The sequence below is a fragment of the Taudactylus pleione genome, unplaced genomic scaffold, assembly GCF_031769625.1.
Source record: "Taudactylus pleione unplaced genomic scaffold, aTauple2 ptg000138l, whole genome shotgun sequence".
In the NCBI taxonomy this organism is placed as follows: domain Eukaryota; kingdom Metazoa; phylum Chordata; class Amphibia; order Anura; family Myobatrachidae; genus Taudactylus; species Taudactylus pleione.
The window spans coordinates 4,428,177-5,581,609 of NW_028284540.1; the positions used below are offsets into that span (position 1 = coordinate 4,428,177).

Here is a 1,153,433-nt window from a genome sequence, read left to right on the forward strand (position 1 = left end):
TGCCTCTGTGGTGTGTGTGATGTGGTGTTTGTATTTGTATGTCTAGTGTGTATGATATATGTCTGTAATGTGTGGTGTAGGGATGCGGTCAGAATCCTGGAACACGGGATGCCAGCGCTTAGGATACCAGCGCCGGACCCCTTTAACTGTCAGAATCACAGTGCCGGCATCCCAAAGGTAAGTAGTGAGCATAGGGGGATGGTTAAAGGTTATGGTTAGGCACTAGGGGGAGGGTTGGGTTTAGGCACTGGGGAGGGAGACTTGGGGTTAGGGTGCGGGGAGGGGGAGGTTAGGTTTAAGTACCAGGGAGGAAGGGTTAGAGGTAAGGTAGGGAGAAGGGGAAGATTGAGTCACTACTCATGGGATGGTGCTCTGTGCTTGCCCCCCAGGCTAAAATTCACCAGCCAGCCCCTGGGCGGCCCTCATTCAGAGCGTGCGCTCTGCTCAGAGCGTACGGCTCTGAATGAGGGCCCATGTTTCTTGTCCTTTGAGAGAAGCAGACAGAGGGAGAATTTGCCTATAGCCAGAGGCAAAATGGATACATAAGCCGCAAACAGCTAGCCCGTTGGGGTTGAACCATATTCCAGAGAAATGTTTCCTGTAGTGAAACTATACTCTTATTTCATCCGTTTGGGACACCTTTTGTAATATTTTGAAATAATTTTTACTTTTTGCCTTTTTTTTACGTATATACAGTATTAGAGAGGTGCAAAATGGGGGGTTATGAGTAGATCTGAGTCCCGGCTAATTTGGATCCCCAAACAAGCAAAAAAATCATCTTCCTGGCATCAGATCTTGCGTGTTTTGCATATAAAAGTCCCTGCCTTGTGATTGGGCACCATTTCACACTGAAGAGCGGAGGGAGAGAGTATGGGGTTGTGGGCTGGAGCACTGTGAGACACTGTAATAAAGACATCCATAATAGCAGGCCATCAGAGTGCCATTAGTGTACCATTAGCATTAGGTTAGGAGGATTTAGGCTTAGGAGTTTGATAGGTAGATCTGGAGACAGGAGTAGGGGATATATTTACCAAAGTGAGGGTTTTAGAAGTGGAGATGTTGTCCATAGCAACCAATCAGTTTTAATTTTTTTTATATATATTGTGACAATAATCACATTTGATCTGAGTGAAATCCTAGATAACTTAATTTTTCCACAGGCAGTTTCACATTCAAGTGCACATTTACCAGGACAGGTAAATTCTCACAGCCAATACAGTGTTCACGGAGTCTTCACATACAGCAAATACAAGTTTGATACTGTTTGAGGTATACACTGACCTGGTGATATGTCTGCATATTGGATTTTGAAAAGGCAATCTTGACAAAGGTCCTCCGGGATTGAAATGTCGATTGAGACCATAACCATATTTTGACTTATGTGGAAATAAAAGACTAAGCATACTTCTTTGGTGAGTGCCCTCTGCTTCTTGTATACACAGGAACTTTTTTGGATCTATATTAGGACTAATGCAGTGGTCTTGAGAGGTTGCACCCCTCTGTTGACAACTCTGGGACGTGAGTGCCGGATTCTGGACTTATATATATATATATATATATATATATATATATAGGTAATAGAGATAATCCGGCACTCACCCCAGCCTCCACAGCATGCCCAGGTGCCTCTCCAGTAGATAGATATAGTATATACAGTAGTGGAAGGATGGCACTCAGGGTCTCAACAACACTTCTAATAAATAACAGGTACAGCCAGATATATGGTCAACGTTTTAGAGCGTTTGCTCTTTTATCAAGACATGCCGTACAATGAACAAAAAGAGACAGAAATACCTGTGTATCCACCCAGTGAGAGTCAAGTTCCCACCCCTGCCACACACTGGAGTCCTGGTGACATCATCAGTAAGCGACAACACCCGGGATACAGCAGGGAGGTGTGGTTAGGTCTGTGCATAACATTACCATGGTGACAAAATAAACTATATAAAAAACTATATAAAAAACGGAGGCATGATCATAAAGTGCAACAACAACAGATAAACTTATAGAACATTACAGCAGCTACTCAGTAGAGCTTCACACATATCACCCACATTGTTTGCGTTATGCATAAATGTTAAATATGCAAAATCAAGTAAAATAGATCTGGGTGCTGGACACTCCAAAATATATAGTACTGACCATAAACTAACTAGTCCATAGACCACAGTAACAAACTACTGGGGAAAATAAGGAAATATCACCTATACAATAAAATAATTAAAAATGATGTAAATGCATAGTATGGGGCTATACAATAACATTGCCTGGTTGCAAGCGTTGGGGACTAACCTGGAGATGTAATACACGGTTGTCCAGCTTGCTATAATCATACTATATTTGGGCGTAATGGCAATACTGAGGTTATAGACCAACTATGTGACAGCTATGGAAAAAATATTATTAATGCATGCTCAGAAAAAAAAAAGATTAAAAATGGAACTATGGAGTCAAAGATGTACAACGACAAAAATTACAAGAAGCAGACAAGAGGTAGAATTTCATTCAGGCCCAGCAGGTGAACAGTTTGTAAGATATGTATCCATTTAGCTTCTGCTTACAATAACACACATCCACGATTGCCTCCCCTTGGATTGGGTGGGATCCAGTCTATAATTTTATACCTGATAGAAGCAAGATTATGTTGAAAATCTCGGAAGTAGCGTGCCACCGGCTGGTCAGAGTTCTTTCCTTTAATAGCCACTCGTATGCTGGACCTGTATTGAGACATCCATTATTTCAACTGTCTAGTGTTTTTGCCCACATACAGTAGGCTACAAGGGTATTTGATGTAATATACAACGTAGCGACTTGTGCGTGTTACAGGGTATTTTATTTGAAAGATTTTGCCCGATCTTGGATGTGCAAATGAGTTACCTATTTGAAGGTAACTACAGGTCGTACACCCAATGCATCTATATTTACCAGCTTTCCTGGTGAGGAAATGGGAGGGTCGTGTGGTAGTGAAATTGCTGATGTCATTGTGCACAACAATGTCCTTTACATTTCTCCCTCGCTGGAATGAGGGTAAGATGGTAGCTCCTAGTAATGCTGGTAGCTGTCGGTCAGTAGATAATATGGGCCATACCTCATTTGCAGCTTTCTTGAGGTGGTGACTGGCAGTAGTATACTGCTGAGTCCACACAATTCTGTTACCTTGGTCCTTGTTTCTGGCAGTGGTTAGTGCTTCATTCCTTGATACTGTAAGTGCTTTTTCTTTGGCAGCTTTCAAAGTTTTACAGTAATATCCTCTTTTCAGGAATTTTAGGAGCATGCTCTCAATTTGTAAATTGAGGTAAATTGTACCCACTCCCCCCCTGATACAGGTGCCTGAGCAGGACCACAGACCACCACCCACTGTAATGACAGGAGTGCGGGATGTCACCCCTGTCTTATATTGCACTCACTACTAACAGACGATACAGTGCCAGCCATATCCAGTGAGGGGACGTATGATACACTCATATGGAAGGTACCCCTCATAGAGGGCACACCAACACCCCACACTTGATTTACACAGGACCCATACTCCATTGAGATACATATACTGGGAACTATCTTCATTCAATACCATCCATATGGGTTGTCACTTATAGTGTCAAAAGGGAATCGTAGGCACACTGTGCTATACGGAAAGGGACTCCCTCAAAGAGTCTGCTGATGTTACCTGCATCCCACACTAAAGATACAAACTGATACCTTAATACGTCCCCATACACTGTATGGACAATCATATATCTGGCCTTAGGGATTGGTAGACACAACTGTGCCCTACGGAAAAAGGCACCCTAAAGGAGCCTCTTATTTACCCACCAAGAGCCAACATTGGCAACAGATCATTGTTACGGAATTTGAACACTTAATTCCAGACAGGAGCCTTGTGACTCCTTTTTCCACTTGTTTACAATAAATAACCATTTTTTTAACATATCGTGGTTCATGTACATCTGTTAAACTACACGGTTGATCACACATCCATAGGCATATAAGGTTAGCGCTGGACACACAACCCATATTTTATAACACCACACACAGTGGCAAGGAAAGGCACGGGCCTTGGCCTTTATTTGTGAGTGGTGGTTCTGCAACTGCTATCAGTTAGGCATCTACTTCTGCCTCACATGACAATTCAAGACCTTCTCACTCGGAGCCTGGAAGAGGTGTCAAAAAACTAAAATAGGAAAATCAGTGCTGAAAAAAAGCACTATGGGAGAAGAACAAACTGTGTGTTCAGAAATGTTACAAAATCCCAAGGCGAGTCTAAGGATGGCCAGAAGTGCTATGTCTGACCTTTCTGATACAGGACATGTAGAGAAGCCTTCTTCTACCATTTTTGCAACCCCCCTGCAAATGTGTCGATGAGCAGCACAAGTAAAGATGCTGACCTAGAAATTGAGCATGCTATTAAGGAAGTGCAACAGGATGAGGGGGTTATTTGTGTAGCTGATGCAATTAATGTTGATGATGAGTATGTTGTTTGTGTCAACACATTTCAGCCACCAGTGGCAGCAGTTCTTGCTCATGATAAGACAAAGGCCTTTGTCCTGCCTGGGCATAACATGAAAAAATCCTCCTCTTATGTGTGAAATTATTTTTACCCAAACCCTGACAACAATTGTCAAGCCATCTGTACCATTTGTGAAGCTAAAGTAAACAGAGTTAGGGATGTTAGCCATCTAGGAACCTCCTCCCTTTTACATCATATGCAACAATTGCGTGCATATTATTTGTGAAAATCTCAAATAGCCTATAAAATAGTAACAAGCAGTTCAGCATTAGCTACCAACAGCATGAATAGATCACAGCACATGCTTCCAATATCTGCCATCAGTGTATCGGATTTGAGATGGTTAGCTGAAGTCCTATGTCCCTACTTCCAAATTCCATCTCAGTTCAGCAATTCCACGCCTGTACTGGGATGTAAAAAAAAACTTTTATTCTTAGCCTAGAAAATGCCATTGTGCTGACTATACACTTAAGTACAGATATGTGGACAAGCGGTACTGGTCAAACGAAAGTTTACTTGACTATGCCAGCCCACTGAGTGGGTGTATTGCCTTCAGCAGAAGTACTGTATCTAAAACACAATGCAAGCTCTTTGGGGAATTATTAACAACAGTATGAACAATTTTTTATAGTTTTTTTAAAACATTTAACAATATGGCTTTTTGCGAAAATTAAAATTTAGATTTTAAAAATGTTACATTATTTTGTTAAAAGATTGAGAGTTTTATTTGCTTATAACTTCAAAAGCAGTGTACTTATCAGCCTAAGATTTAAGGGTTTTCTTTACACCCATGGCAGGATTTAATATACCAAATTTCACTGAAATTCAAGAATGTAAGGTAGAATTTTTTTGGAAATTGTGTTGATTTGGTGCGGAATGGCCATTATGCACAAGACAAGCCGTCCTGACAAGACATCTTTTTTTCTATGTTGCTCATGTACAAGAAGAAAAAGTTGCACATGCACAATCTGAATGTCTGCGGCACTGCTAAGTATCCAAAATGCTGTGCTGAGATACTGTAGCATTATGCATTTTTTTCACAAACTGCAAAAGGAAAAGAAGATTAGTGTAAGGCATATTTATTATGCATGAGCCTGGTTAACCCCCCAAGGTTTGAAGGTCAGTGGCCCTTTAAAAGTTTTGAACCCCACACCATTTGTCCCCCCAATTTTTTATACCAGCCAGGGCTCATAGGAACTGGGCTGATTTTTATTTTTAGGAGACCCCATGTCATTTTTGGGTGGGATTGTCATAGGCTTTTTAATGGGTTTAAACTCTCCAAATAATAAATCTGTGGTTTCTTTACTTCTAATGAAAAAATTCACTTACAAAGCCCTCACCCATTCCTCTCCTATTTACATCTCTGACCTCATTTCCTTGTACACTTATGCCCAACCTCTTTGCTCAACAAATGCACGCCGCCTCCCCTGCCACCTGATTACTTCCTCCCACTTCGGCCTCCAAGATTTTGCTTGTGCTGCTTCCTCCCTCTGGAACTCTCTCCCTCTCCCCCTCTCTACAAATCTTCAAATGCGCTCTCAAGACCCAATACTTCATCAAAGCCTTCCAGATCTCATCCTATGCTCTTCTACATGCTTGTCTACCCCATCTGTATCATGCCTGTTTGTCTGCCCCTCCCCATTAGAATGTAAGCTATCATGAACAGGGCCCTCTACCCTCCTGTGCTTCTCCCTATTTATATTTAATCTACTCCTTACCAACTAGGGCACCTATCACTTATGCCCCATATTTGAGTGTTATGATCGCTAATGCAGCAATGTATATAAACCTAGTCCTTCATTGTATTGTATTGCACTGTAAGTCACTGGTTTATTGTTCACTTATTTGTTTTTGTACTATGTAAGGCGCTGCGGAACACTTGTGATGCCATATAAATAACAGATTAAAAATAACAATAATTTTGAGTCAATGTTTAATAGCTTTCTAAAGTCTGTATTTTCAGTAGAATCCCATTTTGCCTTTAGTAAATCAGCAAATTTACAAAAATTTACGGAAAACCAACGGAAAACAATTTCGACAGTTAATAAATATACCTCTAAGCCAATTACTTCATTTCACATTGTCAATTTAAGAGATGCCTAACCTACTGTATAGTTCACAGTTTAAAACTATAAAAAGAGTATACTTAATTTTCTGACACTTGCATCTATATACTACAATATATAGATCACTCATCTTTTCTACTTATATATTACACTTTTGTTTATGTTTTGGACCTATTATTCTAGGAAACTACACTTATTAACTTCTCATCAACTTCTCATCTCACCACTCATCATCATCACTGACAGGCAACAGAACTACGCAAAACGGTTTTACCAAATTCACTTACACCCTCTGTATTTATAGTGTAGGTAGTATTCTGCTCCAATTTATAGTATATGTCTGAATTGCAAAATAAGACTATTAGGGGTAAATTTACTAAAGAAGTGAGTTTTAGAAAATATGTTGCTTATAGCAACCAATCAGATTCTAGCTATTATCTTTTAGAAGGTGCTAGTTAACTGTTAAGTAGAATCTGATTGGTTGCTATGGGCAACATCTGTTCTAAAACTCACTTCTAACAATTTTCACTTTAGTAAATTTACTCTTAAGTCTTATTAGAACAGATAGTTGATTGTAAAGTGCCACAAAAATGTTGGTGATATTCATATTTTATTAATGTGACTTTTTATCACGGATAATAATAACATTTCTAGGAGTTTATACATACATAAATTAACTTGTCCATATACATACATAAATTAACTTGTCCATTTTATTTTATTATTGTATTATGAGTGAGGAAAGCATCATACTATAATATATTTTATATTTTTTTTCTATGTTTGAGAACTTTTCTACTGTTTCGTATCTATGGGATATTTGTCTCTTTTTTGTACATTGAAGACTTTGAAGGACCTTTTTCTATTTTAAACATATTTATGTATTTTAATCAGGAAGAACGGTTAAGGAATGGTTAGAGGCCCAGCAGGCTCCTCATCCAAATACCATATAATGTTAATTTAATGTTTTGAAATTAAATACAATGGTTATGACCTTAAGGTTTCATACACTGGGGCACTGAATGCCTCACAGTTAATACAAATTGTTTTAATGCTCCTCATAATCTTTTTCCCCATACTGATACTTTCCATTAATTGTTCTGCGAGTCTCACTGCACGGTGGGATAATATGGAAATGATTCTCGAATCAGATGTTGTGCTATTTATTCTTTAGGCTTTAAAAGCTTTTAATTACTCCCTAAAGTTGTTCTCTCACAAAGCATTTTTATTTATTGCTTTTGACTGGAAGAAGAAAAAAAACATTTATTATTTAAATGTTTGCTAAACTTTAGAGCAATGTGTCTTCCGGTTCTAGCACCTCCATGAAAAACTGGTTAGAATGTGAAAAATAGCTGCAGACTATAATAGTATAATGTGTCTGCGGAGCCAAAAGAATTATAAATCTTGAAGATTATTGGCCATTTGTAACTTACTCGGTCTTAAAATATAATAATTGTTCGGCTCTAAAATAAAGTAGTTAGGGTGTTACAAGAAGTTTTTCGTTTGCAAAACAATTTTTATCACAACAGTGAGGAGTATTAATCAAACCTTTCACTATCTCAGATCATTTTATGTGTAAAACACAGTAAAACTAGCAAAATCTCTAATGCTTGCAGCCTATTTCCAAATGTGGTGGACTTTCTGTGTGTGTAAATATTAATATACCATGATAAATAATTACTAGGCACTCCTGGTCTTGTGAAAAATCACTATGTAATCCATTCCAAATAGCATGGTAATATTACCATGCTGCTTGGAATACATATTGATTATTTTAAAGATCAAAAGTGGTGTGTAATTATTTGTCATGGTATTATTAGCTACACCCATAGCATTAGTCTCATTATAAGCAGGAGTGTCAGCCTGTTTGGAAATATACTACAGTCACTGCATTTTAGTTCGAATTTTCTTTACAAAACTGAAGAGAGTACAGAGAGAAGTTAGTTACCTTTCTAGCCAAAAGTTTAAGAAATCATTGCAAACTCCATTAGAAATGAATCTAAATGACATAAAATAGATGAGCTCTACAGTATATAAAGGTAAAGTGTAATAGTAATGATTTATATTTATTTAGTAGCATTTGCTGTAGATGCTATAATGAGCATTCAGAGCCAACTTTTGCTACATTGAATTTAATGAGACATGAATTCAAACACATAGAAACAAGTGACATATTTGCTCGGCCAACACACATTAGACTGGAAAAAAATAGGTGTCTGGTTGCCTGCAGATACAGGTAGGTGACATTTTTTACCTGGTAAACAAAAAAAGAAAATAGAAACTCTTAACACACTGTTAATTTGACCTTGCCAACTGTTAAGGGATGCTGCACACCTGACAACTATTTCATACAAAAAGAAAACAAACAAAAACAGCACTATAGGCCAACATAAAACAGTGAATAATGTAAACTGAATAAAAAAATAATAAACACATGAAAAGTCATATCTGTGCATCACTCCAAATGATTACCAATTTCATAAACAGAACAACAATTACAGCATACAAGTAAACACATATTGGGATATTACAGCTTTCTACGCTAAGCCGTAAAATACTTTGTTGGCAGAAGTCCCAGAGACAACATCAGTCTAAAGTACTGCTGAGATCAGGCAACACAGAGCTGGTGATGTGTTTTAGATGATTATCTTATTGTATTAAGTATAAAACAAACATCCCAATACACAATGCTGAGATTCAGCTGATAATAGGTCATGTTATAAAGTAAAGAGAATACAAAACGATATATAAAATTATTATATATTAAGGAAAAAATACTCGCAGACATCCCATGTTTCTCAATACTTTACCAAGTATCAAGGAGGAAATCAGCTAAATAGCGTGAGCTTGTACAGTATCCTTTGATTCTTGTTGCTCTTCACTTCAGTTTAGTAAGGTAAGGAGGAAAATTAGCAGTGATATGGCAATTTGTCAAATCCTTCCCACAGCTCTCCCAAAACCACTTACTTTTGGAGTATGAAGTTATCAGAAATATTGTGACAGCCTTGTATGAATGTAAATATTGTATAGTTCACCCAGTGATGCGATATAAATCTTAACACATTTCATTGTAGTATCAACAATTTCTTCAGAAGGACACAAAATATAAACAAACAATACCTGGCTTTTATAGCTACTAGAGATGTGCGGTTCAGTTGTCTAGAATCCAAATATACCTGAATTTTGTGAATCCAGACTGATCTGAGTTGCAGTTCTGATCTCCTGAGTAGATCCAGACAGATCCGAGTAATTGTTCTGATCTTCCTGCAGTTCGGGAATTCAGATGTTAAATCCGAATTTTGGGTTTTGTACTGCATGATTTTAGCTGTTTTAAAAAACTTTTTTATTAATTTTTTTAAAAGAAAACCCAGATCCAAAACCACAACACTTGAGGGTGCTTTTGGAAAACCAATACACGAAGGTGAATCCAGATCCAAAATCATAACACAAGGGTACATCTCTAATAGCTACTGCTATTTGATTAAATTACATATTAGAAACTTGATGTGTTCTCCTCTGAAGTGTCTTATTTTGGTCATATTAGTGAGTCTTGCTTCACGTCAAAACAAAAGAAAAATGGGATAAATGTGAGCAAGTAGTACAGTTTTGAACATGTTTGTGCCAGTTCACACATGATCAAGCAGGTATACACATGATCGGGCAGATACACATGATTGAGCTGGTTTGCACGTCATGAATGGCAAGGATATTTCCCCTGTTAATGATGTTGGCCTCTTTAGACTGGAACCAATAAGAAGATTATTTTTCCCCTCGCTGCCTGTCTGTAATTGCAGCAACTCATGGTGTGGTATGCAGGTGGCCCCATCGCCTGAACCAGAAAATCTGCCAAATCAGAAGGCAGTTGCCTGGGACCCCCCCTTGGCGACCGGTTGCTCTCCAGCACTCTGGCAGCTTTGTTAAAAGCAGCCAGGGGCTCCTCTAATTACCCACTTGTCAAAGGTACAGATTTACAGATACTCCCCCCACACTGCATATCACCCACTTTTTTTACGCATTATGAATTGAGAACCATAACAAAATACAAACATTAAATCTCTCACATATCAAAATTCCAACTGAAAGCATATCAGAGGAGTCAACATTTGGTATGTCAATTTTGCATGGAAGGAGATGAGTACCACTGGAGTTATTTTTTGACAAGTTGGAAAACTTGCTACACTATAGGGTGCAATGCTGGTTGTTCTATACAGTATACATACTTGCCTACTCTCCCTCATTGTCAGGGAGACTCCCTGAAATAGTAGCAATCTCCCTGTCTTCCTGAAGAGTTTAACAATCTCCCTGATTGCACCTTACCCCATTATGTAGCTGTTATATATAAAAAACAGAGATATATACATTCAAATGGGATCATTAGTATAATTTCCCTGCATGGGTTATAAGGCACAAAGGCCCTCATTCAGAGCCGCACGTTACCAACAGTACGCTCGTTGCGTTCCGATGTTGACTAACCGCGCATGCGTCGGTGTTACACTGCGCATGTGCGTACGGCAGATTGCGAGTTTTTTTTCTCTCGTTCCTAAAATAGCGTACAGGAAGTGACATGTCAAATGTGATTGACAGAACAGGGCGTTTTTGGGTGTTGACGGGGGTGGAGATGAAAAAACGCAGGCGTGGCGAGGCGTTTTTGGGGCGTACATACATTAGCAGATGCGAACGTCAAATGTGTTCGGACCGTCTCATACGTCACTGGAACATCCGCTTTCCCTTCAAAATGCTCGCACAGCTTAGGGTCAGGATTACTCGACCACATTGGCGATGGCCTTCTCCTCCGTCCCGGGACTCAACGATGGTGCTGCGATTAATCGCGGCTGGTCAGTAAAGTAATTAGTGTTGGATTGAAAACCGGCTTGGTATGTGTTTGGAAAGCAGTTTATTGGGATAGCACAAAAGCGTACGCAGGTGGAAATCATACCTGCTAATGTCATGATTACACAATCAATTAGCGTACATTTTTGGTGTTTTATTTTGGCCACAATTTGTTGGTTATGGCCTATTGTAACAATAATGTCATCATGTTTTAATTAGCTCCCCTTTTTTTTGGTTTACTGTGGAATTTGCATCGCTATGTGATTTTTTAAACGTTCCTTAAAGAGGCCTTTTTTTTTTTTAAGAGGGTCAGTTTTTGCCTTTAGGGCCAGGATTAAATGTAACCCATTTGTACAATAATGTCACAATACAATCTCAGTTTTTTGTTTTAAATTTATTGTTTAAACACAAACAAATTGGCCTAATATTTTGTTGCCTTTTTTTTGTGGCAAAGATATTTGTTAAAAAAAAAAAAAAAGCCATAACTGGTAACATAAACGTAAATACCAAATGTAAAAAAATTTCACAAGAAAGGAGAGGGAAGTTTTGACCAGAAAGGAATATGAGCCAAGCACAGAAGGAGTGTGGGAAAAGTCGCCATTGCTGTCACCGTTTTCTCGCCCGTTTGGCTGGGTGAGGGTGGGCGCCAGACCGGGTCCGGGATGCCATCGGGCTGGCCTGTCCAGAGGCAGATGTTGTGGCCTCTGGACTAGGCACAGGGCTAGGCACATTTGGAGGATTGGCTGATGTTGTGCCAGAGGTGGAGGATCCGGATGTTCCGGCAGGAAGGGAGGTCGGCTCCACCATGTGCTGGCGAACGAGCTGCTCCAGGGCATCGGCGATGCGGATGTTGGCCCTGGTATTTTCCGCCAGGGCCTGAGCAATGGTCACGTTGGCCGCAGCATTTTGCTCCAGGGCCTCAGCCACCCGTATCAGACTGGCGTCCATCCTCTGCAGAATCTCCGTATGGAAATCCGATTTAAAATTGAGTTCTGTGAGGAGGCCCACTGCCTGCGAGGGGGCACGCCCTGGACTGGCTTCTGCAGGGTCCTCAGCCGGATGAACTGGCTCCTCCCCTGCAGAGCCAGCAGAAATTCTGCGGCCAAGGCTCCCCTCTGGAGCAGACTCATCCGCCTCTGTCTCTGTTAGGAAAACTGCGAAAATACTCACATTAGAATCTACATATTGGCACAATAGCATTTCAGAGTTGGTGACATCACAAGACTTACCTTGGCCAACATGAGGAGCCGCAAAGTCTGGCATGTCCGTATCCATGTTGGACACGCCAAACACCTCCACAGCCTGCACACACCCCTGTGCCAGCTCTTCTAAGTCTGTCAACTCCAATGACACAGGGGTGGGACCCCCACCTGTCCCCCTTGCATGCCTAGCCCTGTCGGCAAGTTTTTGCTTGAGACGATATTTGAAGTCTGCCCATCTGTGGAATGAAATTGGAACCATTATCCTTTTTTTTACAATGGGGTTTGTTTATAGGATGGGAAAGTGTTTACTTACCGCCGTTTGACATCCCGGGCTAGACGGACATAATCACCCACCCTATTGACAGCAACGGCGACCTCCTCCCACATTCTCCACTTCTGGCTTTGGCTCATATTCCTGGCTGCCTGGGGCAGGATGTCAACGCACTTCTGGATCAAAACCTCCATCTCCTTGCTTGTGAAATGTGGCTGCCTTTTTTTTTGGCAGCTTTGGCGGGTTGACTGGGGCCAGCAGTCTCTTCCATGTCATCCTCCTCACCTATTTGGGTAAATATGCAGATTTAGCCACTTCACAACTTGCCCAATATTATGTTTTAAAATAATCATTGAGACAAAATGCATGAAGGCCTTACCGCCGGATTTTTGGCCATTGTTTCCCTGGTCTGAAGCCATGTCTCTGCTTCCAGAATGAAATCAACCAGAAATTCAATGTGATTTCGTGACGTATTTATACATGCGTCCTTTGTTTGCGGCCGCATCATTGATTGTGCGTCCCTATGATTCATCCTTAATTTGTGCGGGAAAATAAACACTATTTATGGCTTGGTGTGTGTGGAGTCGAGGTTGGGTTGTTGGATTGTTGGCGGTTAAGTTGGTTGGATTTGGTTGTTTGCGGTTGGAGGATTTGGCAGAGTTGGTTTTTTGTTTGGTTTTGCTACAGTTGTTTTGGTTTTCCGTTCGCATTTTTTTGCTTTTTTCCCCATCCTTTCCTGATTTGGTAAGTTTTGTGCAGTCTAATTTGTGGCCAATTGGTGTCTACTTCTGTTTTTTGGTTAGCTTTTTTTTTTTTTACACTAATTTCATCTTTTTTAGTTTGTTTTGGCTTTCGGACCCAAAGACCTTTTTTTTGGAAATCTTATATATTCGAGTTGGGTAAGTCCATTTTTTTTCTTGCATTTGCGAACTAATTAACGCATTTTTGACTGTTGGTGTAGTGACTTGCATTTGCGAACTAATTAACGCATTTTTGACTGTTGGTGTGGTGACTTGCATTTGCGAACTAATTAACGCATTTTTGACTGTTGGTGTAGTGACTTGCATTTGCGAACTAATTAATGCATTTTTGACTGTTGGTGTAGTGACTTGCATTTGCGAACTAATTAACGCATTTTTGACTGTTGGTGTAGTGACTTGCATTTGCGAACTAATTAACGCATTTTTCGAGGCTTATTCATCATGTAAACCAGTTTTGCTTTTCCCTTTTCCATTTTTGGGGTCCATTTGAACCCTATTTGACGTACGGTGTGCAATGTCGTTTTCATCGATGGCCAAATGTGTGTTTCGCCTATTTTATGTGTTGGCTTGCAACAATTTGACAAACAAAAATTCACACTCTAAATTTTTGATGTCTCATTTTTGGCTTTTTTACAGTTTATACGTATCATGACAATACCCCGGCATGTAAGCAGCTATGGATGGTATCAGAAAGCTAAGTTGTTTTATGTTACTTTTGGGGTGGCTCAAAAGCCTTACATTGTAAACTTTGAATTTCAGGTAGATCTGGGGCGAATTGTTCTGGCCCTGCTCCCGGAAGACGACCAACCTCAAACTCGTCCCAGGCGTAGGCATCGTAGGCATGCAAGGCCCCAGATATTTCGAACACGTGTCACCCTTTTTGGAATGCCCGATGATGAGGTTTTAAGACGCTACCGTCTACCTCCCAAAATCATCATAGACACTCTCTCATTAATAGAAAGTGATCTTGAGCGGCAAATTGACAGTCCAACAGCAATACCACCACTGACGCAATTTATGGCGGTGTTACATTTCTGTGCCTCAGGATCGTTTCAAACAACGGTGGGAATAGTGGCGGGCATCTCCCAATCCTCCTTTTCCCGGATCCTGAGGGCAGTGATGGAGGCACTTTTCAAGCACCTCCATCATTTTATTAAAATGCCTTTGGATATGGGTGCCCTTAGTGTGGCCAAGGCCAATTTTTACCAAATAGCTGGCTTCCCACACATCATAGGGGTTGTGGATGGTACTCACATACCACTTCAGCCTCCAGCACGGCTGGAGGCAATATTTAGAAACCGTAAACACTATCACTCCCTGAATGTAATGGTGGTATGTGATGCCTCCCTCCAGATCCTGTCCCTGAATGCTAAATTACCTGGAAGTGCTCATGACTCCTTCGTCATCCGGCAATCAGGGATATGGCAGAAATTAACCAACCTACAAGCTGGTGATGCGTGGCTTCTGGGTAAGTGGAGACCTTTAGTACATAACAATGTTAAGCTTGATACACAGTGTTCCTGATGTGGTATATTTTTGTTCACAGGAGACAGTGGATACCCTTGCATGTCCTGGCTGCTCACTCCTTATTTGGCTCCCACACCAGGGCCACAAAGTGCGTATAATTCCGCACTTACAGCCACCAGGCAAGTGGTGGAGCGCTGTATCGGCCTTTTAAAAGGCCGATTCAGATGCCTCCACCGCTCTGGTGGCGAGCTCATGTATGTGCCGGATATGGTGTCTAAAATTGTGGTCCTGTGTGGGATATTTCACAACATTGCCATAAGGAGTGGTGCCCCAATGCAGCCAGAGGATGCCTTACCTGAGGATGGCCCCCCCGAGGTTGGTCGAAGGTCAGTATGTGGGGGGGCCATACACGATGATGTGGTGGCCAGATTTTTTAGGTAAGTTTGAACAAAACTACAGTGTTTATACCTAATGTGTTTGTGTTTGTTTGCGAACATCTAATTTATTTTTATTTTTTTCACCATCTTCTGTTTGTTCACATAATCTTTGGCACTCCAACGCTCACTACTTCCTGCTACCCTTACCAAACCTGGATCTGGTCCTTTTGGGCATATATTCTGGAACCCATATCGCAACGCCATGTTTGTGGAATCATGTTGGCATGGTCCTTCGTCAACCAGTTCTTGATTTTTTGTTTTTATTTAATTATTTCTTGGTATGTGTTGTATTTGAATTTATCACTGTGTTCTTTTTTTGGGAGTGACCACTTTGTTTTCTCTGTTATGTTGTGAATAAATGTTTGGAGAGTGAAATGGTCTTCCTTTTTTGGGACGTTAACAGCAAGTGTAACCAGGTTAACACAAGTTACATTTGACTAAGGGGTAAACCAGTACTGACGCCAGTTGAGCTAAACTGAAATATGTTTTCAGCTTCCCAACCCACACCAAAAGGAAGCCTGGCCCAACCTTGGGATTTGTAAGATTGGCCTAAGCAGCTTGCGCACCAACTAGGAACCTGTAAAATGTAGAAATATGTAATTGACACTACACCCAAAAAGGGAAATGACATTGTTACTGTTATGTGTTTCTTGTGTCTGTTTGACATACAAAGACAAAATACAATCTAACTTTTAAAAAAGGGAAATCCTTGCAGGAACAGTCTACTTATGTCATGCTAAACTATCTTGGTTTTGGATTTTAAAAATGAGCCACAACGTATATTTGTCTGAATAAATTTATTTTGAAAATATAACAAAAATAAAAAAACTACTGCCGAAGGAGGCCAGACAGCCGGTCGAGGGCCACCAGAATGCCGATGACATGTTGCCGCATCTGCCCCACACAATCCGCCACCTCTTGCCGACGCCTCTGTTCCTCTGTGGGTGAGAAAAGTGTGTGGGTTAATACAACAATAGGGAATCCACATTAAAAAAAAAAAACACAACCAAATCACTCCTAAACCCAAACAAAAAAAAAAAAAGGGGGGGCTGGCAAAAATACAAGGCCTAGGTACAAATTCCCACAGGTATGATATGTGTATGTTGAAATCACCAGGAAGAGGTAAAGGCAAACCTTCAAAATCACCAAAAGTCAAGCCACAAAAACACGAAGAAAGGCACGACACATGATTACATACAAACAGTTTGTGCTTTAAAAAAAAAAAAAAAAAAAACATACCGGGAGCCAAAACGGGAGCTCCGGAAATACCTCCATGATCCTCCTCGGAGGATCCGTCATTCCCCAAAGAATGGGGAGGAGTTATGATGGACTCCGGGGAGGGGGTAATTGGAAGAGGGGTGGGTGGAGGAGAGGGGGAAGTGGGACGGAGGGGAAGGAGGCCCGGAGGGTCTGGGAAGGATGGGGAGGAGTGGGGAATAGGGGAAAGATTTGGGGTGGAGTGTTGGCTGGGGGTTGGGGATAGTGGCCGGGAACGCCGTCTGGACGGACGGTGACGGCGAGTCTTGGCTGTCCCCCTAAAATATGACAAAGAAATTGCGGTTAGTTTATGGACAAATCCGGGCAACAAAACTAAAAAAAAAAAAAAAAAAAACAAATAAGCCAAATAGCAGTAGAATGAATAAATCAGAAATAGAGGGAAAACATGCACACGCAGATATGAGTACAAATAATAAATAGGACAGACAGGAAAACATGCACACGCAGATATGAGTACAAATAATAAATAGGACAGACAGGAAAACATGCACACGCAGATATGAGTACAAATAATAAATAGGACAGACAGGAAAACATGCACACGCAGATATGAGTACAAATAAGAAATAGGACAGACAGGAAAACATGCACACGCAGTTTGCCCCACAAACACAAACATTAAAACCACAATACATAACACTTACTTTCCAGGATCTGCATGCGAAAGCATGCCAGCAAGCGGGGCGTTCGCCGTTGCAGGTCGGACCACCTGCGCTCCAGCTGCCCGATGTTGCGGCGTGAGCCGAAGGACCGCAGGCGGGACCGTGCCTCCGCATACGCGGAGCGCTTCTGCCGGTTGGTCATCGGTTGAGGTTGGCTGGTGATCCGGCGATCCATGACCTCCGTAAGCACCAGCAGCTCGCGCCTGGTGAATGCGGAGGCTCTCATGATGGCAATGGTGTTTTTCTTAAAAATCATTTTTGATAAAGTGTGTAAAAATTTTCTGATTGGCTAATGTATTTTGGAAATTAACAGGAGCAATTTTATTGGTTAGTGTATGAGTCATGTGTTCGACAGGGCCAGAAATCTCTGGAGAGTTATGATAGGCTTGATGCAGTGACATGCGTAAGCAAATTTAAATAAAGAAATGAACCCAGGGAAATATGCGGGGATCCACAGCAATAGTACAATTGTTTAATTGTGGTTCACATGTTTTTTGAACAATAAAAGCGAATGTTTCATCCGTACGTATTCTGCGGGTAAACACAAACACGGACAAGAGTAAAGTTTCTTGCATTGTGTTGAAAAAAACAAACAATTAAGCTAATTGATACATTGATTGGCATGATACGATTGATGGAGGTAGGCAGAATAAAGGAGCAGGTAATCGACATCTGACAAGGCCACTTCCTGTTTATACTTGTGCGTGCGTTCCTTTCAAGCCATTTCGGGGATGTACGCTCGCTATTTCGTACGCTCGTTAGTTAGAGGAGGGGTCGTCAGAGTTTAGGGAGGAATTTTAGATGCGAACGAAAATACGAGCGAGCCATTGAATTTAAATATTTTTGTACGTACGCCTAACGTACGTGCGCCCGCTTGCGAGTGGGTCTGAATGAGGGCCAATGATCCCTATGGCTACATGTATTTTCTGATAAGTATCAGTACATTTTCATCAACAAGTAGATCTTACTAACCTCTTTGGGGCTCGTTTACATTTGGATATAAATAAATGCTTTGACACGCCCCTCAGATATAGCAGTACTCGCCCACTTTACTGCACGCTCATAGGTGTTGCCTTCACAATCTCCCTGATATGCTTTTTAAAAGTGGACAAGTATGAGTATATGATTTGAAACTGTTTATTAAGCAAGTGGAAACGTATATAAAACAAATGTTTTATAAAGGGTGGTACTCCAGATGCATGCGCAGCAAGCAGTTGCGATCCTTGCTGAATCAGAGCCATTGTTCATGTCAGTGATTATTACCACAAGCAGTAAATAAGGACCAGGAAAAAAAAAAACTGAGAACCAGAGATGTGATAAAGAATAGCTTGTGTGAGTGCAATCACAAAGAAAAATACAATATTGATGTAATTTATCAATAAATACTACACTATATTAGTTAATTAAGTAAAAAAAAGGTTTGAGAAAACAAGTTTGTGAAGTATACAAGTATACAACTATATAGCATAGCTATCAACTTCTTTGATCTCAAAGTCTGGACCACTGTGCGCGTGGAAGCTGTGTGCACCCAAAAGGGGGCGTTCCAAACCCTTTTGGTGATGCAGTTTTGGGGGTATGTCCACAAGTCACGCCCCCGTTTTGCAGCATGCTGGAGACGAGCGCAGCACTCTCTCAACTGTTGGACTGCCCCCAAGCCCTTTCCCTGTACTAAATGGATGCCGCACACATGCATTTAGAATATTAAAAACAGGACTATCTGTGCCTGATATTAGCACTGTTTTCAATGCACAAACATAATATGGCTACCTTTATTAGATATTAATAATAAGACCCCAGAATTTTCTTTTGAAAATATGTACTGTATATTAGCTTCCTAAACCACCTCATAAGCAAATTTATCTTATGGTTATCTCCTAAAAGTAAGTATGTGCTAATGTGCTGATGTACATCCAACTCTAAGGGGTACATTTACTAAGATGGGAGTTATATGAAGAAGTGATGTTGCCTATAGCAACCAATCAGATTCCAGGTATTATCTTCTAGAAGGTGCTAGATAAATGAGAAGTAGAATCTGATTGGTTGCTATGGGCAACATCACTTCTTAATAGAACTCCCATCTTAGTAAATTTACCCCTAAGTGAGCCCCACTACCTGTGGAATCGGTGAGTTCTGATGTCACCCCTATGCTAGAAATTTTTGTGAACCACCCTATTGGTGCTTTGTCCCTGGAGTTTTTGCTGTTCCACCCCAGCAAGTTGCAACCCCAGGCATGTGCCTCATGAACCTAGTGGAAAACCTGAACTGCATACAGTATTACATTAGAGATCTATAATACCCCTTTCACACTGCCAGCAAATAACTTAGGTTATTGCACACGAGCACGCAGTAACCCAGGTTACTGCGCAGTGTGATAGGGTCCAGTTGAAGTAACCTGAGTCGAGCGATCCCACATTTCAACTTGGGTAACGAGCAGTGTCGAACACGAGTTCAACCCGGCTCGCAGTGCAGTATGAGCAGGGAATCTGGTTCGAGGCAACCCGTGTCCCATTCACTGCATAGGAAGAGCTGGTGCTGGGAGATGATTTCATATCCCAGCGCTGGCTCAGCAGCGATGGTGGTGGTGTCATCGAGCAGGCATTATTGCCGGGTTGGGCCGCCAGTCTGGAAGGGGTCCCGCCAATTGCGATGTGAAAAGGATATGATTTGTGCAGATGTCTTTATATGATCATTTACCGGTTTAGTAATTGACACTATTCTTAATATTTACCATAAAATTCTTCCATACATGATCTAGGCCTTATCACTTTGGGGTTGGATATGATGGGCGGGATGTAATAGAGATCGAGTCTGCCGGAGGTGCGGGATGCAGACTGATCTGAATTGTTTTTTTAAAGTTGCAGTAATTTACAAGGCACAGCCGAACTGGCGTTGCCTTGTAAATGACTGCAACTTTAAAAAAACGATCCAGATCAGTCTGCATCCCGTATCTCCAGCAGACTCGATCTCTATTACATCCCGCCCGATATGTCAAAAGTCAATGTCGATATTCAGCATGCTGGCATGAAAATGTCAACATGGTCATAATTTGGATATTAGCCATGTAATCAACATTCACTATGTAAACAGTGATGGAAAGCTGACATGTTGTCATGTCGACAGAGCATTCCTTGTGGCCCAGCAGTGACTTACCTGCTCTAGACGGCTGCAGCGAGTCCAGCGAGGCTTCCAGATCCTGGCAGTCATGTGACTGTGACATTTAAGTAGAAAGTAGAATTAAGCAGTTCGGTTTTGGCTTGAATCTTCCCACCAAACTTGGATCTCATAACAAGGCAAAACATCTATCACGGAGAAGATGACGGAAAGATCCAACCCAAAACCAAACCACTCACCTCTACTTCCGGGTCAGATCTGAATTCTTCTGGTGTTCAGGTGAGAATTCCTCACAAATCCCTATCTGTAATTCCTACCCCTCTCTCTAATGCCTAACCCTAACCTCCGTACAGCCTATCCCTAACCCCCTTGCCCACAGCCTAACTCTCATGTCGACATTCTGAGAATGTTGACATTTCACCTGTGGGCATTCTGAAAATGTTGACGCATTGTCAACATTTTAACTGTCAACATTGTGTGTAGACACCATGAATGTCGACATTGTCAACCTTTTAACTGCATTCCTTTACTTTGTTAGCGAATGGAGTATTTTAATGACAGCATACTGCATAATTGCCTGCTCTCCCCAAATGTTAGGGAGAATCACAAATTCCTGGGATACCACCCTCTTCCCTCTGGACTTGATGGTGAAAAACGTCATTGTGGCACTATCTTCTATATGCAGTGGCATGAATAATGCAATTACACAGCGGAGGACAGGACCACATCCCCGAACATCTAACTTGGAAGGATGACATGCTGTCATTCCATTTAGTATGCATGACACAAATTATTTAAAGTGTTGAAAACTATCAAATGTGTCTTGAATAGTGCTTCATTTGAAATAAACATTCTATATGAAACATTTCTATTCTGAACATATAATTAACCAGAGATGAAAGAAGACTTCTTCGTTTTTACATGCATTTTGCTTTAAAACCAGTATTAATTTAAGCTGTAAACACTTGCTATTTTTGTAAAACACTGTTTTAGTGTAGCGTCCACACACCTGCAATTACAGGCATTTCAATTAACCTTTAAATAGTAATTATACAATTGGCTAGGCTCCAAAGAAATTACTTTATTTTAATCATTTCATACAGATGTTCAGAAACTGAATAATCAATACCCATTCCAAAAGCCACGGGCTGTGCCTTCTAGTTCCAGCAAACAGCAAACAAACAAAATATGTTTTGAAGTTGATGGCCAGTTCTTGTAGGTACTGAATAGTAGACATTTATTTCATTGTTCTTAACCCTTTCTTAGTAGAGAAGTACACTTTTTTCTTAGTATAATCTACAGTTTCAATCTGACGGGGCACATTATGTTTCTGTACATTATATTATTTTGAAATCTGTTCTGTCTTGTCTTCGTGAATACACTGTCAGTATACTAGAGATGTGTACTGCTGTGCTTTGGTTTAGGTTTTAATTCATCATCATGTTTTGGTTTTACCAAAACTGCATTCACGTGTTTTGGTTTTGGATCTGTATTTTTTTTTTTTAATTTATAAAGACAGCTAAAATCACATTGTTTGGGCCTGTGGAGCTCATTCAGACCTGCTCGCTATGCTGCGCTCGCTCGCAGTCATAAGGACGGCCAGTGTGCAAATGCCGCGATCGCTCACTAAGACATCAGGATGCCCCTTATGTCATAACGTGTGATCGCTGGGTGAAGTTAGATGCCAACTAGCCTGGACAAAAGACGCCCACTTTCAGACATCATATCCAGGAAGTGTATGAGAACATTGGTACCATCGGGCGACATCGAAAAAGCATGCAGTACTTAAGGTAGACCCTAGCCTACCACAAGCACTGCGAGTGCTGCTGTATTTATTTCACTCATATGATGTGTTTGCTGACACTGCATCTTAATTATGAAATCCCTAATGGTGTAAAAACGCACTGACATGCCTGCGTTCGCACATCCACACCCCCGTTTCCTTTATCCTTCCCCTGTCACCAACCACAAACAGCCCGTTCTGTCACTCAAACTAGCAGGCTGGCTGTATGTTGATAGTGATCATCTCCAGATCGAAGTGACTGGTTAGAGCACGTGCACTGCATCTTTTGTGCAGGTGCAGTTTGCAACAATCGGCCGGCTACGAGCGAACTCAGCCCAGTGAGCAGGTCTGAATCGCCCCCTGTATTTGTTCTTACAGTATTATTAACCTGAATAACATTAATTTCCATTCATTTCCAGTCAATTTTGACCACCTCACAGCTCACGATATGATTTTCATATAGTTGGTATGATAGCCTAAAGGTTGCACTAAGTTGACTAAGCTAAGCAGCAGCAGTTGGTGGCACAAACATGTGGCAGTTCAACTCCCAACATCTAAGAAACAGAGTGGCAGACAGGATGGCAGTTTAATAAGCTATACAACCCCATATTAGAAACCCAGAATGTTTTTGTCAATCAAAAACTAGATCAGAGGCCCACTGGAAGTGGAGTATGTATGGAGTGAAAGGCAGTGAAAGGAAGGATTATTTAATTATTTTTTTTTAATCCAAAGCAAATTTATGAGGGAGGAGGGGAGAGCTTTTTAATAACCATAAAAAGCAGATCAGATAAGATTGTTAAAATACAATCATCCAAAATCCAAATGAATGTTGATTGATTGATTATTACAACTGGGTAAACATGTCCCATATTTTGCCCACAAAATATACTTGGTGTTTCAGATTTTTTTTTTAATTAAAGGGGCATGCAGGAGATGCTTTCTGTAGCCATAAACATTTCTGGACATTTTCAACATTCAGCAACCACATGTAAAAGATTTCAGCAGCTGTGACAGTTCAACTGCCAACATGACTCATCTAAGAAACAGAGTGGCACTGCAGTCGCAGACAGGATGGCAGTTTAATAAACTATATGACCCCATAGAAATCAAGAATGTTTTCATTAATCAAGAACTGGATCAGGAGCCTGAAGGAGGCGGAGTTTGTATGTAGTGGAAACAGGGAGAGGAAGAAAGGATTGATTTGATTTTTAAGTTAATTTAATTTTTTTATGCTGAAGCTAATTTATGAGAGAGAAGAGCATTTTAATAACCAAAAATAAGTACGGCAGTTAACCATAAAAAAGCAGATCAGAGAAGTGGAAAGCATTTTTAAAAACAATCATCCAAATCCGAATGAACATTGATTGATTGATTGATTAATTGATTGATTTATTGATTATTTTTGATAATTTAACCATGAAAAAAGCAAATCAGAGAAGTGGATAGTATTGTTAAAAAAACAAGCATCGAAAATCCCAATGAAGTTGATTCCTGGGGATTTAAGGCCTAGTCAAATAGATTAATTAATTATATGATTTGATACTAGTCTGCAACTGCTAAATAGCTGCAGGAAATGGGGCCTATATGCAAGTATGAGAAGCTGGTGATGGATGGCATTGTAAGATACAAAAGAACATGAACGCCCCAGTAAAGTACAATTTTATTCAGTACACTACCTTTCAAAAACACACAATGCTGGCAAAGCCCATAAAAAAGTGGTGCAAGATGTTGTATATTAATAAAGGCATGCAATTTATCAAACCAATCATTTTAGTGATAGTGACTGCCACTTTTCTAAAGTTGCTTTTCCTAACGTCTAATTAGGGGAATCTCCTGAATCAAGCTGGCAGAGTCTGAACTCACTTCACAGGTGACTACTTCAAATGGTTATAGAACCTTGCACAACATGAAAAGTATTATCCACTAACCTTGACTAAGATACATACTCCCTATATCATGGCATCTTGAGTATGTTTGAATGGCTTGTTGCTGTTCCTCCATTCACTGAAGCATATAAAGGGTGGAATTCCATCTTGTTACTACCTCTTGCTTCAGTTGGTGGCATAGCAAATTTAACTTTTCTTGCAGCCATACATTGTTCTACATGGAGTTGCTAAATGACGTAAATGGCATTTTGGAGGACAATAATTATTTTTTTTTAAATGAAAAGTAATATTGAATTGAGATGGAATTTGGCAGTGAGCACAGATGACCTCAATAAACTTTCTAAAACCCAATGCATTAATGGTGGATATTGGATGCAGATCTAATTATAGCATAGGGGTCATGGCGTTAGTGATCTGCTATGCAACTAGGTGACAGCTGTCATACTTGCATCCTCTTGCAAATGATTTTCTGTCAATTGTTTTTTGAGACTACTACTAGTATTCTTTGTCCATTCTGAGGACCAAGCAGCCCCCAGCACCCCACCTCCAGCTGCAGGCCTAGCGCTCAAGGATTCTTCTAAGGAATCCTGGAGGGGAGGACTCAGTTAGCATTAGCAAATTGGATGCAGGACTAGCTCCAATCATTAGTAAGGATATTGATGAGGAAGGTGTTGGCAGTGAAAATTGCATGTGCAGGGATCTAGCTATGAGAAGGAAGGTAGCTGATGCTGGACTGTTCACTTTTCGTTTTTTAGCATAAGTTTCTGATTTTGCCAAAAACTTTTCATGAACGCGCTGCAAAAGATGTAACAGGGAGGAGAATCCTAAATGGTTTAGGTCCCTGCATCTAGTGGCTTTACAAATGCTACAGATGGCAAGACAATTGTAGGCAAGATTTGGGTAAAAATAATTCCATACATAAGAGGTAGATTTTTTTGGTCTTATGCCCAGGCATGGCAATTGCCTTCTTTTTATCAAAGGATAGAACTGCTTCCACCAGTGCCTCACTTACACAAACACCATCATCATCATCATCAGCATCCTCATCTTCAACATCCTCATTAGCGCAGGTGTCAGCTACACAAATATCCCTTTCATCCTGTTGAACTTCCACAATAGCCTCCTCAATTTCTAGGTCAGCATCTTTACTTGTTTTGCTCATACCCACATTGGCAGAGGGAACAGAAATGGTGGAAGGGGGCTTCTCTATGAGTACAGTATGAGAAAGGTCAGGCTTAAACATAGGACTCACAGACACACTTGGACTCTCCTCAGGGATGTGTGACATTTGTAAAAACACAGTTTTTTTCTACTGCCTTAGTGGTTTTTTCACCACTGATATTCCAGTTTTCAGTTTACACCTCTTCTAGACTAAGAGTGAAATAGTCTTGCATCGTTGTGTGAGGCAGAAGAAAATCCCTTACTGACAGCAGTTGCATTACCACCACACAGATATAAAGGACAAGGCATGAGCATTTCCTTGTTACTGCATATGGTGAATGGCATGTTGGCAATTTTATGTTTTCTGCAGGAAACTTTCTCTTTATTAGAGGTGTTTTTTCTTTAACAATGTAAAATATTGTTTTGAATTCAGATGCCCTGCCTGAAACCCTCTATGACCTTGTGAATCGGCTTTGTTAGATGATGTTGAAGGACTAGTATCATCATGACTGGTGGCAGCAGCTGCAATGATAGTATTTGGTTGCTGCACCTGCTCTTCCCTTGACTGATCTTCATGTTCCATATTGATGAACAACTTAAGTTTAAAGAAATAAAAAATAAATTGCTCTAATAACTCACACTATGCAGAATTACAGTTATTGTATTTCAGAACACAGTGCAGTACCTACAGCACACATCAGTTATACTGTAAATAAAAAATAACAAATCACACTGTGTGAAGTCAGACAGTGCTTATATTTATGAACACATTGTGGCAGCTACAGCACACCAGTTGTACAGATAAAACAACAATTCATAAAGGGTTAATGCTTCACTGTGTGCAGTTGTGAACCAAGGGTTAATGCTGAAGTGCTAAGTTACTCAGCACCAGATTGACACTGACAATAGTAGTAAATTATATAGATGATCCTACACTATAAAAATGTTAAAAAATTATTTGCTATCTGCCTACATAAAACTTGCTCAGCCAGTACTTCCCTAGGGTATCACTGTCCATTGAAACAAAGGTGAAAGCCAAGGGGACTCCTCAATCCTTCTATAACTGTCAGCACTCAGCATCCAATTCAACATGTCTGGTGTCTGCTGTTAAGTGGCACCCGAATCACCATGGGAGGGACTTATATCGGATCCAAAACATGATCTGATTTCAGGAAGATGGCGTTTTGCCTCATTTTGGGATCAGAGTCAGGTGGGAAGAACCGAGCCAGGACTCTGATCTGGTAGGATATAAAACACTTGAGTGGGCTCAGTTTTCTGAAAACTGATCCAGCTCATCTCTACAGTATACACATTTCCTAAACTCCATCACAGTCCAGGTTTAATGATATCCATGCATTCCACATGGATAAATCAAATAGACTGAGGAACAAATTAAGTCATGTGAGCTCAAGCATGGATATTCTTAAAACCTGAACTGTAATGGCGGAGTTTGGGAAATAATGTATACATTGTGAATTGAGAGAATTCTTTAAGCCAAATAGGTAAATAAATGGGGATCTGAGGCTTCTCTTCAAAGTTTATACCTGCAGCCAGGACTTGGAAATATATTTGAAGAAAAAAGTAGGAAAGTCACTTGGGCCAAAAAAACCACTCAAGGAGGTACCAAGACTTTGCACAGACACACTATCAAATGTAATTGCCAAGTGCGTATGTGCTATGTAGTTGTGGGGTGCTTTTATAGGTACAATAATTAAATAAAAATGCAAATAACCTTTAGGATTTGTTTACTCTTTGGAAATTTTCTCTATCCACCTCCCTACACATATACTGTATATTACTGCAGTGGTTGGAGACGATTGTACCAATGATGAAGTTAAAATTAACAATAGTCAATAGGAGTAGAAGGTAGATGTGGTACTGGGCAGAATAAATTTAAATATGTAAACTAAAAACGTTGACACCACAATTTGCTGCATCAATATGACAGGAGCTTCACATTATTGTTCTGTACTGTTGGTGGACTTTACTTACTCCATTATCTAAAGGGGACTATTTGCTGTTGGTGGCTCAGTGGCTGCAGTAACTATCATTATGTATTACTACATCATTTACAGTTTAAAATGTTACACATTTTAAGAGACTTGTGTATTGACAAAATATGCTGTCAATTGTTACTAATATTACTAATAATGCAGTTGGTGGTTGAGTGAATAAGCTTACAACTGTATAAATTTATTGTAGCGATACCAGATGATGTGCCACTGGCTTTTGCCATGACTAGGATCCACAGTGGGTCCTTGCTAGAGATGAGCGGGTCTGGTTCCCTGAGAACCGGACCCACCCGAATTTCGGGGATCCGGGGCGTTCCGAGTGCAGCTCGGATCTCTCTTCCTGCCCCGGATCCCTGACCCGAGCCAAAACCTTGTGACCCCTCTGTCGAGTCGCGAGGTTTTGTTTTCAGCGGGCTTAACGCTGATTGGCTGAGATAGCTGTCTGTCACGGTTCTCATACGTTAAGCCCATTGAAAACACTACAAGGGAGGGAAAAAAGATGGAGCCCGCCATCCCCCGCCGCCTGACACCGCCAGCACCCCCCGCTGACGACACTGCCAGCACCCCCACTGGCAGCATCCCCCACTGCTGACACCACTGATGCCGACACTCCTGCACTGCTGCCCAACGTACTGAGGACACCGTCAGCGACCCCCACACTGCCAACACTCCCACAGTGAGGACACCACCAGCACCCCTGCACTGCCGACACAGTCAGCAAACCTGCACTGAGGACATCGCTGGCACCACCGCTCTGCCGGCACCACCGGCACCTTGTATTGAGAGCACCCCTGCACTGCCGACACAGGCCCTGATTCAGAGCCGGACGCTCTGACAGAGCGCTCGCTCTGAATCAGGGCTGTCCTTCTGAATTTTACAGTGGCCTCCTGGCCGCTCGTATAGCTGTGGGTGACCACCCACAGCTATAGCGAGCGGCCAGGAAGATGGTCGCGATGGTCAAGACCATCGCGACCATCGGGCTTGCGACGAGACCCTTGTGGTAGGGTCTCATTGCCGCAAGCCCTGGAGTGCTTTCAGCTCTATCAGAGTCGAGAGCATTCCCACTGACATCACTTGTGATGTCAGTGGGGCTGCCCCAGACGGTAGGCATTCCCATGGGAACGCCTCCATCTGGGCAGCCACACCCCCGGCACACCCACCAAAGGGGGCATGCTGTCGATCACCATCGACAGCTCGCCCCCTTTGTAGTGAGACCCATAGCGACGGCTTGCCAGTCGCTATCCGTGCCTTGCGCATGTGCCCGATGGAGCTGGGTCCATCGTGCACATGCGCAGTGGGCCAACATCGACCCGCTTGCGAGCGCTCAGTGCTCGCGAGCGGGTCTGAATTAGGCCCACAGTCAGCAAACCTGCACTGACGGCAACTCCACACTGCCGACACAGCCTGCAAACCCGCACTAAAGACACCGCTGGCACCCCTGCACTGCCGACACAGCCAGCAAACCTACACTAAAGACACCGCTGGCACCCCCACACTGCCGACACATCCAGCAAACCTGGACTAAGATACCGCTGGTACCCCCGCACTGCCGACACATCCAGCAAACCTGCACCAAAGACACTGCTGGCACCCCCGCACTGCCGACACATCCAACAAACCTGCACAAGACACCGCTGGTACCCCCGGACTGCTGACACATCCAGCAAACCTGCACTAAGACACCGCTGGTACCCCCGCACTGCCGACACAGCCAGCAAACCTGCACTAAAGACACCGCTGGCACCCCCGCACTGCCGACACAGCCAGCAAACCTGCACTAAGACACCGCTGATACCCCTGCACTGCCGACACAGCCAGCAAACCTGCACTAAAGACACCACTGGCACCCCTGCACTGCCGACACAGCCAGCAAACCTGCACTAAAGACACCGCTGGCACTCCCGCACTGCCAACATCACCGGTACCCTTCACTGAGGACACTGCCAGTACCGCAGCATTGCCATTCCATGTACTGAGGACACCGTCAGCAACCCCGCTCTGCTGACACTGCCGTCACAGTAAGTGCACTATTGGTGTATCCAACCCACACTGTATAACACACTGTGTCCCTGATGGAAATTAGAAACTGAACTGCCACATGTTAGTGCCGCCCACTGTGTCACTTAGCTTAGTCAGCCAGCTAGCTGAATGCAACCTTTTGGCCTTAACTAGATTAAGCAAATAATATTGTGAAGTGGTCAAAATTGTTTGGAAATTACTGGAAATAAATGTTATTGATGTTAATTATACTGTAGGAACAAAAACAGGCCCATTATATGTGATTTTAGCTCTTTTTATGATTTTTTAAGAAAAAATTCAGATCCAAAATCAAAACACGAAAACAAAACACGGAGGTGAAATTTTGGTAAAACCAATCCAGATCCAAAACCAGGATAGGTCCAGATCCAAAACCAAAACACGGGGGTCAGCACACATCTCTAGTCCTTACTATCTGATACTGGCATCATAAAGCTGCTGGCAAAAGGTTTAAGTGAGATATGCATGTGCAGCAAACAGTTGCGTATGCCAGTGACTTGCAGTGTCTATGGCTGAGGAGGCACACATGGATATAGGTCTGAGTGCAGTGACCCTGTCTCACCCCTACTCACTGTAACTCTCCCCTCACTACCCTAAGCTCCTGTGTCCATTGATTCTCCTACCTGCATCACTGTGTTTTCTTTTGCTGCTGCTGACTGAGCTTAGGTCTCTAAACACTGCAGTGCACTTCATGGTCACATGACACATCCATGGTGTCCATCAGTTCTCAAGGCATGTCCCCCCATACTCAGAGGCAAGCCTCTATTAGCTCTCTTTCTGTACAGCTTACTGCCCATGGTGTGGCCCTGCCCCCCGCTCTGCAAGCAGTTTCTGACTATACAGAAGTGAGGCTGACCTGTTGTTTCCTCATCTCTCATCTCCCTGCAGTCCTAGTCAGCTCCTAAAAGCTGGTGAGTGTTAACTATATAAATAATTACAATAAAAAAAGATGTTTTTAAGTTATAAATATCTTCTTTGTATTATTCTAATCATTTTTATATCAAATCTCAGGAGTATGATAGGGGAGGCTCTGCCTACCCTGACTGAACATCCCTGGTGCATGCATATAGTGATTAAACATTCTGATATGGTTCTAGCTTGCAGCAATAAACTGAGCTTATTGTCACTTGGTAAATTAGATAAGGCACTTTCCCCAAAAAGGACTTTTTGTTATTGCTTGAGACAGTCTGCAAAACAGTACATCTGTCCAAGGTCCGGAGTGATGTCAATCTTGGATGGGTAGTGTCCAGAAATCACATCACTTCTCTGCTTTGTCCATCCTGTTTCCTCAACTCCATCCATCCATCCATCCCTCCTATTCTCCTCTGTTCTCCTCTTTTGTTCTGTCTGCCACTCCTGTTTTCCTCCATCCTGCCTCTTCTGCTCCATCTGTCCCTTCTGTTCTCCATCATCCCACCCAGGGCCACCATCAGGGGGGATTGCCAGGACTGGAGTCCCAGGCCCTAGGCAGAAAGGGAGGCCACAGCTCCTACAGCGCCCTCCCCAGCCCCATTCCCCCTTTTCCCACACAACTCTGTAGTTTTGTGGATTTTTTATTTTCTATGGAGAGCAGCAGCAGCACTGCTTCTTTCTCCATCAGATTAGGTTTAGCCGGCGGTAGGCACTAGGACCCTCCATGGTTCTAACAGCCCTGGTCCATCCAGCAGCGCACAGGCGCACCAATGTCCTAAATAGGAGACAGCAGTGACACGCAAAGCGGGTAGGTTCATATGCACTGCCAGCGGGCAGTGCTTTGCTTTGAAAGGTGGGGGGGATGGGCTTGACACACAGAAGGGGCCCTAGCTGGACAAACAGAAAGGGGACTGGCTGGACACATAAAGGGGGCTGGCTATACACATAAGGGGGGATGGCTGGACACATAAGGGGGCTGGCTGGACGCTCATAGGGGGGGCTAGCTGGACACACATAAGGGGGGCTGACTGGACACATTTGGGGAGTAGGTTGTACAAACATAAGGGGGCATGGTTGGATGCACATAAGAGGGCCTGGCTGGATGCAGATAAATGGGGTCTGGCGGGACACAGAAGATGACAGGCTTGATATTTTTTGACCAAATTTTTATTTTGTAGGAATAAGGTAGCAGGCGAAGGGGGGGGCTGCCATTTTTGTCAGTCTTGGGCCCCACAATTTATGTTGGCAGCCCTGATCCCACCTCTTCTGCTCCATTTATCCCTCCTGTTCTCCTCTGTCCAATCCCATTTGCTCCATCTGTACCACCTATTCTCCTCTATCCCTCCTCTTCTGCTTTATCTGTCTCTCCTGTTTTCCTCCAGGAAAAGTTCTATATGTAAAACTATTCTTACGGGCTCTGGAACAGTATACAGTATTGTTTTAAATGGTCTGTCACATGATCATCATGAGGGGACGGGTCAAACATTTCTTATATGTAGACAGTGCTGCCATCTGTGGGATATGGGAAAGGGGGATACGCTTGTACAGGAGCTTAGCATTTACGTTCAAAGGTGGAAGTGAATTCCCCTGACACTCATGTGCTGAAGACTTTGTTTAGCATTTGCCCGTCAACATATTGAACAAGCCTGGAGTTCTACTTTTATGCACTATTGCTATTTTTCTGCTTTATGGTGTTTAAAAAATATTGAAACATTAGCTTCTCTAAAGCACATAGGGTTAGTGTTTTTAATATGTAAAAGGTCTGCTATAGGAATGGGAAGAGGAGGCCAACAGTTAGGTTAGTATATTTTCAGGCTGACTTGACATGGGTCTATTGATTTTTCAGTGGACAAGTAGATGAGTTAAAAACTACTTTAAAAAAGTAGTTTATGTCCACCAGAAATGGAATAACAAAGCTTAGAAATCATCATCATTCTCAGCTCCAAGATCAAAATAATGAAATAGAGTGATGATTGTTTGCAATCCTTAATAGTTTAAGAATGTTTTCCCTACATAGAGTGCACATAGCCATTATTGTAGGCTGTATCGATATTAATGAACTTGGTGCTGCATGCCTCAGTGGTGTCACCACATTTCCTTATCAATGTCACTTGTTCCCAGTGAACTACCATATATTTGATACCAAAATACCCTTTTGATAAAGGAAAAAGGTAGCCTACATCTTAGAGTTCAAATGTGACTTAAAATGTTATGTCTGACATTAGCAACCAGAAATGCGGCCATTAGGAAATACCATCTGGCCTTTTACCCTTTTCTGACCTTATCTATGTTTTTAATATGTAAGGTCACATCCAATTTACATCAGTCTTGTATATGCAGCTATACCACCAGGTAGTGTCTATTTGGTATGTAGTCAGGAAGTCGGTGGTCGAAATGCTGACCGCCGACTTCCTGACAGTGAAAGCCCGGCATAGGACTAATGATAGGCGTCTAAATACCGATGCCTATCATTAGTCCCATGCCAAAATCCCGATGCCCGGCATACCAGGAGGGTTAGTTTTAAGGTATAGGGAGGGGGAGTTAGGTTGACTAACCCCTGGGGGTAGGTTAAGGTTAGGCACTATGGGGAGGTTAGGGTTAGGCACCCCTAAGGGAGGGAAGGGTTAGGGTAAATACTCACCTCAATTGGGATCTTCATCTGCCGGCCTTCCGGCTTTTCTTTATTTCATCTGCCGGTCTTAGGTCCGGCGGTAATACATACTGATTCCGTCTATTCTTACCTGGGGCCATTACAGTAATGGCACCTGTTTTTTACAGAAGGCGGTCTTTACTGTAATTACAGCTGTTACTACTAATTAGCTATTTTATAAGAGGCATTTGTTACAGGCAACCGTGTAAGCCAAATTTACTTACTTATGCTAATGTGAGTATTTGTAGTTCTAATGCTGAGATCATGCATCTGCAAGTGGAAACCCATGCCCCCACTGACTTTACCAGAGGTGTCACCGGGTCAGGTGACCCCCGATGCGCACTCTGACTATCTTTGCACGCCCAAAAAAGGGGCATGGCCTAAAATAAAGGGGCATGCCCTCAGGGGATCCCGATGACTTCCCAGGGGCAGCCCAGCATTGCCTAGATGCTGGGCTGCCCCCACAGACCAGACTGTCAGCAGTGTCGGCTCCTCTTCTATGACAGGAGCCTGGTGCTGCAGGAGAATGTCACACTGCAGCACTCGGCTCCTTTCACTGCAGAGGAACAGACATTTTGGTGTCACCCCCTCCGAGGGTGACACCCAGGTGCGGACTGCACCCACTGCACCCAACTCCTGATGCACCATATGCAGCAACTGTTATGATTAGAATCACCAGCACTATGCTAGGTGCAGGAGATCAATCAGATACAGGCTTCCCATCACCATGCGTGTGACTCAGAATCACACAGAGCTTTAGCTACTAACCATAGATAGTCCCACAACTCAGGCAGTTTTGCGCTCTCACTTTATTGGGCCCAGTTACTGCCCTGACATGTTTCATTTCACAAAAAGACTGATTCAACCAAATTCAATATGACTCAGAATACGACAGAGAAATGCAAAGATGTGTAAAATCACATCTGCGCAAAACTCGCAATTTGCGTCCATGCGCAGAGATCCATCCAACTCAGAATTTGCCCTATTATGTAACCACAGAGCCCTGTAAATGGCACACATAAGGTAAAATGGAAATGTAATAAGAGACTAAGGGGAAATGTATAAAAAAAATTAAAAATAAAAAATAGGGATTTTGCCCATAGTAACCAATCAGATTTCAGATATCATTGTATAGACTGTAATTCCCCCTGCACCCCTAAGTACAATAGTCATCATACACAGTTTAGCTACATTTTCTTGAATTTTGGATTAGCCCCCAAATATCTAACTGCATTGTGAGTATGTAAGAATCACACTTTAAAAATTACTTATTTCTAATGTTTTATATCAGAAAAGACTGAGCAAGTTCCATCAAATATGGATCTAGTCTTTGAGAGTGTCAAAAACTTCAAACAGATCATCGCTGTCAGCTAAGCTAAAGAAGTCAAGGGGAAAAAAGAAAGAAAAGAAAACTGACCCAATCTCATGATTGAAACCCTTTTAAAACTATATATAAATATTTCATATGCAGCAGATATTTCATGCACTCCAACTAAAGAAGCAGAAAGTTTCAGAATTGCTTGTAGCTTCCTTACAGCCCAACCCTGCAAACGTTTTATCTATTTCAATAACTTGATGCATTTTTCCATCTTCCATCCTCCATGGTTCAGGCCTCTTCATTCCAATCCATTTTCTATTTTATTCTAGATTAGAGGGAATAATTTACCTCTGAATTACAGTTAAAATGGTCCCTTTCATGATGAAAAAAAATGCTCTTCTTACAAAAGTTTCTTTAGGCTTTTCAGGAAATTAAATATAAATGTGATTCTGTTTTTTTGGTGTAATTGTTTTAAGTTAACCGAGAACCATATTGACTCATTTAATCTAGCATGGTGTAAGGATTTGATATTCTGCCACACTAGAAGTTGTATTATTCATATACTATATGTAACAGCAGGTGACCTCCTTGGCTGCCAGAGTAAGACCCAGCATACATATAAATAGACAAAGAAGCGGTGGCACTCGATGCATGAAAAAGACAACTGCAGGCACATAACTTTGCTTGGTAAAATAATTTGCCTGCAGTTGTCATATTTATATATATGTATGTATGTACATGAACTGTGTATGTATATATATATATATATATATATATATATATATATATATATATATATATTAGGGATGTGCGCCAACCTCATATTTTTGTTGTGGATCTGTATCTCCTTCGTATTTTGGATCTGGATTTGGTTTTGGCAAAACTGCCCTTGCATGTTTTGGTTTTGGATCTGTATTTTTTCTAAAAAATCATATAAACAGCTAAAATCACATAATTTGGGCCAGTTTTTGTCCTACAGTATGATTAACATCAATAACTTTCATTTCCACACATTTCCAGTCAATTTTGACCAGCTCACAATATTGTTTTCATCTAGTTTAGGCCAATAATTTGCAACTAGCTAAGTGGTTAACTAAGCTAAGTGGCAGCAGTGGGCAGCACAAACATGTGGCAGTTCAAGTTCCAACATTGCACATAAGGAAACATATATTTTCATTAATCAAGAGAACTGATGGAGATTGTGCATGTATGTAGTTAAAGGTAGGGAAAGGAAGGGTTGATTCATAGTAAATTTTATTTAAGTTTTGGATTCCAAAGCAAATTTATGAGGGAAGAAGGTGGGGAGTTATTTTCAAAGAATATTTTGCTCATTCAGAGCGGTTCTTGCCCCAGTTGAACTCTTGTTGTGGTCCAGCATTTTTGTTAAATAAAAGGGGCATGCAAGAGATGCTGTCTGTGGCATCACACACAAGGGGGCAGAAGGATTTTTAAAGTCTGGTTCTAAACTTCTCTTATCATTGTGCTTCTGGGATTATGGATGGGAAGCCTGGGAGGAGAGGAGAGAGAACATCACAGATGCCATCACAAAATAGCCTTTCCAATTGGTGTTTGAGTTGCATCTGACCAAACATGGCTGTTATGATCTAGGAAAACCAAGCCCATCAGGTTGGTATCTACAAATCAAAGTAAAAAAATGGCATAAGAGTATTTTGCAAGTATACCTAGTTGTGATTTTAGTTGAAATAAATACAGAATTACACTATAAAAAAAATAAGCATCAGAGCAGCGGCACAAAAGCATGGCAGTTTAAAAAAATATAGGACATCTATTAAACTTTTGCAAGACAGCAGTGGCAGACAGGATGGCAGTTTAATAAACCAAAAAATTAAAAATGTCAGGCAGCAATGCCCCAAACAGTACATAATGCAAAGAAAAGTGGTGCAAGATGGAATTGTCCTTGGGCCCTTCCTCTCACCCTTATATAAACTAATATTAAGGGTGTGCAATATATATATCCGCCACAAAATAAAATATCAATGGGCAGCTAACAATGCTGGCAATGATCTCTCCGTGCACAAACTGGCTTTACAGAGGCAAGATGTTGTCACCATCATCATCCAATTCCTCACCCTCATCAGTGTGTACATCATCTTCACACAAAATGAATCTCCTCTGGAATCCACCATTACAGTCTCAGGTGCTTTTCTAATTTTTGGACGTACTTGGTGGTAAAGGTCTTCCTCGTAAAATTTGTAGTTCATTTTGATGAACATCATCTTTTCCACATTTTGAAGAAGTAGCCTCCTACGCTGATCGCTGACAAGGTTCCTGGCTGTACTTAAAACTCTTTCTGGGTACACACTGGAGGGTGGTCAGCTCAAGAAAAGCAAAGCCAGTTTGTGCAAAGGCCTCCAAATTACCTGGTTTCTCTGCCAGTAGTCAAACGAACTGTCTGACATGCCTATTTGGATGCTATCATTAAAATAGTACTCAACCATTCTTTGAATGGTGACTGTATCAGATGGAGTCAGGGTAGAGATCTCATTAATGGTAAGCAATTATTTAGACCCGACCAGATGTCAAAACTTGACTCGTCTGCATCATCTGTGGGTTTTTTGGGAAAGTTGAGTTTTTTCTGGCAGCTGCACTTGCTGGAGAAAGTGAATAGGGAGCCATCACTGCATCACATGCCGCTTGTGATGACAATTTACTTACCAAAACACTTGCATCTCTTCAGATCTGTGTCGATTGGGAAGAAATACACAACATATGACTTAAACCTAGGATTGAGCATGGTTGCCAAAATGTATTGCTCTGATTGAAAGATCACCACAAACCTTGCATCCTAGTGAAGCGAATAAAGGATTTGATCTAAAAGTCCAACATGCTTAGCGGAATCACTTAATTTCAGCTCCTCCTTCAGTTTCCTTCAGTTTCTCAAGCTGCTTTTCCAACAGTCTATTGAGGGGAGTTACCCGATTCAAGCTGGCAGTGTCTGAACTCACTTCACAGTGGCTACTTCAAAGGGTTTCAGCACTCTGCACAACATGGAGTATTTTCCACTGAGCTTGAGTAAGGTACATTTCCCCTCCTCTTCCTATATCATACTTCGTTGTGTAGCTTTGGATGACTTTTTGCTGTTCCTCCATCCTCTGAAGCATATAAAGGGTGGAGTTCCACCTTGTAACTACCTCTTGCTTCAGCTGGTGACAAGGTAAAGTCAACATTACTTGCAGGTGCTGAAATCTTCTACATGCACCTGCTGAATGGTGAAAATGTCCAGAAATTTTGAGGGCCACAAAGAGCATCTCCTGCATGGCCCTATCATTCTTTTTTTTAAAAGTTTGCACCACCAAGTTCATTGCATGAGCAAAACATCGGACCTGTTGGAAATTAGCCGGCTGTAATGCTCTCACAATATTGGTGGTGTTGTTAGAAATCACAAATCAGGAGTAAAGTCTACGTGGGGTAAGCCATTTTGCAATGACTTCCATGAGATTTTCTAAGAGCTTGTCAGCAGTATGCCTCTTAGTATCCTGCCTCTGAATTAGCTGTTTCTATGATCCTGCTGCTGCTGCTGCTGTTGGCCCCACTGAAGGCAAAACACCCACCCAGTAAGCTGATACAGTCATGTATTCTTGTGTTTTCCCTGTTCCACTTGTCCACATATCTATTGTTAAGTGGACAGTGGTTACAACAGCATTTTGTATGACACTGATTAAGTTTCTTTTAACATCCCTGTACAGGCTGGGAATTGCTTTTCTAGTGAATTAGAACTGAGATGGGATTTGGTAGCATGGACATAAGACCTCAATTAATTATCTAAATCCCACTGCACTAATGGCAGATATCGGATGCACATCTAATACCAGCATAGATGTTATTGCATCAATGATCCGCTGTGCAACTGGGTGATTGCTGTCATGCTTGTTCCCCCTTACAAAGGATTGTTTAACAGTCAATTGTTTTTTAGAACTACTACTAGTGGTCCTCCTGGTCCCCTTTCTGAGATGAAAATCCACCCCAGCAGCAGCAGCAGGCATAGCACTCAAGGATTCTTCTGAGGAATCCAGGATAGGGAAGGACTGAGTTAGCCTAATCAAATTGGATGCAGGACTACTTCCAATCAAGATTGAGGATATTGTTGATGTAGGTGTTGGTGGTGAAGATGCCAGGTGCTTGGATCTAGCAGATAGACAGGAGCTAGATGACAAGGGACTGCTTGTTGTTACTTTTTTAGACAAAGTTTCTGAATTTTTCAAACACTTTTGATGGATGTGCAGTAGATGACGTAACAGGGAGGAGGTTCCAAGATGGTTCGGATCCCTACTTCTACTTACTCTGGCATGACCATGGGTATAGATGGCTTGACAATTGTTGTCTGGATTTGGGAATAAATTATTCCACCTATAAAAAGTGGATTTTTTTGGTTTATGGCCAGGCATGACAATGGGCTTTTCCTTATCATGGGCAACAACTGTTTCCACTGGGGCCAGATTTACACAAACAACTTCCTCATCAAGAATAACCTCATCATTAGCATCCTAATCATCAACATCCTTATTAGCGTCAGCTATACAGTTATCCTCCTCATCCTGGTGCACTTCCACAGAAGCATCCTCAATTTCTATGTCAGCATGTTGACTTGTACTGCTCATCCCCACATTTGCAGAGGATGCACAAGTGGAGGAAGGAGGATCCTCTTCGAGTACAGTATTGGAAAGGTCAGGCTCACACATGGCACTCACCAACACACTTAAACTCTCCTAAGGGATTTGTGACATTTCTGAGTGTGCAGTTAGTTCCTGTGTCTTAACAATTTAATTTTTTTTGAAACGTCTACAGGGAGAAGGGCTTACATCATCATAAGAGGCAGAACCACCAGTCATAAATAAAGGTCAAGGCCTTAGCCTTTCCTTGCCACTTCATGTGCTAAAAGGCATATTGCCAATTTTATGTATTTCTGCAGCTAAATTTCCCTTTAATGTTTTTTTCTTTACAACTGTAAAAGATTGTTTTTTTTATTTTAGATGTCCCTGACTTAAGCCCTGTATGCCCTTGGGCATCAGCTTTAGAAGATGACGTAGACGGACTAGTATCAGCATGACTGGTGGCACTGGCAGCAGCTCCAGCACTAGTATGTGATTCCTGCTCTCTTTTCAACTGATCGTTCTCCATATCAACAAAAACAAATGAAGTGGGTTACAGCACACATGTCAATTTGTACCAATTTGAAATATAGTGTCACAACACGTGGATGAGAATCTGCGGTCTGGCTTGCAGTGTCACCGAACAATAATAGCGTAAAAAACCCTGAAAAAAATATTTTATATTTTGTGGAATGCTAATTTTATTAAGCTTTTATTTTTTTTTACACTGGATAAGAGCACCCCTGGATGAGGCAGCAGCCCCTTTATGAACAACACAGCACCCTTTTATTGACAAAAAAGCACCCCTGCAGAATGTGGATGGACCACCTGCTGAGTCACAAATACGTGGATGATAAACTGCGGTCTGGCTGGCAGTGTCACTGAACAATAATAGCATTGCTAGCACACACAAAAAAAACTGAAAAAATATATTTAAAAAATAAAAATTGTGGAATGCTAATTTTATTGATCTTTTATGTGTTTACACTGGGGAAGAACACCCCTGAACAAGGCAGCAGCCAGTTGATGAACAACACAGCACCACTTTATGGACAAAAAAGCATCCCTGCAGAGTGCAGATGGACCACCTGCAGAGTCACAAATTTGTGGATGATAAACTGTGGTCTGGTTGACAGTTTCACTGAACAGTAATAGCGTAGTTAGCACACAAAAAAAAATTAAAAAAGATCTTTTTTATCTTTTTATTTTTTGTGGAATAATAATTATTAATTTTAACTTTTATTTTTTTGACACTGTGGTAGAGCACCCTTGGATTGAAATAGCACCCCTGGATGACACAGCACCCTTTTATGAATTGCAGCCCTAGCCCAAAAACACTGCACTCTTGAACAACAGAGAAGAATAGAGCACGTCTGTACACTCTCCACAGCCAGAGTGAAAATGGCACCGGTCACTGGGACCTTTATAGAATTCAAAACCCGTGAGAACCCGACAGCAGGAGGATGACGTTTTGCCTCATTTTTGGATCGGAGTCAGAAGGGAAAACCCATGCCGGACTTGGATCCGACTTGGAATTGTAATGTTCAGGAGGGTCTATATATATATATATATATATATATATATATATATATATATATATTAGAGATGAGCAGGCCCATTTCTCAGAGAACCGAGCCCACCCAAATTTCGGGGATCCGGGGGGTCTGAGACATAGCTCAGATCTCTGCCTGCCATGTAACCCTAATCGAGCAAAACCTCATGATCCCGCTGTCAATCTCGAGGTTTTGCGCGAAAGGCCATTTTACAAATTCCCATGGAATTCAATGGACTTAACGCTGTTTGGCTGAGATACTGACACTGCTGGCACCCTGCATTGAGAACACTACCAACACCCATGCACTGCCAATACCGCCAGCGTCTCCAAACTGAGGACACCGATGGCACCCTCACTCTGCCGACACCACCAGCACTTGGCGGTCTGGACACTGCCAGCACCCCCGCACTGCTGCCTGATGTACTGAGGACATCATCAGCAATGCTACACTGCTGACACTACAGGCACTCCCACACTGAGGACACCACTGGCACCCCGCCCCACACTGCCGACACTGTCAGCACCCAGTACTGACAACACTGCCAGCACTCCTACACTGCTGCCCCATGTATTGAGGACACTGTCAGCAACCCTGTATATATATATATATATATATATATATATATATATATATATGTGTGTTTGAAGAGTTTACAGCAATTTGTCCCATTGACCTGTTTTATTATGATGGCATCTATAAGAGAGGAATTCAATTAGAGGTGGTAAGCTATTTTCATGTGAAAAGTATTCACTGTTCGCGGAAAGTGGTTACCACCCAATTCACATGCTAATGAATTTAACACCCGATTATACTGCATAGGATTTAACCACCTCCTGAGCAGGTAAAATTGTCCTAACTTGGTTTAGAACTATTGGGATAATCTCCTTAATGACTACTTAGGCTAAATTATTTTTTATTTAGCTGACTTTGACCAATAATGATATATAATTTTTAGGGGGAAAATGTGCAAAGTGCAGCAAAATTGGATAATTGATGTGGGACAGGTATAAGGGGGTGCTGTATAAATGGTACAGGTGTTTTAAAATTGCAGGTGGGGGTTAAACGTGTACTTTGAATTTTTTTTCAAAGTGGCTTAAAATGACAGCAATATATATATATATATATATATATATATATATAATCACAGGCAATAAGTAATAAAGCATATTATAGAAACTCTTGCTTTCTATCATTTTTTCACTGTTTAATAAAAATTCTTATAACAGCCATTTGACACAATTTAAGAACCCAATTTAATAGTTTTATTATGGCATCTAAGAAACTTCTATACTGTTATCCAATATTAGTTTGTCTTTTTTTGGATACAGGCTGATTTCCCCATTTTCACTTATACAGTACTTAACAAGCGTAAAACCAGCAAGAATTATCGGGTGAAACACTTATCACCCATTTTCTAATTGGATTGCACAATAAGTTAACACCCATATACAAGCGTTAAGTGAAATTATCGGGCAATATGTGTGATAAATTAACACCCATGAAAACTTATCACTTTTGAATTCCCCCTAAGAAAGCAACCAGTCAGGTAAGATTGGCTGAAGTTAATTATCATTGTTTACGAAACAACACTCTTTCTAATGAAAATTACTAATAAATTCTGTTACCATATAAAAGCATAAGGGCTCCATTCATAAAGCAGCGGAAGGCCCTTTATCTGTGATAAGCTGGGCATCCACTATACAATTTTCTGTCAGATATCTGTCCAATCTGGCTGGTTGGAATGAAAACCAGGTAATGTATGGGAGCAAATGACAATCGATCATATGGTTTTAAACACTGAAAAAAGGACAAAAAAATTGTTAAAATTGGTTAAATTTGTGTGTTTTAACCAATTTGTCTGAACAACCATTGTCATTTGCTCCCATACATTACCAGGTTTTCATTCCAACCAGCCAGATTGGACAGATATCTGACAGAAAATTGTATAGTGGATGCCCAGCTATAGAAAGGCTGTTTACTAGGTCAATCAATTCAAAGAGCGGCTTACAGTGGAGACATTTCTGATTTCTTAAGCTGTGTTCTAAAGTGCTGCAATTTTCACTTTCCCGTACATTAGTTTTGTTTCTCAATTTCTTTTGAACATCTAGCATTACTGTATGTCCTGAAAAGTACCTTTTTGGTTGACAAGAGCAGTGAACCTCACTGCTTCACTGCTCTGGCTCCTTCTCAGTTATCAGCCATTGTTCTGCTCCTTTTGTCCAGCGTCCACCCTGTGATGTGAGCAGATGCCGAGTGTGAGACATTGCCTCTGTATGCCCACTTTCAGGATCACTGGTCACAAATCGCTGTATTTTACAAACCGCACTGGTTGTATGCTTCGGGGAGGAGGATGTTTACCACCACAAGAAGGCTATTACTGCATCACAACTTTCATTTAGAGATGAGCAGTTTTATTTGGTTTTATTCGGTTATGTTTGGGTCTCAAAAACGTCATCATATTGGCTGTTAAGTGCTTTGGATAGCCAATAAAATAAATCCAAACTATTCCAAACTTGCACAAATTTGGCGAAAAGATCTGAATCAAAACCGAACCGTTCATCTGTAATTAAATTCAATTAATATCAAATCAATATGATTCAATATATTATGATATATAATGTGGCCAACTAATTCATCTTTATGAATCATGCCATAAGGTTGTATGTTGCAGGTTTTCTGTAGCAGCCCCAGAAACCCAAAAAGAAAAAACAATAGAAAAAAACAGCACTGCGTACATGCAATGTGATGTAAAAACAGTATCTATGAACTGTTCAATACTAAATTAGAAAAATTGCTGTGGATATGCTAAAATAAATATAATTCATTGGATTATACACTAACAATAAAAATGAATACATAAAAAGAATAAAAAATAAATTCAACCAATAAATTGTAACATACACTACCGTTCAAAAGTTTGAGGTCACTTAGAAATATCCTTATTTTTGAAAGAAAAGCACTGTTTTTTTCAAAGAAGATAACATTAAATTAATCAGAAATACACTCTATACATTGTTAATGTGATAAATGACTATACTAGCTGCAAACATCTGGTTTTTAAAGGAATATCTACATAGGCAATTTTCAAGCAACCATCACTCCAGCGTTCTAATGGTACATTGTGTTTGCTAAGCGCGTTAGAAGACTAATAGATGATTAGAAAACCCTTGAAAACCCTTGTGCAATTATGTTAGCACAGCTGAAAATGGGTTTGCTTGTTAGAGAAGCTATAAAACTGGCCTTCCTTTGAGCTGGTTGAGTATCTGGAACATCACATTTGTGGGTTTGATAATACTCTCCAAATGGCCAGAAAAAGAGAACTTTCACATGAAACTCGACAGTCTATTCATGTTCTTAGAAATGAAGGCTATTCCATGTCAGAAATTGCCAAGAAACTAAACATTTCCTACAATGGTGTGTACTACTCCCTTCAGAGACAACACAAACAGGCTCTAACCAGAGTAGAAAGAGAAGTGGGAGGCCCCGTTGCACAACTGTGCAAGAAGACAAGCACTTTAGAGTCTCTAGTTTTAGAAATAGATGCCTCACAAGTCCTCAACTGGCAGCTTCATTAAATGGTACCCGCAAAACACCAGTGTCATCATCTAAAGTGAAGAGGCGACTCCGGGATGCTGGCCTTCTAGGCAGATTGGCAAAGAAAAAGCCAATAAAATTCTGAGACTGGCCAATAAAAGGAAAAGATTAATATGGGCAAAAGAACACAGACATTGGACAGAGGAAGATTTGAAAAAAGTGTTATGGACAGACAGATCAAAGTTTGAGGTGTTTGGATAACACAGAAGAACATTTGTGAGATGCAGAACAATTGAAAAGATGCTGGAAGAGTGCCTGACGCCATCTGTCAGGCATGGAGGAGGTAATGCGATGGTCTGCGGCTGCTTTGTTGCTGGTAAAGTGGGAGATTTGTACAAGGTAAAAGTTATTTTGAATAAGGTAGGCTATCACTCCATTTTGCAATGCCATGCCATACCCTGTGGACAGCGCTTGATTGGAGCCAATTTCCTCCTCCAACAGGACAATGACCCAAAGCACACCTCCAAATTATGCAAGAACTATATAGGGAAGAAGCAGGCAGCTGGTATTCTGTCTGTAATGGAGTGGCCAGCGCAGTCACCAGATCTCAACCCCATTGAGCTGTTGTGGAAGCAGCTTGTCCATATGGTATGCAAGAAGTGCCCATCAAGCCAATCCAACTTGTGGGAGGTGCTTCAGGAAGCGTGGTGTGAAATTTGTTCAGATTACCTCAACAAATTAACAGCTAGAATGCCAATGGTCTGCAATGCTGTAATTGCTGCAAAAGGAGTATTCTTAGACGAAAGCAAAGTTTGAAGGACAAAATTATTATTGCAAATAAAAATCAGTATTTATAACCTAGCCAATGTCTTGACTATATGTTCTATTCATTTTGCAACTCATTTGATAAATAAAAGTCAGTTTTCATGTAAAACACGAAATTGTCTGGGTGACCCCAAACTTTTGAACGGTGTACATTTTTGCACATATACAGTAGACAACAAAATCCTCTTTCTAATTAGTCAACAAAATACTGTAGCAAATGACAAATCCACAGTATGGTTTCAAAAATCAAAAAATCCAATAAGCATTGACATAAAATAAAGACAATGTATTTGAACCTTCTATAGCAGCCCGGGTAATACTGAGGGGGCCTGGAGGTCACTGTTTGAAGGGACACCTTTCTTTCCACTGTGGGAAGAAATGTGTTTGTGATTTTAACTATGCCACATGCACGTTGAACCCTCTGTTCCAGCTATAGTTAGCAGTCTCCTGCTCCCAGTCTGCAGTTTCACTCATAGTAACAGAATTATCAACGCAAATGGAGATAAATCAGACCTCTACCATCCCATCACATAGAAACCTCCAGTCCCTCTGTATTACCAGAGCTATGCCAGATTTAGGCAGCAGTCTCCCGTATCTAGCCAGCAGTCCAATCACATCAGAGGACTTGTCTCTGAAGAAACTGATTTTATCAGGGAAACATGTTAAGCTGTTTTAATTATTGAGATATACTGTACATTGGAAATCTATGGAACTCATCATCAATTTGATTTTATACTATCAACAAAATGCATAACACAGTATAATAAAAAAATATATTTCTCCATTCAATTCAATCCCTGTTATGGATTGTTTGGTTGTTAGTTTTAGATGACAGTTTTCTTGGTTAGGAAAATCTAAATTACAAAGCATATTAATCCCACAGTGATTAAATACTGTGTCTAACTCCAATACATCAAAAGACAAAGGAATATATCCATCAATTGGCACCGAGTTTTAGGCAAAGGTTTCAGTTTCACTGTTTTTACAAAGTAATTTACCAATGTACCACATAAAGGTATAATCAATGACAAATTATCTCATTAAAATATTTAACAATATTGTGTTAATAAATAAATAAATATAGAAAGCAAAACATTTTACATATGGGTATTTAAACTCTTATCACACTGATATTAGACTATGAATTTTCTGAGCATGTCATATCTGTTTGCCAGAGAGATCCAGCTAGATTTTGCATAGTAGGTGCCAAATAAGAACAAGTACTACAACGAGCATTATATACAGTAGATAAAACTAGAGAAGTTGTACTCTGCAGCATTGATCAATTCATGAAGCAAGACCCCAATGTTTATTATTAATTATTGTTAGTTATTATGGTGAGTGCAGAGCCCCTGTGATTTATATTTAAACAATGTGGTCACATACCATTTTGCACCCCAAATCTAGGAATGGTGAGTGCTGTGGATTAGTGCTTTTTGTTTATTTGACTCATTTTTTAATTAATCTTTTTGTGATCACATTTTCTCATGCACCCCTTTTAACCTGTTTAATCTAGCTTGTGTCAGTTGTTTTCCTAGGTGCTCTGCAACAGGTGTGCTAGGTGACTGTCTCACCTTTAAAAGCAAAGTTGCTGTGAACTTTGAACCAGATAAACCTTAAGTTTAACACTAATGTGAAAGCTATTTTCATGTTATAATTTTGAGCAATAGAGTAGGGTCTTGCTGTAAAGTGGGATCCATTGACAGGGGCTGCAAGCTTAAATGCATTGATCTATTCATAAACCCCACGTTATTATTATTGTTAATTATTATGGTGAGTGCAGAGCCCCTGTGATTTATATATATACAGTATATATATATATATATATATATATAGCAGAAACAGCAAACAGACGGCGGCACTCGGAGACTTTCATGAAAAAGTAAGTGTATTAAAAATCCATAACAGGCACCGCTGCGTCCCTTTGTCAAAGTAATCAATCTAACATACATATTGTGCCAACCTTATAAACCAAGAAGAGATCCGCCCTACACGGGACACACCCAGAGCCCGGGAACCCAGGCGCCACCACCGGACACCGCGTGTGACGTCAGGGCGCCATCTGTGTGCCGTTGCCCCAGCAACGCAGACTCAAGACGGAAGCCCTGAAGTCCAAAAAGTGATAGAAACGAGAATGGTGTGATATCGCACCCTAGTGACAAAACAAGAAAGGGCTGCCGCATAGCATAAAGCATATGATAAATTGTAGACCATAATGTAAAGTATCAAACAATTGCAGTTCTGATTAGTTGAAAACCTGTCCCAGTTACGACCTGGATGGAACAACGATCAAAAAGATAACAATGGGACACATATAAAAATTTCACATATCATCAAAAAAACTAATAAATAATAACAGAAAAGTACATGAAAAAAGGATATGAATTAATAAAAATGGCCATAAGTAATAAAAGAAAGATGAAATGTACTGGTGTATTCAAGCTCCATATGTGTGCGAAGTGAAAACTAATGTAAAATGTGAAAACTACTGGTGTGAAGAAAAAGACAATGTATATATGTGGAAGAAAGTATTAATGTTTAGTGTAAGTGTAGGTGATGATGAGTCAAAAAAGCGCTATAGTGTAGTGGAGACCAATGTGCTATATGTGAAAAACTGTAAATCAAGAACAAAGTGAGTGCAAAACAACCGTGACACGATGTGTAGTATGTGAAAAAAGGAAGAAATGTAGTGTGTGTGGAGCTGTTAAAGAAATGGAAAAAAAAATAAAAAATAAAAAATGTAATCAAAATCTATAAATAGATCGATATAAGTCACAATACTATTCACTATCATGTATGTATATACTCTAAGATGAGTTGACAAACATGTCATATATAGTGTAAATAAAGTACAAATAAATAAATTAAATAAGTGAAAAAAGAGGAAAAAAAATAAAAGAACCAGGGAGAAATTTTTTTTTCTATATCTCCTAGTGAAAAAGTCCTTAATTAAAAACACTCCATTGTATCTTCTCGTTGAGACCTTTGGGGTTAATGGTATCAATATAAAAAATCCAACGTGCTTCAATCTGTAGCAATCTTCCAGCACGATTGCCTCCTCTAATGTTGAGGGGTACGTGGTCGATCAGTTGAAATTTGAGATCGTTGATGTTGTGCTTTCTCTCGGCAAAATGCCTCGCCACCGGTTGTTCCGAAGGTTTGCCTAATAAAGCAGCTTTGATAGCCGATCTATGGAGGGCCATTCTATCTCTTGCTGTCCGGATGGATTTCCCCACATAAGCCAGGTCACATGGGCACATAAGTAAATAAACTATGTGGGACGTAGTACACGTTAACACATATTTAATGCTGTAGGTCTTGTCGCAATGTGGATGTTTAAAAGTTTGACCCACAGACATGTTTTTACAGGTGGTGCAACCCAGGCACTTGTAACAGCCTGGGGCCCTACTCAAAAAATTGCCGGATCTAGATAAGGTCATCGTTGTCTCAAAACCCGTAATATCGGAATGCACGACAAAGTCCTTTATGTTTTTACCTCTGGTATAGCAATTGAGGGGGCGTTTAGACTTAAAACATGGAAGACCTGTATCCGTGGCGATAATGGGCAAGAGGGCCCGAATGGCCCTAGGTACGACCGGGCTTGTGGTGCTAAACTCATTCACAAATGGAATTATGGCCCTCATTCAGAGCCGTACGCTCTGAGCAGAGCGCACGCTCTGAATGAGGGCCGGGCTCCATGAAAGTGGAGCGTCCTCCTGGACGCTCGTATAGCTGTGGGTCACCACCCTCAGGCTATATGAGCGTGCATTGTGATGGCCGCTATGGTCGTGACCATCGCGACCATCGAAATTGCAAGCCGGAGCCTGCGGTTGAGGTTTTCAACCGCAAGCTCCGGAGTGATTTTGGCTCTATCAGAGCCAAAATCACTCCCACTGACATCACTAGTGATGTCAGTGGGCCGGCTTTTGATGGGAGGCGTTCCCGTGGGAACGCCCCCGTCAGGGAGGCACGCCCCCGGCACGCCCACCAAAGGGGGCGTGCTGTCAATCAACATTGACAGCACGCCCCCTTTGATCGGACACAACGAGCGAAGGACTTTCCTTCGCTCGTCGCGTCTGGCGCATGCGCACGACGGAGCTCCCTCCGTCGTGCGCATGCTCAGTCCATAACATCGACCCACTTGCGAGCGGACAGCCGCTCGCGAGTGGGTCTGAATCAGGCCCTATGTTTTTATTGTCCTTAAACCGGGTCTCTAGAAGAACATCTCTAGGGATCTTTAAAACATCGCTTTTATGTTTGGCCAACATCCGGGGATTATATCCCCTTTCCCGAAATTTTATGACAACTTTGTCCAAGGCTGCTTCTAAACCTCGTCGGTCACTTGTTATTCTGGCAGCTCTTATCATCTGGGACCTAGGCAGGCCTTTCTTCAAAGCTGAGGATGGTGGCTATTCGCCCTTAATAGCATATTTTTGTCCGTGGGCTTAGTATAAACGCTAGTAGAAAGATGATTGTTGTTTAAAGAAAATAGGACATCCAAATAATTAATGGAACTAGTGTTGGCTTGAAACGTGACTTTGATAGTAGAATCCCTCGCATTGATGTAATTCACCAGCGATTGTAAACTGTCCATGTCACCTATCCATAAAATGAACAGGTCGTCAATATATCTTGAAAATGAATAGATACAGTTGGCCACCTCACAACTGGAAAAGAACATGTTCCTCTCCTCCTTAAACATAAATACATTGGCGAATGAAGGTGAAACATTACTGCCCATTGCGCATCCGCTTGTTTGGCGGTAAAACCTGCCATTAAATAGAAAAAAGTTTCTTGTCAGGGTCAACTCAAGTAATTTGAGGAAAAAATTCAGATCTAATTAATTAAATTTCTCAGTGACTAGGAACTCCCTCATGGCTGATAAGCCCTGCTTATGTGGAATACTGGTGTACAGACTACATATGTCCATGGTACACAAAATGGTACCATCAGGGACTGGACCGATTGCATTGATCTTGAGAAGAAAATCAGTGGTGTCTTTAATGTATCCTCTCTGTTTACATATAAGTGGTTGTAGCATGTTATCCAGAAACATCGAGATGGGTTGAAATATCGAGTTTCTGGCTGAAATAATCGGCCTGCCGGGAGGCTTAGAAATATTCTTGTGAATTTTCGGTACCGTGAAGAGTATTGGAGCCACCGGAAATTCTTCTTTAAGGGCTGACGATGTTTTCTTGGAAATGATATTGTTTTCTACTGCTTCATTCCAATATAGAATCAACCTCCATTTTGTATTGCTCTGTCGGGTCCGCAGATAAAGGTTCATATGTGGCCGTGTCCGCTAACTGACTGTATATCTCATCCTTATAATCAGAAAAATTGAATATCACCACTCCACCCCCCTTATCGGCTGGGCGGATGATGATATCTTTGTAGGTGCCCAATTTTTTGAGGGCTGTCCATTCTTCCTTGGATAGATTATGATTCCTTTTGGAAGTCGCTGATGAGTATTTGGAGATGGATTGGTCAAGAAGTCTGGTGAACGATTTTATCGATGAGTTCATCGATTGTGGATCAAAGTTTGAAGTATGTCTCTTATTCAAAAATTCTGAGTGGGGGGAATAGGTCGTAGAATCCTCATGTGATTGAAAATATTCCTGTAATCTTAATTTACGAGAAAATCGATGGAGGTCTGTTTGCCATTTCAATTCATTGAAAAAATTGGTGGGGACGAAGGAGAGTCCCTTTTCCAAAACACTGTGTTCCATATCCGTCAAAACTCTGTTGGATAAATTGTAAATTAGTGTTTTTGTCTCGAAGGGGTATCCCTTAGATCGTGCGTTTTGGCCGCCCCTATGGGTGGGCGACTTATTTTTGGACCTTTTGTAGTGGTGGGGGCTACCCCTAAAGGGGCACTCATTTTATCAATAGATCCTTCTGAATCTGCACATGCAAATTCACTGTCGCTGTTTGACGTCATGGCCTCCCTTGATGTTTGTTCTCTACGTTTTCTCCAATGGAATTTGGACCTAGCATTATAAGTTTTCTGAGAACCTTGGTCCCCTCCTGATAACCAACAATAAACTTTGTTGGTTTCGTAATCCTCCTCTACGACTCTTCTTTTGTTGTTTTTGAACTTGACTAATTCCCTTCGATAGTTCTCACATTGGTGTTGTAATTTATTAAGCCACTCCCCATTACGTTCCACTTGTAGGGATGATTTATGGTCTGACTCCAAGGCACTGATTTTGTCTCTGGCAATTTTAAGCTCCCGTCCAGCTTCTTCAATAACCAACAATATTAAGTCCATGCTACACTTATTTAAAATCCCCACCCATTTTTTTCAAAATTCTGGGTTACTCCTTCCGATGGTGGGTACGTTACGTATCCTGAACCCCCTGGGGATAAACTTATCTCTGTAATAATCTGACAAAGATATGCCGTGTAGCAGGTAATCAGTTTCCCGGCGTTTAAGTTTCAACAATAGATGATAAATATCTTCCATTTCGTTGTTTTTATCTTGAGGTGTCAGTTTTTCTTTAAACAGGACCCTTTCAGCATCTTCTTCATTAAAGCTATAGAAATCACCTTTCAGGGCTTGTGCATTACTGAAGTCGGGTACAATTTCCCCAACCAGTCTGGCAGGACTCTGGTCCATATCTGAAAGTTCAATCACAGCTCTATGCAGGTGTAGCAACGTGTTTGTGAACACTACACCGTGTGTTGTGAATCACCTTGGCACAACAAACAAGATGTTGTAGAAGGATGAGTAATAAGTAATCTCAAATGGTTAAATACAGCTGCGGTGCCTTATCCCATGTGTGTAAGTCTGAATATGCATAAACAGGCACTCCTTGGTATAGAAAACTACGTGGATCGGCACTCGCATATACAATGATCATCAACTCCGGTGCCCTCCGCATAAATCCATACAGCAGAAACAGCAAACAGACGGCGGCACTCGGAGACTTTCATGAAAAAGTAAGTGTATTAAATATCCATAACAGGCACCAACGTTTCGGGACCGCTGTGTCCCTTTGTCAAGGTAATCAATCTAACATACATATTGTACCAACCTTATAAACCAAGAAGAGATCCGCCCCACACGGGACACACCCAGAGCCCGGGAACCCAAGCGCCACCACCGGACACCGCGTGTGACGTCAGGGCGCCGTCTGTGTGCCGTTGCCCCAGCAACGCAGACTCAAGACGGAAGCCCTGAAGTCCAAAAAGTGATAGAAACGAGAATGGTGTGATATCGCACCCTAGTGACAAAACAAGAAAGCGCTGCCGCATAGCATAAAGCATATGATAAATTGTAGACCATAATGTAAAGTATCAAACAATTGCAGTTCTGATTAGTTGAAAACCTGTCCCAGTTACGACCTGGATGGAACAACGATCAAAAAGATAACAATGGGACACATATAAAAATTTCACATATCATCAAAAAAACTAATAAATAATAACAGAAAAGTACATGAAAAAAGGATATGAATTAATAAAAATGGCCATAAGTAATAAAAGAAAGATGAAATGTACTGGTGTATTCAAGCTCCATATGTGTGCGAAGTGAAAACTAATGTAAAATGTGAAAACTACTGGTGTGAAGAAAAAGACAATGTATATATGTGGAAGAAAGTATTAATGTTTAGTGTAAGTGTAGGTGATGATGAGTCAAAAAAGCGCTATAGTGTAGTGGAGACCAATGTGCTATATGTGAAAAACTGTAAATCAAGAACAAAGTGAGTGCAAAACAACCGTGACACGATGTGTAGTATGTGAAAAAAGGAAGAAATGTAGTGTGTGTGGAGCTGTTAAAGAAATGGAAAAAAAAATAAAAAATAAAAAATGTAATCAAAATCTATAAATAGATCGATATAAGTCACAATACTATTCACTATCATGTATGTATATACTCTAAGATATTTGTCTTGATAAAGGTGCAGTTCTAGCACCGAAACGTCAACTACATTATGAGATAATTGAAATACAACTTTTTCTATTTCTATAAAGACCTGGATTGCCATCCCTTCTGTTGCTTGCATATATGTATATATGCGGAGGTAGAGCCGTAACTGCACTTTTTGGTGCCCTGTGCCAGAAAGAGCATTGGCTCCCCCCTCATTTTTCAAAGGGACATAATGCACCCAAAAAAGGGCCATGGCTTCATGGGGAAGGGCCAGGGAAGAGATAGGAGAGGCCAGGAGATGCTGGGGATGAAATAAGAGGAAGCTACAAGTAAGAATGATAATAAACAGAAATTTGACAAGCCCAAACAGCGCCCCCTGACATGTGGTGCCCTGTGCGATGGCACCGGCCACACTACCCTTGCTACGGCCCTGTGTGGAGGTTCCGTATCATTCTTCATTAACTGTTTGAGTGCCGCCTGCTGCCTTTACTATTGTTTATATATATATATATATATAAATCCACCTCTAGGTGCAGCACTCAGTGGACTTGTAAATAAGACAAACGGCACAGCCAGTGCACCTTTATTTGGCCATCTTCATGCTACAAACATACAACCATAAGTGTACAAAAAAACATACCTTAAATACCCGCTATCTCCTCTCCAGATGCCGGGTCCTGTCAGGGGATGCAGCCAGGATGCAGACTGTCGAAATGCCGTCCGCTGGCTTCCTGACTTTGCAATCCCAGCAGAGGTCTAATGATAGGCGTTCAAATCCCAACGCCTATCATTATCCCTGCACCGGGAGCCCGACGCCCGGCATACCGAACGAAGGTAAGCCGGGCGGCGGGCGTGGACAGCCGAGGGGGGAGGGTTAGGTTAGGGGTTCCTGGGGGGGGACTTAGGGTTAGGCACCCCCAGGAGGGTTAGGGTTAGGCTAGGGTAAGGGGTTGTTAGGGTTAGGCACCCCCGGGGTGCCTAACCCTAACAAGGGTTAGGGTAAAAGGGGGAGAGGGTTAGTTACACTTACCTTTTTTACCTGTCAGGATCTTCACTGCTGCCGGTCTTCTGGCATCGGGATTTGAACCGCCGGACCTATGTCAATCATACCAATCCCCCCGTCAGGCACCTCCCGCTCTGCATGCTGGACTTCCAGAAACACATCTGACATACTAACTATAGATAACATTGTCGCATAATCCCAGCAAAGAATCTAATCTATGCATGTAACTTCCACATGAATAGGAAAGTTGTCCAATCAGATCATAATAGGGTGGATACTAAATCCATGATCATATCAGTGTGAATAAATTACAGTATATACAAAAGATAATGGCAAATATTAAAGAAAGACATTCAAGTTAAGCTGATCATTCAGCCCCTTAGGTTTCACAGTGTCCAGAATATGTATCCATTTTGCTTCTAAACGCACATGTTGTGCTTATATTCAGCAAATTGTCTTGCGATTGGTTGTTCTGACCCTTTGCCATTAATGGCAGATATTATTGTTGATCTGTGGAGTGCCATGCATTACTTGAATGAGGGCATGTTATTCCCCACATAACATAGCCCACAGGGACATTCGACTAGGTACACCACATACATACTTAAGCAGGTAAGTCTGTGTCTAATGTCATACTTACGTCCATTGTCTCTGGATGGTAAAAAAAATCCTACCGTCATATGACTGCAGGTAATACAACCTGTACACTTGAAGCGTCCGTTGTTTTTCTTCTGTTTTATCTCAAGGGCTCTCATTGCTTCAGTTACATCTGGATGAACTATCCAGTCCCTTATATTCCTGCCCCTCTTATAGCAAGATCTGATCTTAGTATGTTTAAGGCTGGTAAGTTCTCTGTTCTTCTCTATGATTGGCCAAATATCTCTGCTGGTATTCAGAATCTTGTTTTTTGCTGTAGTATGTGTGTACCCACTTCACAAACTATCTTCAGAATCCCTCATTTTTTTACTTTTAAGGGCTTCTGATTTGGGAATCTGATCCACATTCTTGCAAGCTAAGCTTAGAGATTTTGCAGAATATCCTCTACATTTGAACTTATCCATCATCAAGTCAAGATCCCTACTCAGGATCACTAGTAATTCTCTTTACCTTGAGGAGCTGTGAGAATACCTCAGGGTAAAGAGAGTTACTAGTGATTCTGAGATCACGCAATGTACTGTATGCAGAATTTGCACAGACACTGTGTTGCATTTGCGCATGGAAAATAGAGGTGGCACTTTGCAGTCAGTTCTTAATACAAAAATAATGCAGAAATCTGATACTTACAGTAAAATCCCTTTCTAGAATCTGTCTTCAGTAATCAAAAATATAAGCAACTTGGAGGCATGATGTTACTATCTGTTTACTGTAAATATATATAATAAAGCTGCAATGTTGTATTTGTTTTGTAATGGGCCTGCTGTCACTATTTTACTGTATTTGTGTAATTTATGCATTTGTGTAAAAGATCCTTTGTTTTAGTATCAATATTGTAATTAACTGAAATTCCATTTTCCTTTGGATTTAAATGTAGCCATAATTTTATGTTTTTATGCACAAAATAAGATATTTACTAGACAATATGATGTCAATTATAATTTAAAAATGTGTTTTCAATGCAAGATTTGACAAATATCTGATTCATGACATAATCTGTATAAAATAACTGAATGTGTCAGTAGCAATTTTTCTTTTATTAATTGTTTTATTTATTTTTTAACTAGGATAGGGAGCTACAAATATACATCCTCATATGCTTCTAAATATGATAATATAAAATCAAACCATGAGTCCCATAATAGCTGCTGAGATGACGTGAGGGACATTTAATATGTATGTAAAGTTTTATATTAAATTTGAAACTTTATTGATCTCTTTATAAGTTCTGTTACAGTCAAACAACAGTGACTGTGACACAAAATAAATACAATATCAAGTTGTAAAATATCTGTATATAATTTAAAAACAGTGCTAACTTGATAATGAAAATAAAAGTCTACTACAATAGTTCCTGCACTAGAATTACAAGATGAACAACATAAAAATGTATTACAATAGTGCATATGGCAAAGCAAAAGCAGAACTTGACTTGATTTTACAGGTTATCAGAGGTAATGGTGATTAGATTGCAAATTTTATTTTCACTGCAACATATATGTGACCATTATACTGTATGTGCACCTTACAGAGGAAAACGCATTCGGTATGAAATACCGGCTGACGCATGGCCGGCAGTTCGATTCCCTGCAGTGTCAGCCCGACAGATGCAGAGATAGCGGCAGCGGCAGCCCGACAGTGCTGGAAATCCTGATCGTCCCAAGGTAAGTACAAACTAACCTAACCCCCCTAACCCTCCTTAGGGGTGCTTAACCCTAACCTCCCCCCCTGTGCCTAACCCTAATCCCCCCTCTAAGTGCCTAACCCTAACCCCCCCTTCCCCGCTGCCTAAACCTATGTCCCCCGGGGGGTGCCGAACCCTAACCTCCCCCCGGGGGGTGCCTAACCGTAAGTCCCCCCCGGGTGCCCTAAACCTAACCCTTCCCCCCACGGCTGTCTGCTCACGGCGCCTGGCATCCTTTCGATCGGGATGCCAGGCACCAGTCTCCCGGCATCGGAAAAATGACAGGCGTCTAGATTTAGACGCCTGTCATTTAACCCTCGCCGGGATAAAGCAATCTGGAAGCCGGCTGTTGGGCTTACATTAGCCGGTTTCCCGATTGAATCACGAGGAGAACACATATTCTGCACATTTTTATCAGTGTAACAAAGACACTAAATTGTGTAATAGTTTAATATATAATAAATATTGACCTATTATTAAGTTAGTGTGAAGACCAATCAGTACCCATATTCTCTATATTAGCAGCTTCTGATTGATCCTCCACTTCACACTGTACTTTTCTGGTGGGATTATTGTTATGACGAGCCCCCAGGGCTCAGGGAAGGCACTAGTAAAATAATATACTGTATACAGTATATGGCAATGCCTCTTTAAATAGAAATATGTACTTTAGGTGGATTTTCCCATAGAGAGATAAGTGTACTACATATAAGTTAATCATTCACTGATTTAAGCATAATTAAATAAAACCTGATTAATTGCTATAGATTAGAGAACCTTGTTACATATGAAATAAAAAACCTTGATGTGCTACATTTTGCTGACTTGTTTTGGCAGCAAAATATGAAATGGTGATAAACGGGTATAACTAGAACTTTGTGGGCCCCATAGCAACATTTTTAAGGGGTCCACAAAGTATGGCATATAGCAACTGTACTTCTTACAACCACTATAGTAAATCCCCTGATGATAGACTATAATATCTACCATACCTTTCTGGCTATAGAGAAACATTTAGGACTAATCTGTATTGTGTTTCTCCTGGGTACCCTAAAAGTGTCTCCTTATGTTACCTGCAACTCTATTCAGGGCCCAATATTTTAGGCAAGCAAAGATTTTTTCGGCGCCCCCAGGAGTACTATTGGGGCACATGGCTGAAAAAAAGCAGTGGGCATGGAACCTCATGGGAAAAGCAGTGTGTGTATGTATATATATATATAGAGAGAGAGAGAGAGCTGCGTAGATGGCGGCACTCTCGGTGACTATAGAATGATGCAAGGAACCTCTCACTTAGAGATCAGCGTTTCATGAATTTACTTCATTTCATCAGGATATCAAAAAGTTAAAAGTTGATAACCTGACGCAATGAAGTAAATTCATGAAACGTTGATCTCTAAGTCAGAGGTTCCTTCCTTCATTGTATAGTCGCCGAGAGTGCCGCCATCTACGCAGCTCTATATTGTTACCTGTCACAATCAGGTTTACGGAGGGCATCGATGCATATTATCTTTGGATATTGGGAGTGCCAGCACCTTTGTTATTTTTATATATCTCAGGAACAATTCTGTCAAGGTTTCGGCTAAAGAGAGAGCAGTCTAACCTGTGAGGTGTTGCAGTGGAAATTTAGCATCACAGAAGTGACAGCTCCTACTGTCAGTCACTTCTGACTTCTGAGCCCAGGGTCCGCCTCCACTTGTATGGCCGCCTCCCACGGTTCTCCGCTCCTTGATTTGTAAGTTGCAGGGGACACAAATAGATGCCTATCACAGAGGTTGCTCCATCCGGCCACCGGGGATAAGAAACTTCCGCCCCCACATTGCACTGCTGTGGCGGCCTCCGACCAGCACAGTCACAGCCCGGATCTGCCTGCCCTTGTTTGGGAAGCTGCGCCTCTAATCTGCCTCCTTCCATACAGTGGTTCCGAGGGGAGGCTGCACTTGAGTAACAGCTCCGCCCGGGTCCGCCTCCACTGTTTACTGGCAGACGGACATGGAGATCCAGTCCCTCCAGGTGCGCCGACTATAGTGCCCACTGTAACCAATGTATTTATTGACAGCATTACAGTTAGGGACTGCCCGCCCCCTCCCCACCAATAATGGAAAGGCGCGGTTCAGGCAGCTGTGTCACAGTGACACACTCTGTTTGCCACCCGCTCATCCAACCTGCATGTTGCTGGCCGCGGCTGGGTCAGGCGCCCTTCTCTATGTAGCGCCCTACTCGGCTTCGCAACCAGCGTATGTGTAAAACTGGCCCTGACCCTATTATAAGAACAGACTAACATTCTGGGCCGTCCCCTACTCACTATAGATGAGCACCCAACCTGGCCATAGAGAGACGTAGATACACTATTGTGCCCTACGGAAAGAGGCACCCTACAGTAGACGTCTTACCTCACCCACTTAGAGCCATTATCAACAACAGAACATTATTGTAGCCTTTGGACATTTATTTCTCGGCAGGAGCATTGTGACTCCTTCTTTATTCATTTATATATTAAACAACCATTTTAATACAATTAATGATGTAACCAGGCCAGAATAGTGTGTACTCCAGGCTGCTCCATTGCGCACTGCTGCTCCTCATTCTTCCTTGCATCTAGCTAATGATGTGACGGTGGTGCATTGGAGCACCCGCCAACATCACTGCTGCACAGCACTGCCTTAAGGTACACTGCTGGGATCGTTGTCTGCCAGTCTCAGTACTTATGGTCAGTGCAGACTGGTTGGCGATGCCCAAGGGGTGTGCGGGCTCACAGCCTACACAACCTTTGTGCATGCCTATGAATAATAACACAATTTTTAAAGCTTTTTTCATGTTGAAAACATCCTGATTACTCTGGCATTTATCTCCCCCTGCCCTCTGTAATAGACAATGCTTTCAAAATATAGGCCCTCATTCAGACCCACTCGCAAGCGGGCGCACGTACGTTAGGCGTACGTACAAAATTATTTAAATTCAATGGCTCGCTCGTATTTTCGTTCGCATCTAAAATTCCTCCCTAAACTCAGGCGACCCCTCCTCTAACTAACGAGCGTGCGAAATAGCGAGCGTACATCCCCGAAATGGCTTGAAGGGAACGCACGCACAAGTATAGACCGGAAGTGGCCTTGTCAGATGTCGATTACCTGCTCCTTTATTCTGCCTACCTCCATCAATCGTATCATGCCAATCAATGTATCAATTAGCTTAATTGTTTTTTTTTTTTCAACACAATGCAAGAAACTTTACTCTTGTCCGTGTTTGTGTTTACCCGCAGAATACGTACGGATGGAACATTCGCTTTTATTGTTCCAAAAACATGTGAACCACAATTAAACAATTGTTCTATTGCTGTGGATCCCCGCATATTTCCCGGGGTTCATTTCTTTATTTAAATTTGCTTACGCATGTCACTGCATCAAGCCTATCATAACTCTCCAGAGATTTCTGGCCCTGTTGAACACATGACTCATACACTAACCAATAAAATTGCTCCTGTTAATTTCCAAAATACATTAGCCAATCAGAAATTTTTTGCACACTTTATCAAAAATGATTTGTATGAAAAACACCATTGCCATCATGAGAGCCTACGCATTCACCAGGCGCGAGCTGCTGGTGCTTACGGAGGTGATGAATCGCCGTATCACCAGCCAGCCTCCACCCATCACCAACTGGCAGTAGCGCTCCGCGTATGCGGAGGCACGGTCCCGCCTGCGGTCCTTCGGTTCACGCTGCTACATCGGGCAGCTGGAGCGCAGGTGGTCAGACCTGCAACGGCGAACGCCCCGCTTGCTGGCATGCTTTCGCATGCAGATACAGGAAAGTAAGTGTTATGTATTGTGGTTTTCATGTTTGTGTTGTGGGGCAAACTGCGTGTGCATGTTTTCCTGTCTGTCCTATTTATTATTTGTCCTCATATCTGCGTGTGCATGTTTTCCTGTCTGTCTTATTTATTATTTGTCCTCATATCTGCGTGTGCATGTTTTCCTGTCTGTCCTATTTATCATTTGTCCTCATATCTGCGTGTGCATGTTTTCCTGTCTGTCCTATTTATTATTTGTCCTCATATCTGCGTGTGCATGTTTTCCTGTCTGTCCTATTTATTATTTGTCCTCATATCTGCATGGCCATGTTTTCCCACTATTTCTGTTTTTTTCATTCTACTCCTATTTGCATGTTTTTTGTTTGTGGGTTTTTGTTTTTTTTTTGGGCCCCGGATTTGGCCAGAAACTAACCTCAATTTGTTTGACATATTTTAGGTGGACAGCCAAGACTACGCCGTCACCGTCCGGCCAGACGGCGTTCCCGCCCACTATCCCCAACCCCCAGCCAACACTCCACCCCAAATATTTCCCCTATACCCCACTCCTCCCCAGCCTTCCAAGACCCTCTCCCAGAACTGTCGGGCCTCCTTCCCCTCTGTCCCACTTCCCCCTCTCCTCCACCCACCCCTCTTCCAATTACCCCCTCCCCGGAGTCCGTCATTACCCCTCCCCGTTCTTTGGGGAATGAAGGCTCCTCCGAGGAAGAACATGGAGGGACTTCCGGAGCTCCTGTTTTGGCTCCCGGTATGTTTTTCTTTCGCATTTTTTTTAAGCACAAACTGTTTGTATGTAATCATGTGTCGTGCCTTTATTCGTGCTTTTTTGGTTTACTTTTGGTGATTTAGCAGTTTGCCTTTACCTCTTCCTGCTGATTTCAACATACACATATCACACCTGTGGGAATTTGTACATAGGCCTTGTATTTTTGGCAGCACCCCCTTTTTGTTTTGGTTTCTTTTTTTTAGGTTTAGGAGTGATTTCGTTGTGTTTTTGTTTTTTTAATGTGGATTCCCTATTGTTTTATTAATCCACACACTTTTCTCACCCACAGAGGAACAGAGGCGTCGGCAAGAGGTGGACGAATGTGTTGCCCAGATGCGCCAACATGTCATTGGCGTTCTTGTGGGCCTTGACCGGCTGTCTGGCATCCTTCGCCAGTAGATTTTTTTGTTTATTTTCGTTTTCTAAATAAATTTTTTTGTTCTAATATACGTTCTGGCTCATTCTTTTTTCCAAAACAAAAATAGTTTTCCCTGACATAAGTAGACTGTTCCTGCAAGGATTTCCCTTTTTTAAAAGTTAGATTGTGTTTTGTATTTGTATGTTAAACAGCCACAAGAAACACATAACAGTAACAATGTCATTTCCCTTTTTGGGTGTAGTGTCAATTAGATATTTCTACATTTTACAGGTTCCTAGTTGGTGTGCAAGCTGCTTAGACCAATCTTCCAAATCCAAAGGTTTGGACAGGCTTCCTTTTGGTGTGGGTTGGGAACCTGAAAACATATTTCAGTTTACATCAACTGGTGTCAGTACTGGATTACCCCTTAGTCAAATGTAAGGTGTGTTAAGCTGGTTACACTTGCTGTTAACGTCCAAAAAAAGGAAGACCATTTCACTCTCCAAACATTTATTCACAACATAAATGAGAAATCAAAGTGGTCACTCCCAAAAAAAAAACAAAGTGATAATCTCAAATACAACACATACAAATAAAATATTTAAATAAAAAAAACAATCAAGAACAGGTTGACGAAGGACCATGCCAACATGATTCCACAAACATGGCGTTGCGATATGGGTTCCAGAATATATGCCCAAAATCACCAGATCCAGGTTTGGTAAGGGTAGCAGGAAGTAGTGAGCGTTGGAGTGCCAAAGATTATGTGAACAAACAGAAGATGGTGAAAAAAATAAAAATAAATTAGATGTTCGCAAACAAACACAAACACATTAGGTATAAACACAGTAGTTTTGGTAAAACTTACCTAAAAAATCTGGCCACCACATCATCGCGTATGGCCCCCCCACATACTGACCTCCGACCAACCTCGGGGGGGCCATCCTCAGGTACGGCATCCTCTGGCTGCATTGGGACACCACTCCTTATGGCGATGTTGTGAAATATCCCACACAGGACCACAATTTTCGACACCATATCCGGCAAATACATGAGCTCGCCACCAGAGCGGTGGAGGCATCTGAATCGGCCTTTTAAAAGGCCGATACAGCGCTCCACCACTTGCCTCGTGGCTGTAAGTGCGGAATTATACTCACTTTGTGGGCCTGGTGTGGGAGCCAAATAAGGAGTGAGCAGCCAGGACATGCAAGGGTATCCACTGTCTCCTGTGAAAAATAAGAGACAACATCAGGAACACTGTGTATCAAGCTTAACATTGTTATGTACTAAAGGTCTCCACTTACCCAGAAGCCACGCATCACCAGCTTGTAGGTTGGTTAATTTCTGCCATATCCCTGATTGCCGGATGATGAAGGAGTCATGTGCACTTCCTGGTAATTTAGCATTCAGGGACAGGATCTGGAGGGAGGCATCACATACCACCATTACATTCAGGGAGTGATAGTGTTTCCTGTTTCTAAATATTGCCTCCAGCCGTGCTGGAGGCTGAAGTGGTATGTGAGTACCATCCACAACCCCTATGATGTGTGGGAAGCCAGCTATTTGGTAAAAATTGGCCTTGGCCACACTAAGGGCACCCATATCCAAAGGCATTTTAATAAAATGATGGAGGTGCTTGAAAAGTGCCTCCATCACTGCCCTCAGGATCCGGGAAAAGGAGGATTGGGAGATGCCCGCCACTATTCCCACCGTTGTTTGAAACGATCCTGAGGCACAGAAATGTAACACCGCCATAAATTGAGTCAGTGGTGGTATTGCTGTTGGACTGTCAATTTGCCGGTCAAGATCACTTTCTATTAATGAGAGAGTGTCTATGATGATTTTGGGAGGTAGACGGTAGCGTCTTAAAACCTCATCATCGGGCATTCCAAAAAGGGTGACACGTGTTCGAAATATCTGGGGCCTTGCATGCCTACGATGCCTATGCCTGGGACGAGATTGAGGTTGGTCGGCTTCCGGGAGCAGGGCCAGAACAATTCGACCCGGATCTACCTGAAATTCAAAGTTTACAATGTAAGGCTTTTGAGCCACCCCAAAAGTAACATAAAACAACTTAGCTTTATGATACCATCCATAGCTGCTTACATGCCGGGGTATTGTCATGATACGTCAAAACTGTAAACAAGCCAAAAATTATACATCAAAAATTTACAGGGTGAATTTATGTTTGTCAAATTGGTGCAAGCCAAAACATAAAATAGGCGAAACACACATTTGGGCATCGATCAAAACGACATTGCACACCGTACATCAAATAGGGGTCAACTGTAAGCCAAAAATGGAAAAGGGAAAACAAAAACTGGTTTACATGATGAATAAGCATCCCAAAATGCGCAAATTAGTTCGCAAATGCAAGTCACTAGACCAACAGTGAAAAATGCGCTAATTAGTTCGCAAATGCAAGAAAAATAATGGACTTACCAAGAGCTAATATAAAAGATTTCCCTCAAAAAGGTCTTTGGGTCCGCAAGCCAAAAAAATCTAAAAGAGATGAAATTAGTGTTAAGCTGAAAATATTAAATTAAAAACAAGAAGTAGACACCAATTGGCCATAAGTTAGACTTCACCAAACTTACCAAATCAGGAAACGAGGCCCAAAAAAAACAACAAAAATGCGAACGGATAAAAAAATAAACTGTAGCAAACCCAAAAAATGCCAAAATCCGCCAAATCCACCAACCGTAAACCACAAACTCCAACCAACTTAACCGCCAATAATCCAACAACGCAACCTCGAATCCACACACACCAAGCCATAAATAGTGTTTATTTTCCCGCACAAATTAAGGATGAATCATAGGGACGCACAATCAATGATGCGGCCGCAAACTAAGGACGCATGTATAAATACGTCACGAAATCACATAGAATTTCTGGATGATTTCATGCTGGAAGCAGAGACATGGCTTCAAACCAGGGAAACAATGGGCAAAATTCCGGCGGTAAGGCCTTCATGCATTTTGTCTCAATGATTATTTTCAAACATAATATTGTGCAAGTTGTGAAGTGGCTAAATCAGCATATTTACCCAAATAGGTGAGGACGATGACATGGAAGAGACTGCTGGCCCCAGTCAACCGGCCAAAGCTGCCAAAAAAAAAAGGCAGCAACAATTCACAAGAAATGAAATGGAGGTTTTGATCCAGAAGTGTGTTGACATCCTGCCCAGGCAGACAGGAATATGAGCCAAAGCCAGAAGGGGAGAATGTGGGAGGAGGTCGCCGTTGCTGTCAATAGGGTGGGTGATTATGTCCGTCTAGCCCGGGATGTAAAAAGGCGGTAAGTAAACACTTTCCCACCCTATAAACAAGCCCCATTTTAAACAAAAGGATAATGGTTCCAATTTCATTCCACAGATGGGGCGACTTCAAATATCGTCTCAAGCAAAAACTTGCCGACAGGGCTAGGCATGCAAGGGGGACAGGTGGGGGTCCCACCCCTGTGTCATTGGAGTTGACAGACTTAGAAGAGCTGGCACAGGGGTGTGTGCAGCCTGTGGAGGTGTTTGGCGTGTCCAACATGGATACGGACATGCCAGACTTTGCGGCTCCTCATGTTGGCCCAGGTAAGTCTTGTGATGTCACCAACTCTGAAATGCTATTGTGCCAATATGTAGATTCTAATGTGACTCTTTTCTCATTTTTCCAACAGAGACACAGGCGGATGAGTCTGCTCCAGAGGGGAGCCTTGGCCGCAGAATTTCTGCTGGCTCTGCAGGGGAGGAACCAGTACATCCGGCTGAGGACCCTGCAGAAGCCAGTCCAGGGCGTGCCCCCTCGCAGGCAGTGGGCCTCCTCACAGAACTCAATTTAAAATCGGATTTCCATACGGAGATTCTGCAGAGGATGGACGCCAGTCTGATACGGGTGGCTGAGGCCCTGGAGCAAAATGCTGCGGCCAACGTGACCATTGGACAGGCCCTGGCGGAAAATACCAGGGCCAACATCCGCATCGCCGATGCCCTGGAGCAGCTCGTTCGCCAGCACATGGTGGAGCCGACCTCCCTTCCTGCCGGAACATCAGGATCCTCCACCTCTGGCACAACATCAGCCAATCCTCCAAATGTGCCTAGCCCTGTGCCTAGTCCAGAGGCCACAACATCTGCCTCTGGACAGGGCAGCCCGATGGCATCCCGGACCCGGTCTGGCGCCCACCCTCCCCCATCCAAACGGGCGAAAAAACGGTGACAGCAATGGCGACTTTTCCCACACTCCTTCTGTGCTTGGCTCATATTCCTTTCTGGTCAAAACTTCCCTCTCCTTTCTTGTGAAATGTTTTTAATTTATTTTTGTACGTTTATGTTAGCAGTTATTGATTATTTATTTTTGTGAAAAAGTATCTTTGCCAGAAAAAAAGGCAACAAAATATTATGCTAATTGGTTTGTGTTTAAACAATAAATTTATGATAAAAATCTGACATTGTATTGTGACATTATTGTACAAATGGGTTACATTTAATCCTGGCCCTAAAGGCAAAAACTGACAAAAAAAACAATTTCATTTTTTTTAAAAAAAGGCCTCTTGAAGGAACGTTTAAAAATTCACCTAACGATGCAAATTCCACAGTAAAAAAAAAAAGGGGAGCTAATTAAAACATGATGACATTATTGTCACAATAGGCCATAAACAACAAATTGAGGCCAAAATAAAACCCCAAAAATGTACGCAAATTGATTGTGTAATCCTGACATTAGCAGGTATGATTTCCACCTGCGTACGCTTTTGTGCTATCCCAATAAACTGCTTTCCAAACACATACCAAGCCGGTTTTCAATACAACACTAATTGCTTTTGTGACCACCCGCGATTAATCGCTGCAACATCGTGGAGTCCTGGGACGGAGGAGAAGGCCATCGCCAATGTGGTCGAGTAATCCAGACCCTAAGCTGTGCGAGCATTTTGAAGGGAAAGAGGATGTTCCAGTGACGTATGAGACGGTCCGAACACATTTGACGTTCGCATCTGCTAATGTATGTACGCCCCAAAAACGCCTCGCCACGCCTGCGTTTTTCCATCTCCACCCCCGTGAACACCCAAAAACGCCCTGTTCTGTCAATCACATTTGACATGTCACTTCCTGTACGCTATTTTAGGAACGAGAGAAAAAAAGCTCGCAATCTGCCGTACGCACATGCGCAGTGTAACACCGACGCATGCGCGGTTAGTCAACATCGGAACGCAACGAGCGTACTGTTGTTAACGTGCAGCTCTGAATGAGGGCCATAGTTAGTCAAATATCTGTGAGAAACTTGTGAAAGTTTTTTATTTTCTTTGTACTTTACAACCACAACTTTCATGAATTTCAACTCTAATGCGCTGTACAACTGGATGGGTCATTGGCAACATAACATTTTAAGTTCCTATAATAACTTTTACTGTATGATTAATTTTAAATTTATGCCCTACAAGTTACTATTGTACAATAATGGATCACTATAAAACTTGTTTGTTTGATGGTTCATGGACAATAGCAGATATACAGTATACGTATATATATATATATGTATATATATATATATATATATGCATATACTGTGTGTATATATATATATATATATATATATATATATACAGGTTGAGTCTCCCATATCCAAAATGCTTGGGACCAGGGGTATTTTGGATAACGGAACATTCCGTATTTTGGAATATTTGCATAAAATAATGAAATATCTTGGGAATGGGACCCACATCTAAACACAGAATGCATTTATGTGTTATATACATCTTATACACATAGCCTGAAGGTCATTTTATACTATATTTTTAATAATTTTGTGCATCAAAAAAAGTGTGCATAAATACATGAAATTAATTTATGTTTCATACACACCTTATAAACACAGCCTGAAGGTTATGCTATACACTATTTTTAATAATTTGTGCTTTAAACAAAGTTTGTGTACATTAAACCATCAGAAAACAAAGGTTTCACTTTCTCAGTCATGCTAAAAATATTCCGTATTGCGGAATATTCCGTATTTCGGAATATTTGGATATGGGAGACTCAACCTGTATATATATATATATATATATATATAAAAATGTTTTAATTTTTAGATACTGTTTTGGAGCATCTGATCATGGTTTTAGGATGGTGGTGGGATGGCTTTGATTTAAGCTCTGTAGCTTCTGGATCCTAGACCAGGAACCTAACATTTTCAATATGAAGTTAATGATTTATTTAAGTATTTTCTTCAAAAGTTAAAGATCAACAAAGAAAAACTGTTTGGTACAATTTTTTCAAGACTAGATAAAAGGCTTAATACTAAATTCAATATTGTGAATTTGTTATATTTTCTAGTTGATTGAAAAGAAAAGCACATTACATTAACACTTTAGACAGAGAATATTGACAACATTTCTTGGCTTTTTCCAGGGATCAATAACTGTGACTAGAAGGAATGAGTTACTTAAAACTGTTTGTACTGAGTCTAATAAAGAACAACTCAGAGATGTCATGACTTTGGAGCTGCTGTCTGAGGCATACACTGTAGACAGAGCAGTGCTGCAAACACTCTGTGCCATCTTGTGGACTCTTAAAAGCTTACAATTTTTTTTTCTAAACTTTCACATTTGCTTTATCCAATGAGGTTGAAAACAAATATATTTATATAAAAATGTAAACAAATTGGCTTTATGTACATTTTGTTATGGACCTTGACACAAAAAAAGAAGTAAAAAGCACATTTGAAGCACCACCTTTGCTCTTTATGTCTTTTCAGATAATACCTTCTACTATAAGTCAAAGCCAATCAGGAGTTCAGAAAGCCCCGATTGGTTGTATCTAGAATATAAGACACAGCTCTGACTGGCAGTCTGGCTACTAACTATTGGGACAGCCTTTTATTAACTGATTGAATTGCCAATGCATTTTTGGAGCATGCCATGGTTGGATTTTCATATAGTATTGGACAATGTTGGATTAAGACAGGAACAAATGTACAGTTAAATATGAAGTTGAGAAATTTGTTTTTTTGATGGCAGCTATTTTTTTCCCATAAAGTGGGCAATAATCAAATATTAAGATTTTATAGAGGAACTTTTATTTAAGTATCACTGGAAGGGGGCGCAATTAGTTTAACATTTTATTTTTAAAGCCACAGTAATGAATTCTTATTTTTTTTACACATACATATGACACAAAAATATACATTTATTATTGGTTAAAAATGATTATTTTTACACTATTACCCACAGCCCAGAGGTGTCAAGAAGGACCTAATGTTAATCAGGGTATTACATCTGCCACGGTAGGAGCCATAATCTCCAGAACATATCTGTGATTCTGATTTATAAAATGCTGCAAATCCAGAGTGTATTACTTTCCCTCCTATATGTCTCTTATGTACTGTATGCAAAGAGTTGTCATGTATTACCCTGCTGGCTCTATCTCATATTTCCTTCATTACACTCTCTTTGAATACCCCAAGTCATACTAGATTTAAAAAATCTTAACAATACCAACTGCCCTACTACTGCCAAGATTGTTTCTCTACTCTTATCCTTGATAATTTGTTGTGGCCTTAAAAATAACTACTACATGTCAATAAAGCTGCACATTTCAGCATCTTTCTACTCAAACCTCTCCATTCTCTTGGTCATTCTGACTAAGCTCCTTCATGGATTTCTTCCTACCTTTCTTTTGCACCTAGTATAGGCTGGTGCATACAGTATGTGCACTAATGAAAATTACTAATAGCAGATCAGGAATATGAATAGGAAATGATATACCACATAATGCATAAAACTCTGCTCACAGTCGAAAATACGTATTTATTCGGTGCACACAATCCGGCCCTCATTCAGAGGCGGTCGCAAGAAGCGCAGGGCCTTAACATTGACCCGGTTGCAAGCGCTCAGTGCTTGCAACCGGGTCTGAATGAGACCCTCAGTCCCTTAGGTCTCACATAATGATATAACCTCATATCCCCTAGCACTTTCAGTTGGAGCTCAGTGTTCAGCCTAGGCCCCTGACTTTGGTTTATATCACTAATGGTATATGGATGTCAGTGCCTCCTCTATGCTGATGATACTCGCTTACTCAATAGCATTTCATATTTCTAGTGACTACAATCCAAACATACTTCCCATGTTCCCATGCTTGGTTTCTGGGGTTCATACATGACTCTTACTGAACTTTGTAATCTCACAACCAATCACTGGTAAATTGTGCCACTGTTACTTAATACCTATTAAATATGACCCTTTCTGACACATGATGCGACAGAGATCTTAATTAACTCATCATGACTACTATAGCTCTCCTATAACCGTCTTTCATTTCCACAGACTGCTCCAGCTTAAGCATATCATGAATGTTGATGCCAGGCTTTTCCAAATACTGCACAGCTCCAGCTACAATTCCCTGCACTGCCTCCCTCTAATTCTAAAGATAAAGTGCTACCCTAAACCAATAAAGTCTGCCACAAGTCTTTTTCATCCTTTATCTCAACCTTATCTCTAAAAACAGTATGAGACATCTCAAGACCTACTGCTTTCCACTTTATGCTCACATCTGGCAAGGCTTCCGTAGTGTACTTTATTTTCTCTGCAATGCTGTTCTCTGTTATAATCTTCTTTGGAATACTCTTCTCTGCAATGCTCATCTCTGTATTGCTCTTCTCTACAATGCTCTTCACTGCAATGCTGTTCTCTGCAATAATCTTCTTTGGAATAGTCTTCTCTGCAATGCTCGTCACTGTATTGCTCTTCTCTGCAATGCTCTTCACTGTAATGCTCTTCTCTGCAATGCTCTTCACTGCAATGCTCTTCACCGTAATGCTCTTCTCTGCAATGCTCTTCTCTGCAATGCTCTTTACTGTAATGCTCTTCTCTGCAATGCTCTCTGCAATGCTCTTCATTGCAATTCTCTTCTTTGTAACGCTCTTCTCTGCAATGCTCTTCACTGTAATGCTCTTTTCCTCAATGATCTTCACTGTAATGCTCTTCTCTGGAATGCTCTTCACTGTAATGCTCTAATCTGTAATGCTCTTCTCTGCAATGCTCTTCACTGTAATGCTATTCTCTGAAATGCTCTTCTCTACAATACTCTTCTCTGCAGTGCTCTTCAATGTAATGCTCTTTTCTGCAATGCTCTTCTTTGTAATGCTCTTCTCTGCAGTTCTCTTCACTGTGATGCTCTTCACTGTAATGATCTTCTCTGCAATGATCTTCTCTGCTTTTCACTGTAATGCTCTTCTCTGCAATTCTCTTCTCTGCAATGCTCTTCACTGTAATGTTCTTCTCTGCAATGATCTTCTCTGCAATGCTCGTCACTGTAATGTTCTTTTCTGCAATGCTCTTCTTTGTAATGCTCTTCTCTGCACTGCTATTCACTGTAATGCTCTTCACTGTGATGCTCGTCTCTGCAATGCTCTTCTCTGCTCTTCACTGTAATGCTCTTCTCTACTATGCATTTCTCTGCAATGCTCTTCACTGTAATGCTCTTCACTGTAATGCTCTTCTCTGCAATGTTTGCTCTACTCCTCAATGTTCTTCACTGTAATGCTCTACTCTGCAATGCTCTTCTCTGCAAAGCTCTTCTTTGTAATGCTTTTCTCTGCAATGCTCTTTTCTGAAATGCTCTTCACTGTAATAATCTTCTCTGCAATGCTCTTCACTGTTATACTCTTCACTGCAATGCTCTTCTCTGCAATTCTCTTCTTTTTAATGCTATTCTCTGCAATGCTCTTCTCTGCAATGCTCTTCTTTGTAATGCTCTTTTCCTCAATGATCTTCACTGTAATGCTCTTCTCTGGAATGCTCTTCACCGTAATGCTCTAATCTGTAATGCTCTTCTCTGCAATGCTCTTCACTGTAATGCTATTCTCTGAAATGCTCTTCTCTACAATACTCTTCTCTGCAGTGCTCTTCAATGTAATGCTCTTTTCTGCAATGCTCTTCTTTGTAATGCTCTTCTCTGCAGTTCTCTTCACTGTGATGCTCTTCACTGTAATGATCTTCTCTGCAATGATCTTCTCTGCTTTTCACTGTAATGCTCTTCTCTGCAATTCTCTTCTCTGCAATGCTCTTCACTGTAATGTTCTTCTCTGCAATGATCTTCTCTGCAATGCTCTTCACTGTAATGTTCTTTTCTGCAATGCTCTTCTTTGTAATGCTCTTCTCTGCACTGCTATTCACTGTAATGCTCTTCACTGTGATGCTCGTCTCTGCAATGCTCTTCTCTGCTCTTCACTGTAATGCTCTTCTCTACTATGCATTTCTCTGCAATGCTCTTCACTGTAATGCTCTTCACTGTAATGCTCTTCTCTGCAATGTTTGCTCTACTCTTCAATGTTCTTCACTGTAATGCTCTACTCTGCAATGCTCTTCTCTGCAAAGCTCTTCTTTGTAATGCTTTTCTCTGCAATGCTCTTTTCTGAAATGCTCTTCACTGTAATAATCTTCTCTGCAATGCTCTTCACTGTTATACTCTTCACTGCAATGCTCTTCTCTGCAATTCTCTTCTTTTTAATGCTATTCTCTGCAATGCTCTTCTCTGCAATGCTCTTCTTTGTAATGCTGTTCCCTGCAATGTTGTTTTCTGCAATGCTCTCCTCTGTCATGCTATTCCCTGCAATGCTCTTCACTGTAATGCTATTTTCTGTAATCCTCTTTTCTACAATGCTCTTCTCTGCAATGCTCTTCACTGTAATGCTCTTCACTGTAATGCTCTTCTCTGCAATGCTCTTCACTGTAATGGTCTTCTCTGCAATGTTTGCTCTACTCTTCAATGTTCTTCACTGTAATAATCTACTCTGCAATGCTCTTCTCTGCAAAGCTCTTCTTTGTAATGCTTTTCTCTGCAATGCTCTTCTCTGAAATGCTCTTCACTGTAATGATCTTCGCTGCAATGCTGTTTTCTGCAATGTTCTTCTCTGTAATGCTCTTCTCTACAATGCTCTTCACTATAATGGTCTTCTCTGCAATGCTCTTCTCTGCAATGCTTGCTCTTCTCTGCAATGCTATTCACTGTAATGCTCTTCTTTGTAATGCTCTTCTTTGTAATGCTCTTTTCTGCAATGCTCTTCTCTGCAATGTTCTTCTTTGTAATGCTCTTCTCTGTAATGCTCTTCACTGTAATGCTCTTCTCTGCAATGCTTGCTCTTCTTTACAATGTTCTTCTCTGCAATGCTCATCTTTGTAATGCTTTTCTCTGCAATGCTCTTCTTTGTAATGCTCTTCTCTGCAATACTCTTCACTGTTATACTCTTCACTGCAATGCTCTTCTCTACAATTCTCTTCTTTTTATTGCTATTCTCTGCAATGCTTTTCTCTACAATGCTCTTCTCTGCAATGCTCTTATTTGTAATGCTGTTCCCTGCAATGCTGTTTTCTGCAATGCTCTTCTCTGTCATGCTATTCCCTGCAATGCTCTTCACTGTAATGCTATTTTCTGTAATGCTCTTATCTGCAATGCTCTTCACTGTAATGCTCTTCTCTGCAATGCTCTTCTCTGCAATGCTTGCTCTTCTCTGCAATGCTCTTCACTGTAATGCTCTTCTTTGTAATGCTCTTTTTTGTAATGCTCTTCTCTGCAATGCTCTTCTCTGCAATGTTCTTCTTTGTAGTGCTCTTCACTGTAATGCTCTTCTCTGCAATTCTCTTCTCTGCTTTTCACTGTAATGCTCTTCTTTGCAATGATCTTCACTGTAATGCTCTTCTCTGCAATACTCTTCTCTGCCATGCTCTTCACTGTAATTTTCTTCTCTGCAATGCTCTTCATTGTAATGCTTTTCTCTGCAATGCTCTTCACTGTATTGCTCTTAGCTGCAATGATCTTCTCTGTAATGCTCTTCTATGCAATGCTCTTCCCTGCAATGCTTGCTCTTCTTCACAATGTTCTTCTCTGAAAATGCTTTTCTCTGCAATGCTCTTCACTGTAATGTTCTTCTCTGCAATGCTCTTCACTGTAATGCTCTTATCTGCAATGCTCTTCTTTGTAATGCTCTTTTCTGCAATGCTCTTCACTGTAATGCTCTTTTCTGCAATGCTCTTCACTGTAATGCTCTTCTCTGCAATGCTCTTCACTGTAATGCTCTTCTTTGTAATGCTATTCCCTGCAATTATGTTTTCTGCAGTGCTTCTCTGTCTGATGCTCTGGAATGGTCTTCCACACTCCATTAAACTGTCCCCCAGTTTTTCAAACTTCATGCTGCAAAAATAATTGAAATTTAGATTTTATTCTCTCACAAGGAAGGACCTCTCCCCTCTGTATTCTTAATATATACCTCCGAGTCTACTATAACTATACAAGGGCAGCTGTCACCAGGTGCCCCTGACAGGACGGATCAGCGGGACAACAACACATCAGGTGTCAAGTGGATCATACACATAAATTATTTTGATTTTATGATGGAGAACTGAACTCGGATCTATAAGGTCATTTATGCTGATATAAAAGTGGTGTACTCCACTTATTAAGGTACACCCCCATTCATATAGAGGTGTCTACATTTGGTGGAGGCTACCATAAATGTAAAATATTGCACTAGGAGGTGCTCTCTCTCCAATATATATATTGTCTTTTATATTTTTATATATATATATATATATATATATATTTATTATAATTATGTAGTCTGATCAGTGCCATTATGTGATTATATTGTATATAGAAATACCTGTATATGTAAAGATATGTTTTTGTCTGTAACATTTGGTACTTTTCTTGTTTGTTCTCCCCCTGTGTATAATGTTGCGGACAAAAGATCATTAACAATGAAGTCTTCAGAGAAGCTTACTATGGTTCCTCACAGTTTTAACCTTGCTGCAGATTGTTAGTTTTAACAAAAGGCCCTCTCCACCCTTTTGTATTGCCTTGGCCTTACTTTCTGATGTCTTTGTCCGTTATGGACAATGTTTTGTGCTTTGCAAATTATTGGTGCTTCAAACATGCTAAATAATTATACAGTGTATGTCACCCCTTTTTGAGTGGTGGTTAGATTTATTCTATGTAAACTAAATGGATTATAGTGCTGTGAATAATAATTATATACAGTATGTACTGTATATATGTATTATATTGTTAATGCAGTATAAATAGCTAATAGGAGCCTAGAGAAATACTTTTTTATTTAGGTAGGGGGAGAGAAGACAGAACTTTAAGAATTAACACTGATGTAGTGCTTGGAGTCAGTGGCGTCCCTCACTACGGTGTCACCCAGTGCAGGGACGGACTTTGTGTTGCATGGCAAAGGGACGTGTCCTTGCGTGAAGGGGCATGGCCTCATGGGAAGGTGCGTGGCCTCGCAGCCAAACCCCAGTGGTCCTGTTGTCACTGGGAGCCTGGAGGCAGGGAGGATGCCGGTGCGTGCAGTGCCAGCTGACTCCCTCACAGTGTGAGGAGCCGAGTGCTGCACTTAATTAAACAGTGCAGCACCCGGCTCCTGTCACTGAGGGGGAGTCTGCACCTTGGTGTCACCCCTCGGTGGGTGACACTCAGGTGCGGCCCACATCCCCAGCACCCCCCCTTGTGAAGCTACTGCCTGGAGTACCTGAGGGGCTCTATACATGTAACTGACAATAGCTCTCAGCCTTCTACAGCTTTTCAGAAGCCCTATATGCCAGTATTTAGGAGTATTTAGGAGTGTCCATTATATGGTTAGCTATGGGGTGATTTGAAGGTTCCCATCACAACCAAAGAGGAGCTATAAATAGCTCTGAGTCAAGAAGAGTGACAGGGTAGGGAGAGTCCTGCTGGCTCCCCTACAGTACATCTGGGGTGGGATCAGGGGCGGATTGGGAATTGAAAGTGGCCCTGTACAAAATCCTTAAAGTGGCCCTATGTGCGCGCGCCAAAGCCGAGCACCTGAAAAAGTGGGTGGGGCCTTGCGGAAAGGGGTGTGGCCGCATGTTAAATGCTATGGCTGCAAGTTACTCCCCTTATTTGCATTATCCTGGGGGCATGCCCACCGCCCCAGGAGCTGATGGATATGCCCACAGTCCCTCTCTCCAGTGAATAATCACAGCATGTGAATAAGTATTTTTTACCTATATGATTTCTCCACAACAAGGCTTCTCTGAAGAAATTCATCCTCCCTGGACAGGCAGTGTCTTGAGTCAGAAATTCACTATTCATGCAGGAGATCATATGGTCTCGAAGCCGCCTGTTTGTGTAGGAATAAAGCCAATGTCAGCCTCATGCAACAGAGGTTTAATCATACAATACATAGTAACAAGTTTTGGGGCAGGACAACATGTGGGTTTCCTTATCAAAAATGTTATATTAATAAAATATATTTGCTCATTTGGTACCATTTGCATTAGTAATGTGGTTTCATTAGAATTGTTGTCTTACCGAAAACTACTGTCCCCCATTCTTTTCTTCTAACAGTACCAGTGGTTCTACCATCCTATTTGTGTGTCTCCAGCACCATCGTCTTGGTTTGTCTCCAGCCAATCACCCCCCCTGTGTATCCCCAGTGCTCTCCCCTTACACCACTCAGTGACATCCCCCTGCTTCTCTCCAGCACTATCCTTCGGAGTCTCCACAATGCCATTATTCTGCGTCTCCCCAATGCCATCATCCTGCGTCTCCCAGTGCCATTAACCTGCCCTATCACAGAATAACCTCCTCCCACAGAAAGATCAACATCTCCCCTTAACACAAGCACCCCCATCCCCCACACACAGATCATCTTCCATTAGCACAGAATAGCCCCCTCCCCCAGACACAGATTATAATCTGCCTTTCACACAGAATAGCCTCCCTCCCCACAGACAGATCATCATCATCTCCCCCTAGTACAACAGATCCCCCCTCCCTCTCAGACAGATCATCATCCCCCCCACACACACAAACTGTGCTGGGCCATGAATGTTATTTTATTTCTTTGGTGTTAGGGTTCAGCCGGTTCCTCCAACACCACAGGTACTATAAAATAAATAACATTCATGGGCACAGGCCCACATGAAAAAAAAATATATTTCATGGCCCCAACCTGGGCCCCAGCAGTCCGTAGCAGGAATAAATTAACATTAACTTGGTGGTAGGGGTGCAGGAGGGCTCCTTCCTTAAGGGTGGGGGTGCAGCAGGGCTCCTTTCCTGGAGGTAATGGTGCTGCAGGGCTCCATCCCAGGAGGTAAGGGTGTAGCAGGGCTCCTTCCCTGGGGGTGCAGCAGCAGGGCTCCCTCCTCCCTAATAGTTTGGCACTGGTATTTTTTTTCTCACAGGTGCCTGGCCATCTGCCTTATGAAACACTAGCCCCCACAGCCACGCCACGCTCCATACTCCTCCGCTTAAGAAGGATGCGGCGTGGCTGAAGGAGGATGGATAGTGTGGGTCTGAGCTTTGCAAAGCTGCATGACCTCTTATGTCACGCAGCACTGCCATGCACAGCCGAGCAGCTGGGCAGCATCTGAGCCGAGTGCTCAGAGCTCAGCGCTGCCCGGCAATAAACACAGCCAGTCCCAAAATCCCAGGATTGGAACATCCAATCCCGGGATTGAAATTCCCTTAATTTTGAGGCCAAATCGAGGGATCACGCTGATCCTGGGATTGGCCTCCCTACTAGCCAGGCAGCAGCTGATAGCGGCCCTGTGATTTGCCTGCCGGCCACGGACCTGCTTTTGCTCCATGGTGCTGGTGCAGCTCCTTTCCTGCTTTGTGGGGATTTCAAGCCTCTTCTCCTGACAGAGGCGGGCTGCGGGCAGCTCTACTAGCAGTGACAGACAGCCGGCGATGGGCTGCCTGTCATGCAATAAAACTGACAGCCAGGTGATGAGTTTCGGGGGGCGGGGCCACAGATGACAAGCGGCCCCATAGACAGTGCCAGTAGAGAGAGGTGAGGAGAGAGGAGACCCTAAGAGTGACTGAATCTGATGGAGCCAAAGTTGAGGGAGACCTATTAGACCTGCAGAAGAGAGCAGATACTGATTTCAGAGGAGACACTTTGGAATAGAGCTGGGGGTAGATTTATTGGACCTGCAATGGAGAGTGGGTACTACTACTGACATAAGAAGAGTTATTACAGGGCTGTAAACTCACCCTCACATTAAACCAGTTACACCTATAGACTCTCTAAATTTGCACCAGAGCACATCAAAAGTAGGAAAAAGAAAAGAGCAACTCAGTCTTTGAACATCATCCATAGGCTCTTTTCCATTTAGTCAGAGAGAGTGACACACAATAGAGCAAGGATAGATTAGGAGCCACTGCAGTATAGTTGAAGTTACATGGCTTATTTCAGGATCTAACAGCCCTGTTCCTTCTGAGACATTTTTACCTTTGGGCTACTGACAGTTCATATCTAATAAAAATGCAGTATACATAAAGAGGAATAGAAGGAGTGCCATCCCATAGAGTTGAGTGCCCATAGAACTGCAGCTGCAGGACAATTCATACAGTCTAGCTACTAGATGCATGCTGAATTTGCTACCATTTAAATTTATATTATTACTGATCTGATCCACATCGAATTTATCCCAGCTAGATATCTATACTCCATATCACTTAGCTGTTCACAGGCTTATTAACAGGATATTTTACATTAAATATTGTTGAGATCCAGGATTTAAATATTATAAACAATAATGATAACTTTTATCGTTATTTGATTAAGCTCTCAGACCCTGATTCAGAGTTGTATTCTAATGCAAATGCTTAGCAATTGCAAAAAAAATGCTACTGCATCAGCCAGCAGAATTTTTATTGGGATGCCTACCACATCCCTTACAGCTGCCCACTACTGTGTACACCAATGCAGCATTGGATGCAGATCCTGAAAACATGGACTCCTTGAGTGAGTTGCCATTGTAATTGAGACACAGCAGCCTTGATTCAGAGAAAATGTGCACCACCAAAAGACTGGCCTGAAACAACTGAGCACTTTAATATACAAAAGTGTAATGTGATAATTTTATGCATTGCAGGTTTAGGTGTATGAGAGAAGGTTGTCTATGAGTTTAACAGGACAAAAGGAAGTTGTTCTAATAGGTAACAACTTCAACACTTAGGGATATCTGTGAAAATTACTTAATTCCTGCCTATTAAGTTTTACTGTAAAGTGTTTGCGTGACTATTTATTGTATCATACAAAGAAACTTTAGCTCAAAATCACTCTTTATGGTGAATTAATAACATTGTTGCATGTAGGTGAACCAAATGCTGGTTTACATATAATATTGTCTTGAAACAATCAGAGTAAGCTAGTTACTAAACCCATGAAGAGTTCAAGACCAATAAAGATATGTTACCCAATAAGTGTTATTTATCTATGTGTTAAACTACTGTAAACATGAAGGGTGGGGGATAGCAACAACAACTCAACAGTACAAATTGTTTTCTATTTGTAAGCAATGCAAGAAGGAAAGTAATTAGATTCACTCTACTCTTGCATTTGAGCATGATCAAATAAGAATTTTCTTTATATAAATGTGTAATTGTTTTTTAACCACTTGCCTAGCATGGTCACATCATTTGCGAACCACACTAGGCTAAGCATTCCCTGACATGGTTGCAAACAATGCATCAGAAGTGCCCACTGGGCGGGTTCTGAAAGACAATCTTACAGCAGCTGGCAAATGCAGAGGGACTCATGGACCCCTCTGCATCCTTGCACCCTTCCCCAGTGTCTGCCATCATTGCTGATCAGGCAACACCCTGCATCCAGCATCTGCAGGGACAGGCAGCTGCCGGGAAAATACATGAAGCAGCCCTCCACCCCCCCAGTGTATACCTGGCGGTTGCTAAGATGAGCAGCTGCCAAGTAATACAAAGCCAAGATGTCACAGTGGTTAGATTATGGATAGTCTGATATATCACTGATCGATATTAAAATCAATATTAATGTTATGTGTTTAAAAATATATAATTTTTTTAAATAAAATTGTGTTGGAGAAGTTATAAATAGATGTTCCTGACCTAATTCAATCATAAAAAATGACAATTTCTAAGAGGTTTTTGGAAAACTATTAGCCAGTTAAGTGGATAAAAAAATCTGTGCTATTAGGCATTATGACCCTGATTCAGAGCCGGACGCTCTGACCAGAGCGCTCGCTCTGAATCAGGGACCACCTCTATAATTATGGAGCGTCCTCCTGGACGCTCGTATAGCTGTGGGTCACCACCCACAGCATATACGAGCGTGCAGGATGATGGTCGCGATGGTCTTGACCATCGCGACCATCGCCACTGCGAGCCGAAGCCTGCTGTTGAGTTTCTCAACCGCAAGGCCCAGAGTGATTTTGGCTCTGTCAGAGCCAAAATCACTCCCACTGACATCACTAGTGATGTCAGTGGGGCCGGCTTCTGACGGTAGGCATTCCCTTGGGAATGCTCCCGTCTGGGAGGCATGCCCCCGGCACGCCCACCAAAGGGGGCGTGCTGTCAATCAACATCGACAGCACGGCCCCTTTGATCAGACACAACGAGCGAAGGAAAGTCCTTCGCTCGTCGCGTCTCGCGCATGCACACGACGGAGCTCCCTCCGCCATGCGCATGTGCAGTGCAGACCATCGACCCACTTGCGAGCGGACAGCTGCTCGCGAGTGGGTCTGAATCAGGCCCTATGTCTTCTCTTTAGAAGGAGAACTAAGCCAAACTATTTATTTCTAATAATTATGTTATTGGCTTAGAAGTGTTGCATTAGCTTTTCTAGTCTACTATATAAAAGCAAAAATTTGTCCTTCTTTCTTTCTATACAACTCCACAGTTTACAAGCCACGATCATGAAATTTTAGCATATTAAAACACGGCGGAGGCAACTAAAAAGATTTGACATTGAAATTAATTACTGTTAATTTTTAATCAATGAAAAACCACAATATTTGCATAGCATTCACCCTCTACAGGTCAGGAACGGAATTACAAAAGGATTTAGCTTATCTACTATTTTTTCTTTTCTATCTTCTCTACTTTATTATTATTATTATTATTATTATCATTTATTTATATGGCGCCACAAATGTACCGCAACACCTTTTAAAGCACATAAACAAGTTGTAGACAAGCGACTTACAGAACAATACAATACAGGACATGGATAATATATATTGCTACATTAGTGACCATAACACCCAGAGAAGCAACAGAGCATAAGCAGCCAAGTGTTAGGTGCCCTAGTGGTGAGTAAGAAGTAAATGAAACTAAAGTAGGGAGAAGTACAAGAGGTTAGAGGGCCCTGCTCGTAAGAGCTTACATTCTCAAAGGGGAGGGGAAGACAAACAGAGGTGACACAGATGGGGAGGAAGGTGTATGTATCAGGGAGTTAGAATGACAGCTGGAAGGCTTTGATGAAATAATGGGTTTTGAGAGCCCGTTTGAAGGATTGCAAAGAGGTGGAGAGTCTGATGGGGAGTGGGAGAGAGTTCCAGAGGTGGGGAGCAGTGCGGGCAAAATCTTGGAGGCAGGAGTGGGAGGAAGTAATCAGCTGGCATGAAAGGCGGCATGCATTAGTTGAACGAAGAGAGTGGAGAGGAGAGTGAAGTGAGATGAGATCAGAGATGTATATGGGGGAAGATTGGGTGAGGGCTTTGTAAGTGAGCGTGAGAACCTTAAATTGGGTTCTAAAAGGGAAGGGGAGCCAGTGGAGGGCTTGTAGGAGAGGGGAGGCAGATGTAGAGTATTTGGAGAGGAATATAAGCTGTGCAGCAGCATTAAGGATAGACTGGAGAGGCGAGAGATGGGATTTGGGGAGGCCAGATAGGAGGAGGTTACAGTAGTCCAATCTGGAGATGACCAGTGAGTGTATGAGGGTTTTTGTAGCATCCTGGGTGAGATAGGGTCTGATCTTAGAAATATTTTTGAGATAAAAACGACAGGACTGTGAAAGGTTCTGGATATGTGGTTTGAAGGAGAGGGACGAGTCCAGGATAACTCCAAGACAGCGCACTTTGGAGCTAGATGAGATAGTTATACCATCAATTGATAAAGAAATAGTGGGAAGTGAGGTTATGTGGGAGGGTGGGAATACAATCAGCTCTGTCTTAGACATATTAAGTTTAAGAAATTGCTGGGACATCCAGGAAGAGATGGCAGAGAGACATGAGTTGGAGATATGAGTCAGAAGAGAGGGGGAGAGATCAGGGGAGGAAATGTAGATTTGAGTATCATCAGCATAGAGATGATAATGGAGGTCAAAAGAGCTGATGAGTTCACCTAGAGAGGAAGTATAGAGGGAGAATAGAAGAGGTCCAAGAACAGAACCTTGAGGAACACCTGCTGTAAGAGGCTGTGGGGGGGGAAGAGGAGTCATGAGAGGAAACTGAGAAAGATCGGTCAGAGAGGTAGGATGACAGCCAGGAGAGGGCAGTGTCACATAGACCAAGGGAGTGAAGGATATGCAGCAGGAGAGGGTGGTCCACAGTGTCAAAAGCAGCAGAGAGATCAAGGAGAATGAGAAGAGAGAAGTGGCCCTTGGATTTGGCAGCATACTATATCAAAGCAAAAATTTGTCCTTCTGTACTTCTGTCTTTCTATACAAATCCACAGTTTACAAGCGAAGATCGTGACATTTTACATACAAGCATATTAAAACATGGTGGAGGCAACTAAAAAATCAAAATTAATTACTGTTAATTTTTAACTAATTTAAATTCACAATTTTTGCTGGGGCCTCAAGGCATATGGGTAGGGCCTCGGAGCAAGCATTTTAGGTTGTCATGTTTTGTCATGATCTTAATGTTTATTATCAAACAGAGCTTTAGCAGACTTTGCCAGCATTCTCAGCTGTCTGACTATACTAAATTACGCAACAACATTTACTTCTTTCTTCCATCTGTGTCAAATGATGACTTTGCAAGGACCCTGCTGTACTGTGAGCTGCCAAATTATTACACATGGAATGCTTCTCCCAAAGTGTTTCAGCGCAGAAAATAAGTAGTCGCTGTAGATGGTCATCCTAGTATCAGAGCAACAGAAGCTCTTGGCCATGTTTACACTGTACATCCTACAAATTTTGAATGCTTCTATCTCTGAAGTTTGCTTTACACCGTTATAGGTCCTACTTCTTTCGAAGACCTTAGGACTGTTGATGGGGAAGTTTGTCACACTTTTTGTGAGGCCTGCCTAAGGAGAGGTTGGTTGGAGGATGATGTGTAAACAAACATTCTTAAAATCCCAGGCAAAGCCGTGTACTCCAGCTAGTATGTAATAAAAATCTGACATTTTTGGCAAAATTCCAACAATGTAACAATTTAATTCCATATTTCAAAACTAAATGTAAGCAACAATATTTTATCACAGTAAGAAAAGTATAAAATGGGGACAGAGAACACAAGTCTTAGGTAGTGTTATTTTACGTAGAGCGTATTCCTGCTCAATGTGGGGAGAGGACTGTTTTTGTAGCAGTTAAGTCCCACATAGCTGCACATTAAATTCTGGCTCCATCCACAGTGGAAGGGCTCAAACACCAGCACTTGGGGCAAGTGACCACAAATATGAGGGATAGAAGTGAAATAAAGAAACAACAATATATTTTGTTTTAGAAAGAATTCCAACTGAAAACAGTCCTTAAAGGTGGAACAATTCTTATATTTATTCTTACTTTAATGATAGTTTTTCTTTCATGTTTGTAAACAATTGCTTTGAAGTCCGATACAGCTTCATCTTATGTTACATATCATGCAAATATATTCATATACAGTCTCTGCTTCATTATCATTGAAATGTTACATAAAAAAGCAAAATGAATCCATGCTGAAATGAACAATATACAAATAAAGGGCTAAAACATACATTTGAACCACAGCAAAATAGGGGACAGCTGCACCCGAGTCACGTAAACCATCTATTCCATTCAAACACTGCCGAAAAAAAGTTCCCAGGAGGAGAGTTAAAGTCTCCCATGGAAGCCCTGAGCAATTTTCAACAGCTGTGGTTTATAAGACACTTCATTTAATGCAGATTCTGAGTTCATTCAGACTACTTAATGGTTTTCTTACATTTAACATCTGTCCTTTATACATCCTACATGAAAAGTCGCTGCTAATGGTGCAGACCATATTGTAATGACATGAAATTAAAGGGCTTTATATATTTTTTTTTATCTCTCTGGTAAAAGTCACTTTGTGAAAATAGTACAAAAGGGATATTTTTATCCACATCATTATAGTCAATCACAAAAAAAAATCTTGTTCTTAAGCAATGATGAGACTAACATTGATTTTGAAAATATATTATTATTTGTATTAAATGTAGTGACTTTGAAGAATCTCTTGCACACAAAGGGTCTCCATTGATGGGATGAACATTAGATAAGAACTTCTCAATGTTCAAATTGAAAACCCCATCTTTTGTTAAAGTTTAAAGTAGACCTCTCAGCGCTCCGAAATCCACACTGATGTCTCATTGTTTCTTTCACATAAATATATAGATCTTGTTAGAAATCTTTGGATCATTTGTAAAAATATATAAATGGTCATTTTATTCCTTGCGATGTTCCACTTATAGTCACTTTGATTTTCTACCACACACATTATTATTGGACAGCACAACACTGCTCTGAATATAAAAGTGCTAGGCATTTAAAGTCCCACAGTGACGTGTGTGTGAGCCAGCAGTCTAAGAATTCTATATTATGTTCTGCTCAGTGGTGAAGGTATTTGTGATGTTCGCTTCCTCTCTGATCATGAAGCATTGAACAGAGGTACATAGACCTGCTAGATGTAGTAAGTAAGGTAAGTGATGTTTTGTAGTCAAAATATGTGTCCACATACATCTGACTTCCTTGCACAATAAACAGCCCTTCTAGTCGTGCCATGCCGTGGCTTGACTCAGTAGCACCGAGTGTCTTTTTTCATGCAACTGTTTACCTTCACACCTTTGAACTTTCTGTTTGCAACTGTGGCTGTATCTCCATGCAAAATACTCACCATTCTCACCATTCTACATGCAGATACACCCACAGTCACACACAGAATATAGACATTTTAATCAGCAGAAGCTGCATTTGAAGGTAAAAATTTGCACGAAAAAACACGTGGCGCTACCGAGTCACACAGCGCTCACGCGTCATGTTTAAGGCAACTTATAGTGCACTCAGGTAAGATGTACTGTATGTGGACACATCTGTAAATCTAAAAGTGTTGTTTGTCACCCTTTTTAGTAGAGATGTGCACCAACACTAGTGTTTTGGTTTTGGATCTGGATTCATCCTTGTGTTTTGGTTTTGCAAAACCACCCCCACGTGTTTTCATTTTGGATCTGTATTTTTATTTTTTAAATAAAAAACAGATAAAATTATATAATTTTGACTAGAGATGTGCGCCAGACCATTTTGCTGGTTTTTGTTTTGGTTCTAATTCATCATCCGGTTTTGATTTTGCCAAAATGCCATTACTGGTTTTGGTTTGGGATTTTTTTCCAAAAATCCGCAAAAAAAGCTATTTATTTGGGCCTGTTTTTGTTCCTAGAGTATTATTAACCTCAATAACATTAATTTCCAGTTATTTACACTCAATTTTGACCACCTCACAGCTCACAATATTGTTCACCAATATAGGCTAAAGGCTGGCTGGCTAAACTAAGCAACAGAGCAGCTTCACAAATACACGGCAGTTATTTCTGTTTAAAAATGATTTGCAAATTAGTAATGTATTAGCAATAACCAATCAAACCAACTCACAAGCACTTTCTACAGAAAACAATCCAACACAGAAATTTACTAAGAATTGTTGCCCAAGAGTGGGCAACAAACAGCAAAGAAAAAAAAAACCTCCTTGGGGCCCTGGGCAACTGATGACTGGCACTCTGTGACCATGAAAAGCCCCGATCAATCAGCATCCATCTGCCCCATTAAAGTCTATGGAGAAGCACTGATTGGCTGAGAGCTGTGACAGATCCCTTTCTCAGCCAATCATCGGTCAGCCCATTGATTTCAATAGTTTTGAAATTGCCGCCCAAGCCAAAACCGCAAGATCCGACAACAGGATTTCAAGGATTGACTTGGCTATGGATCCGAGGCAGACAGGGAGATCTGAGCTGTAGCTCAGAACGCCTTGGATCCCGGAAGTTTGGGTGTATTCGGATTCCAAGGAATCTGAACTGCTCATCTCTAATTTTGACCTTTTTACATGCAATCAAAGCCTAAGTTTGGATTATAAATCCGAGCTCCGAACTATGGGAAGATACAAACTGGGACTCAGTTTGATTCTGTACCCCAGAGTGATTCAAAACCTGGACTCAGTTCGACTCGGAATACCTAAATTTGGTTGTTGTGGGTTCTCTGGCAGTGCGGTGGTGGTGGCGGTGTCCTCACTGCGGGAGTGCTGGTTGTGGCAGCAGTGCAGGAGTGCTGGTAGTGTTCTCAGTGTGGGGTGCCGGTAGTGTTCTCAGAGCGTGGGGTGCCAACAGTATCGGTAGTGCAGGAGTGCCAGCGGTGTTGGCAGTGTGGTCTTCCGGCGTTGTCATCAGACCAGAGTTGCCGGTAGTATTGGCAGTGCAGGGGTGCTAGTTGTGTTCTCTGTGCAGGGATGCCGGTGGTGCCGGCAGTGCAGGGGTGCCAGCTGTGTTCTCTGTGCTGGGGTGCTGGTAGTGTCGGCAGTCTGGGGGTGGCAGTAGTGTCTTCGGGGCCTGATTCAGAGACATTTTTTTTTTTTTTTGGTGCGGCCTCCGGGCCGCTCGCATAGCTGTGGGTGACCACCCACAGCTATTGCAAGTGGCCAGGTGATGGTCACGATGGTCTCAACCAACGCGACCAATCGGGGCTTGCGACGAGACCCTTGCGTCTCATTCCCGCAAGCCCTAGTGATGTCAGTGGGGCCGCCCCCAAACGGCAGGCTTTCCATTGGGAACGCCTCCGTTTGACCAGCCACCCCCCTGCCTGCCTCCAAAATGGAGCGAGCTGTCGATCAAAGTCGACAGACGCCCCCTTTTGGTGTGAGACCCGGAGTGACGGAGCGCCCATCGCTAGCCGGGTCTCGCGCATTCGCATGTCGGAGCCAGCTCTGGCGTGCACATGCACAGTGGCCAAACATCGACCCACTCACGAGCTCATAGTGTTTGCGAGCGGGTCTAAATCAGGCCCTCAGTGCAGGAATGTTGGCAGTGTCTGCAGTGCAGGAGTGCCGGTAGTGTTCTCAGCGCAGGGGTGCCAGCAGTATCAGCAGTGAAGGAGTGCTGGCGGTGTCTGCAGTGCCTGGCTGCCGATTGTCTCCTCGGTGAGGAGTTGCAGTGGTGTCGGCAGTGCTGGAGTGCTGGCGGAGTCAGCACTGCGGGGGTGCCGGTGGCATCAGCACTGCGGGTTGTGGTGTCCTCGGTGCAGTGGGGGCCTCCCTCTTGCGTCCATCTGCCCCATTAAAGTCTATGGTGAAGCAGGAGTTTGCCAGGGCTGATAAGAGGATAGGTAAACTAAAGCAGTGAAGAACTAGAGATTATTTAAATTTCATCATTGCAATATGGAGAGATGCACTGCAATTTCCACGTCCCAAAAAGACTTGAATTTTGCACTCACTAGTGCAGTTTGGGTGTCATCCTATTCTTCTAATGGAATGCGCTGTGCACCTACCAATTGAACTCTCGGCCTGATTCAGCAAGCAAAGCAAGTGAGAGAACGTATGGTGCGAGCCGATGTTTGCGATCTGCGCATGCATATGCATCGCATTGGGTCTGCGCAAACAGGTTCCTGAGTACTGTAAGGGCTCTCTCAGAGTACACAAGGAGCCCTCAGAGACCTTCAATTTTGATTGACCGAAAGTGCCGTTTGTAGGTGGTGACAAGGGGTGGTCGGCCGAACGTAGGCGTGCCTGTGCTTTCACACGCCGTTACAGAAGCTTGCATAAATTAATCTCAGTGGCCGTTACAGGAGCTTGCATAAATTAATCTCAGTGGCGCCGCACGCCTCTCTGCATGCAGTAATCTCTCAAGTCCTGCGGCAGGGTCAGGTCTTCCCTTAGCTTAAACGCAGCTTCGATGGCACTTGATGTTCCCGATGTTTACACTGTCAATCATTGCATAGGTGGATGGTTTTATGTTTTGCTGGGTGTCTTCTTCTTGTGCTGTGGTCTCCGTGCATATGCATTGATTAGCATATTCTCGCAATGGCTAGCATATAGTCCTTGCTGAATCAGGCCCTTTGTCTGCATTCATTTCCTAATGTCAACCAATGCTCGAAAAAAACATGTTTGTACAGACCTGAAGTAACCTCATTCTTGTAATTACGTATAGCCATTAATGATCTAAACCTAGCAGTATTTACAAGAAAAATGGATTTTAGTGAAAGGGCATTACTAATGTGTAAGGAGGGTGGACTTTGGATGTGAAGTCTATAGAAATGTCTGCTTCTCTGCACGCACAAGCAAGATTCTAGTTTTCAGAGTCATCTCCTCAGAGTGCAGAGTAGATGGGAACCATCGTCTGTGCTTAGTTGACCATCTGCCACTAGTGGTGTAAAACCAAGATCTACTGCACATCCAATGTACATTATAAATGATTTCATACTGTTCTCTTACATTTGGCACCTTGGGCCTGATTCAGACCCGCCTGTTAGGATGCGTTCACTCGTAGCTGCCAATGGTTCACATCGTGCGCATGCATATGCATCGCAGCGCATGTGCGCGAACCAGTCTGATCGATCGGGAAGTGTACACTCGCTGCGCATAGAATGCTCAGCCGAGTGATTGACAGGAGAAGCCGTTTGTGGGTGGTGACAGGGGTTGATCTATGAAAACGGGGGAGTGGAGGTGCGAACGCAGGCGTGCCCGAGCGTCTCTACGCCGTTCCAGAGGCGTGCATAATTAAGATGGAGCGTCATAGTACACGTCTCCTGGCTGAATTTTACACTGAAGTGCTCAAAGTGCTTGTGGCAAGGTATGGTCAACCACAAGTGCTGCGTTCGCTTCCGAAGGTACCCGATGGTACCAATGGTTGCATACACATCCTGGAAATTACGTGTGCAAGTGGGAGTCTTATGACAGGCTGCTGGGCATCTGCATACACAGGGCAATCGCACGCCAAGACATAGTGGACGTGCTCAGGGCCGTAACTAGGGTGGTGTGACCTGTGCCATGGCACAGGGCACCGCAGGGCAGGGGGTGCTGTTTGGGCCTGTCAATTGTCCTGTTTATTATCATTCTCACTTGTAGCTTCCTCTTCTTTTATCACCAGCAGCTTCTGGCCTCCCCTATCTCGTCCCTGGCCCTTTCCAATGAGGCCATGGCCCTTATTTCAGGTGCACTATCTTATGTCCCTATTTAAAAAATGGGGGGGCCACCAATGCTGTCTCTGGCACAGGGCACCAAAAAGTCCAGTAACGGCTCTGGACGTGCTTATGCCTTGCTGTGCGATCCACTGCCTTGCTGTTAGTTAGCCGGATTTGCATACGCATCGGGCGAGCGTACGCATCTATCAAGCGGGTCTGAATCGAACCCCTTGTTCGAAGCATGGAGTGGCTTTATAGGCTGTTCTACACTAAGTTCAAAATTAGTGTCAGAGTTTTCAGGTTTAATTGATGAGAGTCGGAGCATCTATTATATTAATTTCTCAAAACTGAGTACAGCCTGGCTCTTTTTCTCTTTTTTTTTTTCTATTCTTCAGTACTGCCACCCCTCCTCTCTTTCCCCCTTTTACTCCATCTCTCTCTTGATTTTATTATATAGATTATCCTTAGCATTACCCTTTTTTCTTTTCATCTTGATTATTGTACTTTCTGGGACATCCTGTTGTGAACCAAGAATAACAGATAGCAGAATCTTAGAAACAATATTCAACAATACTCAAAAGCTCTCAGTTTGAAGTATCGGTACTGCAATCATATCACAGTAGGTTCTAGAGTTATTTAATGAACAGAACATACAACTAGGGTGGTGCGACCTGTGCCATGGCACAGGGGACCGCAGGACATGGAAAGCTGTTTGGGCCTGTCAATTTTCTATTTATTATCATTCTCACTTGTAGCTTCCTCTTATTTTATCCCCAGCATCTTCTGGCCTCTCCTATCTCTTCCCTGGCCCTTCCCCATGAGGCCATGACCCTTTTTCGGGTGCACTATGTCCCTGTTTGAAATATAGGGGGCGTCAATGCTCTTTCTGGCACAGGTTACCAAAATGTCTAGTTATGGCTCTGCATAAAAGTAATATTTATAAGAAATAGCTCAGCAGCTTGCAGTTGCAAGGAGAATTTCTACTATGCTTTAATAGGTTCTGTCTGCCAGCAATGGTCAGTGGCAGGAAAAATGCAAGGCCATCCGTTTAACATGCAGAGACCTGAAGCAGGTTCAAAACAAGGCAATCTGTTTAGCAGACAGAGAACTGTGGCAGGCTGGAGATAAGGTAATCCATTTAAGATGCAGAGAGGCCAGAGACGTCACCGGGCCTGGTGACACTTGGTGCACACTCTGGATAGATACCCCCGATGTGCCTGACCGAAAAGGTGGTGTGACTTAAATAAAAGAGTATGGCCTCATGGGGGATCCCGATAACTTCACTCCAGGGGAAACCCAGCATCACCGGACATGCTGGGCTGCCCCCAGAGACTGGGCAGTCTGCAATGTCAACTCCTCTTCTATGACAGGAGCCGGGTGCTGCAGGAGAATGTCACACTGCAGCACTCAGCTCCTGTCACTGCAGAGGAGCCGGCATTTTTGTGTCTCCCCTCCAAAGGTGACACCTGGATGCGGCCCACATCCCCCTCATGATGCCACAGGGTGAGGCTGCAGACAAGGAAATCTGGTTAACATATAGAGTTCTGTGGATGAATATGAGACAATCAATTTAACATGGGGAGACTACAGCTGTAGGTGTGAGTTATGTTGGAATACTCTGTAAGTAACTCCACTGACATAGGTGGGAGGTGTCAAAGTTTATACTAAGGGGTAAATTTACTAAGAATCAAGTTTGGGAGAGTTTGCTTAATTTTTAACTCGATTAGATTCGCCAAAACTCTGGTAATTTGAGGTTCCTGTAACCCTCAATTTTACCAAGCAGTGAGTTTAGCTGAGAGTTAGATGGCCGATGGTGAAGCAGAGCGAGCTATTTCCCCCGAGTAGCAGGTTTTGCAGGAGATTACTCACCCGAGATTGCAGTGTCTTCTCTCTGCAAAACTCTCCCGAGCAAGCAGCCTGCACATATCAGTGATATATGTGTAATCTGCTTGTGTTCTAGGCTTTTAAAGAAGGAGTTAGATGTTAGAAAAAAAAAAGACATAGGGTCCCCCCCCCTAAAGCTTAACCAGCCCCGGACTTGCCAGCCAGTCCTGGTTCCTAAAATTACGGGGAACAAAATGAGTAGGGTTCCACCGTAATTTAGAATCCAACACCAGGCTGCAGGGCCAGTCCTGGTTTTAATTATAGGGGGTAAAAATTGCGTAGGGGTCCCCCTATAATTAAAACCAGCACCGGACCCAAAATGGTCGGGCTGTAATGCCACAGCCCAGAGACCCTATTACCATCGCAAAATGATAGATGACCGAAGTCAGCTGTAATTTCTCAAGGGCCACAAACCAATCAGCGGCCGCTTTACATGTAGCCTGCACTTATTGGCTGGTTCCAAGTGGGTGCCAGCCAATGAGCGGCTGCTACATGTAAAGCGGCCGCTGATTGGCTTGCGGCCCGTGAGAAATTACAGCTGACTTCAGTCATCTGTCATTTCGCTATGTGTAAGTATATGCAACAGTATATACTTACATATGTCCGCCCTGGTTCCGGTAAGTTGCTTTAACAAGACCCTGGATGCTACGGAGAGCAGCACCAGGATATAGGTGAGTATAGACTTTTTTTTTCAGCTCCTGCCATGGATTATACTTGGAGAAGGAGAAAGAAACATCTGGAAGCAGGTAAGTATGTGTGAGTGGGTAGTTGTATGGAATAAAGTTTTACTAGGCAAGGTGCGTGTGTGTGGTGTCTTTATTTAACTAATTATTTTACAGTGGGGGTACGGGTGCCGACCGCCTGCTGGCACTTGTAGTTCCACAAGTACCAAAGGGCAGGCATGCTGGCACCTGTAGTCCCACTGTAAAATACAATAGTTTACTTATATTTATCACTTTATTACACCCATACCCAGGGGTGCGGGGAAGAGCCCCGGGCTTCAGACCAAGCCTATGGTTTCAGGGGGGGGCCCTTCTTGCTGATGAAACTTTTTTTTTTTAAATGCATGTAGCCATAGGGATCATTGTGCCTTAATACCAATGCAGGGAAATTATACTGATGATCCCAAGTGAATGTATATATCGCTGTTTTATAATGGGGGTAAGGTGCAATCAGGGAGATTGCTAAATGCTTCAGGGAGTCAGGGAGTTTGCTTCTATTTCAGGGCGTCTCCCTGAATCAGGGAGAGTTGGCAAGTATGAGTTGGGATAATTCTAATTTAATTCTAATTTTCTTAACCTAGATGCTATAATGGCTCTAGGTTAAGTACAGGCACACTCTTTCTCAGGAGAAGAACCATCAGAAGGCCAGGTAATTTAAAATGTACATAGTTTATTTTTCAATATAACTCTTGTGATGTCATGACAAGGGGACTGGGCCAACCTATGCCCTGGGTGGTAACATCACTCACTCATCCCCAGATGAGTGCTGTATCTTTGGGGGGGGGCACCAATGCTCTATCTCACACAGGGCACCAGAATGTCTAGTTATGACTCTGCATTCCACTCCCTCACCTTTCCCTCTCTTGACTGTGTTGAAACACATTTGACATACCCCTCACACTTGCAGTAACACATTACCCTCACTCACACCCAGTGGCGGCTCCAGAGGTGGGGCTGTAGCGTGGTCCAAAATGCAAATAGCTGAGCCACACCAATTGTCAACCCAACTGCTATCAAACATCACTGGCAGTTGATTTGGCCTCCCTATTTGAATTTTGGACCACGCTGCAGCCCCACCTCTGGAGCTGCCACTTCTCACACCTGTAGTAGCTTATTCCCCTCTCTCACCTCTGTAGTAACACATTACCCTTGCTTACCCCTGTAGTAACACATTACCCTCTCTCACTTCTATAGTAACACATTACCCCTGCTCACCCCTATAGTAACACATTCCCCTCCATTGTCTGTGTGTAACACATTCCCTTCCTTCTCCCCATAGTAACACATTTGACATTCCCCTCCCTCACCTGTGTAGCAAGCAACACATTTCCTCTCTCACCTCTGTAGTAACACATTGACTTCCCTCACTTTTCAAATAGGGGAGCCACACCAACTGTCAGTGATGTTTGGCAGCACCTTTGATGACAGTTGGTGTTTGAATATAAACTGTGCTACAGCCATGATGAGACAGTCATGCAGGTCATTGCACAGGGGGAGGAAAAATTTTAGCCCTTTTCACCCCCTTAGAAGTCAAATTTTGAAAAATCCCTTCTTAGTGGGCACCTACATCTGTAACACCATACCCTAAATGCTGATAATATCTGTCAGGTGCCTTACCATATGAAGGGGGTCACCCTCAGGAACACTACCTCAACTAGTTTGCTTGTATCAGAATCGAAAGTACACTGATGTTTGTACAATGTATCAGGCCAATTGGTACCGTAAATTCTTACACTTTTATTAACAGTACTAATTACACATGAAGTGAAATGGAATAGAGACAAAAATATTCTATTCAATAAATTACATTCGTAAAATACATAAGACAAACAATTTAAGATAAAGGAATTACACGCGACCTGGTGGAGTTTTGTATTACTGGAACTGCACTGACTTCGTGATGGCTCACCTGTGCGCTCACTCCTTATCATAAGCTGCGGGGACAGATGTCAGCTTTTAGGGCAAGTCTAAGGGAAGTAATAAATGCCCTGTCTCCTGTCTAAGGGCTATAAATTCTATTGTGCAGTGACACCAGAGTGATTGCGTACTAAGGCCAGGTGGTGTTTGTTTAATTACAGACCTCTCCTGCAGCCATCAGTGGGAGAAGGAACTTTCTCCTTGGAGCATTACAGCCCTCCTCAGGGCACTCCTCTCTCCATTTGGGCAGTCTCTGGAGCCTTACTGCAGCCCACAGCCTGTCTCCGGCTCCCTAGCGACTGACTCCCACAGCTCCTGTGGCTCAACCTGCTGATCTCTACCACTGTGTGGTGAGGGCGCAAGTCGAGTGCTCCTCATGATCATTTCAGGACTCCCAACTAGTTATGGATAGTTCATGAATGATCAGTTCAAAATGAACTAATCTTCAAAATTAACTAGTTCAGTCAGTTCACAGCTCTGGCAAAGATCAGTTATTCAGGAGCTAAAACACATTGGAAATAGACACAGTAACAGAGAGAGAGCACAGCAGCTCCATTAGGCATGAGTCAGTACTGCTAAATGACCACAGGTGGCACTGTTGAGCTCAGACATTGTGAGGGCTATGTGCAGCTGATAGAACTAGATTGTCATGATGACTCATGGAGTCATTCTCCTGGCATCTAGTTCAGTAGTTCAATTAGGTCAGTGACTCATGTAAGTCACATGATACATTCCCTATCAGCTCTCTTATACATTCTTCATGAGTCAGTACTGCTAAAATACCACAGGTGGCACTGCTGTCCTTAGACATTGTGAGGATTCTGAAGAGCTCATGCGTCATTCTCCTGGCATGTAGGTCAGTAGTTTGTTTAGGCTAGTGAGTGGATCATGTAGCGCACAAGTCACATGATACATTCCTCATCAGCTCAAGTCACAGTGCTGAGTGCTGCATGCTATATACTGTAGTTTTGTTTATTCCACAAAACATAGGGGGAGATGTATCAAACATTCAAGAGATCAAATGGAAAAGTTGCCCATAGCAACCATTCAGCTTCTGGCATTTTAGAGACTGTGCTAGATAAATGACAGAAGCTGGCATACACAACCCCTACACTATCAGAACCATTATCACCCTAAAAACTGAAAAATAGATTTTTTTTATATTTTTGAGAGGAAGACAGAAATGCAATTAGAATATTTATGATATATAGCAAACTGTGTGCCAGCTAGGCAGCTGGGTATCATAATGCTGTAATGATGATGGGCCTTATTTTTATGTGGAGGCCTGGAGCTGTAGTCCCATCCACCCCATTTTTAACCTAGCCCAGGTGTGCGTTCAGTGATATTAATGGGTGCAATTAAAAATAAGATGGGGTAAAGGTAAGGGTTTTTTTCAATTACTGTTTTTCTTCACAATTACTGTGTTCAAAAAGCAAGAAAAAGTGACACGTCACAATAATCTTAATTTGGGTCTTTCTCAAAAAATAATGAGCTTTGCAGAGCTAAATTGTCACTACTACTTTGCTGTATAAATGATTGTTTTTTTTTTATATAAAAAAATCATACATATTAAACATATCTGATCATTTGATGCTGTGCTGTATGTATAATAGACTAGTTCTGTTTCCAATCACTTCTATCAGCAGTGTATCAGAGCCAGTGATGCAATGACTTAAATTAACTGATCATTTCAACTAATCTTTTGAGTGAACTAGATCATAATGACATAATCACCAAATTTAACTAGATTTCCCATCACTACTCCCAATGGTAAGTCAGTCAGCCCCTTTTATAGCCTCCCTCACAGTCCACCTGCACGTGCCGGCTTCTCTCCCGCTGGGGTCACGTGCTACAAAGCTGTTTGTTTAGGGGCAGCTGGCCATTGACTCCAGTGCAGGCAAGGCTCCCCTCCAATGTCCATTGGAAGAGCCTTTGCCTCGTGTCCCTTTTGACCAGCAGTTTAGGCCAGGTGGGGAAGACCATAAAGCTCCATTATAATGGGGCATAGTATCTAGCAAGGAGGAAAGGTGATAAATCCCAGCCAGGGGACAGTACAGTATATCATACATTGGATAGCAATATTTAACATATCTACAATAAAACAAATACATAATGATCCCTTAGTACTGCAGGTTTTTTTTTTTACATAAATAATGCTAATAAAGGGTACTCCCAGGTCTGGGGTACCACACATAATGGAAGGATTATACTCCCCGATTTTCATCTTTCTGGGTCCAGGGGTTTGGGCTGGGCGTTAATCAATCAGCCAGTTAGTCAATGAGTCAGAACATAATGGATATAATACAGGGAAAGGGGGAAGTAGAGATTGTTGCACTGGCCAAATAACCATATAGAAAAAGATTAAATGAAAGAATATATTGAAATCCGCTGTTCCCTTGTTGTTACACTGTTACTAGTTAGTTATTATGGTCGCGGTGGTGCTCACTAGAGTTGGAGTATTAAGGTATCAAGGTGAGGATAAAGAAAAAAGAACTGTGTTTGGCGAGCACTCTAAAGGATGTAATATGGTCGTAATTAATAATTAACTTTTAATATATAAATGTTAAAAAATTATTACTCTGTCATCGTAGGCAAAAAAATAATAAATGTAAGTTTAAAAAGTTGTGTCTATCGGTAATCATACAACTATCAATTGGTTTAGTTAGTATACAAGATGCTATCAAGTAATTATTTATATCTAAAGGCAACCTGCTCTTTAATGATCACTCACTCTTCATAGATGAGCTTAGGCCCAGGTGAGGAGCAGTAGAATCAGAAATAGCAGCTTCTTTACCCTGACCATCCTTATTCTCTCTTATAAAGACAATCTACTATGGAGACAAACTGAAGTCTAGGAATTTTAGCAATTCTAGCATTATATCCATTTACTATTTAACTGTTTGATATTTCGCCCTTAATAATAAGGTAAGGGGAATTACCTCCTAATCTACATCTAGGGTTTTCTTACATAATTTTAAATTTTTGTAAAACAACATTTGGGATATAAATAATTAATTGGTAGCATTTTGTATACCAACTAAACCAATTGTTAGTTGTATGATTACTAGGGGTGTGCACCGGCCACTTTTCGTGTTTTGTGTTTTGGTTTTGGATCTGGATCTTTCTTTGTGTTTTGGATGTGGATTGGTTTTGCCAAAACCACCCTTCCATGTTTTGGGTTCTGGGTTTTGTGTTTTGGATCTGTATTTTTTTTTTAAAAAGCATAAAAACAGCTAAAATCACAGATTTGTGGGTTTTTCTGCTCCTATGCTATTATTAACATCAATAACCTTAATTTCCACTCATTTCCAGTCTATTCTGAACACCTCACACCTCACAATAGTGTTTTTATGTCCAAAAGGTTGCACCGAGGTAGCTGGATGACTATGCTAAGCGATACAAGTGGGCGGCACAAACATGTGGCCCATCTAGGAGTGACACTGCAGTGGCAGACAGGATGGCAGTTTGAAAAACTAGGCCCCAAACAGTACATAATGCAAAGAAAAAAAGAGGTGCAAGATGGAATTGTCCTTGGGCCCTCCCACCCACCCTTATGTTGTATAAACAGGACATGCACACTTTAACAAACCAATAATTTCAGCGCCAGGGTATGCCACACGACTGTGGCTGAAATGATTGGTTCATTTGGGCCCCCACAAAACAAGCTGGCAATTAATCTGTCCCTGCACAAACTGGCTCTACAGAGGCAAGATGCCGTCCTCATCCTCCTCATTCACCGATTCCTCAACCTCTTCAGTGTTGTGTACATCCTCATCCTCACAGAGTATTAATTCGTCCCCGCTGGAATCCACCACAACAGGTCCCTCTGTACGTTCTGGAGGCTGGTCTCCCTGGAAGAGTTGATAATTCATTTTTATGAACATCATCTTCTCCACATTTTGTGGAAGCAACCTCCTACGCCTTTCGCTGACAAGGTTCCCGGCTGCACTAAACACTCTTTCGGAGTATACACTGGAGGGGGGGCAACTCAGGTAAAATAGAGCCAGTTTGTACAGGGGCCTCCAAATTGCCTCTTTTTCCTGCCAGTACAGGTACGGACTGTCCGACATGCCTACTTGGATGCTGTCACCAATGTAATCCTCCACCATTCTGTCAATGGTGACAGTATCATATGCACTGACAGTAGACATGTCAGAAATTGTTGCCAGGTCCAAACTTGGTCCTGCCTGCCCTGCATCACCGCCAGCGGGTTGCTTAGGATACCTACGTTTTTTTCTGGCAGCCCCAGTTGTGGGAGAAAATGAAGAAGGAGCTGTTGACGTGTCATGTTCCACTTCAGCTGACAGTGTTTTCACCAGCAGATCTTTGCACCTCTGCAGGCTTGTGTCAGCCGGAAAGAGAGACACCACATAGGCTTTAAACCTAGGATCGAGCACGGTGGCCAAAATGTAGTGGTCTGATGTCAACAGATTGACCACACTGGAATCCTGGCAAAGCGAATGAAGGGCTTCATCCACAAGTCCCACATGCCGAGCGGAATCGCTCCATCTTAGCTCCTCCTTCACTTTCTCCAGCTGCTTCTGCAAAAGCCTGATGAGGGGAATGACCTGACTCAAGCTGGCAGTGTCTGAACTGACTTCACATGTGGAAAGTTCGAAGGGCTGGAGAACCTTGCACAACACGGAAATCATTCTCCACTGCGCTTGAGTCAGGTGCATACCCCCTCCTTTGCCTATGTCATAGGTGGATGTATAGGCTTGAATAGTCTTTTGCTGCTCCTCCATCCTCTGAAGCATATAGAGGGTTGATTTCCACCACGTCACAACCTCTTGCTTCAGGTGATGGCGGGACAGGTTCAATAGTGTTTGCTGGCACTCCTGTCTTCTGCACGCAGTTGCTGAATCGCGAAAGTGGCCAGAAATTTTTCGGGCCACCCAAAGCGTCTCCTGCACGCCCCTGTCGCTTTTCAGAAAATTCTGCACCACCAAGTTTATTGTGTGAGCAAAACATGGGACGTGCTGGAATTTGCCCAGATGTAATGCCCGCACAATATTGGTGGCGTTGTCAGATATCACAAATCCCCAGGAGAGTTTAAGTGGGGTAAGCCATTGGGCAATGATTTCCCCCAGTTTCTCTAAGAGGTTGTCGGCAGTGTGCCTCTTACTGAAACTGGTGATACACAGCATAGCCTGCCTTGGAACGAGCTGGCGTTTCTGAGATACTGCTACTGGTGACGCTGCTGTTGTTGCTGTATAAGGTGATGCATCTACCCAGTGGGCTGTCACAGTCATATAGTCCTTAGACTGCCCTGTTCCACTTGTCCACATGTCCGTGGTTAAGTGGACATTGGGTACAACTGCATTTTTCAGGACACTGAGGACACTTTGTCTGACGTTTCTGTACAGTCTTGGTATCGCCTGCCTAGTGAAGTGGAATTTAGATGGGATTTGGAACCGGTGACACACTACCTCCATCAATTGTCTAAATCCCACTGCACTAATGGCAGATACCGGACGCATGTCTAACACCAACATAGCAGTCAAGGCCTCAGTTATACGTTTTGCTTCAGGATGACTGCTGTCGTACTTCATCCTCCTCGCTAAGGACTTTTGGAGGGTCAATTGTTTAGTAAAAGTAGTGGTGTTCCTACTTCCTCTCTGGGATGATGAACGACTCCCAGCAGCAGCGGCAGCATTAGGCTTAACAATGCAGGATCCTCCGGAGGAATCCCGGATAGGAGAGTCAGTCCTGCCAGTAACATGGCCTGCCGGACTACTTCCGATCCTCACTAAGGAGGAAATTGACGAGGAGGGAGTTGACGGTGTGGTTTGCAGGTGCTTGGATACAACAGGACGAAGGGATTTAGGTGTCCCTGGACTGCTTACGGTCTCAGCCAAAGTTTCTGAACTTGACAGTAACTTTTTATGAATGCGCTGCAGGTGACGTATAAGGGAGGATGTTCCTAGTTGGTTAACATCCCTACCCCTACTTATTTCACGTTTACATATGATACATATGGCAAGACAGTTGCAGTCTGGATTTGGATAGAAATATTTCCAGACCAAAGAGGTGGAATGTTTGGTCTTCTGCCCAGGCATGACCATGATGGGCTTTTTCATCCCACGGATAACAACTGTCTCCCCTGGAGCCTGATTTAAACAAACAACATCACCATCAGAATCCTCCTCGCCAACTTCCTCCTCAGCGCCAGCTACACCAGTATCCTCATCCTGTTGTACTTCAACAGTGACATCTTCAATTTGCACATCAGCAAGTGGACTGTGGGTGCTCCTTTCAGCACTTGCAGAGGACATGCAAATGGTGGAAAGAGCCACCTCTTCCCGTCCAGTGCTGGGAAGGTCAAGCATCGCAACCGCCACCACACTTTGACTCTCCTTGGGGATTTGTGATATCTTCTTAGAATGCACAGTTCTTCGCTGTGCTTTTGCCAGCTTAATTCGTTTGATTTTTTTAGCGGGAGGAGGGCTTCCATCGTCATGTGAAGCTGAACCACTAGTCATGAACATAGGGAAAGACCTTAGCTGTTCCTTGCCACTCTGTGTCGTAAATGGCATATTGGCAAGTTTACGTTTCTCTTCAGATGATTTAAACGTTTTTTTTAAGATAATTTTCCTGAACTTTGTCATTTGGAATTGTATGTGCCCTCTACTATGACAATGGGCATCGGCCTTGGAAGACGACGTTGATGGCATGTTATCGTCTATGTCATGACTAGTGGCAGCAGCTTCAGCACTAGGAGGAAGTGGTTCTTGATCTTTCCCTATTTTATTTTTATCAGAGAAAGTTTGGTCCTCCATTTATGTTATATTGATATATATACGTGCGGCTAAGGCGCACACAAACACAGAAAATAATTTTTTATTTTTGTTGGAGACTAGTGCACTTTGTGGGTTACAGCACCCTTTAAGAAATGAGCCAGCCAGCCCTTTACTTATGGGAAACGGGCGCACGCTTGCGCTGCTCCTTTGTTGATGCACATGCAGCTACAGCCCACACAATTCACAAACACAGAAAATATTTTTTTGTTTTGTTTGGAGTGCCCTTTGGGGGTTACAGTACCCTTTAACGGACAAGCCAGCCGGCCCTTTATTTATGGGACACAGGCGCACGCTTGACTCTACTTTGTTGATGCACGTGCGGCTACTGCACACACAATTCACAAACACAGAAAATATTTTTTTATTTTGTTTGGAGTGTACTTTGGGGTTACAGCACACTTAAACGGACAAGCCAGCCAGCCCTTTACGTATGGGACACAGGCGCATGCTTGGCGCTGCTCCTTTGTTGATGCACATGCAGCCACAGTGCACACAATTCACAAACACAGAAAATTATTTTTTATTTTTGTTGGAGACTAGTGCACTATGTGGGTTACACCACCCTTTAAGAAATGAGCCAGCCGGCCCTTTACTTATGGGACACAGGCGCACGCTTGGCGCTGCTCCTTTGTTGATGCACGTGCAGCTACAGCCCACACAATTCACAAACACAGAAAATATTTTTTTATTTTGTTTGGAGTGCCCTTTGGGGGTTACAGCACCCTTTAACGGACAAGCCAGCCGGCCTTTTACTTATGGGACACAGGCGCACGCTTGGCGCTGCTCCTTTGTTGATGCACGTGCAGCCACAGTGCACACAATTCACAAACACAGAAAATAATTTTTTATTTTGTTTGGAGTGTACTTTGGGGGTTACAGCACCCTTTAACGGTCAAGCTAGTGGGCCCTTTACTTATGACACAGGCGCACACTTGGCACTACTTTGTTGATGCACGTGTGGCTACTGCGCACACAATTCACAAACACAGAAAATATTTTTTTATTTTGTTTGGAGTGCCCTTTGGGGGTTACAGCACCCTTTAACGGACAAGCCAGCCGGCCTTTTACTTATGGGACACAGGCGCACGCTTGGCGCTGCTCTTTGTTGATGCACGTGCAGCCACAGTGCACACAATTCACAAACACAGAAAATATTTTTTTATTTTGTTTGGAGTGTAGTTTGGGGGTTACAGCACCCTTTAATGGTCAAACCAACCGGCCCTTTTCTTATGACACAGGCGCACGCTTGGCAGTACTTTGTTGATGCACGTGCGGTTACTGCGCACACAATTCACAAACACAGAAAATATTTTTTTATTTGGTTTGGAGTGTACTTTGGGGGTTACAGCACCCATTAACGGTCAAGCCAGCCGGCCCTTTACTTATGACACAGGCGCACGCTTGGCACTACTTTGTTGATGCACGTGCGGCTACTGCGAACACAATTCACAAATACAGAAAATATTTTTTTATTTGGTTTGAAGTGTACTTTGGGGGTTACAGCACCCTTTAATGGACAAGCCAGCCGGCCCTTTACTAATGGGACACAGGCGCATGCTTGGCGCTGCTCCTTTGTTGATGCACGTGCAGCCACAGTGCACACAATTCACAAACACAGAAAAAATATATATTTTTTTGCACTTGGGGGGAGCACCCCTGATGGACAGAGCACCCCCTGAACAACACTACAGCACCCCTTTAGGACTGGGACACTGCACAGGACTTTGGAGTGGACACAGCCCCTATGGACAATTGACTGCACAACACAGTCCAGCCAGCCCCTATGGACTTTGAAGTTGTGGACACAGCCCCTATGGACAACAGCAGCACAGCACAACACAGCCAGCCCCTATGGACTTTGAAGAAGTGGACACAGCCCCTATGGACAACAGCAGCACAGCGCAGCACAGCACAGCACAACACTACTCTGCACTACACTACACTACACTACACTACACTACACAGCCCAGCCAGCCCTAACTCCCACCCTCACTCTTCACTGTCCACAGCCGAGTGAGAAAATGGCGCCGACGCGGGTACCTTATATAGGATCCAAAACCCGCGAGACCCAGAAGGCGGGATGATGACGTTTTGCCTCGATTTCAGATCCGAGTCAGGCGGGAAAAGTCGAGCCGGACTCGGATCGGGGGGGCTCGGGGGGGTTTGGATTTCAGAAATCCGAACCCGCTCACCCCTAATGATTACCGATAGACACAATAAAGTTACTCACAAGGAATAGAGTGAATAGCAACTTTTAAACTTACATGTATTCTTGTTTTGCCTACGATGACAGGGTAATAATTTTTTAACATTTGTATATTAAAAGTTAATTATTAAATACGACCATATTGCATCCTTTACAGTGCTCACCAAACAGAGTTCTTTTTTCTCTATCCTCACCTTGATACCGCAAGAGCTTAGAAAATGTGAGTGTTTTCAGTAAATGCCCCTTATCTTATATATATATATATATATATATATATATATATATATATACAGTCAGGTCCATAAATATTGGGACATTGACAGAATTTTCAGATTTTGGCTCTATTCACCACCACAATGGCTTTGAAATGAAACAAACAAGATGTGATTTAACTGCAGACTTTCAGATTTAATTTGAGGGTAATTACATCCAAATCAGGTGAACGGTATAGGAATTACAACGGTTTCTATATGTGTCTCCCACTTTTTAAGAGGCCAAGAGTAATGGGACAAACTAAACAATCCTAAATCTAACTTTCACTTTTTAATATTTTGTTGCAAATCCTTTGCAGGCAATTACAGCCTGAAGTCTGGAACGCATAGACATCAACAGACGCTGGGTTTCATCCCAGGTGATGCTCTGCCAGGCCTCTACTGCAAATGTCTTCAGTTCCTGCTTGTTCTTGAGGCATTTTCCCTTCAGTTTTGTCTTCATCAAGTGAAATGCATGCTCAATCAGATTCAGGTCAGGGGATTGACTTGGTCATTGCATAACATTCCACTTTTTAGCCTTAAAAAACTCTTTGGTTGCTTTTGCAGTATGCTTTGGGTCATTGTCCATCTGCACTGTGAAGCACCGTCCAATGAGTTCTGAAACATTTGACTGAATATGAGCATATAATATTGCCCGAAACACTTCAGAATTAATTCTGCTGCTTTTGTCAGCAGTCATATCATCAATAAATACAAGGGAACCAGTTCCATTGGCAGCCATACATGCCCACGCCATGACACTACCACCACCATGCTTCACTGATGAGGTGGTATGTTTTGGATCATGAGCAGTTCCTTTCCTTCTCTTCTCTTCCCATCACTCTGGTTCAAGTTGATCTTTGTCTCATCTGTCCATAGGATGTTGTTCCAGAATTGTAATGGCTTTTTTAGATGTTGTTTGGCAAACTCTAATCTGGTCTTCCTGTTTTTGTGGCTCACCAATGGTTTGCATCTTGTGGTGAACGCTCTATATTCACTCTTGTGAAGTCTTCTCTTGATTGTTGACTTTGACACATATACATCTACCTCCTGGAGAGTGTTCTTGATTTGCCCAACTGTTGTGAAGGGGTTTTTCTTTCCAGGGAAATAATTATTTTGTCAACCACCACAGTTGTTTTCCGTGGTCTTCCGGGTCTTTTGGTGTTGCTGAGCTCTCCGATGCGTTCATTCTTTTTAAGAATGTTCCAAACAGTTGATTTGGCCACACCTAATGTTTTTGCTATCTCTCTGATGGGTTTGTTTTGATTTCTCAGCCTAATGATGGCTTGCTTCACTGATAGTGACAGCTATTTGGATCTCATATTGAGAGTTGACAGCATCTGATTCCAAATGCAAATGTCACACCTAGAATCAACTCCAGACCTTTTACCTGCTTAATTGATAATGAAATAATGAGGGAATAGCCCACACCTGTCCATGAAATAGCTTTTGAGTTGATAGTCACATTACTTTTTGCCCCTTAAAAAGTGGGAGGCACATATTGAAACTGTTGTAATTCCTAAACCGTTCACCCGATTTGGATGTAATTACCCTCAAATTAAATCTGAAAGTCTGCAGTTAAAGCACATCTTGTTTGTTTCATTTCAAAACCATTGTGGTGGTGAATAGAGGCCAAAATCTGAACATTCTGTCAATGTACCAATATTTATGGACCTGACTGTATATATATATATATATATATATATATATATATATATATACACTGTATATATAGACAAATGTGCAGGATAGGAAGTAATCCATACAGAAACAACCAGTGACAACTGATGTACAAAGGAGCCTGGCTAGTACTCTCTTCAAAGGCTATTTTGTTAAGTTTGAATAAATAATTCAAAGACAAATAAACACTGATATCAAATTCAATAAAAACAAATCCAGCCATACTGATTTTTTTTATTTGTATATAATTCAAAAAGTGCTAAAATGTAAAATATATTTTTTCTTAACTGGGATTATGGAACATACTTTTATCCCAACACATTTTGCAGCACAAGTGAAGAAATCTTTCCCAGCAACAGTCATCCAATATTAATTTTACCCATAGCAATTTGTGCTGCATTTCTTACCTTTCTCTATATTTGATAATGTGTATCACTGTTAAACTATACAGTACATCATAGAAATGATTCTCAGTGTAGTGCGAACCTACTCTAGACATCTGTATAACAGTCATACCTCCCTTCCAGTTCCAATAATGTCTAGTTATTTATATCAAGAAAAATCTTAAAAACACATTTCGTATTTATAATGAGTTAAATAGCTTATAAAACAGGAAAATGTACAATCTAATTCAAGAATTGTGCCTAAACTGTAGGGCTGTTTGACCAAGAAAATAAATTTTGCGCGAGGGAAATGTCCCAGATACTTGGTTTCAGCGGACATGAACAGATTCCTTTCATGTAATGTTCCACATCCTATCATGTTTGTGCCCAAAGCTCTCTATCAGAGTGATGTATTATGAAATCTATTTTAGTTCTAAATTTCTTTAGGTCGCAGGGTATTTTAAGTATCCCTTCCAGGGATGATGACATCAATTTTAGAGAGAAACAGAATTCTACTTGTGATATATGTACAAATAGACAACTGCTGTGAGGGAGAGAATCTGCTGTTTGCCAGGTTCCTGGGTATCCCATAATCCCTGGGGCAGTGGCTTTACTTGATAATATCTCCAGAATGGGCAATCACATCCAGAACTGGCAGTAACTACATAAGGGCAGTATGACCAGTACATTCCTAAAATATAAATGTAATGGAGGGTGAATGATACAGGCAGAGCATTTATTTAAATATCTTACATATACAACCAGCACATATTGAAGATGGAGGCGACAAGGCTCAATGGACGAGAAAAACCAAATAGATCAGAAGGGTAAATCTAGAGCTCATTGGAACATTACTAGGAGGTACATGAATACTATGGAAACATCGTGCTAAATATGGCTTCCAGTTACTTTATAGAAGTTCATGTAAGATATACCAATATTATAAGAATGTTTTTTTTCTGTCTGTCTGCTCCAAGTTGGACGTATTTTCATGAAAACTGCATCATTTTGTAGTGGAAACTCCTTGAAATAAACTGTACTTTGTTTCATTCTGACCCATTAAGTTAAAGCTGAGCAATAACAAAAACAACATTTATTGACATCAATACAAGGGATAGGTGTGGCACCATGCTCCTGGCCGGTAAGGGCTGGAGGGAGAGATACTTTGGGCCTGCATTCACTTGAATAGGATAGCCTACATAGCAGTCTGTGCACAGGGGACACAGTAAAATTCATGTGAATGATGGGTGAAGGCAGGGCCATAACTAGGCTAGTGCGACTAGTGCCCTGGCACAGGGCACCACAGGGCACCGCATTGCCATGTTTGGGCATGGCAATGTTCCTGTTTATTATAATTACCACTTGTAGCTTACTCTCCTTCTATCCACATCATCTCTTGGCCTCCCCTATCTCTTCCCTGACCATTCCCCATGAGGCAGTGGCCCTTTTTCAGGTGCCCTATCTAATGTACCTATTTAAAAAATGGGAAAGGGGCAGGAGCCAATGTTCTCTTTGGCACAGGGCACCAAAAAGTCTAGTTACGGCTCTGGGTGAAGGTGCTGCTGCCACCACTCTATATAGTGCTGCTGATCATGTGGGCTATTCCTGCAACAGAGCCCCTATGCAAAGCAATACAACTAGAACACCCCAAATATAAAAAAATATAAAGAAATTTAATTGTGGGCGAAGCCATGGGCAACAGCTAGTTTTTACAACACAAGTGCATTGAAACAGGTATATGATATAGACCTGACCACTCAACTGCCAGATCTGCTGAGAGCTTTTCCAATTTATGACACTATAAATTCCGTCTGTGCTCTTTATTCATCCAGCAATCATTTTATTGGCCCATTGGATCTGTTGATGAATATAAATGCTAAAATCCTTCATTATATGTGCCATCGGAATAATCCTGACTGCTCTCCAGTGTGCATCCTAGGCACTGGGAGACACTGATACATTAACTGAAAGATAACAATGTCATTGTTTATTGGCAACAATGTTAATTAATGGGTAATAGCATCTTTAAAAATATTATCTTTTTTACTAATGTATCTGTATCATAAATATCTTTGATAGTTATTTAATGGCTACAAGTAAATATTGCATTCATACCTTGAATAATTTAAGGAGATAATAATGGCATCCTTTTAATAAGGCAATGTTATTTCTTGCTATTGTTACAGATTTATTTTCCAATATCACAAATGTATTTGTTCTATATTAGCCTGGAGCCCACTTCTCCCCTTCCCTCTGAATTATATAACAATCATCATTGCCAATTTAGACTAATACCCATAAAGACAAGAGTCTTTGTGTATAGTGAACCAGGTAGGTTATTGTTGCTGGAGTGAGTCATTTAAATCTACTGTGTATATATACAATAATAAATTAATTACTGGCTAAATGAAACTATAAAACATTTATATATGGTATGCTTGATTTTAAAAGCATGCTGTTTTATTCAAAACTTGCACCAGACAATAATATTCCCTCCAAAGGAAGAGAGACAGATCAAAAGAGGCTTCAGTATGCTAATAAAAATGTATACTTAGCTAGCCATAGCCATGGAGCACTGCTTGTTGGAGGTGGTTGTAGTTGTACAGGAGCAGGGTTCCATGGAAAGTGGATGGGAGCAGGGCTGGTCCCAGGTCTACAACACACTGTGTGCAAATTTATGGAGCTACCTCAGTAATCTAACTACATCCCCCCTACAGTAACAAAAAACATACGGCCCTCCATAGGAAAATAAAAACACACACACATTGGCCCCAACAGGAAAAAAAAACACAGAAATTTTTAAAGACAGGAAAAAAAAAAAATTTTTTGCCAACAACATTAAAAAAAACACACATGGCCTCTTACAGGGAAAAAAACACACACATTGACCCCCATAAGGAAGAAACAAACACATTGTCTCCCGCAAAAAAAAAAAACATGCATTGCCCCCCACAGGGTAAAAATGCACCCACATTGGCCAGCACAGGGAAAAAACACACAAATTATCCCCAACAGGAAAAAAACACATATTAGTCCCCACATGAAAAAATAAATAAACACATTGACCCCCACAGGAAAATAAACACATTGATTCGATGATTGCCCCCAATGGATAAAGAAAATAAAATGCACATTTATTTATTTATCCACAGCCAGAAAATAAAAATAAAACACACATTGATTCATTTTCACTGCCCTCCCCAGCTCCAGAAAGTCTAGACCAGTGAGTGCCTCTCTCCAGATAGTCTAAACCAGTAAATTCCGTCCTCCAGAGCGTTCAGACCAGTGGGTTGGAACCTGGTCCCACTCTTTCCCTCACCCCACAGCCCTCAGTTGCTACATCTCGCATGCCTCAGTGATTCACTGAGTCCCTGTATCACTGTGCACGGGTGTGAAGTCAGACATCATGCGGCTACATGACCTACAGTATGATTTCATTTGTGGTTCCATCTGTAGGATCATGCCCAGCCCAGAGTGCATCTGAGTCACCTGGAAGAGCCCTGCAATGCTTGGGCCAGGCTGCAAGGATGTAATGGAAATGACAGACCAGTCACAGGTCCCGACGGCCACACTGCGCCCATTATGGGGTGGCTGTGCGGTTGCTCTGCTGAAACAGGCCTTGAGGCGGTCTTGCTTGAGAGATTGGAGTAGGTGCAGGTTCTGCTGTATGGACTGCTATGGGGAAATAAAGCTGATGTGAGTGAAAGGAAAGAGGGCAGGGAGTAGGAGAGCAGAAGGTCCAACTAATAGTAACTTCTGGGGACAGTAGTTTGTGCAGGTAACAAAAATGTTTTGTGCATTTAGGAGATTGAAGTCAAAAGTAGGGATACAAAGGAGTGCGGAAAAATTGAGATACTGTAATGTAAGGTGGTCACAGTATGTTTGTAAATCAGGAAAATAGGGTAGAGACAAGAGGACATGATCAAGTAAAAATGGAATTGTTGCACATACAAAAAAAGTACAGTAAATCAATAGCAATACTTAAAAATTAGTGATGACTAGTATAACATATGTTTATGTTCTATATCTAAACATCTATGTCAAACCACTAGATCTGTAATATTCAAGACATTCTGTATGTTTATCACTACAATTTTCACTATATAAATGACACATACCTGTGTTTATATTTCTATTGCAACCTGTTAACATGTTGTGTATTCCCTCATAGTCACTGCATTCTTGTCTCAATCATTGCAAGAGGAAGCGCCATGTGAAACCTACACTGATGAACTGAATTTCTTCTTGATTTATTTATTAGCAGTGCGAAGACTGACCATGAGAGTACGGTAGTTACAGGAGAGAGTATGTAGCCCCTGGTACATGAGCCTGTGATGTCAAATAATATGCTGCTAATACAGTGAGTGCAGGAGGAAACACATATTGATTTGGGCAGGTGCCACATTGAACTTCCTCCTGCGATGATTCTGGAGAACAGTAAATGGCAAAGTATGGGACATGAGAGTGATTTGCATTTTCTCCACACTATCTTGCACGGTTCTGGTATAAAAGACAGTAAAAAGGTCAACAATTTCTAGATAGACACCAGTTGTTAGACAGGCAATAGGTTGACAGGGACAAAAGTTTGACAGGGACGAAAGGTCAACACAGTAAATGTCGACATGGAAGAAGTTCGACAGGGTCAAAAGGTTGGTATGAAAATGGCGGAACCTTAAAGTTAAGCATTTCCTGTTATTTATCAAGAAGTTAATTTTGATACATTTTAAATACATTTCCATTCAGTCTTGCATAATAGATTTCTGCACTGTTTAATTGTTTCCGTATGCCTACTTTTGTGTGTTTATTAGGTGGTTTCATTCCTTTTTTTTCTTGTTATAATTGTTATATTTGTATCCAATTTTATTATATGTATATTTAAATATTAGTAAATACTGTTCTGCGACATCTGACTTCAATACACCAATGAGGCCTGGCTGCAATTAGCACTGTCTATTTTGTTTATTTTTTTTGTTTTTTATACAGAGTTTGCTAAGGGTGGAAGCAAATTGGGCTCATTGTGTTTGGCCATAATATTACATTGTTATCTTATTGGACATAAGATATTATTTACTCATCACTAGTTCTTGAGTACTGGAATTGTGCCCTTTTCACTCCATATGTAGCAGAAGCATCCAGATAGATCAAAGATGTAGCCTACATTTTTCAAATTGTTTAGGAATAGTTGACAGTGCAGAATTTGCAAACAATTGTATTGCTGGAATTCCATATATCAATGAAACTCAATTTATGCAACATTTTGCATTGATTTTGATCATCTCCAACCCCAATGTGATCTGAATGCAAATCGAAATTCGTATTCAGAAATTACTATTCCAGATCAATCTTCTGTGTACTGTATGTGAATGTTCAAGTCCTCTCTTAAATAGCACTTCATGACCCTTAACCTCTGTTTGCACTTATCCATGTTTTCCCCAATGGAAAATGAAAGTGATGATTACAGCAACTGACTGAGAATAAAAGCAGACACTCTGTACAATAATAGTCTCAAGCTCTCCAATTAACCCATTTTAATACATCACTTCATCCCCAACAGCACTGCAACAAAGAGACAGAAAATTCAAGAGGTATAGGCGCATTTGCCAAAATTGAAAATTTGGCAGGAGCTGGCAGACGAGAGTGCTACACAGACTGAACCTGTCATTCCTTTCATTTTAGCCTTTCTTCTTGGAACGGATCGCCATAATAGGCTCTTATAACAGCTCCACAGAACAGCATCTAAAAGCTCATTTCGATTTATCAAACAGCTGGGGCCAGCAGAACATTTTATTCAGAAAACACATAGGTACAAAACAATCTACAAGGCTCAAAGTGAAAATGTGATAAAAAATATTTGTAAGATACAATGTTTACATTCAAAAGCTGTTTGGATAGAAACTGTCTGGGGAGCTCTGCCAGGCCCAATTAGATCAGTGATGAGGGATGGATGGATGGATAGATAGACGGACAGACAGACAGACAGACAGACAGACAGAAAGACAGTCAGACAAACATACAGACAAACAGACAGATAAATAGACAGATAGATATGCACTCTCTGTTTATAATGTAATAAATATTATGATTTTGTAACTAAGCTTTGTACAGATGTGTCATTGCTCATCTAGCCTCAATACGCCCTGCAGCGCGATATGCCTGGCGTGAGTGAGCTGTCAGGTCCCGCGCAACTCTGCTAGCTTTGGGCGCCTTTTTTGTCTAAAATGCATCTAAGTGCGACTAGGACACACCAGATGAGTTTGTGCTTTTTAATTTGATATGTGACACTTATATATCTGTGTGCGACTGAGACTGCAAATGGAACTTGGTGTGAAAAAAAGCTGTGGCCACTGCATTGTAGCAGTTTACATGCTGATTGAGAGACTCAGTCACACACAGATATATACTGTATGTGTCACATAGCAAACTTAATTAGCACAGTCTCCTAGTACATCATCGCATTGCAACTTAGACGCATCTTCACCAAAATATACAGGCAAAAAAGAAGTAAGGTGCTTGCAGAGTCTTGCGGGACCAGGCACACTGAGAGGGGCTGTTTGGCAAGACTGCAGCAAAGACGAGTGAGTACACATCCTTATGTGCTTTTGTAAATAAAGCATTTCATTTTTTACTCTATTATACAAAATGCCCTAGAACCTAGTATATGAAGAAGGTATTGATCACTTAGGCTACTCGAGAACTATTATTGATATTACTATAAGCAGGGAAGTATTAATGCCCGAGGTCGCCTGTGTGCAGTGGAACCATTCATCTAAGCAGCGCCCCTAAACAGGCATCTTACCAGTGGCGTAACTAGGGCAGGGCGAGCGGGGTGCATGCCCTGGGCGCCCTAGTTAGCCAGTGTAGCGCTGACCGCAATAAGGGCCTGATTCAGAGCCGGACGCTATTTGCGCTCGCTCGTTCAGAAAAGGGGGCCGGATATTTAAATAGAGCGCTCGCTCTTTGCGGTCTGTTGACGCCTCTATGTCTGAACGACCGAACGAAACATGCGCTCGCTATTTTTTTAATAAACGCCCCCTGGCCGCTCGCATCCTACGTCATCTCAGCTATTTATTAGATTAATCGAGTACATCGAAAGGCGTATGAACTGCTCGCAGTGCTTGTGGTAGCATTTTCCTACCGCAATCATGCGAGCAGTTCAGGCTAAAAGACAACCAAGTGACGTGGTCGATGACGCTGCTTTGTTAATTATGCACACCCTTAAAATGCCCGTTTTGACCATTTGGCACGCCTGCATTCGGATCTCTACTCCCCGTTTTCAAGCACCTTCCCCTGTTACCACCCACATTCGCCTCATTCTGTCACTCAAATTAGCAGGCATTCGCTATTTTGCGAGCACACAATTTCCGACTGCAATGACTGGTTCGCGCATGCGTACTAAAACCCATACGCATGCGCAGTTGTGCGAACATCGCTCGGAGCGAACGAGTGGCCGCATACGAGCGGCTCTGAATCAGGCCCTAAGTGCGGTCAGCGCTACACATTTACACAGGACCAGCGCTAGGCTCCCAGCGCCGGTCCTGTGCTGCACAGCTGAGCCCATTCCCTCCCCCTGAGCACTTACCCAATAGCGCTAGGAGGCGGGCTCAGGCTGTGCATAACACTGGCGGCGATGCGTGTGTTAAACAGCAGCCAATGAGAGTCAGATAGACTCTCATTGACTGCTGCCGCACCCACTGCAAGAGCCGGGCTTCCGTCCGGCTCCTGCAGTGGGTAATGGGACAGACGTCATGACATCATGACGTCTGTCCCATAATGCAGAGCGCGCCAGCCCAGGAGGACTGGCGGGCGGCGGCGGCGGGAGCAGTGTCGTGGACCGTAGCAGCAGCAGCGTGGATTCAGGTAAGTATATTTTTATGTATATATTTTTTTAAATCTGTCTGCACTACTGGGGGCACAACGGGGGAGGGGGGTGGCTACTACTGGGGGGACCTCTATTGGGGGTGGGGGCACAACGGGGGAGGGGGGTGGCTACTACTGGGGGGACCTTTACTAGGGGTGGGGGCACAACGGGGGAGGGGTGGCTACTACTGGGGGCACCATTATTGGGAGGACCTCTACTGGGGGGCTACTACTGGGGGCACTTAATTGGGAGGGGGAACCTCTACTGGGGACTACTACTTGGGGGGGAACTAACACTGGGGCATTATAAAAGGGTCCTACTACTATAGGCACTGTACTGGAGGAATCACTACTGGGTGCCTGCATAAGGGGGACCACTACTGGGAAAACTGCATGGGGTGGACTACTGCTGGGGGCACTATATAAAGGGCACTGCATAGGGGGGGCTACTACTGGGGGCACTATATAAAGGACACTGCATAAGGGGATACCGCTACTGGGCACACTGCATTGTGGGGACTGCTACTGGGGGCACTGCATAAGGGGGAACACTGCATGGGGCACTGCATTTGGGGGGGCTACTACTGGGGTTACTGAGTAAGGGGAACTAATTGGGGACTGTATAAGGGGTACCACTACTGGGGATACTATATAAGGGGCACTACTATGGGCCTGCATAAGAGGGACCACAACTGCATACTGGGGGTACTGTATAAGGGGTACTACTGGGGTTAAGGTGCATATGGATAGGAATGTTCAGTGTGAAAATAAAAGGGTGTGTCATGTTGACACGCCCCATTTTTAAGTGACCATGCACATCGGAGGGGGGGGGCTCCCTTTTCAAATTTGTTCTGGGCTCCAAATACTCTAGTTACGCCACTGCATCTTACCATGCTCTGGCAAGTGGTGCCATCTTCCCATGCACACTAGAGAGCAAGGGCTCTGGTGCACTGCCAGAGTTTTTGCTGTCACTGTGCGGCACCATCTTCCCAAAGATGTCACTTGGAAGATGGTGCTGTGGAGGAGGAGCAAGGTGAGTATACTTTGGTTGCAGGGTGTGGGGGGGCCACCCTGGACACAGAGTTCCATGTGTACTGCACACCCTGCAATCATTATAAATAAGCCTATGGCTATAATTGGGAGAGTGATTGCTAGTTTGTATTGCAGAGACTGCTCATTTGTAGTAAAGTGATTTTGGGATCTGTGACCCTTTCTTCGCAAGTGGTACCAGACTATTGGGTTATATATACATACTTGGAGAGGTTTATTGTATAATGGGCAGAGGAGAAAAATATGAATTTTGAATATAATAAGAGCTCTGCCCTCACTACATCATGACCCTATTTGGTACATGTCAAAGGGTACACCTAGAGTTTCTGACAATAGATATAAATTATATAGATAAGAATGTTATCCAGGGAGTCAGCAATCAAGGTCTAGATCAATGCATAGTGGTGAAATGTAATATAAACTAGTCACAACTTGGCTGTCTCCACTTCGTTTAGGTGACAGTCAGTGGATTTAAGTTTAAAACTGGTCATTATTATTGCAAATTATAGTGCATATAATATGTGGATACTTAAATACTTCAATTATATATTTGCATTGGAAAATACTGTAGTTCTCTCCAGAACTTCTACATTGCTGAGAAAATTGTAACTCATCCAAAATAAAGATTTGAATTTCATATGAATCGTAATTAGGTTTCTAATCAGTCTTTGATAGCTAAAATGAATAATTAGCCTAATTCATATATCCCTGAATTCTTCACCTATCTCTAATTACATAGTGATTTGTATCACTGCTTAGCAAGCAGGCTTTACTGATTATGTTGATGGTTATAGGTGTTTTTAATTCATCTGCTATTTGGTGCTTTTTGGCTTGTGTTCAGTAAATCTTTACATCTAGGTGTATTTTGCTATCACAGGGCCTCAATCACGACACAACTACAAAATGGCAGTGATTTGCCCAGGTTTTGCACTGGTGCTTCTGAGTGATTCAGCTGGCACACTTCAAGGTTCTCTTCTACTTTCTATTCTCTGGTGATGCCTCTACAAACGTGCATTTACAGTAGGTGTCTGAAGAGATCCACTGTGTAAACATGGAAATGCCACATCAATGCCCAATCTCCTCTTCATAACTCTGTTATACCTCTTTTACATCTGAAATTAAGGTCGCATCCGGAATTTTGTTCATGCGACCCGGCTGAGACCCTTGTCAGACAGACGGCCTGACCCAGCACTAATGCCGGGTCGATGACATTATCGGCATCACATGATGAGCTAGAACTTGGCGATGACATCATCTCCAAGCGCCGGCTCTTCGTATGCAGTGAACAGGACCTGGGTCGCATTAACAAGGTTTACCCGTTCACACTGAATCATGAGCCAGGTTTAATGAGTTCAACCCTTCTCATGACCAGGGTTGAAATGCCGGTTCACTCGATTCAGCTTATTTCAACCTGGCCCTTTCACACTGCACACTAACCTGGGTTGCTGCTCATTCACGTACAATAACCCAGGTTATTTCTTGTAGTGTGAAAGGGGTATAACCAGTGGTGCCTTCGGCACGTGCCAAAAAATTGGCATTGTCAAACACCAGAAGGGGCATGGCTACTAAAAATGGGGCATGCCAACATGACACACCACCCATTTCTTGTCACTCTGGGAACATTACTTTTCATTCCATATGCACCTTACCTCTACGGTGGTTTCTCAAAATGTGGAACCTCTGAAGAAATACATCCTCCCTGGGATGACGGCGTCTTCAATTGGTATTCAATATTCATGTAGGTAAGATCATCCGGATGATGTCTGTTTGTGTAGGAATATTAACAAGGTCATTATCATACGACAGCAGTTCAACCAGCCTTGTGCCCCCTGTGTAACTTCCGTCCCCCTGTGTCTCTCAGCCACACCATCATCTCACTGCATCATCTCTTAGCCACACCATCCTCTCCCTCCCATCGTCATCTCTTAGCCACACCATCGACCTCCCCATTGTGTATTCTCTTAGCCACACCATCACCTCCCCCCATGTTGTCTCTCAGCAACCCCAACACCTCCACCCCTGTGTCATCTCTCAGCCACACCATCACCTCTCCCCCTGCATCGTCTCTTAGCCACACCATCATCTCCCTCCCTGAGTCATCTCTTAGAAACCACCATCATCTCCCCCCCACATCATCTCTCAGAACACCATCACCTCCCCCCTGTGTCAACTCTCAGCACACCGTCATCTCCCCACTGCCTCAATTCTCAGCACACCATCATTTCCCCCTGCATCAATTCTCAGCACACCATCACCTCCCCCTCTACATCATCTCTCAGCACACCATCACCTCTCCCCACGTCATCTCTCAGCACACCGTCACCTCCCCCTCTACATCATCTCTCTACACACCATCAGCATCCCCCATGTCATCTCTCAGCACATCATCACCTCCCCCCTGCATCATCTGTCACACATTCAGCTCCCCCCTGCATTGTCTCTCAGCACACCATCACCTCCCCACCTGCATCAACTCTCAGCACACCATCACCTCCCTCCGTGTCATCTCTCAGCACACCGTGACCTCTTCCTCTATGTCATCTCTCAACACACCACACACCGTCATCTCTCAGCACACCATCACCCCCCCACGTCATCTCTGTCACACGTTCAGCTCCCTCCCTGTGTCATGTCTCAGCACACCATCACCTCCCCCTGTGTCAACACTCAGCACACCGTCACCTCCCCCTCTAAGTTGTCTCTCAACACACCGTCACCTCCCCCCACATCATTTCTCAGCACACCATCACCTCCCTCCTGTGTCATCTCTGTAACATGATCAGCTCCCCCATGTGATCTCTCAGCACACCATCACCTTCTCCCCATGTCAACTGTCAGCACACCATCACCTTCCCCTCTACGTTGTCTCTTAGTCACACCATCATCTTCACTCCGCATTGTCTCTCAACACACAGACACACACTGACACCAATACACACACACTGACATAAATACACACTGACATATACATACACACTGACACAGATACACACACTGACATAAACACACACTGACACATATACACTGACACATATACACACAATGACACATACACACACTGAATTATATTCACATACACACTGACACATACAAACACACTGACACATATACACACCCACACAATGACACATATACACACATGCTGACACATATAAACACACACTGACACATATACACATGCTGACACATACAGTATACACACACTGACACATATACACACACACTAACACATAATCCCTGACACATATACACACACACACACACACTGACACATATACACATACACTGACATATACTCACTGACACATATACACACACACACACTGAAAGCCTATACAGACACACACACACACACTTATTTCACACAAATGCAGCCAGCAGCCCCCATCACCCCCACCACACATGAAAACTTAACACGTCAACCCCCCCTCCTGCAGCAGCTTAGCCATCCAATCCCCCCCTGTGGCAGTTTAGCCATCCAATCACCCCCACCACCCCCTGTGGCAGCAATCACCCACCTGCGGTGAGCAGAAACAGAGAGCGCCGGGGAGGAAAGAATCACCCCTCACCCGGTGAAGACGTCAGCTTTAGTAAAGGTCAGGAGGATAGAACTTGGTAGGAAGACTGTCTGAGAAGTGCTGCACGCTTCCACTGCAGCTCCCCCTATAGGCAGCCCAACTAGCACCAGGCAAGCAGGCACACTTGCCTGCTCGTTAAAGAAGGGCAGACTCCGGACACAATGCTGGCAGGGGAGAGGGTGGGCGTGTGGGTATGATGCCCTGGCTAATGATGCCCCCCTCTGCAGGGCTTGTCACGTCACCAAGTGCACAAGCCCCACTCGACCCCCCCTAGTTATGCCACTGGGTATAACAAACAGTAATAATGCATACTGCAGCTACTGTAACTCATTTTCCTAGTGGATAACTGCTCACAGAAAATCAATCTGTATTTACTGTATTATTTTGGGCTTGTGTGGTGAAAATACTGAAATATCACATAACTTCCAACTACTTCAACTTTTTGACCTACCATTTAATTCATTTAAACTGTTTTTTTTCTCCAAATATTGCACAGTTAAAGTTTGAAATAATCATGAGAGTGAGATGACTTGGGGATATCATTATTACATATGTATGTCTGATTTTTTTTTTTAAATTTGGCAAATTTCACCTAGGGTCCACAAGTGGAGAGGAGAAAGCACAGATTTACAGAGGCAGGAGATTTGATGACAGTATTAGTTGTGCTATATGCTCTGGAAGTGAAGAAACCATGTGGGAACATCCAGAAGCTGGATTCTGCAACATAATGAAAAGCAGTAAGGCACCAAGTCAGAGCAGTAACTAAACAATGTAGCGCCCTGGGCAAAATCAACCACACACCCCTAATCTTAATATTAGTGATTTGATGCTATTTTCTCCTAATCCCATCCTAGATATTGTGTTAATCATTTTTATTCCTTTTTGGGAATAATGTCAAAGAAAAACTATTCTAAAAATATTTTAACTAAAAAAAATGCTTTGGTTGAAGAACAAAAGAAAGAGGCACACATATTATGTACAGTATCATACATGGGCAAGGGGGCAAAGTCATACATGGGCAAGGGGAGAGTCACACATTGGCAGAGTTGGCCATGAGTCACCCATGGGTATTGGGTGGCAGGGTCACACATGGGTTTGGGGAATGAAGAATCACATATAGGCAGGAGGTGGACAGTCACACATGTGCAGGTGAGCAGAACTGCACATGGTCAGGGGAAATCAGAGTCACACATGAGCATGAGGGAACAGGGACACATATGGTCAGGCAAGAGCAGAGTCACGGGTGGGGTGGGGCAAAGACACATACGTGCATGGAATGTCAGAGTCACACATGGGCAGTGGTTGGGCAGAGACACATACGAGCAGTGTCCAGGCAGAGACATGTAAGGACAGGGGGCAGAGGCAGATACAGTATGGGCAGAGAAGGACAGAGACACGTATGGGCAGGGAGAGCTGACAGAAGGTGAGAATGTATGGGAAAATGGAGTTTTATGGGCAGTGCAGTGCATAAAGGCCAAGGGAAGTTGATGCAGGATGTGAGTGTGCTGACTACCTGACACTGGCATGGCAGAGGTGGAGAACAAGGTGAGTGCATAGATGGGGGCAGGACCACAACTGCCTCAATGAGAGGCAACTCCAGCGCTTTCTTCAATTCATCAATCATTAGACAGGCTCCAACAGCAGCAATTACATTAGCAGTGAGCTGCCCCTGAGTTACAGGTTTCTGTGAATTAGAGGTAGGTAGCTGTGCATTGGATGGCCATTGCTTCCACACCATCCAGTGCTGGCTGCCATTGGAGAGCTATCATCATATGGTGAAAACAGTACCATCACATGGAAAACATCTATAGTTATAAATTATTGGCCATCATAATTAGAGGCAGTATGCGGCATGACTGTGACCATTGGAACTGACACGCAGCAGGTTCCCCTGTCAATCCAGCTCTGTTGGTGGCTCACAGCATTCAGGGTCTGGACATCCTTGAAAAGCCACTATGGCCAGGGGCTAGCAGTAAAAATGCAGTCCCCAGTGCATTGCACCCTGGGCAATGGCAACATCCTCACCAACCTCGCTAATGCCCTGCACGGTGTTTATACGGTAAATACAAGCTGGAATTTACCTTATTTACCAACATCAATACTCAGGCAATGAAGATCACCATTTCAGTATATACGTGGATTTAAAGTTAAATATATTTGATGTTTCCAAATTACCAATTTTCCTGAAATGTAACAAGAGAACTTTTTCTTTTTAACACTAAAAAGACTATAGGCAGCCGATGAGGAGCCAGCAGACAACTTTGTCATTAGTTGAATATTCTTGGAAATGATACAGACAGACAGATAACAAGAAAACCATTCATCACGGTGACAGCTTCTTGGTTTAATACTAGTCATATTCCTGTAAGGTTCTAGGCAGAGATGGGGAGATGGTCAGCAAATTTTTTTTATTCTGTCTGTACCGAAATTGGAAGCACCTTAACCCCTTTAGCTGCAAAACCGTCCCCAGTGCTGCCTTATAAATGAGATTATGTTTTTTTCATTGAGGCAATGATATGAATCATATTACTATGTCTCCACAAACAGTAATGCTATTAAAACCTCATAAGATCCAAAATCAGAACTCCTTTGCCTTCATTCTTTCACAAACAAATATCTCAGCTAATCTGCCTAATTCTGTTGGGATAATAAATTGTTTGTCTGCCCAGAGGCTGCTCGGTGCAAGATTCTAGAAATGAGGAGTCATTACAAGTTGCCATGTTTTTTAGTTGAATGAATAGGAGGCAGTATTTTCATTGACAAACATCCATTTTCTCTCTAATACAAGAGGTGACTTCTATTACAAATTCCAGAAATTATTAAACTTTTATGCCATTCAAATGGAAAGATCTTTAGAGTTTGTCAGTTGCTTTGTGAATGCATTTATCTACTTTGTGCTCCTCCAAATAAATAGATATTTCTAATGTTTTTTCTCTCTGATTTTGTAATATGCAAATCCAATTTGCCGTCTACTTTTAATGTTATGTACGTTTTTAGAAACAATGAAATGTTGTAATTTGATATAAACTATCATTCTGAATTGAACTAGTCCCAGTTACAGCTTTTGCTCATCATATACTTTCTGATTGCGGGCCTGATTCACTACCTATCGCAACTGTGATTGCAATAGCGATTACGCACGCAGTTCAACTGCCATAGTATGCTAATCCATTGCGATCACTATGCCATCACAGTGTAACATAAGGACGTCTTACACACATCTGTAATGCTTAGCAAGACTGCGTAACCATCAGTACAATCAAGTACCATCACAGCCTCACGTACACTTGCCCAAGCTCTGACTTTACTCAGAAATTGTAACTTCCTCACATGCTATGAGTCTTCAAGCTTCATATATGGCATCGCAGTGGATAATTTATGCACGCCCATGCAATGGCGTTCAAATGCACTGGCACGCCTGTGTTTTGCCGATCACCCCCCCGTCACCTCCCACAAATGGCACTTCCTGTCAATCACTCTGTGATGGGTCTGCGTAGTCCCTTAGATCGCAGTACCGATCGCAGTGGCTGGTTCGCGCACAACCACTGCGATGCTTACGCATGTGCACTAAGCAACAATTGGCCGATTGCGTGTGCGTAATCGCAGTTGCGATCAGTAGTGGATCAGGCCCTGTTTATGGAGTGTTGGCTCATCATATAGGTCACTGATACCTATTCTCAGTTTGCATTCCATTCAATACAGGGTAGAACCTGAAAAATCATATTTAAAGCATAGACGGGCCTATTAGTCAGGTTCACTACGTATGAATTTGAACTATCGTTGGATTTTTGTGGAGAGTAGGAAAACTACACATTTTTGTAAACGTTATTGTACAAGCAATCAGAAAAACAATGTTTCCATTTGCCTTGATACACATATGGCCGCCATCTTGGAATTTACAAAATGGCTATTGAATTAAGTTACGTGATTTTCTAAGCCTTCTGCGCCAAGAATATTGACATATGTGGTTTCGATATCTTCCATAGTTAGGTATGCTTGGTTCTGTGTTTGGACATCAATGAGGTTGATCAGCTCGAGCAGACTTGCACACTGTAACAAAGGTACTTTGCTGTCTGTTCTGCTTCCACTGGTGCTGGCATCTCGCTGTCCATGAAAAATATGCTTTGTCCAGCAGGTTTTGTGATGGTGAACATCAATTGAATGTGTATCACCTGGTGCAATGCATGAGGTCAGTCTTGTTTTCAGTGTGTCATTATTGCCTCTTTCAACAGTTTGTTTCCAAAGAGAGTTCCAAGAGAGTTCCAAGAGAGTTCCCAGCATTGATTGTCCTCACCTGATACAGCTGCTCATCATCATCTTTCTGACAGAAGAAACATCGTTCATTATTCAGTGGACTTGTCTGTGACCTAGTGAATGGTGTTGAATAGGCAGATGTTGCTGGGCCTGCTTCATCCATTTCAGTTTTTCCTCTTTTCTGTCCTCGTTTCTTGGCAGTGTGGAGGCCAGTAGCTAATGCATGTGCATGACGGTCTCGTGCATGTTGGATTTTGTCCTTGCTAATTGCATTTGCATAGCAACAATGATGATAGACTGCTTGATGTGCACACAGTGTGTTTACTGTACAGCTTTGCAGTCGTCGGTGAACTTCAAAGTAGCTGCCATCATGCACACTAGCCCTCTCTACTACTACGTCCAGCACATGCTGGTAGGAGTCTATTTGTGGATGTAGCACCAACTGTTAATTGTCAGCACCAGACTGACAGAGTATACACTGCTTCCAGTTGATAAACTTCTGAGCTGGACATGTAGCCCATTCAGCAGATTGTGGTTTGTCACTCATGTTTAAAGCCTACAACACAGAAAACAGAGCAAAAACCATTACAATATAATATAATCCAACAACTGCTGTATACTACAATAAGTAAACTACAATATAATACAATAACTGCTGTAACAATTATCTCAACACTGGGTGCATTTGATTCTTTGGCCCTGGAAATGGTAGTTCAGCTGTGAAAATCAAATTTCTATGTTAGTTAGAAGTAGGGATGAGCCGGTTTGGATTTCTGAAATCCAAACTCCCCCGAGCCCCCACGATCCGACCTGGATCCGAGTCAGGTTTGAGTTTTCCCGCCTGACTCGGATCTGAAATTGAGGCAAAACGTCATCATCCCGCTGTTGGATTCTCGCGGGTTTTGGATTCAATAAAAGATCAATGCGTCGGCACCATTTTTCACTACGGCTGTGGACAGTGAAGAGGGAGAGTGGGAGTTGTGCTGCTGTTGTCATCCATAGGGGCTGTGTCCACTCCAAAGTCCATAGAGGCTGGCTGGGCTGTGTTGTGCAGTCTGTTGTCCATAGGGGCTGTGTCCACTCCAAAGTCCATAGGGGATGGCTGGGCTGTGTTGTGCAGTGTCCCATAAAGGCTGTATTTCTAAAGGGGTGCTGTAGTGTTGTCCAGGGGGTGCTCTGTTTGTGTGTGATGTAGCTGCACGTGCATCAACAAAGTAGCACCAAGCGTGCACCTGTGTCATAAGTAAAAGGCCAGCTGGCTCGTTTGTTGAAGGGTGGTGTAACCCCCAAAGTGCCTGATAAAAACAATATATTTTTTCCTGTATTTGTGACTTGTGTGTGCTGTAGCTGCACGTGCATCAACAAAGTAGCACCAAGCATGCGCCTGTGTCATAAGTAAAGGGCCAGCAGGCTTGTCTGTTGAAGGGTGGTGTAACCCCCAAAGTGCGTGAAAAAACTATAAATTTTTGTGTGTGCCTTAGCCGCACATGCATCAACAAAGTAGTGCCAAGCGTACACCTGTGTCATAAGTCAAGGGCCGGTTGGCTCGTCTGTTGAAGGGTTGTGTAACCCCCAAAGTGCCTGAACATTTTTTTTTCTGTGTTTGTGACTTGTGTGTGCAGTAGCCGCACGTGCATTAACACAGTAGCGCCAAGCGTGCGCCTGTGTCGTAAGTAAAGGGCCGGCTGGCTTGTCTGTTAAAGAGTGGTGTAAACCCCAAAGTGCCTGAAAAAAAAAGTTTTCTCTGTTTTTGTGACTTGTGTGTGCTGTAGCAGCATGTGCATCAACAAAGTAGCGCCAAGCATGCGCCTGTGTCATAAATAAAGGGCCGACTGGCTCGTCTTTTGAAGGGTGGCGTAACCCCCAAAGTGTCTAAAAATATATATTTTTTTTCTGTGTTTGTGACTTGTGTGTGCTGTAGCCGCCAAGTGCATCAACAAAGAAGCACCAAGCGTGTGCCTGTGTCATAAGTAAATGGCTGGCTGGCTCATCTGTTGCCTGAAAAAAAAATTCTATGTTTGTGTGCGCCTTAGCCGCACGTGCATCAATATCTCATAAATGGAGGATAAAAAATTGTCCGATACAAATAAAATAGGGAAGGGTCAAGAACCACTTCCTCCTAGTGCTGAAGCTGCTGCCACTAGTCATGACATAGACGATGAAATGCCATCAACGTTGTCTGCTAAGGCCGATGCCCAATGTCATAGTAGAGGGCATATAAAATCCCAAATGGCAAAGTTCAGGAAAATGATCTTAAAAAATTAATTTAAATTGTCTGGGGAGAAACGTAAACTTGCCAATATGCCATTTATGAAATGGAGTGGCAAGGAATGACTAAGGTCCTCCCCTATGTTCATGACTAGTGGTTCAGCTTCACATGACAATGGAAGCCCTCCTCCTGCTACAAAAATCAAACGAGTTAAGCTGGCAAAATCACAGCAAACAACTGTGCTTTCTAATTCTATGAAGATATCACAAATCCCCATGGAGAGTCCAAGTGTGGCGACGGTTGCGATGCCTGACCTTCCCAACACTGGACGGGAAGAGATGGCTCCTTCCACCATTTGCACACCCTCTGCAAGTGCAGGAAGGAGCACCCACAGTCCACTTGCTGATATTCAAATTGAAGATGTCACTGTTGAAGTACAACAGGATGAGGATATTGGTGTAACTGGAGCTGAGGAGGAAGATGACAAAGAGGATTCTGATGGTGAGGTGGTTTGTTTAAGTCAGGCACCAGGGGAGACAGTTGTTGTCCGTGGGATGAAAAAGCCCATCACAGTCCTGCCTCGGCAGAAGACCAAACATTCCACCTCTTTGGACTGGAAATATTTCTATCCAAATCCGGACAACTGTCTTGCCATATGTACCTTATGTAAAGGTGGAATAAGTAGGGTAGGGACGTTAGCCACCTAGGAACATCTTCCCTTATACGTCACCTGCAGCACGGTCATAAAAGTTACTGTCAACTTCAGAAACTGTGACCGTAAGCAGTCCAGGGACACCTAAATCCCTTTGTCCTGTTGTATCCAAGTGCCTGCAAACCACACCATCAACTCCCTCCTCGTCAATTTCCTCATCAGTCAGGATCGGAAGTAGTCCTGCAGACCATGTCACTGGCATTACTGACTCTCCTATCCGGGATTCCTCAGGAGGATCCTGCATTGCTACGCTTACTGCTGCCGCTGCTGCTGTTGCTGCTGGGAGTCGTTCATCATCCCAGAGAGGAAGTAAGAACACCAATACTTATTTTACTAAGCAATTGACCCTCCAACAGTCCTTAACAATGATTATGAAGTACGACAGCAGTCATCCTGAAGCAAAACATATAACTGAGGCCTTGACTGCTATGTTGGTGTTAGACGTGCGTCCGTTATCCGCCATTAGTGCAGTGGGATTTAGACAATTGATGGAGGTAGTGTGTCCCTGGTACCAAATCACATCTAGATTCCACTTCACTAGGCAGGCGATACCGAGAATGTACAGAGACGTCAGAAAAAGTGTCCTCAGTGTCCTAAAAAATGTGGTTGTACACAATGTCCACTTAACCACGGACATGTGGACAATGGAACAGGGCAGACTAAGGACTATATGACTGTGACAGCCAACTGGTTAGATGTATCACCTTATGCAGCAACGACAGCAGCGTCACCAGTAGTAGCATCTCAGAAACACCAGCTCGTTCCAAGGCAGTCTCTACGCTGTGTATCACCAGTTTCAGTAAGAGGCACATCACCGACAACCTCTTAGAGAAACTGAGGGAAATCATCGCCCAATGGCATACCCCACTTAGACTCTCCTGGGGATTTGTGATATCTGATAACACCACCAATATTGTGCGGGAATTACATCAGGGAAAATTCCAGCATGTCCCATGTTTTGCTCACACAATAAATTTGTTGGTGCAGAATTTTCTGAAAAACGACAGGAGCATGCAGGAGATGCTTTGGGTGGCATGAAAAATGTCTGGCCACTTTCGCCATTCAGCAACTGCATGCCAAAGACTGGAGCACCAGCAAACACTCTTGAACCTGCCCTGCCATCACCTGAAGCAAGAGGTTGTGACGCTGTGGAACTCAACCCTCTATATGCTTCAGAGGATGGAGGAGCAGAAAAAGGCCATTCAAGCCTATACATCCACCTATGACATAGGCAAAGGCGGGGGGGATGCACCTGACTCAAGCGCAGTGGAGAATGATTTCCGTGTGGTGCAAGGTTCTCCAGCCCTTCGAACTTGCCACACGTGAAGTCAGTTCAGACACTGCCAGCTTGAGTCAGGTCATTCCCCCTGATCAGGCTTTTGCAGAAGCAGCTGGAGAAAGTGAAGGAGGAGCTAAGATGGAGCGATTCTGCTTGGTATGTGGGACTTGTAGATGAAGCCCTTCATTTGCTTTTCCAGGATTCAAGGGTGGTCAATCTGTTGAAATCAGACCACTACATTTTGGCCACCTTGCTCAATCATAGGTTTAAAGCCTACGTGGTGTCTCTCTTTCTGGCGGACACAAGCCTGCAGAGAGATGTGCAAAGACCTGCTGGTGAAAACACTGTCAGCTGAAGTGGAACATGACACGTCAACAGATCTTTCTTCATTTTCTCCTGTAACGGGGGCTGCCAGGAAACAACTTAGGTATCCTAAGCAACCCACTGGCGGTGATGCAGGGCAGACAGGACCAAGTTTGGACATCTGGTGCGGACTGAAAGACCTGTCAAAAATTTCTGACATGTCTACTGTCACTGCATATGATACTGTCACCACTGACAGAATGGTGGAGGATTATATTGGTGACTGCATCCAAGTAGGGATGTCTGACAGTCCGTACCTGTACTGGCAGGAAAAAGAGGTAATTTGGAGGCCCCTGTACAAACTGGCTCTATTTACCTAAGTTGCCCCCCCTCCAGTGTGATCTCTGAAAGAGTGTTTAGTTCAGACGGGAACCTTGTCAGTGAAAGGCGAAAGAGGTAGCTTCCACAAAATGTGGAGAAGATGATGTTCATCAAAATTAATTATCAATTCTTCCAGAGAGACCAGCCTCCAGACAGTACATAGGGACCTGTGGTGGTGCATTCCAGCGGGGACGAATTAATACTCTGTGAGGATGAGGATGTACACAACACTGAAGAGGGTGAGGACTCGGTGGATGAGGACGACATCTTGCCTCCATAGAGCCAGTTTGTGCAGGGACAGATTAATTGCCAGCTTGTTTTGTGGGTGCCCAAATGAGCCGATAATTTCAGTCGTGTGGCAGACCCTAGCGCTGAAATGATTGGTTTGTTAACGTGTGCATGTCCTGTTTATTCAACATAAGGGTGGGTGGGAGGGCACAAGGACAATTCCATCTTGTACCTCTTTTTTTCTTTGCATTATGTACTGATGGGGCCTTGTTTTTCAAACTGCCATCCTGTCTGCCACTGCAGTGCCACTACTAGATGGGCCACGTGTTTGTGCTGCCCACTTATGTTGCTTAACAAAGTTATCCAGCTACCTTGGTGCAACCTTTTCGCCTAAAAATAATGTTGTGAGGTGCTCAGAATAGACTGGAAATTAGTGGAAATTGAGGTTAATAGTAGCATAGGAACAAAAAAAAACACAAATTCTGTGGTTTTAGCTGTTTTTATGCTTTTTTCCAAAAAATACATATCCAAAACACAAAACCCAGAGCCCAAAACATGGAAGGGTGGTTCTGGCAAAACCAATCCAGATCCAAAACATGAAGAAAGATCCAGATCCAAAACACGAGTGTCCGGTTCACACCCCTAGTTAGAAGCCGAGTTATAGACGAAAACATTGTTTCCGGCAGCCATTTTGTAAATTCCAAGATGGCGGCCATGTATGTATCAAGGCAAATGGAAACATTGTTTTTCTGATTGCTCATACAATAACGTTTACAGAAATGTTTAGTTTTCCTACTCTCCAAAAAATCTAACAAAATTACAGAGTAAACCTTACTAAGGGCCCATAGCTATTGCGAGCGGCCAGGTGATGGTCACGATGGTCTCGACCATCGGGGCTTGCAATGATACCCTTGTGGTAGGGTCTCATTCCCGCAAGCCCCAGTGAGCCAGAAGCTCACCACTGACTTCACTCGTGATATGATTGGGGCCGCCCCCAAACGGCAGGCATTCCATCAGGAATGCTTCCGTTTGGCCAGCCACCCCCCCTGCCCGCCTCCAAAATGGTGCGAGCTGTCGATCAAAATCGACAGCCGCCCCCTTTTGGTGTAGACCCGGAACGACGGAATGCCCATCGCTAACTGGGTCTCACGCATGCGCACGTCGGTGACGGCTCCGGCGTGCACATGCGCAGTGGCCTAACATCGACCCAATCGCAAACGCATAGCACTTGCGAGCGGGTCTGAATCAGGCCCTAAATACAGTACATAAATTGACCAATACTCCCAATTATCCATATGATTCACTAATATCCAATCTCTGTTTCTCCATTGATAGACAAAACCCAACAAGTCACAAAATCCACAACTCACATTTCCAATCATTTAAGCGTCAGAGGGCCTGATTCAGCATTAATCGCAATTGCAACTATGGGCCTGATTCAGAGCCAGAAGCTCTTTGAGAGCGTTCGCTCTGAATCAGGGCGTCCCTTTTTTTTTTTTAAAGACGGCCTCCTGGCTGCTCGCATAGCTGTGGGTGACCACAGTGGTAGAGTCTCGTGGCCCAAGCCCCAGTGGACTTCCTGCTCTAATAGAGCAGGAAGTCCACCTACTGACATCACGAGTGATGTCAGTAGGGCCGCTCACAAACAGCAGGCATTCCTGTAGGAACGCCTCCGCTTGCCCAGCCACACCCCCGCCTGCCTCCAAAATGGGGCAAGCTGTCAATCACCATTGACAGCTGCCCCGCTTTGGTGCGAGACCCATAGCGACGGAGTGCCCGTCGCTGGCCGTGTCTCACGCATGCACACGCCGGAGCCAACTCCGGCATGCGCAGTGGGGGACCATCGACCCGCTTGCGAGCGCTGTGCGTTCGCGAGCGGGTCTGAATCAGGCCCTATGTATGCAGATCGAGTAATTGTTAGCCATTGCGCATGCATATGCAAAGCACTGCGTGTGCTCGGTGATTGCACTGCGATTACATATGCACATAGAAATCCATCGCAGTGAGTGACATGCTGTCAGTGTTTAGGGGAGGTAAAGCGGGGCATGGCCAGAGAAACACTGGTGTGCCTGTGCGTTTGAATGCCGTTTCCTGGGTATGCATAAATTAATCACTGCAATGGCATACGCAGCTTGTGTACTCACTGCGTGCGATGAGACTTGCAGTTTCTGCATATGGTCAGACCTGCTGTAAATGTGCATGACGGCTGATGTGCTTTCGATGGTACAGAAGTTTATGCAGAAGTGTGAGGCTGGATGGATGTAAGAGAGCAGCAGTGGGCGACTTGAGCAGTGGCAGGCATTAGCATATTTTCGCACATCAGTTGCGTTTGATTACACATATGCGATCGCAATTGCGATCCGTACTGAATCAGGCCCAGAATCAGTGAATCAAGGATTTCCAACATCTTGCATTTTGCCAAATGTTTTACACAGTATATCACCAAAATGGAGCATTCCGTCGATAGTTTGTAGCTATATGGACCCCTAAATGGGTTCTTAAAAAAATATCATTATTTATTTAATAATACCACAGAAACAATACAGTAGCATTGTGAATATTATGGCAGAAAAACTCACGTCTTTTTTTTTCTTCTTACTGCTATCCATATAACACAACACTAAGGATATTCCACTATTCTACCTGTAAATGTTAAACATAGTAACTTCCATTAACTATACATAATGTATTGTAAGACAGCATTAGGGTTTCTTGGGCTGTTTGTGCTCCATGTACAGCTTTGTTTAGTGCTGTGGGGGATTTTAATGATGAATACAATGTACACGTCTTATAGAGAAAATAAAAGTTCTCTCTGTACCCGATGGTTATGGAGAGATGAGAGATTAGATTTGTTTTTCTTCCAAAGGGGCAGCGAAGCAGAAAAATATTCCATAAATAATTAATGTCACCTGTTCAGGATTCCTGGCCTCAGGGTTAATTTATAATTTCTTTCTGTGGACACAGAGAATATCTGTATTGTGTGAAATTGCTGGGCAGACACTTAACAAGGTTTGATAGCATACTGTAATTATTTTTCATAGTAATACATCTGCATTTGTACCCAAAACTATGGTCCAAATATGGAGGATAAATTAATTTCACAAATTCCTAAACCTTTCTCTGCTGCAGAGAGATTTGTATTTTATTTTCCATATGCTAGAGCTTTATTATTTCTAAAAAATGCCTTTCGTACCTTTTACAGTATAATGATTTACTGTATTTAGGCAAAATGGAAAACCAACTGACATGTTATGATATATGAACAATTGCCTGTCATGATATAAAAGGTTAGGTGACATTTATGATTTAACTCTTAAAACGTCTTTAGTCATAACGGTTTCTTATGCAGATTAGAATAGTTTAGAATATTTTGGTAGGACATGCTCATAAAGCAAACACACATATGCAGACCTGCACACAGTTTGCACATATCAAGCCATATAACTGGAAATATGGAACAGGGTGTGAAAGGGTCTTCCCATGTAGGCCAAGATTAGTGTGAGCTATGAGGAGAAATATTTGTACCTGCTATAGCAGGGATTCCCAACCTCGGTCCTCAAGGCACACTAACAGTCCTGGTTTTAGTGATATCCATGATTGTGCACAGATGGTTAAATCAATATAACTGAGGTACTAATTAAGTCACTTGTGCTCAAGTATGGCTATCCCTAAAACCTGGACTATTAGTGTACCTTGAGGACCGTGGTTGGGAACCCCTGTGCTACAGGATAGGTTACAGTAGACAATGATGATGACTTGTGGTAATGTGTACACTGCTGCTTAGGAGGGAAATATGGTCTTTGTGCATCAAAAATATACCATGTTTTCATCTTTCAAGGCATGCACTCATACTGGGTGTACAGTGTACACAAATAACAAATAACACACTCCTTGCTCAATTGTGCCTACTACAGTGGAAAAGGTTGACTGTTCAGCCAGATCAAAGACATCCCATCCTGGCCCAATAATAGCATATAGTAAGTAACTATGCTTGCTTTGCTAATTGGACAAGCTCCTAGGATATTGTATTGTGACAGTATTAACATACATATATAAGATTGACAAGGATAGCTGGAGCTGACAATAAAGCAATTATGGGGACAATTACTACAGTAAAATGTAAAAGAAACTGCACCAGTGGGGAATAACACCAAAAGGATATATACTTTAAATCTGTTCATAGAGTCATGTAAAGAGAAATGGCTTTTTTTTTTACAAATATACAAATTTATTTCTAAACACATATACACTACATATGCACTCACTACACTAATGAAATCCGAAAGCGTTTGCTGTGTATTAATTTTTTATGGATGTTATCTTGTGTCCTGGTAATTCTGGACATTGAATAATCCCCATGAATAGTTAGCTGATCGACATCCAATACTTACCGGCCGCTGCACCTGTCCTGTGTGCAGAAAAGAGCGGCAGTGGGAAGTGACAGGCAGCAGTACTTGCTCCTGGGGGTGCAGCTTCACAGTCTCATTGTTTAGCCTTTCATTATTATCACTTTGCTACATGTACCATATCCACCCTTCTATATTTGCCTCAGTAAAACAGACACATGGACAAGAAAAGCTGTTCAAAGTATTTTTTCAGCACACACACAACCTCCAACACTAATTATATTATAGGGAACATTTTAACCACCTTTTTAAAATTTCTCTTGGTATTTGCTTAAATGTAACTATTTAGAAATTAAAGCAGCAATTACACATAGGTTTATTTTTTTTGTCTCTAGGTAAGAGAAACCAAATGATTGCTATAAGAGTGAGGTAGTGTAAACTAGAGATGAGATGGTCCAGTTCTCTGAGAATCGGACCCAGCCGAACTTCCTGATCCGGGCCGGCATCCGAGTCCGGGTCGAGTTTTCCCACCTAACTCGGATCCCAAAACGTGGCAAAATGTCATCATCCCGCTATCAGATTCTCGCAGGTTTTGGATTGTATAAAAGTCCTGTTATCTGCGCCATTTTCACGCTTTGGAGAGTGTACAGTAAAGACGTGCTCTGTGCTGCTCTATCTTTGTAAGTGTTCTCTGTTTCTCTCTCTGTTGTTCAAGGGTGCAGTGTTGTTGGGCTGGGGCTGCAGTACATAAAGGGTGCTGAGTACATAAAGGGGTGCTGCTTTCTCACTGTTGTCAATCAAGGGGATGGGGCTACAATACATAAAGGGGTGCTACTGTGTTGTCCATAATGGGGCTGGGGCTGCAGTACATAAACGGGGGCTGCAGTACATAAAAGGGTGCTGCTATGTTGTCCTGTCCATCAAGGGGCTGGGGCTTGCAGTACCATTAAGGTGCTGGGGCTGCAGTACATAAAGGGGTGCTGCTGTGTTGTGCATAATGGGGCTGGGGCTGCAGTACATAAAAGGGGGCTGCAGTACATAAAGGAGTGCTGCTGTGTTGTCCTGTCCATCAAAGGACTAGGACTGCAGTACATAAATGTGTGCTGGGTTGTCCAGGGTTGCTCTGTTAATTCCTGGGTGCTCTTCCCCAGTGTAAAATAAAATAAAAGTTAAATGAAGCCAGCATTCCACAAAAAAATAAAAAAAGATCTTTTTTAAGTGTTTTTTTGTGTGTGTTAGCTATGCTATTATTGTTTGGTGACACTGCTGGCCAGACCGCAGTTTATCATCCACATATTTGTGACTTTGCAGGTGGTCCGTCTACACTCCGCAGGGGTGCTTTGTTGTTCAAAAAGGGGTGCTGTGTTGTTCATAAAGGGGCTTCTGCCTTGCCCAGGGGTGCTCTTTCCCAGTATAAAAAAATGAAAAAGTTAAATAAAATTATCATTCAAAAAAATATATAAAATATTTTTTTTCAGGGTTTTTTTTGTGTGTGTTAACTATGCTATTATTGTTTGGTGACACTGCTGGCCAGACCGCAGTATAAGTTTGTTGATATGGAGGACGATCAAATGAGATGAGAGCAGGAACCACATACTAGTGCTGTAGCTGCTGCCAGCAGTCATAATGACGATACAAGGCTGTCAACGTCATCTACAAAGGCCGATGCCCAAGGGCTTAAGTCAGGACATCTAAAATCAAAGAAGCAATCTTTTATAGTGGTAAAGAAAAAAACATCAAAGAGAAAGTTAGCTGCAGAATGAAAAAAATGGCAATATGCCTTTCACCACACAAAGTGGCAAGAAAATGTTATGGCCTTGGCCTTTATTTATGACTGGTGGATCTGCCAATATAAGCCCTTCTACCTGTAGATGGTGCAAACAGATAAAAATAGTTAAGACATAGGAATTAACTGTGTGCTCAGAAATGTCACAAATCTCTGAGGAGAGTCTAAGTGTGTCGGCGGGTGCCATATATGAGCCGTGGCCTTTCCAAAACTGTACTCAAAGAGGAGCCTCCTTTCACCACTTGTGTGTCCTCTGCAAATGTAGGGATGAGCAGCACAAGTCAACATGCTGACATAGAAATCGAGGATGCTTCTGTGGAAGTGCACCAGGATGGCGAGGATATTTGTGCAGCTGATGCTAAGAAGGATATTGATGATGAGGATTTTGTTGATGAAAATGTTGTTGATGAGGATGTTTTTGTAAATCAGGCACCAGTGGAAACAGTTGTTGCCCACGATAAGGGAAAGCCCTTTGTCATGCCTGGGCATAGGACAAAAAAATCCACTTCTTATGTGTGGAATGATTTTTACCCAAATCTGGACAACAATTGTCAAGCCATCTGTATCCATTGTAAAGCCAGAGTAAGTAGAGATAGGGACCCTAACCATCTAGGAACCTCCTCCCTGTTACGTCATCTATAGCGCATTCATTAACAGTGTTTGCAAAACTCAAACACATTTGAACCTGGGTCTGCCTAGACCCGGGTTCAATTCCCGGTCGGGGAAGCATCTATTCACATGTCAAGAGGTCTCATCAGGCCTACCAACTTTGCCTACACACCTCCCACTTCTCAAACAGACATTTACCTAACCCCGTTTACACAAACAAACACAAGCGTGACATCCTGTCAATTGCTGAATTTGAGATATTTCACAATTCTTACCTTTGAAAGTGTTTCCATCAATTTCTCTACTACTAATGTAAGGTGCACTGGTTGGTAGTTGCTTGCCTCTTCCTTACTTCCACTTTTGTGCAGTGGGGGAACTTGTACTCTTTTTCAGCCCTCTGGATTACTCCTGTAGCTAGCAACTGGTTAAATAATTATGTTAATGGTGTTACTGGTACCCCTTTAAGCTCTTTTAGTATCCTTGGGTGTATCCCATCTGGCCTCAATGATTTATCCACTTTCAGTTTTCAGAATTCTGGGCCTGATTCAGACCCACTCGCAAGCGGCTGTCCGCTCGCAAGTGGGTCGATGGTGTGTACTGCGCATGCGCACGACGGCGGGAGCTCCGTCGTGCGCATGCGCCAGACGCGACGAGCGAAGGACTTTCCTTCGCTCGTTGTGTCTGATCAAAGGGGGCGTGCTGTCGATGTTGATTGACAGCACACCCCCTTTGGTGGGCGTGCCGGGGGCGTGCCTCCCAGATGGGGGCATTCCCAAGGGAACGCCTACCATCAGAAGCCGGCCAACTGACATCACTAGTGATGTCAGTGGGAGTGATTTTGGCTCTGATAGAGCCAAAATCACTCCGGGCCTTGCGGTTGAGAAACTCAACCGCAGGCTCCGGCTCGCAGTGGCGATGGTCGCGATGGTCAAGACCATCGCGGCCATCAACCTGCACGCTCGTATAGGCTGTGGGTGGAGACCCACAGCTATACGAGCGTCCAGGAGGACGCTCCATAATTATGGAGGACGGCCCTCATTCAGAGCGTGCGCTCTGCTCAGAGCATCCGGCTCTGAATGAGGGCCTCTGTTAGGACTTTCTCCTCTGTAAATGTACTTGTATCTAACTCATTTTCATGAATGTGTTTGCAACTTTACTGTGGCCCATTTCCCTCTCTTTGTGTAGTGAATACTGATCAAAAATAATTATTAAAATGATCTGCTATGGCCTTTTCTCTGTTCACCAGACTCTCACTCTCTGTTTTAAGTCTTATTATTTCTCTGTCCATTTTTTTCTTTTTACTGATATACCTAAAAAATAGTTTTGCCCCCTTTACCTACTGACTGCGCTATTTTCTCCTCAGCTTGTGCCTTTGCACATCTGATTACCTTCTTAGCTTTCTTCCGCCTGACAATATACTCCTCTTTGTCTTCATTATTCTAATTCTGCTTATATTTCCTAAATGCCATCTTTTTTGTTTGAAAACTAGTCAATATCTATTTTGTATACTACACTGGCTCGCTTTTCTTTGACCTTTTCCTAACCCTTTGATACTAAGGTCAGTTGCTTTCAGTATTAGTCTAACACACCCTCCCTTATAGTTATCATTGGTTGGTGATTATTGTTGGCTATTTTGACATGGGAAAGAATGGCAACTCACCAGTTCTGGAGATGTCATTTAATTTTGGGTGTGCTCCCTTCATTGACTGGTTAGTTGGCTGACTACCCTGATGGAGACAGTGTCATCACCCAAATAGGTGGGTAATAAAGTTAGAAGTCGAGTGCTTACCTTTGTTGTGTTATAGCTGTATTATACAGTAGTTGAATTGTGCACCTTGGGCAGTATCCAGCTACAATGCATGTTGTTGGTTGTTATTGTGGATTGTGCTGATTCTGGCAGTCCTTTCTTTGCCACTATACTTTCCCCTAAATAGATATTTAATTTTACAAATACTGTTCAATGTATCTCTTTTTGTATTTATTATTATTGTTATTATTATTACCCTTTTTATTTCAGTGAGAGCTACTTATACCCAATGTAAAGAATATTTGTACATAAAAATGCAATCATCTATTAAAATGTATAAAATTGGTGGATCTATGCACATCAGAGTTTGGTTGCTGCCCCTTATCAACACTCAAGATCTGTCCCAAAGATCTTCAAGAACTAATTATACATTGTGTGTGGTGCTGAAGGATGGTACCAATGGAAGTAAGGACCTACATCATAAATAAGACTAAAGTTAATTAATGGGGAATGGATGAGTGTGTGTAGTTATATAATGACTTGGTGAAAAGTGTATAGAGGTTAGTACATCAAAGTTATATTAATGCACTGGTTAATGTTACAACCTTGATTTGCTAGTATTCATAAGTTTACTACTAGTTATTCCATGTTGAACTAATCTTTAAATTTTAAAAGTGTAAGGGTATAAATTGCATCAACATTTTGAGACCCCCCCTTACGAAAAAGGAATAGATACAACTGAGTTTTTGATGTACTACTCAGTAAATGTCAATGTGAATAATTTAATTGTTTTGAACTACATAATAAATTGTTTACATGTTGATAGTTTTCCTATCCGGTAGAAAAAAAAAGAAGAAACCTTCCTTATAAATAAAGTTTATCATAAAACTTTAAGGTATGGTTTTTGTGTATTGTGCCATGAAAGAGTAACAGTAAAAGAAGGTTTGTGGATGAAGACACATACAGTAATAACTATTTAATAACTACTAGACATAAATTTTACCCTAAGGCCATTCCCAGGTTTGCTTCAAGGGTTAGTCAGACATGAAAGGTCTGGGTGGAGAGGTTTATAAAAAAAAACAAATAGCATAAGGTTATTCAAATTCCTTTTGGGGCAAAATATAATTTTGGGTGCTTATATACTACTAACAGGAATACCGCAGGCTATATTCTGGAGGCACTGCTGAGATTCAGAAAAAGGGATTCTCAGGATATCTCCTAATTACCAGATGGATATGGCACAAAAGTAAAGAGGAGTATATTTTATAGAGGTGTGAAAGGAAGGGCGTTCCCCCATTAAACTGCTTAGCATTAGTAGGAAATGTAAATGTCGCTCAGAATGCTAAGATTGTGTTGGTAGTTGAGAAGTTATCATGAGCCAAAGAGCCACAAGTGGTTGACAGTTGGGAAAGGAAACTAGGAATAGTTACAGTAGTGCAGTTCTGGTAGGCACCAAAGAACCTTTGGAAAATAATATGATTCCTTATATGACCCCTGCCCCTGATGGTGACAGGTGGAAGTGGAGTATTATTTGGCCTGTGGGAAAGTAAAGTAATAATACAGGAGCCTCAGGTGAGCCCACTAAAAGCCGTCCTACATCACCCAACAGAGAGGAAACTCAGAGTAAGGGGAGTGTTAACCCAGACCATAGATCTAATGCAGATAAAAGTCAGAATGATGCGATGTTGACTGTCATGAAAATGATAGTATATACATTCAGGAGGATTCACTACAAAGGGGTTTATAGATGATTAAGAAGTTTCTCTGGAATCCATCCAGTACCTGTGGGGGAAGACATCTATAAAGCCTGTAAGCATACAATGTATCAACTGTGAGCAGAATGGCTTAGTCTGATGCGGTTAATAAATAGCAAATAGCAGAGAGTCTAAGAGGGCCCACGATGGAAGTGATAAATGCCATCCAGAGGGATTATCCTACAGTTAGCTTCCCAGACAACCTTGCAGTCTTAGACCTGGAGTTCAGAAAGAGGAAAAAAGTGGATGACTTATTTTGGGAAGACCCTGGAAGAGCACAATCTATGGCTTTTGAAGGTGTTGGATCTTCAAGTAGCATGTGGATTCTAGTTGTCCTTATAATAGTTCCAGTTTCGACAGAAGACTGTTAGGTATATAGGCCATATAAGAGGGAATATCTGCCAATCCAACCAAAGTGGAAGCAGTGAAAGAATGCCTTGTATAACCAAGCTAAAGGAATTACAGTCTTTTTTAGGATTCCTTGGATACTATAAACGATTGGTACAAACATTTTCTAAAATGGAAAAGCCTCTTAGCAACCTCACTAAGGGATACTTCCCTTTAAAAAATCATCGTCTGGAAATTCTGTAAGAGAAGAGAACTGGGTCCCTTTTACTGGGTTAATGAAAAATTCGGTTAACAGTGGACAATGCATAGTGAATGAGCAATCCAATAATTGAAAGAAAGTCTTACAAACATGCCAGTCTTAGCCTATGCTGATCCATACCAACCTTATATCCTGCATATAGATACATCCCTTGAAGGACTAGAAGGAGTCCTGTATCAGCGCCATGACATTAAATTATGCCCAGTTTTGTACATCACCCGAGGGTTATCTCCTAGCGAGCAGAACTACTCTGCCCATAAGATGGAATTTCTAGCTTTAAAATGGGCAGTGGTAGACAAGCTGCATGACTATCTGTATGTGTGCGTTTGAGGTAAGTAATTCCCTCACATTCAAACAACTGCTAAATTATACACAACAGGACACTGGTGGCTTGCAGCACTGTACGTGTACAACTTGTGATTGAAATATAGACCAAGAACCAGCAACATTGATGCTGATACACAAGACTAAATGGGGAGTCTGATGGGTCCCAGTAAGAAGAATGGATAGAGCTGCCAGCATCCAAAGTGAGAGTGTTATTCTACCAGACTTCAGCTCTGCAGGTACTGTAGTCAAAAAATTTGTTGATATGCTGGGAGCATCAACAAGGCACTTCCCTTATCCTATAGCTCCAAAGAATAAGCACAGTCAACTAGATGATGAGCAAAGAAAGAATTCATATATACAAGGAAGTTAGAAGGGATGTTGTGAAATGTATGAAGTGACCCCCTGAATATCAACAGGGAATCCAAGAGCCCAACTTGTCGGCAGGCAGTATGACATCCTAAGAATTCAAAAAGGGGGTTCTGTAGAGTGAGGACTCCCAAGGTCCCTGGTCCTTAAGTCATTGCATGATGACAGAATAGATAAGACTTTTGAATGAATTGCAGACCAAATATATTGGCCCAAGATGGAGGAAGATGTGACCTGCTTTTGTAAGAACTGTGGTAACTGTGTTCTTTTGGAAGACCTTACCCAAAGGGAATGGAACCCTAAAGAATATCTCCTCAGATGGTCCAGTGGATTTAGTTTGTATAGACTTCCTAACTATAGAGGATGGGAATAAATCACACATACTAGTAAATCACCAATCACTTCACTTGCTACTTTCAGGCTTATCTAACACAAGACCAAAGAGCCATCACTCTGGCAAAAACTTTGTGGGAGACATTTTTCACCCATCATGGGTTGCTGGTACACCTACACTCAGACCAGAGACAAGTTTGAGAGTCAAATTATATGGGAAATCAGTGAAATAAGTGGTAACAGAAAATCCTGAATCATTCCCTATCATCCCCAAGGAAACCCACAGCCAAAGCATTTCAATCATACTCTCCTCAATATACTTTGTACCTTGGATCCTATAAGAGGTCACAGTGGAGTTGGTATATTAGTTTGTTGGTACATTCCTAAAACTGTACTAAAAATGAAGCCACAGTATACTCCCATCGCCTTCCTGTATATGTCTGTCTTGGAATCATCATGGAAGGAACCAGCTGTATACTCCATACAAATTACATGGAGCAACTAAGGAAAGATCTTGAGGCCCACTAACTTGCTCAAAGCGCTGCTGATAGACTATGAAAGAAAAACAAGGCACACTATGATTCAAAAGTATGTGAATATGTACTGTTTCCAGTAGACAGGGTCCTTGTTTGAAATTTAAGGCCTTCCTACAGGTACAAATTGAGTAACAGGTGAAAGCCTGACCCATATGAAATTTTGGGGATCCCTACCAACAAGATTAGGTCAGAAGGGGCCTCAGGTCCAATTAAAACATATCGGCAACACTTACAACATAAAAGCCGGGAGGTCATGTTTGTCTCTGATTGCCAGCCCCAGGTTGAAGAAAGAAAGAATCCAGCAAGCCAATTTCATCCCATTAAAAGAGGGTTAAAGGAGGACCATGTGGAAGGATATGACCCTCCCAATTTCTATAAGAAGGTGTTTATTATTACGTTATCCCCCCACTTTCAGGAGATTCCATTACATCTCCAGATTTTGGCAGCCGTGACCAAGAAGAAGGATTGCCTTACCCTGATTTCCTGGAAGTTAATGAGTGTTAAGATACCAATGATGCCTCAACAATGACACTCTCTAAGCTTTCCTCATCGGTAGCATCCCAATTTTGTTTGTTTGCATTTGGACACCCTTACATCGATTGGGTTGAAACCAATTATTTTGAGTAGAGCGCAAGTCTAAAAGTGACACATCATCTCTGACATCTGAAATTAAGCATGTATTGTAGAAAGCAATTCATAACTATGCATCTGCTGCCACATGGACAGAGATTAAATGTGCAGGCAGATTGATTTCCATTAAATTAATAACTTGGCAGCGACCATACAATCCTATGAAACTGATCCATCTAGTGGAAGTGTCATAGGCATGTATGACAATTTCCGTGCTCATTCACAGCGTGCAGACAGAAATGTGATGCCTCTCAGATCTTTTGCACTCAGCATGGAGCATGTGCAAGGCCAGATACTATAATGATGGCTGTGGATGGAAAAACAGTGGATAGGCCAGCCTTCATCATGCAGGTGCATGGATAATAGGTATAGATGGGTGGCATTAGCATAAGGTAGCAAGCAGGCCTCTGAAGGCTGACATAAAAGAAGCTGCAGGTACATGCGACTCAGAATCAGGCCTTATATCTAAATTAAACTAACATTGAATGGTGTGGCTCAATCATTATAAATTAATATCAGATCCTATCATATTTGGATTCAGTTATATGGGTAGATCACTGGTCAATCAAGAAGCAGATGATATTACAGAGGCAGTGACATTTGAAGAAAGGAGAGGGCCCATGTGCAGACTCAGTACAGGCCCTTCTTCTCTGACGGTGCCGTAGATTCTGGCTTGGTGCCATAATCTATTTCACACAGTGGCGGAACTAGTGGCAGTGCAGCAGGTGGCTTGCACCACGGGCCGCTGTGGTGCAGGGGCCCATAGCTGCTGCAGCACCTGCCTCTAGTGTCCCCTGGGCCCTACAAGTGTAGTGCAGACTGCAGTGAGAGCGGTCAGCACTACACAATAAGAAACAGCAACCAATGAGAGTCAGACAGATTCTCATTGGCTGCTGCATCCATGGAGGGAGTCGGCTGGAGCTCACTCATGTGCTCTGCCTTCTAGCTCTCCCTGCAGCGGGTGATGGGAGAGACGTCATGACATCTCTCCCATAGTGCAGAAGAGTGGGCAGGGAGGAGCAGACAGTGGCAGGAGTGGGGATTCAGGTAAGTAAGATTTTTTTTTGTTTTTATTTGTGTGTGTAAGGGGGCAAGGGAACTTGCACTGGCACAGCATAGGGGGGGTGCTACTGGGGGCACTGTGTAGGGGGGGTGGCCACTACTAGGGGCACTGTACAGGGGGGGCAACTACTGGGGGCAATGCATAGGGGGGACTACTACTGGGAGTGCTGCATAGGGGGGACTGCTACTGGGGGCAATGCATAGGGGGTATTACTACAGGGGGCAATGCATATGGGGGATCATTACTGGAGGCAATGCATAGGGAGGACTACTACTGGGGGCAATGCATAGGGGGGATTACTGCTGGGGCAATGCATATGGGGGACTACTACTTGGGGCAATGCATAGGGGGGATTGCTACTGGGGGCAATGCATAGGGGGGTCTGCTACTGGGAGCACTGTGTATGGGTGGCCATTTCTGGGGGCACTGTATAAGGGGACCACTACTGGGGGCAAGGTATATGGGGCACTACTGGGGGCACTGCACTGCATAGGGGGACCACTACTGGGGGAACTGCATAGGGGGGCCCAAAGCACATTCTTGCACAGTACTGAGCATGCGCAAGTCACCGGGAAAATGCCCGTCACCATTTTCAGAATGATTTTTGGTGCTCTGCAGTGCTGGCCCGGCGCTGCATAGCAGCACTCTGGAGACTACATACAGGTAAGTATGACACTATATGGGTGGAAAGTGTGCGGTGTGGGGCCTGTGTGCACCGCACACCCTGCACCCATTATAGATATGCCTCTGCACACAAGGGCCACTCACAGTGCAGTCCGATCCCTCTGCGCAGAGTCTAAATATCCAGATACTGTATGTGCAAACTGCAAATCACTTATAGTTATGGAAGTTGGATACATGGAGCTCAGTGACAAACGAACACTATCATAAGACCTTTATTTCAGGGAGTTTCATGTTTTTCTGTTTCATCTTAGTGTCTTATTATATGCCCTTTAATAAGCTTTGTGTTAGGCAATGTAAAATGTATTATTCACCGTATGCCACAAATAGGCATTACTTCACTCTCCTGTCTTGTATTTAGACTTCAGCAAATTGATGAGACTGAATCCAATTGCTGATTCAAATTGATCTGCAGGTCAAATTCAGTGATTCAATTTGCCATTCTTTTATAATGTAATTAATCAAAGCTCTGACTCCAAGGATTAAATTAGAAATTTTGAGACAGTTACGGACATTTGCAATGTTGAATAAAGGCTTTTTCAAGGAGTCCACAGGTAGAAAAAAAAATTAAATACTCACCACCCCCCTAAAAAAGATCCCTAAAGAAACCTCTAAGAGGAAGTCTCTTTCAATTCTACTTTAAAAATTATCGCAATTCCCCCATAAAAAAGAAATTGATAGTGATTGGGCTGAAAAAGTAATTTTTTAAGTACTGTAGGTATAAATGGGAGAAGTGTATCTAAAGAATGGAACTTTTGGTGTAAGTAACAGCTTCATTACTTTCCTGAGTTCTTTGGATTCATATCTATAACATGTAGTTGTTACTGGTAACACCTGAATAAGTGGAACTATTATCATGTATGGCCTACTGTGTAAATACTATAAGTGCAAATACCTGATTTAAATATACATTAGGTTAGATAATGGTGCTCTGCGTGTGGCTATCAATGCCTAATGAATATTATACATCTGTCAATCGTCTTCACATTGTAGTGTATAAACTGGGGGCTTGTTCTGACTGGTAAAATATATATTTTATTAGTTGTAGAAGATTTCTATAAATTGTCACCTTATATGATTGCTGAGAGATTAGACTGCTTGTTATAAGTGTGAATAAATTGAACATACTATACATTGGGCTAAATTTACTAAAGGGTGGTTTGGTAAAAACGTGGATATTTGACATTGGGGAGCAGTTGACAAACTAGAAGTTTTACTAGAGGTAAAACTACAGAAAAATGGCATTTTAAAACAGCTACATTACTTATCGCTGTCACGGTTTTTAAAAAGATGTAGGAATACAAGGTGTGAGATATATTAAGCCTTGGCTTCATAAACTGCAAAAAAACCTACCAAAAGAGAAACAACAGTATAAACAGGACCATAACTAAGGGTGTGCTAGCAGTGCCACTGCATAGAGTGCAGAGCTCTGTGGGCGACACAATTGGTGCCCTTTGGCACTAGCTTCTGATTAGCAGGATGCCTGGAATAGCACCTTGGAGCCTGTTATGCTATGGCAGTGCCACCGTAACTTCCTTAGGATGCTACAGACAGGCACCGTGCGGTGTATACAGCTGCATGGAGCATCTTTTCCATACACTGCCGCATGTTCGGGTTCTTGCTGGCCTCGGCCCCTATGTGCAACCTCATGGTGTTATGCAAAAGGGAGTGTGAGTGGCACAGGGCGCATTAAAGCCCTGTTACAGAACTATGTATAAGGATATGCTTGTGATAAGCAAGATAGCTCAAACCACAAACAGTTTTAGCTACCTTGCCTGTCAGCATGCAGAAAAAAGGAAAAAACACCAACTAACAGCCACACTACTGAGCATCGACCCTGATCCACAAGGGATGAAAGACTAATTCAGGAGTGGTACATGGCAGTTCTATGTTATTCTTTTAGCCCAAAGGATTACAGAATATATTGAAGAGATGGATGTTGAAGGTAAGTATTTAGTTACACCACTTCACTCCAGAAAATACAGGGCCTGATTCAGAAATGGACACAAAGTCGATGTTGTACGCAGTTAAGCAACTTTTTGGATTTTCTGGGATTCCCTTAGTGGGCACGTGCAATGCCAAGTGTCCAATGTAATTCGTAATTATGTATGGAATCGCTAACACTTGTGAAGGGATTTGCGATCCCTGGGCGTTTCAGGGTAGAGACTGGTAGGGGACCTAAAGTGATCACATAATGGGGTAGTTTCATAGACATGTTATGGTACGTCACAGGTGGGTCCGGGAATACTGCTGCATTCCAAAGCAAATCCAATACTTCAGACCCGTGCTCGAAGTGGGAATTTAGAGGTGGGGGTATTGAGATTGAATCCTCCACCTTCGGCCCCTGCTTCCATATCACCCCATTGTACTGCTCACCCCCCACACTTCTCTCTGCCTGCTCCCCTCTCTCACACCCTGCCCTTCTCACTAATTGATTCCCTCCTCTTTCACCCCCTACAATACTAAATGAATACTTCCATCTGTCTGCCCCTCTCTCACACCCTTCCTCTCACTAATTGCCTCTGACCTGCGCTGCAGGAAAGGAGTCGGGAGCATTGGGTCTTCTTGGTTAGTGGCTGCTGCAGTAATGCACTCCAGTTTACACTAAACCGGCACTGCTGTGAGCCAATGAGAACTTGGCAACTTCTCATTGGCTGGCGGCCAGCGAGCTCCGTTATTGGCTGGCGGCCGGCAAGCTCCGCGATTGGCTGGAGGCAAGCTAGCCCTGCGATTGGCTGGTGGCCAGTGCGTACCACTGCTGTTTACTACAGTGCAGCCAGGACCCGATACTCTGTCCTGGCTACATTCCATGATCTCCGCCGATCGAGATGTGTCCCCTGCGGAACACATCTCTACACATTGCCATCTCTGTAACAGCACTGGGATCCCATACTGGATCCCAGCGCTGGTACTTTCTTTTCTGTGGCTAAAATTAAGCAGGGCCGGGAAGTCAGTATGTCATACCACCATATACCACCCCACTTCCGCCCCCGTATACCCTGTATACCGCCGTATACCGCCCCCCGTATACCCACTGCTTCAGAGGCCATGTTTAGTTCTATTTGATGAGAGTCGCTAGAGTAGACCTTTGGCAACCGCAAATGTCAATGGTGTAACCTATATTGTGTTGATTTTGAAGTGTATACAACCTCCATCCATCCCAACTGCATAGACCACAATGCCTGAAAGTGGGCGACTCACTCCTTGTACACTCCATCACATCGTGGAGCACAGAGAGAAAGCTGAGGTAAATATTTGCATATTTCAGCAACTGCTATTGAGGGAGAAGTTGCAATAGCGGCTGCATAAGCATCCATCTGTGAATCAGGCCCACAGCACAGGGCATTAGTAATAGTAAAAACATATTGTGGACTAAATATATGTATCTGACTAAAACTAGGGGGCACTATTTGTAACAATAACATATGTGGTGGCACTGTTAATAAAAAATATAGTTTCACTGTCAATTAATAATAAACATGCAGGAGAACTATTAATATTAATAATTATAAATTATATGGGTAGAGTTAAATTTTTTATAAAGGAGACACAGACACTGTTGCTTCCTTTATTTCCTGGTAGCCATGGGCACCTCCAGAGAACCATGAACAATACTAAGTGGAATGGCACATTATTTAAGGGGAGGAAGTTATTATGGGATGTAGTCAGGATACCGATGGGCGCTATCCCGCTCGCCAGTATCCCGACAGCCACGTCCCGACATGGGACTAAAGATAGGCGTTGAAATCCTGTGCCTATTATTAGCCCTACTACTACATCCTGACACCTGGCTTACCGAAAGAAGGGAAGCCGGGTGTCTTAGCATGTAGCCGCGGGGCGAGGGTTAGCTTTAGGGACCCCTGGGGGGACAGGGTTAGGCACCCCACCGGGAGGGTTAAGGATAGGATAGGGAAAAGGGGGGTTAGGGTTAAGCACCACTAGGGGGGGTTAGGGCTAGGCACCCCCCCGGGAGGGTTAGATTTATGGTGTGGAGAGGGGGGGTTAGGTTTAGGCACTAATGGGGGGAGGTTAGGGTTAGGCACCACTATGGGAGGGTTAGAATAGGGAGAGGGAAGGGTTAGAGTACTTACCTGATGCAGTCAGGATTCCGACCCGTCAGGCTGCCACTGTCGGTATTTGATCCGGTTTTGAGTGCAAAATTGCCAGTGATGCGCAACAGTTTAAAAAATGGCACAAAACTGAATCTTTAGTAAATTTAGCCCCTGATCTCTTATTAGTGAAAACAGTTGATAACAAATAATCAGTTTATCCCATGTACAGTATTACTACTATTTTAAACTGACCACACATTTGAAGACCTGGACATACTGCCTATAATCAAACAGCTGGATCTGTGTCACAATCTAGGAACATGGGGCCTGATTCAGCAGCGGATGCAAATGCAATCACCTACGGATCGCAGTTGCTAAAATATTCTAATGCTTGCCAAAGCACAGCCGACATAAAGACGCCCACTGCTGCCTTCTGTATCCATCCAATGTTGCTCTTCTGTGTAAACAATACCATCAACGTACCTCGCAGGGTCATTTCAAGAGAGGAGGGGGCCCGTGTGCAGTCTCCGACACGGGCCCCCTCCTCTCTGTCCGGCGGCCGGCATCGCACTGAGCTGTGCACGGCCAGAAACGGAGTTATAGACTCTGGACTATAGAGTATGCGCTAGTCACCAGGATGATGGCCGCGGTGGCCAGTTTCCTTGCACTGCGCATGCGCAAACTAAAGGAAAATGGGCGCGGTGACCATTTTCCAGTCGTTTTTACAGTGCCGGACCCCCACACCGACGTGGGACTCCGGAGAGGTAAGTAATGCTATGGGTGCAGGATGTGCAGTGCAGGGCCCCCTTGGACCCAGGGACCAATGTTCCCCGAACACCCTGCACCCATTATAGATACGCCCCTGGTACCTCGAGTAGTCATGCAGCATTTACAACAAGTCTGACTAGTTGCAAACATTGCATGAATGCTGCATTTGCAATCGCAGTGGTTAATTTATGCACGCCCACAAAAAGTAATTCAAAGAGACAGACACACCTGCGCTTTTCCGACCACCCCCCCATCAAAAGCCCCAAATGCTACAGCCCATCACTCACTTTGAGATCGATTCCCCTGTCCGCCCGTAATCGCAATGAAATAGCTGCACGCACGCAGTGCAGCTTATATGCATGCGCGATGGCAAACAGTCACTCAATCTGCGTCCGTATTCACAATTGCGTACGCTGCTGAATCAGGCCCAGGGTATTGTAATTCCTCAGAAAATATGTTTGCTGCAATTTTTTATTAAACATGGAAACATTTATTTTCTTAATACTCTGCTTGAGAATCTTGATATGCTGTAATTAACTATGATTCACCAGATTCCAGCTGCAGTTGATCCCACACACTTCCTAACAGCCATTTGCAATCTACTGTATGTGAGAGCAGCACAAAACAACATCTCAGTGCAGAATAAAATGATTAAAGCTAAACATTTCAGGAGTTAAGATTTGTTATTATAAACAGCGGGTTAAGCTTTATTTGAAAAATATTAGAAACTAGGGAGTATATTTACTAAGAATTGTATTTGGCTGCATTAAAACACGTCAAGCAAAGCTGGTATTCATATGAGTTTCTTGCTGCCAAAATCACAGATTTAGAAGCGTGTTTGCCTATTTATTATTTTTCGATGGTGATACTGATTCTGTGGTGATACTGTATCATATGTGTTCAGTCATAATGGCCCCTTCTCAATAGACTCCACTGAGCACTCCACAGATCAGTCAGATTTGTGCAGGCTTCTGTGCAGGGACGTGCGGTCAGGGTAGCCACTCGTGCTGGAAATTCAGAGGGAAAATAGCGTGGGCTTCCCCCGTATTTCCAGTAACCAGCATTGTGCACAACCAGCCGGTGGGTCATGCCATAGCAAGGACACTCACATCATGGGGTCCCTTTTGCCAAAGCATTATCTTGCCCCAAACTGGTCATCCCATCCCTGCGATTCCTTTGAAAGTGGAGGTCCCCCAAAAATGGGGACTCCCCACCTGAAGATTCCGCAGGGCTGAGGTGAAGCATGGGGCTATTTCCTGCAGTCCTGGTGGTGGTGGGTGCAGGGTTAATTGTTGAAATTACGTAATTAATATTGTTCTTTACAGTGGGACTATGGGTCTCAGCAAGCCTGCCCATGTATGGTGACACTTTGAGAACCACAAGTGCCACCATGCCCGGACAGTTAGGGTGTGGTGGCACCTGTACCCCTACTCACGTGCACTTACACTCATACTGCATACTTACCTGCTCCATGGCTCTGGTCGGTCCCCTTCTCCAGGTTGACATCCAGGGAGCTTGACAAAATAATAAACAGAACCCACGGACATAGAAGTAGAGATGAGCGGGTTCGGTTTCCAGAGATCCAAACCCACCCGAATTTAGCAGATCCAAGTCGGATCCAAGCCAGCTCGGATGTTCCCGCCTTACTCGGATCTCTCAAATCGAGGCAAAACCATAGAGACTAAATCTTGCGGTTCGTGAGCTTTCATCTCTATGATCAATGTAGTATATAAGGGACCACGCGATGGATGCCTTTTCACTACGGCTGTGAAGACTGAACAGGGAGGGTAGGTAGTGTAGGGCTGGGAGAGGTGCTGGTGCTGTCTGCTGTGTCCTGGGCTGGTGACTGCTGATCCATACTGGGCTTTTGCTGTGACAGCTGTCACTGTGCTGTCTGCTGTGTACATCTGGGCTGTTGCTGATCCATCTGGGCTGTCTGTGCTGTCTGTTTTTCAAGTCTGCTGTGTCCATCTGGGCTGGTGCAGAACTGCAGATACATCTGGGCTGGTGCTGTGTCCATCTGGGCCCAAGTTCTGGACTAAAAAAAAAAATATAAAATATTATATATATGTTAAAAAAAAATCAATCAAAGTGTCTTTTATATTTTTCTGTGTGTGTGTGTGCGTGCGTGTTAGGCTTAACCGCAGTACCACACATGTTCCAGCCAGCAACGCAAGTTGCAAGCTAGTGCTGTCCGACTCCAGTCGTGCTAAAAAAAATAAAAAATCAATAAAAGTGTCTTTTATATTTTTCTGTGTGTGTGTGTGCGTGCGTGTTAGGCTTAACCGCAGTACCGCACAAGATTCAGCCAGCAACACAAGTACTGCCCGATTCTGTGCTCTGGACCAAAGTTCTGGAGCTGAAAAAAAATTAAAATCAATTGTTTTTTTTTCTAATAATTGTCTGTGTGTCTGTGCGTTTTAGGCTTAGCCACACAAGTTCTAGCAAGTCGGCAACGCAACCTAGTGCTGCCCGACTCCAGTCGTCATCAATCTGTGCTCTAGGCCCAAGATCTAGACCCGAAAACCCCCCCAAAAAAATAGTGTCTTCTGTCTATTTATTTTCTGTGTGTGTGTGTTAGGCTTAGCCACACAGGATACAGCAATGCAACCTAGTGCTGCCCAACTCCAGTCATCACCAATCTGTGCTCTGGGCCCAAGTTCTGGACCTGAAAAAAAAAATAGTGTATTTTGTATATTTTTTTTCTGTGTGCGCACGACTGCATGTGTGTGAATTTTGTACCAGCACCTTGGCTACACTATTGGTGCTTGTGACACTGCTTCAAGACCGCAGAAAATATGGAGGGATGTCACATGACAGGAGAGCAAGGCCAAGAACCACATGTTGTAGTTGCCACCAGCAGTCATCATGATAATGCAAGGCCATCAACTTCCTTGTCCTCTATGAAGGCCCATGCCTTCAATCCTCAAGGGTATCCAACCATCATCTTTGCACAATCCTCAACTCTATTAATAATTATATCAATCAGTTTTGAGCCAGCAAGCTGGATGCAACCTTTTGGCCCTTTAACTAGATGGAAAAAATCAATATTGTGAGCTGTGAGGTAACCAAAATTGACTGGAAACGAGTGGAAATAAATGTTATTGAGGTTATTAATACTGTAGGAACAAAAAAGGCAAATTTTATGTGATTTTAGCATTTTTTTTTATTTTTTAGGAAAAAAATCCAGATCCAAAACCAAAACACGAAAACATACCACGGAGGTGAGGTTTTTGCAACAGCAATCTAGATCCAAAACCAGGGGAAATCCAGATCCAAAACCAAAACCAAAACATGGGGGTCGGCGCACATCTCTACATAGAAGCAATGTGTGCACATAGTTTACAGTACAGAACTTCCTGGAGAATGACAGGACCACAAGGTTTCCTGAACCTTAGCGCTGATTGGCTAAGAGTCAAACCTCTCTCAGTCTATCAGTGGCAGTTTCTATGGCACCCTTTCAATTGTAAATGCAGAGTTGACTGAATTGCGTATGACTCTAGATCACACATAGTTGTGGATGCTTGTTTCTGACACATGTGCAGGGTGAAAAAAATGCATGATCAACAAAAGAACTCCGCATTGACCCTAGATACTAACCATATCCATAAGCTATCAACCTTGCAGATAACAAAAATTCAACAAATTTGAAAGACATACTGTAATTGGTGCAAGATATGCTTCTCAGATGTGATTGGTGGTTATGGCATTGATCATGTGCCTACTGAATTGTAGAAAGTTTCGTCTTCATCTTAACTGATTGATACAACTTCACAAAGTTAAATTAAATAGTTTTTTTTAATGTAAATTAATTTTTTTTACAATGTCACCTTGATTTACAAACATAACGTTGTATTGTACGTACCCCTTGCATTGCAACATGGTTTGCCCAGGTACACAGATATTTGCTATTACTTACTCTATTCCCAACTCTGAATAAGGAGTGTCTTAACACATTTGCGCATGCCATATACAGTATGATGGTAAAATCTTATCTTTTGAAATAGGGACAAAAGTAAATATTCTTCCTCATCATCTGTCTGAGGATCCCTATTACCTTCAAAGTACTATTGTCTAATCCAGTTTATCTGTTTGTTACACAGCAGATGAGATGACAATGTATAGCCTGAATATTTGTACACTTAGACTGCTAATGGCACTAAGTAATGGTAAGTGGAATGTGGTTTTGCATATGTATTACAAAATAAATCCAGTTGAAATAGCATAGTAAGCAATCTATTGTCTGAGTATTTGAATACATATGGGTAATGACAAGTATATAAACAACTGTTTCAGTTTTATTGCAGTAATGAATTAAATAATAAGCAGTAAGGATACGAGCAATATAAACATTGGAAAAACAAGATATGCAATACTCCAACAGGTTGTTTGTCACTAGGGCTAACTAAATAAGAAATAAAGGAAATCAGGCAATGCTGTTATATTCCATGAACCAGGATGTAGTTATGAGACCGACGTCCGCAATGCCGCCAATCTAAATCATGATGGGGAAAGCCCGCAAGGGACTTAAGATAGGTGTTGAAATACCGAAGCCTGTCTTAATGTCGACACTGGAACACAGACACTGGCTGCCTGAACAAGGTAATTCCGGGGCGAAGTTAGTGTTAGCCACGGGGGGGAATGGTTAGGTTTAGGCAGCATAGTGGGGTTAGAATTAGGTTTTGGGGAGAGGTTAGTGTTAGGCAGCCCTAGGGGGGAGGGTTAGGATTAGGCACCACTGGGGAGCGGGTTATGGTTAGGCACTAAGGGGGAAGGGTTAGGTTTAGGCACGAAGGGGGGAAACATAGGTTTAGGCACTAACAGGGAGGGTTAGGGGTGGGGAGTGTTAGGGTTAGGCTACAAGAAAGGAGGGTTAAGGGAGAAGGGGGGAGGGAAAGAATAGTTATCCGACCTCTGTCGGGATACCAACCTTCGGGATGCGGTTGTCGGTATTGTGACAGGAGGCATCCCGACAGCTGGCATTACATACCCATTCCCAAGAACTAGCTCTTTATGTCCATATCTAGTGAATTTTAGTAAACTGCACACTAACAGTAGTGAATATACACATCTTAGTGATTCTGAGTCAGATGGATCTCGGCCTTTTCTCACCATGCTTAAAATGGGTGTCCACTGGGCAGCAACTTGGCATTCAAATGCAAGAAAGCCATCTTGTGGAAGTGCCATCAGGGTGTCATGGGCATGTAGCCAGATTTGAATCCTATTCTAAGTCATGCATATGACGAGGGATGCCTGTTTCAGTTAGATCTCTTACACCTAGCATAGGGTATGTGCATGTCTCCATACTTGGATTATGGCTGCATCTGAGGGGCAGCATGATACATACACATGAAGCTATGGGCCTGAATCAGACCTGGTCTCAAGCGCTGAGCGCTCGCAACCGGGTCGATGTTTGTCCACTGGGCATGCGCACAATGGAACCGGCTCCTTCGTGCGCATGCGCGAGATCAGGCTAGCGATGGGTGCTCTGTTGCTCCGGGTCTTGCAAAAAAGGGGGTTAGCTGTTGATGGTGATTGACAGCTCGCCCCATTTGGTAGGCGGGCAGGGGGATGGCTGGCCAAACGGAGGCGTTCCCGAAGGAGCGCCTGCCATTTGGGGGCGGCCCCACTGACATCACCAGTCAGTGGGAGAGCTTCCAGCTCTATTAAAGCCAGAAGCTCTCTTGGGCTTGCGGCCACGAGACCCTACCACAGGGTCTCATCGCAAGCCTGATGGTCGCGATGGTCTTGATCATCGCGACCATCAACCTGGCTGCTCGCAATAGCTGTGGGTGGTCACCCAGCTATGCGAGCGGCCAGGAGGCTGCACAAAAAAAACAAAAAAACGCCCTGATTGAGAGCGAGTGCTCGTTTTCAAAGCGTCCGGCTCTGAATAAGGCCCAGTGTGTATAGTCACATTAGTATACTATTAGCAAAATATTCAAATTCCGGATGCGGCCACATACAGAGCTGAGTGTGACTCAGAATCAAGCCCCACACAACATAAGTGAAGATTAGAATAGTCAAAAACTGATTTGTCACGGCTCATGGCACAAGTTACAATCACAATTAACAGCATCCACGGTTGTTTTCCAATAGCACAATGCAGGAAAAGTGAGTGTATTAATGGGTGTATGAGCCCTTTAACAGGCTATAGATAATTTCTTGATCCATGCTAATTGATTTCTTTAAATTGCATACACTGTGATTAGTCTGATTCTCCATGAGACGTTTTGGGAGAACTTGTACCAATTCAGATCACAAACCACTGAGATTCTCTGTAATTCAGCCAAATTCAAAAGTTGCACATCTATATTTGAGCACTTCTTTCCATATGGATAATGATTTCTAATGCAATTGGTGCCCTGAAAGCTCTCAGGCAGGACCTTTCACCTCATATCTAACCCTTCTATATCTACCCCTCTTGTACAGATTTGTCCTCATACACCTAGCATCTATAATCCATAAATCATGAGATGCCCAGCACAACTGAGTAGCCCTTTTTTTTTAGTGTCGTATTCGCATCACAGTAGCAGCAATATTTTTAAGTTAGTGCTATTCCATTACGTCCAATTTATACGTATGAAATCGGTGTTTTGTGCTGCTTGTCGTTTTACCTGTCCAACTCATACAGGAATTTGTTCCACAGTTCTTGTTATTTTGCTTCATTTGTACTAACGTATTTCTTAGTCAACTTGTCAGCCAACTCGGGAATATCCTCGGTCGGTGCCAGCTAACTTCCGGGTCTGATCAGGTTTGGAACCCTGTTCTAACCTCCAGGTCAGACCAGGAATTTAGGTATGAAAGCGATATAACTGTGTTGCTACTGCCTTAAATACTAAAGCTGGCCACACACATAGCGACATTTTATTTTACCTATCTGGCCGATTCCGGCACATTGGAACGACACATCGCATTGTCAGATCTGACGTGCAGTAGGGCAGATCTGACAATCTAGGACACGATGCACTGTGAAAGTCTGGATGCAGGAGAGATTGTTTGAAGATTGGACACCAAATCGTGTGCGGATCACGTGGAGATCGTGTGCAGATCTGCCGGGGAGAGTTTCAAGGGAAATCGTACACTTCGGCTCATCGTGTGCAGATCACTATGTCTGTGGCACTCCAGGTCATAGTGACCTGGATCGCGCCGTTTACACTGCAGGACTTCATGGCTCATTCCCGTGTTAAACCCTGCAAGTTACCTGGGTTGGATTGCAGGGTCACTCGACCCGGGAACCCAACCCTGTCCCCTTTTACACCAAGGAGCGACCCGGGTTAAGCTACAATAACCTGGGTTTTAGCTCTGGTGTAAAAGGGTAATACTTTTCTTTTCCACACCGAAATGTTCTACAGAAGGTTCAACGTCAGTCAGTCGAATTGCGGTGCTGTCTGTTATGGGACTGCCATAGTTCTGCTAGTTGAGGGAACAGAGTGGTAACTTAAAATTTGCTTTGTTGGTTTAAACATTCTTTATTGTTTTTTATTATTTTTCACTGGCAATCCAGACAACAAAAAGTTTGAATCAAACAGGCAGTATGCTCTAATGGAAGTCGTACCCTTACAGTAATTGTAATTTAGTTCTGGTAACCTCCAGTCATCGCAGGTTATGTCAGTTCCATCTAGAAAACAGAATGCCTGAGCAACGTTTTCTGCTACAAGAAGACAATTTACAGCATGTTTCAGGCACCTGAATATCACATATTGTGACACACAGAGCAGCTGCATGGGGCACTTAATAGAACCTTCTAAATGAGATCACAAAGTTCTTATACTTGGACCTCCCACGACTTCTGCCTGCTGCATGACCCATCTGCTGGAGCTACAATGTGTGTACCTGCATGTGAATGAGGACTTTATTCTCTGCTGCGCCTTTCATGTTTGTGGGCTTATTGCCAGCATTTACCTAGAACAGAATCCTAACAGGGGCCTGACTATATACTATTACTGTCTGCACTTTGAAATAGGGGTTTGAGGAAAATACAGAGATTTGCTCTTCTCTTATATCAGGATCCAAGACACAGTCACATATACTTCAGTTCCTTTGATTTTGTAATTGCATGCTCAGGCTGCAACCAAGTGATTAATTAAATGGGCTTATGGATAGAGGTGACGTGTTTCTGCATACCCTCTCAGAAGTGATATATTTTATGGAAAACTTGGGCTGTGTAGATGTTGTAGAACTACAATTACCAGCATTGCCCGCCAGCCATCAGCTACAAAAGGTTTAGGCAACCTAAACCAAGGCATGCTGAGACTTGTATTTCCCCACATTGGTCAACAGAAACATTAATTCATTTTGTAGATTTTATTTTTCTGTAAATATTTGAAATATTTTCCTATTTTATTCCTTTTGTGAACAGAATCATACTGTACTTTGTATGTATCCGTGTTCAGCGCCTGTTTGATCTAAGTCGTCTTATTACCACTTCTTTCTCATTAAATACCCACAGGTGCTCATATTATATTTAATAGCACAAAACTTCATATATTGTATCTGTGTGCGCTGGTACATGTTTTTGTGCTTCAGAAAGGACCAAGCGTGACAGAAAGTGCAGATTTGCCCTACTTTCATCTTACATTATTTAGATTCTAATGGTATAATAATAGCGCCTGTGATGCTGCATATTTAATACCTCAATTGCCTGGAACAAAATTGCATCAGTGTAGATACACGTACTGTGAAAGCAGCTTCTCACTGATGCTGGAAGAAAGGATGGTATCAGCGAACATTTAAAATAGCCATTCTGCAGCTGCAGTGAATTGGCCCTGTACATTCACAGGAGATTGCAATTATCAGCAGCAACAAGGAACCATATAGGTGCTTAAACACAAAAGAACCAAACATGAAGTCTGTGGCTTCTGAAATCCCATTTTCAAAGGTTGGTCCTAACTAAATTATTCTATTTTCTACCATTTAAAAAATAATTCTTAAGCCATAATACACTAGTGACGACTTTTGTATTTGAGAAATGGGACAGAAATGTAGAGGAATGGATTAAATGCTCTGCATTAAGGACAGCTTTAGGTACAAACATTAGTGAGAAGAGAGAATCATTGGGCCTTTTAGAAATTCTTATGTTATATGAAGTGGCCAAACAAAAAAAGTCAATTTGTGGGGCTATACTTTGTGTCTTTAAATATTGCAAATGCTCCAGAGCTAAATGTATGCAAGTATGGGGGTTATTTAGTAGGGCTTCAGGCACTGTGAAAAAAAACCCACTTTGTTGTGTGTTTAGGCACTGTGTTAAATAAAAAACAGTGTATTGTTTAAACAGGCACTGTGTTAATGGGGCATTGTTTTAACAAAACAAAACAAAAAAACTCCATAGGGTGCCACTGCCATAGGTGCATTGTGAGGCACTGTGTTAAAAAAAAATAGCCATTAGGACCACACTGTGTGTTCTTCAGGAACTGTTTTAGAAATATTAAAGTAAAACCGTTGTGTGTTCAGGCAGGATGCAGTTTTCAGACCAGAGGACGGCATGCTGTTGGTCTGAATCCCGACTCTGAAAGTCCGAAACGAGACTTAAGATAGGCATCGAAATACCGACGTGGTCCGGGGTGCCCTTAGCTGTTAGGCACGTGGGGGGCAGTGTTATGTTTAGGCAGCGTAGCGGGATTAGGATTTGGGGGGGTTAGGGTTAGGCACTAAGAGGGAGGGTTAGGGTTAGGCTACTACAAGAATTGAGGGTAAGGCTTAAGCGGCGGGATGTACTGAGCTTGTGGTGTACATTCCACCAGTCACAAAAACCTTACTAATCGCACATGTACGAACATATGCGTTAGTATCGCAAAGGAAATCTCTTGCAATAAGAGCTGCCCTTTGCGAAGCAGCCAATGCCGGGTGGGGGGTCTCTGCCCCCTTCAAGCCCCGTGAACTTCCTGCTGGTGACCTGTGTAGGAAGTCCCAGGCTCCCCCTCCTCCTCTTCCCTGCACCCGGAAGAAGATTAGGAGGCAAAGGAGGCAGAGGACCCAGGAGGAGCACAGGTCTGTGACCAGGAGACCAAGGTGAGTGGGGGCCAGTGCTGGGCGTTTGCGGGCCAGCAAGGCAGCGGCGAAGCATCAAGTGCGAGATGCGGTAAGAAGCTCATAGGCTTCTATCGGGTAACACTAGGTTTTTTTGGCGTTACCCTCCGCACCGATAATAGGGCGGCCAGGGCTTAGTACAAAAATGCGGTAAAAAACTTGAAAATGGGGTTTTTACCACATTTTTCCTTTAGTACATCCCATGCATTTCAAACTAATCAGTGCAGTCTTGTGAACTGTTTTTTTCATATTGCATTGTGACTAAGATGCCAGTGCAGTCTCATGAGGAGTAGGACACATCAGTATTTGATCCCTTTTTTTGTAAAGGGGACACATGACTTAGTGATATGGAGATATTTTATGCAATGAGACAGACTAGTAAAATGAAAGAGAGCAGAGCGTCCATGTGTAGACTTTATGTAGGCTCCCTCCTCTCTGTCAGTGCAGTAGACTCTGGCTTGGTGCATAATCTACTGCGCATGTTCAGATCTCTGGGAAATAGCGTTTGTGTCCTACTCCCAGGCAGGGCCGGACTGGGACTAAAAATAGGCCCTGGCATTTAAAGTGCACAGGCCCACCTTGCATGAACACCTTGTTTGTTCACTCTAGGTCTGGCGCCAGACCTAGAGCTAGGGCACATCTTGCCCAAAAAGAGGGTGTGGCCAATGAAAAGGGGGCATGTCTTTATGATGCATCTCCTTTTCATCACTTTTAGGGGCGTGCCCAGCACTTATGGACATGCCGGGCAGCCCCCAAGCGCAGGGGTCACTGTGAGTGGATGCCGGGAAAACCGCTCCTCTGCCTTTTTCCCTACCTGCTGGACACTGCGGAGGGCAGGGTGCTTTCTGCCCTTCAGAAATAGGGCAGGGTGCGGTGCCTCGCTGAAATAGCATAGCGGGAACGATACACCTGGCTCCTTGCATAGACTCCTCCTTTTACTATTCCTGACTCCTCCCACTTCCTATTCTAATGTCGAAGTTGAATAATTGGCTGAGACAAGTTCAGTTTAAAATTTAATCGCGGCGACGCCATCTTGCGAATGGCCACAAGACTCCATTTTGGAAATGAGATCGCAAGACATCATTTTTGTGGTCAGCCAATTCAAGTTATAACTCAGGAGCTAAGAACAGATGGCAATGTTTTTGTTAACCTACCAAGGGCAACTGGAAAAACAAGCTTTCTGAGTAAAAGTAAATAAGAAGAGACAATGGGTATTTTTACATACAAATTGGGAATCCCTGGATGCAGATAAAGTATAGTTGTGGCAATTGTAATATAATATCTACACAATTGGATTTGTCTGAATCCTAGACAGAATGGCCCCAAATTCCACAGCTTGAGGTGATAATACATTTGCACTTCACACAAGACTCTGTGAGAACAAAAGAGGTTTTGTTTTCCTTTGAACACACAACAGGTGGGGGCCTGCTGACAGAGGGCATGTAGAACTACAACCCTCAGCCATCCACACTGCTGGATGTTCATTTCGTGTATGAGAAATTATGCACTTAAATCTCACCCATTAATAACTAGCGTCCTTATATCAAACCCCGAATACTCACACACTACATATTCACACACAAGGTTCCATTAGCATCAAATTGTATGATTCAAGTTGGTTAAGTTAGTTTAAATGCTAAGAAATAGAGGTTTTTGATATCTAAGGTATTATACATGATAAGCAAGGTGTGTTTGGTTTTGTTCTGATGCGTACGCTTTTTACAGAATCCCGGTGTTATCGGTGGAGAGATCGCATCATGCAAACTCAAGTTACGGATCGCAGAACTTACAAGCAACAAAATGTTTAGTTTTGGAATGTTACAGGAGGCGTTACCAGAAAGACTCCGGCTGTTAGAGGCAGGGAAAGTCTATTTGAAACAACCTGTTAAATGTGTCGTTACATATGCTTCTCCTCTGGGAACCAATGAGATCAGCAGGAAGTTCCCCCTTTGTCCTGTTTCAGTCTGGGGGGGAATAAATACATGTGTCCAAACACTGGTTTGCCAGTTCATGCTGAATTTTGGGTGAACTGAGGATATCTAGTCAGAAGTCTATCTCTGGGTCCAGAGGCGCAGCATATATATAACCGTACTTGGGTCTGTATTATTTCCTTTTTATGCCTAACTTGTGTATGTATAGATTGCGTGTAACTGACTGTACTTTTACCTGAATAATACTTGTGCGTTGGAACCACAGATTCCACTCCTGTCTTTATTTGCGGTCATACTGCGTACGCAATTAGCGTTGTGTTTAGAGGTTTATAGGCAGGTTTTGTCTTAGAGGTTCTAGGCAGGTGAATCTTAGAGGTTTATAGGCAGGAATGTATTAAAAGGTTTATTGACGAATTCAACACTATGCTGTTACAAATATATTTAATATTAGAACACCATATAAGTGTACGTTATTCTCTGTATTAAAATACACACAACAGGAGACATTCTGCAGGGGATTTAAACATGTGCCATAGTCAGATATTTGTTATTTGGTTCGTTCTGTTAGGTAAAACTTGACACTTCATTTGGTGTAGGCTACAAACAAGGATCAGGGAAGGCATTTTCCCAATTGACAAAGCCTTAGCTTAGCAATGGTATAAGATTAGATAGTGTCACTGTAGGAATTTTTTAGTGATGGGGTGCTGAAAACAGAGGATGACACATCTCTGCACACCAAAGCAGGACTGTTACTACACAGTTTGGTGCCCTGTGTACATAAAGAGCATTGGTGCCGCCATCCCTAACTGAAGCAGGGAGAGTGTGCACCGAAGGCGCATGCTGAAAAATACAGGTTTGGTCTCACTGGGAAGGGGCATGACCACACTACAGAGTAGTACTCCTTAAAAACATTATGCCACACACCATAATGCCCCTTAAAACACATTATGGAAAATAATGTGAAATAACACTGCGCACATGGGATTGATGTGATAGGAGGGCTGTGCTGCATCTACAAATAAGGGTGCCCTCCCTACTGTATATGTACAAAAAGTAGAGAGGAGTGGTAAATGCGCTCAGAACCCCTCTATACTGTGCAGCTATACCGCCTGTCGTGTGAGCTACGTACTTCACCAAAAAAAAAAGGGCTATTACAAAATTGTAAAATGATCAAACTGTAATGCAATCAAATCTCAAGATACATTTATATACTTGACAGGATAAACTGAAACTACATATCAGGTCAGGGGTAAATAGGGAGTGTTCAATGGTCATGACTAAAAACAATAAACAGTAGGATACATGTTCAGAGTAGGAAACAATAGTAAATTCAAACTTAAATATAGCACTGGAGTCGCTGTAGATTATAGTCCACCCCAGTATGTCTAAAGTAAAAATAATGGTGATGCGCAGAATGGTAAAAGAGTCAGTACTTGGAGAACTTTGGTGTGGAGCGGTGTCCCACCCAGGTGTCCCACTTGATCACCCCGGGCAGCGGGCAGCAGACGCTTCACTGCGACATCAACCCTCTAGATACATCAACCCTCTGTTAGTCCGTGTGATGTCGCAGTGAAGAGTCCGCTGCCCGGGGTGATCAAGGTGAAATACGAGGTTGACCAGGGGGGGGGAGTTGAGAAGCAGGGACTCTGGCAGTGGTGTAACTAAGGGGGGCCGAGCAGGGCGTGTGCCCTGGGCGCCGTAGGACAGGCGGCGCGGGGGGCGCTGCCGGCCACGGTACCGACCCGCCCTAGTTAGGAAGTGTAGCGCTGACCGCAGTGTGTGCTACACATTTACAAAGTACCGGTGCTAGGCTTCCCTGTGCCCAGCGCCGGTCCTTTGCTGCACAGCCAAGACCTTCCCTCCCCCTGAGCACTTACCCAATAGCGTCAGGAGGAGGGTGGGAGGTGGGCAGTCTCAGGTTGTGCAGTAACACACACATCGCCGTCAGTGCGGCAGCGATGTGTGTGTTAACCAGCAGCCAATGAGAGTCAGACAGACTCTCATTGACTGCTGAGCTCCCACTGCAAGAGCCGGCTCCCTTCTGGCTCCTGCAGTGGGTATTGGGAGAGACATCATGATGTCATGACATCTCTCCCATAATGCAGAGCGCGCCAGCCCGGGAGGACTGACGTGCGGTGCCGGGAGCATGGATTCAGGCAAGTGTATTTTTAATTTTTTTTTTACTTGTGTTGTGTATCTGCACATCGGGGGGGCACCATTACAGGGGGAACCCCTACTGGGGGCACCATTACAGGGGGGACCACTACTGGGGGCACCATTACATTGGGCACCATTGCTCTGGGGGACCATTACTGGGGGCACCATTAATGGGGGGACCACTACTGGGGGTGGGGCACTACTGGGGACTATAACTGGGGGGGCTACTATTGGGGGCACTGCATCGGGATGGGGTCGGGAACTACTGGGGGCACTATATAAGGGGCTTACTACTAGGGGACTACAACTGGGGGCACTAAATAGGGAGGAAAACTACAGGGGGCACTGTATAAGGGGCACTGGATAGGTGGGATCACTGCTGGGGGCCTGCATAAGGGGGACCACTACTTCGGGCACTTCATAGGGGGGGGGCACTGCATAAGAGAGACCACTACTGGGGTACTGAATAAGGGGAGCCACTACTGGGGGCATTGCATTCTGGGGGTACTGTATAAGGGGGACCACTACTGGGGGTACTGTATAAGGGGCACTACTATGGGTCTGGGGTTAAGGTGCATATGGAAAGGAATGTTCAGAGGGACGATAAAGGGGTGTGTCATGTTGACATGCCCCATTTTAAGTGGTCACACCCATTTTTTGCCATGCACGCCTTCGGCGCGCGCACATAGGGGTGGGGGTGCTACATTTTTACATTTGCCCTGGGCTCCAAATACCCTAGTTACGCCACTGGACTCCAGACCAGGGAACAGACATGGACAGTGCGGACCAGAGCTGCGCCTGGATGAAACACCACTCACTATCCACGGGCTACCAGCTCTGTGTCCTCTGCCTGGGGAGGGAGTGTAACCAGTTTCAATGTTCAGGTTTCCACACATTATGCATCTTTAAACACATTATGCCACACAGTATTGCCCCTTACATATTATGCCACAAAATAATGCCACGTATAAGACATAATGACAAACAGTAATGCCCTTATAACAAATTCTGCCATACCGTGCCCCTTATACAGTTCACCCAGTAGTAGTCCTCCTGTAGTTGTGCCCTTTATGCAATGCCCCCTGTAGTAGTGCCCTTTATGCAATGTCCCCTGTAACAGTGCCCATTATGAAGGCCCCCCTGTAGCAGTGTCCATTATGCAGGCACCCTGTTGTAGTGCCCATTATGCAAAGCCCCCTGTTGTAGTGCCCCTTATGCAATGCCCCCTGTAGTAGTGTCGCTTATGCAATGCCCCCCTGTAGTAGTGCTGTTATGCAGGGCCCTCTGTAGTAGTGCCCTTATGCCGTACCCCCTGTAGTTGTGTCCATATGCAGTGCCCCCTGTAGTAGAGCCATATGCTGTGCCCCATGTAATTGAGCCCATATGCCGTGCTCCCTGTAGTTGAGCCCATATGCATTGTCCCCTGTAGTTGTGCCCATATGCCATGCCCCCTGTAGTTGTGCCCATATGCTATGGCCCCTCTAGTTGTGCCCAAATGCTGTGCCCCCTGTAGTTATGCTGCTTAAAGGTATGCCCCCCCCCCAGTATTTACCTGACCTGTCATCTGGGCTCCCATTCCTTCTCCCGCTCCCGTGCTGACTGCATCTAAAATGATCCAGCAGACGCAGCCGTGCAGACACCTCAGCGCGTGGGTGATGTCATGATTGGGAACACTACATGACTGGGAATGCTGGCCTCTGAAGTGATCGTAGGTTTCCTTAGCCTCTGATCACTTCAGAGGCCAGCATGCTCGGTCATGCAGTGGTGAAGCAATGGCCCCTGCTGCCCCCAAGCCACCACAGGCTCTGCGGGGCCATAGTTACACCAGTCCACTCCTGGCGCCAGCTTCTCTTCCCGGCTCCTCAGCGGTCGGCAACAGCATGATGTTTCATATGTCGTGCCGCAAAAAGGGCAGCCAGGATGTCACACAGCAGCACCATGATGAGTGACAAGAGGGGCGGGCCCCTGGAAAAGGAGGAGGAGGAGTTGAGGTAGAAACTTGAGGAGGGGAAGGCTGCGCGGCATCACTGAACCGAACGGCCAGTCCGACCCTGCTCCCAGGGATGCGCAAACCACGGAGAAAGTGGCCACTGCACCTATTTCACTGTTATTGTTGCTGCTCTGCAGTGCCAGGCCACTGACATACGCAGGACTCCAGAGACTGTGCAGAGGTTAGCATAACTAAAAATGGGAGCAGGGTGTGTGGGGTGGAGCCTCTGGACCCATGGGCCTGTGTGCACCACACACCCTACACCCATTATACTGTAGATATGCCATTGGCTATGGAGTACGCTGGTGCTATATACAGAAATGTTAATAATAATAATAATAATAATAATAATAATAACCCAGAAACCCCCTAACTTTGCAAACTAATATTTTATCTCTGCAATAAATGTGTGACCTGATTGGTGATTAATAAATACCTGATCATTTCTCATATTTAGTACATTATAATATTAAAACTATTGATCATATTAGAAGCTTGTACTATAGACCTAACAAATAACTGTATAATACCATACAGTACATCAACTAGAGCCAACCTCACAGCTGGTAATTTACCAGATCACTATGAGATATTTCCTTTCTATCCATTACATTCTCTAGGCACATGATTGTATTGAGCTACTGCCCAATCTTTCATTACTGTCACAAGTTTGCCAGGTCTGGCATAAGACAATATATCCCCCATCATAGGTAGAATAGATTAGCACATTATGTTTTAAGAAATCAGTATGAACTGAGCAGCATTAGACAAGAGGAAACACGTCCAGTAGAAAGTACTAAGCAGAATAAATCCATTTGTCATGAGGCCAATGAGAAATGGGTTGAGGATTTGTGTTATGATGAATGGCCCATTTCCCTGGGAATGAGTAGACTTTAAATTTAATTCACCCCGGACAAGCTAAGTTTCTGAACAGGGACACTAAATAAATCTTCTATGGGATTCTTTGCCAACCAGCAGCCTAAAGTTTCATACTGTACAGTATATAAAAAATGGCTGGAAATCAAGAATGGGATTTTAACACCTTAGGGCTGTTATGTTTTGGCAAAAAATAGCATTATGAGAAAAAATGGACAAGTAACCAAAGTAGTAATCAATTTTACGGCTTTAAATAAAAAAAACAAATTAATCAATAGTTAAGTGTTATGTCACATAGGAATGATTCTCACATATATAGTGCGTTGTAAAAGCATTCACACCCCCCCCTTGGCTTTTTACCTGTTCTGTTACATTACAACCTGTATTTAATTATTTTTTAAATCTGAATTTTACGTAATGGATCTGCACAAAATAGTCTTATTTGGTGAAGTGAAATGAGAAAAATATATATAGAAAAGAATCTTTATAAATAAAATTCTGAAAATTGGCATGTGCATATGTAATCACCCCCTTTGCTATGAAGCCCCTCAAAAGTTCTGGTGCAACTAATTACCTTCAGAAGTCACATAATTAGTGACATGAAGTCCACCTTTGTGAAATCTAAGTGTCACACGAACTGTCAGTATAAACACACCTTTTCTGAAAGGCCCCAGAGGCTGCAACACCACTAAGCAAGAGGCATCACACCATGAAGACCAAGGAGCTCTCCAAACAAGTCAGGGACAATGTTGTTGAGAAGTACAATTCTGGGTTGGGTTATAAAAGAATATCCAAATCTTTGATGATCCCCCGAAGCACCATGATGATGATGATGGAAAGAACATGGTACCACAACAAACCTCTCTGGGCAGGTTTGTTGTGGTACCATGTTCTTTCCATCATCATCAAATGGAAAGAACATGGTATCACAATAAACCTGCCCAGAGAGGGTCACCCACCAAAACTCATAGACCGGACAAGGAGGGCATTAATCAGAGAGGCAGCAGAGACCAATGGTAACCCAGAAGGAGCTGCAGAGTTCCACAGCAGAGACTGGTGTATATGTGCATGTGACCACAATAAGCCATACACTCCATAGAGCTGGGCTTTATGGAAGAGTGGCCAGAAAAAAGCCATTATTTATTGATAAAAATAAGAAAACACGATTTGAGTTTGCCAAAAGGCATGTGGGCGACTCCCCAAAAGTATGGAGGAAGGTGCTCTGGTCAGATGAGACTAACATTTAACTTTTCAGCCACCAAGGAAAACACTATGTCTGGTGCAAACCCAACACATTCCATCACCCCAAGAACACCATCCCCCTAGTGAAACATGGTGGTGGCAACATCATGCTGTGGTGATGTTTTTCAGCAGCAGGGACTGGGAAACTGATTTGAGTCGAGGAAAAGATGGATGGTGCTAAATACAGGGATATTCTTGAGCAAAACCTGTTTCAGTCTACCTGTGATTTGAGACAGAGGTTCACCTTCCAGGAGGACAATGACCCGAAGCATACTGCTAAAGCAACACTCGAGTGGTTTAAGGGGAAACATTTAAATGTGTTGGAATGGCCTAGTCAAAGCCCAGATTTCAATCCAATTGAGAACCTGTGGTCAGACTTGAAGATTGCTGTTCACAAGCGGAAACCATCCAACATGAAGGAGCAGGAGCAATTTTGCCTTGAGGAATGGGCAAAAATCCCAGAGGCAAGATGTGGCAAGCTCATAGAGACTTATCCAAAGCGACTTGCAACTGTAATTGCCACAAAAGGTGGCTTGACAAAGTATTGATTTTAGGGGGGTAAATAGTTATGCACGCTGAAGTTTTCTGTTATATTGTCTTAACTGTTGTTTGATTCACAATATTAAAAAAAACACAACTTCACAGTTGTAGGCATGTTCCGTGAATGAAATGATCTACACCTTCAAACAATCCATTTTAATTCCAGGTTGTGAGGCAACAAAACATGAAAAATGCAAAGGGGGTGAATACTTTTGCAAGGCACATATATATAGTATGCTTTGTGGTGTTGTTCTGTTCACACTGGCTTGGATTGTCCTGATGACGGTCCATGTGAGGATTGAAACGTCGACAATATGGTGATGTTTTTAAAGATGATTCTATTAAAGATGTGATTTTATCTTCATTTTCTACCTGGTGAGTGCCTTTTTTCTATTTTTATATATATATATATATATATATATATATATGTATATATATATATATATATATACAGTTAGGTCCATAAATATTGGGACATTGACATAATTTTCATATTTTGAACTCTATTCACCACCACAATGGCTTTGAAATGAAACAAACAAGATGTGATTTAACTGCAGACTTTCAGTTTAATTTTGGGTAATTACATCCAAATCAGGTGAACGGTGTAGGAATTACAATGGTTTCTATATGTGCCTCCCACTTTTTAAGGCGCCAAAAGTAATGGGACAAACTAAACAATCCTAAATCTAACTTTCACATTTTAATACTTTGTTGCAAATCCTTTGCAGGCAATTACAGCCTGAAGTCTGGAACGCATAGACATCACCAGATGCTGGCTTTCATCCCTGGTGATGCTCTGCCAGGCCTCTACTGCAAATGTCTTCAGTTCCTGCTTGTTCTTGGGGCATTTTCCCTTCAGTTTTGTCTTCATCAAGTGAAATGCATGCTCAATCGGATTCAGGTCAGGGGATTGACTTGGCCATTGCATAACATTCCACTTTTTAGCCTTAAATAACTCTTTGGTTGCTCTTGCAGTATGCTTCGGGTCATTGTCCATCTGCACTGTGAAGCACTGTCCAATGAGTTCTGAAGCATTTGACTGAATATGAGCATATAATATTGCCCGAAACAAATCAGAATTCATTCTGCTGCTTTTGTCAGCAGTCACATCATCAATAAATACAAGGGAACCAGTTCCATTGGCAGCGATACATGCCCACGCCATGACACTACCACCACCATGCTTCACTGATGAGGTGGTATGTTTTGGATCATGGGCAGTTCCTTTCCTTCTCTTCTCTTCCCATCACTCTGGTACAAGTTGATCTTTGTCTCATCTGTCAATAGGATGTTGTTCCAGAATTGTAATGGCTTTTTTAGATGTTGTTTGGCAAACTCTAATCTGGTCTTCCTGTTTTTGTGGCTCACCAATGGTTTGCATCTTGTGGTGAACCCTCTATATTCACTCTTATGAAGTCTTCTCTTGATTGTTGACTTTGACACATATACATCTACCTCCTGGAGAGTGTTCTTGATTTGGCCAACCGTTGTGAAGGGGTTTTTCTTCACCAGGGAAATAATTCTTTTGTCATCCACCACAGTTGTTTTCAGTGGTCTTCCGGGTCTTTTGGTGTTGCTGAGCTCTCTGGTGCGTTCTTTCTTTTTAAGAATGTTGCAAACAGTTGATTTGGCCACACCTAATGTTTTTGCTATCTCTCTGATGGGTTTGTTTTGATTTTTCAGCCTAATGGTGGATTGCTTCACTGATAGTGACAGCTCTTTGGATCTCATATTGAGAGTTGACAGCAACTGATTCCAAATGCAAATGTCACACCTAGAATCAACTCCAGACCTTTTACCTGCTTAATTGATAATGAAATAATGAGGGAATAGCCCACACCTATCCATGAAATAGCTTTTGAGTTGATAGTCCCATTACTTTTGGCCCCTTAAAAAGAGGGAGGCACATATTGAAACTGTTGTAATTCCTACACCGTTCACCCGATTTGAATGTAATTACCCTCAAATTAAATCTGAAAGTCTGCAGTTAAAGCACATCTTGTTTGTTTCATTTCAAAACCATTGTGGTGGTTAATAGAGGCCAAAATCTGAAAATTCTGTCAATGTCCCAATATTTATGGACCTGACTGTATGTATATGTATATATATATATATATATATTGTGACACAGTTAGGTTAGGGGGTCCCTCTCCTGGGTAGAGGACTCCTTCCTTACACACACACACACAGCAGCAGGGAAGCAGCACACCAGTCTGGATGCAAGTACAAGCTGGTCGGCGCCAGTCTTTATTGTACAATGTCAGAAATAACACAAAGAAAACATAAACGTAAATCCTAGCCCTGTCGGGGCACTAACTTCACTGGTAGTTCCCTCACTACCAAAACCTGGCAGGGCCTAATACCCTCGCCAGCAACAAAGCACAGCACAACACTCACAGTTAGGTTTTTCCAGTGTCTCTGAGCAAACTCCCTGTCTGCTCTCCCAGGTGAGACAATCAGCCCTAAACACACTAGGCTTATATTGGCCACTCTCAGGTGGAAAACTCTAACAAGCCTGATACCAGGCTAAGAGAACCAAAACCTGGAGTGGCCGTGGGTGGAGCCCTCCCTCTCCTCTCACCCACAACCCCCAGGTCCCAAACCGGCTTTTCAAAAAGCCGAAACTCAAGCCTGCTACACTGCAGACTTTCTCCTGGGGATTTTAAAACACATAAGACAGGAATCTGGGATAAATGTCCCTGTCACAGACCACTTTACCAGTGATCCTATCACATATCCCCCCCCTTTGTTTCGACCTATGGGGCGGAACAACTGAAGCCCCCAAACAATGAACGCATGACAACGTGTTTGCTTTAAACAACAGGCCCCCTGGCCTGTGTTCCACCGAAAATGTAAAAGTTTGTAACGCCCACTTTATGGCCAACGCCTCCATCTCCACTGTGGCACCGGGTAGGCATCGAATTTTGAAACACTGTTCAACTTTCGGAAGTTATTGCAGAAACGCACACTCCCGTCGGGCTTTGGAATCAACACAATGGGATTTGACCATTCACTATGTGATACTTCATTAACCCCTAACTCTAGCATATTTTTAATTTCTTTCGACACTGATGCTCTTGGTGCTTCTGGTAACCTATAGGGCTTTAGATTAACTTTAACCTCTGGGTCAGTGATGATGTCATGTTTAACGACCGAGGTTTTCCCAGGTACGTCAGAGAACAGCACCCTATTTCTAACCAGAAACTCCTTGACCTCTCGTTGTTGAATTGCCGACAGGGTTTTTGCCACTGTCACTTCGGGAACTAAGGGCCCGGGATTTACTGGAGGGACTCGGACGGCCGACAGTACCGTTCTATCTTTCCATGGCTTTAACAGGTTTATATGGTATATCTGTTCCGGCTTTCTTTTCCCCGGCTGGTAAACTTTGTAATTGACCTGTCCCACTCTGTCTAAGATTTCAAAGGGCCCTTGCCATTTGGACAAAAGTGGGAACCAACACTAACACTCTGTCCCCAGGAGCAAAGCTGCGTAACCGAGTATTACGGTTGTATACCCTCTGCTGTGCCTGTTGAGCCTGTTTCAGGTGCTTTCTCACTATTGGCACCTCTACAATAGGCAATGGAACTAGTGGACCCTTAAAACGTGGTCTGGGAGCATGATACTGACACTCAGGGCAGGATAAATCCTGACACATTGCCATGTGGGGATAGGACAAAGGACTATCAGGGTCTACGGGTTTACCATCAACTACCCTTACATTCTTCCTGGCTTTTACCAAAGTAGGGTCTTTCAACTGCTCCACGGCAAAGACCAGACGATCAACTGGCCCAACAACACTTCCCACCTCAATGGGAGGCACATCAGTTGGTGGGCCACCGTCACGCTCCACATTCTCTAGTTTGCCAATCACAGTAGAAAAAGGGAATAACACTGACTCAGAAGAACCTCCCTCCTCCACTATATCGACAACCTTCTCAAGTGGACCGGGGTTGTTCACTTCTGGAACAAAACGGCTTTCCCACAATTTCCAGAAGAGAGCAAGGTCTCTCCCCAATATTGCATCGTACATCAGACCAGGCACCAAACCCACAGAAACTATAGCAGAGCCACATGGTGTCTCGATGTTCACCTCGGCCGTAACATAATATCGAGTATCCCCATGTATGCAGGTCACACCAACAGTTTTCCCTGTATGCCTCAAGGGGTTCACCAGCTCAGCTTTTATAAGTGTCACCAAGCTACCAGAGTCTAACAGTGCCTCTACTTGGTTGCCATCTACAGTGAGTACACACATGTGCTTATCAGTCTCAGCCTGCCGGTCAGCCATACAGGCTGTCTGTGCAAAGAAAGACCCCCTGCGGTAGACATGAGCAGTATCACATTGCATAGGTTCAGTTGTAAGTGAACAATTAGCGGAAATATGGCCGAAGTCACCACACCCGAAACACTGAATCATATTAATGTCTAGTCGTTTATAGGGCAAAAACCTTCCTGGCCTGGCAGGCCTGTCTCCAGGTTCTACACCCTCAGTCTTAGGTACATCCCACTGCCCAGCACCCTTCTCCCCTGGAACAGTCCTACCAGTGTCTGTGGGAGTTCGCCGGTGCGCCATCGGGGCTTGGTGGGGCATACTCCTCAGCTCCTCAGCCGCCACGTACCTCTCCACTAGCTCGACCAACTGGTCCGCGGTCTTAGGGTCTGCATGGCTCACCCACTTGCGCAGAGTCGCGGGTAATGATCGCAGGTACCGGTCCATCACGACCCTTTCCATGATCTGTGGTCCCGTCAGCGTCTCGGGCTGTAGCCATTTTGAGGACAGATGGACGAGGTCATGCATCTGTGAATGTGGAGGCTTGTCCATATGGAACTCCCAGCGGTGGACCCGTTGGGCACGAACAAAGGTGGTGACTCCAAAGAGAGTTAGGATCTCCTGTTTTAGTTTTTTATAGTCCTTGGCATCAGCCAGGCATAAGTCGAAATATGCTTTTTGTGGCTCCCCAGACAAAAAAGGTGCCACCAGACTTGCCCACTGCTCCTTGGGCCAACTCTCCCTTTCGGCCGTTCTTTCAAATGTGGCGAGATAGGCCTCCACATCATCGCCCGAAGTCATCTTTTGGAGGAAGTGACTGGCTCGTACGGAGTGAGTGGTGGTGGGAGGACCAGTATTAACATCTCTGGGCCGGGCGACCAGGTGCTGTACAACCTCTCTTATGGCCTGGCTGTTTTCCTCAATGGCGACCTGTTGAAGTCTGTTAGTCTCCTGCTGAGCTGCTGTAGCTTCCTGCTGAGCCCTGGTAGATTCCTGCTGAGCTGCTGTAGCTTGGAGCAAGGCCTTAATAATGTCCTCCATTTTGTCCTGGGGTGTAGGTTGGAAGCTGAACCTTGCCTCTCTAAGCATTGGCTGACACCTCCTCTATGGGATTCCAAGGACACAGCGTTATTTCCACACTCACAAATTGGGTGTCTGTCCCTTTAATTTTTAAATGGAAAGTTTTCCTCTTGCTGCAACTTCAGTGTGTGTGGGTGCCTGCATTCTCCACCATATTGTGACACAGTTAGGTTAGGGGGTCCCTCTCCTGGGTAGAGGACTCCTTCCTTACACACACACACAGCAGCAGGGAAGCAGCACACCAGTCTGGATGCAAGTACAAGCTGGTCGGCGCCAGTCTTTATTGTACAATGTCAGAAATAACACAAAGAAAACATAAACATAAATCCTAGCCCTGTCGGGGCACTAACTTCACAGGTAGTTCCCTCACTACCAGAACCTGGCAGGGCCTAATACCCTCGCCAGCAACAAAGCACAGCACAACACTCACAGTTAGGTTTTTCCAGTGTCTCTGAGCAAATTCCCTGTCTGCTCTCCCAGGTGAGACAATCAGCCCTAAACACACTAGGCTTATATTGGCCACTCTCAGGTGGAAAACTCTAACAAGCCTGATACCAGGCTAAGAGAACCAAAACCTGGAGTGGCCATGGGTGGAGCCCTCCCTCTCCTCTCACCCACAACCCCCAGGTCCCAAACCGGCTTTTCAAAAAGCCGAAACTCAAGCCTGCTACACTGCAGACTTTCTCCTGGGGATTTTAAAACACATAAGACAGGAATCTGGGATAAATGTCCCTGTCACAGACCACTTTACCAGTGATCCTATCACAATATATATATATATATATATATATATACACACTATATATACAGTGTATGTATATATACATATATATACATGCACACACACAATATATATTTATATAAATATATATATATATATATATATATATATATATATACTGTATATAAAACGTATGATTTTGAACAGTTAAACTGTTAAACTGTGTGCGGAAAAATTGCTAAACTGTGAGTGCCTCTTAAGTGCCTAATTTGTAAACTACTAATATTTTGCATTTGTGCACATACATAAGTGTATTCAGTGAAGAAGGTCCCTGTTTAACAATGTCCAATTAACTCCTCTTGTTGCACTAATCCATGCAAACACAATAATGAGTGAAAATGTTTAAGAGAAGCAACTCTATAATGCAAACGGGAAGAAACTGCTGTAATGCTCCTCTTCATTTTTCTACATTCATGAATGACAAGTGTACAAATAAGTGGGACAGATTGGAATTCCCTTAAGAAATGCAGATGTTTGTAATAAAACTATTTCTGGATAATGTGTAGGACATAACTTGCAAAACATAATTCAAATACAACATAAGCGCATGGTAAATCATACAATAATCTATACTGTAAATTCCTACATAGGTAAGTAAACAGTCGGCAATATTTTATTAGTTAAGGTTCTGGATGGTACAAATGTATAGGTCAATATACAAAAATCAATTGTGTGTATTTCTGCTCTTCAGCATTTCACCAGCATAGAATGAGTAATCATGTATCATTCAGAGGTAACACTAAAACTAATGTACCACTAATATCCCTGGTGGTGCGTAAATCTTGCCTCCATTGCACCTAGCCAAGACCATCAGTTACATGGCGATGAGCAGGGTCATAGCAAGCGCAGGAATAATATGAATTTTAACCCCTTTGAACCAAGATGCAACCCAGGACATTGAATATAAAGATGAAGTCCCATATAGAATCCCATAGTCTAATCAGTTTCAGGTGTCCATAACTCAATCCACAGACTATTTTCCATGATTTTTTTTAAGACAGCTTAAACGATCCAGAGAACATCCAATTTCCTGTATGCACACTACACAATTATTATTATTATTATTATTATTAGATCAATACATTTCCCCAAACATCATTGAGGTGATGTTTTTTTATACATAGCTTGTCAGATGATGTGTGTACACACTGCATTTGCTGCACAACATCTGCTCATGCAGCCTCCTGCTGTTGGGATCCTAAGTAACGATTACATAATGTGGCATAACTGAGAGATATCTAAATGAAGACCGCTCACAGAATGGAATCTAGTGTTAGTGATAATCCTCTACACCAATAGTTCCCAAACTTTGTGCAGTGGCACCCTGGTGTCGCACAGGGCATTTGCAGTGGTGCGACGGTTGATGGTATAGTCCCAAATTAAATAATTTTGGCTAATATAATAGGTAAAACCATTGCTGGTGCTTTCCAGTCATAAAATCTATGGACAAACAGAAGCGCAACCATCACCACCACCACATAACTGAACTTCATTTTTTGCTGACAATCTCAATAAGAAATTTTTGTCATTGCGGTGCCATGAAAAAAAATGCTGAGACTCTAATGCCATGCGATTCAATAAAGTTTGGGAACCACTGTGGAGTCTCCACTATTATTCTTGCTTCAAAACCATGTTGCATTCAATTGAATTTAATGTATTGATGTTTGTTATTTTAATTAGGTAGTAACTTTACACATGGACCAGTGAAGTATCATCCCTTCCATTTACACCCTCGTCTTGACTGAATATGACCCTACAATAACACTTTTCCTAGAAATGAAGCTCCAGAAAATTCATTATCACAATTTGGTAATATGTTTTCACTTTGATTCTTTACGATTCATTTTGTGTTTTGAAAAATGTGTTAAATATGTTAAAAATGTTTAGTATTTCAATTAGCTTCTTTTCCCCCTTTTGCTTTATATTTTAATTTAAAGTCCATATTTATTTATGTAATGGTATTTAAGGGGAAAAAATACTTTTCCTTTTGCAGATTGTGCAAGATAAATATGTGATGGTTTACACAGGAAGCAATTTAAGTAACATTAGAAAACTTGTCTGTAACAGGTATGACTGCTTTAGGGACCACAGATCTCTCCTGTTGTTTGCAATCTGAAGAAGACTTCTCTAGTAGTGCTAACCATAACCATAGGACCCCACCATTAGTGGTACTTGTCATCTTTTTCTCCTACTTGTTTTGCTAATTTGTTTTGTTCAATTGTGGCCAGTCTGCATAAGTCTATTATAAGCAAAAGTAGAAAATGAACATCCTTAATTTTTTCTTAAAGTGACCTATAGAATAGCCCCAAATCCTCGACAACAACTAGTGAAGAACCACAGAATGAAAAAATAATACAAACAACTCACACTCACAGGCACCACCCCCAGTAAAGGCTTTTTCCATTGCAGAACATGTGACTCCTGCCAAACTTACCAGAACACAACTAAGAAAATACAACACTTTGCATCACCAAAGAACAATTTAAAATCCAGGAACAGATTTTGTGTAATAGCACAGGGGTAATTTACTTAATAGAATGCCCCTGTGGACTTCAATATATAGGAAGGACAATCAGAAAACTCAAGACAATAGCACTGGAACACATAAGGAACATAAAAAAGGCCTTAGACATGCACAGCTTATCCGCTCACTTTAAGAACGACGCAACCAGAACCGGAACGGAATAAATATAGTAGGGATAAAGTTAGTTAAAAAGAGAGAAGAGGATTTTGTGAGACAAATCAACAAAATAGACCTCAAGTGGATGTTCACATTAAAAACCCTAGCCACACAAAGACTTAATATTGATAATAAAATGAAATCAGTCATCACAAGTTAGAATAGTTCCACACAGCTAGAACCATTAGTCCTATATGCGGATTGGCTCTATACTGTCCACATAACACCACCACCAAAATCAAATTACACTTCAAAGGACACTTCACCTTAACACATCAATATCACAATAAAGGTACATTACTATTATGCACCCATTCCAAATGGTATGCATAAACCAGATAAGAACCGTTTTCTCATCTCTATACATCTACATGATGATTTGTTTTGCTCAGCTTATCCTCCTTTATTTATTTAAATATAAATCTTTTTATCTGTTGATATATTATATTATGTTATGTCCTTCTACTGAAGTAAATAAGTGATTATTTTCATCTAAAACATCTCAAGTGTACTTCATACTGAAAATGTATTTACTCCCACCAGACAGTATAAGAAAGTTTAAATATGAAATTAGGTCTCCACAACTACCGTTTAGTAATGATAAGCATAGCAATATTAAATTACTGCCCACCTAAATGACAGAACATTTCTACTTACAATGCGATGTTACACATCACAAGATTGGAAATATTTAAGGACTAACACCAAGATGGGGCCACAAAATCTCCCTGAAGAAGACCCAGGAGGGTCGACAGGCATTGGCGATCACCCAGCACACGAAGAACATTCCAATCAAGACCAAAGTCTCTTCTCTGTCCACAAAATAGTTAAGGGCACAGCCACCACAGGTAAGCTGAGACATCGGTACAGCGGGATCTTGCGATACCACGGTACCCAGAAGTCTCTCAGACATCTGCGGAACAGGCTGACACAGCTAAGATAAGCTGAGAGGTTAGGTCTACATTCAGGTGCTGCAAATGACCTCTGACGTCACACCCACGTGACCCGTGACAAAAGGGGGAGGAGCAAGGATAACAGGGGGCCAAAAGTGTCCCCTTGCAGGCTCGCTTTGCTCACCATGCTTTGGGGATGATGGCTACCCTTGCCACAAAATTATATTTCCCCTCTATGCCCATGTGGATGGTAACACAGGAGCGGTCCAGCCTTGCTGCAGTGGTCATGTGGTTGTGACATCAGAGAGGTCCTTTCTTCAACTTGGATCTAGCAGCAACCTAAGCTGAGACACTGGGCACACGGGATCTCATGATACCGTGATACCTGGGAGTCTTGCTTTCACCCAGCTGTCACTGAGCACATGTTGCTGCAGGGTAAGAGATTGAAACTCTCTTGAGTAGAGTGCGCAGGACAAAGGGTATAGAAGAGACACCGGGTGCGGGTTGATCCCAGGACACCACAATACCCTGTACTCCCGATATCACCTGACTGACACTGTGGGAACCTTTATGGGTACACTGTATCCAAGGGCATCAGGACCATCCCAAAATAAGGACTAGCACACCTATCCAGGACGGACAGCGGCCATTTCATCCCCAGGAATTTGGAAGCTGTACTGTAGTCTGTAGATCTATTGTGGAAACAACACCCCATGTGAGCATCACAGGGTAAGAGGTGTTCAACTAAAGGCATGGGTAGCTGGCCTGTAATGACACCTGAACTGCCTAAAACCTCTACACTTCTATATTGACCATTGTACTGAGTAACAGCTGGAATTAACTCATTCATTTCATAATAAAAGTGATCACTTATATTCACTGTGGTTCCTAACTATCCATCTCATGATTGCATTTACCTACAGATATTTGTTTTTCATAAATTGATAATCTGTCATTTGCAGTATCATTGAGTTGTATACCCATCGCATGATATTGTCTGATTGATTGTGCATTATGCTAATTTTGTTTATTTTGATCACTGTAACTCAATAAATTAATTTTATTTAACCTTTGAAGAGAGCACACTCAATGAGTACACTACATCCCACCTCAAGTAAGGGATATTCTCTAGAGTGTGGATCTACCTTATCTATATACTATTCCATGAGCGATTGAGACTTCTCTCTCACCTCTAGACCTGAGCGCCTAGCCAACTTTACCCATTTATATTCTTCATGTTTTGTCACTGGTAGGAAGTGTTTCCACCTGTGATTAAAAGCTCTCAAAGATAACAATATATACCATAGAGAATTAATTTACATAGTCCATATCATTGTTTTCACCTGTGATACTCCTGCCTGCAGATAGTTTGCATGGGGAAGTATATTTACCAAGCATTCCTACATTACAAAATAATGTATACACTGTAAATGAGTGCTACTTGGCATAAGTATTCAAAGCAGAGAACAAGGTCATAATTTCACAAGCAAGAATATATAATAAACAGGGCCTCCAAAACATCTTGCAGGCCCCCGATGCTGATGTGGGGGCATGGCCAATCCTGGGGACTCCTGCTCTGAATAATAGGTATTGATCCTACTGTGAGCTGCTGTAAAGCGGTAGCATATGCCTATGGGGAGGGGGGGGTTGCTCCTCCCTTTCTGGGCCAGGCCCACTTACCCCTTAGTGACCCTGATAATAAATCCTGCCTCTAGATTTAGACAATCCACCTGCATAAATGTTTTTAATTATTTTTCATATCTAACACAAACAATATATTTTTCACATGAGTAAAACTAAAAGTTGTCTGAGACATCCAAACAATTAAGGAGATTAATCCAGAGAAGGAGACATTTTGATAAATATGCATCTGAATCTAGGTAGTTTGTACTTAAGTGAGTTGATATTTTAATATTATTATTGCTATATACAGGTGCAGCAGAGCTTATTATAGTGAATAGTACAGACTGTTTTTGCAATTAACTTGAATATCCCTCAACTAAAGTAAATAGTAATTAATTAGCATACACTCTTCACCATACTTGCCTACTTTTGAAAACTACTGTAGTTTCAGGTATATTTTAGTTGGTATTAAAATGCAGCGCGTGCTGTTGAGGGGGTGAGGGGGTGTCATGGTCAACCCAAAGGCCTTGTCTAGCTCCACATATGCTTGTTGCAAGCTATTTCTATATAAACATTAATAGTAATATATTTGGGGAAATGTTGCAAGTATTGATACTAACATTGCTGCCTGCAATACTGGATCTTGTTTTCAACTATTTGATATATTTCTTTTTTCTCTCTCAGCACAATATACATGATAAATGTGATGCATATGCAACTACTTTTGAACCTATATTTCATCTAATTACCATTTGTTTTACACATATGAACAGAAATTACAGACATACCTTAATGATCATCATTCATTAAAGTAAAAAACAGATTTTAAAACTTTTTTCAGGTATTATCCTGTTTGTGTGTTTAATTATAGATTACTAATAAAACATTCTCACCGTCAGCCACAACTTCACACACACAAGCAACAGCAGAAAACTCTGCAATAAGAAGATACTGATCAAGGGTCAGGGAAGCTGTGTTCCATCCTGCTGGGGGTCCAACAGGGATTTGCTGAGAGACGACAGCAGAGGCTGATGAGCCTGGCCAGCAATCATAGTGACTACAGCAAATCACTGCTTGCACAGAAATTCCATGTGGTCCTTTGGTTTCATTGAAGAATCCAAAGAATCCATGGGGATTTGATTTACAATGCAGGACAGTAGGAGATTCATGCTTGAAATGGGATTGTCCAGGAGGATCCGGGACGGTAGGCAATTAGGTTCTAGGGGGGGCAGGTACAATTTACCCGGGCTTCCAGAGGGGCCCGGGGGGCTTGGGTCCGGTGCTGCCACCCCTCCCTTCCTCCCTCGCAGCAGCCGATGCAGTGGGAGATTGCTCGCAGCTGCAAAGCAGCGGCCACAGCAATCTCCTATGCCCGAGGGGGGGAGCAATCACACTGATCACGCCCCCCCTGGCTTTGCGCCGAGCTGAGGCGCTCATAGCTCCTACCTCTCCGGCACGCAGCGCCGCTTCGCGGCACTGCAAAAGTACGTTTTTGGGGGGGGGGTTGCTCAAGGGGATGTGGCCACGCCTCCCATGATTAGGCCATGCCCCCTCTTTACCTGGGCCCGGCGGCACTCTCTACGCCCCTGGCCACAGCGCACAGTTTGGGAACCACTGACCTGAACCTTAACCCCAGTCATCATTAACTGCAACGAACTCCTCTCCATTTGTATGCACAAACTTTGTAATTATTAAGCAACCCTCTATGTGATTTTACCAGGCATATAAAGACCTGGATATGTGGGTGGTGTTTTTTAGGTAAATCTGTTTATTTATTAATTAGCATTTTTTTATTTAGCACCAGCATATTTTGGTAGGCTTACAATTGTATACATTGGAATCTGTTGTGCACTGACCCCCACTGGTCTAGATTTGTTCGTAAATCAGATCTGTACAACTCAGTGCTATCTCTAGTTGTATTTTCAAAACAGTATTTCCTCTCAGTTGAGTTACAGCTGCTAAAATCAATTCTGCTAACACAAATACAAAATCAAGACGTTTCCACTGGCCTTTCTTATCAAGAGATGTCCAAGTTGAGACAGCGTAATTTAGCCTGCCTCTTTTCTCCAGTCTGTCTCCAAGAAAATACATTTGTGGAAAGATAATTGCGGTTACCGTACTGGAGATCAAAGTGTTTATTAAATTCTCTGTCTGTATTAGACACTAAACACAAACTGCAATTAGAACACAGAACTTAAAATGCCCTTATTAAAGTGTAAAGTGTGAGTTAAATGAAAGATATTAATCTCACCCAGCAACGTTTCAACATTCCAAATTACAGAAGAGGGACTCTTAAGATTTTTAATAAGATTTTTAGTGTTCATAGACACACGCATGCGACTCTCACCTCACCAGACCTTGGAGTACAAATTACCATACAACAAATAATACAGAAACACCAAAAAAATGCTGATTTGAGGCCTAATGAGACAAAAAAAGGAACAATTATGGTATACCTAAATTAGCACTCTCATCAGATTGTGCTCTTTTGTTAATTAAAGTAACCATTACATACAGGACGAGTTATTGTAGGGAATTTATCATGATTTAAAACATTTTGCCTAACCCAGTTCTAGAAAACCAAGCATTTTTCATAGTGAAAATGGTTTTGCACTCTTCTGGAAAGCAAATAATGTCTCCAAAAATACTCAGTCTCCCCATTTTCATTTATTTCCAACAAAATTGCATAACAGAAGTAAAAAAACTTGGTGACCTGGTGGGGTGTATTTACTAAACTGTGGGCTTTTAGAACTGGAGAGGTTGCCCATAGCAACCAAACAGAATCTAGCTATCTTATAGAAGGTGCTAGATACATGTAAAGTAGAATCTGATTGTTTGCTATGGGCAACATCTCCACTTCTAATATCCCGCACTTTAGTAAATATACCCTGGTGAGTCTTGTCTGTATTTAACAAAAACATACTCACTCACCGCAACTTCTCCCTTAGACTATGAAAAATGGTGCTTTCTTGCTATGCAAACCTATGCAGATTAGTGCAAAAGTAATAAACAAAGTTAACACGTGTTAAAGCTGCCAGCGCTGACACATAATCTCAGTCTTACTTTATTGTCTGTTTTAGGAATAAGTAAATTTCCAAAATCAGAGAAAGGAGGTGGCAATAGCACCAAAATCTGATGTCAGGTGGATCCACAACATCAACATGTCATCATCCTCATCATCACCCACATCACTGTTATTAATATCATCATCACACAATATTAGCTCCAGCTAATTAGGAATTCACTGTTACAGTCTCTGTTTGTAATTGGCGGCAAAGGTATTCCTCTTTGAATTTGTAGTTCATTTTGATGAACATAAGTTTTTCCAAATTTTTGGGCAAGAGCCTCTTATGCTAGGCTAAGCAACACTCTTTCTGAGTACACAATGGAGGATGGGTAGCTTAAGTACACCATAGCTAGTCTGGATAAGGACCTCATCATTGCCCTTTCTTTCTCCCAGTATTCAAAGAGACTATAAGCCTTGGAAAGAGATAAAGTAGACAGAGAAAAAATACCAACCAATCAGCTACTAACTGTCATTTTTCAAACACCTGAAGCCTGTAAAGTTAGGAGTTGATTGGTTGGAGCTTTTCTCTCTCCGAGGCTTAGTGCATCTCTCCTAATGCTTTAATAACTACTTTCAATCCTTACACTAATACCTGATTTATAGAGCTTCCCTTTACACAGATTGTTATACTTATATAAATCAATAATCAAATTGCAAATCCAATATTTATTAATCTATCACAATTTTAATATATCATGTTTCCCATCTATGGCCAGTATTGAATTAGTTTCGCATACACGATAAAGTTTTGAATGCCGGACTTTTCGTCTACATCGCGTATCTTAGCCGCGGAAACTTATCGTGCGCATACCCGTGATTTGCCCTATTCAATTCCAAAAGACGCGAAAACGGAGACATGCAAAGTCAGAACAGGCAAAAAGTGGTGTCAGAATCGGAGAAATCAGCCTGAACCCCCCAAAAAGATGCAGAAACATTGGGGATCAATGCAGTAGTGCCCCATTAGCCGTAATAAAACTGTTTTGGGTATTTAAGTTTGCACAATTGCCACTAATTAGCATATTTGCACAAGTAGTGAAGAATGGCATAAAGCAGTATTTTTGGAAGAAAATAAGTAGTCCTGTCAAATTTGGGGTACCTGAAAATGGGTACAAGCATCTTTTAATGTCTGTAAAGTGAAGTTTTAATAATAGCAAATTTCCTCCCTCATAAAAGCACCTGCAATCCCATAATCACTTGACGCCTTCTTAGAGCACCCCCAGAACCTTATTTCGCTAGTTTGTTAATTAATGCCCCCACTTTGTGCTTTTTTGCCCCAAATTCAAAGTAATTTTTTGGGGTGTTCCTCAATTTTTTAGGTTATTTTTATGCAGTTATCCTTTGGGGAGCTGTCCCAAGGGTGCTGAGAGGTTTCCCCACCTTTGCACCCCAAAATAAAAATGTTGCACTTCTTTTCTCCTGCTATTCAGAGGCAAATCTTTTTTGCCTATTACATTGCAGTGACTTGTTTCCGCCTGGCGAAAAGTCGCAATCAGTGATGCTTTTTCGCGGATCTTGGCTTTTCGCTTCTAATTGACTCGGTCCAATTTTTTAATTATCTTTTTTCCCTGTTCCCTTATATTTGGTTCAACCCCTATTTTTCTATATGAGCTTTCCCACACATTTTAATACCCCAACAATTACATTGCCTCAATAGCTATCCCAAGTCACATCTGTGGACACTCTGAAGAACAAATTAATCACTTGTGCTGCATTACGCTCTGACCTATTCTTTTACTTAACTACTGGCAATTAAGTCACATGGACTAAAAACATACTTTGGGGGAGATTTACTAAGTCTTGGAGAGTGATACTGTGGAGATAAAGTACCAACCAATCAGCTTCTATCTGTCATTTTTCAAACAGCCTATAACATGGTAGTTAGGAGCTGATTGGCTGGTACTTTATTTCTCTCAATTTTATCACTATCCAAGGCTTATGCATCGCCCCCTTTGTCTCTAATTACCACTTGGAACTCATCCAGATGTTACATATGTATATGGCCTTTGGAGAAGGCATTCAAATCCACACACACAGCAAGGGCAAATGCAGAATTTACAGGGGGGGCGGGGGATTATTTGTGATATATATGTACATATACAGTATATATAATTATATATATATATATAATATATATATATATATATATATATATATATGCAGATGTGTCCACGCTCATCTAGTAGCCATATTACATGAAGCATGACTAGCTAGTCACGTCTCATATTAACGCATCAATACACATTGTAATGTTTCCCGTCGCAGCATAATGTTCTCAGTTACAGCACAGTGTACTGAGCCTCCAAAGACTGTAATATTGGTTTCTGTCCACCAGTTGAGGATTTTACTAATCGTCATGCGGGTAATCACTGCAGTATAAAGCACTGACAGGCGGGTCAGTCACCTACTGTACGATGAAGTGTCAACAAATCCACTGCTCGTGGATGAAGAAGCTATGAATTCTCATATGTAAAGTACAGCAAACCTCCTGAGCAGCAGTGCACAGGGAAGTTATCCTGCATAAAAGTCACACGCACAGTCTTTAATAGAATGAGATGTTCTCATGATGAGCCTTGTACAGTACTTTAGTTAAATGCTGACATATCCTCTAACAGCTTACAGTACAGTTACTTTTTGCTTGCAATAATGTTGCAGACAGCGGCCTTATTCAAAGCACGAGCTTCTCATACTAGAAAAGCCCCCATGCCAGCCAGTAGTTCCCAAACTTCCTTGAATCACGGAGCCCTAGACTATCAGCATTTTTTTTCACGGCACCCCAAGAGTTTCTTATTGAAAATTAAATTCATCAAAAATGATTATTGTTATCCTCAGGGTCAGTTATGTGGTGGTGGACAGGGTTGCACTTCTGTTTGTCCAAATATTTTATGATTGGCAGCCACCAGCACTGGTTTTGCCTATCAAGTGGATCATAAATATTTTGATTTGGTGGTGGACCTCCAACCTGTGGCACCCTGCAAGTGTCCTGCAAGTGTCCTGCAGCACCCAGTTCGGGAACCACTGCCCTATGCAATAACAGTGAGTTAAGCTGTGTATTGCATGCTGTAGATTCAGTCGCACCTCACTGCCACCTATCACTGTATTTGAAAGCGCACTAAGACACCTGTATGACGTGACCTGAGCATCAAGGAGGGAGAACTAATCAGTGTGTAATATATTATATATATATATATATATATATCTATATATATATATATATATATATATATATATATATATATATAGAACAAGGGTACTGTTAATAGCGCTACACCAAGAATTATCTGTGTTTAAGTCCTTTAAAATGAATTCTTCCAAAAATCCACTCCCCGTGTGACAGGTGGCCGCCAATTTTCTCCTGAGAGACTGTTGTTGTATCGTCTCAAATAGTAGTAGAGTATCTAAAAAAGGAGGTGAGAAAAGGCGCTCTCTGGTGTAGTATTTTAGAAATATTTGAATTTTCAAGATAAGTATTTCAAGTACCTTCATCAATTAAAAAACAGGCACATCAGGGGTCTTAGTGTGGAGCCAGCGTGTACTCGTTCTCAAAAAGAATCCCAGAATCGACAGATACTTATCTTGAAAATTCAAATATTTCTAAAATACTACACCAGAGAGCGCCTTTTCTCACCTCCTTTTTTATATATATATATATATATATATATATATATAAACAGGTAGAGTCCGGCACTCAATTTATGCAGTCCAAATGTGCCCCAGTGTCCTAATCCTAGAGGAGCTCTTTACCAGCTCCACAATTACATCATCGGAAGAATGGACAGCACTCAAGGTCCAATTGTATTCAAATAGTGAGATTCATTATCATCCAGTCGATGTTTCGGTGCATCCAAGCATCTTTGTCAAGACACAAATAGTGAAAAAAATACCTACAACAATAGAGAACATGCACTTACCCCTCCTTATAAGATAACACCATGGACACTGATGCACTCGCTGGATCCACGAAGCACACTCGACGGGACGCATCTTGATGATGTCACGCCGCCCCTAACTATTGCCCACCGCAGGAATGCTCTGTTGCTAAGCAACACCTGATGCTACTGCGGCTCAGGGAGCCTGTGGTCCAGCACTGCAACACGAAACAAACCCATAACATACATTATAAAACTAACATTCACCAAAACCACATCATATGAACACTACTAGAGGTGCATACGAGTGTATATAGCAATGCCCTTACAAGACTGTATAATAGTATCCCAATCAGAGTCTATGTAATTGACTAAAATGGTAACTGCTGTCATATGAGGTCATAAGGTGCAGTGAACAAGCCCACCTAATACCTATAAGGGACAATCAAAGAGATAAAAATGAACATGCCAATAATCAAAAAAATATGAACTGTAAATGAAAAAATTAAATAAATGGAAAAAAATGAAAAAATGCATGATGATAATAAAGAATAGCTGAAAAATGTATAAAGATGAATTAATAGGGTAAATAAACAATGGCTAAATAAGACTATTCCAATAATTTTTTTCATTAAGTCCCTTTGTAGCCACAGTATCCAATTTCAGGATCCATTTTGCTTCGCGAATTACTCCTTGTTTCTATCTCCCCCATGCAATTTCCCCGGTACATGATCTATAATCATGTATTTCAAGAAGGCCAGCTAATGGTTTCTTTCTAAAAAGTGTTTCGCTACTGGTTGGTCACTGGTGCGATTAGAGATAGGAGTTGTGATAGATGACCGATGTGCCGCCTGACTTGGTGGCACTGTCTCGCAGTCATCAGTACTAATGCTGGCCATTGGAGGCCTCTCTGAGTTCCATGACTCCCAACCAGCCAGGTCTTTGGTGACCTTCCGGAGTCCTCTACCTCATGGAAATCACCATTTTGGCCATTATCACCTGACAGTCAAACTGCCAACCATACAAACTCATTCCAATTTGACCAGAAGATGAATGGAAGATGGCATTCAATACCCACGACAGGCACTAGGAATATCTAGTAATGCCATTTGGTCTGTGTAATGCTCCAGCTGTATTCCAGCATTTCATAAATAAAATCTTAAAGGACCTGCTCTATATCTATTAAGTGGCTTTTTGATGATATTCTTATCTTCTTTTCTGACATCCAATCCCATCATCAGCACATCAAGGAGGCCCTTGATGTCTCAGATGCAGAAAGTTGTACTGCAAATTGTAGAAGAGTGTGTCTGAGATAGAGTACATTCTTTTTCTCGGCTACCTCATATCTAGATTAGGATTTGCAGATGGATCCTGAGAAGGTCCAGGCCAATCTCAATTGGCCTCAGCCTACCACCTGGTAGGCAGTCCACTAGTTATTATTGAAAATTTCATCCAAGCGTATGCCACTTGCCAGAAAAGGCTCTAATACTGCCAAATTGTCAGAGGAAGCTCAGGTTGCCTTTCAACAACTGAAACATGCACCAGATCTCAATCAACACAATGTTTTTCTTCCACTTTTACTTGGAGGTAGATGCCTCATCTGATGGAGTAGGGGCAGTTCTAGCACAATGAGCAGCAGAAGGTGGCTTCATCCCTGTTGGTTCTTCTCAAGCAAGTTCCTCCCAGCTGAGCAGAAAACTGCTATAAGAGACAAAGGGGTAAATTTACTAAAGTGAGAGTTTTTAGAAGTGGAGATGTTGCCTATAGCAACCAATCAGATTCTCTTCTAGAAGGTGCAAGTTAAATGTTAAGTAGAATCTGATTGGTTGCTATGAGCAACATCTCCACTTCTAAAAACTCTCACTTTAGTAAATATATCCCAAATAGTAGCTTGTCATTAAGTTGGCATTTGAGGAATGGAGGCATCTATTGGAAGGGTCATAGGGGGTCATTCAGACCCACACGCGAGCGCAGGACGCTCGCAAGCGGGTCGATGTTCCCCCACTGCGCATGCGCACGACGGAGGGAGCTCCGTCATGCGCGAGACCCGGCGAGTGACGGGCTCTCCATCGCTCCGGGTCTCGCACCAAAGGGGGTGTGCTGTCGATGTTGATTGACAGCACGCCCCCTTTGGTGGGCGTGCCGGGGGTGTGCCTGCCAGACGGAGGCATTCCCATGGGAACGCCTACCGTCTGAAGCCGGCCCCACTGACATCACTAGTGATGTCAGTGGGAGTGATTTTGGCTCTGATAGAGCCAAAATCACTCCAGGGCTTGCAGCAGCGAGACCCTACCGCAGGGTCTCCATCGCAAGCCTGATGGTCATGATGGTCAAGACCATCGCGACCATCATCATGGACGCTCGCATATGCTGTGGGTGGTCACCCACAGCTATGCGAGCGGCCAGGAGGCCGCTCCATCTTCATGGAGGAGGGCACTGATTCAGAGCGAGTGCTCTGGTCAGAGCGTTCGGCTCTGAATCAGGCCCATAGTACCCAATCTGCATCTATACTAACCATAAGAATCTGCTGTATTTGAAATCTGCTCAGTGTATGAAATCACATCAGGCCTGATGGTCTTTGTTCTTCTCTTGATTTGATATGCAAGTTCTCTTCTACTCAGGTACAGTACCAGAAACCATAAAGGCAGTGCCTTATCAAACAAAAGTGGGTGTCTGGCACCACACTGTGGGCATGTCTAGAAGACTTTTTTAGCATTACCCCCAATCCTTAAACAATTTTTATCCATTGTTATTGAATCTCCTGCAAAAAGTGTCCTCCCCCTCCATAGAACCCTCTCCTATTGTAATGTTGAAGCCCCTAGATATTATATCCCCACCCCTTTGGTATATTCATGTTGGCTATAATCTTCCCAGTAGTATTATTCCTCCTCCACCCCAGTGATCTTATATTCCTAGGTGATGACACCTCCACCTCTTCCTCATATTGTTAGCAGATACACTATATAGGAATAGCAGAAAGTATAATCAAACAGGGACTCTTTATGTATAAACAGGATCAAACACATGATACAAACTTCTTTTATAAACACACACCCCTAGCTACCATTTTCTTATTTATCTAGTTGCATCAGCAGCTGAACAATGATGACACCTGCATGTATAATAACCATAGTTGAGAACATTGGTTGCAATATCTTTCCATCTTGGACCTATTGTCTTAAAACATTGGCCTCCGGATTGGTTCAGTGAAAACATCTGCCAACATATTTTCAGTCTCACATAAGCAGAATCACATTGTGCTCTACTAGATAACGATGATAATGTTGCTTCATATCAACGTTTGGCTCTAGTGTTTATATTTCATAGTTTTTTTACATCATTGATTATCCTTAAATAATATTGTTGGTTAAGTTACTTACTCTCCAAAATCCTGTAGTAAGTGACATACTGTAACAAACAATGGCCCTCATTCAGACCCGGACGCAAGTGACCGTTCGTACGTTCGGCGTACGTAAAAAAATATTTAAATTCAAGCACACGCTCGTATTTTCGCACGCAGCCAAACATCCCTCCTAAACTCAAGCGACCCCTCCTCTAACTAACGAGCGTGCCAAATATCGAGCGTACATCCCCAAAGTGGCTTGAAGGGAACACACGCTCTAGTATTACCCGGAAGTTGGACTGTCAGATTTCGATTAACTGCTCGTTTATTCTGCCTACCTCCCTCAATCGTATCATGCCAATCAATATATCAATTCGCTAATTTTTTTTTTTTTTTTTTTTTTAACACAATGCAATAAACTTTATTCATGTCCGTGTTTGTGTTTACCCGCAGAATACGTATGGCTTAAACATTCGCTTTTAATTGTTAAAATACATGTTAGCATGCAGATCGCCGAAAGTAAGTTTTATGGATTGTGGTTTTCATGTTTGTCTTTGTGGCCCTAACTGCGTTTGCATGTTTTCCCTGTATTTCATATTTATTCATTGTACTCATATCTGCATGGCCATGTTTTCCCTGTATTTCATATTTATTCATTGTACTCATATCTGCATGGCCATGTTTTCCCTGTATTTCATATTTATTCATTGCACTCATATCTGCATGGCCATGTTTTCCCTGTATTTCATATTTATTCATTGCACTCATATCTGCATGGTTCATTTTTTTGGGGGGGGATTCGAAAATGTTTTTTTTCGCGGATTTGTGTTGAAACTAACCACAATTTGTTTCACATCTTTTAGGGGCCCAGCGAAGACTACGCCGTCATCGTCCGGCCAGACGGCGCTCACGGCCACTCTCCCCAACCCCCAGCCAACACTCCACTACCAGTAATTCCCCTATTCCCCACTCCTCCCCAGCCTTCCAAGACCCTCAGGCTGAAATTTCGGGCCTCCTTCCCCTCCGTCCCAATTCCCCCTCTCCTCCAACCACCCCTCTTAGAATTACCCCCTCCCCGGAGTCGATCATTACTCCGCCCCTATCTTTGGGGAATGGAGGCAACTCCGAGGAGGACGATGGAGGGCCTTCCGGAGCTGGCGTTGTATCTTTCGGTATGTTTTTCTTTGCGTTTTTTTATCGACACAAACTGTATGTAATCATGTGTGGTTACTTTTTTGGGGGTTTTTGGCTACACTTTTGGGGATTTTGGCGATTGCCTTTTCCTGTTACTGCTGATTTCAACATACACATATCACACCTGTCGGAATTTGTACTTTGGCCTTGTATTTTTGGCCTACACCATTTTAGTTTGATGTGTTTTAATGGTGTAATTATGGTTTTGTTTTTTTGGGGGGGTTTTGGTTTTGGCTTGTTTTTTTAATGTGGTTTCAGTATTGTTGTATTAATCCCCACACTTTTCTCACCCACAGAGGAACAGAGGCGTCGGGCAGAATTATCCGCCTGTGTGGCCCGGATGCGCCACAATATAATCGGTGTGCTGGTGGTCCTTGACCATATGTCGGTCCTCCTTAGGGATTAGTTTTTTGTTTTTTTTGGCCCATTTTAAAAATAAAGTGTTATTTTCGAAGTAACGTTCTGGCTCATTCGTTTTTTCTAAATCACAGATTGTTTACCCTGACATAAGTAGACTGTTCCTGCAAGGATTTCCATTTTTTGACACTAAGATTGTGTTTTGTATTTTTTATGTAAAACAGCCACAAGAAACACCTAACAGTAACAATCTCATTTCCCTTTTTTGGTGTAGTCACAATTAGATATTACTACATTTTACAGGTTCCTAGTTGGGGTGCAAGCTGCTTAGGCCAATCTTACAAAGTCAAATGATTGTACAGGCTTCCTTTGGGTGTTGGTTTGGACCCTGAAAACATATTACATTTTAGCTCAACTGGCGTCAGTACTGGATTACCCCTTAGTCAAATGTAACGTGTGTGAACCTGGTTACACTTGCTTGTAACGTTCCAAAAAAGGTACAACATTTCACTCTCAAAACATTTATTCACAACATAACTGAAAAATCAAAGTGGTCACTCACAAACAAAACACACAGTGATAATCACAAATACAACACATACCAACAAAACCAAATAAAAAAACAACAAATCAAGAACTGGTTGACGAAGGACCATGCCAACATGATTCCACAAATATGGCGTTGCAATATGGGTTCCAGAATATATCCCCAAAATGTCCACATACAGGTTTTTTAAGGGTAGCAGGAAGTAGTCATCGTTGGAGTGCCAAAGATTATGTGAAAAAACAGAAGATGGAGAAAATAAAAATAAATAATTAGATGTTCTCAAACAAACCCTACCACATTAGGTATAAACACTGTTGTTTGTCAATAATTACCTAAAAAATCTGGCCACCACATCATCGCGTATGGCCCCCCCACATACTGACCTCCGACCAACCTCGGGGGGGCCATCCTCAGGTAAGGCATCCTCTGGCTGCATTGGGACACCACTCCTTATGGTGATGTTATGAAATATCCCACACAGGACCACAATTTTCGAAACCATATCAGGCAAATACATGAGCTCGCCACCAGAGCGGTGGAGGCTTCTGAATCGGCCTTTTAAAAGGCCGATACAGCACTCCACCACTTGCCTGGTGGCTGTAAGTGTGGAATTATACTCACATTGTGGCCCTGGTGTGGGAGCCAAATAAGGAGTGAGCAGCCAGGGCGTGCAAGGGTAGCCACTGTCTCCTGTGAAAAAGAATAGTCAACATCAGGCTCACTCTGTATGAAGCTTAACATTGTTATGTACTAAAGGTCTCCACTTACCCAGAAGCCACGCATCACCAGCTTGTAGGTTGGTTAATTTGTGCCATATCCCTGATTGCCGGATGACGAAGGAGTCATGTGCACTTCCTGGTAATTTTGCATTCAGGGACAGGATCTGGAGGGAGGCATCACATACCACCATTACATTGAGGGAGTGATAGTGTTTCCGGTTTCTAAATATTGCCTCCAGCCGTGCTGGAGGCTGAAGTGGTATGTGAGTACCATCCACAACCCCTATGATGTGTGGGAAGCCAGCTATTTGGTAAAAATTGGCCTTGGCCACACTAAGGGCACCCATATCCAAAGGCATTTGAATAAAATGATGGAGGTGCTTGAAAAGTGCCTCCATCACTGCCCTCAGGATCCGGGAAAAGGAGGATTGTGAGATACCCGCCACTATTCCCACCATTGTTTGGAACGATCCTGAGGCACATAAATGTAACACCGCCATAAATTGCGTAAGTGGTAGTATTGCTGTAGGACTGTCAATTTGCCGTTCAAGATCACTCTCTATTAATGAGAGAGTGTCTATGATGATTTTTGGAGGAAGACGGTAGCATCTTAAAACCTCATCATCGGGCATTCCAAAAAGGGTGACACGTGTTCGAAATATCTGGGGCCTTGCACGCCTATGATGCCTACGCCTGGGACGAGATTGAGGTTGGTTCAGTTCTATGGTTTTCATTGAGATGGGTACGGGACGCCAGCGCTCGGGATCCTGGTGGTCAGTGTCCCGATGCCGGCATCTCGTCAGGATTGGAATGCTGACATATCAGTCTCTCCCTACCCTAACCTTCCCTCACCAGTGTCTGACCATAATCACCCCTAAGTGCCTAAACCTAAACTTCACCTTCCCGCACCCTAAACCTAACCCTACCCCCTTAGTGCCTAACCCTAATCCTCCTCCTAGTGCCTAAAGCTAACCCTTCCCCCATCCCGGTCAGGATTCCGGCAGTCGGGATTCCTGTTCAGAGGTTCTGAGAAGTGTTCGGATTCCGCTGCAGGCATTCTGAGCACCGGAATCCTCGCAGGATATTGATCGCACCTCGTTTTCATCAGTGGAATACTGGCCACCCAGTGGTTAAGCTGTGTATTGCATGCTGTAGATTCAGTCGCACCTCACTGCCACCTATCACTGTATTTGAAAGCGCACTAAGACACCTGTATGACGTGACCTGAGCATCAAGGAGGGAGAACTAATCAGTGTGTAATATATTATGTATATATATATATAGAACAAGGGTACTGTTAATAGCGCTACACCAAGAATTATCTGTGTTTAAGTCCTTTAAAATGAATTCTTCCAAAAATCCACTCCCCGTGTGACAGGTGGCCGCCAATTTTCTCCTGAGAGACTGTTGTTGTATCGTCTCAAATAGTAGTAGAGTATCTAAAAAAGGAGGTGAGAAAAGGCGCTCTCTGGTGTAGTATTTTAGAAATATTTGAATTTTCAAGATAAGTATTTCAAGTACCTTCATCAATTAAAAAACAGGCACATCAGGGGTCTTAGTGTGGAGCCAGCGTGTACTCATTCTCAAAAAGAATCCCAGAATCGACAGATACTTATCTTGAAAATTCAAATATTTCTAAAATACTACACCAGAGAGCACCTTTTCTCACCTCCTATTTTATATATATATATATATATATATATATATATAAACAGGTAGAGTCCGGCACTCAATTTATGCAGTCCAAATGTGCCCCAGTGTCCTAATCCTAGAGGAGCTCTTTACCAGCTCCACAATTACATCATTGGAAGAATGGACAGCACTCAAGGTCCAATTGTATTCAAATAGTGAGATTCATTATCATCCAGTCGATGTTTCGGTGCATCCAAGCATCTTTGTCAAGACACAAATAGTGAAAAAAATACCTACAACAATAGAGAACATGCACTTACCCCTCCTTATAAGATAACACCATGGACACTGATGCACTCGCTGGATCCACGAAGCACACTCGACGGGACGCATCTTGATGATGTCACGCCGCCCCTAACTATTGCCCACCGCAGGAATGCTCTGTTGCTAAGCAACACCTGATGCTACTGCGGCTCAGGGAGCCTGTGGTCCAGCGCTGCAACAGGAAACAAACCCATAACATACATTATAAAACTAACATTCACCAAAACCACATCATATGAACACTACTAGAGGTGCATACGAGTGGAACAGAGCGATTATATGTATATAGCAATGCCCTTACAAGACTGTATAATAGTATCCCAATCAGAGTCTATGTAATTGACTAAAATGGTAACTGCTGTCATATGAGGTCATAAGGTGCAGTGAACAAGCCCACCTAATACCTATAAGGGACAATCAAAGAGATAAAAATGAACATGCCAATAATCAAAAAAATATGAACTGTAAATGAAAAAATTAAATAAATGGAAAAAAATGAAAAAATGCATGATGATAATAAAGAATAGCTGAAAAATGTATAAAGATGAATTAATAGGGTAAATAAACAATGGCTAAATAAGACTATTCCAATAATTTTTTTCATTAAGTCCCTTTGTAGCCACAGTATCCAATTTCAGGATCCATTTTGCTTCGCGAATTACTCCTTGTTTCTATCTCCCCCATGCAATTTCCCCGGTACATGATCTATAATCATGTATTTCAAGAAGGCCAGCTAATGGTTTCTTTCTAAAAAGTGTTTCGCTACTGGTTGGTCACTGGTGCGATTAGAGATAGGAGTTGTGATAGATGACCGATGTGCCGCCTGACTTGGTGGCGCTGTCTCGCAGTCATCAGTACTAATGCTGGCCATTGGAGGCCTCTCTGAGTTCCATGACTCCCAACCAGCCAGGTCTTTGGTGACCTTCCGGAGTCCTCTACCTCATGGAAATCACCATTTTGGCCATTATCACCTGACAGTCAAACTGCCAACCATACAAACTCATTCCAATTTGACCAGAAGATGAATGGAAGATGGCATTCAATACCCACGACAGGCACTAGGAATATCTAGTAATGCCATTTGGTCTGTGTAATGCTCCAGCTGTATTCCAGCATTTCATAAATAAAATCTTAAAGGACCTGCTCTATATCTATTAAGTGGCTTTTTGATGATATTCTTATCTTCTTTTCTGACATCCAATCCCATCATCAGCACATCAAGGAGGCCCTTGATGTCTCAGATGCAGAAAGTTGTACTGCAAATTGTAGAAGAGTGTGTCTGAGATAGAGTACATTCTTTTTCTCGGCTACCTCATATCTAGATTAGGATTTGCAGATGGATCCTGAGAAGGTCCAGGCCAATCTCAATTGGCCTCAGCCTACCACCTGGTAGGCAGTCTACTAGTTATTATTGAAAATTTCATCCAAGCGTATGCCACTTGCCAGAAAAGGCTCTAATACTGCCAAATTGTCAGAGGAAGCTCAGGTTGCCTTTCAACAACTAAAACATGCACCAGATCTCAATCAACACAATGTTTTTCTTCCACTTTTACTTGGAGGTAGATGCCTCATCTGATGGAGTAGGGGCAGTTCTAGCACAATGAGCAGCAGAAGGTGGCTTCATCCCTGTTGGTTCTTCTCAAGCAAGTTCCTCCCAGCTGAGCAGAAAACTGCTATAAGAGACAAAGGGGTAAATTTACTAAAGTGAGAGTTTTTAGAAGTGGAGATGTTGCCCATAGCAACCAATCAGATTCTCTTCTAGAAGGTGCAAGTTAAATGTTAAGTAGAATCTGATTGGTTGCTATGAGCAACATCTCCACTTCTAAAAACTCTCACTTTAGTAAATATATCCCAAATAGTAGCTTGTCATTAAGTTGGCATTTGAGGAATGGAGGCATCTATTGGAAGGGTCATAGGGGGTCATTCAGACCCACACGCGAGCGCAGGACGCTCGCAAGCGGGTCGATGTTCCCCCACTGCGCATGCGCACGACGGAGGGAGCTCTGTCATGCACGAGACCCGGCGAGTGACGGGCTCTCCATCGCTCCGGGTCTCGCACCAAAGGGGGTGTGCTGTCGATGTTGATTGACAGCACGCCCCCTTTGGTGGGCGTGCCGGGGGTGTGCCTGCCAGACGGAGGCATTCCCATGGGAACGCCTACCGTCTGAAGCCGGCCCCACTGACATCACTAGTGATGTCAGTGGGAGTGATTTTGGCTCTGATAGAGCCAAAATCACTCCAGGGCTTGCAGCAGCGAGACCCTACCGCAGGGTCTCCATCGCAAGCCTGATGGTCATGATGGTCAAGACCATCGCGACCATCATCATGGACGCTCGCATATGCTGTGGGTGGTCACCCACAGCTATGCGAGCGGCCAGGAGGCCGCTCCATCTTCATGGAGGAGGGCACTGATTCAGAGCGAGTGCTCTGGTCAGAGCGTTCGGCTCTGAATCAGGCCCATAGTACCCAATCTGCATCTATACTAACCATAAGAATCTGCTGTATTTGAAATCTGCTCAGTGTATGAAATCACATCAGGCCTGATGGTCTTTGTTCTTCTCTTGATTTGATATGCAAGTTCTCTTCTACTCAGGTACAGTACCAGAAACCATAAAGGCAGTGCCTTATCAAACAAAAGTGGGTGTCTGGCACCACACTGTGGGCATGTCTAGAAGACTTTTTTAGCATTACCCCCAATCCTTAAACAATTTTTATCCATTGTTATTGAATCTCCTGCAAAAAGTGTCCTCCCCCTCCATAGAACCCTCTCCTATTGTAATGTTGAAGCCCCTAGATATTATATCCCCACCCCTTTGGTATATTCATGTTGGCTATAATCTTCCCAGTAGTATTATTCCTCCTCCACCCCAGTGATCTTATATTCCTAGGTGATGACACCTCCACCTCTTCCTCATATTGTTAGCAGATACACTATATAGGAATAGCAGAAAGTATAATCAAACAGGGACTCTTTATGTATAAACAGGATCAAACACATGATACAAACTTCTTTTATAAACACACACCCCTAGCTACCATTTTCTTATTTATCTAGTTGCATCAGCAGCTGAACAATGATGACACCTGCATGTATAATAACCATAGTTGAGAACATTGGTTGCAATATCTTTCCATCTTGGACCTATTGTCTTAAAACATTGGCCTCCGGATTGGTTCAGTGAAAACATCTGCCAACATATTTTCAGTCTCACATAAGCAGAATCACATTGTGCTCTACTAGATAACGATGATAATGTTGCTTCATATCAACGTTTGGCTCTAGTGTTTATATTTCATAGTTTTTTTACATCATTGATTATCCTTAAATAATATTGTTGGTTAAGTTACTTACTCTCCAAAATCCTGTAGTAAGTGACATACTGTAACAAACAATGGCCCTCATTCAGACCCGGACGCAAGTGACCGTTCGTACGTTCGGCGTACGTAAAAAAATATTTAAATTCAAGCACACGCTCGTATTTTCGCACGCAGCCAAACATCCCTCCTAAACTCAAGCGACCCCTCCTCTAACTAACGAGCGTGCCAAATATCGAGCGTACATCCCCAAAGTGGCTTGAAGGGAACACACGCACTAGTATTACCCGGAAGTTGGACTGTCAGATTTCGATTAACTGCTCGTTTATTCTGCCTACCTCCCTCAATCGTATCATGCCAATCAATATATCAATTCGCTAATTTTTTTTTTTTTTTTTTTTTTTTAACACAATGCAATAAACTTTATTCATGTCCGTGTTTGTGTTTACCCGCAGAATACGTACGGCTTAAACATTCGCTTTTAATTGTTAAAATACATGTTAGCCTCAATTAAATAATTGTTCTATTTGTTTTTCTACCCGCATATTTCCCGGACTTCATTTCTTTATTTAAATTTGCTTACGTATGTCACTGCATCAAGCCTATCATAAGTCTCAAGAGATTTCTGGCCCTGTCGAACACATGACTCATACACTAACCAATAGAATCGGTCCTGTTAATTACCCAAATACATTAGCCAATCAAAAAATTTTGGGGCACTTTATTAAAAATGATTTTTAATAAAAACACCATTGCCATCATGAGAGCCTCTGCATTCACCAGGCGCGAGCTGCTGGTGCTAACGGAGGTCATGGATAGGCGGATCACCAGCCAGCCTCCACCCATCACCAACCGCGAAAAGCGTTCCGCATATGCGGAGGTACGGTCCCGCCTGCGCTCCTTCGGCCCACGCCGCCAGATCGGGCAGCTGGAGCGCAGGTGGTCGGACCTGCAACGGCGGACGCCCCGCTTGCTAGCATGCTTTCGCATGCAGATCGCCGAAAGTAAGTTTTATGGATTGTGGTTTTCATGTTTGTCTTTGTGGCCCTAACAGCGTGTGCATGTTTTCCCTGTATTTCATATTTATTCATTGTACTCATATCTGCATGGCCATGTTTTCCCTGTATTTCATATTTATTCATTGTACTCATATCTGCATGGCCATGTTTTCCCTGTATTTCATATTTATTCATTGCACTCATATCTGCATGGCCATGTTTTCCCTGTATTTCATATTTATTCATTGCACTCATATCTGCATGGTTCATTTTTTTGGGGGGGGATTCGAAAATGTTTTTTTTTCGCGGATTTGTGTTGAAACTAACCACAATTTGTTTCACATCTTTTAGGGGCCCAGCGAAGACTACGCCGTCATCGTCCGGCCAGACGGCGCTCACGGCCACTCTCCCCAACCCCCCAGCCAACACTCCACTACCAGTAATTCCCCTATTCCCCACTCCTCCCCAGCCTTCCAAGACCCTCAGGCTGAAATTTCGGGCCTCCTTCCCCTCCGTCCCAATTCCCCCTCTCCTCCAACCACCCCTCTTAGAATTACCCCCTCCCCGGAGTCGATCATTACTCGCCCCGATCTTTGGGGAATGGAGGCACCTCCGAGGAGGACGATGGAGGGCCTTCCGGAGCTGGCGTTGTATCTTTCGGTATGTTTTTCTTTGCGTTTTTTTATCGACACAAACTGTATGTAATCATGTGTGGTTACTTTTTGGGGGTTTTTGGCTACACTTTTGGGGATTTTGGCGATTGCCTTTTCCTGTTACTGCTGATTTCAACATACACATATCACACCTGTCGGAATTTGTACATTGGCCTTGTATTTTTGGCCTACACCATTTTAGTTTGATGTGTTTTAATGGGTGTAATTATGGTTTTGTTTTTTTGGGGGGGTTTTGGTTTTGGCTTGTTTTTTTAATGTGGTTTCAGTATTGTTGTATTAATCCCCACACTTTTCTCACCCACAGAGGAACAGAGGCGTCGGGCAGAATTATCCACCTGTGTGGCCCGGATGTGCCACAATATAATCGGTGTGCTGGTGGTCCTTGACCATATGTCGGTCCTCCTTAGGGATTAGTTTTTTGTTTTTTTTGGCCATTTTAAAATAAAGTGTTATTTTCGAAGTAACGTTCTGGCTCATTCGTTTTTTCAGAAATCACAGATTGTTTACCCTGACATAAGTAGACTGTTCCTGCAAGGATTTCCATTTTTTGACACTAAGATTGTGTTTTGTATTTTTATGTAAAACAGCCACAAGAAACACCTAACAGTAACAATCTCATTTCCCTTTTTTGGTGTAGTCACAATTAGATATTACTACATTTTACAGGTTCCTAGTTGGGGTGCAAGCTGCTTAGGCCAATCTTACAAAGTCAAATGATTGTACAGGCTTCCTTTGGGTGTTGGTTTGGACCCTGAAAACATATTACATTTTAGCTCAACTGGCGTCAGTACTGATTACCCCTTAGTCAAATGTAACGTGTGTGAACCTGGTTACACTTGCTTGTAACGTTCCAAAAAAGGTACAACATTTCACTCTCAAAACATTTATTCACAACATAACTGAAAAATCAAAGTGGTCACTCACAAACAAAACACACAGTGATAATCACAAATACAACACATACCAACAAAACCAAATAAAAAAACAACAAATCAAGAACTGGTTGACGAAGGACCATGCCAACATGATTCCACAAATATGGCGTTGCAATATGGGTTCCAGAATATATCCCCAAAATGTCCACATACAGGTTTTTTAAGGGTAGCAGGAAGTAGTCATCGTTGGAGTGCCAAAGATTATGTGAAAAAAACAGAAGATGGAGAAAATAAAAATAAATAATTAGATGTTCTCAAACAAACCCTACCACATTAGGTATAAACACTGTTGTTTGTCAATAATTACCTAAAAAATCTGGCCACCACATCATCGCGTATGGCCCCCCCACATACTGACCTCCGACCAACCTCGGGGGGGGCCATCCTCAGGTAAGGCATCCTCTGGCTGCATTGGGACACCACTCCTTATGGTGATGTTATGAAATATCCCACACAGGACCACAATTTTCGAAACCATATCCGGCAAAGACATGAGCTCGCCACCAGAGCGGTGGAGGCTTCTGAATCGGCCTTTTAAAAGGCCGATACAGCACTCCACCACTTGCCTGGTGGCTGTAAGTGTGGAATTATACTCACATTGTGGCCCTGGTGTGGGAGCCAAATAAGGAGTGAGCAGCCAGGGCGTGCAAGGGTAGCCACTGTCTCCTGTGAAAAAGAATAGTCAACATCAGGCTCACTCTGTATGAAGCTTAACATTGTTATGTACTAAAGGTCTCCACTTACCCAGAAGCCACGCATCACCAGCTTGTAGGTTGGTTAATTTGTGCCATATCCCTGATTGCCGGATGACGAAGGAGTCATGTGCACTTCCTGGTAATTTTGCATTCAGGGACAGGATCTGGAGGTAGGCATCACATACCACCATTACATTGAGGGAGTGATAGTGTTTCCGGTTTCTAAATATTGCCTCCAGCCGTGCTGGAGGCTGAAGTGGTATGTGAGTACCATCCACAACCCCTATGATGTGTGGGAAGCCAGCTATTTGGTAAAAATTGGCCTTGGCCACACTAAGGGCACCCATATCCAAAGGCATTTGAATAAAATGATGGAGGTGCTTGAAAAGTGCCTCCATCACTGCCCTCAGGATCCGGGAAAAGGAGGATTGTGAGATACCCGCCACTATTCCCACCATTGTTTGGAACGATCCTGAGGCACAGAAATGTAACACCGCCATAAATTGCGTAAGTGGTAGTATTGCTGTAGGACTGTCAATTTGCCGCTCAAGATCACTCTCTATTAATGAGAGAGTGTCTATGATGATTTTTGGAGGAAGACGGTAGCATCTTAAAACCTCATCATCGGGCATTCCAAAAAGGGTGACACGTGTTCGAAATATCTGGGGCCTTGCACGCCTACGATGCCTACGCCTGGGACGAGATTGAGGTTGGTCGGCTTCCGGGAGCAGGGCCAGAACAATCCGACCCATATCAACCTGAAATGGCAAGATTTGAATGTCAGGCTTTTTTCCCCCCAAAAAAATTAACATTTTTACTTAGCTTGAAGATACCATCCATTGATGCTTTCATGCCGGGGTATTGTCATGATATGTTGAAACTGGAAATAATCACAACATAAATATACATCATTTTATGCTGGCCATTTCTGTTTCAAAAATTTAAGCAAGACAAAACATAAAAGGGGACACACACACATTTGGGCAAAGAGCAAAACGACGTTGCACACACTACGTCAAATTGAGGCCAAATGTAAGCAACAAATGCTACCGAGAAAACACAAACAATTTTAAGGGATGAATAAGCATTTCACAAAGCACTAATTAGTTCGCAAATACAATTCACAATAGTAAGTAGTAAAAATGCGCAAATTAGTTCGCAAATACAAGTCACAATAGTAAGTAGTATAAATGCGCTAATCAGTTCGCAAATACAAGTTACAAAAACGCAGCGTAACTAAAAAAAACAGATTTCGGATTTGGAAAAACAAAGGTTACATGTGTAAGGCCAACCAAAGTTGCGTAAAGACAAACAAGAACATTTCCAAAACAGTTTAACAAATGAACTTACCAAGAGATAATATATAAGAATCCGGATCAAAAGGTCTTTGGGGCAGAGCCAAAATAAAACCTAAGAGAGATGAAATGACGGGAAAAAAATATTAGAAAATTCTTAACCAGAATGAGAGACAAATTGCCCCAAAGTTAGACTTCCCCAAACTTACCAAAACTGGAAACGACCAAAAAATTACAAAACGAAAACAACCGAACGGAAATCAAAAAACGAATATATCCAAAAAAACTACTTCCAAAAACGCAAACTCCTACACCAGCCAACAATCAACTCCAACCAACGTAACCTCCAACATTCAAAAAACGTCACCTCGAATCGAGACGCCCCAAGCCATAAATAGTGTTTCGTTTCCCGCACAAATTAAGGAGGGATCATAGGAACGCACAATCAATGATGCGGCCGCAAAATAAGGACGCATGTTTAAATACGTCACGAGACAAAAACAAAATTCTGGTGTATTTCTTGTTTGAAGCTCAGACATGGCTACAGACCAGGGAAACAATGGACAACAGTCAGGCGGTAAGTATTTCATGCATTTTGACTCAATGATTAATTAGAAACATAATATTGTGCAAGTTGTGAAGTTGAGAATTCTCCAAATTTACACAAATAGGTGAGGAGGATGACATGGAAGAGGCTGCTGGGCCCAGTATTCCGGGCAAAGCTGCCAAAAAGAAAAGGCAGCCACAATTCACAAGAAAGGAGATGGAGGTTTTGATTCAGAAGTGTGTGGACATCCTGCCACAGGCAGACAGGAATATGAGTTCAAGCCAGAAGTGGAGAATGTGGGAAGAGGTAGCCGTTGAGGTCAATAGGGTGGGTGATTATGTCCGTCTAGCCCAGGATGTCAAACGGCGGTAAGTAAACACTTGACCACCCTAAAACCAAAAACAAAATCAAATAAAAAATAATGGTTCCTTTTTCACCCACAGGTGGGGCGACTTCAAATATCGCCTGAAACAAAAAATGGTGGACAGGGCTAGGCATGCAAGGGGGACAGGTGGAGGTCCCACCCCTGTGTCATTGGAGTTGACTGATTTAGAAGAGCTGGCACAGGGGTGTGTGCAGGCTGTGGAGGTGTTTGGCGTGTCCAACATGGATACGGACATGCCAGACTTTGCGGCTCCTCATGTTGTCCCAGGTAAATATTGTGATGTCACCAACTCTGAAATGTTATTGTGCCAATATGTAGATTCTAATGTGAGTCTTTTCTCATTTTTCCAACAGAGACACAGGCGGATGAGTCTGCTCCAGAGGGGAGCCTTGGCCGCAGAATTTCGGCAGGCTCTGCAGGGGATGAACCAGTACATCCAGCTGAGGACCCTGCAGAAGCCAGTCCAGGGCAATCCCCCTCGCAGGCAGTGTCCCTCCTCACAGAACTCAATTTTAAATCGGATTTCCATACGGAGATTCTGCAGAGGATGGACGCCAGTCTGGTACGGGTGGCTGAGGCCCTGGAGCAAAATGCTGCGGCCAACGTGACCATTTGTCAGGCCCTGGTGGAAAATACCAGGGCCAACATCCGCATCGCCACTGCCCTGGAGCAGCTCGTTCGCCAGCACATGGTGGAGCCGACCTCCCTTCCTGCCGGAACATCAGGATCCTCCACCTCTGGCACAACATCAGCCAATCTTCCAAATGTGCCTAGCCCTGTGCCTAGTCCAGAGGCCACAACATCTGCCTCTGGATGGGCCAGCCCGATGACATCCCGGACCCGGTCTGGCGCCCTCCCTCCCCCAGCCAAACGGCCGAAAAAACGGTGACAGCATTGGCTACTTTTCCCACACTCCTTCTGTGCTTGCCTCATATTCCTTTCTGGCCAAAACATCCCTCTCCTTTCTTGTGAATTGTTTTTAATTTTTGCATTTCCGTTTACCAAAAATTTATTGTTTGCACAATTAATAAATATTGTGGAATGAACACTGCCAAAAATGTTTTGGTTAAATATGTGCATTTATTTTTGGGGGGATACCAATAAATTTACAACAAATGTACGACTTTGTATTCTGACATTATTGTAAAAATGGGTTACATTTAATCCGGGCCCACAAGCCAACAACGTTCAACCTAAAAAATTACACATTGGAAAAAAAGGGCTCGTTAAGGAACATTTAAAACATTACCTAAGGAGGAAAAATCACCTTGCAAACACAAAATGAGGCACCAAACCTAAACATGATGACATTATTGTTACAATAGTCCAAAAACAACACATTGCGGCCAAAATACACCCCCACAAATGTATGCTAATTGATTGTGTAATCCAGACATTAGCAGCTATGATTTCCATTTGCGTTCGGTTTTGTGCTATCCAAAAAAACTGCTTTCCAAACACATACCAAGCCGGGTTTCAATCAAACACTAATTGATTTTCTGACAAGCCGTGATTAATCGATGCTACATCGTGGAGTGCCGGGACGGAGGAGAAGGCCATCGCCACTGTGGTCGAGTTATCCAGCCCCTAAGCTGTGCGAGCATTTTGAAGGGAAAGAGGATCATCCAGTGACGTATGAGTTGGTACGAACACATTTGACGTTCGCATTTGTTAATGTATGTACGCCCTCCCCCGTCAACACCCAAAAACGCCCTGTTCTGTCAATCACATTTGTTATGTCACTTCCTGTACGCTATTTGATGAACGAGACAAAATAAGCTCACAATCTGCCGTACGCACATGCGCAGTGTTACACCGACGCATGCGCGGTTAGTCAACATCGGAACGCAACGAGCGTACTGCTGGTAACGAGCGGCTCTGAATCAGGGCCAATGTCTTGATTGGCATAGGCAGCTTAAATGTATTTGGCTTCTGTTGATAATAATGCAACTGACATTAGCTTTTTACTGGACCAAGCAATTGGAATAGTTCCACATTTAAACAGGTAGCCACTTGTGGATGTGCAATACCTATAATCACCTGCCCAATCTGCATCTACATATCCTTGCAATTCAAGTTTACCTTTGACTGATAATATTAGATTTAAGTCCTGTGTTTGTTCATTGTACTGCATCACTCTCTTAATTATATTCTGGTCTCTTTGATGAGGTTTACTCACATATCTACAAAGAGGAGACATCTAGGATTAGTAATAAAGATGTGATACAACTAGGTAAGAGAAGTGGTACCAGGATAGGATTAGTAATGAGGAGTGGCACAAAGATGAGACATAGCTAGTGAAATATCAAGCCTTGTAGTAGTTACCATATACACTATATGGACAAAAGTATTTGGCTACACCTGTTAATTATTGAATTGAGGTGTTTCAATCTCACCCATTGCCACAGGTGTATAAAATCAAGCACCTAGCCGTGCAGTCTCCATTTGCAAACATGTGTGATACAAAATGGGTCTTTCTGAAGAGCTCAGTGACTTCAAGCATGGTACTGTTATAGGATGCCACCTTTGCAATAAGACAGTTTGTGAAATTTCATCCCTGCTGGATATTCCACCGTTAACTGTAAGTGATATTATTAGAAAGTGGAAGTATTAAGGATCAACAGCAACTTAGCCACAAAGTGGAAGACCACATAAAATTACAGAGCAGGGTCAACGACTGCAAGGCGCATGGTGCGTAAGAGCCGCCAATGCTCTGCTGATTCCATAGCTGAAGAGTTCCAAACTTCCACCGACATTAATGTAAGCACAAAAACTGTGAGGCAAGAGCTTAATGGAATGGGTTTTCATAGCCAAACAGCTGCATGCAAACCTCACATAACCAAGTCCAATGCCAAGCATTGGTTGGAGTGGTGTAAAACACACCGACACTGGACTGTGGATAAGTGGAAACATGTTCTGTGGAGTGACGAAACACTCTTCTTTGTTTGGCAGTCAGATGGGCAAGTCTGTGTTTGGTGGATGCCGGGAGAACGTTAACAGTCTGACTGGTGGAGGGATAATAGTATGGGGCTGTTTTTCAGAGTTTGGGCTAGGCCGCTTATCTCCAGTGAAGGGCCAGAGCTGTAACTTGACTTTTTGGTGCCCTGTGCCAGAGAGAGCATTAGTGCCCCCCGCAATTTTTTAAATAGGGACATAATATAGTGCACCTGAAAAAGGGCCATGGCCTCATAGGGAAGGGCCAGGGAATAGATAGGGGAAGCCAAAAGATGCTGGGGATAAAAGAAGAGGAAGCCACAAGTGAGAATGATTATAAACAGGAAATTGACAAGCCCAAACAGCACCCCCGGCCTTGTGGTGCCCTGTGCCATGGCACTGGTTGCACTACCCTAGTTACGGCCCTGTGAAGGGCAATCTTAGGGGGTCATTCAGACCCGCTTGCGAGCGCAGGACGGAGGGAGCTCCGTCGTGGGCATGTGCGAGACCCGGCGAGCGACGGGCTCTCCATCGCTCCGGGTCTCGCACCAAAGGGGGTGTGCTGTCGATGTTGATTGAATCAACATTGACAGCACGTCCCCATGGGAACGCCTACCGTCTGAAGCCGGCCCCACGGACATCACTAGTGATGTCAGTGGGAGTGATTTTGGCTCTGATAGAGCCAAAATCACTCCAGGGCTTGCGGCAGCGAGACCCTACCGCAGGGTCTTTGTCGCAAGCCCAATGGTCACGATGGTCAAGACCATTGCGACCATCATCATGGACGCTAGCATATGCTGTGGGTGGTCACCCACAGCTATGCGAGCAGCCAGGAGGCCGCTCCATTTTCATGGAGGAGGGCCCTGATTCAGAGCAAGCGCTCTGCTCAGAGCGTTAGGCTCTGAATCAGGCCCTTAATGCTTCAGCATACCCAGACATTCTGGACAATGCTATGCTTCCAACTTTGTGGCAACTGTTTGGGGAAGGCTATTTTCTATTCCAACATGACTGTGTCCCAGTGCACAAAGCAAGGACTATAAAGACATCGTTTGATGAGTTCAGTGTGAAAGAACTTGACTGGCCCACACAGAGGATCTGATTCAGAGCCGGATGCTCTGACAGAGCGCTCGCTCTGAATCAGGGCTGTCATTCCTGATTTTTAGAGCAGCCTCCTGGCCGCTCGTATAGCTGTGGGTGACCACCCACAGCTATAGCGAGTGGCCAAGAAGATGGTCGCGATGGTCAAGATCATCTCGACCATTGGGCTTGCGACGAGACCCTAGAGTGCTTTCGGCTCTAACAGGGGGGTGTGCTGTCACACAACATCGACAGCATGCCCCCTTTGGTAAGAGACCCGGAGCGACGGTTTGCCCATCACTATCTGGGTCTCGCACATGCGCACGATGGAGCCGGCTCCATCGTGCACATGCGCACTGGGCCAACATCGACCCGCTTGCGAGCGCTCAGCGCTTGCGAGCGGGCCTGAGTCAGGCCCAGAGCCCTGACCTTAACCCCATTGAGCACCTTTGGGATGAATTGGAACAGAGATTGTGAGCCAGGTCTTCTTGCCCAACCTCAGTGCCTGACCTCATAAATGCTCTACAGAATGAACGGGCACAAATTCCCACAGAAACACTCCAAAATCTTGTGGAAAACCTTCCAAGAAGAGTGTAAGCTGTTATAGCTGCAAAAGCGGGACCAACTCCATATTAAAGTATATGTATTTGAATACAGTACCATTACAGTCCCTGTTGATGTATTGATCAGGCTTCTGAATACTTTTGTCCATATAGTGTGTAATATTTCCCACACTGCTTCTCTATACTGTTCATTATTTGGTAAGAGATCATCTTCTCTTTCTAATCTTATATATGGTGCTCACATTAGTTATGTCACACCTTTTTTTTCTGAGATTCCAAACTGATTTAGAATTGTACCAATTTTAGCACTGAGTAGAAACATTCCATATTCTTCTTGCTGTATGTGGATTCCTTGCTAGTAGGTCATATCTCCCAGGTTTTTAGTATCAAAGTGTGAGTCTAGAACTGTACTTAGTTTTGCGATTTCATCTTCATGGGAAATAATCAAATCATCTACATACTGTATTAGAGCAAATACATCAATCTCCGTTTTCATACTTTGAACATAGGCTTGTATTAGCATAATTTCTTGTGAACTTTTGTAACATTAAGGGACATATTCAATTGGGAGCACATTTTCAAAAAATCTTATGCTGCTGTGTTTTTACCACAGGGGCAAGATTTTTGCTATTCAATTGGGTTAGAGGTTGTTATATTTTCATGTGGCGCTCAATTTTTTTTTTTTTTAACTCCTTCAGAGCAAGTCCAATTTTTCCTAAAATCATTATTTTAAGGACACATGGTAGGGACATGGACACCCACCCTAATGACTAATTATGCATTGGAAGTTTGCTATTAGCTTAATGAGTCAAATAATTACACTAATTTCCTGAAGCCATGTCCTTGTGCTCCACCGCCAAAGGTCTCATCTCCTGAGCATCTACCACAGTGTCGTGAGTAGCAGGGCAGCTTCATCTTCCTCTCTTTATCCTCCTTCTGCAGCTTTTCCTTCTTCTTGCTGAAAACAGATGGGCGGGAGCGCTGACCACTGATGGACCTGAGCTGGTGGGGTGGAGCCTGCTACTCCTGTGGCTTGACTGCAACACTCAGAGCTATTACTGGTCCAGCTGCATTCCTCTTTCATGATCATCCTTGCTGGAAACCACATTACCGCCTTTTAAGAAATCCACCTAGTGCAAAGAAATGCGTTAAGGAGACTGGAGCACTGTCAATACACGCTAGGAAATTAGTTTGCTTTGTTGAAAACTGGAGAAAAGCTTTGGAGCAGGTTGAGTGTTTTGCTTGCAGCTAAAGGAGATACTGTGTCATCATGCCCGGAAGTATATTCACCTCATCGGCATTACACTGATCACTGAATCCTCCTATAATCATTGGAGCTGCCATCTGTACCAATGCTGGGGCTCTAAGAGGAATAACCGTAAAATGAGTGACAATGGTGGGAGCTTGTCCCTGTTATTTCTGATCAGAGGCTGACAGGAGTATTGGAGAATTACCATACCAGAGAACTTATACCATTGCAGGCTGAGCGATTCACATGCTAGCCGGCTAAGGACTGTGAGTATAGTGGAGCAATTGCACTGTCAACAGTTGTTTGAACATTACCTTTCTACCTGCAACAACATTGCAACAATCTCAATATTGGATACTTTCCAAGTTACAAAGTTTTTGTACAACAAGCACTGACTGAATTTAGTGGATACGATTCCAAATAATCTGTTAACACTCTCCATGTGTTTGCCAGTGATCAATATCTTACAATGTTTTAAATATAGCTAATACAGTTATATATGTGAAGTTCGAGTACATTTTCCATGTGTATTATTCAGAAGAATTTAGAATCAATTTATTGTCATGTGATTTTTATACTGATTTTTATACTAATTAAATAGGAGATCTTTATCCCTTTTTGAGTGTTGTCCTGTGTAATAAGCACCACCTCTTATATTCTTTGTTATACTTTCTGGTGTGAGAGGATTGGCAAAAAACTCTCTATAGGTGTGCAGCCATAATCACCTGGGACTCATATATTTAAACAGTTATATACCTCTGCTGGTGCCAGGTTTTATTTGTTTTTACTTGCTGGAAACCAGGTCCAGTATATCTATCTATCTATCTATCTATCTAACTATCTATCTATCTACACAGGGTTGTACTGGCCCACAGGGTTACAGGTGAAATCCCTGATGGGGCCCCACTATCTGAGAGCCCTGCTCTTCTTCTAGGGGTCAGGTTCCAGACTGTCCACTTGAAGTTTACATAGTGAATTAGAGGTTTAGTTGCCTGGTGGAGCAGGTGGACTGATGAACATGGGTGCTTGGTTTGCTCTAAAGAAACTATGCCAGTGCTCTAGAGCATGTCCTCTCTAATGGTTAGATAAACCTCTGTGGTGGCTGGCCACACCCCCTCTGGTGGCTGACTACACCACTGTGGACAGAATTCCGATGCCGGTATCCCGACAGGGTTAGGATACTGACACCTGTCGGTCAGTATCATAACCTTACCCCTCTACCTACCACTAACTCTGACCGTCATTCCATGCTGCCTAAACCTAACCCTCACCCCTAGTTCCTAACCCTAACCATCCCCCCTTAGTGCATAACCCTAACCCTCCCCCTAGTGCTGAACCCTAACCATTCCCCTAACCCCAGTACTTACCATTGGGATTCTTACATTGGCATTCTAAGCACCGGCATGCCAACTGTCGGGATTATAAATACAACCCATATGCATCTACAATTTATTTTTCTCCCCAATGGGTTTCACGACCATTTCTTAAAAATTGAATACCGCCACTGAAAAATGGTTGTATATGGGTGCTTGTCCTTTTTTCCTCTTTCTCCTTTTGTGTTTGTGTTGTTACCCCAGGTCAATCTATTGTTAGTTTTCTGTAAATAATATGTGTGTGTGTGTGTGTGTATATATGTCTTATGCCCTTTCATCAGGACACGCACATAAATAACATACAAAGACATGTACACACTTACGCCACATATATACCCTCCATACCAAGTGTGATCAGCCGCTGCCAACTGTCCACACGCACCAGGCACCCAGACGCCGTTAGATGACGCACTTCTGGGAACCAGGAGACGGCACTGTCATAGCAACCCAAACTGGGAGTGGCCACCGCAGCTGTGTCAAAAGCATATGGAACTAGAAATGGGCAAACAAAGAAGTATTAAAATACATGTCAAGAAATACATGTCAACAAAAAGAATAAAACAAACGCAAATATATAAATACAGACAAATTTTCAGCATTCACCTAAACAGTAAGAGGTCACTATTCATATCCATCTAGATTTAAAAAAATCCCACTATAGAGAAGCTCACCTGAATCCAAAGCATGTATATTCTTATAGTAGGCTGTTCCAATTGATTTTATCATCAAGCCTATACAGTCAGGTGCATAAATATTGGGACATTGACATAATTTTCATATTTTGGCCTCTATTCACCACCACAATGGCTTTGAAATGAAACAAACAAGATGTGCTTTAACTACAGACTTTCAGATTTAATTTGAGGGTAATTACATCCAAATCAGGTGAACGGTGTAGGAATTACAACGGTTTCTATATGTGCCAAAATATGAAAATGATGTCAATGTCCCAATATTTATGCACCTAACTGTATATCCACTGTGCTTCCTTTATAAGTAAAGATTTGGCTCTATTATCTTCATGGGGGGATTCTGGCACATGATCTTTGACAGTATATTTTAACCCCGAGAGGGCATGACATTTATCCTTGAAGTGCCGTGCCATCGGCTGATCGATATCTCCACCTGACAGAGACAAGTTAATCACTGACCTACTGTATGTAAGGCCATTATATCTCAAAATGTTCTCAAAGTGGTTTGACCTGTATAAAATAGGCCACATGGGCACCATATCATATATATACAAAAAAGTATTCATAAATGTAAGAACATAACAGATGTCAAAATGTTTTTGCTAGTGGGGGTCTTTGAAGGACTTTTCAGGTAAGCTTAGGACACACAAGGTGAGCTTTCATCCGAAACCCAAGGAGGGGCTGCTGCAGGAGTGCTGTAAGGGGGAGATAGTGATCTGTGCAGAAGCTGTATAAGTACTGTGAATGGAGTTGGTGAGCTGAGGCAGGGCAGGACTCCTTGGGCATAGTGAGGAGAGCCTACCAGCATTACTGTTCCTGACATCAGGTGGGCATCAGATTACCGCTCAGCCTGAAGGGGAGTTTTCCTCCTAGCCAAAGACTGAAGGAGCTGTCCTTGGAGTTGTGGTACTGTATTAACAGAAAATCCAGGAAAGGCTGTGAGTAGCAGCTGTTCTCAAATTAAGTCAGGGTTACTAACCCTTTTTATCTTGTTCTACCTAATTAACCCCTAACAGAAGAACAGACAGTTATAGGGCTAGGACTCCCCACACTAAACAGGAGCAATCGAGGATTAGATGCAGATAAACCACAATGTTGTAATCTGTAAAAAGAGAAAATATTTTCCAGAAGGGGCTATTACCGGAGTCAATTACAATTTATAACCCATCTTCTAAACATATATTTAGGCTTAGGAAATTAGGTATAATTTACAAGTAATTTCCTCCTAAGGGTTAAACAAAAAACATAAACAGGGAGCAAGAACTGAATTGATGCCTTAGTCATTCAGTAACCTATTTGGTAACAAGTTATTACCATGGTAATGGGCTATTATTGAGAGAAGTGTATTTATAATTGCAAAAGAGTTTTTCTTAAATGGAGTAAAATATTTACATATTTACATTTCAGTTAGGATAGTATCCCCATATAGTAAAACTAGAAGGGAACCTGTTACCATATTTGTCACTGAAACTTGCGTGTGGTGGATACACTGTAATGTACTACAATATAATGTATAAATATTTATGTCTGGAAGTTTTATGTGACATGAGTCAGCTTGTAGTTGGATGAAGAAAGTTCCAGAATAATAAAATATTTGTTATTTGTGATTCTATTTGTGTTCTTCTTTTTCGAATTTACCATTGAGTGTAATGACCCTAGTCATTGATCTTTTGGGGTTTTAGTCAAATTAAAGGCTTGTAGGCAAGACAATATTTAGCTTAGATCAATGTTAGTGTATTAGCTGACATTCAGTTAAATATCATTGTAATACACTATTACACTGTCTACCTTTCTTTATACCCTAATCATATATACCCTTTCACTGTTTTCAATCAGTTGTGCGCACTTTTCTGCTGTACCCCTCTGAATCAACTTTCCTATTGCTCTGCACCTTCTGTCACTTCCCCCTTTCTTCCACTTCTACTCTTTTTACTCTTTATTTTCATCTTCCTCTAGTTTACTACCAAGTCCTGGTGGCTGCTGACCTGAAGCAGTCTTGACAAACAGAATCACAGCCATCTCTATATCCTTATTTGCAAAAGAAGCAAAAAGATAAGACAAAAATTGGCTTTTTGGGGCACACTTAATACATTAAATGATAATTGTGATAAAACATTTATCATAAGATTCCTGATTTATGTATGGTGGCACAAATAAAGGATACCATAGTTTACAAAGAGGTCCTTGATTACACCATACAGTATATGCATAGTGGTGCACTTATCAGAGACTGCATGGAAGTCTCTGTCAATGTGATTTTGTAGGCAATGATATAAGTATTGGACCTGAATAGTGGTCAATCCCTGTAAACATTTAAAATAGATATCGAGAGATTACACTTCTATTAGGTATCATGATCATGTGATCACCAGTTACCAATGAGTATTGATACTTAAAGGGAGATCTTTTATATTTTCGCAGAACCCAATAATATTTAATACGATTTTAAATAAAATAAATTTACTGATATACCCCATTTGTGAACCTCTAATTCTTTTTTAGTGGTTAATATCTATTAAAAGTTACGTTTTATCACAATTAGCATTTAATGTATTGAGTATGCCCCAAAAAGCCAGTTTTTGTCTTGTCTTTTTGATTCTTTTGCAAAAAAAGGAAAGAGAGTTTGACTACTTCATATTTGGGTGCACCACCAACCCAAAGCTGTGTAAGGTTTATTTCACTGAAAACAGCTATTATGTTGGTCTATTTATGATTAGTATAGTGACTAATTTTCTGTCTAGTGCAGATTCAATCCTTACTTTTTGAAGAATCACAGCCATGCCTATCATCACACAACTGAAGGATGGCAGGTAAATTCAATCTTATGATTTTGCTGAGCAACAGGATAGTAAACAGCACAGTAGACAACATCAGCATCATTCGGAGCAGATCCAAGTGTAACAGGAGTGATCATATCCATAGACATCAGGAATCAACCACTGCGAGTGAGGTGTCTCTCTTGAAACATTAGAGTAGGGGCCCATTAAAAATGTTACTATGGGGCCCAAATAGCTCTAGTTATGTCCCTGGCCTCTACATTTGTTGGGTTTGACACTCTGTCAATACTTCCTGTACACACCATATACAGTAGTAAGACAGATAATACAATAACTGTTTGCAAAGTCATACAAGTTGAATGACTAAAAGTCAAGCAGTGGCAGAATAATCACATATAACAAATATATATATATATATATATTAGGGGTGAGCGGGTTCGGTTTTATGAATGCAACAATCAGCCGATTGCGTGTGTAATCACAGTTGCGATCCTTGCTAAATCAGGCCCTTAGTTTGCAACTAGTCATCATCATTATTCATACCCATTGCCCACACATTTGTGTGCTCAGGTCCAGGGCATAACCGTATGAATTCATGCGTTCAATTCTGCATCAGACCCATATACTTCAACTGAAGTAAGTTATCTATGTGTTATTCAGTATGAATCATTATTTCACAGAGGGTTACATATGATCAAAACTCGTGACCACCCACCACAAACCACACTTTACCAATAATGTGTAAATATATTACATTATAGAGTACAAGTTGCACTGGTTAAGGCTGCCATTTTATTGGAACCAATACTAACCTATCAGTCCATCCTTGGGGCATGCCAAACAAGTGTCTGGCTCCACTGGGTTAAGCATCATTCCTCTTTAATTACTGTAGATGTTCAAAACCAAAAAACTTTCATCGAAAAAATAAAGAATTCTTAAAAAAGGTTTAAGACTGGATTTCTTGATCAACCATATGTCTAATGCTGCTGCACAAGACAGAGAAACATAGTGGTTTGTATATAATGAGCATTTTACACACACCTGAGGATCTAGATGGAAACAGTACACCCCGAAGTGTCTGACATCGAGAGTATGTTAAATGTTCATTAAACTCACAATCACAGTATTGCTAATGAACTACGCATAGCATCAAGCATCGGTAAGAGGCTTTAAGAAGAGAGCAGGCATACCCAAAGGTAACAGAGTATCAGGATTATAGGTACTTAGCGATGAATAATGCATGTCATGAATGCATTCATTTGTTGAAAATTACAGCAACTGATCACTCCAACTATCTAGGCAGAACTAGGAGGCAGGAGGGAGGTTTCTATAAGAAATTAGTAAGAACATTATCATTAGCAACTAATTCTTTCTGTGTCAGAAATCTGATGGAAAGTATAAAAAATAAATGGGATAGTTTAAAAAAGAGACTTAATTTCTCTTCCCCGCTCCGTCTTACCTTTCCTCCATAGTATAACTTTTGCTTTTTTCAAATAATCAAAGTAAAGATACAGATGACTTTGATTTTTTTTTTTTTCAAAGTTTATACACAATAAAGTTTGTTGTTAGTGTGGTTCATCTAGAGCAGTGATTTTCAACCTTTTCAACTTGAGGCACACTACACAAGATTTTAAAATTGCCAAGACACACTATACGGCTATACGGTGTGCGTGCCCAATGAAAAACCATAAACATTGGCTCCCACATAAAAATATACACACATATTGGCCTCCACAGGAATAACACACTACATTGGCATCCACAGGAATAAAACACACCACATTGACCTCCTCAGGAATAAAACACACTACACTACAAGCTGACAGCCGTGGCACACTTGACAACCACTCGCGGCACACTAATGTGCCATGGCACAGTAGTTGAAAAACGCTGATCTAGAGCATAGCCTGGCAAACCCAGCACAACCTGCCAGCATCTGGCAAACCACGCAAATTTATAAAGCTGCAGGCTTCTTTGTGTCACCTCAATTCTAACACAGTGTGATATAATAGAGAGAGTCTCCACCTCCTGCTCAGCTCTTAGATATATCAACTTTCAGCATTGAGAAGTCACACATATTCTAAACTGTTTTATTTTAGGTATATCATTTAATACTTAGTAATATTTGTGTATTACAGCAGAACCAAACCAAGGGCTCTGAGTGCCCTGTGCTGGGTCTGCTCCCTTTGATGTTAAGGTGTTGCACATAATGGGGCAGGGCCGCCGTTACCTGGAACTGCAGTAGTGCCCAGAGGGTCTATAAGATGCTTCGAGCAGCTGTAATTATGGCAAGGTGCCAACAAGATGCTACAGGCAGCACTGCCACAGAGATACTGGCTGCAGGGTGCTGTTCCAGGTATCCTGCAGCCAGAAGCAGGGGCAGTGGGTGGTGACGGTGCCACCCACAGAGCCCTGCACATCTGGCACCAGTCACAGACCCCTAGTTAAGACCCTCTATTACAGAGCATAATTTGGGGGTTGACAAGTTTAAACAATTTGGGGGCAAAAACTGCAACTTCCTACTCCTTACTTGCAACACAAATAGAGATACTGTAACTATATTAATAACATGTAATCTGTGTCTTTTATGATGTACAGTATAGGGTTTGACCTATCAAGGAACACACATTTGCATTATTTCCTCAGCATTCGTTACCGACAGGCCTTCCAGCAGGAGCATGGCCAGCAGAGGAGTGTCGGTTGAACTAACGCACACTTGATAATTACAGTTATACTAGCCATGCACCATGCTGCGCTGCTCCAGTCCTAAAGTCTCTATTTTTGAGTAGAGGTGCGCTATATATAATACCTAAATATTACATAGGGTGCCGTTCAGTGACATACAGTAGCCATGTTTTGGACTGAGGGTGAGCAAAGAGTAAAAAAGAGTCAACTGATTGTTCAATTGTCATTTTTCTGTTATTTATCTTAATTCCACTATTTCAGTTCAGAAATTAATACTAAATGTTTTCTTGTATATAAGAGCCTGTAAGTCATTAAGCTTACTGTAGTTGCATAAAGGCCTTAAATCAGCAATCTGGCTTATTACTAGTGAAGGATAATACACTTACAAAACAGCATAATTTAACAATGGATATGGAAGAATGTCAGCTAAGAGAATACCTGAAATTATATAAAATATAATATAATTAGAAATATAATATAATCAGAAGCTTGTGCACTTTCCAGCCCAGGAGGACTGATCTCCAATGGGACTAGCAAGCAGCATGGAATAATAGCAGTGAATATGAATGCTGGATTAATACTCTGTATTATTTATATTGCATGTGCAGCGGTTTCCTTGAAAAAAATATTTTCTAAATAAAGAGGTGACAATCTGAATTAATGACAGCAAACTAAACAAACAAATCCACCATAAAATCTCTTTTCCATGCTTGTTCCTCTAGAGAAGTAGTTCCCATAGCCTGCTTATTTAAGATTCTTATAGAACACCATACAATATATTAGATACCTTCCTAGGATTAATGAACAATTAAAGTTTACTCACAGCTTGTGTCAGCTACACTTTTTACACTTGGTTGTGATACATCGTCCACATGATGGCATGCCTCAGCCTTGCGGGACCCAGTCTCTCAATGCAGCTACATCACTGTACTCAGTTTAATCAGGAATGCCTGCTTTGGACATCATTTTTTCACCATTCTCAGTAAAATTGACCATTAGTATTCTTGGTTTTGTATACATTGATATATATATTGTGCATAACGGCATCCACTGTTTCAGCATCAAACTACCTACAATTTAAAGGGGTCAGCTGCCCCCACTGTCCACGTGGTCCGATCTTGCCCAAGACTATGGGTCCACAAACAAAAATCTGCAAGTCCGTAGCTACCGTAAGTGTGACTTAAAAGCTGTGAGGGAACTTGCGGCTAATAGGATTGACCCAAATAGTGTGTTCTCATGTAACCATATTGCTGTCCAGTCACATAAACAAAAGCATCAGTTGCCAATCACTGATAGATTTGATATAGATTTAATTGAATATCAAGTAAACCAGTAAAATGTCAACACTCGCACTTTTGTTTTTGTATGGTGGAGCATACTCCAGCCACCACTATAGGATTATACTGTACTCCACGTGCATAATGTATGCTGCATGGTGAGCTATGAGGGGCCGTTGAAGTCAAAATTACAGCTTTCTGGATATGTCATATACCTAAATTATTACTTTCTGGATATGAGGTATGCTGAAATGGATAGGACGTATGCTGAAATGGATATAACGTATGATGAAATGGATATGATGTATGCTGAAATGGATATGACGTATGATGAAATGAATATGACGTATGCTGAAATGAATATGACGTATGATGAAATGGATATGATGTATGCTGAAATGGATAGGACGTATGCTGAAATGGATAGGACGTATGCTGAAATGGATATAACGTATGATGAAATGGATATGATGTATGCTGAAATGAATATGACGTATGATGAAATGAATATGACGTATGCTGAAATGGATATGACGTATGATGAAATGGATATGACGTATGATGAAATGGATATGACATATGCTGAAATGGATATGACATATGCTGAAATGGATATGATGTATACTGAAATGGATATAACATATACTGAAATGGATATGACCTATGCTGAAATGGATATAACATACACTGAAATGGATATGACATGATGAACTGGATATAAGATATGCTGAAATGGATATAACATACACTGAAAAGCACATGACAGTGCCAGCCAATCACAGCTCTCCTATATAAGCAGGGCTCCTGGGAAGGAAGAGCAGGATTACAGTGTGGCAGAGCTGTAAAGTGGAGGTGAGTGCTAACACTATAGTCAGTGGTGTAATAACTTTTGCTGTGCTGATGATGGTAATGTAACACATAACTACTACTGCATGTACTATTAGTCATAGCTGCAGATAGGAGACTGCCTCTTTTCAGCTCTTTCTCCTGTGAGGATTGTGCTCCTGCTGCAGGCAGGTTATGTATTAATGTTACTTTCACTTTCCTTTCTGACCTCATTCTCTCTCATCTCAGCTCTTTCTTTACTCTCCTTTCTCTTCTTTCTCTATGTCTGATTTCTTGACAGTGCCCCAGGTCCCTGCTCATGTTAGGGAGTGCCCTGACTCCCAGCAAGATGGCTCCTTCATAATCCAGCAGGTGGGGTAGGATTCCCCTGTTGTCTGGCAAGATGTACTGTTACTGTATGCAGGCTGCTGGGTCAGACAATCGGCAGTAGGCTGTGGTTTTCACACCCCACACATGCCAAGCATTATTATATCCATACCACCCAACTGTCCCACGTTCAGTGGGACAGTCCTGTTTTTTTGGGACTGTCCCGCTGTCCCACCCATGGGCTGCAGTGTCCCGCAGCTGGGGGGGGAGTTGGGGAAGCATACACTGCTGCTCTGCATAGCAGAGCAGTGTGTACGCAGAGCGAGAATAGATGTGCGCATGCGCACGGTATCTTTCTACTTCAGGGTCCATAGGGTATACACAGGATACCTTGGGGTGTAGGCGGATGATGTCAGACATTGGGCACCACCGAGTTAAAGTTTTCAGCCTCCCAGGATGCACTGGGATCCCCCTCCTATACCCTGCCTCTGAGCCAAGACAAACTAGTTTCGTAGGTGCACGGCTCGGAGTGGGATCACCATATAACAGAGGGGGGCTGTAATGGCCACTGAAGTTCTTCAAGGCAGCTGTGGCTGCTAAAGATGAGCTGCACAGCATAGGCAGTCAGTACTGACATCTATGCTGTCCCTCCTTCACCCCGCCAGACCAGAACGCCGTACTGATCCGGGGATGCTGGTGGGTGTCTGGGGTCACAGCTAGCGGTGACCCCGAATTACCCGGACTGTGGCCGGATTGAAGGGGGCAGGTAAGTGGCGGGGTCCCTTGGATGGTACATGCTGAAACACAGTCCAAAGTCCCCAGGCAGGGGGCTCCCTGGGTACTGTCTGCACGTGGAGCCAGGTATTAACTTGCACTTCCACTAGACCACCAGGGACAGCGGGCCACGGATGAGCGGCAAAGGTCTGGCATCCCAGGGGTTAATTGCATGTCATGGGAGTGGCCTTCCCTGTCTCACAGCTGGCGCCTCCCCCGCTGCACAGTGGCTCTCCATAGCGGTCTGGCGGGCCGTGTCAGCACTCCTCCCCCTGGCCCTCCTCCTCTCTGCTCCTCGGCGGCCATTTTCTAAGAGTGTGCAAATGCTGCTGGATGCTGAATCAAGGTGGCATCGCGGTCTGGGTCCCCCCGCATACCTCTCCTGCGATTAAGATCAGAGTATGCAGCACTGTTTCCTACCAGGCTCTGTGTCTGTGTAGTTGATCTCTGTGCTGCTACAGCAGGTGATTTATTTCTGCATTGTATGTGACTAACTGCTAACGCTGCTGCCTGTACTTTCACTTCTGACTGTCAGATATTTTACTATCCCTGTTCTTCCTCTGCTAAAGCCCTTGTGGTGCGGTGTTGCAGGGTGTTCATTGCCTCACTGCAAAAGCATTTATCTGTGAGGGGAGTCACATACACTACGGGTATACAATCGGGAAGCCGGCTGCCGAAATCCCGACAGCCGGCTTCCTGAATGCTTTATCACGGCATGGGATAAATGACCGGCATCTATATCTAGACGCCTGTCATTTTCCTGATGCCAGGAGACCCGCGCCCAGCATCCCGATCGAAGGGATGCCGGGCACCACGAGCAGAGAGCCGCGGGAGGGGAGGGTTAGGTTTAGGGTTCCCGGGGGGGACTTAGGGTTAGGCACCCACCTGGGAGGGTTAGGGTTAGGCCAGGGTGCGGGAGGGTTAGGGTTAGGCACCCCCCAGGGGACTTAGGTTTAGGCAGCGGGGAAGGGGAGGTTAGGGTTAGGCACTTAGAGGGGGGATTAGGGTTAGCCACTTGGGGGGGAGGTTAGGGTTAGGCACCCTAAAAAAGGGTTAGGGTTAGGGGGTTAGGTTAGTATAGAATATACACCTTTAAGACGATCGGGATTTCCAGCGCTGTCGGGCTTCCTCTGCCGTGCTCTGCTAATCTGTAGGCCTGCCGATGCCGGGAATCGAACTGCCAGCCATGCGGCCGGCGGTATTTCATACCGATTCCACACTACATTACACTCATCATGTCAGAGAGTAAACGTGATTTTCCTCTTCAGCTAATGTGTACCACATGTAATGTACCATTAGCGGAGGGTGATGGAAACACTGAGGGGTTATGTAGGGCATGTTATCTTATATCACACCCAATTTCTGTCACTGTGCCTGTGCAGGAACTACCCTGGGCTTGTTTTGCTAAGGCACTTACAACCCTTGTGGGCCAGCTAGCGACTCCCCCTATGTTCCCCCAGATGGGGTTATCACAGCAGTCGGTTGTGTCGTCACACATGCAGGGGTTCCCCATGCAGTTGATGGTACCCCAGTGTCTCCCACATTCACCCCCCCAGGTCTCACAGGAGCCTGCGTGGGTGAATTCATTGTCCAATACGGTGCAACACCTGTCTGATGTTTTAGAGGGGTAGTCATCATTGCAGCCTCCTAAGCGGCCTTTAGTGTCTCAGATGGCTCAGTACGATGTTGTCTGATGACAATGAGATGGTTGACTTTTCAGACCAGGAGCCTCTCCATACTAAGGAGGGGGAGTCTAAGTCTAAAGTCTATATACCTGGCCTTATATGGGCAGCCCGTACGGCCTTGGTCATTGAGGATGATGATTCCCCCGTGGCTAAATCTAAATACACATTCTTTAAGGATATTAAGGGAGATGCCACTGTATTTTCTCTATCTGGTCAGTTAGTGGATCATTTAGAGGAGGTGTGGAAAAATCCGGGTAAGCGGTACCAGCCTTAAAAACATTTGGCCTTTGCATACCCCTTTGCGGATAATTATTTTTCCAAGTGGGAAACTCCTTTGCAAGTGGACTCTCATGTCACACGTCTAGTGAAGAGTGCTACATTGCCCATGCCCTCCATGTCCTCCTTAAAGGATGCTACAGATTGTAAGGTGAAAATATGCCTGAAATCCATTTATTCCCTTGCTGGGGGGCGTCCAGACCGGCTATGGCTATGTGCTGGGTGGCCAGAGCCATGGAGTGCTGGACTGATAGCTTGGAGGCGTCTCTGGACACTGACTCTTCACCTGAGCAGGTGGAGTTAGTTGGTAATCTCAGAAACTCTGCCACGTACATTAATGAGGCAGCCTCGGATATAGGTCTCCTCACTTCCAGAATCTCCTCGGTAGTGGCTCGCCGCACCCTATGGTTGCGCTCTTGGAAAGCCGACACAAATTCCAAAAAGGTTTGGAATGCTTGCCTTTTAATGGACAGGTCCTGTTTGGCCCTGATCTGGACAAAATTGTGGCCACTCTGGCAGCAGCTAAGTCTGCATGTCTGCCATCGGCTACAGTCCCATCAGGGTCGGGTTCTTTGTCCTTTTGGCCCTATAGGGCCCTGGATAAGTCCAAAGTACAGTTCTTTCCGAGACAGTCAGGGGCCAAGAAATCTGCCAAGCCTAAGAAGCAGGCTTGGAGTTCAAGATGTCCTGCTTCCAAGTCGGATGATAAGCCTTCCGCCTGATGGGATGGGCCTCTCCTTGGGGGACCCCAAAGTGGGCGGTCGGCTTCTTCAGTTCGCACAGTGCTGGTGTCTCACCACCACAGACACTTGGGTATAAGAAGTGGTCTCTTGGGCATACACCCTCTCCTTCCATTGGAGGCCTCCCAGACGATTTTTCACCACGGGCTGTCAGTCAGATCAAGACAAGGCCCTTGTATTCCGGAAGGTGTTACACTCTTGGCTCCAGGCTGGAGTTATAGTGGCGATTCCATTGTCCCAGAGGGGATCGGGGTATTACTCCAATCTATTTCTGGTACAGAAACCCAATGGTCTTACCGGCCCATCCTCAAACTCAAATCCCTCAACAATTCTTGAGGGTTCCTCTGTTCCGGATGGAGACCCTGTGTTTCATCATTTTAGCAATGGAGCCTGAGGATTTTATGGTGTCGCTAGATATTCCAGACGCTTACCTGCATATCCCCATTGTTTCAGCACACCAATGTTTCCTCAGGTTTGCAGTGGTCGACCAACACTTCCAGTTTCAGGCACTGCCCTTTGGTCTGGCCACGGCACCTCGAGTGTTTACCAAAGTCATGGCAGTTATGGCCGCCCACTTGCGGATGCAGGGGGTCCGCTTGTTGCCCTATCTGGATGACCTCCTGTTGTTAGCAGGGTCTCCAGAGATACTTCAGTGCCATCTGCAACTGACAGTCTCTGTGTTGCAGACTCATAGCTGGCTGGTAAACTGGAAGACGTCCTCCCTGGTTCCCTCACAGAGGATGCTCCATCTCGGAGCCCTGTTGGACTCCCAACAGAGGATCTTTGTGACAGAGGAAAAGATCTCTGCATTACAGGCAAAAGTACGCAGTTGCCTGCAGAGTTGCCGGGTGTCTAATCACTCGGTGATGAGGTTACTGGGATCCATGGTATCGATGTTCAACATGGTGGAGTATGCCCAGTTTCACTCCAGACCTCTGCAGAAGTTGATCCTCTCCAGATGGAATGGGTTTCCCCATTGGATAAAGACACAGACAATGGTGCTTTCCCCGGAGGTACGTCTGTCTCTGGCCTGGTGGCTACACACTGCTCACCTAAACAAGGGGCACCCTTTTGGATTGCGGACTGGGCCCTTCTGACAATGAACGCCAGTCTTCGAGGCTGGGGAGCGGTGACAGGTCCACACTTCTTCCAGGGAAGGTGGATGCCAGCAGAATCTGCGCTTCTGATAAACATCTTGGAACTTTGGGCAGTATTCAAAGCTCTCCAGCAAGCAAACATGTCCTGCACAGAAAACCCATGCAGGTGTAGTCAGACAATGCCACCACAGTGGCTTGCATAAACCGCCAAGGAGGGACCCGCAGTCAGACAGCCCTGACAGAGGTGTCCCGCATTCTAACTTGGGCGGAAGGCAATCTCCCTGCCATTTCGGCAGTGTTCATACCAGGAGTCCTCAACTGGGAGACAGACTATTTCAGCCATCAAGACGTGCATCCAGGAGAATGGTCTCTTCACCAGGAGGTGTTTCAACTCCTGGTGAACAAGTGGAGCCTTCCACAGATAGACCACATGGCCTCCGACACAACAACAAGCTATCTGTGTATGGGTCAAGAACAAGAGATGCAGAGGCACTTCTGGTAGAAGCTCTGTTGGTCCGGTGGACCTTCCAGTTTGCATACCACTTCCCTCTGTTCTCCCTTCTTCCTCAAGTGATTTGCAAATTCAAGCAAGAAGGTGGCATGCTGCTACTGATAGCTCCAGCTTGGCCCAGATGGCACTGGTACTCAGATCTTCAGAGTCTCTCCTTAGACACTCCAATGCTGTTGCCTCTATGTCCGGACCTGTTGTCTCAAGGTCCTTGCCATTACCCGGACCTGGGTCGTTTGTCTTTGACGGCATTGCTGTTGAGACTTAAGGTCCAGGGTTTTTTCCAGCTCTGTAGTTAACACCATGCTCAGAGCTCGGAAGCCTGCGTCTGCAAGAATTTACCATCAAGTATGGCATACTTTCTTTGAATGGTGTCACCCTAGAGCCTATGATCCTCAGGTGTTCCGGATATCCAGGGTGTTGGCTTTCCTTTAGGTGGGCTTAGATCATGGTCATCACCTTGCTTCTCTGAAGGTGCAGGTTTCTGCCCTGTCAGCGTGGTTTCAGCGTAGGATTGCATCTCTTCCTGATGGCCACACCTTTCTGCAAGGTGTACTTCGTGTTCAGCCTCCCTTTGTTCCTCCAGTGGCTCCTTGGGATCTTGCTGTGGTCCTGAGGGCTCTCCAAGGACAGCAATTTGAAACACTGGGCTCAGTGGATTTGAAATGGCTTACAGCTAAGACTGTATTTCTTCTGGCCATTGCTTCGGCCAGAAGGGTTTCAGAATTTGGGGCTCTCTCATGTCGGACTCCCTTTCACATTTTCTCATAGGGACACTCACCCTAGTTTTCTCCCAAAGGTGGTATCTAGTTTCCACATTAACGAGGAAATCATAGTGCCGGCCTTTAATTCTCCAGACCTCTCGGTTGGTGAGGCCACCTTAGATGAGGTACTGGCTCTAAGGATTTATGTTGACCGTACCAATTCTTTTAGGAAGTTGGACCTTGTTTGTCCTCTATAGCTTCCGTAAGAAGGGAGGGCCTGTCACTAAGCAAACTTTGGCAGGATGGATTTGCATGGCTATTTCTAAGTCTTATATTCATGAAGGCCTTCCTTGTCCATCCTCTGTTAGGGCTCATTCCACTAGGTCTGTGGGTCCTTCATGGGCAGCTCTATGTGGTGCCTCTGCTGTTCAGCTTTGCAAGGCAGCCACGTGGTCTTCTGTCCATACCTTTGTAAGGTATTATGCATTCGATACCTTCGCCTCTCAGGATGCTTCCTTTGGGGCGGTGGATTCCCCTTTCAACACAGGAGCGTCCCCACCCTTAAAGGATACTGCTTTGGGACATCCCCAAGGTATCCTGTGTATACCCTATGGACCCTGAAGTAGAAAATCTGAGATATGGTAAGAACTTACCCTTGTTATCTCTATTTCTACAAAGTCCATAGGGTTCCACAGGACTCCCACCCTGTCTCACCTGTACTGCAGATGGGCTTTGTTCTGGTCCCCGGTATTTCCATCTCCTTCTGGTGAGAATGTGATTCTTGTGTGTTCCAGACTTTTTCTCCTCCTCCGACCTATGGCTTGTTACATAACTGGTTTGCCTTGGCTTGGGGGCGGGGTATAGAAGGGGGATCCCAGTGCATCCTGGGAGGCTGAAAACTTTAACTCTGTGGTGTCCTATGTCTGACATCATCCGCCTATACCCCAAGGTATCCTGTGGAACCCTATGGACTGGGGTCCCCCTTCTATAACCCGCTCCAGAGCCAAGGCAAACCAGTTATATAACAAGCCATAGGCCGGAGGAGGAGAAGACAGAGAGAGAAGAAAGTCTGGAACACACAAGAATCACATTCTCACCAGAAGGAGACAGAAAAACGGTGACCAGATCAAAGCCTATCTGCAGTACAGGTTCAACAGGGCGGGAGTCCTGTGGAACCCTATGGACTTCATAGAAATAGAGATAACAATGGTAAGTTCTTGCCATATCTAATATTATTCACAGTACGGGGAGAAGTCCGGGGGCAGCCCAGCATCTCAGAGATGTAAACAGGGCGTGCCACTAGGTCTCGCCCTTTTTTCACATAGGTCACACCCCTTTTCAGGAAAGCTTCGCCGCGTAGATGTCCAGAGTGGAACTCTGCAAAAGTTGGGAGGTATGTTATAACACTTACATGGCTTTGTGTGTTTATTTAGTGCATATAATGTATAGGTACTGTATGTGCATGTCTACATGCAATTCTATGTCTAGGGCTTTATATTGTGTATGTATGTATGTATTTATTCTTCCGCTACTTGTGAGTGGCAGAATAAATACATACATACAGGGCCGTAGAGAGCCTGGCCAGTCCCGGGTAAAGGAGAAGGCATGGCCTAATCGCGGGACGCGTGGCCACGCCCCCTTGGAAAAAACACAAAAATAGATCAGCCCAGCGATAAGCAGGGGGGGGCGCGATCAGTGTGATCGCTCCCCCCCCACAGCCATAGGAGACTGCTCCGGCTGCTGCAGCCCAGCACCGGCTGTGTGCTGAGCTGCTGTGAGGGAGGGGGGGGCCACGCCGTGCCCCTCTAGCAAGCCCAGGCCCAGGTAAACTGTACCCGCTCTCCCCCTCTCGGCGCCCATGTATACATACATACATACATACATACACACACAATATAAAGCCCTAGACATAGAATTGTATTTAGACATGCACATACAGTACCTATACAGTATATGCACTAAATAAACACACAAAGCCATGTAAGTGTTATAATAATGCTGTGCATGTATGGGGTGTGAAAACCACAGCCTACTGCCGATTGTGGCAGACTATAAACCTCTGACCCAGCAGCCTGCATACAGTCAGTACATCTAGCCAGACAATAGGGGAATCCTACCCCACCTGCTGGATTATGAAGGAGCCATCTTGCTGGGAGTCAGGGCACTCCCTAACATGAGCAGGGACCTGGGGTACTGGCAAGAAATCAGACATAGAGAAAGAAGAGAAAGGAGGGTAAAGAAAGAGCTGAGATGAGAGAGAATGAGGACAGAAAGGAAGTGAAAGTAACATTAATACATAACCTGCCTGCAGCAGGAGCACGATCCTCACAGGAGAAAGAGCTGAAAAGAGGCAGTCTCCTATCTGCAGCTATGACTAATAGTACATGCAGTAGTAGTTATGTGTTACATTACCATCATCAGCACAGCAAAAGTTATTACACCACTGACTATAGTTTTAGCACTCACCTCCACTTTACAGCTCTGCCACACTGTACAAGTAAGAGGGGTGGGCTGCGCTTCAAATTATTATTTATATTATTATCATTAATTTATTTATATGGTGCCACAAGTGTTCCGCAGCATCTTACAAAGTACATAGACAAATAAGTAACCATTGACTTACAATACAATACAGTACAATACAGGACATGGATAAACATTGCTATATTAGCAACCTTTATGCCCGCATAAGCAGCCAAGTGTTAGTTGCCCTAGTGGGGAGTAAGAGATAAATTAAACTACAGTAGGGAGAAGCACAAGAGGGTAGAGGGCCCTGCTCAAAAGAGCTTACATTCTTTAAGGGAGGGGATGACAAACAGGAGTGACACAGATGGGGTAGGCGGGGAGAATGGAAGATGTAGCAGCAAGTTAGGATGAGAGCTGGAAGGCTTTAATGAAATAGTGGGTCTTAAGAGCTCGTTTGAAAGATTGTAGAGAGGTGCAGAGTCTGATGGGGAGAGGGAGGGAGTTCCAAAAGTGAGGAGCAGCACGGGCAAAATCTTGGAGGCGGGAGTGGGAGGAAGTAATCAATTGGCATGAAAGGTGGCATGTACTAATTGAACAAAGAGGGCAGACAGAAGAGTGTAGGGAGATGAGATCAGAGATGTAAATGGGAGAGGAATGGGTGAGGGCTTTGTAAGTGAGTGTGAGAGCCTTGAATTGGGTTCTGAAAGGGAAGGGGAGCCAGTGGAGGGCTTGTAGGAGAGGGGAGGCAGATGTAGAGCATTTGGAGAGGAAGATGACCCGAGCAGCAGCATTTACCACAGACTGGAGAGGAGAGAGATGGGATTTGGGGAGGTCAGCTAGGAGAAGGTTACAGTAGTCCAATCTGGACATGACCAGTAAATGTACAAGGGTTTTGGTACCATCGTGGGTGAGAAAGGGTCTGATCTAGGAAATATTCTTGAGATGGAAATGACAGGACTGCAAGAGGTTCTGAATGTGTGGCTTGAAGGAGAGGGAAGAGTCCAGGATGACTCCAAGACAACGCACTTTGGAACTAGATGAGATAGTTATGCCATCTATTAATAAAGAAATAGTGGGACATGATGTTATGTGGGAGGGTGGGAAGACTATCAGCTCACTCTTAGACATATAAAGTTTGAGAAATCGCTGGGACATCCAGGAAGAGATAGCAGAGAGACAGTTAGAGATACGAGTCAGTAGAGAGGGGGAAAGATCAGGTGAGGAAAGGTAGATCTGAGTATCATAAGCATAGAGATGATAATGGAGGTCAAAAGAGCTGATGAGTTTACCTAGAGAAGACGTATAGAGAGAGAATAGGAGAGGTCCAAGAACAGAACCTTGGGGAACACCTACTGTAAGAGGCTGTGGGGGGAGGAATCGTCATGAGAGGAAACAGAGAAGGAACGTTCAGAGAGGTAGAAGGACAGCCAGGAGAGAACAGTGTCACATAGACCAAGGGAGTGAAGAATATGCAGCAGTAGAGGGTGGTCCACAGTGTCAAAAGCAGCAGAGAGGTCAAGGAGAATGATCAGGGAGTAGTGGCTCTTGGATTTGGCAGCAAGGAGGTCGTTGCAGACTTTTCTGAGGGCAGTTTCAGTGGAGTGGAGAGAACGGAAGCCAGACTGAAAAGGGTCAAGGAGGGAGTGGGAGGAAAGAAATGTGGTGAGTCGGTTATAAACAATACGCTCAGGGAGGCAAAAGGGAGGAGAGAGATTGGTCGGTAGTTAGAGAGAATGTTAGGATCAAGGTTAGGTTTTTTAAGAATGGGGGAGACAAGGGCATGCTTGAATGCAGAAGGAACAGTGCAAGAAGAGAGGGAGAAATTAAGTAGGTGGGCAAGATGGGAGCAGGCAGAAGGAGAGAGGTAGCAGAGGAGGTGGGAGGGGATAGGGTCAAGGGGAAAGGTGAAAGGGGGGGAGGACTGGATAAGGGCCTTAACTTCCTCTCCAGTCACAGGGGAGAAGGATGTCAGAGTCGGTAAAATGGATGGGGAGGGGTGATCCAGGAAAGGAGGAGGTGGAGAGCTGGGGGACTGGTTGGATATGATGTCCTGACATACAGAATCAATTTTAGATGTGAAATATGTAGCAAACTCAGTGGCAGAGAGCAAGGAGGGGAGACGAGGGGTGGGCAGAGGAGGGAGTTGTAGGTGGAAAAGAGACGCTGGGGATATGAGGACAGGGAGGAGATGAGATTCGTGAAATATGACTGTTTAGAGAGGGAAAGGGCAGCAATGTAGGATGACAGCATGAATTTGAAATTGAGAAAATCTGCCTGAGAGCGTGATCTTCTCCACTGTCACTTGGCGGTTCGTGAACATTTTTGCAGGTATCTGGTGCATTTGGAATGCCAGGGTTGAGGTGTGGATTTGCGAGGGTGAGTAGTGATCGCCAGAGCAACAGAGTCAAGTGCAGAAGTAAGGGAGGCATTGTATAGGGAAGCAGCTTGTTCAGCGCAGGTGAAAGAGAGGATATGGGAGAGAAGTGAGTCAAGTAGGGAAGAAAAGAAAGCAGTGTCAATAGCTTCAATGTTACGCTTAGCGATGGTGGCTCTGGGAGGTAGAGGAGGGGAAGGAGAGACGGATAGGTTAATAGAGAGGAGGTGATGGTCAGAGAGGTGGAATGGGGAATTGGAGGAGGCAGAAATATCACAACGGTGAGTGAATACCAGATCAAGCAAATGCCCACTTGCATGGGAGGGTGAGGAGGTCCATTGGGAGAGTCCAAATGAGGAAGTGTGAGTAGTTTGGAGGTGGTAGATTCTGTGGGGATATCAATAGGAATATTGAAGTCACCGAGGATAATAGAAGGAAGGTATGAGGAGAGAAAGTAGAGGAGTGATGGGGTGAGGATGGGGGACTGGCGGGAAGTGGGCAGGTTCAGCAACATGATATTAACAGGAGTACCAATGCCTGCAGGTAGAATATGAGGAAAAAGGGGTACATGTGCGCTCCTACTGAGTGTGTGTGATACGATGGTGTGGGGGAATTGGCTGGGGTGGGGGGGGCAAGGGGAATGTGGGGAGGGGAGATGGAGAAGAGAGGGGTGTGTGTATTGGGGCTAAATGGAGGCTATGTTAGTGGGTGTGTGGGTGAGAAAAAATGAGGCAGACAGTAAGTGTGGAATCTAACCTGTTTTAATCGGTAAGACACAGTGCTTCCCTATGTGGTTCCGTTATGGGGTGTGGGGATGAGCAGATGGCTCTGTGTGATCCTCGGTTGGGGAGTGGGTAGACCCTTTGAGGGGGCTCCTATCCAAGCGGTCCTTACTCCTGCACGTTCCCCTGCTGTACCTATGGTCTCAGTCTTCCAGAACCGGGATGCATGGAGTGTTGTTAAAGTCCTGTAGCTTGTGCAGTTGGTGGCATCCCGCACTGTCTCTGGGACCTGTTTGACCTACCGGTAGGTGGAGAGATGTCTGTGGTGCTGTGCAGCACAAGCTGTGGTCCCAGATGCTGGCCAGGTGTTGCGTTGCACCTCTGCGAGCCCACGGGGTGCCTGGCAGATGGGCGCCCGTCGATGACCTGCTGTGGGCTGTAGAGTGATGCGGAGAGCTGCGGTGTGGTGCTGCCCCATGGTCCTGTGGAGTCAGTCTACTGTGCTGTATGCACTGCCATGGCGGGCAAGGGGGACCCAAGGTTTGCCGGGTTGTATAGTGCTGGATCCTCTGTGGCCTGGATTCGGTGTAGCAATAAATGGTTGATTAAAGTTCTTGTAGTGGTGGTGAGTGTGGGTGGCTTGATCTTCAACGCATTTCGGCCTCGGGGCCTTTTTCAAGGAGTCCTTGAAAAAAGCCCCGAGGCCACCCTGGCAGTGCATACAGCACAGTAGACTGACCCCATGGGACTGTGGGACAGCATCACACTGCGGCTCTCCACATCACTCTACAGCCCACAGCAGGACATCAATGGGTGCCCGTCTGCCAGGCACCCTGCGGGCTCGTGGAGGTGCAACACAACACCTGGCCAGCATCTGAGACCACAGCTTATGGTGCACAGCACCACGGACATCTCTCCACCTACCGGTAGGTCAAATAGGTCCTAGAGACAGTGCGAGATGCCACACTGTACTCCTGCTTTTCCTTCTCAGCAGCCCTACTTATATAAGAGAGCCATGATTGGCTGGTACTGCCATGTGCTTTTCAGTATATGTTATATCCATTTCAGCATATGTCATATCCATTTCAGCATACGTCATATCCATTTCATCATACGTCATATCCATTTCAGTATACGTCATATCCATTTCATCATACGTCATATCCATTTCAGTATACGTCATATCCATTTCATCATACATCATATCCATTTCAGTATACGTCATATCCATTTCAGTATACGTCATATCCATTCAGCATAAGTCATATCCATTTCAGCATACGTCATATCCATTTCAGTATAGGTCATATTCATTTCAGAATATGTCATATCCATTTCAGCATAAGTCATATTCATTTCAGAATATGTCATATTCATTTTAGCATAGGTCATATCCATTTCAGCATAGGTCATATCCATTTCAGCATAGGTCATATACATTTCAGCATACGTCATGTCCATTTCAGCATACGTCATATCCATTTCAGCATACGTGATATGTCATATCCATTTCAGCATACGTCATATCCATTTCAGTATAGGTCATATCCATTTCAGTATAGATCATATCCATTTCAGCATAAGTTATATCCATTTCAACATAAGTCATATCCATTTCAGTATACATCATATCCATTTTAGCATAAGTCATATCCAGAAAGCAATAACTTAGGTATATGACATATCCAGAAAGCTGTAATTTTGACATGAACGGCCCCTCATAGTGAGCAGTGTAGAGGGAGACCGTGGACTGCACAGGGGGATGGCACTCTACAAGTCATCCCTCATCTCAGGAGTGCCAATCTGGTGGAAGAATGCAGTGAGTGCCTAAACATTATGGTACCTCCTCTTATCTTACTGTACATACTGTGCTCTGCCCTGTGTGTCATTCTGATGAAAGTATAACTGCACAACACTGATATATGAACATAAGTAAAGTAGAGGTTTTTAGTAAATGATGATAATTGAGTAAATAAAAAAAAACTGTCAAATAATCTACATACTGAAAACCCTGGTGGCAGAAAAAGTGATATAGAAACAAAAGGCTGCATTTTCCACCATTAAATAAAACATGTTTACTTGCTCTGTAAATATAATTGATGTATGAGAAGACTTCTGTACATTTTATGATCTATTATTTTACTCTCATTGTATTTTGAATATTTTATTTTTGTGAGTTACCGCAACTTGTCACTGTTCTGCTGTGTGCTAAAGTTGAAATTTACAGCTGCGCCAAAAGCATTTAGCAGTATGAAATGTGTTGCTCTTAATTCCAGTTTCCTTTATATTGAACAACGTGATTTAAATGTTTCAGAACTGAGCATTGTGTTATATTGTCAGGTAAAATCCACTTCAAGTACAACCTATATTCTCGTAGATGAATGTCTCTCCATATTTAAATGTGTTTGTTCAATTTAAAACTACATATTTACTACCATTTCCTGGGTACTGTAGGTAATTGCCCGTCTTATTTATTTCTACATTTATTTTCCAGTCTGTGGAACACTAAAACACCGGCAGCGTCTGTCTGGCTTATGCATAAAGAAAACTCTGAATGGTACAGAGATTAGAAGATATTCCGTCCTATATGGAAGTTTATTTTTTTATTATTACTGATGAATGTACTACCACCGTGTAAGATGCACTAACAGGTTTTCTTTTAAATGACATTGCCTAGCCTTCCCCTTCGCTCCCACCATCGTGTCATTGGACCACTGTCAGCATGTAAGCTACAGTATTACAAAGGTGTAATTATACTTAATGTAAAATTGTACAGTTACAGGACAAAAGATAATATGTAGGAAAAGAGATTTGCATAATAGATGACAGAATATTAGGGATATGTCTTAAATCTGATATATATGATTTGTAAACTGGTTTGTCTCTGTGAGAATTATTCAGTTTGCTGTGAGTTGGACAAAAATTGCTTAATGCGGGTTAAAAAACTGTAGCCTTGACTTTTCTCTATTCAATTAGAAATCCGACTTAAGTTATTGGGGTCTCGATGGGAGTTAACGTGGATTTTAGTTCACAGCTCCAGACTCGGTGAAAAGTACAGTAGGGAAAAATCCTTATTTTAAGGCAAAAATGTTGGGTCACAGTGCAGTATCCTAGGGACACCCTTCCCAATGAATAATAATATATTTAGAGGAAAATATGGTTAGTAAATAAAGGACCTTTTAAAGTGATTTTCTCTATAAAGCAGAAAAATGAGTTAAATGAATTGGAATATGTATGATGGGGGTTATAATAATGGGAAATGGGGTTTTTTGAATTTGCAGATAGGGGTTGCAAGGATTTTTCTGAACTTGCATATACACTGTTAAAAATAGCTGTAGAGAGATTTTTTAATGTACCCAAAAAGACCTCAAACAGTTTTAGTTAGCTGAAATATGCTAGCTGGTTATCATTTTTAGAAGTAACCATTCACCTTCCTTCAAATCCTTGCTTACGGCCACTAACAGCCTTCTACTGCTACCTTAATTGTCACTTTTTCAGTTTTCAGGATGATTTCCCCTCTCTTTCATATAATTCACTTAGGTCACACACTGCTGAATTAACATGCAGTATTGTTAGAGACTTTGATTTGTGACCACTGGCCCTCATTCAGAGCCGCTCGTAAGCGGCCGTACGCTCATAGTCATCCGATGTTGTAAAACCACGCATGCATCGGTGTAACAGTGCGCATGTGCATACGGCTGATTGCGATCATTTTTTCAGTCGTTCGTCGAATAGCGAACAGGAAGTGACATGTCAAATGTGATTGACAGAACTGTCCGTTTTGGGGCGGTGACGGGGGTGGAGATGGGAAAACGCAGGCGTGTCGAGGCGTTTTTTGGGCGTACATAAATTATCTGATTCGAACGGCCAATGTGAACGGAACAAGTGTTATGTCACTGTCTGATCCACTTTCCATTAAAACTGCTCGCTCAGCTTGTGGTCTGGTATTCTCTACCGCAATGACAATGGTCTCTTCGTTCTTCCTGTGGCTCATCGATGGTTTTCCGATTTATCAATTGAGGCCTCAAAAACAATCAGTTTTGAATGACAAAAATGCTTGTAAGGTGTTTAGCAAATAGCCTTTTTTTACTAGCAAAAAACCGTACGCAGGTGAACTACTCAGCTGCTAATTTCTGGGTTAGACAATCAATTAGCTTACAAATTTATTTTACATTTGGGTGCTTTTGCCAAATTTGTTTTCTTTTTTCTTAGGACAACAATACTGTACGCAGGTTTGTTGTTTTTCTTCATTTTTTAGGGGCCAAGAAAACAATTGTCCTTTTGTTTTTTGCTAAGTGTTAATTAAAACTCATAAATTGTTTTTAATCCTTGTTTTTTTTTCCAAAAATAATGTTTAGATTTCCGTTGTATTGTTTGTAATGTTGTTTGCGGGATTACCTTTTAACCAATTTTTGAATAAATAAACAATAGAATTGTGCAGATTTTCAACTTTATTTTATTTTTTTTTTATTTTTTTTTTAACAAATGATTTTAGAAACACACAAACAAAATAAGTGGCATTTGAAATCCACAAACAAACACAATTAATAAAATATTCACAAGAAAGGAGAGGGAGGTTTTGGGCATTAAGGAATATGGGGCAAACACTGAGAAGGATTGTGGGAAAATTAGCTAGTGCTGTCATCAGCTTTTTCGCCCATTTGGCCGATGTAGGGAGGGAACCTGAACGGGTCTGGGATGTCCTTCTGCTGGCCTGGCCAGAGGCAGATGTCGTGGCCTCTGGACTAGGCATAGGGCTAGGCACATTTGGAGGGATGGCTGTTGTTGTGCCAGAGGTGGAGGGTCCTGATGTTCTGGCAGGAAGGGAGGCCGGCTCCAACATGTGCTGGCGAACGAGCTGATCCAGGGCATTTGCTATTCGCTCGTTGGCCCCAGTATTTTCCGCCAGGGCCTTAGCAATGGTCATTTTGGCCGCAGCACTTTGCTCCAGGGCGTCCGCCACCCGTAGCAGACTGGCGTCCATCCTCAGCAGAATCTCGGTCTGCTGATCCGTTTTAATAGTGAGATCAGTGAGGAGGCCCACTGCCTGCGAGGGGGAATGCCCTGGACTGTCTGCCACAGGGTCCCCAGCCGGATCTACTGCTTCCTTCCCTGCAGAGGCAGCAGAAATTCTGCGGCCAAAGCTCCCCTCTGGAGCAGACTCATCCGCCTGTGTCTCTGTGAGAAAAAAGAGAAAAGAGTAACATTATAATCTAGATATTGTCCCAAACACATTTCTAAGTTGTTAACATTACAACATTTACCTGAGGCAACATGAGGAGCCGCAAAGTCTGGCATGTCGGTATCCATGTTCGACACGCCAAACACCTCCTCATCCTGCACACACCCCTGGGCCATCTACTCCAAATCTGTGAGCTCCAGTGACACAGGGGTGGGACCCCACCTGTCCCCCCTGCATGCCTAGCCCTATCAGCCAGTTTTTGCTTAAGACGATATTTGAAGTCACTCCATCTGTGGGGTAAAAAGTTGGCATTATTCCGGCAGTATTTGGACCTGTAAACACTTTTTCCTAAAATGTAGTTTTTACGTACCGGCGTTTGACCTCCCGGGTTGAACGTTCACAATCACCCACCCTATTGACACCACTGGCTATGTCATCCCACATTTTCCATTTCTGGCTTGCACCCATATTCCTTGCTGCCTGTGGCTGGTTGTCATTGCATATTTGCACCAAAACCTCCATCTCCTTTCGTGTGAATTGTGGCTGCCTTTTTTTTTTTTGTTTAGTTGGCCTACTAGGCCCAGCAGCCTCTTCCATGACACCTTTTTTGAAAATGGGATTAAAATTTATAATGTAAAATGTTCCCAAAATTATTGTTAAACAGAATCCTTTTGCCCAAAAAAGAGAAATACTTACTTGGCGCCTCTTGGCCAGTGCTTTGCTGCTCTGTAGTCATTTTGGACTTTCAGGTCTCACTACAGCAGACCGATTTGGCTTTTCAGTGACGTTTTTATACATGCGTCAGCATTATTCGGCCACATCATTGACTGTGCGCTCCTATTGTCCGTCCTTAATTTGAGCGGGAAAATAAAGACTAATTATGGCTTGGTGTGACTGGAGTCAATGTGGCATGTTGTTTGTTGGAGGTTTGGCGTTGGAGTGGTTTTGAGGCTTAGTGAGTAGAAGGAGGACATTTTCGGAGCGATATTTTGGTTTTTTTCTAGCTTCTTTCTTTTCCGTTGGTTATTTTTTTTAGTGTTTGGCTATTTTTTGGTGTTTTTTGGAGTAAGTATTGTAAAAAACCACCGTAAAAAAAATAGTAAATAGTTTTCAACTGTTTTTAATATTTTTTTTTTTGGTTTACAGTTAGTTTGGCATTGCCCCAGTGAAGTTTTTGAACTTTGGTATATTTGTCTATTTTTGGTAAGTGTTTTTGTTTTCATGATTTTACAAATTAGATGTGTTGTTCTTAGCATATGTTTCGCAAAGTAATGTTGTTTTTCTTCTGGTAACAATCATGTCTTACCACTAAATGTAGCGTACTATTTAGCGAAATAATGTTTGAGTGGTTTTAATTTTAAAAGTAGCGTACTTTTTTGTGAACTAATGTGTCTTGATTTAACTGTAAAAGTAGTGTACTATTTTGCAAACTAATGTGTCTTGATTTAACTGTAAAAGTAGCGTACTATTTTGCGAACTAATGTGTCTAGATTTAACTGTAAAAGTAGCGTACTATTTTGCGAACTAATGTGTCTAGATTTAACTGTAAAAGTAGCATACTATTTTGCGAACTAATGTGTCTTGATTTAACTGTAAAAGTAGCGTGCTATTTTGCGAACAAATGTGTCTTGATTTAACTGTAAAAGTAGCGTACTATTTTGCGAACGAATGTGTCTTGATTTAACTGTAAAAGTAGCGTACTATTTTGCGAACTAATGTGTCTAGATTTAACTGTAAAAGTAGCGTACTATTTTGCGAACTAATGTGTCTTGATTTAACTGTAAAAGTAGCGTACTATTTTGCGAACTGTTTTTTTACATTTTCAGTGTAAAATCATGTCTTAACACTAAATGTAGCGTACTATTTTCTGAACTAATGTGTGCTCCCTTCTTTATTTTTTCACGAAAACACTTTGTTTACAATCATATTTTATTTAATGAATCTTAAACATATTTTCTACTTTTGAAATGTAGGGTGTTCTGCACATGACACGTCCCAGGCCTGTAAGCATCTTTGGATTTCTGAGAAAAGATAAGTATATTTTTCTTTACATATTTGTCTAAAACAATAATTGCCTGGCTTACCATTTCAGGTTGATGTTGGTCGTATTATATTGGCCATGGTTCCAGAACCCGACCAACCTCAACTTCGTCCTAGGCGTAGGCCTCATAGGCGTTCAAGGCCCCAGATATATAGAACACGTGTCACCCTTTTTGGAATGCCAGATGATGAGGTGTTACGGCGATACCGTCTGCCGCCCCAAATCATCATAGACACTCTCTCATTAATAGAGAGTGATCTTGAACGGCAAATTGACAAAATGGTTTCGAAAATGGTGGTCCTGTGTGGGATATTTCACAACATCGCCATAAGGAGTGGTGTCCCAATGCAGCCAGAGGATCCCTTGCCTGAGGACGGCACCCCCGAGGTTGGTCGGAGGTCAGTATGTGGGGGGGCCATACGCGATGAAATTGTGGCCAGATATTTTAGGTAATTATTTCCTCATAATGTTTAAAAATGCCACAATGTAGACATGTAATATTTTAAAGTTCACTTTTAACAGTTTTTTTTTTTTTCTTTCTTTTTAATCCCTAAAATGACTCTAAAAAACCATGCCTACTACCTGATCAACACAAATGACTTTATGTGGACATATTGGATATAACTTTGGGAACAATGATTTCTTCTCCTCATTTGTGGATTCATGTTGGCATGCTACTTCTTCAAACAGTTCCTGATTGTGTTTTTTGGGGGTTTTGGGTGTGATTTTTAACTTGTGTGTGTGGTTTGGTTTTTTGAAATTATTGTGTGTATTCAATTGGTGTTATTTGTGTGCATTAAAATTTTATTTGACGTTCATCAACCATTTCCATCATAAATTACAACCAAGTGTAACCTGTTTCTAAAAATGCAAAGTTGCTTAATGCCTAATACTGTAATTTCTTATTTGGAAAAGTTTAGTACCCTGCTTTGTTGCTAAAAACAAACACCAAAGGTATTATGGTGAATCTGTATGTCTGCAATTGTAGGCCTAAGCAGGTAGCTTTCAATGTAACATTACCCACACCAAACAATCTTCACATTTTGAGGTTACTTCTCCAAACCTATTGGTATTGTTATGTGTTTAATGTGCAAGCTTACATACTTACTTGAGCTTTCGACAAACACATTTACATTTCTTTAAAAAACATGGACAAATAGTAGACTTATGTAAGGTTCACCAATCTAAAATTGACACACATTGAATGAGACTTAAATAAACCAAAATATAATTTATTTTTTTCAACATTTTTGGAGGTGTACACAAAAAAATTAGTGGCACAGGCACGACAAAAAGTGATCCAATGCCACAAGCAGCCCAACTACATGGCCCCTCATAATCTGCAATCCTGCATAAATGTCTTCATAACGCCTCTGGTCCTCTGTGGGTCAAAAAAATGTGCGGATTACTAAAATTACACCTTAATTTATATGTGAGAAAACAACTGAAAAAAAAGACTATACAAAAAAGGTGACGCCCAAAAACAAACAAACAAAATGAATGCCAAACGAAAATATTGTGGAAAAACAAAGACAAAAATTATTTGGACAAAATAACATAAAAGAGAGTTACAACTACGCAAAAATACTACATTTGTTGTTACCGTAAACAAGAAAGACACAAGTATGAGTGTTTGGACATGTGTCATATATGTAAGGGGAAAACATCCTAGACATTGTTTCACAAAAATATATATCCAAAACATTAGAACTACTTTACAATTTTGAACTGCACAGGCAAAAGGACAACATCACCCAAAAACCAAAAAATGCAAAAGCAACCATAGTTTAAAAGGGAAACATATCGGGCCTAATGCTGCCTGGGCCAGGTGCCCCGAAATCGTTCTCCTCAGAGGTGGGCCAGTGCTGCTCGGAAGGAGGAGGGGTGATTTGGGAAGATGTTGAGGGTGAGGAAAAGAGAGGGGGGGTGGAGGGGAGGGTGAGGAAAAGAGAGGGGGGGTGGAGGGGAGGGTGAAGTTGGAGGGATAGGAATGTGAGGAGAGGGAGGGGCCTCACGGTCTGCAAGGTCTGGGGTGGAGGGGGAATTTGGGGAAGAGTGGGGAGAGGATGTTTGGGTGGGAGTGGGGGAGAGGGGACGAGCCCAACGTTGGTGACGTTGGAGACGTCGTAGTCTGCGCTCAGCCCCTAAATGATGTTGAAAAATTTATATTATTACATATTTTACATTTTGAATCCAAAATTTTAACTAAAAAAAAAAAAAAAAACAGGGCTATACAGGAAACATGCACACGCAGGTATGTCCAAAATAAAGAAACAGGGCTATAAGGGAAACATGCACACGCAGGTATGTCCAAAATAAAGAAACAGGGCTATACGGGAAACATGCACACGCAGGTATGTCCAAAATAAAGAAACAGGGCTATACGGGAAACATGCACACGCAGGTATGCTTACATTTTAAATATTATTTTAAAAAACACTTACTTTCCATGATTTGCTGACGCAAATTGTCCAACAGGCGTGGGGATCGGCGCCGGAGATCGGACCACCGCCTTTCCAATTGTCCGATATTTCGGCGGAATCCGATCCTACGCAGACGGCGCCGCACCTCCGCGTAGGCAAGCCGCTTGCGGAGGTTAGTGATGGGGCCCGTGGAGTTCGTTAATCTCCGGTCCATCACATCAGTGAGGACCAGGAGTTCTCTGCTGCAAAAAGCTGCGGCTCTCATAATGGCAATGATTTTTTTTTACACAAAACAGTTTTAATAAAGGTCCTAGAAAAAATTTGATTGGCTAATGTACTTTGTAAATTAACAGAAAGCATTCTATTGGTTATTGTATGAGTCATGTGACCTACACCCTCACAAATATAATGTGAGTTATGATAGGCTTGATGCAGTGACATGCGTAAGCTAATTTAAATATTAATAAAAAAGATGAAAAATCTGCATATAAAAAAACGCAAAACAATAGTAGCATTCAAACCAACTTTTAATTTTGAACAACCATCCCCTTGGTCCAACCGTATGTATTCTGCGGAATCAATGACACACACTAACAATAATAAAGTTTATTGACATTGAAAAAAAAAAAAGGATTGCAAACATGTGAATACCAATTAAGGTAATTAATATAGTGATTGCCATTAATCGATTCAAGTATGTTTCCTGAATGAAATAGCAGGCAATCGAAAACTGTTAGGGCCACTTAAGGAATTGACTTGTGCGAGCGTTCCCTGCAACCAAAGAGGAGACGGACGGTCGCTATTTAGAATGTTCGCTAGCTAGAGGAGGGGTTGGGAGACTATAGGTTGAAAGATTAGCTGCGAGCAAACATACGAGTGAGCGCTTGATTTTACATTTTTACGCTCGTACGCCGAACGAGCGAACGGCCACTTGCGTCCGGGTCTGAATCAGGCCCACTGTTCCCAACACTGTTTATTGGACATGTAGATGTGTTCAGTGTTCTGCTGTTGATAAAGTTAAATAAAAGGAGAACGTAGCTAGGGGTGTGTTTATCCAGACTGTTGTAACTAGGGATGGCCATCAGTGTGCTAACCATCGATGGTCACCATCGACAGTAATGTTGATGGTTAACCTCAATTGTGTGTAACCATCAGCATGAAACTATTGACAGTTTCACCCATCAATGGTGAGCACTACTCTACTAGTCAGTGGGCAAATCAGATTTGGGGGTTCTGATTCATGGGTCACGCAGGGAGCGGAGTTATGGTCCATGTCCCTGCGCCAGGGAGAAGAAGAAAAAAACATTGTGGGACTCTGTGCCATTGATAGCAGGGAACCATTGGATCTCCACCACTGATGGCAAAACCATCGGTCATTGGTGGTTAACCATTGATGGTTTGTAACCTTTAAAGGTCGATGGCCATCCCTAGTTATAGAAGAAGGTGTTCTTTCTTTCCTTTCCTCCATGTTGAAAGCAGCATGTTAAGATTGCAGCATGTGTTTGTTTCTGTTTATACATAAATAAATAAGAGTTCCAAATGCACCTAATGTTAATCCACGAGCACAGAGCATGGAACATGTGGCTAATTGAGTCAGCCCTTATGTGGGAGATTTATCAAATCTTGTAGAAAGATAAAGTGTAGAAGTTGCCCACATGGGTGTGCTTTACTAGATCGTCATTACTAGGTAAGTGACTGCTAGACCACCAGGGACTGTTTGTGGACATTCATAATGTTGACATGAGAATGTCAACATAGTCAAAATGTTGACATGCAGCATGTCGAAATTCATGGCTGTGCTAGAAAAATGACAGTAGCAGATTGGTTGCTATGAACAACCTCTTCACTTTGTCTCTCTCCAAGATTTGATAAATCTCCCGCTATGTTTCTTACTAGAACTTGGCAAAAAAAAATTCATAATCCATGTTCTGTATACAGGGCCTGATTGAGAGGTGGACGTAGTGTCTATGCCGCATGCAGCAGCTGATGTCTTCAGTCTGCATGTGTTCCCGAGGTGCAATGCGCATGCGTCCAGATGGTTAATGCCGAAAGATGCAGAACAAATTTGGATGCAGAGAGAGGAATGTTTAGTAGGTGTTTCTGAGTGGTAATGGGGCTAACTAGCCAGACACGGATGCTTTGCAGTCATTGACTGCATCTTTTGCCATAGTTGCACTGACACCTGGGTATTGTTCAGCTGGACATTCTGCACCTCCATAGGGCTGATGCTATCTCCTCCAATGATGTCACCGATGTTACTTCTAAATATGCACATCTGAGGATTAGTACCACACCCGGTGAGTCTCTGTACGATGTCCATCGGCCGCGGATATTAGCAAATACAGTTGCTCAAGTTGCGCACCCACGGACTGTACACACGTAAATGATCATATGGGAGCTTATTAGTACCAATCAGTGCTGTCGCTACATTTATGGCCTACTAAAAGGATTTGATCCCATAGTATTAATTAGGATTGAAGGTTGTTTTGAAATGGTTTTTGTTTTTAAGATAGTATAATCTAAAATGACTGAATTAGTTAATCAAATAGTTACCTGTCACTTGTAGTTCACCCTCTTGCTACAATTTTTTTTTGTGCAGGTCAAAGGTAAAATAAAACAGTTTTTAATTATTGTATTAAGAATAGTTGACTTTCTGAAAGCAAGTTCGTAGTCTTTTAAATAACACTTTTGGCTATATTTACGAAGATGTGGCTTATACTGGATGGATGGATGAATCTGAAAAAAGTGGCACTCACTTTCAGTGTAAAGCATGCCGGGCATGAAGCATGAATGTGAGAGCCACTGTAAATTTTCAGGTCCAATCTGCCAATGCTTACAAAGAGGTTTACAAAAGACACTGCTTTGTAAATATAGCTCCTTGAGTCAATAAGTGTTACTTCAGCCGTTCTTATGTGAAGGATAAGTGATTAACTACAGCTGTGCATGTACTAAGCTTCTACTCTTGGTGCATGATTCTACTTGTTACTGCAGAAGGGGAGAATGACAGTATGGATGAATGAAAATAGATGATTTTTTTATAATTAGCCTAAAACACATTCTTATATTAGTAAGCTCATGCATCATTGTCCATACTGCACACTCCCAACTAGCTTTTCCACATTTCATAAAGGGATAATTAGTAATACTAATAAGATTAAAGAACTTTAATGTAGAATTGTAATAGCAAGGGTAAAAAACACTGCAATGAACCCCATCTTCTCTCAGGCTTTTCTCACCCATGTGTTGAGCCTATTTTGGCACTTTTCATATTGGTTACATTCCAACGTCAATATCAGTAATTTGTTATGCATTTCCAATATAAAATATCCTTTATATTTTCCAGAATACTTTTAGGTTTTCAAAAAATACCATTAGTTAGTTTATATATCCTCATATGAAAACATACTCAAAATGGGCAGAAAGTGTTTTCTTAATTGTAAGAATGTAAACTACAGTATAAGGAAATGTTTATTTTATAGAAATAGTTTGCTATTCCTGCTTCTGTATTAATCTACTCCAAAAGAGCTAACATTCTACATATACTGTAGGTGTACACAAAAAAATCTGCACTTGAAAATAATGCACTTTTTTGCTAGTTTTAATAAAACAAATAAAATATTTAGGAATAATCTGGTATCATAGAAAGCTATAGATTTTTAAAACTAGCCAACCTACTACATTAAACCATGGCATCAAATGAGTTTATTGATGTTGGGATTGGGGTAATCTGGGCATTAGAACTCCCATCTCTGGACTTTGCAACACTTTCTGTATTTTCTAGTGATGGCAGGTGATGACCAGACAATCATCCCTAAGAGGCAGTATAATTTAAGGAGGGGAAACCAGAAGGAGTGAGATCTTCTGCATCCCCACACTTCATAATGATTTCTCTAGAGGAATATTGCAGCGCAGACATGGGACTCCAGAGAGGGCACCGCACACCCTGCAACAATTATAAATATGCCAATTCTTCAGAGCTTAATGATATTATTTCAGCTCCTAATACAATTAGTGTACATCATCAAGCCCAAATCCCAATCTTGCTTTCACTAACAGTTACTACCAGTTTTCCCCCATTTAAACTTTTTCAGGGTTGAACATAGTTGGACTAATCCTTAGAACATTTGAATTATATACTAAGGACAAGTCCCACTTGTGCACCAAATAAAATTATTAAATGTTATAACATACAAAAATTATGCTTTATGTGGAGTTACCTTGGCACAGGACCATGTTTACAGAATCACAACACTCAAAACTAAAAATTCCATTTTACAGTAAGTTCAATAATATTGAATACTCTTATTTGGGAGCTGGAGTTTCTTTATGCCTGTGTTGATCCAGTAACACTACTTTACAATGGGCTCTGATCTGTGGCTCTCTGTCCACTTACAGGATCTTCATATGTGCAAATCATATCCGGTTGTAGCTACACAGTAAGTTCTTTATCGACTCTGAGGCGACTGGTCACATGACATGTCTCCCAACCACAGAGGTGTGTAAATCTAGAGTGCCTGCCCTCAATGATATGGTCTGCTGTACTTTTATAGTTTTAAGAAGACCCATGGAGCCTACTGGACAAGGGGACAGATCCTAAGCCAGGAGGTAGGTGAGTATTGGATTTTTTTTTTTACAGGTAAACCATGGGATTCCTACTGGAGAAGGGGACTGAACATCTGGCAGAAGATACAGTATGTAGTATGTGTGAGTGTGTTAGGTATGTATTAAACTTTTACATTCTATGGGGGGTGTGTGTACTGTTTATTTTGGTACGGATGATGGCCACCTGCTGGCACTTCTAGTTCCACATGTGCCAAAGGGCAGGCAAACTAGCACCTGTAGTTCCACTGTAAAAAACAACAGTAACAATCTATTTTCCCCAATTTTACCCCTGCACCCACTGGCCAGGTTACTTGGGGAGTCCCACCTCCCCCGAGATCCCCAGCTTGGTCTGACTAGCTTGGGATGATAATGCTTTGCCCGGTGAGACCCAGTGAAAGGGTTCTCTGGCTGGGGCATTACACCCTGGCTAGATTTGAGTCCAGTGCTGGTTTGACATTTTTTCCCCTATTTTAAAACCAGGACTGACTCTAGGAGCCAAGTGCTGGTTCATAAAATACGGGGGAACCCTATTCATTTTTTCCCCTGTATTTTTAGAACCAGGACTGACTTAGGAGCCCGAGGCTGGTTATACTTTTTTGGGGGGAGCCCTAAATAATTTTTATTTTAAACAGAGAAAGTAGAGTCAGAAACATACACATATCACACTGATCTGTGTATGTTTCTGCCAAACTCGCAGCTCAGGAGGTAGTCTATTTAAAACTTCTATTTAGGACAGAGGGCCTGATTCAGAGCTGAACGCTCTGACCAGAATGCTCGCTCTGAATCAGTGCCCTCCTACCTGAAAATGGAGCAGCCTCCTGGCCGCTCACATAGCTGTGGGTGACCACCCACAGCATATGCGAGCGGCCAAAAAGATGGTCGCGATGGTCTTTGACCATCACGACCATCGGGCTTGCGACAAGACCCTGCTGTAGAGTCTCGCTGCCGCAAGCCCAGGAGTGATTTTGGCTCTATCAGAGCCAAAATCACTCCCACTGACATCACTAGTGATGTCAGTGGGGCCGGCTTCAGACGGTAGGCATTCCCATGGGAACACCTCCGTCTGGCAGCCACGTCCCCGGCACGCCCACCAAAGGGGGCATGCTGTCAATCAACATTGATAGCACGCCCCCTTTGGTGTGAGACCCGGAGCGACGGAGAGCCTGTCGCTATCCGGGTCTCGCGCATGCGCATGACAGAGCTCCCTCTGTCGTGCGCATGCGCAGTGGGGCAACATCGACCCGCTTGCGAGCGTCCTTTGCTCGCGAGCGGGTCTGAATGACCCCCCAGAGTTTGCTAAAATTACAACCGTGATTATAATCACGATTCTTGGTAAATTCCCGAGTTTTACTCCTGGATATGAAAAGTACTTGCGAGTATGGCCGAGGTGTATTTATTTCTATTTGTGTTCTAACCTGAGTTTTACAGTGAGATTCATGATTTCTCACCTGAGTTTGCCTTTAGTAAGTTTGTGAGTTATAAACAATGGCAAAACACACCCGAGATTACAATATCGACTGAACACAATTCTTAGTAAATTTACCCCCTATTCTTTTTGAAGTGTCTTAGAGGAAGGTGTTTAGGAATGTTAAGCTGGGTAACACTGGCAGATATATTGACCGATTATTGTGAGGTCAGCCAGTGTGTACAGACGATATGTCTGTGAACGACGTCGTTCACAGAATATCACGTCGGCTGTGCTGCACAGATGATGTCCAATATGTCTGCAGACATATTTGGCATCGTGCTGTGGGCCTGATTTAGACCTGTTCACAAGCGCTATGCGCTCGCAAGTGTGTCGATGGTTGTGCATTGCGCACCCACAGCGTGCGCAATGCACGTGTGCAAGCCCTGTAACGATAGAGAAATGATCTTGCTCCAGGGCTCACTACAAACGTGGCGGCTTTCGATGTTGATCGACAGCTCGCCCCGTTTTGTAGGCGGGGTGAGGGGGTGGCTGGACAAATGGAGGCATTCCTGAAGGAACGCCTGCCATTTGTGAGTGGCCCTACTGACATCATGAGTGATGTCAGTAGTGAGCTTCCGGCTCTATTAGAGCCGGAAGCTCACTGAGGCTTGCGGCAGATGAGACCCTACGACAAGGGTCTCGTTGCAAGCCCGATGGTTGCGATGGTTGCGACCATCGTGACCATCACCTGGCCACTCGCTAAAGCTGTGGGTGGTCACCCACAGCTTAGCGAGCGGCTAGGAGGCAGGGAAAATATAAAAAAACGGCTGCCCTGATTCAGAGCGAGTGCTAGCTTTTTCTGAGCGGCTCTTAATCAGACCCTGTGTGTATGGCTGACCCGCTGACCACACGATTGGTTGGCCATTCAGTTTCTTCTCAGTTTCATGATGGGCTGGGCTATGCAAAGCAATTACTGAGCCCACGCTGCAGCCGACATCAGCGTGGGATCTTTTGGAGAGCTGGACCGGTGCCTCTGACAGGTGAGTTTGCAGTTGCACAGCCAGGGGGGATTGTACAATGTGGAAGGTTGGGGATCCGTGAGCCCTGGCCAGTGGAAGGGCAACATGCAGAGGCGTGGGTGGCTTCAGTGCTTTGTAGGGAAGCTACTTGCCTCCGCCCACGACTGTCAGGCTGTCACAGGAGGACAGCCCCTAAAAGCCAGCCACAGCATGTGCTTTTGCGGCTAGTTGCTCTGCTGCTCACCCAACTGTGTCTGTCCCTCCACCAGTGTCTGTCCCCCGCTCCCTGCCGGAAGGTCTCTTCCATAACCACAGGGCAGAGTCTGGCATTGTGCATCCGCCGCCACTGGCCAGTGTGTGTCCATCCCGTAACAAATTCAGTGAGGCACAGGACAGCCCCTCATACTGCCCAGTGACTGTGCACCTAGCTAAAACAACAGTAGGGGGAGCGCTAATTGCCCACCCCAAAACTAGCTGATCCCTGGAGCTTATCTTACTGCAGGGGCTTCCCCCCTCCCTACCTCTAGTTTTGCTGCTACTGGCTTCAGCATTTCCCCCTACTTCCCTATATCTTGCCCTGTGACACCATGACAGTGGCCAGTGCTCTTTGTTACAGTATTAACCCCCTCATTGCAAGAGCATGCACAGGCTTTACACATACATTCTGCACAACATGCCCCTTGTACACATACATTCTGCACAAATGCCCATTGTACACATACATTCTGCATACATGCCCCGTGTACACATACATTCTGCACACATGCCCCTTGTACACATACATACTGCACACATACCCATTGTACACATACATACTGCCACATACATACTGTACGTATACATACTGCCCACATACATACTGCACATATACATGCTGTACAGATGCCCATTGTACCCATTAGGGGTGAGCGGGTTCGGATTTCTGAAATCCGAACCCCCCCGAGCCCCCCCGATCCGAGGCCGATCCGAGTCAGGCTCGACTTTTCCCGCCTGACTCGGATCTGAAATCGATGCAAAACGTCATCATCCCGCCTTCCGGATCTCGCGGGTTTTGGATCCTATATAAGGTACCCGCGTCGGCGCCATTTTCTCACTCGGCTGTGGACAGTGAAGAGGGAGGGTGGGAGTTAGGGCTGGCTGGGTTGTGTAGTGTAGTGTAGTGTAGTGCAGAGTAGTGTTGTGCTGCGCTGTGCTGCTGTTGTCCATAGGGGCTGTGACCACTACTTCAAAGTCCATAGGGGCTCGCTGTGTTGTGCTATGCTACTGTTGTCCATAGGAGCTGTGCCCACTACTTCAAAGTCCATAGGGGCTGGCTGGACTGTGTTTTGCAGTCAGTTGTCCATAGGGGCTGTGTCCACTCCAAAGTCCTGTGCAGTGTCCCAGTCCTAAAGGGGTGCTGTAGTGTTGTCCAGGGGGTGCTCTGTCCATCAGGGGTGCTCCCCCAAGTGCTAATTTTTTATTTTTTTTCTGTGTTTGTGAATTGTGTGCGCAGTAGCCGCACGTGCATCAACAAAGTAGTGCCAAGCGTGCGCCTGTGTCATAAGTAAAGGGCCGGCTGGCTTGACCATTAAAGGGTGCTGTAACCCCCAAAGTACACTCCAAACCAAATAAAAAAATATTTTCTGTGTTTGTGAATTGTGTGCGCAGTAGCCGCACGTGCATCAACAAAGTAGTGCCAAGCATGCGCCTGTGTCATAAGTAAAAGGCCGGCTGGCTTGACCGTTAAAGGGTGCTGTAACCCCCAAAGTACACTCCAAACCAAATAAAAAAATATTTTCTGTGTTTGTGAATTGTGTGCGCAGTAGCCGCACGAGCATCAGCAAAGTAGTGCCAAGCGTGCGCCTGTGTCATAAGTAAATGGCCAGCTGGCTTGACCGTTACAGGGTGCTGTAACCCCCAAAGTACACTCCAAACCAAATAAAAAAATATTTTCTGTGTTTGTGAATTGTGTGTGCAGTAGCCGCACGTGCATCAACAAAGTAGTGCCAAGAGTGCGCCTGTGTCATAAGTAAAGGGCTGGCTGGCTTGACCGTTAAAGGGTGCTGTAACCCCCAAAGTACACTCCAAACCAAATAAAAAAATATTTTCTGTGTTTGTGAATTGTGTGCGCAGTAGCCGCACGTGCATCAACAAAGTAGTGCAAAGCGTGCACCTGTGTCATAAGTAAAGGGCCGGCTGGCTTGACGGTTAAAGGGTGCTGTAAACCCCAAAGTACACTCTAAACCAAATAAAAAAATTTCTGTGTTTGTGAATTGTGTGCGCAGTAGCCACACGTGCATCAACAAAGGAGCAGCGCCAAGCGTATGCCTGTGTCCCATTAGTAAAGGGTGGTGTAACCCACAAAGTACACTACTCTACAGCAATAATTAAAAAAAATTTCTGTGTTTGTGTGCACCTTAGCCGCACGTATATATCAAATCGATATAATATAAATGGAGGACCAAACTTTCTCCGATAAAAATAAAATAGAGTAAGATCAAGAACCACTTCCCCCTAGTGCTGAAGCTGCTGCCACTAGTCATAACATAGATGATAACAAGCCATTAACATCGTCTGCCAAGGCCGATGCCCAATGTCATAGTAGAGGGCACATACAATCCCAAATGGCAAAGTTCAGGAAAATGACCTTGAAAAAAACATTTAAATCATCAGAAGAGAAACGTAAACTTGCCAATATGCCATTTACGATATGGAGTGGCAAGGAATGGCTAAGGTCTTTCCCTATGGTCATGACTAGTGGTTCAGATTCACATGACGATGGAAGCCCTCCTCCCACTAAAAAAATCAAAAGAGTTAAGCTGGCAAAAGCACAGCGAAGAACTGTGCGTTCTAAGAAGATATCACAAATCCCCAAGGAGAGTCCTAGAGTGGTGGTGGTTGCGATGCCTGACCTTCCCAGCACTGGACGGGAAGAGGTGGCTCTTTCCACCATTTGCATGCCCCCTGCAAGTGCTGAAAGGAGCACCCACAGTCCACTTGCTGATATGCAAATTGAAGATGTCACTGTTGAAGTACAACAGAATGAGGATACTGGTGTAGCTGGCGCTGAGGAGGAAGTTGGCGAGGAGGATTCTGATGGTGATGTGGTTTGTTTAAATCAGGCTCCGGGGGAGACAGTTGTTGTCCGTGGGATGAAAAAGCCCATCACGGTCATGCCTGGGCAGAAGACCAAACATTCCACCTCGTTGGTCTGGCAATATTTCTATCCAAATCCAGACAACAACTGTCTTGCCATATGTACCATATGTAAAGGTGAAATAAGTAGGGGTAGGGACGTTAACCACCTAGGAACATCCTCCCTTATACGGCACCTGCAGCGCGTTCATAAAAAGTTACTGTCAAGTTCAGAAACTTTGGCTAAGACCGTAAGCAGTCCAGGGACACCTAAATCCCTTTTTCCTGTTTTATCCAAGGAATTGGTGGATGAGGAGGATGAGGACGACATCTTGCCTCCGTAGAGCCAGTTTGTGCAGGGACACATTAATTGCCAGCTTGTTTTGTGGGGGCCCAAATGAACCAATCATTTCAGCCACAGTCATGTGGCAGACCCTGGCGCTGAAATGATTGGTTTGTTAAAGTGTACATGTCCTATTTATACAACATAAGGGTGGGTGGGAGGGCACAAGGACAATTCCATCTTGCACCTCTTTTTTTTCTTTGCAGTATGTACTGTTTGGGGCCTAGTTTTTCAAACTCCCATCCTGTCTGCCACCGCAGTGTCACTCCTAGATGGGCCACGTGTTTGTGCCGCCCACTCGTGTCGCTTAGCATAGTCATCCAGCTACCTCGGTGCAATCTTTTGGCCATAAAAACAATATTGTGAGGTTTGAGGTGTTCAGAATAGACTGGAAATTAGTGGAAATTAAGGTTATTGAGGTTAATAATTGCATAGGAGCAGAAAAACCCACAAATTCTGTGATTTAAGCTGTTTTTATGCTTTTTTAAAAAAAAATACAGATCCAAAACACAAAACCCAGAACCCAAAACACGGAAGGGTGGTTTTGGCAAAAGCAATCCAGATCCAAAACACGAAGAAAGATCCAGATCCAAAACCAAAACACGAAAAGTGGCCGGTGCACACCCTAGTACCCATACATACTGCCCACATACATACTGCACATGGGTTGGGTATGAAATCCCGGCTTTCGGGATGCCGCTGTTCAGATTACCGACAGCAGCATCCCGACAGCCAGAATCCCGACACCCATAGGAAGGCACATAAGTATTTTCCCTACCCTTACCCTAACCCTCACTCCCTGGTGCATAAACCTAACCCCCCCTTCCTAGTACCTAATCCTACCCTCCCCCTCCCTGCACCCTAATCCTAACATTCCTTCCCCAGTGCCTAACCCTCCCCCTAATGCCTAACCCCGCTAGCTAACGCTAAACTCCCTCTAAAGCCCCGATACTTACTTTTAGGATACCGAAGGTCAGCATACTGGTGCCGGGATCCCGACCTGTCGGGATTTCGGCGCCGGTATTTGGACCATCGGCATCCCGCACGCCAGGATGCCGACTACATGCCCTGCATATATACATACTGCACAGATGCCCTTTGTACACATACAGAATGCACACATGCCCACTGCCCACATACATACTACACAGATGCTCATTGAACCCATACATACTGCTCACATGCCATTGCACACACACATACTGCACATATACATTTTTTATTTAAATTGCTTCATTGTATTTTATTTTTGCCATTAATTGTTTCCTTTTTTTCTCTTAAGCTGGGTAGACACTGATAGATAAAGTACCTGTTCCATTGAATGGGCGATATATCTATAGTGCATCACAGTGTGTACAGCAGATGTGCAATATATCGGGTGAACCACCGATCGCTTATACACATGTGCTGCAGGGGCCCAGTGGGGATTGACAGCTCACCTGGGTGGGCAAATTTAAATGCCCGCCTAGTTGAGCTGTCTAGCCTGACACACTGAGCGGGCAATTGGTAAGTGTGTATACACTTACCCATCGGTGGGTCGGCTGTCTGGCCGATTCATCTACCTAGTGTTTACCCAGCTTTATTGCAAAGCTGTGTTTGTGATATTTTTTAAGGACAATCCAGCATTTTCTACCAGTGGCATAGCAAGGGAGGGGTGAGAGGGGCACATTCCCTGAGCGTCAGGCTGAGGGCATGGCTTGGTGGACATTACGAGACTCTAGCTTCCTACCAAGTACTGCTTTATGCCCAAACTTCATAGTGCATGTGATAGGACAGCTCTCAAACGCAGAACCCACAAACAGCAGTGTTTTAATTTGTAATAATAATGGCTGGTGCTATGTTTTCCCCTGTAACACCGTTGAAACACACTGAAACGCCTGCATTTTGCCGACCACCCGCCCGTCAACACCTCCAAATGGTCACTTCCTGTCATTCACTCTGCGATGGGTTTGCATGGTCACTGCGATCACAGTGTGATCGCATTGGAGCCTTCGACGTAACAATCGTCTGTCTACGTGCGTAATCGCAGTTGCGATCCATAATGAATCAGGCCATATGACACAGGTGCTGATACAGCAGCTGAGTATAACAGTAGAATAGAGGGCCTATTTCCTTTCCCTGTGTGCTCTACAATAGGCCAGCCCACTGTAAATTACAAGAATATTTGGCACATTTCACAAAGACGATCTTCCAGTGTGTGCGGAGTAAAAGATTAATTAGCCAATGTCTTCACACCAGATACATCTATAGATGGCAGTGACGGTTGTTCAATGTGTATGAACAACCATCATCTGCAGATATATCTGCAGATCGGTTGATCTGCAGATATATCTTTCAGGTGTGTACCCAGCTTTACTGTTTGTGACTTGAGCACACAATCCATATCTAAAAATAGGTTGACTTATTTTGATTAGTCCATGTTACACTAGTACTTGGCAAGCAATCCTCGAAGGGTGATTTGCAGTTTTTAGGGGAAAGAAGGAGAGTTCCTCTATCTGCTTGACTGGATTTATCTATATATGTCTGTGTTATTGTGTTATTTATGTGTTTTATTTAGCTTCATGATTTAAAAAAAAACTTTTACTGAATATGGACACAGTATCATGACCTGTAAAAAAGCACTCAACCTCCATACTTTTATAATAATAATAATAATAATAATAATAATAATAATAATAGTAATAATTTTATTTATATAGAGCTTTTCTCCTAAAGGACTCAAAGTGCTTTACATTTACAGTACAAAATACAAAATAAGCTTAAACAAGGGACATTAGTGAAATGTTTGGGTGAATAGGTGAGTCTTGAGTCTATTTTTGAAGGATTCTAGAGTGGAGGCCTCTCGAACTGTGCGGGAAAGTGAGTTCCAAAAGGTTGGAGCCACAAAACTGAAAGCTCGACCCCCAGATGAATTCCGTGAGATTCTAGGTACTGTTAATAGTCCTTCGTCAACGGATCGCAGTAATCGAGTGGGACAGTAAGGAATCAGAAGCTGATAGGCACCTGTTCAGTTAAAAGGCAGTCAGCCCCACTGTACCCTGCCAGTGATAGTTTATACTTTGGTGTGTCTAGCTGTTCCTGTTCCTTTCACTCTGTGTCCTGGAATATTTCTACGACTGTACCTGCATCTCAGTGCATAACGTTCCAGGTTTTTCTAGCCTGTACTTGGTTTGTTTACAGCCCTGTCTCAGTAGCTATGCATTAATGCTGTTCAGGCTCTGAGCAACGATAACTCAGTTTGCCCCTGCTACATTTACCACCTGCATGCTACTCCACCATTAGCCCTGCTCAGCAAATTTGTTTGTTTTTATACGATTGTTAGGTTGCCTCTGTCAAGCTCTGTAATTTACTTTTTGTGGCCCCACTTCAGTGGATTACTTTTGAGGTCAATCCTGCCTCAGTAATTGTTCTTTATCATCACTTTCCAGCATTTTCTGCGATCTCCTGATAATTTATAAGCCCCTACTGTCTGGAAGGTAAAGACCTGGCAGCATCCTAAGTACCAGTAAGTGTATCCATCTCTAAGCGAACATCGGGCGGTTGTTTTAGGCAAAATCCCTTCCTAGTGTGACTTTAGGTGTCTTATACAAATTATTCAGGAGCATCATAACAGTAAGCTAATGGCCCAATATTTCAATTTGTAATGAATGCACATTAAAAGATCCACAGTTTCTTCTATTCTACTTGTAGAACAATGGGGCCAATACATCAGCAATCAGTTGGGGCAATTCTGTGTTTTGCAGTTGAATGTGTAAAGAAGAAACAGCAATGTACTGTATGGGGTTCACTGATTGCTGATTCTCACCAAAAGTAATCAGAATCAGTGAATCAGGTTGTCCAACATGTTGGATTTCACCGACCAATCGGGGTTGTAAATTGCTAGTGTATGGTAACAATCAGCCGATTTGCAGACCATTACTAGTATTTTACTAGTACTAGTAAAATGGGCACTTTCATATTATGCAGAACTGATCTTTGGATGAAAAAGTTCTGTAAAGATCTTTAAATCACTGAAAAATATCTGCAATGTATGGGCATATTGGATTGGACAATTGTTAATTCGGGGGAACAATGCAGAATCTGTGAATCTTTTTTTGGAATTGTTGATGTATTGTCCCCATAATTGACAATTTATTGTTCACATCTCATGTCTAGGAGCTGCTACGAGTTCAACCTTCACCAATATCAATGTGTCCAGATCTATATTGGAAGCAGGTGATCTAATTACTATATAAGCATGATTTTTTTTTTCTTTGCAGAAACTATAAAGTAATAGAAATTGCTACTTTAATACCTAATGTAGAAGGTTCTTATCTTCTGTTTCCTGAATTGTTGATCATTTTTATCATTTACCATTTGTGATCACATATATCTTTCATATGAATCTTTCTGCCACAGCCTCACTTTAAATCTACTGTATTAGTATGGATTTTCTGCCTCGCAGATCTCTTGCCTATTCCCTTGGGAAAGGACTCATTTCCTTGCTAAACTGTTTTCCAGCAAGCAAAGCAGTTTTGCTGTTATAGAATATGTCATCCATGAAACAAGAGCAACAGATGATAAGTTGTAGAACTTTTGTCAGAGTGATCTGTGACAAGAAACCATCGCAGCAGGGACATTTTGTTTGATCTATCGCACAGTTCATTAATGCTTTGGTTTGTCTTCATAATTTATTATCATTTATTTATATAGCATATTCATACTCGGCAGTAGATTTGGAAAAAAATTCAGTGATGAACTACAGAGATATCTTTGCTACATTTCGATCTCCTGTAAAACAATACCAAAAAGTTAAAGGTATGCTCAGATTCATATAACCGTATTTATAGAATAGAAGTGCCTCTCTGTTCTGGCGATTGGCTCTTCCTATATCTGTCCTGCATCCCATAGACCGCAAGTTGTATAACAGTGATGTAGAGACTATGTATAAATATCAAAGTATTTGCTAGACCTACTGAAACCACCAGACTTGTAATAAGCTTTGTCTGCTAAGCACGTTAACAAAAATGTACACTGGTGTCCTGGGTAGCACTTAATCAAGGGATTGACTTTTGTGGTAATAAATTTAAGTCACCAGATGGTTTTGCTGAATTATCTGACACATTTAAGATTTTTGTATGGGCACAGGCATGTCACATTTATTTTATCCCTTGGCAGAAGCTACCCTACTTGTGATGAAATGTGTAAGTGTTGAAATATGGAGTGCACTACTGCACAGTGTCCATGTTGTTTATTCAATACAGCATATTTCCCTCTACCAAGATGCCCTCAATTTGGTCTTCTGTACATGCACAGTTACCTTCTTGTCATTGTGTGAACATGCCACAGTGGAACACAGAAGTGTTCCACAAAGCTCCAGGGAGACCCTGCTATTTATGTCTCTCCAAGCTCCAAAAAGGCACAACCGCTGTTTATCATTGCATTACTAGTAACTTACAATTACCTGCTGGTGATCTGTATGATCTGCTCAAGCTCAACTCATACAGGACTCTAAATGTATATAACTGTGAGTATGGCTGTACAAACATACTGTACCACTATACAATAAACCAAAGTCCAGAGTTGTTTAGTGTAATCAGTGGCTCAGCTGGTGTATACTATTTACTTTGCTTATTACCACCAAATAGTCACCTAAATTGTCAGACACCTAAACCCAGCACCTAAACCACAGGCACCTAGGCAATACCAGGCACCCATGAACTGTGTACCTAGATTCAATAGACAAGTGTCAGTGCAGAAAATTAACACAGAGTGTCCTCACAAAGTGTTTCAGCACTTAGGACCTCATTCATAGTCGGTTGTTGCGGCCGCACGGTCGTACGCCACCGATGTTCGCTATACTGCGCATGCGTAAAGTTCACAATGTACGTGTGCAAACTAGCCGCTATGATCAGAAATTTCTCTCTCCTTGAACACAGCCAGGTCGGTAGTTTGAGTGACAGATGGAGGCGTTTGTGGGTGGTAACAGGGGAAGGTGCTTGAAAACGGGGGAGTGGAGATCCGAATGCAGGCGTGCCTCATTATGCGAACGGCGTTTTATGGGAGTGCATATGGATTATGGGAGTGCATAATTAACAAAGTAGCGTCATGGCACATGTGACATGGGAGGTTTTTAAACTGTCATGATCGTAGAGCTTAAGAGAGGGTATGGTCAACCTTAAGCTCTACGACCAGTTCCGATGGTTCCCGATTGTCTCGATTAATCCTTATATGCCCGGAGATGACGTGCAATGCGTACGAGAAGGGGGCGTATTTTTTTGTCTTCCGACCGCTTCCTCCCCTTGTTCGGCCAACTACCGATCCGAACTTTGGGACGCAACTTGCGAGGGAATCATTTGCATATCCGGACCCTTTTTCCGTCCGACCATGCGGCCGCTTCGACCGACTCTGAATGAGGTCCTTAGTGTCAGTAAAGAGTGTCATTAAAGCAAAATCTGTGATGTTGCATAACTATGTCAGTACACAACATATACACAGGAGCTGCATCTATGATGAGTTTCATTAAATTGAAAGGTGCAGATAGATACACTACAGTGAATTTGCAAAGGAGATGCAATTAAAGCAAGAAAGGTTTTGGAAAGTTACAGTTGACCCAGGTGACAGTCCATGCTCAGATGATATAGAAAGAGAATGGGAACAATAGGCTTAAATGTTGAACAAAATGTGTATTCTATTATACACGCGAAAATGTCAGCTAAAGATATGTAGACAGCACTGCAGTGTATTGTGTATAGCAAGTTGAGTAAATGCACAAGTATGAGTGACTATATTGGCAAAATCATGTCCATATCCCAACAGTTAACACCTATAGGAGTCCAAGTAGATGACAAGGAGATTGTTATGGCAATGCTACATAATTTAACACCTGAATTTGACTTTCTGGTGGTAGCGTTGCAAGATAACTCAGCCAAGCAAACTACAAAAATTGTCAGGGCAAAAATTATACAGTTCCTATAATGTGTGAAAGTTGAGTTAAATACTGAGAATACTGCATTACACACTAAGGGCCTGATTCAGAGCCGGACGCAATTAGCGCTCGCTCGTCCAGAAAATATGGGTGGCTATTCAAATCAACCGTTCGCTGTTTGCGGTCTGTTCACGCCTCTAGGTCTGAACGAGCGAACAAAACTTGCAGACGTTTTTTGGGAAACTACGCCCCCTGGCCGCTCGCATCCTTCGTCATGTACGATATTTATTAGATTAATCGAGTACATCGACCAGGGTATGAGCTGCTCGCTATTCTTGTGGTTGGTTTTTGCTACCACAATTTTGCGAGCAGTTCTGGCTCTAAAATAACCCAGTGACGTGATCAATGACGCTGCTGTTATAAATATGCACACCCATAAAACGCCCGTTTTGACCTTTAAGCACGCCCTGCGATCGGATCTCCACTCCCCGTTTTCAAGCACCTTCCCCTGTTACCACCCACATACGCCTCATCCTGTCACTCAAATTAGCAGGCATTCGTTATTTTGCGAGCACATGAATTTCGGCCGCACTGACTGGTTCGCGCATGCGTATATAACGATCCGTACGCATGCGCAGTTGGGCAAACATCGCTCGGAGCGAACAAGCTGCCGCTTACGAGTGGCTCTGAATCAGGCCCTAAAAATGAAAAGCCCAAAAAAGGATGTTTTACGTATGTCATAAGATAGGACAAAAAAACAACTAAAGGTGAATTGAAAAAATGTGAATGCTATGCAAAGAAAAAAGTGCAGCAGCAAAGATGAGTCAGCATTGTGTGTCACATATACAGACACAGAAAATGTTTGGTATATTGGCTCTTTTTTGCTGCAATGTGGAGTGTTTCACTACACTGAACACGTGTGATCCAATAGCAATGAAAGGAAATGGAAATTAAGTGCTTACTCCTACAAAAGTTGGGACAGTCACTACCCACTTGAAAATAGGGACTAAAACCAAACCAAAAACCAGAAATCCAATATGTACTTATAATACTGTATATGAGAACAAATCTCATAGCCATAAGTGTCCTAGAGCAAAAAGATTACAGAGTCCAGTCTACAAAAGGAAAGTGCATTGTACAGAATAAAAGAGGGACTATAGTAGCAACAGGTAACCGGTGCCATCATTTATTTGTCCTTGACACACAACAGCGTTATGCGATTATGAACTTTGACTCACAGTCTATGGAACTCTGGTACAGAAGGTTAGGTCACCTTGGATATGTCCAGTAACTTCTGAAAGGGATGGCTACATGAATATCAGTGACTGATAAAGAAAGGCCCATGTGTTAAAGCTGTATAACAGGAAAACAAAGCCATTGTCAATTTCCAGAGTCAGCAAGCAGAGCTGAGGTACCCTTGGAGTTGGTGCATGCAGATGTGTGTAGTCTGATGGAATGTAAATCGATAAGCGGATACAGAAACTACATAACATACGTCAATGATTTTGCAAGAATCACACATTTGTTTCATCAAAGAAAAGAGTGAAATGACTAAGAAAATTGCAGACTACAAGAGATTAAATGAACAAACAAACTGAAATAACTGCACCAGTGGGGATTAAAATAATAAAATATATGATAACAATTATACACCTGTTTACAGACAAAAACAACACAAATGGCTTCTCTTAAATACAAATAATGTATTGCACAAAACAACAAGACATACAAAAACTAATAAGCAATCTATATACTTAGGGATATACTTAAATATGGGTGTCCAGATAAATAGTACTCTGGTGAATTGAGGAAATAAATCTTCCAATAAAAGTTTGGAACCTAATGAAATAGCAACCGTGGTTAGTGCAATCCACGCAAAACCGTTAAGTGTCAAATGAATACCACTATATGGGAGCACAGACCCCGTCTGAGACTAGCTGTAATGCCTGCCTGGAGACTCACCACAAACCTTTATAGTTCCCTGCATCCAGGGACTGTGGCAGCGAGTAGTGGTGAGAGGCGGTACGGGCTCTGATGGTCCGTCTAGTTGTACTAGTGACTGGGACAGCAGATCTCTCATCAGGGAAACACCAGCAGCTGATACCCTTGTGTGATCGCAGCAAATATTGAGCAGTCTGGAATATCTCAGGGCCTGATTCAGCAAGGAGCGCAGTTACGTATACGCATGCAATTGGTCGATTAATTTGCACTGTGCATGCATATACATCACAGTGCGTGTGCGCGAGCCAGACACTTCAGTCAGAACTGCATATGCAGAGGCTGCACAGACACTTTACAGAGTGATTGACAGGAAGTTCCGTTTGTGGGTGGTAACGGGGGGGTGTTCGGGCAAATGCAGGCGTGCTAGTGCATCTCAACGCCATTGCAGGGGCGTACATAATTATCCATTGCACTACCAGATGCAGCCTGAGGACTCATAGCGTGCGCAGAAGTAAGCAATTCCTGAGTGAGGTCTGGGCTTCGCTAACTGTGCACATGGGTCCGATGTTACTAATTGTTTTGATATGTTGCCCTGGTATATGGATGTGAGTAAGGGGAAGTGGGCGTCCTTATGTCAGGCTGCGTATGCAATGTGAATGCAAACATTTAAAGTATCACCACTGTTATTAGCAACTGCAGTGCATGCATATACACAGAATTGCATTCCTTGCTGAATCAGGTCCTCAATGCAATGTCCCCCTCTCTTTTTTGGCAGCAAAGCTCTGTAGTTGCAATAGTGTATCTCCCAATAGACAGCAGGTGTACCAGTGTTGGGAACACTACATTTTTACAGCAGGGTGGGCAGCAGTCTGGTATCAACGTGTTTCGTCCTTTATCAAGATATCAAGAGACTAGTAGAAAATCAAACTAGTCACAGACTGAAAGTCTTGAGGTCTGACAATGGAAGAGAATATCTCAAAAAAGGTGGGATATCTTCCTAAAGAAGCTTGGTATTGAACATCAGTTGACCATCACATACAGCAGAATGGTGTATATATAAATCGCAATTCGTACATTAGTGGAGAGAGCCATATGTATAATAAAAGATACAGGTCTAAATGAGCGTTTATGAGCAGAAGCAGTGTCTACAGCAGTTTATTTGAAGAATCCTAGTCCAACAGTTGACTTAAAGGACAAAACACAAATGGAGGTGAGGTCTGAAAGAAAACCAAGTGTCAAGCATCTTAGAGTTTTTGGGAGTACCACCTGCAGTATGTACATATACCCAAAGAGAAAAGATGTAAGCTAGATCCAAAATTCATGGGATGCATCATGCTTGGATATTGCCAAGAGAGCAAAGGGTACAGACTCTGGAATCTAAATATTGGAAAGTTTGTCAAGTCAAGAGATCTTATATTCCAAGAGACAGCACCACTTAAAGAAAAGCTGAAGTTGGAAATGCAGAACAAGTATGTGTCTCTGATATGCCAGCAGCTGGCGATATCTGAAAAAGAGCCTACCAGTGTGGACATCCAACCACAGAAAATAACTTATGCAATGGCAAACAGTGAAGGACCACCAAGAAGATATTATTAGGAGTTTATAAATGTTACATTCTGTGAACCCCAAGATATCCAAGAGGCAAAGTCAAAACAGTACTGGAAGTAAGTGGAAATCTAAAATAGCAAAATAGACTTTGGACCTGATTCAGATATATATTTAAACCCAAAGGTTTACGTACAAATCTGATGGTGGAACATCTGCACATGCGCAGGTCCCATTCTGCACATGTGCAGAACAGATCCTGCGATCACTGTCGTAGTGTCCCCCTGAGCTGCAGCCTGATTGACAGGATTGTTTGGGGACATCTTTAGATGCAGCTGTGTATATATATGCTAATTATCCAGAAGGCATCTAAAAGAAAAAGATACCTCCAGTCAGCATCTCAGATCTGATGCTTGTGTCTGAAGATGCAGGAACAGATTAGCATCGGCCATCTGAGTAAGCCTATGGCTTCTCAAATTGGCCGCCTCCCCTGCACTGCCGAGGCCATTAAACCTGTGTTGGAAGATGCAGACACTAGCCTCAGCAATCCCAAGAAATAGGACAACACCCCCGTTTTTGGGAATGCTGCCCAGTGCAGCCCCCTCACCTTCCCCAAATAGCCGCAGACCGTCAATAAGGCTGCGATTTAGGGGTACTAGGATCGATCTTGAAGTACACTGCTGGATAAGGCCCAGAGTTGCATATTGTGCACAACAGTTTTTAAAACTTTGCTTATCACTTATTAATAATACACATATCAAACAAGCTCTCTACACTTTATTATGCCCCTCAGCAAAAAATTGTTCCGACGCCCCTGTATATATTTAAATATAGATGTTAAACTGGCCAACTAGTGCCAATCTGTTATCTAATCTGTCCAATTTCTGCACTCACTAAAATTTAATAAACAAAATTATTAGCATACTTTAATACAAATGCTTGGAGGGGATCGGCTTACTGGTCATATAGCATAATTTTGTAAATTGGCAAATGGGAACGTATACAAGTTATCACTGTGGGCAGCCAAATAAATTGGTTAAAGACTGTATGCATGCAAGTATGGTGGGTGAGTAATGCTGGACATACACTGCAATACCGACAGACATTTTATCTGGCAGCCTGTGGCAGAGCCGGATTTAGACCTCATGTGGCCCTAGGCAAGATACCGGTTTTGGGGCCCCCCTCCCTCAAACAATCCATAGCACTATATTTTCATTCCTACTTCATGACGCTGTACAGCATCCTGAAGGAAAGGTCCACCGCAGTCTTGAAATGTCAACTATGGGGTATATTTACTAAAGTGAGAGTTTTTTGAAGTGGAGATATTGCCCATAGCAACCAATCAGATTCTACTTAACATTTAACTATCAACTTCTAAAAGATAATAGCTAGAATCTGATTGGTTGCTATGGGCAACATATCCACTTCTAAAAACTCTCACCTTAGTAAATATACCCCTATGTATTTACAATACACTTGATCTTCACTAGCAATTGCTAAGCTTTTCCAAGTTTGGCCCCATTGATTGCCCCCTCTATTAGCTCTCACTGCCAGTCCATTCCTTATCACACTGATCTACTGCCCTCTCACAGCAATCATTCACTCAGCACACTGACATCCATCCCAGATCACTCATTGCCCCCCATAACACACACACTGAACCAGCTGCTTCCCATCTTACTATGGTAGAGCTTTCATGCTCATAAAGGCCACCTAAAGAACAAACTTGTCCCCTCGCGGGCTCGCTTCGGCCTCAGTGGCTTGCCACAAGGTTATATTCCCCCTCTATGCCCACATGGGTGGTAGGGAATGAATGACGTTGGACAGTAGCTGATGACGTCAGGGTCCTGTCCGCAAAGGCATCTAGACATTACCATCTTTTACTACAGCACCATATACTGCCCTCTCACAGCACCACTTATTGCCCCCTCACATTATAGAACCCCTCCCCCCTCTCAGCACCACTCTCCCCTCACAGCATAGACAACTCTCCCCTTTAAGCACAGACCCTCTCTCCTCACAGCACAGACCCCATGCAGCACAGATCCCTCTCCCCTCACAACACAGACCATCCTCCCCTCACAGAACCCTTCTCCCCTCACTACACAGGCACATTCTCAGCACAGTACCCCCTCACCTCTCAGCACAGACCCCTCTACACTCTCATCACAGACCCCCCTCACCTCTCAGCACAGACCCCATCACCTCTCAGCACAGACCCCCATCACCTCTCAGTACAGACCCCACTACACTCTCAGCACAGTCCCCACTACCCTCTCAACACAGATCCCCCTCACCCTCTCAGCACAGGCCCCTACCCTCTCAGCACAGGCCCCCTACCCTCTCAGCACAGCCCCAACTACCCTCTCAGCACAGACCCCCCCTCACCCTCTCAGCACAGACCCCACTAACCTCTCAGCATAGACCCCCCTCTCCACAGGTCCCAGCTCCACGGAAGAAGCTAGATCCCCTTCCGTAGATTGACCATATTGTCATCAGCCAGTGTCCAACGTCCCACCTCCACTAACAACACAGACTCCTCTGCCCACACAGTCACCACACAAACCACTTTAGCAGCACCTTTCTCAACTCCTCGCCAAACTTACCTGCCAGGGGCGTTTGTATTAGCGCCGCTGACCTCCATGGCTCCTCGTGGTGTGACATGATGACGTCACATCGCATTACGGAGCAGTGCCTCCTGACAGCGTAGGGAGAGGGGGTTAGCCTCGTGACTCACTGGCGCTCTTCCCTGCCTAACGATTGATGCAGGCCTGGCCTGCAACTCCACCAGCAAGCACTTCTCCAGGGCCGGATTTCAGGGGGGCCCAGCCACGGGACCCTAAGCAGCCGCCTAGGATGGGTAGCGGTAAATCCGGCCCTGCACTGTGGGATATCGCACAGTATATTGGCCCCAATACCTGTGCTTGTCCCCAAGGAAGGGGACATTTCCCATTCCTTCCCTGTGAAGGACTGGGGAAATAGCTGTCATTCTGCCTTTTTTGTTTTTTAAATCATTGCCACTTTATATCTAGTGGCTAAATCATTGAAATTGTGTTGTGGCTTGCAACGGGCAGGCTGGTACATTGGGACTCATATTATGGAATTCAATTGACTACGATGCTGAATAGCCCAGGGATGGAGCATACGGGGCTATTCAATTTAGCGCACTGTTAAGTCAGAGAATGCCGGTTCTCGCGACTTAACTTGCGGCCGCGCCGTCTTAAGCCGGCAAACAGCTGCGCAGCCGGCACTTTTGTCAGATTTCTCTTCGTATCCCCAGGTGGCTGCGAGAAGAATTCCTTTAGCTCGCCCAAACATTGCGTTGAATTAAATATTTTCTGGAGCTCCCTCCCGGGTCTATTCATCATCACTTTGGATTGAATTCCCCCGAATGTGCGCAGTACACAAGTGCAGCAACTGCTTCAACATACCTCCCAAATGTCTTAGTTTTGGTGACACAGTCATGATCTAAAGAAACTTTCTTATCGTCCAACAGCAGACAGTTTGTAGATAGATAATCATTTGAAGTAGCAAGGTACAGTATGACACCATGGTAAATGGGTACCGCACACCAAAGTGTCTCTTGTGCTCAGGATAATTCATGGGTGTTTTGGGGGAGTAAATCAGGGAGCCTCGATTAGCTGGACACTACTATGGGTGGTACCATGCTCCTAACTAGCATAGTAACGCTTCACTTGCAGGAGGCATGGCTGTGTCACACATACATTTTTTTAAATGTTATGTGGTATGGTTTGAGAGGTGAACCACATTACTGTAATAACTCAGCTACCCAATGCAATACATTTTTTAAGCTAAATAACTGCAGTGAAACAGTAACAATTTCCTGTACAAACTGCATGTTTGCTGCACATGATGTTGCTAAATCTTAGTGACAAATACACTTTTAGTATATTTATAAAATCAAAAAGAATATTGTAGCTGTTAATATTGTTAGAGAGTTCACCCTTCCAAATCTGTAAATCTATATTGGCTTTGTGCTGGAGGTCATTGTCTAACTTCAATACTAATTTTGCAAGCTAGCAGCCTGTCTGTACTATTTAAATGATTTCTAGCTAAATATATGCCTAACAGACAATCCCTAAAGTTATGTATTTATCAAGTGTCCAATTCAGGTGAGTTGTGTTTTTAATCTAAATAATGCAGTCTGATCAGATACTATAGAGATCTGGTCTGTGACTAGTTACAAGATTTCACTGGTGCCTTCTGAATATTTTACTTTACAGCATTGTGGTGGGTACACACTGGGCGATATTACTGAGCGACTGCACGATTACGACATCGTAATCGTGCAATCGCTCAGTAATCGTGCACTTTTATGTCGGAAACGACCAGCGATGCGCACTCCCGCTGGTCGTTTCCGACATTGTCCATCGCCTGAACATGCAGCACAATCTGACGATGTCGTCAGGTTGCTGCATGTTCGGGAATGGGGGAAGAGAGCCCGGCGCTGAACGATATCGTTAATGATATCGCTCAGCGTGTGTGCTCAATGTCATGAACGACATTGAGCACACCCTGCCGGGGACACACTAGACGATATCGCTCAGAGAGCATATCGTCTAGTGTGTATGCACCATAAGTGTTAAATTTTATCTTATCTGCATGTTTTAATCGTCATATATAAATGTTTGTATAATAAAAGTGCATTGTAGTCATAATAAAGATTTGCATAGTTAAACACAGTGAAGTGCAGAATCCACAATGAAGTGCTCAGGCACAGAGAGAGACGACTGGGCCCCGGCAATTTTCTGGGGACATGGCCTGATCATGGGACGTATGACCAAGCCCCCCTTCGGAGAAGAAAATTGAAAAAAAAGAAAAAATTGCAGCGCTATGTGCTGAACAGGGGAGCTCTATGAGCCCCTCAGGCAGGGGCAAATCCAGGTCTAGGTGACATACTGGCTCCCCTTCTCCATTAAACAAAATACAAATATAAACAGGATAGGGTATAGGTACCTAAACTCTGCCATTACAGACCAGGTTTTAAGGATATCCATGCTTGAGTCCAGATGGTTAAATCTAATTGACTAAGGTACTAATTAAGTTACCTGTGCTCAAACATGGATATTAAAATGTGGATTCTTATGGCGGGAACTTCTGGGTTAGAGTAATTTTGGCCATGTGCTCAGTTTGACTTAGGAAGGGACAGGACGGCAACAGATGTGTCCTGCTGCATCTTTGCTGCACACGCAGCAAATCGCACCACGCATGATGCAAGGTGTGCGTAAGCGAGCGGATATGCACACTGCGTTCGCACCCGCGTCTCCATAGGATTGCATGGTGCGAACACAGTTCTCGCCATAGCATAATGTAGCATATGCTGCTGCGGGTAATCGCATGGCACGATGCGTGCGCACGTTTGTAGCACAATCAGCAAAGATATAGCTGGACACATCTGTAGGTTCCCGAAATGAAAGATCTGTTGTAGTCACATGTTCTTAAAGGGGTTTACCTTTATTTTATTTTATATATGTTCTCTATAGTCTTTCCCAAACTTTCTCAGTTCGAGTCACCCTTAGGGTCTCCATCATTTTTTCAAGACACCCCTAAGCCAAAATACTAAGTATTTATAACCATAAGCCTTTGCCCCTCTTCATGTCTCTGCCTTTGCTCCCTCCATGTTCCTCCCTTTGCTCCTCGCACTCTGTTCCTCTCCATGTTTATCCCTTTTCTCCCCTCCATGTATTTCCCTGTGCCCCCTCCATGTCTCTCCCTTTGCTGCCTCTATGTATTTCCCTTTGCCACCTTCATGTCTCTCCATTTGTCCCCTTCATGTCTCTCCCTTTTCTCCCCTCCATGTCTCTCCCTTTGCTGCCTCCATGTATTTCCCTTTGCCACCTCCATGTCTCTCCCTTTGTCCCCTCCATGTCTCTCCCTTTTCTCCCCCCCATGTCTCTCCCTTTTCTCACCTCCATGTCTCTCCCTTTGCTGCCTCCATGTATTTCCCTTTGCCACCTCCATGTCTCTCCCTTTGTCCCCTCCATGTCTCTCCCTTTGTCCCCTCCATGTCTCTCCCTTTTCTCCCCTCCATGTCTCTCCCTTTGCCCCCTCCATGTCTCTCCCTTTGTCCCCTCCATGTCTCTCCCTTTTCTCCCCTCCATGTCTCTCCCTTTGTCCCCTCCATGTCTCTCCCTTTTCTCACCTCCATGTCTCTCCCTTTGCTGCCTCTATGTATTTCCCTTTGCCACCTTCATGTCTCTCCATTTGTCCCCTCCATGTCTCTCCCTTTTCTCCCCTCCATGTCTTTCCCTTTGCCCCCTCCATGTCTCTCCCTTTGTCCCCTCCATGTCTCTCCCTTTGCCCCCTCCATGTCTCTCCCTTTTCTCCCCTCCATGTCTCTCCCTTTGCTGCCTCCATGTATTTCCCTTTGCCACCTTCATGTCTTTCCTTTTGTCCCCTCCATGTCTCTCCCTTTGTCCCCTCCATGTCTCTCCCTTTGTCCCCTCCATGTCTCTCCCTTTTCTCACCTCCATGTTTCTCCCTTTGCTGCCTCCATGTACTTCCCTTTGCCACCTTCATGTCTTTCCTTTTGTCCCCTCCATGTCTCTCCCTTTGCCCCCACCATGTCTCTCCCTTTTCTCCCCTCCATGTCTCTCCCTTTGCTGCCTCCATGTATTTCCCTTTGCCACCTTCATGTCTTTCCTTTTGTCCCCTCCATGTCTCTCCCTTTGGCCCCTCCATGTTTCTCCCTTTGCCCCCTCCATGTCTCTCCCTTTGCTGCCTCCATGTATTTCCCTTTGCCACCTTCATGTCTCTCCCTTTGTCTCCTCCATTTCTCTCCATTTGACCCCCCCACATCTCTCTTTATTTGCCCCTCTCCATGGCCCCCCTTATTTACCTTTACTTGTGATTGCCAGCGCCATTCTGCAGCATCGCTCTGAAGATCAGATCAAACGCTTCCTGTCTGATCTCCGCCAATACACTGCGTTGAAGGACCCCACTCAGCAGCAGGCAGCCTCAGGATACACTGCCGTTTGCTTTCCACTGACAAGACTGCTCCTGCACGCTCCCCCTGCTCATCACAACCAACCCCCTCCTCATTACTACTGCTCCGCTCTGTGCCCCAACCCCTCTCCCCCGGTGAAAATACACTGGGCAGCCTTGTTCACGGTCACGGTGAGAGCGTACAGTTTGGGAACCACTGGTTTACCAAATACATATCTCTCCGCTTCTGGCTTCTCTGTGTGGTTTTTAGTCATGCAGCTCTATCATCAGGCAGACATTTTGTCCTGTTATATGACACAAATTGTCAGTGCATGACATATAGCATGTCATATTATAGTGTAACTGAAATAAAATTCTCTAATGACTGATAATACACATACATGACTAAAAACCAAAACAGGGAAAGAAAAAAACAAATTTAATTGCTCAAGAGCTCGTACAGTATAAGCCAATAACTTAAAGTAGTTTGAGAATGCAACATGCCTTTAAGCCAATACTGCTGCAAGGTATTAATTAACATGATTAGTTATACAAAGCAAAGTCTTTTCAGCTTATTCTTGTTTTTAAAGAGATAAATATACTTTCTGCTTTTCTCTATGCATATTAATGTACAGTAAAAGTATTATACCTTATAATTACCTAACAATTTCCTTTTCTTTATCCATCAAAAGAATGTGCAGGCACAACCTAGGCAAATTACTCACGTCCTACATGTTTCATAAGAGGAGCTGTAAGATCAATGAGGATCACTATGGTAAGCAGCAGTCAGCAGGATACTACGTGTTTATTGATTATCACTAACACAAGTTTTATGCAGCTTTCTGCTAATTTATTTGAGGCCACAAAATTTGCTCAAATCCAAGAAATACAAGAAATCCCAAAACCTGTGTCATTTGTCTTTATTTTTTAAACCAATGATTTAATTTATTCATTAAAAGTAATTTATATATCCAACACTTTTACAGAGAAACTTTACTGGTATATGGTATGATCCAATACCGACATAATCTAAATGTCGATATTAACAATGTTGACATTCAATAATATTATGAATGTCATAAACCAATGTTAGGATGATTTTAGGATTAGGATTAGGCTGCAATGGGGGTTAGGATCACCAATAATCACTGCTACTATGGACATCTGCACATCAACATGCCACCCATTGACACAATGGCGGATCCACTTCCTCATGCCCACTACCGCTGTTGGCACTAGCAGCACAGCAGAGCATTGGTGCATGGCACATCAGTGCAGGGAGAGAGCAGAAACTGTAGCTGCATAGATGCTGAAGCCTCCCCAACCCAGCAGAGAGCAGATTGTGCTGGGCTGGGAAGGAATGTTGTTGCCGCTGAGCATCAGCAGTCTGTGCTCTCCAACTGCCCTGATCAGGCCCGGCGACGGGAATACAAGGGGTACACCCATGCCGGGCCCAAGGTTCTAAATGACATAAAGAGCACCTGCCACAGGCCCGCAGCAAATAAATATTAAATTGACCGCACCTCAGGACGCTCATCAGGTATGGGCAAACAAAAAATCCTATCTCAAAAGGTAACCCAGGCCCTGTCGCCGAGTCCGTACTGCATGCAGCACATAGCTGAATGGTGTCATGATCTCACCATGTATGACTCTGCACTGTATATAGGTGGGGAGTTTGACTGGGGCGGTACACCTGTCAAACCGTAACGCAGGTGTCCTAAGGCGAGCTCAGGGAGGACAGAAACCTCCCGTGGAGCAGAAGGGCAAAAGCTTATATATATATGATTAGTCTCCCCAGAAACTGTGGGTGGAGCAGTGTGGTGTAGTACTTGTAAAAATATTGCTATATTTTTTAAAGATGTGGGGCACTTACTGGCTGAACACAGATATATCTGTTCAAACACAGTACTTGCGGTCACTTGTGCTAATCTGAGATAAGTACCAATCTTAAAGCAGTGTAGAGTTTAAAATGTCTTGGGATAATCCTGTAATTTTTCCTTCTTAATTCTTTATAAATGCAGGAAGTTTTGTAGAAAAGACACTCCCTTCCAAAGGACCATTTATATTTTCTACAGATATCACTGGAGCAGCTGAAGAGGCTGAAGCTGATGATTAACTTGCAGAACTTTAAACAGGTATTTCACAATAGAAATGGAGGTGATACTGTTGAGCCAAACTCTGTGTGGCAGTCAGAGGTGACAAACAGGAACATCAGAAGTTGCACTGACAGATTTATCTGTGCCTAACAATGCCTGCGGAGACACACTACATGTCTGCATGCTCCGTCGAGCCCTTCTGCAATGATCCTACATCCAAACTGCACCCTGTCTCTTAAAGACGGGGGAGGGATATCTGATGGGATCTCTGTGACTGTCTGTCACAGTAACATCAGCGAATTGCAACTCTGGGGATCTCTAAATAGGAAATACAGTTGATATATTGTCACAGTAACGTAAGTAAAAAGCAACTCTAATTGAGGCACAGTGACAAAGATCTTCCTCTCCCATCTCTAATAATACCCCTTTCAGACAGAGAAAAGAACCCGGTAATTTTCCGTCTCTAGCCGGGTCGACCCCGGTTTTTTTTTCTGTCTGAAAAGGTCAACACGGGACCTAATTCCCGGTACTTCGACCCAGGTATTTACCTGGGTTTTTCCCGGGTGTTACATGGGTTTGCGGCTGTCTGAAAGGCGTCGACCTGGGTTTTTCAACTCCGGGCATAGTAAACAGTGCTTATTGGCTGAGATGGCGGTGCACAGGCTGATTGGCTGAGCGTCTGGGTCTCCCTAATTGGCTGAGCGGGCGGGGCAGTGGCGCTTGCGTCTGATGTCACAATTGTGCTGCAGAAAAGGAGAGAGAGAGATAAGCATGGCGCACTGGAAGGATGAGGAGATTCGTGAGTTGCTGGCCTGGCTAGTCAGAGGGGAGGAGGAGATCCGCAAACAGATCAGTGGCACAGTGAAGGACGTGATAGTCTACACAAACATAGCTAAGGTCCTCACCTCAAGGGGCATTGTGCGGACCCAGCAGCAGGTAGTAAACAAACTGAAAGCTCTACGCAAATACTACAACAAAGTTCACGACCATAACAGGCGGCAAAGTGGTGCTGCCAGAATGGAATGGGTTTACTACGATCAGAGTAATGAAGTCTTTGACAATTCTGCACTGGTTAATCCCATTGCCATATCATCATCTAGTTGTGCATCTTCACAAAGTTTTACCCCTGAAAACAGCCAATCCTGCCCAATGACACCACCAATACTCTTTGATGACAACACAGAGATAAGTGACACAGATCTGATGGCTGCCATGGGGGTCCCAGACACCAATACACTTGAGGGTGTGGTTGAGTCGAGTGGAAGCAGTGCGAGTGGGATGCCAACTCCTGCACAGACTGAGACTCCGACATTGCACAGGAACAGTAAGTTACTATACACCCACTATTTTTGGGAATGTTAACATTGTCCTGTATTGACTTGTTATTATAGTATGACTATGCTGATTTTACTATGCTGAAATCCAAACTCAATGTATCTGTTGCAATGTGAAGCTAGTGTGCAGTAGGCCGCAAGCACATATATGTTGAGATTACTGCTTTGATTTCATTTGTAAATGTATTTTTTCTTTTCTTCTATTCCTAGTCTTTGAAGTACCAGAGCGGAAGAAAAAAACTTCCAAGATGGAGCTAGCAACGCGCACAATGACCAGAATCCTGGTAAATCAGCTGCCAGATTCTGATGCTGAATTCCAGACACAGGAGGATGCCCGACTCCAGCGCTTCTTTGACAATGAAAGAGAGTTACAAAATTCATTTGTCAGTTAGCTTGTTGGTCTACACGAACGAATTTCAAGTGAAAACAGAGAGGCACAGATGTCCTTCCTTAACGGTCTAGTGTCTAATTTACACACTCCACAACCTTATGTAATGTATCCTCCTCAGTACTCTGAGGGTCCTGTTAGAAATTACCAACAGCATAGCAGAGGGCTACCATTTCTGCAAAGTAACCCCTCCAATCCACCTCATGCTACTCCACATGGCACAGTGCATAGTTATCCAGATGGCACAGGGAATAGTAATCCACATGTCACTGTACAGAGCAGTCCACATGCCAATACCAGTCCAGAGGGCACAGTGCCTAGCACTCCACATGTCACTGTGCATAATAGTCCAGACGGCACAGGAAATACTAATCAATATGGCACTGTGCATACTTATGCAGATGGCACGGGGATTAATACACAGAATGGCAGAGTGCATAGTTATTCAGATGGCACTCATCGTAACACTCCACTTACCACTATTGTCAGCACTGCCTACAGACAGTTGTAGACTTGTATGATGTTTTACATGTTTGCTGTTAGTTTATATTTATTTTTTGTTGAAGCTTGTTGTTTTTGACAATATTGTTTATCCTGCCGCTAACAGGCCTGGCAAGAACATAGGGCAATGTGTGGGTGCCCTTTAAGTCAGCTACGTGTATATATGGGGGTGTACATAATTTAGAATGTACACACATTACCTCCATTTGTTTTGCATTTGTATACTGCACTTAACAGGCCAGTCGTGAGCTTTCTCCCATGTGTGGCCGCTGTATTACCAAATGTATACTGTATATGTGTCATTTCTAAGGCTGGCCCTGACACACAGTTCTAATAGTTGGGGTGCCTGCCCTATGATATTTTTCAGTTCCATGACAGCACAACCTATTTTTATATTGTCTTTATATATATATTTATATATATTTAAATTAGGGGTGAGCGGGTTCGGATTTCTAAAATCCGAACCCCCCCGAGCCCCCCCGATCCGAGTCCGATCCGAGTCAGGCTCGACTTTTCCCGCCTGACTCGGATCTGAAATCGAGGCAAAACGTCATCATCCCGCCTTCCGAGTCTCGCGGGTTTTGGATCCTATATAAGGTACCCGCGTCGGCGCCATTTTCTCACTCGGCTGTGGACAGTGAAGAGGGAGGGTGGGAGTTAGGGCTGTGTAGTGTAGTGTAGTGTAGTGCTGCTGTTGTCCACTACTTCAAAGTCCATAGGGGCTGGCTGTGTTGTGCTGTGCTGCTGTTGTTAATAGGGGCTGTGTCCACTACTTCAAAGTCCATAGGGGCTGGCTGGACTGTGTTGTGCAGTCAGTTCTCCATAGGGGCTGTGTCCACTCCAAAGTCCTGTGCAGTGTCCCAGTCCTAAAGGAGAGCTGTAGTGTTGTCCAGGGGGTGCTCTGTCCATCAGGGGCGCTCCCCCCAAGTGCTAAAAAAATAATATATTTTCTGTGTTTGTGAATTGTGTGCGCAGTAGCCGCACGTGCATCAACAAAGTAGTGCCAAGCGTGCGCCTGTGTCATAAGTAAAGGGCCGGCTGGCTTGACCGTTAAAGGGTGCTGTAACCCCCGAAAGTACACTTCAGTCCAAACCAAAAAAAAATTATTTTCTGTGTTTGTGAATTGTGTGCGCAGTAGCCGCACGTGCATCAACAAAGTAGTGCCAAGCGTGCGCCTGTGTCATAAGTAAAGGGCCGGCTGGCTTGACCGTTAAGGGTGCTGTAACCCCCGAAAGTACACTCCAGTCCAAACCAAAAAAAAAATTATTTTCTGTGTTTGTGAATTGTGTGCGCAGTAGCCGCACGTGCATCAACAAAGTAGTGCCAAGCGTGCGCCTGTGTCATAAGTAAAGGGCCGGCTGGCTTGACCGTTAAGGGTGCTGTAACCCCCGAAAGTACACTCCAGTCCAAACCAAAAAAAAAATTATTTTCTGTGTTTGTGAATTGTGTGCGCAGTAGCCGCACGTGCATCAACAAAGTAGTGCCAAGCGTGCGCCTGTGTCATAAGTAAAGGGCCGGCTGGCTTGACCGTTAAGGGTGCTGTAACCCCCGAAAGTACACTCCAGTCCAAACCAAAAAAAAAATTATTTTCTGTGTTTGTGAATTGTGTGCGCAGTAGCCGCACGTGCATCAACAAAGTAGTGCCAAGCGTGCGCCTGTGTCATAAGTAAAGGGCCGGCTGGCTTGACCGTTAAGGGTGCTGTAACCCCCGAAAGTACACTCCAGTCCAAACCAAAAAAAAAATTATTTTCTGTGTTTGTGAATTGTGTGCGCAGTAGCCGCACGTGCATCAACAAAGTAGTGCCAAGCGTGCACCTGTGTCATAAGTAAAGGGCCGGCTGGCTTGACCGTTAAGGGTGCTGTAACCCCCGAAAGTACACTCCAGTCCAAACCAAAAAAAAAATTATTTTCTGTGTTTGTGAATTGTGTGCGCAGTAGCCGCACGTGCATCAACAAAGTAGAGCCAAGCGTGCGCCTGTGTCATAAGTAAAGGGCCGGATGGCTTGACCGTTAAAGGGTGCTGTAACCCCCGAAAGTACACTCCAGTCCAAACCAAAAAAAAATTATTTTCTGTGTTTGTGAATTGTGTGCGCAGTAGCCGCACGTGCATCAACAAAGTAGTGCCAAGCGTGCGCCTGTGTCATAAGTAAAGGGCCGGCTGGCTTGACCATTAAGGGTGCTGTAACCCCCGAAAGTACACTCCAGTCCAAACCAAAAAAAAATTATTTTCTGTGTTTGTGAATTGTGTGCGCAGTAGCCGCACGTGCATCAACAAAGTAGTGCCAAGAGTGCGCCTGTGTCATAAGTAAAGGGCCGGCTGGCTTGACCGTTAAAGGGTGCTGTAACCCACAAAGTACACTCCAGTCCAAACCAAAAAAAAAATTATTTTCTGTGTTTGTGAATTGTGTGCGCAGTAGCCGCACGTGCATCAACAAAGTAGTGCCAAGCGTGCGCCTGTGTCATAAGTAAAGGGCCGGCTGGCTTGACCGTTAAAGGGTGCTGTAACCCCCAAAGTACACTCCAGTCCAAACCAAAAAAAAAATTATTTTCTGTGTTTGTGAATTGTGTGCGCAGTAGCCGCACGTGCATCAACAAAGTAGTGCCAAGCGTGCGCCTGTGTCATAAGTAAAGGGCCGGCTGGCTTGACCGTTAAAGGGTGCTGTAACCCCCAAAGTACACTCCAGTCCAAACCAAAAAAAATATTATTTTCTGTGTTTGTGAATTGTGTGCGCAGTAGCCGCACGTGCATCAACAAAGTAGTGCCAAGCGTGCACCTGTGTCATAAGTAAAGGGCCGGCTGGCTTGACCGTTAAAGGGTGCTGTAACCCCCGAAAGTACACTCCAGTCCAAACCAAAAAAAATTATTTTCTGTGTTTGTGAATTGTGTGCGCAGTAGCCGCACGTGCATCAACAAAGTAGTGCCAAGCGTGCGCCTGTGTCATAAGTAAAGGGCCGGCTGGCTTGACCATTAAAGGGTGCTGTAACCCCCGAAAGTACACTCCAGTCCAAACCAAAAAAAAATTATTTTCTGTGTTTGTGAATTGTGTGCGCAGTAGCCGCACGTGCATCAACAAAGTAGTGCCAAGCGTGCGCCTGTGTCATAAGTAAAGGGCCGGCTGGCTTGACCGTTAAAGGGTGCTGTAACCCCCAAAGTACACTCCAGTCCAAACCAAAAAAAAATTATTTTCTGTGTTTGTGAATTGTGTGCGCAGTAGCCGCACGTGCATCAACAAAGTAGTGCCAAGCGTGCGCCTGTGTCATAAGTAAAGGGCCGGATGGCTTGACCGTTAAAGGGTGCTGTAACCCCCGAAAGTACACTCCAGTCCAAACAAAAAAAATTTATTTTCTGTGTTTGTGAATTGTGTGCGCAGTAGCCGCACGTGCATCAACAAAGTAGTGCCAAGCGTGCGCCTGTGTCATAAGTAAAGGGCCGGCTGGCTTGACCGTTAAGGGTGCTGTAACCCCCGAAAGTACACTCCAGTCCAAACCAAAAAAAAATTATTTTCTGTGTTTGTGAATTGTGTGCGCAGTAGCCGCACGTGCATCAACAAAGTAGTGCCAAGAGTGCGCCTGTGTCATAAGTAAAGGGCCGGCTGGCTTGACCATTAAAGGGTGCTGTAACCCACAAAGTACACTCCAGTCCAAACCAAAAAAAAAATTATTTTCTGTGTTTAGCCGCACGTATATATCAAATCGATATAACATAAATGGAGGACCAAACTTTCTCCGATAAAAATAAAATAGAGAAAGATCAAGAACCACTTCCTCCTAGTGCTGAAGCTGCTGCCACTAGTCATGACATAGACGATAACATGCCATCAACGTCGTCTGCCAAGGCCGATGCCCAATGTCATAGTAGAGGGCACATACAATCCCAAATGGCAAAGTTCAGGAAAATGACCTTGAAAAAGACATTTAAATCAGCTGAAGAGAAACGTAAACTTGCCAATATGCCATTTACGACACGGAGTGGCAAGGAACGGCTAAGGTCGATCCCTAGTATGTTCATGACTAGTGGTTCAGCTTCACATGACGATGGAAGCCCTCCTCCCACTAAAAAAATCAAAAGAGTTAAGCTGGCAAAAGCACAGCGAAGAACTGTGCTTTCTAAGAAGATATCACAAATCCCCAAGGAGAGTCCAAGTGTGGTGGTGGTTGCGATGCCTGACCTTCCCAGCACTGGACGGGAAGAGGTGGCTCTTTCCACCATTTGCACGCCCCCTGCAAGTGCTGAAAGGAGCACCCACAGTCCACTTGCTGACATGCAAATTGAAGATGTCACTGTTGAAGTACAACAGGATGAGGATACTGGTGTAGCTGGCGCTGAGGAGGAAGTTGGCGAGGAGGATTCTGATGGTGATGTGGTTTGTTTAAATCAGGCTCCGGGGGAGACAGTTGTTGTCCGTGGGATGAAAAAGCCCATCACGGTCATGCCTGGGCAGAAGACCAAACATTCCACCTCTTTGGTCTGGCAATATTTCTATCCAAATCCGGACAACAACTGTCTTGCCATATGTACCATATGTAAAGGTGAAATAAGTAGGGGTAGGGACGTCAACCACCTAGGAACATCCTCCCTTATACGGCACCTGCAGCGCGTTCATAAAAAGTTACTGTCAAGTTCAGAAACTTTGGCTAAGACCGTAAGCAGTCCAGGGACACCTAAATCCCGTTGTCCTGTTGTATCCAAGCGCCTGCAAACCACACCGTCAACTCCCTCCTCGTCAATTTCCTCCTTAGTCAGGATCGGAAGTAGTCCTGCAGGCCATGTCACTGGCATGACTGACTCTCCTATCCGGGATTCCTCTGGAGGATCCTGCATTGCTACGCCTACTGCTGCCGCTGCTGCTGTTGCTGCTGCTGGGAGTCGTTCATCATCCCAGAGAGGAAGTAGGAACACCACTACTTTTACTAAACAATTGACCCTCCAACAGTCCTTAGCGAGGAGGATGAAGTACGACAGCAGTCATCCTGAAGCAAAACGTATAACTGAGGCCTTGACTGCTATGTTGGTGTTAGACGTGCGTCCGGTATCCGCCATTAGTGCAGTGGGATTTAGACAATTGATGGAGGTAGTGTGTCCCCGGTTCCAAATCCCGTCTAGATTCCACTTCACTAGGCAGGCGATACCGAGACTGTACAGAAACGTCAGAAAAAGTGTCCTCAGTGTCCTGAAAAATGCCGTTGTACACAATGTCCACTTAACCACGGACATGTGGACAAGTGGAACAGGGCAGACTAAGGACTATATGACTGTGACAGCCCACTGGGTAGATGTATCACCTTACGCAGCAACAGCAGCAGCGTCACCAGTAGCAGCATCTCAGAAACGCCAGCTCGTTACAAGGCAGGCTACGCTGTGTATCACCGGTTTCAGTAAGAGGCACACCGCCGACAACCTCTTAGAGAAACTGAGGGAAATCATCGCCCAGTGGCTTACCCCACTTAGACTCTCCTGGGGATTTGTGATATCTGACAATGCCACCAATATTGTGCGGGCATTACATCTGGGCAAATTCCAGCACGTCCCATGTTTTGCTCACACAATAAACTTGGTGGTGCAGAATTTTCTGAAAAGCGACAGGGGCGTGCAGGAGACGCTTTGGGTGGCCCGAAAAATTTCTGGCCACTTTCGCCATTCAGCGACTGCGTGCCGAAGACTGGAGCGCCAGCAAACACTCTTGAACCTGCCCCGCCATCACCTGAAGCAAGAGGTTGTGACGCGGTGGAACTCAACCCTCTATATGCTTCAGAGGATGGAGGAGCAGCAAAAGGCCATACAAGCCTATACATCCACCTATGACATAGGCAAAGGAGGGGGTATGCACCTGACTCAAGCGCAGTGGAGAATGATTTCCGTGTTGTGCAAGGTTCTCCAGCCCTTCGAACTTGCCACACGTGAAGTCAGTTCAGACACAGCCAGCTTGAGTCAGGTCATTCCCCTCATCAGGCTTTTGCAGAAGCAGCTGGAGAAAGTGAAGGAGGAGCTAAGACGGAGCGATTCCGCTCGGCATGTGGGACTTGTGGATGAAGCCCTTCATTCGCTTTGCCAGGATTCCAGGGTGGTCAATCTGTTGAAATCAGACCACTACATTTTGGCCACCGTGCTTGATCCTAGGTTTAAAGCCTATGTGGTGTCTCTCTTTCCGGCCGACACAAGCCTGCAGAGGTGCAAAGACCTGCTGGTGAACACACTGTCAGCTGAAGCGGAACGTGACACGTCAACGGCTCCTTCTTCATTTTCTCCCGCAACTGGGGCTGCCAGGAAAAAACTTAGGTATCCTAAGCAACCCGCTGGCGGTGATGCAGGGCAGGCAGGACCAAGTTTGGACATCTGGTCCGGACTGAAGGACCTGGCAACAATTTCTGACATGTCTACTGTCACTGCATATGATACTGTCACCATTGACAGAATGGTGGAGGATTACATCGGTGACAGCATCCAAGTAGGCATGTCAGACAGTCCATACCTGTACTGGCAGGAAAAAGAGGCAATTTGGAGGCCCCTGTACAAGCTGGCTCTATTTTACCTGAGTTGCCCCCCCTCCAGTGTGTACTCCGAAAGAGTGTTTAGTGCAGCCGGGAACCTTGTCAGCGAAAGGCGTAGGAGGTTGCTTCCACAGAATGTGGAGAAGATGATGTTCATCAAAATGAATTATCAGCTCTTCCAGGCAGACCAGCCTCCAGAAGGTACAGAGGGACCTGTGGTGGTGGATTCAAGTGGGGACGAGTTAATACTTTGTGAGGATGAGGATGTACACACTGAAGAGGGTGAGGAATCGGTGGATGAGGAGGATGAGGATGACATCTTGCCTCCGTAGAGCCAGTTTGTGCAGGGACACATTAATTGCCAGCTTGTTTTGTGGGGGCCCAAACGAACCAATCATTTCAGCCACAGTTGTGTGGCAGACCCTGGCGCTGAAATGATTGATTTGTTAAAGTGTGCATGTCCTGTTTATACAACATAAGGGTGGGTGGGAGGGCCCAAGGACAATTCCATCTTGCACTTCTTTTTTTTCTTTGCATTATGTACAGTTTGGGGCCTAGTTTTTCTAACTGCCATCCTGTCTGCCACTGCAGTGTCACTCCTAGATGGGTCACGTGTTTGTGCCGCCCACTCGTGTCGCTTAGCATAGTCATCCAGCTACCTCGGTGCAACCTTTTGGACATGAAAACACTATTGTGAGGTGTGAGGTGTTCAGAATAGACTGGAAATGAGTGGAAATTAAGGTTATTGAGGTTAATAATAGCATAGGAGCAGAGAAACCAACAAATTCTGTGATTTTAGCTGTTTTTATGCTTTTTAAAAAAAAATACAGATCCAAAACACAAAACCCAGAACCCAAAACACGGAAGGGTGGTTTTGGCAAAACCAATCCAGATCCAAAACACGAAGAAAGATCCAGATCCAAAACCAAAACACAAAACACGAAAAGTGGCCGGTGCACACCCCTAATTTAAATTGTTGAATGCATTAAGGCCACGTTGTTAATGGCTAATGCATATTTGTTGAAAAATAAAAGAAGCACTTTTAAAAATTTAATACAAAAGGTGTCACATGTGACATAACATGTACATAACATGAACCTTTCAAATAAATAAAATTTGATTGCAAAACAACACTTGTGTCCTCTATACTGTTATTGTAACACTTGTGTCCTCTATACTATGTCATTGTATGTATGCAGTGAGCAGACACCATCCACTTTTCATGACCTCATCTCTGTGTGCCATAAAAGCAGTCCATTTATACACACTGTATATTGCAGGGATAATCTGGGTTCTGTGTGAAAGGGGTCTACCCAGGAATTTCCCGGGAATTATGTGCTGTGTGAAAGGGGGTTAGGAGCAAATTCCCGGGTCCTTCCCGGGTTGAACGATATGGGAAATACACGGGTTTTGGGGATTTTTCTGTCTGATAGTGGTATTAGAGGTAGACCCCAATCAGATAACTCCCCCGGAGTGAGTAATCTGTGGAGCGTAAACAGCATTGCAGTTATGTGACAGACACCGAGCTCATCCAATAGCGCTCATTGCTAGGCTAGCAATGGGGCAGTATTGGCTGAGCCCTATAACACTTATTACTCTCTGTTGAGGTCTCGCTCTGATTGGTGCCATCAGAGTGCTGGGTGGCGTGCTAAAAGAGGCGGGTAGAGCACCCGCTAAATTGATCCTGGGGAGAATACTGATATAGATAGATAGATAGATAGATAGATAGATAGATACTGTAGATATAGATGCATGTAGCCAACATGCAGTGGCGTCACAAGGGGGTTGCAGGCCGCACCTGGGTGTTACCTGCTGAGGGGGGACACCAAAGTGCAGTTTCCCCTCACAAAAGCCGGGTGCTGCACTGTGCACTGTAGTATTAAGTGTAGCCCTCAGTGAGGGAGCCAGCACTGCACACAGGATAGTCCACACCTCTTGCACACACACTCCCCCTAACACTCCCAATAAAAAACACGGGACCACGGGGTTCGGGCCGCAAGGCCACACTCCTTACCATGTGGCCACACCCCCTGTCCATGAGGCCTCAGCCCCTTTTCAGCATTGCGTGCACAGCATCCTTCCCTACACTGGTTGACATCGCGGGGAGGGATGTCACTGCCTACATGCATTTATAATCTATCGATCTATTTGTATATATGTGTATTGGTGATACATGTATAGGGAGCGATGTGTGAAGGACGGGTCGAGGGGGTTGAGGGAGGGGGCCCCCCAGAGATATCAGTGTAATTGTCCCCAAAATTTCTCTTGCTGGCCATGATGTGCCACACACTGGTGCTCTGCTGCATTGCTAGAGCAGTGGCATATCCAGGGGGGATCAGGGCAATCTCCCTCATAACACTTCCTACATCCCACTACAACTGTCAACTATAGCAGTGCAGAAGAACGCCAGTGTGTGGCATATCAAGGCAGGGAGAGAACAGAGACTGCTGCTGCTCAGGGGAGGGGCCATCACCCTTATTGCCCTCCCCCTGGAACCACTTCTGAATCAACAATTCACATTGAGAACATGTCGCCATACTGAATGTCTACAAATTGTACCACATATTTCAGTCATGCACCTCAGCCCCTCTTAGAGAATATTTAATTCAATAAAATCATTCCCTACCCAAGTGGAGCTTACAGTCTATATTCCCTACCACATGTACACACATACAAATAATCTGCAATATGTTTTTTTTTAGTAGTGCCAAATGTAATATGATGACTTTAAATTTTAAGGAGGACAAGTGTTGACCCATGCATTCTGTAATCCTTGTCCTCCTTTATTCACATTTCTTGTATAAAATGAAATCTACACATGGAGAAAAGAGGTCTTGGAGCACAGGACAAGTATAAGTAAATATTCAACCAGTACATAAAAACAGTACTGGTCTTAATTATGAGACTGGGAAGAGGAAAATATAGCTTGATTAAAAATGGTCCTTATATACAGGATAAAGTAGATCTGTTTTTGAGGTGAAATATATGTACATATATATATATATATATATATATATATACATACATATATTATATATATCTCAGTGCTTAGAATAAATTAGTCAGATGAGAAAATGGGATTTTGGTACCTACCGGTAAATCCTTTTCTCTGATTCCACAGGGGACACTGGAGTTGCTTACGCTGGGGTATAGAGGCGTGGAGCTGGCACTTTAAATAATTTAGAAGTGTGAAGCCCCTCCCCCTCTATGCCCCATCAGCCCTCAGTTTAGAAAATGTGCCTCTAGGAGCTGGTCACATTATGCTGTGCTCCAGCAAAGACATTTATTTTATTTATTTTGTTTAATTATAGCATCTTTTACACTCCTATAAAAAACAGGCAGGCTAAGAGCGCAGAGGTGGGCATCCAGTGTCCCCTGTGGAATCAGAGAAAAGGATTTACCGGTAGGTACCAAAATCACATTTTCTCTTTCATCCACTATTGGACACTGGTGGTGCTTATGCTGTGGACGTCCCAAAGTTTTCCCCACGGGCAGGAGCGCTCTGCGGGACCTGCAGAACAAGACGGCAAAAACGGGATGCCGAGACCGCGAACGTATCAAATTTGTAAAACTTGACAAACGTGTGCACAGAAGACCAAGTGGCCGCACGGCACAATTGTGACGTGGAGGCTCCCCTACCAGCCGCCCAGGACGCACCCACAGAACATGTGGAATGAGCCGAAATGGACGAAGGAGACCGGCGTTCGGCACCAACATAAGCCTGATGAATAGTCAGTCGGATCAAACGTGCCAAAGTCTGCTTAAACGCTGACCAACCCCTCCGAACCGCATCATAGAGGACAAAAAGTGACTCAGACTTACGGAGGGAAGCAGTCCTGTCAACATAGATGCGGAGAGCTCTAACCACATCCAAGGTAGAAGAACCACCAGAGTCCTCCACCAAAGACGGTACCACAATAGGCTGATTAATATGAAAAGTCGACACTACCTTGGGAAGGAAGGCGGCTAACGTCCGGAGTTCCGCCCTATCAGCATGAAACACAAGGTAAGGTGGCTTATAGGACAGAGCACCCAATTCTGAAACTCTACGAGCCGAAGCTAGAGCCAAGAGGAGGACCGTCTTCCAAGGCAAGTACTTAATATCAACCTCTTCCAAAGGTTCAAACATGGATGACTGAAGAAACAAAAGCACTAAGTTCAAGTCCCAGGGAGCAACCGGAGGTACAAAAGGAGGCTGCACCCGCAAGACCCCCTGAAGAAACGTCTGCTCCTCAGGAATGAGGGCCAATTTCCATTGAAAGAAAATGGAAAGGGCAGAAACCTGCACCTTTAAAGTTCCAAGACGAAGGCCAGAATCCACACCCGTCTGAAGAAAAAGCAGAAACCGGGACAACCGAAAAGTCCTAGATGGAAGATCCCGACTGGAACACCATGAGATATAAGAACGCCAGATGCGGTGATAATGCGCAGCAGAAACTGGTTTCCTGGCACGTAGCATGGTGGGAATGACAGAGTCTGGGATTCCTCTGCGTCTTAGGATATCGGTTTCAAGAGCCACCCCGTTAAACGCAGTTGCGCTAGGTTGGGGTTTACTAAAGGACCCTGCTGTAGCAGATCCAGGCACAGAGGAAGGGGGCCACGGATTGTCTGACAATAGGGACCGAAGGTCCGCGAACCAACTCCTCCGAGGCCAGTTCAGAGCCACAAGAATGACAGAGGCTGACTCGTGTTTTATCCTTTTTAGCAGTTGAGGAAGAATTGGAATCAGAGGAAAGAGGTAAACCAAGTCGTAGTTCCACGGAACTGTCAGAGCGTCTACTGCCACTGCCTGCGGATCTCGAGTTCTTGACACGTATACCGGGAGCTGATGATTCAATCCTGATGCCATGAGGTCCACCTGAGGACATCCCCATCGACATATCAGTGCATTGAACATGTCTGGATGAAGCTTCCATTCCCCGGGGTGGATATCCTGTCGGCTTAGGTAATCTGCTTTCCAGTTGTCCACACCCGGGATGAATACCGCCGACAGGATTACTGACTGGCTCTTGGCCCACCTGAGAATCTGAGTTACTTCTCGCATGGCCATGCGACTCCGAGTCCCTCCTTGGCGGTTGATGTACGCGACGGCCGTCGCGTTGTTGGACTGAACTCTTACCGGACGAGTTCTTAGAAACTATGTTGCTTCTATCAGAGCATTGTAGATTGCTCTGAGTTCCAACACATTTATGGGCCACTTTTGTTCTAGAGGGGACCATCGACCCTGAAGATGATAATCGAGGACTACAGCTCCCCATCCTCGAAGGCTGGCATCAGTTGTTACAATGATCCAGTCCCACACTCCGAATCTCCGGCCCGCTAGAAGATTGTTGGATTGTGTCCACCAGAGAAGGGCCACTCTGGTAGCTGGGCTCAGACGGATCTGTCGATGTAGGAGCAGATGAGACCCTGACCCCTGTATTAGTAGGTCCAGCTGAAACACCCTGGAGTGGAACTGCCCGAACTGTATTGCCTCGAAGGCCGCTACCATCTTCCCAGGAGACGCAGACAAAGAAGGAGGGACACCCTCTTTGGTCTGAGTACCAGCTGAACTAACAACCAGATATCCCGGGCCTTGTCTACTGGAAGAAAGATCCTCTGTGATGCTGTATCTAAGATCATGCCCAGAAACAGGAGCTTCTGGGACGGAGTGAGATTTGATTTCTTAATGTTTATTATCCAACCGTGTTGGATTAGAATCTGATATGTCAATAAGGCATGACTTGTAAGAAGAGATACCGACTGCGCCTTGAGTAACAGTGTGTCCAAATAAGGGATTATGTTCACTTCCGATGACCGAAGGAGAGCAATCATGACTGACATGAGTTTGGTGAAGATGCGGGGAGCCGAGGATAACCCGAACGGCAATGCTCGAAACTGATAATGATCCTTCAATATAGCAAAACGCAGAAAGGCTTGGTGTGGCTCCCAAATGGGAACGTGGAGATAAGCATCCTTGATATCCATGGATAATAGGAACTCTCCTGGTTCCAAGCTCACAATAACAGACTGCAGAGACTCCATTTTGAACCGATACATCTTCAGATACAGGTTCAATGACTTGAGGTTCAAGATGGGCCTGGCTGATCCATCCGGTTTGGGTACTACAAACTGGTTTTAGTAAAACTCCATACCTCGTTGATGTTCTGGAACCGGGACTAGCACAGATGATACTACTAGAGACTGGATAGCCTCCTGTAGAACCCTGGCCTTGTCTGCAGGTATTGGCAGACTTGTAGTGAAGAACCGAGGTGGAGGGGGGACCTCAAAGTCTATTCGGTGCCCCAGGGAAATTAGTCTGCCGATCCACGGCTCTGGAGATGTCTGGTTCCAAACCTGTTGAAATCTTTGCAGGTGGCCTCCCACTGTAGGTGGTCCCAGGTGGGACGGAAGACCGTCATGTCACCTGTTTCTCAGCTGGCTTAGGCTCCTGTCTACGTGCAACCAAGTGTGGGAGACCTCTACCTCTTGCTTGGGAGGGAGCACCTCTGGCTCTACCATGAAAGGAATGTGGCACACGAAAGGAATGAAAGGAAGGTCCAGTGTAAGATATTCTGGGAGCTGGTGCAGTTGATGGGAGGAAGGAAGACTTACCCCCCCGTGGCCTGGGATATCCATTTGTCTAATTCCAGGCCAAACAGCATGTCGCCATTGAATGGTAAACCCTCCACCGCACGCTTGGATTCTGCTTCCGCATGCCAGGCGCGCAACCAGAGGGCTCTTTGGTCCGAAATAGCAGTAGCAGATATGCGAGCACTAATCTGACTGATATTTTTTGACGCTTCTCCCAGGAAAACTGCAGACTCACGGATGTGTTCTGCTAGTAAGCATAATTCTGCTCTAGAAGTACCCTAGTCCAAACCTGTAATCAACTGGTCAGCCCAGCAAACCACCGCCTTGTTAACCCAAGCAGTAACAAGGGTGGGCCTAAGTTGAGCACCCGCTGCAGTATAAATAGATCTTAACGTTGTCTCCAATTTACGATCCGAAGGATCTTTTAGTACTGTAGCTCCCGGTACTGGGAGTGCTGTTTTTTTTAGAAAGACGGGAGACAGACGCATCTACTGGAGGGGGTGTTTCCCACTTCTCCATCATGGATGATGGAAAAGGGTAGCTAGAAGGAAACCGGCGCGGAATTTGGAACCATTTATCCGGTTGCTTACAGGCCACTGAGAGCTGTTGTTGAAGATGCAGTGAGAATGAAAAAACCGCCAAACTCTTTGGTTGTTCATGAAATAATTCACACTCCTGGGATGCAGGAATAATATCCTCAGGTAAGTTAAGGATTTTTCTGACCGCCAAAATTAAAGATTCCACCCCGGGAGAGGTGGACTCTAACTCTAGAGGGGTATCGTCCTGTAATCCTTCCTCCAATCCCCCCTCCTCAGTATCCTCCACAGCGAGGAATTCCTCGTCAGACTCTTCTGACTGGACAACAGTCGATAAAGGACTCTTTTGTGTCGGTCCGTGTAAGGAAGTGGAGGGTGCGGACACAGCTGTACCCATAACCTGTACCAGGGTGTCAAGAGACTTGGTTAGCCCAGCAACCCAGGGAGGCTGAGACTTCCGTGCCTCAGCTAACTCAGACGTTAAATCCGTCATTACTCCTACCATGTCAGCGGCCCATGTAGGCGCAGGTGAGGCAGTATTAGCCACAGGTGGATCAATTGCTAAACAAGCATCACATAACGTGGACCCAGCAGCATGCGGCTTGGATAGTTTGTTGTTACACCTAGAACAAAAACATCTTTTGAGACGCTTTTGTTCTGTTTGACATGGATACACACAGTCACCACACACAGAGGGACAGAGTATATACAGAAGTAAAGAAAAACAGAAGGCTGGCTTGGGACACAGAGGAGGAGATACACCCCACTCCCTTCCCACAGATCAGATTCCCTGCACCCCCAGTGTATTATGCACAGCCTCTGCTTAACTTGTAGCTGCTGTAGCCAGGAATGGGGAGTAAGAGAATCCAGCCTTCAGTTCTGCTGCACTTCTCCTGTATAAAGGAGAGATGCAGGCATTTAACAGTTAATAAACTGCAGCCACGCTGTTTTTTACAGGCGCTTGCCGTATATAGAAGAGAGAGAGCCCGCACTAATTAGGCCCCACCCCCTTCTTCATGCCCTAAGGGCTCCTTTATGGCTGCTATGTCCATCCCCCTCCCTCCGCGCTACCCGCGTGTATCAACGGGGAGAGGGAAGAAACGAGCAGCCGCGTGTGGCGCTGTGTATTCCCTAACACAGCGCAGGGCAGCGCTAACAATGGGACGTTTGTAGCGCTGTCTAACAGCGCTATGCACACAGTAACAGAGTGCAGCATGCTGTGTCAGCGCCGGGCAGCGGGACAGGAGCCGGCGGATGCGCAGAATGTTACTCACTGCATGTCCCTGGAGGCCTCTCTCGGCAGGTCAGCAGTCTTCTCTGCTCTGTGTGAAGACTTTGCTGTGGCGATAAGGAGCTGTCAGGAGCTCTTGTAATGAGCCCTGTGCACTCCTTCCTGGTGTTTGCTAAAACACCAGGGCACCAGATACCCGGACCCCACCTTTTAGATAGGTGGCGAAGGGTACCTATAGGAGTGTAAAAGATGCTATAATTAAACAAAATAAATAAAATAAATGTCTTTGCTGGAGCACAGCATAATGTGACCAGCTCCTAGAGGCACATTTTCTAAACTGAGGGCTGATGGGGCATAGAGGGGGAGGGGCTTCACACTTCTAAATTATTTAAAGTGCCAGCTCCAGTTATCCTCGCCTCTATACCCCAGCGTAAGCACCTCCAGTGTCCCCTAGTGGATGAAAGAGAAATTAAAGAAATGAAAGTAATGTTCCCATTCTGTCAATCACCACTAAATGAGACCTGGACAAACTTTTCATAACTGTTTCACCTTATTCTGTTTTTGGACAGATTCTCTGGTAGAATTTTGCATTAAGTGTTCCCATTTCTACCCAACCACTTCACATAGCAGAATGAATTGTCCCTCATAGACCCAGGACTATTTGTAAAGACTGTAATTTTAGAAACATGTGCGCTTCATAATTTATGCATACAGGGTCAGAGTCAGAGGTACATGCTGTGCAGCCGCTGTTGCATATGTTTGCAGAGTTGCGTCGGTGATAATATACAAATGCTACTTCCAGCCTACACCTCATGTAGTGTGCACCTGAATGTGCATACACTGCAATGCTCACTTTCAGCAACTCTGGACATTTCAACACTGCCGGAGATTGTTGACGCTCCACCTTCATGTGCACCATGGACACTTGCACCAGCCCTATGGCATTTGTAGTGTCTGTGCATGGCCTCTGTGGGCTGCAGATCTGCATCTGGGAATGGAGCCCCTTCACTGACATGCCCATTACTCTTCCATAATATGCCCACGCAACAGATTTTTTTGCATTCACTTCAGGCCACGCCTATCACTGTCCTCTCAGTTTCTGATATCTTCTCTCGCATACACAACAGCGTCGATATCGATCAGTGAACAAAACCGCCGATGTGCGGACATCGATGATGGACAACTGGTCAGTGGATTGGAGAAATTTAACATGTTAAAATTCCCCAATTTGCAGATTCTGACCGTTTTCAGGATTTATGAAGATATTGAATATCCATTATCCCCAGATTGCAATGTTGTCAGAATGGGGAATTACGGCAATCCATTGCATATGTATGGCCCCTTTAGATATCTGTTTCTGTACTGCACACAATAATGTGAGCTAATACATCCATACTTAGACTTTTACATATTGTTAACTTGTTTCTCCTTTTGCCTAAAAAGATGGAAGAGTGGAGGACAGAATGGGAAGATTACATTAAGGACATTTTCATGGAAATGGGAGTCAATCAGTACTGGAAACAGACGCATACACATAGGCAGATACAGGCCCCAACATGCCCAGTTACCTCCACCAAAATGGCCCATGTCTATCAATAACATAAATCCTCACTACAACCGCTTTTGATAGCAATTGAATCACCATATGTGTGCACTGCGGCTAAGACCCATGTGTGTGTACTGCGGCTAAGACCCATGCATGTGTACTGCGGCTAAGACCCATGTGTATGTACTGCGGCTAAGACCCATGTGTGTGTACTGCGGCTGAGACCCATGCGTGTGTACTGCGGCTAAGACCCATGCGTGTATACTGCGGCTAAGACCCATGTGCATGTACTGCGGCTAAGACCCATGTGCATGTACTGCGGCTAAGACCCATGCATGTGTACTGCGGCTAAGACCCATGTGTGTGTACTGTGGCTAAGACCCATGTGTGTGTACTGCGGCTAAGACCCATGTGTGTGTACTGCGGCTAATACCCATGCGTGTGTACTATGGCTAAGACCCATGCATGTGTACAGCGGCTAAGACCCATGCGTGTGTACTGTGGCTGAGACCCATGCGTGTGTACTGCGGCTGAGACCCATGCGTGTGTACTGCGGCTAATACCCATGCGTGTGTACTGCGGCTAAGACCCATGCCTGTGTACTGTGGCTAATACCCATGCGTGTGTACTGCGGCTAAGACCCATTCATGTGTACTGCGGTTGAGACCCATGTGTGTGTACTGCGGCTAAGACCCATGTGTGTGTACTGCGGCTGAGACCCATGCGTGTGTACTGCGGCTAAGACCCATGCGTGTGTACTGCGGCTGAGACCCATGTGTGTGTACTGCGGCTAAGACCCATGTGTGTGCAATATGGCTAAGACCCAAGTGTGTGTACTGCAGCTAAGACCCATGCGTGTATACTGCGGCTAAGACCCATGTGTGTGTACTGCGGCTAAGACCCATGTGTGTGTACTGCGGCTAATACCCATGCGTGTGTACTATGGCTAAGACCCATGCGTGTGTACTGCGGCTAAGACCCATGTGTGTGTACTGCGGCTAATACCCATGCGTGTGTACTATGGCTAAGACCCATGCCTGTGTACTGCGGCTAAGACCCATGTGTGTGCAATGTGGCTTAGACCCATGTGTGTGTAGTGCGGCTAAGACCCATGCGCGAACATTGACATAGCGTCCACATCTGAAGCAAGCCCACTGTCCAGTCCATCATTATATTACCTGTATGATTTCTTGCACTTTTTTACAGTATCTGTGATGAATAAGTATACACTTGCTGCACATGACATGCTCATGGTGCAAATTATTAATTTAGCTGCATTCATCTTCAGATGTGTCCAACTCTACATATGCACAGAAATACACTGTTTTTCAAGGCATCAATTCCCTGCACAAGCTCTGAGCACATATGTATCCACTTCCCCCACAGTTAGGAAATCTTATTTAAAACTGTGAAACCAAAGTAAAACTCAATGATTGTTGTATTGTCAGAACTTCACATCCTTACTAAATGGCATCTTTGCAGCAGAATTTTAGTCATGCAAAAATTCTGCATCAACTTTCCACTTTCATCTTTCTAAAATTACCAGGTACTGTATACATTGAATAAGTATGTGTAATAAACAGTGGTGTATCTATCATGGGTGCAGGGGTTACAGTGCACACGGGCCCGGCACACCATGCACCAAGGACCAACCACTGTGCTCATAGGCATCTTTATATTTGGTGCCAGGGGACGCCCACACCGCACACCCTGCACCCATAGTTAATGTACTTGCCTCTCTGCAGATTCCGATGTGCTGCTCCTCAGAACTCATGAAGAGGGGGGGGGCATGGTGTTAAATGGGCTATACCTCAAAAGCTATTTGAGGTACCAAGCTGAAATTTGGCATGGACTGGTAGAACTGTCTCACAGTGCTGCACGCCAAATTTCAGGGCAAAAAAATGGATTTGGGAACAATCTAAAGTTCCAACTGTCATTTTTTCTGACACTCTCTGTTATGACCACTTTAGTGCTGTTCTCTATGGGGGATTTTTGGGAATGCACAAGTCAGGTACAGGGCAAAGTTAAACTTGGGGTTTGTTTTATTAGGTAACTATTGTTCCAGGGTAGGTGCTTTTGGGGTTCAGGTAAATTAGAAAGTTACAATTTTTAAACTATTACCTCACATATGCGCCATTATAGAGATAGGGAGTTTTAACTTGTTGCGCAGCCTCATTAGGTGCCTTCAGCAGGGGGGTGTACTGAAAGTGGCTTCACTTCGGTGCACAAAGATGGCTGTCCTTTATGGGCGGTTACGGCGGTGGGACTTGGGGAAAAGAAACAGGTGCTAGCTGTGGCCGGGACCCGGGAAAAGTAGGGTACATTAGCGGCGGCAGTATGTCCGTTAGCGGTGGTGCAGGCTGCAGGACCCGGGGGACTTAGCGGGCATTAGCGGCAGGCATATACAGGCTTGGATTATGAAAATCCATGATGCCTGCATCTGTGTATAAATAAACAAACACAGAAGCACAGACAGGATCAGTGAGATCCATCTTTTCTTCTGTGTTTAAAAAAAATTAAAACCTGTTTAAAAAAATTGGTGTGCCCCCCCCCCCAAAAGAATAACCAGCTTTGGGCTTTGGAGACTCAGTACTGGTTGTGCTACATACAGGGGACAAATGACGTAGGGGTCCCCTGTACAGGGCCGTAGCTAGGGTAGTGCGGCCGGTGCCATCGCGCAGGACACCACAGGTCAGGGGGGCTGTTTGGGCCTGTCAAATTTCTGTTTATTATCATTCTTGCTTGTAGCTTCCTCTTATTTCATCCCCAGCATCTCCTGGCCTCCCCTATCTCTTCCCTGGCCCTTCCCCATGAAGCCATGGCACTTTTTTGGGTGCATTATGTCCCTTTGAAAAATGAGGGGGGCACCAATGCTCTTTCTGGCACAGGGCACCAAAAAGTCTAGTTACGGCTCTGCCCCTGTATTTACAAGAACTTGCACCTTTCCCTTTCTGGCGGAGTGGGGGGTAATGTCACAGCAAGGGGAGCCTTTTCACCGGGTCCCCCAGCCGATGCATCACCCCTGACCGCTAGTTAGCCCAGGCCAGGATCCCTGGGAAGCTGGGGACCTCCCCAATAAAGAGGTCCCCCTCTCCAGGGCACTACAGGCCCAGGCTGATAGCTCGGCACCCCTTGTGTATAGTGTGGTGCATTCAATGATAGCAAAAATATTGTCTTTTTCTGTGGAACTAAAGGAACCAGCAAGCCTCCCCCGTATGCTGGTACTTGCAGAATCACAAGTACCAGCATGCGGGACATTACGGGCCCATTGGTACCAGTAGTTTCACAGCACACACTGTTGTAAGTAAAAGTTTATTAAAACATACATGCACGCACACATGTACGCACACATGCAGACTCACTATCTCACATACTCACCTAGTATCCCTGAAGTCATCATGTCCCCTTGTCCAGTCGGAATCCATAGGGTACCTGTAATAAAAAATCCTCTCAGAACAGTAATACCCGAATGATGGCTCCGCCACGGTTTTCACTTTAGAAATCATGGTGTGGAGCACTCACTGGCTGAGATAGGCGAGCCTTCCGCCACTCTCAGCCAATGTACGTTTCCCACCATTGACTTCAATGGTGAGAATGGCAAAAGTAACTTAAGGTTACTTCCGTGCCAATATAAAAAATGGCACCTCAGCGCAATTTTTGGAAATTTAAAAATGCCCGTTGTGAGCCAATCACGGCTTGGGATGTCATCGCCCCACCCCCTCGGCTGGCTTATATAATGCAGCATGAGTCATCATCATGGCAGTCCGACGGTGGGGAGGCAGCAGTTAAGAACTGTCGAAGAAAGAAGACTCTGGGGAAGTCCTGGATGGGCGGTGGACCTCCAGGTGAAAATGCAATGGAAGTCTTGGGGGTGGCGGCAAAAGTGTTTAAAGGCTGCCGCCCCTAGGTGAAGATGCAGTAAAATAAATTAAAACAATTTGGATTCTTGTTTTTTAAATATTTATTTTACAGGGGTACTTTAGGTAACAGCAGACCCCCGTTTGCTGGTACTTGTGGTACTCCAAGTACCAGCATGTGGGGGTGGCTTGCTAAGACTTGTAGTTCTACTGCAAAGACAATATTTTAACTTTCATATGAACCACATTTATACACAATCAACCCGGCACCCACTGGCCAGGAGAGCTGGGGATAGCCCCGGGCCATCAGTTCAGGCCACACAGCTGTAGGGATTGGGGAAGATAAAGCAGCATGGAGGCACAGATAGTGCACGTGCATAGAAAGAGTATGATAGTTTTAGAAATTAGGGAGCTGAATGTGTATTCTGAATGAGATGGATGTATGGAGTGAGAAGGATGTTGGAATCCAGTGGGATTGTTGTGGTGACCGAATGGGAAGATTATGGGCACTGAGTGGGTTGTGTGTGCCACATAACTGCTCCGACCTGCATGTGTGTATTTCAATGAGCACACAATTCTGTGAATTAGCAGCTCAACCATTTTGTGAGTGACAGCAATCTCACTCTGTGAGAGTTCCGAATCTGCAGTTAAACACAGGTTGTGATGGCATACCATATCTGTATTGCGCAGAATGATCAGAATTTCATTGCTTTTTTAAGTTTGAGTGGCAGAAATTCAGTAGGTTTTGTGAAATTTCAGATAATATCTAAGAAGCATTAATGGTACATGTCTATCTGTATCCATCATTCCATAAGACCATCCATAAAACCTTCTTCCAGTCTTCAGTAGTCCACTTCATGACCTATACAAGATAGGTGGATACTGTAGAAAGACAGTACTCTACTCAACAAAAAAATGTGCTTGTATTATCTGATCCTCTCATCCTTCCAGTTCTACATCCCATTACAGATGTGTTCTCACACTTAGCATCTATACGCCATATGTAGTGTACTGTAATTTTCTTAAAATTGTACTTATTTGCATAGCAGTAGCAGATGAAACCCCACTCAAAGTGCTGTAGATATGCTGGGCTGCGACTTTAACTGCACAGAAATTGGTTTCGAACATGTACAAAATTGCAGGTGAAGCACAGCGGAACTTGGCGTGAGAAAAAGCAGCAGCCGGTACATTATAGCATTTCTTACACAGATTCAGACTCATTCACACACAGATGTACAAATGTCACACATCAGATTTATCAGTGTAATCTAGCAAAGCAATTTGGTCACTTCCAGTTGTTTTAGTTATGAGAATAAGATGCATTTTAGGTGAGAAAGAAGCTCGGCTTTGCTGAGTCACCCAGGAGCTGGCGCTCCAACAGAGGCTATTTGTCCCGACTTGTGCAACGGCGTATGAGAACACATATGTACATCTCATAGCAGAGACATCACTGCTCTGCAAATATAAGGAAACACCTTAAACAATATTGTAGATATAGTCACTTTGTAATAAGATTCTCTCCATGCAACCTTGCATTATGTCCTTGTGTATATATGCCTCTAAAATGACATACTGATTGGGCTCTGAGAGAGTGGTCTTTCTGCATGCCATCTACAATTATGTATGATTTATTTTGCTATGCAAAGTCCTGCACCACCTCTGAGAGACATCAATTTTTTAGCAATTACTAATATGCGAGACAGCAGAAAGTATTTATTTGCTTCTGTGAATTATAATTTAGATAGAAAACACTTCTTAACACCTTGTTAATCTGTATGAAAGCATTTACTGTCTGAATATCTGTTCAGTCTGTTTATGCAGATTACTTCTGATAGAAATACAGGGAGCTTCTGAATCTGGATTATAATGAGGATTCTTCTACAGAAACCTTGTAGATGCAATGGAGCTGTCTCTAGAGTGCTGGAACCGTTATTCTGTTCCGCCGAGAGCATCTCATTATGAACTAGAAAATGAGGGAGGCTACTAAAGGAGCAGTCTCATGGGATGATTCCAGGAGGATTAGGGGATATTTGTTCCTGTGAGAAGTCCTCTAATTGGATCAGCAGTTGCTATCACTATTTATTAGTGCAGTAAAGAAAATTAGAGATTGCACAGTAGTGCAAATTATAAGGAGTCTCAGGAGTCTCTGCAATATAATCTTTGGTAGAATTTAGTTATTGCTTTTATGTGAAAAGTTTTTCTCTCTGACTTCTGCTAACTCATAAACTTTTTATGAGAATCACTTATTAACGTCCTGGCGCCTAAAACTTTGCAATAAATAAAATGAGTTAGTAATTATCATTAAATCAAAACAGTTTCCAGTTTGCACTTATGGCGTTAAGTGCTTGTTATCCTCTAACCTAGGAAAGGACAAGAGCAGGATGATTTCATAGGTAAATTTCAGAACTAAAAGGTATATTATAATATCACAGGGGAAACACAGGATTTTCATTAGCTCTTATCTGCAGTAACTAGATGTTAAATTCAACATCACATTTTCAATAATTTCATAGTATTATATAAGTCTATACAGTTTATTCATATAGACTGTAGAATCATGCACTAATATATTTAATTACCTACATAATAAATATATGTTAGTACTTTTCAGCTAACTGCCTCTTGAAAGATAGTACAGGACTCAGATGGAGTATAAGACCTTGCGATTTTCATGCATACCATTTTATGTGCGGTTTGCCTTTAGTAAATTGCTAAATATATTGGTAGATTGATTGGAGATTAATTTGAGTCTAACAAAGTTAACATCTGTGTGCATGTGTTTGTGTGCGCTTGTAAGTTAGGGACTTTACACTGTAAGCTCCAACTGGGAAAGGACTGAAAATATTGACTGCACCTATTTCCTATGTGCAGCACTGCATGTAATAATAATTAAAAACTAATATCATATTGCATAAAAACCTGCATTTTGCTCAAACTGGATGTGACAAGATGAGAGACTGCCACGTATGAGGAAGGGGTTAACTTCTTCAGAGTCTTCCATCACTTCCTCATATGGGCAGAGCTTGGGCCTATTTATGAACTAAAACTGAGGGCCTGATTCAGAGAGGGACGCTAATGAAATCGCAGCTAGAATTTTGTATGCAATGCAGCTGCGAAAACATGCTAATGTTAGCAAATATTACCTGAGCATAAAGAATCAGGCCCTGAGTCCCATGCTGGCTAGTATTTGGGGAAATTGTTATGACCTAGACTTCAGCCGTACTCACAGTTATATAAACATGTACTTGTCTGTACATTCCTTTAATCCTTCTGTGTATTCTGTATTTATATAATTACAGATTAAAAGAAGTGGCTTGCTGGATACATGCAAGCATTCCCATTAAGCAGTATGTCTTATTGTTTATACTGTTCATATAGACTCTGTCCAACAAGTCAATAAGAACAATGTGATATTTATCTTAGTAATTATGTAACTCATGGAAAACCATATGACTTTATATACCTGTCTCATGTAATTACCTTTCATTATTCATTATGAACTTTATAATATCTTCTTGAACTGAATACATTGTGGATCATTGCAATGTTGTTGAAGGTAATGTAAAGAAAGAATCCTCAGAATGTAATTGTAGGAAGATGCTGCCATATGTGATGTTATTTCCTTCATAAGAGGAATGACAGATGTAAATTGGAGAGAGGCAATTTTTATACTCTGAGCTTCACTATTGCCATGAATTATAAATCATCCTGCTGAATGGAGATGATTGTTCTGGAGGAATTCAATGTCATACAGCTTTTTAGCCATGATTAAATACACAATTTTGTCAAGCTGGGAATTGGCAAGGGATGGAATACTTGACCTACGGAACAGCTGATGGAGAATGGTGTAAGCAATACAAAGCATTTTCTCACCATTTGCTCACCTCCCCTAACCTTTTCCTCTGTCCTGTAGACACTATGGGCCAAATGTAATAGGGTGAGAGTTTAGAAAATGTGAGACTTTATCAGAAAACAAAGCAAACTTGCATGTTTTTAGACCTAAAAAACACTCACGATTTAAACTCTCAATCAGATGTTTTCCCATTTTGAAGATAAAATTCTTACTGCTAAACTCTCACATTTTCTAAACTCTCACCCTATTACATTTGGCCCTATTTCTTTAAAGGTTCTGAATGAAAGCTGGGCACACCAAAGGTGATTATACCTCTTTTCCTCCCCATCACACCATGTCTTCAAACATGATTTGAAAATCTATACCTTGACAATTGTGTGCAGGTATTTACTAACCAAGTATGAATCTAGGGGCGCAGCTGGCTCTGTGTAATTTGGTCTTCTACAAGTGTGGTGAATATGGCTACATATCTTTTGTATGATAATAAAAAATAGAAAAAAACAGTGCTTTATAGGTGAATGTGTGCATCATTAGCTTCTCCAAGGAGGTGTCCCAGGCTCCTAAATTCACATAATATTACAAAACTGGTGCGATCTGGGGTACTGATCATATGAATATACTAATATAAATACTAATATTATGTTAGCTCATTATTCCATGTATGCTTGTACGATACATTTGGACATGAATGTAGCAAATGTTATTATTCTCTATGTCTCTAATGGATAGTAGATGAGAACAATAGATTATCTGTAGGCAGGGTGTTCTTAATGGATATTAAAGGAAAATACTTGATAATCTGTAGGTGGGGTGTTCTTAGGATCGTTACTATTGATTTCTGTGTATAATTGTCCACAGGCCCATATGACAAGTACTTCCAAATGGAGCATATTTTACATGGCTTTTACTCCATATATGAAATCTGTTTTTGTGTCCTGCAGCTGCACACCCTCACTCTCTCTCCACCTCAAACATCAAATTGTGCAGACTCAGGGACTCTATAAGGCAAACGGCAAAGAATGTAGGTACTCACCCAGGAGGTCCCATTGTATCTGCTGATCCTTGGGGTCCTGATACTTTGTCAGTAGTGGTGAGGTGCATGCAAGTGAGAATATTGTGAGAGCAAGTGTTTCTGCATAAATTAACAATATATATGTATAGGGGCCCATTGTATCTCCAGCATGGAGACATATATGGGCAAGTAAACCTGTAGACACTATTTTTTAAAGGTTCCCATAAAATGGGATTCTAAATGAAAGCAAAAATAATTCTCCCCCTTGCAAGCACAACATTCCTAGACTAAATGATCAGATAAGATGGATCAAATCGTGCTCTGAATTCATTGAGCACATTTGGAAATCTATACTTTGAAAAAAATGTGTGCAGGCATCTAACAACCAAGTACGAATCTAGGGCCGCAGCCGGTTATGTTTAAATTGGCCTTCTGTGGTGAATATGGTGACATATCTTTTGCACTGCAATATGGCCAAGTCACTAGATTGTTGGCAGCTGGCACCCCACATAGATTTTTGAACCCTCTCATCACTCAGGCTTTTCTCACCTCTGTGCTGAGCCTATATTTGGCACTTTACTTGGCGGGTCCAACTTTTTTTTAGAATATTTTTAGTTTTCAGAAATAGCATTAGTTTGTCTTTGTAGTGCGATGAATTACTGTTTAAACAATCTACTACAAATGGCCAAGAAGGGTTTTAATTCTAAAAATTTAAATTATAAGTGAACTAAAAGCAAATGTGTGTATTTTTCCTGTCAACCCCCAAGAAATCATTTAGGATTCTTCCTACAGCATTTATACAACCTTGCAAGACAGCAGAATTCTATAGCAAGGTTTTTTTAAATAAAATCTGCACTTGAAATTATTGATGCTTTTATTATTTATTATGGGATGGTCCTCCCAATGCTTACCATATGACAGTATATTATGCTGGCCCAACTTGCCATGCTTTTCTGAAAACTAGAATACCTACAGTACTGGAGCAAATGAAGGCAACCCTGTTTTTATTTGACACATAATGTGGGAGATCTGGGCACTAGCAACCCCTTATGTCAAGACAACATGGTTTATGTAGTAATCACCAGATAATGTTGCACTGCACATCTGTCCTCCAGATAGAGTGCATACGGAATCAGAGTTGTGAATAAGGTGCACGGGGTGACACATGGTCTCAGAAATGTTGTGAAAATGTAGTGGGTGTTACTGGATGGTGACAGTGAGGTGGCTTATTGCATGCACAGAGATGGTCCTTCTTATGGGCATGTTATGAGAGTGTTGCTGAAAGCAGCAGCATAAAGAGATGCCCAACCACTCACACTTGGGTGGAGTGTCAGTAATTAGTATTTTGGTGTCTATGGATGCTGCAAGTGGGCATCTCAGACCTTGTACTTGCACATTTGGATGCATGGATATATACCAGGGAAGGAATTTGTAGCACAATTTCCATAAAGTTACAGATAGACAACCACCAAATGATGCAGATGTGGAAGCAGCTGTGTTTAAGTCAGAATAAGCCCTAGAGTGCCCTACATCACATCTGAAAAACAGCTTGCTTTCTACAGTGCAGGGTGATTGTCTCTTTCAAATGTGTGTGCCTCTGCATTAATGGAAGTAGCCATATGGAGATCATCCACCATCCTTGGAATATTTTATTCTGCAGTGTAGGGAGTCATTGTCTGGACACCACACTGATAAAACTACTGTCAATAATAGGTGGGTGCCCACACATCTGTAGGTGCTAGAAAAGAGATGCAGGACTGATATATCGACGACATTAAGTCACCAGACTCAGATGTTCTTACACACAAAATCATACAAAAAGCTTTCTTTATTAAATATACATTATTTACAGATCCATATGTATGTACAACAATAAGAATAGAAAATAAAAAGAAATAATTTTGTGCCAGAAGTTTTTTTTATATGGTTTAAAAATCTATTTTGCACTTTGTGTTGTCTTATCAAGAAAACCCCTTTGAAAAACAAATACAGTAAGTAAAGAAATACAGATATGTATAAAGCTGTGAGAATTTCTTAGCTACAGTCTTTTTATTAGATAAACTTGTCTGAAGTTACTAATATGAAATATTCAGGGGGTGATTCCATTAATCAAACAATCCCGTAGGATCCTTGTGTGATGACATATCAGGGGATATTAGATGTAATAACTTTGAATATTTTTGCCTTCACCACAAGTGCAAGTAAAAATACTGTATGCAATGTTTTGCTCACCTTAATACCCATAAGTGAGCACAGCCACATGTCATGCGAAGCTTAAACCAGAAATTGAGTGGCCCGCCAATGTAAAAGTTACATGGTGGGGTCCAAGTGGTGGTTTCTGTAGGTGGTAATGGCACCCTCACATGTCATGCTAATTTACCACTTAAAGCTCCATTTAAGAAAGAGTCATAAACCCTTTAGTATTTGCTAAAGGGGTTATGACCTCCATTCAGTATTTATCAAACAGCAGTAAGCTTAAACTATCAGGTTTTACTGAGTCCCTGCCAGGTGGAAATGAAATGCCCATGTGCCGACATAAATCATATATGCAAATTAGTCATTAGCCCAGTAGCAGTTGGCTACTGGAAACTCAGCGGAGGGCACAAACAAGGAGGAAGTCATTGCTGGGCCTCATCAGACAGGCAAGTTATGTTAAATACCAGTGGTATATTAGTTAGTATCAATGCGATAAAAAAAATATGCCACCAACATTTTGTGTTGGTGTTAAATGGAGCCCTTAATCCTTATGTTAGAGTACTAGGTTTCTTTAAGCATTTCAGTGTTTTGTTGAAACTGCACTATTCAAATACAATACACCGTATTACTGATATCTTGAAGACACTAGGTCTGATTCAGAGGTGGATGCAGAGTCAATGTTGGATGCAAGCAGACATTTGTTTCAGCCTGTTGCATTGTGCATGCGTCCCAATGATTACCACAGAAAACCACAGAACAAATTTGGATGCAGTGAGAGGTCATTTCAGTGGGCATTCATGGGTGGTAACAGGGGGGTGGCAAGCCAGACGCAGGCGTGTTGCAATGTCACGGTCAGCTATTGTGGCTTCTCCTGCAGTTGCACTGATTCTGGCTGCCTTGTTCAGACAGACATTCTGCACCTCCATAGGGCTGGTGCTATGTTCAATGGTGATAAAAGTATTACATCTTAATATGGAAAGATTAATGGCGCAGCTGATGGGCGTCTCTGTAGGAATCTCTTCAGCTGCTGAAAAAGAAACAGTCGCAGCTGCATTAGCGTCCATTTCTCAATCAGGCCCACTGTGGTTTTTTCCCATACTATATCTCAATGTATTGTTGTTCCACTCCTTCTCACTTTATAAAAATAATACCAATACCAATTAATACACACCCAAGCTTTCTGCATAAATATAATGTAACCCACAATGACAAGTCAGAAATGTTATTTAATTAGTATTTAACATGACTGATTATATTATTAATATATAGCTGGTAGTTAGGCTTACTGTGTATCTGTGCAATTTCCACCATTAATATCTGTTAAATTTTATTTTGTGTTCATTTCTAAATACATATTTATTTTTTTAATATGGACATATTCACCCTTTTCTTATCAAATCACATCAAAATGTAACCATTCGCTCACTGAAACACCTTATATCATGCAGTTACTTTTTTACAGCTGTCAACTGGAGATAACCATGGCAAAATCACAGTAGTAGAGATTTTATTCCCATTATATAACAGTAGTTTAGAACTTAATGCAATCCAAAACCAGTCAAAAAGAATGTTTAGCTATTTATATTGACAATAAAGAAGCTGTTAAAGCTTAATGACTGTAGCATATATTGTTGTAATAGTATAATATTTTATTTGACAATTACTGGCCTACTATGGCCCTCATTCAGAGCCGTACGCTCTGAGCAGAGCGTACGCTCTGAATGAGGGCCGGGCTCCATTTTCATGGAGCGTCCTCCAGGACGCTCGTATAGCTGTGGGTCACCACCCACAGGCTATACGAGCGTGCATTGTGATGGTCGCGATGGTCGAGACCATCGCGACCATCAAATTTGCGAGCCGGAGCCTGCGGTTGAGGTTTTCAACCGCAAGCTCCGGAGTGATTTTGGCTCTATCAGAGCCAAAATCACTCCCACTGACATTACTAGTGATGTCAGTGGGCCGGCTTCTGACGGGAGGCGTTCCCGTGGGAACGCCCCCGTCAGGGAGGCACGCCCCCGGCACACCCACCAAAGGGGGCGTGCTGTCAATCAACATTGACAGCACGCCCCCTTTGATCGGACACAACGAGCGAAGGACTTTCCTTCGCTCGTCGCGTCTGGCGCATGCGCACGACGGAGCTCCCTCCGTCGTGTGCATGCTCAGTCAATAACATCGACCCACTTGCGAGCGGACAGCCGCGAGTGGGTCTGAATCAGGCCCTATGTTAGCTTGGGATAACTGTTGCTCCATATGTATGTTGTGCTACATACAGTGTGCTGTTTCAATTTTTTGCAGGTTATTTTTATTTAATATATTTATCAAGGTAAGCTTTGTATTGAGCCTTTTAAAATGTTTGCACCTTTGTTTTCGATACTATGAAAAGGAGAACCATGCCAGTTGCATTATTCTTCTGCACAGAACGTTCCACAGATTGATCTCTCCTTTCAAAGAGTACAATATAGTGGAACTACCTTCGAACAAAATGAAGTATCCTCCAGTAAATGTCCTTATCATTAAGTCATTTATCTTAACTTAATTTACATGAGTTGTTTGTTTTTTCCCCATTGCATCAGTTCAGATGCCAGTGCTAATAAAGGACTAAAAGGCAAATGCAAACTGATATGACTGATCTAGAGTCACTAATATCTTCCATGGGCACAAGTTTATCCTATATCTGGCTCTGTCTGACCTAATATACAAATGTAGATGTAATATGCACCTGCATATACCATACCTGTTAGCATGAAAGACAACCTTCTTTTGTGAATTCCCTGATATACTTTAGATGGAATCGATATGTAATGCCGCCGGATGTGATGCCGGTGAACTAAATACCAATGCTGGAAGACCAAACCTTCAGTATCCTGACTGGGGTTGATAATTACCATAACCCTCCCCTCTCCCCCCCAACCCTCCCCTAGTGGTGCCTAACCCTAACCTCCCCCCTGGTGAAGCCTAACCCTAACCCTCCTTCCTGCACCCTAAAACTAACCCTCCCGGGGGCTGCCTAACCCTGACATGCCCCCGGTGGCGCCTAACTCAAACCCCCCCCTTCCCATAACCTAACCCTAACCCTCCCCGGGGGTGCCTAAAACTATCCCCCCCCCCAGCATCAGGCCGCGACTAACAGCCCCTGATTACCTTCGTTCGGGATGCCGGGGGTCGGGATTTTGGCATCTGGCTAAAGATAGGAGTCGATATTTAGACGCCTATCTTTAGTACAGAGTCGGGCTTACAGCATCGGGTTTCCAACATCCGACATTCCGGACGATGGTAAATAAACTGCATCCCCTGCAGATGTATGTATACATTGCACACTTTCTGGAACTTTTCACTTCCCTTGTCAGTTCTCTGCATTGATTAGATATTATGTTAAATCTAACATTTATGGAGTAGATCTCTATGAGGAAGGGGAGAAAATGATTTTGGCACAATGAAAAAGTAGCTTTATAATGAGATTTTTGTCATTATTTTAAGTTTTTAATTAAGACATTGAAATGCTAATTAATTCACTTTCATCTATGATCATTATCAAATCTTAGTTTACATTAATATTGTAAATAGCTGATTCTAGAATCTGATTACAGTGCCTGCATCGAGTGCCTGCCTTGTGTTATTATCTTTAAATAGCTAGAAGGATTACCAGAAAGACAATTCAGTAATTGTAGATATTATTTATAAACTTGGAGAGACTCTGCTATCAAACAAGAATGTGTTGAATAAATTATTATCCCAAGAAGGTTAAAAGTGAATATATAATGATAGATTGGGTCTAATTTAGAATTTAACGTATGTCCGACTCCCAGCTGCAAAATCTGTTTAGATTTACTGTTCATGTGCAGTAAAGCAACGTGGATTTCGAACGATTTTGAAGATTTTATTACATCCCTACGAGAGGGCATGCAAGTTCTTTTCAACCTCTTCAGGAGTTGGGAGTCATGGTAATGTGTAATAGATAGATACATTTTACTTCAGTATCTGTAAATATATACGTGACAGGATGTCCTGGCAGTGCATAGAACCAAGAGAAAAATCAGCATTACTTTACATATCAGCCTTGGTTGTGTTCAGTACAGAAGCCACACATTTCCCTTCCATGTAGTTTGTTAACTAGCTGTATTTAATAGATACAGGTCTATAAATACTATATTAGTCAACTGAGTAGTATATTATAAAGTAAGTCATTACTTATCATCTGAGATAATGATTCTTTAAAGTTTAACCTTTTGAGTGTTCAGCTGTTGCGTATTGAACATATCAGCTATCAGCAATTTTTACACTGATTCAGGTTGTTTTACCATGGATAAAAACTTTGGAGTTTAGCAGAGATTTTTGTGACTTTTAACAGGAATAGAGTTCCTATTTAAGTACTCTTTCACATAGAGGACCATACCCTCATGGGTATTTACATTGGATTGCCTTTTTTGATTTGTAATGAGATGTATTTTTCTAGGGCATATTTTGTTTGGATTAGATTTCTATTACTTATTATTTTTTCTAACTTTCTAAACCTATTTATATGTTGTATAAAAGGTATTTGGTTCATATGTATACATTGTGGTGATTATATATCACCTATCTTGAACTTTTCAATTTCAATAAATGTGGACTTTAATATGATACTAACAGTCTTGTCACTTCAGTTATTATAAGAGACTACTGCGATTGCAATTTATCAAATATTGAGAACATTGTATGTAAAGGTTGTGCGCTGGGAGATATCTTGTGATTGTATTCTGTTAGCAAACTAGGGTTGGAGGATTCCCCATCAACTCCGATTAGCTGCCGTACCTCCATAGATTTTTTGGGGTACCTAGACAAACTCCAGTTTCACAACACATAAAATGTAATAAGTGATTTTTATGTGCAAAGCAGAAGACAGGCAGGGATGGCCATTGAATGATTAATAGATGGTCCCCATCGATTTTGCTGTTACATCAAAGGCAAGAAACCATTAACTGGAGAACCAGCAATGGTGTGCATCATTGATGAACATCCCTGAAGGCCAAATGGGGAAGTTGGGCATGGGCTGAGTGTCACAAAAGCAGAGCTAAGCAGCAGGGAAATCACAATAGATGGCATGGCAGAGCAGTCCACCAGGGGCAGGATAAGTGCTGTGAAACAAAAAAAAATAGCTAATTCTCTGTCATCATTGGTGGAAAACCATCAGTGCTACACCAAAATGTCAAATCATAAACCATCGATGACCGTCCCCAAAGACAGGAAGGTTCTGCTATGCTATATTCTCAGCTATATGGTCTATAAAAGGTGATATTGGTCAGTTTTGAGCAAGAAACACTACACATATTGTTATTTTACATAACAGAGATTTATCAAACCTTCTAAAGAGGGGAATTGGATGTGTTGCCAATAACAACCTGTCTAATTATATCTATCATTTTATAGAATGTACTAGATAAATGATAACTTCCTGTATAATCTGATTGGATACTATAGGCAACACCTCCACATCTCTCTAGAAGGTTTGATACATTTTCCCCTTAAGTACATTCACATCTCAGAATGGGATTCTTATGCCTTAAAGAAATGTTACTGGGTTACCTTCAACAGGGCCGACTGAACAGTTCCAAACACTTCCAAAAATATTTGAGGTGAACAAAATATGTGTATTGTCGGTTATCAATCCTACAAACTACCAAATGTGCTTAGTAACATGGTGTAAATAGTATAAATACAATATACCTATGCCAACACATCGGATACTTTAATTCATCAAGTTAGACTAAAAAATACAAATGTCAGGTTGCCAAAGGTTACAGTCTCTATTTGTAGTACTAAAATATGTTTAATACATTGTAAGTTGTGCATACATATATATATATATATATATACATATATATATATATGCACAGTATATATATATATATATATATATGTATGTATATATATATATATATATGGATTTATAGGCATGTTTTGAATAGAAATGTGGCCTTAATTATCTAACTTTTACACTCTGCTCTGAGAACGTATCATAATTCCTCTCTTCATCCATGCAATCCTGTCAATGGCTACTCAACTTAACATAAATTCACATTAGTGGCTTTAAAATGTCAAGGAAGCATTTGTCTAGAGTATTTTAAAAATACAGACTTTCTGCTTGAAGCTATATTGGCAATGGTAATTTAACTTTCTTAACTAATATATTTTCCCTCTCATTTGCATGAAGTGCCAGCGACACAGAAGACAGGTAACAAAGTGAGAAACAATTTCCTGGAATAAATTGGAAGCATTTTAGGAAAAAATGGCTAATTAAAGACAAAAGGTTCACTTTTATAGGGCAGGGCTTTCTAGTATTATATGTTAATAATATCACAAGTCTTATAAACCATCATAACCTTTAACCAGAGGCTCTCCAAGGTATAAGAAATGACAAGTCTCCACTTTGCAGGCCAGCTAAAGGCTACGACAGCTAGAGAGTAACAGGCTGCCTCAATATTATGGAGCACTATAAGTCCAGTATTGAGAAGCTCTAAATGGAGAAATGATTTAAACAGATATGTAATTAAAATTAAATATAATAGTTCACCTACCTATAAATTTTAATTTTGGGATTCTTAATTTATGTATACATTTACAAGTTGATCTAACATATATAGATATATTTATTGGTGCAATACTGAATGTAATTATTTGTTTAAATATTTTGCATCAAAAATAGGCTAACTCTCATTATATATATATATATCTATCATATATCTTCTCTCTGTAACAGTAATTTAAAACGAAGTACATCTGAAAAAAAATATACTGTATGTACATTGTAATTGTCAGGTGAAAGCTGAATGTGCACAATGTTTGGGACCTATCACATCTCAGTCATGTTCTATGTATATATTCTCTGCATCCAAATGTAAATGGCCAGGGTAGCAACCAATTCATGTCCTCTTTGTCAGGACCTATGGGAAAATGTGTTAATAATTTACTTGATCACTAATGACATTCCTTTTCTGGATGGTTTGATTTTATTTTTTAGTGGATGATTATATGTCAATTGTTAATAATATATTATGATGTTCTTAAAAATAATCATTTTCTTTAGTCTCTTAATGTTTCAGGCAAGTCCTTAGGTTGTCACAGCACAGCAATGCACCTGACAAAATTTTGCTTCTATCCATGAAAACACGCAAGATGACACACATATTCCTGGATAGGTGCAGCTAATTAGTTATTATTTGTAGTTGAAATGTCACACTTCCAGAACTAACATTTAATGGATTGAGAGTCAAGATAAGTGGAGAAAACTAACACTGTCATCAATGCTGTTGCTGCATAAATAAGCCTAACAAGTGGATGATGGACAAGGTGGACTATGAAGTAACTAAATAAAGAGAAACAGGTTTCATAATATTCTATTTATGTTATAACCATTATTGTCAGCAACACTTTCATCAGGATTTGAGCACAGGGACACCCTGCAATGTTTTGCATCAGGATCTGCTAGTATTAGCGCATCCTGACAGCAGATACCGCTCTGTTGTATCTTTCACTAAGGCTGGACTAGAGACTCTCATCCTCAGCTTCATTGCTACTGCACAACAAGGGGAGAAAGCAGATCTGCCTATTCATACAGTCATCTATAATAGTGGAACAGTATAGGGAATTGAGAATGAGAATAATTTTAGAATTGTCAGTGGTTCACATGTGTTCCACAAAAATTATACATTTAGACACACCAATGCTATTGCAGTGCTGTTCTTCTCCAATCCATCCTTCAGTCACTGTAAGGAGGGATATAAATACCTATCACCTGTGGTCTATGTATTTGCAGTGCAGTGAGTGACAACATAACATATGTCACAACTGTTCTGAGTTCGATTGGAGAACTCAATACTGTCCATGAAAAACTGTGAGGTATATCCCGCTCACTACTACCCTGGCAAATGTTCATGCTGCAATGAAAGGGTGAGGGGAGGAGTAGACAGTAAAGATTGCCTTAGTTCTTTTGAAGCATCAGAGGTTTTACCACACCTCCATCGCGATGTGTCCCTGTCCTTAGTACAGAATAGCCGGGCCCCATTTCACAGTCTGTCTATGGTGAGAAAGATGCAGAGTTGAGATGTATGGTATCAGGTTATAAGGTAAGGACTCACTGCCTCTTTCTCCCTGCTGAACTTATACCTGTAAACAATGTTAGTTATCATGGGAGGTTCTACCCTGGGAGTACAATGCTGTCCACCTGAACAGAAAGTGACCCTTTCACTTATGCAAGCTCTTCTATTTTCCAGCAATAACAAGTGATTCTAAAGAGTTCCCCTTTAATTCATAACTACCATGATGCGTAAAAATAAGGTCAATTCTATCTGTACCACTGTCAACTCCTTTTCTTTATACCTTTTGTTTGTATGCCTTCACTTGATTTTAAAATCAATTTAAAAAAATTATAATACAATAAAAATGAAAGCCACTAAGGACAATATTTGGGTTTTCAAGTATATTATCAAGTGTAAAATCTAGTATGGCCTAAACACCTTATACTTCCTAAATATTGTGTATGTACTTGGTTTAGCAGTGAACAAGCATCCCTAAATATGCAATATACCTGTAATGGCTTTTTGTTCCATTGCTATTTGCAGATGAAACATCATCTGAAAAATTTCACTTAGCGCCATAAAAATGAATAATCTATCATGGATATAATTTCTTCTTGTTGATGTAATTCTCACAAGTCACACATCAATAAAACTTTTAGAGGGTCAGACGCGTTGTTGAATCCCAAGCAGTTGCAGGTCACTTGAAACTGGAGAGGTGTCCTAGAAGCGGTTAAAGACTCGATCACTGTGTGGCACTTACAAAAATTGTAGAAATAAGACCATAGAAACTGAATCTGAAACCATGCGAGTGGGTGGATCCTATTCTGTCCAAGACGGAGGGTAGTCTGCTTACACTGCAGAAATAGCTGGCAATCTTTTGCCAAGAAGGAGGCAATGAGAAGTTTGCCACACACCTTAGTGCTCGGTTATTTCTTTCCAGAGGAATTTGCTGTAAAGAAAAAGCTAAAAAGAGAGAGGAAAAGAAGAAAGGTATAGAAATAAAGTCTTTCAAATAAAATACTCCTTTTTACACTCGCTGACTGTGTTCTGTAAGTCCATTTCATTCCTGAAAGAATAGGCTGTGTTTACTGGATACTCTTTTTCCTTGGATTGGTTTTTTCCATGTGTCTTTTTGTGTTGGTAAAGAATTTTTGTCATTATTGCAACAATGCAAAATATAATAAATATTGTTACTGCTATGACACCTATAGAGAAAGCAGAGAAAAAAAAGCATAAGTACTTCAACTAGGAGGGCTGGAAAGGGGGCAAATGCAATTGCACCCAGACTGATCGGAAGACAAACAACAGTCAAGAAAGTAAATGTTTGGTCAACAAATATTCCATATTTGTCAATAGAACAAGTTAAAAATTAAACACTTTAAGAAAAAGGATTTAAAAACTTTCAGAGCATAAATGAAAGAAGAATTGGTAAATCCATTTTGCTTTCACCTTTAGTCTATATCTCACTATTTTTCAATTTGAGGGTCTAAATTTTTTTGTTGTTTCCCTTTGTGAAGGCACAGATGGATAACAATTGGGGTGGTAAAAACAAAATGGAATCATACAAGCACACAAATAAATAAATTAAAGGATAAAAAAAACACAGAAAAGCAATACTTCAGGCAGGTGCTTGATTTTTTTCAATTTATATAATTAGTAACATATTTATTTAACTTGAGGCCATTTTATGCATAGAACATACTTCAAACAGGTATTTCCTAAAATCTCACCATGTAATAATTTCAGAATTTAAACCCAAATAAACTTGCCTGAGGCTTTGTAAGTCTATAAAGGTCTATGCGCTACCATTAGGCACCAGCTAAATATTGACTGACCTGTCAGGTCATCAAAGCAGCTGTGACATCTCTGCTGAATATTAATGTATATATACATTTTCAAGTGATTGCGGATGGAACCTGAACCAGGTGAAGGACTTGGCACTTTCATCACTGCTGACGAGTGCAGGAATTAATAAACTACGTGCAGTTATGGCCTTCTCACTACAGCTGCTATCAGATGACTGAAAGGTTACAACTCAACAGCACCACATTGATAGATAGCTTGTCTGGCTCAGGCTACAGGGAAAGATAAGCTGTTCTGAAAATGTCTAGTCTAGAACAAAGGCAATTAAAGAGATATATAACAGTGTCCAGGATTTAAAATGGAACAAACAGAATGGGCAGATCAGATCTGACGTTAATGAAACAAACAGACACAATCCTACCCTTTTCTGATATTTTCACAGCAAATAAAAAGTTACATTTACAGGGTCATTTACTGTGAAATAAGAATTCAGTGAACTTTATTTTATTACGCTTTACATTTGAACATATTGATTTGTAAAGCTTGGTATACCTTTTTATTTACTTGTTTCACTTTAAGATAGCAGAACATTAGCTAATATTGAGTATGATGACAAGTTTGGGCAACTTTGTATAATAAGACAGGTTTGGTAAGATATCTGGATACCTATCTGTGATAGATATATACAGTAGATCTTGTTTATTTTAGACAAATAGCTCAATTAGGCATCTGTTTCCATGCATGCCTAGCATTCTGACTGTCTCAAGCTGTAATACAGCTAAGCGCAGAGATACTATATGCTTACAAGTACCTTCTGTCTTTGTCTACAAGAATTGTCTACAAGTACCTTTTGTCTAATGACTTTTCTACAAATACTTTTTGTCTACAAGACATGTCTAAAAATACCTTCTGTCTACAAGACATGTCTAAAAGGGGATGTAATCATCATTCAGACATGTAAGATGCAGACGGTCAAAATACCGGCGCCGGAATCCTGACTGACAGCATCCCGAAGGTAAGTAACAGGGGTTAGGGGGAGGGTTAGGCACTAAGGAGGAAGGGTTAGGTTTAGGGTGCGGGGAAGGGGAGGTTAGGGTTAGGCATTAGGGGGGGATGTTAGGGTCAGGCACCAGGGACGGAGGGTTAGGGTAGGGGTTCCGGATTAGCGTTAGGAGTACTTAACATACGGTTGTTGGGATTCTGACTGTCGGGATGCCGCTGTAGGTATTCTGACAGGCGGCCTCCCCGACCGCCGGGATCCCATACCAAACCCATCTAAAAGTACCTTCTATCTATAAGACAAGTCTACAAGTACCTTCTGTCTACAAGATATGTCTACAAGTACCTTCTATCTAAAAGACATGTCCACAAGTACCTTCTGTCTACAAGACATGTCCACAAGTACCTTCTGTCTACAAGACAAGGCTACAAGTACCTTCTGTTTAAAAGACTTATCTACAAGTACCTTCTGTTTAAAAGACAAATCTAAAAGTACCTCTTGTCTACAAGTACTGTACCTTCTGTATACAATACATGTCTACATGTACCTTCTGTCTACAAGACATGTTTACAAGTACCTTCTGTCTACAAGTACCTTGTCTACAAGACATGTTTACAAGTACCTTCTGTCTATGAAATACAGTATGTCTAAAAGTACCTTCTGTCTACAAAACATGTCTACAAGTAACTTTAGTATATAAGACATGTTTACATGTACCTTATAGCTACAAGAACTAAGAGGGTTCAAGGTTCAGAGATGAGCACCTTTATTCATATGTGTATCTACTGTATAATAAATGTGCAATGTCTAGGGGGGCCATGCTGCACACCATTCACCCGTATCTCTGGAGTACCGCATTGGCTGGCACTGCAACCAGTAATCACTGGGAAAATGGTGCAGTGGACATTTTACCAGAGATTTGCGCAAGCGCAGTAGAGAGATCTTCGGGAACATAATATGGGAGCCATGTTCCCGAAAACCTTCACATGCGCTGTAGATTCTGGCACAAAGCCAGAGTCTACTGTGCTGCCAGAGAGGAGGTTGCACACAACCCCCTCCTCTCTTAAACCACCTTTGCCTTTATTACTGTATTATATCCCCTCATGCTTAGGGTTTTCCTGCTATGGTGGAATCTGACCAAGGCTGACTAGTATTGGCAATTGGTAATTGAGGAGGGGAGCATGATGCTTTTGTTTTTTTATTTTGCAACTTTTTCTTTTTTGAATTGTTTGATTACAAAAGAAATTTTTAGCGATTTTCACTTTTTGAACTCAAATTCTCTTGAATCACAATTTTGAGGCTTCATTCAAACCAGAAACAAAAAAGGTATCCCCCAGCACTCAGAATGATATCAGCAATAAGACTTGAAAAACTACATGGTGGAAGATAAATCAGAGATCTTAGTTGTATATATTTGCAAAGATATGTGTAAGCCTCCAGGCCACGTCATGGCATCTCTGATACTGGAGGTTTTATTCAAACCTACTGGTTTTCTTTTTTGCAATGATGCTTTATTTTTCAATGAAATTAGATGTTTCGATTTACTTGGACACCTGTCTTCTTATAGCTATAAAGACAAATATAATATTGTTTTTGCAAAGCAAATTATCAAATAACAGATCACCTCCAATGACAACAGGACCACTTCTCATTTCATTTGTTAGAGGCTCCCGGTCATCCGTCTTCTCTAAAGGATCTAGAAAACAAAAATGATTAAAAAAGTAATTAATCAATGAACTAATAAATAAGAAAAAATTTAAAAGATGAGCTACTTAAACAATCAGCTGCATATTCTGAACGTCCATGTCAATAATGAAATCTTTTTAGGAAAAGTCAATAGAGATGAAAGTTTCAACTGTATGAGTACATCGTCTGGTCTGATAGTGAGTTCAGTACAAGACATTGCTATCTGATAGTACGTGTCCACTGTTCATAAACACAGACGCCCTTCGAATTCGGCAGTTACTGGAAAACACTATAATGAGCACGTAGGTGCATTTTGACATAATATTCACAAATTCATATTCACATTCTTTCTCCTCACAGCAGTTCAGCTTAATCCTTGCAAAGTCTTTTGTGAGATTTATATCTGTCAGTGTAATTACTGATGTACAGCATATTTATGCATAATTATGTAGCTTTGTCTTTCACCAACTAACCTCTGCAGTTTGCCTGCCAGCTGTATTTCCAAGCAAAATATCCCTCCCTCCTACTTACTATTCTCATCCCACACTCATAAAAGCACTTTGCCAGTATGTGAGTCTCTCATTAAATCTAGTAACTGTCTATTATCAGTATTGCTCATTGTATCAATGCATCACTGTACAATGAGCGGAGTTGGGTTTATAATGTTTGGTTTTAGAAATGCGCCAATAAAAACTGATGAGCATTTGCAAATGGTATCCATTACTAAATGCATTAACTGTTACTGGCGGCAATTACATAGAACAGTTAGGAATTACTCATTTGCATAGATAGCTATACTATTTGGTAACTTACAAAAAAGCATCTAAGTAATCAATTCAATCCCCTGCTTTTGACAAAAGAATGATCATTTTCAGCCTAACAGATAAAGCAATTAGTAGTAAATAAGATGCATGGACAAAGTAAAAATGAAGATCATATCACTGACTGCAGGATATACTTATAAATGGGCCTGAATCTGAGTTGTATGCCCACCCAATGGTTTGCTTACAACTCAAATGGTGGCCAATTGGCGCATGCACAAGAACTGTACTGCACATGTGCTGATCGGTGTCTGTCACAATGGTCTCAGTGCTCCCTAAGTCACAGCACCATTGACATGCTGTAGCCATTTTGGGGTGGGCATAGGACAGTGTCCCAGAAAGTGGGGGCACATTGGCCATGTTCTCTGGGCACACTGAGCCCAGGGGCTGCATATTCCAGCTTCACTGGCCCCGGCGGTGTGAATGTCATGCTCATCATCAGTAACCTGAGAGTTACACAGATGGCCGCTGTTCACACAATTTACACCAGATGCCTCATGCAGCATTAGCATAAGTTTGCGGTTACAGCTGCCACTGCTCATCATGCAACTGTGAATCAGGACCAATTATCCCAGTTTGGAAAATGTAAACAAATTATATCCCACCAAATCATCCTAATTACAACTGATATGCATATACCATGCACGTTTGAGTGTAGACACACCCATTTTCACCTCGCTAAGTCAAGGTTTGTCTATATCTTCTTAGGTTTACATTTTCGAGAACTAAAGTGGATCCATTATCTAAATATAGAGGAAGCATCCAGTATTCAGTAATCAATATCACTAGATCCTGTTGTCATGATCATACATGCTCTAGAAGAATGCAAATAGACTCAACAAGTTCTACCAGGTAAGACACAGCAGGAGCGGTTTGTCAAAACTAATTTCCTGCTCAAAAAAATGAAATGAATTTGCATATAGCATGCTCTCCGCCCATTTCTTCTCTGCAGCCAATCCTCTGCAATCAGGGAGCATATAAGGCTGTAGCCAACTTCACTAGTTGAATGATTTCTGTGGCATTGCACGCTGTCACTGATTGCTTTGCCTTTCTAACTGACTATCTGGACCTAGACCCTTGGCTTTGTCTAACAATGTCTGTTATTCCCTGGCTTCATCTAACAATGTCTGTTATTCCCTGGCTTCATCTAACAATGTCTGTTTTCCCCTGGCTTCATTCCTCATGTTGTCCCTTGGTCACCTTATTCTGTATTAAATGGTAACGTGTGCAGCCAGATATCATATGATATCCTGTGGCACATATAAATTGAATACGTCCCTATAAGTCTGATATAAATAGTCTCTGCAGAGCTTTTTCTTCAAATAGTCACGCAATCAAAAATGATTTTGCTTAATCAAAGTCACCATGCTGGGAACTGAAACTGGAATAATTCCTGACAGGTGAAATAAGACTTCTACCTGAAATAAGTTGTTAATGCAATCTGTCAGATTGGTTGTGAATAAATTACCTTTCATAGCAAGATCTGTAACCATGCAAAAATTGTAGAATTCAATGATTGTCTCCATTGTTGCATAGGTTGCTAAGGAAGGTCAGTTATACCCCTTTCAGACATTCAGCAAACACCCGGGGTTTTGGCTGTGAATGTGCATCAACCCAGGTTTTTGATATGTGAACGACCCAGGTCGAAGTCCTGGGTCCACGACCATGCTCTGTTCCTCTGCTTTTCCCGTGGGTGACCCGGGTCGCCTCTAGTGTGAACGCATCCAACCTGGGTTTTTAGACCTGTGTTTTCCAAAAACTTTCTCATTGGCTGTTTGGGGCGCCTGCAGATGACATCAACCTCAGGTGCTCGGACCACATGACTGTAGAGCAAACTAATATAAGTGTGTATTATTTTTGCTCAACATTTTTATGTGAAAATGTTGTCTTTGTACAGGCCGAAACTTTCTAGAGGCTATAGTCATTTTTATAATTTTCTTATATTGTGATATAAAAAAAATATTGGTTTTCAATAAAAAAAATTTTTTAAACAAACAAACAAACTAATACCCCTTTTAGGTATAAGAGGTATTAGTGACCTTTAATCTAAAAATGCTAATTTTATATTATGTCATTACTGTGAACAAAAAACAAAGAGTCCTCTTTAAATCCACACCAAATTCCAGGGCAGGCTCAGATTCAGTGTGAACGTATCCGACTCAGGAATTTCATGGGTTTCTGGTGAAGTGTGAATGGGGGTCTCAGACTAAGACCTGGGAATTTCCTGTTTCCTGGGTTGACAGACCTGGGAATTACCTGTGTATTTCCCCTGGTCATATGTCTGAAAGGGGTATTAATCACAATATATACCACATTGAAGCAAGAGTGTGATTCAGAGGTTTTAGCAGACAGAGGGCCTGATTCAGCAAGGATCACACGCAATTGCCAGATTATTTTGCACTGCGCATGCGTACACATTGCAGTGCGCGTGCATGAACCAGCCCCATTGCAGTGATTGACAGGAAGTGCATTTGCCGGTGGTGATGAGGGGGGGGGGGGCGAACGTAGGAGTGCCAGTGTGGTTCAATGCTGTTGCATGGACGTGCATAAATTATCCACTGCAAAACCCTTCGCAGCCTGAGGCCTTGTAGCGTGTGCAGAAGTTAGCAATTCCTGAGTGAGGTCTGACCTGCCTTAACTGTGCATATGGGTCCGATGTTACTTGATGTTACTGATTATTTCGCTATATTGCCAAAGTATACGGATGTGGGGTAAATTTACTAAAGTGAGAGTTTTTAGAAGTGGAGATGTTGCCCTTAGCAACCAATCAGATTCTAGCTAAAATCTTCTAGAATATGCTAGTTAAATGTTAAGTAGAATCTGATTGGTTGCTATGGGCTATTATAATTAGGAAAATAGGGGACTGGACTGAACACCCTAATTTAGACATAATAAGAGGTGCTACAATGCTGAGACTTTTAGTGGCATGCAGAAAAAAAAAGAAATTGCAGGTGCACGCACTGAGCACTAAGAATACTGATAATCAAAACTTTTATAATAAACTCTAGCAATTAACATGATTAACCAAGTTTATTATACAAGTTTTGATTATCAGTATTGTCAGTGCTTAAAGTTTGCACCTGCATTTTCTTTTTTTCCCCATTGTACTACAAGTCTCAGTATAGTTGTTATTATGTCTAAAATTAGGGTGTACAGTCCAGCAACCCTTTTTCCTCTGTACATTATGTGTGTATTCAATGCCCACTTGAAGGTGAGACACCTTCTGCCTGGGCTAGCACCTTTCCCACCTGCCCCAGGTGATTTTAATTAGTCCTTGCAATACTTATTTAAGGTAAGCTCTTGATAATTTTATATAATGTGTCAGTATTAGGGATCTTAGGGACAAATCTTATGGAGTTCAGCTTGATATAGTGCATACATTTTTGGCCTATCACGTACAGTATTAAGAACTTCATTTTAAAATCATGTTAATTATTAGAGTTTATTATAAACGTTTTGATCATCAGTATTCTGAGTACGTGGAGTGTGCACCTGCATTTTTTTTCCTGCATGAAACAATAATTATTATTAAGTTCAGGATGCATACTGTACATATTCATCATTTGGATATCCAGGAAGCTCTTCTGTTATACGTAATAGTGAAATTATGTATGATATGGTACTGTAAATGTATTTGTGTATGTATTTCTCCCAAACAACGATGGCTTCACAAAGGAAGCCCTTTAACAAATCCAAAATGTTGTTTCATACAGATGTCAAATCTCTCAAAGTAGAAATGAATAATAATATTAGTGCCCATCAGTCAGGCTAGAAGAAGTCCCACAGAGGTAGCTCCTGAGAGTTATGCAAGCCAGCCCCACAAATCTTCTAACCTTCTACTTCAAAAAGTCAGATCCATTAATGAAGGAGTTGATCTGCTACTATCCATTGTAGGATTTGGAAATTATGAAATATGTGTAACCAGAAATGGAATGAATTGGGAAAAAGTCTCCCACAACCATGCTGCTCTATTACTGAGAGTAAATTGCACACGCTAGTCACATAACTCTTTTAATTGAAAATTAGACATCTTATCCCTTGGGATCTGACCAGAGTGCTAAAAAAAATGTCCTCATTATTGTATGGTCATTAGAGATTTTCCAGTTCCATGTCTGAGAGTGGGCTTTGCAGTAAATTATGTACCTTACTGCATAAATGAACATGGGTCATGACCGTAGAGAAACGATGAATGACATTACACGTACCTGAGGAGGAGTAGATTGTGGTGATCGTACTAAGATCACTCTCTGTGATGGATCCGCAGCTGTATTCAGACAGAGAACCAATGGTTCTAACTGGTGCTATACTGGGGTGTCGAAGTGCTGCCTTAAGAGGTGCCACCTGGTTATACTGGACAGAGGATAGACATCCGACAAAACCAAATGAATTTGATCTAGAGATCTCTGGATCAAGCGCTGGATTATCTGTAGGAAAAATGAGACAAAACAATGACTTGGAGTTTTGCAAAACAAATAATAATAGTGACAGATGTCGGATAAAAGCTACGCTGGTGATTTGTGCATCTATTTATATCTAAATATCAGATCTAAATAATGTTTCTCAGACTTGTATATTCTTTTTGTCTCATTATAAACTACACTTTATATTCATATTCTAATCTAATCAAAGTTATTATGGAATGTCTACAAAATAAATAAAAAAGAATTAGAAAGTTTGGCCCAAGAGACATCTTAACATTTCATAAAACTTTCAAAAATACTCTTAATATTGCCTGCAATATCATTGTAACTATTATTATTACGTGTAATAACATCTCTAATGTGATATAGGTCACATAGCTGGACAGTTTTATTTTTTAGAACTCATTATTGAAATCACCAAGGGAAGCTGAATATAATAATGTACTGAGTGCCTGATTCAGACTCCATACTGATATTTACGCTGTTGGGTGATGTTTTTTATACTGCACATGCGTATACGTCACACTGCACATGTGCCATTATGGTCTTGCGACGACGGTCACAGGGAGGATTTATTTGCAATGTAATGGACAGACAGGGGCCATTTGTGGGAGGTGATGACTCAAGCGCAGGCATTTTTCAACTGTTCTTAGGGCATGTCTCAGCCTGCATCTCTGATTTTGTATGCAGTTGTGATGGCTCCGGCATCTCAGTTCTGTGTAATCATAGGGGGATATTCATTTGAATCACCAATGTTCCCTTAAAAGGTAGGTCTTTTATTCAACCAGATAGTGCACATAGACCTTGATCACAATAATTTATTGTAGATCAATGCAACAAGGACAAAAATCCTTGTGATAGCGCTGAAGTATCAAAGTAGCAAAACACTTACTATCCTACAACATACTAGTGACAGTGCATAAGCGCAAAAGGGGTAAATAAGTAGATACGCATTACTCCATCTCTTTTCAAGAGACATTATTAATAAATTGACTTTTACTATTTATGTTTGTTTGTCTAGAACTACCTAATTTATTTTTACTCTCACAACAAAAGCTAAGTTTTACATTTTCTATTACCACAAGTGTACCCCACAAAGAGTCTTATGTCTTTTTCTCATATAATTATAACCGTAGGGTTACTCAGTAGTTTGATGATCAAATGATGTGCGACCGGCTGGGCAGATCTGAGATGTCGCAGGTGGTGGCCTCATTAAAAGTCCCGGTGAGTGCGTCATTTGCATATTTTCCCCCAGCCGCCATGGACAATGATGCAGCAGCGGTGCCATTTGCCTCTATCTCTTAATCAGGCCCAAAGTGCAGTGATCATACACATTTTCTTATTATTCTACAAAGCTATTGTGGTGAGGAATTATTTTTTAATTAAATTAATAGCAGGGCTTACAAAAGCTTGTGACGATACCTGGCTGAGTAGCTTTGCGCCTCCCAGTGCACTACTCAGCTGGCATGCATAGACTGCAGCATGCCACAAGGTAATGCCCCCTTAACTAGCGGCACACCCCCCTGTGAGGCATGTCCACGCCCTTTTCCATGACTGATAAATAAATATAGTTACCAAAACAGGAAACAGCACTCATATAAAGTAACAGAATTAATCGCTGGATATGTGTGACCCAACTAAAAATTATTAATTGTGTATGACCACATGGGCAAAAATGTTTAACTTGTCGTTACACACAGTCTATATTTTTGACTTGGGTCACACGCATCCAGTGATTAATACTATTATTTATTTGAGCACTGTTTCCTGTTTTGGTTTCTTTGTTCCTACTATGTAGACTGGTATCCCAACAAAATTGCAACTTTTAAAAAAAATTATTTTATTTTTCATTCTTATTCTACTCTTTACACATCAGAGTCAGTGGCATAACATGTGGGGGTCAAGTGGTGCCGCTGCCGCAGTCCAAGGCACGTGCGGTCCGCGCCACTACACATTAAAACAAACATGCCGCCGGCACCCCTGCACTGCCAACACTGTCAGCACACATGCACTGAGGACACCGCTGGCACCACTGCTTTGCCAATACCCTGCACTGAGGACACTGCCAGCACCTCTGCACTCCCCAGGTACTGAGGACACCGTCAGCAACCCCACACTGCCGACCAGGGGCTGGCTAGCAACTTTCAGCCTGGGGGGCAAACACAGTCAAGTGGCCCTGGCTTTTCTACCATCACTTTGTGAAGCATTCAGGAGCTTGGACCCGATAGGGTAATGCCTGAACACACCATCACAGTAAAACCCTGTCCCCACCCTCCCGCTGGCATTATTAGATAAACGCTCAGGGGGAGGGAAGGGGCACGGCAATGCAGCACACTCTACTTATATATACACACACCTGGGTAATATTGGGGCAATAAATTATAATTATCAGCATTAGGAACCGATAATTAATAAAAATGCCGCTTTGGGGCCCATATTAATGTATATATATATATATATATATATATATATATACTAACATTATATATATCCCTCACACAGTTCCCCCCCAACAGTACCCCTGGCAAAGGGACTGCCCTCCTCCATATTTTCAGAAGAATTACATCCTCTACTTATATTGTTTAAAACTAAAAAACTTAAAAGATATTAATTAATATAAAAAGTACCCACCTTCACTGACTAGTTTCTGCCTAGGGGGGAGGACACAATGACATCCGAAGCTCCCCTACCTGCAAGCATCGCTCCCAGTCACCACAAGCAGTACACTTAGCTGCTCAGTCTCTGTCTCACTGTCAGTATGTGTTACTCAAAAGTTGTGATCCTTGTGGACAGCATCAGAGACAGTAACAGCACCTGCCAAGATCACGGCGGTGCCAGAAGTGCAACTTTGAGTAATTTACACTAAGGGCTCCCCATCCCATACTGTGCTCCCCTTCCCCCCTCCACATCCCATACTGTGCTCCCCTTCCCCCCTCCACATCCCATACTGTGCTCCCCTTCTAAATTCAGCTCCCACATTGTGCTTCCCTTCCTCTATCCCACACTGTGTGCTCCCTTGTTTCCCCTCCACAATCAACACTATATTCTGTGCTTCCCTTCCCCCTCCACATTGATCTCACATTTTGTGCTCCACAGGACTAGATGCCCCCCCCCCAGCATTAGTTACTTTAAGTAACTTACTAAAGGCGCACATCCACTAAACAATACGCTCCATGAGCAATGTCGTTTAGTGTGTTCCCGGCAGGGGTGTGCTCAATGTCGTTAACACCATTGAGCATACACTGATATTGTGTACAATATCGTTCAGTGCCGATCCTGCAACAACTTGACAATAACATAAGGTTGGCCAGCAGGTTCGGGGGATGAGCGATGTTGTCAACGACCAGCTGGAGTGCGCATCGCTGGTCGTTGACGGTATATCCACTGCACAATATTGTGGATGATGAACGACAACAATATCGTTATCGTTCAAATTGTCCAACTTATCGTGTAGTGGAAAGGTGCTCCCGGGCAGTCTTGTTCTCTGAGTGCAGCTGGCTCCTCTGACTCTGTCAGTATCATTGACAACCCACTACCAGACAACATCGCATGGCAGCACGGTCATTGCCAAGATGCTAAAGTGCGGGGTGCCGGCCTGGTATTCCAAAAGTGGAAGTGTCACACACAGTCAGTGTGTGTGGTCCGGGCTGACCTGCACTGCCACCAGCGCTCCACAAGCATTATAAGCACCTTGGCTGCCGGCAAGTGCCAGCAGCTCCCCGTCCACAGACCACATACCACTGACCACAGTCATGATCGGCAGCCTTGTTAGATACTCCCCTGCCCTCCACACACACAGCTCGCGCCGCTCACTCAAATTTTTCTCCTCATATAGCTCTCCCCTCCTCACACAGGTCCCATCCTGTCATAGCTCTCCCTTTCTCACACTGACCTCCCCAACACACAGCTCTCTCCACTCACCTATACAGCTCTCTACCCACTCACTCAGCTCCCCCACTCACACACACACACACACACACACATAGCCTCCACCTCTCAGGCCCCCCTTCCTCACACACACACAGCTCTCCCCAATCACTGAGATCATCTCCACACACAGCGATGCACCCGTAGAGATCCCCCACATCACAAAGATCTTTCCACTTAAGCTGGGCATACACGTCCAGACCGACACACATTTTATCTGGCAGCCTGCCAGCCGCAGACGTCCGCAGCATACACTGAGATTTCTCACAGTGTATCAGCCCGACATCTGCGCTCCGCCCCCGGGGGAGGAGACATTTCCCTGTTCCTTCCATTGGAAGGAACACAGGACATGTCGGTCTGTTGGCCGCGGCTGGGCATACACAGGGCTTGATTCAGACCCGCTCGCTCGCGCTATGTGCTCGCAAGCGGGTCGATGGTGGCCCAGTGCGCATGCGCACGACGGAGCCGGCTCCGTCGTGCGCATGTGCGAGACCTGGATAGCGACGGGCAATCCGTCGCTCCGGGTCTCATACCAAAGGGGGCGTGCTGTCGATGTTGAGTGACAGCATGCCCCCTTTGGTGGGCAGGCCGGGGGAGTGGCTGCCCAAATGGAGGCGTTCCCATGTGAATGCCTCCGTTTGGGGCCAGCCCCACTGACATCACAAGTGAAGTCAGTGGGAGAGATTTCGGCTCTGTGAGAGCTGAAATCTCTCTGGGGCTTGTGGCAACGAGACCCTACCACAAGGGTCTAGTCGCAAGCCCGATGGCCGCAATGGTCTTGACCATCGCGACCATCTTCCTGGCCGCTCGCTATAGTTGTGGGTGGTCACCCACAGCTATGTGAGCGGCCAGGAGGCCGCTCTGAAAAACAAGAAGGCCGGCCCTGATTCAGAGCGAGCGCTCTGTCAGAGTGTCCGGCTCTGAATCAGGGCCACTGCCCGATGCAGCCGACAGGTTACCCACTAAATATCGCATCGGATGGGCATGCTGGACAATCCGGCATGCTTGACCGAGCAATATTTAACCCACGGTTGGCCGCACACACACTAAAATTATCGGGGCGTTCTGCGGATATCGGGTGGATCGCCCTGATAATTGTAGCGTGTATGGCCAGCTTCACTCAGATCCCCACACACATACAAACCCGCACACAACCTCCACCGCTCAGAACCACCCACCCCACACACAGCTCTCCCCAATCACTGAGATCACCTCCACACACACACAGCGCTGCACCCATAGAGATCCCCCTCACTCAGATCCCCCACATCACATTGAGATTTTTCCACTTACTCAGATCCCCTCTCACACAAACACACTCCCCAATCACTCAGGACCCCCACACAGTTCTCCACCCCTCCCCCTCCCTCACCCAGAACTTCACCACGGCATACACGGCCAGATAAAATGCCTGTCAGACCGACAGACATTTTATCTGGCCGGCAGCCAGCCACAGATGTCGCCGGCATACACTGTGAGATTTATCTCACAGTGTATCCGGCAGACATCTGCGCTTGGCCCCCGGGGGAGGAGACATTGCCCGATTCCTTCCGTAGGAAGGAACACAGGAAATGTCTGTCTGTCGGCCACGGCTGGGCATAAACTGCCCAATGCGGCCGACAGTTTACAGGGAAATATCGCATCGGACGGGCATGCTGGACAATCCGGCATGCCCGACCGAGCAATATTTAACCCTCGGTCGCCCCCCCACATGCTACAATTATCGGGGTGATCCGCCGATAATTGTAGCGTCTATGGCCAGCATAACACAGAACACACGGGGGGGGGGGGAAATCACCTGCTGAGCCTGCATTACATTGAGAGATCAGTGTCTTCATACTGGGGGTGTGGTGTGGGCGTGGCGGGAGCAGCGAGTGCCGCTCTGCCCACACCACACCCCCTTCACAGAGAGCACTGATCTCTCAAAGTTTCAGGCTCAGCAGGTGGTCTCCTAACGCCCCGCCCACCCACCCGTGCCCTCCCTTCATCCAGCAGATTTATACAGGCTATTAGGATATGTGCTGACACATATATGGTCATTGGTCAGCACATACAGTAACTCCGAAGGACCACCCCGTAGTTTGCCCAGTGTCTCCATGTCAGCTGGACCCTGCTCATTCTAGCAGCACTGACACTGACAGCCGGGAGGCAGGCACATAAACCTCCCCGGCTGTCACTAGTAAATGCGTGCAGCGGCGGCCCTAGTGCTGCATGATTGTACCGGCCCTGGGGGCAGATGGCACCCTGCCCCACGGCCCAGCCCGCCACTGCTGCCGTCAGCATACATGCACTGAGGACACCACTGGCACCCCTGCACTGCCAACACTGTTAGCACACATGCACTGAGGACACCGCTGGCACCCCTGCTTTGCTGACACCACCGGCACCCTGCACTAAGGAGACACTGCCAGCACCCCCGCACCACTGCCCCACGTATTGAGGACGCTATCAGCGACCCCGCACTGCCGCTACTCCCACACCGAGGGCATCCCTGCACAGCCAACACTGTCAGTACTCCTACACTGAGGACACCGCTGGCACCCCCGCTCTGCTGACACTGATGGCACCCTGCAGTAAGGACACTGCCAGCACACCCGCACTACTGCCCCACGTATTGAGGATGCCGTCAGCGACCCCGCACTGCCGCTACTCCCACATCGAGGGCATCCCTGCACAGCCGACACTGTCAGCACTCCTGCACTGAGGACAGCGCTGGCACCCCCGCTCTTCTGACACTGCCGGCACTATGCACTCAGAACACTGCCAGGTCCCTCACTCTGCCAACACCGCCACACTGCCAACACCAATGGCACTTTCGCATTGAGGACACCGCCAGCACCCCATACTGCCGACACTGCTGTCAGAGTAAGTGCACTATTGGTGTGTCCAAACCACACTGTATAACACACTGTATCTGTGTTGGAACTTGGAAGCCATATGTTAGTGCCGCCCACTGCTGTCGCTTAGCTTAGTCAGCCAGCTAGCTGGATGCAACCTTTTTGCCCTAAACTAGATGAAAAAATCAATATTGTGAGGTGGTCAAAATTGATTGGAAGTGACTGGAAATAAATGTTATTGAGGCTAATATTACTGTAGGAACATAAACAGGCCCAAATTATGTGATTTTAGCTGTTTTTATCATTTGTTTCAGAAAAAATTCATATCCAAAACACAAAAACAAAAAACAAAACATGCAAGGGCAGTTTTGGCAAAACCAATCCAGATCCAAAACTAGAGCAGATACATATCCAAAACCAAAACACGGGGGGTGGTGCACATCTCTAGTCTGTGTGTGTCTGCATGTTTTATGTGTAAAAAGTACTACTACTGGGGGCACAATATATTGGGCACTGCATAAGGGGCACTACTGTATATAAGTGGCACTAGTGGGGGCACTATATAAGGGCATTGCATGAGGGGTACTACTGGGGGCACTGTATAATGAGCACTACTGGGGGTACTGTATAAGGGGCACTACTGGGGGCACTGCATAAGGGACACTACATAATGGGAACTATAACAGGGGGCAATGCATAAGGGGCACTACAACTGGGGGCACTGCATAAGGGGCACTACTACTGGGGGCATTGCATAAGGGGAACTACTATTGGGAGCACTGCATAGTGTGCACTACAATAGGGGTATTGTATAAGGAGCACTACAACAGGGGACATTGCATAAGGGGCACTACTACAGTGGCCATTGCATGAGGGGCACTACTACTAGGGGCACTGCATAAGGGGCACTACTACTGGGGGCATTAAGGTGCATATGGAATGGAAAGGAATGTTCCCAGTGTAATGATAAACTGTGATGTGTCATGTTGACACGGCCCCATTTTTCAGTGGCCACGCCCCTTGTGGCATGTGGCCACACCCACTTTATTCAGTGCGTGCACATGGGGGGGTATTTTTCATTTTACCTCCAAATATTCTAGTTACGTCACTGATCAGAGTCTTGAAGAAGTTTGTTTTTGTTGTTGCAATGGATGGATGGCTGGATGGATGAATTAATGGATGGATGGGTGGATGGATGGGTGGATGGGTGGATGGAAGGATGGGTGTATGGATGGATAGATTTTAAGTAGAGATGAGTGGTTTGGTTTTACTGAAAACTGAACATACCCAAAGTTTGAGATTCTGAGTCAAACTGAGGGCCTGATTCAGACCCGGTCGCAAGCGCTGAGCGCTCGCAACCGGGTCGATGGTGGCCAACAGCGCATGTGCACGATGGAGCCGGCTCCGTCGTGCGCATGCACGAGACGCGGCTAGCGAAGGGCAATCCGTCGCTCCGGGTCTCGCACAAAAAGGGGGCAAGCTATCGATGTAGAGGGCACTGCATGAGGGGTACTACTGGGGGCACTGCATGAGGGGTACTACTGGGGGCACTGTATAATGAGCACTACTGGGGGTACTGTATAAGGGGCACTACTGGGGGCACTGCATAAGGGACACTACATAATGGGAACTATAACAGGGGGCAGTGCATAAGGGGCACTACAACTGGGGGCACTGCATAAGGGGCACTACTACTGGGGGCATTGCATAAGGGGAACTGCTATTGGGAGCACTGCATAGTGTGCACTACAATAGGGGTATTGCATAAGGAGCACTACAACAGGGGACATTGCATAAGGAGCACTACTACAGTGGCCATTGCATGAGGGGCACTACTCCTAGGGGCACTGCATAAGGGGCTCTACTACTGGGGGCATTAAGGTGCATATGGAATGGAAAGGAATGTTCCCAGAGTAATGATAAACTGTGATGTGTCATGTTGACACGGCACCATTTTTCAGTGGCCACACCCATTGTGGCATGTGGCCACACCCACTTTATTCAGTGCGTGCACATGGGGGGGGTATTTTTCATTTTACCTCCAAATATTCTAGTTAAGTCACTGATCAGAGTCTTGAAGAAGTTTGTTTTTGTTGTTGTGATGGATGGATGGATGGATGGTGGATGGATGGATGGGTGTATGGATGGATAGATTTTAAGTAGAGATGAGTGGTTTGGTTTTACTGAAAACTGAACATACCCAAAGTTTGAGATTCTGAGTCAAACTGAGGGCCTGATTCAGACCCGGTCGCAAGCGCTGAGCGCTCGCAACTGGGTCGATGGTGGCCCACAGCGCATGCGCACGACGGAGCTGGCTCCATAGTGCGCATGCACAAGACCCGGCTAGCGACAGGCAATCCGTCGCTCCGGGTCTCACACCAAAGGGGGTGAGCTATAGATGTTGAGTGACAGCTCACCCCCTTTGGTGGTTGGACCGGGGGGGGTGGTCACCCACAGCTATGCGAGCTGCCAGGTGGCCGCACAAAAAAAAAAAAAAAGCCCGCCCCTGATTCAGAGCGAGCGAGTCCTGTTTTGAAATCACTTTGGGGTTCTGAATAGAGCCAAGTACTGAGTCTCGGCTCGGGTCTTCATGCAAGTTCAGATCTCAAAAATGGATCTTACATGTTTTGGCTTGCAACATTTCACACAGGAGTGAATGGAGAGGGTGTGGGCTGTAGTTCATGTTGCAATACTACATACCAGTTTTCCATTAGAGATAGTTGGAGGTAGTTGGAGTGGGAGGGTAGCGTGTAAAAGACTGCAGGCATCTTTGTCACTGTGTACAGTATGTTTTAGAGGGAGTTGTACTAAGCTCTAAAAAGTGATAAACTGGAGAGGAATAAACCACCAGCCACTCAGCTCCCAACTGTCATGTTACAGGCTGTGTTTGAAAAATGATAGTTGGGAGCTGTTTGGCTGGTGGTTTATCACTCTCCAGTTTATCAGAGCTTAGTACATCTGGCCCTTTGAAAGTCACACACTAGCTAGCACCTGCAATCCAGTGCACAGACTCTTGTATATATTTGTTAGAAGTCAGCTTAAAGTGATCTGCACTTACAATTGCTTTTTATATATGTGCTATATTCTTTTATACTGCCGTGTGTTTGTGCTGCTGCTCTGTCGCTTAGATTAATCAGCCAGCTCGCTGCAGCCTTTGGCCAATTATGGTGAAAACAATATTGTGAGCCATGAAATGGTCAAAATTGACTGGAAATTAATGTTATTGGTGTTAATAATACTATAGGTACAAAAACAGGTCCAGGTTACAGGTTTTAGCTGTTTTTAATATTTTTTAAAGAAATCCAGATCCAAAAGCAAAATGTAATAAAACACTTGAGGGTTGTTATGCCAAAACCAAAACACAAGGGCAAGGGATTTAATGGAGTATAAGCAAATTATTTATTTCAATATGTTAGCTTCCATTTATTAGTTAGTTACCACTAGTTAGCTCCTAGTTCATAGTTGGGTACCCACTATGTTGATGTACAAAATGTGTACATTTTGTGTAATATTTTTTTGTGTGTAATATTTTGGAAATACGAAAATTGTCTTAAAGCCTTATACTAAACAATACAAATACAAATACACAACAGTTTCTTGTTCAAATTGCTATCAATGTGACAAACAACCATAATAAAGCAGTACCACAGAACAGTGATGTATTGTGTTTGGGCATCCTGTACCAGACAATACAGTGGAAGAAATAGAAATATCTCATAATACCATTACAATGTGGTATGCACAGTCTAAGTGGCAATCAATGGTAAATTCCAGCACACTGAGCAAAAGAGGCTTCTGCAGCAATAAAACACTGCGCTCTGGCTATGAAGGTTGTAGTGTGTGTGTGACAAGGCCGCACGCTGTCTGGTACACGCTATAGTGACACCTGGCCCTCTCTCCTTGCAGGGCCTCTCCGAAAATGAATTGTAGCTCTTGTTGCACGGGAACAGGCCTGTATTAGCCAATGTGCACTTTCTGGGACTGCTAAAAAACATTATTCACTTCTGCCACCTCCAATGAATTATAGTTCAGTAACTTAAAAATATGTAGTGTTTACTTAACTCATGTGTTGCTGGAATATAGTAAAATGATGCACTGCTTAATTTTACAGGGAAATCATAAAATCGGTATTTTAAAGGCCAAGTCAAAACACCATTTCACATGAATGCATATTAATAATTGTGTTTTACTGAACCTAAATAACAGCTACATGTTTGTATGCCACTAAACATTTCCTTCACCCTCACTTGCTGCAAGCAATCGTTCTGAATGAGGGCGGCCACTTACTCTTTAAAGTGCCGCCTTCTGGTCGATCGCTAGGCTGTGGGCTACCACCCACAGCACTAGCGACCGACCAGGATGATGGTCACGAAGGTCATCACCATCGCGACCATCGGGGCTTACGACCAGACCCTATAGTTGGGTCTGGCCTCTTGTAAGCCCCAGGGAACTTCCTGCTCTGTTTGAGCAGATAATTCCCCACTGACATCATCAATGATGTCAGTGGGGCCGCCCCCAAACGGCAAGCGTTCCGACCTGATCGCCTCCATTTGGCCGGGCACGCCCCGGGCCCGCCCAGCAAACGGGGCGAGCTATCACTCAACATTGACAGCTCGCCACGTCTGCTATGAGACCCCTAGCGACAGAGCGCCCATCTCTAGCCGGGTCTCGCGCATGCGCACGACGGAGCCGGCTCCGTCGTGCGCATGCTCTGTGTGGACCATCAACCCGGTTGCGAGCGCATCGGCGCTTGCGACTGGGTCTGAATGAGACCCAGTATCTTTGTAAATTTGAGAATGGCTGATATTAGAGTTCAGAAGTAACATTATTGGAGCATAATACTGAGGTACACACTAGAACGATATTGGGACAATTTCCCATATTGTCTACATCTGTTAGTGTGTGTGAACAATTGACCCACAGGTCGCATATGAAATCTTCTGGATGGCCGTGCTTCACGGACAATCAGACTATATCCTATGTGTGGCTTAGCAGTTTAATGAAGGAGGTATTGTTCCGTCTTTCATTAAATCTTATCGTGTGTAAGGCCAGTCTGTGATGTCCTAAACTAAGGGAATTCGGCCCGACCATCTGCACGATTGGCTGTTGTTCTGATATGTACTCGGTCTTACACTAGCAACCAGGACAATGAATGCTCCAGTAAAGGTGGAAACAGGAAACAGGAGTGTAGTTAAGTGCAAACAAGTGCTGTCATTCAGGGGTCCAATTATTAGGAGGACAGGGGTAATCTGTTACAAGTAGGTGTGGAACATGACATCGCCACAGTAACATTTGGGGGAGCGCCTAGCAATGTCAATAAAACTATTCCAGAGGCCCCTGATATGCTGTTCTGAGCTTGGGGGGGATTGGTGTGTGCACAGTGATTAACTACACAGGCACCAGACTTAGCCAGTGCTCAGAAGACAGAAGTTGAACACTGAGAGGGTGTTATGTGATGGCAATCCTCCTCTCACCTCTAGAAGCCATAGCGACACCACCACTTGCAGTGGCAGTAATTCTGCCAATGTCACAACGAACATGTACTGTATGCTGAACCACTCAATATATTCAGAACTTTTGTAGTTTGATTTCCCCTGCTAGCTGGATTTAAATTGTATCTACAAAACTCTTATGCTAGAAACACACTATGTGATATATCATTCATACAGTTGACAAACTGACTCAGTGAACAATGTCGTCCACAGATATATTGTGCCGACTGTGCAGCATGGCACATGTGATATATCTTGCATATATATTGTATGCATCACGAGTGTGTATGGGGGAAACACCTTCAGGGTAACTACTAGTTACCCTGGCAACAGGAACCGCAGACAATGACATCACAACTGGGAGGGCAATTTAAATGCGCGCCCAGTTGAATTATCTGGCCTGACATATTAAGGGCCTGATTCATGCACTGCGACCAGCATTGTATGCTGGGATCACCATTGTGGCCATTGTGACCGATGATAGTGATGGTTGCTCCTTTGGTCAGGCTACGGGAGCTGAAGCTTCCCAGAGCCTGGCTGGTGCCTGATCACGCAAGAGACCAGGAATCTGCATCCGCTGATGCAGCCCTTGGCCTCATCCCTTCTGGAAAATGAAAGCATCATGCCTCCGTTTCTGGCAACAGTGAGCAGGCACACACCCATTCTGCCCCCCAAATGCTGCAGCATATCAATCATCCCGTGGCTTGGGGGGGGTCTGTGAACGACATCGCAGGACCCATTCTACACATTCGCAGAACAGATCCTGCGCAAGCGCAGAACCCCAAACATCGGAGACGTGCATTCATCCCATACCTGCCTACCCTACTGGAAGTCGAGGAATGCTCCCGAATTGTCAGGTAACCCCCCGAACCCTCAGAAGGGTAGGCACTTCTCCCACACTCTGCCCAACGCACGGCAAGTCCGTGCGTTGGGGGCAGAGCCTAATTATGCAATTCTATGAGAATCATGTCATTTAGCCCTGTCCCCTATTTTAAATATTCGGCGCTCAGAACGAATTCCTGCAAGGAGGTGGGGCTTAATTACGCAACATGGGGAGCCCCACCCCCAACTCCACCCACCCCACCTTCTTCACCTCCCCAGGCTTCTCCTGGGGAGGAGAATTTATAAATTGGCAAGCATGATTCAGCCTTAGATGAATGTGTATTTCTGTATCAGGCGTGCCTGAGTGTTTAAACGCTGTTTCAGAGGTGTGCTGAATTAACAGGCAGCGTCATAGTACACATCACCTGGTTGAATTATACACTGAAGGGATCGCAGTGCTTGCAGGCAGGTATAGTCAACCTCAAGCACTGCGAGCACATCCGATGGTGCTCGATGTACCAATGTTTTCATGTACTTCCTGGAGATGACGTGCGCAAGTGGGCATCTTATGAATGGCTGGTGGGCGTCTACTTACACAAAGTGATCGCTCACCAAGACATAGTGGGTGTGCTAATGCCTTGCCGAGCGATCACCTGCCTTGCTGGACGTGCGCTGGATTTGCATACGGTGGGAGCGAGCAATCACATCTAGCGAGCGGCTCTGAATCAGGTCCATATTCCAAACAATATTTATAGAGCATCATATCATTTTCTGAAACAAAATGGCTTTAATAATAATAAACAAGAGACTTTGGGGTATATTTAGTAAAGTGGGTGAGATACTGGCGCTTCAGTTGACAAAAAATATGTAAATCATATAGTAAATTTAATAGTTGTGTTTATTTATTAAATGAAATATAAAATGAAGTAAAAACGGGGGTCCACATTCATGTATCACCGGCTACTACCAGTAGACAACATAAAAAACATACTACATGTATGACAAACTACATAAAACAATTGTGCCAGTGCAATTCCTCTGTAGGAAGGAGGATTGTGAGGGAAGATACGCCTGTGGTGATTTACTCTATCCTCCTATATTGAATGAATATGCAACACCCTCCAGGGTGTGTGTATTCAAATAGGAATAGTCAATGTTTGATATATATTAAAAAGTAGGTACCTTCAGTACGACTTCGTAGTCCCGATAAGTAATCCTATTGGTCAATTGGGATGGTTGGTAGGGATGGAGGTTGCTTGCCGGCAAACTAGTAAGGGTGGGAAGCGTGTAAACCATGTCCTATGTTATCCCTTAGCTCTCTCAACCAACGTGTTTCGCCCGCACTTAGGGCTTCATCAGGAGCGAAACGCATTGATTGAGAGAGGTAAGGGAAAGTACCTACTTTTTAATATATATCAAACATTGACTATTAGAATAATACAAAGGGGCTGCCCCAGTCACTGACCTCACTGCACGTCACTGGAGGAGACTGCTGCTTCTGAATAGCGGCAGCAGCCTCCCTGGTCCCACAGCAGCATAGACTGAGCTGAGCAGGGCCATCAAGAGCTGTGCCGTGCCCGGGTACAGGGGGCGTGGCCTAATCGCGGGAGGTGTGGCCACGCCCCCTTTGGAAAAAATGTAAATAATAAAAAACATTTTAGCAGCAGCACTGGGCTCTGGGATGGGAGTGCTATGAGCCCCTCAGCCCGGCGCACAGCCAATGGGGTACGTGATCAGCTTGATCGCTCCCACCATAGGCATAGGAGACTGCTCCAGCTGATGCTCAGCTGCTTTGTTTAAAAAAAAAAAGGTGGCAACCATTTTTGTATTAACATTTGTATCGACCATTTGAACCTGTCAACTTTTTAACCTTGTCGACATTTTGAACTGTTAACATTTTGCCCCTGTCGACCACTTGGTGTCGACCTACTGACTGTTGACCTTTTTATTGATAATTTTTATACCACATCTTTGACTACATCCCCATTTCTTTATATAGTTGTCAGTTTGTGTTATCCTGCTGCCTCCATTCCCCTCCTTACATGCCCAGGTGCATTCAGACCTGTCCTCAGTAATGCATCATTTATCTCTTGACACTCTGTGATTCTGTGGAACCCTGATTCATTCAGTATTTAATACTAAGGGGGAGATGTATACTGTAAAACCTTGGAGAGAGAAAAAGTGCATAAAGGGGAAAATGGCAGTTTGATGTTGATTGGTTGGTTTTGTATGTCTCTCCACTTTATTGCTCTCCCAGCCAGTGTCCACCTGTGTGTCCATCAGCCAACGTCCCCCTTTTGTGCCAATCAACCAGCCTCCTAGCACCCCTTGCTCCTCACTGCACAGTACCCCTTACAGCACCCCATTCCCCCCTCAAATCACAGCACAGCTCCCCACTCTCAATGCAGCTCCCCTCTCCCATCACAGCAGTCTTTTCCCATCACAGCACTGGTCCCCTCTCCCCACATCAAAGCACTTACCTTATTATGGACCGAGACTGGGAGCCTGTCCTGCAGACGGGTGCAGGTCTGGACCCAGACTGGCTCCTACGGAGCCGCAGCCCGCCCCTTCCTTAATGGCCCACCCCTTCAATAATGCAGGCAGCTGTGTCACAGTGACACAGTCTGCCAACTGTGGCCAAACTAATCTGCGGCGCAACTCGGGAGTTTATTGTAGAGCTCCCGGTCCTTGCCAGCGGGGTCGGGTCACCCCGGGCGATTTCACGCCTTGGCCGCCCCTATGTACTAAGAAACTCAATTTAAAACCGTTTATTGATAGTTTATTATATATATTGTGATAGTCAGTGTTCTTAGTGCTTAGAGTGTGCATCTGCTTCCCCCCCTTCTATTTCTGCTGTAGAACTACAGATCTCAGCAAGGTAGCACCTCTTAAATTAGGATGTGCAGCCCAACCTCCCCCCCCCCTTTTTTTCCTGTGTATGTGTGTATTTAAGGTACACTTGTTGGTGCTAGCACTCCTCCTACCTGCCCCAGGTAATTTTAATTAGTATGGGTCCTGTGCATTGCAGTACACACATGTAATGGGCACTGTTACAGGTAAGTCCTAGATAAATGTATAAAATGTGTCAGTATTAGGGATGTTAGGGATCCACCTGATGAGGTTCTCCTTGATGTGGCAGGTGGGCAAACATGTTTGGTCAAATATGTACTAAGAACCTCAATTTAAAACCATGTTTACTGAGTTTATTTTATATATATATATATATATATATATATATATATAGATAGATAGATAGATAGATAGATAGATAGATAGATAGATAGATAGATATGTTAGTGTATCTATTTAAATAGAAATGATTTGTAACATACAGGTAAGAGGCCATGTAGGATATGGTGATCATGAGATCATGAAATGTTAATGTGTGCACCGATAAGACCTTATATACAGGTGCTATGGAAACCATGAATTTCAGAAAGAATAATTTTGAACAGCAGGTAATGGCAGTATAGAGGACTCACTGGGAATTTGCTCAAAAATCCACAGAGGCTAAAAAAAGATACTGTTACATATTATGAATAAGTGTTGCTGAATGAATAATATAAACCTTATATCAGTAACAGCTCTAGAAATACATTTCTTATACACATAACGGGCTCAGTACTGTAATATTAGAAGATAGATATGCAGAAATATTCACATGGGTAGATTCCTAGTCAATATAAATAGAACATATGCAGATCATGAATAGCTATCGGGATGCCTAAGGGATCAGTACATCACTTTAGATACATTAGAAGAATAAGTAGATTTGCTATTGTATAAATCACTTTTAAGACTGCATTGTGTAAAGTTTTGGGCATCTGTGTGTAAGAGAAATATAAGAAAACTTGAGAGTGTTCATAGACTAAAGCTGGCCACACACTAGACCAACTTTCATCCAACCATCCAATTAGTTGTCTGGTTGGAATGAAAATCTGGTAACATAAGGGAGTAAATGAAGATCAGTAATTTGCTCCTAAATACCAGAAAACAGATGAAAATGGTCGGTCAGACAAGTTTGTTAAATGTTTGATCTAAACAATTTGTTCGAACAACAGTTTTTGCCCATTTTCCGGCATTTGGGAGCAAATTGCTTTTTGTCATTTGCTTTCATCCCTTACCAGATTTTCATTCCAACCAATCAACTAGTTGGCTGGTTGGATGTAAGTTGGTCTAGTGTGTGGCCAGCTTAAGGGGTCAATCTAATTAGGTGCGAGTAGCGAGTTTGTTTCATGAAACTCACGCACCTGAGAATTCTCCAATCCAATTAAAATGCCTTTTTTTTGTACTCGCAGAGGGGGTTTGCGAATTGTCTGCAAATGCACTGTGAGAGAAGTGCATGAAAAAGTGGGGTGGCCTTCCAGGACTCCAAAACATTGTCAATTTTGTTTGCAGAATCATACAGAAAGCTGTTAGTGGGCATAAGGAAAGTACTGGAAGTATTTAAATGGCGTTAAATGGCTGATTTGTGTATTTTTTTTTTTTTAAAGTAAAAAAAATGCTAAAAAGCAAACTTTTTTTCATTTAATTTCAAAAAATGCAAATAAAAAGTAGAAAAAAGATGCTTTTGGGGTACTTTAAGGTGACTTTAAAATAAAATGTTCAAAAAAACATAAAAGGTAATTTTTTTTCAAAATAATAATTAAATTTGGGGTGTATAAAGCAACAAAAGAGTTGACTTTGGGGTAATTTGAGGCCATTTGTTTTTCACACCCCAAAAGTTATATGTAAATGCCTAATTAGTCATTAGGAGGGTGTCCAAGGTGTTCTGCATGGTGTCCCAACATTTTAACCTTAAAATACAGATTACCCTACCACCTCAGGGGGGTGTGAACAGAAAAATGTTTACTCTGACTGGTTCAATGCGAGTTGCTAATTGGGTTGTAAAATGAATTCGCAATTCGCAAACGTCAACTCGCACCTCGCATCTAGCACCTAAATGGTCTGACCCGTAAGTAAATTATTAATAAAATAGAGAAGAGGTGGGATAGAACATACTGTATGAGCACACTCACAATGACCAGGGCTGAATAACCCTCCATCTTCTATATACAATGTAGCAACAAAAGAATCAAGGGTGATGAAATTAAAATTTTCATTGTTAAAAACATTTGCTAAAACCAATTTCATAAGTTCAGAAGATCTGCAAACCAGTTATAGCAAACATAAATGATGACAATAACACATAAACATTTCCTGGACATACAGAATCTAAAATATTTATAGAGCTTGCAAAGAAAGAGCAGTTAATGAAGTGATTTGCCTGAAGTTAAATAAAAGGATAACAAGCAACACACACAAGAACTTCTTCCCAAAGTCTCTTGTTTATTATTAAAGCCATTTTGTATCTGAAAATTACAGGATGCTCTATAAATATTATTTGGAAAATATGTAGTTACTGGTGAAAACAGCATGGCTAATGCTGGGTGCACCCTTCAGTGATCCAGCGGCCGGCCAACTGTCATGCAGACCGAGTGACTAATTTGGTATTTACCAATCGGGCGCTCAATATGTTTGCCAGACAATACAATTGGGTGATGTCATTCTCAGAGGTGTCTGCAGCTAGTGTAACCGGTCAGTAGGTGTGTCGCCCATACACAACAGCAAATGCGCACAATGTATCTGTAAGATATATCACATCTGCTGTGCTGCACGGCTGACACAATATATCTGTTAATGACGTTCTTCACAGATATACGATATGTACACATGAGCTGACAAACTGATCGATTTAGCATTCGTCAACTGCATGAACGATATATCGCATAGTGTGTATCAAACATAACAGTTTTGTAGACGCAATTTAACTCCAGCTACAGTAGCATAGGAATTCAAACTAAAAAAATTATGTTTTTCCCCCTATTCTATTATAGGCCTATCTGTTAATCGGCTACAGTACATAAATGGAAATGTTATAATAGGTTTTAAATTGAACACCTCATTACAATACAGTATTTAATTGGAATGTCTAGGTGACTTGGCAGCATCAGGACACATAAATGACAGCAGTACAGGCATGTGTGTGCCTAAGAAGCCATCGAACATATGGCGCTGTCCAAAAGTGGCAAACGCTGTCAGTTTAATACGCTAAAGGACAATTCATATTTGGTTCAAAACTGAACCTTGGGTACTAATGCAGATTTCCAGACTTTTCTGGGTAATTTCAATTACTATTTTAAAAGTATTTATTACACGGTATCATTTTTTATGGATATTGGGGCTGATGCAGAGTTCAATGCAAGTCAGCCATAATCACTACTGCATTGCATGCATGGAACTAAGGGCCTGATTTAGAGTTGGAAATAGAGTAAGATAGAGCAAGTAACTGTGGGCCTGATTCAGAGATGGACGCTGATGCGACCGCAGCTGCGATTACATACGCAATGCAGAATATGCTAATGTTAGCAAAGAAGACCCGAGCATAAAGACGCCTTCACTGCTGCCTTTTTACCTGCGCGTGACGATGCATACAGTACCTGCACAAATATCGGTACCATCAAAGCACATCGGCAGCCATCTTTCCCTTGAAGCAGGTCTAACCTACCGCAGCCTTGGGTGCTCTTCTGACACACAGAGCTGCACTTGCACTAGCAGTGGCTATTTTATGCACGCCCATGTTACCACCCCCAAATGCTAACAACTTGTCAGTCACTTTGTGATGGGATCCACTGTGCGTCCATAATAGCAATGCGATCGCTGAGCACGCACAGTGCGGCTTATACGTATGCACAATGACAAATAATTGCTCGATCTGCATGAAAATTGCATTAGCATCCATCTCTGAATCAGGCCAAGTGTACCTGGACAAACCATGTTGCAATGCAAGGGGTGCAAATACATACATTATTTTTGCATGTGGAGTAAATACTGGCTGCTTTTGCATGTAGCCCACAAATGTTGGACAGCTTTATTTTTACACTGCAATTTAGATTTCAGTTTGGATACACCCCTCCCAAATCTAACTCTCTCTGCATTTTAAACCTGCCCCTCCTGCAGTGCAGCATGGTTTTAGCAAGGGGCACAGTTACTTGCTCTTTCTTAATCTATTCCCAAATCTGAATCAGGCCCATAATGAGTATATTCACCTACAGTATATGCAGAGTTGTGCACATCTCTGCAGCTGGACTGCCCGAATATGTATGTCAGCATTATCAGTGCGGAGTTGCACAGTCCTGTCACTGGTGCAAAAGCTCTGTCTCAAAACAGACTTAATTACACATATGCACAAGTCATTGGGCCTGATTCAGAGTTGTACTTATACCCAATGGTTTATGCACAGCTCCAATATTTAACTATCGGCACATGCGGAGGATTTGTAATGTGCATGTGCCGATCACTGACTGCGATGGCGGTCACAGGCCCTGATTCAGAGCAGGACGCTCTGACCAGAGCGCTCGCTCTGAATCAGGGCCGTCCCACAGCATATGCGAGCATCCATGATGATGGTCGCGATGGTCGAGACCATCGCGACCATCGGGCTTGCGACGAGACCCTGCGGTAGGGTCTCGCTGCCGCAAGCACTGGAGTGCTTTTGGCTCTATCAGAGCCAAAATCACTCCCACTGACATCACTAGTGATGTCAGAGGGGCCGGCCCCAGACGGTAGGCGTTCCCATGGGAACGCCTCCGTCTGGCAGCCATGCCCCCGGCGTGCCCACCAAAGGGGGCGTGCTGTCAATCACCATCGACAGCACGCCCCCTTTGGTGCGAGACCCAGAGCGACAGCTTGGCTGTCGCTATCCGGGTCTCGCGCATGCGCACGATGGAGCTCCCCCCGTCATGCGCATGCGCATTTGGGTACCATCGACCCGCTTGCGAGCATCCTGTGCTCGCGAGCAGGTCTGAATGAGACCCACAGTCCACTGTAAGCCGCAGCATGATTGACATGCTTCGGCCATTTGGGGGTGGGGAAGGGCATACTTTCTGACTTTACAAAACTCCTCCCCTGGAGAAGTCCAGAGAGGAGATTCTGCTGACATCTTCGGGGGGTGGGGCCAGACTGTAGATGTCCTTAAGCCAAGTCCCATCACAGGGAAAGGCCGTGATTCACGGGTTTGTGAGGAGGGGACTGGGGCTAAATTATGCAAGTTGTGCCATTTTTGCCCTACCCCCTTTCCTATGGACCCGTGATTCCCCATAAAAATCTCCCGGGATGCAGGAGATCTGCCTACTCTTTCGGGGATGTGGGGGGCTACGCGAAAAATTGTAAGCCTCCCTCAACTTCTGGGAGAGTAGACAACTATGGGAAATGGGCGGTGATGGCCAGCGTTCTTGAAAATGAGGTGTGTCTGCCCCATTTTCAAGGCGTGCTGAGGCCCCTGGCTGTGTCTTGTTGATGTAGCTTCACTGGCCCCGGCAGAGTGAAAACTACAGCAATCCTGCGTATCCTGAGAGTTATGCAGATGGCCAATGTTTTCCCAGATTATCCGATGCTGTGTCCCAGTAGTGAATCTCAGAAGCCTGCAGGAGGCATCTATTTACACAAGACATCCTCCTGAAGCACAATTACACACAGCAGCTGTGACCAAAAATGAAGCTGCTGTGTGTACAGCATACAGTTTTGAATCAGACCCATATCTCACATATCTATCGACATGCCCTCTTTGAACTTAGTCTACATGTGAATGCTTTGTAACCACCAGATATGCCCATTCAGCTGTAAGTGGCGATGCAACTGAGTTGCCTACATTCTGCAATGCCTATAATTGTACACAGTCTAGAGCTCTGGATCATGCACAGTGTGAAAGCTCGCAGGATATGTGTGCAAAAGCAACTTGCTTTCAAGTTCGCCTCAGATCCAATATATGTGATATTTCTAATGTTTCCAGGACTGAAAGCAGGAGCAACATTTAGAAATGAAGAGGTATCAAGTCTCGTACTGCAAGTACTAGATTCAAGCCAAACACAATCTCCAGCTCATCAATGTGTGACATCTCTGTATATTATTGTGCTGTCAGGAGGCTGTCTCATCTGATTTTTACTAATCCCTACATTTGTAAACCCTACTTTGATGTGGATGATAGACTTGCACAAGCCTCCTCAAGATTACTCAACACAATGTATTTTTTTAGGATTTCACTGCGAGAACATGTAAGACTATTAAGTGATAACTGTATTACTATGACAACCTTCAAGACAAGTCTGATTGAACTGCGTCCAGTCCTTTGGTGGAGTTCCCTAATTCTATCTTCTATGCTCCCTGTCTTATTATGCCCTATACTATGTGAGCACAATTGAGTATATCTAATGTATTGTAATGCTCTATATTATGAAAGCTTAATATACAGTAGTATATCTAATAAAGGGATTATTCATCATGCCACGCATGCGCAAAGGCGCTGAATATACAGTGAGAAGGCAGTCGACTGACCCACTCTGATTCCTCTTCGCAACCCTGCATCTCCTTCCCATAGGAAGTAGTGGGGCTCTAAGAACCAGCTCCATCTGAAGATGGTGTTTGTTCTCACAAGCAAATTCTGAAAACATTCAGTTTTCAGAGTTTTCTGAATATTAGGTGGCCCGATCGTACCCCTAGTAATGAATGACCCATTACATGAAATATGCAGAAACTAGTGTTTCCACATGTGTAACAGGCCATTTAAGTGATGATGAATAGGTCCCAAAGTATCTACTGTCTAATAGCTATAAATACAGTGCATTACATTCTGGTGTCAGGGAGCAGGATCATGAAGAAGGTGGGTTGGTACAAATATAAGGGCCTGTAAAGTGTGTGTTGTGTGTAACTAACATATTTTACCTCCTTGCCTCCATGATAGGCAGCATCTGCATAGCAGATAAGTTGGGAGCGGACATCATATGCACTTGCATTAATTGTAGGGGGGCAGTGTAGCATGTGGCGTGTCACAACTACAACACAGTTTGTCCTAAGAATCTGTAGAGGGCGGCCCAAGAAGTTGCTGTAGTGGGGACCACATTACTCTCGGTGGCCATGCATCTTATGCTTGGCATACACTATACAATTATCTGTCAGACATCTGTCCAATCTGGCTGGTTGGAATGAAACCTGGTAATGTATGGGAGCAAATGACATTCGACCATATGTTTACCATACACTGGAAATGGTCAAAATCGATTATTCAAATAGGTTAAATTCATCTGATATAACCAATTCGACAGAACGACAATTTTTGTCTCTTTTCCAGTATTTGTGAGCAAATGGTTGAATGTCATTTGCTCCTGTACATTACCAGATTTTCATTCCAACCAGCCAGATTGGACAGAAAATTGTATAGTGTATGCCCAGCATTAGAGCCAGGAGCCCAGCACTATAAAAGGAACATGCTTGGTCATCAATGCACCATGGTTATAAGGGAAGTGTGGTCTAATGTCTTCTTAATATACTATCTGGAAATAGAGAGAGAAATAAAGTGGAAAATCCCCTTGGAAGAGTAGTAAATCCCAAGTTGTACTGCAGTATTATCTCTATGAAACACAATTCCTTCTCTAGCTATTAGGAGCTGCAATCTGCTTGTCAGTCTCAGGAGCAAACTTGCAGCTATATCCATAGAGTGTCTTTTAAAATGTGTTAATCTTTCCTAACATGTGTAGCTTTTCTAGGCTGGTTGCAGATACATTTCATGCCTGAGGTCTTTCTCCTCTGTAAACGGAATTTTTCTTCCAGTTCAGTTGTACGCTAATCAATAAGTAAATACTGGTATAATAGGCAGCACTTTCATCCAGCAGTCTCACCACACATTTAAATACTTTATGACAACAGAAGAGACAGCGGAAATGAACCTGAGATAATGATTTCATTTTTGTAAACTGATTTTAACATGAGGAAACAATTACTTACCAAGCTAATTGTTGTTTTCGATAAACAGACTACGGATAAGTTCATGTGATTATATGATTGATTGAAATATATTTTATTAAAAATGTTCTCAAAATCATAGGTAGAGAATCTTAAACTCAACGTATGCTATATGCTCCTCTCCACGGCTGGCTTCCTGTAGGAGACTTGTGTTCCTATAACTATGTTCACTTTATATTCAGTGGTTGTATCTTTCAATATATTTATTTACCGTGAGAGTCACTGCCATGTTTCCAGTTCCGTTATGTAGGAACAATCCACAGTGGTGACGCTCTGGTTCTGTGTTTTTAAATCTCCTAATTATGTTGCATAATGGTTTCCATTCACAATGTGGACAGGTTAAGCCTTTACTCTTCTATGCCATCTTCCGATATTGTAATTTTGCATTTTTGCATGTGTCAGTTATATAACTGTACATATTAATAATTGTAAACAAATACTGTTATAAATGTAGAGGAATGTGTGTGTGCTGTCTAGGAGTTATTGCTGGTGATAAAATTTGCTGACTCTACAGGGCAAAAATTAATAAAAACCACATCACCACCAATCAACAGCGGCATTATCATCAGAATGCAATAAGCAAGGTGAGGGGTGAAGGGGGCAAAGTTGGAAGAAAAGGGTGTGGCGGAAGATGCTGGACAAAACCATGTTGAACCTTAGCATAGTGGCATGTTCCACCATCACTAACTAGTAGCACCCAATGAGCATGCTGTTGCTGTCATTGTTCTTCTGATTTTCGAAGCGAGGTAAGAACATATTCACTTAATATTAGACATTCCTATTTAAATGCATAAAAATAGGTGATATTTAAATGTCTATTTATTCTCATTTATCTCCGATAGGTTAACCAGAAGAAAAATCCGAACACTATATATAATATGTTACACTTAAAAAGCAACAACATACTATACCAGTATACTATATATGCTTAACGCCTATTGCACATTTTACCTCTTTAAATTCACACCCATTTTCCACATTTCCTTCTTTCACTTACAACATGCTTAAGGCACAAGTCTCACCTTTGCTACTCTTTGTGCCACCATATGCTGTTTTTATGGTTCAAATTAGCACTGCAACCAAACACAGCCTCTATGCATGTTATTTTCATATTAATTAAACCTAACATACTTTATAGTGTGTTTTCACTGTTATGGGGTAACAACTTTCAATTGATTGTTTTAGGCATATATAATTACATTTGTTGCACTTGTTTTACCTCTTACTTTATGTACAGTACAAGTTACATTGTCTGTAACTAAGTATAAAATAATATCCTGCTGGGATCAGGATAATTTGAATTATTCTCCATTGATAACTGCAATTAATTTAATGTTCTGTGTTCTCTACAGTAAGGCATGTTAAGGAGCTTAACAGAGTATAGAAATGTCTAATAAAAATCTAATTACTCTAAATTGAAATATATTATGTATTTAATCCCTTCACTAAATGTGAACTGTACAAGCAAGATTTTTTTTTATTTTTTTTTCTTAAATAGAGCAATTATTTGGGATATACAATAGGAAATGTTTGGACTTTTTATGTTGCTCTGTATTATTCACAAGATCACTGGTGATCAGACAGCCAGATGCCGGCGCTTAGAATGCCGCCACTGGAATCCGGACACCTGTCAGAATCCTGCCAATGGTAAGTACTGGGGTTAGGATTAGGCACTAGGGGGAGGTTTAGGGATAGGAACTAAGGGGGGAGGGTTAGGTTTAATGTGTGGGGAGGTTAGGTTTAGGCAATAGGGGGAGGTTAGGTTTAGGCACCAGGGAGGGAGGGTTTGTAGTAGGCAAAGGGGAAGGGTTAGGATACTGACTAATAAGTGTCAGTATCCCAACCCTGTCAGATTCTGACCACTGGGATCCAGTGCGAAGGCACCCCTTACCCATCCCGTAGGTCTCATCTTTATACTTGTAATAGGGATGCATTTTACACACAAACTCAGAAGTTATTCATACAGTAATAAATATAGGGCCTGATTCAGACCCACTCGCAAGCGGCTGTCCGCTCGCAAGTGGGTCGATGTTGTGCACTGCGCATGCGCACGACGGCGGGAGCTCCGTCGTGCGCATGCGCCAGATGCGATGAGCACAGGACTTTCCTTCGCTCGTTGTGTCTGATCAAAGGGGGCGTGCTGTCGATGTTGATTGACAGGACGCCACCTTTGGTGGGCGTGCCGGGGGCGTGCCTCCCTGACGGGGGCGTTCCCAAGGGAACGCCTACCGTCAGAAGCCGGCCTACTGACATCACTAGTGATGTCAGTGGGAGTGATTTTGGCTCTGATAGAGCCAAAATCACTCCGGGCCTTGCGGTTGAAAACCTCAACCGCAGGCTCCGGCTCGCAGTTTCGATGACCATAGCGGCCATCAAAATGCACGCTCGTATAGGCTGTGGGTGGTGACCCACAGCTATACGAGCGTCCTGGAGGACGCTCCATAATTATGGAGGGCGGCCCTCATTCAGAGTGTACGCTCTGCTCAGAGCGTACGGCTCTGAATGAGGGCCATAGTCCCATGTCACCTCTTTCTCATTTATGACATAAAACATAAATTAATCTAAGCCAATCAGTATTTTAGTAGAAGCTAGCATTTGCCAGCAGCTTTGCTCGCGTGGATGTCTGTTATTGCTCAGTGGAACTAGCTTTACTAAGACAGTAGTGGCATCTAATATTGTGATGTATATTTGATATGTAATACTTGTCTTAGTGCAACATCCACTGGATTGACATGTATACTGCAACTTCATGAGTCAAGATGAGCTGTCTGATTAGTGCTTAAAATATAGTTGGATTTTCATGCTAAATAAATCTTGATATATATATATATTTTATTATATATTAATATATATATATATATATATATGTATGTATTTCTATAGGAATACATAAATAACTTTGCATTTGGGGTGTGCAATATATATATATATATATATATATATAGCCTTGAAATAACAGTGTTGTACACTCAAAACATCGGTGTGCTTTGTGTGACATGCTTTGAATATAAGTGATTTTCTATAACACCTGGAGTGCCGTCTGTTATTTACCTCCATATATTTATATACATATAGTCATTTTGGACTTGAGGAGCCTATGCAAATTCCGAAAAACAATCTTTTTTGTCTCCATAGTTCATGAACAGTCTCTAAAAGTGTATATTTCCCAATAAATAATATTATAATATATATCTAGTCATTTTGACTTGAGCTCCTGCACATTGCATGTGCTGAGTGTCAAGCATCTGTTTTTTCCTTTATTGTTCCTCCCCCTGATGTCACATTGAGATAATACATGCCTCAGTTTATTTCTAGGTGACTAAGCTATAAAAGACTGAAAACACAATCCAAATTCATCCCATCGTTTTTGCATGATACCGGAAAGAACAGACAGTCAAAGAAACTAAAATTCCGAAAAAATAGTGTTCTCACCATATTTCATACAATCTCATGGAGTACTTTTCTAAACAAAAATTCTATGTACAGACACAACCATTATTATATGTCTCCATATATATGTGAACCATTACAACTTTATTATAAGTATAGATACTGAAAAATAAACATTATTGAACTGAGTGATCCTACAGCAGAAGTAGGCTGACTGACCATACACATTTTACAGGTCTTTCACCACCCCCAACACTTGACTGAGGATGTTTGCAAAGATCATTCACCTTCAAAGTCACCTGCTGGACAGGTAGACAAACTTGCATTCTAGGGGCCTGATTCAATAAGGATCGCTATGGCGTTCTCAGCTGCAAATTTGCACATAATGCAGTGGTGAAAATATGCTAATGCTTTCCAAAGCTCAGCCAGCATAAAGACGCCCACTACTGCTTCTCACATCCATCCAAAGTCGCTCTTCTGTGAAAACATTGGTACCATAGACGCACATCTTACAGGTAGCCAGCATTCATTTACACCAAGTCTGCTTTACTCCAAGTATGGGCCAACTTGTGTAACAGTTGGAAAGTCTTTTCCTAGAAATCCTATATTCAATGCAGGGCCGTAACTAGGGGTGTGCGAGCAGTGCCACCACACAGGGCCCTGGGGGGAGGCACCATCACATGTGGCTTCTAGGGTTATGTTGTTGCATCCTTAGGATGCTCTGTGCAGTGTTTTACTTTCTAGGTGTGACATCGTGATGTAATGGGTTTAGGGGGAGAGGCTGACACAGGGTGGCATTAAGTCCTGCTTCAATGTATTTTTGTCACAACTGCCACATTTCTTACTACTCAAGAGGGTGCAAGCCTCCAGAAAAGAGCAGTGTAGTGAAGGGAAAACCTACTGATTGGACAACACCCGTCAACAACTGACTTTCTACTTGTAGTTTCAGTCTAGCACACAGTCTGAGCACTAAATAAAATGTTCCAAAAGAAACAGAATGTTTAGAGTTGTCCAGCACAGCAACCTCACACGCCTGGTATATGGGAATGTGGGGGGGACTGCACCCATAACAGATATTGTATATTACATTTTACAAATGATCCTTACAGTTTTGATGGACAATATCATCCAGGTAGTACAAAAATTATAGGCTAGTGGCACGAAACATCACTTTCATAAGGAAATGGGCTGCTATAATTCCATAGTTGACATACTGCATAAAGTAGATGATTCAATGGATTTGAAACACATGAAAAATAGAATAACTTTTTTGGATGGGTTATGGTCACATTATCTCTATATAGCTAACTATGATTGTAAGTACTGATAAATAACAATTACTGGAACATTCAGCTCATAACATATTATGGGGAAGATGTATCAAAGCTTGGAGAAAGATAAAGTACCAACCAATCAGCATCTAACTGCAATTTTACAATCTGTGTGAAAAATGACAGGTGCTGATCAGTTGGTACTTTAACTCTTTCCACTGTATCCCTCTCCAAGCGTTGATACATCTCCCCCTATGTTATTAATTAGCATAAGTACTATGTGAAGCATAATAATGTTATATTTCACAAACCAATCAATCACACTTTTGAAATGAGGTATCAGTGTTAGAATAATTATCCACATGTTCTGTTCCCAGTACTATATAATTACACAGTCCTATATAATTACACAGGAAACAAATGTATTCAATTGCACCCATTACATACAATAAATACAGCCTTGACTGCTTAACCAATATTCAGCCTATAAATCATCTAAGAGCTAGTAACATTACTGAATATTTAATTAAGCCCAAAAAGTATCTGGCTCCTCTACTGTATGTGAAAGTGATGTGTCAACTCCACTCAAAAATATGTTGCATAATGTATAATCCTGTCTAAAATTGGCAGTTGATAACTTGAGACATACTGTTATACTAATGTTTGATAGTTTGGAATGTAACTATCGATCCTTAATAACATCTACTGTAAAACCATGAAAACAAATGTTGCAAAGGAAGGCCAGGTATTCACAATTAATCCATCAAATGTCAGCAACAGAGATTTTAACAGGGAATTTTAGGCAGAAGCCCTATTTCAAATATTATCATTTATTCCAGTAAGTTATAGCACCTTATATAATGATAGAAATAGGTAATATTATTTTTGAGTGGAGTTACACTTTACATACAGTACTCATCATCCAGCAAGTCATACAATTGAATGAAATATATCTTGGGACCTACCTATAACCTTCCCCAACGTCAATGATTTTATTGCTTTGAAATAGACGTCTGATGAAAAATTATGTCGTTGTTTAATTATCTTGTCAATCTAAAATGAAAAATAGTATTTTGATTTTTTGAATGCAAGAATGAGACAAAGATACAACACATCAAACAATCAATGCCTACTTTTCTAATAAAAAACAAATCCTTCTACATAATTTGAAATCCACTGCAGAATATATTTTAAAGTAAATACTTTAAACATGAATACTTCTTATATCTTCTGTATTACTTACAGTCTCATAGTATCTTATAGTATGCTAATAACACATCTGTGGAAGGCATGACATGATCATTTCGGATCAGGGGCATAGCATGGGCGGACCTGGTGGAGCCCGTACCAGAGCCTACCGGGGGCACCATTTGGGGTCCATATTTTTGCTCTCCCTCATTGTTAACAGACCAAAGGGTAAGGGAAAACATAGTAGGTCAGTTCCCAATCAGAAGACTTCCTGTTGATATGGTTATGTGACTGCTGCAATCACATTACATGGAGGGCTGCTGGTGTTCCAGCTAAAGTAGGTTCTGACAACACTCCAGGAAAATCAGGTAATTAAATGTGGTGACTAATTTGGTGTGCAGTGCAGTCATGTTGATGTGCAAGGGCATGTTTGGTGTATTGTACGAAGCGCATGTTGATATGCAGATGGGGCACATGTTGTGCAGAAGGGAGACATGTTGGTGTGCAGGAGGAGGCATTATGTGGTGTAAAGGAGGGGACATGTGTGGTGTGAAATAAGGGTACATGTGTTGTCTGAAGAAGGGGGTCATGTTGGTGTGCAGGGAGGGCCATGTTTTTGTGCATGGCAGGGTGCAAGAAGGTTGTTCAAAATGTGTCATGTTGTGCTTTGAGAAGTCATGTTGTGCAGATGGGGTCATGTTGTGCAGGGGCGTCATGTTGTTCAGGGTGTTCAGGGTCAGGGTGTAATGTTTTTGTGGAGGGGTCATGTTGTTGTGCAGGGAAGGTTATGTTGTTCAGGGGGTGGTCAAATTCAAGTAGTGCAGTAGGTGGTCATGTTATTGAGCAGGGAGGGCGTGTTGTCGTGCATGGGAGAATATGTGAAAGGAAGCATGTTGATAAGCATGGGAGTGCATGTTGGGTGCATGCAGAAGAATATTTAATAAAAGCTGGTAACCACCATTATCACCCGCACTTGCTCCAGACGCCATGGGTCTATGACAAACCTCAGTTGAAGACAAGTTTTAACAAAACAAATTCAATTTATTTTTTATTGCTTATTATTATAGTATTGAAAATGTAAAAAGCTTATATATATATACATACACACAAATGTGAGGACCCCCTATGTAAGAAGAGATCAGGCGGCACTCAGCGGACTTCAAAGAAGCAAATCGTGGTTTATTCCAAACTCAATCAACATTTCAAGACCTCTGGGATCTTTTCAACAGGATATATATATATATTGTAACCTTAATGGCCATAATTACTGAGCCACTTTTTTACACTTTCACTTTATTTACTTATTTACATTATTATCTTTAATATCTTCCATAGTTAAAGATAGTTTGAAGTCGTTTAATAGCGCATAACCACTACGCCATGTTACTGAGCGATTGCACGATTACAGGAGGCAAACACAAATCACTGGCCCATGCTGCATTAGTAGCAGCTAGCATTTTAAAGGGATTTTGGGTGTGTTTTGTCATTAAGAGAAAAACTATGCAAAAAACAACCATTTCAAATAATCAGAATATAATAATTCTAATACACCATCATCACACACAACACCATATATAAATGTCTCTAACAAATGTACATCCCAATTGTTCAGATGTAAGCTGTTCCAATTATAATGAGCTGTCCCTGCAGTAAGGACTTGTCAGGGCTTCTGTCCGAATGTTGGCTGTTTGCCAATGGCTGGAGATTGATGAAGAATTTACCAGGTTCCAGAGGACACCACAGTATAGTAACAAAGGGAGAGGTACAGATGAAGCTAGTTATACCAAACTGATTTGAACAGTAGTTATTTTAGAACCGTTTGCGAAGCTGCATTTTCTTTTAATTCTCAAATTAAAACAGTTTAAATCAAGCAGAATTTTATTGTAAGCATTTTTAATTGTTCTCTATTTTAATTCTAGATAATCAGTACCACAGATGTCCAATTGTACATTAGTAACTGTTTCAGAGACCATCAGTCACTCCTACACTAAATTACATCGGTGACATTAAAACATCAAATATAGCTTTGTGTGATTGGCTGAAAGTTATTACAAGAAATATAGTACTGCTTTAATGGCCTCTTGTATTGTCTTTTCAAAACACAGGGACACATTTTTCTTTTTACACTACTAGAATAATGCTGATTATGCCTCTTCCATTACTAACATAATAAATGCCACTACTATTTTGGCAGGAAATGCCAAATAAATTATTTATTTTTAAAGACAAACTAAAATAATCAGTGTTTCCAAAAAGTAAGCATAAATACTGCATAGGCACTTTTTTATATACTGTACTATAATTTCAGAAAATGTTCTTTCAAATTGAAAGTAGTACTGCAGTTAAAATAATGAAATATATGGTAATGATTTAAACTCGTGCTCAAAAAAAATTAGAAAAACACAATATTACACAAAGTACATATTATTATCAATAATTAGTATCAATATATTTCCTGCAAGATAATTTAACTTGTTTTACTACCTGGATGGTGATCTCTTTTCCTTCCCTACGTATCTTCACGTGATGTACTCTTCGGTTGTCCAGTCTCTCTGAGTTGATTGTAAAAACATACTTTCTTTCTTTGCTAAGTTTATATATGACTTGTAAACTACCTACAAAACAGACAATTACCAGTTATCAATGGCTGAGCAATTTCACTTAACAATATGTAAAAACACATTCTGCCCTTAATTATTATTATATTTTATTTATATGGCACCATAAGGGTTCTGCAGCATCATACTTAGGGACAGTACAAACAGTAAAATTACATAATACAAGGGTGATCAAATAGTTCAGTAATAGACATGTTCACAACTGTACAGTAAGTACTGTATATACATAATTACAATCTGCAGATTATATAATTATAACTGTTGTTTAACAAAAAAAGTTAGAGCCCTGATCACAAGAGCTTACATTCTAGAGGAAATTACAAGGGGTTAATAACATTAACCAAGTTTTTGGTTGGATAGGCCAAGAAGTCCAATAAAGCTCTAATCATAATTCCTATCACCAATTCTGATTTAAACATTTTCATGAAGATATTTTTATTATTACCTTCATAAATAATATTATAAATAATGAATAGTTTGGATACATGTTTTTAAAGGATATCTAATAAAAAATAGTTTTACAAATTTGCATTAATACCAGGGAATATAGTGCACTCTGTGTAAACTGATTTCTTGCTTCTTTATGTCTAGTATATTTGTACTCGAATCAATAGGTAGCACCTACATGTTATATTTATGTATTCATTTTCTGTTCTATGTATAAGTTATATTTGTAGATTCCCTTTGATGTAAATTGTCATTTTTTTATTATTCTTGGTGCAGGATTTCTTCCTGTAACCAGTGGGATAAGGGCCTGCAATGACAGATGACCCGCAATGACTACACTTACTGGTAGTCTCTTTGTTTGGTTACCTAATTATAGGATATTTTATTATCTTTTATTTACAGCATGTGGCACCACAATGGTTCTGTAGTGTTGTAAACAGAATTAAGAACTAACAATATATGAAACTGACTGATACAGATTCACAATTGTATACTGTATGTATGTATATATATATAATTACAGTCTGCAAGTTACATAATTACACTGAGAGAAACAAAGGGGAGAGGACACTATTTGTGATAGCTTACATTCTGACCAATATGTTGTTAAAAAGTTTTAAACCTACCTCTCTCAGAATAATACGCAACTACTAACTTATACATTTATAATAATAATAGTTTACATAGTATAAACCACTTTAGACTGATCCACAGAGACTTATTATTGTTTGCTTATTAGTATATGTTGTTGAATAACAACACGACAACTTTGTTTCTCAATATATTTTAACACAAAAAAATCCTTTTCAAGAAACTGAAGTGTCTCTGGGTGAAGACATTAAAACCTGCAGAAATGCTCTGTATTCTGAGATATATTGCAAATTGAATTTTCTTATGAGTGCAATGCACATTTACAGGAACAAATCTTGTTTTCAATTATTGGGCTCCATAATTACATGTCTGCAGAGTGATTTATGTTCTCCTGTGATTTTCATGTGTGTAGATTAATAATTTAGGATAATAGTAAAAACATAACAATTATCTAGTTACTGAATTGTACTGAATTAGTTTCCCTTTCTTGTTGCAGTAAATAAATAGCTGATTGTCTCATTTGCAGACAGTATTAGTACATGGATATTTAAAATTCCAGATTAAAGTGACATATTTTGTGTTGTTTAGTGCTTTTAATTAATTTACTTCTGAGAAATTTGCATTTATTTCGTGGATAAGGTGGCCGTGCTCTGGAGATCTAATTATATTTTACAGTTGAGATTTGTAATTCCTTGTTGTTCTTGTTTTGTATTTGTTTAGGTATGTTTTATTTTCACTTAGCCTCTATGCGTATGTACCGTGCTTGTGAAATAGTTTCTAGTACTATGTGTTAAAAATAATTATGCATCATGTCATATATCAAACATGTACATGAATCTATAATAACAATCTGGAAATGTAATAGTAAAGAGTTTCACGAGCTTAAGAGATACTTTGTGCACCTTTCTCTACAGGATAGTTACTAAAGTATATGTATTCTATACTGCAATTGATTTATAAACATCAGCGTTTTATGTAAATCTTGAGGTATTGTTTCTCCTGTTTTACCTTTTAATTTGCTATTTGTATGCATTTAATATTATTAAATAACTTTTGCTAGAAAATGTGAGTTGGATTTATTCTAGCCAATTTATATATTTATATTATTAAATTTTTCCAGTGTTGGAGTATAGATGCTCTCTTGTTTAGTTTATAGTGGTACTTACTAATGTATTTAATATTACAGTTCACAATTATGACTTAGTCAGGCTTAGCAAACACGCAAGTATATTGCTCATCTGATGCGTCCACAAGATGCATTGTTCATGTGCAGATGCGATGGCACCAACTGTCATGTGTAGATTTACAACCTCCATTTATGCATGAATGCTATAGACACCAAAGGAACTGGAATAGTGGCCCTGGGTAGCAATTTCTATTATGTAACATAACAGAAAATAACAACATCGAATAACTTTTGAATATAATACTTCTGAGGAAGAGGAGTATTAATTTTAGGTTTGATGTGGTTCCAATTTTTGTCAGCAAATACTTCCTGTAAGTCAGGTAAATGGCTGTTAGGTTGATACTCATATAATAAACCTGCGCAAAGAAACTATTGTGATTAAAGAGATGAATGTGCAGCACTAAACTTAACAGTGGTTCTAAGAGCTGAAACATTGCTGTAATACGAAGACCAGAAGAAGATAGATATGAGAGTTCTCCCTAATAACTTTTCATACTGAATACTGTACATACATGTCTGATGAAATCTCCAGCTCACAAGTAGTTACAGTAGGTTAGAAATAACTAACTGAAATATGTGTTCAGCCATCAAAGCCTTTAGCAACTTCTCTCCCTCATACATGTCTGACCTCCTCGTGAGATATTCTCTCTCACCTTCTGAGATTTACTTCTGATCTGACCACCTCTCTGATTAACATTTTCAGACTTCTCTTATGCTGCTCCCCACTTATAGAGCTCTGTACTCAGCCTAACCAGACTCTACCCCAGCATTCAGTCTTTTAAACTCTCTGTCAAAATTCACATCTGCACTATAGCCTGCCCCTCCACACCTCTGGGTCTACAACAAGTTACTGTCCCAATGTCCACTCCAAAGTCAGAGCTAGCTCAAGAACAGTGTGACCAGGGCAATCACCCAAAGGCTCCCACACACAGGAGGACCCCTAAACATAGGAGACACTGAATAATATGTGAAGTGTGTTTGACTCGTATGTGGTGCTGGGTGTATTTACACATTATACTTTTTAATAACATTGCCAGCATATAATATTGACAATTTTATTGGTACAAATTATTTGCACTGGGGCCTCACAAACCTTAATCTAGCTCTTTTCAAAGCCAATTAGCTCTAATTATCTCTGCGCTGCACTATCCCTCTAAGCTGTAAGCTATCAAGAGCTGGACCCTCACTATATACTACGTACCCTCATACTCAGTCAATACCTCCATAAACCTCCAATGTACTAGTCCTGTTGTGTAGGATTGGTTATACCCACTGTCCAGCTCTGTGGATTTTTGATACAATAATCGTAGAGTATAAATATTTTTGTACCAGAGGATAGCAGAAAAGTTAATTAGAATTTACATATATAACAAATACTCAGTGATGTCTTGCAATGCTCCCACTCCCTATGTGTACACTTGATTTACTACTAGACATTATCATAAATACACCCTTGCACCCAGGGCTATAGAGAGCTGTTCAGGGCCCAGTTACTTTTGGGGGGGGTGTCCTAATGTAAGGTGATAAAATAGCATTTCGGTACAACGTGCTCCACAGGGGGTGAGGGGTGCCTCTCAGCCATGGAAAATTTGATGGAGGGGCCATCAATGTGATTGCTCCCTTCCACACAGCACAGCCAGAGGAGACTGCTGCTGCTTAGTGGCAGCAGCCACCCTGGACCCTCCGCAGCCTAGCACACAGCAGCAGTGTGCTCAGCTGGGGAGACACAGGCTGCTGCCGCTGTCAGGTAAGGAAGGTGAGTGAGTGTCCGAACCCTTGCTCCTGCCATGACCCTCCATCAGGCCCGGGCTCTGTTAATTAGTACCCAGTCCCTCTTTGTTCCCCTGCTTGCACCTACCTATAATAATACATGAAAATTATACTTGATAACAGATATACTTTCACTTACTTCCATCTCTGCCTAATCCGCAGATTTGTCAGAAACCCTGCACTGAACTTTGTCTATGTGAGACCTCCCTATTACAGCCCAGTTACAACTTTCCAGCTGTAAGTGTAGAAGCTGCTGAAAAGTGTATGACTCTGTATCACTTCTACCTGCAGGCGCTAAGCTCAGGAGCATGCACAGTGCCAAAACACGCAACATACCCTCCACCAAAAGGCATACATCCATGAGATACATTTTGTTCCCAGAATTCTGCACTCGGACTTTCTGCAACAGTTGTATTGCTTTATCCCACAGCACCTCAGGTCATCTAATTATCTTTCAACAGACTTACAGTATATAGAACTTTATATATAGTTACATTTTTATCAGACATTGTACATCTCTACATTTTTATTAAATGTTTTATCAACCACATTTGAAATGTACTACTACTACTACTACTACTACTACTACTACTACTACTACTACTACTACTAATAATAATAATAATAGTCTTCAGAAAAGCAGCAGTTACACTTTTTGAAAACATATCATAGCTACCAGCACATTCTTAATGAAATGTTGTACAGTACATACAGAGGTGTTTTTAGCTGTGTCTGAGCTCAGCTCCATTTACCCAGCAGTGAACTAATTGCAGACGAAGCGTAAACCAGATCATTGATCCATACACTGAATGTAGAGCAAGTGCATATTGACAATATTGAACAAAAAGACAATGGACAGAAAAATTAGTACATATTCCTCTGCTGTGACTCATGTTCTTCTGCTGTGACTCATGTTCTTCTGCTGTGACTCATGTTCCTCTGCTGTGACTCATGTTCTGTTAGAACTATCTGGGCATAATTTTAGTAATCTTACACCTCATTATAGTTTTACTACATGTGCCCGATGATATAGATGGATTCTATTACATATTCTCTGGCTCATTTTCTCAGATTTCACAGACTGCTACAATACAGTATGTCTCCTTTACAACTTTATTCTTCTATTCTTAAAATATATATATATGTTGGTGATCTAATAAGGAGTCACAGTGATAAGTGTGAGCGAAATCCCACAATCCATATTTAGGTATTTGTGATTTCTATGTACTGACCCTATTCCTGTTTCCGACCTAAGAAGAAGGTTGTCCCATCACAACATTTAGTGGCATTTTTAGATGTTGTCTTTTTGTTTTGTTTATTTAATTAGTTTTCCTTACCCTGACTTAGATTAGCAGCCACATCTGTGTTTCATAAGGATTTAGTATATATTTGGTCAACATTCATCATGTCAACATGCTTGGCATGTCGACATTGACCACATGGATATTTATCATGTCGACACTGGTAAAATTTGACATAATCAGAATGTCGACACAATGTTCCTGGTAGATTAGTGGTGACATGCCTGGTCCGGTGACTACAGTCCTGTCTTCCGTGTCCAGCGGTCAGATGATGGGAACTTTTGGCTGTTCCTGCATCGGTTCCGGCGATGAGTATCACTAACCCCTATACAACCCCCTTGTGCCTGATCCTAACATAGACAACTTCATAACTATGATTGTCAAAATTGTAAATGTTGACATTATGACTACACCCCTATCCTAAGCATCCTAATTAAACCCTTAGCACTCTTCTACCTGTGTCACACACCTTAAGTGTAGGGTGCAGAAAACTGGAGAATCATATAAAGGCAATACTATTCTCTCCAGTACCTAGTGGATTTTTTATCTCCAGATGCCCCAACATCTTCGTGGTACAACTTTTTCAATTTGATAATTATAGACATATAGCAGATGAAGTATAGATCAATTTATATGGACAATATAGGTTTTGCTTTTATATTTTGCTCTTAAATAGTAGGGCTGAAAAAAGGTTTGCACTATGATCAGTAAGCATCCTTTCAGTAATATGACACCATTAGGTGAGCAACTCAGCATTTGTTTTAAATAGAACTGCTTGGACAACCCAAGAAAAAGACAGTCCAATGGACTTTGCACACAGCAGATTAAAAAGAGTGCATTTCCTACTGTAGAACAAAAAAAAACCAAAAAACAAATTGCCAGAGCCTTGGATAATTGTAAACAAGATTTTTATTACCTAAATTATATTATGTATAAAAAGATAAAACACGCATGCATCAGATACCATGTTTGAGGATATTTATGTACAACAATTATTTTTAGAAGGCAATGAACAAATCTTATCTTTTTTTTCAAAGGAATCAAATTTATTTTCTGTATGAAATTTCATACCTTGGGCAATATAATCAAATTACCTCATCTCTAGAACAAAGTAATATATATTGAATAGCAGTATGAGTAACCAAACAATCTAATAACATAACATGTACAATTGGACTCTGGAGTTTATAAACTTGTCCCATTACTCACACATCTGGCTCCTACATTGACTCTAGGGGAATTTAAAGTTTGAAGCCACTAGTAACTAATTAATGCTTATTTTCTGTGCTGCAGCCTAAATTCCTCTTAGATTATACAGGCAAGTAAATTTATGAAAAACTGCAATCAGGTAGCAAATGCAACTCTGCTCATCCAATATACAATGCAGCCTAGTCTGATCAGTATACATTGTTACCCCTTCTAACCAGTATATATTGTACAGTAGCTCTCGGGCTGACAAGTATACAGTATAGCCTATTTGGATCAATATACAATGCAAAACCATCTGACCAGTAAAACACATACTCCCAATCTGACCAGTAGATAATGTGGCCTAGTCGCATTGGAATACAACACAGCCTCCTTTGACCAGTAAACAATGCAGCCCCTGATGCCCTACTGTTTTTTGAGTGTTATGTTCACTGCAGCAACGTTTATAAACCATGTTCTTATTCTGTATTGTCTTGTACTGTAAGTCGCTGTTCTACAAGTTTACTCATTTGTTAATGTACTTTGTGAGGCGCTGTGAAACCCTTGTGGCACCATATAAATAAAGGATGATGATAATAATAACAATAATAATAATAATAATAATATACAATGCCGACTAGACTCTGCACAACCTTACCAACTTATTCTTCAAATTGGTTGGTTCATGGATGTTAGTGCCAGTGGGCCAGTCATGATGCCAATTGGCTGTAATTGTGATTGGAAATATGTAAGTAGCCCATCAATTGGATGTCAGCATGAGAAGTATAGAAAGAAAGATGAAAATACTATGCTATATTATTATTTCCTTGGGCCCTAAATCACCTATTAAACCACAGGGCTCTGGTCAATGGAAATGCAGACTTAGTCACTGAAATTCTCCATTACATAAAACAGAGGGGCTCTATAATTTCTAGAACTATAAAAGCTCAGGTGATCCTAATGTATTGTGGATAAGAAAAATAAAACATGGTGAATCTGAGTGCTTGGTCATGAATTAATTCTTTATTCTTTACTTTAGAAACTATTCCAATAATCAGCAGCACATTTTAGGATATTCTGATATAGGCTAAGTATATTCTTTTTTGCACAATATTGTTCTTACAAGCTAGTAAACTGTGGAAATGTATTCATTCTGTGCTGCAACATCCAGCCAAGCAAAATCGCTTACAAAGACTCTGTCAGAACAAATTCTCAAGTAACGCAGCTGCTTTGCATACTTTGTGGTGCTAGAAGAAAGACTACATGTACAGTATATAACAAAATGCAAACAATTACATACTTTTATGATGAAAATGTGCTTATTATCATGTCTGTCTGCAACCCCTCAATATGTGTTATGACGTGGGATTGAAAATACTTGAATTACACTGTGTATAATTTCTCGGAATGATGATATATCTCTACTTCTGTTGTCAGCTTATTTAGTGTGGCTGATCATTAGTGGGTCTGACAGTATCTGTCAATATAATGATCAGAGGCAGAACACTACATCATTGGGTTACATAGAAAATTGGGAGGAGGCTATATGTGATACATCCTACATGTGGTCAGTGTGCCCAATCTGCTCTTCTGAGTAGGCATGTGCATCTTACATCAGTGTTTTACAAACCTCAATGTTCTGAGGTGGATTTTTGATGTGCTGTGGTGCTTTTGTCCATCAATGGTGAGAGGTCAATGTTTTCATGCCATCTGTGTTTTCCAATGTCTATGTCCTTCTTATCCCACCTTCCAACCCCCAGTCAGACCAACACTGTTGCAATACAACAACAACAAAATAACAGCAGCTGATGTTTTCATTCAAAAACATTGATGGACAAAACATAGTTGTTTAGTGGCCAATGCTGATACAGTACATCAATGGTCATGTATCAATAATAGCATTGATGTCCTGTCCTTACTTTTTTACTTGTTTTTATTTCACTGTGTTTAACCTGTGTTTATTTCCACCTGGAATGGTGGAAATAAACAATAAGGAAGCCAATCTGTGGCTGATAGATAGTGAGGCATGTTAGATAATGTCCTCACATACCTCTCTGGAGGCAGTTCCTTTAATAGTCATCACAAGTATATCTCCTGTGCCTGGTAGTAAAATATCTCTGCAGAATAGTTCCTTATAGTTACAAATGCGGTACCTGATGTGTGAGTGGCCACCCAAGAAGTATTAAAACTGGTCTGCAGATCTCCAGCTGAAGTTATGTGAATAAGGTGACTGATTGTCAGCGTCAGCAGACATGGGAAGAAATTTTACACCTACATGCAATAAGCCAATTGGACTATGTACCAACTAACATTTGTAAGACTAGTAAAAACAGAATTTGCAGTGCAATTGTCCTTGTTTTTTAATATTAATTTTAGAGATAACTATCATTTATTATAGGGTTGCAATGTAGCCAATGCTCACAAATAGAATTAGAAAAAAATGCTTCACAGAGATTGTCAGTATATGTACTTATCTTGCTTGAAGTTTTGGTTATAGAGTTTTTATTCATGTTACAGAATTCTCAGTTTTACACAAATGTTACCTGGTCCCTTGAAAAAGTAAAAGGTTACTTAACTATACTAAAAGTATAAATGTTCTTAGCTGGATTCCTCAATACAACCGAGCAGGTTATCTTTAACTATTGTTATTGAAGTCCTTTGTCTCATCTTATTTAACCCATAGACATATACTGTACTACATGTAATTTTTAAAAATCCTATATATGTCAATGAAGGGCCATTTTAGGGGTGCCAGAACACTTCAGATCCATGCCAAAATAAAAGATCATGCAGAATTATCCCTTTTGTTGGAATATCAGACATTAAGGATAATGCTAATGATGGTCTCGTTCTCCTCCTCACAATATCTCATGTCACCTTATTATTTATGGTACTAAAGCTCACACTCAGCTGTAGTTTTGTTTCCAAAATAGATTGAAGTGAAAGTTGCACTCTGCTGTGTTTTTTCCCCAGTCCAGATACAATGAATGCAAATTGCTGGAACATTTTGTTTAAATACTTACTGTGTGCAACAAAGTGACATAAATAGCGCGATTGAATCAATCATGTTGCATTGTAACAAAGTTATGAGGTTTAGCACAGACATCATTTCTCTGTTTAATAATAGCATCTATTATCTACAGTGGGTGCACAATCCTAAAAATCTAACTGTCATAAGTAATTCTACCCTACGTTTTATCTGCATATGATGAATTATGGTCAGTGATGTACATTTTTTATATAACATCCTTGCTGCTGTTAAAAATAACACAAATGTACTTTTAATATTTCTGAATTAGATACATATATACTGAAAGAGGTGAGGATGTCCATTGATAGTCATTATTGCTTTCAATATTTGAAATAATACCATTAATAGCAAATGTCCACATGACTTTTGTATAAAATATATTGTTGCTGCAACACAGATCACTAGACAGGAGATTGTGATTATATTGGTGAAACAGAGCTCCATGTTGCAAGGGCAGTCTTATCATATGACTGAAAGTTATATAGTGGAAAGAGCAGATTCCCACAGCTGCACAGATTTTGTTAGAAGACGAGTGATGTGTCAGTGAGGACAAAATAGCATGTGAATGGGTAGTGTCTTGATATGAGGAGGGGAATACAGGCAGCAGGAAGCCACAGACTGAGGCCTGTATTTAATTGCCAGTGAAAAGTGAGAATCCTTGAAAGAGTATCACCGATTGTGACTTTTCGCCAGGCGGAAAAGTATCGCTGTATTCAATTACAAACATTTTTTGTGTACGCGAAAACGCAAAGCAATGTAATAGGCGAAAAAGATTCGCCAAGGAATAGGTGTTGGAAAAAAGTGCAAAATCACTATTTTGGGGTGCAAATGTGGGGAAACCACTCAGCACCCTTGGGACAGCCACCCAAAGCATAACTGCGTAAAAAAAAATAAAAAAAATTGAGGAACACCCCAAAAAATGACTAAGAAAAAGGGGGTGAAAAAGTGCATAGTGGGGGTTCAAACTTAAAAACTAGCGAAATAGACTACAAGTAGGGGTGAGGTGTTTTTTTGATTGCAGGTGCTTGCTGAAGGTGCGTTTTTTAAGTTTTTTATAACTTACTTTAGCGACTTTAAACCATGCTTGCACCCATTTTCAAGTACCCCAAATTTGACAGGACTATTTATTTTCTCCCCAAAAAACTGCTTAATGCTTCACCACTTGTGTAAATATGCTAATTAGAGGCAATTGAAATGACTTAAGTACCCCAAATAGTTTTAGCAGGGCTATTCGGGGACATCTATATTGAACCCCAATGTTAGTGCATCTTTTGGAGGACGTCAGGCTGATTTCCCCATTTCTGACAGCACTTCTCGCCTGTTGAGTTTCGCCTGGATGCATTTTCGCGTCCTTTGGAATTGAATACGGCGAATAGCGGGGGCGAGCATGATTAGTTTCCACGGCTAAAACACATGAAGTCATCAAAGTGAAGCATGCAAAGAAATATCGCTGGTACGAGATTAATTGAATACGGCCCTGAGTATTATATGTGCAGTATAGTGGATAGAACAGTGTCCCTCACAGCACAAAACATATCAGGGGATAAGTGTTGTGTTAGTAAGGACTGGGCTGCAAGTGACTGTGGCCATGTCATGCTGTGAGGAGGAGAATTCAGGCAGTATGAAACCATAGACAGAGTTATATAGTTGAAGGTGCAGGGCCTCCAGTAGCACATAGTATATCAGGAGATGAGTGATGTGTTAGTAAGAACAGTGCTGCATGTGACAGGGGCAGTGTCATGATGTATGGAGTAGAATGGAGACAACAGGAAGGCATAGACTGAGAGTTGTGTAGTGGAAGGGGCAGCATTCCCCAATGGCTCATGGTGCACTGTGACCGAGTAACTCACTCTCTGGCAGTGATCCTACTCCCAAAGGCAGTTTAAGATAGGAGGGGGCCCATGTGCAGGCTCCGTGCGGGCTACCTCCTGTCTGGCAGCACAGTAGACTCTGGCTTTGTGCCAGAGTCTACTGCGCAAATTTCCAGGAACATGGAGCCTGTGCCAAAGACGCAGCATCAGATAATCTGCATAAACATCATCTGAATAATCCTTAGGTTATTCAAGATGGCCGTGTACAGAATTTCACTGCAGGGTCCAGTAAAGCTGCATCCAATGATGTAGCTATTAGCCTCGGCGCACCCAGAAAACAGGGCCGACATGCACCATTTCCTATAACTCTGGCTGTCACTGGTAGACACAGGTAGAGACCAGGAACCCTGAAACTTTGAAAGCGCAAACAATGGCATCACTAGTTTAGTGATCCCAGCCCGATTTGAAAGCGCTAAAATGCACCCTTGCTATATGGCGGCCCCCTGCTCAAACAGTTGTCCCCACCTGCGGCCTCAGTGTCCTGTTGGGGGGAAGGTTTGCGGGAGAGCTTTGGGCAGCCCAGCATTTTCTGTGAGGGCTTGGCCATGGCATGCGCTAAAGTGCCCTTTTCTGACAGGAGCTCTGCCACCTGTTTACGCTACAGTAAACACTACTAGTTCATTTAACCCCTGCCTGCAGCAGTACCAGCACAGGTGCTGCATCTAACATGCTGGACCAAATTGTTCTGTAGGCTGTATTATTACTATGTTAGTTAATGAAAAAGACAAGATCCCCTAGCACAACTGATCAATGATGTGATAAGTGGAATAGAGGTGAACAGGACGCTACAGGCTGAGAAATAGATACTGGAAAGAAAAGGGTGTCCCAGCAGCACAGCAAAATGTTTGCAGGCTTCTGTTAAATTGATACAGAAGAAAATTTGAAGAAAAGTAATTTCCAGATGAAAAAAATAAATAAAACAAAAAAAAAAGTTTTTCGGGTATGCAATAAATATTAACTTGTTTGTCCTACTTGAGTATCCTTATCAAAGTAGAAATAAATTCTCTTAGACAGCAAAACCTGTTGTATCAGCAAATATAATATCCTGCTCATTCAAACAGTGAGATTTATATGACACTCTCCAAGATTAAAAATTGGTGCAGAGAGACAATTAAAATGATTAAGAATGCTATTTTAATTTATTAAAACTCTTCTCAGTTTGAGAATGAAATATTTATAAGCTTAGAAAAGAATAATTAAGGTAGAACTTAATTAAAGAATGGAGGTCAGACATTAGCAAATATTATTAGCGTCGCACTGCACAAACTGTTGTTATTCATTTTTTGCTTACCGACATTTTCCAGTGATTTAGATGGAAAGGCTCTTCTGTTTAATTCCTTATCACACAGAAGCAAGCAATTCCTGCTGTCATTCAGTCTGAAATATTTCCTGGCGTCTTTTAGGTCCTAAGACTGCAGTACTCCACTTTATTGCTCTAATGTTTTTTTATTTTATTTTAAATGAACTAACTCTCACTATTTTGAACAGCTGGGTAGGAAACCTGTTTCTTAATTAGCGCTATCCCCGAGGGACTTTTATTTGGTAAATTTGCTCGTTGGAGAGGCAGCTGCTGATATAAAATAGCAGATCTCAAGCTCGTCCAATGCTTTTTAATCCTGATTCAAAAAAGTGTATAAATTGTCACAAAAAACAAATGAGTTTTGTAGTTTATTTACCAAATTACAAGCATGGTCTCAGGCTGATGGTTGATGGGATAATCAACTTTCGAGCTAACATGTTTATCTTATTAGCAGCAGGCTCCCAAGTCCTCAGCATTCTAGGCTATGGCATCATAGCTGAGAGCAAATATCCTGAAGCATTCCCAATGTAATACAATATTGATGAATGCAGGACATCTCAGTACAGGACTTCTCTGACACAGTGAAAGCAGCCATTTTGGGGACAGTACCAGTAAGAATATGACCTGTTAATTCACTGGGGACACTGGGTTGATGCAGATGCAGAGTTGAATGTAAGTTGGCCGTAAATGTTTCTGCAAGGAATAAAATGCTTTTATTTGCTTACAGTATATGCAGAATTGTTGTATGAATCTTTGTGACTAGATCGCCCTTATTCATGTACTTGGTTTAATTAGCATCATCATCATCATCATCATCATCACCAGTGCACACTTGCACCAGCCCTATACTTGGTGTAAACATTCCATCTAAAAAGGTGTATTTACTGTACATGGTCACACAACTCTTCCATCAACATGGCCTCAGTGTACATTGCCTATGTCAGAACACCTCATTACAGCCCACTGACACCCCTTCAATCACTAGCGTAGATGAGACTGAACAATATATGACACTGCATCACCCATACTTGGGTACGATAGATCTAGGGGGATGCACATAGCAGAAACACATAAGATATGCTCTGCAAATGGACTTGCAATCAACTCTGTCTCAACCCCTCTAATATATAGATTTACTCACAAAATGCCTGCCTCTACTATCACAAGGAATTCTTGGTCAAGAGAAAAAAAATTAGTATTGTAATCACAGAGGGCCAGATTGCATGCGATACATCCCACCACTTGTCGTATGCATAGTGACGTTTATTAATGCCTTATGCATGAATAATTGCAAATAGGATTCTTCCGATAAGAGCTGTCCTTTGCATTGTGAGGACATCCAGGTTTGGCTGCCAGGGGGTCAGAGAGGGATCATTCAGATTCCTCTTGGGGGATTTGTGCAGGAAGGAGCCAATAGGCTTCTATAGGCAACACCATTTATAGATGGCATTGCCTATCGGATAGAAGCTTCAGAAAGTTCCATTTAGGGGGAACATATTCAGTTTTGCAGGGGAAAGTGAACAATTCCTGTTAAAACATTTGAATTACACTGGTAACCACAATAGATCTTGTACTCTAAATTATACACCGTTTAAACCTTCCAGAAACACTTTTACTTTAGAAAAGTGACAAATGTACTAAAGCACTAACAAAGCCCATTACTCTCATAAGACATACTTAAGGAATCAAACTGAACCTAAGGGATAGATATTAAAGTCCCCCCATGTACATTTCCAGTTGCATCTGCACTCATAAATCCAAATAATACTTCTCTGTGAGAAAATTTGTTAAGGGGGTATTAAGCTATGTATTTACTAGGCAGATAATTTGCTGCAAATAGCGAAGCTAGGCACACACTTAGGGGGTTCCAATTTCCCAGTAACCCACCTCCCTATACCCTAATTCCCACCTCCAGTAGAAGAGACCAGGTTTTCCTGTGGTCCAGTGACCCAGTAACATCATGGGACTGAAAAAAAAGCAGATGTGCAGTCAAATACTGCTGTACTGAATAGCCAGTGCACTTCATGTGCAGGAGAAAGCTAACAACACTAGGTACTGTAGTTTCAGATTAGTGGATTAGCTACAGGGATCTATAGGGTTAATTTCTGTTGTTTTAGGTACCCAATTAGTGCTTTGCACAGGGGCATGTTTATGGGTCTGGAAAGATGGACTTTCCCTCCCTCCCTATTTTGTTTCCTTGCTTTTGCTTTTTGCCATCCATTGGATAGCTCAATGCAATACCATCTAGGTGCGCTCCTCTTCAGTACATTATGTAGGCTTACTTTACCCTAGTGAGGTCAATGTCTTTCTTCTCAGCCACTTCGTTGTTATTCTTAAGCAGGGTTTGTACCTAACACTTGCCGTTGACCCTGCAAGTTTCTTATTGTCATCTTGTTGGTGTAAGATGGGTTGCAATTGATCAGCTGCCATTATTTCCTTTGCCACCATAAGTATTTTATTTTGGAATTTAAAAAAAAAAAAGTTAACTTTGAATTCCATATTGTTGTCAGTGTCAATCTTTATTAGTTAAGTTAATATTAGCAATATTAAATTAATTAGTTATTTAATATTAGTTAAGTTACATACATACTGGTTTCCAAATTATATGTGCCAATAGAGCATTTAATGGCCCCTTACCTCTGAGAGGGATCCACTTTCTCTGCACCACATGCATGCTGTCTATTACATAAAGATAACAGCGCCCACTAATGCAGCAATATAAACCTTGTCCTTGTCCTGTGTTGTATTATACTGTAAGTCACTTGTTGCTTGTTCACTTATTTGTCTATGTACTTTGTAAGGCGCTGCGGAACACTTGTGGTGCCATATAAATAAACGATAATAATAATAATAATAATAATAGTCCCATTTGTGACACTTTCTCCAATACTGCATGTGAATCTCTCTCTCTCTCTCACTCTCTCCTCTCTCTGTCTTCTCTCTCTCTCTCCCTTTCTGTCTTCACTCTCTCTCTCCCTCTCCCTCTCCCCCTCTCTCTCTCTCTCTGTCACGGCCAGGGTATTTCAGCATGGCGCTAGGCGAGTGTTACCTGTGAGGTCATTGTGGCTGTCTGGTGGCGGAGCTGGTGTCTGGCGGGGGGCTTTGGCTGCGCGCGTTGTTGTGCGGGCCTGTTGGCACTCTGCGCTGGTAAGGCCTGGCGGCGTCTCCATTCCATTTGGCATGGGCGCCGCCATCTTGCCTTCTGGCCATGTGATGCGGCTGGCCAATCCTGGTGAGTCACATGTTCCCTCCAGCCAGTAACAGCACGGCATGGGGTATTTAGGAAGGGTCAGTGCCTTCCTCCTTTGCCAGTGCAACGTGTATCTCAGCCTAGCTGAGAGGGAGTTCTCTGTGCTTATCCTGTTCCTGTGAATTCGCTGTCTGCCAGTCTGCCTGTCAGCTCCTAACTCCCCCTGGACTACCCCGCTTCCTCCATCACCCTTGCCCATACCTGAGTGCCTGAGCCTGCTGACATCCTGCGCTTCAGTTCACTACCTGCATACCTGCTTGATTATTTTCAGTTCACTACCTGCATACCTGGCTTGATTATTTTCAGTTCACTACCTGCACCCCTGGACAGCTCTAATTGTTTCTACTTGGACATTAACCCTTTTACTCCCACCACAGAACTCTAGTGCACATTTATATACTCCTGGACTTTTATTTACTGCCACATTATATGTCTACTCAAGCACTTATTAAAAATCCTAGTTTTATTTTCAAATCTGCTTCTGTGATCGCTCCTGCTACCACCCCGGGTCCACAAACAACCCAGAACATAACACTCTCTCTCTCACTATGTTGTGTTTCTCTTTGCCTCTAAAGTTGTTGTGGGATTCAATTTCCTTAACAAATATTGAAAATAATCAAATGGTTCAAAAACATTGGGCCTGATTCAGACCCACTCGCGAGCGGCTGTCCGCTCGCAAGTGGGTCGATGTTATGGACTGAGCATGCGCACGACAGAGGGAGCTCCGTCGTGCGCATGCGCCAGACGCGACAAGCGAAGGAAAGTCCTTCGCTCGTTGTGTCCGATCAAAGGGGGCGTGCTGTCAATGTTGATTGACAGCACGCCCCCTTTGGTGGGCGTGCCTCCCTGACGGGGGCGTTCCCAAGGGAACGCCTCCCGTCAAAAGCCGGCCCGCTGACATCACTAGTGATGTCAGTGGGAGTGATTTTGGCTCTGATAGACCCAAAATCACTCCGGAGCTTGCGGTTGAAAACCTCAACCGCAGGCTCCGGCTCGCAAATTCGATGGAGCCAAAATCACACCAGGGCTTGTGGTCGAAAAACCCGACCACAGGCTTCTGGTCGCAAGACCATCGCGACCATCATCCTGCACGCTCGTATAGCCTGTGGGTGGTGACCCACAGCTATACGAGCGTCCAGGAGGACGCTCCATGAAAATGGAGCCCGGCCCTCATTCAGAGCGTGCGCTCTGCTCAGAGCGTAAGGCTCTGAATGAGGGCCATTATTCAAAGAATAAAGCATTTTTTATAATGATACAAATCTAACAGAAATGTGAACTTTCCTCTAGAGTCCCTATATTTGTCTCTGGAATCTTAACTACTGGAAAGGCACTTTCATAAACAATCTTTTGTGGACTCACTAGTTTTCAGGACTAAACTAATATGTGTGAAATACACAATATCAACTCATTAGAAACTAGTAACATCACTTATTTGTTTAGAACTGTCAGGCTGCATTCTCAGTGCCTCAATAATGGATTATTAACAGTAGCATTCTTATAGATATCAGTTCAACCAAAGAGATGGCTTCCTCCATTGCAAGGATGAAATTATGCTAGAATTTAAATTACTCATGTACATTACTTGGATTAACCTGGTTGCTGGAAATATGTTTCTATTAACTGTTTTATTGTATTTGGCACAGTAAAGGCATCACAGGAAGGCTATTATGGACTGAATAGGTGTGACATAAAATGGCAATCCCTAACAATAAGCATATGCAATTTTGAGATTAATATCTAATACAAATCTCCAGCATAACCATTGTATTGTAAAAGGGTCTTGTAATTCCCAGACTCACCGTTTCTGCAGAGAAGCACAGCCAGGTAATCCTGATAGAATGAATTCACATAGAGTAAAAGGCTTGGAGCTTGTCCCGTCAGAAAGCTGAATGCAATATTCTCCCGAGATATCACAGTGTCTGCATATATTGCTGACGCAGATGAGCTTGCGTTCCTGGACACGGGATACGGCTCCTGGAAAACATAGGTGACGGAGGTTCCAGCTTCAAACATGGCAGAAACTTCTAGGATAACAACAGAAAAGAAAAAGAGCTCTTAAAAACCAAACACCCAGATTGATCCTCACAAAGACCCTTTCTCCAAACTGTGCATCTAAATTTACAAATGAGCACTCTAGGCTTGTGACTAGAGACCTCCACTGGATATGGGCACCTTATATACTGTAAACTATCACTTTCCCCATATGTTCTTGTGTGAGCTAATCTGATGTCTCTAAACTGTAGGTGCACCTCACTAATATCCAATATAAATCTGAGTAGACAGGGAAACCAGACTAGCAATGGTGCTCACTGTAGACAGAAGGCACTCAGAGGAAATTATAAACATAAAAATAGAACAGAGTTTAATGCTTTTCTGGTCATTTTAAAATGAAAATAAATCATAAATAACAGCATGTATGGGGGAGTTACAGTTACAGAGTTAGAGCACAGGTTCTTAAACTCCGTTCTCAGGACCCCAAACAGTGCATGTTTTCCATGTGTCCTTAGAGAATCACAAGTGAAATAATGAGCTCCACCTGTGGATCTTTTAAAATGTGTCAGTGAGTAATGAATACACCTGTGCACCTGCTGGGAGACCTGGAAAACATGACCTGTGTGGGGTCCTGAGGACCATGTTTGAGAACCACAGACCTAGAGTGTAAATTGTTATATTCTCTCATAGTAATGAAATACATACAGTATGGCCTGACTTATAAACTTGTACCATCCTCTACAGGACCTGCCCATCCAGGGTTGGACTGGCCCACAGGGGTACAGGGGAATTCCCCGGTGGATCCCTCTGTCTGAGGCTCCACCCCCTCCTCTAGGGGTCAGGTTCCAGACAGTGGAATCAAATTATGTATTGTTAGTCTATTAGAGGGTCAGTAACCTGGTGAAACAGGAGCACGGATAAACATGGGTGCTTGGTTCACTTCTTTAGAAACTACACCAAGATTTGCCCTCCTGCCATTCAAAATGGGTGATAAGTACACACCCCTATTCCCTCTTTGCATTTTCTATGGACTTTAGCATAATGAACACAGGGCCCGATTCAGACCCGCTCGCTAGATGCATTCACACGCAGCCGTCAGCTGCCAAAGTATGCAAATCCCGCAATCATTAGCACGCCCACTATGTCTTGGCGTGCAATCGTGGTGTGTATTTAGACACCTACCAGCCTGTCTTAAGATGCCCTCTTTCCCTTAGTAATACACGTCATCTCCAGGAATTGTATGCAACCATCGATAACATCGAGTACCATCACACCCATATGCAGCACTTGTGGCTGACCATACCCTACTGCAAGCACTGCTTCACTGTGTAATTCAACCATGTGACGTGTACTATGATGCTCCGTCTTAATTATGTACGCCTCTGAAACGGCGTTAAGATGCTCAGAATCGCCTGTGTTCCCACCACCACTCCCCTGTTTCCATCGACCAAACCCTGTTGCCACCCACAAACAGCTTGTCCTGTCACTCAATGTAGTGAGGCATCTGTGTACAAGGGGCAATCGCTTCATGATTGCATGGACTGGTTCACTGCATTGTATACGCATGCGCACATTGCAACATCAGCAGGCTATGTGTGTACGCAGCATAGCTACCGGGTTTGAATCGGGCCCACAGTTCCTGCCAGTGATTGGAATAACATTGCAGCTCTGCATTCATTCGCTCACCTACAAGTAAGTCATCCAAGTGGTAAAAGCTAAGATAGATTACAATGGTATGTATTTTGCCTTTGCTAGTCCTCATGCAGTTAAAATTGAGTTTCAGACACTGGCCACATATCACATATAAAGTGCAATAATGTAGTATATATAGACAGGATAACCATTATGTAGTTAATTATTATACAATATATATGATAAATTATACTCAAGACTATGGTGTAAACACTACAGTGAATTGATGTTACAATCTGGTACATTATCATGCATGCACCATCAGTATTTTCTATATATATAATTATATATATGTATAAACTGACCCTGACCATTCACTCTGTAATGGTTAGCCAATCCACTGTGGCGGCTGGCCACACCCCTTCTAGAGGCTGACCACACCCCTTAAGCACGGGCCCCTAACACTGCATTCCCCTGGTGGACCCTTTATGCCCCACTCTGACATTGTGCCTGTCTGCCCTTCTGAGGCCCGCACACTGCACTTCAGGGCATTGTATGTTCAGAAGAGCACTGAAGCCACAAACTTTGTTATGGTACATATAGATTACATGTTCCATCTCTGTATCTACCTCCCGTTCCCCAGATATATATATATTGAAATATCTGTAAATTATTAGTTATTGATCTCTAGAGATCTGCAGAACACAGTTTGTTCCATCAGACTCTGACAGATACCTATTGATTTGTCCTGCAGGTTATTAGGTTATTAGATTGCTGACCTCTCTAGAGACCTGCAGTACATTATTGTATATACAGTAAGAGGGAGTTTGGATCTGCGCTATTTTGCATTGTATGTGGATGGAGCTGGGGTTAACAGAGAGAGGTCCTTCTGGCTGGTAGCTTAATGAAAAAAAAAGGGGGCGTAAATGTGCGTCAACATAATGTGTTGGTATTGTGCAGAATTTTTTAAACTGAATGCAAAGACGTAGTAGTTTATTTGGTTTAAGACACAATCCTCAGGTTTATTCCTTTCAGTACAGCTGTAGGAGACTGCTATACCTCCCACTTTATGTTTTAGGTTATGTTGCTATACCTTCCAACATAAAGTACATTATTAAATTACTGTAGTCTCTTGAGAGCTACAGAACATTGCTCTGCTCCATCCATGATAAGATATATAGTAGTATATTCTGCAGACTATTACCTACTGACTTCTACAGATCTGCAGAACACTGCCTTATTCCATCTAACTACAGTGGCTGAAATGTTCTGTGCACAGCAACCAATACATAATATCACTACTGTGGCCACAAATACTAGTCAAAGCCATGATTTCCTACAGTGACGGAAACACAATGAACCAGGAAATGAAATGAAATGTGTACAATGTTAGTTAGAAATTCTATTAATGAAAATAAATGTGTCTTGCGTGGCAATTCTCCATAATATGGCAACAAATCACTTGCAGTTCTCTTATCCAGCTGTGAAATAGTTCTCACCTTTTTCACAATATGGGCCCTCAAAGGCAGAATTTGTGCAGTCACACGTAAATCCATTGCGCTTCTCCACACATTTCCCATTGTTTTGACATAAATTGCCGTAACTGGTGCAGTGTCCCGGACAGCCTGGCCTGATTCCCGGAGTTACTCTGGCCTTCTCTTCCAGATCCATGGTTTGTCCATTTAACTGGAGGAAGCGGATACATCCCACAAACCCTTTTTGCTTGGATGCCGTTCCCCCTACAGAGCACAGAAATATGTTAAGCTTCAGGTAACTAATTAAGCATTTATTGATAAATACTCCAACAACTTTCCAACATATCAGTTTTACAAATTACAATATTTACTCCTATCATGTATTTGTTTGTGTATATTAATATATTTTATTAAGCACACAAAACATTGGACCAGCCACAAGTGTAAACTGTAACGTTGTATTGATTGCACTGCACATACTGTATGCATCTTTTTTACTTTCAGTGGTTTTTTTTTCTGCTTCAGGTATCTGACTTGTGACTGTCTGCAACTAGGGGACTGAGGCCCTGATTCAGAGCTGGACGCTCTGACAGAGCGCTCGCCCTGAATCAGGGCCGTCCCTCCTACCTTTTGGAGCGGCCTCCTGGCGCTCGCATAGCTGTGGGTGACCACTCACAGCTATAGCGAGCAGCCAAAATGATGGTCGTGATGGTCAAGACCATCGCGACCATCGGGCTTGCGACGAGACCCTTGCGGTAGGGTCTCACTGCCGCAAGCCCTGGAGTGCTTTTGGCTCAATCAGAGCCAAAAGCTCTCCCACTGACAACACTAGCGATGTCAGTGGGGCTGGCCCCAGACGGTAGGCATTCCCATGGGAACGCCTCCGTCTGGGCAGCCACGCCCCCGGCACGCCCTCCAAAGGGGGCGTGCTGTCAATCACCATCGACAGCACGCCCCGGTTGGTGCGAGACCAATAACGACGGCTTGGCCGTCGTTATTCGGGTCTCGCGCATGCGCACAACAGAGCCGCCTCCATCGTGCGCATGCGCACTTGGGCAACATCGACCCGCTTGCGCGCGCTCAGCGCATGCGAGCGGGTCTTAATCAGGCCCTGAGACCAGAGCTGGAATGTGTGTGTGATCGCGGGAAATGGGAGTGAATGCAACTGCAGTGGGGGTGCAGTCGCAAAAAAGTAAGGGCATGTTCTGGACGTCTCAATTCAAGATGATGAGCGCCAAAAAGTCTTAAACTCAGGGCCTGATTTACTACTATATGCAACTGCGAATACGCAAGCAATCATCCGATTGTTTCGCACTGCACATGTGTACGCATCACAGTGCACGTGCGTAAACCAGCCTATGCGATTGGTTAATACGCAGACCCATCGCAGAGTGACTGACAGGAAGTGCCATTTGTGGGTGGTGACAGGGGGTGGTCGGCTGAGCGCAGGTGTACCAGTGCATTTGCAAGCCGTTGCAGGGGCGTGCATAAATTAGCCACTGCGATGCCATATGCAGTGTGAGGTCTCATAGCGTGCAGGGTTGTTAGCAATTTCTGAGTAAGGTCAGAGCTTGTGCAAGCGTGCATGAGGCTGCAATGGAACAAGATTGTACCGATGGTTTCTCTATTCTGCTAAGTATTACAGATGTGTGCAATGTAAAGTGGGTGTCCTTCTGCAGTGCTGAATTTGCATTGCGATCGCAATGGATTAGCATACTATTGCAGTTGAACTGCATGCGTACACAATATTGCAATCCGTAATGAATCAGATCATCAGCCTCCTGAAAGGGTCTGACTGGTGTCAGCTCTGATCCTGGTGTACAGTTGGTAGTAATGACAGTCAAGCTGCTAATGATGTCTGCTTATGATTGTTTGAAAATGTGAAAAACACATCCATTTTTTCAAATACATGAAAACAGCATCAGCTATGCTTAAAAAGACACTTTAAAGTGCACGGAACACTCATTTTATAGAAACAAAGAATGCTTCATGAACAAATGGCGAAGGGGAAGCCTGAATGTGTATTTTTAGATGATGACATGAAAAAAAAAAAATCTTGCTCTAAGCCACTTGGGTATATAACCTTTTACCCGCTAATGTTCTACAAGTGGAACATCGGCTATTTGAAGCTTAAACTGTTGCAATAAAGCTGCTGGACATTTGATAATGTGTATTTTTCAATCTGCTGCTTGTTGAATTGTCATAAAAAATAGTAGCATTTGCTTTTAGCTCCAGCTGTACACGTGGCATTCAAATTGGTGTCACATGTCTGTGATAGTTATATTGTGTAGTGTTTGTCACACATTAGTATGTATAAAATATTGTTTTATCTTACTTAGTAAGGTATGGAACAATGGCACTTCAGAGTACTAAACAATTTTTCTTCTGTTTTGTAGGAATTTGTTCATTTGTTCATTTCATGTTGTTTTATTTCATTTCTGCTTGGAGACTGCAGTAGGCTCTTAGGAAGCCCGAAGCCATTTAGAGGTTCATCATGAAATTGCCACTGTTGCCATGAAAGCTGGACTTAATGTTTTGCAAAAAGGAAAAAGTGGTCCCACTGCTACATGAAGCTTGGACATTTCATGCCCTCTACAACTAGGTAGATGCTGTGTTTGTCGGAAAATAAATTATGTGAATTTTTTGCTAAACGTTTGTATGAAAAATGTTTTCAAGCCTTTCATGAAAATCTGATTAGATAGCAGTCCCCTCAGAGCAATGACATATCTATAATGGGTGGAGGGTGTGCGGTGCACATGGCCACACCGAATACCCCTCACCCATTTCTCCAATACTTACCTCTCTGGAGTCCGTGAAAATGGTGCAGCGGCCATTTTCCTGACATTATGTGCAAGTGCACTAGAATAGACGCTGGGAAAATGGCTGCTGCACTTGGGCATGCACAGTAGACTCTAGCACAGAACTAGTGCTCAGATCCTACTTTGCTTAGCGCGCTGCCAGGATTAGTGGAGGGGGTCCTGCACACTGGCCCCTCCTACTTAAGATGCCCCCGCCTCAGAGAGTATATTATTTGTTACTTTGTTTACATTTTACTATTTGTGTTTGAGCCATGTCCTTGTCAGGTCAAAATAAAAATGTGGAAAATCACGCAAATATTGTTCACGCTGCCAATATTATACATGTGGAATATGTCTATCGTCCATTCAATTTTACATAGCAGACCTAAAATGTTGCATGCAATTAATCTAAATTCTCCATATTAAACCTTCAAAGCATTCTGACGAGTGGTTCGTGGCGCGGGTAGAAGGTTAATAGCTGCACATTCTGGGCCTTATTCAGAGACGGATGCTAATGCAATTTTGTCGCAGATCGAGCGATTGATTGCCATTGAGAATGCATATTCACAGCACTGCGCGTGAGCTGCGGTTGCATTGTGATCACGCACGAGGAATCTATCACCAAGTGAGAAACAGACTGCTGGCATTTGGGGGTGGTAATGGGGAGTGGTCACAAAAATGCAGGCGTGTCTGTCTGTTTGAACACTGTTACATGGGTGTGCATAAATTATCCATGCGCTTGCATACGCAGCTCTGCATGTCAGAAAAGCTCCCATGGCTGCGGCAGGTCAGACCTGCCACAAGAGTAAGATGGCTGCCGATGTACTTCGATGTTACCGATGTTTACATAGGTATGCATAGTTGCACGCAGGTGAGAAGGCAGCAGTGGCCGTCTTAACGCTCAGGTGATCTTTGCTGACATTTGCATATTTTCGCAACTGCATTGCGTACGAATATGCAGTTACGATCGTATTAGCATCCATCTCTGAATCAGGCCCTCTGACCATTAACTTCAATATATTTCCATTGTGTGCTGCAATTTGTAGCATTGCTGTATTTTCAGTGAACTCTCCAGTAATAATCCAGTCTCATCTTAGCCAGGTATGACAAGAAGAGGGAGTCACACTCAAGGGTATAAAGTTACAGCTCGAGATTTACATGTGCAACAGACTGTGAATAAGTTGCAGAGATACATTGTATATTTTTTTAAATTACAAACCGCAAATACGTTTCAAACTAAATCTGAATGAGACCAAATGTCTCTAGATGTCAATGTTCAGGGGCAAAAATAAATCTTCAAGGGTAACCCAAAGTTCAATGGGTGGTATTAGAATTCTGGCACTGATAATGGCAGTTTATAATCTTTCTGGGATCCAAAAGGCAATTAACAAGACAATGTTTTGCCCCTCAGGCATTCTGGACCTTAAAACGGATTCTAAGGGGTAAATTTTCTAAAGTGACAGTTTTTAGAAGTGGAGATGTTGCCTATAGCAACCAATCACATTCTACAGTAGCTATTATCTTCCAGAAGGTGCTAGTCAAATGTTAAGTAGAATCTGATTGGTTGCTATGGGCACCATATTGACTATTTACCCCTAAGACCGCAGTTTGGGGACCAGATCCACTGGTTGTGCATGTATACTGCAGCTTACAGAACTATGATGTAGTAAAACTTTTCCTAGCATAGCAGGACATACTTTAGCCCATTTAAAACAAAAAAGGGGTATATTTACTAAAGGTCCATTTTTGGTTTTTGGGCCATTTACCGTCGGTTTGGCAAACCGACCATTTACTAATGTCAAAACTGATGGAAACCATCCAAAAACCAGACTTTAGTTCACTAGAACATTGGACCAATAATCGATTATTTAACATAGATCAGAATAGGATCCGCAGATTTACTAATGGTCGGCTTTAAAACCGACCAAAATTGGACCATACAAAAACTATGAAACTGCCCAAATATACTGTACCTGAGGCAGGCAAGTTTGGGAAAAGCACTGTACAACTCACTATGAGGGGTATTCAATATGAAACGTTAACCTCGTCAGCGAGGTTTTCGCCGAACATCGGAGGTTTTGCCAGCGAAAAAATATTGCTTATTTGAAATCATCGAAAACCGGACCCGGCGATACTTGGATTGGCAAAAAAAACCTTGAATTTTCAGGAATTAATTGTAGGAGCCCCCTTAAGATGTCCAGACCTCGGGGATCACAATGGGTACCCCCGTTTTTGCCTGCATAAGAAAGTCGGGGTTTTTAAATAGCCGTGCAGGTGTTTTTTTCCCGACATTGAAGAAGTGATGCAGAAGAGCACTTAGTTTTTTTTGTTTCGTTTTTTTAAGTGGTCTCATCAAATTTGGGGTACATGAAAATGGGTACTAGCATATTTTTAAGTCCCTAAAGGCAATTTTTAAAAATTCTGCAAAAATGCACCTGCCGCTACTTTGCGCAATGAAAAAAACACCCGCCCCATACTTGGGGACCCCACCAGAAATAATTTTTTTACTTTGTTTTTTTTTTTACCTAATTTTTTTTTTTAAACCCAAATTTTTTTTTTCTTTTTTTAAGGGTGTCCCGATTTTTTTTAGGACATTTTTTTAACATTTCCTTTTAAAGGGACAATCCCAAAGCTACAGGCTATTTTTTATAAGCCTACACCCCCAAACCCCTATTCTGCATTTTTTTTTCACTTGCTATAGTGCTTAGAAAAATTATCCCTGTTTTTTTTTAAAAATGACCCTTGACCCCATTTAAGGAAAAAAATGGGAATTTTTGGGAAATATGCCTGGGACCCCCCTAAAGATGTCCAGACATGGGGGATCACTATGGGTAACCCCGTTTTTGCCTGCAAAAGAAAGTTGGGATTTTAAATAGCTTTGCAAGATGTCTTTTCCTGCCGCAGTCAGCCCACGTGGGAAATGTCAGTTACCGGAGCCAATCAGCGGGCACTCTACAGTCAACGCTTCCGCTGATTGGCTGACGGGACTGCAATGCCCCCCGTGAAGTGCCGATAGCAGGCATTCGGGAGCTATATGTATGTGTGACAACACACATACAGATAGCTGTGTTGCGTGGATCGGCTAAATGTGTTTTTTTTTTTTTTTAAATCTCATGGATTACTGCGGAGACCAGCGCTGGATGTAGGGGAGTATGAAATCTTCCTTGCAGGGCCAAGTTTTAAGGATCTCTACTGGAGAGGGGACAGAAACTTTTGGTATAGGTAAGTATGTGTGAGTGGGTAGGTGTCTGTAATAAACTTATACTGGGCACGGTGTGTGTGTTTTGTCTTTTTTAACTATTTATTTTACAGTGAAATTACAGGTGCCACATGTCAGCTGGCACTTGTAGTTCCACAAGTGCAAAATGGCAGGCATGCTGGCACTTGTAGTTCCACTGTAAAGTACAATAGTGTTACATTATTTGGCCCCCCTATTACCCCCATACCCACCATTCCAGGGGTATGGGGATGAGCCCCAGGCTTGCGCTGACCGACTTGGGGTGTAATGCTTTGGACCTGGAGCCACGGTGTTTGGGTCTCCGGGCTGTGGCATTACACCCCGGTCGGTTGGGTCTGGTGCTGGTCTTAAATATAGGGGGTACGCCACATCGTTTTTGCCCCCTATATTTAAAACCAGCACTAGTCCCTGCAGCCTGGTGTTGGTTTCTAAAATACGGTGGAACCCTACACATTTTGTTCCCAGTATTTTTAGAAACCACCACTGGCTGCAAGCCTGGGGCTGGTTTGGCTTTTGAGGGGGGGACCTTATGTCATTTTTTTTGTACATTTTTACAAAATTTTTTTGCAGGATAACAAAAACGGGAATTTTCGGGAAATATTCTAGGGACCCCCCTAAAGATGTCTACACATGGGGGATCACAATGGGTACCCCCATTTTTAACTCCTGAAGGAAGTCGGGGTTTCTAATAGCAGCGGCAAGTGCATAAATGCGACTTTGAAGAAAGTGGTACAGAAGAGCATTTAGATTTTTTTGGGGAGAAAAATAACTATGCCCAGCAAATTTGGGGTACTTGAAAATGGGGGTCAGCATATTTTAAAGTTGCTAAAGAGACTTGAAAAAATCGTGAAAAACCCACCTGCCGCAAGGAGCTGCAATGAAAAAAACATCTGGGGCATACTTGGGGACCCCCCAGAGTCAAGTTTGCTATTTTTTAACTTTGTTCCCCAACATTTATTTTTTTTTGGCCCCCAAATTCAAAGTGCTTTTTTTGGGGTGTCCCGATTTTTTTTTTTTTTACACAGATCGTTTCAAGGGGCCATTCTGAAGGGTGCAGGCTATTTTTTTTAAGCCTGCACGCCTAAACCCCAATTCTGCACTTTTTTTCGACACCTATTCAGTGGTGAAAAGTTATCCCCGTTTTTTTTCAAAGACTTTTCGAACCTGCAAAAAGTCTTTGAAATTGAATACGGTGTAAAACCAAAACCTGCGACAATGATGTCATAGGTGCGAAAACATCGCAAAAACAGAGTTTTCGCTCCATATTGAATACCCATGTATGAGGGTTAAAATGTTTTTAAAAAGTGGAACCCCCCAAAAAAATCAGTAACCAGCCACGGATCTCTAAGCCTGGCATGGTACTGTAAAACAGGGGGAGAAAATGACGTGGGGTTCCTCCAATTACCAGCACCAGGCTGAACTAGCCAGTGGAATATTGCCATAGCAGGTAGACACACATACTGTAGATTATAATTTACTATGTGTTTTGTCTGCAAATAAACTTTATCCCTAGCATGGGCACTTAAATAAATTCTAAACAAGCAATTGTGACTTCTTGTACGTATGATCTAGTTAGTGTGTGAGTGTACATTTGCTCCCTGTTTAAAGTTTGATATTTTTAATATGTGTTACACTATGAAATATCTTATTGGGTTTTTCTTTAGTTTTATTTTGATTGAAAGAATACTTAGGATTTGATTTTAACAGGAAATACTTTTTGTTCTGTACATTTACACTTAAAGTGAAAACATTTTGCTGGTTTTTCGCTTCACAATAAATGTCTTGTAAACAATCTTTACTTACCCACATATAACTGAGTGTTCACCTGGACTCGAACTCGTGCATCTGATGGACTCTGTACAAGTTTTCTTGGCTGGCCATCTAAGCTGAGACTGGTTTCTTTAATATTCCTCTCAGCCCTGACATGATGCCACTGACCATCATTCAAAGCCTTGACTGATTGCAGAGAAACCTCCATGGGACCACTTCCCACATCAAATGAAAATGTGACTTGATAGGGAGCTGTAAAGTACATAAGCCAATCAATAACACAATCAATATCTATTTTTACCAATTGATTTATATTTGTTAATAATTTGTTTGCTCTTCTGGGCTTGAACTCATTTTGGCCTCTAATTCATATTACATACTTTGACTATGTGTTTACTTATCACTGCCAGATATTAGAAATATCTGGCAGTTTATAAGCGGTAAACGAGGAACGAGGAACGATATTTTTAATGAATATTCATAGATACATAAAAAAAATCCACTCCCTGAATGATGTCATGCAATATCGTTCGTCATTCGCAAATATCTGTCATGTACATGACAGATATCTGTCACCGCAGTCCCACGAATTTTCAAGGGATAATCTTTTGTCCTTCATTGTTAGAGAAAGATCTGCTAATCTGCTAATGGATAGGCCCCTTTACTGTGCATGAAGTGTCAGGGTTCATTGATTGACTGTCAGTGGTTTTGCAGTATGATTGTGCTGTATATGCTTAAATTGGTTCTAAATGTGATCTTTCTGTGACCAAAACAGCAAAATCTATCAAACAGTTCCACTTGTGGCTATAACTTAATTTCAGAATGCCAAGAATAACTTAGCTTTAGACGGTAAGAAAAAAACTTGCAACCCACAAACTGCTGTCCATAATAGTTACAATTTGAGGTTTTCTTTATTTGTGTAGTTGATTTTGACATTAAAGCAAGAAGCGCCTGATTAGCAATTTATTAAATGTAGATTGAGAGAAAAAATATAAACATATAACTCTGAAATGTTCTTTTTCTTCCCACACAGTACGGATCACAAGATAAATCTACTTGGAAACTGCACCATTTGTTAAATTGTGTTCATTATGTTATCATGCTGCTGTGAGTTCTGAAAGGTTATTATTCAAATGCTGTAAAATTATTTTTCTTTGTGTTTTTACAAGTTGCACTTTGCTAGAATCAAGCTGATGTCATTTTATTGTAACTGATTTGTACTTGAAAATGTATGATTGCACCAATTAAACAAGAAACACACTAATCATTAAGCTTAAGATTTAGAAAACACATCCATCAAATTGACTCAGTTTCTATTAGCATATTGTCTCCTTCCAGAACTAAACAGGTCAGGATTATGTTTTATAAAAAGGGAATATAAAAGGTTTGATATGAAGGGGAAGTTGACAAGATGCTGTAAAACTATAACTCCCAACATGTTAAGAGCTAGAAAAAGCTAAAGTCTAAACTATAGCCATGCTTATGGCCCTAAAACATATTAAGATTAGAAAGAAGGAAGATAATTAAAACACAGATAGTATAAGGAAGAAAAGTAAAAAGAATGAGAGAACTCCCGCTCTGAGTAAATGGCTACAAAAATATATGTATTTATTCTATAGCAAAGTATTCATAAAATTGTTTCACAAATAACAATAAATACCAGGTACCTGGAGATGTATAAACAACAATATATAATAAAAAAGCACAATTGTAATCAGTTATAAAAATAGTATATAATGTGTCTGTGTGTATATATTCACACAACACACAAAGTGCATCTGCTTGTGATGCAAAGAATTAAGCCTAACCAGCTTAGATAATGTCCAGGGACCTGTAATCCTTTTAAAACAGAAAATAGAATATATACAAACTTCTGTCTCCTGCTACAATGTTAACCATTATCCAAATGGTGTCCTCCTTCTTTCATTGAAGTTATAAAATAAAGTTGCAATTTCACATTGACTTTCTTCTTAATTAATTGTTTATACTTTCTTTTAATATATATGTTTTACATAGATTTCTCTGTGGGGGAAGTGTAATCAATTGTAGGGGTCTATTTACTAAAGTACGGGTTTTTAGAAGTGAAGATGTTGCCAATAGCAACCAATCAGATTCTAGCTATTATCTTCTAGAAGGTGCTCGATAAATGTTAAGTAGAATCTGATTGGTTGCCTTGGGCAATATTTCCACTTCTAATAACCCGCACTTTAGTAAATATACCATGTCTATTATCTGGATGTATTTGCATTTCAGCACTGAAGCTCATTACTGAGGAGAGATTTACTTGATTTCTGAGTCAGAGCCCTCCCTCCATGTACACGCTGGCAGCGGAAGGAGGGGATTAGTGTAACTGTGCTGTGATCAATCATGTTGAAAAAGGGATGTTCCAAAGTGTCTCTGCTCACCATGTCATATATCATGTGACTGGTTGACATTGCAGTAGCATGAAACTTAAAAAACTAAATCATTTATCACAGTTTGGAGGAAAAAAAATCACAGCATAAAGTACATACAATGCTGTTAAAAGTGTGTGTTAAATTGCAGTATATGAAATTATTGATTTATTTAGAAGCTAGAATTGCTCAGTATAATAATGACACAATTCAAAAACCATAGTGCAACTCTTGAACAGGAGAGAGGAAAAAAATTAATCCACTGTATAGAAAGATGTCAGTTATGACTAAAGCAAGATTCTTAAGAGTACGTATGAATGTGGGAGGCTGCAGGCCGCAGGCTGCTGGTGCATAATATTAATAAGAGCATAATTTTACAAGTGCACTGTAGCCATATTTTGGCATTAGACCGATGTTTATTAGATTTTATCTTCTGCTGTTATTGATTGTGAACTGACCCCGCCTTTCTCCTCCATCTGCAGGTATATCTAAAACCAAACATTGCTGGAAGTATATTCTGATGTTTGCAGTTATCTACTGATTACTAGGTATATCTATCTAAATTCCATCACTGCTGCAGTATGTCTCTTTCTAAACTATCTCTACAGTGCATTGCTAACTAGACCAAGTTCCTCTTAGCTTTGTGGTATTCACTGTTTGTTTGTGGTAGGAATTGTATTACTTGCCATTTTAGTTTGTGGGTTTTGGGGGTTGATTGCAATCATTGCATACACATACACATTCACTATTTAACTTTCATTGGGAGGCTGCTGGTGCATAATATTAATAAGTGCATAATTTTACAAGTGCACTGTAGCCATATTTTGGCGTTAGACCGGCGTTAAACCGAAGTCAAACATAAGGAGACCACTCTAACCTCAACCCATCCAAAAAACCTGACCATCTGGACAAAGTATAAACAAGATATGTAAATTCACAATCTCTTCTCTACAAGCAACTGCTGTCTGCTCAAACTGGACATTACTCACTGGACTCTGGGCCTGATTCAGAGCCGCTCGTAAGCGGCCGCTCGTTCGCTTTGAGCGATGTTCGCACAACTGCGCATGCGTAGGGGTCGTAATGCGCATGCACAAACCAGTCATTGCGGTCGGAAATTGTGCGCTCGCAAAACAGTGAGGGGCTGCTAATTTGATTGACAGAATGTACCGTTTGTGGGTGGTAACAGGGGAAGGTGCTTGAAAACGGGGGAGTGGAGATCCGAACGCAGGCGTGCCGAACGGTCAAAAGGGCATTTAATGGGAGTGCATAATTAGTAAAGGAGCGCCATCGACCACGTCACTTGGTTGTCTTTTAGCCTGAACTGCTCGCAGTGATAGCAGTAAGAAAAACCTACCACAAGCACTGCGAGCAGTTCAGATGCCTTTCGATGTACCCGATTAATCTAATAAATACCAGAGATGACGTGTGATGCGAACAGCAAAGGGGCATCTTTGTAAAATAGCGAGCGTATATTTCGTTCGCTCGCTCAGACATAGAGGCGTCAACAAACTGCAAAGAGCGAGCGCTCAATTTAAATAGCCGGCCCCTTTTTCGGAACTACCGTCCGCAAATAGCGTCCGGCTCTGAATCAGGCCCTCTGTTTGCTCACTCTAAGAACTTAACACTTTACTTGCTAATATTTGGGCTGGCTCTCTGATTTCACAAATATTTTACAGCATAATGTACTGTATCTGTGCCAATTTCAGTTTATTGGTGCGTACACACTGGGCGATTAAAGTGGACGACTGAACGATAACGATATCGTTATCGTTCAGTCGTCCACTTTATCGTCCATTTTTAACACAAAAAAGATCAACGATGACGACGACGCGCGTTCCCGCGGGTCGTTCGTCATCCTCGTTCATCGGGCTGACATGCAGGCCAACCTGACGACCTCGTCAGGTTGCTGCATGTCAGGGAATGGGTGAGAGAGCCCGGCGCTGAACGATATCGCTAATGATATCGTTCAGCGGCTGTGCTCAATGTCATGAACGACATTGAGCACAGCCTGCCGGGGACACACTAGACGATATCGCTCAGGGAGCATATCGTCTAGTGTGTATGCACCTTTACTCTTCTAACACAGTTTACTTTAATAATCCATTTCTTCCCCGCTAAATCTCCATTTTTCCTTCCCTCAATTATAACCTTTTATCAATACACTTTCTTCCGCTGTACTTTTACTTGATTCTCTGCAAATCTCCTGCACTTTCTCTTACATATATACTCTGTGCCTACATCTAGATTTCCTCCCCAAACTCTACCCAGCCACACCATGACCATGTTTTCACCCAATTCCTCCTCCACTCAGTGTTTACCTGATCCACTGCTTTGCCCCCTTCTTCCACCTTTATCATTTCCCCCATATCTCCTCCACCTCCTCCTTCCTTTATCTCCCCTCCTCTGTCTGCCTTCCTCCCTCTCCTCTCTCATTACTCCACATTTGTTCTCTTCTACCCCACCTGGGTCCTACTACCCCACCGCTAATCCTTCCTCCAAGCCTCCTCTCCACACCGTGCCACCCCACCTCCACCTCATTAAAATCCTTCCCTGCCCACCACCTCCAGGTTCCCTTCCCAACACTGGTGCCCGCACAATCTCTCTACTACATTCATCTCGGTCACCCAAATTAATCTCACCTTCTTGTCACAGCAACCCTGATAATTTCATTCACTTCTCTCCAATAAACACTGTCCCTCTATCGTGTGCCCTCTGGAATGCCAGATCAGTCTGTAATAAACTGGTTCCCACCCATGACCTTTTCATTTCCAAAAACTTGCATCTCATAGCCATTACTGAAACCTGGATTTCACCTTCTGACATTACTTCCCCTGCAGCTCTCACTTCTGGGGGCCTCACCTTCTCTCACACCCCTCGCCCCGGGGGTCGCCATGGTGGTGGTGTGGGGGTCCTTCTATCCCCAGGTTACTCCTACCAACTCCTACCCTCTGACCCATCCCTTACATTCTCTACATTTGAGGTTCATGCTATACGCCTCTTCCAACCAGTACACCTGCGAGTAGCTGTCATTTACCATTCCCCTGGCCCTCCCTCTAAGTTCCTTGACAACTTTGCTTCCTGGCTCCCTCACTTTCTGTCCTCTGACCTCCCCTCCATTATCCTTGGTAACTTCAATATTCCAATTGGTATCCCCAAAGAATCCTCTGCCTCCAAACTCCTTACCCTCACATCTTCATTTGGTCTCTCACAATGGACCTCCTCACCCTCACATGTGAGTGGGCACTCACTTGATTTAGTCTTCACTCACCACTGTAATATTTCGAATTATTCCAACTCCCCATTCCCCCTCTCTGATCATCACCTTCTCTCTTTTAACCTATCTCTCTCTCCCTCCTCTCCTCTACCTCCGAAGGCCACCATCACTAAGCGTAACATTGAGGCTATCAATGCCGTTTCTATCTTCCCTGCTTGACTCGCTTCTCTCCCCTATCCTCTCTCTCTCCTGCCCTGAAGAAGCTGCTTCCCTATACAATGCCTCCCTTACTTCTGCTCTAGACTCTGTTGCACCGGCAATCACTACTCACCCTTGCAGATCCACACTACAACCCTGGCATTCCAAATGCACTAGATATCTGCAAAAGTGTTCAAGAACCGCTGAGCGACAGTGGAGAAGATCACGCTCTAAGTCAGATTTTCTCCACTTCAAATTTATGCTCTCATCCTACAGTGTTGCCCTTTCCCTATCTAAACAGTCCTATTTCAAGAACCTCATTTCCTCCCAGTCCTCAAATCCCCAGCGTCTTCACCACCTTCAACTCCCTCCTCTGTCCAAGCCCTCCCCACTCACTGCCATTGACTTTGCTACCTACTTTACATCCAAAATCGATTCCATACATCAGGACATCACATCCCACCAGTCCCTCTGCTCTACACCTCCTTCTTTCCCTGATCACCCATCTCCATCTATTTCACCAACTCTGACAGCCTTCTCCCCTGTATCAGGAGAGGAAGTCATGGCTCTCATCCAGTCCTCCCCCCTCTCTACCTCCCTCCTTGACCCTATCCCTTCACATCTCCTCTGCTACCTCTCTCCTTGCCCATCTCCTTAATCTCTCCCTCTCATCTGGCACTGTCCCTTCTGCATTCAAACATGCGATAGTCTCCCCCATTGTTAAAAACCTACCCTTGATCCCAACACTCTCTCCAACTACCATCCCATCTCTCTCCTCCCTTTTGCCTCCAAGCTCCTTGAGCGTGTTGTTTACAAACACCTTACTTTCAGTCTGGCTTCCGTTCTCTCCACTCCACTGAAACTACCCTGACAAAAGTCAGCAACAACCTCCTTGCTGCCAAATCCAAGGGCCATTACTCTCTGCTTATTCTCCTTGACATCTCTGCTGCCTTCGACACTGTTGCCACCCTCTCCTGCTGAAAATCCTTCACTCACTTGGTTTATGTGACACTGCTCTCTCCTGGCTGTCATCCTACCTTTCAGACCGGTCCTTCTCTGTCTCTTCTCATGACTCCTCTTCCCCACCACAGCCTCTTACAGTGGGTGTTCCCCAAGGTTCCATTCTTGGACCTCTACTATTCTCCCTCTATATGTCCTCTCTAGGTGAACTCATCAGCTCTTTTGACCTCCATTATCATCTCTATGCTGATGATACTCAAATCTACCTTTCCTCCCCTGACCTCTCCCCCTCTCTCCTCACTCGTATCTCCAACTGTCTCTCTGCTATTTCTTCCTGGATGTCCCAGCGATTTCTAAAACTTAATATGTCTAAGACTGAGCTGATCATTTTTCTACCCTCCAACATAACCTCACTTCCCACTATTTATTTAACAATTGAGGGCACAACTATCTCTTCTAGCCCCAAAGTGCGCTGTCTTGGCGTTATCCTGGACTCCTCCCTCTCCTACAAACCACATATCCAGAGCCTCTCACAGTCCTGTCGCTTCCATCTCAAAAATATTTCCAATATTAAACCCTTTCTCACCCAGGATGCCACCAAAACCCTCATACACTCACTGGTCATATCCAGATTGGACTACTGTAACCTTCTCCTATCTGGCCTCCCAAACTCCCATCTCTCTCCTCTCCAGTCTGTCCTCAATGATGCTGCTCGACTCATCTTTCTCTCCAAATGCTCTACATCTGCCTCTCCTCTCCTACAAGCCTTCCACTGGCTCCCCTTCCCTTTTAGAACCCAATTCAAGGTTCTCACACTTGCTTACAACGCCCTCATCCATTCCTCTCCCATTTACATTTCTGACTTCATCTCCCTCCTCTCTCCTGGCCGCCCCCTTCGCAAAACCAATGCACACCGCCTCTCATGCCAACTGATTACTTCCTCCCACTCCCGCCTCCAAGATTTTGCCCGTGCTGCTCCCGACCTTTGCACCTCTCTCCCTCTCCCTATCAGACTGTCCTCCTCTTTACAATCCTTCAAAAGGGCTCTCAAGACCCAGTACTTCATCAAAGCCTTCCAGCTCCCATCCTAACTTGCTGCAACATGCTCCTTCCTCCGTTTACCCCATCTGTGTCACACCTGTTTGTCTGCCCCCCCCCCCCTTTAGAATATAATCTCTTATGAGCAGGGCCTCTACCCTCTTGTGCTTCTCCTTTCTTTACTTTCACCTTCTTCTTACCCCCCACCAGGGCATATAACACTTGGTTGCTTACGCTCTGTTGCATATCTAGGTGTTATGGCCACTAATGTAGCAATGTATATTATCCATGTCCTTGTCCTATTTTTTACTGTAAGTCAGTTGTCAAATAATTTGTTTGTGTACTTTGTAAGGCACTGCGGAACACTTGTGGTGCCATATAAATAAAGGATAATAATAATAATAATAATAATAATAATAATAATAATGAATAACTGTGTATAAATATATTAATGGCTCATACACAAAAATCACTGACAACCAATTCATTATAGAATCCTTGCAGAGGACACTAGGTCATGCCTTGAGATTGGACAAACATCCATCTAAAAAAAATTCTTAACAGTAAGAGCAGTGAAACTGTGTAATGAATTCACAAGAACTGGTACTTACTATAGATTTAAGATGGGAGTGGACATTTCCTTAACAAAAAAATAAACAGACCTGCTTCTATTAAAGAAAAACAAAAAACATAATAGTGTGTTGATCAATGGAGCTGTACAATTGTCAGTATTGCCTCCACTTTATTTGCTTTTTGTGTTCTTTTGGATCAACTGAGGTTCTTGAGAATCAGAAAAAAAGGAAGCAGCGCTATAAATAGTTTAATTATCAATCAATAGCAAATAAATATATATATGGCAATACATTTCATATAAAGTGCTAATTTATTTTTACTTAAAATCTCTTCAATAATAATAAAGTTCAGACCCATAGTGTATCAAAGCATTTTGTTGATCACCATTATGGTGATCCAAAGTGCTTGCATTTGGTGGGTCTGGAACATATACCAGTGACGAGACGAGACAGAGATCGCTTCAAAAATGTATGTAAACAGGAAGTGTTCTGGATGTTTAAAATTAATTCCATATATCCAGAGGGATTGAATGTGGCAGTAAAGCTGAACATAGTAATATAATAATATATTAGTACATCCTTTATCTGGCAACTCCACCCCCCCCACCTCCCCTTTTCAAAACCCGCCCCCCTTCCCCTCCTTGCTTCACTTGAATTCATTTTTAAATATGTAGTCATATATAGGCAAAAGTTTTATTTATATCTTTATTATATATATATATATATAATTATATATATATATATATATATTCTTTTTTTTTTATCTTAAAGTACGCATATATATGAGCAATAATCCCTTGTACTAGAGGATAGGAAAACATTATATACATCTAGTTTTCGAATGTTGTAACTATGTTATTTGTAGAGAGGATATATTGACATGACCTATGAACATGGATAAACAAGAACATGTATCATACATATGGGGCCAAATGTAATAGGGTGAGAGTTTAGATGATGTGAGAGTTTAGCAGTAAAACTCTCACACTAATATATTGATCGAGTTGTATTTTCAAAACAGAAAACACCTGGATGAGAGTTTATATCTTGAGAGTGTTTTGAGTCTGAAAAACATGCAAGTTTGCATGTTCTGTGACTTTATTACATTGGCTGAGTTTAAAAATTTTAGAGTTTTCTATCACATTTTCTAAACTTTCACCCTATTACATTTGGCCCATGGTCTTCTCATAATTGACAAGGGATAGTTTCTGATCGATTTTATAATGATTGAATATAGCCCATATAATCTTGGCACATATTAAGTGTACAAATCATTCTAAATGTACGTATAACTATAACTGATAGACTCCCTGAGGAAAATATGTTTTTTTTAACTTATGTGATAAATATCAGATCCAATATGCTTTAGAATGACTATAGCAAAAACGGATTAACTACAATTCCCAAGATCCTTACAGAAAATATTTGATTAGTTGCTGATCCAATACATAGGGATTGGATAACCGTCCGCTCCCGTGTCTAATACACGTGACCGAACTATCAAGCTATAGCCGATCGTGGAAGAAAAAACCCGCAATAAGAGGGGATGTGTGGACATCAACCTATGAGCTCCCCCCTAGCTGAGAGTCCAACATGATGGAGAGGGACACCCATGATCGGTGATATGGGAGGTTTATAGCGATAACAGAGATTGTTTACATCCTGTGATCGCGCACTGAAAACCAGAAGTCCCGTGAGTGTATATGAAATAACTTACATTTACTTCAAATATTTGGAAATAGGTCTGACTTTAATGTATTTGTATATGGTGTACATGATTATGTTTGTAAATAAATGATTTTTTTATCACTATTGTATTACATATATGGCACTGCATCGTTGTAATTGAAATCAGGTGCTAAAGAGCAGCCATTTTAGGATAGGTATTAATATACCACCTTGGGCACATAGTGGACACCTTTGAAAAAGCTGCACTTTGATACAGCGAAATGCGTCAGTGACATTTACCCTCACCCACTTTTATACCAAACTTTGGCCATTTATTGGATGCACTATTTATCGGCCTGAACGAGCCCTCAGGATTTAACAGGACACTATTAGCTAGGAGGTAGTGTGCTCTCCTCCTGCTTGGACAGGACCACAAAAGGACACTGACCCTGATTCAGAGCCGGACGCTCTGACAGAGCGCTCGCTCTGAATCAGGGCCGTCCTTCCTACCTTTTGGAGCGGCCTCCTGGCGCTCGCATAGCTGTGGGTGACCACTCACAGCTATAGCAAGCGGCCAAAAAGATGGTCGCGATGGTCAAAACCATCGTGACCATTAGGCTTGCGACGAGACCCTTGTGGTAGGGTCTCGTTGCCGCAAGCCCTGGAGTGCTTTTGGCTCTATCAGAGCGCTTGGCCGTCGCTATCTGGGTCTCGCGCATGCGCACGATGGAGCCCGCTCCCTCGTGCGCATGTGCACTGGGCCAACATCGACCCACTTGTGAGAGCTCAGCGCTCGCGAGCGGGTATGAATTAGGCCCACTGTGCGACGTGAGGATTCATTGTGCTTCTACGACAAATATATCTGAAATATTCCTCTATTGGTGAAAAAGGTCCATTACCTAATGGACAGCTCTTCCCAATTGACTAACACCATCTGGCACTACTAGTGTCCACCACGAAGGCATTATACAGGAACAGGCTGTTGTTGAACTTTTTAACTGTGGTGGGTGAGATAATTTGCTCACTTATTTGTCATTATTGAAGTGATTTTAAGTAAAAATAAATTAGCACTTTATATGAAATTTATTGCCAAATATATTTATTTTCTATTGATTCATAGTTACACTATGTATAGCACTACTTTTTTTGTGACTATACTTGTTTATATTAGGGACTGACTATCCCTTCTTTAAGTAGCTGCTTGGTCTAACAACTCATTCTAGAGCCTGTTTTTAGATCCAAATTCATATCTATTTTTGTGTCTTGAGGATCAAAGATGAACTTGATTGACATATGACTTGGTTTCCAACTTAGCAATGTAAAGATGAAAATAAGCAATGAAGAACAACAAAAAGGTCCATGCAGGGGTTGTTTACTGAACCACTAGGCCACACAGAAAAATTGTTGGACGGAGCCCAGCTGTGCTCTTCAGAGATCATAGTAGGTGCAAGCAATGGTGTAACTGCCTATGCCCACTATTGCTGCCTGCACCTAATAGTAATAACTGTTGGAGTATAACAACAACTACAGTCCAGGCCAAACATGACTTCAGATGCTTTACTGGAAGGACTGTAGGTGGTACTGTACCTTAGCCATTTGTAGACTATCTTTGTTGTGATAGTGTTTTCTTTTGTTTGTCATTTTGTTTTCTTTGTCATTTTGTAGACTATCTTTGTTGTGATAGTGTTTTCTTTTCTAGTGTATTCTTGCAAATCTTCCATGCAATGAAGATTACATGTAGTCGTCTCAGTAAAGTTATCCCCAACTTTTCCCAGGTCTGGATGTATCAAGCATCACATTTTGAATGTAATACATCCCCCCACTTCCACGTTTGTTAATGCCATATGCATGTCGATTTGCGATTAAAACTGTAAAGGACAGCTCTTTCAACAAGAGCTGTCCTTTGTGGTGTGAGGACTTCCGGGTTTATGACCTGAGAGTTCTACTGTGCATGAATGACTGTAGGTCAGTGCAGGCATGAGCTGCAGGGGACCCTAGGAGGGATCCTGCCGGATCCCGCTTGGGGAATTATGTGGAAAGAAGCCCATAGGCTTCTATTAGGCAACACCATCTATATACAGTATGTCGTTGCCTATTGGTGTACAAGCTGTGGAAAGTTTTGTTTTCTGAAGCTTGATACATATGGGGAATGCAGTCAAACCTCTGAAGATGGCAATTTTCTGAGTTTTTACTGCATTTTACTGTTAGTACATCTCACCTCCAGTGTGTTTGATGCTTGAACAAGGAGTACATTCTGCAATAGTAGCTACCGCCAGTACACAGGGGCAGATTTAGTGGTCATACATCCCCATGGCACAAAATTAATGGCTGACTCCAATTTTATTATTTTCATTATTAAGTTATAAGCACTAATTTGATGATTGCCAGTGTAGCAAAGTAATATAACATAATTCTAAAGCAAGTCATGTGCTATAACATTTCATATAATATGTGCACCACTTGCTGGGAGCAGGGCAACACTGAGAAACTTGTTTTATTACAGTCAGTATGAAGTGACATCTCCAGCAAGCGGCACCCATAGGCGTGTGCCTCACGTGCCTAATGGAAAATTCATCACAGAGTCTGCAGCAGCTATGGGCCCCTCATCTCTAGGCCAAGGAGCTGCTTGTACCCCCCCTGTAATGGCTCTAAGTCCAGCAATGGGTCCATGGAACCAGTGTCTTATATTCATTGCAATTCTCTGTAAGAACACACCACTTGTACTTGACCTAGTCTTCAATTAATTAATCATATTTTCTAAAAATATTGAACAAAATGAAGATAGTGACTCAACTTAGATCTGGAAAAAATTGTTATAATGTTCCACCTACCATGAAAAAAACAGATTTTAACCAGTGTGAAACATTTTTAGATCTGCCATTCTGTTCAACAGTGACAACAGCATTGGGACTGACTATACATTGCAAAGCTTTTAGCTGATCAACAATAGCAATCGGTCCATGATGTATTACAATGCACATATCCATGTATTTTTCATGTGAAAAAGTCTTTACAAAAGAACAGCTGGAATCTACTATACTAAATGCACTAGTGTTTGCTTGGTAAAGCAGGCATGGAAATGTGAGGTACCTTTACAATTGCACCTCTAATATATAGAATAAAAGGAGATTAAGAGGTAACATTACGCTAGATGCTTTTAATGTTCTACATTTATTCAAACTTAAACTACTTCCTACTGAATGTAGCAAAGAAGTCAAAAACATCCTATTTTTTTTTCCACACTGCTGATACTTATACACTAACAGAAACAGAAAAATAATAGCTCCTGATAATATATGTAATTCCACTGTATAAATGATGATTAAGATTCCCTGTTGAGATTGATTTTTACTGATCCATTCATGCATAGTCCATATAATATAAAGCTAAGAGAAATGTACACATTGACCATCACTGTAAAGTATAACAAATAGGATAGACAACAACATTTTATCACTCCTCCAGGAGTTTCCAGAGGGGCCATGCAAGTGACAAGTGCCAGAGGTGTGGTGACCCAAATTGTGTTGTCCTGGCCATGATTCCACAGCACAATATCACTAGAGGCAATAGGCAGGATACAGGAGGAAGAGAGGAGGATTTCCCTAACTTCTGGAGACTTCCATACATTCCGGTAGAGTAGTCAAGTTTGAGATAGATATATAAATGAAATTAGAAAAACTTATAAAATACTGTACTATATAACTTAAAATACAGTATATGCGATTATGTACCACTATTGGTCAATTATTAGTATATTGGAATTCCCCAAAGAGTTTGGTGAGTCAGATGGGGCTGGCTGGCAAATTTTAGTCTGGGGGGCAGACACAAGTAAGTGGCCCAGCTTTTCTACCAGTGCATTGCAATAAGCAAAGACACATGATAATAACCTCTGTAGGTATGGTATGTAAAAGGTGGGAGTGCTTTAAATAGTCCATTAAATGTTCAAAATTGTTATGTCAAAGAGCTATAAACAAATACAAGTACCAGCCCAATCTGATAAAGCAGAGACCATTCTAGAGACCCCTGCAAAATGCACACAGCACTCTAGTGATGGATGTACAACACAGGAACCATTCTCGTGACCAATATACAATACAGAAACGATTCTCGTAAATCGATCTGGAATACAGGGACCATTCTCATGACTGATATACAATGCAGGGACCATTCTAGTTACTGATCTGCAATGCAGGGACCATTCTAGTTACTGATATGCAATATAGGGGACATTCTAGTTACCGGTATTGAATATAGGAACCATTTTCGTTACAGGTATATAATACTGGGACTATTCTAGTGACTGGTATAAAATGCAGGGACCATTCTAGTAATCAGTATACAAGGAGTTTGCGAAAGTCACCCAACTCCGACAGCCAGCAAGAAATGTAATTAATTTCCAATCAATGGCTGGATCCCTGTAACCTTAGCAGATAATGTGGGAGTAGGTTGGATACAGAGGTTCAGGCAGGTGTGTAGCTAGATATGCAGATGGTGTAATGCTCAGTAGGGGGTGTGTTTCTTGTTAGGTGTGTGCTGTAGCCACAAGACACTGGTGTGCTCCCCATTCACACCATTATGAAATGTACATTAAACATGGGCGTGTGTCTATGAATGGCGCAACATTAGGGCTGAAGCTAGACTTTCTCTCACCCTTCCCTCCCTGTAGATAGTAGTCATCCTTGGCAAGCTTTGATACAGCTGTCAACATTGTTAAGACTGAAAAGTGTTAGGATGAGGGAATACAACATCTTTAATTCCATTACATTAAGATGTCAGCGCCTGCTGCATTTCTTCTGTGGTTCTGGGCTATCTACACTTTTAAAAGGAGCTTGCATACTCTACTGTCTCCAGAATCAATGGCTAAGTATTGTTGCCTGTACTACACTACCTCAACTCCACAGAGCATTGTAGTGACCACCATATAATTCAGTGAGCATCAGTGACCACCAGATTGCATAGCAGGGAATGCATATAATGCAGAAAGCATAGCAGGGACCACATATAAATCAGAGCATAGCAGGGATTACCATATAACCCAGAGAGCATCACAGAGACAGCATATAATGCAAAGTGTGTCACAGTGACCTCCATCTAATGCAGTGTGTCACAGTGACCTCCATCTAATGCAGTGTGTCACAGTGATCTCCATATAATGCAGAGTGTCACAGTGACCTCCATATAATGCAGTGTGTCACAGTGACCTCCATATAATGCAGTGTGTCACAGTGACCTCCATATAATGCACTGTGTCACAGTGACCTCCATATAATGCAATGTGTCACAGAGACCTCCATATAATGCAGTGTGTCACAGAGACCTCCATATAATGCAGTGTGTCACAGAGACCTCCATATAATGCAGTGTGTCACAGTGACCTCCATATAATGCAGTGTGTCACAGTGACCACCATATAATGCACTGTGTCACAGTGACCTCCATATAATGCACTGTGTCACAGTGGCCTCCATATAATGCAGTGTGTCACAGTGACCTCCATATAATGCACTGTGTCACAGAGACCTCCATATAATGCAGTGTGTCACAGAGACCTCCATATAATGCAGTGTGTCACAGTGACCACCATATAATGCACTGTGTCACAGTGACCTCCATATAATGCACTGTCACAGTGACCTCCATATAATGCAGTGTGTCACAGTGACCTCCATATAATGCAGTGTGTCACAGTGACCTCCATATAATGCAGTGTGTCACAGTGACCTCTATATAATGCAGTGTGTCACCGTGACCTCCATATAATGCAGTGTGTCACAGTGACCTCTATATAATGCAGTGTGTCACAGTGACCTTCATAAAATGCAGTGTGTCACAGTGACTGCCATATAATGCACAGAGCATTGCAATGACCACCATATAATGTAGAGAAAACATTAAACATGGCAGCTGAGGGAGGTGATGAAGGTGGTAGTAGTAGGGGGGGGCTGAGTAGGGGTAGATACACACATACATACAGTCATCACATAGTCACACATACATACTGTCATCAGATAGTCTCACACATACATACTGTACATACATACAGTCACATACACATAGTCTCATGCAAACATACATACAGTCATCACATAGTCACACATACATACAGTCATCACATAGTCTCACACATACATACTGTACATACATACAGTCACATACATGCATACAGTCATCACATAGTCACACATACATACATACATACATACAGTCATTACATAGTCTCACACATACATACAGTCACACACTTGTCATATACAGTATATACATTGAGACATTAGTGTCCTCCCTCCCACTTACATTAAACTCTGCCTCTGTGACTCCTCCATGCTCTCTCCCATCTATGCTGCTCCTCCTAGCCCCGACTTCAGACAGTGCCGTGTAGCCCCGCTCCCTACCAGGACTCCGCCTCCAAAATACCTCTATTCCGTTTTTCTCAGATCGCGATCGAAGGCTGGGGCCTGGGGGTGCTTCTGAGAAAGGGAGGGCACCGGGGAACTTACCACCTACCCCCTATGCCCAGGGGCGCCGAGAGGGGGGCGAGCGGGTACATATTACCGGGGCCCGAGCTTCCTGAGGGGCCCGGCAGGGGCCCGGGTCCGGCGCCGCTCCCCCTCCCTCCCAGCAGCCCAGCACACAGCGTGCCTCCCGCGATTAGGCCATGCCCCCTATTACCCGGGCCCGCCGCGGCTCTCAGCGGGCCTGCTTATGCCCCCTTCCATAATCCAGCTTTGGCTCCATATGTGTACACAAATGGAGTGGCCCAGTAGCATCCTCTGCCTGTCTCCAGTCACCAGGCATTCATACAGCATTTGGCTGCAGACAGATGCCAGCCCCCCAGCACTGAAATAGTATCGGCCCGGGGGGCAGATGGCACTCAGCCCCCTGGCCCAGCCCGCCCCTGTGAGTCAGTCAGGTATATCCAGCATGACCTCTAATCTAGAAATATAAAATAAGTTTGTTTGTTTGTGAATATCTTTCACAGCTCTCATGGCAAAGCTGCCAAATCTTACATAGTTATTTAGTATCGAAAAAGTAGGTTATTAGACCACATAGCGACAATGCAACAGATCTTATATATAAAATTCATTGGTCTGTTTGTTTGTCTGTCAGGTTACACATTCGGAAACCCCAGCACTGATTGGGTTGAAACCAACGTGAGGTGGACCAGTTGGATCCAGGCCAGGTTTTAGGGGGTTAGGGTTTGGGTCGGACCTCATGTTGGTGTACGCTGGACAGAACTTTGACCTGGGGAGCCTGTTCTGAGCCTTCTACTGGATGGATTTGGATGAAAATTTCACAGAGTGGGAACATTGGATCCCAGAAGACACACTAGGGGGTTTTGGTTCCGATCGGACCACCTGTAGGTTGATGCTGGGCAGAACTTTGACCCAGGGAGCCTGTTCTGGGCCTTCCACTGAATGGATTTTTATGAAAACTTCACAGAGGGGTCGCAAGTGGTCTGAGATGCCTAATGGAGCAGTTGGGGTCCCCGGCAGGGTCTGCCAGGCAGAACTTTAACACTGGGAGCCTGTACTGGGCCTTCCACTGGATGAATTTGGATGACATCACATTATAAAACTTAATAACTTCAAGATTTAAACCCTGGGAACACCAGGTACTTCAGCTAGTATCCATTAAAATTTGCAGTAACTTTCTTATATTAAAGACAATTGTCTAATGTATAGTGAGGTTATGACTTCAGATTTCACCATTACCAATGTAGAAATATATATTTGTGCTTATAATTACATTTGTGGTTTTTGTTTGCTACTTATATTATTTAGTGTGTAAGATGGCATCGTCATAAAACATGAGCCTTAAAAATAAATTCTGCCACTGAATATTTTTCTCAAATATAAGCCTCAACCAGTAGGGAAGATTGTGAAATAAACTTTACTGTGACCAGTACATATAAAACTTCATAACATAACGTAAATGATTTACAAGAAAGAATCTGTAATATATAGTGCAATGACCCATCACAGAGCAACCACAAAAGTGACAACTTAAGACACAGCAACACCTACTGTCCATCCTGTAGCTGTTGCCATACTCCATTAATATCTACAGTTCTACACAGATATATAGTTGTGGAGGAAAATTAGCAATGGAGCTGGTGAACAACTTCTGCTTTTATAGATGAATATGGACACTGAGAAGTTGCTGAGGTTCCCTTTAGTTCCTCGCACAGCTAATTGTGTACTCAGTGTATAAAGTGTGTGCAGATGTTTATTGGTCAGGACTCGCCATTGTGAAGTCATACAGCAGATTTCACTAACAGCCTTCAAGAGAGGAAATACTGTAGTAATAACCATGGCTATTCAAAAGGAGCTCACCTTAGGCTGAAACCTTATGGTTACCTACTGCTCATAATAGTATTTTACTGCAAGCAACATTCAACATTGGAACAAACAGTTACCCTGATGAATGCACTGGAGATACTCATACAATAATAAGCGGAACTAATTCTGCTTCAGATATATCCTTGTCTTTAGAATGTAGACATTAATTACAAATAATATAAACAACAACAACAATAACAAACTATGCTCATTTAACATGTCATAGTATTTTAGAAAAACATAAATAAGGGGACATGAACACTTCTGAGAACCAAATTGCTGAACAATTCTGAAAAAGTAGACTGTCCCTTTAAATGAACAATTGTTGCCAGGACTGTATATGGAATCTATCTACTAGAGAAGAACTGGAGCAAGGTATGTTCTGCAGATATTTAGAGAGGTGAGGAAATGTATAAAATCTTTATGCACATAAAACAAGAGAGGAACAATGAGTTTCTGAATGATAAAGAATTTAAATCAATAGATTATGTTCCTGTAAGAAAACAAATTATTTAATCTCTGGTTACAGTATACCAAGTTATCTGCTCATCCAAAGTGTTTTCGTCAATCTCTATTTCATTAGTGCTTTGTTGCAGCTTTTTGAATCAGAAAGTGATTCAGAGATGTAATAGTAGTTTAGTCTAATTTGATGGGGTGTCTAAGCTGTTCCTCCAATCATTAAGTGATGCAGCTATCTCTGTGACCCCTATACCTGCTCAGAAAAACATCTCCTCCTGGGCAGCTTGTCCATGGAGAATGGCTTCAGGCAACAAACTCATCTGCATCTCATATAGAAACAATGCTAGGCCAATGAGAAGTCAATATTATTTAAAATTCCTGTAGCTTATTATTTTGTTTCTGTGAAGTTTGAGCCTATATGGCAAGTTGCAATGAGCAATTATAGTCCTCATTTATGGCTGTTTATTTTATTTAAAATGTTATGTCCACAAAAATGAGAAACCAATTGAATTGGACTTTGATGTGCAATTATCATTATATCAATCCTCATTATGAAGTAATTAGCTTTCATAAAATGAATCATTTGTTTAATGAGTTTAAGGGCCTCTAGGCCCCCTTTTACTGCATCTAGCGCTAGCGTTATTGGAATGAAACTTTGAGTTGTACTTTTCCTAGGCAGAAAAGGGGATATATGATACTCGTACATATCACATGCACGCATGCACACACTAAATCTATCTATCTATCTATCTATCTATCTATCTATCTATCTATCTATCTATCTATCTATCTCTTCTGATCAGTTAGCAAATAAAAGAACACTCTGCTTAGGGGGTCCCTATGCATAAGAGAGTTTCATAATATATAATGAATTTAATTATGTTTTCAATATATTAGGAATGTGAAACAGCCCAACAATACATCATTCCTGATCTTTAACACTACATTTCTTATTGGTGCGAGTTAACTTCAAACATCATATAATTTTTGCTTAATTATGTCTGTCATAGGAAAATTTATATTTTATATATCTTTCTGTATAGCACATGAGCAAATCAGGGGATTGTGCCAATCTCCCCTGTGCTGAGTCTCTGTAATAGTAACACAATAATACTCCAAATGATTACAGATAAAGTCCCTGCTTTAATTTCCTAATCATTTGTAATAGGAAAGATGTGTCCCTTGTTATTAATACTGACTCTGGAAATATAATGGGAGAGAGACAATAAGTGTGTGTGTGTGTGTGTGTGTGTGTGTGTGTGTGTGTGTGTGTGTGTGTGTGTGTGTGTGTGTGTGTGTGTGTGTGTGTGTGTGTGTGTGTGTGTGTCCTGTGACTGTTCACAATTACAATATGACTGATGAACTCCCAGAACTAGATGGATGATTAAATGTAAACTGCATTTCATTCCACAGTCATACATGTGTCACAGTTATCCTTGATCCCTCAATGCTATGTCCACACAAATTGACCTTAATTACTCAGGTGACACTTACAATGCAGGGTAGTTATGTATAAACACTTATAATAATAAACAGACCTTAAAATACTTACAGACTAACTCGATTCTTATCAAGTCCCTCACCCCGATGTGTTCCAGAAAGATGCCGGATGAGCTGGTGGTTTTGAAGAAGAATGAGATGTCAGCGCTGAACTCGGAGTGGAAGGTTGGGAAGTACAGGTAGGATGCAATTGTGGAGAAAGAAGCAGAATTCCAAAAGCTTCCTGCAAGAAAACAATATTTTATTTTCACAAACGTCTTAGATTTTACTGGATTTTATGATCTAAATTAGTAAGAATCTAGGAAGGCTATCATGTAGGGATTATGTAGGGATCATATATGGATCATGCATACTCACTGTCACCATAGCAACGTAATGGACCCACTTTCCAGGCCACTTCTGAGCCTGGTCTGTTTGTGTCGGTAATCATAATCTGAGAGACTGGTAAGTGATCTTTAAAGGTCAGGAATCCAGTGTCATTTGTCCTAAGGGAAAAAATACAATGTTCAACTTGTTACATTAAATATTTTATACATAGAAATATAGAGCACTGATGGTAAAGATCTATGCAGGTAACTAGGTATTTGAAGGCCACATAGCAAAAAATTGTAAGGTCCCCTATGTACCACCCAATGGTGAAAAATGTATATACTGTAACTCATGTAACTTTGACAATGAAGATGGGACCCACTCAGCTCTGGGCCCCATACTAGCTGCACACTTGCACCAATGGTAGTTAAGCCCATGGACCTACTGGTCCATCCAGTCTGCCAGTTCTACTTATTAATTTTTTCGTCATAGATCTGTTTTATGTCGAACATGTATAAATTCTTTTATAAAGCAGGTATGGGGAACCTCAGGCCCGGGATCATATAAGGCCCTCGGAATCATTTGATCTGGCCCTCGGAGCTTTTTTCTGCTAGCCTCACCTGGCTAGCAGGGTGCCTAGAATGGCACACTGCAGCCAGAATCTATGCAGCAGTGGTTATTTAATTTCAGTCATTGGGGGGAATTCAATTCAGCGTGAGGTTTAAGATCCCGGGATGAGTGCCCGGAGCTATTTAATTGCGTCTGGCACATAAGTCGGGAGATGCAATTTACTTTAGCTCAATACAGTAAAAGCTTATTGGAAAAAAGTTCCTACAGGATCATGCCAAATACTGATTATTGATACTCAGAATTCACTTTAACTCAGTAAGAGGCACAGTGCAAACATTAGAAATAAAAGGCAGTACAGCTGTAGTATTTTTATATTTTATGTACTGTAAAGAAAGTGTATAAATACTTTCATAACATCACAAGACACGTGACAAAATGCATTAGAGGGGAGTGCTTATTCCAATGGGATCAGTGTTTTACCTCTGTAGAGATCTATCACAAATGGTGGTAAGGATTGTGATCTCTGCACAGCATTACTGGAGACAACAGTCATCATCATCTGCAGTGTGCTATTAGCACTAAAGACCTGGCAGTCTTCTGAACATTTCTTCACCAGTGGACCACACAAAGTGCTTGCTCAGCGGTGTCCATTGGAAACAGTGGTCATCATATTCTGGGATGCGATACCTAGCGCTACCAACTTTGCAGTCTCCTGAACATTACCTTACCACTGGATCACACAAGGGGGTAGATATACTTAACCTTGGAGAGAGATAAAGTGGACAGAGATAAAGTACGAACCAATCAGTTCTTAACTGTCATTTTTCAAACACAGTCTGTAATATGACATTTAGTATCTGATTGGTTGGTACTTTATCTCTCTTCACTTTAGCTCTCTCCAAGGCTTAGTACATCCTCCCCAAGGTGCGTGCTCAGCGGTGTCCATAGGAACAGGCCACAACACAAGCCCAGGAGTGAGATTGTTAACAAGCGAGCCATCTGTGTATACATGTTTTGCGGCCCTTCAGTTTCCAGCTGCAATTTCCACTGAGCTTAGATTAAATTCAATTGTCTAAGGATACTATGAGGTGGACTACATGATCTCATCTTCATAGACTGGATTCTGGATACCTAAAAGGATGTATAACATCTAAAGGGTCTTAATGGCACTTGACTGCTGAATTTAGTTACTGCCCCATTTAAACCAGATAAAGTATAACGTTAAAGATCTAACACCAGCACAATATTTTACACTGATTCTTATACTGTGGATTTTCAATTGTACAATTGTGTATTTAGGCCCGTATTCAATTAGTTTCACACCCACGATACTTTTCCGCCTGCCGGACTTTTCGCCTGCATTGCGTGTTTTAGCTGTGGAAAAGTATCGGTCGCGCTCTCGCTATTCGCCGTATTCAATTAGGAAGGACGCGAAAACGGCACCAGGCGAAACTGAAACAGGCGAAACGTCCTGTCGAAAATGGGGAACTCAGCCTGATACCCCCCAATAGATGCACTAACATTGGGGATCACTATAGATGCCCCCGATTAGCCCTAATGAAGGCATTTGGGGTGCTTAAGTTGTAACAAATGGTGCCAATTAGCGCATTAACACAAGTGGGGAAGAATAGCATTAAGCAGTATTGTTATGTGAAAATAACTACTCCCAGCAAATTCAGGGTACTTGAAAATGGGTGCTAGCATATTTTTAAGTTGCTAAAGTGAAGTTTTAAATTACGTTAAAAATCCACCTTCCGCAAGCACCTGCAATCAAAAAAACACCTGCCCCATACTTTGGGACCCCTCTGAAGTCTATTTCGCTAGTTTTTAAGTTTGTCCCCCTACTTTGCACTTTTTAACCCCCAAAATGAATGTATTTTTTTGGAGTGTTCTAAAGTCTTTTTTTAAAAATTTTTTGACACAGTTTATCTTTGGAGGACTGTCCCAAGGGTGCAGGGGGGTTTCCGGAAGTTTGCGCCCCAAAACCCGAATTCTGCACTTTTTTCTGCCTGCTATTCATAGGCAAAACTTTTCCGCTGATTACATTGCATTGACTTTCACGTACACGAAAAGACTTTGGAATAGAATATGGCGGAAACTTTCCGCCTTGCGAAATGAAATATTCCGCGATACTTTTCCACGGATTCTGACTTGTCGCCTCTAATTGAATGCGGGCCTTAATCTGCAACATTTTTCTGATACAATTTATTGGTGAATCTATACTAGTACAATACTGGTGAGCATTGCCACATCGGTTTTATTTGCATTGTAGATAGTTTTTATCAGCAGATTTTCTAATTGATACATCCAATTTTGTGATACAGGTAGTTATTTACAATGACATTGTTATTAAACCACTAGGCATTAGGGGTTTAATAACAAAGCAACAGGTTCTGAAACCCAGCATTTCCAAACATGTTAATGCCCAAAATTTAAAAGGACAATGATTTTACTAGTAAAAGTGTTGCCCCATAGGCAAACGCAGGGAGGGTTTCCATCTGCTTGGAAACCCCCCTCTCCAGCACATACCATGACCACAATAGAAATAGTAATATAATAGAATGTTACTAGTGCTGCATGCTCTTCTCAGTATCACAAATGAAATAATTAGCACCACCTATGGATCTTTTAAAATATGTCAGCCAGTAATACATAAATATACCTGTGCACCAACTAGGAGATGTGGAAAAGATGCACTGTTAGAGATGCACTGCTACAGACCATCAATAGGGTTAATTATTAATACTGTATAATAATACACTATCCAGTACATAAGGAGACCGATATGTATATATATATGTCCAGGGCAGTGCTAGGTTCTTCTGCTGCTCCCTCAGACTCCTGGACTTGCTCCAATGCTCAGGAAGGGTCCCCACATCTGAAAAAAACATCCTGCTCAGACAGGATGGACCCACTGCCGCATCTAATGCCTTATTGTGATTACTGGTCCTGTATATGCTGGAATTATGCAACACAATATACTTTGTATGTAACATATTAAAGCTGGTTATGCCCTCTTCATGGACTGGCTACACTCACTCTAAAATCAAGCATTTGGAAACCCCCCTCTAGAAATCCTGCATTTGCCACTGTGCCCTTTTAAAGTTCGGGCATAAGTGAGAAGGCTTTTAGAACCCGTCGCTCAGTAAATAAACTCCCCCAGGGAAAATGTAATAAAGGTTGATTTTAATAAATTAAGAAATCAATCAAAATCGATCAACATCTATTGTGGTGTTTCAGGGGCTAAATCACACATTTACTAACACTTAAAAATCAATATAAAAAATTGTCTGCTAGTAAATGTGTGATTTAGCCCCACATTGATGTTGATCAATTTAGAACAAATAAAATCAATCAAAATTGACCTCTTTGCCATAGCAGGCACAAATTTTTGATCCATGAATACACCAAGATTTACTGCATCATCTTGGTATATGGCTTAATACAGATTTGCAGTTCGTAATACAACTCTAAAGTAATGTATCCAAAAATTGCAAGGGAGTTGAGACCCTTATTGTAGATAGGACACTAATTCTAGTACTACAGGCATTATATTTAGATCATACATTTTGATCACCTAGGCTTTATAAAGGTTGCTCATATGCATAAAAATATTAATCCTCACAGAACTATTGTCCATCCTAACAGAGTACATATATCTCTAATATAAGTGCACATTATTGTTAAATGGTATTTAAGTTACATAATGCTGATATACAAGCATTATTGCACTGACTGTATTAAAAGTAGGGGTGTGCACCGGCCACTTTTCGTGTTTTGTGTTTTGGTTTTGGATCTGGATCTTTCTTCGTGTTTTGGATCTGGATTGCTTTTGCCAAAACCACCCTTCCGTGTTTTGGGTTCTGGGTTTTGTGTTTTGGATCTGTATTTTCTTTAAAAAAAAAGCATAAAAAAAGCTAAAATCACAGAATTTGTGGGTTTTTCTGCTCCTATGCTATTATTAACCCCAATAACCTTAATTTCCACTCATTTCCAGTCTATTCTGAACACCTCACAATAGTGTTTTTATGTCCAAAAGGTTGCACCGAGGTAATGGATGACTATGCGAAGCGATACGAGTGGGCGGAACAAACACGTGGCCCATCTAGGAGTGGCACTGCAGTGGCAGACAGGATGGCAGTTTGAAAAACTAGGCCCCAAACAGTACATAATGTAAATGCAAAGAAAAAAAAGAGGTGCAAGATGGAATTGTCCTTGGGCCCTCCCACCCACCCTTATGTTGTATAAACAGGACATGCACAATTTAACAAACCAATCATTTCAGTGCCAGGGTCTGCCACACGACTGTGGCTGAAATGATTGGTTCGTTTGGGCCCCCACAAAACAAGCTGGCAATTAATCTGTCCCTGCACAAACTGGCTCTACGGAGGCAAGATGTCGTCCTCATCCTCCTCATCCACCGATTCCTCACCCTCTTCAGTGTTGTGTACATCCTCATCCTCACAGACTATTAAGTCGTCCCCGCTGGAATCCACCACCACAGGTCTCTCTGTACGTTCTGGAGGCTGGTCTCCCTGGAAGAGTTGATAATTCATTTTTATGAACATCATCTTCTCCACATTTTGTGGAAGCAACCTCCTACGCCTTTCGCTGACAAGGTTCCCGGCTGCACTAAACACTCTTTCGGAGTACACACTGGAGGGGGGGCAACTCAGGTAAAATAGAGCCAGTTTGTACAGGGGCCTCCAAATTGCCTCTTTTTCCTGCCAGTACAGGTACGGACTGTCTGACATGCCTACTTGGATGCTGTCAACCAATGTAATCCTTCACCATTCTGTCAATGGTGACAGTATCATATGCAGTGACAGTAGAAATGTCAGAAATTGTTGCCAGGTCCTTCAGTCCGGACCAGATGTCCAAACTTGGTCCTGCCTGCCCTGCATCACCGCCAGTGGATTGCTTAGGGTACCTAAGTTTTTTCCTGGCAGCCCCAGTTGCGGGAGAAAATTAAGAAGGAGCTGTTGACGTGTCACGTTCCGCTTCAGCTGACAGTGTTTTCACCAGCAGGTCTTTGCACCTCTGCAGGCTTGTGTCGGCCGGAAAGAGAGACACCACATAGGCTTTAAACCTAGGATCGAGCACGGTGGCCAAAATGTAGTGGTCTGATTTCAACAGATTGACCACCCTGGAATCCTGGCAAAGCGAATGAAGGGCTTCATCCACAAGTCCCACATGCCGAGCGGAATCGCTCCGTCTTAGCTCCTCCTTCACTTTCTCCAGCTGCTTCTGCAAAAGCCTGATGAGGGGAATGACCTGACTCAAGCTGGCAATGTCTGAACTGACTTCACGTGTGGCAAGTTCGAAGGGCTGGAGAACCTTGCACAACACGGAAATCATTCTCCACTGCGCTTGAGTCAGGTGCATACCCCCTCCTTTGCCTATGTCATAGGTGGATGTATAGGCTTGAATGGCCTTTTGCTGCTCCTCCATCCTCTGAAGCATATAGAGGGTTGAGTTCCAACGCGTCACAACCTCTTGCTTCAGGTGATGGCGGGGCAGGTTCAAGAGTGTTTGCTGGCGCTCCAGTCTTCGGCACGCAGTCGCTGAAAGGCGAAAGTGGCCAGAAATTTTTCGGCCCACCCAAAGCGTCTCCTGCATGCCCCTGTCGCTTTTCAGAAAATTCTGCACCACCAAGTTTACTGTGCGAGCAAAACATGGGACATGCTGGAATTTGCCCAGATGTAATGCCCGCACAATATTGGTGGCGTTGCCAGATATCACAAATCCACAGGAGAGTCTAAGTGGGGTAAGCCACTGGGCGATGATTTCCCTCAGTTTCTCTAAGAGGTTGTCGGCGGTGTGCCTCTTACTGAAACCGGTGATACACAGTGTAGCCTGCCTTGGAATGAGCTGGCGTTTCTGAGATGCTGCTACTGGTGACGCTGCTGCTGTTACTGCGTAAGGTGATACATCTACCCAGTGGGCTGTCACAGTCATATAGTCCTTAGTCTGCCCTGTTCCAATTGTCCACATGTCCGTGGTTAAGTGGACATTGGGTATAACGGCATTTTTCAGGACACTGAGGACACTTTTTCTGACGTTTCTGTACAGTCTCGGTATCGCCTGCCTAGTGAAGTGGAATCTAGATGGGATTTGGAACCGGGGACACACTACCTCCATCAATTGTCTAAATCCCACTGCACTAATGGTGGATACCGGATGCACGTCTAACACCAACATAGCAGTCAAGGCCTCAGTTATACGTTTTGCTTCAGGATGACTGCTGTCGTACTTCATCCTCCTCGCTAATGACTGTTGGAGGGTCAATTGTTTAGTAAAAGTAGTGGTGTTCCTACTTCCTCTCTGGGATGATGAACGACTCCCAGCAGCAGCAACAGCAGCAGTGGCAGCAGGAGGCGTAGCAATGCAGGATCCTCCGGAGGAATCCCAGATAGGAGAGTCAGTCATGCCAGTGACATGGCCTGCAGGACTACTTCCGATCCTGACTAAGGAGGAAATTGACGAGGAGGGAGTTGACGGTGTGGTTTCCAGGCACTTGGATACAACAGGACAATGGGATTTAGGTGTCCCTGGAGTGCTTACGGTCTTAGCCAAAGTTTCTGAACTTGACAGTAACTTTTTATGAACGCGCTGCAGGTGCCGTATAAGGGAGGATGTTCCTAGGTGGTTAACGTCCCTACCCCTACTTATTTCACCTTTACATATGGTACATATGGCAAGACAGTTGTTGTCCGGATTTGGATAGAAATATTGCCAGACCAAAGAGGTGGAATGTTTGGTCTTCTGCCCAGGCATGACCATGAAGGGCTTTTTCATCCCACGGACAACAACTGTCTCCCCCGAAGCCTGATTTAAACAAACCACATCACCATCAGAATCCTCCTCGCCAACTTCCTCCTCAGCGCCAGCTACACCAGTATCCTCATCCTGTTGTACTTCAACAGTGACATCTTCAATTTGCATATCAGCAAGTGGACTGTGGGTGCTCCTTTCAGCACTTGCAGGGGGCGTGCAAATGGTGGAAAGAGCCACCTCTTCCCGTCCAGTGCTGGGAAGGTCAGGCATCGCAACCACCACCACACTTGGACTCTCCTTGGGGATTTGTGATATCTTCTTAGAACGCACAGTTCTTCGCTGTGCTTTTGCCAGCTTAACTCTTTTTTTTTTAGTGGGAGGAGGGCTTCCATCGTCATGTGAAGCTGAACCACTAGTCATGAACATAGGGAAAGACATTAGCCATTCCTAGCCACTCCGTGTCGTAAATGGCATATTGGCAAGTTTACGTTTCTCTTCAGATGATTTAAATGTTTTTTTCAAGGTCATTTTCCTGAACTTTGTCATTTGGGATTGTATGTGCCCTCTACTATGACATTGGGCAACGGCCTTGGCAGACAACGTTGATGGCATGTTATCATCTATGTCATGATTAGTGGTAGCAGCTTCAGCACTAGGAGGAAGTGGTTCTTGATCTTTCCCTATCTTATTTTTATCGGAGAAAGTTTGGTCCTCCATTTATGTTATATTGATATATACGTGCGGCTAAGGCTAACACAGAAAATTATTTTTTATTTTTGTTGGAGACTAGTGCACTTTGTGGGTTACACCACCCTTTAAGAAATGAGCCAGCCGGCCCTTTACTTATGGGACACAGGCGCACACTTGGCGCTGCTCCTTTGTTGATGCACGTGCAGCTACAGCCCACACAATTCACAAACACAGAAAACATTTTTTTATTTTGTTTGGAGTGCCCTTTGGGGGTTACAGCACCCTTTAACGGACAAGCCAGCCGGCCTTTTACTTATGGGACACAGGCGCATGCTTGGCACTGCTCCTTTATTGATGCACGTGCAGCCACAGTGCACACAATTCACAAACACAGAAATTTTTTTTTTATTTTGTTTGGAGTGCCCTTTGGGGTTTACAGCACCCTTTAGCGGTCAATCCAGCCGGCCCTTTATTTATGGGACTCAGGCGCACGCTTGGCACTACTTTGTTGATGCACGTGTGGCTACTGCGCACACAATTCACAAACACAAAAAAATATATATTTTTATTTTGTTTGGAGTGCCCTTTGGGGGTTACAGCACCCTTTAATGGACAAGCCAGCTGGCCTTTTACTTTTGGGACACAGGCGCACGCTTGGCGCTGCTCCTTTGTTGATGCACGTGCAGCCACTGTGCACACAATTCACAAACACAGAAAATATTTTTTTATTTTGTTTGGAGTGCCCTTTGGGGGTTACAGCACCCTTTAGCGGTCAATCCAGAAGGCCCTTTATTTATGGGACACAGGCGCACGCTTGGCACTACTTTCTTGATGCACGTGCGGCTACTGCGCACACAATTCACAAACACAAAAAAATATATTTTTTTATTTTGTTTGGAGTGCCCTTTGGGAGTTACAGCACCCTTTAACGGACAAGCCAGCCAGCCTTTTACTTATGGGACACAGGTGCATGCTTGGCGCTGCTCCTTTGTTGATGCATGTGCAGCCACAGTGCACACAATTCACAAACACAGAAATTTTTTTTCATTTTGTTTGGAGTGCCCTTTGGGGGTTACAGCACCCTTTAGCGGTCAATCCAGCCGGTCCTTTATTTATGGGACACAGGCGCACGCTTGGCACTACTCTGTTGATGCACGTGCGGCTACTGCGCACACAATTCACAAACACAAAAAAATATATATTTTTATTTTGTTTGGAGTGCCCTTTGGGGGTTACAGCACCCTTTAACGGACAAGCCAGCCGGCCTTTTACTTATGGGACACAGGCGCACGCTTGGCGCTGCTCCTTTGTTGATGCACGTGCTGCCACAGTGCACACAATTCACAAACACAGAAAAAATATATATATTTTTTTGCACTTGGGGGGAGCACCCCTGATGGACAGAGCACCCCCTGGACAACACTACAGCACCCCTTTAGGACTGGGACACTGCACAGGACTTGGGAATGGACACAGCCCCTATGGACAACTGACTGCACAACACAGTCCAGCCAGCCCCTATGGACTTTGAAGTAGTGGACACAGTCCCTATGGACAACAGCAGCACAGCGCAGCACAGCACAACACTACACTGCACTACACTACACAGCCCAGCCAGCCCTAACTCCCACCCTCCTTCTTCACTGTCCACAGCCGAGTGAGAAAATGGCGCCGACGCGGATACCTTATACAGGATCCAAAACCCGCGAGACTCGGAAGGCGGGATGATGACGTTTTGCCTTGATTTCAGATCCGAGTCAGGCGGGAAAAGTCGAGCCTGACTCGGAGCGGCCTCGGAGCGGGGGGGCTCGGGGGGGTTTGGATTTCTGAAATCCGAACCCGCTCACCCCTAATTAAAAGTGATACTTAAATTTTCATTTTTTAATATTACATATATGGGAAGGTATATTGATCCCAGAAATGAAAGCATATGTGCAAAATCTGCTGATTCTGCTAACGATCTATGAATAAATGCAATATGTTCTTATTTAAACAGAAGAATGTTTTCCATATATACTCTGTTTATCAACTTATATCTTCTAATACCTATATCAGTAGGGTCAAATGTTTGTTATTGATATTAGTATGATGCCTTTTTCTTTTATATTTTGTTTCACAGAAAAATGAACAAGTTTACATATGTGTGATAAGGTGTAACTCTATACTGCTAACATGCAGGTAATAAAAGAAACCTTGAAAGGACCACATCATGAAAGAGGGTTTATTAACACTAAAAAGAGGGTTTATTAACACTAAAAATCATCACCATTAGCAGAACAGGATTGAGATCAAGGCCCACATTTATCAACGAGGCATAACCCCTTTAGCGCTCGCTAAAGGGGTTATGTCCTCGTTTCTGGATTTAACAAAAAGCGGTAATCTAAGATTAATAATGTTTGTCACAGCATCGCTGCTGCAACGCCCTCCAGGCACTGCCGGGTCCCCGGGTCATGCACATACGGACCATCACGTATGCGCCTTACACCAGAGCCCCGTCACTGGCAGTGTTAGACTGCCAGCAGCCCAGCGGAGGACCTCGCAGAGTAGGAGGACTTTGATGGACTTCACAGGACCTTACTGGAGGGTTAAGTATTGGTAAATACTTGTAAATTTTTCGTTTGCATCACAGTGATACTAAACGAAAAATTCCACTGGTATTTGCCTTTCTTGATGATTGGTGGCCCAAGAAAGAGATTTACATCAGCCTCAGAAGACACTCCAACAATCTCTGTACAAATGAAATGCATTAGAATGCAGGACGTGCACTGACAGGAAGAAGTAACCCCCATCACATGACATGCCACCTCCGCATAGCAAAACATGGCCGCCAATGCAACAGACATCACCTCTGGAGTATCTGGACCAGCATACCACTGGGCAAGACTTACCGGGAAAGGGAAGCAGCTGGAGGTGGGGTAGAAATCCTCTAAGCGGCAGAAGGACGAGAAGTAGTCAGAACGGTTGCTCTCCTGAGGCCGCTCATGACTACAAGAGTACAGAGTCTGAATAGGAGACTGTGTTTGCATACTATGCTATGTTTCTTAAACTGTTACAACTAAGGGTCATATTCACTTAGAGGTGAAAAGCCGTATTCAGCGAAAAAGTTTTGCAGATGACGTAATTTTGCCAGCAGAAACTTATTCCCGTATTCAATTGTGGCGACCTTTCACCGGTGCGAAAACGCAATGCAATGTACCTGGCGGAAAAGTTTTGCCTGTGAATAGCTGTCGTTAAAAAGTACAGAATTGCGGTTTTGGGGTGCAAAGGTGGGGAAACCACCCTGCACCCTTAGGACAGGTCCCCAAAGGTAAACTGCATCAAAACACCACAAAAAATTACTTTGAAAAAGGGGGCAAAAAAGTACAAAGTTGGGGTACAAACTTAAAAACTAGCAAAATAGACTTTGGTGGGATCTGCTAGTATGGGAGAGGTTTTTTTTTTGATTGCTTGCTGAAGGTGTGTTTTTCACGCTTTTTAAGATCTCACTTTTGTGATTTTTAACCATGCTTGCACCCATTTTCATGTACCCCAAATTTGCTGGGACTAGTTATTTCCACCAAAAAAAACGACTATTCTTCACCACTTGTGCAAAGACGCTAATTAGCAGTTAATGACAGCATTTTAGTACCCCAAATAGCTTCATCAGGGCTATTCGGGGGCATCTACCATGATCCCCAATGTTAGTGCATTTTTTGGGGGGTGTCAGGCTGATTTTCCTAAATCTGACAGCACTTTTCGCCTGTTTGCATTTCACCGGGATGGGTTTTCGCGTCCTTTGGAATTAAATACAGGGATAAGCGGGGACACGCACTATACTTTTTTGCATGGAAAACCAGCGATGATGGCGAAAAGTCAGGCATGCGAAAAGTACGGGACTTTTCGCATCTAATTGAATATGCCCCTAAAGTGGATACAAAAGTAATTGAAACACAGTCTCTCAGGGCTGATTCTTAAGTTTATTCAGCGCTTTATGGGATGCTTGAGATACATTCAACATCAGTTGCAAATAATATAAACCACCTATTATTTATACAGTGATCTATGGGGTTTTAAGAACAATACAATTTACATACCTGCAGGTGGATATATTTATACAGTACATATAAGTTTCTGAAAAAAAACTTTTTTTCGGTGGAGATTTAAGGTCATGTTTTGTTACTGTGTATATAATCTTTTTGACAGTATTTTAATTACTATTGCTATTTTGAGATTCTCTCTGATTGTATGCTCTTATTTTATGGTATTATTAAATATTATTATTCAATATATTTCATACAAAAGCATTATATACATGCTATATATATGTTTGTTTTAGCTATTTTACTAGTTGAAAGAACATATTTTATATTTTGAATTTAGTATATTTGTCAGAAAATACTGCAACATATAAATTATACACTAGTTTATACAAACTTATCACCTCTCATTTATAGATTTAGTTAGTAAATTTGCACCTTAGTGTCTGATTTTGACTCCTAAAATAAATGGCTTTTATTTCTTACTTACCACAGCCTATTACTGTTAGCGCTGACTGCCTGTTTTTTATTTAAAGTGTCTAAATAGCCTGCTATGTATGGGTTCTGATCCCAAGAGCTAACAATCAAAGTGTTTAGTTTCAGATTCTGGCTTTTTTATTTCATATATACTTATAAAAGTAAATGAGCAGAATGTGTGATTTGTGATACCAAGGGATTTACTGTAGCAATTTGGTTTGAATTTACAGACACTTTAAAAGAAGCAATTTCTAGGAATAAATGCAGTACGTTCTAATCTGATGGAATATAAACCATTTTAATAACTCAAATAAGAAGAATGACAGCTTCAAGCATACTGATCAGAAGATCTCAGTTCTAGGACTTGTCTGAAAATTTTTTATTCTTTAAGATTTTTTTATCGTTTTTTTTAGTCATTTGTTTCTTTTGTATCACTGAATATTTTCTTTCTTCTATTTGTCAATTCCAAACACTGGAGCATATAAAATTCCACTATTATGTTAAAAGTAGCTGATATGATAAATAAATAATGGAATTCATGGAAATATTTTTTTATGCTCTGTTAAACAGAAAAATCTAAATTATTGCTACATAGGATTAAAGCTGCACTGCCGACTATGCAATCGCTTTTGCTAAGCTTGCCCCTATTCTAGCAAGAAATACACAGGTTAAGGAGCATACACACTAGATTATATGTTCCCTCAGCGATATCGTCAAGTGTGTCCCTGGCAGGGTGTGCTCAATGTCATTCATGACATTGAGCACACCCGCTGAACGATATCATTAACGATATCGTTCAGCGACGGGCTCTCTCCCCCATTCCCAAACATGCAGCAACCTGACAATATCGTCAGGTTGGCCTGCATGTTTGCCAGATGAACGATAAAGACGAACGACCTGCGGGAACGCGCATCGTTGGTCGTTCATCGTTATCGTTCATCGTGAAAAAATGGACAATAGAGTGAACCACTGAACGATAACGATATCATTAATTACCATTTAATCATCCAGTGTGTACGCACCTTAACTCCATGCAGCCAATTTTCCTGGTATCCTGGGGTACTGCATCTCAGAATTTTAACTTAACTCTAGACTTTTAACAGTGCATGTGTGCGTTCAAAGGCAATCACAAGCCACAATTCCCTTGATGGAGCAGTCAGGGATGGTAGATGGTAGCGCAACTTTAAATGCTCAAAAACACATCTGATCATTATGAGTAGAGTGGAGTGAAATCTTTAAAATTCTGCCATTATGCCAGCACAGTTGTAATGTTACTTAAGTGTCAGTATTATAACTGTAAACATTATGCAGGCCCATAATTAGGGTTGTGCAAGCAGTGCTGTGGGCGGCACATAGAGCAGGGACTTGGGAGTGGCACCATCGCTGCCCCATGAAACCTACATGTGGCTTGAGGGTGCCTGGAAAAGTACCCCGCAGCCGGTAGTGCTACTGCAGATCCATCTGGAGTGTACAAGGGACGCTCAAGGCAGGCACTCTGCAGCCTTTGGAACTGCTCAGAATGTACTTAGGATGCTCCGGGCAGTGCTTCACATCCTATAGCCATCAGCTGTACCCTCTAGGCATGATATAATGACATCACAGGTGTAGGAAGCAGGGCCGACAAAGGGTGCACTCCACCCTTTTTGGTGCTGACATTATGCTTTCTCATTATGCCAGGCACATGCACTTAACTTGATTGGGTAAAAACCACAGGGCAGACTTACCCTCTGTGGTATTATGTGTTGGACTAAGATAATATACTGTACAAGTCTGAATTCTTTGAAAAGGAATACCTTCTGTGAAATCAAGAAGAGTTGTACTGCTGTGAACATACTGTCTGAATTCTTTGAAAAGGTATACCTTCTGTGAAATCAAGAAGAATTGTACTGCTGTGAACATATGTATGCTGTACCCCCCAAGCAATACTCTCAAAGGGGAAGAGTCTTTTTCATTACTTTTTGAGCAATAAATATTTTGCATTCAAGATGACTGCATCTGTATTCTGCAAAAACAGAATTGCATGAAATGCTATTCCATTCTCTGGCTGTTCTGGATTGAGCCCAGTGTTTCCAAGCAGGGCCTGGTCCATGGTGAAGGATCAGTGAGAATCAGCCAACACCAATCAGGAGGTGTGGCAGCAGCGTGTCCATGCATAGGCAGCAGTAGGCAGTTCCAGGTGCCAAAGGGAGGAGCCTGGGGGAAGTGGTTCCTGGTGCCAGTGTAGGAGCTTGGGTGGAACAAGCAGTTACAGGTGTTATTCAAAGGAGCCTGGTGGTGACAGCAAGTTACCCGGCCACAGCACAGTGGGCAGAAAAAGTAACTGGTGGTTACTGATGGTAAGAGGGAATACCCTTTTACCACAAGATCTAGTAGGATCAAAAGTAATTTGTGAACGCTTGGTGAGGCAAAGTCATCGGGTCAAAGATATTATTGGCATAGAGGTGGGATAATCTCAGGTGACTTTTCATTCACCCGACTGGACAAGCCGAGTTACTCAAGAGAGGAGTAACTTTAGCACAGGAGAATGCACAGGATGACTAACTACAGCGAAATGTTCAAGGATGATTTTGCAATGGTGTGTCAAGAAAAAGGTTTTGAAATCCCTTACAACGCAACCAAAAGCGACATGAGGGAGGTGCTTATGAGCTTGAAGGAGTCGCACCACATGGAGGTGGGGATCACTGACAGTGGCAGCATTGAAGAGGATGACCTAACAGTGGACACCACTTAGAACCTGGAGAGATCTACAAACACTGCCTATCTCACAGTAGTCCTGTTTCTCAACATCCCACTGCATGGCAGGATTCCCAATGTCCCAGGTGGGTGGGGTGGTGGAAAGGATACCTTAATGGATTAGCTAGTTGAATTGGAAGAAAGAGCAAGGGAGCAAGAGCGCCTCATCATCTGGACATGGCATGGTGAGCAGACACTACAGGCTGTGGTACCCCGAGAACTGTTGCCAGCTGCTGTGCCCATCTCAGGATCCATGCAGTTCACCAAATTTGTGGACAGTGATGGTGACATTGATGGACACTTACATGTTTTTAAAAGGACTTGTAAACTCGATGATTTGCCTAAGAAGGAGTGGATCAGACATCTGGTACCCACTCTGCATTGAGTGGCACCAGAGGCCTATTAAGAAGTGGCCAATGAGGACTGTGGTGACCCAAAGATCACCCATGAGTCGTTAGCCACCCAACTGAGGTGGTGTAGTGGGTGAAGGGGTCTGGTGCCACCACCTGGGATGCACTCATTGACCTGATGTGCCAAGGACAGTTCTATCACAGGTGCACCCCAGAGGTGAAGGAATGGTTGCTAGACCAGGAGCCCCCAGCTTGATGGTGGCCCAGCTAGCTGACATATATGTGACAATTTGGCCACAAGTGCAAAAAAGTCAGATCAGCAGCCAACCCCAAATGATTGTACAACCAGGGGGACATCCCTCTTCTGCTTACCGCCCACCAAAGCAAGCATATTCCAACCTGGATGCTTTTGGCAAGCAACTGCTCTGTCTTGTCCCTGCAAGTAATTAGAGACCACCGGAGCACTCCCCTGTTACTTCACAGGTATACCCATGGAAATTCCTAGCTATTGCATCTAAATTTCCAGTGGAAACAATCAGGAAGCATGCACAGTGCGTCTAGGAAGCACGTGCAAACTGAAAACTTTGGCCGCTTGCGATCTGCATCAACATTATGTGCACCTCTGAATCAGACCTAACAGTCTTACACACACAACAGTAATGCAGGTGGGCAGACATTGGTGTATCTATAATGCACCCATATGTATACTTACCATTCTGAAGTCCCATGCCGGTCGAAACTGCAGTGCAACAGAAATCACTGGGAAAATGGCGTGGCACCTTTTTCCCGGATACCTGCAAATGTGCAGAAGACGGTGCCACAAAGCTGCGCTGCCAGAGAGGAGTTCCACATGAAGCCTACACACAGGCCCTCTCCTCTATTAAACTGCCTCTGTGGGGAGAGATTATTATACTAACTTTTTTATTGCAACCTGATTTCTACAATACAAATTTTCAGTTTTAACTTTGGCCCATTATTTTTCATCTGTACCTTAGATTTACAATATCACTTTAATTTCAATCTATGCTTTCTCCATTGTACTGTGGCTGTACATAACTTGTGCATACAGTTACTGGCATTTTAAGTACATGTGCGGTTTTCAGATGAACTCACAACATTTCCTCTGGGGAACACAGTCAGACAATGACCGTTGTTCTGCCTTTCTGAGCTCATGGTTTTGTCAGAAAAAAAACAGCAATTTATTTTTTCTCTTCATCATTCTGGTGGTTTTTATATGAGAACGCAGTCAGGAAAACACACACGTCCCACAATGCCCTGAAGTCTTGCAGTCAGCGGGCAGGCTACATATTCCAAATCTCTGCATGACACAAAATGCAAAAGTCATTTTGAATCAGGAGGTCAAATGGAGCAACTGCAGAACTCAGTTACTGAGCAGAAATGAAGTGTGGTTCATTGCAAGAGGTAAATTAAATGTCTGTTTGTTTTCACAGTAACCGCAAAGGAAGATTCTACTATGCCTGACACTGAGCAGAGGAATTATTTCTGAACAAAGCTGTCTATGTATTAATACAGCAGCGATAATGCTAATTTTTTTTACAGAGGCAGTTAAATAGCAACTATCTCCACAACTTATGGATGGCCATCTACATTCATGGCTGGAAATCATCAATAGGAAAACATCAATGGTGCCTCCAGTGCCAAGGATGGAAGCAGGACTTGGTGGATGGCAGGCCAAACAGGGAATGGGTGGGGCCTTGTAGGACTTATAGGGGGGCAAAGAAACTCCATATGTCCCTGGCACCGGGAAGAAATAAAACCATCACTCTGCAATCAATGGCGAAAAACCATTGGATAGTCACCATTGTTTGTAAAATAATCGGTTATCTGTGACAAGCTATCATTGGTTGATGGCCATCCCTACATACATCAATACAGCTGCATTACAGGCTCAAAGAGGTAACCAGGAAGAGTTAACTCACCTCTTGCCAGGCCATTCTTGCCGATATGTGCATGCATGAGTTGACAGTAGAACTGAAAGCCCAAAGAGCTTTTAGTTCAACTAACATGGGAAAATATATATTTTTTTTAATTATTGCATTTAAAAATCATATTTTAAAAACTTTATTCATCAAATAAAAATTGTTTATGTAGTGCAGCATCACCAATATCCACTAATTAAGAAGTTGTTTTCAATGTCTGTGCTTCTTTGTTTAGAATAAAAGCAAATTACATACAGTAACATCGACTAAAATACCAAGTGAGGCAAATTGTCAGCTCTTACTATAATCTGTATTTGTAATGCCACTAAAATACTAGGAGCAATTTTTCATCCACAGTTTGCACATAGGTAAAAGAAACAAAATGCCAGTTCTAATCTTGACCTCCTGCTAAATAACATTTTTTACTATGTATTATTAATGTATAACAAAATAAAAGTACATGTACAAAAGCTGCAGGCAGAACAATGCAACTCGAATTAGCAGAATATATTACTGCTTAAATCATTACTGTATGGTGATACTATTGAGCCGGTACACCTGGGGCTTCTGGTATTTATTAGTAATACATATTAAAGTTTGCCATTGATTTCTGCTGCTTAAATTGAATCATACTTCACAAATAATTAATATTTCACAATTTAGCTATTTGCTTTTTTTACAAATGCAAAGAGAAGCAAAACAATTGAATTTACATCAGCATACTGTATTCAGTTCAAAGAGTAAACATTTAAACAGAGATGAACTCAAAAATGTAATTTGCTTGAAATTTAAATTTTTGATGGGCCCAAACGGGATGTGGCAAGCATCCGACAAGCAGGATGCCGTCTGCATCAGAATCCCGAACACCATTCAAATGATTCAATTTAATTAGACATGCACAATTCAGTTCACACGTGTGTAAACCATCTAATTTGTGTTAAAAAGCTTGAATATGGTGAACCCGGTGAAATTTGGAATGTACATATCTGCCCCATTCTAAGTCTACCCCCACAAAGCAAAACCTTACTGCATGAATGACATATTTATCCATGTCTGTAAAGTATGACTTTCATGAGATTACATATGCAAAGCCAGAGGGGTCATTCTAGACAAATATTTTTTGGGGGGTGAGCCCTGCAAAAGTCTTATGTATTGTTACAGCTTATAGTTACCTTTTGGCTTTATGTTTTTATGACACTATACTATAATAATGATCAATACTATACAGTAAAAGATGAGAAAATCACTTCAGTACTACTTTGATAATCTTAATTATAACCTCCTTAAGTATCAGTCTAGCAGTTGTTCTCTCGAGCTGAGGGGAGGCCCTGTCCCTCCCTCACAGCTCTCACTGGCGGCTAGGGACAGAAGGAGAGAGGTCCCACTCTTGCTGATAGGCACTGGTTCCTGACTGCCTCTATTGTGTGTAGGTGAAGAACACAGTTCAAGATGCATTGACTTGCAATTTATGTTAAAAAGTTGACACATTTTTTTTCTCTTTCTATTCTCATACTGTAGAAATCTGTTGTAAATATGTTACTACTTCTTGTTTGCTTCACTTTCATCTTACCACTCATATTTGTCAGCGTCACAGTTACAGTAATGCCTCATATCAATGCAGCTTTCCTCTAAACCACAGGCACACTGCCCGGGGAGCGACCCGCCCCAATACGTGTGTCTCTCATTGCCTCTCCCAATCCACCATGTGTATGGAGCTCCATCTGCAAATATTACAACACAAAGTCATATTAATTTGGAAAGTGGAAACTTCAGGCATTACAAGAATATACAGGTGGGGAAGATAATGTTGCTATAAACAATAAGTTGCTCTAAAATTAACATTAAATAAAAAGCACATTTATAATCTAGAGGGCAGAAACAACAGTATCCCCCTGTCTTAAAGATGCTTACAGTACAGTATGTTTACTTCAAAAATTACCACTTGGCAAAACCAAGTAGAAGTAACATTTTTTTAGAACATGGTTTAGCCATTGTGTGTACTGTTGCGGTAGATACTTGATGTATAACTGTTGTGACAGGATAAAGCAGTATAACAACATAAAACGTCATTTGCACTTTCAACTCTCTTACAGCTCTGAAGTTCCGGAGTTATCCTTTACACTTTTTTTGTGGGTAGAGAGGACTAAGGGCCTGATTCAGACCCATTCGCGAGCGCCCAGCAAATGTTGGCCAAGAGCGCATGCGCACGAGGGAGCCGGCTACGATGGGCGCATGCGCAAGACCCGCATAGCGACGGCAAGCCGTCGCTATGGGTCTCGCTACAAAGGGGGCATGCTGTCGATGTTGAGTGGGCGAGCCGGGGGCGTTGCTGCCCAGATGGAGGCGTTCCCATGGGAACGCCTACCGTCTGGGGCCGTCCCCACTGACATCACAAATGATATCAGTGGGAGTGCTTTTGGCTCTGATAGAGCCAAAAGCACTCCAGGGTTTGCGGCAGACGAGACCCTACCACAAGGGTCTCGTCGCAAGCCCGATGGTCGCGATGGTCTTGACCATCGCGACCATCCTTTTGGCCGCTTGCTATAGCTGTGGGTGGTCACCCACAGCTATGCGAACGGCCAGGAGGCCGCTCTAAAATAAGAGAGGGAGGGCACTGATTCAGAGCGAGTGCTCTGAAAGAGCGTCCGGCTCTGAATCAGGCCCTAATGTTTAGCAATTTTCATCTATGGAATTTGACCTTAGGTATTCTCAGTACTACTCCAAACAAGACATAATGACTAAATGGACCGTTGTCATTCCAGCTGTACTCATAGCCTATAAATTCTGCAAACATTTATTAATGTGTTGAATAGCAGAATGTTCTGCCACAAAGCTCAATTCACTGGCAATCTCTCTAGTTACGTAAGTTGTGTATTTACAAACTGTATTATTTAAATAATCAATAATTGTATACAGTACAAATGCACAGGGAAAAGTTATTGTGATTCAGTCATCGGAACTATAAAAGTCTACACACAAAATCAAATAATAGTCCTGAAAACTGTAAGGTTATTCCTTAGCAAGCATATCATTCTGTAGCTTAAAGCTACTATGAGCAGCAGACAGGTGCACATTGCAGATTTAATATTCACAGATTTCAGTGAGTGGCTGTCAGACATTTGTGGTATAAAGAGATTAGTCAATTCACACACAGTGGCATGACCAATGACCTGGATGAAGACATTTGTTTCTTTTTTAACTAGAAAATCAACTATGCATTTAATTTTTTGTAGCATTTCACCAACCCTGTTGTCCTATGAAGTCAATCAAAATATTTCCTGTATTATATTGTATATAGTATATTTCCATTTGAAAGAAAATGGGTAGATTCTGGTGGAAGCAGTAGGATGAAATATATGATGGTCTACTGCAACACGTCAGTTCTGTATTAACCAGTGATTATGCAATAGTGCTGATTTGTTTTTTTAGACACATATATGTCTCTCTCTCTCTCTCTCTCTCTCTCTCTCTCTCTCTCTCTCTCTCTCTCTCTCTCTCTCTATATATATATATATACAGGAACTGACCATGGTGCTGAACCAGTATTGCGCTGTGTGAGTGAGTGAGTGACTGAGTGCTGCTGCAGGGGCAAGGGTTGTGCTCTGATTAGTTCTCTGAGACAGTGAGAGCCTATCAGAGCAAGCTAAATGCCCTGTAGTTTAGCAGCAACCTAGAGAAGGGGGAGGGAGTCAGGGACTGAGCAGGGTCATGTCTGAGGCAGAGAGTGAGAGACAGCCTCCACTAAACCCATGAAGATACTCTGATGCAGATGCAGTAGTCAAGAAGGAGCCAGGGGAGGCATAGCTATAAGGAATTAAAAAAAAACAACCATTGGAATACCATCAAATCATTTCTCTTCGATGGTGGCAAATATCAGACCACCACCATCGACTGGCAAAATCACTACCTAAGGAACAAAAACTTTTATGGTTAGTCACCATCAGATTTTGATGTTCATCCCTTAACTGATCTGGCAGGCTGACTCCAGCCACCATTATATTTTTTTTAAACAGGGCTGGTTGCATTAATGCGCATGATGGGTGTGCTTATAGTAGCATGACATCAGACCTGGGGAGAGGGCATAAGGTGAGCATATGGATCTGCAGTATTTATTTACACTGGATCATCTTTAGTATTTTTGGCTACACCATTCTGCAGAAACAACAGCAAGGTTCAAAGTACAGGGAAAAATGCCTTCAGAAAAAAAAGAGTGACCAGTGCTCCTAAAAGAAGAACTGAAGTCACTATAGTTGATTATAGCAACCCTGGGAAGGAAAATTCAGCTATTATAATGCACAGTCCTCATTCTCCAACTCATTCATTTCCCATTCACTGTTGTGTAGTTTTGATTACTATTTATTTGCAATTTATTGTAACTATTGTATTCAGCATCGGACTGGCAAAGAGGGGTACAGGGGAAATCGCCTTTGGGCCTCACCCCCTCCTTTAGGGGTGGAGCAGAGTCAAGCATTAGCCCTCCTGCCAATCAAAGTGGGTGTGCTGACACACCACTGTCCCATCTACTATAAAGGGGCCCTGTTCTTTGCATGTCCTCTCTAATGGTTGGCCAAGTCCATCTTTTTTGGCTGGCCACACCCCCTCTGGTAGATGACCACGCCCCTTAAACTTGGGCCCCTACCATTGCATTCCCTAGAGGGCCCTTCATGCCCTGTTGGACACTGATTGTATTATTATTTGCAACTTCCATCAGATTCCAGCTTGTTTGCAGTCCGAAGATTTACTATAGCCAAATACTAAGGGAATCTGCTGAAAATGCACATTTTAGAACACAATAGAACATCGGCTCACAGTTGATGTTATTTTAAGAAAAGTGATGCCAGCAGTAGGCGTCTTTTTACAAAAGATACCTCAGTGCTGGAATCCCTAGGGAAGTGGGGACTCCCCCAAAAATGTGGTCCTCCGACCCCAAGTACAACCAATGCACTCCTTGCACCCCTGGGGCTTTGCAGGTGGAGGTATTTCATTTCTAATAGAAATATTAAACAAAAGACAGGACTGGGAAAGGGGACATGCTGCTTGGTCAGGTTGTTGCAGGTCCCACACTCTGAACAATCAGTGCGGCCCCATTCATTCCTATAGAGAGTGTACCTAAGTGAACTCTCATTAATGATGGGGCTTTTTGTTTTAGTTTGTGTAATGTTACTGTACAGGTTGTATTAAAAAAAATCTTTAAAAAAATATATTTGGGATAAAAATGGGGAATCCAAAGAGTGTGTGACATAGGTGCACCTTCCCAGTAGCTAAGAATATACAGTCAGGTGCATAAATATTGGGACATTGACAGAATTTCCATATTTAGGCCTCTATTCACCACTACAATGGCTTTGAAATGAAACAAACAAGATGTGCTTTAACTGCAGACTTTCAGATTTAATTTGAGGGTAATTACATCCAAATCAGGTGAACAGTGTAGGAATTACAATGGTTTCTATATGTGCCTCCCACTTTTTAAGGGGCCAAAATTAATGGGACTATCAACTCAAAAAGCTATTTCATGGACAGGTGTGGGCTATTCCCTTGTTATTTCATTATCAATTAAGCAGGTAAAAGGTCTGGAGTTGATTCTAGGTGTGACATTTGCATTTGGAATCAGTTGCTGTCGACTCTCAAAATGAGATCCAAAGAGCTGTCACTATCAGTGAAGCAAGCCATCATTAGGCTGAAAAATCAAAACAAACCCATCAGAGAGATAGCAAAAACATTGGGTGTGGCCAAATCAATTGTTTGGAACATTCTTAAAAAGAAAGAACACAACGGAGAACTCAGCAACACCAAAAGACCCGGAAGACCACGGAAAACAGCTGTGGTGTATGACAGAAGAATTATTTCCCTGGTGAAGAAAAACCATTTCACAACAGTTGGCCAAATCAAGAACACTCTCCAGGAGGTAGGTGTATATGTGTCAAAGTCAACAATCAAGAGAAGACTTCACAAGAGTGAATATAGAGGGTTCACCACAAGATGTAAACCATTGGTGAGCCTCAAAAACAGGAAGACCAGATTAGAGTTTGCCAAACAACATCTAAAAAAGCCATTACAGTTCTGGAACAACATCTTATGGACAGATGAGATAAAGATCAACTTGTACCACAGTGATGGGAAGAGAAGAGTATGGAGAAGGAAAGGAACTGCTCATGATCCAAAACATACCACCTCATCAGTGAATCATGGTGGTGGTAGTGTCATGATGTGGGCATGTATGGCTGCCAATGGAACTGGTTCCCTTGTATTTAGTGTTTTGGGAAATATTATGTGCTCATATTCAGTCTAATGCTTCAGAACTCATTGGACAGTGCTTCACAGTGCAGATGGACAATGACCCAAAGCATACTGCAAAAGCAACCAAAGAGTTTTTTTAAGGCTAAAAAGTGGAATGTTATGCAATGGCCAAGTCAATTCCCTGACCTGAATCCGATTGAGCATGCATTTAACTTGATGAAGACAAAACTGAAGGGAAAATGCCCCAAGAACAAGCTAGAACTGAAGACATTTGCAGTAGAGGCCTGGCAGAGCATCACCAGGGATGAAACTCAGCGTCTGGTGATGTCTATGCGTTCCAGGCTTCAGGCTGTAATTGCCTGCAAAGGATTTACAACAAAGTATTAAAAAGTGAAAGTTAGATTTAGGATTGTTTAGTTTGTCCCATTACTTTTGGCCCCTTAAAAAGTGGGAGGCACATATAAGAAATTTCTGTCAATGCCCCAATATTTATGCACCTGACTGTAGTCAGACATTAGTAATGATAGAACTGTGTAGGGTGACCAGTAATTTTATGTTGATGTATTTATAAAACAATAGAGATAATAAATATGCTGACAGTTTTGCAAGTCATTGTGTAAATGAAGAGGATCATTTACATATTAATTATGGTGATAAACAACATTAATTGCACAATAAAAATGACCCAACACCATCTTCTTATCCATCTGATTAACTGATCCCATACTCTGTGCGCTTGCATTGTCAAAACCATTTATTATCTCCTGAAGGGTGACGATAGGTATTATTTTCAGACCCCTCAGTGAATTTAGAGTATCTAACTTTTAACCATGTTTTCCATCTTAAACTGTACATTTTTAAAAACATTTTAGGACATAGCTGAGATCCCGGTGTACAGAAACTAACACAGCAGCAGCCAAATCATCTTATTTATGTAACTGGGACCAAGGTGCTATCTCTTTTAATTTCTGTCTGATATTTTATAATAAGTTGATTTGCAAATATTTGTATTCATGTTTTTTATAATGTAAAATCAATATTTAAACTTAGCTTCCCTGTAGCACTAAAGATAATCAGCTTTGAAATGAATAGCATCATTGTTACAACAAAGTAAAAAGTAGTTGTGGTTTCCTGTCAAGTTCTATGAAAGTTTATTGAATTTTCCAGAACACCGATAGATAGATTTGAAACAGAAACAAGTTACTTTTTGAACAGAGAGCAGTATAAAAATCAATATCAATAAATATAAAAATATAGTAATATCAATGTAAGGGTTTTTATAAAAACAAATGTGGATTTCCATAAAACACTGTAAATTCAGTTACTGAAAGTGCAGTAACGCATCAAACATTGGCCCTCATTCAGAGCCGTACGCTCTGAGCAGAGCGCACGCTCTGAATGAGGGCCGGCCTCCATAACTATGGAGCGTCCTCCTGGACGCTCGTATAGCTGTGGGTCACCACCCACAGCCTATACGAGCGTGCAGTTTGATGGCCGCGATGGTCTTGACCATCGCGACCATCGAAACTGCGTGCCGGAGCCTGCGGTTGAGGTTTTCAACCGCAAGGCCCGGAGTGATTTTGGCTCTATCAGAGCCAAAATCACTCCCACTGACATCACTAGTGATGTCAGTGGGCCGGCTTCTGACGGGAGGCGTTCCCTTAGGAACGCCCCTGTCAGGGAGGCACGCCCCCGGCACGCCCACCAAAGGGGGCGTGCTGTCAATCAACATCGACAGCAGTCGACAGCAGTCCTTCGCTGGTCGCGTCTGACGCATGCGCACGACAGAGCTCCCTCCGTCGTGCGCATGCTCAGTGCAGAACATCGACCCACTTGCGAGCGGACAGCCGCTCGCGAGTGGGTCTGAATCAGGGCCATTGTGCAGTATGTGATGGCCATTGGATCAGAGTTTTAATTCAGTACATTCTTTAATTCAGTATATACTTAATACTTAAAATACTTTTACCAATTAACACGTTCTGTATAAATGACATGACACCAGTAGGTAGGGCCAGTTAACATTGGCCCAGTAGCTGCAGATGGTGTTAGCCACTGTAGCTTAATGGCTACAATCTGCAATAGAATCCCTCAACGGCAAAGGCTGGTCACCCATGCGTGGTCACCAGACCACATCTAAAACCTAATAATTAATAAATTTGCCCCTTATGGTTTTGAAGATCATTTAGAAACTTTGAGCAATACAAGACCTTGGAATTTTTGTACCACCAGTATTTGTAAAGCACTGAGTACTGTACATCCATATCCAAACAACTGAAATATTAGTTATTTTAGTACACTGAATAATATACAAACAATTGGCATATAATTTAATTTGCAATACGAAAATAAATATCCATCACTGCCTCAGTGTTTACTATTTGTGTAGACACGTAAATCTTATGTATATTTTCTTGTTAGGATACATATGCGTCTCATTTTAATAGATTGTATTTTATTTTTATTTATTTTTCATTTTGTATGTTGCTTATTTAAACAAATTGTGTGTCTGGCTTTAGTGATGTGTCCATTGTTGTTTTTTTACTGTTGCTGTTTAACACTGGTCCCAAACATTTCCCTTAGCCATCCATTTCTGAACATGCATCTTTAGTACACATATTAATATAAAGACCATCATGATTTTCAATTATTCATCATTTTTTTTGTATAATTAGCACAAATTATAATCTCTTCCAATGGGACAAGAGTATCTCTCCCATGGTGCACGGCAAGCAGAAATCCCTGTGAAGTTCTACGTCTTTAACAGCACTTTGAGAGAATATAATCAAGGCTAATTAATTCAGTGCCTAATTAACAGGAAATAGAACGCTAAAGTTTTAGTCTTTCATTTACCTTGAATTAGCTTCCTGAACTACTGTACATTAGTACATTAGTATTAAGTATAGCCAGGAGCATGAGAGGGGGTGAGTGGGTACTCTTTACTCAGGCTGGATGCGGGACTGCATCCTGAAGACCACTCCCCCATGATACTTTGGGCCAGGAGAGAGAGGACTGTTTGCTGCTGCTCCAGCTGCCTCTCTCCCCAGCCCAGCACACACACTGCTGTCACACTGTGCCCTGAGTAGGGAGAGAGGCTGCTGCTACAGCAGCAGTAGTCAGTCCCCTCTCTCCCTGCATAATGTGCCAAAGGAGAAATTAAACTCTCCTGCCTCCCAGACACCAGTAACCCCCCATACCAGATACTGGCACCCTTCTGTGTGGTGCGGGTGGTCGCAAACATATTGTATTTTTTTCTTCATAAGGAGAGTGTATAGCCACACCCCCCTGAGTTGGCTATACCCCCTCCCAGTATCGGGCTCTGGCAGAGCTGTCAGCAGCCCTATGTAGAACTATGGAATAGATATGAGCTTCAAAATGTTGGTGCAGGCAAACATATGATAACCCCCAAAAATTAAGAAATAGCCTGCATAAACTATAAACTTTTCTGTCTGCCAGAAGAATATTAAATCCTGTATTAAATGCTTTTAGCCGACAGTCATTGATAAAATACAAACCACTGGGACTCTATAGGCTCAATAGCATTAGGATTAAATAAGGAATAAATTTCGTCTCCTATTATATGGTTCACTTAAGGTTTAATCTGCACTGAGCTTTTTTCCAATTTTACTCTCATGATTGCACAAGTCTCAGTTACTAAAACACTCTTTTCAAATTGGTTTAAGGGTAAACCTGAGATGCAGAATAAACAGAGGGTACAGTCACTGCTCTGTATTTCCGGGCTAATATCAGATTCATGGAGGAGTGTGCAACCTGGATCTGTTGGATTTAATAATCATCATATTAATGGCTAAAGTTACCCCATAGTGATATGTCTGACAATATCTGACAGTTTACAATAAGCTGTATTACAGTGTCTACGTACAGTTAGGAGGGTGCCATACTGATAGTTGTGTTGATTTCTTTAAATTTTTTGTCCTCATCTCCGATTTTATTACAGAAAACCATGTATTTATCAAATATGACACAGAAGCTTTCGCCTATATGTTGATGGAAGCTGTGATAATAGGATAATCATAATAATAAATGTAGGATCTCTCACCAATGCTTATGTTAAAAAGAAAATGTATTATTCAATTAATCCATAGGAGACACATTGCTCCAAAAATGTAATTAAAATAAAAAACAAAAAAATGAAAACGTAAAATCAAAGTAAGATTGGTTATGAATGTGCTGCAGGACTGTGGCTTGAAAACGTGACCGGGAAATCAGTAGTTTTCTTTAGGGAGCCCGTATCCATAGTGTACATACGTCCCCGGGTCTTCGTATAACAGCTGCAAATACAGCTAGTCCCAATGCCGCCTTGGCAATCAGGTGTTTCTGCAGGTATGTCACTGCGATGTCTGACTGGGTGTTGGTGGTGAGCTTAGTAGGTGTGCCACTTTAGAGGGTTACTCACCGTATTATAAATACGTCACCCTTGTAGTTACCACTAAGTTTTGTAAGTTTTGTGCTTCTGGGGGTGATAAGGGAATCTGGATGAAACAGTGCCTTTCCATATGCTGGATTAGCGTACGTCACCCCTGTAAGCATGTGCTGGTATGTAGCAGTCTCAAAAAAACACACACACACACTGTCTGTACTGTCACAAGGCTTTGTATGTCTACAGTCATGGCGTCCCGTGCTGTGATTTACCCTTAGTCCCATATCCGGAGAGAAGGAGGGACCACTTGGACATGCAGTTCAATTGCCGATGGTACCAGGGAGCCTGTGTACTGGATATTTCCTACCCTCACCACCAACACCCGGGCAGACATCGTAGTGACATACCTGCAGAAACACCTGACTGACTATATTACTTTCCCTAGCATAGGGAACCAAGCTGCTCTCTGCATTCAGTTGTATGATATCCAATGCACAGCGTACAAAGTACAAAGCCTCTGTATTTAGGAGGATTTTCACTTACTCCAAGGACCTGGGCAGCAGTGTGTGATCCGTGATGCTTAGCAGGTGCATTGGGCTCAGACTTGGATGCTAAAAAGCTCAAATTCAATTTTCAAAGTCAGGGAACAGTAATAACCTTCATCCTGTCATCTGGTGTTATGAAGCATTACAAGAGTATCGAGGATCAAAATTCAATGGTGTAATTTTGAGTAATAGCATACTATTCCTGTCCTACACTCCACATTGATAATATATTCTGAAAACTTGCTGAATCTCTTTCTTGCAGCAATGATGCGATGCAAAGAATGCTGCCTTACACATTTTCCTGTTAGCGCCTCATAGTTTATAACCCTCCATTTAATATCTATTATACTAATGTGGAGACTCGAAGTGCTTGTTTAAAGTGGGCCTGTCACTAACACATGACTACAAATTTTATAGATATATACAATTAACATTAACATATTTTACATTCACTATGTGTTATAGTGATATAGTTTCATCTAAATACCCCATTTGAAGGATCTCCATCAGCTAAGCCATCTTCCAGGAATGTATTAATTTAATTAATGAGTGTAAGACCATAAGAAATAGGGAAAGGAGAATGGGCAAAAGACACTCCTGAAAATCCACTGTCAGGCTTTTGGTCTACAAGTGTTCAGCACATTGTGAGCCTGATTCAGTGATGGTTACAGTTGCAGCAGTGACTGCACCTTTTATCGCCACAGCATCTGCATCTTTAGGCAAATGCTGCAACCGATTCTCAGCCTATTGAGATGACCACTGGTAGGGGCGGTATTCCATCACCGCACTAAGAGCACCATCAATGATTCAATCTAAGCTATGGCAGGTGCAATTTTGTGGTCTGTACATGGCCGTTGGCTTCAGTGCGACTGTGTTTTTGGATGCAGTCGCTGACCACAACACGCCCATATCTAGCTAGCATCTCTCTGTGACTCTGATGCATGTGCAGACTGAAAACATTGGCCGCCTGTGTCCAGCATCCACATTATCTGCACCTCTAAATCAGGCCCTGGGTGTGACTGATCACATGAGATTATTGTCACAATAACCAACTAATTTAATTAATCCCTAATGCATCTTATCAGGCTGTACACAAGAATGGGATGTGTGTTATTTACTGAACATCCATCATCCACCCAGAGGAGCTGGAGTCCACCCCTGTACCTTATGATGTATTTCCCTGTCACTGATTGGGATTGCATTGACCTCATCATTGTGCTGCCTGCCTATCAGGGACTGCAAACTGTGTCATCAGCTGCAGGCACAAAACAAAATGGAAGAGTGTAGCAATGAGACAAGGAGCCTGATTCAGAGCTGCACGCAGAGCCGATGTTTGCACATTTGAGTGATTCTTTGCTACTCCGCATGTATGAAAAGTCCAGGAAACCCTTACTGTGCAAGTGTGAACCAATGTGTGTGATGGTGTATGCATTTGCGTATGGCATTGCTATGACTTTTGATAGCTGATATATCCATGGGAATTTCAGGGTGGAGACTGTTAGGTGATCACAAAAAGAAGAGGTGTCATGGGCACATTTTAGGAATGCGGCTGTGATCTCTTTTTCAGCACTGCAGCCGCAGTGGGGATAATTTGAGAAAGTAACAAGGGAGACTGTGCTCCAGGCAGGGGCTGCTCGTGGAGTCAATGTTGCAACCATTGTTGCATCGATGGTGGAGTAATTGGAACCACCAGCTCAGTTAAGCATTGCTCAGATATGCAAAGTGGGTGTCGCAGGGTTTGCACTACCCGTCACAAGGAAGTACACAAGAGGAATGAGAATCTGTGAGAAATCACAGCCTCACATGAACTCGAGTGCACCTCTTAATCAAGCCCTGCCCTATATCAGCTCAGTAGTGAGCTAGACTACTAGGTGAGAAGGAAAATAGATTAGTGCCTGTGGAGAGCCCATCAGAGCCCCAGGTTGCTCCGCCCAGCTGAGACCCTGCGTATGTGTTATATAAATATTAATAAAAAGCAATTAAGCCATAGTGATTGCACTTTAACATTTGCCAAAAGTGGGATATCAACTGACAATTATATTTTTTATCTGTTTCTTTTTTATATAGTATAATGCCAGTCCCCTAGCACTCCTCCAGCATAAATCATCTTTAAGGAAACTCATTCTTTATGTTGGGAGATTAAGGTGACTGCAATTCAATTAAGGTCACATTTCTTTAGGGGGGTAAGTCTGTGTCATCTATTGTACGGATATGATTAAGGCAGTCAGGAAGCAGCAGGAATATATGGTGATGATCTGACCTGAATTTTATGACCAAAAGTAATAGAGACAAGACAAAGATATGTAAAATATGACTCGTGGCATGCTTTGCTCCACTTTATTCCTTGATATTTACATTTTTGTAGCTTGAAGCTTAAATCTACTGTACAGACTCCAAGGCAAGTGTAGAGATCAGGGTCGCATTGGGAAATAAAGTTTACATGACACGTATCAAAATAAACGTAAGTGCTAGTGATAGTTACAGTGCCTTGCAAAGGTATTCACCCCCCCCCTTGGCTTTTTACCTTTTTTGTTACATTACAACCTGTAATTTATTTTTATTTTTTTATCTGAATTTTATCCCATAAATCTGCACAAAATAGTCTAATTTGGGGAAGTGAAATAAGAAAAATATATATAAAAAAGAATCTTTATAAATAAAATTCTGAAAATTGGCATGTGCATATATAATCACCCCCTTTGCTATGAAGCCCTTCAAAAGTTCTGGTGCAACCAATTACCTTCAGAAGTCACATAACTAGTGAAATTAAGTCCTCCTGTGTAAAATCTAAGTGTCACATGATTTGTCAGTATAAACACACCTTTTCTGAAAGGCCCCAGAGGCTGCAACACCACTAAGCAAGAGGCATCACACAATGAAGACCAAGGAGCTCTCCAGACAAGTCATGGACAAAGTTGTTGAGAAGTACAATTCTGGGTTGGCTTCTAGAAAAAAATCCAAATCTTTGATGATCACCCGGAGCACCATCAAATCCATCATCATCAAATGGAAAGAACATGGTACCATAACAAACCTGCCAAGAGAGGGTCGCCCACCAAAAACTCACAGTCCGGGCAAGGAGGGTATTAATCAGAGAGGCAGCAAAGAGACCAAAGGTAACCCTGAAGGAGCTGCAGAGTTCCACAGCAGAGACTGGTGTATCTGTGCATGTGACCACAATAAGCCGTACACTCCATAGAGCTAGGCTTTATGGAAGAGTGGTCAGAAAAAAGCCATTACTTAGTGATACAAATAAGAAGACACGATTTGAGTTTGCCAAAAGGCATGTGGGCGACTCCCCAAATGTATGGCGGAAAGTGCTCTGGTCCGATCAGACTGAATTAAACTTTTCGGCCACCAAGGAAAATGCTATGTCTGACGCAAACCCAACACATCTGATCACCCCAAGAACACCACAATGAAACATGGTGGTCACGGTATCATGCTGTGGGGATGTTTTTCAGCAGCAGGGACCTGGAAACTGTTTTGAGTCGAGGTAAAGATGGATGGTGCTAAATACAAGGATATTCTTGAGCAAAACCTGTTTCAGTCTGCCTGTGATTTGAAACTGAGATGGAGGTTCACCTTCCAGCAGGACAATGACCCGAAGCATACTGCTAAAGCAACACTCGAGTGGTTTAAGGGGAAACATTTAAATGTGTTGGAATGGCCTAGTCAAATCCCAGATCTCAATCCAAATGAGAATCTGCGGTCGGACTTGAAGATTGCTGTTCACAAGCGGAAACCATCCAACATGAAGGAGCTGGAGCAGTTTTGCCTTGGGGAATGGGCAAAAATACCAGGGGCAAGATGTGGCAAGCTCATAGAGACTTATCCAAAGCGACTTGCAGCTGTTATTGCTGCAAAAAGTGGCTCGACAAAGTACTGACTTTAGGGGGGTGAATAGTTATGCACGCTGAAGTTTTCTGTTATGTTGTCCTAAATGTTGTTGGATTCACAATATAAGAAAAACACAACTTCAAAGTTGTAAGCATTTTCTGTGAATTAAATGATGCACACCTTCAAACAATCCATTTTAATTCCAGGTTGTGAAGCAACAAAACATAAAAAATGCAAAGGGGGTGAATACTTTTGCAAGGCACTGTATATGATGTGCTGGGGTTTAGTTATTTGTACAGATGACTGAACAGCAGTTACAGAAACATTAATAAAGAACTACTTAGGTATCTTCATCAAGGTTTAGGAAGGCACAAAAAAGCCTACTTGGTTTAATTTTTTTTTGTAAATCTGATCAGTACTCGCAGACTTCCAGGACCCGGACAGGTTGCGGTAAGCTTCAGCCTGCTCAAAGGAGCAACAATCACTACCATCGGTCATAATGGCTGCAATGGGGATCCCAGACTGCGACTTCAATCACAGCGCTGGGATTGCAGATTCAGCAAAGAGGTGTCAGATACATCCTGCTGCATTTGAATTTTAGCAGGGGGGCAAATCCAATTCCAAGCACTGAAAATGTGTTACTGTGCACATCACTCATTTTACTGTGCACCCCTATTGCTGCAATTGAATTCTGAGTGGTGTATGCGATATGCCATTGAAATGGCGTAGTAATGCTTTGTAGCCCTGGAACATCATGACAGCAACATCACTCATTTTATCTCCCACAAATCCAAGTTATGTGCACTGCTCGGAATTTAAATGCCCCTATGATAGGTGTGATATCATCTAAGAGCAGCAAATATAGTTGCCTTACAGTTACAACTACACAGAGTCTTTACAATATATCTCTCCATTTGTCCCTCCATAGTTACTGTACAATGGCCAGGTAACCTTTTTCAACTACTATAAAGCCTGATAACCTGGTCTTCTTCTTATTTACTTAAAGTGCTAACAGCATTTAAGGGTTGTTAGGGTTGTAAATAATAGTTAATGAATGTCACCATATAATGCACGTCAGAGAGTTGTTTTCCCTTATAAACTAGCAGAACCTATACACCAGTCTGGGCCGGTACCCTTCTCTATTGTGTACCTTTGCTGGGCATTGTGCACATGCCTTGAAGCCCTATATGGCACTTCACAGCTCATGCGCAAAAGAGGCACCACTGAGACCCCCCCTATACCACTGCATGATATTATAATGTAGCCCGTTATTTACAATTAACTCACAAATGACTGTTTGTGGTCTATGAACTATTCTACAAAATATTTTCTACCAAGATATTCCAAAAAATTGATTTCTATTGTAGCAATTCTAATCTACTAGTTCACTGACATCAAAGGAAGCAGATCAAAGGGATGAATCCTGTCACATTCATTTAAACGTTGTTACCATAAAAGCATTACATTACAATTCAACATTTTTTATTTTACAATGTCATACAACTGTAGCCTGTTTATCACTTGTGAGGTTAAGATTAATGCTGCAAGAAAACATAAAGCGAGAGGGTCCTGGGGGTCTGATATCATATAATGCAATAATCAGTCAGCTCAGCCCTAGGCTGCAGTTAGGGAAACGCCAACACTGTGAGGATTGTGGCTGCCATTCCTGCCTTCTACTCTTGTTTTATTTGACAAGCAAAGCTCGTAAACTATTGATCTGCAAGAACGAGATGCTTTTACAGAGTGTAGTTTATTGTATAGGGGATAATTAATGATAGTGCATCTGCACTCTTATACAGAGTCACATCTAAATGTTATACTTCCCTAGGCAATCGTATACTGTATAAATCGTATCTGAAAAGAAAATTGTGCGTACATTCCACTGCAGAACACCCCATGATTCATATTTTTATTAGGTGACTAGATAGCTATTAAAGGCCAGCGAGCAAAAAAAAAAAAGAAAGAAAATTATTCTAAAAAAGATCAAAAACATAAATGATTGGCCTAAATCCAATTGAATTTTGAAGCTACAGACCCGGTCACCATTATTATTCTGTTTATTTATATAGCACCAGCAAAATTAGCAGCGCAGTATAAAGAGAAAATTCATAATTTACATTAGTTCCTATCCAATTGGAGCTTGCAGTCCACAAGCAAATACACACACAGACACTAAGGGGTAAATTTACTTAGCTGGCGATTTCTTTTCAGTGTCATCCGAGATCAATCTCGGATGACATCGTTCGTATTCATGTGTTCAATTTTTCGAACAGGTTACTGAATTTACTAAGCTGCTGAGTTGCTCTCATTTGTGTTGTTCGATGGTGTATTCATTCAATATCATTCATATTAATAATTTGTATTCAGTGTTCGATTTCGACTAACTTGAACGAACAGAAGCACGGACGGATCAGGGACATCCGTGATGCATGCATCAGTGTATCAAAAAATAAACACAGATACATGGATGGATCAGTGAGATCCGTCTGTGCTTTTATGTTTAAAAAATTAAAACCGGTGTAGCAATAAAAAAACCGGCATGCCCCCCTTCCCAAAAGAACAACCAGCACCGGGCTTTGGAGACCCAGTACTGGCTGTGCTAAATACAGGGGACAAATGACATAGGGGTCCACTGTATTAAGCACAACCAGCACCAAGCTATTCAGAACCGGGGACAAACGACGTAGGGGTCCCCTGTATTTAGCGCAATAAGCACTGGGCTCTGATCCAATCCTAATTCTGGAAATACAAGGGACAAATAGCATAAGGGTTCACTGTAATTTCCATTACCAGCACCAAACTTTTTCTAGCGGGGGGGGGGGGGGGGTAATGCAACAGCCAGGGGAACCCTTTCACCGGGTCCCCCAGGCAAAGCATTACCCCTGACCGCTAGTCAGCCCAGGCCAGGGATCCCTGGGGAACTTGGGACCCTCCCAATAAAGGGGTCCCCCTCTCCAGGGTACCCCAGGCCTAGGCTGATATCCCAGGGCTATCCCTGGAGAACCACAAGTACCAGCATGCGGGGCATTACAGGCCTGTTGGTACCTGTAGTTCCACTGCAACATAATTACTTAAAAAAACACAACTCACACTGTGTTTTTTAAACACAGAAGCACAGACAGACCTCACTGATCCGTCCGTGTATCTGTGTTTATTTTTTTACACACAGATGCATGTATCATTGATCTCCCTGATCCATGCATGCAGCGTTGTCAGTGATGGTTAAATATGTTCATATGTCAAACTTGAAATGAAAATGGTGTTTGAGATTTCTATTTGGCATCTTTAGCAGCCGAGTTGCCCTATATTTTGGCCATTATAACAAATACAAATCTTTAGTAAATTTCCAGGTCCTATTGATGTCTATGACAAAAGGCTGCCAAGTTGTTCCGGTGGTCTACAGTATTTGTTGGAAAACATGTTACCGTTCGAGTTTCAGGTGTTCTCGACCGATTTTTCCTTTTCTAATGGAGCAAAGTCGGCAGAGATTAGCCTTTAGTAAATTCTGAATATGCAGTTCACGGACGATATTGCCTCATTCGATGTCATTCGAGCTTAGTAAATTTACCCCTAAGATATATTTTAACCAATTAACCTACCAGTAAATATTAATTATTTACTATATTGGTTATATATTTAACCATTGTGATATAGTTAAGTGCAAAATAAACATATTGAATTAATTATCCAATATCATTAATCATTCCAATCGTATACGGTTGGATTATTGTATTTTATTATTATTTATATTATGGGTACAATAGAGTATACTCATTTTTTCAAGCAGCAACGAATTGATTATAAAGGCTTTTTTACACTGAGAGCGGAGTTAAAACTTTTTTTTTTCTTGTTGTATGGAACACTTGAAATTTCTCTTAAAATATTATCTTGGCTAATTTGCAGGTGTCCAACTTGATTTTATGGATTTAACTTTGCAGAAGGGGACACACTAATCATTTATGGGATAGCTTAGTTATTTAGGCAGTAGACATACATCAACAAACAGGTATGCCACCGAGCTTTGGCTTTATAATAGTATGGAGACACTGAGAGGCCTATTCATCATAACTAAAGTTTCCCAGGAGGTAATTAGGTTTAGAACTCGCATGGAGTTCTACCTAATTACCAGACGAATTCATCATTCCTCCTCCCTATAACTATCTATTCCGAAAAGCTGTAATTTTTGCGATGACAGCTTTTCAGGAAATAGATAGTTATCCCAGCCTGCTCTAACTTACCGCAGCTGGAAACAGTGCTGCGCATACGCTGTTAAATTTGTTAACCCAGCACAATGGCAGCACTGCCTACACATGCGGTAAGTTTGTGCCCCCCCTCCACTCACCTGCCCCGCTCACCTCCCCCCCTTCAGCACTTACCTGTCCGCGCAGCAGCCTCCGGCTCCGTCCTGCTAGTCTGTCACATGGTCTCCCAGCAGACCACAGTACAGATTAGAAAAAAAAAAGTTTTTTTTTTCTCTAATCTTTATTGTGTTCTGCTGGGAGAACACAGTGTCCGACCAGCCTCTGGAGGCAGAGGACGCACCAGACCGCCGGAGGAAGATGCCGGGGGACCTGTCCAGCTGGAAGCAGGTAAGTTTCAACTGCTATTCGCCACCTCACAGTGTCGGATAGTACCTCCATCAAATTCCGAAAATTCATAATTTTCGGAATTTGATGAATACCATAATTTCCACATCCCCATACTAATGTATGGGGAGTGTGGAATTTAACGCAGGGGGACTTAGCAAGGAGATATCAGTGATATCTCCTGTGCTAAGTGGCTTCATGAATACTAAAATAACGTTATTTAGGAAAATGTCCTTAAAAACATTAATTTAGTGTTGATGAATAGGTCCCCAAGTATCTAAAGACAGATGTGAAGGGTTACAGATGTAGACGCAGTCAGAGAGAGAGATTTAAGTTGTGAGACTACAATGCAGAAGGAACCCATTTACAAAGAAGACACTGGACTATATGAAGATATAAAGGGTGATAGAACTTTACAGCAGAGAATATTGTTGAGGATTAGTGCATAGAAATTTTTATCCTGCAGCAGCACAACATGTTCATGTCATTTATGAAGCTAGGCAATTGTTGTTTATGTCAATACATTTTCTCTTGGTACATGTCTATAATAGCAATAGAGAATTCTCTTCTTAACTTGAAGCTTTGCTCACAAAGCCGGGATAAAGGGTCAGACTGAGCAAATAAATTATTGCAAGCCACATTTCCAAGGTTGTGATATACCATTACATGACGTGTTCTTCTTTGACGAAGAGAAGAAGTGTAACTTCTAATAGCACAATGCAAGAGAGTTAGACAAGGTGTGAAAATATAAACTTGTGACAACCAGCTTACTGTGATTATGATTGTGTACAATATAGCTGGCATGTTCTTGCTTTTTATCCTACAAGGTTAAACTCTTTTTGCACAAAAAGCCTTGAAGTCACCAATCACAATGCACATTGTGAAGATAGAAAAAGACAGCATTTGAGAATGAAAGCATTCAATTCCCTAGGACACCTCTGGCAAAAAACTATTGTTGATGTGGGTCAAAGACACACACGTGTCGCAGGATCTCGGTCATGTATCACTGCGTGCTGGAAAAGAGAAACAAAAGAGCACAAAAGTCACAGAAATGGGTCTGTAAGAAATCAAGAATTTCAGCTGCTTTCGTGTGGTCAAAAATGTCATCCCCCCAAAGTAATTTTCAAAAAGCCCTGCCAAATGCTGAAAAATTCTGTTTAAAACCACATATCTTTGTTACTTGGATTATTGATTTTATTTAAATGCCAGGAATCTAACATTTCAATGTGGAATTAAATGTAAAAAAATGCATCATTCAACATAGAAGAGGTATCTATTAATATATGAAATATAATATGGGAATATTTTAATTTCATTTCTCTAAGCTCTGCTGTAAATGACTGGGAATATCTGCTCTCTGTCCTAAAGTGATCCCTCTAGTAGGTGCTAGCATACTTTCCTACACTCCCAGCACATGCAGGACACCCCTGAATTTCATACTTCTGGGAAAGTAAACCAGGCTCTTTGATCCCATTAACTTAATTTCCCAATGAAGTTGGAGATCAAGGTGCTTGATGACATGCAGCTATTCATGTCATCATGACCCAGCCCTTCTTGCCTGTTGTCACAAAACATAGCATTACACAGTAGAGGGTGTGGCTGCAAATACATAAATCACAGGGCCACAGAGAAGACATAAATCATGGAACCACATAAACCGAACATCTCACTTCTATCTGGTAAAAAAACATGTCAACTATGTTTTATACTCATTCCTTACTGATGGACCATGTTCAAAGTTATAGTCTTGCATGAGGATTATTATGCATAAATAAGAGGGCACTGGGAGGACATAAGGTACTGTTGGTAGCTTTGTTTAAGAATTGAAAACATGTAAGCCTCAGAATACTGTATATGTTCTTGTGATATGAGATGGCCTTGCTTGTGGAGGTGCTGTTAGAACATACTGTAAACAGACATTTTCTTTGTACTCAGGGAGGTTGTTAGGGATAATGGGACCAAGACTTGCTGATTACATCAGAGGAAACAGTTTGTAGTTCTCCGGCTGAGCTAGAACTCCCAGCATCTGTGATGTTTGCAGGGCCTACTGGAAGTTACTTGTCAACAACAGGTGGCATGCTTCAGGTTACCTCAGCCTGCTTTACACACTGTATGTAACATGTAAATATGTATGTATGTGACCAATATACACAACTAATTTTTGTATTAAACGTATTTGCACTTTATCTTTTTTTATTTTTTTGTGGATTGATATATTTATTTCTCCTTTATTTTCTTTACACCGGGGAAGAGCACCCCTGAATGAGGCAGCAGACCCTTGATGAACAACATAGACAGCACCAGTTTTTATTGAGAACAAAACACCCCTGCTGAGTGCGGACAGACCACCTGCAGAATCACAAATACGTGGACAATAAACTGCGGTCTGGCCGGCAGTGCAACGAAACAATAATAGCGCAGCTAAGTTGTTAATGCAAACACAGACAAAAAAATATATTTTAATTTTTATTTTTTGTGGATTGATAGTATTCATTTGTTTCACTTTTTCTTTTTTACACTGGGGAAGAGCACCCCTGATCGAGGCAGCAACCCCTTGATGAACAACATAGTCAGCATCTCTTTTTTATAGACAACAAAGCACCCCTGCCGAGTGTAGACAGACCACCTGCAGAGTCACAAATACGTGGACGATAAACTGTGGTCTGGCAGGCAGTGCCACCAAACAATAATAGCACAGCTAAGTTGCTAACGTACACACACCAAAAAAAAAAACCTTTTATTTTACACTGGGGAAGAGCACCCCTGATTTACAGAGCACCCCCACTGGACAACACAGCACCCCTTTATGGACTGCAGGCCTAGCCCCTTGAACAGGACAACAACACAGCGCAGCCCTTATGCATAACACAGCAGCAGCCCCTTGATTGACAGGACAAGTGACACTGGAGCTGCAGCACCCACTGAAGCCCCCCTTTATATACTGCAGCCCCAGCCCCTTTATGGAAAACACAGCATCAGCATTCAGCCCCAGACCCCGACAGGACAAGTTCGACATCACTCTGATACAGAAAGTGGCACTGTTCAGTTTACCATCCACACCCAGGGCCGAAACTAGGATATCTGTCACCCGATGCAAGGCAGCAATTTTGCTCCCCCTCCCTTCCTGTACCTGAAGCTTGTCCTTGGTCCTCCATAAGGCAGTGCACTACTCAGACGTCCCTGGTATAGTGACACATTATTCCACACACCATAATATCCATTACACATTATTCCACACACTGTAATGCCTATTACCAAAGTGCCACTTACATATTTGCCCAACACCATTTTATACACCACAGTAAGGCTTCTAATTACTTTAAAATTACGTGCTCATTGCCATGGGGTTACATTCTTGTTGCCATGGGGTTTCATGCTTGTTGCCATAGGGGTTTATGCTCGTTGCCATGGGGTTTGTGCTTGTTGCCATGGGGTTTATGCTTGTTGTCATGGGGTTACATGCTTGTTGCCAGGGGGTTTATGCTCGTTGACAGGGGTTACATGCTCGTTGCCATGGAGTTTATGGTCATTGCCATGGGGTTTAGGCTCGTTGCCAGGGGATTTCACGGGAGAAAATGCAGCTTTCAGCATCTTCTCCCGGCAGTGTCAGGTGCCAGGAACGCTGTGTGCATTGCGCTGGCCTAGCAGACACTAGAGGTCCAGTAGGACCTCTAGCATCTGTCTCCTCCTAGGCGGCGGCCATTTTTGGATGGACATTTTCAGCAGAGTCCATGCGGACGGCTAGTCCGCATGGAATCTGCTGGAAACGGCCATCCAAAAATGGCCGCCGCCTAGGAGGAGACAGACACTAGAGGGCCAGTAAGGACCTCTAGCATTTGTCTCCTCTTTGGTGGTGGCCATTTTTGGATGGCCATTTTATGAATCTGCAGACCCCAAGCCACCTCGAGTCAGCTTTTTTCACCCCCTGCAATCCGGCACCCGGTGCACGTGCACCTCTAGTCCCCCTAGTTGCGGCCCTGCCACACCCAGAGTGAAAATGACACCAATCACCGGGACCTATATTTAAAATCCGAAACCCGCGAGAATCCCACAGTGGGAGGAAGTTTTTTGCCTCATTTTCGGACCCGCTCATCTCTAAAAAAAAACAAGGATAGTCTTATGAAATATACATTGTTTAGGCAAGTTATTAGGAAATTGTTTCCAAATTATCAGTTCAATATTAACCAAATGATATTTCAATGCACAATGGGCCTGATTCAGACCCACTCGCGAGAGGCTGGCCGGGGGCGTGCCTCCCTGACGGGGGCGTTCCCACGGGAACGCCTCCCGTCAAAAGCCGGCCCACTGACATCACTAGTGATGTCAGTGGGAGTGATTTTGGCTCTGATAGAGCCAAAATCACTCCGGAGCTTGTGGTTGAAAACCTCAACTGCAGGCTCCGGCTCGCAGTTTCGATGGTCGCGATGGTCAAGACCATCGCGGCCATCAAAATGCACGCTCATATAGCCGGTGGGTGGTGACCCACAGCTATACGAGCGTCCAGGAGGACGCTCCATTTTCATGGAGACCGGCCCTCATTCAGAGCGTGCGCTCTGCTCAGAGCGTACGGCTCTGAATGAGGGCCAATGTCATTAATTTACCTGTTTTTAATTTGTGCCACAGATTATCATTGACCGCATTAAATAGGATCTGATTTTTGCACTATAAACCAGGGTGGTATTTCTGTGGTTTGCACTTCAGCAGCTATCAGATTTGTATCTGCTCTAGTCCTGTGTCTCTCTGCAGCTTGCTTCTCCCACAGGTACCCACCGGCTCTGTGGGTAGAGCGGCTGCAGAGGCTGTCAGATCTTTGCCACTGTGGTCCTTAGCCTGTCTGCAGCTGAAAGGCACAGTAGGACCCATTGGATCTGTTGGTAAGGCAGCATCAGTAGCAGCCTCAGATCTCTTATACAGTTATTGATATTGTGAGGCTTCTCCAGTAAAATTGGATACAGGAATATTTCTTATTGGCAGCAACACATTTCGCTCAGAATGACACCAAAATGTTGACATGTTGCCAGTGTCGACACTGCCATGATGTCGACATTGACAGAATGTCAACATTATTAATGTCAACTGTCAGCATGTTGAAAATGCGATTTTGCACCCTAACTGCAACCTAACCCTAACCATAACTTTACCCTAACCCTACAATCTGATGTAGAAATGCTGGCTGTTGACATGCACAATGGTGACATCATGTCAGGGTCGACATTGTTAATATTGACATTCATATGTGACGTATAATAAAAATCCCGATGTCCCCAGACTCTATTAATGTAAGGCACAAATGAGAATAAACCAAGCAGTGATTTAGCAGAAAAATAGAAAAGTTTGTTACTGAAACAAGGGCCCAGATTCAGAGCCTTACGCTCTGACCAGAGCGCTCGCTCTGAATCAGGGCCCACCTCCAATAATATGGAGCGTCCTCCTGGACGCTTGTATAGCTGTGGGTCACCAGCCACAGCATATACGAGCGTGCAAAATGATGGTCGCGATGGTCTTGACCATCGCGACCATCGGAACTGCGAGTGAAAGCCTGCGGTTGGGTTTCTCAACAGCAAGGCCAGGAGTGATTTTGGCTCTATCAGAGCCAAAATCACTCCCACTGACATCACTAGTGATGTCAGTGGGGCCGGCTTCAGACGGTAGGTGTTCCCTTGGGAACGCCTCCGTCTGGCAGGCACGCCCCTGGCACGCCCACCAAAGGGGGCGTGCTGTCAGTCACCATCGACAGCACGCCCCCTTTGATGAGACACTCGGAGCGAAGGAAAGTCCTTCGTTGTTGCAGGTATTATTCAGTGTGCTGAGGTACAATAGAGGGTTAAATTCCCCTCCTTTTCTACTTAGTATGACCCCTCCCTTTCATGCACCTGATTAGTACTGCTAGATTGATTGAGCAGCTGCCATTTTTGTTTGTTTGTTATGAGTTGAATGAAGGAGCCAGCATTAGTAGGGCATGCTGGTTCTAGTAGTGCTAGTTGGAGTTCCCAGGGGTGACTCCCAGGTAAGCTGGCTCTCAATTTGGATGCATTTATGTATGTGCCTTTATCATGAGTCCTTAAATTTGACAAAATTATATATGTGCCTTTATCATGAGGCCTTATAATTGGGATATTTTACATTTGGGGTGAGCGTTTGGGCGTAGGGCCCCCGGGAATGGTCTGGCTGGGCCTCCTCAGGGCATCACCACTTAATACACATAGTTGCTTTTCACATCACCTTTTATGTTTGTTTATTATTCATGTATTTTTTCACATATATTTTAACCTCTCATTCCACACTTAATGATTACTCACACACAGCTATACTTTGCACTGCACTGTCACTCTTTTTCCATTTTCGTGTGATGCCCTGGGGGGGTCCTGGGCTGGACGTTTTTTGGGGTGCACTGCGCCCCGGACGTGAACCTCTTAGTGTTAGGGACTGCTGGTAACAGAGAAGCCGTGACATGGCCCAGCAGCCTCCCATGTGTTTGCAAATGCATGCAACTAATATCTCTGAATTTCTATGACCATATAGTCTTCATATATTGTTGCAGGTATTATTCAGTGTGCTGAGGTACAATAGGGGGTTAAATCCCCCTCCTTTTCTATGAAGGAAAGTCCTTCGCTCGTCGGGTATCGCGCATGCGCACGACGGAGCTCCCTCCGTCGTGCGCATGCACAGTGGGGAACATCGACCCACTTGCGAGCGTACTGCCGCTCGCGAGTGGGTCTGAATGACCCCCAAAATGTGATCCTACAGTCGAAGTAGGTTGGACTTTAATGTGAAATTTGTACTGTTTCCAATATGTATAATTTCCTAAGCATCCATAAAAGTGGTAATGTAGGCAGAGGTTGAAGTGGGTGTGAACCTTGTAAAATGCAATTAGTTTCTCTTGGGTCAGACTTGCTGATTTTTATAAAGTGTCAGAGTCCTGGAAACAACCCAGTCCTATGTACTGGGGACGTGGGGCCTGACTGGAGCAATTTATTGCCACTGCACATCCGTAGAAGTACATTACCTAAAAGTTACCTAGCAGTTACCACCACTCAATTCAATAGTGGGAACTTCTCATTGGCTCAGAGAGGTGGAGGCCCTTCTCTCTCAGCCAATGAATGGTCAGCCAAAGCATTTATATAAGAAATGCAGCGGCTAAGCCCCTCATTTGCAAGGTAAGGGCCCTAGAGGACAGTACCTTTCCCTGGGCTCGGGTAACTGCGTTTTTTTATTTCCAAAGACTTGGATGCCTACAGGGACAGAAGAGGACCAGAATAAGGGATTGGTGGATGCTACAGGACAAGTGTACATGATTGTCTACAGGGATTACAGGTAATTATGCGTGAATGCGAGTGTAAGTGTAAATGTGAGTGTGCATGTATGTTTGAATAAAATTTTACTGTCGCAGTGTGTGTGTCTTCCAGTAGTTTTCCAGTAAAATACATTATTAATTTTATTTTTTTTAATGCATTTACGCAATTAACCTGGCACCCACCATCCAGGGGTGCCGGGGATAGCCCGGGCTATCAGTCCAGGCCTGTTGTACCCTGGAGAGGATGAACCCCTTTATTGCGGGGGTTTCAACTTCCCCAGGGATCCCCAGCCTGGGCTGACTAGCGGTCAGGTATAATGCTTGGGCCGGGGGACCATGTGAAAGGGTTCCTCGGATGTGGCATTAAAACCCCGCTAGAAAGAGTCTGGTGCTGGTTATGGAAAAATACAGGGAACCCCTGCTCTTTTTGTCTCCTTTATTTCCACAACCGGGATTGGATCAACAGAGCTTGATGCCGGTTCATAAAATACAGGAGAACCCTACACATTTTTCCCCTGTATTTTAAGAACCAAGACACGCACAACAGAGCCCAGGGCTGGTTATGCTTGTGGGGGGGGGGTTACTGTTTACTATTATTTTTAAAACAGAAACCTACATGGATCTCACTGATCTGTGAAGGCTTCTATTTAATTCAGACCTTGTAATGCAAGACTCGCATAATGTAATAGCCTCAAACTCACAAGTTCGCTATTACACTTGCCGACTTGTGTGAGACGGTCAGAGTTTGTATTGCAATTAAAACTCGGACTCTATTACATTTACCCCAAGGAGTCAATGTTTGCCTGATCTGCCTATGTGTATGCAGTTGCAATGGCTCCAGTAGGTGTCTTAGTACAAGTCCCAGAAGCTGTACCATTAGCGTAATTTTACACATCCACAGCTGAAAAACTTACAGCGATAGACTATAACTCAGAATCAGGCCCATAGCAATGTGATAGCATCATGGTAGCTCCACCCTCTGTTGTTAAAATCAGCAATTTGCAGCATTTTAGAGAAGGGGGCAGGGCCATGATGACTCAATTCAGTGAATTATGCCATCAAACCATTGAGCTGCCACTTTATCCAGGAAGTAGGATGTATGCAAGAGTCTTACCAAGTCTGTTTGGAGTCTGAGAGTGCTCCTTGAAATTTGTGATGCTCCCAGACGCTCCGGGAGCATTGGCAACCATCGCCTGGGTACACAATGAAGCTTTGTGTTACCCACCATTCTTGTGGTTCACAAATAACTCTTAGAGCGACTAACAATGGGAGTATACTGAATTGAAAGTTCTGCAAGCAGACTTATTATCACCATTACAGAACTTGGATATTGCTATATAACAAGGATATTTTAGATATATTTAGCTTACACTGTTTATTTTATGGGGCCCATTTATTAATGATAGCAATTGCAATGTGATCTGGGCATGACATTACCGCCCATGATTGCATTGCAATATGTATCATTCGGCACATGCAGGGAGAGGGGCTCCGAAGGAGCTCTTCCCTGCGATGTGTCCGGAGAGAAGTCAGGGCTGCTGCGCATGAACAGTCCCGCTGACTGCACATACACGGCCGCCATTGCCAGGGAGGGAACCCTCTGCTGCCTATTTATGCTCAGTGTAGCCCATAGCCTACAGCGGCTAACGCCATCTTCAGATGGTATTAGCCAATCTCCATAATGCATCACATTCCGGATGTTGGTAAATTTGACAGCATCACATTCCCCATAGAAACCTATGGGGATTGCGGCTACCTGTGAGAATAGAGGGATAGCAGGAGGTATCTCCGATACCTGCTGTGGTCTTCCTCCTTCATCCATCCGGGGGAAACTTAATATTTGCAGTTAACCCCTGAAAACTGGTGTTTTTGGGAATATAACCGCAAAAATAGAATGATAAATGGGCCCCTTAGAGAGCCTAACAAAGGGAGTATACTGACTTATTATCACCATTACAGAACTTGGATAATGCTTTATAACAAGGATATATTAGTTACATATATTTAGCTTACACTGTTTATTTTGACAAATGTAAAAAAAAGATATAAACATGTTTACAGTGTCTCTAACTCAGGAACAGTGCTCCAGACTCTCTGGAGGATGAATATTTTCTTCTAGAAAACACATGATCAATAGATGCTTGAAATCAGTGTGGAGACAAGCAAATATCTGTGTTTCAAGTTTCAATGTCGACAGTTGGGAGATAAACAGATCACTAAGCTAAGACCGATTTAAGTTAATTAATGCAGATAATAACACCAAGTCACGGTCATACTAATCAACTGTACCTCATTAAAAGCAGATTTTGCAACAGTTGGAAATGTAATAAGAGCTGACACATTGCGTGCCAGCAGGTCCAGGTATAATACACCCACATGCTAAGGTCTCTGATCCAATCAGGTGAGCAAAGCAGTCTCTAAGCAGAGCGTATATTCACTAGATATAATCTCATTATTATTAACGCTTCATTGGCAATCTAAAGAGAGAGGAAGTAAACACAGAATGCAGCATGATCAAATTATGCTGTATAAGACATCAAGAACAATAAGGAGTATATATACAATAGTGCATTATTTTAGAAGTGGAACTGTTGTCCAAAACAACCAATCAGTTTCTACTAAACATTTATCTAGCACCTTATAAAAGATAATAGCTAGAATCTGATTGGTTGCTATGGGCAACATCTCCACTTCTAAAAACCCAAACTTTAGTAAATATAGCCCTAAATCTCTATAACATGTTGTTCACATAACTGATTCCTAATGTCCAGGTAATGTCAGCAAACACTGAGGTGTAAATTTACTAAGAATTGTGTCTGACCAAGGAATAAACACACTGGGCATCGCAGGGACACGAGTGAGTTTTCCCAATCAAACACACAAATGTACTAAGAATCGTGGTTTACTAAATTGTGTTTTTCAATGGTGTATAGATTCGTGTTTGTGTTCAGTCGTGTTTGGACTGAAAAGAGTAGACGTGCCTGTGCACTGTGGGCCTGATTCAGATGCGCTTGCGAGCACTAAGCGCTCGCAAGCGGGTCGATGTTGCCCAAGTGCGCATGTGCACGACGGAGGGGGCTCCATCGTGCGCTTGCGAGATACCCAAATAACGACGGCCAAGCCGTCGTTATGGGTCTCGCACCAAAGCGGGCGTGCTGTTGATGGTGATTGACAGCACGCCCCCTTTGGTAGGCGTGCCTGCCCACATGGAGGCGTTCCCATGGGAACGCCTACCATCTGGGGCCGGCCCCACTGACATCACTAGTGATGTCTGTGGGAGTGCTTTTGGCTCTGATAGAGCCAAAAGCACTCCAGGGCTTGCGGCAGCGAGACCCTACCACAGGGTCTCGTCGCAAGCCCGATGGTCGCGATGGTCTTGTCCATCACGACCATCATTTTGGCCGCTTGCTATAGCTGTGGGCGGTCACCCACAGCTATGCGAGCGGCCAGGAGGCCGCTCCAAAAAGGAGAAGGGTCGGCCCTGATTCAGAACGAGTGCTCTGTCAGAGCGTCCAGCTCTGAATCAGGGCCTGTGTGTTTAGCAGAAGCACTGCACAGATCAGTGTGATCTGTGCAAAGCTTCTGTATTGTATAATGTACAGAAAGGGTTTAAAAAGAAAATGCTGTGGGGACAAACAATAATAGTAGTTGATTTATACCATTAGCCCTGCAGCCACCACCACAAGGGATGTGTGGAAGAGTCCTGGGTTTTCAGCCCAGGACTAGTTGATGCTCGGGAGCGGAGACTCCTTTTTTTTGTAAGGGAGGGTCCTCACTTTCCAAGGATTGCCAGCCCTTGGCTGACCAATTTGGGGCTGGAGAATGGTTTGGCAGGAGGAATTCACATCAACCTGTCTGGTTTAGCCCGGTGCTGTTTATAGGAAAATAGGGGGAACACCATGTCAGTTTTTCCACTGATTTTCCTGTACCAGAACGTGCTCAGAGGTCCACGGCTGGTTATGCTTTTATGGGGTACTCAACACCATTTTTATTTTTTTTTAACCCTTTCCATATATTTTAAAATACAGAAGCATGCACAGATCACACTGTACTGTGCAGTGCTTCTGCTAAACACGCTGTTGAGGAGGGGGACTATTTTCAACTTTTATTTTGTCCCGGTTTGCACCATTTGCAATTGTGTTTGCAGACACAATTCTTGGTTAAACCCTATGTTGTATTCCTATCTATGGAAAGTACTTCTAAGTTTGGCCGATGGTGTATTGACTTCTATTTGTGTGTTCAGCCGTGTTTTGCAGATAGATTCTTGTTTTTACCCATGTTTGGCTTTAATAAATCTCCATGTTTGGAAATCAAGGGAAACACTCACAGGAATGCTACCTCAGACAGACATTATTCTTAGTAAAACCCCTAAAGGAGCTCCCTGAGCGATATCGTCTAGTGTGTTCCCGCCAGGGTGTGCTCAATGTCGTTCATGACATTGAACACACCCGCTGAAGGATACCATTAACGATATCGTTCAGCTCCGGGCTCTCTCCCCCATTCCCCAACATGCAGCAACCTGATGACATCGTCAGGTTGGCCTGCGTGTTTACTTGATGAACGATAATGACAAATGACCCGCGGGAACATGCGTCGTAGTTATCGTTCATCTTTTTGATGTTGAAAATGGACGATAAAGTGGACGACTGAACGATAACGATATCGTTATGGTTCAGTCATCCACTTTAATCACCCAATGTGTACGCACCATAAGAATGTGATTGTGATGGACCCAGATACTCACAACCATACAACACAGACAAAGCCTGATTAAGATCCCTAGGCAATATATTTGTTTGGAGTCCCTTCTACCCATTCTTTATTGAAAAAACACACATAATAATAATAATAATAATAATAATAATAATAATAATAATAATAATAACACATAATTTTAATCCTAGACCCTCAGTGCCCACTGACCCCGAGACAGGAGCCCAGGTGACTTATGAATGATCTGACTCTGTGCACATAGAGGGTGGCTCCATTGCCATTACTGGACTTCCTTTAACTATCATAAACATTCAGGAGTGGCAGTGGCCATTGGTCACTGCAGGTAGCACACCCTTTGTATGGTACATAGAAGATTGCTCAGGTCCACATTGAGAGACCACTTTGCAGTGACATCTGCATAAATCTTGCCTGCAATATGATAGATGGTAACTTTCCCCTACCTCTCTCTAGTCTAGGGAAGACAAGAGGTCAGTATTGGGTAAAAAAAAATGAATACTGGCGCCCTCTGTATATACTGTGCCGCCTGCTCTGGACATGCTGTGCAGTGGTCCTTGGTATTCACATTGGGGAGGTGACACTTGCATGGCCATGCCCCAGAGTACCTGGGACTAAGAGAATTGAGAGCAATGCTGCCCTGTTCTTTGGCCGATGTGGACATGGGAAATAGTTGAGGAATTAGAGGAGGCAGACAGAGTAGGGCCCCTATTCCAGGCTGCATTATGTATTTATCATTGATTTGTTTCAGTTCAATGCTTCAAACAAACCTACTGATAATTTAACTTGCACAAAATATTGACCCAGACTCAGAAATGATTCAGGAAAAGAAACCAGAGAAGATTTGTTGACACGACCGTGAAAGCACACAAAGAAATGCCTCTATTATTGCTAACACTTTATCTATTGATTTGCAGTGTTTACACAATTTTCCAACTCATACACTTCTCTACTCAGCAGATTATATATTACATGGCTTGCATCTGGAGGAGTCAGTGTGCTCCACTATTCTCTTTTCATCCAGTAACCTACTATAATGCCCGTTACATGAAGTTCATCTGAAGTCAGAGGTAAATATAGCTTTTAAGTCTGAGGATAGTAGGAAGATATTTGCTTTAATCTTAGCTCTGATGTAGCCCTGATCTCACATGCATTTAATTATTATTGTGCCCTTTTCTCCCTTTGATTTTTTTTCTTTCACATATTTGCAGTGGCGTAACTAGGGCAGGGTGAGTGGGGCACGTGCCCTGGGCACCATGGGATCGGTGGTGCGTGGGGGGTACCGCCGTCCACGGTACCGGCCCGTCCTAGTTAGCCGGTGTAGTGCTGACCGCAGTCAGCACTACACATTTACACAGGACCGGTGCTAGGCTTCCCAGCGCTGGTCTTGTACTGCACAGCCGAGACCCTCCCCCCTTGCCCAATAGCGCCAGTAGGAGGGTGGCAGGCAGGCTCATGCTGTGCATTCTAACACACACATTGCCACCAGCATGGTGGCGATGTGTGTGTTAATCAGCAGCGAATGAGAGTCAGACTCTCATTGGCTGCTGCACACAGATCGCCGCATAAGGGGGACCAGTACTGGGGGCACTGTATAAGGGGCCCTACTGGGGGCACTGCATAGGGTGGACCACTACATGGGGCGCTGCATAAGGGGGATTATTACTGGGGGCACTGTATAAGGGGCACTACTGGGGGCCTGCATAAGGGGGACCACTACTGGGGGTACTGTACAAGGGGCACTACTGAGGGAATGCATAAGAGGGACCACTACTGGGGACATTGCATGCTGGGGGTACTGTACAAGGGGCACTACTGGGGGCCTGCAGAAGAGGGACCACTACTGGGGACATTGCATACTGGGGGTACTGTATAAGGGGCACTACTGGGGGCCTGCATAAGGGGGACCACTACTGGGGGTACTGTACAAGGGGCACTACTGAGGGAATGCATAAGAGGGACCACTACTGGGGACATTGCATGCTGGGGGTACTGTACAAGGGGCACTACTGGGGGCCTGCAGAAGAGGGACCACTACTGGGGACATTGCATACTGGGGGTACTGTATAAGGGGCACTACTGGGGGTCTGCATAAGAGGGACCACTACTGGGGGCACTGCATAGGGGGGACTGTATAAGGGGCATTACTGGGGTTAAGGTGCATATGGAATGGAAAGGAATGTTCAGAGTGACGAGAAAGTGGTATGTGTGTCATGTTGACATGCCCCATTTTTAAGTGTCCATGCCCTTTTTGACCACGCCCATTTTTTGCCACGCGAGCCTTCGGCCCGCGCACATAGGGGGGATGGTGCTCTATTTTTACATTTGCCCTGGGCTCCAAATACCGTAGTTACGCCGCTGCATATTTATCTTCACAAGTTATAATCACAAACTGTCAAAATGGTGGAGATACAGCTGGGATAGAGGGGGCTTTGTTTAGGGTAGGATTAGGTTAGGATTAGGTTAGGATTAGTGAAGGATTAGGTTAGGATTAGTGAAGGATTAGGGTAAGATTAGGGTAGGATTACCACTGGACAAACATTCAGTTGGAAATACCTGTAAATTTGTAGATTATTTAACAGTCATATTATGATGTAACCTGTTTCATGTCATATTGTAAAATTAAAAGGTTTGTGTCTCATGCATTCATGAATTACAATTATTTCTGGATGGCTATGTGTGCAGACCTGTGACATTATGAGGTGCTGTGCTTAGGTTATCACAAAATGTAGCCGAGATTTGGTGGTCCTGCTGTGTGCACAGTTCTCCTAGTTTTGGTCCAATTTCTTTTTGTTAGACATTATGGGGTAAATTTGCCAAGATTCATGTTGGACTGAGATTGCAATCTTGGAAGAAAATATTACTTTTCTGCTTATCGGTAATTTACTATTATTAAACTCGGGTGTTTTTTTCATTTTTTGGGGGGAAATCGGGCGTGTTCATACCACAAATTTGACTGGTTTTTTTAACTAGAAATGAATGCACCATCAACTGAAATTGGAAGAACTTTTCATTCACTTTAGCATAATTTGGGAATTTACCATTATTTGTTTTGCTGTATTCGGCCATATTAGCAGCCAAATCGGGTACTAAATAGAAGTAGCAAATGCTGCAAGTTTCCATCAAACATACACTGATCAGTGTGATTTGTGTATGTTTAACATTGGAAACAGTGTTGTAAGGGTCAATTTTTAAAAAAGTGACCTAGGTCCCCACACAAAAAGCATAACCAGGTCCGGACTGATCAGCCACTCCTGGTACTTAAAATTCCCAGGAAAAAAAGTGCAGGATTCCCCTGTAATTTATAAACCAGCACCTGGATGCAAGGCCAGTCCTGGTTTTAAATATAGGGGGTAAAAAAATGTGTAGGGTCCCCTATATTTAAAACCAGCATCAGACCCAAACTGTCCAGGGTGTAATGCCACAGCCAGGATCACCAGCCCTATCACTGGGTCACCAGGGCCAAAGCATTAACACCCCAAGACGGTCGGCCCAAGTCAGGGATCTCAGGGGAGGTGGGGACCCCCCAAGAAGGGGTCCCCCCTCTCCCAAAACCCCGGGATTAGGCTGAAGCCCGGGGCTATTCCTCGCACTCCTGGGCTGTGGGTATGGGCAGGGCCGCCATCAGGGGGGGACTGCTAGGCCTGGAGTCCCAGGCCCGGATACTCGGGTGGCCCGCCCGCTACCACCCCCCTGCTGCTGCACAATAGTGACTGCCTGCCCACTCCTGTCACCTCGATAGTGAGTGACAGGCCCGGCCTGGGGCCCACTCCTAACAGAGAGCCACCCACTACTAACCTCCGCCACCATACAATATGTACCCAGCCACTGGCATCGTCCTGCTCTGCCTCCTACCTAAGCAGCAATAAAGTTTTGCTTGTGACTCTGAGCCGGCGCAGCCTGACGTCATGACGTTGCAACGCTGATTGAGAAAGGAGCTGGGACGCTGCGTGTGCGTGTGGTGTGAGGACTGAAGAGCCGGAGCAGCCAGAACAGAAGGAGCGAGGTTAGTAAGGTAAGTGATTCTTCTTGCATTATTGCAGCATGTCAGGTGTTGCAGATGTGGGGAGTGCAACTGGCTAGGTGGCTGTTTTGTTATTTGGTTACTTTCTCACAGCCAGTGGGGAAGGGGGGATGTGGGGTGGGGGAGCAGGGGAAGGGAGGCTTGAGTGTGGGTTGGGGGGGGGGCCTGCCTATTTTGTTAGTCCCAGGCCCCACAATTCCTGATGGCAGCCCTGGGTATGGGGGTACTAATGTGGTATATTTAAAAAAAACTATTGTTTAATAATGTGCAAAAACAAAAGAGTAGGTTGTGCAAATAGATCACAGCAGAGGATTTGATAAATATTTTTAATAATCCATTATCAGCAATACATGCCCAATATCTCATAATAAATTCCCTAATTTGGAATAAAATAATACAGTATTAAATAAGAGCATATATTAAATACACATAAAGTGCACATATATGAGATATTGGCCATGTATTGCTGATTATGGATTATTACAAATATTTATCAAATCCTCTGCTGTGATCTATTAGCGCAACCTACTCTTTTGTTTTTGTATATCTATTTTGTAATAGGGTTGGCAATACCTCTTTGTAGGTGTGCAGCTGTGTATTATAGTAAAGAATAATCTATTCATATACCCGGATTGGCGCCTGGGTTATTTGTTTTCGTATACTGATAATGTGGTCCAATTTATCAGGATTCAATTTGGTATTAACAATCCTGGATACCTCATAAACGATGCAATGAGCAAAACTGAGTTGCAGAAGCTTAGCATATACTATCAGTAAATTAAACATTGCTCTCTTGCTGGGATTCAATCGCAGCTGAGAAAATCAAGTTTTGCTATTTACGTTCACATCAGCCTAAACTAACCAGCCAGAGATTGCATGAAATATTTTTTTAATGAGATCTGCATTCCCGGTTCTAAGTCTGAAGAGAATGAGGAGAAAACACCTCATTACATAGTGACTTGTATCATTACATCTTCCATCCTTAATGAGGCTTCACAGACTCTGCAGTCACTTGAAAACTATCAAGAAAGATGCAAAGTTTTTGTAAGCAATGTCTGAAGTGCTGTAGTTAAATGTCAGAGACAATGAGAAGTGTACAGCTGATTTACAGACTTTGATACAAATAACCCATTTGTTGTTTAAAATGTTTACATCAAAACCGGTATAAAACATTAGACAAGAGTGAAGACAATGTATTTGCTTAAAGGGCATATGTTTGGCTCTAAACTTTGCGGAAAGGTCTAACATTTAATGGGGAACTCCAACTTCAGAGAATCATATTCTCTCTGCAAGTGTTTTACTTTCATTGTCCGTATTGTCCATAGACAGCAGATAAACTCAGAATTATGCACTGCGTACAATTGTATCTACACAATTGATGTATCTAAGGTCAAAATTTAGCAAATGTACCTGGACAACTAGAATTCTCTAAAGGCGGAGTTCCCCTGCATTCATGTATTCATGTCCTCAGGGACCCTACCATCACCTACATCAGAGAGACAATTCAAGAGCATTTTCCTTGTCCTTGTAATAATATTTTCATGAAAGGACAACTTCAAATTCCACCAAAATATTTCAGTGCAAAAGTCACACTGATTCACTGGTGCTAGAATGCTGAATTTACAGAAAAACTTTATGAATTATTTTCAATTCTCTCTGAAGAACTAACTCAGGGGAAATGTATGAAACCTTCTAAAGAGAACAAATGGAGAATTGCCCATAGCAACAGATCAACTTCTATCTATCTTTTGTTTAGTACATTCTATGAATGGGTAGGGGTAGATTTACTACAGTGCAGGTTTTCAGAAGGGGAGATGTTGCCCATAGCAAACAATCAGATTCTAGCTATTATCTTCTAGAAGGTGCTAGGAAAATGTAAAGTAGAACCTGACTGGTTGCTATGGGCAACATCTCCACTTCTAAAAGCCACACTTACCCTGTAGCATCTGATTGGTTGCTACAGGAAACTTCATCACTTGCCCTCTTCAGATGGTTTAAAACATCTCAGCATACAGGGCTTATTTATCAACATTATTTCCCCGTTTCACATTATTTCAATATCACATAAATTTATTAAAGGGCGTTTGGAGTAGTTTTAATGAAAAACTACTCCAATCCCTTCAATTTGCATATTTTTAGTATGCAGATTGCATTTCCCATACTTCTAATGGGAAATGTGATCTGCCTGAAATTTGCTAAAAATAAATTGTAATATAATACCACGGAAAGCTCTGTGGTAATAATGTCATCTTCAGATGGTGTTATCAGGGCTTTCCCGACTCCACTCCACTCTGAAAGGCAGACCAGAGCTGGGAGCTGGCCCCTGTGATCAGCTTTGTGGTCTAAATAGATCACAAGGTGATCACTGTAAGAAAATGTTTTTAAAAAAAACCCCACATACCTGCATCCAGGCATCTGGTGAACGGTGATCAGTGAGCTCTCTACTCTGGTCAGCTGGTCGCTGGGCTCCTGCACTCACTGTCACCCTGGTCAGCTGTGCTGTAAAACTGCATTTCAGTTTACAGCACAAATCAGCTGACCAGGGTTACAGAGCAGGAGCCTAACGACCAGCTGACCGGAGGAGAGAGCTCACCGATCACTGAGTAGGTACGTGCAAGTAGAGGGGAAAGGTGGGTGGGGGTTTAGTGCTAGACGGCGGCAGCACATGTGCCAAGACACTCTCTCTATATTTTTGCAAAAAATACAGTAAGAAGAGTGCAGTAAGGAATAGCAGGGACAGAGCTTTATCACGTGCATGCAATATTTGATACATTCTTGTGATATATTTATATATCGCATTGCGATATTGGGTGAATTTATCATGGCCAATCTGCATCTGAGATTCGGATTACGATAAATATGCACCTAAAACAGAAAGAACCAATTCACCAAATAGACATTCATTTCTGGAACATTGCGGTACAACCTCAATTTCACCAGGTATACTATGGTACTGTGTGTATGTACTATGTATGCTCTCACATAATAGTTAGGGCAGCAGAGACAGTGTAATGGTTAGCGTTACAGCCTCACAGCACTGAGGTCGTGGATTCGATTCCCACCACGGCCCTGTGCGGAGTTTGTATATTCTCCCTGTGCTTGCGTGAGTTTCCTCCGGGTACTCCGGTTTCCTCCCACACTCCAAAAATATACTGGTAGGTTAATTGGCTCCCAACACAAATTAACCCTAGTGTGTATTTGTGTGCGCATGTGATAGGGAATATAGGCCCTCATTCAGAGCCGTACGCTCTGAGCAAAGCGCACGCTCTGAATGAGGGCCGCCCTCCATATTTATGGAGCGTCCTCCTGGACGCTCGTATAGCTGTGGGTCACCACCCACAGCCTATACGAGCGTGCAGTTTGATGGCCGCGATGGTCTTGACCATCGCAACCATCGCCACTGCGAGCCGGAGCCTGCGGTTGAGGTTTTCAACCGCAAGGCCCGGAGTGATTTTGGCTCTATCAGAGCCAAAATCACTCCCACTGACATCACTAGTGATGTCAGTGGGCCGGCTTCTGACGGTAGGCGTTCCCTTGGGAACGCCTCCGTCAGGGAGGCACGCCCCCTGGCACGCCCACCAAAGGGGGCGTGCTGTCATTCAACATCGACAGCACGCCCCCTTTGATCAGACACAACGAGCGAAGGAAAGTCCTTCGCTCGTCGCGTCTGGCGCATGCGCACGATGGAGCTCCCGCCATCGTGCGCATGCGCAGTGCACAACATCGACCCACTTGCGAGCCGCTTGCGAGTGGGTCTGAATCAGGCCCATAGATTGTAAGCTCCAATGGGGCAGGGACTGATGTGAATGGCCAAATATTCTCTGTAAAGCGCTTTTGGAATATGTGTGCGCTATATAAATAACTGGTAATAAAATAAATAGTTAATCAAATTAGGAAGAATCCAAAAAGAAATGTAAACAGCCTACAGTGCCGATCAAACAGCGTGCAAGACTACATCAGATATTTCTCACCTTACACTCCTATGGATGTGATTGTAATGTGTGTGTGCAGTGGGGTTATTATGTATTATTTTCCTGTATACCAAAAATTTTATTGCTCTCTACATCTTCTGAGAAATACTGGGAGGTTATTTTTTGTCTGAAACTGATGTGTTGGTGAAATACTATTAACTGTCAATCTGTGCAGCTCTTGGAAATGAAAACCTCATTCTTGGCTAATTATCATCAGGATTCAAACTGAGGATAGAGTCTGAGGAAGGTGGAGAAATGCGTGTTCTCTGTGGAAAGATTTTATAAAGAGAGAAGGAGAGGATTTGCCCTGGGACTGTTAGGACAATGGAGCCTGCATCAGTCTTCCTAGTAATAGATGTTATTATTATGTATTTATATATATATTTAGCACCAACATATTCCATTGCACTTTACAATTGGGCAACAAAACAGTAATAACAGAAGATTGGGGAATAACGGACAGAAAAATAGGTAAAGGGCCCTGCTCTCAAGTGTATAATCTACAGGGAAATAAGGATAGATACGTGCTACATATTGTAAATAGTCAATCATTATTCTTTTACAGTCTAATTGGAATTAATTTGAAATGACGTTTTAGGAGTAGGACATTGTTCATCATCTATACAATGCTCATGTTACATTACTTGAGAAAACTATTTTAACCAGTGACTGCTGGGAACAATGCACCAGATCATCCTCATTAACAAGACATAATTTAGCCTCACTTTGTTTCTCTGTATATAATGCTTGGAAAACTCACATTACACTGCAGTCATCTCCAATTGCTGATTGCACCACTGGGATGCTCTATTATTATGTACCAGAGTAGTCTCTCTAAAAATGAATCAGCTGTGCATATAGTGATATTATTAGTAGCATAAATATATAAATATGCTGTGGATCTGTGACCATAACTCCTGGCAAGCAGTGAAGTAATCATAGCTCATTGTTTGGCAGTAAAAAATAAATATGGGTCTGGAAAAGGAGAATGAGCATAGAGGAAGAAAACAAACAAATAGCAGGAGATGCTAAGGATAGAAATAGCAGGAGATACTAAGGTAAGAATTATACAATATCAAAAACAGACTTCATTGAATACATTGAATAAAGTGAGGTGTTAACAGACAGATAGTTGGGAGATCAGGTGTGACATGGCCCCTTCTATGTGACATCAAGATGTCACATGTGTGTGGCTGTCGCCAAGACCAGTAAATTGAGCACCCGATGACTCCATGCAAGCCATATACAGGTACCAAAGGGGCAACTACAATGTTGCTCCCTTGGCCTTGTGCCCAGAGTGGCTGCACCACTCGCACACTTCTAGTTAAGGCCCTAGGGAAAACTGTACTGTGTTATCAAATAAAAAGTAACACAACGAAAAAAAATTCTCTTCACAGGATTTGGGAACAAATGTTCAATTTCGATTTTTTTTTTTACTTTCTTGTTTTTTACTGTGTAAGGGGAGCGCAAACAGAGCCAGAGAATATTACAGGATGAAAGTATCATAGTACCTAGATGTAATTTGTGAACAAAGCATCTCTCATACAGGGGGAAACAGAAATCTATACAGTTTCCTTCTACAACAAGTGATCTAAATAATCCTTCCAAACTGTTGTTTGCTTGGGTTTTTTTTTAATATAAGAATAAACAGACACAACTGTACCCGTATTTAAGCTATATCCCTATGCACATGCCAAGTAAATAATTCACATATAAACAACAATGTGGATTTTGTAGGGAGGCAAAAAACAAAACAGTATTCTAATGGAAACCCATCCACAAATGAGAAGGAGAGAACAATTTATTCAGCACCTAATGCTCTCTCCTACTCAGCCCACTTCTGTTCTGTACAGAAGCAGAGAGGTGACATGTAGAGAAGGCATGCATGGAAGCCAGCACTCTAGTGGGACAGACTAATATAGCTTCTACTGTAAAGGTGCCCATCCACTAGAAGACATGGAAACGACTCCACAATTACGACATTGCAATCGTGCAGTCTTTTGTAAGTCTGTGATTAGCCTGCACTGAACGATCAGTCATTCAGTGCAGGTTCATCAATCATCCGCAAACATGCTCAACCTGACGTTATCGTCAGGTTGACCAGCATGTTTGCACGATAATAGATGTCTAAACGACCAGCGGGCATGCGCATCGCTGGTCGTTTTAGATATTTTTGCAAAGATTTGCAAACGATTTATGAACGATTGAACGATCATTATCGTTCAATCGCTCAACTTATTCGTCTAGTGGATGGGCACCTTCAGTTGTCAGATAGACCTATGCTGTGTCTTGAGATGGCTTTCTCTACATGTGACCGCTCTACTGCAGAATGGAAGAGGCCTAAATGAGACAGAATAAGTTGAATAATAGAAGAACATTTTTAAATTTCAACATTGTGCATATGGTATTATTCTATAAAGCAAAGTAATACTAGACAGGTACATTTCAATCTTACTATAAAAAAAGTATTGGCACTGTAGCAATAAGGAAAGCAGCTTATGAGAAAAAGAGATGAAAAGAGTAGGAAATATAATGGTACGTGAAGCCTTTTCACTTACTAGGAGAATTCAGCAGCCGGGAATGTCTACAATGATAAGTCACCTCTTGTTCACAGTACTCCGCGTTGTTGATCATGACTTCTAACTGTTCTGGACTGGCACTGTAGTTAAATGACATGGAGTATGGTCTCCCCGAAAATGAACCATGCACAGGAGTTAGCTCTGTGATGTTGTGCTGAACAATGGTCCAGATTTTCTCATCTGTTGGGAATATTTAATAACAAATCCACATTAAATTTTCTGTGGAAACATAAACACCTATATTCATTAACAATACCAGAAGTTCATAAAAACATTATATTTCCTGCTTGGCCCACTCCTAAACTGTTTATTTGTTTATTCTCACAGCTTAACCAAAAGCAACCAGCAAGGTCGGACTGGCCCATAGGGGAACAAGAAACATACCTGGTGGGCCCCACTGCTTGAAGGTCTCACCTCTTCCTCTAATGCCATGGTCTCTTATGGCTGGCAAAGCCTCTGTGAGGGTTGGTCACAACCACCATGGTGACTGGCCAAACTCCTTTAGCATGGGTCCCTATCACTTCATTCCAACATCTCAACCCTAACCTTCCCACCGCAGTCCAACACTAATGTATATATTGCAGTCCAACCCTAACCTTCACACCATATCCCAAACCTAATTTTTCTACCACAGCCTAATTCTAACCTTCCCACAACAGCTCAATACTAATCTTCCCATCCAACTCTAATATTGATATACAGTAGATAAACTCTAATTTTAAACCTAAACAAAATTCCAGAATCTAACATTAGTCTTCAAGCCAGTAACTAACAAAAGCAACAGGGAGCATTGTGAGCAACCACAATCATTATTACTATCGCTAAGCAATATTCCCATAGGGAAACTTCTCACATGTGTTTTTAACTGAAGGCAAATTATTATTTTCAAATTAGGTTTCATTTCTGGAATCCTGCTGGTTACGTGAGGAAGAATGTTATCATAATTTCTAATAGTTCCATATTTCAGCTTCCTTGTACCTCAAACACATGCCGAGCGGTAAGATCATACATTCTAAAACATTACACTTTTTTAAGTTTGAGAACTTTAAAAACATCATCATTATATTAACAATCAAAAACATAAAGAGACGATTTTCTATGCAAGAAAATATTATATTTAAATTAAATTGCAAATATTTTCAATCTATATGAATAATAAAAAGTAGGTTTCAAATTATTTTGCATACTTATATTTTGCATAGTTATAAAGATCAGTTATGTGTCTCAATGACTTGCAAACCAATCAGAAATATAGTGGGATACTGACTGACAAAGGTCCCAGGTTCCAACAGAATGTCTCCATTTTGACCCAAATAGGTATAAATTCAAATGACTAGGGAACCTATAAGGTAAAAAGAATAAAAGTATGTATACTGTACACTACTGTTGATACTAAAGACTCAAAATTAAGTTATTTCTAAGTTGCCTTATGATACACCAATAGAATGCACCGTCCAGTGATTTTCTTCTAATGGTTCTCAAAGGAGTACAGTAATGGAACTATTCATTTTTTATGTATAATGTTTATTTCTTAGAACTAGTTACAAAATCAAGAACAAATCAGTGAATTATTTTCAGAAATGAATAAGATAAGCAACTGAAGCAATGGTGGAACTCCCGGAGCCAATGGAAGCATTGTCCTTAGGAAGAGTCCTAGAGACTTGAAACGCATTGTCAGTATTTGTACTTACCTGTTTATACCTGGCTGGTTAACCAGTCAAGATTTGGTAGGATCTTGCCTAAGAGAGCCCCTGACATTGGATTGGAAGTGAGGAGGGAAGTTTCCGGAGCCACCCATACTGAAACCTTCTTCTTTGCTCCTTTGTTAAGGACTGTCACAGTATGGTTCCATTTGCACTGTTATTATGATACTGCATATAATTTTGTGTGTTGTTTATTATGTCTTTTTGGGTATATTTATTGGAGAAAAATCTCAACCCTATCCCCACATTCTTGACTATAAAGAGAAGCTGGTGTCATTTTTTCTATGGACATGAAATAAGAGAACTGGTAAATTTGTAAGTGGAAATATGTGTGGAACTCACTTTTGAGGAAAGTTCTAGTTAATTTTAATTTCTAATTATTATGTGTTTGGTAAAGTACTGTAGTAGTGCCTTGAATGTGTTCACATTTTTGAAATTTCAATGGAAGTATTGGCCTCCAGGCACCAGCTTTAAGGGGGGCACCAAGGAGCAGGTTAGATGACAGGGGTCACAAGGAGCACAGCTGTAATGGTCCCTGAGGTTCCATGCTCACAGATAAATCTATTACCACTGACTGTGCCCTGCTGATCACTGTAGTGGCGCAGGCATAGGGTAAAGATAGATTAATCTGTGGGGTCCAGGGAGCTGCTGTTGCTTCATCTTCTGGTACTGGCAGTGGCTGATGCAATAAAGTTTTCTTTGTTTATTGCACTGAAGAGCATGTGACATCATGACATCATGCCATGCTGCTGAAAGGCAATGGACATGTAAAGCAAAATGGAGCAGGAAAGATGACACAAAATATGTAAGTGTCTTTAGGCTGGAGCCAAAGGGATGTCAGAGTTAGAGAGACACTGCTGGGCTGAAGAAACACTGCAGGGCTGAGAGACTGAGGGGTGTTGGAGAGAGAGAAAAGGGATCTGGAGAGACATTGGGGAACTGGAGGGACAGATGGGAGCTGGCTGGAGCTGGAAAGACACCTGGCGCTGGGAAAACACTGGGGCACTGGATCTGGAGGAACACAGAAGAATGAGGCTGGAGACAGGGGGGATGAAACTGAAGAGAACTGAGGGAGAAGTGGCTAGAGACTTGGGTGGATTGGGCTGCCAGGAAAGTTTCTGCTGGGCCGGTCCCATGAACCCCACTGCTGAGCTGGCTGACACTGCTAGCCTGGCCGACACTGCCTGCCAGATGCCACGCTTCCAGAAGTTCCCAGCTCCACCATCACTGTGCGGTGTCCCCTTCCTCAGCTTCCACCGCCCACTGCCAGCCACCCTGTCTCTGTGGGATGGTCGGGGCTGGCTCATTCCCTGAGGCTTGCGGAGACAAGGTGGACCCTGCATGGATGAGAGATAGGGGTATATGCAGCTGTGCCTGGGACAGAGTAGGACCCAGAGGAGCGAGATATGGGTGGCATGGAGCTTTCTTAACACACTCACTCTGGTGGCTGTGTGAGGCTGCTGTCAGCGCTGAGAGAGTGTCGACAGCCAGGACCCATGAGTTAAAGTGATCTGACTGAGGTGACCCCAGTGTGGATGTGATTCTTGTTCAGCTTCTTCCCGGGAGTCCTTTCCATCACCATCCTGCCCACTTATTCCCACCACTACAACCAACCTACCCCCTGCCAAGGGTCAACGTGTGTGTTTTTTCCTGTGGTGGCAAATGTGTTTTATTATATTTTTTTGTGGGGGTCAATTTGTTTTATTTTTTTCTGTGGGGGCTAATGTGTTTTTTTTCCTGTTGGATGTCAATGTATGTGTTTTTTTCCTGTGGGAGTCAATGGGTTTTACTTTTTTGTGGGGGCCAATGTATTTTTATTTTTTCCCTGTGGGGGCCAATGTGTTTTATTTTTTCCTGTTGGGGCTAAGGTGTTTTTTTATGTGGGGGCCAATGTGTGTGTTTTTTCCAGTGGGAGCCAAAGTGTTTTATTTTTTTCTTGTGCATTGTTTTTCATCTGTGCATGAGTCTGAAAAACACCACGCATGCGTCCCGATGATGTTTGTACAGAGTTGCAGTATGGATTCAATGCATGCTTCGAGAAGTGTATTAGAAATGTGTTGGGAATTCATGGGTGGTTACAGGGGGTTGGCTATAGAGATGCTGAATTGCTCACATTAGAGGCCATGGATGACCTGTACCTAGCCTAGACCTGGTGAAAGTTGCAATGGTGTGACCAATGGTGGCAACTAAAGATACACAAAGCATAATTGCAGGGTCTGTAGACACTGACAGTGGGAGTCTCAGTCATTGCATATTCGGAACATGGCTGTACACCAAGGAAAGACATTGTAGCGGCATTAGCCTAAAGTCAAAGACACAACTTCAGAAAAGGATGCAAGAAAGGCCGCAACTGTGTCCAACTCAGAATCAAACTCTATGGGAAGGGATCTCACCCCCCTTGACAGATCCCACCCCTCAACAGATCCCGCCCCCCATTGTGGCTGCTTCCATAAATTTCCCTGGCTGGTTTTCTATCCCAATCCACCCCTGGCTGGATATTATCCACAACTGGCAGGATTACTGGCACATTGCTTCCTTTTTGCCACCTCAGCTATGCTACTGCAAATGCTGGAGCCATCCGGGGTGGGGGAGGGGAAACATTAACTATTTAGCTTCGGGATGCCTGTTATGAACTTACTCCTCTGGTCTTAAGACCAGTTCATAGTATAGATTATTCTATAAAACTTTATGTGAGCATCAGTACCCTTTTTACTGAGTGCTGGTATATTTTTTGTTCAGAGAAAACAAGAACCGGCACCATTCCTGTTACATTTCCCAGTATATGACATACAAAAAGTACTTTACTTGCATGTTAAGGCAGGGTCTGTGATTTTGCCACACTGGGGTGTGTCTTTGTGGTTGGTAAATTTGGCATCTTTAATTTCTGCAATGACCACCAATGGCCGACTCTGCTCATTATGACTGACAGAAGGGCAGTATGTACACCCACATAAGGTCCGTCTGAACAGCTATTTGACCTTCCCTTCAGACCTCGGACCTCAGCTCTGGGCCCCATAGCAGCTGTATCCCTTTCTCCTATGGTAGCTACGCCTATAATCAGAGGGCTGAACAAATGTCATTTGCATGAGACATTTTATGTATTTGTTTCTTTTTTTAGATATTTATTTATTAATATTTGTTATATTAATATTTCTATTAATAAAATAAATTTTTCATTTTATAAAATCCTAGCAATCACATTTATTTATTAACTGTCTCAAAATACTTAGAGAGTCAGTGTGTACTTATTTTATAGTTGTACTTTTTTACTAAAATGTACACATTAGCTAGGAATTGCCCGTTCCAACTATAAATCTTTCGGCATATTTTAAATCTGTACCACCTGCCAAGGTGTAAATTGCTACTTTGTTTGCATTATTTGGTCCTAATTCTGAATCAGATCCAGAGCAATCTCCCTGACCCCCTGAAGAGTCTAGCAACTTAACTGACTACACCTTACCCCCATTATGTAGCCATATATATATATATATATATATATATATATATATTGTATATAATACATATATACACTACCTGCTTTAGATCTCATTTACATTTGGATGTGGATCAACTGACACAACTCTCAAATGTAGCAGCAGACATGCACTTTATTGCAGGGCTCATAGGTGTTGCTTTCACAATCTCGCTGAAATGTTTTTCTAAAAGTATGGCCCCAAAGAAATATGCGTACTGTAAATACCAACCATAATATTATCAGACATTCTGTAGCCTGAATTTATTATGAAATGGGAAACATGTAAGATATTAATAGTTGAATATGACCATTATTTCCACACCACCGTACCCATAATTATAGATGTCTTTGAAACACTGATGTTGACTGTTTTCATAAAATGTGCAACTTCCAAGCTAGTATCTAAATATAGAGTGTCAGTGTGTATGCTGACTGTACACTTGGAGTTGGCGTATATCCTGAACTGATGGCTTTTACCAGAATTGGTGGCTTTTACCAGGGACCCCACAAAGAGAATTTGGAATTCGCTGCACTCAGGGCCCAATTCAGGTTGGTTTGCAAGGCTGCGTTTGCACGCACCTGCTCGCTGCGAAAATATGCTGCCGTCAGTCAGCGAAAACATTAGTAACATTGAGGAACTTCGAACCCATACACACAGTTGTGGTTGACCATGACTTGCTGCACAAATTGCTAAACTTCCTATCACCATCTAGATCTCTGGCTACCTATAAAATCACAGTGGCTTACTTATGCACGTCCCTGTAATGGCATTCAAACGCACAGGCAAGCCTGCGTTCGCCCAACCACGCCCAACCATATATCAAAATGGTCACTTCCTGTCAATCTATGTGTAATGGGACTGCGTGCTTACTGCGATCGCTTCCCGATCGCAGTGGTTCGCGCAAGTGCAGAATGCAAACATCGGCCAGCTGCGTGCGAACGCAGCCTTGCAAACCAATCTAAATCAGGCCCTCAATACGTATGTTGCAGCCCTCAGTCTGGGTTCCAATGTACGTACTGGTGGTATGAAGGGAACTGAGAGCAGGCAGAGGCTTGTTGCCATGGAGCAAACTGGAGTATAGTTGCCAGGAAAAGGATCAGAACCAGGCGGGCAAATTGGGACCAGGGAATGAGCAGAATCAGATCAAGGAATAGCCAAAGTCAATACAAGGAATAACTGGAAGCAGTACCAAGGGTTAACCAGAATTAGGTCAGTTAAAATAGTCATGGTCAGAACCAGGAATCACTATAAACTTACACAGGTAATAAATGCTGGAGCTAGGTAGGGAACCTAATACTCTGGCACTTGACAGTGCTCAGTGACTCCCCTATATTGGAAGGTGATTACATTTGGCACATTCCCCTTAAATTAGCAGCGCGTGCACCCCTATGGTAGCCATGACAGCCAGCAGCCAGACCCACCCCATAATGCAGAGAAGAAGCCAGCAGGAGGCGGACCACTGGCCGTGACTACATGACTGCGGCGTGTGCTGGCGGCCACATGTCCGCAGCTGGATCGCAACAGCTACAGGAGAGCTGCTCTGCCAGACCCGGCAAATGAGCTTTGGGCTCCGACGTGCTATGACATTTTATGTGGATATTGTATATTGTATAATGACATTACATACATTAAAAAATAATTAAAATAATGTCTTACCAATCTTAAATTTTTGACATATATTTGCTTATACTAGACATTTTCTGTTATGTTTTACATATGATTGTATGTGATTTGGCTAAATGCAAAAATGTACTGTAAGCACTTAGTGTTGAACATCGGCCATCAATAACATTGGTTCCAGTATATCTAGATCCGGACAGCCCTGAAATGGCCTCAGTTATTAGATAATATGTTTGCAAGTCACAGCCAGCAAGGTGAGGATGTCTTCTGCAATAATCAACACAAGGGCCTCCATGGCAATCTCAGGCTTGTCAATCACACCAGACTATTTCTTGGGTTACCATTTATATTAAGCACAAAAAAAGAGCTCCCAGCCTGGAGAGCACTAAAAATTACTCTTCCCAGCAAGTTCAATAAATCTCTTTGCAGCAAGCTGTGCTTGAATGAAAAAATAAATCCCCTTCCTTTGTGATATTGTACAGTGGGCATCACTTATGGAAGTTGTTACCTATCACAATATGTGCAGAATTCTGCAAAGTAACGTAAACGCTGTTGTAACACTTCTAGTCATCTAGCAAGCAGCTGGCATATTTCCTAGATGGATAGTTCAAATAGAAAATAGACAATCTTGTTGCTACTCCAAAGTTTATAAATACCTAAAATAAACAGTGTCTCTCTACATATATAGCTACATTTGTGCCATATATTTAGCCTCAGACAAGATATTTCATAATATGGTTCCTTCAGATACACACGGGCACGGCTATACCTCTCAATTGCTCAGCATGAAATGTTTGGTGTGTCACATACATGTAAATCCACCCAGCACTTCTCAGGTTGCCAGAAATTCAGTTTTAGGTCCTGATTCAGAGTTGTTTGCGTAAAACTCTGATGGTTGCTAATTGCCGCATGTGATGGATCTGTACTGCTCAGTGTCTGAGATAAAGGTCACAGTGCCCCCTAAGATGCAGCAGGATTGACATGTTGAGGCCATTTGGGGCAGGGAAGGGGTGGTGATAGCCAGTGTCTGCATCTTCTGATGCAGCTTTCACTGACCCCGGCTGTTTGAATTTCATGCGCATTCTGAGTAATTTGGTAGTTACTCAGGTGGCCGATGTACACGCAAGTGATTAGATGGCTGTGTCCTTGGATGCAGCATCGGATCACAGAAGCTGGCAGTAAGCCTCTATTTACACAAGACTCCTCCTGCGGCATTATCATATTATTGCACATGCGCTCCATAAAAAGTTGCAGCGGCTTTGCAATAACGAACAACTCTGAACCGGGCCCTTACAGTAGTTATCTTACTACTGTTTCCTGTATTAGGGAATTTTTTTGTCCGGGTTGCTAGTACATAGTATCCAGGTTCTCCTCTTCTGCTCCCATATTGTCCTCATTCCTCATTGTCATCTATTAATTCTGCCAGTGATACCCTTGTGCCTCAGGACCTGATTCAGAGGTGGACACTAATGCAATGGCGACTGTATCTTTGGATGCAGAGTGACTGCGTCTTTATGCTAATGCCACAGCTGATGGAATTTGTACAGAGAAGCCCACCAACTGTGGCTCTAAACCGCTGCTTTGCCGAAAGAATTCCAAACTGTCACCATCAGTCACACCATCGGACATTACAGTGTAACTGCGAAAAAATACACAATCTCTTACTGCAACATGCAGGCGTTTGACCAGCGGTAACCATCAAGGCACATGCACAGTGCAATTCGGACGCATGTGCAGTACGAAAGATCAGACAGCTGTGCAAACATCTGCGCTGTATCCACCTCTGAATCGGGACCTCACTGTAATCTATTCATTCTGTCAGTGACAATCTCATATCCCATCTTCATCTGTTCCTGACCTTCTTCTCTAGTACTTACACAGAAGTTGCAAATAGTGTGGTGTCAGAAACAAAGTCCATTTCCCTTCAGGGGTTCCCAGGTGTACAAAGATGTCCACTTCTCATACGGAGTGACAGAGGAGTCTGTCATATGGGGCACTGATGGTCCATCTACCCTGTCGCTTGTCCTTGTTGTATGTTACTTTACAAACACAGTTGAACTGCAGCCTTAACACGCCTGCTGCCCAAATCCTAGCAGCTGTCTGTTTGCTGCAGATGTTCTCTAGTTATGTAATTTGGCTATCAGAGACAGTATGGGGATGAGCTGGGCAGTGGGAGGAGCAGGGGCGGATTGGGAATTCAAAGTGGCCCTGGAAAACTCTGCTAAAGCGGCCCGATGGGCCAAAAAGGGGTGTGGCCTTGTAAGAAATTACATGCGTGCAAGCCATTCTCCCCACATTTTCGGCATGCTGGGGGCATACACACCACTCTGGAAGCAGATGGGCATGCCCCAGTCCCTCCCTACAGTGAATTAATAGAGCGAGCATGTGATATTTTGTTACCTATATGATTTCTCTGCAACTAGGAACCACTGAAGAAATTGATCCTCTTTAGACAGGCAGTTTCTTGAGTCGGTATTCACTATTCATGTAGAAGATCACATGGTCCAAAAGCCAACTGTTTGCGTAGGAATAAAGCCAATGTCATCATTATGCCACAGATGGTGTCTTACTGAAGATTACTGTTCTCCAGCCTTTTCTTGTACCAGTGGTCCCACCCGTGTGTCTCCAGCACCATCCCCCTGTGTGTATCCCTAGCACCATCCCCTAGAGTGTCTCCAGCACCACCCCCCTGTGTGTCTCCCTAGCACCATCTCCTGGTGTGTCTCCCCAGCACCAGCCCCCCTTTGTGTCTTTCCAGCACCATCCCCGTGTGTCACTTCAAAACCATCCCGATGTGTCACTTCAAAACCATCCCCATGTGTCTCCCTAGCATCATTCCCATGTGTGTCTCTACCACCAACCCACTGTGTCTCCAACACCATCCCGCTATTTCTCTCTAATCACTGGGTCTTTCAACCACCATCCCCCTTTGTCCCCAGTACCATCTCCTCTTTGCTCCCAGTGCCATCTCCTGTGCCCCCAGAGTCATCTCCTCTGTGCCCCCAGTAACCTCTCCTCTGTGTCTATCGCTCTATCTCCTCTCCCCAACCTCCATCTGTGTCTATCTGACCCCATTCCCCTGTGTCTACAGCAGTAAGTAATACTTACCATACCTGTCTTCTGTCTGTGTTCCTCTTCATGGCTCTTCTCATTGGCGGCACATTGCAGCTTCCACATGTATGAGCCAGCTGCTGCCTCCTGGAACTCTGAGCATACTGTAGTACAGGCATTGGTCAGGCAGAGGCCATGGGAGGGGGTCAGAGACAGGAGACAGTGATGCATAGTATCTGCTTGGGGCTGTGTGTGACTGTGATTAGCCCCCAGAGTGCGAGACACTGTTATTTGCCCTCGTCAGTGTGACAGTGTGTAAGTGGACCCTGGTCAGTGTGAGAGTGGCCGCTGATCAGTGCGACAGTGTGTGTGGCCCTTTGTCAGTATGATAGTGTGTGTGTTCCCAGGCAGGTGACAGGATGACGCTGGGAGCTTTAGCAATCATGGCCACCATGTACATGTCCTGACCGGTAAACCTGATGCTGAGGGCTGCCACCTGCTGTCTGGCCTGTGTGCAGTGATGAATCAACCCACAGTGCAAAAGGTGGTGAAGACGCAGTGACTGTTGCTGCAAGGGGAGGTTTGGACACATGGCTCCTTGTCCTACCCCAGCCCCGGCAATAACGCTGGCTGCTGCAGGATTAGCTGTCCTGGCCATTGGGTGAGTAACACGCTGCGGGGCTGTAGAAGGGGGTGGGGCTAGCAGTCAGACTCCAGTACTAGGAGATGATTGGCATCCACTAGTAGAGGTTAGTATACAATCAGGAAGGGATGGGCTGGGCTGATCGGAGAAGCACAGCCATAGGTGGCTGATCCCTGGCGAGGGATCAGCCACCATCAACAAAACAATGTCAGCCTTAGTCAAAGATCCAGACTCCAGAGCCAGTTTACAATCAGCGCTGGCCGAGTCACGTATTTCTTTTTTTTTCAATTGATAATTGATTCCAACGGCCCTAAAACGGTCTGGCCCACCGGGGAAACTCCCCATGAGCTCTACCTCCAATCCGCTCCTGGGGAGGAGTGACCCCCCCAGAATAAGTAGCTTCAGGTTGCAGTTATGCCTCGCCTTGGTGGTTATTGCTACAGAGCTTGGAGTGACAGACAGCAAGTAAGTTCTTATTTTATATAGATTGACAAATCAGGGAGGATGGGGAACATCCCTTATCAAGTCCCTGTGCACTCCTATGCTGGTAAATACCTGCATCACACCTTAGTAGTCACTAATCACACTGACTGAAATTCAGCCATTACATCCTTACAAATTATTGATAGGATGGGTCTGGAAATGGTCCATCTAGCTCACATCAGGAAGCACTCACGGGACATACCTCCAAAAGAGAAGTACACCAAACTTCTAGCTCTCTAGAACAACCCATTTCATTAAATATATTCAGTATTTGCCCTAAAATACTACTTTTTGCATAAACATACGTCTTAAATTTATCTTTAGGGTAGCCAAAACTCTCATACACATGGCTTTTTTTTCAATGTGAACTGTTTTTTATACTGCAGATAGTTGGCACAGAAATAAGCTTTCCATCTGAAATGCAATGATTGGGAGGAAAATACATCTTATTATAGGAATAGGATGAGACCCGATCTCTGGCAGCTCCAAATGAGTGCAAAGTTCAATTCATTTTGATGAGAGGAAATGACTGCACATCCTTTCTGCAAAACTCCTTTATCTCATTCCATAATTTCACTCATTAAAATAAAATCTAGTTTTGCACATCTCCTGAAAAATAGGTGTACCAACCAACTCTTCGGTCTATGCCAATTGTAATCTTCCACAAAGCTGGTTTCTTGCTCTGCAAATTCATACGCATTAATGGACATCTACAGTATGTTCACCAGCATGTATCAAGGCACTTGGCACCATCAAATAATTCTGCACCACATTTAAGCCTTTTTGTACATCATAAATGAGTTTCAGAGAATGTAAAATACCATAATATTTCAAAGTAATGTAACACCATGACAGTGAAATATAAAAAAGTAATTCTTATAAGATTCTGTGCAACATATTCTGAAAGTACAGGGGTCTGTTAAGAAACAGTAGTCGGGACTCGACAACTTCAAAAGACTTTGTTATCATGAAAGACCAAGGTAACATTAATTCTGCTGCCTTTATGGCTTGGACTTTGTGTCAGTTATTTCATCTCCCTATAAGAGGAAATTGTAAAATTCTAATTTTATCTAAAAAAAGAAGAAAAGGTTTATATAGTACCAGCAAAAGTGACCTGTCTGTTGACCGGTGAGAAATATTATTAATAACAAAATATTGAACAATGCACTGCATTTGTACCTACATGTTTATAGGCTGCAATATGTTTATTAATAATAATAATAATAATAATAATAATAATAATAATAATAATAATAATATTAATGATAATAATGCAAACAAAATTATTTAAAAATTATTTGCTCACCTGAATATGGCAAATAATAAATGAAAGATATTAAGGAATCATGTTAAAATGGGTAGTGATATTTATTTAATCTTTTGGTGCCACCAATATATGCTCCCAATGCTGGGAGAAGAGGAGTAAGACAGAGATTCAGGGGAGGGATGAGAGAAGAAAGCTTTCCCCCATGCATTTTCCTGAAATTCTAACATCACTTGCCTCAATAGATGGTGAAAACAAAATCAATAATAATTGAATATGAAAGCCTGTTCTGTGCTAGATACTGTACATTCGAAAACATTTCACTTTTTGATAACAATTGCAGTGTTTTTTTATTATTTTTAAGTTTCAAAATATTAATTGAGAATATTTGCGATAATTAAGCTGTAAATGTTTTAATGCTTATAGTGAAAAAATAATTGACACGAAAATCATGCATAAAATGCACTTTTCGCAATACTTTAATGAAAAAGCCTTGATACTGTACATTTGCCCCTATATGAGTACAAATGTGTGTGTTATGGAAAATTAGTTTAATTGTATGCTTTTATGTATTGGAGGGTTCCAAGGATATATTTACTAATTGTTGGTTTTGGATTTTGGGTTAGACTTCTGGTGATTATGCAATCAGTCAAAGCCTAAACCAATGGGAAACTGCAGAATAACAAAATTTTAGAATAGAATAGAAGATCAGCTCATCATTGATGTTTTTCACATTACAAGTATAGACACCCCCTTTTTACTAAACGTCAACTTTAGAAACCGACACAAAAATGAAGAGAACTCGCCAAAATAAATTAAATGGTTGTGACAGGCAAGATAATTCTCTTATGGAGGAAATACTATTTTATTAATTTATTAGTGAAAAAATATTGTTTAATTTTATTAAGAGAGAAATAATATTTATTAATTAAATTAATGGGACAATATTAAGTAATTATTTGTTTGTACTTAAAAAAGCTTTTAATGATAGTCCAAGCATTAAGTATTTTATAAGGTGGGTATCATTTATATAACCTAAAATAATAAACAATTTGCCATCATTAAAATACTTCATCATTATTCCTCTCTTTTTCATTGTCCAGATATTGTAGATGCATAGGTTTTACATTGTTTTTTTTTATGGTTTTATGCGGGTTTGCTTAAAATCCCATTATAAAAACATCCATAAAACTGAATGTGATTTACAAAACCTCATTAAAACAGCTTAATAGTAAATACATTGGTTTGGTGCTTCAATTTCCCGGCGATGTGCAGGGGTTTCAAAACCCCTGAAAAACCAACACTAAGTAGATGTCCCCCTCAGAGCGCAAGAAGCATTCTAACCTAAAGGCTTTAAAGATTTTGCTAAATAAATGTCAATAATGTTAATACTGTATTGGAAATCTGCCTTAACATTAACCAGTATTATACTCTTAGTACCAGTTGGTAAAGCAATGACTTAAGGTCTGAGATGTTAATTGCATTTTCCCAGGAGTTGGTTCTGTGAATAATACTGGCTCATTTGCATGTTGTCAAATGGAAGTACGTGAAAACTCTCTGTTTCATTGTTCCAATGAGAATGTAGGAAACAGCAGCTATATCTTTTTATATGACAGTTTCCCACATATGAAGTCAATTAATCGTGTGTGTTACATTAAAGAAGATCATGGAGTAATAAATGGGTGCCTAAATCTATAACTGTTAACAAGTTTGTGTTATTTTACCAAACAATCTTTCTTTACCTTTCCAGTGAGGAATTCTTACCACTTATTCATGGTATCATATGCAAAATAAAGGCCACAAAATCCTCACACTAGAGATTTCTGTGAAGTCAGCAACAAAGCAGACTGGTGGTCTTGACAATGTCAAGTCATCCAGCCCAGAGTGCTACACTAGGGACATCTTATCATACGATACACTTAAAGATTAGACAAGACAGCTCACATTATGTGTTTCTTATAGATTGTATATTTTCTTATTATGACATGGTGCACCTTCATTGGCATTGTGGCACTGCCCATTGCAAACAACGATGGTCAATTTTGTAAAAACAGGACGGAACTGTATATGCTTAAGGACCATGTCCGAAGTGTGTGCTGGTGCAGTTGTTAAACAGCAGCTTATATACTGCATTAAAATAAACTAACTTACGGCCTGGTTCACTACCGATCACAACTGCAATTGCAATAGCAATTATGCACACAGTTCAACTGCGATAGTTTGCTAATCCATTGCGATCCCTATGCCACCGCAGCACAACACAAGGACGCCCACTTTACCTTACACACATCCATAATATTTAGCAATACTGTGAAACCATCGGTAGAACCGAGCACCATTGCAGCCTCACACACACTTGCACAAGCTCAAACCTTTTTCTGAAGTTTCTAACTTCATCGCACGCTATGAGAACTCAAGCTACGTAAGGCATCACAGTGGATAATGGATGCAAGCCCCTGCAACGGCATTCATAGGCATTGGCATGCCTGCGTTTCTCTTACCACCCCCCTGTCATCACCCACAAATGGCGCTTCCTGTCAATCACACTGCAATAGGTCTGCGTGGTCTCTGCGATCGCAGTCCCAATCGCAATGGCTGCTTCGTGCACGCGTATTGCGATGCATGCGCAGTACGCAACAATTGCGTGCATATTAGCAGTTGCAATCCAAGCTGAATCAGGCCCTTAGACATCAGCAACGTTTCCAAGCCATAAAGGATTTGCTCACATGTGATGTCAATTATTTCATGGGCAAGATTAGCATAAAACACATACGGCCTGATTGTGAGTCAGACTCAGATCCATATACCACAGCAAATAGTGAGTTTTAGCAAACTGTGCAAGCGCAGAAGCAAATTTACTATGTTTTGCGCATCTCCAGGCAATTTTGAGTTGGATCGATGTTGTCTGCATCTCTCCTTGCATGAATGGTTGTTTCTGGGTAGCAACTAGGCAGCAATGTTACTGTCAAGAAATCCATCTTGGGGGAGTGTACTGGTAGTGTTGTGGACATGTAGCTAGAATTCCAAGCTATTCTGAGGCACATGTACACTGCAGGGAAGCTGGTTTCTGACAGATTTTCTGCAACTAGCATGGAGCAGATACAGATGTGTCCTCATACATCTAGCCTCAATATGCCATGAATGAGCTGCCAGGTACAGTGCTACTCTGCTAGCGTTGGGTGGCTATTTTTGCCCAAAATGCATCTAAGTCGCAATGTGATGTGACTGGGATGCACAAGCAGACTGTGCTGATTAATTTGATATGTGACACCTGTAGATCTGTGTTTACCTGAGTATGTACATGAAGAACAACAGCACTTGGAATGAAAAAATCTGCAGCACTTTATATACAGATTCAGGGACTCGTTCGCACACAGATATACAAGTGTCACATATCAAGTTAATCAGCACATTCTGCGGGTCCACAAAAGTCGTATTGCATTGTGACTTAGACGCATTTTCGGCAAAAAAAGAGTGGGACTTGGTGCACCAAGAGGGGCTTTTTAGCGCGACTGTATAAGGACACATCTGTACATATGCCAAATCTAATGTTGACTGTTGTGGATGAAAAAACAGTTGGTGGTATGCATTAGCCGATGGATCCTCGCATTAGCCGTACGGATACTCGCACTAGTCGTATGGGTACTTGCATTAGCATAAGGTAGTAAATCTGGCTCTGTGGCTGCCCACGATAACAGCCACTTTGCGCCCAACTCACAATCAAGCCTATAATTGGGCACAGAGAAAGCAGATGGATTTGTTTCAGGTTTAAAAATGGCATTTATAAAAATACATAAAAAAGCAGAATGTGCTTGTCTTCTTCAGTTTTCAACGACTGACATATGAGATGCTTAAAGGAAAATATAAATATGTTAAATTAATTTATTTATTATATTACATATAAAAAAGAATGCACCTGGCAAGTTTTGTACTGTATTTTACCGATAACTGGCCAAGTAAATGTTTCACAAATCCTATAAGTGTAGTAATAATACCCACCATAATATATTTATTTACTCAATAAGGCAATGCTGTTGAAGTATATACATAAACAGAGCGGCAATTATGTTATAACCATCCGCTCATAGAAGACTACTTACAGTATAACAAAATACAACCAAGTCTTTTGAGGTTGACAGGGAGGGAAGGGGATACTAAGCCTAGGAACCTGCCACCAGAACACTATCCTGAGGCCTCCAGGTGGACAGACTTGTCATAATGTGATTTTTTTTATATTTACTGATTAAAGCTAAACATTGGCAAATAGAAATAGGTTCTTCACAAAAAAGATTTATATATAATACTCTCAAAAATAAACAAACAAGATCTAGATTGCAACCTCACCAAAGTCTCTCTATAGTTCTGTGCATTAGTGTCTCCAACTGAACAATTAATGGACGTTCAGCAGCATAAAATGAAAAGCTATTGAGAAGCATCTCTAGATTTATGGTACATATAAACCAGGATAACCTTCCTTCACTCATTATCCCTCTCACTTTAATATCATTTGCTACCATTAGCCTGAGAGATATCATTATTTTATCGCCCATAACTGGGTGCAAGTTTATACCGCTCCAGGAAACCGAGTGAAAAAAAAAAAAAGGATAGAAGCTGTAAATATTACAGAATTCATTGCACTGTCCACCCATGCAAAGTTAAATTCATCTTTAAAAAAAAACATTTTTAAGAGCTGCTTAAACTGCTTTCTAATGCAAAGGTGACAATGCTTTAATTCCAGGCTAATGCTACAACTTTATGACTCAGTAGTTTTATTTCATTGTCCAATTTAGCAGAAGATGCTGTCTGCAGTCAGTCCTGGGAGACAGTTTTACAGCTAAAGACCACAGCGCAAGCTGCTAAACTCTGCTATCGCTCCTCTTCATTTGCCTTTTCATATGTCAGTAACATGAAACTCAAAGTATGCTTCACGTCCTAGTAGAAAATGCAACCTATAGACTACTATAATAGGGATGATGGGGGCTAGGACCAGATATACGTAGGATAATACAACCCTACATTGTCATTAACCAAGGAGTTTTATGGCCATATAAAAAGATAAAGGCCTGTATGCTGCTGTAGAGGTCATAGAACTTCAAGGTGACTTGTAATATCTTTAAAAAATTAACAGTAAGCGGAGATGTTCTCCTGCTAATAATGTGCGTTTTGATAAAGCAATTTTTCCAATCGTATTCCTATTTGGTTATGATAATGGAGTGCACTCCTGCTCTATCTCCATTATGTCCTTTACCAAGATTGCCGCCGACAGTACTACTGCGCGGCACCATCTTGCCACTGTGTTTGAGCACCACGGTCCTACACAGACGTGTAGTGCTAAGTTCCATGAAGTTTTTTTACATACACATGACCAGTCTGTATGTTCCAGTTAACCTGCGCTACCTGTTATTGTTACTGTGAATATGACTGTGTACTGTATGACAGCACCTGAAGCGTGACGCACTACATATGCTGATTCCACTGGAGTATACTATTATCTTATTTGTGTATACCACAAATAGTACTAACATACTGTTTCAACAGGTTATGGGCCCAGGCCCTACAGGTACTAAGGAATGCCGCATGTGAAAACAAACAGTAAGACCTGCAGACTGATTCAGCATATATCATGTACACAGTGGCTGCATCCACAATAAGCTTTGTTAAACTTAGAGAACTATGCAACATGGAAGTTTGCAGTCGAAATGCCATATAAGTGTGGGAGGCTGTAGAAAGTTACTATTAATCCATGTGACAGTTCTAGTCCCGATGATGTAGATATAGTCATAGGAACCATAGGTTTAAGTGTGTAACAACATGATTATTCCACGATACACAGAAAGGTGTCAGCATATGACACGTGGATTGTCCAGCACACAGCGCATACAGATAAAGGTCTCATGAGAAGAATTAATCTGAGGCAAATATTGTATAATACTAAGTTGAGTGAATCCACATGTATGGTTGACTATATTGATAAAATGATGTCCATATCTCAGCAATTAACGTCTGTAGGAGTCCAAGTCGAGGACGCGGAGATTGCTATGGCAATGCTAGAAAATGTAACATCTGATTTTTATTTTTTAATAGTAGCTTTAGAAGGTAATACAGCCAAACTATCAAAAAGATTGTTAGAACAAAACTGCAGCAGTTCCAAGAATGTGTACCAGCTCAATTAAATGCTGAGGATACTGCATTCCACACTAAAGATGCAAAGCCCAGAAAATTAAAGTAGAGGTGCTTTGTATGACATAAGGTAGGACACAAAACAACTGAATTCAAACTGGAAAATGTAAATGCTGCATAGAAAAAGAAATGTAACAGCAAAAATGAGTCCGTTTTAAGTGTCACAGAGTGTTATACAAGAGATTGCTGGTACATTGACTCAGAAGCCATGAGGCATTTTGGATGCAATGAATAATGGCTCACTACAATAAGTATGTGTGATTCTATAAAAGTCAAAGGAATAGGAGACAAAGGGCCTGATTCAGAGACGGACGCTCTGAAAGAAAGCTCGCTGTGAACCGGGGCGTTTTTTTTTCTTTTTGGAGCGGCCTCCTGGCCGCTCGCATAGCTGTGGGTGACCACAAAGTACTTAGAGCCACAAAAATTGGAACAATTATGGCTAACCTGAGAACAGGAGGTGAAACCAATGTCCCAGAGATCTAGGATGTTTTATATATGTGCCAGATATGGAGACAAGCCTCATTATCCTTAATCCTTAATTATCCTAGATAAAAACGGATTCAGAGTCCAGTTAGCAGAAGGAAAGTGGTTCATACAGAACAAAAGAGGGACTGTGATTGCAAAAGGTGCCCTGTGCTGACAAATATATGTCTGAGACACAGAGGAGTATTATGCGATAAAGACTATATGACTAACAGTCTATGTAAGTCTGGCACAGATTACTAGACCATTTTGGATATGACAGTGTCCATGAACTTCTAGGTGGGATGGTGACAGGAATATCCATGAGTAACACAGTAACACCAATGTGTGAGAACTGTATAATAGGTAAGCAAACCAACTGCCCATTTCCAAAATCAGCAGCCAGAGCTGATGCACCCCTAACATTGGTGCATACAGATGTGTTTGGTCCAAAGGAGATAAAATGTATAAGTTGCTCAGACACTTCATAACACTCATCAATGACTCACTGGAATGACACATGTTTATGTCATTAGAGCAAAGAATGAAAACAAATTGTAAAATTGCAGACAAGAGATTAGTAGAAATTCAAACTGGTCACAAGTTGAAAGACTTAAGGACTGACAATGGAGGAGAATATCAAAACAAAGATGTTGAAACCTTCCTAAAGATCATGGCATTGAACATCAACTGACCAATGCATAGACGCCTGAACAGAATGGTGTAAGTGAGTGTGCAAACCATACTATAGGGGAGAGAGCTCAATCAATGATAAAAGATGTCAGCCAGAATAAGTGCCTTCAGGCAGACGCAGTATCTAAGGCAGTGTATTTGAAGGATCGTGCTTCCACTTGCTGTGACAGCTAAAACACAATGGCACAGTATGGAAGAAAACCAAACATCAACCATCTCAAAGATTTTTGTACTGCATATGTACAGTACATATTCCTAAGGAGAAAAAACAAAAGCTGGATCAAAAATCTGTAAAATGTATAATGCTTGCCTACTGCCAGGAGAGTCAAGGGTACAGGCTCTGGAACCCTGAAAAGAAAAAGCTTATAAAGTCAAGAGATGTTATATACCAACAAACAGCACCACTTAAAACAAAGCTGGAACAGGAATTGCACAGCAAGTATGTGAAATTGGATATGCCAGCAGCTTGATGCATGTCTGAAACAGAAATTACTAGGGATGTGCGCCGACCCCTGTGTTTTGGTTTTGGATCGGTATCTCCCCTGGTTTTGGATCTGGATTGGTTTTGCCAAAACCTCACCTCTGTGTTTTGTTGTCAGGTTTTGGTTTTGGGAACTGGATTTTTTTTTTAAAAAGTAAAAGAAACAGCTACAATCACATAAAATGAGCCTTTTTTTTCCCTACAGTATTAATAACCTCAATAACATTTATTTCCAGTAATTTCCAATCAATTTTGACCACCTCGTAATATTATTTTTTCATCTAGTTGGCTGACTAAGCTAAGTGACACAGGTGGCGGCACTAACACCAATTTCCAACACAGATACAGTGTGGATACACCAATAGCGCACTCACTGTGACAGCAGTGACCCGACAGCGGGATCGCGAGGTTTTGCCTCAGGTGAGGGATCCGTGGCAGGCAGGAAGATCCGAGCTTGGCTCGGATCGCACCAAATCTCAGAAATTTTGGTGGGTTCGGTTCTCTGAGAACTTAACCCGCTCATCCCTAGAAATTCCTAAAATAAAAAAAATGAGAAGCGCGGTCCCACTGGACATAGTATTGTCCTCTAATGATGCTCCAGCGGCTGCAATTCACATAGACTTCAATGGTGGGAATGCACTTTAGTAACCTTGCGGTTCCCACCATTGAAGTGCTACTGCGCATGCATGGCACCATCTTGTCACTATGTTTGAGTGTCATGGTACGACACGAACGTGTAGTACTCAGCTCCAGGGAGACCCTGTGTTTTCCTCTATACCGCTGCATGTATATGACTGGATGGTCGGCTGTATGTTCCACTTCACCTTTGCTACCTGTTATTGTTACAGTGAGTATAGCTGTACATCTGCACAGTGCATGAAACCTGAAACCATGATTAAGATTCACTGCATGACCCACTTCATATGTGATTACTTTACTGTAGAACACTGTACTTGGTGTGTAGTGTTTCTCAAAACAGACAGTATTAGGTTACTAATGTTGATCCTTAACAGGGCCATGACTAGGGGTGGGTGAGCAGTGTCGCCGCCCATGGCACAGAGTCTAGAGGGCAGCACCATCAGCCCATGTGACAACTGCATTTGGCTTGCAGAGTGTCTTGCAGTCTCAAGGATGCTCTGGGAGATTAGCTTCTTTCGTATCCTAGCAACCCGTCCAATCATTGTAATGTTATGATGTCACATGTTCAGGGGGTGGAGCTGGCACAGGGCAGTGAATCACCCTGTTACAGCCCTTTACAAGACAGGTATACTGAAGCACTCCCAGGAGGGGAAACTTGGTACTTAAGTGGCCCTGGAAAAATGTTGAAAGTGGCCTCAGGTAGATGGGACCAAAACATATCTGGGCACATCCAACCCAAAGGTAGACACCATTAGCACACCATTAGTCCTAGCCACAATGGTGCAAAGTGAGGCCATGCTCACTCAGGTGGATTACTGCACATAGAAGTGTCTCTCTAGAAGTATTGCTATGAAGCCCACAAAGTTCTAGAAACATCTCTGCCTGGGAGCACCTGCCTATGACAATGTGAAATAATGAGTCACCACAGTTGAAGAGCACCACAACTGAAGAGCCGCAGGTCTTCTACATAATGTTTGCAAGATTAGTAAAGCTGAGCTCTAAAAAATAAAGATATATACTGTGCTCCAAACAAGAGGTTTCTTGTGTACAATTTAATCACACTTTCGTTTTGTATTATTTATCTAAACAATATTGAGGTCAGTAGAAAGATCTACCACTTACTAATGTTAGATTGACAAGCTCGTCAATGCTGAGAACAATAGTATTGAATATTTATTAACCCCTGAGGGTCACTTCTGGTACATAAAAGGTAAAACAAATGTACATGCTATCTTACTTTACTAATAGTTACTGTATTTTATAAATGTGGATTCAGTTTGTCAGCAGTAAAGTTTTAGCACTAATTGGACAAACATTTAGGTAAGAGTGTGATGATATATATAAATGTGTGGGAATGATGCTATGTACTGTACCTGTAAGAATATGCTTGCTGGAATGAAGCTCACAGAGTCTCACTGTTGTGACAAGCTGAAATCTGTTCCACCTCATTTAGCAATTAAATGTTTCTATCACTATGACTTTTTCACTACAAAAAAAACTACACTCCTGGCAGAGGAAAACCTACAGATGGAGGATTTTCAGTGTTCACTGTAATGTTTAAAAGATTTGCCAAAGCAAAAAAAAAAAACTAAATCTAGTAAAGAGAAATGTAAGTAAATATCATGATGTTTGTAACAGCAGGGCATTGTGAATTATGTGTTATTTGTCTTCTATTGGTTTGTGAAAGACAGGTGGTGGTGGTGGCAGGGAGACAAGTCAGGAGAAGTATTGTGATACTACAGAACTCCTCTAATGCAATCCTGCAGTCTAGGGTGGAACCAGGACATTTTAAGACAGGACGCGGCCTGTGTACAAGTGTCAGTGGGCCCCATAGCACCTGAAAAAATGCTGGTGCCGGTGCATGCGCAAACAATTAAAAAGACTCTAGCATAGTGCCAGAGTACTCTGTGCATGAGTAGATTTCTGGCATTTCTTTGGAAATATGGCACCAAGCCATATTTCTAGTGATTACTTCAGAAATAAGTTTAATCAGAACAGCGTAGATGGCAACAGGAGAAGGTATCTGGAATGGGTGCATGGCATGTGGTGTTTCTCCCCTGAGTCTAGGGTCCTATGTGCACCACACACTCTGAACCCATTATAGATATGTCAATGGGCAGAACAGTGATTGTAAAATACATAATAAAATTGGGGTAAAAGTCCAGTGAAGCTGCTCTAGCCGCTCTAGACCCCTGGGTCCCACTCAACTCTCAATAGAGCAGAAGGGGACTCATCTTAGCAGGTGTGGGTCAAGGGGATGTACAGAGCAGAGAGGATATCTCGTAGGAGAGCAGGTACTTGGTGTGTGGGGGGGGACCTTGCATGGCTGGGCCTACAGCAGTAGTGGTAGTTCTGACACTGCCTGCATTTGTTTTACAACTATCACATACGGATTCAGTATTATTTAAATCCCGACAGCGTGAGCTTGGCGGGGGTGAAAATCCCTATCGTCCAAGCTAAGTATGTTCTAACCTATTCTACTCCCTAACCCTCCCTTAGGGGTGCCTAATCCTAACCTTCCCCCAAAGTACCTAACCCTAATCCCCCCTCTAACTGCCTAAACCTAACCCCCCCTTTCCCGTCGCCTAAACCTAAGTCCAATAGGGGAGTGCCTAACCCTAACCTCCACAGGGCTGCCTAACCCTCCCTTCCCCTAACCTAAACCTAAACTCCTGGGGGGAGTGCCTAATCCTAAATCCAACCCGGGAATCCTAAACCAACCTCCCCCCCTTGTGGCTGTCCATGTCTGGCGCCCGGCTTACCTTCAATCGGCAAGCCGGGTGTCGGGCTCCCGGCATAGGGAAAACGACTGGCGTCGGGATTTCAACGCCTGTCATTTAACACTTGCCGGGATTAGACAGTCGGGAAGCTGACCGTCGGTATTCCGTCCATCCGCTTCCCGACTGCTTCCCATCACATACTGTAAGAATGCATGATACTGATTTTATGGCACTTTATGATGGGACACAATAATGCTGTGTCCCTGCCATTTTGTTCCCAAACCACCACTGCCAATCCCCACTGCTCTGGCACTACAAGCAGAAAGAGGATAGGCAATTCATAATGTCAGCTGTGTGAGTTTTCACTCACATCTGAAGTGAGCACGAGGGAAGACTATGCTTTTCCCATTGCCACTTCTCAGAGCTGGCCAAAGAAGTGCCCTTGAAGCACAAAAGTGAAGGCCTTATGCAGAACCAGTTAATATTCACAGTGAAGAGCAGTTATAGGTGCCAGTAGATACAGTTCATAAAAATTCTACAATGACTACTTCCTAATATCTCCATCTTCCACTGTCTCCTCATCCAAATTGTGCCACATCACCAGTACCTGCACAGTAATCACCAATGACATCTTTATTGTTGGTGGCTGATAGTGCTTCTGCCTCACAGTATCCACACAGCCTTTCCCCATCAGCATCTACAATAGTTATCATGCTACATTATATATTAATTGATCCACAGCGGCAGTTGCTACCATTTTTAGTCTGAGCGGCTGCTTCAGGCTGCAGCTCACGCCGACCCAGACTCCAATGGTTGCACAAAAATATAGCCAGGGGAAAAAAGAGTGCATGCACACACAGCTGGTTTCAAGGGACTGCATAGGCTGCAGCCCATGGAAGTCAGGTAATGCTGGGATTATAGCAGCCCTAGCAGTTTCACATTGGATGCGCTTCTGCTAATAGCCATCCAGAAAAATACCTTCCCCTGGGACTGACAGTCCGGGTTGCACGGACTGGGGGCTTTCTGGGAGTGGTAGATTTTACTGGGGGGCCCTAGGTAAATTCTGCCACTGACCCTATCTTTTAAATTGTAAATTAATTTGGACAGAGTCATCTTTAATCTCTGCTTCATGTCATTGTATATTTTCTATTTATAGCATGTTACCTCAATGTACAGCCCTGCGTAATATTTTATGATGATAATAATTTTTTTCTGAGCAGAGCAATGATTCAGCAGCCACCAAATTCACAAGGTCAAGAGCATCAAAATTTATAATACAGCACAAAGTTCAGTTGTATCACAAATAAGTGGCAGACATTGAAAGTCTATCCTGGCCTATTCCCTGCCCCCAGCTGTGGCAACACGCCTCCTCCGCACCCCCAAATGGCAGCAGACTGTCAATCACTGACAATCTGCATCCGCCCTGCATCCGATTACGCAGGACCCGTTCTGCACTTGCACAGAACGGGTCCCAACTATCGGGAATTTGCATACTACCGTGCACTGCTGAATCACCCCCACATATATGCATTTATGATTGTCCAGCTCCACATTCAGGTGATCTTAAAAGTACAAATAATTAATGTCAAATAAACCATCAGCTAAAGAGAATATTGTATCTATTGAAGATGTGCACATTGTCAGACATCACTGCACATTTGGTAAAAGTGACAGCATACAAATACAGCAGAGTATTTCCACTATTGGAATTTGCGATGCTTTATGCTGAACATTTGTGGTGTATATTGCTGGGATCTGCAACTTTAATGTTGAGGCTGAACAAGCACCCTCCTGTTTTGGAATATTGTAATATATCCTCTGGGTTGTTTAAATATTCCTTACCAAATTAGAATTGCATTTTGTTTAATTAATTTTATAGAAACTGAAAGTGTGAGTAACTGTATCCAATGTATATATCTCTCAGGTGTCATATGCACTGGCCCATATTGTGGTTTCTGTCTGTGGTTTCTCCATTAACAGCTTTGTCAACCTATCTGATACAGTTCACATGATTGTGGGTGAGAATTGTATAATTGGCTACAAAGTATATTCTGGCACTTCAGGAGGTAACTGAGCAAAATAACGTTTTCTAAAACAGCCATCTGGGCTTTTCATGGGAATGTTGACCCGTGTGAAATATAATACATGTGAAAAATCTACCCAAAAGATTACACCAGCTGCTTCCAAGTGTGATAGGAAAACTGCAGATGGCAACAAAAAACAATAAGTGATAAAAATGATCCAAAATAAGATGGAACTGCAACATGTTGATTTATTTGAAAGGGATTCATAAAGGCAAACTGCATGTTTAAGTCAGTTGCCTACTTTAATGTGAAGAATTTCCAGCACAGAGTAGAGGCTGTCATGTTGTGTTCTAAATGAACTATTGCTGCTAAAGGAAACTGTATGTTATTGTATCTGCCCCCAGTCCTGCGTCACCTGACATCAGCAGATCTGAATTCTAAAATGCAAAATTCTATTCACCCTGCAGGATTCACAGAAAAGCAAGACACTGAGAAATTGCAGTAATTTTTGTAGCACATATTGTAAATGCCTACACTCAAAAGAGAGAGGCTCTTCAATATCCAAGTACTATCAGATTCTTTCTACCAGTGGGTGTACCTAACAAATAATCAATGGTATACAGAGAATAGTAGTTACAAATATGACCCTGTCCATATGTAACATATATTGACATAAAAAGTATGCATACATACTGGGCATAGTAAGGCTATATGGAGTGAGATGCCTGTCGCAACCATATTTTTATTTACATTTTACATCTTAGTAGCCTCATAGATGCTTTAACTTTAACCGCACAAGAAGTGGTTTTACACATGCACAAAGTCGCAGAAAAAAGCACAACAGAACTTGGCATAAGGAAAAGTCATGTCTGCTCGCATTGGAGCCTGTTTTACACAGATCCAGACTCAGACACTCATCCCATTGATTAGTGTAGGCTAGCAATTTAGTGTTGTCACTGCTATTTGTATTTATTTTGCGAATAAGAGGCAAATATTGAGCAAACAACAAACTTGGCGCAGCTGAGTAGCGCCGGACTTTATGTATCAAGAGGGCCTATTTGGTGCACTGAAGCAACAGTAAAAAAATTACATCTGTAGGTTGACTAATCCTTTAGATGTTTGACACTGCATGTTACCATTAGAGCTTCAGAGGGTCTGGCCGGGCCCGGGTAAGGAGACATGGCCACGCCTCCTTAGAAAACCCCCCACAGGATATGCAGTGTCGCTGCACCATTGTGCCTCTCAGCCAAGAGAACATCCAAGGAGGCGGGGAAGGGGGGGCACGATCACTGTGATCACTCACTCTCCTCCTATCAGATGAGGGCAGAGGAGACTGCTGCTTATAGTTCTCAGACTACAGTAAATGTTTACCATTTCCTTTATTTACTGTACATTTTCTCAATTATTGCATGAAATATCATTGATCTGAAAGCTACAAAAACATTGCCTATATAACATACAGTAAATGTAAGCTCTTACATATTCAAAAAAGCACAAAAACACCCCAGAAATAGAGGAGCTTTCTATGTTTAAATAAAGTACAATGGAGGAGATTTATCAAAGCTTGGAGGTAGATAAATTGGAGAGAGATAAACTTGCCTACATTTTAATTATGCTCTCCAGGAGAAACCCGAAGAGGTGATGCAATTGACCACTTTAGTGGTGGGGCTGGGCTATTTACATCTTTAGGGTTTGTGGGGAGGGTACAAGGCTAAAATTGCACAATTTGCATAATTTTAGCCCCACACCCTCCCTATGGAGCCATGGCTCCTGGTATTATCTTTCAATCCAGACAACTTCATGAAGAAGTGGGCGGGATCCAGGAGATCTGCTCACACATCCGTGGGTGCAGGTAACTAAACAAAAAATCATGAGTCTCCTACACCTGCCAGGAGAGTAAGTACGTATGAGTAAAAATGGTGAAGAACTGTATTACTTCTGTTACAATGCACATGGACAGGGTTTAAAAAGAGCGGCATGCTCACGGTAGAAAGTCTTTGCAATGCTTCTTTGTGGTACTGTATTTGTAAAAATATAAAAATGCAAAAGTGTATGTCTAAAATATAGAAGTAAAATGTATAGAAAATGTTATATATATAAGATCTATAATAAAAATTTATATATACAAGCTATATAAAAATTGTTAAGATATAAGTTTGATATTTTAAAAGGTCTATTTAAATGTATAAAACAGACATTCTAAATAAAAAAGAGCATTAGAAAAAAAAGAAATAGAAAAAAATATATTTCACTGGGCAATATTACAAATAGACTTTTAGTTCAATATTGATAGTCAGTCCTTTGGGGGTTAGAGTCCCCAATGTGTGTATCCATTTGGTCTCACATTTTCTGAAAGATGGGACTATGGCCCTCATTTAGAGCCGGACGCTCTGAGCAGAGCGCTCGCTCTGAATGAGGGCCGTCCTCCATAAAAATGGAGCGTCCTCCTGGACGCTCGTATAGCTGTGGGTCACCACCCACAGCACATACGAGCGTGCAGGATGATGGTCGCGATGGTCTTGCGACCAGAAGCCTGTGGTCGGGTTTTTCGACCACAAGCCCTGGTGTGATTTTGGCTCTATCAGAGCCAAAATCACTCCCACTGACATCACTAGTGATGTCAGTGGGGCCGGCTTCTGACGGTAGGCGTTCCCTTGGGAACGCCTCCGTCTGGCAGGCACGCCCACCAAAGGGGGCGTGCTGTCAATCAACATCGACAGCACGCCCCCTTTGATCAGACACAACGAGCGAAGGAAAGTCCTTCGCTCGTCGTGTCTGGCGCATGCGCACGACGGAGCTCCCTCTGTCGTGCGCATGTGCAGTGCACACCATCGACCCACTTGCGAGCAGACAGCCGCTTGCGAGTGGGTCTGAATGAGGCCCTGTGATTCCACTTGCCTCCCCTCCAGCGTGGAATTATTTTCTGAATTCCCATAAATTTTATTCCACTTGGGTATTTGTTATGTTTCTCCAAAAAATGTTGAGAAACACTATGTGTAGTTAGAGCTTTTTTATAATATATTTGTGTTTGGCTATCTGTGTCTTGATATTCTTTTTTTATATTTTTTAAATATCTATTTATTATTTATCATGTGATATAAGATTGGCACTGCGCACTGGGATTCTCTAATGTTACAGAGCATGCTGCTGGGTTTGAAGGGTGTCTTGCCTTCTACAATAATAGATACAAAAAATGGGTAAACTCAGCGCTCAAAACCCCTATTTGAGGATGGATGATTATGATAGCGTGAAGTGTAGATAAGACAAATGGTCTGTAATTAGTTAATAGGTACTTTACTAATCAATATATATCTTAAATAACAGGCAGGTCAATCAGTATGACACATGAATACAGCTCCCCTTAGGAAACTGTTGTATAGACTTGGGCTGTAGCTGTACAGTTGTGCTGCTGATGCACTCTTAAAATTGGTACGACTTTCAGTGCATCAGCAATACCAATTTTAGGAGTGCAGCAGCAGCACAACTGTACAGGTACAGCCCAAGTCTATACAACAGTTTCCTAAGGGGGACTGTATTCGTGTTTCAAACTGATTGACCTGCTTGTTACTTAAGATTTATATTGATTAGTAAAGTACCTTTTAACTAATTACAGATCATTTGTCTTATCTACACTTCACGCCATCATAATCATCCATCATCAAATAGGGATTATTATTTATCATGATATGGAGACAAATATTATTTCAAAACAAAATAGATAATACGGAACAAACAGCAACAGATAAAGACCAAAAAGACGGCCAATGAGTAAAAAGAAAAAGACAAATAATTGTCCTTAAATATCAGTCCAGCTGATCTTGTTGAGGTTGTCGAGTCCACCAGAAACATTTTGGGGTTATAGAGAATATAATAAAAAGGAAAAATCACATGACATTCCATATCAAATAATATAATAACAGAATTAATCAGAAATATTGAAAAAAATTGTAGTAACATTCGTTTAACTGACGTGACAAAGGGAGGAGTTTTAATAGTCCAGTTTAGCAGAATAATCTTTTTAGCTATAGTCACAATGGTTGTGAGTAAAGGTATAACATCTCTTTTGTTATGGGCTCCCAGATTCCAATTATCAAAATTGGCACATAGTAATGCTAACGGGTCTTTCCTGAGATGTAAAGAAAGTATACCACCAATAAAATTTACTACCTTGTTTCAAAACTTATGAATGTGCCCACACTCCCAGAAATTATGGAAGAAATTTGGTTTATTTAGAGTATTGGGGGTTACACCCCAGTTTGCGATGACATGATAGCCAAGCCTTATACGTGTCTCTAAACATAATGTTTTCTAGTAGTAAGGGAAGAATTGATGATTTAGGAGCATGTAGAAGGGCACTAGGTGAGAAGGGAGCAAATAACTCTGTTTCAAGAGACAATGCTGAATAACTATCTCACCCTAAGCACCAATCTATAATATTTTTAAAATGCATCGCATTAGAGAAATCGAGCAAATTAGGAACTCCCAAACCTCCAGTTCGCCTAGTATGCTGTAGCTTAGACAAGGTCACTCTAGGCTTCCCATTCTTCCACAAAAATTTGGTAAACAATTTGGAGCAGGGTATCATGGCATTTCGAGTCATATCTATAGGTAACATTTGTATTAAATATTAAATTTAGGGAAGATCATACTCTTAATCATGGCAATGTGGCCCATCAGAGACAGTGGAAGAAGCAACATGTCAGACAACATTTTGGCAATTTTGGAGAGTAAAGGAGTGAAATTGGCTGTGTATGACTTAGATATAGTAGGGTTAATAAAGCTACCAAGATATTTTATACTACTTTTAGCTCTGATAAATTGTGGTCATAGTAAATGAAGTGAGGAAAGTTGAGAGGCAGGACCCAGTGGTAATAATTCCAATTTGTGAAAGTCAATCTTATAGCCTGAAAAGGAACCAAAATGGGAAATAATGTCTATCACCATGGGTATAGTAGTTTCTGGGTATAATTAGCATCATGCCATCTGCAAAGAGGGCTATTTTAGTTTCCACATTACCAATTTTAATTCCATGGTATCCCTGTGTCTCTCGCAAAACCACAGCCAAATGTTCCAATGATAAGGAGAACAAGAGTGGAGACAAAAGGCATCCCTGGCGAGTACCTCTATGAATGGAAAAAGGTTGGGAAAGGTACTCATTACAACAAACTTGCGTCATAGAGCCAGTATAAATAGTGGATAGTATTTGTATAAAATGTACCGGGAACCTAAAGCGCCGCAAAAATTCCAATAAGTGATCCCACATGACCATATCGAAGGTATTTCGGCATCAAGTGATAGAAGGGCAGCACTGTCTGAATTCCCAGCTGAATCTGAGTTATAAACAGCTGATAGGAAAGTTTTATCATTCACTACAGAATGTCTCCCTATGATATTCCTTTTTGTTTGCCCCACATACTGTAATCCGCAGGGGCACTCCAGTAGATAGATCGCCCCTTCTGTTTCATAGGTGATTTGATCCCTTAATTATGAATTCCTTTTAGGTTGATTTGATCTAAATTCTTCTGTTTTCTTTATTGAGGTGTATCCATAATTTTTACATCCTTTGCATGTCAGGCAGTGGAAAAATCCCTTGTTCTTCTCTTGTTTTCTTCAATCAGGATGTTGCTCTTTGTTAATTTCAGTTTCAGATTTTTGGCTCTGGTGTAAATGATTTTTGGTTTCTTCACAGTCAACATTTTGAGAGCTTCATCTAAATGTGCCAATGTTTTTGGTAGATATTTTCTATTGTACTATAGTTGCTATTGTATCGTGTTATTAAGGTCAATTCTGGGTTTTCTGCAGATTTTTGTTTGTATTGGATCATTTATTTTCTTTCCAAACTCATTTTCTGTGTAATTTCATACTGTAGATCTTTTTCCTTATATCCTTTCTCTAGGAATTTTTGTTTGAGTTCTACACTTTGTAACAAAAAATCTACTTCATCTGTACAGTTTCTACATAACCTCTTCACTTGACCTCCAGGAATGTTTCTGATATATTTTTCCATTTTTATTTATGGCTGCTGGATACTCAAAGGATGTTATTCCCATCAACTTCATTGATGTGTATTCTTGTTTTTAGTATGTTATATTTTACAAAATATTTCCAGATCCAAAAAGGTAATAATTTCTTTGCTACTTTGTGTGGTGAATTCCCAGCCAATTTATTTGCATTTATAGATTGTTTGAAGACCATTAATCTTTCTTCTGGTCCATCCCATATAAAAAGGACATTATCAATGTAGCATTTCCAGCAAATAAGATTATTTCCATATATGTTGTCATTCCAAATATGGTCATCCTCCCATTTTGATACAAAAAGATTTGCATGTGTATTGTGATTTCACATCACTTGTACACAAAATGTAATTTTCCTTCCATTCCAGTTGTTCTAGAAACTGTAGCACTTGGATGGTGTCTTTTCAGTAGCTACTTTGTTTGCTTACTATTGTTTGTAGAGAATAATCTATGTAATGGGATAGTTTAGCATTTAAGGACCCTATCCTTAACACCATAGGTCTACCTGGTGGGTTGACCTTATCCTTGTGTAGATGGTAAAACACTGGTATTTTTGCAATCTTTTCTGTCAAGTAGTGAAATTCTTTTTTGGTCAGGATTTTAAGTTCCATACCTTCTTCCAGCAGTAAGTTCATTTCCTCTTGATAATTTTTTGTAGGATCGCCATCTAGCTTCTTATATGTGGTGGAGTCTGACAGTAACCTCTCTAATTCCTGAGTGTTTTTCTCTTTTTACCAAAAACGAAAATTAGGGTGTTTCAATAATCAGTATAATAATTATAATAGCTCCAAGCAGCTCACCAAATAGGGGTGGCTAGCTCCTCTCCACTGTAAACACTAAAAGCAGAAGAATGGGAGCACTGATAATAATTAAACTGTAATGATACTTTCTATTTCACCTGCTTATTGAAGTGTTATTTATGTGTCTTATTAGCAAAATTGTATCATTACATTTTAATTATTATCAGCGCTCCCATTCTTTTGCTTTTGGTATTTCTCTTTTTCAATGATTACCAGACCTCCTTCCTTATTTGCTGGTTTTATGATGATGGTACTATCTTCTTTTAATTCATTCAACATTTTTGTAAGGTTGTAATTCAGGTTCATTTTGTCCGGAAGAGTTTCTACTTCCTTTTCTATAAGTTGAAATGTGTGAATGTGCAGTCCTTTGAAATGAGTTGGGTAAAAAGTGGAGTTTGGTTTAAAAGGGTGTTTTGATAGTGGGACCGTGGTCCAATGGCGTTTCTCATTATTGGGCTTCTTGAAAAATATTTCTTCAAAAATAGTTTTCATATATATTTTTGACTGTCTATGTATAGATATATAGATTTAGGATTATCACTGTTTACTGTTTTAAAATCCAAAACATTACCTACTTTATATATATATATATCAGGTTTTCTACTTGTCTAAAAATGCTTCCTTTCTTAGTCATTTCTTTTCCTGATTTCACACTAATACCAATTACTGCTGAATGCAAATGACAAAAGTGTGAAACCAGTGAGTGAGGAACATTTTAGTGACTTAAAAATAGTTTTGAAACTGTGTGCAAGGGATAATAATTACAACTATACAAGTAAGTTGTCAAATACTAGACCAGAGTTAGGAAACCTGTAGCCTGTACAGTTGTGTTTTCTCTAAACCGTAACTACATGGTGATGACATGGTTTGCAGCAAATTTCTACATTAGGGCATTGCAAAACATGGTGTGGGGCCATGTCGAGTTGAATTGTGTCACCATACCCCGGGCACATGCTACCTAGATCTACTCTCCCAGTTCTCCTAGATAGTAGAACAAAAAGTTAGGCAAGTGTATTTATTGTTTTTAATGATCTGAGCACAGAAAAACAATAAACGCTGCATAGAAATCTGGAGATTCTGTTTTTGGGTCAGTCTGAAATTCTACACTAGTGTTGCTCCCAGCTGCTGCATTCCATCGGGACACCAGTGTAGTGAAAGAAGAGAGCAGTTACTTGCAACTTTCCATAATACAAAACCTATTTGTAAGATCTCAGGAGGAGCCAATCAATGCTTTATTGAAGTAGGACAGTAAAATTACAATGAACTGCCTGGCATGTGTCTCTTATTGGACACAATTGTGTCTCTTATTGGACACAAAACTGACGTTTTCTGAGGTATGATCGCATTTCCCATATGTACAAGGCTACAGAGAGCAAAACTTTCGGGAGCTTTTTCCCGACAGGCAACGCCATCTATAGATGGTATTGCCTAATAGAAGCCTTTGGGCTTCTCACCACATAATTCCCTGCTTAAGGTTACTTCAAAGCCAATGCCCAGTGTCACTAAGAGCGGATTATCTGGGACAGAAATCACTTGCTCTAATATATTCTTAACATCAGGTCATGATGAGTTCGTCTATATATACAAAACAAGTGGAAATTATTCCTCCAGCTACATATTAATTTTAAATTAAGTATTCATCAATACTGCCGAGTGACTTCATAATTCCAACATCGTTTTATATTTCTAACCCCAGAATATTATGAGAAGCTGAATTTCCCAGAGGTTCTCAGAAGTTTCATCTACAAAACCCTCCAGGGAGAGATGGAGAGAAGAGCAGGGATCATAGCAGAGGAAAAAGTCTAAGGTTAATGGCTCAGAGAAACATGGAACAACACAGAGAGATGGGCCCAGGAGTGACAGTTAGGAGTTAGCATTAATTATCACAAATTAATCATATGGTTAGCAAATACACATAAAGAAAAAAACAAAAAAACAAACTTCATTATGTGTAGTGTATATTACAACCTGTATCACCATATACTAATTGCATCTGAAAGATGAAAGAGGGTTCTTTTTATTAACTCTTGAAATCTTTCTGTTCATTTATTATTATTATTATTATTATTATTATTATTATTATATGCATACCCTTTAAGGCAGTTTTTCAAGGGTTTAAAAGCACTAAACAAGTAGGCTTGTGGCACAAGTAAGTGCAACTATATGCCCCTCTTTTTGTAGTTTTGGGTTTGGGCTGCTTACAAAAATCAGCAAGTGCGGGGCGAGATCAAGCTGTGAGACTGGCAGGTTGCAGTTCTATTGCAGGCATTTCCACGTGTTGCCCCCTCACAGCTAACTGACTTGACACCATAGGGGTTTATTCAATTAGCCGCAAGTTGCCATTGCAAAGGCGTGGAAAAACAGGCAACAACACTTCATCTCGCCTCCCTTCTGAATACAGGTTGAGTCTCCCATATCCAAAATGCTTGGGACCAAGGGTATTTTGGATATTGGAATATTTCGTATTTTGGAATATTTGCATTCCATATTGAAATGTCTTAAGAATAGGGCCAAAATCTAATCACAGAATGCATTTATGTTTTATATACACCTTATACACACAGCCTGCAGGTAATTTTATACAATATTTTCAATAATTTTGTGGCTCAAACAAAGTTTGTGTACATACATGAAATGAATTTATATTACATATACACCTAATACACCCAGCCTATAGGTCATTTTATACTTTATTTGTAATAATTTGTGCCTTAAACAAAGTTTGTGTACATTGAACCATCAAAAAGCAAATGTTTCACTATCAGTGAATGCTAAAAATATTCCGTATATCGGAATATTCCGTATTTCAGAATATTTGGATATGGGGGACTCAACCTGTACATGGATATATCAGCTTTTGAGCCTTAAAAAAATAAATTATTTGAATTCTGTGTATATTTAGTGGTTTAAAGGGATGTCAATATACACCAGATAACCCCAGAGCTCAATATGCTACAATGCTGCAGAGACAGACACACATTTTCTAATTAATATCTCTAAGATGGGCACAAGGACCTAAGAAAATAAATTCTGATACTTCAAATTGGCTGCTGTCAACTCAGAAGTTCACTTTTGCTACATTTTACAAGGTAGTTGTTAAGAACAGACATTCCTTTTGCTACATCTGTAACCATGGAAACACTTGCAGTCCAAAGTTACAGATGTTGTTCAGGGAGTTCAGTTTTTAAGTAATGCTGGGCATACACGGCAAGATAAAATGTCTGTCAGACCGACCGACAGAAATTTTATCTGGCCGGCTGCCAGCCGCAGATGTCCGCGGCATACACTGTGAAAGAAATCTCACAGTGTATAGCCCGACATCTGCGCTCCGCCCCTGGGGTAGGAGACATTTCCCTGTTCCTTCCTTAGGAAGGAACACAGGAAATGTCTGTCTGTCGGCCGCGCTGGGCATACACTGCCCGATGCGACCGACAGTTACCGGGTAAATATCGCATCGGACGGGCATGCTGGACAATCCAGCATGCCCGACCGAGCAATATTTAACCCTCGGTCGCCCCCCCCACGCTACAATTATTGCGGCGATCCGCCAATATTGGGAGGATCGTCCCGATAATTGCAGCGTGTATGGCCAGCATTAGCGACATCTAATTCCAAAATATTTATCTACCACTGACAGAGAACACTAAGATTCACACAACTTTACTGATATAATATCATTGAGGAGAAATATAGTGAGCTCTCACAAACTCTACAAGAGGCTAGAAGAAACACCCATGATGTGATTTACATCATTGTGGCCCCACTGCCCAATGCTGAAAATCACATAACTGAGTAGCAAGGTACCTTGTCATGCGTCACGCACTTCTCACCTCTAGGATCCCAGTAAGTATGCTTCAAACTAGTTTACGGTGGGATGTACTAACCCTAAAATGTGGTCAAATCTCCAAAAACTGACGTTTTCCGAGGTATGATCGCATTTCACATATGTACAAGGCTAGAGAGAGCAAAACTTTCTGGAGCTTTCTCCGGACAGGCAACACCATCTATAGATGGTATTGCCTAATAGAAGCCTTTGGGCTTCTCACCACATAATTCCCTGAGAGGGTTCCAATATGTTCCCTTCTAGGGTTTCCTGTAGCTCATGCAAATAACGGCTGTTTTCGAAACAGCTGTCCTTTGCGATTTTAATCACAATTGTACGTGCATACCAATGTTATTAAAGCAGGTATGCATGTGGTAAGTGGCAGATTGAATCACATCCAAAATGCGATGCTTGATACATCCCACCCATGTACATCATCATCATCATGCGCCTCACTAACTTCATATTGTACCAGTTGCACTCATTTCTGATCTTCTGTCAAAATAACTCAACATGTAACACCCCCAATACTATACCAACAAGCTGTACTACCCCCCAATTGTTTATTATCTCAGTTCTCACTTTTCAATTCCAATTATTCTGCCACTATTCTGCCAAACAACTCCTCAACTACGGAACATACAGAGGGTTGGGCATGGGATGCAGCGTTCAGGATCCCGCCATCAGAATCCAGACGCCGGCAACCTGACAGGGTTAGGATACCAACACCCATAAGTAAGTATCCTAACTCTACCCCTAAACCTAAGTCTCTCTCCCCGCAGCCTAAACCTAACTGCCCCCCCCCGCAGCCTAATCCTAACCTTCCCTCCCCCCGCAGCCTAACCCTCCCCATAGTGCCTAACCCCTAATGTTCCCCCTAACCCCAATACTTACCATTGGGATGCCAGCGATCGGGATGCTGGGACCGGAATTCTGAGCGCCGGCACCCCAACTACATCCCATCCTAATAGACCTTTGCTCTAATCGCACCAAATAGCCTCACTTGGCACACCATGGACTTTGCAACTTAGCCGTGCCAATCGTCTTTTTTCCTGAAAATTTGTCTCTTATTCACATCGCTAAAGCACCAAAACCACATTGCAAGAGTACACTGATCACTTGGTCTGGCAGTGCATTTACTTCTGTGTGTGACTACTGTAAGTAAAAACGTAGGTAAAAAAGATTTAAATATGATTAGCTGCAGACATTCCTACCACCACGTTCTGTGATAGTTAATCTGTGACTTTATACACATTTTATAACAATTCCATTGTGATAAAAGTAACAACCTAGTGTCTCTGGTACACGGTTAGAGGTTTTGTATGTGGCTATGATGCAACCAAGATGCACAATTTAGGAGAAATTATGCTTCACTACCCGTGGCGGAGCATCATAGTAACGACAGGTGTCCTGCACCATATGGTGAAGTGAAGAGACTTTGGGTATATGAGGACACCTCTGTACCATACTCTTTCTATGAGTCTAAACTGCAATTATAATAAAAGTATGGGGAGATTAACTGGTGAAAAAAAATGTCATAGAATTTATAGTATTTAGCACTAGGATTATAACCACAAACCAAACTTGAAATGAGCAAAGAGCAAACATACAGCACAGTTTAAAATGCTAAAATGTGATATTTATTGCTCACTCAAAAAATTAATTGTTTCTTTTTAGGTGTAAATAGGCTGCAATGAGCCATCTCCTCCCGAGACTCTTGCTGCATGTTTAATACAGTTTCTCCTGATATTTAATGCAACAACAGCTGCCCTGTCATCTGCCTACAGTACGTATCCAGCTAAACACAAAACTACATAATCTTCATTTTAGCTTGTGTGGGGCGCAGGTGACAATGTTTAAAGTTTGAAGCTACAGATTCAATTTATAAAGCAAAGCGTAGACTGTAGTCACTTAATACCGGCATAAATTGGACTCCTGCTACAATTAATGGCTTGGCTGATCTCTTTTGCATGGAGGAGATTGTGAAATATTTAATAACAGCTAAATATGAATGAGCACACAGGGCTCTTACCGGCTATATTGCAGTAAACACGCATCGGTCCAAGTGGCCCGCTTCCATCAGAATCGATGTAGTAGAAGTCGGAGGGGGCTCCCTTGTGTCTGTATGCCTCACACGACTGTTCGAACAAAGCTGCAATGTAAAAGAAATGGAGAAACAACGCTGAATTATCCCACAGCAGTTTCACATTAGAATAATATTATATGTTTTTCTGCATAATTATGAACATTATTCACTCTTGCCTGCAAGGATCTTAAGCAATATTTGATATGTGCCCACAGGAATATTTAGAAAGCAGTCTGGCATGAGCCTGTCCATAGATGCCAGGGGACTGCGCTCATTGAGATAAGCTGCACAAATTAGATCTATGTGGCTAAATATTGGGTTTGTTTTAAATTTCTTAGAGTAATGTCTCTTGAGAATAAAATATATCTTGCTAAACTGGGTCTGAAAAACATTTTATTTCAAGGACGTATTAGTTTAAGGCTAGTGTCACTAGGGTGTTTGAGAAATCTCTGTTTCTCCAGCAAGTTGTCTGTTGTGGTGTGAAGCACAGCAGAGAATGGAAAATTCAGGCTTCCCTTTTAGACAAAGCGCAGCAGTGTCGCCTTTAGGGAGTTATATTGGTTTCAGGCATAGGGGTTTCAAGTGATTGCTAGGGAGTAGAGCAACAAGAAGCTGTCAGTAGCAACTAGTAAACTCTGATATGCTAACAGTGTCAGACAGCAAACAGCACAAACATTTTCAGGTCTGACACATGTAACAAATCAAAGAAGCTGAACCGGTCTCCCTGATATCACTGGTAGTGAGTCCTTTGGCACTTGTGGAACTACAAGTGCCAGCAGGCGGCCGGCACACGTACCCCCGCTCTAAAAACAAATGTTAAAAAACCATAACACACACATCGTGTCATACTTACCTGTTGTCCGTAGCTCGGTCCCCTTCTCTAGTAGAAATCAATGGGGTACCTAAAAAAAAACCCAGCAGCGAGGAGCTGGGTAGCGGTGTATGTGGTCACACACATACATTGCTAATGTAAGTGTCTGATCCGGGTGCTAAGACACGGGGATGCTACGGAGACCGGTGCCAGGAAGGAGTTGATGGTTTCTTTTTCAGGTACCCCATTGATTTCTACTAGAGAAGGGGACCGAGCTACGGGCAACAGGTAAGTATGACACGGTGTGTGTGTTGTGGTTTTTTAACAATTTTTTTTACAGCGGGGGTACGTGTGCCGGCCGCCTGCTGGTACTTGTAGTTCCACAAGTGCCAAAGGACTAACTGTCAGTGACATCAGTAAGTGTCTGGTCCGGGTGCCAGTTTTTTTTCCAACACACAGGGATGCTACGGAGACTAGCGCCACGAAGGAGGTGAGTGTTGTTGTTTTTTGGATTCTACTAGAGAAGGTGACCTAGCGACTGGCAAAGTAAGTATGTGTGAGTGAGGTAGGTGTATGTTATAGTTATACTTGACACGGTGTGTGTGTGTGTTATGGTTTTTTAACTATTTTTTTTACAGCGGGAGTACGGGTGCCGGCCGCCTGCTGGCACTTGTAATTCCACAAGTGCCAAAGAGCAGGCATGCTGGCACCTGTAGTTTCACAGTAAAAACCAATAGTTTTACACTATTTACAATACTATTACCACCGTACCCACAGCCCAGGGGTGCAGGGAGGAGCCTCGGGCTTCAGACTAAGCCTGGGTTGTCGGGAGAGGGGGTTACCCATTTATTGGGGGGTCCCCACCTCCCCTGAGATCCCCGGCTTGGGCTGGCCGGCTTGGGGTGCATATGGTTTGGCTGGTGTGACTTGGTGATAGGATCCCCTGGTTGTGGCATTACACCCCAGCTGGATTTGAGCCTGGTGCTGGTTTTAATTATAGGAGGAACCCTACGCAATTTTTTGCCCACTATTTTTAAAACCAAGACTGGCCCAGCAGCCAAGTGCTGGTTCCCAAAATACGGGGGACCCTATTCCCTTTTCCCCTGTATTTTTAGGAACCAGGACTGGCTGAGCAGCCCAGGAGTTGGTTATGCTTTTTGGGGGGGACCATATGTCATATTTTCATAAACAAAATAAAACTTTTTTTACAGGTAGACCACACAAGCAGATTACACATATCTCACTGATATGTGCAGGCTGCTTGCTCGGGAGAGTTAGGCAGAGAGAAGACACTGCAATCTCTGGTGAGTAATCTCATCTAAACTTGCTACTCAGAGGAGAGATCTCGAAATGCTTCACCATTGGCCAACTCACTCTCAGCTAAACTCACATCTTAATAAATTTGTGAGTTTCAAAAGCATCAAATCACCTGAGTTTCAGCGATGCAAATCGAGTTGAATAAAAAAAAAAACAACTCGATCAGACTCAATTCTTAGTCAACTCTGGGTACCATAGTAATATAAAAGTTATGCTGCAGGCAGTGGATGTAGATAATCTTCATCCTTAATTAGTTCTTCATATATATCTTCAAGGGCAGCATTGTAGTCAGCGGGTCACATGAAAGATTACATCTAGACTCATACTGATACATAAAAAAGGGTTCATTTTAGAAAATAAATACATCCCTTTTTTCCTGCTTTTTAGTTGTTATTGTTTGTTGATAATTTAAAAAAAAGTAGAAAAAGCAGAGAAACAGTCAGATCGCCAATGTTTTACTTTGCGCAAAGTGGATGTGTCGGTCCCCATAGCTTACACTGGAGTCCGGGCACTTCCGCAATTTAAAGAACACACAATAAAACATATTGTAACGCCATTTGAATGTGGTGCTACAGTTACAGTATGTGCACTCACAGTGGGGAAAAGCAGGAAGAGATCATTCTCCTCCTATTATCTCCATCAGTGCTTTCCGCCACAAGAACCTCCCACACCCATTAGGCACATGCACAGTGTAAGAGGAAAACATAATGCCGTCTTTCACAAATGTGAGAGATGCCAAAAAGATGCTACTCCAGGTTACTTTATCTAATTGCAGGGCAGACCTTTAGCGTGAGAAATACAATGGAAATATATAAGCAATAAGCTGCCAAAAGTAGCAATTTTTATGCCTCTTTTTAGCTTTTTTTTCAATTGACCCCTAAATGTGGAGATACAATAACTGTATGAAACAGTCAAAGAACTATAATAACTGTATTATCAGTTATTTTATATATAAATTAAAAGCACACACCTTGTTCATTATTTTATTTCCGAATTATCTAAAAATCATTGATGTTTGGCAGAGCCTGTCCGTTTCTTGGTGCTATTTCTGGCTAGGAAGCAAATGTCCATTGCCATTAACACACATCCAAAACATCTGTAGTTTAATTTGTGATTTTATACAACATTCAGAGGTTTTTTTTAGATTTTCTATTTCCATGATAAAACATTTATCTGATTTGCATATACTACACTTTCTGTATTATTTCTGAACACTCCTTTTTTTGCACGTTTGTGCTTTATTTGGGTTGGGTACGGGATGCTGGCGCTCGGGATCCCAGCGGTCAAATTCCTGACCGCCGGTAAGTATCCTAACCCTTTTCCTACCCCTAAACCTACCTCCCTAGTGCCTAAACCTAACCTCCCCCCCTTGTGCCTAAACCTAACCTAACCTCCCCGCACCCTAAACTTAACCCTCCCCCCAGTGCCTAACCCTAACCCTCCCCCTAGTGCCTAACTCTGTCCTCTCCTCCTCCCCCTAACCTCGCAACTTACCTTCAGGATGCCGGCGCCGGGTTTCTGACTGGTGTCGGGATTCTGGTGCTGGCATTCTAAGCGTTGGAATCCACTTTTCCGGGATATTGACCGTATCCCCTTTATTTTGTACCTTTTTATTGTACAGATGAAGCACATTTTATTTGGATATATTGCAGCCAATTCAGAGATCTGCATTAACCTGATGGTTAGTGCCTATCTCCGATTGTGACTCCTCGGCTCCGGTGCATGACCCGTACTGCACATGTGCGGTACAGGTCTGCATACCCACACACAGAGCGGCAGCAGACTGTCAGTGATTAACATTCTGCTGCCATTTCTGGAAAGGGAAGGGGTGGCGACAGGATCTGTTTCCCAAACAAAGGCATGTCGCTGCTGCTAAGGGGGAGGGAAAAGGCCAGGATCTCCGTCGGCTGCCAGAGATTTCCTGGCCCCTTTTGTGCACCTGCAACGGTCAACTAGAGTGATCTCATGGTCAGTCAGCTGCCCGAAGATCACGCAGATGATCCGATGCTGCATCCATGGACACAGCTCAGATCAGTAATGCATGCAGGAGGCCTCCTACTGCATTACCATAATAGTGTTATCTAGGGGTGAGCGGGTTCGGATTTCTGAAATCTGAACCCTCCCGAGCCCCCCCGATCCGAGGCCGATCCTAGTCAGGCTCGACTTTTCCCGCCTGACTCGGATCTGAAATCGAGGCAAAACGTCATCATCCCACCTTCCGGGTCTCGCGGGTTTTGGATTCTATATAAGGTACCTGCGTCGGCGCCATTTTCTCACTCGGCTGTGGACAGTGAAGAGGGAGGGTGGGAGTTAAGGCTGGCTGGGCTGTGTAGTGTAGTGTAGTGTAGTGATGTGCTGCTGTTGTCCATAGGGGCTGTGTCCACTCCTCCAAAGTCCATAGGTGCTGGCTGTGTTGTGCTGTGCTGCTGTTGTCCATAGGGGCTGTGTCCACTCCTCCAAAGTCCATAGGGGCTGGCTGTGTTGTACTGTGCTGCTGTTGTCCATAGGGGCTGTGTCACTCCTCCAAAGTCCATAGGGGCTTGCTGTGTTGTGCTGTGCTGCTGTTGTCCATAGGGGCTGAGTCCAATCCTCCAAAGTCCATAGGGGCTGGCTGGACTGTGTTGTGCAGTCAGTTGTCCATAGGGGCTGTGTCCACTCCAAAGTCCTGTGCAGAGTCCCAGTCCTAAAGGGGTGCTGTGGTGTTGTCCAGGGGGTGCTCTGTCCATCAGGGGTGCTCCCCCCAAGTGAAAAAAAAATAAATATTTTTTCTGTGTTTGTGAATTGTGTGCGCAGTAGCCGCACGTGCATCAACAAAGTAGCACCAAGCGTGCGCCTGTGTCATAGGTAAAGGGCCGGCTGGCTTGACCATTAAAGGGTGCTGTAACCCCCAAAGTGCACTCCAAAAAAAATAAACAAATATATTTTTTTGTGTTTGTGAATTGTGTGCGCAGTAGCAGCACGTGCATCAACAAAGTAGTGCCAAGCATGCACCTGTGTCATAAGTAAAGGGCCGGCTGGCTTGACCGTTAAAGGGTGCTGTAACCCCCAAAGTGCACTCCAAACAAAATAAAAAAATATTTTCTGTGTTTGTGAATTGTGTGCACTGTGGCTGCACGTGCATCAACAAAGGAGCAGTGCCAAGTGTACGCCTGTGTCCCATAAGTAAAGGGCCGGCTGGCTTGTCCGTTAAAGGGTGCTGTAACCCTCAAAGGGCTCTCCAATCAAAAAATATATTTTTTTGTTTTAGTGAATTGTGTACACAGTAGCAGCACGTGCATCAACAAAGTAGTGCCAAGCGTGCGCCTATGTCATAAGTAAAGGGCCGGCTGGCTTGTCCATTAAAGGGTGCTGTAACCCCCAAAGGGCACTCCAAACAAAATAAAAAAATATTTTCTGTGTTTGTGAATTGTGTTCACTGTGGCTGCACGTGCATCTACAAAGGAGCAGCGCCAAGCGTGCGCCTGTGTCCCATAAGTAAAGGGCCGGGTGGTGTAACCCACAAAGTGCACTAGTGTCCAACAAAAATAAAAAAGTATTTTCTGTGTTTGTGTGCGCCTTAGCCACACGTATATATCAATATAACAAATGGAGGAACAAACTTTCTCAGATAAAAATAAAATAGGGAAAGATCAAGAACCACTTCCTCCTAGTGCTGTTGCTGCTGCTGGGAGTTGTTCATCATCCCAGAGAGGAAGTAGGAACACCACTACTTTTACTAAACAATTGACCCTCCAACAGTACCTAGCGAGGAGGATGAAGTATGACAGCAGTCATCCTGAAGCAAAACGTATAACTGAGGCCTTGACTGCTATGTTGGTGTTAGACGTGCGTCCGGTAACCGCCATTAGTGCAGTAGGATTTAGACAATTGATGGAGGTAGTGTATCCCCGGTTCCAAATCCCGTCTAGATTCCACCTGCATCCTCAAAGCAGCAGCGACATGCGTGCGTCTGTCTGTTAAAGAGTGGTGTAACCCTCAAAGTGCGCTCCACAAACAATAAAAAAATTCTTCTTTTTTTCTGTCTTTGTGAATTGTGTGGGCTGTAGCTGCACCTGCATCCTCAAAGCAGCAGAGACAAGCGTGTGTCTGTCTATTAAAGGGTGGTGTAACCCTCAAAGTGCGCTCCACAAACAATAAAAAAATTCCTCTTTTTTTCTGTCTTTGTGAATTGTGTGGGCTGTAGCTGCACCTGCATCCTCAAAGCAGCAGCGACAAGCATGCGTCTGTCTGTTAAAGGGTGGTGTAACCCTCAAAGTGAGCTCCACAAACAATAAAAAAATTCCTCTTTTTTTCTGTCTTTGTGAATTGTGTGGGCTGTAGCCGCACCTGCATCCTCAAAGCATCAGCAACAAGCGTGCGTCTGTCTGTTAAAGGGTTGTGTAACCCTCAAAGTGCTCCAAAAAATAAAAAACAATTTCTTTTATGTGTTTGTGACTTGTGTGCGATGTAGCCGCACATGCGTCAACACAGTAGCAGCGCCAAGCGCGCGCCTGTGTCATAAGTCAAGGGCCGGTTTGGACATCTGGTCCGGACTGAAGGACGTGCCAACAATTTCTGACAAGTCTACTGTCACTGCATATGATACTGTCCTCAAAGCAGCAGCGACAAGCGTGCGTCTGTCTGTTAAAGGGTGGTGTTACCCCCAAAGTGCGCTCCAACAAAATAAAATAATCTTCTTTTTTTCTGTGTTTGTGTGTGAAATGTATGCGCAGTAGCCGCATCTGCATCCTCATAGCAGCAGCGCCAAGCGTGCGTCTGTCTGTTAAAGGGTGGTGTAACCCTCAAAGTGCGCTCCACAAACAATAAAAAAATTCTTCTTTTTTTTCTGTCTTTGTGAATTGTATGGGCTGTTGCCGCACCTGCATCCTCAAAGCAGCAGTGACAAGCGTGCGTCTGTCTGTTAAAGGGTGGTGTAACCCTCAAAGTGCGTTCCACAAACAATAAAAAAATTCTTCTTTTTTTTTCAGTCTTTGTGAAATGTGTGGGCTGTAGCCACACCTGCATCCTCAAAGCAGCAGCAGCGACAAGCGTGCGTCTGTCTGTTAAAGGATTACATCGGTGACAGTATCCAAGTAGGCATGTCAGACAGTCCGTAAATGTACTGGCAGGAAAAAGAGGCAATTTGGCGTACAAACTGGCTCTATTTTACCTGAGTTGCCCCCCCTCCAGTGTGTACTCCGAAAGAGTGTTTAGTGCAGCCGGGAACCTTGTCAGCAAAAGGCGTAGGAGGTTGCTTCCAGAAAATGTGGAGAAGATGATGTTCATAAAAATTAATTATCAACTCTTCCAGGGAGACCAGCCTCCAGAACGTACAGAGGGACCTGTGGTGGTGGATTCCAGCGGGGACAAGTTAATAGTCTGTGAGGATGTACACAACACTGAAGAGGGTGAGGAATCGGTGGATGAGGAGGATGAGGACGACATCTTGCCTCCGTAGAGCCAGTTTGTGCAGGGACAGATTAATTGCCAGTTTGTTTTGTGGGGGCCCAAATGAACCAATCATTTCAGCCACAGGCGTGTGGCAGACCCTGGCGCTGAAATGATTGGTTTGTTAAAGTGTGCATGTCCTGTTTATACAACATATCTCCAAGGACAATTCCATCTTGCACCTCTTTTTTTTCTTTGCATTATGTACTGTTTGGGGCCTAGTTTTTCAAACTGCCATCCTGTCTGCCACTGCAGTGCCACTCCTAGATGGGCCACGTGTTTGTGCCGCCCACTCATGTCACTGAGCATTGCCTTTTGGACATAAAAACATTATTGTGAGGTGTGAGGTGTTCAGAATAGATTGGAAATGAGTGGAAATTAAGGTTATTGAGGTTAATAATAGCATAGGAGCAGAAAAACCAACACATTTGTGATTATAGTTGTTTTTGTTCTTTTTTTAAAAAAAATACAGATCCAAAACACAAAACCCAGAACCCAAAACACGGAAGGGTGGTTTTGGCAAAACCAATCCAGATCCAAAACACGAAGAAAGATCCAGATCCAAAACCAAAACACGAAAAGTGGCCGGTGCACACCCCTAGTGCTATCACAGCTGCTACCATGTTAGCAGCTGCAATAGCAATAGCGTTTTCACCTGAATGAATCACCCCCATTGTTCAATGCTGCTACACCTGAACTGAAGAGGATGTAAAGGAATGAGCTGCTCTAACCCAGCCCTCACTATTGCATTACTGTATCACTGGCTGCATGGCAAGGATCCCCTCAACATTCTTCTCAAAGGTTTGTGCTCTAACTTTATTTATTTATTTATTACTTTATTGTGGAAATTATTCCAAATCAGTGATTTTAATACTGAAGTTCTTCCATTTACGGATGATGGAGGCCAAATACCGACAGCGGAAGACCGATGGTTGGAAATCCTGACGAGGGGTGGTAAGTGCCCTAATCCTCCCCTCTCCCTACTCAACCCTAACCCTCCCTTAGTGGTGCCTAACCCTGACCTCCCACCTTAGTGCCTAACTCTAATCTCACCCCGTTGGTGCCTAAACCTAACCCCCCCTTCCCACACCCTAAACCTAACCCTCCTGGGGGGTGGGTACCTAACCCTAACCCCCCCTTACCCTAACCTAACCCCAACCGTCCCAAGGGGAGTGCCTGACCTTAAATCCCCCCGGGGTTCCTAACGCCATCCCTCCCCACCCCCGCGGCTAGAACCTAAGATGCCCGGCTTACCTTCGTTCGTTATGCCAGGTATCAGGATTTCGTCATGGGGCTAATGATAGTCATTGGGATTTCAATGCCTATCTTTAGTCCCATGTCTGGCTTTTAGTGCTGGGATTTCGTCAGCCAGGATAGCAGCCACCGGTATCCTCAGTACATCCCGTTTCAAAGGGCATGGAGGAAGCCACACTAATATAATCTGATTTTATGTGTTTGTGTTTTTGAAATATAGAGCAGGGAAGGGCCCTAATCCAGTATCTATCCTGGGACCTCAAGGGGTCATAATCAGGAAAAAATATTGTTTTTTTTGTGTCCAGAGTATTATCCAGAAGTGAATAGGTGACCTAGACTGACCAAAAGGGTGGCTTTTAGTAATCATTAATTTGGAGTATTTAGAACTTCATCAGGTTTAATCTAAATCAAGACAATTAACATTTCAGGATCTAGATATAAAATAAAAAAACTCAACTAAAAACTGTTATACCCCTTTTACATACCCCTTTTACACCAGAGCTAAAAAATGGGTTATTGCAGGGTTAACTCGTGTAGGTCCTTGGTGTAAAAAGGGAAAGGGTAAATTGCAGGGTTTAACACGGGAATAACCCATGAAACCCTGCAGTGTGAACGGCGCGTTCTGGGTCACGATGATCAGGAGCGCGCCACATGCCAGCCGATTGGTCCGGCTTCAGTGGCGCTTGGAAATGACGTCATCTCCTAGCGTGCACTTCAGTGCCGGAAAAGCCGGGTCAATGCTGGCCCGGATTCGGTGTGAACGGCGCCAACTCAGGAATATCCTGGGTCAGCGTTGGGGAAATTTCAGGGCTGATCCAGGTTGGAACTCTGGGCCTAATTGAGACCCGGTCGCAAACGCTGAGCGCTCGCAACCAGTTCGATGTTTGCCCACTGGGCATGCGCATGACGGAGCCGACTCCGTCGTGCGCATGCGCGAGTCCCGGCTAGCTACAGGTGCTCCGTCGCTTCGGGTCTCGCACCAAAGGGGGCGAGCTGTCGATGGTGATTGACAGCTCACCCCATTTGATAGGCGTGACCGGCGGGGTGGCTTCACAAACGGAGGCGTTCCCAATCGAACGCCTTCCGTTTGTGGGCGGCCCCACTGACATCACAAGTGATGTCAGTGGGAGAGCTTCCGGCTCTATTAGAGCCAGAAGCTCTCTGGGGCTTGCGGCCATGAGACCCTACCACAAGGGTCTCGTCGCAAGCCTGATGGTCGCGATGGTCTTTACCATCATCCTGGCCTCTCGCAATAGCTGTGGATGGTCACACCTATGCGGGCGGCCAGGGGGCTGCACAAAAAAAAAAAAACGCCCAGATTCAGAGCGAGCGCTCTTTCAGAGCGTCCGGCTCTGAATCAGGGCCTCTGTTCCAACTCCGGGTCAAACACAGAATTTTGGTGTAAAAGTGGTATTAGGCTTCTGGTGTGGGGAGGGAGTTATCTCACCATCCTGTAAATTTAGCATAACATAGTGATTCTGAAAATATTATGCAGAAATCCCCATTAATTAATGCATAAATAATTATAGATTCAGCAATTAAACCAGGGACAGTTTATACACAAAGCTGGGAGTGTGTAGATAGAAAAATTCACTGCACAGATGATTATTACTTGAGTTGAGGTAATAAATGTCAGGCATTGTTGAATAAATACTTAAAAAAGTGCTAAACATCGTCAAGGCCTTCATAGCCTCCGCGCAGCACTTTTAATGTAACACGTCTTATGGGTTTTACTGAAATATCAATAGAGTAACAACTAATTAATTATTCAATCACCGGTGTGATGAGCTGCCTGGAACTCATTTGCACATTGTTGTCTGAATAAATATGAGATCCTGGTGCGGTGCATTTCTTTGGTAGAAAGGTAAAACTGTCCATTATGTTACAGCTGTGTTCATACTGGTATTAAAATATTTATTTACAATATAAAAGTGATAAATATTTTTAGCAAACTCTGCAGATTATGACCACATTCAGGGTTTATGGTCTCTCACGGTTAAACCGCCGCCGCCTGATGACCTCCATTACATTTTTATGATAGATAAAAGCAAAATGTTGTCATAAAAATCGCAATTTGGGCCATATTTACTTTAAATACCACAACAAGAAGTAGTAGACAGGGTTCTTTGCTTATACTCACAGGGTCATTTATGGTTGTTATTGAAAGGAATAGGAATAAAAACAATAAGTGCCAAGGCCTCATGGTTCAGAGTTGTGATTATTAGAAGAAACTATGGGCATGGCTTGGGTGGTGAATGGGGGTGTGGCTTAAAATGCCCATATGGTGAAATAATGCTATTGGGCTGTAAGTGATTACTGTGTCTGGTCTATATCAGTGATCATACAGCAAATATTCACACAAGGCATTTGGAGAGCAAATTGGGAAATACAGATAAGTCCCCATACACCTTAGTGTCTATACGCCATATAATGTAAGACGCTTGGTGCGACTGAGCCGCACTAAGAAGTGCAGAGTACCATCTATTTTTAAAAAAAATTGTGTCTTAATAGCATTATAGATGCAGCAAAGCTCCACACAAAGGTGACTCTGGGCTGCGACTTTAACCGCACATGATTTATATTTAAACACATACAAAGTCCCAGATGAAGCACAACGGAACTTGGGGCCTGATTCAGAGCCGAACGCTCTGACCAGAGCGCTCGCTCTGAATCAGTGCCCTCCTCCATGAAAATGTAGCGGCCTCCTGGCCGCTTGCATAGCTGTGGGTGACCACCCACAGCATATGCGAGCGTCCATGATGATTGTCGCGATGGTCTTGACCATCACGACCATCGGGCTTGCGACGGAGACCCTGCGGTAGGGTCTCGCTGCAGCAAGCCCTGGAGTGATTTTGGCTCTATCAGAGCCAAAATCACTCCCACTGACATCACTAGTGATGTCAGTGGGGCCGGCTTCAGACGGTAGGCGTACCCATGGGAACGCCTCCGTCTGGAAGGCACGCCCCCGGCACGCCCACCAAAGGGGGCGTGCTGTCAATCAACATCGACAGCACGCCCCCATTGGTGCGAGACCCGGATCGATCGAGAGCCCGTCGCTCGCCAGGTCTCGCGCATGCGCACGACGGAGCTCCCTCCATAGTGCGCATGCGCAGTGGGGGAACATCGACCCGCTTGCGAGCGTCCTGAACTCGCAAGCGGGTCTGAATGACCCCCTTGGTGTGGTTAAAAAGCCATGGGTGCTGCATCATAGCACTTTGTATACAGATTCAGACTCAGGTCCTGATTCATTAAGGAGCGCTATTGCTAAATCGTGCGTAGATGGCCGATTGTTGCATGCTGCGCATGCATATGCATTGCAGTGTGCGTGTGCGAAGGCACCAATGCGATCACATTGCGATCACGGAGACCATGCAGAGCCATCGCAGAATGATTGACAGGCAGTGAGATTTTTGGGGGTGGTGACAGGGGGGGTGATCGGAGAAACGCAGGTGTGCCTGACCATATGAATGCTGTTGCATGGCCGTGCATAATTAGCCTTTGCTATTGCATACGCAGCTGTAGTACTCACTGCGTGCAATGAGGTTAGCAATTTCTAAGTAAGTTCAGGGCTGCTGTAATTCTGCATGAGGGCCTGATGGTACTCAATGTTACCGATGTTTATGGAGGTGTGGAAGGTATTATGGATGTGAGATAGCAGTAGTGGGAGGCAGTGGGCGTCGCTATGCTGGCAGTGTGACGGCATTACAATAGCAATCATTAGCATATTTTCGCAGCAGACCTATGTGCGATTACGGAGCTGCGATCTCAATAGCGATCCTTATTGAATCAGGCCCTCAGTTGCACACAAATGTATAAAGGTTGCACATCAAATTGATCAATGTAATCTAGCAAAGTAGTTTTGTTGCTTCCAGTTGTATTATTTATGTGAATAAGATGCACATTTTGAGTGAAAAAGATGCTCTGTGCGTCCGAGTTACCCTGTACCTGGCACGTCGATAGGAGCTGTTTGGCGTGATTGAAGCCAGTGTATGAGACCACATCTGTAGTTGATGAGGAGGAGCCTATTAATATAATCATGTATTAATAATAAGTCAAACTAACCCATTACAGTATGCTGCAGCCGTAAAGAAGGTGGGGGAGGCGGTTTGGTTGGAGAAGTGGATGGGCCCATCCCTCTGTATCCTCTACCTGTCACTTTAGACTAGAGTGACACTATTCTTCTACATTCTCCCTTCTATACCTGCCCAAGACTCTGCCCCTTCAGCCTAATCCCGCCCCCTCTTTTCTGTGTATTCTTCTACAGTCATCCTTCTATTCCTGCCTGAGACCCCGTCCCCTAACCCCAAGTCACCGCCCCTTTCTCTCCAGTATTGCCTTGTCTCTCTCCTTTCCTGTGCCTTGGAGCTCATCAGGGACCCCTCAGATCCTCCTTCTGGACACGTAAATGCCAGTGGAGGTCTGAAAATATTTTAATGTTTACTAAGGGGTGGTATATTTATGCAATGGGTAGGGGTGTATTTCTTTTTTGGAAGTGGGGTGTGGTGTGTGTTTTACAAACACTGTCTGTGGTTGGGGCGGTGTATTAATGAAGTGTGTGTGTGTGTGGGGGGTATTGATAAAATGATGTGTATGTGAGTTTGAGGGGTGTACAGTATTTATATTATTTGTGTTATATGTGGGTCACTGATGGTGGTGGTCACTGCATTGCTCTCTGGAATATATGACAGGCACTGTCATGTCCTGTACATTATATGATGGGCACTGAGACACTCTCTGCATTATATGACAGTCACTGTGATGCTCCATGCATTATATGATGGGCACTGATGGTCACTGTATTATATGGTGGTCACTGCAATGCTCTGCATTATATGGTGGGCACTGCAACATTCTGCATTACATGGCAGTCATTGCAATGCTTTCTGCATTATATAGGGTGCACTGATAGTCTCTGTATTATATGACAGTCTCTGCGACACTCTTTGCCGTATATGGCAGTCACTGTGATACTTTCTATGTTGTATGGAGCTCACTGAAATGCTCCTTGCATTGTCTGGCAGACAGTCACTGCTATGCTCTCTGCATAATATGGTGGGCACTGTGATGCATCCAGTATGTGATTCTGTGACTGGAGCAGTGACACAGGCACTTATACACTGTATGCTTCAAAGTCACGCCCCTTTCCCATGAGGCCACGCCCCCTTATTAGAAAAGCAAAAAGACCCTAATTTGCAGTGTTGGAGGGAAGGAAGTGGAGCATACTTACAGACATTTGAAGTCTTCTGTCTGGGAGAAGACTCTATCCCTAGATGCAGGTGGGCAGTGATGGGGGTCAAGCCAGACGATTGCGCCCTCAAGCCCCGACCCCTCACAACAAAATGCCAGGAATTACAGATATTTGAATAGGGGTGGAGCCAAATAATGCTATTATTATATAATCAATTCAATAAGCTCCATCACCTCCTGACTTTTTCGCGGAATCATGGTAAGATTCTCCCCATTCTGGCCACTGGGCAGAATGCGGGAGAAGTGGCTACTCTTCCGGAGGTGCTGGGGTCTACCTGAAATATTTGGAGGCTCCAGGGAGAGTAGGCATGTATGTATGAAGTGGAGGCAAAGTAAATTACTGTACCTGGGCCCACTACTAGTTCAGCTACTGCTTCCACTTGCTTTAATGTTAAAAAGAATGAATTAAAAGTTGAAGAATATGTGATATGTGAATATGTGATGTTAACTAGCATTCTTCATTATTCTTAAGTCATAAAAGTGGATTTTTATTACAATTTTGGAAATGGAACCATATTTGTGGTGACAAGGGGATCCTAGATGCAATATATGCAGTGTAAAATCAACAAGGGAAATGATGTAAAAGCCAAGCATGGTGGCACAATGGTTAGCATTTATACCTTACAGCGCTGACATCTGTGTGATATGTGTGCACTATATAAATGTTAGTAAATAAGATAAATAATATATAAATGATAAAACTGTATCAAATTAAAGTCAATTTCAAGATAACAGAGCTTAAATTGGCTTACTCTACTTTCCATATTGATGTGTAAGCAAAAAGAAGCGTGGAAAACACTTTGCTGTGCCATATATTGCTGTCGTAAAGGCAGTTTATGTATTGATTCAAGTCAGTGACTTGGATGTACTTTCGCAATGGTCACTAAACAATTTTTACAACCTGAGAACCTTAGAACTACAGTAATTTGTCCCCATAATGACAGAGTTCCCAGGTGTGGGACACTCACAACTACTGCTATCAATCAGATTTCTCAATAAATCTGCAGTGCTCACTATACCATTTACCAACTGAGGCAGCAATGACGGTGGTGGGAACTGTCTGAAGGAAGATGGTAGATGCCCCAATGGGACTCCTTCCATCCCAAATTAATTTCTAATTTTACTATAACAGTTATCTATGCTGAATTAATTAATTAACATTAACTCAATTAATTAATGCAGCGCAGGTAACTGCAATGGTAAATTAAGTTGAAAGTTTAAGAGCACAGCATTTTCTACCAAGCAAAAGGGGTCAAATTTGTAAGTTTGTACCTTGGTGGAACAATGGTGCAGCTGCTCCAGGGCCTTGTTATGAGTGAGGGGGTCCTGGCAATGCTGGGTACTCCCTTACCCAAAGTCCCTGCTTCCTCCTCCCCTACCCTCTCATAAGACAAGAGTCTTTTTTTTTCTAAGAGGTGCTTGAGCTGGACACACATGCTAAGAAAAGACAACTATTCTGCTGTTTTCCGGCAGAGTGGTGGATCTGGGAAGCTGGACCCTTGCCTAAGTTTTGCTGTGAGGCTCAGCAATGCAAGCAGTGCACTGGCCAATACTGGTATAGAGAAGGGGAATGTGTGAATGACTGGTCCACGTTAAGCTCTTTACTGCACCAAGCAGACATTAGCCAAAATTTACTAAGCGGACGGTTCTAAACCGTGGCGGTTTTGCTATCTGTAGATTTACTAAGGCCAAAACCACTGCAAAACCTCCGTCAAAACACATTTTAGAATAGAATAGAAAAGGGCTGTAATTTAGAAACTACTGCAAAACCGCCACCAAACCCCCGATGTTTAGAACAGAATAGAAACCGCTGTCAAACTGCCACCAAAACCGCAGGGGTTTACAACCCGCCTCTTAGTAAATTTTGCCCATTGTCTAAGTACACCTCCAAAATCAGATGTGATCAAAAAAAGGCCTGAATGTGATCATAAGGAAACTAGACACTGATATGAAAACAGTTTCCAGGATTTAAAGCCAAATAAAGCTGGTTGTAATCTACTTTAATAAAAAGATCATTACTTGTGACTTATCTAAATCTTTTTTTCCTAACACATTGCAAGTTGAAACACGGTGAAATACTTTTTCTTCTAACAAGTTTATTAATGCTCCAAGTCACAGTTATAATTAACAGCTGAAAGGTTTTTTAGATGTGATTTCATATCCTGAGGCTGCTGTATATTCAGCACCTGAAATCTTCCAGTTTACTCAAGGTCTCATCTGTCCAATAAACTATTATAGGAGTTATAATTGGGTAACACTTGTTACACTTTCTTTTGTGTTTGTTTTGAAGTGTGTACTACCAGATTAATTACTCTGTGGGAGGAAATTGTGTATAATTATTTTTCTATATTTATTTCTTGTGAAAGCTGCTTAATTTTTAGCGAAAATGATTAATTTTAATATTAAAAATGTCAACTGTTTTGGCATGCCAGCCAGAAGAATTTAATTAGTTCCTGATGAAAATTATAGCTGTGGGTCAGCAGTCTTGTGAAAGGGCACATTTTCCATATAAGAAAATACATATTTTAATATCACTGTTATATAATGTACAATTATTTACTGTAGAACGCTTGGTTTATTTTTATATCCTGTACCCCATTTGAAAGAATGAGTGTAGCAGGGTCCTAACCACCTGTTCAGTTCACATGCTGTATATTTCTTTTATTGTACAGTACACACATTATGAGCATGATTTAGAGGTGTATGCACTGCTGATGTCAGATGTAGTGGAGCAATTGTTTATTACTGTGCATGCTTTTCGATTGTCATTTCAGGTACACGCATACTGAAAATATAGTGGGCGTTGCTGGGCGATAACAGGGAGGTGTCTTAGCGCATGCATAGAGATGGTCCGTCTTATGGTTCTGCATCCACCTCTGAATTGGGCCTTAAGTTTGATAAATAAAAAAAAAATGACATAATACTCAACGTATCAGTGCATCATTGTTAGTTTCATTAACTGCATGGTCCACTGGTGAAACTGCATAGCAAGCATAAGCAATAACTACTTTAAATGCATTATAGTAATCACCTCTCTTTCTCTCTCTCTCTCTCTCTCTCTCTCTCTCTCTCTCTCTCTCTTTCTCTCTCTCTCTCTCTCTCTCTCTCTCTCTCTCTCTCTCTCTCTCTCTATCTATCTATCTATCTATATATATATATACTTATATACAGTGGCAGCTCAAGAGGTGGGGCTGCAGCACAGTCCAAAATTCAAACAGGGGAGCCACACCAACTGCCCTTTCAAATACTGCCAAACATCACTGACCAGGACTCACTATATATAAACTACCGTCCATCCTTAATCCACCAGGGGCTCAAAAAGGGGAGGAGACCAGCACTCCAATCTTTGTCTAAAAGCATTTAATATCACCTTTTCAAAGTGAACAAAAAAAGCCATTTTATTTATGTATTAATTACATGTTGCAAGTAATACTTAGCATAGGCAGCTTCATATATATAAGGGAGACACTCCTTCCATCACCCGACAGCTGTTTCAGTGCTTGGGTACCTTTCTCAAGGAATTTACTGTATATATACTGATTGAAGTTAGTGACTTGCATGGGCCTTTACCAAAATATTGCAGTGTTTAGTGAGCAACTTTTAAAATGAATTTGTGAGTAAACAGACTTTTGTGACAACATACAATAGGCAGTAAAATAAAATAGCAAAATTATCAACAAGTGATTCTCTACTTTCATGCACAGGTGGAGTGACTTAACAAATTGAGTGGCATTTGAAATATTTATTTGGATTTAATTTTAAGGCCCCCAAATACCTACCGACAGGTTTCACAATCCTGCGTTCGGATCAGAAACACCGATCTGCTGGTCAGAAATGCAGACCAGCGGCCATCGATGTTCCATGATCCATCAGAGTGACGGTGAAATTTCCATGTTAAATTTCACCAATTTGCAAATCACGATCATATTTTAATCGTGATCGTCAAATCAGTGAAATCTAGTATGTTGGATTTCACCAATCCTGCAACCAGGCATCTGCGGATCGCAGGAACGTGACAATCAATCAATCACTAGTGTATGGGGGCCATTACTCAATACTTTCCGTATCAGTTGCAAAAATCCTAATTTAATATATAGCAAATTTAGAATGTGCACCAATAATTTTTGACTAATATGCATAAACAGCATATAGACTAATAATGATCACCATATGGACTAGTGATGTCCAGCATATGGAAGACCAGCATATGGAGTAGTGGTGGTCAGTATATGAACTAGTGATGTCCAGAATATGAACTAGTGATGATCACCATATGGACTAGTGATATCCAACATATGACTAGTGATGTCCAGAATATGACCTAGTGATGATAACCATATGGACTAGTGATGTCGAGCATATGGAAGTCCAGCATATGGAGTAGTGATGGTCAGTATACGGACTAGTGATATCCAGTTTATGACTAGTGTTGTCCAGAATATGACCTAGTGATAATCACCATATGGACTAGTGATGTCCAGCATATGGGACAGTGATGAGCAGCATTTCCAGTATATCATGTCTGAGTTGTGGGCAAAATAAACATTTATTGCAATGATTAGCACTGACACAATCAGGGAGGGGGGTTTGGTAGCTTTTCGGTTGCATGAGGCAGTAAATTAAAGGGTGCCCTTCTCATTCCTTTCACAATCTTCTATGAATTGAGAACATTTTTAGCAGGATTAAATCCATTGACAAGATGAATACCACTAATGTATGCTGCCACATTATAACATTTTACTTGCTGTCTGACACATTGCATCATTATAGTCACAGCCTTAGGCAAAATCCAAGATCGTTCTGAGAAAATCAAGATATATTTAATTTTGATTCAGTTATTAATGGCATTTATTCCAAGCAGCATACATGGGAAAGCCATAAGGGCCTTGCTGGGGTTAGTTAGTCCTGCTAAACCTTAGTGTGTGCCCTTCCAAATGCTTGCCCAGTGACTCCTAGTCACAGTCCCTCACCCATGCAACCTGTGCTTGAGAATAGATGCTAATGATAGTTGAATAATATATTAGCATTGGTTCCTCTAAGTATACCTTCACTTAAACAAACACTGTACTTACAGCTATGACACGTGGCGTCAGCGTAACCCGTGTCCTCACAGTCACAGTGAAATGTGCTCCAAGTCTGGGAACACTCTCCTCCGTGCTCGCAGTAATTTGGCAGGCATCTATTGGAAACACAAAGTCCACAGGGTGTGATTTGCGAGTGTCACTGCACAGCTGAATGTAAAAATGACTTCCAAATGATGTTGACAGTTAATTAGCTGTGAAGAGACTGAAAGAGATCTAAGCAAATCAATAATTTCAAATGGTAGATACTCTTGATTTTGATGAACCAGATACGGTAAATTACTAAACAAAAGTCAAATGCTCCAACATAAGAGACTCCGTTCAGACTCAATTACTGTACAATCTGAGTTTTTTTTTTCTCCATGCCAGTGAAAATATCAAACCGGAGAAGAACCATTGGAAGTTGGGGATGATTTTAGGAGCATTTGCATAACAAAAAGATGCCTGCAATACATACTTTTTCATTTAAATGATGTGCTAGTAACTCTGCAGGCATATCTACATTTTCATGCTGCTGTGTTTGACCATTCATTAATACATATTTGCAGTAGGGAAAAATAAGCAGATGTAATGTTTGTTTGTTTTTTTCAAATGCAAGTGATATTACTCTGGTCCTGATGCAGTGGTGCACACAATTGCAGTGGTGCCTGGGACTTGTTGCAGAATCGCTGCCATGTTAATATGCAAATGCTAGTTTGAGCAATCCCCTTGTGTAATAGCGTACGCTGGAGTATGCAAGCCCTTGGAAAATATTATCAATGCTCGTGGATGGTACAACTCTACTGGTGGTTTTGAACACTTAACCATTGATGCATCATCTTGTGCACCACCAGCCCAACAGCCTCTGGCAGGCGCAGGGTCTCCTGAAATTTGTCAGAACATGGCCTTGGCGGCTCTGTGTCTGAGACTGTACAGTAGCTGCTTTCACTGACACACCTGTGGCACCCCCATAACATGCCCATGAGACAACCTCTTCTTGCATACATTTTAGGCCACCCAGGAACGCCAATGTATTTACCTCACCATTTCTAATGCCAGCACTCCCATAAACAACACCGTACAATCACTGGAACACATGCGTGGTAGGGTTTTCTGAATTTTGTGTGCATGCTAACATCGGCATTGCGTGTATCTCTGAGTCGGGCCCTCTATGTGCAAACTCTGTTATTTATCTATATCTATATTATTTAAGCGATCAGATGTGATGTTATCTCTTTAACATGTGGGAGCATGATCCATCAGAAGGAATAGAATATCTTATATTATAGATCACTCCTTGTATATAGCAGAAATAGAGGGATTGTGGGTCTCTACTTATTGAAGTACAAAGCCCATGATTCATATTGTCAACATATCATCCAGGCCCAGCTGTGACTTACCTGCTCCTGATATCTCCAGCGGTGTCTTTGTGTCCCGGCAGTCATATGGCTGCTTTTGTGATCCTTAACATAGGGAATGAAGTAGATATCTAATTTATCTGCTTTGTTAACCATTGCTAAATAGCTACAATACCCAAAAATGGAGCAAACCTCAATTGACCACATTTAATAGATGGTGTTAATAATAGGCCCAAAATATGATAAAGGAAAGTAAAGGTAAATAGAATTGTTATAAACATTTTCCTATACTGCTCCCTGAACATGGCTGTGGTAGTCATGTTTCTAGGTAGTGTATAGGACGCTTACAGCCCTGGAAATATTTATTAGACATGTTCCTAGGTAGTGTATAGGATACTTACATTCCTGGCTATATTTATTAGACATGTTCCTAAGAAGTGTATAGGACACTTACCTCCCTGGCTATATTTATTAGACATGTTCCTAGGTACTGCATAGGATGCTTACAGCCCTGGCTATATTTATTAGACATGTTCCTAGGTAGTGTATAGGACACTTACATCCCTGGCTATATTTATTAGACATGTTCCTAAGAAGTGTATAGGACACTTACCTCCCTGGCTATATTTATTAGACATGTTCCTAGGTACTGCATAGGATGCTTACAGCCCTGGCTATATTTATTAGACATGTTCCTAGGTAGTGTATAGGACACTTACATCCCTGGCTATATTTATTAGACATGTTCCTAAGAAGTGTATAGGACACTTACCTCCCTGGCTATATTTATTAGACATGTTCCTAGGTACTGCATAGGATGCTTACAGCCCTGGCTATATTTATTAGACATGTTCCTAGGTAGTGTATAGGACACTTACATCCCTGGCTATATTTATTAGACATGTTCCTAAGAAGTGTATAGGACACTTACCTCCCTGGCTATATTTATTAGACATGTTCCTAGATAGTGTATAGGACACTACATCCCTGGCTATATTTATTAGACATGTTCCTACGTAGTGGATAGGACACTTACAGCCCTGGCTATATTTATTAGACATGTTCCTAGGTAATGTGAAGGACACCTACAGCCCTGGCTATATTTATTAGACATGTTCCTAGGTAGTGCAAAGGACACTTACAGCCCTGGTTATATTAATTAGACATGTTCCTAGGTAGTGCATAGGACCCTTACATCCCTGGCTATATTTATTAGACATGTTCCTAGGTAGTGCATTGGATGCTAACAGCCCTGGCTTTATTTATTTATTAGACAAGTTCCTAGGTAGTGCATAGGACACTTACAGCACTGGCTATATTTATTATAAATGTTCCTAGGTAGTGCATAGGACACTTACAGCCCTGGCTTTATTTATTAGACATGCTCCTAGGTAGTGTATAGGTAACTTACAGCCCTGGCTATATTTATTAGACATGTTGGTAGGTAGTGCATAGGACACTTACAGCACTGGCTAAATTTATTAGACATGTTCCTAGGTAGTGCATTGGACACTTACAACCCTGGCTATATTTATTAGACATGTTCCTAGGTAGTGCATAGGACACTTACAGCCCTGGTTTTATTTATTAGACATGTTCCTAGGAAGTGTATAGGACAGTTACCTCCCTGGCTACATTTATTAGACATGTTCCTAGGTAGTGTATAGGACACTTACATCGCTGGCTACATGTATTAGACATGTTCCTAGGTAGTGTATAGGACACTTACATCCCTGGCTATATTTTTAGACATGTTCCTAGGTAGTGTATGGGACACTTACATCCCTGGCTATATTTATTAGACATGTTCCTAGGTAGTGTATAGGACACTTACAGCCTGGCTATATTTATTAGAAATGTTCCTAGGTAGTGCATAGGACACTTACAGCCCTGACTATATTTATTAGACATGTTCCTAGGTAGTGTATAGGTAACTTACAGCCCTGGCTATATTTATTAAACATGTTGCTAGGTAGTGCATAGGACACTTACAGCCCTGGCTATATTTATTAGACATGTTCCTAGGTAGTGCATAGGACACTTACAGCCCTGGTTATATTTATTAGACATGTTCCTCGGTAGTGTATAGGACACTTATATCCATGGCTATATTTATTAGACATGTTCCTAGGAAGTGTATAGGACACTTACCTCCCTGGCTACATTTATTAGGCATGTTCCTAGGTAGTGTATAGGACACTTACACACCTGACTATATTTATTAGACATGATCCTAGGTAGTGTATAGGACACTTACATCCCTGGCTATATTTATTAGACCTGTTCCTAGGTAGTGCATAGGACACTTACAGCCCTGGCTATATGTATTAGACATGTTCCTAGGTAGTGTATAGGAAACTTACATTCCTGGCTATATTTATTAGACCTGTTCCTAGGTAGTGGATAGGACACTTAAATCCCTGGCTATATTTATTAGACATGTTCCTAGCTAGTGCATAGGACACTTACAGCCCTGGCTATATTTATTAGACATGTTCCTTGGTAGTGTATAGGACACTTACATCCTTGGCTATATTTATTAGACATGTTCCTAGGTAGTGCATAGGACACTTACAGCCCTGGCTATATGTATTAGACATGTTCCTAGGTAGTGTGTAGGAAACTTACATTCCTGGCTATATTTATTAGACATGTTGCTAGGTAGTGTATAGGACACTTACATCCCTGGTTATATTTTTTAGACATGTTCCTAGGTAGTGTATAGGACACTTACATCCCTGGCTCCATGTATTAGACATGTTCCTAGGTAGTGTATAGGACACTTACATCCCTGGCTATATTTATTAGTCATGTTCCTTGGTAGTGTATGGGATACTTACATCCCTGGCTATATTTATTAGACATGTTCCTAGGTAGTGTATAGGAAACCTACATCCCTGGCTATATTTATTAGACATGTTCCTAGGAAGTGTATAGGACACTTACATCCTTGTCTATATTTATTAGACATTTTCATAGGTACTGTATAGGACACTATCAGCCCTGGCTATATTTATTAGTCATGTTCCTAGATAGTGTAAAGGACACTTACAGCCCTGGCTATATTTATTAGACATGTTCCTAGGTAGTGTTTAAGACAGTTACATCCCTGGCTATATTTATTAGACCTGTCCCTAGTTAGTGCATAGGACACTTACATTCCTGGCTATATTTATTAGACATGTTCCTAGGTAGTGTATAGGTAACTTACAGACCTGGCTATATTTATTAGACATGTTGCTAGGTAGTGCATAGGACACTTACAGCACTGGCTATATTTATTAGACATGTTTCTAGGTAGTGCATTGGACACTTACAGCCCTGGCTATATTTATTAGACATGTTCCTAGGTAGTGCATAGGACACTTACAGCCCTGGCTATATTCATTATAAATGTTCCTAGGTAGTGCATAGGACACTTACCGCCCTGGCTATATTTATTAGACATGCTCCTAGGCAGTGTATATGTAACTTACAACCCTGGCTATATTTATTAGACATGTTGGTAGGTAGTGCATAGGACACTTACAGCATTGGCTATATTTATTAGACATGTTCCTAGGTAATGCATTGGACACTTACAGCCCTGGCTATATTTATTAGACATGTTCCTAGGTAGTGCATAGGACACTTACAGCCCTGGTTATATTTATTAGACATGTTCCTAGGAAGTGTATAGGACAGTTACCTCCCTGGCTACATTTATTAGACATGTTCCTAGGTAGTGTATAGGACACTTACATCGCTGGCTACATGTATTAGACATGTTCCTAGGTAGTGTATAGGACACATACATCCCTGGCTATATTTATTAGACATGTTCCTAGGTAGTGTATAGGACACTTCCATCTCTGGCTATATTTATTAGACATGTTCCTAGGTAGTGCATAGGACACTTACAGCACTGGGTATATTTATTAGACCTGTTCCTAGGTACTGCATAGGACGCTTACAGCCCTTGCTATATTTATTAGACCTGTTCCTTGGTAGTGTATAGGACACTTACAACCCTGGCTATATGTGTTAGACATGTTCCTTGGTAGTGTATAGGACACTTACATCCCTGGCTATATTTATTAGACATGTTCCTAGGTAGTGTATAGGACACTTACATCCCTGGTTATATTTATTAGACATGTTCCTAGGTAGTGTATAGGACACTTACATCCCTGGCTATATTTATTAGACATGTTCCTAGGAAGTGTAAAGGAAACTTACATCCCTGGCTATATTTATTAGACATGTTCCTAGGTAGTGTATAGGACACTTACCTCCCTGGCTATATTTATTAGACATGTTCCTCGGTAGTGTATAGGATACTTACACACCTGACTATATTTATTAGACATGATCCTAGGTAGTGTATAGGACACTTACATCCCTGGCTATATTTATTAGACATGTTCCTAAGTAGTGTATAGGACACTTACATCCCTGGCTATATTTATTAGACATGTTCCTAAGAAGTGTATAGGAAACTTACATCCCTGGCTATATTTATTAGACATGTTCCTAGGTAGTGGATAGGACACTTACCTCCCTGGCTATATTTATTAGACATGTTCCTCGGTAGTGTATAGGACACTTACACACCTGACTATATTTATTAGACATGTTCCTTGGTAGTGTATAGGACACTTACATCCCTGGCTATATTTATTAGACATGTTCCTAGGTAGTGCATAGGACACTTACAGCCCTGGCTATATGTATTAGACATGTTCCTAGGTAGTGTATAGGAAACTTACATTCCTGGCTATATTTGTTAGACCTGTTCCTAGGGAGTGGATAGCACACTTACATCCCTGGCTATATTTATTAGACATGTTCCTAGGTAGTGCATAGGACACTTACAGCCCTGGCTATATTTATTAGCCATGTTCCTTGGTAGTGTATAGGACACTTACATCCTTGGCTATATTTATTAGACATGTTCCTAGGTAGTGCATAGGACACTTACAGCCCTGGCTATATGTATTAGACATGTTCCTAGGTAGTGTGTAGGAAACTTACATTCCTGGCTATATTTATTAGACATGTTGCTAGGTAGTGTATAGGACACTTACATCCCTGGTTATATTTATTAGACATGTTCCTAGGTAGTGTATAGGACACTTACATCCCTGGCTACATGTATTAGACATATTCCTAGGTAGTGTATCGGACACTTACATCCCTGGCTATATTTATTAGTCATGTTCCTTGGTAGTGTATAGGACACTTACCTCCCTGGCTATATTTATTAGACATGTTACTAGGTAGTGTATAGGACACTTACATCCCTGGCTATATTTATTAGACCTGTTCCTAGGTAGTGGACAGGACACTTACAGCCCTGGCTATATTTATTAGACATGTTCATAGGTACTGTATAGAACACTTTCAGCCCTGGCTATATTTATTAGTCACGTACCTAGATAGTGTATAGGACACTTACAGCCCTGGCTATATTTATTAGACATTTTCCTAGGTAGTGCATAGGACACTTACAGCCCTGGTTATATTTATTAGACATGTTCCTAGGTAGTATATAGGACACTTACATACCTGGCTACATGTATTAGACATGTTCCTAAGTAGTGTATAGGACACTTACATCCCTGGCTATATTTTTTAGACATGTTCCTAGGTAGTGTATGGGATACTTACATCCCTGGCTATATTTATTAGACATGTTCCTAGGTAGTGTATAGGAAACCTACATCCCTGGCTATATTTATTAGACATATTCCTAGGAAGTGTATAGGACACTTACATCCTTGGCTATATTTATTAGACATGTTCATAGGTACTGTATAGGACACTATCCGCCCTGGCTATATTTATTAGTCATGTTCCTAGATAGTGTATAGGACACTTACAGCCCTGGCTATATTTATTAGACATGTTAATAGGTAGTGTTTAGGACAGTTACATCCCTGGCTATATTTATTAGACCTGTCCCTAGTTAGTGCATAGGACACTTACATTCCTGGCTATATTTATTAGACATGTTCCTAGGTAGTGTATAGGTAACTTACAGACCTGGCTATATTTATAAGACATGTTGCTAGGTATTGCATAGGACACTTACAGCCCTGGCTATATTTATTAGACATGTTTCTAGGTAGTGCATTGGACACTTACAGCCCTGGCTATATTTATTAGACATGTTCCTAGGTAGTGCATAGGACACTTACAGCCCAGGCTATATTTATTAGACATGTTCCTTGGTAGTGCATAGGACACTTACATCCCTGGCTATATTTATTAGACATGTTCCCAGGTAGTGTATAGGACACTTACAGCCCTGGCTATATTTATTAGACCTGTTCCTAGGTACTGCATTGGATGCTTACAGCCCTGGCTATATTTATAAGACATGTTCCTAGGTAGTACATAGGACACTTACAGCCCTGGCTATATGTATTAGACATGTTCCTAGGTAGTGTATAGGACACTTACATTCCTGGCTATATTTATTAGACATGTTCCTAGGTAGTGTATAGGACACTTACATCCCTGGCTATATTTATTAGACATGTTCCTAGGTAGTGTATAGGACACTTACAGCCCAGGGTATATTTATTAGACATGTTCCTAGGTAGTGCATAGGACACTTACAGCCCTGGTTATATTTATTAGACATGCTCCTAGGTAGTGTATAGGACACTTACAGCCCTGGCTATATTTATTAGACCTGTTCCTTGGTAGTGCATAGGATGCTTACAGCCCTGGAAATATTTATTAGATATGTTCCTAGGTACTGTATAGGACACTTACAGCCCTGGCTATATGTATTAGACATGTTCCGAGGTATTGTATAGGACACTTATATCCCTGGCTATATTTATTAGACATGTATTGTATAGGACACTTACAGCCCTGGATATTTTTATTACACATGTTCCTAGGTAGTGCATAGGACACTTACATCCATGGCTATATTTATTAGACATGTTCCTAGGAAGTGTATAGGACACTTAAAGCCCTGGCTATATTTATTAGACATGTAGTGTATAGGCACTTACAGCCCTATTTATATTTATTAGACATGTTCCTAGGTAGTACATAGGACACTTACATCCATGGCTATATTTATTAGACTTGTTCCTAGGAAGTGTATAGGACACCTACCTCCCTGGCTATATTAATTAGACATGTTCCTATGTAGTGCATACGACACTTACACCCCTGGCTATATTTATTAGACATGTTCCTATGTAGTGTATCGGACACTTACAGCCCTGGCTATATTTATTAGACATGTTACTATGTAGTGTATAGGAAACCTACATCCCTGGCTATATTTATTAGACATATTCCTAGGAAGTGTATAGGACACTTACATCCTTGGCTATATTTATTAGACATGTTCATAGGTACTGTATAGGACACTTACAGCCCTGGCTATATTTATTAGACATGTTTCTAGGTAGTGCATTGGACACTTACAGCCCTGGCTATATTTATTAGACATGTTCCTAGGTAGTGCATAGGACACTTACAGCCCAGGCTATATTTATTAGACATGTTCCTTGGTAGTGCATAGGACACTTACATCCCTGGCTATATTTATTAGACATGTTCCCAGGTAGTGTATAGGACACTTACAGCCCTGGCTATATTTATTAGACCTGTTCCTAGGTACTGCATTGGATGCTTACAGCCCTGGCTATATTTATAAGACATGTTCCTAGGTAGTACATAGGACACTTACAGCCCTGGCTATATGTATTAGACATGTTCCTAGGTAGTGTATAGGACACTTACATTCCTGGCTATATTTATTAGACATGTTCCTAGGTAGTGTATAGGACACTTACATCCCTGGCTATATTTATTAGACATGTTCCTAGGTAGTGTATAGGACACTTACAGCCCAGGGTATATTTATTAGACATGTTCCTAGGTAGTGCATAGGACACTTACAGCCCTGGTTATATTTATTAGACATGCTCCTAGGTAGTGTATAGGACACTTACAGCCCTGGCTATATTTATTAGACCTGTTCCTTGGTAGTGCATAGGATGCTTACAGCCCTGGAAATATTTATTAGATATGTTCCTAGGTACTGTATAGGACACTTACAGCCCTGGCTATATGTATTAGACATGTTCCGAGGTATTGTATAGGACACTTATATCCCTGGCTATATTTATTAGACATGTATTGTATAGGACACTTACAGCCCTGGATATTTTTATTACACATGTTCCTAGGTAGTGCATAGGACACTTACATCCATGGCTATATTTATTAGACATGTTCCTAGGAAGTGTATAGGACACTTAAAGCCCTGGCTATATTTATTAGACATGTAGTGTATAGGCACTTACAGCCCTATTTATATTTATTAGACATGTTCCTAGGTAGTACATAGGACACTTACATCCATGGCTATATTTATTAGACTTGTTCCTAGGAAGTGTATAGGACACCTACCTCCCTGGCTATATTAATTAGACATGTTCCTATGTAGTGCATACGACACTTACACCCCTGGCTATATTTATTAGACATGTTCCTATGTAGTGTATCGGACACTTACAGCCCTGGCTATATTTATTAGACATGTTACTATGTAGTGTATAGGAAACCTACATCCCTGGCTATATTTATTAGACATATTCCTAGGAAGTGTATAGGACACTTACATCCTTGGCTATATTTATTAGACATGTTCATAGGTACTGTATAGGACACTATCCGCCCTGGCTATATTTATTAGTCATGTTCCTAGATATTGTATAGGACACTTACAGCCCTGGCTATATTTATTAGACATGTTCCTAGGTAGTGTTTAGGACAGTTACATCCCTGGCTATAATTATTAGACCTGTGCATAGTTAGTGCATAGGACACTTACATTCCTGGCTATATTTATTAGACATGTTCCTAGGTAGTGTATAGGTAACTTACAGACCTGGCTATATTTATAAGACATGTTGCTAGGTATTGCATAGGACACTTACAGCCCTGGCTATATTTATTAGACATGTTTCTAGGTAGTGCATTGGACACTTACAGCCCTGGCTATATTTATTAGACATGTTCCTAGGTAGTGCATAGGACACTTACAGCCCAGGCTATATTTATTAGACATGTTCCTAGGTAGTGTATAGGACACTTACATCCCTGGCTATATTTATTAGACATGTTCCTAGGTAGTGTATAGGACACTTACAGCCCAGGGTATATTTATTAGACATGTTCCTAGGTAGTGCATAGGACACTTACAGCCCTGGTTATATTTATTAGACATGCTCCTAGGTAGTGTATAGGACACTTACAGCCCTGGCTATATTTATTAGACCTGTTCCTTGGTAGTGCATAGGATGCTTACAGCCCTGGAAATATTTATTAGATATGTTCCTAGGTACTGTATAGGACACTTACAGCCCTGGCTATATGTATTAGACATGTACCGAGGTATTGTATAGGACACTTATATCCCTGGCTATATTTATTAGACATGTATTGTATAGGACACTTACAGCCCTGGTTATTTTTATTACACATGTTCCTAGGTAGTGCATAGGACACTTACATCCATGGCTATATTTATTAGACATGTTCCTAGGAAGTGTATAGGACACTTAAAGCCCTGGCTATATTTATTAGACATGTAGTGTATAGGCACTTACAGCCCTATTTATATTTATTAGACATGTTCCTAGGTAGTACATAGGACACTTACATCCATGGCTATATTTATTAGACTTGTTCCTAGGAAGTGTATAGGACACCTACCTCCCTGGCTATATTAATTAGACATGTTCCTATGTAGTGCATACGACACTTACACCCCTGGCTATATTTATTAGACATGTTCCTATGTAGTGTATCGGACACTTACAGCCCTGGCTATATTTATTAGACATGTTACTATGTAGTGTATAGGAAACCTACATCCCTGGCTATATTTATTAGACATATTCCTAGGAAGTGTATAGGACACTTACATCCTTGGCTATATTTATTAGACATGTTCATAGGTACTGTATAGGACACTATCCGCCCTGGCTATATTTATTAGTCATGTTCCTAGATATTGTATAGTACACTTACAGCCCTGGCTATATTTATTAGACATGTTCCTAGGTAGTGTTTAGGACAGTTACATCCCTGGCTATAATTATTAGACCTGTGCATAGTTAGTGCATAGGACACTTACATTCCTGGCTATATTTATTAGACATGTTCCTAGGTAGTGTATAGGTAACTTACAGACCTGGCTATATTTATAAGACATGTTGCTAGGTATTGCATAGGACACTTACAGCCCTGGCTATATTTATTAGACATGTTCCTAGGTAGTGCATAGGACACTTACAGCCCAGGCTATATTTATTAGACATGTTCCTAGGTAGTGCATAGGACACTTACAGCCCTGGTTATATTTATTAGACATGCTCCTAGGTAGTGTATAGGACACTTACAGCCCTGGCTATATTTATTAGACCTGTTCCTTGGTAGTGCATAGGATGCTTACAGCCCTGGAAATATTTATTAGATATGTTCCTAGGTACTGTATAGGACACTTACAGCCCTGCCTATATGTATTAGACATGTTCCTAGGTATTGTATAGGACACTTATATCCCTGGCTATATTTATTAGACATGTATTGTATAGGACACTTACAGCCCTGGTTATTTTTATTACACATGTTCCTAGGTAGTGCATAGGACACTTACATCCATGGCTATATTTATTAGACATGTTCCTAGGAAGTGTAAAGGACACTTACAGCCCTGGCTATATTTATTAGACATGTAGAGTATAGGCACTTACAGCCCTATTTATATTTATTAGACATGTTCCTAGGTACTGCATAGGACACTTACATCCATGGCTATATTTATTAGACATGTTCCTAGGAAGTGTATAGGACACTTACCTCCCTGGCTATATTAATTAGACATGTTCCTATGTAGTGCATAGGACACTTACACCCCTGGCTATATTTATTAGACATGTTCCTATGTAGTGTATCGGACACTTACAGCCCTGGCTATATTTAATAGACATGTTCCTATGTAGTGTATAGGACACTTACAGCCCTGGCTATATTTATTAGACATGTTCCTAGGTAGTGCATAGGACACTTACAGCTCTGGCTATATTTATTATACATGTTCCTTGGTAGTGTATAGGAAACTTACAGCCCTGGCTATATTTATTAGACATGTTCCTAGGTAGTGTTTAGTCCACTTACATCCCTGGCTATATTTATTAGACCTGTTCCTAGGTACTGCATAGGACGCTTACAGCCCTGGCTATATTTATTATACATGTTCCTAGGTAGTGTATAGGACACTTACAGCCCTGGCTATATGTGTTAGACATGTTCCTAGGTAGTGTATAGGACACTTACATCCCTGGCTATATTTATTAGACATGTTCCTCGGTAGTGTATAGGACACTTGCATCCCTGGTTATATTTATTAGACATGTTCCTAGGTAGTGTATAGGACACTTACATCCCTGGCTATATTTATTAGACATGTTCCTAGGAAGTGTATAGGAAACTTACATCCCTGGCTATATTTATTAGACATGTTCCTAGGTAGTGGATAGGACACTTACCTCCCTGGCTATATTTATTAGACATGTTCCTCGGTAGTGTATAGGACACTTACACACCTGACTATATTTATTAGACATGTTCCTTGGTAGTGTATAGGACACTTACATCCCTGGCTATATTTATTAGACATGTTCCTAGGTAGTGCATAGGACACTTACAGCCCTGGCTATATGTATTAGACATGTTCCTAGGTAGTGTATAGGAAACTTACATTCCTGGCTATATTTATTAGACCTGTTCCTAGGGAGTGGATAGCACACTTACATCCCTGGCTATATTTATTAGACATGTTCCTAGGTAGTGCATAGGACACTTACAGCCCTGGCTATATTTATTAGACATGTTCCTTGGTAGTGTATAGGACACTTACATCCTTGGCTATATTTATTAGACATGTTCCTAGGTAGTGCATAGGACACTTACAGCCCTGGCTATATGTATTAGACATGTTCCTAGGTAGTGTGTAGGAAACTTACATTCCTGGCTATATTTATTAGACATGTTGCTAGGTAGTGTATAGGACACTTACATCCCTGGTTATATTTATTAGACATGTTCCTGGGTAGTGTATAGGACACTTACATCCCTGGCTACATGTATTAGACATGTTCCTAGGTAGTGTATCGGACACTTACATCCCTGGCTATATTTATTAGTCATGTTCCTTGGTAGTGTATAGGACACTTACCTCCCTGGCTATATTTATTAGACATGTTCCTAGGTAGTGTATAGGACACTTACATCCCTGGCAATATTTATTAGACCTGTTCCTAGGTAGTGGATAGGACACTTACAGCCCTGGCTATATTTATTAGACATGTTCATAGGTACTGTATAGAACACTTCAGCCCTGGCTATATTTATTAGTCATGTACCTAGATAGTGTATAGGACAATTACAGCCCTGGCTATATTTATTAGACATTTTCCTAGGTAGTGCATAGGACACTTACAGCCCTGGTTATATTTATTAGACATGTTCCTAGGTAGTATATAGGACACTTACATACCTGGCTACATGTATTAGACATGTTCCTAAGTAGTGTATAGGACACTTACATCCCTGGCTATATTTTTTAGACATGTTCCTAGGTAGTGTATGGGATACTTACATCCCTGGCTATATTTATTAGACATGTTCCTAGGTAGTGTATAGGAAACCTACATCCCTGGCTATATTTATTAGACATATTCCTAGGAAGTGTATAGGACACTTACATCCTTGGCTATATTTATTAGACATGTTCATAGGTACTGTATAGGACACTATCCGCCCTGGCTATATTTATTAGTCATGTTCCTAGATAGTGTATAGGACACTTACAGCCCTGGCTATATTTATTAGACATGTTAATAGGTAGTGTTTAGGACAGTTACATCCCTGGCTATATTTATTAGACCTGTCCCTAGTTAGTGCATAGGACACTTACATTCCTGGCTATATTTATTAGACATGTTCCTAGGTAGTGTATAGGTAACTTACAGACCTGGCTATATTTATAAGACATGTTGCTAGGTATTGCATAGGACACTTACAGCCCTGGCTATATTTATTAGACATGTTTCTAGGTAGTGCATTGGACACTTACAGCCCTGGCTATATTTATTAGACATGTTCCTAGGTAGTGCATAGGACACTTACAGCCCAGGCTATATTTATTAGACATGTTCCTTGGTAGTGCATAGGACACTTACATCCCTGGCTATATTTATTAGACATGTTCCCAGGTAGTGTATAGGACACTTACAGCCCTGGCTATATTTATTAGACCTGTTCCTAGGTACTGCATTGGATGCTTACAGCCCTGGCTATATTTATTAGACATGTTCCTAGGTAGTACATAGGACACTTACAGCCCTGGCTATATGTATTAGACATGTTCCTAGGTAGTGTATAGGACACTTACATTCCTGGCTATATTTATTAGACATGTTCCTAGGTAGTGTATAGGACACTTACATCCCAGGCTATATTTATTAGACATGTTCCTAGGTAGTGTATAGGACACTTACAGCCCTGGGTATATTTATTAGACATGTTCCTAGGTAGTGCATAGGACACTTACAGCCCTGGTTATATTTATTAGACATGCTCCTAGGTAGTGTATAGGACACTTACAGCCCTGGCTATATTTATTAGACCTGTTCCTTGGTAGTGCATAGGATGCTTACAGCCCTGGAAATATTTATTAGATATGTTCCTAGGTACTGTATAGGACACTTACAGCCCTGGCTATATGTATTAGACATGTTCCTAGGTATTGTATAGGACACTTATATCCCTGGCTATATTTATTAGACATGTATTGTATAGGACACTTACAGCCCTGGTTATTTTTATTACACATGTTCCTAGGTAGTGCATAGGACACTTACATCCATGGCTATATTTATTAGACATGTTCCTAGGAAGTGTATAGGACACTTAAAGCCCTGGCTATATTTATTAGACATGTAGTGTATAGGCACTTACAGCCCTATTTATATTTATTAGACATGTTCCTAGGTAGTACATAGGACACTTACATCCATGGCTATATTTATTAGACTTGTTCCTAGGAAGTGTATAGGACACCTACCTCCCTGGCTATATTAATTAGACATGTTCCTATGTAGTGCATACGACCCTTACACCCCTGGCTATATTTATTAGACATGTTCCTATGTAGTGTATCGGACACTTACAGCCCTGGCTATATTTATTAGACATGTTACTATGTAGTGTATAGGAAACCTACATCCCTGGCTATATTTATTAGACATATTCCTAGGAAGTGTATAGGACACTTACATCCTTGGCTATATTTATTAGACATGTTCCTTGGTAGTGTATAGGAAACTTACAGCCCTGGCTATATTTATTAGACATGTTCCTAGGTAGTGTTTAGTCCACTTACATCCCTGGCTATATTTATTAGACCTGTTCCTAGGTACTGCATAGGACGCTTACAGCCCTGGCTATATTTATTATACATGTTCCTAGGTAGTGTATAGGACACTTACAGCCCTGGCTATATGTGTTAGACATGTTCCTAGGTAGTGTATAGGACACTTACATCCCTGGCTATATTTATTAGACATGTTCCTCGGTAGTGTATAGGACACTTGCATCCCTGGTTATATTTATTAGACATGTTCCTAGGTAGTGTATAGGACACTTACATCCCTGGCTATATTTATTAGACATGTTCCTAGGAAGTGTATAGGAAACTTACATCCCTGGCTATATTTATTAGACATGTTCCTAGGTAGTGGATAGGACACTTACCTCCCTGGCTATATTTATTAGACATGTTCCTCGGTAGTGTATAGGACACTTACACACCTGACTATATTTATTAGACATGTTCCTTGGTAGTGTATAGGACACTTACATCCCTGGCTATATTTATTAGACATGTTCCTAGGTAGTGCATAGGACACTTACAGCCCTGGCTATATGTATTAGACATGTTCCTAGGTAGTGTATAGGAAACTTACATTCCTGGCTATATTTATTAGACCTGTTCCTAGGGAGTGGATAGCACACTTACATCCCTGGCTATATTTATTAGACATGTTCCTAGGTAGTGCATAGGACACTTACAGCCCTGGCTATATTTATTAGACATGTTCCTTGGTAGTGTATAGGACACTTACATCCTTGGCTATATTTATTAGACATGTTCCTAGGTAGTGCATAGGACACTTACAGCCCTGGCTATATGTATTAGACATGTTCCTAGGTAGTGTGTAGGAAACTTACATTCCTGGCTATATTTATTAGACATGTTGCTAGGTAGTGTATAGGACACTTACATCCCTGGTTATATTTATTAGACATGTTCCTAGGTAGTGTATAGGACACTTACATCCCTGGCTACATGTATTAGACATGTTCCTAGGTAGTGTATCGGACACTTACATCCCTGGCTATATTTATTAGTCATGTTCCTTGGTAGTGTATAGGACACTTACCTCCCTGGCTATATTTATTAGACATGTTCCTAGGTAGTGTATAGGACACTTACATCCCTGGCAATATTTATTAGACCTGTTCCTAGGTAGTGGATAGGACACTTACAGCCCTGGCTATATTTATTAGACATGTTCATAGGTACTGTATAGAACACTTCAGCCCTGGCTATATTTATTAGTCATGTACCTAGATAGTGTATAGGACAATTACAGCCCTGGCTATATTTATTAGACATTTTCCTAGGTAGTGCATAGGACACTTACAGCCCTGGTTATATTTATTAGACATGTTCCTAGGTAGTATATAGGACACTTACATACCTGGCTACATGTATTAGACATGTTCCTAAGTAGTGTATAGGACACTTACATCCCTGGCTATATTTTTTAGACATGTTCCTAGGTAGTGTATGGGATACTTACATCCCTGGCTATATTTATTAGACATGTTCCTAGGTAGTGTATAGGAAACCTACATCCCTGGCTATATTTATTAGACATATTCCTAGGAAGTGTATAGGACACTTACATCCTTGGCTATATTTATTAGACATGTTCATAGGTACTGTATAGGACACTATCCGCCCTGGCTATATTTATTAGTCATGTTCCTAGATAGTGTATAGGACACTTACAGCCCTGGCTATATTTATTAGACATGTTAATAGGTAGTGTTTAGGACAGTTACATCCCTGGCTATATTTATTAGACCTGTCCCTAGTTAGTGCATAGGACACTTACATTCCTGGCTATATTTATTAGACATGTTCCTAGGTAGTGTATAGGTAACTTACAGACCTGGCTATATTTATAAGACATGTTGCTAGGTATTGCATAGGACACTTACAGCCCTGGCTATATTTATTAGACATGTTTCTAGGTAGTGCATTGGACACTTACAGCCCTGGCTATATTTATTAGACATGTTCCTAGGTAGTGCATAGGACACTTACAGCCCAGGCTATATTTATTAGACATGTTCCTTGGTAGTGCATAGGACACTTACATCCCTGGCTATATTTATTAGACATGTTCCCAGGTAGTGTATAGGACACTTACAGCCCTGGCTATATTTATTAGACCTGTTCCTAGGTACTGCATTGGATGCTTACAGCCCTGGCTATATTTATTAGACATGTTCCTAGGTAGTACATAGGACACTTACAGCCCTGGCTATATGTATTAGACATGTTCCTAGGTAGTGTATAGGACACTTACATTCCTGGCTATATTTATTAGACATGTTCCTAGGTAGTGTATAGGACACTTACATCCCAGGCTATATTTATTAGACATGTTCCTAGGTAGTGTATAGGACACTTACAGCCCTGGGTATATTTATTAGACATGTTCCTAGGTAGTGCATAGGACACTTACAGCCCTGGTTATATTTATTAGACATGCTCCTAGGTAGTGTATAGGACACTTACAGCCCTGGCTATATTTATTAGACCTGTTCCTTGGTAGTGCATAGGATGCTTACAGCCCTGGAAATATTTATTAGATATGTTCCTAGGTACTGTATAGGACACTTACAGCCCTGGCTATATGTATTAGACATGTTCCTAGGTATTGTATAGGACACTTATATCCCTGGCTATATTTATTAGACATGTATTGTATAGGACACTTACAGCCCTGGTTATTTTTATTACACATGTTCCTAGGTAGTGCATAGGACACTTACATCCATGGCTATATTTATTAGACATGTTCCTAGGAAGTGTATAGGACACTTAAAGCCCTGGCTATATTTATTAGACATGTAGTGTATAGGCACTTACAGCCCTATTTATATTTATTAGACATGTTCCTAGGTAGTACATAGGACACTTACATCCATGGCTATATTTATTAGACTTGTTCCTAGGAAGTGTATAGGACACCTACCTCCCTGGCTATATTAATTAGACATGTTCCTATGTAGTGCATACGACCCTTACACCCCTGGCTACATTTATTAGACATGTTCCTATGTAGTGTATCGGACACTTACAGCCCTGGCTATATTTATTAGACATGTTACTATGTAGTGTATAGGAAACCTACATCCCTGGCTATATTTATTAGACATATTCCTAGGAAGTGTATAGGACACTTACATCCTTGGCTATATTTATTAGACATGTTCATAGGTACTGTATAGGACACTATCCGCCCTGGCTATATTTATTAGTCATGTTCCTAGATATTGTATAGGACACTTACAGCCCTGGCTATGTTTATTAGACATGTTCCTAGGTAGTGTTTAGGACAGTTACATCCCTGGCTATAATTATTAGACCTGTGCATAGTTAGTGCATAGGACACTTACATTCCTGGCTATATTTATTAGACATGTTCCTAGGTAGTGTATAGGTAACTTACAGACCTGGCTATATTTATAAGACATGTTGCTAGGTATTGCATAGGACACTTACAGCCCTGGCTATATTTATTAGACATGTTTCTACGTAGTGCATTGGACACTTACAGCCCTGGCTATATTTATTAGACATGTTCCTAGGTAGTGCATAGGACACTTACAGCCCAGGCTATATTTATTAGACATGTTCCTAGGTAGTGCATAGGACACTTACAGCCCTGGTTATATTTATTAGACATGCTCCTAGGTAGTGTATAGGACACTTACAGCCCTGGCTATATTTATTAGACCTGTTCCTTGGTAGTGCATAGGATGCTTACAGCCCTGGAAATATTTATTAGATATGTTCCTAGGTACTGTATAGGACACTTACAGCCCTGCCTATATGTATTAGACATGTTCCTAGGTATTGTATAGGACACTTATATCCCTGGCTATATTTATTAGACATGTATTGTATAGGACACTTACAGCCCTGGTTATTTTTATTACACATGTTCCTAGGTAGTGCATAGGACACTTACATCCATGGCTATATTTATTAGACATGTTCCTAGGAAGTGTAAAGGACACTTACAGCCCTGGCTATATTTATTAGACATGTAGAGTATAGGCACTTACAGCCCTATTTATATTTATTAGACATGTTCCTAGGTACTGCATAGGACACTTACATCCATGGCTATATTTATTAGACATGTTCCTAGGAAGTGTATAGGACACTTACCTCCCTGGCTATATTAATTAGACATGTTCCTATGTAGTGCATAGGACACTTACACCCCTGGCTATATTTATTAGACATGTTCCTATGTAGTGTATCGGACACTTACAGCCCTGGCTATATTTAATAGACATGTTCCTATGTAGTGTATAGGACACTTACAGCCCTGGCTATATTTATTAGACATGTTCCTAGGTAGTGCATAGGACACTTACAGCTCTGGCTATATTTATTATACATGTTCCTTGGTAGTGTATAGGAAACTTACAGCCCTGGCTATATTTATTAGACATGTTCCTAGGTAGTGTTTAGTCCACTTACATCCCTGGCTATATTTATTAGACCTGTTCCTAGGTACTGCATAGGACGCTTACAGCCCTGGCTATATTTATTATACATGTTCCTAGGTAGTGTATAGGACACTTACAGCCCTGGCTATATGTGTTAGACATGTTCCTAGGTAGTGTATAGGACACTTACATCCCTGGCTATATTTATTAGACATGTTCCTCGGTAGTGTATAGGACACTTGCATCCCTGGTTATATTTATTAGACATGTTCCTAGGTAGTGTATAGGACACTTACATCCCTGGCTATATTTATTAGACATGTTCCTAGGAAGTGTATAGGAAACTTACATCCCTGGCTATATTTATTAGACATGTTCCTAGGTAGTGGATAGGACACTTACCTCCCTGGCTATATTTATTAGACATGTTCCTCGGTAGTGTATAGGACACTTACACACCTGACTATATTTATTAGACATGTTCCTTGGTAGTGTATAGGACACTTACATCCCTGGCTATATTTATTAGACATGTTCCTAGGTAGTGCATAGGACACTTACAGCCCTGGCTATATGTATTAGACATGTTCCTAGGTAGTGTATAGGAAACTTACATTCCTGGCTATATTTATTAGACCTGTTCCTAGGGAGTGGATAGCACACTTACATCCCTGGCTATATTTATTAGACATGTTGCTAGGTAGTGTATAGGACACTTACATCCCTGGTTATATTTATTAGACATGTTCCTAGGTAGTGTATAGGACACTTACATCCCTGGCTACATGTATTAGACATGTTCCTAGGTAGTGTATCGGACACTTACATCCCTGGCTATATTTATTAGTCATGTTCCTTGGTAGTGTATAGGACACTTACCTCCCTGGCTATATTTATTAGACATGTTCCTAGGTAGTGTATAGGACACTTACATCCCTGGCAATATTTATTAGACCTGTTCCTAGGTAGTGGATAGGACACTTACAGCCCTGGCTATATTTATTAGACATGTTCATAGGTACTGTATAGAACACTTCAGCCCTGGCTATATTTATTAGTCATGTACCTAGATAGTGTATAGGACAATTACAGCCCTGGCTATATTTATTAGACATTTTCCTAGGTAGTGCATAGGACACTTACAGCCCTGGTTATATTTATTAGACATGTTCCTAGGTAGTATATAGGACACTTACATACCTGGCTACATGTATTAGATATGTTCCTAAGTAGTGTATAGGACACTTACATCCCTGGCTATATTTTTTAGACATGTTCCTAGGTAGTGTATGGGATACTTACATCCCTGGCTATATTTATTAGACATGTTCCTAGGTAGTGTATAGGAAACCTACATCCCTGGCTATATTTATTAGACATATTCCTAGGAAGTGTATAGGACACTTACATCCTTGGCTATATTTATTAGACATGTTCATAGGTACTGTATAGGACACTATCCGCCCTGGCTATATTTATTAGTCATGTTCCTAGATAGTGTATAGGACACTTACAGCCCTGGCTATATTTATTAGACATGTTAATAGGTAGTGTTTAGGACAGTTACATCCCTGGCTATATTTATTAGACCTGTCCCTAGTTAGTGCATAGGACACTTACATTCCTGGCTATATTTATTAGACATGTTCCTAGGTAGTGTATAGGTAACTTACAGACCTGGCTATATTTATAAGACATGTTGCTAGGTATTGCATAGGACACTTACAGCCCTGGCTATATTTATTAGACATGTTTCTAGGTAGTGCATTGGACACTTACAGCCCTGGCTATATTTATTAGACATGTTCCTAGGTAGTGCATAGGACACTTACAGCCCAGGCTATATTTATTAGACATGTTCCTTGGTAGTGCATAGGACACTTACATCCCTGGCTATATTTATTAGACATGTTCCCAGGTAGTGTATAGGACACTTACAGCCCTGGCTATATTTATTAGACCTGTTCCTAGGTACTGCATTGGATGCTTACAGCCCTGGCTATATTTATTAGACATGTTCCTAGGTAGTACATAGGACACTTACAGCCCTGGCTATATGTATTAGACATGTTCCTAGGTAGTGTATAGGACACTTACATTCCTGGCTATATTTATTAGACATGTTCCTAGGTAGTGTATAGGACACTTACATCCCAGGCTATATTTATTAGACATGTTCCTAGGTAGTGTATAGGACACTTACAGCCCTGGGTATATTTATTAGACATGTTCCTAGGTAGTGCATAGGACACTTACAGCCCTGGTTATATTTATTAGACATGCTCCTAGGTAGTGTATAGGACACTTACAGCCCTGGCTATATTTATTAGACCTGTTCCTTGGTAGTGCATAGGATGCTTACAGCCCTGGAAATATTTATTAGATATGTTCCTAGGTACTGTATAGGACACTTACAGCCCTGGCTATATGTATTAGACATGTTCCTAGGTATTGTATAGGACACTTATATCCCTGGCTATATTTATTAGACATGTATTGTATAGGACACTTACAGCCCTGGTTATTTTTATTACACATGTTCCTAGGTAGTGCATAGGACACTTACATCCATGGCTATATTTATTAGACATGTTCCTAGGAAGTGTATAGGACACTTAAAGCCCTGGCTATATTTATTAGACATGTAGTGTATAGGCACTTACAGCCCTATTTATATTTATTAGACATGTTCCTAGGTAGTACATAGGACACTTACATCCATGGCTATATTTATTAGACTTGTTCCTAGGAAGTGTATAGGACACCTACCTCCCTGGCTATATTAATTAGACATGTTCCTATGTAGTGCATACGACACTTACACCCCTGGCTATATTTATTAGACATGTTCCTATGTAGTGTATCGGACACTTACAGCCCTGGCTATATTTATTAGACATGTTACTATGTAGTGTATAGGAAACCTACATCCCTGGCTATATTTATTAGACATATTCCTAGGAAGTGTATAGGACACTTACATCCTTGGCTATATTTATTAGACATGTTCATAGGTACTGTATAGGACACTATCCGCCCTGGCTATATTTATTAGTCATGTTCCTAGATATTGTATAGGACACTTACAGCCCTGGCTATGTTTATTAGACATGTTCCTAGGTAGTGTTTAGGACAGTTACATCCCTGGCTATAATTATTAGACCTGTGCATAGTTAGTGCATAGGACACTTACATTCCTGGCTATATTTATTAGACATGTTCCTAGGTAGTGTATAGGTAACTTACAGACCTGGCTATATTTATAAGACATGTTGCTAGGTATTGCATAGGACACTTACAGCCCTGGCTATATTTATTAGACATGTTTCTACGTAGTGCATTGGACACTTACAGCCCTGGCTATATTTATTAGACATGTTCCTAGGTAGTGCATAGGACACTTACAGCCCAGGCTATATTTATTAGACATGTTCCTAGGTAGTGCATAGGACACTTACAGCCCTGGTTATATTTATTAGACATGCTCCTAGGTAGTGTATAGGACACTTACAGCCCTGGCTATATTTATTAGACCTGTTCCTTGGTAGTGCATAGGATGCTTACAGCCCTGGCAATATTTATTAGACATGTTCCTAGGTAGTACATAGGACACTTACAGCCCTGGCTATATGTATTAGACATGTTCCTAGGTAGTGTATAGGACACTTACATTCCTGGCTATATTTATTAGACATGTTCCTAGGTAGTGTATAGGACACTTACATCCCTGGCTATATTTATTAGACATGTTCCTAGGTAGTGTATAGGACACTTACAGCCCTGGCTATATTTATTAGACATGTTCCTAGGTAGTGCATAGGACACTTACAGCCCTGGTTATATTTATTAGACATGCTCCTAGGTAGTGTATAGGACACTTACAGCCCTGGCTATATTTATTAGACCTGTTCCTTGGTAGTGCATAGGATGCTTATAGCCCTGGAAATATTTATTAGATATGTTCCTAGGTACTGTATAGGACACTTACAGCCCTGGCTATATGTATTAGACATGTTCCTAGGTAATGTATAGGACACTTATATCCCTGGCTATATTTATTAGACATGTATTGTATAGGACACTTACAGCCCTGGTTATTTTTATTACACATGTTCCTAGGTAGTGCATAGGACACTTACATCCATGGCTATATTTATTAGACATGTTCCTAGGAAGTGTATAGGACACTTACAGCCCTGGCTATATTTATTAGACATGTAGGGTATAGGCACTTACAGCCCTATTTATATTTATTAGACATGTTCCTAGGTACTGCATAGGACACTTACATCCATGGCTATATTTATTAGACATGTTCCTAGGAAGTGTATAGGACACTTACCTCCCTGGCTATATTAATTAGACTTGTTCCTATGTAGTGCATAGGACACTTACACCCCTGGCTATATTTATTAGACATGTTCCTATGTAGTGTATCGGATACTTACAGCCCTGGCTATATTTATTAGACATGTTCCTATGTAGTGTATAGGACACTTACAGCCCTGGCTATATTTATTAGACATGTTCCTAGGTAGTGCATAGGACACTTACAGCCCTGGCTATATTTATTATACATGTTCCTTGGTAGTGTATAGGAAACTTACAGCCCTGGCTATATTTATTAGACATGTTCCTAGGTAGTGTTTAGTCCACTTATATCCCTGGCTATATTTATTAGACCTGTTCCTAGGTACAGCATAGGACGCTTACAGCCCTGGCTATATTTATTATACATGTTCCTAGGAAGTGTATAGGAAACTTACATCCCTTGCTATATTTATTAGACATGTTCCTACGTAGTGGATAGGACACTTACCTCCCTGGCTATATTTATTAGACATGTTCCTCGGTAGTGTATAGGACACTTACACACCTGACTATATTTATTAGACATGATCCTAGGTAGTGTATAGGACACTTACATCCCTGGCTATATTTATTAGACATGTTCCTAGGTAGTGCATAGGACACTTACAGCCCTGGCTATATGTATTAGACATGTTTCTAGGTAGTGTATAGGAAACTTACATTCCTGGCTATATTTATTAGACCTGTTCCTAGGGAGTGGATAGCACACTTACATCCCTGGCTATATTTATTAGACATGTTCCTAGGTAGTGCATAGGACACTTACAGCCCTGGCTATATTTATTAGACATGTTCCTTGGCAGTGTATAGGACACTTACAGCCCTGGCTATATTTATTAGACATGTTCCTAGGTAGTGCATAGGACACTTACAGCCCTGGCTATATGTATTAGACATGTTCCTAGGTAGTGTATAGGACACTTACATCCCTGGTTATATTTATTAGACATGTTCCTAGGTAGTGTATAGGACACTTACATCCCTGGTTATATTTATTAGACATGTTCCTAGGTAGTGTATAGGACACTTACATCCCTGGCTACATGTATTAGACATGTTCCTAGGTAGTGTATAGGACACTTACATCCCTGGCTATATTTATTAGTCATGTTCCTTGGTAGTGTATAGGACACTTACCTCCCTGGCTATATTTATTAGACATGTTCCTAGGTAGTGTATAGGACACTTACCTCCCTGGCTATATTTATTAGACCTGTTACTAGGTAGTGGATAGGACACTTACAGCCCTGGCTATATTTATTAGACATGTTCATAGGTACTGTATAGAACACTTTCAGCCTTGGCTATATTTATTAGTCATGTACCTAGATAGTGTATAGGACACTTACAGCCCTGGCTATATTTATTAGACATTTTCCTAGGTAGTGCATAGGACACTTACAGCCCTGGTTATATTTATTAGACATGTTCCTAGGTAGTATATAGGACACTTACATACCTGTCTACATGTATTAGACATGTTCCTAAGTAGTGTATAGGACACTTACATCCCTGGCTATATTTTTTAGACATGTTCCTAGGTAGTGTATGGGATACTTACATCCCTGGCTATATTTATTAGACATGTTCCTAGGTAGTGTATAGGAAACCTACATCCCTGGCTATATTTATTAGACATATTCCTAGGAAGTGTATAGGACACTTACATCCTTGGCTATATTTATTAAACATGTTCATAGGTACTGTATAGGACACTATCTGCCCTGGCTATATTTATTAGTCATGTTCCTAGATAGTGTATAGGACACTTACAGCCCTGGCTATATTTATTAGACATGTTCCTAGGTAGTGTATAGGACACTTACAGCCCTGGCTATATTTATTAGACATGTTCCTAGGTAGTGCATAGGACACTTACAGCCCAGGCTATATTTATTAGACATGTTCCTTGGTAGTGCATAGGACACTTACATCCCTGGCTATATTTATTAGACATGTTCCCAGGTAGTGTATAGGACACTTACAGCCCTGGCTATATTTAGAAGACCTGTTCCTAGGTACTGCATAGGATGCTTACAGCCCTTGCAATATTTATTAGACATGTTCCTAGGTAGTACATAGGACACTTACAGCCCTGGCTATATGTATTAGACATGTTCCTAGGTAGTGTATAGGACACTTACATTCCTGGCTATATTTATTAGACATGTTCCTAGGTAGTGTATAGGACACTTACATCCCTGGCTATATTTATTAGACATGTTCCTAGGTAGTGTATAGGACACTTACAGCCCTGGCTATATTTATTAGACATGTTCCTAGGTAGTGCATAGGACACTTACAGCCCTGGTTATATTTATTAGACATGCTCCTAGGTAGTGTATAGGACACTTACAGCCCTGGCTATATTTATTAGACCTGTTCCTTGGTAGTGCATAGGATGCTTATAGCCCTGGAAATATTTATTAGATATGTTCCTAGGTACTGTATAGGACACTTACAGCCCTGGCTATATGTATTAGACATGTTCCTAGGTAGTGCATAGGACACTTACATCCATGGCTATATTTATTAGACATGTTCCTAGGAAGTGTATAGGACACTTACAGCCCTGGCTATATTTATTAGACATGTAGGGTATAGGCACTTACAGCCCTATTTATATTTATTAGACATGTTCCTAGGTACTGCATAGGACACTTACATCCATGGCTATATTTATTCGACATGTTCCTAGGAAGTGTATAGGACACTTACCTCCCTGGCTATATTAATTAGACTTGTTCCTATGTAGTGCATAGGACACTTACACCCCTGGCTATATTTATTAGACATGTTCCTATGTAGTGTATCGGACACTTACAGCCCTGGCTATATTTATTAGACATGTTCCTATGTAGTGTATAGGACACTTACAGCCCTGGCTATATTTATTATACATGTTCCTAGGTAGTGTATAGGACACTTACCTCCCTGGCTATATTTATTAGACATGTTCCTCGGTAGTGTATAGGACACTTACACACCTGACTATATTTATTAGACATGATCCTAGGTAGTGTATAGGACACTTACATCCATGGCTATATTTATTAGACATGTTCCTAGGTAGTGCATAGGACACTTACAGCCCTGGCTATATTTATTAGACATGTTCCTAGGTAGTGCATAGGACACTTACAGCCCTGGCTATATGTATTAGACCTGTTCCTAGGGAGTGGATAGCACACTTACATCCCGGGCTATATTTATTAGACATGTTCCTAGGTAGTGCATAGGACACTTACAGCCCTGGCTATATTTATTAGACATGTTCCTTGGCAGTGTATAGGACACTTACATCCTTGGCTATATTTATTAGACATGTTCCTAGGTAGTGCATAGGACACTTACAGCCCTGGCTATATGTATTAGACATGTTCCTAGGTAGTGTGTAGGAAACTTACATTCCAGGCTATATTTATTAGACATGTTGCTAGGTAGTGTATAGGACACTTACATCCCTGGTTATATTTATTAGACATGTTCCTAGGTAGTATATAGGACACTTACATACCTGTCTACATGTATTAGACATGTTCCTAAGTAGTGTATAGGACACTTACATCCCTGGCTATATTTTTTAGACATGTTCCTAGGTAGTGTATGGGATACTTACATCCCTGGCTATATTTATTAGACATGTTCCTAGGTAGTGTATAGGAAACCTACATCCCTGGCTATATTTATTAGAAATATTCCTAGGAAGTGTATAGGACACTTACATCCTTGGCTATATTTATTAGACATGTTCATAGGTACTGTATAGGACACTATCCGCCCTGGCTATATTTATTAGTCATGTTCCTAGATAGTGTATAGGACACTTACAGCCCTGGCTATATTTATTAGACATGTTCCTAGGTAGTGTTTAGGACAGTTACATCCCTGGCTATATTTATTAGACCTGTCCCTAGTTAGTGCATAGGACACTTACATTCCTGGCTATATTTATTAGACATGTTCCTAGGTAGTGTATAGGTAACTTACAGACCTGGCTATATTTATAAGATATGTTGCTAGGTATTGCATAGGACACTTACAGCCCAGGCTATATTTATTAGACATGTTTCTAGGTAGTGCATTGGACACTAACAGCCCTGGCTATATTTATTAGACATGTTCCTAGGTAGTGCATAGGACACTTACAGCCCAGGCTATATTTATTAGACATGTTCCTTGGTAGTGCATAGGACAATTACATCCCTGGCTATATTTAGAAGACCTGTTCCTAGGTACTGCATAGGATGCTTACAGCCCTGGCAATATTTATTAGACATGTTCCTAGGTAGTACATAGGACACTTACAGCCCTGGCTATATGTATTAGACATGTTCCTAGGTAGTGTATAGGACACTTACATTCCTGGCTATATTTATTAGACATGTTCCTAGGTAGTGTATAGGACACTTACATCCCTGGCTATATTTATTAGACATGTTCCTAGGTAGTGTATAGGACACTTACAGCCCTGGCTATATTTATTAGACATGTTCCTAGGTAGTGCATAGGACACTTACAGCCCTGGTTATATTTATTAGACATGCTCCTAGGTAGTGTATAGGACACTTACAGCCTTGGCTATATTTATTAGACCTGTTCCTTGGTAGTGCATAGGATGCTTACAGCCCTGGAAATATTTATTAGATATGTTCCTAGGTACTGTATAGGACACTTACAGCCCTGGCTATATTTATTAGACATGTTCCCAGGTAGTGTATAGGACACTTACAGTCCTGGCTATATTTAGAAGACCTGTTCCTAGGTACTGCATAGGATGCTTACAGCCCTGGCAATATTTATTAGACATGTTCCTAGGTAGTACATAGGACACTTACAGCCCTGGCTATATGTATTAGACATGTTCCTAGGTAGTGTATAGGACACTTACATTCCTGGCTATATTTATTAGACATGTTCCTAGGTAGTGTATAGGACACTTACATCCCTGGCTATATTTATTAGACATGTTCCTAGGTAGTGTATAGGACACTTACAGCCCTGGCTATATTTATTAGACATGTTCCTAGGTAGTGCATAGGACACTTACAGCCCTGGTTATATTTATTAGACATGCTCCTAGGTAGTGTATAGGACACTTACAGCCCTGGCTATATTTATTAGACCTGTTCCTTGGTAGTGCATAGGATGCTTACAGCCCTGGAAATATTTATTAGATATGTTCCTAGGTACTGTATAGGACACTTACAGCCCTGGCTATATGTATTAGACATGTTCCAAGGTATTGTATAGGACACTTATATCCCTGGCTATATTTATTAGACATGTATAGTATAGGACACTTACAGCCCTGGTTATTTTTATTACACATGTTCCTAGGTAGTGCATAGGACACTTACATCCATGGCTATATTTATTAGACATGTTCCTAGGAAGTGTATAGGACACTTACAGCCCTGGCTATATTTATTAGACATGTAGTGTATAGGCACTTACAGCCCTATTTATATTTATTAGACATGTTCCTAGGTACTGCATAGGACACTTACATCCATGGCTATATTTATTAGACATGTTCCTAGGAAGTGTATAGGACACTTCCCTCCCTGCCTATATTAATTAGACATGTTACTATGTAGTGCATAGGACACTTACACCCCTGGCTATATTTATTAGACATGTTCCTATGTAGTGTATAGGACACTTACAGCCCTGGCTATATTTATTAGACATGTTCCTAGGTAGTGCATAGGACACTTACAGCCCTGGCTATATTTATTATACATGTTCCTTGGTAGTGTATAGGAAACTTACAGCCCTGGCTATATTTATTAGACATGTTCCTAGGTAGTGTTTAGTCCACTTACATCCTTGGCTATATTTATTAGACCTGTTCCTAGGTACAGCATAGGACGCTTACAGCCCTGGCTATATTTATTATACATGTTCCTAGGTAGTGTATAGGACACTTACAGCCCTGGCTATGTGTTAGACATGTTCCTAGGTAGTGTATAGGACACTATCCGCCCTGGCTATATTTATTAGTCATGTTCCTAGATAGTGTATAGGACACTTACAGCCCTGGCTATATTTATTAGACATGTTCCTAGGTAGTGTTTAGGACACTTACCTCCCTGGCTATATTTATTAGACATGTTCCTAGGTAGTGTATAGGACACTTACCTCCCTGGCTATATTTATTAGACCTGTTCCTAGGTAGTGGATAGGACACTTACAGCCCTGGCTATATTTATTAGACATGTTCATAGGTACGTATAGAACACTTTCAGCCCTGGCTATATTTATTAGTCATGTACCTAGATAGTGAATAGGACACTTACAGCCCTGGCTATATTTATTAGACATTTTCCTAGGTAGTGCATAGGACACTTACAGCCCTGGTTATATTTATTAGACATGTTCCTAGGTAGTATATAGGACACTTACATACCTGTCTACATGTATTAGACATGTTCCTAAGTAGTGTATAGGACACTTACATCCCTGGCTATATTTTTTAGACATGTTCCTAGGTAGTGTATGGGATACTTACATCCCTGGCTATATTTATTAGACATGTTCCTAGGTAGTGTATAGGAAACCTACATCCCTGGCTATATTTATTAGTCATGTTCCTAGATAGTGTATAGGCCACTTACAGCCCTGGCTATATTTATTAGACAAGTTCCTAGGTAGTGTTTAGGACAGTTACATCCCTGGCTATATTTATTAGACCTGTCCCTAGTTAGTGCATAGGACACTTACATTCCTGGCTATATTTATTAGACATGTTCCTAGGTAGTGTATAGGTAACTTACAGACCAGGCTATATTTATAAGACATGTTGCTAGGTATTGCATAGGACACTTACAGCCCTGGCTATATTTATTAGACATGTTTCTAGGTAGTGCATTGGACACTAACAGCCCTGGCTATATTTATTAGACATGTTCCTAGGTAGTGCATAGGACACTTACAGCCCAGGCTATATTTATTAGACATGTTCCTTGGTAGTGCATAGGACAATTACATCCCTGGCTATATTTAGAAGACCTGTTCCTAGGTACTGCATAGGATGCTTACAGCCCTGGCAATATTTATTAGACATGTTCCTAGGTAGTACATAGGACACTTACAGCCCTGGCTATATGTATTAGACATGTTCCTAGGTAGTGTATAGGACACTTACATTCCTGGCTATATTTATTAGACATGTTCCTAGGTAGTGTATAGGACACTTACATCCCTGGCTATATTTATTAGACATGTTCCTAGGTAGTGTATAGGACACTTACAGCCCTGGCTATATTTATTAGACATGTTCCTAGGTAGTGCATAGGACACTTACAGCCCTGGTTATATTTATTAGACATGCTCCTAGGTAGTGTATAGGACACTTACAGCCCTGGCTATATTTATTAGACATGTTCCTAGGTAGTGCATAGGACACTTACAGCCCAGGCTATATTTATTAGACATGTTCCTTGGTAGTGCATAGGACAATTACATCCCTGGCTATATTTATTAGACATGTTCCCAGGTAGTGTATAGGATACTTACAGCCCTGGCTATATTTATTAGACCTGTTCCTAGGTACTGCATAGGATGCTTACAGCCCTGGCTATATTTATTAGACATGTTCCTAGGTAGTACATAGGACACTTACAGCCCTGGCTATATGTATTAGACATGTTCCTAGGTAGTGTATAGGACACTTACATTCCTGGCTATATTTATTAGACATGTTCCTAGGTAGTGTATAGGACACTTACATCCCTGGCTATATTTATTAGACATGTTCCTAGGTAGTGTATAGGACACTTACAGCCCTGGCTATATTTATTAGACATGTTCCTTGTTAGTGCATAGGACACTTACAGCCCTGGTTATATTTATTAGACATGCTCCTAGGTAGTGTATAGGACACTTACAGCCCTGGCTATATTTATTAGACCTGTTCCTTGGTAGTGCATAGGATGCTTACAGCCCTGGAAATATTTATTAGATATGTTCCTAGGTACTGTATAGGACACTTACAGCCCTGGCTATATGTATTAGACATGTTCCTAGGTATTGTATAGGACACTTATATCCCTGGCTATATTTATTAGACATGTATTGTATAGGACACTTACAGCCCTGGTTATTTTTATTACACATGTTCCTAGGTAGTGCATAGGACACTTACATCCATGGCTATATTTATTAGACATTTTCCTAGGAAGTGTATAGGACACTTACAGCCCTGGCTATATTTATTAGACATGTAGTGTATAGGACACTTACAGCCCTATTTATATTTATTAGACATGTTCCTAGGTAGTGCATAGGACACTTACATCCATGGCTATATTTATTAGACATGTTCCTAGGAAGTGTATAGGACACTTACCTCCCTGGCTATATTAATTAGACATGTTCCTATGTAGTGCATAGGACACTTACACCCCTGGCTATATTTATTAGACATGTTCCTATGTAGTGTATCGGACACTTACAGCCCTGGCTATATTTATTAGACATGTTCCTATGTAGTGTATAGGACACTTACAGCCCTGGCTATATTTATTATACATGTTCCTTGGTAGTGTATAGGAAACTTACAGCCCTGGCTATATTTATTAGACATGTTCCTAGGTAGTGTTTAGGCCACTTACATCCCTGGCTATATTTATTAGACCTGTCCCTAGGTAGTGCATAGGACACTTACAGCCCTGGCTATATTTATTAGACATGTTCCTAGGTAGTGCATAGGACACTTACAGCCCTGGTTATATTTATTAGACATGCTCCTAGGTAGTGTATAGGACACTTACAGCCCTGGCTATATTTATTAGACATGTTCCTAGGTAGTGCATAGGACACTTACAGCCCAGGCTATATTTATTAGACATGTTCCTTGGTAGTGCATAGGACAATTACATCCCTGGCTATATTTATTAGACATGTTCCCAGGTAGTGTATAGGACACTTACAGCCCTGGCTATATTTATTAGACCTGTTCCTAGGTACTGCATAGGATGCTTACAGCCCTGGCTATATTTATTAGACATGTTCCAAGGTAGTACATAGGACACTTACAGCCCTGGCTATATGTATTAGACATGTTCCTAGGTAGTGTATAGGACACTTACATTCCTGGCTATATTTATTAGACATGTTCCTAGGTAGTGTATAGGACACTTACATCCCTGGCTATATTTATTAGACATGTTCCTAGGTAGTGTATAGGACACTTACAGCCCTGGCTATATTTATTAGACATGTTCCTTGGTAGTGCATAGGACACTTACAGCCCTGGTTATATTTATTAGACATGCTCCTAGGTAGTGTATAGGACACTTACAGCCCTGGCTATATTTATTAGACCTGTTCCTTGGTAGTGCATAGGATGCTTACAGCCCTGGAAATATTTCTTAGATATGTTCCTAGGTACTGTATAGGACACTTACAGCCCTGGCTATATGTATTAGACATGTTCCTAGGTATTGTATAGGACACTTATATCCCTGGCTATATTTATTAGACATGTATTGTATAGGACACTTACAGCCCTGGTTATTTTTATTACACATGTTCCTAGGTAGTGCATAGGACACTTACATCCATGGCTATATTTATTAGACATGTTCCTAGGAAGTGTATAGGACACTTACAGCCCTGGCTATATTTATTAGACATGTAGTGTATAGGACACTTACAGCCCTATTTATATTTATTAGACATGTTCCTAGGTAGTGCATAGGACACTTACATCCATGGCTATATTTATTAGACATGTTCCTAGGAAGTGTATAGGACACTTACCTCCCTGGCTATATTAATTAGACATGTTCCTATGTAGTGCATAGGACACTTACACCCCTGGCTATATTTATTAGACATGTTCCTTGGTAGTGTATAGGAAACTTACAGCCCTGGCTATATTTATTAGACATGTTCCTAGGTAGTGTTTAGGCCACTTACATCCCTGGCTATATTTATTAGACCTGTCCCTAGGTAGTGCATAGGACACTTACAGCCCTGGCTATATTTATTAGACATGTTCGTAGGTAGTGTATAGGACACTTACAGCCATGGTTATATTTATTAGATATGTTCCTTGGTAATGCATAGGATGCTTACAGCCCTGGAAATATTTATTAGACATGTTCCTAGGTAGTGTATAGGACACCTACAGCCATGGCTATATGTATTAGACATGTTCCTAGGTAGTGTATAGGACACTTACATCCCTGGTTATTTTTATTAGACATGTTCCTAGGTAGTGTATAGGTCACTTGCATCCCTGGCTATATTTATTAGACATGTTCCTAGGAAGTTTATAGGACACTTACATCCCTGGCTATATTTATTAGACATGTTCCTAGGTAGTGTATAGGACACTTACATCCCTGGCTATATTTTTGAGACATGTTCCTAGGTAGTGCATAGACACTTACAGCCCTGGCTATATTTATTAGACATGTAGTGTATAGGACACTTACAGCCCTGACTATATTTATTAGACATGTTCCTATGTAGTGTATCGGACACACAGCCCTGGCTATATTTATTAGACATGTTCCTATGTAGTGTATAGGACACTTACAGCCCTGGCTATATTTATTAGACATGTTCCTAGGTAGTGCATAGGACACTTACAGCCCTGGCTATATTTATTATACATGTTCCTTGGTAGTGTATAGGAAACTTACAGCCCTGGCTATATTTATTAGACATGTTCCTAGGTAGTGTTTAGGCCACTTACATCCCTGGCTATATTTATTAGACCTGTCCCTAGGTAGTGCATAGGACACTTACAGCCCTGGCTATATTTATTAGACATGTTCCTAGGTAGTGCATAGGACACTTACAGCCCTGGTTATATTTATTAGACATGCTCCTAGGTAGTGTATAGGACACTTACAGCCCTGGCTATATTTATTAGACATGTTCCTAGGTAGTGCATAGGACACTTACAGCCCAGGCTATATTTATTAGACATGTTCCTTGGTAGTGCATAGGACAATTACATCCCTGGCTATATTTATTAGACATGTTCCCAGGTAGTGTATAGGACACTTACAGACCTGGCTATATTTATTAGACCTGTTCCTAGGTACTGCATAGGATGCTTACAGCCCTGGCTATATTTATTAGACATGTTCCTAGGTAGTACATAGGACACTTACAGCCCTGGCTATATGTATTAGACATGTTCCTAGGTAGTGTATAGGACACTTACATTCCTGGCTATATTTATTAGACATGTTCCTAGGTAGTGTATAGGACACTTACATCCCTGGCTATATTTATTAGACATGTTCCTAGGTAGTGTATAGGACACTTACAGCCCTGGCTATATTTATTAGACATGTTCCTTGGTAGTGCATAGGACACTTACAGCCCTGGTTATATTTATTAGACATGCTCCTAGGTAGTGTATAGGACACTTACAGCCCTGGCTATATTTATTAGACCTGTTCCTTGGTAGTGCATAGGATGTTTACAGCCCTGGAAATATTTATTAGATATGTTCCTAGGTACTGTATAGGACACTTACAGCCCTGGCTATATGTATTAGACATGTTCCTAGGTATTGTATAGGACACTTATATCCCTGGCTATATTTATTAGACATGTATTGTATAGGACACTTACAGCCCTGGTTATTTTTATTACACATGTTCCTAGGTAGTGCATAGGACACTTACATCCATGGCTATATTTATTAGACATGTTCCTAGGAAGTGTATAGGACACTTACAGCCCTGGCTATATTTATTAGACATGTAGTGTATAGGACACTTACAGCCCTATTTATATTTATTAGACATGTTCCTAGGTAGTGCATAGGACACTTACATCCATGGCTATATTTATTAGACATGTTCCTAGGAAGTGTATAGGACACTTACCTCCCTGGCTATATTAATTAGACATGTTCCTATGTAGTGCATAGGACACTTACACCCCTGGCTATATTTATTAGACATGTTCCTATGTAGTGTATCGGACACTTACAGCCCTGGCTATATTTATTAGACATGTTCCTATGTAGTGTATAGGACACTTACAGCCCTGGCTATATTTATTAGACATGTTCCTAGGTAGTGCATAGGACACTTACAGCCCTGGCTATATTTATTATACATGTTCCTTGGTAGTGTATAGGAAACTTACAGCCCTGGCTATATTTATTAGACATGTTCCTAGGTAGTGTTTAGGCCACTTACATCCCTGGCTATATTTATTAGACATGTTCCTAGGTAGTGTATAGGACACTTACAGCCATGGTTATATTTATTAGATATGTTCCTTGGTAGTGCATAGGATGCTTACAGCCCTGGAAATATTTATTAGACATGTTCCTAGGTAGTGTATAGGACACCTACAGCCATGGCTATATGTATTAGACATGTTCCTAGGTAGTGTATAGGACACTTACATCCCTGGTTATTTTTATTAGACATGTTCCTAGGTAGTGTATAGGTCACTTGCATCCCTGGCTATATTTATTAGACATGTTCCTAGGAAGTTTATAGGACACTTACATCCCTGGCTATATTTATTAGACATGTTCCTAGGTAGTGTATAGGACACTTACATCCCTGGCTATATTTTTGAGACATGTTCCTAGGTAGTGCATAGACACTTACAGCCCTGGCTATATTTATTAGACATGTAGTGTATAGGACACTTACAGCCCTGACTATATTTATTAGACATGTTCCTAGGTATTGTATAGGACACTTACAGCCCTGGCTATATTTATTAGACATGTTCCTAGGTAGTGTATAGGACACTTACAGCCCTGGCTATATTATTAGAGATGTTCCTAGGTAGTGTATAGGATACAGCCCTGGCTATATTTATTAGACTTGTAGTGTACAGGACACTTACAGCCCTGGTTATATTTATAAAAGTTAGTCTTTGTAGAAGATAAATTACCCTTTTCTATGTAAGTTATTTAGGAAGAAAATAAAATACAATTTACAGCATAAAATAATAATTGAAAAATGACTTATGATCTATGAATGATTATTTGTTTTTGCAGAGATAGTTTTTTAGCCTCAGTGCTCAGTTAGAACTGGCATTCTTTGCAGAACGTTGGTCTCCTGTGGACCCTAATTGGTCTTGTTGCACACGATCATTACAGACACAACTGTTAGGAGAGATTGAAAAAGAAACATCTGACTGGAAACAAGATTTCATATAAAATGAATCTTCTGATATTTTTACAGACAAGAAGAGCACTTTTACTCAGATAACAAAAATAAAATGTTGTTTAGGCTGTTCCTTTGAGCAACCAACCATATGACTAAGGCGGAGAAACGACCCAGCTTTGGACATGCTGATATGGAAGGGACTGAGGGCTGTATTCAGAGGCGGCCGTACAGTCTACGACCGCACGGCCGCCTCGATGTTTGTCTAGTGCGCATGCGCACGAGGGAGCCGGCTCCTTCGTGCGCATGCGTGAGACCCGCTACGACCGACAGCGCTGGTAGTAGCGGGTCTCTTTCTAAAGGGTGCGAGCTGTCGATGTTGATTGATTCACTAGTGATGTCAGTGGAGAGCTTCCGGCTCTGACAGAGCCAGAAGCTCTCCGGGGCTTACGACAAGTGAGACCCTACCCTAGGGTCTCGTCGTAAGCCCCGATGGTCAATGACCATCACGACAATCACCCTAGCTGTCGTTAGAGCTGTGGGTGTTTGGGCCCTGAATGTGGTGTTGCATGTGCCACATATGTAGCTGCAGCAGAACTACATGCACAGCATCGGTTGCAGCTTTTTCATGCCTGATTATACACTTACTCAGACAGACAAGTTTATTAGCACCGCACAGGAGTCCTCTACTCAGACCAAGCTTACATTGCCAGCACAGACTAGAGGGTAAACCAGTGTGGAACCTATTAGTCTTAGTTTTTGCTGCCAAGGACTGAGGGTCCCCATTTTGAAATCAAACAGATAATGATAATATTGGCATATTAAATCAGCCAGTCCGGCACTTCAATTGTCAGTGCCGAAGTCTAAAGTATATATATGGACTTCTTATCCTCAGTGGGAGCTCATAAATAATACCTCCTAATAAACCAAAGTGCCCCATATGCAGAAACATCATTAAAGGGAACACTACAAATTGTCCGGTTGGAATTGCAAATACTAGAAATTACTGTACAGTATATCCATGTGGAGGAGCAATCTGGAACATAGCATATAATAAATATAATAAAACATTTTTAATTGCCTGTTTGGTTGGACATAAAGCTGATGCTCAACAAAATAGAAATAACATGAACAGTTCTACTTAATATTAAATGGCTAACACCACTAACACAGATGGATTATATGTTAAAGGTAAATGCCTTCTTTCTTATATATAGCATTTTGAAATCTATGGGGTCAATCCCTATGGGCTGTGAGCACTTTTGTGTGAGTGCGTCTTTTGCCGCGATGACTTGCACCCCAACATTATCGTGACTAAATGAATTGACCGCTATATGTTTATAATTTTTTGTGTTCTGTGGTCACAGATTATTTAGGAGGATATACTGTATATAGGCTATGATAAATTGAAGCTTTTATAGTGTTGCTTATGATCTGAAATATATTTGTACTTTTATTGTTTATAATGTGTGGATATAAATAAATACATATTTTTTAATTCAGCAGTTATGCTCTTAAATTTAGATATATATTTTCTTTGAAAACATTAACCACAACAGTAGAGTGTTTTTGAAGATACCTCAGTTATATAAAAGAAAATTTAAGGAAAGGATACTGGGCCTGATTCAGAGCTGAACGCTCTGACCAGAGTTCTCGCTCTGAATCAGGGCCCTCCTACCTTTTTTTGGAGCATCCTCATGGACGCTCGCATAGCTGTGGGTTACCACCCACAGCTATAGTGAGCGTCCATGATGATGGGCGCGATGGTCTTGACCATCGCGACCATCGGGCTTGCGACGGAGACCCTGCGGTAGGGTCTCGCTGCCGCAAGCCCTGGTGTGATTTTGGCTCTATCAGAGCCAAAATCACTCCCACTGACATCACTAGTGATGTCAGTGGGGCCGGCTTGAGACGGTAGGCGTTCCCATGGGAACGCCTCCGTCTGGCAGGCACGCCCCCGGCACGCCCACCAAAGGGGGTGTGCTGTCAATCAACATTGTCAGAACGCCCCCTTTGGTGCGAGACCCGGAGCGATGGAGAGCTCGGGTCTCGAGCTCCCTCCGTCGTGCGCATGCGCAGTGGGGGAACATCGACCCGCTTGCGAGCGCACTGCCGCTCACGAGCGGTTCTGAATGACCCCCCAGTTTGATATACAAATGACTAGAGATGAGCAGTTTGGATTCCTTGGAATCCAAACCGCTCCAAACTTCCGGGATCTGTGGTGCTCCGAGCTGCAGCTTGGATCTCATTATCTGCTTCACATCCCTATCCGAGTCAAAACCTCGAGATCCCACTGATGAATCTCGTGGTTTTGGCTCAGACGCCAATTTCAAAAGTCCACCACCAGCACCCCTGCACTGAGGACACCTCTGGCACCCCCACACAGAGAACACTACTGGCACTCCTGCACTGCCAACACCGCCTGCACTCCTGCACTAAGGACACTGTCGCCACCCCGCACCGCCGACACCCCCGCCACCCCTTCATTGAGGACATGGATGTCACTCCTGCACTGCCAACACTGCTGGCACCCCTGAGAACACTACCGGCACCCCCACACTGAGGACAATGCTGGCACCCTCTGTCACAGTAAGTGCACCATTGGTGTATCCAAACTGCACTGTATCCTACCCACACTATTTTTGACCCGCACTGTATCCTACCTGCACTGTAACCCGCACTGTATCTGACCCGCACTGTATACAACCTGCACTGTAATCCACACTGTATCTGACCCACACTGTATCCTGCACTGTATCCAACCCATACTGTATCCCACGGATGATACACTGTATCCAACACTGGATACTGTATGATACACTGTATCCAACCCACACAGTAACCAACCAACACTTATCCTGCATTGTATGCGACCCGCACTGTATCCAACCTCCAGTGTATCCAACCCGCACTGTATCCTGCACTGTATCCGACTCACACTGTTTCCCAACAACACTGTGTCAAACCCACACTGTATCCAACCCACACTGTATCTCGCACTGCATGCAACCCGTACTGTATGCAACCTGTACTTTATCTGACCCGCAGTGTATACGACCCACACTGTAACCTGCACTGTATCTGACCCACGGGTACGGAATGCCAGTCACCAATGGCCCAAGGCCCAAAGGAGGGAGGTACAGATTGGGCACTGGGTATAGGCATGTGCTGGATGCATATGCACTTGTGTAGGGGGCATTCACTTCTGCTGTTGTTACTTTACACATGGTTTAGGGTTTTTTCTTCTTTGCTGTTTGTTAACTACTAGAGCAATGATATTTCACACACAATTTTTAGTAAATTTCTGTGCTGGATTGTTTTCTATTGAAAGTACTTGTGAGTTGGTTCGATTGGTTATTGCTAATACATTACTAATTTGAAAAACATTTTTAAACAGAAATAACTGTCATGTATTTGTGCCACTGCACTGTTGCTTAATTTAGCCAGCCAGCCTTTGGTCTATGTTGGTGAACAATATTGTGAGCTATGAGGTTGTCAAAATTGAGTGGAAACTACTGGAAATTAATGTTATTAAGGTTAATAATACTGTAGAAACAAAAAATGGCCAAAGTTATTTGATTTTAGCATTTTTGACAATTTTTGGAAAAATCCAAAACCAAAACCAGTCACTGCATTTTGGCAGAACCAAAACCGTACGATGAATTAGAACCAAAACTAGCAAAAATGGTCTGGTGCACATCTCTATAAATTACATTTTAAACCTCTTATTATTGATAGTGAAAAAGCCCAACCTGTGTCTTAATTATTATTTTGGTGCAGGAGAAAAAATAAATTGAATTTACAGGATGAAATTTTAGTTTGGTGAATGGTGCAGGCTAAGAGCACTGAGTTACCAGATTTACATTGTAGCTTTGATAAAAGGTAAAATTTGATGTCATATCAAAAAGAGAAGCAGCAAGACCCTCATCAGCAATTCTACTTTTACATATCTGCTTTGAGATTATACAGAGAGCATTTTGAACAGTTGTAGTATAAACCTTTATTTCAACCTGCTTTTTAGAGCATACTGGAGGCCTGCAGGTTTAAATGGGGAGAAGGTACTTTCACCACTGTGTCAACCATTTTATATTTGGCAGTATAAGGAGTAATTATTACTTACCTGGTCCAGAATAATTTCTTTTAGAAACTGCATATTGGCTGCAATAGTGCATCCAGGGGTCTCTGAGGCAGAGTAGTGGATACAGATTACCCAGACATCGGTCTCTGGGCTCTCGCTCTGAATCAGGGCCCTCCTACCTCAACTTGGAGCGGCCTTATGGACACTCGCATAGCTGTGGGTTACCACCCACAGCTTATGCGAGCGTCCATGATGATGGTCGTGATGGTCAAGACCATTACGACCATCGGGCTTGCGATGGAGACCCTGCGGTAGGGTCTCACTGCCGCAAGCCCTGGAGTGATTTTGGCTCTATCAGAGCCAAAATCACTCCCACTGACATCACTAGTGATGTCAGTGGGGCCGGACCCAGACGGTAGGCGTTCCCATGGGAACGCCTCCACCTGGAAGCCAAGCCCCCGACACGCTCACCAAAGGGGCGTGCTGTCAATCGACAACACGCCCCCTTTGGTGCGAGACCCGGAGCGACGGCTACCCCGTCGCTAGCTGGGTCTCGCGCATGCGCACGACGGAGCTCCCTCCGTCGTGCGCATGCGCATTTGGGTACCATCGACCCGCTTGCGAGCGTCCTGCACTCGCGAGCGGGTCTGAATGAGACCATCTGCCCCCTGCAATACTGCCATTAAGATGTCAAGGTGTTTACCATACTGATTTATACTTCACGTCTCCCCAAAGTCTAAGCAGCTCTGAGTGCTCCTGGTACTCCAGCATTTACATTATGGCTTCTTCTATCAATAAACCAGACAGCAGTGTCCCAATTGGAAGTAGCAGGAGAGGGTGTGTGTTAATGTGATAGGTGGGTGCAGGTAGGTGCAGGTGGGTAAAGATTGTCACTAAGTCTGAACCCGACATCTGGAATGTTAGGCCTGTGAAAATACTGGTGCCTTGAAAAAAAAGAAGAAGAGCAAAACAAGTTCTCCAATTCAAACTGCCTTCAAGAGTTGATGAGCCATCTCCAAACAGAATGGAAGATCAAGTGCTGTGTCAATTGCTTGAGGTGGATAATGCATCTGGACCACATTGACCTTTGTAACAGGTCTCTTCAAAAGATATGAAAATGAAGAGTGTACTGAGATAATTCTCTTACATTTCATTAGATTGAAACTGAAGCCATCACTAAGCATAGACACATAGATTTGCCTTTATCTAACTACCCACAGTTTTTCTTCCAACCAAAAAGCCTGAATTGGCCAAAGTGGATACTTTGAATCTACAGCAACAGCTGATCCAAAAAGTACAAGTTTCAACTACCAGCAGGTAGAGGGACAGACTCAGAATGCTGAAGGTGTGGGAGGAGAGGCAATGTAATCCATATGTGTACAGACAACCATAAACATTACAGAGAAGTAGTTATTCTTGCAGCTAGGGGCAACTGGTCGGGACTTAGTTGATGATGGATCCAAAATATCAGTAGGCAGAGCTTCCATATCAAGGACTATTTAATAACAAAGAGATGCAAACAGCTCATCCTGCAGTCTGTACCAAAGCTCTAGCTTCTCAACAGCCAGCTCTCTCATTGAATAGGCCAACAATTAAATACATAAAGTGTAAAGTAAAAAAGAAAGTGATTCCATCCAAGGTTTTTAAAACCATCACCTGGTTAAATATGGCAAATGGATATGGATGTATTAACAGAGTGAATAATTTATGGTATAGAGGGAAATTTAATTGGCAACTTTAATATTGTTGTAGTCGATAGAGAACTTTAGGTTTCTAATGTTATAAGTCCTAATGATGCTTCACTTCAAGGTAACATGGTACAATAAAGAAAATATGAGATATGGTAAGAACTTACCCTTGTTATCTCTATTTCTACGAAGTCCATAGGGTTCCACAGGATACCTTGGGGGTATAGGTGTGACGTCAGTCGCAGGGCACCAAAGAGTTAAGCTTTCAGCCTCCCAGGATGCACTAGGTCCCCCTCCTATACCCCGCCCCCAGGCCAAGGCACCTCAGTTAGTTACCAAGCCATAGGCCGGAGGAGGAGAAGGAAGAGAGAGAACAAAGATCTGGACACATACAAGAATCACATTCTCACCAGAGGGAGACGGAAAACCGGTGACCAGAGCAAAGCCCATCTGCAGCACAGATGCGACAGGGCGGGAGTCCTGTGGAACCCTATGGACTTCGTAGAAATAGAGATAACAAGGGTAAGTTCTTACCATATCTCATATTTTCTACTTCAGGGTCCATAGGGTATCCACAGGATACCTTGGGGATGTCCCAAAGCAGTATCCTTTAAGGGTGGGGACGCTCCTGTGCAGAAAGGAGAATCCGCTGCCTGAAGGAAGCATCCTGAGAGGCGAAGGTGTCAAACCTGTAATACCTCACGAAGGTATGGACAGAAGACCACGTAGCAGCCTTGCAGATCTGAACTGCCGAGGCACCACGTCGAGCTGCCCACGAAGGACCCACAGACCTAGTGGAATGAGCCTTCAGAGAAGGAGGGACCGGTAGGCCTTCATGAAGATAAGCTTCAGAAATAGCCATACGGATCCAGGCTGCCAAAGTTTGCTTTGAAGCAGGCCAACCCTTCTTACGGAAGCCATAGAGGACAAACAAAGCGTCCGACTTCCTAAACGAAGAAGTGCGGTCAACATAAGTCCTTAAGGCCCGCACAACATCCAAAGAGGCCTCACCCACGGAAAGACCCGGTGAGTTAAAGGCCGGAACAACTATTTCCTCGTTAACATGAAACTGGGAAACAACTTTGGGAAGAAACTCGGGCCGAGTGCGGAGCACTGCCCTGTTCCCATGAAAAACCAAGAAAGGGGGTCTACAAGAAAGAGCCCCTAACTCAGAAACACGTCTGGCCGAAGCAACGGCCAGAAGGAAAACAGTCTTAGCTGTTAGCCATTTAATATCCACTGAGCCCAGTGGTTCAAACGGCGGTCCTTGGAGAGCCCTCAGGACCACAGCCAAATCCCAAGGCGCCATAGGTGGAACAAAGGGCGGCTAAATACGGAGAACACCTTGCATAAAGGTGCGCACATCCGGGATTGTAGCAATCCTACGGTGAAACCAGACAGATAGGGCCGAAACCTGTACCTTCAAAGAAGCAAGGCGAAGCCCATGATCTAGTCCCGCTTGCAGGAAGGCGAGAATCCGAGACAGACGAAACTCCCGCGGTGCATAACCTATCGGTCGACACCACTGGAAGAACGTATGCCACACGCGATGGTATATCCTCGCGGAAGACGGTTTCCGAGCTCGTAACATGGTACGCACCACAGAGCTGGAAAACCCCCGGGACCTCAGCATGGCCGTCTCAACAGCCACGCCGCCAAAGACAGCCGAGTCAGGTCCGGGTGAAGACAAGGACCCTGAGACAGAATGTCCGGTCGTAGCGGCAACCGCAGAGGACTGTCCACGGACAGACCCTGAAGGTCTGAGAACCAGTGCCGTCTGGGCCACGCGGGAGCTATCAACAGGAGCATCCCTCCTTCCTGTTTGAATTTCCGGATTACCCGTGGAAGAAGGGAGACCGGAGGGAACAGGTATGCGAACCTGAACGTCCACCGGACGGACAGAGCATCCACCAGAGACGCCCCTTCGTCTCTTGTGCGAGACCCGTACACCGGCAACTTGTTGTTGTGCCGGGACGCCATGAGGTCGATTTCTGGAAGACCCCACCTGTCCACCAGTAGTTGAAAAACGTCCGGGTGCAGGGACCATTCCCCTGGATGAACGTCCTGGCGACTTAGAAAGTCCGCCTGCCAATTTAGCACTCCCGGGATGAAGACCGCTGATATGGCCGGAAGATTGCGCTCCGCTCAAACCAGGATCCGAGAGACCTCTACGAGAGCCGCCCGACTGCGAGTTCCTCCTTGCCTGTTTATGTAGGCCACAGTGGTAGCATTGTCCGACTGGACCTGCACCGGGTGACCCTGGAGAAACCGCTGTGCCTGCAGGAGAGCATTGAAGACCGCACGGAGTTCCAAGATATTTATTGGAAGCTCCGCTTCTGTCGGCGTCCACCTGCCCTGGAACAAGTGTGGACCCGAAACTGCTCCCCAGCCCCGAAGACTGGCGTCCGTTGTCAACAGGACCCAATTTGGAACCCAGAACGGACGTCCCTTGTTGAGGTGGGTCGTCTTTAACCACCACGCAAGGGACAGGCGAACCTCCGGGGTGAGCACAATCGTCTGGAACTTCAGAGACTGAGGCAGCCCGTTCCACTTGGACAGGATCAGGTGCTGCAGAGGTCTGGAGTGAAACAGGGCGTATTCCACCATGTCGAACACCGACACCATGGAGCCCAGTAACCTCATCGCCGAGTGTAAGGACACCCGGCGGCTGTGCAGACAACTGCGCACCCTTGACTGTAAAGCAGAGATCTTGTCTTCCGTCACGAAGATCCTTTGCTGTCCCGAGTCCAATAAGGCTCCAAGATGCAGAATCCTCCGAGACGGGATTAGAGTGGACTTCTGCCAGTTGATTAGCCAGCCGTGCCGTTGCAGCAGTGCAATGGTCAGGTCCAAGTGGTGTAACAGGAGCTCTGGAGATCCTGTCACCAATAACAGGTCGTCCAAGTACGGCAACATGCGGACTCCTTGCAGCCGCAGAGAAGCCGCCATGACCGCCATCACCTTGGTGAAAACACGTGGTGCTGTCGCCAGGCCAAAAGGTAACGCCCGAAACTGGAAATGGTCGCTGCGGATTGCAAACCGAAGGAACTCTTGATGGCGCAAAAGAATAGGGACATGCAGGTAAGCGTCCTGTATGTCCAATGACACCATGTAGTCCCCAGGTTCCAGCGCCAGAATGATGGACCGTAGGGTCTCCATCCGAAACTTCGGGACCCGCAAAGACTTGTTGAGTGCTTTGAGGTTGAGAATCGGACGATATGACCCATTGGGTTTCTGTACCAAAAAAAAAATTTGAATAGAAACCCTGGCCCTTCTGGGAGAATGGAACAGGCACTATAACTCCAGCCTGGAGCATAGTGTGCAATACCTTCCGCAGCTCCGTAGCCTTGTTCCGGTCTGATGGTAGACCCGTGGTGAAGAATCGAGCCGGGGGTCTGTGCCGGAAGGAGAGGGCGTACCCGTGGGAGACCACCTCCAGAACCCAAGTGTCTGTCTTAGTGAACGACCAACACCGGGAGAACTGCAGCAGGCGGCCTCCCACCCTGGGATCCCCCAAGGGGAGACCCGGACCGTCAGGCCGCAGGCTTGTCATCTGGCTTGGGGGCCGGACGTCTGGTACTCCATGCCTGTTTCCGGGGCTTGACCGATTTCTTAGGGCCAGCCTGTCGAGGAAACGACTGTGGTTTGGGCCTGCCCTGGGCCCTAGATGACCGAAAGGACGATGGTCCAGAACCAGAAGGAGCAGCGGCCGACGGGAGACAAGCAGATTTGGCTGCCGCCAGCGTGGCCACAATCTTATCCAGATCCGGACCGAAGAGAACTTCTCTGGTAAACGGCAACGCTTCCAGACCTTTCTTGGAATCTGCGTCCGCCTTCCAGGATCGCAGCCACAAGGTGCGACGAGCAGCTACCGCTGCTGAAGAAATTCTAGACACCAGAGTACTAATGTCTAGAGCCGCCTCGTTGATGTAGGTGGCCGAATCACGGAGATTGCCAATCAACTCCGCCTGTTCGGCCGGACAGTCGGATTCAAAAGAAGCCTCTAATGAATCCGCCCAGCGCTCCATCGCTCTGGCAACCCAGCAAATGGCCATAGCCGGCCGTGCTGCCCCCCCTGCAAGGGAATAAGCGGACTTCAGGCAGATTTCTACCTTGCGGTCCGTAGCTTCCTTAAGGGAGGACATGGATGGCATCGGCAATGTGGCACTACGGACAAGACGGGTCACGTGAGAATCCACCTGTGGAGGGGATTCCCACTTAGCAAAATAATTATCCGCGAACGGATAAGCCACCGCCAGGCGTCTCTGCGGCTGGTATCTTTTGCCAGGTTGTTTCCACGCCTCCTCTAAATGGTCCACCAACTGACCCGAAAGAGGAAAGACTGTGGCATCGCCCTTCACATCTTTGAAAAAGGCATACTTAGATTTAGCCGCTGGGGGAACTTCGTCCTCAATCACCAAGGCTGTGCGGACCGCCCGAATAAGTCCAGGAATATATACTCTGGACTTAGCATCAGCGTCCTTAGTATGGAGAGGTTCCTGATCGTAAGGATCCAGAATCTCCCCATCATCAGACGTCCCTTCGTCATCCTCATAAGGAGCGGACAGAGACGCCACCGGCCTTTTATGAGGCCGCATCACAGACTCCCCTTGCAACACATCCGACAAGTGCTGTACAGAACTCGTCAGGGAGTTAACCCACGCTGGCTCCTGAGAACCCGGGAGCGGGGAAATAGGGAGACTGTGGGGTACCACCAATTGTCGTGGGAACCCCTGCATGGGTGACGACACCACAGACTGCTGGGACAAACCCATCGGAGTAAACGCGGGCTGCGGAGCTAACTGGCCCATTAAAGCTGTTAACGCCTGAGCGAAACAAGCCCAGGGCAGCTCCTGTACCGGTGCTGTAACCGTAATAGGCCGCGCCATGGACAAACACTGCCGGCAAAGGCCCTCCGCGCTACCCTCCCCCTCCGCTAACGGTACTTTGCACGTGGTACACTGTAGCCGGAGGGGAAAATCACTTTCAGACATGATGGCACCACGTATGTGACCTCTCTCACCAATTAAGTATTAAATAGGTGAGAGACCACCCTGCAGCACCGCACCGCAAGGGCTTTAGCAGAAAGAACAGGGACAGTAATAAAGCTGACAGTTTAGAGAAGAAAAGTTACAGGCAGCGCTAGCACAGTCACATACAATGCAGAGAAATAACAATTCCTGCACTAACAGCGCTGATCACTCAACTACACAGACACAGGGCCTGGTAGGACACAGCGCAGCATACACAGACCTGAGCCACAGCAGAGGAGAGGTATGCGGGGGAACCCAGACCACGATGCTTCCTTCCAGACTTCCAGCAGCGTTCACCATGCGTTGCAGAGAAGATGGCCGCCGAGGAGCAGAGAGAAGCTGGCCTGGGGGAGGAGCGCTGCCACAGGACCAGTCGGCAGCATGCAGAGAGGGCTGTGTGCAGCGGGGGAGGCGCCGGCTGTGAGACAGGGAAGGCGCGCTCCCCTGGCATGCATTTAACCCCTGGGACGCCGCAGCGCTACCGCTCTGCTGCGGTCCGCTGTCCCAGGGGGTAGTGGAAGCGCAGGTTGGTCGCCTGGCTCCACGCTGCAGCCAGTCCCCAGGGAGCCCCCTGCCTGGGGACTTAGGACCATGTGATCAGCGGGGACCCACCGCGGGACCCCGCTGCTTACCTCTGTCCCCCTTGAATCCGGCCATGGTCCGGAGCATCTGGGGTCACCGCTAGCTGTGACCCCAGATGCCCACCAGCATCCCCGGATCAGTACCGGCGTTCTGGTACCGGCGGGGTGTAGGGAAGACAGCATGGACGTCAGGACTGACTGTCCATGCTGTTCATCCAGATGTGCAGCCACAGCTGCATGAAGAAAAAGCTTCAGGGGCTCTTCTAGCCCCCACTCCAACAGGTGCACCCGACTCCGGCCGGGCACCAAACTAAACTGAGGTGCCTTGGCCCGGGGGCGGGGTATAGGAGGGGGACCTAGTGCATCCTGGGAGGCTGAAAGCTTAACTCTTTGGTGCCCTGCGACTGACGTCACACCTATACCCCCAAGGTATCCTGTGGATACCCTATGGACCCTGAAGTAGAAAGGTAAATGACCAAATAAGTATTGGAGGAAAAAGACCAGATTCTAATCAACTAAGACAGCAGCAGAATATGTGATTCTTCATGTAAATTTCTGTTCCAATGGAGTTAGTGCATTAGTCCAAAAGTGGCACCAGAGAAAATATCAATCCTATGGAACATGAAGCCCTTCAGGCAGAGCGTTTAGTGACAATAAGCCTCAGCCGTCAATGGGAATGCAATGTCAGGCAGAATAGCAGTGCTTCTTAGCAATAAAAAAAATGGTGCTTCTACTTTAAATATATGTTCTGTTAAATACCCTGTCTACCCAGTATTAGTACTTTGTTCTCCAATCAGCAGCCAATTTTCATTAAGAGGATCCTTCAGTGCATTAGATCCATCCTGTTACAGACATTTAAGCAGCATCAAAGGGATTGGAAAAGTTTATTAGGACCATGCTAAATTCAGTATTAAGAACAGAGAGGATCTGGTAAAAAGTGTATTTATACTGGAAAATAAATTAAACATTTCCATTAGTTCTGTAGCATTGAAAATCTGAATTTCAGGAAAGTCTAAGTTAAACATTATTATTTAATAATTTTTTCTTATTCTTTAAGTTTGACTTCAGAAAGAAAATTAGGTTAATCAGTTTGTTTTCAGATATCTTGCAGATTAAAATACTACCACAATTTAAATGAAATCTAATTAAATAGAACATATGAGCGAATATCACAACACTTCCTGCTGCATGTAAAGTGTTTTCAGGTGATAATTAGACACCTAAACCTAAGTTTTACATAATATAATAAACACCACAGGCTATAGCAAGGAAATATATTTTTTTATAAAGTGACTTTTCTAGGTTTTATTTCTAAAGTGCATTTAACTAAGGTCTGCATTCAACTTCAAACAGATAAATATATTACGACCATGCATTGTGATTGGGCTGATTCTCCAGGCAGTATAAATTATTCTGCAAAGTTGTGGTGAATTTCTGAAATTCATGTTAACTGACTGAGTTGATTTGCCCAACTTTATCATAAGAGACTTTCATGATGCGTTTAACAATAAGGCAACAAGTCTCATTTAGAGTTCAAAAAAAGCCAAATAAATAACTCAAACAGTGTATGTCTGTAATATAAAAAAGAGGCTGTATGATTCTGTTGCAATGTAGACTTGGTATGAGATGTGTTCTTTGGAAACTCCATGTTCCCAGAAAGGGATTTCAAATTTCTTGAAAATGAGCAACACATGAGGTATAATTAAGTATAATCTTTGCTTTAAATTAAAAGAGTAATGTTTATTAAAATAAAAAAACAGTCAACAAGACAGCGAAAAAAGTAATCAGGACAAAATACATGCCATGCAAACACAAATTAGAGGTGCCATACATCCGACGGGGGACAGAGCGCAATTTATAAATTACTCGGACAATAGAATCATGTAGAAATGAGTATAAACCATCAAGACAAATAGATAGTGGTCTGAAATTTATATTTCTCAGCATGTAATTTATATAAGAGATTGTTGGAAAGCACAGCCATGTCAATCTGTGATAAATGAGTGGTTAGAATGCGAACAGCAAGAGTACTGCCTCATTACTGGATGCTTAAATCCAGGCCCACATAAGCCATCAAACTAGCATCCCTACAACCACCCTGTGGGGATGCACTAGACAACTCTCCTCATCTATCCACAGTTAGGTCTAAAACGTTATTAAAATACAGACACAGTACAAGAGGATCAGGGTATATATGCGACAAACTCAGCCTCCCTTTTTAATAGGAATAGGCGGCAATAGGAAAATCGACACTGAGTACACTTTACAGTTAAGGAAGATATATCTACCCCCTGGGTCAGTCTGAACAGTACCTAGTACAAGATGAGGGCGCATGAGAAATATGATATGTCCATACAACCCATGGCTTTATTAGGGACAAGAGCTAAGTGAGTCTTGGTTAAACATTTTACAGTGCCATACTGTTTAATCTGTTTAAGGCCCAAGGAGCATTTGACCTTGACATTGAGGCCCCAGACGCGATACCTTAAGCACCCTCGTAGGTGTGTGAATGGTAAATATCAGACAAAATGCACCACCCAGCCTAGCATTATCCCAATGCACTCAATCAAAGTGGCCACTGCACCCCGGGAACCCCAAAAACAATACAAACATACTGTACACATATTCCATAATATAAAGAAAAAAAATAGCACCAAAATGATTGTAAATATCACATAAACACATTGATATAGAAAAGTAAGTAAACAAACTATAGAACAGTAAAAACAGATAACCACAAACTCAAAAAAACACACCCCGTATACCTACCCCACCTTAGGCTTATTTAGATTCCTTAGCTAAACAAAGCCTATCCTGAACCTATAGTAGGAGGCCAAACAGTAGAACACAGTACCACGTAGTGCAATCGGAGAAATGTATTGGAATGACCAAATGAAAAGGGGCGCTCTCCAGCCACAAGGTGGCAGCCATGACGAAATACAAAAACATAAAGGAGGAACAGCAGTGATCCGAGATGGCAATGATAATTAGATAATCACATATTATACAGTAAAAGAACTACACAGTGCAGAGCTCTATGTAACAGTTATGCAGTAGTCACAAAAGATAGAGAGCAACCAGTATCAACATCAATCATTAGACATCTGCCTATATCCCGGAATCCGAAGATCCAGCCAGGCTGCAGCCTCACAGCCATTAGCCACGACCCTTAATTTTGATGGAAAAAGCATGGCATATGACAAATTCAGATCCTAAAGATGCCCTTTAGAGGGGAGGAATTGAATTCGGCATTTTTTAACTTCCATGGCAAAATCCAGAAATACGCAGAACCGAACAGCATTTCATTCCAGATAGCCTTTAGTGCTAGTGATTCAAAGTATAACATCGCAGTCTTGATAATGAAGTAATTTGGCAATAATGGTGCATAGCGGGGCACTAAGTGGCAAGACTTTAGTAGCGATCTGGGCCCTCTTCACTGCAAATTGGGAGGTAAAGGCATCCTGACCATATGAAGCAATCAGCAAATTCTCCAAAAATTCCTCAGTGTATTACCTCATCTTCTTTTGTGGAAGGCCCACGAACCTCATCATCATTATTGCGCCTAGATTACCCTCCATGTCAGAAATTGTATTCTGCATGGCGGACTTCTGAGAAGCCAGAGTCTCAACTTGAGCCTTGAATGGTGAATGAGAATCCTCTCATGCACCTACTTGGATCCAATTGCGTCTCTCCAAATTTGGCAGTAACCCTTTCTTCACTGTTGGTGACTTCCTCCAGCACCTGTTGGATAGTAACTCCAGATGGCGTTTGCAGTCCTGTGTCAGGAGTATGCTGTGGAGGAGAAGTACAGGACTCCTGAGGCTCATCCCCAATGGAGCTTGGGGGGTAGACAAAAGGGTGTAGTGTTCCAACTTGGCAGACGCCACAGTTTTTCCCATATTATGTAATAGAAGTACCAGGAAGTGTACAACTGTGGAAATGAGACAGCTAGACAGCCTTTGCAGGACATACAAACATTAAGGAGACACAGCAGAGGGCACTGCAATTAACACTTAGCAGTCAGTGAGGGAGAGACGCTCACTGGCACCACAAAGCCGCTGGATAGTGGACCTGATTCCATAGACAGCCCAGCAGAGTGAGTGACAGGAAAAGCCATTTATGGGTGGTGACAGGGGCTGGCCATTAACAACGGTTGAGTGGAGGAGTGAACGCAGGCATGCCTGAGTGTCTTTCAGAGGCGTGCATAAATAACAGGCAGCGTCATTGTACACGTCACCTGGTTGTATTTCACACTGAAGTGATTGCAGTAGGGTATAGTCAACCTCAAGCACTGCGCTTTCTTTTCCGATGGTACCCGATGTACCGATGGTTGCATACACTTTCTGGAGATGACGTGCACAAGTGGGTGTCTTAAGACAGGCTGGTGGGCGTCTGTATACACAAAGCAATCGCACGCAAAGTAGTGGGCATGCTTATGCCTTGCCGTGCGATCATCTGCCTTGCTGGGTGTGTGCCAGATTTGCATATGCTGGGTGCGATCATACGCATCTAGCGAGCAGGTCCGAATCAAGTCCAGTGTGACTGAAATCTCCCCAAGATGGGTCCAGAAACTGCAGCACTACTTCTCCAGTGTTATGCCACAGTAAAGCTTGCTAGGCTGCAGGCAGGGAAAGCTGCTTCTGGTCTCTGGTGAGCTTGGATCTGTGACAGCATGCCCACATATAGAGGCACCATGGCTCTCCCCCTCAGTGCAGATTACTGACTATCGGCCTTGGCCATCAGGATACATAGTGGAGAGAGAACTAACAAGATAGCTCACAAATGCACGCCTTACTCCTAGTCCACCATGGCCTCGCCCCCATGCACCTTTTCTTTTGATAAAGTTCTGAACATGCTGTGGATCAGAAATCTCACTGAATTGGCTTCAAATCCCCTAACTGATAATTTATTGTGTTTTTCTCTAAAATACTGAATATTTTAACTTTCTGTTGAGTCAGCGCCTCACCAAAGTGTAATCCTGTAGTTTCTATGTATTTATCAAATTAGCATAATGCCATAGTACTGTTCACTATGAACAGAAAACTGAACAGGGCCTTCAAAAGTGTGGATGGGCCCAGATACTGGGGTGGGAAGTGACTAAATCTGGGAGGTGTGGCCACACCCACTAAAAAAATAAAAAATACTATGTGCTTTTGCACTCTGCTAAGGGGGCTACTGCAATGCCGATCTCAGCAGTCCAGCTCAGCAACTTTCCCTGGCCCATGCTGCATCACGCTGCAAATGGGGACAATGTCACCCTCAGCAATTAACCCAGGCCTCTGCTAGGCCCTTCCGACAAGCCCAGTTAGATAGTATCCACTCCTTCCACCCCTCTCAATGACACTGGGGGATAAATTTATTAAGAATCGTGTCTGGAACAAGTTGAAACACTCACAGTATCTCTGAAGGACAGGAGACTTTTAACAGTGGAAACATTAAAATTTACCAAGAATCATATTTTGCTGAATCGTGTTTTTCAGTGATGTATGTGTTCATGCTGGTTTTAAAAATCTGGGGAACCTTATGCAATTTATTCCCCATATTTTTAAAATGAGGACCGGCTCACAGAGCCCAGTGCTGGTTCATGAAATTTAGGGAACCCCTACACATTTTGACCCCCATATTTTTAGAACCTGGACTGGCTCCCAGAGCCCAGGGCTGGCTAGGCTTTTTTTGGGGGGGGGACCCCCGCATCATTTAAAAAAAAATGTAACCCATTTTTTTTATTTACAGAAACAAACACGGATCACACTAATCTGTGTATGTTTATGCTAAACACAAAGCTCAAGAGGTAGTCTATTTAAAACTTCTATTATAGCCCAAGTTTGCTAAAATTATACCCGTGATTATAATCATGATTCTTGGTAAATTCCAGTGTTGTATTCCTGTCTATGGAAATTACTTGCGAGTTTATTTCTATTTGTGTTTTCTCCCGTTTTGCAGAGAGTTTCATGATTTATCACCGAGTTTGCCTTTAGTAATTTCTGAGCGCCATCTCGACCAGACACGATTCTTAGTAAATTTACCCCTTGGTCTGAAAGATGAGAATCCGAAGAGTTATTTTACACCTGGAAAGAGAAGCAGTGGAATGTTTGTATGATTTTATATTTCTGGAGTCTACTTTGAAAAATGGAACAATTTGTAATCAAATTCTTTTGCTACATTGTGATGAATAAAAACAGTTTGAAAGGCACAAAATAAAACACAAATAAGTTAACTTCCAGCAACTTTATGTGCACTTGATTGTACATGCTGAAATGTCCATGCTCACCAGTACTAGTTCTATGAAGTTCTATCATGATAAAAGTTGGGTCCTCTGAACGGCATGTCGAGAATGTGGCACTCTGTTGTAGGTCCACCTCACCCTTCCTCCAAGCCTCTGGGAGCATGGACTTCTGAGATGGGTTCTTATATGGGGTTGTAGTCAAAATGTCGACAATGACAATATCGACATTCATAACATTGACACTACAATGCGACAGTTATGATGTTGACATTGCAAAATTGTTAACAGACAAAATGCTGATATTCTCAGAATGTCGACAGGTGAAATTTTGACATTGTCAGAATGTCAACATTAGGGTTAGGCTGCGAGAGGAGTTTAGGGTCAGGCTGCAGGCGGGCGAATATGTTTAGCCACTAGTAGGAGGGTTAGGGTTAAGAGAGAAATACTCATCCAAATGTTTGAGGAACAGAGGTCCGAACCAGAAGTCAGATGACTGCTGGGACCCAGAAGATGGCACTGGAGCTGCTAAAGCCGTTAGGAGCAGGTAAGTCACCTCTGTGCCACCAGGGGCAATACAGGTGTGTCCTTGTTCATCTAGCCTCAATATGCCATGCAGCATGTTATGCCTGGCATGAGTGAGTTGCCAGGTCCTATGCAACTGTGCGAGCATCGGGCATCTGTTTTTGCCGAAAGTATGCTGCGTTGGGTGGCTAGGATGCACCAGAAGACTGTGCTGGTTAATTTGATATTTGACACTTGCATATCTGTGTGCAACTCATACTTGTCTACTCTCCCGGAATCTGCGGGAGGCTCACGATTTTTCAGGTAGACCCCCGCACCTCAGGAAGAGTAGCTACTTCTCCTGCATCCCACCCACTTTCAAATGAAGTGGGCAGAATGGAAAGAATCTTTCCTGGGAATTTGCATTCCAACAGAGAGATTAAAATGACACAATTCTATAATAATTGTGTCATTTATCACCCATTTTATAAATGTGTGCAATTCATGGCATTTCACCATGAGGGGGTGAGGCCTAATGACACAAATAGTCTGGCCCCGCCCCATCCCAATCAAAACTCATGTGTATCTCTCTACAGGCTTCACCGGGAGAGGATGTTTTCAAAAGTCTGCAAGTATGGTGCAACTGAGTTTATAAACAGAACTTGGGGAAAAATGTAATAGGGTCCGAGTTTGGAAAATGTGCGAGTATAGAGTTATACTCACACATTTTCAGAACTCACCCTATGTAATATGCTGCAAGAACATGCAAACTCACATGATTCTCACTCCCCCGCAATCCGCAATGGCAAAATATGCATCCAGATGTTTTGCCATTGTGAGGATACAAGTTGGGCAATATAATAGAGTGCAACTGTTTAACTCGCATACTATTACAGCCTGAAAACTTGAGAGAAATGAGATCTGTGAGATCCGTGCATGTTTCTGTGAGGTATGAAAAGTAAATAGTGATTTTTTTGAGTTTTTAAATGAGTTCATCCTCCCTCTCCCCACAAGCATAACCACCCCCGAACTCTGTTGAGCCTTATCTGGTTCTTAAAATACAGGGGAAAAATGCTTAGGGTTCCCCTGTATTTTATGAACCAGCACCAGACTCTGTGGAGCCTCTCCTGGTTTTTACAATACAGGGGAAAAATTTGTAGGGTTCTCCTGTATTTTCTGAACCAGCACCAGGCTCTTTTGAGCCGGTCATGGTTGTGGAAATACAGGGGTAAAAATGAATAAGGACTCTATCTAGTGGGGGTGTAATGTCACAGCAAGGGAATCATTTCACCAGGTCCCCCAGCCAAACCATTATACCTGACTGCTAGTCAGTCCAGGTCAGGGATCCATGGGAAGGTGGGAACCCTCCCAATAAAGGGGTTCCCCCTCTCCAGGGTTAACCCAGGCATTGGCTGAGTGCCGGGTTGATTGTGTAAATGCGTGTGTAAAAATAGATTTAATAATATTGTATTTTACTGGAGAACTAGAGGTCTCAGCAAGCCTCCCCCAAATGCTGGTATTTGGAGAACCACAAGAACCAGCATGCGGGGCACTAAGGGCCCGCTGGTACCACTAGTTTACCTGCAAAATAAATATTAAAATAATCACAAGACAAACACACCATGAAAGTAAAATTTTATTTAAACATACATTCACACACACATTTATGCTCACACTCATGCATATCACCTATAATCCCTGTAGCCATTCATGTCCACTTGTCAAGTAGCATCCACAACACCTGTAAAAAAAATCAAAACTCACCTATTGCTAGTGTAGATCATGTTCTCTTCATTCCAAGTAGGCATCCAAGGGGTTAAAAACAAAGAAACTGACTCGTGAAACCAGGTTGGACAGGATGAAGGGTATGTATTTACATATACACTTCCTCCGCATGAATGACTGGGACCCGGTGACTTCTATTACAAGAACCACCAGCCAGCAGGCACCTTCGTGGGAGCTGCCCGCTTATAGGCTCTGAGTGGTCAGCCTGTCTGTCACACTTTTTCCAATAGACTTCAATAATGGGAAAGCACCACTGAAGTCTACGGTAGGAGCTGCTACATTGTCGCCTATAATGTGAACTGGAAGGTTCGCCTCCATTAACCACAGATCTCATTGATCTGTGAAGGCTTCTGTATAACTTGGACCTTTTAATGCTAGGTGCATTAAGAGGTTAGAATTTTCATAGGAGAAAACTCACACACACTCACTTAATAAAATAGCTTCAAACTCACAAGTTTGAAGGCTATGACATTTGGTGAGTTGGGGGACAAACTTGGACCTTTAAATGTGTGAGAAGGTCCCGCAGGAAAAAGTCAGACCCTATTACATTTATCCCTTGGTATGGAAAAAAGCTGCTGCCGCAGCACTGTTGCTCTTTCCACGCTGATTGAGAGACTCTGTCGCACACAGATATAAGTGAAGCATATCAAATGAATCAGCAGTCTGGCGTGCCCAAGTTACAGTACATCACCGATGCATTTTCGGCAAAAAAGATGCAAACAGAAATCTTTTTGTGGTGCATCCATTGTTAATACATAGCCTATCAATTAATTTGAACCTGTTGAAATCACAATGAACAACTCATGAACTCAATATGAAGGTCCGTTAGTGAATCCCAGTGAGTTAACAGGTTGTGTATTAAGAAATATGGATTTAGTCCACAAAATGACTGCCCCAACTGGGATTCTGACTGATGTTGGGATTCCGGCACCGACATTCAGAGAACCAGCATCCTGACAGCAAGAGCCAGATTAAGGGGGGCTTCTCTCTAGGGGCCCCTAATACTTTAATCAGGTGCAGCATAGAACTGTACTGGAAGATATAGAGCAGAAGGAAGGTGAAGTACTGTATGAGCTGGAGGTGGGGCTACACGGCACTATATAATCAGTGCCTGCAGAATGGGAGACGGGAGGAAACCTGACTATCTAGCAGCATGCTTACATGTTAAGATAGCTCAAGGAAGGGGTATAAGTGTATGACTATGTATGTATGCATACCCTCCAACTATCCCAATTTTGGTGGCCCAGTCATTCATTTGAAGCACTGCCCCCCCTCCCTTGGGCTGCATTGTACTGTGGGGAGGAAAGATTGGGAGCAAATGCTCTCAACCTGCTGAGCACGCAAAAGCGGAGACAGCCCAGCAGCTGGAGTAGCAATATACACGTGACATGAATTCGGGGCGGGATGTGTGATCACGCTCCCTTTTCATGTACGCACTGAAGGCTAGCGCACGATAACCCAATTTTTGCATCCCAAATTTTGCTCTTTAGGGCACTCCAGTGTTAAGTGCTCCAGGCCCGCCAAAGCCTTAATCCAGCTCTGCCGTCAGCCGGGATCATGACTACATCCCCTATATATTTGTGATGCATAAAATATAATCTGTAATTTATTATCATCTGTAATTCCATCAAATTTGAGGTAATGGAACCTATATAAATATCGTGGAACAGATAATAAAAGAAAATACACATTCTAGCATTACTGTATATGGGTTTCTGTAAAATAAACAGGTCTTTATTTGACTCCATTAACTGTGAATGCTATCAACAATTTGTTCTTGCATACAATAAATTAAATAATAAATCTGTTAGGATTATAAATACAGTTTTACAAAAGGCAGATTAAAATAGAATTTCAATGCCTCTTTTCATTTTACTTTAAATAAAATCAGTTTATTTATTTTTTTCCTGGATTTCACCATTCACAGAAAATGTCCAATCAGATGTGTATTCAAAATGAGCTGTATATTCATGAACTCACTAATTAAGTTCCATTCATAGACGTGTGCAGAAACGGTTTAGAGAGAGATATAATTGCAGCCTTTACAAACACTTTACAGGAATGGTCTGTCTGTCAACATTTGTTCAAATTCTGCATTTAATCAACAGCAAAAGTGGAGGCTTTTAAATCTGCATTCACACAGAGCATTATGTCAAACCTGAAAAATAATAGTGATTTTCTTTTATAGTTACTTTAATCCTTTCAAGATCAATGTCTTCTGTCATTTGTATCATCACTTACACAACTAGTAGCAGTGACCAGTATGATGCCTAGTGGTAGATGTACTAAGCCTAGGAGAGAGAGATAGATAACGTACCAACCAATCAGTTCATAACTATCATTTTTCAAACACAGCCTGTAATGTTACTTTTAGGAGCTGATTGGTTGGTACTCTATCTCTCTCCACTTTATCTCTCTCCAAGGCTTAATACCACAATTTAAAGGAAAATTAAATGTTTAATAGATCAGAGTAAAAAGGTAATACACACATCTATAATCAATATACTGTATGTGTGTATTACATATATTGATTGCATTTTTATTCTCACCTATACATTTATGAACGCTCAGACTAAATGTATAGGTGAGAATAAAAATGCAATCCAGCAGAAGGCAATATGTGGAATGTAATACGGAACCAGAAAAAAGTCCCTCTCTTGTGAAATATGTCCATGGATCGCACTTTTCAATAACGTCAAAACTCACTGTCCAGATAAAAGTGCTAATAGTCTCACCCAAATGGATGATTTATCTCCCGCTGACCTGGTGTACAGGCTGAGGTAAGGTGCATGTATATATTACAGCAGTCCCCGTATCCACTGCAGCAGGCAGCCTTTAGGCAATGTCTCACTCACTTATGAACAATTAGCCATCCAGGTGCTGTACAGGTGGGTATTGGCTGCTGGTCTCAGTCCTGTGTTCTGAAGCAGCCGTTCTCACCGGGCTCTCCTATTACCAGAGGTATGCTGGCCTCTCTCTCCTGCTACAATAGTGAAGGTCCAGTGTTATGGGCACACTGCTCGCCAGAGCTCACAGATCAGTGGGGGGTGATAGACAGTCACAGTGGGCCAAGCGGTGTAAAGGTAATTTAGAAGCAAAAAGGCAGAGCAGTCACTGGATCCTTTAAGTGTTTCTCCAGGCAATAACACCCTGTTTCTTCAGAAGGCATGAACAGAGGAGTCAGCATATGTCTGCCAACAGGACAGCCCGGCAATAATGGCCGCTTCAGAACACAGGACTGAGACCAGCGGCCAATACCTATCTGTACAGCACCCGGACGGCTGATTGTTCATAAGTGCAGAGTGCGACGCTGCCTAAAGGCTGCCTGCTGCAGTGGATATGGGGACTGCTGTAATATATACATGCACCTTACCTCAGCCTGTAAACCAGGTCGAAGGGAGATAAATCATCTATTTGGGTGAGACTATTGGCACTATTATCTGGACAGTGAGTATTGACTTTATTGAAAAGTGCGATCCATGGACATATTGCACAAGAGAGGGACTTTGTTCTGATTCCATATTACACTCCATACTGTACCACTGGACACAATTATAATACATAATATATTACTCTCTATACAGACATAGTACAATACATCTCTCAACAAATCATGACCACTTATCATGATCATAAATACAATTCAATTACACTATATAGGCATACAAACATAGGACACTAAACCATGCAACCTGATCTGACCAATGTACATAATCATAATACAATTATAGTACCTCTATTCATATATAGGACACTACACTCCCAACGGGAAGCAGTTGGGAAGCCGATGGATGGAATCCCGACCGCCGGCTTCCCGACTCTCTAATCCCAGCAAGGGTTAAATGACAGGTGTTGAAATCTCGACGCCTGTCATTTTCCCTATGCATGGAGCCCAACACCCGGCTTACCGATCGAAGGTAAGCCGGGCGCGGACAGCCATGGGGGGGAGGGTTAGGTAGCCCCCGAGAGGTTAGGTTTAGGCTAGGGGAAGGGAGGGTTAGGGTTAGGCACCCCCGGGGGGAGGTTAGGGTTAGGAATCCCCCCGGGGGACTTAGGTTTAGGTGGCGGGGAAGGGGGGGGTTAGGTTTAGGCACTTGAAGGGGAGAGTAGGAGTAGGGCACCCCTAAGGGAGGGTTAGGGTTAGGGGGGTAGAATAGGTTAGTCAATACTTACCTTTCGACGATTGGGATTTTCACTGCAGCCGGGATGCCGCTGTCGTGCCATGCGGCCGTGGGTAAATCACACTGAATCCCTCCCAACATGTACTGACCACTGGACATGACCACATTACAATTTTATTACATTCTAAACAGACATAGGACTTTACACTACATCACCCAACATGACCTGATCAACCTATAGTACATAATCATAATGTAGTTCTAGCTTGGCCCTATATATTGCAATCCTCTCAATATTGAGAATCTCGTATACATTATTACTTTTCAATCAGCCCTCATTTATGTTTAGATGGAAAAAATGTCAGGAACTGAGTCTGTAGAGCTGAGACTTATTAAATACTAGACAAACCTATTCCCAGCAATGTAATCTACAGCACATAAATCAGTTTCTTTCTCCATTTACATCACAATTATCTTTATTGTGTGTCAGGATGTGGATTTGACCCTAATGTATGATTAAGAGTCTTAAAATGTTTAAAATGTGTTTTGATATTTGAGTATTAGTTGTAATTTACATTTGAGTGTCATCCACCCACCTATTCACCAAGCATCTGTGCTACATTAGGAGAATCAAAATTAAAAAAGATCTTTGTGGTGTCACTTTACCTTGATTGGATAATCTCTTTTCCATTTTTATTAAAGCATTCAATGTGTAGACAGCAGTATGTTTATACATATGGATTCATATTTATTTCTAGCAATGTCAAGTTCACAAGTCAGATTCAAATTACCTGTCTTTAATGCCACACATATCGATTTGCAAATCACTGAAAATCCCCAGGGTGCCCCGTTGAACTAAAATGAGGTCCTTGGGCTGATTATCAATAAATATGAGCCTCATGCATCCTTGGAACGATGAAATTGGATTTATACAGAAGGAATCTGCGAGGTGATCTGGACAGCCTGTTCAGTAAAAGACAAAGATACCACATCTAATCAAATTTTGGATAATACTTTTATTTTTCATGAGTAGAATTGATGGATAACCCTGAGGTCTCAATATTTCTGATGTTTTCTTTATTACATAAGCTTTGTCATAAAATCTCCGGTTATGAAGAAAGAAATCAGCTTGGCATAGGAGGTGAACTGCATCTCTCTCCTATTGTCTGCCTGCCTTTCTACCTCGCGTTCTGATTATTGCAGGTCACAGGGATTTTATTTTCATTTTTTTATTGTTTTATTTAATTTTGTTTGTGCCTGAAGGTCAGAGGCATTACAACTGAGATTAAAAACAGAGTTAACTTTTGTTGTAGATACGTTTAAAACAAAAACACTCTTTCATCATCTATGTTTAACAATTGCAAAAAGTAACCAAAAACTTGTGTTATATACATTTTGGATTGAAAAACACCTTATGTACTCTAAATGATGCCCCTCTTAATCTGGATCAGACCTTAGTGAGGTAGAGGAAAGTATCCCAACAAAGTAACCACCTTCTGACATTAAGCTGGGTGTGAGGTTTCTTTATTGGTATTATGACTGGCGTACTTCTACAGCTTTTAATCTAATTTTTTTACATTTTCCTTACAGTATGAATACCAATGACATTTTATGCAAACATTTAGCAGGAGTCCTTGTTGTTTAAAAAAAAAGAACGAAAACTAGGAGGATAATGCAATGAATACATGACCCGTTACTGATTTAAATATTTGACTTCATACAGTACATTATTTTATTATACAAACAAATTTAAATTTATGTACATAATGGGGCTCATTCAAAGTTGAGAACAAAGTAAAAAAAAAGTAACTTGCACCTTGGCAAAACCATGTTGCACTGTAGGTGGGGCAGATTTAAAATGTGCAGTGAGATTTAGATTTGGGAGGGGTGTGTCCAAAAGCAAATCTAAATTGCAGTGTAAAAATAACTCTGTCCATGTACAGGATTCATGGGCTACATGCAAAATCAGCCAATCAGCCAGTATTGCAAATGTAGCAATGCAATATGGTTTCTCTAGGTGATCAGTTACTTGGTTATTTTTGCTTTGTTCCCAAATCAGAATCAACTCAAATAACCTTAAATTCAAGCAATTACTGAACTTTCTTACATAAGTAAATTAGCTTCAGCTCCTCTCAGAATTGTGGGACCTAAATTAATTAAATTATTCTGTACCAATATAAACAGTACTTTGCTAATAAGCTTCAATAAGCCTCAGATTTTCCTAGGCTTAAAATCTAATTTACTAACCATTGCAACCAACCATCTATCAACTTTATCTGCCTATTGTAAATTAAACAATGAAAGCAAGCATCTGATTAGTTCAATCTAGCTGCCCCCTCTGGGAGGAGGTAGCCAGTACGGCACAGTGGGGGACATAGCGACGGACGTGATGCATGATTGGGGATGGAGCACTGTTTGTATTATTATCCCTTTCTGTATCATTACGTGCCTCCCAAGCTCTGTTTACCACATGGGTTACTAGTCCTAACATACAAATGCATTACAAAACTTTTAGACAACTTTTTAGCACATTTTATGAACACATTTATCATTTTTAGCATGAAGGGCATTATGGTTTACATTTTTTGGGGTAAAGAAACATTGGTTTAAAATGGTCTAAAAAACTAAAACAAATGTACTGTATAGTGAAATAAAAAATAAAATACAGATGTGACCTCACTTACTGGTTGTCTGTACAGCATATGGCATAAAGTTTGCATATTATTTGCATGGCAGTTACAGTGAAAAAGCCACTTACAGTGTTTCAGAGACTCTGGGCTGCAACTTTAATGGCACCGGAATTCTTTTTACACAGATGAAGCGCAACAGAACTTCATGTAAGGAAAAGCAGCAACCGCTCGCATCAAAGCCCTTTTTACACATTTTCAGACTCAGTCGTACACAAATGTACAAATGTTGCACAACAAATTGTTCAGTGTAAGCTAGCAATGTAGTTTTGGCACTTCTATGTGTTTTAAATATGCGAATCCGATGCACATTTGAACCAAAAATATGCTTGATGCTTCTGAGACGCCTGGGCACTGGTATGCTGAGAGGCGTTAATTGTTTCGACTGAAGCAACAGTACAAAAAAAAGGACACATCTGTACATGGCAACTTGCAATTGTTCATCATAAATATTATTACTATTATTATTGCTAATAATCAAAATCTGTACAGTTAAATAATGTTAACTGGAGGAACAAAAATCTAATTTATTTAAAGTCTTCTAATCAATATATAGAATCAGTGGGGTCACTACATGCTGTGGCACCTGGTATGGCATTGAGGTAATCCTTTTGGCATGCATGTGCGAAAGGGGGCATGGTTTCGTGCCCGTGAGGACACGTCCCCTGATGTGTACATTAGCCCAGCACTCTATGAACACAGGGTGATGTGGATCACGCACGCATCATCAGCATTGCTGCAGAGCTGCTTAGTGACACCATCCATGAGAGTGACACCAAAATAGCAGAGCTTCTCTGATATTTTGGTGTCATCCCCTCATATAGTGTCACCGGTGTGGGCCCCCTAGTGATGCCACTGTGTAGTGTTTTGGTGGTTTTGTAATACCATAGCATTAACTACAGTACTATACAGTGATAACTTCAAATAATAAACAACAGGAAACTCAAGGCACTATTTTGTGTAATATTGTATCTAGAGATACTTTATAAGAAATCTTGACCCATTTCAGTCTGACTTTCGTTATCTCCACTACACAGAAACTGCCTTCACAACAGTCAGCAATGACCTCCTTGCTGCCAAATCCAAGGGCCACTACTCTCTGCTCATTCTCCTTGAACTCGCTGCTGCTTTTGACACCAGGAACCACCCTCTCCTCCTGCAAATCCTTCACTCCATCAGTCTGCGTAATACTGCCCTCATTTAGTGGTTCTCCTACCGCTTTGACTGTTCTTTCTCTGTTTCCTCTCATGATTCCACTTCTCCTCCTCTTTAACTATCGGTGGGTATCCCCTAAGGTTCTGTTCTTGTACTTCTTCTGTTCTCCCTTTATACATCCCCTTTCAGCTCCAATATCATCTTTATGCTAATGACAGTCAGATCTATCTCCCTCTCTCTCCTCACTCGCATCTCCAGCTATCTCTCTGCAATTTCCTTCTGGATTTATCAGCACTTTTTTAAACTTAAAATGTCTAAAACTATGGGGCAAATTCAATTACTCGCGGGACTTCTCCCGCGAGTAATTGTGGGGTGAAAGTCCTGTGGCGCGGGGTTAAGCTATTCAATAGAATAGCTTTTTCCCCGTGTCAAAAAAACGGACTTTCACGCGAGAACACACTGATTCCGCGAGAACTGCGGAATCAGCGTGTTAGTCTTGCTCGCGCGAGGCCGAATACGGCGGCCTCACGCTGATTTTACCTCGCACCTACATGAGGTGCGAGGTAAAATCAAACAGCGGGGACTCGCGCGCGGGGTCTCAGGGACACCTGCGCGTGGAATCCCTGCTAAATGATTCCTGTCCAGCGCGCCAATTAGCCTCGGGGTAAACCCTGCGGCTAATTAAATATGCTCCTAAAATGGTAATCTTCCCACCCTTCTGAATAATCTCACCTCTCTCAATTTCATTATCTTTTGACAGTACCACCATCTCTTTTAACCCATAACTGTGCTGTCTTGGAGTTATCCTTGACTCATCCCTTACCTTCAAACCTCACATTCAGTACCTTTCACAGTCCTGCTGTTTCCATTTCAGAAATATCGCTGGTATCACACTCTTTCTCACTCTGAGGGTAACTAAGACCTTCATCTACTCACTGGTCATCTCTAGACTGAACTACTGTAACCCCCTCTTATCTGGCCTCCCTGTCACTCAGCTCTCTCCACTTAAATCTGTCCTCAGTGCTGCTGCCCAGCACAGCTTCCTCTCCAAATGCACTATGTCTGCCTTTCCTCTACTACAAGCCCTACATTCCTCACACTCACTTACAAAGCCCTCACCCAGTCCTCTCCTATTTACATCTCTGACCTTATTTCACTTCATACTGCAGACCATCCACTTTACTTCACAAATTAACACCACTTCTATTCCCAACTGATTACTTCTTCCCACTCTGGCCTCCAAGATTTTGCCTGTGCTGCTTCCTACCACTGGAAATATCTCCCTCTCACTATATGACTTTCCACCTCTCTACAAAATGTCAACACCTACTTCTTTATCAAAGCCTTCCAGGTCTCATTCTAACCCACTGCTTCATGCTCCTGGCTCACTATATCTCCCTTTTGTGTCTCCCGTTTGTCTTCCACTCCCCTTTAGATTGTAGGGCCCTCTTTCCTCATGTGTTTTTTCATCTCTCACTTATACCAGTATCTCCTCCCACTGCCAACAATGGCACCAAACCTTTGGGTTCAGCTGCCCCACTGCATACTTGAGTATTATGATTGTTGATGTGACAATGTTTATAAACATTGTCCATGTTACAGTATGTAATGTTTTGTACTGTAAATTACTTTTTTCTTGTTTTGTTCATACTATTTCTGTTCATGTACTTTGTAAGGCGCTGCAGACCCCTTGTGGTGCCATATAAATAAACAATAATAATAAGAATTAGAGCCGCAGGGAATGGGTCTATTGAAAGCAGTAGGAAATTAAGGGATTGTGGAAAAAGAGTACAATTTAGTAACCTGAGAATCAATGTAAGCTTTACTGTATTTTGCAATAACGTGATCCACAGAGTAAACAGTTTATATAATGAAAAATCACAGCATGCGATGAAGCTAGATAGGGAAGATAGATAGAGTAACTAAGGAACGTGCAATCCAAACAGTGGTTACAAATGAAGCGTCTCACCTCCAAAGTAGTATTGGTGCCCAGTGGAAATCTGTACTGGGAGTGTGACGTGAACTGGTGAAGTAGCCCCATTGTCCAGTGTTAGCGTCATGCGAAGTCTTCTTGCATTTATAGTAACTGTGTGCCATAATCCGTCATTCAAACCACTGCCTGGAGAATGAATAAAAGATTATTTCTGTTTTTTTTTCTCTATATAAAGGGTTAAAAGAAACAAAACAGAGAATGTAATAGAGATTATTATGATCAGCAGAGCACACTGTATTCTCCATAAAGGGGATACTAGGGTCATACTGTACAGTGTCCTTTTACTGCAATTTATTTGTTAAAGTCATTTGAATTACATGTCCTGTCTGTGTCCTCATAAAACAATTTTCTTATCAAAAATGTATTTTTTGGAATAGTAATCATTGCTTTATAGACTTTTTATCAGGTAAGATTACGCGTTCTGGAATTATTTACTATATAAATAAGTTTTCTGCGCTTGAGAGTGAATTAAAAGCTGCTCAGTTCTAAATTTATGATGTAATGATGAAAAACGAGCGCTATATGTGAAAAGCATTAAGTGTATAAAACAAATCAAAAACTTTATTATAGCATGGTATCCACAACAATAAAATAATGTTTATAGCCCTTTTTGGATTTAGGACCTCATTCAGAGTCGGTCGTTGCGGCCGCTCGGACATAAGGGAAAAGGGGTCGATATATGCAAATGAAGCGCTCGCAAGTTGCGTCCTTAAGATCGGATCGTTAGCTGGACGAGCGAGGGGAGGATGCGGCCAAAAGACTAAAATCACGCCCCCTTCTCGTTCGCAATACACGTCATCTCCGGGCATATAAGGATTAATCAAGACCATCGGAGCTGGTCCTAGAGCTTAAGGTTGACCATACCCTCTCTTAAGCACTACGATCAAGTCAGTGTAAAAACCTCCTATGTCACATATGCCATAACACTACTTAGTTAATTATGCACTCCCATGAAATGCCGTTTGCATAGTCAGGCACGCCTGCGTTCGGATCTCCACTCCCCCGTTCACAAGCACCTTCCCCTGTTACCACCCACAAACGCCTCATCCTGTCACTCAAACTAACGACCTGGCCAAGTTGAAGGAGAGAGAAATTTCCGATCGCAACAGCTAGTTTGCGCACGCGCATTGCAAAACTTATGCATGCGCTGTTTTGCAAACATCGCTGGGTACGACCGAGTAGCCGCTTACGACCGACTCTGAATGAGGTCCTTAGTGTGTTCTGGAATTGTTATTTACATTTTTTTTTTCACTTCATAAATGTATTAAATTCCTAACTTAAAAAAATATTGAATTGTAATGAAATTATAATTATTATTATTCAGCATTTATGTGGATAACAAGACGTCCAACACACAGAGAAGAAATACTTCAAGGAGATATTTCCTTCAGCTAATTATGATTAGCACAATGAGGTCTAAATTTACTAATGAACGTAAATTGAATGTGTTGTGAGATTCTCAAACTCCTTCAATGTTCGGGGACAGACTACTTACTTTGAGCTATATTCTTTATGTCTTGTTTCCACAGAGATATTCTAGTGAGACACATTCAGCAATATGGTCAAATTGTCCCATTTTCAACAGATGTATGGTCACAAGCCAATTGGCATGCCCACAAGTTATCCTCCGTTTGATATAGCATAATTATAGGCTAAATCCCATCAGCAAAGGATTTCTATCTGCTTGTTAATGCAATCATGTAACAACCACACTAACAGGTAATAAAGGGAACTGTTAGTTTCTTCCAATGTGGCCACCCACAAGTACTGCCAAATCAGAAAGTAATCCATTGTATGGAGCTCAGAGCAAGCAAGACTGGACTATTTTTATATGACCCACTATGGTCTGTTTAGCTACTTCCATTTTACCCCTCAGTCATACCAACACTGAGCCCCTGTCATGCAGCTACCCAGAATAAACCCTAGTAGAATAAATTGAAAAACCATTTATGAGCAAATCTTTCTATTTACTGACAGGAGCCTCAGAGGGGCAGCACAGCATTTTCTGGAACAGATCTTTCAGTGTGCTATACTGATGGTGAGACTTAGGTTACTTTTCAGGCAGCAGATAGATCTCTCAACCTATATAATAATTGCTGTACAGTCTCTTGGCACACCCTGCCAATACATGAGCTGATTCGCTACGAATTGCAATATAGCATATGCACACAGTTCAGTGGGATAGTATGCTAACCCATAGCGATCGCAATGCCACTGCAGCACTACATAAGGAAGCTCACTTTACCTTAGACACACATCTGTAATGGTTAGCAAGACTGCGAAAACATCGGTACAATCGAGTACCATCGGACCCATACGCACAGTTAAGGCAGGTCAGATCTCACTCAAGAATTGCTTACTTCAGCGCACGCTATGAGGCCCCAGGCTGCGTAGGGTATTGCAGTGGATAACTTATGCACATAGAAGAAAGGTGATAGCGCAACACATGAATATGGGTGTATAGTGGAACAGGTAAATAGTGTAGACTGATAATGTATACCTACATGAGGACTAATCACAAGGCAAATACATAAACACCTGGTTTAATGATAAAATAAATGATTAAAAAAGAAGCACCATAACAATAGGTGCAACTGTGGTACATGAATAAAGTATGGATGGTCTGATCATGAACATATAAGACAAACAATATAAATAAATTACATTTGGTATTTGGCATATAATATGATATTATTGTAACTTCATTGAGATAAAAAGTCAATAGATAAAAATGTGAGAAGAATCAATATGGGTGTGACCGGCGCTCCTTGGAAAAGTTCATGTGGAGATCCTTATAAAAAATGGGGAATTAAAAACCGTGTGTGGATGAGTTCCAATGAACATAACCTGCAGGTTGGTATATACAGTAGTTGATGATCCGTGTCCAAAGGATTCCGTAGAAATACTGGAACAGGTGGTGACTCCCAATATATTGGTCAGCTGTGCAGCTGACGAAGCTGTTTTGAGACAGAGAAACGCGTTAGACGGGCTTCACATGCTCCACAGTGCCAATTTGATCCCGTCTGAAAACCCACACGTTTCCATTGGATGTTCAGCAATATGTTTCCTGTCCTTTGTTTGGTTTCCTACTGGCACCATTCAGGATTATATGATCTCCCTCAGAACACTGCACTAAGCTGCACCCACACTCATACCCATATTGATTCTTCTCACATTTTTATCTATTGACTTTTTATCTCAATGAAGTTACAATAATATCATATTATATGCCAAATACCAAATGTAATTTATTTATATTGTTTGTCTTATATGTTCGTGATCAGACCATCCATACTTCATTCATGTACCACAGTTGCACCTATTTTTATGATGCTTCTTTTTTAATCATTTATTTTATCATTAAACCAGTTGTTTATGTATTTGCCATGTGATTAGTCCTCATCTAGGTATACATTATCAGTCTACACTATTTACCTGTTCCACTATACACCCATATTCACGTGTTGCGCTATCACCTTTCTTCTATGATCATATCCACACCAGGTGACCACTGTTCATTGATAGCAGCATCCTATTTATCATATTTGTCCATTTATTTATTATCATATTTAATTTTTTTTTTTTTCAGATACACAGATATACTATACACTACAGGTGGCTTCTAGAGTGCAGTCCATTTTTCTTCTTTTTGCTAATTTATGCACGCCCATGCAATGGCATTGAAATGCACTGGCACGCCTGGGTTTGGCTGCACATCACCTCTCACAAACGACACTTCCTGTCAATCACTGTGCGATGGGTCTGTGTGGTTACTGCAATCATAGTCCCGATCACAATGACTGGTTTGCGCACTGCGATGCATTAACATGTGCAGAACGCAACAATTCGGCTGATTGTGTGCATATAAGCAACTACATTCCTTGCTGAATCAGGCCCACAGTATGCTAAGAGAGCAGATCTACATTCGTGATTAAGTTTTCAACATGAACCTAAAATACTGTGCTGTCTTTTGGAGCTCCCGTCTGTAATATAAAATGTCAGATTTGAATACCAAACTGATCTTTCCGTTTTTTGCACCTGCTGTGTGCGCCAAAAATTGAAGCGTTAATTTATTAGTTTCCTCAATAGCTGGTTAGTAGCTGGTGTCCCCTGTACTGCCTTATAAGTTTATGCTTATTTCTAGTAATTCTATAAAGAGGTTGATCTACAATCATTTTGAACCTGTTGGGAATTTGATGAAATTTTATTGGTTCCATGACTTCACATGCCAATTTACTCTGACTCAAATATGTGGTTTATATTTATATTTTTTGCCATTCACATTTGAGGTTTGCTGTTTGCGTTCATGGTTCATATTAATATTAATTATTATAAATTTTTTACTTTTAAAAGTATTAAATTTAAACTTGAATGGACTTGAGCAAACTCGGACGTGTTTAAATCAGTACAATTTATTCAAAATTAACAACATTTTATTTTATCTATCAAATATTTGAGAAGTTTGCATTATTACACTGATCAAAATTGCTGGTTTGAAAAATGATTATTTATTAGAATTATTTTAAATTTGGACAATGGAGGAAGTGAATTAGTAATTATTGGAGAACCCATTTAATAAACAATTATTGCTTTACAGAGATTACGGCAGCATATTGGTAGGCAGTAGGTTCAACTGGCAAACAAGGACACTGGTTGCATGCAATCAATCAAAATTCAGGCCGATTATAATGTATTTTTAAATAGGCATACACAGACAAACAAAATGTTTGAGGAGTCACTGTAATAAAAATGCATTTGATATCCTACACAAGAGTGGTGGCTCAATAACGAACTAAAGACCACATGTAATGTCTCTGAAAACCCTGTTGTTTTTACTGACATTGGATCTATTAATGTATTTGAACCCCGATTGTTTTCATGTACTGTAAACTGAGATCATTTGCTGGAGACAAAGCATACTGACCCGACATTCCTCCCTTCCTCATCAATGACTGCTTTTCTCAATGTTTCTGTTTACGACCTAAATTTTCATGATTCAGTAAATCTGAACATTATAATTTAATACAATATACTGTAAAGCACTTGGGAGCCCGTAATGGCGGTAAATTATAGTAATTTACCATTGAAGTGGAATTCCTAGGTGCAATCTTGTCATGACTTGTGCACTGCAGAAGTCAAAGATAAACTCTATTATATGTAATGCTGATACAAGGCTTTTGGAGCTAATTTCAAATAATTTTACAAATCTGGTCCCAAATGGATTTGATATGACTTCCACCCTGTTGTGGACTACACCTCACTTTCAATTATTTTGCAGCTTAAATATGACTTCATGAAAAGACTTTTTGTTTACCCACTATATGGCACATGCAATATATTTATAACCAAATTGCCCAATGGTTATAAAATAAAACCTTATATTGTATAAACTACAGTAAGCCAGTTGCACATTGCTTTGCTCATATTACATTTACAATGTTCGGAGGGTTAATCACCATATTGTATATTTGTCAGAAAACAAGTGGATGGAGAAGGTTAACAAGTTATCGCAGAACATTATATGACACATGTAGATGAAGCCTGTTTCTTGAATGTACAAATTATCTATAAGGTAATAGCAAAATGTACTACTTTATTTTAGTCATAAATAAACCTACATAAAATACAATGTGCCATATAAAAGGCTTTACATTGATTTGCTATAAGATGTAAAAAATAAAAAATGTCACACACACCCAAACGATATAGCCTAAAAGAAGGAAGAAATACAAATAAAAATCTGATACTCTCCACGAAGGTGGAATATGAGTTCCACACTTGGGATTGGATTGACTAAGAGGCTTATAGCCTGGGCCAGTGCCGTGGGAGGCCACATAGGGTATTTGGCCCCCAGAGCGCTCCCACAGTATACTACACTTTTGTTTGCACTTAAATACACTTAAATATGTGATAGCCACGGTAAAAGTGTTGACCAGTTAATTCTATAATATCATATTTAGTCAACAACATGTCATAAGACCCCCGTTTGGGTTTTATACAATCAAAAACATTTAAACAGACAATACACACCATCCCATAAGGATAGAGATGGACGAATCAATTCAGCAGAGTTTTGTCACCCAAAAATCATGCTTGATTAATTTTGAAAATCCATTCTAGACCCAGAATTTGGGAGTATTAAAGGACGTCATTAGTGATATTATCTTATGCTAATTTGCTTGCTGGATACTTATAGATATTAATACTTTTTGCAAAGTGTCATTGTAAATGAAGAAAGAGCACACATTGATATAGAATAGAAGAAACAGCTTCATTTAGAGAAAATTAATTTAATAGTGCTTCAATAAAACCAGGATGCTCACAATGAGGCAGATAAAAGAATCACAGGATGAAACATTTAGAAGTAGGCTGCTCCCCACATCTTCCCATTTGAAGTCTTGAACAGCCTTGGCCGGGATTCTATGGTTTTATTGAATTTTTAATGCCTATGACCCATTTTTCTATTGTATTGACTCATCACCCTCCTACTGTACATCCTTCAAAAGATTCAAGTGGTGGAGTTTATTCTGATTGCTGGAACCTTGCCAATGGTGGAACAGTAGATATTTTACTTAAGGATTATAATCTATATTACCATTATTGTGATTTGATGATTTTGTCATTTATGATTTTAATTTTCATAAAGTGAACACTATCTTCACTATATTTTACATTACTATATTGGACACCAGTCAAATGATTTCTCCTCTCTTCTCCTCCCCTCTAACATTTACCCCAGCTGCAATTTCCCATGCACCTTTCTCTGCTTGCGTGTGTTCTCTCCACTTCCCCTTATCTGCAGTGGGAACCATTAGCAGAAAGATGGGGCTCGAGTCTATCCAAAGTTGGACATGCACAAAAATGCTCCCACTACAACTGTGTTACTCAGGGCAGACCTTGTAGAATCAAAATATAGATCGTATCATTGCCTGAAACCAGCAAAAATGTATTGACATAATATGTTGGAAGATCAATTTTATAAATACAGACAATAGCTAATCCATTGTGCATAGAAATGTGCCTTTTATAGTTATTCTAAATACTTTGTCTGTAATGGTCTTATTATTATTTTTACAATACAAAGTCGTTGGTAAATTTTTTCATTTTTTAGTAAGAAGTAATACTTGTCACCTTAGTGAATATAAGAGTAAGATTACCCATGACCATAACTAATGAAACGACAGCAAATTGAATGATTTTGACACTTTAATTCCTGTAGTTCATTATTTTTGAACACACGATCATTTGCCTTGTGAACCAAAAGGTGTTTATTGAACATGTTCCTTCTCCCTAGAGAGGTGTTATTCATCATCAGGTGCTATAACAGAGGGAATGTTTCTGGATGTACACTTTGATAGCATTAATGCTGTTTGAAATGTACAGCAACCATTTCTTGGTTTACTTCTTGCCGGAAAGATTGCACAATTTACATAATTATTTATTTGTTTATTTACTGGAAAGGGTTCTGTTTAGTTTATACTATTGTTTGGTGCTTCTGATGCATCTCATGACCAAAGTAAATTGTATTTTGCACATTCTTGCATGTATTTTGACTTATTAATATCTATCATGTGTTGGTATGTTCTGTAGATTAATGTGTTGTAGAACGGAAGCATTGGTGATAACTATCACTTTGCAGCTTCGATACAGAGTCATTCATATCCGCTTTTCATAAGTTGCAGCTTGGAAACTTGGAAGAGGACTCATTAGTGAAGCTGCTGGTATATTTTACTCCATTAACATGTGCAGTGATATTCCTTTATCTCCTGTCAGTTATTATTGACAGATAGCAGAAAAAGACTGTCGATCTCTGGGTCACTGTGTGTGATATGCACACAGTCACATTTTCAGGGTAATGATATTGTTAAAACTAGATGTTTGGCTGGCACTAGTATAGCAAGAATGCTTGGGAGTGAGGGTCTAAATATAGTTATTTTCATACCAAACTAATGGAACTGTTGCCTTTAAAATTTTGACAAATTTTGCATGTTTCATTTATGGAATCTGGCCTTGAGTATTCCAGTTCTACCCAATGATAACATGGCAGAATTAATTGAGTGTCACCATCAGAGCTGTATTAAAAGGGGTCAATATAATTAAGAGTGAAGGGGGTGAATTGCCATTGGAAAGGCATAGAAACGCCGGCAACAGCATGGCAATTTGCCCCCCACATGGCCCGATCTCATCCCAGACGCGCACATTTTTGCTCACAGCCCTATGGGACTGCAAACAGAAGTGTGCGAGTCTGGAGGTATCGTAAGTGCGGCATACAGCAGGTACTGTATGAGAACATCGCCCCAATTGAATTGACCCCCTAGGCTGTATAGTCCATGAAATGGGAATTTTCAAATACAGTATGGAAGAGCTGTTCCGTGGACTGATCAAAACAAAGTAAAACTTGAGGATTGTATCAGTAGAGCCGGGCCACCAGCCGAGTAGGCTTAGCTTACTCAGGCTAGCCAGCTTGTGAACAAGGAAACTGCTTCTGTGGACGTAGCCCCAGGCCTTGCCTGTCCCGGAAAACGGTGTGGACACGCCCCCGTCTCAGGGAATGCCGGCTGATCCTGCCACTGCACCACCCTTAAATGCCTCTGCCTGTCAACCAGACAGAGGCATACTATGGGCTGCATGCAACCACACAGGACCCATTCTGCACATTCGCAGACTGGGACCTGAGCACCCGCAGATTGCCGATAATTGGGAATCTGCGTTCAGCATTTCACACAATGAATTAGCCCCTAGGTAAGTGGGATTAGTATTTTTGGTGAGACTCTATACCATACAATATAATCCATACACTGACCTCCCTATAAAACACCACCACAATACTGACCCCTCTATAGCCTACGCTACTGAAGTCTCTATATCATACATTATATAACTATACTGCACTGTAAAACGTCACTATTCTACCTCTCTGTCCTACATCAGAGAGGGAAACACTGGAAAAGACAAAGGGTAAAATTTACAACATACACAGTAGACGAAGAAGAGAGAGAGAGAGAGAGAGAGTCTGAAAAAAGTAAAACACCGGGGAAATGTAGGGCAACAGACACACCATAGATAGAAGGAGGAAAGAGAGAACCAATAGAAAAACAAAGGAAAAAAATGGGCACAGGATACACAAAATGGGGGCTTTAGACTTATCTTTTAGGGGAGATGATTTAAGAATGAATCCTGACATCTCCCATTTCAATTTATTATTCCTGCCACTTTCAGTCCTTGCTCCTCCTATTTTCAGTCCCAACTGCTTTGGGCCCTGCACCTCCACATCCCAAACACCAGACAATGGGCATGTTCAGTGTCTACTAGGCACACTAGCCCTCCCTCCCATGCCCACTGGGCATATTCCCCACCCATTTGTGCATTTGCTTAAGTAACATACACCCCTGCCCCTATTATGCCTCTACTTACTTCATACAAGTGAATCTGATGCTTCACAGATAAAAGTGCCTGAATTGCCACAATTCAGTAAGTTACATAGCCACAGAGCCCAGTGTTGCACATGGGGCAAAAATAAACAGGTACTGTTCATATACAATATCAATGACAACCTAACACACAGAGGATGACAGAGACAGGCACACATAGAGAGGGATCAGAGACTTATGTAGAAGATGGGAAGACATGGAGTGGGAATGGAGTAAGAAACGGGCAGGGAAGAAGAGGGTATGCTATAAATTAAATTATGTAAATATGTTGTCACCATCATTGCTGACATAAATATCGTTCCAGACAATTAAAACCTCTAACTAAACCTGATCCTTAGCTTTTAATTTAAAAATCAATATTGCTGAAGCCTGGTCTATCTCTCTTATATCATAGTTCTCCCTTCTCTCCACACCCTCCTTGCAAATCATTTATTTTATACCATTCATCCCCACCAATATCCATCTTTAACCACCTCTGTATTTTCCCTTTGAATATTTTTCTAATTTCTCCCCATCCCCACTTATTATACCTTACTCTCCTCTTTCAGTCACCTCTCTCCCTCATATATATATATATATATATATATATATATATATATATTATCCAAGATCCGGCACTCTTCAAATACAGAAGGAATAACTTTGCCTAACTAATAATAACTAATTGCAGGCACAAAAACAATTAGTCTCATCAGGTAGCACCTCCCATTATATATATATATTACAGGGTGTGCAGTCCAGAAATCTTTCCCATATACTCCATTTAATGTGCTTTATTGCACACCTGAGGGAAAGGAGAAGCCCTCTGTCTGGATTAGCACCCCTACCTTATTGGTTTAAAAGCATGGAGTCTGGTATAGTATATGCACACTGGTATTAGGCACAATTCTAGGTAAGTCCTACAAGTTATATACTGTAGTGCAACTTCGGTTCATTTTTGGGGTGTGGGTACCCCTGGATTGCCTTTGTTGATCTGTTTCAGGGCACTGCATTATAACACATTTTTCTTTTATAACACATTTTAACCCTTCACTGTTTGTTTATTATATATGTACTTACCTTTTTTATTTTCATTCTTTATATGCAGCTGTGGCTGCTCTTAACTATCTCTTTTACACTGCACTTTTCTTACTATGGCGGTGCCCTGGGGCGGCTTAGCTGGGCCAGTTTGGGGGTGTCCTGCGCTCTGAATTTGAACCCTAGTATGTTAGGGACCTACCCTAAAGAGGTTACCTGGATGTGGTGGGTAGGCCCATAACCTTGGCCAAGATTATGCTAAAAACCTCTATTGATTGCAAAATTTTATTGCATTTATATATTATCAATAATTTGGAGTTGTGCACCTGAGATTTGTCTGTTTTTATGCCTGCAATTAGTCTCATCAGGTAGCACCTCTCATTATATATATATTACAGGGTGTGCAGTCCAGAAACCTTTCCCATGATACAAATGACATTTACCAGTCCTTTTCAGATCTCTCACCACCTATGTTGGTCTGCATTACTGACTGTCTATCTCAGTTTGGATTTTTGTCTGACTCACTGAAACTCAATCTTTCAAAAACAAAGCTAGTAATATTCCTATCAGCCAACAGAAGATACCGATCTGACATTTCTATTGCTATTGACAATGCAACAATAAACCCTACCCCTTACACTTGCTAACAAGTTGCTATATTTAACTCAGACTTGCCCTGTGTTTGTCACATTCAGTCTGCATCCAAATCCAGTTGCATACATCACTTTAATTTTAGATATTTATATAGTACACATATATTATGCAGTGCTCTGCGGAGATTATTTGGCTTCTCACATCAGTACCTGCTTACAATGTATATTCCCTACCACACACAGTGGGGTTCTTTTTTTGTTAGAATCCAATTAACCTACCAGTATGTTTTTGGATTGTGGGAGGATACCAGAGTACACAGAGGAAACCAAGATAAGCATGGAGAGTACTTACAAATTCTAAGCATTTAGGCCCTGATTCAGACCAGCTCACAGGTCTGAAGGGCGTTTTCTTTTTTTTTTGTCCGGCCATCTGGCCGCTCGCTAAGCTGTGGATGACCGCCCACAGCTTTGCGAGCAGCCAGGTGATGGTTGCGATGGTCGCGACCATCTCGACCATCGGGCTTGCGACGAGACCCTTGTGGTAGGGTCTCGTCTGCCACAAGCCCCAGTGAGCTTCCTGCTCTAATAGAGCAGGAAGCTCACTACTGACATCACGAGTTATGTCAGTAGGGCCGCCCCCAAACGGCAGGTGTTCCTTTGGGAATGCCTACGTTTGGCAAGCCACCCCCCCGACCCACCTACAAAACGGGGCGAGCTGTCGATCAACATCGGCAGCCGTCCCGTTTGTAGCGAGCCCCGAATTTCACACTCGCTCCGGGGCTCGCGCACGCACAGTCCGGCCATCGATACGCTTGCGAGCACTATGCACTTGCGAGCGGGTCTAAATCAGGCCCTTAAGCCCTTAGTGGGAATCAATCCCAAATCATCAGTTATGTAAAACAGTAAGGCTAACCATTATACCAACTGTGCTGCTCATCTAAGAAACATTTTCAGAATGCGTACATTTATAGACACTACACAAGCTATAATTCATGCCCTAATTATCTGTAACATTGACTATTGCAATAGACTCCTTACTGTTCTTCCCCTAAACAAACTTTCACTCATACAATATATTTTGAATGCAGCAGCTAGATTAATTTTCCTTGTAAAACATTCATCTACTGCTAATCTGCTGTTAGTGCCTATATTGGTTGCCTGTGTTTAACCGGGAAACAGTCGGAGAGACTGAGGACCTCATTCAGAGTCGGTCGTTGCGGCCGCACGGTCGTAAGGGAAATGGGGCTGGATATGCAAATGATGCACTTACAAGTTGCGTCCTTAAAATCGGATCGTTAGCTGGCCGACCAAGGGGAGGATGCGGCCGTAAGACAAAAAATACGCCCCCATCTCGTACGCATTACACGTCATCTCCGGCCATATAAGGATTAATCGAGACCATCGGTAACCATCGGAACTGGTCGTAGAGCTTAAGGTTGACCATACCCTCTCTTAAGCACTACGATCAGGTCAGTGTACAAACCACCCATGTCACGTGTGCCATGACACTACTTTGTTAATTATGCACTCCCATAAAACGCCATTCGCATAATTAGGCACGCCTGCCTTCGGATCTCCACTCCCCCGTTTTTAAGCACCTTCCCCTGTTACCACCCACAAACGCCTCATTCTGTCACTCAAACTACCAACCTGGCTGTGTTCAAGTAGAGAGAAATTTCTGATCGTAGCAGCTAGTTTTGGAACGCGCATTGTGAACTTTACGCATGCGCAGTTTAGCGAACATCGGTGGCGTACGACCGTGCGGCCGCAACGACCGACTCTGAATGAGTTCCTAAATACCGACTGGAAACCCAACCGCCGGCTTCCTGACTGTATAATCCCAGCAAGGGTTAAATGATAGGCATCGACATCCCGATGCCTGTCATTTTCCCTACGCTGGGAGCCCGACACCAGGCTTACCGATCAAAGGTAAGCCGGTGACGGGCGTGGAGAGCCGTGGGGGGGTGGGTTAGGTTTAGGGTTCCCAGGCGGAGATTAGGTTTAGGCTAGGGGAAGGGGGGGTTAGGGTTAGGCACCCCCGGGGGAGGTTAGGGTTAGGCACCCCCCGAGGGGCTTAGCTTTAGGCGGCGGGGAAGGGGGGTTAGGTTTAGGCACTTAGAGGGGGATTAGGGTTAGGCACTTATGGGGGTGGTTATGGTTAGGCACCTCTAAGGGAGGGTTAAGGTTAGGGGGTAGAATATGTTAGAGAATACTTTCCTGGGGGACGATCGGAATTTTCATTGATGCCGGGATACCGCTGTTGGGATACTGCATCTGTTTAACCAAATGTAATACAAAAGACTTCACTAACATACAAGTCTACCAACAAAACTGCACCAACACACATCTCTTCACTTGTCTCATAAAAGGCAGGAAATGGTCAGCATGAAGTCACTTCATCCAACCAGGATGTGCACATATCTACATCCCCTGTTTTCAAAATCTAAAACATAACAAATGTGTGAAAGCTGAACAAGTGTGGCTCTTGACACCTTGAGATTGTTGGACAATTATTACTATTACCTAGTCTAATGGCTTTATTAGTTCTCATTCCTCACGTTGTAATCCTGGCTGTGAACAAACATACATGGGAAAGAGGGTGTGGCCAAATGTGAAGGTGGGGGAAGCATGAGTCACAGGGATGTTGCTAAATGTTACACGTGTCTAAGCATGATGCACGAGCAAAGCACTGGAAGATGGAGATGCTTGGTTAGGTCTCCAGATAGCCGGACCGGCACATTAGCCCTTGAGGCATTTGCCAGAATTGTGAGATGGCCAGTCCAGTCATGCCTTGAGTTATGGAAATATTAAATTTATCCATGGTTGGGAAGAGGACACAAGTGGGGCACCTTGTTTGAAAAAGTTGAGTCCACTCTTTCAAACAAAATGTCCCTTTAGTGGTTATTGTCTGGTGATCACCAGACAACATTTAAAAGAGTACACACAATATATTTTCCACAGATGGAGAGGATATAAAGTACCAAACTCCTCCATCGTTGTCACACTCCGGACAATTAAAACCACTTTTTTACTACTCTGGTGCTTGTCCAGGATAGCACAGATATCTGCTCATGCTGCACATTGAGGTCTGGCTGTGCTGCTCCTGCCCCGTCTACTCAGTGTCCTGTTACTGAGCATGGAGAAATCTCTCCGCAGCATCTTGCTCAGAGCATGTTTTCCCAGCATAATGGCACACAGGCTGCATTTCAGAGTTCCCTCCTAAACAACTGTATGGGCGCAGCCATGTTGGACTCTGGGCCTGATTCAGACCCGGTCGCAAGCGCTGAGCGTCAATGGTGGCCCAGAGCGCATGCGCATGATGGGTAATCCATCGCCCCGGGTCTCACACAAAAGGGTGCGAGCTGTCGATGTTGAGTGACAGCTTGCCCCCTTTGGTGGGCGGGCCAGGGGGGTGGCTGCCCAAACTGAGGCAATTCCCATGAGAATGCCTCCCATTTGGGGGCGACCCCACTGACATCACGAGTGATGTCAGTGGAGAGATTCTGGCTCTGTTAGAGCTGGAATCTCTCTGGGGCTTGCGTCCACGAGACCCTACCACAAGGGTCTCGTCGCAAGCCCGATGGTAGTGATGGTCTTGACCATCGCGACCATCATCATGGCCGCTCGCTATAGCTGTGGGTGGTCACCCACAGCTATGCGAGCGGCCAAGAGGCCGCAAAAAATAAACAAAAAACGCCCTGATTCAGAGCGAGCGCTCATTCAGAGCGTCCGACTCTGAATCAGGGTCCCTGTCACCTGATGCACTTCCTCCACTCAGAGGACCTCATTCAGAGTCGGTTGAAGTGGCCGCACGGTTGTATGCGAACAGGGGCCGTATATGCAAATGATTCCCTCGCAAGTTGCGTCCCTAAGTTTGGATCGGTAGTTGGCCGACCAAGGGGAGGAAGCGGTCGGAAGACAAAAAAATACGCCCCCTTCTCGTACGCATTGCACGTCATCTCCGGGCATATAAGGATTAATCGAGACCATCGGCAACCATCGAAACTGGTCGTAGAGCTTAAGGTTGACCATACCCTCTCTTAAGCTCTACGATCATGTCATTGTAAAAACCTCCCATATCCCATGTGCCATGACGCTACTTTGTTAATTATGTACTCCCATAAACCGTATGCACTCCCACAAAACGCCGTCCGCATAATTAGGCACGCCTGCTTTCGGATCTCCACTCCCCTGTTTTCAAGCACCTTCCCCTGTTACCACCCACAAACGCCTCAATCTGTCACTCAAACTACCGACCTGGCTGTGTTCAAGGAGAGAGAAATTTCTGATCATAGCGGCTAGTTTGCGCACGCGCATTGCGAACTGTATGCATGCGCAGTATAGCGAACATCGGTGGCGTACAACCGTGCGGCCGCTTCGACCGACTCTGAATGAGGTCCTGAGTGCTGCCCCCAGACCAACTGAGCACAGCATCCAATCCCTGGGGATCCTCCCCTATAAATTCAACTTCCAGGAGGCTGCCGCATATGAGTGACATCATTGTGGCAGTGTGATGATGTTATCTGGGGGTTTACAGTCAATGGGGTCAACCTAATTAGCCATGATGATCTCGCAGTTAGGCACTTTTTGGCAGCCCAAACTGTGCGAATTTGTGCTTGGAGCCAGCCGCGAGGGGTGCGAGATGTGGTGCCGTTACTGGCGTGTTAATGCCATGGTAATGGCAATTCGCACCCTTCATGGCTAACTGGATTGAGCCCAAACTAAAACATCTTAAGCGCAGAGTTAATTTTTGTGTTTAGCGTAAGGTGACAAACACTGCCAAAAATTAAACAAATAAAATGCATTATCATTTTTACATGCAGATTTTATTAAGAAAATGTACAATTCTGCTTTTTGCTGTTTTAGAGAAGTGGATTAATGCCAAAGTGAGAAACTCAAAGTAGTTCTATAAGGTGTTTATAAGTAGAAAAAATACAATTATTATTAATATTAGTATTATTAGTATTATTAGTATTATTAGTATTATTATTATTATTATTATTTCACTTTCTTGTCATTTGTGTTAAAAAAACCTTTTTGGTCATTTTGCGTAGATTGTATTTGCCTTAAGAGGATAGTGTAAACTAACTTCAATATCAAAGTTTTCTGAAGAAAAAGGGTACTTTATAAATAAAGTTACTGATATTGATGTTGGAATGTTACCTTCACAAAAAGTGTACATAAATTGGCTCAACACAGGGGAGAGAAACTCTTTAGTGGCACAGAGGTTTAATCATACTTGCCAACTCTCCCTGATTGTCTGGGAGACTCCATGAAATAGTAGCAATCACCCTGACTCCCTGAAGAGCCTAGCAATCTACCTGATTGCACCCTACCCCTATAATGTAGCTGTTATATACTTGGGAAATAAAATCAGAGATATATACATTCAAATGGGCTCATAAGTGCCATTTCACTGCATTGGTTACAGTACCTTGCAAAAGTATTCACCCCCCTTGGCTTTTTACCTTTTTTGTTACATTACAACCTTTAATTTATTTTTATTTTTAATCTGAATTGTATGTGATGGATCTGCACAAAATAGTCTAATTTGGTGAAGTGAAATAAGAAAAATATACATAAAAAAGAATCTTTATAATTAAAATTCTGAAAATTGGCATGTGCATATGTAATCACCCCGTTTGCTATGAAGCCCCTCAAAAGTTCTGGTCTGGTGCAACCAATTACCTTCAGAAGTCACATAATTACTGAAATTAAGTCCACGTGTGTGAAATCTAACTGTCAGATGATCTGTCAGTATAAACACACCTTTCCTGAAAGGCCCCAGAGGCTGCAACACCACTAAGCAAGAGGCATCACACCATGAAGACCAAGGAGACCAAGTACAATTCTGGGTTGGGTTATAAAAAAATATCCAAATTTTTGATGATCCCCCGGAGCACCATCAAATCCATAATCATCAAATGGAAAGAACGTGATACCACAACAAACCTACCAAGAGAGGGCCGCCCACCAAAACTCACAGACCGGGCAAGGAGGGCATTAATCAGAGAGGCAGCACAGAGACCAAAGGTAACCCTGAAAGAGCTGCAGAGTTACACAGCAGAGACTGGTGTATCTGTGCATGTGACCACAATAAGCCGTACACTCCATAGAGCTGGGCTTTATGGAAGAGTGGCCAGAAAAAAGCCATTACTTAGTGATAAAAATAAGAAGACACAATTTGAGTTTGCCAAAAGGCATGTGGGCGACTCCCCAAATGTATGGAGGAAGGTGCTCTGGTCAGATGAGACTAAAATGTATCTTTTTGGCCACCAAGGAAAATGCTCTGTCTGGCGCAAACCCAACACATCCCATCACCCCTAGAACACCATCCCAACAGTGAAACATGGTGGTGGCAGCATCGTGCTGTGGGGATGTTTTTCAGCAGCAGGGACTGGGAAACTGATTCAAGTCGAGGGAAAGATGGATGGTGCTAAATACAGGGATATTCTTGCGCAAAACCTGTTTCAGTCTGCCTGGGATTTGAGACTGGGACGGAGGTTCACCTTCCAGCAGGACAATGACCCGAAGCATACTGCTAAAGCAACACTCGAGTGGTTTAAGGGGAAACATTTAAATGTGTTGGAATGACCTAGTCAAAGCCCAGATCTCAATCCAATTGAGAATCATTGGTCAGACTTGAAGATTGCTGTTCACAAGCGGAAACCATCCAACATGAAGGAGCTGGAGCAGTTTTGCCTTGAGGTCTGAGGGGGCCCCTGGGCAACAAACGTGTGGGGGCCCCTATCGATAAAAGTGTTTTTTTTTCTATAATATATATATATATATATATATATATACACATATACGTGTGTATATATATATATATATATATATGAAAAGCATATATATATATATACATATACGTGTGCGTGCGTATATATGTATATATATATAAATATATATGAAAAGCATATATATATATATATATATATATACAATAAAGAAAGAAGGAGTCAGCACATCCATATCAATCCATAGAAAATTTATTAATCCAGTAGAGAACAAATGTCGAGGTTATTTGAGGGGCTTGTGAGCAAAGTCATAGCAATAGTTCATCATGGCACAAACAGCAGGCAATCATGAAAATACTCATCACAAGTCCTCCCTCCAGAGAGTAGCGCCCGACAGCCGTTTCGGTGCGTGTATATATATATATATATATATATATATATATATATATGAAAAGCAATACATAATATATATGATATACAATATATCATATGTATGAGATATCTGAGTATATCAGAGTGTGTGTGTACAGGAAAAATTAAAAAGAATCTTTATATATATATATATATATATATATATCTATATCTGATAGATAGAGATATTTATATATATATATATAATCTCATCTCACCGGTGAATGAGATAGATCCCCTTCCGTTTGTGAGGCTTCTATGGACGGATGAAGACGGAGCCATCAGGATGGAGGCTGGCAGAGGAGGATCTGGAGGCGGAGCCATCAGTGTGACTGACTGCTCCGTGCTCCGCAAAGGCTTATGGGTGGAGCTGCTGCGGCTGGGCATGTGCAGCAGCTCCCCCGTCGGCCATGTTTTTTTTAACTAGCTGCCCGATCGGAGCTTAATCTCCGATCGCGGAAGCCCGGCGAGGGGGGAGGTGGGTCGGTAAATGAAAGCCAGGCTGTGTGACACCGACCACCAAAGTCACATGCCCAGCGGGAACTGGCCCAGGATCTTGGCGGCTCCATTAAGTAAAAAAAAAGAGTTGATGTAGTGTGTGTGGGGGCCCCTGGACGATCGCCCATGTCGCCCCGCCTATAATCCGGCCCTGGGAATGGGCAATAGTCACAGGGGCAAGATGTGGCAAGCTCATAGAGACTTATCCAAAGCGACGTGCAGCTGTAATTGCCGCAAAAGGTGTCTCGACAAAGTACTGACTTTAGGGGGGTGAATAGTTATATACGTTGAAGTTTTCTCTTATGTTGTCCTAAATATTGTTTGATTCACAATTTTAAAAAAAGCACAACTTCACAGTTGTAGGCATGTTCTGTAAATGAAATGATGCACACCTTCAAACAATTCAATTTAATTCCAGATTGTGAGGCAACAAAACATGAAAAATGCTAAGGGGGGTGAATACTTTGGCAAGGTACTGCATATGGCAAAATGAGACAGATGTACTAAGCTCTGGAAGGGAAAACTTAGTGATAAAGTACCAACCAATCAGCTCCTAACTGTAATTTTTCAAACACAGAGGTCTATCTTCTAAGCTTTGGGTGGAGATAAAGTGGACGGAGATCAAGTACAAGCCAACCAGCTCCTAACTGTATATTTTCAAACACAGTCTGTGACATGGCAGTTAGGAGGTGATTGGCTGGTATGTTATTTTTATCTACTTTATCTCCATCCAAGGCTTAGTAAATAGACCCCACAGCCTGTAACATGACAGTTAGGAGCTGAGTGGCTAATAATTTATCACTCTCTAATTTATCACTTCCCAAAGCTTAGTACATCTCCCCATGGATATCTATGGCTACATGCATTTTCAAATAAGATTTCACTTGGCCACTTATGTGGAACCCCTTGTAATACACAATACATGAACAAGCCCTGAAAACTATGAGTGTGCTTTCATCAACATTTAGATCTTACTGCTTTGCAGCTTGTTTACATTTGGATGAAAGTCAATTTTATGCCACGCCTCTCAGATATAGCAGTACAAGTCCATTGTACTTCCGCGATCAAAGGTGCTGCTTTCTCAATCTCCCTGAAATACTTTTCCAAAAGTAGGCAAGTATGGGTTTAATAGCTTTGTGTCAGGTCTTGGCACATGTGATGAATGTGCTCTGCACAATCTAATACAGAGTTGTACACTAATGCCATCACAACTGCAAATTTGTACACAGCAGCTGTGAAAAATTAGGCAAAAGTCGCAGTAGTCAGGATTTGTATTGAGACACACACCGGTAGAATGTGAAAATCCATGTAACTGCATACAAAGACACACCATCTGTCGCTAATCAGTTGCTTAGCAGACTTCTGAGTAAACTTATGGAGGCACAGAATGGCTGCAGGAACTGAGACTGCCGAAGCTGTTTTTACAGCATATTGGATCCCAGAAAACAGCCATGAGACCCCTGTGTTTGAGTCACCACAAATAGTCCCTGCCTGTCAATCACTTTGCAAATAAATCCTCACTGCAAGCGACATTGGTAATGAAACATGACACATGCGCAATGCGACTCAGATACATTTGCAGACCATCAATAATCGCTCAACCGCATAAGCATTGGCATATTGTCCATTTCTGAATCAGGCCCACAATGTTCTCGATAGTCTAGTACAATTAATTATATGATGGACAATTTAGTACAATAGCTGAGTTATGAATTACAGGCACAACAATCTTATACAACAAATGTGTGCTGGACAATCTAGTACAATGAATGTGTGCTGGACACCCTGGTACAATGAATGTGTGCTGGATAACCTAGTACAATGAATGTGTTCTGGGCAATTTGGTACAGTGAATGTGTACTGGACAATTAAGTACAATGAATGTGTGCTGGGCAAAATAGTACAATGAATGTGTGCTAGACAACCTAGTACAATAAATTTGTGCTGGACAATCTAGTTCATTGAATGTCTGCTGGATGACTTACTGTAGAACAGTGACTGTGTGCTGGATAATGTAACACAAATGTGTTGTGGATAACCTGATACAATGAATGTCTGTTTGGCCACTTAGTACAATGAATGTGTGCTGGGCAATCTAGTACCATGAATGGGTGCTGGACCTTCTAGTACTATGAAATATGCACTGAAGAATCTAACACAACCATGCAGTGCCTCCAATGGTGGTATCCCTTATGCAGTGCCCTTTAAACAGTGGCCCCAGTTGTAGTTCCCCCCTATGCAGTACCCCCAATATTGCCCTTTATATAGTGCCCCCAATAGTGGTGTCTCGATGCAGTGCCCCCAGTGGTACTGCCCCCCTTGTAGTGCCCCCAGTGGTAGTCCCCCCTTTCTGGTGGTCCCCCCTTGTAGTGCCCCTAGTAGTAGTCACCCCTTGTTGTGCCCCCAGTGGAGGCTCCCCCCACTATGCAGTGCCCCAGTAGTAGCCACCCCTTTGTAGTAGTCCCCCCCCTTGTTGTGGCCCCAGTGGAGGTCCCTCCCATGCAGTGCCCCAGCATTGCCCTTTATATGGTGCTCCCAGTAGTGGGCCCTCGATGCAGTGCCCCCAGTGGTAGTCCCCCTCTTGTAGTGCGCCCAGTGGTAGTCCCCATCCTTGTAGTGGTCCCCCCTTGTACTGCCCCTAGTAGTAGTCCCTCCTTGTAGTAGCTCCCCCCCTTGTTGTGCCCCCAGTGGAGGTTCCCCCATTACGCAGTGCCCCAGTAGTAGCCACCCCATTGTAGTAGTCCCCCCTTTGTAGTAGTCATCCCCTTGTTGTGCCCCCAGTGGAGGTTCACCCCCCTATGCAGTGCCCCTGTAGTAGCCACCCCGTTGTAGTAGTCCCCCCTTTGTAGTAGTCCCCCCTTTGTTGTTCCCACAGTGAAGGTTCCCTCTATGCAGTGCCCCAGTAGTAGCCACCCCCGTTGTAGTATTCAACCCTTGTAGCAGTCCCCCCCTTGTTTTGCCCCCAGTAGAGGCACCCCCCCGCTATGCAGTGCCCCAGTAGTAGCCACCCCCTTGTAGTAGTCCTCCCCTTTGTAGAAGTCGCTTACCTGAATCCCCGCTCCAGTTCCGGCTGCCACCATCCACTCCTCAGACCGTCCTCCCGGGCCGGGCCACTCTGCATTATGGGAGAGATGTCATGACGTCTCTCCCATTATCCACTGCGGGAGCCGGAAAGCTCCAGCCCGGCATCGGCAGTGGGCGCAGTAGCCAATGACAGTCTGACTGACTCTCATTGGCTGTTAATCAAAACAAACACACAGCTGCCGGCGCCTGCGGCTGTGTGTTTGTCACTGTGTAGTGCTGACCGAACTCTTTCTGGTCAGCGCTACACGCGTGGTGCAGCTATGTCACAGAGACACAGTCTGCCAGCGGCCCGCATGGTCGCAGCTGAGGCGCCCTACTCAGCTGCGTACCATGCGTAATGGTAGAACCGGCCCTGTGTGCTGGACAACTTAGTACAATGAATGTGTACCTGACAACCTACTGTAGTAAAATGAATGTTTGCTGAACAATCTGGTACAATGAATGTGTACCGGACAATGTAGAAAAATGAATGTGTGCTAGACAATCTAGAACAATGAATGTGTACCCAACAATGTAGAAAAATTAATGTGCGCCAGACAACCTGCTGTAGTGCACTGCATGTGTGCTGGACATTTTGGTACAATGAATGTGTGTTGGACAACCTAGCACAATAAATGTGTGCTGGACAATGTAGTACAATGTATGTGTTCTGGACAATGTAGCACAATGAATGTGTGCTGGGCACCCTAGTACAATGCATGTGTGCTGGGCAACCTGCAGTAGTACAATGAATGTGTGCTGGACAATATAGTACAATGAATGTGTGCTGGGCAACCTAATACAATACATGTGTGCTGGATAATCTAGTACAATGATACGCTTGTTCTTGGTAACTTCCTCCAAATTTGTAAATGTTCAAAACATATATAGATATTAACATATTTTTAAGTGTACAGATTATTTGACAAATGTTATTTGAAAAAATTCAAAATAATTTATAATTATGTGCCCTATGTATACTGTTGTCTTGCCCTGTCCCTCAAACCAGTCCAGAGTTTATTTTTTTTAACTACTATTTTTTTGTACAGAGAATTGTTTTGTAATTTTCTTGTGGTTCATTATATTTTCAAATGCCTACAATGTTGATGACACCTACTTTATTTTTGCCCAGGGCATCACAAATCTGGCTGCCCTTTTTGTCTGTCCTTGTTCTGGAATGGAAAAGTGTTACATTGTATATATATCTTCCATATCATTTATTGCTTCTTGGTACAGTATACTTTACTGTACTGTATGTGGACTTACAGAAACTATAATACATATTGACAGTGCAGTAGCAGGGTGTCTCTGCCCTGGAATGGCACCTCCCTCCTCCATGTTGTCGTTACATCATACACCAAGTGCTGGGGAACACTGAAAGCAGTAAGATGGGTGTCGGAAGCTTCTGCGCCTTTCTATATACAGATATGTCCACATACATCCATCCACCAAGCACTACAAGTTGCGTTACACATAACGTATGAGCGATGTGTGACACGTTAGCACTCAGCATCTTTTTGTGCGACTTTTTCCCATAAAATGCATGTTATTCGCAAAGTGATGTGAATAGGACACATGCTTATGCTGATTAAAATGATATGCAGCATGCCTATATTTTGTGTTCGACTGTGGTTATATCTGCATGCAAAATGCTACATTACAGTCAGTGACTGTGACACTGAAACGTAGCATTTTGCATGCAGATACAGTCGCAGAATATATAGGCATGTCGCATATCATTTTAATCAGCATAAGCGTGTGTCCTATTCACATCACTTTGCGAATAACATGCATTTTATCGGAAAAAGTTGCACAAAAAGAAAGCTCTTCGCTATTGAGTCGTGACACAACATGCACTACTAGAAGGGCTGTTTAATGTGCAAGGAGGCTAGACGTATGTGGAACATACTTGCAAACTCTACCTGAAATAGTAGCAATCTCCCTGACTCCCTGAAGAGTCTAACAATCTCCCTGATTGCACCTTACCACCCAATATGGAGCTGTTATATAAAAAAAACCCAGAGAAGTATAGATTCAAATGGGATTATTAGTATAATTTTACCTGCATTGGTTATAAGGCACAAATATCCCTATGGCTAAATGTATTTTCTGAAAAGTATTAGTGTGTTTTCATCAAAAAGTAGATCTTACTAACTGCTTTGGGGTTTATTTACATTTGGAGGTAAATCAATTTTATGGCACATCTCTCAGATTTAGCAGTAAACGTCCACTTTATCGCTGCGCTCATACTGTAGGTGGTGCATTCGCAATCTCTGTGACATGCTTCTTCAAAAGTAGGCAAGTATGGTGTGGACACATCTGTAATAGGAAGGGGGGAATCTCAGAAATCTAGAGGCACCCTGCAACGTGAAAAAGAAGTTGTGGCTTCCTCTCTAGAGTGCCGCTGGGCAGTGAATATGCTGCCCCCTTGGCCTTGGGCACCGGTCACACACCCCTTGTTGTGGCTCTGCATCTTGATTGATGATTTTCAATTGCATCTGGCAAATTGAACTTCTGTTGCATTTTTGCATGTTCACGTTTGTAACTTTTATTTTATGATTGTTCAGTTATATTTATTTATATGCATTTTGTGTATGGTTTGCACATTATCCAATATGAAATACGTTATTTTGTTGACAGAAGGCAGTTTTTTCATTGGTGAATTTAAATCTGCACTGGACAGCAAGCTTAGGAAGAAATAGAAAGTTTCAATGGTAATTGAAAAGTAGAAACATTTGGATATTTTTCTTAATCTCCATTTTCACTTATTGTTAACAGATATATATATATAAATATTTTTACTTTTATGGTATAATGAAAAAATTGGATACCCAATCATATTCACTTGATTGCTAAGCCATTTTCTTTTAAAGCAATTAGCGTTCAGTTCCTATTCTGTCAAAACCAAAAATACCATCCAGACGTTTAAAGGCTGCTCAGTTTTGACACTGTCTTCAGGTATGTCAGATTATAGTAGATAATAACATTCCTTGTAAAAATGTTCTTTTGTGACTCAAACACCACTGTACTTAAAAAACAAAAGGAGAAAAACAAATGAAAACTAAATTAAAACTCCACTAGATGGACATCTAGTGCCAAATAGAATAATTCATTTATAATTCTCTCATATTTACAATATCAATCCCTGCTGACAAGCAGGCAGCCATATTAATTTAGAAAAATACCAGGGGTGTTTTAAGAGAGGAGAGGGCCTGTGTGCAGACTCCCTTCTGGCCCCCTCCTCTATGGCAGCGCAGTAGACTCTGGCTTGGTGCCAGAGTCTACTGCACATACACATGTCTCCGGGAAAATGGCACCTGTTCCTTATTCCTGGGACCATCTCTAGTGCGAATGTGCAAATCACCAGGAAAATGACCACTGCACCATGTTTCCTGTGATTTTTGCTGCTCTGTAGCTCTGCGCAGGGGCGCAGTGAGCCGGGCTGGGCCTGATGAAGGGGGCATGGCCTAATCATGGGAGACGTGGTCACGCTCCCTTTGGGAGAAAAAACTTCTGAAGTGCCACGCACGCTGGGGAAAGGGACGCTGTGAGCCCCTCACCATGGAGCAAATCCGGTGGTGGGCGTGATCAGTGTGACCACTCCTCCCTCTTAGGCAAAGAAGACTGCCCAACGATCAGTCTCCCACTGCAGCCCAGCACACAGCAGCATGTGCTGGGCTGCTGAGAGGTAAGAGTTAAGAGGCAATTATTACCTGCCCCCTCCTCTCAGTGCCCCTAGCTCTGGGCCGCCGGCAGACACATCACTCTGGAGAATGTGGAGAGGTAAGTGTAACTATATATATATATATATATATATATATATATATATATACAGTATATATATATATATCTATATATATACTATATGTGGGTGCAGGGTGTCCGGTGGGGGCCCTCCTGGACCCAGGGACCCTGTGCATCGGACACCCTACACCCATTATAGATACACCATTGAACAATACCAAAATACAGAGCAATAATTGTGGTGTTCCTCCATTCAGGTCAGTTCCCTGAAAATTCTGTCCAGTGCTGCAGCTCCCTCTTTTTCTATAGTGTCCTGTTTCAGGCACGCAGCAGTAGTCGATGCCCTCTCACCTGAACAACAACCCTATTGCCTGAGTGAGTCACCAGAGTGCAAGCAGAGAACATTGGTTGGAGCCTCGGGGGAATGCTTCATATTTGATAAATGCCACATGCCCAAGTAAATGCTGCATGCCCAATTCAGTATCTGCACCCAGGTAAGTAGTACTGTACATGTTGAGTGCAAATAGGCTTCCTCTGTAAATGTTTTACTCTGTTTTCAGACAAATTAGAACTGTCAATATGTACAGATATGTTGCATTATACACTGAAGCAGCAAATGTGGTTGTATTTAAAGTAATGTACTTTTGGATAACAGGGAGGTAAAACAGACTAAGGGGTAAATTTACTAAAGTGAGAGTTTTTGGAAGTGAGTTTAAAAAGTGAGGTTGCCCATAGCTCACTTTAGTAAATTTACCCCTAATAGTCTACCAAATAAATACAGCCATTTGCCTAAGAAAACTGAAGCAATGTTTCACGGAACAGTCAATAAGATATATTTTTTATAAAATAACATTATGCCTTTGCTTAAATAACATAATGTGTAAGCTGAAAAAAATCACAGTAGTAATCTGATCTACTAGAGTGCCTCTATAGTATCAATATTGTATATTTTAATTATTTAGCTTTAAAGAGATTCATCTTTTTATAGGATGGAAATAATTTAATGGGCTATTCAGTCCTATATAAAGCAATGTTATACATGCTCTAAATTTATATACATTTTCACAATATTTGCATTTTTTCTTGACATTTTCATTTGTGCAATATGTGAAAAAAATTACATAGGAAGTTCAATGTATTTCTAAATACAGTATATAATTTTCCCTAAGAAACTGCAAAAAGAACCTTGAAAATTTCTATTATCTTTGTTGCAGCCTGCGACAAGTCTTCTGACAGTCTTTATCACGCATACTGTATAAGACTGAGCCTGCCATCACTTAAATGTCTATTATAGGGTTTTTTCTGACTTTGGCTATTGGTGACCTTTGCTTTGTTCATGACTGTCATTTGCTGCCTGCACTGACCCTAGTGTCTGATATGTCCCCTACTGATTTAGTAGCATCTCCCTGATCATTCTAATTTTTTAGATAATAGTGACCTGCTCTATTCAGCAACTATACCTATTTGAACAAGACCCAGAGCCAACTAAACTATGGTAATACTTTTAACTCTATGGGAAAGAGGGATCGATGTGAATACCATGACTAGTCTTGCTATAGTAACTAATGTAAAGGAGTCATTAACTACCATTACAGATCTAGAACTGTACAATATTTTGGAATATGAAGGGCCACATTATTTTATACCTATATGGTTGATTGCATGGAGTGGTTTGGAAAAGACTTATGTGCAATATAAAGAATATGAATAAGCCATTATGAGAAAGAATGTTCTAATGACCATGCACAGTATTAAGAGATATATAAATATTAAGAGATATATAAGTATAAATATGGTAGTCCTTGTGAATACAAATTTCCTGCACTATACTGATAACTTGTGTGAAACTCAAGGAGGACACAGACTGTATAAAAATTCAATATGTGTTGAAAGTAGATTCTAACCTAAACATGGCTTCAATTAAATGGCCCTTACATGTCCTCTGTATATTTTGATATATACTTTATCTCTCTGTGTTTTTCTAGAGTTGTGTGGTATCCAAGGGCAAGAGAAATAAACACATAGCTTGATGATATAAATACAGATCATTCTCACATGTGATGCAATCTAGAGCTCTCCAGTCTGTGGAGGACTCATTGGATCACCTAACATTAGCTAAGACTACCCTTGTCGTTACAGTTGCAAGTATATGTGAAATGTTTAATCATAAAGCAAATCAAAGGACTCAGTAAAAGTTGAAGGAGGACTTGTACAATCCCAAAAAAATATTCTATGGTGGCATATATATCTTTAATACTGCACACAAATGTAGCACATACACACAGTCCATTGGAAATTATATATTAAACTTTAGTCTATAAAATGGACAGTACACCAATAGATAATGAGGTCTATTTACTAAGCCTTAGATGGAGATAAAGTGGACGGAGATAAAGTATCAACCAGCCAGTTCCTAACTGTCATTTTTCAAACAGCATGTAACATGGCAGTTAGGAGCTGATTGGCTGTTACTTTATCTCCCTCCACTTTATCTCTCTCCAAGGCTCCAAGTGAATAGACCCCAATGTATGATATAACAATGCTTGTAAAACAGTACAGTACCTGTGCTTATTGGCAGTATGTTTGCATTCTCCTTCTGAATCATAAGAAGCAATTTCCCTGAAAATAGCTGGAGTAGGAGGACACCGGACTCTGCAGAAAGTTTAGTGGATAATAGAAGTCCATCACTATTCCATGTACGGAACTGGAAACTAACAGATAGTTCATCCATTTGTGGGAAACCTGGCAATAACAGGTAACTTGTGCTAGAGCTGATAAAGGTGACAGGAACGGTGTGGGGTTCTGAGCAGGAGAACGTTATATTCCCCTGGAAGAGAAAAGTAGGGCATGTAGATGAACATTAAAATAAATATTTTCATATGATCACATCTTTTAATGCACATAATTCTTCAGGCAAGAGCTTGTCAGCGCTGAAACTTTAGAACATGGCAAAGAGACTCATGAGAATTGAATCTTTCCCTAACAGAAGGCTTATTTTTATATAAAAATCCCTTGTTGATCTATTAGTTGTTTGTATGATGACTTCAGCTTCAGAATGGCAGGAGGTTGTAGAACCCAAAAATTGTATGCAGTATTTATGACTGACACCTTAGCTGTGGAACCATCATAAGGTATTGCAGTAAGTTTTAAGTAAGTATTTGAATTGAAGGGAAGGCCCAGGGGAAATGAGAGTTCTATCTTAAGTTAACAAAATATATATTTGTGGCTCATTGTCATAAATTGATTGAGCAGCCACCATTGTGTGTGTCACAGCTATGAGAGGTATGTATGGGGTCAGTGGCTGGAGGATGTGCTGATCCTTGTGGTGCTATGTTAGTGGATCCTGGGGAGCCTCCAGATGAGTTACAGTAGCTCTTAATTTAGAAGTACATAAACATATGACCCAAAGTGGTGCCATTATCATGTAGTGTAGGACCACCAGAGCAGAGACGCCTTGCTGTGGCTGGTGGCTTACCACATGTTTATGTAACTAAGATCTCTGTATTGCTATCATGTAGGATGTAAATCTATTTTGCTGGCCCATTGTGGTGTGCTGCGGGAGGTTTTCTGTTATTTCTTTACATGTCAGCTATGTCTGATTTTGTATTGCTTGTGATGTATTATGAGACTTAAATTCAATATTCTGCATCTTTTCTTAATATTTTCAAATTCCAACCAAATTTTATGACATACAACACATACTTTGATTTTGCAAGTTTTCACATTTGGCATTTCCCACCTATCACAGCCATAACTTTGTGTGAGTGAGTGCTGCCACCAACAAGAATGCAGGGAATAGGGGGTGGGACTGTCACTGTCCAAGTGTCTGCTGTACGTGGCTTGCATCCTGGAGTGCTGCTGAGAAGCCGCCTGGTGCATACTTATGATGCTCCACACACTCTGCCCTGCGCCCTCACCATGATGTCTCGTGTGGGAGCAGAGCAGGCCAGGCACGCAGTAGCATCCTTGTCATGTCCCACTATATATATGTTTCATGCTGTTAGTTTGTCATGTTATTATTGCAAGGCTTTGCATCTTGTTAATTTTGTCCTTCCTGATTCTCTGTAGCTAGGATCTGATGTCATCAGTCCTCATTTCTTCCAGTCTCTAGCTCAGTGAGTGTCTGCCATTTTATCTTGCAGTTGTTCCTGTTGAGCTCTGGTAAACTATCATCTTTTCACCTACTATGTTATGCATAATTACAAGAATATCAGCTTGAAATAAGCCCTCATCTGGATTCTTCATACGTGCCTTACTAATTGAGTTGACACTGTCTGACAAAGTCTCTTGGTGTACTGGGGCAATACAGATATACACAGAGGAATTATCTCAGGGGCCTTACACTTACAGCCTGGTTATTTAGTCAGAATAATCCTGTTGTGACTCTGCATCAGCACCAACACAAAGCTCCCTATTTTCATTTACTTTACTGAGTAGTGCTTAACTTTTTGATGTCTAATACAATTATTTAAAATAACTTTTAAGTTAAAGAAAGTCTTAATATAATAAGCGAGTATCATTATGTACTGAACATTTTGTAAGATACATTTAAATTAAGATCATCAGGGATGTTACTATAAATAATAAATTAACCACTGTTGTGTCCAATGTATAGTGTTACTAAGTTATCACTATTAACATATAATTAATCGTGTTTATTTTCTGCTAAAGTCATTATCTAAAGTACAATAAATGTATCCATAATAAAGAAAATATACACTAGTTGTACATAAGACTTATTTGAACTTTCTAAAATTATTAAATAAAATACTTGGACATACTGATGGATAGAAATGTATGTAAGTGTATTTGCATTAATTGGCTTATTGTAAATTGCTTAGACTCTACTGGAACATTGCCCCAATCTAGCGCATTAATAGAATAGATGCTAGAATACACCAAATGATAACTTTTGCATATTCCACACAGGCACAAAATTAAGGTTGTAAGCTAAGCTGTCAGGGAAACATAATCTGTATGTACTATATAAAAATAGTAAATACTGTAGTAATATCTTCAGCCTTGGCCTACAGTTGTAGTCTTAGACCTGATCTGTGGTTGGTGCTTTAATTTCAGCAGTCACCCTATTAAGCATGATGAAAACCAACTATACTGTATAATCATCTCAGCATTCAAAATGGCTCAATTGGCAGAAGATATAGACTTAGGTCCCACTTTCTATGGCAACCAAGGTGCAGTTACTTTGTTCCAACTGAAAGCACTTCAAAATGATCTCTTCAATCAGTGACACAGGTAAGCTAAGAGCTTCAATAAAGATTTATGCATCTGTATCATAAACGTGTACAACCATAGTCACCCCTTGAATTTGGTTACGCAAACCTGCAATATTATTAGCAAAAACACAGTTGGCCTCTTCAGCTCAACAGTAGAAACTTCGTTCCCATCCTACATTCTCCTGCTACAGTATGCTGGTGTCAGTTCTAGAGTGGTCTCCATTCACTACAAGTTGAGCCAGGAAACTACTCGCCTCTTAAATACACTAAATTCAGCAATGTTTATCCTACGGATGGTAATGGTAATTAAAAAGGCATAAGACAGAATGCTCGTTTGCTGAGGCTGCTTGTTGCTACAGCTTCCTGAATTATTCACAAACAAGTTTCACGTTTTCACCCGTGATTGAAATGCTGAAATAAAAATGCATTTTAATATTTGTATGTTTGTTTTCCCTTCCTTGCTTTGATCATAGGATAAAATTTGCACATTCTGTGCTCTTTGCAGAGAAGTATTACCTTACAAGTTGCTATCTCTATAATGTTGTAATTGGAAGTGACAAGTTAAAACTCTGAAGCAGCCAACTTCTCCACATTTCGATTAAGTGCAAAGATTGGCCGCTCTCCTATGGTTTCTTGATTGGCTGCTGTCCTACAATACAGAGTCACAATTCTGTGCAAAGTACTGAAAGGATCCCATACTGTACACTTGGCTGCTAGAATGATTTTATTTTCCTGTAACAAGGAGCTCTCTACAGAGAGAACACCATAATATATTCATTAGAAAGACTTGCTTTGGTTTGATCATATTTTGTGTTTTGTTTTGATGTTTGTAGCCTGTAGAAAGTGATTATTCTATATCAAACCTTAAACAACCTTCAATTAGTGATATTTGCCACAATTAAACTGAGATAATGAAGATGAGAACTATCACATGGAAACAAAGAGTAAAGCAAAAACTATGGACCTGTACGACTAACAGCAGAGTAACTGGAAGTGTATTATTTTCTTAATTAACTTTCTTTTTTAATTATCCTTATTTTTTAGCTAAGGATAATTTTTTACAATTTATTTTACAAAAAAAGTCAGGTACTGTACAAGATTATTTTACTCAAACCGCTAAAAATGTAACTACCAATTGAACATAATGAAGCTTGAGGGCCAAATTTACTCTCATACAGGAAAAGGGGAAGAAGATTGATTGCACAGGAAAACAGTTAATTCTAACGATCTAATTATAGATTTATTGGATACACGTATCTTGGTATATTTCAAAAACTGGAGGTGCATCCCAGGAGTAAATATTATCAAGGTTTAGAAGAGGAGAGAAAAAAAAAAAAAGAAAAGACTCCTATCAGGGCACACTCCTGTGCTGTATTGATGGCTACAAAATTAGTATAGGAGAAATAGGACAAACTGATTACATCTAAGTGAGATCATGATCATATGTGAAATTTACATTAATGTCTCAATTAGCAGACAGACCACCATATATTTACCCATTTAATATATCTGAAATAGATGTATTGATGTTGATATTAAAACTAAAGTTTATTAAATTCTTAAAATGAAACATAGGCACTCAAAATCAACTTATTATACAAAGACAGCATAGACAAATAAGAACATTAATAGTGTATGATACACTATATCTATTAACAGTGATCCACTATATCCAGGTCTATTTGACAGTACTGGAAGTATAGTTATAAATATTTGCTAATGATATACACAACTGAAATCGACAATTCATCGAAATGCCACCCTAAATAGTACACATGCGATAATTCACTAATCACAGAAACCATGCATATGGTGCTGGGGGTATAGTTATAAATATATGCACAATTGAAATAGATAATTCATCAAAGTACCACCCTACCTAGTACACATATTAAGATGCAATATTTCAATGATCACAGGAAACATACATATGGTATGTCTAGTGAAAGTAGTCCCTCAGTAATCCACCGGAACCAGTGAAAAAATAATATATAAGATGAGCCCACCACAGCCTTCTAATGTGATATTAGTTAATAAAGGTGTAATGTACTGTTATCTAGGGTAGGATATTCTAAGGTTGAGTGGATCCACCTGTATATTTAGATATACAAATAACATATAAATATAAAAAACATGTATCACAATTGACATACAAATACAAAACTAAAGGCGAAATAATAAACAAATACATACAACATGCAAAAGGTATAATGATACCACAATATTAAAATGCTGAACACCACGGATACCACCTATATATATAATATGGAGGTTATTAGAGGCGTCCCTCTATTCCGATCTGGGAGAGTACATATGGTACTAAATATTTTCCTAATATAGATACAGGTATAGAGTGGTGTGCTTATATGCCCAGGATCTGCTGTTGTCTGTCTTAGATATTAGAGGACAGGGAATGAGAGTCCCAGGAACTGGCACCAGAAATTAGAAAGCTGCTTCTGCTGTTACAGCCCAGTCTCACCAGTATCCCTGTTGCCGTACAGCAGCGCAGGGAATCCAGGCAGCTGGCTATAATGAGAGAGCAGGAAAAAGTAGAAGGAAGAAAGTACCTGCCAATATTGTCTCCCTTCTGTATGATCGTCCGTGGTGCAGGGGTCCAGAGTGCGCACTGTGGAGCCCACCAGCAGGCTGTCTTTGATAAAGCCCCGGCGAAACACGTGTCAGACAACAGGGATACTGGTGAGACTGGGCTGTAACAGCAGAAGCAGCTTTCTAATTTCTGGTGCCAGTTCCTGGGACTCTCATTCCCTGTCCTCTAATATCTAAGACAGGCAACAGCAGATCCTGGGCATATAAGCACACCACTCTATACCTGTATCTATATCAGGAAAATATTTAGTACCATATGTACTCTCCCAGATCGGAATAGAGGGACGCCTCTAATAACCTCCATATTATATATATAGGTGGTATCCGTGGTGTTCAGCATTTTAATATTGTGGTATCATTATACCTTTTGCATGTTGTATGTATTTGTTTATTATTTCGCCTTTAGTTTTGTATTTGTATGTCAATTGTGATACATGTTTTTTATATTCATATGTTATTTGTATATCTAAATATACAGGTGGATCCACTCAACCTTAGAATATCCTACCCTAGATAACAGTACATTACACCTTTATTAACTAATATCACATTAGAAGGCTGTGGTGGGCTCATCTTATATATTATTTTTTCACTGGTTCCGGTGGATTACTGAGGGACTACTTTCACTAGACATACCATATGTATGTTTCCTGTGATCATTGAAATATTGCATCTTAATATGTGTACTAGGTAGGGTGGTACTTTGATGAATTATCTATTTCAATTGTGCATATATTTATAACTATACCCCCAGCACCATATGCATGGTTTCTGTGATTAGTGAATTATCGCATGTGTACTATTTAGGGTGGCATTTCGATGAATTGTCGATTTCAGTTGTGTATATCATTAGAAAATATTTATAACTATACTTCCAGTACTGTCAAATAGACCTGGATATAGTGGATCACTGTTAATAGATATAGTGTATCATACACTATTAATGTTCTTATTTGTCTATGCTGTCTTTGTATAATAAGTTGATTTTGAGTGTCTATGTTTCATTTTAAGAATTTAATAAACTTTAGTTTTAATATCAACATCAATACATCTATTTCAGATATATTAAATGGGTAAATATATGGTGGTCTGTCTGCTAATTGAGACATTAATGTAAATTTCACATATGATCATGATCTCACTTAGATGTAATCAGTTTGTCCTATTTCTCCTATACTAATTTTGTAGCCATCAATACAGCACAGGAGTGTGCCCTGATAGGAGTCTTTTCTTTTTTTTTTTTTTTTTTTTTCTCTCCTCTTCTAAACCTTGGGGCCAAATTTACTGTAAGCTTGAGATTTGCAGGAGCCAGCAAGATTCCAGCAAGACAGTCACTTGATTTAAGGCGACAATTAGGTTAAAGGCAAAATCAACCTGGTTTTGCCTTTAACCTAACTGCTGCTATAAATCTAATGACTATCTTGCTGCAATTGTCAATTAAATGTGTTAGAGGGCGAAGGGGGGAGATGTCAAGGGTAAAACTAGATGTCATGTTAACATGTGTTCTGTTTAGGACCTCCTGGAGCAGTAGGTGACAAAGGTAAATAAGGTCTTGTAACAGAGACTTGTGCTGTGTGGTGGCTACTATGTAAAGTCTTGCTTATTACACACACTGCAATGTGTGAGGTCAGTGTTATTCTGCTGTCGCTAATATTTCTCAGTTTAGTGCTGCTGGTCATTTATGCTGATAGTACTGTAGTTGATACTCTGTTCAAGAGTTCTGTACTGTGCTTTTCATGCTTTTGTTTTATACTGGAGATGCCCAGTTTACACATATCAAAAGCTGCAGTTTAACTTAGTGCATACATCCTAAGTATAAAATTATCTTCTATTTGAATCTAACTGTCAGATACTGTACTACAAAAAGTGCATTCGTTTTCCCAAAATTACCAAAGATATATTTTTTTATATATTGATGCCATATTAACCTAAGCGACTCCTGAAATAGTTTTGCAAATGATTCTGATGAAGATCAATAACATCCTGAAAAATTATCATGGGACAAGTTAGTACTCTACCTCTAACTTGATTTTATTTTTATTTTTGTATGGCTAATGCTATAAATTCTGCATTATAGATTAAACTGATGAATAGTATAATGAGTGATTAGGATATCAATGCAGTATTTCTGCATGGGAGGCTCAGTTGTAACTGAAACCCCTTTTACACCGGAGCGAAAACCCGGGTTATTGCAGGGTTAACCCTGGGCAGCTCCCTGGTGTAAAAGGGGAGAGGGTTGGATCGCCGGGACGAGTGACCCGGCAATCCAACCCAGGTAAATAGCAGGGTTTCACATGGGCGTAGCCCGTGAAACCCTGCTGTGCGAACAGTGCACTCTGGGTCACGATGACCTGGAGTGCACTGCTAGCCGGCCGATTGCTCCGGCTTCAGTGGCGCTTGGAGATGACGTCATCTCCAAGCATCCACTTTCACGCCGGGAAAGCCTGGTCTATGCAGACTCGACTCCGGTGTGAGCGGCGCCGACTCGGGAATATCCCGAGTCGGCGATGACTAAATTCCGGGTCTGATCCAGATCGGAACTCTGTTCCAACTCCAGGTAGACCCAGAATTTTGGTGAAAAAGGGGTATGGAAGTGCATAAGTAATACATTATAATTGCTCAGGGCAATACATATTTACATATATAGATGGCAAACAGCAACTTTTCTTGGAAGTAAGTGAGAATACCAATACTCCACCTATAATAAATTCAATGAGAAAAAATTGCTGTAATTATTCCTAAATTGATTTTGTTTGTGGATAATAATGTATCCACATGTCAGAATTGCTAATAAACGTCAATATGTTGCAACACTTAAGTTATTATCCCTGAAACTTTTCTGTCTCAGTCTAAGCTCTTACAGTATAAAATAGGTTCTAAATAGCTGGTGTGTTGTTGACGATATAACCACTAAATTTAAAGGAGCAATTTGTTTTAAACGAAAATCAGGTTGTTTTTGCATTAAGACAAATTGCTACTTTAAATCTAGTAGCTATCTTGCCGGGACCAGCAAATCAGAACCTATTACATAAGGGCCTACTGTTCAAGTCTGATAATTGAATAACAAGATTACAGGAAGCAATAGATTTGTGCCAACAGGTAAAAACAGTCCTTGCCATAATACAATTGAACCGCACCCATTTATTTCATGATCATACAGATTTTGAAAACCTTTCCTTTCGACCATTGAAAAATCCACTAATTCTGTCACTGTATCAATATGTTTTACATATATTTTTGTAAATGTCCATTAAGTATTTCATAAAGAATAAATTTGTAGCTTTGCATTATTGGACCCTTAAGGTGAATGGGTTATCAGAAAATTTTCAGGAAGTAAGTGTAAGTTTAAAACAGAATATGGTTTCTTACCACAATGTAGATCTGAGGTTTGCGTCTCTTGGCCAAATCAATAATATTTACTCCATTGTAATAAAGGTTCTCGATGCAGCCATGAAAATTTCTCTTCAGAAATGTTCCGGGTTTTCCAGGTACTGGAATCCCTCCAAAGCTGAACTTTGGGAAATAAAAAAATGAAAACTTGGCTCATTTCTCTTTCTATACCATATTAAAATCAACAACAAAGAGAAAAAATAAGAATAATAACACATCCTATGGTTCAAAAAAATTAATTGTGCGGCCTAGGCCCAAAATATTTTGTGAACGTAATTTGCTCTTTTGGGTCAAAACTAAAACAGCCTCTGAAAAGCAAATTTACACTTGTTAATGATAGTGAGATTTGATAGAGGGTATTACAACAACAGTATGCTTATGTAAAATTAATCATTACAAATAAACATCTATAGAACTGTGTACACCTGGGGGGGCAAAATTCGCATAAAAAGATAAAACTAGGGATTAGCGAAATTTGCAAAAAAGTTTCAGGGAACTATTCCCCTTGTTCTAAATTTAGCTACAGACTTTTTGCACATTTCTCTGGCAGAATTGGGCCTTAAGTGATCCATGTGGTATTCCTTCTATCACTCAACCATCAAAGTCTATAAATTCGGCAAAATGCTAAATATTGGCCCTGATTTAGACTTGAAACTATGCATCCATACACTTACATTTCTGCTGCTGTATGTAGAATAACAAGCATCTTAAAATGAGTGCATCTTGAAATCCAAAACATGCAATAAATGTATCTGTCATCATTCTCAATTCTCAAATATTCACAAGACCTGTGGGTCATCCTAAAAACACCTACAGTACTAAATGGCATATATTGAGATGCGTCTAATTTAAAATTGAATTCATGACGGGGCCACAAGTGAAATACTGTATGCGCAAATTAAAATACGCAAGTTAGGTTAATGCCCTGTGTGTCAAATTTTACACATAGCACATGTTTACATTATGTAAGTGTACTTGTGTCAACTCTAAATTAGACACCCAGAGTAGCATTAAAAAACAAAAGTATTCATGGACTATATCAATAGAAGGTCACATTTCTGTGAACAGCCTGTTCTTTGGTAAAATGTGATTTGCATGAAATTTTAATGTAATTTCTCTCCCCTCCAGGGTCGGAACTATCGGTGGTGCAGCCAGTGCACTGCACCAGGGCCCGCCACAATATAGGGGTCCACCCTGCCTGTATGGCAGGTGCACTGCAGCTGGTTGCATGGCTATCATCAAGGCTGTGACTGACCCAGCCGGCAGCTGCACACAGGGGACCAGAGCACAGTGAAGTCAGGCTCAGCATTGCAGTGCACTACTGGGTAATAAATTCCAGTAGTCTCTGCTGAGGGATCAGAGGAGCATGTGCTGAGCTCTGATTGGAGGAGCCCATCACATGCTCCTCTGACCCAGCAGCAGCGCAGCCTCATGGGTGTGATTCATTGTGTGGATGTGACTGCTGCTCTGCCGGCTGTCTGTGGATGCTGCTGGTGAGTACACTGTGTGGGCACTATAGGTGGCATAATGTGTGTGCACTACAGGTAGCATAATGTGTGGGCACTAGGGGACTACAGGTAGCATAATGTGTGGGGACTACAGTGAAGCATAATGTGTGGGCACTAGAGGTGGCATAATGTGTGGGGACTAAAGGTAGCATAATGTGTGGGGACTACAGTGTAGCATAATCTGTAGGCACTACAGGTGGTATAATGTGGGGGGTACTACAGTGTAGCATAATGTGTATGGCACTACAGTGTGACATAATGTGGGGGGGTTACTACAGTGTGGTATAATGTGTCGGCACCCACTTCCTCTCCCCTCTCCCTGTCACACACTGCCTGTCAACCTCTACCTGTCATCCACTGCCGGTCACCTCTTCCTATCACTCTCTCCTTGTCACCCACTGCCTATCCCCTCTCCCATTCATCCATTGCTTGTCAACTATCCCTATCACCCTCTCTGTCACCCACTACTTCTCCCTGTCACCTCTCACCCTCTCCTCTGTCACCCAATGACTGTCACCTCTCCCTGTCATCCGCTGCTTCTCCCTGTAACCCACGGCCTGTCATCCCTCCCTATCACCCTCTCCCTGTCACCCACTACCTCTTTCCTCTCCCTGTTACAAATCTGCCTGTTATCTCTCCCTGTCAACCACTGCTTCTCCCTGTCACCCTCTCCTTGTCACCTTCTTGCCTCTCTTTGTCTTCCTCTTGCCTCTGGCTGTCACCCTCTACCTTTCTCTGTCACCCACTGCACTTTGAACTTGCAGTAGGGCAGAGTAGTGGGGCCCCAAGCAAATTTTTGCACCTGGGCCCACCACTCACAAGTTCCGGCACTGCTCCCTTCTAAGTATAACTCTTTTCTGTCATCATCGAACATAAGGAGAATGTTTTATATTACTCAACTAGAACCACAGTATAAAATGCATTAGTGATTAATGTGTAATTAGAGAATCACTTTGCTAGTGTGTTTGGCTATGACAGAATTGTGCTTGCACTGTAATCATAAAGGAAATTATTTGCCATGGTCCCTAATTGGCACATTTTTGGAGATCTCACATATATATATATATATATATATATATATATATATATATATATATATATATATATATATATATAAATGAAGCACATGATGTTAAGGCGGTTTAAACGGATAACATTTTACTTTGATAAACTGCATATTTTAAGTTAAATTCAATCATTAAAGCTTAAAAAATAGTCACAAGTGTAATAATTTACATGATAAATCCCACTTTTGAAACAAACCACACATTATTAAAATAATTTGTTTTGAACCAAAAATAAATTAAATAAAAAATGATTAGATAAAAATCAAATATTTTTTTCAGTTTTTTGATTAGTTATCAGATTTCTTACTTTAGCTTTGTTTGAGTTATTTCTGCTGTACTCACAGAAGCTACACATACTGTACTACTTTTGTTTATTGCTGATCGCTGATTTAAAAACCAATCAGTCAAGAGAACTGTAAAATGGTAGATTGGGGGCAACTCAGCGGTATAAGGCAGCATTTGATTGATTGCAAGCTGCTTAGCGGCAATCAGACTCCAACCTCCTCATATTTCTCGATCTTAGCATTTACAATAAAATGAGTGAAGCCCCTGTAATCTGTATGTGGCTGTACCTACTGTACAGTATAAATAACATGTATACTGGGCATTCAGAGTGCTTAATAATGTGATATTCTGTGTAGACTATTTTAACTAAATCCTTGGTTATCCTAAAAAGTACATAAAAAACACCAACTTTATTATATTAATCTATTATTTTTATTATTATTATTATTAGTAGTAGTAGTAGTAGTAGTAGTAGTAGTAGTAGTAGCAGTAGTATCATCATCATCATTGAGAAGTATTTATAAAGACTCAGCAGTTTGTCTACCAATGTAGAGTTCCTTGGAGGTACACAGACATTATATATAAAAATAAGCAGATTCAAAAAGAATGAATAGTGCATTGCTCATAAGAGCTTACAATCTAAAGATGAACAAGACAGATATAGGACATGCGCAAGCAGTGTGAAAGCAAAGCAAGAGGTACATGAAATAAAAGGATGTTAAAAGGTATAGAAACTTCTCTGAAAAGATGAGTATTTAGTGACCACTCTTAGGTAGAGACACTGTGGGGCAGTTAAGAGGGGCCTCTATGTAGCCCTGCATGTGAGCTAGAAACATAGAAAGTGGTGACCAAAAGTATATTGGTCGAGCTTAGAGTGAGAATGTATTTGGAAATTAATTTTGCATAATTAAAATGGGATCCCAATTGTGGATGGTGTTATAGTTTAATATTTTTTATTTGATCCTTAGAGGTGAAGGAAACCAGCAGAAGGATGGGCATATCATCAGCTGTAGTTGTTTGATTTGGGTTGTTACTATACCTGGCAGCATCTTTAATGGTTGACTGAAGTGGGAACATCAGTGAAGTGGAAGGTAGAGAGTTACCACAGCAATTTTCTTAACAGTCTTTCTGAAGCTTATTATGCTCATTAAAACAATGGCTATGTGGGGGGCAAAAGAAAAGTGCAGAGGATGTGTCAGCATTGATAGACGTCACCTTTTGCTAAGTGAACAGCACTAGAGTCACCATCTGAGTAAATTGGATCTGGCATTTATGTTGGCTGTAATCAGAGACAACCATGCAGTGAAGGGAACTATAAATTAATGCTTGAGCTGCAATTAGTAAATTGCCACTATTATTTTCCTATTATTTCCCTTTAGTATGAAGTCTACTTCAAACCATAGGTCCAAAATTTAAATATTCAGTAATATATTTAATTAAAGAATAAAAAATAAAAAACAAGCTTAAGAAAAAAAAAGTAAAATATAATATATAATCCACAAGTTATGTCTTTAGAAAAATGTTTCTATCATAATAAATAATCCATCACCTATGTACGATACAGTAAATGAATACAGATATTAGACACCACTGTGGATTTCCTTATAAAAGAGCACAGCCTATAACCTTTAACTTTTATTTAGGACGTCTTTGTGACTTATAATATCCAGATTAATTTACAATAGGGATTGCAAAATGAAAATAGCATTGAGGTCTTGGATTAGTAATAGAATTCTTTGAATGTTGACATTAATCTTTATTGTGTTATTTATTGTGTTATGCTTGCTAGATAATTAAAAAAAAACTTGGACTGTAATATTATTCAAAAGTCATATATTTAAAAAATATCAATAAAAAAGTATTAATATCTTAGTGGTTTCAATGTAAATTTTATATTAAACAATGACCATCTTCTATCCTTAATAATAAAGGCCACTGGGACATGCAAAGATCATTGACCATTTTAATTAAAATTTGCTGATTTTATGTCTTTCAGAAAGCTTGTAAAAGGCAAAGCGGAAAAACAATCTAGAGTGTGTTATTATTTTAACACAATATAAACTTATAAACTTCCAAATATCCTTTATTGCTTTGCGACTCATGAAATATTAGCTAAAATTACAATCAAACACTGTAGTTTCACCAAACATAAGACAGATTTACTTGATGATTTTATTGCTAAAAAAAAATTATATGTTTTCTGAAAACAGTAGAAACATTTTTCATTTATTTTGTGTAGTTGGATGTACTACCATCCAACTACACAAAATAAATGATATTTTTTTTCTACTTTTTTCTACGTTTTATCCATCTACTGTATATTTACATTTCTGAATGTTCTAATTTAGATGGAAATAATAAATAAATACAGTATGGCTTGGCCATATCTAATGCATATTTTCGTACTTCCTAAACAGCCACAGTAAGTAATTCAGCTGATTCAGATCACCATACAAGATGCACACTTCAGCTGTTCCAAGCCTTTTAGCTTTCATTGTTATGCTATCATTCTAATTGGCTAATAAATTGCAATAATACCGTTTATTTCAAACTATTTTATCACCCATCAAATACACTAAAATATTAATTAATGACAGTCATAATCTTGGGTGAGTTCGGTATGTCACAAAATTTTATTAGAAATATATTAGTATAAACAAAATATTAATGTCATTGGGCTACATTACAAATATGCTTATGGGTATAATTCAGAGGATAAAGTTATACTGTGTAACCTGTGTGGGATTCAGTTTATCATTTTAGCAAAAACATAAAATGTATTCAAATTATAAACACTTGTACAAAGTATATTTTATTTATTATTTTATTACCAGTTATTTATATAGCACACACATATTCCGCAGCACTTTGCAGAGAATAGTTGGCCATTCACATCAGACCCTGCCCCAGTGGAGCTTACAATCTATATTCCCTATCACATGCACGCACACATACACACTAGGGTTAATTTTTGTTGGGAGCCAATAAACCTACCAGTATATTTTTTGTGGGAGGAAACCAGAGAGCCCGGAGGAAACCCATGCAAGCACAGGGAGAATATACAAACTCCGCACAGTTAGGGACGTGGTGGGAATTGAACCCACGACCTCAGTGCTTTGAGGAAGTAATACTAACCATTACACCATCTGTGCTGCCCATATATCAGTGAAACTTAGGGAAATACAGTTGCCACATGATGTAGGCCTATTACCTGGTACTAAAAGTTTACAGAAAAGAACTAACCTCTAATTTAATAGTATCAATTTAATAAGAGAACAAAAAAAAATAAGGTTACGAAAATAATAATTATTATTTTCATAAAAACTAGTGCAAAGTAAAATAGTATATAAATATAGTGACAATTAAAATACATATTATCATACTATGAATGAGGCAAGTAACCAATTTAGAGATACGTGAAATTCATGATTTAAGGGCAAATTTAACATTAGGTATTTTTTTACATACAAAATTAGAAAATCAAAATTTTTTCCCTAATATCCTATGATGTAAGTGTCTCCAGGATGTATTAAAGCCATACTGAAGGAAATTTCTCAAAAATCTCTATGACTTAATAATCACAAATGCTTGTTACCGCAGTTTTTATGTTTGTAAGTGGAACAGAGATTTTATTGAATGTTTCAATCTCCAACAATGATTGTTTTTTGGAAGTTGCATTACATAGCTGAAGTCATCTTCAGATGGTGTTAGCAATTACTTCCAAATCTGCATGACCTGCTTCTCCTCCCCTGACCTGCTTCCCTTCAGCCAACATGTTGCTGGAGCTTACACTGTAGCAACAAACTCACAATATTTTTTTTATTTTTGAAAACATTGATCATAAAGAGATATAATAAACATTTATTTGTTTGATCTTGGAATCTATTTATAATCGAGTCCAGGCATTTTCCATGATCTGTGTGAGTAATTTATTTATCTTTACTGCAGGGACTAATGAACAGCAAGACACATCTCTCATTACTTCCAAGTTCCAGTAGTGATGCTGATAATTATCCAAACCTATGCACTGTGATTACAATGTCTGCTGTCAACATTAATACATTCCAACAAAATTTACAGATATTGCAATGTGATTTATGCCAATATTATGTGATCAAAATCACATTAAAAAACAGATTTTGATGAATATGCTCCTTAGTTAAGGAATTAGGAGTTTACAGTACAATTCAACTGACAGAATTTAGCTGGAATGTATTAATGTTGGAGTGTTGTGAACTGCAGTTGCGAAATAGACCCAATGAATAATTACCCATTGTGACAAAACTGTCCGGGTAAGTTTTTCTCAAATGTTAAAGGTGTAATCATTGTGTGCAGGCTTGATCTTCAGTACCTTCAAATCTAATGAACTAGAGACTGAGCTTAAACTTCCAGAAGCAGTCACAGATAAGATCCCACCACTTAGACCACTCCAGTGTAAAACTAGGGTCCCAAAAATATCTTTGGAAACTAATTAGAATGTAATAGAATCTAAATACTATGAGTGGGGATCCTACTCAAAAACTGTTGGCTATGCTCATACTGACTAGCTGCCTTGTGAAATATGAGCTAGCAACCATTCTGCAAAATATATATAAGTAGAACTTCAGTATGTACTAACTTGTCTGGTTGATGCCTGGGCTTAACAAAGAAACATGCTGAATTGAAACACTAAAAAAAGGAAAAAGGGACTAAGTGCTCTATTTACTCTTCAATAATTAACCCCTCAGAGGGAAATGGTTTTAAATCTTATAAAACGTATATTCTCATCTGCAGCTGCTATCACTGATAGATGTGTGCTTAACTCTATGCCAACAACAACAAGTACAAAAAGATATGGACAGTGCTTATAGACAAAAATATTTTCATATTATATACCCATGTTGAAACATCAGTTTAGTATACTTCTATAAGATAATAAAAAAAATCTAATGAAATAAACATGATAAGATAACCACTTATTTACCGGCCGGTATAGCTACTTGCAAGCAGTATTGAGATGTATTAAAAATCAGAAACTATTGTCTGTTTTTTACTACTCACCAAGTACATAGAAGTATTTGATGGAACACTCGCTTGTGTTTCTTTATAGCTTCTTATATTTCGATTTTTAAATATTCCAGAACTCCATTAACAATCAGACATCAAATGCAATGATTATAGTTTCTAGTTGTAGTTAAGAGTAGGGAAGAATCCAAAGCAAGTCGTCTTATTAGGAAGCAGAGGGGAGGCAGTATTGTTTTGCAGAAAGGGTAGTTCGCAAGCTCCTATTTTGTTAATGCAGAAAGTTGTTTGTCCTTTCAAGAAAGTTGTAGCATTAGTAAGATTTCTCAAAGCATGCGTGCAAAATAAGTCATTCACATCACCTTTAAACAGTCAGAAGATCATCCTCTCAATGCCTTCCATAAAAGCACAATCGTAATCCTCTCTCTTGTTCAATTCCATACTTACGGCTCTCTCTGGAGATAAAGGAATTGTATGTACCAGCTGGTAAAGTAACTCTCACAATCCTTTACACGTTTCTCCACCTTTATGAAGTGTGTTCTGAGGAAGCCGCTGATTATTCATAAAGGCGGAGTAACGCATAAAGGATTATCAGAGTTATTTTGCCAACTGGTACATACCATTCCTTTATCTCCAGAGAAAGCCGTGAGTATGCAATTGAACAAGAGACAGAGGATTATGATTGTGCTTTTATGGAAGGCATTGAGGGGATGAGCTTCTAACTGTTTAAAGGTGATGTGACTGCCTTATTTTGCACGCATGCTTTGAGAAATCTTACTAATGCTACAACTTTCTGGCAAGGACTAACAACTTTCTGCATTAACAAAATAGGAGCTTGCCAACTACCCTTTCTGCAAGACAATACTGCCTCCCCTCTTCTTCCTAATAAGATGACTTGCTTTGCATTCTTCCCTACTCGTAACTACAGCTAGAATCTATAGTCATTGCATTTGATGTCTGATTGTTAATGGAGTTCTGGAGTATTTAAAAACCTAAAAATAAGAAGCTATAAAGAAACACAAGCAAGTGTTCCATCAAATGCTTCTATGTGCTTGGAGAGTAGGAAAAAACAGACAATAGTTACTGATTTTTAATACATCTGAATTGAAACACAATAGTGAAATTTAGACCACTTGACCAGAGGAAAAATTAGCTGAACAACTTAAAGACTACTGTAATATGACAGAAATGAGTAACAATGCTGCAGTATTTCCTAGATCCATGTGTAACCCTGAACTGGCAAAACTATGGGGCCTACTTATTAAAGTAAATTTACAGGAGTTTTCGAGGGATATCCGCAAATTTATAGTATCCCCTAATTATATATATAAGGGGTAATGCAGGAGATATTGCAGATACAGGAGATATCTGCTGCAGTTCCCAGTTTACGTTCGCAAAAGTATCCCCCATAGATTTCTATGAGGGCTGCTTGCTTGCCAAATTTACCAAGCACCAGTAGGCATCACATTCCGGAACATTACCCCTCCAGATGGCATTAGCTGCTGTATCTTATAGGTTAAACTTAAATTTCACAAGAGTTACCAGCACACTCCACTTGTGTATTAGCAAATCCTTCACTTCTACAACACAGCAGGGATGGGCTCCTTTAAGAGCCCCTGTCCCCTGTGGCTGTTTTTAATACATCTGGGCAATATTTCATTTTTTTATTATAATTATTGGATCTAGGACCTGATATTTAATACATGTTCCCCTATTCCCCTGTATGGGAACTTTAGTAGTTGGAAAATACATTTCTCAAGTGCAACATACAAATATTTTTTCTAAACTTGTTCTTATAAAAAATAAAAATATAATCAAGATAAATAATTACAAATTGACCTGAAAATGTCACTGAAAAAATTCTGAAAAATGTCTGAAGCATTACAGAGACCAAACGGCATGACTAAATATTCATCTCTGGTGTTTAAGGAAATTTTCTATTCATCCCCCCGTGTAATCTGCATCAAATGATACACGCCACTTAAATCTAATTTAGTAAAGATTTAAGCTCTCTACATTTGACTAAAGAGATAAATTATAAGGGGGTAAGGGACATTTATACATTAATCCTTTTAATAATGATTAACAAATTGTCAGGCCTTTCAAATGAAATTATCATCCTTAAAAAGTTTATCCATATTAATGTAAATCTGAAATTGATGTAAAAGTATTACAAAATTAATTTTTTTTTACTGGACACACCTCATAGTCTATGTCTAAGTCATCCGAATCTCCCTTAGTGCGAAAATGCTGGGTATATTTATCCACTGTGAAGTTGACTTGTTTGTTGAATCGATCTATTAGAACAGAATGCCAATGCTGGTCATCCAGGAGGCTTCCCAATGTGACCACGGTGTGAGTGTTACCAAAACGAAGCTTGGCATCCCCTGGAGGAAAAGATTAGGGATTAGTATTTGTCATATTAACAAACTAGTGAAGAGTAGCTGTATACAGAAAATTACATAAAGTTAATAAAATGTTTTCTTAGAAGATCAGGGCAATGCTTCCTGGTACTTTATACCTGTGATTTGGGACTTATGTTGATGCATACTAGCATTTGCAAACACAGGGGGACTTCCGGTTGCCCATAAACCCACCACCACCAACCGGTCTATACTGTTGATCATCTATAGTATTCAATAATAATATTATATTACAAACACTATCAAGTGTATATGGAGACCAAAATGTACATATACTCTATATGTCCATGTTTGGTGCTAGGTCCTTCTACCACTCCACAAGACTGTGATCACTGGCCATGTATATGATTCAAATATTACATACACTGCACTTTGTATGAGGTAGACTATATCATGTTTAGTGCTAATTGGACCATGGACTGGTCATGTTCACTCTAAATTCAAACATTTGTAAACCCCCATCTAAAAATTCTGCATTTACCCCTGACTTGATGACATAGGAAATCAGGCAAATAGATTACAAATTCAATCAGATATTGGAGAACAGTATAAATGTGTTAGTGTTTTGTGGACTAAAATGAACCCTATACTGTATATACTGTATGTGGCCTTTTATTTCACAAGATCTTTTAGTATCAACTTAATTTATGTTTCCATGTATCACCACATGTAAATCAATTTATATATCACCTACTTATCAAACCATTAAAACCAAACTTGTTTTAAAATGTTTAAAAGTGGTACCTCAAGTTTGAAAATTCCTGGACTGTAGAATAGACAAAAACTGTGAGGCAAATCCAAGAAAGCCAAACAGATTCTGTCGTGTCCAAGATGCTCCAAACATGTTTGAGCACAATGGCTACATTGTACAGTAGAGTATATTTTAACCATTTATCATATGAATAATCAAGTCGTGTCATTAAAAAAAGGTAAAGAAAAGTATAAAATGAAGCTATTTAAGATTTAGCAAGCAACATTTAATAGTTCATTTTAACATCATTAAGAACCAAAACCATAAACTTTAAACTGTGTATGTAAGTTTGAGAGTTAGCGTTTGATGGTAATATAAACACATTTTAAGCCCTTAAATCATCCAAGTTTTATTACGTTCTGAACTAGTTCCAAGTATTTAGCATCTCTAATTATCGAAAAAAAAATTATTGATGTAAAATTGAAGACTAGATTATACTTGCATGTGACATAGGTTTTATGGCAATTAACAGCCAAAAGAGGGGATCAACTAATCCCAAGTGTTTCTGAAAAAAAAAATTACATTTCACATTTTAATAAATAGGCACTTAATATATAAATTAGGGCATGGATATAATAATTAATAATAATAATAATAATTTTATTTATATAGCGCTTTTCTCTTTTTTAATGAAATTACTTGATTATTCATATGATAAATGTCACACTCTATCTGCACTGATATTCAAGTTACAGGTATATGGACAATTTAATTCCTCAGCAACAATATCTGAATGCAGTGCAGAGCTTGTCCGGGCCCCGATAATGCAGGGGACAATGGCAGGAGGAGTGGCCTAATCATGGGGGTGTGGCCACCCCCTATTATAAAAAAAACATGAAGAAATGACTGTTTAGGCACAGGGGGTGCGCCATGCACCCCTCAGTCTGGGACAAATCCAGGCATGATCACAATCAGTGCGATTGCTCCTACTTGCAGGCAGAGGAGATTGCTGCCCTGAGTGGGGCTTGGGAGAGAGGCTGCTTCTGCTGTCAGGTAAGAAGGGGGGGTACAAGGGTGGGCAGATCTAGGCCCCTGCAGGCCCCAGTACTCGCTCCACCCCTCTGCACCACTGTCTGAATGGCAGCATTCACAGTAACATGCTAGATAAAAAGGACAAGCAGAATTTTCTTTCCCAGAAAACACAGATAAAATGTGAAATAACTGTGTCCCCACTTGTACATGAAATCACTAGTAGTGTAATCTTTATTGGTCTTTCTTGTTAAAAATATTTGATAATTAAAAAAAGATCCAATAAATTCATCAATAACAGGGACAAGATTTTAACTGAACTCCAGAGCGCAGCTATGGTATTTTAAGGAAAAAAAATAGACAAAAACAAATCTGCCATTGAGACTAGGTTAGTTTGCAATATATCACTATGACTAATATGATATCCAAGCTCTTTATGAGGCAGGAATAGGTTTACTCATATCTGCCTACTGTTTAGGAATGTAAGGGAGACTCAAAAATTTGGGGGAGCTTTCCAGAGCACCCACAAAGTCAGTCTCTCAAATTTGCTCACTTCTCCAGAGAAGCTTGTAGTCTGGAGCTTGATTATGTAATTCATGGTGAATCGATTCCAACTACACCGACTATCTCCTGGGGGTATTTTTAATGTCAGCAACCTAAAGCCCATATACCTAGTTTACAGCTATGAGTTATGCTTGGGCTAAGTTTTTACTGAGGGTTAAGTCATTTTGGGGGTGCTCTTAGGGTTAGAGTAACTGTGACTAAGGTCTGAATACAGCAAATGGCAGAACTTAGGGCTACTCATTTACATCTTTTAGATTTTTTAGATTATTTTTAAGATTTTTAAGTTTTCCCTTAATGGATCACCCCATCCAGGAAATGTTTTAGCTGAATAAGAGTGACAGAAGGCATATTATATTCCTGGCTATGATTTAAACCCTGATGGGTGGATCATTTTACACTGGCAAAGCAGAGTTAGTATTATTATTTAGGAGGTTTATAGGAGGATTGCCCTGGGTTATACTGTTTGATGCTAAATGGGAGGTGCTTTGTGGGTGGTTTTCCTTTATAGTAGGATTCAAGAAATTACTGGTTCCCGTCTTCATTTGACATTGGACCACAGAAGTGGTGCTCTGTAGCTGCTATGATACTGACTGTACTCGCTTTGATTAGTCATTTCATTCTATGCTTTTTTTCTCCTTACTTATTCTTCCTGTTACTTTTGCTTTTTCTACCTTGTTTTATTAGCTTTATTCTATTGTTTCATCACTTTCTCTCTAGATTGGCTTTATTCTATCTGTTCTTTTGCTTACCTCTCCTACCTTCTTACTTTTTTTGTCTGTTCATGTTTTTTCTGTTAGGTCTCAGGCAAATAACTCTGTGTGCACCCCCATCCTGCTTTGATGTAAACCCTGCTGGCTGCCTTGGCACATCTGAGGCTCATCAAGTAACCAGGGACTCTGCCTGTCAGCATCCTGGGGGCTACCAGTCAGGAAAGGGTGATCAGATATGCATGTGCGTGACTGCCCACCTGACGTGGGATAAAGATCTCCCACAGGGCTGTGGGGGACTGAATATATGAACCTCATCACAAGTATTAGCACCATCTGGTGGCATGCTGGCTCCTTCAGGATCTGGCAGTGGCATCAGGAGTGCACCACTGTCTGGGGCTGCTGATTTTATGGGGGACCAAAGTGGTTCTGCAGGTGCAAGCCTGACTGGATAAGGTAATTCTGTACAAGGGTCTGGGTTGCTTGTTACTGAAAAAGGTTCTCTGGCTGAGCTTGAATTGCTGGAATTGTCATCTGCATTACAGCCTTCTGCATCTCCCTTAGGTAATGAGCCTCATACGGAACCTCTCTCATCTGATGTGTCCCGGCTGGCAGAGCTGCTCCTGGGTTCCCTCCTCAGCGTCATGGACATGTGTCATATGACACTGATGAGGAGACTCGGGAGCCACTCTGAATCTGTGCTGCATGCAGCCGCACTGACAATGCTGCTGCATGCAATCAACAGCCGCAGCTTCTGAGCACAGCCTCCATCCGGGAGGGTGCCGCTGGACACCTGTTCTCGGCAAAGTCACATCGACCCTGTGTGGGGGCACTTCTATCTATGTCTGGGGGCCCCGGGACAACCGCACCTGTTGTCCCCCTTTAATCTGGCCCTGGGGAGATAGAAATACTGTGAATGGGGCATTTCTTTATTCTCTACTAGGCTATATATTTCATTCATTTTTATTTAGGTAAAATAAATAAATAAAGCTGACCCTTTCCCCCTCCACATATGTCTGTCTCAGTGTGGTTATTTTTAGTTAAGTTAAGGGGTATCATTTATACCTGTTTTGCTTAAAGTGTGAGATGTATTCCCTCCTTATAACATTGGAGGAGCTGAGATTGATGCACACTTAACCACTTGCCTGGCATGTTCGCATCAAAATGCGACAACGCCAAGTTGGGCTTTCCCTGACATGGTTGCATCTGATGCAACTCTAACAGAAATGCCCACTAGTGGCTGCTGGAATATAATCTTCTGGAAGCTACCATGCTTAGGAGACCATGCTGGTACCTCTGCTTCATCCACAGCCGCAGTGTAAGGCATACTGACAGACTGTGATCAGTGATCACAATCTGAGCTCCCTGCTGCAGGCGCACATCCTCCAATGTGCCTCTTCCATTCTCCCAGGGCTGTAGCAGCTGCCTTCACTGCCCCCCCCCCTGGCCAGGCAGGCACACTGACAGATTGTCATCAGCGCTGTTCACAGTCTGAGCTCCTTGCCACGGCCACACCTCCCCCAAATCTGTGTCCCCCTCCCTTCTCCCAGGCAGCTGCAGTGATGGGTGATCTTCAGGAACACCCACCCCCTGCTGCTGATGTGTGTGTGTGAGTATGTGTTTATGTGTGTATGTATGTGTATACATATATATATATAATCTATATAGGTTTGTATATATATATATATATATATATATATTAGAGATGTACAGGTACAGTTTTACTCGGATTTACTTGGTTCTTTACGCCAAAATTATCGCAAGTTAGGATTTATTTTATTGGCTATCCAAAACACGTGATAGCCGATAGCCAATAAAATGCAGTTTCTGAGATCCGAATAAATCCGAGTAAAACCGAACCCCCACATCTCTAATATATATATATATATATATATATATATATATTTATATATATATATAAAACCCATCATTTCGTCAGGCCTGCCGCTCGTATTTTGGGATTTATATATATTTATATATATATATTTTGTGATGACTTGGGGTAATTAGCTCGGTAGAGGGGTGAATTTGTGCAATGTCTAAGGTGCTTAATCAGGATCCAACACAGCTTTTAGGAAACTAAATGAAAATGGTGCTTTACTTTAAGCATATTCAGGTGCAACACAAATTAACAGAAAATGATAAATGCCTAGCCCCCATTTAGGGCAAATAACTCACTTCTTCGCCCCTAACTATAATTATGCAGCTAATCTGCAAAAACAGTATCTCAGAGTCAAAGTTAATAAGTATAATTTTATTGGCAAATATGCATATTTGTTAAAAAATATTATACTTAGGTTAAAAAGCTATTATTTATATATTTATATAATGTGATCATTTTAAAAAAATTACAGATTTGGGGGTATTTTTGGAAAAAATATTAGCCAGTTACGTGGTTAAAGACTCCCATCCCTCATATCCCTTATTAGGATCTACTGGAAAATGCTTTTTCTCCATTTGTAAAAAAGCATCTTATTTATATAAAGATGTCATTAGCTGCAAATTATAAAAATCTGCAACCACATTATTAGCATTTTATTAATATACAGTACTAGAAGATGGGTATATTTGACTAATCAGTCACATAGAAAGTGTTTATATATGCAGGGCTTTGAGACCTCATTCATGGATAATGTACCATGTATTAAGTATATTCAAAATAGCCTAGAAAGAAACCATACGTAACACAAATTTTCCTCTCTTGCTAAACTTCATGGGCAAATTTGACATTTAAAGGTTCTCTGTTTATGATAGAAAGTCTGGAATACATGAATGTAACAGATGTATTTCAACTGGGGCCTCGACCAATGTATGAGCTAATTACTTGTGACATTTTACTCATTAGAAAGTAGGATTTATGAACACATTTCTGCCTCTTGGAGCAGTTAGCAGACTTGCACTCCCAGAGCAATGTCCCATTTCAAATTCAGTACGGAAATTTGACCGGAAAAAAAAATTACTTTGTTGCTTCAGTTAACCCTAATTTTTTATATGATAATTTGCAAAGCTCTATGCCAGCTCTTTGCATAATAAGGTTGTTTAGAGTATGTAAAAACTATTTATTGTTGTTTCATCACATACATCATTTAATATGTTCAGTTTAATCGCTATAGTATCATAAGAAAACAAGACAGTGACACTAGAAAATTGTTTTACACTATAGTGTAAAATCTAATACTGTAAAATATCCTATTAAAAATATCAGATACATCTGAAGTATCAGGTCTGGATGATGGTGTTTATATTTGTTAGTATAGTATTTGAAAGCTTTTTTCTGACATTTGACACTAGCTGTTTGTAAATATGTGTACATTTAGAAATTATTAAAAGATATCTTATAAAAGTGCATTTTAATGTAATAAAATGTCATGTAAATTTAACATGAAAAAGAGGGTAATTATGCCTTCTGAAAGAATGGAGCATATATAATATACAAAATATTCTCATTACTGTAGTTTCCCCTCATATATCAAAACAATGACAGTTAAGGACTATTTCATCCATAAAGAATAGATAAGTGGTAAATTAAATTTAGTCAATTAAAAATTAGGGAAAGGAAAAAACTTAGTTGGTAATTATGAAAGTTTATCATTTTTATACATTTTTTTTCCTCTATTAAAAGTTTATTATGCACCTATTAATAGTGCACATAATAGGAACAGTCACAAAGCTGCAGAATCCTTTAAATACAAACTTTGACAAAGAAACTTGCAATAGCAATTCTCCTAAATTAATTGGTTAAAAAAAATACCTAGACTTATGTAGAGAGATAATCTTCCTTTCTGTAACTCTAGAGTGATATAATCCCCACGCTGTCCTTCTCCGTGAAATAATACTCCATCACTCTGCATGGTCTTGAACTTCAGGGAAATGACATCTTTAAATGTGGTCATCAGTTTCTGATTGAACCTGTAGAGGAGGGAGCTTCTGCCATCAAAGTCAGCTACATCAGATTCTAGATAGGAAACAAACAAAGCGGCAATTGACAAGCGGTCTTGTAAGCAAACAAGCAAGGTCAATGACAATTCTGCTCGCTATTGACATGAACATGAGCAGCATCATTATTGGCTAGTATTCGGCAGTCATTGTCTTCTCTCGGTTAACTGAATCCCCCTGACAGTTCCCTTAAAGAATAAGTTTTCTTATTCGCAGTTTGTGCCCTTGTTGGTTATGTTTGCAGGTGACAAAAAGAGCACTTTATTTTAAATGGTGGAGGCAGCTGCCTCAAAATCCAATTAAATCACTTTATTAAACTCAAGTTTGTTGTTTAAACTACTTTAAAAAATGCAAATTGCATTAACCCATATCAACCCATCAGCAAATAGTTGCTATTGTCATGGTACCAGATTGACAATGACAACTAAAGTCTAATTGGATGTTATGAGCTACAGCCAACATATTTAGTATCGAAATTTAGTGTATCGCACTATGCATCTGAAATCCCTTAGAAAAATTTACACACCAAAGATTTAAAGCAAATATGTTTAATATGTAATGAATTTGATGGGGTCTCTTCAATGAACTGAATATTCTACAATTAATGTGCATTAAAATGCTCAAAAGTTATGTGCACATCCATTTCATTTAATGCAATGCGGTGTGTGTACAGTCTGCAATCTATTACTTGTTATTTCTAAAAATAATTTTATTTGTGAATATAGATATTTGATACCCCTGGCTCTAATAAGAGCATATGGACACTGTAATGTTCGAGGCTGCCACTGAGTGGAGCCAAAGAGTGCCAGAAAAGGGGGGGGCTGGCAAAAAGAGAGATTTGTTGGTTTGCACATGCACAGTGCCATGAGGCAGATGCTGAGGAGTGCAGCTGTAGAGCGGTGTGAGGTGCAGGGGTCTGTGAGTCAACACTAGGTAAGTGACAATTCTCAGGTGGTACCAAGTGCCATGGACACTGAGTGACAAATAGAATCCTCCATGCTCACTGCAGGGTGGCTGCAGACTTAAGTCAAAAGTGAGGTCCCCACCTCCTTATAAATCACATGAAATAAATATAATTAAGTCTGTGTCTGAAAAGAATTTACTCAAAAACTATGTGTGTATAATATGTAGCAATATTAGTGGAGATTCTATATGTCTAAACCGTGTGAGCTCAGGTTATAGGTATAGGATATAAATGACTCTAGACAGGAAAGGTATGTATGAAACAATCCTTTAATATGAGACACAGTGCTCCAGAATTATTTTAGCTTTGTAAGTAAAATCAAGGATAGAAAAACCTCCAATAAGATGTATTTCACATAGGATAATTTAATTTGGGATTGGAAGGTAGAGGGGGGAGGAAGGGGGAGAGAGATATGGGCAGACATAAATGGCGTGGGATGACTTCAGATGGTTGAAGTATCTGGTGAAGGGGTTCCACTAACTGTGGGATAGGAAGGACCATGAGAAAATTTAGAGTTAGAATTTCTGAGCACATCAGAAATGTCAGGAAAGGTCTGGATACACACAATGTATCCAGACACTTTAAAGAAAAACACAATAAAGACACGAGTGGCATACATGTGATAGTAAGTAGTATCCACCTACTGGAGAGGGGGAGACTATACCAAAAGGATAAATAAGGAGGAGCTGAAATGGATGGTTAGCCTCAAAATCATCGCACCCATGGGTTGAATCTTGATAACGAGGTAAAATCCATAATAACAGGTTAAATAATTCCATAAATAAGCTTATTGCGGACATGCCTATGTAGATTCACTTGCATTCCCTTCCTTGATTCTTCCTATCCCTCTTATGAACAGAGATTCTGTGCATATGGTACCCTTACAGCTACATGCTGCCATTTAGCTACCACACTGTATTATACCACATATGAACAAGTATATATAGGGTGCTGCCATCTATAGCTCAAACATTTTCTAATTACCATACTTCATATACGGAACGGCTCACCTTCGCAAAAAGTATGAATCACACATGTAGGTACTCCAATTTAGGAGGGCTCTTTGTTCCACAAACTGCCCCTCTTCCACTTCCCCTGGTATTTCCCATTCATACAGTTATTATTCTACAATAATTACAGCCAATTCACCTGCCAATAATTACAGCCATTTCACCTGTCAGTTCCCTTGTATTACACATAACATGCAAGAGCCTAATACAACCCTGTCATTTTGCAAGTTAACCAGGAATGGCCGGAGCAGTCTGACATACCCCTGTGACTTTGAAAGCAAACTAACAACATCCAGGCCAATAGCGGACAAGGAAAATGCTCCCTATTCAGACCCCGACTACATACCATGCAGGAGTTTAACACACCCTTGATACGGTGTGAGTAACCTAGTAATGACTGGGCCAATAATGGACAAGTAGGACATCACTAATCCAAACCATATATACCATGACCTAAGATGGCTGCCATTCATCCACTCCCTGAGGAAGGCCGATACGTGTTGGGAGTTAATTTATCCTTTCCACTCATCATTTCAGAACCGAAGGACAGACCTACCATTAAGTCTCCTCACCCCCTGGCCACCCAGCTGAGTCGAGTGCTCAGGGCACCTCCAGAACCCACTCCATTCTGACCATGACCTCGCAAATACTGGTCATAGGGGATGCGGGCACGCAGAGGTAAATATACTGCAGGGATGACACTAGCGAGCAGCCATACATGTTCACTTGAATACGGGCCAGACTGACAAAAAATACCAGAAGAAAGAAAATGACAGAATCAGGACACAAGTGAGGCCTCATCGGGACTATTATTTGTTCAAGATTCTTTATTTGAGACTGCTGCTCTTTCACCACTATGGCCCATATGTGCTGGAGGGACACCCACCCACAAGGACACTGTATACCAGCAGTGTCTCTGAGAGATTCACAGACTCAGCGTTTCAATGCTGCAAGCAACAGCTGTGATCCAAGGAGGATTTGTGAGTTAAAATGATAAAGGAAGACATCCCTACTGAATGTGTATTACAATATTGAGTAATTCTAATATCTGCAAGAGACTGAGCTAGAGATATATACATACTGACAACATGATAGATGTTCTGACTGAACTACCACTGAACCAGTGACTGAGTCTATTAGTATAAAGAGAGATTAAACCATTTTATGAGAAAGATTGATATAAGAGCTGATGAAGAGTGCAATTGGGACTGAGCTACTGATACTATTGAGTGCTAAAGATAACCATGCAACTAAAGTGAAACTGTATTTTTGTGCTTTGTAATTAGAAAGTGGAAGCTATTGTTCTTTGGAATCAAGAAGGACCAGCATTAGATGCTAAGGGGTCAGTGCACTAAGCCTTGAGGAGATATAAAGTGACCTGAGATAAAGTACCAATCAATCAGTTCCTAACTGTCATTTTTCAAACAAATGTTAAAAATAGGAGCTGATTAATTGGTATTTTATCTCTCCCCAAGGATTAGTACATAGACCCCCAAGTTTGTCACCTTTGCCTATTGTGGAGTACAAGTACATACATGTAATAGAGCACTGACTACCTATTCAGGCTAAAGTTTGCTAGTTTACTGAGTAATAATTTGCCTTGCTATTTCTACATATTTGTTTTATTGAGGAAGTTTCTGAATGTATAGAGTATAGTGTATTGAAGTAGTTGAGAAACCATATTTTTCATAGTTATAGCTAAAGAGGTGCAGCAGTTAGGATAAAGAATCCTTTTTAACTATTAGAGAAAATGATTACCTATTGACCATTTACTAATTACTGCATTGTATCTATCATACTGTATTTCATTTGTGTTGAATTGACAGTGATTTGTATGGTGATTATTATTTTATTCATATTGACCTCCCTGGAACCACATTATCTTACACCCCCTTTAGTAAATATACTACTTTTTTCTATTTGTCACATTATATAATTTTACTGTGTTTATTGGGCTAGCCTCTCTGCTGCAGCTTGAGAAGGATAAGCTTGTGAAGTTGTAAGACCCACTGGAGGTGCTGTCTCAACTGTAAGGTACCATCTAAACCTAACTTATCTGTGCCCACACCAACAAAAGGGGTACCAGAAATATATCACAATTTTCACAATGGAAATCCTTACATTTGAATGTACTTTAAAATTATGCATATAGATTAATACAAAATACTAGAAAGTAAAGGATAATTCCACCCCAATATTCAAATTCTGCTTTGGGTGGAATATTGTAAGTAAATCCCAGTCTCAAAGGGTCTATGTACCAGGTGTCTGTTGTTCAGGAAAGCTCAAAAAGTCTGAATCTAAACACCTTTTAAGACTGGGTTATACTTTAAGTATCCTACCTAAAATCAAAAATTTAATAGAAGCAGTTATATTATTGTTTTTCTTCATTTTACAGTGGTATTTATATATTACACTGGTAATTCAGTACAAAACATCTTCAATTAGAAATTATTATTTGGAAACTGAATTTAGATGAGAAACAGTTGCCCTTATAGTTAAATAAATTAATATGCAAGTGGACACTGTATATTTAAATTTACCATATGTTGGTTCTAATATATATATAATAAATTTTGTCTAAAACAAAAACCCAAATATGAAAACCTCTGTATCCAAGTGAAACAGGGAACAGAGTATATTTAATTGTTCACATCAGTTCCTGACCCAGTGGTTCCCAAATTTTCTTGAATCACAGCACCCTAGAGTTTACATTTTTTTTTCATGGCACACCAAAAGTTTCTTATTGAGAAATTCTGCAAAAACTAGTCAATTGTGCTTATCTGTCATCCATATGTTCAGTTATGTGGTGGTGGAAAGGGTTGAGCTTCTGTTTGCGCACATATTTTATGATCGGAAGCCACCAGATCTGGTTTTGCCAATCGCATAGACCATAAAGATTTTGATTTGGTCCTGGACCACCAACCAGTGGCACTCCTGCAAGTGCCCTGAGACGCGGAACCCAATTTGGGAACCACTGTCATTACCTACTGGAGGTTGCACCCTAAATTCTGTACAACACTAACATTAGCCTACTAGTGTGTCTTTGAACTATAGTAGAAAACTCTTGAAAGCATAAGGACAATATACACACTGACAGGCCATTGGTCCAAGTGGAACTCATGACCCCAGCAATGCAAACCACCTCACTGACCCAGTCTAAAGCAGAATGCCACCATACTCTCCACCATAAATCTTTACATGTTTTAAGAAGAAGGCAGCCCAAACTATTGATGTTAATTGAAGTTAAACAACAAACTCATAAAAACAGTGGCCCTTGTGGTCACCTTACCTACAAATACTGTAGAGAATTGGTATATATTCTGCTTACCTACTCTACCAAATACCTGGAAAGGTAGACAAATCTACCACAGGTCCCTTACTGCAGCCTGCTGCCTTCGACTACTCTAGTAGTTGGCGGTTTGGGCAACTTGATAACATGATTTGCACTAAATCACATCATCATGGCCTTGCCCTATGCTTCACAATTCTGGGAATTGCAACTTTTTTAGTGATTGTGGCACCAAGCCCCCAAGCACTGCCAATACATGTCCCCCACACCTCTCACCTGGATGCCCACTCCCAGAGGGGAGAGCCAGGATGTTGGCAAGTATGTTCTATATTGGTTCTTCTTTTGCTAGTGAAAAGTGGTGCATGGGTGGGGAGGGCGACACAGATAGCACAGGTGTGTTTGTTACGCCCCTTAATTCTTTAGACCACGTGCACGATAGCTTAGTAATTGCCTGAAATGAAATTGACAATATATTCTTACTTACACTGTATTTTAGGTCTCAATAGAGTTTTTACAAACCTATTCATCAATTTATTTTAGGGGCTGGGTCCATATTAAGACAACACACTTGTTTTCTTAGCTTTTAATTAATAAAACAATAAAATACAATAACCATTACCTGCCCTAGTACATCAGTTTTAGAGTAAAATATATGCAAAACAATGTGGAATCTACAGTAATTGATTGTTTGAGGAGCTGAAGGAGGAGATTTTGTGTCAGTCTTTGATGTAGTAAATCAGCCAGCAAGCATATACATAAAAGAATGATCTGACACCATCATTTGCATGCAGTATATTCTGCTGAATTGAGCAAATTTCCCTGGTTGCTAAAGAAAAATAATGATTGAACGAGCTCTGGATAATACATTTTCAGTCCAGGCCACGACAAGCAACAAGGTCTCTAGAGAGTCCACCTTGAAATTATGAAGAGAAGAAAACACTTAACCACCTGCCTTTGATGTCTTTACAAAAGAAATCCAGAGTTCATTACTGCACATGTTTTCACACATACGACAAGATGAAAATACCCAGGGGCCCTTGTATTCTTGTATTTCATATATCTCCATCATGAGTGCTGATTTTATCTCTTCGCTTTTGCCGTCAGATTATTCACCTGGCTGCTCACAAGTTGATCAACATCTGCAGCTCCCATACGATATTATCAATCTGAGCAACAGATTTCTTATGAAGGAGAATGATGGCTATACAGGAATTGTAAAAGTTCTGCAGTGGCCCATCTGGAAAAATAGCCTTGAAGGACCACTTGTGGCCCCAAACAGTTTGTGCTAACATGATTACATTTGTTGTCTATAAATATGATATGTGTTTAGAATTAATTGAAGAGCCTTGGTACAGTGTTTCGGTTTCTCCATTGATTTTGCCAGCTGTTATTTGGAATTATTTCATTAGCTTAAATTCTGTCCAAACCTAGGAGCAATTTTTTTATTTATTTCTCACTTGTACTCTAAGGCTTTTGCTAAGTTTATGGGTTTCTGCCTCCTAAATTGTCGAAAGTAGAAAGTTACTTTAAATTATATTACTGTAACTTCTGAATTTTTCTAACAATAGGCACGGTAATGGTGCGTACACACTTGGCTATATTAATGAGCGATTGAACAATTACAACATCATAATCATTTAATAGCTCATTAATCGTGCACAAATCATGCACTATAATGTCGGAAATGACCAGCGATGCGTGCTCCCGCTGGTCGTTTCCGACATCTATCATCACCTGAACATGATGGTCAATCTGCCGATAACGACAGATTGGCCATGTCCAGGGATGAGGGAGGGTGCCTGCAATTAACGACATATCATTCAGAGTAGGCACTACAGGGGATCAGGAATGACTGTACGATTATGATGTCGTAATCATACTGTCTTTCCTAATCGCCAAGAGGGTAATAAAATAAAAAGCATAAATAAATGCTAAAGACAGAGGTGAAAATGGTGAGGGGAGTATTATGGCTAGCTCAAGGGTGTAGGGGAATGCAATAAACTGACTTAGACCGCCAAAGAGATAAAATAAAATCAAACTAAATATTCTAGAAAATTACAGACAAGTTTACAAATTTAAGTTTAAAGATTGTGCAGCTGAATGAAAATCTAATTGAATAGGTAAAGGTTCAGTAGGACTTACAGCTAGAGGTGAAAACACTTGCTGCAGAACTTTGCACATAGAGGTATTGAGTTACGGTAAATCAATCCTTGAATTGGAATTTTGTTTTGCCATTTCATGGAACACTGTTCTGTCACAAATTTAGTGTCATTTTTAATCTATACGTATATATAGCTGGGTGATGGTATGAATTAATTCCACACTGGGGTGTGGTTGTATTGATTCCACACAAACACTTTATAGCAAATTTTGCTGTAGAAACATACAAAATCTTTCACACAGGAGTAGATTGAAGCAATTATTCCAATCAATTGTCATTCTTTTAATTTAATAAAATTTAGAATCAGTGGCATCTCCAGTGGTGGTGCTGTAGCACTGTTCAAATTCAAATAGGGGAGCCAAACCAACAGCAAGTGAGTCCTAGCCAGCGATGGTTGGCAGCATTTGGGGTGGCAGTTGGTGTGGGTCTTCTATTTGAATTTTGGACTGCACTGCAGCTCCACCTCTGGAGCCATCACTGTTTAGAATATATTTTTAAAAATGTATTTAAAGATTTTATGGAAAAAAATTCCTGGAGGGGTCTTGCATCCCCCCATCTCTATAGGCCCCCATTGTAATAGTACCTCCCACCTCCAAGTACCCCCCATGTTAGTAATCAACTCATGTGGGGGTACTGTAGGTATGTTTTGTTTCAATATGATATATATAAACCTCCTTCCCCAATAATTATAAAGTGTAGCAATACCATCACCCCTTTTGACATTACCCATTTCAGGGGAAACTGATCATCAGAGGTATTCTAGATATTGCTCGGGGGAATCTAAGTACCCCTCCTCACACTTTTGATTCAGGTACATGCCCAGAGTGCTATTCACACACCATTCTGGGGTGCAATCTTATAAATGATGTCACATATGCAGAATGGGGGGTATATTAACTAAAATGCAGAATTTTAGAAGTGGAGGTGTTGCCCATATCTGATTGGTTGCTGTGAGCAACAAATCCAGTTCTAAAAACCCACACTTTAGTAAATATATACTCCTGGATTTTTCTTTCACAGATGAGGAATGGACACAGATGGCATTGTTGCATGGCATGTGACCATGTATGTGAAAATCCAGCTTGCAGTAGTCGCAGCCCATGTGACCGTGCCAGATAAGTGGTTACAAAATAATCTCTACTTACTGTACAGAGCCACTTGCTTTTTATGGATTGTGTGTGAACTGTAATAGGCTACGCATGTCCGGCGGGTCAAATCCCGATGCCGGAAGACCGGCAAGAGAAGATCCCCACAGGTGAGTTTTTTAAAGTATTACTAACCATATTCCCCCCCTAACCCTCCCTTAGGGGTGCCTAACTCTAACTTCCCCCCAAGTGCCTAACCCTAACCCCCCCGTAAGTGCCTAAACCTAACCCCCCTTTCCCCGCAGCCTAAACTGACATGGGGGGATGCCTAATCCTAACCTTGCCCCGGAGGTGCCTACCTCTAACCCCATCTTCCCCTAGCCTAACCCAAACCCTCCCAGGGGGGTGCCTAAACCTAAGTCCCCCCCAGGAGCCCTTAACCTAACCCACCACCCCGCGGCTGTCCGCATCTGGCGCCCGGCTTACCTATGCCAGGTGTTGGGCTCCCAGCGTAGGTATAATGACAGGCATTGGGATTTCAACACCTGTCATTAGTCCTCTGTCAGGATTGCACAGTCAGGAAGCGGCTGGTTGGCATTTCGGCCGCCGGCTTTCTGACTGCATCCTGAGGCAGCATATAACATAGTTCCACACTTAGGGGCTGACTCAGATTTTGCAGCATAGGAAATTAAAAATGAGAACATTTGCACCTTGGTAAAACCATGTTGTATGTGGGGCAGATTTAAAATGTGCAGAGAGATTTAAATTTGGGAGGAGACCTGTCCTAGCCATACTCTAAATAGAAGTGTAAAAGTAAAGCTGTCCAGTATTTGTGGGCAACAGGCAAAAGCAGCCAGCATTTTCCCTACATGGGAATAAAATATGTATTTGCAACATGGTTTGTCCAGGTTCAAATTTGCTCCTTTTTATTTTTTGCTTTGCTCCAAAATCTGACTTTGTCTCCTAGAGCATGAGGATGACAATATAGGCCACTTGCAGGTCACCACTGACTGTAATTATCTGCCAGCCTCCTGCCATTACAACATGTAGCATGTGAGTGCAACAGATGAGAAGCTTTACCACTGCATTTTTGCTTTTAAATGGATACCATGAAACAGTGGTGATACCATGTTAAGTTAGGGTTAAACTTAATAAGTTGTGTCAGTCTAATTGAAATGTTGTTATAGAGAATAGGATATCTCATTACAATAATGGGCCCTCTAGCAAATTTTGATCCTGGGCCCACTTTTCTTTGAGTAATGAGTTTAAAAAATTTTATATCTCAAGACTCAACATCGAATCTAATAAACTTATATTTAGAACAAAAAATGTTATTATGTTTTGGAAAATGATGGGGGCACCCTGGCATTGGTCTGCCCTTTTGACTTTCCTGGAGTCCCCCCATATGACTGGAACTTAGACTGGGGCAGCACAGGCAAATACAGGGGGAGTTTCCAGTTTTCTGGAAACCCACCAATTGAGTTTTATGGAAAACTGGTAAAGACCAAATTAAGTTTTCTTATTTAACACTATAGTGTTAAATAAGAAAACTGTATTACATAGAATATCCAGTGTATAAGGAGACCAATGTGCACATACAGTCAGGTCCATAAATATTGGGACATTGACATAATTTTCATATTTTGTCCTCTATTCACCACCACAATGGCTTTGAAATGAAACAAACAAGATGTGATTTAACTGCAGACTTTCAGATTTAATTTGAGGGTAATTACATCCAAATCAGGTGAACGGTGTAGGAATTACAACGGTTTCTATATGTGCCTCCCACTTTTTAAGGGGCCAAAAGTAATGGGACAAACTAAACAATCCTTAATCTAACTTTCACTTTTTAATACTTTGTTGCAAATCCTTTGCAGGCAATTACAGCCTGAAGTCTGGAACGCATAGACATCACCAGACGCTGGGTTTCATCCCTGGTGATGCTCTGCCAGGCCTCTACTGCAAATGTCTTCAGTTCCTGCTTGTTCTTGGGGCATTTTCCCTTCAGTTTTGTCTTCATCAAGTGAAATGCATGCTCAATCGGATTCAGGTCAGGGGATTGACTTGGCCATTGCATAACATTCCACTTTTTAGCCTTAAAAAACTCTTTGGTTGCTTTTGCAGTATGCTTCGGGTCATTGTCCATCTGCACTGTGAAGCGCCGTCCAATGAGTTCTGAAGCATTTGACTGAATATGAGCATATAATAATGCCAAATACACTTCAGAATTAATTCTGCTGCTTTTGTCAGCAGTCACATCATCAATAAATACAAGGGAACCAATTCCATTGGTAGCCATACATGCCCACGCCATGACACTACCACCACCATGCTTCACTGATGAGGTGGTATGTTTTGGATCATGAGCAGTTCCTTTCCTTCTCTTCTCTTCCCATCACTCTGGTACAAGTTGATCTTTGTCTCATCTGTCAATAGGATGTCATTCCAGAACTGTAATGGCTTTTTTAGATGTTGTTTGGCAAACTCTAATCTGGTCTTCCTGTTTTTGAGGCTCACCAATGGTTTGCATCTTGTGGTGAACCCTCTGTATTCACTCTTGTGAAGTCTTCTCTTGATTGTTGACATTGACACATATATATCTACCTCCTGGAGAGTGTTCTTGATTTGGCCAACTGTTGTGAAGGGGTTTTTCTGTCAACCACCACAGTTGTTTTCCGTGGTCTTCCGGGTCTTTTGGTGTTGCTGAGCTCTCTGGTGCATTCTTTCTTTTTAAGAATGTTCCAAACAGTTGATTTGGCCACACCTAATGTTTTTGCTATCTCTCTGATGGGTTTGTTTTGATTTTTCAGCCTAATGATGGCTTGCTTCACTGATAGTGACAGCTCTTTGGATCTCATATTGAGAGTTGACAGCAACTGATTCCAAATGCAAATGTCACACCTAGAATCAACTCCAGACCTTTTACCTGCTTAATTGATAATGAAATAACAGGAGAAATAGCCCACACCTGTCCATGAAATAGCTTTTGAGTTGATAGTCCCATTACTTTTGGCCCCTTAAAAAGTGGGAGGCACATATAGAAACCGTTGTAATTCCTACACCGTTCAACTGATTTGGATGTAATTACCCTCAAATTAAATCTGAAAGTCCGCAGTTAAAGCACATCTTGTTTGTTTCATTTCAAAACCATTGTGGTGGTGAATAGAGGCCAAAATCTGAAAATTCTGTCAATGTCCCGATATTTATGGACCTGACTGTATATGTCAAGGGCTGGTGCTATGTTCTTCTACCACTCCCCTAGACTCCTGGACTTTAGTATATATTATTTAATAACAGTTGCTTAAATAGCACCAGCATATTCTGTTGCACTTTACAATTGGGAACAAATCAGTAATAACACATGACTGGGTAATAACAAACAGAAAAATAGGTAAGAGGACCGTGCTCACAAACTTACAATCTACAGGGAAATAGACAGTGAGGCACAAGGAAAATTGCTACATATTACTCCAGCCAGACTGCAGAGTTTCTTGGAGGGTTGTATGACCGAGTCATACAGAAAAGTTGGCCTGGGGTCAGTGGGAGTGAAAGTGCTCCCCTGCTCCACAAAGCATGGAACTTGGAATGTGGAATGGATCACACATCCAGAGGAAAAAAGGACATAGACAAGTCCTATAGAAATGTCTCTGGTAGATTGTATTACTTAAGGCGCACATCCACATGCCGACTAGGGAAAGACAGTACGATTATGACATCGTAATCATACCATCATTCCCCATTCCCTGCAGTGCCTACACTGAATGATTAGTCGTTCAGTGTAGGCACCCTCCATTATCCCTGACCATGGCCAAGCTGTCTATATCGGCAGATTGACCGGCATGTCCGGCAGATGATTGATGTCGGAAACGACCAGCGGGAGCGCACATTGCTGGTCGTTTCCGACAAGTTAGTGCATGATTCATGCATGATTAATGAGCAATTGAACTATATCAATATCATTATCATTCAATAGCTCATTAATATCGCCTAGTGGATGTGCCCCTTTACACATCACTGTCTACTGCCCATCAAAGTAGCTAGTCCTCTAAGTTAAGAGGATTAGATGGAAATTGTTTAGCTGACAACAGAAATGAGTGTGCAAATAATGCACATTTATAGTAAGGGTAAGCCAGTGGCATGCCAGGTGTATATAGCCTCAGGCCTAGAGTGTCTTTTTATGCTACGTAAGAATCTATTCCTGACTTCGACACTGTTATAAAGTGTCCTGTATTCTTTTTCATATTTTGCCAATGGAAAATCTCTAACTCTGAAAACTTGAATAAAAAAAATAATGGAAATAGGATCTTTAAAAAGTATCTGGAACAATAAAAGTGGCATTTATGCCCAAAAAACACCTGAAGGTCACTTGTAACATTCATTGCAAAAAAATATAGAACAAGTGGATTTTATGTAATAACAAACTTTCACCACAATGGAGTTACTATCAAGCTCTGTCATCTCCCCTCTAATATAAAATAGTATGTATTATGTATCTGCAAACTATGAACAAATCTTTCAAAGTAAAAAAAAATATATGTTTAAAAATATATGGGAGTTCTAAGTAGAGATGGGGAAATATATTGAGATGATTATGAAATTCATCTGAATTTCATAGATTTGTTGCCATGGAATCATTCTCCATTTGATGCACAAAAAATGTTGTGATTAAAAAACAGCATGTGGAGAATCAGGAAACTAAAGCCCCATTTACAAAGTAATTACACCTACGATATTCTTAATGCGGCAGCTCTACCTTTGTTTCCTGTGGGAGCTGGTCATACAGTGATAAGAAAACCACTCCACCACTTCAGTTCCCATTCTGGCTACACAGTAAAATTAATAAATCATTTAAAAACTGAGCACAGGTGCTATGGGGGCTAAGATAATTATCAAGAATAGTTCTCCTGGAACCACTATAATGGACAGGGGTCACTAATACCCCTTTTACACCGGAGCTAAAACCCGGGTTTTTGAAGGGTTAACCCGGGCAGCTCCCTGGTGTAAAAGGGCAGAGGGTTGGATCGCCGGGTCGAGTGACCCGGCAATCCAACCCAGGTAACTAGCAGGGTTTAACACGGGCGTAGCCCGTGAAACCCTGCTATGGGAACAGCGCACTCCGGGTCACGAAGACCTGGAGTGCGCTGCTAGCCGGCCGATTGGTCCGGCTTCAGTGGCGCTTGGAGATGACGTCATCTCCAAGCGTCCACTTTCACTCCGCAATAGCCGGGTCTATGCAGACCCGACTGCGGTGTGAGCGGCGCTGACTCGGGAATATCCCGAGTCAGCGCCGGCAAAATTCCGGGTCTGATCCGGATAGGAACTTTGTTCCAACTCCGGGTCAGACCCGGAATTTAGGTGGAAAAGGGGTATAAGACTCTAACTATAGTAATAACATTTACATTGATGTGCAAATAGTGAACCAAAATGTGATTGAATCATAGTGAACAGATTTTTGGGGGAATTTATAATAACCTAGATGCTGTTTAACAAAACTAATACAAACCAGGGTGCTTTTACAGATTATTATTGACTGCATACTGCTTTAAGTTTGAGGTTTTTTTTTATAATTGTTATATTTTTTTTTCCATGGAAAAATATGTTGATAATATGAATATGAATATGTTTTCATACATGGAGATAAATCTAAAAATATGAAATAAAAAATATAAATATAAATGTAAAAAGTGTTGAAATTGGCTGGTGTTATACATGTAATGAATATTTTATAATATATTAATAAATAGGTTATATTGTGGGAACACTGGGCCTGATTCAGACCCGCTCACTAAGATGCATACTCTTGCTGCTGCCGATGGTATGCATTGTGTATGCATCGCAGTGCGCATGCGCATACCTTAGCGAAAGTTCACAATGCACTCGATCGCTGCGCATAGACAGCCCAGCAGAGTGACTGACAGGGGAAGCCGTTTGTAGGTGGTAACAGGGGCTGGTCATTAAAAAAGGGGGAGTGGAGGTGCAAACGCAGGCGTGCCTGAGCATCTCAATGGTGTTTTAGAGGTGTAGATAATTACAAGACAGTATCACAGTACACGTCACCTGGCTTGTTTTTACACTGAAGTGCTCGCAGTGCTTGCAGCAGGGTATGGTCAACCTCAAGTGCTGCGATAGCATCCGATGTTACCCGATGTACCGATGGTTGCATACACTTCCTGGACATGACGTGCACAAGTGGGCATCTTAAAACAGGCTGGTGGGTGTCTGCATACACTATGTGATTGCTCTCTAAAAAATACTGGTTGTGCTAATGCATTGCGGGAGCACTGCCTGCACAATTTGCATACAAATCGTGCGAGCGATCATATCTAGCGAGCGGCTCTGAATCAGGCCCACTGTTTGTCAGCACTTTCCATTCTTTAAATTATTTTTCTATTTTATGAGGGTTGAATATTCCCTTGTTAACTGAAAGCAGCAAACAAATTAGTGATATACTGAGTAAATTGATGCCAGGTGATCCTTTGATTATAATAACCTATAGTAGTTAAAGGGATTCTGTGAATTACAAGTTTACAGACAACTAACATATTTACATTCCCAATTTCATTTGGTAGAATTAATACATATCTAAAAATCTTGTGTTATCTTATACATGCAAACAGAAAACAATTTTTCTGACATGTAGACAATACAGAATGGTAATACAAATAATGTATGGAGCGCCTGTAATGATTTGGCCAACAGCAGGACACAAAAAGTGATGCGTCATGTGTACTTGGATTCAAAACAATATATCAATACAATTTCTCATCATCCTTGTTACATATATTTAAGTACTCATAACTAATTTTCCTAGATTTATGATATTCTTAACTTGAAAAATTACTGTATCATCATGTCTATTGAATTTACCCTGACATAAATTTGACAAACTGAGTATGCAGTGAATCCATTCACCATGCAGAAAGCTTTGTTAATCTTTTAAAAAATACTTTCATAAGTCATTTATACTTCAGAACATGTGGCTCGTCAAAGGAAAAAGAATAGCAACGGTGTCACAGATATTTAAAGCCAAGAGAGCAAGTCATGAATGAAACATCAGTAAAAGTTAATACTTTAAAACAAATGGAGCCATTTTTGATTATACATAAGCGAGTTCTGCAATTTAATGTAAACTCCAAATATAAAACGTGTCATTTAGTAGAAGGTCACGGTGATTGAAAAAGAGATTTCAGCATAAATTTCAAGTAGCAAGTTCACTTAAGTTCAAGCAATTGAATGTTTCAGTGAAATAGGAGAAGGCTTATCAGTCGCATTTACAGATAGAAGAGATAGCATTGAAATGACTTATAATCTCCGCACTGCCATTTTCTATTTGAGCAGTAATATGCGATGGATACACACAGAAATAAATTTTAGATGTGTTCTTATTCCTAGACATTTATGCTTTTACATTGCAGACATAGCTTTTAATCCTACTAGTGGTCAAAATTTATTATATTATCAAGAAAAGGCTAAACCACTTATCTGTCTCCGCTTAGCTCTACCTCCGACAATACAGATGAGCAAAGTTGGGACTGGATTTCGCACAGGTGAGAATCTTTGAGTTCTACTTTCTTTTGCATCACTGTTCTGCGGAATGGGCATTTCCACACAAATCATAGTTACTGACATTTCTAGAAAGCTGGCACTTTAGTCATAGATTCTGACTTTTTTTTAAATTGCCCTCCATAAGATGCTGGAGAGCAGGTGATGGTGTGAGTTATGGGAAGCATGGCATGGTGAACTGTCATCATCGCTGCCCTATCCCCTGGTGTGATTCATTGTTTTGGGGGTGGGACCATAATGTCATGATTCCCTGCAAAACGCTCACTCACTGGGGCAGTAAGCAGATTCGGGAGGCTGACCTACTTTCAAAGAGAGCTCCCAATAAACAGTCAGGCTCACAGACATTCTGCGAGAGTAGAGAAGTATGACTTTAATTGTACATTCTGCATTTCACAGACAATATAGAATATTAAGGGCCCATTTAACAACAAAGCTTCACACCAGCATCATATTTTGCTTAGTACTGCAGTGATACAAACAACTGGTAATCATTATTACTTACCTTGCCAGTGAAGTCCAGCTACATCCCCATCGTCGTCGGCATCCTTTGCTCAGCAGCTGGCAGCCTAATGCTGCCAGTGACGGACTTCTATGTCATGCGCATGTGTGACAGTCAGTTGTGCATGGACATGACAGTTTCACCTGGCAGGGTTTTCAGCAGTGCCTGGAAGGCTTTGCTGAAGCCAGAAAGATTACTGCCAATGGGGACCATATCGCTCTTGCCATCTAAAGATGGCGATAGTAATACGGAGATAAACAGCGGAAATCTTAGATTACCACTGTCTGTTAAATATCGAAAGGATGACATAACACCTTTAGCAAATGCTAAAGGGGTTATGATCATTGTTAAATGGGGCCCTAAGTATCTAATATATGTAACCACATTTTGGTGATATTGAGGACTATATTAATCCATTAAATTGTAGTGTTTGTTTCTTAATGTACAAAAAATTGTTTAAAATGTATTACACATGTGTTGTCTTTTTATACATGTCTTATAGGGAAATGGTGGCACAAGACTGAGAAGATGGTGGAAACTACAGGACATTTCTTTATAAGAAGGCTGTGAGCTTTACAACAACACTCTTCCGGAGGCCCTGTTATCCATCTGACGGTCATCAGTGTTTGTACTCTTCGTCACTAATTATCCCCGGCAAATATCAGGTATCCATATTTATAAAGCCAGGCGTTCAACACAATTACTCATGTGGATCTGGCTGAGACTGACTATTATCGGGTGGATATAGCTCTGTGAATTTGAAACCAAATACCTTCAAATTATCTGCAACAACGACTACATTTCATATTAACATTCTGAATTAACTGGGTATTGTATGCCTATACCATTTATATATAACCCCATGAGGCCTATTCCTTATGTTAAATATTTGGGACTGGGCAGCCCCCAATAATTAAGTATGCAATTCGCAGTAGTGGATACAAAATCACCAGAGCAATTCAACATTGCTCCAGTGCGGAGACAGCTGATCCATAAATCAGTTGTCTATGCAATCCCCTTCACTGACTCGGCAATGCTAGTGCACCTGAGTGAACTGGGCTTCACACAGGCACACAAAGCCCCGACGTCCAGCAGAAGGAAGGAACTGAAAGGATCCCTCTTCACAACCCCATAGGGAAGGAGCATGAGTGTGGGAGCAAACATCATCTGAAGATGGCGAGTGTTCCCGCAGTCAAGCTTCGAAAATTCTGATTCATTTAGTTCCCCATACTTATGTACAGGGATGGTAACCCAGATCCAGATCCAAAATGTTAATTTTCACCTGCATTTGTAGAAATTAGGTGATGATGAATAGACCCCAATATGCAAATGTCTGATATTTTCAATGACTTACTGTATACCAAATAAAGGCATATGAAATAGCATATTTGGAGTACCATTAACATATTTTTTTTACTGTGGAATGAATGTACAAGAAAGAACCATTTTTTAAGAGACTGCAACATTCTGGGAAACCAGGTTAAATTTTTACTTGGGAAAAGAGAGAGAGCCTTAAAGTGAGGACGCGCCCTGCAGCCCATAGATGGAGAATGGGGCTGAACCTTTAAGAGAGCAGAGAGGTGAGAAAGGCGTCAGAAGGACGTTGAAACGCGTTGGTGCTTGATTTTGCTACATCTACCCGGTTTTTGATTCCTGGAGTCTCATCACTGGCTCTCTCTGCACGTCTACACACCGTGCCTGGCAAGCTTTAAGCCATTCTATCAGCTTGCAGTGGAATATCCTCCATACCCATCCGGGACGCAGAGCCCTCTGTTCCTTTCCCCCTGACACGGAGCCTCAGAGCGGCGTCATTCAATTCTTCCCAAGTCTCCCCGCTGGTCGGGTAGAGCACGTGCATCTTGGTCAGACAACCCATTCACTCATAGAGCACGGAGTACATTGTTTTGCCCCTCCTGTGCCGGACCTGGAGCACTAGAGCGACCACCCACTTCCCTCTGCATCTCCATCGTCAGCTGGGTCGAGATCGGGAGGTCTGCCATCTTCAGCCACGGTAACCATCATCCACATTGTATTCATATACCCAGATCTGGGTCTGATCCAACTATACGGAAGGTAATATCGACACCCATTTATTACTTTGTAACTTTTATACCGGATGATGAACTAATCAACATCAGTTAAAAAAATATATTTGTGTATGGAGGAATTCTTCAGAGGGTTTCACCAAATGTTGTTCAAAAGTCCGGGACTCTATATTCATACATTTTAGGAACCATTATTTACATGCAATTTCATTATTTACATGTGTGTTTTATTGCTCTTATTGAATTTATAAGCATTGGCTGCTTTGTCTTAATAAAGATATAATTCATTTATTATATACATTGTTGCTACTGGTTTGAGTGATTTTTAATTATACTAACAGAATCTGTGGTTGCTTTGCCTTTGTTAGGTAGATGTTAACCAGCAACCAACACAAAGGGTGTGATCTCGATGGTGGAAACCTGACATAGGACAAATGGGTAAGGCACCAATAACCCTACGCATTTCGACCCTTAAACAGGACTTCCTTAGGGGTAGAATCAGAATACAGATTTTGCACCCTTATGAAAGGACTTTAAACTTTTCACAGCTGATTATATGTACTGTACATTACCCAAATAAAGAGATTATACTAATTTCCTTACTAACTCCAAGTGTACTGGACATACTGGACAGAGTAAAGAACTGAACTAAAAAATTACTGATGTACTCCTGGCAAGTATATCAGCTAAGCATAGCATGTCCATTTAAGTACAGCCTTAACTGCTGCAAATTGGAGTACCTAGTAAAAGGAGTCCTGGTGTTATAACTCTTATTAATTTATTAATTTAAACTAATCCAGAAAGTAGGGGTGACTTGTGACCTATTAAAATACTAATCCGTCAGCAACAAGATGTTATATTTATAAAATACTACTAATTATATGTATACTTATCCACATACAGTATAGAATCCATGATTAAACTCATTAAAGCAACATTAACCAGTCAATTTGTTACTTGTGGAGGGATTACACAACCAAGTCCGGGCTTGTAACATTGTTAATGAGCACTTACACTACAGCATATGATCATCTCATGTATTATTTATGACTGTTAGAAATATACTGAAAAAAGATATCCACTTGGAGAATCAGACCTGAGTTTTGCTGGCAAAACCCCCTTCAACTACACTCTTGCACTACACTGTGCCCGGAACCCTGGATGTTAACAGAATACCACTCTAGAGAAGGGTGAGTGATCATTCAAATCCCGCAGGAATGTAATTAATATACCGCGTGTAGGATAATATGTGAAGCGAAGTGTTACACCAATATGGATTGTTACCTGTAAACAATATCGGACTAAAAATACTTTTAATTGACATCGGACTTTGCCATATTTTTAACATACTGAATTGAATACTCTTACAGATACTCTTTTTTAAGCAATTCTATGTGTTTGTTACTATATGTCATGTTCTATGTACAGTATGTATACCAGTATTAGGTCACATAATAGGGAAGTATTTATAATTAGCCTTTTATCTAGAATTATCTTCTGCTATTTGTTTTATACAATAAAAGTCTACTAAATTGATGAATGTGCACATTGTTGTGTATATTTTTAATTAGTCAATATAATAAAGTATAGGTGATGTGGTGGGTTTTTCTTCTTTTTTGTTCCATGTGTTCCAAGAAATAGGAGGATCCCTAACTCCAATTGCAGCAAACCATACTACTTATTGCCTATTAACGCAGCCCCACATTTTTTTTACATACATTTATTAGATTACTGTTGGGGATACCTTAAATAAGGGATAAACTAAAGAGCTAGTGCACATTTTTTTATGAAAGGATCACGTGTTAATGGTTTAGACTCCATTGCATATCTTGAGAACCAGCTTAAAAAATATTTTGTCTTTCTTATGTGTCTTATTTGTGTAGTGATTGCAACATCTCTGTTATAGACCTGTACATAATAATTCATAATTAAAATATTCTAGAGGACTCATCCCAATCCTTTAGGGTACTTTATCCCTATTTATTGGCTTTAGTGGAGGCACTACGAGAGTAAAAGCATTTAAGAATATCATCTGAATGTGAGTAACCTGAATTACCCAAATAAGTGACCCTGGGTTACATATGACGATGTATTAACATCGAAACGTTGAAACGCATTTGACCTGCCGTTTGTGTGGTTTTTTTTGGACGAGTGCCGCCGGTCTGTTTGTATATTGAAGCCCACTGGAGTGGAGCTTCTCCGGAAGGCACCCATATGTTGGTCATATTACATGGGAGTGCCACCGGTACTGGTGTATATATATTAGTGCTGAAATATTGATGGTGTCAATTTATTGTATTCTGTAAAGGTTTGGGGTAGATTTTTGTGCAAAACAAAAATGATAGGGGCACACCAAATAGAAAATAAAATATTAAGGAAACTTCCAAGCAGAACACCTTAGGCCAAATTCTGCTAGGGAAATAAAGCAAAATGATGTGCCCAAAACCAGAATAAGGAGAATATTCTGCCCAGCAATTTGGAAAAAGGTCACTCATGTCACCTCTACAGTATAGGCAACTCTACATTACTATAGAAATCCCACTAATAACACCATAAAATATACCTCTTAAATTACACAAAAATGCATGAGTGTCACAATATAAGAATAGAATTGCTAACTAGCAGGTAGCACAGGCTGTTGGAAATATGGCAGCAGAAGATAAGTAGCCAGATGTGCAGATAATATATCTGTGCTGTAGCGAAACAAAATATCACTGCCCATCACCTAGCACTGACTACAGCTCCCCTAATACTGGAGACTCGCGCCAGGCAAGTTCTATTCCTCTCCACCGGCAGCAAGTTTTCCAAATGTATGTGAACCAAATCATTTTGCTGGTCATAGCAAGTCACCAGAATTGGGAAAGTGCACAGAAGCATCGTTATTTGGAGTGCACATCCTGACAATGGGAAACTTTTGTGAATACTGAATACTGATATACATCAAAGCTGCCAAGAGTACTTTGGATACCAGATGGATCCATTTATTATTAAGAACAATTTACAATATTAAGCATTACAAAATGAAATGCTATACAGTGACTTTTGTTGAATGAACTATATTAAAAAAATAAATGCATTTGATTGGTTTTGTATATGCAATCATGGATTCACTGTTTTATATTTCTGGATTCATCGTGCTTGTCTTGGATATAACACTGCTGAAAACAGTTTTCTTTGAGACATTATAAAAGGCGTGTAAAAAAAGTCTGAAAAAGTTAAAATATATTTAGTAAAAGTTACATGAAATCACATATAAACTAATCTATTAAAAATGGCTAGATTGATAGCATTGCACCAAAATTAAAATAGATATATTTTCAAATATATCATAAAAATACATAGATTATATCAGTACCTTGCTTAGTAATGAGTACTGACCCCCTCAGGGAGGTAGGGTTACCTCATGTGATATAAGAGGGGTGCTGGAGGCGGTCCTTACCTACCACATTTAGGACCTCATTCAGAGTCGGTCGTTGCGTCCGCACGGTCGTAAGGTAAAAGGGGCCGGATATGCAAATGAAGCACTCGCAAGTTGCGTCGTTAAGATGGGGATCGTTAGCTGGACGAGCGAGGGGAGGATTCGGCCGTAAGACTAAAAATACGCCCCCTTCTCGTTCCCATTACACGTCATCTCCGGGCACATAAGGATTAATCGAGACCATTGGGAACCATCGGAGCTGGTCGTAGACCTTAAGGTTGACCATACCCCCTCTTAAGCACTACGATCAATTCAGTGTAAAAACCTCCGATGTCACATGTACCATGACACTACTTAGTTAATTATGCACTCCCATAAAACGCCGTTTGCATAGTCAGGCACGCCTGCGTTCGGATCTCCACTCCCCCGTTCACAAGCACCTTCCCCTGTTACCACCCAGAAACGCCTCATCCTGTCACTCAAACTAACCACCTGGCCAAGTTTAAGGAGAGAGCAATTTCTGATCGTAATAGCTAGTTTGCGCATGCGCATTGCGAATTTTACGCATGTGCAGTTTAGCGAACATCGGTGGTGTACAACCGTGCGACCGCAACGACCGACTCTGAATGAGGTCTTTAGTGTTTTCTTATGATTGTGTTTTAACTGATATGTAGATATTCAGAATGTACACAGTGAACATGTTGACATTCAATATGTCAACATGGACATAATGTAGACATAGTAGACATAGTTATTATGTAGAAATATAACTGTTGACAGTCACAATGCTGACATTACAGGCAGGGCTGGCTCGAGGCATGTTTGACCAGTTCGGTCGAACAGGAGCGCCGTACTATAGAGGGTGCACCCCTCCCAACATCCCGATTTAAGCGGGACAGCACTGTCCTGCTGTTCCACCTGTGGGCCGAAGTGTTCTGCGGGTGGTCTTATCGGGAGGTTGGGTACCCCCACCTCCGCAGCTGTGCGGTGGTGCCGGAACCCGGAGTAGCTGAATGGATGCTGCGCTTATGTGTGCAGCATCCATTCACTGCCGGGAAAGGGCTAGGTGAAGCCCAGCTAGTGACGGAGTGCTGGGCTCGCCCCCAGCCTGACATTACACGGGAGGCGTCCCATGCGGGCCCGCCCCCAAATAATGTAATTTATGGCGTGGTTTATGGTAATTAGGCCACTCCCCCATTTTCGGGGCGATGACTACCCATGCTGCACAGGGTACGGCTACCCCTGGCCGTGATTACAGGTTTAAGTTTAGAGAGAAAAAAAGAGAACTCTATTTGCTGGGGCACTCTTTACATTTGTTAAAACGTAACTTTTTTCTTTAATTATAGGACTCAAAAATCCAACAAACTGCATAAACCAATTACAAACACAGTATAAGGTAGATCCTATTAGTATTATATTCACTGGAACCATCCAAGGACTGCAGAACCTGTTGTTGCAGAAAAATTATGTTTCATGTGTCATGAGCCTATTAGCTACAAAGCATATTACCTTTACGATAGACAGGGGAAACCATAGACTGGCTGGCAACAGTGTCTTTTAAGTTTTTTCCTACCTTCTATTCCTTCAAATTGTGATGTTGTGTTTCTCCATGTCCTAAGTAAAGCACTTACCGTAACCAGTGAAAATATTCTCTTCTTCTACATGCTTCTATAGCACATTTAGCAAATTGACAAGGCATGCGGAGTAGGAGAACACTGAGAGGTGGGTTGGCTACTGCCGCTTACACAGCAGGCAATGCGGCATTACAGGGATGTGTCTAGGAGGGTGTATGGAGAGGGCTGGGAATGTGTATGACAGGTTTTGGACTGGGTAGACACACTATTAGTGATAGAATATTGGGGAGGAGGCGGGAAGGCTGTGCACTGGCAGCCACTGTTAGAGATGTAAAGGCGAGAAGGGGAATAGGCTCAATTCTGTCTCTACTGGGCAACTGTGGATACAGAATTTAAGATGTTTATATAATAGCTTATTATTTCAGTATTAGGAGATTATACTGTATACTGTATGACGGTTTCATCTAAGATTTCTGATTGATCCTCTATATAAAAAGAGTGTTTACACAATGGTGATGACACATTTAACCGCCTCTCCCAGTGCCCAGGTTTGAAGCAATTAATCTGTATAGTATCATTACACACAATAAAACAATTTATTTATAGCTAAATCACACCAATCTGTGTTATAATCAGTGGCGGCTTCTACCTGCTCATATAGTGGTAATGCCCATGCTGTAGTCCAGATGGAGGAGACAGTCCAAGTGCCTGTGTAATGGATCTGACAGGTGAGACCGGTGCATGCGCAGAAACACCAGTGGGACCAGCGATGGCGCATGTGCACAAACATCAGCTTCTAGGGACTGCTTCGGCTGCAGCCCTTAGAAGCCAGACAGGGCTGACGGTAAAGCTGCATACACACGGTACGATCTGCACAACCAACGATATTGCTGACTGATTTCCCTTGAACATTCTGTAGTGCAGGACAAACAATATTGGGTGTACACACTGATAGATCTATGATAGATATCTTTCAGTGAAGTCATCCTGCCGCATCTCTGAGTATGCAAATCGTAATGAGATCGACCAAGTTGGACTCCATGTACAGACGACCATAGATATCATTATCGTCCATGGGGGAACACGCATCGTTGGTCATTTGCTGCATAAAAATGAACAATATGAACGATTTATCATTGAAGGATATCGTTATCGTTAATATTGTTCATAGATATCATACCGTGTGTATGCCCCTTTAGGTAGAGAAGTGGCTTCCTATTGAAAGAGCTCTCTCTGTTAATCGCAGCCCAGACTGGCAGTCCCAGGGGGAGAGAACACCTGCCCCTGGGAGTGCCAGTCATGTGTGTGAATGGCAGGTAGTGCTTCCAGTGCACGGACTCACTGGATTACCGAAGGTGGTGGATTTTACTGGGGGTGGAGGGGGTATCAGCCACTGATTATAAGTTATATACAGTATAAGCTGTGATGCAATGAGTCCTAATAGAAATCTTTTCTACAGATGATAATATCTCCTCCTGCTTCACATCCTATTGATCCTATTATCAGGAGGGATGCTGCTGTATTAACTAAAGGGAAATACATTCAATTTACATATTATTATCTTCCAGCTCAATAAACATTGTTGAGTCAGTTTCTTATTAATCTGCTTGTTGTATCGAGACCAAAAACATCTACATAATGAACACAAGTCAGTTTGATTTGTATAAATATTTATGCGTGAATAACCACTGATTACATGTCTGGGTGCCACTGTACAAAGTAGGAAGTAATTCATTCTGATCACATATGATCAGTGTCACTTACAATAGCTTGAAGTCAGGCATTAATAGATCTTAGGGATATGAAAACAAATACAACATATTTGCATCTAAATTAGTGTTCATCTCCAACTCCTTCCATCTCCTAGCCACTACTGAAACCTAGGTTTAACCCTCTGACAACACTTCTCCTGCAGCTCTTTCCTTTGGGGGTCTCACCTTCTCACACCCCTTAGCCATCACCCTATAAAATGCCTCCCTTACTTCTGTTCTTGACTCTGTTTGCTCCTCACTACTCACCCACTACTCACCCACACAGATCCCCACCACAACCCTGGCATTCCAAATGCATCAGATACCTGCAAAAGTGTTCATGAGCTGCAGAACGACAGTGGAGAATATCATGTTCTATGGCAAACTTTCTCCATTTCAAATGTATGCTCTCAACCTACAGTGCTGCCCTTTCTCTGTCTAAACAGTCATATTTCAAGAACCTCATCTCCTCCGAGTCCACAAACCCCCAACATCACTTTGCCACCTCCAATTCCCTCCTCTGCCCACCCCCTCCTCGTCTCCCCTCCTCACTTTCTGCCCTTGACTTTGTTACTTACTTTACATCTAAAGTTGATTCCATACATCAGGACATCATACCCACCAGTCCCCCAGCACTCCACCCCCTCCTTTCTCAGATCACCTCTCCCCATCCATTTTACCAACTTTGACATCCTTCTCCCCTGTATCTGGAGAGAAAGTCATGGCCATCATCCGGTCATCCCCCCCTTCCACCTCCCCCCTTGACCCTATTCTTTCCAGACTCCTCTTCTACCTTTCTCCTTGTGCCTGTTCCCATCTTGCTCACATATTCAATCTCACCCTCTCACCTGGCACTGTCCTTTCTGCTTTCAAACATGCTCTTGATCCCCCATTTTTAAAACCCTACCCTTGATCCTAATATGCTCTCCCCAACTACCGACCCATCTGTCTACACCCTTTTGCATCCAAACTCCTTGAGCATATTGTTTACAACCACCTTACCACCTTTCTTTCCTCCCTCTCTCTCCTTGACCCTTTTCAATCTGGCTACAAATCCTTCATTCACTTGGTATATGTGACACTGCCCTCACCTTGCTGTCCTCCTACCTCTCTGACTGATCCTTTTCTGTCTCCTCACATGACTCCTCTTCCCCCCACATCCTCTTACAGTAGGTGTTCCCCAAAGTTCTGTCCTTGGACCTCTCCTATTCTCCCTCTATACATCAACTCTAGGTGAACACATCAGCTCTTTTGACCTCCAATATCATCTCTATGCTGATGATACTCAGATCTACCTTTCCTCCCCTGACCTCTCCCCCTCTCTACTCATTCATATCTCCAACTTTCTCTCTGCTATCTCTTCCTGGATGTCCCAATGATTTCTTAAACTTAATACATCTAAGACTGAGCTAATCATCTTCCCACCTTCCCCCATAACCTCACTTCTCACTATTTCTTTATCAATTGATGGCACAACTATCTTCTCTAGCCACAAAGTGTGCTGTCTTGGAGTTATCCTGGACTCTTCCCTCTCCTTCAAACTCCATATACAGCATCTATCGCAGTCCTGTCATTTCCATCTCAAAAATATATCCAAGATCAGACCCTTTCTCACCCAAGATGCTACTAAAACACTCATACACTCACCGGTCATCTCCAGACTGAATTACTGTAATCTCCTCCTATCTGGCCTGCCCAACTCCCATCTCTCTCCTCTCCAGTCTGTCCTCAATGCTGCTCCTTGGCTCAATTTCCTCTACAAATGTTCTACAGTACAGAACCCTCTAGCCCTCTCCTACAAGCCCTCCACAGGCTTCCCTCTCCCTTCAGAACCCAATTCAAGGTTCTTATACTTGCTTACAAAGCACCCAGCCAATCCTCTCCCTTTTACATCTCTGACCTTATCTCCCTTCACTCTCCTGGCCGCCCTCTTTGTTCAACAAATTCACTCTACATCCATGCCAACTGATTACTTCCTCCCACTCCCACCTCCAAGATTTTGCACTTGCTGCTCCCCACCTTTGGAACTCTCTCTCTCCCCATCAGACTCTCCACCTCTCTACAATCCTTCAAACGAGCTCTCAAGACCCATTACTTCATCAAAGCCTTCCAGCTCTCATGCTAACCTGCTGCTACATGCTCCTTCCTCCCTGTCTACCCCATCTGTTTCATGCCTGTTTGTCTTCCCTTACCTTTATAATGTAAGCTCTTACGAGAAGTGCCCTCTACCCTCTTGGGCTTCTCTTTACTTTATTTTCATTTACTCCTTACTCCCCACTAGGGCACCTAACATTTGGTTTTGCTGTTGCTAATTGGATGGTCACTTATTTGTTTATGTACTTTGTAAGGCACTGTGGAACCTTAGAAAATGAAGCTCTGCCATGCAATTTACCCTCTATAGGACTCATTGTGAGTTGGACAGAATTTGCTTCTAATTCACAACTGCAAAATGTGTCCTTAAAACATCCATATTTTGTTTAGTTTGTGGATCTGGGTGAATCTCAAGATGCATCCAACTCTGCATGAGTAGCATATGCGCATGTTTTACTCCTGGACAAAACAATAGTATATGACCTCGTTTAAACCAGAAGATGTGGCTTTACAGTTGTAAGTGGTAGTAACATAACTACCAAAGTTGCAGTACACAATTCATACATAATATAGTACATCAATAATGATAAAATTAAAACTTATTGTGCTGCTGATCCTAAATAGTAGGTTCACGACACCTTAAAATAATATTACATACATAAAAATATTTAGAAAAATAGCATTGAGAGTATTTATATTTTTGGTAAGAAGAACGTAATAAAACATAAGAATTCTAGAAGTCTCAGTTATTTGTCATTCCTTATATTTACATACAAAAGTCCAAATAAAAATAGTTTACAAATACTTTTTTGCAGCGTCTTTAATGACCTAATGGTAATGCAATTTCTGCATATGATAGACATAAAAGGCGTTGAATACAATTAGAGGTGAATTTTCTATCTTCTATTTTCTTTCTTCCAAATTCTTCTTTTCAATGCTATTTTCTCTCTAATATCTTCTTTTTAATGTATCTCTTAAGTTACACTCATGGCAATATGTGCAGGTTATGATATGGCAGCAGAAGTAGCTTTTTAGCAGCCAGGTCACATGTTTCACAATCAATTCTGTCAGGAAGTAACAAGAACAGTCAATGTTACTTCCAGACAGAAGTGATTGTGATACACCTGTGATCTGGCTATAGAAAAACTACTTCTGCTGCCATACATAATAAACTGCACATATTGCCATAAGTGTTACTGAAGATATACATTAAAAAATTCCAAAGAAAGAAAATAGCTTTAAAAGAAAGAATTTGGAAGAAAGAAAATAAAAAATAGAAAATTCACCTCTAATTGTTTACAACGCCTCTTATATCTATCACATGATGTAAGTGCATTACTATTAGAGCGTGAAAGACGCTGCAAGAAAGTTTTCGTAACCTATTTTTATATGTACTTTGTATGTAAATATAAATAACAGTTAAAAGAAAGAACAAATACCCAAGACATATCATTCTGAAAAGTTTTATTACATTCTTTTTGCCAAAAAACAAAAAACAAACTCAGTGCTATTATTCTAAATATTTTTATGTATGTTCAATATAGTAGTAGTCTACATGTCTGGACAGTGGGTTTGATTCAAAGATGTACGCTAACCCGATGGTTAGTGCACATCTCCGATAGTGGGAGGACTGCGCATGCGCAGGAGGTGTACTGCGCATGTGCAGCCCTCCGTCTGCGAGTTTGCTAGCAGAGTCTCACACCCACAGCCTGATTGTCAGGCTGCGACATTTAGGATGTGGAGCAGGGGTTTCCTGGGCAGCATTCCCAGAAATGGAGGCGTGTCACCCCATTTTTCCTGGAGGGATGAGGCCAGGGTCTGCGTGGGTGCATGCAGACTTCCTGACCTCGCAAGCTGGCAGGACCAAGTCAGGCTGCGGTAATGACAGGTGGAGGACAAAGTGGCCTTTGAATGTTACAGTGGCCACAGTGGAGCAGCCATGTTGTAAGCTGAACAAATATTCACGAAAAGGCACTAATTATTCACTTGTAACTAGTGTCTTCAATGGGGCAGGAGGCAATTTGAAATTAGTGACCCTGTTCCTAGTTTATGAAGCACAAAAGGCTGAGGCACAGCAAAAATCATCTTTAGAGATCCCATGCACCTCAGTTTGTGCAAAATAATGTAGGCTTCTGCCAAAATGCATACGTTACCATTGCAAGATGAGCTGGATCTGCTGAGGAGAAAAATATTCCACTGGACGAAGGGAAGAATTAGGTACAGGTTGAGTCTCCCATATCCAAATATTCCGAAATACGGAATTATTTTAGCATGACTGAGATAGTGAGACCTTTGCTTTTTGAGGCTTCAATGTACACAAACTTTATTTAAGGCAAATTAATTTCATGTATATACAAAAATTTGTTTGAGCCACAACATTTTTGAAAATATTGTATAAAATGACCTGCAGGCTGTGTGTATAAGGTGTATATAAAACATAAATGCATTCTGTGTTTAGAGATTTGGGTCCCATATCTCATTATGGTATATTCCAAAATACGGAATATACCGATATCCAAACTACCCCTGGTCCGAAGCATTTTGGTAATGGAAGACTCAACCTGTATATAGAGAATTTTTTTCTGGCAAAGTATGGCATCGACATACCAATGTACCTAGTTTTCTGGACCAAAGCTGTTGTAGTTGGATACAAGAGGTGGATGTCACATGGGTTACTGAATGGCATTGTTGAGGTCTATTTCTTTTGTGAATAAAGGGCGGAGTAAAAACTATAAGGCATGTAACACCTGGGAGTCTGAAGATGTCTGTTACGTCCTGATTTTGATTTGAGCAGGGACCTGCAGTATTGATTGATTGGGTAGTACTCCCTTCATTGTAATGTATAGAGTGTAGAATTGTGTGTAACAAGTAAATAATAAGCAAACACCAGAGCTGCTGAAAGTGTATTTTTCATTACTGAACTCCATTTGCAACATGGCTGCTGGGGGGATCTTCCGGGGCAGAGACCAATAATTGTGAGGTCACTTCCAGTGATCCGGCAGATACATCTACATAGAGTGTTGCCCAGCACCTTCAGCTTATTTTGCATATATTCTTACTTAAACTAAACACTAAACATTTTGTGTTCAGTTTTTTTTTATCATTGTGGTCCAGATATAGCACACATCAAATTGTATTATTCTGCCATTGTATAGCCTAGGTAGTAGGCTTTCTCCAGACGTAATCTTAACATTAAACACAAAAAACCCTGATATATTTTTCTTACAATGCCATGGCTAAATGCAAGGGTTGCTTTTAAATCACTCAAAACTTTTGAAGTCATAGTGAGAACTGCATCAATTTGCAATGACAGACAATAAGCTGTGAGTATTGATTCACAGGCCGAAATACTGAAAATATAAAATGATTAACAAATTAGTAGCATGTGCGCCCTCCCACTTCTCAAACAGCTCTAGACCCTAAACAGCCTAGGCTACTTTCCAGCCTAGGCTGCTTTCCACTAACCAATAATGGAGACCAAAAATGTAAAGTCTCTGATAATGAAAACAGGCTCTAGAATTAGGCCAATGAGGCCAGAGCTGGCACCTCCCTGAGGCTACCTGCCCAGTTCTGAGGTTCCCAATGCCATGAATTTTGCAAACAAGGGTTTATTAGGAGTATTATATTCTATTAAAGCTTCATCGAAAATTACATGTGTGTGTTTTTTTTATTATGGAATACTGTGCAGTCTTTGGTACAGTTGTACTGTGGTAGCAAAATTGACACTCCATGGGACTGATTCAGAGTTAGAATCACTTATAGAAAAATAGAAAAAGAGCAATTTGCTCCTGGAATAAACCAAGGGGTGCAAATGCAGAGAAAATACTGACAAATTCCAGTGAGCTTTGTTTTTCAGTGACATTTAAATTTAAGCTATGGCACACCCTTCCTAACTATAAATCTCTCTCCACATTTTAAATCAGCCCTACCTACAGTATAATGTGTTTTTGCCAAGGTGCAAATTGTGCTTTTTTTACTTTTTTTTTTTTAAATTTGCTTTTAACCCTAAATCAGGCCCCATGGGTCTAAATCTTACCAATGTGCTGACCAGCCTGGGCTGATACTTACTATGACAGAGGAACTCCTAATTTCCCTGTTTTTATGAAGACTGTCTAGAGTTGATATTGAGTATTCTGCAAAGGGCATGGTGTCCATTTGCTAGCTATTTATTTGTTTTATTACACAGTGCAGCATTTCTCCAGATGTAACTGTCAATCATTTGTAGTTATCCACTATTCAGCAGAGCATGTTTTTTTCTCTCAAAGTGATTGACAGTTACCTTCACTCAAACAACAGATGCTGCTGATTCATTAATTACAACAAGGATGTGATTATAGTTATTTGATTCTCAAAGCACAGGATGCAAGCACTGCATACTAGCATTCATCTGAAAGTGCCATCAGGTTGCAGAAAATTGTATTGCAGATAACGTCTATTGTAGCTTTAGGAGACAGTTGATATAAGGTTTCCTCCAACTAAATTGAACAGTGTTAGACAGGGTTGGACTGGCCCACAGGGGTACAGGGGAAATCCCCGGTGGGCCCCACTGCCTGTGGGACCACCCTCCTCTTTTAGGTGTCAGGTTCCAGACCTCAAATTATAGATTGTTATCTAGACGGCCAATTACCTGGAGGAGCAGAACCACTGATCAACATTGAGGCTTGGTTTCCTTCTATAGAAACTACTGTACATCAAGATTTTATTAATGGATAGTCAAGTGTCTATGGTAGCTGGCCACACCCCTTAAGCATGGCCCCTACCACTGAATTTTCCCGGTGAGCCCTACATGCCCCAGTCCAACACAGGTGTTAGAAGAGAAATTGTTGCTTACTATGGGTCTGATTCAGAGTTGGAAGCAAACCCAATGGTTTGCATACAACTCTGATGGTTGGTGGACTGTGTGTTTGCCAGACCGATACTGCAAATGTGCAGAACAAGTTCTTCAAGCTTACATGCAGCACCCCCAAGCCACAGCATGGCTGCTTGTGTGAAAGGAAGGGGCGGCACTGTCTGCCTTTCCAGATAACGGTGGCATGTCGGCCCCATTTTCTGGGAGTGCCAAGGTAAGTGTCTGAGTCTTCTAACACAGATTTACTGGCCTGGCAAGCGGGCAGGAGAAGGCCATTCTGGGTAAGCTTAGGCCGGTGCTGCAAACATTGCTATCGAAGACGCAGCTGCTGTGCAAAAGCATAGACCTCTTATTCAGACCCTATATCTGTAATTATTCAGCAATTGAGCCTGCTTCCTGAACGTGTATGTGTATGTGGTAAATGGTCTAATGTTAATTAGCTTTTTCTGATGCATTTATTAATGTTGCCATATATTTACATTAATATATAAAGTAGTGTCCTTCTGCATGCAATGCACCATGTTCTTCTATAAGACTCAGCGATCAATCTCACAAATAATATCTCGTCTTCACTCTAAGGGGGAGATGTACTAAGCTCTGGAAAGTGATACATTGGAGAGTGATAAAGTACCAGCCACTCAGCTCCTCACTGTTATGTTACAGGCTGTGTTTGAAAAATGACAGAAACTGAGTGGTTGGTAGTTCATCACTTTCCAATTTATCACTTTTCAGAGCTTAGCACATCTGCTCCACAGGGTCTTACGCAGAATCGGAGATACTGTAATTCTATCCCAAAATTCTGTACCAGTAGCATATGTGCACAGTTTATGACAGGCATACAACACATACAGTACCAGTCATTTGGCATTTGGTATATTGGCAAAAGTTGCCTTCACTATAAGCAACAATAAAACTTCAAATACTTTTCTAATACATTAAAACAATTTCATGTCTTGTATAGAAGACAAAAAAGAACAACTTGGCTTAAAAAACGTATATGCACATGCTTAATATGTGCCCAAGCAATACAGAAATCGACAAGCAGAATTTTTACAAACAGCCAATCACAAATGGTTTGTTATTTCTGTAGGGGTGTAGGGAGGGCGGTTCCACCAGAGCGCAAGCTCCAGGCTCAGAAGTTGCCAGAGGGTGCTCTGAATTCAGACTCTGGAAGCAGCTATCAAATAGCTGACAGCCTGACGGGTCCGTATCCAGCCTGCCAGGTGCTGTGGATACAGAGCAGCAGCAGCAGCAGCAGCAGCAGCAGCAGCTCTAATCCTGCCTTCCTGCTGCTCTAGTGAGACTCCGTGGTTAGAGGAGCTTGTGCTGAGCCCTAATTGGTGGAGCTCAACACATGCTCATCTGACCCCAGTAGAGGGTCAGGCTACAGCAGCATATTGACAGGGATTTATCCTGTAACATGGAGGAAGAAGCTGCCACATAAAGGTGAGAGAGGTTATACTCCAGTTATTCTGTCTAATTATGTCTATGACCCTCCCTGCCTGTATGTGTGTAGGTGTGACCCCTTCTGCCTGTATGTGTGACCCTGCCTGTCTGTGTATATAAATGTATGTGTGACCCTGCCTATATGTGTGTATGCATGTATGTATGTATGTGTTAACCTGCCTGTATGTATGTGTGACCCTGCCTGTATGTGTGTATGTATGTATGTGTGATCCTGCCTAAATGTATGTGTGACCCTGCCTGTATGTGTGTATTATGTATGTATTGTGACAGGGTCAGCATAATTCCACATTAAGTAAATGTAGAATATCCAGATCTCCTAGGTTTGGCAGAGCAAAGGCATTAGGATTGTGAAATGTCCAGTCCAGGTGTTGCCTCAATCAGAGTCTGGAAAGGCAGCTGATTACAGACACCTGTGTGAGGCTGGTTTAAGAACTGCAGTGACACTGTGGAAACTGAGCCTGACGGTAAGATAGTCGCCCAGCTTATAGGCACGGGGGGTGACTAGTGTTAGGGGTCCTGGACCTGCAAGTCCACTGAAGAAATATTGCTATTTGGAAGACTTTGTGTAACATCTTGCCTGTGAAACTGCCATAACCTGTATACCTGCCTGTGGTTAGCAATAAAGCTACTGAAGGATTTTACACGGACTATGTGATTTTTGGCAGATTATGTATGTATGTGTGATCCTGCCTGCATGTGTGTATGTATGTATGTATGTTTGTATGCATGTATGTATGTATGTACATACTTAGGTACAGTATGTGTGACCCTGCCTGTATGGATGTCTGACCCTAACCTTCCCCCAGTGGTGCCTAACCCTTACCCCCCCTTTCCCTAGCCTAACCCTAACCCTCCCGTGGGGGGTGTCTGACCCTGTCCCCCCGGGAGTCACTAAACCTACCCCCCCCCACAGCAAAGAGCTCCCAACGCCCGGCTTACCTACATTAGACACCTATCTTTAGTCCCATGCCGGGCTTTCATTGTCGGGATTTCGGCGGTCGGCATTTCGATTGCCGGCATCCTGACTACATTCCAGTTGGAATATATCTAGCCCTCTATGCCAGAGTTTGATGCTGCCCCAATTGTTTATTTCCCTATAATTTATTATTATTATTATTATTATTATTATTATTATTATCCTTTATTTATATGGCGCCACAAGTGTTCCGCAGCGCCTTACATAGTACATAGAACTAATAGGTGAACAAGAAACAAGTAACTTACAGTACATTATAGTGCAGGACAAGGACACAACTTATATACATTGCTGAAATAGTGATTAAAACACTCACAATAAGCTGCCGGGAGTTGGCAGTCACGTGTTAGGTGCCCTATGGGGAGTAGAGAGTAGAAGAAAATGTAAAGAGAAGCACATGAGGGAAGAGGTCCCTGCTCGTAAGAACTTACATTCTAAGGGGAGGGGCAGACAGACAGGTGTGACACAGAAGGGGAAGATAGGAAGGAAAGAGCATGAGGTGGGTTAGGATGAGTGCTGGAAGGCCTTGAAGAAGTAGTGGGTCTTGAGAGCCCGTTTGAAGATTTGTAGAGAGGTGGAGAGTCTGATGGGGAGAGGGAGAGCATTCCAAAGGTAGGGAGCAGCACGGGCAAAATCTCGGATGCGGGAGTGGGAGGAAGTAATCAGTTGGCAAGAGAGGCGGCATGCATTAGTTGAGCGAAGTGGGCGGGCGGGAGTGTGAAGGGAGAGAAGGTCAGAAATGTATGCGGGAGAGGATTTGGTGAGGGCTTTGTAGGCGAATGTAAGAACCTTAAATTGGCATCTGAAGGGGAAGGGGAGCCAGTGTTGGGCTTGAAGGAGAGGGGAAGCAGATGTAGAACGTCTGGAGAGGAAGATGAGCCGAGCAGCAGCATTGAGAACAGATTGTAGTGGAGAGAGGTGAGAGACTGGGAGGCCAGCTAGGAGAAGGTTACAGTAGTCCAATCTGGATATGACCAGTGAGTGGATGAGGGTTTTAGTGGCATCCTGGGTGAGGAAGGGTCTAATCCTGGAGATATTTTTTAGGTGAAAATGGCAGGACTGCGAGAGGTGCTGAATGTGCGGTTTAAAGGAGAGGGAGGAGTCTAGGATAACTCCAAGACAGCGCACTTTGGGGCTAGAGGAAATAGTTGTGCCATCAATAGATAATGAAATTGTGGAAAGTGATGTAGTGGAAGAGGGTGGGAAGATGATCAGCTCAGTCTTAGACATGTTAAGTTTAAGAAAGCAATGGGACATCCATGAAGAGACAGCAGAGAGACAGTTGGAGATACGGGTAAGGAGCTCAGGGGTGAGCTCAGGGGTGGAAAGGTAAATTTGAGTATCATCTGCATACAGATGATATTGGAGGTCAAAGGAGTTAATGAGTTCACCTAAAGAGGATGTATATAGGGAGAAAAGGAGAGGTCCAAGAACAGAACCTTGGGGAACTCCTACTGTTAGTGGAAGTGGAGGGGAAGAGGAGTCATGAGAGGACACAGCGAAGGAACGATCAGAGAGGTAGGAGGATAGCCAGGAGAGGGCAGTGTCACGTAGACCGAGAGAGTAAAGGATTTGCAGGAGGAGAGGGTGGTCGACAGTGTCAAATGCAGCAGAGAGGTCAAGGAGAATGAGCAGAGAGTAGTGGCCCTTGGATTTGGCAGCAAGGAGGTCGTTGCTGACTTTCGTGAGGGCAGTTTCAGTAGAGTGGAGAGATCGGAAGCCAGATTGAAATGAGTCAAGGTGGGAGTGGGAGGAAAGAAAGGTGGTAAGGCGGGTGTAGACAATACGCTCAAGGAGTTTGGAAGCAAAAGGGAGAAGAGAGATGGGTCGATAGTTGGAAAGTATGTTAGGATCAAGGGTAGGTTTTTTAAGAATGGGGGAGACAAGAGCATGTTTGAATGCAGAAGGGACAGTGCCAGATGATAGGGAGAGATTAAGGAGGTGAGCCAGATGGGAACAGGCAGAAGGAGACAGGTGGGAGAGGAGACGGGAACGGATAGGGTCAAGAGGGGAGGTGGAAGGAGGGGAGGACCGGATGAGGGCCATGACTTCCTCTCCAGAAGCAGGGGAGAAGGATGTCAGAGTTGGTGAGACAGAAGGGGAGGGGTGGTAAGGGCAAGGAGGGGGAGGAGTGCTGAGGGTCTGATGGGATATGATGTCCTCACGTATGGAGTCAATTTTAAATGTAAAGTGGGTGGCAAAGTCGAGGGCAGAGAGTGAGGAGGGAAGGCAAGGAGGGGAAGGGCAGAGTAGGGAGTTGAAAGTGGCAAAGAGACGCCGGGGGTTTGAGGACTGGGAGGAGATGAGGTTCTTGAAATATGTTTGTTTGGAGAGAGACAGGGCAGCACTGTAGGAAGAGAGAATAAATTTGAAATGGAGGAAGTCAGCCTTAGAGCGTGACTTTCTCCACTGACGCTCTGCAATTCTTGAACACTTTTGTAGGTATCTGGTGCATTTGGAATGCCAGGGTTGTGGTGTGGATCTGCCAGGGTGAGTAGTTATTGCTGGAGCAACAGAATCAAGAGCAGAAGTAAGGGAGGAATTGTACAGGGAAGTAGCTTGTTCAGGACAGGAGAGAGAAATGATAGGGGAGAGAAGAGAGTCCAGCAGGGAGGAAAAAGCAACAGTGTCAATAGCCTCAATATTACGCTTAGTAATGGTAGCCTTAGGAGTTAAAGGAGGGGAAGGAGAGAGGGATAGGTTAAAAGAGAGAAGGTGAAGGTCAGAGAGGGGGAATGGGCAATTGGAGTAATCAGAAATATCACAACGGTGCGTAAAGACCAGGTCTAGTGAGTGCCCACTCACATGGGAGGGTGAGGAGGTCCATTGGGCGAGACCAAATGAAGAGGTGAGGGTAAGGAGTTTAGTTGCAGAGGATTCTGTGGGAATGTCAATAGGAATATTAAAATCACCTAGGATAATGGAGGGAAGATCTGAGGAGAGAAAGTGAGGGAGCCAGGAAGCCACATACTGGACACACCTCCTCCCTGGCACACTTGGGGAGGGTCGCTGTAGCACGTATGTGCTGCGGGTGCCCTGGCCACATGCTACACCTCTATATTTCTGTCCACTGCCACTGTCATTATATGGCATTGTATCTGCCCCTGACCACCCAAAAATATTATGGTTTTTCCAGGAGTATATTCATCTTTTCCCAGTCTGCATGTGTTTGCATTTGTACAAACACACTCAGAGGTAAATTTACTAAAGTGAGAGTTTTTAGAAGTGGAGATATTGCCCATAGCAGCCAATCAGATTCTACTTAACATTTAACAAGCACTATCTAGAAGATAATAGCTAGAATCTGATTGGTTGCGATGGGCAACCTCTCCACTTCTATAAACTCTCACTTTAGAAAATTTACCCCTTAATGTCTATGTTAGAATGTCCTTCTCTCCCTGTCCCATCTCTCCAGTTTGTGAAAGTACCAGAATCACAGAAATTTGCATAGCCGCACATTTTCTGGTCATGCACAAAGCATTACAAGCTATGCCAACTGGAGCAGTACTCACTCTTTCTGAGCGCCGAGAGGGAGGGGGAGCAGGTACTAATTACCCATATGCAAACCTGTTGGAGGGACCTGGTGGGAGCCTGGTGTAACTGCTGAGGGGGGACAAATTTGTAGTCCATCTGTGTAGAGCACTGTGTTGCTACCCAGCGCTCTACATTGTATTTTCCATTTTTTTCTGAAGGGGGCATGGCCATACCTCCCAATTTTGGCCACACCGCCTTCAGTACCTGGGCCTTATGGCTGTCTCAACATCCCTGGCCTCAGGCGGATGGTGCTGACCATAGACCATTCAACCTAAAATCACCACTATTTTCTAATTATGAGGCTTAAACAACTACTGCTCTAGCACAAAATGGACATTTGTTTCAACAATTAAACCATTTAAATTTAGGTGCAGATATATATCTAAAATTTGATCTATACAAAATAGAGGAATTCTGTATCCTGCTTAAATCAATGCATTCAGATTAGTTGAATACAATGTCAAAGAAAGTAGCTACATGTGATATTAAAGTGTCTAGTCTTATCGGGTAGCTGTGATAACAAACACATGTAATTCCCCTTAAACTCACATTTTAAAAGAAAACTACTTACTATATGCACAGCCATAGACTTCAATTCTCATTCCAATCCTCCCAGTTGGATTCCACTCTAATGGAACAAATCGTAGGAACCTGGCTTTTATGGAATGCTGGAACTTGTGGTTCACCACACCGTCTGCATTTGTGTTTCCTGAAAACATCTGTAGATAAAGAGAAACAATATATTAAGACAAAAACTTCCATTACGATATGATACCTGTTCACACAGCAGCAGAATAGTTAAATGTCACACTGGAAACTGTCTTCTAATTGTCCTTGGTCTGATTGAGAGAAAAAAGTCCAGAAAGTGATGGAATTAGCATCTCCAATGTGCTGCACTTTCAATCTGCTAATTTACAATGACCTTTAATAAACTCTGTTTGTGATGCAGAAAATCTCCTATCTGATGTCTTAGTGCATGTCCAGGCAGGAACGCTTATTAAAGCCTTGATAGATGTCAGTCTTGGGAACAGATATTGTATTTAGCAAAGGTTTAAAAGGTTAGAACATCTAAAAAAAAATAACAACTACAGATTTCTTTCAGATTCCACAATATATTGGAATTATTCTACTGCCATAAACTACAATATTGCAGCATGTGTCATCTGAATATAACAGCAAAGCCCAATTATAATCTGATGGAAATTGATCGGATCATTATCGGACATGATGGTAAATGCAGTTATTAGACGGGGAAGATGTAACAAACCTTGGAAAGAGATAAACAACCAATCATCTTATAACTGCCATTTTACAGGTTGATTGGTTGGTATCTTTGTCTATCTCCAAGATTTCATAAATCCCCCCCTCCCTCCCCCAAAGTGCACAGTAACACTGTCACCTGCAATATTCAGTAACACATTACTGTATTGTGTTTATGTGCAAAAAAATACATGTACTTCATGTATTAACCTTTACACTTGATGTGATTCCCAGGTCCTGCTCCCATTCTGTCTTTATAGATTGTATTCATCCACTTTATTTTTATTGTATCTTAAATGTAATTCTCAGTATGATATTGCCCTGTGTAACTGGAATATTTTAAATAGATTTTTTTAACCCATTTTTAGAGCAGACTCAGAGCACAATAGTGTGACCGGGTCACTAATGGTCACTCATTAGAAATGAATGGGGAAACGCTAATTGACTTAGAGGCAATTAGAACATCCTTATTCATTTCTATGAAGTGACACTCTGCAGCCGGCCAGTCTGTCAGGATTTTTTTTTTTGCCAAGTGTTGGAATGCTACATGGAACAAAAAGGATGTAACCCCTGTATTTTGTAAGCAATAAATTGGTGAAAGAGATAAGTGTTTTTTTAATAAATGTATGCCATATTCGGTGCATGTTGTGTTTATTTTATAATTTTTTTGCAGGTGAACTACAAGCACCAGTAGGCTCTCAATATCCAGGCATAAGTGCAGGGGCAGAACTATGGGAGACAATGAAGCCACCTGCCGCCAGCACTGAAGGGGCACCTTCTCCATTGCCCACAATATATTCACCCCACTTAAGCTACTCTATATTAGTGTTTTTGTGCATATGTAATAGATAGATAGATAGATAGATAGATAGATAGATAGATAGATAGATAGATAGATAGATAGTAGATATGTACCATATTTATTTTCCCTTTTTTTAGGGGGGAACCAAATTATAACTTGCCTCCGGGTGTCTGGGATGAATTTACGCCACTGCACAAGTGCCATCATGCCGGGGCAAGCTTACTGGGACTTATAGGCCATCTGTAAAGTAAAATAATATTAACTATTTAATCACTATTAGCCCAGTACCCATCACCTCATGGGGTGGGGAAGAGCCCTGGGTTTCTTGATTGTCCCTCTGGAGGTCCAGGGCTAGTTTTTGATTTCGGGAAGAGGGGAATCCCATGCATTTTTCTTTAACATTTACCTATTCTCTCCTTCATCATCTTTTTTTTTTCCTTTTGTACTCTCTGTTTCTCCCTTTTTTCTTTTCTCTATGTTAAATATAAAAATGTAGAACAGTTGGCAATATCCTGATTACTTATTACTTGATTTTACATAGTTTGTACAGGGCTGTAACTAGGGTGGTGCGGCCGGTGCCACCACCCACCACAATCTCTCCACAGGGTGCCTGCTGCTTATAGTGCTCGGCACCCAGCTCTGAAAGAACAGCAGTCGGCAGCTTCCCCCCTTTATGTGACATTGCCTCCCAGCAACCTCAAGTCCTGTTTAGTCTATTGGGCCGGGAGAGACGTCATTACGTCTTGGCGTCTCTCCACCCAAGGCTCCCACAGTTCATAAGGTGAGGTGAGGAGCTGTTGGGTGGTTAAGGTGCAGCCATAACCGACTATAGGCAAACTCCGTGCAAGTGGCCGCACATGGGTGCCGGGATCCACCCACCTGCTACCATTATTATTTTATGCTCAGGAGGAAGGCACAGTGAGGGGAGGTGGTGGAGGGGCAGCACGGTATGGCGCTGGTCCCGGGGGACCTATAATTCAGTACAATGAGTAATTTATGCTGTTATCATTATCCTGATGTCCTGCTGTGACTATTTGTTGTTATCACAATATCCAGCTTCTGCTATCATGTGTACTTTATCTTTGTACCTTTACTGACAATTCAATAAAAAAGATTTTTAATAAAATACAGGCTGAATATTCATAAGTATCACAGTGATTATTAAATGGGGCCATTTTCTGTGAGTGAAAACAGTGATTTCATACTGTAAGGGATAATTTACTAAAATGAGAGTTTTTAGAAGTGGAACTGTTGCCTATAGCAACTAATCAGATTATAACTATTATGTTCTAGAAGGTGCTAGTTATATGCTAAGTAGAATCTGATTGTTTGCTATTGGCAACATCTCCACTTCTAAAAACACTCACTTTAGTTTATATACCCCTAAGTGTCATTTGTTATTACAGTTTTTGTTTTTTAAATTAACCATGGTCTTTTCCCTAATGATTATGCAGGTGAAATCAACTGGTAAATGAGGGAATTGGCCTGGAGAGTGTTTATTTAGTTAATCTTACTTTTATCTATACTACAGTATGTTTGTATAGTGGACACTGGGCCTGATTCAGACCTGCTCGCGAGCGCTGAGCGCTCGCAAACGGGTCGATGGTGCCCTAGTGCGCATGTGCACGACGGAGGGAGCTCCGTCGTGTGCATGCGCGAGACCCGCATAGCGATGGCCAGCCGTCGCTATTGGTCTCGCACCAAAGGGGGCGTGCTGTCGATGGTGAGTGACAGCACGCCCCCTTTGGTGGGTGTGTCGGGGGCGTTGCTGCCCAGACGGAGGCGTTCCCATGGGAATGCCTACCGTCTGGGGCCGGCCCCACTGACATCACTAGTGATGTCAGTGGGAGTGCTTTTGGCTCTGATAGTGCTCCTGGGCTTGTGGCAGCGAGACCCTACCGCAGGGTCTCGTCACAAGCCCGATGGTCGCGATGGTCTTGACCATCGTGACCATCTTTTTGGCCGCTCGCATAAGCTGTGGGTGGTCACCCAAGCTATGCGAGCGGCCAGGAGGCCGCTCCAATTTTAGGTAGGAGGGCCCTGATTCAGAGCGAGCGCTCTGGTCAGAGCGTCCAGCTCTGAATCAGGCCCAGTGTTCTTAGGAATCCCATTCCCACTATACTGGGACATTTCTCAATGGCCCAACTGGTCTAGCATGGAGCTGATTTCTACTTTATTAAAGGTCCCCTTGGTCAAAGTCAACCTATTTCTAGTAAAAATAAGCACAGGCTGTATAGCTCTGGTGCTGATTTTCTTTTTTTACTAGCGGAGCTTTTCACATTCATTTAAAATAGTCCATTCATTTCCATTAGCTGTCTGCATGCGGTAGAGACACATTTAAATTAATGGGCTATTTAAATGTATGGTAAAAGCTATGATCCACCTTCAAAAGTGTCCTGCGCATGTCAATATACTGCATGTAGGACCATATCCATAATTTATTTGCAATTTCTCATGTGGTTTATGTTTGCATTTTTTACGCAATTGCACCGCTAGTGAGTAAACGGAGAAGGCAATGACACATGAGTGATGAATAACATTATCAACTCAAATAAAAAAGCAGAGGTCAGTTTCTATATTATTATGCAATCTATATTTTTGAGCAGGACATCCCAACTTTTTGTAATATGTATCCCATGTTATGGTAAAAGTTTACTATGTATCACCTAAAGTTTATTTGTTATACTTCCTAATGCATATATAGTTACTTAAAATAATCCCTACTCTGAGTAAATGTACACCAGGAAATTACTCAAGCATTAAAATGTTTTAAAATATCTATTCAAGTTAGTTTTGTATATGTTGTATTCCTTATAATACATTAAAATTGAATTTTGAGTATATATAAATTATTCAAGAAACTATCCAGAAATCTCCATGGGTACATATACCATAGGGTGACAACCTCAGACACATGTCCAATCTAAGATTTATTTGTAGCAGAGAAAGAGGATTTATTCTTTACTTTTTACTTCATTTACGGAATTAACATTTATTTTGAACTAAATTGGTCTGGATGCATTAGCCTAGATGTAATGCTACAAACAGTTATTATGTGACATTATGTTATTAGACATTAAAACATTCAATTAACATTACAGAAACCACAAAAAAATGCCATTTGTTCCTTCAAACACATAAAGCCTTAGAAAGACTCACGTAACAGATTAAAAGAGTCTAGACATCTTTATTTGTTTATCTATCTGTAGACGTATCATTGACTTTTGCATAGCGATGCTGATATACTGTAGGAGAAATAATTTCTGAAAAGACTAATTAGCTTCTCAAGTAGAAATATATTTGAAGGGCACAAAGAATGTTTGTTGGATGAACAGAAATGAAAATAAATAAAAAGAAATCAGTAGATTTGCATTTTTAATGAAACTAATAAAAAAAAACAATAAACGCCCAGAATACAATTCATATCCATTTAAAAGTGCAGTATCTCTCTGTTGCCTCACCCAGTCAGACAAATTGGTATGTATGAAGGAAAAATATGGGGGGGGCACAATAGTGAGATATGTAATAATTTTGAACTTCAGTCAAACTGACGTGATGATGTTTATGAGCTGAAAATGAGGCTCAGAACGCTGGCAGTGTGGAGCGATGCTTAAATCTGGATGGAGAGAGACGCTGAGACCGCGAAACCAGGCCCGATTTTAAGCTTCTTATGTACGTGTGCAATTGTCTTTCAGTAAAGTTCAAAGTGATTATATACATCACTATACTCATACATACTGTATGTGGGTTTGTATGTGTGTCTGTATGTGTGTCTATATGTGTGTATGTATGTGGGTCTGTATGTGTGTATCATGAGCGTGCAAAATTTAGAAAAAAAATTAAGAGCCAGCTTAATCTGTAGAACTCAGCAAAGAATACCTCAACAGCCCAATTTTTAACACCAGCACATCACTCATTTGTTTTATTCCCCCTCCCATTCATATCCAGTGCACTCTATAAATGGAGAATACAACAGTCCCAATTTCGATGCAACAGTCTCAGTTTGAAGGGTCTATGCCAACGTTCCACTGTAAACACATTTGTCTCTAACTTGTAGGATTTAGGGGGAATTTTACTTGCTCACAATGGGTCAAAGGCAGGTGACTAGTGTTTTGTATTTGGGACTTCTTCCATCTTTTAGAAGCACTAGATACACCTCTGGAAGATTGGCAATGCCCCTTTTGTAATGTTGTCATGTACAAACATGACGTGGTCACATTCACAACCCCTTTATGAAGTTTAAAAAACCTATTTAAATTTACACAGAAAATAAATGTATATTATCACAATGATCATCATCTGAATGCTCCTCACTCTAGTCACTGAGAAATAATTAGTGTTCTTCATTCTTAAATGTGTTCATAATTGCAGCTTGTTCTGATGTTTATTTAGTGTGAGTTCATAGCGGTGTAGGAAGATTGCTGTCTTTGTGGAAATATCACTATAATGTCATATCTCCTCCCGATCTATGGAAGAATCATCTGTATGGGGAGGTAGGGTGTAAAGCAAAGTGCTATTCCATTGCATCGCTTCTCAATTACTGGTTTTTATAGGGTTGGTACATTGAAGGCTCAACAGCGATGTTACCTGGATATTATCACCAATACATGACCAGCAACGGCAGAAAAAAAACATAAGCTGCTAACAATTTAGATTTTTTGTCAGAAATAATTGATGTTTTTGGATGAAAGCATTGACCTCTGCTATCAACTAGAAAACATTGATGGCAGGATAATGTCTTCAATGTGGGGGAGACACATGAAAGCAAAACAATGAATGTCAAACTCTGACAATCTGTTTGCCAAACATCAATGTTCAATGCTCATCCTTATAATGGAGAAGGTCAGGTGGCTGTTCAGCAACAACCTAATTCTAGGCAGCAATGCCACTTGGTTTGCAGACTTTTTTTTACACCCCTGATACAGTATATACATAAGTATACAAAAACAAAGATGAATTTTAGTACATCTATCTTACATTTTATTCTGATGTCACTATGCTTCTATTATAGTACCACACTATAGCACCAGTGCCATTTTTCTGGTGATTCCTCTATTGTGCATATGTATATATCCGGAAAAATTATGCCGGTGCCATTTTCCCAGAGATTTCTTCTGCATAGCAGCAACCATGCAGAAGGTAAGTATATTGAATAGGGACCAAGGGGGTCATTCAGACCCGCTCGCGAGCGCAGGACGCTCACAAGCGGGTCGATGTTCCCCCACTGCGCATGCGCACGATGGAGGGAGCTCCGTCGTGCGCATGCGCGAGACCCGGCAATCGACGGGCTCTCCATCGCTCCAGGTCTCGCACCAAAGGGGGCGTGCTGTCGATGTTGATTGACAGCACACCCCTTTGGTGGGCGTGCCGGGGGCGTGCCTGCCAGACGGAGGCGTTCCCATGGGAACACCTACCGTCTGAAGCCGGCCCCACTGACATCACTAGTCAGATGTCAGTGGGAGTGATTTTGGCTCTGATAGAGCCAAAATCACTCCAGGGCTTGCGGCAGCGAGACACTACTGCAGGGTCTCCGTCGCAAGCCCGATGGTCGCGAAGGTCAAGACCATCGTGACCATCATCATGGACGCTCGCATATGCTGTGGGTGGTCACCCACAGCTATGCGAGCGGTCAGGAGGCCGCTCCATTTTCATGGAGGAGGGCACTGATTCAGAGCGAGCGCTCTGGTCAGAGTGTTCGGCTCTGAATCAGGCCCCATGTGCAATTCACACCCTGCACCCATTATAGATATGCCGCTAGATAGCAGGCACCTATGTTGAACTGATCAATTGAAGAGAAGGGTGTTTCAACACAGGTGACTGTAGTCATAAATTAAGTGGGAAGATAAGTAGCAGAGCATTTTGTATCTGGTGGAAGGGGTCATGTTGGATGGTATTACACTGTCCTATCTCCTGCAACACGGTCCTCACTCCTGCTGCACTCTTCTTTCTCCTACTGCACTGTCCTCTCCTGGGGCTTATTAAGACTGGAAGGGATCTGTGTACAGATGTCTGTGTGGCCTCTACACTCTGAAGAAAGTGGCACCTATACATGTGCATGTGCAAATGACAAACCTACAGTACTTGCACTGTGCCAGTCTTTTGTGCATATGCCATATTTTCAGTACTATCTTCAGTAATATGGTGCCAATGCCATATTTCCATTGATTTCTTAAGAAATATGCGCCAGTGATATATTTCTAGTGACTTATTCATATGTACAAAAAAGTTTACGAAATAATGATGCAAATGGCTGGCAGGATAGGCAGGTGGAAGGCGTGTTGTTTGGGCTCCCCTTGATAGAGAGGCAGAACCTCCAACATGACCCCTTCCATCAGGTACAAAATGCTCTGCTCCTGGACTTCCTACTTCCTAATTCATGATTGCAGTCACCTGTGTTGAAGTAGTTCATTGAAGAGAATGATGTTCAAACACAGGTGGCTGCAATCAAAAATTAGGTGAAAAGTACAGAAGCAGAGCATTTTGTACCTGATGGAAGGGGTCATGTTGGAGGGTCTGTAGAGGCCTGAGTACACTGCACACTCTGCACCCATTATAGAAGCACCTATGCAGGGGCATAACAATAGCCCCCACAGATTCTGTAGTAGCTTGGGGACACGGCAGCTTGGTGGAGTGTGGTAGCTTGGGGGCAGTGTTTGTGCAGATTTCCATGTGGTCTAGTAGTCCACATGGAATCTGCTAAAAATGTCCCTCCAAAAATGTCTGCCCCCTAGGAGGAGATAGATGCTAGAGGTCCTACTTGACCTCTAGTGTCTGTCAGGGAAGCATAGTATGCATAGCATTACCCGGAAGTGCAGGGAACACTGGCGCCACCGGAAGATGCAGAAAGCTGCATTTTCTGCCATGAAACCCCTGACAATGAGCATGAGACCCCTGACAAAGAGCATGGGAACCCACAGCATGAAACCCCTGGCAATGAGCATGCAAATCAGTGCACAAAACCCCTGACAATGAGCATGAGACCCCTGAAAATGAGCAGGCAATTTAAAAGTAATTAGTCTTATTGTGGGGCATAAAATGGTGTCAGGGACATAACTGTATGTGGCATAATGTGTAATGGGCTTTACAGTGTGTGGATTAATGTGTAATGGGCATTACGGTGTGGCATATTGTGTAATGGGCATTATGGTGTGTGACATAATGTGTAATGGGCATTACAGTGTGTGGAATAATGTGTTAGGGGCCTTATGGTATGTGGGATAATGTGTAATGGGCATTACTATAAGGAGGAAAAATTATGATTAATGTAAACTGTATATGGGGTACATTTTTAACTGTTCACACTGGGAGCCAAATTGCCTAGAAATGCCCTGTATTAGTTTTATCAAAATGCCATGGGGGGGGCATCAGAAGTTTTTCCGGCAGGGGGAGCAAATTTATAGTAGTAACGCCACTGCACTTCTGGTTCCCTCTCCTGCCACACTCTCCTCTCTCTCATTGCACTGTACTCTCTACCTGCAGCACTGTATCCTTTCTTGACACACTGTCCTTTATCCTGCCACTCTATCCAATCTCCTGCCATACTGTCCTCCCTAAACCTGCATCATCGGCTTTCCTGCCACATTATGCCCTTTCCTGCCACAAAGTAATAATTTCTTCTGTATTGTATTCATTCCTGCAGCACTATCCTCTCTTCTGTTATGCAGTCCATCTTCCAGTGATACTGTATTCTCTCCTGCCAATCTATATATTTACTGTAAATACTCAGAGGCTTCAAGTTAGCAAAAATATGAGATATGGTAAGAACTTACCCTTGTTATCTCTATTTCTACGAAGTCCATAGGGTTCCACAGGATACCTTGGGGTATAGGTGTGACGTCAGTCGCAGGGCACCAAAGAGTTAAGCTTTCAGCCTCCCAGGATGCACTAGGTCCCCCTCCTATACCCCGCCCCCGGGCCAAGGCACCTCAGTTAGTTACCAAGCCATAGGCCGGAGGAGGAGAAGGAAGAGAGAGAACAAAGATCTGGACACATACAAGAATCACATTCTCACCAGAGGGAGACGGAAAACCGGTGACCAGAGCAAAGCCCATCTGCAGCACAGGTGCGACAGGGCGGGAGTCCTGTGGAACCCTATGGACTTCGTAGAAATAGAGATAACAAGGGTAAGTTCTTACCATATCTCATATTTTCTACTTCAGGGTCCATAGGGTATCCACAGGATACCTTGGGGATGTCCCAAAGCAGTATCCTTTAAGGGTGGGGACGCTCCTGTGCAGAAAGGAGAATCCGCCGCCCGAAGGAAGCATCCTGAGAGGCGAAGGTGTCAAACCTGTAATACCTCACGAAGGTATGGACAGAAGACCACGTAGCAGCCTTGCAGATCTGAACTGCCGAGGCACCACGTCGAGCTGCCCACGAAGGACCCACAGACCTAGTGGAATGAGCCTTCAGAGAAGGAGGGACCGGTAGGCCTTCATGAAGATAAGCTTCAGAAATAGCCATACGGATCCAGGCTGCCAAAGTTTGCTTTGAAGCAGGCCAACCCTTTTTACGGAAGCCAAAGAGGACAAACAAAGCGTCCGACTTCCTAAACGAAGAAGTGCGGTCAACATAAGTCCTTAAGGCCCGCACAACATCCAAAGAGGCCTCACCCACGGAAAGACCCGGTGAGTTAAAGGCCGGAACAACTATTTCCTCGTTAATATGAAACTGGGAAATAACTTTGGGAAGAAACTCGGGCCGAGTGCGGAGCACTGCCCTGTTCCCATAAAAAACCAAGAAAGGGGGTCTACAAGAAAGAGCCCCTAACTCAGAAACACGTCTGGCCGAAGCAATGGCCAGAAGGAAAACAGTCTTAGCTGTTAGCCATTTAAGATCCACTGAGCCCAGTGGTTCAAACGGCGGTCCTTGGAGAGCCCTCAGGACCACAGCCAAATCCCAAGGCGCCACAGGTGGAACAAAGGGCGGCTGAATGCGGAGAACACCCTGCATAAAGGTGCGCACATCCGGGATTGTAGCAATCCTACGGTGAAACCAGACAGATAGGGCCGAAACCTGTACCTTCAAAGAAGCAAGGCGAAGCCCATGATCTAGTCCCGCTTGCAGGAAGGCGAGAATCCGAGACAGACGAAACTCCCGCGGTGCATAACCTCTCGGTCGACACCACTGGAAGAACGTATGCCACACGCGATGGTATATCCTCGCGGAAGACGGTTTCCGAGCTCGTAACATGGTACGCACCACAGAGCTGGAAAACCCCCGGGACCTCAGCATGGCCGTCTCAACAGCCACGCCGTCAAAGACAGCCGAGTCAGGTCCGGGTGAAGGCAAGGACCCTGAGACAGAAGGTCCGGTCGTAGCGGCAACCGCAGAGGAATGTCCACGGACAGACCCTGAAGGTCTGAGAACCAGTGCCGTCTGGGCCACGCGGGAGCTATCAACAGGAGCGTCCCTCCTTCCTGTTTGAATTTCCGGATTACCCGTGGAAGAAGGGAGACCGGAGGGAACAGGTATGCGAACCGGAACGTCCACCGGACGGACAGAGCATCCACCAGAGACGCCCCTTCGTCTCTTGTGCGAGACCCGTACACCGGCAACTTGTTGTTGTGCCGGGACGCCATGAGGTCGATTTCTGGAAGACCCCACCTGTCCACCAGTAGTTGAAAAACGTCCGGGTGCAGGGACCATTCCCCCGGATGAACGTCCTGGCGACTTAGAAAGTCCGCCTCCCAATTGAGCACTCCCGGGATGAAGACCGCTGATATGGCCGGAAGATTGCGCTCCGCCCAAACCAGGATCCGAGAGACCTCTACGAGAGCCGCCCGACTGCGAGTTCCTCCTTGCCTGTTTATGTAGGCCACGGTGGTAGCGTTGTCCGACTGGACCTGCACCGGGCGACCCTGGAGAAACCGCTGTGCCTGCTGGAGAGCATTGAAGACCGCACGGAGTTCCAAGATATTTATTGGAAGCTCCGCTTCTGTCGGCGTCCACCTGCCCTGGAACAAGTGTGGACCCGAAACTGCTCCCCAGCCCCGAAGACTGGCGTCCGTTGTCAACAGGACCCAATTTGGAACCCAGAACGGACGTCCCTTGTTGAGGTGGGTCGTCTGTAACCACCACGTAAGGGACAGGCGAACCTCCTGGGTGAGCACAATCGTCTGGGACTTCAGAGACTGAGTCAGCCCGTTCCACTTGGACAGGATCAGGTGCTGCAGAGGTCTGGAGTGAAACTGGGCGTATTCCACCATGTCGAACACCGACACCATGGAGCCCAGTAACCTCATCGCCGAGTGTAAGGACACCCGGCGGCTGTGCAGACAACTGCGCACCCTTGACTGTAAAGCAGAGATCTTGTCCTCCGTCACGAAGATCCTTTGCTGTCCCGAGTCCAATAAGGCTCCAAGATGCAGAATCCTCCGAGACGGGATTAGAGTGGACTTCTGCCAGTTGATTAGCCAGCCGTGCCGTTGCAGCAGTGCAATGGTCAGGTCCAAGTGGCGTAACAGGAGCTCTGGAGATCCTGCCACCAATAACAGGTCGTCCAAATACGGCAACATGCGGACTCCCTGCAGCCGCAGAGAAGCCGCCATGACCGCCATCACCTTGGTGAAAACACGTGGTGCTGTTGCCAGGCCAAAAGGTAACGCCCGAAACTGGAAGTGGTCGCTGCTGATTGCAAACCTGAGGAACTGTTGATGGCGCCAAAGAATAGGGACATGCAGGTAAGCGTCCTGTATGTCCAATGACACCAAGTAGTCCCCAGGTTCCAGCGCCAGAATGATGGACCGTAGGGTCTCCATCCGAAACTTCGGGACCCGCAAAGACTTGTTGAGTGCTTTGAGGTTGAGAATCGGACGATATGACCCATTGGGTTTCTGTACCAAAAATAGATTTGAATAGAAACCCTGGCCCCTCTGGGAGAATGGAACCGCCACTATAACTCCAGCCTGGAGCATAGTGTGCAATACCTTCCGCAGCTCCGTAGCCTTGTTCCGGTCTGATGGGAGACCCGTGGTGAAGAAGCGAGCCGGGGGTCTGTGCCGGAAGGAGAGGGCGTATCCGTGGGAAACCACCTCCAGAACCCAAGTGTCTGTCGTAGTGGTCGACCAACACTGGGCGAACTGTAGCAGGCGGCCTCCCACCCTGGGATCCCCCAAAGGGAGGCCCGGACCGTCAGGCCGCAGGCTTGCCATCTGGCTTGGGGGCCGGACGTCTGGTACTCCATGCCTGCTTCCGGGGCTTGACCGATTTCTTAGGGCCAGCCTGTCGAGGAAACGACTGTGGTTTGGGCCTGCCCTGGGCCCTAGATGACCGAAAGGACGATGGTCCCGAACCAGAAGGAGCAGCGGCCGACGGGAGACAGGCAGATTTGGCTGCCGCCAGCGTGGCCACAATCTTATCCAGATCCGGACCGAAGAGAACTTCTCCGGTAAACGGCAACGCTTCCAGACCTTTCTTGGAATCTGCGTCCGCCTTCCAGGATCGCAGCCACAAGGTGCGACGAGCAGCTACCGCTGCTGAAGAAATTCTAGACACCAGAGTACTAATGTCTAGAGCCGCCTCGTTGATGTAGGTGGCCGAATCACGGAGATTGCCAATCAACTCCGCCTGATCGGCCGGACAGTCGGATTCAAAAGAAGCCTCTAATGAATCCGCCCAGCGCTCCATCGCTCTGGCAACCCAGCAAATGGCCATAGCCGGCCGTGCTGCCCCCCCAGCAAGGGAATAAGCGGACTTCAGGCAGATTTCTACCTTGCGGTCCGTAGCATCCTTAAGGGAGGACATGGATGGCATCGGCAATGTGGCACTACGGACAAGACGGGTCACGTGAGAATCCACCTGTGGAGGGGATTCCCACTTCGCAAAATAATTATCCGCGAACGGATAAGCCACCGCCAGGCGTCTCTGCGGCTGGTATCTTTTGCCAGGTTGTTTCCACGCCTCCTCTAAATGGTCCACCAACTGACCCGAAAGAGGAAAGACTGTGGCATCGCCCTTCACATCTTTGAAAAAGGCATACTTAGATTTAGCCGCTGGGGGAACTTCGTCCTCAATCACCAAGGCTGTGCGGACCGCCCGAATAAGTCCAGGAATATATACTTTGGACTTAGCATCAGCGTCCTTAGTATGGAGAGGTTCCTGATCGTAAGGATCTAGAATCTCCCCATCATCAGACGTCCCTTCGTCATCCTCATAAGGAGCGGACAGAGACGCCACCGGCCTTTTATGAGACCGCATCACAGACTCCCCTTGCAACACATCCGACAAGTGCTGTACAGAACTCGTCAGGGAGTTAACCCACGCTGGCTCCTGAGAACCCGGGAGCGGGGAAATAGGGAGACTGTGGGGTACCACCAATTGTCGTGGGAACCCCTGCATGGGTGACGACACCCCAGACTGCTGGGACAAACCCATCGGAGTAAACGCGGGCTGCGGAGCTAACTGGCCCACTAAAGCTGTTAACGCCTGAGCGAAACAAGCCCAGGGCGGCTCCTGTACCGGTGCTGTAACCGTAATAGGCCGCGCCATGGACAAACACTGCCGGCAAAGGCCCTCCGCGCTACCCTCCCCCTCCGCTAACGGTACTTTGCACGTGGTACACTGTAGCCGGAGGGGAAAATCACTTTCAGACATGATGGCACCACGTATGTGACCTCTCTCACCAATTAAGTATTAAATAGGCGAGAGACCACCCTGCAGCACCGCACCGCAAGGGCTTTAGCAGAAAGAACAGGGACAGTAATAAAGCTGACAGTTTAGAGAAGAAAAGATTACAGGCAGCAGCGCTAGCACAGTCACATACAATGCAGAAAAATAACAATTCCTGCACTAACAGCGCTGATCACTCAACTACACAGACACAGGGCCTGGTAGGACACAGCGCTGCATACACAGACCTGACCACAGCGGAGGAGAGGTATGCGGGGGGACCCAGACCACGATGCTTCCGTCCAGCGCTTCCAGCAGCGTTCACCATGCGTTCTGGAGAAGATGGCCGCCGAGGAGCAGAGAGGAGGCTGGCCTGGGGGAGGAGCGCTGCCACAGGACCAGTCGGCAGCATGCAGAGAGGGCTGTGTGCAGCGGGGGAGGCGCCGGCTGTGAGACAGGGAAGGCGCGCTCCCCTGGCATGCATTTAACCCCTGGGACGCCGCAGCGCTACCGCTCTGCTGCGGTCCGCTGTCCCAGGGGGTAGTGGAAGCGCAGGTTGGTCGCCTGGCTCCACGCTGCAGCCAGTCCCCAGGGAGCCCCCTGCCTGGGGACTTAGGACCATGTGATCAGCGGGGACCCACCGCGGGACCCCGCTGCTTACCTCTGTCCCCCTTGAATCCGGCCATGGTCCGGAGCATCTGGGGTCACCGCTAGCTGTGACCCCAGACGCCCACCAGCATCCCCGGATCAGTACCGGCGTTCTGGTACCGGCGGGGTGTAGGGAAGACAGCATGGACGTCAGGACTGACTGTCCATGCTGTTCATCCAGATGTGCAGCCACAGCTGCATGAAGAATAAGCTTCAGGGGCTCTTCTAGCCCCCACTCCAACAGGTGCACCCGACTCCGGCCGGGCACCAAACTAAACTGAGGTGCCTTGGCCCGGGGGCGGGGTATAGGAGGGGGACCTAGTGCATCCTGGGAGGCTGAAAGCTTAACTCTTTGGTGCCCTGCGACTGACGTCACACCTATACCCCAAGGTATCCTGTGGATACCCTATGGACCCTGAAGTAGAAAATATGTGTTTTAATCCATTCCACCAATGTTTCGGGGCCTCACATGCCCCTTTGTCAAGGTGTCAGTTACAGTAGTATACAGTTGTATACTATTTTGTTTCCAGAGGGCACCGGAGCAGGAAATATTTCTATACGGAGAGTGTTGGGCCGTGTGCTGGTTTATATACTGTATATAAATATATATAATTCTAAATAAGTCACAACTAAAGTTAACATTACTGGAAATCTGCAATACAATCAGGGCAACCAAGTTGAAAAAGACTCTTTCTGAGCTGTGACAGCACCATGCTGTTAAATGGATATTAATTACATTTACTGTGATTGCAGTTTAGTGTGTTTTAGAATCCTGAGACTCAACATAAGATTAGCAATCTAATGGTTTTCTTCTTTTAATAATGGTGCAGCCAGCATTTATTAGGATCAACTAAATTATCCTTCTTGCCAAGATATTGATAGTTGTGTTTCTTCTTTTTGCTTCTTGATTCTACTATATATACTGTATTAAATACATTTTTCCACAAAAAAAATCAGCCTACTTGGACACTCAAGTGAAAATTGTACACAGTGGATGTAAAAATAGTATATACCTTTATAGAAATTGTAGGTTTTTGTTATATAAACGCTGCAATCAAGATAAATAACATCAGACCTTTCCCACCTATAATTTGACCTTGAAACCAACAACATTTGAGGGAAAAAATACCTTTTTTGTTAAAAATAAGTGAAATAAAAACCAACAATAGTCTGGTTGCATAAGTGTATACATTCTTCCAAATGGGACTGTATTGAGTTAAACATTTTCATAAATATGTTCAAAGGTAATTAGCATACTCCTGCCAGCAATGACAGTGATGGGGTTTAAACCCAAATCAGCTGTCCATGCAAGATTTGTACCTGGAAATTCATGGTCTCAAAGGAACATTAAAAGCAAGTACAGGGTCTCATTTTTGAAGGTACCAATCAGGAGAAGAAAATAAAAGAGCTTCAAAGGCATTACATGTACCATGGATCACTTTGAAGACTACCATCAGTAATTTGAGAAAATGTGGCACAACAGGGCATTGCCATGATCTATCTATATATATATATATATATATATATATGTATATATATTGATATAGATCTAAACCCCCTTTTTTTTTGTAAGTTTGTTTGCTATTGTTGTATAAAAAGATGGCTGCCAGTCGTTAGTCTAGCTTGGTTGGCCTCAACTAAATGGTAGATTTTCACCTTTAACACCTAAAAAATGTCCCTTTCTGTAGTCACAGTGGGCTTTTATTAACTACCTTCTGTTATTGCAAACTAAAACGCTGAACATTAATACTGGTCGGTATTCAGGACGGCTACCACCAAAAAGATGGCCGCCGCATGTACCCCTTTTGAAAATGGTGGAAAGCAGTAGTTGTCACCGCTATGGACTATTCTAACCACCAAAAAGATGGCCGCCATCTTTTCAGGGTATTGCGACCCTCTACAAGATGGCGACGGCAACTTCCGCCCTCCACAAGATGGTGACGGCAACTTCCGCCCTCTAGTAAACCGGAAAGGTGCCTCCGATGGGAGATCTTCTGATCACCATAGATAAATAGTCTCCTTCCCGGTGCGAGAGGAGAAGCAGCCTTTCTGGTGACCGCGCTCTCTGTTTTTATCTAATGAAAAAAATCAGTAGATTAGTTGATGACGCGGACATGTGACATCACCAAAATGGCCGCCGCACATTGCGCATGCGCGGACAGCGTTTTTTGCAAAATTGGCATAATCAATGTACCACACTTATTAGAGGGTATATAAAGAGGCACTCCTGAACCCTGGCACTACCCCTGAGGAAGTCCAGTGGGACGAAATGCATTGGGACTGGTTCTCCCTAACCCTTTGAGTGGACTATTCTGCTATACAATTCAAAAGATAAGCGTTTCTTGAACAACTTTATTTTTTTTTTCTCTGTGTATATTTGTGTTGTGTTTGGTCTAAATTAAAAACAATTCCCTTGCGGAGACTCTCTCCACTTTTTTTGTCTGAGGTCCACCACGTGGTGACGTTGGGAGCTGGATTGTTTGTGACCTGCTACACATATGAGTGATAATATTCCATGCATTATGTTATGCGCTATCTGGTGCGCAGATTTATGTTAGTCCTTTGTCACCTCTACCTTGTATAAGAAATACTACACTATACTACTTTTTATTGGCAAAAAATTCTAAGCCCTATTTAAGTTTACCACAGGAAGAATACCTCTGGGAAACCCCTTGAAGTGTGGCCATTGGGAACATCACTTGGACAGCAGATAAGCTTATTCATATTTTAATTTGGTATGCACATTACCTATTTTTGAGCACATGTTAACAATTTCTTTAAATACACTACACTACTAGGCGCACGTTTTCATTATTATTTTTCAGCACAACACTCTCCAATTAACATCCAGCCTGTCTAAATTTTACAAATGATATATTTGATCACCTCATGCTATGTTGGAAAATTTCTTATGATCTGACAAGACCAATGTTGAATTTTCACCCTTTATTCTAAAAGATATTTTTGGTGCTGATACAGCTAATCACCTACAGAGCACCATAGCTACTGTGAGCCATGGTGGTTAGAGCATCATGTTCTTCTTTAGCTGGAACATGGGCTCTATTCAGAATAATGGGAGTCTGCACTTTTACACTTGACACATGCACCGTGTCAGCTTCCATAGGAAAAGTCTTTCACAAATATGAAAGACTTCTACTAAATGCTGGGGACATAAGTTGGTGGGACAGCGGTTACCACAACCACTACCCCTGCGAGTTCTCCTTTGTACATAGCTGGGATATTTTCATTAATAATTAAAATATCCCCTGCAATATGGATACATAATAATCGTGGCAGTTCCACGATTATTAGTACATAGACACCTTTTTGCTATTGTTTGGTTGAGACAAGAAAGTATTATGTAATAGCATGACTGGCTTAACCAGCGTGGCCACATAAATGTGTTTATTTTAAAAGGTTAAAGTCATTTATGATGTTTTTAGCATGTTTATTAAAAAGTCTTTGAGCGTTTCTGTGAAAATTACCATATTTAATCTGCATCCCTGTTTAATAGTTAATTCGTCTACAAATAGGGCTTTGAAGACAGATGGGAACATTTTAGAATGTTACGAATTCTCCACAGCAGCTAGGTACACAGCCCCGGAATCATGTTTAAAGGCCATTTTGATTGAAAGTCTGGCTGATCTGTCTGGATACTGTAGTACTGCATCTGTCACATAAATTATCACAAGAGATTGCATAGAGAGTGCATAAACAGCTCTTGAGGTGTTTTTGATGAAGCTGTGTACAAGGTGCTTCCAGCTCGTTCTCAATGCAGCAGGTTATAAATATTCAAAAAATGTTCTAATCCCCCTAATTCAATGCAAAGCATGTTGCACCCAAAATATTTATGCACAAAAGCAGCTGGGAGTTAGTCTGTCAGGGCTGGAAACATTTGTTGCAATCTATTGATTGTGATGAATCTTTTGAAGGTATTAGGACTTTTTTTTACTATCAAGATTGAAATTTGAATGTTGAAAGATAATCTGAAATGTTACCCTGCATTATGCAGCAAGAGTCCCTAGCCTCAAATGGTTTGTCTTAAATTCCAAAATTCCCCACTTAGGGCCTAATTCAGAGATGTATGCTAACTAAAGCACAGCCCCTGACAGTCTGCGGCCACCCAGTAACAGGTAAGAGAGAGGTATGGAGGGAGGGAGGTATGGATGGAGGGAGGTATGGATGGAGGGAGGGAGGGATTGGTGAATGCACGGACGTCGAAATGATATCATGTCCCCCCAACATAAAATTGTGCCGATTCCCCTGGCTATTTTTGATTGTTGTTAACACATTTTTAAAACCTGGGATATGTTTTGAAAGTGTTGGTAACTATGCAAAAACCATTCATAATAATTGTAATATTATGAAACCCCCCCTGTAAATATAAATTTTATTGTATCAGTTGTTGATAGAAATAAGATCATTTGCTGAGTGATTTTTGGGTTACATTTCAGAGACATATTACTGATTTAGGTTTAGAAAACTGTAATTAGCCTGCATGTGGTTTCATTTTATTAAAGATTACTTTAGTCTTGATAATTCTGGTACAGATAGTCATTAGAGATGGGCTACTCCATTCTGAAGATTTCTCAAGTTCAGATTTGCCCATTTCATTCACAGCGCATGGAATGTAAAGAAGTAAATCAGCAATGATCAACAAAGGTCACTTGGTTATAGCCACAGAGTTTACAGCCTGTTGCACACTTAAGCTTCTGAGACCTTATTTAGATTTAGCTTTGGGAGTGCAATGTGTAAAATATTAAGGCTTGATGTCACTTACAGAAATTTGCCAAGGTTGACATTTCAAGTCGTAAAAATTACATTTAATTGGTTTAAATGCATAAGGATGAAAGTGTTTAAACACTGGTTTGGGAATTGTTATTGGTGCTAAATAATTAATTCTTAATAGTATTTATTTGTTTTTAATTGATCCAAAAAATTGAGTAAAAAAATGTATTTATTTGGGAATAAAGTTTTTCCAACTGATATAGTTGGTAAGAACACAAAACACCTTGGGGTAAATTTACTAAAGGTCGAGTTTGCATGAGTTTGTGTGAGTTTGCAAACCCACGTGAGTTTAGTCATTTTTTGCATCTAGCAAATTTACTAAAGACAAACTGGAGTGTTTGAAGTGGGGACCTGATTCAGACCCGGTCGCTAAGTTGCGCTCGCTCTGAGTGATTTTCGTCCATCTGCGCAGGCGTATAATTCGAAGTGCGCGTGCACAAGCCAGTCTTTGCGATCTGTTTTTGGTTGCTCATAAGCCACTATCAGGTCGCTACTTTGAGTGACAGATAGTGCCGTTTGTGGGTGGTAACTGGAGAAGGTGCTTGTAAATGGGGGAGTGTTGTTGCGGACGCAGGCGTGTCAGGCCAGCAAAACGCTGTTTAAAGGGCGTTCATAATTACCAAAGTAGCGTCATTGTACACGTCACCTGCATGTATTTCAGCACGCACTGATCGCTGTGCTTGCGGCGGGTTAAGGCAACCTCAAGGGCAGAGAGCAGCTCCGATGGCTCTCAATGTTCCCGATTAATCCTACATTTCCCGGAGATGACGTGTTGTGAGTGGAAAGGGGGTGTCTTTATACACTTGCGAGCGCACTTTGCCATAGCTCGCTAAAACATAGAGGGCATCCTTACACGATGTAGTGTGAGCACATCATGTAAATATCCGGACCCTTTTTGCCAGCGAACGTCCGCAACTTGCAATCAGGTCTGAATGAGCTCCTGAGTTCTCTTTTTTTCACTGTTAAAACTCATGTGAGATTGCAAACTCGAAAAACTCGCCATCGGCCAAATTAGGAAGTACTTTAGATGAAAAAGATGCAACTCGAAAATTTACTAAGATTTAAGTTTCCAATCTTGTGTGAGATTGTAGCAAACTCACTGTGAAATAGAAGTTTTAAACACTCACCTCCTGAGCTGCGAATTTGGTAGAAACATACACAGATCAGTGTGATCTGTGTATTTTTCAGCCTGTATACCTAATATAAAGTGTTTTTATTTAAAAAAAAAATGACGTAGGGTCCCCCTTCCTAAAGCATAACCAGCCCCGGACTTGCCAGCCAGTCCTGGTTCCTAAAACTATGGGGAACAAAATGAGTAGGGTTCCACCATAATTTAGGAACCAGGACCAGGCTGCAGGACCAGTCCTGCTTTTAAATATAGGGGGTCAAATATTGCGTAGGGTTCCCACTATATTTAAAACCAGCACCGGACCAAACCGACCAGGGTGTAATGCCACAGCCTGGAGACCCTTTCACTGAGGCTCAATGGGAAAAGCATTACAACCCCAAGCCAGTCAGACCAAGCCGGGGATCTCAGGGGAGGTGGGGACCCCCCAAGAAGGGGCCCCCCTACTCCCGAAACCCCAGGCTTGTTCTGAAGCCCAGGGCTCTTCCCCACACCCTTGGAGCGTTGGGTACGGAAGTAATAAATGGTTAAATAGTAGTAAACTATTGTATTTTACAGTGGTACTACAGGTGCCAGCATGCCTGCCCTTTGGCACTTGTGGAATTACAAGTGCCAGCAGATGGGCGGCACCCGTAAAAGGGGAGTCTTTGCAAAAAGAAAAAAACAAATACTCAAAGCATTTACTAAGGTTAGCGCTGCATGTGTGTGACCACCTACAGAGCTAACCTGCTCCCGACTGACAATGAGTCCGGAGCCGCCAGCCAATCAGCGGCCGCTAACTTTAGAGCAGCCACTGATTGGCTGGCGGCTCCTGACTTACTGAACAGCCCACGTGGGAACTGTCAGTTGCAGGAGCCAATCAGCGGCCGCTCTACAGTTAGCAGCTGCTGATTGGCTGGCGGCCAAATGCAAATATCTCAATGTCCTTATACCAGCCTCTTCAAGAATAAGAGCCAGTCAGATATTGGTACTCACTGCTAGTTCTCAAAGTGGTTTCACACAGTGTGGTGATCCAACAGAGCGCCCTGTTTGGTATGTGGAGATGTGGAGTAAAGCGCCCGTAACGCATTTCCCCGCACTGTGGTATACCTTGGCGGCTTCCTCAGACTGGCTCTTATTCTTGAAAAGGCTGGTATAAGGACATTGAGATATTTGCATTTGGCTGAAACCAATTTAAACTGCTTGGCGAGATCCATAGTATTTGCTGAGAAGCTTTTCTATTGCAAGTGGATAAACAACTGAAAAATTTGTGAGTTCACACAAGCATATGATCAAATCCTTCCAAAAAGAATATGGAATGGAAAGCACTGCTTTATAAATTTTTCTACAAACCAAATTAAATGGTCAATGATATAAGCAGACTGTGACTTTATATATGTGGTATGGATCAAACACAGAGAAATATCCAGAGGAGTGTGGAGAAAACTTATTATTTTTAATACAGTACCTTTTATTTATTTTATCACTGTACAGTTATTTATTTTTTCTTGTAGCTTGAGATTGTCTTCAGAATTGCGGCTACATATTGGATGCTGAGATAGCTAATTAGTATTATCAGGATAATTTTAATCCATTTGTCATTGATGTTTTATGGTGTCTTATTTGAATGTGTTTTATTTATGGCCATACATATGTAATAATAAAATTTATGGAAATCAATTAAGATTTGTATTCTTCCTGGTAGCAGCGCTTCCTATATATATTATACAGTTTTAGAATTCACTGGATATTCCACGCCACCATTGAAGAATCATTAATGTTATTGATGAAAAGACTGAGATAACATGTCCACCATCGAAGATATACATGGATATATGAAATTCTTCATACATAAGAGCACATATAACCTCTTAATTGAGAGAGGTTATCTTCAGATTTGAAGACAATTAGTCACTTAAGTCATTTGGACATTATTTGTGCCCTCTAAGTGCTTTTGAATGTTTTATGATTGTTGGTTCTTACTAACAGGGAACCTACTGTGAGGTGCAGCACTGAAAATTTAGCGCAAGATAAAGGCATTTTTCTGGTTTATAAATATATATATTTTTTTCCCTTATACATATATATATATATATATATATATGTATATATATATATATATATATATATATATATATATATATGAAAGAAGAACAAGGAGAGCGCACCTGTAATTTTCTGTAACACTTTAATATAAAAGCACATAGTCACATACATCAAAGTTAAGTCATCCTTATGAATCAGCCTGTCTGTGATTAGCATGCCGATCACGGACATGCTGGTTCACATGGATGACTTTTAACTTTGATGTATTGACTATGTGCTTTTATATTATATAAAGTGTTACAGAAAATTACAAGAGTGCGCTCCTTGTTCTTCTTTCCTAGAAATACTTCAACTCAGGTGTGGTGAAACCCTGAATCAAGGCAGCTGCACTTCAACATAAGTCAGCATATGGGACTGTGAATTTTTATAAGACACAAGTGGACACAGGGCCTGATTCAGACCCGCTCGCAAGCGCTATGCGCTCGCGAGCAGGTTGATGTTAGGCCACTGTGCATGCGCACGCCGGAGCCGGCTCCGACGTGCGCATGCGCGATACCCGGCTAGCGGCGGGCGCTCCACACCAAAAGTGGGCAGCTGTAGATTTTGATCGACAGCTTGCACCGTTTTGGAGGTGTAGCGAGGGGGTGGCTTCACAAACAGAGGCGTTTCCATGCGAACGCCTGCCGTTTGTGGGTGGCCCAACTGACATCACCAGTGATGTCAGTGAGAGAGCTTACGGCTCTATTAGAGCCAGAAGCTCTCTGGGGCTTGCGGCCACGAGACCCTACCACAAGGGTCTCATCGCAAGCCCGATGGTCGCGATGGTCTTGTTCATCGCAACCATCATCCTGGCCGCTCGCAAAAGCTGTGGGTGGTCACCCACAGTTATGCGAGCGGCCAGCAGGCTGCTCCAAAAAAAACAAAAAACGCCCTGATTCAGAACGAACGCTCTTTCAGAGCGTCCGGCTCTGAATCAGGGCCACAGTGCACAATTTTCTAATCCTTTGTGTGTATATATATATATATATATATATATATATACAGGGCTGCCATCAGAAATTGTGGGGCCTGGGACCGACAAAATTGTCAGGGCCCCCCTTCCCCCACTACCTTATTCCTACAAAAAAAATTTGCCCAAAGAATATCAAACCTGCCCTCTTATGTGCGTCCAGCTAACCCCACCTTATGTGTGTCCAGACAGCCCCGCTTATGGTTATCCAGCAAGACACCCCTTATGTGCGTCCAGCAAGGCCCCCCTTATGTGCATCCAGCCAGGCCCCTCTTGTGTACGTACAGCCAGCCCCCCTTCTGTGTATATTCAGCCAGCCCCCCTTTTGTGTCCAGCCAGCCCCCCTTCTATGTCCAGCCAGCCCCCCTTCTGTGCGTGTCCAGCCAGGCCCCTCTTATGTGTCCAACCAGCCCCCCTTCTGTGTGTGTCCTGTGTCTAGCCAGGCCCCCCTTATGTGTCCAACCAGCCCCCCTTCTGTGTGTGTCCAGCCAGGCCCCCATTCTGTGTGTGTCCAGCCAGGCCCCTTTCTGTGTCCAGCCAGGCCCCCTTCTGTGTCCAGCCAGGCCCCCCTTCTGTGTGTGTCCAGCCAGGCCCCCCTTCTGTATCCAGCCAGGCCCCCCTTCTGTGTGTGTCCAGCCAGGCCTCCTCCTGTGTCCACCCAGGCCCCCTTCTGTGTGTGTTCAGCCAGGCTCCCATTCTGTGTGTGTCCAGCCAGGCCCCCTTCTGTGTCCAGCCAGGCCCCCCTTCTGTGTGTGTCCAGCCAGGCCCCCCTTCTGAGTGTGTCCAGCCAGGCCCCCATTCTGTGTGTGTCCAGCCAGGCCCCCTTCTGTGTCCAGCCAGCCAGGCCCCCTTTCTGTGTCCAGCCAGCCAGGACCCCTTCTGTGTACAGCCAGGCCCCCCTTCTGTATCCAGCCAAGCCCCCTCTCCTCCGCTTTCACTAGCACAGCACATGTAACTTACCGTCTGCTGCTGTGCTGTCTCAGTGTCTTCTCTGCTGAGTCCCGGCCCCTGAATACTGACGCGCCTGCACGTGTTCCCGGGCAGCAGGAGCAAGACTGAGAGCCGTGGCGGGTCCTAGCGCCCGCCGGCTCAACTTAATATGACAGAGACAGCAGCAGCACTGCTGCTCTCCGTGAAAAAAAAAATGCTAGAAACGACAGGGGGGAGTGGAGCCAGGTATCTGGGCCCGGGACTCCAGTCACGGCAGTCCCCCCCTGATGGCGGCCTTGTATATATATATATATATATATATATATATATATATATATATAGAAGCATGAAGGTGCAGCACTCCCCTCTCAATAAATCAAGCAGAGACCAAAGGATCAATAGAACATTTCAGTACTTTTAGTACTATCTTCAACCATATACAGATACAAACAAATGGCTCACCATCAATAAAACACAAGCCAGTCAGATCACATGACAAGACTGACAGCGCCTCCTGTTGACGTCAGCAACTAAGCTCGTCATCACTACAGGACCACATCATCATAGAAACACAAAAACACAAACAGAGCCAGGACATATAATGCAATAGCACTGTGCCTGGTTGCCTAGCAACCACAATTACCACAAAAATGTACATGAAATGATTGTCAAACGAGCGGAATGGATATACAGCATTACAGATACCAACAATGTTACATATGTGGATATCAAAACACATTCACAATAATCACAATAATAGTCATTATACATAAAAATCATTATATATAAAAATGTCTATCACATGCCCATGCTATACCCAGTTGCATAGTAGCCTCAGTAATACACGGATATAATTAGGGAATATTACAGGCATGCAGGGCCGGATTTACCATTAGGCAAACTAGGCACCCGCCTAGGGCCCATCGGGTTCCAAGGGGCCAGTGGCCGGGCCCCCCACCCTTCGGAATCCGGCCCTGGAGTGAAGCTGCCGTGCCGAGCTGAGTTAATAACAAGTTAAACTGCTGCTGGCACACGTAGCAGCATGTTCCAAGGCCCTACCCCTAGCATCTAGCCAGCCCCTTCTTACCCCAACAACCAATCTACAAGCAGCCTGCGCTGCAGTCACACAGTGAGTGGCAGCCATCCTCCTCTACCACAGCCCCTGCAGTATAGCAACCTTCTCACTCTCTCCCCCCCGCAGTGCAGCAGATGGCCCCCTTCTCCGGCATCGACCACCTCCAGTCACCTTCCACACAGTGTGGCATGCGTCCCCCGGCTTCAACCTCCCCCCAGCAGTGTGGTAAGCTGCCTCCTCTCCCCACCCCAACGCAGTGTGGCAGACAGTCCCCTCCTCCGGTATCGACCACCTCAGCTTCCCCCCCCACAGTGTTGCCTCCTACCCCCACCCCGCAGTGTAGCAGACAGCCCCCTCCTCCGGCATCGACCCCCTCTCCCCCCCGCAATTTAGCAAGCTGCCTGCTCTCAAGAACCCCCCCTTCCCCCCACCCGCAATGTAGCAAGCTGCTTCCCCCCTCCTCTTCACTCCATGGAGAAGACAGCCTCCTCCGGCATCCCTGGATGTGGGAACCGCGAGAGACATCCACTCCTCCAACTGAGAGACCCAGCTAAGACACAGAGAGTTGGGCAAGTTTCAATGGAAGAGAAAAAAATTCCTATTGTGTTAAATAGCCCAGACCGCTCTACCTTTGTTTTATATATATATATATATATATATATATATATTATATTATATACTGTATGTGTGTATATGCTGCTTAAATTGTATGTATAATATATATAAAATTCGTTGAGTCTACCTGTTGTTCCCCCTTTTCCTTCTTCCTCTGTTTGTCCCCCTTTATTTCCATATACCTCTATCTGTCCCCTTTTACTCCCATCTACCTCTGTTTGTCCCCCCCCTTTTACTCCCCTCTACCTCTGTTTGCCCCCCCTTTACTCCCCTCTACCTCTGCTTGCCCCCCCTTTACTCCACTCTACCTCTGTTTGCTCCCCCTTTACTCCCCTCTACCGCTGTTTGCCCCCCCCTTTACTCCCCTCTACCTCTGTTTGCCCCCCCTTTCAGTGGCAAACGCAGGATTTTGAAAGGGGGGTTTCCAATACTTGGGTACAAAACCAATGGCAAAAAATCTCACCAGATACAGGCAGCACTAGTCCTCGGGTACTCAATAATCCAAGCTTGTTAATCCATTACTGTGACGAAATATGTAATAATTGCATCTGAAACGTTGTACAGTAATGGATTAACAAGCTTGGATTATTGGGTACCCGAGGACTAGTGCTGCCTGTATCTGATTGTATGTTCAAGACTGAGCGGTCTGCTTAGTTTTTAGGCTCTGCACCCCGGCTGTTGAACTTTTTTATTTGGAGTGCTGGTCTACTTGTCTATATTTATGTGGAGCTTTTCAGCTCCTCCAAGAAATAAAAAGGCGGCACTGCAACATACACAGTGATATATACACGCACACACACACACTGGCAAAGCCGACAAACACACTGACACACACCCCCGCACTGACAAAGCCTACACATGCACACATTGACACAGACAGACACACTGCACTGGCAAAGCCCATACACACACACACTGACAAAGCCTATATACACACACACTGACCAGGGGCGGATCTAGAAATTTTCTTTTAGGGGGGGCGATTTTCATTATTTATCGCGACTCCTGTCCTGGCACCTCCCCTTTCTGGTCCCAACTCCTCCCCTTTACCTGTGTTTTTTATTATTATTTTTATTTTGGTGGTCATATGGATTATTACAATTTCTATATTTTTTATTCCTTTTCGTTGCACTTGCAGATAAAAACCTGATATATATTTATGCAGCCACTGTAGACGGGATGTATCATGTACATCCCACCCCTTACCGTATGTATATTGGCATGATTACTTACTCACGGGACAACTGTTCCGATAACAGCTGTCCCATGCTTTCTGTGTTTTTGCCCATGGGCTAACGCATACAGGGGGAAAAAGGGATCAGAAGGATCCCTCTCTCTGGAGATTTCTGCTGAAGGAAGCCCATAGATTTCTATAGGATATCAAACATGTGCAGGAAGTTCCCCCTGCACAATGCCCAGGACAAACAGCACTAAAACCTGCTTAAAGTAGACACAGGAAGGTGCCAATAGTAATTTTTCAGCCCCAGCTGGGTGCCCACATCTGCAGCCACTTACCTGGGCGAGGCAGAGCAGGGTGAACATATTGCTTAATGTGCAGACTTGAGAGGGCATAGTGTAGTGTGGCCATGAGAGAGAGGGGGGGACAGGATCACACCTGCTGCTGTTATTACAGATCTCTGTACTGCAGCTCAGCCTCAGCGGCTCCATGAGCTGAATGTTCAGCAGCCCCCCACCCCTGGCTTGTAGTGGAGCTTAGCCCTTAGCCTAGATCCAGGAGCTGAGTGCATGCAGGAATTACTTCTGTACACTGCAGCCCTCCCCTACCACCGCGGAGCTCCTCCGTTCACATAACAGCCTAATAAATCATGCAGGCTGATCTGTCTCTGCAGATTTAACTCCTGGGGGTGTGTGAACTCAGGAGTTAAATCTGCAGAAACGGATCAGCCTGTATGATTTATTAGGCTGTTATGTGAACGAGGAGCTCCGCGGTGGTAGGGGAGGACTGCAGTGTACAGAAAGTAATTCCTGCATGCAGTCAGCTCCTGGAACTGGGCTAAGCTCCATTACAAGCCAGACCGAGCCAGGGATCTAACATGCGTAGTGCAGGACTACAGGGACGGACTTTGCTAGGGGGGGCGATCGCTCCAATCGCCCCCCCCCCCCCTGGATCCGCCACTGACAGACACACAAACTGCAGTGACAAAGCCTATACACACACACACTCACTGACAGAGCCTAGACACACACACACTGACAATGCTAAACACACACACAGACTGACAAACCCTAGGCACACACACATACACACTGACAAAGCAGACACACACTCACTGAAATAAACACTGACACAAGCGCTGGCATGGCTAATTACAGATCACCTCTCCGCCCCCACCGGCTCCCCCCACATGTAATACATTACACCTACCTGTGGTGCGGGTCTGGGAGAGAACGCCGGTCACTGACTCACCCAGCAGGCTCCGATCTCCCAGCCTCCCACAATGGCAGGGCACCATGGGAACTGCCCGGGAGGAGCTGCACGTTACAGCTGTAGCTCCCCCTACAGCCAGCTCAGCCAGCATCAGTCAGGTTCTTTAAAAAAAAAAAAAAAAAATTTAAGCTGCGCTGCGATGGAATGTCGTGCAGGGGGGGTTTCTAGGTGCTCGGAAACCCCCCCTGAGAGCGCGTATGCCTTTACTCCCCTCTACCTCTGTTTGCTCCCCCTTTACTCCCCTCTACCGCTGTTTGAATCTTTGTCATACTTGATGTTTTGCCATGCTAATATCTGCATATATTACAGTAGTGTCACTGCATCAAGTTAAACACATTTTTTTATATATATATATATATATATATATATACATACATACACAGGATATATTGGGAATGGGTATGAAAACCCGGCAGTCAGGATGCCTGCTGTCAATATACCGACAGCAGCATCCCGATGCCCAGGATACCGACAAGGGTCGGGTAAGTATACTTACCCTCCCCCTTGTCCCCCTAACCCTCTGTTTCTACATCCTAACACTAACCCTTAGCCCCCCACCAAAGTGACGCCTAAACCTAATCTTCCCCACCCGCGGCTAAGTCCTAACCAGCCCAGCTACACTTACATTCGGCATCCTGGCTGTCGGGATTTTGGTGTCAAGATGTCCCCTACTGTCTGGATTCCGGCGCCGGTCTTGCAGCCAGGTAGGGGTATTCTGGCGCTGGGATGCCGCATTTCAGTATAATAACTACATTCGATATATTATATAATTATGATGTGTGTATATAATTTGATGTGTGTATCCTGCTCCAGCGACATCTACTGTAATATATGCAAAGGATTGTTTGAGGGTGGGGGGCCCCAAATCGGTAGCTTGCCTAGGGCCCCATGAGGTCTAAATCCGGCTCTGCAGGCATGCAATGCTATACAAATAGCCCTATGCATGTCAACACAAATTACAGCAATGACTAACATTCACATACATATAGAGGTACTGATGTTATTAAATTCCAGTAATTAGTTATTAGAAACACGATAACGTGAGAGCCTCATTTAAACCACGCGGAGCAACTACATCCAGTCGATGAATCCATCTCGCCTCACACTGTAATGGCAAACGGTTTCTATCACCCCCTCTTATTGACTGTGGGATATGATCTATCATCCTGTAGCGGAGGCATGCCAAATTATGATTGAATGCCAGAAAATGCCGGGCTACCGGCTGATCACTAGAGCCACATGACAATGCTGTCCGAATACTTGAATGATGCATTGCCATATATATATATATATATATATATATTAGGGGGGTGCACCGGCCACTTTTCGTGTTTTGTGTTTTGGTTTTGGATCTGGATCTTTGTGTTTTGGATCTGGATTGGTTTTGCCAAAACCACCCTTCCGTGTTTTTGGTTCTGGGTTTTGTGTTTTGGATCTGTATTTTTTTGAAAAAAAGCATAAAAACAGCTTAAATCACAGAATTTGTGGGTTTTTCTGCTCCTATGCAATTATTAACCTCAATAACCTTCATTTCCACTCATTTCCAGTCTATTCTGAACACCTCACACCTCACAATATTGTTTTTATGGCCAAAAGATTGCACCGAGGTAGCTGAATGACTATGCTATGCGACACGAGTGGGCAGCACAAACACGTGGCCCATCTAGGAGTGACACTGCAGTGGCAGACAGGATGGCAGTTTGAAAAACTAGGCCCCAAACAGTACATACTGCAAAGAAAAAAAAGAGGTGCAAGATGGAATTGTCCTTGGGCCCTCCCACCCACTCTTATGTTGTATAAATAGGACATGCACACTTTAACAAACCAATCATTTCAGTGCCAGGGTCTGCCACATGACTGTGGCTGAAATGATTGGTTCGTTTGGGCCCCCACAAAATAAGCTGGCAATTAATGTGTCCCTGCACAAACTGGCTCTATGGAGGCAAGATGTCGTCCTCATCCCCCTCATCCACCGATTCCTTGGATAAAACAGGAAAAAGGGATTTAGGTGTCCCTGGACTGCTTACGGTCTTAGCCAAAGTTTCTGAACTTGACAGTAACTTTTTATGAACGCGCTGCTGGTGCTGTATAAGGGAGGATGTTCCTATGTGGTTAACGTCCCTACCCCTACTTATTTCACCTTTACATATGGTACATATGGCAAGACAGTTGTTGTCCGGATTTGGATAGAAATATTGCCAGACCAAAGAGGTGGAATGTTTGGTCTTCTGCCCAGGCATGACCGTGATGGGCCTTTTCATCCCACGGACAACAACTGTCTCCCCCGGAGCCTGATTTAAACAAACCACATCACCATAAGAATCCTCCTCGCCAACTTCCTCCTCAGTGCCAGCTACACCAGTATCCTCATCCTGTTGTACTTCAACAGTGACATCTTCAATTTGCATATCAGCAAGTGGACTGTGGGTGCTCCTTTCAGCACTTTCAGGGGGCGTGCAAATGGTGGAAAGAGCCACCTCTTCCCGTCCAGTGCTGGGAAGGTCAGGCATCGTAACCGCCACCACACTTGGACTCTCCTTGGGGATTTGTGATATCTTCTTAGAACGCACAGTTCTTCGCTGTGCTTTTGCCAGCTTAACTCGTTTGATTTTTTTAGCGGGAGGAGGGCTTCCATCGTCATGTGAAGCTGAACCACTAGTCATGAACATAGGGAAAGACCTTAGCCGTTCCTTGCCACTCCGTGTCGTAAATGGCATATTGGCAAGTTTACGTTTCTCTTCAGATGATTTAAATGTTTTTTTCAAGGTCATTTTCCTGAACTTTGTCATTTGGGATTGTATGTGTCCTCTACTATGACATTGGGCATCGGCCTTGGCAGACGACGTTGATGGCATGTTATCGTCTATGTCATGACTAGTGGCAGCAGCTTCAGCACTAGGAGGAAGTGGTTCTTGATCTTTCCCTATTTTATTTTTATCGGAGAAAGTTTGGTCCTCCATTTATGTTATATTGATATATACGTGCGGCTAAGGCGCACACAAACACAGAAAATAATTTTTTATTTTTGTTGGAGACTAGTGCACTTTGTGGGTTACACCACCCTTTAAGAAATGAGCTAGCCGGCCCTTTACTTATGGGACACAGGCGCACGCTTGGTGCTGCTCCTTTGTTGATGCACGTGCAGCCACAGTGCACACAATTCACAAACACAGAATTTTTTTTTTTATTTTGTTTGGAGTGCCCTTTGGGGGTTACAGCACGCTTTAGCGGTCAATCCAGCCGGCCTTTTACTTATGGGACACAGGCGCACACTTGGAGCTGCTCCTTCGTTGATGCACGTGCAGTCACAGTGCACACAATTCACAAACACAGAAAAAATTATTTTCTTTTCTTTGGAGTGCCCTTTGGGGCTTTCAGCACCCTTTAGCGGTCAATCCAGCTGGCCCTTTATTTATGGGACACAGGCGCACGCTTGGCACTACTTTGTTAATGCACGTGCGGCTACTGCGCACACAATTCACAAACACAAAAAAATATATTTTTTTATTTTGTTTGGAGTGCCCTTTGGGGGTTACAGCACCCTGTAACGGACAAGCCAGCCGGCCTTTTACTTATGGGACACAGGCGCACGCTTGGCGCTGCTCCTTCGTTGATGCACGTGCAGCCACAGTGCACACAATTCACAAACACAGAAAAAATGTTTTTATTTTGTTTGGAGTGCCCTTTGGGGGTAACAGCACCCTTTAGTGGTCAATCCAGCCGGCCCTTTATTTATGGGACACAGGCGCACGCTTGGCACTACTTTGTTGATGTACGTGCAGCTACTGCGCACACAATTCACAAACACAAAAAAATATATTTTTTTCTTTTGTTTGGAGTGCCCTTTGGGGGTTACAGCACCCTGTAATGGACAAGCCAGCCGGCCTTTTACTTATGGGACACAGGCGCACGCTTGGCGCTGCTCCTTCGTTGATGCACGTGCAGCCACAGTGCACACAATTCACAAACACAGAAAAAATGTTTTTATTTTGTTTGGAGTGCCCTTTGGGGGTTACAGCACCCTTTAGTGGTCAATCCAGCCGGCCCTTTATTTATGGGACACAGGCGCACGCTTGGCACTACTTTGTTGATGCACGTGCGGCTACTGCGCACACAATTCACAAACACAGAAAATATTTTTTTATTTTGTTTGGAGTGCCCTTTGGGGGTTACAGCACCCTTTAGCGGTCAATCCAGCCGGCCTTTTACTTATGGGACACAGGCGCACACTTGGAGCTGCTCCTTCGTTGATGCACGTGCAGTCACAGTGCACACAATTCACAAACACAGAAAAAATTATTTTCTTTTCTTTGGAGTGCCCTTTGGGGCTTTCAGCACCCTTTAGCGGTCAATCCAGCTGGCCCTTTATTTATGGGACACAGGCGCACGCTTGGCACTACTTTGTTAATGCACGTGCGGCTACTGCGCACACAATTCACAAACACAAAAAAATATATTTGTTTATTTTGTTTGGAGTGCCCTTTGGGGGTTACAGCACCCTGTAACGGACAAGCCAGCCGGCCTTTTACTTATGGGACACAGGCGCACGCTTGGCGCTGCTCCTTCGTTGATACACGTGCAGCCACAGTGCACACAATTCACAAACACAGAAAAAATGTTTTTATTTTGTTTGGAGTGCCCTTTGGGGGTAACAGCACCCTTTAGTGGTCAATCCAGCCGGCCCTTTATTTATGGGACACAGGCGCACGCTTGGCACTACTTTGTTGATGTACGTGCAGCTACTGCGCACACAATTCACAAACACAAAAAAATATATTTTTTTCTTTTGTTTGGAGTGCCCTTTGGGGGTTACAGCACCCTGTAATGGACAAGCCAGCCGGCCTTTTACTTATGGGACACAGGCGCACGCTTGGCGCTGCTCCTTCGTTGATGCACGTGCAGCCACAGTGCACACAATTCACAAACACAGAAAAAAATTTTTTATTTTGTTTGGAGTGCCCTTTGGGGGTTACAGCACCCTTTAGCGGTCAATCCAGCCGGCCCTTTATTTATGGGACACAGGCGCACGCTTGGCACTACTTTGTTGATGCACGTGCGGCTACTGCGCACACAATTCACAAACACAGAAAATGTTTTTTTATTTTGTTTGGAGTGTACTTTGGGGGTTACAGCACCCTTTAACGGTCAAGCCAGCTGGCCCTTTACTTATGACACAGGCGCACGCTTGGCACTACTTTGTTGATGCACGTGCGGCTACTGCGCACACTATTCACAAACACAAAAAATATATTTTTTTATTTTGTTTGGAGTGCCCTTTGGGGGTTACAGCACCCTTTAACGGACAAGCCAGCCACCCTTTTACTTATGGGACACAGGTGCACGCTTGGCGCTGCTCCTTCGTTGATGCACGTGCAGCCACAGTGCACACAATTCGCAAACACAGAAAAAATATTTTTTTTTTAGCACTTGGGGGGAGCACCCCTGACGGACAGAGCACCCCCTGGACAACAGTACAGCACCCCTTTAGGACTGGAACACTGCACAGGACTTTGGAGTGAACACAGCCCCTATGGACAACTGACTGCACAACACAGTCCAGCGAGCCCCTATGGACTTTGAAGTAGTGGACACAGCCCCTATGGACAACAGCAGCACAGCGCAGCACAGCACAGCACAACACTACACTGCACTACACTACACTACAACACTACACTACACTACACAGCCCAGCCAGCCCTAACTCCCACCCTCCCTCTTCACTGTCCACAGCCGAGTGAGAAAATGGCGCCGACGCGGGTACCTTATATAGGATCCAAACCCGCGAGACCCAGAAGGCGGGATGATGACGTTTTGCCTCGATTTCAGATCCGAGTCAGGCGGGAAAAGTCGAGCCTGACTCGGATCGGCTTCGGATCGGGGGGGCTCGGGGGGGTTCGGATTTCAGAAATCTGAACCCGCTCACCCCTAATATATATACACATACAGTAGTACTGTGCAAAAGTTTCAGGCAGGTATGGAAAAAAAAGTAAGAATGCTTTAAAAATTAGAAGTGTAAATAGTTTATTTTATCAATTAACAAAATGCAAAGTGGATGAATAGAAGAGAAATCTACAACAAATTAATATTTGGTGTGACCACCCTTTGCCTTCAAAACCGCATCAATTCTTCTAGGTACACTTTACAAAGTCAGGGTTTTTGTAGTATTATAGTCAGGTGTATGTTCAACCAATCATATCAAACACGCGACAATGATCATTTTCATATGTAGGTTGAAGCACAGTAATTAGCTGAAACAGAAACAGCTGTGTAGGAGGCTTAAAACTGGTGAGGAACAGCCATACTTTGCTAAAAAGGTGAGGTTATGGAAGACAGTTCCACGTCACAGGTCATACACCATGGCAAGACTGAGCACAGCAACAAGATACAAGGTAGTTATACTGCATCAGCAAGGTCTCTCCCAGGCAAAGATTTCAAAGCAGACTGGGGTTTTAAGATGTGCTGTTCAAGCTCTTTTGAAGAAGCACAAAGAAATGGGCAATGTTGAGGACCATAGACCAGTGGTCGGCCAAGGCAACTGCGATTAAGCAAGCTATCGGCCGATTGCTGCATTCTGCGAATGCGTATGCATCGCAGTGCACGTGCGCAAACTGCCCACTGCAATCGGGACTGCAATCACAGTGACTACACAGACCCATTTCAGAGTGATTGACAGGAAGTGCTTTTTGTGGGTGGTGACGGGAGGGGGTTGTCGGAGAAACGCAGGCGTGCCAGTGCGTTCGAACGCCGTTGCATGGGCATGCATAAATTATACAATGCGATGCCTTACGCAGTCTGAGTACTCATAGTGTGCAACGAAGTTAGCAATTAATGAGGTCAGAGCATGTACAAGTATGCGTGAGGCTGCGATGGCACTCAATGTTACCAATGGTATTGCAGTCTTGCTAAGGATCACGGATGTGTGTAAGGTAAAGTGGACTTCCTTATGTAGTGCTGCGACGGCATAGCGATCACAATGGATTTGCACACTAAAGCAATGAGACTGCATATGTAATTGCTATTGCAATCACAGTTGCGATTGGTAGTGAATCAGGCCATTAGTGCTTCAGATGAAAGACACATCATTCTTACTTCCCTTTGAAATTGGAATACATCCAGCAGTGCCATTAGCTCGGAATTGGCAGAAACCAGTGGGACCAGGTACACCCATCTACTGTTTGGAGAAGTCTGGCCAGAAGTGGTCTTCATGGAAAAATTGTAACAACAAGCCATACCTTTGACGTGGAAACAAGGCCAAGTGACTCGACTATGCACAAAGACATAGGAACTGGGGTGCAGAAAAATGGCAGCAGGTGTTCTGGACTGATGAGTCAAAATTTGAAATATTTGGCAGTAACAGAAGGCAGTTTGTTCGCCGTAGGGCTGGAGAGCGGAACAATAATGAGTGTCTGCAGGTAACAGTGAAGCATGGTGGAGGTTCCTTGCAAGTTTGGGCTGCATTTCAGCAAATGGAGAATACAGGCAGGTAGTAATTAATCTTGCAGTACCATCAGGGAGGTGTCTGATTGGGTCCAAATTTATTCTGCAGCAGGACAACAACCCCAGACATTCAGCCAATGTCATACAGCGTACATAAGAACAAGGAGTCCTAGAAGTGATGATATGGCCCCCACAGAGCCCTGATCTCAACATTGTCAAGTCTGTCTGGGATTACATGAAGAGGCAGGAGGATTTGACCAAGCCCACATTTTGTTTATTGATAAAAATAGACTATTAACACCTCTATTTTTGAAAGAATTCTTTCTTCAAAGCATTTTTTCCACACCTCCCTAAAACTTTTTCACAGTACTGTATATATATATATATACATATATATATATATATATATATATATATAAATATATATTCCAGCTAATGTGTGTGTGTATGTTTATATATATATATATATATATATATATATTTGTATATATATGCATTCAATAATGAATATGGACTTAGTAGCTCGTTGCATGTAGTGACGTCAATATGCACCATCACACCATGGATACGTCACAGAGTGACCTATCACCTTAGTACATGTAAATAAAACAACAGTGTCCACAAGAATGTGAAGTGCAGCATAAAGTTACATATAATATTAATAGTAATCATAAAGATCTCGGTTAATATGACTAGCTAATGTGAATATACCTAGGCATGTAGGCAATGCAATGCATTTATTTAGCAATATTAACATATTAGCACCTGAGTTAGGTGCTATCACAATATATACAAGTATAAGCAATATATAGATACCATATTTAATAACCAATATTCAGGATCAATCCAGGTCAATCAAGGTCAGGATGTATACGGAGGTTCATATAAAGGAGCCCAAACTTAACTGTTCATTAAGAACCCTAGGATCTAAAGTACTCAATCTATGGATCCATCAAGTTTCACATCTAAGTAACTTAAAGACCTATTGCCACCTTTAATGGACAATGAGTCATATGGTCATATGATCACACTGCAAGATGTCACTATACTCTCTTGTCCTGATGAAAATGCTGTCTATTATGCATTGAAACGTTGACTTTCCTTAAACCACTTAAGTCCATTGTCATTATTGAATGCTTGGAGTGCCACACACTGGAGGATTGGTATGATTATCACTATGTGGGGGCAACCAGCTGAGTAATCATGTTTGGTGAAGTGCCGCACCCTGTAAATTGTTGTTTATGTACACCAGTATTGGCTACCTGGTTTACACTGTCAAGGCACCCTTAATCAATATTTTATTTCATCCAGTGACTACCTGTCAATTCAATCTTTTGCACTTTACATGTCTGCTGCTATAGCACTTGCACTTTGCCTATTGATATTTGCACAGTCCACATATTATTATTTAGTGGGCAGCATAAAACACAAATGTTGCACTTTATATTTATCTTGTATGCATTTGCAAATATAACTGAGGTGGAAGGTGATGACACTGCTTCTGGCTATTCTGGCGGCTGCGATGCCCGACCGCAGTGCCGCACAAGAAGAAGAAGAATAAATGGAAGAAACACTAGAGGGGGTGTGCGGGGCTATCAAAGTTTATCAAAGTTTATTCTGAATAAGAATAAGTATCCCCAATTGCATGTTACATATGCAATTGGGGATACTTATTCCTATTCAGAATCAGAAGCTGAAAATATATTATTTAAACATGACCTTATGGAAAAATTGGAGTCTATGACTTTAGAGGATCTATACCATGAATTATTGAAATACAAAAAAAAGAAATTGAATACTTCTACCATGGCCTTACATTAAGTGAATACTTTAGAGTTAAGAAAATACCTAGAGGCTTATGAGTTAAGAATTGCCCCACTATTGGGAAACACAACCCAGCATTTTGTCGCCGCTTGGTCGCTATTTTAAATAAATGTTCATTTGACCTCATGCTTTTAATTATTGAACAATCAACTAAAGAGCTCAACACGATGAAAGAGAAAATGAAATCATTTGAAAATCAATACAAATCAACTCTTGAAAGTGATCATGATATTAAATGGCTGGATAAACTGAACACCCAAGTGCAGAATTACAAAAGGGATATAATCATATATAAAAAAGAAAAAAGATTGAAGTGGACTATGAATTACACACTGTATACCGATGGGCGTCGGGTAGCAACAGACACTGCGACAACTGCAGACCATTCTTTAGGAGAAATAGATCAAGAGATGGCGCATCTGACACATCCAATGAATACAAATCTTCTAAAGGGAAGGTGAAATGAGACATAAACCTGGGTATAAGCAGATCACTTTAGGGGTGATCAGACGATCAAGGTAGGAGGTGGAGACAATATACACAATGAAGCGGTCAAAACAAAAGAAAATAGGTGTGGCAAAAAGCCCCCATTGCCTCGCAAGACCTAGTTATCAATTTTTCTTCACATGAACTTTCGGACACTGAGCTGTGTGTGTTATGTGAAGGATTATCTTTTGTCCCTACAGTGAAGTTTAACTCCTTACAATGGCAGGCTGAGCAATTTAGCCTACACAGACAGCTGAGACTTATCGAATACTTTACCAAAAATCCACCACCTCTAAACAGTGCTGCTAATAAGCTTACCCCAAAGTTCCTCAAACTACAAACCAGAACCACATTTGACCCTCTTTCATTGAATCCATCTATTAAAACCTTTATGTGGCTGCTTAACTCCAATGTGGACAATGTTATTCCAAAATTACCGCAAGCCTGCTTCAATTTAGCAAAGGAGGAACATACCGCCTAATGAATTTATCTAAGAATAATAATCTGGTGTTTCATTCACCTAATAAAGGCAGTGCACTTGTAATACAGGACCTATGTAAATATAGAACACAAGTAGTGGTACACCTTAATGATACCGCAACATATAAAATGCTTCCGTCTGATCCATCCAAGGTGGTCCTTAAGAAATTGGCTACAATCCTGTAGAATGCTGTTGAACAAGGTCAGATTCATACATCATTGCAGAAGGCTGTAATCCTGCAGTACCTGGTGGTTCCCATCATGTACACCACACCTAAAATTCACAAATCATTGGTTGATCCTCTGGGACACCCAATAATATCAGCTAGGGGCTCCCTTCTGCAATCTACAGCCATTTACTTGGACTCCCTCATGCAACCATATATATACATGACCATCCTTGTTACCTGCTTGACACATCCACATTATTGCGTAAACTTCATGAATTACCCAGACTTGAGGGTGAAATATGGCTATGCAGTATGGATGTTAGCAGCCTTTATACTGTGATCCCACATGCTAAGGGTATTGCTGCCACCAGAAAATTTCTATTGAATCATCCTCTGTATGTGGTTCCAGGGCTGGATGTTATCCTAGAGCTATTAAATCTTACTCTTAGTATAATATTTGTCTTTTTTTATGATGACCAGTTTTTTTCCAGGTGATTGGGTGTGCAATGGGGTCTAGTGTGGCCCCATCATATGCTAATATCTATATGTTTGATGATGAGGAGGCTCTATTTTTTTATAACCCTGCGATATCTGGTAGATTTGCATTTTATACGTGCTATCTTGATGACCTACTCCTTTTTTGGAAGGGTTACAAAAATGATCTTATGGATATCATTAACACACATAATAACAGCCACAGCCCAGTTAAGTTATCATGTAATATTAGTGAAGACTGTGTAAATTTCCTTGATGTTTGTATTTCCAATAAACAAGGAGTGATTAATACAAGTGTGTTTTCTAAAGAAACCAATAAAAACAACCTGCTCCTTTATGACAGCTGTCATCCTAAACCATTGATACAGGACCTCCTGTACTCTCATCTATTAAGGATTAAGAGGATCACTTCTGATCCAGTGCTTGCTGAAGCACAAATGGATGAGATGATCAGTAAAATTGCATTGAGAGGCTATGATCTGGAACATCTTATTAACACCAAGAATAAAGTATTTAACTTGGATAGGGCCATTTTATTGCAAGAGGGCATACCTAACAGTAATGCATCTGCTATACCATGGGTGAATAATTCTCACAAGCTAGTAGTCAAATTAGCCATATTTCATAAAAAACTATGGCCGGTAGTGCAGATAGATCCATTAAATTGATGTCTTGCTATAGACAGGGACGCAGCCTCTGTGATATCCTGGTACAACCTGACATATTGAGTCTCTGTCTGGAGATGGGTATGCATGACCCAAGTAGGATGGGATGCTTTAAATGCACTTACATGACTTGTAGATACCTTATCCCCGGTGACACCTTCTTTCATCCTCTCTCTGGCCACAAATACTATATTCAACATGAACTAACCTGCAATTCGTGTTTTGTTGTTTACCAAATCCTATGCCCCTGTGGTCTGTCTTACATTGGGAAGACAGAAAGAGCCTTCAAAGAGCGCATAGCAGCCCATCGCTCGGCGATCAGATTAGCTATAAATTCTGGCAATAGTGATCAGCCTGTTACCAGGCATTTTGCTGTTGCTAGACATTCCCTTTCATCTCTTAAATATTGTATGATTGACCACATCCCATTGTCCATTAGAGGTGGCAATAGGTCTTTAAGTTTACTTAGATGTGAAACCCGATGAGTTCATAGATTGGGTTCTTTTGCTCCTAGGGGTCTTAATGAACAATTAAGTTTGGGCTCCTTTATATAAACCTCCATTCATCCTGAATATTAGATATTAGATATGGTAACGATATATTGCTTATTCTTGTATAAATTGTGATAGCACCTAACTCAGGTGCTAATATATTAATATTGCTAAATATATGCATTTATTGCATTGTTTACATGCCTAGGTATATTAGCTTGTCATATTAACCGAGATCTTTATGATTGCTTCATATTCTTGTGGACACTGTTGTTTTATTTACAGTTACTATGGTGATGGGTCACTCTGTGACGTATACATGATGCGACAGTGCGCCTTGACGTCACTACATGTGACAAGCCGGCTGAGTGTGCGGTCATGCCCTGGTCATGCTCCGCTGTTTGTCACTGGGTGGTTATCTTCATTTAAGGTAAGATGTCACTATACATGTCACTATACTTTCTTGTCCTGATGAGAATTCTACTATGCATTGAAATGTTGACTTTCCTTAAGCCACTAAGTCCATTGTCATTATTGAATGCTAGGAGTACCGAACGCTGGAGGATTGGATTGAATTGGAGCACCTTCTATATATTAGAGATGTGCGGTTCGGTTCTCCAGAAATCCTAATACACCCGTAATTCGTGAATCCGGGTAAATCCGAGTCACGGTTTTAATCTCCTGTGGAGATCCGGGTAAATCCGGGTTGCGGTTCTGATCTTTTTGCGGTTCAGAATTCAGATTTTAAATCCGAATTTTCAGGTTTTGGATTTCATGAATCACATGATTTTAGCTGTTTTTAAAACTTTTTATCAATTTTTTAAAAAAAAATCCAGATCCAAAACCAAAAACCTTGAGTGTGGTTTGCAAAACCAAATCCAGATTCAAAACGAAAACAAAACATGGGGGTCGGTGCACATCCCTAATATATATATACAGTCAGGTGCATAAATATTGGGACATTGACAGAATTTTCATATTTTGGCCTCTATTCACTACCACAATGGCTTTGAAATTAAACAAACAAGATGTGCTTTAACTGCAGACTTTCAGATTTAATTTGAGGGTAATTACATCCAAATCAGGTGAACGGTGTAGGAATTACAACGGTTTCTATATGTGCCTCCCACTTTTAAGGGGCCAAAAGTATTGGGACAAACTAAACAATCCTAAATCTAACTTTCACTTTTTAATACTTTTTGCAAATCCTTTGCAGGCAATTACAGCCTGAAGTCTGGAATGCATAGACATCACCAGACGCTGGGTTTCATCCCTGGTGATGCTCTGCCAGGCCTCTACTGCAAATGTCTTCAGTTCCTGCTTGTTCTTGGGGCATTTCCCTTCAGTTTTGTCTTCATCAAGTGAAATGCATGCTCAATCGGATTCAGGTCAGGGGATTGACTTGGCCATTGCATAACATTCCACTTTTTAGCCTTAAAAAACTCTTTGGTTGCTTTTGCAGTATGCTTCGGGTCATTGTCCATCTGCACTGTGAAGTGCCATCCAATGAGTTCTGAAGCATTTGACTGAATATGAGCATATAATAATGCCTGAAACACTTCAGAATTCATTCTACTGCTTTTGTCAGCAGTCACATCATCAATAAATACAAGGGAACCAGTTCCATTGGTAGCCATACATGCCCACGCCATGACACTACCACCACCATGCTTCACTGATGAGGTGGTATGTTTTGGATCATGAGCAGTTTCTTTCCTTCTCCATACTCTTCTCTTCCCATCACTCTGGTACAAGTTGATCTTTGTCTCATCTGTCCATAGGATGTTGTTCCAGAACTGCAATGGCTTTTTTAGATGTTGTTTGGCAAACTCTAATCTAGTCTTCCTGTTTTTGAGGCTCACTAATGGTTTACATCTTGTGGTGAACCCTCTATATTCACTCTTGTGAAGTCTTCTCTTGATTGTTGACTTTGACACATATACACCTACCTCCTGGAGAGTGTTCTTGATATGGCCAACTGTTGTGAAGGGGTTTTTTTAACCAGGGAAATAATTCTTCTGTCATCCACCACAGTTGTCTTACCTGGTCTTCGGGTCTTTTGGTGTTGCTGAGCTCTCCAATGCGTTCTTTCTTTTTAAGAATGTTCCAAACAGTTGATTTGGCCACACCTAATGTTTTTGCTATCTCTCTGATGGGTTTGTTTTGATTTTTCAGCCTAATGATGGCTTGCTTCACTGATAGTGACAGCTCTTTGGATCTCATATTGAGAGTCGACAGCAACTGATTCCAAATGCAAATGTCACACCTAGAATCAACTCCAGACCTTTTACCTGCTTAATTGATAATGAAATAACAAGGGAATAGCCCACACCTGTCCATGAAATAGCTTTTGAGTTGATAGTCCCATTACTTTTGGCCTCTTAAAAAGTGGGAAGCACATATAGAAACTGTTGTAATTCCTACACCGTTCACCTGATTTGGATGTAATTACTCTCAAATTAAATCTGAAAGTCAGCAGTTAAAGCACATCTTGTTTGTTTCATTTCAAAGCCATTGTGGTGGTGAATAGAGGCCAAAATATGAAAATTCCCTATATTTATGTCCCTATATTTATGCACCTGACTGTATATATATATATATATATATATATATGTATATATATATATATATATATATATATATATTGTGGCAGTATCACCAGAGATGGCGTTGGTGAGCAGCAGATTCTGTGTGGGATTGGAGAGATCCTCCCACACAGGGTTTAAATACTGAGTGGTGATACACCTGCCTGGTGGAGAGAGCTCAGGTGTGAGCTGATGAGAAGGCCGAGCAGTCAGGCTGGTGGAGACAGTCTAGTTGGGACTGTAACAGCCAGAGAGCCCAGTGAAGCTGAGCGAGCCATTGGGGGCCAGGAGGCCGGTGTCTGGACCTTGCGGGAGGCAAGGGCGGACTACAAAACTCTCTGAACGTGGGACATTGAAGCAGTAAAGCTGCAGGCTGAGAAAGCCAGGGCCTATATCTGTGTGATACAGGGAAGGCCACCAGGATTGTGTTTGTGTAGCTGTGGCAGCCAGTCCAAGCCAGGCTGGAGCCGACGATAGGCCTGCAAGAAGCAAAGGGACTTTGTTGGCAGACTAGCTGCATCACACTAGAGAGGGCTCAAGAAGTGAGCTAGATGCCCTAAACAGGGGCTAGGTTGTTTTGTTATTTTCTGTTTGTTATTTTCTGTATCCTGAATTCACAAGCTGGAAGTAAAAGCATCATTTGTTTACTTGAAAGCCGTGTGTGGACCCTCAATAAGCATCTAAACACTGCACCCATCCACAATCTGCCGAGCTAAATACCCCAAGTCATCACAATATATATATATACATATATAAAAAAAAAAAAAAAAAAAAAAAAGCATGTAGACAGGCACTCATTGAATGAACAACATGCCGTGGTGCCAGCTATAGTATTATATAAGCCATGTCTCCTGCTCTGAGTAGCAGGAATAAGCAGCACTCATCCGGACTTAGCAATGAAGTAAAGATGTTTTATTCCAGCGTGAACCAACGTTTCAAGGCCTAAACTGCCTTTTTCTCACACCTTGAGAAAAAGGCCGTTTAGGCCTTGAAACGTTGGTTCACGCTGGAATAAAACATCTTTACTTCATTGCTAAGTCCGGATGAGTGCCGCTTATTCCTGCTACTCAGAGCAGGAGACATGGCTTATATACATATATATATATATATATATATATATATATATATAAATATAGGGCCTATGAGGGGCTCTGCTACAAATTTCAATTATGAGGACAAGTCATGTACAATAAGGTTTTCTTTGTGCAATCACTGTGAAGGTCTCTGCTATACACTGTAATGGATATTACAATGTTATATACCAACATAATATTTGAGTGCCTCATACTACAGTCACTTCGAGGAGCATAAGAAAATATGAAGGAGGATGCTAGATCAGCATCAGCAAAAATAGAAAAGTGTTATTTATATAAAAAAACGAAATGTTGCCCCAAGAGTTCTTAATGGAAAAATTCAATGTACACATAAGACTCTTATTCACTGTATCTAGCACACCACTAAATGATTTATTGGATACATTTCCCTTATTACAATATTTTACCTTACACTGAGGAAATTAATATTTGGCATTATAAACCACATTTTAATCTCATTGTTCCCTGTTGTGATACAGATAAGTGAAAATATTCTAAGCAAAAAATATTATGTAATTTTAAATTGAACACTGGAGATAAATAGTGAGGTATAATTAATTTGTACAGGTAACGTAACATCTATGTTAGAGACGGATACAGGAGCTTTTTGCACGTCAAGATAGGGACTGCTGCTCCTCAATATCTACAATGATGTTAATGATGCCATCATGATTAGAATGTTGAAAAGCTGTCCCTGGTGGTCTATTTGTGACTGTCCTGCTACAGCGGGCCCAGCGGTTCCAGCGCTGTCTTCCAGGTTCAGAGATGACATCCTAATGACTGTCCTGCCTCTGCCCTCTCTCCTGTCTCTGGTCCTGTTCCACCTTCATCACTGTTCCACCTGCACCCCCTCTTCAATTGCCATCTTCCATCCTGGGCCCACTCGCTGGCAGAGGGAGTTGTTGAGGAAAGGCACATACACTGGTTCCTACTGCCCATGTCGGAGACATAATGAACTTATCAATATTAATGTATATGTATATATATATATTAGATGATTTATCCATTTTCATCAGGGTAGACCTTAGATGCTTACTTCCATGTGTCACCATTCTAGTAACACATTAATCCTTCACCTCTATAGTAATGCATCCTCTCCCTTACTGCTATAATAAGACATTACCCTCCCTCACCTGTGTATTATCACATTCCAATCCCTCACCTCTGAAGTAACACATTATCCTTGCTCACCTCTGTAGTACCACTTTTCCCTCCTTCGCCTGTGGTGTAACACATTTGACATTCCCCTCCTCACCTGTGTAGAAATACAAACACATTATCCTCACTTCCACCTGTATAACTTATTCCCCTCCCTCACCCTTGCAGTAACACATTCCCCTCTTTTGGCCGTTTTGTAACAATATTTGGCAGCACTTGGGATGACAGTTGTTGTTTGAATATGAACTGTGCTACATTCACGATGAGACAGTCATTGCACAGGGGAAGGAAACATTTGAGCAGTTTTCACCTCCTTAGGAGTCGCATTTTGAAAAATCCCTTCTTAATGGGCACCTACGTCATGGAAAGCATATACTCCTCGATTTTCATGTTTCTAGCTCCAGGGGTATGGGTCAGGCACTGATTAGTGAAATATATACAGTATATATATATATATATATATATATATATATATGAGGTACTGTAAGGTGAATGTGAAATATCGCCTGCATTATAATTATAATATTATAATTATAATTTTATTATAATTTGTATTGTAGTCTAATAATTACATAGAATGTTATTCCTTCTGAGAAAACCTGTCAGCTAGGCAGCAGTTTCCAAAATGACCCATTAAATAAGAGACAGCAGTTGTCAGCTCAATGAGGAGTAGCAATGTACATTATGTGCTTCCAATATACTTAACAGTAAACAAGTTTGGTACTTTGCTATTGAAGGGACTAAGGGGCCTATTCATTAAACCTAAAAATTCTCTGGAGATAATTAGCTTTAGAACTGTCATGGAGTTCTAGCTAATTATAGGTGGAATTCATCATTCCACCTCTCCATAAGTATCTATTCTGAAAAGCTGTCATTTTTGCGATGACAGCTTTTTGGGAAATAGATACTTTTCCCTGCCTACACTACCTTATCGCATCTGGAAACAGTGCTGCGCATGCGCTGTTACATCTGTAAAATCGCAGCACTGCCTACCGATGCGTTAAGTTTGTGTACCCCCCTGACCCCCATCCGCTCACCTCCCCCCCCCCGACTTACCTGTCCGCGCAGCAGCCTCCGGCTCCGTCCTGCTGGTCTGTCATGTGGTTTCCCAGCAGACCACATGACAGATTAGAAAAAAAAAAACACTTTTTTTTTTTTGTCTAAACTTTCTTGTGTTCTGCTGGAGAGCACACATGACAGACCAGCCTCCAGAGCCTGAGGACGGAGCAGAGCGCCGGAGGGACTCGTCGGGGGACCTGCACACACGGATACAGGTAAGTTTCACCTGCTATACGCCACCTCACAGTGGCGAATAGTAACTGCATCAAATTCCGAAAATTGATAATTTTCGGAATTTGATGAATACCACAATTTCCACATCCCCATACTAATGTATGGGGAGTGTGGAAATTAATGCAGGGTAACTTAGCAAGGAGATATCTGTGATATCTGCTGTGCTAAGTGGCTACATGAATAGCAAAATAATGTTATTTAAGGAAAATGTCCTTAAAAACGTTATTTTAGTGTTGATGAATAGGCCTATAAATGTCATTTGTCTTTATTTGTAAGGCAAATGATGATCTCAGTTGCTTTCCAGGGCAAGAAATTGACAGTTGATCCATTGTGCTGCCTAGTTCTTCCCCCCATAGCAATTTAACTGTAAATCAGTACTTTACTGTTAATGGTATCTCCCCTATAGTTCCTTTTTTGTGCTGTGGTTGTTGCGAGAAGGAAAGACTGATCAAATTTTGGGAATTGCTCCCAAATGAGAAGGAGGCGTTAGCATTTCTCCAGTAGAAGGGCATTTTTAACAGAGTTATTTTATTTTTTGGGACAAACTTTTTCTGGAAGTGAAATGTCATGCTAAAGTGACGCTGAGAGTGGGGAATTATTTTGAGGGCAGCTTCATCCTTTTTTGTCAGAGCTCTCTGCTTCCTCATTGCTGGTCAGAACAACTGACATCCATCAATTGGTGATGGCAGTTGAATCTGTGCAGCAGCATGGCAGTGGACTGGAACAACTACCTGAAGGAGGTTTGCGCAGCCTACCTTCAAATTTTAGGGCCCCTGGATTGATTGTGGAGATCAACAAAAGCTTCATCATCATGCAGAAGAACAATGGAGGCAGGGTGCTTTTGCAACAGTGGATCGCTAGACAAGTGATGTCTTCCTAGTTGAGGTGCCAAAATCCTGTTAGCTGTAATCACTGACAAATTAACCAAAGGCTCTATCATTTATTCAGATTACTGATATGTTTATAAGACTGTGGAACTATCAGGCTTCAAGAACTTCCAGGTAAATCACAGGTACCATTTTGTGGACCCGGACAGCAGGACCCACTCACAGCACGTAGAAAGGATAAGGGGTTCGGCCAAGTGGCACAACAAAAACACAGAAATACAGCCAGACACCACAAAGCAGCAGATATACAGTAGAAAGCACTCATTAGTATTTGGTTAAATACAAATTTAAATGCTCCAAACCAAAATGTTAATTTTTTGTTAGTAAGATGTTATTGAAAAACATAGTTGCGTGATGAAAAAAAACTCATACATAAAAATTTGCAATAAAAGGTTGTCCTTTAACAGCAAAGTACCAATAGTATATTGAGTAAAGAAGAATTATTATGAGACGGACTTGTTATAGGGAATAATATAAAAACTAAATCCTCATTTTCTTCACAGTTAATAAATAGATTAGTATAAAAATATAATATTAACTGAAAAAATAACCAGTCAGTAAAAAGAGTAGTTTGTAACAGGTGAGCATCTGTCATTTTGGACAATGTTGTTTACTATTACATTGAGGGGTATATTTACTAAAGCGCAGGTTTTTAGAAGTGGAGATGTTGCCCAAAGCAACCAATCAGATTCTAGCTATTATCTTGTAGAATGGGCCGATAAATGTTAAGTAGTATCTGATGGGTTGCTATGGACAACATCTCCAGTTCTAAAAACCTGCACTTTAGTAAATATACCCCTATGTCTTTTAGACTGAGGGAATTATTTAGGAACATAAATGGATCTGGTAAAACATAGCTTATGGGATTGGTCTACATTGTAAACAGCAGGAGATAGAACTGAAAACAACACAGGATAACATAAAAAGCAAATATGAAAACATAATTAGGTTACATTCTCTCGCTAAAATGTAAATATAATGAGACTGATTTTCTAGGGGGTGTAAAGTCAAGCACAGCAGCAATCACAAAGTCAGTGATTCCCAACCTCGGTCCTCAAGGCAGTCTAACAGACCTGGTTTTAGTGATATCCATGCTTAACCACAGATGGTTAAATCAAAATACCTAAGGTACTAATTAAGTCACCTGTGCTCAACTATGGCTATCCTTATAACCTGGACTGTTAGTGTGCTTTGAGGACCGTGGTTGGGAACCCCTGCTCTAAGTACATACTTGCCTTTATTAAGAATTTTAAGAGACACCTGTGTAACTCCAGTTGTAGATTGTATTATAATAAATATAGGTACACAAATGTTAATGTTTACTTGTAACATTGTTGTTATTACTTGATTAAACATGCTCTATGTCTCTATGTAAATCACAACACTATTATTATATTACTGCAAAAAACAATTATAGTTCTAGTGGTAACATCACTTTGCAAGATGACATGTTATTAACAAAATATGTTGATAAATAATTGAAAAACATTTTTCAAACAAGGAAATATCACTGCTGTTATTAAGAATGTTTTAGTGCTTTAATATAAATGCTGGGCATACCATGTCAGATTAAAGGTCTGTCAGACTGACATATATTTTATCTGGCAGCCTGGGGAGGAGACATTTCCTGTTCCTCCTCTGTTAAGGAACAAGGGAAATATTGGGCTGCCAGCCGTGGTAGAACATACAATGCTCGAAGTGGCCGATTAGCAACTCACAAATTATCGGATCTTTCAGACATGCTGGACAATTATGCATCATGTCTGACAGACAAATAATTTGTCAAAAATCACTGTACAATTATCTGGCTCAAATGCTAATATCTGGCTGATCAGACAGATAATTGTATAACTTATGCCCAGCAAAAGATATTTAAAATATATTATATATTTAATAGTCAACTGACAGTATGACTGTAAAAGTACTATTTACAACTATTTTATTACAATCAGTTCACAAACGTTTATTATTCAGCTGGAAACTTAGTTGTACACAAATGTTGATTCTCTAGAAAGGTCACTTGGGGGTAAATTTACTAAGTGGTGGGTTTCTTAACCCCTGTACATCACCGGCGGATTTGACCTCCAGAATTTACAATTCAGTGGTTTTGATGGGGTTTTGGAATCCGCCATTGATGTCCATCAATTTACAAATGGACATACCTCTGGTGGTTTGGTCAAAACCTCTGGAAAAAAAATATCACTCTAACTACCAAAAATCTTCAGGATCTTTCTGGCCAATCAGAATGTGAGTAATCACAAAACATTTATAATGAGGGTAACCCTTATATATTGAATAAAAAGGTAGATAATAATATAATTTTCCTTTGGGGGTAATATTATTTTATTCATATACTGTATTAGGGGCAAAATTATTGTTTCATTTTTTTAAAGTTAGCAATATTATTTTTTCATTGCAACATGCACGGTACATTTGCTGACGCCGAATATAGAAGCAGAGTGATACGTTTCAGCTCTTCGAATGGGCTTTTATCGGAACCTGTGTCCCAGCATGAAAAGATTGCTACTGTAAATTCATGAGTACATTTTCAATTTCACATTGCGAATTTAAGTGAAAATAAATGTGGATTGTGTTAAATAGTGCCCTATGTGAGATATCAGCCCCATTATTATACAAGAGGGTAATTTGCAGAGAGAATCTAAAACTGAACCTGTCCTTACTTCTCAAATATTTTCTCCTGGAAGCACTTCCCTTCAGTGCTCACCTTACTCTATGTCATTGCCCCTTTTCCCCATTTTTCTATTTATTTAAAATTTTAAATGAAACCACCTCACAAATGATTATTTTTCCATTATCCATAAAATACCGGTTTACAAGCATTTATATAGTATTATGTTACTGTTCCTTTAGGACAGCAATAAACCACCGTCAGAGTTACATATCTCCTGACTTTTCCACTAACTGAAAAATATATTAATGTGATTATAGTATAAGTATATGTAGTCTATAGAACATACATTGCTACTGTTGCCGCACCGTCACCTGCTGAATGCATAGTAAATGTCCTTGAGATTGTAGTCAGCTACGCATATATCAGGAAATAATAAAACAATGAAATGCCCCAGGGACAATTTATACCGAGGTGGCAAACTGCCAGAGCTATATTTTACAAGCAAGTATCTCCAGATGTTTCTTTTATGAGAAATAGCTGCAGGACACGATCATTGAATATTCATCCTTAATCTCAAATCTTATACTTCTCTTTAAATTCTAATTTAAGCTCAGAGAATGGAAGGAATACACGATAACTCTCACACATGCTTCCATAGCGCAGACACAACGATGTAAAAATGTTAAAATTTCCTTACGACTTTCCAATATTTTCAGCGGTTCACATGGGAGCTGCCATTTTAACAAAATGTTAGCAATGACTTTTCCATAGATAAATTCCGATGATGGATCTATCTCACCTACAAGCATACATGTAAATTACACTCCATGGCATCAGAGAATTAATTGTACCTACATCAAACTGCTTCAGAGAAATAAACTTTTGGGAAATACATTTAAGTGTGAAAGAAACACATTTAACAGGTGAAAATTTATTTACAATGCTTTGATACATATTCAGTAATAACTAAAGGTTAGGTAGCTTAAGAGATTTCTATATATGTATGTATAAGATAGATAGACAGACAGACAGACAGACAGACAGATAGATAGATAGATAGATAGATAGATAGATAGATAGATAGATAGATAGATAGACAGATAGACAGATAGATAAAAATATATGGCTCAATCCATTTAGCCGCAAATGCATCGCCGGTGCGTATGTGCGCAGAGCGGCTTATATGCATGCGCAATGTGTAAAAATCACCATTGTGTCTACCTCTGATCGGGTCCATAGCCTGGATGTATGTTTTGGGTCATTATTTTGCAAGATGTAGGCCAGAGTGTATTACATGGTATTGCAAAATGCTGTTGTAGTCCTTTTGGTTAAGGTTGCCAGTCACTCCGTATAAGTCACCAACTCGGGATACAGCAAAAGAGCCTCAAACCATCACACTATATCACAGGGGTTTAATCACTAAGTGGCTACTTGTAAAAGCTGCCACTTCCCAGCGTGTTTAAGACTGAAATTTAAAAGGGCAATGCTTTCTGTTGTAAAACATGTGCTGATTTTCTATTAAAGCATTGACCATTTCATTTGGACGTAAACATGCTAGGAAGCAGCATCTTATATATACCGGTACAATTCATTGGTCTGTCTGTTTGTTTATTTGTTTGTCCGGTTATGCAATCCCGACGACGGAAGCCCGAAGTGTGAAGATCCCGACAGGTGAGGTAAGTACCCTAACCCTCCCCCTCTCCCCACCCCCCCTAAACCTAACCATCCCTTAGTGGTGTCTAACCTTAATCTCCCCCCGGGGATACCTAATCCTAACCCCCCCCCCATCTCCGAGCTAACTAAGATACTTACCGGCGTCCGGACGATTGGTATTCCAGCGTTTGGGATGCCGATGGAGGTATCCTGATCCGATATGGTAGATAGATAGATAGATAGATAGATAGATAGATATCAGGTTTGCAGTTGATGCATTATTACATTCTCCTGCTAGCAAATGATTTGTAAACTAAGAGGTATCTAAATCTGTTATGTTCTATACACTCAGAATACCCATAATACTTACTAATTACGTTTCTGTTCACTTTCAGTATAATCTAAGCATTTAGATCAAAACTATAATACAGATAAAGCTGTCATTTACTGCATGGAACATATGCAATATTCTGGGAAAACACCAAACTACAGTACTTGACCCAGATTGTAAACAGAAGTAAACACTTTCCACTAATGCATGATACATCTTATTGATCAAACGTGGGATTTAAAGATGCAGTTTGTTCTCCTGGTATCTGGTTACAAGACAGGCTGTCTGACGTGTATCTGATGATATTCAGCTTCCTCCCAGAAGAGCGGTATCTGTTTATGAAAGTGAACTCAATGAAATGTCGTGTGACTTTTATCAGAAAAACATCCCTCACTTCTGTTCTAGTCAAAGGAATGAGAATGACATATAAACACCTAGTTTTCTCATTAGAGACGGCTCAACTGAGGACAGATTCTGACCTGAGAAAGTGTCTGCTTTCCTGTAAACATTTCTCACTGTCTGTTATTTTAAGAACATTAAAAGTTTATCTACTGTAATTAATCTAAATTGGACAGAACTACGGTTAAAGCATGTTACAGCAAATATGGCTGAGATGCTAATAGCTTCACATCTGATTTGCACAAAGGACTTTTAAATAAGCTATTTATCCTTATTTACTAGCAAGTGAAAAGTTTTAATTGGATTTTTCCTACTATATAGACGTATTCACATGAGCAGACTGTTCTCTTTGAAAAATACAGAGTGCAGACAACACTGCAAGTCGGCCTAAAGTACTCTGCTCTGACCCCAATCCCTGCCACTGATGAAAGCAGCAAAGGTAAAAAATCACCAACATCAATGTCTGCACAAATTTCAGAGCCATTTGTCTGCATATGGAGCATAGAAGGGAATAAAATCTCCATCTAAATTAGCCCTTAGGAGCAAGAAGAGTCTACTCACCTGTGCTGGCTGCTGGGGATGAAGTGGTCCACATGGAGACAGCACAAGGGTCCCTCCTCTCTTATTACGCCCCTTTCAAGTTTACAGGTGTGTGCAGCATTGTGAATAATATATTAATTACATTTTAGTTTATTTTTACCCCCAAGCCACTTCTCCTTGAGTCAGACTATAAGAAGAATAGTGAACAAAAGCCACGTATACACTTACAGACCATAAAATATATCTGTTTGGCCAATGTCATGCTATTTTACAGCTAAATAATATTCCACATCTGTTTTCTACCTTATTTTCCCAATGGTAACAGTCTTGGTTGAAATAATTTACTGGGGCTTAGGTTTTATAAAATTGTTGAAATGGATCAAATTGAGAACTCTGGCAATAGGAACTCCAGATCCGAAGAATTTAGTTTACTCCTAAATAATAAATATGCAACATTAAAACTAGAAATGTGAGCAGACCTCCGTGTTTTGGTTGTAGTAAAATCATGCTAAAGTGCTTAGTTTCGGTTTTGGTGTTGGATATCTGTGAAAATTGATAAAAACAGCTAAAACCATATAACTTGGACCTGTTTTTGATCGTAAAGTGTTATTAACATCAAAAACATTCGTGCCCTGTTGAGGGAGGAAGGGGACATGAGAATATAACTTAGTTAGGTACTAATCATCGTACAAAAGGTAATTCACTGTTTGGAATGACGTAACATGGCCTTAAAGTAGCACAGATGCCGCTTGCAGCAAGCAGCAAATAATACAGTATAATTCGACTTTACCTACAAACTATTAAAACACTTAATTTTATTACAGGTAAAACTTCAATGACAGTAAGACAGAATTACTTTTTAAAGTAATTTAGTTTAATTTAACTGAGTTTGAAAGCGTCCAATAAATATGACAGTCATGAATTTGTACTCCTTTGGAATTTTAATCATGACACAATTATATGTTGAAAACGACTTTGAAATGTTATCTGTCTCTAAAGGCTAAAACAATTGTATTGACCTTGCTGGAAATTAAAGTCTGAATAAAAGCTTTTAATTTGTAATTTGCTGCCGTTAAAAGAGCTGAAGCTATTATGAACTTTGTCTTGTGTAACAATGCTTTAGAATTCCACTGCTTTCATTTACATATCAGGGCACAGCGGCTTTCAGTTCGGTTACAGAAACGAGCAGCAGAAAAAATATTCACAGGGGCTACAGAAAAAATTACTGCCTCTGCACACAAAGTAATTGTTCTATTGCTCTAGATTTCAGAATATGATAATGCTGCCACCTATGCATAGTTCTTCTAGAACACTGTAAGGGGTAAAATTACTAAGATTTGTGTTGGTCCGAGATTGCAATCTCGGGTGAGTTTAGGCTTTTTTTTTAAACTAGCAAATTTTCTAAAGGAAAACTCAGGTGAGATTTCTCTCTTTTTACTGATAATCTTGGATGAGATTGCAAACTCGAATGAACTCACTATTGGTCCAAACTCTGAAGTACTTTTCATGAAAAAGATACAACTCGGGAATTTACTAATATTCGAGATTACAATCTTTGGTGTAATTGTAGCACACTTGCAGCTAAATTGAAGTTTCAAATAAGCTGCATCCTGAGCTGCGAGTTTGGCAGAAACATACACAAATCACTGTGATTTTTGTATGTTTCTGAATGTAAACACTATATAAAGGGTTAATATAAAAAAAAATGACGTAGGGTCCCCCCCAAAAAAAAATAACCTGCCCTGGATTGCTCAGCCAGCCCTGGTTCCTAAAAATACAGGGTAAAAAATTACTAGTGTTACCCCATATTTTAGGAAGCAGCACTGGTCTGCAGAATCTGTCCTGTTTTTAAAAATTGGGGGGAAAAATGCGTAGTGGCCCACCGATTTTTTAAACCAGCACCGGACTCAAATCCAGCCAGGGTGTAATGCCACAGCCAGGGGACCCTGTCACCAGGTCTCCCCAGCCAAAGCATTATCAGCCCAAGGTGGTTAGCCCAAGTCAGAGATCTCAGGGGAGGTGTGGATAGCCCCAATAAGGGGGCCCCCCTCTTCTGAGCATCCCAGGCTTAAGCGGAATGCCCAGGGCTCTTCCTCACACCCCTGGTCACCGCTACCCGGCTAATGATGGGGGAGACCCCTCGTGGCATCTGTCATTTGCTGGACCCGCCTACCAATCAGTGGCTGCTCTACAATTAGCCACTGCTGATTGGCTGGTGGGTCGGGCTTCTGACAGTTCCCATGTCCGGATCTCCAGACAGTAGCTGGGTTACTATGCATGTGGTCACACATGCATCGCTACAGTCTGTTTATTATTTTGCCATAACCCAGGGATGCTACGGAGACTAATGCCTGAATGAAGGTAAGTATTTTTTTTTTTCACAGGTAATCCAGTGGATTTCTACTTGGAGAAGGGGACCAATCACTGGGAAACAGGTAAGTATGTGTGAGTGTGATAGGTGTGAAATAAAACTTTACTTACTACAGTGTGTATGGGTGGGAGTATGGGTGCCGGCCATCTGCTGACACTTGTAGTTCCACAAGTGCCAAAGGGCAGGCATGCTGGCACCTGTAGTTCCATGGTGATAAAAAAACAATAGTTTATCACGATTTTCAACACTATTACCGATGTACCCACCACTCCAGGGGTGTAGGGAAGAGCCCTGGGATTCAGCCTAAGCCTGGGATGCTCAGGAGAGGGAGGGCCCTTTCCTCCCCTGAGATCTCCGGCTTGGGCTGACTGGCTTTGGGTGATAATGCTTACAGAATGGCAGAATGTAATAAGCAGGTATTAATCACGCCTTGACAAAGACTGTTCCTATCAAAATGCATTGGAATGGTGGTCTTGTCATCTGCTACTGTCTGGTTCCTGGGATCCGTGCTTGTGGGTGTGCTTCCAGGTTTGCATCCACTCTCATGTGATACATCATTTGTCATCTACAGTATGGTACACAGCTATTTCTATAGGTGTATTTATGTTTAACTAAACCATTGGAGTGTATTGGTGTAATGCACTATTGGTTTGTCCTCTTTTGTGGATATTTTATAGAGAATATGAGAATCTAAGAGGACCCAATGATTGATAACTGCTTACCACACTGTATCATTCTGTAAGCATATTTTCAGGGGGAAGTGATTCACTCCAGAATTTCTAATTAATGTAAGCATGGGGTGGTTGAGACACTATCTCTCCTTTTTTGCGATTGCATTATCTCTTATACTGTTCGATCATTACTGGGTGGTATGTGTTATGTCCAGAAGGTACAGTATTGTGCCTTATTTTTTCTACTTTTGGTTTTGTTGCATGTCTTTATGTGAGTACTGATTGAAAAGAATCACAGCATAAGAACACAAGATTCAAGATTGCTTGGAACTAAGAAAACCTGGGACCTACCCCTGTATTGTTGTTTTGTCCATGTGGAGAGATTGCTGGACCCTTTTGGTTGGTCTGGTTGCACCTTTAGTGTGCCTTATGCTGTGTATACACTTGGCGATATATTTCATTGGCAGGTGTGTACACCTGATATGTCTGTGAAATACGTTGTTCACAGACATATCTGTTCAGTCCCGCAGCACAGTCAATGCCAATATAACTGAAAAATATATCAGTTCATCTGCGTGTGTGTATGGACGAGCAGCTGACTCCCCGTACACTTTGCTACAGGGACCGCTGACACTGACATCTCAACTGGGTGAGAAAATTTAAATGCCCACCCAGTTGTGATGTCAGCCCACACATATCGAACAGACAATTGGTAAGTGCGTATAGCTTACCAATTGGTCACTCTGACAGCGGATTGGTTTGCTACAGTAACTGATCTGTCATCAAAGCATTTACCCAGCATTAGAGGGAGATCTGTCCTGTTCTTTTACTGTATCTTGAGTATACAGAATACAAGCAATTCGTTGTTATTTTGATCAGTGACTGAAAAAGACCCATTGTTTTCCATACTTAAGAAAGTGTCATATCTATGTAGGTGTAAGAATACTCAGGCAATTCATTATGATGTCAACCAGTATATTTGTGAAAATGTTGAAGTGGAAAATTAGCAAATGTTTGTATAATCTAAAAGGGAGTCAATGCTTACACATTGCAAAGAAAAACAAAAACTCTTCAGTCATTCATACCATAAGAAAAGGAATTGTTCTAGAAACATGCATCTAAGTGTTCACAACAACCTCATGTCAGTGGGAATGAACATAATAATGAATGTCAGCAAAACTCCCTCTCGGGGAAAGAGAAAATCTATTAACAATGCCAGAAAGTCTATTCTGATGGGACTTATGCAGACGTTTTGTAAAAGAGGACGAAGAGTTCCTCAATTTTGATTCTGCTACTTAAGTATAAAAATATGGTGGAAGCATCTGAAATGGCGCCTGAATTTAATCCACAGGGATATTGGCGTAAGAAGCTTGTCCATGGTCTTGAATTATCCAAATACTGAAACTCTTTCCTGCCCATGTCTGACTGTATAATCAGTGCTGACCATAGAACTGTAGCCTTTAAGAATGTGGAAATGAATCAATTACTGATAACCTCATTTTTCACAACATATAAGTGCTCCATGCAAAAAACTGGAATTGAATTATAATAAATATTCTATTAAATGAAAATACTGTATTTCATAAATTATTAAATTGCAAATACATTTAGTTTTTTTCACAATCTTTTCATAGCATAACCGTTTTCACATGTTAACTTGAAGACTTAGGTGAGGGAAATTGTAACTGTGTCACCAAATTCAGACCAGCAAATCAGCAGACTTGAGTGTGATTCTTTATTAGCTATTCACAACATTTGATAAACCTACAGTACAGTATATTGGTTTCCCAGTATTTCTATCCTCTCAGTCCCCATTAGGATCCCATGGACCCTTCCCCCCCATTTTAAAATACATTTCCCCACATTTTACACAAGTACAGCAACCTAGCTGAGCTCCAGTTTCAGCTGCTTAGATTTGAACTCAGTGGCTAATGGAAGGCAGAGTTCCCCAAACAATTAGAGCACATAGTACACACTTGAGCATTTGTGCTTATTTATGGTCAGGGGAACTGGATTTTTTTGGTGACCCTCAAAGCATCTAGAGAGGTGCTTCTCTCCACAGAACTCTACCGAAGTAGGCATGCATAGTGCTGCCCAGGGGTATGCTTACTGCTGCCTAACATTTTACTGTATTAACATCCACTGATATCACCATTATCTTCTTCCTTCATATACATTACCCCTCAGTAGTGTCCTAGTTCATTTTTTGCTCAACAGTAGTGCCACAGCCCTGGTTTATAATAAGCCCGACAGTAGTGCCACAGCCCTGGTTTATAATAAGCCTGACAGTAGTGCCTCGAGTTTATAGTATTATCCCCCCACCCCCATCCTTGTGTAATTACCAAACAAGAGTGATCTCTATCTGTTTTCCACTTTTAACCTACTTTATGGACTGGTGCTGGTGGTTGTCTGTCCATCTCCTGACTGGCACTGATTTAATCACATCAGTGTCTGTGGAGAGGTACTTGGAGAGGTGTCTCCCTCTGCAGCATTCAGCACTGATGCCAATGCGAACTGGGTGCAGAGAAAGTAGGCCCTGGGGATGCTATGGGTGCAAGGAGCCCAACAGCATTCACACCCCCTACACCCATTACAGTTACAGTATACTTATGTGTTAGGTGTCAATGTGATAGTAAGTAGTTCCTCTGGGTCTGGATGTGTAGAGTCAGTTTAATAGGGTGAGTGAGACCTGAGTTTACTGTAAATTTTTGATGCATTTTGATTTATCTATCATTTTGCATTACCCTGAATATTACAACATTTTCTTGGCATTCCTTTGAAGACATAACATTGGAGTTTAGCCATGGAAGGAACTGTGATACTAGACTGCATACAGTATGAAAAATTCTACAGCCTTCTATAGTAATCACTAAGCTGTATCTTACATGACAAAGGAGCATCCATCACAGAAAGCAGATAAAGTGGAAGCCATCTTTGTGACCTTACTTAGGAATAAGTATACAATATACAGTTTTATACAAAGTGTCAGTTAGCAATTGTACACAAAATGTTGATTTTTCTGCAGCCTTATTTAATAATATCAGATTATCTGCTGGACTCAGGGTTAACTGTTCTATAAGATGCAGCAGCAATATTATAACAAATAAAAAAAGAACATTAACGCTACTGGTTGCTGCCTGCAGTGAATAGGGAAGGGAAACGTTACAGTCCAGCCTAGTAGCTTTAGAAACTGAATTGATGAATGTCAGCTGAAATCTCAAGAACACAGAGTAGTTAGAAATAATATGATATGTTTTTGTTTTTTTTTCCTGGAAGACTTTCAATAGAAATAATTTATAAGTCATCATAGCAGTTGAATATATGAGTTATATAATGCATAGAAATTTGTTATAATTTTCAAAATGAAAATATTACTATATATGTAAAGAAAACCTGTGTATCCGTGGCTGTCTGTTGCTTTGCTTTGATCGCCCTTCATTTTGCAGTTCAAACTCACAAATGCACCAAAATAAACTGGTTTTCCTTCCAGCGTATGCATTATTTTGACACTAATAATTATATACAGACACATTCACATTCAGGGAGTCTGAGGTGTAGGCAAATTAGCTTTCAGAGTCTAGTAAAGATCAGGAACCCCATTTAGTAGAAATGATGGTGTATGGCTTATAAATATATAAATATTCTCAATGGTTAGGATGCAATCTACAAGAGATTATTCTGTCACATTCATTTAACTGACAGGTACAATTTACGTGGAAATATTCTGGTAACTTATGTCTCCGAGATATATTGTGACTGGAATAAGGAATTGCATTGGAGAAGTTAATATCATAGTTTATCAGAAGTTCTCTTTACGCATCTTACAGCAAAACCATTGTACAGCAGCAGTGGTTTATTATTCTGAGGCCTGAATATCTAGGGGGCTTATTTATGACAAAGTAGTGATAACAATGTTTATTTTATCACTACTTATCACACTGATTAAAAAAAAATCTCTACTCCACTACCTCAGTGATATTGACCAAGAGCACTCAAGTTTAACTTTAACCCCTTTACCAGACCAGTTTCTATATGAGCACATGGTACCTGGTGAAACCAGGCGATTCTTGGTGGTATTGCTGCTCACCGACAGTAACAATTGATTTTCAGGGTGACTCCACCCTCAAATAAAAAAAACCCAACAACATTACTGCTGGAGAATAGGCTATTGTAAGGCTTGACTTGAGCTTTTAGTTTCAGTTGTCAAACAAAATGTGTAAAAAGAAAAATTTATTTCAGAAAATTCTAAATAAAAATAATGCTATGTTTAAATAAATATCTAAAATACTTTTTCATCAAGTAAATCCTGCCTTTTAATACTGGAAAAGTAAATTTACTGTAATTATACCAAATTAATTGAATGAAATAATTTAAATGCAAAGTAAAAGGAGAGATCGTGAAGAATAGTTAAGCTACGCTTAACTGACTAAATCAAATTTCTCAATGTCTTATAAATCACAAATACTAATCAAATATAGAATACAATTTTTCATCATGACAGTATGTCAGAAAGTAGTCACATTTTACACGAAACATAATGAGGTAAAGAAGTGGCCAGACACTTCATCAGCAGCGTCTGTATGTAGAATATAGAATTTGCACAGTAACTGTATATAGCTAGTAAAGGTGATAAAAATCAGATTTAACAAGTTCAACCTTTCATAAATTTTAATTCTGTTGATCCAGAAGAAGGTAAAATAAACATTTACCAAAAATCAGCAATAAGATGAACTCCTTGACTCAACCACCCTCAACTAATCACACCGACAGATAACATTTCTAACATGAAAGGCTCCTCTCCACTTTTAAAATTGTGTTAGTGAATTTGCCATTACCGCTCATGTGAAAAGGAATCCACAGCCTAACTGCCCTTCCATTTGGAACTGAAAATCTATAGTCTTTAGTTCAAAAATGATCATTAGACAAATCTTGTATTGACTTGGAAATATATTTATTTGTTAACATTTATTTACAGTATAAAGTCAGCATAGTGTGCAGCACTTTATAATTGGATATATTTGTACATACTATTAATGACACCTACAGTATAAGAAATTGTCTTTTCCAAAGTGAACCAACAGAATTTGCTTCCATTCACTTTATAAATGATTTTATCACCTCAAAACACTTTGAAGCTCTTCCCTGTCCTTCTTATAGTGAAGTACTCCATATTCAATATATGGTCTAACTTGGCACTTATACAATAGTGATTCTTTCAGCTCAATGTATGAAGAAATGAAAAGCCCTGTTTCACTCTCCACCTGTGATAACAGGGCTTTTCCCCTCTTTGATTCATTCAAGAATGGGTTACCATGAAGAAATCTCAGATTTTTCCAGTGGTGACACTAATTAGTGTAAATATTGCTTCCCATACACTAATATGGGGAAAGTGATTCAGAGAAGAAGCTCAGGTTTCTGTTTTACTTCTAAAAAAAAATATGTTGCCATTTGTGAATGGCATAACGAGGGGAAACTAGCCCGGTGGTAAGAGTAGAGCAGAGAAGATTAATAGCTTCATGTATCCTCCCTCTCATATTTTACCTTATTATTTTCCTATCTTGAACCTCTAGTGGTTTGTAGGTGGCAACAGATGTTATTCAATTGTGTGACTAATCCGGGGTGCTTCTACCTGGCAGTCGGATATTTTGTGCCTAGCCGGGAAGTCACCGGAAGTGACGTCACTGAGATTCCATGCTGCGGCAGTAGATACTAGATTAAAGCAGGCTAAAGGCCTCTGATGTCACAACAATGTGACCCGTGACAGCAGGGGGAGGGGCAAGGTCAGTGGGCTAGCAGTTTTACTATTCACGTGGACATCTATTGGGAATGCTAACCTTGTACAAGTGTGGCCAGCGAATCGAGTACACGAGGGTACACGTTGGGTCCCATGTTCTGAACTTGAGCAGATCTTGCTCCTCCCCTGCTGTTGCAGGTTACATGGTTGTGACATCAGAGGTCCTTTAGCCTACTTGAATTTATACTAAACCATGCTGTGGTGACTCTTGCTTATGTGTGTCCAATGCATTTCGTACCTGCAGGTACTTTGTCAAGAATCTTTGTATATATTCCTCCTCCCTTATATATATTTCTTTAACTAATTTTCCTGCTCTCTACTCTCTAATACATATTTCTCTCTCTCCCCAGATAGGCTTCTTCTTCTTCCCACCTGTACAGCTTTCTCTCACCCCCTAATATATTCTGTACTGCGACCAAATGGCTTTCAATACGCATGCCCAAACTTCACCAGTGCGTGCGCAGTATCCATATTCCAGAGCACTGATGCGTATTTTACAAACTGCACCAATCGACTGCTTCACAGAGGCTGGATATTGTCGGACATTGCAAGGAGGGTAAATATTACTAAATCACTCAGTAACTTCAGTTTATTTTGCATTAATATGATGCAATCCATTTTTAAATTTACAGTGACGACTGCAATATCTTTATGAATAGACCCCTATGTTTTCTGTAAATATTATCCCTCTTTTTATGCACTAGAGATTTATCACTGAGTTCTGCTACTCAGCTTTCTGTTAAGTAGTATTCCTAAGTGCTTTTCCATCTTAGTTTTCCCCTGTTATATTACATTTAATGTGTAAGTAGCATATTTATCACCATGGCCTATGTGCAATTTCTACCTACATCTATCTATATTCAATTTCATATCAGCCTAGTTTGCAATTTTGTCTAAATCTGTCTGTGGTAAATGACGATTCTACATCATGTTTATAATTTTACATAGCTTTGTGTCATCAGCAAATGTGGACAACTTACTATCTACACCATCTACCATCTACTACTTTTGGCGATGGGGGGCTGAGGAAGGGAGTGGGGCCAAGTTCCAACCCACTGGCCTAGTCTGGACTCTCTGGAGGGAGAAACTCACTGGTCTGGACTTTCTGAAGCGACTGGAGGCTGGTCTCCTGCAATTAGCTCTGCAGCTATCTGTGACAGCCCAGTAGGTGAGGTTACTCAGTCTTCTGTAGGGGGAATTAATGTTTGTTTTTATTTATCTTCTGGCTGTGGGGGCAATGAATCAGTGTGTGTTAATTTATTTCCATTGGGAGCAATCATTGGAGAGGGTGCCAGTCTCTTAGTTTGCAAGGGGTGCTCAGACACCTAGGTACACCCCTGCACAGATGCATAATCCAGAGACCAGTCTTTTAAACAGAGTCCACTACTAGTTTCTAAAGTCATGAAATTACTACAGTATCTAAGTCTGGGATGCACTGTTTGTGACTCCAGACCGACTCTACTGGGCATGCACAGTACTATGAGACTCTAAACGCCATAGCGCAACTCACAGGGCGCTATGTGGGTGCTGTATGGAGCGCTGTACACCACTTTCTTGAGCACACAGTGCATCAGCAGTACAGTGGCAAAAAGTAGCATAGAAATGCCAGGTAGTATGAAGTTGTAGACAATGTATTGAGTTCAGTTGGCTTCAATAAACATACTGAACTTCAATTGCTCGGTCTACAGTGTATATATGCAATACTTGGTCAACTCAGATACTGTACCTGTATAAATTACACAACTCACACACCACCAAGTCCTGTAGTGAAGATTTATTTAAAAAAAAAAAGTCCCTTACCAGGTCTCAAACCCGTGATGGCCACTCTTGCAAGCCAATCACCAAGCCTCTAACCCACAGTTGCACTTGTTGTATACAGCTAGTAGTGCATCAGTGTAGTGCTGATTGCACTGTGTCAATCCAGATCAGCTCCACTAGGCATGCACAGTCCTATGAGACTCAATACACCACATCGTAGCGTGACTAGCTGGGCCTACATGGCATATGGAGTGGCTCAACTGGGCATGCACTGGATATCCCATGTGCACGGCCAAGAGCTGTCAGCCACCACAGCACAGATGTGATTACAGTGCTGCAAGTGTGCGCTTTAAAAAGCACAGTCAGTTTGTAATACTGAGACCCCACTTTTAAACAGAGGCCCTGATTCAGAGACGGACGCTCTGACAGAGCGCTCGCTCTGAATCAGGGCCGTCCATCTGGATTTTAAGAGCGGCCTCCTGGCCACTAGTATAGCTGCGGCTAACCACCCACAGCTATAGTGAATGGCCAGGAAAATGGTTATGATTGTCAAGACCATTGCGACCATCGGGCTTGCGACGAGACCCTTGTGGTAGGGTCTTGTTGCCGCAAGCACTGGAGTGCTTTCGGCTCAAACAGAGCCGGAAGAACTCCCACTGATATCACTTGTGATGTCAGTGGGGCCGGCCCCAGACAGTAGGCGTTCCCATGGGAATGCCTCCATCTGGGCAGCCATGCCCCTGACACGCCCACCAAAGGGGGCGTGCTGTCACTCAACATCGACAGAATGCCCCCTTTGGTACGAGACCTGGAGTGACGGTTTGCCCGTCACTATCCTGGTCTCACGCATGTGCACGATGGAGCCGGCTCCGTCGTGCGCATGCGCACTGGGCCACCATCGACCCGCTCGCGAGCACTCAGCGCTCGCGAGCGGGTCTGAATCAGGCACAGAGCCCACAATTATTTTCTAAAGTCATGAATTTACTATAGTGTCTAAGTCTGGGATGCACTGTGTGTGACTCCTGACCCACTGGGCATGTGCATTATTATGAGACTCTAAACGTCATAGCGTGACTAGCAGGGCGGTACGTGGGTACTGTATTGAAGCACCATACACCACTTTCTTGAGCACGCAGCAGTGGTATAAAGTAGCATAGAAGTGCCAGGTGGTGGGAAGTTGTGGATAATGTATTGACTTCAGTAAGTTTTGGATAACAATACTGAACTTCAATAGCTTGGTCTTTATGCAATGCTGGTAGTGCGTCTCTTTGGTCAACACATATCTGTATAAATGACAGAAGTCTCACACCAACAAGTGATTTCTTTTTAATCTTGTAGTGAAGATTTAAAAATATTTATATATATATTTTCCAGGTCTCAAACCACAGAACAAGCACTGTAGCAAGGCGATCACCTAACGGGTAGACCACAAGCCAGCCATATCAAGAGCTGCACCTGCCATGTATGTAATGTGGCGTGTGCAAATTACAGCATACAATGTGTACTGTGAGCCTCCATACGTCACAGCATAGTGCGACAGGCGTATGGAGCGGCCCCATTGGGCTTGCACCAGAGATCCCATTGCAACCCCCAGAGCTGGCAGCCACCACAGTGCTGATGTGCCGACAGAGGCGCAAGTGTGTGGATTAAAACCCCACTTTTAAACAGCTCACTGATAATTTCTAATGTCATGAAATCACTATAGTGTTTGTCTGGGGACAGCACCGACATTGACGCAAGTGTGCAGATTAAAACACACAGTCAGTGTAATATACAGACCCCTCTTTCAAACAGAGCCTGCTACTAGTTCCTAAAGTCATTAAATCACTATAGTCTTGGACAGCGCCAACAGTGCCGACATTGATGCAAGTGTGCAGCTTCAAACGCACAGTCAGTGTGTAATACAGAGCTGTGAGTGCATGTGAAATATTTTTATAAAAAAGTACAGGACTCACACACAATGTAATTTTTGAAAACTTTATTAGACATTCTTCTACAGCTCTGATTCCATGAGGAAAATGCTGTACTATAGTGTATCGAATCACTGCTTCTGTCAGTCAGTCATCGGGCGATGATACAGAAAATGCATTGGAAATCTGACGCATGCGCAGTGTAGTTTAGGAAAAGGGACACCTGGTGGCCAAAAATTTGTATTACACTTTATGACTTTTTTCCAGTGCTACGCTATGTTCCGTTATGAAACATTCTGTGTGGTGCGACTCATGGCATAGTGTGTGGCACGAGATGCATTGCGCATTACATGGCTATATGGAGCAACAAACTAGCTGTGCACATCTGTATATCACATTTCAATTGCATTAAATGATCCAGTTTAAAACCTTTGGTTTTGGAGAGTCTGGTATCCAATTAAAGTTTATTTAATGTGTTTTTGCCATTATATTGGGCTCTATCTTGTTAATTACCCAGTTCACCATAGTCTGGGGGGTTCAGCAACAGCTCCAGAGCTTTAAGACCAAGACTGGCAACCTTTAGAAAGTGGAAGGGGGTACACTGTTTTTTGCAACCCCCATAGCAGAACCAGTCTTTTCTTGTTATACCTACTATATCATACGATACATGTTCATAATGATGATATTTATAATGTCGATGTGAAAATGTCAACATTTAGAATGCAACTTTAACCACCATAGCGGTGGTGAGTATTATTGATCCTAATCCTAAACCTACCCCCTAAACCTTATTACAGCCTATGCCTAGTCCTATCCCTAAAATGATCCTTAAATTATCTGTTGACATTCACATTGTTAAATTCTAAATTTCAACATTTTCACATCGACATTATGAATATCGACATGAATTGAATATGAATACAGACATCCACATGCTTGACATGTCACCTGTCAACATTCAGGCAATGTCAATATTATGTCAATGTCCACATTGTGAATGTATACATGTATCATGTCAACGTCTCGTCCATGATGAGAAATTGTACAACACTATCATAATCTGGTATTTCATTAGATGTTTAGAGATGGGTGAATTCATTCAAACTGAATTTGAATGTACTGTACATACGCCACATTTATTTCCAAGACCTTATTTATTAATTATTAATTTTTTTTTATATAGCACACACATATTCTGCAGTGCTTTACAGATATACTTGGTCATATACAACAGTCCCTTTACCAGCAGAGGTTACAATTTATATTCCCTACCACTAAGATTAATTTATTTTGTCAGAATTCAATTAAACTATGTCGAAGCCGGATGGTTGGCTGAGACCTAAATTGTAAAAATAATATTTGCACGACGCCAGTTTGCATTGTCTGCACAACGCCATCTGGCGTAGTCAGTATAATACCATTTTGCACAGCGCTATATTAGCGTTGTGTACATATGCCGTGTTACTGCACACTGTTAAAGTCTTTACATAATCATGAATACACATATATTTAAAGACTTTATATATTCAGTGCTGACAGACAAGTCTTGTGGACATGTCTGGGACTAGTAATTGGAATACACAAAGATACTGTGAGGTGCGGACGAGTTTTAACTAGGGATGAGTGGGTTCGGTTCCCTGAGAACCGAACCCACCCGAACTTCTGGGATCCGGGACGATCCGAGCCCAAGCTTGGATCTCCCTGTCTGCCCCGGATCCCTCTCCCAAGGCAGAACCTCGAGATCTGCTGTCGGATCTCGAGGTTTTGCCTCGAGCGGCCATTTAAAACAAATGCCTTTGCCTTTAATGGGCAAAGTGCTGATTGGCTGACAGAGCCGTCTGTCACAGCCCTCAGCCAATCAGCATTATGGTGCTCATTTGCATGTAGCACGGACTTGTGAGATCCGTGCTACATGCAGCTGTGTGATTGACAGTGACACAGAGCACAGATGGGTCGGTGAGACCCATCTGTGCTGCTGTGTATTTCAATTACACAGATGCACGCACGGACCAGGAGATCTGTGCTACTTGCATCTATGTCATTGACACAGAGCACTGACGGGTCCATGAGACCCGTCTGTGCTGCTGTGGTAAAAACAAAAAACCTGTGTAAAAAGAGAAAAAAATGGCGTGCACCCCCCCAAAAAAGAGCAACCAGAGCCGGGCATTAGTGACCCAGTGCTGGGTGTGCTTAAATACAGGGGTCAAACGACATAGGGGTCCCCTGTACTTAAGCACAACCAGCACCAGGCTAGTCAGAACCAGCGCTGGTTGCCAAAATACGGGGGACAAACGACGTAGGGGTCCCCCGTATTCTGTGCAACCAGCTCTGGGCTCTGATCCAGTCCTGGTTCTGGAGATACAGGGGAAAAAAATGAGTAGGGTTCCCCTGTATGTTCCAGAACCAGCACTGGACTTTTTCTAGTGGGGGCTGATGCCACAGGCAGGGGAGCCCTTTCACCGGGCCCCCCAGCCGCAGCATCAGCCCTGACCGCTAGTCAGCCCAGGCCGGGGATCCCTGGAGAGCTGGGGACCCCCCTAATAAAGAGGTCACCCTCTCCAGGGCACCCCAGGCCCAGGCTGATAGCCTGGGGCTATCCCCACCACCCCTGGTGGCAGTGGGTGGTGGGTTGATAGTGTGGCGTGGTGTAAATAAAGAATATCAAACATTGTCTTTACAAGTAGAACTGCAAGTCCCAGCAAGCCTGCCCCACATGCTGCTACTTGGAGAACCAAAAGTACCAGCATGCAGGGCATTAAGGGCCCACTATTACCTGTAGTTCACCTGTAAAAAAATGTTTAAAAAAAACACAGGACACACACACCGTGACAGTATAAGTTTATTAAACATACATACACACACACACACACACACACACACACACACACACACACACACACACACACACACACACACACACACACACACACGTACACATACTCACTTATGTAACCCTGTAGCATCAGTCCACTTGTCCGGTAAAGTATAAAGTAAAGTATAAGGGAAAAGGTTTAATTTTTTTCTGCGCAGAAAAGGTGTATGTAATTGAAACGTGTGATTGTAAAGTAAAGGCTACTGGGGCCTATTCATTAAACATTAAAATTCTCTGGAGATAATTAGCTTTAGAACTCTCATAGAGTTCTAGCTAATTATAGGTGGAATTCATCATTCCACCTCTCCATAATTATCTATTCCGAAAAGCTGTCATTTTTGCGATGACAGCTTTTCGGGAAATAGATACTTTTCCCTCTCTACACTACCTTATCGCATCTGGAAACAGTGCTGTGCATGCGCTGTTACATCTGTAAAACCAGCGCAGCACTGCCTACAGATGCGTTAAGTTTCGTACCCCCCCCGATTCCCCCCACCCCCCCTACCCCCCTCCGCTCACCTCCCCCCCCCCCCCCCGACATACCTGTCCGCACAGCAGCCTGCGGCTCCGTCATGCTGGTCAGTCATGTTGTTTCCCAGCAGACCACATGACAGATTAGAAAAAATATATATATTTTTTTCTTTTTCTAAACTTTCTTGTGCTCTGCTGGGGAGCACACATGTCTGACCAGCCTCCAGAGCCTGAGGACGGAGCAGAGTGCCGGAGAGACTCGTCGGGGGACCTGCACACGCTGATACAGGTAAGTGGATTCTGCTATTCGCCACCTCACAGTGGCGAATAGTAACTGCATTAAATTCCAAAAATTGATAATTTTTGGAATTTGATGAATACCACAATTTCCACATCCCCATACTAATGGATGGGGAGTGTGGAAATTAACGCAGGGGACCTTAGCAAGGAGATATCTGTGATATCTCCTGTGTTAAGTCTGTTCATGAATACCAAAATAACGTTATTTAAGGAAAATGTCCTTAAAAACGTTATTTTAGTGTTGATGAATAGGCCCCACTGTCTGTTAAGCCTAGGTTGAAACTCAGTAGGTGCCTGATGGGGCCGTACAAACTACTGGGCCAGTGTACAAAGCAGGTACATTGTGGTTATCGAGAAACTAAGGGGTTTCTCGATCTGACACCCATTAATTGCAAAGTCCATTGATCTGTTAGGTTCTTTGGGCAATGCGATCGAATCACATGGTTATATAAACTGTGATTGTGAAGTGGGTTGTTGTGGGGATGAAACTGCTGGCAAGGTTAGGAGTTATTGGAACTCCTAGATGCTACCAGCTGGGAGGAAACTCAAGGTAGGAAGCGAATGGTGAAGCTTGAGGTGAATTCATTACAAGTAAAATAATCTGCTAGGCGGTTATTTTACTCCTCGTTTATGCACACTGACCATTCTGCTTACCGGGAAGGTGGTGCATAAAGGGAAGAAGCGAGCGGCCGAAGCTTGGGTTGAATTCGCCGCAGGTAGAATAATTTACATAGGTGGTTATTCTGCTCCTTGTTATGCAAGCTGACTGAACTGCTTAACGGGCCGGCTGTGCTGTGCATAAAGGGAAGGAGTGCGTGAATGTAGCTCACTGAAAATCGTTCATCAATCGAAATTCTCTAGAAATTGCTAAGTGTTTTCTCAGAAGAAAACCTTTTCCTAAGATTGGTAGCTTTGATTCGGAGGTATTGAATAATGTTAGGGATGGTATCTGTATGGTGAACTCCTTAAAGAAACATGTAAGGTTTAATGACTATTTGAAACTATGGTGCATGAGGTGAACACGTGGTTAAGTGGCGTGCTTGTGCCACTAAATAGTGTCATGAGCACAGCGCAAAAGAGTACGCACAAAACAGCATTGCACAGGCACCACCAAGGAGCGCACCCACGATGCAAGTTAGCGTCGGGTGCACACAATCAAGGAACAGGCACGCACTGCAAGGTAGCATTGCCCAAGGTATTGCTGTTAGCACATGCGCCTCCACCGCCTTATGCGGCGGCAGGTGATGGTACAGTCGATTAAAAAAAAAATATATGAAAAAAATCGTAATAAGTAACTTATGCCCTGATTTAAGTCACCTACAGGAAAATGTAATTATAGATGATGATGAATCCACCATAAATTCAGCCATTGCCCAAGCTGTTAATTTGCAACCAGCAGGGGCTGCAGTTGAAACCGGTGAGAGTAGTGGAGAGCATGGCAAGAGGAGGAATATTAATAGCACTTAAAGAGTAAGTCCAGCAATAAAAAAAAAGAAAAGAAAAGAATGTGTTTTAAATCACCTCTAGGACATTGCACCTCTAAGGAAATGTAATAAGTGTGTGTAAGCCTTAAGTCATTGTGCATTTTGGTAAAATCAAGTGTCCTTGTTTACAGTAAACATTGAGATTAAGAACTGAAGCACACTAACCCCTGCAGTATGTTTGCAGTGAAACTATACAGGGCATGATTTTAAAGCACTGGAAAATTCATAATTAATCACAGCAAACCCAAATATGAAGGTTCTCTATGTATAAGTTTGTACATGCTGCATATGAGAATTTCTGTCTGGAGTTTTGTATGTATGATTGGAAGGTTTGCTGAATATGTTTTGTATGTCATGTTTGAATGATACTAAAGTACTGTTGCTTCATCTCTCACAAACAGGGCACAAGGTTGCAAAGGACAAAGTACAGGCCATACAGACTGTGACACTGCCGCAGAACCAGCAGCAAATCAGTACCTTCTTCGGCATTTGTGGATACTGTAGATCATGGATCCAGGTTTTTCTATTTTGGCATTACCATTGCAGGAATTGGTGTCATCCTCAAAACCTGACCGTGTCACACATACTGAGGAAACAGAGCAGGCGTTCCTTAACCTTAAGGATAGTCTGACAAGAGCACCTGCCCTGGGGATACCAGATTATGAAAAACCTTTTTAGTTATTTTGAATGGAAGCCGGAGGCTGCGTAGCAGGTGTCCTCACACAAAAACATGGTGATGCTAGCAGACTTGGAGCATACTACAGTGCCCAATTGGACACTGTGGCAAGATCACTCCCAACGTGTTTAAGAAGTGTAGCAGCAACCGCTCTTCTGGTTGATAAGAGTGAGGACGTAATATTAGGTCATGATTTGATTGTTTATATACCACATGCTGTGTCTGCACTGCTGAATTCTGCCCAAACCCAACATGTTTCCTCAGCTAGGTTCACGAAATGGGAACTAGCTCTAATGGCACCTGCAAATATTACCATTAAATGGTGTAATACATTAAATCCAGCAACATACTTGCCATATCTGCCTAGAGATGCACAAATGGTGGAGAGAGGTGAGTTGCTGATTGAAGGTGAGTTTGCAGGTATAGTGACACACATGATTGTATGGAGTATTTAAATCAGACCTTTACTGCTAGACCAGATATATGTCATACACCACTAGCAAATGCAGATTTGTCATTCTACATGGATGGGAGTTGTCATAGACAAACTGACACAGGAGAATTATGCACAGGTTATGCCGTTGTAAATGATTAAGGTTTTTTAGAAGCCAAACCACTTGGTCCACCTCACTCAGCGCAGGTGACTGAACTGGTGGCACTAAAGAGAGCATGTGAACTGGCGGAAGGTAAGTCAGCTAACATTTACACTGACTCCAGGTACGCCTTCAGGGTAGTACATGATTTTGGGACTCTATGGCATCTTAGAAATTTTATGATGGCAGCAGGTACACCAGTCGCACACTCACCACATAAAAGGACTGTTGACAGCAATTCAGCTACCAAAAGAAGTAGCCGTTATCAAATGTAAAGCTCATACATGTGAAGAAGACCCCGTGTCACTGGGCAATAGCAGGGCAGATGAAGCTGCCAAGTGGACAGCAGGTTTAAGAATTAACATGCCAGTTAATAAAATGATGGTTTTTCATGCAATTGATATGCAGAAATTAATTGAGATGCAAAATTTTGTTCCATTCAGAAAAATGCAGTCTGGAGATCAAAGGGATGTGGATAAGAGTCCTCCGGACTCTGGAGAGATGGACAAGGTAAGCCGGTGGCACCCAAGGCATACTACCCAAGCTTGGCTGAGGCAGTGCACGGTCTGACTCACCTTGGGAAAGCAAGGTATGTGCAAGTTGGTCAGGGCTTATTGGTGTGCACCAGGTTTCTCTTCCCAAGCCGAAAAGAGGGCAATGTCCTGCTTGACATGCTTGATGAAGAACTTTGGAAAAACAATACTAACCGAGCCATCCAACGTCCCTCCGACAGACGGACCCTTTCAGGTAATACAAATTGATTTCATCCAATTAACACCCTGCAGGAATCTCAAGTATGTATTAGTTTGTACAGATGTGTTTTCTAATTGGGCAGAGGCATATCCAGCTGCCACTAATACTGCTGCGTTTACTCTAAAAAGATTGTTCAGGAATTTGTATGCAGGTACGGTATCCCTAGAATCATAGAGAGTGATAGGGGTACTCATTTCACAGGTGATGTCTTCCAGAGCATGTGTAAGTTTATGGGTATTAATAGTAAACTTCACACCCCTCTATCGACCACAGGCCAGTCCCAAGGTGGAGAGGGTAAACGGTACTATTAAGAATAAACTGAGTAAGATCATGGCAGAAACTGGACTAGGATGGCCAGAAGCCTTACTGCTAGTCCTTCATAGCATCAGGACAACTCCTAGACCCCCTCTCAATCTGCCCCCCTTTGAGATACTGTTTGGTAGACAACCTCATTTGTTTGTAAGTCTGCAGGAAGATTTGAAGAGTAACAACGAGTTTACTGTAAAGTATCTTATAACAATGAGTAAACAGTTGAAACAGCAGCAGCTGAAATTGAAATTGTTGTCACCTGATATGCCAGAAACAAAATGTCATGATGTTACACCTGGATAATTTGTTATGATAAGAAATTTCTTACGTTCCGGTTGTCTGACAGATTGGTGGGATTGTCCGTATCAATTGTTGATGATGAGTACAACTTCCTTGAAAGTGGCAGAGAGAGATACCTGGGTCCATTCCACTCACTGCAGAAAGGTCAACCAAATGGTGGAGATACAAGGCGGAGTCGAGGGAGATAATGTAGACCTGTCAATTGTGAGCCTGTTCCAGGGGAGTTAAAAGTTGCAGTGAGACACCTGAGCTAAAGGTTACATTTGTGTCTTCTTCCACAGTTTTCATCATCCTAGTTTGTTTTGGGATTTCAGGTTTCTGTGACGGAGGACAAATGATGGAGAGGGGAGATGATGATGATATGGATGGAGTGGAGTCGGGCGAAGGAGTGCTAAACCAATTGGTGGAGTATCTAACCAAACTCAGTACAGTAATTGCTAAGAGATCTGTTATTTTGGAAACTCGGAGACATTGTGAAGGGTTATCGTCTGAGGAATATTGTATTTGTGAGTTTTGTGGGTTCCTAGTTGATGAGAGATGCACCCAACTGTGCCAACCTAAGTATAACCAGTATTAGGGTGGGTATCCTTTAGACGATTATCATACCATGGTGGGCAAAGTTTTAAACCAGACTGACTGTTGGGTGTGCTCTCATGTGTCTCAGGGACAACATGATGTAGGGTTAATGCCAATTCCATTAAATGTCTCTGAGGTTTCAGAATTGCAACAGGGGAAGATGCTGGATGGGAAATTTATTATGTCTAAGCCTCCAAATATTAAGCTCCACCAGTACCAGGTGGATAGATCCCTGTTATGTTTAAACATCACCAATATCAATAAACAAGGAAATTGGGAGGAACAATCAGACAATGACCTTCTCACACAGAGCTGATAATGAACCAGTAGATGGTGAAATTATACGCAACATCACCAGTGGAAGACACTTCCGGTATAAGTATACACTTAGTTCCACCAAGGTAATGGTTGACAGAGTACCAGAAGGGTACTGTGCAGTTATTGTACAACCTAAAACATGTATTAGTCAAATGGGAAAATCTGGGGTAGGATTATTTGTCAGAGAATTGTGTCCTATGATAATGATGCATTCTATTCCTTATGTACTCCCACATGATGTGTATTTTATATGTGGAATGAAAGCGTATAAGTGGCTCTCTCTGAGTTCCAAAGGTCTATGTTATCTGTGGAGGGTACTTCCAGAGGTTATTATGACCCTTACACATGGTGAAATGCTTGGTATCCATAAAAATACACCATCTCCATATCTTCATACGCATTATGAACACCGTGACAAAAGAAACATGATACCGGGTGACATACATGAAGCTACCACTTCTCAGTTCCACAGTTGATTAGTGAAACAACTGGTTTCCAAATTTTGGTACCACTAGATACCACCAGGATTGCTCGGGGTACTTTAAATTTTAGATACATCCAAGATCTTTCTAAATTAATAGATAATATCACAAGATGTATGATGATACGTTCAGGTATACAGGTAGAGAGTTACAGGCTTATAAGAAGGAACTTGTGCAACATAGGCTAGTGTTAAATTATTTAACAGCTGTCACTGGAGGGTACTGTGTGACTCTGGCCACCAAATTTGGTGTCAAGTGCTGCACGTATAGCGCTAATAACACAAGTGACACCAAGAAAGTGATAGACCAGAAGATGGATGAAATTCTGCAGCTGAAATGGGAATTTCAAAAGAACCATAATGCTTCAGTGCTGAAGTAGAGGAAAAGGTAGAAGAGTGGTTCTCATGGTTGAACCATGTAAAATGGTTCTCCAGTCTAGGAGAGTGGGTCCAGGAAATGGTTACTAGTGTAGATAAGCTCCTGATCCTCATATTGTCATCTTAGTAATTGGCTTATGTGTCAGGTGTGTTCCTAATGTGTTGAAGTGTGTAAAATGTAATGCTAAGGTAAACCGGTAGAATGAAATTATGATGGTGGTAAGCAATGATAGTATAAATACTAAGGTAAATGAAGAACTGTATTACAATCCTGAACTAGAATGTTCCATCAGATGATGTATAGATTTAGCCATGCATGAAATGTATTATTAAATGTTATTTTAAACATCCTAAATAATGTAAGCCCTTATCCCCTTCAAGACTTCCTTTATAGGTTAGGTGTATCCCCACATCTTTCCCATGATCTTCCAAGATCCGCAGTGTGCGTATAAGGGTAGTTTTATGTTCCTCCCTGGGACACATTATTGATGGTTTAATGACCACATTGTGCCATCCCATAACATAACTTTAAATAATATTTCTTAGTGTATGACTGAATAAACTTTTCGACCAGAGTGTGATAGCGTATTGCTTGCTATCAAACGGTGGACTGTCAAAGCTGGATTGTTGGCTGAGACCTAAATTGTAAAAATAATATTTGCACGATGCCAGTTTGCGTTGTCTGCATGATGCGATCTGGTGTAGTCAGTATAATATTATTGTGCACGGCGCTATTTTAGCGTTGTGTACATCTGCCATGTTACTGCATACTGTTAAAGTCTTTACATAATGAATACACATACAAACTCAATTCAGTGCTGACAGACAAGTCTTGTGGACATGTCTGGGACTAGTAATTGGAATACACAAAGATACTGTGAGGTGCAGACGAGTTTTAACTGAACCATTGTCTTTAAGTCTGACTATCATTGTATGCCTAAATGAACTTGCATTTCCAAGTAGGCTAGAGAGGCCTTTGATTACATTGTGATTCTAGCAAGTGTCTGCTGGCCATCTCTGATAACTTAGTTCAGACAGAAGTAATAATAAAACCAGTTACTGTTTAAAGCTATATATATTTATTCATATATATATATATATATATATATATATTAATATACACTGCTCAAAAAAATAGAGGGAACACTTAAACAACACAATGTAACTCCAAGTCATTCACACGTCTGTGAAATCAAACTGTCCACTTAGGAAGCAACATTGATTGACAATCAATTTCACATGCTGTTGTGCAAATGTAATAGACAACAGGTGGAGATTATAGGCAATTAGCAAGACACCCCCAATAAAGGAGTGGTTCTGCAGGTGGTGACCACAGACCACTTCTCAGTTCCTATGCTTTTTGGCTGATGTTTTGGTCACTTTTGAATGATAGCGGTGCTTTCACTCTAGTGGTAGCATGAGACGGAGTCTACAACCCACACAAGTGGCTCAGGTAGTGCAACTCATCTAGGATGGCTGTCACGCTGGGAGGCGGGTTTATGATAGCCGAGGTCTGAGGCTGCGGGAGGAGGCGATTGTTCAGGCAACTACCTGGAGCACAGGAGCCGGATATATACCCCTGGAAGCCTGCTGATAGGCCCACAGCATCAGCTGACCAGCAGGGCCACTCAGGGAAGGAAGTACTGACATAGGGAAAGTGTCATGGCGGTGCCCATGATGGAAACTGCGATCCCCGCTCACCGGGTCGCCTGACACCACAGCTACAGGGTGAATGCTCAGCTCCTCCCATGTCGCCGCGCCAGCCGCCCGACTGCCCGGGAAGTCAGAGGAAGCTGCCGGGATGGTAAGGGACGGCCGATCCCCTGCTGAACTCTGACAGTACCCCCCCTTTCAGGGTGGACACCGGACACCCACCAGGCTTACCAGGAAATTTGATGTGGAAGGCTCAAATTAATTGAGGTGCATGAACATCTGTGGCTCTGATCCAGGCTCTCTCCTCAGGACCATAACCCTTCCAATCAATGAGGTATTGGAGAATGTTGGATCTGAACCGAGAATCCAGAATCTTCCCTACTTCGAATTCTGTACCTTGAGAAGTTTGTACTTGAGATAATTTAGGAGAGGTGGTTTGGAACCGATTTAACACCAAAGGTCGCAATAGAGAAATATGAAAGGTATTAGATACCTACATTTGAGGTGGGAGTCCCAATTTATACGCAGCAGGGTTGATCACTCTGTGAATGCGGTACGGACCAATGAGGCATGGGGCCAGCTTCATACTGGGAACATTCAGTAGGATGTTCCTAGATACCCAGACTTTATCTCCAACTCTCAGCAGAGGAGCCGCGACCCGTCGCCTGTCAGCGAATCTTTTATAATTCTTGGATGATTGTTTCAACGAGGCATGTATCTTCTTCCAAATGGCTGAAAAAGATTCTACAATGTCAGTAACTGCTGGGACCTCCACCGAAGGTAAATGTTGAAAATCTGGAATCCGGGGATGTTACCAAACACAGTATAAAAAGGTGTGGAATTGGAGGAAGTGTGGTACTTGACGTTATGTGCAAACTCGGCCCAAGGTAGTAAGTCCACCCAATCATCCTGTGAAGAGGACACAAAAAGTCTTATAAAGGTCTCCAGTTCCTGATTAACCCTCTCGGTTTGCCCGTTAGTTTGTGGGTGGTAAGCTGATGAGAATTTTAATTTGGTTCCACAAGCGCTGCATAAGGCCCTCCAAAACTTGGCTACGAATTGGACTCCTCGGTCAGAAACAATCTCTCTAGGAAGACCATGTAACCTAAAAATCTCTGTAACAAAAATTTTTGCCAAATGGGGAGCAGATGGCTGGCCTACTAATGGTATAAAATGCGCCATTTTTTAAAAACGATCCACCACTACCCATATGGTGTTATGTCCTTTGGAACGTGGAAGCTCAGAGATAAAATCCATGGATATATGGGTCCAAGGAATAGTAGGAACGGGTAACGGGCGTAGAAGACCTGCACTTTTTTTGCGAGAAACTTTATGCTGTGAGCATTTTACACATGACAAAATAAACTCTTGATCATCTTTTCTCATCAAGGGCCACCAATAAGAACACTGAAGAAACTTGTATGTTTTGAAAATACCAGAATGCCCAGCAAATAGAGAACTATGAGCCCAGGTTAACAACTTTTTCCATAATTCAGGAGTCAATATTTGAGTTGAATTGAAGAAAAATAGGATCCAGGATTGGGCGAGATCTTAGATGATCTTATTCCTGTGTGTCGAGTAGAAAAGACCGGGAGAGAGCATCTGCTTTTTTGTTCAAATAACCGGGGCGAAATTGAAGCTTAATGTTAAACCTTGAGAATAACAAGGACCAGCGGGCCTGCCTGGCGTTTAAGCGATGAGCCGTCTGAAGATAAATTAAGTTTTTATGGTCAGTAATAATGGTAACCGGAAACTTGGCCCCTCCAGAAGATGACGCCACTCCATTGACGCCAGGCGCATAGCTAGGAGTTCTTTATCTCCAATCGCATAGTTTTTCTCTGCAGAGGAAAATTTACGAGAGAAGTATCCACATGGATGATTCTTTCCGTCACTGGAAATTTGGGATAATACCACCCCTACACCCACCGAAGAGGCATCCACTTCCACAAAAAATGGTTTATCCAGTTGGGGTTGGCAAAGGATAGAGGCAGTAGAGAATGCCTCTTTCAATCTCTGGAAGGCCTGTATGGCTGAGTCCGGCCACTGGGCTAGGTTAGCGCTCTTCCATGTGAGACTAGTAATGGGAGGCACCACAGTGGAAAAATTCGGTATGAATCGCCTATAATAGTTTGAAAATCCTAAAAAACATTGGGTAGCTTTTAAAGATTTTGCTAATGGCCATTCAGAGATCGCTTTCAGTTTCTCTGGATCCATCTGAATGGTTTCCCCAGAAATTATATGTCCTAGGAAAGGAACTGTGGTTTGTTCAAAGAGGCACATAGATAACTTTCCATAAAGGTGGTGTTTTCGAAGGCGAGCTAGAACTTCTTGAACATGTTGGCGGTGAGTTTGGAGATCCTTAGAAAAGATTAGAATATCATCTAAATAGACGATGATAAAGCTGTAGAGAATGTCCCGAAAGATCTCATTTACATAGCCTTGAAATATAGCCGGCGCATTGCAGAGTCCAAAAGGCATCACCAGATATTCTAAATGACCATCTCTGGTATTGAAGGCGGTCTTCCACTCATCCCCAGCTTTGATTCGTATCAAATTGTATGCCCCACGAAGATCTAGTTTAGAGAACACTTTAGCTCCATGGACCTTGTCGAAAAGCTCAGGAATTAAAGGTAAACAATACCGATTTTTTACAGTAATTTGGATGAGGCCACGGTAGTCTATACAGGGCCGGAGGCCTCCATCCTTCTTGCTCACAAAAAAGAACCCTGCCCCTGCAGGGGAGGTGGAAGGCCGTATGAACCCTTTGGCTAGATTTTCCTTAATGTAAGTTGCCATGGTGGCTGTTTCTGGAGCTGACAAAGGATAGGTCCGGCCCCGAGGGGGAATCTTCCCCGGGAGAAGTTCTATTCCACAATCCCACGACCGATGAGGAAGGAGTTGATCAGCAGCCTGCTCGCAGAAGACATCGGCAAAATCTTGATATGCTTGTTGTAGACTGGAGACAGAAGGATCTTTTGGCTTGTCGGTTGGGGGGAACTTTGCACCTGTACTGGGGTGCACAGAGTGGGTACGTACAGGAAGTACTTGGGTTAGGCACTGATGGAAACAGTTTGGTCCCCATGATGCAATTTGCATATTGCACCAATCAAAGGTAGGATTATGCTTCCTTAACCAAGGTAAACCCAGAACTAGCTCGTAAGCAGAGTTAGGAAGTATGAGGAATTCAATGGTCTCTTGGTGCAGGCAACCAACCCTGAGAGTCACGGGCTGGGATTTCAAGGATATGGATTCACCTAGCATGGTTTTACCATCTACACCGGAGAGTAGTAATTTGTCAGGTAAAGGTACCACCGAAATACCAAGGGACTGGATTAAAGATTTGGAAATAAAATTTCCCGCAGCACCGGAATCTATAAGGGCTTTAACATCCCTTGTCCTGAACTGGTGGGAAAGAGATACAGGCAATAAACTGTCAGTTAATTGGGAATGCTTAAAAATGACCCCTAATTGAATGCTCCTGACATCAACTAGGGTCTCGCATTTCCCACCAGGAGGGGACAATTCTTTAACATGTGCTCAGGGGCAGCGCAATAAAGACACAATTTTTTTTGAAAGCGCTGATTGCGTTCGGCCGTGGTTAGCCTGGTTCTGTTGATCTGCATAGGTTCCTCACCCCTGGAGGTGGGGGAATAGGATTGACTTCCTGAGGCCGGACGATCTCGAGGGCGATCCCCATGACCTCTATTTCCCCACCGCTCCCTATGACGTAAATCAATCCTTATGCAGATGGAAATAGTCTCAGAAAAAGACGTAGGTAAATCCCTGGATGCTAATTCGTCTTTCATCCTTTCGGACAACCCATGGAGGAAGGCTGCTTTGAGTGCTTCTTCGTTCCATCTAAGTTCCGATGCAAGGGTCTGAAACTGCACCACGTACTGTTCCATCAAGCGAGTACCTTGGCGGACACGGAGTAAGTCAAAGGAAGCAGAAACCGATCTGCCGGGCTCGTCAAAAATCAGTTTGAAGGCTGTCACAAAGTCTTCGTATCCAGAAACTAATGGATCAGCCCATTCCCAAAGTGGGGAAACCCAGTCCAATGCAGCCCCAGTCAGTAATGAAATTACATAGACGACCTTGGACCAGGAGGTAGGGAAATTCTGGGGGAGGCACTCAAACTGGATTTCACATTGGTTTTTGAAACCACGACAATGTTGTGGTGTACCGTCAAACCTTTCAGGGGTGGCCAAGTGGAGACGAGACTTCTGTGGCGTAGCCCCTCGAGATAACCCTGGAGAACCAGCAGGAATGACAGGTGGCAAGGCCGTGGACATAGATGCCAGTGTATTTTGTATGGTCATAAAATGTCCGAACAATTCTTGCAGGTACTGAGCCACATGCCACTGTGCCGTCTCTTGGTTATCCATATGGCTTGTTAACTCTTGAAGAGTCCCAGTACCTTGGGCACCTGCGGCTTCCATTTGGCCTGGGAGGCGGGTTTTTGAAAGCCGAGGTCTGAGGCTGCGGGAGGAGGCAAAGGCGAGGGGCCTGGACGTATGATCTCTGCATCCACAAGTCTTGGTCGTTGGCTAGACCTAGTCAATGGTGCAGAGTCTAACTCACAAGGGGGTGTTCGCCAGTGACCCCTCCAAGCGGGATATGGGCTTGTGCGGCTCCCTGTAAGCAGGTCGTGGTCCTTTGACTTGGTGACCAAGGCCTGCAGGGAAAAGAGAATCAAAAACACCCGTGGCCCAAGGTTAATGCCTGGAATAGGCACATGGGGAGTGGGATAGAACTCCTGGCTGGAGAAAGGCACTTGAGGTGCTGGCTAGAGAGGTGTGGAGATTTATTGGTAGGCTGAGGTAACAGCTGGATATCCCACGAAGTATATACCGGATTTCCGACTGGAGATCATGCACTAGGGTGCAAAGAGACGAAGGGTTAACCTGCAAACAGGCTGTGATGGTAAAGGCTCTGCGATGAGATGAAGGGTTAACTTACACATAGGCTGTGGTGGAAAAAGCACTGCGGTGAGATGAAGGGTTAACTTGCACACAGGCTGTGATGGTAAAAGCACTGTGGTGAGATGGAGGGTTAACTTGCACACAGGCTGTTGATTAGTAAAGGCACTGTGGTGAGATGGAGGTTAAACTTGCACACAGGCTGTTGATTAGTAAAGGCACTGTGGTGACATGGAGGTTAAACTTGCACACAGGCTGTTGATTAGTAAAGGCACTGTGAAGAGATGGAGGTTAGCTTTCACACAGGCTGCTGATAGTAAAGGCACTGCGATGAGATAGCTCAGAAGCTCTGGAAGAAACACACTGGAAGCACGGGAACCTGGAACGAGACTCCTCTAGTTACACTAGCCGCGACAATGATTGTTCAGGCAACTACCTGGAGCACAGGAGCTGGATATATACCCCTGGAAGCCTGCTGATAGGCCCACAGCATCAGCTGACCAGCCAGGCCACTCAGCGAAGGAAGTACTGACATAGGGAAAGTGTCATGGCGGTGCCCATGATGGAAACTGCGATCCCCGCTCACCGCCTGACACCACAGCTACAGGGTGAATGCTCTGCTCCTCCCACGTCGCCGCGCCAGCCGTGCGACTGCCCGGGAAGTCAGAGGAAGCCGGCGGGATGGTAAGGGACAGCCGATCCCTGGCTGAACTCTGACAATGGCACATCAATGGTAGCTGTGGCAAGAAGGTTTGCTGTGTCTGTCAGCGTAGAGTCCAGAGCAGGGAGGTGCTACCAAGAGACAGGCCAGTACATTAGGAGACGTGGAGGAGGCCGTAGGAGGGCAACAACCCAGCAGCAGGACCGCTACCTCTGCCTTTGTGCAAAGAGTTACAGGAGGAGCACTGCCAGAGCCCTGCAAAATTACCTCCAGCAGGCCACAAATGTGTATGTGTCTGCTCAAACAGTCAGAAACAGACTCCATGAGGGTGGTATGAGTGCCCGATGTCCACAGGTGGGGGTTGTGCTTACAGCCCAACACCGTGCAGGATGTTTGGCATTTGCCAGAGAACACCAAGATTGGCAAATTCTCCACTGGCGCCCTGTGCTCTTCACAGATGAAAGCAGGTTCACACTGAGCACATGAGACATACATGACAGAGTCTGGAGACGTCAAGGAGAATGTTCTGCTGCTTGAAACATCCTCCAGCATGACTGGTTTGGCAGTGGGTCAGTAATGGTGTGGGTTGGCATTTCTTTGGGTGGCCGCACAGCCCTCCATGTGCTCACTAGAGGTAGCCTGACTGCCATTAGGTACCTAGATGAGATCCTCAGACCCCTTGTGAGACCATATGCTGGTGCGGTTGGCCCTGGGTTCCTCCTAATGCAAGACAATGCTAGACTGCATGTGGCTCAAGTGTGTGAGCAGTTCCTGCAAGACGAAGGCATTGATGCTATGGACTGGCCCGCCCGTTCCCCAGACCTGAATCCAATTGAGCACATCTGGGACATCATGTCTCGCTCCATCCACCAATGCCACATTGCACCACAGACTGTCCAGGAGTTGGCAGATGCTTTAGTTCAGTTCTGGGAGGAGATCCCTCAGGAGTCCATCCGCCACCTCATCAGGAGCATGCCCAGGCGTTGTAGGGAGGTCATATAGGCACGTGGAGGCCACACACACTACTGAGCCTCAGTTTTACTTGTTTTAACGACATTACATCAAAGTTGGAGCAGCCTGTAGTGTTTTTCCACTTTAATTTTGAGTGGGCTCCAAAACCAGACATCCATGGGTTAATGAATTTGATTTCCAATGATAATTTTTGTGTGATTTTGTTGTCAGCACATTCAACTATGTAAAGAACAAAGTATTAAATAAGAATATTTCATTCATTCAGATCTAGGATGTGTTATTTTAGTCTTCCCTTTATTTTTTTGAGCAGTGTATTAATAATATATATATATATATATATATATATATATACACTTAAACGATCGCATGTGTATCCACAATGCATGCACACATATACACATTTGGTATTGTAAATAAAAACACACACAGCACATGTTTACACAGCACATGTTTTGCGCTGTACACAACCCCTGTATACAGCGCACCTTTTACGCTGCATGAAGACACACATCGCATACTTACATATAATCATAAATATACACGCACTCATAAAAGGTTCCTGCACATTATGGTTTATATCAAAGTTATTACTTATGATGTAAAATGTATGTATTTGATATCTAATGTTTAGTACATGATAAGCAGACCATGTTTGGTACCATTCTAAACCACTGTCTATTTGCAGATCTATGGTTCCATCGGCAAGGAGATCGCAAAATGCATCTGCAAGTTATGGATTATAGAGAATTAGGTGTTAGAATGTACTTTGTATGTAGTGTCTATTGATTAGTTAATACACACACAAAGAGCCATTGGAGGGCTGAACTACCACTGTACAAACTGACCTATGAACTGTATCATAACAGAAGAACCAAGAGCAAGAACCAATGGGATTATGCCAACTCGTTTCTATTGTACTGTTCACTCTCTGTAGGGTATATTTTCAAGCGCTCTATGTCCAGTAGTCAGTCATCATATTCTTTCTTTTGACGGACGCTTCACGTTTGATGCCGGGAAATCTGGATCTTGCGTATGTATCGACTGTACCTTTGAAAGTATACGTTTTTTGTGCTAAATTGTATTTAGATCAAGGCGTGTAACTAATTCTTTTTAATGTGAATAATAACTTTTTTGTGCTTTGGAACCACACTCAAAGTCTGGAAAGCAATTATTTTTTGTGCATCTTGCAACGCTAAATAGCGACATTTGGGTATAAAGATTATTAGGTATTCATACCTACCAGTATATTTTTGGATTGCAGGAGGAAACTAAAGCACCCACAGGAAACCCATGCAAACACAGAGAAAACATACAAACTCTACACAGTTAAATCCATAGTGGGAAATGAGCCCCAGACCTGAGTGCTGTGAGTTGGCCATACTAACCACTATACCAACCGTGTTGCAGCTTTAGGCATTAATATGGAGTTGTCCCTATATTGTTGCTCTATCTCCACACCTCTGGAAGGGCATTCACTAGATTTTCGAATGTGATTGCAACGTTTTGCATCCATTCAGCCAGATAATTATTTGTAAAGATGGGCACTGATGTAGGATGATAATGAATGATTCACAGTTGGCATTCCATTTAATCACAGATGGGTTGAGGTCAGAACTCTGTAGAGGCTAGTTTTTCTACATCCAACTCAGCAAATGTTTTTGATAAACCTCTCTTTGTGCATGCGTGCATTGTGCTGAAATAGCTATTGTTGCAACACAGTTGGAAGTACCCAGTTCTCTAGTGTGACATTTATGTTGTGGCAAGATTACCTTTTACTGGAACGAAGGGGCTAAGGCTAAACCATGAAAAACATCCCCAAACCATTTATTATTTCTCCTCCACCAAAGTTTATGGTTGCAGTACACATTTGGCTAGTGGGCATTCTTCTGGCTTCTACCAAACCCATATCCATGAAGTGTGATTCATACTCCAGAAAAAAAAAATAACAAACTATTTTGCTGGAAAGGTGGCATCCTATGATATTGTCACTTAGAAAGTCTCTAAGTTATGACCCATTTTACTGCTAATGTTTGACTACGGAGTTGCCATGGCTGTAAGCTTTTTTACACTTGTTGGCAATAGGTTTGTCTGAAATGGGGAAACACACTAATTAGGAGTATCCATATTCTTTTTGCCATGTAGCATATTAGGATAGAGATTATATTCTGATATATTTATCTCTTTACAATGCTGAGTAATCCAATGGTTATTACCTGTACTTAGTAACAGGAAACAGCGTCAGAAGTTCCCAAGGTAACATAATAACAGCAAGGTTTACAAACAGTATTGAATTTCCTTATTTGCTAAATTATAATTTTAAAGAGTATCACCAAAATTATATCTTAAATGTGTCATTTCACTCAGTTCTAATTATACCTTATTTTGAAAATCTTTATAGATTTATAGATTGATTAGAAATAAATAGTGGATAAGTCCAGTAATAAGAAAAGAAAATTCATCATTCATAACATTCATTAGATATATAGAAGTTACTTTTATTTATAGACATAGTTAAAATCTAAACAGACTGATGCATTTCACATGGGTAGCAATGCTTTTTCAAAGGTACACATTTATTTTTTCTGTGTACATCATGTGCAATTTAAATAGAAGTGGTACTCATTTACAGAGCCAGATCATCATTAGGCAACATAGGCTCCCAACTAAGACCCAGTGGGGTCCGAAAGACTCTAACCAAGTTTTATGTATGTTTTTTATATTTATAGAGGGAGAAAGGTGCCCCCAAACCTATATCTTTATTAGTAGTGCAATAACTCTTAATCAAGCTCTTTTCCATTAAAGAATTCTTGCAGACTTTGGGTTGATACTCTCTGGGAGTTCACAGGAGTGGATGGTCCAGGTGGGAGGAATGAGGGCAGGGCAAATCATGTCATCGTGGCCCCTGCACCTCTAAAGGTTTTCCGGATTTCTGGCTTTATGTTGCTTGTGGAGAGGCTGTGAAGACGTGATTTTAGGCAAACTGTGTCATCACTGCCCCTTGTCCCACCCACATCATGAGGATACCAGGGGATGAGAAGTGTTGGAAATTATGAGTGTGCAGGTGTTGATATTGCAGAGTTATATAGACAAATGCCAGTGAGTGGGTGAGTGTATGTTGCTTTCGGGTAATGGTGCAGGATGCTGGAACAGCGTTATAGCAGGTAATTAACCGGATCCCTCATATGGGAGCTAAAAAGGATACTACTGTCTCCCACCATGTCATTCTACACAGTACACAGTAAAGATGGCTGCAGTCCCATGTTAAGTAGCACATCAGATTGGAGGACAGACCTCCCTGCAGCCTCTGGGTCATGGTGGGTAACAAAAATTGTGTGTGGCAGAAAGCCCTGCCTTTCCAGGAAGTGGGATACTTACCCCCCAATATCTCAAATTTCTTAGCAGTACCAGGAGAGTGAGCATGTATGCTTTAAAGTTTTTCAAATATAATTTGCAATTTTGCACTTGACAAAACCAAGTTCTCCTCCATGTATCCAGAATATATGTATGGAATACGGTCTTGAGAAAAAAGAGAAAACAAGAGCTAAGACCATTGATATATGATAATGGCATTTTAAGAATTCACTCTTTCTACATATATAAGATAGATTGAGTATGGATGGCCAATGGACGGGATGCCAGTGGTCAGAAGACTGACAGCAGCATCCCAATTTGCAAACTCCCAACAGGGGCTGGTAAGGATACTTACCCTCCCCTATCCCCCCTAACCCTCTGCCAGTGGTGCCTAACCCTAACCTCCCGCCGGTGGTGCCTAACCCTAACCCCCTTCCCCGTAGCCTAACCCTAGATTCCCCCCGGGGGTGCCTAGCCCTAATCTCTCCCCTGGGGTGGCTAACCCGATCTCTGCTAAGCCTAAACCGCATACTTACCTTCGGGATGCCAGCGGTTGGGATGCCGACCTCGGTATCTTCATCTTATTCGGGATAGCGGCGTCGGCATCTTCATCCTCTTCGGTATTCCGTTGTCGGTCTATCGACATCTGGCATCCCGTCCGCCAGCATTGTGACTGCATCCATTGTACGATATATGGGAGATTAATATACTTCCCAAACCATACTAAGCGAAAATAGTGCGCTCTGGTGATGAGCAGAGCTGTATACATTGGGAATTGATTCAATATATATGTATATACCTGAGGCTCATAACTGGGGCACACTTTAATTGAATATATTAATATACTGCATTAAGAAATGTATATGTGATATAGGGGCCTACTCATCATCACTTAATTTTCACAAAAGCAGGTGAAAAGCACATTTTCACCTGCAATTGTGAAAATTAAGTATTCGGGCCATTCATTAAGAAGGTAAAGCAGGAGAAATCACAGATATCTCCTACTTACCTTCTGTTTGCAGAATGGCCCGCTGTCCCCATACACTAGCATGGGGACAGAATTCATCAAGCTCCGAAAATATATTTTCGGAGCTTGACTGTGGGAGCATTCGCCATCTTCAGATGGCAAATACCCCTGCTTGTAGATCGCTACCCGCTTTTCCCTATGGGAAGAGGGTCCGGGTTGCAAGAAGGGATCCTTTTGGATCCCTCCACCCCTGTCCAGCTCCTTCCACCGGATGTCGGGGCTCTTGTGCGCATGCGTTACCTGTAAGATTCACTGCTCCACAGGGGCAGCTGATTTCACATCAGCTGCCACCGCGCCAGAGCAATGCTGAATTGCTCTGATGGCCGCAGCGAGTTAGAATGTTATTCGGACCCCGATAATTAACATCATGAATAGGCCCCAGAGTCATCTTATTAAGAATGTGGACGCTTCTGAAGTGTGATTATAGAAATGTGTTTTGGGAATAAGACTTCTGATCCAAAACTAAATAGATGTTGAAAACACACACAAACACCATTTCAAAAATAGCTATCTTACCATTGTATTAGAATACATAAGAAAATGTCATTAAATGATAATAACAGGATTGAAGGTTGTGGTCTAAATATAGTACAGGGTGAGTCTCCCATATCCTAAATGCTTGGGACCACAGGTATTTTGGAAATCGGAATATTCCGTATTTTGGAATATGTGCATACCATAATGAAATATGTTGGGAATGAGACCCAAATCTAAACACACAATGCTTTTATGTATTATATACAATTTATACGCACAGCCGGCAGGTAATTTTATACAATATTTTCAATAATTTTGTGGTTCAAACAAAGTTTGTGTACATACATGAAATTAATTTGTGTTTCATATACACTTTATACACAAAGCCTGAAGGTTATTTTATACAATATGTTTAATAATTTTGTGCATTAAACAAAGTGTGTGTACATTGAACCATTAGAAAGCAACGGTGTCACTATCTCAGTCATGCTTATAAAATTCTGTATTTCAGAATATTCCGTATTTCAGAATATTTGGATATGGGAGACTCAACCTGTATATGATTAAAAGAATACAGACAATTTAAAGTGGATACAGTATTTTATTTAATCACATATGTTTCACAAATCACTAATTTTCATACTATATTTCGCTTGCCTGTATTGTTTTAAATGAACTAAATAAAAGTTATATTTTTAAATATATGAAGATGGGCGGTAGAACTGCGCTCTCGTTGACCAGGGGGTGGTGTGTTGTGGTTTCGGGGTGCTGCACCTTTGTGTGGGAGTACCTTTCCCGCACTGAAAACGTATGGGGGTAGGGGGGGTAAGGTGCGTTCTTCCTGCTAGTAATGGTGATGACTTGTGTGTGTTTGTGAGTGGTGTTAATTAGAATGTTTCTTCTGGTGGTGGTGATGTTTTGGGAGTGAGAAGGGTGTGATTGGGTATGGAGTGTAGTTTGGAGTAATGTGAAAAGGGGAATGGAATAGGATCAAAATGAGGCCAGCGAGACACAGTAATTTTGGGCAAAATCTTTTATTGAGTAGTCACAATGCTGCTCTGTTAAGATCCCGGGCAGGTGGGTGGGGTTCAGTGATAGTGGTGATGCGACTGGGGAGGTAGGTGGACCCTTTTAGGGGGCTCCTTCCCGTGCGGTTCAGTGACCTTGCACGTCACCCCTGCTGGACCTATGGTCGACAGTCTAGGAAGTCTCGGGGGGTGGGGGGATTTGCAGAGTGGGTTGGAACACCTGTGCGGCGTCCCGCGTGTTGGTGTGAGTCTTGGCAGTACTTACCTACCGGTAGATTTTTTGTTATGGTGATGTAGGTCGACGTTGCGGCCGTTGCAGATAGGTTGGAAGCTGCAGGTTTGTTGGTGAGCTGGATCAGCGTGTTGCTGGTGTGCTGCAAGTGCACGGCTGTTCTGATTGGTCTGCGGACGTCAGCGACCGTAGTATGCAGCTGAAATTGGCTCTTGGTCGTGCCGCTGGTGGTGCGGAGCCAGAGGTGTGGATGGGTGAGCTGCTGGGAGGCTGGGTTGCAGCGTGTGTGCTGGGACCACCCCTGGGGGGTGGTCTGCCCGGGATACTGATTCAAAAAAAAAAAAAAATGCCAGGGAGGAGGGGGGATGTGGAAAGTGTGACCGGGATGGAGCTGGTCACTGGCGATGTTGGCTGGGCGGACTTGCGGCTGGATGTGCGGGATGCTCTTATCACTGACTGTCCCTCGTGGAAATGGGGATCGACGGTGGAGACACCCCTGGCCAGGAGTGAGTTGCTGAGCACGCCTGGGAGCAGGGGGGGAGAGGGGCTGGTCCAGGGTGGAGCCGGTCACTGGAAGTGTGAGCGGTGCAGACCAGCAGGCGGGTGGGCTGAGAGCTTTCTGCACTGGTGGTCCCTGGTGGGGATGGGGATCTTTAGTGGAGGTCAGCCTGGATCGGTGGGTTTGATGTGAGGATCTCCAACGCATTTCGGCACAGGTACCTTCTTCAAGGAGGTGTGAGAGGATCAATGCTTCTGAGGTTCTTATGTAGGGCACTTCCGGGGGTGGGGGTGTGATCAGGTGACTCATGGGGCCAATGGTGTGTCTGAAAGGTAATGTTGTGCAGGTGTGTGCAGGGACTTGCTGATTGGTGATGCGGTGCAGGTGTGTGCAGGAACTAGCTGGAGTGGTAAGTGTAATCATATTAGGCCAATGGTGTGTTTGAGAGGTAATGCGGTGCAGGTGTGTGCAGGGACTTGCTGGAGTGATAAGTGTAATCATAATGGGCCAATGATATGTTTGAAAGGTAATGTGGTGCAGGTGTGTGCAGGGACTTGCTAATTGGTGATGCGGTGCAGGTGTGTGCAGGAACTAGCTGGAGTGGTAAGTGTAATCATATTAGGCCAATGGTGTGTTTGGGAGGTAATGCGGTGCAGGTGTGTTCAGGGACTTGCTGATTGATGATGCGGTGCAGGCGTGTGCAGGGACTAGCTGGAGTGATACGTGTAATCATATTAGGTCAATGGCGTGTTTGAGAGGTAATGTGATGCAGGTGTGTGTAGGGGTTTGTTTTTTTTTTTTTTAAATGTAATGCGGTGCAGGTGTGTGCAGGGACTTGCTGAATGGTGATGCGGTGCAGGTGTGTGCAGGAAGTAGCTGGAGTGGTAAGTGTAATCATATTATTAGGCCAATGGTGTGTTTGGGAGGTAATGCGGTTCAGGTGTGTGCAGGGACTTGCTGATTGATGATGCGGTGCAGGCGTGTGCAGGGACTAGCTGGAGTGATACGTGTAATCATAGTAGGCCAATGGTGTGTTTGAGAGGTAATGCGGTGCAGGTGTGTGCAGGGACTTGCTGAATGGTGATGCGGTGCAGGTGTGTGCAGGAAGTAGCTGGAGTGGTAAGTGTAATCATATTAGGCCAATGGTGTGTTTGAGAGGTAATGCGGTGCAGGTGTGTGCAGGGACTTGCTGAATGGTGATGCGGTGCAGTTGTGTGCAGGAAGTAGCTGGAGTGATAAGTGTAATCAGGTTAGGCCAATGGTGTTTTTTTTTTTTTTGAAAGGTAATGCGGTGCAGGTGTGTGCAGGGACTTGCTGAATGGTGATGCGGTTCAGTTGTGTGCAGGGACTAGCTGGAGTGATATGTGTAATCATATTGGGCCAATGGTGTGTTTGAAAGGTAATGCGGTGTAGGTGTGTGCAAAGAATTGCTGAATGGTGATGCAGTGCAGGTGTGTGCAGGGACTAACAGGAGTGATAAAAGGTGAGGTGATAGGGGTTGGGGCTGGAGGAGAGCGTGGGTGGGCTGGTTGGAGATTACTTCATTATAACGGATTTGACTTCGTTGTCAATGTTGAGTCCCCTGGGGGTTAATGTTTTCAGCGTGAATATCCATCTAAGTTCCTCCTTGTTGAGGATTTTGTTATGGTCTCCGCCTCTCCAGTTTTTTTGCATGTGTTTGATTCCTATGAAAGTGGTGCCTTGTGTGCTGCTATGGTGGTATTCTTTGTAGTGTACGGGTATGTTATGGTTCTCTGTTTGTTTGGTGATGTTTCTCAGATGTTCGGCAATTCTGGTTTTTAGTGGTCTGGTGGTCCTGCCTATGTATTGTTGATTGCATGGGCATTGTATGAGGTAGATTACGTTGTTAGTGTTGCATGAAATGTGTTCTTTAATTTTATACGTGGTGTTTGTCTGTGTGGATGAGAATGTTGTAGTGGGTGTGGTGCTTCTATATTTTAGTGTGACGCAGTTGATACATGAGCCGCAGTGGAAGAAACCCCCTGTGAGTTTGGAGTTGTCTAGAGTGCTTTGTGTTCGGATGGGTGGAGGAATGTGGTTGGATACGAGTTTGTTATGGATGTTGGGGGCCTTGTGGTAGATGACTTTGGGTCTGTTGGGTAGGATACTTGTCAGTTGTGCATCTTCCTTAAGTAAGTGCCAGTGTTTGTTGATGATTCTTTTTATTTGTGTCGCCTGGGTGTTGAATTGTGTGATGAAGGGAACGTGGTTGTCTGTGTTTTGTGGTTGTTGTTTGTATTCCAGAAGTGGTTTCCTATCTTCTAGTCCTATTCGGGTGAGTGTGGCTTCTAATGTGTCCGGTTTGTATGCTTTGTCCGTGAATTGTTGATTAAGTGTTGTGGCTTGTTCGTGATAGTCCGTGAGTTTTGTGCAGTTGCGTCTGATCTGCTTGAACTGTCCTGTGGGGATATTGCTGAGCCAGGAGGGGTGATGACCACTCCTGGAGAGGATGTAACTGTTGTCGTCTACGGGTTTTTGAAAAGTCTTGGTCTGTATCTGGTGATTATCAATGTATATTTCTAGGTCTAAGAAGTTGACGGAGGATTGGCCGTAATTGGTCTTGAATTTGAGGTTCCAGTCATTGTTGTTGATGTATTGAATGAACTCAAGGAGTGTGTGTAGGGGACCCTTCCAGATGCAGAGGACGTCGTCTATGTATCTGGTCCATAGGACCAAATTCGCATCCCAGTCATGACCCGTCCATATGTGGGAGTCCTCCCAACTGCTCATGAACAGGTTAGCATAACTGGGTGTGAACCATGTCCCCATAGCGGTGCCAGTCCTCTGCAGGTGGAAGTCCCCATCGAACCAAAAGTAATTGTGTGTGAGAATGTATTCAATGCCCTGGAGGATGAATGCGATCTGTTCTGGTTCCAGTGTGTCGTCGTGATTGAGATGGTGTTTGATGCTGTCAAGACCCTGTTGGTGATTGATGATCGTGTATAGGGATGTGACGTCGCTGGTGACTAACCAGTGGTCATCCCCCCAGGTGGTGTCCTCGAGTATTTTTAGTATGTGTGTTGTGTCCTGTAAGTGTGAGCATTGGCGTTTGACGTATGGTTGACGATAGTGGTCGATGTATTGTGATAGATTAGATGAGATGGAATTGATGCCGGAAATGATGGGTCTACCTGGAGGGTGTGTCGTGCTTTTGTGTATCTTGGGGAGATAATAGAATACGGGTATGACTGGGTTTGGGTTATGGATGAAGTTATATTCCTGCTTATTGAGGATGCCTGTGTCTAAACCGGTCAGGAGTATGCGTTTGAGTGTTTGGTTGAACTTGAGTGTCGGGTCAGAATTGAGTTTCTCATATGTGTCTCTGTCTTGAAGGATGCGCTGTGATTCTGCGATGTAGTCGAGTTTGTCCAGGAGTACTATGCCCCCCCCCTTGTCTGCTGGTTTAATTATCAGGTTTCTGTCTGATTTGAGATTGTTCAGTGCACTTTTTTCGTTAGTGGTGAGGTTTGGGTTGTGCCGTTTGTTAGAGGTATTGAGTTTGTTGATGTCCTCTGTTACCAGATGTTCGAAGGTGTGTATGAGGTGGCCTTTTAGGTGACTGGGGAAGAAGCTGGATGGGGGTTTGAGTGTAGTGTGTTTCTATTGGTTATGTATGGGCTCTTTTGTGATGGGGTTGGACATGAAGTATTTTTTGAGGGTGAGTTTCCGGATGAATCTGTTTAAATCAAGGTAAGCTTTGAATTTGTTAAGAGGGTTATGTGGGGCAAATTTAAGTCCTTTGTTTAGTACGGAGATGTCATTCGGTGTGAGGATGCGGCTGCTTAGATTGAAGATACCTGTACTGTTGGGTGGTGTGGGATTGGTCAGTGTTTTGGTGGTTTGTCCACCTCTGCATCCTCGTCTCGTTGGTCTAGCTTGCGTTTTGGCCTTGTTGGGGTGTGTGTTAGGGTAGCTGGTAGGCAGGCGCAGTTGCCTGCCTCCAGATCTAAAAAATGCTGTGACCATTGTTCGTCTGTGTGGATGGGTGTACATGGAGGTGGCAGTGGTGGTCGGGTGGCTTCTTGTGTGTTGTCTGTTTGTGTTACTGTTTGGTCTGGTGTTCCTCTGAGTGTGTTGACCCACCCTTGGTTAAGCGATTGTCTTGCTAGCTGTTCGTAGTGTTCCGACTCGGATGGGTCTTCTATTTCATGAATGCTAAATGATGTGTTGCAGTCTGAGTCTTGTTCCTGGTCGTTTGTGTCGTTATCTTTTTTGTGTGTGTTTGATGGGTTCTTTGTGTTGTGAATCTTGGACATGTATTGCTGGTACGTTAAGTCTAGTTTTTGTAATTAACACCACTCACAAACACACACAAGTCATCACCATTACTAGCAGGAAGAGCGCACCTTACCCCCCCCCTACCCCCATATTTTTAAATATAGTTTTTCTTGGGTTACCAACATAGAGACTCTATATTTTAGAAAATGATATATCTTCTCAATCCATGAGGGCCCCTTGTAGGAATGGAACAACTTTTCTTATTTCATTGTTTAGGCTTACAAAAGCCAAGGTTTAGTACATAAACGCTATTGCATTTGCTCCTCTTGCACCACAGTACAGATTGTCAGGTTTGCCGCAATATTTGCTCCTAACTGTGTAGTTAATAATACAAATTTTTATTTCTGGGTACATTTAGGGGGGAATTCAATTAGCCATGGGATTTGCCCTGAAGCTAATTGATCACACTGCATGGGGAAATGCTATTCAATTAAATAGCATTTTCCCCATGGCATAAACCATAGGTTAACACGCGCTAACCCATAGATTCCACATAAAGTGAGGAATCAATGGGTTTTCCCCAGAGGTGCCTCTTCCCACAGGCTTTTCCTCGCAGCTCCTGAAGCTAAGTTTTGTCATTTAAATATTTTAACAGCACAGAAACCTGGCAGGTAACAGATAGTCAGAAAATAAATTGAATATAACATGATATCTTCCATGTTTACAGCCTGATTTATCACCATTGTCTTGCTCTTATTTATATCTTTCTAATGCTCCAGGTCTAATATGCAAAATGATTTTTTTAATGATACTACAACAAGGCCTGTCCTTGAGATTCAGCTTAATTTTTCTTTATGAAGGTGCCCATAAATCGCCTCCGCGGGGGCTTTGGCAGCTCACAAATGGAAATGTTGTTAAAGTGTCCTAAATACAACAAGATATCTTCCAGAGGAGTCGTTAGAGAAATTGATGAGGTCTGTTTTTCCTTATCATGATCTCTAAGGACTCATTATGTTGGGAAAGCTGAGGTAGAAGCACATCCGTGATATAGAGGTGTAAAGTGAATAGAGCGGGGCACTGACCTTTAAATCTCAAACACAAAAGAAGAGGTTGCAACTTTTTACACTGTATTCTTGCAGAAGTCCAGCAATCCCAATACAATTTCTATCTTCAAGTTATTAAATATGTATGTTTGCCTTTGGACTGGACATTTACCTATCTATAAGCGGAGATATTTTATATATTTATATCATTATAGATGAGACAATGGGTTAGATTTACTAAGTGGCAATTTACTAACTTTACTTTGCAAGGTGCTACTTCTCGTTGGGTTTGACCTCGAAATTTAAATTTTGAGGTCAAATGAGAGGGCAAGTCGTGGCTTGCAAAAGCCTAATAACTATGTTTCTACCATCTACTGTATAATGTTTGGAAGGAGGTTAAACAATGTTTAGTTGATGATGCCCCCAAGGAAATTCTGAATAATCATTAATCAACCTGGATTGAGGGGGAGATGTATCAAACCTTCTGAATAAAAGTGGAGAAATTGCCTATACTATAGCAACCAATTAGTTTCTAGTATAATTTATTTAGCACAGTCTATAAAATGATTGACTGGTTACTATAAGCCACTCCTCTACTTTTCTCTTTGATACATCTCCTCCACAAGCACATTTTTTTAACTATTACAATTACCGAAAGGAATGAATGTGGTGCAGCAAAAGTCCTTGTTGGACAGTGCAAAGAGAGTAAGGAAAGTATCCATTTAGCAAATTATCCATTATATTAATGTGTCACATTCAAACATCAGCATTGGATTATCTTTTGGTCAAGTGTCCATTTTATTGGAATATTTAAGTAAGATTTAAGATCAGAAATTACATTTGATGTTTAGTACCTGAAAATACAAGTGACATTTGATGAAAGAAAGTAAAATAAAAATGACATTTGATGAATGGCAATTGAGGTTTGATGAGTGAAAGTAAGAAATAAGATTGTTCACTGTTCAGTCTTATACATAATTTATCTTTTTTTAATGTTGCAATGAATTATAGTCTACATAAAGGATTTATTACAAGTCATTTTATTGTGCACTGATTCATCTACGTGATATTGTCATGTTTCATAAACGTTTAAAGAAAAAAATAACACATTACAATTCCTGGCAATCGGAGAGACAGAACAGCTACCCAATTAAAGGAAGTGTCTCACCATTTCACAGATGAAATAGAGTCTACTGTAAGAACAGTGGCCCCCTGAAATACCATCAGCTAAACTAATCACAGGCATTTCGCAAGGACAGTTTGGTCTACCAAATTAAAGCCAGGTCATCAGAGCCGTAACTAGACTTTTTGGTGCCCTGTGCCAGAAAGAGCATTGGCGCCCCCTCATTTTTCAAAGGACATAATACACCCAAAAAAGGACCATGGGGAAGGGCCAGGGAAGAGATAGGAGAAGCCAGGAGATGCTGGGGATGAAATAAGAGGAAGCTACAAGCAAGAATGATAACAAACAGAAATTTGACAGGCCAAACAGCGCCCCCTGACCTGTGGTGCCCTGTGCGATGGCAACTACCCTAGCTATGGCCCTGCAGGTCATAACCAACCATTAACTGCATTAAAACTCATCTGTATTTATTTCCATCACAACATTTAAAAAAAAAAAAAATAATTAGTAAAACACTAGTTATGGCCCTGATCACTCATGCTTATTTATGCATCACCTGTTGCTGCTTACAAATTGATTGAGCAGCTTGCCTTTGTATTGTAACATTTGATTGGATACTTATGACTGCTCTGCAGGTGATTTCAGTGTATTGCTCCTTCTAATCCCTGGAAACATTCTGGTAAGTTTTTCTCTCAATTTAGAATACAATATTACAAAATTACCTGTAACTAGAGATGAGTGATTCGGTTTTGCTGAAAACACACCCAACTTTGGGGTTCCGTGTCGAACCGAGTCCTGACTAAAAAACTGATCTTTCATATTTTGGATTGCATTTAAGTCCCACCATCTGATTTCAGATGCTCTCAAAATTGTAATACATGTTATTGATGTTAATAATAGTATAAAAATAAAAAAGGTCCAAGTTACATGATTTTAGCTGTTTTATACATTTTTTAAAGTACAGTAATACAAAGCCAATATTGAAACTGAACCAAAATCATTTGAGGGTGGTTTTGTAAAAAACACAACCTGATGATGGTTTAGGACCAAAACACGTGGGTCTGCTCACATCTTTATTATGTAACCAAATATGGATATTTTCACTGAAGACAGTATTAAAAAGAGGGCGCACATCTGAGCTGCTTTATTGCCCTTTAAGGTGAGAAAAGTATATATGGTAACTTTTCATGGACCCCTTTATCAGATGCGCAGGAGCAGCACAGATGTGACCCTTCTAAATAATACTGGACTTTGTTTAGTCCCATCATACACAATCAATGTCTGCCTTTACTGTGCCTTGGAGACAGGACCAATTTAAAAATGATCATCTAGTGTGGGTTCACCCAAACAATTTCTGAACTGAAATCAGCTACAAGAGTTAAAATGATTCATCTGAAAACAGCTACATAACATGAAAGTTCAGTCTGACCTGATACTATTCTGAGCTTTGTCATATGCTCTCTTCTGCTCATTAAAATAGATCTGTCAGCATGAATTTACATGAACTGATGAAATGCTAGATCATGTTAGCCATTTATTACAAGCACTTCAGCAGTTTAAAAAGATGCCCCCTGTCACTGCCGCTTAGGGGAGAAACACAAAAATGAAACCACAAGTTGTTATATTTATAGAGACAATAAAGAGTTTAGTTGGATGTTGAATTGTACTGTTGAGGTTTCCTGTAATTGATTGCTCACTTCCGATGGTTTATGGTCCACGTGGGCTGTGGAGTACTGGCAATTTTGGTCAATAATGATGAAAGCTGCCTACTAAATTTCCTCATCTCTATTCAGCTTAAGAGACTGGGGATTTATAAACTTTTGTTTGTTTATGTATTTTGCAGCCACAGGGACACAATTAATGTTTAAGTTTTCTAGTGCCAGCTTCTTTTTATGGCTCGATCCACCAATGATAGCCAGCGATAAATGGATCCAAAGAAAACAACATTGCTAGAGAGGCACAGGCTAGAACCACTGCCATAATAAACACTCTCTGTATTAAATGTGTCCAATGCCACTCTCTAACAGAATTCCACTAACAACCTAATACTTCAGTTATTGTGACTCATATTTACTTTGGGAATCATTCATCATTTTTGTCACCTTTAACTTTTTAAAGGTGTATTTTCCACATTGCTGGTATACAATTTTTCCTCTGTAGTTTGTTGCCATCACCCCTTTATTGTGACCCTTATATTTGTGACTTAACCCCCCTTCTTGTCATCCCCCCTCCCTGTTGCCCATTTGTGACTTATAGCCAGAGATTAGCTTATCTGTTAATAGCAGAATTGCCCATAGAGCAAGTGTAGACACCCTTACTACATCATTATTTGAATATTTTGTTTTGTGCTTAATTTTAATTTTATCATATAATTACATTGTGTATTGAATTATTATATTTTTTTTAAAGTACAGTATTTTCCATGTTACATTTGTATAGTAAAACCATCATTAAGTCTACCAATTTCATCCATATTGATTAGCACGAATATCATAAACACACACACAACAGTCCCTTTTGGCGCGATTTGCAATAATTGTTATTTGAATATTGTGATTGGAGTACTACGGGGTATCTCCATCTGCAAACACTTGCTGCCTTTTGGAAACCCAAGTGAGTAATCGTAAGGTATCCCACCCAATACAGGCTAGAACCTGTAGTTAGGTATCCCACCCAATACAGGCTAGAACCTGTAGTAAGGTATCCCACCCAATACAGGCTAGAACCTGTAATTCTATTACATTGCATTATGGGAAATGTGTCAAGCTTCCTAATGAGTACAGAAGTGTCCAGGTGAAGGTATTACACACAGCAACCAATCAGCTTCTAGATAGCATTTATCAAGTACATTCTATAAAATGATAGTTATCATCTGATTGATTGTTTTTGGCAACTTCTCCAGAGTGACATAAAGATCCTATTCTCTGGTGGTACGTTTACAATATATTATATAGTTGCAGGTGGTCCAGGTTGACATAAAGAGCCAAATGCCCAATGGTGAATATACAATATATCACCTAGTCCCACATGGCCCAGTGTGACAGAATGAGCCCAGTCCCTGGTGGTGGATGTATAATATATAATCTAGTTCCCAGTGTGACATAAAGAGCCCAGTCCCTGGTGATGAGTGTACTGTATATTACCTAGTCCCCAGCATACCTCCCAACATTTTTGTTTTCTCAATTCAGGACTCCTGTGCTTGCATGCAACCAGAAAGGGGGTGTGGCCTCATTCCCACTAGGATGACATGGAGGATGACAATTTTGGGGCGTGACCGATGTAACACCCCGTTCCATGTTACACTGTTACACTGGTGGTGAACCCAGCACTCCTGCAGCTACCGGGCTGCTCCCAGCCTTCTCCCTGTACTGAATGGACACTGCACGCATGCGCGTGGCATCCACTTACTTTCACCGGCACAGCTGCTCTCCAGAGCAGAGGTGATAAGAGCGTGTACCCCAATCTCTGGATTGCCTGTGGGACACTGTGGCCCGCAGGTGGGACATCGTGACAGTCCCCAAAAAGCATGACTGTCCCACGGTAGGCAAATATGGTCTCCTGTGGCCCAGTGTTATATAAAGAGCCCAGTCCCTGGTAGTAAGTGTATAAGATAGGGGGGGTTAGCTTTAGGCACTTAGAGTGGGGGTTTGGGTTAGGCACTGGGGGAAGGTAAGGGTTAGGGTTAGGGGGGGGAGGTTAGGTTAGTTAATACTTACCTTGGGCCGATCAGGATTTTCAGCCATGTCGGCCAGCCGCTATCAGGATTTTAATCTTTTTCATACCGATTCTGTCTCTTGATGGTGAGTGTGCAATATGGTGCATAGTCCCAGGTGGCCCAGTTTTCATACAAGCCCAGTTCATGGTTGCAAGTGTGCATTATATATCACAATGCAGAGCCCATTCACTACTTTAGATTCCCACAATGTTCCTTTTCTCTGAGCTACTTGCTGCTTTGTTTCCACTCTTTCACTGTTATGCATAAATTTCTCACTCATCTTCACATTCAGAGTTCAATGGTCTAGTAAGTGAAGCTGCTATCAGTCAACATGGTGGTGGCATTGCATTGACCTGGCAGGAGCATGGAAGTCATTCAGTGCTTCCACCTGGTGGTAAGTGAGCTACAGATGTGTCCTCATACACCTATCCTCAATACACCATGCAGAGCGAGACATCTGGCATGAGTTAGCACCAGATGCCGTGCGATTTTGCTTGCACCAAGTGTCTCTTTTACACCTTATTTGGCTGAAAATGCGTCTTAGTCGCAATGTGACGCACCAGGAGACAGCACTGATTCATTTGATATACGAGACTTGTATATTTGTGTGTGACTGAGTCTGTTAATGAAGATTGGATAGAAAAAAAGCTACAGCCACTGCATCATAGCACTTTGTATCAGAGATGTGCGCAGACCCACGTTATTTGGTTTTGGTTTTAAATCATCGTCAGGTTTTGCTTTTGGAAATAAACACCTTCATGTGTTTTGGATCGGATTTCTGTTTTTGTTTTGAATTTCTTTAAAACTTGATCAAAACAACTAAAATCATGTAACTTGGACCTAATTCTGTTTCTTTAATATTGTTAACATCAATTACATTCATTTCCAATGATTTCCAGTCAATATTGACCACCTCAGAGCACCTGAAATCATGAGGGATGAACTTAAATGTAATCCAAAATACGCGCTATCTGGTTTTTAAATCGGAGTGCTCAGGACTTGGAACCCCAAAGTGATTCCAAACTGGGACTCGATTTGACTCGGAACTCCTAAGTTCCACTGTATTCAGTTTTTTCAAAAACCGAACCGCTTAACTCTACTTTGCATTAGGGATGTGCAGGCTCGGATTAGTTCGAAATTTCCTGCCAATTTTTTATTTTTCCCGCCAAAAATCGGGTCTCAGAAAGAGGCAAAACGTCATCTTTCATGGACAAACATCATCATTCTTGGACAAAAGTCCATGAAAGATGATGTTTGTCCATGAAAGATGACGTTTTGCCTCTTTCTGAAACCCGGAAAAATCCGAACTTGGCTGGAAAATTCGAACAAATCCAAGCCTGCACATCCCTACTTTGTATACAGATTCAGACTCAGTCACACACAGATATACAAGTGTTGCAGATCAAATTGATCACTATAGTCTTCGGGTGCATCTTATCCGCATCATATTTTGACTTAGATGTATTTTCTGGTAAAAAAAGACGCTCTGCTCAATTAGAGTTGCACAGAACATGGTGCACCTGGAGGGGCTAATTGCCACAACTTGAGCAACAGGGTATGTAGAAACATCTGTATAACACCTCTTTGTACTAACATCAAGGAGATTTAAGATGCTGGTTAAATGGTGGGATACATACAGTATTTTACTTAAATATGGAAGATTTTGCATCCACTGTATGTAATATATATTTGTACAGTGTAGTATCATGCTATCTTTTGGTTGTGTTCTCAGAGTGAGACCAGTGTGACTGTAAATTCTATAATGAAGGTAAAATGATTTATGTCTTACACATTTATTGTATATCCCTAACACATTTTCCATATTAGTGAACCCATTTCCTCAATCAATAGCAATTTCCTGAATCAGACGCAATGTAGAATATTCCATGCATATCTTCTCCCAGCAGCTCACTGTTAGTCCTTGTTCCCTTCATGCTTATTAGCTACATAATGTTTTTATATTATATTTTCTTTATTTACTCTCACAGTTCTCGTCTCCATGGAGGTGCATTTTCTCTGCACTGGAAGCTTTCACATACAAATTTCAATTATATCAAAGCTAATAGCTGTGTAATATAGACATTGCCATAATTTATTTAAGCTCAGGGACTCAGTGAATTTGTTTTAAATAGAGCAGAGCTATACTTTTCAGCTCCGGTTAATTATTATCAATTAGCATTAATTTGATGGGGGAGATCAATTATGAAATAGCTCAGGATCTGTAGAGAATACTAATACTTGGATTGTCCCTAGTATGAATATCCTGAGACCATCATTAACTTAGAGCCACCGAGGAATAAAAACTTTTTTTTTAATCAAGTCTCTCTCATTTCATTGAAAATTTTTTTTTTTTTTATCCTCATCGATGTTACAGTATATACGCATCGGAATATTCTGAAAGAAGTTGAAATGTTGGCACTGCAGGGGTCCCTATATTGTTAACTACCCTGTCCCCCAACACCCATGGGTCTCAATGTCAGGTGATCCCAGAAAGAAAATCCAAGTACTAAGTATGGGGGGAATGTGCTAATGTCATTTGTATCATGATGTGATGATGGGCTTTACATCCTACACAATGTGGTGATTATAGGGCAGCAGAAAGCAAGGCCATGATGACACAATGTGCCCTGAATTGCATCACCAAGGCCCCATCTATTTTGCTAGGGAAGTGGTCAGGTAAGGGTGGCCTACTATCCTACGTGTCCTGCAAAGGACTAAGGGCCAGCACCAGACTGTTAAAGTTTTCTCTCCAGGAGAAACCCAGAGAGGAGATGCAGCATACCACTTCATGGGGCGGGGCCAGACTCTCACATGATTAGGATTTGCTTCACTTTAGCTCCACCCCCTCCCTACGGACTGGCCATTTCTAGTATTATCTCACCATCCTGCCTACTTCACTAGGAGCAGGATGCGGGAGATCTGGCCACTCTTCCGAGGGTGCGGGGTACTACACGGAAATTTGAAGTCTCCTGCACCTGCCAGGAGAGTATGTGCTAGCACTAAAATTGGGGGATAAGAATAATTTTCCCAATTTTTATCTTATAATTCTGATCCAAATTTCATCTGGGACCTATCAAACAGAATTTCTTGAGCTTTATACACCTATTGCTGTATATACACAGAATGACATTCTCTATATTTGCATTTTCCAGAGGTGGAGTAATAGATATATCAGTGACTGACAGCTATCATAGCTGAATAAGGATCTTAGCTGTACAGTTGTCAGTATTCATAAACTTGCACATCTTATATATGTGGATTATGATAGTTATTATTAATACAGACACTATCAAGATTTCTGGTTTATATTAAAATATCTTGCAGTTGCAATATATTTTATTATTAAGTTATATGACTTGACTGCTTATGGAACAATGTTGTGGCTTTTCCATTATTGTGTAGGAATATTTAAAACTGATCCACACATATTGTAAATATTGTAATATATGAGAGAGGGGTGGATATGGGATTTGTCTTCCTGGATCGTTTTCAAGTGCAGTCTAGTTTATAAGGGATATAATCTGCAGATAAGCAAATCAATTCAGCTGACATAAAAATGTGTTTACAGCCTTGCCTAAATTACAGATATGGGGCCTTAATCATTACTATGGATCACTATTGCAAATACACACGCAGGTCCATTGCGAATTTATGCTAATGACTGCAATTGCAAAGTTATTATAGAAACGCCCATAGCCAGCATAGAGACACCCACTACTGCTTTCGCACATCCGTAATACTTTGCAATCCTGCATATACATCGGGAACATAGAGTAACATCGGCCCCTCATGCACAATTACAACAGGTCTGACCTTACTCAGAAATTGTTAACCTCATCGCACGCAGTTAGTACACAAGCTGCGTATGTCCGTCGCAGAGGCTAATTTATGCATACCCCTACAAATACGTTCCAACGCAGGGCCGTTTCTAGGGGCAGGCGACCCGTGCAATCGCACGGGGCGCGCTGCCTCCTACCCCTGCTGTAGAAACAGCATGTTAACTGCCGGGCGCCCGCTGAGATTCAGTTACCAGCGGGCGCCCGGCAGAGCAGAGCAGACGGAGACGGAGGCTCCTGCTTCCGGCTTCCGGCTCCCACAATGTGCACTATGGGAGGACGTCATGACGTCTTTCCCATAGTGCAGAGAGAGGAGCAGCCGAGCGGAGCGGACGCCAGAGCTGGGGCCAGAGCGGGGCTGAAGGTAAGTGTTACTGTTTTTTGTTTTTTTTTGTGTGTGTGCAGGCAGCCTGGACAATACTTGGGGGGAGGCACTACTACTGGGGGCACTTCTGCTGGGGGAGCCACCACTACTGGGGGCACCTGGGCACAGCTACTAGGGACATTACTCTGGGTGACTTCTACTGGGGGAGACACCACTACTGGGGGCACCCGGGCACTACTACTGGGGACATTGCTCGGGGGGCACTTCTACTGGGGTTATTGCTTAGGAGGCATTACTCAGGGGCCAGGGGCACTTCTACTGGGGCACTACTACTTGGGGCTTTTCTACTTGGGGCACTACTACAAAGGGAGCATTACTATTGGGGGCACTAATACAGGGGCATTAATACTGGGGAATTTATAAAGGGGACACTACTACAGGGGGCATTACTATTGGGGGCAATACAACTGGGGACACTACCACTGGGGCACTACAACAGGAACCATTACTATTGGGGGCATTACTGATGGGGGCATGACTACAGGGGACATGACTACAGGGGGCACTACTAATGGGGGCTCTGCATAAGTTACACTACCACTGTGGGCACTGCATAAGGGGCATAAATACAGGGGACACTGCATATGGGGACAACTACAGGAGGCACTGCATAATGGGCACTTTTGCCTGAGAGCCAGTGGGGGGGAAGCCTAAGACCTGTCGGGATGGAATGGCAAGGGAGGGGGCTGGAATGGTAAGGGAGGGGGCTGGAATGGTAAGGGAGGGGAGAGAATGGTAAGGGAGGGGAAAGAATGGTAAGGGAGGGGGCTGGAATGAAGTGTGTATTATGTGAATCATGTTTTTTCAATGTGTTTTATGTGGTTCTGGATTTAATAATGTATTTGAGGTGGATGTGGTTTTAAAACGTAGTTTATGTGCCTCTGGCTTTTCCAATATATTTTATGTGGAAGTGGTTTGTTGCAGTGTATTTTATGTGGATCTGGCTGGGCTCGCTCCCAACGCGACTAAAACCGGGTGTGATGCAAGGTCATACTTCTGCAAATGTCACACCACAGGCATGCACACAGAAATGCGGCGTGGGCTTGTGACAGCTAGGCCACACCCCATTTTTTGAGCGCGCGCCTCTCTGGCGCGCGCATGCTGTCTATCTTTTATTTATGCTCCATATATTTTTCAGCGCTTTGCCTCTGACAGGTTAGACACCCTTGTACTCAGTAGTCACGGTGGCTGTCATTCTGTGGTCTTTCTAGATCGCGCTCCCTTACTGTGATACCACACCCCCTCACGATGACGCCACGCCCACTCCACAATATTACTGCTTCGAGGGGGGGGGGCGCATTTTGACTGCTCGCACTGGGAGCTTCAGACCCTAGAAACTGCCCTGTTCCAACGTACTAACACGCCTGCGTTTCACCGACCACCCCCCCCATCAACTCCCCCAAATGCACACTTCTTGTCAATCACTCTGTGATTGGTCTGCGTGGTCTCTGCGATCGCAGTAGGATCTCAGTAGACAGGGTTGTCTTAACAGCAGTTCACGGGAAAATTTTTTAAATGGTCAATAAAATTAAACCCTCCTGCATGCCCATCAGACCTCCCACACATGCAGAGAGACTCTGTCTGACTGGTCTGAAGCCGAAACTGGGCGGGTTGGCGGGCCCCTACAAGCTTCGGGCCCTTGGGCAACTGCCCAACAAGCCCAATGGAAGAGATGGCCCTGTCAGTAGAGCCTTCTCGCACTGCAATGCATACACATCCGCAGTGAGCACCAATCGGCTGAGTGCGTGCATAATCGCACAAGCGATCCGTAATGAATCAGGCCCGAATCCACATACTGAGCTATAAATCACAATGTGAGTTTTAAGCTGAAACTTTAGCTGTCTTGTTTAATAAGTTACATGATGCACTTTTGACACATTGAGGTATATTTACTAAAGTTTTTAGAAGAGGAGATGTTGCCCATAGCAACCAATCAGATTCTAGCTATTATCTTTTAGAAGGTGCTAGTTAAATATTAAGTAGAATCTAATTGGTTGCAATGGGCAACATCTCCACTTCTAACATCTCTGAATCCTCCTCGCACACTTTTCCTGATATTTTTTGCAGAAAAAAACCCTGACAGTGTCAACCGTGCATGTGCTGCTGGCTCTCACCACCCAATCCCGATCACAAAGCTCCCCCACTGCGCATGTGATCGATAAGCTCCTCTGTGATCTGGTCATCAAACTGATGATACTGCCGGGACTTTACAGCATCTAAGTTTACCGATCAGATGACCAGGGCACAGCCATTACATGTGCCGTCAACTCTCAATCCCTTTCCACATGATCGCGAAGCCCCCCCTGAGCATGTCATCGGAGAGCTCCTCTGTGATCCGGTAATCTGATGGCTGTGCATTAAACTGACGATGGTACCGGGACTTCACAGTACTTCAGATTACCGAGGAGCTTACCGGTTCACCGATCACCTGAACAGAGGTAAGTGTTTTTTTTTTCTTCACTCTGATCAGCGCTGCAGTCTATCAGACACGCAGGTTGATCACAGAAGCCTACTAGGGGCTCTACTTTTCCTGCAGAGAGGGAAGGCAGAGTTAGAGTAGGTGAGACAGTGCTTAACACCATATCCAGGTGACATTATTATCACAGGGCTTAATAAAATAAAATGCAAATTTAAGGGCTTGGAGTAGTTTTTTTGTTGTTGCGATAATTAAGGACTTATCACTAGAATGTATCAAAGTGAGTGTATGTTCCTGCGGTAAATAGAAAAGTCGAAAAATGGCCACAGCATAAGACCACGAAAAACATCTATAGCAAAGGTGATTTAAATTGAATAAGCATAAGTATATTTTAAAGTATTTCTAAGCTATTATAATGTAAAAAAAACTTATGATCATTGTACAGAATAAACTTACAGCACCAACTGGGGACAATAATAAACAGTCTGGGCAAAATTTACTAAGCGGTGGGTTCTAAACCCCTGCGATTTGGTTGTGGTTTCATGGCGGTTTCTAAATAAAACCAAGTAGTAATTGTAATTGTAGCCCTAGCCCTGTTCTATTCTATTCTAAAATGTGTATTGATGGCAGTTTTGTGCCAGTTTTTGCAGCGGTTTTGAAGAAGTTTTGGCCTTAGCAAATCGGCGGATAGCAAAACCGCCATCAAACCGCCACCAAAACGCCGGGGTTTAGAACCCGCCGCTTAGTCAATTTTGCCCTCTGTGTGAAAATGGACTGACTTATGGGCCATTAATTGTATTGATGCACCTGGATATTACAAATAAAAAATGAAATATATCAAATGATCATGTTAAAATTGGTAGCGAAGTAACTAGCGTGTCATGGGCAGGCAACCTGTGGCACTCCAGCTTCTGTGGATCTATATATTCCAACATGTTCTGCCACTGTTTTAGCATACACTAATACTGTGGCAGTACATGTTGCCTAATGTTGCATACACACGTTCAGATTTCTTATCAGATATGAATGATAACGATTGTAAAAATCGTTCAGTCATTCATATCTTTGACATGTAGGGCATGCATCAACCAACGATGCACGTTCCCACATGTTAGATAATGATATCTGACATCGACTGTGTTTGCAGACAGATTTGGACGATTTCCTTCATTTTAATACTGTCAGAAATCGTTCATCGTTCAAGAAATCGTTGGTCAAATCGTTCTTCGTTCATTGTTGATCTAGCAAGTCTAACTATTTGTATGCACCATTACCCTGTAGTGGGTAGTGAAGTAACTAGTGATGGCAGTGTTTAGTTTAGGTAAAATAAGAGTACAGTTTGACAAGTAGAGAAAATCTATTCAATCTTCTGTTGTCAGAAAAAAAATATGCTTCCTGGTCTGGGAGTTGCAACACAGAAATTTAGGGGAGGGATGTGAAAAGATACCCTTCCCCAGTGGCGTAACTACAGAGGGTGCAGTTGCTATGGGGTCAGCCGTGCACGACTGAATTTGGGGCATGGCCTCATTTCCATAGGCATGGCACGCATCCAAATAATGTCAGGTTGGGGGTAAAGCCCAGCCCTCCGTCACTGGCTGGGCTTCCCCCAGCCCTCTGCCGTCTGTGAATGGATGCCACGTGCATGTGCACGGCATCAATTCACACTCTGGGGGTCTGGCACCGCCGCACAGCTGCGGCATTGGGGGTCCCCAACCTCCCGATTTGACCACCCGCAGGCCACTTCGGCCCACGTACAGCGTGACAGTACTGTCCCGATGAAATCGGGATGTTGGGGAGGGGTGCGTCCTCTATGGGTGGCGTCCCTGTGTGACTGCACTGGTTGAACACCCCCAGAGCCGGCCCTGCCAGGTGGAATAGGTCATGAGCTGAGACAGTCTCAAAGGATTAGTACGTCTGCGTCCATGGGGTAAATGCTCAGTATATGGCACAAGGCAAATGGTTTCCCAGGTTTGTAGAGTAGCTTAATAACAGGCTCCTTCTGTATCCTTCAACATGTTTCTCCTCACTGGGAGGCTTTTTCAAAAAGGCAGAAGGCCCCAAAGTAACTGGGTGGGCTGTCATGGGGATAGTTACACCATGGTCTATGCATTGTTGCTTATGCACTTTACTGTAAATTACACAATATAAGAATAAACGGGATGTAGTCAGGATGCCGGCTGTCAAAATGCCGACCGCCAGAATTCCAACACTGAAAGCCCGGCATGGGACTAAAGATAGGCGTCTATATACTGATGCCTATCATTAGCCCCACGTCGAAATCCCGACACCCGGCATACCGAACGTAGTTTAGCTGGGCATCACTGTGCGATAGCCACGCATGGGGGTTAGGTTTAGGCACTTCCAGGGGAACTTAGGGTCAGGCACCCCCCCGGGAGGGTTAGGTTTAGGCTAGGGGAAGGAGAGGTTAGGGTTAGCCCCCCCCTCAGCAGGTTTAGGGTGCGGGGAGGGGGGGTTAGGGTTAGGCACCACGGGGGGGACTTAGGGTTAGGCACCACCCTCCGAGTCTTAGGGTTAGGCACCCCCAAGGGAAGGTTTGGGCGGGAGACGGGAGGGTTAAATATACTTACAAGACGGCATCAGGATTTTCATCTGTCGGGCTTCTCTCGTCTGGATTTGAACCGGTGGCATACCCAACCCGAATAATCATATAAATATAAGAATAGCAGCCATTATGTTGTAATGCATAGCCTTCTTATTCATCTCTCTAGTGTTTCCTCCATGGTGGGCAGAGACTGGAGTGATGACATCTTCACTGTGCTGCACCTATCCAGCCTCGACCTCAGGCAGATTCTTCAAAGGTGTCAGGGAAATCACAATTACAGTATTTCATGGAGTCTTCCTGACATTCAGGTGGACTTGGCAGGAATGGGTATATGCTAATAGAGAGGCAGAACGTTGTGGCCTATCTGAGTTGTCACCACTCTTTCGTATGACAGAACTCCACTTAACCCCAGCTAAAAGGCTGTGAAGCAGGACAGTTGGAAAGGATGCCATGATGTTACTCATTTGTGAGCAGAGAAATTGTTACAAACCTGTCCTACACATTACTCTGATAAAGATCATCAAGGTTTCCCAGAGATGTGTCATGTGTTATGGTGACATTAACTTGTTACTAACCTGTATATTATTAGCCAATATTATTTAATATTATATATTTGTAAAAAAAAACTAATATGTGCTTGTGCTATGCTGAATGTATAATGGAAAATCATACAGCCACAAAGACTAGCAAATCTGCTCCTGGGAGTGTACAAAATCCTGTTCTTAATTGATTGCATTATTGTAAGACTAATTAATAAAAGAAATGCAAAGCAAAACTGCAATGGGTTCCCAATAAATGAAAATCTTTGTCCAAAATATGTACGGAAGAGACCCAGACACACACTTTCTACCCAGAGATAAAATTCAGTCATATTAAGAAGCTTAAATGCGCTCTTTATGTACATAGTATACAAGCAGTGCCATAGCTAGGGTAGTGCGGACGGTGCCTTGGCACAGGGCACCACAGGTCAGGGGGCGCTGTTTGGGCCTGTAAATTTTCTGTTTATTATCATTCTCACTTGTAGCTTCCTATTATTTCATCCCCAGCATCTCCTGGTCTCCCTATCTCTTCCCTGGCCCTTCCCCATAAGCCCATTCCCCTTTAATGGTTCCGTTATGTTCCTTTGAAAAATGGGGGGGGCGCCAATGCTTTTTCTGGCACAGGGCATCAAAAAGTTTAGTTACGGCTCTGTAGACCAGGGCTGTTGGAACTGGGGAATGGGAGGATGGGCTGCCTGTTTCTCCCAACATTTATATGTGTGTGAATGAGCGCTGTAAAGCATAATAATCATACAAACAAACATATAACTTAATGTTTATAGTCATTTTAGACTAGTTAGAAGTGGTGGCTATAGTTCCAAATTTAGACCAAAGATGTATTAAGTCCGTGCTGTTACACTCCGCCTAAGTTAGCCCTACCTTACCACCGGCGGTATCTTCTCCAAACGGTAGCTTCTGGCATTGCTCGGCCGATGTAGTAGCCGCTGCGCTGATAGATGACGTCAGACGCCGGCCGCCTCGCGGGTTTTCGCGGACTCCGCGAGGCGGCCGGCGTCTGACGTCATCTATCAGCGCCGCGGCTACTACATCGGCCGAGCAACGCCAGAAGCTACCGTTTGGAGAAGATACCACCGGTGGTAAGGTAGGGCTAGCTTAGGCGGAGAGTAACAGCACGGACTTAATACATCTTTGGTCTAAATTTGGAACTATAGCCACCACTTCTAACTAGTCTAAAAAGACTATAAACATTAACTTATGTGTTTGTTTGTATGATTATTATGCTTTACAGCGCTCATTCACACACATCTATTGAATTTTAATTTTATTGAGCTGCTACCATCCATTTGAGTGCAGTAGATCCAATATTATACTCTCCCAACATTTGCCCAAACTGCCTTTACGAGTTATGGCCGCCAATGTTGACGTAACAATGTATGCGAAGAACAGATGCCATCAAGAGGTAGAACCACTGCTCGAACCTACAAAATAGCAAGATAAGAACAGTGTACTGTATTGTATACTAATAGCTAGCTATAAATATGTGGTAGGGTGTGATGTGACTACCCATAATTTAGCTGCTGTAAACTGAAATATATTAGAGCCCATACACAGAAAAGAGCCTCTATCTTTCAATATTTGTGCCTTCTCACAGAGCCTATATTTCTGTTTTTTTTTTTTTACCTATAAAGTCCCTGCATATTGTCCCCTACCATCCAGTAAGGTGCCTGCTGTGTGGTATACTGTGAACTAGGGGCACTACAGATTGGCATTACGTGAACTGAGAGCACTGCTGTGTGGCATAATAATCACATTGTTGTAGGTCCACTGTTCAAAGCTACAAATTGTAGTGTACAGCAGGAGCAGGGCTATAATTATGTAATTCAAGGCATATTGCAACATCAAATACACAGACAACCCATTTCATTCAGGAGTTCAGGAGAGGCTGCCAAAATAGAGGATTCTTCTTGACATTCTGGGAGAGGTGTGGCATAATGTGTACTGAAGGCAATACTGTGTGTTATGATATCAACTGAAGACACTACTGTATGACAAAAAGGGCACATGTACCAGGCCTTAAGCATCAGAGGGACCCTACCACAATAGCGCCCATTAATTGCATAAACTGGCAGCTCAGCTACCTTACCTGCACCACTGATGCTTGACAAATGAGCAGCAGTGCTGTGGTGACAGGAACAGCTGAAATGGCCAAAGTTAAGCTGCACATGTTCAACAACTGCTCCCAGGGACTTATGCAATGCACAAAGCTGTGATTTTCATGTTGCAGTATGTAATGTGAATAAGGGGTACACTCTAATGTATGATTAATATAATTTGGAGGCACAGTGGGGTATATAATGTAATTTGGGGGCACATGGTGCCATATAATATGATTTGTGGGCATATATGATTCTGAACAACAGTGGGGTAAATAATGTGAATTGGGGGCACTGTGTGACATTTTAAGGGACCTAACATTTGAGCTTCAGAAGTTGACAGGAGTATTAAAAAGAGCATCTAAAATAAATTGTAAAATATCAAAGTCCCTAAATCTTCTCCAATGCATAACAGTGTATGCAGGGCCAGATAAAGAGTCACATGGACCTGGTATTACTGAGAAGAAGCTGGTACCAGTGCTGTGTGGTTATGGCCAGTGTCATGTCGGCATGTACACTCCCTACATTATCAGCCCCACTGTCACCCTAAACACATGAGAATAGAAATATTGCATACTTTTGTGAGAAAACTATAAAAACAATGTTAATGCTTGTGATTTTGTGGCCAACTGTGCGGTAAGCTAGGTAATCATCTTCATTCTGCCTTGATGATGGGCCTATTTTTTATGTGGGGGCCTAGAGCGGTAGCTCCATCCACCCATTGATAATCTGTCCCTGAATTATTTGTGTGTGCACATGGTATTCATCCTTGTCATGCTTCTCTCATTGTTCATTTCTGAATTCCACCACCTCTCTAGGACTTTTTTAAGCCATGCTTATTCCAATTCTGTACATACCAGGTAAAGCTGGGTGTACTCTGCCTCTAGATTTCTGCTGCCTGCCCTGACTGTGAGCGCTAGTGTGTGAATAATGTGAACTGGGGGACTTCCTATATACATAATGTGAACTGAGGGGCTACTATGTGGCAAAATGTGAACTGGGGGCATTTTTATGTTCAACTGGTGTAACTTATGTTATGAATTGTTTACTGTACATTACAATGCCTAGTTACACATAAAACGTACTGTTTTTTTCTGCTTTGTAATATTTGTTACTTTATTTCACCTTTTAGGCCGTATTCCATAAATCTTCAAAGGTGACATAGAGTAACAAATACAAAAATACAGACAAAAATGTTTGTTATAGTTGTACTAGAATGACATAATACGCCTATGGAGAAAGCATTTTATTAACTATGATGCACATAAAATGAGGGGGCAGCATTCACCAATATAGGGGCACCAAAATAAAATGATATCTCAGCACGTTCTGAAGCCCCTGCACAATGCTACAGGGAGGCTTAAGAATGCATTAATGAATATGCTTCTAATGCTCTATAAAAACGAGCTGAAACGTACATTACAAGATTTTGCAAATGCTTTTAACTTGTTTGTTTTTTTAAACGCCCAAGCTCTAAAAGCTTTGCACTATAGTCTTTTATCTCTAGAAAAAGACATATCCTTTTTAGTATATAAAACATTCATTATTTTTTCATTATTTTTTTCATAGTTGAAGGTTCTATAAATCAGGAAATCAATGTTAATTATGGGGTAGAACTGGTACTATCTATACTATTTTTGGGACAAAAAATACATATTTGCAGTGGCACTAGCACACGTAACTCTGATGACCTGTCCCCAATTTTCCAGACTACGCAAAAGGTGCCTCTTCATATTGCTGTGACTGAGGGAATATGAAGCAGCAAGCTGTAGAGATGGGAGCCAGCGCTGGACAAACACAATGCAACACAGGTGGAGAACAGTGCAAGGTAATAGCAAACCCTGCGATGCTCACTTTGAATATTGGAGCAATGTTAAAGAACACAGATGGATCCATTTTTTCCACCATTGACCAGAGGTGAAAATAAGGTGGTACAGGCTGGTGCATACCTTTAAGAAATTAAAGGGTGGTATGCCGTACCGTCCGAATACCTTACCACCACGGCACTGCCATTATTTCCACACTGTGCCGCTGAGCAAGTCACAATGCTTTGTGGCATGACATCTCTATTTTTTGCCTGGCCGCAGCTATGGTGACCGGGGGCACTATGCTGACATCACAACGTCACGTTTCCTGCCCTGGCTGTATGGTAATGTCTAAATCCCCTTCACTGAGAGGACCCTGACGTCATCAGCCCATGTTCAGCGTCATTCCCTGCCATCCAAGTGGGCATAGAGGGGGAATATAACCATGTGGCGAGCATAGCGAGCCACCGTGCCCGAAACGTGGCGAGCGCAGCGAGCCCGGGAGGGGACAACAAACTTGTGTAAGTGGGGACAAAGTTCTTCTTTAGCTGGCTGTCATGGGCAGGAACTGCACTTCCGCCCTCACTCACGTCACTTCCAGGTCCCTAGCTCGAAGGGGAAATACAGCCAACCCTCGCTGCATGCCCCTTCTGACACGTGGCCACATCCATTTTTGCATGCACGTGACTAAAGCAAGCACAAAGAGTACAGGTATTAAAAGATTTCTACCACTGCCATCGACGCACCATCGCTCATAGCATCAACTGCTCCAGTACCCCTGCTTGGCACAGAGTATCCCTTGTAACTTTCTTAAGATATGGCCACAGTGGCTGCAGTGCTTAAACCCGCCCATGACACTGCTATAACACGCTCTTGCAAAGACTTTAAGTCACCTACTAGTCTCTTCCATGGATCGCATGTCATCTCAAATTATAGTGATGTCATAAGCAAATGTGTACACCTTCACAAACTTTGGTTGGCGCATGTGCAATAAGGGTTTACTTGACTTTCATGTAAGCACAGTAGCAAAAAAAAAAAATGCTTAATTGCACAAACAGTGGTACTGTGTATAACTCTGAACCAGGCCCAGAGAGACAGGCAGCCCACTAGGAGAGGGGAAGCGTCAGAGAAAGTGAAAGAGGGAGAAAAAAGAGAGAGAAAGTTAATAAGAGAGACTCAACAGCTAGTATACAAGAGGCATATAGATGCATTAATGAATATGCTGCTAATGCTCTGTAAAAACCAGCTCAAAACTACATTACAAGGGTTTGCTAATGCTTTTAACTTGTTTTTTTTTTTTAAACGCCCATGTGTACAAGTTCTAAAAGCTTTGCACTATAGCATTTTAGCTCTAGAAAAGAACTATGCTGTTTAGTGTTTCAACCCAGGGCTAGATAAATATACTGTATATATATATATATATATATATATATATATATATATATATATAAATATATATATATATATATATATATGAAAATAATATGTGGTTACGGCTCCAGTACACACAATAGTGGATGAATCAATATCAATTTAGATTCAATCATACCTATGGTTAATCAAGCAACAATTGCCAAGAAATATTGGGCATCAGCCTTAAAGCCTTAAGTCAATGACAGTGAGCTAATAGTGTTAAATTAACAGATAATTTTGCTAAAAGTGCTAGTGCATAAAATAGCCTTTAAAAATATTAAACATCATTGAAATGCAGTGATTAGAAAAATAAAGTGCAACAGTGGGATATGTAAAATATATATAGTTTAATCTAATAGTAGTAAATAAAATCAAATAAATGCATAGAATATAATAATACAGTATAAAATTCAATACAAAGTGGACATAATGAAAATAAATAAAATATTAAATAAGTAATAAATAAGAGGGTGTTAGCTTATCTGGATAAAAGGAATCAAAGTTCATGGGGTAAGAGACTGCTGGTTTTTACACTTTGCAGCTTCAGGAAATGTTAGAGGTTTTTAAATATATTCATGGCTGCCGCTCCCCCAGGACATCTACGGCGTCTTCACTACTAATGTCCGTGGGTCCGCGTATTTGAGTTTTTTTATTTTGCCAAGACCCTATTTGCTTACTTTGGAACGAAGAAGACAGATACACGCATAGGACGAGGTGAGAATAGATTTTCTTATTACAGGTACTCCATAGGATTGTCTACTGGAGTAGAGGACAGATTGGCTTCAGGGATACTAGGTGAGTATGTGAGATAGTGTGTGCATGTTTGAGTACATGTGTGTGTGCATGTATGTTTTAATAAAATTTTACTTTTCTACAGGGTGTGTTCTGTGTTTTTTTAATTTTGCGTTTGCTGTGGAACTACAGGTACCAGCACACCCGTAATGCCCCACATGCTGATAATTGTGGTTCTCCAAGTACCAGCATGCAGGTGAGGCTTGCTGGGAACTGTAGTTCCACAGCAAAATACAATATTTTAACTCTTTACTTGTACCACACTTTACACTATCAACCTGGCACCCACCGCCCAGGGGTGCCGGGGATAGACCTGGGCTATCAGCCTGGGGTGCCCTGGAGAGGGGACCACTTTATTGGGGGGTCCCCAGCTCCCCAGGGATCCCTGGCCTGGGCTGACTAGCGGTCAGGGGGGATGCTTCAGCTGGGGGGCCCTCTGAAAGGGATCCCCTGGCTGTGGCATCACCCCCTGCTAGAAAGAATCCATTGCTGGTTCTGGTAAATACAGGGATACCCTATGCATTTTTCCCCCTGTATTTCCAGAACCAGGGCCAGCTCAGAGCCCAGTGCTGGTTGCGCTGCATACGGGGAACCCCTACGTCATTTGTCCCCCGTATTTTGGCAACCAGGGCTGGTTCTGAAAAGCCTGGTGCTGGTTGTGCCCAATACAGGGGACCCCTACATCATTTGTCCCCTGTATTTAGCACAACCATTACTGGGTCTCCAAAGCCCGGTGCTGGTTGTTTTTTGGGGGGACGGGGCCACACCATTTTTTTTTATTCAAAGACAGAAGCAGGTATCACGGATCTTCCAGATCTGAGCCTGCATTCTGTGTGCTGCTACCTCCCCCGGATCCAAACGCATGCCCCACCACCGACCGCACTTCCACACGCACTGCCACCGCTAAGGCCCGCTACCGTCCCTGAGTTCTGGCCGCAGCTAACGGCCGCTACACCCACGCCTTTCCCCCGGGTCCCGCTGCAGCTAATGGCCTCTTCTTTCCCCCGAGCCCACCACCACTAAAGCCTGCAAACGGCAGCCATCTTTGTGTACCCAAGTGGATGGTCACTGCACCTATGCTAACGAAGGTGTATTAGTGGAAAGGCCTGTGTCAGAATTGGACCTCGCTGATTGGTGTAGGATTGCCTTCTCTGATGAGTCAAGTTTTCTGCTACATCGAACAGATGGATGTTGGCATGTCCAGGGGCAAATGCAGGATTTTAAGAGGGTTTTCCGTATTATCTCTCTCTCTCTCTCTCTCTCCCTCTCTCTCTCTCTCTCTCTCTCTCTCTCTCTATATATATATATATATATATATATATTAGGGGTGTGCACCGGCCACTTTTCGTGTTTTGTGTTTTGGTTTTGGATCTGGATCTTTCTTCTTGTTTTGGATCTGGATTGGTTTTGCCAAAACCACCCTTCCATGTTTTGGGTTCTGGGTTTTGTGTTTTGGATCTGTATTTTTTTGAAAAAAAGCATAAAAACAGCTAAAATCACAGAATTTGTAGGTTTTTCTGCCCCTATGCTATTATTAACCTCAATAACCTTAATTTCCACTCATTTCCAGTCTATTCTGAACACCTCACACCTCACAATAGTGGTTTTATGTCCAAAAGGTTGCACCGAGGTAGCTGGATGACTATGCTAAGCGACACGAGTGGGCGGCACAAACACGTGACCCATCTAGGCGTGATACTGCAGTGGCAGACAGGATGGCAGTTTAAAAAACTAGGCCCCAAACTGTACATAATGCAAAGAAAAAAAAGAGGTGCAAGATGGAATTGTCCTTGGGCCCTCCCACCCACCCTTATGTTGTATAAACAGGACATGCACACTTTAACAAACCAATCACTTCAGCGCCAGGGTCTGCCACACGACTGTGGCTGAAATGATTGGTTCGTTTGGGCCCCCACAAAACAAGCTGGCAATTAATCTGTCCCTGCACAAACTGGCTCTACGGAGGCAAGATGTCATCCTCATCCTCCTCATCCACCGATTCCTCACCCTCTTCAGTGTGTACATCCTCATCCTCACAAAGTATTAACTCGTCCCCACTTGAATCCCCCACCACAGGTCCCTCTGTACGTTCTGGAGGCTGGTCTCCCTGGAAGAGCTGATAATTCATTCATTTTGATGAACATCATCTTCTCCACATTCTGTGGAAGCAACCTCCTACGCCTTTCGCTGACAAGGTTCCCGGCTGCACTAAACACTCTTTCGGAGTACACACTGGAGGGGGGGCAACTCAGGTAAAATAGAGCCAGTTTGTACAGGGGCCTCCAAATTGCCTCTTTTTCCTGCCAGTCCAGGTATGGACTGTCTGACATGCCTACTTGGATGCTGTCACCGATGTAATCCTCCACCATTCTGTCAATGGTGACAGAATGATATGCAGTGACAGTAGACATGTCAGAAATTGTTGCCAGGTCCTTCAGTCCGGACCAGATGTCCAAACTTGGTCCTGCCTGCCCAGCATCACCGCCAGCGGGTTGCTTAGGATACCTAAGTTTTTTCCTGGCAGCCCCAGTTGCGGGAGAAAATGAAGAAGGAGCTGTTGACGTGTCACGTTCCGCTTCAGCTGACAGTGTGTTCACCAGCAGGTCTTTGCACCTCTGCAGGCTTGTGTCGGCCGCATAGAGAGACACCACATAGGCTTTAAACCTAGGATCGAGCACGGTGGCCAAAATGTAGTGGTCTGATTTCAACAGATTGACCACCCTGGAATCCTGGCAAAGCGAATGAATGGCTTCATCCACAAGTCCCACATGCCGAGCGGAATCGCTCCGTCTTAGCTCCTCCTTCACTTTCTCTAGCTGCTTCTGCAAAAGCCTGATGAGGGGAATGACCTGACTCAAGCTGGCAGTGTCTGAACTGACTTCACGTGTGGCAAGTTCGAAGGGCTGGAGAACCTTGTACAACACGGAAATCATTCTCCACTGCGCTTGAGTCAGGTGCATACCCCCTCCTTTGCCTGTCATAGGTGGATGTATAGGCTTGAATGGCCTTTTGCTGCTCCTCCATCCTCTGAAGCATATAGAGGGTTGAGTTCCACCGCGTCACAACCTCTTGCTTCAGGTGATGGTGTGGCAGGTTCAAGAGTGTTTGCTGGCGCTCCAGTCTTCGGCACGCAGTCGCTGAATGGCGAAAGTGGCCAGAAATTTTTCGGGCCACCCAAAGCGTCTCCTGCACGCCCCTGTCGCTTTTCAGAAAATTCTGCACCACCTAGTTTATTGTGTGAGCAAAACATGGGACGTGCTGTTATTTGCCCAGATGTAATGCCCGCACAATATTGGTGGCGTTGTCAGATATCACAAATCCCCAGGAGAGTCTAAGTGGGGTAAGCCACTGGGCGATGATTTCCCTCAGTTTCTCTAAGAGGTTGTCGGCGGTGTGCCTCTTACTGAAACCGGTGATACACAGCGTAGCCTGCCTTGGAACAAGCTGGCGTTTCTGAGATGCTGCGACTGGTGACGCTGCTGCTGTTGCTGCGTAAGGTGATACATCTACCCAGTGGGCTGTCACAGTCATATAGTCCTTAGTCTACCCTGTTCCACTTGTCCACATGTCCGTGGTTAAGTGGACATTGGGTACAATGGCATTTTTCAGGACACTGAGGACACTTTTTCTGACGTTTCTGTACAGTCTCGGTATCGCCTGCCTAGTGAAGTATTATCTAGACGGGATTTGGAACCGGGGACACACTACCTCCATCAATTGTCTAAATCCCACTGCACAAATGGCAGATACCGGATGCACGTCTAACACCAACATAGCAGTCAAGGCCTCAGTTATACGTTTTGCTTCAGGATGACTGCTGTCGGACTGTTGGAGGGTCAATTGTTTAGTAAAAGTAGTGGTGTTCCTACTTCCTCTCTGGGATGATGAATGACTCCCAGCAGCAGCAACAGCAGCAGCGGCAGCAGGAGGCGTAGCAATGCAGGATCCTCCGGAGGAATCCGGGATAGGAGAGTCAGTCATGCCAGTGACATGGCCTGCAGGACTACTTCCGATCCTGACTAAGGAGGAAATTGACGAGGAGGGAGTTGACGGTGTGGTTTGCAGGCGCTTGGATACAACAGGACAACGGGATTTAGGTGTCCCTGGACTGCTTACGGTCTTAGCCAAAGTTTCTGAACTTGACAGTAACTTATTATGAACGCGCTGCAGGTGCCGTATAAGGGAGGATGTTCCTAGGTGGTTAACGTCCCTACCCCTACTTATTCCACCTTTACAAAAGGTACATATGGCAACACAGTTGTTGTCCGGATTTGGATAGAAATATTGCCAGACCAAAGAGGTGGAATGTTTGGTCTTCTGCCCGGGCATGACCATGATGGGCTTTTTCATCCCACGGACAACAACTGTCTCCCCCGGAGCCTGATTTAAACAAACCACATCACCATCAGAATCCTCCTCGCCAACTTCCTCCTCAGCGCCAGTTACACCAGTATCCACATCCTGTTGTACTTCAACAGTGACATCTTCAATTTGCATATCAGCAAGTGGACTGTGGGAGCTCCTTTCAGCACTTGCAGACTACAGACTGTTACTAGGTATTGATGGATGTCACTGGACACTTTCCATGCAGAGTAGTTCTAGGTTGCCACACTCTGGTGAATGGTTTCAACTATCCATCAGGCTCGTACTTCAAGAGACAGTAAGGGACCACAGGTGGGGAAAGTCATTTAACTGGGTCATGGATAGGTCTGAATTTTACACCAATAGAGATTAGAGAAGTGAAGAAGGTTATTTATTATATTAGAACCAGAGATATAGGGGCTTATACAATAGGTTGCAATCTGCAGCCACTGCAGGAACTCCTGAGAGTCTTCCCGTATTTTTAAAGCGGCAATCATTTTACAGGCAAAACCAAATGGGTCACATCCCAAACTATTGCATTGTGAGAGGATATTTTAACAATTGAATTAAATTGGTTGGGAAACTCTAAGAGAAGGGAAAGGGATTATGAGAAAGAGAAGGCTATTATTTATACATCTCCTGAATGAGAAGTCTAACTAGCACCCTCGTAAAAACTAGATAAAATCCTATTACTAAAATATTGTTACACATTTATCCCTTAATGTTTACAGTAGACAAATGCAAAGAGAAAAATCAAACTATAAGGTTACAGACTCTTTAAAATATAGTTGATTGGCAAATATTCCTACATTAAATGCCCAGCAAAATAAGAAGGCATCGAGCAACAAAAAAAGCATGAAAATCCCCATCCAGAAAACAGTTTTTGGAAATATATATTATGTAGAAAGATGAAAAATAAAACTAATATGCACATAAAATCACTAAGATACATCTTATGACAAATGCAGTATGGAAAATGAGGATTTAATGCATCACAGGCCCGTTCATGAATCATTTTTATGTGTACATGATGACTTGGTTGTTATGATTCTTTCTAATATGAATTTGGCATGAAAAATAAAATAAAATCTCTTCCTTCTAGAGGAAAATAAAGACAAAATAACAAATCCCAACAGATGATTCAGCACTTGTTGCACCAGGTGATGCATGAGGTATGAGGTATAACTATATATAATCATAAGAGCACAGAGGACAAACCTGGGAAGGGAAATATGTGGATCAGCAAGAACACAGTTAATTATGCTGTAGAGATGCTGTATATTCTCATAGGACTTTCATAAACTAATTACAGCCTTATTAGGATGCAAATATTGTTTATTCTTCATCTTAAGTTTATGTCATTATTGAATATTTAATGAAACAGAAGACTTATTCTCTGTCAGATGACGTCTCCCAACTTGATACACTGATCAGCCAGTAATGTAATAAAATAATTCAAACTACCAGTTACAAATAGTGGATTTTATCATGGCCAATTTCACCCAGTACACAATGCTCTGTTTCCATTCTTTCTGCTTATTTTATTTTTGAGTACCTTAACTGAAATAAAATGATGTCATTAGAAATCATTCAGTACAATGAAATGGGAGAGTATTGTGTGCCAGGAGTAACGGGATATATTGCTGCATCTGCAGATGACAGGATATCGATACTTACTATACTTACTGTTGACATTAGTAACATTTATTTATACTCCATAGTGCTTTACAGTTGGGGACAAACACAGTAATAAAACAATGCTGGCAGGCATATTTCCCAGAAATTACTGTTCACTACATATCGCTGAAATATAAAATCATTTATCGGGGGTATGCATTAATAATTTTTTGCAGCGACACGGGCTCCGATAAGATCAGTGCATGCCAAGAGAAAAAAGTTAAGTGATAGCTACCACAATCACTTTTCTTCCAGGTTCAGACTTGGATTTTCCAATAGGCATGCACAATCATTGTTGTGCATATGTGCAAGTATTATTTACTGGAGAGGGATCCTCGAATAAATGCAATAATGTAGCCTAGACTACAATGGCATTAACTATTGGACGCCAAGCTCTGATAAGCTAAGCTTTTCAAAGCCTGGCACATCTCGCAATTTTGCGGTACCCACAGGTCTGTGGGACTACTTTTGCAATCAAAACAATGATACTCTGAGGAATACTTCAAAAATATGCTTAATACATGCAGTATGTCCTGAGTATTACCAGACAGACAAAGCGGTAATGCGGCACGGATTGCAAGTACATATCATCTTCATTACTGTTATTACAGCCAAGTGGTTGTTGATGCTTAGTGCTTCGATGAACTTTCAGTTCCACCTTAAATGTAAGGTTCAGGGTCGAATCTATGATCCTCACTCTAGTTTTAAACAGGTCAAGGAGGAGTAGGAGGAGGAGAGTTCAGCACTGGACCATTTGGCCAGTAAGAACAGTGCAGACTGCCAATCAGAGACTGGATGAGTGGGTGAAGGCAACACAGTACAGGACAGAGTGGATGTGGGGAAGGGGCAGCACAGACCAGGATATACAGCTGATAATTTTATTTGACGCAATTCAATTACCCTTTAAATACTGCATTCAATAAACATGGAGAGAATACTTGTTGATGGTAAACTACATTGCCTTACATGTATTTACTTAATAGTGAGTAACTGGTAACAATGGAGCATGTACAATTTTCTTGTGGAATCAATCCCTAGGTGATGACGCTGAGAGCTGGAGCTTACACACCGATTTATGTCTTTAGGGAACAATGGGCCTGATTCAGCAGTGTACGCAATTGAAAGTACGTACGCAGATCGGCTGTTTGTTCAGTACTGCGCATGCGTAATGCCTTCACTGTGCATGCGCTGCAATCACACTGTGATTACGCACGCAGATAGAAATTCATCACAAAGTGAGTGACAAGCCATAAGCATTTGGGGATAGTGATTGGGAAGTGGTTGCAGAAATGCAGGCGTGTCCGTTTGAACGCCGTTGTATAGGCGTGCATAAATTAGCCACTGCGATTGCCTATGCAGCTTGAGTACTCACTGCATGCGACGAGACTTGCAATTTCTGTGATGGGTCAGAACTGCTGTAATTGTGTGTTACAGGCCAATGTGAGAAAGCTGCAGTGGGTGTCTCTATGCTGGCTGAGCTGTAGCAGGCATTAGCATACTTTCACAGCTTCATTGCGTGTGATTACTCAGCTGCGATCGCTTTTGTGATCCATACTGAATAAGGCCCATTGTTCCCTATTCTGAGGTTAGTGCATTTTTACTTGGCTGAATGAACCTCAAATTGATGCACACTGGTAGAGTGGTGCCCAATGAGCCCAAAAGAGCAGATACTCTGAGCAAAGCATTTTTCTGTAAATGCAATAGATCCTGTGCAGCAGTGTACACTGAAGGTATACAAGGAATGAATATCCATCTGTATAGATGTTGCTAAGATAATATTGTTATAAAGTAATATTGAGTTTCTGAAGTAGCGATGTAGTAAAGTTCCAGCAACAATGTTTCCAGTAGCAGTGGGAACCACTTATACAGTATGTTTAAATATTGTATCAGCACAGTACAGACAGAGCCAGTAGCTGCAATATTTTAGATAAATCTCTCCATCCAATTTGTAAAAGAAAAAATAATATATAATGTAATATATATATATATATATATATATATATATATCTCGGTGTAGATATAGGTACATGGTTACGGGGCACCTCCAGGTAAAGGTACGTATTATTGACTGCATGTAATGTTGAACTCCATGCTAGGAAGCTCCCAGTGTCTAATAGTCAAAAGCTAGCTTACCAGTAAGCATCAAGATTGTGGTGAGAATAAGGCAGCAGCGGCGTCTCTTTAGTAGCGGTGTCTCATAAGCTGTAATGACTCTGAAGAAGTCACAGGCTTGTAAACCGCATACAAACAGGTGAAAAAGCTGTCAGGTATTAATCATACAGGTGTTACCACCGATTTGATGTAAAAACACTTGTTGGTGCACTGGCTATAATAAATAAATGTTGGTGCGGCACCTCGTAAAGGCAGTGGTTCTTGAAGCTGGTAGTTTCCCGTTCCTAGGGGTAAATTTACTGAAGTGAGAGTTTTTAGAAATGGAGAAGTTGCCCATAGCAACCAATCATATTCTACTTAACATTTAACTAGCACCTGCTACAAGATAATAGCTAGAATCTGATTGCTTGCTATGGGCAACATCTCCACTTCTAACAACTCTCACTTTAGTAAATATACCCCCTAGTGTCCAAAAATATCTATGTGTTTCAGTGAACCTGGCACCTTCATCAGGAGCATATGATGAATTCCTTCCAGTTGTCTTTTAAATAAGACAGTCCCCGTGTAATTAAAAATTATGTAATGAATTAACCATTTAGAGCAAATGTCTGTGTGTTCTTACACACAGATAAGATCACTTACTGTACAATGCTGCTAATGATTTTGCAATCATAGCAACAAATATCTAACACTATTAGACTTGTTGACTAAAAACATATCATATAACAATAAAAATTATTACATTCAGCACAATTTATAAACCCTATCATAAAACCTTATAATTATTATATTTGAGATATTATATTGTGTATGACCATAAAGCACCCTATAACGACTATCCACAAATATACCACTTATGAGCATATTTTTTTCTAGGCACATAATGCAGTCATTTGCATGTATAGATAAATCCACCAATAACTATACACATGAACCTTGATGTATAAATGTCGGCTGTTTGGTTATTTTAATGGCAACATAGATACATAGCCACTTGAGAGTAATTTTTTACCAGGCATCTTATAAGTAAAATGAAAAATACATCATCGAGAAAAATAAATGGATAAAAATTATATAATAATGTGTATAAAATAAATATGAACTATCTAAACCAAAATTCCAGTTCAAAATGGAATACTATAAGCAATTTTGATAGACTAGATGTACAGTATAATTACAGAAGGGGGGTGCAATATGTGTCAGACTTGAAAGAAGTGGCTGAATGAACTGAATTCCTGGTCCCCATTCAACTAGTTATGTAATATTCCGATATCCGTAATGTCCGCAGACCAAGTAGAGGAGCTATATACACAGCTTCCTCAAGGGAAAGCCATCCACAGAGCCCCTATCTCCAAAAAACCTGGAACCAGTGGGAATTCTTAGAAACTGTAGAATTAAAAATCTACTTCTACTATCTCATTGAAACCTTCTGGTTTTAATGTACGGATTTTGTGTATCCAGAAGGCCTCTTTCAAACATAATCTATCACCTCCTCTTTCAAGTTTACCTGCTTGTGCTGCTTGCTAGGGAGGAGGGGGCCTGTGTGGAGAACACACATGGGTCCCCCTCCACTCTTAATACACCCCTCGATGTGACTGTGCTTTAGTAAAAACATATACTGCTATTGTGGTCATGATTTGATCTTCCGGGTGACTGGAAATACCCTCTGCATTTGCCAGTGCAGCCACCAGCATAACATGCATCTTGAGTAATACCACAACATGACTTTGTGTCTGGCTGTTCTAGTGGAGTCAATCAGGCTGTGTTATATGTTATATTTTACTGGGTCGTTTTGCTGAGAAGTAGTTTTCCATGTCAGACCTACAGCCCTATCCAGATCCTCAGCAAAACTATATCATTTTTCTATAGGCTCCACCAATCCCAGGCTGCAGCAGCGTGCAGGTAAGTTTAATTTTATTATTTTCTTTTTTAATTCCTATTTTCTTCAGTGACCAGCCTGTGGTCTATTTAGCACACATGGCTGATCACAGGTCTGTTCTGACTGTCAGTAGGGGAAATGAGAGGGAAGCCTTAATAGCGCCAACTGAAGATAACGTTATTATCACAGGGCTCCCTCCACTATTTTTTATATAATTTAATTTTAGTAAATTGGGCAGATCACATTTCCCATTACAAGTATGGGAAATGTGATTTGCTTACTAAAAAAAATGCAAATTTAAGGGCTTGGAGGAGAATATTGCAAATTCACCTCCAAAGCCCTTCCATGCATTTAGGTAATAGTAAAAAAATATATTATTTATTAATAAATAAATAAATAAATACATTATTTATAAATTATTTATTAGTAATACTAATAATAATAATGACAATAACAATAATAACTGTATATATATAAATATATATATAATATATAATAAAGTCCAGGAATGATGATGTTCGTCCATGTAAGATGACGTTTTGCCTCTTTCTGAGTTCCGTTTTTTTGGAGAGAAAAATCCGAACTCAACATGCAAACTCGAACCTATCCGAGCCTGCACATCCCTAATATATATATATACAGTCAGGTGCGTAAATATTGGGACATTGACAGAATTTTGATATTTTGGCCTCTATTCACCACCACAATGGCTTTGAAATGAAACAAACAAAATGTGCTTTAACTGCAGACTTTCAGATTTAATTTGAGGGTAATTACATCCAAATCAGGTGAACGGTGTAGGAATTACAACGGTTTCTATATGTGCCTCCCACTTTTTAAGGGGCCAAAAGTAATGGGACAAACTAAACAATCCTAAATCTATCTTTCACTTTTTAATACTTTGTTGCAAATCCTTTGCAGGCAATTACAGCCTGAAGTCTGGAACGCATAGACGTCACCAGACGTTGGGTTTCATCCCTGGTGATGCTCTGCCAGGCTCCATATGCTCCATTTAATGTGCTTTATTGCACTTCTGAGGGAAAAAAGACGCCCTCATTCTGCACTAGCACCCTTCCTTATTGGTTTAAAAGCATGGAGTATGGTAATGTATATGCACACTGTATTAGTCACAATTCTAGATAAATCCTACAAGTTATATACTGTAGTGCAACTTTGGTTCATTTTTGGGGTGTGGGTCCCCCTGGATTGCATTGGTTAATCTGTCTCAGGGCACCGCATTATAACACATTTTCCTTTATAACACATTTTAACCCTTCACTGTGTGTGTTTAATATATATGTACTTCACTTTTTTATTTTCATTCTTTATATGCAGCTGTAGCTGTAGCTGCTCCTAACTATCTCTTCACACTGCACTTTTCTTACTATGGTGGTGCCCTGGGGCGGCTTGGCTGGGCCAGTTTTGGGGGGTCTTGTGCTCTGTATTTGAGCCCTAGTATGTTAGGGACCTACCCAAAAGAGGTTACCTGGATATGGTGGGTGGGCCCATAACCTTGACCATGATTATGTTAAAAACCTCTATTGATTGCAAAATTTTATTGCATTTATATATATTATTAATAATTTGGAGTTGTGCACCTGAGATTTGTCTGTTTCTGTATCTACTGCAAATGTCTTAAGTTCCTGCTTGTTCTTGGGGCATTTTCCCTTCAGTTTTGTCTTCATCAACTGAAATGCATGCTCAATCAGATTCAGGTCAGGGGATTGACTTGGCCATTGCATAACATTCCACTTTTTAGCCTTAAAAAACTCTTTGGTTGCTTTTGCAGTATGCTTCGGGTCATTGTCCTTCTGCACTGTGAAGCGCCATCCAATGAGTTCTGAAGCATCTGACTGAATATGAGCATATAATATTGCCTGAAACACTTCAGAATTCATTCTGCTGCTTTTGTCAGCAGTCACATCATCAATAAATACAAGAGAACCAGTTTCTTTGGCAGCCATACATGCCCACGCCATGACACTAATCTGGTCTTCCTGTTTTTGAGGCTCGCCAATGATTTACATCTTGTTTGATTGTTGACTTTGACACATATACACCTACCTCCTGGAGAGTGTTCTTGATTTGGCCAACTGTTGTGAAGGGGTTTTTCTTCACCAGGGAAATAATTCTTCTGTCAGCCACCACAGTTGTTTTCCGTGGTCTTCCAGGTCTTTTGGTGTTGCTGAGCTCTCCGGTGCGTTCTTTCTTTTTAAGAATGTTCCAAACAGTTGATTTGGCCACACCTAATGTTTTTGCTATCTCTCTGATGGGTTTGTTTTGATTTTTCAGCCTAATGATGGCTTGCTTCACTGATAGTGACAGCTCTTTCGATCTCATATTGAGAGTCGACAGCAATTGATTCCAAATGCAAATGTCACACCTAGAATCAACTCCAGACCTTTTACCTGCTTAATTGATAATGAAATAACGAGGGAATAGCCCAACACCTGTCCATGAAATAGCTTTTGAGTTGATAGTCCCATTACTTTTGGCCCCTTAAAAAGTGGGAGGTACATATAGAAACCGTTGTAATTCCAACACCGTTCACCTGATTTGAATGTAATTACCCTCAAATTAAATCTGAAAGTCTGCAGTTAAAGCACATCTTGTTTGTTTCATTTCAAAGCCATTGTGGTGGTGAATAGAGGCCAAAATATGAAAATTCTGTCAATGTCCCAATATTTAAGCACCTGACTGTATAAATGCCATAGTGACTTAAGGGATACTTTAGGGTTATATTTCTTCTCTATGTGTACATATACATATTACCAAATGGCAGCTTATTTATTTATTTCATGTCTTGTTTTTATAACTTTCTGCATAAGTTGTTTCTGGATTTCCCACAACTATACTGTTAATCAAATATTTTTTTTATTCTTTATAAAACTGAAGCAACACTAGTTGAGCTGGTTTTCATTTTATATAGATGATAGAGGTGCACGGGCCACAAAGGCACATTACATGCACTCTAAGAGCTGCAAATAAATGCAAATGCTTGTTTTACTCTTTCCCTGGTGTACAAGCATGCGTCTGAATGTACAAGGACTGAGACACCAACTTTCAGCGTCTCTGCACACTTTAATACTACTGGTGATTCTTTACATGCCACCATTAGTGCTCCATCGCTCGCAACATCGACACTTGCACCAGCCCTATGACAGATGCAGTTTCTCCATCTGACTCTGGCTGTTAACACAAACACTTTCACTGGTCCACAAGACTCCCATAACTCGCCCATGAGACTGAATTTTTTTGCATTCATTTCTAGCCACCTCCCAGTTGCCACCCAGGAGCACCCAGCACTTTCCCGCCCTATTTCTGATACCATATAGCAATAGTTTATGCATAGACTCTGTTGCACACTGACACCATTGGGACTTTTAGAATTTTGTATTGCTAAAAATCGCTTAACTATGTGAACACCGACATTGCATGTGACCCAGAATCAGGCCCAAGTGTACTAGTGTACTAGACAAAGTGGAAGCTGCAGGAAAACTAGATGATCATGATTATATAATCTCATATTTACCAAAATTATGAATATCAACACAATGTTTTCATTGCTATGTACTATAAATATTGTAATAATTATTTAGTTTTTATATATGGCGGAAGTTGGGGTAGATACTTTAGCAACAAATGCAGAAAATGTATATATTAGTTGAGTTTGTATTTATTAACAAAGGATTTGCAGAGGTGTACAGTATTTTTGCAATCCAATTATTTACCCTTATATGTCCTCTGTCCCCGCGGCCTATAAAAGTGCTGAAACCATAATTCTGTAAGGAAAAATCCATTGTTTCCACTTAACAGGATCCTCGACATTATTGTAGCTCGATAGCTCGATACAGAGTCAAAAGGTGAAGAATGTAAAAATGTGTCTTCGTTATAATTCATGTTTTTATATATGACTCCACTGACTCTGGCACCCATATAACCATGCAGTCTTGCACTATTCAATATGTAATCCTCCTGCCTTTCCAATATGACATCTGATGACAATTAAAGGCCTGGAGTTGAAACATTTGATGAGCCTCTTTGACCACTGGATGGGTTTAGCAGACTTTGCTCTTCCCCAACCCTCGTGCTGTTACAGGAAAAGTCCAGTCTATTAATTCAAAAGATGATGTGGGGCATGGGGCCAACTGTATACTAAGGACTGACTATGGTCAACCACCAAACCTAGCAGAAGCCTCATGACATGTAATACTCACTATTTATACTTTGCTAGAGATTATAGTAGTAAATATGCAGTTCTCTAATGCTGTCCAATGATTTAATATATGAAACCTATTGTAATTGAACAGACAAGTGTGGTATCAACATTGTAAATGTCAACTACATGGGTGTGGTATAATATGTCAACAGTCATAATCTCAACTGTCATCATTTTGACATAAGAATGTTTACATGGTCATGATGTCGACATGTTATCATTCATCTTGCAGACACTGATGGCATGCCGTCAAGTTAGAATTAAAGATGAGTGGTTCGGTTTTGGCTCAGATCTTCTCGCCATGTCTGGATCAAAGTAAAATGTGCATGCACTTGTCATCCATGACAGGAAATGCCAGGGTCTGCCCAGCAGCTGCGGGAGTGCTGGGCAAGCCCTCTATGTGTTTGGGACAAACGAGCACTATTTATTATGTATAGATACTTTGTAATGGTGTTATGTCATCCACAGTGCATGCAATAAACAACAATCTAAAATATAAAGTATATAAAATCAAAAAGCTTATAAGCAGAGAATATGGGAACAAATCCCAAAAAACATGTATATGTGTTTATAGCCCTTTTACAGGGTTAGGAGGAGAGTCTCGTTGCTGCGCATGAGATCACTGATGTTAATGCTCCGGTGTGCAATCAATGGAGGAGCTGACTATCCCCTGTGTGGCAAGAATGGTAGAGTGACTTGTGGTCATGCCTCAAAATGCACAAATCAGGGGGTGTGGCTTTTGGTGTGACTTTTGTAATGCCCAGGTTACTCAGGATGACTGGCAAAATCACGCTGCCAGACAGAGTAGTAGCGTGGAACCATGGCGCCCGGAGAAAGTGCATGTCGTAGCGCCCCCTCCCTTTACTTAACTGTGCCAGTGGGGGAATACTGAAATTAAGAGAAAAACAGCAAACAGTGGCAGTATCACGCTGGGCATTGAGGTCCCATTGGGGGAATAGAATGCTTCTGTGATGCACTATCTGACATTAAGGGATAGCTCCTTTGACACTGCTTTATTTATGTATAGCACCTAGCATCAGACTTTTATCTAATTTGAATCATTGTTATTAGTCAATAGAGCAGATTGTATTATATATTCTGATCATTTAACTTAAATTGGCAGAATACATGTGCTAGAGTGCAATTCTAAAGGGTGCACAGCTTATTACTGCAATTATGGCCATAAACAGCATTCACTGGAGTGGGAACACCTATGGCAAGCTCCATTCTCAGCTATGCTCCTACTTATCAAATATACATTGCACCTACTGTATATTAATGTGAGTACTACTAACCATGCTCTGTCTACCACCATTATTTCAAGTCTCCAAATAAAGTATTTTTTAAAAGACCTTTCAAATAACACTTTGTAGTCATGCCTAGGAACACCTCATTACTTTATATAGCAAAGCAGTGACTTTTTTTTAAACTCATACCTGCCAATAAGAAAAGGAGAGGAGAGGGGTGGTGACGGAAGCCAATAAGAAAGGAGAGGAGAGGGGTGGTGACAGAAGCCAATAAGAAAGGAGAGGAGAGGGGTGGTGACAGAAGCCAATAAGAAAGGAGAGGAGAGGGGTGGTGACAGAAGCCAATAAGAAAGGAGAGGAGAGGCAAAGAGCCGATCCCATGATAGATAGGGGAGGGAATTAAAGAGGTGAGAAGTGAATGTAATCAATCTGACAGGGGAGGTGACAGAAGATGATCACAGAGGAGGGAGGGCCGGAGGGGAGGTAATCTGGGCAGTTTGAGGGAGCATGAAATGTAGAAACAGATCTCAGATCCATAACTTATTTAGGATATAGAGCAAAAGAAACCAAGATAAAACTAACAGGCGGCCGTCATACTGTGCTGAGCCCCATGAATTCCAGAAACCTGTATGTTGCCCTCTGTCCATTTTGGCACCCAGAGCTCATGCTCCACTTGAACCGCCCTTTCTACTCCCCTGCTGCCAGAGCCAGTGAAGCTGCATCCAAGGACACAGCCACTGGCTTCAGCACACACAGAAAATGGTCTGACATGCCCCCATTTTATGGTATACTCCTTGTCGCCACCCCCAAATGTCAGTAGCATATCAATCATGGTGCTGCTTTGGTGCTCTGCGATTGATGTCACAGAATGACAGCTGCACATGTGCAGATGTGCAAACACTGGAGGTTTACATAAATATCGAATTTACATAGACGTGTGTAAGTGAAAGGAGACAAAAGAAGCAATAACAGCCACACCCTCTCTAGTAAATGGAGAGCTCCACAATGGATATCGGGCTGTGTGGCACATTATTGAACATTGGCCTGTGTTTAGAGGTAAGACAATTAGGGTACAGAATCATCAATGCTCCGTGTATAGACCATAAATCATAACAATATTTATTTCCGTTTATGTTCATTCGGATAACTCCAAAAAAATGTTACGGGTTAAATTTGATTCTCATGAGGATACAGCTTAGTGATAAAGGATGCTAAGGACAAGCAACACTGTAGGGAGTTAAAACCATCAGGAATAAAGGGAAACAGAATAACTCCAGTAGGTACAATTTAAATAAAGAGATTTTATATGTTGGAGTGCCTTTAAACATGTCACTATTGAAATCTCTTAGCTGGCTCTTTATATACAGTACAATCAAATAACACACAAACCTGTGTACATTTGTAGGACTAATACAGATGTGTCCACATACATCTGTCTTCTATGTGCTCCGTTACACATAATGTGCGAGTGCCGTGTGACTCAGTAGCAGTCAGCGTCTTTTCGCATGCATTTTTACCTTCAAATGTGTCTTATTTGCACAGCAATGAGGATAGCATGCACAAGCAGCTTCTGCTGATTAAAATGATATGCGACATGCCTATGTTCTGTGTGCGACTGCGGGTGTATCTGCATGCAAAATTCTAAGTTACAGTGTCGGCGGCTGTGACACTGTAAAATAGCGATTTGCAAGCAGATATGCTTTTGAAGGTAAAAAGTTGCATAAAAAAACACTCAGCGCTACTGACTAACACCGCGGCATGTGCGACTAGAAGGTCTGTTTAACGCGCAAGGAGGCTAAATGTATATGGACACACCTGTATACACTGCTCTAAAATAAGTAATTCTTACTTTCACATGTAAAAATATTTTGTTCTTATTTACAGTACATTTTCAGTTTCAGTTCAATTTCTATTTGAAAGACACCAACAGATTTTAATTTGGGAATTACAGCTACATATTAATGCAAATTTCCTAAATGTTTGTGCTAGACGAATCTTAACCCTTCAATTTCTGATACGGCCCAAGAGAATTTATTGCAACAATGAGACACTTTCCATAATGTGTAGTTGTGAAATGATTAAGAGGAAAAAGATGACACATTACGTGACCGTTTACACAGGAGTCGCTGCGAGGGTACTCAGCACCATGTTATGCTGTTTACAAACTGCTTATCACTGTGAAATAACTTGGCTAATCTTTGTAAACTGTTTGCTGAGAGCGAATTAATGATGCATTTGTTTAGCAAAATGCTTTCTATTCCTCTGCATCCCAAGCAGATAAATACACTGTTAAATCTATTTAGAAATAGTTTATTTGCACTGGAGATGCCAAGACTGATAAAATGCATGTTTAATCCAGGGTGGGTATCTGCTGACAGCTGCTAAAATGGTAACAGCCTGCATGACAAATGTCACTCGTACTTATTGTTAGTTACTTAAAGCTGCAATTGATTCAAGAGATACAGCATGCTGTAGTTCCAATGCAAAGACGTACACTAAAGGTGATCCAGTTTGATGAAGTTAACCTAATTTATAATTGGAACAGAATATTTTGCAGAGGTGCAAAGTTCAGATGTAACAATCTTTGAGTCCAGCCTTGATTTCACAATCTAGCACTATGAACCTGAAAACGTACCCTAAGAGCATTCTATCCATTCATAGTAGAGATGGATGGTTTGGTTCTACTCGGTTCCTTTTGCCAAATTAGGACAGGTTCGGATTTATCTTATTTGCTATCCAAAACACGTGCGAGCTGGCTAGCCAATAAGATGCCATTTTCTGATCTGAACATAACTGAGTAGAACCAAACTGCTCACCTATAACTCAAGATCAGGAGAATAATACAGCTTCAGCTCTATAAGCTTAAGCAGATGATGGTTCACCACTCGATCCGATGCTTGAGTGTGTACTTTTGCAGGTTGCAAGGAAAGGAACCCAGATAATGATGCTGGTTGGCCAAAAAGTAGTGAAAAATGGATTAAAGTATGGCTAAAAAATTTTTATTATTCTTTGCAAAAGCATTAAGTCAGTGCAATCAGTTGTGAGTTCTAGAATCTCTTCACGTATTGACCATTACCTATTTGGGCCTCAATAAAACAAAAGGTTGGGCGTGGATCATCAATTTAACAGTGAAATTTCCTATCAATTATTTAGATCTTAGAAAATGAAGTCAGGAGGTCAGACATTTTAACAAGACAACTTGGCATGGGAAATGTGACCTTGAATTGTGTATTAGCTTTTCTAGTGTTTCATTTCTGCCAAAACAGACACTGAAATCTGTACCTGCTGCACTGACAGCAATTACAGGAATGAAACTGCTGAGGCATTTTCGGAAAGTGATGGGATTTGTATGGTGTACAGAGAATTACTCTGTTTGGACCAAAGGTCAGAATTTATATGGCAGCCAGCTCTGCATTTATATACTACCATTGTTTGAACAGGCAGTACCATCAGAAAGCTTTTCAAAAATATGCAGAGAGATTTATTTATTTACTATGGTGCAGGTTTTTAGAAGTGAAGATGTTGCCCATAGCAACCAATCAGATTCTACTTTTCATTTATCTAGCACCTTCTAGAAGATAATAGCTAGAATCTGATTGGTTGCTATGGGCAACATCTCCACTTCTAAAAACCCACACTTTACTGAATATACCCCAGATTGTTAAGATTTTTGCTGTTATCATGACTTGACATTTAGACATGTGCACCTGTTTTGTTACATACAGTATCGAGTGTGCTAGCTTAGCTTTTTGGAGTTTTGCAAATTGCCCATTTTTGCACACATTTGCAGAGACAGATTGCAAAGGTTGTCAGAGGATTATTAGAAAAAGTTGGACAGCAGGGGTCATAGTGCTGTACAGTACATTGCCTTCATAATTGTAAATTCCAAAAAATGTTAACTGGAAGTGAATATTTTTCTCCTGATGTGCAGGGATTCAGTGAGACATTACAATTTAGGAACAAGGGCTTTTTCACAAGGGCTTAATGAAGGAAAAATCACATAAATCCATACTTGCCAACTCTCCCTCATTGTCAGGGAGACTCCCTGAATTAACAGCAATCTCCCTGTCTCCCTCATTTCACCTTACCCCCATTATATTTATAACACTGTTATATAAAAGTAAAAACAGAGATATATATATTCAAATGGAATCATTAGTATAATTTCCCTGCATTGGTTATAAGGCACAATGATCCCTATGGTTACATGTATTTTCTGAGAAGTATCAGTGTGTTTTCATCAACAAGTAGATCTTACTAACTGCTTTGGGGCTCATTTACATGTGGATGTAAATCAATTTTATGACACACCTCTAAGATGTAGCAGTACACGCCCACTTTACCGCTGGTGCTGCTTTCACAATCTCCCTGAAATGCTTTTTCAAAAGTAGGCAAGTATGCATAAATCTACTGCTTTAGACTCGGTACACACTATGCGATCCATCTTAAAATATATATATATTGTTCCAGTGTGGATAAGAATGATATAAAGTGTGGATTGCATATTGTGTACGCCCGATCGCATGTGCCTGCAGGTATCATTCCATCGTATCATCCCATCGGCTGGGTACACAATCATATAGTGTGTACCCAGCTTTAGTCTAACTGAGTGGCAGATCAAAGCCCCCAATATTCTTAATAGGGACTGCTGTCTGTCTCTATTTGTCAATATGCCTAGTTGCTTTATCTCTTTCGAAGCATTAATCCTCTATAGCAACCTCCAACCACTAATACAGCCGTTTTTGCACAAAAAAGGCTCTACGCATATTTGATCTTATTGCCGTGCATGCACAGATTCAGAAGTTGCAATGAAGTTACAGTGACAGCTATCACTTCACTGTTACACTCGTCACAGGAACAGCTTCTTGTCGTAGCTGCTGTCCTGGCACAAGCTCTATGAGTAAAAATGAATTCCTTATTGCCACGATATGTGGTAATACGGAATGATAATTAACAAAACACAATCACATTTTTTAATAAATAGGCCCCTAAAGCTTTCTCCATACATTGCATAGCTGTTCTGTTTTCTTCTCTATGTATTCCATAGGACCCTCTTTGCCTCTGCTGTACTGTATGTTGAACAGATACTCACTCTGTAGCATATAGAAGAGATTCCCCCTCCTCTGTACATTGCACAGTCTCCCTTCTGCAAGACATTGCACAGATTCCTCCTCTGCAGTAGGTTGTATAGATTCCCCACTCTGCAATATATTGCACAGACCCCCTTCTGCAGAAAATTACAGATTCTCCTCTTCAGTACATTGCACAGATCCCTTTCCCCTCTACAATAGATTGCACAGGTTCCCACCCCCTGCAGTACATTTCACATTACCCCGGTCCGCAGCACATTATACAGATTTATCTTTCTCTTCTCCTGATACAACTTTACACAGATATCCGCCTAGGGAGCACATTGTACAGATGTTAACTCAAAACTTTGCTTTAATTTTATGATGTAAAGAAAGAACATTGGAGACATGAAGGTAAAGTTAATAAAATTATATATATCCTTGTCCTTGAGTTATTCTGGATTCTTAGGACCTCATTCAGAGCCGGTCGCACAGAGCGTGCGGTCGGTCTGAATGAGGGGAGGGCCTCTTGAATTTTCAAGACGTCCTCCTTTGCGGTGGTAAGGCTGTGGGTTAACACTCACAGCCTTACGACCGCCTAAGGTGATGGTCGCGATGGTCAAGACCATCGCGACCATCGGGGCTTACGACGAGACCCTAGGGTAGGGTCTCCCTTGTCATAAGCCCCGGAGAGCTTTCGGCTCTGTCTGAGCCGGAAGCTCTCCAGTGGGGCCGCACCCAAACGGTAGGCGTTCCCATGGGAATGCCCCCGTTTGGGCTGCCACCCCCCCGGCCCGCCTTCCAAACAGGGCGAGCTGTCAATCAACATCGACAGCTCGCCCCCTTTGGATCGAGACCTGCTACGACCGGCACTGTCGGTCGTAGCGGGTCTCACGCATGCGCACGACGGCGCTGGCGCCGTCCTGCGCATGCTCTGTGGGGGGCCATCGACCCTGTCTGAGCGCATCGGCGCTAACGACCGGGTCTGAATGACCCCCTTAGGTTCCTTGGCTATGGTGGAAATAAAAAGTACAAGCAGACCCTATGTATCCTTCTGTATCCTTCAACTGATAAAAAATCAACCCGTAACCTCATAACAAAATAACAAGTACATGTGTGTCATACTGTAAATAGCTCAATCACAGGACTAATCAGAGAAGAAACTTTTGGCAGATGACTGGAGATAAAGGTGCAAACACAGTAATTTAAGGTTGAAGAGGTATTTAGTGCTAGTGTCTTTTTGATATGGACTATAAATATTTCCTTTACACAAGAAGATGCCTTAGAGCTTATATTGTAAAACATTTTCTGCATTTCAAAAATAATTGTTATGTAAAAGTTATTTTTGCTATCAATCAGATTATGATGTTCTTAATTTACAGTCTTAATAGGCAGCAGATAAAACATAGAGGTCTGAGCTGGCATTGCATACCAGCAAGATGGCATCAAATAAAACCAACAGATAGGACTGCGCTTTCTTCTTCACCTGAGAATGTTGCAGAATAATCCGGTTTATGTTATAACAATTGGGGAATATATATATAGATATGTATATACAAAACTACACACCATATATTGATGCTGCTGTCCAAAAAAAATTAGAGGTCACCTGTGAGTTAGATATCTAGAACAGTAAAGATAAAACAGCACAAAGCATTATGTGTATAGAAATGTAGCACAAATGTCAGTGAAGTTTATCATATTTATTCCCAGTACTGGGACTTGTGTATATAATATACCTTTTTCATTGAATGCCAGATTTTACCAAATACTCAATTGAGTGCCGGTACTTCTGTTTACCATGTACCTCCTTTTTTTTTAATGTCAGGTTTTATATTTATCTATTTTTTTCTTTTATTGTGAGGTTATAGTTGATTTATGTTATGTGAATACATTTTATGTTTTTTATATACAGTATATCCACCTTTGTGCTACATTTTTATACTCACAATGTTTTGTGCTGTTTTACATTTACTGTTCCAGCAAGAGCTACTGCGGAAGGGAAGATTCTGACATTGGGCAACAAACCCATTGAATGGATAAAGAGTGGAGGCTGGTTTTATGTTCAACTAATTGTCATTTTCCATAATGTTTTGTCCATTTCAATGAACCATCAGAAGAATGATAATCCAGTCCTACCACTCTTTAAATATGTTGTCGGGTTGTAGCAGGTTAGTTGGCAATTTGCTTCCCCAGCTTTCGGAGAATATAAAATTTAGATCACTCTGCCCTTCTTTATCAAGAAGATAAAACTAGTTTCAAAAGTTATTTTAATTTCTCTGTGGGCAATGTCCTGTGACAGCACAAAGGGGTCGTAGAAAGCGAATGAGTTATATCTAGGGATTGTTCAAGCCTGAAGGTTTTTTGTTTGATTCTTTTTACTTTTAAATCTGTTGATTCATTTTATTTTCATTACAATATCGAGAATATGAATTGACGTTTTAAATCATTTACATGTATTAGTTATGTTAATTAAATGCCTGGTGTGCGCAGTCAGGTGTATATTTTTGAGATGATGATAATATTATGAGTTGAAGGAGGGGTGCATGTAATTATGTTTTAGCTATTTTGCAGGATGATGAATGTATTCAACTAGACACAGATCACGCACCTATCAAAAGATTTATACAAAGCTTTCCCCACCAATATGGCTCAGTACACCCAGTGTGATTTGAATTATAAATAATAATGCTGATCAGGTCTCAATGTGTCTAATTACTAAAGGATCAGAATGGCTGCAATGAACGTCCTCAATGACCTTCTAAGTAGATTGCTGGGTTAAGACCTACAGGGATTTATGCTATGTAACCAAGACAATGGACTGAAACTACAGTTCTTTTTTCATGGAAAATGTTTGCAAAATCTTTATTGTTGGTAGAAATTTTTCAAAAAACAACAACTTATTTATGGTGGAATTTTTTTTATAATTTTAAATAGAACTTATTAGTCAGAAAGAGCTTTTCAACAATTTTGTAGATATTCCACTACTCAACTAAATATGAGATGACTTATAAGGTTTAAATGTTAGTTCTGGACCATCCAGCCAAGCATAAAATAATTCATTCCGAATCATTCCAAATTGTGTCACTTAAGTCGACATCATCAATGAACCCTGAGGGGAGGTCGGAGGTTTTGCTGGCAACAACTCAGAGACCGGAATAGCCACCCTATTATAAAAGCTGTAAAATAGCAGTAGGTAAAATATTTATTCGATATGCAACAGGTGTTCTTATTATTAATTGCTTAATTCTTGCCTTGTTGTTTATTGACTGATAAAAGCACACATCTAGAAGTCAATACCAGAGCTGAAATGCTGATAATACTCTTGTATGTATCACTTTTAACTTATCTAAAGGTGACATTTGATGAAGTATCAAAATAATTCCCAAGAGCTTACCATTTTTTTTACACATTTTAAACTTATCTGCATCTTATGATTAATTAATTTTGAATCCAATATTGCTCACATTATTTGTATACATGAATATTTAAAATCCTAACTCTCGTATCAATTGTAAGCCTGATTCTAACAGTTCCCCCAATCATTTTACAGCAAAAAATAAAGGTGATGCAATCTAACACAATCCAGCTTTAATTAGGAAACACAATCAAGAAATAGAAAAAGCATTAAATAAAAAAAGCATTATGAGTGTACAAATGACAATCACTAAGGGGTAGATTTCTAAAAACCTTTTAAAGAGGACCAGGTGTGGTGTTGCCCATAGCAACCAATTAAATTCTAGCTATCATTTATAAACTACACTGTAGAATCTCCCCCTAAATGTATCTGGGATGTACTGAAAGGTCCATAAAGGGAAGTCACCTGCAGAAAACAATATTTTGAAATCATAAACCAGCTTTTATTTATTGTCAGATTGCATGATCATATGAAGCAAGTTACTGGCACAGCCAGAGTTGGGTGTACTGTAGTGAAGGCGTTCCTAGCAAAATATGAACCAGGGAGACATCTGATGTAATACAGACACACTCTAATTTCCAGTAACAGAAATTATTCTTTGATGACCGGTATGTACTGTATTACAGACAATCTCCCTCCAAAATACATGACAGTGTCCCTTTTGATGACCAGTATACAGTACAGACACTTTCTGCTGTCCAGTAACAAATGCAGACCCCATCAACTCTTATACTGTATAAGACTTGGGACTTGCCTGGGGGGCAAGCAAGCACACCAGCACCAGCCCATGAGTAGTGACTCAACCTTTAGAAATGGTATTAGGTATAGAACACAGGTTAACTTAACAGTTAAAAGGCCCCCCCCACCCCTTTTTTCCTTTTTAAGAAAATGAGTGTTCCTCAAATGAAAATGCTACTTTTTGCATTGCCCTATTAATTACAATGTTACTCCTATAGATATAATCGATGGAGAACTCTATTGATCAAATATCAGGAATTAAGTCCTGTCTTGTTAGCGTTCTCCTCAGTGCTTTTTCCAGAAGCACTAGGAAAAACTTTTTCTGTGACTATAGCTACTTTTTATGTATGCAGCCTACCTTACTCCCCAAGGCAATCTCTGATTTATAATAAAGTGTTGAGGATGTAGTAGGGTATGTTAATTCTAAGTGCCTCCACACAGGATAAGTACAATTAATTTGATACATGCAGTACAATTTACAAAAACATTTAGCTCAGAACAGTGCCAGATTAAGGCCCTCTTGGGCCTGGAGCTGAAATTTATGAAGGGCCTATTGTATGCTGCTGCAGGAGGTGTGATTACTGATATGGGAGTGTGACCAGTTATGTGGGGGTGTGGTCTGTGCCATGGGGTGTGGCTAGCACCATGAAGCATAGCTACCCGCCTACATGCAACCATCTCAATCTCCCTCCCCTCTTTGATTATATAAAGCATACACCACCTGTACTTAAAAAAAAAAATGCAAACTATGGTTTAAAGTGCTTTAACAGAAACATACCTGAAAATTGCTAGTTTTTCAATATTTACTGTTGAACAAAGTAAAAGGTGCAGAGCATGAAATAATAAATAAACTAAATAAATATTAAATAAAGCTAAAATATGTGATCTGAATATTACTTAATATACACATTATTAAATATTAATATATATTAAATTAAATATGTTAACTGTGACTGCAAAAAATGGCTCCATAAGTACGGGACCAAACTGTGAAAAGGTACACTTTTTGGAATTTGGTACATAGGGGTCAGACCGTAGTCCCCACTGGGGACTGCAGTCCCCTAGATAGATAGATACTGTAGATAGATAGATAGATAGATAGATAGATAGATAGATATGAGAAAGATAGATATGAGATAGATAGATAGATAGATAGCTAGATAGATATGAGATAGATAAGTAGATATGAGATAGATAGATAGATAGATAGATATGAGAAAGATAGATATGAGATAGATAGATAGATAGATAGATAGATAGATAGATAGATAGATAGATATGAGACAGACAGATAGATAGATATGAGATAGATAGATAGATAGATAGATAGATAGATAGATAGATAGGAGATAGATAGATATGAGATAGACAGATAGATAGATATGAGATAGATAGATAGATCTTACCTCTATGTCTATCTGTTATTACCCTGTTTTGTTCTATCAATGTTTCCAATTGTAAAGCGCAATGGAATATGCTGCGCTATATAAGAAACTGTTAATAAATAAATAGATAGATAGATAGATAGATAGATAGATATGAGATAGATAGATAGATAGATAGATAGATACAGTTGCAAGATCCAAATTTTCAGCAGGATGCATACAGACATAATACTTAATACCCACACTGGACCTACTACCATGGTGCTACTTCATCGCACATGATGACGTCAAAGGTCTCACGAGATTCAAGCGACACGGAGCATCCACACTACAAGTGAGCTGTAAATAAAGAGTGTGAATGGGATCCTGCTGCACAATTGTTGGCCCAGTGTCAGTATTTCAACTGCAATAGCAAGCCAAACCAGGGGCGTTTCTAGAGAAGAGGGGGCCCGTGTGCAGTCTCCGACACGAGCCCCCTCTTCTCCTACCGGCGGCCGGCAGCGCACTGAGCTGTGCGCGGCCAGCGCCGGAGTTATACACTTTGGGCACTAGAGTGTGCCCAGAGTCTATTGTGTATGCACAGGTCACCAGTAAAATGGCCGCTGCGGCCATTTTCCAGTCGTTTTACAGTGCCGGACCCCCTTACCGACGTGGGACTTCAGAGAGGTAAGTAATATTATGGGTGCAGGGTGTGCGGTACGGGGCCCCCCTGGACCCAGGGGCCCATGTTCCCCGAATACCCTGCACCCATTATAGATACGCCCCTGAGCCAAACCACTGCGATCACAATGCAAACGCAGCACTACATAAGGACGCCCACTTTACCATACACACATCCGTAATACTTGGCAGAATAGTGAAACCAATCGGTACAACTGAGTACCATCACAGCCTCACGCACAGTTGCACAAGCCCTGACGTTACTCAGAAATTGGTAACAGCCATGCACGCTATGAGTCTTCACACTGTGGCGTGGGAACGCGTTGCATGCCTGCGTTTCCCTGACCCCCCCTCCCCCGTGCCACCACCCACAAATTGCACTTCCTGTCAATCACTCTGTTATGGATCTGCATAGCCTCTGCGATCGCAGTCCCGATCGCAGTGGCCACTTAGTGCACTGAAATGCGTATAAATGTATACACAGCAGTAGCCAGGCAGCAGGACTGACATGCAGCTTACCTCAGGACTGCTGCTGCCAGCTGCTGTGTCTGCTGTCTGCTCGTGCTTGTGGCTGGTGGACATACTCATAGACGGAGCCGGGCTACTTCAGGCTTTCGATGCGATGGTGGCGGATGGCATCTATGTGATGTCACATGCAGTGCGTCACGTGGCGCGGAGGTGGAGGCACCGCCGCCAAGTGACTGTGAGTTAGTGGCGCTTGGAGGGCAACTAAAGCCATCCATGCACCTCCATCATGTTTTTGCTTCGGCTTCTGAGCCACCGGTGCCACGGGAGGGGAAAAGGAGTGTTGTGGTGCGTGGCTGGGGGGCGGAGCCTCGGACAGCCACTGGCAGGCTGTGGAAGTGGGAAAAAAATCCTGTCTAGCGCACATAGCACAGATTTTTCTGTGTGGGCCTATTCTGATCGTGGGCCAGGAGCTGTAGCTCCATCAGCCTCATTATTAATCCGGCTCTGGCTCACAACAATAAATGGACAAGCAAGGTAAGAATTTTATCTTATTTTACAGGAACATGCCATCCTGTCAACAAGTGATCTGTGCATACACAGAATCTGTACTGCGCATGGGCAGATCTGTGTCTGCGACAATAGTCAGATTGCCCCCTAATGCTCACCTAATGGGTGAAAGGAAGGGGTGGTGTGTCACCACCCCTTCCTTTAACCCATTAGGTGCGCATTAGGGGGCAATGTGACTATTGTCGCAGACACAGATCTGCCCATGCGCAGTACAGTGTCCCAGAAAGCAGTGGCATGTCGGTCACATTTTCTGAATGTGTCGAAACCAGTAACTGCGTCCTTGGAAGCAGCTTCACTGGCCTCGGCAGCTTAATTTTCAAAAGACACAGAGTAACTGGAGGGCTACACAGATGTCCGATGGTCATGCAGTTGATCCGACGGCTACATCTCTGGACACAGCACTGGATCACAGAAGCCAGCAATGGGCGTCTTATTACATAGGACACCTCCTGAAGCTTTTGCATATTATAGCACAGTCGCTGCATTCAAAGACGCAGCGACTGTGCTTCTCTGTACATCTCTAAATCAGGCCCATAGTCATAACTGGACTAGAATCCATCACTTAGATCCATCATTCGGTAATGATGCTCTGGCTGGGCACTAATTTGTCCTGAAGTACACTGTAACACTGTACTATGGCTACTTGTACTTTTCCTTCCCTCAGTAAGCTTATTTTTTATTTCACCTGAGCCCTTGTAACCTTTAACTTCCAGTTTACATGGAAACTGCCCATACAGACTTTTATTTGGAAACTGCCCATACAGACTTTTATTTGGAAATTGCCCATACAGAGTATTATTCCCCTATGGGATATATAAATAGTCTTTAGTGAGTATCCCTAAAATAGCCAAGGGTCTGCACTAGCTACTGTATGTGTGTCGCAGTTGTGGCTTGTAATGCCCTTCCTCTCTCTGACACATAAATGGAGGTTATGTATGAGAATGCCTTTTTTATTTGGTGAAGGGGTTACCTCTATTTTTTTTGAGTCCATACAGTGTTCCCTGGGATATGACAGGGATTAAATTGTGCTGGCCCGGGGGGCAAATGGCACCATGCCCCCCGGCCCAGTCCGCCCCTGCCTCTCTAAGTCAGTGCTTCACAAATCCAGTCAGCACTAGTGCATGCTTCCCTGGTCTCCTCAGAGAATCACCAGTGAAATAATCAGAACCACCTGTGGATCTTTCAAAATGTGATAGTCTGTAATGTCTTTCCACCAGCAAAGACATAAGGAAAACATGCACTGTTAGTGTGTCTCAAGAGCTGGATTTAAGAAGCACTGGTCTAAAGCAGATATTAAGCAGTCACTAAGAACATAAACCCTTTCCCCTTTGTCCCTGACCAGACAGTCTAATAAGAATAAAGGATCTCAAATTCTGGCTGCAAAACTGGAAGCTATAATAGAAAACAGTGGATGAAATGGTATGCAGTCACAATGTCTCCATTCAGAATGTCAACATCATTAATGTTGACACCTGCAATGTTGACATTGACAGAATGTCAACATAAGAAATGTGAACATTGTCATAATGTCAACATTTCCAATAGGCTTGGGGTTAGAATTAGGGTGAGGGTTACCGTAAGAGTTAGGAATACCGTTAGGGTTAACATTAGGAATACAATTACATGAAAATAAAAGACAACAATGCTGACAGATGACATGCTGTATGTCAATAGATCAAAACAGATATCAGGGTAGTAATTAAAAGTGTGCAACCAGTGCCACAGCACAGAGCACAGTGCTCTGTGGGTGGCATCATCTCCGCCCCATGGCCCTTGTCACCCTGAAGCCAGAATCACTGCTGCAGCACCACCGGAGCATCATTTAGATGCTCCAGATAGGCAACCAAAAGTGTATGCAGCTGGTCTGGAGCATCCTTATGACGCTTCATGTTAGCACTGCACTTACCGGTGCTGCCGGACCGCCCCCTCCAAGCAATGACGTCATTGTCACTTAATATCCTCTATTTTTTAAAACAATATCAGTTTAAAAGAATAAAAAAATAAGATAATAACTTTTCTGTAATGCATCCTGACTCATACACATTTCTTAACCTTACAGTAGCCTTTGACTGTGATTGGACCATAGCCCTGCCAACAGGTGATTCCAATTAGGGCTACTACTAGTTCTATAGCTCCATCAGAGTGGTATCCTCAGGGTGATTAAATATAAGGCTCAAGTGCAGCACAGATTAACCCCACACTCTGCTTGTGTGGCTTCTTGGCACCAATTATCGCCTAATTGCAATGTTGATGTATAATCATTGCCTTCCTGACTGACAAAGCTCATTAATACCCCTTTTACACCAGAGCTAAAACCCGGGTTATTGTAGGGTTAACCTGGGTAGCTCCTTGGTGTAAAAGGTGACAGGGTTGGATTCATGGGTCAAGTGACCCGGCAATCAAACCCACGTAACTTGCAGAGGTTAACACGGGAATGACCCATGAAACCCTGCAGTGTAAATGGCGCGAATCAGGTGATGATGACCTGGAGCATGCCGCATGCCGGCCGATTGTCCGGCTTCAGTGGCGCTTGGAGATGACATCATCTCCAAGCATCCACTTCCACGCTGGAAGAGCCGGGTCACTGCAGACCCGGCTCCGGTGTGAACTGCGCCGACTCGGGAATATACTTGGTCGGCACTGGCTAAATTCCGGGTCTGATCTGGTTTGGAACTCTGGGCCTGATTCAGACCCACTGGCGAGCGCATAGCGCTCGCAATCGGGTCGATGTTTGGCCCCTGCGCATACGATGCCTCCAGTGTACGCATGCGCAAGCCCCAGCGAGCGACGGCAGCTCTGTCGCTCCGGGGCTTACTACAAGACGGGGCGGCTTTCGATGTTGATTGACAGCTCGCCCCGTTTTGTAGGCGGGGAGGGGGGGCGGCTGCACAAACGCAGGCGTTCCCTTAGGAGCGCCTGCCGTTTGTGGGTGGCCCTACTGACATCACTCGTGATGTCAGTAGTGGACTTCCTACTCTATTAGAGCAGGAAGTCCACTCGGGCTTGCAGGAGCCGAGACCCTACCGCAGGGTCTCGCCACAAGCCCGATGGTCGCGATTATCGTGACCATCGCCAGGCCGCTTGCACAAGCTGTGGGTGGTCACCCACAGCTATGCAAGCGGCTGGAGGCCGAAACATAAAATAAAAAAGCCCTGATTCAGAGCGAGCGCTCGCAAATAGCGAGCGCTCGCAAATAGCGAGCGCCTCTGAATCAGGCCCTCTGTTCCAACCTCTGGGTCAGACCTGGAATTTAGGTATAAAAGCGGTCTTAGTAGCAAAAATACTGGAAATTTTACAGGTTATAAGCTAAAATATTAGAATAAACTGTGCGCACATTGACCGAACGGAAAATCCCATATATTCCATAAGGATGAAAGTAAGTGCAGTTTAGGCACAAATCTCTAAGTGTGTGGCAAAAGCTCTTACAAATAATTTAGCATTATGCTGCGGGAGGTGCAGTACTAAACAATGTCTTTAAAACTCTTAATGCTGCATAATTAATGCCCTACTCCCTTCACATTCTATTAATGTACAGCATTATAAACTGCATTGAATCTAATAATCCCATAGACAATTCAGCCAGTAGAAATGTTCCATTTAGTTTGTTTCTGATGAATAAAAGAATGTAAAGAGTAGCTTTTAGCAGTGACCACAGCATTACTCTTGCAATAATGTAATGTATTAGATACTATGACTACAAGTGTGAAAGGAAATACTAGCAATAGTCACCTACAGAGTTACAAAACTTTGTTTCCAGTTGTACAATAAGTTTATTAATTTTGCAGTTCCCTGTAAGTAAACTAAAAAGCCCTGATAATAACATGTGTGCATAAAGTTTCATTGTTGTCACTGGCATTTCCAAAAAGCAATAACACATAACTCAGGGCCTGATTCAGACCCGCTCGCGAGTGCTGAGCGCTCACAAGTGGGTCGATGGTGGCCCAGTGCGCATGCAAACCGTCGCTCCGGGTCTCGTACCAAAGGGGGCGTGCTGTCAATGTTGAGTGACAGCACACCACCTTTGGTGGGTGGGCCGGGGGCGTGGCTGCCAAGACGGAGGCGTTCCCATGGGAACGCCTACCATCTGTGGCTGGCCCCACTGACATCACAAGTGATGTCAGTGGGAGTGCTTTCGGCTATGTTAGAGCCGAAAGCACTCTGGGGCTTGCGGCAACGAGACCCTACCACAAGGGTCTCGTTGCAAGCCCAATGGTCGCAATGGTCTTGACCACCGCGACCATCATCATGGCCGCTCGCCATAGCTGTGGGTGGTCACCCACAGCTATGCGAGTGGCCAGGAGGCCGCTCTAAAAAAACAGAAGGTCGGCCCTGATTCAGAGCGAGCGCTCTGTCAGAGCGTCCGGCTGTGAATCAGGCCCTGAGTTTACCCATGACCAAGTCATTAGAGATGAAACCTATTTTGAGTTTAATAAAAGGGAGATTTATCAAACCCTCTAAAGAGGACAAGTGGAGTTAATAAGATTATCTTGTTCATTCTTTAACAGGCCTGGACAACCTGTAGCTCTCCAGCTGTTGTGAAACTACAAGTCCCAGCATGCCATTCCACAATTTTAGCATTCCCTAAGAGCAAAACTGTGGCAGGGCCTGCTGGGACTTGTAGTTTCACAACTACTGGAAAGCCACAGGTTAGTCAGGTCTGATCAATTAAATTATAGGTAGAATCTGATTGCTATGGGCTTCACATCCACTTGTACTCTGGAAGGTTTGATAAACGCCCCCTTAAGAAACCTTATACAAATTCATGCACAAACTCAGTGCACATAATGGTTAGATTAATCAAAGGTCTTCTACTACTTATTGTGTATAGATGTAAAACCAACAGTCTAACATAAATTATACGAAACTCAAAGAGGAAAAATATCCTACAAAAATTAACCTCATGCTTTTCGTAAATGAAGGAAAATAAATGTGTATACAAACCCATGAAGTGAAAATCTACCTAAACAACTTAGATAATCAATACAGTAATATTATGACCACAAAAATCCTTATAAATAAAACAATACTTTAAATTGACCATCTGTCTAAAGTAGAATGCAATCAAAGCATGAAGTCCTACCCAGATGGTGTTGTCATGGTGATACGGTCTCCAGTTACGTCCTGTATCACTGAACATAACGCTAAAACGTGTTACCCAGTCTGAGCTTCCAAATCTGCCTTGTGTAGCTGCCCCTGTTATATCAAATCTTTCTTTTAGGTCAATCTGTAACCATTGGTTTGTGTTAGACTCCAGTGGGGTCCAGCCTCCAGCTCCTACAACAATAAACAGAAAACAGATAAATACAGAATATCATATCATCGTGGAAGAATATAATGATTGCATTGTTTTGCACTGTAATTTTCTGCAAGAGAAAAAAAACAATTACTGTATCAAATCAAACATATTGAATTTCCTTTAAGTGGTCTTTTCACTAGTAATTAACATGTTCTCATTTATTTACATACAGTTTTCTAGAACTGCTTATTGCAGGTTACACATCTACAGAGGAGTTTTTAAAGGACACTTGGAATAGTACATGTAATATCGGACAGGTGGGGCACAGGCTAACCAATAGTGAGCTGAAGGTGACATCACATGCTCAGTCCAAAGCAGAATGTTTCCAGGCAGTAAATTAGGTATTTGGGTAAGGGTGGAAAAGGGATAATAAACAATTAAACAAAATACACATATTTGTCCTCATACACTTAGCCTCAATACGGCAGGTGGCGCAAGACACCTGTACAAGGGCTTGTGTGACTCAGTTATTTGTCCCAGCTCATACAGAATAATAAATGTAACACAAGTATAGGCACTGTATGACTTCAGCATGAACAACGGTTATTTCAAATATATTATTTAGCTCATTAGAACACAGGTTTATATATTGGATTTACACAATCTTTAACATATGTTAAGGTTCCTTGGTTAACATTACATTGCTACCAATCTACGGTAGTGCAAATTACACAACGAAAATAAGTGTCTGACTGGTGCTTTGTTTCAGTGCAACTTTTTCACTTAAATGCAACTTTAGTAAATGAGCATTGATGTGCCATTGTAGCTTGCAAAGAATAAATGTGGTATAAGTGGACTTTTGAAAATGTCAATATGCATTTGTACCTGTGAGTCTTACTGATTGTAAAGTGAGGAATAAGTACATGGCATCTGTTTGAGTGTCTTTATTGTGCACATCAAGGACTCTTTGGATAGAGACATATTTCTTTGAGAACTTTATTATTTTATTTGCTGTGTGTTATACAGAATGCAGCGATGCTGACCTGACAATGCTGGATATTTAGAAAATGGAACCTATTTTCTATTTTAACGTAAGTTGCTGATTCATTTAATTGTGTTTACCCATCTGTTCGTTATCCTAAGGCTCTGAATGTTCTACATTGTCAGACAAATGTTTATGTAAATGTACAAAAACAAAAATTGTATAATAGTTATAAAATATATAAATGCAGTCTCTGAAGGCAGGGCCATCTTATGAAAGGAGGGGGCCGGTGTGCAGTCTGCGAGTGAGCCCCATGCACCCGCACATGTGCTGTGTATCTTCGCACATTTCCCGTTTTCCTGTGCATGCTTTGTCTTCACTGCGATTGCTACAGATGTGTAGTTATACATCTAGCCTCAATATGCCACTCAGTGCGACTTGCCTGGCGCAAATGAGCCGCTAGGCCCTGTGCAACTCTACTAGCATTGGGTGTGCACCTGAGTCTGTATATGAAGCACTTGGATTTAAAAAAGCTGCGGCCGTTACATTGTAGCACTTGTATTCAGGTTCAGAGACTTGGTGGCACACAGATATACAATTGTTGTTCAGCCACATTGAATTGCGACTAGGGGCTGTATTCAATTAGTGTCGAAAAGCTGATTTTTAAAAAAAAAGTTTAGCCGGTGACGTCCTTTTGTTAGCGGAAACTTATCCCTGTATTCAACTGTTGCAACTTTTTGCCGGTGCGAAAACGCAATGCAATGTACCCGTCGGAAAAGTTTTGCCTATGAATAGCTGTCGACAGGGCCGGATTAAGGCTTGTGGGGGTCCTGGGGCAACTAAGTTGTGGGGGCCCCCGCCAAGCCACAATGAACCTACCCACCCTCCCCCGTCACATGTTAAACATGCACACACACATATAATATATATGTAGCAAACATATATTTTATACAACATACACACTAACACACATATACAGTATACACACTAACACATATACAGTACACCCACTAGCACCTATATACACATTAACAGATACATACACACTAACACATACTGTATATACAATAGCAGAAACACATACATACACATATACACACACATACACAGTATACATACACTAACATATACAGTACATGCACATATATAAATAATAAAACAGTACATATACTGTACACACTTACATTCCATGAAGCTGCTAATCAGTACATTAGGCCACGCCCCTTTGTGCCGTAATGCCGCAATTCGCCGGTCATATGGGGGCAGGCTTGTGGTGGGTCCGCCCCCATTTTGGCAACCGAAGGGGGAATTGATCCGGGGGGCGTTTGGATTTGGACTAAGTACTCACAAACCCCCCCTGCAGACTCTAGTTGTGGGGGCCCCTCTGTGTGTGGGGGCCTCGTGACGACCGCCCCTGTCGCCCTCCCCTTAATCCGGCCCTGGCTGTCGAAAAAAAATGCAGAATTGTGGTTTTGGGGTGCACAGGTAGGGAAACCACCCTGCACCCTTAGGACAGGTCCCAAAAGATAAACTGCATCAAAAAAATCCTAAACAAATTAAAAGAACACCCCAAAAAATTACTTTGAAAAATGGGGTGAAAAAGTAGGAAGTTGGGGTAAAGACCTAAAAACTAGCGAAATAGACTTGGGGGGGGTTCTGAGAGTGTTTTTTTGATTGCAGGTGCTTGCTGAAGGTGCGTTTTTTACTCTTTTTAAGACCTCACTTTTGCAATTTTTAACCATGCTTGCACCCATTTTCATGTACTCCAAATTTGTTGGGACTAGTTATTACACAAAAAAAACCTTCTAAATGCATCCCAAATAGCTTCAACAGGGCTATTCGGGGGCATCTACCATGATCCCCAATGTTAGTGCGTCTTTTGTGTGGTGTCAGGCTGTTTTCTCCTAATCTGACAGCACTGTTCGCCTGTTTGAGTTTCACCGGGACGCGTTCTCACGACCTTTGTAATTGAATACGGGGATAAGTGGGGATGCGCATGATTTTTTGCATGCAAAACCAGTGATGTCGGCAAAAAGTCCGGCATGCGAAAAGTACGGGACTTTTCACGGCTAATTGAATATGCCCCTTAGACCCATTTTTGCAAGAACAAGATGCAAAAAAGACGCCTGGCACTAGCAGAGTCTCACAGGACCTGGCATGCCGAGAGGGGCTTTTAGTGCGACTGCAGCAAAGATGTGTAAGGACACACCTGTATGAGATGGCAGCAGGGGCAGATTGGTAAATAAAAGTGGCCCTGTCATATGGAAGGTGTGGCCAAATTTCCTGTAGGTGGAGTCATATCAACAGGAGGCAGGCTACAATATGGCAACTCCCTCTTAGCCCTTCAGCCCCTCCACAATACAGTAATCAGCTACTTTGCACATGTAATAAGGTAGTTCCTGACTATAGCTCATGATTTGGTTATTACCTGTTAGATATAATGTGGTACATGTAATTTAGTGTTATAGTAATGATGATTTATTTGTGTTAAATTCTACTGTTGTACTTATTATAAACGTGTATTGCCTGAACTAATCTCTTATTTTGCCAAAAGTATTGAATCATGGGGATGTCCATGCTCCGTTCCTGTAATAATAAAATTATACTTTCCAGCCATGGCTGTATTTGTTATCGGAGACTGGGGTCCATTTCGCATCCAAGTTTTGAAGGGGAACTTGTCTCTATGTAAAGGGAGTTACCAACCTGTGAAGTGCCTAAAGGTAAAGTGGGCTCCTTGGTGGGTCTATTTGCACACACACAGCAAAAAGAACCCCTGTCCACTGTAGGTAATTATTATTTATATAGCACAGATTTTTCTTACATGTATACTAAGTAAGTGTTAGTAGTCTGGTCAGACAGTGTCCTCCAAAGGGCAATATCAAGCAAAACTCCATTCCACTCCCTGCTGCATGTGTCCTCACTGGTGTAATGTATATCTGGGCTGCAACAGCATCAGCAATCTATTATCAGAAGTTGCTGAAGATAACCTCTGCACTGGTCTTTTCCCTCCCTGCTATGTGATGGGGCAAGCCAGATGGCTAACAGCAGATACTCTGGAGGGAAAGTCCCTACCACTACATTGACAAAGCACAATGGTAGTTGCAGGCAGTACGTGGGAAGTTGAGGGAAATGAGGAGGAGGGAAAGAGGAATTAGCACAGCACTGATCTGTGCGGCAAATGTAATAGGGTGACTCGTACCAGTGAATGGGACAGCCATAAGGAAGTGAACCGATGTAAAGGCAGTCTTAAATTAGCTGGAAAAAAAAAGTATTTTTTAAAAATACTTATGACTATTGGGCCACCAAGAAATCTCTGGTTAACATAGAGTGGAGTTGAGTTTGATACACCTCACCATCCAGTAAGTGCAGGCTGCAATCAGGTAAAGGTGCAAGGTGCTGGAACAGTTTGGTAGTATTTCAGTTCTCTGATAGAGCTAAGTGGAAGACATCTATCTCCCACTCTCACAGTACAGTAGCGCACTACACCATCAAAAATTATATTTTATAGGATTATCATTACCTCAGCAAATTGACCAGAGCTCTCAGAGGATATAAAGAATTTGTAGAGGAGAGAAAATAAGCAATGGAAACTCTACTGGATAGTCAGTTAGGATAACAGACTTGCTATTGAAGTACTATTGAAAAAGTAAAGTTCTAGCAGGCTGTGCATAGCACTGACCTAGGGAAAATGCCACAATGTTTTCATACTGGTTATATTTTTAGGAACATACCCAGCAGTTACAATGCACATCAATGTTACCGATAGTTGCTTTGGGACATTATATAACCCCTGGGAATTTTTCAACCTCAATGTCTAAAATAATCTGCCTAATGCTGGATCCATGGTGACAGGGGATTATAAATTTTCTGCCGACAATGGACATCCAGTATTGAAGACTTAACTAAGCAGACTTCTGGGTACACTGGGCCTGATTCAGCAAGGATCGATATTGCATATGCAGCTGTGAATCCTTTACGGAACACAAATGTTTGCTAATGCCTGCCACATCGCAGCGGGCATAGAAACGGGAACTGCTGCTTTCTCACATCCGCACTACGTCGCACATACATTGAAATCGTCGATGCACATTGGTTCCTCATGCACAATTTACACCGGGTCTGACCAGCTGCAGAAACTGCAAGTCTTGTTGCACAGAATGAGGACTCAAGGGATGTTGGCAATCGCAGTGGCTAATTTATTCATGCCCATGAAACGGTGTTCAAACGGACAGACACACCTGCGTTTTTATGACCACTCCCCCATCACCACCCCCAAATGCTCACTGTCACTCACTCTGCGATGTCTTCCTCTGTGCGCATGTGCAGTTCGGCTTTATGCATGTGCACTAGTGAACAATCAGCCGATCTGCATACGCAGTTGCATCTACAAACGCTGCTGAATCAGGCCCACTGTTAGGGAGACTGGCTGACTGCCCAAATACTGCAAATTGCTGCCCAGTGGGATTTAAAAACTACAGCCTAGCTTGAGTTCTTTCAAATAGTAATGTTTCATCTAAATTATTTGAGGAAATGTCCATGTAGATAAGAAGTGTGTAATCTAAAATGTGTTTATTTGAGCTCTAGAACCCATCTAAGGGGCAGTGTGACACAACAGAGACTACAAACCAGAAGGTTTACTTATTAAAAAGAGGGAGTAAGAAGAGGTTCTGGATTTCAAATCCCAGAGGGTTGTTACAGTAATCAGTTGTTAATATAACTGCAGTCTAGGTCACTGTAATACATTTTTCTGAAGAGCCTGAATAACAGACTTGAAAGACGTGATAGGAATGAATCACAATGGAGTGTTATGTATGCATGCTGCAGATAAGCTATTCTACCAGTACAGTATTATCTAACGCTCGAGTACTACAATACACTATACACTGTGACTGGTTACAATGTATCTGACATAATATAATGGGAAATATCATGAACAATAAGGTCCCTGAATGAAATAACATCAGATTGACGGCAGCCAGGAATGTCTGTTAGTAATCCTAATAAGAAGTGCCTCAGCCTAGACGCAGCTGCAAGAATATAAATTATACTGTGAATAACTAGCACCATATTCAGCATGATTTTTATGTACTGCATGTCACAGCTGCCAAATACTTACCATGGACAACCCCAGGTTTAAGGATTTGCCTCTGTAAATATCTCTATATTTCACTGTTGACCAATTTCACAGTGCAAGTCCTCTAAACTAGAAGGAATGGTTTTCTTTTCTTCTCATGACAGCGGCTGCATTCTGAATTCACCTGATGTTTCTATGCACAGTAGATGGCAGCCATGTGGTACAGTATATTGGTAAGACAGTGCTCAGCAGGCAGTGAGCAATTGGCCACATTATAACAATTATCCTGATAAACTGTTTTCTTTATATATGTATGTAACAGTATATATATTTATGCACTGTTTTTATACCATGGGCACAAAAAATATATATACAGTAGATACTTAGTGATGCACTATGCTCTTTTCCACTTATATATAAATGCTTATAACGAGATCCAGGTTTTTGGTATATAATCCTCACAAGAATGTGAGTGAGAAGGAGGTATTTAGGATTTCCAGATAATTCTACAACACAAGGCTGGACAGGCACAACACAAGGCCGCCTTGTTCCTGCTGGGCCGCAGCTGCCAGGACCCATAGTCACCGCACAGCCTCAGCCCTGTTTCCCTTGTAGCCTGGCCCAGGCAGCACTGGGCTCTTCCAGTTGGCTCAGCTGTGGCCCGGGCCTGATCTATAAGTCACTTCCAGGGACCTGGAAGTGACGTGAGTGAGGGCAGAAGTAGAGTTCATGCCCATGAAGGCCAGCTAAACAAGTAAGTTGTCCCCACTTAAAGAAGAAAGTTGTCCCCTCGCGGGCTCGCTGCGCTCACCATGCTTCGGGCTCGGTGGCTCGCTACGCTCACCACATGGTTATATTCCCTTTCTATGCCCACTTGGATGGTAGGGAATGATGCTGGATACTAGCTGATGGCGTCAGAGTCCTCTCTGTGAAGGGGATTTAGATACTACCCATCAGGTAAGGTGCACATTTTATACTCTTCTTAAGCTGCGCTGTAGAGGGGATGGTTGCTAGTACTACTGGGGATAGGTGATTATAGAGGAATAGGGGCTGTGTGCTGAGGACGGAGGAAGCTGATAGGGGCTGGGGCAGAGGAAGCTGATGGGGGCTGAGGCAGAGGAAGCTGATGGGGGCTGGGGCAGAGGAAGCTGCTGGGGGCTTAGTCAGAGGATGATAATTGGGGCTGGGGCAGAGGAAGCTGATGGGGGCTGAGGCAGAGGAAGCTGATGAGGGCTGGAGCAGAGGAAACTGATGGGGCTGAGGTAGAGGAAGCTGATGGGGGTTGGGGCAGAGGAAGCTGATGGGGCTGAGGCAGAGGAAGCTGATGGGGGCTGGGGAAAAGGAATCTGGTGGGGCTGAGGCCGAGGAAGGTGATGGGGGCTGGGGCAGAGGAAGCTGATGGGGGCTGAGGCAGAGGAAGGTGATGGGGGCTGGGGCAGAGGAAGGTGATGGGGGCTGGGGCAGAGGAAGCTGATAGGGGCTGGGGCAGAGGAAGCTGATGGGGGCTGAGGCAGAGGAAGGTGATGGGGGTTGGGGCAGAGGAAGGTGATGGGGGCTGGGGCAGAGGAAGCTGATGGGGGCTGGGACAGAGGAAGCTGATGGGGGCTGGGGACACAAGAAGATGATAGGGGCTGGGTACAGAAGAATGTGATAAGGGCTGGGGAAAGAGGAAGGTGATGGGGCTGGGGCAGAAGGTGACACTGGCTGGGGGCAGATGAAGGTAATGTGGGGTGGTGATGGAGGAAGATGAAGGGGCAGAGGAAGGTAATGGGGCTGGGGGAGTTAACAATATCATGCTTCACATATCACACATTCAGGGGAGGAATGTGCAGGATCAGCGGTGGTGGTGAGATGGTGGGGCCCCCAGAGACATCAGTGTACCGGGTCCCGAGATTTCTGTTGCCGGCCCTGCACACAGAAACCGACCAGTGACTACAAGACAAGGGCCCATTTGGAAGACTGATAGGGGTTAATTGGCATGAGAAATGTATAGACGTCTTTATTTATTTTGGAGGCAATCTAAAATTGGAGGAATGTTCCATATTCCTGGACTCCCTGCAAACAGTACTATTTGCCTAAGACATTGCATGTTAAACTCTGCACCTCTGTACTGGGCCTCAGTCAATCCTGAAGTATGGGCCAGCATCCACTATCCACGCGTGAATTTGTGACAATCTCTTTCATTTGAAAGATAGCCAATATTGAGTAGATCTGCTTAGTACATCTGGAATATTTAGAATTGTTATCCTAACCTGGAATGCTGTATATGAAATATATACAATATCAGGTATATAGCTTCATTTTCTCAGGTGGATCTGATCATATTGTGTTTTTGGGATTGTATTTATAATTGTACATTTTACTATTAAAATATTTGTATTCATTTTTATACAGTCTCAATGAATGCTCTTTTTAAAGGTATCAAATATTTTTCTCATATTAAACTTCATTTAATAAGTTTGTTCTATGTAATTCTTATAGGATCCATTTGCTTGGGAATTCAGTTAATCAATACTACATATCTGTATAACATTGTACCATTTGAATAATGGTAACTGGGACTGATTTTAGTGTCTGTGTGTGTTCTACGTGTGTATATATATATATATATATATATATATATATATATGTATGTATGTATGCATGATGTTTTGGAGTAAACAGCAGCACTTCTCATGCAGCAACCAATCAATAGCACACCAGTCCAGTACATTACCACTAGTAACTGCAGCTAGTTTTATGCAGCAGTATAAAGCTAACTAACTAACTAACTAACTAACTAACTAACTAACTAACTAACTAACTAACTAACTAACATAAAGTTCCTTCTCTCCATGTGGAAATACCTAGGGGTAGTTTTATCAAAGGAGAAAGATGTATTAGAAGTTGATTGGTTGTTACGTTACCCCTCTCCACTTTATATTTCTTTAAGCTTTAATACATTTTCATCCTAGTGTCCAACTTACAACAAAACAGCAATTTTAGTAAACCACTTACAATCACAAGAAATGGTCTCTCTCTCTCTCTCTGCAGGCCTCAACTTTCCCCTCAGGCAGTGACAGACAGACTAGCGAAACTGACTTATGTTTTATAAGTCTCTCACTGGTGGTCTGGCAATCAGGGTTGCTAATTAGCTATATCTCTCCTTGACAACTTCCTCAGTGTTTCTGTCACAATAGATAACAAATTTATTGGACAATAACGTAGGAAAGAGTAATTAGGTGGAGTAAAAAAAAAAGGTAAAGGTCTGTATACAGCAATGATATAACAGGAAGCCCTCCAAATCCTCACCTGCGGCTCCCAGCTGTTTTCTGCTTTAATGTCAACATTTTTGTAACACTTATTTAAAATGACTTATATTTTTACTGATAGGTGACTTTTTTTAAATGTAGATTGCTGCACTTCGAGTTTATTACTGTAGGTTGCCTATTACTGCATTTACCCCCTTGCCCAACTTAATAATACACTTTAGACTCAGCTTAATTTGCACTGGAAGACAAATTGACTACAGGTATATAATCATACTTTTTCTTTACAGATTCATTTTGTCATTATCAAATGTTTAGTTTTGCTCTTTGGAAGCAATATAAAAATAATTTTTACAAACTGTTTATCTTCCTCTATGAATGTTAAAGACAAATGATGTATGCTTGTACAAATGTTCCATAAGATTTAGTTATGATTAGACAATTATTGGCTGATGAGTTATTCATCAAACCACCACTCACTAGAATGGAGAGAGACACCTCAGACAGGTTTCTTACCGTGTTGACTGTTAAGCTTTGCATTGCTGTGGCTGGAACCTGTGTAAAGTTCTGAGGAGCTGTCAAATGCCGACACTGGGAGTATGGGTACCAGCGGATCGTCGCAATTATCTGTAGCAGATTGACAGGAGAGACAGATTGTCACAAAGTAACATCAGACAATAGGAACATTATATTACAAATATGCTTTTAACGTTGTTTTGTTCATACAAATACATTACATTGTTTTACTTCACTATGTTTCACATCTGAATGATTATCCAACACTATACTGTAGCTCCTTATTTCTTTTCAAATAATCTGTCAAAAACCTCCTACCCACTGGCTTTGCTTTTATTCTTATTAGAGATGCAGAGGTCATTTTAAGCTTAAACAATGCATTTAGAGGGGAATTCAGTTCAATGCAATGGTCACCAAGACACAGTGGAATGAAGCCTCCTACAGACTAATATCTTCTCTAATTTTTCCTCACCCGATTGTGTACTGTAATAGATGATAATGTGTGCAGCCGGACATTGTGTTGATGTCCAATGGCACATAGTACAGAATTGAATCTCCTTTTAGATGTGAAAACTGGAACAAGTATAACACACGGAAGCAAATTTGGTAAACATCAGTGGATAGGAGCCCTTAACAGGAGTGTAATATAGATACTGAAATCCTTTTTCTCATAATTTACTTCCGGGAAATACTATTTGCATTACAATCCGTTATGTGAATACTTAACCCACTTAGAGCATGACACTGCTATGAGGGAGCCCCATACGGATGGGAAATTTCTGATCACCCCACAAAACACTCAAGTGACAGCCTCACTGTAAAAATCAATGCATCCTTTTTATTTCCTAAAAGTCATCTCTCTAGAAAGGGAGATAGTTTAAGACTCTCCCTAACTTTCCGAATTTTGAGGAAAACAGTTGACAAAGACATGGAGAGTGATATGTGAATTTTCAGTATATAGAGTAAATAAACTTTCAAACACAATCAGAATAATTACACAATTACACTAATGTCAGAAACAGATTAAGTAGCATTTATTGTAGATTTGGTATCTCTAATCTCACAAAACAGATCATGTCTTAAAATGTCCCTTGTTTCCAGTTGTCTCCAGTGCAAAAAAGTGTGATATTCATATATTTAGTGAGCTATGGTGAGTGAGCTCTGTGACCACAAAGCAGGCTCCTAAATTCGTACCACACATGTTGTCCCCGCTGCATGAGAGTAGTATAGTATAGTTGGAGACAGAGCCACTTTAATGGATGCACTATATCCAAAATGGTAAATACATTAAATGTACCATCGCATCCAATATTACTCAATTGTGCTCCCAAGATCCCTCTAATATTCAAATCAAATTAACCTTGGACACATTAAATGATTGATGCTAGAAACTCTGCTGACATCAGTTATTTAATTCTGCTGGAATTTGCTTCTTTTGTAAGTTGATTTAAGGAAATTTGTATGAATTCACTCAAACAATTCACCTTTTTGTAATAATTAAAATTTTCACAACAATAAGTAACGCATTATCAATAGATGCTTTGAGAATGTGTGATACCCTTGGCTCTGACAGGAACCAATGGATGTTGCAATATAGGAGATTGCTGCCATTATGAGCCAGAAACAAGATAAGTCAGTAAGAGAAAAGTATTTGTAGTTGCACATGCGCAGTTGAGATTGGGAGACACAGAGGAGCAGAGTACAGAGCTGGTGTAGTGCTGCTGGTCTGTTGAGGGCCAAAAAACTGGGCAGAGTATTATTTCTGAAGTGGTGAGGTGAAATAAGCCACTGAGTACCTACTGATGGTGCACTGAGTTACTGCTGCAGAATCACTAGCTGAGACTGAGAGCAGTAGACAGTGTGTCAGCATTGGTAGCCACAGTTCAGATCCGTTGAGGCTGTGAGTAATAGAACTGTAAAAGGGAGAAGTCCCTACTACATACTTTCTGATGTAGGAGGGGCAGCCGGGTCGGTACAGTGGAGGGCGTGGCAGAAGGGAGCCCTTCTGCTCCACAGGAGGTTCTGTCTTCCCTGAGCTTGCCTTAATACTGTACTTTAAAAAGTTTTATTTATTAAAGGTGGGCAGTGCAAGGGGCATGATTGCGACATCCTACCTCCGCCCCCTACTATACAGTGCTCAGATTACCGGTGTTGTAAAGTGGGGGTGTGGCTACGATGTGATTCAGTGCGAATTGCATTATAGACTGCCTGGTCTGCCCACTTTACTCAGGAAATAGGTGGTGCTGGTCAGATGCAATGCCGGACTGGGAAACTTGAATGCTCTTCCAGGCAGCCAGACAGCACCTGAAATTCGGGAGCCTCCTGGCAGTTTCAGGAGAGTAGGCAAGTATGCACTACTGAGCTACATCGCTACCGATAATTGGTTAGGAGCTATTGAGAACTGTTTGAGAGTTACTAAGAACTGCTTCAGAACTACTGTGAGAGTTTGAGAGAGATACTGAAAATTATCAACAGATACTGAGAATAGTGTAGAGATACTGAGATCTGAAATATTTCAAGTACTGTGTAATACTGACTTATGCAAAAAAGTGAGTGGGAGTAAACAGTGTGATATACTTCTTGTTTGAGCTACTAGAGAAACAGTGACTGAGTTTGTCAGTGTGAAGATCCGCAGCAATTTTGTGTGAATATTGAGCTGAGTTAAACAGGACTTAGAGACTGAGTAAATACTACAGTGCAGTGCTGAAAATAACTGGTATATATTGCAAATGGAACTGTGGGCCTGATTCAGAGCCGGACACTATTTGCGAACGGTTGTTCAGAAAAAGGGGCCGGCTATTTAAATTGAGCGCTCGTTCATTGAGGTCTGTTGACGCGAAGGAAACATGCGCTCGCTATTTTGTAAAGACACCCCCTGGCCGTTCGGATCATACGTCATCTCCGCTATTTATTAGATTAATCGAGTACATCGAAAGGCGTCTGAACTGCTCGCAGTGCTTGTGGTAGGTTTTACTTCCCGCAATCACTGCGAGCAGTTCAGGCTAAAAGACAACCAAGTGACGTGGTCAATGACGCTGCTTTGTTAATTATGCACACCCATTAAACGCCCGTTTTGACCATTTGGCACGCCTGCGATCAGATCTCCACTCCCCGTTTTCAAGCACCTTCCCCTGTTACCACCCACAAACGCCTCATTCTGTCACTCAAATTAGCAGGCCTTCGCTGTTTTGCGAGCACACGATTTCCGACTGCAATGACTGCATGCGCAGATGTGCAAACATCGCTCGGAACGAGCGAGCAGCCGCTTAAGAGCGGCTCTGAATCAGGCCCTGTGTTTGTTGTGACTTTTCATTGGAAGCCAAAGCTATTGCTCTGGAATCAGTAATGAACAGCATTAGATGGTACGCTTATAGCTACTGTATCACCAATTGTGGAATAAAAATAGACCATGGTGGACATTAAAGGATGACCCCGAGAAGTTGCTTCAGGTGAGAAGATTTATGGGAAATGCAGTGGTGTAGTTAGTGATGTAATTAATGGCCCTGAAAACCTCTGTGCAAATTTAAGATACATTTTTTCTCATCAATTTCATTTATTAGATGCAAACTATGGGCCTGATTCAGACCCACTCATGAGCGCTCGCAAGTGGGTCGATGTTGGCCCAGTGCGCATGCGCGAGACCTGGATAGCGGCGGGCAAGCCGTTGCTCCAGCTCTCGTACCAAAGGGGGCATGCTGTCGATGTTGAGTGACGGCATGCCCCCTTTGGTGGATGGAACAGGGGCATGGCTGGCCAGATGGAGGCCAAGTGATGTCAGTGGGAGTGCTTTCGCCTCTGGTAGGCCAAGTGATGTCAGTGGGAGTGCTTTCGCCTCTGGTAGAGCCGAAAGCACTCTAGGGCTTGCGGCAACGAGACCCTACCACAAGGGTCTTGTCGCAAGCCCGATGGTCATGATGGTCTTGACCATCACGACCATCTTCCTGGCCGCTCGCTATAGCTGTGGGTGGTTACCCACAGCTATGCGAGCGGCCAGGAGGCCGCTCTGAAAAACAAGAAGGACGGCCCTGATTCAGAGCGAGCGCTCTGTCAGAGTGTCCAGCTCTGAATCAGGCCCTATGTCCCTTAGTTATCTATGCCTGGGACTCACGCAGCTTAGTACTTTGTCCTGACAATCTGTGCTGATATAAAGCTCCCAACCGCCTGAGTAGTTTATATTTTGGGTGACTGAATTAGTACTGTACTTTAGAAAGTTTTATTTATTAAAATACAGTAAAACAAATTTTGTAGCTTTGTGTAAAGTGTAAGAAAGCGGTCATATAAGTTCCCCTGTAGCAGAAGTGTGAGGTCAGACTCTTTGTGGTCTATGCATTGAATGGGAAGGGGAAAAAATCTGAAAATCCTATTTATAATGGAGTAGGTGTAGTTTCCATAGCTATGGAAAAATCACTAATGTAAAATAAATAGTACTGGAGCAGTGTATATAATGCATACATATTCATCTTACAGGTATAAATTATTCACTTGACAATTAAGGTTGCACTAGACAGTACTTGAGTGTTGCCTCTTAACAGCTACAAATTCATAAAATGGTTTTAGACAAGAGATAGTAGCAGGAAGCACTTTCATTATTAAGATATAGATTCAACAAGAACTTGATTAGCATTCAGTGGACACAGTGAGGAAACTGATCTGCACCTAACTGCACACGTTGCACATCCGGTACAGACAGTCAATCTATAACAGCCAATTTGGCTTCTAAACGTGACTTGGAAACTTGGAAACATCACCTGTAGGGGGCAACAGTTCCCTATATGTCATGTAAATGAGCCCCAGGCTCTGATTATAGCCCAGACTCTCCTGAAACGGCTTTATAATATTAGCAGCTAATCACTTAACTAACTCTAGCACAGCCAAATACCCTGTCATTTGCAAGATAATCATAATGTTAATAAATCATACTCTGCTTTTTAATGAGCACTGTCCTCAACATACAATATATCTAGTATGAAGTATAAATGTAAAAGGAATCATATTTAGTACAGTAGCTTAGATTATTAAATGTAAATGCTATATTCTTATACAGTATATCGTTAATTGAAGGGGGGTCTTTTTTCTCTTTATTCAGGCTGATATTACAGGGCTTTCAGCTCTTTCGTTTTCAGATTAACTAAAATGCAAACTTTAATTATATTTAATTCAGTTTGCTACTAAATTACTTTAAAATATAAATGTGAAATGTAAATTTCTGTATTCAATTTTACTTTACATGGTGACACAGTTGTGAGCATTACTGAATCATAGGGGTATGTTTACTAAAGTGCGAGTTTTTGCAAGTGGAGTTATTGCCCATAGCAACCAATCAGATTCTACTTAACATTTATCTAGCACCTTCTAGAAGATAATAACTACAATATGATTGGTTGCTATGGGCAACAACTCTACTTCTAAACCCCCCCACTTTAGTAAATATACCCCATAGCGTTGGAATTATTTAGTCGTCAGCCTAGTGCTGATGCTATATGGGATAACTCCTGATATCTTACAAAACCATGAAATCTGATTCAAAGATCAGAATCTGATTACTTCTATACAAATTCCTTCTGGTGGTGGCGGGACTAGTAAGAAACCTTAGCATAATCCTGAGGTGGCGCTATGTGTTAGTGGACAAACATTGAAATGCTCAGCTTTTTTCCGCTTAGTACATTAAGGCCCGTATTCAGTTTGAACCGTTAAGTCCTGATCTGCGTTAAGTTACTGCCGATGACGTCATTATCGCCTGTTTTGGTTTTACCCCGTATTCAATTTGAAAGACTTCTCGCCTAGGTGGAAAATCAATGCAATGTAATAGGCGGTAAAGTACTGCCTATGAATGGCAGGCGGAAAAAAGTGCAGAATTGGGGTTTTGGGGTGCAACGTTTTGGGAACCCCTGTGCAGCCTTCAGACAGTCCCCCAAAGGTAATCTGTGTCAAAACATTTTTTTAAAAAACTTAAGGACACCCCAAAAATTGACTTTGAAAAAGGGGGCGAAAAAAAATAATGTTGGGGTACAAAGTTAAAAACTAGCGAACTTGACTCTGGGGGCGTCCCCAAGTATGCCCCAGGTGGTTTTTTTATTGCAGGTGTTTGCGGCAGGAGGATTTTTTATGATTTTTTCAACTTCACTTTTTCAACTTTAAATATGCTGACCCCCATTTTCAAGTACCCCAAATTTGCTGGGATAAGTTATTTTCTGGAAATAATACTCCTAAATACTATTCTGCATCAGGTATAGAAAAACGCTATTTAGCAGCTATTGAGCCCATTTAAAAACACCAAATATCTTCAGCAAGCCAAATCGGGGGGTACCATAGTGAACCCCCATGTCAGAGCATCATTTGGGGGGTGACAGGCTGATTTCCCCAAAAATGACAGTACTTTCCGCTTGTTACAGTATCGCCGGGTGTCGTTTATGTGTACTTTGAAATTGAATACGGGGTAAAGCGTGCATGCGCGCAATACTTTAACGCCTACAAAACAGGTGAAGTAGGCGTTAAGTCCGGCCCGCGTTAACTTAATGCGGCTCGGCTCAAATTGAATACGGCTCTAAGTGCCGATAACGATTCGCCACCATAGCTGGCTATGGTTGCAGTACTAATACAGGTTGAATGTACCACTGGAAAATGTCTAATTTATTCACAATCTGAGTTTTAATACATTTAGTGAAGTGGATATAAACAGTTTATTCTGTATTTTAGCAGCAGCGTCATGCATTGCCCCATAGTCACACAGAGCACCCACAGAAGGACAGTCTTATTTTTCTAATTTTTCAAGTCTTATTTTTTTATGTGAATTATTTATCAAATCAATTTTTATTTTGTGTCATACTTGTATTGGCAGCAGAGTCTTAGGGGGTCTACTATTAAATTTAAAATAGGCTTTTCTCCAGCATTTTAGCTGGAGAAAGCCTGACATATAGAGAAATATAACTTTGCTGTTACAAAAATCTTTTATTTTATTTCCAGCCTTTATAATGCAAGTGTCACAGTAGACTTATAATATCAAAAGATTCAGTTTTTTTAAATCCACAAGGGGTCATTTGCAACATACAAAACTGTTGGATCAAAGTGCAAAAATCTTCTGGTGACACCCCCAGCCCCTGGCAAAGGGATTGCAGGTTTGCAGCTGCAGAATATTGGGCCCTATCTCTATACCCTGTAGTAGGTCACAGAACTTTTCTAGTTCCATATCTACAGAGAAATGTATTTCTAAGGCCTAAGCCCAATGTAAAAAAACTTATCTCCGATTCACTGGTAACCAGTTCTGATTCTCATATTGGGTTGAATTTCTAACATGTTTGATGACAGCCATTCTTGTTTTATCTAATTACACTCTGCAAGCTGTACCCAATATAAAAGACAAGTGTAACTTGTTCAGGGTTGTCCTAAATATGTAATCCAAAAGTTTTTATCTACATTTAAAATTAATATAATATTACATCTATCATGATATCACTTATTTTTCTTATCTTGGGGGTTAAGGTTAAGATGAGTTTTTGGGTTATTTATTGTTGATACATTGTTATAAATATCAGCTGAACTGACTTCAATCCCGCGGGCAGCACTGATCACATAGACAGACAGTATACTAGGACACAGGCAAAAATCTGTTTTAGTGGTATATTTAGATACTTCTGGCGACTGAGCTTGTTCTGCCAATATCCCAGCAGATCATAAATCAGGGAGATGTACTCTAGGGTATTTCAAGGAGGTTTCCATTTTTCTTTCTGTAAGTTGTAGAGTTTAGTTAATCGTTATCCTATTAAGGCAAAATTCCTGCATCGCTCCCATCAAAATACATTATTTTTTTTTCTCTTTCAGTATTGGCGTTAATAGATTTTCAATATGAATGGAAATGAGGTTTGTTGAATTAGTATTCTACTTTTAATAGCCAAGACCAGAGTTGTTGCAGTAGAGAACACCTACAAATTTATTGTGCCAAATATTTTGTGTCCCCCAAGGTTAATAGATGCGATTTTAAAAGTGTAAAAAGCACTACAATGTAAAATTTTTGAATCAGAGCAAATCAGCAGTTCCTGGCATCAAGTGCACTGAGAAAAGTCAGTGCAGATTGCTTCCTAAATAATCTGTGCTGCTGTGAGCTTTATTTTAGTCTTGCTCACTTAGCATGTTACACAAAGAGAAGATTATGAAAGAATACAGTAGACAGGGCTGGTGCTACCATTAGGCAGCTTTAGGCAGCTGCCTAAGGGCGCCAGCACCTGATGGGGAAGCACTGTGGCTGCTGGCTTAATAATAAGGATGTCTCTCAAACATCCTTATTTTACTTAACGCTGGTGGTGGATCCTACAGAACGCCCCCACACCTATTAGCTGCTGTCTGGTTGAGATTGCAGACATGTCACAGTCTTATGCAGCACAGCTAGCAGCAGCAGTGCCCGACGCCCATCCTTGCCTCTCTGCATGGTGGATGCTCCCTCACCTGAGACCAGCCACCAATATTCTGCTATCTGTCCCTTCTCCCAACCCTCTTGAAGCCCCGCCCATTCCTGCTCCTGTTCCTATAATCTGATTCCAGCCCAGCTGGCTCCAAGGGGTAGTATGCTAAAATTTCGCATAGGGCGCTGTTACACAATGCACCGGCCCTGACAGTAGGTGCACTGATCTTAACTCAAATATTCATAACATTTACATGATGCCTCTATTCTTCTACTGTATATCTACGGCTCTGTTTAATTGACAAAGTAATTGATTTAGTGAATAGCACTACTTGGTATATTCCAGACAGTTGTCCTTTTGGTGGTAATTCCATCTATTATTGTATCAAAGGTCAAATGGAACTTTACCAACACATAAACTAACCAAAGACAACAAACAGATTCTCAGCATCATTTCCAATCAGTGATCAGCCAGAGTATTTTGTCTTTCAATGTTAATTAATTCTCGGAACAACAGGCTATAATGACTGTGATGCCCAATGCAGCTTGCTCACAGCATCCTTTTAATATATCATTATGTTTAACAACAGGTAACATTTTCCATTACAATCCAGCCTGATTATCACATGGTAAGCCAAGATGGGTGACTTCAGACCACAACACTCATAATGCATTATTTGCAGAGGCATTATCTCTGCTATAGCATCCTGTCTAAGCGCAGTGGAGGAGTTTTGAGGCCCTCAAAGGTGTCCAGAGTCAGGAAGAAATTAAGCTCTACGGTCATTTAGATTCTCTGAAACAAACAGCCAGGTTTGGCAGAATACCCACAGTCTTCATTAGTGATTGACTTTAGGCTGTTTCATCATTTTACTGCTCAGAAAGGTAAGAGGCAGGATGCTGACATGCTCTTCTAATTCTACAGAAGGAATGCAGGGAGGCCTGATCTCTTCATAATATAGTCAGGGATAAATAGTAACTTACAGCAAGAAAGTTAATCTGGACAGTCCTTTAATGAAATATAGTGGTGTAATTACAGAGTCTAAGTAGTTTCAGTAGTACCCAATGCACAGACAAGGCAACAATTGAGAGAGGGTGCAATCATTGGTGATGTACAATGAAGATGTCATTCTGAGTATTTTTTTATTTGAACAACTGCATAGTGCTGCTGATATAGGACTGCACCAAATGTTATACTGTGCCATCACTGTCGCAGTCTTGGGTGACAGACCATGGTTAGAAAGTGGGTGGTCTAAAAATTTTAAAGAGTGGGTAAAAGTACAAAACTTCATGTCCAGAGAGTAAAATGTCCTCTGTACAACTCTCCCCAAATAATAACAGGAAACCACTCTGCATAAACTGATAGGAGATGCCCCAATCCCAACAGCACTTGGTCTATTTAGAGTACATAAGACCATGGAATAATTTGTAAGATCCCCAAGAGCTCATTCTTTTTATCTTATATACAGGAAGAAACTGAGAGGCTGAAGGGGTCATCCAAGGCACAATCCAAAAAGGTGTATCTTCCTTTTCTCTTTACTTTGGCTCCTAATGGAGACTTACAGTATGTCTACACCTAAAACATGTATATGTTTTCTTGTTTGTTGTTGTCCATCAGCAGAGCCAGCCCTAGGCATAGGCATTATAAGCAAATGCCTAGGGGTGACTCAGAATGCTAGGGGCATCCCAGGGCTGAGCTCTGCCTGTCTGTACACCCCCTGCTGCTAGCCGCTGCTCCCATGGTCCCACCTACCCCGGAGCGGCGCAGCTACCCATCTCTCCCCCAGCGCGCTGCCATGATCGGAGCTCTCCAATCGGGCAGCGCAGTGGATGGCCAGCCCGGTCATGTGACCAGTATCCGCATCCGCCTGGCCCTTAGTCAAAATGAGCTTCTGCATAGAAGCTCATTCTGACAGTCTACAGGAGGAGCCAAGATGGCCACGGGAGGGCATGCTGCGCATTCCCTGCCACTGCCACACCTCCCATGGACCTTTGCGGAGCAGAGCTGTGAGTAAAAATTCACGGCTCTGCCTCCGCCTCCATCTCAAGGCCCAGCCATTGTGTGTGTGTGTATATATGTGTGTGTATATACTGTATGTATGTACATATATATGTGTATATAGATATATATGTGTATGTATAAACAGATATATGTGTGTGTATATAATATATATACAGTACATATAATACATACACACACATACATTATATATATATATATATATATATATATATATACATATATACATTCAGCCCGGCACTCTGGTTAAATTTACTGGTACACTCGAGGGTGCCCTCCTAGGATAGTAAACAAATTCCTATACCAAGCTGAACAGCCCCTCAGGAAAAAAACTGGCAGCACTCCCCAGTAGTTGTAACAAAGTGATATATTGTCACAAATCACATAGGCTATGTTGATGTTTCAAGACCCATTGGTTTTTTCATCATGACATGTCCTGATGAAAAGACAGATGGGTCTTAAAATGTCGACAGCACCTACTGAGAAGGGTCATCTGTTTTTTTCCTGAGGGGCTGTTCAGCTCGGCATGGGAAGTTGTTAGGAGGCACCTGTCAAAATTTTGCCTAGGGCACCAAATGGGCTAAGGCCAGCTCTGTCCATCAGAGCTGGTTTTCTAGGACTCTCTGCTTTAAATAAATGTCTAAAATTGCCATTTACTTATTTATGGTCTACATCAGGTGTAGAGACAAGTGGAGATAAATGAATCGATTGTACCTGATTTCCTGGAAATTATACAAATAAATTTCTCCTACTGGCAAATCAGGACAAACACCGTAAGGGGAATGCAGATGAGCCAATCAGCAAACATTAAAAAAATGTCACATGTCTACAGCCTTATAAAAGGTACTGACACTCATTATTTCTGGTACTTATTTGAGTAGGCTCTGTGAAATATATGTGTGCACACTACATTCACTTGTTTTTACAGAATTCACTCCCTCATTATGACCCATTCATTATCACAAACCACAACTGCTTTCTGCACTCATCACTAGCTCACTTATTTATTTATAATTACAATAAACAATCTACACTTATGCACTACTGTATGCTATAGATCATGTTCCTGAGACAGTGTCCCTCCCCTCTTGGCTTGGCACTGCCTATCCCCTGTCTCTCTGGAGCTGCACCCAGAAGGCGTCCACAAATCCAACAAATAATTCATATTATTTTGAGCCAACTTATTGGAATGCAATTTAGCAAGTCTTAGAGATTTGCCCATTTGGAAAGACTCTGGCTACATCTTGGCCTGGTGATCAAGGGCAGGCCCGGGAGCAGCAGTTTACTGGGCCGTAGAACCCATTAACAGTCTGTATATTGTGGACCCCTTCCTTGTACTATTACTAGCTGTATGACATAAAACCTTTGCAGACAAGAAACAATTTCTTTTAGAAAGGTTAATAATAAAAACAGAAGAGACCATTATATTAACAATGCCCCACTATTTAGGCTGTTGTGTTAGTTGTACTAGTTAGCAGTGAGATCATGGGGAATTGCTTTTTTTTTTTTTCCAGTTAGACTTCATGAATATGACAATTTGCTGATCATTATCCGCAACAATTGTGACAAGTTTTCTGTCAGTTCTCTTGGGTTGAGCTATTTTATCTTATTTCTCTCTTAAGTGAGTCCTAATGTGAATATATTTTTAGAAATGAAAGACATTTGGGAGGTGACAGGAAGACCACATCTTATTAGTGTCTATTTGAGGAAAACATGTCAGATAGCTTCAGGGTAGAGCGGATTATACTTGGACACAGCACTGAGAACTTAAAGGAGCGAGGTTATTCGAAGAGGTTTTTATACCAGTAAAATAAATGTAACGACATATCCATTCATTCATTTCAGTTCATATCTGCAAACTGATAAGTTGATCTGAAACATTGTTTCTCTTTTTCTGCTGCTACATAACTGAATGATACAATTTGCTCTAATCAGCTTCTCTGCAGAACTGGCTGAATACCCACAAGATGCAAGATCAAATGTCAGAGAAACAGTGTGTCAAACACAAAGACCATTGCCACGTGGGTGTTCACTGAGGTTTTATTTGTGTGTGGGAAGTGAATGGAGGTTTACATGCATTGTTCTCTGAATAATAACTCCACTGGTAATGAGGCCTAAACGGGGCTGGTGGTGGGGTATCTGGCTCCCCCCTGCAAAATATATTTTAACATATACTTATATAATACTACAAAAAACATTTATTGCTATTTAAATGTCGCAGCACATCAGTAATTCTCCTTTAGCTGACTGACCGAGCATGCTCAGACTTGGAGTTCCATAACAGCTGGTACTCCATAGTCTGGTTGAATGCATAGCTCACTAAACAGCACTGGCCAGCTCTTTATATAAAGCAACTTATCTGCAAACTATAGTTTGCAGACCATTACACCTATATACTGTAGATTGCAGACTTTTACACCAATATACAGCCATGGCCAAAAGTTTTGAGATTGACACAAGTATTGATTTTCACAACTTCTGGTATACTGAAGTAAAATTACAAGCATTTCATAAGTGTCAAAGGCTTTTATTGACAATTACATTAGGTTTATGCAAAGAGTCAATATTTGCAGTGTTGACCCTTCTGTTTCAAGACCTGCATACCCCGACTGCATGTCCCTGGGAGAGATATAATGACATCTCCCACAGTGTCATGGGATCTGTACAGCCACTTGGAGCATCCTATGGATGCTCCGAGTGTGCCCTACTTACCCGGTGATGATGTTCCTGCTCAACCACCACTGAGGCATGACTTTATGGTGGTATGAACACCGCTCAGGGGGCTGGTGCGGTACTGGTGCCCTGCTACGGGGCTGATTGCACCCATATAGATTGCAGAACTTTACACTCATATACAGTAGATTATGTAACAACAAAATAATGGCGAAAAGTGTTTTTATACTATATATAAAATATCTTATATAAAATAAGTGAAGAATTGTGTGAATACTGAAAAGTGCAAATTTAATATTTAATATTATACATTAAGACCATTAAAAAAATACATATAAGTACATAAAAATGGATCTTTAATGCATGAGAACAGTAAATGGGTAATGTATAATATACAGTGGATATATTAGTCCACCAGATAATAGATGTTAGTTCTTAGGTACTTCTTCCCTGTTTTAAAATGTGACTTAACAGTCATAGGTAATATGCAGATGTAATTACCGATGCCAATCAGTCCATTGCATGGATATGAAGTTGTCACAGTGGGGTGTGTAATAACTAGAGATGAGCGGGTTTGGATCTCAGAGATCTGAACCCACCCGAATTTCGGGGACCCAGGGTGATCCGAGCACAGCTCGGATCTCTCTGCCTGCCCCGGATCCCTGACCCGAGGCAAAACCTCACTGCCCCTCTGTCGAGTCGCGAGGTTTTGTTTTGAGCGGGCTTAACGCTGATTGGCTGAGAGAGCCATCTGTCATGGCTCTCAGCCAATCAGCATTAAGCCCCTTGAAAACAGCACAAAAGAGGAAAAGAAGATGGCACCCGCCATCCCCCGCCTCCTGACACAGCCGGCACCCCCTGCTGCTGACACCATTGGCACCCCCACTGGTAGCATCCCCAATTGCCGACACCACCACTGCCAACACTCCTGCACTGCTGCCCAATGTACTGAGGACACCATCAGCGGCCCCCATACTGCCAACACTGCCGACACTCCCACACTGAGAACACCACCAGCACCCCTGCACTGCCAACACAGTCAGCAAACCTGCAATGAGGACACCGCTGGCACCCCTGCACTGCCGACACAGCCAGCAAACCTGCAAAGACACCGCTGGTACCCCTGCACTGCCAGCACAGCCAGCAAACCTGCACTAAAGATACCGCTGACACCCCCGCACTGCCAACACAGCCAGCAAACCTGCACTAAAGACACTGCTGGCACCCCCGCACTGCCGACACAGCCAGCAAACCTGCAAAGACACTGCTGGTACCCCCGCACTGCCAGCACAGCCAGCAAACCTGCACTAAAGACACCGCTGACACCCCTGCACTGCTGACACAGCCAGCAAACCTGCACTACTACTGGCACCACCGGTACCCTTCACTAAGGACACCGTCAGCAACCCCGCTCTGCCGACACTGCTGTCACAGTAAGTGCACTATTGGTGTATCCAACCCACAGTGTATAACACACTGTGGGCCTGATTCAGACCCACTCGCGAGCACTGAGCACTCACAAGCGGGTCGATGGTGCCCTAGTGCGCATGCGCACGATGGAGGGAGCTCCATCATGCGCATGCGCGAGACCCGCATAGCGACAGCCAAGCCGTCGCTATGGGTCTCGCACCAAAGGGGGCGTGCTGTCAATGGTGATTGACAGTACGCCCCCTTTGGTCGGCGTGCCGGGGGCGTTGCTGCCCAGACGGAGGTGTTCCCATGGGAACGCCTTCCGTCTGGAGCCGGCCCCACTGAGATCACTAGTGATGTCAGTGGGAGTGCTTTTGGCTCTGATAGAGCCAAAAGCACTCCTGGGCTTGCGGCAGCGAGACCCTACCGCAGGGTTTCATCGCAAGCCCGATGGTCGCGATAGTCTTGACCATCGCGACCATCTTTGTGGCCGCTCGCATAAGCTGTGGGTGGTCACCCACAGCTATGCGCGTGGCCAGGAGGCCGCTCCAATTTTAGGTAGGAGGACCCAGATTCAGAGCGAGCGCTCTTGTCAGAGCGTCCGGCTCTGAATCAGGCCCTGTGTCCGTGTTGGAAATTAGAAACTGAACTGCCACATGTTAGTGCCGCCCACTGTGTCATTTAGCTTAGTCAGCCAGCTAGCTGGATGCAACCTTTTGGCCTTAACTAGGTGAAGCAAATAATATTGTGAGGTGGTCAAAATTGATTGGAAATTACTGGAAATAAATGTTATTGAGGTTAATTATACTGTAGGAACAAAAATAGGCCCATTTTATGTGATTTTAGCTGTTTTTATGATTTTTTAAGAAAAATCCAGATCCAAAACCAAAACACAAAGGTGAGGTTTTGGCAAAACCAATCCAGATCCAAAACCAGGGTAGATCCAGATCCAAAACCAAAACATGGTGGTCGGCGCACATCTCTAGTAATAACCTGCAGCCTGCGTAGTCCCTTGGATCAGCCAATGTGGAGCACTGCGGTCTGCAAAATGGTGGAGTGCTGTTTCCAGTGATATGAGTTAAAATTGTATATCCAAATGGTATCAGTGCTGCTGTATGTAGCCTTGTAGCCCAATGTTTTTCCCTGTCTTCAGACAGTTTCCTCAGAAACAATAAGGAGGTTTTCCATGTAGACAAATATATATATATATATATATATATATATATCCCACATTATTAGTACAGATCGATTCATTTACCATTATGCAATAAGAATTCACATGAATCCAATATATAGAAAGTAATTGGATCCAAGGTAAATAAATATCATAAGAATTGTAAATATAAGGAAATATGATATAATTACATTATTAAAGGATTGAGGTATTGTAATGTGTGCTGAGATCACGTGATGATTTAGGTCATGTGGAAAGAGTCCATCTCACAGTTAGTGATATGGCTACATGGTTACCACAGTACCACACATTGTGAGTTGGGACATCGCGGTCACATCTCACGATGACTACCTTGTTATACAGCAGCATTTGAATGTGTAATATAGTATAGTACATAAGCTATAACTTTTATTTACCAAAAATAATATATTCTCTCTGGAGTGACCCTCGAGAGCACCAATGTCCACACAATTTTCTTTCTACTCATATAGACTGAAGGACATTACACCTATATTATACCCCACTGCAGGGCATTATATCCATATAAGCTGCAGGACATGCACGCATTGTGAACCAAGAAACAAACAAGAAGCTGCTGTGTTTTGTCTTAGGGCGGAGGTGTGCAAACCTGCAGGGATACGGTTCCATGGAGGCCCATTGTATTGCTCAGTGAAAGTTATGATAATCCTAAACAGAAAAGCTGACCATGTTCTGATGCAAACACCTAATGCAACCTTCTTTAGAGAGGGGCTCCTAGTCTAAAAGGATATTGTAGTAAAAGAGTTCAAATAAAATTGTCACAAAAGGAAAAGGAGTCCCCTTGACCTCTCATACAACCAATACATGTGACACATGTGACATACTGATATTCACAATGCAGTGCAGACCAGACAGCATCTCATTGATTGCCATATAGCACAGACAGCATCTGTGACCGCCATACCGCACAGACCTTTAAAGGTTATTAGGGACATATATGACAGCTAGTTCATAATAGTATTAGCAGAGATGGTGGTGATAGCAGGTGAAAATGTAAACTGTCACAATTATGTGTATGTGGAATTTGCTAGGAGCAGTAGTTTTCCAAATTAATTGAAACACCTGAGTATAATATAACTGGCCAGGTGTAAGTGATGTTGATTGAATGTATAACGCAATAGTTGGTGCTGGTGACGGTTAGCCCACACATGGTACTCTTAAAAAGTTCTTAGAGGTATTATATATCAAGTAGAACAACAGGTAGCTTGTGAACAGCAGTAGATGTAATACACTATTTGTGGCAGTCTGGAGCTCAGGATTTTGCTGGGCATTATAGCACAACAGATGTGATCACGGGTCTGACAACGGTGGATTAGTGGTCTAGTGTACAAAAGTGGTGGTATAATGTATAGCAGGGCACTGTTGGGCTCTTTCAAGGTGAGAGTCTCCTGGTCTGACCTGTCCTATTGGATACATGCGCAGTAGTGCATGCAGAGGTCAGACTTCTCATAGCTGAGTCCTGGCAGGCCCTAGTAACCACCGCCTCTCAACGGTGGGATGCTGATAGTAGTAGGGACATACATGGCAGCTTGAGATTGTGGTGGTATTAGTAGAAACACAGTTATGGCTAGGGTTTGTAGTAGGGACAGTAACACAGATGACCGGTAGTAGCAAAGATACAGATGACTGCTTGGGGGTAGTAATAGGGACATATGTTAGCTGGGAGAGATTATGGGGTAAAGGTAGTAGTAGAGACTCAGTTGGGGGTAGTAGTGACACATGGCAGCTAGGGTGGTGGTGGGGTGATGATGGTGGTAGTAGTAGGGACTGGTTAGGGGTAGTAGTAGGTACACATAGGTAATCTGGGGTTAGCAGAGGTATGAGGGGCACACACGCAGGATGACAGATGCCCCTCCCTGAATCCACAACTGCCCATTACACCCAAAATACTTACAGTGTTGGCTGGCTGTGGGCTGTTATATCTGTATTCTGCCTACAAGTGATGTCTCATGCTGGGAGCAAGGGACAGTCTGGAAATTACTAGTCCCTGTACAAGTGTATTCAGTAATGTTTGAATACACTTGAAAAGTGGTAAATAGTTTACAGACTGTCCCTTGATCCCATTGTGAGATCTCAAGGACAGGGAGATGGAAGAGTGACCTGACTCACTGCAGAGAGGAACCAAAGCCAGTACCCACCCCCAGTGGGGGTTATGGGACAAGTTTGGTGTAGTAGTCCCACAAGTGGAGAGCCACCTGTAGCTCAAACAAAAAGATTGAAGAAAAAAAGAATTGAAAACTCATGCAAAAAAACAATGAATTATCCTCAATTCAGTGCCTGAGCATTTAATTAATGAATAAAACACCCGAAAGGACCTACACGATGAATACTAAAATACTAAATAGCGGTTGCTTTGTTTCTAAGAGATAATTACCTCCCAGAAACAAGATACACTGTGAATTTTCAGTAATACTTTGTCATAGCGACCAAAAATGAAATAAGGTCATATGTATGAATAATAAAATATTTACTTACTCAACTTTCAGATAACATTTCTGAAAATAGATACAAAAGTAACTGTGTAAAATAGGTGCTGCAATCCAAAGAAAACAGAGTACAGTATAAGGGATCCATTCGTCATGTTTATTATAGGGGGCTGGGCAGCCCTCAATAATTAAGTATCCAGCTTGCTGCGAGTAGCAGCAGTGGATACAAATTCACAGGAGCAATTCAAACTTGCTCCGGTGCAGAGACAGCTGATGTCTCCACAATCTCCTTCATTGCTACTTCCGTAGCAGTAAAGAGCTAGCACTGCCGAGTCTGACAGGTGCACAAAGCAGAAGGAGCCGGACAAGGGGTGGATAGATTCAAAAGAATCCCTCTTCGCAACCCAGGGACTCCTTTCCATAGATGCCGAATGCTTCCACAGTGAAGCTCCGAAAATATAAAATTGTGGGGCTTGATAAATTTAGGTCCCCTAGTGCATGGGGAATTTTGAGCCTTAATTTCTACAAGAGTAGGTGAGAAAGTTAATTTTCACCTGCTTTTGTAGAAATTAAGTGATGATGAATGGACCCCTAATTGTGCTGGCATTGGGGCCACCAAGAGTTTCAGCTGTGCTACTGGGGGACACAGGAAAACTTACTGTTTTGTGGGGTCATGTGCAGATGCTGAAGGGAGCATCACTGTGTCACACTTGGGCCACTGCCAGTTCCACAGAGGGGATCCCACCACCCCTCTTGGTCCTTCTGAGTGACATCACATGCCTAATCTGAAAAACAGATAGTTCTACATTTTCTTCAATCTAATCTAATACAAGTAAGGTGTTTAACATGACTGTGGGGGAGATGTACTAAGCCTTGGAGAGAGATAAAGTGGAAAGAGATAAAGTACCAACCAATCAGCTCCTAGCTGTTCTTTTTCAAACACAGGGATATATGTACTAAGCCTTGGAAAGAGACAAAGTGGATGGAGATTACTAAGCCTTGGATGGAGGTAAAGTGAACGAGGATACAGTACCAGCCAATCAGCTCCTAACTCCTATGTCAAAGGCTGTGTTTGAAAAATGACAGTTAGGAGCTGGTTGGCTGGTTGTTTATCTCTGTTCACTCTATCTCCATCCAAGGCTTAGTAAATGGACCCCAAAGTACCAACCAATCAGCTCATTAGTACGTAGACCCCACAGTCAGTAAAGTGACAGGAGCTGATTGGTTGGTACTTTGGGATCTATTTTCTAAGCCTTGGATGGAGATAGAGTGAACTGATGATAAAGAACCAGTCAACTAGGCTTAGTTCATCTCCCCTGATGTCTTGAAATCCGCAGGCATGATAACAGTGAATAGTTTGGAGGGTGCACTAGTGACCACAAAAATATAATTTAAAAGTTGTAAACTTTATTGGTTATGTATTAAATATATCAGTCCTTATGAGTTAAAATTGGTGAAATATTAAACAAAAGAACATGAAAAAAGGAATGAAGAATAGTAAAGTGCATTAAAATATATGTTCAACAAAACAACCATTGTCTGTGTCGTTCCGTTTCTGTAAATCACTTATTACAGCTAATTGCTTATAAGTAATCACACACTGTTATGTCTTAGTTTCGTACATTATGGCCAGAGAGTTTAATAGAATGTTATTCCCTCACTAAGGAAGAGATGGGTATTGTGTAGTCCAGCCCTTTAAATGTATCCAATCAGTTCCTTTTAGGTAACTGCATAACTGGGCACTATCACCTTTGTAATTTCACCATTCTTATAATATTCTTTGTTAACCACACAGATTTTTACTCTGCTACTCAAATGTATTTATGTCCTGCTATTAAGGATTCATATAATATCCCACACATGTACAACTCAGTATAAATTAATATATATTCTTAATATCTATTCTCTCATTAATCACCAACTAGGTTGTGGCAGGTTAGGGCTACATACAGGGGCTGGCTGGCAACTTTCCACCTGGGGGGCAAACACAAGCAAGTGGCCCCAGCTTTTCTACCAGCATATTGTGGAGCTTGGCCCCGATAGGGTCCTGTAGTAGCCTATGCGCTACTATTAACAAATTCTTCCAGAGAAGGGTGCTCCGGATCACTCTCTATCAGCCCCCAGTGACATATGCGTCGGCCGACAGCTGCACATACACAGTGTGCACAGAGGACCCAAATCAGAAAGCAGTGTGATAGCGTTACGCTATCACACTGCTCCAGCTCTTCACCAGGACAGGCTCTTATTGGAACCAGTCTCCTGGCAAGAGTAAATTTAGTACATTTTAGTAAATTTGCATGAAAATATTATTTTACAAATTGTGAATTTGGGCATAAAATATTTATCACATCCGCATTAAGGCAAACATGCTGGTAGGGGACATAGACACAGATGGGAAGGGGCAGAGGTACAGATGTAAAGGGGGCAGAGGCATAGATGGGGAGGGGGTAAAGCTCAAATTATTCAGGCAGTGGGAGAGACTGCAGGGGAAAGATGACAGTGGGGGACTCTACAGCAGAAAGTAGATACTGTAGTGGGAGAGACTACAGGGGAAAAGGAGATAGTGGGAGAGACTGCAGGGGAAATGAGGACCTTGGGAGAGACTGCAGGGGAAATGGGACAGATGGATAGACTACAGGGAAAAAGGGGACATTGAGAGAGACTGCAGGGGATAAGAGGACAGTGAAAGAGATTGTAGGGAAAAGAGGACCATGGGAGAGACTGCAGGGGAAAGGGGACTGTGGGAGAGATTGTAGGGGAGGCAGGGACAGTGGGAGACTGCAGTGACTAAAGGGACAATGGGAAACACAGGAAAAGGGGCCAGTGGGAAAGTCTGCAGGGGAGAAGGGACCAGTGGGAGAGACTGCATGGGATAAGAGGCCAGTGTGAGAGACTGCATGGGAGAAGGAGCCAATGGGAGAAATTGAAGGGTAGAAGGGGCCAGAGAGAGAGACTGCAGGGGAAAGGGAGAGACTGCAGGGGAAAGGGAGTACCTATGTTTGGTGTGCACCGCAGCTACACAAGGATCAGCCCTTTTCTGTGCGGTCCAATGGTAGCAGGGAGGAAGGAGGAAAAGAGAGGAAGTGAAGAGAATGGGGACGGTGCTACTGCAGAGCCAAGGAAGGAAAGCTGATCTGGTGGGGTGGCCTGAGGATTGAACCTGTGTGTGAGAGGAGATTCACAGCAGGGAAGGCACCAATGATCCTGGCCACTGCTTCACAAAAGCAGTTTGTAGTCAGGATCATTAGAGCTACCTGTAACCCCCTGAAGGCACTGTCTCAGACAGGCTATCTGTGTCTGCTGGCCCCTCCTCGTTCTAGTTCGAATTCTAATTTTTTGTTAAGCAAAAAAAGAGTTTAGGGCGCCTTGGTGGAATAAACCCTAATATTTATGCTCTTATCGCATTTTATTTAAATTTGGACCTGTAACTAAACTCTTGGCATGCATATCCAATATAAATAGTTGCAGTTGAGTAGTTTGTAATTATCTCTTTCTGGGTGGTAGTAATATAATATAAATTTGGGTTCCCTTTTCAAAGTGTTCCAATATACATCAGACCATACAATATTAGTAATAAAACACAGGAAAAAAAACAAACAAACACATACCTGTACAGTAGGAAAAAATAAAACACATACAGGGGAATTCAATTAGCTGCGAGTTTGTAAAAGCCATTAAATGCGCTCACTTCACCTCAAATTTGCACACTTTACCTTCATACGTGCACCCGAGATACACACATTTTAATTAGAAATGCCAATTCGCACTACTCGCAGCAAGTGTGTATTTTTTTTTTCACCCCAAAAATGGCATGTAATTATTGGTCCAATTAAGCTAATTGAAAACTTTCAAATGCCTATTAAGTCATTTAGGGGGGTGTCCAAAAAGTTCTGCACTGTGCCCCGACATTTTTACTTTACAATAAAGATTTTCCCTACCTTTACACATCCTCAGAGAGGTGCGAACATAAACAGGAAAATTTACTCTGAAAAAGAAATGTGATATTGGAATTGAAATGCAAATGTAATTTGCAGTGCGAATTTGCTGTAATTCACCTCACAGGACCAAACTCGCACCTAATTGAATTCTCCCTATAGGCTTCATATGAAAAAATAAACAAAACACATAGGTCCAATACTAAAAAAAGAAAACACATAGGCCCAAAACTAAAAAAAGAGACATACACATACAGGGTTACATATAGAGACACACACAAATGCAAACTGTGGTAGTATACATAGTGGGTGGAATGGTTAGTGGAGCACATATATAAGATAGTGGGTAGAGGTGGCATACAAGACGCTTTTTGTACACATAGCCCTGTCTAGACCACCTTCTCTCTGACATGCCCAATCGTTCAAATGCATGGCCCACCTGCCCACCAGATTTTCCCTCAAAATGCTATCTGACCCACATGGTACCTCCTTACATGCCCCCTCCACAGCCGGCTATTTACCTCCTGTGTGCCTCAGCATCTACCACCCTCCAGCAGCATGTTCGTAACAGGCCCCCCCAGTGCCCAAAATGTCTGACATGCCCCACTTTTTGTCCCAAATAATCCCAGCATCTACTCCCCAGCAGCATCCTCCCCACATGCCTTCTTTGCCACAATTGCTCACAGGGTCTGTCTGTCTCACCCCCAGCAGCATCTGCCCCACATGCCCCCCCGTGACCAAAATGCCCCCAACTGTGCCCCCCAACAGCATGTTCCACATATGTCCCATGCCCTAGCATCTGCCCCTTCAGCATTTTTCCTACATGCCTTAAGCCCCTATTGTATATGACATGCCCCCTCCACATTAGTCACTTTGTGTCCCAAATGCCCCATCATCTGCCATCCCAAAGCAGCATACTCTCCACATGCCTCCTGTATGCCCCCAGCATCCACATGTTCCTCATGCCTATCAACTTACCTTACTCTCATTGTGATTAACTTGCCAGCAGCCCGCAAAAACTATGCTGCTGCAACTACATGAGGACCAGGGGACCATGACACTGTGTATAACATGAGAGGGTCACATGGTCTGATCACGTGATCAGTTCTCTCATAAGGACGTCAGGAGGTTTATTTCCTACAGGCGATCCTTTACCGGCTCCCTAGGACCCGGCACCCGCCTGTCGCCTCATTGCATCCCTTACTGTGCTGTCACTGTCGGGCTGCGCATGGCGCCGCCATCATCACTGTGTGCTCTATGCGGCCGTGTACCCGGCATTATGGTTGGGCAGCCTGACACCAACAGTCAGGAGGAAGGCACAGGAACCTCCTCGGCTGTCACTTGTATATGAATACCGAGCACAGCGGCGGCCCTAGTGCTGCACAGTCGTACCGGCCCGGGGGGGCAGTTGGCACCCTGCCCCCCGGCCCAGCCCGCCCCTACATATACAGTATCAATTACCTTCTGCCATTCGATCCTAACATATTGTTTTTATCATTGCTTTTACTCATGTGCTTCTATATTACCCTGCCCTCTGCAAAAGTTGTCAGTGCTTTCTCATTGCTTTGTTTGGAGGCTGCAGAGAGCCTACGGCCGTTTCACCATTCAGGCCTTGACAAAGCTTGAATGGTGAAACAGCCGTAGGCTCTCTGCAACCGTTGTCTGAATATATTGAAACACCCTGTTATTGTTTATGCTGTTGGATTGAGAGTGATACATGTGTTACACTGTATACCTGGTGACTTTTTAGCCACCTCCAAACAAAGCACCCCGTGCTCCCTAAACCTAACCCTCCCGCGGGGATGCCTAGCCCTCACCTCCCCCAGTGGTGCCTAATCCTAACCCCCTCTTCCCCTAGCCTCCTTGCCATCCTTGGGGGGTACCTAAACCTAGCCCCCCTCCCCCATGGCTAAATGCTAAGTACGGCCGGACTTACCTCGATCAGTCCATTATCCTTTGACATTCTGGCGTTGGGATTAAGATAGGTGTCAGTATTTTGACGTCTATCTTATGTCTCTTGTCAGGCTTCTGCTGTCGGGATATTCACAGGCGGCATTGAGTCCGCCGGTCTATAAACTACCATCCCATTGTGGACATCCTCATTAGTAAGACTTCAATACCTTTTTCTTAAAAAAACAAACAAGTAGTGATGCGTTGCCATAATGTCACCTTATGTTTTTTCTCAGGTCGGAGGAATTACATGCAGCTCGCAAAATCATGTCTTACATAAATAGCGAAATTGAGTGCTGATTATCATCCAGGCAACTAAACAGAGGAATTGGTACATAGAAACATAAAAACATAGAATTTGATGGCAGAAAAGAACCACTTGGCCCATATAGTCTGACCTTTTTTACCTTTTTGGTAACCTCAACCCTATTTGATCATTAGTTCTTTGCAAGGATTTGCCTATTCCAAACATGTTTAATTGATCTACTGTCTTAGCCTCTACCACCTCTGATAAGTGGCTATTCCACTTATCCACTACCCTTTCTGTGAAGTTATTTTTCTTTAAATTTCCTTTGAACCTACCTCCCTCCAGTTTCAGTGCATGTCCTCATGTTCTAATACATCTGACAATTACTTACATATTATTGCACCATAGCTGGGGAAAAATATTAAAAATCACATGTCTTGCTCTTGGGTTTAAATTTATTCCAAAACACTGAATACTTATTAGTAACGTCAAAGAGGATTTGTGACAATATTAACACATTATATTTTACAAGAAATGTTTTAGCATATTACAAAAATGGAACATTTTGACAAAACAGACCAAATTCTATCATTGTTAAGCTGGAGAGACAACATGAGCAAACTGAACGTATCAGTGGCTATGTTACGGTACATCCTACATTTATGGGGGGTTTTTCACCTACAGCAATGGAAACTGCTGGAGGTACATTGGCAAACAGCTGCACTCTGGGCCTGATTCAGAGCCGCTCGTAAGCGGCCACATCGTTCGCTCCGAGCGATATTCGCACATCTGCGCATGCGTATGGGTCGTAATGCGCATGCGCCAACCAGTCAGTGCGGTCGGAAATCGTGTGTTCACAAAATAGTGAGTGCTTGCTAATTTGAGTGACAGGATGAGGCGTTTGTGGGTGGTAACAGGGGAAGGTGTTTGAAAACGGGGAGGGGAGATCCGAACGCAGGCGTGTCAAACGGTCAAAACGGGTGTGCATAATTAACAAAGCAGCGTCATCGGCCACGTCACTTGGTTGTCTCTTAGCCTGAACTGTTCGCATGATTGCGGTAGGAAAATCCAACCACAAGCACTGCGAGCAGTTCTGATGCCTTTCGATGTACTCGAGTAATCTAATAAATAGCGGAGATGACGTAGGATGCGAGCGGCCAGGGGGCGTCTTTACAAAATAGCGAGCGCATGTTTCGTTCGTTCGCTCAGACATAGAGGCATCAACAGACAGCAAAGAGCGAGCGCTCAATTTAAATAGCCGGCCCCTTTTTCTGAACAAGCGAGCGCAAATACCGTCCGGCTTTGAATCAGGCCCTCTGTTCAGAGTCATATTTAGACCTCATGGGGCCCTAGAAGGGATACCGATATTGGGGCCCCCCTCCCTCAAACAATCAATATCACTATACTTTCATTCCTAATTCATGAACCCCTCTCCCCACCCCTCTACCATCACAGCACCCCTCTACTCACAGCACAGACCCCTTTCCCCTCTGAGCACCCCTCTCTACTCACAGCACAAACAGCTGTCCTCTCACAGCACAGAAGCCCTCTCTCCTCAAAGCACAGTCCCCACTCAGCACACAACCCTCCCCCCACACAGCACAGACCCCTTTCCCCTCTCTCCTCTGCACAAACAGCTCTCCCCTCTTAGCACAGACCCCTCTCCCCTCTCAGCAATGTCCCCTCTCTTCTCTCAGCACAAATCCCCCCTCCCGTCTCAGCACAGATCCCCCTCTCAGCACAGTTCCCCCTCTGCCCTTTTAGCACAGATCCCCCCTCTGCCCTCTCAGCACAGACCCCCCCCTCTGCCCCCACAGCACAGAACCCCCCCTCTGCCCTCACAGCACAGACCTGCCCCCTCTGCCCTCACAGCACAGAACCCCCTCTCTGTCCTCACAGCACAGACCTGCCCCCTCTGCCCTCACAGCACAGAACCCCCCTGTCCTCACAGCACATAACCCCCCTCTGCCCTCACAGCACAGAACCTCCTCACCTCTGCCCTCAAAGCACAGAACCCCCCTCTGCCCTCACAGCACAGACCCCCCCCTCTGCCCTCACAGCACAGAACGACCCCTCTGCCCTCACAGCACAGAACCTCCCCCCTTTGCCCTCACAGCAAAGAACCCCCCCTCTGCCCTCACAGAACAGAGCCCCCCTCTGCCCTCAGCACAGAACCATACCTCTGCCCTCACAACACAGAACCCCCCCCTCTGCCCTCACAGCACAGAACCACCTCTCTGCCCTCACAGCACAGATCCTCCCCCTTTGCCCTCACAGCAAAGAACCCCTCCTCTGCCCTCACAGCACAGAGCTCCCCTCTGCCCTCACAGCACAGAACCCCCCCTCCGCCTCACAGCACAGAACACCCCCCTCTGCCCTCACAGCACAGAACCCCCCCTCTGCCCTCTCAGCACAGAACCCCCCCCTTTGCCTTCACAGCACAGATCCACCTTCCAACCCATAATAGCAGCTTTCTCCCATCCAGTAATAGGCAGCTCATCAGCGTAATCCTTGCTGGGCTTGTTGGGTGCTGCTGCTGGTGGAGGCGGGCCAAGTGACATCATGACATCACGCGGTACTCGCGCAGTGCTCCTCTGGGAGCACTTTGATTGTGCAGATTTCTTCAGAGAAAGAGGCCCGTCCACGGAACCCTTGGGTCCCACCGGGCCCTAGGCGAATGCCTAGGTTACATAGCGGGAAATCCAGCCCTGACTGATGAGGTCACCAGATTTGTTAAAAGGGATGTTTGTCAGCATTTGCAATATTTTACACATTACTTTTTAGCCAGAGCTGCGTTTCAGCTTTATGCAAAAGGATGAGGGTGATCACCTCAACAAAGCAATGATTAAGCCACCATGAACAGGTAAACAGTGATAATAAAAAAGATACTGCTGGTAAGATTAGAATTGATAATGGGATTTGAAAAGAGGTAATCGATCAAGATAAATCAAAGCTAGAAGATGACATTGTCGCTGGGGTAGATTCAGGAGTCAGAGCACACAGTTGCCCTGATTCAGAGCCGGACGCTCTTTCAGATCGCTCGCTCTGAATCAGGGCGTTTTCGGGTTTTTTTTCAGACCCGGCCTCCTGGCAGCTTGCATAGCTGTGGGTGACCATCCACAGCTTTTGTGAGCGGCCTGGTGATGGTCGCGACTGTCGCGACCATCAGGCTTGTGACGAGACCCTTGTGGTAGGGTCTCGTTCCCGCAAGCCACAGTGAGCTTCCTGCTCTAATAGAGCAGGAAGCTCAACTACTGACATCATGAGTGATGTCAGTAGGGTCGACAGCCGCCCTGTTTTGTTTCGAGCCCCAGAGCATAGTGCTTGCAAGCGGGTCTGAATCAGGCCCAGTGTGCGGTTATGCATTCAACTGACAAATGAGCAGAAATAATAAAGAAAATATATAACTATTTGCAACCCCGCTGGTCACACACTACAAGCATAAAATGTAGATTGTTTTTGCCACATCAAAAAGAGAGTTTGGGCTGTACACCAAATGCTAATACAAAGGTGCTGCTGCAAAGTTGTCTGTAAAAGGAGTGGAATTTATTAATTAAATTGTTACACACTAAGCAAGCGTATTTCTGACATCCGGAAATGGAGATGAGCTCTGGGGGTCAACAGCAACATGTGCATCTGGTTCATACCAAGCACTTGTCACAGACACTTACATATCACTTATATCCATGTTGTAAATCATTGATTTTATGTGGAACAAATACTTAAACTGCCCATCCACTAGGCGATTAAATCTATTGATTGAGAAATAACGACCGTCGTTATTGTTCCATCACTTGGCAATCGCCCGCAAATCGGGCAGTAACATTTTAAAAATGACCAGCGATGCACGCGCCCGCTGGCCGATTTTAACATCAATCATCGTCCTAAAATGACAGTCAACCTGACGACCGCCGTCAGGTTGCCATGCTCGGGGATGATTGCTCTGCATACACTGAAAGTAATCGTGCAGTCGTCACCGCATCTTGTAGTGGATGGGAAGCATTACTGTATGCTAATAAAATATATAAATAAATACATAAATAAATAAATTGAATTTTTGCATAAACATGCTCAGAGAGCTCACAAACAGCCAATCACAAGTGGTTTGCTAATGCTAGTGAACGTCATTCTATGTCATCCCGTGCTATGACTCCTTGCCCAGACTACCTGCAAATAATACAGCTTTCCTAGGTGTAAATGCATTTTTTTCCCAGTCTGCAGGTATATACAATTATGCAAACATGCACTTAATGCACTTGACATATGTTAGAATGCCCCCATCTCACCTTGTTCTGCCCGCCAAGTGCAGCCAGCAGTTAAGTGGCAGAGTTCACATAAATCTGCATGAGCGACCGGTATTGCCGCACAGTGCACAGGGCTCTGTGGGCAGCACCGTAACTACCCCAGGGTCCTTGCTTCTGGCTGGCAGGGTGCTCCATGCAGCCAGTGCTGACAGTCACGCCTCCAGGTCCCATCCTTACTGCGTGACATTATGACGTCGAGGGCAGGGCCAGCAAAGGGTTCTCAGGAGCAGTGTTATCTCTTTCTGAATGCATAGCTTAAATACACACATTAATATGTTGATGACTCAACATCAGCTGCAAAGCCTGGCATCATTCACAGAGCAACACAGCCAGCTGTGTCAGAGAAAAAATGTGTTTACAACACCTTAATGGTAATGAACATTCTAATGATATTCATTAAATTATCACCAAATTATCACTCAAACTGCCTCAATTGTAACAACACTAATACAAAGATATCTGTATTATGCATAATTATTTTTTTAACAGACATGAACAAAGCCTTATATTCTGCAACTTGTGGACAGAACATGTTATCCACATTTTTTAACTAATACCTGCAAACATAATTTCTGAGGCTTTATACAACACAAGGGAAAACATTCCCTTAATAATTGATTAATAATAGAAATTCCAATAATTATTGTAATGATTGTAGATTGGCAGCATTAGTCTAGAGAGGAATCCTGTGACCTTGCATCTGCCATGAACCTACCAGACTCAGCATAACGTGTTTCCCCAGGTTAGGGTATGATATCCCAGCAGTTGGGATGCCTGCATCGCAGTCCCAATGTTCGGAACCCTGACATAGGTCGGGGAAAGTATACTAACCCTCCCCCTTCTTTTCCTATACCTAACCCTCCATTCTTTAACCTTAACCCTCCTTATTAGTGCCTAACCCTAACCCTCCCCCCTTGGTGCCTAAACCTAACTGCCCCCCCTTAGTGCCTATGGCTAACCCCCCCCAGTGGTGCCTAACTCTAACCCCCCCAAGTGGTGCCTAGCCATTTCCACCCCCCCAAAGCCTAACCCTAACCCCCTCCTGTAGTGCCTAATGCTAACCCTCCCCCCTTTGCGGCTAGCAGATAATGGCGCCCCACGGTGTGTAGGCTTGCTTCGGGATTCAGAAAAATGTCAGAAAACAGATGAAAATGGTCGTCAGACAAGTTTGTTAAATGTTTGATCTAAACAATTTGTTCAAACAACAGTTTTTGTCCATTTTCCGGCATTTGGGAGCAAATTGATGATTGTCATTTGCTTTCATACCTTACCAGATTTTCATTCCAACGAATCAACTAGTTGGCTGGTTGGACAGATAATCTTTAGATGTGTGGCCAGCTTGAGGCATCGATTCAATAAGAAGTGAATTACTGGCAGCTGCGAGTAAGTGCACTAACTCTTAGGACTGCGTACAAAAATCGCAGTGAGATCAGTCTAATTGAATTGACAGAATACAGTCTTTTGACTCATGGAATTACCTCAAGAGGCCCAAAGTTTTGTTTTTTTAAAGGATCTGGGGGTCTATGTATTAATAATTTCGGTGCTGCCACGATTATAAACAGTCAAACTGGCCAAGGATATTTTTTAATAAAATATCCTGGCTATGTACTACCGGGAACTCACATGGACAGCGGTTGTGGTAACCGCTATCCCCGCAATTTATATCCCCACCATTTAGGAGAAGTCTTTCACAGAAGTGAAAGACTTCCCCGGGTGAAGCTGACACTGCGCATGAGCACAGTGTCAGGTTCCAGGGCCAGTTGGGTACTGCGGGGGAGAGATCGAAAGATCTTTCTCCTTCCCCTTCGCTTTTTGGAGTTTAGTACATAGGGTTCAGATCGTAGTCCCCATTGATAATAACAGGACTGATACATAAAATTTTGCAGAAACTGCAGTAATACATATGTCCCCTACTGTTAGAGGGCCTTTTTTGTGAAAGAGACCTGAAGTTGCAATTTTATCATCTTTTTCTTAATCCAGCTTTGTGTATAAAATAAAGATCAAACTCCGGACCCTACTGGCCAGGGGTTCTCAACTCCAGTCCTCAAATACCACCAACTTGAGGACTGGAGTTGTAGCTTTGTAGCTTTCTTTACACAGGTGAGTTCATCTATTTTGCTAGGTCAGTAATTATCCCAATTACTTCCACAGAAAGATATCTTCAAAGCATGACCTGTTGGGGATACTTGAGGGTTGAGAACCACTGTGAAAGAGTATTTATGCTGAATTCTATATATTTATCTTATGCACACGCTGCATATGAGAACATTAATGTTTTTGCTTACAAGGCAGTAAAAAGCAGGGCTCGGAAGTTGCAAATTTGCTGCAAAAATAAAGATATATTTTCGAAAATCTTCTCAGAATAAACCTTTAACAACCAAACACAGCATAATCCGATAAAGTACTGTTCATTGTTATACTAGTTTTGCCTTTAAAGTAAACCCTCCATGGTGTGCACAATACTGTATGCATATCCTTTCATATATCTGCTAAGCTGATAATTCCACTGACTGCACCTGTTACTTATCTGACTTTCTTCAGTATAAGAGGGAAGGGGAATTAATAGAGCATAACCAATCTACTGCATAGTGACATGCACAAAGATTCACTGCTGTACCTGTAAATTTAATATATTGTAGTAAATTAATTGTAACATAAATGAAAATAGTCAATGACTGACTGCAGCACCTGCTCATTTCTTCAGGAGTTGACTAAAATTAAATGGAGTTTTAGTAAGATTTAACCAAGTGTTAAATAAAAAAGTGATACAAAAATTATGGAAAATTCCACCAATTATAGTTTTGGCACTAAAAACTGAATACAAAGTGTCATATTAAATCCACCATTATTATCATTAGTGTTATGTAACCGACTTCAAGATGTGCAAAGGAGAAGTTCCCAAATTTAAAAGCATTCTCAGCAGAATAGATGAGAGTTTTAGTGGTCTGGATGTTTTCATGTATGCTGAAGAGGGAACGACTGAATGTAATAAAGGCAGCGGCTGCATGTAATAAAACAGATTTCAGTTGTATAAAATGATGACAGCGCTGCTGTCTGTCCTCTGCAGGGATTTGCCTTTTCAGGAAAGCATTCCAATCAGGTGGCGTGTGAGGATGTTTCCTGCGTTTGCTGTAAATAATACACATTTTAGCACCGTTGCGATGTTATCACTGAGTTGTACATTTGCAGCTAGAGGCAACCGAGAGGCACTAAAAACTGTTTCAAAAGGCTTAAAATTAATTTGGCTTTTTTGCTGACTGATTTTGTGACTGGCTCCTGGAAAAAGAACTGAATACAATGAAACTGTTTCTGATCCTTTTATTCACTGTTTCCAGGTGTTGAAGCATGATGCAGAGCTAGGGTGCAAGTCCATTTCCGTACAGGTGTTAAATCTATTAAACTGTACATTTTCAGCATCTGCAGTCTTGCCATTTCATTGCTGAAATAAATAACATTACATTACAGGAACAACCTCCTAAAGGGTCATGGATGTAGCTACCATAGGTGCAAGGGGCGCATCTTCCTTGTCAAAGTTACATGTTTTATATGCATTTTCACCATTGGGTGTTACATAGGGGCCCTTACAAACTTTTGCTATAGGGAATTCAAATACCTAGTTACGCCCATGTAAAGGATGTAGTACAAAATGTCGACATACAGAAGAATGTCAACACCAGAATGTCGACATGTTCTGAATGTCAAAATTCAGAACGTCAACATGGACGGGAAGTCAACATGTCAAATGTCAACATTCACAAAGTCGACAATAACATATTGTCAACATTGTGAGATTGTCGACATTGTGATTGTTGACAGTTGGCATGTCAACCATGAGGTTTCCCATTGCCAAGGCAAGTCATTACAACATTCTGTTATTGTCGACATTGTGAATGTTGACATTATAAATGGACACAATCTGCCCATGTCAACATTCTAAATGTTGACATTCAGAGCATGTCGTCATTCTGGTATCAACATTCATAACGTAAACCCTCATAAATGGGGAATAATGTTTTTCCTGTAGTCTCAGGTGGTGAATAGGCCTGAATATGCCCTGATGAGAGGGAAGACATGACACAACATTTCAGGCTCTTTGTCAGTTGTTAAAGCAATGATTAGTGGGACAAAAATACCTTCAAAACATTTGTCAGACAATTAAGTAAGAAGGTCAGGAACATAATTTTGTAATGGATGGAAGGGATCATGTTTGTGGAAATCGGTATGAATTACCGCCGGACGCAAATCCCGACAGCGGCTGGCCGACATGGCTGAAAATCCCGATTGTCCCCAGGTAAGTATCAAGTAACCTAACTCCCCTAACCCTAACCCTCCTTAGGGGTGCCTAACCCTAAACTTCCCCCAAGTGCCTAAACCTAACCCCCCCTCACCCGCTGCCTAAACCTAAGTCCCCCGGGGGGGGCCTAACCCTAACCCTCCCTTCCCCTAGCCTAACCATAACCTCTCAGGGGGGGGTCTAACCCTAAGTCCCCCCAGGGAGCCCTAAACCTAACCCTTCCCCCCCGCGGCTGTCTGCAGCGGCGCCCGGCATCACTTCGATCGGGATGCCGGGCGCCATTCTCCCGGCATCGGTAAAATGACAGGCGTCTAGATTTAGATGCCTGTCATTTAGCCCTCGCCGGGATAAAGCAGTCGGGAAGCCGGCTGTCGGGCTTATGTCCGCCGGCTTCCCGACTGCATACCTGTTTGTGGGACCTTTACAAGTCTCAGCATAAATAATACACAAAAAAATCAACCTAATATAGTTAATATATAGTTAATTGTTAGTATAGTGATATGAATTTATTATTTCCCATTGATGCTGTTCATTGCATAGATAATCTACAGGACAGAACATACATCCATTATATAAGCAGTCCTTATCCTTATTTGTAAAATGACTTCACTCAACAATAATGAAAAAGGTTGACTGTGATTCCAGATCTTTTTTCAGTGTTTCCAATGACGAGTCTGACTATGAATTCATCAAAGCTTGGCCTACTGCCCAATGCAATTAACCGGGATTTCAAAGAAATATTGCCACATTTTCTTACTTTCCCAGCACGAGTCATCTGTGCGGCAATTTGCTTAACTGAGTGAGATTGTGTAAAGCAATCACTTTATATGGTACACACATATTACACAGCTTCACCATACAATTCCGTGTTAACCTGCATTACAATCAAAATATTTTTACCTTGACTTTGAAGTTTAAAACGCTGCTCTCTTAGACATTTCTAATTCATTTTTTACATGAATGCTTGTTCTATTCCAGAGATTTACTAGGCTTACGCAACGTGTGGTCTATTCTTTATACTATAAAAGGTACTGAACATCTAAACTCAGCAAGTTTAAAAATAACCATGGTGCACAGTTTTAGTCCCAAATAATTAAACATCTACCATATTAAAGATAAAAGACAATCAGAGGGTAGACCTTCATACTTTCATGGACTGAAACAAAGGGCCAAATGTAATAGGGTGAGAGTTTAGAAAATGTGAGAGAAAACTCACATTTTTAAACTCAACCAATGTAATAAAGTTACAGAACATGCAAACTGGCATGTTTTACAGACTCAAGAAACTCTGGCATATGTGTCAAAGCTGGATGTGAGATAAAATTGTGAGATATATATCACCAACCAATCAGCTTCTAACGAACATTTTGCAGGCTGTGTTTAAGAAATGATAGTTTGGAGCTGATTGGTTGGTGATATATATTTCACAATTTTATCTCACATCAAGCTTTGATACTGTACATATGCCCCTTGGTGTGAGAGTTTTACTGCTAAACTCTCACATTTTCTAAACTCTCACCCTATTACATTTGGCCCAAAATGTTTCATCAGCCTGTATATGACATATGGATATGACAATTATAATGTGACATTCAGCACGTCAACACAATAATATTAACATGGTCTAAATGTTGACATTGTGAATGTCGACAGGGTGTAAAAGTCAACATTTGATGTCGAAATGATCTATGTCGACACTGACATAATGCTGATATGTTGAACATGATGACATTATGCATGCTGACTGTTAGAATGCTGGCAATGCTATCTAACCCTAACTGTAGCCTATCCCTAACCCTGATATGTTCATAATGCAGACATGCATGATCTCAACATTTTGAGCATGTTGACATTATGAATGCTGACAATTCAACATTACAGTGTCAATATTTTGGCACTGTAAATGTTGACAATATGACTGCATGGAATGTCTGTCCCTTGCTTTCAGGTGCAAAAAATAACAGCAAGAATTTGTTCATATTAATCCCTACTGTTCCTGCTAATTATTTAACCTCAGAAAACATGGGGCACTGATCAAATATAAATAGCCAATATCAGGGGTGTATGTAGACACTACAAAGCAAGATATGTAATCGGACCCGTGTACAATTTTATTTATTTTTGATAATCCTCTCAGAGTGCAAAGGCTCAGAATAATCTAGCGGCAAGGGATATATATGACATAATGAATAATATCACTGAGGCATTGCCAGGTCCCAAAAGGACAGATATAACCTTCTGAAATTATTCAGAACCGGCAAAGTGAAATAATATAACACTATGTAGTATACTCAGTCTACTGTATTAGTCAGAATCAAGCATGTTTTTAGGTTAAAGGTCCCTTTAAATCTCTCAGAAGCTCCCTGCAGATACTGTACCTTTAACAGATGAGAACAATTCTGACATGCATAGGAAGAAAAAAGAAGGTCATCGACCATGATCAAATTCTTATCTCAAATATCATTAATTGCAATACGTCTGTCGGTCTTTCAAATATATATTTGTAAATATTACTACAATAGTACAGGTGATTGAATATTCTACAGTTGTTTTGTGAATCTTTTGTATGTACTTTACTACCTTTATTTAGTGTTTTTGCATGGGCCAAGCCTGTGCTGAATATTCAGACCTTGTTCCCATTGTATGATTGTCCTAAGCATCCTATGAGGATTAAACTAGCTGTCAGATACAAATTGCTAATTACTCATTACCAATAGCTCTTTGACATAAAGCACCTGATATTTTAGGTTTACTGGGTCTTTAAACACTCTGAAAATATTCTGATATGTCCTCGAGTAAAGTGAAATGACCTGTATTGTTTTGTAGTGAATGTCAGGACATAAATGTTTATTCAGAAATTCAGGTAGGATTTGCTTTATGCATATTCCCACATTTCTAAAAGTTCATCACACATCTCTGACTTGGTTCAATAAACTAAAGAATGAACAAACAAACTGTTATGTCATCAGTTATATATCTCTCTATTTTACTTAAAGGCCACTGGAAAAAAAACATATATGAGTATAACAGTTTTTCCATTATCATGGAATAATCTGGTCTCAGCATAAACAACGCTGTATTGTTATTTGCATGGCAGTGAGTAAATAATTGATGTTTTACCCATTTATCACTGTCACATGTACAAATAGACACCTCTTACACGGAGCTTTAGATAAAGTGATTTCATTTTCATATTAGTTTCATTTTAATTGATCCAGTTTATGCATCATCTATTTAAGCGTATAAAAATAACCCAGTTCTACATGGGAAGAGCCACAATTTACTAACTTAATTGACTTTATGGAAACACTCTTTCATTACCTCTATACGTGTGGATACTTAGGGGGGATTCAATTAGGCTGCGAAAAGTCGGTGATGAAGTCATTTTCGCCTATTTCAATTATCCTCATATTCAATTTCAAAGACTTTTCGCAGGTTTGAAAAGTCTTTGAAAAAAATGGGGATAACTTTTCACCATGTTTTACATTGCGAAAAAAAGAGCAGAATTGGGGTTTAGGGGTGCAGGCTTTAAAAAAATAGCCTGCATCCCTGGGAATAGCCCCTAAAAATGAACTGTGGCAAAAAAAGTACAAAAAAAAAAAAATAGGGACACCCCAAAAAAATATTTTAGTTTTGGGGTAAAAAAAAATAAATGGGGAACAGTGTTTAAAAATAGCAAAATAGGTTCAGTGGTATTCTGTAAGTATGTGGCAGGTGTTTTCTAGAATAGGCTATTAGCGGTAGGCGCATTTTTGCTGAATTTTTTAAAAACTAGTTTAGGGACTTAAAAATATGCTAGTACCTATTTTCATGTACCCCAATTTTGATGGGAACACTTTGAAAAAAACCTAAGTGTTCTTCTGCATCACTTCAATGTCGGGAAAAAACACCTGCCCGCGGCTATTTAAAAATGTAGAACACATTCTGCAGGGCTAAACGGGGGTATCCACAGTGATCCCCCCTGTCTGGACATCATTAGGTGGGTCCGAGGATGAATTCCCGAAAATTCCCCTATTTTTCCCTATACTTACCTTTCTGCAGGCTCCTGTTTATACCGGCTCCAAATTCAATATGGGGATTAAGCAGGCACGCGCCCGATACTTTATCCCCAGAAAAGCCCCGATGTGGAGCGAAAAATCCTTGTGATTTTTCTTAAAAGTTGCTACTTTAATACTTTATATGAATACTTTATTTGGGGATCTATCTAATTACTACTCGGCGTGGTGCATCTTAGCCGTGACGGCATCTCGTGCCACATGAAGCAAAAAAGGAAAGGTGTATGAGGACACACCTGTAGCTCAATCTCTCAATCTGTAATAGCTGGGAGTTCTCGGCCATTGAGTAACACAGTTTCCCACAATAATGGGGATCTGGAATCCAGGGGTAAAATCTTGCAAAAAGCGGGGTACATAGCACCCATATTAGCAACCCCAAACTCCATAGGCTCTGTTTTTTGGGACAGTCCTGCCTTATAATACCTGGCTCTCTGCACTAATAGCAAATGACCCTGGCATCTCCAGCAGTGTTTCCTTGAGGAGGGGTGACAATCTGGGTCACAGGCCAATGGGTTGCCATCTTAATGGGTCACTTATTCCCTGATTTCTTTTCTGGCATTTTTGTCATATTTCCTATAGTCTCATACCACTCCAACACTATTCCTAATTTCTCTAGAATTTGAGGATCAGTGTGTAAGACCAAGCACTGCATATTCCGCCCTAGGGTTCTTATACACTGGTCAACAACCACTATCTCTACATTCTGAGCGGCAGTGCGGTCTTCTGGCTGGAGCCAACTATGCTCCTGTCTGGCGAGTTCTGCAACCTGCTTCCGAGTAGGGACCCATGGTATTAGGGACTATTAATGGAAGCGCTGCGCTTTCCCAGAAGGAGTGAGACCTGACCTGGCCAGAATAGCACTTTTGACTAGGTCATATTTCTATGCATCAGCAGAGGACAGATCAGCATAGGCTTTCTGAGCCTCACCAGTGAGGTCTATGAGCCCAAGTATATGCTGGCCATTTTAAACACTGTGCCACCCTCTAAAATATCAGCAAATACACCTCTGGGTCATCTGAGGCAGACATTTTCATCAGATGCCCAGCACCTGTTGTGCCCATTGACTGGGTCACAAACTGTAACATTTGTTCCTCTGTCATTTGGTGAGAGGCCAACAAATTTACTATAGTGTAAAAAACTTCCTCCATTTTTATAGTGGGAGGGGTATATACAAGTGTAGGTGCTTTTAGATAAGCCAATTTACACAAATAAATATATCTCTTTCTTTAGCAAAGCAATTGTAATTCACGTTTATCACAGAAAAAAAAATATTTTTTTCAGCAATGCAGGGGTTAAACAGAAAGAAAAAAAATGGCTTTTTCTCTTTCAGCACTGCAGTGCTTAATTAGACCTCAGTTATATGTGTGTCTTGCTCTTGTTCAGTCAACAGGTAAACTTAATTAAACAGCATACTAGCTGGTGAAGATACTATTCAGCATTTGTTATATTTTAAGCATCTTAGTAAAAACAAAGCAACGTAACTTTTTTCTTTTTATTCAGCTTTTGCACAATGCATAGCAAGTTACAGTGTCCTTAATATAACTGTGGTTTTTCTGGTTCGCCAGCCATACTCACTGAACATTCTGCCTTGTCAGTTCCTTTGCCACGCTGGAAGGGGCTGGCATATGCGCTGCGACAAAGCAGTGCAGAGGGTCTCTGTAGAGACCACCACATGTAACATGGGGTATTGAAATGAGGACTCCAGACAGGCAGGTACTTGGTAAAGCAGTGATTTTTTAATGGTAGCAGACAGTACACCTTAGCATATATGAGGTTCAGGCCTGTGCACATACAGGCATGTAACATAAAAATAAACAAACATAAAAGTCTCAGCACTCCCTGTGCTAATCAGTCAGCAGTGGCTTGCAGCCACAATTGGGGCATGCTCTCCCAGCATAGCCCTTGGACCATGGCACTACAACACTGTGTCCCTACTTCCTGGCTGCTACTCAGCATCTGAGCAACGTGCATCAGGTGTGTGAAAGTTTTTCACCCTTCCTATACTCCAGCGATTATGCCAGCTGGGTCTGTGTAAAGGTGAAAAGCTGGAATTTCAGACCTCAACTGCTAATGCAGAATGCACAGGTTTCACTCCAGCCTCCATTGGGGGGAGCTGGTTCCACCAGAATGTGGATAATTCAGGTGAGAGACAATCCCTCCTACCCCTTTATTTTTATATATATATATATATATATATATATATATGTATATATATATATATATATATATATATATATATAAACAAGAGGTGACATATATGCAGAGGTAACCTTAGGGCAGTACAGTACAGTACAGTACATGACCATCCATGCATTTAGCCCCTTCTTGGCTTTTTGTCTCAGATTTGTTTGCCATAGCTTTTAATTGTTTGTCATACATTAAAATGCCTTCTGATATACTATTACAGAAATGTGTAATTTTCTTGTAATACATTTCTTGTTTAATTATTGAAATTAATGGTAAATGATGGGAGCTGCTCATGTGGTCCCTAAATGTATCAGGTCTCCCATCACTGGTACAATGTATATGAGCCATACAACACAACAGATTCCATGTAGGAGTCAGTGTCAAAAATCCATTCAACAACTGAAAGTCTGGTTTTTGCATCACATCTGAACAGGGGCAGTGAGAGGGGAAAGAGTACACAGTTCCTGGGCCTTTAAGAGGGTCTGGGTTTTTATAAAAGGCATAGCCATACCTTCAAGATAGTGGTGTCTATCCTCCCTTTTGCTTCACTTCAAAATATGGACCTTGACAAACCATAGCCCCACCCCCACATATCACCATGCGCTCTAACACCGGGACCAAACATAGCACTTGACAGCCTTGTTACTGAGCAGACATATATTATATTGTGCAGCCATGATTTTTTTTTTTTACATTATATAGATCCTACTCTAGATTTATAAAAGAAAAGGTTGTTTCCCTACACTTACAACTGCCCTAGAATGCTATATTAGCTACAGTAGTCCTTCAGTGTGATGCTTTACATTAAAACATAAGTCTAAATTGAATTGACTAATCTATTTGTCTATTTTCAATTCCTTTGTCAAGATCTACAACACAGATCGGCTAGCATTGAGTATATAGAGCATTTCGAGACAAGATAAGCAAAATCTTTAAACCTATTCAGTAAAATATTTGCTTCATTCCGCATAAAAGATAATAAATTTAGCCTCAAAACTCACTTTGAAACTGCACACTGTATAAACCAGAAAAGAAGGAGAATATTATGAAATATGGAGAAATATTTAGTTTAATTACAACATGGAGGTTTGATGTTATTGTATACTCTTTCTACACTATGGGTTCTGAATTCAGTGTTAGTCTTCACTGAACTCATAAAAGAACAGGACACCAAAAATACCAATCTAATTTAATTGTATTAACTGATATACAGTAGGTGACTACATTCTTGCCTTGGTACAGACCTGAAGTTATATTTTTCTTTGTTACAGTATGTGCACATAACATTGTGTATAACATTTTTTCTATAAGCGCTTTGAGTACTATTGGGAAAAAAGCCTATGGACGTGATGAACACTAAAGGTGAAACTGCGGTAAAATTCCCTAAAATATAGTTTTCATGGGTCTTACCGATTTCCCCAAATGTACTAAGCACCGGAATGCTTTGTCCTTCAAGTGGCGTTACCCAATAGAAGCCTATGGGGTTCTTATCGGAACACTCCCATCATCCCCCGTGGCCTTCTGCGCATGAGCAGAAGGATGCCAGAGGGGCTCCTGGGTGTTAAACCTGGAAGTTCCTCTGTCCGGAGCCATCGGAAAGGACAGCATTTCGGTCATTTCTGCACACCAGCTTGGGGAGCTGCGAGTAGAAAAGTCAGCGCTGGCAGCTGTGCACACCTAAAAGGAGTAGCAGTTGAAATGCTCCGTCGGGCATTAACTTGTGGGCACTGACGTACAACACACCTGAATTCCTCCCATAGAGATGAGGAGCGACATTAAATAAATAAATATACATATATATATATATATATATATATATATATATATAAAATTTATAGCTAAACAATATTTTCATGGGAAATTATTATGGAATCTCTTGGGCTCTTTGGACGGCACCGTTGCTGCCCTATGGCCCTTGTTTCTGGCTAGCAGGGTGCCTTGAGCACTATAGCACTACGGCACTGTCTGGCTTCCAGGTGCTGGCTGGTCCTTCCCCCTATGTGCGACTTCATGACATCATGCACAAAGGAGGCGGGGCTGCACAGGGTGCATTGAAGCCCTGTTGCAGCACTGAGATACATAGATGTATATGAAATAGATAGATAGACTCTACACAATTTGAATACCATTTAACAATACACTAGTGATTATATTTATTTTAAAATCCCATCTGTTCCAAAACTAACTTAGAGAGTACACATAATAAGAACAGATATGGATAATTATATCCTGCATACAAAAAAAAGAACATTACTGTACATTTTATACATACTGTATATACAGTACAGAGACCAAAAAATATAATAATAAGCAGTCACCAGTAATAATGAATAGTTACTGCTGTAATTAGTGTTGATAGAAACAGTATGAACTCTAATCATAAGTGTATGGGAAATATATGACATAGCCTACTGTCTGTACATTACAGTAACCTCTATTAGCTGAGCAGCTGTAATCTTAGTTACACCACTGAGCTAAATGCATTTCAGTACATATCATATTATCAGAACTTGGCAAGTAGGTATCACATTGCTACATGTGAAAATGTTATGGTACCCCAAGATGTTTCACAGTTTGTGTAACAATGTAAAATCCTATTTAATATTAGATATTTAATATTAGAATGGAATGTTTATATTATTCTATCGTCTTCATTAATTTGTAGAAGGGCAGATATTACATACATTGAAGCAGTATGATCCTTATAAGCAGCAATACAGTATGTACAGTAGACAAGCAATGCAGACCCTTTTTGCCAGATAAATAATATTGCATTGTACAGGCATTCTGTGCTACAGGGTTAGGTTATTTCAAACTTATTTGTGGCTTAATGGTTTCCATAGAATAAAAAACTTATTTATTTGCATCTTGATGCTTTGTAGCAAAGGTGACTCACTGTTCTGTATGTTCCGTCATCAGATACATTCACTATTCTCTACAAATGTACATACAGTATATACAGTACTGAACATTCCTTACAGATTATTATATCAGTGTTCGGCATCTGTAGCATGAAATGTCATGAGATTTGTACAAACATATTTTTTCCCATTGGTGTATATAATACTGTGTGAGGTTTCCTTATGTTGCTAGGAATTGAGAAGGAAAGAAGAGAGCTCTCTAGATCCAGCACAGCTTGAGTTTGATATAGGATTACAGCTGGTTATGTCCAAAGCCAGTGATACAACCAAGGGCACCCAGAGAGGGGTGGGAGTGGGGGGAGGAAGTGCTTTAACAGGGTTTTCAGGACACCTATGGATTTCTGCCTGTCTTTGTTATGTTGAGTCCAAAATGTATGTTTGTCGTGGATTCAAATGACAGAATGCAGCCTTTAAATTTACAGCGGGTAAAATAAGTATTGAAAACATCAACATTTTTTTCAGTAAATATATTTGTAATGGGGCTATTGTAATGAAATGTTCACCAAATGTCAGCAACAACCCATGCAATCCACACATGCAAAGAAATCAAACCATAGATGCCCATAAATTAAGTTATGTGTAGTAATGTGAAATGACACAGGGAAAAAGTATTGAACACACTTACTGAAATTTATTTAACACTTCGTACAAAAGCCTTTGTTGGTAATGACAGCGACGCCTCCTGTATGGAGAAATTAGTCACATGCATTGTGTGATTTTGGCCAATTATTCCACACAGACAGTCTTCAAATATTGAAGGTTCCATGGGCCTCTTCTTTGAACTCTGATCTTTAGTTCTTTCCATAGATTTTCAATTGGATTCAAGTCAGATGATTGGCTAGCAGCCTTATTCTAGCACCTTTATTTTCTTTCTCTGAAACCAATTGAGATTGTTCTTGGCTGTGTGTTTGGGATAATTGTCTTGCTGAAATGTCCACCCTCGTTTCATCTTCAACATCCTAGTACATGGCAATAGATTTTTATCAAGAATGTCTTGGTGCATTTTTTAAATTCATCCTTCCATTAAAAATATGAAGTATGCCAGTATGCTGAAAAACAGCCCCACACCACGATGTTCCCACCTGCAAACTTCACTGTTGGTATGGTGTTTTTGGGGTCATGTGCAGTGCCATTTCTCTTCCAAACATAGTGTGTATTATAGCATCCAAAGAGTTACATTTTGGTCTCATCTGACCAGACTATTCTCCCAGTATTTCACAGGCTTTCCAAGTGTTGTGCAGTAAACTTTAAGCGAGCTTCAACATGCTTTTTTTTCAGCAATGGAGTCTTGTGTGGTGAGCGTGCATACAGGCCATGGCGTTTGAGTGCATTACTTATTGTTTTCTTTGAAACAATTGTACCTGCTAATTCCAGGTCTTTCTGAAGCTCTCCACAAGTGGTCCTTTGTTCTAGGACAACTCTTCTGATAATTCTTTTCCCTCCTCTGTCAGAAATCTTGCGAGGAGCACCTGGTCTTGGCCGGTTTATAGTGAAATTATGTTTTTTCCACTTCCAGATTATGTCCTGGAACATTCAGTAGTTTAGAAGTCCTTCTGTAACCAATGCCATCAGTATGTTTTGCAAGAATAAGGTTGTAAAGGTCTTGAGAGAGCTCTTTGCTTTCACCCATCATGAGACACCTTTTTATAGTCCATCAGTTGGGACTGAACAAGCTTATATTAATTTGCACTGACAAGGGGCAGGACTGCTTTCTAATTACTGATAGATTTCAGCTGGTGTCTTGGCTTTCCATGCCTTTTTGCACCTTTTCTTTCCTCATGTGTTCAATACTTTTTCCCTGTGTCATTTCACATTATTACACATAACTTAATTTATCGATATATATGGTTTTATTTCTTTGCATGTGTGGATTGCATGGGTTGTTGCTGACATTTGGTGAACATTTAATTATAATAGCCCCATTACAAATATAATTACTGAAAAAAGTTGATGTTTTCAATACTTATTTTACCCGCTGTATATTGTGGTTTTATTTATTTTAATTTATTTTTTATATTTGTAGAAGATCCACACTTTGTATTACATTAATAGTAATTTGTGGTGTCTGAAGAGTAAACTGTGTTAATTTATATACAATTGTTTGAAGTGGTGTCTGGGTGTCCTTGAATAAAAACAAAGTGCATCTGTTTTTGAGAGAGATATTAAGTGTCCTTGTGGCATTTGATATATTTGGATGTATGATATAAGAAGAAGAAAGTTCAATTTTAACATGAAACATAAAATCATACTAAAACATATTTATTTAGTTCTCCCACAGATTCTTTAAGTCTTAGAACTGCCTGATCGCGGATTCCTGCCTCGCCAGAAGATTTGAAAAGAGGAAAAATAAGTTCCCATGGTTAAAATTGCAGGGCAATAGGAAGTATATTTGTTAAAATACTGACTGTGCTGGGAAAGAACTTCTACAGTTAATTTTCACTTTTATTGTTTGCTTGACCTCTTACCAAGCCCATGAACTCTATAAATGAAACTATTTTTTAGCTAATGCTTTTTGTGGGTAGTTAGTGCTTGTGGAGATAGATTGTTGTCATGGTATTTTACGATGATTTTCAAGCTCTCTACATTCAATCCAACCAATTATTTGTTCTACTATAAGTTCTTATTGAAGAGCGGCACTCATGGGCTGAGATTATTTAGAGCGAAATTCCAAGTAAATCGAATTTTGCAGCAGAACAGGTTGTTTCACAGGGAGGCAAAGGTCCAGTGATACAATCTTCCAGTACTGCATTGTATGTGTATGGTCTAGGGAGCTGGGGTGATGACAGCATCAAATCAGTCCACTCTCTATTGTGTTTTTGGTAGGACTGGAAATTCTGGACAGAGCAGATTGTTCAAATTGTTCTTGGAACACTTAGGGATGAATTCTGGTGAAGAGAAATGGGGTCAGGCAGGCAAATGGGGAATGAGGTGGATATTTTGTAGTACAGTGTTGAAAATATTGTTCATCTCTACTCACATGTGTATGCATGGCAGAAAATAAAAAGGGAATATGCATAGTTTTACAGGGCAGCACAGATGGTGTAATGGTTAGCATTACTGCCTCACAGCATGGAGGTCATGGGTTCGATTCCCACCATGGCCCTACCTGTGCAGAGTTTGTATATTCTCCCTGTGCTTGCGTGGGTTTCCTCCGGGTGCTCCGGTTTCCTCCCACACTCCAAAAATATACTGGTAGGTTAATTGGCTCCCAACACAAATTAACCCTAGTGTGTATGTGTGTGTGAGCATGTGATAGGGAATATAGAGTGTAAGCTCCACTGGGGCAGGGACTGATGTGAATGGCCAAATATTCTCTGTAAAGCGCTGCTCAATGTGTGTGCACTATATAAATAACTGGTAATAAAATAAAAAAATAGTTTTATAAAGTTTTATATACAGTTTTGAAAAATAGTTTCAGGAACTGTGGGTGGAGTTACTGGGGGCAGAGCTACAGAAAAGCAATTATATATAATGTATATATATATATATATATATATTGCTAATGCTGGCACTCCACAATATAATAATATCCAATAGGTACCCCGGTGCCCTCCTGGGGCCACTCACGTGTCCTTAATGCAAACAATACTGGTAAGACGGCACTCGTGGGTTTTGCAAAATAAGATTCAAAGACACTGGGTCTGGTCCAACGTTTCAGTCCTCTCGGACTTTATCTTGATAAAAGTCTGAGAGGACTGAAACGTTGGACCAGACCCAGTGTCTTTGAATCTTATTTTGCAAAACCCACGAGTGCCGCCTTACCAGTATTGTTTATATATATATATATATATATATATATATATATATATATATATATAGTATTTAGAAAGAAGGCACTCAAAAGGGACTTTAAAATAAAATTATCTTATGGAAAATACATTTTGGCCCAGGACATTACGTCATGGTTAATAAGAGTTTCTTGCTTGTTCCTGCAGAAACACAGCACTGGTTTAACATTGGCAGTATCTCCCAGTGTTAATAGTATCTGAGTCTAAGGGGTATATTTACTAAGGTGCGGGTTTTTAGAAGTGGAGTTGTTGTCCATAGCAACCAATCAGATGCAGGCTATTATCTTCTAGAAGGTGCTAGATAAATGATAAGTAGAATTTGATAGGTTATGGGCAACAACTCCACATCTAAAAACTAAACTTTATTAAATATACTCATTAATGTTATTTTCATACTGTATTTATACTGTCGCACTCAGTGGTATAACTAGGGTATTTGGGGCCCAGGGCAAAATGAAAAATGGAGCCTTCCCCCCTATGTGCGCGCACCACAAAAAATGGTAGTGACCACAAAAGGCATGGTCGCTGAAAAATGGGGTGTGTCAATATGACACACACTCCTATCTCAATACTCTGGGAACATTCCTTTCCACTCCATATGCAGCTTAATGCAGTGTCCCTTATACAGTCCACCTTATACAGTGCCCCCTGTAGTGGTCCTCCCTATTCAGTGTCCCCCCCGTGCAGTGCCACTTGTGCCCCAGTAGTAAGCCCTAATATAGTGCTCCAAGTATTAATCCCCCCCAATGCAGTGCCCCCAGTAGTGCCCCTTATACAGTTCTCCCAGTAGTGGCCCCCCTTATGCAGGCTCTCAGTAGTGCCCCTTATACTGTGCCCCCAGTAGTGGTTCCCTTTATGCAGGTCCCCAGTAGTGATCCCCCCTATGCAGTGCCCCTTATACATTGCCCCCTGTAGTGGTTCTCCCTATTCAGTGCCCCCAGTGATGGTCCTACCTGTGCAGTGCCCCTTGTGCCCCCAGTAGTAAGCCCCCTATGCAGTGCCCCAGTAGTGGTCCCCCTAATGCAGTGCCCCTTATATAGTGCCACTAGTAGTCTCCCCCTATGCAGTGCCCCCAGTAGTGGCTCCCCCGATGCAGTGCCCCCAGTAGTAGTCCACCCCCAGTAGTGCCCCCAGTAGTTGTCCCCACGATGCATTGACCCCAGTAGTAGTCCACCCCCAGTAGTGCCCCCAGTAGTGGTCCCCCAAATACAGTGCCCCCAGTAGTAGTGTCCACTCACAGTAGTGCCCCCAGTAGTGGTCCCCCCTGAATCTGTCTGACTCTCACTGGCTGCTAATTAAAACAAGCACACAGCCAGCGGTGCCGGCGGCTATGGGTTTGTAACTGTGTAGTGGTGACCGAACTCCGTCCGGTCAGCACTACCCTGACCACAGTGTCCTGGACCGCGGCTGGCAGCACCTAGGGCACAAGCTCTGTTCGAGCCCCCCTAGTTACACCCAGGGGCACCGAGATGGGGGGAAGCTGGTTCTATTTACCCGGGCCCGGGTTTTCGGCACCGCTCCCCCCTCCCTCACAGCAGTCGAGCACACAGCGTGTGCTGAGCTGCAGTGGGAGACTGCTTGTGGCTGCTGAGCAGCAGCCACAGCAGTCTCCTATGCCTGTGGGGGGGAGCGATCACACTGATTGTGCCCCCCCTGGCTTAGCACCGGGCTGAGGGGCTCACAGCACCCCCCTCCCGAGCGCGCAGCACCACTTTGCAGTGCTGCAAATGTGTTTATTTATTTATTTTAGTTCAAGGGGGTGTGGCAGCATAGCTAGTGGTCCCGACACAGGCCATACCCCCTCCATATGATGTCATATGGGGGGTGGGGCCAAATTTGCCAGGAATTCCAGCAATGCCCAGAGCATCCTCAGAATGCTCCAGAGGGCTGTAAAGGCAGCGGTGTGCATGTCCAAAGCATCCTAAGGATGCTCCAGATGGCAGCTTTCCAGGCACTCTGCTAGACAGATACAGGGGACTCTGTGCTCTGTGGGGTTGCACCTTTTCAACACCCCTAGTTATAGCCCTGGTCCATATTGTGGGCATGCAATGGGAGTATTGCAGGCATGCCGGTGAAAGTGGTTGCATACACAGATACTGAACCACTCACATAGGAGGCCATACATGGACAGTGAAACCGCACCTACCATAGGGCTGGTCAGGGGTGGAGAGACCTGCCACATGTCCGGTATGAGGAGGGGTGACCAAATCCTGGGAAGACATAGCCATGCACCCTCAGAAGATAAGGAAAAAATAGTTTTCCATGGCGCCGGCCACACAGGGACACACTTGTCCCTCTCAGCATTGCTGCAAATGGGAACAATGTCCCCCTTAGGAGCTGACTCAGGCACCTGTTGGGCTCCTCCAACCAGGGGCATATCTATAATGGGTGCAGGGTGTGCGGGAAACACAGGCCCCTGGGTCCAGGGGGGCCCTGCACAGCACACCCTGCACCCATAATATTACTTACCTCTCTGGAGTCCCACGTCAAGCGGGGGTCCGGCCCTGTAATATGACTGGAAAATGGCAGCGTCTGCCATTTTACCGCCATTTGCGCATTCGCAATACAGGGAAAATGACCGCTATGGCCATTTTCCCAGTGACCTGTGCATACATTATAGACTCTGGGCACACTCTAATGCCCAGAGTCTATAACTCAGGTGCTGGCAGCACACAGCTCAGTGTGCTGCCGGCCGCCGGAGCAGAGAGGAGGGGGCCCGTGTCGGAGACTGCACACAGTCCCCCTCCTCTCTAGAAACACCCCTGCCTCCAACAATTAATTAGTATCTGCTCCCCCACCCCAACTTGCCACTCTTGGGACTGGTTACAGGTTTCAATAGTGCAACTCATTGTGTGTCTAATACCAATCAGTATTACAGAGGGCATTTCAGTCCTTGCAAATTCATATGTATAGATGTACACCAGAGAAATGCTTTGTAGTTGCAAATGGGTGACCATCAATATATACAGTGGTGGCCTCATCTGCGTTCACCTCTGTATCGGGCACACAAAGTAGTAAGGTGTATTGTAGGGAGGAAGGGAGCAAATGGCACAGTAGTGTGACCAGCCTACAAAATAAAATAATATAGTTTTTGGCTATTGGTGTAAATTAAAATTTAAAATGTCAATAAGATTGAAAACATTGTTAGCCACATCATCTTGGTGTGTTTGACCCAAAAATGTAAAACATCAATGATAATAAAGCAAAACATGTTCTCACATCTCTTTTTCTGTTAGGCTAGATGCAAACCTTATTGCACTGGACTCAGAGTCGGAAGGAAAGTGCAGCATAAGCTGATGTCCCCAGCTTCTAGATTTAAAAGTTTATGCTAATGTGAGTATCCATCTATCTTCATGTGTACAGTATGCATCACTCCGCCCACTGATTTCCTGGCCACAGCCATAGCCATCATCATTAGTATCCTGGGTACAAAGAGTCATCTGAAAAAGGCATCCCTTCTCCATATGTACACCTGAAATGAGCATTGAACACGACACTATCATGACACTCTTGTGACACGAATAATTTCTGTGCTTGCACAAGGTACTGTAGTTGCCACCCAGAAACACCCATTTCATGGAGAGAGTGAACCATCCTCTTTGGTATCCCATCTGAGGTTGCGTTTCCATGGCGCAGGTTATGCACAGTCTGCAATTGCTTCTTGTGGCGCATGTCTACACCCCTTCCACCCTTCCCATTGGTGTCTCACATGGTTCTGTCCTGGGCCCACTGCTCTTCTCCCTGTACACCTGTACACTAGGAGAACTCATCAGCTCTTTCGGCCTCCAATACCACCTCTATGCAAATGACACGCAACTATACCTCTCCTCTCCTGAGCTGTCCCCTTCTGTCCTCTCTCAGGTATCCAGCTGCCTCTCTACCATCTCTTCCTGGATGTCCGCGTGCTCTCTGAAGCTCAACATGGACAAAACCGAACTCATCATCTTTCCCCCTAATAGATTCTCAACTCCAACCAATCTCGCTATCACTGTTGAGAACACCATCATCTCCCCTGTCCCCCAACTTCGCTGTTTGAGTGTCACCCTTGACTCCACACTCTCCTTCACCCCCCACAATCAATCTCTGGCACAATCCTGTCAGTTCCAGCTACGCAACATCGCTCGCATTAGGCCTTTTCTCTCCCAGAATGCTACCAAACAGATTATTCATTCATTAATCGTTTCTCGGCTTGACTACTGCAACCTTCTCCTTACTGGCCTCCCACATTGCCATCTTGCCCCCTTCCAGTCTGTTCTCAATGCTGCATCTAGACTTATCTTCCTCTCCCGCCATTCCACTTCTGCTACTCCCCTCTGCTAAAACCTTCACTGGCTCCCATTCCCCTACAGAATCCTCTTCAAACTCCTCACCTTCACGTACAAGGCCCTCTCTAACTCTACTGCTCCCTACATCTCCAACCTCATTTCCTTACACACCCCCTCCCGCTCACTCCTGTTTGCCAATGACTGTTACCTCTCCTCCACCCTGGTTACTTCATCTCATGCTCTTGTTGAAGATTTTGCCTGTGCAGCCCCCTCCACTGAAATAAGCTTCCTCACTCAATCAGGCTCTCCCCGACCTTGCAGAGCTTCAAACATGCACTGAAAGCCCACCTGTTCACCAAAGCATACCCTTCCACCACATAACTATGTTACCAGGTATCTGTCCCTCCCACCTCAGCCATCTCTACCTCGCTCACTTCCTGCACTCAGGTCCCCCTCTGCACACTCATGCCTCATGTCATCTGTCTGTCTCCCCTCTCCCCTCTGTAAGCTCCTAGGAGCAGGGTCCTCCTCCCCACTGTCTAACAGCCTTCTTCTCTAGCACTTCTATGACAGCCTTCACCTTCAGAGCTGTACTGTGTATGGAGAATTGTGTTGCTAATTGTTTCTTGTGTTCTGTTTATATTATTTTGGTTACTGTATTGTAATGTAATGTTCTGTGTACCCTTTACTGTATGTACGGTGCTGCGGACCACTTGTGGCACCCTATAAATAAAATGTAATAATAATAAAATGTCTAGACTACTGATGATTGCAAGAAGAATCTGCTGTTGGCCTAGTATCAGTATGCTCTATATCTAGACAACTGAACAGCATTACTTCACTTACACAAGAAGTTGGGTTATAGAAAGATACAATTACAATGATTTCTAAAACGCAAGTAAACAACAAAAAAAAGAACTGATACCTGTAGTAGATATTTGTTAATAAAATCAATTATTTCATTTCTGTGTGGCTAACAAAGAAACTTTAAGTAAACTTATGCCTGGCAATATAGCCTTTCTCTTCCATCTCACCATCTCCAAAAAACCCATAGTAACTGGCAGCTCAACACTAACGCCATCTGTACAAATGTTCTGCATTCACAATCTCACAGTTGTTGAAAACAGACCTATATCAATCATGACAGATTAAAGTAAAATAACAGCACTGATCTCGCCCACCCTTCTAAAATAATCTCTTTTGCATTAAATTTATTTTATGTTTACAAATAAACTAAAATCAGCATGAAATTTACATTATATTTTATTTTGAATTGCAGATGAAGAACTGAAACCTAGAGCTGATTGTTTCTATTATGTTTTAACCATCCTTTAATGATGCATGTGATTACTCATTTATTCCACTGACATCTGATGGCAAATATGTATTCTTGTGTGCTTTTAGTGATTTGCTTTGTTTGTTTATATTGAGCTGTGTTAACCTGCAAACTTTGTTTAGGCTTTAATAAATGTTCTGTTATTGTTATACTGTGCTATCTTCCAGTGACACAAATAATGGCACTGACCCACACCAGTCATTTTTATAAGGCATAACTAAAAAGGTGCTCTTAAGGTGGTGCTGGAACATTATGGGGCTGTGTCTGAGTCGCCCACAGAGTGACTGTAGTTGCTGGCAACTGCGGAAGTCTGATTTACTCCCTTATGCTAATTGAAGAATGCATAGGGCTAATGAGGGGGTTTGTGCATGTGCAACCGGAAAGTCGTGCTGTCAGCCATCGCAATCATCATGATTAGTATCAGCACTTGCCCTAGCCTCATGCTAGGTGCAAGAGACTTATCAGAAACAGTATACACCCCGTATACACGTCTCAGAATTGCACAGAGTGCTCGATTCAGACCTGAGATGCGTTCAAAGCTGCGAAAGTATGCAAATCCCGCAATCACAGGCCAAGGCATTAGCACACCCACTATGTCTTGATGTGCGATCGCGGTGTGTATTTAGACACCCACCAGCCTGTCTTAAGACTCCCACTTTCCCACGTCATCTCCAGGAAGTGTATGCAACAATTGGTAACATCGCGAACCATCGGACCCATTTGCAGCACTTGTGGCTGACCATACCCTACCGTAAGCACTGCAAGTGCTTCAGTGTGTAAAACTACCATGTGACGTGTACTATGACGCTGCGTCTTAATTATGCACGCCTCTGCAATGGCGTTAAGATGCTCAGACACGCCTGCGTTCGGCCCTCCACACCCCCGTTTTCATCGACCATCCCCTGTCACCACCCATAAACGGCTTGTCTTGTCACTCATTCTAGTGAGCTGGCTATGCGCAGCGAGCAAACGCTTCCCGATCGCATGGACTTATACGCATGCGCAGATGCCAAACATCGACAGGCAGTATGCGAATGCAGCCTTGCGAGCGGGTCTGAATCGGGCCCAGAGCTTCTGATGCACACCTATGACACACACATGACACTTACACAAGTCAGGACGGTTCCATGCGCTCACATTATTGCTCACTAGTGGCCACCCTGAAATGCCCAATTCTATGGAAAGACAGATTCATCTGAGATCTGTCCGTATAGGACAGAGATGCCCCAGAATGTATGAACTTGTATCTATATGAGATTTGTTGTTTGCCATGGTGTTAGGATGGGACAATAGGAAAAGTACATGAAACTATTATTGGAAATATTCTGTGTAGGCAGTTGGAACATGTTCACAATTACCTTACAGGGTAATAGCGGTCAGCAGATGTAGTGATAATGATGAATGTTATATGAATGTTATAACAATATACTGTAAACTAAAACAAAACACTCCAAATATTAAGTTCTCCTTTACTTTTATATGCCACAGGCTTTTCTTGCCCCCAAGATATCAATATGAAGACAATTGCAAAATGTGGCCCATGAGACATTTCTAAGTAACAGTAATAAAGGAAAATTCATTGGTGGTTAGCAGCTGTCAGAATGTGGCACAGTCAGCATAGAAAACATAAGAAAGTGTTGAAATGCTGAATAAATGACATGTTCCTTTAATCGTGTTACTACTAACGCTGAGCTAAAGGAAAAAATAGGACTTATAATAGCACACAGAGGATTTCAGGCTTCTTCCTGGCTTGGCAGTTCACTTCCTCCGGAGAGATGTCTTGGGATCAGGGGAGGGGCAAATTTAAGAAGAAATTAACAGAAGGTTAGTCCGCAATAAATGGTGCAGCCTTAAACCCCAGGCTGATGGGAATATTGACCAGTTTAAGTGTGAATCCCTGACAATGTGTGTGAGATATGTTATCAGTGGGACTTTAAATACTGTATAGAAGTTCTGAGGAACTCAGCTGGGCTGTCATTACTGTCCTCATTTCCCATCACTCCATTCCTCAGAATGTTATATCTGGTTAACAAGGTGGGGACCTAAATGCTGCCAAGATGACCTCCTGTGGGACCTAACCTGAGTCAGACTTTTCAGGGCAATGTACCAGCATCATGATAATTGGATCCATGCCAAGTGTAATGTTAATGTTGTTGTGTTGGTATACAGAATTGTAGATGTAGAAGGTGTGTTATTATATATCTCTAGAACAGATGATGAGTTGAAGGCAGCACCATGCCCTAGAGACTTACACAGTTTCTAAAACACATATAGAAATAATGCTAACACAGACTCTATAATACTCAATCACAGAGCAACCGGTGACATCTCACAGCTTATATTTCTCTTAACTGTTCCATTTATGTCTCAAAGCTGAAAATAACATCTAAATAATACCCAGCAAACGCTAAACTATTCCTTGGGTGGTGGAAAAATGTAAAGTGGATTTTCCTGTGCAGTATATGTGATGCAATGACTCAAGCAGATACACTGCAGGTAAAATTAGATAACATAGTAGATATTCTCCTACCTAAATTCCACCCACAGAATATCTGCTCACGCTCCATAAAGAGTTGTTAGATATTCTCTTTATTCAGCCATCCACAATTATTCAAACGTAGATGTTATTTGAAATATTTTGTTTCTTAATATTTATTTATAAGCATTTATTTATATAGTGGCAGCATATTCCGTAGCGCTGTATAAACAGATAAAATAAAGACAAGTACATTCAATATTAATTAGACACTATTAAAATAATTAAAGTTAAATATTAACCTTTGCATGATTAAACCTGAATCAGAGTTAGACGCATTTGGCAGCGATGTTAACATATGTCGCAGGGGGTGTCTGTAGGAAAAAAGATGCCTCCTGCCAGCATCTGTGATCCGAGTGCTACATCCAAAGATGCAGCATCAATTCATAATAGCGACCACAGTAATTATCCATCTGAGTAATCTTAAGATTGTTGCACCAGCCCTGCACCAGCCCTTTGGAGGCACAGAATATCCATCTGATAATGGCTGCTGCAATCAATGGTGACCCGGCCCTTCAGGACCAAGCTTCGGAAAGCTACACATTTTGAGTTTAGCACAGAGGTTAGATTGCAGCCCCTATTGAGAATAATTATGTGAAATCTCCTGAATTTGGTTATGGATACACATATAATTATGCAGAAACTATAGTTTCTGCATAATTATATGAAAAACAGGCTTGATAAATATGACCCAATGTTTGAGAAATGTAGATAAGAAGAAATTGTATTGTTTTATCTTTGTATACACTTTAGAATATGTCTGATTAATAATCAAGCAATAAATAAAATGTTGCTCACTGCACATTTCCATTTTATGTGAAAGTCTATTACACACCTTAAGGCCCCATACATCAGCAATCTGAAAACCACAATTGAACAATTTGAAGATTTATTGCCCGATTTTAGGATTTCCCAATCGAACAATCTGCGCCCATACACTACAGATCTTTTCAGTGATTTGCAGATCGATTGCAGCAAACACAGATCTGGCAATCTTGAAAGGCCCATCATTTTACTAGTAACGGTCTGCAAATCTGCTGATCATGTACATACACTAGCAATCTACAGCCCCAATCGATCTGTGAAATCCAATATGTTGGACAATCTGATTAAAGAATTCCAATCACTTTTTGGTTGCAATCTGCGATTTGTGAAGCCCATACATTGCAGATTTTTATACACAATCGATTGCAAATTGCACGATTGCTGCAATCCATCTCTGATGTATGGGGGCCTTTAGTCAAGGATGCTAATTAGCAATATAATAGGCATCATTGTTGGTAAGAACGTATGGATGGAGCATTTTTTTTTGTCTTTTGCCTATTGATTTTACACAAGCATACTCTAAATACTCAAGTTGATGATATTAAATATCCCCTCTTTTGATATCACTCTGTTTTCTATGTATTGTGTTACATTGCAGGTATTGGGATCATAGTTTAAGTTCTAAAACAGTTAAAATGTGGTTAATTATCCACAGCAAGGTTCAATCTCATGAGATTAATCACTTAACAGCGCTCCTGCTAAGTATAATTTATTTTTAAGCCTACTTTGTGTGACTCATTAACTTGTATCCAACCATTTTTTATTCTGGCTATAAAATCTGTCTGTTTTGCTGGTGCTAGTATGGCCCCTAAAAGTTCTCAGCTCAATACCTTCATGTTAAATTGAAACACCGAGGAGCAGTAGTCTGTGCCCACTGCTTGACTGATGATTGTATGTAGTTTTAGCATAATTATTCTAAGCTCTAGGACAAGGCATGATGGGACAGGGAGTTGTTGGAGAGCAGCGATAAGAGAAACATAAAATACAGACAGGGGCATATTCAGAGAGGAGGGGGCCCATGTTCATTCCCCGTCCGGGGCCCCCTCCTCTCTTCCTGACGACCGGCAGCGCACTCACAAAGCAGTAGACTCAGGGCACTAGTCTGTGCCCAGAGTCTACTGCGCATGCGCAGTAGAGAAATCGATTTTCTCCTCTATTATATTCAAAATGAGTTTCTCCTGCCCAAGGTAAGTGCCCAAAACTCATGTAAAATTATTAAAATGCAACATTGAATAATACTGTGGAGAAACAGAAATATCTATTATAATGAACATATAATAGCCCTAAATTTGAGAACATTTTTGTCATCTAGAAAGTTAAAAGACAATTAAAAAAAGGAATATTAAACATGTAACATATGTAGCACCTAATAACAAAAAGCGTACACTTCAAGAAATAGAGATCATACTGTAGCTTGAGATGAGACCCCTGAACAAACCAATCTCCATCAAATGTGATCAGGATGACGGATCGACATTGAGAATATCGATAATAGAAAGGTTGACACCACTTGGTCGACAACAAGAAGGTCGACAGGGACAGAAGATTGACAAGGATAATTTATCGACATGACATAGACACAAAACAACAAATATCAACAAAGTGCAGACAGGTAAAAGGACGACAAAATGAACTCTCAGGCACACATGAGGTTGACAGCATGAAGATCGATAGATGGATGGTCGACAGTCAGAAGCCCAACAATGATAAGATCGACAGTACAAAGGTTGACAGCTATTAGACTGACAATGAGAAGCAGGGGCAAGGATGGCACTCGCTATGGGCACCGGCCAGGGGGGGGCGCAACCCATCTGTGCCAGTCAGCAGGGCCGCCATCAGCAGGGTCTGCCGGGACTGGAGTCCTGGGCCTGGACAGAGAAGGGGCCCGTCCACAATCCCAGTAGCGAAGGCAATATCTAGAAACCCCCTCCTGCCCGCCAGTCAATTGCTGCCGCTAAACAAGTGTATATTTTTATTTTTTGTGAGACGGAGATTCTTGTCTCCATCTCACTGGAGTTCCTAACAGGCTGTCAGTGAAGGGAGCCATGGAGATGGCAGAATGTAGGGGAGGTCTGATGCGGTGGCACACAGCTCCTCCCAGGCATCTTACGTGGGTTGTGGGTTGTTTGAGTGCTCGGTCAGCCACTGCACTCCGTCTCCAGCTGCAGGTAAGGCACCTGCTTCACCTATATAAATTGATGCATTAGGCAGTGTGTAGTACATGTTAAGGGAATCGTGTGTGTGAATCTTGTGCGTAGGCGCGTGTGTGTTTATGTCTGTGTCTCGTGTGTCTGTGTGTTTTATATATTCAGTACATACATATCTCTAATATATATATATATATATATATATATATATATAATGCACTAAAAGCTGGCACTCTGCAGACCACAATGAGGGTCTGTACCTTGCTCCGGGTTCCCTCAGAAACGGAGATCACTTCCCCAATGTAAACAGCAGCACATCAGCGGCACTCCGGAGACTTCAATAAAGGTGAAAACAGGTGTCTTTTTTTTCTACGTTTCGGGGTTCGATGACCCCTTCCTTACATGGCCCATCATGGTGTCACTATAGGGGGTGACACACGATGGGCACTGTAAGGTATTTAAAGTCACTGTTTGTGTGTATTTGATATTATGTGTGTTCCTGAGGAAGGGGTCATCAAACCCCGAAACATAGAATAAAAAAGACACCTGTGGTCATTTTTATTGAATTATCCGGAGTGCCGCCGATGTGCTGCTGTTTATATATATATATATATATATATATATATATATTGGGGGTGAGTGGGTTCGGATTTCTGAAATCCGAACCCCCCTGAGCCCCCCCGATCCGAGGCCGATCTGAGTCAGGCTCGACTTTTCCCTTCTGACTCAGATCTGAAATCGAGGCAAAACGTCATCATCTCGCCTCCCGGGTCTCGCGGGTTTTGGATTCTAAATAAGGTACCCACGTCGGCTCCATTTTTTCACTCAGCTGTGGACAGTGAAGAGGGAGGGTGGGAGTTAGGGCTGGGCTGTGTAGTGTAGTGTAGTGTAGTGCAGTGTAGTGTTGTGCTGTGCTGTGCTGCTGTTGTCCATAGGGGCTGTGTCCACTCCTCCAAAGTCCATAGGGGCTGGCTGTGTTGTGCTGTGCTGCTGTTGTCCATAGGGGCTGTGTCCACTCCTCCAAAGTCCATAGGGGCTGGCTGGACTGTGTTGTGCAGTCAGTTGTCCATAGGGGCTATGTCCACTCCAAAGTCCTGTGCAGTGTCCCAGTCCTAAAGGGGTGCTGTAGTGTTGTCCAGGGGGTGCTCTGTCCATCAGGGGTGCTCCCCCCAAGTGCAAAATAAAAAAATATTTTTTCTGTGTTTGTGAATTGTGGGTGCAGTAGCCGCACGTGCATCAACAAAGTAGCGCCAAGCGTGCGCCTGTGTCATAAGTAAAGGGCCGGTTGACTTGTCCGTTAAAGAGTGCTGTAACCCCCAAAGTGCACTCCAAACAAAATAAAAAAATATTTTCTGTGTTTGTGAATTGTGTGCACTGTGGCTGCACGTGCATCAACAAAGAAGCAGCACCAAGCGTGCACCTGTGTCTCATAAGTCTTTTAAAGGGTGGTGTAACCCCCAAAGTGCACTCCACAAAAAATAAACAATTCATTTTTTTCTGTGTTTGTGTGCGAAATGTATGCACAGTAGCCGCACATGCATCAACACAGCAGCGCCAAGCGAGCACTTGTGTCATGAGTCAAGGGCCGGTTTGGACATCTGGTCCAGACTGAAGGACGTGCCAACAATTTCTGACATGTCTACTGTCACTGCATATGATACTGTCACCAATGACAGAATGGTGGAGGAATTATTTTCTGTGTTTGTTAATTGTGTGCACTGTGGCTGCACGTGCATCAACAAAGGAGCAGCGCCAAGCGTGCGCCTGTGTCATAAGTAAAGGGCAGGCTGGCTTGTCCGTTAAAGGGTGGTGTAACCCCCAAAGTGCACTCCAAAAAAAATTAAAAATTCTTATTTTTTTTTCTGTCTTTGTGAATTGTGTGGGCTGTAGCTGCACCTGCATCCTCAAAGCAGCAGCGCCAAGAGTGCGTCTGTTTGTTAAAGGGTGGTGTAACCCCCAAAGTGCGCTCCACAAAAAATAAAAAATTCTTTTTTTTCTGTCTTTGTGAAATGTGTGGGCTGTAGCCGCACCTGCATCCTCAAAGCAGCAGCGACAAGCATGCGTCTGTCTGTTAAAGGGTGGTGTAACCCCCAAAGTGCGCTCCAATAAAAATAAAATAATCTTCTTTTTTTCTGTGTTTGTGTGTGAAATGTATGCGCAGTAGCCGCACCTGCATCCTCAAAGCAGCAGCGACAAGCGTGCGTCTGTCTGTTAAAGGGTGGTGTAACCCTCAAAGTGCACTCCACAAAAAATAAAAAATTCTTCTTTTTTTTCTATCTTTGTGAATTGTGTGGGCTGTAACCGCACCTGCATCCTCAAAGCAGCAGCACCAAGCGTGCGTCTGTTAAAGGGTGGTGTAACCCCCAAAGTGCGCTCCAAGCAAAATAAAATAATCTTCTTTTTTTCTGTGTTTGTGTGTGAAATGTATGCGCAGTAGCCACACCTGCATCCTCAAAGCAGCAGCGATAAGCGTGCATCTGTCTGTCTGTCAAAGTGCGCTCCACAAAAAATAAAAAATTCTTTTTTTTTCTGTCTTTGTGAATTGTGTGAGCTGTAGCCGCACCTGCATCCTCAAAGCAGCAGTGACAAGCGTGCGTCTGTCTGTTAAAGGATTACATCGGTGACAGCATCCAAGTAGGCATGTCAGACAGTCCGTACCTGTACTGGCAGGAAAAAGAGGCAATTTGGAGGCCCCTGTACAAACTGGCTCTATTTTACCTGAGTTGCCCCCCCCCTCCAGTGTGTACTCCGAAAGAGTGTTTAGTGCAGCCGGGAACCTTGTCAGCGAAAGGCGTAGGAGGTTGCTTCCACAAAATGTGGAGAAGATGATGTTCATAAAAATGAATTATCAACTCTTCCAGGGAGACCAGCCTCCAGAACGTACAGAGGGATCTGTGGTGGTGGATTCCAGCGGGGATGAATTAATACTCTGTGAGGATGAGGATGTACACAACACTGAAGAGGGTGAGGAATCTGTGAATGAGAAGGATGAGGACGACATCTTGCCTCCGTAGAGCCAGTTTGTGTAGGGACAGATTAATTGCTAGCTTGTTTTGTGGGGGCCCAAACGAACCAATAATTTCAGCCACAATCATGTGGCAGACCCTGGCGCTGAAATGATTGGTTTGTTAAAGTGTGCATGTCCTGTTTATACAACATAAGGGTGGCTGGGAGGGCCCAAGGACAATTCCATCTTGCACCTCTTTTTTCTTTGCATTATGTACTGGTTGGGGCCTAGTTTCTCAAACTGCCATCCTGTCTGCCACTGCAGTGTCACTCCTGGATGGGCCACGTGTTTGTGACGCTTAGCATAGTCATCCAGCTACCTCGGTGCAACCTTTTGGACATAAAAACACTATTGTGAGGTGTGAGGTGTTCAGAATAGACTGGAAATGAGTGGAAATTAAGGTTATTGAGGTTAATAATAGCATAGGAGCAGAAAAACCAACACATTCTGTGATTTTAGCTGGTTTTATGCTTTTTTTCAAAAAAATACAGATCCAAAAGACAAAACCCAGAACCCAAAACACGGAAGGGTGGTTTTGGCAAAACCAATCTAGATCCACAACACGAAGAAAGATCCAGATCCAAAACCAAAACACAAAACACATATATATATATAGTGTGTGTGTGTATATATATATATAGATATATATATGTATATATACAGGATTGGAGAAACTGCGTCACTCATGGGTACTTGGGTAGCAAGAATGTTCTTAATAAAAGTCTGGATGGATTGAAACGGTGAACACAGACACTATTTGTCATTTGAAGTCTTACATGGTAGTACTGTACCTGTGAGTGTCGCCGTTTTGACAATACTGTATTGATATATTCAGGAAGGCACCAGTGCAGGATTTTGTAATTTTTAGTGGTGAGATGGTATTACTTGCAGATATATATTATATATATTGCAAAACCTGCATTTGCCCTGCAATCCTACTGCCCGCCCGCCCAGAACCCCGCTCATCACACTGCTCCCCTGAAAGAGAGGAACCGCTTCACATGGGGAGTAGGTCTCAGAACAACAATAACCAGGTAAGTGTGGGGACTGCTGGGGTTGGAGAGACAGAAACACGGGGGGGGGCTGTCTATATTGTCAGTCCCGGGCTCCACAATTTCTGATGGCAGTCCTGCAGTCAGTGAGACACAAGCATGCTCTTGAAGCAGCAACTGCTGCTTTATCCAACACTGACGCAGCCTCACAGCAGCACAGGGAGGATATTCTGGCCCACCCCTCCACGGGTAATGCCCATGCTGCCATCAGTTGGCTACATGGATCCAACTACAGCAAGCAGTGGCTTCCCGCCTGGGCAATTCTGTGTTACACAGAGTTGTCACTCATTGCGGTCACGCTCAGTTATACACACACAGGCTACAGCCATAGCCACAGCCAGTGACCGCTAGTGACTGCCTGCTGCAGGAGGGCTTCTTTGTGCTCCTGGGCACAGTGTAGCAGAACCCAGCTGCCCAGTGATCGGATCATGTGTTCCTGCTTTAATAGTAAACAGTAGAGGCTCCAGAGGTGGGGCTATAGCACAGTCCAAGATTCCAATAGGGGAGCTACACCAACTGCCAGTGAGTCCCGACCAGTGATGTTTGGAAGCATTTGAAAAGGCAGTTGGTGTGGCTCCCCTATTTTAATTTTGGATTGCGCTGCAGACCCACCTATGGAGCTGCCACTGCTAGTATGTGTATCCTGCAGGAGGGCTCCCTCACTCCATGCACTCTGCTATGTATGTGTCCTTCCTTCATGTACACAATGATGCCTGCTGCTCAGCCTCCCCTTACTACCACTGCTATGGCTGCAACAGCTGTCTACCTCATACATACATACAGCCAGTGTCCGTGTCAGCTAGTGTAACCTCATAGTCTCTCCAATGTTACATGCAAGGGTGCATCTAGGGGTCTGTGTGCCCATGGCAAAGTAAAGAACTTGTATCCCCCATCGTGTCACTCCAGGCTCCCCTGTATCACTCCAGGCCCCCTTGTGTCACTCCAGTCCCCCTCGTGTCACTCCAGGCCTCCCGTGTCCTCCTGTGTTTCTCAAGGCCCACCTTATATCACTTCTGGCCCTCCTAGAGTCAATCCTGGCCCTCCTGTAACTCTCTAGGCCACTGTGTCTCCCAAGGCCTCCTCTCTGTCTCCCCAAGCCCCTTGTGCCTCACCAGGTACCTCCTCCCTGTGTCTCTCCAGGCTCCACTTTGCCATCTCCCCAGGCTCCCCTGTGTCATTCTAAGCCCACCTGTGTGCCACTAAGGAGAGTTGTAACTAGACATTAGCCAGGGGCAGTCGGACCACTAGATACACCCCTGATGAGAAGGTAGACATAATACCAACAGGTATAAGTCTAATGTTTGTAAATTGGGTAAGGCACTTTAGCTGGCACTGACACCCCCGTGGCTGGGAAAAGATGTCCAGGACTTGGTGGCTATGGAAGGGTTATACAGAGAGATACATGTCTGCAGGAAAGTGTGTGTCAGTTCCTTTATGACACCTGCTGCTAGTAGGTACTACAAAACCAAGCAGACCACAAAGTGAAGAGTGAGACTTGTAGTACCATGTGTATGAGTTGAGTAGTGTACTGTAGCTAGCACCAGTGGCCCGCAGCTAGGATTGATCCACTCTCCAATCAAATGCCACACTGAGCTGAACAGTTTGTTCTTATTTACAAATATCCTTAGGCAGCTGAAAGTAAAATGGTCCCTGAGCAGAGCATGCATGCTGAGTCCTAATAACACAACTGTAGCTGATGCCGCTGTTGTTGTTTATTTCCACTTTGACTAATTGATTACCAGAACTCCTGGTCTGAGAGTATAATCTATGGCAAAGCAATGCCAGCTTTCATTTTAATATTTACCACCATATGTTGGTATATCTTTACCACCTACATCTTAAATGTGGTAATTTATTCTAACTACCACTAATATATTACATACTAAAGGGTGGATTCCGAGTTGGAGGCATGTTTATTCATGGCTGCATCTTTTGCCGGTCGCACATCTGAGACTTTATGCAAATGATGCTACAAAGCCCTTCCCTGGTATACATCTGTGCATATGAATGTGCAAGGACTGAGCAACCCACTGTCAGTGTCATTAGATGTCGAAATACAGCTAAGTGCATCTCTAGATGCACCATCGGATATTGCAGGTGCAGTTTCTCTGTCTGAGTATGGCTTCCAATGCTAGCGGCTGTGCAATCGCTTATGCAATAACTTTCAGAATCAGGTCCACAACACTAACATAACACACCCATAAGACAGACCATATCTATGCGTCCGCTAAGCCACCATCCCATCAACGGCCAGGAACGTCCTATATATTTTAACATTTCAGACACCATGCGTCTATCGCAGCTCCGACTCTGTGCATGTGCAATCTCGACGCATGTGCAGTGTAACTTCATGCGCAGAAGATATTGCCGCTGTGTCTGACTCAGAATGAGGCCCTAAGACATTCCCTATGCATCTAAATGTTTTACAATTTTCTTTTCAGGTTAGTTGGGTAGGTTTTTATATTTACTGATTATTTAGCATAATATATCAGACTGATGTACACTTGCATCTTTCTCAGACACCACTTGGGGTATGTGTCCTACACGTTGAGAAACTAATGACTAGATATAGCAATAATCCCATTATTTTAGTTCCTCAATGCGGCTACGCCCTGCAGGACTTAAATGTTTCTCCGGATGTATCTTCTGTCTATGGAGTATGGAGTTTATTTCTGAGGCTCCATCATGTTGATCATTGAAAAGGTCCTATCACAAATAAGTCACCAAAAGTATAAATCTCTCGCCATGTTTGTAAATTGTACTAAGGTCATGCCACACTCAGAATCCCACATCGGTCACCCATGTAAACACTTTCTTTACTAGAAGGTAGGTGACATGAAATGCAGTGCTCTGGACTAATATATGGGAATGTATACGAATATTTTTACAGACAAAAGACAAAGTATAATTAAATCAATTGGTTTCGGAAGCTTGAGGGCTGTTTCCTATCATAGATATTTAGATATGTCTGGATTATATGTAGATATAAAGTGAAAAAAATCTGCAGTATGTCAGCAGAGGTAACACATCCTGCACAGAGATTACATGCGATTGATGTATCTGCAGTGAGTGTTACAGTAATACAGTAGATTTACAATATTTATTTTAACACCTTATTTGCAGTTTAATTTTGTATGAGTCCTTTACACAGACTGTAGGCATTTAATCGATTTCTGACTATTAGGACTCATAGCACAAGGCTCGATTTGGCGTTGGACACAGTCATGGCCGTCTTTTGCCGCAGTCTTTCCTGCGACTTTATGCCAATGCCACTACAAAGCCCTTCCCTTGTGTAGATCTGTGCATCTGAATGTGCAAGGACTGAGACACCCGCTGTCAGTGTCTATAGCTGCTGTATTACCATCAGGTGTGTCTTTAGATGCATCACTGGTCGCACCATCAGAACAGAAAGGAGCAGTCAGGTGCTACATACAGTGGGTGGTGTGAGTGTCATGGTGGTGTGATCGTGTCATTGTGGCCCTGCCCCCTGCTATAAAATGCCAAGATTATGGACATTGTAAAGTTTGGTTCTGATTATGCGATTCAGCGCGAATTGCATCATCAGCCACCCAGACGACCCACTTCACTCCGAAAGTGGCGGCGTCAGTGGGATGCAAGCAGCAGCAGCGCTGGGCCGGAAGGCTTGAATACTCTTTCAGGCGCTAGGAGTGTGACACCCCTACTGTTCGGGTATATGGTGTGGTGTAGTGTCAACTAATCGTAAAAGATTTGAATGAGTTATTTGGTTCTTTTTCTGGCTGCAGAGAGGTAAGGAGGGATTATAGGCACAGATTGTCACCAGTTTGGTCTCAAATAAGAGTTACAATTTATTAAAAAGATAACATCACACAATGTGTAACAATCAGCATATGACAAATTACAATATAATTTCTTTACATCTACTAGAAAATCACACTGAATTGAAAATTTACTTTTTATTACACTGGAAATTGGTGGGAGACTCTCTGTTTATCCCATCCACTTCGAACACCTGTGAAAAGATGAATATTCCCTACCAACATGCAATTCTTCATATAACTCTCTTTATGGAACAAATTATATCACTATTTCTGAATGACTAACTGGTCCCAGTGAACTACAGTTACATTGTCATGTATTACACACTAAACAACTTGGCACAGTCACACATACTGTATATCAGTGACCAAACAATTAAATAAAAGAAGTGTAACGCTTTTTGAATACCACACATTTTGTTTAAAATACTTTTTGTTCACTTTTATAATTGCATGCATGCAGCCTAATACCAACAATACGTTCTGTTTGTTTTTATAGGTGGTGCACTTATAAGTTGATTTTGGGATGTTCCTCTCACTTTTGCTAAAGTTATTACTTAAATACTGTTGGAGAGCTCTGTTGTAGTACGTTGCCCGGGTTGAACACGTTTTGCAGCCTATAATGTAATTTTACAGCCATTTGAAGTGCTTAAAAGGAATTGTCATTTTACTTTATGCTGTTATCTCCACAGACTTTCACTAATGTAATGTTGTTTAGTTGATGCCTCCTGATTTGTTAAGGCTGTTATGTACTGATTGTAAGCTAGCTATGGCTGCTGTCCAGTATCTTGGGTACTAGCTATACTGCTGGACGAGTATGGTGCTGCAAATGATGATCAGGTGATGGTCACTATAACTGACACCTGCACTCCTCACCTTACTCTGTAATGTCTATTGCCTCAGTGCTGTGGCTGTAATGCAGTCTATAATGCAGGATTTAACTGGAGATTGTGTTACCGACCTCTCCGGACGTTGGTTCGGCTCCTTCAGGGAGATAACTGGCACTACCCAGTGGTCTCTTTATATGGGATACAGGCTATTCTCTCTGCTTGAAGTTTATACCAAGGTAGGCCTGCCTCCGATTCAGTTTCGAATGTGATGGGACCACCTTCAGCTTTTCACCCCTTTGCTGCAGGCTGTCACAGGTACTGGGTGGAGGTCTCTGGTGCTCCGGTGGCAGCAGCCGACCGCTGCTTTGTCCACAAATTGCAGCTGTCCCTCAGGAGAGTCCTCACGTGCAGGTCCTCTCCTCAGCACATCATCCTCGGGGCTCCCTGTAACTGCCGTAACTGTCCCCCACAGTCACCTGCAGCAGCTTCTGCATCATGTGACCTCCTGCTGACTCATCACATATTGGGGGAGATGTACGAAGCTCAGAAACGGTATCAGCGCACGTTATGTGCGCTGATACCGCTTCTCCCCGATGTATGATCGGGGGTCTGGGCGGTAAATGACAGGGGCGCTGTGCGCCCCTGTCATTATTGGCACTGCTATCTATAAGATAGCAGCGCCAATGGCAAGGCCATGTACGAACGGTCATAACACATGACCGTTTGGCCGGCTGTAGCTGTCGTTATCGACAGCTACAGCCTGGCGTTAGCCTACCCCACAGCAGGGACAGTGCTGTCCCTGCTGCGGCGGCTGCCGGCTCCAGGGCTCCACGCGGGGATCTCGCGATACTTGCGAGATCCCGCGCATGCTCAGTGGAGCCGGCCGGGAGAGAGACACAGCGCATCAGCACTAGGCTGATGCGCTGCTGTCTCTAGCGGGTAGCGCCGGAGGGGGGAGTTAACGCTCCCCCTCTCCGGCCGATGAGATGTTTATACATCTCATCGGTAGTGCTTCCTGCTTCGCCTCGGTAAAGAGGCGAAGCGGGAAGCGTTATAGCGGCACGTTAAGTGCCGCTATAATACATCTACCCCATTACCTGCACCAATACATGTATTTTGTTTTTATAGGGATTGTAAATACATTAGTGATACCCACCATAGGCTTAAAACAGTGTTTTGGTGGGGTATCACAGGAGCACCACCCAAGATTCGGGACCCTGACGGTAATTCCAGGTGAGTAGGAAAGTATGGTGCCCCCAATTTGACAGGGTACTACAGATAAATTACCCTTTACAGAAATGTATAATACAGCAGTATTTTTTATAAAAAAAACCTTTTAAAGAACTGACAGAAAGTTCTAATGCTGATAGGATAGGATTTTTTGTGCTATTCATATTTAATAAAGAAGACCCTCCTTTGGATCAAAGAGGTAGCTTAACTGTGGGGACTATGGGCCTAATTTAGAGTTGGGAATAGAGTGAGATATCTCTCTGAACTGTGAACCTGAACAAACCATGTTGCAATTCAAGAGGTGTAAATACATACATTTTTTTACATGTGGGGTAAATACTGGCTGAATTTGCATGTAGCCCACAAATATTGCACAGCTTTATTATTACTCTACAGTTTAGATGTCAGTTTGGAAACACTCCTCCCAAATCTAAATCTCTCTGCACATTTTAAATCTGCCCCACCTGCAGTTTCACCAAGATGATCAGTTGAGAGAGATATCTCACTCTATTCCCAAGTCTGAATCAGGCCCTGTGTACAGTGTCCCTGCAGGTCCTCTCTTCTCTCACTGGCTCTGTGGGGGCTGTGTGCAGTGTCCCTACTGACCCCCTCTTCTCTCACTGGCACATGTCCCCAGTAGACTATGATACTGTGTCAAAATTTGTAGCACATGCTCCAATCTCCAAGAAAATGGCACTCACACTTTCCCAATGATTTCTGCAGTGCCAACGGAGAGCTAAGTATCATGAATGGGTGAACAGTGGGTGGTGTGGGCCCCACTGGTCCCAGAGGCCAACGTGCACCTCACACTCTGCACTCATTAAATATCATACATGCCAATGTTTCACTCCCTCCTTCCGGGAGGGAGCTGTCGGGCTTTCTCTGCGGGGGGCGGGTTGCAGCAAAAAGGGGGCGTAGCCAGGTGGTAACATGCATTTTGGGGCGGAGCATGGGGGCGTGTCATCGCGATCGCGTCATCGCGGCTCCGCCCCCTCTTTACAATGCCGGTTTTAAAGGCATTGTGAGGCAGGGGGCAGGGCCGTGATGACGCGATTCAGTGCGAATCGCGTCACTGGCCCCTCCTCTGCCGGGATTTTTATAGTAAGTGCAGGGGGGGTGCGGACGTGTCGCTGATCGCGGGAGGCTTGCCTGCTTTCCCGGGAGGTCGGGAGCGGCACCCGATTTTCGGGAGGCTCCCGACCAAATCGAGAGGGTAGGCAAGTATGTTAAATATATGCCCATGATGGTAACTACAAGCCAAGTGCCACTGAGATGATTGAACTGCTACTGTATGTTAGTATAAAATACTCCTATTCATCAAATGCACTGAGAGAAGCCTCTTAGGGCTTGAAATTTTAGGTTTGCACTTTCGATACAATTAACTCAGCTGCTTGGACCCCCTACTGCAGTTTTAATCGTATCCTAAAGCTAAAGAGATGCCAAGTGCATAAGTGCTCTCAGTATATCTCTATGCGCACATTGCCACAAGGGATTTTCCCCCAGCTGTCAATAGCTCTATTGTACACACTATGCATACAAGCGAGATAATTGATGACATTTTGATACTTTTATGCAATTTCAGCAGCTTTTGGTTTAAGGATAATTATTTTTTTTTCCAGCTGTGGTTGTTCCGTCACAATAATGGAAGGGAAAGGTTCACCTGCGTGAAGATGTCTGCCACCTGCCGAGGTCCTGACTTTAATTGAAAGTTTTAAAACGACCAGCGGTGAATTGTGATAGATTGAAGCAGAAAGGATGGGTTGATGCTCTTTTGATGATCAGGATGCACAAACTGACACAATGAAATTGTGTGGTTACAGCTCACATCATGTCACAACAAGACAGAACTAACAGCAAATGTAGCACTAGAAAAACTAGAGAAAAATAATGAGAAAGGGAGAATCAACATGCGACTAACCAAGAAATTGGTATTTGAGGTTCATTATTAGCAGATACGAGAAACACAAGCAATTCACTTTGCTACATTATAAGGGTGAGATATATCAAACCTTCTAAAAAGGACAGGTGCAGAAATTACCCATAGCACCCAAATCAGCTGCTAGCTATTATTTAACAGTGTACTAGATAATAGCGAGAAGTTAATTGGTTGCTATTGGCAACTTTTCTTTAGAAGCTTTGATACATCTCGCTATACCCAGAAGTAAAAAAAATACATTACTGTTAGTTGCACAGGCTAAATGCAGACAGAGAATTAAAGTCTCTCCATCTCTTATACTTGGTCGAGACTGAGGACCTCATTCAGAGCCGCTCACAAAATGCGAGCGCTCGCTCTGAATGAGGGTGGCCACTTCCCTATAATGAGCCGGCCTCCTGGCCGCTCGCTAAGCTGTGGGTGACAACCCACAGCTTTAGCGAGCGGCCAGGTTGATGGTCATGATGGTCAAGGCCATTGCGACCATCGGGGCTTGCGACGAGACCCTTGTGGACGAGTGATGTCAGTGGGGCCGCCCAAAACCGCAGGCTTTCCTTTGGGAACGCCTCCGTTTGGCAAGCCACCGTGCCTACAAAACAGTGCGAGCTGTTGATCACCATCGACAGCTGCCCCTTTTGTAGTGAGCCCCGGAGCGAGAGAATTTCTCTCCCGCTCTGGGGTTTGTGCACGCGCAGTGCGGCCGCTGTGCGTGCGCAGGCCTCAACATCGACCCGCTCAGCACTTGCAAGCGGGTCTGAATGAGACCCTGAATCAATAATTTCAGTACCATCACTGAGACACTTCAGGATGACAAGGCCACTACAATATTTAGGAGATACTGATTAAGGGTACAGTGGCTACAGTAGTTCGACACTGCATAAGGCCCCATAGCAAAACTAATACAGAGACAGGCAATCCCTTCCGCCCCACCTCCTCCTTGCTCTGCTCTCCTCCCTCTGAGCATGTGCGATAGAGCATATGTTGATAGAGAGAAAAAAAAATTAGCAGCACAATTAAAATTACATTTTAGTAGGACTTAAAAACCCATCTTTTCATGTACAGTAGAACAGATACAGTAATCTTTTATCTCAGTAGACAACTTTTAAAATCTTGGAAACTAGTAACATTTATAATAATTATTTTGTACTGACACATTGGGCCAAATATAATAAGGTCCGAGTTTACAAAATGTGCGAGTTTAGTGCTAAACTTACACATTTTATAAACTTGACCAATGTAATAGGGTCTGAGAACATACAAACTCGCTTTGCCATTATGAGGATGCAACTCGGCCAATGTAACAGAGTGTGAGTTTTTAACTCGCACACTTATTACGGCCCTAAAACTCGTAAAATAATAGACCTGCTTCAGGCTAGCGAGTATAGTCTGAGCAAGTCCGAGTTACACAGAAACATGTACAGATCCGTGAGATGCGTGCATGCTTCTCTGTTAAAAAAAATAGTAAACTGTAAAAAAAAAACCGATGTGGGGTCCCCCGTAAAAGCAGGCTTTTCTGAGCCGGTACTAGTTGTGAAAATATGGGGGGAAAAGACGTAAGGTTCCCCCATATTTTCATCAACCAAACTATTTTGTTATTGATTTTTAACATTTTAAATTTTTTTTTAACACAGAAGCCTTCACGGATCTTACTATTTCTGGGTGACTTGGACCTTGTAATGAAACTCGCTTTACAAGGTGCGGGTTTTCATGTGAAAAAACTCAAACGAACTTGCACAATGTAACAGCCTTGAACTCACAAGTTTGCAGGCTATTACATTTGCTGAGTTGTGGGACAAACTTGTACCTTTAAATGTGCGAGAAGGTACAAGTTTGTCCTGCAGAAAAAAACTCAGACCCTATTACATTTACCCCAACAGGATAATGGACAAAAAAGGTTATCCCTCTTTTCAGCATTATTGACTGTGCAACTGTGTAACAGCGCACTAGGATCTCTCCTGTCCTGGTGGGTGCATTCCGTTGGTACTGTACATGCATCATCAAGATTCCATTTGTTTAAGCCAGTGCCCTTGACATTACTATTTGCATATTAATAAAAATGCCAAACGACCAGAGTCCCAAAGAGACACTCATTAAAAAAGTAAATGCTGATGCGGAATTGTGGGAATCTCAGAAGACAGAGAGAGGGCAACATGCATGAAATAAAGAATTGTCATTGTCTCTCAAACATCCTCCTGGGTTTTTAAGTACAAACACTGTATTGTCACTATATTGCCAAAGCCACTTTTTCGTTTATATGGTTGTTAAAATTTCTCCAGTCACATACATTAATTCTAATTTATCAAAAACTGCACCTTGTGCACATTGGGTATGATGCATAGTACACACATATGTACCCGATGGCGTGTTGCGTGATTCTGCCACGTACGCTTGTCTGCAACTGGGTGAGTGGAACAGGGTGGGAGCAGTGTGTTCTAGTGTAGGCAAAGTACAGTCAGAACATATTTGTGCTGTTACGAAAACCTGCAGAATGGATACAAGGACACATATATGCCAGGGGAAGTTGTATTGTTTGTCTGTAGGGTTAGGTTAGGTGCAAATAAAAGATGATGATGTTAACCGGCACTAGAAATGCACTTGTTATTGGCTGTTTGTGAATGCTCCCCTGCCAGTGATTGGTGCTGTTTGTCAGGACAGTAGAGAGCTGGCCTGGGCCAGGGGAAGACGTGGCCACACACCCTTAGGGAAAAAACCTTTTTGCAGTGCTGCAGAGAGGGAGGGGGTGCGGCGTTGGACCCTTGTCCCCACTGGGCCCCTCCAGCATGCCTGAACCAGGGGAATTAGAACCTGCTCTCCCCCCTCTGGGCGCCTCTGCTTTTTGGCATGCTCAGGCACAGATTCTGCATTGTGTATGAATATTTATCTCTATTTTGTTTTGTTTTTTGTACACAAGGGAGTTGTTTCTGCTGTATTGCAAGTGAAACGTAAAGCAGACGGATATGTTACTGTTGCTGACTGTAACGCACATAGGGCTCTAGATATGGACAGAAATACACTATTTTTGTGTGTGTATCAGTCCCATGCTTATAATACTAAAGTAAACTGCATGATAACAGTGCTGTGTAACCAATACAATAGAAAATTGCTAACACTGAAATTTTGTTCCCTTATTACATTTCCAGAATTAAATCTGTTCCACCATATTTTTTTATTATTTTATTGATTTTAGATTAACATAAAACAAAGTTACAATGCAGGTTGAGTCTCCCATATCCAAATATTCTGAAATACGAAATATTTCGAAATACAGATTTTTTTGGGCTTGACTGAGATAATGAAACCTTTGATTTTTGATGGTTCAATGTACAGAAACTTTGTCTTAGGCACAAATATTAAAAATGTTGTATAAAATTACCTTCAGGCTGTGTGTATAAGGTGTATATGAAACATAGCTGAATTTTATGTACTGTATGTACACAAACTTTGTTTGAGACACAAAAGTATTGAAAATATTATATAAAATGAACTGCAGGCTGTGGGTATAAGGTGTATATAACACATGACAGGAAAGAAAGAGGCAGGCACTACCAATATCAAAACACCAATTAATATGCTGTAAAGAAAAACCACTTATGCTGCCCCCACAGGATGGATCTGGAAATCCACCTAATATAATGAAAACCCAATTAAAAAGAAAGAAATGGGAGCGCTGACAGTGGCTGCTAGTTTAAAAAATATTAATAATTTTATTGCACATAATACAATTTACAAATTTGATTAATCATACATGGAATACAGATGGATTAGTTAGTAAGGCTTAAATTGCCACACTTTAAAGCACGGATCTGGCTCACACTATTTATTATTTAGAATATTGGATAAAATGAAAAAAAATATATTTTATAATTTATATATAGATTCCTTCAAAAATAATCAATAAAAATCACTCATGCATGAATCTCAAAGTGAAGCAAAGCGTAGAATGCAGTTATTAATTACAGCCAGCAACCATGGATTAATTGCTGTTAGTGTTAATATCCAGTCATGACCAGTTAGTATGCAGTTAATAGGTGTAAAGAATGCAAAACAACTAGTTCAATGCAGGTTAGAATGATGTTACTGTGATAGATAATAATTGATTTCTATATTCAGTACATTACCATCCATCCACTCAGATTGAAAATGGGATGTAGTGCAGCAGTTAACCTCTACCCCAATCCCAGGGGGAGGAAGCTATGCAATATTAGCCTGCTTGGGGATTTAGGTGTGAAACACCCAGATACTTAATCCACTGTGTGCACCAGGTGGTCGAGGTGCTTGTGTCCTCAGGCAGAGGGACCTCTACTCCTGGATCCTGGCACTTCTTACCGCTCACGGTGTATCGATAAGCTGTTGCTGTAAGCTGTTACACGCTGGCTGCTAGCGCTCTGCTACTTCCGGTATTAAACTTCCGGCTTCCGGTTTGCATTCCACCTGCGTTACACGGGTCAACTGACGCATTTATCCACCCTATGACACGGCAGTTTCATCATAAATGGATTCTGTGTGTATATTTGGCTCCCATTCCCAAGATATTTCATTATGGTATGCAAATATTCCAAAATACGGAATATTCCGTTATCCAAAATACTCCTGGTCCCAAGCATTTTGGATATGGGAGACTCAACCTATAGTTGTTTTAGATTATAAGAAAGCAGGTGGTAACCCCATTGCCAGATGATTTTTACATTATGCTCTACTTTCAAACAGTTGTCCCATAGATAGAATTCTGGAGAGTTATTGTAATGGTGAAGGTATACTGTATAGTACAAACGAATAGAAATAGTGAGAACTCCTAAATTTCATTAATGCATTATACAGTATGTGTCCATCGAAGTAATTATCAATATCATGTAGGGTGCAGGGGTTTATGGTGACAGGAACAAGTCAAGGTAAACCCCATCCCCACACAGAGGACTTTTAATTGCCTTGATATTAATCCCAGTTACAATATGCCCACAACATTTCTGGGTCATCATTTTTAATTATGTTGGGGTTTTACATCTCCCTGAATGTTTGCAAAACCTAATACTGATATAACTGGTCTGACTTGTACTGGCTGCTATAGTTTCTATGATGCATATAAGCTGCTGGTGTGGGATGTACTGTGCGCTGACAATCCAGTGACACTTATCTACCGTGATCAGATAATATGCTCCTACATATAATGTAAATCAAATAAAATAACTGGCTTTAGAATAAATGCACAGTTACTGTGACATGTGTATGTTCACTATCCAGATATATGTTTAAATTGTTGTTGTGTGCATGTATAGATGCTCATTAAAAGGCATACTTTTTCATTATTAAGTCTAAGATCTAATCATAACCTTCCATACTCATTTCAAACATGAATTCCCATGAGAGCTATTTGAACAGCAACTTAAAAAAACATAATCAGCTGTAACAAAATGAGCATTTTTAGATTCATCAAAGTCATTCAAATTTAATTAATCAGCTACCAAATTGACTTCCATAATTATTTATGACCTTCGTCTAATGCCAGTAAATGTCGACTGTTGATATTTATCTATTTGTCATTATAAAACAATAAGGATTTTTTTTTATTTAAAACACAGCACTTGAATTTGTTTTAAAAAACAAACAAAATCCAACAATGGGATTATCCTATATTCAAAATTAATATAAATATTAACCCAGTCAGTGCTAAGAATAAGTGGGGCTTGCCCTCAACATGAACATTAAATATACTAATTATGTGTTATCTGCATCTTCAGCACTACAGCAATGAAGTATAGTAAAATATTATGTCTACGAGGGGCCTGGTAGACATAATACTACTAGCGGTGAGGGGGTGAGGAGGTGACACATGTTAATGAGTGCTCACCCAACACAAAACAGAAAACAAATATTAAGTGCAGTAGGAAGGGGTGAGGATACTAAATGACCCCTAGTTCTCCCATCATGGCACATACAGACTTTGAAGTCCACCCTTTCAAACAATGTGCCCCCTTAGATTATGTATCAGTATGATCAGCAGACAACAACGCCGTATTGCACATTACAGAAAAATAAATAAGTCAATGGATGGTACCTGGCTTCGAACACTCATTTCAAACAATAGGCTCTTAGTCATTATTTTCACTACATAGAGGATTTCTGATCCCCAGAGATCCACTATTCTGGGTAAAAAAATAACAAGGTTCCCCTTATTTGATGCACTAGATATTTTAGTATTCAAAATGGTATGCCGTGTTGGGCTTCCATAATACTCCCTACACTTTGGGCCAGATATAATTACCTACAGGTTGTGTTGTGTGGCCTCTGCTCCTAGGTAAAGTACCCACAGCTATTCAATTAGTGACCTGTGATCAACCCACGTGCAGTCCTTAGTGGAAGCCAAGGCATGTGTCTAAACAGCTTCTACTGTGAGGGAGACGGGACATACATAGAACCACAGGACACTGGGTAAGTATGGGAGCAGGTGGAAGGGAAATAGCTGGGGGGTGTGAGATTGGGATGGAACAGATGGGGGGCTGATTAGTAATCAGACGGGGGGCACATCGGCAGAAAGAGGAGGCATGTGTGTATATACATTTATAAAATTATGTGTATTATTGAGACAGATCCCACCAATATGATAGAACAAACTAGATCACATGGCCGTGCATTATTTCCCAAGGACCACATACCACAGACCTGGTCTACCTCCTACTGTAATCTGAACCTCATCACAAAGCCACAGCTGTGTAACTCCACAAGTGTAAACAATAACATCTCTCAGAGACAGAGACACTGCTAACAGAAAAGCTGCCTCACTGACATACACATTTCTGACAGAAAAATGTAAAGAAATTACCAAATTACTTTATAACTCAATGGACCTGACATTAGTTACTTCTCACCAAAGAACTTGAACAGCAGAGCTTTACAGAGAATATTTGGCCATTCACACCAGTCCCTTCCCCAGTGGAGCTTACAATCTCTATTGCCTACCACATGTACACTATTACCTACCACATGATGGGTATGGGATGACAGCACTTGGGATTCAAGCGGTCAAAATCCCGTGGCAGTAGGTATCCTAACCCTCCCTCTTTCCCTACCCTAACCCTCTACTCCCCCTAGTGCCTAACCTCCCCCCTAACCTCCCCCCTAGTGCCTAAACCTAACCTTCCCCCTAGTGCCTAAATCTAATCCTACCCCATAGTGCCTAAACCTAACCTCCCCCTCCCTGTACCCTAAACCTAACCCTCCCAGTGTCTAACGCTCCCTCTAGTGCCTAAGCCTAACCCTCCCCTGAGCCAGGATACTGAATGGATCCCGTACACACACCAGGTTAAATTATTTATATATATATATATATATATATATATATATCACAAAATAATGTAACTGACATGGCACTCAATATTTTTATTGTAGAGGAATTTGTTTTCCTCAGGACCGTACATATATGAATGATGTACTGTATTTGGAAACCAGGGTTTATTTTAATAAGTGGGGGAAGGCATTATTGTTTTATTTGTTGTTAAATTCAGTGGCAGCTTATATATATATATATATATATATATATATAGTCACAGCAGCAAAGAGCGGCACTCAGAGACTCACGTATATGGTGAAAAAAAACCCTCTCCGGGGTAGCTTTAATATGTCATAGTCAACGTTTCGGGGAATGTATCCCCTTTCTAAAGACTACATGTATATATACATAAGTGTCGCCATGGTTTAAGAATGGTGGGGCTTCAGCAGATATGTGCAGACCATTTGCACAGGCGTGGTCTGATGACCAGGCACTGACCCTGTTGGGGTCCAAACATGGAAGTAAAGTGATTGCATCAGCGATTAATGTTTATGCATCACAGGGATGGGCTCTTATCGGAGTCCCTGTCATTGCATGTGAATTTTTATAACATTCCAGTTATTTTTAATATATTATTGCGGCTTTAAGAAATTGTAATAATTATCAGGACTCAGGACCAATTATCGAATATTGCTACATATGCTCCTTAATATGGTGTGTGTACAGTATGGTGTAACATTTTTTACCATAACTGGATTGCAAACTGTGACTGAGTGAAGGAGAGCTAATCATCTTTACTTTGGATGGCAGCTGGAGCCCTTAATACAAATCCTGTTTTCATTTACTTATGATTTTTCGTTTTAATGTAATGCATCTTTATGCACAAGCACAGGTTATTGCCCAATATTCTATAGTTTTGTTGCACAGTATATAGTAGGAGAAGTTTATAATCATAGTCTCAAATAAATGATGTATTTCATGTATTCCTTCCATCTGGGATTTAGCATTTGTGAAACATAACACAGTTTTCTACACAGTAATCACATCTAGCTGACATGTTCAATTCTGACATAATCTTGGCAGTGAGGTATCAATAGTAGCTACATTCCTTGTACAAAGAGAACAGGTGAATTTTTTGCAAGTCTGGCTATGCTGTGAAAAATCTACTTACACCATAATCAAAGAACTGGTAAGGAACAGGCTTACATGACAGCAAACCTAGATTAGGTACGCATTCTTTTTTTATTATTGGAACGTGTGTGTCTTTCCATCTGTGATTTGTTGGAATCCAGATCTCAGAGCATACATCCTGGAGCAGGCGCCCTAGAGAGAATTCAATAATAAGAGATATCATCTTGACACTTAATCTTTGGCACTGTCATCGGGAATGAATATCAAAACCCCGGTCTGCAATCTACACTTTGTTTATTTAGCACATCCAAAACAGCTTTGTCCTGATAAAACACAGATATTTAATAGTCTAATGTATTGGGCAATAAAGAATTAAGCCAAACTAAATTTATGGTTTAGTCGGAAGAATTTATAATATAATCTCTCACCTATATATTTTATAACCAAGACGGTTATATAGTATCTGATTTAATCATATAAATGTAATAAAAATAGATGTAAAAATATTGTGGTGATTTCTCTTTTTATGGCACTGTCTGTCACAAATTGTGTAGATGTACAGAATTGTGGATAAGAATACCTTCATTTACAGAGGAGTGGATAGGAGGAAATCGGCAGAACTATAATGTCCTTTGATAAGTACAGTATGAAGAACTATTGCAAGTCTGCTTAGTTTTCGAAAGATATCGCTTTGCATTGTACTATTTTGTACATGAAATAAAAGGGTTAATCTGGTGCATTTATAGGGACAATACTTGCTTTGAGGAAGGGTACGCAGCAACTTTCACACTGCAAAGATGCTTTGATGAGTAGGAGGATGTCAAGTTCTATCATGATCTTTTGATGAGATGTATTTTGGACCTTGGACATAAATACATATTTCTACATGGACTTTTAGCACTACAAAAGAAATCTATAAGCACAAAAGTACCATATGTAATAAAGGTGGTCTCAGTACCCCTTACCTTCATAATTAGATTAAGACATGAGGCAGCAACTAAACGCTGAAATATTTTGGGAGACACTTTATGTAAATGAAAGGACTGTTTCTGAAGAGGTACAAAGTTAAACATTTAGGCATGCACCTGGAAATGCTCTGTGAGGCTCTGTGTAGGTGCACAGGTGTAAAAACAAATGTGATTTCTGTTACGCATCTAATGCACTTCACAAATTATATCCATCAATTATTTTTGGTAAGAGGATCCTTTAGCTAAAACTTTATTGATACAATTTTTAATTATAAAGAAAATTATAATAAAGAAGCAATAGTTTTCCTATGGGTACAATTTCCCCCCCAGATCTATTTAGAATTAGCAAAATCTTCACAGTATCTCTTCAATTGTTAGCAAAAAAAATTACTTAATTGTTTAAAAATAAATAGGTAATCTCTGAACTAAAAGAATTAACACCAGTCTCAGTAGCATACCTCCCAAATATTGGTGATTCGGTAGTCGGCACTTATGCACACCAAAGGCACGCGTGCCCAAAAAGAGGGCATGGCTTTATCCATAAAGCGCACAGCATCTATTCACCCACTGCTCTGTGATGAGAGTGCTCTCTCCTAACTTCCCCAACCATGGGATACTGCAGCCCGTGGGTGGGACAGCTGGACAGTCCCTGAATAGCGGAACTATCATGCCAAAAGCGGGACAGCTGGGAAGTATGCAGTAGTTATGGGTGGGGTTTCAGTTGATGTGTCCTGATTTGTGATCAAGGTGAGTGACATACACATATGCTTGACTGAGCAAACCTGCATGTGGTTAGAGTTTAGCTCTCACAGATTCATACTGAGAAGTTGCCACATTCCTCCTAGCTGACACTTGACATCCTCATCCCTAAAATAAAGGTGTGTTCACATCAGAGATTCCAGCAAAGTCCTGTTTCCCAACATTGTCTCATAACTATCATTCTAAGGCTGCATATATTTTGCAAGGAAATATTTATAGATAAAAGAATAGACTCTTTCATAGCAAAAATGACTATCATTATAAATTACAGTTATGGCAGATTATAGGGATTATGGATAAAATAAAGTCAATGTAAGAACAAAAATGTATTATTTAATAGCAGACAAGATTTAATGTTAACACATTAGAAATTCCCCAGAGGAGTTAATTGTGGCAAACTCAGAGCTAATGGCTTATAGTGTTCTACTGAATTTCACCCCAAACATGTGTAAAACTGAATATTTAAACTTTGGAAACTCAAAAGAGCTCTATCTCAGGAAAAACTTAGCAGATGGATTGAATAATTTAACGTAAGATTTCAGGAATGACTTTAAGATTCATTAAAAGTAAAATATATGGTAACTTTAAATGTAGTATTAAGTTGAAGGATGTTTTACATTGTAAAATGGGTAATATGAATTACTGGAACATTATGTGCTGTCACCTTTCCTTCTTCTATTTTAGATTGAACAGCAGAAGTTGTGTTGCACACACACACACAGTGCTTCAGGGGTAGACAAAACTTTGTGGTCCCCAGAGCAACATTTTGTAGAGGCCACCGATCCTGGAGACACATCTTATGCCCCATACTAGTGCCCTAATTCATTTTATGAACCACAGTAGTGCCCTAGTACATTTCATCTGCCGTAATAGTGCCCTAGATCATATTATACCACATGGTGCCTCCAGTTCATAGTATGCCTCATTGTAGCTCCTCAGTACATATTTTGCCACACTGTATTTGCCCCAATTCACACTGGGCAACATTACATTCCCCCCAGTTCATGTTATGACATATCACAGTGCCCCTTAGTTCATATTATGCCACATTACAATGTCCCGCCAGGTTATATTATGTCACATGTCAGGGTCGACCAAGTTCACATTATTTATGTATAACTAATATTTGCTTATATACTGCCAGCATATTCTGTTGCACTTTACAATTGAGAATAAATCAGTAATAAGACAAGACTTTGTAATAACAGACTGACAAAGAGGTAAGAGGGCCCTGCTCCCAAGTTTACAATCCAGTTCATATTATTCCAAACTATAGTGCCACCAGTTCAGATTATGCCAAGTTACAGTGCTGCCAGTACAATATAGTATGCACTACACAAACCACCCTTACCATTATAACATTCACCACACACACCACTCACTGAAAATGGAATGTAACTCCAATAGGCAGCATTATCCTACATAAAAGTCTGGTAAGAGATTATAGGCTCTATTTATTATCATTATTTTTACTAAAATAAAGTGAAAAAGGGTGTATTCACACCCTTTTCACATTATTTTAGTTTCAGCTAAAGTTACTAAAGGGCAATTGGAGTAGAATTTGTAAAATTCTACTCCAAGCCCTAATGATCACTTATTTTTAGTAATCAGATCACATTTTCCATCACTGTAATGAGAAATGCGATCTGCCTGGTAGTTACCAAAAATAATTTGTGAAAAAAATACCAGGGGAAGCCCTGTGATAAAAACGCCACCTGAAGGTGGCATTATCCAGGGTCTCCCCTGGTTGCTGGACTCCTGCTCCACTCTAACAGGCAGAGCAGAGCCCGGAGCTGGCCCCAGTGATCAGCTGTGTGGTCTAAACAGATCACGGGGGTGGGGCTTAACGGCGGCCAGGTGGCGCATGCGAGGGCACCTGTCACGGTATTTTATCTGGTGCAAAATTTCAAGTGCTCCGTCCCTATTTGCAGATTCAGGTCTAAGAAGAATGTAGTTTCCAGTGAGTGCAAAGAAAAACTACCTCATTCAGAGCAGCTCGCAAGCGCTGTGTGCTCGCAAGTGGCTCGATGGTTTGTGAATGCTTCGTTCTGCGCATGCGCAAACTACTCTGTGCAATTGTAGCCCACTCGCTCGCCCAGCAAAGATAGCCCAGTAAAATGAATGACAGGAGAGGCCGTTTGTGGGTGGTAACAGGGGCAGGACACTAATAACAGGGGTGTGGAGGTGCGAATGCAGGCATGCCTGAGTTTTTAAACGCAGTTTTAAGGCATGCATAATTAACAGGCAGCATCATAGTACACGTCACTTGCCTTTTTTTTACACTGAAGTCCTCGTAGTGCTTGCAGCAGGGTAAGGCAACCACAAGCGCTGCGATTGCTACCGATGGTCCTCGATGTAACAATGTTTTAATATACTTCCTGGAAATGACGTGCACTACTTGGTGTCCCTACATATGCTAATGGGTGTCTGCATACACAGAGCGATCGCTCGCACAGCCAATGTGGGTGTGGTTATGCCTTGGCGAGCGAGCACTTCCCACACCGTCACTTTGACAAATTTGCATACGCTGGATGCAAGCTATCGCATCTAGCGAGTGGCTCTGAATGAGGTCCACAGTTCAAAGAACTCCTACCTAAGGCTTGATACTTCCTAATGCAAAATATTCCTCTTTGAATGGAGATCTTCTTCATTTCTGCAACTGTCCCTTTTTGGGACAATCTTAGTCGCAGAGCTCAATCTCCTTCCCACAGCTCACAAAGACTGTAATAAAGGAGGAGCCTACTCTCTGATAGTGATGGATCACTGATTAGCTCAGCTGTGCTTGTGACGGTGAGAGGGGGAGAAGGAGCAAACAGTAGCAATGTGGAGTTTCACTGAGGGGCAGAGACAGACACGACCATCTATATGAGTGCTGATGCATCCCCATTTTCAGACTGGCAATGGCCAGACCTAATTACTTAGTAGGCAGTTCCAGGAACTTGGCAGACAACCATATGACCAATGTCTATGGCCCCCTAAGACAGTGGGCCCCATAGCAACAGCATCCCCTACACTAACTATGTCTAAGCCAATGACATGTTTTTTTATTGATTTCAGAAAAACAGCTATTTGACTTCTTGAACCAAAGCACTTTCGGTCTGCTACTTGCTCTTTTTACAAAATCACCCATATCTTCACGGGTTACAAAACTCTTTTAAAGCACATTAAAAACTAAATTTTATTGGGTAGATTAATGTATTCATTTATTGCATACAACTAGAAAAAAAATAGTGCTTATCAACAATTTAAAACTGGGTGTGGTATATTTTGTCGACATTCATAATGTTTACATGAGAATGTTGACATGGTTGTAATGTCAACATGCAGCATGCTGACATGCTTCACTGATGAAATGTTGACATTATTAGATTGACTTACCTGGTTTAATTGGTCCAGCCATATCTTTCTGGTCTGCAGGTGATGTCCCCATAACTTCAGGCTCATGTTGCAGTGCTTCTGATGGTGACTTTATCCATAACCTCCCCTCCCATTGCCTAACCTTTACTTACACTGTAGTACCTAAAGCTAAGCCCCCTACCATCGCCTAAACTTACCCCTATGAACAGACTGTCGACAGTTCACATGTCCACATTGTGAACACGTCATCATTCTGAAGATATCAACATGTCCAACAATGTTAAGATCATAACTGTCGACATTGTGGTGTTGACATCATTGTAAATGTCAACATTCAGAAATATATATATAGTGACAAAAACACAGGAAAGGTTGTCAATGGGAGATATTCCCCTTATTTTTAGCTTCTGTCTAGTAGACAGCAGCTGATTAGCAACCCTAATTGCCAGACCACCTGTGAGAGGCTGATAAAGGGTGTGTCAGTCTCTGTAGTCGGTCTCTCGCTGCCTGAGAACAGGTCACAGGCCTATTGAGAAACACTGTGATTACTGAAAGTAAGTGCTGTGTTAAAGACTTCTGTTTTGTGAGAGGGACCTTAGGTCTATTCACTCTGAGAGGGGGAATCTTTTTGTTTAGTTAGAGCCAGACAAACCAGAATTTACTCTTATAATTTGTTTATTTGTGTGCTGCTAATAAAACTAGCTGTGCTCCTTGTACCAAGGCCCTGGACTGGAGTACTACTACTTGGATGCTGCATGACAAGTGCAACCATTTACCCCAGGAGACAACACCCTTACACTGATATTGTCTCTAGATATATTTATATATTCCAGCGGCAACATCCTTGGTGATGAAATATGTAGCATAGCCTCCCTCATTACTCTGTGTTGACATCTAATTTGGGAATAGAAGATTCCTTCTTACTGTTGGCAGAAGAAAAGTTTATTGAAAATCCACAATATTCTTAATTTGATGTACAAGCAATTTAATTGGTGCATCTCTAATATATAAATATACTAAGCTGTGTGTGCTCTCTTGTCTCTATGGTAGATTTGTACAGTATTCGGAGCTTTCTGATAAGAACAAGCAGCCATATTTATCCAGTATTTGGAGTTATTTGGACTGGTCTAAGAAAATGTTTCTTTCTTTTCTCAAGCTATACATACATATAACGTCTGAAAAGTCCACACAAGTGTGCTATTTTCTGGATCGGACTAATCTTGAAAAAAATGTGAATGGAAGAAAGTACAACATATAATATTTTAACTGAGCAAAGGGCTTTTGTCATAGAGCACATTAGGAGTAAGTTAGCATCACAACTCCAGCAATGTAACCACAGTCAGTCAATGTGATAAACAGCGGTAAAGAAACAGTTGAGATGATCAATATTTCCAAAACTCTTCCACAACATGCTCAACTCTACAAATCTGTGCACCAAATTTCACTGGTGGAATTTGTCCGTAGCTGTTTCCAGTCTTATACCAACACTGTATCACCGTAAAGTTTATGAAATGCAAATTTTCAAATAATATTGAAGCAAAATCAGAATTCTAAGTATTATATCAATGGAACTTTGCAGCATTGCATGAAAACTCATTTAATGTGAAATTTGGGGCTCTAAATTTTGTGACTCTAGTTAGAAGGAATCTGATACAGATAAGAGATCTTTGGGCTCTATTCAGCAAGCAGATTTCTACTTAAATCATGCGGAAATGAGCATAAATTAAGTATTCCAGATATTTAGCAGAGGGTTAACGGAGAAGATCACACATTATCTTCTCTGTTAATACCCAGCTCTTACAATATTGCACTGTAGAGAGCAAGTCATTGATCTCTACAGCACTTTAACTTTTTCTGCTATTTAGGTAGCAGGAATAATTAAAAAAAATGTGTAAAAGCTTACTTTATATAACACCACCTCAGAAAGCCGTCTTATGAAGAAAAATCCTTATGTTAGCCAAAAACTGCAGGGATAGAGTGATATCATCCAACAATCAGTCAATGCACCTGGTTCAAACTCCGCCACCTGGTTCAAACTCCGCCAAGTCTCTGCCCCTGACTCGGTAGATTCACTGCCAGTGTTCCTGGCAGTGTAACTACACTGAGAATGACATACCACACCTGACTCATGGGACCAAAAGTTAAATCTTGCTGATGTTAAGAAATACTGAGATGCCGTGACAAAGGTTCTTAAAGAACCGAAACGTTGGCAAATTAATTTGGTATGTCCTATTAAACTGATTAATATTGCAAACTTCAAGCAAAGTCTGGAGAGTGTCTTCCTTTTATCACATGATGATAGTATAAATATATTTGTGGGTAACTATCAAAGCTACCCTGGAAAGCACCAGCAATTGATACACAAAAAAGTGAGAGTGCCGGACCACATCTCTCTCTCTCTCTCTCTCTCTCTCTCTCTCTCTCTCTATATATATATGTTTAGTGTATATACTTGTATGTACACTATATATATATAGCCCTTCCCGGCACTTCTTCATAATGCTCCCCCCACATGCTCTGCCGTGGAAATTCAACTTGGGAGATGGAGGAGCATGTGGGGAAGGACGAAGTATGTATTAAAGCACCGGTAAGGGCTATATATATATATATATATATATATATATTGTACATATACAGTAAATATACATTACATACATACGCTGTGCAGGGGGGATACATTTAATATCCCAACAGCGGGGATTCCGGCTGCCACAATGCCGACGTCGGAATCCCGCCACTTATGGGAATACTGGCACCAGCATCCCGACCGCTGGAATCTCAAAGGTAAGTAGCGGGGTTGGGGGGGGGCTTGGTTTAGGGTTAAGCACTAGGGGGAGGGTTAGGGTTAGGCACTAAGGGGGGAGGGTTAGGTTTAGGCACCAGGGAGGGAGTGGTAGGTGTAGGCAATAGGGGGAGGTTAGGTTAAGGCACTGGGGTGGAAGGGTTAGGGTAAGGTTGAGGGTTAGATTAGGAATACTTACCTTGAGCCGTCAGGATGCTAACCTAGTCAGAATGCCAGCGTCGGGATTTTGACCGCCGGGATCCTAAATGCCGGCATCTCGTACCCAACCCACGCAGGGATGGGGCATGTGAAGAGCAAGCAGTCATTTCGGACAACCTAAAAGACTGCCTGCTGGAGACTTCAGAGGGACAGTGTGTTTACTCAACCTCTCTCCCTGAGAAGTTTTTTCTGAATAGTAGGAAAAGAATTGAGAAAAGAAAAATTTCATGTCGATGTTGTAAGAAAATATTCGGGGCAATATTGGCACTGTTGCTGAATATAACCCTGTGTATCTGAGCACTTTTGTGAGCTCTTTCTAGCCCATGTATTTCCAGGGGCAGTCTGAACAATCAGCCTATCCCAGTTTGGATATCCCTATTCAAAGCTGTATAATATTAACAAATTGAAAGAAACAAAAATGAAATAAATAGTTTTCTCCCAAAAGGGATGAGTATAAATATTAAATTCACTGGGTGGAGGGAAAAAATAAAAAAAGATTAACACTGAACTACTCAAAATCCTGGTGCTGAAAGGGTTACAAAATATGTGAAAAATATTCTTCAATTAGTTGAGACTGTAAGGAAGAGGTAAGGGGGAGGCAGAGGTTTAGAAGACAATTTTAGCTATTGGCAGCTTGTCACTGTCTTTAATACTCCTGAAGGCCATCTTTTTTTCTCATGCAGAGGAAATGTGTGTATGTGCCTGTATGTTACATGTTGGGAAAAATAATTGCTCTTCTCCAAAAACAGATCCCCCATCTGTGACACCTGTCTTGTGCACTTGTTATTATAAAAGAATTGAGGTTGATACAAATTTTAAAATAGCTAATATCTTGGAACGCAGTGTGGTAAGTCCCACGTTTCCAAGGCTCTCTGTCATCTGATTTGTTTATTATCTAAGAATCTAATTTTGAGTATGCACAATTTACTGGCTTACAGTATTGTTGAAATAAATATCTCTCCATAAACAAAATCCAGTGTATTAGTATGGAAATGTCTGATCACTTCTCTCTGTTCTGTAAAACAATAGCTCTGTTATTACTCCTATCTGATACTGTTTTCTTTAGCATTTTTTCACATACCTGTTTTAAACTCTCATTCTACAGCAAGCGGCCCTTAGGCTGTCTGTTACACCAGCCACTTACGGAACCTTATGCAGCCAATCTCCCTTCTAATTTGACTTCCTTTAATAGTTTCTATAACATTCAATTAAATTGTTTTCCAAACTGCATTTTATCATTAGTTATTTTGTAATTTATTGAACATTTAATGTAATTTATCAGTAGCTTTTTTTGTTATACTATTTATGGATAATTTTATGTTATGTTATTTATTAGTAATTTGAATGCTATTTTATAGTTTTTATGTTGCTATTTATCAGTAGTTTTAATGTAATGTTATTTGTCAGTAATTTGAATGTTATTTAATAATGGTTTTTATGTTATATTTTTTATCAGATGGATTAGCGGCACCACTATTTTTTGGCTTTATTTAAATTTGGGATGGCAAACTAAGTTGTACATAAATGGATCCTATATTAAATAAAATATATAACTGTAGAGGTTCGCTAATGTAGAATGAATTAAAGACAGCATTGTCTTAAAATGATCCACTCACCCTGACCATGTATTCTTTGAGTGTGACATTTCCAGTTATCTACTACTGAAACCTGACTGCTGTGCAAGACAGACATTGAGCAAATTTCAATCAATAAATCACAACAAAAGAACGATGCTGATTTATTTCTCAAATCTAATTACAGAATTCAACTTTATGTGTAAAAGCATAAACACATAACAAAAATGTGTGTTGAATACCACTAATATTTAGTACTTCTATTGTCATTGTAATGTCATCACATCTACACTTATTGAAATACTCTCCTTCCGCCATACATTTAGATCATCATTCCCAGAACATTATTACATAGATTTATTTGTTGTGTTACCCTCCTACCCAAGTATTCCCATAATTGTCTTCGGTATTTTTAGACTTATTTAACTGTAAATATTATATTAGAACATGTGCTACTGACACTTATGTTACTGCCATCTGTCATCTGCATATGGAATGTTACAAGTAGAAGAGATATCTCATAGTGTTTGATATACAGTATTACTGTAACAGCCCCACCAACACATAAGTTTTTATATAGTGTCAGAACACACAACTGGTGCTCCCCAATTTGTGAAAGAGCACAAGACAATCTGTGAGACCACCAGCAACTCTCATCCTATACAGCTAAGAACACCCTTCTGTGATCAAACAACCATTACTCCCTAACTGATCCGCTTGGACCCCACAGACCATGCAACTGTCGGGGGCCCTGCAATCTATTATACAGTACTGACCATATCTTTAAAACTGGAAGACCCCATACATCTGTTAAAGAGCTAAGGCCACTTGGTTAGTGACACTGAACAGCAATATGAACCTTTTTATTAGATCAGTGGAATGTATCTGTGCTCATGCAGACAAGCAGCATTTAGATATAGTCAAAAAGGCGCTAACACAATAAAAAGTATTATATTTTCTAGCAGCTCTCACATAGAAAGTACTCAACCCTAACCAATATCCAAAAACACCAATGAGAAGCACTTGGAAAATATACAGTTAATATTTAATAGGACTAATATCCACAAGTTATAAACACACCGGCCGCTATAATAAAATTGTGGTAATAATAGCAAACAATCAAAAAATAATAAAAAAGCATGTGATAATTACTGTATATTTATTTTGCCCACAGCATTCAATATAATTATTCATGTACTATCGATAGTCCACAATGTCCCGGTTATTGTTAAAATCACAATTCAGATGCAATTAGCAATCCGTAATTAGCAGTGTTGTCCAACCACCCACTACAATGTATATATATGGTACATGGATGCAGGGTTGTGCATGTTTAGCACTCAGTAACAGTAAATGAACCATAACTTCACAGTTCTGCATCCATTCACATGTGTGTAAACAGACTGCTGGTCGGACATAGCTACCTGAGCTCTTAATCTTTGAGACTGCCGGCAGTCCATCAATCCTTCTAATTTGTGAGCACCAGTCATTTTGTGAGATAATATTACTCTTTGAGATAGTTTACATCAAAACTGCAATGTCTAGGACAGTCTAGTTGGGAGACAGTGTACAGAATTCTAAATATGAGACAGTCAATGCTAATCCTCCCATTGACACAATATTACTATCCCTACACTTAAAGGGCCAGTAGCAACTAACAATAAAAAGTCCCACACAATATGCAATTAAAAACACTTTTTTCTCACCATAATGTGTTAACATGGAAACAAACTAAAGTTCATTGTTTTCATCATTGTGTTTCTGAATATGATAAATCGGATGAATATATGCCACCTGAGCTTTAACTCTAACCCCATCTGAAAAACCTTTTTATCCTAAAATAATTTGATTGTATTCTTATATCAGTTAAATAGTGATATAATTATATTCCTAATTAGATTCATTGCTATTGATATGTAGATGAAGTTGCAATGCTCAAATAAGTGCAGGTAATTATTATAAAATATATATAAGTTTCTGCAATAAATGTGGAATTTTTAACAATACAATTTGAAAGTACTGTACTTAGGGTGAGAAAGCTTGTAGAGATAAAGTACAAACCAATCAGCTTTTAACTGTCATTTTACACTATTTTGTGCTAGAAAAATTACAGAAGCTGATTGGTTAACACTTTATCTCTGTCCACTCTCTAAGCTTTTATAAATCTCCCCTTTAATGATACAAAATATTTGAGCTCCTCTATTTTTTATATTCCTATATAGTGGGCACCAGTGAACCTGAATGTGAAAATCTTTGAGGCCTCAGGGAGAAATAAATATTTATTAAAGACCTATAAGTGTTAGCATTTGTGTAGATGATCAAGTGCCACACAGGCGTCTAATTGCAGATGGTACATTAGACAATACACAAGCTAATCAGTCCTGGTATAGAACTACGTGAACGATGGATGATGCTATCAGCCTGTAGCCTGTACTGCTGTCTTCAGTCTGCATTACTCATCCAGTCAGATATATTCTTAACACGAGCCAAGTGCTTCAAGAGGAGCAGATGCAGAAACAATCACAGATTATGATATATGCATTTCAGTCCATGAACCAACTCTGTTAGTTTCTCTTGATTTGAAATGTAATCATGCAAGTATATGGTTGGGTAATATGTGTCTATACTAACTATTTAAACTATTTGCAGGTGGTGATCAAGTTTGGGTATTTTTAACAAATGTATTTCCATCTTATATTAGAACATAAACATTGCTCATCAATGTCTGGCTCAATAAGGGAACCTTTACTTATGTCGAATTTGTGCATTTTCATTATTATTTTCTTTTTTTCTCCTCTTCCTTATAAACCTATGAAACATCTTTTATACATACGGCCATTTGCCTACTTACTTCTCTACAACATTAAGTGTTAGTAGAGCTAATCATACAAATGCAATATAAAGTATCTAACTGGCCAAATTAACTGATGATGTCATATACGATTCTCCGAAACTATTATTGCACCAGAACACTCATCATCCTTATTATTCTTGTTTGGTGTGTTGGACTAGGCTCAGAATCCCTACTGTATTCAGTCTTCAAAACAGCACCACATGGATAAAATGGAGAGTAAGTGAGTGAGTGAGGTTACAACAACCTGTATCTAATAACAGCATTAGAATATAAAACACATGCAATAATGAGTATTTAAGCTCAATGTATGTGTGTCTGTGAATTGGACAGTTTAATGCAGAAGGGACTAAGTCTACATGGGACCTAAGCAAACATTTAATACTACAAAGTAGTGACTGAGGCTGCTATGAAAATAGTGTTGGATGACTAGTTTCAAATAAACATCTAGATCTTTTATAAAAAATGTTGTAATATAATTTTGGCAACAGTCAGAGCTTCATTGGTGGAAAATTTGAATGTGGAAAGTCTGATGCTGCATACACACCTGCAGAATATTCTGCAGATCCAATAAATGTCCTGACCCGGCAGGCCATCAGATCCCAACTTCCCGATCTGACCATTACAGGAGCATTTGAAGCTGTTTATTGGGTAATGCTAGAACTGATAAAACTCATTTTGGTCCCATGTAATAAATATTTTGTGTATGTAGATGTATATATATATACATATTCATGTTTCAGATGCCACTGGGGACCAATGAAGGATGATGGCAGTAACACTATATATATATATATATATATATATATATATATTTATATATATATATATATATATATTAATATATATGACACACATGTGGTTAGTAGGGTTTTATATAAAGCATACTCCTTTAGGCCAAGACTAAAAGAAACATTGATGAAAGATACATATATATATATATATATATATATATATATATATATATATATATATATATATATATATATATATATATATAGTATAAAGAGACTGCAAAAATTCTTACTGGTATGTGTTGCAAAATAGGCAGCTCGGGAAAGACAAATGCTATACACATTTTCAAGTTAATTATTTTTTAGATTTTTTTGGGGAACAAGTTTACAGTCCATTTCCACATTATTTTGTGGAGTGTTTTTTTGAGCATTAACTGGTTTGGTTACCACATTTAGGGGGGTTACAGATTCAATAGTGAATAATGATCTGTTCACTGTCTAAGGGTGATCATTGATCTACCAGTTTGGACCTACTGTATAAAACTTAAACCATCAGACATCCCATTGCCGTGTTTTACTTTTGCAAATACTACATGAGATGGAATATACGTTAATATCAAGCATTACACAGAAACTCTCCCTAAAAACTGTCCTGAATATTATGGGTTTAGCTTTTTTAAAAATTAGGTTTTAGTCCAGTATTTATATATTTCTGAACACACATACTTGTGCCTATACCAATATTTACATATTTTTGAACTAATGTAAATGTGCATAATGGGTCAGCAGTTATCTCACATTTTAATGTGCTACAGTAGAGAAACATTTAATATATAAAGATACTGGTATAATACAGTATATATCTCACAATCTTATACATTGTATAAATAAGCTGCAGTATCTTAGTATTTACATTAGTTTGGAAAAATCAAATATCTGCAAGTTAACTAGTAATGCACATTTACTAAAGTACTGAAAATACTCAATATTACAAACACACATACAGTATATGCATGCTAGTGTCTCATTATTTTACTTACAGCATTAAATATACAATAGGATTTTGGGGGTCCTATGTATATTCATTTTAAACCCATTGACCCCTAGACAATTATCCACTAAAATGTCTTGAAACTTTATAATATATGAAACATAATTTTAAGAAAAATGTGTAAGTAAATGAATACAGACATAGAATACTTGTAACCAGATACTATTCAAAATCTTAAAGCAATGTATTAGCATCATCGGAAAGGGAGAGTGCAATCTAACAAGTTTGATCATGTATTTAGACACATAATTAGGTCTGTAAATACTCTTATATCATGTTTTACAATAAATGTAAATGCCTTGTAGCAGAAGAATGTTTTCAACATTTAAAAACCCCAATTCACAGTTGAAAAAGTTTGGTTAACCAGATAAAGAATAGTTTAAAAGAAAATATAATTTCTTTTATATTTTCAAGTGTTCCTTTTTCATTTTAAAATGGCTTTTTTATTGGATAGATGGTTATAGTGATGTGCGATGTAATCTACATTTTTACTATCTAAGGCAAGCTGGTTTACTGTTTACAGATTGCAGCAGACAAACTGCTTGGCTTCCACTGTTATCCCTAAGCAGATAGACAGCATTCTTGGCTTGAATGAGGGAACCTGAAGACTGGGTTACAGCCTCTATAGTCGATTAATGTTTTTATTTTTTTTATTTTAATGAAATAATGGCAGGATTTGTTACTCTCCACCTACACTGTACCTGTCCATCTGGAATTAAATGCACAGCTGAATGGGGAAACAAACTGTAATGAATTATTCAACGGGTGATGCTTTTCTCGCACATTTCTCTAGTAATTACTTTCTTGACAAGTAAATATGGTAATGCTTATCACGGATTTGCAAGGAATTTTAGGAAGGTTGCAAATTAAATATGTGATATGTATATATAGAACCAATATTTTTTTTCAAATTGCTACAGAGCTGTAATGTATTAGGTTTTTCTATTTCATGTACAGTATTTGATATTTGCCAAGATCATATGTTCTGCAATTGTATAATAAGGTGTTAACATCTAAGCCTGGGTGTAATAAGTGTAATATTAATATTTTCCCAGTATAACAACACATTTCACATTGCATATTTATTTTGCTGTGTATGACTTAAGATAAAATGCATCGGTTTTTTTTCTTCTATGCTGTTGATACTTTATCCAAAGTGTAATCTGTTCCTCTATGTTTTCATTGTGGTTTGTTGAATTTTACATGATCCTGTAAAAGAGCAACACTGACCTCTAGTGTTTAGTCCGTACAATGGCAGTGTAAAAAATGATCAAATCCCACAAAATACAAAATATATATTTGTACATTTCAAACCACTAAGTGCTGCAGTTTGATTGGCATCTGATAATTACACACAAGACATCTTACTTGTTACTAAGGATCGATGTCTTCAAGTACCTATGACTTTAGCGGATAAAGTTTAGTGCAGTGATTGAATGCTAATGTTTGCAATTCAGCAGTTTAGTGAAGCATTCACTATGTAACTAACTAGTAGACTCCACAATAATATCTTCTAAAAACAACAAATGTATATGTTTTAATGTTCTGTCCACCCATTAGCCCTTCTTTTATATGTGCTGTATCTAAAGAGTATTGCATCTTCAAGAAGCCACATAACCTGGAAGAAAGCGTTTGAGCTGCGTATGTGTCTCTAGAATGACAAACACTGTCCCCTGGCTCAGACTGCTGCAGCAGCAATGGCTGAAGGAGTGATGGGAACACGGCCACACATTAAACTTTGAGGAGTTACACACAAAAGATCTATTCCATTAACACCATGTAGTAATTCAGATGCATAATAACATACTGTACAGGAGCATATACATTACACTCTTCTAATTAACATGAGGTGCTTGTTTTTCTAGAGTTTAAATCAATAGGTGGTTTATTAACCCATCGACAATAAATCCCTCTACATATTGTACAACAGAAGAACCAATTTAAATGGATGTTATTCTAAGTACATTTACAGGTGTAAAAGGCAAACTGATTGATACATAGAAAGGTACTGTAATATTTATTATTAATACGAGCACAATTAATGTTGATTGGTATCTTTAGGCAATCCCTTCAGTTCTATTTCAAAGAATTAACACAAATTATTATTTAGAATGTCACAATGACTGGTGTGGTCTTTGTGGCCATATCGCGGGTGCTGTAAACACTGCCCCATACAGTAAATGTGGCAGAGCATATGAATCAATATGTATAGTAAATGTTTCACAATGAAACAATCCTTAAGACTCAATTGTAAAATGTAGCAGAGACATTAAATACATTATATCTGACACTGGTACATCCACCTAACTACAGGCAACGGCTACAGGAAACCTGTATATTTCCTGGACCACTTTCGAAATGATCGTGTTGCTGAGTCTATCAAGGCAACTAACTTTCCCCCAATCGTGAAAGACCCCTCAGCGCTGCGAGCAAGGTACATTGACGTATATAAAGGGATAATTAGTACTTACAATTTGCAGCTGTTGAACCCAGATGCCATGTAGCAGAGAAGACATACAGAAAAGCGCAAAACAGTTTTGCTTCTGAATCCATGTTTTTTGCTCCGGGTGACACAGTTTGTGTGTGGATTATCCTAGATCTATGTGTTATGTTCAGACAATCCTGTGGCTCTCAGCAGCATCTAGGTACCATAGACTCAGTTGCAGACATCCCCTGCACACACTCCTTAAAGAGACACATCCAACGGTCAGGCGAACTGGAGAGGAATACAATCTACAGAGCTGGATAGAGATTCAGCACCGAGATGGTGGACAGCTCCTTATAGGCAAACAGTGCGCTCTCCACCCACATCCCGGAGCAGGCTACACCCACTGCTTCACCAGCAGCATCAGCAGACTCTGGCTTCCAGTGTGCATGAGCTGCTTCCTTGGGAGGATAAAGTGCTGCTCAGAATTCTGCTTTTCTTTTCATTGGTAAATGGCTCATGCACTGGTGCTGTACACACCATTCTGCACACATCACAAAGCAGATGATGTGGCTGTCACATAAGTCCTGCAGCCAGGAGGTGTTTATATAAGTCACAAGCTACTCTATACCTTCTACACAGTGAATGTCACAATCAAAGGGTGTATTCCTGTACAGTATCAGAGGCTATCCATTAAACTAATTAGGGGCATCCTCTCCTACTGTACATAACATCTCTCTGCTCAGAGGCTCAGTAGTTTATAACATTACAAGCAGGGTGTCTGCAGACTGAAAAATTGAGTTGTCCAAATTGTTAAGACTGTGTGTGTGTTTAAACTAAAGTGGATAATTTGTTGACTGTATGGTAATTGCATCAGATTTTGGGAATGAGAGTCTTTGTACTTACAAACATTGCTTAGCAAAACAGTCATTATATCTGTTTGGTATGTTATTTAGCATGCAATATGTTTATTTTTATTTGTATGTAACAATAGATTTTAGATTTTTTCCTGACTATGCTGAGTTTTGATATATATTATTATACAGTTGTATAAAAGAAGTGAACTGACCTAAAATCAACTGTTCTACAATAATTTTCCTTCTATTAAATAAAATAACTATTTTATCACCACAAGGTTGTTGCTGATAATATCCCTGTAAACCGTATAGTTTCATATACATTGTGTCTGTCAAGGATAACTACACCATTGAGCCCAATCTCTTTGGCTCTGTGCGGTTCTCACTTCCTTGTGCGGATATTAGTTCTATGGACATATCAGAGATAGTTTCAAAGGTCAATTTGCAGGTAGTCTTAAGTGTCACGCTGCCTTATTGATCATTAACTGTGTGATTCCAAAATAGCACATCATCTAATGTGATCTTAAAGTGCTAAGCAAAGAGTTTCTTACACATAAAATATTCAAAAACAGTATTGCCTTGAAGTTAAATGTATAATGCTTCAAAGAGAATACAGATTATTTAGGACCCCCTAACCGGTATACTGTTTTAAGCGATTATCTTGGTTTGTGTTCCTATACTGTACATTAAACTGTGGGTTATAAGTGTTTATTTCTTTCTTATGCGAATGTATAAACTGTGGATATGATATAGTTGGCAATATGCTACATAGTAGTGGCTTATAATAAGGGTGCTTGGGGAGACATCCTACAGTATGACTGTTAGAGGACACACACTATTGTCACTCAGATGCAGTGGTTCATTTGTGAATATATACTGTGTTGGGGTGTAAAAGCTTTCTGAATATTATAGGAAACTTGTGGAGATTTCTAATCTATTTTTTGTAAAAACAGTATTTTGAGTATGACCCTTTATGGTCTAAATGCTTTTTCTAATTAAAACTAACTACAAAGTGGTTCAGACATGAAATAATTAGTAAAATGAAAATAATGATATAGATTTGAGCTTTATGTGCACCAAGGAACACTGGTAGTTGTAAAGGGATGTCCACCTTCAGATATCCTTCCTTTCAGATACATTTTACTGTCATTGATCTTTTATATACAGTACTAACAGATCCACTGTGTAGATACAGTTATATACATTATATAGATCTAAGTTTACTGTACCTGTAGTCAAGGACAATGAGCATGATAAGATCTATTTGGAACATAATCTTGTATGAGTTCTCCTTTAAGCTGCCACTGACAGGAATAGAAATGCATGCTTTAATTTCAAATAATGTCATAAATAAGTTTATATAATGATTAGTACTTATAAAAAAATGTAAATCTCATTTCGATGGACTAAGCTTAATAACCTAAATATACTCCTGTATAAACTATTACTCTATATAGTTTGATTTATTGCCAGACAATTATTGTATCAATCTCTCCATCTTTTTCCTTTTTCCTAAAATCTGCCCACTCTACCATTGTGTAAAGAGTGTGAGCTGTTCTGTACAGTCTTTAATGAGGAGATATTCATCTTTTCTTTCTTCCCCTTTATCGTTAAGATACTTGAGCAAGTTGTGTACAACTGCCTATCTAATTCTTCCATCTCTCTCTACCTATTAAACTCTCTGCAAGCAGGCTTCTGCCACTAACATCCTACTGAGACTGCACTCATAAAAGTGATCAACAATATACTGACAGCAAGGTTTAAGGGCCATTCCCTAAATTCATTCTTCTGGACCTCTTGGCCACTTTCATCATCATTGGTCACCCAGTTTTCCTGGACTTTACTTTTGTGCCATAGAACATTAAAATTACTCCCCATCATCTACAAACTCTCAACACAATCCCTGCTGAATACTCTCCCTTCCATCCACATAGATTTTATTGTCACATTTTCCTCATTTTTTCTCTGATAACTATCTTTCACTTCTGCCTACAAGACTTCTTCTGCACAACAACAAACATATGGAATGTCCTTAAGCAGCTGATTAGACTCCACTTTATGAAACATTTACCTCATTATCAGGGGTGTTTCAAGAGATAGGGCCTGTGTGCAGTCTCTGTGCACTCCCACCATTTTGCAGCATTACTCTTTGCACCAGAGTCCACTGCACATGTGCATATATTTGGGGAAATGGTGCCAGTACCACTTTTCTGGTGATTTCTTTACTTTGCATGCATATATCTCTTGGAAACTGGTTCAATTTTTCTAGTGATTCTTCAGCATTGGCAGAAAGGTAAGAATAGTGTATGAACTCAGGGGTCCATGTGCTCCGCACACCCTGTGAGGTTTATAGATATCCCCCTGCTCTTTACTTCTCCCACCTATTTTACACTGGTACAACTTGACTGCTGCCCAAATCTTCACTCCAAGCTACATTTGGTCCACCTGCCTTAGGTCTGTCATTGTCCCACTATATTGTAGTTCTCCCAAGAGCCCCCCTCCACAACCACTTTTTGTTTCCAAATGCTTGAATTGTACAGTATGTCAATATTTTGTGTATGCTCCTTTTCCCCTAGTATCCAGCAAGGAGGAGCACATGGAAGCCTAACAGATAAAAAAAAATAATATTAATAAGCATTCTAGGTTCTAGTGAACAGGTTGATTGAATATTCATTCAGACCATATAACATCAGCAGCCTTTCTATGTGTAATATAGGTGATATGTCCACTTTAGACAACAAAATGGAAAGAGAATGCACAAAGAATAAAATTAGGTGGGAATCATAGATCTTGTGGGTAATCTTACGTCACTGTTTATGCACAGACTCAGGGCCTGATTCATTACGGATCACAACTGCAACAGCGTATTGTTGCGTACTGCACATGTGTATGCATCACGGTGCACAACTGGTACACTGCGATCGCACTGCGATCACGCAGAGCTTGGTAAGCCATCATAGAGTGATTGGCAGGCAGTGAGCATTTGGGGGTGGTGATGGGAGAGTGGTAGGAGAAATGCAGGCATACCTGTCTGTTTGAACGTCATTGCATGAGCGTGCCTAAATTAGCCACTGCGACGGGCATACGCAGCTTGTGTACTCACAGCGTGCGATGAGGTTAGCAATTTCTGAGTAAGGTCAGACCTGTTGTAATAGTGTGTGAGGGGCCGATGTTACTTAATGTTCCCGATGTATACACAGGACTGCAAGGTATTACAGATGTGAGATAGCGATTGTGGGTGGCAGTGGGCATCTCTGTGCTGGCTGTACGACAATATTTTAATAGCATTCATTAGCATATTTTTGCAGCAGGTCTGCATGCGTAATCACAGCTGCAATTGCAATAATGATCTGTAGTGAATCAGGCCCTCAGTGTGGGGATCAAGGATGCTGGACCAGGTAACATTGCATTTAGGTGTAAGAATTTGCACTAAACCAGAGCAAATGCAAATATAGTAGCTATGCTCAAGTACAAGTATAAACATTCTCCATAAAATAAATCTACTGCAATTATAGGACATCCTGGTAATCTTTACTCATTGTAGCTCATATATAGTGCTGCTTACTGCGAGTATGTTGAATTAGGTGTTTAAGTAATCTCCTTATAGAAGCTGTGATATACACAAACCATTTCCTATATAAAAGGGGCTTTGGTGATAAAACAAATTATTTTCCCTAATGACAGTCAGTGACAAAGAAATGTAACTTTTATTTCTGCCTGCCTTGTAAACTGTGTATTTCTTTCTTCCATTCACTGCCTCCCTGCTGTGTGTGAGAGCATCAAGGCAGAGCTGTGAGAACAAACACAATCATTATGACATTTTTAATCTTGCAGTAATTTCAGTGCTGAAGGCTGTGTTAGGCAGCTTGTAATAAAAGGGGAGAAACAATCTATTTAGAAGACCTGATCAGGTTAAGGCAGGTTGACCTCTTCTGCTGGAGGAAGCTGCATTGCTGAACCAGGAGTGATTGTATCTAATGGGATAACGGAGTACAATCACCTGTCATGATAAGGAATCAATCCTGCATCTGGTTAAAGTCAAGTAGGTCTTTCCACATCTCTGCCTGGTTTGTGTAATTTATCTACAACTGAGTTGGGGATATATTGACAGATTCTGTGTAGAGAGATTCAGAAACACAGTCATCCACTAGTGATTGTCAGATATCACAGACAGACTGTATGGAGTCAATTAAGGGAGAAAAACGCTGGTCGAATCAGAAGGAAAAAAAACAGTGCAATCAGATTGTCCATTAATGTAAAAGTAACATTTAACAGTATTATGTAGGGACAGAGGACCTTATGCAGAGTTAGTCGCGAGCGCCGATGCGCTCTTAACTGACTCGATGGTTAGGGCTGTGCACGCGCAGCGGCCGCACTGCACGTGCTCAAGCCCCAGAGCGACAGAGAAACTCTGTCACTCCGGAACTTGCTACCAAAGGGGCGGCTGTCGATGTTGATCGACAGCTGCCCCCATTTGGTAGGTGGGCCAGGGGGTGGTTTCCAAAACAGAGGCGTTCCTTTACGAATGCCTACCGTTTTGTGGATGGCCGCACTGACATCATCAGTGATGTCAGTGGGGAGCTTCCTGCTCCATCAGAGCAGAAAGCTCCCTGGGGCTTACGAGTGCCCAGACCCAACCTTATGGTCTGGTCGTAAGCACTGATGGTCGCGATGATGATCACCATCGTGCCCATCAACCTGGTCGGTCGTTAAGCTGTGGGTGGTAACCCACAACTTAACGATCGACAAGGAGGCGGCCATTCAGGATGCAAGCGGCTGCCCTGATTCAGAGCGACCGCTTGCAAATAACGACCGCCTCTGAATGAGGTCCAGAATGGGTTGTTGTAAATATAGTTATTTTATTTAAAGGATACACAAAATGTTTTGTAATAAATCACCCATTGATTAAAAGATATATCAACCTTTGGATCCAGAAAAAATAATTACTCTTTCTCTTTCTTTCCATTACTTGAAATATGTGTGCCCCTTTCTGGGGATTGGCTATATTTGCAAGAAGAGTCCCGTAAATTGCTATATAGGTCCCGCAACTTGCATAAGTAATCATAACACTTTGGGGTGTTGGAGGAGAGCATCCGAACTATCTCTTCTATTTGATCCCATAAAAATGGAGGTGCGCTCACTGTGCATGGGTGACCTCTAATCCAATGCACCTTCTGCTAACACTTGGATTACCACACATTCTTCTTCCTCAGTCCTCCTCCTATGGAGCACCTGCCCGCAAAGGTCCTCTCTGTCCATGAGCTTTATAAGTCCCACTGCCACCACTGTGTGTATATTATGATTGAATCCATGAAGATGCCACCTGTATCAACAGCTATAGGTTATGTCAATATTTTATCGGCCCAAGGCACCAGCTTGTGCTGAATAATGATATCAAGAACACAGCTCTCAGAGCAACATGGCACAAAAAACCTTTATTCATATCATGGGTAAAAAATGTATGCTACTAATGCAAGTATGGGATTCACCAAACTAACAGGCTTTTGGAATTATGCTACATGGAAGTTTGCCATGCAAATTCAGGTAAAGTGGAAAAGATTATGGTGGTATCTACAATCCTGACTATATTGCTAAAGCCATGGGTACCATAGGTCTAGCCATAGAGCAGCACATGTATTCCATTATTCACGAGAAAGTGACTACTCAATAAATGAGGGTAGCATATCAGACATCTTATGAGGACAAAAGTTTAATTAGAAAAATCAACCTGAGGTACACTCTGCACAGCACTAAGCTACCTGCTGGTAAGAAAATTAATTAATATACAGATAGGATGCTGTCTACTGTATCTCTCTGCTATTAACTTCAGTAGGCATCAAAGTAGATGACAAGGCGGTAGCAATGACGATGCTGCAACTCCTTACACCAGAGTATGATTTCTTAGTAGTAGCTTTGGAGTTATCAATGAATATTGTACTGGCCAAGCTATTGCAGTTTCAAAAGTGTATACCTGTTGAGACCAATGCTAAGAATTCTATTCTGCTGTCAAAGGATGAAATATTTGAAAAGCCCAATTGCAAGTGCTTCAAGTGTCATAAATTAGGACATAAGGCCTGATAATGTAAAGCAAGTGAACCAAGTGATTGCTGGTATATGGACTCAGGATTCCCAAACATTGGGAATCTGCGTTCAGCAGTGCACTAGCATGCACTGATGAATCAGGCCCACAGACTTAGAATATGTGTTGTTTGTTCCAAATCTAGGAACTGATCTGATTGCCATCAGTTTACTTAAAAAGAAGTGATACAATGTCCATTTTGCAAAGGGACAGTGTATTGTGTACAGCAAATGAGGGACTGTAACTTAAATGGCAACCCAGTGCCAACATCTTTATATCCTGGACACTGAAGAGTGTTGTGCAATGACCACTTCAGATTCCAAGCAGTCAATGTAACTATGGCATAGGAGATTGGGACACCTAGAATACAACAACATTCAGAAACTGCTAGATGGCATGGTGACGAGGATATTAGTGATCAATCCTGAGAGACCAGAATATGAGAATTGCATTAAAGGTAAGCAAACACTTTGTACCTCTCCAAAGTCAGCACCTAGTGCAAGATAACAATTGGAATTAGTGCATACAGACATTTGTCCACCAATGGAAGGGAACACAATTAACTTTATGATGCTCATAGATGATGCTAGAAGGATGACACACATTTACTTCCTGAAAGCTAAGAGTAAAGCAACAAATAGGATTGCAGAATATAAGGGTCTTGTAGAAACTCAAACAACACTTAAGATAAAATATTGAGCTAATATAATGGAGAATATAGAGATCTAGGTGTCTTCCTGAAAAGGAATGGCATACATTATAAACTAACGATTGCCTACACACCTGAACAAAATGATGTGAGAGAGCAAACACAACAATGAGCAAGGACTATGTTAAGTAATGCAGGTCTGGACAGAGATTCTGGGCAGAAGCAGTCCAAAATGCTGTACATCTCAAGAATTGGACACATACAGTGGCAGTCAAAGACTAAACACCATTGGAGCCATGGTCCTGTAAAAGGCAAAGTGCCAGTCGTCTACATGTATTTGGATGCAGATTAAGGCCCGTATTCAATTTGAGCTGAGCCGCGATAATTTAACGTGGCCTGGACTTAACACTGTCCTTTGCCTGTTTTGTAGGCGTTAAAGTATCACGTGCGTGTCCGCATATCCCCGTACTCAATTTGAAAGTAGGCGAAAACGGAAAACAGCGAAACATGGATCGGCGTTAAAAAAATGGGAATTTTCAGAAAATAATCCTAGGACCCCCCTAAAGATGTCCAGATATGGGGGATCACTATGGGTACCCCCATTTTTGGCTGCAAAAGAAAGTCGGGTTTTTAAATAGCCGTGGCAGGTGTTTTTTTTCCCGATTTTGAAGAAGTGATGCAGAAGAGCACTTAGCTTATTTTTTTCATTTTTATAAATGGTCCAATCAAATTTGGGGTACATGAAAATGGGTACTAGCATATTTTTAAGTCCCAAAACGCATTTTATTAAATTCTGCAAAAATGCACCTGCCACGGCAATTTGAAACCCCAACTTCCTTAAAAATGGGGGTACACATAGTCATCCCCTATATCTACACATGTTTTGGGGGTTCCCTGGAATCTTTTGCTGAAAATTCCCATTGTGTTGTACCTGCAAATAAAAGAAGTAAAAAAAATTTTTTTTTAAATGACATAAGGTCCCCCCCAAAAGCCAAACCAGCCCCAGGCTTGCCAGCCAGTGGTGGTTTGTATAAATATGGGGAACAAAATGTATAGGGTTCCACCGTAGTTTAGAAACCAACCCAAGGCTGCAGGGACCAGTTCTGGCTTTAAATATAGGTGGGAAAAAAAGTGGGGATCCCCCTATATTTAAGACCAGCACCAGACCCAACCGACTGGGACTCCAGGTCCAAAGCATTAGCACCCCAAATCGGTCAGCAAGCTGGTGATCTCGGGGGAGTTGGGGACCCCCCAAAGAAGGGTCTTCCCCCTCCTGAGCACCACAGGCTTACGCTGAAGCCCAGGGCTCTTCCCCATACCCCTGGTTTGGTGGGTATGGAGGTAATGGGGGGGCCAAATAATGTAAAACTATTGTGTTTTACAGTGGAACTACAAGTGCCAACATGCCTGCCATTTTGCACTTGTGGAACAACAAGTGCCAGCAGACATGCGGCACCTCAAACTTCACTGTAAAATAAATAGTTAAAAAAAGACAAAACACACACACCGTGACAGTATAACTTTATTACACACACCTACCCATTCACACATACTTACCTATACCGGATGTGTCTGTCCCCCTGTCCAGTAGAATATCCTTAATGAATGGCTCTGCAAAGAAAAATTCATACTCACCTATATCCTGGCACATCCCGAGAGCTATTCAGTGGCCACGCTGACTGTAGAGTGGCTGCTGATTGGCGAGTCACACCACGTGGGAACTGTCAGTAGCCGGAGCCAATCAGCGGCCGCTCTACAGTCAGCGCGGCCGCTGATTGGCTCTCCGGACATGCCAGCTCCGTGCATGTTCCATCAGCTGGCATTCGGGAGATATCAGTATGTGTGGCAACACACATACTGATAGCTGTTGCGTGGGTCGTGTACCTGGATTACTGCGGAGACCAGTGCCAGGATATAGGTGCAAGTGCAAAATGGCAGGCATGCTGGCACTTCCACTGTAAAACACAATAGTTTTACATTATTTAGCCCCTTCATTACCTCCATACCCACCAAAACAGGGGTATGGGGAAGAGCCCTGGGCTTCAGCGTAAGCCTGTGGTGCTCGGGAGGGGGGGGCCCTTCTTTGGGGGGTCCCCGACTCTCCAGAGATCACCAGCTTGCTGACCGATTTGGGGTGCTAATGCTTTGAACCTGGAGCCCTGGTGATTGGGTCTCCGGGCTGTGGAATTACACCCCAGTAGGTTGGGTTTGGTGCTGGTCTTAAATATAGGGGGATCCCCACGTTTTTTTTCCACTTATATTTAAAACCAGAACTGGTCCCTGCAGCCAGGGGTTGGTTTCTAAAATACGGTGGAACCCTACACATTTTGTTACCCATATTTTTAGAAACCACCGCTGGCTGGCAAGCCTGGGGCTGGTTTGGCTTTTTGGGGGGGACTTTATGTCATTTTTAAAAAAAAATGTACCCCATTTTTTTACAGGTTAAACAAAATGGGAATTCTCGGGAAATATTCTAGGGACCCCCCTAAAGATGTGTAGACAAAGGGTACCCCCATTTTTAGCTCCTGAAGGACGTCGGGGTTTGTAATTGCCGCGGCAGATGCATAAATGCAGCTTTGAATAAGGTGATGCAGAAGAGCATTTAGAATTTTTTTTAGGGCAAAACAACTATACCCATCAAATTTGGGGTACTTGAAAATGGGGTTCAACATATTTTAAACTTGTTAAAGTGACTTAAGAAAATCGTGAAAAATCCATCTGCCGCAAACACCTGCAAACAAAAAAAGTTCGCTAGTTTTTAAGTTTGGACCCCAACTTTTTTTTGTCACCCCCTTTTTCAAAGTCAAGTTTTGGGGTGTCTTTAAGTTTTTTTAAATTTTTTTTTGACACAGATTAAATTTGGTGGGAATATCTGAAGGCTGCATGGGGGTTCCCGAAACGTTGCACCCCAAAACCCCAATATGCACATTTTACTGCCTGTCATTCATAGCCGATACTTTACCGCCTATTACATTGCATTGACTTTCCACCTAGGGGAAAGTCTTTGAAATTGAATACGAGGTAAAACCAAAACAGGCGATAATTATGTCATCGGCGGTAAATTACCGTGGATCCAGACTTAACGCCTCAAATTGAACACGGCCCTATATGTCTATATCCCTAATGAGAAGAAATGCAAACTAAATCCCATTATTGTAAACAAAGCAAAGGATACAGATTAAGGGACATTGACAATGAATAGTTTGTAAAGTCGAGAGACGTAGAGTTTCATGAAGCAGTTTCAATAAAAACAAACTAAGTAATACAATACCACAAAAACTTGTGATGCTGGAAAACCAAACAACTGGAAGTGTGTCAGACATTCAAACCACAGATACAAGTGATCAACCACAGAGCTGGAGACCTATGAAGAGCAACAAAGGAAAACCTCCTAAAAGATAATTCAAGGAATTTTCTAAATTTGTATGCTGTGAGCCTCAATCTATACAAAAAGCAAAGTCAAGCAGTGATTGGGACAAATGGGAATCAGCCACAGAGCTTTCAACATTGAACAACGACACATGGACCATTCTGGACAGGTTGGTCGACTGAAAAAAGGTTTAAACAAGTGGGTGCTTTTGCAAGGAGTTAGACAGACAGAAGTCTTACTCATTACAAAGCCCAACTTGTTGCCAAAGGTTACACCCGGAAACCAGACTTTGACTATGCTGAGATCTTCTCACCTGTTGGAAGGTACAGTACATTAAGCATGATCTTCGCTATATCTGCTTTGTTTAATTTACTGCTGTACCAACTAGACTGTGATTCATATTTCATGAATGGTGAGCTAGCTGAAGACATTTACATGGAGCTACCTGAACATTACAATGTAAAAGCATTTCCAGATTGAAAAGTATGTTTGAAAAAAAATCATTGTATGGGCTAAAGCAAAGTGGACGCTACTGGTACATCAAACTTGACAGTGTGTTATTAGACATTATATATTCCAAACCAGATAACTGTTTCTACTACAAAGAGAGAGAAAATAATGTATTTATTATAGTTGTGTACATGGATGATTAGCTGAGGTGAATATGTTGCTAAGTGACGGGTTCAAATTAAAAAATCTTGGGCCTGCACAACAATTGTTGGATCCAGGAATTGTATAAGAGTTAAATGTTGGAATTGTTACTGTCAACAACAAGGTTATATTGAGGCATTGCTCAAGAAAGATATATGACGAATGCTAAACATGTCAATACACCAAAAAGTGTATAAAAATAACAAAACAACGTCAATGGCAGAAATAGAGGAAATGAGCAGAGGTCCTAACCAAGGTACTTTGAAGTACAGTATGCAAGTGTTAGCACAGGCCCAGAAGTTTTTCCAGCAAAACCAGTCAGAAATTGCCGGGTCCGCAGGAGATTCCGGGGTAGTCAGAGGAGATCGATTCTGCACATGTAATGAACAAATTTCCTCTTCCAAAACACAGTGGGGCGGTGCGGTCGCACCTTGTCAGCTGATGCACAACTGGCTGCATTTGCATCCCATACCACTTCAGTTAAGTGGTTAAAGGGGTATTGTGGCTAAAAAGAGATTTAGGGGTACATTTACTAAGAATCATGTTGGGCTGCAAATCATAATCGCAGTTCTTTGCTGGAATGTTTTCCAGCCACAAATCACAAATTTATGAAGCTTGTTTGTCTGACTATTGACATTCTATGGGGATACTCACTGTCTCACTGGTGTGTGCAAGTTCACTCATACTAACCCATAATCGCAAATTAATTTGCAAATCCCAGATGTGCTGAAACTCGTATAGCAAATCTCAAAAGCCAGATGCACCTGAACACGCACCAGAATTCTGAATGTAAACTGAGTAAATTCACAACACGTTCACAAAAAATATTTTGATTGCTCTAAAGCCACACATGCTACTGTGTTATCAAAGTGCCCTAATAAATACACCCCCATTGCATTGGAAGGTGTGTGCACTCTGTTTCAGAGGAGAATTGTTAGTCTTTTTTTATGATTGCTGGTTCGTTTTGTAAGTTGTCTTGTCTTATTTTGTTGTCTTGTTTTGTTTAACAGTGTGTCTTAATTTTGTCCCCTGTAATTTTAATTTTGGTCTTGTAATTATTTGTGTGTCTTTGTGGTGTATGTGTGTTAACAGTGTGTGAGAAGTGGTGGTTTTCTTTTATTTTACAGTGTTTAGTGTTGTTTGTGGTGATGGTGGAGGAGAGTGTTAGGGGGAGGGCTGAGGATTTGGAGGTGTGTGAGTCAGATGTGAAGGAGGAGGTGCTTGTGCAGCAGCCTTTGGAGGAGTCTGAAGTTGACTATAATGATGATGTTAGGTCTTTGGTGAGGGCAATGACCAAGAGTGGTCGCAATGTGCGTTTATCCTTTGAGAATAATGTGGCTCTCGTAAGGGGAGTTATGAAAAGTTACAAGCTGTTACATGGAAATGTCAGTTTGGAATCATAAAATATATGAGTCCACACAACCATTCTATTTTTCGTGCCCATGTTGTAGCTTGTTTGCGAAACTCCAAATTCTTTAAGGCCCATCTTCAGGATACCAATCCAGGAGACAGCCAATGCAGTCTTCTGGCCTGACTCTGGCCAATATGATGAATGAGGAAGAAAAGAAGACATTTTCTATATAGAGTGCCCCCACAAAAAATATTTTCTACCTCATTCATCATATTGTACTTTCTGACTTTGGGGAGCACCGTCAACATCTAATTGTTACTCACCAATATAGGTATCAATATTCTACTCGGTTAGCATCTTACACCATTGTTTCTTTCAACACACCATTTTTTGTTCATTTTGAACAATTAGGTGTGGTGTCCTGGCTGCCGACACTTGAGACTCCTGGAGGGAGGCAGGCCTACTAGGCACAACAAACTGGGGTGGTCTTTAGGAATGACCCTTCCATGAAACTCAGTAGCACAGGATAAAAGTAAAATAGAATTTATTCACAAAAGAATTATAATCAGCAAGGTCTCATATAAAGTCTCAAACAGTACAGAGATTCATATATGCAGTCTTTAACATAAAATAACTAATGTGGTAGGGAACCCCAAGTCCAGTACGAGGCTAACACCTCAGGATGGCATTGAGGACCTTGGGAAGGGTAATATTGGAAATCCAGAGCATAGCAAACCCTGCAGAATAATATAGTTCCGGGACAGGGCCGAGCCCTATAGTACAGTGAGAGATGAAGCAAACTTGAGCCTTGTGATATAGTGAAGATGGAGCAGGGTTAAGCCCTGTAAGGCGATGAGTTTCCAGAACAGGGTTGAGCCCTGCGGCATGGCTAGAGTTCATAGCGGGTTTGAGCCCGTAATGCAGAGAAGATTGAAGCAGGGTTGAACACTGTGATGCGATGGGATTCCAGAACATGGTTGAGCCCTGCAACGTGGCTACAGTACAGAGCGGGGTTGAGCCCCATGATGCGGTGAAGATTGTAGTAGGGTTGAGCCCTGTGGTGTGGCTAGAGTATGGAGCAGGGTTGAGCCCCGTGATGCGGAGAAGATTATAGCAGTGTTGAGCCCTGTGGTGTGGCTAGGGTGCGGAGCGGGGTTGAGCCCCATGATGCGAAGATGACACTGTAACAGTGCAGTTGAAAACTGTAACAAGGATGAGTTCAATATCCACAGGAATGAAAAGACAACAAGTAAAGTGTAGCAAAATGATGAAAGCACAATGATGGAGCAAAAGCAATACTTAGACAATAGGAATGCTGGGCTCTGTAGTGCAGAGGATATCTGGCATCAGAAGTTCATCTGGAATATACCAAAGTCCACAGCAATCCACAGGCACAGCAGGGATCTGACAGGAGTCCAAGAAAAGACCTGAAAGCAATGTTGCACAGACACTGAGACACAGTTAGTAACAGGCTTTATACTAGAGGTCTGTGATCCATAGGAAGTTTCAGAACATGTGACCCAAATAGAATCAGATTTGAAATAATGAGCAATCTAGGAATCCCACAACCTGACAACACCTGGGAAACAGATGATCACTTTAACACTCTATCCCCTGAATGAGAAGCATGCCAGCGTGCAGGATAGCTCCTCCAATGACCACAATGGAACTTTGGCAAAAGAAGTCTATCTTTATGTACTGAAATAGTCGCAGTCCTGACAGTACCCCCCGCCCTCCTTTTGGGTGGTCTCTGCACACCCACCATGTTTTAAAGGGAATTTAGCATGAAAATTAGGTATCAACTTAGGAGCATGGACATCGGAATCTTTAATCCAAGATCTCTCTTCCGGGCCATAACCCTTCCAGTCTACAAGATATTGCAATTGATTTTGATGCTTACGTGAATCCAGAATCTTATCGATCTAAAACTCTAGACCTCGAGCAGTTGTTATGGGAGGTACTTTAGGCAAGCTGTCATGAAATCAATTAAGAATCAATGGTCTAAGCAAAGAGACATGAAAGGAGTTAGGTACACGCATGGTTGGAGGTAACTGTAACTTACATGCCAAAGGGTTCATAATTTTTATAATATGAAAAGGACCAATATACCGGGGAGCAAACTTCATGGTAGGTTCCTTAAGTCACAGATTTCTAGTAGACAACCATACACGATCCCCAACAGAATATTTAGGAACAGCCAAACATTTTCTATCAGCAAAGATTTTATAATTATGAGATGCTTTCCTAAGACACTTATGTACCTGTATCCAAATTCCAGAAAAATATTGGAGGGTAGCTTAAGCTGCTGGGACTTCCACAGTAGGAATTGACTGAAGCTCAGGAACTTGAGGATATTGACCAGTATTGGCAAAAAAGGACTTAGACTTGTAGCAGACGAATAATGATAGTTATGAGCAAACTTAGTCCTACGCAAAAAATCCATCCAATCATCCTGGGAGGAAGAAATATACATTCTTAAGAAGGTCTCCAACTCCTGGTTCACTCTTTCAGATTGTCCATTTGACTGAGGATGATATGCAGAATAGAACTGTAATTTAATTTGCAATGATGAACATAAAGCCCTCCAAAACTGAGCAACAAACTGGACACCCCGATCAGACACTATCTCAGAAGGAAGTCCGTGAAAACAAAATATCTCTTTAATAAATATTTGTGCTAATTTGGGGGCTGATGGAATGCGAGCCAAAGGACAAAAATGAGCCATCTTGGTAAAACGATCCACCACTACCCAAATAACTGTACACCCCTAGACTCGGGAAGATCTGTAATAAAATCCATGGAAAGATGGGTCCATGGCTGGGTGGGAATGGGTAATGGATGGAGAGGACCAACTGGAGACTGCTGGGGGGACTTATGTTGTACACACTTAGAACATGAAGGTATAAACTCATGGAGATCTTTTTTCATGGAAGACCACCAATAGGACCGTTGCAAAAAAGAGTACATTTTTTGAACCCCTGGATGTCCAGAGAAATGAGAACTATGAGCCCAGGAAAGAAGTTTACCTCGTAACTCAGGTGCCACAAATATCTTCCCAGGAGTAGGATCAGGAGAGATGGAAATTGAAGAAAATGCCAGAGGGTTTATTATAGGGTACCTTTGATCCTCATTTTGTTATTTTTCTTCCAACATTGAGCATGAGAGAGCATCTGCCTTTTTATTCAAAGAACCTGGATTATACCTGAGGACAAAATCAAAATGAGAAAAGAAGAGTGCCCAACAAGCTTGTCATGGATTCAGACAATGGGCAGTCTTCAAATACAACAATTTTTTATGGTCTGTAAAAATAATAACAGGATGTTTTGCACCTTCTAATAAATATCTCCGCTCCTCCAAAGCTAACTTAATAACTAACAATTCTTGGTCCCCGATGGAGTAATTACTCTCAACACTAGAGAACTTTCATGAAAAGAATCCACAAGACACTGTTCTCCCATCTACAGCCACTTGAGACAAAAAAGCCCCAACTCCATAAGTGGAAACATCCACTTCTAGCATAAATGGTTTCTCAACATCAGGTTGAACTAGAATGGGGGCCGCAGAAAATGCATTTTTAAGAGTCTGAAAGGCATTCAATACCTCTGGAGACAATACTTTGTGATTAACCCCTTCTTTTTGTCATAGCAGTAATTGGGGCTACAATCATTGAAAACGCTTTGATAAACTTTCTGTAATAATTGGAAAAGCCTAAAAATCTCTGAATAGACTTTTACGAAGTGGGCAAAACCTAATCTTGAATAGACTTTAACTTCTCAAGGTCCATCTGAAGCTCAAAACCGGAGATGATATACCCCAAATAGGGTATAACTGGAACTTCAAAAACACACTTGGAGATCTTACCACAAAGCTTATTAGCTCGAAGACAACTTAATACCTATTTAACATGGGTATGATGATCAGAAAGATTCCTGGAAAAAATGAAAATATCATCACGATAAACAACAGCAAACTGGTAAAGTATGTCTGGGAAAATTTCATTCACAAGCTCCTGGAACACCGCAGGAGCATTACATAAACCAAAAGGCATGACGAGGTTCTCATAATGGCCATCTCGCGTATTAAATGTGGTTTTCCACTCATCACCCTCTTTAACTCTGGTCAAGTTATAAGCTCCTTTTAGATCAAGTTTAGTAAATAGTTGAGAACCCTTAACTCTATCAAACACTTCCGTAATGAGAGGTAAAGAATATTTATTTTTTATCGAAATCTCATTTAGACCTCTGAAGTCAATAAATGGACGAAGACCGCCATCTTTTTTCTTTACATAAAAGAAGCCCGCTCCAGCGGGAGATGAAGAAGGCCTGATAAACCACTTTCGTAGGTTATCTCGCACATACTCTGACATGGCTTGAGTCTCAGGAACAGAGAGAGGGTATACTTGACCTTTAGGTGGCATTTTACCAAGGATAAGTTCAATAGGACAATCCCAGGCATGATGCGGTGGGAGTTCGTCTGCGGCCTGCTCAGAAAAGACATCAGCAAATTCATGATAAGGCTGTGGGAGAGAAGGTGGAACATCTACTTTCACTTCAGCCAGTCGTACCACAGTAATCAAACAATTTAATTTGCATTTGGGACTCCAAGAAAGAATTTGAGAACAAGTCCAATCAATATGAGGGTTATGAAGAGTTAACCATGATAAACCAAGAACTGCAGTATATCATACATAGAAATAGGTAATACCAAAAACTCTAAACTTTCTTCATGCAATGCTCCTACCCTCAACTTCACAGACTTTGTTTGATGTGTAATATATTCATTAGAAATTCTAGTCCCGTTTACTGCAGAAAGGGAAAAAGAACGGATTAATTTGACAACAGGAATTTTCAACTTTTGAACCAAAGACAATGAAATAAAATTGCCAGCTGTTCCAGAATCTAGCAATGCAAAAAGCTCTTGACATGAAGAACCAAAGTCTGGAATGGTCACAGAAATTAAACAATTTTTTTGGGGGGAAACTTTAGAGAATACCCCTCCATCAACTAGGGATGACCGTTTCCCGGCCTTATTGGACATTTAGTCAAAAAATGTACTGAAGATGCACAATACAAGTACAGATTAGAACGCCTTCTATGTTACTTCTCCACTTCAGACATTTTGGCTTTATTAATTTGCATAGGCTCATCAGATGTACCATGAACAGAGCGAGACTGGGGAAGAGAATTTTTAAAACACTGCGATTCCTCTGATCCCCTCATTCTCGCATATGCAGATCAGTTTTAATAGTCAATGAAATGAACTCATCCAAACTCTCAGGAAGATCCCGAGTCACCAACTCATCTTTAAGTCTCTCAGAGAGATCATTCCAATATGCTGCTCTTAATGCCTCATTGTTCCACTTAAGTTCTGCGGCTATAGTTTGAAAACTAACCACATACTGACCAACTGGAGCTGCTCCCTGCTTTACTCGTAAAATGTCCACAGATGCAGCAACTGATCTTCCAGGTTCATCAAATATCCTTTTAAAAGTAGAAACAAAAGCTTGGTAATTAGACATTAAGTCATCATTTCTCTCCCATAAAGGAAAGGCCCACTCAAGAGCTGTACCAGACAATAATGACATGATATAACCCACTTTGACACGAGGGTAAAACTCTGAGGTAACAATTCAAAATTAATCTCACATTGGTTGAGAAATCCTTTACATGTTTTTGGATTACCATCATAAGAGGTGGGAGTTGGTAGGCGTAAATGAGAAGCAGAAACCCCTGATGTACTTGTAACAGGAATTTTAAGTTTATCAAGATGTGTGGAAAGATCCTGTAAACATTGTAAAACTTGAACTTGGGTATTTTCCTGTACTTCCAAACGGGCGGTCAACCTCTGAAGCACCTGTACCCCAGTAGCCTGTTCCAGATATGGACTAATTTTTAGGTCTGTGCAAACTGTCACGGCTGCCGACACTTGATACTCCTGGAGGGAGGCAGGCCTACTAGGCACAACAAACTGGGGCGGTCTTTAGGAATGACCCTTCCATGAAACTCAGTAGCACAGGATAAAAGTAAAATAGAATTTATTCACAAAAGAATTATAATCAGCAAGGTCTCATATAAAGTCTCAAACAGCACAGAGATTCATATATGCAGTCTTTAACATATAAGAACTAACGTGGTAGGGAACCCCGAGTCCAGTATGAGGCTAACACCTCAGGATGGCATTGAGGGCCTTGGGCAGGGTAGAACCCTGTAGTATTGGAATTCCAGAGCAGAGCAAACCCTGCAGAATAATATAGTTCCTGGACAGGGCCGAGCCCTATAGTGCAGTGAGAGATGAAGCAAACTTGAGCCTTGTGAAATAGTGAAGATGGAGCAGGGTTAAGCCCTGTAAGCTGATGAGATTCCAGAACAAGGTTGAGCCCTGCAGAGTGGCTAGAGTTCTTAGTGGGATTGAGAGCCATAATGCAGAGAAGATTGAAGCAGAGTTGAACCCTGTGATGCGATGGGATTCCAGAACAGGGTTGAGCCTGCAACATGGCTAGAGTACAGAGCAGGATTGAGCCCCATGATGCGGAGAAGATTGTAGCAGGGTTGAGCCCTGTGGTGTGGCTAGAGTAAAGAGCGGGGTTGAGCCCCGTGATGTGGAGAAGATTATAGCAGGGTTGAGCCCTGTGGTGTGGCTAGGGTTCGGAGCGGGGTTGAGCCCCGTGATGCGGAGATGACACTGTGACAGTGCAGTTGACAACTGTAACAAGGATGAGTTCAATATCCACAGGAATTAAAAGACAACAGGTAAAGTGCAGCAAACTTATGAAACACAATGATGGAGCAAAAGCAATACTTAGACAATAGGAATGCAGGGCTCTGTAGTGCAGCAGATATCTGGCATCAGAAGTTCATCTGGAATATTCCAAAATCCACAGCAATCCACAGGCACAGCAGGGATCTGGCAGGAGTCCAAGAAAAGACCTGAAAGCAACGTTGCACAGACTCTGAGACACAGTTAGTAACAGGCTTTATACTAGAGGTCTGTGATCCATAGGAAGTTTCAGAACATGTGACCCAAATGGAATCAGGTTTGAAATAATGAGAAATCTAGGAATCCCACAACCTGATGACACCTGAGATACAGATGATCACTTTAACACTCTATCCCCTGAATGAGAAGCATGCCAGCAAGCAGGATAGCTCCTCCAATGACCACAATGGAACTTTGGCTAAAGTAGTCTATCTTAATGTACTGAAATAGTCGTAGTCCTTACTTGTGGTCTCTAGCATCATTGATATTTCCTCTTGTTTTCCTGTGCGAACTCCAAGAATAACTTTTATGTGTACTGACTCTGGCCAAACAAGGTACCCAATTAGGCCACACACCACAAACACCTCCACATGCACAGCCATTTGGTGAGTATCTGTAAAGGATAATAAAAAAATGTAGCAACATTTTTTTTCAGGCAAATGTAAATTTAACAGCTTAATAAATCAAGAATCTGCATCTACCTACCATGTTTTAAAGTGTTCTTGCCAAATGATTTTTCTAAGCTATATGGTCGCTATGGGAAACTTCTGAAGTGCCCCACTTTGCCTTTATTTTCAAAGCTTCATACATCAACCTCTTAACATTTAACAAATTTAAACACTTGCATATTGGCCTGCCAAGCTGTTTTATTTAGTTTCGGGGGCATGTCAGAATTGATTTTTTATTTCTTTTTGTGGTACAGTCCACAATTGGCCTTTCTGCTGTGTGTACAGTTCTATTTCATCATTTCACATATACTGACCTAATGTTCAACTTTAGTTCAACAGAGCGATGAGCCACTTTTGCCCATATTAGAGCCACTGGGTAGACCTGTGGAAACAAAAGAAGATTACATCATGTTAGAGATGTTTCCAGCCACTCCAGTAAGGCCAGAAACGCCATGCTCACCCAGCCCACACTTACAAGAGCTTCCTACAAATAAAATGCTAATTCTGCCTCTGTATCCCTCTACTACATGGCTGCTTTCCATGAACGTCATGTGGGACTAATGGTCATACAAATGAGACAGTTTTTACAAATAAACAGATATTTGCATAAGTGTAATGGCAACCGCTTGGCCATCAATGCAAACATCATCATGCAGCAAATTACCAATGTCTGTACCATTAATTTGAATATTAATTCTAAGCAAGAAAATCTGGAAAGAATCCTGGAATCAAACTACTGTGTGTTTGAGGCACAAACAAATGCTATCATTATTTTTCAAGAAAGTTTCTTGAATGTTCCAAACTCAAACCAATGCCATTATGGATATTAACCAGAACATTACCTCATTGGGTATACAAATTATTAGCTGTTAACCTGAGGCTCCAAGTAATGCCAACACCAGTTTAAACCCCTCCCCTGCACCAACACCATCCAGGCGTTGGGCTCACACCAGAGGTAGTGCTGCACGTCCAAACCACTCTTCAGCCTCCCCTGCTCAGCATCCTAGAAAGAAACATTAAGCATGACAGTCAATTTAATGCCTAAATATGTTATATATATTTTCCATCACCTAGAACACATAAGTTGAAGGCCTGATGAAATGACAAAAAAATAATATGCAGCACAAAAGTCTACCATGTTTGAGACACAAACATTCTAGGCTGATGTGTTTGGTCCTTTTCATCACACATAACCAACAAAAGTATAATTTAAAAAGATAAATTGACCTTACTTGACAAATGTATGGTGTTTATTAATTAATATGAATCTGATTTCAAACACTCGTTAAGACCTCTCAACAGAACACATTCCAGGAGGGGCAAAATGCACTCCACCTGAACTTCCTTCTTCATTTTGCTGGACATCACCTGTGGTGAAACACTTTGGATAAGTATTTCACCATAGGTGACATCAAACATTATTATAGTGGGAAGTCAAGAAACAGATAATTTGGTCCATTCTAGAATGGTCTGGTTTGAAGGTATTGTGTTTTGAGGATGCTCAGTAACTTGGAATACATTCTGTAAGAAGACACATTTTTACTGAAAGTAAAAGTACCAATGTTGTGTAATATACTTACAGTTGAAATAGCTGGAAATCACTGAATCCCTAACCTGCTTCCCACTTTCTGCACTCACAGAGTCACCAGATGTAACATATAGCCCTGCCTGCTCACAGTCTATTGTATAACCTGGTGGGAAGGTTTTTGCAAACACAGATTATACAATAGACAGTAGCTGAGCACAATGTAAGAGATTTTATTAAATGAAGACTGCAAAATCCAACGAGATTTATAAAGACAGTGGAACCGAGATTTTAATAGCCCAAATGTAAGGTCTAGCATGTATGTAGTGGTCTTAAGTGCATTGTGCTCAGCAGGACTATTTGGAAGCGACAATGGAGTCAGTAGCGAGGATAAACAGCCATACCCTGGATCCCCTCTAAGGCAAATGAAAAAATTCAGTTAAGGTTAACATGACATAATTTCAAGGTGTATAGTGACAATGTAACCAGAGGAATATACACTTACGCTGCATACACACGTAAAGATTTTCTGTCCAAGCATCCAACTAGTTGATTGGTTGGAATGAAAATCTGGTAATGTATGGGAGTAAATGATGATCAGCAATTTGCTCCTAAATGCCAGAAAACAGATGGAAATGGTCTTTCAGACAAGTTTGTTAAATGTTTGAGGTAAACAATTTGTTCAAACAACAGTTTTTGTCCATTTTCCGGCATTTGGGAGCAAATTTCTGATTGTCATTTCCTTTTATAACTTACCAGATTTTCATTCCAACCAATCAACTAGTTGGATGGTTGGACAGAAAATCTTTACGTGTGTACCCAGCTTTACCCACCAGCTATCTCTCTGGCACACCTCAAACTTAGCAGGTGCTGGGCTGCTGATAGAGGGAAGAGGGGTGAGCTCAGACTGGGGCCCTTCTGAGCCCCTCAACAAGATCGGGCCTGGGTAATTAGTGCCTTCTCCCCCCTCTCAGAGTTACTGCTCTTGGCTAGGGAAACAGATATAGGTGTAGGAGAGTGTCTTGAGTGTGGCTAGGACTTGGCCCAGGTAGCAGGAGAAGATGGCTTGTGTTAAACAAACCACCCTCCCCATCACTGACTGAAAGTTCCCAGCACAAAATAGTGCAGAACAGCCAGCAGTTTCTGTAGGCTTGATATAGCTTGTGATGGTACAGTGTCTGGCTAAAGCTGAGTTTTAACAAGGTCATACAGGCTCATTAAGTTGTTGCAATTGAGGCAGAATATCTGAAAGACCTTTTCATCAGATGCTGCACTGAGATATAACCTCCCTTGGATGAATATAGGCCTAATTAGGCTTTGTGGCAACTCTACAAGCTGGTTCCTCTGTTCTGTTTCTTGCTACTGGGTCCTTTCAGCCAGCTGCTGCAATCCACATAAAATAACAGCTTGGGAAAAACCTACTTGAGCCATGGTTGAAATCACACACAGTGCTGCAGCTGAGTTGGACCCCTTTTATAAGCATCATGTTTGAGACTGTCCTAATTGAAATGTTTTGCACATGAAAACAATCCACTGATATGGTTGTCTATTCCTTTTGTGCATTGTGTTGCAATATGCATGCAAGTTTGCTCAGGTTGGCAAACACAAACCTTAGTAAATACTTTGCATTGATGTCAATTTTATTCATACAATTTTTGATCCTATGGTGATATGCCATGAATTGGGGTGAGAAGTCATGTTTGACATGCAAACTACATGTAAGTTGGGCTTAAGCAAATCCCAGATTTGCAAACATCAAATCGCACTGACATGATTCTTTGTAAATGTCCCCTCTTGCGTGGACAGAGGGCCTGATTCTGGGTTGTCTGCTAGTCCAATGGTTAGTGTACATCTCCAGATGTGTAGGGTCTGCTGATGTGCAGGACCTGTTGTGTGCATGTACAAAACAGACCTTGCATTTTTGATCCTAGACCCCCCAAACCACAGCATGATTGATATGCTGCAATATTTGGGAGGTGGAGCAGGGGAGTTGCAGGCCACCATTCCTGGAAATAGGGACATGTCTCTCTCCCATTTTCTTGGAGGGATGAGGCCAGGGTCTGTGTCAGTGGCCTCATAGCTGCCAGAACCTGGCCAGGCTGCCATAAGCTTCATTTACCGCAGCATGGCCAAAGGAGCAACCATCGCCACCATTGATCACGATGGTTGTGATGGTGATCCTAGGCTACTACCTAGGTCACAGCACTGGATTTTAATACAGACACCTCCTGCTGCATTTGCATTTGAATTGCACTGCCGCTTGTGTGCTGCTCTGCAATCCATTCATCTATGAATCAGGCCCAGAGTCTTCTTAACATGAATGACAGCATCTGGATAGAATGTGACAATAAGGGTGCAATTTGTCTTCTTGTGCTAAACATTATGGTTGGTCTAAGCACAATAGAGTGATTTATGTGACTAATAAGGGAAACCTTGCAGATACTGTATGGTAACAAATAATCAAATAATCTGACATCACAAATGCTGAGTGCCTTGCTACCAAAATGTGGACTAGAGTGCATTTTGAAATGGTAATGAGTTATGTCTTCGTGTGTTATTTTAACTTGATTAATGTTTTTTGTTACATGGATGGTGTTACAAGTCACGGTCATAACTTGAATCCTTCTAACGGGTTGCCCAGACAGGACAGGGTTTCTTCAGTTGTTCCTGTTGCTAGGCGATTGGCATGCCACAGGAAGTGGTGTATTCCACAAGTGCAAACCTGATTGGGACTTCAGCCTATTTATACTCACTGGACTATTGCAGCTGCGCCGACTATAGAGTATCTGTGAGTTCCCTCGGCTTGGCTGCGTAGTCAGGTTGTTCCTGTTTTTTCTTTGTGATACTTTTTCCATATGGCTTCCCAGCCACATCAAGCAGCCCCCTGGCGCCATCTGTTTATCAAACCTCCATACAGCTTCCCAGCTGCACCAAACAGCCCCCGTGCTACCATCTGTTCATCAAACCTCCATATGGCTTCCCAGCTGCACCAAGCAGGCCCCTTGCTGCCATCTGTTCATCAAACCTCCATAAGGCTTCCAAGCTGCACCAAGCAACACCCGTGCTGCCATCTATTCATCAAACCTCCATACGGCTTCTTAGCCGCACCAAGCAGCTCCCATGCTGCCATCAGCTCATCAGCTTCCTAACGGCTATTGCCGCACCATCAGCACAATTGCTGCACCATCGGCACAATTGCCACACCATCGGCACAATTGCCACACCATTGGATTCCAAGCCATTGACAAAACCAAACTGTATACTAATGGCTATTGCCGCACCATCGGCTCAACTGCCGCACCATCGACACAACTGCCATACCATCGGCTCCCAAGCCACTGCTTAAACCTATATGGTTAATTAACAGCTACTGTTAATTAACAGCTATTGGCACTAGAGATGCACCATCGATATTCTTATCATCATCATTGGTATCAATACTAAGTGAACATTTTATCTATTGAGTTCCCTTGTACCGCCATGTGAGCGACTACTACCCCGAACATAAATCCAGGCGGCCACCTAAGTACCAGTGAACGTTTCCCAGTTCTAAGGGAACAAAGGGCAGCTGTTATTGGTGAAGATCTCGCTAGCTGGGTTCTAGTGGTCTCACATGGAGTAGGCATTGGGATTTGTAACATTATAGTTGGCCCAAACACAGGTGCACTTGGAATTAGATACAGGTAGAGTCATTTTTGACTTATAGCTTCTGCTATCATGGAGCAGGGACAGAATCTCACCAAGGTGCTTGCAGCCCAGATCCAAACTCTCACTCAGAAGGTCCAGGAACTCACTATTCGAGTTGAAGAAAACTGTTCTCCTGTGCATGCAGCTCCTCATCTTGAACCAAAGATGAATTTACCAGATCAGTTTTCTGGGGATCGCCGGCAGTTTTTAAACTTTCGTGAAAGTTGCAAGCTCTATTTCCAACTTTGCCGGTCTCTTCGGGGGGACACATTTGCAACAAGTGGGACTGGTAATCTCTCTCCTCCAGGGGGATCCACAGACTTGGGCCTTCGGACTACCTTCAACCCATGCGGCATTACAGACCATTGAGGCTTTCTTTATGGCCTTGAGCCTATTGTATGATGACCCGGTCTGTGCTGCTTTGGCTGAGTCCAAATTGCGTACCCTCAAACAGGGTCAGAAGGCAGCAGAGGATTACTCATCGGAGTTCAGCAGATGGGCAACTGACTCTAGTTGGAACGATCCGGCTTTACATAGCCAATATTGTCTGGGTATTTCTGAGGCCATCAAGGATATACTTGTTCAATATTCACCTTCTGAGTCATTGGATGATCTTATGCAACAAGCCATTAGTATTCAAATGTGGCTTTGGGAACATAAACATGAACAAAACCTTCCCATCAGATCACCTCATTCTCTGGCTTGGGTTCCATCTTTGGTGACAGAGGAACCAATGCAGATTGGCGCTTTCATCTGTCATCAGTAGAGAGACAAAGAAGATGGTCTCTTAAACTCTGTATGTATTGTGGTGACAAGGGGCACACTGTGAATAACTGTCCACTCAGACTGGTAAAAGACAAGGCATAAGTGTTCAGTAGGATTTACACTTAGGTCTGGCATCTGTTTACTCCAAGAATTCTAGTTTAGTCCCAGCAGTCATCCAACATGCTACTTCCACTTTGTCTACTTCAGCCTTCCTTGATAGCAGGGCGGCAGGCAATTTTATGGATTTTCTTTTCTTTCACTTGGAGTACCAGCTATCCCTTTGGAACAAGAAATTTCTATCTGTGGTCTGGATGGAGGTTTGATTTCATCAGGTCATGTGAAGTTTAAGACGCCGCCTGTCCATTTTTCGGTAGGTTTTTTACACTCAGTAAATGGATCTCAAGCTTATACAGGTATCTTTACACTCCTTCTATGCACTCCAAGGGGATCACCATGTGTGAATGAACACAAACAATCTGCAGCTCACATGTATGCTTACGTCTAACAAGATTTTCTTATGCACATAGCGGTTTCTTTCAATCCTCTGGAAAATATCCAGCTCAGATATGAAGGGAGTTTGGTCACATGTAGGCTCACATATAAGCAAAAGGTTGATTAACGGTATTTAGTATAATAAATTCTGAAGTTCCAAAGACATCTATTGAATAAAATATAAAAAAAATGTATAAAAAGGTATCAGAAGGACCAGTACCCGGAAGATGATAACAGCAGCGCCGTAGTTAGACGGCAGTGTGCCCAGTGCAGCACTGCCGCCCCTCTCACTCACTCTCCGCCCCCCCTTGAGCACTTACCCTACCTTCCGGCTGCAGGAGGGGGGGCGGGATCTTCAGGCGATTTTTCAATGCCGGCGCGCACCAGCCGCAGGTCTCTATCTGCAGACCTCCGGCACAGAAAAGTGTGTGGCCGGTGCCACTGCAGGATGGCGCTCGGTGCACATGACCCCTCAGCCCCCCCTAGTTGCGGCCCTGATAACAGTATAACACAGTGGTGACAATGGGGCTCCAAAATCCTCACCATGCTTAGCTGGTCCTAGGTAGGTTCTGCACTGATCCGTATAACACCACCCCACCAATGCATTTCGACTCTTAAGGGTCTTTTTCAAGGTGATGGTGTGTACTGCATCTAGCTGGCTATTTATTCTCCATTAAGTCCTGCCCCCTCATCTGAACTGTACTTTCTCAACTAAGATCGCTGTAGATTTTAAATGATAATTACTTCATATGTTCATATTTGAAGGTATAAATAATTAATTGAAACTAGTTACAATAATGTAAACATTGCATTCGGGCAAACAAAGAATTGTTTTTGTTTGTATTAGTTATATAGTTTCCCTGGTAACGGAAACCTTTCTCCAATCAGCGTCCTGTTTTGATTATGGTTACTAGGGCTGCATGACTTTAGCCTCTAGTGTCTGGCCGTAATGTAAACTTCCGATCTGCATTCCACCGCAATCCCGGAAGTGCGTTCCGCCACCGTACCGGAAGTGACAAAATGTCTTTTCGTAGTATCTGATTCTAGGGTTTGCGTTCTATGGCCTCTAGTGCCTATAATTCTATCGGCCTATAGTGTATCTCATAAAAAATACATAACAGACCTTTTAATAGATGAATGGGCTACACTCTTGTGTCATTTAAAATGTTTTCATCCTGTATGAGCACAAAATACATTCTCTATAGGCAACCATATTACAATATTCGATACATAAAACATCAGTCAATATATTAGAGAGTTATGAATAAAAAGCATTAAATATAAAAACAAAAATAAAAACAGCAAATAAGACCAATAACTTTCATAGAAACTTGCTTAAAACAAGGGTCCACCCATAATCTAACAGGATCTAAAAACTGATATATTTGCTAAACAATTATATATTTAGTAAAAAAATATATACAAAAACCATTTCATAAAAAACATTTTAACTTGAATTCTGCATTTAAACCATGCGGAATTAGGGTTTTAACATCATGGATATGTTTCATTTCTGTTTGGGCTAGAATAGTTGCTATGTTATTCTTTCGCCAATTCCCTCTACTTTTTTAATCCGTACTATTAGGGTGATGGAATCTATGGAACACATATGGGTATTTGTAAAATGATTTGACAGATTGTGATTCTCTAAATCACCTTTTTTAATATTCCTATTGTGTTCTCCCCATCTTTCTTGAATAGTGCTTGTGAAGACTTTTTTATAGATGTGAGCGCATCACTGGATTGGTTACCCATGCATCCCTATTTGCCTAAGTACAATGCACACCTTGCCGGCATTCCGTAATCACTGCGTGGGTTGGGATAGATGTGAGCGCATCCCTGGATAGGTTACCTGTGCATCCCTATTTGCCTAAGTACAATGCATACCTTGCCTGCATTCCATAATCACTGCGTGGGTTGGGCTAGATGTGAGCGCATCCCTGGATTGGTTACCCGTACATCCCTATTTGCCTAAGTACAATGCACACCTTGCCTGCATTCTGTAATCACTGCGTGGGTTGGGCTAGATGTGAGCGCATCCCTGGATTTGTTTCCCGTGCATCCATATTTGCCTAAGTACAATGCACACCTTGCCTGCATGATTCAATCATTGTGTTTTTTTTCATTATTTAAGGCAAAGCCAAATGTGCCCTTACTTGTGGGTAGTAGTTGGAGTGATTTGTGGTGCAGGAAGGGATTGCTAGTGTTTACATTGTTTGGAGTTGTATGAGTGGTGCTTGTGTGTGTTGTTTGAGTGGAGCTTGTGTGTGTTGTTTGAGTGGTGCTTGTGTGTGTTTAATTTTGGGTTGGGTGGTGTTTTTTTTTTTGCTGGGTGTTTTTTTTTTATTTTTTTTTTGGGTGGTGGTTATAATTTTAATTTTGTTTTGTCCATACATTTCCCAAACCCGGTTACTTTGTGTGTTTGGGTGGCCGTATTTTTGGAGGATCAAAATTACAACGTTATTTGAAGACTCCAGTAAGTGTGCCAGCCTTCTGCAAGGTTTTTTTTTTTGGTATATAAAACAAGAAAAGGACATTATTCAAACAATTTTTGTCATGTTCTTTTTTTTTAAAGGTGTTTAACAGTCCAGTTTGTACTTGATTCAGGTAAGTGTCTATTTTTACAAACCTAAAAGTTTGTATTATTTAATAATGAAGTGTTTTTTGCAGTTTTTTTACATTTATAAATGCATTTATGGTTTTTATTGATAAAACAATAATTAAGTTTTCATATTTTAATAGTGGCCAATTTCAAAGTTAAGGATTGTTTTAACAATAATAGTAGTAATAGTGGTGTTTTTAAAATATAATATTATTTTCTTTTTCTTCCCAAAAAAAAAACCCGTACACAAAATACACCTGTAGTGGTCCCTGAAGATGGCACTGCCCGACCCTGTAAGAATATGCACCATTATTACTAAGCTAAGTATTTTTTGTAAAATTTTGAAAAATTGATTTGCAAAAATACTTTTTTTTTATTTTTTTAACTTTACAGAGTGATGTGGGCCAGCTAATAGAGGCCATGTTGCCCCCCACCAACCTTCCTCAGCCTCCTCTTGGGCGTAGGCATTGGAGGCATGCAAGGACCAAGATATATAGAACACGTGTCACCCTTTTTGGAATGCCTGATGATGTGGTTGTAACCACTTATCGCCTGCCTCCAAATATTATCCTAGACACTCTTTCAATAATAAAGAATGATCTAGAAAGTCAGATTCACATTCCTACAGCAATCACACCACTTACACAGTTGTTGGCGGTGTTACATTTCTGCACCTCAGGGTCCTTCCAAACCACTGTGGGGCTAGTGGGTGGCCTCTCCCAGCCCTCATTTTCACGGAATCTGAGGCATGTGCTAGATGCATTCTTCAAACATATAGAACATTTTATTAGTATGACTTTAGATACGGAAGCCCTTGATGTGGTAAAGCAGAAGTTTTTTGAGATTGCAGGCTGTCCACACGTCATAGGGGTAGTGGATGGCACTCACATAGCACTTCAGCCCCCTGCATGCAGGGAACAAATATATAGGAACCGTAAACATTTCCATTCGCTAAATGTAATGGTGCTATGTGATGCCTCCCTCCAGATCCTCTCCCTGAATTCCAAATTTCCAGGCTGCAGCCATGATGCGTGCGTGATCCAGCATGCAGGGATTTGGCCAAAATTAAGCACACTGCAAGCTGGTGACACGTGTCTTCTGGGTAAGTAGAAATCCAGGATGTAGCTATAGTAATAGTGTAAACATGTTTTCATGGTCAATTTATGTATCTTTTGGTGTCCCATTTCCATCAGGTGACAGTGGATATCCTTGCATGCCCTGGCTGCTGACTCCTTATTTGACTCCCACACCAGGGCTACAAACTCAATATAATGCCGCATTTACTGCCACCAGGCAGGTGGTGGAGCACTGTATCGGCCTTTTAAAGGGCCGGTTCCGGTGTTTCCATCACTCCGGTGGTGCACTCATGTACTTGCCGGATATGGTTTCTCGCATTTTGGTCCTGTGTGGGATTTTACACAACATTGCAATAAGGAGTAAAGTACCCATGCAGCCAGAGGATGTCTTGCCAGAGGATGGCCCCCCGGAGGAAGGTGTTGTGATGCTGTCGGGGGGGGGGGGCAGACGTGAATCTGTTGTTTCAAGATTTTTTAGGTAATAATTTTTACATTTATTTTGAATTTTACACTTAGAGCAAATGTATTTTATGGTGTACCTAATTTTTGATTTATTTTTTCTTCCACAAAAATCACAACACTTTCCAAAACTGCAAAACTAATGGAACCCATTGGCAATACCCTGTACTGTTTTTGGACAACTAACAAAATTTGCCCGGATATACCACAACATGTTTAGTTAATTTGCCTTTTATTTTATTAATTTGTCTGTTAAAAAAGAAATATTATGTTTGTTTTTGCCTATTGTTGTTTATGTCTGACTAAGCAAGATATTTTAATTTTGAAAACCCTGAGGACATTTTTTACGTGTGATTCTGTGATGAAATGCTTTTTACGATTAATAGCATGTTGGCAACATGTTTGTTATTTAATAAATGTTTTTCCAAAAAAAAATGGTTTGGTGTAAATATTTTTGGAAAGCCATTTTGAGGTGGATAATGTAGGGCAACCCCAAACCAAAAAAAAAAAAAACATTACTGCAAATGTTCTTAAGGTTTACATAAACATTTTTGAATTAGTTACACTATGGAAAGGCACCCAGCTTTGTTCACAAACTATTTGAAATGTAGAAAATACACAATTTAATTTTTTTTTAAAAAAGAGGACAAATGTTTTTCAAACAAAAATTTTACTGGAATAAGCACAATTTTAAAGTACAAAGAGGAAAATAAAAACTAAAATCGCTCAAGCCTCCCCACAATCTGCTGTAGGCAGCTGTAGGCCTCCAACAAATGTCCACTTGTTTGAGTGAGCTCCTTACAAATTTCCACCATGATGTTGGTTAGATCTGTGGACAGAAAAATGTATTTGTAGGTTAAAAACATCTAAAAAATTTCCAACATTTGAACATTAAACATTATTCAATGTCCCAAAAAGTGGGAAAACACAATGATGTTAGGGTGTGTTCAAAAGTTTCCTCCACACAACATTATTAATATGTAGAAACTTTCATGGTGTAAAAACAATTGGAAGCCCTAACTATGTGGCATAACCAAAAAACCCCTAGGATGTTTAAAAAACAACTGGGAGGTGTATTCTTAAGTCATGATGGCTTTATCCTTAAAAACACTGCACGTATTCACTTCTAGAATGTTCTTGATAATCCAAATATACCATGTGTTTGTTTGCTATGGCAAACATCACTTTTCCTAATAAAGTTACATCTTAGTACATTTTAAACACAGTGTATACAACATTAACAAGGTTAGTCTGGTTCCTATCACCTTCCCAAGTTCTGTGACATGTTTTATTTAAATCGAAAATACTAATCCAGATGTAATCAATTTTTACACCAAATAAAAAGCATTTTGGAAACCCCAAAAGGCATAAATGGTTGGGCTCCACCCCAAAAAAAGGGCCCAGACACAAAACATAAGCACAAAATATTGAATAACAGCATTACTGTGCAGTGATTATGACACCCATACTGTAAAAAAGAAAATAAACACACAGCCCAAAAATAAAAAAAAAACATGGATAACAACAACACTCCATAAAAAAAAAAAAAAAGATTAAAAAACACATACCATCAGAGCGTTGCAACAAAGCACCCGATGGAGATGGTGCGGGAGATGGTGCTGGAGATGGGGAGTAAGTTGGAGTTGGGGGAATGGTGGGAGGGGAAATGGAGTGGCAAAAATCAAAGGGAGGGGATATTTGTGTTGTGGACTCGGGCACGGGAGTGGAGATTTGGGATGAGTAGGCAGGGGAGGGAGGAATACTAGGGGAGTTTTGGAAGAGGGAGGGAGGATTACTGGGGGAGTATGGTGGTGGGGAGGGAGGGCTGCGTTGAGCTGATGGGGAAGGTGAGGGGGAGGGCTGCAGGCTGGGACCTGCATTGCATCCAAATCTGTGGACCCTTCTCTGTCTGTGTTTCTAAAATTTAAAGATATTAAAAAAAACTAAGTTTAGTTTTCACTTTTGGCTACACAATACAAGTACACTTTACACATTCAGGACAATAGGGACAACATACAGGAGGGTTTGTTTACATTTAATAAAAGAATTGGAAAAGGAACATACATTTTTAACAGTCCACTAATTATAACATTTATACAAACGCATACTTACATCTGCGTAATTGCGCCTGCAAATTTTGCAAAAGGACTGGCGACCAGCGGTGCAAATCCAACCACCGCCTCTCTAGTTGCGCTATATTGCGCCTATATCCCACACTGCGAAGGGCTCGCCTCACCTCCACATAGGCCGCCTGCTTTATGCAGTTGGAAATTGGAGGCTGGGCATTCGTAATCCGCCTGTCCATAATATTAACGAGAATCATCAATTCCCGACGTGTAAAGGCCGCGGCTCTCATGATGGCAATGGCCGATTTTTCAGAAAACATGAAATATACATGGGGTAAAATAAAGATGATTGGCTAAAATATTTACTCAGTTTCCTAACAAAAAACACTATTGGGCAATCCTTTAAACATGTGACCCGAAAAATAAGGTCAGATTTGATTGGATAAAACACTCAGTGTGCAATTGCAAACATAAGAGTGCAAATGATCCTAACGCAAAATTCACATGCATTTTTAAAGTTAACACAATTAGCAACAGTACATTCACAGATAATAAACATTACTTTGTTTTGGAAATTTAGAAAAAAAAACGAGAACGGAGAAAACACCCACAAAAAAAACAATAAAGTTTATTGACACATGAAAAAAAATGAATAAAAAGAACAGCAAGAGTTAAACACTCTAAATTAGATAATTGACAACAAGCTAATAGCAAGCTGATCGATAGTCCATGTAAACATGACATGTTACCATCAATACAACACATACGGCCGCAAACATCAGAACACAATTAGCATACAGCGACTGACAGCGCCTGACTACGACTGTCTTGTTCGTTCGATCAGATCAGTCAGTAGCTAGAGGCGTTGCAGTGCTAACGAATGGGCGTGACTTTGTTTATGATCGACCAGCCGTAAGATCGGATTTTGCGGCCGTAGCCTGTACAACCGTGCGGCCGCTACGACCGACTCTGAATGAGGTCCTCTGTCTTTTTATCTCCTTCATTGTCCCTTGGCCGCGTCTTCCATGGCTTAGGGATTACAATCCTGTGATTAATTGGCAAACTGGTGAGATAATCAAATGGAATCAGACATGTCAGAATCGTTGCTTGACCATGCCTATTCAGTCTGTACTTCCTACTGTTGCTGAAACATCTCCAGCCATTCAAATTCAGTACCGGGATTAAGCTGATGTTTTCTCCAAAAAACTTGCAGATGTACTACCTCCTCATAGGTCTTACGACTCTGCTATCAATTTGATTCCAGATGCCAAATTATCCAAAGGCCAGTTGTATTCCCTATCAGTACCAGAGGAAAAAGCTATGAGAGAGTACATCGAGGATGCTTTGGCTAAAGGATTCATCCATCCCTCAAAATCACCACTGGGAGCTATTTTTTTTCTTCGTAGGAAAAAAGGATGGATCTCTTTGTCTCTGTATTGATTACAGAGGACTCAACAACATTACGATAAAAAATTCATATTTGTTACCTTCCATTCCGTTACTTTTTGACCAGCTGCGCCAGGCTAATGCCTTCTCCGAAATTGATCTCCAAGGGGCATACAACCTGATTCGAATCAAGAGTGGGGATGAGTGGAAAATGCCATTCAGTACTCACTCTGGACATTATGAGTACCTGGTCATGTCTTTTGGCTTATCTAATGCCCCAGCTGTTTCTCAGGACCTGATTAATGACATCCTTTGTAAGTTTTTTTGGGTTTTCGTAGTTGTTTATCTGGATGACATTCTAATCTTTTCCCAATTGCTGGATCAACATCATCAGCACGTTCCTCAGGTTCTTAAAAAATTGTGAGAACCATCTGTATGCCAAGTTGGAAAAATGTGACTTTGCTGTCACTCAAGTTTATTTTCTGGGATATACCATCTCGCCTCAGGGATTTTCAATGGATCAGGGAAAAGTCAAGGCGATACTTAAGTGGGAACAACCAACTTCTCTTAAAGCCATCCAGCAGTTCCTCGGCTTTTCAAATTATTATCGCCGATTCATTAAATCCTTTTCCAGCATTGTGGCACCCATTGTAAATCTGACCAAAAAAGGAGCGGATACTTTAAATTGGCCAATCAAGGTGATCCAATATTTGAAAACTCTCAAAGTTGCTTTCACTCAAGCACCTGCCCTTCGACATCCTGATCCTGACCTCCTTTTTATCCTAGAGGTAGATGTCTCTGAAGTAGGATCTGGAGCCATTGTGTCACAGAAAGACCCAGGAGATAGTAAGTTGCACCCGTGTGCATTCTTTCCTCGGAGATTCTCCTCCGCTGAATGCAATTATGATGTGGGAAATTGAGAATTACTAGCTATTTAATTGGCTTTCGAGGATTGGAGACACTGGCTGGAAGGGGCCAAACACTGAATATTGGTTCTTACTGACCACAAGAACCTGTTCTACATTCAGTCCGCAAAAAGGTTGAATTCCCGACAAACACATTGGGCATTATTTTTTACCTGGTTAAACTTCCTCATCTAGTTCCATCCTTGTTCCAAGAACATCTAGGCTGACTCCCTATCCAAGAGTTTTGGACCAATTCAACACACATCCAGGTCAGAGGAAGCTATCATTCCTGACTCTTTTTTCCATTGTGCCATCACCCGAAATCTGGCAGATATTATTTGGGTATGTCAATCAGAATCACCTCCGGAGAAACCTTCTGGTCGATTGTTTGTACCAGAGAAGTTTAGAAGAGCAGTTCTTCTGAATTTTCAAGCTTGTCGAGTTTCTGGTCATCCAGGCATAAGTAAGACCTTAGAAATACTCTCCTGCTCTGTTTGGTGGCCATCTTTGACCAAAGATGTGCGTGAATTTGTCTTGGTATGTGAGGTATGTGCCCATAATAAGACACCTCGGACAGCTCCTTCTGGTCTGTTACTTCCACTTTCCATACCTAGGAGACCCTGGACCCACATCACCATGGATTTCATCATTGACCTCCCAATATCTGCTCGGTGTTCCATTATCTGGATAGTGGTGGACCGGTTTAGTAAAATGGCACACTTCATACCATTACGAACACATCCTTCTGCTAAGGAACTTTCCAGTCTGTTTCTTCAACACATTTTTCGGGTACATGGCTTACCGATGGATATTGTTTCATATCGAGGACCACAATTTGTGGCACAGTTCTGGAGAGTGTTCTGTTCTTCTCTAGGTATTGGCCTTAGTCTTTCTTCAGGTTATCATCCACAGGCCAATGGACAAACAGAGCATGTTAATCAGTGTCTGGAACAATATCTACGCTGTTATGTTTCCAAGGTTCATAATGACTGAGAATCTCATCTGCCGCTTACTGAGTTCGTCTTTAATAATTCATGCCATTCTGCATCTTCAGTATCCCCATTCTTCTGTGTTACAGGGCAATATCCGAGGTCTAATGCCTTCGACTCTGGATCATCAGCCTCTTCTTCTGTCTCTTGGCTCCGACATATTTGGAGTAAGGTTCATCAAAGCCTCTGGAAGGTATCTCTCTGCTCAAAAAGGTCTGTTGACAAACATCGGAGATCGTATGGTTTTAAGAAGGGTGATTTCATTTGGCTCTCCACCAAAAACATCAAGCTCCGTCAACCCACGTAGAAGTTGGGTCACAGGTTTATTGGCCCATTCCAAATTATTTCACAGGTGAACCAGGTAGCCTTCAGACTTCAAGTACCCAACTCTCTTCATATCAATAATACCTTCCATTGTTCCTTGCTCAAACTGGTCTTCTCTTCAGTCAAGTTGAAACCCAGGTTTTCATCCAGGCCTGTTTCAGTTATAATCCGTGGTCAGCACGAGTTCATATTGGAGAGAATCTTGGACTCTAGAATTTCCAGGGGTCATCTGCAATTCTTAGTCCACTGGAAGGGCTATAGTCTGGAGGATTGTTTCTGGGTTCATGATTTTGCATTACATGCTCCCAAGTTGAGAAGATGTTTCTTTCAGGATTTTCCAGACAAACCAGGTTCTGGGGTTCTTCAAACCCATGTCAAAGGGGGGGTACTGTTACAAGTCGCGGTCACAACTTGAATCCTTCTAACAGGTTGCCCAGACAGGACGGGGTTACTTCAGTTGTTCCTGTTGCTAGGCAATCAGCATGAATCAGAAAGTGATGTATTCCACAAGTGCAAACCTGATTGGGACTTCAGCCTATTTATACTCACTGGACTATTGTAACAGTGCCGAATATAGAGTATCTGTGAGTTCCCTTGGCTTGTCTGCCTAGTCAGGTTGTTCCTGTTTTTTTCATGATACTTCCATATGGCTTCCCAGCCGCACCAAGCAGCACCCTGGCTGCCATCTGTTCATCAAACCTCCATATGGCCTACCAGCCGCACCAAGCAGCCCCCATGCTGCCATCTGTTCATCAAACCTCCATATGGCTTCCCAGCCGCACCAAGCAGCCCCCGTGCTGCCATCTGTTCATTAAACCTCTATACAGCTTCCCAGCCACACCAAGCAGTCCCTGTACTGCCATCTGTTCATCAGCTTCCTAATAGCACAATTGCCACACCATCGGCATAATTGCTATGCCATCGGCTCGCAAACTGTTGTCAAAACCAAACAGTATTCAATAGGCTATTGACACACCATTGGCTCCAAAGCCATTGTCAAAATGAAACTGTATACTAACGCCCATTGCCGCACCATCGGCACTATTGCTGCACCATCGGCTTCCAAGCCATTGACAAAACCAAACTGTATACTAATGGCTATTGCCAAACCATCGGCTCAACTGCCGCACCATCGACACAACTGCCATACCATCGGCTACCAAGCCATTGTTTATACCTATATGGTTTATTAACGGCTACTGCTGCACCATTGGCACTATAGCCGCACCATCAATATTCTTATCATCATCATCGGTATCAATTCTAAGTGAGCATTTTATCTACTGAATTCCCTTGTACCGCCATGTGAGCCGCTACTACCCTGAGCAAAAATCCAGGCAGCTGCCTAAGTACCGGTGAACGTTTCCCAGTTCTAAGGGAACAAGGGGCAGCTGTTATTGGTGAAGATCTCGCTAGCTGGGTTCTAGTGGTCTCACATGGAGAAGGCATCGGGAGTCGTAACAGATGGTTTACATATTTTCATGTAAGCAGGAAGAGCCATGAGAGAGGGAGGGTGTTGGAGGAGAGTGCTTGCGCTGTCTCCTCAGTCCATTCCCATAGTAATAGGAGTAGGATGTGTCCATGACACTGAGCTTTACAGACATGGAGGTGCCACTGCTTACCACTATGTCACTACTGCTTACCACTATGTTACTACTGCTTGTGAAGCTACAATTCCCAATGCCAATGCTGCATGTATATTATCCTGTGCAAAGCCCAGACACAGCACCCTACCTCTGTTAATCCGCTCCTAGCTGGATCTGTATCATACTGCATGTATCTGAGTTGTGCTGCATTAAACCTGTGTTGTCTCACACCCTGTTGTTATACTTGGTGAATGAACCAGTGACCTTGTTAAGCTTTTCTATGGGTGGACTGAGGGCCTGATTCAGACCTGGTCGCAAGGGCTGAGCGCTCGCAACCGGGTTGATGTTTGCCCACTGGGCATGCGCACGATGGAGCCGGCTCCGTCGTGCGCATGCGCGAGACCCGGCAAGCGATGGGTGCTCCATCGCTCCGGGTCTCGCACCAAAGGGGGCGAGCTGTCAATGGTGATTGACAGCTCACCCCATTTGGTAGGTGGGCAGGGGGGGTGGCTGGCCAAATGGAGGCATTCCCGAAGAACGCCTGCCATTTGTGAGTAGCCCCACTGACATCACCAGTGATGTCAGTGGGAGAGCTTCCGGCTCTATTAGAGCCAAAAGCTCTCTGGGGTTTTCGGCCATGAGACCCTACCACAAGGGTCTCATCGCAAGCCCGATGGTCACAATGGTCTTGACCATTGCGACCATCAACCTGGCCACTCGCAATAGCTGTGGGTGGTCACCCACAGCTATGCGAGCGGACAGGAGGCCGAACAAAAAAAAAAGAGCCCTGATTCTGAGCGAGCGCTCGTTCAGAGCGTCCGTCTCTGAATCAGGCCCAGAACTCATTCACACACCACTGTCATGTATATTAACAGCTATAATTTCTGCCAATAAGGGGCATGATTGGATCCATGAAGATAAGAGGCTGGATGCAGAGTTCTGAGTATACTGGGTGTACTTTGCTACAAATAAACTTTTATGGGAAAAATATAGATGCCTGTAATTTATCCTTAATATATATATATATATATATATATATATATATATATATATATATATAGTGTTTTGCACACAGTTTATATTGGTGGCAGTTACAGTAGCTTCTCTTGTTTGTATGCATAAATTCTAATACATTAATCAATGGTTTTGAAAGAATTCCATTGGTTTCAAAAAAGTTTTCTTTTAAAGTGCAGCTTTTTTAGTATTTTTATATCCATTCTACATGTGTTTCTGGTTGGCTAATAGCCATCATCTTCAGCGCGCACATGCACCTACCCTTTACAAGGTGTAAACAGCTTACCACCAAATAGACATATATTCTATTATGGATAGCTCTGCATAGCCTCCAGTTGCATCAATATGCTGCTACTGAACTACTGTATGCATGTGAAAGGCCCCATTGCAATCCTATTATGCTACTTTAGAGATAAGTGTAGATGCCTACAACTCTGAATTGTACACACTTGTCTGCACTTGGTGCTGCATGCACAGTATGAATTCATACAAGATATTGGGCCTAATTCAACACAGGACGGAATTGCAAAGCTGCACACCAGCAGCTTTGCAATTCCATCCTTGCAATTATAGTAATGCAGCAGGATACTTCATGCCCATGAGTCTAAGCACAGAGCATCGGATTAACCAATGTTAACATCAGCCGGCTAAGTGACCCATGGGGTCATGCAAGCCGGCCACCGCAGATACATGAATGAGGCCAGGAAATCTCCATCAGCCGATGGAGATTCTGGCCTCTTCCCTACAACCCAACAACGGTGTTGCGGCCCCCTCCCGCCCACAAACAGCAGCAGACTGTCAATCACTGACAGTCTGCTGCTGCTTTGCGTGCGATCACACAGGACCCATACTGTATATGCACGGGTCCAGCACCTGCTTAGATTTCCAACCATCGGGAATCTGCATTCAGCAGTGCACATACGTGCACTGCTGAATAAGGCCCACAATCCGCAAATGGCATACAATTAACTTTGCATTATCCCCAAAGTGTTCAGTACACACCAAGATTCAGTGTAAACATGAACAGCATTCACAAACATACTTCAAATTAACAGTTCAAGAATAAAAAGTAAGTTCTTGTGTGTATTTACCGTTACGCAACAAAATCCTCATTGTTTCATTCTTCACCTTTATAGCATCATAAAGCAATGTATGAGTTTTCCCTTATCTCAAGTTAAATAATTATACTGTTCTATTACTCTTGGCCTCAAGGTTGTAACAATAAAGATAAATTGTCCCATTTTTCAGCTCTAAATAAGGAGTCACATTAGCTTTGTAAATGAAGTCATGTATTATGCTTTATTATCAGTTATAATGCTAATTACACAGTGTATTTGCATTATTTGATTCTTGTTATGATAATTCATGCTACATGTTAATATATTTCTGGTAATCAATGGTATTTTCTTTGTGACATAATACAGTAAATGCATACAAAGAGTGTCTGTTTGAACATTAATTGCCAGTAATTAGGTTCACAGTAGCTATTCAGGAATGCAGTGATTCTAATACTGATGACTCAACAGAGAAAAAGCAATTAATTAGAAAGCTTCCAATGATGTACAACTTCTGCTGGAAAGAGATAAGGAGCATTACTATTAAGACCACACTGGATGAAAAACGTTTACTCTCTGATAGGTCAAGGTCAAGTTTCAATATATATTATAAGAATTATAGTGGAGAATTCAGTTAACAGTGAAACAGTTTACCTGGTAAACTATGTTACACTGCAGGGGGTGCAAATAGATTTTTCTTTTTGCATGCAGGGTAAATAGAGTACTGGCTGCTTTTGCATGTAGCCCACAAATGCTGGAGAGTTTTATTTCTGCACTGCAATTTAGATTTGAGTTTGGACACATCCCTCTTACATCACCATCAGAATGGGATTGAAATATTGACGGCTGTTTAAATCCCGACAATGGCAACCCGACGGGAGGACATCCCGACACTGGCTGGTAAGTACCCTAACCCTCCCTTCTCCCCCCTAACCCTAACCCTCCCTTAGTGGTGCCTAACCCTAAAACTCCAGGGGGGGTGCCTAACCCTAAGTCCCCATGGGGGTGTCAATCCCTAACCCCCCCTTCTCCTAGCCTAACCTTAACCTTCCCTGGGGGGGTACATAACCCTATGTCCCCTGGGGGTCCCTAAACCTATATACATGTAAAGATTTAGACTGGCGGCTTCATATCCGCCAGTCTATTAACTACATCCCATCACCATCTATCTGGACATTTTACATCTGCGCCACCTGCAGTGCAATATGGACTGGCCCTTTAGTGAAAAGTATTCTCTGCATATTATATTTAATAAAAGTTGTGGGTGCAGTCATATTACTGTATCTGCTCAGATATACTGAAATATTAGACTAAGACCAATAGAAGTATACAGAAGTATATATATATACAAGAGGAATAGAAAAAACTATTCCACTTCAGAAGGTCACTGCCATTTGAATCAGGCAGAGAAACGCGTCAAGGACATTTATAGGGACATTGTTTGGAACAGTCCTGACCCCTGGCATATCTGTGGATATTTACCGGATGGTATTCGTGGAGACTCGGATGCTGGATGCGATTCCCTTTATACACGCTATACGCTAAAAAGTTTAAACACCGGAGCCAGCCAGGAGTGTTTGATACAAGACTGTGAGTACGCCCATTATTATTCCATATGGGGCGATACATGACTTATGAATGATAGTAAATATCCATTACTCCTTGGCAAAATACGGCGGGTGTTGCGCTAACAGCGGTGAAGACTGATGTCGGATTGAAAACGGGTTACGGCCAGTGAGAGCTCTATTACATCAGAGTAGTTGATACCATTATACCCAACTGCTTTTTGCTTTTTTCCACAAGAAGAAGCCACTTAAGAGGTTCTATTCCTCATTTGATAAAGGACCTTTCATATTTTCTCCATAAATGAATAAGAGATCATTAATTGATATTGGATAGGATATATGAACAATCCTTGCAGCATTGTAGCATTGCTACCTAGAGTGAGATTGTGAAAGAATATGATCGGCTGCTTGCTCTAGTGGTTTCTAGGCACGTTATTGTTTATCAATAGTTAAGTGGGGATATATCAGGATATTGTTCCATTATAATTATATATATATATATGTATTATTGGAATTGTGTGGTGTATGGTTTTATGCAAGCCTAGCCAAGAACTAGGTACTTTTATATTATATTATTAAATATTAATGATTTTTTTACATCTGTGTCTTAGTTAATCTATGATATCGTACCCTCAAGTGGAATAGTTTTTTCTATTCCTCTTGTATATATATAATCTCTAACCGTTAAGTAGTAACAGATCTACTTTATTGGGGAGCAACGTACTATATATTATGATATTATTAACAATCTAACATCATCAGATTAATTTTATAGCGCCTGGAGACGGAGTTTGTGGTTAACTCATTTTTGTTCTAAATTGTATACAGAAGTATCAATAAAAATATTATCCTTTTATCTACAGTATCACTAAAAAATGTCAGGAATCCAAAGCATTCTGAAATCCAACTCAATTGCTTTATTAATTAATTAATTCTGTTTCCTTTTGTGATGCACATTTTACTTCCAAAATGAAAATCCTTGCCTTCAAATGAAGGGGCTTGGCTTCATAAAGGTAATCTTTACAGATAAAGTACCTACTATAGAATAGTTTAATTAGCAGATAACCTCTTCTTACTGCCAGGACAGAGATACTTCCTGAAATATGAGAAAATCACGTGGATTGTGGCAAAATGCGTTAAGAACATCCACACATCATGGCAACAGCAAGGCGATATCTACATTCTGATGGCAATAGCACAGCACCTCAATCGGATTCATTCTGCTCTTGCCCAGCCAGGTCGCAATTACCATTACCAGCATCAGAAGGACCGCTCCCTGCAGACTCCAAGGATGCACGGACGGAGGGTTTGAGCGGTCACAGACTACAGAAGCGTAAGTAGGCACATGGCACATGCCGATTGTGTGCACCGATAGCTTGTTTCACTGTGACTCTTTATTGGAACTGGTACACTACAACAAGCAGTACACTGTGGACTAGACACTTGCCTGTAGGCTGGAATATTTTTGGAATATTAGAATCCTGCATCAAGTCTGTGTTTTTCCATCCTTCTGTCAGTAACACTCCAGTAAGCTCCACATATACAGATCCATTATTGTGGGCTCACCGCATGCTTTTCAGCAACCTTGATTACCTTGCATGACCGTGTAATAAGAGGTTACTTTATTATAAAGGTGCCTCTACGGTTTGCAACACAATTGACAGTTTTCATTGATACAGTGGTTCTGCTTCATGCCCACACTGCACTGTAATTTTTTGTAAGGTTTTTTGTGGCCACAATTTATACTTATCTGCTATATTTTATGTATTTTGCCTACAATAGTATTATACTTATTCATTATTAGCATTGTGTATAATATTTATGAATTATTCTTAATTAAATTTATTATCATAGTTTATGAGATTATGACCATTTGTGTCCCAAGCATGGGTTTTGGTATCTTGTCACTTTTTTAGATATTCAGCGCAGTTCATACACACTTTGCCTTATATTTCTAAACCCTCACAGGAGGTTTACTACATCTGCTGCAGACTATCTTGGTATTGACAGGATTTCTTAGATAGTTCTATTAAGAGCGCTTAGGATATTATTATTTTCTATTATAAAAGTGGACCCTGATCTAAATTAGGTCATCACACATGTTCGTATGATGACCTTATGGCGGCTGTGGCACAGCGTGCACCCAAGATCCCACTGTGTGAACCATGGATGTGTTTTCCACATCAAGTGGAGAGAAGAAGACTGGGAATGGGGGTAGTAGATATAATGGTTCAGGATAGGGTGGGACGGGAGGGGCTGGGGAAGAGAGAGGACGGGAACAGGGGCAGCTGCTGAGAGGACAGGTTAGCTGCGATGACCCAACAGATGCTGTATCCATAGACTAACTAGCATTTTCACATCAATTACACAATTTTCTAAAAAGTTTTTCATATTTTATTACTAGCATTAATACATTACTATTACGAGGCTAATTATATTTTACAGTGACTACAACTAACTGCAATAAGACATCCTAGAACATTAATGTGTTCAGTTGCATAAAAGGGAATTTGTGATCATTAAGGACAAAATATTGTCACTGTTATGTCACTGTTATTTCCATAGTTTGGGTCCATCTTAATAGCTTTAAAGCATTATCCTCTACCCATATTCTTTATTGCATGTACTACCCTGCTTTAGTCATCCATCAATGGTTCTTGAACGTGATGTAAAGGACACCATGTTACAGAAGAGGTCTGTCTGTATGTGATAGAGCAGGATAAGACTTTGGACCAGTAGGCGATATGAGGAGCTTGTCTCTGCCAGTCCTAGAATTGTAAAACAAAGATTCTCCTCACCTAATAGGATCTTTTCTCATCTTATTTAATTGATTCTGCTCCTATAACCTTTCACATATTGCTCAATATTGTTGAAATTATCATATTCTGTTGCCCGATCTGTGTATTCCGATCTCCATGGTATAAAATAGTAACTATAGTGTATAAAATCATAGTGTCATGAAGCTCTGGAGTCAAATGACTGCAAGAAAAAATAGTCAACTACAAAAAACTAAATAAACCGAAGCTAGTCAGTAAATCAGATGTCCTCAGTCCATACCTGGCGCTCAATAGAACACAGCTGGAATAGTTATAATAGGAAATTGGGAATGAGAACACATGTATTAAAGAAAAATAATAATAATAATAAATTGAAATCTATATCATCCACAGCGCTCAGCGCTGCAAAACTTAATGTCAGTTGCCAATCTGAAATACAAAACTACAACCATATGAAAAAGAAGCGCAACTTATTTCTTTGTCATAAGAAAAATTAGTCGGCTTGATTAATATTGTTTTTATTCTAGTCTAGCATTTACATTTAAAATAACTAATTGAGATAAAAATAAATGTAAACTCTGTTTATATAGTTCAAGTCTTGAGTTCATTTAAAAAACTAATTGTGATAAAAAAGAAATGTAAATCTTTTAAAAAGATTTACCTTCACCCCCAATGATTTATTTACTTAAATTATGCAAATGTTCAGTAATCCTTAGCAGCTAATTAACAATTATCTTTGATTCCTTCCTGAGTGTGCAGTGGCATCTGACAGAGACCATAGGGGTCTCTGAAATCAGTCTCTAAGGCCATCTGCAAAAACATCACTGTGGTACTGGGTATAAATACATTTATTTTATTTATGTCCCTGGGTCCATACTGTGCAAATGAATGTCCTAATTGTTGCCTGTGTGTTATTAAATAGTTACATGTTATTAGTAGATAATCTTTGTTGCTGACCTTTAAATGTTACATAAAATTTATAAGCATAGTATATTCAGAACAGTAATCAGTTCTACTGTATATGAATTTACTTAAATAATAGTGCTTACTTTGTTAAAAAAAAACTGTGAATATTGTATGAGGTACCAATGGAACAATGCCTCATGCAGGCAAACAATCTTAAACATTTGGCAAACGCTTTAGCAAATACTAACATACATTTATAATGGGAACACTCATTACTCTCCTCAGGATGACATGGGAAAGAGATAGAGGGGTTATTAATGACAGAATGGTGTAGCAGGGCATAGTGTCTTTGTTTCTATTTTGTGATGTTTGGCCAAGAGTCTTTATCTGATATGGGATTTGGGAACTAAAATTGTAGATTTTGTGGAGAAACAGGTTTTGCTGTATTCCGCATATTCTTCTAGGCATAAAAGTGTGCCAGGTTCATCTCAGATGCAGAAAAAATGCACTTATCTTTGTGCACAATATATTTATGCACGTTGAGAAAAACCTACCTACTTCAACTTTCTTAGATAATTTTTTAGATAATGGAAATCAAGGATTAAACATGATAAATGCTTTATGATTGTTTTCAGAGATAATTGTGATCATGGAGCAGTAATTTTATCTATTGTGGAATTTATTTAAAACAGAAATAGTATATTAAAAATACTTTTTTGTATAAGAAGTTATTTTTTACAAAAACACAAGCCGTTTGGTCAGTGCTTAGATTTGAACTCAGAGCCTAAACATACATAGATTAGCTGGGATTATATGGTCCTTGTAGTTCTGATATTTGTTGCATAGCCAGCCATTGTGGTTCCACTCTTCAGACACAGGATGCTCTCCTATCTCCAATGGGACCTCTAAATCAGGCCTACTGCAGGACACATCATATTGTCACATTGGGCCTACAGAGTTTCTCACTGAGCCATCACTTCAGTTCTTATACACCTGTCTCCTCAGCTCTACACTGAGCCTTCTCATCATCAGCATGCTGAGCTCCCTGAGCTTTCTACTGAGCTTCAGATTGATCACACATCTTTTAATCCTGTTGCAGCAGTTCCAAGATCCAGTTTATCGTGCTTCCTGTCCAACCAATTTCCAGATAACAGAAGGCTGAGTAAGCCTGGCGTTGGTGAAACCACAAGACTGGGCACTTCTCTATGTTAAGGTCACATGTTGTATTATAGCTTAGTGGGGAGTGGTTTTAGGATAATGCTGTATAGTTAAGGGTTTGTGGCTCAGTGCCAGGCCTCATTGCTGGAAGACTTTTCTCTCCTTCCCGGTAATGAATTTGGTTGTTGTTAGCTATTTATCTGGTGGAAAAGAAGGACAGATAATCAGCCCATGTGCAGTTTGTACGTTAAGGTTCACACACCTTGATTTTAAATCTGAACCATACTGCATGCTAACGGGTTGGTTTTGTGGACTGTATTTGAAAGTTCAGTTGGATACACTGAGTTCTGATTTAGGAACCCTTGGGATGGTCTCCACCCACAATGCATGTATTGTTATTGGGTTAGTGCATTGGATGAGCTGTGCTGAACCCTGGTTGTTCTTTCTATGCCACCATAAAGTTCCTTCTATTTTGACAATTCATAAATAGATTACCTTTTTAATACTAGCCTATGCTTTCCATGTGTTAATTTTATTGGTAAGTTAGTTTAAAATAGTATGTGACTCATGCACTTGCCACATTACAGCCATTAGTAGTTTTGAAGGATGGGAGACATGATGATGATTCTCAGATTGCATAATCTTGGTCCAACCCCTTCTTTGTGTTTCCATGATTCCTGGCATTGTGCCATTAGGAGAGGGGCACTAATGATGCAAAGCACATTGCCTTACTCCTAGCAGTGACCACCTGCATTTCCCCTCTGGGCACTTTTCTGAAGGGGGAAACAGAAGATGTGATAAGTATGTGTAAAGCAGGCAGGAGCTTGGTTGTCATATTAGCATTACAGTCTAAAAATCATTTTGGTAAATGTATTTGATGCTTTGATTTTTCACTTCTACTAATTAGTCCTTATATCTGTTGTTTTTTTATCCAATATGACATTAAAACATTATTTTATTTTTGGAGAAAATAACTAGCAAATTCGGGGTACATGAAAATGGGTGCTAGCATATTTTAAAGTTACTAATGTGAAGTTTAAAAAATAAATAAAAAAAATGCCGCACCTGCCGCAACCACCTGCAGTCTTAAAAACACCTGGGGCATTCTTGGGGGAGCCTCTGAAGTCTATTTCGCTAGTTTTTAAGTTTGGCCCCCAACTTTGTACTCTTTTGCTCCCAAAATGAAACTACTTTTTTGGGGTTGGCTGTCCCAAGGGTGCAGGGTGGTTCCCGCAAGTTTTCACCCCAAAACCCCAATTCTGCACGTTTGTCCACCTAATTTCATAGGCAAACCTTTTTAGCCTATTCCAATGCATTGACTTTCTACACTGGTGAAAAATCTTTGGATTGAATAAAGGGATACGTTTTCGCCTGGTGAAATCAAGTCACCGGCGAAAACTTTTCGCATTAAAAAGCTTATTGCGGCTAATTGAATATACACCTATACATATTGGCAGTTATCAGATAATCAAAATTAAGTTAACTACCTTAAGTTAACTAGTATTAGGTATGTTAGGGACCATCTAGTGGGGTTCACCTTGATGTGGTGGATGGGCAGGCATTTTTGTCCAAACATGCGCTAACAATCTCATTTGCATTTCGCAATGAAGCTGTCCTAAAATTTTGTCTACAGTAATTTTTGAGAAAACAGGTAACTCCTGATTAGGTGGTTGCAGTTAACCAACGAGAAGCTACCATTTATTTAATCCACTGTTTAAAGCTGAAGGTTTTTAGATAGTTATCACAATACAAAAAATTATTTGAGGCAGTTGCAGTGCATAAACAACATGTTGTCATGACTGCAACCACCATTGAATAGACCAGTGGTTCAAACTGTGCGCCGTGGCACCCTGGGGTGCCTCGGGGCTCTTGCATGGGTGCCTCAGTTTAGTGATCAAGCACCAAATCAAATTATTTCTGGTCAATGTAATGTAAATATGTATACAAATAAAGGTGCAAACATGTCCACCCCTACATAACTGAACTTAGGGATAACAGGGAAACATAATTTACTTCTCTTTACTACTTTACTACATTTTTTTCTGAATTTCTCAATGTAAAATTTTTGGCTTAAGGGTGCCGTGAAAACAATACTGATACTTTAGGGCGTCATTATTCAAAAAAGTTTGGGAACCAGTGGTATAGATTGATAAAGGTGGAATAGAGTAAAATATACCTTTAGATCACTCAAAAAAGGTCCATGTTGTGCTTCAGGCTACAAAAATCTGGATTTTGCTTGATTATAAATTTGTGTAATTGGAGTTTATAGTGGGGACTATATAAATAGACACTACAGTACAATAATATTATAATATTAATTTGAATAAAATTAATGTTCATTCAAAACTCTTGTGTACTTGGATAACACTGTAAAAGGGCAGAAGAAATGTACATATGGGTATATGTTGAGTTGGGCTCATTTCAAGATGCTTACATCTAAAAAAATATTAATATTTGTCTTAAATGTCTCTTTATAAGGAGTTGCATCCATGATTAATAATGTTATAATCAGGTGAAGAAGCCTTTACTGTACTAAGTATATGGTTACCTAACCCTGTTCTGCCTTGTCAGGTACAAAGAGACGCAAGTCAACATTACACATAAATCAGGAAAAGGACATATGCATAACATTTTTCATGTATGGATATACATAATTTATGAGTAATAATTAGTCATACATAGAACTCTAAATAAGCCTCACTATGCCTTATGGTTTAGAATAAAACGGAAGCTGTATCCTTACCACTCAAATTAAAGGGACATATAGCAATTGGCAAACGTTTCTATCAACTGATTGAAAGCATAGCAAATATTCCAAATAAAAAAATAATCCTGACATATTTCATGATGTAACCACTAAAGTCATAGTCAAGAATGGTCTATTTGAGAATATATACAATGTACCAGATGCGTATTCTTTCAGATGGATCTCACTCAAATCATATTTTTCTTAAAAGGTTAAAAAATATGAACTTGAAAGAATTGCATCTGTTTTTTTTTTTCTAAACACAAACTCTAAAATAAATTGAAGCAATTAAAACCATTAATTATTACTGTAAAAAGTTATGTTTCCTAATTGAGATAATAATTATTGATGCAGATTTTTGCATAAAGAAAGGGGTGGAAGGACAAGTTTGAGACTAGTATTTCTAGGATAAATATTAATGCACCCACCCTTATAATTTGCTTACATGGGCATTTATAATTGACATTATGCTAATTATTATCAGATATGATGCCATTAAATGCTTGCATATATCTGATATTAGTGTTGAACTGTTTACATCACTGGATAAATACACATTTGAAATAGTTAGAGCCTAATCTATAAAAAATATATTTGGGGTCAATTCTTGTTTTGATGAGCCCCCCCCCCTGGGCTGGGATGTAGTGGTAGCCATAATAACCATAGAAAGACATTGTGTTAACATCAAAGCTTGAGATAACTTCAAAAAAAGTGATATTTTTAAGGTCTTTAATTGTAGAATCTATGTGTCTGCCTGCCTGTGATTATATATGTGTAGACAGATATATAAAGAAATTAATTATCAGCTTCAGTATTAGCTCACAGAACAGCTGGTGTGTTGCTCTCTTTATAATCTGTTATTTGGTTTAGTTTGTGTTTTTCCTTCTTGAAAAAACATGTAATTGGTTCACAATTATTTCTTGCCTACAGAAATCACAGATTGGTCCATACATTGGTGTTTATAGGGGATGCGTATGATATGGCAATGGCTTAATAGCCACCGGTTCAAATCCCCATGCTGGAAGCCCGATCAGTGAAGATCCTGACAGTACCCTAACCCTTCCCCTCTCGACTCCCAAGCCCTAACACTCCCTTTGGTGGTGCCTAACCTCCCCTGGTGGTGCCTAACCATAACCCCCCTGCCCTCCCCCTAAACCTAACTCTCCCAGGGGGGTGCTTAACCCTAACCCTCCCTGGGGGTGCCTAACCCTAATCTCCCCTGGGGGTGCCTATCCCTAACCCTCCCCAGGGGTGTCTAACCCTAATCTCCCCCAGGGGTGTCTAAACCTAACCCCCCATCCCCAGGAAACTCTAATACTTACCAGGGTCCTAACATTTGGGATTCCAGTGTTTGGGATGCCATCGCCAGTATCTTGATCTTCTTTGGGATAGTGGTGTCGGCATTTTGCTGGGCGGAGGTATTCCGCCATCGGTATATGGGCAGCCGGCATCCTGTCCACCGGCATATTAACTACATCCCATTTATAGTATATTCAGAGGGTAGTACATCAGTTGTTATATAATCTTGAGTCTGACTCTGGGAGATGACTAGTGACAAAGTCAGCAGTGTCACATGACAGTCAGATCACATGAACACTCATGAATTAGTAAGTGTTTCTTTGTATATACACATGTATACAAACACATTTACACACAATAGTTGTGAGTACCATGCTTTGCAGCGAGTATACAAATAAAATAAACACATATTTTGCCTCAGGGCAAAATATGTGTTTATTTTACTCCAAACAGTACAAAATGTTACAAATACAAAATGTGTTTTTAGAACCTACTTGTGAGGACTAGACCTGTTGTTCAATACTTTCTGCCTTTGCCTTATTGCTCAACTATTATTATTAGCCATGGGCAATCTACATTATTATACAGTGTTTTTCAATATAATCCTATAACCTCTCCTCTTACTTGGCTCAAATCCTGTACCAGGAGGAAGGGAGGTAGGGAAGGGAAGGGTTCTTTACTTATTAAACATCTTTATTTTAATTTGAATAATTATAGTATAACTGTACACAAAACTAAAATGCATCTTTGTGTTAAGTTAATTTAAGATAAAAAAAGTAATTTGTTCCCCTGATCAGGTGGCTCCTTCTTGGGGTCCCAATGCCCTAATAAGGGCCAGGAGAAATGTTCTTTTTTAGAACTGTCTTGCAAAATGTCACATTTTGTAAGTAGAATTTCAAACACTAGAAATGTTATTGTAATGAAGAATTTAGAAAATGGCTTATCAAAGTCCTTCAGATCTATTTATGGGAATAAGAGACATTTTATTCACATAATCTCTGACTTTGCAAAATGTCTTCCTTGCCACTAAGGATTTGACCTTTTTTTTGCTGCTTTGTGGGTTCCCACAGTAAACCACTGTCTATATTTTTTCCGATGCAGATCTTTGCCACATTCAGACTTTATTCCATCCAGAAATGTCACATTTGCAAACATTTCTAAATAACAAATTTCAGTCTGAACCTGTTATACGGGATGGAAAAAAAAAGACGTATGTTCGCAATGCGCAATAAATTCAGTGTTGATGGAATAAATAAACATAGTAGTAAAAATGATATTTTGTATCTGTTTACAGCGAACGTGTTAAAGCTTTTTGATTTGTTAAATGCATCTCAAGTTATAAACTACTGTATGCTTGAACCCTGGCGTTATTATAAAATGCAACAACTACAGATTCACTGTAGATTTATTCTTTTAGAAATCCTGCTTCCATAGACTCTTCTGTCATAGTGTGTATTAAATGTTAATGTTAAATTAATGACTGTTTCAAAGCCTTAAAGTTGTCATTGTGATACATTGATCCAGATGGTCTCGTGCTTCGAAAGTTCCCATAACCTGTATTGTTGAAGTGTAAATTGTAGTGTTAGTTATATGTAGTGATCCAAGCACTTCCATGTACAGATCCCATGGGAACCATTCATGTAAATGAATGTGATTGATTATAATGTTAAATCCACAGCATTTTCAAGAGATGGGCTATTTCCATTGGACTGTCCATCAATCATACAGCAAATGTTAACGTTTGCCTACTGAGGCATACATAATTTATTCTAAAGATAACAACAAATTGGTGTGTAGATTCACTTTTCTTGACATCACAAACTGAATGTCTATAGCAGTTCTTAGAAAATTTACTACATAATAGGGAATGTGGATAAAAGCTTTCCATGTCACTCTTATAATTCTCTTTGCATGTCAAGCATATTGCAATATGATATCCATACATTGTCCACCTAAGTGTATGCTGTCACTGGATTGCTATCTGTGCATATGAAAGTATGATAAAATTGTAATATGGTATTCAGCGGAGCTCCTCAAACATGTAATCCTCTTATACTTCTTCTTTTTACCTTTATCTTGCACATATCTAACTTTTCCAGTTTTCTACTCTCTATTCTTACTCACTATAAAACTGGGATCAGAGTGAACACCAGTTGATAAAGTATAACTAAAGATGTGGGACGAGACCCCCATGTTTTGATTATGGATCTGGATTCATGTTCATGTTTTGGTTTTGCAAAACCACCCTCAAATGTTTTGATTGTGGATTTGGATAAAAATCGATAATAATTGATTAAAAATAATCAAAAATCGATAAAAACAGCTGAAATGTCCGTATTTAAAACCTGAGTTTAGTTTTTAAAGCCGAATTCTGAACTGGCAACAGATCCAAACTGGGACTCGGTTTGAACCGGGACATAAAAGTGAATCCAACCTTGACCTGATTCTACTCGGAGCCCCTAAATTTGGGTGTGTACGGATTTCAGAAATCCAGACCCGCACAGCTCTAATTATAACAGAAAAATGTTTAAACACTAGAAAACATACACTAAAAAGGAGAAGACTAATATAACAATGATTTTATGTCATAAGAAAACATTAGACAACGTTAAACCTGCATTTTCTTTTTATTGAAATTAGTAGAAAAAAAATCAAATAAACTAAACTTTATATAACATGTTTAAAAAATATATTTTAATGATTTGAACAATAAAATCACTGTAATTACTAATCTCAAAAGGAATTTCTGAATTTGGCTCCATTTTCATCACTTTAACCACTCTTTTACATCAATGTGCCATCGAAAGAAAACTTCTGCATCTAAACTTGTGCCATTGAAATTTATATTATCAAGGAATGAAGGAAGAAAAAGCCTGTATGGTATAAAATCTCCCACAGTGCTCACATCAAAGGCACAAAGATAGATCTTTTTCTGTTAGACAGAATTCTTCAAAGAATACAGTTATAGTAGAGAGATGAAGTAAGTGAATCATTTAAAATGTAGTAAAATCGCTGCTACTGTTTATTCATCCATATGCACAAAGTCATTCTGGTAAAACAATAGGGACTAATATCCTTCCATTTACCTTGTCAGGTTTCTCTTTTCAACACGGAAGTCAGAGATCAAATTGAATACTTTGGTCACACAAGATGATTCCTCTCAATGCCTGAGAAATACAGACTACATTCTCCTACCTTCCAATTTCAAGCTTTGATTGACCGGCAAAGGTTTTATCACTGAGACATTTTTAAAAATATATCACTCATATGGCAAAGTTTTGATTTGCATGAAATGGTTTCCAGTCATGATAATGTTTGAAAACCCCTCCACGAATCTTTCATTTCAATTTATGTCATTACTGATCTGGAACAGACTGTTGCTACAGTTATTCACTATATTTTTGTTTCACAAAGAATTGGATAATCATAAAATATATTTTATGTAACTTAACTGTTTATGTTCTAACTTAAGTGGAAAGTTGACTCAGTCTACCACAAAACTGCAGTGTCTAGCAGCAGTGAGTTGGCAACTTTTCATCAGAGGGGCAAATATAAGCTACCCATGGTACAAGCTGTCATATGCCAATGATAATGACCAGAAAGGATGTACTGTAATATGTATTATGTGCCAAAGATAACACCAAGATACTGTAGATTTAATTTTAAGCAAAATTGCTTGTCAAATTTAATATTTCATAGATATTGCATTGATGATGTGCAACCGCAAACAATATGCCATGTAGAATGTATTAAACCACCAGTAATATCGTAGTGATACTGTACTAGCTAATAGGATGTACTATCCAGAATCAGACTGGCTGACTGAGGATATTGGCAGGATATGTTGCCAGTCCTTGTATGCTGGGCAATGTTTGGAGGCACCAGGCTTTCTGCACATGCACCTACAGTGGGCAGTACTGACTGATTTTGATGTCAGCAATGCCAGTTGCATGTTTGGGAGCAGGTTCAGAGAGCCGGGTGCCTTGAAACATTGTGGTACTGTCTAAGTAATAATTCCTAATAGAATATACTACTTCAGTGATATTGCTTAGTAGAATGTACTACCTCTATGAAGATACTTAATAGGTACTATCTCTGTGATAATGCTTAGTAGAATGTACCATCTATGTGGTAATGCCTCATAGAATGTACTTTTCAGTGAAAATACTGTACATAATAAAAATTACTTTCTCAGTAATAATGCCTAATAGAATGTACTTTCTCAGTGATAATATCTAATAAAATGTATTATATCAGAGATGCCTTAACAAGGCTGGTGGTTTAGCATATATTTACAAATGTTAATAACTGAGTCCTCTGCATTTTATTATGTAAGATGCGTGCCCATTTTGCTGGTTCATTGCAGACTGCTGGGGGCATTTGTTTTTTCTTGTCTAGATTGACCCCTCCCTTACACTCACCTGTAATGGGGCATTAAAATGATTATGAGCACCTTACCGTCTGTGTGCCACCAATAACACCTCAGTGATACTGACTAATACAATGTACTATCCAGAATCAAGCTGGCTGACTGGGTACTGGCAGGATCCGTTGCAAGTTCGTGTATGCCAGAGCAATGTTTAGAGGCACCTGGTTCTCTGCATACACACCTACAATTGGCATCACTTATTGATTGTGGCATCAGCAATGGCAATTATATGTTTTGGAGTGGTTACAGAGAGCCGGTGCCTCTATTTGTCCTGGCATACACAGACTGCCAGTAAATCCCCCCAATACCACTGTAAGCCAATCAATGAATAATAGTCAAAACTGTACCTGTCAGCAGAAACTGTATCAGCCCCAAAATTACAATAAAAAAAAAACACAAATAGAGCTGCGCTATGGGAGGAGCGAGAAGGATTCTGCAAAAAACTGATGAAGCTTAGATTGTAAAATATATAATACATCAATGACATAAAAAATGCTAAAACTGTATAATAGAGTAGCCAACATCAGCGAACACATGTATTAGTAAGATTGATGACACAGCAGCATATTTTGTAAACATTTTTATATATAGAACGGAACAACTTAATGAATCGTCAAAATCAGTTCTTCCAACTGTAAATGGAGATATCCAACACTGTAAATAAATACATTCATCATAATGAATACAGAATTCACAAACATTCAGGACCATTTATGTCCAAACATTTATGTCCACAAAATAGGTAGCATAAAGCAGACAATTGTTATTGCTTGAGATGGTTAGTAAGCATTTAGTAAGCTATAAACTTGCAAAGTTGATGTGCACTCAGTCCAATAGTTGTTGTAGCAGAATGCAGTCATAATACCGACCGCGGGTATTCCGGTGCTCAGAATGCCAATGCTGGAATCCCGACTCCTTTCAGAATCCCAGCGCTGGCACCCTGACTGCCACAATCCTGATGGTAAGTAGTGGGGTTAGAGGGAGAGTTAGTGTTAGGGTAGGGGTTAGAGTGCGAAGAGGGGGAGGTTACGTTTAGGGTCCGGGGAGTGGGAGGTTACTTTAGGTTTAGGGTTAGGGGTAGGGAGAGGGGAAGGGTTATTATACTGACAGGTGTCAGTATCATAATCCTGTTGGGATGCTGGCATCGGGATTCTGACCACCGGGATCCTGGGTGCCGGCATCACGTACCCAACCCACTGTAGCTCACGGTTCTCTGCAACAGAGATGGTGCCGTCCCACAGAGCCATGTGCTCTGTGTGGCGGCTCAGGTCACCATCCCTAGTTATGACCCTATGGCATTATACCACACATATTGTAAGATTTAGTCTAAATATCAAAATCACTATATTTTGTACATTCTTCCTAGCATTCTAAAAATGGGAAATATCATAAAATGATTTATCATGCAGATTAGAACAGACATGTTTATACATAAAACCAGTGGTGGCTCCAGAGGGGAAACTGCAGTCAGGGCCGGCTCTTGGAGTGTTTGTTCAGTGTAGTCAAACAGGCATACCAGCCCCTGTTTGACTGCACTGGGGGAAACCCAATTAGTTATGGAGTGCTAGGCTTACCCCCAGCCGGATGTTATTTGGAGGCATGCCATGAGGGCACACCTCCAAATTACGTCACTTAGTGGGTGTGACCTATGGTAATTAGGCCACACCCCATTTTTGGTTGGGTCTATAGATGGCTATTGACAGAGCCGTCACAGGGTGATCCAACTCCTGGAGCCAGCCCTGACTACAGCCCAGTCCAAAATTCAAACAGGTGAGCCATGCCAGCTGCCAAACCAAACCTTGCTAAACATCGCTGGCCAGAACTCACAGGCAGTTGGAGTAGCTACCCTATTTAAATTGTGGACTGCACTGCAGCCCCCCATCTGGAGCCACAAATGTATGTAACTATATGATTACAGATACTTATAGCTATTGTAATTAGACGACTTAGGGCCTGATTTAGATTTACATACATATCCTATGTTTGTGGGTCTGCACATGCGCAAGACCCATTATGTGCATGTGCAGAATGAGTCCTGCGTGTTACCATGCAATGCCTCCAAGCCACAGCATGACTGACATGCTGTGGCCATTTTGGTTTGGGCAGGGGGCTGCGCCGTGCTTTTTTCCTGGGAATGGAGGAGTGTCACCTCAATGTCCTTGGTGTGCTGAAGAAAGGGTCTGTATTATTGGATGAAGTTTTTCTGGCCTCGGAATCTTCCAGGAGCCGGCCAGGCTCACTAAGCTTTGGCTTACACATCATGGCCAAAGCAGCATGGTGATCCACAGCAGCACCAATGGATGCTGCACTCAGATTACAGATGCATGCAGCAGGTATTTATTTATTACAGACACCTCCTGTTGCACTTGCATTTAAGTTAGACGGTATTGCACAGCCTCTTCCTCATGGCTGAGAAATACTGACCACATTGGAATCAGGCCCAGAGGGACCTATTCATGAACATTAAATGGCTAGTCTTTGCATATTTAAAATTTTAAGGTTTCGGAGTTGCCTGCGAGAACAAATGCCATCTACAGATGGCGCTTGCTCTTGGAGTCCCATTCCTATGGGAAGGAGTTCAAGAGATGCAAAGATGGATCCCTCCACCGCCTCCTATCATCTACCGACACATTCGCCCAGCTCACTCCTGGGGCACTACAATGCCCAGCATTAGCCTAAACTCCAAGTTGCTATATTCCACACAGATTGGCTACAGGTAGGGTTATGAAGCTGCCCCATCAGGGTGGTACATTCATCAAACCAGTTAACGAAAATAATCAGAACAAAGAAGAAACTCCTTTTCTGGAGGATCATAAATAAAAAGTGATTTAATATTAAAACATAACTTTTATTGTTTATATTAATAAAATAAGTATGTAGCAGTCAGTAACACCAAAATGGACCATTGAAAAGTTATGTACTGTAGGATCTTTCATTTGACAAAGTGAATAAGTGATTCAAGGTTATAGTTTGTGAAAAAGATCACTAATTAAAAGGAAAAAAACATCACCTGTATCCATGAAGAGCAAAACAATTCACAGGAAACAAGTTCCAATAGTTGGTTGATACTAATTCAATATTAAAACATCAATAAAACCTAATTACTCCCAGAGGCACGTCTCATAAACAGTGCCAAAGAGCAGTCAAATGTGTAGATACATGATTACTGCAAATGATAACACATTATGTTATAGTTCAAATTGAGGTCTTTTTTAGCATTTTGGAATGATCCAAATATGGTGTTTTCATCAGCAAGTACAATAATATAGAATACAGTATATGCCCACAGCAAAGGTGGATGAAAGAGAAAAGTATATACAAAAGTGTTAGTGACCTATGTCATAAGATTTCTGCTGTCAAACCATTTGCCTTTTGGACATTGGATGGTGGATGAGAGAATCCCCCTGAACAGGTACACAGACAGAGGGAAAGAAAAGAAAAGTGCTTCTACTATTTGTTTTTGTTAACCAGCGGTCTCCCCTGATACTAGATATTGCAGGCAAAGACAGGTGAACCAAATGAGAGGGCACCTGTAGAAGGAGTAAATACCTGCACACTCAGTTCTGTGTGACCAAATGGCTGTCCCATCTATGCAGACCAGGTGCCCTTGGAGGATATACAATTTGTCCGCTAAGAGCTTTTTCACCATTCAGCATGTATAGGTTTATCATTTCCTGGTATAACACAAATGTGGACCAATCCAAATGAGTTTGTCTGATTGACATGGCGGGTGGCTAATCAGAGGACATGTCAATGTTATTGTATGAAAGAGGAGGGGAATGTTCCCAGAGAGTGTAGACCAGTAATAGATGCATTCTGCGTCCAATAAGAGGGAATATTGATGTCGTGGGGGTCATTATCCAAAGACACAGACCAATCACAACATTCAATGACATCAAAACAAAATGTGGTATGCAACCAAGCCAGCCACCATCCTAGAAGTTTAACCCATTCTTATTTCAATCATTTGGTTTCTCTAAGCCTTCTATTTATTTAAAGATGTGATGCATGCATAGCACATAAATATCAAACAATAATAGTCACAATTATCTTAATACTTATAGTAGTAACAATAATAATAATAATAATAATAATAATAATAATAATAATAATAAGAACAATAATGATGATATACGAAGAAACGGAGACTTGAATTTGGCATAAAAACTGTTAGCCATTTTCTTAAATAAGTGAAATAAATTGAACTTACTAAAACTAAATGAGAAAGAATTTGTATGAAATCTTGCAGTGAGAGGTTTTTGCCAGAGACACAACACTTCAAAACACAGCTAAATTGGTACCTAGTTAGAAGCGTACTATCAGAGTGGATCAGCCAGGATCCAGAGATAACTGGATATTTAAGACTTCACTAATGCAACAGGGCAGACCAGAAAGTCCCAATCAGGAAATAATGAATTCGACCTGCTCTGTTGGTCTGGTTCATTTTGGAGCACTGCAATCTGCAAAGCACGGACCTCTCGCCAACAAGAATGCAAGAAGGTCAGAGCAGAGTATTGTTACCACTGCCTTTTTAGAAGTGGTGACCAACTCCAAATTCCAAAGGGTCCCATAAAAGGCCACAGAAAAAGCAAGTCAAAATAAAGAAGTCTCGTAATTGAAACCATCACATCCGCAGTGGTCACTGTAATAGCAGGAAGCAATGCTGAGTTAATTGGACAACCCATATTGGCAACAATGAGGGAAAGACGAATCCAACTCTTCAAGGCTTTCACAATAAGAAAGCTCTTGGTAAGATCAATTTAATTTAATTTAAAGAATGATAAAATCTGATCCAGGGAGTTAGAGACAGAGGCCCTGGATCTACCAGACTCCTCCCAAGCATGCTGGCAAGCATGCAGTGTGGCCGTGGCCGTGCACCTCACTGTAAATCCCTCCATGCCAGAATGAAGACCTGCAAAACATAAGAAGAGCAAAGCCTAGCCCACTAAAACAGTGACAACACATCAGCCACCTCATTCTTGACCCCAAACACATGACAAGCTTGAAATGTAACATTCCATTGCAAATATCTGAGGACAATCTGAGCAAGCAGATGCAAAATCAACAGTGATGTAGAATTCTGCTGATTGATCATTTGTACTATATCATGGTTGTCAAACCTCAGTTTAATACTGCGATCACGCAACCTGTCATCCCAGATTTCCAATGCCACCATGATTTAGAATAGCTCAAGAAGCAAAATATCCCTAGTAGAAACTCATTCCTCAGGCTAACAGGAATCACAAAGGTAACAACCGAACCCCTTAGATCCTGCTACGTCCATGAACATCTGCAACTGGAGGTTGTCCATTACTGGATCCACCAACAAATGAACACCATTGAAATCCTTGAGAAATGAAGCCCAAACCAATAGGTCCATTAAGAAATATTGATCTAATGGTGCACCTTGGACACACTAGCTGTGGCCCTTTCCACCTTTTGACAAAAACCAGGCCCATGGGTGTAAACCAACAGGCAAAGTTCAACAGGCCCAATAACGACTGGGCCTGATGTAGTTTTATCTTCCAGATGGTCAATTATTTTCCATACGGTCAATCAAGCTCCAATGATAACCAGCAGTTTGTCAACCTTAGTCTGAAGAAGGCGGCAAGACCCAGCACAGGTATCAAACATGATACCAAAAAAAGGCAAACAAATGATGGGACCCTCAGCCTTGTTTTTGGCAATAGGGACCCCAAAATGGAAAAATAATGTACATAAAGAAAATAAAAACTGGGCACAATAGTCGGAATTGATAGGATTAATGCAAAGGAAGTCAGAGATAGTGAGCTATCCTGTGACCACCTCAACTATACTCCATGCACCAATGCAAAAAGGTGCCAAATGTAAAAAAAATGCACAAGACATTGAACATTTCATAGGCAAGCACTTGTCTATGTAGTTTATGTTATCAAGGAAGAAACCCGTCACGTGAACCTTATTGAATCAGAATGCAGGGAAAGCAAATGGAAGGTGAACTCAACATCAAGCTTAGTCATCAAGGCACTAGGACCATAGTCCCTGACAATTTTCAATGCATTGTCAAAATATTGGTACACTTTTGAGCAAAACTAAGCAGGTATAGCATCATTGACAGATGACCCTGTGGGATAAGAAATATACTGAATATGCCTGTATTTGCCAGGAGCTTTTTTTAGGAACCACACCAACTGGAGAAAGATTAGGTTTTCTAGTGGTGGCTCAGCAGAACGTGCAGTCATACATCATAAGTAAGCCTCCTTTTCCACTTTGGCCTGAAGAACAAAATGTAACACTGTTGCAGATTTCAGATTCCTAGGGGAACCCAATGCAACTATACAGTATCATCAATAGGTAAATGAAAACCAAACTCAAAAACAGATAACAAAAAAGCAGCATCAGACTCATTCAGATACAAGGCTAACCATTTAGGCATGGCCTCCAAACAGGCAGGAGAAGGTGCCTTGCTTGACTGGCTACAGCTGGCCTTCAATTTGAAAGCAATTTGACATGGGGTTTTCCCCTCCACAATGCAAACAGAGGTGCCAAAAGTGACACGCTGTTATTACAAGCAGGATGCATTATTAATAGCAAAACACTTGACCTTATTAGACACTTGCGAGGAAAAAGCCCTGTACAATGGCAAACTTATGGGGTTTCGACTGGAAGACGTGCAGGATATGTGACTTCAACCTCCACATCCTTGCAAACCAAAATACATAATCATACCATCCTGCTTATGACTAAACTCCTTGTCATAAGATCGCCATGCTGTCCCATTCAAGCCGCGCTGCATGCTATGAATCAGGAGGAAATACCTGATTACATTGACAGCTGGTCTAGTCTCTAAATAACACTCAACGAATACATAAAATCTGATAAGCCAATTGCAGTAGGACTTGAAAGTGGAAAGCCCCATGCCACCCTTTCACTGTCTTGAACTTCTTAACCTGCTCTATGAAAGCAAAACCTCAATGCAATACTCCTTATTAATCTTGCTCTGATAACACAACTGTTCCAAGTGGTACAAAATCATTGATATATCTGTTGTCATGCGAATTGCTCGATTTTGGTGCCAAAGCCTCTTGATAAATTTATCTGATTAAGTCTTACATAGAAGGATAGAATAGATGGTTTATTTTGGTTATTACTAATTAAGCCTAATTAGTGTGTATTTAGTTTGTTATAGCCTTCCAATAAACACTTTGTGACAATGAGCATTCCCCAAGGAACTTCACTGAATTGTGGCAATTGCTTTCCAACATGTATAAAATGTTTATTCTGGGCAATAAAGGACACGGTATAATACAAATTATTGATCTTTCAGACACTAATGCTTCTATATTTCGTGAGTGTAATGAAAATTAATTGGGAGGAATGGCTGAAATCTTGTCTTATGAAGGTCTTATAATAAAAGCCGGCAGATTGCTTGTTTTAGAGGCAGAGCGAGTGGGCTATCCATGCTTGTAAATGTTAGATTAATTCTATATGAATGCCAAATCTCCCTGCTCCAAACAACTCATTGTAGTTACTGTTTGCAGTGAATAAAGCTAGATTATTTTTCACTTGCTTAGTACTACTTTTAGCTAAACTCCTTCATCTCACTTATAAAGTAGTTAAAGGTGACTACATGCACATAGATTGGGTTATTTGACCTTTAAATGATTAAAGCTGTCTGTATGTTCAGAAAAAGATACACTGGGATGCAAAAATCATTTGCAAATTAGGTTTGGCTCATGTAGGAAAATATCCCAGTACTTGGGCATGAGCAGGGCTTCAGGAGAATGTACTATGTGTTTCAAATCTACTATATATCCACTTGATTAGTCACGTTAGAGATCAGTACATCCCACAGAGTGCCAACAAGAGTAATTTGTTCTCAGTATTTATACCCTTTTCTAAATTTTACTTCCCCAATTCCTCTGACACAATGTTTTCTCTTCAGATTTCACCAATTTGCATGTTTCGTACTACTATGGACACATTCTTAACCTAGAACTGTAACCTTTCTAACTTTATTTTCTTTAATAACACCCTATATATTAGTTATTTTAGGAATTAAAGGTGTCAGAGAAGCCATCTTGTAAAAACATTAAATTTTGTTATAAGAAACCCCCAAGCCTCACCTGATAAACACATTTTTCAGATAATAGTTCCCTCCATCTGGATGGCAACTTTTGGCCATTCATAATCTCAAAAATCAAGTAAATTTTTATCTAATCATTCTAACTGTTTAGCTTCATGTACTCTATGATTGCTATCATACACAACGAGTTTTAAAATTTGTTGCATATGATAAATGGTGCTCAAGCCAATCAGCTACCAACTGTCATTTTTCAAACAAATGGCAATTGGCTTGAGCACCATTATCATGTGCAATGATTTTTAAAACTCATTATGTATGATAAATGGGCCCCTAAATACTTATAGTTGTATGTGTTCTATTTTATTATTACAAGATATTAACATAAACTATTAAGTCTGTTTGGACTTAGAAGTTTATCTTTCGCTCTGTAGTCCCGTTTTAGCTCAAATTTCAACATGTTTATTGATGAACAATATTTGTAAAGAGGTTTTTACACAAATTTGCATTGTAGGTGGTTATTTCAAAATGGTTATGATATTGCCAAAACACTGAGATTTAGTTATTTTGTGTATAGTACACTCAGTGAAGATCTGATCACCGTACATTTGATTAGAAATGATTCATACTGTATCTCTGCTTTTGTTGCCAGGCAGGTACTTTGGACAGGTTTGGAGTTCCTTAAAATGATCATTTAACCTATCTATCACATATTGTGGAGCTTCCAGTGAGCAACAAAACTGTCTTCTGAGCGTCGCACCAGTGGGGTGTGGTATATTATGTCAACAGTCAGAATGTTGACAGCATAATGTGAACATATTATGAATGTTGTCATGTACAGAACAGTCAAATAGCAAAATTCACTCTGACATAATGTCAACATTGCCAGAATGTTGACATTGTGAATGTCAACAGTTGGCATGTTGACAAATAGTTTTCCAATTCACCTTTAATCTAAACCTAACCCTAATTAATGTATAACCCTAACCCTAACATTTAGTATTGACATTCTGGCTGTCAACATTCGCAATGTCGACATTATGCCTGTGTTGACATTGTGAAGGTTGACATGTTTAATGTCGACATTCTGTACCTGTTGACATTCTGAATGTCGACATTCGGACCATGTCAGCATTTTGGTATTGACGATCTGAATGTCAACTGACTGTCTGTATACCTCTGAGTATAGGTTCTGAGGTCTGTATGCTGATCCAGGGCCATTGGCCATTGGCTAGTGAATCCACTATTCTTTCCCCATAGTTACCATCACCAATATTGGGAATAAGACAGGGCTAAATTCGAGATACAGATGTATCCTCGCTCATCTTTGCCACCGATGCTGCAAAAGTGTGCACACATTGCGGCATGCGATTTGCTGCACATGCGTTCGCCACAGTATTCCAGGCCATAGCAGCATTCAGACCATGCAATCTAAAGGATTGCGGGAGTGGAAAAGATGCTTGCTTCCATTCGCAGACAATGGAAAGCGCTGCAAGTCACAGCGGTGGCAAAGATGAGCGAGGACACATCTGTATGATGTGACAGAAGAGTCACAAAGAGGCATTTTTTATTAACCTGGAAGAATGAGCATGTGCATACCAGGATGCACAGGTTTTTACATCTGTGGCAGTGCATAGTTAGGTGAGAAGGATCTGGATTTGCTTTGTTAGGTCCTTTGTCTGTAGACCATCTTGCAACATTCCTCCAGTTAGACTCCCGGCTGGTCATACAAAGACCTTTACAAACACCTGAATGGATATAACCTGCAACTCCTGTAAATGAATCTCAAGATTTTAATCCAATTGAGATTCATAAATGACATTAGGCTCTGTTCCGTCTGAATTACTACTTTCCTGTGTAAGGAGTATTATATATTAGGACCAACTATTATGTCCTACTAAATAAAACACATTACAATACTGTCTGGATGATAACATTGCAGACTCTCAAAATGTGCCTATGCAGCAGGGAACAGGAAACTGAGTGAACCACAGTGTCTACAGTACATCTCACATAGGCATCACTGGATTTGTTGACTAGATTGGGAAATATAAGCTATGGGCTCATATGACTGGAAGGAGGGCCAAATGTCATTTTCTTTGGCTAACCTCTTACAGGGCACTCTGATGAGATCACATTGTGTCTTCAACTTCATCAATCCCATGGTAGAAGTACAGTATACATGGATTGCCCTAGCCTGGAATCTGATAATGATCTGCTGGGATGCTGCCAGAAGAAGCTTAATCAGTGATGAGGATTATCAAAATTTGCCTTTGATTTGTTTCTTGGCCTTAATATAGTGTATTGTCAGACCATATATTTGGTGCTGTATGTAGAACAGAAAATATCAGTCAGTTATAGAACAAAACAAGGAGTCTGAAAGCTGTATAAGTGTGAATAAAAACAAATCCACAGGGCTGAACAATGTCTGGGTGGAAAGGAGTCAAAAGAATTGTTTCTGCACTGAGTAGATCAAGCCATTTTGCCTAACTAGTTCGAATTGAGGGGGTGTGTTTATCTGAAAAATTATTTAATCTGAGGGAGGGAACTATGTGACCTCTATCTGCTTGGAAATGTGCCCGCCTGACATGCCAACATTTTGTTTGTTAATTGCGCTGTGTGTAATGTTTTTTTTTCTTTGCTTGTCTTCTGCTCTGTCAGTCACACACATGGAAATTTCGGACACCTCCTGTGGGGTCCATTTTTTCATGAATTAATGTTTAAGGAGGAGGTACTCATTTGGTGATCATATTGCTCAGGGGTGAGTAGATAATCACTGATATGTTGGTTGTTGGCTATTGAATCACATCATGGGAATTCTCCTGTTTGCTTGTGCTTAAGTCTACCGCTAAGTCATTTGCTATATTTAAAAATAAATAAATAAATAAATGTATTGCATGTAAAGCAAAATTAAGCATTACATATAGCAACAGAGTAAACAAAAACATTTACAAGGATTTTTTCCACACCTTTATATAGTGGGTAATATTTAGAGATGCACGCTCACCCCCGTGTTTTGGTTTTGAATCTAGATTTATCTGCATTTTTTGGTTTTGGTTTTGCAAAACCACCCTCAAGTGTTTTGGATCTGGATTTGTTTGTTTAAAATAAATCTTGAACCGCAAAAAGATCAGAACCGTGACTCAGATTTACCCGGATTCACAAATTTCGGGTGGATTCGTATTTCTGGAGAACCAAACCGCACATCTCTAGTAATTATACAAAAGGAAAATAAATGAGATGAGGTGGAGAGGGAGAGTGTAATCCTTCACCAATTTGATTAACTAGTGTCAGTCAAATGATTCTATGTCAGTCAGTAAATATACTCTGAGTATTATATAAAGAAATACAGTTTAATGGTGAATATAAGTAATGATTACTAAAACAGCATGCAACTCAACAGATTGATAATTGAACAAGAATCAATTATAAGTAATAAAAATACTCAGCTTTTAAATGTGGCAGTTCTCTTTTCATATCTTCAATTTGTCTGCTTGTGGCTCTTCATCACACATGATGCTCAGAAAATAGACAGTCACCAACGAGGAAGCTCTAAGCATAGATACATGTTGCATGGCTCACTGTCTTAATCGAATCCCTACAAACACAGGGAAAATGCCCTTCATATACTTTCTGCTTACAAAGTTGCTCCTCATTGTACCTGGTGTGATAGGATCACTGGTAAAGTGGTCTGTGGCAGGTACATTTGTCCCAGATTCCTGTCTTTTGTGTTTTAAACCCCCAGGAGAAAGTCTGCAGTGTAGCAGGCTTGAGTTTCGGCTTTTTGAAAAGCCGGTTTGGGACCTGGGGGTTGTTGGTGAGAGGAGAGGGAGGGCTCCACCCACGGCCACTCCAGGTTTTGGTTCTCGCAGCCTGGTATCAGGCTTGTTAGTTTTCCACCTGAGAGTGGCCAATATAAGCCTAGTGTGTTAAGGGCTGATTGTCTCACCTGGGAGAGCAGACAGGGAGTTTTCTCAGAGACACTTGGATACCTAACTGTGAGTGTTGTGCTGTGCTTTTGTTGCTGGCGAGGGCATTAGGCCCTGCCAGGTTCTGGTAGTGAGGGAACTACCTGTGAAGTTAGTGCCCCGACAGGGCTAGGATTTATATTTATGTCCTAGGGCAGCTTGATGAGGGCAGCTTGGTGTGGTTATGCATTAAGTGTAGTTAAAATCAAGTGTGGTTTCTGAACAGTTAAAAAAGAAACAATTAGTTATCCTGCATGAATCTCACTGAATATGGACTTATCATCTGTCTCATTTCATCCCAGGTATGTGATATTCCTTGCTGAGTACTACAAGTGCCAGAATCTGCATTAACCCCCATGCACCAGCAGCTGTATAGGCAATGTATGTGATATTCCTTGCTGAGTACTACAAGTGCCAGAATCTGCATTAACCCCCATGCACCAGCAGCTGTATAGGCAATGTATGTGATATTCCTTGCTGAGTACTACAAGTGCCAGAATCTGCATTAACCCCCATGCACCAGCAGCTGTATAGGCAATGTATGTGATATTCCTTGCCATCCTGCAAACCACAACTCCTAATCTATATTTGCACTAATGCAAAATGTAGCTGGGTATTTAAAGTATGTGTATAATTTTGTACATGTCTGTATTTGGTTTTGTTTAAATATATGGGAATCTTTTATGACTTGCTAGCAATAGCCATTACCTGTGTTTGGATAGGGATCAGTGAAGCACAGTTTATAGTGTCATACTGCCTGTTTTCTTAAACTTAGAGCAATGTATGTCCACTGCAATTTGCATTTCAGTCAACTGACCAATTGGCTCAGATGAGGCTAGTGTCTTAATAAGCCATACTATTTCTGAACATTCAGCTTGATGAGGGCAGCTTGTTGTGGTTATGCATTAAGTGTGGTTAAAATCAAGTGTGATTTCTGAACAGTTAAAAAAGCAGTTGAAAACATTGAACAACATCTAATACCAGGTAATTACAAACCCATTACTTAACAATTTTGATTGGACTAATATAAAAAAACATAATGTATCAAAAACTTCTATTTCTTATCTCACTACATGGAATCATCTCTAAGGCTACTACATCCTTTACTTTCCCTGCACCTCATCGTTGTATACATATTGCTGCCTCATTAATCCATTCTCCTCTTACAAACACACATGAGCTTTTATCTTATCTATACACATTGACAATGACATCCACAACCTGTTGCTATAAACATCTATCATACAAATCCCACCAATATATTTATATCTCTCTCCTATTGCTTCTATTAGCTGGTGACATATCACCAAATCCAGGCCCAACACACATGCCACACCCACAACAAGCTATAAATCCAGCTAACCTCATAAACATTGCGTACCTCCCCTCACCCTCCAAGTCACTAAAATGTGCCTTATGGAATGCACGCTCTGTCTGCAATAAGCTAACATCCATCCATGACCTCTTTATCTCAACTAACCTAAACCTTCTTGCGATAACAGAAACATGGCTCACACAATCAGACACTGCCTCCCCTGCTGCACTTTCATATGGTAACCTACACTTCTCACACACCTCCAGGCCTGGTAATTGTAAAGGAGGTGGGGTAGGACTATTACTCTCCCAATCTTTTACATACACAGTTCTCCCACAGGTACCTTCACTCACATTTACATCATTTGAAGTACACTGTATCAGGACTTTCACCCCTTTCTCTCTGCGAGTTGCTGTCCTCTATCGCCCACCTGGGCCACCTCAACAATTCTGGAACACTTTTCTGCCTGGCTCCCTCACTTCCTATCTTCTGAGATCTCCACCATCATTATAGGTGATTTCAATATTCCCATTGACAGTCCACAATCTCCTCATGCCTCCAAACTACTCTCTTTAACCTCCTCTCTTGGCCTCTTCCGATGGACTGACTCCGCTACTCATAAGGAGGGCCACTGCCTTGATCTTGTATTCACCCGACTATGCTCAGTCTCTGATTTCACTAATGCTCCTTTCCCTCTCTCAGATCACAACCTGATCACCTGCACAGTCTCCTCTATTACATCAACCTCAACGTCGGTGAAATCAACCAAACCTCCTAAAACCCGTAGAAATATAAATGCTATTAACGTTCATCAACTATCTACATCTCTACAACAACAACTCTCACCAATTTCTACATTCACTTCTCCTGAGACTGCTGCATCACACTTAAATCAGATTCTAGAAAAAGCCCTTGATGAAGTAGCTCCAGCGACCCATCACACACCACGTAGACTTAGACATCAACCGTGGCATTCTAACTTTACAAGGCATCTACAAAAACTCTCACGTAAAGTAGAACGTCAGTGGCGAAAGTCTCATACTCCAAGTGACTTCCTCACATATAAGACTATCTACAACTCTTATCGTACTGCTCTGGACACTGCCAAACAAACATATTTCCAATCTCTTATCTCTGCTCAAGCCTCTAACCCCAAGCAACTTTTTAATACATTTAAACTGCTTCTTACCCCTCCCTCACCCAAACCACCTGCTACTATCTGTGCACAAGATTTTGCTTCCTATTTTAGGGACAAGATTGATGAGATCCGAAATGAAATGGCATGCTCTTCCTCAGCTAGTGACCTGCTCAATTCGCTACCTGTATCCTCTGGCACATTCTCTTCATTTGATCTCACAAATGAAGATGAAGTATCTTCCCTCTTCTCATCCTCCTACTCAATTACCTCTCTTCTAGATCCTATACCCTCACAAATCAGTAAAGCTCTGTCTCCTGTGCTTATCCCAACCCTAACTAAAATCTGTAATCTCTCTCTCCACTGGCAACTTTCCATCACTGTTCAAGCATGCAGTGATTACTCCTATTCTGAAAAAACAAAACTCTGACCCCAACACTCTCTCAAATTACCGTCCTATCTCCCAGCTCCCATGCCCCTCCAAGATACTTGAGAGACTTTTGCTATCGGCGCTAACAATAATATACTGCAAATTTATGTGTGTGCAGCAAATAAAACAAAGGGGATTTTGTCATGATTTGATCAAAGCACTTAAGCCTGCAGCCCAGCATCAAGGGACCCCATTTTTCTGCAGGTCCCTAGCATATAATCCTTAGCACATCATTACATTGCAGTTAAATGTACTCACCTCCTAGATACAGAGGGACACATCTATACAGGGCTGGCTGTTAGCCACACCCAACTAGGCTTTTTATAGCCTTAATTGAAAGCTGCCATGATAGCACAAGGCAAAATTTTGAAACCAAACAGAAAAGAAATATGCCCGCGCTCGGTTTTACCCATATCATACATGGTACCAGCAGCATAGCAATATTAATGCCATATATGTATACAAAACAGAAAAACTTTTGCTATCGGCGCTAACAATAATATACTGCAAATTTATGTGTGTGCAGCAAATAAAACAAAGGGGATTTTGTCATGATTTGATCGAAGCACTTAAGCCTGCAGTCCAGCATCAAGGGACCCCATTTTTATGCAGGTCCCTAACACTAGCATATATGCCTAGCACATCATTACATTGCAGTTAAATGTACTCACCTCCTAGATACAGAGGGACACATCTATACAGGGCTGGCTGTTACTTGAGAGACTTGTCTACACCCGCCTCACACACTTTCTTAACTCACACAACTTATTGGACCCACTTCAGTCCAGCTTCCGTTCCCAACACTCCACAGAGACAGCACTGACTAAGGTAGTAAATGATCTGGTCACTGCCAAGGCTAAAGGCCATTACTCACTCCTAATTCTTCTAGATCTCTCTGCTGCTTTTGACACTGTTGACCCTTTCTTCTCATACAAACACTACAATCCCTGGGTTTTAAGGACATGGCTCTTTCTTGGTTCTCTTCCTACCTATCTGATCGCTCTTTCACTGTTCGTTTTTCTGATTCTGCCTCCTCTTCGCTACCTCTATCAGTTGGAGTACCGCAAGGCTCTGTGTTAGGGCCTCTGTTATTCTCAATCTATACCTCCTCTCTTGGCAAACTAATCAGCTCTTTTGGATTTCAGTACCATCTGTATGCAGATGATACTCAAATCTACCTATCTTCCCCAGATTTATCACCAACTGTACTGGTCCGTGTCATTGAATGTCTTTCTGCAATTTCATCTTGGATGTCATCTCGCCACCTGAAACTTAATATTTCTAAAACAGAATTAATTATATTTCCACCAGCCAACAACAGTTACCAACCTGATCTCTCTATCACTGTTGATACCTCGACCATCCACCCTGCCCCACAAGCTCGCTGCCTTGGTGTCATCCTTGATTCTGAACTGTCCTTTGTTCCCCACATTCAATCTGTCTCAAAGTCATGTTACATACATCTAAAAAACATATCCAAAATTCGACCATATCTCACACAAGACCCTGCGAAAAGTCTAATCCATGCACTTATTATTTCCCGCATTGACTATTGCAACAGTCTCCTTACTGGTCTTCCCAAAAACAGGCTATCGCCATTACAATCAATTAAGGCTTATCTTCCTTGCCAAATGTTCATCGTCTGCTGCCCCGCTCTGTCAGTCCCTCCATTGGTTGCCAGTTTTCTACCGTATTCAATACAAAATACTCTTACTTACACATAAGGCCATTAACCAAACCACACCAACATACATCTCTTCACTCATCTCAAAATATCTCCCTACCCGACCTCTCCGCTCAGCACAAGATCTGCGTCTCTCATCCCTATGCATTACTTGCTCCCACTCACGGTTACAGGACTTTCTTCGGGCTGCACCCACTCTATAGAATGCCTTACCACGCACAATACGACTTTCCTCTAGTCTCCAATCCTTCAAGCGTCCCTGAAAACTCACCTCTTCAGGCAAGCTTATCAGATCCCAGAACCGCCCACATAACCTTCATAGTTTCCATATATAATTACATCCCCTTTACAGTCCACACACAACATCACACATCGTCTTTCTCTCACATCCTCATGACATTTGGCTGACTTTCCGGTGTGAATGGATCATGCAGCCAACCAAGAAACTGTGCATTGTGGCTGGACCAAAATTCAATATATAGCACCTATCCTTGTGTATCAATGCCTATTTCCCTATAGATTGTAAGCTTGCGAGCAGGGCCTTCCTACCTATATATCTGTCTGTTATTACCCAGTTTTGTTCTATTAATGTTTACAATTGTAAAGCGCAACGGAATATGCTGCGCTATATAAGAAACTGTTAATAAATAAAATAAATAAATGTTTTCTTTATGTTTCTGACATTGTACAATAAAGACTGGCGCCGACCAGCTTGTACTTGCATCCAGACTGGTGTGCTGCTTCCCTGCTGCTGTGTGTGTGTGTAAAGAAGAGTCCTCTACCCAGGAGAGGGACCCCCTAACCTAACTGTGTCACAATATGGTGGAGAATGCGGGCACCCACACACACTGAAGTTGCAGCAAGAGGAAAACTTTCCGTTTAAAAATTAAAGGGACAGACACCCAATTTGTGAGTGTGGAAATAACGCTGTGTCCTTGGAGTCCCATAGAGGAGGCGTCAGCCCATGCTCAGAGAGGAAAGGTTCCGCTTCCAACCTACACCCCAGGACAAAATGGAGGACATTACTAAAGCCCTGCTCCAAGCTACAGCAGCTCAGCAGGAATCTACCAGAGCTCAGCAGGAATCTACCAGGGCTCTGCAGGAATCCACCAGGGTGCAACTGTAGGCCTTGGAGACAGCGCAGGGGCAACAACAGGTTGCCATAGAGGAAACCCGCCGGGCCTTAGCGGAAAACAGCCAGGCCATAAAAGAGGTGGTACAGCACCTGATCGCCCAGCCCAGAGATGTTGATACTGGTCCTCCCACCACCACTCACTCCGTACGAGCCAGTCACTTCCTCCAGAAGATGACTTCGGGCGATGATATGGAGGCCTATCTCACTGCATTTGAAAGAACGGCCAAAAGGGAGAGTTGGCCCAAGGAGCAGTGGGCCAGTCTGGTGGCACCTTTTTTGTCTGGGGAGCCACAAAAGGCCTATTTTGACTTATGCCTGGCTGATGCCAAGGACTATAAAAAACTAAAACAGGAGATCCTAACTCGCTTGGGAGTCACCACCTTTGTTCGTGCCCAACGGGTCCACCGCTGGGAGTTCCATATGGACAAGCCTCCACGTTCACAGATGCATGACCTTGTCCATCTGTCCTCAAAATGGCTACAGCCCGAGACGCTGACGGGACCCCAGATTGTGGAAAGGGTCGTGATGGACCGGTACCTGTGATCATTACCTGCGACTCTGCGCAAGTGGGTGAGCCATGCAGACCTTAAGTCCGTGGACCAGTTGGTCGAGCTGGTGGAGAGGTACGTGGCGGCTGAGGAGCTGATGAGTATGCCCCACCGAGCCCCGATGGCGCACCGGCAAACTCCAAGAGACACTGGTAAGATGTTCTAGGGGAGAAGGGTGCTGGGCGGTGGAATGTACCTAAGACTGAGGGTGTAGAACCTGGAGACAGGCCTGCCAGGCCAGGAAGGTTCTTGCCCCGTAAACGACTAGACATTAATATGACTCAGTGTTTCCGATGTGGTGGCTTCGGCCATATTGCCGCTAATTGTGCACTTACAACTGAACCTATGCAATGTGATACTGGTCATGTCTACCGCAGGGGGTCTTTCTTTGCACAGATAGCCTGTACGGCTGACCGGCAGTCTGAGACTGATAAGCACATGTGTGTACTCACTGTAGATGGCAACCGAGTAGAGGCACTGTTAGACTCTGGTAGCTTGGTGACACTTATAAAAGCTGAGCTGGTGAACCCCTTGAGGCATACAGGGAAAACTGTTGGTGTGACCTGCATACATGGGGATACTCGATATTATGTTACGGCCGAGGTGAACATCGAGACACCATGTGGCTCTGCTATAGTTTCTGTGGGTTTGGTGCATGGTCTGGTGTACGATGCAATATTGGGGAGAGACTTTGCTCACTTCTGGAAGTTGTGGGAAAGCCGTTTTGTTCCAGAGGTGAACAACCCCGATCCATTTGAGAAGGATGTCGATGTAGTGGAGGAGGGAGTTTCTTCTGAGTCAGAGTTATTCTCTTTTTCTACTATGGTTGGCGAACTAGAGAATGCGGAACATGACGGTGGCCCACCAACTGATGTGCCTCCCATTGAGGTGGGAAGTGTTGTTGGGCCAGGTGATCGTCTGCCTGATTTAGAGGTCAGAAGAGAGGTCTTTGCCATCGAGCAGTTGAATGACCCTACTTTGGTAAAAGCCAGGGAGAATGTAAAAGTAGTTGATGGTAAACCCGTAGACCATGATAGTCCTTTGTCCTATTCCCACATGGCAATGTGTCAGGATTTGTTATATCAGGTGACTAAGAAGGGGGAAGATGTTGTGGAACAACTAATAGTTCCCAAAGCCTACAGAAGAACAGTGTTGGATCTGGCCCATGGTCATATAATGGCAGGCCATCTAGGGGTAGAGAAAACCACTGAGCGAATAATGCAGAGGTTTTTCTGGCCCGGGTGTCATAAAGAGGTATCTGACTTTGGCACATCCTGCCCTGAGTGTCAGTATCATGCTCCCAGGCCACATTTTAAGGGTCCACTAGTTCCATTGCCTACCATAGAGGTGCCGTTTGAAAGAATAGCGATGGATTTGGTTGGACCCTTAATGAAGTCTGCCAGGGGACACCAGTATATTCTGGTCATAATGGATTACGCTACCAGGTACCCGGAAGCGATCCCGTTGCGCAATACGTCAACCAAGACCATTGCCAGAGAGCTAGTTCATGTCTTTAGCAGGCTGGGTATACCTAAGGAGATACTAACTGACCAGGGTACACCGTTTATGTCCAAAGTCATGAAAGAGTTATGCCGCCTGTTCAAAATCGAACAGTTAAGAACTTCAGTTTATCACCCCCAAACCGATGGGCTGGTCGAGAGGTTTAACAAGACGTTAAAACACATGCTTAGGAAAGTGGTCAACAAGGATGGTAGGGATTGGGACTACTTATTGCCGTATTTATTGTTGGCCATAAGAGAAGTTCCCCAGTCCTCCACCGGGTTTTCACCCTTCGACTTGTTGTATGGGAGACACCCAAGGGGGTTACTAGACATTGCCAAAGAGACATGGGAGGGGCAGTCTAGTCCTTACAAAACGGTGATTGAGTATGTTTCTCAAATGCAGGAGAGAATTGCTGTTGTAGTGCCGATAGTGAGAGAGCAACTGGAACAGGCTCAACAGGCACAGCAGAGGGTATACAACTGCAATGCTCGGTTACGCAGCTTTGCTCCTGGGGACAGAGTGTTAGTATTGGTTCCCACTGTGGAAAATAAACTTTTGGCTAAATGGCAAGGGCCCTTTGAAATCTTAGAAAGAGTGGGGCAGGTCAATTACAAAGTTTACCAGCCGGGGAAAAGAAAGCCAGAACAGATATACCATATAAATCTGTTAAAGCCCTGGAAAGATAGAACGGTACTGTCGGCCGTCCGAGACCCTCCAGTAAGTCTAGGGCCCTTAGTTCCCGAAGTGACAGTGGCAAAAACCCTGTCGGAAATTCAACAACAAGAGGTCAAGGAGTTTCTGATTAGAAATAGGGTGCTGTTCTCTGATGTACCTGGGAAAACCTCGGTCATTAAACATGACATCATCACTGACCCAGGGGTTAAAGTTAATCTAAAGCCCTATAGGTTACCAGAAGCACAAAGAGAATCGGTGTCGAAAGAAATTAAAAATATGCTAGAGTTAGGGGTTATTGAAGAATCACATAGTGAATGGTCAAGTCCCATTGTGTTGATTCCAAAGCCTGACGGGAGTGTGCGTTTCTGCAATGACTTCCGAAAGTTGAACAGTGTTTCAAAATTCGATGCCTACCCGATGCCAAGAGTGGATGAACTGATTGAGAGACTAGGGATGGCAAGGTATTTAACCACTCTTGACCTAACCAAAGGGTATTGGTAAGTACAGTTAACCGAGAGCGCCAAACAAAAGACAGCTTTTTCAGCGCCAGAGGGCTTGTTTCAGTACAAGATGTTGCCCTTCGGGCTACATGGGGCACCTGCTACCATCCAAAGAATGATGGACAGGATTCTAAGGCCCCATAGACGGTATGCGGCTGCTTATCTGGATGACGTGGTCATTCATAGTCCTGATTGGCAGTCTCACTTACCCAGGGTGCAAGCAGTGTTGGACTCCATCTATAAGGCAGGTTTGACAGTCAACCCAAAAAAGTGTTGTCTAGGCATGGAGGAAGTAAAATATCTGGGATACACCATTGGCAGAGGCCTGATAAAGCCTCTGCTCAATAAAGTTGATGCCATACAAAACTGACCACGGCCTCTGAATAAGAAGCAGGTGAGAGCCTTCTTGGGAATTACGGGGTACTACAGGAGGTTTATACCCAACTTTGCCACCATGGCAGTCCCACTGACTGACCTGACCAAAGGCAAACAAAAAGTCATGGTAGAATGGAGTCCTGTGGCAGAGAAAGCTTTTCAGGAGTTGAAAATAGCGTTGTGTTCCCAACCAGTCCTGACGACTCCTAATTTTGAAAGGGAATTCATAGTACAAACCGATGCATCAGAAGTAGGTATAGGAGCGGTCCTGTCCCAGAACAAGGAGGGTGAGGAACACCCTATTTTCTATCTTAGCAGAAAGTTGAATGTACATGAGAGAAACTATGCCACAGTGGAGAAGCAGGTGTTGGCCATAAAGTGGGCGTTAGAGGCTCTCAGGTACTACTTGGTCGGAAGAAAGTTCAAATTGATCACTGACCATGCCCCTCTGAAGTGGATGTCTGAAAATAAGGACAGTAATGTGAGAATTACAAGATGGTTCTTGGTGTTACAAACTTTAAAATTTTCAGTGGAACACAGGCCAGGAAGCCAGCTGGCCAATGCTGACACATTGTCACGCATTCATTGTTTGGGGGCTTCAGTTGTTCCGCCCCACAGGTCGAAACAAAGGGGGGGGATATGTGATAGGATCACTGGTAAAGTGGTCTGTAGCAGGTACATTTGTCCCAGAATCCTGTCTTTTGTGTTTTAAACCCCCAGGAGAAAGTCTGCAGTGTAGCAGGCTTGAGTTTTGGCTTTTTGAAAAGCCGGTTTGGGACCTGGGGGTTGTGGGTGAGAGGTAAGGGAGGGCTCCACCAACGGCCACTCCAGGTTTTGGTTCTCGCAGCCTGGTATCAGGCTTGTTAGTTTTCCACCTGAGAGTGGCCAATATAAGCCTAGTGTGTTGAGGGCTGATTGTCTCACCTGGGAGAGCAGACAGGGAGTTTGTTCAGAGACACTTGGATACCTAACTGTGAGTGTTGTGCTGTGCTTTTGTTGCTGGCGAGGGCATTAGGCCCTGCCAGGTTCTGGTAGTGAGGGAACTACCTGTGAAGTTAGTGCCCTGACAGGGCTAGGATTTATATTTATGTTTTCTTTATGTTTCTGACATTGTACAATAAAGACTGGCGCCGACCAGCTTGTACTTGCATCCAGACTGGTGTGCTGCTTCCCTGCTGCTGTGTGTGTGTGTAAAGAAGGAGTCCTCTACCCAGGAGAGGGACCCCCTAACCTAACTGTGTCACACTGGTTATAACTGGTATTATAATTGGCCAATAATGCTTAGCATCTCTGTCCATCTTCTAATGAACATTCTTATGGCATGTTGGATGTGTTGCCTTCTTATTACCAACTCTCCCCTAGGAACTCACTGTACATCTCTGGTATGCAAGTGCAGAGTGGAGAGTATTAGGTGAGAAAGGGGAAGGAGGGGATATAGTTTAACAGCTTGCAGTGTACTCTAAACTAAAAATGGAAACAAACCTTTGTAGGAAAGAGAGTGAAGCAGGGACCAAGTCATAGAGGTTGAAGGTAAATAGTCTAAATATATTTGCCATTTATGATTAAAGCAAAGTACTTCTTTCTCCATATCAAGCAAAGCTGTAGATCTATCAAAGCACAATATTTCAGCCATTCCCAAAGAAGGGGGTGACTTAGGAGAACCATTTAGTAAGAATCACCTTCAAGCAAATGTCACAATGACCATTAGGAGGGGAATAGGAGATGGAAAAGGGAGAGCATCTTTCCAGGAATCAAAATGAGTTAAGAGGAAAGATTCCCAAGTAAATGGCACTTCTACCTTGGTTAAATTAAAAACAAAAGTATGTACATGCATTTTGAGCAAATGTGGCATCAGCCCCCCTAGACTTGGGGCATCACTATGTGATGTCTCTGAGCTTGGAAAATGTGTGCTCTGTCAAGAAATTTCACATAATTTCTTGTAATTTGGAAGAACAAAGAAATCTCATGGAATCTGTGAAAGAGTTGAGAAGTCTTTCAGGGAAGATAAAATCCCATTTCCAGGCATCCCACACCCAAGATCAGAGAGACTCAATATTCACAGGTAACATATCATTACACAAAAAAACATATTTTAAAGTTATTAGAATTAGTAGCTACAGTATAAGGAGATAATTTAGGGGATCAGAATATGAAGGGTGGATAGTAGACCCAGAGAACAACTTGCAAAGGGCATAATGTCTTGATTGAAGATACAAAAAGAACTGGGAGTTGGGGGCACTATATCATTTTTTCTAAATTGATGAAAAGAATACAACTCACCGCCGGGGTTGAAAATGTGATGAAATTCCGTAATACCTTTATTTCTCCAAGCCACACATAGGGGTGTAGTCAATGAAGAAGTAAAATCTGGATTTCCCCAAAGTGGGAGGTATTTAGTGAAATGAGGTGTAGTGCCTAGCTGCTGGAGTGTGGAGAGCCATGCATGGTAGGTATCCTAAATATCTACTTAGGGACACTAAAATGAGGCTCAGAGCCACTGAAGAGCAGGGGCGCCAAGAGGGGGGAGAAGCGGGTACTATTTACCCATGCCTGGGCTTCCTGAGGGCCCCGGCGGTGGCACAGGTCTGGCGCCGCCCCCCCTCACTTCATTCTCCCTCACAGCAGCCCAGCACACAGTGTGTGCTTTGCTGCAGTGGGAGACTGCTTGTGGACAGCAGATTCCTATGCCTCTGGGGGGGAGCGATCACACTGATCATGCCCCCCTGGCTTTGCACCAGGCTGAGGGGCTCACAGCGCCCCCCTCCCCAGCGCAAAGTGGCACTGCAAAGGTTTTTTTTTTCTCAAGGGGGCGTGGCCACGCCTTCTGCGATTAGACCATGCCCCCTCTGTTCCTGGCCCCTAGAGTAAGTGGCAGACAATATTTCTTGGTAAAATCAAAATGTGGTAAACTGAGACGCCAATCAGATGTATCTAAGGGTCACAGCTTGAGAGAAAGCTAATAAGTCTGGGAAACCAGCCCACCATTAGTCTTGACTGGACAAGTCTATTTCTCACAATACAGTTTCAGCCAGGTCCATTGGGAAATGTCAGATTTAGGTCCTCATTTATCAACGAGTTTTCTCATTCTCGCATGAAAGGTATAACCTGCAATTTATTCACATTTTGTAAGCAGCAAAGAAACTAAAGATTTTAATAAAATGGAGAATCACCGGAATAGACTGGGAGGGATTAATTATTGTATTTGATTAAAAAAAGTGATTCCAAATTAAGTACTAAAAGCTGTTTTTAAATAAATAAATGTAATTGTCTAAATCAACATTTTAAGATTGTTATGAATTGGTTGGTGGAGGTATCAGCCATAAAGAGGTTTATGTGGAAATAATACAGTAAATAACCCCATAAATTCATGCCCCCACCATTAAAAAACAAAAAGGGCCTAATTTGAAGTGGGATGCAAAATAGTGTTTCTTGTAGTAATTTGAGTTCCATGCACTTTAAGATACTCTGAGAGAGTTGGATGTATGTCTATTTTTTTAAATGTAAAATACGGATTACTACACTGTACATGCACACCAATAATAATGTAGATTTTATGGGATTGTAGACTTTCATCCACTTATGCCTGGAGAGGTTAACATAATTAGATACATTCATATTCCCTCCTAAGAGGGAACACTGTCTGGCTGAAGCTAAAGCCTGCGCATCATGAGATAGGTCATCAATATACAATGTACTATTTTCAAGTACACTTATTTTGCGTACATCTTTTGTCGGTGCAGAGAGTATATACAAAAGATACACTTATCATCATTATTTATTTATTTATTTATTAAGAGTTATTTATATAGCGCACACATATTCCGCAATGCTATACAGAAAATATTTGGCCATTCACATCAGTCCCTGCCCCAGAAGAGCTTACACTCTATATTCCCTATCACATGCACTCACATATGTACTAGGGTTAATTTTGTAGGGAGCCAATTAACCTACCAGTATATTTTTGGAATGTTGGAGGAAACCGGAGCACCCGGAGGAAACCCACGCAAGCACAGGGAGAATATACTAACTCCACACATTTAGAACCATGGTGGGAATGGAACCAATGACCTCAGTGCTGTGACGCAGTAATGCTAACCATTACACCATCTGTGCTGCCCCTTATTGTAAAACAGTAATGTTATGAGTGTTGACATAAACATCTGAGCACACCTTCACACCAGTCTGTTAGTGAGATGTACTAAACCTTGAAATGTGATAAAGTGGAGAATGATAAAGTACCAACCAATCAGCTCCTGTCAGTTTATAAACTGTGTTTGAAAAATGTCAGTTAGGAGCTGATTGGTTGGTATTTTATCACTTTCCACTTTATCACTTTTCAAGGCTTAGCATGTCTCCCCCTGTATGTACTCCTGAGAAGTGTATTTGGATATGCAGTCATGTCCAACTATAAATGCGCCCAGTTAATTTGTGGCTGATCACACCACAAACCTTCCCATGCATTTTGCCATGCGATTCCCTGTGACTGCATGTGCCACGCTACGCTATGGCGGACACACCTATGGAGGCACGATCTTGTACGCAGGGCTAGTATCTGCTTGTGTACGCGCATCTCGCATTATGCGTGGCACGATTTGCCGTGCCATTGGCAACAAGTATGAAATTAAGTAAGTTACTTTAAATTCAAAATATGGCCACATGTTTCAGTGCAGAAAAAATTTACAATATCATGGACCTACTTCAGAGTTGTATGCTAATAGTACCGCTACTGCATCTATGGATGCAGCAGCGATGCTAAAATATGCTAATGCTGGAGGAGGTGTCTCAGGAAAAAAGACTCCTTCTGCTGGCATCGCAGATACGAGTGCTGCGTCTGAAGACACAGCATCAGATTACCACTGCAACCATTGTCTATGCTTACTCAGAAAGGGCAATGGAGCGAGGCTTGGACTGGGCTACCCGATTCCCCGGTGGGCCCCACTAGGTTGTGCCCACATCCCTTTTTGTGAGGAGACAGGGCTTAGCGGCCTGCAACTGGGGGCGCGAGCTGCCATGCATGTTCTGGGTCGCAATCCTATTAGTCATTCTAATATCTTACTATTGATCCCAGCAAGGGGAAGGGTGCAGACGGCATGAGGTGGAGCAAAAGGACAGCTCTCTTATGACAGTAACTGGCCGATTGTTCCTGTTCCTGCTTCTACCTGTGCTATTAAACATTCTTTTCAGCTGCACATGCAGCCCCTCCAAGTCAGGAAAGATTACTTTCAAGACTTCAGGTATAAGCCTGGCTATCTCAGGGCAGCCCCCAGCCTTTCCCATGCCTCTCACAGCAGTGTGGCTGCTCGCAGACACCATCCGAGGGGGTGACACCAAAATAGCAGTGCAGCTCTCTTGTGACACCAGTGTGCAGCTCAACCTGATGATGCGGCTGATGTCCCTATGTGGCAGGGGCCGACATATCAGGCGGTCGGGCACCGGATCGTCTAATGTGTACTGGCTATGGGATTTGTTGGCCATCAGCGGGGTGGGAGGGAGGGTGATTTCTGGTCACACCACTGGGTACATGCGTCATTTAATGTGTGCCCAGCTTTCGAGAATTGTGTTTGAAAGAAAGCAGTAATGTACAGTAAATGACTATGGCTGCTTCTTCTACTTCTATACTATATGTAAAAATTAGGGATATGCGCCGACCCCCATGTTTTGGTTTTGGATCTGGATCTCCCCTGGTTTTGGAATGGGATTGGTTTTGCCAAAACCTCACCTCCGTGTTTTGTTTTCAGGTTTTGGTTTTGGATCTGGATTTTTTCTTAAAAAATAAAAAAAACAGCTAAAATCACCAAAAATGGGCCTTTTTTTTGTTCCTACAGTATTAATAACCTCAATAACATTTATTTTCCACTCATTTCCAGACAATTTTGACCACCTCACAGTTCACAATATTGATTTTTTCATCTAGTTAAAGGGCCAAATGGTTGCATCCAGCTTGCTGGCTCAAAACTGATTGATATAATTATTAACAGAGTTGAGGACTGTGCAAAGATGATGGTTGGGATACCCTTGAGGATTGAAGAATTGATAGTTAATAGTTGGTGCAGCACCTGGCTGTAAATTTGATAATAAATAAATTAAAAAAACAATTAATTGGTGCAGCCCTGGGCTGAATAATTAATAATAAAAAGAAATTCATTGGTGCAGCCCCTGGCTGTAAAATTGATAATAGATTAATTTTAAAACAAATCATTATTTCCTAAATCAACCATAACATTAATTTAAAATGTCAGTCACCAATGCCCCAACCAGCACATAATGCAAAGGAAAAAGGTGCAAGATGGAATAGTCCTGCCACCCACCCTTATGTTGTATATGAAACAGGACATTCACAGTTTAACAAACCAATCATTTTAGCGACAAGAACAGCCAATTGTGGCTTAAATGATTGGTTTGTTTGGACCCACATAAAACAAGCTGCATTGGACATTGAAATTAAAATTATGTCATACACAAACTGGCTTTACATTACAAGTTGTCATTGTCCTTGTCATCCCCATCAGTGTGTACATCCACTTCTTCACACAATATTAATTTGTCTCCGCTGAAATCCACCATAGTCGCCTCTGTATTTTTTTATGTAATAATGGTAGAGCTCTTCTTTGTGGAATTTGTAATTAATTTTAATGAACATCATCTTTTCCACATTTTGAGGAAGTAACCTCCTATGCTGATCATTGAGAAGGTTGCCAGCTGCACTGAAATCTCTTTTGGAGTACACACTAGAGGGTGGGCAACTTAAGTAATGCAAAGCCAGCTTGTGTATGGGCCTCCAAATTGCCTCTTTTTCCTGCCAGTACTAGTCATCCACCACTCTGTGAATGGTGACCATATCAGACATACAATAGTCGCAATAGACATGTCATTATCAGTAGGAAGTTCTCTCAGGCCCGACCAGATGTCATTTTATGGTGACTGATCTGCATGACCAGCAGATATTCTGTAGGGAAAATTTTGTTTTTTCCTGGCAGCTGCAGAATCTGAAGGAGGAGATGATGATGTGTCACGTGCAACCTCAGCTGACAATTTTTACCAACAGCTCTTTGCATCTTTTCAGATTTATGTCAGTTGGAAAAAAAAGACACAAGTTATGACTTAAACCTATGAACAAGTATGGCTGCCAAAATATATTGATCTGATTTCAAGAGATTGACGACCCTTTGATCCTTGCAAAGTGAATCAAGGGCTTGATCCTACAGTCTGACATACTTAGTAGACTTGCTCCATTTCAGCTCCTACTTCAGTTTCTACAGCTGTTTTTGCAAAATTCTGATGATGGGAATGACCTGACTCAAGCTGGCAGTGTCTGAACTAGCTTCACGTGTGGCAAGTTCAAAGGGTTTGAGAACCTTGCACAACACGGAAATTATTCTTAAGGTGCATTCCCGCTCAATGGCATATGTCTTATGCCATTGTGTAGCCCTGGGTGGCCTTTTGTTGCTCCTCCATCCGCTGAAGCATATAGAGGGTAGAATTCCACCTAGTTACTACCTCTTGCTTCAGCTGGTGGCAGGGCAAATTCAACAGTATCTGCTGGTCATGCAATCTTCGACAAGCAGTTGCCGAATGTCTAAAATGTCCCAAAATTTTCCGGGCCACCGAGAGCATCTCCTGCACGCCACTGTCATTATTACAAAAATTTTGCACCACCAAATTAATTGTGTGAGCAAAACAAGGGACGTATTGGAATTCGCCCAGATGTAATGCTCTCACAATATTGCTGGCATTATCAGAAATCACAAATCCCATGGAGAGTCCAAGTGGGGAATGCCATTTTGCAATGATTTCCTTGAGTTTTTCTAAGAGGTTCTCAGTGGTATGCCTCTTAGTGAAACCAGTTGTACAAAAAGTAGCCTGCCTCTGTATCAGCTGGCATTTGGTAGATGCTGTTGCTGCTATTGCTGTTGTAGGCAATACACCTACCCAGTGGGCTGTCACAGTCATGTAATCTTTAGTTTGCCCTGTCCCACTTGTCCACAGATCAGTGGTCAAGTGGACAGTGGGTACAACAGCATTTCGCGAGGACATTAATAAGTTTTTTTTAAATGTCCTTGTACACTAGTGGAATTAATTCTGCACATTTAAGAAATTTTGAAAATTTTGCGTTTAGTCAATATTTTTACATTATTACCACTTTTAATTTATATTCCTATCAAAGTATATGTGAGTATAGTTATTACTATTTATTTTTAAGTTGTCTTTTGTCAAATTTTCAATGAAAAATTCAGTAAAACCACTGTTTTACATGTATGCTTTTATTATTGAAAAAAAATATGCAATTTCAGCAATACACAAAATTAATATTTTGTTGGATATCCTCCGTTTATAAGAACAGCTTTGATTCATCGAGGCATCGAGTGGATCAGACGTCCCAGATCTTCAGGTAAAATCACATGGTACAAGGCCTGGATTATGGCTTCGATAAGCTCTCTCTTGTTACTTGGATTTTTTCGTGATACCATCACGTTAAGCCTTGACCAAAGATTTTCTATCGGATTTAAATCCAAACTATTTCCTGGCCAAGGCAAGACAGTGATTTGGTGTTCACCGAACCACTTCATGGAACTGTTGGCGGTGTGGCATGGTGCTCCATCCTGCTGAAAGATACACTTCCGTGGGTCACCTTCCAACAATTACTCGATTGTAGGCAACAGTTTTGCCTCCAGTACTGCTTCTTGATACTTTTCAGCATTGATATTGCCATCAACAACAGCCTAACGTCCCACACCATGGCTGGCCGTGCTGCCCCACACCATCACACTCACTGGGTGCTTCATAGTTGCCATGGTGCACTCAGGCAAAAGATCTTCCCCTGGCCGACGCTGAAAAAATTTCACTCCATCACTCCTGAAGATGCTGATTTTGGTCTCATCGCTCCAAATAGTCTTGTCCCAGTCTTCTTCTATCCACTCCTTGTGTGCCTGAGCCCAATCTATACATTTCTGCCTCTGTTTCTGGTTTAGATATGGCTTCTTTCTCTGGGGCCTAGCACGCAAACCTTTGTCACATAGTTTTTTTCGTATGGTTCGGTCACAAACTTGGACACCAAATGTTTTTATTATGTTATTGATGGCTTTTGCAGACCTTCGATGGTCCTGCAGGGCCAGGCAACAGATTCTTGTTTTGTAAGTGTGGGCTTTCTCCCAGTTCTTGCAGCTGATTTCGTCGATCCACTGCTCGCAACCCTTATGCAGAGTTTCCTTACACCTGACTTTGTTGACACACCACCCAACCTCTTCGCAATTTCTTCATAGGTTTACCCTTCCTCAAGAAGTGTCATGGCTTTGCCTCTCTTCCCAGGCAACCAGTCAACATGTTTTGAGGCATACAGAGCCATTTTAGTCATTATTCACACATTGACTAGAGCTGCAACTAGCTTTGAGGATTGATTGTAAAGGCTGCCAAAGTCTGGATGAATTGAGTGCTAAACAAAGCACATGAGCCTGCATGGATGCTGTGTGGGATCTGCTCCCAGATCCTGTCAGCATGCTGCCTGCTGTGACTGGTGACAGCCTGCATCTTCACCACTGACAGTGGCTGGTAAGTGTATTTCAAAACCTTCTCTCTCTCTCTCTCTATTTCTCTTTTTTTTATTAAAAGTGTCCAGAATTAATTCCACTACTGTACAGACTGGGATTTGCTGTTCTAGCGAAGTGGAATCTAGAAGGGATCTGGTATCGGGGACACAGGACCTCAATTAACTCTCTAAAATCCACTGCATTAATGGCGGATACTGGATGTACATCTAATACCAGCATAGCTGTTATGGTGTCAGTAATCCGCTGTGAAATTGGGTGACTGCTCTCATAATTGTTTGCCCTTGCAAAGAATTGTTTGACAGTTAATTGTTTGGTTACAGTACTACAAGTAGTCTTCCTCCTGGTCCCCTTCTGGGATGAAGATCCACTCACAGCAACAGCAGCAACAGGCATAGTAATCAAGGATCCTTCTGGGGAATCACGGATAGGAGATGAGTCAGTCATGCTTACAGCAATGGATGCAGCAGGACTACTTCCAATGACGAATGCGGATGTTGATGATGCAGGTGTTGGTGGTCAAGATTGACAGAGCTTGGATCCCACAGAGAGGGAGCAGGTAGGTGACACTGGACTGATTGTTACAGTTTTAGTTTTGAAACTTGGCGGCATACACTTTGGAATTTGATGAATGCGCTCCAGGTGACGTAACAAGGATGAGGTTCCTAGATGGTTAAGGTCCTTACCTCTACTCACTCTTGCTTGGCATCAGTTACAGATGGCTTGACAACTGTTGTCTGGATTTGGGTGGAAATAATTCCACAGGTGAAAAGTGGATTTTTTTGTCTTTTGTCCCAGCATGACAACATCAATGGGCTTTTTTATACCATGGGCAACAACTGTTGCCTGACTTACACACACAAACGACATCCTCATCATCAACATCCTCATCATCAATATCCTCATCATCCTTAGTGGCAACTACTGAAATATCCTCCTCATCCTCCATGTGCAATTCCACAGAAGCATCCTCGAGGACTATGTCAGCAATATGTTGACTGCCCTTCCCCACATTTACAGAGGGCACACAAATGTTGGAAGGAGGATCCTCACATACACTATTTGAAAGGTCTGGCTCACACATGGCAACCGCTGACACACTTCGATTCTCCTCCGGGATTTGTGATTTTGATTTCTCGGAGCACACAGTTGGTTTTTCCAGAGCTGTCTTACTCGTCTTATTCTTAACAACTTTCATTTTTTTTATAGTACCACCACTACTACAACAAGCAAAAGGGCTGTCATCACTAGAATCACCAGTCATAAATAAAGGCCAAGGCCTTATCCTTTTATTGCTAGTTAATGTCACATTGCCAATGTTTTGTTTATCTACAGTCAAGTTGACTTGGCTTTAGATTTTTTGTTTTAAATAAAATAAGAAGTTGCTTTTCCATGTCCAGGGCATCGCACTTCATAGAGGACGAGGATGTTGACGGACATCATGACTGCTGCCAGCAGCTACAACATGTGGTTCTTGCTCTCCTGTCATGTGACTGCCCTCCATATTCACTGTGGTCTTGCAGCAGGGTCACCAAGCAAGCAGCAATAGTGTTACCAAGTTGTGGCTAATGCACATGCACACACAGAAAAAAAAACACTTTTTATTATATATATATATATTTTTGTCCAGAACTTGGGGCCTGGAGCACCCCTGACCAAGGCAGCAGCGATCGATGACACAGGCAGCATTAGGTTGCTGTCTGATGATAATACAGTAAGCACGGCTAATGCACACGTACACACTGAAAAAAAATACACTAATATATATATATATATATATATATATATATAAAATTATAAAATTTTCTTCTGGTCCAGAACTTGGGGCCCAGAGCACCCCTGACCAAGACAGCAGCGATCGATGACACAGGCAGTACTAGGTTGCTGTCAGATGACAATAAGTGCGGCTAATGCACACGCTCACACAGAAAAAAAGATATACTTTTTATTATATATGTATATATATATGTATATATATATATATATATATATATTTTTTTTTTGTCCAGAACTATAATGGGTTACTGACTCTAGACCTCATTCAGAGTCTCTCGCTAGTTGCGATCGCTCGCATCCAGCATATGCAAATTTTTAAAAGTGACGCCACCGGAAGCGATCGCTCGCCATGACATAAGCACGCCCACCATGTCTTAGCGAGCGGCCAGCATACGCCCAATCGCACAGGCAGAGCCGCCCACCGGCACATGTCATCTCCAGGAAGTGTATTAAAACATTGGTACATCGAGGACAATCGGAAGCGGTTGCAGCGCTTGTGGTTGCCTTACTCTACCGCAAGCACTGTGAGGACTTCAGTGTAAAAAACAGGCATGTGATGTTTACTATGACACTGCGTGTTAATTATGCATGCCTCTAAAACGGCGTTGAAACACTCAGGCACGCCTGCATTCGCACCTCCACTCCCCCGTTATTAGTGTCCTGCCCTTGTTACCACCCACAAACGGCCTCTCCTGTCACTCATTTCACTGGGCTGTCTTTGCTGGGCGAGCAAGCGGGCTGTGATCGCACAGAGTAGTTTGCTCACGTGCAGAATTAAGTGTGTGCATACGCGTAGGCAAACCATCGGGCCGCTTGCGAGCGCACAGCGCTAGCGAGAGACTCTGAATGAGGTCCTCTGATCACTGGTCCTGTATATGCTGGAATTATGACACACAATACACAGTGTATGTTGCATATAATGGATTACTGTGATCACTGGTCCTGTATATGCTGGAATTATGGCACATAATACACTTTGTATGACACATATATGGGCTACTGTGATCGCTGGTCCCGTATATGCTGAAATTATGACACACAGTACACTATGGGCCTGATTCAGAGCTGCTCGCTGTTTGTGAGTGCTTGCTCTGAATCAGGGCCTGGATTTTTTATTTATTTTTTGGCCTCCAGGCCGCATGCTAAGCTGTGGGTGATCACTGACAGCTTTTGCGAGAAGCCTTGCGATGGTCACGATTATCACGACCATCAGGCTTGCGAGGAGACCCTTTGGTAGGGTCTCAGCTCTTGCAAGCCCGAGGGAACTTCCTGCTCTAATAAAGCAGGAAGTCCACTACTGACATCACTCACAAATGCCAGGCATTCCTAAGGGAACACCTGCATTTGTGCAGCCACCCCCCCTCCCCACCTACAAAATGGGGCGAGCTGTCAACCAACTTCGACAGCCACCCCGTCTTGTAGTGAGACCCATTGCGACGGAGCTGCCATCGCAGTACGGGTCTCGTGCATGCACATGCCGGAGGCGGCGCATGTGCAGTCGGGGACCATCAACCCGCTTGTGAGTGCAGTGTGCTCGTGAGCGGGTCTGAATCAGGCCCTGTGTATGATACATATAATGGGTTGCTGTGATCGCTGGTTCTATATATGCTGGAATTATGACACAGGGCCTGATTCAGACCCGCTCACAAACGCTATGCGCTCGCAAGCGGGTCGATGGCCGGGCAGTGTGCACACTGTGAGTGCGTGAGCCCCGGAGCGAGTGACAAATCACTTGCTCCGGGGCTCGCAACAAAACGGGGTGGCTTGATGTAGATCAACAGCTCGTCCCGAAGGAAAACCTGCCGTTTGAGGGCGGCCCTACCGACATCACTCGTGATGTCAGTAGTTGAGCTTCCTGCTGAGCTTCTATTAGAGTAGGAAGCCCACTGGGGCTTGCAGCAACTAGACCCTGCCACAAGGGTCTCGCCGCAAGCCCGATGGTCGTGATGGTCACGACCATCGCGACCATCACCTGGCCGCTCGCAAAAGCTGTGGGGAGTCACCCACAGCTTAGCGAGCGGCCAGGAGGCCAGATTGAAAAAAAAACCAGGCCACCCAGATTCAGAGCAAGTGCTCACAAAGAGCGTCCGGCTCTGAATCAGGGCCACAATACACATATAATGGCTTATTGTGATCGCTGGTCCTGTATATGCTGGAATTAATGGACACTGAATATATTTTCTATGACGCATGTTAAAGCATGATAAGTTCTAATTATGCCCTCTTCATGGACTGGTGACAATCACTCTAAAATCACACATTGGGAACCCCCCTCTAGAAATCTTGCATTTGCCACTGGTGGGGGTCACTTGGCGCTGGGTCACACCTACACCCTGCCATTAGCACAACGTGTGTGGCTGGCATGCTTACGCAATTCACATGTTTTTTCCCAGCTGCTTTCGCTAGGTGATGCTGCATCAGTAGTGCAACAGGTTCCATTTCTTTCCTCCAACCTTGTACTCACAGGTTCTGCGCCTATGCTTGCTCCCCCCAGGTCGCAGCCTTCCCTATCTGCAGCAAACATGGATCCTTGCATGGCCACTAATGCATTGGTGGTTTTGGCAGGTGCTTTGGCACCTTTGTTGGCAGCACAGTCCATTCCACACCCCCCTCTACTTTGGGCCAACCAGCTGTTTTGCAAACTTGAAAAATGTTCCTTCGAGCAAAAGGAGCTAATGTTTTTGGGATACATTATTTCTGGTTCCTGCCTTCAGAAGGATCCTGCAAAGCTAGCTGCCATTACTAACTGGTCTCGCCCTGTTGGGTTGAAAGCAATACAGCGCTTCATGGGATTCTGGAATTTCTATCGACAGTTCATCAAGAATTACTCAATCATAGCAGCTCCGATTACTGCACTCACCAAAAAAGGACAAGATACTCAGATTTGGTATTCCGCAGCTGAAGAGGCCTTTGTCTTTTTAAAACAGTGAGCCCCTATTCTAAGACAACCTGGCTGCGATCTGCCTTTTTCTTGGAGGTGGATGCCTCCACGGTGGGAGTTGGGGCAGTACTCTCAAAGAAGGATGAGTGGGGCAAGTTGTACTCCTGTGGGTTCTGTTCCCGTAAGTTTTCTGCTCCAGAGAAAAATTATGCAGTTGGGGATAAGGAATTACTTGCCATTAAGTTAGCGTTGCAAGAGTGGAGATATTTGCTGGAGGGGGCAAAATTTCCAGTGACAGTCTACACAGATCACAGAAACCTCACTTATCTCAAAACTGCTCATAGCCTGAATTATTGCCAGTCCAGGTGGTCCCTGTTTTTTGACCATTTTAACCTGGTTATTACCTATCGTCCAGGTATCAAGAATGTAAAAGCTGACACCCTGTCTCAAGCATTCAATGTGGCCCAGGAGGATGAAGTAAAGGAAGACAAACCAATTTTAAATCCTGGGTGCTTTGCTGCAGTCACTAAGGTCAAAATCCCGCACAGGGAGAACATTTGTAGCACCTGAACTCCGGTCGAAGTTACTCCAGTGGGCCCATTCTTCTCATTTTTCAGGTCATGCAGGAATGGGAAGAACTCTGGTACTGATCCTTAGGAGTTTTTGATGGCCGACTGTACGTCGCGACGTCAAGGACTTTGTGGCAGCCTGTACTATCTGTGCTCAGCATAAGGTGCCTCCTCAACTTCCTTAGGGGTCTTTATGTCCACTTCCAATACCTGATCGCCCTTAGGGCCTGATTCTGACCCGCTTGCGAGCGCTGAGCGCTTGCAAGCGGGTCGATGGTGCCCAAGTGCACATGCGCACGACGGAGGCGGCTCCATCGTGCGCATGCGCGAGACCTGAATAACGACGGCCAAGCCGTCATTAACGGTCTCGCACCAAAGGGGGCATGCTGTCAATGGTGATTGACAGCATGCCCCCCTTGGTGGGCGTGGCTGCCCAGATGGAGGTGTTCCCATGGGAATGCCTACCATCTGGGGCCGGCCCCACTGACATCACTAGTGATGTCAGTGGGAGTGCTTTTGGCTCTGATAGAGCAGTGAGACCCTATCGCAGGGTCTCGTTGCAAGCCCAATGGTCGCGATGGTCTTGACCATCACGACCATCATTTTGGCCGCTTACTATAGCTGTGGGTGGTTACCCACAGATATGCGAGCGGCTGGGAGGCCGCTCCAAAAAGGAGCAGGGATGGCCCTGATTCAGAGCGAGCGCTCTGTCAGAGCGTCCGGCTCTGAATCAGGGCCTTGGTCCCTATATATCCATGGACTTTATAACAGACCTGCCCTCCGACCAGGGATTCAATACAATCTGGGTAGTGGTGGACAGGTTCTTCAAGGTTGCTCACTTTGTCCCATTAAAAGGGTTACCGTCGGCTCCAAAGTTGGCTGAGACATTTATAAAGGAAGTCTTCAAGCTACATCTGTTCCCCAAAGACATTGTTTCAGATCGTGGGGTACAATTCACTTCCAGGTTTTGGAGGGCATTATGTAAGTGCTTTAATATCAACTTGAGTTTTTCATCTGTATACCATCCTCAGAGCAATGGTCAACGGAGCGTGTAAATCAGGATTTGGAGAAATGAATTCGGATATATGTCTCAGCTAATCAAGACGATTGGGTTTCCTTGTTGCCTTGAGCTGAATTCGCTCACAATAATTTGTACCATGAGTCATCAGGGTACTCTCCATTCTTCATTCAGCATTCAGTATGGGCTACATCCCGTGATACCAGAAGTTCCTGCTGTTCAGTCAGTGTCTCTCCCGGCTGTTGGTGGCTCAGTGAGTTGGTTCTTCAGGATTTGGAGGGTGGTGAAAAAAAAATTGTGTAAAGCTTCTTCTAGGTATAAGCGGGTGGCAGATAAGAAAAATAAAAAGAGCCCTGTACTGAATTCTGATGATAAAGTCTGGTTATCCACTAAACACTTATGATTAAAAGTTCCCACCATGAAGTTTGCTCCTAGATTCATTGGTCCCTTCCAGATTCTGCAGGTCATCAATCCGGTGGCTGTTCGCTTAAAACTTCCAGGTACTCTTAGGGTTCCCAACGTGTTCCATACCTCTCTCCTGAATCCATTGGTGATTAATCGATATTCGAAACAGTGCAACCCTCCTACTGCTATTCCAGTGGATCACCAAGAGGAGTACGAAGTCAAACAGATTCTAGATTCCAGAATGTCCCGAGGTGCAGTTCCATTTCTGGTGGATTGGAAGGGATACGGTCCTGAAGAGCATTGTTGGGTTAGGTCTTCAGATATTCATGCACCCCAACTCCTTCGGAAGTTTCATCAAAAGTTCTCTGGCAAGCCATTTGTGGGGTGTTCGGTGCCCACCCCTAGAAGGGGGGGTAACGTCACAACGCTGCTGAATCCAGATTGCTCCAACCGATGCTGGAGTCCAGGCTGGTGTGTGACAGCGAGTGGAAGATACCTGGCACCCGCTGTCAGCTGCCCCTCTTCTCCCCCAGCGGCTGTGTGCAGATGGCCGCGGCTTCCTTAGAAGTGCGCGTGCCACTCTGTTAAAGCATTTAAAGGGACAGGCTCCAAAGTAGGGAAGCGCTGATTGGGGCTAGTTGAACTCTGACCTATAAAAGGAAGTTCCTGGGAGCACTCCAGTGCCAGAGTATAGGCTCCATTACCATACTCCAGCATTCCTGTGCATATCCTGATAATTGGTTCTGACCCTTGGCGTGTTTTGTGACTCTGATTCTGCCTGACCCCTGGTTCTACATTGATATATGGTTCTGACCTCGGCTATTCCCTCTGACCCATTTACGTCTACTCCCTGGTACCGCTTCGTCCGTTTGGTTCTGACTAAGTTGACTGTGCTCAAGTCTCCTGTATACTGACCAAGTGCCAGCACCTGTATAAGGAAACCTAACCTGAGGGCCGCAACCTGTGTGTCAGATGCAGCCAAGTCCATAACTTCTTGTGAGGGTCCCTGGTGAAAACCGCCGGCACATTAGACTCCGTGCCTCAGGAATAGGTCTAGCCAATTCCCTGAATATGGGTAGCATCCACTATCCCTGCACTATATTTTTGCCTTCTGGTCTGACACTAGGCCAGCAGAGCATCCAAACATGCTTCAGTATGCGCATATGGTTTATGGTATGTCCCGCCTCAATAAATGGTCCATGTGGCAAACATATGATGTAGAGTTCCGAAAGAAACAATCATGATACAGTCGATTATTAATTTAGAGTGTAAGGATGTTGAGGTGTTGCTGGAAGTTACTCAGCCGATTTCAAGTCCAGACAAGGGGTAAGAGCACGTATTTCCCTGGCGAGTACTTACTTTCCGGGCGCGTTGGGGGCAGGATCGATTTGTTGCCTTTAATGGGTCTTTCTGTAAACTTGGATTTCAACATGCTTGTCTCTGTTGTGGTAAGCTGTCTTGGGTTGGGGAAGGCTTGACCAGGGATTTGCTTCTGCTCGAGCTTTTTCCAATCATACTGGCCATAACATTTTGGGGGAGTGCCTGCACAACTCTAAGCTTAGTATTCTGTTGTGATAATCTGGGGGTGGTTCAGGCTGTTAGCCATCGGCGATCATCATCCCTGCCAGTTCTACGTTTGCTTGCTAGATTGATGTTGCATTGCTTAAATGTGTAAAGTTAGCTGGGTGGAAATGATGGCCGACTGATCTTGATCTGTTCCCACATCTATTGACAGCTGTCGAAGGTGTGCTTCTCACAGTTTGAAGTTCATTTGGTCAAATTGACATTTGCAATGGCGTTTCATGGCGCTTTTTCGGGTTATGGAGTTGGTGGTGCCTGCACACGCTTCGGCGTCTGCGCTGCTTCGTTGGGACGTATCGTGTGGCGAGGATTATCTGTTGCGCAAGATGCGGTGCTCTAAAACTGACCAAAATGGGCAGGGTCGCTGGCTAGCTTTACAGAAGTGTGAGGACACTGGGATCTACCCGGTGTTATTGGCGCATGAATATTTGCGGCAGCGTCCAGAGTGTGGGGAAGCGTGGTTGATGCATCAGGATGTGGTTCCAGTTAGTAAATACCAATTTTGGCAGTTTTGCAGCGGGGTATTGTATCTCTTGGTCTCCCTTCGCATGCATATGGCACTCATTGGGGCTGCCTCGTCCGCTGCCACTTCCGGTTTTTCGCCATCAGGGATTCAGGCTCTGGGTAGGTGGAAATCCGGAGCATTCTGTCAGGGTGCTTGCTAGCGCTAATCGGCATGCTAACCAGGGGTTTAGACTACTCGCTATCAAGGGTTTGGAGGGATTTTTATTTTTTCCTATGGAGGCAACAAATAGTTTCCCCATAAAGTAGAAAACATCCTAGTAGGTTTTTGTTTTTACCTCCAGCCTGGTTAGCATGCTTGTGTTTGTTACTTACATTTTTATTGTTGTTTTATGTTGTCCTGTCTACAGATTGCAGGTGTGCATGGTGTGGTTTGAGAGTTGTGTTTTCTGTGATACCTTTCTTAAATAAACTATATTATTTTCTTACTGGATTGTATGATGATAGGCCAGTCTGGATTATTGGCCATTCATTTATTAGGCCACTAAGTCGGCCGCTCAAAGATGTGCCATTTCTTTAGGTCTGACAGGGACCATATGTCAGAGGCAGTTTTGCTTATGATTGTGGAGGCGTTGTTTAAGGTGATGGTGGAGGTGGTTTCGTTTGTTTGGTGGCGGGCTGTGGCTTGAGTTTCCTTGATTTGGTGGAAAGAACGGTATTGTGAATTTAGTTATACAAATTAGATGGGTGCGCTGTCCTTCTGCAATGATAGGCCAGAAACGTCCCTACAGGGAAATGACATATCCTGTCCGGGCGTGCTTTTTGCTGGAGAGTTGAACACCAACGGTGATGTGTTTGGTCTGTGTGTGTTTTGTGGGAGTGTCCGTTCTTTGTTGTCTGCCACCATACCAACTTTAAGCTCACAATCAATTTCAATGGGCAACATCTAATTATCTAATTTGATAGCCCAAATTCTAAATTTTATTAATTATTAATTAATTATTAATAATCTGATGTCAAATAAATTTGACCTTTAATTTTAAAGCAAACTCTTGTTGTCCGTGTGTTTATTTGTAGATACGTTTTTAGTTGTGTTAAGTCTGTAAGGTATAGTGCACATATCAACCATAGGGAGAATATAGCAACTGCATTCCTTTCTGAATCAGGCACTCTGGCCCTGATTCAGAGCCACTCGCTGCTGGCGGGCGCTCGCTCTGAATGTGGGCGTTTTTTTTTTTTCCTCTGGCAACTCGCAAAGCTAGGGGAGACCACCCACAGCTTATGTGAGCGGCCAGGAGACCATCACGATTATCGCGACCATCAGGCTTGCGACGAGACCCTGGGGTAGTGTCTAACTGCCGCAAGCCCTAGTTTACTTCCTGCTCTAATAGAGCAAGAAGTTCACTACTGACATCACTAGTGATGTCAGTAACCCCTCCCAACAAACTCCAAGCACTCCTAAGGGAACGCCTATGTTTGTTCAGTCACCGCCCATACCCGCCCACAAAATGGGGCGAGCTGTCATTCACCATCGACTGCCACCTCGTTTTGTAGTGAGCCCCATAGTGACTGAACTGCAGTCGCTCAGTGGGGCTCGCGCACATGCACGCCGGATGCGACGCATGTGCAGTGCGTTACCATCAGGCCGCTTGTGAGCGCACAGCACTTGCGAGCGGCCCTGAATCAGCTCCTCTCTATTCACTAGGTACACCCACTTTGGCTGATGATTACGCCCCGTCAGCTGGCCTCTACTATTGCAATACCCTGGTGGGCCCTTCATGCCCCAGTCTGACACTGGGCAGAGCTCCCCTGCTGGGGCCAGGAAATCTGTGTTGGAAGATACAGACCCTGGCCCCGGCACTCACACAAAATTAAGGTGTCACCACCCTTTCCCTGCACTTAATTGCAAATGGTTGCAGTGTCCTGGATGCCACAGCCTGATTGACAGGACACTGCGACCCGGGCACATGCACAGTCCTTCAACCATCAGTCTGAATCAGGCCCCATGTTCATCATTAGTGATGTGGCATAAGTTTGTGTGCACAGTGCTTGTTCTTTCCAAATATAATCTCAAACAAATAATTATCTGTGATGTTTTTCTTCTTGGGACTTAGTTTGAAAACATATTCATTGTCATGACAAAAGATCCTTTATTAAGTGGCAGATCCATCTTGTTCTGGGTCTGTATCTTTCTGACTATATGATGGTACAACAGTTCCCAGGTCTGTTTAATGCACTCCCACCCTCACCCCCGAACCATAAAATGCAGTTCGAATTGCAAATACAATATGTCACCAGAAACATATTTTATTCATGGCAATCATTTCCCTGTTTACTGTGATCAATTTGAAAAATGAGCATCTCATTTTCTCAGGAGCGTTACAGCGATATATTATGCGCTTTCATAAAACTTGCTATTATCCAACAAATCAACATGCTTTCGTGTAATGAAAAAGAACATGCTGGATACAGTTGACTAATAGTGCCGAGCAGAGACATTATTTGGCTTCGGATGATTTTTTTTTTTGATCGGGACGGTGAAATGTCAGGATCAGAAATATGAAACATGATCTTCAGGAAACATGGAACAGGTGGGTGGGTGTTGGCAGAAGGGGATTACACTGGGGATTTTTGTCATCTAAGATGATACATTGTGTCTTTCTTATCATAAAAGGTCACAAAAAGGTCAGCATCCTGCCATATTAACTACATGGGACACATTATGTCAGCTTTCATGTTCTGGGTTATTTTTTTCGCTGTCAGTTTGTGCTGCCTTATCTAACAGAGCTTTTTTTAATTCATGATAGAAACAAGGTAGTAAAATGAAATCTAATGAAATATACATTTAGAATAGTTTGAAACTCTATTGTTTCGGCAATGAAAACATTATGGAGCTTTAAGTTGGTTTTATCAGTCACCATGAATTATAATTTTCTATTTATACAGCCATGGCCAAAAGTTTTCAGAATGACACAAGTATTGGTTTTCACAAAGTTTGCTGCTTAGACGTTTTTGTCAGATGTTACTATGGTATACTAAAGTAAAATTACAAGCATTTCATAAGTGTCAAAGGCTTTTATTGACAATTACATTAAGTTTTTGCAAAGAGACAATGGCCCTCATTCAGAGCCGTTCGTTAACAGCAGTACGCTCGTTGCGTTCCGATGTTGAGTAACCGCGCATGCGTCGGTGTTACACTGCGCATGTGCGTACGGCAGATTGCGAGTTTTTTTTGTCTCGTTCGTCAAATAGCGTACAGGAAGTGACATGTCAAATGTGATTGACAGAACAGGGCGTTTTGGGGTGTTGCCGGGGGAGGAGATGGAAAAGCGCAGGCGTGGCGAGGCGTTTTTTGGGCGTACATACATTACCAAATGCGAACGTCAAATGTGTTCGTACCAACTCATACGTCACTGGATGATCCTCTTTCCCTTCAAAATGCTCGCACAGCTTAGGGGCTGGATAACTCGACCACAGTGGCGATGGCCTTCTCCTCCGTCCCGGCACTCCACGATGTTGCCTCGACTAATCACGGCTTGTCAGAAAATCAATTAGTGCTGGATTGAAAACCGGCTTGGTATGTGTTTGGAAAGCAGTTTTTTTGGATAGCACAAAACCGAACGCAGGTGGAAATCATAGCTGCTAATGTCTGGAATACACAATCAATTAGCGTACATTTGTGGGGGTGTATTTTGGCCGCAATGTGTTCTTTTTGGACTATTGTAACAATAATGTCATCATGTTTAGGTTTTGTGCCTCATTTTGTGTTTGCAAGGTGATTTTTCCTCCTTAGGTAATGTTTTAAACCTTCCTTAACGAGCCCTTTTTTTTCAATGTGTAATTTTTTAGGTTGAACGTTGTTGGCTTGTGGGCCCGGATTAAATGTAACCCATTTTTACAATAATGTCAGAATACAAAGTCGTACATTTGTGGCAAATTTATTGGTATGCCACAAAAAATAAATACACATATTTAACTCAAACATTTTTGGCAGTGTTCATTCCACAATATTTATTAATTGTGCAAACAATAATTTTTGGGTAAACGTAAATGCAAAAATTTAAAACAATTCACAAGAAAGGAGAGGGAAGTTTTGGCCAGAAAGGAATATGAGGCAAGCACAGAAGGAGTGTGGGAAAAGTAGCCAATGGTGTCACCGTTTTTTCGGCCGTTTGGCTGGGGGAGGGAGGGCGCCAGACCGGGTCCGGGATGTCATCAGCTGGCCTGTCCAGAGGCAGATGTTGTGGCCTCTGGACTAGGCACAGGGCTAGGCACATTTGGAGGATTGGCTGATGTTGTGCCAGAGGTGGAGGATCCTGATGTTCCAGCAGGAAGGGAGGTCGGCTCCACCATGTGCTGGCGAATGAGTGGCTCCAGGGCAGTGGCGATGCGGATGTTGGCCCTGGTATTTTCCGCCAGGGCCTGACCAATGGTCACGTTGGCCGCAGCATTTTGCTCCAGGGCCTCAGCCACCCATACCAGACTGGCGTCCATCCTCTGCAGAATCTCCGTATGGAAATCCGATTTAAAATTGAGTTCTGTGAGGAGGGACTCTGCCTGCGATGGGGATTGCCCAGGACTGGCTTCTGCAGGGTCCTCAGCCGGATGTACTGGTTCCTCCCCTGCAGAGCCAGCAGAAATTCTGCGGCCAAGGCTCCCCTCTGGAGCAGACTCAACCGCCTGTGTCTCTGTTGGAAAAATGAGAAAAGAGTCACATTAGAATCTACATATTGGCACAATAACATTTCAGAGTTGGTGACATCACAACATTTACCTGGGACAACATGAGGAGCCGCAAAGTCTGGCATGTCCGTGTCCATGTTGGACACGCCAAACACCTCCACAGCCTGCACACACCCCTGTGCCAGCTCTTCTAAATCATTCAACTCCAATGACACAGGGGTGGGACCTCCACCTGTCCCCCTTGCATTCCTAGCCCTGTCCGCCATTTTTTGTTTCAGGCGATATTTGAAGTCTTGCCATCTGTGGGTGAAAAAGGAACCATTACTTTTTATTTGATTTTGTTTTTGGTTTTAGGGTGGTCAAGTGTTTACTTACCGCCGTTTGACATCCCGGGCTAGACGGACATAATCACCCACCCTATTGACATCCACGGCTACCTCTTCCCACATTCTCCACTTCTGGCTTGCACTCATATTCCTGTCTGCCTGTGGCAGGATGTCCACACACTTCTGAATCAAAACCTCCATCTCCTTTCTTGTGAATTGTGGCTGCCTTTTCTTTTTGGCAGCTTTGCCTGGAATACTGGGCCCAGCAGCCTCTTCCATGTCATCCTCCTCACCTATTTGTGTAAATTTGCAGAATTCTCAACTTCACAACTTGCACAATATTATGTTTCTAATTAATCATTGAGTCAAAATGCATGAAATACTTACCGCCTGACTGTTGTCCATTGTTTCCCTGGTCTGTAGCCATGTCTGAGCTCCAAACAAGAAATACACCAGAATTGTGTTTTTGTCTCGTGACGTATTTATACATGCGTCCTTATTTTGTGGCCGCATCATTGATTGTGCGTTCCTATGATCCCTCCTTAATTTGTGCGGGAAACGAAACACTATTTAGGGCTTGGGGCGTCTCGATTCGAGGTGGCGTTTTTGGAATGTTGGAGGTTACGTTGGTTGGAGTTGATTGTTGGCTGGTGTAGGAGTTAGCGTTTTTTGAAGTTTTTTTTTTTGGATTTATTTTTTTTTGATTTCCGTTCTTTTTCCTTCCCTTTTAATTTTTTGGGTCGTTTCCAGTTTTGGTAAGTTTGTGGAAGTCTAACTTTGGGTCAATTTGTCTCTCATTCTGGTGACGATTTTTCTAACAAGTTTTTCCCGTCATTTCATCTCTCTTAGGTTTTATTTTGGCTCTGCCCCAAAGACATTTTGTTCCGGATTCTTATATATTATCTCTTGGTAAGTTCATTTGTTAAACTGTTTTGGAAATGTTCTTGTTTGTCTTTACGCAACTTTGGTTGGCCTTACACATGTAACGTTTGTTTTTGACAATTCGAAATCTGTGCTTTTTGTTTTTTTATTTACGCTGCGTTGTTGTAACTTGTATTTGCGAACTAATTAGCGCATTTTTACTACTTACTATTGTGACTTGTATTTGCGAACTAATTAGCGCATTTTTACAACTTACTATTGTGACTTGTATTTGCGAACTAATTAGCGCATTTTTACTACTTACTATTGTGACTTGTATTTGCGAACTAATTAGCGCATTTTTACTACTTACTATTGTGACTTGTATTTGTGAACTAATTAGCGCTTTGTGAAATGTTTATTCATCCCTTAAAATTGTTTGTGTTTTTTCGGTAGCATTTGTTGCTTACATTTGGCCTCAATTTGACGTAGTGTGCGCAATGTCGTTTTGCTCTTTGCCCAAATGTGTGTGTGTCCCCTTTTCTGTTTTTTCTTGCTTAATTTTTTGAAAATGACATGGCCAGCATAAAATGATGTATATTTATGTTGTGCTTTTTTTCCAGTTTCAACATATCATGACAATTCCCCGGCATGTAAGCATCAATGGATGGTATTTTCAAGCTAAGTCAAATTATTTTTTTTTGGGTGGGGTAAAAAGCCTGACATTCCAATGTTGCCATTTCAGGTTGATATGGGTCAGATTGTTCTGGCCCTGCTCCCGGAAGCCGACCAACCTCAATCTCGTCCCAGGCATAGGCATCGTAGGCGTGCAAGGCCCCAGATATTTCGAACACGTGTCACCCTTTTTGGAATGCCTGATGATGAGGTTTTAAGATGCTACCGTCTTCCTCCAAAAATCATCATAGACACTCTCTCATTAATAGAGAGTGATCTTGAGCGGCAAATTGACAGTCCTACAGCAATACCACCACTTACGCAATTTATGGTGGTGTTACATTTCTGTGCCTCAGGATCATTCCAAACAATGGTGGGAATAATGGCGGGCATCTCCCAATCCTCCTTTTCCCGGATCCTGAGGGCAGTGATGGAGGCACTTTTCAAGCACCTCCATCATTTTATTCAAATGCCTTTGGATATGGGTGCCCTTAGTGTGGCCAAGGCCAATTTTTACCAAATAGCTGGCTTCCCACACATCATAGGGGTTGTGGATGGTACTCACATACCACTTCAGCCTCCAGCACGGCTGGAGGCAATATTTAGAAACCGGAAACACTATCACTCCCTCAATGTAATGGTGGTATGTGATGCCTCCCTCCACATCCTGTCCCTGAATGCAAAATTACCAGGAAGTGCACATGACTCCTTCGTCATCCGGCAATCAGGGATATGGCACAAATTAACCAACCTACAAGCTGGTGATGCATGGCTTCTGGGTAAGTGGAGACCTTTAGTACATAACAATGTTAAGCTTCATACAGAGTGAGCCTGATGTTGACTATTCTTTTTCACAGGAGACAGTGGCTACCCTTGCATGCCCTGGCTGCTCACTCCTTATTTGGCTCCCACACCAGGGCCACAAAGTGAGTATAATTCCGCACTTACAGCCACCAGGCAAGTGGTGGAGCACTGTATCGGCCTCCACCGCTCTGGTGGCGAGCTCATGTATTTGCCGGATATGGTTTCGAAAATTGTGGTTCTGTGTGGGATATTTCACAACATCGCCATAAGGAGTGGTGTCCCAATGCTGCCAGAGGATGCCTTACCTGAGGATGGCCCCCCCGAGGTTGGTCGGAGGTTAGTATGTGGGGGGGCCATATGCGATGATGTGGTGGCCAGATTTTTTAGGTAATTATTGACAAAACAACAGTGTTGATACCTACTGTGGTTGGGTTTGTTTGAGAACATCTCATTTTTTTAAAATTATTTTCTCCATCTTCTGTTTTTTAACATAATCTTTGGCACTCCAACGATGACTACTTCCTGCTACCCTTACAAAACCTGTATGTGGACATTTTGGGGATATATTCTGGAACCCATATTGCAACGCCATATTTGTGGAATCATGTTGGCATGGTCCTTCGTCAACCAGTTCTTGATTTTTTGATTTTTGATTTGTTTTTTTTGGTATGTGTTGTATTTGAGATTATCACTGTGTGTTTTGTTTGTGAGTGACCACTTTGAATTTTCAGTTATGTTGTGAATAAATGTTTTGAGAGTGAAATGTTGTACCTTTTTTTGAACGTTACCAGGTTCACACACGTTACATTTGACTAAGGGGTAATCCAGTACTGACGCCAGTTGAGCTAAAATGTAATTTTTTTTCAGGGTCCAAACCAACACCAAAAGGAAGCCTGTACAATCATTTTGCTTCGTAAGATTGGCCTAAGCATCTTGCACACCAACTAGGAACCTGTAAAATTTAGAAATATCTAATTGTGACTACACCAAAAAAGGGAAATGAGATTGTTACTGTTAGGTGTTTCTTGTGGCTGTTTTACATAAAAATACAACACACACTCTTAGTGTCAAAAAATGGAAATCCTTGCAGGAACAGTCTACTTATGTCAGGGTAAACAATCTGTGTTTTTGAAAAAACAAATGAGCCAGAACGTTACTTCAAAAATAACAATTTATTTAGATAATGGGACCAAAAAAAAAAAAACTAATCCCTAAGGAGGACCGACATACGGTCAAAGACCACCAGCACCCCGATTATATTGTGGCGCATCCGGCCCACACAGGCGGATAATTCGGCCCGACGCCTCTTTTCCTCTGTGGGTGAGAAAAGTGTGGGGATTAATACAACAATAGTGAAACCACATTAAAAAACAAGCCAAAACCAAACTCCAAAAAAATAAAAATAAAAAAACTGCATTAAAACACATCAAACTAAAATGGTGTAGGCCAAAAAAAGGCCTATGTACAAATTCCGACAGGTGTGATATGTGTATGTGGAAAACAGCAGGAACAGGTAAAGGCAATCGCCCAAATCCCCAAAAATGTAGCCAAAAACCACAAAAAAAGGAACCACACATGATTACATACAAACAGTTTGTGTCGATAAAAAACCGCAAAGAAAAACATACCGGAAGATCCAATGCCAGCTACGAAGGCCCTCCATCATCCTCCTCGGAGGTGGCTCCATTCCCCAAAGATCGGGGCGGGGTAATGACCGACTCCGGGGAGGGGGTCATTCTAAGAGGGGTGGTTGGTGGAGAGGGGGAATTGGGACAGAGGGGAAGGAGGCCCGAAATTTCAGGCTGAGGGTCTAGGAAGGCTGGGGAGGAGTGGGGAATAGGGGAATTACTGGAGTTGGAGTGTTGGCTGGTGGTTGGGGAGAGTGGCCGTGAGCGCCATCTGGCCGGACGCTGACGGCGTAGTCTTCGCTGGGCCCCTAAAAGATGTGATAAAAATTGGGGTTAGTTTCAACACAAAGCCGCGCCACAAAACAATTTCAAATCCCCCCCCCCAAAAACCAAAAATGCAGATATGAGGAGAATGAATAAATATGAAATACAGGGAAAACATGGCCATGCAGATATGAGGAGAATGAATAAATATGAAATACAGGGAAAACATGCACATGCAGTTAGGGCCACAAAGACAAACATGAAAACCACAATCCATAAAACTTACTTTCTGCGATCTGCATGCGAAAGCATGCCAGCAAGCGGGGCGTCCGCCGTTGTAGGTCCGACCACCTGCGCTCCAGCTGCCCGATCTGGCGGCGTGAGCCAAAGGAGCGCAGGTGGGCCCGTACCTCCGCATATGCGGAACGCTTCTCGCGGTTGGTGATGGGTGGTGGCTGGCTGGTGATCCACCTATCCATCACCTCCGTAAGCACCAGCAGCTCGCACCTGGTGAATGCGGAGACTCTCATGATGGCAATGGTGTTTTTCTTAAAAATGATTTTTGATAAAGTGCACCAAAATTTTATGATTGGCTAATGTATTTGGGTAATTAACAGGAGCAATTCTATTGGTTAGTGTATGAGTCATGTGTTCGACAGGGCCAGAAATCTGTTGAGACTTATGATAGGCTTGATGCAGTGACATGCGTAAGTAAATTTACATAAAGAAATCAACTCCGGGAAATATGCGGGTAGAAAAACAAATAGAACAATTATTTAATTGAGGCTAGCATGTATTTTGACAATTAAAAGCGAATGTTTAAGCTGTACGTATTCTGCGGGTAAACACAAACACGGACCTGAATAAAGTTTATTGCATTGTGTTAAAAAAACAAACAAAAAAAACAATTTAGCGAATTGATATATTGATTGGCATGATACGATTGAGGGAGGTAGGCAGAATAAACGAGCAGTTAATTGAAATCTGACAGTCCAACTTCCGGGTAGTACTAGTGCGTGCGTTCCCTTCAAGCCACTTCGGGGATGTACTCTCGCTATTTCGCACGCTCGTTAGTTAGAGGAGGGGTCGCTTGAGTTTGGGGAGGATGTTTGTCTGCGTGCGAAAATATGAGCGTGTGCTTGAATTTAAATATTTTTTTACATACGCCGAACGTACGAACGGTCACTTGCGTCCGGGTCTGAATGAGGGCCTATATTTGCAGTGTTGACCCTTCTTTTGCAAGACCACTGCAATTCGCCCTGGCATGCTGTCAATCAACTTCTGGGCCACATACTGACTGATGGCCACCCATTCTTGCCTAAATAATGCTTGGAGTTTGTCAGAATTAGTGGGTTTTTATTTGTCCACTCTCATCCTGAGGATTGACCACAAGTTCTCAATGGGATTAAGGTCTGGGGAGTTTCCTAGCCATGGACTCAAAATTTTGATGTTTTGTTCTCTGAGCAACTTAGTTATCACTTTTGCCTTATGGCAAGGTGCTCCATCATGCTGAAAAAGGAAATATTCATCACCAAACTGTTCTTGGATGGTTGGGAGAAGTTGCTCTTGGAGGATGTTTTGGTACCATTTCTTTATTCATAGTTGTGTTCTTAGGCAAAGTTGTGAGTGATCCCACTCCCTTGGCTGAGAAGCAACCCCACACATGAATGGTCTCAGGATGCTTTACTGTTGACATGACACAGGATGAAGACTTTTGGAGGATGGCATGGTGTCAAGAAGGGCAACAAAGAAGCCACTTATCTACAGGAAAAACTTCAGGGACAGACTAATATTCTGCAAAAGGTACAGGGATTGGACTGCTGAGGGAGTGGGCTCACTAAAAATTTTGCCTAAGAACACAGCCTCCTGCCTGCTTTATTTATCCGAGCTGTGTCCAAGGACGCAACATCAGATAATCTGCGATACATCGGCCAGCTAAGTAACCCATGGGGGAACACATAGGACTGTAATCAGTTTTCGCTGCTGAATAAGGCCCTCTGTACATTAATTGTGGTGTACGGAAGGCTCTCCATCCTTTATATAAAATCTTATCTGCTTTATCACCATAAAACATATTAATTGTATTATTAATAGCTTTTGGTGACAATTTGCCAAAATATATTATTATTATTATTATTATTATTATTATTATTATTATTATTATGCTCATTACCATCAACATGCAGTTATTAAATATTTTTTTCTCTGACATATTTTCAATACTAATTATATTAATAACAGTAATAATACCCTTTCACAAGCAATGAAAAAAGATTTCCAACTTTACACTGGTAACATTTTAGTATTACATATCCAGCTGATATCACAATGAATGATGTGTAAGTTATTACTGGTGCCACTCAAAATGGGAACCTTGAAAAATCTGAATTAATTAATGTAACCAGTATTAATAGTGGATCTTTTCAAAACACGGGTATATTTACTAAAGTACAGGTTTTTAGAATTAGAGCTGTCGCCCTTTGACTTGGTATAATGGATTATGTGGATGTGTGGTACCCCGGTGTTGGTATAGACACAGATAGGTTAGGTGTAGATGGTCCCTTACAACTGAGGTGGCAGCTCCTGAAGATTTTCTAACTTTTTTGGCTGCAACTCATCAAGCTTATCCTTCTCAGGCTGTAGTTTCTAGGCACAGTAACATTACATACTGTAATGAGACAGCCTTGATAAATAAAATAAACAAGTAGATATATTAAGGGTAGTTGGACATAGGTCCAGGGATAGTCACTGTCTTATGAAAATAAACATAACCATACATATATATATGTGCCCAGTTACATTGTGGCTGATTGTGCCACAAACGTGCATGGGTGCCGGACTGTAGATAGACAGCAATTAGTTAGACAATGTCTAGATCTACCCCAGTTGTTAGACAGTCAATAGATTGACAGGTACAAAAGGTCGACAGGTACAAAAGGTCAACACACTAAAGGTTGACATGTAAGAAGGTTGACAGGTACAAATGGTCGACAGTGTCAAAAGGTCGACATGAAAATGGTCGTCACAAAAATTATTGACATTTTTTTTTTTTTTTTAGGTTTAGGGTTAGGCACTTAAGATGAGCCAGTGTCCAACATCATTCCCTACCATCCAACGTCATTCCCTACCATCCAAGTGGGCATGGAGGGGGAATAAATCCAAGTGGCTAGCGAAGCGAGCCACCGTGCCCGCAGCGTGGCGAGCGAAGCGAGCCCGCAAGGGTCCGAATGGTATTTACGCAAAAAAACATTCAAAACATGTGTCCACCATTTTCGTTCGACCTTTTCCATGTCGACCCTTTGACCCTGTCGGCCATGTGTACCTGTCGACCTTTACATGTCGACCTTTAGTGTGTCAACCTTTTGTACCTGTCGACCTTTTGTACCTGTCGATCTATTGACTATCTAACAACTGGGGTAGATCTAGACATTGTCTAACTAATTTTTGTCTATCTCTTATACCACACCCTGCGTACCATACTGCGATTGCACCATACATTCATGTGGAGCCGCAGTCATATACGCAGTGTGCATATCCGCTTGCAGGTGCACATCTCGGGCTATGCACGGTGCAATTTGCCATGCCAGCAGCAAAGATATAGCTGGACATATCTGTATGACATGAGATTACTTCACAAAAGGAATATATTGACACAAAAGGAAACATTACAGCTCCAACATTACTAATTACATATATAATACATTTTTGCAATAAACTTTTGCAATAAATAGAGGTTTTAGCATAATCATGGCCAAGGTTATGGGCTTACCCACCACATCAAGGTAACCTCCCTGACATACTGGGGTTAAAGTCCAGGATGTGGGACACCCCCACACCAACCCAGCTGAGCCACCCCAGGGCATCACACCAGTGAGAAAAGTGAAGTCTAAAAGAGTGTTAAATAGGTAGGAGCAGATACTGCATATGTTAGAAGTGAGGTGTAAAATAGATGTATGAAAATGTTACATATATAATAAACAATAAAGGTGCTAAAAGTGCAAAAAAGGAAATATGTGTTATATTGTGATTACCTGAAACAGCCCAACCAAAGCAAGTCAGGGGACCCATGCCCCACCCATAACAGGGGATCCCCACCTGTCCCCATTGGTTTTAAGTAGGGATTCTGGCATGTTTGACTGCACTTTTGAACATGGCACAATTTAGGTAAGCCCTATACATTTATATAGTGTGGTAGTTGGGTGATTTTTTGGGGTGTGGGTCACCTGAATTGCTTTGGTTGGTCTGATTCCCCAGAAAAATACTTGCATGCCAGGGCTGCTGCTAGGGGTGAATCTATATCCCAGAAGGGGACCAAGAATACTAATTTCAAACAACAATTGACTGTGAAACAAACCATTGCAATAGGAATCAAGTATGAAAGCAGCCAACCAGTTGCACAGCGAGTCACTGAAGCCATGATAGCTATGCTAGCATTAGATCTGTGTCCAATATCCTCCATCAATGCATGCTATTTTAGACAGTTAATTGAGGTCCTATTTCCCTGCTGCCCAATTCCATCTCGATTCCATTTCACAAGAACAGCAATTCCTCACCTGTCCCGGGACATAAAAAACTAGTTCTTGGCCTAGCAAATGTCATTGTACCCACTATCCACTTAACCACCGATATGTTGGCAAGATGTACTAGTCAAATGAAAGATTACATGACTGGGTGGGTGAATCATCTTCAGCAGCAGCAGCATCTAATAGACAATGCCAGATCATTCATAGACAGGCTAGTCCATAGACAGGTTGGACTCGCCCACAGGGGTACAAGGGAAATCCCTGGTGGGCCCCACTGCCCGAGGGCCCACCCCCTACTCTAGGTTTCAGGTTCCAGACCTCAAATCATACAATGTTATTCAATTATATGGTCAGTTACCTGGTGGAGTAGTACCACTGATCATGGGTGCTTGGATCCTTTCCATAGAAACTACAACTAGATTTGCCTATTGGCTAGCCAAGCATCGCTGGTGGCTGGCCATACCCTCTCTGGGGTCTGGCCACACCCCTTAAGCACCGCAATCCACTGGTGGTCCCTTTATGCCCCAGTCTGACACTGGGCTACTCTCTGTATCACTGGATTAACTAAGAGGCATACCAGTGTCAATTTGTTAGAAAAAGACAGAGATGTCATAGCAAAATGGCTTACCCCGCTAAGACTATCATCAGGATTTGTCATTTCTGATAACGCATGTAATATTGTGAGAGCATTACAACTGGGTGAATTTGAACATGCCCCATTATTGTTCACACAATAAACTTGATGGTTCAAATTTTTTTTAAATCAAAGGGGCATGCAGGAGATGCTGCCTGTGGCCCGAAAAACTACTGGATATTTTGGGCATTCAGCAACCGCAGGTAGCATTGTATGTGGCTGCAAGAACAGTTCAATTCCACCAACTGAAGCAAAAGGTAGTGACAGGTGGAATTCCATCCTTTACTGTATATGCTTTTGCAAATAGAGGAATGGCAACAAGCCATTCAAACCTACACATCAAGCAATGACATTGGGAGAGGAGGCGAAATGTACAGTACTTTAGTCCAGCAAACTGGAGAATACTCTCTGTTTTATTCAACTACTGAAACTATGTTTTGTAATAGTAACTAATGAAGTGAGTTCAGACACTGCCAGCTTGAATCATATAATTCCCTTTGTAAAACTACTGAAAAAAGCAAAAGACTGAAGCTGGAGATGAAACATAGAGATTCCTCTAAGTATGTTGGACATGCAGATCAACTTCTTTATTTGCTTCACCAGGACCAAACGGTTGTCAAGATCTTGCAATTGAATCACTACATTTTGGCAACCATACTGGATCCTAGGTTTAAGTCGTATGTAATGTCTTTCTTTCCAACTGACACAGATCATAAGAGATGCAAAGAACTCAAAGCCAGCAAGTTGTCAGCTGTAATGGCACATGACACAACATTGACTCCTGCTTCAGTTTCTCCTGCAAATTCTGTTGCCAGGAAAAAACTGACCTTTTCCAAGAGACCCACTGGGGGTGTGGATGATGAGTCAACTTGCACCAAAGTGAAACAGCATTTTGACATCTGGTCAGGTTTAAAAAAATTGACCACAGTTTTTGACACTTCTACCATTATTCGATCTGATACACTAAGCATCAGTAGGATGGTGGAGGATCATTTTAATGACAATGTACAAATTGTCATGTAACACAGGCCTTCTGATTACTGGGAGGAAAAAAAGGCAATTTGGAGTTCCTTGAACAAACTAGCTTTGGTGTATTTTGGTTTAGCACAGCCAGGAATCTTACGAGTGATCAGCAGATGAGACTATTTCCTAAAAATGTGAAAAAACTCATGTTCATAAAAATAAATGTCAAATTCTATAAATAAGACTTTTTACCCCAATTGCAACAAAGTACAGAGACTTCTGTGATGGTGGATTTTACTGGGGATGAGCTAATAGTGTGTGGTGATGATGATGTTATTACTAATGAGTGTGAGGAGGATGCACATGATAATGACATTCCCAGTGTAGAGATAATAATAATGCTGTTAGCAGCCTTAAGCCCATTGGTAGCTAATTTTGTGGGGGCCTGAACAAAGCAACTCTTCAGTCACAAAAGTGGCAGTCCCTGTCGATGAACTGCTTGGTTTGTAAAACTGTGCATGTCCTTTTTAATATACAACATAAGGATGAGTGGGAGGGCCCATGGACGATTCCATCGTGGAGTGCTTTTCTTTTAATTATGGGCTGTTTGGAGTTATTGGTGGTGTTCTTTTTCTGGATAGACAAACACTTTTATTGGTTATTGCTCTAACACATGACTAATTTGCAACAGATTTTTAACCAGAAATAATGTGGTGCCTCATAATGTGGCTCCTCACAAAATAAATAAAAAAATTCAAATTATGGAACATATTTAGTATTATTTTTAGTAGTTTCTATACAGAGGCCAGATTTACTATCCCTATTCTCATGATGAAGGTGGTTCACCACCGAAATGGCTGTCGGGCCAGGGGTCAGCTCTATTGGTTGCATTGCTGCTGCAAGGTATTTTTTTTATAAGTATCATGCCGCTGGAAATATTTGTGACCATTGCCATTATATCTAAAAAGAACGTGACTCTGTATTGGATTGTATTTCTACTAAAGACTTGCTTTTTCATAAAAGGTGGTGTGCTGGTCTCTTTGTGCTCTTTTGAGCAAAATATTGTGGTATATAGGATTATGTTATTACAGCACCCTTTATTCTCTTATTGGAAGTGTGTGTGATTTTTAATGTTTTTTCTAGTATTATTTGGTAATATGAACAAGAAGATACAAGACCACGTCTCAATTTTTAATTTTTTAATTAATTAATCATTATTTTTTCCTTCCTTGCACTACATACATACTCCATCTATATTTTCCTGTACTTCCCTCAGGCCTCTGAGCTAGTTACCTTCATACTGAGACTCTCTAATCCACCTCATGAATTTATTACAGGGGTGTGTTACCCAATTAGGAAGGAGGAAGGAATGAGGGTAGTATGGCCAGTTTCTCTTGCAAATCTTGTCAGGAATTCTTGGTTGTAATAACATTGTATTCTTTTATGACTATTTTCTCAGTTGGTGAAAAACACCTCTCACAAGGTCATATCTCAAATAATTTTTTTTAATCAATCAATGCTTTACCTGCCTTCCACTACAAATTCCACCTCCATTTACCTGTACTGCCCTCTGGTATCTGAGCTAGTCCCCCTCACAAATGTACAATGGGTATGTTACCCAATTAAGAAAGTGGTTGAAGGAAGGAGGTAATATGGCCAGCTTCTCTTGCAATCCTTGTCTTGGCTATATAAACATTGTATACTTGTATGGCCTTTTCTCTTCTCAGTTGCTGAAAAACAGCTCTTGCAGGCCACATCTCAAATTAAATATTCGTAATCAGTCAATCAATCAATGCTTTACCTGCCTTCCACTACATACTCCACCTCCATTTCCCTGTACTGCCCTCAGGCCCCTGATCTAGTTCTTTATTAATAAACACATACTTTCTCAGGTGTTGTTTAGTTTATTAAACTGCCATCTTGTCTGCCCTGCTATGCTGCAATGTTTCATAGATGTCCTTTTAGTCTTTTAAAGTGCTGTGTGTTTGTGCCGCTGGGTTGTTGCCTAGGTTAGCCAACCAGCCTTTGGTCAATATTGCTGAACAATATTGTGAGCTTTGAGGTTGTCAAAATTGACAGAAAATTACTGGAAATAAATGTTACTGAGGTTAATAATACTGTAGGAACAAAACCATGCCCAAATTACATGACTTTATTTTAAATAGTCCCAAACCAGAAAATGTGAGGGTGGTTTTGGTAAAATTAAAACCAAAACACAACAATGAATTAGAAACAAAACCAAAAGATGTTGATCCACGCACATCTCTAGTAATAATAGATAGCTCTTAATGCAATGTTTTATCTCTTATCAGCATTATTAAACATTTATCTATTGGGAGCCTTCTATCAAATGTTCTGTATCATCCTGATCTGTAATACTTATGTTCCTATCCATTTTTTAAGAATGATATTTCTTGTGGCTGCTTAATGTCATGAGTGTCTTTCAGCAAAAGGCACTTCAGCACAATGCTATTATAATTCCCTGTTATACTATATTTTTATACTCCACATAGCACATGCAGTTGTACACAATGCTATACACAGAATATTACAGACATGAATTGCTTGCTGTCTATTCTTATTCCCTAGACAACAGAAGACAATGTGACTCATCCAAACTGAACAAGTTACTGTATGTGCTGTTTTCTGTCTTAGGGGATCAATCTGATTAGCTGCGAATTGCAAGTTTGTTTCTTGAAACTCGCAGACTTTACACTAATGCGCGTTCCTGAGAACTCTCCAATCCAATTAAAAATGCCTATTTGCGGTACTCGCAGTGGAGGGGTGCAAATTGACTGCCAAATGAGATATGAGAGAAGTACATAAAAAAGTGGGGAGATCATCGTGGATCCCCCAAAAATGATAATTTTGTTAGCACGAGCATATAGAAGGCTGTTTTTGGGCATTAGGAAGGTACTGTAGGTTTTTAAATTGTGTCAAATGGCTGATTTGTGCTTTTTTTAAAAAATGCAAAAAAAAGATAAAAAGCAAACTTTTTTCATTTAATCTCAAACAAATTAAATGAAGAATGCAAAAAAGTAGGAAAAACTTGATTCAGGATACTTTGAGGGCACCTTGAAAAATATTAATTTTTTATATAAAACAATTATTCTTCAATTTAAAAAAATATTGTAATTAAATTGAGGGTGCCTAAACTAACAAAAATGTTTATTTGGGGGTAATTTGAGGACTTTTTTTGCCCCCAAAAATGACATGTACTTACTAATTGGAAACTTCCAATTACCGAATTAGTCATGGGGGGGGGGGGGCGGTTCAGCACAGTGTCCGGACATTTTAACCATAAAATAATGATTTTAGTTTCCATCTCTCACCTTCAGGGATTTGCAAATTCAGTCTCACTGGTTCAGTGCGAGATACTGATTGAATAGCAAAATGAATTTGCTGTGCGAATTTGAAGAGAAAATAGCAACTTGCACCTCGCAATTTGCACCTAATAGGATTGACCCTGGTTCTGACCTCAAAGCTTTGTTATTTGTTTTCATTGTGGGTGCTTGAGAATATTACAAAAATATCTTGCAATTGTCATGGTTAAATAGGTTTTAAGCTTGGACACTGAGAAGCACCACCAAATAAGGTCCTCAGATGGACACTAGATTCAGAGATGGAAAAAAAAACCTTTATATTTGAAATATGTTACTTACATTTTTTTTTTATCTGCCTGGTGTTAGAAACTGAGATAATGCCTGAGCTGGTTAATCCCGCAACAACCTTGAGGACTGGTAACTTGGCTAGATGCGACCTTTGGGCCGAGTAGCAGCCTCTGGGCTGTGTAGCTGCCTTGAGGTCTGGTAAACTTAACTAGATGCAACCTATGGGCCGAGTAGCAGCCTCTGGGCTGTGTAGCATCCTTGAGGGCTGGTAAACTTGGCTAGATGTGCTAAGTGCCGCTGGGATGACACTAGCAGAAGTACACAGGATTGCATACTCAGGACGCTGAGGTGCGCTTAAGTGCTGCCGGGATGACACTAGCAGCAGTACACAGGATTGCGTACTCTGGATGCTAAGGTACACTAAGTGCTGCTGGAATGACACTAGAGGCTGTACATAGAATTACGTACTCAGGATGCTAAGGTGTGCTTAGTGCCGCTGGGATGACACTAGCACCAGTACACAGGATGGTGTACTCAGGACGCTGAGGTGAGCTTAGTGCTGCCGGGATGACACTAGCGCCAGTACACTGGATTACATACTCAGGATGCTGGGTTGCACACTCTGGATACTGAGTGTGGTCTGTGCCACCTGGATGACACAAATGGCAGAGAGCTGGTATGCAGACTATGCCGCCAAGATGACACAAACAGCAGGTAGGAAATATGCGGACCGTGCCACCTAGATGACACAAACGGCAGGGATAACAAAGCTGACTGGATCATTGGGAACTTGACTGGATACAGGAGACAATGCCAAAACTGGAAACATGTGAAACACTATCACCGGCATCAGAGCAATGTTCGCACCAGGAGGAAATAGTTGCAGGAGCCAATCCAACACAAACCAGGGATGATGGACACTTGATAGGGAGGAGTTCAGCAAATGACCACCCGGCATTCGCCTCGCCCTGCATTCGCAGGGCGTTGGCTTGTGACAGTAACCCCTGTCCTTGACAAAGGGTTATGAAATCTGGTTTGTCTGGGAAATTCTTGAAAAACCTCTTCTTCAGAGTGGAAGCATGTAAAGAACTTTCATGAATCCAGGAGTGCTCCTCTGGTCCTTCCAATGGACCAGGAATTGAAGACCACCTCGAGAAATTCTGGAGTCAAGGATCTTTTCCACAACAAATTCCTGTTGATCTTGAAGTAGTACTGGTGGAGGCCTGACTGGGTGCCTCAGGGAAAATCTGGAGGAAAGGAAAACCGGTTTCAGGAGAGAACAATGGAAAGTGTTGTTGATCCTGAGAGTCTGAGGTAACTTCAGTCGAAAGGCCACAGGATTCACTTGAAAAGTAATTCTAAAAGGGCCAATAAACCTGGGACCCAACTTTTGTGATCTCTGGTGCAGGTTAATGTTTTTGGAGGACAGCCAAACCAAGTCTCCCAACAGGGCCTATGAAGTCTGTCAGCCAAGATCTTGGAATGACCAGAAGATTGAAGAGAATGGTGTACTTTCCTCCAGACAGACCGTAAAATGGAAACAGATGAAGCAGAAGAAGTAGGTATGCATAGACTCAAAGGAATTACTCCTAGGATGAATCCCAAAATTACAGAAAAAAGGAGACACTGATGATGCAGAATGACAGGAGGAGTTGTATGCAAACTCTGCAAATGGCAACAGCATAAACCAGTTGTTCTGGTACTTAGAGATGATGCAATGGAGGTACTCCTCCAGAGACTGGTTGGCCCACTCCATCTGTCCATTGGACTGTGGGTGGTAACCTGATGACAGACTGACATTGATGCCCAGATCCGCACAGAAGCACCTCCAAAACCTAGCAACAAATTTGGAACCACGATCTGAGACATTGTCTAATCGAAGTCCATGGAGTCTAAAACATGTTTGGTAAAGAGTACTGCCAATTTTTTAACTGAGTGTAATTTGCTGAGATGAACATAATGCACCATCTTTAAAAACCAGGCCATTATGGTCCAGATGACCGGACAGCAAGAAGATGATGGAAGATCCACCATGAAATCCATCGCTATATGAGTCCACAGTTTAAGAGAATTAGGCAGTGGACATAACAGGCCAAAAGGAGTAGTCTGGAGAGTCTTATTTCTGGAACAGACTTCACAAGCCACCACAAACTCACGAAAATCACGAGACATGGACTGCCACCAAACAGAACGGGGGAGTACTGTAGTTCAAGAGTCCTCATGATGCCTGGATGACCAACAGCTTTGGAGGAGTGGATATCATTGATGACTGCCTTATGAGATTTCTCTGGGACAAACATCAACCCTGGAGGCATTTCAGGAGGAGCTTCGGACTGATACTGCCTAAGGGAATCAGCCAAGGTTCTTCTCAGAGCTAGATGGATTCGGGATGCCAGAATTATATTTTCTTCTTCAACACTAGGACAATAATCGATGGGAAAGCTATGTGAAAGCGCATCTGCCCTCACGTTCATGGAACCCGGTCAAAAGGAGAAGATAAAATTGAAGCAGGTGAAGAACAGGGCCCATCATGCTTGTCTAGCATTCAGCCTCTTGGCAGTCTCAAAATAGGCCAGATTTTTATGGTCAGTCAGGATAGAGAACACATGGTTAGTACCCTCTAACCAGTGTCTCCAATGTTCAAACGCCCACTTAATGGCCAGAAGCTCATGAATGCCCACATCGTAGTTTCTCTCTGCCAAATCAAATTTCTGAAAGAAGAAGGTGCATGGGTGAAGTTTGTAATCCTCCAAATCTTTCTGAGATAGGATGGCTCCAACTCCAATCTCAGAGGCATCCACTTCAACCACAAAAGGGAGATCTGGATTAGGGTGTCGAAGAACAGGAGCCAACACAAAATCCATCTTGTGGGAGTTGAATGCGTGAATGGTGCTGATGGACCAATTAGCAACATCAGCCCATTTCTTAGTCAACTCCACGATGGGTGAGACAATTGAGGAGAAGGATCTGATGAACCTGCGGTAATAGTTTGCAAAACCAAGGAACTGCTGAATGCCTTTAGTGATGTGAGTTAATCCAGGATAGCCTTCACCTTATTAGTATCCATGGAGAAACCACGAGAGGAGATGATGTAACCTAAGAAGGAGACCTCTTCCACCTTGAACTCGCATTTCTCCAACTTGGCACACAAATTATTATCAAAGAGCCTTTGCATCACCAGTCTCATGTGCTGTTGATGCTGTTTTACAGATTTAGAGTAGATGAGGGTGTCATATAGGTGGAAAACAGCAAAGAATCCCAGGAACTCCCATAAGACCTTATTAATAAAATCCTAGAAGACAGCTGGGGCATTGGAGAGACCAAATGGCATAACTAGATATTCAAAATGCCCTGAGTGGGTGTTGAATTCCATCTTTCATTCATTTACTTTCTGGATGCGGATAAGGTTGTATGGTCCCTGCAGGTCAATCTTCAAAAAAACAAAAGCCTCATGCGGTTGATCAAAGAGGACTTAAATGAGCTTCAGAGGATACGTATTCTCGACTGTGATAATGTTCAATCCCCTGAAGTCAATACAAGGTCATAGTGTAACATCTTTCTTTTGAACGACAAAGAAACCTGCTCCGACCATGCACTTGGATGGCTAAATAAATCCTTTTTCCAAAGCCTCCTGAATATACTCCTGCATAGCTTTATTCTCAGGAACAGATAAAGAATAAAGCCTGCCATTTGGGAGTCTGGTGCCCAGTAAAAGATCAATGGCACAATCAAAGGACCGATGAGGCCGTAGAATTACGGCCTTCTTCTTAGAGAACACTTCAGCCAAGTCATGATAAAGATCGGGGATTGACGGAGACTCTAATGGTTTGGCACTGATAGATGAACAGGACAAGACAGACAACGGGCAAAACAAGAGGACCCCACTGCAATATTTCACCAGTTTGCCAAATTGGGAACCACGATCTGAGACAATGTCTAAAGGAAGTCCATGAAGTCTAAAAACATGTTGGATAAAGAGTACTGCCAATTCTTTAGCTGAAGGCAATTTGCTGAGAGGAACAAAATGCATCATCTTTGAAAACCAGTCCATGATGGGCCAGATGACCGAACAGCAAGAAGATGATGGTAGAACCATCATGAAATCCATCACAATATGAGTCCACGGTTTAAGAGGAGTAGGCAGTGGACATAACAGGCCTAAAGGAGTAATCTGGAGAGTCTTGTTTCTGGAACAGACTTCACAAGCTGCCACAAACTCACGAAAATCACGAAACATGGACTGCCACCAAACAGAACAGGGGAGTAGTTCAAGAGTTCTCGCAATGCCTGGATGACCAACAGCTTTGTATGAGTGGAAATCATTGAGGACTGCCTTACATTTCTCTAGGACAAACATCAACCCTGGAAGTATTTCAGGAGGAGTTTCGGACTGATACTGCCTAAGCGAATCAGCCAAGGTTCTTGTCAGAGATAGATGAATTCGGGATGCCAGAATTATATTTTCTTCTTCAACACTAGGACAATAATCGATGGGAAAGCTATGTGAAAGCGCATCTGCCCTCACGTTCCTGGAACCCGGTTGAAAGGAGATGATAAAATTGAAGCGGGTGAAGAACAGGGCAAATCTTGCTTGTCTAGCCTTCAGCCTCTTGGCAGTCTCAATATATGCCAGATATTTATGGTCCATCAAGACAGAGAACACATGGTTAGCCCCCTCTAACCAGTGTCTCCAATGTTCAAACGCCCACTTAATGGCCAGAAGCTCACGTTTGCCCACATTGTAGTTTCTCTCCGCTGAATCAAATTTCCGAAAGAAGAAGGTGCACAGGTGAAGATTGCTATCCTCCAAATCTTTCTGAGATAGGATGGCTCCAACTCCAATCTCAGAGGCATCCACTTCAACCACAAAAGAGAGATCTGGATTAGGGTGTCGAAGAACAGGAGCCAACACAAAAGCCATCTTGTGGGAGTTGAATGCGTGAATAGTGCTAACGGACCAATTAGCAACATCGGCCCCTTTCTTAGTCAAATCCACGATGGGTGAGACAATTGAGGAAAAGGATCTGATGAACCTGTGGTAATAGTTCGCAAAACCAAGGAACTGCTGAATGCCTTTAGTGATGTGCATTAATCCAGGATAGCCTTCACCTTATTAGTATCCATGGAGAAACCATGAGAAGAGATGATGTAACCTAAGAAGGAGACCTCTTCCACCTTGAACTCGCATTTCTCCAACTTGGCACACATATCATTATCAAGGAGCCTTTGCATCACCAGTCTCATGTGCTGTTGATGCTGTTTCACAGACTTAGAGTAGATGAGGGTGTCATATATATGTAGACAACAGCAAAGACTCCCAGGAACTCCCTTAATACCTCATTAATAAAATCCTGGAAGACGGCTGGGGCATTGGAGAGACTGAACAGCATAACTAGATATTAAAATTGCCCTGAGTGGGTGTTGAATTCCATCTTTCATTCATCTTTCTGGATGCAGATAAGGTTGTACACTCCCTGCAGGTCAATCTTCAAAAAAACAAAAGCCTGCCATTGGGAAGTCTGGTGCCCAGTAAAAGATTAGTGCACAATCAAAGGAGCGATGAGGTGGTAGAACATCAGCCTTCTTCTTAGAGGACACTTCAGCCAAGTCATGATAAGGAGTGGGGATTGATGGAGACTCTAATGGTATGGCACTGATAGATGAACAGGACGAGACAGACAACAGGCAAAACAAGAGGACCCCCCACTGCAATATTTCACCAGTGTGCCACTGGATCACCGGGTTATGCTTTTTCAGCCATGGTAACCCCAGTACAATGGGTGCCAGCGGACATTGGAGAAGAATAAATTATATCTCTTCCTGATGCAAAACTCCAATGGTCAACTGTAATGGTGGAGTCCGGAAAGCAATCGGAACCTTGGAAAGATTTCTGCCATCTAGACCAATGACTGTGACTGGACTACATAATGATTCAGGAGAAAGCCCCAGTGTCTCAAAGAATGTCAGGTCCATGAAGTTATCCATGACTCCACTGCCACCTAGACCTTGCCTTTTCCCCACTTAATGGGACAGAGCTGAGCCATATGTCATTTACCTCCACAGTACATACAAAGACCCAGGGTCTCATTCAGACCCGCTCGCGAGTGCAGGACGCTCACAAGCGGGTCGATGGTACCCAAATGCGCATGCGCACGTCGGAGGGAGCTCCGTCGTACGCATGCGCGAGACCCGAATAATGGCGGCCAATCCATCACTATGGGTCTCGCACTAAAGGGGGCGTGTTGTCGATGGTGACTGACAGCACGCCCCCTTTAGTGGGCGTGCTGGGGGCATGGTTGCCAGACGGAGGCGTTCCCATGGGAACACCTACCGTCTGGGTCCGGCCCCACTGACATCACTAGTGATGTCAGTGGGAGTGATTTTGGCTCTGAGAGAGCCAAAATCACTCCTGGGCTTGCGGCAGTGAGACCCTACCGCAGGGTCTGGTCGCAAGCCCGATGGTCGCGATGGTCTTGACTATCGCGACCATCATCATGGACGCTCGCATAAGCTGTGGGTGGTCACCCACAGCTATGTGAGCATCCAAGAGGCCGCTCCATTTTCAGGTAGGAGGGCCCTGATTCAGAGCGAGCGCTCTGGTCAGAGCGTCCGGCTCTGAATCAGGCCCCCAGTATGCATCTCCTCCATCTCTCTTCTGCAGGAAGACGAAAGGCTCCCGATTGCATAGGCTCTTCCAGTTCTGCCAGAGACACCCAAAGAGGAGAGCGAAGAGCCAGAGATGGCAGATTCTTATCCAACCTGCGTTCCCGGAGACGCCGGTCAATACGGATGGTCAGACTCCTTAGATCAGCCATGGTTTCAGCCGAAGGATGTTGGACCAATATGTCCTTTATCTGATCTGAGAGCCCCCACCGGAACTGCATCTGGAGAGCTGAGTCAATCCACCCAGAGTCAACTGACCATTTACAAAATTCCATACAGTAGTCCTCTGCTGCTTAGTTCTCCTGTTTTAGAGACAGGAAGCTAGCCTCAGCCATGGCTGCTTTGTCCAGATCATGATAGAGTAATCCCAAGACAGTGAAAAAGGTGTCCACAGTCTGAAGAGTAGTCGAGGTGGAAGGAAGGCTGAAGGCCCAAGTTTGTGGGTCTCCCTGTAAAAGAGAGATTACAGGACTGATAACTTGGCTATATGTGGCCTTTAGGCCAAGTAGCAGCCTTTGGGCTATGTAGCAGCCTTGATGGCTGGTAAACTTAGCTAGTTGTGGCCTTTGGGATGATTATCAGCCTTTGGACTGAGTAGCAGCCTCTGGTCTGAGTAGCAGCCTTTGTGCTGTGTAGCAGCTTAGAGGGCTGGAAATTTAGCTAGAAGTGCTGAGTGCCACCTGGAAGACACTAGCAGCAGTTCATAGGATTGCATACTCAGGACGCTGAGGTGCGCTTCGTGCTGCCAGGTTGACACTAGTGGCAGTTCACAGGATTGCATACTCAGGATGCTGAGGTGCACATAAGTGCTACTGGGATGATACTAGCAGCAGTACACTGGATTGCGTACTCAGGACACTGAGGTGCGCTTAGTGCAGCCGAGATGACACTAGCGGCAGTACACAGGATTGCACACTAAGGACACTGGGTTGCGCACTTTGGATACTGAGTACAGTTGTGCCACCTGGATGACACAAATGGCAGAGTGCTGGTATGGCAGGGATAGCAAAGCTGACTGGATCACTTGGAACTCGACTGTATACAGAAGACAATGCCAGAACTGGAAACATGTGAAACGCTATCACCGGCATCAGAGCAACATTCGCACCAGGAGGAAATAGCCGCAGGAGCCAATCCAAAACAGCCAGGGATGATGGACATTTGATGAGGAGGAGTTCAGCGAACATCCGCCTGGCATTAGCCTCGCCCTGCCTTAGCACTGCGGCAGCTTGTGACACCTGGACAATTAATTGTGTTTTTTTCTATTTTTTCCTACAATTACACCATATAAAAATGGTGTTAACTTTTGGAGAAATGTTTGGAGAAAAGTTTTTTTTTCTTATCAATCACTATTGAAACCTATGGAGACACTATCAATAAGGGGGCCTGTTAATTATCACTTAAGGGCCCATTACACATGAGGAAATGCTAGTTTCTGTATGTTCTAAGTAAGGCACCCATTCATTATTAGGGTCCAGACAGGGCCGCCTAGTATTCAGGAAACTCTGATAACAGTTTTTGGAGTTTGCTTGCAAGAACTACTGTAACTCCATCTTCAGTTGGCACTAGTACTCTGATCCCGACTCCTTCCTATGGGAAGGAGGTCTGGGGTTGCGAAGAACGATACTTTCATCACAAAAAGTAACCTTTGGCTGTGCGCATCCTTTGGCTGTGTGGGAAGATCGGAAAGAGAAACCTTACCTTCCTTAAGATAAGTTAAAAAAAAGTTGTGGATAATTCCCAAAACATATAAACAGTGCAAGGCAGTGCGAGGTCCCCAATATGTGAAAAGTATTTGGAACAAATAGCATATGATGTACCCACCCAATTCACATGGTTAGACTTTTTTAATCTTCTTATACAGTATAGATCAACATAATTACAATTTTATGTATACAGAATCAAACTCACATATACAATTAAAATATGGTATAAAATCTAAGCTTATAAAATCTAAACTTGCATGCAATATAACATATAATATATGCATGCCCCATTGTTTGGAATTCCTCTCAATCCAAGTATAAAATGTGATGTTGAGAGTTTTATACATCACAGGATAGTATTTACTATATTGGGCATTACTGTATATTTGTAATAGACTGAGGGGTTTGGTTCCTGTTGATCTGGCAGCACAGTTGACATAGTAGTTAGTATTGCTGCCTCACATCACTGAGTTTGTTTTTCACAAGGGCTCTATATGTGTGGTGTTTGTATGTTCTACTTGTGTTTGCATGGGTTTGCTCTAAGTACTCCAGTTTCCTCCCACAATCCAAAAATGTACTGGAGGTTAATTGATTGCTTGCAAAAAACTAACTCTAGTGTATATGTGTGTCCATGTGATAGTTTCTTGCAGTGGTTGTGAGGTTAATGAAAATTTTCTTACCGGTAAGTGTTTTGTTTACAGCGCCCAATCTGTGTCCTTCACATGGGTTCAGTCCCATGTTGTTCTGGTCCTTAAGATGATTACCTTGTATTTGTGGTTTTGTGCATAATGTCTTAGGCCTCCTAATGCTGGGCATACACTGCCAGATAAAATACCTTTCAGACTGACAGACATTTTATCTGGCAGCCTGTCACCCTGCAGATATTCCAGGCATACACTGTTAGATATCTCACAGTGTATAGTCCCCGATATCTGTGCTCCTTCCCTGGGGAGGAGACATTCCCTGTTCCTTGCCTGTGAAGGAACAGGGGAAATGTTTGTTGGTCGGCGGCGGCTGGGCAAACACTGCCTGATGCGGCTGGCTTCTAATTTACAAAATATCACATCAGATGGACATGCTGGACGATCCGGCATGCCCGACCAAGTGATATTTTAACATTAGTAGGCCACGCACACAGTATAATTATCTGGGTGATTCGGTGATATCGGGTGGATTGGCCTGATAATTGTAAAGTGTATGCCCAGCATTTGTTATATGCCAAACACGTCTTGTGAAATATCCTCTGACAAAGTTCCTGATGAAACGTGCAGAGTGGTCACTATTTTAACCCTTTTTCTATAATATTTATCTTTAGGTTATTCTATACATAAAATTTTCCCCATGAGTAGAATATAAAATCATGCTCTCATTATTGCTCACATACTTCTAGATAATTTTCCTAAATATCTGATTGGTAAGGATTTTCAATGAGTTTAATAAGTAATAACCTACTGCTTGAAAGCAGTAAATACATTTCAGTAACATACAAAAAAATAGTTATACATGAAATTATAAATGAAATATTCATATCAGGTTTGCTGTTCCTTTCAATTTAATTTGTTATTAGAAATATTCCTACATAATGAAATATTCATAACCTATTTTCAAATTTGAAATTACTTTTATCTTCACAGTTTTTAGTTATTTTGGCTGCTGTCTCTGTGAACCCTTTTATATTTGGCTATTAGTTATCAAAACATCCAACGCATGCACATTTATTCAAGTCATCTGAAATCACGAGTACATTTTCTTTAGAAGTGTGTGTGTGTGTGTGTGGGGGGGGGGGGTAATTTTTTTTTCTTTTTTTCTTTTTAAAACCTTCACAGACATATAAATCTTTCACAATGCCAAGAAAATTAAACATTAATCTAAATGGATATTGGAGATTGCCTGTTGTTTGCAACAAATCTCTTCTAGGAAACAATGTAATCCGGATTAATCTATGAACAGTATAGAAAAAAAAGGATTTTACTGGTTAACAGGTCGATGAGTGATATAATTGAAAACTCGCTTCCCTTGACCACTTGAAGACTAATCTGACATTCTAGGGTGGCAAACTGCATCATTACAGAGCAAGATTGATTATACAAGTAAAGACTCACTGCAGCTCTCTGCATCCTTAATAGTATATTATAATTAGGGGTGAGCGGGTTCGGATTTCTGAAATCCGAACCCCCCCGAGCCCCCCCGATCCGAGTCCGATCCGAGTCAGGCTCGACTTTTCCCGCCTGACTCGGATCTGAAATCGAGGCAAAACGTCATCATCCCGCCTTCCGAGTCTCGCGGGTTTTGGATCCTATATAAGGTACCCGCGTCGGCGCCATTTTCTCACTCGGCTGTGGACAGTGAAGAGGGAGGGTGGGAGTTAGGGCTGTGTAGTGTAGTGTAGTGTAGTGCTGCTGTTGTCCACTACTTCAAAGTCCATAGGGGCTGGCTGTGTTGTGCTGTGCTGCTGTTGTTAATAGGGGCTGTGTCCACTACTTCAAAGTCCATAGGGGCTGGCTGGACTGTGTTGTGCAGTCAGTTCTCCATAGGGGCTGTGTCCACTCCAAAGTCCTGTGCAGTGTCCCAGTCCTAAAGGAGTGCTGTAGTGTTGTCCAGGGGGTGCTCTGTCCATCAGGGGTGCTCCCCCCAAGTGCTAAAAAAATAATATATTTTCTGTGTTTGTGAATTGTGTGCGCAGTAGCCGCACGTGCATCAACAAAGTAGTGCCAAGCGTGCGCCTGTGTCATAAGTAAAGGGCCGGCTGGCTTGACCGTTAAGGGTGCTGTAACCCCCGAAAGTACACTCCAGTCCAAACCAAAAAAAAAATTATTTTCTGTGTTTGTGAATTGTGTGCGCAGTAGCCGCACGTGCATCAACAAAGTAGTGCCAAGCGTGCGCCTGTGTCATAAGTAAAGGGCCGGCTGGCTTGACCGTTAAGGGTGCTGTAACCCCCGAAAGTACACTCCAGTCCAAACCAAAAAAAAAATTATTTTCTGTGTTTGTGAATTGTGTGCGCAGTAGCCGCACGTGCATCAACAAAGTAGTGCCAAGCGTGCACCTGTGTCATAAGTAAAGGGCCGGCTGGCTTGACCGTTAAGGGTGCTGTAACCCCCGAAAGTACACTCCAGTCCAAACCAAAAAAAAAATTATTTTCTGTGTTTGTGAATTGTGTGCGCAGTAGCCGCACGTGCATCAACAAAGTAGTGCCAAGCGTGCGCCTGTGTCATAAGTAAAGGGCCGGCTGGCTTGACCGTTAAAGGGTGCTGTAACCCCCAAAGTACACTCCAGTCCAAACCAAAAAAAAAATTATTTTCTGTGTTTGTGAATTGTGTGCGCAGTAGCCGCACGTGCATCAACAAAGTAGTGCCAAGAGTGCGCCTGTGTCATAAGTAAAGGGCCGGCTGGCTTGACCGTTAAAGGGTGCTGTAACCCACAAAGTACACTCCAGTCCAAACCAAAAAAAAAATTATTTTCTGTGTTTAGCCGCACGTATATATCAAATCGATATAACATAAATGGAGGACCAAACTTTCTCCGATAAAAATAAAATAGAGAAAGATCAAGAACCACTTCCTCCTAGTGCTGAAGCTGCTGCCACTAGTCATGACATAGACGATAACATGCCATCAACGTCGTCTGCCAAGGCCGATGCCCAATGTCATAGTAGAGGGCACATACAATCCCAAATGGCAAAGTTCAGGAAAATGACCTTGAAAAAGACATTTAAATCAGCTGAAGAGAAACGTAAACTTGCCAATATGCCATTTACGACACGGAGTGGCAAGGAACGGCTAAGGTCGATCCCTAGTATGTTCATGACTAGTGGTTCAGCTTCACATGACGATGGAAGCCCTCCTCCCACTAAAAAAATCAAAAGAGTTAAGCTGGCAAAAGCACAGCGAAGAACTGTGCTTTCTAAGAAGATATCACAAATCCCCAAGGAGAGTCCAAGTGTGGTGGTGGTTGCGATGCCTGACCTTCCCAGCACTGGACGGGAAGAGGTGGCTCTTTCCACCATTTGCACGCCCCCTGCAAGTGCTGAAAGGAGCACCCACAGTCCACTTGCTGATATGCAAATTGAAGATGTCACTGTTGAAGTACAACAGGATGAGGATACTGGTGTAGCTGGCGCTGAGGAGGAAGTTGGCGAGGAGGATTCTGATGGTGATGTGGTTTGTTTAAATCAGGCTCCGGGGGAGACAGTTGTTGTCCGTGGGATGAAAAAGCCCATCACGGTCATGCCTGGGCAGAAGACCAAACATTCCACCTCTTTGGTCTGGCAATATTTCTATCCAAATCCGGACAACAACTGTCTTGCCATATGTACCATATGTAAAGGTGAAATAAGTAGGGGTAGGGACGTCAACCACCTAGGAACATCCTCCCTTATACGGCACCTGCAGCGCGTTCATAAAAAGTTACTGTCAAGTTCAGAAACTTTGGCTAAGACCGTAAGCAGTCCAGGGACACCTAAATCCCGTTGTCCTGTTGTATCCAAGCGCCTGCAAACCACACCGTCAACTCCCTCCTCGTCAATTTCCTCCTTAGTCAGGATCGGAAGTAGTCCTGCAGGCCATGTCACTGGCATGACTGACTCTCCTATCTGGGATTCCTCTGGAGGATCCTGCATTGCTACGCCTACTGCTGCCGCTGCTGCTGTTGCTGCTGCTGGGAGTCGTTCATCATCCCAGAGAGGAAGTAGGAACACCACTACTTTTACTAAACAATTGACCCTCCAACAGTCCTTAGCGAGGAGGATGAAGTACGACAGCAGTCATCCTGAAGCAAAACGTATAACTGAGGCCTTGACTGCTATGTTGGTGTTAGACGTGCATCCGGTATCCGCCATTAGTGCAGTGGGATTTAGACAATTGATGGAGGTAGTGTGTCCCCGGTTCCAAATCCCGTCTAGATTCCACTTCACTAGGCAGGCGATACCGAGACTGTACAGAAACGTCAGAAAAAGTGTCCTCAGTGTCCTGAAAAATGCCGTTGTACACAATGTCCACTTAACCACGGACATGTGGACAAGTGGAACAGGGCAGACTAAGGACTATATGACTGTGACAGCCCACTGGGTAGATGTATCACCTTACGCAGCAACAGCAGCAGCGTCACCAGTAGCAGCATCTCAGAAACGCCAGCTCGTTACAAGGCAGGCTACGCTGTGTATCACCGGTTTCAGTAAGAGGCACACCGCCGACAACCTCTTAGAGAAACTGAGGGAAATCATCGCCCAGTGGCTTACCCCACTTAGACTCTCCTGGGGATTTGTGATATCTGACAATGCCACCAATATTGTGCGGGCATTACATCTGGGCAAATTCCAGCACGTCCCATGTTTTGCTCACACAATAAACTTGGTGGTGCAGAATTTTCTGAAAAGCGACAGGGATGTGCAGGAGACGCTTTGGGTGGCCCGAAAAATTTCTGGCCACTTTCGCCATTCAGCGACTGCGTGCCGAAGACTGGAGCGCCAGCAAACACTCTTGAACCTGCCCCGCCATCACCTGAAGCAAGAGGTTGTGACCCGGTGGAACTCAACCCTCTATATGCTTCAGAGGATGGAGGAGCAGCAAAAGGCCATACAAGCCTATACATCCACCTATGACATAGGCAAAGGAGGGGGTATGCACCTGACTCAAGCGCAGTGGAGAATGATTTCCGTGTTGTGCAAGGTTCTCCAGCCCTTTGAACTTGCCACACGTGAAGTCAGTTCAGAAACAGCCAGCTTGAGTCAGGTCATTCCCCTCATCAGGCTTTTGCAGAAGCAGCTGGAGAAAGTGAAGGAGGAGCTAAGACGGAGCAATTCCGCTCGGCATGTGGGACTTGTGGATGAAGCCCTTCATTCGCTTTGCCAGGATTCCAGGGTGGTCAATCTGTTGAAATCAGACCACTACATTTTGGCCACCGTGCTTGATCCTAGGTTTAAAGCCTATGTGGTGTCTCTCTTTCCGGCCGACACAAGCCTGCAGAGGTGCAAAGACCTGCTGGTGAACACACTGTCAGCTGAAGCGGAACGTGACACGTCAACGGCTCCTTCTTCATTTTCTCCTGCAACTGGGGCTGCCAGGAAAAAACTTAGGTATCCTAAGCAACCCGCTGGCGGTGATGCAGGGCAGGCAGGACCAAGTTTGGACATCTGGTCCGGACTGAAGGACCTGGCAACAATTTCTGACATGTCTACTGTCACTGCATATGATACTGTCACCATTGACAGAATGGTGGAGGATTACATCGGTGACAGCATCCAAGTAGGCATGTCAGACAGTCCATACCTGTACTGGCAGGAAAAAGAGGCAATTTGGAGGCCCCTGTACAAGCTGGCTCTATTTTACCTGAGTTGCCCCCCCTCCAGTGTGTACTCCGAAAGAGTGTTTAGTGCAGCCGGGAACCTTGTCAGCGAAAGGCGTAGGAGGTTGCTTCCACAGAATGTGGAGAAGATGATGTTCATCAAAATGAATTATCAGCTCTTCCAGGGAGACCAGCCTCCAGAAGGTACAGAGGGACCTGTGGTGGTGGATTCAAGTGGGGACGAGTTAATACTTTGTGAGGATGAGGATGTACACACTGAAGAGCGTGAGGAATCGGTGGATGAGGAGGATGAGGATGACATCTTGCCTCCGTAGAGCCAGTTTGTGCAGGGACACATTAATTGCCAGCTTGTTTTGTGGGGGCCCAAACGAACCAATCATTTCAGCCACAGTTGTGTGGCAGACCCTGGCGCTGAAATGATTGATTTGTTAAAGTGTGCATGTCCTGTTTATACAACATAAGGGTGGGTGGGAGGGCCCAAGGACAATTCCATCTTGCACTTCTTTTTTTTCTTTGCATTATGTACAGTTTGGGGCCTAGTTTTTCTAACTGCCATCCTGTCTGCCACTGCAGTGTCACTCCTAGATGGGTCACGTGTTTGTGCCGCCCACTCGAGTCGCTTAGCATAGTCATCCAGCTACCTCGGTGCAACCTTTTGGACATGAAACACTATTGTGAGGTGTGAGGTGTTCAGAATAGACTGGAAATGAGTGGAAATTAAGGTTATTGAGGTTAATAATAGCATAGGAGCAGAGAAACCAACAAATTCTGTGATTTTAGCTGTTTTTATGCTTTTTAAAAAAAAAATACAGATCCAAAACACAAAACCCAGAACCCAAAACACGGAAGGGTGGTTTTGGCAAAACCAATCCAGATCCAAAACACGAAGAAAGATCCAGATCCAAAACCAAAACACAAAACACGAAAAGTGGCCGGTGCACACCCCTAATTATAATAAGTAAACAGCAGTGATTCGAGTGGGACAACACCCACACTAAGATTTCATTTGATGTCTCCCTTTGATGTATTCATGCACGTTAATAAATTACAGAGAAGAGTTGGAGTTAAACTAAATTCAATTCAGAGAGGTCGAAGAAAAGAGACTGCATGTATTGAATAACATAATGTTCAATCCTAATTCATACAATTATTTAATATATTTGGGTCTATTGCTTCAGGCATTGCTCCACCCTTAACTAAAAAAATGGAAATGATGTGGATTTTTTTAAATCAATTTATACTGTATATAGAAAATTGCATTTAGATGAACTATTCTCATGATCTGCCAGATTTGCCAATGGCTATAAAATACCAATACAAAGATACAGTGCTTCTCGAAGCAGGCAAAAAGAGTTTGGGTATGAAGTCAGGAAGCCGGTGGTCGAAACACTGACCGCTGGCTTCCTGACAGTGAAATTCCGGCAAGGGTCTAATGATAGGCGTCTAAATACCAACGCCTATCTTTAACCCCACTACGAAATCCTGACACCCGGCATACCAATTGTAGGTAAACCGGGCGGTGGGAGCTGATAGCCACAGGGTTAGGGTCTCCTGGGAGAAGTTAGGGTTAGGCACCCCCTGGGAGGGTTAGGGTTAGGCTAGGGGAATGGGGGTTAAGGTCAGGCACCCACGGGGGTAGGTTAGGGTTAGGCACCCCCCAGGGAGGGTTAGGTTTACGGTGTAGGGAGGGGGGTTAGGTTTAGGTACCCCTGGGGGGAGGTTAGGGATAGGCACTAGTGGGGAGGTTAGGGTTGGGCACCCCTAAGGGAGGGTTAGGGCTAGGGGGAGAGGGTTAGGGATAGCCTTTATACTTACCCTGTCGGGATCTCCATATTCTGATCTTCCGGCATCGCTATTTCATCCGCCGGGCTGACGTCCAGCGGTATAACATACCGATTCCGTTCCTCCACCCATGAAATGACTATTCTTGTAAATTAAAGTTCTCTGAAAGTAATCTTTTGCTTTGAAATATATTGTTACTTGTGTATTGATACAATGCGATTATAACTAGGGGGAAATGTGGTCTTTTTTGTCATGTTGCTACTAATTTATTCACACAGGAGATTCTGGCCCTGATTCAGACCCACTCGCAAGCGGCTGTCCGCTCGCAAGTGGGTCGATGTTCTGCACTGAGCATGCGCACCACGGAGGGAGCTCCGTCGTGCGCATGCGCCAGACGCGACGAGCGAAGGAAAGTCCTTCGCTCGTTGAGTCTGATCAAAGGAGGCGTGCTGTCGATGTTGATTGACAGCACGCCCCCTTTGGTGTGCGTGCCGGGGGCGTGCCTCCCTGACGGGGGCGTTCCCAAGGGAACGCCTCCCGTCAGAAGCCAGCCCACTGACATCACTAGTGATATCAGTGGGAGTGATTTTGGCTCTGATAGAGCCAAAATCACTCCGGGCCTTGCGGTTGAAAACCTCAAACGCAGGCTCCTGCTCGCAGTTTCAATGGTCGCGATGGTCACGACCATCACGGCCATCAAACTGCACGCTCGTATAGGCTGTGGGTGGTGACCCACAGCTATACGAGCGTCCAGGAGGACGCTCCATTTTTATGGAGGGCGGCCCTCATTCAGAGCGTGCGCTCTGCTCAGAGCGTACGGCTCTGAATGAGGGCCTCTATTCTATCACAGAATACAACAGAACCCTAACAGTAAAAAATTTGACCATACACAGTGAGGTGAAAAATCCTGCTCTACCTCCCGACACTAATGTTAGTTAATAGTAAGACGGTATCACCAGCAGCAAGTGAGAGAAGCTTGGTGAGGACTTCACAGATATATAAAAAAGAATGGAAACTAAATCCAGGTAAAAGCCTGGATCTCACTGCTATGTATAATCCCAATAATCTGCTTTGGTAATAAACTAAATGTGCTTCCCATTAAAACACATACAAGGCTTGCAAGATATATATATATATATATATATATATATATACATTTTTAAACAAATGTAAAAAGAAAAACACATATTCAAATAAATTAAAACCATATATATGGCACTTATAATATCAATAAAATGCTTACTCCACTTGTGCAATTTTAGTTCAGGATACTTGTGACTTTGGCATTGATACAACTCAACATTTAGTCTGATATATATACTTTGTATAAAGTTAGATGTAATTTAGCTAAATTAGCTCAAATCATATGGGTTACAAGTAGTATGCGTCCTGATTGTTATTAAATTATGTCTATTTAAATAAACTGTTTGCACATAGACCAATAGTTCTATAACCACTTGCCTGGCACAGTCGTATCAGATATGACCACACCAGGCTGGGCTTTCCCTGACATGGTCATATCTGATACGACCAATCAGAAGTGCCCACTAGATGGCTGCAAGAAGCTAATCTTCCTGCAGCTGCCTACATCAGAGGGACCTGCTGGTCACTCTGCAACTGTGGCATTCCCTCTAGCATATCCAGATCACTGCTAACCACAGTGATCGGGCATCTTGTGGCACTCCCCTCCCAGCGTGGCTGCAGACTCCAGTGTATCCTGATCACTGTGGCCAGCAGTGATTGGGCAGCCTGCTGACCCTCCTCCCTTGGTAGCTGAAAGTAGGAGAAGCCGAGCACCACATCATCTGCTCGGGTGCCTGCTGCGTGTCCCTTCTCCCGGCACTGCGGCTGCTTCATCGTCCCCGGGTTAACCACCTACTCCTTCCTCTTTCTCCCAGTGCGGCGGCGGTGATGGCTGCTGTGTCCCTTGGCTGGAAACCTCCTTTCTCCTCCTCCTCCTCCTACCTCCTTCCTCCCTCCTCATCCTCACAGCAGCTGCGACGATGATGGCGGCAGATCCTGTGTCCCCTGGCCGGACATCTCCTCCTCCCAGCATGGTGGCGACTTCTGTGTCCCCCGGCGGGCCACCTCCTCCCGGCGTGGCTGTGTCAGTGCTGCTCTGTAAGTTCCGGCCACTACAGCCAGTGGCATCCATACCACACCACCCTTCAAGCTTCGCCTCTGTCCCAATCACTGCTGGACACAGTGATTGGGCAGTGGATTGTGTTATAGATATGTGTATATATAGCTATATATCTATAATATATATATATATATATATATATATGTGTGTGTGTGTGTATGTATTATATATGTATGTTTATATTTGTAATATATATATATATATATATATATATATATACACTGTATGTGTTTGTATATTCACTATAGATATATATATATATGCACAGTATTATTATTATTATTATTATTATTATTATTATTATTATTATTATTATTATTGTTATTATCCTTTATTTATATGGTGCCACAAAAGTTTCGCAATGCCTTGCACAGTACATAATTGAGCACACAAGAAAAAACAGTAATAGTAGTTGAAAACAATGCAGGACAAGGACATGGTTTATAAACATTGCTGCATACCACAAGCAGCAGGGCATAAGCAACCAAGTGTTAGGTGCCAATTGGGGAGTTAGGAGTACATGATAGTATAAGTAAGGGAGGAAAAGCACATGAGGGATGAGGGCCCTGCTCATGAGAGCTTACATTCTAAAGGTGGGGAATATATAAATGTATATATAGGTATGGGATTGTATTCCCTCTGCCCCCCTAACCTGCCTTCAGGGGTGCCTAAAACCTCCCCCTGTTATTGCCTAAACCTAATCTCGCTCCCTAAACCTAACCCTTCCTGGGGGGTGCCTAACCCTAACCCCCCCCCTTCCCCTAGCCTAAGCCTAACCCTAACTTCCCCGGTGGTGCCTAACCCTAAGTCCCGCCAGAGTGGCCTAAATCTAACCCTTCCCACCCCCTGTTGCTAACAGAATGGGTACCCGTACTTACCTCGATTGGGACTGTGGCGTTATGTATTCCGGCACCGGGATTATGACAGGCGATGGTGCCTTGGTATATGGTATATATACTGTTTGTATATATATATATATATATAATGGTGGCCCTGTGTTGATCAAGACTCGATACGGTGCCTCCGATTAGGGATGGTATACTATAGGTCACCGACCATCGATGGTTTGCAAATGTTGATGCACCATTGATGGCAGCCCCACAACAGATGTTTTGGAAACATCGATGGCTGCAGTCTCAAATAATTGATGGGTTCTATTGATGGTTGAACCCATTGGACATCGATGGTACAGTTGACAATGGCCATCACTACAGTATACCATAAATATTGCTATTTTTATGGTATACGGTGTTTTAAAAAAAAGTTTTTTTTATAAAATTGTGTTGGAAAAGTTTTTAAAAGATGGTCTTGAACTAATTCAATAATAAAACAAACCGACAATTTCTGAGCGTTTTAAAAAAAAAATTTGTCAGTTAAGTGGTTAAGGCAGTTTATTTTCACTGGCATCTCAGTGAATTATAAAGTAGTAATAGAATATACTGACAGTGCACTTTATAGTTACCCATTCTGAGCAATGTCCTTGGCTCTCACCAGGTCCAGTACACACAAGTACAGATAGAATGAGTGTGTAAGAAGAAGAGGTTGGAGATGGGTCTTTGGAGTGCAGGAGGGAGAGAGACACTGTGAAATGGAAAAAAAGTAGAGCGATGAAGACAATGTAGTGTACACTACTTATGAGGCCTAAAGGGGCTGCTGGGGCTGGCTGCGTCCTCCTGGGCAGGGGGGGGTGGGTGGGAATGTTACTGTTACACAAGTACAGAAAGAATGAGTGTGTAAGGAAAAGAGGTTGGAGATGGGTCTTTGGAGTACAGGAGGGAGAGAGACACTGTAGAAGACAATGTACAGTAGTGTACAGTACTTACAAGGCCTGCAAGGGAAGCAGTGTTGACGATCTGTGAAAAAAAACCATAATGTAATTTTGACACAAAAAAAATTCAATATTGTCAATGTAGCCCGACTGCATGGCATCGTTACCAATATCCCCAGATTGAGCTGCATGTACAGCACACTGGGGATATCATTGACCTCTCGATGGAGCGAGCGTGCGCACCGTTGCTCGTTTACTGCATACACACTAGACAATATGAACAATATATCATTGAATGATATAGTTATCATTCATCAAAATCATCTGGTGTGTAAGCCGCTTAAGACAGGTCACGAAACATACTGTACAGTACTGGAAAAAAAAAAAGAAAACACAAATACAGTACTGAAATAATTAGTGGATAAGGAGATGAGGTTAGAGATTGGTCTTTGGAGTACAGGAGTGAAAGAGAGACACTGTGAAAAGGAAAAAAAGGAGAGAGATAGAAGACAATGTAGTTTACAGTCCTTACAGTATGTGGCCTTGGAAGGTGGCTGGGCCTGGCTGCAGGGTCCTGGGCAGGGGGTAGTGCTGAGGCCTGGAAGGCTGGTGGTGGTGGTGGCGATCTGTGAATAAAAAAACATACTGTAATGTCATTTTGACAAAGAATTAAAAAAATTTCAATACTGTAAATGGAGCCTAAGTATACTATTACACTTTTTCGGCAGTACTATTACACTTCTTTGGAGTACAGGAGAGAGAGAAAGACACTTTAAAAGGAAAAAAAGGAGAGTGATAGAAGACAATGTAGTGTACAGTACTCACGTGGCCCTGAAAGGTGACTAGGTCTGGCTGCAGGGTCCTGGGCAGGGGGGAGGGCTGAGGCCTGGTAGGGTGGCAGTGATGGCGGCGATCTGTGAAAAAAAACATACTGTAAGGTAATTTTGACAAAGAAGAATTTAAAAAATGCCAGTACTGTAAATGGAGCCTTTTTTGGCAGTATAAGACAAGGTGACTGAAACATGCATGTACTGTACTGTACAGTACTGCACTGTACTGGAAAAAAACACAAGTACAGTTCTGTACAGTAAGAATTTGTGATAGCGCTCATAGAGCATATCATCTAGTGTGTACAGTATGAGCCATTTGGAGCACAGTAGGGAGAAAAACATTAAGAAAAGGGAAAAAAGAGAGATACAGTAGAAGACAATGTACAGTAATGTACAGTACAGTACTTATGAAGATGTGGTAGGGCGACTAAAGGCAGCTACTGCCTCATGGAACTGCAACCTTTCTGTTCCTGTGGTAAAACTAAACACTGTAATGTACAGTACTGTACAGTAAATTTTGATTGTGAACAATTGGACTATACCAAAAATCCTTATGTACGAAAAGTCTCTACCTGAATAACAAGAAACAAATACAGTATACTGTAGTACAAAAACTAGTCTGTGAAGCTGGCATTGGGCCCAACATGGTAGACTGTAGTATGGTAATAAAAATATACAGTATAATTACAGAAGTTACTGTATGCCCAAGTGGTGGCTCCTCACACAGAGGCTCTGTGGCCAGCACTGTTGCCACCCCACGAGCTGTGCTTTTGCCTAACAGGGTGCCAGGATCACCACCCAGCTGTTAGAAGGGACACAAAGCTCTGGTCCTGGACTTCCCTGGTGAGAGGCGGGGCTGCAGCACAGTTCAAAATTCAAATAGGGGAGCCACACCAACTGTCATTTTAAACGCTGCCAAACATCACTGGTTGGGACTCACTGGCAGTTGGTGTGACTCCCCTATTTGAATTTTGGACTGTACTGCAGCCCCACCTCTGGAGCCGCCACCAATCATAAATTACCAGGGAAGTCCAGGACCAGAGCATTGTGTCCCTCCTGGAGTGGGTCATGGTAGAAGGTATGATAATGTCATAATGTCAGACTTAAATGGGGCAGGGCCAGCACAGATAAACAGTGTGTAAGTCAACATACATTTGGTCGACAGGCATTAGGTTGACCAGGAAAAAGGTTGACTGTGACTCATGACAACATACAGTATTTGCCAACATGGCAATAGATAACAATGGATGACATGTTGCCAAAATATTTAGCAAATACAGTCATTATCACCACAAATACAGTATGGTGGGTCAACTTGCCTTTTGTTAAGTTTACTGTACAAACAAGCCATGTCGACCAATTGTGTGTTGCCCTTTGTCCATGTTGATCTAATGACCCTGTCAATCAAATCTCTGTCGGTCATGTGAGTGTGAGGTACAGTGTATGTCACAGTAGTGCATTGTATTTGGTACTGTACTGTAATTACTGTACTGTAATTGTACAGCAATTCTGTACTTACTGCACAGGAGGCGCCTTCTGATATGCAACAATCGAGGTGCATCTCTCCGGTTAAGGTCCGACAAGGGCTGTTGGAGGACCTGGACAGTGCGCTGGCAGTCAAATGTGGCCAGGATATCTATCTTTGCTCTCCTATAGGCGAGCGTCTTCTTCCGGATGTTGGAAAGAGGTCTGTCTCTCCACTTTACCAGGAGAAGAAGCTTGCCTTGGGTGAAGCTCTGTTAGCCATCTTACCCACTATAAGATGCACACATGATGCACTCAGGATGCACTCAGGACGCACGACACTCATTCATCACACACATGACAGGTGCAGTTCTTGGTATGGCAGGCATCTGTGGTGTAGTGGTTAGGAGAGCGCAAGGCAGTGTGGATGTCCCGGGTTTGAATCCTGGAAGGCTGCAATTTTTTTATTTTATTATTATTTTTGCCTTTTTAGGACACAAGGGCAAACCTTGAGCTGACTGCTTACAGTAAATGGCTAACAGAGCGTCCTTTATTATGGTAATGAAAGGCTCTTGCTTGCTTTGGGGGAAGGGACAAGATGCACTGTGTGTGACTCCCGACCCACTGGGTATGCACATTACTACTGTATGAGCCTCCCTTCGCCACAGCATAACATGACTAGCAGGGGGCTACATGGCTACAGAGTGGCTCCACTGGACATGAACCAGAGATCCCATTTGCAAGTCCCGGAGCTGGCAGCTACCACAGCGCCAATGTGCCGACAGTGCCGCAAGTGTGTGTCCCCTCTTTCAAACAGAGCCCACTACCAGTGTTTGAAGTCATGAAATCACTATATTGTTTAAGTCTGGGACAGTGCCGACAGTGCCACAAGTGTGCATTTTAAAATGCACAATCAGTTTGTAATTCAGAGACCTCACTTTTAAACCAGGCCCACTACTAGTTTCCAAAGTCATAAAATCACTAGAGTGTCTAAGTCTGGTACAGTTCCAGCAATGCCACAAGTGTGTGTCTTAAAACGCACATTCAGGTTATAAGAAACCAACACATTCATAGCAGCATATTAGTTGTCCAAGCAGATGGGGGATGGTGTCCTTGGCAATGGTCACCATTCCTTGCCTTTTCAGGACACAAAGGGGAAACCTTGAGCTGACTGCTTACAGTAAATGGCTAACAGAGCATCCTTTATTATGGTAATGAAAGACTCTTGCCTGCTTTGGAGGAAGGGACCAGATGCACTGTGTGTGACTCCCGAACCACTGGGCATGCGTAGTACTACTGTATGAGCCTCCTTACGCCACAGCATAGCGCTACTAGCAGGATGCTACATGGCTATGGAGTGACTTCACTGGGCATGCGCCAGAGATCCCATTGTAACCCCTGGAGCTGACAGCCACCAAAGTGCCAGCAATGCTGCAAGTTTGCACTTTAAAATGCACACTTAGTTTGTAATACAGAGACCTCACTTTTAAACAGAGCCCACTACTAGTTTCTAAAGTCATGAAATCACTACAGTGTCTAAGTCTCGGACAGCGCCAACAGCGCCAACATTGCCGCAAGTGTGCAACTTCAACCACACAGTCAGTTTCTAATACAGAGATCCCACTTTCACTGTGTGTGACTCCCAACCACTGGGTATGTGCAGTACTATAATCCTCTATATGCCATGGCGTAGCGTGACTGGTGTATGGAGTGCCTCCACTCGGCATGAGCCAGAGATCCCATTGCAACCCCTAGATCTGGCAGCCACCACAGCGCCGACGTGCTGAGGGCCTGATTCAGAGCCGAATGCTCTGACCAGAGCGCTCGCTCTGATTCAGGGCCCTCCTCCATGAAAATGGAGCATCCTCCTGGACGCTCGCATAGCTGTGGGTGACCACCCACAGCTTATGCGAACGTCCATGATGATGGTCGCGATGGTCAAGACCATCGCGACCATCGGGCTTGCGACGGAGACCCTGCAGTAGGGTCTCGTCTGCCACAAGCCCTGGAGAGCTACAGCATGTAATACACCACTTAACCACTGGATGGCGAGTGCTCCACTGATGTAATTTGTACTGAATACGGTACTGTTATATTGATATTGCATGTTCGCACAGCCAATTTTTTTAATATCACATAAGCTCTTAAAATTGGATGCAAATCAGTACACATACTGTACATACAGAAGCTGTACAGTAGTATAATTGCCATGTTCTTATGATGGTACAACCGATACTATGCATTACTGAGATGCACGCACAGCTCAATGAGATGGGATGAATTACTCTCTAATGGTGGGGTACTGTGTATATATGTACCAGTATAACATTTTGAAAGGAAGACATTTTCGTATTATTAAAAACAGCAGCGGGTGGGTGGAGTGCACAAGGATGAGCCCGCTATTGACATGTGTACACATTGCCTGCTGTAATTCACATCACATACACAACAGGTATCAATATAACAGTACGGTATTGAGTACAAATTACATCAGTGGAGCACTCGCCATCCAGTGGTTAAGTGGTGTATTACATGCTGTAGCGTATTACATCAGTGGAGCCAAAATCACTCCCACTGACATCACTAGTGATGTCAGTGGGGGCGGCTTCAGACGGTAGGCATTCCCATGGCAACGCCTCCGTCTGGCAGAGACACCTCTTTCAAATAGAGCCCACTACCACATGTCAATAGCGGGCTCATCCTTGTGCACTCCACCCACCCGCTGCTGTTTTTAATAATACGAAAATGTCTTCCTTTCAAAATGTTATACTGGTACATATATACACAGTACCCCACCATTAAAGAGTAATTCATCCCATCTCATTGAGCTGTGCGTGCATCTCAGTAATGCATAGTATCGGTTGTACCGTCATAAGAACATGGCAATTATACTACTGTACAGCTTCTGTATGTACAGTATGTGTACTGATTTGCATCCCATTTTAAGAGCTTATGTGATATTAAAAAAATTGGCTGTGCGAACATGCAATATCAATATAACAGTACGGTATTCAGTACAAATTACATCAGTGGAGCACTCGCCATCCAGTGGTTAAGTGGTGTATTACATGCTGTAGCGTATCTTTCGTTGAAGAATACCATGGTCCGCCAAAGTCCAGCTTTCCATGGCGTGACACAGAGGCATGAATGGCACGCTATGAGCAACAAACTAGCTGGGCCCATCTGTACATTAGATTTGCAGATAAGTGAATAACATATCTTGCTCCTGCTTTGTGTTGTGTCAGTGTCCGACAGACCTGTACTATATTGGCTGTCGTGAGATGCACTTTCTCCAGCTATCTCTGCTGGCACCATGCCAGGTAAGATGTGCCTGGTTGCTGCGCTGTGCTATTGTACATTCGCCTCTGGACCACTTGAGGACATAATTTGCTCTGGTACATATGCACAGTCTTTACTTTTCTTTTTATCTATATATGTAGGAAACTGCACACCCCTTTCTTTTAGACTACTAGAACTGATTTGCCCCTATAATGGCAAAAGCTATAAACCATTCCCTTTGTAGGACCCTCTCAATATTTTTTATTACTTGGAGGCAGTATAGCAGCCTGGGTAAGAATGACAGACTTGCATTCTTTACATTAGCAGAAAATTGCACAGGAAAGTTGATTCTCTCATAGATACAGGTCTACTCCTTCATATGCACATATTCTGAACCTCTGGAGTCTGGGAGACTAGTGATGCTTGTTTTGTTTGTGATGAAGAGGGAGGAAATACTCCATTACACACATAAATATAAAAAAAAGTAATTTATTGAAAATAAATATAGTTTATTACAGCAAAAAAAAACTGACAAGAGCAGATACCTCATCAGAATTCTAAAGAAAGCTAAGTTGTATGTGCTGAGTATGGAAATGTATAGCAAAGTCAGATGTGTATCATTTTTTCCATTTGTAATTTAAATAATGACCAAATACAGAAAGCTATTATTTCATTGAAATATACTCTGACAGCTGATTGCAGGAGATATTTCAAAGATGGATGGAAAAGTACCGGTATTAGATTGAAGAAGGCTACACATAACTACTTATTCATAGCTCTTTACCAATCACATTTGACCTGACTCATTTCAATTATTTGTTCAAGTCCCTAACTATAGTAGTAAACTGGTTTAACAAACTGTGGTAATTAGGGGTGTGCACCGGCCACTTTTCGTGTTTTGTGTTTTGGTTTTGGATCTGGATCTTTCTTCGTGTTTTGGATCTGGATTGGTTTTGCCAAAACCACCCTTCCATGTTTTGGGTTCTGGGTTTTGTGTTTTGGATCTGTATTTTTTTGAAAAAAAGCATAAAAACAGCTAAAATCACAGAATTTGTGTGTTTTTCTGCTCCTATGCTATTATTAACCTCAATAACCTTAATTTCCACTCATTTCCAGTCTATTCTGAACACCTCACACCTCACAATAGTGTTTTTATGTCCAAAAGGTTGCACCGAGGTAGCTGGATGACTATGCTAAGAGATACGAGTGTGCGGCACAAACACGTGGTCCATCTAGGAGTGGCACTGCAGTGGCAGACAAGATGGCAGTTTGAAAAACTAGGCCCCAAACTATACATAATGCAAAGAAAAAAAAGAGGTGCAAGATGGAATTGTCCTTGGGCCCTCCCACCCACCCTTATGTTGTATAAACAGGACATGCACACTTTAACAAACTAATCATTTCAGCGCCAGGGTCTGCCACACGACTGTAGCTGAAATGATTGGTTCGTTTGGGCCCCCACAAGACAAGCTGGCAATTAATCTGTCCCTGCACAAACTGGCTCTACGGAGGCAAGATGTCGTCCTCATCCTCCTCATCCACCGATTCCTCACCCTCTTCAGTGTTGTGTACATCCTCATCCTCACAGAGTATTAATTCGTCCCCGCTGGAATCCACAACCACAGGTCCCTCTGTACGTTCTGGAGGCTGGTCTCCCTGGAAGAGTTGATAATTCATTTTATGAACATCATCTTCTCCACATTTTGTGGAAGCAACCTCCTACGCCTTTCGCTGACAAGGTTCCCGGCTGCACTAAACACTCTTTCGGAGTACACACTGGAGGGGGGGCAACTCAGGTAAAATAGAGCCAGTTTGTACAGGGACCTCCAAATTGCTTCTTTTTCCTGCCAGTACAGGTACGGACTGTCTGACATGCCTACTTGGATGCTGTCACCGATGTAATCCTTTAACAGACAGACGCACGCTTGTCGCTGCTGCTTTGAGGATGCAAGTGCAGCTACAGCCCACACAATTCACAAAGACAGAAAAAAAAAGAACAATATTTTTATTGTTTGTGTAGCACACTTTGAGGGTGTCACCACCCTTTAACAGACAGACGCACGCTTGTCGCTGCTGCTTTGAGGATGCAAGCGCAGCTACAGCCCACACAATTCACAAAGACAGAAAAAAAAAGAACAATATTTTTATTGTTTGTGTAGCACACTTTGAGGGTGTCACCACCCTTTAACAGACAGACGCACGCTTTTCGCTGCTGCTTTAAGGATGCAGGTGCGGCTACAGCCCACACATTTCACAAAGACAGAAAAAAAAGAACAATATTTTTATTGTTTGTGTAGCACACTTTGAGGGTGTCACCACCCTTTAACAGACAGACACACGCTTGTCGCTGCTGCTTTAAGGATACAGCTGCGGCTACAGCCCACACATTTCACAAAGACAGAAAAAAAAGAACAATATTTTTATTGTTTGTGTAGCACACTTTGAGGGTGTCACCACCCTTTAACAGACAGATGCACACTTGTCGCTGCTGCTTTATGGATGCAGGTGCGGCTACAGCCCACACATTTCACAAAGACAGAAAAAAAAAGAACAATATTTTTATTGTTTGTGTAGCACACTTTGAGGGTGTCACCACCCTTTAACAGACAGACGCACGCTTGTCGCTGCTGCTTTAAGGATGCAGGTGCGGCTACAGCCCACACATTTCACAAAGACAGAAAAAAAAGAAGAATATTTTTATTGTTTGTGTAGCACACTTTGAGGGTGTCACCACCCTTTAACAGACAGACGCACGCTTGTCGCTGCTGCTTTAAGGATGCAGGTGCGGCTGCAGCCCACACATTTCACAAAGACAGAAAAAAAAAGGACAATATTTTTATTGTTTGTGTAGCACACTTTGAGGGTGTCACCACCCTTTAACAGACAGACGCACGCTTGTCGCTGCTGCTTTGAGGATGCAAGTGCAGCTACAGCCCACACAATTCACAAAGACAGAAAAAAAAGAAGAATATTTTTATTGTTTGTGTAGCACACTTTGAGGGTGTCACCACCCTTTAACAGACAGACGCACACTTCCTGCTGCTGCTTTAAGGATGCAGGTGCGGCTACAGCCCACACATTTCACAAAGACAGAAAAAAAAGAACAATATTTTTATTGTTTGTGTAGCACACTTTGAGGGTGTCACCACCCTTTAACAGACAGACGCACGCTTGTCGCTGCTGCTTTATGGATGCAGGTGCGGCTACAGCCCACACATTTCACAAAGACAGAAAAAAAAGAACAATATTTTTATTGTTTGTGTAGCACACTTTGAGGGTGTCACCACCCTTTAACAGACAGACGCACGCTTGTCGCTGCTGCTTTAAGGATGCAGGTGCGGCTGCAGCCCACACATTTCACAAAGACAGAAAAAAAAGGACAATATTTTTATTGTTTGTGTAGCACACTTTGAGGGTGTCACCACCCTTTAACAGACAGACGCACGCTTGTCGCTGCTGCTTTGAGGATGCAAGTGCAGCTACAGCCCACACAATTCACAAAGACAGAAAAAAAAGAAGAATATTTTTATTGTTTGTGTAGCACACTTTGAGGGTGTCACCACCCTTTAACAGACAGACGCACGCTTGTCGCTGCTGCTTTGAGGATGCAGGTGGAATCTAGACGGGATTTGGAACCGCGGACACACTACCTCCATCAATTGTCTGAATCCCACTGCACTAATGGCGGATACCGGACGCACGTCTAACACCAACATAGCAGTCAAGGCCTCAGTTATACATTTTGCTTCAGGTGACTGCTGTCGTACTTCATCCTCATCGCTAGGGACTGGTGGAGGGTCAATTGTTTAGTAAAAGTAGTGATGTTCCTACTTCCTCTCTGGGATGATGAACAACTCCCAGCAGCAGCAACAGCACTAGGAGGAAGTGATTCTTGATCTTTCCCTATTTTATTTTTATTGGAGAAAGTTTGGTCCTCCATTTATGTTATATTGATATATACGTGCGGCTAAAGCGCACACAAACACAGAAAATATTTTTTTATTTTTGCTGGAGAGTAGTGCACTTTGTGGGTTACACCACCCTTTAAGAAATGAGCCAGCCAGCTCTTTACTTATGGGACACAGGCGCAAGCTTGGCGCTGCTCCTTCGTTGATGCACGTGCAGCCACAGTGCACACAATTCACAAACACAGAAAATAATTTTTTTTTGGTTTGGACTGGAGTGTACTTTGGGGGTTACAGCACCCTTTAATGGTCAAGCCAGCCGGCCCTTTACTTATGACACAGGCGCACGCTTGGCACTACTTTGTTGATGCACGTGCGGCTACTGCGCACACAATTCACAAACACAGAAAATATTTTTTTTTTTGGTTTGAACTGGAGTGTACTTTGGGGGTTACAGCACCCTTTAACGGTCAAGCCAGCCAGCCCTTTACTTATGACACAGGCGCACGCTTGGCACTACTTTGTTGATGCACGTGCGGCTACTGCGCACACAATTCACAACACAGAAAATATATATTTTTTTGGTTTGGACTGGAGTGTACTTTGGGGGTTACAGCACCCTTTAACGGTCAAGCCAGCCGGCCCTTTACTTATGCGCACACAATTCACAAACACAGAAAATATATTATTTTTTTAGCACTTGGGGGGAGCACCCCTGATGGACAGAGCACCCCCTGGACAACACTACAGCACCCCTTTAGGACTGGGACACTGCACAGGACTTTGGAGTGGACACAGCCCCTATGGAGAACTGACTGCACAACACAGTCCAGCCAGCCCCTATGGACTTTGAAGTAGTGGACACAGCCCCTATTAACAACAGCAGCACAGCACAACACAGCCAGCCCCTATGGACTTTGAAGTAGTGGACAACAGCAGCACTACACTACACTACACTACACTACACAGCCCAGCCAGCCCTAACTCCCACCCTCCCTCTTCACTGTCCACAGCCGAGTGAGAAAATGGCACCGACGCGGGTACCTTATATAGGATCCAAAACCCGCGAGATTCGGAAGGCGGGATGATGACGTTTTGCCTCGATTTCAGATCCGAGTCAGGCGGGAAAAGTCGAGCCTGACTCGGATCGGACTCGGATCGGGGGGGCTCGGGCGGGTTCGGATTTCAGAAATCCGAACCCGCTCACCCCTAGTGGTAATACACATTTTTAATTATATTTGACAACATGTCTATCATTCCCATTTTCTCCCTATGTTGTGAAGATGCATAAAGATGCAATATATAGATCATAATGGAGATCACATGTAGATGTATTAACTTCAGTAATAGTGATATAACTAATAACAGAAGAGAAATGTCTAGAAATTCACAAGTCAAAGCTCACCCTGTTTTGAGCTCCTCTGCTGTGAAAATTGCTTCATTACAGAAGGCATTGTTAAAGAGAGCTGTTTTCTTTCCAGGTTGCTCAGATGGGATGGGTACAGGATGCCGGCGCTTAGGATTCCGACAGTCAGAATACCGACAATTGTCTGTCAGTATTCTAACCCTCCCCCTCTTCCTACCCTAATTCTAACCCTCCCTCCCTGGTTCCTGACCCTAACCTCCTCCCTAGTGCCTAAACATAACCACCCCCTCACCACACCCTAACCCTCTGCCCTTAGTGCCTAACGCTAACCCTGCCCCTAGTGCCTAACCCTAACCCCTAATGCTAACCCTCCCCACTACCCAGCTACTTAATTTCGGGATTCCGGCGGTTGGGATTCTGAGAAGTGTTGGTATACCGGAGCAAGCATTCTTACCACCAGGATATTGACCACATCCCACTCAGATACCTTAATCTATTTCCCAATTCCTCACAGTGTAGTAAAAAATTCTGTTTGCTGTGATTGGTTCAAAATTTACAAATTGGGTCAAAGTTGGTTTTATTTAAATTCTGTTAGGAAATTGTGATCTATTTTTTAACTCTTTATTTGTTAAAGGAAATACATCAGTAATAAATTATATAAAAAATACAAACAGAAACAATTCCTTTGTATTTTGTAGTTTTAAACAATAGGCAGAGTAGGGGAGAATGGAAAAGGAAGGGATATGTAGAAATCAATCAGAGGTCTGTAATCTGGGAGAAAAAAATAATAAATAAAAAAAAATTAAAACATGAATAGAGTTAATGGCAAGAGAGAAATAAAGAACATAGTCATTCTTGCATAATCTGAAGATGTGGAAACCAGAGGGGGGGAACCGAGGGCGGCAACGAGCATGCAAAAAGACCACATAATTATGAGGTATACTGGTCCAGGTGGTGGTATGCGATGACAGCCTTTGCTATGGTACTAGTTTCTTAGGGCTGAAATAGAAAGGGGGAAGGGGTTTTCCAACTACTAAGATTGTGCTGCAACAAGAATATGAGAGAACAATTTATTTTATTGAGGGCTCACATCTGGAAATGGATGAGATAGGAGGAAGGACCAGGGGTCCAGAGATAGTTGCTGTTCTGAAGAGAGTTAATAATGGAAAGGACCTCATTCCAAAATAAGACAATATGAGGACAAGCCCACCAGGTGTGGAGAAAGGTACCTCTTTGACACAGTTCCGCCAACAGCTTGGAGTGGAAATAGGGAACATTTTAGAGTCTGGTCATTGTGTAAAATACTACAGATAATAACGTTTATATGTAGTTTCCTTAATTTGTGATGAAATGGAGCTTATGGCAGTTCCTTTTCTCACCTTCTTCCAACAGGACTCATCTGCAGGTGGACCTAAATCCCTCTACCACTCCCACTCAAGGCAGTTCTGAGAGTCACAGGTAGCATCAATCAACAAGTTGTAGATAGAGGAGATAAAACCCTTATTTAATGGAGAACTGAGACTAAAACCTTTCAAAAGGGGTGAGAGGTCACAGGGTATCAGCCTGGGAGAGGTACATCATTAAATGGCAGACCTGAAAGAGTTAAAAAATAGAGGCTGTAGTGAGGTTAATTTTTGTTGAATATCTACCATAGGTGCCCAAGTGTTCTGAACATTAATGTCATAGACCAATCAAATCCCTGTTTGTATCCAGAGCTTAAAGTGGGGAGAAGAGACCCCAGGAAGAAAATCGGGATTGTTCCACAACGGGACCAGGGGAAGATGGGAGAGGATAATTTATAACGAGTTTGACAGTAGTCCCATATAGACATAAATAATTTAAGAGAGGAGATGGAATGAAGTGGATCAGGTCTGTTGACAGTTGATAAGTCCCAAATACAGGCCAGAAAATGGACACCAATGTAATGGACATCCAAGTACACTTAAGCTATGGTATCACTGGGGGGGTAAGTAGCTGATCCTTGGCCCAAATGGCTTCCTCCCCTTAGTCTAGGTTAAGAACATCTTATAGAGATTATGGGAGTCTTGTCCTTCCAAACAAATCTTAAGAAGGAAGATTGCAGATCTTTAAAGACCACATCAAGGATTCTAACAGGGAGGATTTGAAACATATTTGGGAATCAGATTCATCTTCAAAGCAATGATCCGCCTCAGCCACAAAAAGATGTATCCTCCCCAAACAGCCAGATCTTATTTCATTCTGGAGAGAAGCTGGGGAAAGTTCTCTTGGTATAAATTATCATATTGTGAAGTGATATACACCCACAGATATTGCATTTCATGGTATAGTCTGATTGTAGGCAGGGCCTCAACAAGGAAGGGACATGTAACAGCATAGCCTCAGATTTAAAAACACATATATAACCCGAGAGAATATCGTACTCATTCATTAGCCTTTGAAGGGATGGCAAAGTCGACAATAGTGATCTATTTTGAATATACGTTGTTTATTCTCATCTCTAATACCCCTTACCCACTTATCAGCAATTTGCAATCTCTATGGCAGCAGCAGGCAACGCAATGCGGAGTGTTAGAGCTGAGAATGGTGTTTCAAAGTAAAATAAAAAGGATTTCTTCTAATCTCAATATTTTTTGTCTTTTAATGAGTCGTAGTTAAATTATTACTTTTCTTTCTCTCTTACTTGTTGTTAATTAATTTAATTTAATCTAAATTATCATGGTTCAGAAAAGCTAATTTTTTTATCACATATTTTATTTGTTTCTCATTGGTATTTTTTGGAAGATTTTCTGCACTATGAGACACCTACTGTATTTGATTTTGATTTCTCATTTATACTGTGCCAGATATCATTCAGACATTAACACCTACAATAGTTTCCAACCTGCTCTGGTCTGGATACTACCTTGTTTGACAGTGACACCAGTAGCCATGGAGCTCTTAGCAGAATGGATAGAGATAATCACTGCCAAACACAATAATAAGCCAGAGAATACTGTAATTAAGCTTTTTTAAAATATATTTTTGAAAATCAAATTATGGCTGATAATTAGTGATTACATCAGATTTAATCTGTGCAGGAAAAAAAACTGCAATATGATTCTCTCTAAATTAGTAAAGTAAAACCTACAGTAAAATGAATATGTACATATACAGTAGATGAGTATGTTCTACAGTTATCAAGGATCACAACTGTATTGTCCTACAAAACAAGACTTGAAATACAAATACACCGTCAATAAAATTAATGTAATTGCTTTAGCAAGTAGTTCACATAGGCTTCTATGCACTCACTAAGCAAATCTCTTTGAAATCCATAATCCATCTAAAAATATGTATATATATTTCCAGGGCTAGGAGTCGGAATAAACAAATCTGCTCCTGCATCATTCTTATCTATTTTTTCCTGCTTTGATAGTTTTGTTAGCACATCACAATAAAAAACAAATTGGTATGAGGGAGAAAAATAAATAAAAACCTTTACAGACTACAATTTTCATTCCCAATCCCTATCTGTCCCCTTTTTGTGGACAGAGTAAAAGGTTCACTTACAGTATGTGCTTAGCTGTTGTGGAATTCTGTGTGTGTGCAGGGTCCAGGTCCGCCCACCCCACCCCTCTTACCTGTCAGTGGCAGGTACAGGGAAGCTACTTCTGCTAAGGAGCAGCAGTTTCCTCTGCCTGCATGATATGTAGGAGGGCGTGATCTCATTGATCGTCGCCAATGGTCCCTGGCTGAGGAGTGCATGGTGCTCTCCTGTGCAGCGTGCGCATACTCTTTTTGGTAGATTTTTTTGTAGTTTGTGTGGCCATCAACCACGATTAGGCAATGCAATCTACAGTACCCAGGCCCTGCCTCACTCTTTACAGCCTGCATGCATGGTGTATGCTTGTGCATCTTGCTTTAAACACAGGGTTTGATTTAGAGTTGGGAATAGAGTAAGAAATAACAAGTAACTGTGTACCTGGATCAACCAGGTTGCAATGCAAAGGGTAAATTTTTTACATGTGAGGTACTGGCTGCTTTTGTATGTAGCCCACAAATGCTGGATAGCTTTATTTTTACACTGCAATTTAAATTTCCGTTTGGATACACCCCTTCTAAATCTAAATCTCTCTGCACATTTTAAATCTGCCCCACCTGCAGTGCTGCATGTTTTTACCAAGCCACGGCTGTACTGTAACTAGCTATGGGCAACTGGTGCTGCCACACAGGGTGTGGCCCTATGCTGCCCCACAGCCCTTGCTTCTGGCTTGCAGGATGTCTGGAATGGCACCCTGCAGCCATAATCAATGCAGCAGTGCCACCCACAGTGTCCATTGGATGCTACAGGCAGGTACCCTGCCCTTTGCTTCCCAGAGAGTTTTGAAGACTTTCCGCACACTGCTGCTGGAGTTACGGGTGCCGGTGGGGCTTCACCCCCTATGCATGACATGATGACATCATGCAGAAATGGGCAAGACCAGCACCAGGTAGCCAGAGCAGTAGTTACGGTGCAGTACCAAGATGCACAGTTACTTGCTCTTTCTTACTCTAGTCACAATTCTTAATCAGGTCCACAGTGTTCTCCATCTAGTAAAACTAGAAATAAACTGTTATGCCATGTACGTGACCCTTTGGAGTTGAGGGATGGAATTTCTTGGCTAGATGTGGCTGTGAGGCAGCTTTGAGAGGTGGAATTACTTGGCTAACTGTGTCTGGTGGGCCATAGGATATGAAGCGGCCTTTGGGCCATGCAGCAGCCTTGAGGCCTGGTATATATTGGCTAGCTGTGGCCGGTGGGCCGTAGGATATGGTGCAGCCTTTGGGCCATGCAGCAGCCTTGAGGGCTGAATAAGCTTGGCAAGATGTGGCAGATGAAGATCTGTACAATAATAAAGTCACTGACGTCGGTATGCCGGAGGGCGCACTGAACACGCTGGAGTGTCATTGGGTTGACACAAGCTGCTGACGCTGTAGTGTGGCCTGTGCTGCTGGGTTCACACAAGCAGCACACGCTGGGCTGCATACTCTGGACAAAAAGTACTGTCCATGCTGCCTGGATGACACGAACGGCAGATGATAGGTATGCGAACCATGCCACTAAAATGACACTAACGGCAGGTAGATGATAAGTGAACCGTGCTGCCTGGATGAAACAAACGGCAGAATAACACAATAGACAGAAGTACTATTCAATTAAAATGTATTACTCCAATAATTGAGTATAAAGATTTAGAAAACCACTACAATCCAGCAGCTAGAGTTGGTGCTTATGGTGGAAACACATTCACGGAGTTACCTTATGACTTACTAGGAAATTCAAATGCCTATGTAATATTTGCAACAAAATATAAATTAATAGTGCATAACAGAAACATTGGTGGAATATTACTGGGAGGCAATTCATTTCTGCCTCTAGTAATTACTAATAATTGTACAGAGGAAGTTCAAGATATGTTCATATGGCTTGCTATTTAGGGAAACTGACATTTCTTTCAGCTCACACCAATGTCATAGGTCTAAAATATGTAACACGTGGTAAATGTTTATTATCTCTGGATTATAGATCTTATTTATTTTTTCTATTTTAGTTTAGTATAAAGTATTGGTTTAATTTTATTGAGGACTCCCATGTCTCAATGTGTACAACCACAGGATTATCAAGAGTATTACATGTGGATTAGCTAGAATAATAAATCCTATCAGTATTGATATCGCTCATAATTCAAGAATGTAAGAATGTAAGAGAAGAGATGCTAAAAAAACAGAGTAGCTATTGATTAATTATTATTAAAGTTGGAAGTCTATGTGAACATCTTGGAGGAATGTGTTATTTTAAGATTACTAACAATTATAACCAAATTAAAAAAGAAAGAGAATCATTTTAGGATACACCAGAAATTATGAATAAAAATGTATTGACTAGAAAGCTTTTAGTAGGATGAATCAAGATCTTGCCAGAGGGTTTATACATATATCACACTGTAATGATAGGCTAAACAGTAATTGTCTTAATGCATGTCAGGGTTAGGTGCCTACAACAGGGTTAGTGCACCAACACAGCAGTTGATTTTGAATCTGGGTACATATATATATATATATATATATATATATATATACCAGTAACAAGGAAGGGTGAAACGTCAGTTCCAGGATACATACACAAACTCCTATTCCCCCTTTTCCTTGCTTACCTCTTGCATGCACACTCACATTGACATTTTGCAAGTTAGTACCTCCTCTGTGAAAAATTATGATGGAAAAGGACCATCTTCTCTACTGTTGCTCCCACTCTTGCTCTACTATAACCTGAGGGGGATGATGCGCCCTTCACCATCACCATGACTCGGGTGTTGATTCACACATGCACTCAGGGTTGGTACTATATCCTATGATACTCTACTTTCATTTTTCTATCTCACTAAGAATAAGAAGTATTTGCATTTGATAATTAAGGTGTTAAAGATGATTAACAACAGGGTGGACTGTTAAAGTTAAAATAAAATGCTTCTTTATTGCTTCATTGATTGTGATTTTTTTTGTGAATACATTAAACTGTCTTTAGCTGATTATTGCAGTGACCACAATGCCTCAGAAAGAGTTAACCATATTATAAGAAGTGATTTTAGCTTAATGGGACTATGAGCCTGAAAGGACATATTGGCATTATGAGTAATGGAGAAGAACATAGAAACTTATTCTGATACTGGATTAATTATGGACCACTAATAAAGATAACATGATCATACCACCTGGAATCAAGATGGACAATGAACCTGTTGACATGAAACTCTTATGAACTATAATGAACTACTTTATACCCCTAAAGTGAAGACTCTGCATATATTGTCATGTAACACTTTAAATTTCCCCTGGACTTATAATATTTGCCCACTCCCCAGGACTCCCCTCATTATCCTATCACTTCCTTACCACTGCCCTTAATAATGTATCCACCAATCATGTTTCTGTAATATGATGTATTGCAATGTAATTATGTACACCCTTTTCATTAATTATTGTTATTGGAGTGCATAAAATGTATTGTAGATGGATGCTGAATCAGAATATCTTCCTGATATCTCATTGTACATGGTCCATGTCTGTGCACACAATATTATGGCTGGACCCTTTAATTAAATATACTTTTGCTTAAACCACAAGCTGTCTTGATGAAGATTTAACATTAACAGGAGCTCAACTGGGTGACAGGAGACTATGCCAGAACCGGAAATACAAAAACTCAATCACTGGCATGGAGTGAAGGGCTAGCTGTAATTTAACAGATAGACGGTCCAATCTAAGCAAGGCCTGCAAGTCTCCCTAATTACAGACTAGTGTGCACCTGGCCTGTGCACACAGACAGGACAATTAATTAGTGTGCTGCTGATAATGTACACAGACAGACAGTAATTAATGAACACTTTAGATCAGCAGACAGACAGGAAAAAATGCAGTGTCTCAGTAGCAACTAAGACTGGGGACTGTGATCAAGGTGATCTGCTAACTGCAGAACCTAACAGTACCCCCGTTCCTTGATGAGGGGTTAAGAAACCCCTAGACCCTGGTTTTCCTGGAAAGTTCTCAAAGAATCTTCTCTTCAAGGTAGGAGCATGCATAGATCTTTCTGGAATCTAGGAACGCTCCTCTGGTCCATGCCCTTTCCAGTGGACCAGAAATTGAAGTCCTCCACAAGAAATTCTGGAGTCCAGGATCTTCTCCACAACAAATTCCGGACACCCATGGATGACTACTGGTGGAGGCCTGATTGAATGCCTAGGAGTAAACCTGGAGGAAAGGAACACTGGCTTTAGGAGAGAACAATGAAAGGTACTGTTGATCCTATGAGTTCTTGGTAACTTCAACTGAAAGGCTATCGGATTAACCTGGGCAATGATGCAAAATGGTCCAATGAACATATGCCCCAGCTTTTGTGACCTCTGGCTCAGATTGATGTTCCTGGAGGACACCCATACCAAGTCACCGACTCTGAAATCACAAGGTCTCCAATGTTTGTTATCTCACACCTTGGACCGACCTTATGCTTGAAGGAGAGCATGATGTACCTTCCTCCAGACTGACCGTAGCCTTGATACAGATAATGAATAAGGAGTTCTGGTTGTTGAGGATTCAAATGAGTTACTCCTTGGATGTATTGCATAGATGCAATAAAAAGGAGAGACAGAGGAAGCAGAATGGCAGTAGTTGTTATATGCAAATTCCACAAAGGGCAGATGTGGAACCCAATTGTCTGGGCATTTGGAAAGAAACAGCAGAGGAACTGTTCCAAAGACTGATTGGCCCACTCCTTCTGACCGTTGGACTGTGGTTGATAGCCTGGGGTTAAGCTGACATTGACACCCAGATCGGCACAGAAACATCTCCAAAACCGGCCAACAAACTGCGTTCCACGATCTGAGACATATCCACTGGAAGTCCATGGAGCCTGAAGTCATGGTGAAACAATAGTGCTGATAACTCTTTAGCAGATGGTAACTTGCCCAAGGGAATAAAGTACACATTTTTGGAGAACCGATCCACGACGGTCCAGATGACAGAACAACGCGAAGACACAGGAAGGTCAACAACAAAGTCCATTGCAATATGTGTCCATGGCTTAGAGGGCATAGGAAAAGGATACAGCAACCCTTGAGGAGTGGTTCAGAGAGTCTTGTTTCTAGAGCAGACATCACTTGCCAAAATGAACTCAAGAGTGTCTCAAGACATGGACTGCCACCAGACAGAATGAGACAAAAGTTCCAAAGTTCTTGCAATGCCTGGATGACCCCCTGCTTTTGAAGAATGAAAATCCTTCAATACATCCTTGCATAGTCTCTCAGTGACAAAGACCACTCCTGATGGTTTCTCAAGAGGGGCTTCAAACTGACAAGAGCTAAGAAAATATGCCAGGGTCCTGGTAACAGCAAAATTAATCCTAGAAACTGGAATGATGTTCTCTTGAGAGGCCTGTCATGCTTGCCACTGAGGGGTTGAAAGCAGAGGTCCCAGGTTGGGGAAAAATTTGGAGGTGAGAGGCCTGAATGTATGATCTTCTCATCCACAGAGTTTTGACATTAACGAGACCCTACCAAAGGTGCAGAGTCAAACCTACTGGGAGGTGTTCACCAATGACCCCTACCAATCAGGATATGGGTTTTAGCTACTCCCATTAGGCAAGTTGATCTGGTATCCAAACCCTGTGGGAATAGACAAACTCACAGACAGTGGCCCAAGGAATATGCCTCCCAAGAGGCACAGCTGCACTAGAAATTGTTACTTGAAGTACCCACAGGTAGAGGTGTGTAGACACACTATTGCCCTGAAGAAGAACTCCTTGGTATAGAACACAGGCAGAGGTGGTATGACGCACTGTAGCTCTGGAAGGAGATGCTAAGCTGTACACAGGCTGAGATGTTATGGCTCACTGTTGCGCTAAATGTAGTACTGGATTTGTACACAGGCTGAGGTACTGTGACACACTGTTGCACTATGGTAGTACAGAGTTTGCACACAGGCTGAGATGTTGTAATGCATTGTTACACTGAAGATAGCATGGAGTTGGCTCACTGGTAGAGGTGGTAATATTGAGTGGCACACAGGCTGAGATGGAAATGATGCACTTTTGCACTGAAGATAGCACAGTGTAGTACTCAGGCAGAGATGGTCAAAACGCACTAGAGAAGACATGGAGGTAATCTCATTGGAACATGGAATGAGGACTCAACTAGCATACACTAGGAATGACAAATGTTGTTCAGGCAACTTCCTGGAGTTCTGGAGCTGAATATATACCCACAGATAGCAGCTATAAGGAGGACAGCGTCAGCTGACCGAGAGCAAGCTACAATTGGTAGAGATACTGTCACATGAGAAAGGACTGTCGTGGTGGCGCCCATGACAGAAACTCCCATCTCTGAACCACAGGGCCTCCCATGGAATCCTATAGCACCTAAGACAGAATTCTCAGCGCATCCCCCGCTGCCGCATCAGATGTCTGACCGCACGAGAAGTCAGGGGAAGCCAGCACAGGTTAGAGATGGCCGATCCTAGGCTGAACCGGTATTCAGCCATTTGAGAAAGCACATCTCCCACCAATGACGCATCCACCTCCAGAGTGAAAGATTTGTCAAGCTGAGCTTGGTGAAAAATTGCGGCAGTACAAAAAGCAGTTTTCAGGTTTTGGAATGCTTGGACCACTGCCAGAGTCCAATGGCAAGGATTAGCTCCTTTACATGTGACTGTAATTGGCACAACCAGAGAAGAGAAATTAGAGATGAACCTCCTGTAATAATTAGAAAATCCTAAAACAGTTGGGTAGCCTTCAAGGAGTTAGGTTGATGACAATTCTGGATAGCACTCAGCTTGCTTGGATCCATCTCCAAGGACTTCCCAGATATAATATGTCCCAGAAATGGCACAGCAGATTGTACTTGGAAAGTTTTCCATGTAGACAATGGTTTCTACGGCGAGATAGAACCTCCCGTACATGACACTGGTGGGATCGTAAATCTTCTGAAAAAATTAAAATGTCATCTAGGTAGACTGTGACAAATTTATAAATAACATCTCTGAAAATCTCATTCACATAACTTTGGAAATCTGCAGGAGCGTTACTCAATCCGAAGGGTATCACCAAGTATTCAAAGTGACCATTTTGAGTATTAAACGCAGTTTTCCACTCATATCCAGCCTTGATACGGATTAAATTGTATGCTCCATGGAGATCCAGCTTTGTAAAGATGTGAGCCCCATGCACCTTGTCAAAGGGTTCCGAGATGAGGGGAAGAGGATACCATTTCTTGACAGTAATTTGATTAAGACCACAATAATCTAGGCAGGACCTGAGATGTCCATCCTTTTTTTGTATGAACAAAAATCCAACTCTAGCAGGTGAAGAGGATGGTCTGATAAACCCTTTGGACAAATTATCTTTAATATATTCAAAGATTGCTGCAGTCTCTGTAATGGAAAGAGGGTAGACTCGACCACGGGGTGGCAGTTTCCCAGGAATAATCTCTATAGAACAATCTCCCGGATGGTGAGGAGATAACTTGTCTGCAGCCTGTTCGCAGAGGACATCAGCAAAGTCCTGGTAAGACTTGGGTAGGCAGAGAGCCGGAGAATCTTTTAATTGATCTGGAACAGAAATCTTGGAAGAAACTTACTGAGTATGTACAGGAAGTATGCAAGACAGAAAACAATGAAGGCAATTCAGACCCCAGGCAAGAATCTCCATATTAGACAAATTTAATGAAGAATCATGTTGTTTTAATCAAGGTAAACCTAGCAGTAGTCCATAGAAGGACCTAGGTAGAACTATGAACTCCAACATTTACTGATGAAGATACCCAACACAGAAAAACACTGGAGTGATAACAGAGGAAATGGACTCTCCTAGAATGATGTTGCCATCTACCCCTGAAAGGGTCAATTTGTTGGGTAGAGGAGTAACTGGTATGTCTAACATTTGTACCAATGTCTCAGAAATTACATTTCCAGCAGCATTGGAAATCACCAGGGCTTTAAGATTCTTTGTCTGGGACCTCTGGGAAAGGGATACTCATAAAAGGCTATCCATAAACTGGGAGGGCTTGATAACCACCCCTAACTGAATGCTCCTGACTTTAGTTAAGGTCTCACATTTCCCGCAAGAAGAGTGCAATTCTTAAGCATGTGTTCTGGAGCAGCACAATACAGGCATAGCTTGTTCTGAAAGCACCAATTCCATTCAGCTGGGGTTAACCAAGATGTATTGACTTGCATGGTCTCCTCCTTGTCAACAACAGGAGAGGAAGAGTGGGCACTTGGAAATGGCTGGTCCTGGAAGAGATCTCCTTGTCCCCTACTCACCCACCATTATCTATGATGTAGGTCAATTTTAATACAAAGAGATATTACATTGGCGATGGACTCTTGAAGATCTCGAGAGGCTAGTTCATCCATTATTTTTTCAGAAAGCCCATCAAAGATGGCTGCTTTGAGGGCTTCCTGGTTCCATTTTAATTCAGAGGTGATGGTTTGAAATTGGACTACATATTGTCCAATGTTGAAATGGTGTGAGTCCCCTGATGGACATGAAGAAGATCAATCAATCTGGGCAGTACTTTTCAGTTGCATGAAAGGTAGGGGTCATACCAAGTAGTAGCACTTTGATGGTAACCCTCAATGGTGCAGGGGGTTCATCAACCAATGTGAGATGCAGTTTAAGTGTCTACCCCAGAACTTCCATACCTGCAGGTCCAAGTAGAATATGTCATCTCCCTGTTGATATGAACAGCGTTGGACTGGGTCTCTCCACTTTGGGTGTGAGCAAACCCTCTACTGGCTAATTCTGAAAGTTTAATTTCTTCTTTGAAATTTTTTTTTGATGAACCAGGTCGTTCTTCCTCAGCTTCCTCTGACACAGGTGAGGACAAGGACTCTGGATTTAGGCCCAAGGTTTTGAAAAAAGCAATGTTCATAAAGTTCTCCGCAGCTCCGCTGTCAATAAATGCAGGAACAGAGACCTGACTGTTGGACAGAGTGATTACTGCTGTAATGAGAACCACATTTTCTGGGGAGATGGATGCAAGGCCTAGATGTACATCCCCTAACTCATCTAGACCTTGACTTTTCCCGACTTTAAAGGACAGAATTGGGCTATATGTCCTTTACCGCTGCAGTATAGGCACAGACACAACATACAATACGTCTCCTATGTTTCTCTTTGGTAGGAAGATGAAATTCTCCCAGTTGCATTGGTTCTTCAGAGTCGAGCAGAGGCAAGGAAGGCAGACTCTTCTCTACACAGTGCTCCCAGAGTCTTTGATCGACACATATAGCCAAGTTCATGAGCTCATATAGAGAACTTAGGGAAGGATACTGGAACAGGATATCCTTTATTTGATCTGACAACCCCCAATGAATCTGGCTATGTAAGACTGGGTCATTCCAGCCAGCATCAACTGCCCATCTCCTGAACTCTGAAGTATTGTCCTCAGCAGCTCCATTCTCCTGTTTTAAAGACCTAAGACTCATGTCTGCCATAGCCTCTTTATCCGGGTCATCATAGGGCAGACTCAAAGCAGCAAAAAACGAGTCTATGTTCTGCAGTGGACTAGCTGGACTAATGGAAGGGAGACCATAGGCCTAAGTCTGTGGATCCCCCTGTAACAAGGAAATGACTATCCCAATTTGTTGGACCTGAGAGCTGGAGGACCTGGGACAGAGCCTAAAGTAGAGCTTACAACTCTCTCTGAAATATAGAAAATCCTTTTGGTTTCCGGAAACTGATCAGGCAGATTTAGTTTCAGTTCTGTCACAGCAGGAACTGTCTTACCCTGGGTCTCCTCTACCCAGACACAGAGCTCCTGCACTTTCTGCGTTAGCAGTTGAACTAGTGCGGTCAGAACCTGGGCATGACTCTGAGTTGGCTCCATAACAGGAGATCACCAAAAAATACCCTCAAGATAAATAAATTTGGCCTGTGATAATGTTATGTCACATACGTGACCCTTTAGGGTATAGTCCCACTACTGCCTTGGGGGCTGAAATTTCTTGGCTAGATGCAGCCGTGAAGCAGCTTTGAGAGCTAGAATTACTTGGCTAATTGTGGCCAGTGGGCTGTAGGATATGAAGCGGACTTTGGGACATGCAGCAGCCTTGAGGGCTGGTATATCTTGGCTAGCTGTGGCCGAAGGGCCCTAGGATATGGTGTGGCCTTTGGGCTGTGTAGCAGCCTTGAGGGCTGAATAATCTTGGCAAGATGTGGCAAATGAAGATCTGTACAATAATAAAGTCACTCACATTGGTACGCCAGATGGCGCACTGAACACGCTGGAGTGTGGCCTGTGCCGCCAGGTTGACACAAGCAGCTGACACTGTAGTGTGGCCTGTGCTGCCGGGTTGACACGAGCAGCTGATGCTGTAGTGCGGCCTGTGCCGCCGAGTTGTCACAAGCAGCACATGCTGGACTGCGTACTCTGGACACAGAGTACTGTCCATGCTGCCTTGATGACACAAACGGCAGAGGACAGGTATGCAAACTATGCCACCAAGATGACACTAACGGCAGGTAGATGATAAGCGAACCATGCCACCTGGATGACACAAATGGCAGAATAACACAATACAATAGACAGGAGAACTGGAGCTCAACTGGTTGACAGGAGACTAAGCCAGAACTGGAAACATGAATATTCTATCACCGGCATGGAGTGAAGGGCTGGCTGTAATTTAACAGGTACAGGGTCCAATCAGATCAAGCCCTGCAAGCCTCTCTAACGACAGACTAGTGTGCACCTGGCATGTGTACACAAACAGGACAATTAACTAGTGTGCAGCTGATACTGCACATAGACAGACAGTAATTAATGAACACATGAGATCAGCACACAGACAGACAGGAAAAAATGCAGTGTCCCAGTAGCAACTAAGAGTCGGAACTGCAATCAAGATGATCTGCTAACTGCAGATCCTAACATAAACAAGGAATGCTTAGTCATTCAGGGCCTGATTCAGAGCCGCTCACTCTGAATCAGGGTGGGGATTTTTTTTTTCAGCCTCCAGGCCACTCGCTGGGTGACCGCTCACAGTTTTTGCGAGCGGCCTGGTGATGGTCACAATTATCGCGACCAGCGGGCTTGCGAGGAGACCCTGTGGTAGGGTCTCAGCTATCGCAAGCCCAAGTGAACTTCCTGCTCTACAATACCATGAACATGCACATGTCATGGATGCATGATACCTCATATATAGTATTGCTGAATGGTATAGATCGACAATGTAAAGGTCAGCACTCAATAGGTCAAAACCAGATGGCCGACATTCTATAGGTTGATAGGGACAAGAGATCAACATTTCAGAAGGTCGACAGAGGTAAAAGGTCATCAGATTCAAGTGGCCAATGCACAAATAGTTAGCACATTTTTGTTAATGTTTTTTTTAACATTTAGGGTTAGGGTTAGGCAATTGTGGGAGGGTTATGGTTAGACTGCCAGAGGGGATGGTTAGGTTTAGTCTAGAGCTATGCTTAGGCACTACAAGGAGGGTTAGGCACCAAGGGGAGGGCTAGTGTTATGCACTAGGTGGAGGGTTAGGGATAAAAAAAAAAAAAATGTGTTGACCATTTTTGTGTCAACAATATGTGTATTGACCATTTTAACCTGTAAACCTTTTCACCCTGTCAACCTTCTCCACTGTCAATGTTTTGTCAGTCGACTTTTTGTACCTGTCAACATATTGCACGTCAACCATCTTGTGTCAAAATATTCACTGTCAATGTTTACATTTTCAATCTGTTATATTACACCCTACTGAACATGGATGAGAGTCAAGTACTCACAGTGCTGCTGTATACTTATCTCAGTTGCAGCTTGCTGAATTGCTGCACAGCTCCAGTTGTTCTTAGCTCAGCACAGTTCAGTAAGGCAATGCTAGGGGTAAATTTACTAAGAATCGAGATAGGTCGAGATGACCATCTTGGGTGATTTATTCAGTTTTTTCCTGCTTGCAAATTTACTAAAGGCAAAGTCGGGTGAGTTAGAGAGAGATTTTTCTCATCTCACTCGTAAAAAACTCGGGTGAGATAGCAATCTCGAATCAAATCAGCATCGGGCCAAATCAGAAGCACTCTTCACCTAAAACATACATCTCTCAAATTTACCAAGAATCGTGATGACAAGCTCGGAAGAGATAGGAACAAACTCTCTGTCAAAATCACTTTTCAAATCTCAACTCCCTGAGCTGCAAGATGGTCAGAAACATACCCAAATCATTGTGATTTGTGTATGTTTCTTTGTGTAAATGGTTAAAATAGGGTTAATTTAAAAAAAAAAAAAATGCGAGGTCCCCCCCAAAACACTAACCAGCCCCAGGCTTGCCAGCCTGTCCGGTTCTTAATTTACAGGGTAAAAAAGTGTAGGGTTCCACTGTAAATTATGAACCAGCACTAGGCAGCAGGGACAGAGCTGGTTTTAAATATATGTAAAAAAAAAAATGATGTGAGGTTCCTCGTATATTTAAAACCAGCCCTGGACCCTTTCTAATGGAAGAGTGGGGGGCTAATGCTACAGCCAGGGGTGCCCTTTCACCGGGCCCCCCAGCCGCAACATCAGTCCTGACCACTAGTCAGCCCAGGCAAGGGATCCCTGGGGAGTTGAGTACCCCTCCAATAAAGGGGTACCCCTCTCCATGGCACCCCTGGCATACGCTGATAGCCCGGGACAATCCCCGACACCCCTAGGCGGTAGGTGGCGGGTTGATTGTGTTAGTGTAGTGTAAAAAAAAGAATAATTCACATTGTCTTTACAGTAGAACTGCCCCGCATGCTGGTACTTGGAGAACCACAAGTACTACCATGCGGGGCATTAAGGGCCCACTGGGACCTGTGGTTCACCTGTAAAGAAATGTGTAAAAAAACACAGCACACACCATGAGAATAAAGTTTTATTACATATATACATACACACACATACTTACCTGCTGCCAGATGTTCACGTCCCCTTCCCAACGTAAAGTATCCATTGGAATTACCTGAAAAAAAAGCCAATACTCACCCTTTTGTCCCTCGTTGTACTCCGCAGTAATCCAGAGGGGCCCGGCTACTCTGTAGCAACACGCATCAGCATGTTGTTACAGTAATAATAATGAGAACTGAGGCTTTGAGCTCTCATTATTGCCGGGACATCAGCCAAGCAGTGGTGGTTTACATTAGCGTTGGCTCATTGACTGGGACCCACGTGGAGTAGCCGCTCATTGGCTAAGTCCACGTGGATCCCAGCCAATGAGCGGCCGCTAATGGAAGCCACCGCTGATTGGCTGATGTCCCGGGTATAATGAGAGCTCAAACCCTGAGTTCTCATTATTGTTACTGTATCAACATGCTGATGCGTGTTGCTACAGAGTAGCCAGGCCCTTCTGGATTTCTGCGGAGAATACCGGGAGACATAAAGGTGAGTATTGGATCTTTTTTAACAGGTAATTTGTTGGGATACTTTACATTGATAAGGGGATGGGAACATCTGCAAACAGGTGAGTATGTATAAGTGTGTTTATGGATGCAATAAAGCTTTATTTTCATGGTGTGTTGTGTGTTTTATTAACCATTTCTTTACAGGTGAACTACAGGTCCCAGTGGGCCCTTAATGCCCCGCATGCTGGTACTTGTGGTTCTCCAAGTACCAGCATGCAGGGGAGGCTTGCTGGGACCTGTAGTTCCACTGTAAAGACAATGATGAAAAATTGAATTTTTACACTATACCTAACACTATCAACCCGCCACCCACCGCCCAGGGGTGGAGGGGATAGCCCCTGCCTTTCAGCCTCAGCCAGGGGTGCCCTGGAGAGGGTGACCCCTTTATTGGGGGGTCCCCAACTCCCCAGGTATCCCTGGCCTGGGATGACTAATGCTCTGGGCTGATCCTGCGGCTGGGGGGCCCGGTGAAAGGGCACCCCTACCTGTGGCATCATTCCTTCATTAGAAAGGGTCCAGGGCTGGTTTTAAATATACGGAGGACCTCACGTCAATTTTTTTCTCTGTATACTTAAATCCAGCTCTGTCCCTGCTGCCTGGTGCTGGTTCTTAAATTACAGTGGAACCATACACATTTTTTCCCTGTAATGTTAAGAACCAGAAGTAGCTGGCATGTCCAGTGCTGGTTAGTGTTTTTTGGGGGGGAACTCACAGCATTATTTTTTAAACATTTATCTATTTTTTAAGTATTAACACACAAGTAGCAAGCACATATCTCACTGACATGTGCTGGCTGCTAGCTCAGGAAAGATTTGCAGAGGGAAAACACTGCAATCTTAGGTGAGTAATCTCCTGCAAAATTAGTTACTCGGGAGAGATATCTCATTCTGCCTCACCATCGGCAAACTCGTTTAGCCTCAAATCGCATGTTGGTAAATTTGGAATAAAAAAAGGGATTAAATCACCCAAGTTTTAACGAGTACCAGGGAGATAAATCACTTTGAATATCGGGACCATCTCGAATCTTAGTAAATTTACCCCCTATTCTCAGTTATGTGCAGCTCCTCCTTATTGCTGAGAACTGCCTGTTATCGGGAGGCAGGACAGTCAGAGCAGCCCTTATCCCATCCTCCAGGACAGCTCTAGAAGTAACCACAGCAGCCGGGGAGGAGGGCTTCAGAGAAAACACTTGTGACCTGATGCAGATGTCAGCTTTGCCATCCAGGTAGATCTGTGTTAGACTTCAGTTCTCCTTTCCCATCAGTCACTTTGCTGGCTGGCTTCCCTGTACCTCAGAAAATGTTCTCCATTGTCTCCTGAGTTAATCTGCTCTGACGGTTTCCACTTCTCTCCAACTATTTATTAGAGATGAACGGGTTCGGTTCCCAGATAACCGAACCCACCCGAATTTAGCATATCCGAATCGGATCCAGGAAGGCTCGGAGGTTCCCGCCTTACTCGGTTCTCGAAACTGAGGCAAAACCATAGAGACGGAAATCTCGCGGTTTGCAAGCTTTCATCTCTATGATCAATGTAGCATATAGGGACCATGCGACAAATGCCATTTCACTCCGGCTGTGGAGACTGAACAGGGAGGGTCGGTATTGTAGGGCTGGGGGAGGTGTTGGTGCTATCTGCTGTGTCCTGGGATGGTGCTGATCCATTCTGGTCTCTGGTCACGGTGCTGGCACTTTCACTGTGCTGTCTGCTGATCCATTCTGGTCTCTGGTCACGGTGCTGTCACTATCACTGTGCTGTCTTTCCTGATCCATTCTGGTCTCTGGTCACGGTGCTGTCACTGTCACTGTGCTGTCTGGTGATCCATCTGGGTTGTCTGCTGTGTCCTGGGCTTGTGATGTGTCCATCTCTGGGCCCAAGTTCTGGACTACAAAAAAAAAGTAAAAAAAAAAAATCAAAGGGCCTGATTCAGAGCCGTTCGCTATTTGCGGTCGTTCGTTCAAAAATAAGGGGTGGCTATTCAAATGATCAGTTCGCAAATTGCAGTCTGTTCACACCTCTAAGTCTGAATGAGCGAGCAAAACATACGCTCGTTTATTTGTTAAAAACGCCCCCTGGCCGCACGCACCATACGTCATGTTATTAGATTAATCGAGTACATCGACCAGCGTATGAACTGCTCGCTATTCTTGTGGTTGGTTTTTGCTACCACAATCTTGCGAGCAGTTCTGGCTATAAAATAACCCAGTGACGTGGTCAATGACGCTGCTGTATTAATTATGCACACCCATAAAACGCCCGTTTTGACCTTTAAGCACGCCTGCATTCGGATCTCCACTCCCCATTTTCAAGCACCTTCCCCTGTTACCACCCACATACGCCTCATTCTGTCACTCAAAATAGCAGGCATTCGCTATATTGCGAGCACATGAATTTCGGCCGCACTGACTGGTTCACGCATGCGTATAACGATCCGTACGCATGCGCAGATGTGCGAACATCGCTCGGAACGAGCGTACTGCCGCTAGCGAGTGGCTCTGAATGAGGGCCAAAGTGTCTTTTTATATTTTTCTGTGTGTGCATGCATTAACAGGCTTAACCACAGTAGTGCACAAGAGCCACCCAGCAACGCACGTTGCAACCTTGTGCTGCCTGACTACAGTAGTTCTTAAAAAAATACAATAAAAGTGTCATATTTTTTTCTAGTTTGTGTGGGTGGGTTTTCGTCTTAACCGCAGTAGTGCACCAGATCCAGCCAGTAACACACGTTGCAACATTGTGCTGCCCAATTACAGTCGTTCTATTAAAAAAAACAATAAAAGTGTAATTTTTTTTCTTGTTTGTGTGGGTGGGTTTTCGCCTTAACCACAGTAGTGCACAATAGCCAGCCAGTAATGCAAGTTGCAACCTTGTGCTGCCCGACTCCAGTCATGATCAATTGTTACTCTGGGGCCAAGTTCTTCTGGAGCTGACAAAAAATATAAATCATCATTTGTCGTTTTTTCTAATATTTTTGTGTGTGCGCACGACTGCACATGTGTGAATTTTGTAACCGCACCTTGGCCCTCATTCAGAGCCGTACGCTCTGAGGAGAGCGCACGCTCTGAATGAGGGCCGCCCTCCATAAAAATGGAGCGTCCTCCTGGACGCTCGTATAGCTGTGGGTCACCACCCACAGCCTATACGAGCGTGCAGTTTGATGGCCGCGATGGTCGTGACCATCGCGACCATCGAAACTGCGAGCCGGAGCCTGCGGTTGAGGTTTTCAACCGCAAGCTCCGGAGTGATTTTGGCTCTATCAGAGCCAAAATCACTCCCACTGATATCACTAGTGATGTCAGTGGGCCGGCTTCTGACGGGAGGCGTTCCCGTGGGAACGCCCCCGTCAGAGAGGCACGCCCCCGGCACGTCCACCAAAGGGGGCGTGCTGTCAACCAACATCGACAGCACGCCCCCTTTGATCAGACACAATGAGCGAAGGACTTTCCTTCGCTCGTCGCGTCTGGCGCATGCGCACGATGGAGCTCCCTCCATCGTGCGCATGCTCAGTGCAGAACATCGACCCACTTGCGAGTGGACAGCCACTCGCGAGTGGGTCTGAATCAGGGCCCTTGGCTACACTATTGGTGATTGTGACACTGCTTCAAGACTGCAGAAAAAATATGAAGGGCTGTCACATGACAGGAGAGCAAGGCCAAGAACCACATGTTGTAGCTGCTGCCAGCAGTGCAAGGCCGTCAACTTCCTCAACCTCTAGGAAGGCCCATGCCCCAGGTCTTAAGTCATACCATCGATATGGTAAAGCAGGTTTTACTGAAATTAAGAAACATTTTTTTAAAGGATATTTGATTTTAGATAAATAAAAAATTGGCAATATGCCATTCACTACATGAAGTGGCAAGGAAAGGATAATGCCTTGGCCTTCTTACTTTATGAAGAAGACTGCTGATTCTGATAGCCCTTCTGCTTGTAGTAGTAGTAGTGGTGGTGGTCCAATTAAAAATGTGAAAGTTGTTAAGACAGCTCCGGGAAAAACCAACTGTGTGCCCTGAGAAATCGAAATCACAAATCCCCGAGTAGAGTGCAAGTGTGTCCGCGGTTGTCATGTGTGAGCCCGACCTAAATACTGGTGTACTGGAGGATCCTCCAAGTTCCAACATTTGTGTGCCTTCTGTAAATGTGGGGAAGGGCAGTCAACATCTTGCACACGTAGTCATTGAGGATGCTTCTGTGGAATTGCACATGGAGGAGGAAGATATTTTGGTGGATGAAGGCACAAAGGATGATGAGGATGTTGATGATGAAGATGTTGGTGTTGGTGATGAGGATGTTGATGCCGAGGATGTCCTTTGTGTAAGTAAGGCAACAGCTGTTGCCCATGGTTTGAAAAAGCAATAGCCCATTATTGTCATGCCAGGACAAAAGACAAAAAAATCTACTTCTCACGTGTGGAATTATTTCCATCCCGATCTGGACAACAGTTGTCAAGCCATATGTGCCCATTGCCATGCAAGAGTGAGTAGAGGGAGGGACCTAAACCACCTAGGAACCTCCTCCTTGTTACTTCACTTGGAGCGCATTCATCAAATATCAAAGTGTACATTGCCAAGTTCCAAAACTCAAATCGTAAAAAGTCCAGTGTCACCTACCGGCTACCTCTCTGTGAGATCCAAGCACCTTCGATCCCCAACACCAACACCTGCATCATCAACATCCTAATTTGTCATCGAGAGTAGTCCTGCTGCATCCAGTATTGGTATTCCAAGCATGATTGACTCCTCTCCTATCCATGATGCCTCAGAAGGATCCTTGATGACTATGCCTGCTGCTGCTGCAGCTGTTGCTTTCAGTGTATCTTCATCCCAGAAGGGGACCAGGCGGAAGACTACTTGTAGTGTATCCTCCAAAAAACAATTAACTGTTAAACAATTGTTTGCAAGGACAAACAGGTATGACAGCAATCACACAGTTGCACAGCGGATCACTGACGCCATAATAGCTATGCTGGTATTAGATGTGTGTCCAGTACCATTACTGCAGTGGGTTTTCAACAGTTAATTCAGGTCCTGTGTCCTCGCTACCAGATCCCTTCTAGACTCCACTTCACTAGAAGAGCAATTCCAAATCTGTACAAGGACATTAAAAAAACCTTATTAATGTCCTCAGCAATGCTGTTGTACCCAGTGTCAACTTGACCACTGATATGTGGACAAGTAGGACAGGGCAAACTAAGGATTACATGACTGTGACAGCCCACTGGGTAGGTGTATTGCCTACAACAGCAACAGCAGCAGCGACATCTCCCAAAAGACAGCTGATACAGAGGCAGGCTACTCTTTGTATAACTGGTTTCACTAAGAGGCATACCACTGAGAATCTCTTAGAAAAACTCAGGGAAATCATTGCTAAATGGTTTACCCCACTTGGATGCTCCTCGGGATTTGTGATTTCGGACAATGCCACCAATATTTTGAGAGCATTACATCTGGGCGAATTCCAACACGTCCCATGTTTTGCTCACACAATTAATTTGGTGGTGCAACAATTTTTTTAAAATGACAGGGGCGTGCAGTAGATGCTCTCGGTGGCATGCAAAATATCCGGACATTTTAGACATTCGGCGACTGCTTGTCAAAGTTTGCATGACCAGCAGGTACAGTTAAATTTGCCCTTCCATCAGCTGAAGCAATAGGTAGTATCTCGGTGGATTTCTACCCTCTATATGCTTTGGCGGATGGAGGAACAGCAAAAGGCTATCCAGGCCTATACAGTGGACTATGACATATGGCGTGGAGGGTGAATGCACCTTACTCAAGCGCAGTGGAAAATAATTTCCATGCTGTGCAAGGTTCTCAAACCCTTTGAACTTGCCACACGTGAAGTTAGTTCAGACACTGCCAGCTTGAGTTAGGTCATGCCCCTCATCAGGCTTTTGCAAAAACAGCTGGAGAACTGAAGGAGGAGCTGAAATGGAGCAATTGCGCAAAGTATGTCAGACTGGTGGATCAAGCCCTTGATTCACTTCACCAGGATCCAAGAGTCGTCAATCTATTGAAATCTGAAAAATATATTTTGGCCACCATTCTGGATCCTTGGTTTAAGTCCTACCTTTTGAGTTTTTTTCCAAATGCCAAATTATAAAACTATGCATAAAACTGTTGGTCAAAAAATTGTCAGCTGCAGCCGCATGTGAAACCCCTTCATGTCCTCCTTCAGTTTCAACAGTTGCCAGGAAAAAAAATAATTTTCCTTACAGAATGCCTGCTGGTCAGTCACCAAAAAATGACATCTGGTCGGGCCTGAGAGAACTGCCTACTAGTGACATGTCTTCTACCGTGACTACGTGTGATATGGTCTCCATTCACAGAATGGTGGAGGGCTATTTCAGAGATAACATCCTAATAGACATGTCAGACAGTCCCTTTCAGTACTGGCTGGAAAAAGAGGCAATTTGGAGTCCCATACACAAACTGGCTTTGCATTACTTAAGTTGGCCACCCTCCAGTGTGTATTCCGAAAGAGTTTTCAGTGCAGCTGGCAAATTTGTCAGTGATCGGCGTAGGAGGTTACTTCCTCAAAATGTGGAAAAGATGATGTTCATTAAAATGAATTACAAATTCCATGAGGAAAACCTCAACCAACAATTACATCAAAAAATGACAGAGGCGCCTATGGTGGAATCCAGCGGGGATGAATTAATATTATGTGAAGAAGAGGATGTACACACTGATGGGAATGACAAGGATGAGGATGATGACAACTTGTAATGTAAAGCCAGTTTGTGTATGGGATTATTTTCTTTTCCATGTCCAAAGCACATTGTCAGCTTGTTTTATGGGGGTCCAAACAAACCAATAATTTTGGCCACAATTGGCAGTCCTTGTTGCTAAAATGATTGGTTTGTTAAACTGTCCTGTTTCATATACAACATAAGGGTGGGTGGGAGGGCCCAAGGACTATTCCATCTTGCACCTTTTTCCTTTCGATTATGTGCTGGTTGAGGCATTGCTGCCTGACATTTTAAATTAATGTTATGGTTGGTTTAGGAACCAATGATTTATTTTTAAATTAATTTATGATCAATTTAACAGCCAGTGGCTGCACCCAATTAATTGTTTTAAATTAATTTATGATCAATTTAACAGCCATGGGCTGCACCCAATGAATTGTTTTTAAATTAATTTATGATCAACTTAACAGCCAGGGGCTGCACCCAATGAATTGTTTTTAAATTAACTTATTATCAAATTTACACCTGGCTGTCACTGTCATTGGCGTAGCTGTGCAGGAGTGCTGTGCTCCTGTCTGTCGAGGAGCTGTTGCCCAAAATAATAAATAAACAATTTTTTTTGCATGCATGTCAGCCGCACCTATCATCGGCATAGCTGCACAGGGGTGCTGTGCCGCTGCCTGCCAAGGGGCTGCATGAATATTGCAATGAAAACTTTTTTTTTAAGTTATTGGGTTACAAAAAGTTTTTTTTTTTAATCTTACATAGCATAAATGTTATCCTAACAGCTTATAAAGTTATATTCTCTAAAAAACTAAAGCCTATATTTGTAAAAAAAATCTAAAGCCTAATTCAGCCAAAAGAGAGACTGACACCATGGCTAAACATAAGAGTCACCTTCTGGATGTGAATTGTCTCATTTGCATGGGGAAAACACAACCCTCAGATGAGATGGATCTCAGCCAGTGGACAACATTGAAATCACCATTAAAAAGTCACAATGGAACACTACAGTGTGGAGAATCTTTCTTCACAGTCAGGAGAGGCCTCAGAGAACATGAAAAAAGATGCTCTAGGTGCTGAACTTCAAGGGATTTCTCCATCATGTTCTGTAGTGTGGAAAGGTTTCATTCACATGTTTTCTATAAAGCAGTTCAAAGTTACAGCTTTCAAAGTGTCTGGTAATTCCTGGCAAAGGTGGGTGTTATTTATAGCCAAAGATTATTACAAGCAAAGGATTCATCTGTCCGGAATCTGTCTTGGAATTCATGGTTCGTATTTGGCCTGAATGCACTAAGACATCCAGTGATTCTATCACTGTGTTCTGTAGCCCACTTTATTCCTACCTGAATCATAAACTGAAATACGGAATAGTAAGCACAGACAACATGGAGGCCTTTGTTATTCCGCTGCCTGCATGCCAACCAATACCTCCCAGACTACACCCACTGGGGGGACCAGGTCTTGATAATGACCATCCTCATCTGTTGCTAGGCCTTCTTCTTCCAACCCATCCATCCTGGACTTCCTGTTCAAAAAGGGTAAGCAGGGTACAGAAAGAGGAGCTAGATGTCCCCAATGACATTTTTTTCTTCTATCATAGATGACGTGGAGAGATAAGAGCTTCAGATGTTGGACTTGGAACAGGGGCTACCATCTATTTGGCTTCCATCCAGAGAACAGAGCTCTTTTCCTCAGGAACTGTCTATGCCTGAGCTGATATGTAGGTAGTCTCTGTCTGTTGGTAAACACCCTTCAGGAGATGGCAACCCAGAATAACAACAACAACTATAATAATGTGTCCACTGATAATACTAATAACCAGCCTGATCCCTTAACAGCAATATACCCCATATGGCGAACTCATAACATAACACCCAGTTTGCAGTTTCCTTATGACACTAATCCAGTCACCATGGTTGATCAATCAGCCATGTGTGGTCTACCCAATTTTTGGCCTTCTACATTTTATTCTCATTCACATATCTAAGAGAAGTGGACAGTGGGAACAATGGCAATTTGAAGGCCGCTAACTAACTCTGTTTTTTTCAATGTCCCTGTACAGGTCGTAAAATTCCGTTACAGAAAAGAAGGTTTGCAAAGGATTATTTAAGTCAATTGTCTATTTATTATTTTTGGAAAGCACGCTTCCTGGTCCCTTTTTGGGATGAAAAAAAATCAACTCCCAGCAAGCAGGCATGGTGCAGCCGCACAATGTAATACTTAAACCTTAGGTCTGAAATGTTGCATTTGCTGCTCAGTTCCGCTTGTTCACAATATATCTCATATGGTTAAGTGGACACTGGGAACAACGTCAGTTTGGAGGCCACTAACTAACTGTTTTTTTTATGTCCCTCTACATGTTCGGAAATGCCTGTTTATAGAAGATTTGCAAAGCATTTTTTAAGTAATTTGTTTATTTATTTTTGAAAAGCACACTTCCTGGTTCCCTTGTGAGCTGTGAGGTGGTCAAAATTGACTGGAAACGAGTGGAAATAAATGTTATTGAGGTTATTAATAATGTAGGAACAAAAAAAGGCCCAGGTTACAGAGGCCAGTTGTTACAATGAATTTAAAACCAAAGCCATGTTGCTCCACTGCTTGTGCAACTGGGAACAAGTTTGAACAGGTTACCGTCAGTGCCCAGCAAAACAACGCTAACGCAGACATGTTTATATAATAGGTACCTAAACACACTAGTTTTTATTGTTCCAAAGTAATATTTTTCACCTAGATTTGTAGTTGTATCTTGGCTGGACTGTTAAAGTTAAGGGTTTATCATTCATTTTGTTAGAATCATAGACCATTGTGTATTTATTATTATTGTTATAATCGTGAATTGAAGCACTGAAATCGAACTATGGCCATCTTGGTTGTCTGGCATCACTTGAGGCTGTCAGGTTACAGCCTCGGACTGGCCGTTACTCACCCCAGCGCCGACTTCCCCTGAATTTTTGAGAGGTCAGACATCAGGTGCAGCGGTGAGTAACATGCTGAGGATTATGCCTTAGAACCGCTTAGTCTCCATGTGCTGCTCCGTGACTTGGTTACTGCAGTTGCCGTCATGGGCATAGCTATGACAGTCTTCATTACCTGACTGATCCTTATTCAATGGTAGTGTGGTTGCTGTCAGCTGACGCTGTCCTCCAATGGACTGCTACCTTAGGGGATATAACTGGGCTCCGGGCTGCAGGAAGTTGCCTGTACAATGTCGTTTCATCTGGTGTATGCTTGCCATTACTACATTCCAGGTTCCGTGCTCAATTCTTGTCAGAGCTATTTCAAGTGCTCATCCACAGTGTGTGTACTCAGTACCATCATCTAGTACCACTGCATGATACCATCTGCCAGCAACAGTGCTGCGTCCAAGACCACTGCAAGTATACTCAGTACCATCAGCTTGTACCACTGCATGATACCATCTGCCAGCGAAAGTGTTGCATCTAAAACCACAGTGTGTGTACACAGTACCTCCGTCTGGTACCACTGCATGATACCATCTGCCAGCGACAGTGCTGCGTCTAAGACCACAGTGTGCATACTCAATACTTGTGAGGTTCTGGTTTTGTTGTGGACCCGGGGTGGTAATAGGAGCAGACACTAAAGCAGATTTAAGAATAAACGTGGAGTTTTAAATGAGTGGCTTAACAGACATGAATGTGTTAAAACAAAAAGTCCGGGTATAGCACTAAAGTGCACTTGGGAACTGTAGTGAGGCAATGAGAAAAAGTCCAGGTAGAGATAACAGAAGGCAGTCCAGTATTCCATATCTTGTGTGGCTGAAATGAATTGTGGCTGAAGAAATAATGTCCAGAGGAAGGTGCAAGTGGAGGCAAGGTGCAGGGTAACAGCTGACACAGGTACTCTGGTAATGGGGAAGGCAAAGGAGGAAGCAGTGGGAGAAGGCAGTGGAGGTCCAACAGAGTAAGGAGCAGGTCAGGTGAAGCAGGCTTAGGCAGAGATCCAACAGACAGGCGGACAAGCTCAGAAACTCTCTCTCAGCTTGCGCTGAGAAACACGTTGCACTGGCAATGCAAGGGAGCTCTGAACTCCCTTTTATACCCAGCACCCAGCCGTGAGATGGTCAGAGAGTGAACATGTGACACTCCAGGATTGGGAAACTAGGTCACATGGCCGAAAGCAAGATGGCGGCGCCCATGCCGGAGCGGAACGGAAACACCGCCAGGCCTACCCAGCACAGAGTGACAATATGCCCACACAGGACCGCGCACAGCCAATGCTCCCCGCCAGGCACCAGCACCACCACCAGACACCCCCCCACCATAACATCCACACAGGTAACACCCGCCGACCACCATGCTGAGAAACCCAGGTTGTGACAATACTATCTTCCAGTAACAGTGCCGCATCTAAGCCACAACTAGTTTGCTTAGTACCCTCATTATTTACTGCCTCCTGTCCCCACTTCCCTGTGCCATCATTACCTCAGGATCTGCATTTAGCGCACTCTTCCTGCAGCTTATTTCTTTTAGTGCAATTCCTCTGTGTTTCTTCTGTGATTGTGTTTCTCTATACCCACTTGTACTGGATACCTGACCAAAGGGCTGCAAACTGCCTGCCAGGTGCAGCATAAACCCAAAACACAAATGGAGAGGTCACTGGTGAACACCTCCTTACAGGTTAGACTCAAAGCCTTTGGTCAAGTCTCATCAACATCTGGTACTTGTGGATGAGGAGGACATTTATCCAGGTCCCACGCCTCCGGTTCATTTCCCAAACCGAGACCTTGACTTCCAGCTCCTCAGTAGGAGATCTCCTTCACACAAATGACAGAGGCAAGTTGTTACACAATATTGGAGGCTGTTTTTGTAAAATGTGTGCTAAGAGTTAGAACCTGTCAATACCTGGTCAGGAGTGGGTCTATTGTAATACATGTAAAGGGTGGAAACATATTGCTTGCATAAGGGGTGATGCTGTAGCATTTACTTACACTAATTGCAAATCAGAAATTGGCAGTGAAGATGAGTGATGTCTGTCATTGTCATCAGACTATATACCAAATATATTCCAAATGTACTTTGTGATAAACATACAAAGTTTTTATATTAAGATTTTTTAATAGATTATTTTATCTGTAACAATTTGCCCCAGCCCCATAACAACTTACTCCTGTCAGAGGCAGATTGTTACGATTATTTTTGTTCTGAAAACCATGTTTTTCATTGCTAACAATAATTATTGGATGTAACACTCAATATAAATGGAAGAAAGAATATTGTTTTGTTTGTACAATTTTCTGTTTGGTTGTAAATAAAGGTTTATGATATATATTTAAATTTCTGTATTTTTGTAACAATTAGCCCTGCATTCAACTATCTCTCACTTCTATCTTCTTTGAGACTGTATTAGTTGTCCTAGATGACTGCCAGCTCAAGCAGCCAATCACAGTGCAGTAACTGAGGGTGTTTGCATCTGCATAGTATAGAAAACACAGACATTTTTAATTCATAATGTTTTAGGGTACATATAAGTCACTTGGATAGGGTGATACATTTCTAGGTAAAATACAGATATATTTCACATTGTTGACATTTGAAAAAAAGAAAAATGAAGCCAAAGATTAGTGATGTGACCTTTTATATTGTGGCTTCAGTTGTGTCAAATAGCCCCCTTGGTGCACTAGGTCTTGGACGACTCACTAAAAATGGCTGGGGCAAACGCAGGATTTTTAAGGGGGGGGTTTATATATATATATATATATATATATACACAGTACACACACACATTGAATATATATGTTTACATATATACATATATATATATAATCACTGTTTGTATGTGAGAGAGGAGTACAGTGTGAAAGAGTGCTGTGCAGCGAACTGTATAGACCTTCCTTATGTCCGTTCAACCATCTTCTAGGCGTGGGGGGGTGGCATGGTGTAACTGCTGCCATTGTATTGTGTGAGCCGTGCTGCGCTCCGCTTCCAGGTCTCAAGTTGCATGGCTGCGTGAGGACGTGGCTCCGAGTCCAGTCTGGGAGCAGGGGAACACTGTGTGCGTACCTCGCTGCTGCTGCTCTTGGGCAGTGGGCGGGGTCTGGCAATCCCGGGAGGAGGTGGCGTGGGCCGGCCAGTGTCTGTGTGTCTGGATGGAGCTACCTGCTGGCTGAGGAGACACAGTGCGGTGGGGTTGAGATGGCACCGGCGATTGGATGCTGCGGCGCTCTGCACGTAGCACAGCCATACACTACAGGACCCGCTCAAATCTTGAGATCACTGGGTTCGTCAGGGAGGGTTTCTGGGTACTCAGAAACCCCCCTGCATGCGTTAATGAACGTGCATCTTATTTGCATGAATAATACAATTGCAAGTGACAAAACTGCATTACACAGACCACTGGGGCTTGTGACATTGTCTATCTGTGTCTGAATCTGTGTAAAAAGGACTACAATGAGAGCAGCTGTGGCTTTTCCTCATGCTGATTTCCGTTCATCTGTGACTTTGTATGCAGTGTCGGACTGGGACATGAAGTGCCCACCAGGGGAATGCAATGTTAGGGGCCTGCTGCAAAACTGTCAACCCACTGCAGAACACATTTATTGTCCCCTCAAAGGGACCTTTAAGTACCAACTGCATGAGCCAGAGAATGTAGTTAGTACATACATGGTATGGAACACAGGCAGTAGAGGAAGACACAATATAAGGAACACAGCTTTAGGCAGCTGCATAAGGGTGCAAAGACCTGAGTGGACAGTCTGCTGAAGAGAAAAATGAAGAATGATCTTTTTTCTAGACATGGGGTGGACATCCTATTTTAGGTGGCTCCTGATGACAGTGGGAAAGAATCTCTGAGATCGTTCTGTTCTGCCATTAACTACCGCACACACAATGAGACAACAAGAGCGCCCACCCCTCTTTCTTTAAATTGGCCAGAAGAACATCGGTGGTACAACATGCATAGGTCAGGTGGTCCCCCCATGTACTTCACATGGTGACCTGCCATCCTCCCCTGTTACCCACCAGGGGCTCCTGCTTTTCTGCTTCATGGACAGACGCTTCCACCGGGACCCCCTGCATGTTAAAATGACCTGACCATACAGATGAACTTGTGGCGGTCACCTGGCGCCTCTGTTCCTGTAGTTCTCTGGGCAGTACTGGCAACAGCAGGTGACCTGTGATTTGCAACAAGCCCCTGAGCAGTGCAATATGGACTCAGGTGAGTATTACAGCATGCGCTTTCTCCCCAGTAGCTGGAGCCTGGCACTGCTGAGGCTGTGCAAGGCTGTCACCCCAGGGTGCTGTGTGTGTGTGTGTGTGCCTGGTACCAAGTTCTGCTGTCACTACAGTTGTCCATAACTGCTCACCTTTACTGCCTTACTGTATATCCCCCCCTCATACACTGTGACCTCTCCTACCCACTTTTATACTTCATTGTCACCCTACTGTACCTCTCACCAGGACTTTTAACTTTCCAGTGAAATATTGTATAACTATTGTTAGCATAGGCGATATCACTGCTGCCACATATTTATCAACTGCTCATATGCCTAGCTGGTATGGTTCTGACCCAGGAAATGTCCCCACTAGGCGGTGGGGGTGGAGGGGCAGTAGGCTGAAGGTTTGCCTAGGGTGCCAGGAAACCTTACACTGGCCCTGCTCACAGATCACACTGTCTCCACACACAGGCCCCCTCACACATCACACTGTCTCTACACACAGGCCCCCCTCACACATCATAATGTCCCCACACAAAGGCCACCCTCACACATCACACTGTCTCTACACACAGGCCCCCCTCACACATCACACTGTCTCTACACACAGGCCCCCCTCACACATCATAATGTCCCCACACACAGCCCCCCCTCACACATCATACTGTCTCTACACACAGGCCCTCCTCATACATCATAATGTCCCCACACACAGGCCACCCTCACACATCACACTGTCTCTACACACAGGCCCCCCTCACAAATCATAATGTCCCCACACACAGGCCACCCTCACACATCACACTGTCTCTACACACAGGCCCCCCTCACACATCACATTGTCTCCACACACAGGCCCCCCTCACACGTTATACTGTCCCCACACACAGGCCCCCCTTACACATCACACTGACTCTACACACAGGCCCCCTCACACATCCCCAAGTGCCTAACCCTAATGCCCCTGTAAGTGCCTAACCTAACCCCCCCTTCCCCACAGCCTAAATCTAAGTCTCCCGTGGGGTGCCTAACCCAAACCTCCCCCCGAGGTGCCTAACCTTAACCCTCTTCCCCTAGCCTAACTGTAACCCACCCTGGGGGGGTGCTTAACCATAAGTCCCCCCCGGGAGCCCCTACCCTAACCCTCCCCCCCACGGCTGTCCACACCTGGCTCCCAACTTACCTTCGATTGGGATGCCGGGTGTCGGGCTCCTGGCATAGATAAAATGACAGGCGTCGGGATTTCAACGCATGTCATTAGATCCTTGCAGGGATTAGACAGTCAGGATGCTGACGGACGGCATTTAGACCATCGGCATCCCGACTGAATACCCCCTCACAGATTGCACTGTGCCTACACACAGCCCCCCTCACAGATCACACTGTCTCTACACACAGACTCCCCTCACAGATCACACTGTCTCTACACACAGACCCCCTCATAGATCACACTGTACCCACACACAGGCCCCCATCAGAGATCATACTAGCCCTCCTCACAGATCACACAGTGCCATGTCACAAATCAAAAAGGCCCCCTTATACTGTAGATTACACAGACTACACTCCCCCAACACAAAGATTCCCCTCAGAAATAAAACTGCCCTCCCTCACCGATCGCATTGCCCTCATGTCACATATCAAACAGGACACCTTACAGATCGCACTTCCTCACCTCTCAGCCTCACTCTCACAGATCTCACTGCCCCAAATTCATACCACTTGCAGTGCAGTGCACTTAACTGCCAGTGCTTACCTTGTAGAGACCTCATGTCATGCCGGCATCCTCTTCTGTCCGCACTTGGCACTGCTCCACATTCAAGATCAATCTGATGACAGTCAGACTGACTGGGACAGCACAACCCTCCCTCACTGTCCTGATCATGGTCCGTGAAGCCCTGCCCCTGAACCGCAAAGCCCCGCCCCCAATTGTACATGAGAGGTCCCGCCCCCTCTTGCTAAGGGGTGTGGCCTGAAATCAGTGGGGCCCACCAGGGAATTACCCAGCTCCCCGGCAGCCCAGTCCAAGCCTAGCAGCTGTGGTACACTGCAAGTGGCTTTTCGCTGCGTCTGCGATATGACTAAAATGCTACATTTCATGGAAAATATGGTACACTACTTGTATCGGAGTATCCCAGTCAGGTTGGGCATCTCACGCTTTATGGCACCAAGACAATCAGAATATGATGACACATCTGTGCAGAATTAGGTTCTAAAGATCATATTTCATAATTGATCCTTTTTTACATATTGACTTGTATAAATTGCAATAAAGCATTAAACTTTACATATTATGCTTTTTCAGTAGTTACCATGGGCGTAACTACCATAGGTGCATGGGAGTGCAGCTGCTACGGGGCCCAGAGCTTAGGGGGCCCATCTTCCTTGTCAACATCACATGTGTTATATACATTTTTCACCATTGGGTGGTACATAGGGGCCCTTACATACTTTTGCTATGGGGCCTTCAAATACCTAACTATGCCCCTGGTAGTTAAACAGAACATTAAGTACTTTACCTTGATATATTAACATTGTGGTTCTCACCCTTATTAGTTTCATGTTATTTACTCATCCAATTTATTGGCATGGAGAAAAATATGTGACTGGAAATCTTATAACCAACCTGTGATTTTCGAAAGAACAAATAGCCTCAAAGTTCGGTAAAACAACTGGAAATTAGGTGTTTTGTTTTGATGTGTGCTTTAAAGGAATTATTCTTAAGGGAAGAATGAACATTGTATTTACTGCAGGGAAAAATAACATTTTAATAATTACTTTTTTTCCAAGAGTAAATGTAACGAATTTAACACTAATATATACTTGTCATTTAGTTAATAACACATCTCACTCTGTGTAGTGCAAAATACCTTTAAAAACCAACATTAGGCACATTTATATTTAATTATTTAGTCTATCTTTTAATGGGTTGTCACAGAAAATAATGATATTTATAAATTGTGTCAAATGAAGAAACAATTATAAAAAGAAATAGCTACAATACGTGGGTGTTCTGTGTAAGATGGACATGCACAATCTCTGAAAAGCAGTACTAGGGCCTGATTCCTGCAACTGAATGAGGCCACTTCTAGCAAATTTAGCAAACTGCGCATATATTGTACCCTACATTCACACATAAATGAAGTTCCAAGCGATTCAGAGTAGTACCGAAAAATAATCTACCTGATTTCCATGAGAAGAGAAGGGCCAGACCTGCAAGAAGGGGTGTATTGATCAAGTTGCATGCTATTATAAGTTACGACAACTCATGGAAAAAGACAGACTGAAAGTGATGACAGGCCGCAAATGACATTGTTGTGTCTGAGAGCTACACTAAGCCTACAGTACAGTAGATTGGCAGTACCCGACTGCTCTGCTCCCCGTGATCCCGCACGATCACATTGCCTTTGATTACAGTCTCTTACAAGGCCTGATTTGGATTGTCTATTGTTTACTTATTAATCACTGTAACCATGGGAACGCCTCCATCTGGCATGCACGCCCCCGGCATGCCCACCAAAGGGGGCGTGCTGTCAATCAACATCGACAGCACGCCCCCTTTGGTGCGAGACCCCGAGCGATGGAAAGCCCGTCGCTCACCGGTCTCGCTCATGCGCACGACAGAGCTCCCTCCATCGTGCGCATGCGCAGTGGGGAACATCGACCCACTTGCAAGCGTACTGCCGATCGCGAGTGGGTCTGAATGACCCCCAATGTACTGTATTTGACATTGTTTACTGCATTTTTTAACTGCCTACTTTCCATTGATTACTGCCTTTTTAGTGCTTAAATGCCATTGCTTACAGCACTACTTGCCATTGTTTACTGCATTGTCAGTGCCTAAATGCCATTGCTTACTGTACTACTTGCCATTGTTTACTGAATTTCCAGTGAATAAATGCCATTGCTTACTGCACTACTTGCCATTGTTCACCACATTTTTTTACTGCCTATTTACCACAATTTACTGCCTACTACCAACTGTACAGTGAATCACCATCAGTAAACACAATCACTGTACCCCTTCCCTCCCCCTGATCCCCTTACTGGTACCCCTGAGCCACCCCATCCCCATCTATCCGCTCTCTGCTCTCCTAGTCAGCCATCATTGCCTTGCCTAAATTCCATTCCCATCCTAAACTTCTGCCCTCATCTACATCCCATAATGAGCCCACCCACCACCTTATCAACACCCCAGCCAATCTCATCCATATCGCACCTCTACCTTCTTTCCCTTTCTCCTGTTCCCTCAGGTATTCAAGATCCATCTGGAACAAACTGCCTGAAACTGTATCTACAACCTCTTCCTCTCTAACTCTCTTAATCAGCTTGCTATCACTAAACATGCCTTTCCTCCTCTGACACTGCATCCTCTGCTGTTCTCTCCTATGGGGGTCTCCCCTTTACCCATTCCATTGGACCTGATGATGGCACAGGTGGTGGAGTGGGTATCCTGCTATCCTGCAACTGCACCTTTCGGGTCATCCCCCTGAGCCCTCTCTTACTTTCTCCTCCTTTGAAGTCCACTGTACCTGTCTCTTCAACCACATCCATCTCTGTTTAACAGTCATCTATTTTCCTCCTATCCCCAAGTGCACTTTTTGGGTCATCTCCCCCTTAGCCCTCCCTTTTTTTCTCTCCTCCTTTTGAAGTCCACTCTGTCTCTTCAGCCCCTTCCATCTCCATGTTGCAGTCATCTATCATCCTCCTGGCCCCACTTCCAAATTTCTCAGAAACTTTGCTGCCTGGCTTCTCAGCTACCTCTCCATTGACTTCCCCTTTATCATCCTAGGTGACTATAACATTTCCAATGACATCCCCACTGATCCTGCTACAACAAAACTTCTTGTCCTCTCCACCTCCTTTGATCTTTCTCAATGTACCTCTTCCCACACCGACACTCCCAGCCACTCCCTCAGGCTTGTCTTCTTGCATCTATGTGCTCACTCCAACTCTCTTTTCCCATTCTATAACCTCCATCTCCTCTCCTTCAGTCTCCTTCAGTCTCTTCTCACCTCCTGCACCCCACCCTCCACTCAAGTCTACCATCATCAAACAGAATCCTGATGCTCTTGAACCCATTATTCAGTACTCTCACACAATACTCCCCTCTCCCATCTGGCCACACTGGCCTGCCCTGACCAGACTGCCTCCTTCTACAACCTCACATTCACATCTGCTCTTGACTTGGATAGCCTCACCTCTTCTGTCCCCCTTCACTGTTCCAAACCCTAATCTTGGCACGCCAAATTTACTATTTCCTCCAAATATGCTCTTGTACTGCCGAACTCCACTGGAGTATTTACTCCACTTAAATCCTCTCTTCCTACAAATCTGCAATCTCCCTTGCTAAGCAGTCCTTCAAGTCTCTAATCTCTTCACAGTCCTCCAATCCACCCCACCTCTCCCCCACATTCAACATTCTCCTTTTACCATCCCTCTTAACTTCAATCCTCCATCACTGCCATTGACTTTGCCTACTTTTTCACTTCCAAAATCGAGGCCATCCATCAAAACTGCCCTTACAAAAGTCAACAACAATCTTCTCTCTGCCAAATCCAGGGGCCACTACTCACTGTTCATCCTCCTGGAGCTCTATGCAACTTTTGACACCATGAATTGCCCTCTTATTCTGCACACCCTGCAGACCATTGGCCTCTTGACATCATCCACTTATGGCTCACCTCCCTACCTCACCAAATGCTCCTTCTCTGTTTCAACCTCCAGTTGCATCTACCCCCATCCAGCCTTTCTGTGGGCATCACACAGAGGTCTGCCCTTGGCCCTCTGTTCATTTCCTGTACATCTCCTCCCTAGGGAAACTCATCATCTCCTTTGTCCTCCAAAAATCACCTCTACACCAATGACAACCAACTCTACCTATCTTCTCCTGACCTCAGACCCTCCCTCCCCTCTCTAGTGGCCAGCTGCCTCTCCACCATCTCTTCCTATATATCTGCATGCTTTCTAAAACTCAACATAAACAAAAACAAACTCATTGTTTTTCCTCCATCTAGAGTCTCCTCCCTTCCTGAACTCTCCATCACTGTCAGCAAAATCACTTTGTGGCCTGACTGTTATCCTTGACTCCACCCTCTTTTTTGCCCCTAGCATTCCATCTCTAGCCCTGTCCTGTTGCTTCCAGCTCCGCAACATCGCAGGCATTTTCTCTCCCAGAAAGCCACTAAAAATATTGTCCACTTACTGATCATTTCTCATCTTGACTACTGCAGCCTTATCTTTATTAGCCTTCCCTGCTCCTCTGCAAACTGTCCTCAGTGCTGCAACTATACTCATCTTGCTCTCTCACTGGTCCACATCTGCCTCCCCATTCTGCCAACCCCTACACTAGCCTCCCTTCCCCCAATGAACCCTCTTCAAACTTACCTACATGCACAAGGCCCTCTCCAGCTCCACTGCTCTCTACATCTCCAATCTCATCTCCATACATATTCCCTCCTGCCATCTCCGTTTGGCCAATGTTCATCGCATTTCATCCACCCATCTCACTCCAATATTCAAGATTTCTCCTGTGCTTCTCCCCACCACTGGGATGATCTCCCTTGTTCTATCGGACTTTACCACAGCTTGCATAGCTTTAACTGAGTGCTGAAAACCCACCTTGATATGTCACATGTTGTCAGTCTAACTTTCTTTCAATGTGTAAAAATTATATTTTTTTCAACTTGAGCATCTGTTATAATTCAGGTTTCGTTTGGCTATTTTCCTTTATTCATATGGGTTTTGCAACTTAATGCCAGGTAAGGTTATGTGCATATAGACCTGTTTTTATATCTCTTGCAAAGTATGACATTGTTGTGTCTGAGAGATACGGTACAGTAGATTGGCACTACCCGAATACAAAGTCACCCTGCAGTGTCATTACCACCTCAGCTGGTTCAACCAGGTGCAGGTTATAGGAAAATAGAAGGGAGCCAATGTTTTTCCTCAGAGCAGGCTGAAATGGTCAGGGTTGGTTATGGATTTTCATTTTAACTATTTAATTGCTTTTAAGCCTAAGAAGCCTGCACAAGTCAAAGTGATCTGTGCAGTGTTTCTTTTTAGGATGGGTTTGCTGTCAAATTTCCAGAAAACTTCAATTTGCCATCAATTTTCAACTAAAAGTAAAAAACTGACAGTATTAAATAGTGCAATATCTGTCTGACATTGACGTCAAGTTTTTGAAACCCTATGGATGATAAAAATATGAATTTTGCAGTCCAAAATATGCTGTCCACATCAGTTAGTTTTAAATATATTTAAAATCAATCTAAAACTGACCTTTAGTCAATTTTCCTGATAATGTTAGGCACTATCAGTATTTAGAAGAATTTGTTATTGCAGCAATGAATCCTTTCCTTTTTCAAAAATGCTGTCCCATTCAATTCCAATTTCCCAAACTATATTAATAGAAACAGAAGTAGAGACACTCCCAGAATTTCTGTCAGGTTGCGGCCTAGGTTCGGCCATTACTCACCCCAGTGCCAGCTTTGCCTGACCTCTTGAGTGGTCAGACATCAGGTGCGGTGGTGAGTGACACGCTGATGATTATGCCTCAGGCCCACGTAGACATCCATGAGCTGCTCTGTGTCTTGGTTGCTGCGGTACAAGTGATGGACGCAGCCGTGACAGTCTTCATCACCTGATTACCCTTTACCCAATGGTAGCGTGGTTGTTGTCAGCTGACTCTATCCTCCAATGAACTGCAACCTTAGGGTATATAACTAGGCTCCAGACAGCAGGAAGTTGCCTGTACAATGTCATTACTACTAGTTAAATGTCAGGGAAGTGCTTTGTGTAAAGATTATGTTAAAATGTGCAACAATTACAGTGGTATAACACTGAACACAAACAAATAGACAAACCCAACCTCTGCGCACACCAACAGATGATGTAATGATACCAAATAAAGGAAGTCCTTAGTGAGAATAGATGGTATTCAACATGATGATCGATGTAAACGTTCTCCTTATATGGATTCTTGTCGACAATAAAAAAGAGAAAAGAAAAACACGATGGTGTAGTATGTCAAGATAAATCCTACATATATATCAATGCAGCTTGACCTCTCCCATTAAATCCAAATATGTATATGACGTCCATACCGTACTCACGTAATCGTGTTACAGTGACCTCTTATCAAGGTATCTTTATCAAGGGAATCACATCACCAGTGTATGCTCTATCCTACGGTAGGGCTCACCATCATGCAGTGTAAATAGACAGAGGATGAATCGAATGGGCATACCCTCACTCACGTTTCAAAACAGGTACATGTGTATATAAAGGTTTCTTTCAAAATCTGATGGTCACGTTCCTCAGTGTTTCCTTCCTTATATGTCAGTGGGAAACATGGAATGGAATGGAAACCCGCCGTCACAAGTAATACAACAAATGTACTGAGTGGTATAACATCCAACATTAGGAAGACGGACTAGATTTATTTAATACACCCACAGAGTTCTGTGGCTGTAGAAATTTTAGTTTCATCCTCCGTCACTTCCGGTTATTCTGCGCTCCATGAAATGGAATGCAAAGGGATATCCTGGATAATACCTGGTTGCCCTTAAAGTTTTTTTCACGCTGATAAAGGTTAAGCTTAGGATTGTTTATCTCTTGCTTAGGATCTGATATTGTTTATGTGTTTTTATATGGGACGCCCAGTATGTCATTTACGTGCTTATCCCTGCCCCCCATAAGAAGGAGGGTTCTAAGGGGGTATAAATTCCTTTCTTTTTGCCCTGCCACACACACTATTTGATAAAGACTGATCGTCGAAATGCTTTGGTGGCAGCAAGGCACAGTGGTATCTTGGATTTTGGATTACAGTGGTTTACAGTGGATTAGTCCGGACCTATCACCCACCTCAGGTTATTGTCATTATTCCATCTTCATCTCTTGTTCATTTTTGATCACTCAGCACCTGTATGTGTTTTTTATGTTAAATAAATGTATTGAATTACTTGTGATGGAGGGTTTCCATTCCAATCCATGTTTCCCACTGACATATAAGGAAGGAAACACTGAGAAACATGACCGTCAGATTTTGAAAGAAACCTTTATATATACATGCACTCCATATGGAAATGGTCAACCATTTAAAGAACCGAGTCCAGACCTCTCTACCTGGCTGTAGGGGAGTTACTGTAGACACACTCAGGGAGTCTGCTATTGAGCATGATAAAAACATCCTCAAGAATAGAGAGACCCAGAGCGAGAAGCTAATGGCTGTTAGCATTCAAGCTCTAGAAAGGAATGAATATACCATCACAGCCACCAGACACACATGCACCTGCACAGCTACATGCCCTCACCAATCCTGCACCACCACAAACAAAGCCCTACCCCACTTATCACACACAGCCACAAAACCCATACTACCCTCAGCCAACATATTACCCTCAAAATTCATACCCACACTCACAATCTTTCTCTACTGCCCAACCCACACAACAACCTTTTCCCCCACCCCACTCATGAAGGTGTTTTAACTGCAACCAAGTGGGACATGTAATTAGGATCTGTAAGGTGAAGAGGGTAGGACCCCCTAACCAGGAAGTACCTAGATATCCACATAAGGGATATATGCAGAATGCAGGGAATTCTCCACAGTCACCTGCTCCAATTGTGGCCTTAAATGATGTATTGGAGAATGAGAGTCAACGCTAGGGGGCAGGTCATACCTGTAGTCTACAGCTAGTCAGGTTAACTGGAAGTACTAGGGAAGAACCGGTGATGATGGTTGATGTAGCTGGTACTAAACATTCTTTTCTTGTAGACACAGGGGCTACCAGATCAGTGATAAAATCTCCATCTAATTTACAGATGACCAGTGAAACACTACCAGCAATGGGTGTAACGGGTAAAGTGCAACATTATCCTTTAACCAAATCTGTAGAGGTTACTATCGGTCCATTGCATACCAGGCATTCCATTCTCCTGGCAGCAGCAGCCCCTACTAAACTACTGGCAAGGGATTTGTTATGTAAAATGGGATGTGTCATTTATTGTACCCCTGATGGAATATTTCTAGATAGCCCAGAGAGAGTTGCGCACGAGGTGAGGGATATATTGGACACTCCCCAAAGGTTAATGTTTCACTCTACTCATGCAGATAAAATCCATCTCAAGTAGAACAAATGCTATCTCAGATACCGGGGTCCCTCTGGACCAAAGATGGACAGGAGACTGGATTGATGGCAAACGTAGCTGCCATAATGGTAAATTTAAAAAGCAGTAGGCAAGCTCCAAAAATTCCCCAGTACCCGCTGAAACAGAAGGTAGAGATAGGGGTTTATCCCATAATTGAGCGTTTATTACAACAGGGAATTTTAGTCCATACAGCAAGTGTAGCCAACAGTCCCATCTTTCCTGTGAAGAAGAGTGGTGGAAGGGGTTATAGGCTGGTACAGGACCTTAGAGGGGTTAACAAGGTAGTAGAAAGCCAATTCCCTGTAGTGCCGAATCCAGCTGTCATTCTCATGCAGATCCCACCAAATGCCACCCATTTTACTATAATAGACCTCTGTTCTGCTTTCTTCTCTGTCCCTCTTCATCCTGACTGTCAGTACCTAATTGCATTTACATACAATATACATGGACACGATTTCCCTAGGGTTTCATAGACAGCCCCAGTGTCTTCTCCCAGGCCTTACACGACTGTTTACAATCATTTCAACCTGCCAATGGATCTGTTTTAATACAATATGTGGATGATTTATTGTTGTGTTCTGATTCATTTGTGTCATGTTTAAATGATACTAAACTGTTATTGCTTTATCTCTCACAAACAGGACACAAGGTTGCTAAGGACAAACTACAGCCATGCCAGTTCAGGGATAAATACTTGGGACATTGCCTAAGCCAAGGGTTACGACACCTGACCACTGACAGAATCCAGGCCATACAGACCATGACACTGCCGCAGAATTAACAGCAAATCCATAACTTCTTGGGAATGTGTGGATACTGCAGAATGTGGATCCCAGGTTTTTCTATTTTAGCCTTGCCATTACAGGACAGTCTCTTCCTCAAAGCCCGATCGTGTCATACACACAGAGGAAACAGAGCAGGCTCTCCTTAATCTTAAGGATAGTCTGACAAAAGTACCTGCATTGGGAATACTTGATTATGAAAAACCTTTTGATTTGTACTGTACAGAAGCTAATGGTTGTGCAGCAGGTGTCCTCACACAAAACCATGGTGATGCCAGTAGGCCCGTAGCATACTACAGTGCAAAATTGGACACTGTGGCAAGATCACTCCCAAAGTGTTTAAGAAGTGTAGCAGCAACTGCTCTATTGGTCAGTAAGAGTGAGGATGTAGTATTAGGCCATGATATGATTGTCTATACTCCCCATGCTGTATCGTCTTTGCTGAATTCTTCCCAAACCAGACATGTCTCCTCAGTTAGGTTCACAAAATGGGAACTAGCCCTAATAGCACCTGCAAACATCACCATCAAACGGTGCAGTACATTAAATCCAGCAACGTATTTACCATATATGCAACAGGATGCACAAAGGGTGGAGAGAGGTGAGTTGCTGGGGGAAGGTGAGTTCTGCAGGTATATTGATGTACATGATTGTATGGAGTATTTGAATCAGACTTTTACTGCAGGACCTGACATACGGGATACACCTTTAGAAAACGTAGATGTGACATTTTACACGTATGGGAGTTGTCATAGACAGACTGACACTGGAGAGTTATAGAGCAAACAGGGGCAGCCGGTGCTCATAGAAGGGGTAAGGGCGTGTAACCACTAGCAGCTCTTCTCAGGAAGTATCCCCACTTCCTTAAATGGTAAAAAGCAAATTGATAAAGCGCTCCGTGGTATAAGAGTGAATAAGAATTTCAGTGATAGTGTGGGACTCTAACTGGAGGTATGGAGTAATGGGGAAAAATATATCTCTATAAATATATGGGTATTGGGTAATTGAACAGAAATAAAATAAAAATAAACTAAATTAATACATAAAAATAGAAAAAGAAGACAAGGTAATGTTTCTGGCTAATGAATGGTAAGTGTCTACAACCTTGAACCCAGATGTTCAGGACCCGTGTGTGTCTGTATATATAGTCACAAGCTGGTGGGCAAAACCTTGAGGCTGGATGTTCAGGATTTAAGTCCCCTGGAACATATATAAATCCAGATGATAATGGAGTAGTCAATAATAACCTTCTAAAAGTCAGTATTAAGTGTGAATCCAAGTGACGTGACCGTTTGAGGGTCACTATTCACCGGGAAAGGACAAATAACCCAGGTAGGCAAAAACTGTCAGCAGGGTGTTGAACGTTCACATTAGCCAACAGTAGAATATCTCAGGTGTGCAGGAATTGGATACAGATAGCCTCCTCCTCCGCTGCTCACACCACCTCAGGAAAGGAATGCAGTGTCAGAGTGAGAGGTACACTAGAATGCAGTATCATAGGTGAGGAATAATTGCTTACCTGACCATGAGGCCTGCTGGTCCTGCACTTCATGCATCTGCAATCACTGTATGCAAGTATCAGTGGGGAGCCTATAGTGGGTAGTGATGACTATATATACTGAACTTAATACAAAAAAGGCTGTTTATTCAACAGTATTGGGCAGAAAATACCCTTCAAACAGGGATTGTTAGTTAAAAGTACATAGGTAATGGCAGTAGTGTCCCAACACGTTTCATCTCACTAGGAGACTTTTTCAAGGGCAAATGTCCTTTGTTGTGACCCCTTCATCTTATATAGCGATTATAATTACCCATTAATCCCCTGGTGTGGTAGCGCCGCACTTCTGGAGTTAACAACAGTAATTGTTAAGAGATCTGTTATGTTGGAAACACGGAGACAGTGTGAAGGTCTATCGTCTGAGGATTACTGTATTTATGAGTTTTGTGGGTCCTTAATTGAAGAGAAGTGCATCCAGCAGTGCCAACCAAAATATAACCAGTATTGGGGTTGGTATCCATTAGAGGATTATCATACTATGGTGGACAAAGTTTTAAACCAGACTGACTGTTGGGTGTGTTCTCATGTGCCACAGTGATAGCATAATGTAGGGTTAGTGCCATTTCCATTAAATGTCTCTGATGTCTTAGAATTACAACAAGGGAAGATGCTGGATGGAAAATTTCTTAACACCAAATGACCTCATTTTAAACTCCACCAGTACCAAGTAGATAAATCACTTTTATGTTTGAACATCACCAACTCCAATAAACCAGGAAGTTGGGAGGTGACGTGGAATAGCCAGATGATGACCTTCTCAATAAGAACTGATTATGAGCCTACATATTTTGAACTGTTACACACAATTAGGTTAAATGGGAGACACTTCCGATATCGGTATACATTAAGTAACAGCAAAGAAATGGTTGGCACAGTAGCAGAAGGGTACTATGCCAGGGTTATACAACCAGAAACATGTATTAGCCAGATGGGAGAACCTGAGATAGGATAATTTGTTAGGGAAATGTGTTGGATGATCATGATGCATGCTATTCCTTATGTTCTCCCCAATGATGTATATTTTATATGTGGAAGGAAAGCGTATAAGTGGCTCTCTCCGAGTTCCAAAGGTTTGTGTTATCTGGGAAGAGTTCTCCCAGAGGTTATGACCCTTACACATGGTGAACTGCTTGGTATTCATAAAAACACACAATCACCATATCTTCATACACAGTATGAACATAGAGACAAAAGAAATATGATACCTGGCGATGTACATAAAGCCATACAATTGATTAGTGAAACATCTAGATTTCAAGTTTTAGTCGCATTAGATCCCACCAGGATCGCTCGGGGTACTCTAAATTTCAGATATATTCAAGATTTTGCTAAATTAATGGATAATATCACCGAGCTGTATGATGACACGTTTAGGTATACAGGTAAGCAGTTACAGGCCTATAAGAAAGAACTTGTGCAACACAGATTAGTATTAAATTATTTAACAGCTGTCACTGGAGGGTAATGTGTAACTTTGGCCACCCAATTTGGTGTAAAGTGTTGCACATATATTACAAATGATACTAGTGACCCCAAGGAGGTGACCGGAAGATGGATGAAATTCTGCTGCTGAAATGGGAATTTTGGAAGAACCATAATGCTTCAATGGCTGAAGTAGAGGAGAAGGTAGAGGAATGGGTTTCATGGTTAAACCCAGTGAAATGGTTCTCCTGTCTAGGAGAGTGGGTCCAGGAAATGGTTGCTAGTATAGGTAAACTCCTGATCCTCATACTGGTTGTCATCATAGTAATTGGCTTATGTGTCAAATGTGTTCCTACTGTGTTGAAATGAGGAAAATGTAAAGATAAGGTAAATCGAAGGAATGAATTTATGATGGTGGTCAGTAGTAACAATATGAATACTGAGGTAAATGAAGGATTGCTTTACAACCCTGAACTAGAATGTACCATCAGATGATGTATAAATTTTGACATGTATGAAATGTATTATGAAATGTTATTTTAAACATCTTAAATAATGTAAGTACCTATCCCCTTCAAGACTTCCTTTATAGGTTAGATGCATCCCCACATCTTTCCCATGATCTCCCAAGATCCGCGGTGTGAGTATAAGGGTACTTTTATTTCCCTCCCAGAGACACATTATTGATGGTTTACGAACCACCTTGTGCAATCCCATAATATAACATTAAATAATATGTCATAGTGTAAGCCTAAATAAAATTTTTAAAATCAGAGTGTGATAGCATGTTGTTGGCTATTAAAGGGGGACTGTTGAAGCTGGATAATTGGCTGAGACAGAATCTGTTAAAATTAAATCTGCATGGCACCATTTTGTGAATGGCAACAAGACGCCATTTTGCGAATGGCCACCCAGCGCCATTTTAGCGAATCTCACATATCAGTATATACGGCGATGCTATTATTTAGCGTCGTGAGATTCCCACGCAATAAAACAATGTTAAAAGTCCTCATTATATAAATACATACATTTACTAAAACATTTAATATGAACAACCCTGCAAAACACATACCACGGTGTACTCCACAAACACGTAGTCGCACAACGCTAACTAGCGTCTTTGCTTAATATCCTTACACTTACACTTTGCACACTTACATAGGAAGGTTCCCTAGCATTTAAGGTTAATATCCAAGGTTTTATTCATCATTAATTATATAATAAAGCGACTGTATTTAAGAACTCAGGATTAGTACATGATAAGGAGACCATGTTTGGTGCCATTCTGAACCACTGTTTATTTGCAGATTTCAAGTTCCATCGGCGAGGAAATCGCAACATGCGTCTGCAAATTATGGATCATAGAGAGATAGGCATTGAACTTTACTCTGTAAATGTAATGTAATTAGCCAGTTTAGACTTATTCTTTGGCGGGAAAACGGACACAAAGAAGCTGTTGGAGGCTGAACTGTTACAATATAAACTGACCTACTGTATGAATTACATTGTATCAGAAGAACTAGGAAGAAGCAACAATGGGATTATGCCAACTAGTTCTATTGTATTGCCTATCTGTGTAAGGGTATATATGCAAGCTCTCTGAATCTGATAGTTAGTCATAATTTTCTTGCTATTGATGGAGGCTTCACCTTTGGTGCCAGAAATCAGGATCCAGAGCTCTTGGATATGTATTCGACTGTACCTTGTGATTGTATAAATCTGTTTGCGCTAATTGTATTTAGATCACAGTGTGTAACTATCTGCTTTTTGGTGAATAATATCTTTTTGTGCTTTGGAACCACAATCAAGGTCTGGAAAGCAATTAATTCTTGTGCGACTTATACCGCTAAATAGTGACATTTAGAGTGTATAAATAGGTAGGAATCAATAGCATACTCTGTACATCCTCTGAGTACAACCACAGTGTCATTCTCCTGTGCCAGCGATGCGACTGGATACTTTGCCCGTGAACTCTATACATCATCAAAGTACAACTACAGTGTCACTCTCCTGTGCCAGCAGTATGACTGATACCTTGCCCACATACTCAGAACAATATCCAAATACAAAATGTTCGCTAGTGCCACTTTCACAGGTACATTCTCCTGGGCCTCATCGGTATTGTCTCCCTCCATTTCCCACCTGTATTGAATACCTGACTAAAGGGCCATGACCTGTTTGCTGGGTGCAGCTTAAACCCATATCCCGTTTGGAGGGGTCACTGGTGAACACCTCCCAGCAGGTTTGACTCTCTGCCTTTGGTTAGGTCTCGCCGACATCCAATACTTGTGGATGAGAAGGACATACATCCAGACCCTTTCGCCTCTGATTCCTTCCACAAACCTGGACCTCAGCTTTCAGAATTTAATATGTAATTCTAAATGGTTCTGTGGATGGCTGCCTCGGTGCTGCTGCACCTAGTACTCTTGCTTGCATGTGTATGCCCAGTCATTGTTTGTATGATATACAGCAGTGATGAGCTGTGGGGCATACTAGGAGAGACTGACATTGTTGCATGGCCGGGGCTGGTGTGGATATTGGTGGGCAGGCTGGTGTCTCTCTTTGGGAATGGAGGGGACACTGGTTCCAGAGGCGCAGGTTCCACCTGGAGGTCGTGAGGTGTGATGGGCCTCCATGGATGCAGGCATGGACAAGGTGGATGCTGGGAGGAAGAGGGATGTGCTGCCTGGAGTACAGCCCAGAGTTCCCTGACGGTGTGTGTGGCTGATGGTGGTCAGAGGCTGGGGTCGTGGCAGGTGGCCAGTGCTCAGCCAGAGTGCCTGGAAGCTTGAGACAGGATGGAGCCTGGTGCCAGAGGTTCACTCCCGTAGCTGCGGCTCATGGTGGCTAGAGGGGAGGAGGTTGGAGGTGCAAAAGTCATGCCTCAAACCTAACCAGCCAGGAACAGAGGTCATGTTTGCCTTGTAGGGAAGAGCAAGAGAGAGAGATGTGCCAGTGCCCTGGTAAGATGGAAACGAAGGGGGCACAGGTCAGCTCTCGCTGCTGTATTTTTATCAAATGTCCGCTTCCTGGCAAATAAGATGATTGAGCTTCTATTGCTTCAAGGGGGAACTAACTCTGGCATTCTTGGCTCATCTCTTTTGTGCTTCATGGAGACTTGGCTCTCAGAGTCTATTCCGGATTACTTATTTTATCTGCCAGGTTTCTGTTTGTACAGAACTGATCGTGCACTGGAACTCTCTGGAAATCAAAGGGAGGGGCTGTTTGTTTTTACATTAATGAAGGCTGGTCCAAAAACCTTGTAGTGTTGCATATGTTGTGTAGTTCCAACCTGGAGTTGTTTATTGTTAATTGCAAACTGTTTTACTCTCCACACGAGTTGGTATCATTTATCTTGGTTGGGGTATATATTCCGCTCCAAGCATGCGCAAATGATGCATTACATTACTTGGTTACTCAGATATATGATTTGGAGTCTATATTTCCAGATTCATTGTCGATAGTGTTAGGGGACTTCAATAAAGCAAATCTGAGTAAAGAAGCCCCAAGTACAGACAGCAAATCAAGTGCCCAACTAGGGAAGAATGCACATTGGATCACTCTTATACTATACTTAAGGATGCATATCACTCTATTCCACATGCAGCGCTGAGGCGTTCCGACCACTGCTTGGTCCACCTTCTCCCGAGCTATAGGCAGAAACTCAAAGCCGGCAAGCTGAGGGTTAGGATTGTGAGGAGATGGACCAATGAGGCTAAATCAGATCTTCAGGCCTGTTTTGATTGTACCGATTGGGGCATGTTTGAAGCTGTAGCTTCAGATTTGGATGAATTTACTGACACTGTGACATCATATGTTAGTCTCTGCGAGGATCTGTGTGTACCCAGAAAAAAACATTTTGCACATTTTATAATGACAATCAGTGATTTAATATGTGGCTTAGGCAGTTCCGCCATGCAAAAGAGGAGGCATACAGGAGTGGGGATAAGATGCGGTATAACCAGGCTAGGAATGAGCTAACTAAAGAGAGCAGAGCTGCAAAAAAGGGGTTTCCAGAAAAATTGATCAACATTTTTGACAAATTATTTTGTGCCAGTGTGGAAGGGTATGCAAGCTATTACCAATTATAAGTCATCTCCTTCGCACAACGCCGTAAGTCAGAAATTGGTCGATGAACTGAATGTCTTTTACTGCAGGTTTGAAAGAACAGACTCTGCTGAGGAACCTCGACCTAGTACAATCTCGACCTCATGGACTGTTATGTATCCAAAAAGCCCCCATTGAAGGTGCAAAACACATTTGAGATTTCTCTTTTTGGACTACAGGATACAGGCCCTCATTCAGAGGCGGTCGCAAGAAGCGATGGCTCTCTCTGAATGAGGGCGGCTGCTTCTTTATTTTAGTGCGGCCTACTGGTCGCTTGCTAAGATGTGGGTTACCACCCACAGCTTAGCAACCGACCAGGGAGATGGTCGCGATGGTCTTAACCATCGCGACCATGGGGGCTTGTGATGAGACCCTAAGGTTGGGTCTTGGCAAGCGCAAGCCCCAGGGAGTTGCCTGCTCTGATCGAGCAGGAAGCTTCCCACTGACATCATTGCTAATGTCAGTGGGGCCGCCCCCAAATGGCAAGCGTTCCGTCGGGAATGCCTCTGTTTTTACGGCCACCCCCTCCCTAACGGGGCGAGCTGTCAATCACCATCAACAGCTCACCCCCTTTGGTGCGAGACCCGTAGCGACAGAGCGCCTGTCGCTAGCCGGGTCTTGCGCATGCCCTCAGGGAAAACATCGACCCGGTTGCAAGCGCTCAGCGCTTGCGACCGGGTCTGAATAAGGCCAACAGTGTGTGTCATCCACCCACTTGCCGATTACTCCTAGAGCTCCAAAGCGACACACTCACATTATCTTTTTGGATCCATATCAGCCCATGAGGTTGAGATAGTACTAAATACCTACAACAAGGACACTACAGCCTGAATAAGAAGTCTCCTGTTGGAGACACTTTATCTCCCTCCCTTGTCTCTCATGACCACCTTAGAGACGTAGTGTGAATCTCCCGAGGAAGAGTGTTGGCTGTTGTGCATATGTTCAAGTATTTTTACTGTTATGGAGCTACCACATGTTGATGCAAATATTGTGTCTGGATTTTATGGAGCCACTCTAACAGGCAACTAGATCTCAATTGATTGCAGCAGAAGTCTACCAGATGAGTGATGTCATACATACTCTCTCCTAAGAGGACATATTAATCATATTAACCACTTAACTGATCAGATACTGCCGGGCCCGCAGGAGTGTCTTGGGAGTCATAGGAGATCCGTTCTGCACATGTGTAGAACAAATTTCCTCTTCAAAATCACAATGGGGGCGATGCGGTCGCACCTTGTCAGCTTAAGCACAGCCGGCTGTGGGGGTCATTCAGACCCGCTCGCGAGCACAGGACGCTCGCAAGCGGGTCAATGGTGCCGGATTGCGCATGCGCACGATGGAGGGAGCTCCGTCGTGCGCATGCGTGAGACCCGAATAACGATGGCCAAGCCTTCGTTATGGGTCTCGCACCAAAGGGGGCGTGCTGTCCATGTTGATTGACAGCATGCCCCCTTTGGTGGATGTTCCGGGGGCGTGGCTGCCAGATGGAGGTGCTCCCATGGGAACGCCTACCGTCTGAGTCCGGCCCCACTGACATCAGTAGTGATGTCAGTTGGAGTGATTTTGGCTCTGATCGAGCCAAAATCACTCCAGGGCTTGCGGTCACCGAGACCCTACCGCAGGGTCTCATCGCAAGCCCGATGGTTGCGATGGTCTTGACCATCGCGACAATCATTATGGACGCTCGCTATAGCTGTGGGTGGTAACCCACAGCTATGCGAGCATCCATGAGGCCGCTCCAAGTTGAGGGAGGAGGGCCCTGAGTCAGAGCGAGTGCTCTGGTCAGAGCGTCCGGCTCTGAATCAGGCCCAGTATTCGCATCCCATACAACAATGTCAGTTAAGTGGTTAAAGTTGCATATTGGGTGTGGATACAGAACTTAGCTGCTATTGAAACATCAAATTAATACATTCACCTCCTTCAACTATAATATTAGCTTGGAACTATAACAAGAATTAATTTTTAGTATTTAATGTGTTTAATGTACTTAATACTTTTTATTGAATCCATGGAGTTTTTCTATATGTAATGTTCAATTTGTCATTTCTGTTGACCGGTCAACAAATTTGATTATATGTGAGATAACTTATGTGTTTATATATAAAATTACTGTGTATATAACAGATCATACCACTCTTCATTTTTTTAAATCAGCGCAAGGGTGTTTTCCATGGTAGACTACAGAGAGTGGTCAGGATTGCAGAAAGGATCTTAGGAGTTAATCTTCCTCCTATTCAAGAATTATACCTGTCTATGGTTAGGAAACAGTCCAGAAATATTGTAGAGGATGAAGCCCACCCAGGTCATGGTCTGTTTCGGGCTGCTTCTGTCAGGTAGGCGATACAGATCTTGCCTGGTTAAGACCTCCAGACATTTAAAGAGTTTCTTTAAATTTAATTTCTTTCAATTTAATTTCAGTTTTCTTTGTAATTCAATTATTAACGCTTACCTAGATGTAGCTCATTATAGTGCAACTGTTTTATCTTATATGTTTTACTGTCTAAATCTTTTATTATGGTTTTTGTATATTGTAAATGTATAACTGAAATGTTAATCTATTTGGCCAGAGGTTACCAGAGTCAAATTCCTTTTATATGTGTTTATACTTGACAATAAAGGTGATTCTGATTCTCAATATTTACAAGAGCTCTCCGGGCAACTACTCTCCATCCAGTCAACCTTGGCCATGTTACTTCTATCCTCCAGTTCCAATGGCTCAGAAGTCTCATCTTCAATTGACATCTCCTGAACGATTTGATGGAATTCCAAGACGTTGCCAAGGTTTCATCAATCATTGTGAAATTCAGTTTGAATGCCTGCCACATAACTTTTCTAGGTCTAGGTCAAAAGTAGCTTATATTATTTCACTGCTGACTGGAACCACATTGGTTTAGGTCTCCCCATAATAGGAATGTGCGGATCCTCTACTGTCAAACTATGAGAACTTTATTTTTTCTTTCAAAAGATTCTTTGATGAGCCGGGCCGGACTGCCTCGGCCTTGGCCTCTTTTGATCTCCTTCAAGTCCTTCAAGGGACCCATACCATGGGACAGTACATGGTCCAATTTCGAACATTTTCCTCTAAACTAAAATGGAATGAAGAGGCCCTCAAAGCAGCCTTTCTACGTGTACTTTCAGAAAAAATAAAAGATGAGTTAGCTCCACGGGATCTTCCAGAGTCCTTCTCCGAAGTAATCTCCCTGTGTATAAAAATCAATTTATAGAGAGCAATTGGCTAGTAGAGGGCGAGAAGATCAGTTGTTACTGAACGCACAATCTTCTTCTCCAGGAACAAATAAAGAAGAACCTATGCAGGTTAATAAATCTCGGCTAACCACGGCTGAGTGAACCCGTCAGTTCCAGATCAGGACCATGTTTTCTAGAATTGTTCTCTTCTTGAAGGAAACGTGAGACCCTAACTGGTTCTGGGAGCATCCAGTTGGGGGTATTGATCAAGCCATCCCATTTAATGGATAATCTTTTATCGGTGTCGTTTTCCTACAAGTCGAGGACAAAAGATTTGAAAGCCTTGGTAGATTCCTTGGCACGTACCCTGGGTATATCGGTCACTCCGCTACCCAGCAAGCTGGCTCTTTCTCAGGGCTAGATGGCAATGTTATTCTGGGAGTTTCTATTTCCTCAGTTACCCACCTGATGCCTCCATCAAAAAATTTTGGAATTCCTAGTTCTACCTAAAACCTCTTACGAACTAGTTTTAGGTCCGCCTTGGCTTAAAAAACACAATCCTAAGCTGAATTGGTCTACTATGCAAATCCTTGCTTGGGGTCAAAGCTGTATTCATCAATGTCTATCCCGTGTGCTTCCTGTGCATACCCATCAAGTTTCTACCAGACCTTCTCTTAAGTATCCTACTCCTGATCAATTGAAAGTTCTCCAAGAACCCCATCTGCCGGAACCATACCAGGATTTTACTGATGTTTTTAATGAACAGGCTGCTGAAAAATTACCTCCTCATCATTCTTGGGACTGTGGCATTGATCTCATTCCTGGGAAAATGCCATCTCATTGCTGAATTTAACCTCTTTCGGTTCCAGAAACAGAAGCCATGTCTGATTACATTAAGTAAAACTTAGCCAAGGGGTTCATCAGACCATCCTCTTCTCCTGCTGGGGCTGCATTCCTCTTTATTGTAAAAAAGATGCTTGGCTCAGACTCTGCATAGATTACCAAGGACTGAATCTCATTACTATCAAAAATGAATACCCTCTGCCACTCATCTTGGAACTTTTCAACAAGGTTCATGGGGATCACTTTTTCACAAAATGTGATCTCCGCGGGGCCTACAACTTGATTCGTATCAAGGTGGGGGGTGAGTGGAAAACCGCATTCAGCACTCGGGATGACCATTTTGAGTATTTTTCTATGCCTTTTGGCTTATGTAATGCTCCAGAAATTTTTCAAGGATATGTCAGAGAGATCTTTACAGATGTTCTCTACAAATATGTTGTAGTCTATCTTTATGACATTCTAATTTTTTCTGAGAACTTACAATCCCACTGACTTCATGTCAGAGAGGTTCTGTCCTGCCTCCTTGACCACTGTCTATATGGGAAGATCTCCAATTGTCTCTTCAAACAATTCATGGTGCCATTCATAGGGCACATAATTTCTGGAAATTCCCTACAAATGGATCCAGACAAACTAAAAGCCATTAGGGAATGGCCCCAGCCAAATTCTTTGAAAGTGATTCAACAATTCCGGGGCTATTTCAATGATTATTGGAGATTGATTTTGAACGTTTCTACGATGGTTGCCCCATCACGAGTCTCACTAAGAAAGGGATTAGCCCATCTCGTCGGTCTCCTGCAGCAGTATTGGCCTTCCAAGATCTCAAAACAGCATTTTCAACAGCTCCAATTCTTCGCCAACCACAACTCGAGAAACCTTTTATCTTGGAAGTAGATGCCTCCTTGGTAGGTGAAGGAGCTGTGCTTTCTCAAAACACTGAAGACAGGAAGAATCATCCATGTGGGCTCTTTTCTCGCAAATTTTCTCTGACCAAGAAGAATTATACCATTGGGGACCAAGAGTTATTGGCTATGCATTTGGCAATGGAGGAGTGGAGACACCTTTTGGAAGGTGCTAGATTTCCTGTTACCATTATCATGGATCATAATAACCTTGTTTGTCTCCAAACAGTTCACTGGTTAAATACCAAATAAGCTCACTGGTCCCTCTTCTTCTCTAGATTTGACTTCAAACTTCAATTTTGTCCTGGGATCTTGACTAAAAAAGCTGATGCTCTTTCTCAATCCTTTTTGTCCCCACAAGAGGAGGAAGACCAACCTCAAGTTCAGACGACTTTGGATCCTCTTGTCTTTGCTCCCACTCAACTCTTGTCTGCTCCTCCAGGTAAGATCTTTGTGGTACTTCGGCTACATAAAAACTTATTGACATGGGTCCATGTTTCTCTTTTTGCTGGTCATTCTGGCATTCTCAAGTTTTTACAACAATCCTACTGGTGGCACACTATAATGGAAGATGTTCAAAACTTAATTGTGTCCTGTGCCAAGGGTGCCCAGCATAAAACCATCTGTAACAAGGTTGTTGGTCTGTTGCATCCTCTGCCTGTGCCAGAAGCCCCTTGGACCCATCTTTCAATGGATTTTATTTCTGAATTACCACCTTCTAAGGAACACAATACCATCTGGGTTGTAGTAGACCGATTTTCAAATGGCTCACTTTATCTCTCTTGTCGATCTTCTCCCTGCACTGCAACTGGCCTAGGTGTTCATCCATGATATCTTCCGGCTTCATGGTTTACCCAAGGAGATTGTATCTGACCATGGGGTACAATTTGTGGCAAAGTTTTGGAGGGCTCTTTGTGCTACCTGCAGAATCAAGTTGAAATTTTCATCCGCCTATCACCCTCAAACTAACAGCCAAACAGAATAGGTGAATCAGGAGCTATAGATGTTTATCAGACTCTTCATATCTTCCTCTCAAGATGACTGGATTGATTTGTTGCCTTGGGCAGAATTTGCCCACAATGTCAGATACCATTCTTCTTCAAATTCCACTCCATTCCTTGTAATGTATGGTAAACATCCTACATACTAGATTATCAAGAATTACCACCCATGGAAGTTCCTGCTGTTACCAACCTTGTTGGTTCCTTTTCAGATTTATGGAAACATTATTCATTGTTTTTGTTCTACAAAAAATGTGCAGATCGAAAATATCTTGCGGTTCCCCTTCTGAGAGTCAGAGACAGGCTGTGGCTATTATCTAAGAACATTTATTTTAAGGTTCCAAGCAAGTCATCAACCCTGTGGTTTATAAATTGGAACTCCCTCCGCAGTTGAGAATCTCCAACACATTTCATTTTTCTTTGTTACGACTGTTTGTTTTTAATCAATTTCAGTGTTCTCCACCCAAGACTCCTCAAGTTCAAACTCAACTGGGAGTCGAATTTGAGGTTGAGAAAATCCTTGACTCTTAGTATTGGTCTAATTGCCTTCAGTATCTTATTGATTGGAAAGGATATGGACCTGAAGAATGAACATGGATTAAGGTCTCTGACGTCCACGCTCCTCAACTTGTTCGAGCTTTTCACAGAATATTTCCTGATAAGCCTTGTGGGTGTCCAGAGTCCACCCTGAGAGAGGGGGTTCTGTCAGGTTGTAGCCTAGGGTTGGCCATTACTCACCCCGGCTTACCCTGACCTCTCGAACAGTCAGACATCAGGCGCAGTGGTGAGTGATGCACTGAGGACCACGTAGACATCCATGAGATGCTTTGTGTATTGGTTGCTGCAGTTGCCATCATGGATGCAGCCATGACAGGTTTCATCACCTGTTTACCCTTTACCCAATGGTAGTGTGGTGGTTGTCAGCTGACAAAATCCTCCAATGAACTACTGCCTTAGGGTTTATAAATAGGCTCCAGACAGCAGGAAGTTGCCTGTACAACGTTGTTACTACTAGTGTTTGCTTGCCACCACTTCGTTCCAGGTTCCCTTGCTGTTTACTCTCGAGTCATCTCTAGTCTCTCTCCTGTGCCAGCGGTGAGACTGAATACCTTGCCTGCTTACTCCATACATCCTCCGAGTACAACCACAGTGTCACTCTCCTGAGCCAGCGGTATGACTGATACCTCGCCAACATACTCTGTACAATATCCAAATACAAAATCCTTGCTAGTGCCTCTTTCATAGGTACATTCTACTGGGCCTCATTGGTGTTATCTCCCTCCATTTCCCACCTCTATCGAATACCTGACCAAAGGGCCACAACCTGCTTGCTGGGTGCAGCTTAAACCTATATCCCACTCGGAGGGGTTACTGGTGAACACCTCCCAGCAGGTTAGACTGCACCTTTGGTCAGGTCTCGCCAACATCCGATACTTGTGGATGAGAAGGACATACATCAAGGCCCCTCGCCCCGGGACCTCAGCTTTCAGCTCCTCAGTAAGAGATTCCCCTGAACCAGCCATTACAATTTCTTTAAGAAGCCTGATCTCATCAAATACCCAAAGCTCAATATGGCATTTAGGGCCAATGTAATGGGGGTGGAGTTTGGAACATGTGAGAGTTTAGCAGTAAACTCTCACACTTTTTAAACTCTGCCAAAGTAATAGAGTCCAAGAACATACAAACTCACTTGTTTTTAGACTCAAAAACTCTCACGATTTAAACTTTCATTCATGTTTTCCCATTTTGAAGATAAAATTTGACCAGTGTGAGTTTACTGCTAAACTCTCACATTTTCTATACTCTCACCCTATTACATTTGGCCCTTAGTGTCATTTGCCGTTTGGATTCTCTATTCTCTAATCTTCCTGCACCATTTGTATTTCCTTTTTTTCCCTTTTTTTGGAAATGTTTTCTGTGAATTGGACTTGTTCCATGGAAACAGCAAGCGAACCAAGATGAAAGACTTTAATTATTTGTTCTATATATAAGCATTTTGTGTGCAATGCAAGTTTTATATTTCTATATCTTTCCAGAGAGAGAGATGATAGATAGATAGATAGATAGATAGATAGATAGATAGATAGATAGATAGATAGATAGATAGATAGACAGACAATGTTTACACATTAACTAATTCACAAACCTAGTCTCCTGGGTTGATTTTAGATTGGGAATTCTGCATGGTGTACATATTACTTAGTTGTACTATAATATCTTAGTTTTGAAAAGTTTATTAATTATTCATTTGTGTAATCTATGTTTACAATAACACTATCCCTATTGGGTATGCCATTGGGAGAGTGTCTCTGCATGTCTGTTTGTGTTGTTCATATATTGAGGATAACAGGTGACCTAAGCGAACTACATTTTTCAAGAAGATCATTCCACCTGAAAAATATTAGATTTTAGAAACATAAACAATTGCTCATTTTGCATCTAAGGTTCTTTTGTCTCCAAACATTTCTGGAACTTAAACTTTAAATAGTTCCAAATTATTTCAAAACTGTGTGTGTGTGTTTTTTCTAGGTCATTGACTATACACGTGATGTAACTCAATACACCTTAATTATATGGCTGTCTTATGCATTGTGGTAAATCCTGTGGATTTTCAGATCAGCCTAACTCAACTGCCTCCCTGTTGAGTAACAGTCTAATTCTCGAAGCAAATAAGCAAATTAAGATGCTGCACTTTCTAAGTCATGCAGGGAAGGCTAAGGATTATCACTTTACAAGGTCGTAAAATGTAAGATGTTTAATATGTTGGGGAGATTATTCTTCCTATTTTCCGATTGCCTTTTAATACATGTTAAACATTGAAGGTGTCATTGTAGAATTCACAATGTGGATTGTGCACAACAGTTAAAGCCTGTTTTCCAAAACCTCCCGCTGTGATTTTTTATCCTTGCCAAACAACAACAGACAAGTCGGCTCGTAATAGTATTCATATTTTTAATAGGATTTACAAGTAACAAAATAAGTTATTGCAGTATCCATTCTGTGTTCCTCTGCCAAGTTGTTTTCCACTGAAATGTAAATTGTATGTGATGCAGATTACACCAGGACTGTTAATGTACATGATGGGATGGGGATGATGACGAAGATCTTGGCTTATTCACTTGTTTTCTGAAATTACTGATATAGGGGGGTTTATGTCTACCTTAAGGGGATATATGATGAACAGTAATTAAAAAATAATATAATCTTGTTTCTACTGAAAGTGTTAAAAAGTGGTTAATACTTTATTCATAGCACAGCTGGTTTTAGAGAATTAAGGACTATGAAAAAACAAATAGACAATTTACAAGTTATTATTTATTGTCCCAGAAAAACAAATAAAATAATTTATATCAAGTGTAGTTTCCATTAAAATATTACAAACAGTAATTGATTATACATATAGTTAAAAAGTAGAGATTGTTTGGTCATAATTACTGTATATATTATAATGGAAGAAGGTTATTTACTAAAATTGTGAAAATATTCTAGTATATACAGTAAAATATGTATATTGAACTTGTTGTCTTTTAGGTGTTGATGCTGGGAAAGAACATTTATTTATTGAAGCCTCCAGTACAGTACCTGTAGTAACATTTGATATAACAACTTGTGGAGTCCTCTGACTATAGTGAAGACATCTCTAGGCTGGTCATTGTAAGGATGGTGCTCCAAGTACTGTAGCTACCATCACTGAAACATAAAGGGCATGATTCAGAGCTGGGCACAGTGCCGTTTGTGCAGTTGCAGCTCTGCATTCCCACACAGACAATGTTCAGTGGAATTTCAGAAGGAGACACAAGTGTCGATGGTGAATGCATGGTGTGCCGATAGTGGAGTGTTTGAAACCACCGGCAAAATTCCATCATCCATGGTCATTGAAAGTGGGCATCTCAGGGCTTGAACATTCCGGCACACTCTAGACACAAGACTGAAAACTGGCATATGCATATTATCGACGCTACAACTTGACAAAAAGTTGTAGTTGCAGTGACATTAGCGTCCACCTCTGAATCAGGTTTCAAGGATGTAGGATGGACCATGTAGGTGCACCATTGCTTAATCAGCTCCTTTTGTTTTACACAGAAAATGTGCAGTTTAAATTTGATTCTGTGTGTTAATGCCCGTTAAAACGTAAATTTTATGGGTTTTAACAAAGCTATCAGGTGAAAAAGAAAGCCTAATTAAATAGCCTTGGGCGATAAGGCCAAAGGCTACCTCCCTTCTTCACCCATGAAAACTTATCTGGTGTGATTGAATTCCTCCCAAAGTATATCAGGAGAAGAGTGACATGTTAGTAAGCACAGAGCTGCATGTGACAGGATATTTGTTATGATATGAAGAGGGAAATAGAGTCAGCACAGAAATGCAGACTGATAATTATGTATACTTGTCGACTTTGGCAAATTCCTCTCCGGGAGTTTCCTAGAGAGCATGTTCCAGATGGGAAAGGTGGGAGTCGGGCATTGCAAAATGCATCATCAAGCCCCACCACGTGACATTTTTTCCATGATTCCCAGCTTTGTATCATAGTGCGGGGGGTACACAATTACGTAACTCACAGCAAATCTTATAATTATGCCCCATCTACTTTTGCAGATAAGCGTTGATGGACACTGGTTTGTAGGAGAGTTGTCGACTTTCTCAGGACCTTTGAGACTCCCTAAAACTCGAGTGTATTCAAGAGATTCTGGGATAGTGGGCAAATATGTTGTATATTGAAAGGAGCATGTTCTCAATCAGTACAGAGTATATCAGGAGAATAGTTACTGTACGTGTTAGTGAGGAAAGGGATGTATATGACAGGAGCAGTGTCATGATGTAAGGAGGGGAATGGAGGCAACAGGAAGGCACAGACTAAGAGTTCAATAGTGAAAGGAGCAGAGTATCTCAGCAGCACAGAATATATCAGGAGATTAATGATGTGTTAGTGAGGACAGGGATGCATATAGCAAGAGCAATGTCATGATGTGAGGAGGGAAGTGGAGACAGAAGGAAGTTGCAGACTAAGAGTTATGGGCCATAGAGAGAGGTGCCAGACCTGGGTACTGTAGGGGGCGTGGCTTAATCACACAGTTGTGGCTATGCCTCATACAATAAAAAGTATGAATAAATATTAAGGGGAGTGGTGCCATGCACTCCTCAGCCAGCGTAAGATCCAGGGGGGGCCTCAATCAGGGCAATTGCTTTTCCTCTACCCCACACACATCAGTTTGCAGGCATAGGAGACTGCTGCTGAGCTCGGCAGCTGCTACCTCCCTGGACCCATTGCAGCACAGTACATAGCAGCTTGTGCAGAGCTAAAGAGAGAGGCTGCTGCTGCTGCTGCTGACAGGGGGGGGGGGTGAAAAACAAGGTAATTCATACCCCCCTTCTTGGTGCCCCTGGAAGGAGTAGGTTCCCAGCCGCACAGAGTATATTATGAGATGAATGATGTGTTAGTGAGGACATTGCTGCATGTGACTGTGGCAGTGTCATTAGCTTTGTAATTAAATGTCTAACTATATGAAGCTACAGCACTTGTAATTGTGTGTATAAAGCCATTTCAGATAAGTAGACCTATGTAGTGAGTGGACATTGGATGTGTGGCATAGACAGGGCGGGTTCTAGACCAAGTGGAGCCCAGGTCGAGAATTTCCTTTGCCCCCTCCCCCCCTGCACACAAACACACTCGGATATAAGAAGATACTGTGATAACACACATATAACATTTGACAGTATGGCAACTTTCCCAAAACAGCACAAGACAGCTAAATGTGCTGCTATTGTATTTCAAGGTTACTAGTTAGACAGCAAAGTTTTTAAATAGAATCTCCATAGGAAAATAGGTGAGAACAGATGGGCTCTTTACTTGGCAGTCTGGACACCACTAGTCTCCCTTTCTGTTTATTATTTGAGTAAGAATATTAGGAGCTGCATTCACACAAGGGATCAATGTGAGAACATTCTTCTCCTCCATGTAGTCTGGAGATGGAGTCAGATATAGACATCAAGCTCCAAATAAAATGCAGGAATGGAGGAGGTGGCCTGCAGTGCGGTCAGGGAACAGCAGAAAGGGCGGCATGGGCCACAGTTATTGGCAGACACAATGGTGGTAGGTGCCAGCGGTGTGCAAATGGAGGCTAGTCCACAGAGCAGATTGGCTTAACTAGAGGGTGGTTTGTTAAACAGGTAGAAAACAGGAACAGGTACAACAGGGTTAACAGTAGGTACAGGTTGTAAGGATTTCCAGCTGCAACCAGGAGCTTTATGTCTATGCTGTGCATTGTGGTGCTCCGGGTAGTAAGGCCACTTATGCACAGTGGTGGAAGCAGGGTTATGCATAATAATAGTAGAAGTGGTGGCAGTGTAATTAGGGTCTCCATGGGGCCTCCCGTAATATGGGATACACAGGGGCACATTCGATACCTTTTACAGATGGAAAGGAAAGACAGATCAGCGAGCTGCACATGCGCAGAAGGTGCTTGTCAGAGGTTGCACCTATGTAGTAAGCAGCTTAAGGTCCTAGTGCCTGGCAGCTAGTCTAGCAGTGAACAGATATAGCACAGAGTGTGCCTCTAACGAGGTTCAGCTGGTGGCTGGGGCAGGGCTGGGCCCTTCTGGCCTCTGGTTTTCTGTAACACGGGGCACATGTAAAAAAAAAAAAAAAACAGGTGAATCTCTACTCTAGGTACTTCAGCACCTCTAGGAAAACAGCAGAAGTAAGACAGCCTAGGACAGAGTACTGCAACTGACATCACAGCTGCTGGACTGAAGCGGTGGGTATACAATATGCTGCACTGTTTGACAAGCATTTCATTAACTAGCTATAAGCATGTGGCTTCAAGCAGCCTACTGCCAGAAGGTACAAGTCATGGAAGAGAGAGCCTTTCATCCCAGATAGCTTTATCTCAGCAGCAACCCTCATTATTCCTCCCCAGCTCCTTTCCAAATATGCTGAGAGTGAGACTACTCAGATCCTTGTATCTCTAGGTACTTGCCTGGGGCTGGCCCCCCTCCCGGCAAGTGACAGCCTGTCAGTCACACACAGCAGCAGCGCCCAGGCTGAGCCACGGCAGCCAGTCATCTGCCTGTGCTAAGCCCTGAAGACGATGTTTGCCGGGATAGCATTGTGCCGCCACTCTCACTGATCCTTCAAAGGAATTCCTTGTGTACTCAGGATGGAGAGCTACGCCAGGTCCTAGTGCCAGTCTGATAGCTTAGTAGTATTCAGGCAGTGTGGTGAGTGCCACATTATAATGTTTAGTCAGGGTGCAGGATTGCGCCCTCCAGGAAATGGCACTCCAGGTGACGGCCCTGCTAGCTCATGCCCTAAACTATCCCTGGGCATAAATATGCTTAGCTGCTATGGTTTGAGGAAGGGAGGCAGCTGGAAGTTGCAGACTGAGAGTTACAGTACATAGTGAAAGGAGCAAGGTCACCAGCAGGGGTGCTGAAGGGGATGGGGAGCAGATACTAATTTTCTGTACCTGGGCTTGTCGGAGGGGCCCGGCAGGGGCCCATGTCCAGAGGTGTTAGCGGGTCTGGTGACACGAAGCACACATGCTGTATACCCCTCACATGGTGAAGCTGTGCCCACCTGAAAAGGGTGTGTGGCTTAAGAAAAGGAGCATGGTTTCACGGGAAATCCCTCAGGGGCATGCCCAGCTTCCCTGGTGATGCTGGGAGGCCACCAGAGACTACTTACAGCACTGTCACCTCCTCCTCTGCGACAGGAGCGCTGCAAAAGAATGACACACTGCAGCACCCGGCTCCTGTTACTGAGGAGGAACCAGCATTTTGGTGTCACATCCTCTAAAGGTGACACCTGGTGCTACCCACACCCGATGCCCGGGTCCAATGCGGCTTCCCTCCCCCTTACCTGGCAGCAGCCAGGCAAGGGGAACATGCTGCTGTGAGCTGGGCTGCACTGGGAGCCTGCTAGCTGCTGCTGAGCAGCAGTCTCCTCTACTCTTCCTGTGTGGGGGAACAATCACACTGATCACACCCCCTCCGGAATTTGCACAGGGCTGAGGGTCTCACAGTGCCCTTCTCCCCAGCGCTCAAAATAGGTATCTTCTTTTTTTAAGGGGGCATGGTCACACCTCCCACAATTAGACTACGCCACCTTTCGGGGCTTGGCCCGGCTCTCTACGGCCCTGGTCCCCAGTAGCATAGTATTCGGACGTCACACTAATGCAGGAAGATTATGGTGTCATGCACCTGTATATGAAACACAACTTGTTTGCATCAGTTTTAGTAAATTAAGTGTGTCTGTGATATAGAGAATGTATAAAAAGCATTTAAAATGGATAATGTGTTTTCAAAATTTAAAAGAAATAGATTCTTGTTTTTCACCTTGTGGTGGGGGTATGGTGTATTTACATAGTACATGTGTTTCACTGTTCATTTTGCCATGAAGCTTCCTGCTTGTGTCTATAGTACTCTTCAAAACATCTGCAGCTACTGTAAATTCATGTGCATGTTATTATAGCTTTCTGAAATTATTAATTCAAATTAATTAATATTGCATAAAATGTTTTCCCTAGTTACCTTGGGTATTATACAGAATTAAAGCTTATATCTGTCCTTGGGGATTTCGTACTGTGAAACAGGTGGAGAAAAAAATGTGCTGTTCTGTTCATTGGTCAATTTTCTGTTAACATTTTGCTATTTTAATTGAAAGTTTAGCATTTGCATTAATTTTATCATTTAAAGCTTTGCAGCATTTGTAACCAGTTACTCTACTGTATGTTGTAGTCTTTTACACAGATTTATCTTAAGATGGCACAGTGTTTCGGTCATTGGGGCTGTTTCTGAGTTGTGAGCAAAGAAAAAAAAACTTTGTATCTAGAATCAGGGCCGTAACAGGGCTTAACAGCGCCCTGTGCCATTCCGCCCCCTTTGCGCATGTCATGATGTCACGCAGGGCCACCAGCACCCAGAAGTGTGGCTGTGCATCTGTACACATGGTAGGGTCAGAGCCGTCCCTAGGTATAGACAAACTAAGCAAATGCCTAGGGCATTTGGAATGCCTAGGGGCATCCAAGCCTGCCTAGGGCCGGTGGAGGATTGGTGCAGGCACTGCTGGGGCATCTGCTGCCAGCTCGGCAGAGACTCTGGCAGCTGCTACTGCTGCTGCACAGCGTCCACGATCGTAGCTCAGCTGTCAGCTCCGATCAGACCTGGCAGCAACAGACAGTGAGCGGGCAGCGGCAGAACAGCCGGCGGCAATTTGTGGGGGTGAGGAGCACCTGGATGGAGGCTAACGGCTAGCGTTGGGCTGGCTCTGAGGCATCACACAATCAGAATGAGTTTCTGCACATGTGCAGAGGCTCATTCAGGACTGTAAGTAATAGTCACTGGAGGGCTGCTGCACCATGGGCCTTTGCGGAGCTCGGAGTAGTGAGTCACACCTTATGGCTCTGGGCTCCACCTCCAGCAATCATTGCACATAGCTGCGGCCTGCCAGTCTGAGATGGGAAAACCGGGTCCGCCGCCCGCGGCTTGCTGTACCTTGAGTCGGACAGCTCTGCAGGCTGTGCTCAAGTAAAGTAAGTTTGGAACTGGGAGAGGGCTGGGGTGCTGTGGTGCTCACTGCTGGGAGAGAGGTGCTCTGCTGGGATAGGGGTGGTGGACGAGTGTGGGTGCTGATAGCATGCTGTGCTGTTATAAGGGGTGTGCTGTGCTGGATGACGGACCCTTCTGTGAGGTCACATCCCTTTTCAGGATCCCACTGGGAGGGGGACACACCCAAAATCTTGCCAGGGCACTAATTTGGCTTGGGTCGGCTCTGGGTAGGGTGTCTGCCTGTAGCATCTGAAGGACTCTATGGGCGGCACTGCCATAGCGATACTGGCTGCAGGGTGCCATTCCAGACACACTGCTAGCCAGTATCAAGGGCTGTAAGGCTGCGAGGGTGCTCCCCACAGGACCCTGCCCTTTGTGCAGTTGCACCATTTGCACAACTCTAGTTATGGCCAGTGTCGGACTGGGACATTAAGGGCCCACCAGGGAAATGCAGAGGTGGGGGCCCGCTGAAGGGGTGTGACCAATAATTGGGTAGATATGGTCATTAAAAAGAGGTGCACAACCGTTCCACAAAGGAAACTTAATATTATGCATTCTCAGACAGCACTGTGCCCAATTTAGTCTAATACATTTTATCTGTAACCCCTTAAGTCTAATAATACTAATCAGTGCAGCATTAGTAGAATAATAATATAAATAGTATTCGGTGTGCAAAAATTCCCAAATCAATAATCACCAAAATTGGGAGGTATTACATACCAGGACCGCGACTGAATGATGGTGGAGGGCACCATGTCTCTCTCAAGGAAAGACTGCAGGCGTCTATCTGCGGGATTGGCAATTTCAAATCAACCCCCACTGGGCTGCTATGGAAGGAGGGGGACCAGAGGAGAGGCTGCGGGGTGAGGGTCATTAATTTACATGGCAGAATGTATAAGGGGCATTATTGTGTGGTAGAATGTATAAGGGGCATTACTGTGTGTGACATAATGTATAAGGGGCATTATTGTGTGGTAGAATGTATAAGGGGCATTACTGTGTGTGACATAATGTATAATGGGGAATTACTGTGTGTGGCATAATGTATAAGGGGCTTTACTGTCTGTGGCATTATGTATATGGGGCAAATACTGTGTATCGTATTATGTATAAGGGGCATTACTGTGTGTGGCATTATGTACAATATAAATTACTGTGTGTGGCATATTGGGGTAAGGGGCATTGCTGTACATGGCATAAGGGGGGGGAATCGCCAAATTACTGCCTTACCCTTGATTACAAAACTCCTAGTTTCGACCCTGGATATACACATATGTATACATAGCACAAACAAATGAGAAGAAGAAAGATTTATTTTACAGAAAAAAAATGTAAAGACTAAAAAAGGCTTTATTTAAAATAATTGTGCTTACCTGCCGTCCTTAGGTGTGACGTTGATCATGATTGTGTATCCATTCATCTGCACTTCTGAATGGCAGCAACTTGCAATGGGGAGAAGGCGCAGTTGTGTAGGGGAACAGAGGCACATATGGAGAAGTGGGCAAAGGCACAAGTGACAGTGGGGCAGAGTATGTTGCAGAGGGACACCTGGGTAGGGTGAGAGACAACAGTGTAAGGTGGTAGAGGGACAGGTGGGGAGAAGGCGCAGATGTGTAGGGGGACAGAGGCACATATGGAGAAGTGGGCAAAGGCACAAGTGATAGTGGGGCAGAGTAAGTTGCACCTGGGTAGGGTGAGAGACAACAGTGTAAGGTAGAAGAGGGACAGGTGGGGAGAGTGACAGAGGGACAACAGTGGTAGGTGACATCTGGACAGGTGGGGAGAGTAACAGAGGGACAGGTGGGGAAGGTGGCAGAGGGGCAGGTGGGGAAAGTGGCAGAGGGACAGTAGAGAAAGGTGCAGAATGGACAGCTGTGGAAGATGGCAGAGGGACAGCCAGGAAAGGGGGTAGAAGGACAGTCAGGAAAGGGGGCAGAGGGAAAGCTGGGAAAGGGGGTAGAGGGACAGCTGAAGAAGGTGGCAGAGGGACTGCCGGAGAAGGAGGCAAAGGGACAGCCAGGGAGAGGGGCAAAGGGACAGCCGGGTTAGATGGGTAGAGGGACAGTTGGTAAAGGGGCAGAAGTACTGCTGGTAAAGGGGGCATAGAGTCACACTGTCCTTAGGGGTTTACAGTGCATGCACATTCAAGGTCTAGCCAATGGGAGTGATGAGAAAATTAGAGATAGGCAGGGAGGAAGGGAATACAGCTGGTCTTGAGTCCCCTCAGAGAGATGAGATCCAAGCCCCCCAACTACAATCCCCTGTTCAGTTGCTGATAATAAGGAAGCCTACTGCTGCTGGAGTGTAGGGGTCAGGTGAGTGTGGGTAAGAGACTTGTCTTGCAGAGGGATTAGTGAGGTGTAGGTATGAAGTATAGTACCTGGATAGAGAGGTCCCCAGCCTCCAGTATAACATCCATGAGTCAGCCCAGCATTCTGCTGGATCTGCTGCTAAAGTAGATGAGTGCAATGGGAGGGCTACTGCTGCCGTCGATGAGGACACGGGGGCCCGCTGCTGCCAGAGGTAAGACTGCTAGGGGGATGCTGGTGCTGAGGATGGGGAATGGGTCCACTGCTGCCGGTGCTGTGGACACGGGGGCCTGCTGCTGCCAGCGGTGAGGATGGGGTGCCTGGCACTGAGGATGGGGCTCTCTGCTGCCAGCACTGAGGACACAGGGGGGCCCGCTGCTACTAGCGCTGAGGCCCGAACCTGAGGATGGGGGGCCCCGATGTTGCCGATGGAGGTGCTCGATGCTGCCGGGGCTGGGGCAGGAGGGACCCAGCACTGAGGACGGGGGCCTAATGCTGCCGGCACTGAGCTGGGAGGGGCCCGATGCAGCTGGCATTGAGGACAGGAGCGCCAACTGAAGCCTGCGCTGAGGACTGTGGCTTCCCTGTGAGTCTGTGCCCCATAAAGCATTGTGCCTGTAATCCCTGATGGTGGCCCTGCTCAGAGAATTAGTCTGACCCTGCATGGCCCTGCCTCTCAGTTAAAGTGGGCAGAGTTACAAAGCAGGAGGGCCCACCGGGGATTTATACGACTCCCCGGCGGCCTGGTTATGGCCCTATCTGGAACAAACAATGTTGCACTGCAATTGTTACAAATACATTTACATTTTTTGCTTGCAGGGTAAATACAGGCTGCTTTTACCTGTAAACCACACATGCTGGATAGCTTTATTTTTATACTAAAACTTAGATTCGAGTTTGGATACGCCCCTCCCAAATCCAAATCTCTCTACACATTTTAAATCTACCCCACCTGAGGGATACTTGCCTATCCTCCCGGAATAGCCTGGAGGCTCCCGAAAATCAGACGGTACTCCTGACCACCCAGAAAGGTGGACAAGCCTCTCAGGTGCTGGAGCAACCCACTCATGGCTGCCCACTTTCCCAATGAAGTGGGTGGCACAAGCAGCCAATGACGCGATTTGTATTGAATTACGTCTTCCCCCACTCCGCATTGTTAGTAATCTCTGCATTGCATAGCATGGGGTGGGGCTACAATGACACAATTGCATCATCACACTCACAGACCCACCTACCTCCGTCGAGACACCCTTCCCCGCAGTGTCGATCTGGCTTCTCCCGAGGTGCATCAGTATTTGCTCAAGGTAAAAACTGACTTGCTCTTATTTGCTTTGCTCTCCTTGCCCATCAAGAGCTCTGATGACCTTGGGTACTGGGGAGGAAGTGGTCAAATTGGGGAGGAGTGGCCATGCCGCCTCCACAAAAAAACTAAAGAGGCTACTATGTAAGGTGCCACATACTCAGCACAGGGGGACAATCAATGTGATTGCCCTCACCTGAAAACTTTTCCTCTTCCCACTATAGCAGCAGTCTCTGCTCTTACAGCCATGGGAAAGCGGTAACGTGCATGATAGGGGGTGGTTGCTGACGCAGGCCCCCGTTGGGCCCCTTAAAACTTGCCTGGGCTTCGGTAAGTAGTATCCACCCTCCCCCTCAGGCTCCTATTGCTCTCAACTCAAAATCAGCCCCATGATGAGAGATGAAACATGGTGCATGGAATAGAAGTAAAAGATCACATAAAGTAAAAGACCTGATTCTGAGTCACACATAATGTAGTCACAGTTAGAGATCCCATATGAACATCCACCTGCATCAATGGTCCAACTGAATGGGACAGATCTCTGCATAGGTTCTTCTCACCATAGCCCACAACTCTGTCTACACATTCAAGTACTCGGGATACTTCTTCGACATGTGAACACCCTGTTGCTGCCCCTCTGGCATCCAGTAACAATCATTCAGCCCTACATGAGAAGCAGCTGAAGTATAGTTAACGCAGAATTATTTTTAAGTGCTTTAAGCTTGATGTGTCTAGTGGGATGCATAAGGAATTTGCTAGGAATCACGAGTCCACATTTGGACATGTGTGCCCCTCAGAATCAAGTTTGCAAACCCTGCAGTTTATTAGATGCAAACCCAGGCCTACAGTCAATTGCAAAACACAGAACTGCAAGGTCTCAAACTGCATTTACGATATGGAAACATTGCTGCCATACAAACCCTACCATAATGTGACCAGGGACATGCAGTCAGGGTAGGCAGGGGAGGCAGAGCCTCCCCTGTCATACTACCTTCCCTATTATACTCCCTGCCATGCTCCAGAGTTTTGATATAAAAACTGTGTTTTTATACATGTGTACCTCTCCAGCCATTGACCTCACTGCACGCCACTGCATGTGATGGTATACTAAATAGCATGGCACACCATAAACCGACATAGCTCTAACCACATGCTGTTTCTGCAATCTCACCTGTCACTTAGGACAAAAATTCACCCTACTTACAATCTATAATAACTCAGCCTACACAGCATCAGGCCTAGATCACTAGGAGTGAAAAGTTATGTGTGAGAAAAAAATATGGAGCCCCCTCACCTAGAGAGTAGAAGCCCAATGCTAACTAGCATTGGGCCCTGTCTGGTACTCTGCCCATTGTGTGGAATTGTAATATATATTGTTTATAGGGCTACCTCTTGTGGCACTATAAGTACAAGCAGACGCCAACAGTTCATGACTGCTACTGCAGGCTAATGCTTGTAGAACTACAACACATGTACTGTATATGGCCTTAAGTGCATTCTATCACTTGCAGTGTCACAAGTGTGCCTTATGAGTGTTTCTCCCATAATATTAAAATTAATATCACTCCAAGCAACAAAATCAAGATTGCTCCTATAAGTGCAGCATTGCTTGTCTTTTCCCCACTTGCAGACCCCCTGCAATTGCTTTCCCTTCCCACTTGTGGGCCACCATAACCAACACAGTTACAGCCACCTACAAACACCCTGGCTCCCCACTTACAAACTCCCCACAATGCCCCCCTACCCCTAATGAGAAGGAGGGTATAGAAATGAAAGAGATGGGAGAGGGGCATACAAGAGATGGAGGAGGGAGCAGAGATGAATATTAGAGATGGAGAGGGGGACAGAGATTAAAAACAATGAAGTAGGGAGGGTATAATTAATGAATGATGGGGAGGGCAGAGGAGTATAGAGGTTAAAGAGAGAGAAGGGTGGGAAACAGAAATGAAAGAGAGAGAGATAGAGGTTGACAGAGATGAAAAAGAGGGGTCAGAGATGAAAGAGAAAGACAGACTGAGAGAGGGTGAAAAAGGAGGGACAGAGATAAGAGAGGCAGGTGGGTATGGGGTGTGGTAAGCACAGAGATGGCACTCCCTCGCCCTTCCCCTCAAGCAGAACACTCTCTATGGCCTCACTATCAAATCCAACAGGGGGGGAGATCAGAGAGAGATGGAAATGAAGGAGAAGATCAGAAGGAAATGGGGGAAGGGGACAAAGATGGGAGACGGTAACAGAGAGATCTGAAATTAGGACAGAGATTAAAGAAAATTGGTGGGCATAAGACTGGAGAGACATAGGGGGGTCATGAGGCTGGAGACAAATGGTTGACATAAGGCTGGAGAGACACAGGGCGGGCATAATTCTGGAGAGACACAGGGGAGATGAGGCTTTAGAGAACCATGGGGGAATTATTTTCAGGAGATATGGGGGGCATGAGGCTGGAGACACGCAGTGGTGCTTTAGGATGTAGAAAACATTAAGGGATTGGGCTACATGGTGGTTACACTAGCTATTGACCCGGTATATAATAGGCAACAAATACTAGTAATGCGACACTACTACTAATACCCTTATCAATTCTTTTATCTTTCTTTTATGTTCGGTGTATGTTCCATTACAAGAGCACAACTTTAGTAACAACATAAATATAACGTATGCACAGTTGAAATTAGACACCTGGCCTAATCCAGGTACCCTGAAGCAAGGACAATGCAATTCATTGGTAGTGTGTTATGCAGTATGTGAACAGGATTGCACCATGAGAATACTTTTTCACTATTCTTTTAACATAAACATGGAACTTAGTGGCAGTTGGTGAAACTCTAAGCCACAAAGATGCAATATTGCTCAGAGCAATGCAAACATTAACTTCCTCCTGATTTTCTTCAAACATTCACTTGTAATATTTCTGCTCTCCAATCATCACAAGCTGTTAAAGCTAATCTGTACTAGGGGTGTGCACCGGCCACTTTTCGTGTTTTGTGTTTTGGATCTGGATCTTTCTTCGTGTTTTGGATCTGGGTTGGTTTTGCCAAAACCACCCTTCCGTGTTATGGGTTCTGGGTTTTGTGTTTTGGATCTGTATTTAAAAAAAAAAAAAGAATAAAAACAGCTAAAATCACAGAATGTGTTGGTTTTTCTGCTCCTATGCTATTATTAACCTCAATAACCTTAATTTCCACTCATTTCCAGTCTATTCTGAACACCTCACACCTCACAATAGTGTTTTTATGTCCAAAAGGCTATGCTAAGCGACACGACTGGGCGGCACAAACACGTGGCCCATCTAGGAGTGGCACTGCAGTGGCAGACAGGATGGCAGTTTGAAAAACTAGGCCCCAAACAGTACAGAATGCAAAGAACAAAAAGAGGTGCAAGATGGAATTGTCCTTGGGCCCTCCCACCCACCCTTATGTTGTATAAACAGGACATGCACACTTTAACAAACCAATCATTTCAGCGCCAGGGTCTGCCACACGACTGTGGCTGAAATGATTGGTTCGTTTGGGCCCCCACAAAACAAGCTGGCAATTAATCTGTCCCTGCACAAACTGGCTCTACGGAGGCAAGATGTCGTCCTCATCCTCCTCATCCACCGATTCCTCACCCTCTTCAGTGTTGTGTACATCCTCATCCTCACAGACTATTAACTCATCCCAGCTGGAATCCACCACAGGTTCCTCTGTACGTTCTGGAGGCTGGTCCCCCTGGAGGAGTTGGTAATTAATTTTTATGAACATCATCTCCACATTTTGTGGAAGCAGCCTCCTACGCCTTTCGTTGACAAGGTTCCCGGCTGCACTAAACACTCTTTCGGAGTACACACTGGGGGGGGGGCAACTCAGGTAAAATAGAGCCAGTTTGTACAGGGGCCTCCAAATTGCCTCTTTTTCCTGCCAGTACAGGTATGGACTGTCTGACATGCCTACTTGGTTGCTGTCACCGATGTAATCCCCCACCATTCTGTCAATGGTGACAGTATCATATGCAGTGACAGTAGACATGTCAGAAATTGATGCCAGGTCCTTCAGTCCGGACCAGATGTCCAAACTTGATCCTGCCTGCCCTGCATCACCACCAGCGGGTTGCTTAGGATACCTACGTTTTTTCCTGGCAGCCCCAGTTGCGGGAGAAAATGAAGAAAGAGCTGTTGACGTGTCACGTTCCGCTTCAGCAGACAGTGTTTTCACCAGCAGGTCTTTGCAGCTCTGCAGGCTTGTGTCGGCCAGAAAGAGAGACACCACGTAGGCTTTAAACCTAGGATCGAGCACGGTGGCCAAAATGTAGAGGTCTCATTTCAACAGATTGACCACCCTGGAATCCTGGCAAAGCGAATGAAGGGCTTCATCCACAAGTCCCACATGCCAAGCAGAATCGTTCCGTCTTAGCTCCTCCTTCACTTTCTCCAGCTGCTTCTGCAAAAGCCTGATGAGGGGAATGACCTGACTCAAGCTGGCAGTGTCTGAACTCACTTCACGTGTGGCAAGTTCGAAGGGTTGGAGAACCTTGCACAACACGGAAATCATTCTCCACTGCGCTTGAGTCAGGTGCATACCCCCTCCTTTGCCTATGTCATAGGTGGATGTATAGGCTTGAATGGCCTTTTGCTGCTCCTCCATCCTCTGAAGCATATAGAGGGTTGACTTCCACCGCGTCACAACCTCTTGCTTCAGGTGAAGGCAGGGCAGGTTCAAGAGTGTTTGCTGGTGCTCTAGTCTTCGGCACGCAATCGCTGAATGGTGAAAGTGGCCAGAAATTTTTCGGGCCACCCAAAGCATCTCCTGCACGCCCCTGTCGCTTTTCAGAAACTTCTGCACCTCCAAGTTTATTGTGTGAGCAAAACATGGGACATGCTAGAATTTGCCCAGATGTAATGCCCGCACAATATTGGTGGCATTGTCAGAAATCACAAATCCCCAGGAGAGTCTAAGTGGGGTAAGCCATTGGGTGATAATTTCCCTCAGTTTCTCTAAGAGATTGTCGACGGTGTATCTCTTACTGAACCCGGTGATACACAGCTTAGCCTGCCTTGGAATGAGCTGGTGTTTCTGAGATGCTGCTACTGGTGATGCATAAGGCAATACATCTACCCAGTGGGCTGTCAAAGTCATATAGTCCTTAGTCTGCCCTGTTCCACTTGTCCTCATGCAGGGCCAGCTCCAGGGGTCTGAGAACCCTGTGCCGGCCTGTTAGTATGTGCGGCTTTGCGCTGAAATTGGGGGTGTGGACTCATTACCATAGACCATGTCCTCTAAGTGATGTTATTAGGAGGTGTGCCCGCATGGCACGCCTCCAAATAATGTCAGGCTGGGGGTAAAGCCCAGCCCTCCATCACTGGCTGAGTTTTCCCCAGAGTCTAAGTGGGGTAAGCCACTGGGCGATGATTTCCCTCAGTTTCTCTAAGAGGTTGTCGGCGGTGTGCCTCTTACTGAAACCGATGATACACACCGTAGCCTGCCTTGGAACGAGCTGGCATTTCTGAGATGCTGCTACTGGTGACGATGCTGTTGTTGCTGCGTAAGGTGATACATCTACCCAGTGGGCTGTCACAGTCAAATAGTCCTTAGTCTGCCCTGTTCCACTTGTCCACATGTCCATGGTTAAGTGGACATTGGGTACAACTGCATTTTTCAGGACACTGAGGACACTTTTTCTGATGTTTCTGTACAGTCTCGGTATCGCCTGCCTAGTGAAGTGGAATCTAGACGGGATTTGGAACCGGGGACACACTACCTCCATCAATTGTCTAAATCCCACTGCACTAATGGCGGATACCGGAAGCACGTCTAACACCAACATAGCAGTCAAGGCCTCAGTTATATGTTTTGCTTCAGGATGACTGCTGTCGTACTTCATCCTCCTCGCTAAGGACTGTTGGAGGGTCAATTGTTAAGTAAAAGTAGTGGTGTTCCTACTTCCTCTCTGGGATGATGAACGACTCCCAGCAGCAGCAATAGCAGCAGCGGCAGCAGTAGGCGTAGCAATGCAGGATCCTCCGGAGGAATCCCGGATAGGAGAGTCAGTCATGCCAGAGACATGGCCTGCAGGACTACTTCCGATCCTGACTAAGGAGGAAATTGACGAGGAGGGAGTTGACAGTGTGGTTTGCAGGCGCTTGGATACAACAGGACAATGGGATTTAGGTGTCCCTGGACTGCTTATGGTCTTAGCCAAAGTTTCTGAACTTGACAGTAACTTTTTATGAATGCACTGCAGGTGCCGTATAAGGGAGGATGTTCCTAGGTGGTTAACGTCCCTACCCCTACTTATTTCACCTTTACATATGGTACATATGGCAAGACAGTTGTTGTCTGGATTTGGATAGAAATATTGCCAGACCAAAGAGGAGGAATGTTTGGTCTTCTACCCAGGCATGACCATGATGGGCTTTTTCATCCCACAGACAACAACTGTCTCCCCCGGAGCCTGATTTAAACAAACCACATCACCATCAGAAACCTCCTCGCCAACTTCCTCCTCAGTGCCAGCTACACCAGTATCCTCATCCTGTTGTACTTCAACTGTGACATCTTCAATTTGCATATCAGCAAGTGGACTGTGGGTGCTACTTTCAGCACTTGCAGGGGGTGTGCAAATGGTGGAAAGAGCCACCTCTTCCTGTCCAGTGCTGGGAAGGTCAGGCATCGCAACCGCCACCACACTTGGACTCTCCTTGGGGATTTGTGATATCTTCTTAGAACGCACAGTTCTTCGCTGTGCTTTTGCCAGCTTAACTCGTTTGATTTTTTTTAGCGGGAGGAGGGCTTCCATCGTCATGTGAAGCTGAACCACTAGTCATGAACATAGGGAAAGACCTTAGCCGTTCCTTGCCACTCCGTGTCATAAATGGCATATTGGCAAGTTTACATTTCTCTTCAGATGATTTAAATGTTTTTTTTAAGGTCATTTTCCTGAACTTTGTCATTTGGGATTGTATGTGCCCTCTACTATGACATTGGGCATCGGCCTTGGCAGACAATGTTGATGGCATGTTATCATCTATGTCATGACTAGTGGCAGAAGCTTCAGCACTAGGAGGAAGTGGTTCTTGATCTCTCCCTATTTTATTTTTTCGGAGAAAGTTTGGTCCTCCATTTATGTTATATTGATTTGATATATACGTGCGGCTAAGGCGCACACAAACACAGAAAATATTTTTTGTATTTTTGCTGGAGAGTAGTGCACTTTGTGGGTTACACCACCCTTTAAGAAATGAGCCAGCCAACTCATTACTTATGGGACACAGGCGCACGCTTGGCGCTGCTCCTTTGTTGATGCACGTGCAGCCACAGTGCACACAATTCACAAACACAGAAAATATTTTTTAATTTTGTTTGGAGTGTACTTTGGGGGTTACAGCACCCTTTAATGGTCAAGCCAGCCGGCCCTTTACTTAAGACACAGGCGAATGCTTGGCGCTGCTCCTTTGTTGATGCATGTGCAGCAACAGTTCACACAATTCACAAACACAGAAAATATTTTTTAATTTTGTTTGGAGTGTACTTTGGGGGTTACAGCACCCTTTAACGGTCAAACCAGCTGGCCCTTTACTTATGACACAGGCGCACGCTTGGCGCTGCTCCTTTGTTGATGCACGTGCAGCCACAGTGCACACAATTCACAAACACAGAAAATATTTTTTTATTTTGTTTGGAGTGCACTTTGGGGGTTACAGCACCCATTAACAGTCAAGCCAGCCGGCCCTTTACTTATGACACAGGCGCACGCTTGGCACTACTTTGTTGATGTATGTGCGGCTACAGTGCACACAATTCACAAACACAGATAATATATATTTTTTTGTTTGGAGTGTACTTTGGGGGTTACAGCACCCTTTAACGGACAAGCCAGCTGGCCCTTTACTAATGGGACACAGGCGCACGCTTGGCGCTACTTTGTTGATGCATGTGCGGCTACAGTGCATACAATTCACAAACAGAAAATATTTTTTTTTTGTTTGGAGTGTACTTTGGGGGTTACAGCACCCTTTAATGGACAAGACAGTCGGCCCTTTACTTATGACACAGGCGCACGCTTGGCACTACTTTGTTGATGCACGTGCGGCTACAGTGCACACAATTCACAAACACAGAAAATATATATTTTTTTTGTTTGGAGTGTACTTTGGGGGTTACAGCACCCTTTAATGGACAAGCCAGTCTGCCCTTTACTTATGACACAGGCGCATGCTTGGCACTACTTTTTTGATGCACATGCGGCTACTGTGCACACAATTCACAAACACAGAAAAAATATTTTTTTTTTGGACTTGGGGGGAGCACCCCTGATGGACAGAGCACCCCCTGGACAACACTACAGCACCCCTTTAGGACTGGGACACTGCACAGGACTTTGGAGTGGACACAGCCCCTATGGACAACTGCCTGCACAACACAGTCCATCCAGCCCCTATGGACTTTGGAGGAGTGGACACAGCCCCTATAGACAACAGCATCACAGCGTAGCACAGCACAGCACAGCACAACACAACACTACACTGTACTATACTACACTACACAGCCCAGCCAGCCCTAACTCCCACCCTCCCTCTTCACTGTCCACAGCCGAGTGAGAAAATGGCGCCGACGCGGGTACCTTATATAGACCTGGAAGGCGGGATGATGACGTTTTGCCTCGATTTCAGATCCGAGTCAGGCGGGAAAAGTCGAGCCTGTCTCGGATCGGGGGGGCTCGGGTTTCAGAAATCCGAACCCGCTCACCCCTAATCTGTACTAAATAGACATCTGTTCCCCATGGCTCCATGCAAGACATGCAATTCTGTGGGCATATTATCTGGGCATGTAAATAAACCTACTATGTTGTACACAGCAGTTTCAGAACTATGCAGACATAATGACTATTATTTAGTCCTGTTATTTTCTACACTCTATTGAAAGATTAAGATTTATCCAAATTCCCCAAAAACTGTAGGACCTTGTCACTGTAACCAAGTTTATTGACTGTGATTAACGGCATATATATAGTGCAAATAATTATAAGTTATTTAAAATAAAAAAAAAATTGAATTATTTCCGATGATGTACTTCCAAACCTCTCATCCTCAAATTAATGTCATACTCTAGTAAAAATATATTAAAAATAGGTATTATATGTTTAATTATCTCTTTAACAACGTTAATATGTATTTCTATATAGTTGCAATTAGTTTCCTTTAAAGTTTAAAAAGCAGAAATTAATATTATAAGAATAGCAATTTAATTACCTTAGAAATTGGAGTGCCTCCTGATTTAAAATATTTAACAGGAATGGCAAGGAGACACTGATTTACAAAGTGTTATTCTGATTCGCATACTGTAATTAGTTGGTGATGAGCACAGTTGACACAGTCTACAGTACACTTCCAAATACACTATGTAGACAAAAGTGATTGGACACTTAAATACAACACATATAAGGGGTGATACAAATGTTTTAAACCAAAGTAATGCTTAAGGTGTGTATCCACTAAGCGATAGAGGAACGACAGTATGATTACAGCTTTGTAATCGTACAGTCGTACCTCATCCCCTGTAGTGCCTACACTGAAGGATATGTCATTCAGTGTAGGCACCCTTTCTCATACCCAAACATGCCCAATCTGTCGTAATCGGCAGATTGACCAGCATGTTCAGAAGATGAATAATGTCGGAAACAACCAGCAGGAACCCGCATCGCTGGTCGTTTCCAACATTATGCTGCACAATTTATGCACGATTAATGAGCGATTAAACGATAACGATGTCGTTATTGATCAATCACTCATTTATATTGGCAAGTGGATACGCGACATTAGTTTATTGGTTTAAAGTTGTAATGTTTCCAAATGCCTCCAGAATATTCTTAGAATCACTGGAATAAGATGAAATGTAAAGGCATATCCAGGATATTTTTTAGTGGTTTTGAATAGACACAAAAGCTAAAGAACTTCATAGGAACATTATTTTCTATTTGTATCATTTGCAAGTTAACACTGCTGGATTTAAAATTTTGTTATGATAATTGATACTTCATGATGCAGAACTGAATCAAGGCAGAAGTTCCAAGGGAAGATACATGATATTGATAGGGAACAACAATTAAAGGCAAATTCCACTACAGAACTATGTGAAATTATGTGGTTGAATGCAGAATGGAAAACTTTCCCCGTGTCTCTAATAGTTTCAGGAATGTTTACATTATGTACAGTATAGCTTTTTTTTATTATTATTATTATCAGATTTGACTCCCACACTCCATGCTCATCCTTCTTCTAATGTCTTGTTTGTTGGTGTCTTTGTCTGTCTCTACATATTGAGGGAAGGGGAGGGGGAGCACACAGTAGACTTTATGCTTGTGTGAAATATATTAACTATTTCTCAAATGTCCTATTTTATCATTACTGTGCCAGATCCAGTTACATTCCATATGCAGTTGGCTGTTTGTTGGATACAGGTAAATCCTTTCAGCAATTGGCCCATGTGCCTGTATCTGGTATGTTACCACATGGTGTGGTACATCACCAGGCCCATAGGAAAATAGTTAGGGCCCTTTGGTCCCAATTCTGCTCTTTTGGAGCATGCAAGGTAGCCTGCACATGTACAGTTTTGGCTATACTGCACATGCTCTGAAATTATAGTAAGAACAGACAATGGAGGAATTGCATGCACCCACTGTTAATACTGATTTAGGATGTGCAGAGCAACGGGCCAATTCTCACCTCACCTTCCTGGATGCTGCCACCCTGCAATTATAAGGGCAGCATAAGTTAGCAAAGGAGAAGTTAGTAACCCAGAAATCTCACAAAGGTATTTGCCTATAAATAGAGTTCACAATACAAATGTTACAGAATGATTATTCTGCACAAAGATACGGTGACGTAGCCTTGTGTATAAGATATTATCACTTAGTGATTCTCTGTCAAGGTCTCTTACTCTTCCCAGTTACAGATTGTAACATTAATGACCTTTCCAGGTTAATGTGCTGTACTTGACATAGGAAAAATGGAAATATGAATAGGTCATTGTAACTAAACAATGCGATACTTAGAAAGACATTGACACAAATGTAGATTATTGATCTATCTTAGTTCTATAACTTTCCATGCTGTACATTTCTATGAGTGACTGGTTAGTAACAAACAAGAAATTCTACTTAGCTGACAATGAACCTGCATCATTTCAGAGTAACACATTGAAAAGAAGAGATGGGAAAGAGCTAAAAGTGATCATGCTGAACACTATAATGAGAGTTATATTGTACAGTATGTAGCAGAACATATGGTGTGTTAGGAAAAAAACACAGCTGTGAGCATCAGATTCCCTCTAGTTATTGCAGTATTTTTAAAGTACAGCTAAAAAGATGAAATGCGGCTATTTTTGGAAATGTACACATTTTTATGGGTCTCAGAAAAACAATTGTGAAAGGTTGCTCCTTCTGATCAGTTGTACGGCTAAACATGGGCAGAACATGGTGCATCTTAGGGCCTGATTCAGCAGTGCTGAATGCAGATTCCTGATTATCGGGAATCTGCGCATGCACAGAACCCATTCTGTGATTGTGCAGAATGGGTCCTGCTAAGACGCACGCAAGCCCTTGAATGTCTCTACTTAATTGACAAGCAGAGGCATTTAAGGGGCAGTGCGGGGGTGGCCGGTGCTCCCGGAAACGGGGCGTGTCCTACCCGTTTTGCGGTAGTGGCCAGCCCAGGGACTGCGTTGACATACAGTCTGCTGGGCTTGCAAGCTGGCCAGCCTGAGTAAGCTGAGGTTTACTCAGCTGGTCGGCCGCCCGGCGCCATCAACCATCGCCACCATTGACCAACGATTGTCGCAATGGTGATCCCAGCCTGCTACCTTTGTCGCAGTGCTGGGATCGCAAATGTCATACACCGCCTGCTGCATTTGTATTATTGCAAGCATGACAATTGCAAAGCTACCTGTGTGCATACATCATATCTATAGCCTGCGTGCATACCTCATATCTATAGCCTGCGTGCAGCTTTGCAATTGCGCTCCTTGCTGAAATAGGCCCTTAGTAAATGAGCTGAATGCATTCAGCACTTCAAGTGTACATTTGCACCAGGTTTATACCAGGTACTAACAGTAGTATATGCATTAGAAGGTATGGCTTAACAGTGCTAATAGTAAATTATAAAGTTAAAATACACAGTTCATACACAATATAGTACATTAATGAAATGTCATATACATAGTACAGTCTGTCTGTATCTAGTCAGGGCTAGTAGAAAAAACATTTATTATGCAAAATACATTTAAATACAGATGCAAACCCAACATTATAATGCACAAGCATCCATTGACTTCCCTTTAAAACACAAATGGGAATCTTCCAAAGACCAATTGCATGTATCAAATAATGAATAGAGGGCATCAATCATGCTAATCAGGGCTGTAAAGGGCTTAACAGCACTCTGTGCCAACCCTGTCCCCTTTGCATGTGAAGTGAAAAAGTCATGTATAGGAGGTGGGGCTGCTTACACCAGGCAGTACAGCAGTCTTGAAGATGCTCCGGGGAGATGTACACATGGCAAGTTGCCTGCTGGTAGCATCCAAAGGATGCAACGGGCAGTACTACCACAGTGATTCTTGCTGTAGGGTACCATTCCAGACACCCTGCTAGCTAGTTGCAAGGGCCATAGGGCAGTGATGCTGCCACCCCTTAGAGCCCTGTGCTCTGTGTGGTGGCACAGGTCGCACACGTCTAATTATGGCCCTGATGCTAATAATATTAATAGTATCAGTGGTAGAGATACAGATTCAATCAACCAATAAGAAGCAGATGTTGATTGTCATTATCATCAGTGCTTATTTTGCACCAGGAATTGAGCACCTGCAAATGATTTATCTCCTGACAGGCTAATATGCATTTGTTGTATAGTAGTCTGTATGAGACACATGTGCATGAACGTGCTTTTATGGTACTCTGGCCAATGCTTGCATGACCCCTCCATCCTCTGCTGCTGTAAGCATAAGAATGCTTAAGTGTAAAATACACCCGAATCCACATATGAATAGATGCGTAAAAGTATGTCTGCATGCACAGTACAAAAAACATCACTTTGCACTAAATAACATGCTTGTGACCTACAGTGTATGATTTGCATGACAGTGACAAGGAAGTAACTAAGCTTTTATGACCTGGTCAGAGATATTTTGTTTTGAAGGACGTTTCTGATACTTCAGTGCTGTTGCAATGGTGCTGCTGCAGAGCAGTCCAACCCTGCTAGTGGGGAGCCCAATACCTCCAAATGCTGCTTCATATTGCTGGAAATCTGCGGGAATGGTAAGCTCACCGGGATCAGCTGGGTGTATATCACAGCCGCCACCAGGAGAGAGCATTCAGCTGCATCCTTACCACAGTGGACAGAGGGCCTGATTCAGTATGGATCATAATTGTGATCACAGCTGAGTAATCACATGCAATGCAGCTGTGAAATATGCTAATATCTGCCACAGCTCACCCAGCATAGAGACGCCCACTACTGCCTTCTCACATCCATAATACCTCACAGTCCTGAGTATACATAAGTACCATTGAAACACATCGGCCCTTAATGCCAATTACAGCAGGTCTGACCCGTCGCAAAAATTGCAAGTCTCATCACACTCAGTGAGTACTCAAACTGCGTAGGCAGTCAGAGTGGCTAATTTATGCACGCCCATGCAACAGCGTTCAAATGGACAGGCACACCTGCGTTTCTGCAACCAATCCCCTGTCACCACCCCCAAATGCTCATGGGCTGTCACTGGTCGATCTGTGTACGTGGTTACAATTGCGGACCATGCTGAATCTGGCCCAGAGTTCTGTGTGAGGATGAAAAATATCAAGTGGGAGCCATTAGGGAACTCCAGGAAGGTGCTGATGCTTCCACTAAACATCAGTTGGGCCTTATGAAACTGTTTGTTAGAGCTCTAGATAAGGATTTGGTAGCCTTAAAGTACCTTCAAGTACCTTCAAGACTTCTTCTCTGAGCTGTTTTTGGCAAAGGTCAATGTCTGTGTTTTTATGGAACCACAGATTTAGAAGATCCTGCAGTGCAAAAAATTCCCAAAGATGTTTGCTCAGAAGGAGGAAGCTGCTTGGACCAGCTTCCTGGGCAATCAGGGCTTCCTGGGCAATCACAAATCAAAAAACTATGTGGAGTTGGTAGAGACTTTGGTGAAGAACTTTGGCACAATGGATGCAGAATGTCCCTCAAATTCCATATTCTTGCTCATTTTGAGAAATTTAAGGAGAACATGGGAGCAAGGCGAGCGCTTCTAGTTTGAACACTGCTACCAAGGACAGTATAACGAGAACATGATGGGAGACTACATCTGGGGGCTGATTTGTGAAAGTGATGTTCTGTATAATTGTAAAGCTCGATAAGCTACTCACTTCTAATTCTTTTGTAGTCATATTTGTACAACTTTATGTGTTAACTTTCATACATACGTTGATTTTTTTCCTAACATTGTGTAAAAGAAAATGCAAATTCACTCTTTTTTCATCTGAAATAGGTACATTTCAAAGTATAAACTATCCTGGTCACAAATGCAAAGTTTGAGGGGAATAAATACAGTTTTGTGTACTTTTGAGACATAAACAATTAAGAAACAGCACTTACTACCCAAGGACAAAAAATTTGTTATATAGTGTAATCATCACAGCAAAGCACGGTGACTGTCTTGTGAATGTACAGAGAGTACAGTATGTCTCAGTTTATTAGGTACTATTACTGTAAGTCAAGGCAAATACCTTCAGAGAGAGGACTTTATGACAGCCCTTGAAATAGAACAACAGAGTTCAACAAGGGAGATGTGAAGGATAAATCTTTAGGAGACTCTAACACCAAAACTCAACACTAGGGGGTTCTAAATACATAGCTAAACATGAGATGATATGATTTCTTTGCACTTCAGCTTTCTTGTAAAAGAAATATGAAATATATGATGAGGATTTCATTTAAAATGGGTTTAACCTGTTCCCTTCTGTTTGCAGAAGATACACTGGAGGGTGAATTATTAT

General features: G+C 42.3%; 1 protein-coding gene and 1 pseudogene across 1 annotated transcript; both read right to left on the minus strand.

Annotated features, from left to right (window-relative positions):
• Window positions 1–72,788: 72,788 nt before the first annotated feature.
• Window positions 72,789–132,842, minus strand: LOC148522815 (uncharacterized; annotated as a pseudogene).
• Window positions 132,843–304,246: 171,404 nt separating this feature from the next.
• CNTNAP5 (contactin associated protein family member 5) lies at window positions 304,247–925,881 on the minus strand. The gene is made up of 24 exons (XM_088473678.1): window positions 925,655–925,881; window positions 831,721–831,831; window positions 821,745–821,938; window positions 672,662–672,809; window positions 633,627–633,830; window positions 626,664–626,848; window positions 616,580–616,723; window positions 607,932–608,196; window positions 579,852–580,001; window positions 574,832–575,003; window positions 512,296–512,402; window positions 493,114–493,233; window positions 454,982–455,182; window positions 414,388–414,538; window positions 395,313–395,440; window positions 395,008–395,178; window positions 374,648–374,866; window positions 366,833–367,072; window positions 363,509–363,733; window positions 345,641–345,771; window positions 342,934–343,021; window positions 313,178–313,396; window positions 308,090–308,161; window positions 304,247–304,867 (listed from the first exon to the last, which is right to left on the minus strand). Exons 1-24 carry the CDS (start codon window positions 925,734–925,736, stop codon window positions 304,671–304,673), a joined length of 3,924 nt encoding a protein of 1,307 aa, XP_088329804.1. The 5' UTR covers window positions 925,737–925,881; the 3' UTR covers window positions 304,247–304,670.
• Window positions 925,882–1,153,433: the final 227,552 nt, after the last annotated feature.

What these genes read in the sequence shown, in the direction of transcription:
- CNTNAP5 (XM_088473678.1), bottom strand. Translation starts at nt 925,736, where the DNA reads ATGGATTCAGAAGCAAAACTGTTTTGCGCTTTTCTGTATGTCTTCTCT. An exon ending in ACCATGACAACACCATCTGG is followed by an intron (nt 672,810 to 821,744) that starts GTAGGACTTCAT and finishes CTTTATCTACAG; the next exon opens with ATGTTTTCAGGAAACACAAA. An exon ending in ATTACGTTGCTATGGTGACA is followed by an intron (nt 395,179 to 395,312) that starts GTGAGTATGCAT and finishes GTTTTCTTGCAG; the next exon opens with GAAGCTTTTGGAATTCTGCT.